Here is a 1,153,433-nt window from a genome sequence, read left to right on the forward strand (position 1 = left end):
ATCTATTGTAGTACTGAGTCCCATAATAATATGGATCATAATAATAATAACTCACTCGCATTTATTCAAGCAACTACGCTTTTAATCATGCACTAGACAACGCTTATACTAATACAATTAATACTGTACAATTAATAAATGTATTATTTTACTGCAGTGGGTAATAAGGACGTTTGCAAAACGATATATTTTAGCATCAAACTTCAGCTTACAACTAACATGACTTTATGATACCTTGTTCTAATATAGTCAATAAAGGAAGCAAGTTTCTCACTGTATTTAATTTTCAAATTCCAAAACATGAACGAAAAGAACACCTAACTTAGCTGGATTTTTGCCGTTTGATGCGGACGTTACGCGTTTTAATGGCATCTCTGTGGCATATTTAGATCTCGTCATCAAGGACAATAAATTTCTTCTTGCTTCAATAATATATGTTCTCTACAATTATGAAAAGCCATGCTTTTCAGCCAGATAATACGTTTTCATTCCACTGCATTTCACGCAACATATATCACAACATTTCCAGCCTTGTACTGACTACTACTTCCGATGTTGTTATAATAAAGTCTGTGCCTAACCAGTGCAGTTCTCTTACAGGCATAATAAAACATGTATGTACTTTCATTTCTTTTTTATTACATATTCTGCTGTTTCTGTGTTGTTTAACTTTTGATAGAATGGATCATATAAAAATAATAATATTTTCAATTATTGGTTCGCTCCAAGGCGAAAACAGACATTTACACAAACTTTTTGTATGTGCATCCTTGTGATTCGAGGTGTTGGGGACTTCAGTCGTTCACTTACGTAAGAAAATGAAACACCTACAGCCGTCCTTATGATGTCATTTATTATGTGGTTACCAGTTTCGGTTGCAAGGTACAGGTAGTCTGCAAAAACCGCTATAGATGTTGGCCCCTGATCCATCATGTATGTGGATGGTGTTAACCCCATAGCATCTGCTAAAGTCTGAAGATGGTGCACTGAAGCGCCAAAACTAGTAGCCATACAATAAATGATATAAGAAGGACGGCTGTAGGTGTTTCATTTTCTTATATTTGCGTTAACAGTTCCCTACACTACTAAGATATCGCCGTTCTTGTTACATTTACAGAGCTTTGGCACATACACTAAACACCTCATACTCCATTTATTAAATGACATTAACAAATAAACGAACGAAAATTTTTATGTGCTTCATGTTCTGATAATTTGTGTCTTAAATGTATGTTAGTGTCTTGACTTAACTCTACTTTATCAGAGGTTTTCTAATGGAAACAGTGGCTGAACTGCCTCAGACAGTGCATAATTGTTATAAAGACGTTACAGATGCATCTAGAAACGTGTAACTGTCTTCATTGTCTGTAACAAACGTGAAGAATTTACCCACTCGTTTTGTAAAATATAGATTACATTACCGAATCAGTACAGATCTTTCAGTATTTTACAGGCGCCCCTAGAAATATGTATTTGTTTGTTCTGAATGGAAAACTTTATTTTCAATATTACATAGTGAAATAAGCACAAAAATATTAAATACATGACATATTTCTCATCAATGTAGTAAAATAATTAATTCTGAAACTGAATGGAGATTGTACAACTACTCAAATGATAAAAACGAATGTGCCAGTATTAACAAAGTAATCAAAAATTCAAATATAGAAATAAAAATCGAACATCTATACATCACCATATATATGTTAGCGCATCAATAATAAAGTGAAGAAACGTTATCCTTATCACCTACTTGAAAAATTTGGAATAAACGTCAGTTAATCCAAAGATCTAAAATAAGACCATTTATTTATTGTTTTTACATCAGAGGCTTTGACTAAAGATGGTAATTTCCCATATGACAATGCTTCTATAAATATTGCGGAATTCCCCTAATACTATTACATGTGAAAACTAGATCATCGATGTGGTTTGTGTATTAGAAAAAAGTCAATCATTGCATTACAAAATATTAGTTTCATACTCAGATTTGATTTGAATGAAGTATATTTTGAACTACTATAATAAAAAAGCAAAGTCTTGTGTCAGAATCCACAAGCTGAAAAAATATATATAGTATTTTTTTACAACTCCTTCATATCTTACACTGTTCTTGAGAAATACAGACAATTTTCTGTTTGTAAGTTACTCACACAAAAATGCTTGTTAGTTAGTTTCACCTGTTAGTGTTCACCCTTGGACTGTTGAAATGTCCCTTTTTCACAACTTATAACACTGTGTAACAATGAAAATGTAAATCGAATAAAAATTGCCAATTCCTATCAGTTCTAATATGCTGATGGCGAATATCACAAAGACAATTCAAAATTATATATAGTTTTCATTGTACACTGTTTTATTACGGTGAGATAATTATATGCGGATTGTTATGTTAAGTTTAAAATCAGATATAATAATGAAACTTTCTGGCAGATTAAAAATGGGCACCGGAACGGGACTCGTACTCGGGGCTTTTGCCTTCCGCGGGTAAATGCTATGTCAACTGTGAAGTTTGGAAGGTAGGAGACGAGATACTTGCGGAATTAAAGCTGTGAGGGCGGATCGTGAGTCGTGCTCGGGTAGCTCAGTTGGTAGAGCACTTGCCCGTGAAAGGCAAAGGTCCCGAGTTCGAGTCTCGGTCCGGCACACAGGTTTAATCTGCCAGGATGTTTCATATCAGCGCACACTCTGCTGCAGAGTGAAAATCTCGTTCTAGATATTATAATGGTTTGTCAGAGTCATAATAAGTAGAAACAATGGATTATATTATTGTCCCTGGTCTTACTTGCGTGCAATATTTTGGATATATACATTTTCATACCAATTTTAGTGATCTTTTTGTCTCCTTCCTCTCCAACTTCAGTGACTTTATAATATCATGTAATAATTTTTGCATATTTGGTTCCAGATAAACTACCAGTTGTTCAAGTTGATTGCTACTAAAGTGAACAAAAATGCCACGAGTTTGTGTTATCAGTGCTGACACACTTTGTTATGTGGGTGGAGACGTGACATTTGCTTCACAAAAACAGCAAATAACTCCATTGATTGAAAAAGCTTACAGTTGATATTTTGGGTACAAAATAGGTGATCGGGATAAACCTTGGGCTCCACATGTGATCAGGAACACTTATGCCAGCAACATCAGGAATTGGATGCATGGGAAAGGACGTTCAATGCCCTTTGCAGTGCCCATGGTCTGGCGTGAGCCAACTAACCATGTCAGTGACTGCTACTTCTGTATGGTTCCTCCTATCAAGAAGGGAATATCTAAGAAGAAGAAGGGCACAGTGATCTATCCTAACATTCCATCAGCCACTAGTCCAGTTCTACGTGAGGAAGGATTGCCAATACCTGAACCACCAACAGAGTACAAGATTACTTCTGATGGGGATTCTGAATGTCCTGAACCATGTACATCACAAGTTCCAGAATTTCTTCCAAATATATCATCACATTAAAGTACCCATTTCTTTTACTCTTTTCGTCTTCCTTTCTTTGCGACTGAAACTTCCTCAAACTACAACTTCTCTGTTATTCGTTCTTTGTTCTTTGTAAACTCTAACATCATTCCCACTATTTCTCATATACGTATTTTTTGAAAAGTTTAACTGTCACTAGTTGGTTCCCTGTACTTGTAATCACTGAAACTGTGCCCACAACCCGTACCAGTTATGCCCCTCACAGTTGTGGGCCAGAGTTTTTCTCATTACTTCTATCATAAAAGTGTCTATTTTTGCCCCTCCAGGACTTCGTACCTCTTCCTCTTCTTCCCCGTGTATCTGCTCCTATCATATGTACACTACATTCTTGATTTTGGTTGCCTTGACTATGCCACCGAGGATTACCATGAAATTTTCTGTCACCCCCTCGGTTCCAGGTGTCTGTTTCCTCTAATTTTCTCAAAAAAGTTTACATATTGCAATCTACATCACTAAAGTACTTTCTCAGATTCCATGCAAACTTTCTATGCATATTCATTAGCAAATATTCTTCAGTAACTGGCAACTGGCACGTTAACATGCTCTAATTTCCTACACAGATCGTCACAATACACTTTCATTTTCCTACTATCCCCAAATCTATAAGGAGGTGCGTCTAAAAAATCATTATGCAATTCTATCTGCCTACTCTGTGACCAGTATATTTCTAAAAACTTATCCAATAGTTGTTCCAAAGAACTACAACGGATCTGACTGCCCAACTTCCTGTGTCTCCTGTAAGTCTCTGTTCTGAAATTCAGATTTTATCTGTTTCAGGACATGTTTGTGGAATCATCTCCCTACGCCGGCGGGGGTGGCCGAGGGGTTCTAGTCGCTACAGTCTGGAACCGCGCGACCGTTACGGTCGCAGGTTCGGATCCTGCCTCGGGACTGGATGTGTGTGATGTCCCTAGGTTAGTTAGGTTTAAGTAGTTCTAAGTTCTAGGGGACTGATGACCTCAGATGTTAAGTCCTATAGTGCTCAGAGCCATTTGAACCATCTCCCTACATGAATCCACGAAAATTACTGTGTGAAGGGCTAACATGAGGTTAAAATTTTCAGTATCGATGTTTGTTGTTATGGTTGTCTTCAGTCCTGAGGCTGGTTTGATGCATCTCTCCATGCTACTCTATCCTGTGCAAGCTTCATCATCTCTCAGTACTTACTGCAACCTACATCCTTTTGAATCTGCTTAGTGTATTCATCTCTTGGTGTCCCTCTACGATTTTTACCATCCACGCTGCCCTCCAATGCTAAATTTGTTATCCCTTAATGCCTCAGAACATGTCCTACCAACTGGTCCCTTCTTCTTGTCAAGTTGTGCCACAAACTCCTCTTCTCCCCAATTCTATTCAATACCTCCTCATTAGTTATGTGATCTACCCATCTAATCTTCAGCATTCTTCTGTAGCACCACATTTCAAAAGCTTCTATTCTCTTCTTGTCCAAACTATTTATCGTCCATGTTTCACTTCGATACATGGCTACACTCCATACAAATACTTTCAGAAACGACTTCCTGACGCTTAAATCTATACTCGATGTTAACAAATTCCTCTTCTTCAGAAACGCTTTCCTTGCCATTGCCAGTCTACATATCATTGATATCCTCTCTACTTCGACCATCATAAGTTATTTTGCTCCCCAAATAGCAAAACTTCTTTATCACTTTAAGTGTCTCATTTCCTAATCTAATTCCCTCAGCACCACCTGATTTAATTCGACTACATTCCATTATCCTCGTTTTGCTTTTGTTGATGTTCATCTTATATCCTCCTTTCAAGACACTGTCCATTCCGTTCAACTGCTCTTCCAAGTCCTTTGCTGTCTCTGACAGAATTACAATGTCATCGGCGAACCTCAACGTTTTTATTTCTTCTCCATGGATTTTAATACCAACTCCGAATTTTTCTATTGTTTCCTTTACTGCTTGCTCAATAGACAGATTGAATAACATCGGGGACAGAATAAAACCCTGTCTCACTCCCTTCCCTACCGCTGCTTCCCTTTCATGCCCCTCGTCTCTTATAACTGCCATCTATTTTCTGTACAAATTGTAAATAGCCTTTCGCTCCCTGTATTTTACCCCTGCCATCTTTAGAATTTGAAAGAGAGTATTCCAGTCAACATTGTCGAAATCTTTCTCTAAGTCTATAAATGCTAGAAATGTAGGTTTGCCTTTCCTTAGTCTATTTTCTAAGATATGTCGTAGGGTCAGTATTGCCTCACGTGTTCCAACATTTCTGCGGAATCCAAACTGATCTTCCCCGAGGTCGACTACTACCAGTTTTTCCATTCGTCTGTAAAGAATTAGCGTTAGTATTTTGCAGCTGTGACTTATTAAACTGAAAGTTCGGTAATTTTCACATCTGTCAACACCTGCTTTCTTTGGGATTGGAATTATTATATTGTTCTTGAAGTCTGAGGGTATTTCGCCTGTCTCATACATCTTGCCCACCAGATGGTAGAGTTTTGTCAGGACTGGCTCTCTCAAGGCCGTCAGTAGTTCTAATGGAATGTTGTCTACTCCCGGGGCCTTGTTTCGACTCAGATCTTACAGTGCTCTGTCAAACTTTTCGCGCATTATCATATCTCCCATTTCATCTTCATCTACATCCTCTTCCATTTCCATAATATTGTCCTCAAGTACATCGCCCTTGTATAGACCCTGTACATACTCCTTCCACATTTCTGCTTTCCTTTCTTTGCTTAGAACTGGGTTTCCATCTGCGCTCTTCATATTCATACAAGTGGTTCTCTTTTCTCCAAAGGTCTCTTTAATTTTCCTGTAGGCAGTATCTATCTTACCCCTAGTGAGAAAAGCCTCTACATCCTTACATTTGTCCTCTAGCCATCCCTGCTTAGCCATTTTGCACTTCCTATCGATCTCATTTTTGAGACGTTTGTATTCCTTTTTGCCTGCTTCATTTACTGCGTTTTTATATTTTCTCCTTTCATAAATTAAATTCAATATTTCTTCTGTTACCCAAGGATTTCTACTGGCCCTTGTCTTTTTACCTACTTTATCTTCTGCTGCCTTCACTACTTCCTCCCTCAGAGCTACCCATTCTTCTTCTACTGTATTTCTTTCCCCCATTCCTGTCAATTGTTCCCTTATGCTATCACTGAAACTCTTTACAACCTCTGGTTTAGTCAGTTTATCCAGGTTTAGTCAGTTTATCCAGGTCCCATCTCCTTAAATTCCCACCTTTTTGCAGTTTCTTCAGTTTTAATCTACAGTTCATAACCAATAGATAGTGGCCAGAGTCCACATCTGCCCCTGGAAATGTCATACAATTTAAAACCTGGTTCCTAAATCTCTGTCTTACCATTATATAATCTATCTGATACCTTCTAGTATCTCCAGGATTCTTCCAATGTTTAGGTTCCCATAAATCGCCCCTCTAAACGGAAAAATATTTTTCGTTTAACGACAGTTCTCTAACAAAAAATACTTTCTCCGGAATTTTTGAAGTACCAGATTTTAATTTTCCTACTTCTTGAATATTCAGTTGGGAAAGCTGTATGTTGATAGAAGCATCCAGTGATTTATTTCTTCCATAAACATCTGTTTTAGTGCCAGACCCCGTGATGTCCATCTTTTCATTATCTCGTTTCTCTTAACTCCGAATATTTTCATTAGAACTGCCCTCGATTATCCCAATCTGTTCCTGAGGTGCATTTACAGACTGAGCAAGCGCCGTGCCAGTTTCGATTTTATCTGCTTTAAGTTGGCCATTTACAGCTTTTATTTCGCGATCGACTTGCCCTGATGAATGATCATTATTGCCCATGATTTTCAAATTCTCATTTAATGTTCCTGTTTCACCATGCAAAAATTCCATCTTTTTATTTAAGAAATGCGCTAACTTACTGTTCGATGATTGCATTTCATTCCTCATAGCTAATACAAGGGCTTTTCGGAAAGCAAGGTCTGATCGGTCGCGAAATGGAAACCACTGTGAGAATCAAAAATGTTTTATTTCAAACAGTTAGCTACATTTTCCAGCTACTTCAATACATAGACGTCGCTCCGACTGAGGCAATTATCGTAGCATTGTACCAACTTTCCAATACCCTCGTCATAGAAAGCAGCCGCCTGTGCTTTCTGTCAATTCTCTAGGCTCATCTGTAGGTTGTTGTCTGTGCCGAAAAGTTGTCGTCATTGTCAGCGGTTCATGTGAGCAGAGATGAAAATCAGAGGGAGCCAAATCCGGGCTGTGTGGAGGGTGATGAAACGCCTCCCATCGAAAACTTTGGAGAACGCCCTTGTTGCCCCTACAGTGTCTGGCCGACAACTCTCATGAAGTAGGAAATGCATGACAGGTATGTTATGTGGGATTGCATGAAATCAGGTGAAATCTTTCAGCGGGAACCCACACTTGGTAGGACACACTATTGTTCTAGGTACTTTTACGTGCTCATTGTGTGTTCAGAACTGAAAAGGGCGACGTGACGCTGTTCAACTCATCTGTCCAAACCTGCACCAGATTTTCACTGTTGTTTCCATTTTGCAATCTGTCGGAGTTTACTTTCTGAACAGCCCACAGAATTATTTTCGTCAGTTCGCTAATGTCATTGGTTTTGCTCGTTTCCGATTCTGTCTTTGCATTAATTTCACGTTTTTGATCCATTACTGAAAACTTTACTTCCCCTTGATCAAAATAGTTACTCTCCTTTTCCTGTTTTATATCTGTTAGCACACCCACATCGTAATTTATTTCTTAAAAACTTTGATCATCAAAAACTTCTGCTTTTAGATAATTAGTTATTACTTTGTCGTGCCCACCTAGTTGTTCCTTTCCCCCTATGCTATTCTGACACGACGACTCCTTTGTCAGCACGCTACACACTGTTGTCATCTGTTAATATTTTCTGCCTCCTGCCAACACTTCCAATTTATCAATGAGTAAAAGCAAGTGTCAGATCAAAATTAATTATTGTTCTGTACCCTTCGATTCCCATGTATAACGTGACTCTCAGGATTTTTTATTTACTAATCCTGCTTTATTAACAAATGTGACTGTCACTGCATCGGACTACCCGTCGCCGTCTTATAACAAAATTTGTAGTACACGGTGTAACAATAGTTTATTTGCACAGACTGATAACTTGAAAGTAAAAGCAAGGAAAACACTGACTATAATTGGAAGGTTCACGTAGGTCTTCTAATGATGTACTCGTAATATACTGTAGCACTGAATCACAAAATAATATGGAATAATAATAATGAAAAAATCACTCATACTCATTCATGCAACTACATTACTAATCATGCATTAAACAACATTGATATTAATACAAAAGATACAGTGCTGTTAACAGATCTATTATTTTACTGCAATGGATGAAAAGGACATTTTTGAAACTATATTCTACTCTAGTGCCATACTTCAACTTACAATCAGAATGACTTTATTATGATGGGTAGTAAAAGAGTCCATAAAAGAAGCTAGTTCTTTACACCGTATTTGATTTTCAAATTCCAAAACATGAACAAAACGAGTCTTAGAGAAATTTCACTTTACAAAAGGATATTGAAATTAGCTGGTCTTTTTATTACAAATTCCACTGTTTTTGTGTTATTTAACTTTTGAAAGAATGGTTCGCAAAAATAAAACCTTCAGTTACTAGTTTGCTCATACATAAAAATTACAATATTTACGTGTACAGTTCCCTACGCTACTAGCAGATGACCTTACTTGTCACACTTACACGACTTTGGTACATACATTAAAATACCCCACACCTAACTATTAAATGAAATTAACAGATAAACTAAAGAAAATTATTTTTCACCTGTGTGTTTTGAAAGCGTGTGCCTTAAATGTGTGTTAATGTTTTTATTTAAATGCATCATTACAAGTACTTGTGAAGTTCTCCCCAGCACTGTATATCTGATTACAGAGCGATGTGTAGCAGTTGCTTCATGATTAGTTGTTCATCTAAAACTGACTTCACAGCTGCTGTGTCTGTCTCACGTCGTTTCCGTCACCTGGTAAAGCGTGACATGTGTACTATCTTTGTTTAACCTGTTCTGGCTACAACACTAGATGTATTACTAAGCGCTGCTCGTTATAGTTAAGCACAAAGAGGACATTGTTTGCTATGTAATTTGTTGCGCAGGGTTACAAAGAGAACATTGTTTCCGGCGATATTTGTTGTATAGAGGAACGAAACTGCTTTCCGAGTGACATGTAACTCAGCAGTACGTTTTTGTGCCTGACTCATACCGCTCGCTGAATACAATGGCTAAAGTCTACTCAAATTCTCAACAATGAAATCACCGAGACTCACGTCCCTGCAGCTTATTTTAGGAAAGTGCTTTCCGTTGGGGAATCATGCGTCACTGAGTCACAACAAGTCGGGGACTCAGCCGAAACAATAAGATGGACAGCTGACCGGAGACTTACGTCTGCACATACGTAAAACAGAGACATCAAGCTGAGGACCGAAGATTACATAAAGCAAGCTACGTGTTATTTTGTTAGTTTTAACATCACGTATCAAAAAATAACGTAAGACATGGCATCCCGGTAGAGGTGCGTGACCATTCAGTCTAGTACATAACGCGCAGTGTATTTGGTTGGTGGTTATTCGTTACAAAAACAAATGCACGGTCAAATGGCTCTGAGCACTATGGGACAATACATCTGAGGTCATCAGTCCCCTAGAACTTAGAATTACATAAACCTAACTAACCTAAGGACATCACACACATCCATGCCCGAGGCAGGATTCAAACCTGCGACCGTAGCAGCCGCGCGGTTCCAGACTGAAGCGCCTAGAACCGCTCGGCTTCACCGGCCGGCTGCACGGTCAAGAATTTACCGTAACGACTCAATTGCTGCTATAGTAAAAAGTTAGGATAAGGGTGTAATTTCAGTGTAATGAGAGTGATGTATATATCTTTTAGGTGGTAACATTTGTGGTATGCAAGTGTCAGTCATTCCATCGTAGGATCTGATTTCGTCTATTAAAAACGAGAGACAGTGAAAAACCTCGTGCAAGTTTTTGTTCCAGTTGTGTCGAAGTGGTAGTTATCCCGTGCAAAGAATACTCTTAGTATTATAGAAACAATTTCAGTAAGTTAATTATTGACACACATTCAAATTTACCTCAATCTTATGAGAAAAAATTAGTACCCAGAAAGGAAGAAATTTCGATGACTAAGGCAAGAAATTTCAAGAAAGGTGAAACTCATTTACTAACGTTTATAGATGAAACATAAAATTGCATATGTTATGGGAAATGAAATAGTCACTGTGGCTACAGGATGTATGTTATACGACATACATCCGATTTCATCTAAACGTCTGTACTTCACCAACCTTCGGTACATACATGAGTTTTCAGTAAATGTCTTCAATATCGTCAGTAGACTCTTACGACAGTGATGGTATCATGATCAGCATCATCTGATTGTCTTACAATGATGAGGAACGAATCGACCCGAAACAGGAGTGTATATTGAGAATTCTCGGGGGTTAGATACCGAAAACACACTGACGGAAAAAATCGCAACACCAGGAAAGAGTTGTGTGACATGAACGAAAGTTGGTAGGCGTGTTTTGGCATTTGAAAGATGACGTCTGTTGAAATTTCGCACGTAGCTGCACTACTATGGAGATGCAAATCAGTTTTGCTTTAAATACACGTGGTGAGTTGATGTTAGTCATGAATGCCTTTAACGCGACAAAGACTCTATTATCAACACCTCATTGAGTTTGAACGAGGTGGTGTAATAAGGCTAAGAGAACCCAATTGTTGCTTCTGCTATATTGTAGAAAGACTTGGCAGGGATGTAGCTACTGTACATAATTGCTGGCAGCGATGGGCTCGAGACTGTTCGGTCGCAAGAGGACTAGGCTCCCGACGGCCACATGCCACTACCGACAGGGTGAACATCGTGTTCGGCGTATAGCTCTGGCGCATCGTACTGCAGCTGCACCAGCAATCTCAGAAGCAATTGACATCACAGTGACACAACGAACTGTTACAAATTGGTTACTCCAGTGACAGCTCCGAGCCAGACGCACTACAGCGTGCATAGTAACCACCGCCATTTCCGACTTCAGTGGTGTCAAGTGAGAGTTCACTTGACAACTGTTGTGTTTTCTGATGAAAGCTGGTTCCTTCTTGCTGCCAGTGATGTCCGTGTGTTGCTTAGAAGGAGGCGAGTTGAGCGCCTGCAACCAACCTGTCGGCGTGCTAGGCACACTGGACCAACACCTGGAGCTATGGTCTAGGGTGCGATTTTTTATTAGTACTGGAACACTCTCGTGGTTATCCAACGCACCCTGACAGCAAATTTGTACGTGAATCTGGTGCTTCGGTCTTTTCAGCCGCCCTTCATGAACAGCATTCCAGGGGTGATTTCCAACAGGATAACTCTCGCCCACATACCGCTGTTGTAACCCAACTTGAGCTATAGGCTGTCGGTATGTTGTCTTGGCCTGCTCAGTCACCATATCTGTCTCCCATCGAGCATATATGGAACATCATCGGACGACAAGTCCAGCGTCATCCACTACCAGTATTAAACGTTCGTGTACCCGTCAATCAGGTGCAACAGGCATAGTACTCCATCCCACAAACTGACAGCCAGCACCTGTACAACGCAATGCATGTACGTTTGCATTCTTGCATTCAACATTGTGGCGGTTCTATCGGTTATTAATGTGCCAGCACTTCACATTTGCAATGACTTGTTTCGCGCTTATATTAACGTATGATCTTGCAATGTTAATCACATAAATATGTTACCTAGGCAAATTTATTCGCGAAATTTCATTACTCTAAGTTAATTATTTTTTGCTTCTGCGACTTTTTTCCGTCAGTGTATTTAATAGCTGACCATACTTGTATTTGTAATGTTAAGAGAGCATAAAACGTTAACAATTTTACTCTGTTACTTGGATGTTAGCGATGAACTACAATAAAAAAGTATGTAGGACGGATAACGCAAACTGAAAATGTTCGTTGAAATATTTTATAGAAGTGTTGCAGTTTCGAATATAAGAGTGAGGTGGTCAACAATCTGATTCTACATCTACAAGACACTCCGCAAACGACTGTACGGTGTTCGGAGAAAGGTACCCTATACCTCAACTAGTCATTTCCTTTCCTGATCCACTCGCAAATAGAGCGAGGGAAAAAACGACTGTCTACTCGTATATGCCTCCGTATGAGGCCTAATTTCTCGCATCTTTTCATCGTTGTCCTTACGCGTAATGTATGTTGGCAGCGGTAGAATCGTTTGGCAGTTAGCTTCAAATGTCGGTTCTCTAAATTTCATCGATAGTGTTTCTCGAAAAGAACGTCGCCTTCGCACCGGGCATTCCCATTTAAGTTCCCGAAGCATCTCCGTAACATTTACGTATTGTTCAAACCTATCGGTAACAAATCTAGCAGCCCGCCTCTGGATTGCTTCGATGTCTTCCTTCAACCCGACGTGGTGCGGATGTGAAACACTCTAGCAGTACTCAAGAATAGGTCGCACCACCGTCCTGTATACGGCATCCTTTATGGGTGAACCACTCTTTTCTAAAATTCTCCCAATGAACCGAAGTAATTCACGTAATATGAGAATTTGTTTACAGCAGTCCTACAATTTGTATGTGCGGCTAGTGGGAATGTGGAGGTATGGCTATCCCCTTTTCTCACTCATACAGTGGTCGCAAGTAAAGGAAGGACTATTAGGATTTAACTTCCCGTCGATCACGGGAAGGTGCACAACCTTTAACTGTGGAAGGTGAGTCCAGTGTTCCCGGTGGAAGCAAACAAATAACCACAAAAGTTAGGTTTATAATCTTAAACGACTTTTTCTCGCTACAATCTAATACCTACTGATTGTTACACTGAAGTAAGAAAAAGGCGTCTGAATTTATAAAAGGGAATATTTATATACAGTGTGGTCCATCTGAAGATGAGATTATCTCAAAAACTATACATCGGGTAAAAATAGTGTGTAAGACAAGTTCGTAAGCTCAAATGGGGACATCAAATGATACTACACGTGACCCCCAGCCTCCGCCCCCTTGGGTAGGGAGGCGGGCAACTTCTAAATCTGAACTGGAAACCCCCATTTCTTACTGCAAATTCGGATTCTTCATAAAAAAGTAATGAAGTTTTTGTCTGAAACAATTTTTTAAACCATTGACAGATGGCGCTGAAATCAACAAAAATTAAAATTGGGGAAGAAATCTGTTTTATTTACGTAGAATGATCCGAGAAGGACGCATCAGATCGATACAAAATGTGCACCAATTCTTTCATTGCGCCAAATCAAGCTATTTTTTTACGAAATGTATCCTACCTGCCGCAGTTTTTGATGGAGGGAGGCGGAATGGTATTAAAATCTCGTTAGGGAACTCTTCGCAATTGCATTACTCACCCGACTGTGGCGCTACTGTGGCCAAACTGCGAACTATGGCTCAGTATAAAGGTCGGTGCAATGCGATCGGACATCACTTCACTTTCAGCTTGTGAACCGTAAATATCGACAGACGAAAATAAATTATTCTTTAGCGAAACATGGCTCAGTATCCTCCTACAGAGATTGTTGATATGATGTTAATTTTAGGTGAACGCCATACAAATTACGCTGCAGCTGCGCAACTGGGTGCGGATCATTTCTCAAACAGACGACATCCAAGCGCAAACATTATTCGAAATTGCACTCAACGAGCTCGAAATGGATACATGCACTGTCCACCTCCTCATCGAGAACACAAGGAAAATGACGCTCGTACCCTTACCGTTCTCTCCTGTGTTCGACTAGATCCCGAAATGAATAGTCGTGCGATTCAGAGACAAACTGGAATACGGAAATCAACTGTTTTGAGTATTTTGAAGGCACATAAATATCATGCGTATCATATCACGCTGACACAGACATTAACGCCAAAAGAAATGCAAATACCCGTGCATTACTGTCAGTGGGCCTTGGAAATGATGAGAGGTGACAATAATTTTTTTAGATAAGTATTTTCACCGATGAAACCACATTCAGAAACAATGGCGAATTAAATCGTCATGATTCTCATTATTGGTCCCCTGCCAATCCACACTGGCACAGACCCGTTGACAATCAACGCGAATGGTCGTTAATGGTCTGGTGTGGAATTTTAAACGGTTACTTGATAGGACCGTATATTTTTGACCGAAATGTTACTGTGGAATCTTATTTAAACTTCCCCGCGATGATTTGTTGGAGTTAATGGAAACTAGGCAACGAACGTGGTACCAACAGGACGGAGCAGCTCCCCATTATGCTAAACATGTGCGGAACGTTTTAAATTTACGGTACCCTGGTCTATGGATAGGACGCTGCGGACCAATTCAGTGGCCTCCACGTTCACCAGACCTAACATCTCCTGATATTTTCTTCTGGTGTTACTTAAAAAATATTATTTGACAGACAGCCCAAACTCGAAACGATATGGAGCAAGGTACTCGAAGAGCGTGTGCAGCCATACTACGGGATGTGCTGCTTAAAACTGTGGACAACTTTCGCAGACGATTCAGTTTATGCATTGAAGCAAATGGGGATAATTCTGAACAATTTCGTCGTGGCTAATTTCATTAAGTACCCCAAATTGCGAGAGACAAGGATACTCACACTAATGAAGCACCCCAACTTGTGAGAGACAAGGATACTCACACTAATGAAGCACCCCAACATGTGAGAGGCAAGGGGACTCACACTAATGAAGCACCCCATGCGAACAACATTCTACTACGTCCATGTCGTTGTACGTGGGTAACGCTAAGAGTAGGATACAGTATATTTTGCACAAAAATAGCTTAATTTGGCGTAACGAAAGAATTGGTGCACATTTTTTCTTGATTTGATGCGTCTTTCTCGGATAATTCTAAGTAAGTGTTCTTCCCCAATTTTACTTTTTTCTCGATTTCAGCGCCATCTGTCAGTGGTTTAAAAAATCGTTTCACACAAAACTTGATTACTTTTTATGGAGAATCCGAATCTGCAATAAAAAATGGGGATTTCCATTTAAGATTTAAAAGTGGCCCCCCCACCCACCCCCACCCCCACCCAAGGTGGCAGTGACTGGGGTTCACGAGTAGTATCATTTGATGTCCCCCTTTGAGCTTACAAACTTGTCTTACCCAGTATTTTTACCCGACGTATAGTTTTCGAGATAATCTCATCCGAAACTTCAGATGGACCACCCTGTATTTACTGTGGAAAGTGACCGCACCTACGAACTTGAAAAAATGCGTGTAAATTAAATTAGTTACGTTAGTTTTGGTACAGTGAGCAAAAATTATACTTCCGGAAGGAAAGGAAGCCTGGTCGACGACGAGACACGGATCCTTTACATAGTCTCATTGCAGCGAAATTTGATTCCGCCAAAGCGTAATCAGTACAAAAATATTAAGGTTTAATGTTTCACATTGTACAACATATTACAACTAAATTTAGTACTAGTGTAAATTATTCTGTGTAGTAGTAGCGAAAGTAATAGCGGAAAATCGCGTAGTATCGAGCAGGGGACTGTATCAGAGGAGACCTATTTCCAAACTCTAGCGCTAGTGACAGGACTTGTCACGTCACTGCAGTGTGAACTACGGAGGATAGAGACCACTCACCTAATCTTGGATAAAAACAACAGTGCGTATAGCTGTGCCAACATATTATTAGTTTTTAGTGAGTTTTTCGGTGCACGAAATTAACTTTGAGATCTTGTGTTTATTTTACAAGTAAGTAATATTATATTTTTGTATCATTATTTGCAACTGATATTATTGTCAGTATTGCAGGCTGTGACAATGTCTAGCTCAACTCATAACAATAACCGCCAAAGCTATATGCTCCGTTAGTATCGGACAAAGAAATTTCGGGTTGTATCTGACAAAACAGTTGGCATAAAAATTTATTTTTTCTTTAAAAGAAAGAGATGGATATTTCAGAACATAAATGGGATGAAAATAATTGGACTGACAATCTGGAAATCGAGTGAGAATTGTCCAGTTCAAAGAAGTACATTGCTTGATCCATTTAAAGCATTAAGAAGTAAAAGAGGTTGCCATGAAACCCGTTTAACGAAACAATAAGTATTTTTAACAGCATTGCAGGAGTGCGTTAAAAATTTAGACAGCCAGATTATGCCTTTGATTAAAGGTGAGTCCTTAAATCCAATGTACAAATATGCATAGCAACTGAAAATAAAGCATCAGTTCCGACAAAAATGAAAGAGGGTGAAGACGTATACTATGACTTTATGAAAAGACATGAAGACTTAAGGCTGAAGACAGCTGAATCCACGAGTTTGCAAGCAGCAGGTTTCAGCAAGGAACGAAGCAAGGAACGAATTGACAAAGTAAACAATCTGATGATCAAGTTCAAGTGTATAATCATTAACGATCCAATTAAAACTTCTTGCTACATCAATGATTTTTTTTACACATAAAAATTTTATGCTGAATTCAAAGCTCCAAAAATTTAAACGACCAAAATGCAATGAGTGGAAAAAATATTAAAAAATCAACGAAAATATATATTACTCGAAGTTCCTCTAATTACGAACTGTATTCGCATTTCGTGAATCCGGATTGACGTCTGCCGATTCCGACACATGCAAAATTTTTACCCGGCTGAGAGTTTAACCTAAATTTCCCTCTTATCTCAAGCAGTCGCCTTAACGACTTCGGTTTTCCGAGCACACCGCAAGGATCGATCCAAACTTCTACAAGTGACAAAGTCCACAACCGTGACTGTCGCACATTTCGTGATCCTCACACATAAAGGATCAAACAGCTGACGTCAATTCAGATTCGCGCAGTGTGAGTCCATTTCGTAATATTTACCACAGCCGTAATCATCAGAACGGTGTCTGTTCCTTCAGACATATACGCTTGTCTGAAAGACATTGTAATGTGTAGATACAGACACTGTATAAGCACAGGCATTGTAAGCATCTACTTACTGTGATGGTAATAAACACGTTGCGCCGGTCCCGTATTGAGCGAGATTCACCTCTGTGGATGCTCATTTCTCAGTTATCTAAAATTTTGGTGCAAAATGTTTTGTGGAGATAAGACATGGACATATTATGGATGAATACTAAGCACTGCACTTTAAAACAAACACGTTAGTGTGTACGATGGTCTTGAGGCAGTTCGTTTTGACTGTCTACGGATATTTCGTCATAACACCATATAATCTAGAACTAGAACTATTAGACGAAACTATACTACCAAACAATACTGAATACAACGGATAGGAGGAAACTCCTGGACCTTGCCGTATCTTTTTGTTTCTGTTTTGAGAGAAAAATAACTGAATGTTAAACAATTGTGTGGTTCCTTCGCTTTTAAGTGAGAGTCGAGTAAAAAAGTCGGTAACCAGTTTTACATAATTAGGATGACAACCTTCTCGAATATTCTGACAAAGGTGGACATCTTCCATGGTTTGTTTGTTTGTGTATTTTTGTGTCTGCTGTGTTTTCTGATATTAAAGTTCATTTGACGATAGTTTCGTATCTTTTTGACGTTTTGTATTTACCGTCATACTATCATGACCTGAATTGCGTTTCGACTGATTTGCATGAAGCCCACATAACTAGCTGTCTTGCAGGTGCTCTAATTTCTTTACAGTACAGCATTTGACTATACAAAATGGATAGCACAAGAGATCACTAGAGAACACTGTTCTTAAGATAATCAGTCCAGATGCGAATCAACACCACAATATTGCAAGTACTAGGAAATGCGTAATTGGAGGTGACGCAGTCCTTAAAGCTTGTAAACTCAATTTTATTGCCACGAGTGACATTTCAAAATCACTACCACATTCATTAGAATTTGAGTTCACTAACCTGTCACATGTCATTCCAACAATCTGTAGGCAAAATTAAATATATTTTACGAACAAAAGATTTTCAGACGATATCTGGACTCCTAAAGTTATACGACAATTCGAAGGATTTTTGCTCTTTAAACGGCTTTCCCACACCTGTGAAACGTCGTTCCTGATACGAGTGGTCGGTAAAAACTGGGTGTGGAACTAATAAGTTGTATGTAACGTGATTAACAGCGGCAAGCACTCTACGGAATCCTCAAAATTAACGTTGTATCATCTGTAATTTCTCTGTACCTGTGGTGTTACCGCCAGACACCACACTTGCTAGCTGGTAGCCCTTAAATCGGCCGCGGTCCGTTAGTATACGTCGGAACCGCGTGTCGCCACTATCAGTGATTGCAGACCGAGCGCCGCCACACGGCAGGTCTAGTCTAGAGAGACTCCCTAGCACTCGCTCCAGTTGTACAACCGACTTTGCTAGCGATGGTTCACTGACTACACACGCTCTCATTTGCAGAGACGACAGTTTAGCATAGCCTTCAGCTACGTCATTTGCTACGACCTAGCAAGGCGCCATATTCAGTTTCTATAAGTGCTAACTTCAAGAATGTCTTCTGAACAGATATTGTGACTCATGTACCGTCAAGCGCGACGTTCATCATTAATGGATTAAAGTTAAGTATCAAACTAATTACGTCCGCTTTCTGAATTCTAATTCCTTGTCATGTTCCAGACCTCACGTCAGTAGAGTCCTTTCCTCCTCACGCCAGCCTGCGTGAGCTAAAACGCGTGCATTTCGGCCTCCTCTAGTAACACGGTTTTGGCTCTTCTGTCAACACAACAGTACCCATGAATGAGCAATTATTTGTACACACGTTTGAACTTTAAACGACATGAGGAACATTTTTGTTCTGGATATGGATTATAAACAAGCACCTATAACCATCGTAATTAAGCAAAAGTTTCGTGCCTGACCGAGACTCGATCACAGCAGCATTCGTCATTGGTGACTAGGCATAAAGAGTCGCGAAATATCGAAGTTTTCGCCAGTATCAGTTGGTATATCTGAACTGGAAAATTTTTGTGCTCTGCCTGGAACCCTGTCAAGAGCCTTAGCTCCCTGTTAAATAATCACAAAAAAGCTTTAACAATTTCAAGTGACAAATATCGCACCTGTTTAAGACGAAGTGCCATGATGTAAAGTTTAATGACGTGGACAACAACCCAGCACGTAATCAGATTGTTAACTAAGTGAAATCAGATGTCAGGTATCGAATTTTTTCACCAGCATTGAGATGTCTGAATCTGAAATGAGGATATAATTTTTTTGCCTGACTGGGAATCGAACTCGGCACCTATCGCCTTTGTTTTCGATCAACGAATTACTTGCTCACCAGTAGTGAGACGAGTGCATACTGGACTAAAAATAACGGCACCTAGCGTTATTGTTGACAACACATGTAGAGACATTAAAAATGAAAATTATTTATTGTTGGTTGGTTGTTTTGTGGAAGGAGACCAGACAGTGAGGTCATCGGTCTCATCGGATTAGGGAAGGACAGGGAATGAAGTCGACCGTGCCCTTTGAAAGGAACCATCCCGGCATTTGCCTGGAGCGATTTAGGGACATCACGGAAAACCTAAATCAGGATGGCCGGACGCGGGATTGAACCGTCGTCCTCCCGAATGCGAGTCCAGTGTCTAACCACTGCGCCACTTCGCTCGGTAATTATTTATGACTAGTAGTAAGGTGTGCATATGTTAGGGCAAGACTCGACAGCAAACGTTCTCACGGAGTAAGCTGTGAGCAGCAGGGAGTGAGCATGGAGCACTGCGAGCATGGTACCCCACTATCGGCACGGGGCAGAGAGTGGGGAGGCGAATGGAGAACCGAGCTGGGGACAGAACAGCTGCCCTCGCATGTTAGTCAGTCAGTCAGTTTAAATCCGCGACCAACTGTATCACCATATAAAATATTGTTGCTACAAATCAAACAAATAAACAACAATGTACACGTACCACATAACTTTACTAACGTATACTCGTACATTTTTATCAGTTTACTTTGTGAGCTGTTACACAAAAATGAAGTCATTGACGTGTGACATTGTTCCTCTTGCACTTGTTTCCCTTAACAATTGCCTCTGTGCTCGGAGTAACTGTACTCGTGCATTGTAGACGCAGAATACGGTTTATATTATGATCGGACAACGAGTTTCTCAGGTGCGTCTTATTACTTTCCATTGCGGAGAACAGTTGCTTACCACGTGGAACCGAACATTCATATTATTGTAGCCGCCTGTTTGTGGAAACGAGGATATCTATCCTGAGAGACACGTCTACAGAATTCCAAATTGCTTTTCTTGTACTGACATTTCTATCTATATTCTCTGTCACACTGTATGTAAATAATATTTGCTCGTAGTTCAGGACGAATCTCTTCAATATTCCCCGGATATAGAAAGGAGAACAGATCAGAATCACTTTCTGATGCCGTCAGATTTTAAAAATATTGCTCAAATTCTTCATTAAGGGTATTAAAAATATGTGAATAACGTTGAAAGTATTTGTTGAAAACAGTATCTTGCGCGGATATTAATTTAGAAAAATGAGCTGGATCTACTTCTTCCAGTTGCCATTTTGCTTACCTGTTTTGTGTAAACAGGTAAGATTGTACTGAGCTGTTCAGTGAAGGGAAGATGCTCAATTTAAGAGAATACCTGTTCAGTATAAGCGCTGACCAAGGAAATTTGTTAACAGAATTGGACATGGAGCATGGAATGTATATATGTGATGAGTTACCCAAGGGAAAGAGCAAATTTTATGTTAGTTTCTTGGAAGATGACTGGAACAATTTTATCAATAAAATAGATGCTCTGGCAAAAGGTGAAAAAGAAGACAGGGAATATGTGTATGACAGAGGGATTGTGTTCCAGGGAAGGGAGAAAATTGTGTGAAGAAAGACAGAAATGTGTCCAATGAATAGGACTACATGCAGTATACATAGTAATTACAAGAAAAGTAATGTAATTTTTGCTTATTATTTTAAATTGTATGGTAGATGTGAAGGGGATGGAGCGAAGTTTAACATCAGTGATTTGGCGTCTATTTTAGTTACTCCAGTTTCGATATTAAGGACAAAAGTGTTACCCGAAGTGAGAACAGGTATAGAAATGGAGGTAAGGGGCAACTTAGTTAGTGTCATCGAAGTTATTAATAACAAATTACTGTTTTTGAGTTTGAGCAAAGGGAGAACGCGTTAGTGCGTTTTTGGTGATGATATTTTTCGATTACCGTGTATTAAATTGAACTGTTCATAGGGAGAATGTGCCTGGTGTTGAGGTTTTATTGGTGACTATGCAGTGGATGGTTGAGAATTCTTCGTTTATTATTATATGGGCCCATTCAGAAGGAGCATTGGCCTGATGGTGGTGATGCAGAGGATCATTTGGGTATTCTGCGAGTCTTATGGATTTGCTTGTGCCAATAGATATTGACTGAGTGAAGTGAAAGTAATTATTGTGATGAAAGTGTTGTTAATGAAATTTGCCATGAAGTAGAACTGGAAGCACAGGGTTTTTCATGCAATGTGATTATTACGAATTTCTAGATAGATTTCAGGATTAAGTGAGTAAATATGAAAAAATAAGAATGGATTGAGAAAAATAAGAAGGACGAAAGATATCAATTATGTTGAGGTACAGGATGGGTCAAGTAAAAGAGACTTGTGCCGTTTGTGGCAGCATTAACGGAGGACGAAACGACCTACAGTTACTCCAGCAGGATGGAGGAACTACCCATACAGCTGACCGAACCTTGGAGCATATTTACAGCCTGACGTAGTTGATAGCAGAGGTCAGTATGGTCGCGGCCGTACCTTGTTACCCAGGTCAGCTGATCTATCAGTGTGTGATTACTTTGTGTGGGAAACACTCAAATCTAAGGTGTGTTGCAGCAAACCTCGTAGTCTTCAGTAACTGCAGCAGAACATTTCGGATGAGACTGCAGCAATTCAAGCAGTCCAGCTTCGATCCACCTTCAACAACTTGCTGGCCAGGGTCAAAAAGTACGAAAAGCTGAATGGTAGTCACTTTCAGTATCTACTTTAATTAGTTTAGTACTGAATTTCCTTTCCTCTGATGTGCTTCTTTGTACCCTGGAACTCTGTTCTCTGGGGCACTTTTATTTGCCCCACCCTGTATAGGTTTATTCATCATGTCTATGTGAAACTGTAATTTTATTGGGGGCTGATTCATGTCAACGTATATATGTCATTATAATCATTATGGGGCTTGTTCATACCACTTAACATGTATGCATGCAATTGTTTATGGGGCTAACTAGCTTCATTGGGTATTATTGAATTAAGTGAACCTGTTGTGTGATGTATTTGTACAATTAGTATGCAAATAATGTGAGAAGTATTGGATGTAAATAAGTGCGCCAGTTCTTTGGTAAATTTGAGGAGCTGGTATGGGTATATCTGAAACCTTGTTTGCTGCAATCAGATACTAGAAGGTTTCTAGGCGAATGGCAGCCCATTCTTCACAGAGTGCTGCGCTGAGGAGAGGTATCGATGTCGATCGGTGAGGCCTGGTACGAAGTCGGCGTTCCAAAACATCCCAAAGGTCTTCTATAGCATTCAGGTCAGTCCATTACAGGGATTTTATTGTCGTGTAGCCACTCCGTCACAGGTCACGCATTACGAACAGGTGCTTGATCGTGTTGAAAGATCCAATCGCCATCCCCACATTACTCTTCAACAGTGGGAAGCAAGAAGATGCTTAAAACATCAATGTAGGCCTGTGCTGTGATAGTGCCACGCAAAACAAGTGGTGCAAGCCCCCTCCATGAAAAACAGGACCACACCATAACACCACTGCCTCCGAATTTTACTGTTGGCACTACACACGCTGGCAGATGACGTTCACCGGGTATTCACCATACCCACACCCATCTATGGACCGCCACACTGTACTGTCATTCGTCACTCCACACAACGTTTTTCCACTGTTCATCGTCCAATGTTTACGCTCCTTGCACCAAGCGATGCGTCGTTTGGCATTTACTGGCGTAATGTGTGGCTTATGAGTAGCCGCTCGACAATGAAATCCACGTTTTCTCACCTCCCGCCTAATTGCCATAATACTTGCCGTGGATCCTGATGCAGTTTGGAATTCCTGTGCGATGGTCTGGAAAGATGTCTGCCTACCACACATTACGACCCTCTTCAACTCGGCAATCTCTGTCAGTCAAGAGACGAGGGCGGTCTGTACGCTTTCGTGCTGTACGTGTAACTTCAGGTTTCCACTTCACTATCACATCGGGAACAGTGGACCTAGGGATGTTTAGGAGTGGAGAGATCTCGCATACAGACGTATGACACACGTGACACCCAATCACCTGACCAAATTCGAAGTCCATGAGTTCCGCAGAGCGCCCCATTCTGCTGTCTCACGATGTCTAATGACTACTGAGGTCGCTGATGTGGAGTGCCTGGCAGTAGCTGGCAGCGCAATGCACTTAATATGAAAAACCTATGTTTCTGGGGGTGTCCGGATACTTTTGATCACATAGTGTATAAAGGGGGTGGAATGACTAATTGTGCATCAGGGTTTGTATATACTTGGTACATTTCAAGAATACGAGGGATTAGTTTGATTCTGTGTATATGTGGTAGTATGGGAAAGAATTATTTTGCTTGTTGTAATATTTTGATGCAAATAAGATTGTTGGATATGTGGATGCACACAGAGGTTCAGTTTCTTAACGCATTTGTCAGTTGTAATCAGGGAAATTAATTGTCTATGGAATTGGCAGAAAACAGGTCATCGGTCCCTAACCTTACACACTACTTAATCTAACTTAAATTGACTTACGCTAAGGACAACACACACACCCATGCCCAAGGGAGGACTCGAACCTCCGATGGGAAGAGACACGAGGACCGTGACAAGACACCCAAGACCACGCGGCTATCCCATGTGGCATACTGAAAACACTTCCACGTATTATTTATTATGTATTATATATTATTATGTATTACAAGTTATTGAAATTCAAAGGCTTTTGTTTATAAAATGTAATAATCATTAGCAGACATGTTAATAACACATACAACAGACCAACAAATAGTTGATAACTGCAGTTTCTTGGTGAACAAGATTGTTCTATGATATGGACGAAAACAAACTGTTAAACAAATTATTTATAATGTTAATTAAGCTGTGATAATATAGAATTCTGCAAGCAGAAACTATTATTTAGTTTCAGCATGTTAACATTCGAGTAAGGGCTATGATAACTTTCCTTTTGATGTTCTGCATGCTTCGTTTAAGTGTCTACTGCAAGTCTATGTAGAAATGTATGGACATCTTTTCATACAAGTTGTCTTTTCTTTGATTCTTTTCTTGAAAGTGAATTTACAAGTCAAATTTAAACCAACACATTAACCTACTTTATTGTCTTTTGGGATACTATACTTCATATCATTTGTTAATAATTCTGATTTCATATATTTGAAAACATAGGCTTAATTCTATAAAATTCCACTGACTATTATGCTAAACCACATCAGTGTTCAATTATTTGGGCCAGAAGGCATCAGCGCACAACCGATCCTTAGATGCAGTCGAGCCAGGAATATTACAGGTTGTGCTCTTGCCCAGTCACTACAGGCTGCTACTGATATGACCTCAGTCAACATGAAGTTGGTTTGCTTGTCAGAAAGTACCAGTGAGCTCTCAAAGTATACAGCTGTAGGGACATGAATGAAAAATTTGATAAATTCTCCAACTTCTTTCAGTTCTATTTTGAACTATGCTTCCGACTCAGAAAAAGGAAAATCATGAAAATAATACAAAAAGTAGATGGATCACTCCAGGAATATTAGTTTCACTGAAGAAAAAAAGATTTCTCTATCAAGTAGCCAAGCAAACCAAAACTAATCCAGAAGTTGATGCTTATTTTAAAAGAGACAAACGGATTTTAAATAAATCCGTCAGAAGGTCAAAAAAACTAATATATAACAGTTGCATGAAAAAAACCACAAATAAAATGATAGCTATATGGGATATTTTTGGGAGAAAACTGGCAAAGCATAATAAGAAAGACATTGTAACATTAATCTGCTTGAAAATGGAGACAAAATTATTGATACCCACAGAGTAGCTAATGTATTTAATGTATCTCTCTATCCACACAAGCCTCAGAAGGCTCATCATTACATAACAACCATAGTGTCACGCTTAGACAGTATGTGTCACTGGGTGCAGATGTGGAGGGGCATGTGCTCATTACACCACTCTCCCGGTCATTGTCAGTTTTCATGATCGAAGCTGTCACTTTCCAGTCAAGCAGCTCCTCAGTTGGCCTCACAAGGGCCCATTTGCATATTGAATATGTTGTGTGCCAGTCACACGGAAATTAAAAATCCGATTTCATTTCGATTCATGTTTTGTATGCTGTTTTTGGCCTCAGCACAATTAAAATCCATGTGATTGATGCTTTTTATGCAGTTTTTGGCCCCAGGACAATTAAAAACCAATGTAAGTGATGCTTTTTATTCGGTTTTTGGCCTCAGGACAATAAAACACAATTTTTCCCATCCTATGTGATGACCTTGCCATGGTGGATGGGCTTACGTAACTAACAGTATCACATCTATACACCCATGCAAACTGAGTAGTACAGTTTGTTTAACATCAAACGTACACCTTAGGCATTTTTGTATGATTCATTTGTCATTTGTAGTCGATCACTATTAAATTATGATGCTTATGCCGCCATCTATTGCTACATTTTGTAACTATTTATTTTTCTTCTGCCACGCGCTTTAGCCCCTTCTGCAATAATATCCTTTTGCAGTTTGACGTCATTCTGCCCAGTGGTGTTATTTCTACAGCGGTTTGAAAGTTTAACTTTAATTGTAATCACCCTGCATGTTGAAGTAAATTTAAATTGTTTCCCTCTTGAGTTATGTGTCTGAAATTGCTTTTGTTATCTGTTGTCCTATATATCAGATTGTACTATTATTTTAGTGCATTATATTGTGCTGCTTTGTTGAACTGTATTACATGCTTAAAATATTTATGGTTGTGAATTAATTTTATTGTAATCTAGAATGTAACTAAAACTATATATTAATGCACAGAAGATGTCATATCCTGTATGTACGATTTAATGAAATGGATGGTTAATGATTTAATAAAAATTTAATCCACCTAAAATGCAAGCAGGTTTAATTAGACATGGAAGACGTATTACCCTTCATTTCAGAGAATCAATTCTATCCCTTACACTAAGAGATACAGAAATAACTTTTCCTTCTTCTACAGAGAACTTCAGAATAATTCTGGATGACAAGGCTGAACACACAGCTTCTGCCTGTAAGAGTGTATCAGTAACTCTCCATATACCATATACTTAAACATCTTAAACATAAGAAAGCATTTCCTCCTCAACTTAAAAAGAAATTTGTACAATCACTAGTGTTCTCAACTCATGATTATGGTAATGCTATTATTTTAGGACTTACGAATGAGAGCTTGTGCCAGATGCAACTGGCAATGAATGCTTGTGTGCAACATATTTGTAACGTTTGTTTTTGACCAAATCACTCGTGCCTATGAACAAGTACAGTGACCATGTGCAGAAAAATATACAAAATTTCACACCCTCTGTTTGCTCAACCAATGCACTTCTTCTTATTCATCTTCAACTATAACATTATGATCTGAACTAATAATTTTTAAAGACTACACTCATACTACAATTAATTTCATTAGAGAGGAAACAACAGAATATATTACTAACGATGTTTAACAAAGAATTATTAAGTAGTTCTCTGAAAATGAACACTCCTAAATTTTGAGAAAACATACGATATTCTAATCTCTACACCAAATGGTCATACCAACAGTTGCTGTAGCATGTGAAAAGGAGTCAATAAATAGGGTAGATGCGCCAAATTTTTGGGTGTACATATTGATGAAAACCTGTACTCAAAGAAGCATATTACTGAGCTTCTGAAACAATATTAAGTTCAGGTACTTTTGCTCTGATCATTATTGATGGTTTTGCAATCAAATCCACACATATTTTTTGTATTTCCATTCAGTAATGTTTTATGAAATAATTTTCTGGGGTAACTCATCACTTAGAAAGAAAGTGTTGATTACACATTGAAAACACATTGAAAACGATATGTGGTGTTAACCAACAGTTGTCATGTAGGTCTCTCTTCAAGTAGTGAGGCATTTTAAATGCGCCATCATGATACATATATTCGCCAATGAAACTTATCATAAATAATCCATTACAATCTCAAAAGCATAGTGATGCCCATAGCTACAACACTAGAAGACAATAAGAGCTTTACTCCCAATTATTAAAGCTGGCAGTGGCTCAAGGAGTTCAATATGTACCAACAAAAATGTTTGGTCATCTTCCCAGTAACATAAAATATCTGGCAGGTAACAAAGCATGTTTAAATCTAACCTAACATCGTTTCCCCTGCACAACTCACTCTAATCCATGGATGACTTTGTATTTACAAATTGGTAGTCTGTAAAAATTGCTCTACTTTTTAAGTTTAGTTGCATGAGCAGGATCAAAAAATAATTTGTTCATTAATGTTAACACTAATCATTTATATGTATCCTGTAAACTGTCTCATTCCACATCATTTCGATAACAGAAGCGTTCAGATAGTCTATGGGGTTGGGTTGGGTTGTTTGGGGGAAGAGACTAAACTGTGAGGTCATTGGTCTCATCGCATTGAGGAAAGATGTCGTCCGTGCCCTTTCAAAGGAACCATCCTGGCATTTGCCTGGAGCGATTTAGGGTTCAAATGGTTCAAATGGCTCTGAGCACTATGGGACTTAACATATGAGGTCATCAGTCGCCTAGAACTTAGAACTACTTATACCTAACTAACCTAAAGACATCACACACATTCATGCCCGAGGCAGAATTCGAACCTGCGACCGTAGCAGAGGCGGGGTTCCAGACTGTAGCGCCTAGAACCACTCGGCCACTCTGGCTGGCAGCGATTTAGGGAAATCACGGAAAACCTAAATCAGGATTGAACCGTCGTCCTCCCGAATGCGAGTTTAGTGTGCTGACCTTTGCGCCACCTCGCTCGCTTGATGGTCTATGGAATATGTAACTAAGCATAACAGAAATACTAGTTCTCAATGAAGAAAAACCCTCTCTATGCCACAAAGCAACAAAACTGTGTTTTAAAAACATTTTTGCTATCGGAAACCTGATTATGGAACGATCTTTCTCAAAATTTTAAAGAAACTGGGCTCCAAAAGGAATTAATTGCTCATTGTCCATTGGAATAGCTGTTTCTTCAACAGGCTTATTTACAACTCACTCTATTAAATCACAGCCCTACCCATCTTCCAAGCATCTACTTCCTCTATTTTTTGGAAAGATTACTTTATGCTGTCAGCTGCCATTCTCTTTATTTCATGACATGAAATAAAGAAAATGATGGCTGAAGGCATCAAGAAGTCATTCAAAAAATTCATCGCAGCTATGGACCCTATCACATAAAAATTATATATTCCCTCTGTCTACCTACTGTCCTATTGAAACAGTCTGTTCTTTCTTAACAGTTTTCGCCTCTATCATTATCCCATTCATTTCTGATAACACTGAACACAACATCAAAACTGATAAACTAATAAATATTGTTACTTTTAATATCTGTCGTTATTATTATTATTCTCTCTGTGGGCCACATCATTCATTTACTAAACACATCTTGTTACGTGAGTAATCCCAAAAGTAAGGTATCTTATTTGTTTATAAGAACATAGACCCACTTCAGCAACATCATCAGTGACTTATAATACATAGTCATCGTCAAATAATAAAATGCAGGCACAGTGCTATAGGGGCATTAATAATAATTTTTGAAAAGAATATTTCTTTAAGTGAGTTTTCATTACATGTGAAATCAGCTGATTTCAGGAGTAATTTATGACATTACATACTACTGAGTAATTACAGCTCAACCGCTCACTGTGACATGGCACCAAAACGCCACTAACATATATTTAATATTTTTTTAGCTTCATTGATTGCCAATCACGAAAACTGTAGAAATAACCTTAGGGCTTACAATTACATACAGTCAAATGTTGACTAGAGAATGTTATATCTATTTAGTATCAAAATTAAGATGAGCCAATACATAAATAGCGACCAATAGCCCTCGCAGGTTAATACACCCTCATTATATCTAGCCAAGGGCGACTTCCATGGCAGCTCAACCAGCCCCTCGCTAAACACCTCCAATCCTAAGTTCGTTTAACAGTTGCCACTGCTACAACAGATAAATCCACCATTAGATACAAAGCAAATATTCAGTCTACAACCGAAACTTTTGGCGAGCACACGGATGCGGGCTAATGAACGGTGAAGGAGAAACAGAATTATGTAATGCAAATACAATTATATATTTTGCAGTGTTGAATCTCGTCCACTGGCAAGGGAATATGAACTTTCGTCTTTGCAGTGAACTTTCGTCTTTGAAGTGTTACTTCCAGCTCCACTCATGCTAGGACTGCATCTCTGGGTGAGAAGTGGATTTCTTAATAGAACTTGAGTCACGCTTCCATAAGTACTCGAAATTGGCTTCCTTTATTCGAAAGTAATTCACGAATGAGTCACCGTTTATGAGTGCTACGTCCAATATAAGTTTGTTTGATGTTCCTTTGTTATTTCTGCAAACATTTCACTTCCAAATCCAAAATTTATTCCTTCTCTTCTCCTTACAAGATTTTTAGCTTAGTTATAATGTCATAACCTGATTGACAACAGCAGTGTCCACACGCATCATTCCAGCAGACGCCATATTGAAAGACAGTGGCACTGAATGTTAACAGAAGTGTGTGGAAACAGTAGCACATGGCACCACTGTAGTACCAGCTGTCAAGCCACTTGCTGTGGGTGCACTTTTGCTGCATATGGAAACCTTGTTTAATGTTTCATTGAACTACCCATCTGTGTGATCTGGATTTTCCAAAATATCACAAACAGCTGAGCTATCGTTTCATGTTCTATTAAACTGCTAGAATAACTTGTATAAAAATGGCTCTGAGTACTATGGGTCTCAACTGCTGAGGTCATAAGTCCCCTAGAACTTAGAACTACTTAAACCTAACTAACCTAAGGACATCACACATATCCATGCCCGAGGCAGGATTCGAACCTGCGACCCTAGCGGTCGCGCGGTTCCAGACTGTAGTGCCTAGAGCTGCTCGGCCACTCCGGCCAGACAATAACTTGTATACACATCGTTTATATCTTGTACTGCACTCCTGCAAACCATCTGTCCAGATTCCTGCTTAGGACACCTCACTGTTGGAATAGTCTTTAATGGAGGCAGAAAACGATCCCGACCAGATGAGGCAACCACTCTGATGGATGGCTCTGTGGGAAAAAATGTCTTGGATATAATATACCACTAATATACCTAATCAGTCACAAACAAAGCTGAAATATTAAGATTTTGCTTAATACTGAATGACATGTTATTAGTGTTCCACATTTCTCAGAATACTGGTCAAAGGTGGACCAGATTGTTTCATTTACTACATCTGTCTACATACCAGCGAATAATTTCTGTACCAGCAGTTATAAAATGGAGACGCCACGATTTTGTTCACAGATAAAAATAAAGCTGTCATCAACTCTAAAGGTGGTTTGAACACAGGAGTGCTTAACTAAGCATGATCTACAGGAGAAGATGGTATATGTTTACCTTTCTTCATTCTTAGAACCTTCCAACTTAGCCAGTTACAGAGGTACTTACATTTTAAAGTGGTCCTCAAACAAGGGCCCAACTTGGCATTTTTCACGTTGACAAAAAAATTGTCAGAGGTTAAGGAAACGATGAGAAGTAGACAAAATCCTACCAAGACACATACAAAATCCTGAGACTGACTGAGCATCGAACTCAGATATTTGAATTTATATGATGATACCTACCTACTTAGTCACCAAACATTGTGTTAAAACACTGTGTAAGTAACAGTGTCTCAATGCAGAATCAAATACTGAGCTTATAATCACTGAAATTAGCATTTCGAATGCAATTATTATTAACATCTATTGCTCCCCAAATGGAAACTGCAATTCACTTCTTAGTACGTTCCAAAGTGTAAAACGTGGCTTTTATCTTGGTACAAAATCACTACTGCTGAATGAGTACTTAGCATTGATTTTATTGTAACTAGCAAAAGGGAAAGAACAATTGCTCAACTAAAAAAAAAATACTTCCTACTTAATGCAAGAAACAACAGGCCCGACAAGAATCACACGAATTAATGATACTGCCATGGACCAGATATTTATAAATAAAATTTATATAAAAATATTTTTTGTGTACATTAATTTCAGTGTTCTCTCAGGCTACTTATTGTCCAGCAAAAACACTAAAAGATGTACAGCTGTAAAAAAATTAGCTACAGAGAAAGTGAAAGTATTTGACTACTCATGACCATAAGAAAGGTAGGTATAAGTTTCTCAGATTCATGATACCAACCTAAAGATTTGAAAATAACTAATATTTTCAGTGATTATTGTGACATGGCACTTCACTAAATATAAATAGTCAGTGATGCAAGCCCAAATTCAATCTCATGGAATGCAACAGGCTCATAAATTTTCAGTTACACAAATATAGCATTGCTTATTTACTGAAAAACATCATAACACATCCCTTCTGCTTAAAATTATATTATAGAATATAAAGTTGTAGACCAGACAAAAAACAGCCAATGATCATATCGTAGTCAGTAAATAAAAGGAAAGCAATCTGGAAAGTAACAAGAAGGCAAGCAAATGGTTTATTTCTCAATAAGCAAAATTTCAGTCTGAGTTGTGGTAACATAAGAGTTCAGACTCACAACAACTGAAAATCTCTTCAGGTAATACTACACATGTATCATAAACAAGTTATAATCATTAAAAAGAATGGTCTTCTATGCGGAGTGTGCGCTAATATGAAACTTCCTGGCAGACTAAAACTGTGTGCCCGACTGAGACTCGTACTCAGGACCTTTGCCTTTCGTGGGCAAGTGCTCCACCATCCGAGCTACTCAAGCACGACTTACGACCGGTCCTCACAGCTTCACTTCTGCCAGTACCTCGTCTCCTACCTTCCAAACTTTACAAAAGCTCTCCTGCGAGCACTTGCCCAAGAAAGGCAAAGGTCCCGAGTTCGAGTCTCGGTCCGGCACACAGTTTTAATCTCCCAGGAAGTTTCATATCAGCGCACACTCCGCTGCAGAGTGAAAATATCATTCTGGGAACATGCCCCAGGCTGTGGCTAAGCCATGTAATATCTTTTCTTTCAGGAGTGCTAGTTCTGCTAGGTTCGCAGGAGATCTTCTGTATAGTTTGGAAGGTAGGAGACGAGGTACTGGCAGAAGTGAAGTTGTGAGGACGGGGCGTGAGTCGTGCTTGGATAGCTCAGAGGGTGCAGCGCTTGCCTGCGAAAGGCAAGGACCCGCGTTCGAGTCTCGGTCCGGCACACAGTTTTAATCTGCCAGGCAGTTTCAAATCATTGGCAGCTTACAAACCCCAACTATGAAACAACTCTAGAAAAAATTATCATATTACGTCATCTATTAAAAATGTATCATCAAGAATGAACAACTTTCTAAAAGTCATCGAAAAACAAAGTAGAACCAATTACAAAATGGCGATACCGTGATTTTATTCATAGAAAAGAAGTAAAGCTGTCCTCAGCTCTAAGGGTGGCTTAAATTCATCAGTGCTTAACTAGGCATGGTCCTACAGGAGACGATGGTATGGCTTTACACTTCTGCAGCCTTAGAACTGACCCACTCAGCCAGTAATAAGGGTATTTACACATTGATCTGGTCCTCAAACAACAGCCCATCTTGACATTTGTCACGTTGACAAGACATTGCCAGAGGTGAAAACTGTGATACAAAACAGACAAAATCCTACTGATATGCAACATACAAAATCCTGTCCCACAGCTATTGTACAACTCGGAATTAAAAGACGAATCAAATCAAAATTATTAATCCCTACCTATATATGAAATATGTGTTAGTACCAGCATTGCCAGTACTTAACTGATATAGCTTACAATTCCCTGTATTGAATTACACATTCACCTAAATAAGTAACCCCCATGACAGCATCTTGTGCTGAGCTGTAAGCGAGCGAGCAGACGCTGCAGGTCATAAAAGCCAGTGAGAGAAACAGCCCTCAACCGAATTCGCAGAAAGGCTGCAAGCTCACAGGCGAGGGTCCTCCCTGAGTTGTCAGAGTGGTCACGCTCTTACGAGCTGCTCTGAGCGACAAACGCTAAAAGTCACAATGCAGATTGTATCTCCAGTTGTACTGGGACAACGGAGTCTGTTTTTAACGATCTATGTGGGTCAGGAGAGTGCATACCATATTTGGCAGAGACCTAGAAGAATGCCATTGTGGACAGAACGACAGAAAGCAGGAATTCCTTGAAATATACAGACCGCTAAAGATAACATCTGAGATTGGAATGAGGGAAAGCAAAGTTAGGACGCCTTTGAAGAGTCTGGGATACCACCACTGAACTCAGGTCCTATAAGACAAAATGTTTAACACAATGTTAAAACCACTACAATTGGATAACAAATAATTTAGAAGAGGGAGAGAGAGAAGGAGAGGGAGAAAGATGGCCGTGCTTACTGAGGTCCATCCTCAATGGCCAAACACAGATAAGGAATGAGAACTGGACACAGCATCAAGTGCTACAAAGCTTGTTACTGGTTAGTCGTCTGAAACAAGAGTAGGGGAAGGAGGAGAGAATCTTTTAGACAACTTTTCTCTCGTTGGAGCTTGGAATATTTATCGTTCAGCCAATCAAAGTTACATTACGCAAGAAAACCCCAAAGGGCCGAGCCCTCCTTGTGGGAAACAGATGGCACAAAATTATTCGCGAGCCAGGAGCCATCATGGGCTAGGCGCCTCTTTGAGAAGACTTGATCAGCAAGCCACTTTTAGGCACATTTATGGCTGAACTGAATTTAATCACAGATGCTAGTTGTTGGGATGAAACCAATGACCGATTTTGCCGCCACTACACCCACCTTATGCAGATCAATATGCTGAGATTCGGTTACAACAGAGAAAGTGGAGTCATTTTTAATGAGATTCAGTAACTTCAGACTTCATTCTGAGGACTTGCCTACAGCTAAAGGATCAATATGTTCTCAACTCCAGCTACAGGTGTAAATGCATACCCTTTGTAGCAGTTTCTGTCTTTAAACATTAACCCTTTGGCAATAATGGTGCGACTTCATCGAACATAATTGTTTTATCAGGATATGTGTTCATTTGAATCATATTTCAGATCCGTTGCCCAGTCTTCCAATGCATTAGTTTGTTATTTTTAACATTTGTCAAATCATTTGTTATGCATTTTAATGTAATAAACTGAAGTAATTATAATGCTTGTTTGATTTTGTAGGTAACGAATTCCTTGATCATTATTTCTGAGCACAAAGAAGTAATCATGTCAGATAAACAGGGCCTCTTTCATATATCTGACTAACATTGCAAGCATCCTCCAATCTCAGCCACTTACGATTTCTATCCTGACTTCAGGCCAAATTAATCTGTGGCTAGAATCATCTATAATTTTCTACAAAATGCACTAGGAGCAGTGGAGGAACAAGTAAAATGCCACTAGCATTTTGGAAAACTGTTGATATTTTTAACCATGAAATTCAGTTGCACTTCAAAAATGGAAAACGGTAAGCAGAAGTAGAATACAAGCAAAATGATAATACAACCATTTATTTGTCAGATTCTGAAACAATAAAACTAAATGCAGTATCTTGAAGATCTATAATTAGATCAATCATTTTCTGTTGGGAAGTAAGTGACTAACATCCAAATAATGAGTCACAAACAATTGTGCTGGTGATGATTCTAGCATCTTTCTTATAAAAAAACTTCCCTCATCATCTACAGGCAGCTCTAAATAGAGGTGCAGAACAACAAAGTGACTGGTTTTGTGGAAATAACTTCTTACTAAACACAGTGGACATAAATATTTGTGTTGAAGGGAACGCTTATAACCTGTTGTGGTAATAAATGTGAGCAGAATTACACCCACTCTGTATACACCCACTCTGTATACCAAAATTTCTGGCATTTGGCTTCAAAACAATGTTAAATAGTAGAATTTACAATCAAAACAAATGAACCACTGAAAAAAGTATGTTCAGCTTAGGAATTACTTTCCAATTAAACATGCTTTGTCAACATTTAAATTGAGCGCTCCTACTCTTACTCGAGCATTCTCAGCATGTGAATATATTCTAAGGTAACACATCAATAGCTGTCTTTTCTTGGCTCAAAATCGAACTCTTAGAACAATACACCATGCTCAAGAAAATAATAATTATTACTGCAGAACCCTGTTTCAAAAGGGTTTTGATACTCTGTCTCCCTTTTGCTTATAAACTAAAAATTTGTAAAGATCTGAGAAATAGTTTAAAACATTGAACTAAAAACTTCAGTATCCATTAATATGAAACTAGGTACTAGGAACATCTACTTCCAAAATCTTAACTGTAAACCATGCTGTATAACTTCATGTTAGTCTCTCATATAAAATAAATACTACTTGTTCCTCTTCAGCAAAGCTTTAAATATGTTATTATTAGACCACTGCCATAGTTATGCTGCACACTTTTTAAAGCATATGAAATACAATGAACTTGAAACAAGAAACTCAAGGGAAAAAACATTCCTTTGAGTATAGCAAGGCCTCTAAAGTCAGAATAATTAGTACATTTAATTTATCATAATATCAATGATAAAATATTTTCCTTTGTGTAACTTAATGTGTGTGTGTGTCTGTGTGTGTGTGTGTGTGTGTGTGTGTGTGTGTGTGTGTATGTACCTTAGTTATAGACAACTAGTGTGTCCTATAACAATAATGTTTATTTTGGACTAATATAGAAAAGATGCATCTGAACTCACCTTCATCTTCAAGCTTCACATTCCTTCAAATAAATGAAAAAGCCCAAAGCAAAACAACAGTATCATCAAACACAACATTGGCTTACAAGACAAAGCACAAATATACTAAATACAGATAAATTTCTACCTGAACAGCTATACAATATGCGACATGCACTCTTGTACTCCAGTTTTAGACCCATCCATAACTACAGTTTAATCTCTCGCCGTGTTAATTAATTTTCTGATTAAATTCTTTTCAAGTTCATTTGCAAGAAAAACATCTGCAATAAAAAAAATGCTTATCTCACATTTTTAAAAATTGTGTCTTATAGCTAACAATCATACACCTCACCAGTAACATACTTTATGTAATTTTATTATTCTGTAAATCTGTAGATATACTATGAAATATTAAAAGTAAATTTTAATTTACTGGTGGCTAATGAAGTATGTGTACTTGATTGCAGAAATTGTAAGTGACTTTCCAAAAACTTATTATTTGCACCATCTATAGGAATAGGATAAAGTTACATTAAAATTACTTTTATTTCACATCAGTTTCTAATACTGAGCTTCAGTTGAATGTTATTGCTGACATCAACTTCCGATGACAACAGTCACACAGCAAATAATTTTACAGTGCTGAAAAGATTGGGGAACTTTTTTCTTATAGTGAATATTTAACAAAATTGTTATCAGTCTGATCTTTATTTTGTGATAGTATTGCCGAGTGGTAATTGTTTACCACTTCAATATTCATACAGAAAATTGGTAGACAGACTTCTATTCAGGTGAGCTAATGTAACTTATTGCTACAAGATACATTTACTGTCCTCCAGGATAGTTGTCATGCTTTAAATATTCTTGGAACAGAGAGCTGAATGAAACACAAAGGGGAAAGCTTCAAAATATTTAACAAGGCATGTAGCATGTATTGAAAATACAGGTTCGTTCATTGTAATTGATAATATCATGTCTATCGAGGTCAAAACTGAGACTGGCTGCAAAGTTTCTAGTCTTGGTGAACTCAAGTTGATTATGTGTTGTTTATATTGGATACCTGATCTCAGTGTAACAGTTGTAGAATCGTTCAAAGAAAGTCTATGCTCAGTACGATGTAAGTACCCCTGTCACGTATTATTAGTAGAAGGCGACTCCAACTTATCAACAACAGACTGGGGCGTCTACAGATTCATTGTAGGTGGTATGGACACACAGTTTGGTGAAATAATTCTGAACACATTTTCTGAAAGCACTCTTGAGCAGCTAGCTACACAAATCACACAAAATGAAAGTGTTTAAGACATAGAAGCTACATACATGCCTGACGTTTGCAACATTTTTAATAGAGAAAGAGGATTAGTGATCATGATATCATCGTAGTAATGATGTTTACTGAACCTAATAAATACATCAAGAAGACTAGGAAAGTATTAAGACTGGAAAGAGCAAATAAGCAGTTATTATAATTCTATTTAGGCAATGAATGGACATTTTATTCCAGTATATTGGAAATAGAAGAATTATGGGCAAAGATTAAACTGATTGTAAGTCGCAGTGTGGAGAAATGTGTGTCGAGTAAGTGGATTAAGGACAGAAAAGACTCATCGTGGTTTAATAAGAGGATTCGCAAAATATTGACGAAACAGATTATTGCACTCTCTGTCCAGAAAAGAACATGGAAATGTCGACAGGCAAAAGTTGTTCGAAATTGGTGTACCTATGAAAAGATTGGTGCACGAAGCATACAACAACTTTCACTGTCATACCTTAGTGAAAGATCTTGTTGGGAACCCGAGAAAATTGTGGTCCTACGTAAAAGGGTATCGGATATTACTATACAGTAACACGTTGACCAGTCTAGTGTGACATTAGAAGATAGCTATAGGAAAGCTGAAGTTCTAATTTCTACATTTAAGAAATCATTCACATAGCAGGGCGTACAGACGTATCATTGTTTGACTATCGCACGAACTCCCCTATGGAAGACATAGTGGTAGGCGTCTCTGCCGCATAGAAGTAACTGAAAGAGGTCAGAATGAATAAGCCACCAGGTTGGGATGAAATCCCAGTTCCGTTTCACCGAGAGTAATCTATGGAAATGGCCCCCCAATGTGAGAAACCGTTTGTTGCCTCAGTGAGCTGTTTACTTATTATCTGTCGCCCTTAGTGGTGTCTACTCAGCTGTTGTCGCTATGAACTGTTCAGTCCTTGTTAACTGCTTCGGTCACAGCAGGTAACTTCTTTGTTTAGCACTCTCTGAAGGTGATGCTGACAACGTGTAAATTATGGTGGGTCAGTTGCAAGAAGACATCTACGGGAATCTCATGGGTTCAAAAAACACACGGTAAAAAGACTTGATTAGTCTTACAAAGTAAGTTTTCTTGCAGCTTATTTTCTTCCTATACTGGCATAGTCTCAATTCTCGAGTGGCTAACACTTGCAAAATTCCATTATGATTTTAACTTTCATTAATACAAATAATAAGTCTCTCATTCAATTGTTTCTTAATCGCTAATGTTTAACTAAATTACTTTAAATTCCCTTTCTTTTTTATTTCAATAAATCCCCTTTTACTTCCTTTTTTCCATCCTTGAACGAGAGTTCTCAGGCAAATCCTTTTTTTAATTGTAAGGGTGCCTTTACCTGGATCAATAATTTTCTCCTTTCACATGATTCCTGACAGTCGCTGGAAGTAACTGGAGGTCAAAACTGACACAATCATGATGATACCCCAATATTCAGCTCTTAAGTTTAGAAAGTTCAAAATGGTTCAAATGGCTCTGAGCACTATGGAACTTAACATCTTAGGTCATCAGTCCCCTAGAACTTAGAACTACTTAAACCTAACTAACCTAAGGACATCACACACATCCATGCCCGAGGCAGGATTCGAACGTGCGACCATAGCAGTCCCACGGTTCCGGACTGTAGAGCCTAGAACCGCACGGCCACTGCGGCCGGCCTGTTGAGAAAGTTTTGGATTCCATTAACACTACCTTCGAAATATAGTCAGACTGTGTAATCCTCCATGGTATAATTTGGTTATCCCTTTACTTAAACTTCAATTTCTCCATTTTACCATATGACTTTTCAGAGTGTTTTCCTTTATACTTTCTCCATGTTTAAAATATTGTCTTTGTTTGATGGTCCTTCTATATAATTATAATTTAAATATTTTAAAAGTTTGGAATCATCTCGCCTTTCTCCATCCTTTATCGTGAGTATGTTGGTCTTATTCGATGTAGAATCTTTTTATTTTAAATGGTTGGCCTCAGTGAGTGTTAGAATTTGTGTATGTGTGAGGTTGTGTGGCCACTGTTGCCTGGTTGTCTTGTTAACTAAACTAATTTACTCTGTGTTGCAGATTGATTCTCATACACGATCTAATTTCAGCAAATAATTATGTTGGGGGGGGGGGGGGCTTCATAATTCACCTGTTACACCTGCCATGCACAGCAGCCACCATTATAGTGCCTCCTGCCTTTCTGCCTTTGGGGCAACACCACTTGTACTGTTGCCACCTGCAGCATTCACCCAGACCATCTCAGTACATGTATCAAATATTTCTGTTTTTCTTAACCACAACTGAACGAAGTCTCTCCCCAATGATTTCACAAGCTTGTCATTACAGAGTTCTCTCTATCTCTTTCTCTCTGTTCACATCTTGGCACTGCCACTAACTGGCCAGTTTTACATAACGGCATAAATCTTAATAAGAGGACACAATACCCTGTGAGTACAAAAACATAAAAGAAACACAACAATCTCACTCTCTCTCTCTCTCTCTCTCTCTCTCTCTCTCTCTCTCTCTCTCTCTCTATATATATATATATATATATATATATATATATATATATATAGGGTGAGTCACCTAACGTTACCGCTGGATATATTTCGTAAACCACATCAAATACTGACGAACCGATTCCACAGACCGAACGTGAGGAGAGGGGCTAGTGTAATTGTTTAATACAAACCATACAAAAATGCACGGAAGTATGTTTTTTAACACAAACCTACGTTTTTTTTAAATGGAACCACGTTAGTTTCGTTAGCACATCTGAACATATAAGCAAATACGTAATCAGTGCCGTTTGTTGCATTGTAAAATGTTAATTACATCCGGAGATATTGTAACCTAAAGTTGACGCTTGAAACCTCCGACGTCCAGTTGCGTGTTGTAACAAACGCGGGCCGCGGTCGGCGAGCAGCATCTGCAGGGACATGTTTACGATGACGACCGTGTTTACGAGTGTGGCTGTAGTGCACTGTTGTAGTTTGGTCTAGCTGTCGCAGTGTCCGCATGTAGCGCTTGCTGCTATTGTTATTCTGCATTCGTCTCTGCACGCAGACCAACTGTAGTACTCCGTGTTACCAGACGTCTGTGATAGTGTAGTGTTGTGGGAACTGTGACCATGGTGTATTCGAACTCTGAAAAGGCGGAGATGATACTCATCTATGGCGAGTGTCGACGAAATGCAGCTGAAGCCTGCAGGGTGTATGTAGAACGGTACCTGGACAGAGAGCATCCAACGTGCCGCACATTGCAAAACATCTACCGCCAACTGTATGCAACAGGTATGGTCATAGCGCGCAAACGGGTCCGTAACAGGCTCGTCACAGGAGAAGCGGGTGCAGTTGGTGTGTTAGCTGCTGTTGCCATGAACCCACACATGAGTACACGGGACATTGCGAGAGCCGGTGGACTGAGTCAAAGCAGTGTCATGCGCATACTGCATCGTCACCGCTTTCACCCGTTTCATGTGTCGCTACATCAACAATTACATAGTGATGACTTTAATCATCGAGTGCAATTCTGTCAATGGGCATTAACAGAGAATGCGTTGCAGTTCTACCTGTTTACCGATGAAGCGGGTTTCACAAACCATGGGGCAGTGAATCTGCGGAACATGCATTACTGGTCCGTGGACAATCCTCGCTGGCTCAGACAGGTGAAGCGACAGCAACTGTGGACTGTAAATGTATGGTGCGGAATCATTGGCGACCACCCCATTGGTCCTCACCTCATTGCAGGGGCCCAAACAGCTGCAACATACATCGCGTTTCTACAGAATGATCTGCCAACGTTGCTCGAAAATGTCCCACTGGAAACGCGTCGACGTATGTGGTATCAGCATGATGGTGCACCTGCACATTCCGCAATTAACACTAGGCTGACCCTTGACAGGATGTTCGACGGGCGTTTCATAGGACGTGGAGGACGCATAAATTGGCCAGCCCATTCTCCTGATCTTACACCTCTGGACTTCTTTCGGTGGGGTACGTTAAAGGAGAATGTGTACCGTGATGTGCCTACAACCCCAGAGGATATGAAACAACGTATTGTGGCAGCCTGCGGCGACATTACACCACATGTACTGCGGCGTGTACGACATGCACTACGCCAGCGATTGCAATTGTGTGCAGTAAATGATGGCCACCACATTGAACATCTATTGGCCTGACATGTCGGGACACACTCTATTCCACTCCGTAATTGAAAACGGAAACCACGTGTGTACGTGTACCTCACCCCTCATGGTAATGTCCAGGTGCGTCAGTGAAAATGACCAATAAAAAGGTGTTAGCATGTGGACGTAATGTGCTGTTCCAGTCTCTTCTGTACCTAAGATCCATCACCGTTCCCTTTGGATCCCTACGTAATTCGGTGCTCTCCGATACACACGATCGAACAGCGGAGGAGTGGTACTCAAGCGTCAAGTTTAGGTTACAATATCTCCGGATGTAATTAACATTTTACAATGCAACAAACGGCACTGATTACGTAATTGTTTATATGTTCAGATGTGCTAACAAAACAAACGGTGTTCCATTTAAAAAAAACGTATATTTGTGTTAAAAAACATACTTCCGTGCATTTTTGTATGATTTGCATTAACCAATTACACTAGCCCCTCCCCTTATGTTCGGTCTGTGGAATCGATTCGTCAGTATTTGATGTGGTTTACGAAATATATCCAGCGGTAATGTTAGGTGACTCACCCTGTATATATATATATATATATATATATATATATATATATATATATATATATATAATGTAATAGAAAGTTAACTACTCATGCAACTAGCACTATAATTACAAACAAAGGTGGTGAGGTCTTACCTGATGAACAGCTTACTGTTGCTGCTATTTTAACTGCCTTTCTCAACACCTTTGTCCAGGTCAACACTAAGTAAGAGTGGTCCCCCAGAAACTTCTCTGCCCGATAGGGACCATTTAATAACTCCCATAGACTTTCACTACTTGGACAGTATGTTGGACCAGTCCTCAGAGAACATCTGACTCTCTGCTGATGTGCCCACTGATCTAAGAATGCTCTGCTCAGTTGTGCAAAACTTGAGGAGGAACAATAGGTGATCTTCCATCAAAGTCTCGCCTTGGAACAAGGTCCTGCCAAAATGCATTCAATACCTCATGAGGACTGATCCTGATGGTGTCATTCAGCCCTGAAAGTTATGAAGGAAATCAGTTGGATGCATTCTAGAATTCCACTGGTATATTCCCATCTAGGATGTGTCAGTGGAACAGGGGATACCAAGACTGTGGATTACTTCCTAATAGTGAATGGGACAGCTCGTTTCTGATCGAGTTTGATTAATTCATTTCTACAGAAACAGTCGTGAATCTCTCTATAGTAGTGGATGACCCAGTTTGAGTTGTTCATTCTACCCCAGGGCCTACGACAGGTGCAGAAACTATTCTAAGTGGTGCAGACGTGAGCAAAAGCTGGAGCAGGCCACTACACATGACAGGTTCTGGCAAAGGGGCCTCGTGCAGAGCCTTTACTTCTAACACACTGCCTGGTTCTTTGTGGTTGCTGCCTGAAGGTCTGGTGGCTGAGAATATGACTCACATGTAATAATAAAGTGTGAATATAGGTAATACTACTACAATTGTTAATAAAGTTGCTATATTAATTTTCCAAGAGAGATGTTTTATAAAAATCGATGGGAAGGTGATAATCTACCAAAGGATAAAAGTGATACAAATATTATGGATTTAATTTCCACTTCTATATATCTTGCTAAATATCTTTGATTGATAAAGAATAAATCTATTTGTTGAAGCAATAGGACTATAATTAGTTTTATTAATGCATTAATAATGAAATAAATGTCTGAAAAATTTACTCTGGCAGTTAATGACTGAGTCTCCTTAATTTATTTGTTTGTATATCTCGTTTATCAGAGAATTTTTTGAGTTATAATTCTCTTTATTTATAATTATAACATGTTTCAGGTCAAGGTGGAGCTTGTAGTTAAGACAAGGTGGGTTACGATAGATTTTTGTATATAATGGCTTTGATAATGAAAATTTATTAATTAAGGAGGATCTGTTAGCAGTTTAATCTAGTTAATTTAACTGATATTTACTCTAAGAAGTGTACACATCGACCATAACTCTCATAATTGATTATTCAATCAGAAAGATATAATTCATTAGTAAAGTATTTAATTTATATCGAAAATTTTTCCAAGCGATTCAGAATATCATGATTATTATGACACATTTATTTTGTTATTTTATTACTTCATAACAATTACTTTATTAGGATTTTATTGTGTTAGCTTATTTTTTATTTTTATATTATAGTTTCCTGGTGATGTAAATGGTTCATGAAATATTAATATAAATTTATTTAAGTAAATTTGGTTTGTTGCAAGTTTTGTTTCATGGTTTATCAAAATTTTACTCATCTCGATATAGGTTGATTTACAAATAAGGAATATAGTTTATGAATCATAGTTATTGTTGAGTTACTTTTGGAAATAAAATGTTAATCGTTTCCTAAGATATCTAATTTCTTAAAAGAAACATTAATTTTTTTATAGTTGTTATTTTATTTAATTCTTTAGATACAAATATTAACTTTTTCTTTTGGGGATAAGCTTTAAAGTTATTAACCTATAATTTGTTTATTTTGAAGTGTAATACTAGGCCTTAAACTGGCTATCGTTTAGATGACATTTCATTTCATTATTTTAAAATTTGATTTCCTAATTAAGTTATGGTTGTCTTAAGATATTTCACTTAATTTCATGGTATTTGCTATAAAGATAAAATTAGTATATTTATATTGTTCTAAATATTAATTATCGTTAATTTATTATAAGGAAGTAAGCAAAATTGATTTCCACCCATTTACCAAAAACCTCTTGATAATATTTTCAACTCTGGCCTGCTCAGCAAGGCAATTTTGAAGAACCACACTATTTTTACTGTGCAAAGGTAGCATAGCCATCAGTATCTTAATCAGTGGCTGGAATGTATTGATTGATGAGAAATCAATGGTCTGTTAATAAATTTTTCAATTTAACCTTTAAGTCAAAAGGCTTAAATTTTTCTCTGGGACAGGAGGACCCTACAGTGCTTATCATTTTAATTTTACATAGTTTTTAGTTGGTCTTTCTATATTTAATGCTTATGTTTTGTTGGGGTGCCATGAAGAATAAGTAAACTACTCATCATTAAGTCATTAATTTATGTTTATCATGATCCACAATTTATGATCATAAGGTCAACTTGCCTTAGGGATTATGGGGTAATTGTTTTTGAGAGCTCATATAGACAAATCAGTCTGTGTTGGATTAAGGAAAAATTTTTGCACAGAAGCCCAATAATTAGGTTTGTTCAACTTTAAAATTCCTACATGACCAGAGTTCAGACTAGAGTGTGGAAGATCGTTTTCCATCATAAGTTTGTTTATCCACATTAGTGTGAATGGACAACACTGATGAAATATTGTTTGTATTATTGATTAAGGGGGGTAGGACGTCAAAGGGGCCGACTTGGAGCAGGAGAGGCACCACAGGACATTTTAATTTCCACTGTCTATACATTTACAAATAAGTTCATAAAACTTTGAAAGCTGATCAAGAAGGATTCAGGGATTCATACTCATAGCAGTGGAAGCTCAAAAACGTAACAAAATACATTTTTTACATGTGAAATTTCATCATTTTTCCACTTACTACTGGCTGCATTTGTTGGTATAGGTACACTTTTCTTCCTAAGTAAGAGAGATTCCTCGATGAATTTTGCACAGCATACAAACTAAAGTTACATGTGTATGAAACATTAGAGCTTATTTAATTTATGAAAAAATTAATGAACTGTTACATTTTAAACTTCATGTTTAGAAAAAACTCAAATTTTACGGTTAATTATCTCAATTTTTACCACAGTTTTTAATAGATTTGGAAAATTCTAGAGTTTCATACACCTGTAAGTACTGCTTGTATGCTGTGCAAAATTCATCGAAGAATCTCACTTACTTAGGAAGAAAAGTGTACCTACAGAAACAAATGCAGCCAGTAGTAAGTGAAAAAATGATGAAATTTCACACGTAAAAAAAAGGTATTTTGCTACATTTTTAAACTTCCTCTGCTATGAGTGTGAGTCCTCAATCCTTCCTGGTCATGCTGAGAAAGTTTTTGCCTCTCCTGCCCCTAGTAGGTCAATCTGACAGCCTACCCCCTTTAATATTAGTTGATTACCATTTTGACAGATTAATATATTAATTTCTGATTCATTTTGCAGACTATTTCTGCAAATAGTGTTGATAATTAATGATTAACTTATATTTATTTTGAATTTTCTTCTTTTAGTTATTTGTGTTTTACTTAGTGCAGTTTTTTTTATCTTTATTGGAATGGAAGGTTTTGGGTTATTTTCAAAATCGAAAGGGTCCATATGAAGTAGGCGTGTTAGGTTTTGCTCAGCCTTTTAGTGATACAATTAAAGTGATTTTGTAAGGAGCAACCTATACCTGTTATTTTGAGTTATTTGCATTATTATTTTTCTCCTATTCTTAATTCAATAATTTTTTAGCTGTTTTCGTAAGTTACACTATCTGAATTGTATATGGTTTTATTCTTATGCATCCTTCATTTTTATTTTACCAAATTGGGTTGTATACTGTAATAATTGCTGGTTAATTACTAAAAATTAACTTTTTTCATTAGGTTCTTTATGTTCTGCTGCTCAGACTATTTCACATGAAGCTAGATTAGCTCTGATTGTATTATTTTTAATTATTTCCACAATTGGCAGTAATCTATATGCATTTATAAATTAACAGATTTTTTGTTGATTTGTTATTAGTTCTTGCACTTAGTCTTTAACTCGTTTTACCTCATGTGAAATTAACTGTACACCTTTTGATTTTCCTGAAGGGGAGTCAGATTTAGATTCAGGTTTTTACACTGAGCATAGTGCTGGTGGTTTTACTTTAATTATTTAGCATAATGTACTACAATTGTATTTATAACTATATTATTCGCTTTAATCTTCTTACGTGGTAATTCTTATTCTTGTATGTTTTTCATTAAGATTGCTAGGATGTCCTCTGAATTTATTTAAGTTTGAGGGATTTTACCATGATTTCGTTGTAACAAATTAATACGAGGGAATACTCAAAGCATATAGAACAATTTTTAAAGGCTTTATATTTTCAAATTGTTTACAAAACATCCCTTTTGCCTTCAGAATACTTTCCATTACAACTAATACATTTGTCCCACCAGTGAGTCCACTGTTCGAAACATTTTTGTAGTCATCACTAGAAACAGCTGACAGCTCCTCCTTCGTGTTTCCTTGACTTCTGCAGTGTTGTCAAACTGGTGTTCTTTCATGCTCCTTTTCAGGTGTATAAATAAGAAATAGTTGAATGGAGCCACGCCAGGCATATAAGGTAAGTGGGGCAGCAGAAACTTGCCATTTTAGCCAAAAATTGTGTAGCAGAGATGGCTGTGTGTGCAGGTGCTTTGTTGTGGCTGAAGAACCAGTCTCCTGCCTGCCACAGATAGGGTTTTAATTCCCTGAACTGAGCTCCAAGATAACCTACTAATCTCTGATAGTTGATCAACTGTCTGTCAACGGTCTGTCAGAACTAGCTGTCGAATTTTTCAGTACTTTCGTCGATTTGGACCAGTTGATAGACGTTCAAAACGAGGTTTGTCATCAGTCGACATGTCGTCTTTTTTAAATCGAGCAAACCACTCATACACTTGAGATTCTCCCATAGAGTCATCTTTGTAATTTGTTACAACATTAAAACAGTTTCAGAAACATTTTTACCGAGTAGAAAACAATATTTCATAACTTCATGTTGTTCACATAAACTTGTCGTCATACAAAACCATAAAAGACAAAACAATGGTAGCAAAAACAATCACTGCAGATGATGTGCACTATGCAAGCTCTTCCCACAGCAGTGTTATTCCAATTCTTTTATGGTATCCCCTCTTACATTAAGCTTGAAAGAGTTCTTATATTTATCTTCAAATTTTTTCTTTATTGATTTAATAGTTTAAGTGATTTCATTCCATGAAATAAAAAGTTAATAGAAGATTTAATCTTATGTTTCAAAACATATACCTCTCCTGACCTAATTAATGTATTTAATGTTTATTCCTTAATTAACTCAAATCTCATGTTACTACATGAACTCTGATTAACTGGTGATGTTGATATTGTAGTTTCTATTTCCTGAATGTTAAATTTTAGTGGTCGAAATTATATTTATTATTACGATTTTATCTCACATTTGTTTGAGATAAAACATTTTACTGTATTAACTGTTTTAGTGGCTATGTCTATGAGAGCTCAAATTCCCATTCCTTGTGTACTTCATGCAGCCACAGTTGCTCATAATCTTGTTTCTGCTATTGGTCACTCATCTACTCTAGTGATTACTAGTGTTTAATTGTTAATTAATTTTAGTATGATACTTGATGCTTATAGTTTTAGTGGCTTGTTGTTATTATCTGGATGTATACCTCTCATTATGGAAGGTTTATGAGCTAATTTTGAACATGATTTCGAAAAAAATTATTTTCCTTTCTACTTTAAGTCAGCTTTGGTAATAAAAAAATTGCAGTACGTTATCCAAAGCTTGACTTTTTCATTTGTTAGCTTGCAAGCTTCTGACTCTTTCAATTTCAGTCAGGAATTTAATAAAATACCAAGGGCAATGTTAATCAGAACACGAGGAGGGGTTGTGGTCTACATAACAACAGATTTATTCATTCTTAACATCACATGACAAAATGTGGTTAAGGAAATGCCACACAAACATTTTTATTAGACAAACGCTTTCAATAATATGCAATCTATGCTTAACAAAGTGAACAGCTGTGGACCAATGCACCACACTAACCAGAACTAATTGCTTTATCTGACTTCATAAATTTGAATCCGTGGTATGGCCAAAAAACTACGCTACTATCAAGCATCTATACTTTACTATTACTTAAAAAAAATATGGTTCCAAAGAACAGGGTACTGAGAAGCACATCTTTGACCCCTACGCCGTAGCAGCGGATATTTTACCCTTCTGCAGGTGAGGACAGCACATCACAACGCACTCGGCAACTGCAGTAGTGGACAGCGACAATCTGTTATAAATGGCGTGCACCCAGAAACATGCAAGTACGCGGTCTTGCATTTGGCTGATTTGGAACACAGATACTTCCTTATGAGCCTGTGAAACCCCAGTGCATTCCAGTGTGCAGGTGGACCCGTTTACTGGTCTGCCAGACCAATTTGACTCCATGACATGACCACGCGTGACGGAATATGTCAAATGTTTAGACGGCCAACTAAAAACAAGTAAGTACACCAACTCGTTGTGTGCGTGATGCAAGAAGCAGTACTTCTGACAGTTCAGATGGTGACTGGCACAGGCTCTAAGTGGCACACTAGCAAAGGACACAAGTCTCGCCGTTTAGGTAACCATTCTTTACTAGCGAAGCACATGTACAAGAGTGAACCCTTCTCTTTCTCTCCAGCTTTCCTCCACAGCTCGGTGGCATAGCACATTTACATGCTTAGACTACACCCACTTAAAGCACAATCCAATCACGAGCTGGAGCTCAGCACTCGAAGATGGGAGACAGTCCACTTACTCTGCATACACAGATTTGACCAACCAGTAACTTTAAAAATTAATTGGGAGAAAGAAAAAGATGCAGTATCACTGCCCCTTTCCAATGCGTTTATGCCATGTCTTTGCTAAAAGCATGACTTGGATGTAACCACAGCCCTCCATAAAAAGATAGTTATCTCTCCTGTTGCGCATAATTCTAAGTTTCCAAAGAATGGCCATAAACTCGCTGAAAGCCTCGTGCCTTCACAAACATGTTTTGTAGCAAAGTCTGGACGCCTGGGTTCCACTGTCCTGTCCCACAGAAATTCGCAGAAACTCATAGCCGCCTCATCTGCTTTCTCTATGTAACAAGGGCCCATCCTCTGCTTTATTACTGGTCATCAATGCTCTCCTCATAGCCGCAGCGACTCCTTGGCGCTAGTCGGCCTACCTGGATGCGGCCGCCGCCCGACTGGCGCCACCAAATGCATCTGCACAATGAGACCGAGGGACTTGGTTGTCTGCAAACGTTTTCACCAGGTTCCGCAGACGAAAAGCTCTGCTCGGCCCTCAGCCATCATACACTTTAACTGCAATCAATTAACACAGCACCCCCTTCTTTTGAAAGCAGGTAAAGCTTATCGCTATGCGTTCACTAGAGCACACAAGCAAGAGTGTTAACTACTACCAACCATTTCGTCATATGAATGAAGTCAGATCATAACAAATACAGCAACCAAATAATAAAGATCATGATACCAAAGAACATTAAGCAGCATGACACTGCATCAAAATGAGAGTGCCCTGCAATCACTCAAGCTCATGTGTTATATAAGGCAATATTATTTATATCTGCAGCTTCAGTAATTCATAATTTAAGGAATCCTAAAGACATTTGTTTTATAGGTTCTATTGTATAGTTTATACATTTAACTTCTGTTTGTTATAATGTTTATCTTTCCATGGTACTACTTTTTATCTGGTTTGTATTGAAAGGATTTAATTCTTGAGATGGTATGTCTAATATCAATTAACTCAATTTTTTTTTATATTTTTGCTACTGGTTTAACAACTTCATAATCTTTTCGATTTTTTTATTATTCGGTATTTGGTCATAATTTTTATTCAAGAAAAGGGTTGTAATATTACTCTTGGAATAACTGGTTTTTTGTTAACTGCTTTTTTGATTGTAGGCTTTTATCTTGAGTAAGTTTCCTGTTCCTTAGATGATTGCTTTACCTTATTATTTTAGTTCCTGGCAGCTACTGCTGTCATTTTAGGTTCTTATTTGAGTTTCCTTATTTTGAAGTTTATTTTTTATAGGGTTTATTTCCTTTCAGTATCTTATCTTTTTTACATTTGCTGGTCCTATATGAGATATACCTTTCCTTTCATCTACATTTGTTAGATATTTACCCTTAAAGATAGGTTACTATTAATGAAAGTCTGTTGAGTACGCTTGAGGAGAGTAATTGGCTGGTCAGGGTTTAGGTCGTTTATTTATATAATTGATGACATTCGGGGATGGTATGACTATAATTTTAAGATTTCTCTTTTGATTTTGATTTTTTGAATAATTATTTTAGCTATATTATTTTGGTGTAGTACCTAAATAGCTTATGATGACAGTGTGTCACTGAATATGTTAAGGAATATTTTTATTTTTGGTAGTATTTATAAACATAAATGTATTATTTTTGCAGTGAAGCTGTAATGTTCCGCTTAAACTATTAGCTGTTAGAAATTTCAAAATAATTTAACTTCCAGTAAAAGAAGTTAGCAGCTTTCATATTGGATTTTCAGTTCCTTAACAAAAATGCATCTCATTTTTGCTTCCATAAATATGGAATACTCCAGGTCACAACTGATTGCAATAATTCGCTTCTTATTCAGTACATGGTTGTTTCATTAATATCAATGCATTTTGTGCAACCCTTTACTCTGCTCAGTGTGTAGCTCCCTTACTTCATTCATAATATAGTCCTTCTAGAAGAACTTAAATGAAAAATTTTGTCGATACTGTTAAAATTATAATATTTGATGTTTTTGTAATGATCAGAATTGGTAAAATTAATGTGATTCATCAAATACTAAAAAAGTAATGGCCATTAAGAAGAAACAAAGAGAACAATGTATGAATTCTGATCTTTTTGGGTCAAATCCACAAGCAGAACATTATCTTTTTTCTTGGTCATTGATTTTACAAAAAGATTGTAAAAATATTATATTTATTGGCACAACAAAACTAACCAATATTTCATATAAAACTAGATTATTAACTTAATTAATAATGAAGCTTTCTAATTGCAACTCAGATCTACTATTCATAACAGGAAAAGAATTATCTGCCTCATCAGTAACTCGTAATATACAGGAATAACCAAACTACATCCACAAAATGTCAGTATCATGCAGCAGCTTCATATCCTAAGTGGTGTCATGGTGAGAACTGATGTATTGAATGCCAAAGTAAATATGATGTTAGAAAAATAGTACTAATAATTATGTGAAGTCCATGAGAGCCAGTGGCAACAAAATACACTGCTCTTCAAATGGCTCTGGAAATGGCAGAAGGTGGTTCACAGTATATGTGTGTTTGTGAGATAGTGAAAGATAGCTTTAATAATAATTTAAAGAAGAGACATTGTATAGCTTGAATATGGTTTGATTCTGTAAGTCATGTTTACACATGATGCAAGGACTGCTGTATTAAGTAGTGAAGTTTGTACTGAGTTAAAAGGCTGAATTCGTACTGGTGGTCATAATATTCAAAATTCAGTACTGGGTACAAATCTTTGTCAAAAAGTAGGCCTGTAGTAATGAAACAAAAACTAGAACTTTAGATGCAATAATTAGAATTATGCGTAATCATAATTCAGTTGAAACTAATCATGCAGATTATCTTTGATATGTATCTTCTCGAACTACATCTCACCATCAGTGAAATATTGGAAGTAATATAATTCCAAATCCTATGATGAAGAGATTAATATTAAATAAGTGAAATCACTTGGCTAGTCGAGGTATTGGAGCTATTTCTCCAATTGCTTCTGCTAATAATCAATGTCTATAATCTACTAGGTGAAATTAGTAATTTGAGTGAGTTGTTAACATTATTTTAGTATTCTTTTCTAGAATATGGATTTCTTTAAATTGACAACAGATTGGCTTGAATTCCTGTGACTGCTGATTCTAGAATGACTAGCACTATTCGTCCTATAAGTAACAGTGAGATTAAATATCTTGTTATTGAGGGTTAATAATAATTGTCCATCAACTACATTTGCCACGAGTCATACTGGCAATGTTCGTGGTTGAATAATATTCCTAACTGTTGAAATTACATCTATAAATTATATTAATATTTGATGGGTTCCTTGAGGTACTAGGTGTGAAAAATATGTGATTGGTGTGGTTATTTCATCCAAATATTGTAAATCTTGATAATACAGGTAAGAGATTCTGAGCATTTGCACTAGGTGTCTAGTTCTAGTAAAAATTTATGAAAATAGTCCTATAAAATTGTTAAATAATATTATAATAGAAAATGTGATGAAGATGAATGTTGTCCAATTTAATTATTGTGGCCCTGATAGTGTTTTAAACTCAATGTTTAAGGTAAAGTTGAATTTCTTTCAGATAACATTAATCCATGGTGGTGCCTACTAAATAGTGAATGGATTAAGAACAGTAGTATCAATGTATTAATTCAAATTAATGATAACTTGAAAATGTTAGTTGATGGATCAAATCTTTGAAATAGGCTTCTTAACATTAGCAGATTAAGTTCTTTCTTTCAATTGTTCTTCTTTCTCCTCTTTGAATACCATTTAGTTTAAATTAAAAGAATTGTATTTGTTTAAATAGATTTAAAAGAGCAGAGAATGTAATAAACAGAGAAAGTCATATGAGGGGTGATGTTTCAGGAATTTACATTAATATTTCCCAAACAGAAGTAGGAAATAATTTATTATTTTATTGTTTAAGAGACCAGTACCTACTTTCAGTGATGTGATGTTTCAAGGTGTAATACGTTTTCCTTATTTTAGAGTGACAGTCTAAAGTTATTTCAGTTAGCTCATTACATTTTCATAAATAATCATTGCATGAACAAATTTTCTGAAATTCTTTCAAATCCTACTGGCATGCTACACAAATTCCTACATATTTACCAAAGAATGATTTGGGTCAGTTTAATGCACATGTTCCTTGGTTTACTTGTGTCTGTGTGGTGTCAATCATAACTCCTAATACAGCTACTGCTCATGAATTTAGAACATCTAAAGAGCTAGTTAGAACTTGAACTCTATATTTTCGTGTAAAATTGTTCAGTTATCTACAGCTAGTAGCCAAAATACATCATTCTCGAAGTCCTTTATTATTATGGAATTATCAAATTCGACATCTATAAAATCTTAATCTACATGATATCAGTACCACTGTCGTCCAATTACTTGACCGTAATTATTGCATCTACTGACTTATCAACTAAATATAAGGATCATAGTGAAGTTAATGCAATAAAAAGTAAGGTAATAGCTGGTCTTGTTGGTCAAATGGTTTCAAATACATGTCCATAAGTATATTTCGATTTGTGTAAGCAATAATTAATAGAGAATTAAGCGCATAAACTACTATTACTGTAACTAAAAATAATAAAAAATGGTATTTACATGGAATAAGGTAATAGCTCCATTAATGGTGCAGCGCTATCTTGGAGTGATAAATTTGGTCACGTTACCATTTGAATTTTTCTGGTGAAAGGTTAAACCAATGTTTGTAGAGCTTAAATCTATTGCACTAACTTGCCATATAGAATCTAGGAATTAATTGTGATTCTGCAAAACTATGTTCTGTAGCTGGATTATTTTATAGCCATTCAGTTGATCTACTTAATATTTTAGCTGTAAATATGCTTACTCAGTTTGTAATTTTTCTTTCTCATATGATTACAGTGAATACAATAATATCAAGAATTTCAATTGTAGATCCAATGCTTGATACTACATTTCATCATGTGTATGGGTCTGGATAATCAGAACATCGTCATCGTATTCCTGCTGGTCATAGAAAGTGCTGAGGGATGAAAGTAAGGTTTACTGCAATAAATGTATTTGCAAATTGGATTTTTAACCATGCATAGTTACATAATTTATAGATAGTCCTGTAAATAGGGATATCATTGAATGACACACCCTATAATTTGCAGATATCTCTCCCACAGCTACTAGATAATGGAAGTGTGCTATAATATAATAAGTGGCATGTCGGACAAAATCAGGAAATGAATTTACTAATACTAAATCTGTTAACTCTCTAATTGTGAATAAGATAGTGAATCCTAGAGCTCATAATAATCGAGTGAATAAATCTGAACTTTGCTCCATATAATGGCGTTGATCACCTGAATACCTTAATCCCTGTTGGTACAGCAATAGTTATTGTTGCTGATATGAAATATGCTTGTGTACCAACAGCCATTCCTATAGTGAATACTTGGTGTGCTCATACAATGAATCTTATCAATTCAATTGATAACACCATATAAATTAAACCTAGTGTTCCAAATGATTCCATTTTTCGACCTTATCGACATACAATGTGCAAAGTAATACAAAATCCTGTTCAAATTAAAATATAAGTTTCTGGATAACCAAAGAATCAGAATAAGTGTTGAAATAAGATATTTTTACCTTCTACTGTAGGATCAAAGAGTGTGGTGCTTACGTTTCATTCAGTTATTAGTACAGTAATTGCACCTACTAAGATTGGAAGTGATGGAAGAAGAAGGGCAGTAATGGCAACTGATCATACAAACAATGTTGTTTTACCTAAAGTTATTCTTTTTTATTGTGTATTAATTGCTGTTTTAATAAAATTGACTGCTCCTAAAATAGAGTAAACATCTGCTAAATGTGATGAGGAAATGGGCGCCGTCACAAACAACAGCGCTTGTCAGTGGAAGGTAAATTGTTCATCCTGTACCGGTTTCACCATCTACCTTATAAAATGTAAGAAGAAGGGTTCCTGTTGGAATAATACATTATTTATCCAGGGAAATGCTATATCTGGTAACATTATTAGTGGTACAAGTCAGTTGCCAATCCCACCAATTCTAAAAGCTGCTACTATGAAGAAAATTATTACAAATTCTGGGATTGTACTGATAACATTATAGATTTGGTCACCTTCAGTTAAGGACCATAGTTGATCTAATTTGGCACTAACAAGTATTCTTATTGATGATTGTACTATTTTGGTTCATGCTCCAGACAGCAATATCAGGTACAAATGTCCTTACAGTTCGTTGAAAATAATCATTTTTCAGTAAAAAGGCAGAACTGATACAAATCTATTGTGAGAATTTTCTCTCTTACCATAAGTTGGTCTTCTTTTCAGTTATGATTCTAGACTGAAATTCTCAAGATGTAAGAATTTACTAAATCCTAAAAGATTATTGTGTTAGTTATAACATTGAATGTTATCAGTTTATTTAACTCCTTAGTATCAGAAATTAAAGTCGACGTAGAAATGAAACCTATTGTGAAAAATATAATTGTTGTTGGCAGTACAAATCTTGTTTTTTGAGACTTAATGTTCATTGACCATGAATGATCTATGTAAGATATAAAGAGGCAGTGAATATGATTCATATGTAATAGTAAAGTGTGCTAATTGTTAATACTACTATAGCTGGTTTTAAAGGTGATATGTTGATTTCCATAGTCGATTATACAACCATTCTTTTGGTAAAAATCCAAGGAAATGTGATAATCCACCAAGAGAGAAGAGTGATACATTTATACAGTGAATGTAATTGCGGTGTTTCTATTTCTTCCTGGAGAGACTTGATTTATATAGAAAAAGTTTATTTTCTGAAGCAAGAGGACTATAATTAGTCTCAATAATCAATATATACTGAAAAAGGTATAATGTATTTCCTCTAACAATTAATGATCTAATTATGCATCATAAATGTGTAATTCATGAATTTGCTAGACATTGTTGTAATGCTTTTTGATTTAGACCTCCAGTTACTCTGACAATAATTTTAATCTTTTCACTGCTGTGGATGTTTATACACGTCCTGCTATGCCCGTGCCCAGATGTGGATGTGTATACATGCACTGCTTGTTTTTTCCTACAGTGCTATTGACTTCTGTGTATACACTGAGCCACTGACCTCTCACTGCTGCGGGGGACCTACTCCCATATCTTTGTGGATTAAAAAGTGTCAAGTATGTAGCACACAACATATATGCCCCACTGTGTACTATCATGTGGAGAAACCTCGTTTCAGTATCTCTAATCGTTTATAAGACATGATTATTGTTATAACCAAATGAGTCTAATTGTACAAGGTCATAATAGGTGCATCGAGCACATGCGTTCTTCAGATACACAACAAATTAACTCAAGAATGAAATCATATATCGTTCTGCTCTCAATTTTAAATAAAATTTCGATTTCTAACCTAGACTTCAATCATGGAAAATCTTTAAAATTTCCTACAATGTTTTCCTTTATTTGATCCAACACAGTAGGTATGATGAATAATAAATAGAAATTCACTCCTTTACTGAGGGAAGATATGAGATGATAAAATCTGCAGAAATTAAATTTTTTCACATGATAGCTTTCGGAAAATCTGGTAACTGGCATTTCATATCGGTGAGAATGCTGCCACAGAACAAACACCAGTATTTGGGGAGCAGTACAGCCATAACAAATGCTGGCCTCAGCATGGCATGCAGACAGCATATCAGTATCAGCGAAAGGGTTAAGACAATGATGATTCACATAAACACTCTTAATAAGATACAATGTGAAAGGACTATTATAGGAGCAATTTTTTGATCTATTATTAAAGTTAAACTGTTATTTCAATTGATGCTCCTATGACTTCTGCAACTTAGAAGTAGAATGGTGCTGCACCGATGTTTGACAATAATCTAAATCTGATTATTATAGATATCATGGATTCTCTTTCCCATCTTATTTTATATTTTGTATGAAGCAATAGAAATATAAATAATAATATTGTCAACATTATTGCTTCAACAGTATAATATTTAACTGATGTATCAATTATTATTAGGTTTTTATTTCTATTAATATAGGGATAAATGAGAGTGAGCTGATCTCAAGTTCTAATCAAACTGCAAATCAGGAATCTGATGATATGGACAGGATCATTACTATAACAAATGTTGATAGGAAGAGAAGTTTTGCAGGGTTATTGGTCATTAAAAAGGAGTGGACTGATACCTTTATAACTGAGGTATGAACGAATTAGCTTAGTTAGCTTAACATTTTAAATTAATATAGTTTGTAGTTGGTAAATTTTTGTTGGTGTGCCATGAAGCATAAGTTAACTACTCATTATTAAATCATTATTTTGTGATCCATAATTTAGGATCATAAGATCTACTTGCCTTAGCGGTTACTGTGTAATTGTTTTTGAGAGCTGATGTAGACAAAGCAGACTGCGATCTAATTGTTGGATTAAGGGAAAATTTGGGCACAGGAGCCCAATAATTAAGTCTGTTCAACATTAAAATTTTTACATAATTAGAGTTCAGACTAGGGTCTGGCAAAGTCAGTTTCCATCACAAGTTTATATATCTACATAAGTACAAAAGGAACATGTAGATAAAATATTTTTGTATTATTGCATAATAATAATTGATTACTATTTTGACAGATTAATATATCAATTTATAATTCATTTTTGTAGATTTTTTTCTGCAAATAATATTGGTCGTTCATTATTTATTTATATTCATTACGGATTTTTTTCTTTTAGTTATTTGTGTTTTACTTAGTGCAACTGTTTTAACTTTATTGCAATGGAAGGTTTTGGGCTACATTCAAATTTGAAAGGCTCCATATCAGGTAGGTATTTTGGGTTTTGCTCAGCCTTTTAGTGATAAATTTATATTGATTCTTTTAGGAGCAAACTATACCTGTTATGCTGAATTATTTGCTTTATTATTTTTCTCCCATTCTTAATTTAATAATTTCTTTAGCTATTTCTGCAACTTTACACTATCTGACTTGTTAATGGTCGTATTCTTATGCTTTTTTATTTTTTATATTTTACTATGTTGGGTTATATACTGTAATAATTGCTGGTTAATCATTAAAAATTACATTTTTTTGTTAGGTTCTTTATGTTCTGTTTCCCAGACTATTTCACATTAAGTTAGATGAGCTCTGATTTTATTATTTTTAATTATTTCAGTCGGTAGTAACAATATATATCATTTTAAAAATCAACAGCTTTTTTGTTGATTTGTTATTGGTTCTTTCCCTTTATCCTCAGCTAGTTTTTCCTCATGTTTGGGTGAAAATAACTGTACCTCTGCTGACTTTCCTGAAGGGAAGTCCCACTTATATTTAGTTTTTAATACTGAGTATGGTATTGGTAGTTTTACTTAAATTCTTTTATCATAGTATACTGAACTGTATTTATGACCATATTAATGCTTTAATCTTTTTAGGTGGTGATTTTTATTCTTTTATTTTTTTTACTAGGCTTGCTGTTATATCTTTTGGATTTATTTCAGCTTCAAGACCTTCAGCACAATTTCACTATGATAAACCTATATATTTAGCTTGAAAGAGTTTTTTTTACATTTGTCTTTAAATTTTTTCTTTATTAGTTTAGAAATTTTATTGATTTCATTTATTTAGTAAATTTCTTAAGAATTAAAAAGCTAATGGAAGAGTTAAACTTCTAGCTCTCTGTATACAAAACATATGCTTTTCCTAAGCTCATTTTAATGTTTATTTTGTAAATTGCTATATCTCATGTGATTCATATATGAACATTAATCAGTAAGTAAGTAAAATAAGGATTGTTTGGTTTTGTTGTGCTAAAATTTTCTTCAACTGATCGTTTTCCATTACATGTTAACAAACGTACGACAACTGCTATAAATTCTAAATAAAATTTCATTAATAGAGTAAAATTGAATACCCTGAAATCGTGGTCTCTTGTAAAACATTAAAGTTATTCTGACTGATAAAAGTAATCCAGTACCACTTCCAGCATATTTGGAATTGATCATAAAATTGTGTAGGCAACTAAGAACTACCATTCTGGTAGAATGTGAGCTGGTATCACATTCTGATTGATAAAAGTAATCCAGTACCACCTCCAACATGTTTGGAATTGATCATAAAATTGCGTAGGCAAATAAGGACTGCCATTCTGTTAGAGTGCAATCTGGTATCACAAGATTGTTTCCTGGCATAAAATAAGAATCATGGAAATGTTAACTAAAGTCAAACAAATCAGTAAGATATAACAGCAAGCTTAATAAAAAAAAGAATTGAAATTAACACCAATAACATTAAAGTGAATAATATGCTCATAAAACAATTCTAGTATATTCTGCCAAAAAGTTAAAGTAAAACCATTTGCAACATACTCAATATTAAAACCTGAAACTATCTCAGAGTCCCTTTCCACAAAACCTAACGGGATACAGTTAGTTTCACCCAAACTCGATTCAAAACAACCTAAAACTAAAGGGAAAGCGCTAATAGCAATTCAGCCGTAAAACTGATAATTTATAACACCAAGTATAATAAAACTACCAATTAAAATAATAAACTATGTTCATATAAAATTGTCTGAGCAACAGGTCATAAGGAATCTAATAAAGAATAATCTAAATATCATGAACAGTCATCAGTTATTACAACATATACACCCAAACAAGATACCATAAAAAGCAAGAAAATACTGTATATAAGTTATATAGCAAAAAAGTACACTAAAACAGGAGAAAAAAATAAAGCAAAAATGTGACAATAGAAATAGCTTGCGCCTTACAAACTAATTCAATTGCATCACTAAAAGTCTAAGAAATATCTATAAAACCTACCTTATCTTGACCCTATCAGTTTGAATGTAACCCAAAACCTTCCATTCTAATAAAGCTAAAACATCGACACTAATGAAAACACAAATAACTAAAAGGGGATACTTCAAAATAAATCATAAAGGATCAATACTATCAATTGAAAAACTAAATGTAAATGAATTTTACATCCAGTGCATTAACCAGTCAAAATGGTAATTGATTAACATTAATATAGAAAATTCTCATTTTGAGAGACTGAAAGGCGATCTGTTTAATTGTTAAGCATCATTCAACAGACAAGTTGGAATTAAACATTTTTTAAATTTAAAACAACCAGTTTCAAGAGTCTTTGCTGTCACCTTCAGGTCTTAAAAATTTCATTGTAAAACGTGGAACTTTTACACTGTCCTTATGTGTCTTGTGTGTGAGCGCAGCATAAAATGAACATGTTTTACAACTAAATGTTTTTAAGACCTGAAGATGACAGAACAGTCTGTTGAAACCGGCTATTTTAAACAAAAAAATATATTTTATGCAATCTAGGTTGTTGAATGGTTTTTAAAAATCTACAATATAAAAAACAGTTTATCTACATGGTCCTTTTGTAAATTGTGGATAAATAAATGCCAGTCTGATCGCAGATCCTATAAGAATTTTGAGGACAAACGGAGCCCAAATTTTTCCTTTTTCCAACAGTGAGATCGCACTCTCCTTTGTCGATGTGAGCTTTCAAAAACAATTCGTCTGTAATCCTCAAGGCAAGTTAATTTTATGATCATAATTTATAGATCATAATAAAAATTAATTAATGATTTAGTAATAAACAGTTTACTTATTCTTCATGTCCCCCCTCAAAACATTACTCTTAAAAATAGAAAGACCAACTAAACGTTACATAAGCTAAAAGTTAAACACTACAGCATCTTTGCATACACAGAAAAATTTAAGAGCTTTGACAGGAAGGTTACTTTTGAAAATTGATTAAGAGATGGTTCATTTCTAGTCAAGGCATTTCTCCCAGCCACTAATTAAAGACTAACAACCATACTACATTTTCACACACAAAATACAGTGGCTCTTAAAAATTTTCTCATAAAGCAGGCCAGACTTCCAAATATTATCAAGAGCATGTGTTTTTGATAACAGCCAGAAATCAGTGTTTCCTAGTTCCTTGTAATAAATCAACAATAACAAATAATAATAACATTATAAACACTAATTTCTGCAGAATTATAAAGATTATAAAATTATATGTCACATCATAAAAAAATCATAAAATATTTACAAATGCGAATTTTAAATTAAAAGGTTAAAAGTGATGTTAAAGATAGCAGGCTTAAGGAATACTATTATATTTTAAAATAAACAAATTCCTGATTTATAACTTTGGAGCTTATGCTCTAAAGAATAAATAAGGTACTATTTAGATCTAAAAAATTGAATGAAAAGAAATAACAAAAACATAGGTTTAAAAAAACTGATATCTCAGGGAGTGGTTAACATTTCATTTGTGCAAGTAGCTCAACAATAATTTTGACACAATAACTATAAGTTATTTATAAATCAGCCAAAATTGAGATAAATAAATTAATACTAAAATTTTCATAAACCCACAAAAATACAACAAATTTAATTTACTTTCATAAACATAAATTAATATTCCATAAAACGCATACATAACTAGGAAACAATAATATAAAAAATAATATTTTAGCTTAATAACATCCCAAAAACCCAAATACATTTTCCTCGATAGACTTTCCATTACATCTAGTATATGATAACTTATCTCACTAATATTGATGCTACCTAATCAAAGTGCTTTGATGGACTGATCAATTAGGAGACTGACAGGCGATGTGTACACACCTTAGAGCCAGTATGAGATAAATTAACTAAATTACTATCAAATCTACTTTTATTACTAGTTTTTCGCTATGAAACCCATTCTAAGCAGAAATCTATTGAAACCAACTTCCTTTTAGCCACAAGCTGCATCTTGACTTGAAATATTATATAATTATAAATAAAGCAAATTAGAATTTAAAAATTCTGTGATAATAGAGATACACAAGCAAATAAATTAAGTAGAGTTAGTCATATATTATCAATCACAGGTTATGTCCCTCTGAATGGAGTGAGATAATACCAAAGTCTTTGCTTTTAAAGACCTTAACTAAATGTATCCTGGAAAGCTTAATTAAAATTAACAATAATAGTGTATATAATCCTAGTTTCTTACTTAAATTTCACCAACACATGAAAAAAGCCAAAAAAAATTTTTCGTATTTCACCTTACAACTTTATAATTTAACTATTAAATTATAAATAATTACTTTAACCAATAGTATGCACTTGCATCCATCATATGATTGTGGCTACTGACATTATAGTGTGGATATTTGTTACTTCACTAACTCCAAGATCACTTGATAATTGAATCAAATTACTGTAAATGAACATGTAGTTTAACAAAATTTGCATATAACATGAAGAAAAATTGAGTATGTAAGCAACAAATGAAATAAACTATTCTTAAGAAGATAAAGTTAATTATCTTACAAAATCACAAAAATGTCAAGAAAATATGATATCTATAATCAAAAAACCAAAAAATTATACCACAAACTCTACATGATATCAACTTCTCTATTCTATACAAACAAAGACAAATTGGGATCTTGAATATCAATTTATGTATTAGATTATTATATTTATTGTTTAGTCTTTCATTTGTAGTAATAATAAAGAAAGACGTAATAATATAAATCGTTCAAATTAACATAAGATATACTTTAGTAAAATATGCTAATGATTCACAGTTACATTCATTGTAGTATTATATGTATATATAAGTGTGTGTGTGTGTGTGTGCGCGCACATCTACATACATAAAACAACAAATTTCATTGATGTAAATACATAATTATGTTATCATAAATAAAACAATTATTTATTACTTGTAATGATATATTGAATGAAAGGTAATATACTGAATTAAATTATTTATAATGAAATATGACAAAGCACAAACATTTTAAATTTATATATTAAATATCAAATAGTGGAGCTCCTGATTAAGCAGCAACTTTATATGGTGTATGAAGTTCATAAATTTTACCTCCACTAATATTACATAAGACAGAATTAAACTATATCCTTTAACATCAAAAACTAACATACATCATATTGTTTTGTGTAATATAGGAAAGTTAGCTAACTAAGCTTATGGTCTCATACCCTATCTATAGGGATATCAGTCCTTTCCCTTTTAACGACCAACAACTCAATAAATCTTCTCTTCCTATCAGCATTAATGATGGGAATGAACTCCTTATTTCGTGTTTGAATGGGGCTACATACAACTCACCCCTTTTATCCCCTAGTTAACAGTAAAAAATCAGTAATAAATGATACATCATTTAAATATTTTATTGTTGAAGTAATAGCTTGATCAGTATTACCATTTTAAATTTATTGTTCAAGTTATAGCTTGAACAGTATTGCCATTTTAAATTTAATTGCTTCATATAACATATGAAATTGAATGTGGAAGGGAATTCATTCCACCTACAATAATCTGATGTACTTTACTGCTAAAAATTCGAGCAGCTCCATTCCACACTGATCTCCGAAAGTCATAGGAGCATCAAGTTGAAATAACAGCTTTAGATTAATAACAAGACAAAAAACTGCTCCCTTTTATTTTTAATTGAACTGACAACATTTATTTTAATCATCATTATATTAGCCCTTTCGTTGCTACAGATATACTTGAAACTGTGGATGAAGGGCAACAGGCAGATTTCTTATTTCTAAATTTCAGAAAGCATTTGACATGGTTAACTTTAACAAAGGTATGAGCGCATGGAATAAGTTCACAGTTATGTCAGTGGCACAGAGACCTCTTCAGTAATAGAACCCAGTATGCTGTCCTCAATGGCGAATGTTCATCAGAGACAAGGTTATCATCAGGAGTGCCCCAGGGAAGTGTGATAGGACCACTGTTGTTCTCTATATACATAAATGATTCGGCTTACAGGATGGACAGCAATTTGCAGTTGTTCAGTGATGATGCTGTGGTGTATGACAAGGGGACGAAGTTGAGCGACTTTTGGAAGATACAAGACGACTTAGACAAAATTTCTACTTGTTGCGATGAATGGCAGCTAGCTCTAAATACAGAAACGTGTAAGTTAATGCTGATGAGTAGGAAGAACAGCCCTGGAATGTTTGGATACAGAATTACTAGTGTCCTGCTTGACACAGTCAAGTCGTTTAAATAAATGGGCGTAACGCTGAAGAGCGATATTAAATGGAACGAGCATGAGAGAGCTGTGGTAGGGAAGGCGACTGATAGACTTTGGTTTACTGGGAGAATTTGTGGAAGATGTGCTTCAACTGTATAGAAAAAATACCAATAGGACGCTGGTGCAACGTGTTCTTGAGTACTGCTCGAATGTTTGTGATCCATACCAGGTCATGTTAATGAAATGCATAGAAGCAATTCTGAGGTGTGCTGCTAGATTTGTTACCAGTAGGTTCGAACAACACGTAGTTGTTACAGAGATGTTTTGGGAACTCAAATGGGAATCCCTGGAAGGAGGACGACGTCCTTTTCGAGAAACACTATTGAGGAAATTTAGAGAACCGACATTTGAAGCTGTCTGTGGAACGATTCCGCTGCCGCCAAGATACACTGCATGTAAGGAACATGAAGATAAGATTTGAGAAATTAGGGCTCATATGGAGACATATAGATAGTCGTTTTTCCCTCGCTCTTTTTACAAGTGGAATGGGAAAGGAAATGACTTGTAGTGGTACAGGGTACCCCTCCTCCCCCACCACTACCACCACCTCCACGCACCGTATAGTGGCTAGTGACGCTGTATCTATGTAGATGTAGACGTGCTCTCTGCATTCTGTGATGAGACCAGCTTTTGTTATGACTGTACTGCTCCCCAAATGCTGGTGCATGAACTGACAGATGGCGTTCTGGCTGATATGGAATACCTGTCATCCGATTTTTCGAAAACTATTAGGTGAAAAACTTTGATTTTTGCACCTCTTACAGTCTGACATCTTCATCCAATAAGTAACTGAATCTCTTTTGTTATCCGCCATACTTACTGCACTGCATCAAATTAAGTCAAATGTTCAACGAAATTTTAAAGAGTTTGCAGAGATTTGAACACATTGGATAAATTTTGCACATGGTTGATTTTAGCTCATACATTGCAGTGAATGAAATATACATAAGGTATAGTTTCTTTTTTTTTTACTGATACATATATGATATTTCGGTCTGGAATTATTGGTTTTACATCCCAAGGGAGGTCGCGAATCATATGGTCGTTAAAATCGGTATATGTCATAAACCATTAGCTATATCGAAACGAGGTTGTTTGCAAATGATTGCACACAATGAGACATATATGGTGTCTGATAAATACTCGAAACCTATTTATTCGCCGAGATATGGGAGTAACTCATCCGCAGCAGTGAGTAGTCGGCCGCTCAGGCCGCATAGAGACGTCCATAGCACTGTAGGAAAACACAAGTGATGCACAGATACATGTCAACAGCACCTAAGGGCAAGGTAGCAGGACAGGGTTAGGAATTAGTACTGGAGGAGTAGGTGGTCTAACTTAAATGTCATTATGACAGCTTCTAGCATACTAATCAATTAGACATCTATCTTCAATAATTAGATCATTAATTGTTGCAGAAAGTTTTTTAGACATGTATTTTATTATTTATTCATTTTACAATGACTAATTATAGCCTTATTGTTTAAGGGAATAAATGTATTTCTTATAAATCAGCTCTACTCAGTAAGAAATATAAAAGCTGATAAGAATCTCATAATATTATTATAGGTTTTATCCTTTGTTGGATTACCACCTTTTGTTCGATTTTTCCCACAAAAAATTATTATATGACCAGTTATGGAAACCACATATTGCCTTTAATAATAGTTGAAGTAGTATTAACCACATTCAGAATTTACTGTTATGTGTAATCCAGATTCTCAGCTCTTGTTATATCTTACAGTGAAAATTCATGATCAGTGAAAATTAAATCTCAGAAAGCAAGATTCATCTTACCTATAACCGTTATAATTTCAACAATAGGATTAGTTATACATTAACTTAAATTTCGTAATACTAAGTACTTACTTTAAATAACCTGATAACACTCAAAATCATTATTAACAGAATAATCGTTTAGGTCTTAGTAAATTCTTACACCTCTAGAACTGCATTCTAGAATCATAATTGAAATGGAGACTGATTAATTGTTAGAGGGAAATTTCTCGTGACTAGATTTACAGTCACCACCTACAACTACAGCCATCTTACCTCAAAAAAGATCTTTTTAAATAAATAATAAAGTCATTCGTACTTTAAACTTTCTATTTGGACGATGAGTCAGAATAGTAGGAACATAAATAATGACATTTGTTCATGACAGATTGTGTCAGTCTGGATCCTTAATTGGAGATGACTAAATCTATAATTTTATCATTACCACCCACACATTCAAAATAATTTTCCTTATACCATTACCAATTTTAATTTCTGTGTTTGGAAATTGACTTGTACCACCAATAATCAGGCACCAGATATGGCATTGCCCTGGATAAATAATATAATGTTTTTATTATTTGCCCCATCATTAAATCTACTCCATACATCTTGTAAGGTAGACAATGGTACTCGTACAAGTGAACAGTTTACCTCCCACTAGAAGGAGCTATTACTGAGTGAAATCGCAGTAGACCTAGCCATTTATTATCACACTTAGCAGTCAATTTTATTACAACAGCACATAATAATATATGACCAGGAAGAATAACTTTAGATAAAACACCATTTTTTATGATCAGTTGTCATTACTGCCCTTCTTCTTCTCTCACTTCCAGTCTTATGGTGCGCAATTACTATTACTAACTGAAACGTTAGTATCACAGTCTTTGCTCCTTCAAGAAGGTAATCCTATTTTATTCCAACACTTATTATGATTCTTTGCTTACCCAGAAGCCTATATTTTAGTTTGAACAGGATTTTGTATTACTTCACACATTGTATGTCAAGAAGGTCGAAAAACTGAATCATATGGAACACTAGGTATAATTTATACCGCATTATCAATTGGATTGTACTGGTTTGTATTCACTTTAGGAATTGCTGTTGGTACATAAGCATATTCCATATCAGCAACAATAATTGTTGCTGTACCTACAGGAATTAAGGTATTCATATGATCAACACCACTATATGGAACAAAATTCAGATTTATTCCCTCTATTATTATGAGCTCTAGGATTAATTATCTTATTTACAATTAGGCGGTTTACAGAGTTAATATTAGTAAATACACTGCCTGAATTGTCCCACATACCACTTATTATGCTATAGCGCACTTCCAGTATGTACTAGCTGTAGGAGAGATATTTGCAAATTATAGAAGGTGTCATTCAATGACACCTCTATTTACAGGACTATCTGTAAATAATGCTTGGTTAAAAATCCAATTCACAATTATATTTATTGGAGTAAACCTTACTTTCATCTTTCAGCCCTTCCTAGGATCAGCCGGAATACCATGACAATGTTCTCATTATCTGGACACATACACACCACGAAATGTAGTATCAAGTATTGGATCTACATTCACAATTATTGATATTATTGTATTCACTGTAATCATATGAGAAAGAATAATTAAAAATTGAGTAAACATGTTTCCAGCTAAAATGTTAATTAGATCAACTGAATGTTTATAAAATAATCCAGCTACAAACATAGTTACTAAGAATAACAATTAATTTCTAGATTCTAATATGGCGAGTCTGACCTTTTGCTAGAAACATTCAAATTCCAACATGACCAGATTTATCACTCCAATATAGCACTGCACCATTAATGGAGCTATTATAATTCCTTCATGAAAATACTATAGTTTTATTATTGTTAGTACAGTAATAGTAGTTTATCCTCTTAGTTCTCTATTACTTACTGCTTACACAAATGGAAATACACTAATGGACATGTATTGGAAACCATTTGAATAGCATTACCAGCTATTGCCTTAATTTTTATTGTATTATCTTCACTAAGGTTCTTCTATTAACTTGATGAGTCATTAGATGCTATAATTACAGTCAAAACAATTGGATGACAATGATATTGAACTTATGTAGATTCCGATTTTATAGATGTCGGATTTCATACTTCCGTAAGTCAAGAAAGAGATTTCGGGAATGAATTATTTCGGCTACTAGATGTAGATAACAGAAGAATTTTACCCGTAAATATAGTGATTGACATCACATTTACACAACTAAACCAAAGAACATGTGCAATACACAGACCCAACTTATTCTTTGGTAAATGTTGAGGAATTTGTGTAGCATGCCAGTTCTAATTGAAAGAACTTCAGAAAATTCATTCATCCGGTGATTATCTATGAAAACATGATGATCTAATTAAAATATAATGTTAGAGTATCACTCTAAAATAACGAAAACTTATTACATCTTGAAACATCACATGACTGAAAGTAAGTACTGGTCTCTTAAACCAAAAAATAATAAATTATTTCGTACTTATGTTGGGGAAATATTAATCCAAATCCCTCAAACATTACCACTCATAGGACTTTCTCTGTTTATTATATTCTTGACTGTTTTAAATCAATTTAATCAAATAAACTTCTTTTCATTTAAAGCAAATAATACTAAAAGAGGAGAAAAAGAATAATTGAAATAGAGAACTTAATCTGGAAATGGTACCAAACCCATTTTCAACATTTGATCCATCAACTAACATCTTAAATTTATCATTAGTTTGAACTAGAATATTTATACTATTATTCTTGATTCTTTCAATATTTGGAAAACACCATCATGGATTAATATTATCTGAAACAAATTAAACTTCTAATAACCCTCCCTTGGCCACTAGCAAAATTATTAAGTATTCCTTATAAGGGCAAAAGGAACAAACAGACGGGCAGCCTCAAAACTTTCCACTGCAAAATTGATTGTAACACCTTTCGTGTTACTTTTGAATATGAAAATCGGAACTGACCTTTTCATCAAAAATAAAATATTTAGTGCCACAGATCTTAATTACTGTCTTCTTGTCTTAAATTGAGTAAATTTTTAGTTTTGCAGTAATGCATGGTGTCTCCGGAGTGCAATCGAAAGCACCCAAGGTTAAAGTTCTTCTTATCAGCCAGTGTAAGAGCTACATCATAATGTAGCTCTGAAAAAGTCTTGACGCTGTTATTGAAGAGCAAGACAGATGGATACAATTCTGAACAACCATCATAGTCTATGTTGGTAGTGCAAGTTCCACAAATTTTTGCTTTTCACGAAAGAGAATCTGTTCATTCCAAAAGACTGTGTTATTAAACAGGGATCACACAGCACTACCTACAATTCAAAATCGTAAGTCTTCTGCTTGTTTGCACTTTGTATTGTAATTACAATGAGAGGAAACATGAGTATAATACTCACTTCAGAAATGAGAAAAATTTTACCTTTTAAGATGAAAATTATTATTTCATAAAAATGTTCTTCTCAGTGTTCGACTATTACACTACATTCAGCTTCTTACAAGAGCGTATACTGACAAAAATTAATATTTTCTGATCTCTAGCACCAATGGCAGCTGTCGTTTTCTTTTTTTAACAATATTACACCTCCTTTGAAAATACGTCCTTCCTTAGTGAAGTCTACTATCAGAAAAAAATTATTAATAAAGTCATGAAGTACACAAGTTTGTTAAAAATCACGGAAAACTAACAAGTCAAACATGTTATTTACACTGCAGCACTCTCATAAGCATAAGCAATAATTCAGGTTATTTATAACTGAGAGATTTTCTGTTGCATAACGTTCCACAAAACTATTAAAATATAGTCTTGCTCGACCAAATAGACCTTTTTACAGTATTTTACTGGTAAATAAACAGAATATAATTATTGTAAAATGTCTTTCGAGCCCTTGCAGCACTCAGTGTTTAGATTTATGTCACAGTTTGCATTACACGTTATGAAGTGATAATATAAACTTAACCTTACAAAATGAGTTTAAAACACTATTAGGTCCAAAATAATTTAACTGGACAACATTCATCTTAATCTCACTTGTTTTTGTAATGCTATTTAACAATTTTATGGGACTATTTCCATATATTTTTACTAGACCTAGAAGCCTAGCGTTAATGTCACAGTTGCATTACCTGAATCATTAAGATATGTATTATTTGCCTGAACTGACCACACCAACCACTTATTTACACACCCACTACCTCAAGCAACACCTCATATATTAATATCATTTACAGTTGTAAATGCAACACTTACAAGCGTTATTCCACCAGGAACATTAGTAATATGACTAGCTGCAAATGTAATTTCTGCACATTTACTATTTCTTTATTAACAAGTATGAGAGCATCACTAACTATAAATTTTATTTCACTACTAATTATTGGACAAATACCATTATTAATTCTAGAATCAGCAGTCACAGTAATTCAAGTTTCTGTCTTCTCAATCTTAATAACTCTATGTTTTAGAGAAGTATACCAAACATATGTTAACATGTCGCTCAAACCAACCATTTCACATAGTAGATTATAGACCTTGACTGTTTGCAGGTGACACTGGAGCTATAGTTCTAGTATCAGAACTAGCTAAATGCATTCACTTATTTAATATTAATGTCTGCAATATTCGATTCTGAATTAAATTACTTATAACAATTCAGTGGTGATGTAATGTAGTTGTAGAAGTTGTATATAAATAATTACAACCAGGACTCATATCAATTGGATTGTAATGAGGAATAATTCTGTTTATTGCATTGAAGATTCCTTGTATCATTCTTCCAAGCTTTTATTAGTAGAAGACTAGCATCTACTACTGAATTAGGAATACTATGACCACCATTAGTAACTCAATCTTTAAACCCAATACAAATTCCACTGCTTATTATAGGAATCCCTCCTGCATTGGGGGTAACCATGACATAAGCACATCACAGACTTGTAGAATCTAATCATACTCAAGATTACAACTATATTTCACTACATTACAAGGATATGAGTATTGACAAGAACCTTTCACATTTGCTGATATGGTTCATGGTTTGACTTTCTTTGTTGCTACAGACTTTCATAGACTTCATGTAATTATTGGAACAGTTTTTCTAACAACATGTATACTTCGACATTCTAGACACCACTTTGGATCTAAGGCTTTCACATGATATTAACATTTTATACATTTAGTTTGATTACTCTTTTACATTTCAGTTTACTGAGAAGGTGCATAATTGTTTTTCTGGTAAAAGTAGTCCAATTGCCTTACAGTCATAAAGCTTGATTATATTGAAGGTAAATGATCCTAGTTTGATTTTCAAGAACTTTTTTCTATTAATTTTACCAATAATTCTTATAAATCCTGGCACAATACTTTTAAAATAATTAATTAATGACCAAGAAAGAAGATCACCATTTGAATGTGGATTTGACCCAAAAAATTTGGCACATATACCTTTTTCTCTTCGATTCTTCTTAATAGCTTCAACCTTCTTAATCTTTTTACGTAACCCTGAGGTGTGTGGTTGTGAAATAATACCAGAATGATGGAACTGCCCTGACTCTATCACACACACCTTTACACCTGCTATTAAATTTTAAAAGCTGAACAGAATCTCTTTCTCAAAAATAACCCTAACATGGAATCCTAAGGTAGGAAACTGCTATAAATTCCTACTGAACGACTGTTTTTACTCAGCCAACAAACAGTAATAATAATGAATCTATGGAAACTACAAGTTACTTCCAATGAAGTACACATAAAACTAAACTAATACTTCAATATATTAAAAGAAATGACACAGCATAAGACTCAGTGAAATGACCATCACAAAAAGTGTTTGCAATAAATGTATGAAGCAACTTGGAGGATGACTACTGTATTCTAGCAGCACATTCAATCACTAATATGAATGCAAACCATCAAACGTTTTAGTTACTCCAGTGGTATATTGAATAAAAATTGAAACTATACTATTCTGGAACTGGGATTAAGGGTTCTGTGGCAATGCTACATCCCCTTTCCAAACATCAATGTTCATGTAATGCCAGTGCTGATGCATTCTCTCTCCAATCTGCTGTGACTGTGCATAGTCATAGTAAAGAACCAGAATCTCGCTTGTCAGGACTCTGACACTGTGAAGTCCCATACACTGTCTGGACTCAGAGTCCCTGACGTCTTAAACCAGTGACCTTCCACCTTACACATCCAAATCAAGAGTGTTTGTTTTCACGTGTCTCCGATTCTGACTCTGATGTTTGCTCCTTTCCAGGAGCAACTGCCAATTAGGTAATGTTAATGTTTTGTGCCAGGTGCGTTAAAATTGTCGCGTTTAATAAATTTCCACTACAGAATGTCTCCAGTTCCGTGGCAAACAGAACACATCTTCCTCGTCAGATTTCTCTTGAAATTCCCATCCAGCGTCAGTAGGCGATTGACGAATCAAAGTGTTGTTTATTCACTTCTTAATTTCCAGAAGTCTAACCAACATGATGGGAACTTGCTGATGCTGCTCCTCCAACTGTGGTATGCCGAGACAGTCCAAGACTTGTGGTTTCTCACCATAATTTGTTAGGTGGCAGACAACATTTGAGACTACTGTCCTCAGCCTACAACAGAGCCAAACTGTGCCGTATACCACGAACCCCGTCTTAACTTTATTGGCAGGGAGTTCTGTGAGGCTTCTCAGGTGGTTTCTTGATATGTGTAAGCTGAAACAAAGCCTCTGAATGCCGTATAGTCTTTCCTGTTGTTCTTAGAGTTGTGTGCGAATTGGGCAGTTCTCATGCATTTGTAGAATGGCATTACAAGCTTCGATGGACAATGGTAGCATGATGAAACTAAAGCATCGTGCCTATCGTCAGTCGCGACAAGGGCAGATTAATTCAGCATACAAATGGAAGGAGACAAGCCAGATCGCTTTTGTTCTTTCATAGCCTTCACAACTGATGCTTGGTAGTGGGACAATTCTAAGCACAACTACTAGAGATTACCACCTATCAAGACTGGTTGTGGCACCCATTCAAAACACGGAAATTTGCAACACAGTGTGATATAACAGGGATGAAAACAGAGTACAGTCTCCGTGTTCAACAACCAGAGGATAGCACTCTCAAGCACACAGTTTGAATAAATATAAACTGGTCTAATGTTAATTATATTCAGCACCTGTGCCAGCAGATTGAACTAGTTCAAACGTGATCAGTGTGGCAAGGTATGGCTCTTCTACTAGTACAATTACTAGATGTGTTGAGCTACAGTTTAATATAAAGTTATCAGCTACGACTCTGACATCGTTTTTTAATTACTGTTTTTCAAATATGTGTATACTATACAAAGGTAGCAGAAGATCTGTTTATACATGACTTCACAATCCAAGTCATTCTTCCTTAATTAAGTTATAATTTCTGCTTCTTTCAAGTAGAAGAGCGACCAATAAATGTCCTGATAAGCTTTAAGCTGTATTGTTTACTGAAATATGTGATACATATAACCTCTTGCGAGGCATAAAGAATGAGTTGGCTGTTAAACTGGATACTACAAATATGATGAACAGTAAGTGTCAGAAAATGAAGTTAGAGACGAACAAACTGGATTAGTGCTAAGTAATTTACTGAGAAAAATGAGGTGCAGTTTAGAATCATGACGCATTAAGTTGTAGATATAAAAATGACATTATGAAAAATCTCGAGCATGCAACAGTGAAATATCGCAAGCGTGATTACGATGTTGACTGATGGTGAGCACATTATATGATTTAGGTAAAAAATGTAAATGTTGTGTGACTACGGCCTCCCATTGGATAGACCATTCGCCAGGTGCACGTCTTTCGATTCGACGCCCCTTTGGTGATTTGCACATGGATGGGGATGAAATGATGATGATTAGGACAACACAACACCCAGTCCCTGAGTGGAGAAAATCTCCGACCCAGCAGGGAATCGAACCCGAGCCCTTAGAATTGTCATTCTGTCACACTGACCACTCAGCTACTGGAGGCGGACATGCTGTAGGTAAATGACACATTATTAAACTAACACTGTAAAGGTATCTAAGGTTACATCAAACACAAACAGAGCAACACAATACTAAAGCAAATTATAAGTTTAAATGTGGATAAAAAGTGGTCAGGTTGTATTGACCATGACTGTTGGTTAGAAATGATTGTGGCAAGATTCTTGTTATAGATATTGGCATTTTCATGTGTTACTGTGCTACAGCTATGAACAATATACCGAAAACGATTTTTGAGTACTCTCAATAAAAGGGCACTTTATGTAATCGTTCAGAGTCTAGCGTACACTGAGACTTTTGTCAAGTATATCAAGAAAACTAGATGTACTTATCACAGTTACACGATCGCACAGCAGGGTGTGGTTCATTACACTTATGGCGGTGTGTTTATACACAGAGTGTCGTGAATCAGAGGGCTTCATACTGGTGTGTTTGGCATCTGAATGAGGTTCATAGCCTCTATTAGCTGCTGTATTATGTGCAAATTTCTGGAAGCGGTCGACAGATCCTAGACCAGCACTATCACAGATAGCAGTAGCAATGACGCAACTGCATCCTTTAGTCATAGCAGCCAGGATCATCACCTGGTTGCTGTCCTCACAGCATGCTGAGTCCCATCCAGGTCGACAGCACATGTGGGGTTAACTCGTCTGTACTAACAGAGAATTGCTGAGAGCACATTTGCAAATCAAACAGGACATGAATTAGAGTAGGGTTCTCATCATGTGTGCCCTACCTAGGGGACTGTCACTGAAAGTGTGAATGAAAATGCCACCATCTCAGCGTCATTTACTAGGGCCTGTGGTCAAGTTGCACTGTCCTTGCCAGCGCATAACATGGATGGGAGGCGTGAAGTAGTCAGCTGCCATTGTTGCTGTCCATCCATCAGCAACATCTGTTTTTTGAAGGTAAGGGGAACCAGCGGTTTGACGGCCGCCATGGTGCACCTCTGGCGGGAGCCACCAACCCCAGTAGCTGCCGGCCAGGCCGCTCCATCCCCTTGTCCTCCCACTGTTCTATGTTCAGGCCAGATTAGTGTGAGTCATCCTTGACAGCACAGTTTTTCAGCTGGCCGAATCTGCACAATACTGCGCGTGAAGATATGGCAAAGCTGTACAACACATTATGTGACAAGCTACGTGAAAAATAACAGAAATACAGAACCAGTAGAACTAATTCCAAAACTACATAAACTAAGCCATGGCTACATTAGAACATGTATGTGTTCACTCACACGTTATTATACTGCTTGGATTATTACTACTGTAATTATTCAAGCCTTCAGACCGGAACCGCGCCGCTGCTACGGTCGCAGGCTGGAGTCCTGCCACGGGCATGGATGTGTGTGATGTCCTTAGGTTAGTTAGGTTTAAGTAATTCTAAGTGTAGGAGACCGATGACCTCAGATGTTAAGTCCCATAGTGCTTAGAGCCATTTGAATTATTCAACTACCTACAACTTACGTGTTAGACATGATACAAATGTGACCCTACAAATAGGATGACATATGGGTAAAGCCAACATAACGAACATCTGTGACTTACTTCAGTCTTGTAATGACCCTCGCTCCTGTACTGACGTTGCTGTGGAGGAACTAGTATAAAACATATGTTAAAACATATCATTAGTATAATCCAGGGCTTCACAACATACATGCTCGCGGAGCAAGCTGTGAGCAGCAAGGCGCGAGCACGGAGCAGTGCGAGCACGCTACCCCCACTACCGGACCAGAGCGGAGAGTGGGGAGAGTCATGTGGGGCACACAACAGCTACCGCCAGTCATTGTAAATCCACGGCCACCTGCAGGGATATCATTCACGAATTATTACTGTGACAAATGAAACAAATAAAGGAGAATGTACATGTGCCACATAATTTTATTAGCTTAGTGTATGCCTCTACATTCGTATTAATTTGTGAACTGTTACACAATAAAAGGTGTCACTGAAGTGTGGGATTCTCGGTTATCTTGTACTTTTTGCCCTTTACAATTGCGTCTATGTTTGGAGTAATTGTTCTTGTGCACTGTAGGCGCAGCGTGCAGTTTAAATTTCGATCAGACAATGCGATTCTCAGGTGCATCTTGTTACATTTCATTGCAGAGAACAGTTGTTCACAAACATACGTGGAACCGAACATTGATATTATTGTAGCCGCCAGTTTGTGCAAACGAGGAAATCTATCCTGAGGAAAGTGTCTGTAGAATTCCAAAATGTTTTTCTTGTTCTGAAATTTGTTTCTGTATTCTCTGTCACACTGCAGGTCAATAATTTCTAGTTGCAGCTCAGGACGAATCTCTTCAATATTCGCTGAGTATGGAGAGGAGAATAGATCAAAATCACTGTCTAGTGCTGTCAGATCTTGAAAGCGTTGATCAAATTCTTCCTTAAGGGCAACTAAACTATGTGAATAACGTTCACAGTCTTAGTGAACATCTTGCATGGATGATAATTTAGGGAAATGAGCTAGATTTCCTGTTTCCAGCTGACTCACCCAAAGTGTCAATTTCATTTTAAAAACTCGTATTCGATCTATCAAATGAGTAATTAGCAGATCTTTACCTTGCAGTGAAATGTTCAAAGCATTCAGATGGCTAGTTAAATCTGCTAAGAACGCGAGATCACATTTCCATTAAGGCTCTTTCAATTCAGGAACATATTTATCTCATCTAATAGGCAAAAAAATCGATTTAATAATTCGCCATGACTAAGCCAGTGGACCTCGCTGTAATAAGGCAAGCTACCATACTGGCTTTCTACATCCTCAAGAAAGCTTTTAAATTGTCTGTGTTGTAGCCCAAGCTTCCTTATATAATTGGTTGTACGAATAACAACACTCATCACATTTTTTAGAGTGATACTCTTTGCACATAAGTTTTCCTGGAGGATCACACAGTAAACGCCCCTTATTTCATTCGGCACGGTCAGTTTTTGCATTTTCTCCTTCAACAGTGCAACAAAACCTGATTTTTTCCCTGTCATCGCTGGTGCACCGTCTGTAGACACTGAAACTAAAGAATTCTACGACAGTCCTATATTTTCAACACTACTTAAAATATCACCTCCGGTTGTAGTGTTCTTCATGGCTACTACATCGAGGAGCTTCTCCCTCACCTGAAGATCTCTATTAACACCTCTAAAAAATATGGCAAGCTGCGCTGTTCCAGTGATATCAACACTTTCGTCCAGAGCTATTGAATACGCCATAAAATCTTTACAGATATTTGCAAGCTGGCTCTGGACGTCGTCTGCCATGTCCTGTATGCGACGCATATTGGTCATGTTAGATAATGGCACAATCTGAAACTGTTCAACTTGAGATGGACACAAATGTTCCGCTGCAACTACCAAACATTCTTTTATTAAATCGCCATCAGTGAAGGGCGCAGGGATTTTGCTAAAAGCAAAGCAATTTTGTATCTCACTCTGAGAGCTGCCTCAGTTGATTTTTCCTCGTCGTCCAGATCTTCTTCGGATAGCTTCCTTTTAAGTTTAATAACTTCCTGTGCACGATCTGGTCCATCACATTTTCCACTTCCGTAGTCTTTCGCGTGGTACGACATATAATGTCGCTGCAAATTAAATTTCCTAAAAGAATTCAGCGTTTTATGATATACTAAACATTTTGCAACACCATCTTTTTCTGTAAACAGATACAGTTCCTCCCAATGGGGGTTGAACTGCGAAATCATCGTTGGGTTTACACAACGGCGACTTGACATGATTCTTAACCAGCGAAGTGACTGTTAGAGCTGATCGTAGTACTTTAAACGTTACACAGTCGGCGCGAATTCAATAGGCACGCTGCGGCCCTATTCAAACGTGCGCGCGCATTTCCCCTCCCTCCCTACTCCGCGACCTTGCACCTGTTCGCGAGCACGTGCCTGAGCAGACGCGAGTACTCGCGCTCAAAACCGGCCAGTTGTTAAGCCCTGGTATAGTCCTTAACCTAAGCAGTTGTGTAAAATGTTGGACTGTTTCTGGTGTGGTGTCACCGCCAGACACCACACTTGCTAGGTGGTAGCCTTTAAATCGGCCGCGGTCCGTTAGTATATGTCGGACCCGCGTGTCGCCACTATCAGTGATTGCAGACCGAGCGCCGCCACACGGCAGGTCTAGAGAGACTTCTTAGCACTCGCCCCAGTTGTACAGCCGACTTTGCTAGCGATGGTTCACTGACAAAATACGCTCTCATTTGCCGAGACGATAGTTAGCATAGCCTTCAGCTACGTCATTTGCTACGACCTAGCAAGGCACAATTACCAGTTACTATTGATGCTGTAAAACATGTACCGTCAAGAGCGATGTTCACCAATTACGGATTAAAGTTAAGTATTCCAGCAGCTACGTACGTTTTTTGTTAGTCTCATTTCCTTGACCTGTTCCAGACCTCACCCCAGCCTGCGTGAGCTAAAACGCGTGCCTTTCGGCTTCCTATCATAGTGGGTTGGCTGTCTTGCCAATCCACAACATCTGGAATTAAAGAAAATGTAAACATTGGTGTATTGTTTCTACTCGTAGGCCGCGTCTCCTCACTTAAAATACTGCATATTCTCTTCACCTACTATGGGGATAAAATTATTTTTCTATTATACGTGCTTCCTGGCATGACACTACACAAAACACAACAAAATCTTCGCTCTCCAGGTATGGGACCACGCAGCTGTGGCGTGGATTCGTCTCAAATCAGAATTTAACATCCTGAGAACTCGCTACAGACGCGGACGTTGCAACAAACGACAAAAAAACCAAAACTTACGATTTAGGAAAGTTCATATTTGCTGTACACACTAAAGTTTCATCAGTATTATGTACAGAAATCAGATGATCCACGCCTTTGTCACAACCAATTCAATGATAGAGGTTTTATAATAGCTGTAATACCACAGTAAAGATAACAAAGATGTCAAACAGCACGTCTTCTCTCCTCCATCGCCGGCCGAAGTGGTCGTGCGGTTAAAGGCGCTGCAGTCTGGAACCGCGAGACCGCTACGGTCGCAGGTTCGAATCCTGCCTCGGGCATGGATGTGTGTGATGTCCTTAGGTTAGTTAGGTTTAACTAGTTCTAAGTTCTAGGGGACTAATGACCTCAGAAGTTGAGTCCCATAGTGCTCAGAGCCATTTGAACCATCTCTCCTCCATCATTTTTTGTAGCAGTTACTGACGTTCCTTCCTGGCGCGTTCTAACGAGGAGACACATTACTTGGGGCTCCGCATTTTACTTGTCACTACCGCTCAAGTTCTGTTTACACGGATAGTAAACATATATCAATTTTCACCTGACATATCACATATGATAGAGGTTGGAAGGAAAAAAACCTCAAAATTACCTACTTAACGTAATTGCATTCTATACTATGGATTCCTACGATGTAATACTATGCTACTCAATGAAGTGTTTCAGCTGGCTGATATAGTGAATTCGCACATACTTCCCTGTTGATTGCTGTTCGGGTTAGGGGCACAGCGTTCAACGACTTCCCTTTGTACTCTTTGTGCCCGTTGCCAACTGAGGTTCTACCTCCATTTGCGTGCCCTTCTTCGTGATTCTTTCTCGTCTGTCAGGTGTTGTCTTGGTGACCAGGCACACATCTTCTTTCCCTCGTGCTCTGTTCATCCAGTGTTAATTCTAATTATCGCAGGGTATCTTTAAAGGCTTGGATATCGTTGCAACATTTGCCAATCAATACTTCTTGGTGGTGTGGTGGTAGCTTCATATGGCAGAAGCGGATCACTTCGGCATCGCTACATGGATCGTCCAGGAACTGTTTCTTTCTGACCACATACTTGAAAAATTTGACAGGACTCTTAATAAACCCTGTGGTGACCAGATCCATGCAGGACATGCTTTCGTGTTTGATGCGTTTTGACGTCTTGGTCGACCAGTAGTTCGCCAAGAATGCATTTCTGAATTCTTTGTATGACATGCATGTTGCAGTGATCATATGCACTCATTCTGCGACACTGGCAGCAAGGTGCCCACAGACAAAATTTAATTTTCACTCTGGTGGCCACTGCAAAGGTAGCGAGAGGTCGAATTGTGAGATGAAGATCTTGGGGTGCAAAATGTTCCCATTATCTTTGTAATTCTGAAATTGTCTGACGGCCACAAAGCGTTTGAAGTCGAACATGTCGTCCTTTCGTCTGCACAGTGTCTCTGCTGAAAGGTTGTCATGTGCTGATTACGTTTTCACAATACTGGCGTCGCTTACTACAGGGTCCGCCACATTCTTCATGTGCTCATCAGTGCTTCACAGTGGTATGCAGCTGTCCGCATCACTCCTAGTTCGTTCATCTCGCGATATCTGTTCCACGTGTTCCCTTAATTTTGTAACATAATTTGCAGTTTCGTACAACGGGCGATGCATTTCATGCTCGCTTTGTCTGTTTCTTGCTTTAAGACCTCAGAACCCCGCTCTCTTAGCTTCTCGATCTCCATGTGAGCCTTCTTCGCCTCGGTTCGCTGTCGTTGCTAACAGTTGAGCTTCCGGTACTTTTTCAAGGCACACAGCTAGTATTTGGCTCTTTGTCCCTCCCTCTTTCACTTAGGCTCTAGTTTTTTCGATCACTGCCTGTGGCCGCTGTGTTGCCCTTCTTTCTGCTTCTTTTTCCCTTCGTGTTACCGTTCCTTCTGCTTCTTTTATCTCATTCTTTAGTATTTTCATGAATTCTAGTTCCATCTGTACTACCTTTTCTTCCATTTTCCTAAAGAATATTAACGAATGGCCCCGCTCTATTTGCTTTCAATGCTGATGTTTCATGAGGATGTGTGTGAATTTCATCATGAGACTGGTCGGCTAGATGTGACAAAACTTGCTTTGTTCTGGGCCTTCCTGTCCTGTCTGCCTTCTAGATCATTCTCTCCTTAACTACGATATTGTAATCTTGGTGGGCATCATCTTCACCTTTGGTGATCCCACTCAAGTGCATGATCGACCCCCTCGTTTGAAATTGGCTGTACCGCAGGGATGACCATTTGATCTTCCCCTGTGTTCATGACATTGTCTGCCTAATTGTACTCTATATTCGCTATTGTGTTTACTTTTATTAAAGCTTTCTGTCCCCAAGTCTTTCTACTTGTGATAATAACATTGAATAGTAATATACATGATAACAAAACTCGCGGCATGACACAACAAATTTGCCCAACAACTGATAACCATAAAGGTACCGGTACCTAGATAATATAAATGAAGAGAGAAAGGTTACAGTATCGTTCCAAATCTCACCGCAGGTATTAAGCCGCCAAGCAATGTAGAGATGTGGGGCATAACCCACGGAACCAAATTACGTAGCAAAAACAGATAAATGAAAAATAGGCGCCAGCAAACTAAGACTACTCTAATTCTAGCATGGATCTAATAAAAGTCACAGTTTGTCACAAAATAGAAATCAAAAAAATTAACTGTTCGCCTGATCTACTAACTAACTGCTTAAGATATTATAAGAGAAAAAGTCGGTCTGCCCACAGAATCTCCTAGAGAACGAAGGCCGAATAGTGTTCGCCAATTTATGCAAAACACCATTCTGTGTGGTTGTGATATCGTACTGGAATGATGGAACGGCCCAGACCTTGTCACACTCACCCTAAAGCCCGATGTCCAATGGATTCGCCATCTCAAAAGTGACCCTGACTTATATGCGAGTGCAGGCTTTCTCAGCGAATTTCATATATGAAGTCTTCACGGGTTGTCAGCCGAGTAGCATCGTCGTCTTGTAGCAACGTTTCGATGGAATGCGTCTCCATCATCTTCAGGCGAAGTGTCGGGATATCGTCGGTCGCGGGCTCATATCTCTGCTGTACCGCTCTCCGCTTCCCGCGACCGACCAATCACGCACCCGCGGATTCGAAAAGCTAGCACTGGACACTGCTAAACACAAGCCAAAAGCCTTCTACATGTACGTTGACGATACCTTTGTAGTTTGGCCACATGGCAGGGACAAACTGCTAGAGTTCTATCAACACCTCAACAGCATACATGGAAATATCAAATTTACCATGGCGATAGAAGAGAACAGAAGCTTACCCTTTCTGGATAGCCTGATCACAAGAAACATGGACGGCACGCTGGGACACGCAGTGTATAGAAAAAAAGCACACAAGGACATCTATCTTAACGCCAATAGCTGCCACCACCCTGCGCAGTGCAATGCTGTACTCAACACCTTAGTGCACAGGGCCAGGTCCATCTGCGATAAGGAAAGTTTGCCAGGAGAATTGCAACACCTAAAGGACACCTTCAAGAAGAATGGATACAGTGAGACAAAAATAAGGAGAGCTCTGAAGACCGACCACAAGAAGAGAGACCAAATGAAGACGAAGTAATGGACTGTGCGTTCTTGCCATACGCGGGTCCTCCGACGTCCAAGATCGCGAGAATTCTCAAGAAACATAAAGTGAAGACCGTTTTCCGCGCAGAAGGAAAAATCAAAGACCTTCTCGGTTCAGCTAAAGATCCACTAGGTCTGACGGCACCAGGTATGTACAGGATCAGATGCGAATGTGGGATGCAATATATAGGACAGACGCAGCATTGCATCTCACAGCGTCGCAGTGAACACATTAGGCATGTAAGCTTGGGTCAGACCAGCAAATCTGCTGTGGCGGAACATAGTATTGACGAAAAGCACACCTTCGATTTCAAAGACACAAAGAAAATATGCAGTACAAACGGATTTTGGGACTCAGTAATTAAAGAGTCCATAGAAATACGATTACATGACAACCTAATCAACCGCGACAGTGGCTACCATCTCAGCACAGCCTGGGAGCCTGCAATCAGGAAAATCAGAGAAGAACGTTCCGTTTCACCAAAGGCCGCGGACGGAGCAGACAGAGACGGACGCCGGGACTCGAACCCCGCGCACGCGTCCCCCCCCCCCCCCCCTACCACCACCACCACCGGCCGATCCAGGCGCATCGGGCGATTCCGCAGGCGCGTGATTGGCCGGCCGCGGGAAGCGGAGAGCGGTCCAGCAGAGATATAAGGCCGCGACCGACGATATCCCGACACTTCCCCTGAAGATGATGGAGATGCATTCCATCGAAACGGTGCTACGAGACGACGATGCTACTTGGTTGACAACCCGTGAAGACTTCATATATGACCCTAACTTGAAATCCTAAGCTGAGTAACTGCTATAAATTCCTAATGAATGACTATTTTTTACTCAATAGACGAATAGTAATAATAATGAATTGAAGGAAACCATAAGTTACTTCAGTTGAAATAAAAATAAAATTCAAATGATACTTTATTAAATTAAAAGAAATAACATAGTATAAGACTCAGTAACAAAGTGTTAGACAAAGTGTTATTGGACAAAGCGTTTGCAATAAACGTATGAAACAATTGAGGGGAGGACTACCATATCCTTGCTGCACATTTAGTCACTAAACCGAATGCAGCACAGCAAATTTTTTAATTACTCCAATGGTTGACTGAATAATAAACGAAAACGATAGTGTCACTGGAACAAGAATTATCGGTACTGTGGCAACAGTACATCACCCTTTCAAACATCAACGCCCACCTATCCCTGGTGCTGATCCATACTCTCATAAATCTGATGTGGCATTAAGTTTTAGTGAATCACTAGAATCTCGCTCGTCAGGACTCTGACACCTTGACATCTCATACATATTTGAACTCAGATTCCCTGACGTCTAAAACAAATGACCTTTCACATTCCATATCCAAACCGGAAGTGTCTATTTTCACATGTCTCTGCTCCTGACTCTGCTGTTTGCACCGTTCTGGCCGCAACCGTCAGTCAGTAAATGTTGCTGTTTTGCGCCAACAACATGAAAACTAATACGTTTAATAAATTCCCACAACAGAATATCGCCAATCGTGGGCGAATCAGAGCACATCTTCTTCACCAGCTTGCTTAGCAGTTCCCGTCTGATGTCATTAGGCATTGGGCAAATCAGAGCATTATTTATACATTTCTGAATTTCGGGAAGTCCAACCAGCATGATGAGAACTCTGGGGACTTCTCTGCCCACTGTGGTAGGTCCAGACATTCCAAGACTTGTGGTTTATCACCCTAAATTGTTAGGTGGCAGCCAGTATTTGAGATTACCGCACTCAGCCTTCTACAGAGCCGAACTGTGCAGATTACCTCAAACCCCGTCTTAGCTTCATTGGCAGGGGAGTTCGATGAGCCTTCTCAGGCTGTCCTTGACCTGCATAAGGTGGAACAGAGCCTCTGAATAACGTGTGTTCTCCCCTGCTGTTCTCAGAGTTGTGTGCGAAGTAAGCAATTCTCATACATTCTTAGAATGGAAATACAAGCCTAGACTGACAACCACTGCAATTTTATAAAATACATTCCCTAGCATTAAATAACATCATGGGAATTTTAACATGATGAAACTAAAGTGGTCTGCCTACCACCAGTTGTGACAAGTGGGCACATGAATTCAGAATATAAATGGAAGGAGGCATGCCACATGGTTTCTAACCTTCCTGTTTTACTAAATGTAATCATTATGAAAAAATCAACAATTGTAATTTGTACAGTATCAACAATGTTTTTAAATTTAGTCCTACAAGGAGAATGATATAATAAATGAAATCAAAGAGCTCTACAATGAGCAGAGAAAAGCGTTGTTGTAAAATATAACATTCGTGCTGTATTCAAAAGGTATTGATGGTAATTAATCTACCTTATATTGAACAAGAAGCGAATAACTGCAGCCAGTTTCGACCTTGCAGTTTGATAAATATACCATGACCCTATATAACTGAAGCTATTATTGTTAATAACATAATTGATCTAATAAGTTTCAGTTAACAAAATGTAAAGCCAATATGAAAGCTGATAAAATTTTATATTAGCGGTTAAATTCAATTAACATTTCTAATACTTACATTTTTTAAATGAAACATAAAATAAAAATAAGAAAATTCTTTAACATCTTCAGTAACACACACAACTAATAAGCTATTTATGTACTATACAAAATAATACAACTAAAATAAATATTAAAAACATAAAAATTAAAAGATATATCTTAAAATTAGAATCATATCACTTTTGAGTATAACCAGTTCTATAAATAAACTATCTATAGCCCAGTAACTCTCTCATCTGTAATCACAAGACTTTGATGGATAATAAGACGTCGTTAAAGCTAAATATCTGACAAATTATTAGAACCAGTAAATCCAACAAAACATAACATACTGAAAGACAATAAATCATGAGAGAAATAAAATACCCCAAATGAGAATGTACAACAACAACAGTAATTTTTAAATATCTTCAAATGATAAGGTAAGGCAATTATATGGAGAATTAATCATGATAAAAGTCTACCATCAAAAACAATAATGAATAATAAAGCTGTTACCCCATAAGAAATATTATAACCCTTATCATTTGAAGAAAATCTTGAACAGAAATTATTTTCACCATATATTGAACAATGAAACAACAGACAGAAATATTAAGCTGTTAAGCAGATAGCAAAAATAAGTAAAAAAGTTAAACAATTAATTCGTCTTAAACAAACCATCTCAGGAATTAAATCGTTTGAATAACAACCTGCTAAAAACGTATACCACATAAAGGGAGAGAACTTAAAGCTGTAAAATTTAGAATAGAACCTATCAAACGAGTATCTGGGGTCTCCTTTAAATTGTTTAACCTGCACAACGAATAATAATGTCTTAAATAAAGCATGAGCTTGTAACCCCAGAAATGCATATCCTCCTATTTCCATCTATTGTACTATAATTTTTTCCTTGTTTTGTTACCTCAAGATATGACATTTCTGTGTCTTTATCTATTGTAATTGTTTTACTATTTGTATATATATATTTATGCATTTATGTCGATGTATAATTGGTTTGTTTTGTAAATATTATTTGTATTTTTACGCTTAGTCTTGCCTAGGGAAAACTATGCTATCGAACGAATACATTGATAGGTCGTGTGGAGAACCAAAGTGTTTAGGATCTTTGGTAGTGTGAACTCGGCCGCGTGGAGCGCGAGCAGAGGGAGCCTGGTTTAAGTAGGGCGGTGGAGCAGGTGTGTTGAGGGACGCTCCCGCGAGTTGCCGCGCTTTCGGGGTTTGGCAGCATGTAATTGCACTCGACTTGCTATGATAGTCTCTGGCACGGTGTCGCGGACGGGAAACATTAGCTGGTGCACATCAAGAGCCCGTTTCGCCTGGTGACCATGTCGAGAAGAAGACGCGCCAACATCCAGCTTCTGCAACAGCGATGGCCGACAATGAGTGACTGTCGTCACCTCCTCGATCGACGACTTCAAACCTTCAATCAACCAGCAAGGAAGACTGGAAGCACATAAAGTTTTAGAACTGTATGGTGGACCTCAGCTTTTAAAATTTCCATTTGCCTCTTTAAATTACAGCAACATAGCATGAACCTTTGTTGCTCATTGTCCCAATTGCATTACCAAGCAGGGTCCATTCCTTTTCTGGAATGAACCCGAGTGTGGTTGAAATTCTAATGCCAGCATTAAAGTAATATCATTCGATTTCACTGCTTTAATTTCAAAGTTCAGTTAAGGTATTCATAGCTGGCTACAATATTTAGATTACACAAGCACAAATCAAGAGTGCGAGTTTTGTTACCATACTTTAGCTTACCTGTGACTGCAGCTCAGCTTGGTACATACTAAATTTTACTATTGTTAATTATTCAGAATCATTTAAATCAAGTTCAAAGTTAAACGTCTTATTTCTAAATTGCGTAGATTCAAGTAGCTTTTGGAATTATTGTTGAGGTAGCCCAAGACTAACCTTATTTTACTGAATTTCGTAGTGCTTCAGAAACAAAGCTCACTATTAATTTCAGTCACTAAATTAACTTTAAATTTTCCGGTTTTATTAATCCTTTTGCTAAATTAAGTCAGAGTGTAGCGAAATTTATTACTTCTGACAAACATTCAGTTTTCACACAACATGTGTCAACCTTCAGTTGCCACGCTTTTAGTGCTAAATATATGTGCATTAATCTTTCATTGTAGGTTATTATAGTAGTTGTCCATGGGACTGGCGACAGTAATTTTCCCCAAATCTCAAATATCTAACTAACGCCAATTAATTGTTAACGTAACGACCGCACATTTACTTTCTTTATTAACTTTAACCCTTTTCAAAATTAATTTCCACCAATTCCATTTGCATTTTTCCTCTCATTTAGATGTAACCCTTTCCTCCCTCTTTACTGACAGATTTACTTTGGTGACGATTGCTTTTCCCAAATTTCCATTAGGTACATGCGGTTTAATTTTTACTATCATTAAGGTCGATAAGTGAGGGGGAGGTTACACGTGGCGACCTGGTGACAGGACAATCTTTGGATGTGAGGTTGTTCTGGACACGAATTTTGCATTGTGCAAATCTCGTAACAAAGTATTGGTTACGAACAGGTCATTACGTCAGCGAGAATAAGTAGTGGGAGGAATCCTAATTAGATTTGAGATTTGTCATTTATATTGAAAATTTGTAAAAAGAGTGATGGCAACAATTACCAGAATTTGGTAGACTTGGGTACGGAACAATCGGCTGAACAGTGGGAAACGCGCACCGCGAAATCCATTGGTCAGGGGCAGGCGGTTAGCATGAAACACAACCGCCGAAACGCAACAAAGAGCAGAAATGAAATTCCAAACTTTAGAAAATGTTTTGGAATCGGAAGTGAAAATCAAATCTCAACCCCTTGATGACGAATACGGGGGGACAATTAAAGAGGAAGCCGCTACGGAAGTAAAACCTGTAGTTTCCGGGAATTTAACTGACTTACTTTATGTTTTGATTAACGAAATCAAGGTTCAGTCTAGCAAGATAGAAACTCAATCGGCAGAATTTATAGCTCAGTCTGAAAAAAATGACAGGAAGCTAGACAATCAGAACAAAGCTATTAATGTTGTTAACTACAATGTTAGAGTTGTTAACACAAAAGCTGATAAAATCAAAGAAGATATTGTTGTGATTAATACCGAAATCGGTAATCTTAAACAGGAAATGATAGGCGTTCAGGCGGAAATTGCGAGCATAAATACTCGTTTTGATTCCGAAATTAGCAGAATAGAGAAAAGTGTAGGAGAAGCAGTTGCTCCGATCATCGAGAATAAGGTGACGGAACAAATTCAATTAGTGAAAAAAGAGGATCGACAGAAGGTGGAAACTTTAAAGGCTTTAGGGTCCGAAGTAGATACTAAAGTGAGGAAGCAGGCTAATACCTGCGAAGAGGAAAAGAGGGAAGTGGTAACGCTTGCGACGACCACTTGCCAAATAATTACGAGAGTGTCGGAATTAGAAAAGAAACTCGACGAAAAACAGAACTATATGCCCATCTGTGCACATAGTTCGGAATTGTTGACGAAAGAGGGGCGGTTTGACCCCTTGAAAAAAGGTGGTATACACGCGACGGATTTCATTAAAAATTGTGAAAGAGTTTTACCCAGATCATGGACTAATGAGAGTAAAATTAATGCGGTTATTGACGTGTTGGCTGGTGATGCCAAGCGTTGAGGCTTAAACCTCATCACGAACCTGACTTTCGACGAGTTTAAAAATTTGTTTCTGGCTGAATACTGGTCAGAGCAAAAACAAGAAAGTGTCTAGCGCGAATTTGTCGTATCGAATCCTTTCGATGCGAATTCGCGTGATTCGATGAAGGAGTTTTGTGACGGCTGGATCCGCAAGTTGGAATATTTGCGTGATCGCCGCACGGAATCCGAAATAGTCTGGGAACTCTACAAGAAGCTTCCAGATGATACAAAACTCTACGTAGGAAGCAATTACAAGACAAACAATGATTTCCTGGAAAGAGTTGAGGACGAGGACAATTGGCGCAATAATCGCGACAGTGGTAGAGGCCGTGGTAACAACAACGGGTACCACAACAACGATAACCATGGGAATAACGCATACCGCAACCATGGCAGCAATAACAATAATGGTTCGGACCGTAATAACAATCGGTACAATGCAAATAATAACAGGAATGACGGAAACCAGTATCATACTAACGTGATACGGGCTTCACAGAATAGTAATAACGCCAGAGGGTGTGATAAGCCGCCTCCGCAGCATCCGGGGAGCAGATCTGCTGGGACGAGACAGGGAAACCATTAGTCGCGCCGGTGAGGGGCCGACCGGGCGTGGAGAAATTTTGGCGGCCCAATAACAGGAGAAAACCCAGGTGTCGTCGTTATGAAAATTCCGTATGGAATAATGAACGGCGGGAGAGTGTGCCAGTGTTAAGAGAAAGGAGTGCGCCCACAAGTAGTAGATCAGCTGTAGACACGGCAGTAGAAAATATATTCACTGTCAAGGAGAACAATTTAAGTAGCGTTCCGGAAATCGATTATAAAGTGGCAGCTGTAATACCCACAGCGGAACTGGAGATTGAGTTTAAGAATGATTCGCAATTGTTGAGAGAAGATCAGATGTCGGATAACACGTCCGTCATCGAGCGGGGGGATGCGAGGTCTGGTTAAGGCAGTTCGGTCGCTTATACGACGAACTAAGAGATTATAGGAGCCTGTACAGGAGAAGTGTTTATAGGGAGCGCGGACAGCATTTGCTGCGTCTCGTCCCGCAGGAAGATAGTGTTTGTGAAGTGACAGAAAGTTCTGGCCCTAACCGGCAGACTTTACCAGGAATAGTTGATGTTAATGGGGAGTACGAGCAAGATTCGTCATGTTTCGTCCCGCAGGAGTTGGATGTTGAAGTAGTAACTGAAAGTTCTGGCCCTAACCGGCAGACCTTACCGAAAGTTATAGTGGTAGAAGTAGCCGACCCATCAGACGCAAAACTCCAGTTTAAACATTGCGAGAGTATTAAGAAGAAAGATTATGAGAATTTTAGTGATGGCCGGACATGATTGGTAGAAAAGCACGTAGATTACATCGTGTATGAGGTAAGAGCTGACGTTATACGGTCGGACGGTAGCAGTGTGGGTTGCGCAGATCCAGAGGAAGTAATTGCAGATACTACTGGGCATATTCCTCCAGGTAGATTGGCAGATGAGATCCATCTGACAAAGAGGAATCAACGAAGGTGACAATTAGTGAATTGATAGCAAAGCAACACTCACTAGTTGACGAGTTACAGGAAAAGGTTTCGGTATTGGAGGCGAAGCTACAGACTAAGTCTCAGGACAAACGTGTTGAAATTAAAACTGTATGTGAACAGAGGCTGAAAAAGCCGCCAGATAAGCCGGATTTACGATCAAAGCCGGATGGTTTTTTTCTGGAATGACCTGGATATAGACGAGGATCTATTGTGGGAAAATAAAGAAACAGTCGAGGATAAGTGTAGACAGATAGTAGTGTCTGTTAATATGCACGGCCTACAACTAAACGTGTTGATTGACACCGGTGCAGATTTGAGTGCTGTACCTGGAAAAATATTTCAGTTACTGAAAGACAGACCTGGTATCGTAGTTATGCCAGTAACAGCAGTGAAAATTGTCGGTGCTACTGGGAAGACCAGTAAACCAGTCACAAAACAGATTTTTGTCAACTTCAAGATATGTGGGGCACGATTTGAACAAGAGTTTGTCGTCGTGCCAGACTTAACTATGGAAGTAATTATCGGGTTAGATTGGCTATTAAAGTACCGTGCAGTGATTAATTGCGAAAGCAAAACTTTGACATGTACGTCACAAGAAAAAAAAATAGTAGTTAATTTTGAGAAGGCAAGAGATGGTGTGCATAGGCAATACCAGCTTATACACATTGTTAACTGGCCGGATGCCATTGACGTAGGTATGAATTTGAACTACTGTAACGTGAGGAATCTCGGCATTGACAATAGTGTAGAAAGTGAATTGGAAAGTATTGTAGACGGTGCGTCAAACGTAACACACGGACAAAGACGAGGCCTGTATGAAGTAATAATGAGGAATAAAAGTGTGTTTTCAGACAAACCGGGACTTGTGGAAGGATATAAATGCAAGTTGCATGTAATTCCGCACGAACCATTCTTCGTGAGACCGTATGCTATAGCGCTGTCCAAAAAGGAAGCAGTGCAACGGGAGATAGATAAGATGATCGAATGGGGAGTGATTTAAAGAAGTACGAGTCCATACAATAACGGTTTGGTCATTGTAGCAAATCGGGATGGTAGTGTGCGTATTGTGATTGACGAACACACGTTGAATAGGGTCGTTCAACGCGAGACAGACAGACCAGAGAGTATGGAGGAGATTTTGCAACGTTTTCGTGACGTTAAGTTCATGACTAGCCTCGATCTGACGGCTAGTTACTGGCAAATAGAACTTGAAGAAGAATCTAGGCCATACACCGCCTTCTTGTTTGCGGGCAGGTATTATCAGTGTAGAGTACTGCCGCTTGCACTTAATATATCTGTGTCGATATTCATCAGGGTCCTAGATAAAGTGCTAGGCCCGGTTTTGAGTTCAAGATTGACTGTATATGTTGACGACCTATAGTTGGCCAATGCCACTTGGCATGACCATTGTGACTTGTTAGATGAAGTTCTTAGAGCATTGCGCCGTGGGGGAATGACTCTAAAGCTAAAGAAATGCGAATTTGTGAAGCAGGAACTGAAATTTTTAGGGCATGTAATTACCACTGCTGGTATTACGAAAGACCCAGAGAAACTAGAGGCAATAAGGAATTGTCCTCCACCCAAGTCTAGGAAACAGTTAAAAAGTTTTCTAGGGCTCACAGGATATTACCGTAAATTTGTAAAAGGACAAGTGTTTAATGATGAAAATTTGAATAACCTCTTACGCAAAAATGTTCGGTTTGTGTGGACTGGCGGGTGTCAGGCCGCTTCCGAGAGATTAAAAGACGAGTTGTTAAGATCTAACATACTATTTCATCCTGATTTATCGCTACTCTTCGATCTGGGAACGGATTCGTCGAATTACGGGGTGGGGGTAGAACTGTTCCAAGAAGTTGGTAAAGGAGAGAATAAGGAACACCGGACGATAGCGTTCGCGAGTCGAACTTTATCAAAAAGTGAGCGAAACTACACGATTTCTGAGAAAGAGTGTCTCGCTATTGTGTGGGGATTCAAGAAGTTCAAGGGTTACCTATGGGACCGTAAGGTGATTATTCATACGGACCATAAGGCGCTCACTTATCTGAAGGATTGTAAACTACTTCACGAAAGACTGACTAGGTGGTCGCTGTATTTACAGCAATTTAACTATGGCATCTGTTACGTAAAAGGGACCGACAATTGCGTAGCGGATGCGCTGTCGCGGTTGCCCGAGTCTGATCAAGATGTATTGAAAGATGAGGCAGATGGAGTCGTCAAATTATACTATTTTAAAGAAGTTGAGGGGCTTAAATTAATAGTGAACATCTGTAAGAATCTACGTCGTCATCAGAACGAGGACGGTTGTTTAAATATGGTGAAAACCCGATATGACGAAAGGAGTCCAGAAGGAGAGAAATTAAGGAACTATTACAAGATATACGATCATGTCTTGTACATAGTAAGGGTGAAGATAGTAATATTTGGCGGGTATGCTGGCCCACCAAATACGTCACGGAAATAATAGACTACTACCATTTGGCGTATGGTCACTGTGGACCAAAGAAATGTACGGAAAAGCTGAGTGAAGTAGTGCATTTTAACAACATGTTAAAATGCGTTACTGACAGAGTGAAAACTTGCGATTTATGTCAGAAGATGAAGGTTACCAACTCTACGAGTCGTGGTCCTATGCAAAGTATAAGGCCTAACGACACCTTTGAATTACTGTTCGTGGACTTGTACGGACCTTCGCCCAAGGCATCAGGAAACTTTGCCTACATTTTAGTAGTGCTAGAAGCTTTTTCCAAGTTCCTCAAACTATACCCGATTAGGAAAGCTACAGCCAAAGCGGTCTATAGCAAGCTCGTGAACGATTATTTTGTTCATATTGGTAAGCACAAGGCGATTCTATCAGACAATGGGGGGCAATTTACTTCTAAGTTGTGGAATGAAGGCATGGCAAGTAATGGGGTCAAAGTGATCCATATTTCAGGTTACTGTCCGGCTGGAAATCCCGCTGGGAGGTATATGCGCGAGCTAGGCCGACTTTGCCGTACATATTGCCATCACAACCATAAGGCATGGGGCAAATATGTAGCAGTATTTGAGAGAATTATGAATACCTTGAGACATGAATCTACGGGATTTTCTCCTGAGGAAATCCTGTTGGATGACAGAAGTAAAAGTTTAGTGGAAGAGATAATCAAATCCCCTCCACGGATTGATATTAGTATTGGTGTGAAAAAAGATCGTTTGCGAGAAGTAATGAAGCTAAAAGTCGATGCTCGCATGCGTCGACATGACGCTAAAGCGCGTTTTGCTAAGTTTGCAATCAGAGACTTAGTACTTGTAAAAGCTCATGAGAAATCGAGCGAGATAGACAATAAAATCTCTAAATTTAAGTTTGTTTATAATGGACCATATAAAGTCATTGGTATACCTCACACAAATGCTTATTGCTTATAGTATCCAAGCTCTGGAAAACTATTAGGTATACGGAACATTGTAGACTTGAAATTGTACCAACCAAGGGTGGATTAATACCACAGAATGGGTAATTTGTACAGTATGTAAATATAGAGTGTAAGATTTAAGGATTTGCCATGTTGCCATGCTTTTGCCGGACCAAGAGGTCATTAAAGAAGTTGTAATTAATAAGTAATTAATTTTGATTAAATGATTTAAGAGTAACTGATTATTAATCAATTGAAAAATCTAAGCTGCTAGTTTAAGTTTTCAGCTGAGTCACAGTAGATTAAGGAATGTAAACATGATTTTGTAACTAGCTGTAAGATTTCATGAATATGTGTTTAATAGTCACTGCCGATGTACTTAGACGCTGTTTTAATTTTCAGGCTAGTACATGCGTGTGATGATGAACAGTGTTGAGTTATCCACTGTGATAGTGTTAATGGACTCCTTGAGATTACTCGGGAGTGAGTTTTTCCGAAATGATTCAGTGAATCGGACGTTCTGGAAATGTCGTTACACAGGCGAGTGAGATCAAGCGTGCCGCACAGGCGGGCGCAACAGTACTGGCGAGGCGGAGCCGCTGTCGGCTCTTGCGCCGGTCGGCATTCTTTGTACTTGCGAGTACGGAAGCCGGAGTTGTTTTTCTTCCCAGACAGCGAATGTGAAAGAATTCTGCTGTCAATATTTATGTTTTTGTCGATCTGCTGTGTATTACTTTCTTGTTTAGCGTTAAGTGGATTCTCATGACGAGAATATTAATTACGAAAAGCTTATATAAAATTTGTATTCTATGTAATTAATTATTAATTTGCGTATTTTGATATACCTGTTTTTATGACCATGTGCTCTGGTTAATTTTGTAAATAGTATTCCATTTCTTGATACTGCCAGAAGTTTTGCTATTTTAGAATAGCTGAACCATTTTCTATGTTTTCTATGAATTTTAATATGTTGTCAACCTGTTTTCTTTTGTGTAAGATGACAGAGTGGAATAAGGTTAGGAGTGTCTCCACTCAATTACTATGGTCTAAAGATTGGTTTATGGTTAGTTAGCCTAATGCTAAATTTGGTTCAAATGGCTCAAATGGCTCTGAGCACTATGAGACCTAATATCTATGGTCATCAGTCCCCTAGAACTTAGAACTACTTAAACCTAGCTAACCTAAGGACAGCACACAACACCCAGTCATCACGAGGCAGAGAAAATCCCTGACCCCCGGGAATCGAACCCAGGAACCCGGGGGTGGGAATCGAGAATGCTACCGCACGACCACAAGCTGCAGGCTGATATTCTTGATATTTTGAGCGTGTGCATTTCTGTTGCTTTTTTACCATTTTGGGACATTTTCTGAGTCTGTTTAGGTTACACGAACATCCTCAGACAATGTGGGGCACGTGTAACCCCGGAGATGCATATCCTCCTGTTTCCATCTATTGTACTATAATTTTTTCCTCGTTTTGTTACCTCAAGATATGACATTTCTGTGTCTTTATGTATTGTAAATGTTTTACTATTTGTATATATATATTTATGCATTTATGTCGACGTATAATTGGTTTGTTTTGTAAATATTATTTGTATTTTTACGCTGGGTCTTGCCTAGGGAAAACTATGCTATTGAATGAATACATCAATAGGTCATGTGGAGAACCAAAGTGTTTAGGATCTTTGGTAGTGTGAACTCGGCCGCGTGGAGCGCCAGCAGAGGTAGTCTGGCTGAAGTAGGGCGGTGGAGCAGGTGTGTTGAGGGACGCTCCCGCGAGTTGCCGCGCTTTCGGGGTTTGGCAGCATGTAATTGCGCTCGACTTGCTATGATAGTTTCTGGCACGGTGTCGCAGACAGGAGACATTAGCTGGTGCACATCAAGAGCCCGTTTCGCCTGGTGACCATGTCGAGAAGAAGGCGCCAACATCCAGCTTCTGCAACAGCGACGGCCGACAATGGGTGACTGTCGCCACCTCCTCGATCGACGACTTCAAACCTTCAATCAACCAGCAAGGAAGACTGGAAGCACATAAAGTTTTAGAACTGTATGGTGGACCTCAGCTTTTAAAATTTCCATTAGCCTCTTTAAATTACAGCAACGTCGCATGAACCTTCGTTGCTGATTGTCCCAATTGCATTACCAAGCAGGGTCCCTTCTTTTTCCAGAATGAACCCAAGTGTCGTTGAAATTCTATTGTCAGCATTAAAGTAATATCATTCGATTTCACTGCTTTAATTTCAAAGTTCAGTTAAGGTATTCATAGCTGGCTACAATATTTAGATTACACAAGCTCAAATCAAGAGTGCGAGTTTTGTTACCATATTTTAGCTTACCTGTGATTGCAGCTCAGCTTGGTACGTACTAAATTTTACTATTGTTAATTGTTCAGAATCATTTAATTCAAGTTCAAAGTTAAATCTCTTATTTCTAAATTGCATAGATTCAAGTAGCTTTTGAAATGATTGTTGAGGTAGCCCAAGACTAATCTAATTTTACTGAATTTCGTAGTGCTTCAGAAACAAAGCTCACTATTAATTTCAGTCACTAAATTAACTTTCAATTTTCTGGTTTTATTAATTCTTTTGCTAAATTAAGTCAGAGTGTAGCGAAATTTATTGCTTCTGACAAACATTCAGTTTTCACACAACACGTGTCAACCATCAGTTGTCACGCTTTTAGTACTAAATATATGTGCATTAATCTTTCATTTTCAGTTATTACAGTAGTTGTCCATAGGACTGGCGACAGTAATTTTCCCCAAATCTCAAATATCTAATTAACACCAATTAATTGTTAATGTAACGACTGCACATTTACTTTCTTTATTAACTTTACCCCTTTTCAAAATTAATTTCCACCAACTTAATTTGCATTTTTCCTTTCATTTAGATGTAACCCTTTCCTCCCTCTTTACCGACAGATTAACTTCGATGACGATTGCTTTTCCCAAATTTCCTTTAGGTACACGCAGTTTAATTTTTACTATCATTAAGGTCGATAAGTGAGGGGGAGGTTACAAGCTAACAAATGAAACAAAGTGAACTCTCGGTAACCTATCGCCAAAATTGCTGTTATAACCCAAACTGACTTAAATTACAAAGAGTAATAATCTTTACGAAATCAAATTCAAAATTAGCTCCTAAATCTGCCATAAAAGTAGCTATGTAACCAATTAATAACAAAAACCAAACACAGTTGAAAGTATGAATTATCAGACTAAAATGATTTAAATAATAAATACTGGTTGTAACAAGAGCAGATGAATTAACCAAAGCAGAAACAGGAGTAGGAGCAAACATGGCTACAGGAAGTTAAGAAGGAAAAGGAATTTGGGCTCTCTTAGCTAAAATCCCAAAAGCAATTAAAGTGGTTATAACCTTTTTCAAAAGATTAAAGATAAAAATCATAATAATAAAAGTAATTTCAAGCACCAAAATTAAACATTCAACCAAGAGAAATTAAAACAGCAACATCAGGAATGGGACGTGATAAAGCAGTTGCTTTATCATGTTGTTTTCGTGATTTTGGGACTTTAACCTGCACTATAAGATGTTACATTTTGATAATAAATGAGTAAACAATAAGAAACCAATCCCAAACCATCTCAACATACAAAATCATACTTAAATTTATGCTAATAACTGAAACCCTTATTGAAAGAATAAATGTCAAAACAATAATAACATAACGAATTAAATTTTTTTCCACCAGATATACGAGGGTGGTTTGAAAAGTTCTTGGAAAGGAATAAAAAAAGTCACTGGAACTTTTTTTATGTTTCAATGTAGTCTCCATCTAGATTAATGCACTTGATCCAACGATGTTTCAGTACTTTGATACCACCTCGAAAATGAGTTTCATCCAGGCCAGCAAAACAGTTGTGAACTCCATCTATCAATTGTTCGTTTGATGTGAATCGTCGTCCACCAAGAAAAGTTTTCAGTTTTAGGATGAGATGGAAGTCTGACGGAGCCATATCAGGTGAATAAGGTGGGTATGGCAACAGTTCACACCTTAGTTCGTGTAATTTTGCCTTGGCGACTGCACATGTTTGCTGACATGCATTGGTTTGACGGAAGATGACTTACTTCCTTGATAAACCTGGTCTTCTTTTCGCATATCTTTCGTTGCAATTTGTCCAGCATGTTAGCATAGTATTCTCCAGTAAGTGTTTGGCCTGTGGGGAGATAATCTACAAACAGATTTCCCTTTGCATCCCTGAAAACTGATGTCATGATCTTTCCTACCAAAGGAATTGTCCTTGCTTTCTTTGGTGGAGGAGAATCAACATGTTTCCACTGCTTTGACTGTTGTTTTGTCTCTGGGGTATAGTAGTGCACCCAAGTTTGATCTGTGGTCACAAATCGGTTCAAAAAATCTTGTTCGTTTCTCCTAAAAAGGGGCCAAATATTATTCTCATATGTCCATTCTCGTGCGTTTTGGATACAGCATCATGAGCCACAACACCAATCTTGCAGATAATTTTTTCATTTCTAATTCTTCAGTTAAAACCTGATATACCCTCTAAGATGACATCTGGCAAATGTGAGCAATTTCATGCACTTTCAATCGACGATCTTCCATGACCGTTTTGTACACTTCTGCAGTTATTTATGGACTAGTGATACATCTTGGCCGACTACTGGTGCCAATCATGATCTAATCTCTCCTGACAAAATTTAAATTCATTTGTCCACTTGGCAACAGTTGAATATCAAGGAGCAGAGTCCCCCACTGTCTTATGGAAATCGGCATGAGTGTCCTTTGAATTCATAACTTTCTTTATGAAGTACTTAGTCGCTGCTCAGACCTCGATTTTTTCCATCTTCGCAAATCACTACGCAGGAACAACAACAGAGGCACATCGCCGTCACAGCTCTCTTCCAAGAGCACTGCCTTGGCACACGTTTACAAGCAACAGTCCAATGAATAACACGTGAACAACTCGTTGGGCTAACACTGACCACTTGTAGTGATTCCAAGAACTTTTCAAATCACCCTCGTATAGGTCTCTATAATCAGTCATTCCACAGTGAATAACTAAAATAAATTACAGTTCTAGATAAAAATAAAGAAAAAACTCAATGAAAAAATATTATAGAGCAAATTCATATCTAGCAACAGGTGTAGTACAGTGGGCATCAAGACGTTTTGTTGTACATAATGCTACTTTAAATTTATGTGTTAGATTACAGTTTGTATTATTACTTTTTACAACAGCAATAGCTACAATCCTTTTTATTTCTTTCATCAAATAGGGTCTAATAACACCTTAGGATTAAATGAAGATATTGAAAAAATTCCATTTCACCTATACTTTACAGTCAGAGAATCAATCACATTCATATTAATAACATCAGTACCGGCTGTATTATGCTTATTAATTCTTGCCCTCTAGGAGATCCAGACAATTTGGTACCAGGAAACTGTCGTTTGATACCAGTTCACATTCAGTCAGAACGGCACATCTTATTTGCCTACACAATTTTATGATTAATTCCAAGAAAGTCAAGAGATGTTATTGTAAAAATCATAATCTCAATAATTTTACCATTTTACAACAAAACACCATTGAATGGTATTAAGTTTATCCTAATAATTAAATCTTATTTTTAATTGCAATAGTTTTTGTATGTTTATTAACATTAATTGGAAAACAAGCAATTCAAGAAACTTACAGTACATTATAACAGGACAAATCCTAACAGTCATGGATTTTACCTAATTCCTAACTAATACTCATGCAGAAAACACATAAGGTAAATTGATTAAGAAATAAACGTTAAATTACTTCATTAGCTTAGGAAAACCATATTCTTTGAAAATACAAAACTAGAACTTTAACTCTTCTATTAACTTTTTATTTCTTAAAGAATTTCACTAAATAAAAAGTTTAAACAGGAGGATAACCCACTTTGTCAATATGAGCTAATGATAACAATTATGATTTATACCTAATGTAACTTAATCTGATGATCAAAAATTCTGGATCATGATAAACATATATTAATAAAAAGTTTTATTTTGTGTTGAACCACGGCCATACATTACTTTTAGGGAGAATAAACTGCCATTGGACTGTATATTTCCTTTATAGTTTATATTTCAGCTTTCACATCATTATCATGTACCATGCTGAATGTGTGAACATGCAAATAGTAAGACATACAGTAAATAATTGAAATTTATCTTAAAAAGTATTAGCTGCTCCATGTCTCCTTAATTATTATTATACATGTCTGCCAGTTTGCCACGCTTCATATTATTAACGCTCTGATGTTTACAGGTAAATGCTAGATGGCGATTCACAATGCTGCCTCCAAAATTAATCACTTACAGTCACATGATGCCTAGCTCTGGTACGTTTATATCTGTGACACTTCTACTTTTTAATGGGTCAGACCTTCTAGAGTCTACGTTCTTTCACATCACTTCCATAGTTATGTCTTAAAGGCAGGTGTTACTGTTTTTTTTTTTTACCTACGTTGGGCTGTCTTTCCCAGATATGCTGTGCTTATACAAAAATGTACTGCATTCCTAGAAGACGTTAATTTTTGCCCATTTATATATTTTAAGCAAATGGGCTGAACTCTGTATTTGTCATCCTGCACATTACACAGCGAAAGAATATTATTAGTCTAAAAAGTAAGTGCATTTCTCATAAATGTATATCAGCTTCTGTATTTGTCATCCTGCGCATTACACGCCAAAAGGATGTTATTAGTCTAAAAAGGAAGTGCATTTGTCATAATTGTATATCAGCTTACATATAATATTTTTCATTTATGACCTATATTTCGCATATTTTGCTTATAGCATTGTACTGTATAATGATGAGAAATAATGTCGTTCTGCGCAGTACATCAATGATCTAATATGCAAGTGCATATCTTGTAATTTTATATGACTATGAATCTATTATTAATTAAACATATTTCTATTTTTCACTGCATCTTACTATTTGTATATTCTTGCTTATAGCATTGCACTCGATAATGGCATGAAAGCCGAAATCTACACAGAAAATATACTGAAATATACAGTCAAATGGTGGCGTATTCATTCAAAAAAACTTAATAAGTCAATAATGAATATTTTAAGTATTCTTCATGTCATCTGAACAGAATATTATCTTTAAAAATGGAAAGACCAACTACAAAGCATGTAAAAGTAAATTGTTAAGCAATGTAGGATGTTCTTGTTCTAAAGAAAAATTACAGCCAATAGACTTAAATGTTTAATTCAGAAATTTATTAAGAGGCACTTGATTTCTTGCCAGGCCATTTATTCCAGCCAACAACTAACAGACTAACTTTTATATCAGACATCAAAATATTATCAACACCACATGTTTGGTAAACAGATGGAAATAAATTTATTCTAATTCCTTATAATTAATTAACAATAGCAAAGACTAAACATAAAATTATTATACTAATTTCAACATAATTACGGAGATTATAAAATTAAATGTAATATTTTAATAAAAATCCTAAAACAACTACAAAATTAAAATTTAAACTAAGGAACTAATAAGTACTCTTAAAGACAGTTGGTTTAAAGGCCACTACAATATTTTAAAATTAACTGGTTATAGATTAAGAACCCTAAAGCTTACTTCCAAAACAGTGAATAAGTTAATATTTATATTTAAAAAAGTAAAAAATTAAACTTTTACTTAAGAAATCAAATAGCTTAGGAAATGACTAACATTTCATTGCTACTAATATCTGAAGAATAATTATGATTCATTAACTGTAAGTTGTTTATAAGTCAACCTGTTTTGAGTTATGTAAACAAATGATAAAATTTTGAAAATCCTAGTGCAAAATGTATAAGAAATTAAATCTAATTTAATAAATTTAAATTAATATTTGATAAAACAGTTATATCACCAGGAAATTATAATATAAAAATCAACTCTACATAATATACTAAGTCAATAAAACCCCAAGAAAAGTACTTCCAGTAAATTATGAAATACACAAAAATGTAATATAACATAAACAAAAATCAAGATATCGTGATTTGCACAGGAAAATGAACTATTTTACTAAGACATTATATCTTGAACAACTTTAGAGATACACTTTCCAGTACAACTACTATGTTACAAGTTATTATCTCATCTAGAATGAAGCTACGTTATCAAAAGTCGTTCATAGAATAATCAGTAATTGGAGTGACAGGCTATATGTACACTCCTGAGACACAATGTCATTTCAGTTAACTAAATTAAATTACTATCAAATCCATCTTCCCTAATAGTTTTGCACCATCAAACCCTAAGCTCCACTTTGACTTTTACAATTATAGATAAAACACTAAAAAGTTATCTGATAACGGAGATATACAAGCAAATAAATGAAGCAGAGTCAATCACAAGGTAGGTTCCTCTGAATGGAATGAAATAATACCAGATTCTTTGGGTTTAAGGACCTGAACTATAAGTATTCTGGGAGGGTCTAATTAACATGAAAAATAATAGGGTATCAAATCCTAGATTTCACAGATTCATACAAAAATCTGTAAAAATTTTCAGCATTTCACCTGACAAATTTATAATTGAACACTTATATTATAAGTAATAATATGCACTTGCATCAGTCATATAATTGTGGCTGCTGGTACTATTAAACTGATATTAATTATTTTACTAACTCCAAGCTGACTTAATAATTAAATCAAATTACTGTAAATGAACATGTAGGTAAACAAAATTTGCGTATAACACGAAGAAATATTGAATAAATAAGCAAGAATATAACTTTTGAGAAATTAAAAGTATTCTTCTTAAGAAGATATAGATTATTATCTTACAAAATTTCAAGAAAATATACAATCAAAAATAATAAAAAGAATTAGAGCACAAACCCTATATGTTATCAATTTCTCTATTCTATATAACGAGAGACAAATATGGAACTTGAATGCCAATAAATGTATTATATTATTACATTTGTTGTTTAATCTTTCATTTCTATTAACAACAAAGCAAGACAAAATAATATGAATTGTGTAAATAATGATATATTATAATATAAGAAAAACTTTAGTATAACATAATGATAACATCCAATACTTTTATATCCGTACATACAATATACTTTGATTGATGTAATTACATTCTTCCAATTAAAATAATTGATTTAAAAAAAATAATAATATTAATTATACAATGGTATGTAATACAGCATTAATTTATATTGTAAATATTTAATTACGTTAGTATAAATATTTTTTGTACAGTAATTTCTTTCTCTCTAAAAATGCATTGCTGCAACTTTCAATAAATATTTTAAATATTTTAAAATAATCAATTAATATTCATAAAATAAAACTTGTAATATATGCAATTAAATGTAATACATTAAATTCAGTTCTTTATATTGAAACAAAACGAAAAAGAAAAATGATGCTTCTAAACACAAAATTCAATAAACCAATATAGCATTAAACTATCTTCAAACATGTATCATCTGCCTTAATGTAATATAAAAATATAACTAACTAAGCTAATGGTTTCATAATTCATTTACAGAGGTATTAATCCTCATCTATTAAGGCTTATCAACTGTACAAAATCTCTCCTCCCACCAACATTAATGACAGGAATAACCCTGTTAATGTCATCAAACTTCTGATTTGGAGTTTGAATAGAACTAGAGACCAACTTACTCTCATTTATCCCCATACTAACATGAAATAAAAACATTAAATTTTTGATTAAAATGAAATATTCAGTAGTAGTGGAAAGAGAATACATTTCAGCTATGACAAGAAGATCAAGCTAACTGTTAAAAATTGGAGCAGCTCCATTCCCTTTCTGATTTCCAGAAATCACAGGAGCATCAAGTTGAATTAACCCCTTAACATTAATAACATGATAAATATTGCTCTTACACAGTTATTTCACAACGTACTGAATTGAGAATTTTTATTTGAATCATCAACTCCTTAAGAATTTTTATTGGAGCAATAGCAGGTCTGTATCAAACATCATATTACGACTTCTAGCAAACACATCAATTAGATGTCTGCAATGAATAATCATATCCTTAATTATTAGAGAAAATACACTCCTGGAAATGGAAAAAAGGACACATTGACACCGGTGTGTCAGACCCACCATACTTGCTCCGGACACTGCGAGAGGGCTGTACAAGCAATGATCACACGCACGGCACAGCGGACACACCAGGAACCGTGGTGTTGGCCGTCGAATGGCGCTAGCTGCGCAGCATTTGTGCACCGCCGCCGTCAGTGTCAGCCAGTTTGCCGTGGCATACGGAGCTCCATCGCAGTCTTTAACACTGGTAGCATGCCGCGACAGCGTGGACGTGAACCGTATGTGCAGTTGACGGACTTTGAGCGAGGGCGTATAGTGGGCATGCGGGAGGCCGAGTGGACGTACCGCCGAATTGCTCAACACGTGGGGCGTGAGGTCTCCACAGTACATCGATGTTGTCGCCAGTGGTCGGCGGAAGGTGCACGTGCCCGTCGACCTGGGACCGGACCGCAGCGACGCACGGATGTACGCCAAGACCGTAGGATCCTACGCAGTGCCGTAGGGGACCGCACCGCCACTTCCCAGCAAATTAGGGACACTGTTGCTCCTGGGGTATCGGCGAGGACCATTCGCAACCATCTCCATGAAGCTGGGCTACGGTCCCGCACACCGTTAGGCTGTCTTCCGCTCACGCCCCAACATCGTGCAGCCCGCCTCCAGTGGTGTCGCGACAGGCGTGAATGGAGGGACGAATGGAGACGTGTCGTCTTCAGCGATGAGAGTCGCTTCTGCCTTGGTGCCAATGATGGTCGTATGCGTGTTTGGCGCCGTGCAGGTGAGCGCCACAATCAGGACTGCATACGACCGAGGCACACAGGGCCAACACCCGGCATCATGGTGTGGGGAGCGATCTCCTACACTGGCCGTACACCACTGGTGATCGTCGAGGGGACACTGAGTAGTGCACGGTACATCCAAACCGTCATCGAACCCATCGTTCTACCATTCCTAGACCGGCAAGGGAACTTGCTGTTCCAACAGGACAATGCACGTCCGCATGTATACCGTGCCACCCAACGTGCTCTAGAAGGTGTAAGTCAACTACCCTGGCCAGCAAGATCTCTGGATCTGTCCCCCATTGAGCATGTTTGGGACTGGATGAAGCGTCGTCTCACGCGGTCTGCACGTCCAGCACGAACGCTGATCCAACTGAGGCGCCAGGTGGAAATGGCATGGCAAGCCGTTCCACAGGACTACATCCAGCATCTCTACGATCGTCTCCATGGGAGAATAGCAGCCTGCATTGCTGCGAAAGGTGGATATACACTGTACTAGTGCCGACATTGTGCATGCTCTGTTGCCTGTGTCTATGTGCCTGTGGTTCTGTCAGTGTGATCATGTGATGTATCTGACCCCAGGAATGTGTCAATAAAGTTTCCCCTTCCTGGGACAATGAATTCATGGTGTTCTTATTTCAATTTCCAGGAGTGTATTTGGGATCTTCTTTTATGATATATTCAGTATAAAGATTAATTAAAGCGCTATTGTTTAAGTTAATTAATCTATTTTTTATAAATCAAGTCTATTCAATAAGAAGTATAAAAACCGAAGTTAATAGCATTTAAAGTTATAATTAACAGAATAACCTTTTAGGCCTTAGTAAATTCTTACATATCTAGAACTGCCATCTAGAATCATAATTGAATATATGGCCAACATATGGTAAGAGAGACAATTCTCATAAGTAGATTTACAGTCTACCACCTATAACTTCAGTTGACTTACTCCATAAATCATTATTGTCAACAAACCACAAGGACATCACGACTTTATACTTTCTGTTTGTAGCATGAGCCAGAATAGTAGGAACAACAATAAGAATACTTTTTTGTGCCAAATCAGATCAACCTCAATCCTTAACTGGAGACAACAAAATCTATAATGTAATCATTATAGCCTGTGCATATGTAATAATCTTCATAGTGATACCTTTTACAATTGGTGGGATTGGTAATTGACCTCTACCACTAATAATCAGGGCAACAGATGTAGCACTTCCTTGGGTAAATAATATCAGTTTTTAATTATTAGCCCAACAGGAACCCTTCTTCTTACATCTTATGAGTTAGATAGTGATGCTGGTACTGGATGAACAGTTTGCCTCCCATTAGCTCATCATGTATTCTCAGTAGACCCAGCCATTTTCTCAATACGCTTAGCAAGTGTTTCATCTATTCTAGGAGAAGTCAATTTCATTACAACAGCAATTAATATACAATCTCCCACACCGCCTCCTTCTTTGTTGTTGATGCCTGAAGTGATATCCTAGGCAATGTGGACTACCTGTGGACATTCCATCAAATTTCTTGTTGCACCAAGGTCAGCCATAACAGGCTAAATTTTATTATTGATCTCATCATTTCATTTTAACTCTAACTTGGCATACTGCACCGCGTTCTTTTCTAGAACACTTGACTTCAGTTCTCCAAGAACCCATCAGTTAACTCACATCTTGTATCCATGGCACTGAACAGTTGAGTGTGGAATGAAATTACACTGCTAGCCTCCCTCACCCATTTACACAGCGGCTCGAGCATAGTCTGTTTGACTTGCAATTGTAACAGCCTGCTTGTCTATCCCATGAAAATTCTCATCAGCTGTACTCCGTTGGGATTAAATGCTCTCCTAAATGTCCTTGTTCTCGATAAGTACTTAGTAGAATACTCCTCAATTTTTTTTATAAATCTAGAGCCTGGGCATATAATTAACAGGAAAATTCATCCTTGTGTGCCTAAAGGGCATCTGATATTAAATTTTTAAGTGTATCTAATTCCATGATTGCTGCTCAAACTTTGCAGCTAAATCAATACTCAATTTCGAACTTTTCGCCTAATTCTGTAGTTAGAGCAATGAGCACTTGTCTTTTTTTTGTGTACCTAAAGGGCATCTGATAATAAATTTTTAAGTGTATCTAATTCCATGATTGCTGCTCAAACTTTGCAGCTAAATCAATACTCAATTTCGAACTTTTCGCCTAATTCTGTAGTTATAGCAGTGAGCACTTGTCTTTTGATGACTAGCATCTGCAAGCAGCAGCATCGAGGGCAGTATAACCTTTCCCCTGCGTTCAGTTTATTATGATACAGTGGTGTCAGCAGCAGTGTCTGCAGCGTCACACTGCCAGAGTTAACATAGGATGTTGCAGAGGCTATCTATAGAAAGTTGTGGAAGGAGATGAAAGAGAGAGAGAGATGCAGGTAATACTGTACCTTGTCCATCGTTGTGTATGTGTATAATTAAAGAAAAAGGTACAGTGGTAAAGCCAAAGAACAGTAATAGGCAATAAATGCGATTAACTTTGAATGTTCTGCTGAAAAAGACACAAATGTGGGGTAGTCTTGTTACAATATTTTAACGAATCCACTTGCACTTCTGAGTGACTTGAAAGGATGACACCTTACTATAGGGCAAATAATGAAATAGAAAATACATTGACACACGAATGGAACTCAACAAGTACACAATGAGTACCAACAGCGAGTGAGGATAGTTTAACCCATATGATTGAGACATATTAGCCATGAGTTTCGAAATACGATCACAGAGACAGATGCTGGACGATGTAGTTTACTACATTATGATGAGTGGAGTCATCATGTCACATGGCACAGTTGCATGGTAACAACTGAAATACTTGCTGCAAGGTTGCCCCCAAGGTAACTGAAGACAATGCTTATATATAAAAATGGCTTTAACTAATTGCGTTACTAGTATCCGTGATGTGAAGATGTATGAGATCTGCGAGCGAATTGGGCTGGAGAGTGGTTATACCTTATATTTACAAAGTCAGGCACCACGTTGCACTTTGTGGCCATGTTTACTGAATAGGTTCCTATATCCAACATGATAGGAATTGTGGAGGCAGAATCGTAGCTACTGCCATGGCCCAGTGAGGCTACAAGGGACTCTTGGTGCTCAATTTGGAACACCTGTCTGGATGCAAATTCTTCGAGTGATGGAGGAATTAGTATGTCTCCACAATGCTGTGTCATTAACTTAAATTCATATTTGATGGTTCCACGATCTTACCGATTTTCACCATTGCATACTTTCTAAAATAATAAAATGATGAATTGAAAATTACTCTGCATCCTTTAGCCAGTGTTCCTCCAAGTATGCCTTCTCAAAGTCTCTGTATTATAATCACTCTCTCCTAGGATTCCGATTGGGGAAATAGCTGTCAGAAATATTTACATACTAAAAAAAAACTATGTTCCCTTCAGGATTATTGCAGTAAATAAAAACATTTACAAAAATTCTAATCTGTTTATATAGATGGTACCATGAACTATTTGTGGTTTTTACTACATTCAGCAAAAATATTTACAAAACAGTTCTCTTGAAACAAGGCAAAGTTTTTCTTAAAAGACCCTACACTGGGTTTATGAGGCTCACTAGAATTCATAATACTTAATTCAGTAAAGACAGCCTGTTCCAAGAGGGTCCACTAAAAATAGCTAAGGAAACTACTCTGACTCTACTATGAGTCACATAACGTAATGAAAATTAGCAGTGTCCAGGATTCTGTTTGTTTCCCATAATCTTTTTCTACACCATGCCAGACATGTTCGCATTATCACTTGATTGGAGGTTAAAATTCAAATTTCCCCCTCTTTCTGGACACTGTCAGTGTCAGCACACACACACACACACACACTCACACGTAGTGGAACAAATCAGCCATAGTTCCTGATCAGTGGCAAAGTCTCAGGGGTGGTGCAAGGGTGAGGGAGGCAGAGGTGAAAGAATTGTATTCAGCGTGAAAGGGCGGCCAGCCCACTGAACAGAGCTGTCTGGGGGACCTCTGTCTGATCAGCCCACGCCATAGTAGCCAGGGTGCTGCAGCTCGTTCATGGTGGTGAGTAATGCAAAACAGCCTTGGTGCCTCAACAACCGGCATACTACTTGCCTGGCGCCCTAAGAAGCGTCCCCTCACACCCAGCTGTTATCGCTTTGAACCTTTCAGACCTGTTCAACTTCAGTCACTGAAGGTCACTTGTTTGTTTAGCATTTTCTGAAGGAGATGCTAGCATAACACAAACTAAGGTGGTTCAGTTGCGAAAAAATTTCCCTCTGGTTCCAGGTTTTACATTCGTATAACTCTCAAGTTTAAAAAAATATGCATAATGAAAAGTCTAAGGCAAAGAAGTAGAAACAATGATGATATATCGCTTACTCCACAAGGGTTATTAGAAATTTTTAAAAACCTCGATTTCCCTTAAAAATTGAGTTTTCCCACAGTGGAATCACCTCAATTCTGGAGCGCCTAGCCCAGTACCAATTCCCTTATGACTGACAATTCGTTCATACAAATAATAAGTCTCGCTTTCAATTGTTACTTATCAGTAACATTAACTAAATTACTATACATTGCCTTTCCTTTTTGTTTCAATAAGTGTTATACAGTCTGCTCTTCATTTCACTTTTCATTATTTTTTCTTTTTCTTAGATTGTTCTACATCTACATACATCTACATTTATACTCCGCAAGCCACCCAACGGTGTGTGGCGGAGGGCACTTTACGTGCCACTGTCATTACCTCCCTTTCCTGTTCCAGTCGCGTATGGTTCGCGGGAAGAACGACTGTCTGAAAGCCTCCGTGCGCGCTCTAATCTCTCTAATTTTACATTAGTGATCTCCTTGGGAGGTATAAGTAGGGGGAAGCAATATATTCGATACCTCATCCAGAAACACACCCTCTCGAAACCTGGCGAGCAAGCTACACCGCGATGCAGAGCGCCTCTCTTGCAGAGTCTGCCACTTGAGTTTATTAAACATCTCCGTAACGCTATCACGCTTACCAAATAACCCTGTGACGAAACGCGCCGCTCTTCTTTGGATCTTCTCTATCTCCTCCGTCAAATCGATCTGGTACGGATCCCACACTGATGAGCAATACTCAAGTATAGGTCGAACGAGTGTTTTGTAAGCCATCTCCTTTGTTGATGGACTACATTTTCTAAGCACTGTCCCAATGAATCTCAACCTGGTACCCGCCTTACCAACAATCAATTTTATATGATCATTCCACTTCAAATCGTTCCGCACGCATACTCCCAGATATTTTACAGAATTAACTGCTACCAGTGTTTGTTCCGCTATCATATAATCATACAATAAAGGATCCTTCTTTCTATGTATTCGCAATACATTACATTTGTCTATGTTAAGGGTCAGTTGCCACTCCCTGCACCAAGTGCCTATCCGCTGCAGATCTTCCTGCATTTCGCTACAATTTTCTAATGCTGCAACTTCTCTGTATACTACAGCATCATCCGCGAAAAGCCGCATGGAACTTCCGACACTATCTACTAGGTCATTTATATATATTGTGAAAAGCAATGGTCCCATAACACTCCCCTGTGGCACGCCAGAGGTTACTTTAACGTCTGTAGACGTCTCTCCATTGATTGCTTTATTGATTACAGGGATACCTTTTCATTTTCTAATCATTGAATCCTTTTATGCAATTCCCAAGGGTCGCTGGAGGAAACTCAGGGTCGAAACTGACACAGTTGTGGTGGTACCCCGAGTTTATATGTCTTAAGTCTGGAAACTTGTGGTTCCCATTTACACTACTGTCTAAACCTAGTCACACTGTATAATCCTCCACTGTGTCCCCTGGTTATCCCTTTATTTAAATTTCAGTCTCTTCCCATTTTACATTACTCTTTTTCGCTGTGCTCTCCTTTCTACATTCTGGATGTTGAAAACATCATCCTTCTTGTTCAAGGATCCTTCTGGAGAGTGATAAATGAAACCTTTCAAATACTAAGAGTCTCCTCGCCTTCCTGCATCCTTACTGACGAGTGTGTTTGTATTATTCGCCAAATAATCTTATTTTTCTATAAAAGGTTGTCCTCAGTAAAATTTAAAATTTATTTCAGTATGAAGGTGTGTATCTACTGTTAGCTTGTTGTCTTGCAGCTAAACTAATCTACTCTGTTGGGAGAATTTCAGTATTGCAAATCAATGCTCAACCCAATCTGCCTTCAAAGTATTAGTGTAGATGGGGAGGGGCAGTGCGCTTCGTAGTGTTCCAGTTATTACACGTGTCATGTATGACAGTCACCTCCCAGAAGCCTCCTGCCCTATGGAAACAGCCCTCATCCTGTTACCACGCTCAGAACTCATTCAGCCTACATCAGAACATGCACCCAGTACTTCTGGTTTCCTTCACTCACTATTGAATCAGGTCTCTCAACTGTTTCATAAGCTTTTCGTTACAGGTTTCTCACTATCTCTTCCTCTCTGTTCGCATCTAAGCACTACCACTAACTGGACAGTTTTATATCACAGTATAAGTCTTAATCAGAGAACACAGTACCCTGTGAGTACATCAACATAAAAAGCAGAACAGTCTCACTTTTATACCTATAAAATAACGAAAGTCAACTGCCCATGTAACTAGCACAATAATTATACTCGCAAATAACAGCTGATATACTAATCTAAAGATATGGAGGTCTTGCCTGATGAACAGCTTAATGTTGCCAATATTTTTGGATCCCTTTTCTCAACACTATTGTGCAGGCTCACAACTAGATGTCGCCCACAACCTTCTCTACCAAATATGAGCTGTCGTATACCAAGTAGACCTTAGCTATTTGTTCTCAGTTAGGTCAGGCTAGTGATGGTTTCTAAGCACAACCAGATTTACTTCCTTAATCATTGGTCACTTGGTGGCACAGTCGTGTCTTATATGTCTTAAAGCTTCCTTTCATATAATCCTTCTCAGAGTAACTGATCATTTTGTCTGTAAATCCTTTTCAGGCTAAGAGGGTAATAGGGCCACTGCTCTTACAGGCATGATTATTGGTCTCTCTAGAATGGGTTTGGCCAGGGAATAACTCGTGGAGTCCTGTATTAAACTACTGAAGTATCATCGAACTGCAGAATGTACTTCATCCATTTTGAATGCTTCATTGTGTTGTGACTTGACAAGACAGCCAAGTCACTATGAGAGGAAGCCGAAAGGCACGCGTTTAGCTCACGCAGGCTGGCGTGAGGTCTGGTACAGGTCAAGGTCTTATAGTATCAAAAATAGTACGTAGCTTCTGGAATACTTAACTTTAATCCATAATTGGTGAACATCGGTCTGACGGTACATGCATCACAAGATAAATAGCAAATGATAATGGCGCCTTGCTAGGTCGTAGCAAATGACGTAGCTGAAGGCTATGCTAACTATGGTCTAAGCAAATGAGAGCGTAATTTGTCAGTGAACCATCGCTAGCAAAGTCGGCTGTACAACTGGCGCGAGTGCTAGGAAGTCTCTCTAGACCTGCCGTGTGGCGTCGCTCGGTCTGCAATCACTGACAGTGGCGACACGCGGGTCCGACGTATACTAACGGACCGCGGCCGATTTAAAGGCTACCACCTAGCAAGTGTGGTGTCTGGCGGTGACACCGCACATTGAGCAGTGAATTCATGCCAACTTTTCGACTTCCTAGAAACAACATTCGATTGAATTTGTCACCACATGATATACACTCGTTTTCCACTGGGCCTGTTAGTTTTCCAGAGTCTCCTTCATAGTGTAAGCTGTCGCCACTGGTGGGATACTGTCCCAAGCATTCTGAAGTGATATGTGTCACCAGTTGTTTGCCTGTCGCTTCCTCCCCGAGGTGTTAATAAGTTTGATGGATGTTGTAACGCTACAGCCTGTGGGTTTACATGCATATGTCAATCATGAAATGTGAAGACTAGGTTGAGTGACATATAGCTGGAGAGTGAGATGGCTATGATCGATCCACAGCTAGCTGTACAACCACTTCCAGGAAATCCTGCATCATTAAATACACTGCATGGCTAAGCATCAGCAGATGGCATGCAAATGTGGTGAGTTTCTGACTGTGTCTACAGCTAAATTATATATCCACTAAAGAACACAAAAAGCTACAGAAAGTAAATAAAAAATACAACAAAGTCTCCACCAGTCACATGTAACATAGATATTAGATATGTTATCAAAGTTTAGATATGTTGTTTGTGGGTCAATTTATGTGAAATCAACAAACCAAAGTATCAATTTCAACCCCACCATTTTAGATTTTAATCAAATTTTGACACAAATATAGGGTATTATGACAGATTGCTGTGTGCAATATGTTACTTGAATATTTTAATTTTCTCTTGAGTTAATGATGTCATAAAGTCTGAAAGATCGATAAAATTGTCAATGCATGCTATTAGGTATTTTGCCATAACTCATGACCTATTTAACCTGAAAATGTAGTTCTGGGTTTTTTTGAAACTCGTAAATTAAGCTTTTCTATTCATATAACTGCAATGAAAGTCAACCATTAATTCATTTATTAATCATACAGTGTATTCTTTGAATTTACATTACACAAAATCCTATAAAATTAAATTTCAACAAAAAAACATTGTAATTGCTCTATACATGATGAGTTACACTGCAATTTGAAGTTGGAACTTTCTCTACTTTACAAGAAACTAAATTTAATGTAGTGTGTCCTGCTTCAATGAATGTTTAACTCACTGTGCTAAAGTTAATATACTTCTGCAACCAGATAATCACATCCATGAATTATGTGAATGGTTAGACAAAATTCTTACCTCTTGTTGAACAGATATGAGCAGATTTATTACTTTATCAGTCTCCAGAGTTTTAATATTATTTGTCTTTCCTGTTGTGGTATGTAAATCAACTTTACTGATAATGTATTTCTTATTAAGTAGAAGACTATTTGGTTTCATGGGATAGGCATATGCTCAAGCAGGTCCATTAGGATGAAGAAACATTACTTTCACTTTCTCATTATCCTCTTCAACACTTAAAAGACATGCAGTCCACCACTTATAATCATAAGTACAAACAACCAATCTTGATATATCTTTAAAATTGATTTCTTCTTGCAATGCTGTCAAGTTTTCGTCCTTGAATTCATCAGAGTTAGAGTAGATCTTCGTTATTAATTGGTATGAGGGCATGCAGTTTCTGAATTCCTTCCACTGACTTCACATTTTTGAAGTCTTCTAACAGACTAAGTTCTTCATCCCAATGCTGTTGGGCTGTTAAGTATTTAGATGTACAGCTTTTTATGTTCTCTATACACCAGTTATAAAGCTGAAAAGGAGTCGTAATTTGATTATTGTAAGGTCGCTAAAGACTGGCATGTGCAGTCAATCGCTTAACTATTCCTGCTACACAATCTCATGGACCCTTCCCATGAAATGTTGCTTAAAAATGCCATTCAGCAGTGACTCCAGGCTCCACCTCAGGTTGCAAAGATTAATGAAGTTCTTTTTATTCTTATATTGTGCAGCACATCCATCAGTAAAATAATAAATTTGATTTAGATTTTTTTAACTTCCTAGACGGAAACGGCTGAAGATGTAATTTGAAAAGATGTATAGGAGTGCTGTCATACATTAAATATTCTGAAATTATTACATAGCTCATGTGGTAAAAAGTAATACTTATATCTTTGTAACACATTACAAAACGGTGTACTGTTCCTTCAGAATTATTCCAGTGGTATGATTGGATTTCATTTTGCAGAACAAATGAATAATTTACTGCAAAATCACACAATAGAATGCACTCATTTTAGTGGAGTTTTGATTTCAGTACAGTCTAGAAATATTCCTCTTGTTCTGCAGTGAATGATGGTGTAACAGAACTTTTAGTTTTTCAATTAAAATATGAAGAAATTCTTCTGCTGAATAAGGTATTGTTTCTAAGTTTGAGCTGTCTATATGCATCCATTGTTTATAACTTATGTCATCCACCAAATTCAATTCAGACAATTCGTAAATACTGTTCTTATGTTTTTGTTCTCTAGGACATTCTTCACACTTACTAAAATATCACTTTGGTAGAGGAGAGTTATATATTAACTGTGACAGGCAGTTCTTATTCAAGTTTAATTCAGTTTCAGAATCTGAAGTAAGTTCTTGTAAATTAGCACCTATTACCATCAATTTTACATTCTGATGTTGGATACATACACACACACAATGTGTACCTGATGCACCAGCTAGGACTACATGCTTTGGTCTTAACATGCAAAACTTGGTCAATTCTACCTTAGTTTCTGGATGCTGCTGTTAAAATACACATACTCTTCATTTAAATTGGATAAAAGTAATCGATTTTGTTTCTGCACGCTCCTGCCATCTTCTTTTACAGAGACAAAATTGTTCTTTCCAGGCAAGCATCTGCTAAAGTCATAACTAGTATAAAGTGTCTCAGCCACTTTTTCAATATCTAAACTCAACGTTCTGCTGTGTTTTAGATTCAGAATAGACGACAGACCTTTTTTTAATAGACATTTTGACTTTCTAGTCATATAGTTAAAACTTGAAATTCTTCAGTTTTTCTAATACTGCAACACTTGGGTAGTATTGTAAGTGTTTGAATTTGGTCATTCCTCTCTGTAGCAGATTTAAATTTATTTTTAAGTTGTGAAATTATTTCAGAGTTACATTATGTTTTAACTTCTTCACATTCATTACAGAGAATTTTAAAAATATTATTTTCCAACACCTTGATCACCTTCTTTGCTTTTTTCTTAGGATACTGTTTCTCTTGCAATCGCTTCTTCTTAACAGGGGATTCCCCCATAGCCAGTAAGCTACTGTTGTGCAATTCTATAGTAATTTCAGAATTTGCAGTATCAACAATGTCATCAGAATCCTTTACCACTATATTTCGGTTCCCACTTGTTCCTATCATCAATTTCCCTTTTTATCAATTTATTATGCTTCAGTCTTCATTTACTACAGACTTTACAGTTTAAGTTCCCATCAGTCACCAAATTCATCATCCATTTGTGAATAGGTCTTACATTTTTCAGATCATGACTGTGTTTCTCTTCTTTGAAAGGGTTATAACAGAAGAGCAGCTCACATACACTCATTGTAACAGCAAAAATATTGCACTTTGCTGAGCAGTGTTGATACAAACATAACCTCCACATTACATTCAATTAGGCTGCCACCTGTGGAGAAAGTTAAAAAGTAGTTTTGGTTTCATACACTGCCTATCTTTCAACATGGTGTCTGTATTTTTTAGGGTCATTAACATATCACTGGACAAAATTAATAACGACTTGAAAGCTCTTTTCAGTTCCAGCATTAAACTTTCAGGTTGTATTAAAAACATGTGGGCTAATATTACATTAACCAAACAAATTTTTAAATTTGCGGGATTTTCACAAAAAGCTATACAAAACTTTGGAAACTAAATTTTTGGACAAATAATTACTTTGTGAAGTTTGAAACAAGCCTACAATTAAAACCTTCCATTTTCTCTATAAAATAAGCCAAAGATCAAATCCGTATCTTAAGTAGAACTAGATTTATATCACAATATATGAATGACAGTAATGCGAATTTTGGGTAGTTTATAATATTTCAATCAACGATAGGTCTTATAGTAATTAATATAGACATCTGAAACTTTGCAGAATTTCATATCTAACTGCAAACAAGCTGTACCTAAAATATTATTGAAATGAAACAAGGTGAGGTTGTGAGACCTGTTAATTGGACATGGATTGTCCCTTATAATAAAATTACTTACGACTACATGCTTTTCACTAAACAAAAAAATATCATAATACATTGACAGAAAAAATTGCAACATGAAAAACTAATTAATGTAGAGTATCCAAATTTCTGGAATACATTTGTCTAGGAAAATATTTAAGTGATTAACGTCGCAAGATCACGTAAGTGCGAGATAAGCCACTGCAAATGTGCAATGCACGTACATTAATAACCAGTGCAACCGCCAGAATGTTGAATGCAAGCAGAGAAATGTGCATGCATTGTGTTGCACAGGCGCCAGATGTCAGTTTGTGGGATGGAGTTCCTTGGCAGTTGCACTTGGTTGCTCAATACATGGACAGTTCATGCTGGTTCTCGATCATGCTGGAGTTTTCATCAAATGGTGTTCCGTCTGTGTCGACTGGAGACAGTTCTGGTGACCAACAGACCAAGGCAACATGTCGACACTCTGTAGAGCATGTCGGGTTACTACAGAGGTATGTGCCTGAGTGTCACCATGTTGCAAAACGCATCCTGGAATACTGATCACGATTGGCAGCACAACAGGCCGAATCACCAGACTGAGGCACAAATTTGCAGTCAGGTTGTATTAGATAACCACGAGAGTGCTCCTGCTATCATACGAAATCGCACCCCAAATCGTAACACCAGGTGTAGATGCAGTGTGTCTAGCATACAGACAGCTTGGTTGCAGGCCCTCACTGAGCCTCTTTCTAACAAACATAAGGCTATCACAGGCACCGAGGAAAAACCAGCTTTCATCATAAAACACAACAGACTTCCACCCTGCCTCCAATGAGTTCTTGCTTGACACCACAGAAATCGCTAATGGTGGTGGTTTCGGGACAGTGGAATGCGAGCTACAGGGCACCCGACTCGGAGCTACCCTTGAAGTATCTTATCTGTAACAATTCGTTGTGTCACTGTGGTGCCAGCTGCTGCTCAATTTACTGCTGAAGATGCAGTATGATGTTCCAGAGCCATACACTGAAAACTATGGCCTTTTCTCTTGGTAGTGCCACATGGCCAACCAGAGTCCAGTCTACTTACAGTCGTACATTCCAGTGAACACCAATGCTCGTGACCGTTACAGCACGCAATTAAAACAAACCTGATCCGCATCCTCATGGTTGCACTACTAGCGCCACTGCTATGCGACTAGCGCGAAATTGTTGCGATTTTTTTCCATCAGTGTATAAAGGTTGTGTCAAGGCAAAGAGCCCACCACAATTACACTCAAAGCTTAGCCTCTGCATAAATAGTTATACAATTATCTGTATTATTTATAGGTATTAATAAGACAGTCTAGTAAAATAATGCTGTGCAATCGTCATTTGTTTACAGCAGTACCTGTAATCTATGAGCATAAAAAATTAAACTGTGAATTTCATTATTTTCTTGCAGTTCCGATTCATAGTGTGAAAAGTAGTATATAAAAGGGAGTTTAAGCTGGGTGTAGAATTAATCTATTAACTCGTATAATAATAAAATGCAATAGGAGTATTGAGATCTGTCTCATGTGTTTTACGTAAAATACGTTTAAAAATTGTAAATAATTTCAGTTGGTGGTGTAGGAGTTAAACACTGATGTGACTCAAGTAGTGGTCACATGATCAAGTTGTGGAAGCGGAAAGCAGTTCAGGTTTGCCATCTTTTGTCGATGTTTGTTGTGAGGGAAAGAAGTGTGCAGCCTATGAGCGCTTGGTCTTAGGGTGTGATAAAGTAGTCGTCGGTCTGGACTTATTCAGTTGTGATGTAACAGTTTCCAGTTGTGGAGATGCATTTATTCGTTGTGTTAACTTGAAAAAATATTGTTAATCTTTATTATTCGACTGCATGAACCCGGTAACTACGACGAATTAATCGACGTTAGCATACCTTTGCAAAAGTCAGACGTCTGTGTGTGGGAATTGTTTGCATGCACTGCTTTACGAAAATATCATTTTTTAAGTGTGAATAATAGCTTCTGTACAGCCATCACTTGAGGGAATGTGTTTTGTTTGAAATAAAACTGATCTTGAATCTGAACCAGAGTTAGGATAAAGCTTTGTACAAACAGACCATTCTTAGATTACTTAATGTTTTTGTAGACAAACGTGCTTTAAATTATTCATTGACTGTTCATAGGCTGACATTTTATACTGTATATTGAATTAGTACAGGGCTCAAAGCAATGATGTACAACTAAACCCCTGTTTAGACGAGCCTTCTAACAGGTTGTGCACTTGACCATTTGTAACATTGCAATTGGGGGCTCACTGGGGACTGGAGTGTTATTTTCATTCTGTTTCGTGATATATTTGGGCATTTGGTGTCCGAGTAAATGTTTAGGCTTATTAACAGTCGGTGTGGGGGCTGTGAGCTATAGGCAATGCGGTAGCAGCAGTAGCTGCAGTTTAATCATTATGATGACACCCCAATGTGTACGCCACTTTCATGCCACTATTGTTGCGATGCAGTTTATGCTTCAAGTCTGGACCACAACGTGAGAACTGCTGTGTGATGTGTTCATGGCACCACCAGTCCACACAGGAGTCATAGTGGGCCACTCCCCTACACCGCAAAGAGCTCCTAGAAAAGCTGCCAGCCAACCTGTATCCTGGTAAAGGAAGCCTCTGAATTATCTCCTTATTTAAGAAGTGTTCAGATATACCAATAATTTCAGAGTCAACATCTATAAGCAGTTCACTAACTTTATCTCTAATACCTTGTATATTTTGATGAAATACACTAATTCCCTCATTACTCGGATACCTAAGCTTTGTCAAAAGTGATTCCCTTGTTAGAGAGACTTCCCTTAAGCAGGAATACCTATCAGCTGACTTCAATCTAAAAAAGGTGCAGCTCTAACACCCACTACTGCAGGAATTTTGCCATGGGTGATCCCACCAACCCCACCTATGCTGTCATCTATAAGCTTTGCCAACCTCCCCTTCCCATACCTGTGTAGTTCATATGGTAAACCGTTCAACCCTGTGTGCAGTTTAATATACAATGGAAGAAGTGGACATGCATCAATGAATAGTTGTATGAAAATGAAATGTCCATTGTGTGGTGTTCCAGTCCTTTCGAAAATATGCTATTAGCCTATGATCACTTGTCAGTGAAATAGTCTATGTCCATCGTATCAGAAGAGACTAAATTTGCATATTTTTAGGAATTCAGTGACTGTAAACAGCAAACAGAGAGAAACACAGTCTCACTTTCTGTCAATAAGTATGCATTGTATTGTACTGACGACAATGTCACATAGTATTTCTTTCTGTGTCATCATTCAGGACGAAACGTATCTATAAGTAAGGGTAAATGCTACATGAAAACCAAAAGGACTCACAAAAATTGGAGGAAGACAAGGTTTTTCTTCCAGCATTGAAGTAACTGAAGCTGAAGATAGCAGGTGCAAAGTAGAACAAGCGTTTCTTCATGTGGAATGTCAAAATTAGTTGTTTAAGTTTGACAGGTGTAGAAAGAAACATGTTAGCTGTTGACATTGCAAAAAGCAAACGGAATTCTATTCTATGTGATACTCAACAAAATAAGAGACAGTTTATCTGATTCTGTGCTAAAACGATTCTGCCTGGTGACACATAAAATAAGAAGTGTACAGCACTGAGCAGTATAACAATTAACATTTGGATGTCACAGGTCATAAAGACAATGCCACCAGTGTAGAAATATTTGTAAACAAAGTCAATGCTATCAATAAATCTTCAGTGTTGTTCTGCAAGCCACAAGATACAAGTAGCCCATGTCATCCTCTCCTAAAAAAACAACATTTTGTCATTATTATGAATAGTGCTCAGTGTGAAATTTTGAAGAAGCATGGCAGTGATTGGATCTGCATTGATGGAACTAGTGGTTATGGTTTTTATTTAATTACACTTTTTGCGCTTGTCGATATGAAACAAGGTTTTCCTTGTGCTTTCTTTATTTCAGACGGGTCTAACCAAGAGTTGCTATCACTATTTTTTGTAGTGGAACAAAGACTCAAGGAGAAAAAATATGTCCTCAGGTGTCTTGTATCACATTCATGTGAGCCATTTTATAATGCTTATCTTCTACAAATGGAAGAACCAGTGGGAAGTTCGGAGTTTGATACATGAAGGAGAAGTTATAACTTTTGAGCATGTATTTCCTTTATCACTGGAGTGACTGATTTTAGGTTTTGGTACAGCTGTGTTTGGGTTGTATTGCCAAGAATATTGGTCAAAATACAGCAGGTTTTGTGCATACTTTCACAGAACCAACAACACACACTAGTACACATATTGAAAGAATCCACAGAACACCTATACATATATTTTCATGACAAAAATTTGAGACGTCTCTTCAAATATATTCACACATTAATGTCAATTCACACTGGCTGTCACATCACGACACATCACGTCACATCAAAATGTTCCACAATTCGTTTAAAATGCTAGGACTCCCACAGAACATCAATGAAGTGTTTCATCACATAAAGGTTTCTCGGGAAGAACGTTTTCACGGTGGCGTCGTTTGCTAAAACCGGAAGTTAACCTATTTTCGCCACATTCACTCATGTTGTTGTAGTGGATTTAGTGCTTTTGTATCTTCGCAATTAAATCTTTTTTATTTTTTTAAGTTGCTTTGGCCTGCTAAGAACCACATGAAATAACTTATGTATTCTTTCTTTTCTCCTTTCTTTCTGTCCAGTAATATTTCGTTCTTTTCCTTTGTTTTTCTCTTCTTTCTTCTCTCCATATTGTATCTCCCTTTTTTGTTTTCTCCTGGAAACCCTTGAAACATTTTACTTTTGCTTTGAACCTCCCTCTTTCTCCTATTTCTTCCTCCAATATTTACATTTCCCTCAGGTCTGCTTTCACTTCTTTTATCCACTTCATTGATTTTTTGAGGATTCTGTCAAGGAAATTAAAAACTCTTTTTGTCACTCCTTTTTCATCTAACACTTTTAGGCATCCATAGAATGCAGCTCTTCTCTTCCTCATAGGGTCCGATGTTCACTCAATTTTTTCATGAACTTCTTTATTTCTTCTTAATTTCCATTTCCTGTACTCATATTTTGAGCCCAAGACTTTCCTGATTATTTTCCTTTCCTTATTTTCTATTTCACCTCATTGTTTCGCTATATTTAACGAAATGCGTTCTGATACATAAAGGTATTCTGGTTTAATGAGAGTACTGTAGTGTCAAAGTTTTGCATTTGTAGAAACAGATTCCCTGTTACACAAGATTTTTGTTAGTTGAAAATCCGCCTCCAGTTTCCTCGCACTTGCTAGGTTAGCTTCTTGGTCTGATGGATTACGTTGTACTACTTCATCTAGATATTTAGATTTTGAAGCCTTTTTTATCCTACCATAATCAGTTTCCATATATTTCGGTGACTCCTCCACATTTGTCGAGTACTCTGCCTTTTTCATAAGATATATGTAGGCCTGCTTTTGGGGCTGTCTCTTGTAGGAGATTTATCTGCGTTGTTGCATCTACTTTGTTTTATTATTATGCTTTGCTTTCCTGGCAACTTGAAGATGTTCCATGACGATTTCGATATTTTTTCTATAGAGTGCTCTTCTACAAGCGAGATTAGATATCTGAAAGCGAAAAGTTATTTAGGTTCTGCAATAACAAAACAGAGTAGACACCCACACATATACACTGAAACACCAAAGAACCTGGTATAGGCATTAGTATTCAAATACAGAGATATGTAAACAGGCAGAATACGGAGCTGCTGTCGGCAACACCTATATAAGACAAGTGTCTGGCGTAGTTGTTAGATAAGTTACTGCTGCTACAATGGTAGTTTACCAAGATTTAAGTGAGTTTGAATGTGGTGTCATAGTTGGTGCACGAGCAATGGGATACAGTATCTGCGAGGTAGCGATGAAGTGGAGCTTTTCCTATATGCCTATTTCACAAGAGTACCATAAATATCAGGAATCTGGTAAAACATAAAATCTCTCACATTGCTGTGGCCGGAAAAAGATTCTGCAAGAACGGGACCAACAATGACTGAAGTGAATCCTTATACGTTACAACCTTTCTGCAAACTGCTGCAGATTTCAATGTTGGGCTATGAACAAGTGTCAGCGTGCGAACCATTCAATGCACCATCATCAATATGGGTTTTTGGAGCCAAAGGCCCACTCGTGTACCTTTGATGACTGCATGATACAAAGCTGTATGCCTTGCTTGAGCCCATCAACATCGGCAATTGACATGACATGACGTGACTAATAGTGTGAATAAGCACTGATGTGACGTTGCTATGATGTGATAATGCTGTGACGTGTTGGTGTTGTGACAGCCAGTATGATTTGACCTTAATGCGCCTGTCAAATAATTTGCCCCTGACGATGCTCATTAAAGGCCAGCTCACTCTGGATGTCACGTAAGGGTGTATTCATAGTGTCGATCCCGTCATGTCACATCAGTTTGCTTAGCCCAGTTCCAAACCGTGAAAGTGATATTATGAGTGACCACCCATCATACAAAAAGTGAGGAACTGACAAAAATAAAGTTTATTGATGGACAAAGTAAACTTCATAACATATGTTCTCGATCAGTTTTCTGTGGTAAAGTGCTGAGAAGTGAAACAACATTTCAAAACATCTATGTATATTTGCTACCGAAAATACATAGATACAAACGCATCACACAATATTTAGGGAATAAATAGAGGCTATATACCTTATCCATTACTTTTTCCTTATGTAGTTATTAACATCATAAACAGCTATGTTTTTCTTCGTCAGAAAAGCAGACTTATCACTTAAAATGTTATGTAATAAAAAATTTTCCTCAACTTATGTTCTTATTTATATATAGTATGAGTGTCAGCTTTATTCTGTTATTGCAAATCTAAATAATTTTTCACTTTCACCTCGCTTTTGGAAGAACACTCATTGGAAAAAATATCCAAATCGTTATGGAACATTTGCAGTTTTTCACAAAAACAAACATATTAATAAAAATAAAGGTTAAGAAGACGCAAAAGTGCTAAATCCACTACTGTAACATGAGTGAGAATGGCAAAAAGAGGTTAACTTCCAATATTAGCAAACGATGGCAGTGTAAAATCTTTCTTTGAGAGCCACCTTGACGTGACGTGACAGTCTGTTGACGGCCTATGTGAATATCCCATTTGATATGCGTTGTGGAATGTTTTGGTGCGACATGATTTCACGGCAAGTGTGAATTCCCTTTATTGTGATAAAGGGGAAACTCGCTGGTAAAGTCCAGGATATTTGCTGAAAACACAGATTAAATGCAGAGGTGATTTGTTAATGCGTTGTTGAATAAGGATAGTCTGGTTTGTGCATTTAATTCTGAAGTGAATATCATTTATATTGTTCAGGAAAATTTGTGTGACTAAAGCAACAAAATGATTTATATTGCATGTCAAACCTTCATAAGCCAACATACTTGCCCATGCATAGATTTCAGTATGAGATGGAATATGTGAAGCTTTTTCAGTTTGTCTACCTACATAAAATAAGACAGCCATCCAGCTCAGTGAGTGTCAGTAACTTTTATACCGTAAATGATGACGCCCACGAATATACAGGGTGAGTCACTAACTATTGCCACTTAGAATAACATCGGAAGTATCATAGTAGCTGAAAAGTTTGTGGGAAAAATGTTGCATGGGACAATGGGGGCCATAATATGACGGTTTTTTTGTTGCTAGGTGGAGTCACGTCAGAGATATGAAGGCCAACTCTGCTTTTTTTTTAATGGTATGCTATAGTTCGGTACTTATTTTCTGATAGGGGCTATCGAGATGAATCCAATAATGTGTAACAGTAAGGTCTTTGAATGACAATGAAGTTTAAAAAGTTGGCATGAACGTCCATTTACAGAAGATGTTCGAAGTGATCGGCACATATAGAATCACATGCTCTGACAATTCTCTCTCGTATATCGTACAAATAGTAAATTTTTGCCGAATACGGCATATCCATCTCACATGTCATTGACATGTAAACACCATTCGACGGTTTCGCAATACAACACTTATAGGAACGGTAACACCAGTATCGTCGAATCAAGCGAATGTAAATGATGTATTCCTTCGAAGAACAAGTCGATATGCTTCTCATTTATGGAGAATGCTAACGAAATTCAATGAGAGCTAGAGACTTACATGCTGAAAGCTATCCTCAACGTACTCACCCTATACGTCGTACCTTTAAATATGTGTATGATAAATTGAGAACAACTGGATCTTTAACGCATCTGAAACAGATCCAGCATAGGAAAGTTACTAACGAGGAAACGAAAATTGGAACTCTTGCCACTGTTGTTCGAGATCCTTGTGTTAGTTCATGTCAAATCGCAAGGAAATCCGACATGAGCCAGAGTAGTGTTGTTCGTGTTTTGCATCGCCATATCAGTCTCCACCAAGAATTAACCGGTATAAATTGTATGTGTCACATGAATTCTGCTGATGGGCTCAACTTCAGATTCAGAGGGCTGACACATTTATTAATTTGATTTTATTTACTGATGGGGTTACATTTACGAATCATGGAAATGTTTATTTGCATAACATGCATTATTGGGCAACTGAAAATCCATGTTGGCTGCAGCAAGTTGCACACCAAAAACCGTGATCTGTGAATGTATGGTGTGACATTCTGAGGAACAGAAGGAAATTTTAATGGTAAGAAATACACCACATTCTGTTATTGGAAGAAATACCTTTAGGAACAAGGAACAGAATGTGGTATCAGCATGATGGGTGTCTGGCACATTTTTCGCTGATGGCTAGAAATCAGTTGCAGAGACAATTCCGAAATCGTCAGATTGGACATGGAGAAGGTGTCGTGGCTGGCTCGTTGACCAGACTAAACGCCTCTCGATTTTTTTATTCTGGGGATTCGTGAAAGACATTGTTTAAAAAGACATTCCAACTACACCTGAATTTGTGCGAGAGAGAATTGTAAGAGCATTTGCTTCAATAAGTGCAAATGTGATAATGAATACCAGTCAGTCCTTGTTAAGAAGATTGCAGCACGGTATTGACATGAATGGTCATCACTTCGAACACCTTCTTTAAATGGACTTTCATGCCACCTTGGAGACCTTCATTAACCTTCAAAGATGTTACTGTATAACATCATTGGATTCCTCTCGATAGCTGCTATCAAAAAATAAGAACCAAACTATAGCATCCCATTTAAAAAAACAAAGTTGACCTTCATATCTCTGAAGCAATCCCAGCTAGCAACAAACAACCAATACCATATTATGGCCCCCGTTGTCCCATGCAAATTTCTCCTACAAACTTTTCAGTTCCTATCATACTTTTGAAGTTATTCTTGGTAGCAATAGTTAGTGACTCACCCTGTATATTAGGCCTGCATGTGTATGATGAAGGGAAATCTGTAAGTGGGAAAGAAAGCATATTGGTGGAGCTCAGTAGACAAAATATTGAGCCTCCACATTTACATCAGCGCAAGTTCAAACTGAAGCAAAAATTTACTAATCAGACTGACACAATTTCTCCAAGGCATCAGGAGGTTTCAGAAAGTAAAATGTCAAACCTGAAAGCTGCGTTAGCTACTGTTGGCTCCAAAGCAAATCATCAAAGAAATGGACCCTGCATTGCTGCACTGAGAAGGGAACATGACATACAGCCTCAGAGATGGCTATTCTCTTCAAAAAAAGAGTAAAAAAATAGTGCTGCATAAGCACTTCGATAAACCATGTACTGCTGAGTTACAAAGCATTATAATTTCTCTGTTACAAAGCAGGCAATAGATACTGACTTTTACACTATTCAAATTGATCTTAACGAATTTTTGTAACGTTTCTTAGTACTTTGCATATCGTTCTAATGTTGCTACTATCAATCATTGACATAAAAATGACATTTCCCCTTGATAAATTTTAAGAACTTGAACATGCAATGTTGTGTTTATCCTCATTCTTATATGTTTTATTTTTTTGTAGGCACAATTAAAACAGTAAAACGCTACCTCAAGGAGTTAGAGTGCCAGTGACATGGAAGAAGCTATCGTATATTGTGTGGGACGATTTTGGATTCAGCTTCTGACACCAATAGAAAACGAGTGAGTAATACAGTAAGAAGAAATCTCCAGTTTACAATTTTATTTAATTTCAGTCTTCCAGTGATATTACAGCGTAGTTTCATTATTAAGTGTACCAGTAAAACATGTTGTTAATATGTCAATGTGTCAATTTTACTAATTTTTATGGTATTATGTTAATAGCACTAATCAGTTACATATTAAAGTATCTACAGCATAGGCTCTCTTACAGAAAAATAAAATAATCATTACAGAAAAAAATAATATTGCAGAAAATATGATATAGAGAAATGAATATTTTTGTAGTCATAAATAGACATGGTCATAAATAAAGATCTAGGATATATCTGAGAGTTACATGTACATGATTATTATTCATTGTGGTTCAGGAACTCCTCTACAGCTCTACAGTGTAAAATTATAAATGACCCTTGCAATAGGAACTGCCTTAATGGAGGGAGGGCATTGAAAACCTTACAGCCATTTAAGTGGGCTCCCTTATTACCATACTCAGGTTTGCATCCTCATAGTGGATACTCCCTTTTCTTCTAATATCAAGATTATGGTGCACACCATCATATTTCAAAAGGGAGTGTTTTCCTTATGGGGCACACCAGGTGCAATATATATTGTTCAGTGGATGTGAAGATTTCGAGTTCCTTGAAAAGATTTCTGTATGTGGCTCTAGGGTGGACCCACTCATGTGTCTTATAGCTCTTTTCTGTGCACATAGCACTTTTCTAGCAAGTGGCTGATTTTCCCAAAATATGATCCCATATGCCATAATAGCAGATAAATAACCATAATAAGTAGATTTAATGGTTTCCATATTTCTGTAAGAGCAGACAATGTATAAAGAATCAGTTGTAGAATTCGGTGTTTTGCTCAGTTTATTTTGATATCAGTATGCAAGCCCAGGTATTTTCAACAAGTCGCTGTAGCTATCTACTGGTCACCTAGTTTTTCTCCAATTCCTACATCTTTAGAGGTGGTATGACACTGAATATAGTTTGTTTTACTGCAATTAACAGAAAGACCATTTATGTTAAACTAGTTCACAATATCCCTAAAAGCCTTACTAGTTGACACCTCAATTTTGTTTATTGAATTATCGATAAGTAGTGTACTGTCATCGTCAAAGATGGGGAATTTGCGATTGTATGTACAAAGAGGTAGATCATTAATAAAAATAATAAAATGTGGAAGGCCCAGAATGGAGTCCTGAGGCATGCCACATGTGATGATAATCCGTTCTCATGACGATTAGACACCTTCTCCATTATCCAGTACAACTTTCTGCTTTCTGTTTGAAAGATATGACTGGAGCTACTTTCCTGCTGCAGCATTTATTCCTAGATACACTGAAGAGCCAAAGAAAATGGTACACCTACCTACTAGCATGTAGGGCCCCATCAGCACGCAGAAGTGTCACAACACAATGTGACATGGACTCGACTAATGTCTGAAGTAGTGCTGGAGGAAGTTGACACAATGAATCCTGCAGGGCTGTCCACAAATCCGTAACAGGACAAGGTAGTGAAGATCTCTTCCCAACAGCATGTTACAAGGCATCTCAGATATGCCCAATAATATTCATGTCTGGGGAGTATGGGGGCCAAGGGAAGTGTTTAAACTCAGAAGTGTCTTCCTGGAGCCACTATGTAGAAATTCTGGATGGGTGGGGTGTCACGTTGTCTTGCTAGAAGTGCCCAAATCCATCGGAATGCACAATGGACATGAATGGATGCAGGTGACCAAACAGGATGCTTACGTACGTGTCACCTGACAAAGTCGTTTCTAGACGTATCAGGGGTCCCATATCTGTCCAACTGCACATGCACAACACTATTACAGAGCCTCCACCAGCTTGAACAGCCCCTTGCTGATATGCACAGTCCACAGATCGAGAGGATGTCTCCATACCCGTACACATCCATCTACTCGATGCAATTTGAAATGAGACTCATCCCACCAGGCAACATGTTTCCAGTCATCAACAGTCCAATGTCGGTGTCGACTGATCCCAGGTGAGGTGTAAAGCTTTGTGTGATGCAGTTATCAAGGGTACATAAGCGGGCCTTCGGCTTTGGAAGCTTATATCGATGATATTTCGTTGAACGGGTCGCACGTTGACACTTGTTGATAGCCCAGCATTGAAATCTGCAGTAATTTGCGGACGGGTTGCACTTCTGTCACGTTGGACGATTCTGTTCAGTCGTCGTTGGTCCCATTCTTGCAGGATCTTTTTCTGGTGGTAGCAATTTGATGTTTTACCAGATTCCTGATATTCACGGTACATCCGTGAAATAGTCGTACCAGAAAAACCATACTTCATTGCTACGTCGCAGATGTGTCGCATCTCTTTTGCTCCGACTTTAACACCACATTCAGACTCACTTAAATCTTGATAACCTGGCACTGTAGCAGCAGTAACTGATCTAACAACTGCGCCAGACACTTGTTGTCTTACATGGACGTTGCCGACCGCACCGCCGTATTCTGCCTGTTTACTTATCTCTGTATTTGAATTTGCGTGCCAATACTAGTTTCTTTACTGCTTCGATGTATGTAGCTTTGTGTAACAGTATTTGGTGATTGACATTGTCAGCCTCTTTTGATAGGTCATAAATATTCCAAACACCTTCATCTTTTTGTTGATGGGCTCCAGAATATTGACAGCAAATGCAAATATTGCGTCTTCTATTGATAGTCACGTTCTGTAATCCAAACTGACTTTTGCTGATGATATTATGCTCACTGAAGTGCTTAACAATCCTGGCATGCATTAGTTTCTCTAAAACCTTGGAAAAATTTCTCAGTAGTGAGATTGGCTGATTACCTCCAGTATCTGTCTTATCTCGCTTCTTATACAGAGATTTCCCAACTGCATACTTAAGCATTTCAGAAACTATTTCTTGCTTAAGTGATGCACAGAAAAAGTGGCAAAAGATTTTACTTATGTGGTTGCAGCATTAATTTAATAATTTACTAGAAATGTTGTCAACTACAGTAAATTTTTTACCTTTCAAAAATGTAATGACTTTTCAATTTCCAGACTAGTGCTTGTTATTACTTCAATCTATTGTACTGTGCTAGGCACTGTGCTCTGCAGAAAATTCATGACTTGATTTATGGAGCCTTGCGATCCCATTTTTTCTGTTCTTGTTAAAAAATATTTGTTGAATATATCAGCAACTATTTTTTATCACTAAGAAGAGGATCCTCATTTTTTTATTTCGATATTATCAGTGCTAACTGTGCATTGCCCTGTTCCCTTCTGTACAAAATTCGAGATAGTTTTTACTTTATTGCCTGAGTTATCAATTTTTGCCTTCAAGAACATGTTCTTTGATACCTGTATGGTTTTGTAAGGATAGTAGTGGGTTGTAAAGATCAGATTGCCTTCGTGCTGCACATCGCGCAAATATCACTGAAATTCGTATGTCCCATCAAATCTCGGTTTGCTGCATAAAATCTTTGCACACTTCACAAGCATGAAGGCGTAGTTGTACGAAGGGCGCTGGACACAGATCACCAAATATATGTATGTTCCATATCTTTGGCTACTACTTTGTACAAAGATTGGATGTGTCATGCAGAGATATTGATCTCAGTGCGCTGAGATTACTTGTAACATCTTAAAGATGATCTGTGAAAGACGCTGATGTGCGGAAACAGTGCTGAATTTGTGGTTAGGTTGCGGTAGTTCAGCCCCCGAAAGCTGGAAGTACCCTGTGGTAAATATTTTGTACGTGTTTTATAATCTGCCGCAGTAAATGACGAGTTACGGAATGGGCCCAAGGACTGTATCGAAGTAAGTATTTCGCAATGAATTATGATGTCTTAAGTTCTTGTATATTATTTTCTACTTAATGCTGAAAGAACTGCGATACGAATCACTATGCAGATCCTTCCGTGTTTTTTGATGGGTGTGATTCATTTTAGTTAGTTAATTGTATGACTTTTGTCCATCGAAAAACTCGTATTGCATTTCATCAAATTAGTTTTGTTTGACATTTCTAATTTGAAGTACTGTAAAACGGACGTTCGGTATCCAATTTCATTCGATGTACGTTTCCAAATTTTTTCACGGCAGTTATGAAGCTTTATCAGAACTCTTTTCGGCTCAAATCGATGTATTACTATAGCGTGTGTCTGCTGCCGCCTCCCAGCCGCCCCCCCCCCCCCCCCTCCCGAGCTTTTTTTTACGCCCCCTATGATTTCTCTCCTTAGTGTAAGCTACCACGACGTATAGAGACGGAAAATTGCAACGTATTTAATACACGTTTAGACACACGACCCTGGATACCTGATCATGTAACTTAATTCTTTATTTAAGAGGAAGTTAATTGGAGATAACCAGAAAGTGAACAAAGTTATTGATTTCTTGCCTTTTTTACTGTATCGTTGTTGTACTATGTTCATCTTGTGATGTTTCATAAATTTGCAACGTTGTGTGATAAGAACAATGTAAAAATTAATGTGTGTTAGAGACTTAATAAACTTGCAAAATTGAGAACTAGTGAGACTTTTACAATTTCATTATTCCTACAAGCCTTGATTGTGGTTTTGCGTTCTTTCATATCACATCTTGGATCGGAAATGGCAGTTCATTGATGCTGCCTATTGAACATTAGCTTGAATGCAGTATTTGCAAAATTCGAATTGTTCATTCAGCGGATTATATTCCATCCTGATTACCCAGTATGTGGAATGTCCTGGCATAATTTGTTGTTAAATGTAACAGATTAAATGCTGAAGGGATACTGTCATGGAAATTGCCAAAAGTTAATTAGATTTTCGAACAGGTCATGGAGTCACCACATTGTTTTAAACTTGTGCCTGTTATGTGGTTGCATAGTTTGAAGATGTAAACTTCATAATCAGTTTAGTCATATGTAACCTTAATACTTCCCTGTTATGGTCTTTTTTTTCCAAGAACAATAGTTGTTGAGGATTATGTCCTACTTGGTGCTGTTGCAGCTCTTTTAATGTTTGATTGTTACTTTCTGTGACATCTTGTGCATAATATTTTTTTTTTTTTTTCATTCATGGCTTGTTTCTTAAAATGATTAAGAAACTGTAGAGCATTTTGGAGATTGAAAAGCTTATTTTGACAACCCAAGGTAGCTGATAGGTATACGATGACTGTATACCCCAATGGAATGTCTCTTATAAATGTCACATAGATAAAGTATCTCTAATTGAAGAAGTGTGTACTAAAGTTTATTCGTGGACAGATTAGAGGGAGAAAAAGTTATTAATCTCACTTTGCAAAACAGTGTATGGCGTTGAGATTTAACTTTTACAAATAGAAAATTGATGATGGTCCCAATGTTTAATACTAGCAATCAAGTGAATAGTAGTATGTGCCATTTGTGTATAAAATATACAACATATATGTGAGGACATGAATTACTTCCATTATGTGGAAGTGGAGGAAACAGTCAGGAAGAGGACAAAGTAGGAAAGTGAGTCGGAGTTGAAAAAATTACGTGGTGATGAAAGTAACAGCCAGTGTGTTTAAAAATGAAACTGGTGGGAACAACATAATAGAGGAAAGAATCAGTGTGATGAAAATGCTAGGGGGTTGTCAGAAATTATTGGTTTAGCAGAATTAGCTCACTGATAGTAAGTAGTGTTTTTTAGGCTCTTATTATACTGGACAAAGTCTGAGTAAGTGGAAGAAATGCAATAATGGTCAAATTAGAGGCAATTGTTTTTCTTAGAGGTAAGCAGTGTAATAGTGGAGGTTTGGAAAGGTGGTACTGATAAAACTTTGGAGCCGTGTGTGGATGGGTCATAGTAAAGTTTAGCCCTGATGCTTGAGTAATTGGTGTGTCTTCTAGGTTTGTATATTGTTATGACAATAAGCATTGGTATTAAAGAAAAGCATCAGATTTTGTCTATGAAGTTGTTGTTGCTATCTGTTAGGAATACTGTAGTAATTTCCTCATGCATTAGTCATTAGGTAATGGCTGGCAACTTTAGAAAACTGCAGTGGAACTGCACATACAGCTACTTTAAAATAGTTTAAAATGTCCTAAGGTGTATGATAATTTAAGGAAAAAAAAGGACTTGAATGAATGTGAAAATCTGTATTTAATGAAGAAGATAGGGAAATGTCTAATACAACATAAGAAATTTCAGAGAACATCTGCCTTGTGTTGGTCCCTAGATCCAGTGGATGTACACTGTATTTTTATCTTATTGGCATTGTGTGTGTTAAGATTTGAAGCCTGCACTTAACTTTTATGTTACGTAATTTGTATTGAGCAGTCCACAAGTATACTGTAGTTCATAGTGTCTGATGGCAGTGTAAAGAATTACATTGTATTGAGAATTACATTGTATTGACCATGTTAAACTGTATCAATTCAGTCAGGCAAGGAAAAAAGTCTTGCCTTCATAATCTCAGATGTTATTGAATTTAGCGTATGTTAAAGTGAACGACTAAGTAAGGAATAGGTATTTTTTTGTTTTCTCTCCTTAAAAAATAAAAAAAATGCTCCAAGATACAGCCCTCCAAAGATGACACTGTACATACCATTTTGAAGAAGTGAATTTTGGAAAAAATTTAAAATATTGTACCTCTGGAACAGTTCTAGATACTGTGTTTGGGTGTTTTATTTGAAAGATAATTGCTTTATTATTACAAAGAAATCCTCCATTTGGACTTATCTGTCAAAGTTCTTTTACTATAGCATTCTGAACTTTTTTATAGTATATGGAAAAACAAATTTTCAGAAATGCTGATCCATAAAATTTAGAATTCCCTCCCCCCCCCCCCCCCCCCCCCCCCCCTTCTGTTGATTAGTACCATATAGTTTGTTTTATTATCACATAACAGGCTCATGAAAATCAAAACTTAGCCTTATTTAACATAATTTTAGTTTTGAAAGATGAGTAAGACTCATTTTTCAAGCATTTTAAATGGTTCCGAAATGTATGTGAAAGGTCCAAAGACTTAAAAGGTTTCAATTTATACAACTCCTGTGCACTCTGTTTTGTACTGACATTAGCCAATCAATGAACTAGTGTTCCACTGCTTCAGTATCTTCCTTTGATGTAGAGTTATGCCCTCCTGTTTAACCAGTAGGAACTGGAGCACTTACAATCATTGTGAACATGAACTCAGCACTTATGGTGTTGTTGCTGTCTTGCAGCTGGAAACTTCTATCCAGCAGCTGGAAACTTCTATCCAGCAGCTGGAAACTTCTATCCAGCAGCTGGTTCATGTGGTAGCATACAATTCACTACAATCTCCTGTAACTCATAACTGGTTTGTGTCTATAATCTCTGCAATCCATCAGTCACAGTCATACACACAGGCCACAAACATCCGCCTTCTCAAGTTATGAATCTGAATATTATCCTGCTGTTTCTGAGGTGTTGGCCGAACGAACAGAATTTCTTTTCTTGCAATTTAAAGTGCATGCAATATGAGTTTGCCCATCACTTTGAGTCCAAAAATGTGTTTTCTCAATTCCTTTCGCAGGAGGGGTTTGTTTGGACCAGTCTTCTTTTTTCTGCTCACAAATTGTTAGATTTCCTCTTTGGACAAAGAAAAGAGGGCTGTGGATGTTTGATTTTATGACTCTCGTAAAACCCTCAGCATTCTGAATTGCAGCTGTATTTGGTCCGGAAAGATTGATTTTTAACATGGTGCTTCAGCAGGCCACCTACACCATCACAAGGTCCCTTCCTGTGACCAGTAGCACTATATACCCAGTCAGTTGCACTAGCAACTTACTCAGTTCGAACTGCTGATAAAGATTTTTAAAATGACTAGGAGCACCATCAGAAATAATGAACTTCTCAGGCCCTGTTTGCTGTTGAATTTTGCACATTGCTAGCAAAGCATGTGCCGAGTCACTTCTGGAATATGTTGTTGTTGCAATTTCTTCAGATGCTGGTGTGCTACTTGCTTTCACTGACCATTTACCAAGTTCATCGATGAAACTGTCAAAGGCAACAGTTTTCTTAATTAGTTTATTTTCCTCCCATGTCTCATATGTAATTTCTGCTGAATTATCTGCTATGTCTTCCAGGAAAAGTGTTTGTAAAGACAGCCCTCACTTTCCAGGGTAGCCACCACATTCTTGAAACAAACAGGTCTCTCGCTTTACATCACAGACTACTAATGAGTTCACACACCCAACCAAGGTGTCATATGTCACATGCTCCAGTAAGTTCTTCAAAGTTACTACACAAAGTTCAAAACTCGTGCAGTACACACATAAACAGACATCTCTAGGTGGATGTGGAACTACCCACTTAGGTCGTAGTGTAGAAAATTTTGATCTTCCAATAAGTGGAGTTGTCTTATAAACTGCAGAAGTATCTTCACCACTTTTTGACCTTCAGCTGTTACAGTTATAGTGTTTTTTTCCACTGTGGCGAGAACAGTCCCATTTATCTTCTAGGTAAAATGACTACTCTGTTTGAACTTGAGCTGCTTCTACAGGATGATCAGAATAGGGACCTGATCATCCAAAGACTCCTTTTACAATCCTCACATTTCTAGATTTGTCTCCCATGTACTTTGATACTTATGGAATAGGGTTCAAAATTGTTTTCTTTGAAAATGTATCTAGAATAATAGTTAAAACTTGCACCTTTTCATTGTAGGATGCGCAGTATTCAACAGGTGAATTGAAATTTTGTGAAAAATTCCTGGCAAAAGGTGCAAGAGTGCTTTGGTTCATTTTCTTCTGAAGATTGAATTTTTACTTTGAAGAGTGTGGTCAGTTTTGCTGTAGTGTATTCATCCATAGCTTTAGTAATTTTTCTGCGCTTTCTTCATGCGTAGAACTTAAGACTCGACTCCACTGAACACGGTTTCCTAACAGGACTAACACGTACCTCTGTAGCTGACTGATTCAGGGTATTTAATTATTCCTCTATTGATGCAAAATCTGCATCAACTGCACCATGGGAGGCTTCACGTTGTTCAGACACTTATCATTGTTGTTGTTCTGTCAAAAGATTTAGAACACAAAAAGTTGTCACTGGAAACATCTTCACTTTGAAACAGAACAAAGTCCGAAGACATTTCAAACAGTTCTTTTCACAAAACACACTGCAACTGTGTCAACTGGCAAATTCCTTGTGAAAACACAGAACTCATTGGATGGTCCTAGATTTCTTAGAAGCCTCTTCAATAAACAAATTAGAACTGAACTACTACAGTACAGAAATGTGCAATGAACAACTATGACATAGAAACTGACTAGAAACTACAACAGAGTGTAAAAAATATCTGCAACAAAGAAAGTGATAAGAAATAACTGCAACAAAGACAATAGAAATAAACATTGTAACAAAGAAATTAGTAAGCAACAACTTCAGTGAAGACATATGTTACCTGTGAAAGTTAAAAAAATGATTTAAAGAAGAATAAAATAAAATAAAACCTGTCCAACTTAGAAGTGGAAGTTCTCCTTTACAGAAAATATAGTACCACAGGGTACTAATCAACATAATAAATTTAACTTTTCTGGGTTTACATTTTTGAAAAAAAAACTGTATGGTATTAAAAAAATTCAAAAGGTGACAGTAAAAGAACTTTGACAGATGTGTCCAAACTGAGGATACCATTGTAATCATAAAGCAGTTATCTTTCAAATAAAAAAAAAACTCTATCAAAATATGTAGAACTGTTACAGAGATACAGCATTTTAAAAATTTTCCAAAATTCTCGTCTTCAAAATGGCGTTCGCAGTGTCGTCTTTCGAGGCTTGTATATCAGGGAAGGAATTTTTTTGGAGAAAACAAAAAACACATGTTTCTTACTTTTGAATTTTAACATATGCTAAATTCAAGAACATCAGAGACTGTGAAGGTAACCCCCCCTCCCGCCTGAAATGATACGGATTATGCTGGATGCAACTGTCGTATAACAAATTGGAGTTAATTTTTCCACTGGATTGTTTCAGAACCCCTATAACAACTGGGACATCAGTTATAGGAGTGAAATTTGACAGCGGAGTTGTAATCGCAGCGGATATGCTTGGTTCCTACGGATCCTTAGCAAGATTTAGAAATATTTCAAGGATTATGAAGGTCAACAAAAATATAATCTTAGGAGCTGGAGGGGATTATGCAGATTATCAGTATCTGTGTGATGTCATTGCTCAGAAGATGTAAGTATTAATAACTGTTATGTGTATAGGCTATGCTTGATGTGTTCTTCTGATGCAGTAACACCACATGTGCACTTTCAGTAGTAAAAGAGTAATAACTTGAAAGTTTCTGAAGTCTGTATATGCTGTTATGTATGTTTCTGTGTCTATGCACTAAACATTATTAAGTGGTTGATCTTCCCTTGTTTGTATTTGATGTGACTTTAGTGTTTCTGGAAATGACTTATTTTTTAATGTCAGATATGTAATTAATTACACTTTCTGCAACCTTGCGAGTTGGTGTACACTAAATTTAAGTGTGATGAAGATCTGAAATTCTTATCTTACCTTTCATTATTAATGCTTTCAGATATATATATATATATATATTTTGTAAAGACAGGCAAATGCCATGATGTGTGGCATATTCAAAATCGATACAGAATGGCCTGAAGAGAACACTTGAAAGTTCAGATGATCTAATACAGTTTTCAAGGATTGACATATGCTGTGTAACAAATGGCTGATATTTGACAATAAGTTGAAGTTTTCTGAAGGGGCAAAATTCAGCCTAATTATTGAAAAACCATCTGTACCAGTGGAAATGTATCATTACTAGAGAAGATAATGAGCTATGTTCTGTGGTGTAATAGCCAAAGGCAAAGGCCATTTAGGAGGTGTGATGTAATTTTGAAGACTTGGTACGTCACTCCTTCTGCTGCCAAAGCTTTCTTCTCCAATTGCTAGACCACTCACAGGTGGTACTTATCTCATGACACTAAGTGCAGTAGCAAAGTTTTCACTGCTTAATATTTACTGTGTGTGTGTGTGTGTGTGTGTGTGTGTGTGTGTGTGTGTGTGTGTGTGTGTGTGTGTGTGTGGTAAGTAAGTAAGTAAGTAAACGGTTACCAGCTAGTTAACATTTCTTGCCTCTTTGTTGGTCAATGTTTACAAAGGATTATATCATGACTTGAACTGATAAACTGGTTTAAGAGGATTGCTGTACTACACTTTAGACTGAACTCGTGAGACACAAAAAGACTTTCTGAGGAGAAGTGCACTTTTGTGACAGTATCAGTGTATAAAATTACATTACATGTAGTTGAACTCATATTCTTGAAAGTACCATGGCACAGAAACCTAATAACATATTTTTGTTATGCATACTTTATCTTTGTTATAGAATTGATGAGGATTGTTTAGATGATGGCAACCATTTGAAACCTAAATCGCTGCACTGCTGGCTTACAAGGGTGCTCTACAATAGGCGCTCCAAGTTTGATCCTTTGTGGACGTCATTTATTGTGGGAGGTCTACAAGATGGAGAACCGTAAGAATTTCTATTACTTTCTATCCCTCAGCTGAGAATCTGTGTTTAATGCTTGCTTTTTGACAAGCTGTAGGAAACTCTTATGGGTTAATGGTAACAAGAAATTTAATAAAAATTTGTTTCATATTGGCTTTAGGAAAATGTTCCTGGTTGTTTGCTATAGTAAACTGCAGATGGTGTCTGGTGGATAAGAGGAAATGTGAATTATCTGTGTAACAGTTAACGTTTTTTTTAGTTTTTAAAATTCTATTTGAAGCAGTCTCATGTAAGCATATGTGGAAAAAATAGTTTCAGTGTAATTAATCGTACATTGTTGTATAATTGCTTATCAGCTTTGTAACTGCTTTCTGCTTCTCTCCTCTCACTGTGTTTTGTGTAGCAGACACCAATAAGGTGCGTGTCATCGGAGATGCTGGCAGTTGTGGATTTTTGTGTAATGAGCCAGTCATCTTCATCTCAGTCTGTCTACTAAACATAAACAGAATGAGGCTAAAGATTCAAAGACTCTCCCAGCTGCACCTTAATTCCTCATGGTATCACATATTGAAGACAATCAGTCCTTTGCTATGGTTAATCCATTTATTATTCAGAAAGGTGTTGATACAGTTGCAGGCCCTGTGAAATCCTGTTCTCTTTTACGTAATGGCACTTTGTTTTTGGAGACTTATTGTGATTCTCAAGAAGATCTGCTTACAGCTTCGCTCATCCACGTCTATCCTGTTCGTGTGAGAGGCCCATTGAATGCTCTCTCTGATCAGGATGTCACTGCAGTCCATTAGGTCTTGAAAAATGTTGGTGCATCCTTAGTGTCTACATGCACTTTTTTCCCTCATGTTTGATAGAGTAGTGCTTCCACTGAAGATAAAAGCATGCTATGAAGTCATCACAGTCCGAACGTACATCCTGAATCCAATACACTGCTACCAGTGTCAGTGTTACAACCACACTCAATTGTCCTGTCAAAACCTGGTCAAATGTGTTACTTGTGGTAGGAATGCTCATGAGGGTGACTGCTCGCCTCCTTCTCCCTGTTGTATTAATTGCAATGGCAACCATGCAATTTCATCCTGAGAATGTTCCGTGGATCTCGATGAGCGGCCCCATCCAGGAGATGAGGGTGAAGGAAAAAGTGCCTAATCCTGTCACCTGCAAGTTGTTGGCTAATTGAAAGCCCCGTGTTTTACCATCGGGCACTTAGTGACATTCTTGCTACACCTCACACCACAAAGGACATGCCCACGCACACTTGCGACCTTAAATTCAACACCGCAGTTGTAAAATCTCACAGTGTCACTGTAGCATCCCCGTCTCCTTCACCTCCAACTGTGCAACAAGCCACCAAATTTTCACCTCTGGCAGCAAAATCACCTGCTACACAAAATGGCACGCCGGAAGAACAGAAGGCATACTCGTCTAAAGACTTTTTACATCCCTCAAGCCAACAATCTGAGTCTGCATCAGCCAACTGCTAAAACTCGAGGGAATCAAAGGCAAATGATCCTCTCCTTTGCTGACTCACAGATCCTCTTAGTGTCACCACGTGATACCCTCACCCAGCCGACCTCTGCTTCGCTGGTTTGCACTGCCACACATTTTTCTGCCCTGGAATCTGCAGACTGACTGAGGGGGAATGCCAATGCCTCTGTAGATCTTGTGAGCAGATCCTCCAGCCTCTGCACCGTGTAGCAGTGAGTCTTTGAGGGCTGGCCGTCAGCAGCTACTGAGATGACAACACTTCATCCCCCCCCCCCCCCCCCCCCCCCCCCCCCCCCCCCCCCCCCCCCCCCCCCCGCCCCCACGTTCCCCATCACGACTCTCCTCCAATGGAACATTCGCAGCATTATATCCGACAAGGAGGAATTACGGCTGCTCTTGGAATCAGTGTCCAGTTGTTTTCTGCCTCCAGGTAACAAAATTGTGTCCTCAAGACCACTTTGACCTATCACATTTTTTTCCGGTTCACTTTGACATTCCCCCGAGGATGGCATTCCATCACTTATGGGAGTCATGCTGCTCATCTGGTATGACACTCATAGTCAAACCATCTCACTGAAACACCTGGCTGCAAGCTGTTGCAGTCCACATTTTCTCTTTGTACCATCTACATCCCTTGATCTCTCAGTGTCCACCAGAGCAGACTTTCTCCAGCTTATTGGGCAACTTCTCACCCATTTTTGCTGCTCAGTGACTTCAATGCATACCATCCCCTTTGGGGATATGCCAAGAACCTGTCAGAGAGGTGCCCTCTTGGATGACCTTCTCAATCAACTCAACCTCATCTGCTGTAACACTGGAGCACCCACACCTATTCTCATTGGGACCTCTTGTTCTGCACTGCCCAGCTTGCTGTTGTCTCGAGTGGTCTGTTCTCTCTGACACGGTTCGAGTGACCATTTCCCGTGTTCTGTCTGTCTGTTGACCCCCTACCCACCTGCATGTAAACCCAATTGGCAGCTTTCTAAGGCCGACTGAAGCTTTGCTCCTCCTGGCAATCTTCAACAAAAACATTTCTCCAGTTGTGATGACCCGGTAAAATACCTTACAAACATTATCCTTGCTGCTGCAGAACGTTCCATTCTTCACAATTCACCTTTACCTTGCCATGTCCTGATCCTTGGTGGACTGATGCGTGCCATGACACAGTTTGCACACTTTGGCATGCTCTCCCCATTTTTAACTGTCATCCTAAAATGGCAAACTGGATTCATTATAAACAGTTGTGTGCACAGTGTCATTTCACTGGGTAGAAAAGAAGCTAGCAGGATTTCATTTACTAGTTCTTTTAACAGTTCTGCTCCCTCATCCGTCATGTGAGGCCTGATTGTAGCAGATGTCATTGTGGACCCTACTGCTATCTCCAATACCTTGGGGCACTATTTTGTGGGTATTTAGAGCTCCACACACTATTGCACTGCCTTCCTCCATTAGAAATGAGTAAAACAAAACAAAACCAAGTAAAAAAGAAAGCTGACCATAGACAAAGATAATAGGTTAAAACCATAAGATCACTGACTACTGTGCCTATCCTGTGGTGAAGGCCATATTACTGACATAACATCCCAATAGAGGAACCAAATAGCATGGCTATTTGTTGAGAGGCTGGTGGAGTGATTGATGTATGAGACTTTCTGAAGAAAGTAATCTACCGAATTGAACAGTCCCCGGAGGGAAGCTGTCATGGTGGGTTGAACACTAAGGCAATATACAGGGCTGAGTGGACCACGTAACAAATGTGATCCACCATGCCACTGGTTTATTTGACCCAAAGCCCTCAGGTCAAATTAGGAGGTAGGCTGTACCTTAAGTTGACATGAGTGGTGCTTAACAATCTGGACCAGGCTCTAATTTGACTTTTTAAATACTTTCTAATGGCATAAAGCCTTGCAACCTTCCACTCAGTTAGAGCAAAAGGTCATCATAAATAAAAAAAATAAAAAAAAGTAATGAAAGGTCATGAGGATTATGCTTCGACTCGATCATTCCATCGGTTTCACTTAAGTATGAGAAGTCATCAAGAGATCTTACGACAAATGGAGTTGGTCACTTAGAGCGGCCATGCTGAGGCAGGAGTGTGAACTTTAGATTCAACAATTATGAGTTGTATAAGTGTCTCTTCATGTGGTAACTGAAATTGGCACTGCCTAAAGCTTGTGGTACTGCACCTGTTCATGACCAGGTCCAACACAGGATGATGTGATATTTGTTGAACGCAATCAAAGAAAACCCAAGATTGTTCTAAACTGATGTGGCAGACAGGACTATTTTCCAACTTGTGGAGGGCAGCAATTTGAATGTTCACCTGAAACCAAGAAAGGCCCAAATATGCCCCACTTGCTGCAGAAACATTGATGGAATGGTTTGTGTGGAGTAAATGATCAACTGTAATATGGTTTGGATCCAAGATCAGAACCTCATTAGCTGCTCCCAATGTCGATTTAGAAGGTGTCAGTCCACAGCTGACAATGTGTCCATGCAGAAGCCAGCTAAACAGTGTCCCTTCATATGTAGATAGTATTACACAGAATTTTTTTCCATGAAGTATGTCATTATTTTGATGTACAGCATTCTAGGACAGCTTGACCAGTGGTGGTTCTGTGACCATCTTCCTGCCTTGCAATCCATCTTATCACAACAATTCTTAAGTTTCCAAGTTAGTCAAGTTCTGCCTGATAGTTCTGAGCAGGAGAATGATGTCCCTTGCAGAAATATTATGTTTTACCCTCTGTACTGTTAACTTGCCAGTTGCAGGGAGCCATAATCAGTGCTCTAATTTTGCAGTTTTTTGTTTATAATTTATTATGGATGGTGGGGGGAGAAAGAGTGAGTTTTCTTGCCATATTTTTAATTTTTTGACTGTCAAATGGGGGACATTAGTCTCAGGTGTTAGGAGTAGACAAGCTGCAAAACAAAAAAAGCAAGAGAAATTGTTGCTCAACTCATTATAGCAGGCTGTACCACTTAAGAGGGCCCACACCAGGGTAGTGGGGTGCCTGTAGGCATAAAAGTGGTTGTTTCACAGCTGATGCATTGACAGTCAGGCAGCTGCACTGTAGCCTACATGACCATATGTCCACAAGTGAAGTGTTCACATAGGATCTGCATGAAGCATGAGGTACACACACCTGCTGTGGGGATAGTAAAAACCCAAACCCGGGACTGGAAGTGCCACCGTGGTTACTGAAGAGGCTCAGAGTATTTTTAGAATGAGGAGGTAAAGAGGAAACTGTCACTACCTCATATACTTTAATTAAATGATTAGATTAGATTAGTACTTGTTCCATAGATCATGAGTATGACACTTCGTAATGATGTGGAATGTGTCAGGTTAATAAAAAGTGTCTATACAGGATATTACATTACACAAAATATTACATGACACTTAATTTTTTTTTTATTTTTTTTTATTTGGGGGGGGGGGGGGGGTTGGGGAAACTGCCCACTTACTATATCCAAAAATTCCATATCCATGAAGCTTCAGTAGGCAGTAGAACTATATAGCTGTATATGCAGCTTATCTCAACCCTGTGGTTTTCCCCGATTGTTTCCTCAAAATCTGTCTACCTGAAGAACTTACTGGATATAATGCAGAATTACACAAAATCTTGAGGCAACTGGAGCAGACAAAATATCGAGGATGCCCGGTTTTCCTTGCTGAGGCTGAGGAAGTATGTATCATTGGGCAGGGTGCCACAGTATGAGGGAATACAAGGAAACAAATTAGCAGATATGGCAGCCAAGGAGATGGGTATAATAAATTGGGTCAATGTGCTGGCCCCTAACATGCTATTTTTGTATGTCCCCGCTGGACAACAAGGTTGTTGCTGGAACATTCATCCTCACTTTTTTAGGGGCATTTGCTTCTAGAGAGAGTCAAAATTGTGGCTTACGACTGCAATGTGAGTCCAGATTTCCAACCCCTGCTATGGTACTTTATATGACAGTGCTTCAGGGTACGTCTTCCCAGTGAACTTACGACCCAATTTATTGAGCCTGTGTCTTGCCACGTCATGAAAATTCACCTTGTACATTACCATCTGTCTGGGTCAGTTACGGGGTTGACCATCCTCTCCAGTCCTGAAGTGTGCTACCCTAATTAATGAATACATAATACAGGAACTGAAAGTCTTCATTTGTCTTTCATAATTTGAAGCTCAGAAGAGAGATAATCATTTTTATCCTATCTTTATGATTTTGATGTTTGCCTCTACTCTGCCCAGGACATAGGCAATAACTGCTGTATTTACTTCCTCAATGATGACCTCTGGTAGTTGCACAAATAAATTAAACATGGGGGTGATAGGCCCTCCCCTCACATTGTTGCTGCAACACCATCGTTGGGAACCACTCCCCAACACCCAGCCAGAATGGCAGCAGCAGTCTCCTCCAGTGTCTACTGGTGACAGGCCCCCCTTTCAGGAACTGTCTGCCTGGAATCCTGTAGACCAGTGGCCTGACACCAGCCAGTGTCTGAAGAAGTCACCCACGGTTTCCCACTCCTCTTTTGCTTCTTCACCCACAGGGAACTAGTTCTCACAAGATTCTTGACCACCACAAGAGTAAAACAGTTTTTTGTTGCCTTGTACAAGATTGACATCACTGCAAAAAGTCATGGAGATAATGGGATTCCTTGTTTCAGACTGTTTCTGTGCTTCATTTTATGTGTGTAACAATGCCTTTCAGGTAACAAATGTATATACGTGCAAGTATTGGTTTTCAACTGTTCGTTTCAGTAAGATTAAAGTATTTGAGCTCTCTCTCTGTTCTGAAAACTCTTTATTTCATGTAGGCTAAGTGCTCACACATATATACATGACTTTTTCTGCAATTCATTCTTTGTGAAGTCGCATGTAGGCAGTTTAATAAACAGTAGCAGTAGAAGCTGATGGTTATGTTAATTGATAGTGAGTTTATACACAATCATTTTACTGGATTTTATTTTTATTTTTGTGATAGGTTCCTTGGAGCTGTAGACAAGTTAGGAACTGCATATGTTGATCGGCATATTGCAACGGGATTTGGAATGCATATTGCTCTTCCTATGTTGAGAGATGCACTTGAGAAGAAAGAGACACTAACAAAAGATGAAGCTGTTCAGTTAATTAAAAAATGTATGGAAGTGCTTTTCTATCGTGATGCTCGTTCATTTCCAAAGGTGAGTGTGCAAACTTTAAATGATAGAAAATAATCTAACAGTTAACACCTACGCCATAGACTTCTGCCAGTTATCTGTTCATTGTCCCTTTGATAATTGTACCAATAATAAACATTATACATTATAAAAATTGTTTCTGAAGTTTACACACTACCAAGACACACAGTATACCATGATGAGCTAAAACACTATGACCACCTGCTTAATAGCATACTGGTCCATCTTTGAAATGCATTATAACAGTGATTCTGCATGGCATCATTTTAACTGGTCTTTCATAGTTTTCTGGAGGTATGTTGCACAATATGCCTGTGCATACATCACAATTTCCTGTAAATTATATATCAATTGCTTGAGAATGTGCAGCTGGTGCCTGATAGCATCAGAGGTTTGTTCCATTGGATTAAGATCTGCCGAATTTGATTGTGAAGGCATAAATGCGAGATTACTGTCATGCTTCTCAAACTTCTGTAAGAAAGATTGTGGCCTTGTGACAAGGACGACTGGAAGATGATGCTGCCACTGGGGAAAATGTCAAGCATGAAGGGATGCATATGGTCAACAATAATGTCAATGTAGTCCACAGCTGTCATGGTGCTTTCTATTGAGCAACTGTTCACGTGAATAATGTCATATCTGGACACAGTCAGTGACATACTGTAACAAGAGATGTGGGTCATTCAGCCTGGTGACACATTTCCGTTGGTTCACAGTACTGTCTTGATCACATACCCTCTACAATCATAATTGACAGTGTCACTGTGTCAGCATGGGAGCATATAGGGGTTGTTTGCTGATGTGTTCAAAATTGTGTGCCGAAAAGTGTGCTCTGAAACACTTGTCTGCACCTTCAGTGTACTGTCAGGTCTGCCACAGATCACCACCCTTGTTGCTTTACCCCCTGTGGGTCCGGGGCTAGAATAGGCCCGAGGTATTCCTGCCTGTCGTAAGAGGCAACTAAAACGAGTCTCTCACGTTTTGGCCTTTATGTGATGGTCCCCTGTAGGATTTGACCTCCATTTTCAAAATTTTCCTGAAGAGCGAGCCAATTCGGGAAGGCCACCTTACATGGTGCATCGTGTCCATTATGCATTGAGATATTTAGCCCACTTTCTCGTCGTCACATTGCAGTCCCACCCATTCTCCATCTTCTGGGCGAGGACATCTTCCTGAGTGTTTTCCACCATGCACTATGCAGTGTCACTTTCTGTGCCGACAGTGACCATGGACTTCTTTGCACTTCATATCCAGCACGGTAGCCAGTCCGTTGTGGTGGGTCCACCATGTACCCTGTTAGCTGTAGCCCCCTGACAACACAGGGATCGCTGTGCTGATGCCAGCACCATAAAGTCCCTATGTATGCCAAGGAATAGATGCCCGTCACTGGGGCATCGGGACTCCCGGCAATGGCCATGCTGCCAGGTGGCCTTTGTTGCGGCTGGGTGGCGCCCATGGGGAGGGCCCCTGGTCAGAGTGGGTGGCATCAGGGCAGATGACACACCATGAAATGTAGTATGTCATCTCTTTGTGGTGGTCTGCCACCAGTAGTCTCTAAGTGGGCAAAGTCTAACTTCAATGCTAAGAAATAAAACCCTAAGTCATTCCCCGCCCTGGCCACACCTTGGAAGGAACATCAGGCTAAGGATGGCAGTGAAGCTTATTCGCTCCAGTACCTCATATGTATGAGAGTTGATGGGGAATCTTTCATGTCCATGAAACCTCAGTTTTATGTGGAGCATTTGGAGGACAAGTTTGGGGAGGTGGAGGGCTTGTCCAAAATGCGCTCTGGGTCAGTTTTGATAAAAACAGCATCCTCCGCCCAGTCACAGGCATTACTCGCTTGTGGCAAGTTGGAAAATGTTTGTTACTGTCACACCTCATAAGAGTTTAAATATGGTCCACAGGGACCTTCTTTTGCAGTCTGACGACGAGTTGCACTCCAATTTAGAGCAGCGAGGTGTTCATTTCTCATTATATCTGTAGAAGAGTGTAAGGTTGTGGACTGGGTGTGGGAGAGTGATTCTTTGGTGGAAGTGGTGTGAAGGTGCAGAAGATGAAGGTAGCTCGCAGTGACAATTTTTTGACTTCTGTGTGGGATAGGTGAAGGTACGGTGCCCACAGGATGTAGCAGTAACAGTTGGTGAATCTCTGGCTGGGGCTGGCTGTCATTGGTGTGCCCGAGTCTGCACTTTCATCAGTATAGGGCTCAGCAGCAACCTTGCCAACAGCCCTTCATACTGCCTCATTGCTGTGTCAGGTGGCAGTGCACCTACTCTCATATATGTGCGGTCTGGATGAGCCGACCTGGTGGTGGCCTGAGCTCAAACCTGAGAGCAGTGGCTGGCACTATTAAACCCCAGCTGGTTCGCATCAGAGAAGACATTAACCCAGCCCCCAGCCCATCCAGGCTGCAGCTAGACCCCTGGCTGACAGTCCCATCATGGTGACAGAAGAATGGTGGTGGCCTTTCAGTGGCAGGCAACATGCAACGGGCACCGATTCAAAGCCCAGCTTTGCAACAGGCCCAGCATGGCCGGCCGGCCAATTTTTATACTTGACAAAGCGGGTTTTGTAGCAGTTAAGGTCTTGTATGCAGCATACCAAACTCATTGAAATGGCTTAAAATGCTTGTTATGACCCCAGCACCTGGGTTATAGTTACAGAACTGCTGGTGTCGTGTAAATGTTGAGCCAGCAGGTGTCAACAAGCAAGTTTATGGCAAGTGAGGCAATGTGTCAGGGTTGCCCTTAAACTGTTACACTCCCCCTAAGTGTAAAATGGTGACACAAGTTGGGAGTTGCAGTTTTACATTAACCAGAGCTGTAATTTCAGTTGTTTGATAATGTTTTTTTTTCTGTGTTCCAAACTTCTTCATTTACTCTCTTTGCACATAAGGGTTAGAAAACATAACCCATTGTCCATTGTAATACATGGATAGCTTGCTTTTTGCTTTTTGCACGCCCTCCAGTGGCTCCAGGGTTTTCGTATTTATTTGAAAAACAGTGTAGTGTACAGTAGCGCCATTGCTGTCAACCATTTTATCGACCCTCGTATCGTACAGGCTTTTGTTTGTTTGGTTAGAACAGCTCAGTGTCAGTTAGACCGTCAGTGAGAGAGCACTTAGATTTCCTGCTGCTAATAAAGCGAGCACACCATTCGTTTGTTGCATTTTTTTAAGAGCTGCAAACAGGAGTGACTGCAGTAATGGTTAGGAACTGTGATTGTTGTGTACAGATGCGAGCTGAGCTGGCGACCCTTCATTCACAGCTCTAGGCTGCTTTGGCTTCCGACACACAGCTTGAGGCTGCTGCCAAGGGGCATCACTGTGGGGGATCGAATACGGGGATGCGAGGGACGTCGAGCACGTCCCACGTGTCCTCCGATCGGTCCACTGCTGTGGCCGTCACGAGTACTGTGTGCACTGAGGTTGACCCCTCACCCGTGCTTGAGTGGGAGATCATTCCAAAGTCTGGCAGGCAGTGAAAAACTTTCCAAGTGGCCGATCATAGGGCCTCCCCAGTTCGTTTGACGAACAGGTTTCGGGTGTTATCTGTGGTCAGGAGTCCACTACACACAGGAGGCGGCTACACAGGTAGCAGGGGCTGTTTGGAAGGGACTGGGTGGTTTTTTAGGTTAGAGGGTCTCGGGGAACCACAGAAGGTACGTCCGTCTAAAAGTGGGCAGGTAAAACACAGTGAGGCAGTTGTGGAAACGATTGGTCTTGTAGTTGTAAATTGTCGTAGCTGTGTTGGGAAAGAACCAGAGCTCCAAGCCCTAATAGAAAGTTTAGAATATCAAACAACTGAAAGAGTATTTTTATTACTCCATCCCAAACAAGGACATCAGAACAGGCCTTGAAAATTAGATATCTGTCTTTGTTTTAGCTTCTGGGACTGAATTTGATTTCTGTGCATGTTTACTCTGTGGTCAGCCTGCTCATGTCATGTAGAGATCAATTGATATATTATGTGCCAGATACGAAACTTACAACTTATTTGTAATTTGTGCCAGTAATTCCAGATTCTTGCAAATTGGAGTTGGTGTTCCTTCACAGATAACATTGATGTTGAGTAGGTGGTTTGTCTATGTCTCTCTGTGTGTTTCTTTTAGTTTTTTTCCTCTCATACCCCAGAGTTATTTAATATCCATGTTTGGCTTTCAGTATGAGATGGGAGTTATCACAGCCGATGGTGTGGAGGTTATAGGACCTGTTGATGTTAAAGGCAACTGGGAAGTGGCACATATGATAAGGTAAGTTACGTATCAAGTTTCATAATAAAAATACCTAAAAATACAGATTTTTTCCCCCCAATTTACACTTGTACTTTGCTGGTTTAAACATGTGTACATGTGCTCTTAAAGATTAAGGGAACCAGACAAAAGCTGTTTCTAAACTCCAAAAATCAATCAATATCTCTCTCTCTCTCTCTCTCTCTCTCTCTCTCTCTCTCTCTCTCTCTCTCTTGCTTGTAGGTTCACTGTAGGGCTCATTACATTTTGTGCAAATTATGTAGCAATATTTGATTGCTACACTCGCTCACAAGTTATAGGAATTTAAATAAGCAAGCGCACCAGATATTGAAAAACAGTGAAGATTCTCAGTGTGCAGGGCTCCAGGCTGTAATGGAATTTAGATAACATTTTAATTTATTGCACTATGGAATTAGTCTCTCTCCTACCACTTTATTTTTTAGAATCCTTACTAAAGCAAATATTCCCATGTCACTGGTCACCAGGAAAGTGGAAGCCACTTCAGAGTGTAAAAGAGGTATAATGATGGATGAACAGAAATACAGAATATTCTAAGCTCAAACATCATACCTTCCTGGAGGAAAATGAGCTCCATTAAAAAGAATCATTGTGGGTTAAAAAAAACATTCAAATGAAACACTTATTTGCAAAATATCATGTAAAATAATAAATGCAGGTGGAAGGCATTTAATATTATACAATATTGTCATCAAATAACATATGGAGTATCTTCCTGATTTTTTTGGCCAGTTCAATGATTTTTTGACAAATAAAATCCAGTATGCTATGCTCATGGGAATATGTTAAAAAGAAATGAAAGCCACATCAGATTTATTCCAGAGAAGTGCAATGGAAATGCTTATGTTCTCAATACACACAAACAATCTACCAGAGTGAGTCGGCAATGCTGTGCTAGTTCATTAGCACTGCTGCCTACAAAAAATTGTTCAGTAAGTCTGACAGCTGACATGAAAGGATGACGGTAATTAACATTGCACTTATCTAGTAGGATACTGGGAAAGCAATATTGTATCCACAAAACTACAAATCTAAGTGAAGCTGGTATCTGTACAGCTACCGTTGGGTAGAGGATAAATATTTGAGGAATGCCGTGTAACAGTTTTTCTGCCTCCATATCTCGCATAATGTTTTGTGAAAATAAAATGAGAGATCAATATATATTCTGAAGCATAGAGGCAGTCAGCTTAACTTCACTATATACACAAATAGCATAGAACCGAATGTCAGTGACATATGAAAAATATCTTCTGGCACACAAAGCACAGTTGTGTGCAGAGTATTTATGGTGATGTAGAAAATCCTCAAAATTGTCCGATGAGATCTTGGCCCTTGTGCTTTGTCCCAGAAAATTAGTGAAAACTGAAACTAGCAAATGTCTAATTTGTTGAGCAGTTCAGCATAAACAAGCTCTAGATCTGTTTGTAAACCTCAGCAGAGTTAATGTATCATGCAGCGTGGTAGTACAGTGGTAGCCAAAAATCTAAGTGAAGCTGGTATCTGTACAGCTATCATTGGTGATCTTACAGCTCTTGAGGAATGAAGTTATGATGAAATCTAGACCTTTTGCTGCTTACAGGCGTTGATAAATATTAATGGGGACAGTTGAAAAATGTGTGCCCCGACCTTTCGCTGCTTGCAGGCGTTGGTAAATATTAATGGGCACAGTTGAAAAATGTGTGCCCTGACCAGTCCAGCACACATTTTTCAACTGTCCCCATTAATATTTATCAATGCCTGTAAGCAGTGAAAGGTTTAGATTTCATTATAACTTCATTCCTCGAGAGCTGCAAGATCACCAATAATATATGTACAGATACCATCTTCATATAGATAAGGCTTGCCAGCCAATGATTGTCTTCAGTGCGGATGCACTCAAATTGCCCAAACTCTTACAGGAAACGGTAGATTGACAGCCGCGAGTAATGAGTATGGTGGACAGGGGCACTAGAAATGTAGTGCGTGGACAGGAAGTTGGAAAGTGTGGGTCTCATGGGGAGCGTGCCAGAGATAAGTCCCTGCGGTCGCACTATCATCTGTGTCCTCGGTGGCTCAGTTGGATAGAGCGTCTTCCATGTAAGCAGGAGGTCCTGGGTTCGAGTCCCGGTCGGGGCACACATTTTTCAACTGTTCCCGTTGATATTTATCAACGCCTGTAAGTAATGAAAGGTCTAGATTTCATTACAAATCTAAGTGTGACCATTGTGATCCATGTTCAATCGTAAGATTTTTTTCTGTCGCTCATCACGTCTTTTACTTCTGACAATGTTTGTTACTGTGAAAAATGTTGAGTTGCACCTTAGTTCAATGTCATTGTTAAGCAGTAGATCCCCATATAAATCTGGCTAGGTGTCAGTTCAAAGGTCGAAGAATGGCAAGTGTGTGTGATCTCCAGTAGGACCATGCTTAGTAAAGCTCTGGTGTTGAGACTAACCTTTGGGTTGATGACAGCTGAATCTCAATAAAATTTAATTAAAAAAATGATGGGTGCTGAAGAACTTCACAGAATTGCAGAATTTTAAGCAATGTTTTGGGCATACCACATCAGGATGTTTGTGTATTACAAAATAAAGTTCTCTGGGAAGGTTCTGTGTTGCCTAATTTCACCTTTTATGGTCATAAAAGAAATTTTTTTTACAAAAAGCTTGAACATATGTCATCTAAATGTTGTAAGAGTTAACCCTTTCACTGCTGTGGATGTGTACACATGTCCCACTCTGCCATTGCCCAGGTGCTGTGGACTTGTATAGGTGTACCGCTTGGATTTTGTCACAGTGCTATTGATATCTGTACGCATGCTGAGTCACCAACCTCTCACTGTCTGGGGATGAACTGCTTCCATATCTCGGTGAACAGAAAAGTTTCAAGTATTTATCATACTCTTCGCGCGTGCTATCTTTGCAAAAACTTTGTATTCATCTTGAACCATTTATGAAATATGATGATCATTATAACCATGTAATTCCTGATTTTCAGGGACAGAAATGAGCACGATTCAAATGACCACCCATTGGATATAAAAATCAATAACTTGAGAACATAATGAGATATTGTTCTGTGGTCAATTTTAAATAAAATTTTGATATGTTATGTTAATTTCATATACTTCAGTATATGAACTAAAATCAAAAGTTGACATAACGAGTTTTTACCTCTGCAAACTCTTTAAAATGGTGTGCAATATTTCACTTAATTTGATGCAGCACGGTATGGCGAATAATGAAAAGATATTCAGTCCATTAGCGAATGGAGGTATCAGATTGTAAGGGTGCAAAAATCAAAATTTTTCAGCAAATAGTTTTCTTAAGATAAGTGTAGTATCGTAGCATGTTGATATTGCTGGATCCAGCACCTCGAAGATTCGTGTGGGTGCCACAAGCGGCTCTTTCAGCATCACTACCATTGAAGAACCTCCAGACTGCTGACTAATGAAGAATGCCAGGACGGTATTATAAGCAGTGGGCACCTGGGCCCAGTCTTCTATTTCAGCGTTGCTTCTAGTCGAGATTATTTCTACCTGCTAGTTGATGCTGAATGTTACAGAGTTGTTGATAGTTAGATCTATCGGCAAACATTCAGTATACCTAAGACACGCCTATGCTGGACCTCTGGTTATAGCTAGTCACATCTACTACAAACTGTCAGCAGTGAAATATTTCTTTCATACAAGTTGAGTAAAATATATTTATTTAAAGTGCACTTGTGTCAACTAATGGTTTGCTTGCCTGTCCAGATTTCTAAGACAACAGATCCCATTGGCCACCTCCCACCCATTTACAATTAGCAATGAGGACGTAACATTTGACTCCTCAGAACGTAAGTTACCAACTCGCACCGTAACAAAAAGTGTGTTGTAATGGGTGGAACATAATTTCTCAGCTTAGGTATTGGCATTTGACGAGCAGTACAGCCACAACAAAGCCATGCTCAGGACAGAATGTCGAGAGCACGTCTTTAGCAGCAAATGTGTTAAAACAGATATTCATATCTCCAGATAAGCCATTGATTTAGAATTACTTGCTGTATAGTGTGCTGCAGTATCCATTGCAACAAATAGGATACGGCTTACAATATTGCCTCATAATTCACATATTTTGGTATGTCTCTGATCTACATAAATAAAGGGCAACTGGTTTGTATATGCAAAGGATGTTGAAGTTGTCAGTGTATTTTTATTGCAGAATTCAATCAACCCCACTTGCAGTGCAGGTGCTTAAAGTCACTCTCAAAGGGCAAACTTGTCAAGAAGTCTGTGTTTTAGAAAACTTGAGTGACTGGTATAATACATATCACCAATTTTATTGTTATTAGTAAATAAACAGAAAGCACGGAAACAGGTGTTCAGAGCTAAGTAAATCACATGTAGCGACTGGAAACAATGAAAAATGAAACAGAATCAATTATTACACCATTAAAGAGTAATTAATCCCTTTGATATGAACAAATTTAAAGGATGATTATGAAGACGGGTGTACATTGCGTTAGTTGTTCTGTCACCAGGTCTTTCGGGTGTGGCAAATTTTCTGACAAATTAAAATGCTAGTTATTGAAACCACCTTATAAAAAGGATGGAAGGGATAGTGGGACAATTACCAGACAATTTCTTTCCTACCAGTGTTTTCAAGTTTTTGAGAAAGCGATGTGTACCTCTGCACATCTAATTTGCTGTCGGCCCTTCTGTTTGGCTTCGGGAAAGGAGTATTCAAAGAAAATGCTATTTTTTGTGTGTGAGATACTAGCAGGGCTAAACAATAGTTTGAGGACAGTTGGTATTTTTCTTTGATGTAACAAAAGCATCCCCCAATAAACTGTGAACCTTGGCAAGGGGGAGTGGTTTGTGTGCCTGTGTGATACAGATAGCTGTAGTAGAGCTGCAACCTTATCAGAGGGGTAACTGTGGAGAGGCCAGACAAACATTTGGCTCTTGAAGAGGGGCCCAACCTTTTCAGTAGCTAGGGGGGAAGGTGGGTGGCACCAGTCTGGATTATTGACTGATGTTGCCTTAAAACATTAGGCATCATGGCCCTGCTATGTTGGTACAGTGACCAGCTAAAAACAAGGGAAAACTATAGTCATTATATGTCCTGGGAACATACAGATCTACTGTGTTGCTTAACAATGGTGGTGTCCTTTTTGTTAAAATATTCAGGAGGCTGTTGTTGTGGTGTCACTGCCAGACACCACACTTGCTAGGTGGTAGCCTTTAAATCGGCCGCGGCCCGTTAGTATACGTCGGACCCGTGTGTCGCCACTATCGGTGATTGCAGACCGAGCGCCGCCACACGGCAGGTCTAGAGAGACTTCCTAGCACTCGCCCCAGTTGTACAGCCGACTTTGCTAGCGATGGTTCACTGACAAATTACGCTCTCATTTGCCGAGACAATAGTTAGCATAGCCTTCAGCTACGTCATTTGCTAAGACCGAGCAAGGCGCCATTATCAATTGCTATTTATCTTGTGATGCATGTACCTTCAGACCGATGTTCACCAATTATGGATTAAAGTTAAGTATTCCAGAAGCTACGTACTATTTTTGCTACTATAAAGACCTTGTCCTGTTCCAGACCTCACACCATCCTGCGTGAGCTTAAACGCACGCCCTTCGGCCTCCTGTCCTAGTGGATTGGCTGTCTTGCCAGTCCACAAAAGTTGTAATCAGGAGAAATATAAAAATAGTGTTGAGTAAAGGTAGTTGCAAAGATCTCTAGGCTTTGTTATGTCACCATTCCATACACATGCTGGAAAAGGTACTAGGATGTATATTGTGCACAGAATGCAACTGTATGAAAATGCATGAAAGTAAATATCAAGTTCATAAATGATGATCAGTGGCAGTCCTGTATATGTCAAGCATTTAGCAGAAAACTGTTTAAAGGACACTCTAACACTTTGGGAAAAGGTAATAAATACAGTTAAAGAAGATCTAGCTGCAGTTTGTTTGAACATGAACTTCTGAAAAAACACACAATAGTGATGGGAATAACTATCTGCCGATTGCTAAGATGTAAGTCATCTCAGTGTTCTTTAGGTGTCGCAGGAAGAGGAAGTTAATGTTCTAAAAGTGGATTTGGCTACATCGCATTTGGAATATGAAGACCATATGAAGAAATATGTAGTAGTAAAGATAAAACTGACAACAGAGAGTGATAAACACATAACTGGTGTATCGTGTTCATTTGTGGCTACAAATGCCAATAACCACCACCTCATTATTATGAACAAGGATTGTGACTCTAGTGCTAAAAAAAAAAAAACACAAACTTCCAGGAATAATGTGTGTCCCGCCAGTGATGAAATGCAATCCCAACTGTAGTATAACTCCATCGTCACACATCTCACGCTTTTCTACACAATGGAAAACTAAATTGCTAGCTAAATACAGTGGCAATTCAAATAAAAAAGAATGAGGCAATAAACACAATGTGTTGTTTTTGGTGGACAGTCACAGCAGGACACTAACTAGTGTATTAAATGACATAAAAAGTGGCATTGCAGATGCTGGAAGCATAACACTGGGAGCAAAGAAGAATGCTGGCCTAGAAGACATCAGCCAAAATAAAATAATGGAGCAAGAAATTATATTGTGCATTCAAGTGGCTCCAACAATGTGGCATGTAATGAAACAGGTGCCTGTACTACAGCTATAGAAATGTTCTTATAACATAACCAATCAAAAAATCCTGTTTTTTGTTAACAATACTCTACAGATATGAGTTAACTTAAAATGAATACTCTGATCATACAACTTTGTTCACAGTATATTTGTGACATTATAGCTGTAAGCTATATTGATCACACTCTGCTTATCAGACATGGGATACATTTAAATTACAAAGGAAAACTACTTCTGTGTGAACAGGTTGACAGAATAATTGAAGAAAATACTCAGAAACAAATAAAAGAATCAGTTCAGCAAATTGTACAGTTGACGAGCATTCTCTCTCTCTCTCTCTCTCTCTCTCTCTCTCTCTCTCTCTCTCTCTCTCTCTCTCTATCTCTCTTTCTCTTTTTCCAGAATACTGTAAGCCTTTAGTTCCATAGTCCTCACAGAATTCAAGTATTTCATGTGAAAAACAGGCTCCTGATGGCTTAGAGAGAAAGCAAATCACATGCAAATTACTTACCCTCATGCAAGTCGTCATTTGTAGTATTTGGAATAAATTAGAAGAGTTGGAACACTTTTCTAAGGTAAAAAAAATTGTTTTGTTGTGTGTCTCAGAAGATTGGCTTACAGAAAATCAAGTAGATTTTTTAAATACCTAATGAAGTACATTGTGGCAGCAATAATGTGTAGCAGTGGAAGAAATGGAGGGGCTACAATATTTATCACACTATGTATAAAATTTTCTAAAATAGAAGAAAGCTGGTACTATTCTGAATTAAATGGAGAATGTAGTTGTGTAACACTGATTGACCAGACTATCATAACTGTTAGTTTGTATAGACCTCCAAATGGTGATGTTAATTTCTTTTTTGATAAATTTGAATGAATGATATGAGAAATTTTAAAACCTAAAACAGATATTGCAATATATGATGACCTCAACATAGAGCTGTCAGGCTCATCTGAGCCTAACTCAGAAATTTTTAAATGTACGGAGATCACTAAAGTTATATTGTACTAACAATAGCCCTGCATTTGGGAATGCCTGTTTGGACAATATTATAGTTTAATATCTCAAGAGACCTGTACAATGTCCGCATAGCAGATGAACGTTTCTGAGATCATGATCATCTGCTCCTAACAAACCATTATGCACAGTCAGATAATGATTGTGTGGCTGCAAACAAGAAGCAGAACATGGCACAGGTTAGAGGTTAGAAAGAGGAATTTATTAGGTTATTTATTGACTGCCTGGAAAATGCAAATTGGACCTTTCTTAATGAGTACAGTGTTGACAAATCAACTGTTGAAACTGTAATACTTTCTTAAAGACACATATTGGCTTTTGGTACTCTTGCTTTCCACTGAAAAGAAACATTACCAAACCAAACAGAAAAGGTAATCAGCTTGCTCATATCAGGGAAAAGATACTTTAACTGCACAAAATGTATTAAAAAAAAAAAAATGGCAGAGAGTGGTGTTATATTTCTTGTAAAGCTTACGTGGAAAAAAAGAGCCAAACTTCAACTTACCAACCAAGCTGTCTGTGAAAATGACATTGAAAGAGCTCCCAACAAATGCAAGGCTGCTTGGGATATAACATAAGAATTCGCTTCTGCGTAGACTAATGACGTTCTGCTCAGACACCTTGTCATCAATGTAAAACTTACCAGTAAATGTGATCAAACAGCAAATAATCTGAATCTGAAAGGTTCTGAACAAGAGTGGCATTCTACATTTCAGTGTGTGAAATGTTATATTTGTTAATCGGGTCGCTAGGTTACAGAATTTTAAAAAGGAAATGGATAGATTGAAGTAATAGCGGAAATAAACTAAATGCTGTGGTAGAAAGAACAAGACTTATGATCAGGTCATTACTGTGCTGCTTACACTAAATAAAGTTGGATAACTAAGGAGTAAGTCTGATAATGAATAAGAAAATAGGAATAACATAGTGAATGCATTATCTTTGCCAACATAGGTGCGGAGTGAACACCCAGCCAACGAAATAGTAACAGTTGATAAATTTCTACTGGCTCTGCAGATGAATATATTGAAAGAAAGGATGATGGGATTATTCAGGTAGTTAAAGTAAACTAAAATTTGTGATTAGAGACTGAAATTTGATACTAAGAAAAAGACAAGAAGGAAAATAGAAATCAGATGGAAACTGGAGGAGAGGAACAGAAAGGAAACCCACCTGATAGTATTTTGCGCTGAGCACAATATAATAATTGCTGTATTTAAAAAAAAAAAAGATATAAGGTTGTATATATGTGGAAGAGAGTGAGAGACACCGGAAGGTTTCAAATAATGGTAACTGATTACATAGACAGATTTTATATCTGCAAAACAGTTCCAGAGAAAGATATGGGCTCTGGCCACAATTTATTGGTTATGAACTGCAGATTAAAACTGAAGAACTAGTAAAAAAGTGGGAATTTAAGGCGACTGGACTTGGATAAGCTGAATGAACAAAAAAATTTTGAGAGCTTCAAAAGGAGTGTTAGACAACAGTTAATGAAACAATGGCAAGGAACACAGTGGAAGATAAATAGTTAGCCATGAGAGATGAAATAGTGAAGACAGCATATGATCAAATAGGAAAAAAGGCAAGGCCAAGTAGAAGTACAACAAAGTATAACAAAAGAGGTATTGAAAGTATCTGATGAGAGGAGAAGGTATGAAACTGTAGAAGGTGGAGGCGGCGAAAGAAAATAGACATCTGAAACATGATATTGACCTTAAGGGCAAACTGTAAACCAGGAATTGCTAGAGTACAGATGCAGGCCAGTAGAAGAAAAGCTAAAAGCTGCTTACAGAAAGAATTAAGACCCCTTCAGAGAAAAGAGGAACATCTATATGAATATGAAATACCCTTGTGGCACATCAGCATTAAGCAAAGAAGGGAAGGCTGAAAGTTGGAAGGGATACGTAAAGGGTCTACATAAGGAAAACATACTGAAAAATAATCTTATAGAAAGAGGAGAGAAAGTAGATGATTAAATGGGAGATACGGTACTGTGAGATATTGGACAGTGCTCTGAAAGACAAGTGCAATATCCTCTGACTTCAAGAATAATGTAATAAATCTTATTCCACAGAAGGCAGGTGCAGACAGTTGTGAATATTACCAAACAATTTTAACAGGTCATAGTTGCAAAAGACTGACACAAATTATTGACTGACAAATGGAAAAATTGGTAGAAGCTGATTTTAGGGAAGATCAGTTTGGGTTCAAAAGAAAAAATGGCTCATTGGTGTGATGAATGGCAGCTTGTGATAAATGTAGAAGAATGTAATGTTTGAATACAGCATTATTGGGGGTAATGTTACAAAGCGATATGAAATGAAATGAAATGAAATGAAATGAGCATGTCAGTTTGGTAGTAGGGAAGTCAAATGTTCGACTCTTGTTTTATTGGAGAATTTTGGAAAAGTGTGCCTCATTCATAAAGGAGACAGTGTATAGAATGCAAATGTGACACAGTCTTGAGTACTGTTAGTGTTTGAGATACCCAAAAGGTTGGATTAACAGAAAAGATTGAAGCAATTCACAGGTGTGCTTCTAGATGTTTTACCAGTAGTTACGATCAGCACGCAAGTATGACGGACATTCTTCATGAACTCAAATGGAATTCCTGGAGGGAAGGCAACAGTCTGTGAACAAGACATTATTGTGGAAATTTAGAGAGCCATCATTGGAGGCTGACTGCACTTGTTGTGTGATGATATATTTTGGGGCAGCTCTGTGTATTCACCAGGAATATTCTTTGTCCAGGAGAAGTCGGACAGACTGATCTGTAGTATCAGTTCGCAAATTTTGTGTCGGTCGTTGTTAACGTTTCTTGAAATTCTAATTCTGCTGTCCTCTGTACAGATATTCCATTATGCGATTTCTTGTTGACAGTATTAACTAAATCAGAGAAAAAACTGCAGCATTCATTCAGCAAACACTAGAGGCTGAAATGATATGCACTTGGATGACACTTCAAGCATTGCACAGGACGGCATTGCACTATTCAGCAGGTTTCATTTTCAATAAGCTTTCCGCACAACTGAAAGAGTTAAATGATAATCCCAAGTTGAAAGTTTTTCTCTTTTTCCACACTCATATTCTGTACTGGAATTCTTTGCAAAAGTTGAGAACTTTGCTCTCTTATGTATTGTTCATCCATATACTGTCTCACAATTTTTCCTCTTTTATTACTACTTTAATTCCTTTGTTTATAAATTTTGTAATCATCATTCTGCGAACTAATTTCGTGACTTGTTACATGACCAAGTATAAATAAAAAATTAGGATATTATTTGACTGCTCAGTAAAAGGTGTGTGTATAGCTCAACTTTCAAAATATTCATTAATTTTACATTATCTAATCTATGAAGGATATGATCCAGTATCAAGAAGTACTGTTAAATTCGCTTATGAAGTATACCAAATTTGGGATTTTTTAAACTATCCCAGATTGTATTGTAATATAGTTGACAGGATAACAATCATTATTATATGATTAACAAGTGTTAGTGTTCAGGTGCTAGTAGGTCTGATGCTCACTGTGTAAGCTACCACTGACTACTGTTTGATAATTAATTGCTAGATAAGAACATAGAACAAGAAGAAGAAAACTAGAACAGCAGTCATCTGCATTTGGTTTTATCTAATCACAAATTTTTTCTGGATATTGTTACATTTGAATAGCAATATGCCAAGGAGGAAATAAAAACATAAATAATTGTATTTTATAATTACTTGCTGTAAACTTTTATGCCATTCAATTTTCATATTTTTTGTTGTTTTTGTGTGTGTGTGTGTGTGTGTGTGTGTGTGTGTGTGTGTGTGTGTGTGTGTGTGTTTAATTTTTTTTTTTGTGACAGAGCAAACCACTATCTTGTGACATATTGTCATACAGTCATTCCAGAAACAGTATTTTTCATATTTTTAGTGGCTTATGTGGTGTAATTGGTAAGAATTCATATTTCAGTTAATTTTTATTGTGCATTTTTTGGGAAATGGTTTGATGCACTTTTTGTATTACTAAGCAGGGGAGTCAGTTGGTGAGGTTGTGATGGAGAAAGTTTTCATAGTCCAATTACAATGAGTACTTTAATATTTTAAGAGAAAATATTACAAGTAAATTATATATGTAATACAAAAATGACATTTACACATTAAATATGGAACTTAAGAAACAGCTAAAGTTATTTAATTAGCATCAGTCTGTTGTTCAGACATCTTTATCCCTCATTAACAAATTAATACCTAAAAGTACTTCTTCCTTCTGTGAACAAGACCTGAATCCATTTTTTAATGTTGTTGCATGTATAAATTGCTGAAGAGTGATATGATTCAACAACTCAACATACATACATTTGAAAAGAGTAGGAATATACATATATATGGCCAGTGTCCAATGAGGCACCCAAAGGCTGTGTGTAAATTCTCGGTGCAGATGCAATGTCAACATTGCACCATATTGGCTAGATATGGAGGACAGGATATCTTAGAAGACTGTTGCAGGCATCTGCGCTGAAATGTCAGAGAGAGAGAGAGAGAGAGAGAGAGAGAAATTCCATGGGTTTATGGGTTTCATTTTGGAACCTGATTCTTCTAGCAGAAGGCTTTCTTTATTCTGTTTTCCTGTAGTCATTTCACAACACATATCTGCAAGTGGGAAATAAATCTGTTATGTCCAAACGTATTCTAAAAATCATATCTAAAATTAGTCTTATTGTCCTTCCCATAATCATAATGTTACACTACAATAAAATGTTAATTAATTTTCCTTCTTACTGTGAATAATTTCATGTCACTTTCAATGAAACATGGAATAATGAAAATTTTGTATTCTTATGAAAAGTTTTGCCAAAGAATTCTGAAGTATAAAGCAGAAGTGTTTTAATACTTACCAGAAATTATACTATTGTGAAACAATGGGTCCAAATGTCATGCTGTACACAATTAACGACAGTGTGACTAGAAGTTAAAGGCATGTATGAGCCAAGTAATCAGTATATGACATCTTTTTGCTCACAGTAGATTTACATGTAATAGGTGACTGGTAGCTCTCATCACTGAAGCAGCACAAAACAAAAGGTTCTGAAGTATGTATGAAAAGTACATCACCAGGCAGCAATAGAAGTAATTTTTCTGTTCAATAAATTGCGTCACTGTGCCACAAAGGTACAACACACCAAGCTGTTCTGTCAACACAGGACTTCTTTTTGCTTAAATTCATCATTGTGTTACCTAAAAATGTCGTACTCGAGATTGTGTAGCTCTTGAGTGTGTGGTGTCATGGGCAACTTTCATTGTAAAACTTGTAACAACATTGTGTGGTAATGTAACATTATTTTCTTACTGTGAACTTCCTACACGGTCCTAACTTGACTTTCTTGTAAATCTTACAGATCACATAAAATACATGCTTTGTGATTGAGAGAGAAATTACAGAATACTGGGAAATAATATTGCAGAGTTCCAGATTGTAAATGTGTGCATAAAGTATGCTTGCCATGAATGTGGAAAATTATAGAACAAGTATGTTTTTCAGTATTTTTGTCATAAACAAATCAGTGACCTACTGTGTTTTGATTGAAATCTTGAAGAAACTGCTTGCAGAGGTGTAAAAGAGATATACTGGAAGGTGCAGCTCAAAGGGCTGTGTTTTAGGAATACTAGTACAAAATAATTTTTTAGGTGGGGATGCAGTAGCAGTATGGTATAGTTAAATCTATTTTGGGGAAGACAGATGCCAGGCTGAAATTTTTTGTAAGGATCCTAATGAATTCTGGTCATTAAAGTATTACACAATAAAAAATCTCAGGAGGAATACAGGCTGTAGTATGAGAATAGACAAGCACTTTTGCTGCATTCTGCCTTCCTCTATATTGTAAGTTTTAAAATTTCACACCACGCTTTACCATAAAACTGTGATTAGTTGTGTATAATCTGTATTTATATAATTATCGTAGTGTCTTTATTTTCAGGGGCTATGAGTGATAACTGTATGCTGTTCCCCTGAGGCCATTCTTCATTTGGTTGTTAAGTGGTAAACTAAAATGATTTTTTTGTCAAACTTTCAATAAAGTGTTTTTTCCAACACAGTTATTTTATTTATAACAGTTATTAAAAATTATAATGATTTATACTTAGTTTTGTCACATTCATTGCTGAAGTAACAATCGTACTTGCCTCTAAAGTTTTTGATACTGGAAGTTTTAAAGGTTAACTGTAAAGAGCTTGTTCTGTAAGGGTCATTTTTATAAGAGTGGTATAAAATGATGACTTGTAAATAATATATATATGAAGTTCATTGATGGTGCCCTAAGCTTGGAATAAATGTTTGTACATTAAATATGAGCAAGCTAAGGGTGTACAAGCTAAAATCTTATTCTTACTATTCTTGTCTTTTTTCCCAAGTTATGACTGTTGTTTCAAAATTCTTCTTGTGATGTGTGGTTTTTGAAGAACCATAATTATCTATTAAAAGTATAGCAATGTATTGAAATGTTCTGAAAGGCACTGAATAGAAACTATGTACTTTGATGAGACAATACAAGCTATCAGTTTCCAAATAGTGCTCTTGAATACTAGGAAAAATCTTTTGCACAGATACAGTATGAACTAAATGAAGACGCTTAAGTAATATGTGAAATACAGTATTGATCTTTATTTGTACAAGGTGTATATGCCCTGGGAAATCCAGAAAAACCTGAGAATTTCTGCATCTGAAACAAAACTGAGAATTTTGCATTGTTTCAGTTTTCTGTCAAATTTTACTGTTAACTGATACTCTAACAAAGAATTTTACTTTAGCCCACTGCTGCAGAATTATACTGCAGCAATAAAACATAAATGAGAGAATAGTGCCAAAATAAAATTTTAGTTGCAAAGAAAATGCCCAATTTACAACAACAAAACACACATCGCACGCAAGTGTTTGCCAACAGCAAAATGTGTCAAAGGCTTTACAGCAAAGACCATGCAATACATCATAATGGCAAACTGCTTTAGATAAATGTGATGTCGCGATTACGATCATGGGAAAATATTGTAAATGGTGGTTTGAGAAGTATTACTTTCGAAGTAAATTTACTTTTATGCAAGATGAATTATGTTAATTGTGAAATTGTGAGAATGTGCAATGAATTTCTTAAATCGTGGAGCATTTGAAACTCGTTCAAAAAATTTCTTAACTCAAGGATCATTTGAATCTCATTCAAAACTCAACACTTTAAGGATCAACCACTTAGAAAAATTTTTGGCCCAGAAGACCAGTCATTAATGCCACTATTGAAAATTGTATAGGCACATCTGTGTTTGATATATCTTAAGAAAGGGTAACACACACTAAAAGATACCAAGCTTCAAGGTTAGTTTTTCACATTTATTTTAGTTCTTTCATAGATTTCAAATCATGCAATAGCAATGGCAGAAAGTACAATTATCCTTTAAAAAAAGTGTGAGGTGAGTTCTTGAGCAGTTTCATACATATTTGGCTTTTCTAGGGGAAAGTGAAAGTGCTCGACGGAACATATTCAACCAGGTCACCAACAAAATATTTGGTACACAGCAGTGAAATTTATAATCTTGCTTGTCAGAAATAGTTAGCTTGCTGCAATGTAATCTGTGATCTTAGGAGCTGGCCCAACCACACCCTCGGAAAAAAAAGAAAAATCAAAAAAAAGTTTTGACGATCAATATATGTGAAAGCTTAGCTTTTCTTGTCGCATTTGTGTAGTGAGATCACATGACAGAGCAATAATTGTCTGGTGAAAGAGCATCACAATCTTGATTTCAGTGCTTCAGAAACTACCGTGCTGTATCTGTTGGAATTAGTATTTATACTATTGTAATATGAAAACATGCAGTGTATGTTTTGCTGCACATCAAAGATCTTTGCAAAACACTTTTTTAAAATTATTTTTTAAGTGTTGGTAAGTTCTACGCTGGTGTATAAAACCTTCTTCATTCAAAGGATTGATAGGTTTTATAGCTCCATAGGAAATTATACTGTCACTTAACATGGGAAAAATGTACTTTCGTGTGGTGTGCACTGTATTTTCATCCAGGAAAAAGATTTTTACGTGGGGGGGAGAAAAGTGTATTTTTAACTGAGAAAAATCTGAGGGTGGTTCTTCCCCCCCACCCCCACCCACTCACTGTCCATGTATACACCATGTTTTCCACCTCGGTTAGTTACTTGCAAGTTCTGTCTGTGGATAATATTTGCAACCTTTCAATATGATATTGAACAAGTCAGTTTTATAATTACAGTACAGTTTCTCAGTTGAAAATACGGCAACATGCTGACCATTTACACGGTTTTCCTCTACTACATGTTCAGAAATTCTGCTGTGGAGAAGAGTAGTTGTCAAGCAGATATCATTTTGGATCTGTATTTGAAGTTAATAAAATTAACCTTGTGGCTCAGTGGTTAAATCCAGACATCTCGGGTTCGATCCCCAGTCAGTCCTAGGATTTTTGTGCGTCACTTACTGCTCCTCTCATGTCTGACAATGTTTGTTATTTTGAAAAATGCCAAGTCACACTGCTATTCAGAATCCGCATTAAACTGTAGGTCTTCCTATAGTTGGTTAAGTGAGGGCGGAGAAAGGTGATGATGTATCATCTCCAAACGGTGATATAGTTAAGCACTGTTGCATTCAAAACAATCCTCTGATTGATGTCAGCTGTACTTTATTATTCATGAGCAATGTTCTGGTAAGGCTGTGTTATTAAAGTAGTTTGATATCCACAGCATTAAGGTAATTATCAAGTGTACAAGTATTATTGAAAATGATAAATGTATATTTTAAAGCAAAGTTTTATTGTACCGTATTTACTCGAATCTAAGCAGCACCTAAAAAATTAGACTTGAAATCGAGGGAAAAAAAAAATTCCCGAATCTAAGCCGCACCTGAAATTTGAGACTCGAAATTAGAGAGGGGAGAAAAGTTTTAGGCCGCACCTCCAAATTGAAACAAAGTTGGTCCATTGTAATACGAGACACAATTTAGGTCAAATGAATGATGATACAGATACAGTAGTATGCTTCGAGTCGTAAGCTTAGCAGTTAAGCTTTACCAGGTAGCCATTGCTATGCGTCACGCGCTCCGTCCGTATTTATGCGGGTATCCTTCCTTTTTCACGTGCTTCATCCGATTTGAATTGATTGTTTATTTTTCTTTGATCTGATAAGCGCCGTTCTCTTTGTTATAGGTGTTTACGTCACCCTAAGCTGAAAATGCATTACTGTACTGTGTCATGCACTGTTTGTCGCATTCTGATAATGAGTGTTTACGGCCTGTCACCGCTCGCAGCATGGCTTGCTTTTGTGCACGCTACCGCTGCTTACAATTGGGAGAAAAAAAAATTAAAAAAAATGAGAGAGAGAGAGAGAGAGAGAGAGAGAGAGAGAGGAATCGTGTCATTGGCGAAACAACAGCAAGAGACTGCTATTTGTTGTTATTTACACTGCTGCTTTCTTTGATAATGATAAACAAGAACCAAATAATATACTGCTTATGATAGAAGTTCTGAACGAGAGTTTAGCGAAAATTTTTCTCCGTTTGAAAATCTTAGCAGACGCCTCTTTAGTACATAACATTCTGCACAGAAATTAGTCATCTTAGATTTATTAATCTAGTCAATTGCCGTGTTTCATTTCTGACTGTATCACTATTAGGCATAAGAATAATACGAATATAAACATGGCATGATATGTATATTCTTCCGCGTTTGCTGTTGTCTCACTCTAGTTTCATAGTGTATTAGGCAGACAGGATTTAAATGAGATACCAGCAAACACAAAACAATACATGGCAAAATGTTTATATTCGTATTATTCTTATGGTGAAGAGAATACTGCATGTGATTCACAGTTCATAAAAGTTCCTATTAGCAACCATCTCTTCTCACAGGTAGGAAAAAATTCAGAACGTAGAGTTGGCCATATTGACAAACATCCCAAACAATCTTGCCAGTCGGATTTTCGTAGTACATTGAAATGCTGCTACATTTGAAGGTGAACAATACGGAATTCGTATTCACTTTGTTGGATAATGTATAAAAATGCGGTGATCGAAACTCGGGGCGGAGTAAAAAGCTCGTCTTCCACCTTTTTTTTAATTTATTTACTGACGCAGAGGTTTTGGCGCCAGTATTTCTCTTTGTGCCTGCAAAGCATGCGTGTGTAGCACTACATATATTCGACGGCAGAAGTTAGTTGTGGCGGCACCTACCAACATTTTTCAGAATTTCCGCTTACTTTGCACTCGATTCTAAGCCGCAGGCGGTTTTTTGGATTACAAAAAACCGGAAAAAAGTGCGGCTTAGATTCGAGTAAATATGGTAGTTTATTGCCCTAGTGTCAGTGAGGTTCACAATCAATACTCTTACTGAGGCATCCAGGTCCATAGCTAAGGAGTCTAAAGTAATATTTTAGGAGTGAAGAATATTCTACCATTGAGATTGTTAACCTGGCAGACAGGTAGGTAAATCTGTAAAGCTACACGCCATAGCATACTCAGTGTTTGTTTAAACTTCTGCAACATTTGGTACTCAGAGTTCAGGTAGTAATAAACAAACTGAAGCAACCAAACAGGCTTTGCAAACAAGAGAAACTGCTGTAAGAAGGTACTGACACTGACATTTTACACCGACTCAAGATTCAAGAAGATTATAGAAATATTAGTAGCATTTGTTAGCCAAATACTAAGTGTACTGTCACTTATATTGCAGTGCAAATGTACAGTATTGCTAAACAGTGGAAGAAGCACCAATCTCCTAATTTAGATGTAATGAATTTATTTTACTGACCTGCATTAAAAACAATCATATTCAATATAAGTGTTGTAATAGAGCTACTTCCAGAAGCCTGTGGCAAAATGTTGGCAATGAAGGCATCGAAACTGACAGAATCAAATACTAAATGCTTCCAAAGACACCTAAACACAGGAAATGACAAAAGTTTTGAATGGCACTGGGTATGATGTACTGTGTTTTAATTTTTTTTGTAACAATTTCATATTTTCTGCTTTCTCTCTGTGTTTAGAGATTTGCAGTAATTCATCCCCACATAATGTTAAATTGTCTTCATACCAGAACAGCTTGTTTGCAGATGCATTCAGTTGATGTTAGTGTGAGAATCAGACTGTTAAAAGAAAAAGAATACCATTTATGGTTGAAATGCTTGTTGCACATGTAAAATAAATGGCTGCTTAAAGTTTTATTTGTATTTAACACAATGTGTAATCTTTAATTATTTTAAGCACACATACTTTATACATAAATAAGTATAACTGCTTCTAAGATCTGAATCACATGGGGATTCATTCATCCAGTGGAGCTTGTGCAAGGCACAATGACGCCAAGGAATATCACACACTGGTTACGGACCACATAAATCTGTTCATAACGATCATGTTTCCCAACAGCAGTGGCATTTTTCAGCAAGGTAATGTGCTGTCACAAGGCCAGGAGTGTGATGGAGTGGTTTGAGGAACACACTGATGAGTTCCAGTTGATGTGCTGGCCCCCAACTCACAAGATCTGAACCCAATCACACACCTCTGGAATGTGATTGAATGTGGTGTCAGAGCTCACCACCCTTTTCCCAGAATTTGCAGGAAGTAGGTCACTTGTGTGTGCAGATGTGGTGCCAACTCCCTCCGGTGACCTACCAAGGCTTCGTTGATTCCATTCCATGACATGTAACCACTGTTATACATGCTAAAGGTGGACATACTGGCTATTAGGTGGGTAGTTGTAATGATCAGGCTGATGGTTGGTTGGTTTATTTGGGAGAGGGGACCAAACAGCAAGGTCATTGGTCCCATTGGATTAGGGAAGGATGGGGAAGGAAGTTGACTATGCCCTTTCAAAGGAACCATCCTGGCATTTGCCTGAAGCAATTTAGGGAAATCACGGGAAACCTAAATCGGGATGGCTGGATGCGAGTTTGAAGTGTTGTCCTTCTGAATGAGAATCCAGTGTGCCAGTTCTAGCTGATCAGTGTATATGTAATCCATTTTTACAGTAGAATGGCAAGGCAATAATTTAATGTTAACTTATGCAATGGAAATAGTTAAACATAATTGTAATGGTACATACTGCAGTATAACTTTAGACAGTTCCCTAACCTACAAAAAGTAAATGGCAAAATGCCAGCCAGAAACTCCTGACTTTGTCTCATGAAGAAACTGAACAGAATATCATAGGAAATAGATGCCTTTATTGTAGGTTTCACAGGTCCCACCTTAGGGCACAATATTCAGCAGTTGTGTACACTATCTGATAACACAAACACCATATTACAATGATTTACTAGAATGTGTGTGATTAATTAGGGGGACACTGAATAAACTCCTATAAAATTTCTGAATACCAGCAGTAACCTCACACCTCCACAACTCTGGTAACAAGAAGCAACAATAGGGGATTTGAAAATGTTACCTAACCTTAACCATCGATCAGGCTTCTCAGTCTGCAAAGCTGTAAATGAAATTTTTCCAAACTGGCTTAACCCCAGGAACAGTGTGTGGCACGGTATGAAAGAGAACCTCAAAATCAAAGATGTAGGGTGCCAGATATGGAGCTATGCCACAAAGAATCATCAAACTGTTCTAGATAATTCAGGTAAGTTGCAGAGATTCAATTTGAAGAGGAATGTGAGAATTAATCAGCTGCACAAAAAAGTGTGGCAGTCCAGCAAAACCTCAGAATAATTGCACTTGTTCTCGTCATAAATAAAAACAAACTGTGAATAGGTTGTGCTTCCCCACCCATCCGCCAATCCTAGCTTGTTGATATGCCTTTGAGTGTAAGCAGTCTTTTCTGTTCCCATGGTAGTTGTTTCTTTGTGGAGCTCTCTTGTTGATTACATTTGAGATTATTTCTGTGCAACAGTTAAAGCACTCCATGTGTCAAAACATGGATTACCATTGGAAAAACAATGGTAGGGGCACTATTCATTTTTCCAAGTGGGAAATGTGGTGAGAAGTACAATTTTCATCCAGAACATTTGATAAAGAGAAATGAGATGCAATTTTGTTCACTATCTGATGACTGCAATTTCAGCATTATTTTTAGTGTAGTACATATCACTAATATAAAACTTCAACAGTCCAGTGTAAAATTTATGAGCAATTTAATCAAACTTGAAAGTCTCAGATCTAAACACCTTTTTTTTCTATTGTATTGTAATTGGGTTTTTCTGTTGATGATACGTCAGCTTAGTATAATTCAGACAGAAGCTTCAAAAGTGGGATCTTCTCTCTCTCTCTCTCTCTCTCTCTCTCTCTCTCTCTCTCTTTCTTTCTCTCTTTCTCCCCCACCCCCCTCCCCATCTGGAATGCTGGGGCAAGAATGAAGAATGTTAAATTTACTTGTTAGAGAGAGACCAAGGTGGACTAAACAAAGAATTACAGGTAACTGGTGTTTAACATTTATAACACAGCTCAAGGAGTTAAACAGTACCGATGAGGCAATTACATTGTACAACTTGGAACTGGAATTTTAGTATCTGTTGTCGCCTCAAACCTACATTGTAAGTCTCAAACTTGAAATCTGCATCCCTGCAGATGTTGCTGTTTTCGTAGCCTGTGTGTTGTCTGGAATGGCCTCATTTCACTGAGAATAAATTCCGATTTCATGAGCTTGGAAATCAGGCTGTTGTAATAGGTCGGATCTGTAGGTTTTTAAAACTTGAATCTTTTTCCGCCATGTAGGTTTGGTACTTGTAATCAGATGGAAAGCGAACATGTTGATGGAACACACTCGTGGCGGCGTACATGTTAGTTTACATATCCCTGAGTAACTTTCAAATATGTTTCATTTTATGGTATTTCTTCATAATCATATGTGTGTAGATCATTGCTGAACCTTTATGGTTTATTGAAAAATGTGATTAGTGAGTTGCACATGGAGTCAGTTCATCACAGCCATAAATATAGTATGCACTCGTATTGTTCATGTACTAACAGCACTACTGAGCGAAATAGCACAGAGATAAAACTTCTGACCCTTATTCAGTAATAACTCAGTGTATCTAATTTGGCTCATGTACAGCTTTCCCAGTTGATTGAATTGTTGGCTAACAAGGTCTTGTAGTAACATAGCACTATGTCCCTAACGATAGAAACGAGTTTTAAAGTAGAGAGAGGTTCTAGAGTAACGAATTTTGTTAAGGGAAAGACTTTGTTCCACTTGTGGATACTTAATGAGACATTTGATTTAGGAAAAGTTGATAGTATTAAAGTGCTTCAAATGAAAATCTCAACAATGTTCTGTAACATTATAGTGGTGGTTGCTTTGATGGCATCCAGGAACAAAGCCATACTACTACTGCAGTGACCTGTGTTTGTGATAGAATGGTAAAATGTGGAATGCTTATAGATTTACAGACCTGAGTATGGAAAATGTATGTGGTGTTTAATATTTATCAAAAGTCTGATTTCCACATAATAAAAAGGACAGAACAGCTACCTGGCACATCAGCTTATGAATTGTAAACATCAGACATGAAAAATGTTTTTGTGTAATTAAAACATCAACAAGTGGAAATGTTAGTTATGAAAATCTTTGAAAAGATCTTGTTTGTTAATTATGTTTTAGTGCTATTGTCTATCACAGATGCACACGGGAAAACAAAGTTTAATGTCTTGTAGATAAAATTATTTTATCTTATGAAGAAGACAAATATACGGAAAAAATGGGATTGTTTTGACAAGACAGTAAAATCAAATGAAATGTGATTTGTTATTTTATCTTATAGAGGTACTTCTGTTCGAATCTTTCACAGCTTGGGACTGTTCTTCAAAGCACCATTCAGTTACTTTTGTTTTGTTTTGTTTAATAATAACTTCGGAGAACTGTAAACAATCATCAAGCAAAAGTCTTACACTATGCCCACCTAGACAGAGATGGCTCGCAAATAAATCATTTTGACATTGTATGAAGCTCTGCTGCAGCAGAGAATGTTTCTCTGATTATTTTTCTACAGAAATTAGGTTTCTTTTTCATCATGTCTATTTTATGTGGTAACACAAGTGTAAGCTATACATTTTCTGGCAACTGGTGTCTTGTAAGAGATATAGTATATGGAAGTTAAATATAATTTGTGATTTTGAATACATGGACAAAGAAAAACCCAATGCTGTACATAAATAAGAACATACATAATCATCCTGGCTATGTTTTGTAAAACCTGCTTCGATAATAAAACTGGCGGATATATTGATGGAGAAATTTACATTTCAATTCTTTGATATTATTTGGCAATTGGAAGAAAAACAAGACCAATGACCAAAGCAAATGGTGATGTGTACTGCCTTTTAAGTACCGAATATACTTGAATAATCCGCGCACCCCAATTTTGAGGAAGAGGAAAAAAAAATATTTTTTGCTTTAATTTGTTTTATTTACAGAAAAAATTGTTCAACATTATGATGTGTTCAAAAGTATGTATAATAACTACTAGTTTGAAGCAACGCTGGTGTACTGGTTGATACGTCGTTAAAACGCAGCCGATTCAGAGGCGTGCAGCTGGCCAGCTTGCCCATTAGACGGGCGGGCGGCCAGGGAACATTATCACCACCAGCCGGGACTCTACGCGTACCTACAATAGCAAAAAAAGAAATGTGAATTATCTTGTTTAAGAATTTGTTAATATGGTATGTGCAATAAAATATTTTAGTCAATACCGGTACATTTCCTGTCTTACCACTCTATTCATCACTTTCATCGTCATCACTAGCGGGAGAGTCATTGTCGCCTTCACCATCTTCCCATAGAGCGTCATCCTCTGTTCCATCCAGTGTATTTGTGATTCCACATTTTTTTGAAGGATTTTTCCAGCAGTGGTTGCGGAATGGAGTCCCATGCACTTTTCACCCATTCACAAATCTAGGACAAATCCGACCGTTTGATTTTTCCACTAGGTGTGAACTTATGGTTTTCATCAGCCATCCGTTGCGTATATTGCTGTTTAAGTGCAGCTTTGAATGGCCAATTTGGCAGTCCTCCAGGGATAATGACTAAGTCAGTTTTCCCTTTTTGTAATTTGTCTCGTACTTCCTTAGTTGTATGTCCGCGGAAGCTGTCCAGGACCAAACGTGTCGCGTAAATTCAGTAACGCACCAGGACGACGTTGCCAAACATGTGTCACCCAGTCAATTATAAGTTCATTGTCCATCCACCCTTTCGGATTCGCTCTCACTAATACCGGTATGCCTTTTACTGATATTTTCAGAATAGTTTTCCTTTTAAATATCACGTAAGGTGGTAGCTTTCGTCCATTGCCAGTTACACACAACATCACTGTACATCTTTGTTTCTCACTGCCGCCAGTTCGTATCATGATGCTGGATTCTCCTTTCCTGTTCACTGTGTTGTCGAGCAGGATCTCAAAACAGACTGGCGTTTGATCCGCATTACCAATTTGTGATAATATATAGGATTGTTTATGGCACAGATTTATCACATAACAATGAAAAGTCACTATTTTTTCCTCGTATTTGCCTGGAGGCCGCTGAGCGATAATAGTTTTCCTCCAGAATCCTAAACCATTTCGGTTGAAAAATCTTGATAGCCAGCCCCGGCTAGCTTTGAAACTGGTAATGCCTAGTTCTTTGGCTAAAGACAATGCTTTAAGTTGGCACATTTCACTCGTCACCGCGCATCCGTGTTGTTGCTTCTCATCTACATAATCGCAGAGCCTTTTCTCGAGGTCCGGATGCTTCGCTTTTTGGCCCCGAAATGCCCGGTGATTACTATTAGTTTCTTGAAGCTGCATTTTATTTTTTCACCAGTAGTAATACAACTCTCACTCACTTCGTACTTTCTTCCTGCTGCACGGTTTCCAATATTCATGGCTTCTTCAATAATTTTCACTTCTTCTTTAGCAGTGTACGAGCGATAACAAGAACTTGTAGCCATAATTAACAAGTTTGAAGACGTTAATACTTCACTCCTAACGTGCTACTGATGCGTCATAGACTGAGGCCGCAATAATGCAACAGTATAATGGGATGTATTGTTGGAGGCGGAGCAGTGCCAACAATGTTTTGAATGATCCTCGCACCCCAGTTTTTAGTCCTAAAATTCGGGAAAAAAACGTGCGGATTATTCGAGTATATACGGTACTATTCTGTTTGTAAGTACAGTGTATATTTTCTCAAAGAAATAAAATATTGTCTATTTCAATAGTTGCAGGACATTTTTTTTATTCTTTCAGATCCATGCAGTGTATAGAATTTACCCTGTTACTTTTGAGTAAAAAATCCAGTTTGAGTTTTGCTTCAGCCATGAATAATTTCAAATTTTGTCACTGCTGGTTCCTAAATGCTGAGACTTTTTTGTGACTTTTCATAACATGCATGATCCTACATAATGTCCCTTTCACTGTTCAGTATTGGGCAATGTGACGTGATGGGATTATATAATGTTATATACAGTGGAGTGTAATCGCCCCGTGATTTGATGACACAGTGCCGTGATGTTTGACATTGATATACAGTGTGAACTGGTCTTAAAAACTGTTTCTCTCATCTGTAAAATTTTCAGGAAAATTATGCAATATTCAGATTTAATTATTTTAGTATATGCAAACACAATAACCACTAACATAGTCAGGCTACATGTCTTCATCCAGGTTGTCAGTTTTGCCATCCACATGCACATTTAAAGATTTTTAGATTGTTAACAATCTTCTCATATGGTGCACTTGATGCATCATCAAAGAAAATCATTTCTGTTAGCAGAGTGTCTCCAGTATATCATTTGACTTCAAAACTAAGGTTAGTCTGTACTCTGGCTTTGTTTCAACTGCCTGGTGAACAGAAACATGATAGATGCCACTACACATCTGACAATACTTTCTAAATCTGTCTTCTGACATACCCATTTGTACTGAAGTAGAAATAAAATAGCTCTTCTCCTTCTAATAAGGCCAATAGTTAGGAAAATGGATGATGTCATCAGTTTTGTGCTCAAGGACAACATATATGTTTGCCCAATCCACATACAGGCATTTCTTGACAACAGCTGTTTAGCCACTGTTAAAATTATGGGTCTAGTAAACAACACATGGCAAGGGCATATTCATTGATGTGTGACATATTTTACATGGTTGGCATCTGCAATGTTTGTAATTATATGTTTCAGGTGTAAGATGTCATTCATGTGTTTTGTTCACACTATGTTAATTTAGTTCTCCTGGCTGTGACTTGGTTTATAGTGTTACTAGATCTATATATCTCTATCAAACCTGGTGGTCCAGTGAGGGGGTCAGTGGCAATGCTTGTGTTGTATACTATATCTACTGTAGGTTCTGGTTATATGGAAAATCTCAGTAATGTTAATTCTGCTGTGACCAGTGACATTGGTGTCAGTAGTTTCACATTGATCTGAAATATAGTCTGAAGGCTAAGTTGGGTTAGAAGAATGTAGTTTTGTTGAATGTGACAATTCTTTATTTTTGTTTACCTCCCTCCCCCCCCCCCCCCCCCCCCCACCCTTCTGTAATCTAGAGTTACATTTATATTTCTGAAGAAAGCTGTTTTCCCACTGCGGTCTGATATTTTCAAGTTTTTTGTGTGTTTAAAGAGTTAATAACAGGAACATCGCCACCCAAAAACTCCTATTCCCAGAGAGGTCCCATTGCATTCTTGGTTTTCGGTTGGTAATGTTTTCGTGTTTGTCACATCATCCCTTGGTGGTTTTTCAGGACTCCTAGCTCTGAAATGTTGCAAAATTACCACATAAAGCTGAAAGTATGTGAAGAATTTGGTGTGATTTGTTCCTGAAATTTGATGTTAAGCCTCTATCCTTTCAGCAAAGCTTTTACATAAATAACATCCCACCACTTGCAAATAACTTAAATAAATGAGGCAATAATGTTCAACTTGTTTCTTAGGAGCAAATTTGTGAAGGATGGTGGCTATAGAGGAACTTAAAATCTGGAAGTTAAGTTTTGTGGAAGCTGGATTAAAAAAATTCAGTGTCCATGTGTTACCAAATTTTAATTACTTTCACATTTCAAACTCGTGAAGCATCTTAAAGGACTTGACAGCTGCAGCACTAATAGCTATTTCATTGTAAATGCTTGAAATTATTTAACTTGCTTTTTATACTCCACCTAGCTATTATACATGCATTTTATTAAAATATGGATAGTACCAATAGCATATAGGTGGCAACTAGTATTGTTGTTCTGGAGGATTACTATGTATGATATAGTTTTATGTTAATTGTTCTATTATCAAAAGCAGCTCCAATAAAATCTTATTTTATTTTTTAAAAGTTGATGATTATGGTTTTGGTCATTTCGAACACAAAATTATCATCAGTGGGTTTAACTGGCAGAATCTGAGACACATCTTGGTGCCTTGAATGCACACTATGAATCATGAAGGCTCATTTATTAGATGAGCATTCACCACTGGAAGTTGCTTGGCCAACTGTATTATCATCCTCATTATCCAACTGTAACCTAATATAGTTCATCAGTAAGGAGTAGCACTGTGTTATCCCATTCCAGTGACTTTTTAGTCAATATGATGTTAAAGGCTGCTATCTCCACTGAGTTCTCTATTATTTCTGGAGAAACACCTAGAAACATTAATTGGTTTCTCTTCTTACACTACACTTCAATAATGATTACCATGTGGCAGAGACACTGTTACAGTGTCAACAACTTAGTACTTAGAAATTTGTGTGTGTGTGGGGAAAATGAATTTATGAAAGAATGTGGTTTCTTGGGTGTGCCTTCCGTGTTATTCTGCAGTTTGAGGAAACTTGCCCTGACAAACTGAGCAAGGTTCTTAAGACACTGGACAGGCATTTGGGAAGAGCAGTGTTATAGTTTGTTGTGATACAAATGTTACAGAAGAGTGGGAGTCATTCATGCAGAGCAGTTAGCTGTTTGGTGGCAGTGGCATGCACTGCTGATTGATGGAATGCTGGGTCAATAAGTCATTACTGGAGTCTTGTAACTCACTGATGTGACGTGTGGGCAGGTTTGCAGCTCAGCATGTGTCTTTGTCACAGTAAGTGAATCAGAATGTCCCAAAATTCCTTGATGTCACAGTGTTTTGCCCCCACTAGACCCTACCTTCCATCTTTGGAGGAATTCAATCACCCAATATAGACTGGTACTGCTCTGTAGAAAGGTAGCTGGAGCACACACATTTAGGAATGCTAAGTCACTCTATGGTTTGTATAGTTCTAGTCACTGGTGGGTTCCAAAAATTATGGACATGTGCCATGAAAAGCCATAAGGGTAGCTAATACATTTATACACTTTGATTCCAGTGGTTACTTCTGTTCGCACTATTCATCCTAAAGTCTACTTTTTACATGGTCCACTCACTGCTTCATGCAAAATTTTCTATGCTGTCACACAGGCTCTGTAGGCAAACATAGTCTATAAAACACTGACAGTCTATGAAATTCACTAGTCTGTTCTGCAACAGTGTTGAACCAGCTCTTAGTGATAGAGTTTTGGGATTCCGGAAGGTTTTGTACAGTTATGTAATTTTAACATTGTAATACTCCAATTTGACGTATTGAAAGTTACAGAATCTGTACACATTCACTTTAGATGTATACCAATCTTCAACAACACATCACTCATCGCAATAGTCATCATGTTCTCTGCATTATATGTCATCTTATTAACTGATTACATTGTAAAATCTAAGGACAGAAACTATTTACAAGAAGACTCCATGGTAGAGCCACTACAGACACATTGCTGATAATAACATTTGCAGAACTATTACTGAAACTGTAAAACTTCACCAGTTACATCTCATTTCCTACAGCCACCACCACAGTACAAGGGTGCTGCCATGAATGATGACATCACTGCCAATGAGTTGCAAGCATCCCACTCCATAGCTCCAGCAGCAGGTGTCTTTAAGTTTGAACATTCCTGTGCTGACCCCATTTTGTGTGCTTGCCTGTTGATCTGTTATGACTTCCTTGCACACTGTGTAGTTATTTAGCAGATACAGGATTGGTGATTAGATGTCGTTAATGACCAGAGAATTCAGATATTAATTTATTCTACATGTAATATCAAATAGTAAAAATAGTACATAACTTTGTTGCTGAAGTTGCAGCGTCAGTTGCTAGGAGGACTCTTAAATTTATAACTTACATGACAACATTATTTTAATAAATTACACGCACACTCTCATATTATTTTGCACTCACATATGCTTTCTCAATTCCTTAATTTCCAGAATTTTTCCTGTGAAGTATCATTATAAAGAAAAGGGACAGACACAAAACCAGGAGCAATAGATCACATCATGTCGGGCATTTGTTTTGTGTTTGAAGAATCACTTGCAGTAGTTAGATCCGTCAGTCGAGTGGTAGAGTTTGTTACTGCTGCAGCGCATCAGAGTACTGTGAGTTAAACAGCTTCTTATAAGAAGTGACTTATTTTAATGTTCCCCTCTGTTCTTTAGCTTAAACTCCACTATTTCCAAGCATGTTGGCATATTTATCAGGCCATCTTTAGTATGGATTGCTGTGATTGCTGTGTTCAGATGTGAGCCAAGTTGGCGACCCTTCACACATAGCTCCAGGTGGTGTTCACTTTGGTCATACAGCTTGAGGTTGATGGAAGTGGTCATCACTGTGGGAGGCCACACATGGGGATCCGAGGGATGTCCAGCGCGTTCCACATGTTCCCTGATCGGTCCACTGCTGCTGCTGGCCTGAGTGCTGCCCACTCTCACTCTGAAGTTGTCCAGCCACCCATGGAGCAGTGAAAAGCTTTCCAGGGGACCAATCAGAGGGCTTCCCCATTTCGTCTGATGAGCAGGTGAACTCACTCTTACCCTGTTCCAGAGGAAGCCTCTCAGCCAGGAAGGTCAGGGCATTCACAGAGGGTAGGATTACGGGTAGTTGGGAGCTGCAACATTAGGCACATAACAGGGCCCCTTACGGATATGGCTGCCAAAGAGGGGAGGGAATCCAGTGTGCCCTTTGTGTGCATACCAAGAGGAGTCATTCCAGATGCGGAACGGGTACTTCCAGATGCCACAAAGAGCACATGTTGCAGCCAACTGTAGGTGGTGGCATATGTTGGTATTAACAATGTGTGCCACTTTGGAGTGGAAGAGTTTCGCTCTGGTTTCAGGCATCTAGCTAAAGTAGTAAAGACTGCCAGTCTTGCTTGCTTATCTTTTTTGTGTTAAGAGCAGAGTACTACTGTGTCTCGTATTATAGTCATGCCTTCAGTGTGTTATACTTAAATTTTGTAGTTCAGTGAGTATGTAATTAACACTTTTTAGAATAAATAAATTAATTACAGTTAAAATCTTAAACTTAGTGAACAAATACTTGCAATGAGTTCTGCTATCAGATCTGAGCATTACTCTAATAGCCTTCTTCTGAATTACAAGAATTTCATTTATTTTTTGCAATTTCCATGGAGTATTAATTCATATTTTAAAACAGATTGAGAAAAGGCAAAATATGCTGTCCTTACATACTCAAAGATGACACATGACATCAGTCTCTTCATTGAGTACACTACTTTTGATAATCTAACTGTTACTTGTTCTACATGAGTGTTCCATGTTAGTTTGTTGTCAGGTGTAATGCCTAAAAAATTTACATTTTGTTTTTCTATTTTTGCAGTCTTTGATAGACTGAACCACATAGTCTGCATCTTATTTATGTTTAACAGTAAGCCATTTGTGTTGTACCAGGATGCTGTACTTTCTTTCACCAAATTCATTCTTTTGACAAGATGATGGCATGAACAGTTCGGAGAAATGGATTGTTTTGTGTAAAGGAAAATCACCGGGCTGCCTCCGAGTGTCTGGCACAGACGTTGAAAGCATCCGCCACAGTTGCACAAGGAGTCTGCAGAAATCGGTTCACCGTGAAGCTCGACATCTCAACGTGAGCCTGATGTCCGCCTGGCATGTGCTGTGTCAACTTTTACACTGGCATCTGGAAGTGCGGGAAGTTTTAAATCAAAGGATTGCTGAATGATTGATTGTTCACACTGGATCGAATGATTCAGCCTTACATTACTGGCCTCCAAGGTCACCGGACCTGACTGTATGTGATTATTTCTTGTGGTGGTCTATAGAAGACTCTGTTTATGTGCATCTGTTACCAGCAACAGTGAATGAACTGATACATCGCATAGCAGCAGCTGTGGAAATTGTAACTCAAGACATGCTTGCTGCAGTGTAGGAACAGTTTGAATACCTCATCAACATATGCCATGCATCTCGGGGGGGGGGGGGGGCATACTGAACACCTATGAAAAGGCATGAAAATAAAAAATAAAAAAACTTTTGAATTTCCCATACATGAAAAAACAAAATTCATTGTATGTGTTTATTAGTTTCAGAAATATAGACATGCCAAATCACATTATTCGTTTTGATACACCCTGTATTTATTTATACATGATGCTTTCAAAGGCTTTGGCTGGTAGGGGGATAAGTGAAATTGGCCTGTATTTTACAGGTTCAGAGTTACTGAAGTCATCTTGAATAATTTGAGGGGATCAGAAAAAACACCCTCTTTAAGTCAAGTTTACAGAGTATGTTAAAGGAGCTACAATGTAATATATTATTTCTTTCAGTAGGTTATTTGACATATTAAAACTATCTGTTGAATTTTTCAAGTCTTTGACAATTTCAAGAACTTCCTCTTGGCTTACCTACCTGAAGTTGTTTAATGAAGGTTCGGCCTGATCATGATTTAGGTTTGTGTTTTTAATATAATCCAAATACATTTCATTAGGTATTCTTATTAACTTTTTGATTTCCTCTGCACAGCTTACAAATTATTGGTTGAATATATATTCTGAATTGGAACCAGAGTTTCTGACTACATATTTTATATTATTAATTGCTGAACATGGTGCTTTGCATTGGTTTTTACTATTTTCTGTGAAATTAGTGTTGAATCTTTGCTTAGCCTTCTGTGACTCTTTCTTGTACAGTTTCTTGGTAATTCTTTGCAGACCTTTAATTTCATCAGAAATATTAACTTTGCTTAGGCAGCAGCAGTTTATTCTTTAGACTCTCCAATTCTTGGGTGTACCATGGTTTTCCCTTTCTAGTTATGTTTTTTCCTTTGGAACAAGATTAGCATTTAACATACTAATTAAATAATTGTGGAATGTTTCATAAACAAGTTGGGCATTGGAACCCATCTTATTCATCTTAGTCTGTCATGCTCAACAGGCGCACTAGTTTCTTCAGATTGTATTTTGTTGGTATTAAGGTATTTTTAGACTTAGTTAACTTTTGTTGAGATTTGTTCCTGACTACTTTTCTAAAATATTCTAACTCTACTGTTAACTTGCTGTGATCTGTGGAAATAAATTCTTTCTCACTGGTGGAATACGTATCTTGTGGACAGTTACCAAAGACATTAAGCTTGCTTTTATCTAGTAGGTTTTGAATTAAAGTAATGGAAATTATGCTGCGTTAGGACGTTCAGTAACTTTTTAACACTAGGTTTTGTTACAGGTTACATCAAAGCTTGAATTTGTGTCTTCCCCCATAATTAGTAAAAGCTGTTCTACATATTAAATCATTCCATTAAGTTGGAAAACATATCTGGTCCATCAGTGAAATGGCTATTATACACAGACTTCATAACTCTGTTTGTCATTAAATGTTTTTATCAAAATTGCAATGTCATAATAATTATTTAAGTGTAACCCAAGTAAGTAGGAAAATGTACTGACAAACCACACGAAGCTTAAGGCCAATGCAAAATATTTATCACTTCAACAAGAAACATAATAATTTACGAGGGTGAGTCGAAAAGCTTCTAGCCTAATTAATACAGAATGTCATAAATTTCATAATACCAATTTATTTTTCAATATAACACCCATGTATACTAATACACTTACAGGCACGCTCAGATAACTTCTGCAAACCATTTGAAATAAAAGGTCTTCGATTTTGAGTCCAATCAAGCATTCACAGCCGCAGCAGCTGCATTGTCATTGTCAAATCATCATCCTTTGAGATCGTCTTTTAGGTTTGGGAAAAGAAAAAAGTCTGATGGAACCAAATCTGGAGAACATGGCAGATGACGTAACAATTCGAACCCGCAGTCACGCAGAGTTTCCAGTGTTACGAGGACTTTGTGCACTGGTGCATTGTCCTGATGAAAAAGAACTCCATGCACAATTTTCCACTTCTTTTTTACTTTACCTCTGCTCTCAAATGGTGCAGGAGAGTGTGACAGTGTGATGAACTGATAGTTACGCTCTTTTGCAAGTAATCCACCACAATTACCCCTTCTGCATCCCATAAGACTTATGCCATCACCTTACCTGTTGATTTTTGCAGCCGAAATTTTTTTGGGGTAGGGGATGAAGGATGTTTCCATTGTTGTGACGGTTGTTTTGTCTCAGGATCAAAGTGGTGAACCCACATTTCATTCACTGTCACATACGTTGCAAGAAAGGTTTCAAATTTGTGGATGATTTCTTCACAACACTGCTCACGCTCTCATCTCCAATCTGCATTCAAGTCTTACGGATCCACGTAGATGAAATTTTCGACATTTCCAAAATATCCACAACAATGTCAGCTGTACGCCCATGTGAGATTCCAAATGTGGTTTCAATGTGTTGCAACATTGTTCGACGATACTGCAAAATCGTATCGTGAATTGCAGTGGCAACAGTGACAGGCCTTCCACTCCTTGATCCATCTTCCACACGCATTCTTCCACGTTTGGAGTCGGACACCCAGTTTTTCACTGTCACATAAGACGAAGGACTGCCCTTAAGTGTATGCTGCATGTCCTCCACAATTTCCTTGGGCATCATTCCCTTCAAATGAAGATATTCAATCATAGCACAGTTCATGAGTCTCAAGATATTCGCCATTTTTTTACACTATGGTATATAACACATCCTAGCAGCAAAACTAACGAAGCTGGAGCCACGAAATTAGACTTACATACCTACAGAGGGTCACCATAAAAGTAGGTGGTATTGTTTGTCTGGCACACTATGGTAACTATCTCAGGCTAAAAACTTTTGACTGCTCCTGTAGAACACACATCTGTGTAATTAAATTGAAAAACTACAGGTATCACAAATTACACATCAGATCATGTAAAGTGCAAAATAATTAACTCATGACTACAAACTAGCAGAGAGGGGATAGCAATGACAGTAACAGATAACTTTAATAGATTGACAAGATATAATAAATGCAGTGCAGAAAATGAAGATGGAAATAGTGCTACAACAGCTTGAGGCCGTGTGATCGACAAGCATGTAATATACAAAGTATGGATATACCTCTGAGGGTTTACAGAAAATATACTCTCAGCACTGTAGCAAAATTAAATGACTTGCAGCTACAAAGCAAACATAAAATAGTTCAATTCAAACCTTAACAAAATACAAAACACAGCTTAGTTATTGGATCAGCAATTCATCAATTGTATCACAGTCTCTAGCATAAAATCGCACATAGCAAAATCAATAAAGTCAATCAGCATAAAAAACTGCATTTTCTAGTAAAAGGCACATCATACACAATTTTATTGTTTGTCGAAAGCACAACATAGACATAAATCAGTTCTTCTTCCTCTTCTTCTTTTACTTGCACCTTTGTCCCACAGTGTTTGCAGGGTTGGCATGGTAACAATCAGATTTGGCAATGTTAATCTGAAGGGGTGGCCGATGTCCTTCCTGCCACCACCCTGTACCCCCCAGGACGGAAGCAGTGTACCCCAGCTGTCTGCATCTAGTGTAAATCATGAAATAGTGCGAACGTGTTTCAAATGTCTGTGAGTCATGTAACTAAGATGGGACGTGGGGACCAGCCTGGTATTCACCTAGTGGGATGTGGAAAACCACCTAAAAGCCACACCCGGGCTAGCCAGCACACTGGCCCTCATTGTTAGTCCACTGGGTGGATTTGATCTGGGGCTGGCGCACCTACCTGAGTCCAGGAAGCAGTGCATTAGTGCTCTCGGCTAACCTGGCAGGTACATAATCAATTAATCACTAGAAAAATCATCAATTGCCTCTGTTCATAGTACAGTGTAAATCTTAGCACAAACCATAACAAAACAAAAATTAATAGTTCATTCACTGAATAAAGCTAAGAAGAAATTTTTCAGTTCTCAATTTTTTATTACTTATTTATTTACATCATCATTTGCCTGTCTATAATGGCCCCTCTGTTATTAACTTATCTGTTGGTTTTTTGACTCTCTTAATTAATATATCCTGTGATACCCTTTCCATCACAATTCCAGCACTATCCATAATTCTGCTTTTATATTTTACAGCTAGTCTTTCCCTTAAATCGACTGGTACTGTCAAAGCAAAACTGGGTAAACAAACATGGCTCTATGTTCATATATAGAAGTTACTTTTCCCCCTTAATGTAACTGACAGACCAGAATTGTATATTTTTTCACAAGAGGCAAACATTTCACGCAAATCAACATCATTTACTTTACTACCAGTAAATTCTTTTGAATGACTTTTAAACTGATTACAAAATTTGTTCTGATACCTCTCCCACCAGAAAAGAAGATCTTGTTTACAAAATTTATATACGGAAACTCTTCCCAGTCAGATTCCTTACTTGCAATAGATTCTGAATAATTTTTCCTACATAATCTTGAAAATTCATCCACTTTTGCGTCCTCAAATATGACACTTTTACTTTCCCTAACAAAAACTCGTCTTTTGAAACAATAAAACATTTTGTTCTCTCATCAGTGTCATCTACTTCACTCAAAACATTTCATTCTACATAATCATTAATAAATTAACTACATCAAGTAAGTCAGCAATTTTAATGTTAATTATAGTATTTTTCTCTACTTTCAAGCCTAATTACACCTGAAACTTTTTGACTATTTCTACCACGATTTGGCAGTAACTTTTAGTTCTTGGATTGGTGATATAATGTGTGCAAATTAAATGCTGTTGTACTGAAGTTCACATTTCAATTCGTTTCTTGCCTGCAAAATTTTTTTACTTGTTTTCTTTATCCAACTACTCAGTTCAATCAATTTGACTGTCTAGTTTTTTGTTCATATTGTCGGCTTTGTCTGCTAGTCTGCTATTTAGTTCCTTTTTTAATTCGTTGTAAGATTCACTTATTTTTTACTCATTTCTTTTAACAATGCACTCAAATTGTTTTCCATTTCTATTAGAATGTGGTGGTGTTTATGATGGTATGGATAAATAGTAGTTACATTGTTCATAGTATTTGTATTCACACTTCTGGATTACATTATATATATCAGCACACTCTAACATGTTATGGGCCCAGGATGGTAAATCTCTGCAGTGAATTATATATGTTGTCATAGTAGGAATGTAAATAACTGAACAAGTGTATTAGGATATTTGAATAAATTGTTTGTGAAACATTTTAGGTTTCCAAAAAGTCTTCAAATTTAAATTTGATGAAAACCACTACTCTGGTGGTAGACAAGCTGAAGGCAAGGATGTTTACAATACATCAAAGTTTGTGATAAAAGTAATTCTAATGTGTGAAAAATTATGGGACTATGTCACATGTGCAAGTGCTGCTATCAATGCAGAGAAGGATACGGATGTGTGCACACATAACCTTTTGCATGTGGATATGTCTCTGTGGATGCATATGAAAATGCAACATAGGCAAAGGGAGTGTGAGATATCCTGGAAAACCTACCTGCTGGCAAGAATAATACTAAGTGGATGAATCTCTGAATTGTTCTGTTGGATGTCACATTAACCTAATTAGAAGGAAATCTTCAAAATTGCATTACTCATAGTCTGGATGTAGCCAACAAAGCATGGGCAAATCAATTGATAATGAACTAATTGCATTCATAATGCTGAGAGTTTAACCATAAACTTGTCTGTCTTACGAGGTGGGTTTAGAGTCAAGTACAATTGATGAAAATTTCACATCAGAAAACATCAAATAAAATGTGCTAATGGAAGTCTGGAAGACTACCTCAAGTCTGAGCAAGGTAGTTCTCTTAGTGCTTTATTTGCAAAGCATTGTAGGAATTTACATAAAAGTTTTTTTCAAAGACAAACAAGAAAAGAAGAAAATAAAATTTTATAGTTGCTGAAAACATAGTCACTTCAAGTCCAGTTGTCTCAAGAGGCAAGAATCATTAAGGAAGGATTCCAAGGGAACAGACAAGTCATTGTTTTGTACCTTTGGTGTCTCAGATTTCAAACAGAGTGAGTGGATAATTGATTATGGAGCATCATCCCACATAACTTCAAGAAAGGGATGGCTTTGAGATTTTATACCAGAAAATTGCAAAATGTTTTGATAATGTTGAATTAGTAAGTGAAGGGAATGGAAATGTTACTGTTAGTTCACAGGTATATCTTCAGTTAGAAATGTTGTGGCTTAGCCACAAATTTATCACTTTCTGCTTTGGTTCAGAGTGACATAAATGTTGTTTTTGATGATGGATATAAAATGGTCAAAAGGGATGAACTAGTTTGTTCTGCATTAGAGTCAAATGGTATCTATAAGAGTAAAAAATTTTGAACATTTTTCAACTGAACACGCTGTAGCTATTAGTAAAATGGAAGACTTGCGGTGTTGTAGACTAGGTCACGTTAGAGTTGACACTAGACAAGTTGTGTTTACAGAGTGGAGTCATAAAGCTGGAACATTCTGATATTGAGACTGTTGACAAGTGTTAGGCTTTAGGGAAGAGAGGCAGTCCTGGCATTGTGCTTGGTAATGGAAGCAAGACTGAAGAAAAATTAAGACACATTCATAGGATTTTTCAACCTGGAAAAGGGGTTTGACAAAATAAAATAGTGCAAAATGTTCAAAATGTGGGTAACATATAATATGTATAAGAACCAAGAGGGAACAATAAGACTGGAAGACTGAGAATGAATTAATTGGATTAAAAAGGGTGTAAGACAGAGATGCATCTTTCACCCCTGTTGTTCAATCTAAACATTCAAGAAGCAATGATGGAAATAAAATAGAGGTTCTAGAATAGGATTAAAATTTAGGGTGAAAGGACATCAAGGATAAGATTCACTGATGTCATTGGTATCCTCAGTGAAGGTGAAGAAGAATTATAGGAGCTATTGAATGAAATGAACAGTCTAATGAGTACAGAATATGAATTGAGAGTAAATCAAAGAAAGATGAAAGTAAAGAGAAGCTGCAGAAATGAGAACTGTGTAAAACTTTACATCAAAATTAGTGATCATGAAGTAGACAAAGCAAAGCACCCATGATGGATGAAGCAAGGAGGACATAAAAAATAGAATAGCACAGATAAAAAGGGCATTACTGATCAAGAGTAGTCTGTTAGTATCAAACATAGGCCTTAATTTGAGAAAGAAATTTTGGAGAATGTACATTTGGAGTACATCATTGTATGGTAGTGGTCCATGGGCTGTGGGAAAACTGGAACAGGAGGAATTGAAGCATTTGAATGTGATGTAACTGAAGAAAGTTGAAAAACATGGTACTAGAGGGAGCTGTTGAGGGTAAAAACTATAAGAGAAGACAAATATTGGTATATATAACAAATAACTGAGGACTTAGGTTGCAAGTGCTATTTTGAGATGAAGAGGGCACAGCAGAGGAATTCATGAAAGTCACATCAAATCAGTCAGAAGATAATCATGCATGCTTCATAAAATGCCTTAATTTCCATTTCCTAAGGCTGGAGGATAACATGCATCTGAGATGCTTGGCTCGGTGCATATGAATTTATGTGCACTCTTGGAGCTAATGTCACACAATGTCTCACACAGTGAATGTATATACTAGTTGATGATTATTCCAAGACATTTTGTTATTTTATCAATGTTAAAAATCAAGCATCTGATTTTTCTGTGATTTTAAAACTTGGGCAGAAAATAGGGTGGGACAAACATCAAAGCTAGTTAGATCAGACAATGGCACTAAATTTGTGAACTCAGAGTTTGATTCATTTACCAGAGAATGGGATCAGATTATTGTGGCCTGTAGTCCAGAACTGGATGGTCTTGTGGAAAGAATTAACAGATCAGTTTGTGAGAGGACAGGGTGTGTGTCCCTTGATTCTGGTCTACCTAAGTAATATTGAGCACATGCATGTAATACAGTTGTTTACACAAAGAACCACATTCCTTATGTCCTTTGAACCATTTAAAAGAGTTTGGTTGTTGAGCCCTTATCCATGTACCAGTGGGATGTCAAGGTTAAGGAACTTGTTTGTTTAGATTATGACGAAATGATGAGAGGTTACAGACTAATTCATCCACAGAACATTAAGAAAATTGTGAAAGATAGAGGTGTAGGTTTTCTAGAGAATGAGTGCATGACTGATAGGAACGGGGTACTAGATGAAATTGAAGATCATCGTAAGTTCTGCCTGAATGAACAATATGCTGAACTAGGTGAGGTAGAGGAAGTAATGGAAGTCAGCAGTTCTGAGAGTGACAGTGCAGACACTGCCCAAGACCCAGACTACCTCCCAGATGCTTGGTCAGTGGTAGGCATAAAGGAGGCTGAGATACTCCCAGTGAACACTGATACTCCAGAAAAGTGTAATGCAGCAAGTTATTATGAGATGACATTCGTTGACAATAAGCACGAAGCTGTCTAGTACAATGGTGGCAGGATGGCTATGTTTTTTCACTTTGCTCACAGCACAGCTGAGGCTGCTTGCCATGAGAACTGCATAGCGTAACATTCAGTTGATACAAAGATTCATACCCTTTACGAATCTAAATAATCCATATTAGTTATTATCTGATTTTGTTCAAATTTAGTACACAGTCTTTTGTTATTAATGGAATGATGCTGTGAAAATTTCAGAATTTTATTTATTATAGTGCCGGAGATAAAGAAAGTTACCTAAAAGTCCTAAAACCAATGTTTGACTTTCATTTTCATTTTAAGCCACTGCAAAGTTATTAGTACATAAAAATCAGTTAATTAGAATTTTATTTTTCAACACCTTAATCACTGTGCATTACGTAATACAAAAATCGGGCAAAATTATTATCTGATTATATTTTGTTGCGTGAGTGTGTGAGAATGATTGAGAGAGTGCATGTGGGACATACGTTAAAACTTAATGTCATTGTTCATAAAACCTTGTACAAATAGACCGTGAGAAAGTTATGGTGCAATCATGATTCAGATGACATGTGTCAGTGTGAGCTTACTTTTGTATAAAAGCAGCCAGAATGAAAGTTATAGGGGAATATGTTTATTTATCAATTTGGAGAATAATTCATACTTTGCTTATTTTGATTAAACAATATACTAGAAATTGAAGTTTTAATGACTTTAATTACTATCAGATTGTTGACTGGATAAGGCAAGTTTTGGCGCAAGAATGATCTGGAAGAAACATTCTAATTGATCGTTTGGATCAACAGACAATCAGAATTAAGCTCTTCTCACATGAATATAGTGGAATGGGCAGTGAGTAGGATTGTTTGAGACAGTCGCTTGCTAACCAGCCTACGGATAACACCATGTTAGATAACTCCATAAAATAACTCTGAAAAATGAAGAAATAGTGAGTTAATTGTGGTTCGAATACCTCGTGACTGAAGCGACTGGAGTTACAAACATTTTAATGAAAGTTTGGTGTTTCTAAATTAAATAGCTTAAGAGTTATGAGTGTGTGAACTTTCTGGTTGTAGTAACAATTCCGCGTGGCATGTTTCGTGCTCTGTACAGAATACTTTGGTGAGCACTTCTTTCAAAGAAGACCACTGAAATGACCAAATGATTAACCATCGAATAGTTGTGGGTCGGTACCTGGTAGAACATGAAAATTAGTTGGGTTGGACTTGCAAAAATTCTGGCTGCTTTTCAAGTGAAACTATGTTGTACAGACAGTGAACTTTGAATGATAGAGCATTACCATAGTAAATACAGACTTGATAGCCATTTCATGTGTTTCCATATGAATAAAAAGCAGATTCAATCTAATTTTAAATGCTTTCTGCAAGTAGACTGCATCCTCTGAATGCCCAATTTTTAAAAAATGAAATTTCAGGAACTGACTTTCAACTCAAGTTATGCAGTGTGGTAGGTATTAGGTGTGGTTTCATCTACACTGCCTAGTATGTATCTGCTACTACAGAGTGAAGGGTGTCGGAAAGGAGCATATTGGGGTAGGTTGACTTTTGATAAGTGAAAGAGAGAATGCAGACGACCGGCCCCGCCCCTACGCAACAGGACCAACCAATCAAAAGGTCTGTCCATATATGTCTCTATACCCAGGGAATACCTGGATCTTGTCACCTATTTTGGCAAGTGATTTTTCGAATTTGGGAGAAGATCCTGTGAACCTGGTGGATGTCATGTCAAGGAATAACAGAGAAGACTGGATAAAAGCTATGAAAAAGAACTAAAGTATTTCCATAAACAACGGTGTCTGGGAATTTGTGGACTCACCAAAAAGTAAAAGCATCATAGGTAACAGGTTGGTATTTGATTAAGATATACAGATGGTGTAGCACATTGTCATCTAGACTTGTTAGATAAGAGATTAGCTTAAAAGTTCATTTTAGATTACGACAAAATCTTTCCATCAGTTGCGAGAAGTAGTATTCCTAGAGCTCTCATTAGTTTAGCTGTAAATCTTGATGTTAAGATTAATTGTTTTGATATTAAAAGGGTTTTTCTGAATGGAAACTTCAAGGAAACTGTTCACATGAAGCAACCAGATTAAGATAATGAAGTTGTAGTGTATAGACAATGCAAGGCCATTTATGGTTTAAAACAGCCAGTTCAGCGGTGGAATGAAATGACAAAAAATGTACATTTAGACCTACGTTATGCTGTAACTACTGATAAAGATTGTGCTGCGGCGATAAGTACAACAGGTGCCACCAGCGACTTGCACAGTATATATCATAGCAACAGTACACCAGTCCACACGAAGCATAAATTCAAACTAGCCAACTTACTAGCAGATCAACAGAGTGTGACACCAGCAGCTGGGCCAGAGGTAGCTCCAAGGTATGTGTGCAGCCTGAACTATTTCCTAACTTCCACTGAAACTAAGTCTGAGCCAACCAAACAGAAGTGTTACTCTGCGAGATGGCTATTTGGGCCTGTGCAGCAATGGCAGCCAGCAGTTCCAGTGCAGCCAGACACACTGGGGAGACCCCATCTGGATGATGTGCTACCACAATCAATTCTTCTACTCTTCACTGTCACCATGAAGTGGGACTGGCCAAATGGAATACTGCTGAGCGGAGAGGACTTGGTATTCTCTTTTGCTACATCTCCTACACTTTGGATGTGTCAGACTTAGTGTCAGTATTACATTCCTACAGACTTTAGAGGGATTAAACCCATGATTGTTACTTTTTAGAACTCAGATTATTTGAGCATTCTCTCAGTCAAGGAAGTTTTTATTTTTATTCTTCAGAAGTCAGTTACTGTTTCATCCTAGATCTGTGAATTTATTTCTTGTGTTCCTAATAAAACTATTTAATTGATATACCTGGTGAAAGTTTCATATGATATAACATAAGGAAGGGACATGAAATTTTGTGTTCATTAAAAGGGCAGTTACAAGAATTGCAATTGTTGCTTAGGCAGCAAACAATGTGGTGTATAACACTGACAAGCAAACGTACTGTTGTGTCAGTTGCTGATTTTGTTTAAACTCAGTACTCTTGCATAATGATAAAAAATAATAGATGCACATTTTTTTGCATTGTCAGTGGTGATTTTAAGGGTGAAAAAGCTCTCTGAGAGGTACTAGGACAGATGGTATTTGGTTTTAAGTGAATATCTCTGAAACCTCAAGAGACAAACCAAAATCTTTCAAATGGAAGTTTAATGGTAATCAACATTCTTAAAGACAGTATAATCAGATTTTACACTAATATGATATTTTGCAAAATTCCCCACCATCATCAATTAATTTTGCAAAATTACAAAATTATTAGGATAAAAATATAAGAAAATATATTACAGCAAATTCAACCACAAATAACAATGTTGGTTTCCAAAATGTTATTTTTGGTAAATAATCTGTAAAGCACTCATTATGGTGGAATTTTGCAAAGTATCAAATTGGTGCAAAACATGATTATACCATTTTGAAGAATGTCAATTACCATTAAACATATCTCAAACATTTTGGTAACTTTCACAGTTTCGAAGATATTCCGCCAAAATCAAATATAGTAAATTACCTTTCAGGGGGTGTTTTACCCCTTAAAAGTAAGATAAGACATGCATAAAAACCTACATGTCTTTTACAAGGAAATCTACATTTGCATGACCCACTAATTTTGTAGGATCTACTTCTAGTATTTACAAGAGCGAGTAATTAAATTGTTGCACTTAAGCTCAAGTTATTAGAGAGGTTTGTAAAATCCAAGGAAATGTTTAGGGGTTTCTCATATCACTGAAAACAAATCTCACGTAAAAATTATAGAATTAAAAATTACAGTTCCAAAATAGTCACCTGATCAATCAAAATAATTTTAACTCTTGATCTTTGCCAAATCCTGGAACAATCAATGGGGAGGTAGTGAGAATCTATTTCCATTTTGTTTTTTAATATTGCTTTTCTATTTCTGTTTTCTTTTTATTTATATTTTTTATTTATTAGCCTTGTATTTTTTCTAGTGTTTTTGTTTGTAATGTTTTTGCATGTTTTACTAGTGTCTTCTGTTCCTTTGCAACTACACCACTTTTCACACCTTGTTTACATTACTTTTTAATATTTGTATTCTTTGCAGAAATGACAATTAAAAGAAATTCTTTTATGCACAAAGAATGTACACACCAAGCACACTATATAATTGCAATATCATTGCATAATACACATTTAGCTTCACCATTTTTGAAACAATAGTCTACAGGATTATTAAACTCATGTGACTTCTCTTGTAAAATCTTCATCTTTGCACCATGAATGCTTAAACACATTTATAAACTGAGGGGTGGATAATTGATCATGGATGAGTAATTGAAGTGTGATGATAGTGTTTTGTGTATGTAAGTTTATATTGTAGCTGTATAAAATAACTATATCCAAAAAATATCTAAGAGAAATCTTCAAGATTATGAAGCTGAAAACATCAAGAGGTTGAATCATTCCAGTCATTCCTGCAGAAATTGATAAAATGTTTGTATTTTTTGTTAATTTGTCCATGGTTTCAAATGTTCTTGAATTTTGGCCACTCCATGAGTCTAAAGGTAAACATTATTGTGGTTACAATTAGGAAGATAAACATTTGTGAACCATATTTGTACAAGGTTCAGTGTCATCTTACCTGATTGTGAAGGTAACAGAAGAATGTTATCAGGCTTGAAGAGATTTTATTTTACTCAAGGCCTAAATTCTCCATCTTTTCTTGTAAAATAATTAATAGTGGTGACCAAACAGAACCAGTTGCTGATATGATAGGCGGAATTGTATAACTGTGAGTCATACAATTTGATGATTGGGCTGATGCTTCAATTTTTTCATGTCATTTGAAAGATAAAGTACTCATATGTTCATTTCTAAATTGAACCCTGCTGAGTGATCAGAGTTAAATACATTGCCTTTCCCAATTAGTGAGAGTACTGTTTTTACTTCTTTAACAAATTTAGTTGCTTCTAGGTTTAGTTTCCCTATATCTGTTAGTTTTCTGCATTATAAATTTATTTACTTTTAGAGGCAACATGTGGTGCTTCTGTTTGAAATAATATATCCATTTTCCAGATACTTTAATGAAATCTGCCAATAATTGTAATTGATTTCTAGCTTTCAAAGCACAATGATGAATATCCAAATCATGAATCAGTAATGATTTTTGGAGAGCATCTTCAAACTGAGTGAGTACATATTCTGAAATATTGTCACGTAGAGGAAGGTGTAAGTACACTCATGCTCATAAATTAAGGATAATGCTGATACATGGTGAAACAATGCTCTGGTGGGCGGTTTGGGCATATAACACCTTGGGGTATGACCATGCGGTCCATTTGACCTGCGGTCGTCGCACGGTGCCGCTGGCAGCAGTCCACATACACAGAGGTGTGTTGGTGCATGTCAGAGTATGGTGGAGCGAGTAAGTGTGCAGATGTTTTCAGACATGCTAATGGTGACTGTGTGTTGAAAATGGCTCAAATAACACATGTTGATGATGTTATGAGGGGTAGAATACTAGGGTGACTGGAGGCTGGTCAAACACAGCAGATCGTAGCACAGGCCCTTCCGTGTGCCACAAAGTGTGATCTCAAGATTATGGCAACAATTCCAGCAGACAGGAAATGTGTCCAGGCGCTACAGTACGGGATGTCCACAGTGTAAAACACCACAAGAAGACGGATATCTCACCATCAGTGCCCGCAGACGGCCATGGAGTACTGCAGATAGCCTTGCTCGGGACCTTACCACAGCCACTGGAACAGTTGTCTCCAGACACACAGTCTACAGACGACTGAACAGACATGGTTTATTCACCTGGAGACCTGCAAGGTGCATTCCACTGACCCCTAGTCACAGGAGAGCCCGTAAAGCCTGGTGTCAAGAACACAGTACATGGTCATTGGAACAGTGGTCCCAGGTTATGGTCACGGACGAGTCCAGGTATAGTCTTAAGTCTTAACAGTGATTCTCACCGGTTTTTCATCTGGCATGAACCAGGAACCAGATACAAAACCTTTAATGTCCTTGAAAGGGATCTGTATGGAAGTCGTGGTTTGACGGTGTGGGGTGGGATTATGCTTGGTGCGTGTACACCCTTGCACGTCTTTGAAAGAGGAACCGTAACAGATCAGGTGTATCGGGACATCATTTTGCACCAGTATGTCTGCCTTTCCAGGGGTGCGGAGGGTCCCACTTTCCTCCTGATGGATGATAATGCACGGCCCCACCGAGCTGCCATTGTGGAGGAGCATCTTGAAACAGAAGATATCAGGTGAAAGAAGTGGCTTGCCTGTTCTCCAGACCTAAACCCCATTGAGCACATCCGTGATGCTCTCAGCTGACGTATTGCTGCATGTCTTCAAACCCCTAGGACACTTTAGTAGCTCCAACAGGCACTGCTGCAAGAATGGGAGGCTATACCCCAGCAGCTGCTTGACCACCTGATCCAGAGTATGTCTACCTGTTGTGTGGACTGTGTATATGTGCATGGTGATCATATCCCATATTAATGTTGGGGTACATGTGCAGGAAACTGTGGCGTTTTGTAGCACATGTGTTTCAGGATGGTTTCCTCAACTTATCACCAATACCATGGACTTACAGATCTGTGTCGAGTGTGTTCCCTATGTACCTATGCTATCAGCACAAGTTTTGTGTAGTGCCTGATTGTGTGGCACCACATTCTGCAGTTATCCTTAATTTATGAGCATGAATGTAGATGAATCATGAACACTAACTTCACTTAATGAAGGTTTATTCAGCACTCGCACATGCAAAAGCGCAGAGCAAACTACTGGCTCCGACCAGAACACATAGAGTATATATACAGCTACAGAACATTCCAGTACAATGATTCTGGCCATTTGTGTATACTTCTAGAATGTACTTGAACCAAACATAGAAATTAATTTTTCACAGTTCAGAGGAGTTTTGAACTCACGACTCTCTATGCAATAGTCTAGTGTCATAACCACTGCACTACGGCGACTGTGCTACTCTGCTTCTTCTGCGACATTGCTCCCTCCTTAAGAGAACAGCATCTTGGTGTTACGTTCTCCTAGTCCGGGAACGAGTCATCGGTCCTGCATACTCCGAATCCCGATGAATGATGTTCACCCTGGCGGTGATCTTCTTAGAACTTCCCTTGCCGTTACATTCTTTGTCACCTTTCCGCATGTTACTTGTTGCTGGAGCTTCAAATTTACCCTGGGTTGCAGGATCCTTATAGGGCTTCATTCAAAGGACGTGGACTGTATCTCTGATATTTTGTTGTCTTGTATTGGGTTCGAAATCTTCAACTTCATAAGCAACATCAGACAACTGTCTTACAACCTTAAAAGGTCCAAAGTATCACCTGAGGAGCTTCTCAGAGATACCAACCTTCCAAACAGGAGTGAAGATCCAGACGCGGTCACCAGGCTGGTAGGCAACAGGGCGGTGGCTCGCATCATACCTTCGGCGATCGTTTCCTTGAGCCTGTAGCATGCGGAGTCAAGTTAACTGTCGAGCTTCCTCAGCTCTGGTTGACACCTGGCCGATGTAGTCGTCATCCACGTCATCAGGTTGTAACAGAAACACAGTGTCCATCGTCGTTATCGCCTCACACCAATGCACCAGAAAAAACGGTGTAAATCCTGTGGTGTCTTGTTTGGCAGTGTTGTAGGCAAACGTCACGAAAGGTAGCACCTCATCCCAGTTGCTCTGCTCAACATTGACGAACATTGATAGCATGTCGGCCAAGGTCTTATTAAGGCATTCAGTAAGTCCTTTAGTTTGCAGATGATAGGCAGTCGTCATGTGATGAGTAATGTTGCACTGACGGTTTATCTCTGTCACAAGATTCGATTGAAAAACTTTCCCTCGATCCGTAATTAATGACCTTGGGGCACAGTGTTTTAGTACAATGTCTTTTATGATGAATTTGGCTACCTCGAATCCTTCAGTTGTTTTCACGGCTTTTGTAATGGAATTGTGCGTCAGATAATCAGTGCAAACAATAATCCATCTTTTGCCACGAGCAGACGTTGGAAATTGTCCGAAGAGGTCAATCCCAATACGCTCAAAAGGTGTTTCGGCTGGTGGAATTGGTATGAATCAGCCAGGTGGTTTCTGAGGAACTGCCTTTCTCCTCTGGCACTCTCGACAGTGCAACACATAGTGACGGACACTCCTAAATAAACCTGGCCAGAAAAATCTCTCGCGGATCCTATCGTATGTCTTAATAAATCCTAAATGTCCAGCCTCAGGTGTGTCACGGAATTTCTGTAGAACATCTAAGCGCATGTGTTTAGGAATCACAGGTAGCCATCTTTTTCCAAACAGATCAAAGTTTTTCTTGCAAAGTAATCCATTAACTACCTTAAATTGTCCTTTCACATCCTCTGACCGATTTAAGGCAAGGATAATTTGAGATATCTTGACGTCCTTCTGCTCAGCAGAGAGATCCTGGAGTGCAGTGAGACAGTCACTATCTTCATCAACGTCATGATGGTCTTGCACAGGGTTTCTTGAAAGACAGTTGGCATCTTGGTGTTTTCTTCCACCTTTGTACACTATGGTAATGTCATACTCTTGAAGACGTAGTGCCCACCTGGCAAGTCGCCCTGTTGGATCCTCAAGACCTGTCAACCAACAAAGTGAATGATGGTCTGTAACAACTGTGAATGGCCTTCCATAGAGATACTGTCGAAATTTGCACATGGCCCAGATCACAGCAAGACATTCTCTTTCTGAAGTTGAGTAGTTTCTCTCCACTTTTGTAAGAGTCCTAGAAGCATGGGCTATAACCTTCTCTTTTCCATCTGAAATCTGCACAAGAACAGCACCAATCCCATACCAACTGGCACCTGTGTGTAGTTCTGTAGATGCTCTCTCGTCATACAGACCAAGTACAGGGTCAGTCATCAGAGCTTTTTGCAGCACATCGAAAGAATCTTGTTGAGCACCACCCCAGATAAATTTAGCATCGGCTTTTAACAACTCTTGGAGTGGCCTGGCTTTGATACAGAAGTCTTTGATAAAACGACGGTAATAAGAACGCAATCCGAGGAAGCTTCTCACATCTCTAATACTTTTAGGAATAGGAATTCCATTATAGCTCTCACCTTTTCTGGGTCTGGCCGCATACCATCATTTGACAAGAGGTGTCCAAGTATTTTGATTTCTTTTGCTCCAAAGAGACACTTCCTTGGATTACGTTTCAGTCCAGATAGTTGGAGACACTTAAGAATGGCCCTCAGTCTTTTTATGTGTTCATAAAATGTCTCTGAGAACACTATAATGTCATCTAAATAACAAAGACACATTTTTTCAAAAGTTGCTGGTGCATTACACAAACCAAACGGCATTACCCTAAATTCATACAAGCCCTCATGGGTGATGAATGCAGTTTTCTCATGATCAGCCTCATCTAATTCGATTTGCCAGCATCTCGAGTACATGTCCATGGTTGAGAAAAACTTAGCCACTTCAGACAATATAGTGTATCGTCAATTCAGGGGAGAATGTAAACATTCTTTTCAGTGAACTTATTAAGCTTCCTGTAATCAACACAAAAGCACCAACTGCCATTTGTCTTCCTGATGAAAACCACTGGTGACGACCATGGGCTCTGTGAAGACTGAATGACATCATTCTTAGTCATTTTCTCTACCTCATCACGAATTATTTGATATTCTGTTCCTGACACACTGTATGCTCTCTGGCTTATTGGTTGATGGTCTCCAGTGCTAATCTGGTGCTTCACCGTCGATTTGTTAATTTACTCTTCACCTGTGGACTGAAGCATTCAGAGAACTCTTGAAGAATGGCAAGTAGCTTCTTCTGTTGTTCCTTAGTGAGATCTGGTGACAGTCAAGGTAGAAGATCTTGTCTCGTAGTGGTAACTCTAATTTCGCCCACAGATTCGGCATGGGAGGGTTCTATAACACTCAGCTGTTCAGCAATTAACGGCTCAGCGTTTGCTACGCACATTCGTCTTGGAAGGATCTGTGAGTTAACTATCCACAATTCACCAAATCCGTTCTTAAATGAGACGACAGAGGTTTTCTGCAACTGGCGCCAGTACTTCTCTGAAATGACTGAATATGATGCTCCAGCGTCCACAAGAGCTTGGGCTTGTCAGCCATCCATGCGGATATCAACGTAGTTTCCTATCATTTTTGTAGTGATCAACTGCGGAGGATTTTTCTCTTCGGTGACCTCACCTCCAAGGAAGGTTTCACGCTTTAGTTTTGCAGGTTACGGTGGCTAGGTGATCAGCTGGAGCTTCTAAATGGCGATGGAGACCTTGTTCAGCATGTTGGGGAGCATCCTCTCCAATGACTAGCTTGCAGTGATGGTGACCTACGTTGTCCTGAACCCACATCCTCTTTTTCATCTTCGGCATCCCAGAGATGGCGTCGGCTACGATCGGTCTGCTGTCTTCTGGTGCGGGCATCATGAAATATCCACCGCCTTTCTCAACAATAGCGCACCACATGTCCCGGTCGTCCACAGTGGAAACATACCGGTTGGTTATCCCGGGTCGTCCAGACGTCAGTCTTCCTTGGTGCCAAAACAGGTTCCTCATGCGGCATTGTAGGAACGTAAGTACTTCACCTGGGTCTTGACTTTTTTTACCATTTTAAAGGGAAATGAAGGACAAAAGATTGATTTCAATGTCTGTTTCACTTCCTCCCTTATGACCTCTTGAAGCGTCTCGGTTTTTTGCTCGCCGTTCAATCCAAGTGCCTTCTGAACTCCCTCTCTCACTATCTGACGAAGAACACTTGTGAAATCAGCTTCTTCCTCCATTACAGGCATCGATACGACATTTGGAAGCCGTTCAAACTTCTTGCGTGTAATTCTTTTTTGATGCATTTCTCAATATACTGGCACCATTTTATGAAATCGTCCGCTGTCGAAACCTCCTTCAGGAGTAGGGCTTGATACATGTCCTCAGCAACACCCTTCATGAGATGTGCAACCTTATCTTCCTCCTTTGTTCTAGGCTCCACTATTTTACACAGCTCCAACACGTCTTGAATGTAGAGGATGCTGTCATTTTTCCTGGACGCTGTGCTCTGCTCTTTAATTTATTTTCAGCCTTGCAATTCTGTCATTGTGTGTCTCCGAAATACTTGCACAGTTCTGCCTGGAATACTTCCCAGCTTGTGAACTTCTCCTCGTTGTTTTCATACCAATGCTTGGCAGTGCCCTTCAAGTAGAAAAATACGTTAGCCAAACACATGGTGTCATCCCATTTGTTAAATTTGGCTATACGCTCATATACCTTCAGCCACTTGTTTGGATCTTGGCCATCATCACCAGACAACCTGGAAGGATGTCTCATGTGGTGGCACACAGTTGCTGTCATCATAACATCCTCTTCTTCTTCTTCTTCTTCTTCTTCTTCTTCTTCTTCTGTCTCTGATAGATTGTGATCTTTTGAATATAACTTGAACTCGGATTTCTTGCCACATAAGTGTGAATCCGTCATGGCCTGATGGGAGCCACTGTGTCATCGATAATCTGCGGTTTCGCAAGTTCCAATACCCAGCGCCTCAACCAGAATAATGACACATAGAGGAAGGAGTAAGTAGATGAATGACAAACACTAACTTCACTTAACGAAGGTTTATTCAGCACTTGAACATACAAGAGAACGGAGCGAACTGCCTCCGGCCAGAACACATACGGTATATATACATCTACAGAACATTCCAGTACACTGATTCTTGCCATTTGTGGATACTTCTAGAATGTACTCAAACCAAACACAGAAATTAAAATTTTACAGCTCAGAGGAGTTTTGAACTCGTGACTCTCTATGCAATAGTCTAGTGTCATAACCACTGCACTACAGCGACTGTGCTACTCTGCTTCTTCTGCGACAATATTATAGAGCTTTCCACATATACTTCCACCTTTTGAAATGTCTTTTTTCCATCTATATAGTTGTTTCTATGAAGCAACATGTTTAAATCTGGCTTGGACTGTTGCAAATTTTTATTTATATGTTTTCCATGACCTCCGAAGTTCAGTAACTTTATATTTATGTTCTTTATTGCATTCTTCTGTAATCTGACAAATGAATTTAAATTAGAATTTGTTATATCCTTATTTAATCATCATCATTTCCTGCAGCTAGAACTGTTCATGGAATAACACATGCTTCATCTAAATTTAAGGTGGTGTAAGTTTCTATATACAGATCATCTGGCATGGCATCTTTCATCAGTTCCTCTAATTGCAAACTTTTTTCTAATTTTCATTGGTAATGGTTTTAACATTATATTGAGGCAGATCAAAGTCTATTGTTAACAATTTAATAATGTGCTTTTGATTTAGCACCATTTTTTTTCGTAAAATATAGATAACTGATGAAAAAACAGAAAAAGAAAAATACTCGAAGAAATACAAGTAGGTAGTGATTTCCCATATTTGCTGTAACAACGAATATTATGACTTGAAAAAAGAAGTGCCACTATCGGGAGTGGGTAGTATTAAGGTATATGAAACTGTGCAGTGCTCAGGGCATTCAGACGGCTGCCCATGAAGGGATTAGCAACGAGCCCTGACTATCTCCATGGGCATGCTTACATACCCTCATCAGCGAGTGGATGGCAGGCCCATTCACCATGCCACAGTGTCCTCGTAAACTAGGAGCTCCTGGGAGACTTTGACCCTCGGGCTGTGTCTGCAGCATGGCAAACCAATCTCCTGTGAGAGGTTTATGGATTCTTTTCCAAAAACAGCATTTTGAAAACCAACATTGATTTACATGGTTGAATTTGGCATGATATTTTGTTTCATTTTTATCCTAAGAATTTTGTAATTTTGCAAAATTAACTGATGGTGGTGAGGGTATTTTGCAGAATATCATATTATTGCAAATTTGATTATACTGTCTTCAGGAATGTTATTTGAAAGATTTTTGTTTATCTCTCATGGTTTTGGAGATACTCACTCAAAGCCAAGTACCACATCATATTACCTTTAAGAGTGTGTTTTCACACTTAAAATTGTACTATTGCCAGTATCAGAAATATGTGTCAATTATTTTTTTCTACTCTACAAGTGTACTGAGTTTAAATAAAATTGGCGATTGACACAAAGGAGGTTTGCTTGTGAGTCAGATCAATGTGTTTTCGTTGTTTTTATTTTACTCTTTTGTATTACCTGAAAACTTAAAAAGAATTATATTTTAATGTTAGCTCTATATGTGATCACAGCTCCTCCACTATTTATAGCACTTATACAAGGGTTGGAACTTTAATAGTGGCAATTGTTTATTTACAAAACAGATACATGTTTCAAAGTTTTACTGACCTTCAAAGTAGTCACCAGCATTGTGTATAACCTGTGGCCAGTGATGTGGAAGTCGTAGGATACTCTTAGCAGTGCCAGTTGTGTTGACAGTTTGAGCGGCGTGGTCTCTTGCCTGACAGATTTGTAGCAGTTCTGAAGAGAATGCCGTGAAGTGTTTCCTTCAGTTTAGAAATCAAGTTCAACTCATGAGGGCTAAAGTCAGCGGAGTGCAGTAGGTGGTGTAGCAGTTAGCAGCCCCATCAGTCAAACAAATCAATAACAGCTTGCACTTTACGTGTTTGAGCATTGCCCTTTGAAATGATGGTCAGGTCCTGCAGAAAGTGTCATCACTTTTGTCTCTATGCTGTTCATTTTTGGAACACACCATATGACCAGCTTACACAAACCACTTATCTAGAATAATATTAAATTGCAGAGAACCAACAGGCACCTTTGTACTTGTTTATTAATTCTGAAGGCATAGCCAAAAATCATGAACTTCTTTTTTCACACTGGGAAATATAGAAGCCCTTTTATTATTGTGCATTAGGCTGTGGAGCCTCAGTCACAGATCAGCATTTGAAGTAGCATTTTAGTAGGCTTTGTGGGTGTTTAACAGTAAACAGTGATTGAGATAGATTCTGAGTTGCACATCAGCAACACTGAGTACAAAAGACTTTCTTAGCTGTGCACATTGCTTTAAACTCTGTTTTATTTCATTATTGACCAGAGATAGCTTTTTGCAAACTGTGCAAAACTTAAACTTTCTGTGGATGTTAGACTCCAAAGCAAGCTGACATATTACTGATGCATTCTTTCCATTGTTTCTGGATGGCAGTGAGTAAGCAGTTAAGTGAAGTTGTACCTTCAGTTTTTATGAATTCTCAAAAGTTGTCAGGTGCTAAAGTTAAAAAGAAATTTACAACTCTCATGCTATGCAAAAAAACTATGGCAGAAAACCATCCAATACAAAATGTAAGTGTGTAACAAGTGATGTGCAACCTGACAAATCCAAAATCATTGAAACTATTAACTCACTGCAAGAAATGGTGTGCAAATCAATGGAGAAAAACAAAGTGCAGGCTCAGAAATACTGAAAGTGAATCAAATAAACTAAAGACACCAGGAGGTCAAAGCCAGATCTAAACAAGGATAAGCGTATATAGCAGCCAAAGATAATATTACTAATACTTGAGCTCAAATGATGCTACTTGCTACACAGACCATAGCATATGTACTGCATTGTCTACAGTAAAAAAGTCTCATATGCTGCAGTGAAGAACTTTATCAATAAATGCCAGGAGGAATATGACACAAAAATTACACAAACTGTATGTCCATGCCAGCCAAAATGTGTTTTTATGGGGCGGAGTGATAATTACCTTAGAGGTGTTGCCCATAAAATACAAAATACTAACAAAACAACAAAGTAAGTTGCGTAGGTTATATCAAACTAGGTGCTCATATTGATTAAGTACTATCAACAGTTACCGATATTCTTTAAAGGTAATGAAGAAAGACTATATTTTGATTTGTGGTGGTTCAAATGATGTTGCACATAATGAAGGTTTGCATGCTTTTAATGACTTAAAAACAGCTCTAAACCATTTGAAGCATTGTAACATAATTTTACTTTATGTTCCACACAGGCATGACTTAATAAATCCCCATGTGTAAACAAAGCTGTAATGGCTACATATAGACATTATGAAGAAATCTGAAACAGTTTTGTGAATATTCATAGGATGAAAGTTGATTTGTTAGAGAATTTTACACTACTCATGGCCTTCACCTCAACTGGCATGGGAAAAGAAAATTGTAGGAATGAATGTAGAAGGACTACAATGGACAATTGGCTGGTGGGAAAAAAAACCAGTCTACATCTACATCTCCGTAGATACTCCACAAGCCACTGTACAGAGCATGACAGAAGGTACCCTGTATCACTACTAGTCATTTCCTTTCCTGTTCCACTTGCAAATAGAGTGAGGGAAAAACAACTGTCTATATGTCTCCATATGAGCCCTGATTTCTCGAATCTAATCTTCATGGTCCTTACAAGTGACATATGTTGGCGGCAGTAGAATCATTCGCAGTCAGTTTAAGATACCAGTTCTGTAAATTTTGTCAATAGTGTTTCTTGAAAAGAACATCACCTTCCTTCCAGAGATTCCCACTTAAGTTCCCATAGCATCTCGCAATAAACTAAATTCGACCATTCGACTTCCCTAACACAGTTCTCACATGCTCATTTCATTTCATATCAATTTGTGATGTTATGCTCAGATATTTAAATGACTTGACTATGTTGAGCATGACACTAGTAATACTGTCACTGAAAATTATAAGTTTGTTCTTCCTACTCACCCACATTAACTTACATTTATCCACATTTAGGGCTAGCTGCCATTCACCACACCAACTAGAAACTTTGTCTAAGCCATCTTGTATCTTCCAACACTCACTCAACTTTGAAACCTTACCATACACCACACCATATCAGCAAACAACCACAGATTGCTGCACACCCTGTCTGTCAAATCTTTTATTTATATAGAGAACAACAGCAGTCCTGCCATACTTCCTTAGGGCACTCCTGACAATACCCCTGTCTCTGATGAACATTCACTGTTGAGGGCAATATACTGGCTTCTACTACTGAAGAAGCCTTCGAGCCACTCACATATCTGTGAACTTATTCAATATGCTTGTACCTTCGTTAACAGTGTGCAATGGGGCACCACGTCAAATGCTTTCCAGAAATTTAGAAATATGGAATTTGCCTGTTGCCCTTCATCCATAGCTTGCAGGATATCACATGAGAAAAGGGAAAGCTGAGTTTTGCATGAATGATACTTTGTAAACCCATGCTGATTCATGGACATAAGCTTTTCAATCCCAAGAATGTTTATTATATTTTAACTGAGAATATGTTCAAGAGTTATGTAGCAAACCAAAGTTAGGGATATTGGCTGTAATTCTGTGGATCAGTTCTTTTACCCTTCTTTTATACTGGAGTCATCTGCACTTTTTTCCAGTCACTTGAGACTTTGTACTGGGGTGAGATTTGCAATAGATGCAAGCTAGGTAAGGGGCCAATGCTGTAGTGTACTCTTTGTAAAACTGAATTGGTATTCCATCCAGACATGGTGATTTATTTGCTTTCAAACCTTGCAGTTGCTTCTCTACACCAGGAATGCTTATTACTATGTCATTCATATGGGCATCTGACTGATGGTCAAATGATGTTACGTTTGTCCAGTCTCCAATTGAGAAAAATTTCATGGATATTAGATTTAAAGCTTCAGCTTTCATTGTGCTATTTTCAACTTCCAAACCAGACTGATCAACAAGAGACTGAGTGGACACATTAGGGCCACTTAGTGATTTTACATAGGACTAGAATTTTCTTGGGTTCTCTGTCAGATGTTTTGCTAAGGTGTGATAGTGGTGGTTGTTGTATGCTTCACATATGGATCTTTTTATAGATGCACGTATCTCTGCTAACCTTCATTTTGTCATTATTTGTGCATTCTCATTTGAACCAACCATGGTGGGTTTTTTCACCCTTAATCCACTTACTAGGCACATAATTCTCCAGCCCATGACTTACAGTCTGCTTAAACTTTGCCCATAGTTCCTCTATGTCCATCTTACTGGAATTATGTGATGTCAGTTCACTGTATAAGTGAGATACCAACGACTGCTTATATATTTTATCTAGCAGAAACGCCCTCCTAGCCTTCTTGACTGATTTATTAACTTTCATAACCATAGTTGCTATAATAACACTGTGATTGCTAATCCGTGTTCCTATACTGACATTGTTGATAAGATCTGGCCCATTTGTAGCTACAAGATTTAAGATACTTCCATTGCGTGTTGGCTGGTGAGCTAGCTGCTCAAGACAGTTTTCAGAAAATACATCGATGTGGACACCTGGCTGAAAATAACTTACAAGTTTGTGGTGCCCTCCATTGGTAACGTGGGAATTCAATATGGTATTGGCCCACTCTTAGCCTTGATGACAGCTTCTACTCTCGCAGGCATATGTCCAATCAGGTGCTGGAAGGTTTCTTGGTGAATGGCAGCCCATTCTTGATGGAGCGCTGCACTAAGGAGAGGTATCAATGCCGGTCAGTGAGGCCTGGCACAAAGTCGGTGTTCCAGAACATCCCAAAGATGTTCTATAGGATTCAGGTCAGGACTCTCTGCAGGCCAGTCCTTTACAGGGATGTTATTGTCGTGTAACTACTCCACCACAGACCGTGCAATATGAACAGGTGCTCAATCATGTTGAAAGATGGAATCACCATCTCCGCATTTCTCTTCAACAGTGGGAAGCAAGAAGGTGCTTAAAACAGCATTGTAGGCCTGTGCTGTGATAGTGCCACACAAAAAAAACAAGGCGTGCAAGCTCCCTCCATGAAAGACACAACCACACCATAGTACCACCGCCTCTGAATGTTACTGTTGGCACTACACACGCTGGCAGATGACATTCACCATGCATTCGCCATACCCACACTCTGCCATTAGATCGCCACATTGTGTACCATACAACATTTTTCCACTGTTCAATCATCCAATGTTTACACTCCTGTCGTTTGAAATTTACTGGTGTGATGTGTGGCTTATGAGCAGCCACTCAACCATGAAATTCAAGTTTTCTCACCTCCTGTCTAACTGTCATAGTACTTGCATTGGATCCTGATGCAATTTGGAATTCCTGTGTGATGTTCTGGATGGATGTCTGCCTATTACACATTATGACCCTCTTCAACTGTCGGTGGTCTCTGTCAGTCAACAGACGAGGTCGGCCTGTACGCTTTAGTGCTGTACGTGTCCCTTCACATTTCCGCTTCACTATAACATCAGAAACAGTGCACCTAGGGATGTTTAGGTGTGTGGAACTCTCACTTACAGATGTATGACACAAGTGGCACCCAATCACCTGACCACGTTCGAAGTCTGTGAGTTCCGCGGAGTGCCCCATTCTGCTACCTCGCGATGTCTAATGACTACTGAGGTCACTGATATGGAGTACCTGGCAGTAGGTGGCAGCATAATTCACCTAATATGAAAAAAAAACATATGTTTTGGGGGGTGTTTGGATACTTTTGATCACATAGTGTTTGTTCGAAAGTATTTCACCTGACTGCCTGTCTGTAAACCCCCCCCCCCCCCCCCCCCCCCCACACACACACACAATGAATCCATAGACATCCCAGTTTATACTCAGCAGGTTAACATTGTCTCCAAACAGAATTGCATGATCTGGGTATTTATGCACTAATGACCATACACTTTCTTTGGATGACTCTACAACTGCCACAGTGGAATCAGATGGTTGGTAAAAACATCCAACAATTAACTTAGTTTCACTTACAGCTGTTATACGCAACCGGATGACTTCACTGTCACACTCAACTTTGACCTCAATACACAGAATGTTTTTGTCAACTGCAATGAAAAGTCCCCCTCCTGTGGCCTCTAATCTGTCTTTCCGATATACATTCCTGTATGATCTAAGGATGGCCTGAGAACCCATTCAACAGGTGTCGCAGGTGGTGATGTGAGCCACAACTTGCAGACAGCTGCACCCTGCATGCTCAATAGCTGCTGGCAAGGCCATCTCCATATCTTGGATGAGGCCCCCAGCAGACATACCAAGAGCACACTGGCTATCTTCCCAGCCCTGAGTGCCATCTGCCTACTGGGCTCCATAAGGGTGGTCAGTCACATTGGCCCTCCAACTTGAGCTACACGAATGTGTTACCACCTCCCACTCACCCTGCTGTGATGGTGGATCCACTGCATGGGGTACATGAGGAGGTGCCTTGGGAGCAGAGCCTAAGGGCAAAAGAAGCAACACATGGGGTATCCCAAGTGACATGCCAGAATCCCCACCACTGCTATACCCCAAGGCAGCAGTCTGAAAGTAACTGACCATTGCCAAAAGCGCATTCAGCTGTTTGCGAACTGTGACCAGCTCCTCCTGCATCCACACACAGCATGCACACATCCTAACCTTCCCAGCAACACTAACTGAAGGAAACTATAAAAGCAGACAGAATCCTAGATATGCAATTTGCTACCATTCTGATGTGTCACCAATGGACTCTGATGTGTTAATGATGTATGTAGCTGGCTGTTCAGTGAGCAACTATTGTGTTACAGACTGAATGGATTCATCCTTACAAAACCACAAGATTGAGCCTATTAAACAGAAAAACACACACAAAATGTAATAAATATAATATGAGGAAAACATGGAAAAAGATGAACACTTAGCTTGCTGCTTTATAGATAGATGTATGTCAGCAAGAGCTGTGGCCTGACTGACTGGCTTACTAAATAAATGCATGGATAAATTCAAAATGAAACAAATGAGCAACTACTGCATTACAGACTGAATGAATTTACACTTACAAAAGCATGAGATTAAACCTCTTAACCAGAAAACCACACAAAATTTAATAAATATACTACGAGGAAAACACAGGAAAAGATAAACACTTCACTTACCACTCTGTAGATGTGTATCATCCAAGAGCTGTATGTATCCTGTCTGATTGACTGATTGAGATAGACCAACTTGGAGAAATGGGTAATGAAAAATGCCTTTCCCAGACCTCCAACTGAAATTTCTTTTTTAGAGAAAACTGCATAATTGTTTCTACAAAACAAAAACTAGCTATTTATCACCAAAACATTAGAGGCCTCTGCACTGAGATCAATGATCTTATAATCAATGTCCGTGAGCCACAAGATATAGATTATGTCTGTGTTCTTTGCTTTACTGAGCACCACATTAGTTCTGGTATAGAAAAACTTGTGATAAGTAATTATTACCTAGCAACATCATTCTGTAGAAAATATAAAGAAAAAGCTGATGATGCCATCTATGTTAAAAACAATGTCACATGTAAAGCAATTGATGGGTAGAATTACTGTTTAGAACATTATTAGGAAGTGTGTGCCATAGAATTGTCTTTAAGTAATTCTTGTATATCAGTAGTAACAGAATGCAGAGAATGTTCGGGGAACTTTAGTCTCTTTTTGAAGCAGTTGGATGCTCTCTTTATGTATATATTCAAACAGCAAAGATGTGATTTTTGCTTGAGGACTTCAATGTAAATTTTTAACAAATCCTAGAAACAGATCAGACCCAGAAAATCTGATGCCCACATATAATCTACCTTCTGTAGGTAGCTTCCCTGCTAGATAATTCCATGTACAAGCACACTAACTGATAGTATAATTACAAACAAGACCAATATAGGGGATACAACTACCAGGAATGCCGTGAATGGTCTCTCTGGCCATGATGGACAATGACTCACTATTAACAGTGCAGATATCTATGAGAAAGAAAGCGGCCTCCGCTGGAAAACAGCTAGAATAATTAATGAAGACGCTATCCAGACTCTTAAACAACATCTCCAGGACACAGGCTGGAGATCTGTGTATAGTTCAGATAATGCCAATTCCAATTACAATATTTTGAGTAATAAAATGGCACTGATTTTTGAAACTACATTCACAGAAAGAATATGTAGGACCCAAACCAAGAAACTTATGAAAAAATCCTAGATAACCACTAGTATTAAGATTTCACACAAATAGAAATGAGAGCTGTACATTGCCTCAAACAAATTCAGACAAGCCCAACCAATGAAATCACTATAAATATATAGTAAAATACTAAGCAAAGTTATTCAAAAGTCAAAAATTTTGTAGCTATGCTGCAAAATTAATGAACCTAGTTACAAAATCAAAACTGTATGGGAAGTGATAAGAACTGATACTGCCACAAATTGCCCCAATAGGACCCACAACATTGTTAACATTCTTCTCAGCAATGAAAGCGGACAAGTACAAAATCAAGAGACAATGTCAAAAAATCTTAATGAGCACTTTTAAGTGTTGCTGAGAAAATAGGACACAATGGCTCCTTAGAAAAGAGCATAAAATACTGAAAGATGATTTCCAAAATTCCTTGGAGCAGATATTTGTAGCACCATATAACAGTACAGGAAGTAAGAAGAACCATAATTTCTTTGAAAAGTAAATATTCAACTGGTGTTGATAACATCTCCACCAAATTGCTAAGAGCTTGCTGTAATCAGTTCAGTGAAGTCCTAGCTCATATATTCAATGCTTCTCTCAAGTGAGGTTTCTTCCCTGACTGGAGAAAGTATACTATTGTAAAGTCCCTCACAGGAAAAAAAAACGATGTCTCAGATCTTACAAATTATCATCCTATTTCCCTTTTGACATGATTTTCTAAAGTTCTCAAAAAATTAACATATACCAGGATAGTCAATCACCTAAAAAACTTTACGATAATGAGTAAAAACTAGTTTAGATTCAGAGGAGGTTTCTCCACAACCAACCTATGTTTTTATTTACCAATAACATTTTGGAATGCCTCGATAACAAGACATTGCCTGTTGGCATATTTTGTGACCTGTTTAAGACTATTGACTCTGTCGAATGCAAAATACTTATAGAGAAAGCATGCCACCATGGAAACCAAGGACAAATACACAACCGACTCAAATCATATCAACAGGGCAGACAACAGAAAATAGAGCAGTTAGATGTTAGCAGCAAACAGGTAGGAGAGGTAGAGTCTGACTGGGGTCCGCACAGGATTCTGTCCCTGGTCCCTGCAATTTCTCATATATATTAATGACCTCTGTCCTCAAACAAAACAAGCAACTTTACAATGTTTGTAGATGACACAAGTGTTTTGATAGACAATAAAACATCCACCAGTCAAGAGTTAAATGCCAACCAATTACTTGCAGATATTCTTAACTGATTCACAGCAAATTCTCTATCAATAAACATGAGAAAAACGAATTAAACTGATTTCCATTCTGGCCACGAAAACCCACCGGAGATAAACATTGCATATGAGAGCCAGAAGATACAGAGGGTACACTGTTTGAAATTCTTAGGCATCCCTGTAAATAGTAGGCTTAACTGGGAACACCACATCCACCAAATCCTGAAAAGGCTTAGCTCAGCAGCATTTTCACCAAAATTGGAGACATCATTATCTCAAAATCTGTCCACTTTGACTGCTTCAACTCAATTATGTGTTATGGAATAATCTTATGGGGAAATTCACCACTGTAGAAAAAGTCTTTGCAAGTCAGAAAAATGCTGTTCAAATTTTGTGTGGAGTGCCTCCAAGAACCTCATGTCATAATCTTTTTAAGCAAACAGGACTACTAACCACTACCTCACAGTATCTCTTTTTGATCACATCATTCATGTTTCACAGTCCCTCTGAGTGTGAAATGAATGAGTCATACCATCAACATATCACAAGAAAGTAATGTCACATACACTGTGACCTGAAAAATTTGCCTCTGGAGCAAAAAGATGAAAAATACACAGATATCTTCAACACACTTCCAAGTAATATTAAGTGTCTATGAGGTAGTATTATACTGTTTAAAACTGAGCTACAGCTTGAAAAAAGTTTCTATTCTGCAGAAGAATTGTTTAGCAGAGATAGATAAGATGATTTTCCATGTATTTCTCTTTATTCCTGCTTTGACGTATCTTGCTGCCTTAATTACATGAATTTGTGTTCTGTAAGTCAAAAAGGTGGTCTTTTTATTTTATAAATAACTGATTAGATAATATTTAAAATGGTTATTAGAACTTAATGATTGTGTTTTTTATTATCATTTTATAAATTGTATTCTTAATCTATGTTTGTGGTCCTTAATTACATGAACTTAATAATGAATTAAATGTTTTGACTTGTTCCACATCCATATGTTACCATGCAAAAATGGACCTTTGGAATATGTACCATAATAAAACAAAAATATAAAGATGTGCTGCTGTGAACTATAGTGTGTTTAAATTATTTTCTCACAAACTATTAGAGTCAATGAGAAACCAAATAGATATTAATGTACAGTTATATTACTGCTCTTCAGGGACTATAATTTCGGATTTTCTTAAATTTAATGCATTTTTGGACTTTGAAATAGAGTGCCTACATATGATGTTAACTTGGAATGGAAGTTTCTTATGTTTGGAGCTGATATATTTCTAGTTTTACTGCATGGATTTATAAACTTTGCTGTTTTATTTCATTTCCTCTTGCAATTTCTTTCAATTTTACTTAGTAAAAGAAATTTTGTTCAGTTTTCCATCATAAATTGTTGTTTTCCTCATTTACTTTTAGTAACTATCCTATTTTATTAATTTTATTTGCAGAAGCTGCCATATTTCACAATTATCATTAATTCCTAGGATACTCAGTAAAAATTCATTGATTCTGCAGCCAAATTGGCTCAAAGTTGCCAAATGGAATGATGTGTAACCACACCTTAGAAATGTTTTTAAACCAGATTTTGTACTGGGTTGTACAATTACCCAACCTTCTGCTGCTCACAAGCCCATGTACAGGAAAGGTGGTAAAATGGAACTCACTATCATTCTAGAAAATGTAATACAGGTAAGACTTACTGAACCCTTTATGAAAAATGGTGTTCTCAACAAGAGCCACTTTCGCTTTCAAAAAAGCTGTTCAACAGAAGACACAATTTATTTTGGTAGAGCACTTGCCCGCGAAAGGCAAAGGTCCCGAGTTCGAGTCTCGGTCGGTCACACAGTTTTAATCTGCCAGGAAGTTTCATATCAGCGCACACTCCACGGCACAATTTATACATTTGCAAATGCAGTCCTTCAATCTTTGAATGGGAAAATTACAGCAACTGGTGTCTTCTGTGATTCATCAGAAGCTTTTGAGTATGTTGATTGCCATATTCTTTTGCACAAACATGACATTACATTTATTATTTTCCATGGATCCCTTGGAGAGGAGTCTCTGGGATGTGGAAAGAGTCTTTTTTTCCTCAGATACATGGATATTGTACAATCTAATGCAGACAGAGTAATGAGCTATAATCCTTGTGAAGATATTCAAAGCCAAAGTAATCAGAATAAATGGTGTTGCAGGTAACTGACTACAATGGGATCTCTAGGATAGAAAACAAAAAGTAGTGTTCAAAATTTCAGATGACATATGTAACTTCCCTGCTTAACCTGAATGTAGTCATATCAACAGTGGAGTGCCTCAGGGATCGGTTTTTGAGCCATTGTTCTTCATTAGCCTTATAAATGATTTGTTTTGGAAAGAACTAAACCTATAAGTAACTGTATGCCTTCACATCTATTAATTTTTAATGATGTTTTATTGTTATATTAAGCTGACATGTCTAATATCATTGCAAAATGATCTGTGGATAACAAACAGTTAACTATCTTACCCGATCTAGTCATTCCAAAAATCCTGAAAATGTTATGTAGAATGGAATACAAGCCATCTTTTGACATTATTATAGTAATGGTCACCTAGTCTGGTTTACATGAAGGCCACTCTATTGTTATCGTATTTAAAGAGGTTAATTACATATTTCTGTAGGCAAATTATCCATTTATCACTTCCTATTGTCTTGTCTACATCTTTGATCATGCTGTTCATAAAATATTGTGAAGTAAATTACAGTGTTACGTCATCAACAGCAACACTTTTTCATGAATGGAGTCTGTATCATATAGCAGGAAATAAAGGTTCACATTAGCAAATTTCACAACAAATATTAAAATTTATCATGAATAGGTAAAACTCGAATACAAGGTGTGATTAAAAAGGTAATGGGATTTTTTTAATTTTCCGGCTTTATTCATCTGATTTAAAAAAAAAAAAAAAAAAAAAAAAAAAAAAAAAAAAAAAAAAAAAAAAAAAATCTCCTTGATACACATGTTCCTGATGTATGTTTGCATTTTCAGCTGTTTTGAATATTTAATTTAATGTTGACAGTTGAAAAGGTTATATGTATTTTTGAGTGCACAGCAAGTTTTTATTTTAGAAAAAGATTGATCAAAGAATTTATATTAAATTTTGTCTGAAAAACAGGATAAACTGCAGCACTGTGTTTAAAATGTTTACTGTGGCTTTTGGTGAATCTACTATGAGTAAGGCAAGTGTTTACAAGTGGTATAAACATTTCAGAGGGTTGAGAAGACACTGAAGACGACGAAGCACTGGAGATCGTATAACATCAATTACTGACAGCAATGTGGAAAACGTAAAGAAAATGCTTCTGGAAAATCATCGAATCACCATCACAGTGGTTTCTGATGATGTCTGCATATCCAAGGAATACTACTTGGAAGTTGTGCACTGTTTGCATAAAGCAATCCGAAGAAAAAGACTAGAACTGTGGCAAAACCACTCATGGAAATTGCATCACGCTAATGCTCCTGCTCACACCTCAATGCCTGTTTGTGATTTTTTGGCAAATAGCAAAACTATTATGTTGCCTCAGCTACTGTATTCAATGGAAATGGCCCCCTGAGACTTCTGTTGACTCCTGAGGCTGAAGAGAAATTTTACCACCAATGATGATATAAAAACAAAATTTCTGAGGGAGCTGAACGCCACAACAAAAAGTGAATTCCATGAGTGCTTCCAAGATTGGTAAAAGCACTGGCACAAGTGTATTATATCTGACGAGGATTACTTTGAATGTTGATGAATAAATGAATGTTCTCTAAGAAAAACAAAAATGTTCGTTACTTATTGGTCACACCTCATATAGCATCCCTTAAGGCTACATGCTTCAACTTCTCTTGATTTTGATGTATATAAATGATTTAGCAAAGACATTAAAGGCCTTTAAAGATGATGTGATGTTTATGGATGACAGCTGGGCAATTGCATACTAATCATAGACTCAAAATTAAACTCACATGAAGAGTTGATTAACTCAACAGACTCACTGAGACAGATTAATTAAAGCTTTGCTCTTGGAGATATCAATATTCATCATCATTATGAGCAGCAACATCCACTTAGATCCACTACTGGATGAAGGCTTCTTTAGATTTTTCCATGCAGTGGAGTCTTCAGATATAGTGATCCATGTTGCTCCTGCATTTTTTCTAAAGTTTTTTACCCACCTTCCATTAGACCATCACTGCCATTTTGTATCTCCTGGAATAAAGTAAAGATCTCTTCGTTGCATGTTTTTCCCACTGCCATTTCATTTTCCTTGTAGTCATAATCACATATTCCACTCCAGTTTGTTCCCTGATCCATTTGTCTGTTTTCTTGTGTTACCAACAAACATCTCTCCATTGCTTATTGAACAATCCTCAGTTCTTCCATTATTTTCAAGTTAAAAATCAATGACTGACTCTCATGAGCCAAAACTGGTAAAGCACACTGTGACACAGTTTTGAAAATCACATTTAGTTTATCAAAAGCACTCCAGGTTATTTAACTCCTTGCTGTCCAATGTGTCATTGTCTTCAATTGTACCAACCCTCTACCACACCCTCACCCCCCTATAAAAAAAATTCAGCTGATAATATGACTCCATAATTAACATACTCAATTTTCATTTTGATGTAATGAGTGTAAATTATTTTAGTCTTGTTGTAGTCGATCATCAGGTCTGTCTTGGAACTCACAGCATTGAGTTACTGGTATTCCATTTACTGCTTAAGTTTATTTGCACAAGAGGCAAATTATAGACCTGCGTATCTGCAGCATAGAAGGTGGTTTTGATGTGTTCAGTTAACAGGCATTCATCTTTGTTTTCCCATTTTATTTCAAGGATTGGAATACTTCTTTTAGGATTGTTGAGAATATTTTTGGGGACTGGGAGGGGGGGGGGGGGGGGGGGGGAATGCAGCCCAGAAATATTAACTATCAATACAACAGTAAACTAAAGATATGAAACTCCTTGGAATCTAGAGTATTAACAATAGAACAGCAGCAAATGTGACACCCTTATAGCAGCACAAAGGGTTCATTTGATTTCTAATGAGATGTGCATTAAAATTCAACAACATGGTCAAAGCAAGATCCTTATTTCTTTTCATTTTTTATACTTCAATCAGTCTCTTACCTCTAAGTTCTAACTCTTTTAGATTTTCCTGTTTTGTATACAACACATTGCATTTCTACCCAGAAATATGACCTATTTCTACAGTTCATAATATTTCTTCATTTACTTCCTTTATTTCTTTCTAATAATTGAAATCACACTTTGAGCAGATTATCAGTATTATCCTGCAGACAGATGTGTTTGGTCTTGTTTCCCTTGTATGTTTCATCTATGTCTGCATCTACATCTACATCTATGTAGGTACTCTGCAAGCCAATATAAGGTGCATGGTGGAGGGTACCATGTAACACTACTTGTCATTTCCCCTGATGTTCTATTTGCAAATAGAGTGAGGGAAAAACGACTGTCTGTACACCTCTGTATGAGCTCGAATTTCTCATATCTTATATTTGAGGTCCTTACACCCAATTTATGTTGGCGTGAGCAGAATCGTTTGGCCATCAGCTTCAAATGACAGTTCACTAAATTTTCTCAATAGTGTTTCCCAAAAAGAATGGTGCCTTCCCTCCAGGAATTCCCATTTGAGTTCCTGAAGCATCTCCATAACACTTAAGTTTTGTTCGAACTTACCGGTAGCAAATCTAGCAGCACTCCTTTGAGTTGCTTCGATGCTTACCTTCAATCTGACCTGGTATGGATCACAAACAGTTGAGCAGTACTCAAGAATAGGTCACACCAGCGTCCTGTATGCAGTCTCCTTTACAGGTGGAAATGGAAATGAGCGTTTGGCGTCATTGGCCGGGAGGCCCCTCGCGGGGCAGGTCCGGCCGCCATATCGCAGGTCTTATTACAGTCGGCGCCACATTGGGCGACCTGCACGCCGGATGGGGATGAAATGATGATGAACACAACACAACACCCAGTCCCTGAGCGGAGAAAATCTCCGACCCAGCCGGGAATCGAACCCGGGCCCAGAGGACGGCAATCCGTCACGCTGACCACTCAGCTACTGGGGCGGACTCCTTTACAGGTGAACCACTGTTTCCTAAAATTCTCCCAAAAAACCAAAGTCTACCATTTGCCTTCCCCATCTCGTATCACTTTGCAACATTACCCCCAGATATTTAAATGACTTCATGTATCAAGACACTAGTAATACTGTATCTGAACATTACAGGTTTGTTCTTCCTACTCATTCACATTAACTTACATTTTTCCACATTTAGGGCTATCTGCCATTCATTGTTCCAACTGGAAATTTTGTCTAAGTCATCTTATATATTCCTACAGTCACTCAACTTTGACACCTTACCATACACAACAGCATCATCAGCAAACAACTGCAGACTGCTGCCCACCTGTCTGCCAAATCGTTTATGTATATAGAGAACAACAGTGGTCCTATCCCACTTCCCTGGGGCGCTCCTGATGATACCCTTGTCTCTGATAACACTTGCTGTCGAGGGCAATTTATTGGGGTTTATTATTTAAGAAGTCTTCAAGCCAGTCACATATCTGTGAACTCATTCCATATGCTCGTACCTTCGATAACAGCCTGCAATGGGGCACTGTGTCAAATTCTTTTCGGAAATTTAGAAATATGGAATCTGCATGTTGCCCTTCATCCATAGTTGTCAGTATATCATGCGAGAAAAGAGCAAGCTGAATTTCACAAGAGTGATGCTTTCTAAAACTATGCAGATTCATGGACATAAAGTGCTTAGCCTCAAGAAAGTTTATTATATTTGAATTGAGAATGTGTTCAAGGATTCTGCAGCAAACAGAAGTTTGGGATATTGGTCTGTAATTTTGTGGGTCTGCTCTTTTACCTTTCTTATAAACTGGAGCCACCTGTGCTTTTTTCCAGTCACTTGGGACTTTTTGCTGGGTGAGAGATTCACAATGAATGCAAGCTAGGTAACGGACCAATGCTGTGTGACCGATTTCTTGATCATAAAATTTAAAAATTCAGCTTTCATTTTACTATCTTCAACTGCCACACCATACTGGTCAACAAGGGACTGAATGGAAGCCTTAGACATGCTTAGTGATTTTACATATGACCAGAATTTTCTCAGCTTCTCTGCCAGATCTTATGCTAATGTGTTATGGTTGTAATAGCTGTATGCTTCACAAATAGTTCTTTTCAAAGACACATGAATCTCTATTAATCTCCACTGGTTGTCATTTGTTCATCCCCTTTTGAAACAGCCCCTGCTTCCTCACCACCTTATGAATTTCACTATTAAACCATGGTGGGTCTTTTCCATCCATTATGCACTTACTAGGCACATAACTCTCTACACCAAGATATACCCATTTGCCCGTAATTCTTCTTCATCCATCTTACTGGTACTAAATGATGGCAATTCAATGTCTAAGTAAGATGTTAATAACTGCTTATCTGCTCTACCTAGCAGGAACACTCTCCTAGACTTCTTGACTGATTTATTAACTTTTGTAATCATAATTGCTATAATGACATCACAATTGCTAATTCAGCTATGCTGACGTTGTTGATAAGGTGTGCCCTGTTTGTAGCTACAAGGTGTAAGATATTTCCATTGCATGTCAGCTGCCAAGCTAGGTACTCAAGATAGTTTTCAGAAAACATGTTCAAAAGCATTTCGTGTTACTGTCTGTCTGTACCACCACAATGAATCCATAGACATCCCAGCCTATACTCGGCAGGTTAAAGTCACCTCCAACTAGTAGTGCATGATCTGAGTATTTACATGCTATTGACCTTAGACTTTCTTTGGATGACTTTAGAACTAACACAGTGGAATCGGGTGGCTGGTAAAAACATCCAACAATTAACTTACTTTCACCTACATCTGTTATACATGACCAGACGACTTCCCTATCACACTCTACTTTGACCTCAATAGAGACAATAATTTTGTCTACTGCAATGAAAACTCTCCCTCCTATGGCCTCTAATCTGTCTTTCTGATATACGTTCCATGACTTACTAAATATCTCAGAGCTTTCCACTTTGGGTTTCAACCAGCTCTCAGTCCCAAGAATAATTTGAGCATGAGAACTTTCCTGGAGGGCAATAAAGTCAGGAACAAATGCTTCAACAGTTTACTGATAAAATTGTGACAGTCAAGCCATGCGGGTTAGCCGAGCAGTCTAAGGCACCTTGTCATGGTTTGCACGCACCTCGCCCTGTCGGAGGCCATCCTTGGGCATGGGTGTGTATGTTATCCTTAGCATAAGTTAGTTTAGTTAGATTAAGTAGTTTGTAAGCCTAGGGACTGATGACCTCAGCAGTTTGGTCCCATAGTCCTTCCCACAAATTGTGACAGTGGACAACAGTTTGCTGATAAAATTGTGACAGTCTACAACAGTTTACTGATAAAATTGTGATAGTTGAAGTGTCTTTATTATGAACAGTGTTTGACTTCCCTTGCTGTGAATCGACTGATGAGTGTTCATCAGAGCACCTCAAACTACTGCCTAGCCTAAAAAAACCTCATGTGCACTCCACAAGTACTCTGCTACCGAAGCAGCTGCTTCCTTTGTGTAGTTCACCCCTGATCTATCAAGAGGTGTGCTACAAATTCCCACACAAAAATGCAGGTATAGAAATCTGCAACCAAGACTGTCACAGAGTCGACAAAGCCTTTGATTGAGACCCACCAGTTGGCTCCATACCAAAGGACCCCAATCAACTCTGGGAACCATGCTACAAATTGCAAGCTCTACTTGCACCCTTCAGGTGAGGCCAGCAGTCTTCACTACCACCAACGTGTACCACAACTTGCAGAAGACTGTACCCTGCTTACTTGATAGCCACTGGCAAGGCCACCTCCACATCACAGATGAGGCCCCCCAACAGATATACCAAGTGAACATCGGCTTTCTTTGCAGCCCTGAACATTATCTGCCTAAGGGGCTCCATTTGAACTCCCAATAACCAATAAACTCCTCCCACCATGCACTTGCTTGGACCCTGCTGAAGGAGCAGCCACCTGTCCACTCACATGGTGAATGGGCAAGGCTAGGTGCTCAGTCTCCACATTGACCCTTTGCCTCGAGTGCTGTGAATGCGTTACCACCCACCACTCACCTTGTTGTGAGGGTAGATCCAACACATCATGTGCACTAGGAGGTGCCTCAGAAGCAGAGACCATGGGCAAAACAAGTGACACCTCAGGTGTCCCATGCGAAGCACCAGCTTCTTTGCCACTGCTACACCCTGAGGCAGCAGCCCGAAGGTGACTGACTGATGCCAACAGCACATTCAGCTGTTCGTAAACTGTGGCCAGCTCCTTCTGCATCCACACATAGCATGCACACATCCTACCCATGCTAGCAAGATAACTGAAGAAGTGAGCTATAAAAGCAGAAAGTCCTAGATATGTGACCTGCTATCCTTCTGATGTCTCACCAATGGATGCTGATGCATTAAAGAGCTATGTAGCTGGCTGTTCAGTGAGCAACTATTGCACTAAAGACTGAATGAATTTACACCTACAAAAACGTGAGATTAACCCTCTTAAACAGAGAAAAAAGCACTAAATTTAATAAATATACTATGTGGAAAACACAGAAGAGGATAAACACTGAACTTGTCCTCTGTAGACGCACTCGTTTTACAGCTGAGTGCTGGAGCCTGATTGACTGTCTAACTAAATGAATGGACAGTTGCTTTCAAAACAAAACAAATGAGCAACTACTGCAATACACTTACAGTCTGATATTTCTTTCACTGTTTTGATTTATCCAGTCCTAACTTCATGAAATTTCCATCAAGTTGAGCAAATTCAGCTAACTGCAGTACACTGTTTTCAAAAGCAGAATAACTCAGTATTAAGTCACAATGTTTGGTGGAAGAGTGTTAAAAAAGAATTTGTTATTGCAAAAATAAAAGTTGAAAGGTTTATTTTGATCCCTTTTGCTATTCTAGTTCTAATAAACTTTTCAAATGTTTAATTATTTTCCCTTTACATCTTGTAACTACTGAAGAACGAATGCTTTCCGCTTGAGGTTCTTTTTGGTCATTTGACTGTATGTGATCCATACATTTATTTCTGCCCATGTGTAGGATACTTTAGAAGACATGTGTTGGTCATCTCCTCCAAGTAACCTGGGTTGAATAGTCACAAATAATTTGATCAATGACATTCACAGCACACTTTTTTGTTATAGAAGCTAATAGTTCCTTTGTCACTCAGTGTTACTTCAAGATGTAGTGTGCTGGGACTAATGACATTATTCTTCTTCCCTTGATATGCTGTCAGGATGCTGTCTGTCTTATCAGTCTTTTCAAAGATTGTAGTGGAATGTAATTCAGAACTGTTCTTCCCACAGATGGGGATTTCACAGTGAGTTGTTGTTCATTGTTCACATTAATGATGTTCTCTTCTATTGAAATTTTTTTGCAAGCTGAAGGGACCTGAAAATGTTGCCTGTTGTCACATTTCTTCCTTAGTTTAGAAATGGCTTCAATAATATTTTCACCAGGTCAGTAACAGCAGAGGCAGTGAAATTGTTCCATATTTCAGAAATAAAAGTGAACTTGTCAGCAGGGATGCACTAAGCTTGGGATGACTTCATATCAAATCTGAAAAGCTTGCAGAATTTGTCTATTGTCACTTTTCCCTGATAAAATGAGGCCACCAAGAATTTGATCCAAGGTCACTGAACTAAATGCCTTCAGCACAAAAAGGCACCTCTGGCATACATGATACCAATTATTGACTCCAATACCTCTAACATTATGTTTCTTATTTCATTCTGAGCATATGGTTCTGGCTATATTTTTATGATACACAGCACAGCTCATCAGAATCAAGTTGGAAGGCACTAATGACTGAGTCATGAAATTAAGTCAAGAGAATGTGATGTCTTTGTACAAATGTGATGTCTTTGCACAAAAACAGTCCTTAGACAGTGCAAAACCGAAAGAGGTGTGAGAACAGTGTAAATTTTGTGGACAAGAACTGCTATGAAGCACTAACTGCAACAAACTATAAAAACACAACAAATGAACAAAGTGCTCTAAAACCATCAGGAAATAATGAGGACAGTAATTCCTTGGAATAATTAATGGAAACTGCAAGAAAGTGGTAAACCAAAAAAAGTGCAAAAGGAGTGCAGAGTTAGTGGGCGACTGCTATAGTGTAAAAAGAGAACTGAACATGCTAAAATTTCCACATCACAGTTTGACTCATTCCAAAAAACACACAGATAAGAACTCAAATGTGAATGTGGTCAATAAAAATGTGCTGACCTTAAGTTATGCCAAAGAGTTGAGTGATACACTCTCAGCAATGTTGCCACATGGCTTATAATGAAGACGTGCAGACACACCATGACACTACTTCTGTTCCCCAATCTCAATCTAACCTACAACCAGACCTACAAAGGAAAGTAATCATCCTTGGTGACAGCCACAGTAGTGGCATTTCTCCCCACATAGTTGAAACATTTGATATGAATGCAGCAATGTCCATCAAGCCTGGTGCATCATTTACAGAAATTATCAAACTTAAAAATCCATCAGAAGTAGGTGAGCTGTCTTCCAATGATTTTGTTGTGCTCATTGGAGACTCGAATGATGTTTATAAGAATGAAACGTCCACAGTCACCTAGGAATTTAAGACATGTTTGGGTCTGCTGACATCTATCAACATCTTAGTTTTCAACATTATACAGTGCGATGATCTGCTGTAGTGGTCCTGTGTTAACCAAGAAATAACTGCAGCAAATGAACAAGAGTTAGAAAATATATGTAAACACTTCAGGAACATCACTATGATAAATGTAAATGGAACTGGGCACAGACTTCACTCTCACCATGGCTTATATTTAAATGGACTGGGTAAACATTTAGTAATCAGGAAAGTGCTTTGTATAACACTAAACAAGCCTCACATACTAAATGCACAGAAAATAATGTTATGATGGGATCAGCACTCTCACAGTTCTTCTTCAGTTTAAGTATGGAGACTGACTGTGTTGGGTAAAGTACAAAGTGAAGTACAGTACATTCACATTGGACAGACCTCCCCCTATCTTGTAATAACTTTATTGTATTTTTGCAAATTAACATCAGATCTTTAAAAAATAAGGTAGGTGATCTTAGTGTTCTACTAGAAGAAAGCAAAAATTCTATTCCATGTATTAATGAACACTGCCTACATGAGAATCAACTATATCTGTATAAGCCATCAGGCTATTTTTTAGTATCAGGTTTCTGTAGAAGTGTGAACAGTTATGAAGGTAATTTGATATACATCTTTCACCAAAATGCACTAATGTTGACATCAATAATCTCTGTATTGAAAGTATATTTGAGGCAGCAGCTATATTATTTGAAGGTCCGAAACTAATTGTAATATCTGTATACTGTACCCCTGACAGCAACATTAAGGCTTTCACAGAAGTACCAGATAGAACCATTTCCAACTTGTAAAAATACAATCAACATAAAATTTTAATCTTTGGGGCTATTAACATTAACATGAAGGTCACAACAACAAACACTTACACTTGATTAATGTCCCTAGGTCACACAATATGTTTTGTGCAAATAACAAGCCAACAAGACAACTATCATGTCTGGACAATGTTATAACAAATGTAGAAAGAAATATGTATGAAATAGGGCTTTTAATACCATATGTCTGTCAGATCCTGAAAAGATGTGGTTAACATTATTGACAAAAAAATCCCACAGAGCAATATTAACACCCCACATGTATTATAATTGTTATCAATGCTTTCAGATCACATGTGTATGTGATAGAATGGTTCAACTTCCTGTCTCAATTTGCAAATGGTGATGAAACTTTTAAAAACTTTGTCACTCTTGTTTCTAATATGTTTAATAAGTGCTAGCCTAAAGTATTAATAAGATACAAGGGGTAACCAAGCAAAAGTAATCATAGAAGTTTACATCACTGGCTCACGCCTGACCTCAAAAAATTAAGAACACAGGTTTTGATTCTCTATAACATATCAAAGAACAGTGAAGAAGATAGACTTCAGTACCTTCAACCAAAGGAAAGGTACAGATCAGAAAGTATAAAACAGAAATGAATGACAAATAATAACTATATTCAGCAATCACAAAAGAAATACAAGGCTGCTTGGAGAACCATCAAAGCAGAACTGGACAATACTAATAGAGCCACTTGTGACACTATCAATATCAAACCTGATGAAAGGAACAACTTTTTTATTAATTCTGGTAACAAAGGACACCAAACTCAACAAAATGATGACTGTAAATCAGGCATTAATAAACAAAGTTATTCATATTGCACAACAAACCTGCAACAACCTCATTCAAGTGGGCTTAAATTGCTGTCACTGATGCTTCAGCAGCTATAGCAAATTCAGCAGTTCAAACGCAGAATACTTGTATGGTCTGTCAGATTTTGTTATTAAAAAGATAGTAGACATCATACAGGGTGATTATAATTAAAGTTAAAATTTCAAAGCACTGTAGAAATAACATCACTGGTCAGAATGACGTCAAATTGCAATGGAATATTATCAGAGAAGGGAGAAAACGTATGACAGAAGAAAAGTAAATAGTTACAAAATGTAGCAATAGATGGTGCTGTAAGCCTCATAGTTTAATAGTGGTCGACTACAAGTGAGAATGAATCCTACAACAATGCCTAAGGCATACATTTGATGTTCAACAAACTGTATTACTCAGGGTGCATGGATGTACAGGTGTGATACTGTTACTAATGTAAGCCCATCCATCACAGCAAGGTCATATCACACTGGATGGGAAAAATCAGTTTTTAATTGTCATGAGGCCAAAAACCACATAAAAAGCATCAGTATTTAATTGTTCTGAGGCCAAAAACTGCATAAAATGCATAAATCAAAAACAGATTGGATTATTAATTTCTGTGTGACTGGTGCAAAACATGTTCAGTATGCTGTCCACTGTTTTCTGCTACAAGTTGAAATCAAGAAACAGCATGTTCCACAACTGACCGAAGTGTTTCCAGGATATCATTCAGAATGTGTTGTGCAATGTGTGCCTTCAATGCAGCTAAGTTTGCGATCAGAACACTGACCACAGCATCTTTCAGATAGCCCCACAGCCAGAAGTCACACGGATTAAGGTCAGGTGATCTGGATGGCCAGGCTGTAGGGAAATTGCGGCTGATAATTCTAGCATTTCCGAAATGGCGTGTCAGCAGCTGCTTAATTGGATCTGCAATGTGCAGAGGTGTGCCATCTTGCATAAAAATGATCCACATCCATGCTGTTGGAAAGCTGGAATGACATGGTTGCACAAAACACACTCACAGCGCTTGCCAGTGACGGCACAGGTAATGGGACCAGAAGCACCTGTCTCTTCGAAAATATATGACCCTATGATAAACGATGCCATAAACCTGTACCACACAGTGACCTTTTCAGGATGAAGTGGTACTGGTTGATTTGTGTGTGGATTTTCTATTGTCCGTATTTGACAATTCTATGTATTGACATATCCTGTCAGATGGAAGTGGGCTTTATCTGTGCACAAAATCTACCACAGCCAAACATTGTCCACTTCCACGTGAGCAATAAATTCTAAAGCAAAAGGTCTCTCTTGCTGGCAGGTCAACAGGAAGCAACTTGTGCACAGGGGTAATCTAGAATGGATAGCAAAGAAGGATGTTTCATAGGATTTTATGCACCATGCTTACGGATATGTCCAATGTTCGGGCAACTCTCCATGCACTAAAGGTCTGCAAACCACCACTTCCACCACTTGTCTCCTCCAGCGTTTCTGTGGCCACTGCTTCCACTGACATTGAATCAATTTGTTTCCTCCCTCTACCAGGTTGCACATAAAAAGAACCATCTTTTCGAGTTTCTGTGTCATTTTCTCCAGACCCATGGTAGTCATCGGACCAATGCCTTTTTTCAAACCCTTCAGTGTCCGTACCTTCTGCAGAGCAACGTGTACACAGTCATCATTCTTGTAATACAGCTTTACCAGCAGAGTGTGATCCTTCATTGAGACAGTCATGGTGAACGTCGCAGATATGAAAGCAGGAAAAGATATGTATCCGACATGTTTATACCAACTTCAATGGGTCGTGTGCTTGACAGGTGTTTTCATTTATGTATTCTGACACATACAGCGCCATCTATTGATCCATTTTCACACTATTTCGGTCTTCTGCATATGTTTTGCCCCTTCTCTAATAGTATTCCATTGCAATTTGATGTCATTCTGATCAGTGGTATTATTTATACAGTGTTTTGAAAGTTTAACTTTAATTATAATCATCCTGTACTACAGTAGAGTCTCGATACTTTGAGACTCGATAGTGCGAGTTTCCAATAATCTGAGCCTCTTTTTTTCATCATCATTTAAGACTGATTATGCCTTTCAGCATTCAGTCTGGAGCATAGTCCCCCTTATAAAATTCCTCCATGATCCCCTATTCAGTGCTAACATTGGTGCCTCTTCTGATGTTAAGCCTATTACTTCAAAATCATTCTTAACCGAATCCAGGTACCTTCTCCTTGGTCCACCCCGACTCCTCCTACCTTCTACTGCTGAACCCATGAGTCTCATGGGTAACCTTGCTTCTCCCATGCGTGTAACATGAGCCCACCATGTAAGTCTGTTCGCCCTGACTGCTACATCTATAGAGTTCATTCAAAGTCTTTATTTGATTTCCTCATTGTGGACACACTCCTGCCATTGTTCCCATCTACTAGTACCTACTTTCATATCCGTAACCTCAACCTTATTGATAAGGTAACCTGAATCCACCCAGCTTTCGCTCCCATACAACAAAGTTGGTCGAAAGATTGAACGCTGCACAGATAACTTAGTCTTGATACTGACTTCCTTCTTGCAGAAGAGAGTAGATCGTAGCTGAGTGCTCACTGCATTAGCTTTGCTACACCTCACTTTCAGTTCTTTCACTATGTTGCCATCCTGTGAGAATATGCATCCTAAGTACTTGAAACCGTCCACCTGTTCTAACTTTGTTCCTCCTATTTGGCTCTAAATCCGTTTATATCTCTTTCCCACTGACATTACTTTCGTTTTGGAGATGCTAATCTTCATACCATAGTCCTTACATTTCTGATCTAGCTCTGAAATATTACTTTGCAAACTTTCAAATGAATCTTCCATCACAACTACGTCATCCGCATATGCAAGACTGCTTATTTTGTGTTCACATACCTTAATTTCACCCAGCCAGTCTATTGTTTTCAACATGTGATCCATAAATAATATGAACAACAGCGGAGACAGATTGCAGCCTTGTCTTACCTCTGAAACTACTCTGAACCATGAACTCAATTTACCATCAACTCTAACTGCTGCCTGACTATCTATGTAAAGACCTTTAATTGCTTGCAAAAGTTTGCCTCCTATTCCATAATCTTGTAGAACAGACAATAACTTCCTCCTAGGAACCCAGTCATATGCCTTTTCTAGATCTATAAAGCATAGATACAATTTCCTGTTCCACTCGTAACACTTCTCCACTATTTGCCGTAAGCTAAAGATCTGGTCCTGACAACCTCTAAGAGGCCTAAACCCACACTGATTTTCATCCAATTTGTCCTCAACTAATACTCGCACTTTCCTTTCAACAATACCTGAGAAGATTTTTCCCACCACACTGATTAAAGAGATACCTCTGTAGTTGTTACAATCTTTTCTGTTTCCATGTTTATAGATTGGTGTGATTACTGCTTTCGTCCAGTCTGATGGATCCTGTCCTGACTCCCACGCCATTTCAGTTATCCTGTGTAGCCATTTAAAACCTGACATTTCACTGTATTTGATGAGTTCCGATTTAATTTCATCCACCCCAGCCGCTTTATTGCACTGCAATCTACTGACCATTTTCTCCACTTACTCAAATGTGATCCTATTTCCATCATCACTCCTATCCCATTGTACACATTTGAAACATTACTGATCGTATTTTCACCTACATTGAGCAACTCTTCAAAATATTCCCTCCATCTGCCCAAGGCATCAACAGGATTCACCAGCAGTTTCCCTGATCTGTCCAAAAAATGTGTCATTTCCTTCTTACCTCCTTTCAAAGACTGCTAATTACACTCCAGAATGGTTTTCCAGCAGCTTGACCCAAAGTCTCCAATTTGTTTCCAAAGTCTTCTCATGATTTCTTCTTGGATGCTGCAGTTATCTATTTGGCTATGTTTCTTTCTTCAACATAACTTTCTCTGTCTACCTGAGTTCTAGTATGTAGCCATTTTTGATACGGCTTCTTTTTCCTTTTACAGGCTGCCTTGACTGTGTCATTCCACCAAGCTGTTTGCTTCATCCTATCTTTACACACTATTGTTCCAAGACATTCTTTAGCCACTTCTAGTACTGTGTCCCTGTACCTTGTCCATTCCTTTTCCAGTGACTGTAATTGACTACATTCAACTAACTGGTACCTTTCTGAGATCACTGTTATATACTTGTGCCTGATTTCCTTATACTTAAGTTTCTCCACTCTGTAACAACTAAAACAGCTTCTGACACCCAAATGTAACAATTGTGTTACTAAATGTGACACTTCTGTCACTCAATGTAACTGGGTTTTCTCTTTTGATGCTGTCAATTGTCAGGATGAGCATTCTAAAGCATTCTGTCAGGGTGAAAATATTAAATAAAGTAACTTTTCTCTCTTAACAACATGTGGGCAGGGTGGGTTCTTCCTTGGCTCGGGTATGAGGTCGAATGAAACATCATTTTTACATAAGATAACTTTTATTGAAGATTTGTACAACTGTATCTTACGGGATGTTCTGGTTCGGAGAGCGGCAGCTGTGTTGTTTGTGAAGTCTTCTGCTGCGGCAGCGGCGGTGGCGGCGTCTGATTACGCGTAGCGGTGTGTATCTCGTGTCGCCGTCTCGCCCAGTTGACTGGAGACGCGCAGTGCGAGGTGGCCCGTTTAATTATTGTGAGCAAAATCGTGCATCGGATGATACCTTGGGTGCGGCGGCCCAGTGTTTCTCTTCTCTAAGCGGCCGCGTGTGTTGTGCGTCGACCAGCGGAGCGGAGCGGCGCGGCGGGGCAAGGCCAGTGTCCCGAACTCGAACCACGGACTCCCGCTTGCCAGTCTTCGGCTGTCAGGTCTTCATCCCAGCTCACAGGTGACTGCTGAGGTGAGGCCATCTCCTACCCGTCCTCACGAGTCACCCGGGTATGTAAAAATCAGACTTCAAATACCTTTTAACTTCTGTCTTCTGGCGCCGCGGCTGCTGCTTGCTATTCCATTACAGCGGCGGACTTGGTGCGTCTGTGCATGATGCAGTCTCTTCTTGCATGACGGTCTTCAGCACCGAAACTGATTGAAAACTACTGCTACTCTTCTTTTCTTCCTTCGTCTCTCGTCTTCGTCTCCGTCCCCGTCTCCGTCTTCGTCCCCGTCTTCATCTGTCTTCATCTGTCGGGCCCACCGCGTCTCGCGTATTTATTCACTTCAGTTCGCTGGAGGTGAACGACTTCGCGGCCATTGCCTCTTCTGTCACGTTGAAAAGCTTCTCGAAGAATCTTCTTAACGTCGGTCATTGGCTCTTGGAATGTAGGCGGGGGCCTCTGATCGCATGTGACGACTGAGAAACACGTGAGCCGGTCATTGCCTCTTCCATCACGTTGAAAAGCTTCTCGAAGAATCTTCTTGACGTCGGTCATTGGCTCTTGGAATGTAGGCGAGGGCCTTTGCTCACATGCGACAACTGAGAAACACGTGAGCCGGTCGGGCGATGCCCTGACGGCTGAATCGACAGCGCCCGCTTATGTGGAACTTGCTGACTTCACGGTCATTGTCTCTTCTGTCCTGCTGTTCTGCCCACTGAATGCGAGTATGTAACTCTCTAAACTAAACCAAGTTTTCCATTTATATTCTAATTTCTAGTTCACTTTGATTTCACTAATTTATTTACTTAAGTACCACTCAACATTCCTCCACCCTTCGGAGAAATTCGCCCTCGAATTTACCACTCAACATTCCTCCACTCTTCACACGGGAAAAGCACAAGCACTGAAAACTCTCGACTTAGAAGATTACACACGCTTCACATTAAGTATGTGGAAAATACTTTATCACTTTACAAAAGCACTGTACGGTCATGAATCACGTAGTTCTTACATAAATGGTTGTAATAAGTGTAACAAATCTTGATGACAATGAATAAACAAAAAATAGATTTTGCACTTAGAAAATTACATAGCAACAGCTGTCTAATCTACCCTATACTAATACAAGAAAATCTATTCTACAGTATTGTTTATTTTAACAAGAGACTGTTTAATAAAGAATGAAGTACAATAAACAAAATTAATACACTAATGCTCAAAAGTAACTGCTGAAGTACACCAGTTAAGAGTGTGGTATCCAGTTAACAGGGATTTGATGAAGTGGTATATTATTATTTGTCTTATTTTTTCGTCTTAAATAAAAGAAAACTGTACAAAGCAGAAACACCAACACAAAGGTTCCAGATATACCCGTTTCTAGCATTATAATTTTAGTTTTGTTCACCTTTTAATTGTAAGACATGTTGCATCATAACATTAGTATCAATTTTGCCTTGCTGCAAGTTTATGAACATATCTAATGACTTCAGAAGGGAACTGTCAAGGGAGTAATTGAGGTAGGATAGGTTTTATGTAGGAAATGCTTGCATGGCGTTTTCTGAAAAAAGCAAACAACATGGTTATGAACCTTCCAACCTAGTAAAAACAAAGAAAAGAAGGAATACATTGTTAACTACAAGATCTACCTGTTTCTACGTTCAACTTTTCTTTCTTAAAAAATAAACCATTATAATTTATTAATTATTTACATTTGTATACTGTCCACAGCCTACTAAGATTCAACTAGGACATTCGCACCCTTGAACGAAGATTGTATGGTGCCATGTCTGTATGTTGTGCAGGCGTGGCCACTCTTTTGCCTTTACGGGAACTTCCTCCACCCTTCGGAAAAGCAGACACTATTGTTGAAGGAACTACATCTGGAGCGCCCTTAAAAGGTTTTAAACGACTTGCATGGACAATGGTAGTTCGGGTGGGCAGCTGCAATTTAACGTTGACTGGTGACGTGATCTCAATAATTTGATAAGGACCTCTGTAGTATGTTACAAATTTCTTCGTTTTTCCTTTCACTATGTAAGGAGTTGAAAGCATAACCCACTGACCGATTTTGTAATTTGGATATTTAGCTTGGGTATTACCTAATCTTTCCTGTCGTTCCAAAGCCTTTGTATTACATTTTTGAACCTTTCTCCATACATCCTTCATCATTCGACTGAAATCTCTTACTGTTTCTCCGACTTTTCCGTTTTTCTGCCTGATTACATCAAAAGGGGATGGCATTTTTTTCCATAGACCACTTCATAAGGTGACATGCCAGTTGCTTCATGCGTTTTGGCGTTGTATACCGACACGATTACTGGTAAATACGTATCCCAATTAGAATGTTGTTCGTTATTATAATAACTAAGCATCTTGCCAATTGTCCGATGAACTCTTTCTGTGCGCCCGTTGCACTGAGGGTGTAACGGAGTTGTGCGTAATTTGCGTATTTTTAATAAGTGGCATAGCTGTTTCATTAATTCAGACATAAAATTAGATCCCTGATCTGTGATAAAGGCTTCAGGTACGCCAAATTTAAGTATCCAGTTGTTAACTAAAGCTTGGGCAACTGTATTTGCTTGCTGATCTGGGAGACTCACCATAGCTAGGTAGCGTGAAAAGTGATTGATAATTGTAAGAACATACTTATTACCAGCAGGTGTTTTATGAAATGGCCCGTAGAGATCCACTCCGCAGATTTGAAATGGACATGAAGCCTCGGGGAGCCTCTGTAAGGGTATTTTTGAACGAGAAAGTTCAGCTCTTTGTGTGCACGCAATGCAATTACGAACGTACTGCGCAACATCCTGCTTTCTGGTTTGCCACCAAAATCGCTCTGCTACTCGTCTTTTGGTTGTCCGCTGTCCACCGTGTCCTGCAAGGATATGATCGTGGGCCTCTGCCATTATTTCTTGTCTAAGGTGTTGGGGAACAACAATTCGCGGTCCAAGTTTTGTTTTACGGCATAATACACCATCTTCAAAGCAAAATTGTTTTTGAGTTGCGTATTTTTTACATTCTGTATCCTCATCTTGTGCCTTTCTCCAGTCCTCAGTATCTCGGCCTGTTGCTTCCAAAAGTGCTATTTTCCGACTTAGGCAATCTGCATTCGTGTGTTTTTTGCCTGGTTTATGGATAACTTCGAAATCCATTTGGGAAAGACATAGGGCCCAACGGGTAAGACGACTAGATGGATCCTTTAATCCAAGCAACCATTTTAAAGCTGCGTGGTCTGTAATAACCTTGAATTTCCTACCATACAAGTAGCATTTAAAGTATTTGATACCATAAATAACAACAATTCTTTCTCCGTTGTGGAATAATTTCTTTCTGCCGTTGTTAGTTGTCTCGAAGCATAGGCTATGGGGTGTTCCGCGCCATTAATATTCTGACTCAAAACAACTCCTACTGAATGACCACTTGCATCACAGGATAAAATAAATTCTTTGTTATAATCTGGGTAGGCTAATACTGGGCTGTGTGTTAACTTATCTTTAAGGGTTTGAAATGCTGATTCACAATCTTCAGACCAATGAAATTTTGCACCCTTTTTCAATAATTGGGTTAAGGGTCGGGCAATTTCAGCAAAATTTTGAACATATTTTCGGTAATACGATGCGAGACCAATGAAACTTTGTACTTCCTTAACGCGTTGTGGTGTTGGGAAGTCCTTAACTGCCGAAATTAATCGAGGATCTGTTTTAATTCCTTTTTCACTAATGACATGCCCTAGGTATGTAACCTCTGTCAATGCAAAACTACATTTTTCCATATTTAATGTTAATTTAGCTTTTCTAAGTCTCTGAAAAACATTACGCAGACGCACAGCATGTTCATTAATGTCTTTGGAGAATACAATAATATCATCTAGATATACACAACATTGCTGAGTTTTGAGTCCTCGCAATAGTCCATCGAGTAGTCTTTGAAAAGTTGCTGGTGCATTTTTCAAACCGAAAGGCATTCTTTTAAATTGCCAGTGGCCTCCAGGGGTAGAAAATGCTGTTTTATGCCTATCTTCAGGTGCAACTTCCAATTGATGATATCCGCTACGTAGATCGATTGTTGAAAAGTATTTACTGTTACCTAAACTGTCAATGATATCTGTAATGTTTGGAAGAGGATAAACATCTGAGATAGTTTGTTTGTTAAGGTGTCTGTAGTCACAACAAAATCTATATCGTTTCGTACCGTCGGGAGACTTCTTTGGAATAATTACAATATTTGAATTATAAGGCAAATCAGAATATTCTATAATTCCATCTTTTAGATGCTGTTCTATAAATTCATCCAGTACTGGCTGTAAGTGATGCGGAACTCTATAAGGCTTCCTATAAACTGGGGGGCTATTTCCTGTTGGGATCCTATGCTGCGTGATGTCTGTTGCTGGCAATGGACCTTCTGCATTAAATAAATCTCGGAACTCAACTAAAACTGCTTCTATCGTGTCTCTATCCTTTCCTTTCAAATGCTCAATCTTCTGGCGCAATGCGGTTTTATAGGCGTCTGGTTTCTGACCATCATTAATATCTGACCAAATGAAATCTTCCTCTTCAAAAGTACTGACTGTAGCTACTAATATTCCCTTGTGCAACTCTTTGTCCTCCACTCCGAAATTGTCAATATGTACCGGTACTTTTCTGTCTCCCTCAACTTCTTGAACCCGTACAACACTCCTACATACAAAACAATGTGATACATCTAATTCCTCATTTTCCTCTAAAGGCTCTATTAGACACACTGTATCTGTAGGTACTTCGGGGTCAACGGTCATCCAGAAAAGTTTTCCTGAGCCAGATGGTATCTGATCCCGCGAATCAACCTTCAAGGACGTTGCACGCAGTATAGTTGATTTCGCCTTCCGGTTAGGGAAATCTTGCGGCAGAGGGCCCTTTGCAGCGGTGTCACCTAGCTGAAACACTATTCCGCTAAGTTCTACAGTTTGCTGTCTGAGGTCGATTTTAGCGTGATGTTTATTCAGGAAATCCAACCCTAGGATCGCGTCGTACCCGTCAGTTACCTTTGTTACCACTTCTACATCTTCCTGAAATTGTACACCGTGAATATAGAAAATCAATGATGTACATCCTAATGACTTAACTGTACCTCCTCCTACTCCACTCAATCTATACCTTGGAGGGTCATATTTCTTTTCTCCAATACATTCATTACTTACTATTGATACGTTTGCGCCTGTATCCACCAGTATCCTTGCCTCTTTATCCTGTATGGTAGCAGATAACCAGCATTCCGCCTTCACATTCGCCTTAATGGCATGAAATTTTATTGGGAACGCCTGGCGGCGGCTCCGACATTCCCGTTTGAGTTTAACTGATTTCTATTTCCAAAAACTTTCTTAGGCCTGCATTCCTTGAATGTGTGACCTATTCTTTGACAATTAGTGCATTGAGGTTTTCTGCAGTTTTTTGCTATATGTCCGTGTCAATCGCACCTAAAACATCGTACTCCTGCTGAAAATATATTTCGCTTCTCCTTGTATCTGGTGGCAATGTCAATTTCTTCAAAAGCTGTCGACACAGATACAGCTTCTGCTAAATTTTTAGGAAACTCTGCCCTGACACGACGGGACGTTTCAGGAGGTAACCCACGTAAAAATGTATCCAGAGCTCTATCTTCTGCCTCTTGTAAAATAACTTTATTTGCTTCATCACTAGTTGTCAACTGATAGGTGTTAATATTAACTTTTCTAATCCTATCTACAAAGCTTTCTAACGACTCGTTTTGCCTCTGAGTGATAGTGTGTAATTTTTCCCTATAAAATCTACAGCTGTTCTGTTTTTGAAAACGTTTAAGTAATCCTTTCTTCAATTCCTCAAATGTTGGAGCATTCCGTAATTCTTCATGGTATAAGGCGTGTGCTTTAGCCTCTCCTGTCAATCTTAACTTTGTCAATTGTAAGAGCTGTTCATCTGACCATGATCCTAACTTTGCAGCTGCTACTAAATCATCAAAAAAGGCTGTTATGTCCTCGCCAGGTTTACCTGAAAAAGGAGTTACTAAGGCTGCTGCTGAGGAATCTAGGGTGGGAGGGATTGAACTGGTTTGCCTAACCTCACACAACTGCTTAAATAATGCATTATTATCATTTTTAAGCTGTGCTAATTGATTAACTAAGCTCTGAATAGCTTCATCAGTAGAAACCGCTTGTGGTGCTGACTCTGACTTTGTACGATTTCGTGTCATCATTTTACAAACTGTTAGTTACACAATCTTCCTATACTGAATTTAAAAGATGTTTAAATATTTCCGACAAACTCTTAAAATCATGAGAGAAAATACACTTCTAAATAAAGAAAATATTACGATTACTATGCAAACCTCTATCCCTTCACACATTAAAAAATACTAACTGTGGACCTTTAGTGACTGTCATTCACACCTCATATTGAGCCAAGGGTTTCTTCTCTGACACCAAATGTAACAACTAAAACAGCTTCTGACACCCAAATGTAACAATTGTGTTACTAAATGTGACACTTCTGTCACTCAATGTAACTGGGTTTTCTCTTTTGATGCTGTCAATTGTCAGGATGAGCATTCTAAAGCATTCTGTCAGGGTGGAAATATTAAATAAATTAACTTTTCTCTCTTAACAACATGTGGGCAGGGTGGATTCTTCCTTGGCTCGGGTATGAGGTCGAATGAAACATCATTTTTACATAAGATAACTTTTATTGAAGATTTGTACAACTGTATCTTACGGGATGTTCTGGTTCGGAGAGCGGCAGCTGTGTCGTTTGTGAAGTCTTCTGCTGCGGCAGTGGCGGCGGCGGCGGCGTCTGATTACGCGTAGCGGTGTGTATCTCGTGTCGCCGTCTCGCCCAGTTGACTGGAGACGCGCAGCGCGAGGTGGCCCGTTTAATTATTGCGAGCGAAATCGTGCATCGGATGATACCTTGGGTGCGGCGGCCCAGTGTTTCTCTTCTCTAAGCAGCCGCGTGTGTTGTGCGTCGACCAGCGGAGCGGAGCGGCGCGGCGGGGCAAGGCCAGTGTCCCGAACTCGAACCACGGACTCCCGCTTGCCAGTCTTCGGCTGTCAGGTCTTCATCCCAGCTCACAGGTGACTGCTGAGGTGAGGCCGTCTCCTACCCGTCCTCACGAGTCACCCGGGTATGTAAAAATCAGACTTCAAATACCTTTTAACTTCTGTCTTCTGGCGCCGCGGCTGCTGCTTGCTATTCCATTACAGCGGCGGACTTGGTGCGTCTGTGCATGATGCAGTCTCTTCTTGCATGACGGTCTTCAGCACCGAAACTGATTGAAAACTACTGCTACTCTTCTTTTCTTCCTTCGTCTCTCGTCTTCATCTCCGTCCCCGTCTCCGTCTTCGTCCCCGTCTTCATCTGTCTTCATCTGTCGGGCCCACCACGTCTCGCGTATTTATTCACTTCAGTTCACTGGAGGTGAACGACTTCACGGCCATTGCCTCTTCTGTCACGTTGAAAAGCTTCTCGAAGAATCTTCTTAACGTCGGTCATTGGCTCTTGGAATGTAGGCGGGGGCCTCTGATCGCATGTGACGACTGAGAAACACGTGAGCCGGTCATTGCCTCTGCCGTCACGTTGTAAAGCTTCTTGAAGAATCTTCTTGACGTCGGTCATTGGCTCTTGGAATGTAGGCGAGGGCCTTTGCTCACATGCGACAACTGAGAAACACGTGAGCCGGTCGGGCGATGCCCTGACGGCTGAATCGACAGTGCCCGCTTATGTGGAACTTGCTGACTTCACGGTCATTGTCTCTTCTGTCCTGCTGTTCTGCCCACTGAATGCGAGTATGTAACTCTCCAAACTAAACCAAGTTTTCCATTTATATTCTAATTTCTAGTTCACTTTGATTTCACTAATTTATTTACTTAAGTACCACTCAACAACTCTTATCCTCCTTCATATGGACCTGACCTCCTGCACTTTTGGCCTCACAATACCAATTTCACAGCAGATTAAATAGTGATCAATGTCATCAAAGAATCCCCTGAATACACATGTGTCCTGCACAGCCTTCCTGAATTCCTGATCTGTTATTATATAGTCAATGACAGATCTGGTTCCCCTGCCTTCCCAAGTATAGCGGTGAATGTTCTTATGTTTAAAAAAGGAGTTTGTGATTACTAAGCCCATACTGGCACAGAAATCCAAGAGTTGTTTTCTGTTCCTGTTGGCCTCCATATCCTCTCCAAATTTGCCCATAACCTTTTCATACCCTTCTGTTCTGTTTCCAATCCTGGCATTAAAATCACCCATGAGCAGAACACTGTCCTTGTCCTTTACTCTAACAACTACATCACTGAGTGCATCATAAAAACTATCCATCTTATCTTGATATGTCCCTTCACAATGATAATATACTGACAGAATCCTAATTTTCTTGCTAGACACTGTCAAATCTATCCACATCAGTTGTTCATTTACATACCTTATTGCAACTATGCTGGGTTCCATTTCTTTCCTGATGTAAAGCCCTACACCCCATTGTGCTATTCCTGCTTTGACTCCTGACATGTAGACCTTGTATTCTCCCACTTCCTCTTCTTTCTCACCCCTTACCCGAATGTCACTAACAGCTAAAACGTCCAACCCCATCTTGCTTGCAGCCTCTGCTAGCTCTACCTTCTTCCCAGTGTAGCCCCCAGTGATATTAATAGCTCCCCATCTCGTTACCATTCGTTTGCCGAGTCGTATCTTAGGAGTCCCTGGTTTGTCAATTAGAGGTGGGACTCCATCACCTCCAAAGATCCGAGGCATTTTGCTCTGATTGTTGCCAGCATCATATTTAAAGTACCAGGGAAGCAGGTTGCTAGCCTTACTTGCCCCGGATCGCATTGAGTTTCACCCCTAACGGTTGAGGGACTAACCGGTGTTTTTTTTTTTTTTTTAAAGGTTGTAACGATCTACTTTATTTTTTTTACTGACACGATAAATAAAGAAAACATCATTGCAGAAGATAGATAGGGAGAGTACAGCTCAGTGACAAAGCAGACAAAAATGCAATCAACACCGACGATTAGCTCGCTGCCCTGTTGCATGAACATCTGTTGTCAGTATGGCATGAAATACCTCGATTGCTGCCGGCTGTTACTGATCAAAACTGGGGAGTTCATACGCTGCTGGAGTTCCCAGTAACTGTACTGTACAGTGTTTGTTGACTGTGTGTTCCATTGTACACCTTACAAAGATGAGTGCTGTAACAAAAAAGAGGAAATTTGTGCCTTTGCATCTAAAATTAGAAGCACTAAGACGACTTGACAAAGGAGAAACAATAAAAAAACTTGCTCTCGAATATGGTGTCGGTGAAGTTACTGTTGGTGACTTGCAAAGAAACCGACTTAAATTGGAACAGTTTTCTTCACAGAAATGCTCACATGAATCTCTCAGTCGAAGAAGTATAAAGAAGTCAGACTTCGAAAAAACAAGTGAGGCATTGTTCATGTGGTTTACCTAACAGAGACAGAAGGGTGCTCCAATTTCTGGTCCAGTCTTGCAAGAAAATGCTTTGTTTTTCAGAAACCAGCTGCAGGAAGGAGATGACAATTTCGCCACTAGTGTGGGCTGGCTCAACAAGTGGAAGAAGAGGTATGGAGTGTGTCAACCAGACATATGTGGAGAAAAACTCTCTGGTGATGCTCAGGCCATTTCAAAATTTATCGTAGAGTTTAAAAAATTCATAACTGACAAAAATTTGTCTAATGAACAAATATATAACTGTGACGAAACTGAGCTAAATTTTAAAATGTTGCCAGTGAGAACACTTGCTTCTTGTGAAGAAAAAAGTGCTCCTGGGCACAAAAAAAGCAAAGAGTGGCTCACAGTTATGGCAGCTTCAAATGCAACTGGAAACCACAAACTAAAACTAGTTGTGATTGGGAAGTCTGAAAAGCCAAGAGCATTCAAGAATGTATCCATCTCAGCTCTTCTGGTTATCTATACACATCAGAATAATGCCTGGATGAATCAGGAAATCTCCAAGAACTGATTTTTTAACTCATTTGTACCTGACTGCAAGAATTTTTTAAAAGAAGGGGGACTGCCATGCAAAGCAATTTTGCTCATGGATAATGCGTCCTCACATCCAAGTGCAGTAGAACTGCAGTGCGATGGTATCCGCACCTTGTTTTTCCCACCAAACATTACCTGTCTCATTCAGCCCATGGATCAGGGCGTTCTGGAATGCCTAAAAAAAAGTATCGATGGCGATTGCTACAGTCAATCCTGCATTCTGAAGACAGCGAAAGCATTGTAGGAGCTTTGAAGAAAGTGACTTTGAAGGATGTCATGTACTGGATTAGCAAATCTTGGAGCAAAATAAAATCAGACACAATTTCTAAGTCATGGAGGAAAATTCTACAGGAAAGTATGCCAGACACAGAAACTGAAGATTTAGCAGATGAGGACAATCAACCATTGTGTAATTTAATCAAAAGATTTCCAGGGTGTGAAGAGGCAGAAGAGGTGGAAGTAGGCGAGTGGTTAAATTCGGACAAACAGTTGGAAGTGACAGACTCTTCTGTAATTGACATGGTTAACATTCCATCGCAGTGTGAGAGCGATGAGGACGACTAGGCAGAGGCTGCACCAAAGATGAGTCACACTGATGGCTACGCTGCTCTCGAGGCCGCCATATGCTAGGTGGAACAACAGCCTGAGGTGACACCAACTGATCTACTGCTCCTGAGATGGCGGTGTGACAATGCCGCGATGAAGCGTTGCAGCTTCACCAAACAAAAGACACTTCACTATTACTTGTCTAAATAAATAATTATTGTTATTCTGCCAATGCAAATGCATGTGTAAATACTTTTATTTTAATAAAGTTCATATTTTGACCTGTATTACAATATCATAATATTTCTATTTCCCATTTAAATTTCGATAGTCTGAGTTTTCGATAGTTCGAGGTGGTTCCAGTCCCGTTCACCTCGAACTATCAAGACTCTACTGTATAACCACACTGTGTACTAGTAAACTGGATTTTTATGAGTTGTTCTTTTTCAGCCTGCTCAAAGATACCAATAGTTATCCCTCTACATAAAAAGGGAGATAAGTCCTGCACTGATAACTAACATCCTATTTCTCTTGTATGAACACTTTCAAAAGTAGTAGAACAGTGCACGAACCAACAAATTTACAAACATTTCACCTACAACAGAACACTGACAAACACTCAGTATAGTGTCAAGGAAAATTCATCTACACTGAAGGCTGTTGAAAATGTTATTTTGACAATGCTCAGTACCTTTGAAGCAAAATGATCAGTTGATGCTCTGCTGATTTACCTAAGAAAGACATTCGACTCTGTGAGTCACTGGTTTCTCCGATAGATAAACTGAGGTGCTATGGCATCCGAGATATAGTACTCAACATTATACAATTGTATCTTGACAATAGGAAGCAGAAGGTACACTTTAATGGTATGACCTCTGGATTCTTAGATGTTTCAAGAAACATGCCTCAAAGTTCTGTAGTAAGACGCTTATTGTTTATAATCTATATTAATGACCTACCAAATATCATGCCATGTAACTCTATTCTGTATGCTGATGATACCACTTTCATTGCAACTGGAAATGTCATAGAGGATCAAGAGGAACAAAACGAAGCCAACCTAAGAATTTCTAGTAACTGGTTTAAAAACAATTACTTGTAAATCAAAATAAAACTGAAAATTTAATTTTTAATTTGTGCATTACCAACACTGACTGTAAGTTGGTTGAAGTTCTTGGTTCTTTGGTTTCAAAATTAACTTTGAACCTCCACACAGATTCTATATGCACTAGAGTATCAAGAGTCATACAGCTGTTACATAAACTTAGAGCATGTATGAGTGAAAACATGATGCTCAGCTCCTATTGTGCATTTTTTCATAGCCACATAACATACTGTATACTGCTTTGGGGCAGCTCCAGTGGGTCAAACTGGTTTTTTATGTAGTAGAAGAAGGCTATCATATGTGTAGTGGGTATTTTCAAAAACAGTGTATCTTGTAGGCCACTTTTCAAGAAACTGGGTGTCATGACAGTCCCATCACTATTAATATTCAGTTACATAGTCTACACAAAATAAAACCAAGAGAATTACAGATTAAGACCATCATTTCACTATCGCAATACAAGACACAAAGGTGAGACTGACGAACCCTTTACAAGACTAAGCAAGACTCACAACAGCTACACATACCTTGGAGTAAAACAGTTCAATGCACTGCCACCAGAAGCACACAATGTCTCATTAAAAACCATTAGAAATGTTCTACAAAACTGGCTTAAAGAGAAAGAGTAAAACAGTTCAATTCACTGCCACCAGAAGCACACAATGTCTCATTAAAAACCATTAGAAATGTTCTACAAAACTGACTTAAAGAGAAAGCTTTGAATGCCACAGAGGAATTTTTTGATTGTGCAAAGGAAGATCTAAATTTTTAACTTATACTCATTGTATGTTTGTATGCAAATCTACATGATTTAACTATTTCTGTATTATTATATGTACTTTTATGTATTATTCAATTTGTACAAACTATTAGCATCAATAGCATGTAAAATGCTTGAAGATGAAATAAATAAGTAAATAAACCCACTCAGTAGCAGAAATATGCAGTGCCCCCCACCCCCTTCCCCCTCAATCCTTCAGGGCACTCAAAGCAGGCCGCCTCCCGGCGAATAACATGTTAGCTATTTTCCACTCTGTTTCATCTGTAGGTACCATCTTCACTGTCTTCACTAATGCACTCCTGAGAGCGTTGTGGAAAGAATTGAGATGGAATACATCTACTGATGATAACTCCTCCTCAGTCTTGTTACTTTCATTGTTTGTTGATTCTGTCAGATATCACCATCTGAGCCTGATAAATCATTTTCTGATACAGTATATGAGTTCTCCAGAATACGTAAAATCTCTTCTTTAGTAAGACCACACTGATGCAGCATAGCTGAAATTGCCTGTTACAGACCAAAAAACACTGTCTAACTAAGGAGACGAGTAACAACAGTAACACGTAAAATACAACTGAAAAGCTGTTACAATGTCCATCTTGGAAATTGTTCTGACAATGCTTCCTATACAAAGATCTTCAGTAGAACATTTAATTACATTAAATTTTTTGCCATTCATGTCTATAACCCACATATCACTCCAAATCTGAGCACTCAGCTATGGTGAGAGATAAGCAGATACACTCAGAGAGAGAAAAAAAAAAAGATGCACCACGAAGGAATTATCTGAATTGGATAGAGGACGGTGGATGTGATGTACATGTACAGACAAACAGATGATTACAATTACAGAAAAACTGGATGATTTATTCCAGAGAAAGAACTTCACAAATTGAGCAAGTCAGTAACAGGTATGTCTTCAAATGAGTATGCCAAAGGAGATTTGTGACTAGGAAAGGCAAAATGATGACATCTTCTGATACTCATTAGTCACTACATCTGTTACAGGAGTTAATTATAATAAAACTAATTCAGTGCTAGTTCTACTTTTCTCTCAGCTGCCTAATGTAATTTTAGTCTTGTGGTGTGCATTAAGTAGTGTCGTCATCTGCATGACACGAAACTGGAGTAGTTGCTACATGGGAAGGTAAATCATCAATCGCAACAAGGAAAAGAAATGGACAAAGGACCAAGCCCTGCAGCACACCAGTCTGAACTTACTTTAGTAAAGAGCACCTATTTGTAATTGAGACTGAGAACTGTATCCTGTCACTTAAATAGGACTTGATTACAGATAAAGATGGGTTGGGCAAGTAAAAAATATCAGTTATGCAAGTTGGAAGTTACAGGGTATACAGTCAAAGACCAAGATCACAAGGTATGACAGATACCACACTTATTTTCAACGGCAGTTAGCACCTAGTTAACAACTTCAGTGAAAGAAATAGTTTACTCCATATGTACAGGTTTAAGGGCATTGACAACATTGTCATGAACAAATATCGTATGTATACAGTGTAGAAAATGCCTCCACAAGCAGTGAATTACTAGCATGGTTTCACTAAGAGTGAACTGCAGTACTGCCCACTGGACCATTAACATGCAGCAAAAAGTGAAAGGAATGTAAGTAGGCAACTCTAAGTGATGCCGTACACTACTAAGGTAGTAACATAGCAGGCAACTAATGTCATGACAAATTATAGCAAGTTTAAAAAATTATAAATATAATGCATATAATACAAATGCATTTACATAACAACAAAAACAATCAATTATTGACAAAATTATTTAATTGATAGATAAAAGGTCTACTCACCAAGTGGCAGCAGAACACACACATAAAACACTGTTGCGATTGGCAAGCTTTCGTAGCCAGTGGCTCCTTCTTCAGGCAGAAGGGCTGCAGGGCAGAAGCGTGAAGGTAAAGGACTGGAGATGTCTAGGAAAAGGGGTAGATTTTGGGAAAGTCATCCAGAACCGTGGGTCAGGGGAGATTTCTAGAATTGGGGGTCGAGGGAGACTTACTGCACAGGATGAGAAGGAAATAACAATCAGTCTTTCCTTCTCATCCCGTAAGGTAACTCTCCCCTGACCCGCCGTTGTGGGTGACTTTCCTGAAATCTACCCCTTTTCCTAGACCTTTCCAGTCCTTTTCCTTCACCCTTCTTCCTTCCCCTTCAACACTTCTGCCTGAAGAGGGAGCCACTGGCTCCAAAAGCTTGTCAATCACAACAGTCTTTTATGTGTGTGTTCTGCCATTGCTTGGTGAGCAGATTTTTTATCTATCCAATTAAATAAATGCATTTATATGTAGCATATAAAACATTAATGAAAACAAAAACAATTTAAAAAAATTTCTTTGCCATAGTTGTCAGGCCTGGTTGTATAAAAACTAGGTTCTTTATGGGAGAAATATTTTAAATCAGAATTCAAGGATGAAAAAAAGAAAAGAAAACAGCTACCACATACGCTATGATTGTTCAGAGTATTGGCAACACCTTACTTGGATTCAACTTCATTTTAAACTTGATGTGCATCGTATGGCGTCAATTCATAAGACAGAAGGCTAGAAGAGGAGAACAACTTACTGTCACTTAATGCAATAATTTCCACACAGTTAACCAAGCTCATTATTACACAAAATACTACTCTGTCCAAAATATTTATGCAGCTCTGTTAACAGTGTCACTTGGTTTGGTTTAATGATTAGGTATGATACTCTTATTTTCACTGATCTAAAATTATATTCTGGCCAATTGTGTTACATTGAATACGTGCAAAAGTAGCAAAATTCAGAAAAAATTGGATTTGAGAGACAGACAGTTATAAATTCTTGTCCCATGGCCATTTTGTCCTCTTTTAAAAAAGGTTTTACGAAGTCTGTTTCATTCAAGCAGCCAGTTATAAATCTTTATCACAGGGTCATTTTTCCCACTTCTAGAATGAGTTTTACATAGTTCTTCAGTATCCCAGAGCAGTCAGTTGAGTAGTTGGTCTTTTTTGAATGTTTACTCGAACACTGTTTCTCAGTGATCACCCCACTACTCAGTTATCAGAAGTTTGTACAACCTCTACTGTAATAGCAAACTGAAAAGCTGAGATGATCTAAATAGAATTTAAAATTTTACCCTAATATTAGTCATCTGAAGTCATTCTATCAATAAGATATGGAGTGATATGTGAGTTATAGATGTGAATGGCAACTAATTTTATGTATATAAGAGTACTGATGAAGATCTGTGCATGGAAAGCATGGTCGGGCGGTTCTTGGCACTTCAGTCTGGAGCCGCGCAACTGCTATGGCTGCAGGTTCAAATCCTGCCTTGGGCATGGATGTGTGTGATGTTCTTAGGTTAGTTAGGTTTAAGTAGTTCTAAGTTCTAGGGGACTGATGACCTCCGCTGTTAAGTCCCATAGTGCCCAGAGCCATTTTTTTTGGAAAGCGTGAATAAATATTGCCGTGAGCTCTAGTGCATGCAGTGTGGCATAGTGGTTAGTGTCACTGGCTGGCTTGTTGCGGGTCACCAGCTCAAACATGGCCACCAGCAGTTATTTGTTTGTTTAGTATTTATCATTTGCAGAATGCTGTGGAATATCAGTTGTTTGCTGGAATATTCTATGTTTGTATAAATAGCTCACTCTCTGTGCTCTGTGTTGGTGTTCATAATAAACATGTATGTTGAAATTTATGGATGACCCTACTTTTGGATTTGAACCTGAATGTGTTTATGATAGAACACTGTTTGGTGGAAATGTTGGGTATTTCAAAAGCTGTCACTTACACAGACAGTAACCAGAATACAAGCAGTACAATATTTCCATGGTCTGAATAGTCAGGAGACCAATGGATTCCAAGCCAGCAGTAAGTCAGCTGCAAAACATGTCAGTCAGTGTTCTCTGGAGACACTGGATCTGATGAAATGGCTGAAAGGTTTCGATCGAGTCATCAGATACAACAGGTGGGATGACATGATGTGTTTGGCAAACGTATACTTTTACTTATCAGTGCAGCCCAGCAGTCATTTGAGAATAATGAATAGAAGCTCAATACCTGGGATAAATTCCAGGCCGAACTGAATAAAACGTTCGGTAACAATCAGTAACAAGGTCGCTTAGTGGAAAGTCCACTTAATGGAAGAACAATTGAAGAACAGGGCCAGCATAGTAGGGAAATGACACAGACCTACATACACGTGCTTTGGCCCTATGCCTATGAATTCAGACATGACAAGCTGACAAAATCTCACATTTTATGAAGGGAATTTCAGAAGACATGTATCAAGTTTTTCTAATGAAGTATGTCGCAATACAGGAGTTCGTCAAGTGGTGCCAGTGCATTGATGAAATGCTGCAGAAAAGAATCAAATGAAATAAATATGACCAACTCCTGAATGTTGGCTCCATGGCAGTTGTAGAAAACCACCACAATCTCACCTCTCTTATGCACAAGGTAGTGAGAGAAGAGATACAGCATTAAATGTAATCATAACTGTCGAACCAATTAAGCAAGATGTGGCAGCTGTGAATGTTGACTCAACTTGTCAGGAGATAACAGAAAATGTTGAAGAAGAGGTGTATTGCTCTTTAACACCAATCTCAACCACCAGCCAAATGCACCAGGAAGAATGGAATTGGTCAACTTGGACACTTGCCGCAGCCATCAAACAACAACCCAGCACCTCAACAATGCATGTGCAACCAACTCCTACGCCAAGTATAACACTCCACAAAAGAACACACAGTTGGAGGGAAGAATACAACACATCAGTGCATTTCTGCTGTGAAAACCCTGGGCATGCTGTACACTATCACTGAGAAAGGAGGTGAATTTTTGATGACTACTATACCATCAGATGTCAACCATCACAAAATATCTATTATAGTAACAATATCATTCTTGAATTGGACTTCTTACACACATCACTAGCTGTCAAAGAGTGAGGAAGATCAGCGCTCCAGATTGGTGAAGCTGTTACAAAAAACACGTATAACAAAGATTCCTCTGTGTGGTTGTTTGCTGTTGAAGATGTTGTTATCCTACCATCATCAACCAAATGAGTTCCAGTCATCAATCATGATGCTCAGTTAAATTATAAAGCTTTTGTTGACTGCAAAAAGCTAGCCAGGCTCACAAACGAAATCTACAAGCCATCAGTGATCATAAGCATTGCAAGTGGTCAAGAAGAGCTACGAATCACTAATTGTCATGAGCAGCCACAAGTCATCCTTAAAAGTAAGTGTGTGGTGACAGCTGAACCAGTGCAGGAAGGGCAGTTTAGTGTCAACAACTAAGAATCATGCTCCACCACCACTCCAGACAACTCAGGGGAGGAAGCTACAATCGAACTGCCAATAGAACCTGGCCTGACCAAGGAACACTATTAGTGAGTGACAGCCATTATGCACCTGGTTTCAGGTGCTGTCAAATTCGGTGGGGAAAAGGCAGACCAAGCAGCCCATGATAAAACATTGTATCAACACTGGGGGTCATATACCAATTAGCCACCCCTCATATAGCATTTTGGTGGCTGGACATCATATAATCCAGGAGGAAGTGGAGAAGATGCTGCAAGACGATATCATTAGACCTTTAGAGAGTCCTTTGTCCTCTCCTATCATCAACCCACATCATGAGGAAGGACTGGACATGGTGTTTCTGCATTGAATACTGATGACTGAACAAAATCACAAAAGAAAAATGTCTATCCATTGCCAAGCATTGTGCACACCCAAAGCCTGCTTGAAAGGGGCGATGCATTTCTCAGCCATGGACATGCAGAAGCTACTGGCAAATTGAGGTTGATGAGCTTGACCAGAAATACGCAGCCTTAATAACTTCTGACAGCCTCTATGGCTTTAGAGTATGCTGTTTGGACTGTGTAACACTCAAGCTACATTTTTAATATATGATGGACTACCTGTTTTGATATCTTAAATCAATGATAGATGCCATTTGTCATTTTTTCAGACATTTAGAGAACATCTAAGCCATCTGACAACCCTGTAGAAGTGTGTTCAGACTGCAGGCTTCCTCCTGAACCTGAAAAAATGCCTCTTCACCACCAAAGAAATAAAAATCTGAAGCATGTAGAAAATGGCAAAGGAGACCATCCCAACCCAGAGAAAATAAAGAGCAGTCACAGATTTTCTGACTCCTCAGCACATTTGTGATGTGAGAAGATTTCTCAGAATGTGCTCATACAACCATCAATTCATAATGGGCTTCTATACCAAGGCACATACCTTGGGAGAACTACTGCAAGGAGATGCCATATTTTTCTGGGATGAGATGCAAGAAAGATCTTTCCTTGTCTTTAAGGAGGTGCAAACATTTTCTACAGGCCTAGCACTGTATTACAAGAATCCCAAGACACACTTTCACACCAATGCTAGTGACTATAGGATAGGTACAGTTCTTCTGAAAATGCAGGAAGGCACTGAAAAGGTGATAGCTTATGCTTGCAGAGTACTCTACAAGTCCAAGTTGAACTACTTTACAACTGAGAAAGAGTGCCTTGCAATTGTTTGAGCCATGCATTTATTTCCCAAACTGTTCACCATTGTGACAAGCACATTCTCTATGCATGCTGACTGGCATGAAGGATCCATCAGATGGACTGGATCTGTGTAAAAGGGGAGCTTTCCACATGGGCCTCCAACTGTTCAACAATATTCCCACTAGTATTAAGTCCATCGAAGACAACATAAAATTTAGCAAAGCCGTGAAGTCATATTCGTTGTGTCACTGTTTTTACTCTGTAAATGAATACTTAGAACAGTAATATTGTTATTTGTGTTAAATTGAAAACATTGAGCAATATAATACATTAGGATACTACAGGCCTACGTTAATATATGTTAACAATGTTAACTGATAATTTTCGATATCTGCAACACACTGTGTACCATCAGATCACATGGAATAAATAAATAAATGGGCACTCAAGACTTCAGGAGTACAGTGGTATACCAAAGCAGACACAAGCACAACAACTACCTTTCAAGGAACCCTTAAATGGAACACAGCAATGTGGACAAAATCTCAGTCATTGCTGCATTAAATGACATTGCTCAACAGAGGGAAGATTCAGCACTGCTGGAAACCATAGGATCCTTGAAGAAGGAGGACATGACCAAAGAGGAATTCCAATTACTAAACACAACATTGTATAAAAAGTACTGTGATCCAAGGTTGCTCATCACACCAACTCATCTATGGCCAGCTGTCGTGACATATTTCTATGATGCTTCAACATTTGGTCACCTGAGATTTATAAAGATTCTACACAGAATGAGACACAGGTATCACTGGTCAGATCTCTACTGATCCATTGGACATTACGTGAGCTAACATAAGGAATGCCAGTGATGGAAGCACATGCCACAATTACCTCTGGGGCATCTGGTACCAGTCCCGCTGGCAACAGTGCCATTCCACTGAATGGGAGTAAACCTACAGGAGAAGTTACTGAAGTCACTTGGAAGTACAGAGCATCCCATGTGATGATCTCTGATCATTGATTGTGAAAAAGTTTTCCATTCATGACTAGTATCAGAAGTAATTTCACAGAACACCTAAATAAGGTGCCTGCTGATATGCTCTTGATTTATGCTGATGTCGAACAGGGAGATTGGGATACAATACTCCCCATTCTGACATTCACATAAAACACAGCAAAAAAAGACTCTGCAAGCTTCATACCATACTTTCTGTTCCATGTTCGTGAGACCGAAACAAAAATGGATACACTAATCCCATTTCAACTAGAAGATACACAGGATAACTATATGAAACACATCACCAGGAGTGAAGAAGCAAGACAGCTGGCTCACCTAAGGACCATGGACACTCAGGATAAAGACCGAGAGCTGTATAATGCCAAACTATGGCCAGTGAGACACAGCCCAGGATATGTGGAATAGATTTTTACGCCTCTGCGGACAGTGGAACTATCGAAAAAGTTACTGAAGTACTACTTTGGGTCGTATTGTGACCTTTGTCATTTGTTAGATTTACATGTGAAGTTGAGGATTATGACCCTTCATCAAGAAGACAACAGTGCAAACACATCTTCTGTATGAAGCCTTACTACAGTCTAGAGATGCATATCGATGATGGGAGGATCACGGAACTGAAGACCCAGCCAATGATCACAAAGCATCGACTGGAGTGTCTACCCCCAATCCTCCCAATCCTCATCATAGTGAAGACAATGTAACATGACCAGAATGCAAGCATCCACCAGTGCCATCATACAGAGGACCATTGACAGGATCTAGAAGCAGGGTGCTACAGTTAGCTGCAATGAGAACTTCTGAAACAGTAGGTCACTGAAATGAAATGATCGTATGTCATTGTTGGCTGGGAGGCCCCATATGGGGAAGTTCGGCTGTCATATTGCAAGTCCTTTTTAGTTGACGCCACTTCGGCGACTTGTGAGTCAATGATGATGAAGAACACACAACACCCAATCATTACGAGGCAGAGAAAATCCCCGACTCCACCGGGAATCGAACCCGGGACCCCGTGCGTGGGAAGCAAGAACGCTACCGCAAGACCACGAGCTGTGGACAGTATGTCACTGTTTTTCCAGGAGAGGAGCAATGCCATGAGCTGAGGTGCGTGCAGTGTGGTGTAGTGGTTAGCATCGATGGCTAGTGCCCTGCGAGTTGCCAGCTGAAACCTGACCACCAGCAATTATTTATTATTTCTGGAAAGTTCTTGAAATATATTCCTTTTTAATGTCAGTATATTCTGTAATATTCAAGGTTTGCTGGAATATTCTGTTTGTATACATAGCTGCACTCTCTGTGCTGTACATGGGTGTTCATAATAAACATTCTTTCAGTCTAAGTGTTGTATTTCACTGATGGCCCCTCTTTCAGATTTGGACTCGAGTATGGTTATGATATTACAATATATATTCAAATACATGATATTGTCTGTTCACATTACCGTTTATTCATACACCATACCATTGAACTATACAGAGTTGTGAGTTCTGTTGAGAATAAGTACACAAACATTACAAGATACAGAAGTCTGCGTGTTAAACTCTTGTCTTTTACATAAAATAGTTTAGTTTTTTTACAATGTTTAGAGAAAAAGGAACTCTAAAGACAGAAGAATAACACCCAGTTCCATACGAACAAAGCTACAGTTTTCATAGTTTTAAGCAATTGGAAAGTAAATCGAAGTACAAACATCACTAGTTTAAATGCCCTTCATCCATTTACATACAAATGAATTGTACAAAATAATTTAATAATACATACTTACTAAAATTCAGGTCTTAATAAAAATATTTATTTCTTAAAGCAATCAGTAAAAAAATACTTTCACATATACATATATATATGTACACACATGCATGCATGCACTCACATCCAGAACCAACCTCACTCCCTTTCACACTCACAATCATACTCCGAAATGCACGTGCTGCACACACGTGTTGTCATCCACACAGACATACCTGTGTGTATCCATTTCTGATTGCATAACATTTAGGGACCAAACTTCAGTTGACTAGAGTCAATCATACATGATGACAACAGTTTTCAATTCAGACTAAAATGACAGAGAAATTACATTAACAAATTAATGGATGTGATATGATGACTATGCTATATTTAAATAATGTTGATGATTTTATGTTGGTGATGGGTAGAAAACTGTTTCATGATGCATGATGTTCAGTCAATAATTTAATTTGTGTGTCACTTTGAGGATGCTGGCAAATAATTTTTACAATTAATATGGCACAATGTATGAATATATGGATAAAGGAACAATGTTTTATCTTAAATAAATATATGATAACTTATATGTATATATTTATTTTTGCACTTTTCATGACAGGCTGTCACTCAGCTCATCCAAGTTGGTCATTTCCAAGCTCCCTCAGGAACACAATGGCATTAAACAGAGACTGAAAAAGAAAAATCATATTTTAATGCAGATGAATGCTATTTAGAAGCAAAATGTAGGTGACAATCAAAAACAAAATGCAAACCATTCAAAATAGAGATGGGTGGGGGGGGGGAAGGGGAAGGGGAGGGGGAGGGGGGGAGGAGGAGGAGGGAGAGGGAGAGGGAGGGGGAGGGAGAGAGAGAGAGAGAGAGAGAGAGAGAGAGAGAGAGAGAGAGAGCAAATAAAGTAAATATGAGCATTGTTAGAAGGGCAAGAAAGGCTAATACTGGAAAGTAGAAAGGGCACTGACAGGTCCACATGGAGACAGTTGTATGAAGGGGTATGGGTGGTAAGTTTCATTTCATGCACTGCATTGAGGATAAGTAACGAACATTTCATAACACTTGAAACTGATGACCGTTACAATGAGCAATATATAAACTAGACAAGCAGAATTTTATTTCAAATAACAAGATGCCTGCCTGCTGTTCAATGTATCTTCTGTTTGGTGAATAGCACTTGATGCTCACATTATCCTATTTTTGTGAATACACAGAACAGAATTGATTGTGAGTTTTAAACTGTTGTGGTTCTGGTGTCAAAAGCATTATGAAGCATCAGACCAGTGATTAACTTTTGTGATTACAAAAGAAATGAATTTAACACTGAAAACTATTTTTCTCCAACTCCTGCTGTGCACATTTTATGGTATTTACCATAACTGATTTTAAAACTTATAATTACCAACTATTACAAGAATACAGGCAATAATAATTTAATGTAGATCATCAATATCAAAATACTAATTGAATTACCTCAACAACAATGTACTTCGCTTACAACTACTGGTATGGTCTTCAGAGTTCACCAGGAGGGCACACATTGAGAGCAAATGCAGCTGTAGTTTCTCCTTTCTTTCCTACAGCTTTTGCTGTGTACTGTCCAACATCCAGAGATGTACATTTTACTATCTCAAACTTGAACTTCTTTTTGCCATCCATAATGAACTGGTAATTTGAACTTTGTTCATCAACAGGTTTTCCATCCTTCAACCATGTCACTGTAAAATAACATTTGATTATTAGAATCAGCTGTCAGTGCTTTAATGTTGTGGCCAGTTTTCAAACTCAGTCCTGCTCAGTTTTCAATTATATGATAAACATAGAAGATTCCAAGACATATATTTCTGTAATCTTTTGTAGTGTTTGCAGTTTGTCATTTGGTTCAGCAACCACTACAGAAGACATCTATCATCTCTCTTTTCAGCCAAAAAACTCATAGTATATTGTTTTAAAAATAATTTATTCACAGAAATTTATATAAATGGGATTGGGGTGCAGCCAATACCTTACACAGTGTATGAACTCACAATTGCTTGCAGAAAATTGGCACTGTATGAAACATCTCACAGATAATGTTCTACTGCTCTTGCACTTCGGATGTTGTGTGAAGGCTCAAAGTTCCTCATTAAAAGGTGACCTTTTTCTGACAATTTGATTTTATTAATTAACTATTCTCAACCATATTTCCAGACAATCTTACACAACAAGAAACTCTGCAACTAAACCTGAGTTTTCCTTACATTTGTGCTGGAATAGAGTTATAAAATATGGATTTATCGGTGGAAATACATACAAGAAAATGATATTTGGTCATTAAAAGTCCACAAAACAGAATAAAATGCTGCTTGAATAAGATGCTGCTTGATTGGTGTCGTGTGAGAAAAGAGGCAGGTTAATAATACTGCACATTGCCGTGACCTACCAAACTGGTAGTGGATAATTAATGAAGAATGGAAAGCAAACAAAGAGGTTCAAAATATCTTCAGCTGATTTAAGAATGCAATATTCATTTTAAAAAAATGATATGATGGTGTGGCATAGTTGGCCGGGAGGCCCCTGTCGGGGAAGTTCGGTTGCCAGGTTGCAAGTCTTATTTCAGGTAATGCCACACTGGATGACTTGCACGTCAGTATGATGAGATGATGAGGGAAACACAACACCCAGTTCATGAATGGAGAAAATCTCCAAGCCAGCTGGGAATCAAACCTGGGCCCACTGCATTGCAGGCAAACACATTACCACTTAGATAAGCAGCCAGACTGCAATATTCATGGATATAAGTGAACTTGGACAAAGATTTCAGCATCGCACAGCCTCCATCTCAACAGTGGGAAAGAATTCCATTACAAGCAAGATTTTAGAAACAGCTGACAAAAAATTAAGCTTGGAGCACAATATTTCAGAAGTCATACCTCTCAAGGACAAAAGTGATGTGTGGTAACAGAAGTGATAACTCTCAAGGTCAGAAAAGAACCATTTAGCTGTAAGCCAGGTGGGACTGAAAACTATGAAATGGAAGCAGCCAATGATCTTGGAATCTGTGGAAATGATGGGGTGCAAGAATCCAATAACAACATCAGAAATGAGGCAGCCATATGGATGAATATTCCCAGGGCAGAAAGTACTCTGAAGTCAGTGAGACAATAAGACTCCATGCACCTGCATGGCTGATTTTTTAAGGACAGACTCTCTCTGAACAAATCTGAGGTAAGTGATGTAATTACAATGCCCTTAGAAACTTTGGATGTTAATTTAAGATCTAGTAGACAAGCTGTGATAAATATCTCTACTTATACCACCACAGTGTCCAGTCAGTCACAAACAAGGTATTTGACACTGAAGTTTTGATAAATACTGAACTTAATTTTGTCAGTGTCCTACATCTCTCCGAACACTGATGAAAGCCAGAACACATTGCTTCATTTTCGATAACACGCTATACACTTGCAAACTACTTCTGTAGAAGAAATCACAAAAATGGAGGCACTGTTGTTTTAATGAAAAGTGTGTTGAAATGCAAAACTATTGACTGTTTTCAGTACTTATTGTCATGGAACAAGCAGGATAAAACAACTATTTCTCAAACAAACAGATACTTTTGATTTAAACAAACAATAATAACCCTAACAAAAATTACAAAACTACTGCTACTGCTCTAGATCAAGTATTTGCAAACACAACCTGCACTGCAAAATGCATAAAAACAAATTTTAATGACCATGAATCCCAAGAGGTAACCCCTCTCAGGCTATTTACTACCCAGACAAAACCATAAAAGAACTGTGACTGTAAGAAGGTTCAACACATAGAGTGTAAAAACATTATCAAGAAAAAGGTGGGAAGTAGTTTCTCAGATGCATGAGACCAACAAACAGTTTGGAAAGTTCTCTGGCATTTTCCACTATTATTCTGAAACAGGACTTCCTTTCAAAACACAGGTGTGAAGGAATACAATCTAAAATCAAATACATGGATAACAAGAGGCAAAAAATCTCAAGCAATACAAAAAGAGAATTGCTAAATTACAGAAGAAGCCCCAACATATACCTTCTCCTTATAGTTATATTATAAAATCATTCAGATCTATATAAAAGTTGTATGCCACACAAAAATAATGGCTAACAGTAAGTTTATATCAAAGCTGGAAATAAATGCAAAGTAATCTGCAAACTACTACAGCAGGATGGAAATTGTGACAACAAGAGAGTTACTGACCCCCAACAGATTGCAAATCTCTTCAGGCAGAACCATGCGTGCGAGCGCGCGCGCGCGCACACACACACACACACACACACACACACACACACACACAAAAAACTAATATTCAATAATAAGAGAAATAGCTCAAACATTGACCAGAACAAAGCAAAATTCTTGCCCCACATAATCTATTTCTATGAAAAAACCCTAAATGAAACTATTCACATTGCAAAACACCTTCAAAAAAATTTCCTCAGGAATTGATGGTATTCCAGATTTCCTCATAAAGGAATGTATTATAAATAATGGAACATGCCTTGCTGATGTAATCAACTTATCCTTTTTGACAGGAACTTTTCCTGATTATCTTAAAATTGCCAAAGTGATCCCTATTCATAAAAAAGTGACAAAGCAAGTTTGGAAAACTACAGACCAGTCTCTTTATTATCAAGTATAGAGAATCATGTATAGACAAGAACTAACTCCTCATTTATGCCCAGCATGGCTCCTAGTAAAGTAAATTTACAGCTAGTCCAATCTATATTTTTCTTGAACCTAACCAAAGCTTTTGACATCTTGAATAACAATATTCTGTGGGAAAAGCTCCAAACTACAGCATTAGAGGTGCTGCATTAAAATGGTTCTCCTCATACTTAACGAATCAGAAACAGAAAGTAGTAATAACACATGATCCACATGATAACACTAGAACATATTTTTTTCAGATGCAGGAAAAATAAAAAGTGGAGTCCCTCAACAATCCATTCTTGGACCTTCCAGTTTCATTTTGCACATGGATGACCCAACCCAGATCTAAGCATTGATTCACAAATAAATACATTCTTTTCAGATGAAGACCAGCTAAATGACTGGTTCTATACCCAAACCAACTTTTATAAACTTCTGTTTAAAGGGAAAAGTCTCCGTGATAAACAACTCCAGTGCAATTACACCCTCAGTGGAAACAAAATTTTTAGACATATGGCTTCGACGTGATTTTAAATGAAAGATACACGTAACAAAAGCGAATGCAGCACTGAAGAAAGTATGCTACAGCCTACATTTACTTGCCCACAAAGCAGACTTTCACACTGTTCGAATTGCACACTTTGCCCAGTTCTACAGCATTCTTCAAAAGTCTTTGATCCTCTTACTTCCCTGCTTTATTATTCTAGAAACATGTAAATATGTAAGAAAGAATTTAAAAGAGATAATTAAAAACTTTAATATACATGAACGTAATACCAGGCAACTATGATAAACTCCATGTCCATTCGGTAAGGACATCAGCCTTTAAAACCTCCATTACAAATAGTGCTATACAAATGTAAGAGAATTTTTCACATGAAATAAAAGTTATTTACTCATTTTCACTGTTTTATAAATCCCTAAGGCAATTCGTATTATATCATGGCTTCTACTCAGTCACAGAATTTTTAGACCATGTGAAGTATGTCTGACTTGAATCAAGAATGTTCAAAAACTGCTGCTGCTCCTAGAGCAAGACCGAATAGAATTAGTTTATTGTACTATTATTACAGTACATTTTGGTGTTATATGTAACGCACGTGCACAGGTGTGTGTGTGTGTGTGTGTGTGTGTGTGTGTGTGTGTGTGTGTGTGTGCGCGCGTGTGTGTGTGGACACGGAATGCATGTGCACACCAGTGTGTGTGCTTGTGCGCAAATGACATCCCACAATCTGTAGAGATTTTCTAGATGAATGAAGGATTTATATTGATTAAAGTAATAACTGCAAACTGAATCTAAAACTGAATTACCATTTCAGTTAATAATTGGTCTTGAAAAGCCAATAACAACCATCTCTGCCTCAAGAAATCCAGGGTGAGATTGATTTTGTAACAATGTCATATAGTAGAATTTGGAACTTACATACACATGTTCAACTTGGAGAATATTGTTTTGATTAATATTTGAAAAATCTATGTTGAAAACAATTTATCACAAATATAAGGTAAGACTGCACCCTTACAAGGAATACACAGTGGCCACAAAGCCTGTATAAATTTGTTGATATATGTAGTAGGCAGAATGGCATGTCTGAATTGTAAGGAAAAATACCACTGCCAACCTCAGCAACCTTTGTATCATGAAGGAAATCCCCAAATCTATTAACCCAATATTTGGCCAAAATAATGGTTATTTAACAACTTACAGCATGCTTTCAGAATATACATTTAGAAGACAACGAAGACATTGAATTCCGTAACATATGTTATTTACATAACATGAGAATGGTGCATAATGTGAAACATGTGCCTTTCTCTCATGAAGTATTTTTGATTGTATGAGATCTCCTCATTTTTCTTAAAGATAAACTGATAAGTAAAAAGCTATGTGTGCATTAGTTTTGTAATGATTTCCATTCATCAACCTCACAGAAGAGTCACATAATAAACATGTGCATTAGTTTTGTAATGATTTCCATTCATCAACCTCACAGAAGAGTCACATAATAATGCTTTTATTTTACTTGAAATATTAATGAACTACACAGAGGAATCCACTTTATAGCAGTACACTTTCTTTTGATTTTAATGCTGATGGTCAAAGCTGCTTAGTGTTAGTATTAGGAACTTTACTGCAAGAATTTGAAGTACAATATGATTTTGTGGTTATATGACTTTTCTTTTCAAAGTCAGTAGTCATCAGTAGTCTTTTGTGGATGTGTTGTTGGCAAATATGCAGCAAAGAAATGTCAAGTGCCATTTTGGTGTTGGCAATTAGGTTTTTTACCAGAGTGTTCCTGAATTGAGATTCCACACTAAATTTAATAACTTTGCTTAGTACTTTACCCTCAGCCTGAGAAAATAAGATGTTAGTCAGGTTTTCTACACAATGCAGTTATGCTGCTAAGTTCACTAAAATGCAGCTGCTTTGATTTTTGGCCACTGACCACACTTCGTGTGTTTTCACTTCAACAGTTACACTAATGCACCTTAATGTGTTATGTACACTGGCACAATGACAAAACCCGCATATGGGTTATTTTTTTCCTGTTTGATATGTGGACTTCAATCCTAAGATAGTTGATTCTGTACCTGATACAGTTGTTCAGAGCTCTTAGGAGGGATACCATCATATGTTGCTTCCTCCACATTGATGTATGGAATATAAAATGCTGTTGTTGTTGTTGTGGTCTTCTGTCCAGAGACTGGTTTGATGCAGCTCTCCATGCTACTCTATCCTGTGCAAGGTTCTTCATCTCCCAGTACCTACTGCAACCTACATCCTTCTGAATCTGTTTAGTTTATTCATCTCTTGGTCTCCTTCTACAATTTTTACCCTCCACACTGCCCTCCAATACTAAATTGGTGATCCCTTGATGCCTCAGAATATGCCCTACCAACTGATCCCTTCGTCTAGTCAAGTTGTGCCACAAATTTCTCTTCTCTCCAATTCTATTCAATACCTCCTCATTAGTTACGTGATCTACCCATCTAATCTTCGGCATTGTTCTGTAGCTTCTATTCTCTTCTCTACCAAACTATTTATTGTCCATGTTTCACTTCCATACACGGCTACACTCCATACAAATACTTTCTGAAACGACTTCCTGGCACTTAAATCTATGCTTGATGTTAATAAATTTCTCTTCTTCAGAAACGTTTTCCTTGCCAGTGCCAGTCTACATTTTATATCCTCCCTATTTCAACCATCGTCAGTTATTTTGCTCCCCAAATAGCAAAACTCGTTTACTACTTTAAGCATCTCATTTCCTAATCTAATTCCTGCAGCATCACCTGATTTAATTCGACTACATTCCATTATCCTCGTTTTGTTTTTGTTGATGTTCATCTTATATCTTCCTTTCAAGACACTGTGCATTCTGTTCAGCTGATCTTCCAGGTCCTTTGCTGTCTCTGACAGAATTACAATGTCATCAGTGAACCTCAAAGTTTTTATTTTGTCTCCATGGATTTTAATTCCAACTCTGAATTTTTCTTTTGTTTCCTTTACTGCTTGCTCAATATACAGACTGAATAACATTGGGGAGAGGCTACAACCCTGTCTCACTCCCTTCTCAACCACTGCTTCCCTTTCATGTCCCTCGACTCTTATAACTGCCATCTGGTTTCTGTACAAATTGTAAATAGCCTTTTGCTCCCTGTATTTTACCCCTGCCACCTTCAGAATTTGAAGGAGAGTGTTCCAGTCAACGTTGTCAAAAGCTTTCTCTAAGTCTACAAATTCTAGAAATGTGGGTTTGCCTTTCCTTAATCTATTTTCTAAGATAAGTCGTAGGGTCAGTATTGCCTCATGTGTTCCAACATTTCTACGAAATCCAAACTGATCTTCCCCACGGTCGGCTTCTACCAGTTTTTCCATTCGTCTGTAAAGAATTCGTGTTAGTATTTTGCAGCCGTGGCTTATTAAACTGATAATTCGATAATTTTCACATCTGTCAACACCTCCGGCCGTGGTGGCCAAGCGGTTAAAGGCGCTACAGTCTGGAACCGCACGGCCACTACGGTCACAGGTTCGAATCCTGCCTCGGGCATGGATGTGTATGATGTCCTTAGGTTAGTTAGGTTTAAGGTTTCTAGGGGACTGATGACCTTACAAATTAAGTCCCATAGTGCTCAGAGCTATTTTTGTCAACACCTGCTTTCTTTGGGATTGGAATTATTATATTCTTCTTGAAGTCTGAGGGTATTTCACCTGTCTCATACATCTTGCTCACCAGATGGTAGAGTTTTGTTAGGCCTGGCTCTTCCAAGGCTGTCAGTAGTTCTAATGGAATGTTGTCTATTCCCGGGGCCTTGTTTCGACTTAGGTCTTTCAGTGCTCTGTCAAACTCTTCATGCAATATCATATCTCCTATTTCATCTTCATCTACATTCTCTTCCATTTCTATAATATTGTCCTCAAGAACATCACCCTTGTATAGACCCTCTATATACTCCTTCCACCTTTCTGCTTTCCCTTCTTTGCTTAGAACTTGGTTTCCATCTGAGCTCTTGATATTCATGCAAGTGGTTCTCTTTTCTCCAAAGGTCTCTTTAATTTTCCTGTAGGCAGTATCTATCATACCCCTAGTGATATGTGTGTCTACATCCTTACATTTGTTCTCTAGCCATCCCTGCTTAGCCATTTTGCATTTCCTGTCGATCTCATTTTTGAGACATTTGTATTCCTTTTTGTCTGCTTCATTTACTGCATTTTTATATTTTCTCCTTTCATCAATTAAATTCAATATCTCTTCTGTTACCCAAGGATTTCTATTAGCCCTCTCCTTTTTACCTACTTGATCCTCTGCTACCTTCACTATTTCATCTCTCAAAGCTACCCATTCTTCTTCTACTGTATTTCTTTCCCCCATTCTTGTCAATCGTTCCCTAATGCTCTCCCTGAAGCTCTCTACAACCTCTGGTTCTTGCAGTTTATCCAGGTTCCATCACCGTAAATTCCCACCTTTTTGCAGTTTCTTCAGTTTTAATCTACAGTTCATAACCAATAGATTGTGATCAGAGTCCACATCTGCCCCTTGAAATGTCTTACAATTTAAAACCTGGCTCCTGAATCTCTGTCTTACCATTATATGATCTACCTGATACCTTCTAGTATCTCCAGGCTTCTTCCATATATACAACCTTCTTTCATGATTCTTGAGCCAAGTGTTAGCTATGATTAAGTTATGCTCTGTGCAAAATTCTAGCAGGTGGCTTCCTCTTTCATTTCTTCCCCCCAGTCCATATTCACCTACTACATTTCCTTCTCTCCCTTTTCCTACTATCAAATTCCAGTCACCCATGACTATTAAATTTTCATCTCCCTTCACTATCTGAATAATTTCTTTTATCTCATCATACATTTCTTCAATCTCTTCGTCATCTGCGGAACTAGTAGGCATATAAACTTGTACTACTGCAGTAGGCGTGGGCTTCGTATCTATCTTGGCCACAATAATGCATTCACTATGCTGTTTGTAGTAGCTTACCCACATTCCTATTTTCCTATTCATTATTAAACCTACTCCAGCATTACCCCTATTTGATTTTGTATTTATAGCCCTGTATTCACCTGACCAGAAGTCTTGTTCCTCCTGCCACCGAACCTCACTAATTCCCACTATATCTAACTTTAACCTATCCATTTACCTTTTTAAATTTTCTAACCTACCTGCCCAATTAAGGGATCTGACATTCCACAGTCCGATCTGTAGAACGCCAGTTTTCTTTCTCCTGATAACAATGTCCTCCTGAGTAGTCCCCACCCGGAGATCCAAATCGGGGACTATTTTACCTCCGGAATATTTTACCCAAGAGGACGCCATCATCATTTAACCATACAGTAAAGCTGCATGCCCTCGGGAAAAATTACGCCTGTAGTTCCCCTTGCTTTCAGCTGTTCGCAGTACCAGCACAGCAAGGCTGTTTTGGTTAGTGTTACAAGGCCAGATCAGTCGATCATCCAGACTGTTGCCCCTGCAACTACTGAAAAGGCTGTGCCCCTCTTCAGGAACCACACGTTTGTCTGGCCTCTCAACAGATACTCCTCCGTTGCAGTTGCACCTACGGTATGGCTATCTGTATCGCTGAGGCACGCAAGCCTACCCACCAACGGCCAGGTCCATGGTTGATGGGGGGTATAAAATGCTACAAGCATAATAACTTTTATTGTGATGTAGCTTGATAATGCCGAAGGGGGTCAAATCAGCTATTTAATAAATGATGAAATAAAGTGTTTATTTTAACATAAAAACAACCCATGCAAAAAATTACTTTGTTAAAGAAATTCAGTAATCAACAGTCTGTTTACCAGAGCAGGCACAATATCAGAGACAGTTTCAAGCAATGTTACTCAACAAATCACCCGAGTTCCCTTTTCCATATTTACTACACTTACTGAATTCTCTTTGCTCTGAGTACAGTCATTACACTGAAACATTTTACCTCACACTAGGGAGAAGCTGGTTGTAAATAAGTGCTAGCAAAAATTTATTATTAAGAATTCACAATAAATTATGGAATATACAGACAGCTGTGACAATGGATTCTAAATTTATAGAGTGTAACAAGTGTATAAAATTGGTGAAGTGTGCATGTGAAGGAATGAATGCAACAACTCTTGATCTCCATCAAATATGGATCTGTAATTTTTTAATGTCATTTCATCTGATGTACAGATGGGAAGCTGAACACAATGGGATGAAGGAAAGTGATCAAGTATGGTTTAAATTAAAGGAACATGCATCAATAAACACTAATCCACGTGTCACAAGTGCCACTGAAAGGACTCCAGTCTACAAAATCAAAAGACATACTTCAAAAATAATTATATGAAGGGGCAATTATGACAATTAGAATGTGGTATAACTTAGTCTAAAACAAAAATCACTGTGTAAAATGATGAAGTTTACCTTTGACTGGAACTTTCTCTGTCTCACACTCAAACCTCACACTTTCACCTTCTTGCACTGTGGCAGACTGTGGGAATGTTTTGAAAACTGGACTCTTTGGCTCCTCATTAGGAACTGAAACACATGAAATATAACATTGTAAGGGTCACTGTGGCATATTTTTATAATCTGTAAGATTTTGTCTGATCTTGAGAGTGTTCCCTAACAGCAGAATACAACACAGTCTTTTTTTGCATATTTGTGCAACTTAAATTTGTAGCATATTGTAGTTATGAACCTTCCTGCAAGATTAAAATAATCTGTTGACCTGGATCTTTGCCTTTCATGGGCAAATCTTTTCCAATTGACATGCCTGAGGGATTAATTTAAAGTTTCAGATGCCAATAACCATCTCCTTATTTTCCAAATTCCATTGTTACACCATACAACAATAAATATAATGGTAATTATTAGGTCAACTGTTTTAACTAGCACAACATAAACCTTTACTGCATATTTAGCCCTAATTTCATGCTGCAATTCATTTTGTGACAGAATAAAGGTAGAATATGAAAAAAAGTGAAAACAACATCAAAACTGAACTCCAGTCAATAAATGCAGTGCGACAATCCTTATCCATTACATCACAATTATTTTTATCAGAAGTGCCATATTTTGTGTGTATATTGTACTAGATATAGTGTGGAAACAGTAAGAATCATTTAAACAAATATATTGTAAAACGTAAAAGTTTTCTGTTGGTTTTGATGCTCAGAATAAGCTAGTTGACTACTAATTCATACATTTCCTCATTTACTCATTGAAATTGTGAACATTTTCTCTGGAGATTTTATATGACTGACAGATCACAGAGCATAGTGTTAGAGCTCAACACGCTTACAAATAAGAGAGCAATTGATATTTCATTTATGCAGCAGATAAGCTGATTGTAAATGATACCTACTAATCTACTGAACCTGTGGACTTACACAAACATTATGTAAGATACAAATTAAGCCAGTTGTATTAGACAACAATAAAAGGGAATTAATGGACAGAAAACATATGTATTATATTTTATAATTTATCACTTTCTCTGGGAGTCATGTTCTACTTACAGTGCAGACTCCAAGTTCCCAAGACCACCTGAAGTACATTAGATTTTTGATTGCACATTGATGCAGTCAAATGTACTGCGGTCCATTCTATAATTTTCAGAATTGTAGACAACTTACAGTCTATTGGATGGATTTAATATTTAATGCTCCATCAACAGGTTATTAAAGAAACAAAATGAACTGAGTTTTCGAGGGAGGGATAGGATGTAGCTTTGACGGAGAAAGAACCAGAACTTTTTCTGGAATGATTTAAGATTAGGGCTTACTGTGGAGGGACTGATGAGGGACTGGGATTTGATCCTGGCTCCTCCAGAATATGAGTAAACTGTCTTACCATTTTGGAGTATCTCTCTTAATTTGTCAACTTAGTACCCTGTCCTACTAGGGATTTTTCCATAGTGGGTCAAATGGCACATGGTGGACTCAGCCTTGTGAAGCCAACTGAGGAGCAACTCAACTGATTAGCAGATGTTCCAGGGTCAAGAAACCCAACAACAAAAGGTGCTGACCACATGGCCTTCGATACCACATACGATGATGTCACTGGCAGATCATGATATGATGGTAAGTTGGGCCTGTTTAGGGCCAGAATGCCAAATTTAGCCTTTTATTATTTTCCACATACATATTAGTATTCAATGATATATACAGTCATCATTCTCAAAGTACTGTCAGCTGAAATTTATATTAGACTTTTTCCTACGTGGTTTATGGATTTATTTATTTATCAGTCCTTAGACCACTTTATATGATATGATATCAGACATAACAGTTTAAAAACAAGCAAGAAACAGCAGAGTTTTGTGTTTGTGGACTGGTTAGACTTCTAGAGGTATACAAATGCAGAGAGAAGTATTGACACTACTCACAAAATCAGTAAGCACATATATATCATTTGCATCCACATACACAGTTTGTGTTCATGGAGATTTATTCTTTGTATTGTACATAATTATTCCACATACTTTATAGTACTATTTCATGTTTGTCTACTAACAATGGCAATATTTAAATACACACAAAAAGAAAAACACACATAAGAAGTGTGCTAATATAACTGTATGAGGTAAATTTGCACTCTGTCACCAAGTTTTCACTTTAGTCACACACTGATATACTGTAGGGACACATCTTAGTCAAGTAACGTTTTAGTTTTTGTTTAAATGCTGACAATACTTTTACATATACTTTTCTATATATCACATGGGAGTTTATTGTAACAAATACAGTCTGCTCCTGCAGGGTTCTTATCCATTAGTTTCAGTCTTTTACTTGACATATGGAAGCATTCCTGTTTCTAATCATATGCATGTTGGTCTTTATTGAAGGCTATGGTGCAATGTTCCTTTAAGTACAAAATCAGTTTACATATGCACTGTCTGACAAAAAGAAGTGAAGCACCATGAAGATATTGTCAGATGTTAAAATAATTTAGTACATGTACTCATACACGCCATCAATAGGTATGTAAATGATTGAAGTTGCAATGCTATGTGACATGTCCATTGGCCACCAGAGTGCATTAGTGAAGTTCAGATTTACTGCAGTTACTAGGACCGATAAGGTATATAAGAGGCACGAGCAGCATCAGACGCTGAGTGATCACTATCAAGGACATAGATATGCCACATACTCAAGTGAGAGACCATTATCATCACTTGACGGGCCTCACTGTAGGTGTCCATTTGGATGGCTTGTTAAATCATGCAATATCTATATCTACATCTACATCCATACTCCACAAGCCACCTGACGGTGTGTGGTGGAGGGTACTTTGAGTACCTCTATCAGTTCTCCCTTCTATACCAGTCTCGTATTGTTCATGGAAAGAAAGAGTGTCGGTATGCCTCTGTGTGGGCTCTAATCTCTCTGATTTTATCCTCATGGTTTCTTTGTGAGATATATGTAGGAGGGAGCAATATACTGCTTGACTCCTCGGTGAAGGTATGTTCTCAAAACTTCAAAAAAAGCCTATACTGAGCATCTCTCCTGAAGAGTCTTCCACTGGAGTTTATCTATCATCTCTGTAACGCTTTCGCGATTACTAAATGATCCTGTAATGAAGTGTACTGCTCTCCATTGGATCTTCTCTATCAACCCTATCTGGTACTGATCCCACACTGGTGAGCAATATTCAAGCAGTGGGCAAACAAGTGTACTGTAACTTACTTCCTTTGTTTTCGGATTGCATTTTCTTAGGATTCTTCCAATGAATCTCAGTCTGGCATCTGCTTTACCGACGATCAACTTTATATGATCATTCCATTTTAAATCACTCCTAATGCCTACTCCCAGATAATTTATGGACTTCACTGCTTCCAGTTGTTGACCTGCTATATTGTAGCTAAATGATAAAGGATCTTTCTTTTTATGTATTCGCAGCACATTACACTTGTCTACATTGAGATTCAATTGCCATTCCCTGCACCATGCGTCAATTCGTTGCAGATCCTCCTGCATTTCAGTACAATTTTCCATTGTTACAACCTCTCTATATACTACAGCATCATCTGCAAAAAGCCTCAGTGAACTTCCAATGTTATCCAAAAGGTCATTTATGTATATTGTGAACAGAAATGGTCCTACGACACTCCCCTGCGGCACACCTGCAATCATTCTTACTTCGGAAGACTTCTCTCTATTGAGAATGACATGCTGCATTCTGTTATCTAGGATATGCAGATTTCTTAAGCATTTGAATGCGACTGTGGCCAGATATTGGATGCATGGGGACGTGAGGTCAAGCATACTCATCATCAAGGTTCAGGTTGACCACATCTGACCACCACAACTGAGGATTGCCATATTGTGCACCAGGCACATCAAACCTCTTCACATCTGCACCTGCCACCCAATAACAAGAAATGGACTCTCTGCAACACTGATAAGAGATTAGCAGCATCTGGACTAAGGAATTAAGGTTCCAAGTGTGGGCTGCTACTAACACAACACAACCAACTCTGTTTGCAGTAGTTCTGTGACCAGGAAGCATAGACTGCTGATGCATGGTTTTGCACTGTGTTCAGTGATGACTATCATTGGCAGGTGTGGGGGTAACCTGGGTAGAGGTCCCATTCTTTCAATGTTTTGGATAGGCACTTTGGTGTTACTCCTGCTGTCATGATGTTTGGGGGCCACTGGGTATGACTTAAGATCATGGCTACCAGTAATTGATGGAACTGTGACAGCACAATGGTATGGCAGGGACGGCCTGCATCCTCATGAGTTACCTTTTATATGACAATATTGTGATACCATTTTTCAGTAGGACAACACTCATCCACACATCATGAATCTTAATGTACTGTTTGTGCATTGTTGAGGAACTCCCATGACGAACAAGATTGCCAGACCTGTCCCCCAATAGAACACATGTAAAAAGACCAGCTCAGGCATCAACTCCGTCCCAGTGCCAGTATCCAGGATATCGAGGAGCAGTTATAACAGTTGTGGGTCATCTTGCCCCTGGAAAGGATACAATCTCATGGGATAGATAAGGATGGTTCGTTTATTAAGGATGATAATATACAGTCACATCACCTTGTACTTTAATATAATTAGTTAACACACCATCAATCTTAACCCAAATATTAATTATCTCATTAGCATTAACACGTCTTCTGTTTCTAGTATACAATGCAAATGGCTTATCAGTCAGTACAACAGCTGTACCATAATTCCTATCACCCTTAACTCCAATAGAGAAGGTACGATAGGCAACAATGTCTCTGTCATAGTAGGACTCCAATCCTAATAATGGCTTATCACTCCCTCGTACTATAGCAATTGTTAACCATGAATTGCCTGTAACAACCTCTGTTGCAGTACAAGAAAAATTAATCTTAGTTCCAACAAAAGTTATTGGGCCAGTAAGTAGCTCTTCTTGTGCTACATTATTTGGTGTTAAAGTGAATGTGTCGACCGTCTTGTAGACAGGCATTCTTGATCTTCTTGTGTATCTCCTCCTCCTGTACGGCATGGCTGTGTGCTTCGTGCGGCTGCCTCGAGTAGAATGAGCGTGCAGCTGCCTGTATACTGGATGTACGCACTGATAAGAACTGGGCGCGGCAGGAAGTAGCATGCTGATAAACCGCAATGGCAGTGCCGGAAGTTGAGCAATTCTGCGGATCGCGCTTAGTTAAAACTTAGCGCGATCCGCCTGGCGCCTCGTGCAGCGGATAAGTCCCGTTCAAGGTCACCTGCCTAGATGGCGGTGCACACAGCCAAATAAATGCATACTCCAGGCCAGGGGGGGGGGGGGGTGCAACATAATACTGATAAGTGGGCTCATACAGCCAAATTCTTTGTAAATGTGACTTGATTTTGTTATCTCTGAAATAACATCATATACCCTCTCAACCCATGATGTTTCATTTCCTTTTCCCCTCACCTTCTGGTTCTTCAGTTTTTTGTCAGGCAGTGTGTATATAGGTGGAACTGTTAAGATTTCAAGGTCTCTCAGTTTTTTTTCTGCAAAATTATTGTGGCTGTAATTTTACAATATGCCTTACAGCATTCTTCTGGAGCAACCAGTCTTTCTATAAGAGTCTTGGCAGCACAACCCAAAAACAGTCTGCAGTATGACAAGAATGTATATATGAGATCATAGAACATCTTTAGTAATGTGTCTCCATTTACTGTCCTAGACATCTTCCTCATTAGGAAGACATTTGAACTAATTTTTGGATATAATTATTTATGTGGTTTTCCCAAAACAAGTATTTGCCTACTACCACACTGAAGAACTAGTAATGCCTTGTCTCTTATAGGCCTGCCTTCCCAACTTTAAGGCTGATTTTCGGTGTGCACATTTCTGCTGGCATGACTATCATTGTACGTTGTTATTTTTTTTCAGTTATGAACAGATTTTTACTGCTGAACTACTGAGTTGCACTTTCTACAACACTGTTTTTAACAAAGTACTATATAATGTCAGCTACTTTTCCTCTCATATTGTAATGAGAAAGTTTGAAGTTTCTGCAACAGCGTATCATGACATACATAATCGAAAGTTTTGGATAGATCTTGGAACAAACCACAAACTTTCTTTTGGCCATTTAATGCTGTCACTATGTGCCTCATGAAATTTGCAATTGTTGAGTTGGTTGATCTACATGTATGAAATGTTGGGCATTGCTTAGGATGTTAATCCTTTCGATGAAGTGTATCAATTTGTTTTTTATTACCCTCTCCATTACTTTTGACAACACTGAAGTTATAGTGATGGGTCTGTGATTTTCTGGGTTATACTAATTGCCTCCTTTTAAGTATTATGTTTCCATTCTTCGTGCTACTTCTTTTCTATCTGCATTTATGTAAGTCTACACAGCCTTTGCTATATAATGTGAACTTTCAACTCCTTTCTTGAAGTACAGTATTAGATTTCTCTTAATAATCTGTGGTAAGCTCTCTTTTTGTTCCTGAAGACTTCATTATTAGCTGAGTTTTTATTTTTTAAATTTGTTTTGGTACTATTCACACAAAAATTGCAGTTCCTCTCTTGGTCATTTAATGTTTGATATGATCCACTTCTTACCCAGCTTTCTAAGTATATTTTTGCTGTTCTTAGAGCATGCAGTATTTATGTAATAGCATAAAGTTGAACATCTGTCAGTGGATATTGCTACATAACATTACTCCATTCTTGTGATTTAAGCATAACATTTAACCTTTTTAGAGTAGTCTCTTCCAACTGCCTTACTTCTGTGAATGTGACTTCTTTGGGTTCTCAGTTATTCATTATAATGGTCTGAAATTGCAGGTGATATGGCACAACAATTATTTGTGCGAATTGGATAATGATAAATGATTATTCTTTGATTTATAATTATCATACAATATCAGAGAGGTAGTTTTTAAATATTAATTAAAGTACTCATGCACTTACCTAGTACAACAAGTGTACAACTGCTGAATGATTCACCAGCATCATTGAATGCCTCACATGTGTAAGTGCCGGAATCTTCTGGGAATATTTCAGCAATATTAAGTTTGTATATATTTGCTTCATTTGTGTATTCAAAATCTTTACTTGGCTTAATTTCTTTATTATTGTGGAGCCAAATTACATCAAACTTTTTCGCACCTGTAACAACCGAACATGAATTACCAATTTGCTACTAATGTTCTGATAAATAACTCAGATGAAATCAGTACTGAAGTTACTATCAACTCCTCTATGTAGGGTCTCTTTCTCTATCATCTTAAGTATGAAATACAGAATGAGTGTTTAGTTACAAGGAAACAAGAGAATGCTTGCTTTTGTACTGAAACATTCTTAGCACAAATAACTCTTCAATCACTGGAGTCATTCAATGAAATTGTTACCTAACAAAACATGTAGTCAGCACTTTTATTTTACAGTATATATCTCTTTGTAAGGAATTAACTGAGATTGCCTGTGAAACTGAAGTGGGTTAGAGATGTATCAGAAGTACTTTCCACATAATATGTGTTTTTGAGTGCTGTCTGAGTGTGGGTAATATGTTAAACTGTACACAAATACTTACCAATAATCCTGCAGGACAATGTAACTGGCTCTCCATCTTTGACATATGCAGATTCTAAGTGACTCACAATCTTTGGAGCAGAGTCACCACCTTTGCTCTTGGCTCCAGCAGCTGACTCCATTGCTGAAATCATAAAGCAACACCAATTAGCTTCACAATGTACATACGAAACAATGTACTGCAGGTATGTTCTGCATGAAAACATAAAATCTCACAATATGAGATTAATAAATAATTATTTACTACACACAAATATACAAGTGTGTGTGTGTGTGTGTGTGTGTGTGTGTGTGTGTGTGTGTGTGTGTGTGTGTGTGTGTGTGTGACGTTTGTTGTGAATGATGAGACACAATCTAAAATAATAGTAGTATTCATAAACATAGCACTTGGGGCAAAAATACCCTTCACTATCCATAAATTAACCTTCTTCTTACACACGAAGTAGCAAAGTAGACAGCACAAAAATATTTGACCACCTTCCTTGTAAATAAAAGGTACTGGCAGATACTGCAAGTTTTAAAACAAACTGAAATCATTTCTGCTTCATAACTTCTTCTACTTCATAGATGATCTTCTGAATAGATAGTATATGTATGTGTGTGGGTTATAGGTATCAGATTTTGTATATTAAGATAGAAAATACAGGTGTGTAGATGGTCAGCATTAAGTTATGTTTCCACAAATAAAATGTATTTTTATTTGTACACCTCCTGACACATTCCACTTTATAGTGAATTTTATAGTGTATTGACGCTAATATGATCCATGGATCATGCAAAAAGGTAAACAACTCTGTTATTTTTGACACCTTTTCAAATCACAACATACATATATTACAGAAGTAAGCTGGAGTGTCATTTAATGTCTTACAGAGGCATTAGCTGACAAACTGTTATCTTTTAAGCCTCACATTAATTAGTACTAATTTCTGAAGTTGACTGATAACTGAGCTACCATGTGACTTCATTTCTGTAACATGAGACAAAGTGCTAACAAGCTGTGGAAGAAATGTAGTATTCTATGCTATGAAGGCTCATACATTACAAGCAAGAAGTTATGGGAAGATATGATTTTTGAATGAGGGCCCAGTGGCATAACATTCCTCTCTATAACATCGTCAGATGAGAAAGTGCAGCAATTACTTTGAGTTTCTTTCCATTAATTTGAACAAGTGTGTTACTGAAACACTGGAATTGTTCAAAATCAACTACCTTCAACTATTTTTCTGGTAGAATACCTTACTGAAGATCCTCAAGATATCATGAGTAAGAGTAAGGAACAACAGCTCATTGACTCAATGCATATTTAACACACTCCCTGTGGCAGTCTGATCTGTGTTTGGTCAATGCCTGAAGAACATTACCCGCAAACAGGGAAGTACACAGAAGATGCTGTTAACAATATGAGAGTGTTTTTCATGATCAGAGTGTCATCCCCATAATTGAGCTTAAGAAACGAGGAAGGATATGAACATATTTTACAGCATTGTGTTCCGCAAGCAGTAGAGGAATATTCCAGAGATGATAATTGTTTGTATCATCATAACAATGCACCTGTCATAAAGCAGCATCTGCAAAACAATGGTTTTTGGACAATAACATTTCTGAAATGGACTGACCTGCTCAGATGCCCAACCTGACATTTATTTACTGCATTTGGTGAGCAAAACCTTGTGTTTCTTCTAACTTTGTATCAAATTTTACTCAAACATCTAAGAGATACATAATGCATTACTACAATCAGGTTAATGTTGTAGGATAATATTTACTGCAAATACAAAAAATTGTGTTTATATGACAAAAATGAAATAAATATTAATTAGTGATGAAATAAAATGAGACTTTTTTGTTACATACACATTCTCTTCCACATGAAATGAAGAAAAGTATCTATAATGTTGAAATGCTATTAATTTTTTCAGAAAATCTGAATTCAGAAATCTGAAACATGACACCTTCTCCCAGTGGTCTGGTTTGCTACCTGGTTACAGTCACTAGATCTTCAGCAACACAGCTTCTGCGTAAGTTTTTCAAAAAGCCATGGAGTCAGAAATAAGTGACACTAGGATTTGACATACCACTGATGATGTGTCTTTGGAGAGGGAACACAATCTGTTTGGATACCGCTAGTGAAGGAAATGGGCTATGCCTTTTGCAAAAGTACCTCCCTGGAACTGACCTTGTGTAATTTTAAAATCTAGGTTTGGTTGACTGGAACGGAACCTGGTTTCTACTGAATGCAATCAAAGTGCCTTAACCATTACACCATCTCACACAGTAACTGTTGAAAGTTGAACTAAAAACCAATACAATGGTCAGATTCTTTTTAGTGATGACCACCTATGTGAAATTTAATCCAGGTCCATCACTCACAATTCCACAGTAACTGAGGCCCACTGCATTATCATATGTGTCATTCACCCAGTATTATCCTCCAAAATATATTTAGGAACACAACAGTTATCGAATGCACACAGAACACTTTCGAAACTAGGACAAGAGAGAACAATGTTACCTGTTGCCACCTCATAAACTAACAGCTGTGTCCATATACTCAAGCTAATAGTTTTAAGTAACTTGCAACTGACCTAATGTTGATAACAACAATGTTTGTAACATTTGTAATTACCAAATGTAAAATCTTTAGTTTGTAACTTATAGACTGATGTATTCAGACGAAGAATATTATGCTGTCCTGAAACTGTATTAGTTCTAAGGATTATATTTGATTATTTGATGATGAATAAATATTATTATCGTTACTACTATTATTATTCATGTCCTAGCTCAAACTTTGGAGCATTATACAGTCTGTACATTGGGCATAATTTTGCATGATGCCAATGCCTTGTAATATCTTGAGTACTATAATACAAGCATCAATGCTGCAACAGTTGCTGTAAGGGTCAAAGTCATACTTTTCCTTTACTACATTTCTCAAACTACCTTATAAGACAATGTCCGCCCATATGGTGTTTAGAACACCCAATCACAGAAAAAAATCATCTTTTGTAAACCTGTTTGTTATGTATTTCACTGTGTGGACATGCATGTTTCGCGATTACTTGGCAACTGTCCCAATAATGTACTCAGACAGACAGTTCCAACACACTATGGACTCAGATAAAGGAAACATGACAGGTAACATTCTGGTCACAGCATGTGGCTCCTTAAGGTGTGAATATAAACTCTTGTTACATCTGATCTTATACTAGGAAATTGTGGCTTTTAACAGTGATTTATTATACTTGCTGAAATAATTTAATTAATTCAGTAACAGTCATAGGGGCCTCTGTTGCACAGTCTATAAATGATCCTTTTATGATGTTGAAAATTTTGTCTGTTTGCAATAACTGAATTACATGGATCTTTGCTGAATTTACAGTTGACTAACACCAAATGTGCAGCACTTGCAGATTTACAGACAGAAAGCAGAGTATGTCACTTCACTACCCAGTTTCCTGATATATTGTCAGTTCAGTATGAATTAACTCTCAGCATTCTTCTGTGCATAATATCCTATCCTAAACTATTAAATTTGAGATCTGCTACTCACAGTAATTTACACATTATGACCACTTGCTTAATAGTGTGTTGGTTCACTTTTGGAACACAGAAGGGCAGTGATTCTGTGTGGTATTCATTCGACAAGTCTTTGATTAGTTACAGGAGGCACATTTTACCAGATGTCTATGCACCGGTCACATAAATTCTGGGCTGGTCATTTCTGAGCACAGAACTGACACCTGATAGTATCCTAGTTCCATAAGGTCCAAAACAGGCAAATTTGCTAGACACAACATCAGTTTCAGTGACATGCTCCTCAAACCATTACAGCATGATTATAACTTTATAACATGGACAGTTATATTGCTGCAAGATGCCATCACTGTTGTGTACCACATTGCACAGATGGAGGAGGTCCAAAATAAAGTTAATGTAGATCACTGCTGCAATGGTGCCCTTGATTACCACCCAAATTCAATAACAGCCCAGGTGAATGACTCCCTCCAAAGCATAACACAGCCCCCACTGGCCTGCGTCCATAGCTAAATGCCTATTTTGAGCACCCATTCATCTGGATGCTGGAATATCTCGACACGACCCTTGGCCTGGTGTCACAAGAAACATATTCACTTTATAAGGTGACACATTTTCAATGATCCATAGTCCAATTTTGATGATCCTGTCCCACTGAAATCATATTTGATGACCTCACTGAGTCAATGTGGGAAATACTAGAGGTTTTCTGTTGCAGATCTCCATGTTCGACAATGAGCACTGAACAGTGTGCTCTGAAACATACGTCCACCAGCACTGTACTCTGTCACCTGACCTGCCACAGTACAATGATTACCCTACTTTACAGAGAAGGCAAGTCTCTGACCTCCACATTCTGTGACAAAGCATGGGTGCTGAACGCCTTGTCATCTATTCACAGTTTCCACACCCTTCAACTGCTTTTCATAGATACTCACGACAGTAGCATGTGAATAACTGACCAGCTTTGCAATTTCCGAGATGGTCATTTCCAGTTGCCAGACCATAACAATCTGTCCTGTGTCAGTGGGTTTCCCACATTTGTGGTTCTTATAGTTGCTAGGATGATTTCTCATGCTTCTCTGCTCCACTTAAATACTTTTCATACTGTGCCATGTGATCACAATGACAAAAAGCAGTATTCAATCTCATGATGGGCAACACTCATAATGTTTTGGCTCACATAGGTTCATTAATGACACTTTCTTTGTTATTCCTCTTTCTTGGCTCTTCTTGGGAAACTGTTAACACTTATTGGATGATCACATAAACTGAAATCGACCTGATTTGTGATGTTCTTAATACTTGTGAAAGATCCCCACTGCTTTCTCTTCACAGCCACTCATCCACTTGCTCCCTCACTATTCATTCAGGAGTAGAGAAGAACTGCATTTCACAGGCATCTGACACTTCTGTTCATGTTACTTACGTTTAACTTTGAGTTTACACTTTGTCTTTGCAGTCCCTATGGAATTTGTAGCCTCACAGCAGTATTCTCCTTCATCTTCTGGGAAAACTTCATTTATTGTGAGGCTAGCAATGCCTCCTTTGTACTTCAGGTCAATAATGTCAGAAGAAGTCAAAGTCTGCAAATAAAAAGTAAAGAAATGGTTAATGTTGTCATTTACATAGTATCTATATCTTATAATATTGATGTTCAATTGATTTTCACAACTATATCAAACATACACTAATCATTTATAATGAAATGTTTGATTGCAAGATGTTAAAATTTGTTAGAAATATTTTCTATGCTATAAGTGACCTTTTATTTCAATGAAAAAAAAAATGAAATGAAGAAGGAAAAGTGTTTTTCTGAATGTCATATAACTTTATAATAACCACAGGTGAAAGCGGACATTATGTTAGTAATGTCTCGATAGGACACTGGATGTGAATACCTGTTTCCTGTATTGAATAACTAGAACCAAGCCAGGCTTAGTTTTATCTATAACTCCACAGTACAGTATTCACAAACTTTATGAGTATATGCTCATCAGAATAATAATCACTGACCATGATACAACAAGAAACTTATTTTCCATGCATGCAACATAGGCTCAAAATGGTTCAAATGGCTCTGAGCACTATGTGCAACATGGGGTTAACAGCCAAGTACTACAGCGCAAGTGAAGCTTTTGTATTTTCTCAATCATGCTACAAACTTCAATAGGCTAGCTGGTACATTTTATGAAACATAGACAATGAATAACCAGCTGGCTGCAAACATCTGCACTACCTCTGCGCTCAAATGTTCTTTACTTTCTTTGAGAGGAAAATGTGTGGTCATATCTACCTTACAACTTGCCAGTACAGTAAATTAACTCATGTAACAGAGGCACAAGTATGTAATAATAGTTCATTCACTTTACTGGGATTCAGTATCTGTCAGCTGACACTTAATATCACCAGATACATTGTAATGTATACTTCACTTTGATGAACAGAAGCAGTAAATTGAACTGTGAATTTCTTCTGGTATTAAAGATGAGAAGCAATGTGAATGTTTTGTGCAATTACAGAATAGAATTCATAGTTCCACAGTGATGCAGATAATAAAAGAAGTCTGAACCCACACTGCATACAATCACTTGACAAAATATTACAAACAACTGTTATTCCCTTGATTTGTCCACACTTTGTCCAACTCACTAACCAAAGAGTTCACCTCACAATATGTCTGCCTTATGCAACAGAGTTTCATATCTCTTCTGTATTTGCACTGAACTTTATTAGTATGTCACAGTACAAGATCCATTCTAATTTCGATATGTTATGATGCAGAAACTCAGGTTTATGGCTATATTTTGATATCAGAGAAATTTAGATGCTATAAGTGACCACTTTTGTAGTTTTATAGTCTGCATAATGATCATGCATCTTACCTCTCCATTCTTACTCCAGGTGATCTGGGGGTCTGGATCTCCTGTGACAGTGCAGCTCAACTGCAAATGATCACCATCATTTATGGTGAGATCTTCCAATTTCTTAGTAAATGCAGGAGCACACATTAAGGAATCATCAGGTGGCACTGAAATAAAAATGAGTAGAGATGCTTTATGAAATCAGAACAATGGAAATGAATAAAATAAGATACATAAAAAGGAAAACCAAACACATAAACGTGCACAAAATGTCAACATTATGACAATATAAACACAGTATATCAATAAATGTGCCATTTGTTCTTTGTTTTGTAGAGCTCAGTGTTGTTAAAGTACAGCAGGAAGAATAAATCTAAGATTTTTTGTGAACTGTATGTGTTTGTCATTGAAAAGTGACCCACCTAGTGAAAATTTTACTTTAAGTATCTATGAGATGACATACATATGAGGAAAGCAAAATACTTTCCTCTAGTGGATTCCAGACTAATATCTGTCATTGCACCAGAGAGCTCCTTAGAAATATGATAATATATTTAATGAGAGTTGATTTGATTTGTTGAATACAAATTTTGCTGTGTATTTTTGAATATGATATCATTAAATAATCTTTGATAAGGGAAAACAAACATTGTAATGAATTACTCTGTTCCAAGTTGAACATAATTTTGAGAAGTAGTTATAAATTTAGTGTATTCCCTGACCTGTTTAATGTATAATAGTCATATTATATACTTCTATAAATTGCAGATTTTCTACCAAAAAATTGTGTTATAAAGAGTTAAATATCAAATGAAACTGTATGGTTTCAGAGAATGTTTCAAGTCTCAGCATCTATGATGCATATATGCAGACTGAAGCAATGAACGAAAATTTGTACAAAGGCCGGGATTCAAACATGGGATCCTCTGCAATGCTGTTTGAGTTTAGGGGGAATATCAAATGAGCTGAGGCGTGAATGGGAATTTGGATTGTGGTGGGAGGTGTGCTAGAGTACACAGCGCAGTTGTGCAAAGCCACTGTCCCCGGGGTGTTCAGTGGTTAGCGCACCTGTCTACTGAGCAGGAGGCCCAGGTTCAAATCCTGACCTTGACAGAAATTTTCATTCATCACTTCAGTATGCATATATGTTGTTGTTGTGGTCTTCAGTCCAAAGACTGGTTTGATGCAGCTCTTCATGCTACTCTATCTATCCTGTGCTAGCCTCTCCTCCGAGTAACTACTGTAACTTAAATCCCTCTGAATCTGCTTACTGTATTCATCTCTTGGACTCATCTGTGATTTTTCCCCCCCACCTGTCCCGTATTAAAATGATGATGCCTTGGTGCCTCAGAATGTGTCTTACCAATCGGTCCCTTCTTTTAGTCAGGTTGTACCACAAATTTCTCACCCCCCCTTCCCCCCCTTTTCTATTCACTACGTGCTCATTAGTTACGGGATCTACCCATCTAATCTTCAGCATTCTTCTGTAGTACAACATTTCAAAAGTTTCTATTCTCTTCTTGTCTAAACTGTTTATCGTCCATGTTTCACTTCCATACATGGCTACACACCATACAAATACTTTTAGAAAGGACTTCCTGACACTTAAATCTATACTCGATGTTAGCAAATTTCTCTTTTTCAGAAACACTTTTCTTGCCATTGCCAGTCTACATTTGTGTCCTCCCTACTTTGATCATCAACAGTTATCTTGCTTCCCAAACAGCAAAACTTATTTACATTCCCTCAGCATCACCTGATTTCATTCGACTACATTCCATTATCCTTGGTTTGCTTTTGTTGGTGGTCATCTTATATCCTCCTTTAAATATACTGTCCATTCCATTCTACTGTTCTTCTAAGTCCTTTGCTGTCTCTGACAAAATTACAATGTCACTGGGAAACCTCAAAGTTTTTATTTCTTCTCCGTGCACCTTAATTCCTACACCAAATTTTTCTTTTGTTTCCTTTACTGATTGGTAAATATACAGACTGAATAAAATTGGGGACAGGCTACAACCATGTCTCACTCACCTCTCAACCACTGCTTCTCTTTTGTGCCCCTCGACTCTTATAACTGCCCTCTGGTTTCAGTACAAATCGTAAATAGCATTTTGCTCCCTGTATTTTACCCCTGCCACCTTTAGAATTTGAAAGAGATGTTCCAGTCAACATTGTCAAAAGCTTTCTCAAAGTCTACAAATGCTATCTTCTATGAGAAGTCTTACAGTCAGTATTACCTCACATGTTCCTACACTTCTCCGGAATCCAAACTGATCCTCCCAGAGGTAGGCTTCTACCAGTTTTTCCATTTTTCTGTAAAGCATTCGTATTTGTATTTTGCATCTATGACTTATTAAACTGATAGTTTGGTAATTTTCACACCTGTCAGCACCTGCTTTCTTTGGAATTGCGATTATTATATTCTTCTTGAAGTCTGAGGGTATTTCACCTGTCTCATACATCTTGCTCACCAGATGGAAGAGTTCTGTCACGGCTGGCTCTCCCAAGGCTATCAGTAGCTCTAACAAAATTTTGTGTACTCCTGGGGCCTTGTTTTGACTTAAGTCTTTCAGTCCTTTGTAAAATTGTTCATGCAGTACCATATCTCCCTCCTAATCTTCCTCTACGTTCTCTTCCATTTCCATAATATTGACCTCAAGTACACTATCCTTCTACAGACCCTCTATATACTCCTTCCACCTTTCTGCTTTCCCTTCTTTGCTTAGGATTGGTTTTCCACCTGAGCTCTTGATTTTCATACAGGCGGTTCTCTATTCTCCAAAGGTCTCTTTGATTTCCTGTAGGCAGTATCTATCTTACTCCTGGTGGTATATGCTTTTCTTCTACATCCTTACATTTGTCCTCTAGCCATTTCTGCTTAGCTCATTTTGCACATCCTGTCAATCTCATTTTTTAGACGTTTGTATTCACTTTCACCTGCTTTATTTATTGCATTTTTATATTTTCTCCTTTCATCAATTAAATTCAACATCTCTTGTCTTACCCAAGGATTTCTACTAGCCCTTGTCTTGTTACCTACTTGATCCTCTGCTTCCTTCACTTTTTCATCTCTCAAAGCTACCCATTCTTCTTCTACTGTATTCTTTTCCCCTGTTGTTGTCAATTGTTCCCTAATGCTCCCTCTGAAACCCTCTACAACCTCTGGTTCTTTCAGTTTATCCAGGTCCTATCTCCCTAAGTTCCAGCCTTTTTGCAGTTTCTTCAGTTTTAATCTTCAGTTTATAACCAACAAATTGCAGTCAGAGTCCACATCTGTCCCTGGATTTGTCTTACAATTTAAAATCTGGTTCCTAAGCTTCTGTCTAACCATCATATAATCAATCTGAAACGGTTTGGTGTCTCCAGGTCTCTTCTATGTATACAACCTTCTCTCATGGTTCTTAAACCATGAGTTAGCTATGATTGAATTATGCTCTGTGCAAAATTATACCAGGCAGCTTCCTGTTTCATTCCTTTTCCCCAGTCCATATTCACCTACTACTTTTCCTTCTCTTCCTTTTCCTGCTATCAAATTCCAGTCCCTCATGACTATTAAATTTTTGGCTTGCTTAACTATCAGAATAATTTCTTTTATCTCATCACACATTTGCTCAATCTTCTCCTCATCTGTGGAGCTAGTTGGCATATGAACTTGTACTACTGTGGTGGGTGTGAGATTCAATGTCTATCTTTGCAACAATAATGTGTTCACTTTGCTGTTCATAGTAGCTTCTCCACATTCCTATTCTTTTACCCATTATTAAATCTACTCCTATAACACTGTATTTACCTGATCAGAAGTCCTGTTCCTCCTGCTACCAAACCTCACTAATTCCCACTATATCTAACTTTAACCTACCCATTTCCCTTTTTAAATTTTCTAACCTACCTGTCGGATTCAAGGATCTGACATTCCACACTCCAATCCATAGAATGCAGGTTTTGTTTCTCCTGATAATACCACCTTCCTAGTAGTCCCTGACTGGAGATCCGAATGGGGGACAATTTTCTCTTCAGAATATTTTACCCAAGAGGATGCCATTATCATTTAACCATATAGTAGAGCTACATGCCCTTGGGAAAAATTATGGCTGCAGTTTCCCCTTGCTTTCAGCCATTCACAGTACCAGCACTGCAAGTCCATTTTGGTTGATGTTACAAGGCCAGATCAGTCAATCACCCAGACTGTTGCCCCTGCAACTACTGAAAAGGTTGCTGCCCCTCTACAGGAACCACATCTTTGGTTGGAAATCTCAACAGATACCCCTCCATTGTGATTGAACTTACAGTACAGCTGAGGCATGCAAGCCTCCCCACCAGTGGCAAAGTCCATGGATCATGGAGGAGGGGGGAGATGCAAATATACACAACAGTTAAAGATCTTGGATAGGATACAGAAAATACCAGCTGACACTACTTCATTATTTAATTCTTGAAAACTCTGGTAAGAGAATGCAGAACAATATTCTCCGTTGATCAGTCATTCTGGCATTAAAACTGTGATTTAATAAATATAAAATTCTTATTATGGAGGTAAGCACTATTATTGATTACATTATCTTCTCAAAAGTTTTTAGAAAATTATGATAGGAATGAAAAAATATTGGTAAATAATTATTATCTTATCTATTATCTTCCTTTTAAGAGGGGTGTAACAATGATGTACTTGAATCTTCCTGGAAAAATGTTCAATATTGAAGATGTATTACATATTTCAGAAAAACAGGTCTTGTTTTTCTGTTATCTTGATACCTTGTCATTTAGAGTGTTATAGTGCTGTTTTTCTTTTCCTTCAGTCATATTAAATTATTAATTTATTACATAAAAGATAAATTTAGAGACTTTATAAAATGTTTTCTTGATAAATTTTAGTATTTTTTGTAGTATGCAATTGTGTTACATTCTCTAGTTTTTTCTGACAGCATATTTTCATTTATGAGATACTCAAATCCCACTAATGATGCATGGTTTTTCACAGGAGAAAAGAATGTATGATGGTGCTAAAATTTTAAAAACACTTCTCTTGGATTATATGGTAAGTTTACACCATTCAACTTTTCCACTATTTCACACATATTTTCTGTGTTTGAATTACAAAATTCATAACCTAACATGAAACCTTTTCATGACAGAAATATGCATTTCACCTCATTCAAGGGAAAAAAATAAAGCATGTGTGAAGACAAATTACACCTGATGATGAACCAACAGGGTCTGAAATGCATTGTGTACTTAATAAAACACAAAAAGTTGTGACTGAAGGTGTTTTTTAATTCATACTTCCAGTGTATTGAATACAGGCATATCTGAAGCTGCAAAATATGGACAAAATTAAAATTACATGAATGATTTAAATGTGGCACTTGCATCTTCTTTCTTCTACATTTTGTACCAGTAAATGTTTTGTAAATTATCTTTAAAATATCTTACCTTAACTGACCCATAGAGATGTTTCACGAAAATATTTTGTTTGCTATTTGAGCATCATATTATGAGCACATATTGACAGTTGTCTTAACACTTAATAGCTTGCTTTGAATTCCCCCTACAAAGATACTATAAATCTGGTTTCAACTATCTTGTTCCAAATATTATGTAAAAATAATAACTGGAAAAATGTACAAAGCAGATAATGTTTTGAGACACTGTATGTAATTACGATATGTCAGTTTGAAATCTATCAAAGTGCAGGTTAACCAATGCCTGATAACAAATTTTTAGATAACGGTAGTAAATTTCCTGAATAAAGTGATGATTTTATCCATATTTTATCTGCTTTTGGTTTTTTCAATACAAATTGTTGCTCTATACATGCAATCACGTCAATAAAATAACTCCAACTGACATTTTGTGGAATTGTTATACAAGTACAATATGTAAGCTAAATTTGTGTGTAAATTTTTTGCTAAACTTATTGCCTCTTGTGTTAAATAAAATGCTTTGCACAAAAGAGTTACTGCAAATAATTTTAAGTGAAGTATGAGTGACTTACATATTAGCTCCTTGGTGGCACTTCTGGACCTCGATGGGCTGCCTGTCGCATCGAGCTTACTGCCGTACTTCTTCATGACACGCTTGTCAGAAGACTGCGTTGTCTTGTTCTCTGATGAACTTGCACTCATAGCTATTGTTGCTGCAGACTAAAAACAAAGTATGAGGCAAAAAATTTAACTGACAGGCATGATAATGTATAAAATTCATAGGCAGGAAACTCAAAAACTAGAGTAGATATGGAGCATCATGTCTGAAGAAACTACAAGTTGGTTTTTATTTAAGGTAAAACTGTTGAGAAAACTCAACTGAAACAAAAATACATGAAAGTGACAGACCTATAGTGAAATAATATTATCCAGACAACCTTTCAATTGACAGAAATATTATATTATACACAGTGTATATATCACTAATGTATGCAGCTAATGGATATTATCTAAAGCTTTTACTTTTTCTACAGACTACATCTAATATCTATGTACTTGTCATTCAGAATCAATCCTATACCCATCAATGAGTGCTATGAACAATATAGGAATCTGAATTACTGTTTTGGAAAAGTTTCTAGTAGAGATAATTTGCCACTGTTCTCCTAAAATCTGCCACATAAAGAATGTGTATCTTCATCACATGGATAATAGTAAGAAAGCTTGTGCAATATAGTGTCATTGTTAAGGGTGAGTAGGGAATCAAACAATGTGTGACCTGGGACACATCCCAGTCTTCTACAATAGTATCAAGAGGTATGCCAAGCTTAACAACTCCATCCAACGACATACCAGCACCACCAATGCCAAATTCCGTACTATATGATATATTTTGAAATGATTTGGTGACATGACATTGACACTGGGTCTGGCGATCAGACTGAATGCTGTGAGCCTCCCTTCCCATACTGGCTAAATTTTGGTGATGACATTTTCATCAGCCACCTGAAATTCATCTGGTTACTTCAGCAAACAGGTAAGGGGGTGCTCTGTTTAATGTAACAGAGAGTTACTTTTTTAGATCAGTTTATGTTAGGTACTGCTCATTATGTGTTAGGTTTGCGTTTACTGTAAGCATCAGGCAAACATTATATTAACTGCGTGCCTCAGCATTTTTATCCATCGAATAAATGATAACATTTACTGTACTAGTGGCACTCCACTGAAATTCTTTATAGTTATTTATATTTCTGACTAAATGTAATTTTCTGCTGTTGTATGTAACATAAAATGATTCAAAGAATAGTTTATGATCTGTCTGCAGGAACAAAATTATTCACAATTAATTGAGAAGTTTTGGGAAATAGTATTTATATTACTCTTTACTTGGTAAAAATGGGATATTTTATAAGTACTGTGCCTACTATTAGACTAAAACTTTATTTTGTTTAACAGTATTTGTTTATAACTGAAAATTACAATAAAATTTTCAAAGGCATCTTGGGACCTCATGTTTCACACGTGTAAAGTATCACTTTCTGAAATTCATTGTATCTGTGTTTGTATCTGTAGTTTACTCAACAACTGCACTGCATACGGTTTTAACTTTCCATTTTGGTCATTAAGGTAGCAAATGCTGTACTTTAATATTATTTAACACATCTCTTGCTGTGAAATGTTTAAGGTTAAGAGACTGAAAGAAAAATTTCCAGTTTCCAGGATAGATATGGGTACTTGGAGGTATTCTATCATTTATGTCTCATCTTTGGAAGTCTGAAACACTCCATTAGATATGGCAATCTCATCACTGTACAGCCCTGTGAAATACGCATTAAGTGGAAAAATAAACAAAATGAGTTTCTATACCAGCAGCTGGATTAAAAAATATATGAGTAATTTACTAGGTATAGCAGTGTTGCCAAAGGAATAGCAATATTTTAACCAAGCTTACATAACCTCATTAAAGCTAAATTCCTGTAATTTTCTTTACTATGTTATCTACCCACAAGAAAAGAAATTAGACAGCAGGGTTTCGCAATAAAATGTAGAGAGAGAAGAATTTAACAATAATCTCCGCGAATAGGACAGAAAATCAAAAGAAAAATAATATAAACAATGATGGAGGCAAATTTGCTGTTTCTCCAGTTACAGACATTGCATAATGAACAAATATTCAACAGCCTGTACCATTTGCTTGAAACAATTTGTGGAATGCAAAACATTGGCTTTAATATAATATTTTGGTGTTGAATTCAGTAGAAATAAAAAAAAATCTTAATAAGTTTGTTATGAAATCATTTTATTTTTTCTTGTAATGTTAGCTTTGCACATACCTTGTAATTTGAATGACTAGTTGAACTCTGTTTCACTGATGAGCTGGAACTACTACGGTAATCAGAACTGCTGTGAGTGTCTGAGGCTCTGTAGCTGGATCTCCGGACAGATACAGATGGGCTTGCTGTAGGTCGGCTCGGTTGTTCAATATATCGCCGATCTGTCAAAGGAGTAATGAATGTTCAACAGTCTGAATGAGTGTCAATATAAAACTTCCTGGCAGATTAAAACTATGTGTCAGGCCTTTCTTGGGCAAATGCTCTACTGACTGAGCTGTCCAAGCATTCATGACCTGCCTTCACAGTTTAACTTCCACCAGCACCTCTCTCCTGCCTTCTGAACTTCACAGAAGTTCTGCTGTGTACCTTGTGGGATTAGAATTTCTGGAAAAAAGGGTATTGCAGGGACGTGGCTTAGTCACAATCTAGGAGACTGTTCCCAGGATGAATTTTCACTCTGAAGGAGATTAAAACTGTGTAGCAAACTCGGACACAAACCTAGAACTTTTGCATTTCACAGGCAAATGCTCTACCTTTATCTCTCAGTAGAGTATTTTTCTGCAGAAGGGGAGGATTCTGGCTTCAAGCCGTGCTCCAGCATACAGTTTTAATCTGGCATGAAATTTCATATAAGTGCACCCTTGACTGCAGAGTGAAAATTCATTCTGGAGTGTCATGTTCATAACAATGACTGGAATGCTTTAATGGGAATGTGTTTTCCAGACTAAGAAGGAAATATTAAAACAGACAGTAATAAGAATCAGAAGGGGAAGAGAGAAAGCAGGCATTTATCACTCATTACAACAGGACAGAGTAAAAGAATATGTATTCCTAACCACTGTTCATTAAATTTAACTAGCTAAACTACATTACATACCTACAGGAAAACAGAGTTTACAGAAGAATATTACAACAACATTTTGGAAGAAAAGAATTAAGCAGTTATATGCATGAAAATAACAGTGTGGCAGAAGATATGGTTTGTTTACAAGAGAAATGCATTGTAAATGATCGAAGTTGGTATAAAAGTATTTGATATTAAATTTTTCAAGACATTTATGTTCTAGCTTTTTCTGTAAGAGATTTTTTCTTTGAATTATTTTCTTTTTTAATTCATAAGAGAAACCTTTGCTGCATATCAAATCAAAGTATCTAGTTATGAGAAAATTTTTGCTAGCAATGAACTTTTTAAATTATTATCCCACTAAATAGGCCTACTTTATGTTAAAGGAACTACAAAAATCAGTTCCATTCTAAAACATGCTATTCCATTAATTCAGTTGGGGAGAAAATCACATTAACCCTCCTTTATTCTACAATAGTAACATTAGCTTCTTATTTGCACAATATTCAACATAATTTTAGCTTCAAATGTGAATTGTTAATAGAATTCACAAGTGTTTATCCAATAATGCCTATGTACAATCATTTATTTTCAATTAACTACACAAGGTTGTAGCATTCTTTATTAGATGGATGATACATCTGTTTTGACTAATTCTTTTTCTTGCTAATTTATATGAAACATGTCCAGGGCAACAATAACTTTTATCCACAAAAATATTGTTGCTTTTTAGGCTTAGATAATTTCTTGCCATATATGAGTTACATACAGAGTCACTAATAAATTAATAAGAATTATTACACTTCAATATTTATTCTTAGTCTCTTCATGGTAGAAAGCCAATTCATTAATGTGTTTGAATGGATACATCTCTCTAGTATCTATAATTTCAAAATGGGACTGAAACATGTATTCAGATATTATAAAATGATTCTCTTTATGCAAATTTAAAGTCTCCTTTTTCAAGCACTGTTATTAAATGTACACTTATTTAATAAAGATATATGATAAATATTATGTTTGTTTGCATGGCCATCTTATGCAGCAGCTGTTAAAATCAGTTTCACTGGTTTCTCCATCTTAAGATCACGGCAGTTTAATTAAAGAAAGTTTTTACACCAGATGTGTCTGGTCCAAAAATTCTCTTTAATTATATTGCTGTAAGCTTCAGACAGAGAAATTAGTAGTAACTGACCACAAATATTGTTTGCAACTTTTAAACGACATCAAAATACGTATAGCTACTACTGTATACTTTACAATTAAAGATGGATAGTTTAGAGAAGATCTCCATATATTGTTAATACTACAATTATTAGTAAGTGAAAGGTTACCTCCAGAATACATCAGTTTGTTAGCTAACTCGGTTTGCTCTGCAGTAGATCCATAGCCTAGGACAGGAAGAATAAATACAGTTTTCAAACTGATTAATTATATTTCTACACTACTACACTTCAGTAATATTCTACAAACTGAAGCACCTATCAGTTTTTCAGCACTGACTAATATACATACATAAACAATACTTCAAAATATGTAAACTGTTACTTTTAAGTATTAATAAATGATCTAGAAATGGATGAAATAGTTAACAGACAAGAAATGTAGATTTGAATCATACAAATGATTTCTTTATAGACAAAGCAAAACTGTCTGAACTGCTTATAATATGGATGAAAAATGATAAAAAAAATTTGGTACAGTGACAAAATAGAACAAAAATTTGTCAGCAAGGGCATCATGTTTAATGGTATTTTTTATTGGATCTATGACAAAAATGTGTGAATCAACTAACTGACTATAAAGGAACTCATGCAGTCTGCCCACTTAGGTAACCATAAGCCACAGTGCCATACAAGTACTAGCAATGCAACACAGTTTCCAATCAGGCTTTGCAAAGCCTCAGTGTTCTACTATCCATGAGATCAGATGAACATAACCTGTCTTTCTCATAATAATACTTAAGGCATCATATCTGAAATGTGTTGTTCAATAATTGGAGACCACTCTTTTCTGGTATTATAAAATATTTCTAACACAATATAGTATGTCACCTCTGTTTACAAATTGGTACCAGAAATTCCTGGTGCAGGAGAGTTGGCACAAGAGCTCCAATGCTCATAAAATGCAATGATAACTGAGAATGCTTGTGAAAGTAAATATCATTTACACATATTTTGATGTGTTAGGAACTCTGTTACTAAAATATTAGAAGTTGTGCAGAGAGCAAAAAAGAAAAACAGGAAAATAAGACAGGTAAACAAAACATATTTAACATTTAAATTTCATCGGACAAACAATAAAATACAGTACATGTTCAAAAACTGAATTAAAATAGGCTTACTGCATTTTCCTATGGATGACATGAGGAAAAGCAAATTAAGTAAGGAACACAACATAGCAAATGTTAAGACTTACGTGTTGAATCCTATACGTTCTTAAAATTAAGAACATCTACCAGCAAAAAAATTATGATGAGAGGCAAATAGATTCAATTTGCAAGGTCCCATGAACATAGAAAAATTTTAAGTATTGAAAAAGAGTTATGAATAAAGAAAAATGCAATGACTTAGAACTACTGGTAATTTGTACTCAAAATTTGCTGTGAACATAATATTAAGTAAAAATTCAACAATATTTAATGAATGTTTCTTATAGCCTAATTCAGTCAAATAAGTTAAAACAAGGACAATCACTATTACATGCATTTTTCTGGCACATCAGTATTTTTATGAACAATTAGAAATTGTCATATCTTAATCTATCTATCAATACTCCTTGTCAGTTGTTGTATGGTACTAAACATAAAAAATCAATTAAAATAAATTCTCTTTTTGCATACCTTCTACAATAACAACACAACTTGTTTCATCAGTCCCATGAATATTTGTGGCAACACATCTATATTTCCCAGAATCTTCTGGTTTACAGTCCACAATTTCCATTGTTACTACACCATCTGCATGTGTCATAGTGTAGTCATATTTGGACAGTTCTCTCTTGTCTTTGTACCATTTTACCTAAAGAGAATACAAGTTTGGTTATTTAACAACTAGCCTGCCAAGAATTTTAATCAAAATAAAATTCATCTTTGTAGCTATTGCAATAAAACATAAACTGCTCAAAATAAGATTTGCACCACCTCCATATCTGTAAATGTTTGTGGGCTTATATTCAGTGGGAGCAGTGAATGAAGAAATATTAGTCAATGAAACTAAAGTAATAACTTTACTGTGAAATAAAAATGAAAAAAAAAACCAAAATAAAGGTAGATTGTTCAAAAGTGCACATCTTTGCAAATACATAAAATCAAAATCAGTTGTTGGATAATATTCAATACTGTGTTGTTTCACCCTGTGCATTTCAACATGCTTGGATCCTCCTTTGTATGCTGTTCAAAAGGTGGTTAATAACTTGCTGCTCAAGCCTGTCACACTCCTCAAAAGTCAAAAGTAGCCCTCTTGAGATTATCATGTGTGTGAGAAGGGTTCTTGTGATGACACATTATAAGCTGCAACTTGTCCAAGCATGCTCAGTCACGTTCAATGTCAATAGATTTCGCAAGCCATTCCATACAGTTGATTCCTGCCTCTGGTGGAAGGTGTTCATGAGATGGGCATGGTTTGCTCTTGCATTATCATCACTAAATATCTGAACATAGGGCTGGACAACAGAGTGGAGGACCCGGTCCTATATACTGCAAAGCCCTCAATTTACCCTCAACTTCAATGAGAGGTACCCAAAAATCCATATGTCATAATAGCTCAAAATATGATTGAGCCACCTCCCTGCTGTGTTCATGGGACTACATGTCCAAGACAAGCATTGGTACCTGTCCACCTCCACACTCTTCCATGATCATCATGAAATGTCAGATGAACCCTGCACTTGGTGAACAGAAGAGAATGCCTTTGATACAGGTTCCATTCTATGTGTTCTCTTGCCCATCTTCTTCATGTGCCATGGTGCTGGGCAGTTTTTACTGTTGTTTGCAATGGCTGCCTATAGGCCAAATTCAAGTGGAGATGGTAGTGTACTGCCTGTGTCGACATAGTGGCTCGCAGTTGCTCTGTTATATTCCCTTTCAGGTTCCTACAAGCTATAATTTGTAGGAGGCAGTCATCAGTGGGCACTGTTGATAAAGTCTGAGAACTATGAGGCAGATCTTCAATGATTTGAGTCTCGCAGTAGCAGCTGAATACTCAAATGATGTCTCTGTGGTGTAAGCCAATTCAGTAGTTAATGCTTCTTACCATAAAGTGACAATGCACACATGGTTTCAGCTTGAAATTATTCTGTGAGATATGTTGACACACTTTAACAGTATACAGAAATTGCATTAACCTACTCATGACTGACGATATGGTACCCTCTACTGAACTGGTCTCAGAATGCAAATTTACTATTTGAACTGATCTGAGAATGCAAATTTACTTTAATCATGATTACACAGGTGAACTTAAGTAGCGAGTTCTTGCAGCTGAGAGAATTTTGAGATAGAGAGATTTATTAATTTTTGAAAGCATTTTTATGGAGATAAACAGCTTTCTCAATGGAATACTTTAAAATTACAATTAAAAGTCTTGATTGTAATAGAACATTTATTAAAAATGGCAACTGATTTCAATCAAATAGTGACCATCTTCAGACCATATATGATGAAATGTAACTAGAATAAAGATTTCAAGGGAAATCCAATGATAATAGTTAATACAAGGTATGTAAAATATGACCAAAATTAAAATAAGTTCTACTCACGATGACATACAGTGGTGATGAACAGAGAAGTTATCATGGATGCACGAGTGTCAACTGCTGTTTAGGGTAGAGAGGGTATGGGTTAAATATTGGATGTTCCACACACTGCTTATTGCATTACAACAGGCAGTCAGGCATTTAGTACATAAAAAGCTTAATCACAAATAATGTACATATAAAACAATTGTACAAAGAATAATAAAAAAGTTATGTAACATCACATAAATATCTGCTATATAAAACAGTTTGTCAATTTACATTTAACTAGAGACACGAGAATATACAGGAGAATAGCCAATTGAAACTGGCTGTCAGTAAACAAATTGCTCGCTATGGGTATTTGAAGAAAACTCATGGCATATTATCATAGCAAAGACAGAGCTATGTGACACCATTGGTTTCCATGGATACTGCATGAAGGTATTGATATGCATCATCTAGCATGCCAAAGACGCAATAGCAACTGGCCACCACAGTGTAACAGCATGCAGGCAAGAAAAGCAGTTCATGTGCATGAAAACCACTGAAGAACACTTTGATGTAGCCATCATGATGACTGGCAACATAAGAATATGTAATATTAAGTATAAAGCAGTATATTACATGGAGATCAGCAGTGCCATGACGATTGGCAATAGAAGCATATGTAATTTTAGGTGTAAAGTAGTGTATTATATAAAAATTAGCCAATGGCATAAAAGTGCCAAGGAAACCCAATACATTACAAGGTCCAAAATAATGGGTCAAATACTAAAAATATGAACAAAGCCACTATCTCTCACGAAACTAAAATTATAAATAGGATAAAATAGTTGAAAAGCATGTGTGAAGTGGACTAAAAATATTATAAAATTAAAATCATAATCATAAGGGAGAAAGTAACTGGCCGTTGAAATTTAAGAACAAGAGAGCAAAAGCTTTCTATAGTAAGCCATCAATGAGCTATAAAAATTATTTCTCTGCAGTCTAACTGCTGTTCAATATGAACAAAGGTTTACGTTAAAAATGTGCATAAATCTCTATGTATTCCAAGGTATTCTGTAAAAGTTCCTTTGGTGTAATGTGAAGAATTTTTAAGATATTCGTAATAGATTTTTCAGAGTGGCTGAGATGCGTTAAATGTCGACCAAATGCCAACTTACTAAGGAAATGCGTGATTTATGTTCTTTAAATGGATATTAAAGCTTTGAATTATTTGGCCAATATACTGTTGATCACAGCTAGCACATGATATTCTGCAAACACCAGAGTCTAGGTATTTGCTATAGGATTTATCAGCTGTGGGTTTTAGCCTGATTGGCTGTTATTGAAGTAATGTGATACGTGGTGGCCTGAGCATCGAGTACTTAACCCTTAGTCCCTCTACCATAACCAGCAGTTGACATTTGTGCATCCAAGACACCTGATCCATTCACCACCACCACCTGCCATCATGGGTATAACTTATTTTAATTTTGTCCATATTTTATGTCTTTTACATTAACTGTTATTGTTAGATTTCCTTCTAAATCTATATTATACTTACATTTAAGTGCATACGGTCTGAAGATGGTCACTATTTGACTGAAACTGGTTGCTATTTTTAATAAATGTTCTATTATGGTCTAGACTATTTTAATTTTAAAAGAGGAAGTTATGATAAAGAAAACAAAAACTATGAAAGTAATGAGGGTGGTGCATTTTTCTTGTTTTTGTGCAATTTATACATGTTTAAGAAAGGAAAATTTATAATGTATACATATCCAAAAGAGTACATGTAGATATACATGTATATCTAAAAACAAAGATGATGTAACTTACCAAACGAAAGCATTGGTACATTGATAGACACACAAATAAACACAAACACACACACAAAATTCAAGCTTTCACAACCAACGGTTCCTTCATCAGGAAAGAGGGAAGGAGAGGGAAAGACGAAAGGATGTGGGTTTTAAGGGAGAGGGTAAGGAGTCATTCCAATCCCGGGAGCGGAAAGACTTACCTTAGGGGGAAGAAAGGACAGGCATACACTAGCGCACACACACACACACACACACACACACACATATCCATTCACACATATACAGACACAAGCAGACATTTGTAAAGGCAAAGAGTTTGGGCAGAGATGTCAGTCGAGGCGGAAGTACAGAGGCAAAGATGTTGTTGAATGACAGGTGAGGTCATTAGCATATTCAGAAGTTAACCGTTCAAGAGAGGTATTTTTTGTGTATAAATAAAAGCATGGACAAAAATGTTATGTGTACTATATTAACTATGTGTTTTATACAAGAATATTATTATTGTTGTTTCCTGCATGGCATGTTACAGATATTTAAGGATGCAAAGTGAACCACTGAAATGCCTCTAGCAGAGGAAGAAGACTGAAATACTATATAAAGAGTTGGTGTATAAGTGTGTAGTCACCTAATGTGAGGACATCAGGTGGCCATAGTATGTGGACATATGTGCAATACATACGTTTGAATGTACACTCAAATTTTCCTTCACTGTATGCCATCTCAAAAACTTATTTCTGCTTACTTTTAAAGTTGAACTGAGGGCAAATAAATATGACAATATTTATCACTTTTTTAAATTTCAAATCCATGTTTAAAAGAGATGAGACAATATTAGTTACCAGAGGAGTGAGTAAAGTAAAGTAACAAGGTGAAGTCATGTATTCTGCAGAGGCATTATGTCATCGGTGTATTGGATCTGTTTAAAATGCAGTTCCTCCTTTTTTTGAGTATATAATATTAATATACACTGATTATTGGCAATACATGGACCATTGCAAGAATAAGCATGCATACACCACAAAGAAGGTTTATTGTATGGCACAAACAAGTATGCACCAAATGTCAAATATAATTTGATTGACTCCATATGCATAGGTTGAGGGCAAGTGACTCTGGACAATGTCATTCACAGTAACCATAGTAAGGCTTACTAGATACTCATGGCACTGTTGTCATTACTAGCTGTTAAAACTGTATGAATGTTGCTGGACCTGCTAGCTGTTCCCTTATATTTCACGTAATGTACAGGCCTGGCCAGTTGGCTGCACTACAGTATCTTCCAAAACTATTCTGATATGTGGGGTTATATTGATAATACTATTATTTACTAATTCAAGTGATAGTTGATGGTGTAAATGTTCTTGGTACACTTTTAATATTGTAATGTGGTTCATTGTATGATTGCAGATGGTAACAGTATCATGTAGTTATCATTGGGTATGTGCTTAATACAGCAAAAGATCACAAATCATATGAGTAGAAGTTCTTTATACAGACCACTGCATCCATTTGGTTTTTGGTAAATTGACACACTGTACATTGTTTTCAGTTTCCAAGCATTAAATTTTTATCAGCAGACTGCGGCTACTCTCAAATTGTGCACAACAAATGAGTTCACAATTAATATAGAAAATATTATTACATGTGGTATTAATGGCAGTTACTTAATGTGCACAATTGAAATCTTTTCTCTCCATGACCTCATAGTTATGGAAGTTTAGGACTGAACTAAAAATGTGAATAGCTTCTTTCTTTTATTAAAATGGATGCTACTAAATTTGATATATTTCATTCTGCAAAATTTAAAATGATGTTTTTTTCTATAAAATAATAATTTTGATACAAATTTTACTAATTCTCTTCCTATACACAAGTTTACAGTGAAGAAAACAGAAATTTTGATATATTTACTTTGTGATGAATGAAGATAGTCATCATGCAAACAGAGATTTCTATAGCACAGTGCATGACTACCTGAGCTTTTTCATGTAATGTACTACTAGAAAATAAAAATCCCCCTCCTCCGCCCCCCCCCCCCCCCCCTCTCTCTCTCTCTCTCTCTCTCTCTCTCTCTCTCTCTCTCTCTCTCTCTCATTCCCCCACTCTCTCTCTCTCTCTCTCTCTCACACACACACACACACACACACACCAAATTCATTTCTTTTTCAAAACCTGTCTGGAATATATTATCTCAGACAGCTAAATTAATTAACACATCAGAAAAGCAATTTTATTCCTACACTCATCAGGTTAAGTCCTCAGGTGTGGATATTATCAAAAGTCATACCGTTGGTACTGGTTTTCCGCTGAGACAGCACAGCAGTTTGCAAGTCTGTCGTATCTGCATGACCCTGGGTCGCAAATGGAATGTAAAACTTGGTGCACTCTCACTTTCATCTTGCCACAGAGCATAGGACAATGGCTCACGGCGTCTTACAGGCTGGACTTCAGGTCTGTACTGTGGAATCTCTTTTGGAATGGCTGGAAAGTTATTATATGTATCAAAAATAATCAGCCAGTATTTTGGTAGGAGATGCTTTACAAACATTCTCAAAAAAACTTATCAGTATGTCATAATTCACATAGCTAATGGTAATAGTACCAGCAGTTTTCTCTAAGCATTCTATAAACCCAAGTTAAACTAGTAATAAATATAGCACACTATACATAGTTCAATAATCATTTTTAACTATTAATGTACTATTTTCAGTATTTACTAATGAAAATGCAGTACACTGAAATTCATGCTTACGTTGGACATTGAGGAATACGACTTCTTCACGATAGCCGTAGTGGTTCTCTGCCCTAATTATGTACTCTCCTCTGTCTTCCAGTTTAACTCTGTTGATAATGAATGTGTAATCATCACCTCCATAACGCTTCATGAATTTTACACTTTGTTTCAGTTCAGCATTGTTATGGTACCACGTCAATGTTGGTGTGGCTATTGCAATTACTCTGCAATAGAACTTAGCACTTTGTCCCTCATAGGCAAAAGCACTTTGTGGTTTGATTACGAACCTTGGGGCAGCTTGTCTGCGGTCTGCAAAACACAATAAGACTGTGAGCTAACACATTCCTATGTAAGTGATGTTCCACAAGCTAGCTCCATTCTCTATATCACTACTGAGTGATGTGAATTTGTTTAAAATTCCTGTAAATATTTTAAAACCTACTTGATTACATTAACATGCACAGTCTACGTTCTATTTTTAATATCTTGAGCTGCTCTTGTTCATCCAAGATACAAAATACTTACCAAATGAAGTGTCATGAATGCGATACTTGTCCACCAACAGTTTGCGTAGAGAACTATACTCTGCAAGCCTACCAATAGGTAGGATGAATGCATCCCAATCTGTGTATTTTGCTCTAATTTTGTCACGTATATTCGTGTACCTTGAGGAACTGATGACATTAGTGCGTTTGCTGTGATCACCAGTAAGCCAGGCATGAAGAAGACATTCGTGAGCAGTCATCCTTTTCCTGTATTTGAAATAAAACAATAGATAAGAATTGCAAACCAAACAATAGTTTTACTTAGTGAGAAATCCAATCTACAATTTATTTCATGAATGTATTAAATTATTTGACTGAAGAAGAATAGCAAGATTATTAGCACAGACTTACTCTTTATTTTTCACTAAAAGCCTTCGAATGAAATCTTTGCCTTCATCAGATACATTTGCAAATGCCTCTTCATCGAAATCCCAGTCACAAGCTTTAACATTTTTCAGTGTTTCAATGTCATTATCTCCAGCAAAAGGTGACAGTCCACTTAGGCTGTAACAATAAATGACCCAGATCATTATTGGTCTAAGGCTGCAAAGAAACAGTCAGAATGTAGATTGATATTTTGCAGGTATAAGATTGATCAGTTTTAACATTACTTACAGAACATATGCGAGTACACCAACTGCCCACATGTCAGTGTAAAATCCTACTGGTTCTCTTTCTACAATTTCTGGTGCTGCAAATTCTGCTGTTCCTGTTGATATTTTGACTACTTCATTAGGATCCAGCTTTGTTGCCAATCCAAAGTCTATGAGTTTAACATTTGTGCTGTTCCTTGTCTGGCACATAATATTTTCTGGCTTTATATCTGGAAACAGTGAGACTCAAAATGTATAATCATGAATCACAAGAACAGTAAAATGACAGCTTTCACAACATCAATCATTCTGTAAAATTCACAATGAAACCGGTATAAGAAAAATATCCAAATGCTGAACTATCAGTAATTGTTTTATATATTACATATTATTGTTGATTTCATTGCTCTGTCCATTACATGAGAGAAACATAAAGTAGAGCATTTGTTTATAATCGTTATCATTATTGTTGTTGTGTCAGCTTACCTAAATGAATTATATTCTTCTCATGCATATGTTTGACACCTTCACATATCTGCCGCATGTAGTTGATGACCTCAGCTTCAGACATTGAGTAACCCTCAGCAGTGATTCGTTCAAACAGCTCTCCACCAGACAAACTGTTTGCAGGGAAAGATTATTCAATTACAAAATAAACGTTTTATCATTTGTCATTAGTAGATGACTGACAGCAGGAACTGTTTTGACAATATAAACAAAACCATAAGCATAAGGATCCAATGGTCATTTGAATTTGTACAACAGCTCCTTCAAAACTTATTCTGCAGTTCCATGTTTATACATATCTGGGGAAAGTTTTAATTAAAAAACCTAATAGTTGATATTAATATGTTTGGTTACTGAGGAAATCTCTAGAATTTTATTTGATTTATTAGAAGTATATGACCACTGACACTTACAACTCAAATATTAACACCATTTCATCATCATCTTCAAATGCATCATGTAAATTGATGAGTTTAGGATGATGCAGCTGATTCATAATATCAATTTCCTTTTTAATCAGTTCCTTCTCCATAGCATGGGACACTGGAATGAATTTTGCTGCAAATATGTTGCCAGTCTTCCTTTCACGGCAGCGATGCACAACACCAAATGCTCCTGTGCCAATTTCTTCCAAAATGTCATAATAATCATAGACACTAGTCGTTTTAATTTCCACTGGTTGTGGCACATATTTAGAGTAGATATCGAAGACTGTAACAGAGGTAACATTTCATTACATGTATGAAACGTCAAATTATTAATAATGTAGCCTTTTTTCTTATATATTCTATGGATGAGTTTTGATGTCATTTACATCATGATTAAGTATACATGAGATGATCATTATGTGAGAAGCTACATTACAATACTTTTAATTTTAAACAAATATCTGCTATTCTAGTAGAATTTGTGTTACCTCATAGTTCTTAAAAATATTTGGGAATTTATGAAAGATGTAATCTACAAACATACTACAGAAATTTCATAAAATATTACAAAAAGAAGTATCCATAACTGCCATTCAGCAAAACATACCATACTGGTCATAGTCGGACACTTTTCCATCAGCTTGTCCTCTGATCTTCTTACCAGTGGCATCAACTGCAAGATAAATTAAGAGTATGGAAGTGAAAACTTAAATATAATTTTAGTTTAATATGGAAGAACTCCATCAGAGTTTTACTTAAATACTAGCAAATATGACACAATAGAATGGTTTTTGTAAAGAATTTTGAGATTTTGATAGTGATGACGTGATAAATACTTGCCAAGAGTCACGTTAATAATAGTAGCAGGAGCAGAAGAACACAGAGAACTAATTCACATTAAGCTATTGTACCTTCATATTTTTTCTTCCTAACAATCTTCTTTCCAGTGTCTTTCATTTTTATGAGGGTTGATGTTGAGCTTGGATCACTTCTTCCATAAATATTTTCAGCATACACTCTGAACTCATACTCATGACCAGGGCTAAGACCCGTAACTGCCATCGTAGTGAACCTGGTGTTTCCAACACGTATCCAGCTGGACATGGGATGTTCACGCTTCTCTACCAAGTAGTTCGTAATACTGCTGCCACCATCCCATGATGGAGGTTGCCATGAGAGAGCAAGGGAGTCATGTCCAATGTTCTCTGCATTGACGAACCTAGGTGGATCTGGTCGATCTGAAATATTGTACATAATATGATTAATTAATTATATGATACTTAATAAAGACCTGCAGACACAGTGAAGTCCAATTACAGCTCATTTGCAAGTATGTATTCTGGGTTCAAACAAAAATGTTCCAAGTAGTGGGCAATGTTACCAAAGTTTTCACAAATCCAAATTAATATGACAGTTTGAAACTAAATAACCAAAATCATGTGACATTCCAAATTCTTGAACAAATCATGAGTTTAAAAAGCAGACTAGAAAATTTATGTGGACACATTTTGAAAAATAAATAAATAAAATAAAATAAATTTATTGCAATCTTCATAAATACAATACTTGACATATAAATAAAACAGTCTGGTAATTTTAATGATGGTACCATGGAACAAGTGACAGGGATATGAAGAAAAACCCTTTTAGTTGTTTCATATATCCTTCTTCCTAAAGGCAATATCCTGCAGTAAAACTATTACAGGTGCATATTATTCATCGTTATTCTACTGTTTGAAAACTGAACTGCAAAAAAAAAAAAAAAAAAACGCATGCGACTGGACCGCAAAAAAGTCCTTTTCCATCACGACAATGCACCAACAGAAACCTCAGCAGTTGTGGTCCCAAAATTAATGGAAACAGGATTCCAATTCATTTCACGTCCCCCCTATTCTCCAGACTTGTCTCCCTCAGACTACTATTTGTTCCCCAATTTGAAGAAATGGCTGGCAGGACAAAGATTTTATTCAAACGAGGAGGTGATTGCAGCAACTAATAGCTATTTTGCAGACTTGTACAATTCCTATTATTCAGAAGGGATCAACAAATTAGAACAGCAGTGGATGAAGTGTATAAGTCTAAAAGAAGACTATGTCGAAAAATAAAAAAAAGGTTTACCCCAAACATGTAAGTAGTTTCTATTTTTGCACAGACTGTAGAAGCAACTTTGAATATTCTTCAAGCCACATATACTTAAGAAGCACAATTTCAATTTCTAATGTTTGCTAATAAATGTGATACTAGATAGACATAATTTGGAACAGATATTTTCTATCTCCTGTTCTACATTACTGTAAGAGTAAGAAAACTGTTAAACAATGGTGTGTTACTTTTTAAGACAAATGCAAGTTTTTGCTTACCACTAATCTGAATTTTGATTATTGCTGAATCCATTCCCAAGTCATTTTCTGCAACAATGCGATATGGGCCACTGTCGAGTTTGCTACCATCACGAATAGTTAGCACAGCATGCCTTTCCTAGAAAAAACAGTACACAGCCAATTAACACACAATAGGTCACAAATCTATCAAATCATCACAATTTTTACCCTAACTGAAAATGCAGCTATATATTTCTAAATTTATGCAGTTGCTGCGAATATTTTCCTTGGATATATGCTGTACTTACAGTCAAATTATATGAATATAAAGTACGATAACAAAAGTTAATCATGCTTCATAAAATACCACACATCCAAAGATGAGACAAATACTGAGATGAGATGTTCACTTCACACCATGAGTACTACTTACTAGTGCCTTATTTATTATAATCTCTGTCTACTTGAAATATAGGATGATATACAACAATGAAGTATATGGAAGACTTACGTAGTCAGAACAGAAATGGGATAAATTGTCAGCAACTAAATGCTTCCATCACGAACTATTTAATCAGATTTATAAATGTCAGTGGCTATAAAGTACAGACCTCATAGTTAACCACATATGCATAACAGTTTTGCAGAACTATTATTTTTATTGATAATCATTATAATTAAGAAAAAAATGTGTAAGGAATAATTACAAGTATATTCAGAATTGAAACAAAAGATTACCTTAACTTCTAGGGCAAAATGTCCACCAGACTCAATAGTTTCTCCATCCTTGGTCCATGTTATTCTTGGTTTAGGGTGACCAGTGAAAGGTATTTTAATGACCACATTTTCTCCTTTGTCAAAGAATGCTGAATCTCTGAATCGAGGTGGAACATTAAGCTTTGGTGGTGCTGAAGGAAAAGAAAAAAGACAAAATGTTGTCAAAACATATTATGGATGCATGCATTCATACAACAAAGAGACAGTTATACTTCAAAGTTACATAAACCAATTCATGCTTCAGATATCACTTTGAAAAAATTAACAGTTCTTAAAAATATGTCAAAATCTTAACTTCTAGAGAAAAAACGGATTGTCAGACAAGAATGAAACTAGGTACATTTCTACAAAATCTTCACATGTTTGTGCCAAGGTGTCTTCCTATCATTATGGTTACATCTTGGTCATTCTGGAAGAGAAATAACTGGGGGTTTTTATGGGTACTTCAGCAGCTCCTTTTTGTTATTTCATACCTCATACCATTAGGGAGCTACATGTTCGGCAATCAAGTACTACACCAATGCTTTTTCTTCTTGAAAGGAAGTAAAAGACTGATTGTGCATAGAGTACAACTTCAGCAGCACCTGAGCTAGCTCTGCTGCCACAAAACTGAACATGTCAAGCTAAACTGTTACGGAAGAGGATAATCCTTATACAGTACATGCACCACATTCCATAGATTTGATAGAGAGAAGTTTCTAGGACATTGAATGGAGCCAGAGATGCTCATTTTGTTTACATACAACACAACAGAATGCCTTAAATGTATGAAATATGAGAAAGCTACAGTGTTAATATTACTTATATTATAGGCAAGCACATTAATTTTAAGAGCCCTGTGAAAATACTCTTTAATTCACTCTTAAACTACATTACAATAAAATTAATATGACATCATAAAGGAATTATGTTTGAAAATCATAGCTATGAGGGACAATGAAGGTGAACAAAGCAATAACCAAAAAGACAACATTGCTGTAAAGGAATTAAAATCACACAAATTTAAACAATCATTTCAAAATACGTTGCTGAAGAATAGTGAAAGGTTATGAGGAAAGAAGAACTAACTAAACATTTACATGAAAATGATGATGAAGATGACTCGATACTATCAAAAATGGTATAGACAGATATGACACATTCAGAGTAATTTAAATCTATGAACAATATTACAAATGAAATATAAGTGATTATCCTGTATGTACATTCTATGATAGCAGTGAGACTTTTTATTGAATGGGCTCTAAATTTCTACACTGCAAGCTAAAATGTTATGGCAACAACAGAATCCCTCTGGCATGGATGTGTGTTATTCCTAAAAAAAGGCTGAGGTTGGATTAATATACTGCATCACTGATATTAAACTAATACCAAAATGGGGAAAGACTAAGCACGATATCTTACAGTGTTTAATACTGGGCTCACTCCTATACATAAACTACACAAATAACATTCCAGTGACTCTAAATTTTTAAAAGCTGTCATGTTTTGTAATGAAATAAACATACAAATCTAGCGCTTAAACTATATCATTCCTGGAAAAGTTTGTAACTGGTTCACAGCAAACATCTTTAAGTCCCAATCTCACAAAAACTGACATTATGCAATAAAAAAAGAACGTTAGACCAGAAATAGACATTAATTTCCATATATTAAATGAAACACTGTGTGTTAAATTCTTGGGCTCCAGCTGGATACCAAACTATAATGTATGTGACAAGTTAAAACTTGTAAGTCACGAAACTGAAAATCCTAACAATTCATAGTAAAACCAAAACAATTTTTAGTAGCCACAGCTTCCACAGGTAGCGTTATGATATGTGACTTGGTCATGTAAATATGAAACAAGCAGTACAAGAAGACAAAGAGCAGGTGTTAATTGCAAATGCAGTTAGAGTTTATTGCTAATATAAGGTAGATATTTTGTTTTTAATACTGCTTCTCTTTCTTTACTGTATACCCCTGAAGATTCTCCTTCATAATGGGATTTACAGTACACAATGAATGAATTAACGCATCGGCAAAATGTATGAGATGCCACCTATCGACATCATGAAACTAAAGAAATAATACATACATTCCTATGAAAATTATTGGAGAATTAGAGTGACATCTCATGCACTTGATGTGGTATCTACAAACACAAAGGGAGAGAAAGATTTTGTTGATGAAAAGAAAAACAGTTAATTCTTCATGCTGATAGGTTAGTAATACTTCAGATTGTTGTCTTACTCATAATGAAGAGTTCTGCACGGGTAGACTTCACTCCTCCTTTGTTCACAGCTCTACATACATATTCATCAGCATCCTCCCCAAAAATGTCATTAATTATCAGTGAATAGCTGTCACCTTCAGTTAGCATATGATATTTCATACTTTGTGAAAGCTCTCTTGCACCCTTATACCTAAATGACAAACATTTTTTTCATCTCAATTAGTATCAGATACAGATAATTTATCTATGTGGCACTATTAATTCTATGTCAAAAACATTTTGTTTCAGATAATGAATAATATGGTACAAACCATGTAATAACTGGTCTTGGTGACCCAGTGATGGTGCATTTGAATTCTGCATTTCGATTCTGTACTGCACTCACATTCCTCAACGGCTTCACAATTTCTGGTGGCTGAGCAGCTATAACAAATTCAATTCATATAATTGCACTGTACATGATGCAAGTACCAATCCTAATGAATGAAAACTATGCAATGTCTTACCATGTGGATCTTTTATTTTCACAGATGTAGATGCTGTAGAGGGTGGACTTATGCCCGCAACATTTTGTGCAAATACTCTGAACTCATACTGACGGCCTTCAATAAGATTGGAAATGTTAATTGTGGTTGCCACACAAAGAGTAGCACTTACTCTTTGCCATGCTTCACTGCCAACCTCACGTTTATCTATCCAGTAACCCTGGATTCGAGAACCACCATCTGATTCTGGTTTCTCCCATGACAAATTGACAAAGTCTCCACCAACCTCCTTTACAACTGGTACGCCAGGTGCAGAAGGTGGATCTTTATGTCGGAACAGAGACAGATAATAAGCAAATGAAATGCATAAACATATATTTATACACAACCAGTGCATTTTAACAATAGAAATAGCTACCCTATTACAGGAAATAGTAACGAAGTACACAGAGCTATGAAAAAATTATTCCTTGTACCTACAGCACATAAAATGCGAAGTTGATGTGAAGTAATTTGTGGTACTCACCAAATGGAGCCTTTGCTTTGACTGGATTAGTGCCTTCAAGAGGTGGGCCCATGCCGTTATCATTGGCTGCCATAACTCTAAACAGATACTCCTGACCTTCAGTAAGTCCTTGGACAGTGAAAACTGTATCTTTGCAGAAGCTAGATACAATGATCCAGTGGGACAATGATATGTCTCGCCTCTCCACCACATAATGGGTGATGCGAAGACCACCATCATATGTTGGAGGCTTCCAACTGAGTGTGCAAGTATGCTTAGTTATATCAGACACATCCAGAGGACCAATTGGTGGACCTGGCAACCCTATAAGATTACAAAAATTATTAGTTAAAAGCTGTAAATGAAAACTTAGTGTGCTTGCTTAAATACACTGTAGATTGTGCAAATGCAGGTTAAATATACTACCTGAAATGCTACTGCAAAGTTTTCAACACATATATTAAAATTACATCAGAACATTACTTTACCTGTTATATAAACAGTAAATGAAGCAGACACACTTCCACTATCATTTTTCACATTTAGTGTGTAAGTTCCAGCATCTGACTTCACTATTTCTTTGATAAATATTATGAGGTATTCATCGAATACAGTGTACTTTATGTGAGTTGTTTCATCAATCTTTCTGCCATCTTTGGTCAGAGTTACTTCCATAGGCTGATCACCAGAGTAATAGATTTTGATCTTTGTATTATCACCCTCTGGCAAATACAAGTCACCTGGCATCCTATCAATTCTTGGTGGTGCTGAAAGATAATGGAATTATGAGTTTTATTCCTCAACTATTAGCTGATCAGTACATCAAATCTGTAAAACAAATCCACTTAAAACAATCAGCCATTGGAAGAGAATAATATTGCACAAAATATTGCTGACAACAATCATAAATAGAACATTTTTCCTGGCAAAAAACTAAAAATTGAGATAAAAATATATTTAAATTATACTTTCAGAGACAATACCAAAAATATAATACAATAAATATAAGTTATTGGTTGTATTTTTGAAGCTTCTAGCCTTGGAAGTTAGTAATATCTCCCAGGACCCTTTCATTAACATAAACAACTTTTCATAAACATCAACTGACAGCTAGAATATATTTTCTGGTTTATAAATTTTAGAGGCATTTCTTTCCTCCAACAAGATGAATTACTGAAGCAGTAAAGTTGGAACTAGTATAAGGCAATTATCCTGGAAATATCACTTCAGGGCATAGTGTGACTATTAACTTAATTAAATAGGAGATATTATGTTGACAGAAGGGAAAGTACAGCAAGAGTTTCTTGTGGGTGAACATGAAAGCTGGATGAAAAGCTTAATTCCCCAATGTAAATGTTGGTGTTGTTCAAAATGATCTTATGGTCTTGTGATTCCATAATTAATAAATTAATTTTCTAAATTTCAATTAATAAAGTTGTTTAACACTTGTACAGTGGCATTTTGACTGAATGTCCCAATTATTAATTTGAAAAATCAATGGTACATGGTAAACTGTGATTAAATATTTTTATTCTTGTTTGATATCATTACAAAAATGTTGTTAGTTTCAGTGATGATTCCTCTAACTACATTAAGCACAACTCTTAAGTACTATGTTGCTGAATGTTAAATAGGTATATATGTAGTGCCTGTTTTTCGGACACCAATTTGATCCTGCAGCCACTATGAATCAAAACACAAAGGAATTATGTGCCAGTGGCCATCGATTGATATTGATGGGACAAGTTGAAAATTTGTGTCGGACTGGGATTCAAACCCCGGTCTCCTGCTTACTAGGTATATGTACTGACCACGATGCCATCGGGACAGTGGTCACTATAACTGCATGGGTCTGATGAGAGGCATGATAGGGTAGTCTGTGCAGTTGTGGTAAGAACTGTGTACAGATGGTGTAGTGGTCAGCACATCTGTCTAGTATGCAGGAGATCAAGGTTCGAATCCTGGTCCAGCACAAATTTTCAACTTGCACCGTTGATATAAACCAATGCCCACTGGCAGTTAACATCTTTAATTCCTTTGTGTCTTACAGGTAACTGACTTCAAGAGATAAACCTCAACTATCTATTGGACTGCTCCCTTTGACATAATGTTGCCCATTACAGTATAGCAACTTGGTAAGAAATAACACATATGTTTGTACTAAGGTGTGTGTGTGTGTGTGTGTGTGTGTGTGTGTGTGTGTGTGTGTGTGTGTGACTGCTCCATTTGGTTCTACACATTACAGCAAGGTAAGCAACAATGGACTCATAGCATAGCTCTCTCTTTTATGCTCATTTGATGTATTACCAAAGAAACTGTACCACATAACTGACACTTGGATGATTTGCTGTGTAAATGCAAAATTGCACACAGCAACTGCAAATTGTTACTGCTTGTTATGTATTTCCCTGTGTTGGAAAGCAATTTTGAGACAAGATTTCAGTTGATGAAAATATTCAGTGTTTCAGAAGACAATTTCTACACTAAGAAAGAATTAGTAATAGCAGTTGTGCTATCAAATATACCAATTGATCAAAATCTCAAAAATTGGAAATGTCTGTTATTTAGTTTTGTTAATTCAGTCATGATATAGCCTTTTCACACTTTATGAAGATGCAAACAGCTCTGACAGTTATTTTATATAGCCCACATACATATGTAAAAAAGTCTGCACTTGTTAAGCAGTAAGAATACGTACATCTATTTTTGCTGGTGTAAGTAGGCTTACTATATTACTATGATAGGTAACAATGCACTTCACTGTACTCAGTACTTTTGTTCTTGTATTTAAGTGTTTGAAAATAACAGTTTGACTGCTCATGGCAGAAAAGGCCACAAGAAATACTTTGGCAAAATGAGTTATGTTTTATGATGAACATTATTTGACTTTCCTGCAACTTTTAAATATTGAAATAAGAAAAATGATGGTTTTATTTGCTAAAAGGAAGATGTTCAGTTATCATTTTGCATCAGCCTACATATAAATATTATCAATAATTAAGCAGCAAGTGAGCAACTATTTTGAAATTCATGACAAATTATGCTGTTAACCTAACGTAACTGCTTGAGATCTCCAATTACAAGAACAAAATCAAATAAATATGTATCATGTCAGAAAAATATCACGTAAAATGCAAGTGGTGCTGTCCACATTTACAATCAATTGTTCATACATTTATGAAAAGCCTGAAGCAATTTCATAATTTTAACTGACAATATTAAATATATGTATATGATATGATAAAAATCTACATTTTAATCATGTATGTGATATATACTATATTGGGATCAGCTGTAATTAACAAGAGAACCTGATTATGACACAGTTACAGGTGCTGCTTGTCTACATTACACACTAACAACCAGATAAATCTATGTCACATGGTTCTGTGGAAACAGGAAAAACCTTATCTCTTTTCTTATTCATTATATATGGTACCAGCTCGCAGACCTATAATGGTAATGACTGAGAGGAAATCCATGTGCATTGATACACAAGACAACATTTGGTTGACCTGCTTTAATGGACAGCCCCTTCCAAATGTCACAAGAAGACTGAAAACTGTTTCTAGATGTCCCCAAAAGGATTACTATAATCATAGCTACATGAGGTCACAATTAATCAATGTGCTGTACAGAATGTTATTCCACAGTGTTTGATTTTACTGTTGACTCAGATGGTTTGTATCAAGCTAACAATGCAAAATTTAAGTATACAACCTACCTGAAAGCAAATACTTGTGGTTTTCTTCTTGTAGTTTTTTTAACAAGCAGATTTCTGTGTATTTGTAAAAAGCCCAGAAGCACTACAGCCTGTTTTGCACTTTAAATTGCAGATTCTCTTATAACTGACAAGATGAGCTTATGCACAGTCCAGAGGGAGGAAAACACATGACTTCATTGGAACTATATCTAGAAGTGTACAATACTGTTCAAATGAATGTTAGTATTGATCACTACAGCCACTCCCTATCCCCACCCCACCAGCTTTTAATCCATTAACTTAGGAATATTGACTAATTTAGAAGCCACATGTACATGAATTGTTAGTGTACTATCAAATGAGTGCCTGTAAATTGAGGCATGTATATTAGCACTACAATAAAAAGATGTGATGTGAAGCTTATTTGTTAATAATTGTTCAACAAATGTATTCTGTCCATAAAGATTACTTCATCATTAAGATTTGTTTTTAAGTTATTAAATTACTAAACAGAGAGTTACATTAAGGGATTCAATGAATTGAACTACATATACTTGCAAGTAGTGCTTACCTCCAATCTTTAATCTGGCAGTTGTTGTAACGAAGCCAATAGTATTATTTGCTTCACAGGTGTAGTCACCATCATCAACTTCCCAAACTTCTGAGATAATGAGTCTAAATACACCACCTTTGGACTCCATTCGAAATCTTCCACCAGGCATAATCTCTCGTCCATTACGAAGCCACCTTGCAGATGGAGGTGGCTTGCCAGTTGCTTCACATTCAAGTACAACAGAACTATTAAGTGGTACAGTAGTTGGAAGTAAATGTCGTACAAACTCCGGTTTTTCCCCTCCCTCAACTTCACATATTTTGACTGGTGTTGTACAGGAACTAGGTTCGCTGCGACCTGCAGCATTGACTGCAAATATTCTAAACTCATAGTCTGCCCGTTCTACTAAGTTTAGAACAGTGTAACTACAGTCTGTAACATTGTATTCATTGCAGCGAGCCCATGGAGGTCCACCAACTTCACGGCGCTCAATAATGTAGCCTGTTATTCTGCTACCACCATCAGATATGGGTGGTTCCCAGGTCAGATCGACATAGCTCTTTCCTACTTTCACTACTTTTGGTGTTCCTGGTGGAGAAGGAACATTGAATTTGCCCTTCAGTTGGAAGCGTGATGATGGTGGTGAAGGTTTGCTAAATCCTGCAGCATTCTTTGCCCTGACTCGGAATTCATACTCTCTGCCTTGCAGCAAACTATGGACAGTGTATGTTGTGTCTTTGACTAGATAGTCATTGGCAACTCGCCACTGAGGATCTTCAGCCACATCTCTGTACAAAAAGAACACAGTAAGTATTACAATTTGTAAATAATTTTCAAAGTAAGAGATGTTAATTACTACAACATATTTAAAATAAAGAATTAATATTACAAAACATACAGAAAAAAGTTTCTCACAGGAAACATTATAATTACCTGTACTCAACTTTGTAGCCTTGAATTCTGGAACCTCCATCACTTAATGGCCTGTCCCAGATCAGAGTTATATTTCCACTCTCCCAGTCAGTTACACGTGGCTGTCCTGGTGGGTCTGGTACCGTAAATGCAAACTTTGCTGTGATTGGCTGATCTGTTTCCAGTGGCTCACTGACACCATATTGGTTTTCTGCACGAACTCTGAAGCTGTATTTTCTGTTTGGTTCCAACCCAATGACATCATAGTGACAGCTTCTAACAAAACTGCTTACTTTGGTCCACAACTTAAAAGAAAATAAATTATACATTATTTTTTGACATGGCCATCTATTAAAATGATATTCCTTATGCCTTCTCATTACCAATAATACAAGACACTTCAGTATGAAATATAATAAAATGCTCAATATTTTACCAAATAAAAAACTTAAGACAAAACACCTACCCATCAAACCTGATGTGAGTATAATCAAAGCTCCTCACAATTATATAACTCAAAATCTAAGGAATGTCCCAGAACAGAAAGTACATCAATTCAGGTCATGGCATAAGAAAGGAAGCAATGGTTGATAGTCTCTCAGAAACACATATCATGTCATTTTTTTAACCTCTTAGTCATTATTAATGCTTCTGAGAAGAACATAAAAATGCTACATATCTCAAACATAAATCATAGTATGTCCATAACAACAAAGATATAGTAGTATTATAAGGTGTCACAGAATCTCTTCTCTGGACATTCATAACAAAATTCAGGTGGAGTAGTATCAGAAGTACATCAACCACTGCATAAAACAGTAACATTGTCACCAATTGTAAAAGATTTATCTTCATTCTTTTCATGCTATGCCAAGATCATCCAATGATGATGACAATGACTATTAAATATCGCATACAGCTTAGTTTACCTGGAATTTAGAGTTATTTTATCTATCTATTAACAGAGAAACATGTAAAAATTCTTATTATTTGACATTGTTAAATTTGGAGATAAGCAATCTGTTGTGTTAAAGCTGCGGATCCAGAAAAATTATGAATTATTTTATTTTATTTTTAGTTCTGACTTATCTACAAGCCATCTTCACATCTGTAATACAGAAATTGCAGCTAATAAGTACAGAAGATTAAGCCATTAGTATTAAAGTTCTCTCACATGATAATACCATATCAACATAAACTGATTGGTGTAAAACTCATCATAATTTGTGTAAGCAGCATCATTTGTTATATAAACAATGGAAGAAAGGTGTAAATTATCCTAAAAACATATTTAAATCTTGACAGTCCATACATATTACAAAAATTGGAGAAATTTCAAACAAACTTGGTATACCTACCACTTACTGTCTGGAAAGAATTACTGTGCAGGTAAAAAACACATACCTATCAAAGAGGGGAGGGTGAAAAAGCAGTGCAGCCCACTACCTGGGAAAACCCAAACTTTGGTCATCCAGTATTTGAGAATGGGAGCACTTAGAGACTTGCAACAGTCTTTACACATAATTTCAACCTATACAAAACTTTTTCTCACTACCAATCCCCATAAAATTATGAAAGGAGAAAATTTTATTACTGACGACATTTTCATCATTCATTCAGTAAAACTGCCAAATGAAGCATGACATTTTAATTTATTACTTCTTTACTACTAACTTTGTTTGTGACACACTTTGCAGACAGTAGTCACATACATTGCTGAATCTACTTGCAAAATTATATTATTGTATGACACATAGTTCAGGAGATGTGACATCATAAACAAAGAGACATGTTAAAAACTGCCACATCATGAAAGACATTTAAATTTATTAATTTGCTGCTACTACCTCTATTCGCAACAATTTTGGCAGACACTATCCACATCTGCAACTAAATGTATCTACAAAAATATATGACACACAGTTCAGCAGATATGTTGTCAAATATTGAGATGCATGAAAAATTGCCGCATTGTGACTGAACTTTTATATTAACAATTTAAGTTTCTGTACTTCTTAGATGCAATTTTCTACACTTCAAATCTTAAGATGACTTGCAGATATGCCAAAATTAGTAAACAAATAAAATTACATTTTAAATGTTGGATATTAAGAGTTGTTCTGAATCTGCTGGTGTAAAATTTCTACAGCTTATGCTTGATTGAGTTTTGGCTCATAGAGAGTGTAACAGTCCACTGACATAAAGATCATCAGGGTGAAAATTCACCATTTAAGTTATGAACATTACTTACTCCAGAAGCAGGGTCAAGTTTCTCCACTACATAGTTTGTGATAGGAGAGCCACCATCATCTAATGGGGGCTTCCAGCTCAAGGAACAAGTCTCAGGAGTGATGTCAGACACATCTAGTGGTCCCTGAGGTGGCAGTGGTTTATCTGGAAACAGAAATTTATTTTTAATTTGAGTGATTCAGTGGCACTATTGTGATACAGCAAAAAAATTGGAAACAATGAATCATTCCAATAAAGATAACTGAGTTATAGTTGAACAATGGAAACTGCAGGCTGGAATATCAATAGCATTACAAAAATGATAGATCACTACTCACCATAAAGATGACTCATTGAGTTCCAGACAGGCACGGTGAAAAGAATGTTACGTATTATACCTTTTGGCCAAAGCCTTCTTCAGCAGAGAACACACACACATTCACACAAACAAGCACACCTCATGCACACATGACCGCTACCACTGACAGCTCCAAGCCAAACTCTAGTCAGAGGTGCCAATGGTAGTGGCCATGTGTGCATGAGGTGTGCTTGCTTGTGTGAATGTGTGTGTGCATTTTCTTAGCTGAAGAAGGCTTTGGCCAAAAGCTATAATGTGTAACAGTTTTTTGTAGTGCCTGTCTGCAACTCAAAAGGTCTCCTTTACAATGAGTAGCAACCTATCCTTTTCCTCATATTGTTGAGTCATAGTTGACTGTGATATTAACAATACATATTTTGTACTCAGTCATTGTATCATAGATGCAGAAACCTTGCTTTTTCAATTAGTACAGAAAAGAGGACAGAAATTTTATTTACCACTAATCATTTTAAATGGTATTTATAAATCACTAAAACCATTAAATGAGCCTGAGTATTAAAAATGTTGCTAAAAATAAAAAAAATACATTACTCCAATGTATACTTTGATTATGTCAGTTGTATAGAAAATTCTAAAAAATTAATAAAGGTTCTGATTTTGTTTAAGAAACTGATGTGCAAGACAACAATCATGTAACTGGCTGGGATGAATTTGGTTTATAAGTTGAGCTTCCACAACCGAGTAATAAAAAACACTCCGTTTACTTTATCTTCCATTAACAAACTATTCAACATAGGTTCTGTCATGCTTCAAACTAACTTTTTTTATATCAGTGACAATTACTATGTGTACAAGTTTTTATTTTTGATAGGGCGTGAGGAGTTGTGCTCTTTTCTGCACAATTAAAAATAAGCTTCACTGAAACATAATAAACTTGTAACATTTGGATCTTTTAATGCAGAGATCAATTCTTTGATGTGATATATATGATATATTTCTTACTTTATAAGAGGAATATGTTATTATAGTACTTAAAACAAACACCTACATTGTTTTTGAATTCTGGTGATTTTATCAGCCAGAAAAAATGAAAAGAATGTAGTTCTTGATATGGAAATAAGAGTCCTTGCCAAAATACTTCAGAAATGTTATCATAAGTTCACTGCATTTTGGTTTATTTTTAAAACACAATATAATGAAAATTATTTGAGGCATCAATTTTAAATTAAATAAACTGCTGAGTTAGGCAAATTATATTGAGGCTTCTTGAAGCAGAGTCACATAAATTTAATATAGTTAGCAAAATAGAAGCAGTTAAAAAACCACGTGATGGAATATCAGCTGTCAGAAACAAACAGTGCATGAAATTCAATAATTATTACAACTTTTTGCTCAAATTTTACATTTACTATGATCATGATTAGAATGTAATTTTCTACTTGAATAATCTTTCGCAGGTTTACATTTAGATTTGACACAAAAATTTACACACTCAGTAAAATTATAGCACACTGATTTCATGTGTCCAAATATGTACTTAGTTTTGTTTTTATTTCATGCTTTCTGAATATCATGGTTTTTAGGTGTGAACAGACATAAGTTTCAAAATGTTGCTCAGAAATGAAAAAAGCATATGTCAGTTGTACTCACCTACAACCAAAACCTTGCAAGAAGCAGTATCTGAGCCTTCAGTATTCACTAACTGTATAGTGTAATTGCCCATATCACTCCTTCTTGCACATCTATTGTGGAATACTGTCTGGTTGGAGGTAGTTTCAAATTTGATTCTATCTCCTGGAATGACTTCTTCTCCATTAATGGTCCATGTGGGTTTTGGTACCGGATTACCCGTGAAAGGAACTGTTATAGTGAACTCTTCTCCTGCAATGACTGTCATGTCTCTGATGCTAAGATCGCTTGTGATCTTAGGTGAGCCTGTGAATAAGGAAAGGAGTCACACTTAATACGATTCATAACTTACTAAAATATAAGTTGCTAGAGCTACATTTAGAATACAGATGCATAAAACTATATTTTCATCCATTAGAAATTGTTAACTACTCCATTAATCATTTAAAATAAATGATTTCTGGTTACACTGAGATCAGTTTATATGAGGGTCTGTGATAGTTAAATTGTAACATGCCGAAGGGAGAACACCCGTCATTCATTTGTGAGTGTGAAATGTAGAGAGGGTTATATAATTTTTCAGTACTTTTGATTCTGTCTCTCATTTGAAAACTAACTAAATGTACTTCAAAGTTCAAGTGTTCCTTCATTTATTACAGAAATTGCGAGGTAAATATGATGCTGATTGATCAGTTGTGAAAAGTTAAAGCTGACTGCCCCTTTCTGCACTGCTCTTACAATTGAGGTATCTAAGCATAAGATACTAATCAACTCAAAACCTCAACTTGTGATTAGCTGTTCACCATTTCATCCCTGTCCCAACTTGTGAGCTTGTGTTGAAGTCAAATTCTCCATTGTATTCATTCTGCTGGGTTTACTAATCACATTGCATTGTGCAAAAGCTTTTGTGGCATTTGGAAGGAACAGAAAGGAACCAGTGGCTTGTTCTATATATGTGGGTTGACTCACTTAGCCATGATCATGTAGCTCAATTCAAACAACAATGGCTCAATTGAAACAACAATATCCTTAAAAAGTTGAACCTCAGCAATAAATAAGAGTTACCAACTCCTGTAAGTTCAACTTTCCAGTCTCATTTTATTGATGTGTTGAGACTACTGATCATTTTCTGCATTTATAGAGTGGATTTCTACAGACTCAAACATCCCTTCTGAGAACCATTTCCATAGTTCATTATAAACTACAACATGCTCATTTCAAGTGTTGTTGCTCTCTCAGTAATGTCATTAAGCTTTTAAGAACAGTAACTATTAGGATTAAGGTTGGGTACCTTTCAATCCTCATTGCTGCTTTTAATTGCTTCGCAAATACTGTCTTAAGACACAATAATAGTTGCAGTCCAAAGGGGCAATGAAATTATTTCAAACTTCCTGAAAGATCAAAACTGTGTGCCACACCGGGGCTTGACCACAAGACCTTGCCTGGGGAAGGTTAAGGTCCTCAATTTGAGTCACAGTCCAGCAGACAGTCTTAATCTGTCAGGAAGTTTCATATCAGCACACACTCTGCAGTAGAATGAAAATTTCATTCTGGAAATTATTTCAATGTTGGTATGTAGGTGCAACTATAGAAGACATTCTACCAATTTAGTTATCCTGCCTGAGGACACATTGTATTCATGCAGCACTGCATCATCAGCTTCAGAGGCAGAGCAGGTTTCAGTGAAGTTTGCACACAAAATATATGGGGCTAATATTGAAAAGAGAGAAAGAGAGGGAGAGAGAGAGAGAGAGAGAGAGAGAGAGAGAGAGAGAGAGAGAGAGAGAGAGTTTTCCACATCAGTTAACTCTGAAGAAGGATGTCATCTGAAAGCTTAGCAAAATTTTTCAGTCTTGTTTATGTGCCTGCTGACTGGTCAATGCTACAACTGTATGATGAGATGTTACCTTTAGTCATTTCAGTATTTTAGTATCACCCAGAACTTTCCATTATCATATTTATAAAATGCTTTATACTGAGATTACCTGAATCCGATTATTTTGAAGCATTACACAATATGAGTGCCATGCAGATGTGGTCACTGTGTAAAACTGGAAGCAGATTATCAAATTAGGTATGCACCATTGATAAAGACCACCTCTGTAGACAAATACTTAGCATAGCTGCCCTTAGAATGAAATAGCCTATGTTTGATCTCCCATGCCACCTCAGATTTTTCTGAGGTAGGAAAATCTGGAATGGGGTCAGTTCAGCTTCATAAGGTCAAATGAAGAACTGCTTCAATAAAGAAGCAACATCATTATCAGGATTCATCTACTATCAACAATGGCTGGAGGTATTAGTGACATGCTGATCACATGTCTCATGATCATAGACCACTCCTCATATTGCCTTGTGTGTAGCAGTTGGCCACTTGGAACAGTTTTTGAGTGGTGTTTATGTTTACGTTTTTCCATTGACAATAATGGTTTGGTAGGCCCAGACAGACCATAGACAAAAAACATTGGAGTAATGTCATATTGACTTTAAGTAGGTAAGATGGCAGCTTGCATAGACACATGTTGTGTTCAGGTGGGGGAAAAAAAACTTGCTAAAAGCACAGTCTGCACGAATTGTAGTGTTCAAATCAGAAAGTTAAATGATTGTATAAGTAGTCCTCAACTAACAATTAACATTACAATGAAAGATATGAAGAAACTTATATCTGAAAAGTGTGAGCCATCACAAAAATCACATATACTTTTCCATTTGGAAAATGTAGAATAGTGGATATAGGTAAAATGAAAAAATGCCTACATACCAGACATGGGATGCATCTCTGTTTCAAAGGGAAGAAACTTTTATGTGAGAAAATAAGCAAAATTATAACAGAGAAAGACGACTTAAACAAAATTATCAAACACAAAGGTGATAGGTATGCTTTTTTAGAGTAAAATGTAAAAATTTAATCCTTACAAACCAGAATGTTAAGTATATAATGAATAAAATAGAGCACTTGGACATGTACCTAAATGAATCAAAACCACATTTCTTCATAGAGAGAGAAGTAGGTTGCAAGGAAGAGGAAGCATATGGATACAGGCTAAGAAATTACGAACTTATAAACTTGTATTGTAGAAGGACACATAAAGATGGAGGGATTGGCATTTATAGGAGAAATGATATAGCATGTGAAAAAATCAAATGGATTGATGATATGAGTAAAGAAATGGTACTTGAGGTTTCAGCAATAAATTTAAAACTAGGGAAAAACAGTATGATTATAGCAGGCTCTGTATAGGTCACTTGGAAGCAGTATCAAACAATTTTTGAACTGTCTGAAGGACCTGCTGAAGAAGCCATCAGCGTATGAAAAACATGTGCTGTTTGTTGGAGACATCAACATAGACTCTTTAAATAATAGCAATGATTATTTATGTTATGTTGACTTAGTTCAGTGCTATAACTATTATAATATAACCTCAGAATCTACAAGAATTACTGTAGAAACACAAACATGCATTGACCACATTCTCACAAATATAACAAAGGAGAACATCAACATAACCACCATAGAAAATGACTTATCTGACTACAGAGCCCTTGCTATGGAAGTTGATGTAGGGAGTGTAGATATAACTACAAGTGATACTGTTATGTATAAAAGAAAATTTAATTATAATAAACTTAAGAGGGCATTGGGCAATGAAATATGGGAACCAGTTTACAATGCAACAAATGTGAATGATAAATGGGAAAATTTCAATAAACTATTCAATAAAACTTTAAATGAAATATGTCCTTTAGCAAACAAGGCTATTAATAATAAAGCTGAGAATTTCCCTAGATAAATCATTGAACTGAGAGAGAACATGAAAGACTGTTACATACTCTTTAGAGATACTAAATTACACTACTATTTAACAAAATACAAACTGCTCAGAAAAAATACAGAGATTCTTTGACCTACCTTAAAACTCAGGAATAGGTCTATCAAATAAGCAACTCAACCTGTGTTAGTAAAATACCCGGGAAAATAATGTATACAGAAGAAGAAGAAGAAGAAGAAGAAGAAGAAGAAAGTATAAAGAAGAAGAATCTCATGAACACACCAGCATAACATTAAAATGACAACATAACAAATGACCCAAAATAAGTGTGTGAGAAATTCATACATATGTTTCATACAATTGGCACAAATGAAACATGACTGGGCACTCAATTTAAATACTACAACACCTAGCCAATATTTTTTCATCCAATGCATTACTGAGAGGGACCAGCTAGCAATCATTTCAAAACTTCTAGCTAAAATGTCTTGTGGCTGGGATGACATTTCACCTAAACTGCTAAAGGAATGCACCTAACTGCTAAAGGAAAGCAGGAAAGTGAAGCCTCTGACATATTTAATAAATATCTCCCTCTGCCATGGAGAATTCCCTGGTTTTTTCCCTTATAAAAATCACTGAAATCCTACTGATATATAAGAAAGGAATAAAACCTGATGTAAGAAACTGTAGGCCAATATCATTAACTTCAGAGCTTGGGACATTATTAGTGAAAGTAACATTACATCAAATTGAGTCTCCTGGTTCTGATTCCGTATAGACTGAAGAAGTAGACCCATCCACTACATTGGAATCCGGGCATTTTATTCTATGACATGCTGCCTTTTAGTGGTGTTTTGTTCTGACGGACAACAAACGTTGGATAAAAAGGTTCCAAGCTTTTTTGCTCTAATGTTTTAGTTGTATGCTCACCTGAAGATATGGTTTTTAGTGCTACAAAACCAGTAGTGATCCAATAATAAAGGAATAAATACGATTGAATTGGTTATTAGTACCTAAGATGACTACTCATAGCTGTGGTTGCTCTGCCTATAAGGTTGTCTGCAGTAATTTATAAAAGGAATGAACAGATAGTAACAACCAAATCAACCCACAAGGTACTTTAATGTGGTGTGCCCCAAGGAAGTATATTGGGGCCTTTTCTGTTTCTTTTGTTAGCTTGGGCCATGATATGCAAACTACTACAAACAGTGGTGAAATCAATTATAATTTTCTGTCAAGTTATTTTACTGCAAATAAGCTACTCGTAAATAAATAGAAGGCAATGACAATGCAATTTATGCTTATCTACAGTCAGAAATAAACAGAACTCTATCTACACCTCCATTGGCTCTTAGCTACAAAAACAAACACAATGTTTTGGGCATAATTGTTGATGGAACACCTGTCATGGAAAGAACATGTAGACCATATTTGTAAGAAAATCAGTAGGTACGTGTATCTACTGAAAAGGGTCTCAGCCTTCCTGGACCATGATAGCTTGAGACAAACACAAGACAACCTTGTAGAGAAATCTTCAGAAAATATAAAATACTAACCATCTACTTTATGTACATGCTGCAAGCAATAATGTTTGTGAAACAAGATCCAAAGTATAATGTAACACACAGTAGTGTAAATAGGTCCAATACATGGGGAAGGGAAAATTATCGCACAATTGCAAGTAAAAAAAAAAAAGGCTGCAGACCATAGTCCACATATGATAGGAACCATCCTTTGTAACAGACATCCATCTGACTTCAAGACAGATAATTTCAACACTTTAAAGAATAAACTTAAGCTTTTATTAATAGAGAAAAGCTGTTACTGAGCAGAAGATTTCAAGTTCTAATTTCCCTTTGTAAAACAGTGTATATAGCATAAGTTTGCTTTTGCACCAAAAAATGGTAATTTCTGATCTTCACTGTCTATATCAATGTGTGCTCTTATGTATGTTAACTAAACATTTGTACATGTGAACTAAAATTTATGCCAATGTCTGAGAACCGATTGTTATATGGACAGCAAACAAACATATAAACAAAGAGAGGTTTCATAGAATTTAGACATCCAGAAAGCAGTGGATTTTATAGTGATGGCTGTTGCAGTATATTGCAGACATTTGGGTGATGAGGTACTACACTTCAAATAAACTTCATTTTGGCTTCTATGTATTGCTTTCAATGTCAACAAAAATTGGAATGGTCACATAAGGAAGTTACTTGGCCAGTGACAGGTAACATGGTTTTCAGTCACACACTTTTTATTAAAGTTCAAAGGATTAGTGCAATATCAGTGAGTAAACTACTTAAAATCCCTGGTATTTGTTTAGGGCATCTGAAAAATATATAAAATTGATTGCAATCCTGTGTCTTATTTTCCTTGATATTAATACTTAGGTTCATGATATAGGAAGACAAGGCATGCCCTCGAGCAGCTGATAGCCGTAGACACCTTAGTGTTGTCCACAGCATTACTCTCTCTCTCTCTAACAAAAACGGTAGATTCAAATTAGAGATATGTAACTGAATGTACCTCCATCATGCAATAATTCAGAAATGTATATAATGATTCAAGATACACTGGATAGATTATCACAGATTGTCATCAGATACTGCAAGAGACCATGTCACATTGCTAGAAAAATAGAGAAGGTAACACAGCTAACAAAGATTATAAATTTGTTGATGAGTTGTATTAATATTATGTACTACTCACCCAAAGTATAAATAATTTAAATAATTCATAGCATCTATCTTCTTTAGTATTAAAGTACACATTCAATTATTTACTTTATAATTTTAGAGATAATGTTTTAGAAACTCAGTGACTGATAGCAAAACACTAACAAAACTTTGTCAAGTTGTTTCTTTTCCAGAGCCAACTAGTGAACAGTATGGTGCATTATAGCCTCTACCTGCACTGTCACCACACTAACATTCTCATCTCAAGTTGAAGTAACTGAAACCTGGTTGCAAAAAAAAAACATAATAAAAAGTTACTGGGTCTTGTGTCAAATTTAGTCTTTGTTTTTACACATACCGAATCCACTCATTAGTCTCACGGAATCTGAACTGAAAATCTGTAATTCAGAAATGAAAATACCGTAATAAATGATGGTACATTTTTTAAATACAATATCTGTACAGATGGTAATATGAAATTTATACTCAATGACATACGTTAACAGTCTTGTTAGTCGCATTCATGATGAAGAAGGAAAAAATTAGAGATATGAAAAGGACAAAGAAGGGTAAAAAAAAGACTCAGTCATCCATCTAGCAGCTATAAACTGAATATCATACATATCTTCTGCTGGATAAGAACATAAAATATGTTGCAACAGGGGTATCAGTTACCTAACAGACCACTATTTTGGTAATGTATCTTAAATACTGTGATTATTTTCAATACAATCAGATAAAAGGGAAGGGGGTTGGAAACAAAACTCACTTGGAGGTGGCCTGCAACAAATAGCATCAGAGGCTGAACTCCATGGACCTTGTCCAGCAGCATTTACTGCTGCCACTCGGAACTCATATTCATGATTTTCAATCAGACTGCCCACTCTGAAACAAGATAAAGTAATGGTAGAGTTACAATAATACACAAAACTTAGGAAACTTTCTTTGTCTGTGATTGATTGTAATGTGTACGCAATCAGTAATCAGTATTAGAAGTTATTATGCTTCCATAATCATAAATATTTTCCAGTGTTACATATCAACATAATTACTTAGTTGTGAATCAAAACAGGAGGTATCATACATCAGTTGATGTAGTTTGGTACCTTTTTTGTGCATGGCAGTCAGAATACTCTGAGTCATACAAAATATTTCAAAAAAAAAAAAAAAAAAAAAAAAAAAAAAAAAAAAAAAAAAAAAAAAAAAACTATTAACTGATGAAGGAATTTGACACCCGATTTTTCCACTTAAGACTGGAAGGCAAATTAATGGTAATTTGTTCTTTACAAGGCTCAGATACACAAAGAATAAACACTTGTGACCATGTGAGTGCACTAGATGCAGACAGAAGAGGTACATGGATTCCTCACCATGGAGTGGAAAGAAGCAGGAGGATTGGGGGGGGGGGGGGGTATGGGGGGAGGGAGGAACAACTGGCAGTAGTTTTGAGATGTGCTCCCTAAATAACATTTCCACACATGTAATGAAATTCTGCACTTACACCACAAACAATAATCAAGTATGCATGGAACTGAAATGGTTAGTGCAGCAATAGAGGGGTGTGGGGATTATAATTATATGTAACAACAAACTTACAGTAATATGTAAGCATGATAATATGTTGTTACTAGATATTATGGCAAAAGAACCTGGAGAAAAGTAGTGCCATGTTACATTAAAACAATATCTGGGGATAAATTGATGCTCGTATAATAGTAATGCAAATTTCCCTGTGAATACATAAATATACACTGATGGAAAAAACAGCAACACCAAAAAATAATTAATGTAGAGTAATGAATTTTGAGAATGCATTTATCTAGGTAACATATGCAAGTGATTAACATTGCAAGATCACAAGTTAATGTAAGTGTGACCTAAGGCATTGCAAATGTGAAATGCTGGTACATTAATAACCAGTGTAACCACCATAATGTTGAATGCAAACATGCATGCACTGTGGTGTACAGTTGCCAGATGTCAGTTTGTGGGATTGAGTTCCATGCCTATTGCACTTGGTCAGCCAATACAGGGATGGTTAATACTGTTTCTGGATGCTGCTGGAGTTGTCGTCTGATGATGTCCCATATGTGCTTGGCTGGAGACAGATCTGGTGATTGAGCAGGCCAAGGCAACATGTCAACATTCTGCAGAGCATGTTGGGTTACAAAAGTGGTACGTGGGTGAGCATTATCCTGTTGGGAAACAAGCCTTTGGCCCTCAAATGGCCTCCTACTAATCAAAACAAGGCCATTACTGGCACCAAGGCAGAACCAGCTTTCATCAGAAAACACAATAGACCTCCACTCCTGCCCACCACTGAGCTCTCACTTTACACCACTACAATCGCAAACGGCAGTGGTTTGGGATCAGTGGAATGCACACTACAGGGTGCCTGACTTGAAGCTGTCCTTGAAGTAACCGGTTTTTAACAATTCGTTGTGTCACTGTGGGGCCAAACACAATGGATTTCCTTCTCAGTAGCTCCATGTGACTGTCCAGAGTCTGGTCTTCTTGTGACCACCACTGCCAGCAATCATATACAGTGGCTACAACATTCCTGTCAAGTCTTTCTGCAATATTGCAGATGGAACAGTCAGATTCTCACAGACATATTACATTTCATTCAAACTCAGTGAGGTGTTGATTATGGTGTCTTTTTTGTCATCTTAAAATCAGTCTTGACTAACATGAACTCACCACATTCAATCTCAAAGGCAGCTAACACTCATGACTGTTACAGTGTGTATTTAAAGTATACCTGATTTGCATCTTCACACTAGTGCTGCTCTTGCGTGACTGGTACAAAATCTGAATAGACATCATCTTTCAGATGTAGAAACATGCCTACCATCTTTCATCACAAAGTAAATAATATGAATGGGCAAAATCTGACAAATAATATTTTGCTATATAACATACAAAGTGCTACCATCATAAATGTTCACTGATGATTTCTGCTTGATTTCTGCTATAGTTTAAGCAAATGAAGTACCACTTATAATACATCTGAGTGACATTTAAGCTGCAAAGTAGGCGGGAGTAATTTAAATCAGAGTGAATGTATCAAAAACGGATTTGTGTATTCTTTTGAACAATGCTCAAAGATCTAACAGATGCAGTGCAGCTTAAATAGTGATAGCAAGAATTTTTGATTATACAGGGAACAGATTAAATCTAGAGAAACAATTATAGTTCACCTGACTATAATAAGTTCATGTCATACTGTTCATGAAACCAAATATTAGCCCTGGTAACCGCATAACTTAATAATATTGCAACATATTCATCTAGTTTACTGCACTCTTGAACCTTTTATAATTTCTAATGTCTCATTAATTTTCATGGAAATCCACAACAAAAAATAAGGACATAATGTAGAGACATTACTATGAGCACAATTTTATGTTATTAATCATTGCTTAGTAGAGAATGAAGGGCAAAACAGTGGACTGTATCACCATGATAGTGCTATTTCAACATCTTACAGCTCTCTCTGTCAAATACAGGTACTGTATACACATACAAAACTATCCACACAAATAGATGGTTTATTTATGTATCTATGTATACACACTTGTAACTTAGATCCTGAATCAGCACATGATTGGCTTTGGTCCACTTGTCTTCATTTATTAACTTCTTTTCTACGATATAGCCAGTTATAGGTGATCCTCCATCATGCCGTGGTTTTGTCCATGCAATTGTAATAGAATCTTCTGATGTTTCAACTCCACGTGGTGCACCAGGTGCTCCAGGAGGATCTACAATAATAAATAAAACAAGTATATGTCAGGAACAAACACTAAGAAATTTAAGAGGGATAATGTTTAGGAACAGAAGTGGATATTTAGTCCCTTCAAAAGCACTGTAATGTAATACTGAAATGCTGATTTTTTATCTAACTTTTGATAATGTAATTATCTGAACAGAACAACTGAAAAATGGATGCAATGTTACTTGATCCCTAAGCTAGTTCTGTAATGAAATGTATACTATTTGGGATTGTTGAGACTATAGTAGCACACAAAAAATTTTAGGTTGATATGTAGGTCAATCCCGGATCACTTGTGCTTATGACAGATACTATTTGTTATGTGAAGTAAAATGCTTTTAACAATGAAGCATATCTACATTGAAGGGTATAATCCATAAGCCGCCAAATGATGCATGGCGGAGGGTACCCTGTACCACTATAAGTTGTTGCCTTTCCTAGTGCATTCGCAAATGCAGCAAGGAAAATACAATTACCAATTTGCGTCTCTATGAGGCCTGATTTCTATTATCATGCTCTCAATGACCTTATGTGAGATGTATGTGGTGGTAGTAAGGTCACTTCACAGTAGACGTACGTTACAAATGATGGTTCTCTAAATTTTCTCAATAGAGGTTTGCGGAGGGGGGGACAAACCTGCCCAACTCTCCCTCCCCCAGGGTTCTCATTTGAGTCCGCAGAGCATACACTATAAAATTATAAATTAATGTTGCTGAGTGAGTCTTTTGAACAATTCATGGATAAATGAAGGTGGCATTTTAAATGAATGTTGTGTTTTTCCCACTTAAGCTGTATTTGTTGAAACTTAGTCTTTGTTCAATGATCAGGTTCAGCACATCATGTGAGTATGCTGTCATTTTCGTACTTACACCAACTTGTTCTAGTTAAACACTCAAGTGTTTTTGAAAATAAACACAACACAGCCTTAGTGGAAAAATGTCATCTTCATTTAATAAATTCATGGCTGTGTTGGCCACTATGGAGAAGATGGTCACTGATAAGGTAAGATCAATTTCATTTATTGTCATTGTGGATAATCAGAAACTTTGAAGAATCTACATGTTGTTTCTGTTAATATTACACTACTGGACATTAAAATTGCTATACCACAAAGATGATGTGCTACAGACACGAAATTTAACTGACAGGAAGAAGATGCTGTCATATGCAAATGATTAGCTTTTCAGAGCATTCACACAAGGTTGTCGCCGGTGGCAACACCTACAACATGCTGACATGAGGAAAGTTTCTAACCGATTTCTCATACAAAAACAGCAGTTGAACGGCGTTGCCTGGTGAAACGTTGTTGTGATGCCTTGTGTAAGGAGGAGAAATGTGTACCATCATGTTTCCGACTTTGATAAAGGTCGGACTGTAGCCTATCGCGATTGTGGTTTATCGTATCGCGACATTGCTGACAGCATTGGTCGAGATCCAGTGATTGTTAGCAGAATATGGAATCAGTGGATTCAGGAGGGTAATACGGAATGCCGAGTTGCATTCCAACAGCCTCGTATCACTAGCAGTCAAGATGACAGACATCCGCATGGCTGTAACGAATCGTGTAGCCATCTCTCGATCCCTGAGTCAACAGATGGTGACGTTTGCAAGACAACAATCATCTGCACGAACAGTTTGACAACGTTTGCAGCAGCATGGACTATCAGTTCGGAGACCATGGCTGTGGTTACACTTGACGCTGCATCACAGACAGCAGCGCCTGCGATGGTGTACTCAACGATGAACCTGGGTGCACGAATGGCAAAACGTCATTTTTTTTGGATGAATCCAGGTTCTGTTTACAGCATCATGATGGTCGCATCCGTGTTTGGCGATATCGCGGTGAACGCACATTGGAAGAGTGTATTCGTGATCGCCATTCTGGCGTATCACCTGACGTGATGGTATGGGGTGCCACTGGTTACATGTCTTGGTCACCTCTTGTTTACATTGACGGCACTTTCAACAGTGGATGTTACATTTCAGATGTGTTACGACCCATGGCTCTACCCTTCATTCGATCCCTGCGAAGCCCTACATTTCAGCAGGATAATGCACGACCGCATGTTGCAGGTCCTGTTCGGGCCTTTCTGGATACAGAAAATGTTCAACTGCTGCCCTGTCCAGCACATTCTCCAGATCTCCCATCAATTGAAAATGTCTGGTCAATGGTGGCCCAGCAGCTGGCTCGTCACAATATGCCAGTAACTACTCTTGAACTGTGGTATCATGTTGAAGCTGCGTGGGCAGCTGTACCTGTACAAGCCATCCCAGCTCTGTTTGACTCAATGTCCAGGCATATTAAGGCCATTATTACGGCCAGAGGTGGTTCTTCTGGGTACTGATTTCTCAGGATCTATGCACCCAAATTGCATGAAAATGTAATCACATGTCAGAGACCATGGCTGTGGTTACACTTGACGCTGCATCACAGACAGCAGCGCCTGCGATGGTGTACTCAACGATGAACCTGGGTGCATGAATGGCAAAACATCATTTTTTTGGATGAATCCAGGTTCTGTTTACAGCATCATGATGGTCGCATCCGTGTTTGGCGATATCGCGGTGAACGCACATTGGAAGAGTGTATTCGTGATCGCCATTCTGGCGTATCACCTGATGTGATGGTATGGGGTGCCACTGGTTACATGTCAGTTCTAGTATAATATATTTGTCGAATGAATACCCGTTTATGATTTGCATTTCTTCTTGGTGTAGCAATTTTAATGGCCAGTAGTGTATATCATCTTGACCCATCTGAGAAGCAGGATACTGTGAGAAGGGAGTGTTTCTGTTTCAGGTCTAGTAGAATAAACCAATATAAGAGGGTCACAAATACCTAATTTGTGGATATTAAAAGGTTTCAGCTTTCTGTTTTTCAATTAGGACTGTTGGGTGATCTGAGGAGTTGGTACTTTTAATCTTGGCATATGAATACAGGAGGATACAATTTATGACTTCAAGAAGCAACAGAGGACATGGTGTAGAATTTTTGGTATTCAAAAACTGAATGTGCTCTAGTCGAACTGACATTCCATCTGCATAATTAAATGTTCTCTCTATTTTCTGTTAATTATATATGACTTAATCTACACTGATATTCTCCTATAGAAACCACAGAATTCTTCTTTGGTTTCTGTGTGTATGGGGTCTAAGGGTGTGGCCATGTACTTTTGTGAGCAAAACACTCAAAAGTTTTAGACCGGTCATAAAAGATAGTGATGGGTGGTAATGAACTGATTATTGATTCAACAATTTGATCTGTGAAGTAGAATATAACTTTATCCATTGACATGGCTTACTGGATATCAAACTAGCATTTGTTAGGAATTTCGTGCCTTCTCAGGTATCCTACAATACTCATACGAATCAATTTGCTAAAGTTTTTAGGAAACTAAAATTGGATACTTTGGAACATTCATTTTGTGTTCCTTCTTGAAGAGTAGGTTTTCAATAGTGTATTTCAATCTTTCTTGAAAAATTCTTGCTGTAATGATTACTTCAATGTATCATGTACCACTTAATAAAAAACCATGACAACAATTCCATATATTTATACAACTACTATCAATTTCACAAAATTTTTAGCTTTCATGCATTTGATAATTATTTTAGTTTCATGACAGGAGTTTTGTTTACTATGGTCAGCTTACTGAAGAAGATCCATAGATTCAACTCTTGTAGCCAATATTCTCTGCTGCTTCCAAACAACTGACTACTGAAGGCACTTATAAGTGATTATCAGTTACACATCAAAAGTTGCATACTGTATTAATTCTATGTCAGTCCCATTCTCTACTCTTTTCCCTGTCTTCATTTCTACAGCCTCCCATATTATTTTTGTTTTTCAGGTTGAACTGTCAGTTATAATTTTAATACACAAGCTTTTAAGGATGTTTCTATGAACATGACAGTATAGTCTGTACCATACTGTTACATATATTTCTTGAGAAAACTGTTTTTCCATTGTATGACTCTCTCTCTTTCTTCTACAGTACATTACATCACATTTTAGTATCTAGGATTTAAACTGATCTTCAGTCAGAAAATTATTATTCTTTTTGGCATTTTTTTGGAGAACTGTTTCACACAATGCCACAAAGTGATTGATACACATGTTACATTTCTAATGAACATTTAATTTTCAATATACTGAATAAAAATGAAATGTTGTAAAGAATGAATAGAAAGAAGATTAGGGTTTAATGTCCTATACATGAGGAGATCATTAAAGACGGAGCACAAGCCCGGGAAAGGAAATGGGAAGTCTGTTTCTAAGGCACCATCTCAGCATTCAGCTTACACAATTTAAGGGAACCATGAAAAACTTATATGTGGATGGACAGATGGGAATTTGACATGTACTCCTACTGAATGTGAGTCTGATGTCTTGATCAATGCTTCATGTTAAGGGCCAGCTCGAGACTTTTTCTCCACACAAGCAACATATTATTTGGTGGCCCTCCCTCATGTCATTCTTCGCTACTAATTATGATACACCCTGTATACAAATTTTACACCTTTCGTGCCACTTTCTGCTTGGTACCCCAAGTGGCTGCTTGTGTCTTAAAATGGTACTGTTCATATCACTCAGCAAATAATTATTGGAGGATGCTATGCATTAATTATTGATTACCCTGGAGGACCTGTACAAGCATATTGCATAAGTAGATGTAATTATGTCCTTTGTTGAAAGCAGTTGGCTAGTTCAGAAAAATAATTTATGACTTGCCTTAAGAGTTAAGGTGGCACTCTTACCATTGTGTGTGAAGTTGTTAATAAGACTTTTATTATTACTGTCACTCTTATAAGGAAACTGCCCACTAAAATTAGGTTACACAATTCTTTTATGTGTTCAGATTCAACACTACTGCTGTTCTCTGTGAGAAAGCTGATACTGAAGGCTCCCATGATGATTACCTCATTGGTTCTAGGATGTAATCATGTTGAACACAAATCCAGTTGTTTAAGGAAATAATTCATTTTTCCTGAAGGATTTCCATATAATCTCATTACTATGGTTTAAAAATCATTTACAATTATTCTTGTTCCACAGATGTTTGGTACTTTATTTTCCTTTCCTTCTACAGTTTTGGTACATGGTATGACAGATAATGTGCCAGGAAAGATAAATAATAGTAACAGGAAGAAGAACAGAAAATGAACCTTAACTATAGTGTAGTGATGTATACAAATTCTTCCACAGCCAAAAACGTTTTCCTTTGGCAAAAGAAAGCCATTTGATGTATGCAAAGTCTTTCATAGCAGAGAAAGTGCCAGTTTCATTGTCTCAAGTGTGTCAACCATGTTACTGACAATCCCTAGAACAGAAACACTATCTGATATACATAACAAATGCCGTGTTAACATACCAAATGGATGTCGTGCTCTGACTGGGTCTTTCGTTACAGCAGGATCCGAAACACCATATTGGTTTTCAGCCATTACACGGAATTCATACTCATGTCCAATAACCAAGTTTCGTAATCTACAGAATGGTGTAGTCACATAACTGCTCACCTGTAGTAAACAGAAATAAAAAATAAATGAATATTAAAAAATATAGTTATTCATCAAAAAATACTTCATTTATTTTTGATAAAGGACTTGTTATAGTGATTTTAAATTATTTAGCCAGTAACATGTGATACTTTTACAAAATAGCAGATTCTATGAATCTTTAGAATAGTATAGCTGATAGCTTAACTTTTCACCATTAGTTATATTGAAGTTAAAATCAAGTAGATTAAGTGTTACATACTTTTGACCATGTTGGTGACCTTGGTTCTTTCTTCTCTACAATATAATTGGTAATGTCACCACCACCATTATCCTTTGGTGGATTCCAGTATAAAGTAAGTGCATCTCCTGCGAATTCATCAGCACGGAGATTTTCTGGAGGACCAGGTCGATCTAGCACACGGACATTGACTGTAGCTGTATCATATCCAGATGGGTTCCGTAGCTGAAGCCTATACTGGCCAGTATCTGATCTCTTAGAATTCTTGACAACAATGCTTGCAAAGTCATCAGCCAGCTGTAAAAATGAGTGACTTATGAAACATTGCACAGAGTACCAAGATGTATTCTCATTTATTTGTAAGATGTATTCTTATTTATTTGTAAGCCAGAATTAAACTTACATTAGCACAAATTTCCATTAATTGACACTTATATAACACAATAGTTTATTATGCAGTTAAAAAATGAAAAAAAGAGAGATTTTACTAACCTGGTGGAATACTCTAGTATCAGCCTCATCCAGTAAATTATCATTTGCAAACCAAGATGCAGTTGGCTTAGGGAAGGCAACATATGGCACATGGATGGAGAAATCTTCACCAGCACGCACCGTAATATCACGTAATGCTCCCAAATCCATGCATGGTTTATTAGGCTGCTCCTCAATAAGTACATTCTGACTAGGTCTGCTAGGTTCTGATGGCCCTACATCATTGACAGCGATTACACGGAACTGATACTCATCCCCTTCTTTAAGATTTGGTACCTGTTAAAGTATTTGAAAATCTTAATGTTATGTACACTATAAGCACATAAACAGGAAGATATAGAAATCAAAGTTCAAATCATGTTCAGGATAATGAAAGTACTGTAATTACAAAGGCATGATGGTGAGAGGTAAGATGAAAGAATAAGAAAGAAGACGTAAATGAGAAACATTGGCTATGGGATGCAAAAGTTCAGAGTTCTGAATGGGGCATTCTTTTATTTTTAAATTCCCATGAATTACCATTTGTACAATTGTTCATGATCATCCAACTGTCAACAAAGAACACAATAACATAACTTTTTGGAACGGTTATTCCACACTGATAAAACTACATTTGAATGTCAAGTGCCCAAATTTTCTGCTAAATTATAATGGAGGTTCTGCCATGTTCATGTACAGCTGACTGTAAACAGAGTTTATGAAATGTCACAGCGACTAAAATGTGACATATAGGCCAAAATAAAGATGATTTCATCATAACAGTTAAGACAATTTAGTAATTTCATTATATTCATCTCCACACTTCTCTTTAGCTTTCTTCAGTGAGTGTTAAAATTAATGAAATCATGAATGATCATTACCAAATGTCCCTGTTGTGATACCATCACTAAATATAACACATTGTTATCACATATCTAAAATGTAATTTGTGGTTTTGTTGAACTCTCATATTAAACAGAGGTTAAAATTTAAGAGGTATTCTGCCTTGTGCAAGGCACTCTTTTGTAGTTTTGTTTTCACCCATTTGTAGTTTTGTTTTCACCCAGACTTGTTTCAGCACTTTTTGCGCTATCTTCAGAGGTTTTATTTGTTTATTTTCTTTCTGCAAAATTGTTGTATATGCTGGTAGCCTTACATCTACTACACAGTCTACAGATTTTTCAATCTTACCTTAAAGACTGTAACAGGAATAGGTGCTCCACTAGCATCTGACCAGTCCTTATCTCCTTTTGCCTTCTTTTGTACAATGTAGCCCTTAATCTTAGCACCTCCATCACTACGTGGCGGTCTCCAGGATAGAGTTACACTATCTTTAGTTACACGATCTGGTTTGGGAGGTTCAGGGGCATCTGGTTTCACTGTAAAATAATAATAACAATAAGTTACACACACACACACACACACACACACACACACACACACAGAGAGAGAGAGAGAGAGAGAGAGAGAGAGAGAGAAGATGTCACACTACAAATATCAGAGCAAGGATGTGTGTCTGGAAAATTGATTTGTGAAAAGTATAGTACTTTTGTATGCCTTAATGTTTCACCTGTGAGTCCTATGGTTCAAAGTAGCTTCAAAAACTGCTTGTAATGTCTAATATGGTGATATAATTATCTTAGAACTTCCTCTAAAGCAATAGCAAAAATATTTTTATGGCACATTAGAGTGCAAACACATATGCTTAGGAATTTTAAAATGAAAAATTATTAATTGACACTAAATCAGTGAAACAAGTGGAAGTTTATTTTTACAGTTGGTAAGCTTCAAAGACACAAATATGAGACTAATTATTGTTATTAATTATTTTATCATAAATTCAACTAATACTTACAGATTTCTTTTCAACTTATTTATAATTATTTAACTGGATAAAAATTCATCCCTTTCTCTACAGTTTATGTGTAAACTTCAATTTTTGTGCATTTCTACTACCATTATATGAAAACATATTCTTTTAAAATCAGCATTTGTTAGTGTAATTTCCAATTAATTGGAAACATTTCAAAATCGCTGCATGTTTATTAAAGAGAAATATAAATAGGTGACATAAATGTCCAAAACTATTACAATGATATGGTCAGTTTAAAAGAAATTTAATGAAATTAAATGACATTTTGAATTTTGTATTAAAGAAATGATGTGAGAAAATGTTGATTACTTACATCTTTGTGCTTGAGCTGTAAGTGGTTCTGTTGGCTTGCTTGGTTTGCCAGGACCAGCTTCATTCAGTGCTACAACTCTGAATTCATACCTATTTCCTTCTCGAAGATCCTGAACAGTGTAACTGGTGTTTGGTGTTGGATAATTGTTTACTTTTATCCATTCACCACCACGTTCACGTTTCTCAACATAGTAACCTGCAGCAATAAAAGAATATAAGAGCATTAACTTATTAGTAACAAGTTGAGAACTACAGAATAATAGCCCTGTTGTCATGCTTTCTCAAAGTGATAGAAACAATAATGAAAAACAGGCTTATGAGCTATCTAAGTAAATTTACAAAAACAGTTTTACAAGCACTAGATGAGAACAGCTATGTAACTGGTCTCTTCCTAGACTTGTCTAAGGCATTTGATACAGTTGACCACAAGAAGCTGTTGCATAAGTTAAGAGGCACTAGGAGTAAGGGGAGTGGTTCTCAAATGGTTTCGTTCATATCTAGAAAACAGAGTACAGTCAGCAGAGATCACACATGTCTCCAGTGGATCAAAATACATTGAGAAACATGTATCTGATCCACAGTATATCAATACTGGGGTTCCTCAAGGAAGTGTACTGGGCCCAGTATTGTTTCTGGCGTATATAAATGATTTCCCACAACACATCAGCCATGGAGAGAAGATATTATTTGCTGATGACAGCAACATAGTAATCACCAGTAAGACACCAACACAAATGCTGGAAAATTCTACTGAAGTGCTGAGGGATGTTCACAAATGGTCTCAGGAAAAAAAGTAACTCTCAACATAAAGAAAACAAATAAAATATGCTTTAGAATGAACAGAAAACAGAGTCCCTTAAATTTAAAACTAGATAACTTCTCCACAGATGATGTACCTACAACAAAATTCTTAGGGTTGCACATTGACAGCCAAATGAAGTGGAGTGAACATGCTATGAAACTCTCAAAAAAGATATCCACAACATGTTATGCACTTAGAGTCCTTGTATCTGCATGCAGTAATGTATGTTTCAGAACTGAATACTTTAGTTATGTTCATTCAGTAACCATTTATGGTATTATTTTATGGGGAAACAGTCCTCAGAAGTTACAAACAGTATTTAAAATGCAAAGGAGAGCAGTAAGAATTATAATGAAAGCAGTAAGTGGGCCCACTGCAGAGAACTTTTCAAAATGTTAGAAATTCTAACTCTTCCTTGTGAATTTATATTCCAAACCATAGCATACATAAAGAAAAACATACAAAATTTAGCAAAAACAGCAGTTTTCATAATTATAGTATAAGAACAAGTCACTGTCTTCACCTAGACAGGCAGAATAAACATAAGACTCAAAATAGCTTCTTGTATGAACATGTAAAACTGTATAATAAACTGCCACAGAAAATAAAAGAAACAGATAAGATGTACCGCTTTGGGAAAAATCTTAAATTGTTTTTGCAGGAACATTGCTTTTACACTATAAGTGAATTTCTTAGTACAAAATGATTGCAAATAACTCTTCTTTCACAATATTTAACTATATGTAACGTTTTGATAAGGACTGTAAATAACTTATATGTCACAATGTTTAACTACATGTAACAGCAAACTGTATGAATATACGAATGTACACAAACTGACAACATCTATACATTTTAAAATGTCCACGGATGGCTAAATAAATAAATAAATAAATAAACTAACTTATTCATACTCAGAGTCAGCACTGTCGCTGTGTCATTGACTCTGACAGAATGCTCAAGAAACCACTAGCCATGAAAAAGAGTAACTGTAGTTGATTGGAGAGTCTAAGCTGGAAGGGAGTATGTGTGGAAAATATGTTATAAGACTTTCAGATGTCGAGATATTACATTTTTCTGCAACTAATCCATGAAAGAAGCTAATAGCTAGTGGTGTGCAATCAGAAGGCAAGTGGTGCTGTGACACACAGTGGCAAGGACCATTATACCATGTGACACTGCAGCCAACAGCAACATTCTGTTGTGTCAATCTGTAGTGAGCACTCCAGAGTGGATGTAGAACATTTAGCATTGATTTTCATAATAGTTTTTTGTTGGGAGGTTACTTAGCCCTTACCAGATCGGTTTGACGGAGGAGATAGAGAAGATCCAAAGACGAGCGGCGCGTTTCGTCACAGGGTTATTTGGTAACCGTGATAGCGTTATGGAGATGTTTAATAAACTCAAGTGGCAGACTCTGCAAGAGAGGCGCTCTGCGTCGCGGTGTAGCTTGCTCGCCAGGTTTCGAGAGGGTGCGTTTCTGGATGAGGTATCGAATATATTGCTTCCCCCTACTTATACCTCCCGAGGAGATCACGAATGTAAAATTAGAGAGATTAGAGCACGCACGGACGCTTTCAGACAGTCGTTCTTCCCGCGAACCACACGCAACTGGAACAGGAAAGGGAGGTAATGACAGTGGCACGTAAAGTGCCCTCCGCCACACACCGTTGGGTGGCTTGCGGAGTATAAATGTAGATGTAGATGTAGATGTAGATGTACAATGTTTATTATGGGTGGCATAAAGCAAGCATGACAAGTATTATGTTAAGAAGCAACAGATCTAGTTTTTAGAGCACAAAAATTCTAGTATGAAGAGTCGCGTGCAGAAACAGTGGTTCAGTAAACCATTCACCCCAGCATTGCCAGTTATCAGGGTAGGTAATGGCAGGAGCATCAGGCCAGCATTGCCAATTATCAGGGTAGGTAATGGCAGGAGCATCAGGCGTCGGCCGAAGAGAGTGAGAGCACACTGGCAATGCTGAAAACTATTTTCCTTCTCTCTGAACAGGACAATTCATACTGCCACCTTGTCACAGGCACACCACTACAAATGATGTCTAAAATGTACTTCAATATAACCTTTGCCTATTTTTATGTTTCTCTTCTCTCTTCTGTTGTAAAGGACCATAAATCATTAGCATAGTTTGGTGGTTGACTTGTAACTCTTCTTATAAGCATGGCTTTGTTTCTTTGATCGGTTTAAAGAACTATTTTCTTTTCATACTGTACAGAAGATTACCTTGGAGTCAACTTTCCTGTTTTTTGTCCCATTTCTCTACTGTTTTGAGTACAGGAGAACAGTGTTATCATAATGGATATATTACAAAAATAAAGTCATTTAAATTTGCATGAACTCAATCTAAGTTTCCATACTTCAGCACCATATTTTATGAACTTAAGTTTAGTTATTTATCCTGTCTTTTCTCTTGTCATATACTCTGCTCATAACCATCAATCTTTGATGTTGCTGTCAATTATAACTACAATTAGGCTGCAGTGATAATATTCTCAACAAGTGTGTTGCAATAATGTGACAGAATGTTGATTCTTACTTTGTTGGTATTGCTGTTTCACTGCACTCCATCACTCTGGTGGGTTGGTATATTTTTAATATTAAATTATAAATACTCAACAACTGCATAAGATGCACTGAGGTGACAAAAGATATGGGATACCTCCTAATATTCTGTTGGATCTCCTTTTTCCTGGCATTGTGCAGCAACTTGATGTGGCATGGACTCAACAAGCCATTGGAAGCCCTCTGCAGAACTATTGAACCATGCTGCCTCTGTAGCCATCCATAGTTGTGAAAGTGTTGTCAGATTTTGTGCACAAACTGACCTCTTGATTATGTCCAATAAATGTTCAGCAGGATTCATGTTGGGCGATATGAGTGGCCAAATCCTTCACTCAAATTGTCCAGTATGTTCTTCAAACTAATTGTGAGCAATTGTGGCCCTGCAATTGTGGCCCAGCAACAATTCCATTGTTGTTTGGGAACATGAAGTACATGAATAGCTGCAAATGGTCTCCCAGTAGCCAAACATAACCATTTCCAGTCAATGATCAATACAGTTGAACCAGAGAACCCAGTCCATTCCATGTACGCACAGCCCACACCATTATTGAAACATCACCAGCTTCCACAGTGCCCTGTTGACAACTTGGATCCACGACTTCGTGGGGTCTGCGCACACACAAACCCTACCATCAGCCCTTACCAACTGAAATCAGGACATATCTGACCAGGCCATGGTTCTTCAGTCACCTAGGGTCCAACTGATATGGTCACAAGCTCAGAAGAGGCACTACAGGTAATGTCGTGCTGTTAGCAAAATGAAATTTGGCATTCTGGGCACACTTTTGACAAAATAGGTAGTGTAAAAGATATTATAGCTCCTAACCAAACTGTTCATTCTAAAGACAATAACAATTCTGATCTTGAAATTTGCTACCTGAATATTCAATGAGTAAAAGACAAAGAATTTATTGTAAATAATTTTGGACTAGAGAACAAATTTGATATTTTTTGTCTGAGTGAACGCTGGGCAACAGAGAGTGAACTTACAGCTATCAAATTTGATAACAATAAAATAGCAAATGGTTACTGTAGAAAGTGCATAAAGGGGTGATGTGGCATTCTATACTAACCAGTCACTCAGCCACTCCATTAATAGGTTGGATATAGATTACTTGTGAGATGAACAGAATTTTGAAGCCACTGGTATAGTTAGTGACAATTTTAAGTCAGTGATAACAGCCTTATACAGATCACCTAAGGGTAACATTAGTGTATTTTTAGAAAAACTGGACATGCTTTTAGATGTATTTAGAAAGACAAAATGGTTACATTATGACATTGTAATAGGTGGAGATTTGAATGCAGATTTTGATGTAACAACAGCCAAACATGATGTCACTGAGCTCAAAAATCGTCTAAGACAGTACAATCTGCACTTTATCAATAATAGACCCACAAGAGATGAAGCAAACCTTGACAATATATCTGTCAGTTTTACTACTACAGAAGAATCATGTGATGTGACAGTATTCTCAGTCTCAGATCATGATTCTGTATCATTCAGTTATATAAGTAGGTTCTGTGCTGATAAGAGTAACATTGATATGCCTGTCTCAAAATTGGTAATCACTAGATCGGTCACAAATGATGAAATTGACAGGTTTTGTAAGTCCCTCACTAACAGAGGCTAGTTTGGCCAATGGTCTGGTGACACAAATTATAGTCTATGTAAACATCTGTCAGCAAAACTAATCATTTGAAAGGTTTTTCAAAGTATTTTTGTCACAATTTAATGACTGCATTCCAATAAAGAAATGCAAAATAATCAACAAAGGCTCCAAAGGCAAGGGTATAAACAAACAAAACCCATGGTATACTGCACAACTAACAAATCTGAAAAACCAAATTATGTTGTTGTACAGCATACATAAAAATCTGACGACCGACCATGCCAGATCAGTCTATGTTCAATGTACGAATAAGTACAAAAAAGCCATTGTGGAAGCCAAACATAGAGAAAATATACATTTCTACAACACTAGAAGAAGCAAATGCATTTATACTCCTTACCACATACTGTCAAAGTCACTTAACAGCTATGAACTGATGGGGCACAAATTATTTGATAAGTTTCCAGAATATGTACAAGAACTACCTGAACAAGCATTCAATCAAAAACTGTATAAATGGCTAGTTGCTCACCCATTCTATGACATAAATGAGTATTTCAAATGTAATATAATTTTGTAGTATTAATGACATGCCTCTTGTTTTCTTTGAATTAACAGTTATACTGTGTTATATGCCTGATGTTGTCTATTGCTGTAATGGTCGAATGACAATAAAATTACTATTATTATTATCATTACTGTGGACCTTGGAATATTGAGTTCCCTAATAATTTCCAAAATGGAATGTACCACGTATCTAGTTCCAACTACCATTCCGGGTTCAAAGTCTGTTAATTACCGTTGTTTGGAAATAATCATATCAGAAACCATTTCACATGAATCACCTGAATACAAACAACAGCTCTGCCAATGCATTGCTCTTTAATACCTTGTGTAGATGATACTACTGTCATCTGTAAATGTGCACATTGCTATCTCATGACTTTTGTCACCTCAGTGTATTTCGCGTTGGCTGTACCCAAAAAAATAGTAAAATGTTTGCTTTCTCATGCAATAATCACAATGACAAAGAAAAGACAGTAAAGTAAATAAAAACTTCCAAAATGTCTCTAAATTTAGAACCATGTTAAAGTATTCAAGTACTTTTAGGTCTGTAAGTAAATAAATATAAAAAGAGCTAGTTACCTGTTACTGGTTTTCCTCCTGTATTCTGAGGTGGTGTCCAGCTGAGATTGCAACTGTTGGGGCTGTAGGATGTAATTTCTGGCTGACCAGGTGCATCTGGTGGATCAAATGGGCTCTTGGCAACCACTGGCTTGCCATCCAATGGTTCAGAAAGGCCATAAATATTCTCTGCACGTACACGGAATACATATCGTTTGCCTTCAGTCAGAGACTTTACTGTAAATGCTGGTTTTGGACAGAACCCTGGAACCTGCCGCCAGCTGTCAGTACCAAACTCAGCTACTTCAACTACATAGCCTGAAACATTAAATATTAATATGCAATAACCAGTACCATTATAGTTTTTGTCATTGACAATAAGCATAAACTTAGCAGTGGAGAATGATGGAAATGAATACATGGAAGCAAATAATGGGTTAATGTCAAAAACAAACAAATGCAGGTAACTGCTGTAGTAGAGCAAAACTAGAAACCAAGACATGAAGGGAAGAAATATGCAGTTGTACACAAGTAAAGTAAGGTATCTCATGATGAAAGGAAAAGATAGAAATATATCTCAAATATATACACAATGAGAAGAATATGGTTTATAACATGGCAAGTAGTATAGAAGCAAGTGCCTTGAAACTGTCAAAAGATTAAATATGCATACAAGAAATTATATTCAATGAATAACCTGCGTGAAACTCTACAGGTACAGTTACCTAATTCAGTTTCATTTATTCTCATATTCAAGTTATAGTAACACATTTATCTATAAATGACAGCACATTTTCTATTATGTTGCAGCTTTCTAAGCTCCACAGTACTGCTTTGTTCAACATTTTCATAAAACTTTTAAACTGTTACAAGACAGTTTTGAAGTGTTAATTACAAAATGAATAACTCACATCTGATAGATACATCTTTTGTGGTTGAAAGGTATCTTCAAGTTTCTTTTTCTTTGAACAAAAGTGAACAAAAACTGTCAAAGTATTTGATACAGATAGTCTGCAAGTGTGCTTCACTTTTAGGATATTAACAAAACAGCGAACAAAATATTCCAGTTATTTACTGCAATTTTTAATGGAATGTTAGTTCAGCAGTACAGTTCCTACATTTTAAAAGGGAAACAGGCTTTTCAAGTGTCCTGACTCTTTTCCTAGGGGCATAATGATCCATATATAATATGTTACTTTTTATCTTGCCTGCATATGTGCACTTGACACAATAAACTAGCATATTTTCCATCTTAAAGCCTAATGAAATGTAAATGTGAGTCCAATGGTATTTAATGTATTTATGCAGTTCTGGAATCACTGTTATCAAAATTACAGAACATTCTATCCATAAGCTTTCCTACAACTCCCAAAGTGATGTTCAGCTGTCCCCCAAATCTGCAACATATTAAGCTATGTCCTTATACCACACCTACTCCCAACCACTAGCCACATGGGCCATACCCCGACTAATGTGCAAGACCTTTCCTACACAACCACCCAGCACATACTATTCCATTTCTGTCATAGGCACATGTGTTCCTATTTGAATCAGGGCTACCTGTAAGAGTACCATTTCATATACCAGCTCTGCTATAACTCCTGCACAGCCATTTACATACACATGGCCACCAATCACTGTCCACCAAATTGAATGGCCACTATCAAACTGGCCAAGAGCACAACTGATCACCCAGTGGGGTATCTGAATGACAGATTGCCATCATATCCTCCTCCATCCCCCCCCCCCCCCCCCCCCCAACCACCACCACTCTCCCCCTTCTTGAACACTACCTGCTTCTGTGAAATATATAGTTAAGTAGATTACAGCACATACTTTGGTTCCACATTCTAATAACCTCAGTCTCTGCTAGACTCTCTGCCACACCCACCTCCATCTCTATCCATATGTCCCCACTTCACTCATGCTGCACAAACATCCTCCTCTCCGAAGTCTCCCTCCCTCTGCCTCTGTGCTACCTCCCTCTCCTAATCCACTCCTCCACACCACTGCATGCCACTTCAACTGCCTGTGTAAGAGTGAGTTCATCAGTGCCATATTTCTATACAATGCACTTGGTGCCTCTCCTTCCCAACAGTCATCCACCCTACTCTCCAGCCTTTTCACCCATTCCAAATCCATTCCAATTTTGTACATATTTAGAAGACTTTTGGTTGATGTATTGGTTGGGTTTAATACTATCAATTTTTTTTAACTGGTATCCTTTAAATAATTAGTTTCTTGTATGTTGTTGCATTTTTAAAATAAGTTTGTTTTTTGTGTCCAAAATGCTTAATCTTGCACATTTATACATTTGCTTCTCTGTATTATATGAACATTTTATTAAACTAAACATTCTGTTTCACAGTTATTAGTTTAAATAATCAACTGAAGTCTTAACTTATAACTATCAGCATAATTTATGCTACTGCCTATGCTCAAGTGCCTTCTTTAAACAGTTAACCATATTTTAGAGGCTTTATTGCTATTCATTATGTCCATAGCCTTTGCTTATGAAAGTGTGAAAATTCATTTTTAAAGCTTTCATGTAATATGTAATTATTCTTGTCATAATTTTACTGCCATCACCAGGATGTGTGAATTTTCTTGTGGCTTTTTCTTTTTCATCAACGTTACTATTGGTGGGAATCTACCACTTAAATTACATTTGTCTATACTGGTTTTTGCTAACACATTGCTTTCTTGTCGAAGTGATAAATAATAACATATTAATGCAAAAAAAACTGACAAATGATTACTTTATACTGGGGACTACCCAGAACAGGAACTGTATTAAAATGATTTACCTGTAATATCACCTCCACCATCATCTGCAGGTGGATTCCAGGCAAGAGAAACACTGTCCTGGGATACAGACGTATACTGAAGAGGTCCTTTAGGACAACCTGGTTTATCAACCACGATTACCTCTATATCAGCTGAGTCCTTTCCAAAATCATTCTTTGCTGTGACAGTATATTTTCCAGAATCATTACGAGTTGAAGAATCAATACGTAAATGAGTATTGTCACTTGCTGTTTCAGCCTGGAAAGTAAATACATATAAACACAAATCACAATGTGTTTTCACTTAAACCAATTATGCCAGTCACTAATAGTTACTACCTGATAATAAGAGTGTGATACATTTTATTTTCATTTCTGTTGCTTCAATATGTTAATCATGAAAGAAAACTCAAAACAGGATTATTCTTGACAGAAAAAGTGTTCTTGAGAATTGCAAGCTGGTAGGCTGTCAACCAACTTACATTTACCACCATGGCCAACAAACAAAAATCACTGAATCTTTCTGAACAGAACATTGGGCTAGCTAGAGTATTGCACTCATGAGTTGTTTAACAACTGCATAAGAGTATGTACACCTATTCTGCCAACTTTGTCAGCTTTTGTCCATTACTCTCAGCTTCATTCAAAATAAATTACACATGTTTTATACTCACTGTTATTCTATTAGATTCTGGAAGTTTTATAGAATTTTTGGTCCATTCTACTGTTGGTAGTGGAGCACCAGACAGTGGGATCTGTATGTTTATTGGTTCGCCTGCGCGAACCTTTAGCTTCCTACCAATCAGGCCATCTAGATAAAGTTTTGGCTTTTCTGGAAATAAAACAACATCATTATCTGTAGCAGAATACAACAAAAACATGTAATACAATTATCAAAAGAAAGACCAATTATATTCCTGACCTGCACATGCATAAAAAAATTTGTTGCCATCTGAAATAAATGGTTACAGTATTTTATTATGTTCAGTGTTTGGTAATGAATCGAAATACAGTTTTATTATTCACAGTATGGGGGGATAATGGAAAGAGTAACTGTAAATACAAATCACTTTGCCTAAATTGTCATGGATTGCTATGTCATGAAAGGTATGACATTTAATCTTGTATCATGTAACATGTAAAATCAAATGTTTTTAGTGGCCATACATGGGAGACGATTGTATATTTTGGAAGAATCTATTGGGAAAGAAAGTCACATTACAATCAACAGACATCTGTAGTAGTTACACAGCAGCTTATGTAGAACATGTATATCTTGAATCTATAAAGGTTAAAATATTAAGTCATTATACACAGACTGCTTCTCTAAACATCATTCAGATGTTGTACATACTTTCATGCTTCCCAAAATCCATCCCCAAAAGTGTGACTCACAATGTAGCTAAATGGATATATTGGGCAGTTACAAACCCCAGAAAAGTGAGGCCAATCTGTTTGTTAGGTTATCTAATTGATAACAAGGTCACTGAAGCTAAAATATTCAATCAGATGAACAAGGATGGGTGAGGAAATAAGTCATTAGTTCCTTTCAAGAATCATCACAGTATGCACTTGAAGTGGTTTAGGGAAACTATGGAATATCTTAACCAGGATGCCCAAAAGGAGATTTGAGTTCTTATTATCTCAGGAATGACTTCCATGTCTTCATAACAGTATCACCTCACACAGTTAGATGACTATATTATGGATTTATCTTCCAAGGTAGCCACTATGACTAAAAATAGCACAGAAAAAATATATGACTTAGCATAACTATGTTTCCATTTGTCTTTATGATATTGTACAGAGTGGTGCACAAAAGATCAGGCCCACGTAAAGACTGCTAGCCAATTACGGATGAATTTTTGCCTGTCATAAGCAGTTACAATAACAAATAAATATGTAATAATTATATAATAAAGAAATACTGAAAATACAAAACATAGTCACAACAGCTTTCAAACAACAGATGACAATGAAAATGCAACAATGAGCAGTCTAATACTTGGGGCCAGTTTTTCATGCACCATTCTGTAAAATGTGGATCCGTTAACCCAAAAATAGAAACAGATAGCATCTTTTAAAACCAAAATTATACTCTTACAGATAACATAATATGTAATGAAAGCATTAGCAGCAAACAGGAGAATTAGCTTTTAACACATTGTGCCTGGTGATATTGTAGTATGTAGTGGAGTGGAAACTGTATGGCATAGTTCTTTCAAAACTTTTCTGTTATGAGGTAAAGATTAGTGCCTCTTTCCTTTATTCTGGTTATCCTTTTTAATATACTACATAATTAATAAGTTTTTACCTCTCATTGACTTAGCGTTCAGAACCTGTGATGTATCACTGGGCTTCCCTGGACCAGCTGCATTTACAGCTGATACACGATACTCATACTGGTGCCCTTCTTGTACACTGTCATCATAATACTCAGTTTGCTACAAGCAAAAAAATTACAAGGCAACTGTAACACTTTAGCAAAACTAATGAAATTTCATAATTAGTTGTATAATCCATAATGAGATGTGAAAATGTAAAATTATGTATGGCTATTTTATGTCATAATTCTTACATTTCTAACCACAGCCATTGCACTTATAATTCATCTCCGGTAAATTAAAGTATTAAAAAATATACATCTGTATTTACTCAATGTTATTAAATACTTATCTATTTAATGTATACGTTTATTAATATTATGTTATTTTAAGAAGGTGATGAATTACAGCTTTTAAATATTTTTGAAAAATCGTAGTTTGGCACAACCGATGTATGTCATTTTATTAAAACTATAAGGTGTAATAAATGACATTAATTACAGGACATACACTCTCTCATGATCTAGAACAACATTATAAATGAGTTGCATTGAAATTATAGAATTCAGGAAAGTACTCATGTATACATTAAGTAATATGTTAACAGGTGAAGCACAAGGCCAGACCAAAGTGGCATATAGAAATCATGTCAAAACACGATTTTTCAAAAATATAAAGTGTACAAATACAATCAGTTAAAAAGTGTATTAGCACACATTTCCATAACATTTATACCATCACTACTGTTTTTTTTAAACAAGTGAGGTAACACTTTATGATTGATTAACAAAATGTAGTATTATTACAATCAGCATTTACACCATATCCTGTGAATTAAAATGCATGGATCAAAATTTGTGACTGGTAAACATTACACAAATGTTACTTGTGAGTTAAGATGTATAATTACTGAACATACCCTAACAGGTTCCCTGTTAACTTTTATCCACCTTCCTGTCTTACGGTCTCGCCGCTCTACATCATAACCAATAATTGGTGAACCACCGTTGCTAATTGGAGGTGTCCATTTGATTTTGATATGATCTTTGTCACTGTCTACACCCTCTGGTTTACCTGGTCGTCCAGGAACATCTGCAAAATATCACATAACAGAGTTAATAAACAAGGAATTGTGAATAAACTGGAGTTGAATAAAAGCATATTTTATGAAAAAAGTGACTCAATATGAAAAGCTGTGATCATATGTTAACATCTTACCAAATTGGTTCTTTGCAACTACAGGCTTTGTAGTGTTCAGGGGCTCAGAGCGGCCTTGAAGATTCTCAGCTGAAACTCTGAATTCATACTTTGTCCCTTCAAGAAGGCGTGGAACTGTGGCATGATTATATTTGGGATTCACATAATTTACAGCTGGAACCCATCCACCACCATGTGTAAGGTCTCTCTTTTCAATGACATAGCCCCTAAAATATTAAAATATTTCTGGTAAATTAAGCTACATGGACCAGTCATAATATGAGACAAATAGTTTGTTTTGTCAATCCAACCAGTACATGAGAACAAAAATGGCTATATCAAGTACAAAACGTATCTCTTGTTTTCAACATCATACAGAAATGCTGTTAAGCAGTACTAAAATACATACGTTATTTCACTGCCTCCATTATCTTTTGGTGGTTTCCAAGAAAGAGTAACACTGGAACTTGTAATTTCTTCATATTCTAATGGTGCTTCTGGAGGAGATGGGCGATCTGTCAACATAATATATTATTAACTACAAACATAATTCCTATACATTTATTGGAGATATGCTAGAGAACAATCACAACTGTATTCAGAATTTATGGAAATGTCATGAGCTTTTTTTAACTATCATGCATTCATATGAGAATTGATTGATAAACTATTTACAAATATAAGTCACAGATTAACAAAGACAGTAACCAAGAGTTTGTGAACAGGATGCACATTTCTTTCCTATCTTTTAATAGCAACATAACATTATAATTGAATGAAAACTATTTTTCTGGCAGATTAGCATTGAATCAAGGTGAAAAAAAACTTGTTAAATGTTGGAGACATTGATTTACAAACAAAACTTTATTCCAATGGGAGCACTTCAGAACTATTTATTTATTCACTATGTAAATAAAACTCCTGAGAGACAGAAACTATTGCAGTTAACAAAATGTAAAGCAGTTAATTACTGAAATCATACTGAATTTATATCTGAATTTATAATACAAGTTTTACAATGCAGTAATTACTGATTTCTAGTCAGTTCATACTGTGAAAAAAAAACCTTGAAAAAACTGAATATATTTGTAAATTTTAAATAAAGAAGATTGAAAGAGAAGATCAAGAACAATTATAATACTTTATCCTTATTTAGCTTGAGCTTGAGCCAATAAACCTCTTATGCACAGTAAAAAAGTTGGATCATTATGTTATGGCTGCTCTTATTACAAGTATTACATGATTTACATACTGTATTACATACAAAAATGGACTTGCAAATAATAATAATAATAATAATGCTAGAAAATGAGGTTTCTTACTTTTTCCAAGAAATTATGACTAAAGACCTAAATAAGTACCAAATGTTGGACTCCTCACACTTCAGGAATTAATTTGAATTCCTGTTTATATACTTGTTTGCTCAAATACACTTAACATTCCAACAAATGTTCCAATAATACAAGAAACTATAATTCAGTATTTAAGCTCAAAATGGAATGAAATGATACATTCAAAGTGGAAATAATGAATGTAGATGTGGCAACAAGTACTCACCTAACACTATAACTTGGAATGATCCTTCATCAAGTCCAGAGTTGTTTCGCAACTGCAGGTGGTATAATCCACTGTCTGATCGCTTTGTACTGACAGTGTGTACAATTGTGTGGTAGCCAATTGATGTGATGGTTGTTCTTTCATCTGTCTTCAATGGTTTCCCATCAACAGTCCATGTTACTTCAGGCTGAGGTTCACCAATAAAGTCTATATCAACATGGAATATCTGTCCTGCCTTAATGCGTATGTCATTTAATGGAGTTTTAATCTTTGGTGCCACTGAAATAAATTTAAATACATTATAAAATGTTATTGCTTAGTAGTAAACTATTTGCTAATTGCATGTGACTAAATTATGTTTACTCAAAAACAAAAAAATGTAAAATTAATTACTGAGAAAATGAAACTTCAGTATATTATGTCTAAACATATTACACTATAGCACAGAAGCAATAGCCACTAACATATAAATAATCAGAAACTTTCTGAAAACTAATATTTATTGACAATGAGGGTTGAGCTATATGAGGTCTGTTCAAAAAATTCTGGAACTTTGTCCACAAAATTTTTCCACACTAACCTTTTACTTACTGTGCATGGTCTCATTCAAAACACTCTCCTCCACAATTGATACATTACTCCCAGTGCCATTTCCACTTTCGGAAGCAGTCTTGGTATGCCTCTTGCTGGATTGTACAAAGCGCCATCTGCGAATTTTCTTTTATCTCGTCTATTGTTGCAAAGCTTTATCCTTTCAATGGGGTTTTTAACTTTGGAAACAGAAAAAAGTCTGCAGTGGCTAGGTATGGAGAGTACAGAGGACGAAACAACACAGTGATTTTGTTTTCTGTGCAACAGCCACACACCAACAGGGATTAATGTGCAGGTGTGTTATCATGATGCAAGAGCCATGAATGTCACCACACTTCAGGATGTTTCCTTCTCACAGGATTTCATGACATCATCCAACTAAAATGTTACATTCTTCCGTAATCTCTTGGAGAGTAAATCCTTCGATTGGCATGCACAATTTTGTTGATGTTCCTAACATGAGCTTCGTCAGCAGATGCTGAAGGGCTTCCTGACCGAGGGTCATCTTTAACTTCTGTCCAGCCATTTTTAAACCACGTGAACCATTCATAAACACTGAGTATGGCTTAAGCACTCATCACTGTAGACTTCTGCATCATTTTGTGTATCTATGTAAAGGTTTCCTTGAGATTCACGCAAAATTTATTGCAGTTGTGTTGCTCCTCTAACTATGCCATCTCGAAATCACAAACTGTGTGACACAACTTCCTACTCATTAATGGACTGAATGATAATCAACAGACATACCACAATGAAACTTCCAGCAGTTACATATTAAACACATGTGTGTGCAGTGATGTCAACCGCATTTCGCTCCAGCACACAACTGGAAGGAAATTACGAATGTTGCGGAATTTGCTGAACAGACTTCATACAAATATAAAATTTCATTCTGGCATACAAACTACCACAGGTCATGCTTCGAAAGCAAGTACTAGTTTCAAGTATCTAATGATCATTACCAGAACAAAGCAAACAAAATTTTAAATAGCATTATGTACTGTTTTTGTTGTGGCCTTCAATCTAAAGACTGGCTTGAAACATCTCTCCACACCAGTCTATCCTGTTCGAGCCTCTTCACCTCCGAATAATTACTGAAGCCTACACCTGTCTGAACCTGCTTACTGTATTCATTTCTAGGTCTCCATCTACAATTTTTACCCCTTCACACTTCCCTCCATTAAAAAACAGACTATTCCTTGATGCCTCAGGATGTGATCTATTAACTGTTCAATTCTTTTAATCAAGTTGTGCAAAAAATTCTTTTTCCCACATTTTGATTCAGTACTTCCTCATTAATTATTTGGTCTATTCCATCTAATCTTCAGACTCTACTGTAGCACCAAGCATTGCGCATTAAGTTAAATTTACTGTTACATTATTCAAACCTGATGTACTTTCATTTTGTTCAAAAATATAGTATAATTCATTAACATCACTGGGATTTCAGAATACAGCAGTATGACAACTGCAACAGGAACAGCAGAAAGTCTTATATCTACCAATACAGCCAACAATTATAAAGATCTTTTGTATCTCCACATTATCATAAGACTATGCACAACACCACAAGACATAAGTATAACTTGTAGTTTCCTATATATCTTACACTACAACATCTAGCGTACAAAGAAGGAAAATTAATTACATAAAAAACTTAAGAATATGTAGTAAAGCACATAACTATGTCTTCAGTAAATGTATCTCATATTTTAAACTTGATTCTCAGATATTAGAAAAAACTGGAAAGTCCAAAACCTTTCTACAACATTAAAGTTTTAATAAATAAACATGGGGCTTTCAAGGTGATTGAATGACCAAATTCTAAAATATTAGGAGATGCAGATGAATTATCAGAATCACCAGTAGTCAAAACCACTTCACAAATTACAGATCCCTTGGTACTTATTGCTAGTTTATAATTCAATAAAGAGGAGTTTCCTAAAGTTCAGATATTTCAAAGGTGGTATCACTGATCAACAGTGGTAACTACTAGGTCCTCTAGATCAAGGTCTTCATTCTCATTTTTTCACAGATTACAGTAGTAGACACAAGAAGACAGATGCCCAGAAGTTGGTCTTCGGTGATTTTGTCATACATTTCACATGTCTGTGACTGTGCTACAATATCTTCAGAGGTCTTCTTTATGAAGAGAATTTTTACTTGTATTTTCTACCTGGATATGTTGCAATGTTTCTCTACCTCACTTTCATTCAACTTCCAAGATGGGCCATGTCCATGTGATGCTTATGCCTTATGCAATTAGAACAAAGATCAGATGCTCAGGCCTTCAATGCAACAATTGTGAGAAAGGATCTTGAACATAGTGCTGATACTTATTATGACACCATGAGTTGCATTCAGCGAGATAAATCTGCCATTTTGATATCACTAACAATCACATTATAGGCAGGAAACAAGCTTGAAATGTACAAGGATTGGACGAAAATCAGCCATGTCCTCACCAAAGAGAACATAACAGCATGTGCCTTAAATAACTAAGGGAAATCACAGAACACTAAATCTGGATGTCTGTATGGGGATTTCAGACTGAATGTGACCACAATATAGTAATCAGTGCTCCAAAGTACTTAGATCATATATAAATGGCAATAACTTTGAACAGCTGTAAAGTGTATTTAAAATTTCAAGAGATTCTCCATTGCTAATTCATACCACTTTGCTGTCTGTTTTTTAGTTGTCATTCATATTCAGAAACATTCAAAGTAATAATGAATAACTCAGTATCTCAGCCTCAGTATGATTAAAAAAGGTATTCTCATTTTCATTAAAGATATTAAAGACAAGTAATGAGGTGCACAAGTTGTGGGCATATCTTGAGACAAGATTCAGAATATTAAAGCAATATGTTCTGAGGCATTACTTACAACGAGGCATTACTTACAACATTATAAGTGACCACAATCTAAAACTCGCATTAGACTGATACACAGAAAATAACTAAACTGTTACATCCTGCTTAGTTTCTGAGAGCAATAAAGCAATGATGTTATTTGTGTTACTGTATAAAGATAACTGTCTTATCTCACTATACACCAATAATATTGCAAGTAAAATTCCAAGTAACTTACAGTATCTAGCTTTTGCAGTTACAGTGTCTGAAGGCTCACTGGGTTCACTCTGACCAGCAGAATTTGTTGCTACAACACGGAATTCATACTCCTGACCTTCTGTCAAGTCTGGCACAGTTGCCTACAAAGTAACAGCACGTTATATTGTAACAAACAAAACATATCAATATTTGTAACATGATAAGAAAACCTTTAGATAAGTATGTGCGTATTTTTCTGTACATTTAACTGCAGGGTAAACTTACACTAGTTTTATTTGCTGGAACATGCACAGCATTCACCCAATATGGACTTCCTTTTTCTTTTTTCTGAATGATGTAGCCTGTGATGGGTGCCCCACCATCAGATTTTGGAGCTGTCCATTCCAAATCAACATGGTCCTTGTCCCAGTCCATGACTAGAGGCTTACCAGGTGCATCAGGTTCATCTGGAACATAGTGAGGAGTCAGAATTAGTTATTACAGACCATAAAACTTCATGGATTACAGTATATTTTATTGAACTGGGATTTGAGCTTCTTAAAAATTTTGCTATTTTTTAAGGAAATTTCTAAATTCTCCTTTGTAAAAGAAATAAAAACAGAAATAGTTGCTACAATTCTTCAAATGATATGCACCATTAAAGAATATTTATGTTATGTTTAAGACTGATGCGAATTTAATTAACACTTCATCAGAGTGATACCATTTGACATTTACTTAGATATAAATTATAAACTGAATAACATTTCATTATTTGAATTTTGGCACAAGATACCACTTCTGCATGATAACAGAACAAATCCTTGAAAAATGCTTCCTTGAAGTGGGAAAACTGGACAACCTGTAGTGTCACAGTGCTGAACGAATCTTTAGAAGCAATTAAAAAACCATTCACAACATTTCAGGATATAGCAGAGACAGCAGGCATGTAGAATATTGAATGTTCTCAGTTGAAACTGCTAGATATAATAACATATTTTTGTATAAATATGACAATAATAAGGAAATGAATTCCAACAAACACAAACTGGATTATCAGTTATTCAAAACAATGCTAGACTTGTTACAATACGTCATTCTGTTTAAAACTTTCTTTTGGTGATGCTCAATTTGTAAAGTACACTACATAAATAAACTTTAATGTTGTGGAAGTTATGAAATTATTTTCAAGTAACAAATTGATATTTCATAATAAAAAGTTTTCTATGGTGAGCATTAAAGAGCTTTTAATTACTTGTACTAGCACTTTATGTAAATAAACAATATTACCTTTACTATTGGAAAGCAAAATTATGACAAAATATTTCACATGATAATACTTTTCTTTTCCATTAAAAACATGAAAAAAGACACAAATTAGTTGCATGTTTCCAGTCTGAGTTGGCACTAAAAGGAGAGATATCGCTAACTAGTCACAATTCAAATTTAACTAAGCCGGATTCCCTGCCTATATTATTTTCATGCAAAAAGGATCATGAATGTACCCAATACATACTAAAACACTAATATTTCGTGATAGAGGAAGAAATAGTGTTTGTGGAAATGCAGTACCACTAAGAAGATCAAAGATATCGTTCAACTACTAATAGCACAGAGAATCACTTCTTAAAGACCAAAAGTCAGACTTTACTGATGAAGTGCAACATAATCACATTGAAGTATACAGTAGCCAACGTTTAAAATTTTTAGAATTCAAAGCAATCTTTGACTGTAAAATATTTTCTTTAATTTCATGACTAATTTTGATCTATATGCACATCTGCAGATACATCTGTCTTCCTAAACTAGTAAAAAAAAATCTTTAACCAAAGTAGGAACTATTATGTTTGTGTAATTGTCTAGGAAGATTATATAATTCAAAACTGGTTTTGAACTGTACAAATTTCAAACAATTTTTGTTCTCAGAAAGAAATTCTGAAGTTGGAGAAATGACAGAGGATTAGAAGCATCAAATCAATTGAATTCCTGCAGTGAATTGTATAAAATAAAAGAGATTGTGAGTAAATACAATATAAGGAAGAAATTCATTCACAATGGAAATGAAATCATAGTGTAAGGTTTTCTCTAATTATATAGATACTATTTGATACTAATGAACTGTAAAATAAGTTTTGAAATGTTCTACTTTGAAATTTTTATTGGCCATATAGTTAGTAGGGACTGTTTAACTACATTTTTTATTCTAAAGAATTAGAGCCTACATTTTATGAAAAGACTTACCAAACTGATTCTTGGCAATTACACCCTTCACTGTCTCAAGAGCATCTGACTCTCCAATGCTGTTTACTGCTTTCACTCGGAAGAGATATTCCTTACGATGAACGAGACGAGTTACTTCATGAGTCAGTGATGTAGACATCCCTGCATCTGACCACGTTCCTCTAGACACATCCATTTTTTCAATAACATAATGCAGAATAGGGCTGCCACCATCATCCAGTGGAACTTTCCATGATAGACGTGCACTTTCTTTTGTCACATCACTCACAATGAGGGGACCTTCAGGTGGCGATGGGCGATCTGAGAAAATATTTTGAAAACAATACCATTAAAAACTATAGAACCAGTCATGTCTCAACAAGTATAAGGATTAAAAGAAATTTTTTTGGCAGTTTTGGGATTTTTAGTAAAATTACACTGCATCATATGTTTGTTTAGAGGGATCTTTATTTTAGGATTTGTGATATAAATAGTACCTCATCCATTTATGCCAGAAACATCTATAAAAAACTGAAAATTTATCATAAAGCAACTTTTCATATCTAGAACATTTCAAAGTGAGAAATGAGGTCAGATTTGTAACACATTCCTGGAATTAGCCTTTCTTATTGTGAATTATAGTAAATAATGCTTGTGTGTTAAAGTATAAATAATACAATGAAAATTAAATTTAATGCTGGTTATTCAGAAAATGCTGGGGATGGACCAAGATGGAAGTTCTGTATTTCAACTGAGAAGTTACGACGATTTCACATGCTTTAATTTGAGAATGAAGTTGTATCAGATTTCTAACAGTCTTAAATATGTCAGTATATTGTTCCCCATATTTTGTATAGCTTACACATATGGGAAAATCCTCCTCATACCATTTACATTATAAAGAACTAAAAGCAAATTGTCCATATAAAATGTAATTCTGGTCCTTTCTGTCCATTTTTCTTACTAGCCTCAGTGTACTTACAGTTGTAAATCTGTCCATTTAAGTACATGTTATGTAATTCTGCAGGCTTTCTAGCACTAGTGGACACCAGAAGATCCTGAGGAAGATCCCAACAGAGGGGGTCGAAACATTGATCACTTTAGTAGAAATATGATGCAGCCTAATAACCCAGAAAATTTTAACTACAGTAAGTCCCAATTCTCTATTTCAGCAACACTACAAAACTTGTTGGCATAGAAGACACTCACCAGAATGACAACAAAACTAAGACAAAGCCTGGCATAGCAAGGTACATGCTAGTAAGGACCATAAATTCACACAGGGTGAATAATCTGTGAATGTTTAGTATATTACCTGTCTCTACTCAGACAATGCCACTGAAATTTTTAAAAATAAAACTGTATAACTAGTTCTCATACAATTCATTTTACAACATCAAAGAGATCTATGAAATGCACAATAATGACAAGTTTTTTGAAGCTGCACCCACTGATTTGCCTATACTGTTGTTACATACCCATAACAAAGCCTACATCATGCATATGATCAATGGCAAATGAGACCTGTTAACTCTTCATGAGTAAATCAATATCTTTTATTATACATAATGTTTTATATTACATAAACTTATATTTATTTTTGACTAACCAAGTACTGTGACATTAGCTGATGCTGATGCCTGTCCATATTTGTTTTCCAAAGTGAGAGTGTAACGACCAGTATCAGCTCGCACAGAGAACAATATTTCAAACACAGTACTCTTAGTAGTTGTATGGATATCAGCTCGGACACCAGGTTCCACTTTCTTGCCATTGACAGTCCATGTAGCTGTAGGCTTTGGTGAAGCTTCTATTGGGATTGTGTAATTTATTCTCTGACCGGCACGTACAATGAGATCCTGTAGAAGTGTTTTGTCAAACACAGGACTCTCTGCAATAGATATAAAACCAGCTTAGTTTTTATTAGTTACAGCACCAGAATAATATTAACAGAGCATCAACCAAAATAAAATGTAATGTGAATAACATACAAACAAATCTCATCACAAGTATTTTTTTTTTTCATTTAATTATTTGATGGAGTAACTTGAAGAAAGGAATGTAGAATTTAACAAACCATCAACATCTTTGTCATATGTGATGGAGTGAGTAGTAACTCAACTGCTTAATGATAAACTTCAAAAACAGATTAAAGATATTTTTCTATGCCACTAGTTACTCAAATACCTTTGTAAAATTAACTACAGATGTTTCTAATGTTTCACACTGTATCATACTTACGGAATCTTGGCTTGGCAACAACAGAAGCTGATGGTTCACTAGGTTCACCTGGACCTCCTTTGTTTACAGCAATGACGCGGAATTCATATTCTTCACCTTCAGTTAAGTTTGGTGCTGTTCCCTTTGTCTGGTTACCTGGAACTTCTGCAGCTTTCTCCCATGGCCTTCAAGAAATATCTTCTATTTTAACACTGTACTTTCAAAAATGTGTTATAGAGGTATTATATATTTCGTTGTAGGCATTGGGTGACATGTTGATACATACAGAAGCAATGTTTGTATATTTTTGTTTGGCCAATGATTTAGTCAATAATCAATGTCTACATTTTTCATTTATAAGAACAACCTTCAGAAATCACCTCTAGCCAAAACAGTTAGCTGCACATGAATGCTGGAGAAAGCAGCTGCGTGGGAGACTTTCTAGTTGTAGACAATAAGCAGTGAATACATGCTGAGAAATGTATGCCACATCCACTCGATAACATATCCCAGGTAGCTCTGGGTGTGAAGGCCAGAGACATTACTTTCTCCAACATTCACGTCATCCTTTGCTCAATTTACTATTAAACCTTTTGGGCAGTTTCATTAAATCTATTTAATGTGATCAGTTTATATATGAATTAGATAGCTTTATGATCTTCAGCATTCATTTGTGAGTTGTTATGAAGTAGTGGTATCACCATAAATATTAGTTTCCACAAAAAATAGCACATAATGTTTCAGTCCCTTCCAGCATTATCTATGCTTTGTTTGATGTTTTGTATATACTGAAAAGTATCCTATATATTACACCATGATTCTTCTTGACATCAAAATTGTTTTCATTCATTCCTCATAATAATTTATTTTATAATCATATTTTATGAAATAATTACAGAATACTACGTGTTCGCAAGACAAACACACATTTTTGATATGGCTGTGTTAATAAATCAAGAAAAACTAGCTATTTTAGTATTCCAGACATTTAGAACGCCAAAGGCAGGGACATCCTACCAGTATTATTGAATTAGGCACTAGCATTGCACTTGGTATCTCGATCTTGGGAATCAGTATACATGACTTCAATCTGGCTCTAAAAATTAGCTGCATATGATTCTGACTGCACAGCAATGCGTCATGGATATCATACTTCACGAAGCTCTTTTCTCATAAAACAGTATTGTGAAGCAGCCATGGGGCAGTAGAATGTTATTTTTCTTGCAATCTTTATCAGTGAATGCTATAGGCTGAAAATAATTTTATGTTCTACCCTAATGAGACTGCATATTTTCCCGTATTGGTAATTAAATTATTTGTTCAATGTGTTTTATAATCACTTGCACAGTCACATGAAGCTACACCAATGGCAGTTTTAATTCCTTTACTGTAAGCCTCTGGGATAATTAATAATTTTTGTTGTTGCCTGTTCTATATATGACAGGCAGACTTTGCATGATACATATGCAGGAGGTAAATCAGCTAAAATTATCCACAACTGGTTTTATAATTAATATTTTTCTTTCCAAATTGTACAATGTAATTAAGATCCTTAATAGGTGATTACACCCATTATTTTGTTGTTGTTGTGGTCTTCTGTCGAAAGACTGATTTAATGCAGCTCTCACTAATAGTCTATCCTGTGCAACTGTCTTCACCTTTGCATAGCTACTGGAACCTGTAGCCATCTGAACTTCCTTACTGTACTCAAGCCTTGGTGTCTCCATGCCATGTTTACCCCTCCATTGCCAAACTGAGCATAAATTATTTACTTCTAATAACATTAACAACAATCAGACATGGTTTTCTTGCCATAGTTTTCAAGCAGTTTTACATCCCAATTCAGATGACAGCTTTACTGCTTCGCTTAATCGTATAATACACAGACAGCATCAACATGTTAGTAATTATATCTATAGCTACCTCATGATACCTAACAATGAATCTCTCTGGCCTGTAGAAAACAGAATTATAATTACAATTAATTAGAATGCCATGAGAATACCATCACGCTATTATTGCAAACAGGTATGGTTAGGCACTCTTAGCAAAGCAAGAGAAGTATTTATACCAAGTATAAACAAATGTCACTGCATACGAAAAATGCCTTTTACTGAAATCCCTGATTTCTCAGTTTAACATAACTTTTAGTAATATCAAAGTTGAAAAGTATACACACGTACCCAAATCTTGTGCGCTTCTCAATTATGTAGGAGGTTATAGGTGAACCACCATCCTTTTTAGGTGCAGTCCATTCAAGGTCAACATGATCCTTATCCCAATCTGGAAGAATTTTGATAGTTATACAGATACATAGCTTAACAGAGAAATACAATGTGTTCTAAATTATTATATTGCATAGCTCCAATCATTACAAACTATTTATTACTATTATTGTTGTTGTTAGTCGAAGACTGAACTGAATATATTCCTTAAAATCAGTTCCATTACAATACCCAACACCTGTTACAATTTAAAACTTTCTTTTTCTTCATCTGTTATTAACAATAATCATTTAGCATGAAACAAAATTTTCATAGAAGCTCAATCTATAGGAGTAATTATACATTCAATAAACAAAAGTTATTGCATTGAAATAAAATCATTCTCAAAATAAGAGCACAGGAAAGAATATTGTATTTCATATAAGGAATGCTCACTGAAGGTGTAAGTCCAGAATTAAATGACTTGGGCCAATTCAGATTATACAAGGATTTATTTTTAATGGACAGGGCATTTACCATGCACTAATATTTATGGAAGTTTTTCTTTATCAGGTGTGTATAATCCTGTGTGCTACGCAGTTTTTCTTTATCAGGTGTGTATAATCCTGCGTGCTACATCAGTTATCAAGGCTGAAGTTTCAAAGTTAGAGGTAGTCTAAGAGCGGATTATATGATTTGGACATGAGATTTGAAGCAACAGAAATATTCTAAGTATTATCACCAAATTACAGCGAGTTACTAATGTTAAAGTGAAATTACAGTAGATGGTATCCATGTTCACAAATTTCATTTGAATTTCTTTGTAGTCATTATTTCCAAATGATAAATTAACAGGAATTTCTTTTCAAATGTTTTAATTTATTTTTCTGTAGCATTAACAAAAATAAATGATCATAATTGAAATTATCACTTTGGCATTAAGATAAGTTCATTTAATAACTCCCACATGTACATATAATCACAAACACTGCCACTGTCATGTTTTGTGAGTGTGAAACAACTACCATACGTTGTCACACAGAATTATTGGCTCTTTACTACACAAATGTGCAACATACATAAAAAGCTGTTTGGTACACGACACACTGGGAAACCATTGCACCCTACTGAAACAAATACTTATACTTCTTGTCAGAGATTCATTCTGAGGGAACCCATCTACAGAAAAACAATTCTCGAGTACCAAAAACAATAAAATCAGGAAAGGATATGGAAGAGTATAAGGAGAAAGAGTTCTGTGTGTGTGTGTGTGTGTGTGTGTGTGTGTGTGTGTGTGTGTGTGGGTGGGTGGGTGGGTGGGTGGGTGGGCGCATGCGTATGTGTGCATGTACATGCACACACACTCTAAGGGCATGCACAAGACATTGATGTGGTTTTCATTTTAAAAAATCCCTATTTACTCACCAACTAGTTCTGGTGTTCCAGGTTTGTCAGGCTTGGAGAAAGGATCTTTTGCAGTTATAGTCTGAGTTCCAGTCAATGGTTGAGATTCTCCTTGCTTATTAACTGCACGAACCCGGAAATTATAGTCATGCCCTTCTATCAGATGATCAACCCTAAAAGTTTAAGATTTGAAAGTGGAAGAGGTTAAGCTGTCATTCATAAAATGCCATCAGAAACAGGGAAGTGTAAGATATTTACATACACTAACTAATGAATACTTAAAATAACTGCAAATAATAATGATCTTTCAAAAAGTCACCTATCAAATACTTAGTACATGTATGAAGCAGATAAGAACACACTCTCATCAGACCAAAGGAACTTTAAGCCATCTGATCATGCAAAAAAATATAAATACATGCCAGATGTAATAACATTTATTATGTGGATCATAACTTAGATTTCAATGGAGGCATGTGTTACAAATCTATGGTTTTTAAATGCATAGATTAGATTTATATTTGTCAGTGAGACACAGAAAGATTTTAGATATTATAATTCAGACATATGCTTTGTCTATGAACTTCCAGTATGCTGGAATAATTGCAGGTCAGCAACTTCTCTTAATCAGTACAATGAAAATCCAGCCAAAGTTGCAAATTTCACTTTTTTTTATTTACTCGATGACTAGTTTTGGGTCAAGATCTACTTGGTGTGATGATTTGCAAATGGATCCTGACATGAACTAGTCATTGAATAAATAAAAAAAGTGAAATTTGCGATGTTAACTGGTTTTTTGTTGATATGCTTTGTTGTTAATTGTAGATGTAGGCACTAGTTCTCATTAGTAACACAGCAGCTGCCTCATTCTGCAAAATGCATTACATTTATAAACATGAATTTAAAGGGAAACTAACAACACACAAGTAACTACTGATTATATTACTATACCCTGCACCAATTCAACACTGAAGTTACAAATCGCTGTATCTTAGAGAGCACTGAAAATAAAGGATACACTCACACAATGCCTCACAACCATTTTTTCCCCAGGAACAGGTGTAGACCATAAATCCATATTTTATTTATTCATTTATTAGTGTGTGTGGATGAAATACTGTTACAGCTCATAGTAGTAGTTCATGGATCAATGTCCAGATTATCAAAAAATTCAGCCTTTTTTTCCCATGAGAAACTCCACTGGAATGGTGACAAATCATCAAATTGTTCTTATGTGAATTAACTGATGGACAGGTTTTCTTCAGAATCACAGTTGGTATTATGAGAAGGTTGCAAGCCAGTTATCTATTGTCAGTTTACAGTTTTAACATGCCATGTACTCTCCAGTGTTGCTCTGCATTTCTTTCATTTTAATTAAGGGATTAACATTATAAAGATTTTTCCAGCTGACACTAATGTCATGATGAGCAGGTAGGTGATACAGCTAGACAGCTTCCTTATTTCACAAATATGAGCACTTTTAATTACAGGAGCAGAAGTTCAGTGTGGGTGGTTGCAGGTAATTAGTACATGTAATTGTTGTGGTTATGACATCTAGTTTTATAGAGCTGGAAGTCAAGATATCTTGCATGGATGATGTTGGTCCCAACTCTAGAGCAATATTTCCCCACACAGTTCATCAACTCAGTGGAATGGCTTTCCAGTTCTAAATTGAGTATAAGCTCACAAAAAATTTTCAGTTTGAACATACCCAAAAACATTTGCTTTGGTCTGTGGCATTAGTGCTACACATATACTGATCAGAGGAGACATTATGAGAAAACATGTGACAGCATTATTAAGTGCCAGTTGTGAGCCTCGACTACATTATTTTTTCACATGAAATTAATTTATTTAAATCCACCTAATCTCAATTACATTTTTGTTTTGTTTTGAGCCAAGTGGTGAATAGTTTCAACACTACTGTTTGTCTCCAAACCAGATCTAATGAGGCTACTGGATCAATAAATATGACTGGTGTTTTCTGCTGTTTGAGCAGTTTCTGTATAGCTCTAGCTATAGCAATCATTCATTTGTATGTTCATTTGTGGACAATGTTGTCTAATGCATGTTCAATGATTACGTTTTTCATAAAATACAGATGTAGAAACAAGAACATATATCTATCGAACTACTTTATTTACCAATGGGTTCACTGAGAATAATAATTTTTATGTATGTCACTTCACCAACCATTTTCCAACCTTTTAAACTTGCGTGGTATGTTTTTAGTTTGTAAAATGCTTGTAAATAATGCAAATGGTCAAGAATTTAGATAAATTTTCAATAAATTCTGTATGAATACTGTTAAAACTAAATGCTCTCCTTACTCTCATTCCTTTCTGAGCTGTTGCTACTTCCTTATGTCCCTAACAGGGCAAGTACTGTGCCTTAATATTTAAAGGCTTCATTGAGTGCTCTCAATTCCTTTATTCTAATTATATGTGTTTGAATCTGCAAGACTCTTAAGTGAAGGACAATGTTTATGAATGACAGTTTAGAGACTTTTCAGCAAGGACTAAGCATTCTACTTGAGCCATTGGCTGTATATCTATCCCCATAAACAGTCTAGATCATAAGTAACAAATACTATTTTCTTGAGACGACATAGCTCCTTTGTAGGTTTCAAAACAGAGTCTGGAAACAAAATTTCCAGAAAAGAAGTTTTGCTGTGGTGTTTGGGAAATAAAATATAAGCACAACAAATATATGATCAGGTATGTGACTGGATTGAAGACTTCCCAAGATATAGAACTTACTGTGTATACCTCAATGTGAAGACATCACCATAAGCAAACACAAACTCAGGTCCTCAGAGAAATATGATAGCACTGTTCCTACTTACAGTAAAAAGAAATAACTTAATGCATAAAATCAGTCGGTCTCTGAGATCCATTGCAAATTGTATTGTTGTGTGCTATCGAATGACACTTGGAAAGACTTGTAGCACAATACAAGAAAACTTGCAGAAATTCAACATTCCGTGAAATTAAAACTAGTAGTATAATACACATTAATAGATAAGAAGTGTTCATATTGTTCCCATACAGCATCAGAGATAAATTATTAGAGCCTCTCACAACAACCAGATGAAACTGACCATCTGAAGAGAAATAAAATAGTATGACCACACAAACTAAATACCAAAGACACAGTGGAAGAATTCTGAAATAAGTACCTCGTATGTGAAGGAGGTTGCTTACAGTATCTTGTCTTATATACACCATCAATCCAAAAAGTTCTGAGAGTGCCATAACTATGTTTGCAGCTTGAACTAACAATTGTAAACAATAGGTGTACGATTGATCACTCAGATGCGAGGAGGCAGTTTTAAATAGTGGCTGTGTGACTGTAGTTGTCAATGTTGTTGTGTCACAAAACACACTGGAGCAACAGCTATAAATGAAGTGTCCAAGACATCCGCCAGAATGTTTTGAAAAAGAGAACAATGTGGCAAACTTTGTTCTGCACACCTCGATTCCCAACCAAAAATGACAACATGTGAAAACATGCAGCAGCTTGGCTGAAATGCAAACACAGACAATTCGTTTCCTACAAAATTATCACAGGTGACGAGACTTGGTGTTATAAATATGATCCTTCCACAAAACGACAAAGTCCAGAAATTTATATATAGAGTCAAGACTTTAATGATATGACTTACATTCAGTGTCATCAGCAAGTTGAACATCTCAAAGTAGTATTTTTCTGACAGTTCCAATTGGTTTTATGAATATTCTGTGCATTCTACTCAAGTGGAGGTAGAACACCTGGAGCATTAAAACCACCATATTAACTTTAGCCTAGATTTTTATTAATCCAGTGGCGAAACTTTTTGGACAGGTGGGGTATTCCTGTGTTAGGGAATGTTACCAAATCCCTCTTCATCACAAAACTCCACTTGAAAGTTGCTGCAGTAACATGAGGGTCTTTTGTGAGGGAGAGGGAAGACTGAATTAATTCACTTATGACTGAAAGAAATGAATCAGAGTTTTGTATGATAATGCACATAAGTATTCATTACCAAATGCTATCATATTAATACCTAATATACTTGTGAATATGAGGAGAGTTAAAGGAATGGTGCATACTTCTAGATCACTTCATCATGCGTCAATCTCATGGACTGAATTCCAGAACCTGCAGCAATGTATTATTGATTATCATAAATTAATTAGATGAGGAAGTTGAACCAGTGGTTTGCTTCATGATTTGAAGAAAACTGGTAGTCAACATGCATGTACAAAAGTTTACAGGTTGTTTCTTTCCATGCCACATTCAAATGTGTTAACAAAGCACAATGTCACAGTTGAATACACGATATATTAACAAATATGACATTTTCTATTTTCTGAAGGTTTATATGTAACCATAATCTTATAACTATCTTATTATGGAACGAAAAGCAAATACTGTCACAATAAAAGTTATATTAAATACAATTACCTCATTGAAGTTCCATTACATTCACCTACAGGCACCCAACGCATATTTTCAGTATCAAGTTTTTCCACTGCATAATGTGTTATTTCAGAACCACCATCATCCTTTGGAGGTCTCCAAAACAATGAGCAAGATGATTTTGTTACATTGTCTGGTTTCAAGGGCCCTTCAGGTGGTGTTGGAACATCTGCAAATTTTTTTAAAATATATTTTGTAACTCTATTGTTCAGAGCTTAATTTTGCACAATGAAGCAAAAAAGGGTAAAACTAACCAAGCACTGTAACATTAACTGTTGCAGTATCCACACCATTGATGTTCTTTGCAGTAATTGTATATGTGCCACTATCTGCCCTTTTTGCATCAGTCACTCGAAGTTTTGTGTTGTAATCTTCATTGACAACTTTGATTCTATCAGTGTTAATCACTGCATCCCCTTTGAGAGACCACTGTTTGTTTGGTGGTGGTTCGCCAATAACTGGCACATCAAATTCAAAGTTCTGTCCAGCCCGTACTTTAATATCCAGCAAAGCATTTCTGTCAATATGTGGAGCCACTGGAAAAGAAAAAAGCTTGGTACTATAAACTGTGTCTAAGAAAACAAATATGAATACATCCTTAAGAAAAATAACTGATTCTTGATATAATACTATAAATAACTTAAGCATAAATAAACATGTATACATGTGTTTATGTGCGCGCACACACACAACACACACACACACACACACACACACACACACACACACACATATATATATATATATATATATATATATATATATATATATATATATATATATATATATGTCATTATGCATTTAAAAAAAAGACAAAAGCTTTTTGCCATATAAAATATAATGTAAGCCATTCATCACCCTTCTGTAGCTATTATTCAAAATCCAATTGGTTTCTATTCACACAATGAATCGATTTTGTATAGGTAATGCAATGTCTTCAGGCAAAAGAGACACTCTGTAAATAGTGTCCTCATCTTTAAAACATTGCAATCAATGCACTATGAAACATTGCAAAAATTTCCCCAATGGCATATGGCATTGAAATACTTAAATATAACAAAAAAGAATTATCTAAAAACATTATTTTCATGTTGTATCAAATATTGATACCTGTAAACCTTGGGCAAAGAAAGACAAAAATAAAATTGTAGTAATATTGTGAATAACTGATCATACTAACTAGCGATGCTCTCACTGAGATGACTCTGTTAACATACAGGCATAAGAGGCACACTACAAACAGAAGTGGCAAAAGAGGGAAATATGATATGGTAGAAGCAAGTAACACATAAGTGGATTAAGCTGTTACTTCTCTGAAGGTAACATTAAAACACATGGCATGGAAAAAACTGTCTATGCCAGTAATATAAAATTCTGTGCTTTAAAGCACTTTACTGTGGAATACTACTCTGTTTATGATAGTGGAGACTACATTTGTTGATAAAAATTACAACCAAAAAGTTGATACTTTTCATAATAGTTCCACAACCAGGTAAGATGAGTGCAAGAAATTAATCCGTTATAGAAGTACATAAACTAAACAGTCACCAAGGAGTTTTAAAATGTGTAGTGTGTGGAATAATTGCAGGGTGTGCTGTGTGCCCTGATTTTATTAAAGTCTGCAACTATCCAGATTTTTTCTTCAATTTATTTAGTCTGAGTTATGCCCTAAAATTTAGTTGTTGTGGTGTGGATTGCAGCCCTTTCCCAACTGTGGCTCTGTATGCTTTCCAGTTAGAATCCTGCAGGTCGATATGGAAATTTAGTTGTGGTATGTGATTCAAGTGGACTCTGAAAATCATTGGCATGTAATCAGAAGAGAGGGCATTAGGCATTATTGGATAGACGTGCTGTGGTAACCTTGTTATGATAGTAACATCAATTTCATCAGGCATCTCTCTGTTGAATGGATGGCTGGGTCTAAAATTAAAGTGCTATAGTGTTGTGCCCCTTAGCAGCCCTGAGTAGGCAACTGCCACTTGTGTTTGCCATTTTGGAATTCTAATCTCCATGTTTTGCACTGAAATCACTACCAATGAACTTCTTTCAATTGAGGCCATTTAATTAGAGAAGTCAACCGGTTTGAGTAGGACAACAGATGGATGATATATGCCAACATATGTAATTCACTTTTAGGATGTCCTCACAGTGACACTTAATGGTTCCACCTCTGTAGTGCAATGAGATGAATGTGGTGGTGACAGAAATGTGTGAACATAGACTGCTTTGCCATGTTGTGCAGTAAGTGGGTCAGTGCAATAACAGTTATAATTTACAGCTAGCATCTTGCTGCCTGATCTTAAGTATGCCTCACACACCAGGCACACATCAATAATGTCACTGTGGAGAAACTGTTTGCCCCATATTCAATATGAACACTGTTTGCTTTCCACATGCAGATCATCAACCCATCTGGCAGCTATGCTGGTGTTCTGTGTATAGCCTCCACAGCTGTCTATAATGCAGCTGTAACTTGTTGTTGCAAGAGGTCCAAGGTAAACTGTTTGATTGTATTTTGCAGTGTGTTGTTTTGTCTCAGAGTTCCTCCAAATTGGATCAGTGTGGGTATCAAATTGCTGACCAATGTGGCATCAGTCTTTTGGAACTAAAACTATGAGATAATTGTTGGCTGACTCTACCACTCAAGGCATCATCTGAGATGCCAGTTGATTTGTTGTTTTTTTTTGCTTGTCTGTGAAGAGCATATGTCACACTGCCTGTTGGTGGGTAGCTATTGGTAGGTCTTGTGTCAGATTAGACTCATCCATACATGTGACTCCTTAGTGTCTGGAGAAGCTGCAGCACCATAGCTCATATCAGTTCCAGATTTAGTTGCTTTCAATGACTGAGTGCACTGTTACTTGGAAATGTTCTTGAAGGATTCACATTTTTTGTAACTGAAGTTGTGCACCTGGTGGTAGTTAGCACACTTGTGATGACTGTCAGTGCATTTCACAGAATGCATCAACATGGCACAATGATGCGACTGCTACTGGGAAATGTTCTTGAAGGGTTCACATTTTTTGTAACTAAATTCATGCACCTGGTGGCAATTGGCACACTTGTGATGACTAGCAGTGCATTTTACAGAATGCTTCAGCCTGGTACAATGTTGTGCTAAGTGCCTGATAGCTTGCAACCTGAGCATTTTGTTGCGTTCTGTTCAGCTTGGAATTTTTTTAGAGTCACTTGGCCAGTAAAAATATAAATCCCCAGTATGATCTCCTTATGGTCTTCCAGTTTGTCTAGTGCAACCAAAAGCAACAGTAGTGGTAGCATGCCCATCCTTGTGCCAAATTGTGTGTGGTGATACCAAGCCCTTCCAGTTTCTGTCATACATTCTTTGGTTCCATAAAAAAGGAGAAGCTATTAAGGAACAATTTCAGCAGCTTTGTCAGTGTCAAAGTATGTGTGAAGCACAGTAGTTGTTTATGCATTAACATCTTCATGGCCATCCTATAGTTATTAGGCATACTCAGGTAAACTTAATACATTATTTTGCTCATTAGCAATTAACCAAAATTGTAACATAGACTTCAGTACTAGTGCGGGTCTTAAGCTTCTTGTGCAGGTTCACATATTTGCATTCATGTTTGTGTACAATTTGCTGTACCAGAGGTTTCATTTTGATCAAAGCCTCTTCCAATGGTATCCCAAAAACATCAACTATCAGGTATCAGTTGCTTGTGGTGATAGGTGTGGCACTGGAGAGCTGTGTTGGGCAGGCAGTGTGTTTTTTTTTTTCTCCACATGTATGAAGTTTGCTACACCTTTACTCGTCTTCTACTTCTACTATTTCTTCTTCTTTCAAGCCACTGAGAAAAGTCGTCAGCATTTCTTCACATTTTCATGTGAAAATGTTTTCATTAGACAAATTCCTCAAATTTCACAAGAAGGTGGCAGGGTGGGACATCAAAACTTTGCCAATAACATTGCAGCAAGTGTGTCATCTTTCCACAAATTATTTTATCACAGGCTATTCTCATATCACTGTCTCTTAATTGTACGATGCTGCATCTTCCACCCTCTTCCCTTGTTCATGTATCTCAAATCACAAGAAAACAATATTTCAGCATTGTAAATAAACATTCACATATTGATCCTGCAGAATATTTTACCATTGAAAATAAATATTCACAGATTGTACAGAACAGGTTACTTCATGACTAATTCATATGGTGGTAAACATGAACACACAAATTCCTATTGTAAGCATTTCACTTTACTAATATGTGGGAAACAAAGAAGAGTTAATGGATGGAAATAAGAATAATAAGCAAATTAACAGACAGAAATAGCTAACTGATCACATCAATTGCAGCCACTTTACGATACGTACTATAATACGCAGATTATAAAAATATAAGAGCATTAGTTCTGAATTCCGACCTTTGATCTAAAAAAAAGTTCACTAATTTGTTGTATTTAATAACGCACTTACAGTTCTTTGGTCGTGCTGTATGTGGTTTTGTTGGTGCACTAGGTTCACTAGGCCCTGCTTTGTTAACTGCACGAATTCTAAATTCATATTGGTTGCCCTCAATAAGATCTGGAACCTTGCCTGTTGTAACATCACCTTCCACCTCAGCACATTTCTCCCAGTTTGGACTATAACAGAAAAATATTGCATCATTATAGTTTTTGCAACAGTGTCTTGGATGCCAAAAAAAATTGTTGTTTTCTTGCAGTAAGAATTTTTAGCTAATGAGGAAGTGTGTGAAACTGATAGAAAACTTTAAATAGTTTGCATGGAATATTTAACAGAGCTGGCTGAGGCAAAATGGTAAAAATCTGACACTGTTCTCAGTTTTAGTGAACTATAATAAAGTATCTACAAAGAGGTTACAATTAAATGTGGGTCGTAGTATTCCTTTACTACTGATGGACAGATATGTATGTGTGTGTGTGTGTGTGTGTGTGTGTGTGTGTGTGTGTGTGTGTGTGTGTGTGTGCAGTTAATTCGATTCTCTCATATTCTATAGGTCACATGCATAGTAAGTTGTGGCAAGAATTTTTTCTAATGCTTAGATTTAACAGTTTCTGTTCCTTAAGTGTTTGCTGATAATGATGACAAAGGTCTCAGAATGTTAGCCTATGGTAACTTTCATATTTTTATTTATGAAAATCATAAGAAATAATATTTAAAGCAGTTCTAAATTTAGACAGAAATTACTGTACTGTAGTCCAGTGTTCTGTGCTAAGCCTCACATGTATTCATGGTATCTAATAGAGAGGCATAAGTGAAAATAGTGATTGTGATGATAATCTGCCAAGATTGGTAACTCCTTGATTCTCAGATAACATCCAAAATTATGTTTTAATGTCCATATGAAGTCCTGTCAGGTGGCTTACATTAGCTGTACATACAAAACTAACATTGTTAACACACCATAAAAAAATGTAATCTCAATCTTTAGAGATCCATGTAGCAATCTCAGTTGGGTGCATGCATAATTTCATGTTTTGTATAGCAACTTCATAAAAAATTCAGTTGTTTCAATGTACTGTATTTGACACACTAATCCAGTTTATATACATGCAATTTTATTAGCGACAACAGCAAAAGTTATAGAAAGCACTTTACCTATATTTGTCCTTCTTTTCAATTATGTAGCCAGTAATGGGTGACCCTCCATCTTTTTCTGGCTTTGACCATTTCAGTTCAACAAAATCTTTATCATAATCCGTAATTTCTGGAGTTCCTGGCTGACTTGGTTCATCTGTAAAACACAAACACAAAAATGTTTAGGTACCATGAAACCCAATTATCAGATTTACTCGCAAATTAGTGGTAAAGCACGATTTTAGCTGTGTGTATGAAATATAATAATTACTGACCTCTTCATATTCAAAAATGGTGCTACACTAAATGAAAAATTCACAGACCTACATTATAAAACATTGCACACTCATCCTGTGCATGGATTGTATGAACATTCATAAAAAATGCAAATTATTGCAAATGTTGAACCCAAAACTTTGCAGTGCAGTAATTTATCTCTGCAATAGTCCTGTACTTTGAAAACTGAACTATGACTGCAGCATCTTTGAATTCTATGCATAATTTTTACTTTCAACAAAATGACATTAATGAAACTGAAAAACAATTTAATACAGCAGAACAATGGTAGATAACTAACCAAATGGATTCTTTGCCTCAATTGCTTGTGCTGTTGTTAATGGCTCTGATTTTCCTTGCTTGTTGACAGCACGGACTCTGAATTTATATTTGTGTCCTGGAATGAGCCCATCAACCTCTAGAGATGTCTGAGGACCCTCTGTTTCTCCTGCAGGTACCCACCTTCCTGGAATTCCAAATGCAAAGTTGATAAAGGCAGTAAAATAGTTTAAAATATACTAGTTTCTTTTAGGTTTACATATAGACACTCAGAAATTTAGCTCAAGTGGATTAAAATCAGGGCAAATTCATGTAATCTTTTTAAAGTACTGACCAAACTATCATTTTAACCAAAATTTTCATTTATGCTACATCCATTATATAGTGATCAAGTACGTTAATAATTTTATTTAATAAGATAACACCAAGAATATAGGAACCACAGCAGCATCTTGGGGAAATCCATGAATAAGTACATTATATTCTTCCAACGTTAATGCATCTGTAACTAGTTAAGATTACTTGCATTGCTTACTGGAAATTGAAATGTCGTGTGGCTAGGGCCTCCTGTCAGGTAGACCAGGCACGGTGCAAGTCTTTTGAGTTGACGCCACTTCAGCAACTTGCATGTTGAATGCATTACTTACCCAACTGACAGTGTAGTTACTTCGATGACGCATGCCATTTCAAAGTTTGGGGTCAACTTGGCCAGAGGATCATAATGGAGAGACTATAATTATGCCAACAAATATCTGAACCTGCCTATTTCAATGAGAAAAAAGCAGGAGGATAAGTGTTTAATGTCCCAATGACAATCTCAGATAAGAAAAAGATGGGGAAGGGAATCAGTCATGCTCCTTTACAAAGGAACTATCATACCATTTGCCATAGTCAGTTTAGAGAAATTATGGAAAACCTAAATCTGGATGGCTAAATGAGAATTTGAACCTTTGTCTTCCCAAATGCAAGTCCTTTGTAAAACATGTCCATAACAAACAAACATAGCAAGCAAGGTTCGAATTACAAACATAAATGTTTGAAATGAAGTGAGTTCTGGGAAGTAGTAATGTGGTCTACAGAAGCTTGCACATTAATGGAGTACAAGGGCAGTCAACTGAGAACAAGACACGTGGAAAAAAGTAAGAAAACTGTTTATTATTTTAAAGGTAATTGCCACATTTGCTAACACATGAACTCACTGTGAGACAAGACAGTCAGTGCCTTCAAGGAAAAATGTTTGTGGCTGCCTATGGAACCACGATTGTACCCAGGTGCACACATCTTTGTCCAAAGCAAATCGATGGCAATGAATGTATTTCTTTAGGGCTCAAAAATAGGGAAACTGCAAGAGGGGAAATCAGGACTGTATGGAGGATATGTAAGGACTTCTGCAGCATATTTAAAACAACTTTGGCAACACACGGGCCCGTCCACTAGCTTCCAAGGTTGTTTCAACTATACTGCAGTAGTTTTGCTGGGAAGCCCTTACACATCCTCCACACAATCCTGACCTCTTCCCATATTTTGGAGTCCTGAAGAAAGACATTCACTGCCATCAATTTGCTTTGGACACAGAGGTGCTCACCTGGGTACAATCATGGTTCTGCCGGCAACCAAAAGGGTTTTCCATGAAGGCGTAGACTGTCTTGTCTCACAGTGGGATAATCTGTTAACAGTTATGGCAATTACTTCTGGGATAATAACCAGTTCCCTTACTTTTTTCAATACGTCTTGCTTTCATTTGACTGCCCCTCATACAAGTTAAAGTACCATGTAAGCCACACTGCATGGTGCATACTTCACAATTTATATACAAAATATTTGTAATTGTTAATACTTTACCTGAAGCTTCGTCCATCTTTTCAACAACATATTTTTCAACAGGCTGACCACCATCATCTGCTGGTGGGTTCCAGGCTAACTTGCAACCCTCTGCATGAATGTCGGACACCTTCAGTGGACCACCAGGTGGGCTTGGTTTGTCTAAAATACAAGTAAATATCACATCAACAATATTCAATCACAATACTGCTGAGTGACAAGTGACAACAAACGCTTCTATGTGACCCATGTTATTAGGAACAAAGAAGTTTGTCATAAGGTTACTGGTTTTATTTTTAAATTAAATAAAACTTTTTTGTATATATATTCTGCCAATCCTCCCCCTACCCTCCTGCCCTACTAATGTTTGTCACACAGCAACATAACCTGCATGAACTCTTATAATGGACACAGACCCAACACACAAATCTGCTGTGATCATTGGAGTATCCAAGAAGGTGAAAATTATATGCGAATAGCTCATAAAATATGTGTTGCATCTTGGTCATTACTGTTATGCATGATACTTAAAAGATTTTTGGTATTACTGCTATTAAGGAGATGGTAAGCAGGAATGTGTGCCCTAGTTCTGTTATTTCATTTGTCTACAAACATTCAACATTATCACATAAAATTAAACTATTAGGATACAAAACTTCATAGTAAAATCTGTTTACTGTCTTTTAGCTGTGACTTTGAAGTGTACACTGGCATAGCAAAAATGCTATAAAGTCGACAGAATTTATTATTAAGTTTTCCCATTTATTTCATTGTTTCTGTTTGCCAAAATACCCATTATACATAGCATGAAATTTTTAAATTACTTCACATCCCACTAATTAAACATAGTATGAACATTTTGATGATCCTTACTTTTATCTGAACTTACCTAAAACAATTACGTTTACTTCTGCTTCATCACGCCCATTAATGTTCTCTGCCACAATTTTATACTTTCCTGACTCAGCTCTTGTCGCCATTCTCACATTAATTTTTGTATTATATTCTGCATGCTGAACTTTAATTCTGTCTGATGGTTTCACTTCTTTTCCTTGTAACAGCCATTTTGTTGTTGGCGGAGGTTCTCCACTAACTTTGACATCAAATCCAAAGTTTTGACCTGCTTTGATTCTTACTTCTATCAGATTTGTTCGATCTATTTTTGGAGCAAGATTACGTGGCTTGGCAATAATTGTTGGTGTGGCATCACTGGGTTCACCTGGCCCAGCAGCATTTACAGCGCGAACCCTGAACTCATACGGCTGTCCCTCAATTAGGTCAGGCACAGTGGCAGTTGTCTGTCCTGCTGGAACCTCCAGAGCTTTCTCCCACTGTCCATACTTGTCTTTCTTCTCTACAACATAGCCAGTGATAGGTGAGCCTCCATCATCCTTTGGTGGTGTCCATTTCAGATCAACATGGTCTTTGTCCCAGTCTGTAGCTTTTAGATCACCAGGTTTTCCAGGTTCATCTGTAAAACAACAAAGAGGAAGTGAGTAAATAAGTGAAATAACAATTTTAGTGCCACTGAAGCATTACTTTTGTAGAATTCTGTGATGTACATGTGATAGATTAACACAGATATTCTTTTCCAAGTTTAATTCACTGTAGAAAAAGACAGAAAACACCCAAAGATATGAGTGAAATGTTTATCATTTAAAAGTTTTCTCTACAAAAACACGTGGTTACAAGGGAACTTTTCTTCATGATGTAAACAGAATGACGTCAGTCATAGTGAGGGTGCTGAATGCATGCAACAAAACTAGATAAAATGTGTATTTGTACTTATTTCTCTTCCATATCTGACTTCCGTATACACAAACTGTAGTTATCTTCATTATGAGAGGAGTGTTATCTAAGTAATTTTACATGTAATCTGGTCTGTAAGACTAGACAGAGCTCTCATTCATCTCAATACAAGTGAAAACACAGACAGATAGGAAATGATATGATTAATGTATTGCTGGAGGCTTCTCCACATTTTGGCCAAGATGATTCTGTCAAAACATTGGTCAATAGCCTGCTACGTTATTCTACAACTGAGCTTGACTTTGTTTCTAGTGAACTTAAATGACAATAGGGCATTAATCTATGACTCTCCACCTTATTTTAGAAAGACAGGAAAGCAGTTATCTTGAAAAACACATATAGTTTCCTATTTATTTCTCTTGTCAGTTTAACACATCATGGTAGTGGTTGTAGGTGCCCTGGAACTGCAATTTTAAAAACTAGAATTCAAATAGTTTGTATGAAGATTAGTTTTCTGTGTCACTTGAATCATATACATACTCAATGAAAGCATATGGAAATTCATATTTCCTGTTCTCATGTCCTGCAACAACCTGGCAAGACTGTTGGAGAACATAGGGTAACATTTCATGGATTTGTGGCAGTCTTGTGAAGTAACAGAAGAACTTCAGGAATATCCTTAATGATGATATGCCATTTTTGCAGGATGCAATGTGTTGTAGACTTCTTGCCTATGCAAATGCAAGAGGGAAAACACCACCTACAAAAGACTGTGTTAGGATAATTTTCCTGTTGTAAGTCTCTTAGTACCTATTTACTTTATTTTTATTGTGAAGATCATATCACTTAAAGCTTTCTATGTAATGATCTATTTAATAAACATTCCACGGCTCCTAAATAGCAAATCAATATTCCCATTCCAAGGCAAGGAGGGAGAGGGAGATGGCACACACATTATTGTGCTGCTGGGAGATAATAACATATGTAATATGATTAATCTACACATCTACCAGAGACGTGTGTTTTATGTACAAACATTTCTCCATTGCTTCTTCATCAGGTGACTTGTACCATACTATTAAACATAATGATGCAAGGCCAAATAAATCTAATAATAATAATAATAATAATAATAATAACAAAAAACTGATTGTCAGTAGCCAAAGTAAATTTCTACTGAAGTTAGTGTGAGTCCTATTTTCAGTTATTTAAAAGAAAGGCAGCCTTCACCACTTTAACCATATAAAACCTTGTTTGTGATGGTGCATGTTTCTTTGAAGTTTCTGTAATACTATCAAGCTAAACATTCTGATTCCATTTAAACAGGTGGCATAATACAGCATATAGAGGAAAATACTGAATACAGCTTACTGGAACAAATTACCTCAGTTTAATATGACAAACCTACTTGTAAATAATCCAGAAGCTATATAATCATGAACAAATAGGAACAGAGAATTAAATTTAACACTTTATATCAACAACTTAAAAAATAGTGTTAATCAATACTGAAAAATAAAAAAAAAAAGAAATAAAAAAATAAAAAAATATACAGGCAAAATGAAACCAAACTAGGAGTGAATAGAGAACAAAATACCAGTGATAAAGTGATTAAAATTTCAGAGATGTGGTGTACATGTAGAGCCAGCAATGCTTTTCTTGGATGACCACAAAGATCAATGATACAGCTAACTGAGTGAATGAACCAGCTTTAAAAGAAATAGATATGTGATAGTATGATCATATGGGTTTTATTATGCATCTTAACACAAGTGTATTTCTCAGTGTTGCAACTCTCACATATGTTAGTGTCTTTTTAGCTCCTTTCATTTTGAGAAAAATTAAGAGTATAAAGGCAATAAACTTAATCATTGGAAAAATATGAAGGCTGTTATGATTAATTAAAAATAACAATATATTTTCAACGAGCTAGTATTAATGCAAATACTTACCAAACGGATTTTTAGCCACAATGGTCTCTGTAGCTACCAATGGTTCTGATTCACCTTCTGAATTCACAGCAGCTACACGGAATTTATATTCTTTCCCAGGTGTTAATCCAGTAACCTCCATAGCTACAAATGTAAAATGACAATTTTAAAATCAATTGTGAATAGTAATAACGATGAATTATAATGCTTGTGAGGTTTTGAAGAGGTTGTAGTCCTTGTCCTTTGAAGTAAGAATTTTAATCACAAGTTTTAGTTTGCTAATGGTATTTAGATCAACTTATATCAACATAATAATTATTTCACAGATACAGCATATAGCATTAATATATATAAAATAAAAGAAAGTAACATTTGACCATTATCTCTGAAGCAGCCATAACTTCACTCAAACTGAAAATCTAGCTGTATTGCTAACAAACAAAAGACAAAAATTAACTTTCCTATTCGACAATCCAAATCATTCCAGGTAGGTTTTCACTATTGTATATGGGATTAGATTTTTTAGTATTGCTGAACATCAGACAAATAGGGTTTCTAATTCTTCTTGAGTAAGAATTTAGTCCATCAATGAGTAAAAATTTCATCATTCCTGTCTAGTGCCCTTTATCCAGCCAACACTAGGTAGTGATTGGTATTGTCCTTCTCCAATTTTGTGGAGCACCAATCATCCACTTTTATAGGATATAATTATAATGGGGTCACTGCTCCCAAAGGAATTTTAAATCTACACCCCTCACCCACCCTTCACCACAGCCCACCCCTTGCTTGATGTCAACCTAACTCTTGTAAATTCTTACAAGTGTTAGTACATATACTATATGCTCCTTTGTTTCGTCATGTTCTCTCATGTACCAAATGTTTCAGAATTAATCAACTGTTTCTGGTGTGATACTCCGTTGAAGTGAACTGTAAATGTGCACATCATTGGTACTGCTAAGCTTCTTTTTTTCATTTTTGTAATGAATGTTGGATAGACCGTCAGTGAGAGAGCACCTTGAGTTCCTGCTGCTAATAAGGCAAGTACACCATTCGTTTGTTATATATTTTTATGAGCTTCCAACAGAAGCGACTTATTTACAGATGAATGTGTAGTTACTAGTTTATTATTGTAATTTTTTGTGTGTTTGAGTGCTTACCAGGCGCAACCTTTTATTCTAATAACAGTGTAGCATACAGTACCGTTGTTGTTATTGACCCTTGTATCGAACCTTGTATCATACAGGCTTTTGTTTGTTTTAGTTAGTGTAGCTCAGTGTTGGATAGATGGTCAGTGAGAGAGCACCTCGAGTTCCTGCCTAAAAAGGCAAGTACACCATTCGTTTGTTATATATTTTTATGAGCTTCCAACAAAAGTGACTTATTTACAGATACCTGTGTAGTTACTAGTTTATTTTTGTAATTTCTTGCATGTTCGAGTGCTTACTAGGCACAACTTTTTCTTTTAATAATAATGTAGCATACAATACCACCATTGTTATTGACCCTCGTATCGTACAGGCTACTGTTTGTTTCAGTTAGTGTAGCTTAGTGTTAGTTAGACCGTCAGTGAGGAGCACCTCAAATTCCTGCTGCTAATAAGCCAAGTACACCATTTGTTTGTCAAATATTTTTACGAGCTTCAAACAGAAGTGACTTCAGTAATGGAAAGGAACTGAGATTGCTGTATACAGATGCGAGCCGAGTTGGTGACCCTTTGCTCACAGATCCAGGCCATGTTAGCTACCATCAGACAGCTTGAGGCTGTTGTCAAGAGGCACCACTGTGGGGGGTTGGTCACAGGGATGCAAGGGATGCTGAGCACATCCCATGTGTCCCCAAATTGGTGCACTGCTGTGGCTGCCCAGGCTACTGCCTGCACTGAGGTGGACCTCTTACCTGTGGTCAAGTGGGAGATCATTCCAAAGTCTGGCAGGCAGCGAAAGACTTTCCAAGGGGCTGATTGTATGGCCTCCCTGGTTCCTTTGATGAACAAGTTTCAAGTGTTATATGCAGCTGACGAAGTCTCTAAGCTGGATACAGTCATCTACCCTGTTCCAGAGGAAGATTCTCAGTCCACAAGGTCTGGGCATTCACAGAGGGTGGGTTTGCTGGTAGTTGGGAGATCCAACATTAGGCATGTAATGCAGCCCCTTAGGAACATGGCTGCCAAGGAGGTGAAGGAAGCCAGTGTGCAGTCCATGTGCATACCGGGGGGAGTCATTCTAGATGTGGAAAGGGTGCTTCCAGGTGCCATGAAGAGTACAGGGTACAGCCAACTGCAGGTGGTGGCTCATGTTGGTAACAATGATGTGTGTCACTTTGGATCGGAGGAGATTCTCTCTGGTTTTGAGCAGCTAGCTGAAATGGTGAAGACTGCCAGTCTTGCTTGCGAGATTAAGGTGGAGCTCACCGTCTGCGCATCATCAATAGAACAGACTGTGGTCGTTTAGTGCAGAGCCAAGTGGAGGGTCTGAATCAGAGGCACAAGCTGTTCTGTGACCGTGTAGGCTGCAGATTCCTTTAGTGGCACCAGGTGGTGGGTTTCCGGGTTCCACTTAATAGGTCAGGAGTCCACTACACACAGGAAGTGGCTACACAGGTAGTGGGGGCTGTCTGGAAGGGACTGGGAAGTCCTTTAGGTTAGAGGGTCTCGGGAAACCACAGAAAGCTTATCCGTCTAAAAGAGGGCAGCTAAAACACATTAATGTAGTTGTAAAAATGATCGGTCTTATAGTTGTAAATTGTTGTAGCTGTGATGAAAAAGAATCAGAGCTCCAAGTGCTAATAGAAAGCGTTGAAGCTCAAATAGTTATAGGTACAGAAAGCTGGCTAAAGCTGGAAATAAGGTCAGTGAAAATTTTTTCAAAGGATCTAACAGTGTTCAGAAAGGATAGATTAAATACAGCTGGTGGTGGATTGCTGTCAGAAGTAGTTTACCTTGTAGTGAAATTGAGATAGATAGTTCCTGCAAAATAGTATGTGTAGACGCTACACTTGACAATCGGACTAAACTATTAATTGGATCGTTTTACCAACCCTCCGACTCTGAAAATATATTTTCTGAACTGTTCAAGGAAAACTTGAATCTCAATTCAATTATACATATATACTCATACAATTATAGTCAGTGGTGACTTCAATAAACCCTCGATATGCTGGAAAAATTATACATTTAAAGCCGGCGGCAGGCATAAAATGTCATCTGAAATTGTACTGAATGCTTTCTCAGAAAATTATTTTGCACAATTAAGATCACGAGCACACTCAAAGCATAAATGGTTGCAAAAGCAAACTTGACCTCTTAGCACCAAATAATCCTGGATGAGTAGGGAGTATTATGACGAATACAGGGATTAACGACCGCAAGGCAGTTGCTGCTAGTACTCAATCACTGTCCAGAGCCAAGGACTAATTGCTCACAGCTCATTTATGATATCCCAAATATCCTCAATAGGAATAGCAATTAAACAATAACATAAGTGACTTCCCCATCAAGCGACAGCCCAAACTATTCCATTCACCTCCCTGGCAGAAGCACTTTTTCGTTACTACAGCAATTAAATGATAACATAATTACTCATGAGTGATGGCAGCCTAATGTCTGTACAGTACTCCTTGAACCATTCTGATACAATTCAGCAGTGACAGAGCGACGATCTGTATTGTGGTGTCTCAAAGGCAAACAAATCAATACATGTGATCGTATAGTATATTGTTGTATTTTCTTCGAATGAGAGACAACAGCAGACACGTAAGAGGTATAAATCCATCTCACGTACATAGCTTTCACATGAGAGGTCTTCAATATGCTTTTATCCTGCCAATGGTGTATATCAGCATATATAGTGACTCATCAGTCCACTTGATCTTTTCCCTTACTCTGAGGATCCAATGGCAATGTTACTAAGACGATGCTAATTTCAGTACCATGTGATGTCCGGTGAGTACATCAACTTGTGTGTGGCATTGGATCATGCACCCCTCTAATGAGGGGGTCATCATGTATAGCATGGCTGCTGAATAATCATTGTTTTGCAGCTTTAACTGGTGGATGATTTGCTGCAGTGTGTCATATCTAATCTGTATAGTGTTACAATCTGAAATAGTCAATGGCAGCCCTTGCCATCAACATCCATAGCAATTGATTCCAGTGATGATGCTTTCCCTTAATCCATGATCTTCAGGTACCCCTTTGAAAGTCCAGTGCCTGAATGATCTCAGATGTGAAGCATTCCATGTGCCACCAGCTGCAATTGGGATATGATCGAATGCACTGATGTTACACGCTTTGATTACCATGCTGTCAGACAGTACAAGGCCTGATGACTTCCCCATCAAGTGACAGGTCAGACAATTCCATTCACCTCCCTGGCAGAAGCACTTTTTCTTCACCATAGCAATTAAATGATAATATAATTACTCATGAGTGTAAATATAATACTGAATATGATAAATTTAACAATACCATGGAACAAGACAACCATCCTTCATTATGAAGACTAGATAATTCATGGAGTATAAACATCTGACAATGATACATCTTTTTCAATAATGTAAAATTCAAAACTTAGCTAATAGCCAGTAGCTGTCTTCCTCCCTCACAAATACCTCATACTATTTACCATACAAATATGGTTTCTCAGATGCCAATTTTTAGCATCTTATCCCCAAGTCTATATCACAATAAATTTATGAAAACAACTTCAAATAATGTTATCTCATGTTTTCTAAAAAGAGACCAACAATGACAGCGAAATCCTGTGAATTTGGATAGCTTGAAGGAGAAGGGACTGTAACATCACAACTGAAGAAGCTTAAGTAAAATTTTTATAACTAAGTCAATGGTAGCATATTTAACACATTTTCCCCATTTTCCCATATATCTTAGTATAACATTTACTCATGAGACTAGACATTCACAAACACTAATCAGTTATATTAACCTGGTTCATTGGATCTTCCACAAGGTACCCAACAGCCTGTCTCTGGATCCATCTTTTCAACTTGGTAATACTCGATTGGAGTACCTCCATCATCCTTTGGTCGCTTCCATTTGAGTTTACATCCTTCCTTGTGGACATCAGATACCTAAAGTGTAAAAAAGGAATTAACTGGATGATGGAAAAACCTGGTGGAACCAAAGATGACCTGAGAAAAAACATCAAGACATAACACTGGACAGCAGACAGGCACAAAAACAAGAAGTTGGGTATTACAGTTGTATTAGTGTATTCCCAGGTAACAACATGTGGAGAGCATGTAAGAGATTTTTAAATTAGCACTAATGATAAAGTGTCAAAGATTTACTTGCCAATGACAACTTAGTATCATTAGTTTTTAGTTGTTGGAGTCAACAGAAGTGCAGTATTCATTTCATCCAAAAACCAAGAACTAAGTGGTGTGATTGTAAATGATGTTTTTCACAAAATTATTAAGTGGTTCTCAGCAAACAGACTCTCTTTAAATTTTGATAAAACACAGTATATACAGTTCCATACAGTAAATGGCACAACTCCAGTAATAAATATAGACTTTGAACAGAAGTCTGTAGCAAAGGTAGAATTTTCAAAATTTTTAGGTGTGTCCATTGATGAGAGGTTAAACTGGAAGCAACACATTGATGGTCTGCTGAAACGTCTGAGTTCAGCTACGTATGCTATTAGAGTTATTGCAAATTTTGGTGATAAGAATCTCAGTAAATTAGCTAACTATGCCTACTTTCATTCACTGCTTTCGTATGGCATCATATATTGTTGAGTAGAAAAGTATTCATTGCTCAAAAACGTGTAATCAGAATAATTGCTGGAGCCCACCCACGGTCATCCTGCAGACATCTATTTAAGGATCTAGGGATCCTCACAGTATATATATTCACTTATGAAATTTGTTGTTAATAATCCAACCCAGTTCAAAAGTAATAGCAGTGTGCATAGCTATAACACCAGGAGAAAGGATGATCTTCACTATGCAGGGTTAAATCTGACTTTGGCACAGAAAGGGGTAAATTATGCTGCCACAAAAGTCTTTGGTCACCTACCAAACAGCATCAAAAGCCTGAGAGATAGCCAACTAACTTTTAAAAATAAATTAAAAGAATTTCTAGATGACAGCTCCTAAACATTGGCTGATTTTTTAGATATAAATTAAGGGAGGAAAAAAAACTACAACAACAACTTAAACATTAGTGTCATGCAATATTTTGTGTAATGTAATATCTTGTACAGACATCTTTTATTAACCTGACACATTCCACATCATTATGAAGTGTCGTATTCATGATCTATGGAACAAGTATTAATCTAATCTAATCTAATCTGCTTCATTCATTGTAAAAACATATATTTTGTATCATAACTGAACCATGTACAAAAATACAGTATTGATATCCATTTTGGGGAGCTCTTACCTGAAGTGGTCCTTCTGGAGCAGTTGGTTTGTCAGTGACAGTCACATTCACAGTCACCGAATCCTTTCCAGATGTATTTGTGGCTGTTATTGTATATTCACCAGAATCACCACGGTGTACAGGACGGATTACAAGCTTGCTGTTATAATCCACATTATCAACTTGCACTGTCTTGGATGACCTAAAAAAAATTACAATTTCACTTTTTTCACTATCACCAATTGCAACTACAAATTTGAAGACCTAAAGTGAAAGCGAATACAGGCAGGGGAAAATTGGGGGGATTGAGGATGATGAATCCTATGACTCCCAGTATGTTGCAAGCCATTTGATGCCACTTTGTGGACCACATGGCAATTTCATTATATTTGTATCCAACAGCTTCTCATTTGGGCTTATGAGGTTGTGCACATCCTGCTCCATACATACATTTCCATACCAGAAAAATCTGAGGTAGTTACCAGGAATCAAAACTGGAACCTCCATGATAATAGCCAACAACACTAGCCACTACATCACAGGAGCAGCTCTAGTGGCTCCTTGATACTGGCTGCTGTTGGGCTACAGGTACTGACACAAAGTCTCCAGTCACACTCTTACTTAATAGATACAAATGTTATTAGACTTAGAATGCTGTGTCTACTAATATATCATTAGAGCAGCTACGAAACACATATACTGAAGAAATTATTACAGTTTTATTAATATTCAGACAAGACTACTATAAGGTTATGGATTATAGGAAAGCAACTTAACAGTTTAATGAAATACTTTTTATTGAAATTAGTTCAATAGTCCAAATTTAAACTGGCTTGTGATGATGTTATTGAACAACGGTATCATTAGTTGAAATTTATTGATGGTAAATATCTGCATCATTCATATTTCACCACATTATACAAGAATGATGATTTAATACCCAGCTGCTATGCATGGGTATTGAAGTGTTTCGTAATTTGTTCCTTATTGACTACTTAGCCTCTGCACAAGGTTCCTATTGATACCAGCAGTAGATTTATCACATTCCTTGTTTTTATTTTCATTTGATTAATACAACACAGTGAACCATGCTTCACATGAATTTATCACTGTTACTCCATGTATGCAAATAACATTAACCAAACCTAAGTTCAAAATAAAATATATCTAATGTCAAGGATTAGGTGTGCCAAAAGCAGACAGTCTTCCAAGTCCAGCAACTGAACCATTAAAAGACTTGCATACACAAAACAAATAATTATGTCAGATGATAAAAATGATGACAGACAACAGTTATAAAACTTCCAGTACTGGATAAAAAGGCTGTCTGTGTTGCAAGTGTGTAATATTTATTCTGAACCAATGATACAGTAGTTAACGTTGAAAGAAATAAAACAGAACACTTATCACAGTTTTGCAAATCAGATGTAGCTCCTTAACATATAATAGTTTCAATAAAAAATTTATCAGACCTAAGTTATTATTAAGTATTCATTATCATACCCAATTCCTAAAGCATATTTCAATGTTCTGAAAAGCTTGTAAGGGTGTTGCAGGGGAGATTGTACTGAGAGATATTTGTTAAGAAAAAATTTGATATGTTGCACCATTTCCACGTTATTTAGTACTGAAGCTAGCAAATCAGGTTGTTGCATACACAAATTCAAGCACTAGCATGCACTAAAATGCAGCATGGTAACGCAAAGACATAAAAATCCAGTAATGCTCAGACGTCTTGTTTGAATGCTCATTACCACTAAAAACGTGCCTTTCTGGAAATGGTATATGCAAGCTTGGCAAGGAAAAGTTATGTCTGCTCTGTTTGAAGATACCAAATGAAGAACAAGTCTGGCGACATTGTCTCTCGCAGGTTCCTTGAGTTTGAATGCATGATGACCTGACTGGTTCACTTTAATGCTACATAACTCAGAAATGGTGCAACACGTTGAATTTTTTTCTTAATGACTGAGGAGCATTTTTTCAAAACTCTGTATATGCAAAAAATTAGGCATTGTGATGGCATAATGTTGATCTTTCACTTCAAACTCATGAACCAAGTTTTAGCAAAAGTCGACTACTACTGTGTATAGTTCCACAAGGTTTTAGCAAAACTCGATACGTGCAATCTCACAGTTACAGCGTAAGTCTCTACTGTCTCGACTCTCTTTCTGTAGCAAGCAGTTAACAATAATGGAGTATATTGGTTGCTTTAAGCAATGTTACCCATTGTTGTAACAATACTTATTGGTGAGAATAGTGTTGCAACCAGACTTTACTGTCATACAAACAAATGCAGCTTACTTTTAGACTAGTATTAACTTGATGCTCATGTGTACGTCTACAAAAAAGTATTGCATGAGGAAGCAGAATGGATTATGAGTCTCACAATTCTAAAAATGGCATACAGGTCAAAGAATGTTCCAATGGAAGAAAATCTTGATTCAAGAAGAGCTTTCATTGACCTGACACACAAATCAAAAAGTGTTAAAAGGAACCTATCGTTAAATGCAACCATGGACTAGAGATTTCACCTTCAAAAGCTAAAGAAATGAAAGAATGCAAAGCAGCTGTACTCTGCAACAAAGATATTTCCCACTTTCATCATCACATGACATCATTACATAAAATGGATCAAGACAATTTTCTTGTAAAATTTCGTTATATATTTTCACCCTAGCTCAGAGAAGTGGACCCCCAGAATGCAAAAAGGAAGAAAACAGTGACAGTGAAGTATACCATTAGGAAAAGGAATTATGAAGTGGTGCCTGTTTGTGCTGCAACTTTCCAGGAAGTATCTGAAATGTCAAAGTATAAGTTATACTATTTAGCAAGCTTGTTCCATGAAATAGGAAGGTCGCCAAAGCAAAGAAGGTGAGGTTACAGAACAGGAAAGGGACATAAGGAGGTAATTGCTGCCACTAAGAAATGCAGAGAGAGCCATCATGGAAGGGGAAACTCTTCGAGAGGTCATTTGTCTTCAGGTCTCACAGTCAATACAATGTTCAAGAGATCCTGTGAAGAAAGGAAAAATTTAGGACTGAACAATGTTCCTTATCAAAGTACAAGCTTATATTTTACAAACATTTCAATCTATCATTCAGGACACCTCATACTGATACCTCCTCCACTTGTAAGGTTGGTTTAATGTAAATAAAAGCAGAAACATGTCGGCAAAAGAACAATGAACTATGAACAGCTACAGGTTACATAAAACTCATGCAAAGAGGTTTTATGATACAATGAAGGAAGATAATCCAACAGTCATTAAGATTTGCTTTGACCTGTAGCAAAACCAATCCATTCCAAAACTATCAGTCAGTGAGGTTTTTTACACTAGACGAGTATGTTGATGCAATCTGTGCGTTATGATCTGTACTAAGGAGCAAAAAAAGAAAAAAAGCTTCGTGTTTTACACCTAGTTGGAGACAGGTTGCTTCAGTTGCTTCAGCTTTGCTAGACTTTCTTTTTGACTTAGATAAAAAATCACCAAATGATTGCACCTGTTATACATCTATTCTCCGATTCTTGCAGCAGCCAAAATAAAAACAGTTGTATGATGGCAATGCTTATTGTGTTCTTGGACAAGAGCACAAAATTAAATAATATTCATCACTTCTCACTGTTCACGGCCATAGTGACATGCCTCCAGACCTAGTGTATGGTAGAACCCCAGTCTTGCAGAAAAAAAGGAAGTACCTTGTCTCCTAAAGAATACTATGATATTTATTGAAGAGAATGGTACTCTCAAAGTTCTAAACACAGACTGGGCAGTTAAAACTCTAAATGATAGTGTGCAGAAGGTACTAAAATCCAAGCTACCACACAAAATAAACAGCCAGCATATCATTTCATACATGAAAGCAAAGAAAATTGTTAGTGTGTCAGTAAGCAATTCATACTCTGGAGACCCTGTACAAGATGACATTCTGAGATGAAAGAAACCATGGCATCCAACAATACTGACATCCAAACTTCTAAAAAAACAAAATATGAGACGCAAAGAAAAGGAGAAAGATGTGTCTGCCCTGATAAAGTATTTTGAAATTACATTTGATGCAAAAGAATTTTACAAAGGTGTCCTAGATGAATAATGTATAGATGTAAGAGGGAAAACTTGACAATAACAATGTGATTGTAACATGCAATATTTTTTGTGTTATTCATTTCATACTTCACGTAATATTGATGATAATGATATAAGCTAAACAAATATGTTAAAATAGTTATCTTTGCTATTATTGTATTATGCAACTGTACTTCTATTATTATTGTTTGAATTCTCAATAAAGTCAATAACTTTAGATTTAAAAAATGGCTATGTATAATAATATATGCAAAAATATGCATTTTACAACAGTGTAGGCATATAATAAACACTAAAGCATATAAAAAAATTAGTTGTGGAAAAAAGTACATGGAATTAAAGAAAGCAACATAATTAATACCAGCAATAATTGTAAGCATCTATCAACTTTTGACAAACACTGGAAAAATCACACCTTAATATACTGTTATAAAAATTACATTTTAATATATTTCATTACAATGCTTTACTGTCAGTGATACCTAATAGTCATGTAAAAATTCAAATGCTCCTACATATTTATCCAGGTGAAAGAGAAAATTTCATTTTATGAAAAACTGTACATGTTCCATTTATCAAATTTTGAAAAAATGCTCCACAATTATTCCTCAGCACAAAATCCCCTGCAACACCCTTTCAAGCTTTTCAGAACGTTTCTGACGACTCTGTATAGTCCACAGATAGTAAGTACATATTTGGAAGCTCATAGGACGAGAGAATTTGTATACAGATTTCAGTGTGTTCTTTGTATTAGCACTTCATTGCTACCTATCCAAGCAATATCTTTATATAATATTTTTTCGTCAAGATTACACACACAAAATGAATTAATCACTAAATGTTCTCATAATGCTGAAAATTAATTATGCATATCTTTCTCCATAAAGTTTCCTTATATTACAATATGATCCTAGTGAGTTATGGTAACATTTATAAACACCAAACACCAAGCCTAAGCCACATTTGCAACTACCATGGCTAAGGCTACAGTAAATAATAATGTAATTTAATACAGAGGCTTTATCACATGAACTTGTTCTTTGCATGAGAAACCAATATCAAACAAGGTTGTGTTGTGAAACATTTATCATAATTGGGATAGGCTCATTTCACTGACATATGCATGTATAAGGCACTTTTTCTCTCCAGATTCACTTTTAATATGCATTAATTTCTCTTAAGAGAGAGCTCTTTATCCATTTAGCATTTTGCTACTTCTGTTATAATTGCTCAATTTTTAAATTAAATTATGACCTATCACTTTGCTATGGGGCCAGCCTCCTTTACTGCTGTTACTGGTGCATTATTGTTATAAATATCACAAACATGCCGGACATAAATGATCCTAAGAAAGGTATCAAGCACATAATCTGAAGAAACCTTTCCCAGTACGCATGGTAAAGTTTTCCTCTAACATTAATGGTGCTTTGAAAACACTCAGTACTGGATAAAAAAATGAGCCATATACGAAAATGTATCCCAACAGGTACAAGATAAAGTTGCAAATATCTTTCTGAGTGCTCTGGTGGCCCAGTGCATATGCATCAGATTACAAGTTGAAAGACTAGGGCCTGGGAGCTTGTTAGCCCAAAATTTTTCTCAAGTAACTTGTATTTTACTTTTAAAAACATTTTATGTGTATGAAAACCATGAAGGTGTGCTGCAGTTTGGATATCATTTTGAGCTATAGATGCCTCCAAAACTACTTACATCATCTGGTTCTTAGAGTGGGAGAAGACAAGAACATACCACTACCAACAAGATTACATATAGTAATCCACTGTTAAGTTGAAAGATACTTATGCTTTATGAACTGTTCACTTCTATCATATTTTTCTGTCTAGAATAACAAAATTAGGGCACAGATGAAGATTTATTATGCCCAACATTGCCAATCTAGGAATAAGTTATGAAGCATCTTACACAAGACAGATTTAATGAGACAGAACAACCTCAGTAGTCACAGTAACAATGGCTACAGTCATTTTAAAAATTTAAGATAGTTGTACATCAGTTAAGAAGACATAAACATACTGCCAATCTTTCAGCATTATTACTTTGGTCAATAACCCAGGTACTTCCACTGTGTGGAAGGTGTACTCTTACATGAAATGTGGATTAGATTTTATCATTTACAAGTTTCATGAACAGAGAACTACTTTTGCCATAAGTGACCAATGACTTTTTAAAGGAAAGCACTATCAGCAATTCAACAACTGATGACATGGTCTTCATCCAAATGTTTAGCCATGTGCTCATCATGCATGACCACAATACAAAGCAGAAAAGTGACAAACTGATAACAGAAATGAAATCCACTTACTTCAACGGAATGCTGCCATACCGCCACTCCACATTTGGTGGGGGTTCTCCAATAATGTTGACATCAAACTTCAGTGTCGATCCTGCAGATAATGTCACATCACGCAAATTTCTCCTGTCTATCCTTGGTGCCACTGTAAAACAGGAATTACTTTCAGTATACTGTGACAGCAATAATATTAGCACTATGAAACAGCAGTTGGACAACACAATGTTGGAAAGTATTGGGAAAACGCTCTTTTAATGATATAACACTTTTCACTAAGAATGAGTGTCTTGGTGAATGAGCAAAGCTGGATATAGAGACAATAATGTCATGCTTGCTGTAATGGATAAACCATACTACATTTTCACAACATTATAAAAAATTGCCAAGTTATACCACACGTGAAGCATTCAAATGCCCAATAGTGTTTATCACCTCCTTGTGAACTTGCACTAGAGAAGCAGAGAGGAACTATCAACACACTGAGGCATTAATATATCAGAATATTTGAAAATGGCAGCCAACAGCACATATACCATATTTTATGGACTATAAGACACACCTTAATTTTTAAGCAATTTAAAAAAAATAACATTTCTACCATTTTTATTATTAGATTGCAAAGCCAGGTTAAAAAAAATAATAATAAAATCTTGGTTTATAAAACTGAACTGACCTTCAAAATCCCTTAAAATCATCATCTGAACTTTCTTCTTCTTCTTTCTCTTTGTCATCATTGTCCTCTTTGTATCAAGAGCATTACTTATGCCGCACTTCTTGATAGATTTAACCATAATGTCTTCTGTCACCCTAGACCATGGCTGTTTTATACACTGACACACTTGTTTGATTTTAGGTCATTTCAAACCTCCCTTTCGCATGAATTCATGTTGGGTTTCATCCATCATCCATTTGTTCCATTTTTCTCTGATACACACTTCAAATGATTCATTGGTTGACACATCAAGAGGTTGCAATTGTGAAGTAATTCTCTCCAGAATAACAGCAACGTTTGTATTTCCCTGTCTCGATTCTCATTTACAGAACTTTTCAAATGACTACAAACTGATCTAGCACAAGAAGAGAACTCTTCTTCAATAAAGCACCTTTCCTCCTCTTCCACACTCTGCTAATAGATAATTTCATTCTAGCCTCATCCATCCAGTCTTTGTCATGTATGTGAACAACAGCACCCAGCGGTATTTCAGAAGTTTTTGGAATTGTTTTGCGCTTGAAAATGATCATTGGATTAAGTTTACTACCATCAGCACAGCATGGAAGGTCAACAGTACAGTGCATTCTTTCATGTCCACTTGTTTTTATAGTTACAGTTTAGCACCTTTTATGGCAGCGGGTCTGTTACTCAGCACATCAGATGTCAGAGGAGTTTCATCCATATTCACCATTTGGGTAGTTCCACACTGATCTTTTGATGTTGAATAATAAAGCAATGAAAAGATAATATTTTTACTTCATACTTTTCTGGCATTTTCTGAAATATTTTGGTATTGGTTCGCATGCTAAGTCGATGATGCTTCATAAACCAATAACACCAATCAACTCCACCCTTTAAGTCTCTTAAGCCCCATTGTAGTGCAAGCTTATGAGCTGGTATTTGAATCATTTTTGTATTATTTACAAGGCCATTTTGATGATGTCCTTGAATCCAAGTAATTATGTCATCTTCTAGTTTTGGCCATTTTGCATTTAATCCTCTATTTGCATATTTAGTTTTCCTTTTTTGTCAGTTCTTCTTTACTAGCCCACCAATCACAAATTGTTTTTTCTGTTGGTGTAGGGCTGAAACACTGCTCAGCTGCTCTGTTCCCATGAACTTCTGCATATGCTATTACTTTCAACTTATAGCCATATGCTACTACTTTCAGTTTATAGCCCACATCATATGAATACCTGTTATTTTTAACCAATTACAAAACTAGCTACTAACAAAAATATTCTACTGTTACTGATAACATTAATCACTTTCAATTCAAGTTCACTGGCATCAGAAACTGCAATGATGCACCATAGGCTAGACAGTGTCCTGGGTTGGCGATGGTGGGGCAGGAGGGGGACAGTGTTAGCAAGCTTGTGAATCTCTGCAACTCATGTTTGTTGCATCAGTGCGCTGCTGCTACCAGCTGAATCCAATGACGCCAGATAGGTACACAGATTTCCCACAGCATGGCCATTTTTAGGAATGGCAGAAATTTTAAATCTAACACTAGACATTTTTTTTTGTTAATTTCAATTAAAGGATACACCTGAATTTTGGAGGCAATTTTCTGAAGAAAAAAGTGTTTATTATAGTCCATAAAATACTACTGGCTTCTGTTGTAATCCTTATACATGGATGCTTACATGCCATTTAACTCTTCAAAATCAAACCAAATTTTAAGTTGAGAGTCTGCAGGAATTACATTTCAACTGAAGTGAATGAGTTCTTTCGGGAATTGAAATAATTTGTTTTTTTCTTTTTTTCTTGGCCTGCCCATTTAATGTATCCACACGGAGGAAGGTTTACCAGTAGCAGCAGGCAAATTAATTTTCACACAGATACTGGAACATATAAGGATCATATTTTCTTTCTTCCTTTTCAGTGCCTTTCATCCACACAATGCTGGGTCAGGGCTTCATGGAGAACCAAATATACCCATGTATATGTCATTATTACAATGGGATTGAGACTCCCCAAAGGAATTTTAAAGCTGTGTCCGCTACCCCCATGCCCTCCCGTGGGAGGAATCCATGTATCCCATCTGTCGGCATCTAGTGTAATTGCATGGTCAAATATGTCTCATTTTTCAAAGCATTTGCACATTGTGTATCCAAGGCAGTACATGGAAAGCAGTCCAGAATTCACCTCAGTGGTGTGAAAAACCACCTAAAAATTGCATCCAGTCTGGACAGCACACCAGTCTCTATCTTTAACCTACAAGGTAGATTCAATCCAGGGCCAGCACATCTCCCTGTGTCCCAGAAGCAACTGTCTGTGTGGATAAGCATAATACTATGTTTCTAAACCAGACAATCTGTGATAGTGATCATTTTAACTCTATGAGTATGTATGATTTTTTTTTTTGTTATCTCTGATGAACCTAGAAGCTCTAAATCTTTTTAAATGTGTGTCTATTGCACAACACCTCAGCTACATAGAGATACATTACCTTTCCTCTTTAAACTGTTCATTTATTTGTATTCCCTAAGGAAATTATTGGTCTCTAATGCAAGAGATATCACTCTGCCGTCTAAAAATATGTGAATAATCTTAATATAATGATACTCATTGTCGGTGCACAGTTTCACATACAGGGCATAACACTGTTCATTTCTTAAGCTATCAGTTATCCCACCAAGGTAATTATGGTGTGATGCATTAGATGCAGCTCTTGCTCTAACACAAATTTCCTGCAAAGTCAGTTCAATGAACTGTGGAGGTCATTATAAAAATAGTAAATTTCTATAATATTTTCTATGTAAAAAAATCTTGTCATATGACACTCGAGTAAAATTTTGTTAATACTGTCTGTGATTACTTACAGAATCTAGGCTTGGCAACGAAGTTTTTGCTTGCTTCTCCAGGTTCACCAGGACCTGCTTTATTTACAGCAATGACACGGAACTGGTATTCATTGCCTTCAATTAGACCATGAATCACAGCTTGTGGTGTTGGACTTTCAGTCTCTAAAGCTTTTTCCCACATCATGCTGTTAAACAAATATTAAGACAATACATATTATTTCCTTACTTTAAGATTCACAGTTTTTATATACTTACAGAACTTCTATTAGATAATGGGGATGAAAAACAAATACTGCAGAAACATTGGATGGTCAATATGGTGATACAGAAATTACAATATAATTATTAGAAAATTATTACTTAAATGACAAAAATATTTAAAGCATATCAACAAAGAAAAACAGACTTTTATAACCCACAATACTTAATTACATCTGACTGATGGGTCTGTCATCTTTTTATGTCCTCTCAATGACGCAACTTTTTTAAAGGTAGAATACTTTATCAAGTGTGTCTGTCAAATTTATTAACAGAAATGTCCCCATATTCCCATTTTACTCATATATCACTATTCATTATCACAAATTCAATGAACAGATAAACGTAATACCTGTATTTATCCTTCTTTTCTATAATATAACCAGTGATTGGTGAACCTCCATCATGAGCAGGTTCTTTCCATACCAGGTCTACATGGTTTTGGCTCCAGTCAACAGGTTCTGGGGCACCAGGAGTACCAGGAGCAGCTAAAAAAAAGTCAATAACTTCCTTCAGTAGTTGATGCACGGATAGAACACCCAAGAAGTACCCAGTGCTTACTGAATTATTTAGTAATGACTATACATTTATACAAATATAATTTCATTATCATTTCATGTATCCTGATAATATAAACCCACATGTAGCTGTAGCAGGAAACAATGATTTATGTATTCAGTTTTGACACAGTAACTAATGGCTATTCCCTTTCAAAATATTTTATATATATGAGAATAAAAGTAGAATTAGGAATAAGGTGACAAGTTGAAGAACAATTTTATAGAGTTTTAAAATGTGGCATCGTATGAGGCAGTATGATAAAACAGAATGATATCAATTATTTTACGATAATGATAGTGTTGCAAACTGCAGCTTATTCCCAAATGTAATGGTCACCAATGGAATGAATGATATGTAATATGTAAACAAAAATACAGTTATATCACTATACTTATACCACTATTACATCACAGTCTACAAGCATCTATGAAGGGAGGACAAGAAACACAAACTGTCTTAAGAGGTCTGAATTTTAAATCATTAGTGAAATCACATATAAAAGGACAATGATCTCTAGTGTAGTTCCTTAGCATGGTTTTCATAGAATAAATGAATGATTTTTTTCACAAGTTCCTACAGTGTCAGTCCTATTTCTGCATCATCCTAAAACTTAGAGGTAAATTCTGACTGATAAATATTATAATTCAAAATTAAATACTAATTTGATTGTACTGTAATACTTGAGAAGGTTCTGAAACTTTCTGGCAGATGATAAGTGAATATCATGAATATTTTATGCTAATAACATGTAATTTTACTCCTTTTGATCCAACTTATTGTAAAAGGTTATCAGTATGTCTAATATTCAAAAATATGCAGGAAAAACTATTCACTTCTCTCCATGTATGAATAAGTGGGCATTACTCCGTATTTACATAATCTGAGGAATTAGCAGTCTTTTTGTTGTGCCTGTCTGCAACTCAACATCTCCTCTATATGATAAGTAGCAATGTATCCTTTTCATAACATTGTCATTATTCCATCCTGGATTTTCCATTGTTTGATTTTACATAATGATGATGATGATTAGTGTTTTAGGGCGCACAAGATTTTACATAAACTTACAATGAAAACAAAAAATTGAAGCTAACACTGCAGCAATTAGATGTACAAATGGTCGCTGGCACCAAAGACTTAAAGCAAAAATATTTGACCAACAATATGGCATAACTGATGAGAACAATTCTACATCTTTTGAAACCAAAAGCATTTTTCCACGAGTTAAGCTCAAAACTACATGAGGAGAAATGATGTGAAAAAGTGGCAGAAATTGTAAAAGAAAAAAAGAATCCACATAGATTAAGTTTCACATCATGTAAACATGATGATATTGATGCAAATAGCAAAATAAAATAGCTAATGCATCAATTCCTGATAGGAAACAATACATTTTAAGACATTCAATTTGCAGCCAAAAACTGTCAGTCAGAGAGTGGGCATTATCAGTTACTATTCATTCTCTGGTAACCAATGTTTTTGCTCATATCATGCTTTATTTCAATGGATGGGATGTGAAACTTATTTCTTAAATTTTATTATTTTCATTGTGATTATCTCCCAAGTGGCTAAGGTTTTCGGGAGCATATGTTACATACTTCGCAATCCCTATCAGTCTAGTTTAGTCCGCCTCTGTAGCTGAGCAGTCAGCACAGATGGCTGCCTTGCAGAGGGCCTGGGTTTGATCCCTGGGACTGCCAAAGATTTTTCCTTGGTGGGAGGACTGCTATGGGGAGCACTCAGCCTCATGATGCCAACTGAGGATCTACTTGACTGAGTAGTAGTAGCTCCACAGGCTGGAACTACTTGAGTGAATAGTAGCAGCTCCACATTGGGAAAGACCACAAAACACCTGGGAGAGAGGTGTGTTGACCACATGCCTCTTCATGCTACATCCACAAGATTCTGCAAACCAGAGGATGACACAGCAGCCAGTAGACATCCCTTGGTGCTCCCCAGCTTGTACAATGAGCTCATATCAGTCTAATTACTCATTTTTCTTTTTCTCACATGGAATGACACTCTGATTCATGCTCAGTCTAATGTTTTGCTTTTCATTGGCCTATAGACTAGACCACATCCTTCATAACTACAAGTGAATATTTTCTTGCTTACATGTCAATACAAACCAATGAATGTTCTCTCTGTAAGTAATTTCACTTGTTAAAAATATAAATTTGGTTCTAACAGTAAACTACTTACTGAAGGGATCCTTAGCTGTTGTAGGTGACAGTGTCTCCAAAGGCTCAGATTCACCTTCTTTATTGACAGCCTTGACTCTAAACTGATAATCATGTCCAGGAATAAGACCTGTTACTTCCATCTGTGGCTCCTTGCTTCGGCCAACTGGCAGCCACACACCAGTATCTGTATCAAATTTCTCAACAACATATGTCTCAATTGGTTCACCTCCATCATCCTTTGGCTTCTTCCATTTGAGAGTACAGCCATCTTTGTGGACATCAGACACTTCCAGAGGACCTTCTGGTTTACCAGGTTTGGCTGTAAAATTAATTTTACATAAAGCACTTTACATTGTATAACAGCTGAGTCCCTCTATGGGTGTAGGTAGTTTTTTTTTTTTTTTTTTTTTTTTTTTTTTTTTTTTTTTTTTTTTTCCAAAGCAGTACATTCATATTAGAATACTGTATAGCAATTACATAAAATATTACGAAAGACCACCAAAGACAAAATATAATGAAACTTACATGTAAGTGTGAGTCATATGAATCAATTAATACAATGGAATAGTCTTCACAGGAGTGAAATAGCCCTGGTTCGTATAGCATTGTTATCTTCTCAAATTCACATGGCACTTTCAAATATGAAATAACTATCACAAGAAATCATAGTGTCATTTAGAATTCAGTGTTTCAATTGGTTTCTGAACAGTGCACAAACACTGTTGTGACTGAAGTATTCATGCCTGAAAAACTAAGTATCCATTTACACGTTTCTTTTAGTGCGCAACAGAAGTCCCCAGAGTTGTGCAAAACTGTTAATGTTTAAACTCATTACCCACACACTGCTACAATACTACACACATCTTGCCGACAGAAGCTGAAGCAGTCACTCACAAATGTGCTGTCAAGTGGGGAAGATGTCTACAACAGCACACTTCATAGTTCCAACAGAGCATTGACAATGTAATTTTGAGAAGAATGAACATAGAACATGCAAAGAACACATGACTGTTTTAACTGAACAATATGTGTGTCTTATTGACATCAGAAGTAAAACAAGAACAAATATGATACAGCATTAAATGAAATATTCTGTATGTAAAAAGACAACAGTGGAGGAAATTAAAATGAAAATAAAAACTGGTTTCACAGTACTGATGACATGTCATTGTGATCCTGACGAGAAATGCTGCTAGCAGTAAGGAGGTTTATGTACCAAAATTCTAGTTTTTTGACAGACTTCAGTTCAGCAGTGGAATGGAATCTTAGAGTTATCTTTAACTTCTCAGAAGAAATAACTGCTTTTTTTATCACAGTGTCCAGTTACATTAATTGCTGTTGCATGAAGTTCAGCAGGAATTGATAATTAGACATTTTTATCTTCAATTAACTTTGAAACTAGTGTTTACCTCTAAAATAAGTTATTTTAAGAGGAATGTGAAACTTTTCCTCTCCTTCCATTTGCTCCATAATGACCACTTTTTTTCTTTTCATGTTGTTCACTGCCATTGTACAAAAAGCAGCGGTTGCACCAAAATCAAAAATCACTGATTCTCTTTTACTACTCAATTCTATGACAGCTTGATCTCTATGCATGCATTAGAGCCTACAGCTGTGCACTTTGTGGCATATGTAATCATACATGACTTTCTTTTCCTACTCACTTTAGCACTCACTTCACTGGCTGCTTTGAGGAACATGTAAATGGGCACTAAAGCAGCAGACTAAATTTATGTGAAGTCATATGTGGGCTTAAAAAAAGAATGTAATTCATTATTGAGTGAGATCTTATAAGTACGTCCTACCATAGTGAATCTTTCCCTCTGCACTCTTTTGAAACTTCCTGGAAGACTAAATCTGTGTGTAGGACTAATTCAAGTCCTGGTTCATCAGATAGTTTTAGTCTGCCATGAAGTTTCATACCCTACAATGTCATGCACAATTTCAATAACAACAATCTTAAAAATCACATTTCTCACTCATGATTTGCTTTCGCACTTTGGGTATATGTAGCAATGTTAAAATGAGGATAGTATTCTCAAGAGCACCAAAACAGAATAAACAACACAAATCTGAGTATTCATGTATTATTTAACCACTATATTTCATAAAACAGTAGTGTTCTCTAGGGTCCTACACTGCCAGCAATCAGATGTGAAAATCCCAATTCTAAGGTAGAATGATTTGTTTGTTGGCAGCTATCTGTCTAAAAAACCCTAAAAATTACCATTCCACAATATGTTAAAAGTTATATATTAATACAGAAAATTATCACAAAGTAGTTAAAGAAATACTTACACACAACATTGACTTCAACTTCAGCAGTGTCAGAGCCATATTTATTGACAGCTGTTATTTTATAAATGCCACTGTCCTTTCGATCAGGTTCATCATTAAAGAACTTGGAATTGTATGGCACATTTTCTATTCTACGAGTACTTGTTTGTTGAATTGACTTGTCATTCAGTGTCCATGTGACATCTGGTGGAGGTTCTCCAATAATCTTCACATCAAACAGTATTGGCTCACCTTGACGGACGGTGATGTTGCGTAAATTACGTCTGTCAATTTTCGGTGCCACTGAAATTATAAGTGAGTCATTTAATTGACAAAAACAATAACATAAAGAGCAGTATAGAAGAGTTTTCTTCTCAAACACAATTTATTTGACATACAGTACTTGCAACTGGAGAGTTCCCATTCACATAATTCCTCATTAGAGCTACTGTCTGGTCTACAGAGCAAGTACAAACCACTTATATAAATGATTGGCAACTAAACAGATCCACAAACTTGTATACTCTCATTTGATTTCTATGTAATGCAACTATCACATTAACTATTATCTGAGTGTTTGAGCGTGTGGTGATGGCAAATAGTGTATTACTTTTACACAGAGCTGATGGAATTTCAGTTTTGCAAAATAAATTTGGATTGATGCACATGTAAATATGTAAGGCATGTGAGACATGCATATAGTGAATTTTTTGTGGTAGCTTAAACTGCTTGCTGGGTTGCAAATAGCACTGCATGACAAAGTTTTGATATCAAGGATACTTACAAAAGTAACTCTCTCCACTTCAATAAAATATTCTTAAAGTTTTTTTCCGTAATTTTATAACTCTCCTGAGTCTCACACATGTCTATCAGAATTATAACAACATGAAGGTATCATAGGAAATCAATGAATCTTACGGGAAAAGTGGATTGTATGAACAAATAATTAGATATTTAGAGTGGAAAATGGCACCTGAGATCTACAGCATGCTCTACTACAGTTTGGCATGGAGTACAGAGAATATAGTAATAATAAGCTGACATGTTGATGTTGATCGCAGATAGTATTGCAGGTGTATATTTGACTATTTGGAGAAAGTATATTAAAATTGTTTGTGACCCAGACTGAAACACATATACTTAAAAAATCCACTGAATTGTTTTTGGGATGTTTATTGGTAAATTAAACAATAATGTGAATCCGAGCAAGCAATAAATTTTCCCGTAGAAGGGACTGTGCATAAATAGAGTCAGTGTGTCCTTTCTTTCAGGAGTGCTAGTTCTGCAAGGTTCGCAGGAGAGCTTCTGTAAAGTTTGGAAGGTAGGAGACAAGGTACTGGCAGAAGTAAAGCTGCGAGGATGGGGCGTGAGTTGAGCTTGGGTAGCTCAGTTGGTAGAGCACTTGTCTGCGAAAGGCAAAGGTCCTGAGTTCGAGTCTCGGCCTGGCACACAGTTTTAATCTGCCAGGAAGTTTCAGAGTCAGTGTGTGCCAAGCAAGCCAACTGCAGAGTCGTAATAATGACAAGTGACTTTTCTGTGAGAAGCAGAATCATAATACTATGATACTGCTACTAATATAGGGAATAATATCATGATGGTAATATGCATGCATTAGTAGTGGAACTAAGGAACTCCCAAAGTTCAAAACATAGCTAGTTTCAGATTTCAGTGCTTCAGTTAATGAGCTACATACACATAATCCAGGATTCAAAAGAGGGCTTGAAATACATGTAAATTTTCTTCATTGTTCTCAAACTTGCTGATGTTACTCTACCTTGCTTGTTAACGCAAAAAGACATTGCAAGCATGATTTAGTGAGAACTTGTAGGTGGATTTACTGACACAAGGATTAAAAAAAAAGGAAAGGAAAAAGACAAAAGCACTGAAATCTGTCTGGAATGAAGAGACAAAACCTTATACTGACCTAAAGTCCAAACTTGGAGTATAGACTCACTTTTACCTTTCCACTTTCAATAAATAGCTGTCCAAATGTGGGTAGCAGAGTTTGGCTGTCAGGAATCTGTATTCAGTATTTAGTCATATGATAATGACAATTTTTGAATTGCGACTGAACATTAAAACTACTTCAAGTTCTACAATTGGCTTGAAAGTATTTTATATGGATCAGTTAAGTTCCAACCTTCTCTTGCTCCACGAAAGATGGGTTGCCAATAGCTTAATATGGGCAGAAACAGGTATATAAAGGCTTCTTTAAAGGTGTTCATGTGATTATGTAAAATTTAAAATATATTTGACATACCAAAACATATAAATGAAATATGGAATATATTACTAAAATCCTCCCATATTTATATAAGTGCCAACATCCCATACTTCCAATTCTTCATAAAAGAAAACATGGTCAGTGTTACGCTATAAGATAAAGCATTCTTTATTTAAATCACAAAGTGAGCTAATTTCGACCATAAGTCATTTTCAACCAGCTTGATATCACCTTCTTCTGCAGGCACTTCTTACTGAACTGTATGCAGTGTATGTATATGGTTCAATAAGAAGTTTCTGGAAAAGAAGGTTATACCAGGTGCTTGAAACTGACTTATGGTCAAAATCAGCTAATCACATGGTTTACATAAATAAAGTTTTATGTTACAACCTACTGCAGACCATGTATTCTTTTATAAAGTATTTATAGGCTGTGGTTTCTCACAGAAACAAAAAGAAATTAGGTTCCAGTTCTGATACAATTTTAGAACATGGAGAAAGGTGAAATAAGCCCACCCGGCTAGCCGCGAGGTCTAAAGCGCTGCTTCCCGAGTGGGAAGGAATGCCGGTCCCTGGTACAAATCTGCCAGTTGATTTGTGTTGAGGTCTGGTGTGCTGGCCAGCCTGTGAATGGTTTTTAAGGCGATTTTCCATCTGCCTTGGCAAATGCGGGCTGGTTCTCCTTATTCTGCCTCAGTTACACTATGTCAGTAATTGCTGCGCAAACACTGTCACCGCGATACATTACCAGGGGGGGGGGGGTGTCCACTGCGGGCCAAACCGTACAATAACCGTGGGTTCGGTGTGGGGCAGTGGTGAGGTGGGTGGATTGCTGTGGCCTGTTGTGGGGTTGTAACCAATGTGGCCATGGCAGGACGAAAAAATTCTCTACATCATTTCTAGGACCCTGGTTTAATACACAATACAATACAAGGTGAAATAAAGTCAAAGTCTTGATAAATGAAATAGCGATGATCAGATAAAGTTACAGATGTTAATTTACTAAAGAAATAAAACACTTACATTTTCTAGGCTTGGCAACAACAGGCTTACTAGCCTGACTAGGAGCACTGGGTCCTGCTGCATTCACTGCTTTCACTCTGAATTCATACTCAACACCTTCTTCTAAGTTATCAGCAGTGCCCTTGCATTCAGGACCTTTGACCTCCCCGGCCTTTGTCCAGCGTGGTGAGCCTTTCTCTCTCTTCTCAATAATGTAGCCTGTGATTGGAGACCCACCATCTGAGGTTGGTGGGGTCCATCTCAGGTCTACATGATCTTTGTCCCAGTCAGTGGGTTCTGGTGCTCCTGGTGCATCGGGTTCATCTGAAATTTGGAACAAAATAAATTAATTCTGGATTCCATTTGTAACATACATAATAAGAGTTTTAATAAAGTGAATAAATAATATGAGCCAAATTTTTTCCTCTATGATCGTATTACTGCTACCCATGGAAATTGTAGCAATTCAAATTTTCATTTACTTTGAATTACAAATAATTATGAACAACCAACTTTTATTTGCTTTGAATTGCATATAATTATGAGCAGCTTAAAATTTAATAATTATCATGAAGATGTTTCACAGTGTAAAAGTGCATATTTTATACATTTCTCACCATATGGATTCTTGGCAACAATAGCCTGGTCAGCTTCTAATGGTTCTGATTCGCCTTCTGCATTCACAGCCATGACACGGAATTTATATTCTTGTCCAGGCACCAGATTTGCCACTTCCATATTTGGTTCTTTGGATCTACCCACAGGAACCCAACGACCTGAAATTTCATATTATTTCTTTGTAGCACCTAAAAACTCAAGTTATGATATAGGAGAGCTTTCATAAAATTCTATATTCGTGTAGAGGATGAGAAAGTGAAAATGGTAGACATTAGTTACTTAAATATAGAAAATATAAGTTTCCAAAGGATATTTCAAAATTGCAGAGAACTGTGAGCTGGAGGAAGGTCCAGAAAGAGATATAAAAGTGTTAACAATGAAAGAAAAAAGAAATGTGACATCAGGATATGGTTCTGTGTTCCAATAACACAGACAACAATAGTAGCTAGGGGCCTACGAATTTCCATTCATCAAACAAACACCTACATATACATCTAAATCCATACTCTGAAATGCATGGTGAAGTCCATGGCAGAGGGTATGTCCCAGTGCACCATTATTAGGGTTTTTTCCTGTTCCATTCTTGTATGGAGTATGGGAACAATGACTGTTTAAATGCCTCCAGATTTGCTGTAATTAATTCCATCTTGTCCTTATGATCCCTAAGGGAGGTATACGCAGGGGGTTGTAGCATATTCCCAGTCATCATTGCAAGCTGGTTCTTGGAATTTTCTCAGTAGGCTTCCTCGTGATAGTTTATATCTGTCTTCAAGAGTCTGCCAATTCAGTTTCTTCAGCATCTCCATCACACTCTTCCATGGGTCAAACAACCTTGTGACCATTTCTGCCACTGTTCTCTGTATATGTTCAATATCGCCTGTTAGTCCTATTTGGTATGGGCCCCATACACTTGAACAGTATTCTAGGTTGAGTCACACGATTGATTTGTACACTGATTACATTTTCCCAATATTCTATCAATAGACCAAAGCGTGCCACCTGCTTTACCCACAACTGAGTCAACACGATCATTGCATATCATATCCCATGCAGTGTTACATCTAGGTAATCATGTCCCTACAAAATGTTACATTGGGGTATTTGTATTAGTTGCCTGATGCCAGTTATGACTCACTGATGTTACAGTCATAGGATACAGTATTACTTTTTTTTTCATTTTGTGAAGTGCAAAATTTTACATTTCTGAACATTTAAAGCAAGTTGCCAATCTTTCCATCACTTTGATAGAGTATCAAGATATGACTCACTATTGATGTAGTTTCTTTCAGACAGTACTGTAATATAGATAACTGCTTCGTCTGCAAAAAGTCTGAGGTTACTATTAATATTGTCCATGAGGCCACTACTATACAACATGAACAGCAAGAGTCCCAACACACTCCCCTGGGGTACACCCAAAGCTTTTTCCTTCATCTTCCCGAAGTTTCTTCTTCATCTCCCCAGCCAACTTGCTTCCTCCTTACAAAAAAATCTTCAATCCAGTCACAAATTTGCTTCATACCTCATATTGAGAAATACTGCATCCTCCTGACTGCCTTGATAAAAGGCTTTCAGCATGTCATGTGAGAAAAGTGCAAGTTGGGGTTCACATGATTGATGTTTTCAGAATCCATATTGATTGGCATGAAGGGGGTCATTCTGTTTGAGATACCACATTATGTATGAGCTCAGAATATGTTCTAAGACTTTACAATAAATCAGCATCATGGACACTGGATGGCATTTTTGTGGATCACTTCTACTACCCTTCTTGTAGATGGGTGTGAGCTGTTGTTTCTTCCAACTACTAGGCATTGTTTTTTGTTTGAGGAATCTATGATAGATTATAGCTAAAAGAGGGGCTAATTCAACCACAAACTCATCATAGACTCTGATGTGGATTCCATCGGGCCCTGGGGCTTTGTTCAGTTTTAACAATTTCAGCTGTTTCTCAATGCCACTGTCATTAATATCTATGTCACTCATCTTTTCAGTGGTACGAGAATTAAATTGGGACAATATTCCTGAGTTTTCCTTTGTAAAGGAACATTTGACAACAGAGTTTAGCATTTCTGATTTACCTTCGCTACCCTAACTTTCAGTTCCTGTCTTATACATGAGTGATTTAATGCTTACTTTGGTCCCCTTAACAATCATTACATGCAACTTGAATATCCTAAGATTTTGTGAAAGATCATTCAACAATATTCTGATACAGTAATCACTGAATGCCTCAATCATTACCTCTCTTGACTCCCAAATGCATTTCATTCAGTATCTCTCTACCTATAGTCCTATGCTATATATTACACCTATTATGTAGTAGTCTCTGTTTCTTTAGAAATTTCTTTACAGTGACTTTATACCAGGGAGCGTCCCTCCCATCATGGACTTTTCTACTAGGCACATGTCTATCCACAGCATGGTCAACTATTCTTTTAAGCTTGAGACATAGTGCACCACTAGATGCTTCTGTCCTGTGCTAACAGTTTCTATTTTGTCACTATGACATGACACTACTAATTTTTTATTTAGTTTACTTAACATATAAATCTTCCTATTTGGTAAAGTTGTCCTCTCTACTTTGATAATCATTGTTGACAGAACCGCCTACAGTTACTGATACCAGTTTTGATGTGGACTTCCTCCTCAAAGAAGTCAAGTCTATTTGTTGTCATTAGATCTAATATACTTCCATCATGAGTAGGGTTCCAAACTATCTGTTCTAAGTTTTCCAAGATGATCTGCAGTAACGTTTCACAGGATATTTTGTCACACCCACTGCTAACAAATCTGTAATCTCACCAACTGATTGTTGGATGATTTAAAGTCTCTTCTGATGGCTGGGGAACTTAGGCACTAGCAAACTGAGGTTTTCTCTAAAGATTTGTTTACATCAAGAGGCAAGTCTGGCAGTCGACAGAAGTGTCCTATTAAAAGCTTATGCCCACCACTGATGCTGAGACTTTCCCAAACAGTCTCAGATGTAGCTTAAATTGCTATCTCATTGGATCTGAGTTTCTTGTCTAATGCAACAAATACACCACCTCCACTTCCCATTAGACCATCCTTTCGATATACGCTTAACTTTTCCCCAAAATTCCCATTGTTATCAACTTCAGGTTTTAACGAGGTTTCTGCACCTGATACTATGTGCGCTACACTGCTTTTCAGGAGTGTTTCAATCTCTTGCACTCTGTTGTTAATACTCATCACTTAACTATTAGGATTTTAATACTTTCACCTGTGCCGGCATTCCTTTGGACATTACACTAATACCTCCAGATCTCCTACAGCTGTTGTTATCTGGACAGGATGGAGTCACCTAGTCTAAAATACCATTGTGTGCACCCCACAAAGTCAGCTACCTGAGTAGCAACCGTTGACGTGTACTGCACACCTGACCAGTTTTTGAGACCTTTTTTTTTTTTTTTTTTTTTTCCTCTATTGTAATTTTAATCACCTATACAGGCGGGCTGGCAGCAGCACATTACGCTGCTCTTCAGCCTTAAGTGGAACAATAACATGACAGAGCTGATACAGACAATACAAAAAACGGCGGGCAAAAAAATGGAGATACAAAAAAAAAAACAATAAACATGAAGCCGTTCACGTTTCTCAACCCTATGGTGCAAGTTCAGAAAATTGCATCCTAGCTTGTCACAGAACCTCAGAACCTTTGAAGTCTCTGGTTCAGTCCTTCCATTGAACTAAGAAAAAGGGAGCCACAATCAGTTCTGGCTACAATGCTACAAATTGTGAGCTTTGATGAAACTGCATGCACAAATTGGCCTTCTCAACCTTTTCTAACAGTCACTATTATAGTTGTTCATCCTTCACGTCAGAGATAGAGGATACTCGTGCTGCCATCTCGTGCAGACGTTACGAAACACGTAGTAACTGAGCTGTTTTACGTGTCATTGTAAAATTTTATTAAACTACTGAAGTACCACACTATTTTTGTAGAAAACTTGAGAGGAAAAATAAATTATTTATGCCAGGAACTGCTACTGTTACGCCCACAGGAATAAAAGAGCAATAAATTTCATTGCATTGGTTCCACACTCGTTTGTCTTGATATTCTTTCTCCTTTAAATATCCGACTCTGTACCTCACGCTCTCTGAGAAAGTGAAATATAAATAGAGAGGGAATTAAAAATAGACTACAATTTCGGGATATCTGTGTTGTTATGCGTAATGAGAAATGGTTGTTAACCCCCTTTAACTCCGCCTGCAGCTTCTGTACAGTGAGTTGAGTATATTTGCGGAAGCTGTTGCCGGTCCCAAGCCCGGATAAAGGAGGAGGGTTGGCCATTAAAGAAAGCTGTAAAAGGGATGATTCAAGTTGTTTAGGGACTGATTTTGAGAGGGGAAGGTTGTAAGCAGTCATTGCAGCAACCGTGGCTGCAGTACAGTTATAAAATTTAGAATTTAAAAAGCAGCCAGCCACAATTATGGTTCAAAAAAGTTTATTGAAATCAAACCATCACCGATTTCGGATTTATTACAAATCCGTGTAAGATGGCGCCTACAGATTTTCTTACTTTCCTGCTAGGGCCTCGTTTCGCAGTGTACATTTTCTGCCCTAAGATTAAAAGTTCTTCATTCAAAATCCGATTAACTGGGAAGAGAATTTTTTTCATTTTAAGCTTCATATAAACAAATGGAATGATATTAAGTTAAATAAAGCATGCAATGTACCGAAAACTTAACGCACACCAAGTATGTTTACGACACATTTCACGTTTTATTTTACTTTACGGTCATGTCTTGTGTGTTCCTATTAGGGTTAAAAAGAAAAAAAATCTGTTGAAAGTTCACAAATACAAAACGAAAAACGTTTTGTTTATAGTGGTGCGCAATAACGATTGCAGATCGAAACGATAGCAGAAAAGCAATAAAATCTTTCACAGACATCGTAATATGGAATTGTGACAAATCCAAACCGGCATTGATGTACTTTAAATAACATTCTTTAAATTATATGTGTGGCTCGTATCTGTTTTAAATTATAAACCGTATAATTCACAGAGGCATCCTCTAAGACTCGGTACCATAATGAGATCGTTTACATTTGATTATCCCACCCATCTTCAACTTAGGAGCATGATGGAAACCTTTGCAAATAAAGCATCTACACAGCGGTGATAGCTATATGGAAATCGAGAATCAACTTGTGTGGTTTTCTTTTGTTTCTTTAAATACGACTGATGTGTCATCAACAGTGTTTCTAGTGAATGTAGTAAGGAATTTTGCGTCTTTCAGAATAATCCACTCAAGAAATTGACGTTGAATACTACAATAAATTCCGGGGCTTTTTATCTGCATGTTACGTAGGTTAAATGGAGAAAGTTAACAAGAAGCATTTCTACAGGTTTCCAAGACAAACTAAAGAGTTGCATCTGATGTGTAGTAGGCCTTGTGAGCTGTGAAGGTGGAGGAGTTTTGGCTAGTGGAGTTTCAAAAGCAGACTTAAGACTCGGATAATCGAAAAAGTCCAAGATTCATAGGAATCCTTTAACAGGGCTACCAGAACTTAAAACAAAGCTACATCATGGGAAAAATGAACGAAAACCGCTTAAAGCTTTGTACGATAGCAGCAATGAAAGCTAGGCAATGGACATATGAAGACAAGGTATTTGCTCTGTCCTTATACAAGCAAAACCCTTGCCCATACAGGTATTTGTTAGTTCATTTTTGCCTTCCTTCTGTGACTCATATGAAACCTCTGTTGTGTGTTGCACCTTCCAAGCCAGGATTGAGTCCTGCAGTGATGAATGTAATAAAAGCAGAAGCTGAGGCAGTGCACAACAATGATAAATATTTTGCTTTGTTCTTTGATGAAGTGTCTTTGGAGACAATTTTTTATTATGATGTGAATAAGCAGCAAATCAGTGGGTTTCACGATATAAGAAGGGCAAATATATGTGCAGACCATGACGTGTTGGTAGTCTGGTCAGAGGCATATGCAAAATTTGGAGGCAGGTATATATCTTCACTCAGAGCTCAGTTTCAGGTACTACTTTAAAAGTTCTTATTATCTATGTTATAAGCAACTGCAAATAGAGCTGATGGCAATTCATACAATTTGTCATCAGAGTGCAGCCAACCGGGGAGCACTGAAGCGACTCTGCACAGTAAACAAGTGAATCCAGTCCATTTCATTTTTTACCTATTGCAGTCATTTATGATATCCCACACCTATTAAAGTATACTAGAAATACTCAACTAGAAATAAAATTCAGTTTGGGTTTAAAAAGGAGTCCAGTTTTGAATTTATTCAGAGGACTTTTCTTCTGCATCAGGATAAAATGTTTAAGACTTGCCAAAATTGCAGAGGAGTCATTTTGACTTTAAGGATTCTTTTACTAAAATTGAAGTTACGACACATGCTGCCCAGCTTAGTTAGAATTGCTGCTGTTATTGAGACCTATGTAGCATTTAATATTTTACCTGCAGATGTTAATATACACTGCACAATTTGTTGAAAAGGTAGATTGCCTGTTCAATTCACTAGACAGCTCCCATTATTATCCACAAGGTATTAAATTTTGTAAGTGTGCCCTCTCTCCAGGAGCACCATATACTGAAATGTGGTGCAGTATATTAAAGGAATTGGATAAATAGAAAGTATTGCAGCTAGGAACAGGGAGAGGCAAGACAAAATGTCCAGTTTCATAAGTGGGTGGCAAACTACAATAAGATCACTGATGTTCATTTAGGGCAGATTTATTTTTTTTTTTTTTTTTTAATGGCTTCAATTTTTTAAGCATGAGGATCTTTAATCAAGACCCACTGGAGAATGTTTTCTCTAGTGTGAGGCAACATGGTGTTTCAAACACCAACCCAACCTGCCTTCAGTTCATAGCAACACTGAAAACAGTTACAAACAATAACTTATCCTTACCTATAAATTCATTACATAATTGTGAATATGATAGTTGTATGCCATTATGCAATTTAAGGCAATTACATGACAGCTTTCTTGACTCCACAAAAGATGTTTTCATGACTGATGAAAATGTTTTATATAGTGTCCTTGCTGATAATGCAGCAGTGGTGTCAGTGATGGTGAAGAGGCTGATGTAAGCAATGACAGACAAGCATTAACATATGTAGCTGATTACATTTTGCAATCATGGGAGGAATACCTGAAATCAACTGTGATGACTGTAAAACAACTGTTTTCATCGACAATCACAAAGGATCATGTATTTAAAAGTTTCTGGGCATCTGATACCTTAAACATAAAATTATTGTATGGAAGTGGCAGCCTGATATCCTTTTGAACAGATGTCAACAGTCACTTGTATGCATTTTTAGTGGACAACCAGAAAAATTGGAATACAAATTCTATTCACTGTCCTGATTTCCAGAAGGGATAACAATTTGTAAAGCCCACTTTTCTGAACAGTATATATTAAGTAAATTTGCACCAATTTTGATTTACAGGTATCTCAGAAATTGAAAACAGACTATCTGTACTAAAAGAATAAATGTGGTTAAGGAGAAATTGAAGAACAAGTTTAAAGCTGTTTGACAGTTCAGAGGTCAATTTTGCTGTGTACTTCGAAAACAAAAAATGTAGAAGTCAATTTTTGCCTTTATTAATTGCTGTTATCCCCATTTCCTATCTGTGATACTTCTCTCTCAATCTTGATGTTGTATCTGCTATTGTGTTGAAGCATTTACTCTCATTTTATGTAGGAACATTTTAGAGGAAGTCAGTGATTAAATAATGCAAGTTACCTGAAATAGGCCTACAGTTGTGAAAAATATTTGATAACACACGCTTTGCCCACTTCTACTGGAAAGCTATAATAATCCTTGTGATTTTCCAGATGCAGTTCCCTCCGTGTCTAAGTATCTACATCACCTGGGAGAGAACATCCTGTAGACGTAGATTGTAGGGAATGCCTGAGTAGGCGTACTCTGTTTAAAACAGCGATAACTTGAAGCATAAGTATTCAAAGTGATTGTGAGTATCTGAACTCGAGTTGCCAATGTGATCTGAGAGGGATTATAGATAATGTTGTGCGTTACTTGTTCTGGTAATGAAAATTCTATTTGTCTTGTGAAACACATACAATCCCACAAAATCTTATGCCTTGTAGTAATTAGTAATGATTTCCTTATATGTGGTTGTGGATGTAGTAGATGCATTAAGAATGATTACATCCAGTAAGATGTATATCTAGATGTGTTGAGGTTGATTAGGTGCAAGGAAGAGAGTGGGATTTACAGATATTCCAGTTAAAAATTTGACAATTTGTATATTATGTTAGCTGAAGTGTAGGCCTAATACTTGAGGATATATTTAAAAGAGTTTAGCTGTACAATTGGTTGTAATATTGAAGAAAATATCTTTCTTGGAAGTACTTTAGTGCAATAAATTTCATTGCAACTGCAGGTAAATAAGTTTGGGTAAAACTTCTTGCAGGTAAGACTGGCGCACTGAACTGCTGCAGAAACAAAGCAATGTATAGATGTCAGATGATAATCTTGTGTTTGTTCCTTCATACCATTTCATCATCAAAATGAAAGTTGTACCACACTCAGGAAATGAGCACGGGGGAACAGATGTAGGAATCAAGTGTCACTGCACTCGGTGAGGTTGTAATGGAGTTGGTTTGCGGTAGGATGAAACCCAGTGCTGGTCCATGGGCCTACTGTTCTCAAAAAGTACGTTGCAGCTGCTGAGCTTAACTCTCAATCTGAAGAACAGAAAGTGTCACATGCCTTCACATCATGAGACAGTGTGAGAAGGTACAAATGTAATCCAGGACATTAGCGCAAAATGTGATCACCTCTCATCCCTTTGTCACCCAAATACTGGCATTGAAAATTTTCCACCACCAGGATGACTTGCATCCAAGTTGAGAGCCACCACACAGAAGTTAGTTAGCAACCTTGGTTATGGAGATGGGGCCATCTCACCACAATCGTAGAAATTTCAAAGCAATAGGCCTACTGCTGTGTTAACATTGCCAAGTTCTGTAAACATTCTCCCATTTGTTTAATAATTTTACCCCAAATGTCATATAAGAGTGGGATCCAACACATTCTCTACATCATTTGTCCACTAAATTCAAATGGTCGGTGGAGGAAAGATGTTTGTTTATGTTCATCCATAAATAAACATTTATTTGCACTCAATGTCAACAAGATTAAAGCTGATAACTGAAGATCTAGCTGAAGTCTCTTCAGGCTTCTTATACTTAAATGCCAATACATATATTCCCTAATGGTATTTGTGGATAACGGAAACTTTAGGATTAACTCCGCAATTCACAACCACAGTACTACAGGTAGATATAATTTACTTCTCCTGGTTTAAAAGGGAGTTTTATATTCCGGTGCAAAAGATTGTAACAGGTGGACTGTAGAAAAGAAACTAAACATTCCCAACCATCCATAAAAACGGCAAGTTGACATATCCTGAGCATGTGAATTTGTTGAAAACAAGTGACCAGTCAGTGTGCAAAAAAGAGTCGAGCTAAGACAGTAAAAGTAAGTTGTCAGTCAGTGTGTGAAAATAATCAAGCTGTATATCAAAAAAAAAAAAAAAAAAGAAGAAGAAGAAGAAGAAGTATCCAGTCTATGTGTGAAAGCAAATAAGCTACTGCATGTTTGTTTTCTAGAACAATAAAAGTTCCAAAGAGCAGCAGCGATTTTTTGTGGCTGGCACTGGGGAAATAACTTCGTCACTGCCCTATGTGTCCAGCATGACTGAGAAGCTAGCCGCTATCTCCTAGTGACAGAAGAACGTACAAGCAAAATGAGTAAACTGATATGCTGTGGCAGAACAATCCAGACATTGATGATCTCAGAATGTTGTTAGAAATATACAGAATTATTAAATGATGTACCAGCGATCCTGGCAATGCTTCACAATTGCTAAATATGTATGGGAATTGGACATCATCCTAATCTCCTTCTCCCCTACGTCTCTGTTTCCTCCTGTCCCTCTGACGCCTACCATCTCCTTCCCCCTCTCTGTGTCCATCTCCTCCTCTGCCCTCTCTATATCCATTTCCTCCCTCCCTGCCAATGACCATCTCTTCTCTCCCCCTTCTCTCTCTGAGCTTGAGCCTTCCTTGTTATTACAATTTTAGTTTCCATAGTAGTATTCTAATCATAAACCATAAATACAATGTTCCTGTTTCCTGTGAAAACAGACTGCAAGGAATAAAATAAAACAGTATAGTTTTGTGTGTACAGTTTGCATTTAAAATATATATAATGAGGTAGAACATACATGGAAGAAATAATTTGTCTAGCAGTTTAGGTGCCCAGCTATCAGAATTGAAACTGATTGTGAGAAAGAAAACAAAACTATACATTTTCACAGCAGAGCATGGCAAACATTTTCTTTGGCAGTCAGTTTTAACAGAAAACCGGTAGTTGGTCTTTAAAAGAATATATGGCCTGACAGGATATATGGTCTAACATCTGTGCATTACCGGTTCACACACTATCTACAAAAGCTATTAACTCTGTTAATAATTTCCTATGACAAATCAAGGGATAGTGGAGCAGAAAGAGCAAGCCACATATAGTTAAAGAACAAATATAAGGCAGAAATCAGTCAGATTAAGCAAGTGCAATGTTAATGATGTTTATATTAATAAGTTGCAAAATAAATGTAAAGTAGCCTGAATTGTTGTCAGGACTCATGTGGGCAGAAGTAAAGATATTAGCAAAAATAATTCCTGTGATGCTGGTATCACACCAGATGATTTCAACACATTTTTTGTTCATGCTGGCAGTATGAATAACACTGCTGCAGCTGAACACAATCGTAAATATGACAACATCCATGACTCAAAACATGAAAACTCTTTTCCTCCAAAATTTTGAAGATTTAGTTCCTGGCACTAAAAGATAAGAGGTAAAAGTAACCAATAATAAAAGTGCAATAGCAAACCTAAGTTACTCAAAATCGGAAGACATTTATGGACTCTCTATTTTCGAGAGAAAAAAACTGAGGATATAATAGCACATCCATTAAATTCTCTTATAAACTGGATGTTTGTTAGTGGTTGTTTCCCTATATCCTTAAAAATAACAGTCATTACTTTTCTGCTAAAAAATTTATCGTCTTTTGTTCTAATACTTACCGCCAACCTGTGTTGCACCCATCCTTTTTTCCTTACTGCATGACCGTGTGTGTAAGCGTACTAATTACCAGATTTGCAGAAAACTATGACTTTTTAAACCTTGTGTGTGTGAAACATAGTAATAAGGTGAAATGTGATATCAAGTTATGTTTGTGGTCCCAAAAATGGATCTATTGCAAATCTTTAAATACCTTAGAAGAGAGAAACATAATCCGTGACTGTGGAAATGTGCACTGCAATTTTCATGATATTCTATTTTTGCAACAGGAATACCGAGAGGAAAGTGTGACTGCCTTATTAAAATATGGTATATTAGTTATGCTGTATATAGAGAAGTCTGATAAAGTAACAGAAGACTATTCAAAGTGTAGTGAAATTGTCATAACCGAACAAAATGATAACTTCATTAGGCCCAAAAAGTTCCATCATCCTAATCGTAATGATAACAACACTAGTCTGCCAATAGCAAATAATTTTGCACTTTTAACGTGTTATGAATCAAAAGATGTGAAAATAGCCATATCAACTAAGTACTCTCACCAAACTTGCACTGTACACGCTTGAGCACTGTCCTGCAAAATGATGGTCAGGTCCTGCAGAAAGTGTCATTACTTCTGTCTGTAAGCTGGTCAAAGGTTGAGTTCCAAAAACGAACAGCACAGAGACAGAAGTGATGACACTTTATGCAGGACCTGACCATCATTTTGCAGGACAATGCTCAAGCACGTACAGTGCAAGCTGTTACTGATTTCTTTGACTGATGGGGCTGCTAAGTGCTATACCACCTATTGCACTCCCCTGACTTAAGCCCTCATAAGTTCAACTCAATTTCTAAACTGAAGGAAACACTTCACAGCATTTGCTTCAGAACTGCTACAAATTCGTTGGGCAATAGACCATGCCGCTTGAATGGTCAAAACAACTGGCACTGCTAAGAGTATCCTACAACTTTCACATCATTGGCAATGGGTTATGCACAATGCTGGTGACGACTTTGAAGGTCAGTAAATCTTTGAAACACGTATCTATTTTGTACGAGCTGTAAATAAATAGTTGCCAGCATTAAAGTTCCAATCCTCGTATGTAGTTCTATAATGGAAAATGTTATAAGCCCATTCAACAATCTCTGGTGGCTTCTGATGTTTACCTGCTTAAGAGCTCTCGAAATCCCTAAATATATTTAAAACAGTTACTGTACAGGACAAGATACTGAGCAGAAAGCTGGGCAGTTATAGGTGAGCTGGTGCATTACCAAACTCTTCCCTCTTGGGACTGAACTGCATCCCCCTGTTGACATTGCTGGACAGGGATTGTAATGTAGACGCAATTGCCACATATGAAGACACATACTGGATGTGGTCACAGGAAACACAAGAGAAAAGCTGGAGGCAAAAACAACAAATGTTATTTTGCTGATTAATGCAGTAATAGCATGCAGACTACAAAGTGACAGAAGCTGTGCACAATATAACCTACTTACTACTGCTGGAGAGCTAGTCCCAAACAATAAATCCTACCACTAAAGTAGGAGGAATTTCAGTTTGCTGGTGCCATATGTGTTAATATTTTGGTCTATAATTATACAAGAAAATTATTGTTTTATTATTCAAGAAAAGTAAGAAAGCTTGCAAAACTGTGTATGAGGTAGCTCAGACTGAAATTGACATGAACTATCAATTCCAGTGAAAAGATTATATAGTAGCGCCATTGCTGTATTTGCAGCAAATGTGCGGGCCAAACAGTTGCACAGTGATCATGCAAAAGGACACCTTGGACATATGCAGAGAGATGTGCTTCTAAAACTAACTGTAGCATTGGAACTACATCAGCAAAAGCATTATTAGTAACTTATTGTTGTTTTCTTTATATGATAACTTTAAACAACAGAAATATACTACATTACTGGAACATCAAATATGAGGAAATTGAAGAGGTGGCATCTCACATGGACATCGTACTTTAATTCTATCAAATTCCACAAAAACAATGCATCATATAGATGATAAAACAAAAAAGAAAAGCAAGTTATGAACCACAAAGTGTGTGCCAAGACTGTAGTTTTTCTGAGGCCAGCATAAAACCAGAGGATACTAAAGTGCGCGTCATATATCTTGGCGGCCGAGTTTAGGTTCGTTCTGCGCATCTGACGTCACAAAACACAGTCAGCCAATGAACAGAGAATGACGTTGCCAGATCTCAACAGCAGTGCAGAGCACGGATGAGTGTCTTCAGTTTTAGAAACGTTCAGTCATAAATAAAGTAATAGAACAAAAGCAATGTCTTGATAGCAGACTTTCTTTTACAGAAAGTTTGGAAAAAGCATTCTTTATACCAATTGCTTCATATTCTATTAATTAATTAAACCAAATAAGCAATAAGACTCCTAATTCAGGCGATAGCAAGGAAAGGTGTTTGTTTCAATCTCACGAACTGCTTTTTCGCAATAAAGAACAGCGGTAATTGTTTATTTCCTATTGTACTTCGACGAAGCGTGAGTAATTCATAGTCATACCAACAATGTTTATAAGTAGTTGCGTGAGGTGTTGGACTCCTTATGGAATTACACTGTTCGATGAGCTGAGGTAGCGGAACGGTTAAGGTGTTGGACTGCCAAGTGAAGGGTTATGAGTTCAAACCTTGTGCGGTGCTTAATATTTTCTTTATTTAAAAACAATATTGGAGTGCCTTACTTCACGAATTTTATTCGTTTGAATGAAATTTCTAGTGCTTTGCCTCTTCATTAACTTTTTCGCTGCTGCAGACACGTGCTCCCCGCATTCCGCGCTGTGCGTGATTTTGTCATCACTGCACTTCTCGCCTGTGCAGACACATGGTGTTCCCACTGCTTTGACACACTTATCATTCGATTTCACAAAAACTATTTGGCCAAAAAATTTGATTTTTACACGTATTCTTGCCTGATACCTTCCCCCCATAAATGATTTAATTTTGTTTTGATGTGCAGCATTAAATGTAGTAAACCATTGCACGAAATTTTGAAGAGTTTGCAGAGGTAAAAGTCCATAGCGTATACTTTCCGTATGGTCGATTTTAGTTGCCACAATGTTGAGAATGAAATGTGGACAAGATACCTAAATTTCATATAATATTTACTGTATAACAGTATCTCATTTAATTTAAGTACCACATAGGTGTCGTATGTAATATTGAGAAATATTCCGTCTTTCGCGACTGTAATAAAAGTTTAATATACACACGGCACGTTTGGCTTTATTTTAAAGCACTTCCATCGGTGAAAGGTATGGCACATACACAATGGTATTCATGTTCTATTTCTTGTTTTTGTTCCACAGTCGCAGTTTTACCAATGGTATTGAAATGTATCCCTCTTCTGCAACTGTAATAAGCGACTTATTTAGACCAGATGCGTTTCTCTCTTTTGAAGCATCATAAGAGGACTGTATTTTGTGTCCTCCATTGCCAAGTCACCTTTCGTAGTTTTGTGCTGCGGTAGCACAATATTCAACGTTTGTGTTGGCTCATCAGTGTTTTAGCAAATAAATGCTGTTTGTGTGTGCCACACACAAAATTATATTTGACATAGCTCTGAGCACTTCACTGACAGATGGTATATTCCAGTCCTAATGTTCTTGTAAGTCCACAGTTTTGTTTAATGTATTTTGTCTACTTCCTTTTGATTGATTGAAGTGCTTTAAAATAAAGCCAAACGTGCCCAGTGTAAGTAAAACTTTTGTTACAGTCGCGAAAGGTGGAATATTTCTCAATATTACATACGACACTTATGTGGTACTTAAATTAAATGAAATATATAGGTATCTTGTCCACATTTCATTCTCAACATTGTGGCAACTAAAATCGACCATACGGAAAGTATACTCTATGGACTTTTACCTCTGCAAACTCTTCAAAATTTCGTGCAAAGGTTTACTATATTTAATGCTGCATAATGACTGCGTTGAACATCGAAACAAAATTAAGTCATTTATGGGGGGGAAGGTATCAGTCAAGAAGATAGGTAAAAATCTAATTTTTGAGCCAAATAGTTTTTGTGGAATCGAATGATAAAGAGTGTCAAAGCAGTCGGAACACAATGTGTCTGCACAGGCGAGCAGTGCAGTGACAAAATCGCCCACAGCGCGGAATGCAGGGAGCACGTCTTTGTAGCAGCGAAAGGGTTAATGCGGCCGTGGTGGCTTTACTTCATGAACTGCGCGCTCCCCCCTACACGTAAGCTTGCGAACTATGCTATACTACGGCCCTGCTTCTATTGGCGCGTGCGTCGTGTGCAACTGGCAACACAGCAATCTCCAGCGTCTGGGCGGGCATGCGTGAGCCGCCAAGATAAAAGAATTGAACTATAGAATGATCCAAGTATGACCTTGAAGCCCAGATGATGGGCATTTGTACAAACATGCACCACAATCTGCAGTTGGTTGCACCCTTCCTCAATGGCTGCCCAAATAACCACGTAAACATGTTGAATCAGGCGCTCACACATACACACTGAGTGTGCCGGTACTCCACCCTGCCTTTGCTGCCATTTCTGTAATGGGTATCAGTATTCACCATTCATTTGAACTGTTGAAAGTTAATAGACTACTACTCTCTTGTGTTTGCCTCTCCTTTACAGAGGACAAAGCAGGTTTTCCAACAGGCAAAGCAAGTTCCACTGGCCCAGCTTCAGTTTCATAAAGTTTGACTGTGGTGTTCAGGACATACTGCAGTTCATTAGTACATAATCTGAAATTCCGGAGATATATGGGCACAAATATGGAGTATGCAATGTACTGAATGCATTGGCTGAATATATTTTTCATTCAATTTCTTCTCAAGTTTATAGTAAATGTACCTGTTTCAGTGTCCATTTTCTCAACAACATAATGCTCAATTGGAGATCCACCATCATCTTCTGGAGCATTCCATTTCAGATTGCATCCTTCTTTGTGAACATCTGAAATCTTGAGTGGTCCCACTGGCTTGCTTGGTTTGTCTGTATGCAAAAAAAGTAACACACAATAATATAGCTGCAATTAAATTTCTAAAAATTGGGCACTAATCCTAAAACAAATATTGACAGTTTTTTTCTCTTACCGAGTACAGTAATCTCCACAGCAGCTTCATCCTTCCCAGAGTTATTTTCAGCCTTGATAAGATATGTTCCAGAGTGCTGTCTTGTGGCAGTCTGAATAAGTAATTTTGTTCTATATTCTTCACTTTCAATAGAAATATCATCTTTTGATTCAAGCCGTGCTTTGTTGAGGAACCATGATTTAGATGGTGGTGGTTCGCCACTTATTTTTACATCAAAGCGAATCATCTGACCTGCTTTAATAACTGTATCCTTTAATGTGCTGCGGTCAATTCGTGGAGGAGCTGAAACAATTGAATGAAAAATTAGCTTACATTAGCCTAATTAATTCAGAAAACTTGCAAATCAGATAGTAATTTAGGAATCATACTATTTAAAGTTAAAGAACATGTTACAATTTAAATTGTGCTGACTTGTTAGAGCAAGAAGAAAGAAAGAAAGAAATAAAGAAATTCATAAGGAGTGCCAAACTGGCTTGAGCGATCTTGCAATCTTCCTGTAATGAGAAATGCTCACTCCACATTGCCTTATGTATTTTGAAGGGCTTACAGTGAGATACTGAAAAATTATGTGCTGACACAAAAAGCAGACAAAACATATAAAAACTGCCACCTTCTTTATGAAGCTAAACCACATGAAAAACAGTTTGGGAATTCGTATGCTGTCTACAAGACATGGGGAATTTTCTTTAAATGACAAAATGTCTCAAAAATCAAATTTCTTTTGTCAACAATCAAGGTACTTCTTAAAGACAGTTTTATCACCAAAGTCTCTATTTTTTACTGAAGGAGCTCAGGTGTGATTCAGAATGCCGTCAATATGAGCTATTGAATGGTTTGAAATCACTTTGCAGGTACCATTCAAATGTTGATTGCTCAAATTTCTTAACTATGTAAATCACAAATCTCCACTTTGTCTGTAATGAAGAAATGTGACACCATTTATACGTGTGCATTTTGACTACTTCGACAGTGAATTGCAGTTCTCTCAGTAGGAAGTATATGTCCCGATGATGAAGCTGTGCTTTGAAATGTACGCCATTGATAAATTTGGATGAAGCTGATAAAAAAAGAAAGCTGTGCATACTACGTTATTTGACATCCATGGTAACTAAAATGAAAATTGGAGATAAGAACACCATAAAATCAAGAATAAAATGAAACTTATTCAAGTATCATTAATGCTACCCACCTTTTATACATCAGCAATTGCACCTATGAATTCCTAGCCTTAACATACTGTGTTCATGACTATCACGATCAAAGTTAGTTACACTTATTCATAATGTTGTAGACTTACCAAATCTGTCCTTTGCTAGGACGGTGTCACTTGGCTCACTGGGTTTACTCTGACCACCTTTATTAACTGCTCGTACTCTGAACACGTATTTCATACCTTCCACCAAGTCTGGCACTTTTGCTTCACACTTGTTCCCAATAACTTCAACTGCTTTTTGCCATTTAGAGCTGTGGGTTCACAGAAAATAAAATTGTATGACTTTTTACCATTCACGCTATTATTCAGGTCCAAAACATAATATTATGTAAAAAAGGTCAAGGTTACCATTTTATGACTATGAAAATGCTGCTTCATTAAACTCTAGAGGTAGCATATTTTTCACACAAGTAAGTCCTACCTGTATTGATCCTTCTTTTCAATAATGTATGATGTGATTGGAGCTCCTCCATCAGACTTTGGAGGTGCCCATTTAAGATCAGCTTGATGTTTATTCCAATCACGTACTTCTGGTTTACCTGGTTTGTCTGGTTCACCTGAGAAGATCAATGCACCATAGCTTTAATCATAAGGTATTGTAATACCAGAATTAAGTTGAGGCAATTAATAACTATGACATTACAACCACATTTTCAATTATGATTATAACACTCAAGACATTGTGATCAATGGCAATTTGTGTGCAAGACAATTATAACACTTGTGTAGTTGCTTCTTTAAAGATTTATTCTTAGAAGCAACTGGAGAGCACGTAATTCAGAAACAGTAGATTAGTTACATTAAATACAGGGAAGAGAAACATTTAGAAAAGTTTTATAAGGACTAATAATAATTTCTATCACTTACAGAACACTATGGAAGGCCAGAAAATGTAAAAAACATAGTATTCTACAATAAAATATATTTACTGTATAACAACTTAGTCAATAAATACTTACTGTATGGATTCTTGGCTAATGTTGGTACATCAGTTTCTAGCGGTTCAGATTCTCCTTCAGCATTGACAGCCTTGACTCTGAACTGGTATTCTTTTCCTTCATTTAGCCCAGAAACCTGCAAGAAATATAAATGTATAAATCGTGTGTCTTACATCACAAGCAGAAATGAGTAATATGCTGATTGGCACCAAACTAAATGTTTCTTAGTACCTTTCTTGCTGGCAAGTTTTACATTTCATGTACATGGTAACAATCTTGGTAACATTTTTCTATTAGGCGACACAAGTTTAAAAACGGTATTGTAAAAATCCTGGACATTATTACTGGTCTGCAGACACTTACAGCTGCTTAACATATGATCTTAAATTATGACACGTAATCACAATACGCTGACAAAAATTGTGAAAAATGTTTGCACCAGTTAGATTTATGTACGGTTCTCTTCATCAGCATTCTACGTCTAATGAAACCTATGACTGCCTCTGAATTAACTAAGTTTCTGTGAGCATGTGAAATACATTAACACAGACAGACTCAATCTTAGAATGTTTTTAAATGATGGAAATAAACTGAAAAATAGATAAATGCACACAAAAATCAAAGTATCTCTACTTATTAAGTGTACATTCCTATTGAAAAGAAACATGTTTACACTTGTTACCTTTGTTAAAAAATCTTTCATTTTTTTACCTCAGCTTCAGGAGTCTTGCTTGTACCAACTGGTACCCAGCGTCCTGTTTCAGTATCCATACGTTCAATAACATAATGGTCAACTGGTTCACCTCCATCATCTTCTGGTTTGTCCCACTTAAGCTTGCAGCCTTCTGCAGTAACATCTGATACTTTTAATGGACCTTTTGGCTTACTAGGTTTACCTGCATGGAAATTATAACATTTTTTACTGTATGGAACAGATCTGGAATCACATTTCAATAACTTAAACTTTCACAAACATCACCAAACAGAATAAATAGTCTGCTAAATGTTATTTATATGACAAACATGTTTCTAGTAGGCATATACAAGATATTCTATCATATTAGGTTCTATGACACATCATAGTCTATGTGACTCATGCCTATACATATGTACATGTTTTACTTTTGCACATGGTGACTGAGATTATCACTTGATCACAGAGGTCACCATGTGAAATGCAAGAATATATTTAGTTAATTTATTAATACATTGTGTAAGTTCTTAACTATCTGATTCAATGTGAGACTTTCACAAGCAAATTCATTAATATAGCTAAATCATTGTTTTAGATAAGAATGTGTCTTTTCGAACATTGTAATCTTCCTTCACTGCCCGCAAACTTTGCAACACAATTTAGGGGCTATGTTAAAATTTCTTTCTAGGTTTTCTGTTATTTATTTTTATTGTATCCAGCCATATCTCCTGATCAATATAACTGTTGGCAATGCAGTCACTTCCTGTGGGTAGCCTTGTTGCTGGACCACTGATGCTTCTCTTCCAGAGGTGCCAGCTCTCCACTAAGCTCCATGCACACCATCAGTAGTGGCACTGCAATCACAGACCTATTCCTTCATTCATGGTCCCGTGATTACAAGTGCATATCTGTTACCAGCAGGCAGATGGGTTCTGCTCTTGGCTTATGCCAGCTGTACCCACAGCCCATCAATCAGAGACAACTCACACCCCACTCTGGGCTTAATGCTGGCTGCATCCTAGGGCCCATCAGTCAGAGCTTCATCATACCTCACTGGCCCACACATGACTGTCAGTAGAGTGCTGCCTCTCATTGGACCCAATGCCTGCTGCTGCCAGGCTCATCAGTTTCACTGATGCTGCCTCTCTTTCCAGGTGCAACTGTGCCCTAGCTGCAGCAAGCATCATGCCAGACACCAGGTGCACCTGTGCTGCTGGACACCAGCCGCGACCATGCCATAGCACTACACTGGATTCTTGCAAGGCTCACACTGTCGCCATTAGGACTGGCAGGTCAACACACAGCCTGCCAGATCCAGAGGAGCATTCTCTGTTGTATTGTTAGATGTCATATACTGAACATTGCCTTGCTTGTGCAATCAATTATTGTAGATGATACCTGAGAGCTGTGAAACGACACCAAATTTTATGTACTTATTTTTATTTCTGAGGATAAGAACTTGATTTCATTTTCTTGCTTGGGCATTGGCCAACATACACATTAATTATGTCCTTAAAGGAACTCTAATGTTCTAGTTTACTAAATTTACCTTACTTCACTTATAGTAATGAACTCTTGTGACAAAATTACTTTAGTTTTTTCACTATCATTCTTTTTGTATTTAAAATTTAGTAAATCATAAAAATTGATTTTGATGAGTATGGCATCTTATGACATTTAATTCTATGCTACACAAGATAAATACTAATGCTCCACACGACATCTCAGACATCCTTTTAAGTGAGAAAGTGAGACCACTGTTGGATTGCCATAAAGAAGAGTTTGTCATGCACTTATTATTTCAGAAAAATCCTTTATGTCCATGAGATTCACAAGATATACAACAAGAACAAGCCTAATAAATTTGGTTGTGTGTTTGTCATAGGATGGTATTGGCTGTGAGAGCCAAAACTGTAAGAAAAATAACATTTTGCACGGAAAGCAGCAACTATCAAAATGCTGCAAATTGGTAAAATGAGTAGAACGATGAACACAGAAAAAACAGATATCAATGTCAACACCAACAAAACTATATCATTGTAGCAGGGTCAGTGTTGTTTTCTCTCATGGTATATGATTTATTTAAGATTTTGGTTGCATTGAACCTGAGGAGAGAACTCCTGCAAGGGGAGAAAAAGTGGCTCTAATGATTCTTTTAGAAGCTCAGGATACTGTCTGCACAGCAAGTGAATGTTAAAAATCTGAAACACCCAGTAGAGAGATGCTGCATCGCACTACAGTGCACTGTAAATGCTGCAGCAACTGGCAACTGATGCAAATCAACAGTGCAGCAACTTGCAACTGATGCAAGTCATTGGGCATCATCTCTGCAAGATTGCCACATATCTGGATGGTGACAAATAATGCTCTACACTCAGTTGTTATCAGCAGATGAGATCAGTGATCTCTCTTCCCAGAGAAAGAGGGCAATACTGACAAATATTTGAGTAAGAATGTGAATGAGACATTGGAAGACTGAAAAGAACATGGACAGTCTAAGTATCACAAAATTCATTACTTGATTAATATGAATTGTGTGTCATAAGAGTCATCAGAAGCATTTCCTGTGCTGTTTCAGCAAATGTTTGCAATTCCAACTTTGCAGAGTGTAGATGGAGTCAGTCCAAGCAAATACCGCTCAATCAGTGTTTTATTTCATGCTCAGTGTTAACAGAAAAACTCCCTTTGTTTCTAGTTACAAACAAAATGTATTTTAAAGTGGAATTTTTGTGCCATTTGATAGAGCAGTCCCAAATTAGTCTAGTGTGATATTTAGTTTAACAATATGTATTAACAGGACAACATTAACATGGAGAATAGCAGATTCTCCATCCTATGACAACAGATGCTGCATGATGGTAGCAAACAAACAGTATGGCATGAGTAGGCCTGTAAAATGAAGCAAGTCAGGCAAACATGAAACAGTAAACAAATGTCTGCAAGTATAAGTGCTAGAGAACATATTGTTAAACCAATAATATCACACAAGCCTAATTTTGGATCACTCTACCAAATAGGCACATAATATTCCACTACAAAAACACTTTTGTTTGTAACAACAAACAAACCAATGTTTTCCACTGATAGTGGGCATCACATAAAGCGAGTGATAAGTAGTATTTATTTGGATTGACTCCACCCAGACATTGCAAAAATGAAATTTCAAATATTTTCTAAGACATCAGATAAAATGCATATATCAGCCATTGATTATATTACTGTCTTTAAGAGGGAAAAACAATTTTGAAATTTAAATCTTTATAGCTATTTTCTGTTGCCTTCAGTATCTTGTACATTGATCTTCAGACCTGAGGACTGAACCAGCCTCTCCTACACCTCCTTGCATATTTGAACCAGCTGTATCTTTCCTTCATTTATGTACATAAAGCCTTTAGTTTCAAAAAGTTGAAACTGTATTTACAGCTAACAAAATCCTCTTGGGTTATCAGCTGAGTAACTACGTTATCCTGAGGACATTTCAAATAAAATTTCCCGTTTTACTTGAAGACAATGACAGGAAAATTTGTCACCTACTACTTCAAGATGGCACTTTTTCTTGACTGATAAAATGAGATGATGTCAACAGTGAAATTCGCTGAGAAAGTCTCCATTCTTGCTTTCATTGGTGGTTATCTTTGTCATTGACTATGTGCTGATACGTGCTCTTTATTAGTGATGACTTTCTTACCTCTATTGAAAAGCTTCATTAACCAGAATTTATACATCTGGAAAAGAACTCTATATGTTTTAAATCTGCATATGTTGTGTAATACTTACTCAGTACAGAAATTTCAACATCAACAGAATCCACTCCAGAATCATTCTTTGCTGTAACAGTGTAAACTCCAGTGTCTGCTCTCTTTACTTTCTGGAGGATGAATGTTGTTTTGTAATCTTCATTTTCAATTTTCAATCTGTTAAAACAAAACATTGTTTAAAATATACTAAAATCAAAACTAAAATAGCAAAAATGCCACCAATTAATTTCCCTGCCAATTCTCACTTTCTGAGCAGGTTCCTAAATATAAGAGTGAAATTACATACAGGTTCTAATGAATAGAAGAACAGATAATTCTACTGTTGACTGAGGATGGTCTACTGAACAACATTATATCAGCATTTACATCATTTGCCGATTAATAATTACACCCGTTACAAGTCATATGTTTTTAGGTTGGATAGTACCTCCAAGTACATGTGGCAAGAGCAAGCATTTAATGCTTATTTTCCCCTGGGTAACAGGTCATGTGTTGAAGTGTGGACACGAATAGCCAAATTCTCTCCACCCAATTAAAATTTACAGTTGCTGTATAATCTGTACTTATTATTAGGGCATTTTTCCCTGAAGATTTATTTTTAACTTCTAAATACCCTTCAACTTCAATAGGTAGACCATGTGATGAGAATGAAAGAGGATCAGGTGCTTTAAAGAACAGTCACGGAGAAGTCATTTGGTAAGAGACTGAGGGGAGACCCAACAGTACTTTGGTAAATGAAAATAAAATAATATGCAACAGGATGGGTGTAAATAGCTGGTAGGAGGTAGCAAAGATAGAACCATTTGGAGGCAACATGTAAGATTGTCATGGAAGATTTGAGTCCATTATAAGCCTAGAAAAAGAAGAAGAAGAAGAAGAAGAAGAAGGAGAAGAAGAAGAAGAATAACCCTTGCGTTTCCCAGTTCCCTGAAAGTAGACATAACACTCTGTGTCCCCATTTAACCCCATTTCAATTGTTCCAACAACTTTTTATTACTCAATATTTTATGTTCTCTTGGACCACTACATCCCCAACAGCTGTTTACAAAAGTCCATACATCTCTTCTTTATCTTACTGTTACACACTGAGGTGGCAAAGGCATGGGAGAGCGATATGCGCATATACAGATTGTGGTAGTATCACGTACAGAAGGCATAAAGGGGCAGTGCATTGGTGGAGTTGTCATTTGTACTCAGGTGAATCATGTTTATGATGTGATTATGGCCACATGAAGGGAATTAACGAACTGTGAATGTGGGATGGTAGCTGGAGCTAGGCCCATGGGACATTCTATTTCGGAAATCGTTAGAGAATTCTATATTCTGAGATCTACAGCGTCAAGAACATACTTACAATGCCTAATTCCAGGCATTACCTTCCACCACAGACAATACAGAGGCCAATGGCCTTCACTTAATGACTGAGAGCATTTGTGTTTCTGTAGAGTTGTCAATGGTAACAGACAAGCAACACTGCGTGAAATAACTGCATAAATCAATGTGGGACATAGGATGAAGATATCCATTATTGAACGCAGTTTTCCGAAATTCCTTCACCAGGGAAGATGAATGGAATATTCCAGAATTTGAAACACGAACAGCTGTTAGCATGAGTTTCTTAGAAGTAGATACCTTAGGTGTTGCGAAGCAACTCAAATCGCTTGATACGTGCAAGTCTTCAGGTCCAGATTGTATACTGATTAGGTTCCTTTCAGATTACACTGATACAATAGCTCCCTACTTAGCAATCATATACAACCGCTCGCTCACCGATAGATCTGTACCTACAGATTGGAAAATTGCGCAGGTCGCACCAGTGTTTAAGAAGGGTAGTAGGAGTAATCCATCGAACTACAGACCTATATCATTGACGTCAGTTTGCATTAGGGTTTTGGAGTATATACTGTATTCAAACATTATGAATCACCTCAAAGGGAACGATCTATTGATACGTAATCAGCATGGTTTCAGAAAACATCGTTCTTGTGCAACACAGCTAGCTCTTTATTCGCATGAAGTAATGGCTGCTATGGACAGGGGATCTCAAGTTGATTCCATATTTCTAGATTTCCGGAAAGCTTTTGACACCGTTCCTCACAAGCGACTTCTAATCAAGCTGTGGGCCTATGGGGTATCATCTCAGTTGTGCGACTGGATTCGTGATTTCCTGTCAGGAAGGTCGCAGTTTGTAGTAATAGACAGCAAACCATCGAGTAAAACTGAAGTGATATCAGGTGTTCCCCAGGGAAGCGTCCTGGGATCTCTGCTGTTCCTGATCTATATAAATGACCTGGGTGACAATCTGAGCAGTTCTCTTAGGTTGTTCGCAGATGATGCTGTAATTTACTGTCTAGTAAGGTCATCCGAAGACCAGTATCAGTTGCAAAGCGATTTAGAAAAGATTGCTGTATGGTGTGGCAGGTGGCAGTTGACGCTAAATAACAAAAAGTGTGAGGTGATCCACATGAGCTCCAAAAGAAATCCGTTGGAATTCGATTACTCAGTAAATAGTACAATTCTCAAGGCTGTCAATTCAACTAAGTACCTGGGTGTTAAAATTACGAACAACTTCAATTGGAAAGACCACATAGATAACATTGTGAGGAAGGCAAGCCAAAGGTTGCGTTTCATTGGCAGGACACTTAGAAGATGCAACAAGTCCACTAAAGAGACAGCTTATACTACACTCGTTCGTCCTCTGTTAGAATATTGCTGCACGGTGTGGGATCCTTACCAGGTGGGATTGACGGAGGACATCGAAAGGGTGCAAAAAAGGGCAGCTCGTTTTGTATTATCACGTAATAGGGGAGAGAGTGTGGCAGATATGATATGGGATGGAAGTCATTAAAGCAAAGACGTTTTTCGTCGCGGCGAGATCTATTTACGAAATTTCAGTCACCAAATTTCTCTTCCGAATGCGAAAATATTTTGTTGACCCCAACCTACATAGGTAGGAATGATTATCAAAATAAAATAAGAAAAATCAGAGCTCGAACAGAAAGGTTTAAGTGTTCGTTTTTTCCCGCGCGCTGTTCGGGAGTGGAATGGTAGAGAGATAGTATGATTGTGGTTCGATGAACCCTCTGTCAAGCACTTAAATGTAAATTGTAGAGTAGTCATGTAGATGTAGATGTAGGACAGTGTGGTGAAATTTCGAGTTAATGGGCTATGGCAGCAGATGACTGATGTGAGTGCCTTTTCTAACAGCATGGTATCGCCTGCACTGCCTCTCCTAGGCTTGTGACTATATTAATTGGACACTAGACAACTGGAAAACCATGGTCTGGTCAGATGAGTCCCAAATTCAGTTCATAAGAGTTTGTGGTAGGGTTTGAGTGTGGTGCTGACCCCATGAAGCCGTGGACCCACATTGTCAACAATGCACTGTGCAAGCTGGTGGTGCCTCCATAATGGTATGGGCTGAGTCCCAATTTCAGTTGGTAAGAGTTTATGGTAGGTTTTGAGTGTGGTGCTGACCCCTTGAAGCCATGGACCCATGTTGTCAACAATGCACTGTCCAAGCTGGTGGTGCCTCCATAATGGTATGGGCTGTCTTTACTTGGAATGGACTGGAAATGGTTATGTTCAGCTACCTGGAGACCATTTGCAGCCATTCATGGACTTCATATTCCTAAACAACAATGGAATTTTTATGGATGACAATTCATCACATCATCAGGTCATAATTGTTCATGATTGGTTTGAAGAACATCCCATTGAACATTTATTGGGCATAATTGAGAGGTCAGTTCATGCACCAAATCCTGCACCAGCAACACTTTCGCAATTATGGATGGCTATAGAGGCAGCACGGCTCAATATTTCTGAAGGGGTCTACCAACAACTTGTTGAGTCCATGCCATGCCGAGTTGCTGCACTATGCCAGAAAGAGGGGATCCATCATGATTTAAGAGGCAACCCATTATTTTTGTCACCTCAGTGTATAATCCAAATATAGTGTTTCTCTGAAATCAGTTCTACATCTACATCTACATGGATACTCAGCAAATCACATTTAAGTGCCCAGCAGAATGTTCATTGAAACACCTTCACAGTAATTCTCTATTATTCCAATTTCGAATAGCACATGAAAACAACAAACACCTATATCTTTCGGTGCAAGCTCTGATTTTACTTATTTTATTATGATGATCCTTTCTCTCTATGTAGGTCAGCGTCAAAAAATATTTTTGCATTCTGAGAAGAAAATTGGTGATTGAAATTTCATGAGAAGATTTTGCACCAACATAAAATGCCTTTGTTTTAATGATGTCCACCCCAAATCCTGCATGATGTCAGTGACACTCTCTCCCCTATTTCACGATAATATGAAACATGATGCTCTTCTTTAGCTTTCTCAATTTACTCTGTTAATCCTATCTGGTAAGGATCCCAGACCATATGGCAGTATTCCAAAAGAGGACAAACAAATATAGTACAGGCAGTCTCTTTGTAAATCTGTTACATTTTCCAAATATTCTTCCAATAAAAACTCAGTCTGGTTTGCCTTGCCCCACAACATTTTCTATGTTATCTTTCCAATTTAAGTTGTTTGTAATTGTAATTCCTAGGCATTTAGTTGAATTTACAACCTTTCCCTCTTACTGACTTATTGTGTAACCGAATTTTAATGGATTCCTTTTAGCACTCATGTGAATGACCTCACACTTTTCATTATTTAACATCTATTGCCAATTTTTGCATGATACAGATGAAATCATCAATCCAGCCGCATAACTGAGATGATATTCCATAATCATGCAATTTCACTACAAGCCACTTGTGTGGTAGTGTCAAAAGCCTTCTAGAAATCTAAAAATACGGAATCAATTTGAAATCTCTTGTCAACAGCACTCAACACCTCATGTGAGTAAAGAGATAGTTGTGTTTCACAAGAACGATGTTCTGTAAATCAGTGTTGACTGTATATCAATAGACCATTGTCTTTGAGGTCACTGTTGTAATTCAAGCACAATACATGTTCCAAAATCCTGCTGCATATTGACATAAATGATATGGTCCTGTAATTTAGTGGATTACTCCTACTACCTTTCTTGAATATTGGTGTGAGCTGTGCAACTTTCCAGTCTTTGGGTACGGATCTTTTGTCGAGCGAGTAGTTGTATATGGTTTTTAAGTATGGAGCTATTGCATTAGTATATTCTGAAGGGAACCTCATTGGTCAAGGTCTGGATCGGAAGACTTGTTTGTATTAAGTGATTTACGTTCCTTCGCTACTGTGAGGATATCTACTTCTAAGTTACTCATGTTGGCAGCTGTTCTTGCTCTGAATTCTGGAATATTTACTTCAACTTCTTTGGTGAAGACATTTTGGTAGGATGTGTTTGGTAACTCTGCTTTTGCAGCAATGTCGTCAATATTATTTCCATTGCTAATGCACAAAGAAGGCATCAACTGTGTCTTGCCATTAGCACACTTTACATAAGACCACAATCCCTTTGGATTTTCTACCAGGTTTTGAGACAAAGTTTCACTGTGGAAACTAGTATAAGCATCTCACACTGAAGTGTGCACTTAAATTTCAAGCATCTGTAAAAGTTCACCATACTTGCAGATTTTGTATTCATTTAAATTTGGCATGCTTTTTTCATTGTTTATGCAACAGTGTTCTGACTCATTTTGTGTACTAAAGGGGATCAGTTCCATCATTTGTCCATTTATTCGGTATAAATCTCTCAATTGCTGACAGTACAATTTCTTTAAATTCAAGCACATCTGGCCTACACTTACATTGTTAATTTCGAAGGAGAGGGAATTGTCTCTCAGGAAGGCAACAAGTGAATTTTCATCTGCTTTTTTGAAAAGGTATGTATTTCATTTATTTTTTGAGGATTTTGGGGGTTACAATGTTCAATCTCTCCATGACAACCCTGTGTTCACTAATGCCTGTATTCGTTTTGATCTCGTTATTAGCTCAGGATTATTTGTTGTTCAGAGGTCAAGTGTGTTTTCAGGATCATTTATCATTCACGTGGGCTCATGAACTAACTGCTCAAACAATTTCAGAGAATGCATTTAGCACAATTTCAGATGACATTTATGTGTACCTCTGGATTTAAACATGTATTTTTGTCAACATATTGTGGGTAAATTAAAGTCACCACCAACTATAAGTTTATGAGTCAGGTACACGTTTGAAATTAAAGTAAAGTTTTCTTTGAAACTTTCAGCAATCATATCATCTGAAGTAGGATGTCAGTAAAAGGACCCAATTTTTACCACAGACTAATGTATAATGAAAATTCATAGGTGTTTCCTCTCCTACAGAGAGACTAACAGCTGCAATCTTAAGCTGCAATAGCAACAATAGATAATGCACTATAGTATGTTATTCAATCTGGTTGTATTTGTGTCTAGTGACCATATGAAGTATCTTTGAAGAGATATAAGTGGCTTGATGTATATTACAGGATGGCGAAGGTTCAACAGAAACTAAAGTAACATAAGGTGTGTCCCAAAGAAGTGTAATAGGACCTCTGACGTTCTCAATATAAGTAAATGATTTGTCAGATATTCTGAGCTGCACTATAAAATTGATGACTGATGATGATGGTCGTTGTCTACAGGAAAGTATCATCATTGGATGACCACAAGGAATAAAATTAGACTTATACACACCTCTCCACTCTTTAATATGGATAAATGAAAGATAATGCTTACAACAAAGAGAAAGAACCCCATTGTATCTGATTACTAGTTCCATGCCGAGCTTCTTCAGTACACCACATTGTAAAAGTATTTAGGGGTAACACTAAGAATCAATATGATACAGGACGATCTGGAAAAGTGCAGTGGATCTGTAAACGAAATTTATTTGAGATATTGATATGAATGATTTTGGAGTCTTATTCCAGTATCTGAAGTCCTTATCAAGTACACATGATAATAGCCATCAACTGAATCCACAGACATGGTTTTAGGATAATAACAGAATGGTGTGGCCTTTATGAAAATACAAAAAAATGCTCAGTGAGCTTAAATAGTAATCCTTAGAGGAAAGCCAACATAATTCTTGTGAAACACTGTTGGATAAGTTCAGACAACATGTCTTTTAATGAGACAAAGCAACTATTGTGAAGCCACCATCATATATTTTGTGTATGGATCATGAGAATAAGACATGAGAAATTAAGACACATCCAGGGGAATATACACAGTCACGTTCCTTACTCAGTATCTGAATGGAAAACAACAAGGAATTACTAATATTGGTGTGAAGTAGCCTTCACCATGCACTGCACAGTAGCTGGGGGAGATGTAGATGTCACAGTTCATATGTGAAATCTCCCTCTTTAAAGTATCATTTTTTCTCTAAATATTTCTGCAGAATATATAAGGAGATTGTATTTCTTTCTACAGATTTCATTTGCACATTTTGTGTTCCATATTTCTCCATCTATCATCCCTATCTTGTGCTTTCTTATTATGATCACAGTCAGTAGCTTTGTCTTAACATGTAATGGAAAACTAATTCTGAGACATCTGCTTTTCATGTATCCCAGCTGGCATGATCTTTATCTTCTGGCTTCATTCAACTGCATTTTATTGACTTAGGAAAAGTCAAGAACAAGTCATTGTAATGAAGCTAAGATGACATAAAACAGAAAATGATCTTCTCTCCTTTGTCAATTCTTTTCATTCTCCTTCTGCACTTTCAAGTTCGTCATACTTCTAATAAAACTCATTCCATCCTTTCACAGCACACAGTTATCAAGTTTCAATACCTATCACACTCCACACATATAAATTGCAATATTCATAATTTCATATTAATAGTTTTAAATATCGTGAGTGTGGTCTGGAAAATTGACTATAAGTAAGTCTATATTAAAATCTAAAATTCAACTTCGGTTATATTTTCATAAATTTACTGATAATTAAGTCTCTTAAATGTCTTTGTACAAGAAGACATAACTTCAAGTTAACTGCAGGCTATAAGAAACTTCCTTCACATTAATTCAATTTCTTGCACATTTACCTGTCATGGGACTTCAGTACTGTTTCCTTGAGAGTCCACGTAATCTTTGGAGGTGGTTCACCCTTGACATCAGCTTCAATTCGTAGCAACTGACCACTACGTAGCACTTTCTTTTGCAAGTTTTTACGATCAATATATGGTGCCACTGAAAATTGAGAACAGAAAATCTTTTTGAATACATTGAAAAAAAATAGTATTCTAATTTCTTTGTGACTTCAGCAATATTTCCCATGTCACATTGAAAATTACAATTTAGCAATTTATATAATCAGAGAAATTTAGAAACGTACATACATACATTATATAATCTGTCATACTGTAAAGAGTCTATGTTCTCATACACTGTGTTATGCAAACATTTGGTAAGACTAGTGCCATGAAAGAAATTTCATAATTTATAAGCTGTTATCAACAAAGTTATACTTACGGAAGCGGGGCTTTGCTACAACTGATTTTGAGACATCACTGGGTTCACTTGGACCAGCTTTGTTGACTGCAACAACTCGGAACTCATATTCATGTCCTTCAACGACATCAGTAACACGTCCAGCAGTCCTTCATAAATAACAGAAGACAAAATCAGAATTACACATCAATAAATTGAGCTTTAATTTAGTTGTTTTACTGTGGTGCATTAGGTGAAATTTTGGTCTAGCATTTTCCTCTACTATTAGTACTTCGGAAAACACAAATGATACATTATGTTTGAAGACACTTCATTTTATTATTATCATTACATAGGGTGATTCAGCTGTTCCTACCAAACTTAGCTGATGAACACAATACACGGATGAAGTTGCCATACTGTATGGTACTAATGTCCAGTAAGATCATCTTGCAAATGATTCTGAACACATCTGACAGATGGTACAGTCTGTTTGCAAAACATAAATCCTGTGAATCATTTAACTATGTTAATATGTCATGCCTAGTGGCCAGGTGTAGCAAAGAGTGTAATTAATGCTTAAAACGAGGTAACAGTGAAGTAAATAATGTTCAAGCATTGAGCTGATGGAGTATGTTCTCCAACCTATTTGTAATACAATAATGTTACCAGCAGTGTAGCATGGCACATGTGGTTAGGCGATCAATGAAAAGTATTATCAATGATTTGAATGTTGCAGCATTCAAAAATTTTTGCAATGGTATGATGTGTTAATACCAAATCACAGGAAAACATTTGCCACATTCAAACAAGAAAACAAGGCTGTTATTGATATTCTGCCCTGTGCACACTGCATCGGTTTACAGCCTGAATGTAGTCTCTGCTGTCAGCCGTCATATTTTCCACAGAGGAATAAGTTGACATGCCTCTTGTTTATGGGGAAGCAAGAGCAAAATTACTGTTCACACTGCATGTACAAATAATTTATCCTCTATTACCAGTTGCACATAATTATAATCATAAACTTCAAACTCAAACAATTTCTACACTGCTAGTATCCAAGAATTCTTTTAAGCTGTAGAATGGATTGTTTATCAATCAGTTACACAACTTACTTTTAAAATTATTTAAAGTTTTTTGAGTACAGAATGTGGCAATTTATTTAAAAAATTCATACAGCTCACTTTGAGAGACATGCCTGGTTTTCATTTTTTTTTTTTTTTCCTCAGGTTATGCCTAGGAATGTCAATACTCATTTTGCTTCTGGTGTCACAACACAAAAGTGTGTGTTCTCTCTGCTGTCAAACTCTACTATGTTGTTTTTAGCATATATCATATATCAATGGTTCATAGATACAGAGATTTATCACTGTCATTATCTTGTCATCTTGGTCTTAGTGACTAAAGGATGGCAGTGTACCCTTGGACCAATCTTACACATTATTCATAGCATCTTTTTCTGAATCTCAACTAATGTGACATGCGTATCCCCATAACAACGGCCCATAAGATGCATGAGCATCCAAAGCAAGCTGTTCTAAGATATTAATTTTTCACTAGATCTGATAGTTTTGATATCAGATAGTACACACTTGATACCTCTCTGCAGACATGATTAATATGAGGTTTCCAGTTTAGTTGGGAATTAATATATATATTCCAAGCAGTTTTACAGATTCTGCTTGTACATCTTTAGCTAGTCCTAGCAGCAGCTGTTGAGTTTTCTCTGGACTTCATGGTAGTTTATTAGATGAGAACCAGTTTAGAGTTAGGGAGAGAGTGTCCTGTGATTTCTGGTGTAACTGTAATATATCTCAATATGTGGTGGTTAAAGTTGTGTCATCTGCATAGCAGATAACTGACTGAAGCCCAACACAACATCTGGTGAAAACGAAGAGACCATCCTCTGTGCAGTAAAAGGGCAAATGCACAACAGTTGAACACCAGCCAGTCACCCATACAGCAAATACTGGATTCACATAATTATCACCCAAACCATTTACAGCTCCACTTAGAGATCCACAGGCAGGATTTCAAAGCTCGACTGAATTTCTGTCAGTGGCTATTAGGAAATCTTGAAAATGACATGTTCTCTGATGAATCACGATTCCACTATAATGGGACTATCAGTCACCACAACATACAATGGACTACAGACAATCTTAACTGGATGTGACAGACAGCCTACAATGTACAATGGGGAATGAATGTTTGGTGTGGAATCTTGGGTGATTGTCATATTGGACTGTATTTCTTTGAGGGCCATTTGATGAGCATGTGCTACTTGCACTTTCTGTGTCAGGAACTCCCACAGCTGCTGGAGGGTGTGCCATAACTGGATCTTTTAATAATGTGGTTTTAACAGAATGGAGCACAGCCACATTCAACTTTACTCATTTGTAACTATTTAAATGAGGAAATTCCAGAGAAACGAACAGGAAGATGAGGACCTGTTGCTTGGTCCATCAGCTCACCGGATTTAACACCATTAGACTTCTACCTGCAGGGGTGTTGAAACAAGTAGTTTACACTCAAGTGCTGGAAAATCCCGACCACCTCTGGCACATCATCACAAAATCCTGCAGATCAATAACATTGGGAATGCTTTGGCACATAAGATGACCTATTCAGCAGTGGTTCCAGATGTGGATAAACCAAAACGGTCAATACTATGAGTGTTTGCTAACATGATAAACATGGTCAGTGCAGTTTTGTTCCCCTTACTTCTGATCCATATTTGTCTGGCTGCTGACAAATAAGCCCCTGGCCACAGATACTTTTATTCACAAACAATTTGCATAAAAAGAGGATATTTCCTGTACATTATGTGCATTAAAACTGAATAAACAAAAAAATAAATGGAACCCTCGCCCCAGATTCAAATGTTGACCCTCACATGCAAGACCTCTCTGCAATGCTTGATCTGCCCTTATCAACTATGCTACACTTCAGTACAGCACAACTGATGCAGGCTATACCATGTATTAGTTTTAATGCTGTCACAGTATTACCTTAGTGTTCAGCAGCATTTTAGTGTCTCATTCTCTAGAGAATATACTTATGATTTTCATTTTTTAATAATATTATAACATTATGACTTTCTACTATGGTGAGGAGGTAAATATCGAGACATCTGTTGTGTTTTCTAAGCATACCAGAGGGTCAAATGTTTCCAGGATAGATATAAAATTGCAGGTTGCATAAAACCATGTCAGTAAGGGCAGCTTAATCACCCTGTGTAAAAAGCAAATGATACATTATAATAATTGAAAACTTCCCAATTTCTAGTCAACAGACCACAAATGTGGAATATACTCTGTCCTCATAATTTAACACACATATGTGGTGTAAGATAAAGTCTGTGGCACAAGTCCATAACCAGACTGTCGACTTGACTGCAGATAGAGTGCATCCTTTCTATTCACCACTGGACAAGGAGATGGAGGAGTGGCAGGCCCCTCACCCCGGACACCTTACACCCCTGAAAAAGTTCTTCCATACTGATTTTGACAGCAGACTGAGTGATTTGGAGCATCCTGGAGGAAGCACACGAAGGAAAAATCCCCACCATACCCAGACTGTTTGTGGGACATCCAGGGCCAGAGTCTAGTGCTCCACCCACTAGACTAAGGCAGCCACTAATCTATGAAGTAGTCATATTTAATTTACCTGTCATAAACTTAATGACAACAAAATGCACATGGAATATGCACACTGTTTTGACTGCAAGTTATGTGATTTTCATTTACCATTATAACTCATTTATCTATTTCTTTATAAAGCATGTAATTTCAAAATCTGATGAATCATTTGTAATAATGGCCTATTCCAACAAAAAAAAAAAAAAAAAAAAAAGCAGTATTCCCTCATATCTATGCCTACTTCCTATGGTATAATATACCTGTCACCTACATATCAACCGAGTGAGGTGGCGCAGTGGTTAGCACACTGGACTCGCATTCGGGAGGAAAACGGTTCAATGCTGCGTCCGGCTATCCTGATTTAGGTTTTCCGTGATTTCCCTAAGTCGCTCCAGGCAAATGCCGGGATGGCTCCTTTGAAAGGGCACGGCCGGCTTCCTTCCCCATCCTTCCCTAATCCGATGAGACCGATGACCTTGCAGTTTGGTCTCTTCCACCATAAACCCCCCCCCCCCCCCCCCCCCCTCCCCTACATACCTGATTAATTTGTCAAAAAGAATTTATTAGCTGAGACTCTTAATTTGTGAAAAAGAATTTATTAGCTGAGACTTTTCTATGTGGCAGGTGAACTCTACTTTTGAGTCTTCAGTGCATTGCTGTTAATGATATAAAAGTTAAATTCAGCATCTGAATATTCAGGATTCCCTTCTAGCTGCATTAGGACATACAAATTCACTCATGAGTGTATCCTGTGGTTGTTTCTGTGTTTATTATCTAATGACATAGATTTATAATATAACACACACACAATTTTGCATCACACACTGATTCATTTCTTTTATAATTTTCTATTTTTTTCCAAGCATTCAATTAATTTCAGTATTCAGTACATACTATAATCTATGAGCTAATAGCATTACAAAGTTGTAAATCACTGCAGGTCAAAAAAATAAAAAAATCATGGTAATCTGATATGGCTTGGTGGCTTAGTGGGTAAAAAAAAGTACCAGACTACAAGCCAAAGGTCAATTGTTGCTTTGTTTACCTCTGGTAATGATTTGTTAATCTGAAAAATACTAAGGTGCAACATGGTTCCAAGACCACATTAAACTGTAGGTTCCCCTGTAACTGGCTGAATCAGTTATTTAAAAGGGCATGGGCAGGTAAAAGTATACCTCTTTCAATGTGACCATGCCTAGTAAAGAACTGTGGTATTCAAACCAATCTTCAGGTTAATGACAGCAGTATGATCATGGTCTATTGAGATAGCAGTTTGTGTTCCATGATATTTCTGCTCACATCAATGCAGAACAGGATCTCACCAAGCCCTGCAGCAGTAGTATCTGAGGTGACAGACAGATTGTCCGTTAGGTCGTGCAATGTCATGCACCTTAAGTAAGGTAATGGGCTCATTTGCTACATGACAAGTATCCACACAGACTATGTGATGATGTCCGGAGCACCACAGCCTGTCAGCACAGCAACCACTCTTGCAGCTCCCCACGATGTGGCAGCACAGAGAGGTATGACTATAGTGATGTGCCCAAACACAACACTGAACACAAGAATGGCACCATGTCATCTTTTCAGGCAAGTCCTAGATATGCATGCATACTGTCCTGACCTACATCCATGCAGAGGATGTTAAACTGTTGCCCTGGCTAACATGTTCTCTAGATCTTTCATCCATTGAAAACATCTGATCATGGGTAGCTGGCTGCCATCAATCAGTGCTACTACAATTGATGAACTTTGGCAAAGAGTCGAAGCAGCATGGAATGACATCCCCATTTCAATTGTCTAGGCTCAGTTTGACTTGATGCCTAGGCAGGTTACAGCTACTGCTGATGACAGAGGTGGCAGAACTGTGTATTAAATTTTGCAGCATGTACACCACAAAATCATTTACAAATTTAAACAAGTATTCTTCCAAGTATATGGTATGATAAGTAAAAATTTGTTATTTGCTTTCCTTCCTGGTGTTGCACTATTAACGGCCAGGGGTGTATTTACAGCAACTGTTTTCTTGGCACTCCCCTGACTGGAGACAGTGGTCTCTCTCTCTCTCTCTCTCTCTCTCTATATATATATATATATATATATATATATATATATATATATATGTGTGTGTGTGTGTGTGTGTGTGTTTTTTCTACTTTGGACGAAGGATTTTTGGCCAAAAGCTTAAATGTACAGCAGTCTTTTCATTGTGCCTATCTGTAACTCAACATCTCCTCTATATGGGGAGAAGCAATCTATTCTTTTCATGAAATTGTTCTTTCAGGAGTAGTGCATTTTCATAGTTCCAAGTGAATACAATGGACAAATTATAGTTCTACGAAGAAAACTATTTAGGATTATGTAGCAAGCAGATATAGTAATTGCTAGGTTAAAGTTATGAGTCAAACTACCATTTTTATCCATGACCAATGTGATTCCATGATGATGTTACAAACCTTCAGGGATAATGAAGAAGGGTAAATTTATCAATGTGAGGTAAGGGATCCTGTTCTGGAAATGACCAACTCAAAAGTTATAAGCAAAAATCATTATGATACCTCTGACAGAGGAATATGTGTACTGGTACTGTTGTTGCTATGATCGTAAAGCACACATTTAGTGTATGGGCAAAAGTAAGAAAAAATGTCAAGCAAACATGGGCTCTAAAATACTTGCCTTAAGAGCTATAATCATTAGCTCGTCTATGAATTTGAGAAAACATCTCTTCTACTGCAAGCTCTTTGGTTCCTGTATTTTTGGAGGAGGTGGTATGAAACAAAACAAGAAAAGAATGTCCACTAAACATGGGCTCTAAGATGCATACTTTAAAGAGCTATTGGCATTTGTTCAGTAGAATAGATGCGTTTCAAAGCTGCGACGGTGAACATGTGCTCATAGCTCTTAAGGTATGCATTTGAGAACCCATATTTAGTGGACATTATTTTCTTGTATTGGCCTATACTACACCCTCCAAAATTATTGAAAGCAAAGGGCTTGCACTAGAAGAGAAGTGTTTTACAGTACTGAATGTCAACAATTGCTCATAGCTCTTCAGGTATGCATTTTAGAGCCCATGTTTATTAGATGTTTTTTCATTGTTTTGGTCCATATTATTACCTCCAAAAGTTGTACACCCTACAATCTTAACAACAATAGTACCAGTACATGTATTCCAGTGTCGGAGGTATCAGAGCGATTTTCATTTATAACTTTCGACTCCATCATTTCTGGAGCAGTATCCCTTACATCAGGTTGATACATTTACCCTCCTCCATCATTCCTGAAATTTTTCAACATCATAACAGAATCACCATTTTGTCTTATGCACTTCTTCTGTAAACATATGTATAATGATGAACCCATGAACAAAACAGCTACGTATGAATGACTAAATAAATAGAACATTAATACCATTCACATTTCCTCACTTAACTCATGGTCAGCTATACTTATTTCGGAATTTGTGGAAATTAATAAATTACTATTTCAGTATCGTGTCATAAAGAACCTGATAATAAGTGCAATAAAATACAGAGCAGAAGAACAGGAGTTTACCTGTCTCCAGGAACTGTTAACGCGTCAACCCAGTTTCGCCCTTCCTTGTCACGCATTTGAACAATATATTTTTCTATTGGAGCTCCACCGTCACTCTTTGGTTTGGACCATTCCAAATCAACAAAGTCCTTATCCCAATTTCTTGGTTCAGGTCGTCCAGGCTTGCTTGGTTCATCTGAAGGTAATAGTAAAATAATGTTTTAACACAGTTTAATTTACTCAATTATCACATATGTATTTGACAAACAAAGGTATTATTTCAGTACTTCAAGAAAAAAATACACTATTCCAAGAGAAAGGATATTTTTCATCAAGTACTTGATTTGATCTCCATCTATGAATTCAGTAAAACATATATGATGAAGCAATTTTTTCTCTCTGTTTGTCAAGGATTCAACATCTCAGTGGGATCGAAGTGAGCAGAACGGAACACAGCTTCAGTCTTCAACAGTATGTAAAAGTGCCAGTTATGTTCTTTTTGAAGGAGAAATACTGTAGTTTCACTGTAATGATTTATAAGAAAGCACTGAACTTTAATTACAATGCCCACTTGAATTTCAGCTCTACTCTTTCTAACTGTCTGTGTAGACCATTCATTCCAGTACCTTGTTATGTACAACTGACATTAGTACAACTTGGTTTTACATGAGGTGGTACATTTTATTACTGAACTGACTGCATATGTTAAAATATTCTCCCTTAAAAACAAATCAATATGCAAATAAAAAATTAAGTAATGAATTTTTCTGTACATATATACTGTTGCACATATGGTACTGGGTATATCCATGTACAAAATATAAAAAAAAGGTTTTGTTACTTTCCAAAGAGAAAAAATAGTAGAAGGTAAAAATTGAAAAGGCATATATTTACTTATGTGATAAAATATTTTATACATAAAATGTATGACAAATGTTTTATAAAATTTTAGGGTACAGTAACATTAGACAACTACTCTAGTTTGTTACCCATATAATCAGCACATTGTGAAAACAATTCTTTAATAAAAAATATGTGACAACTTCTCTGAATGCATTTATTTGATCGGTGCTCTTAATAATTTCTGGCAGCTTATTGTAGAATGCTTTACCTGACTGATAAGCACTCTTTTGACACAGTGTTGTGCTGGAAAAGTTTACATGAATATTTTTCTTTAACCTAGTATGTTGCTCATTAAAAGCAGTGTTTGGGGAAAAGACATTCTCCATCTTAATCACATTAAAAAAAAAAAAAAAGTTTACACCAACTTTTATTGTTTGCTTTTTATTATTCTGGTTATTCCATTTTGCCTCCTGAATGTTGATAAGGCATGAGAAGCCTTACCAGCATGTGCATCTGAGAAAAATACAGTTCACAGTTTTCACTGTTTAATGAGCTGCATTTCTTGATAGTACTCTGATTATATACATTAACTTACAGAGTTGTGAGTTTAAAGATGATATAGGAGAGTTCCATTTTAGATTTTCTTCCATGCAAAAGCCTTTGTCACAATGATATTTTGAAGTTAATGGTTGTTTACGTGAATTACTGGCTTTCCTGCATTTTTATTGTGCTGGGTCTGAAAGTGTAGAGTAACACTTTCTGGTGGGGCTTAAGATGAGCCTGTTTGTTTAGAGCCACTGAGTAACTTCACCTGTGATGCATAAGTGGTACAATATTCTCTACTTTTTGCTTCAATAATCAGGCTGCAAAGTGTATTACTTCCGCATTCTTTACATGTGAGGTCAGGTCATTTATGTGCATTAGAAAAGAAAATGTTGCCAAGATAGGTCCCTGCACTACACCATGTGAAAGTAAGGATAACTCTGAAAAGTCATTCTGTATAGTGCTATCATGCTTATGTTTGACCTCTGTTATATGACATTGATTACTTAAGAAAGATTTCAGCCACTCATTTGGCACACCTCACACACCATAATGGTCAAGTCTGTTAAAGAGAACTGAATGATCTATAACAACAAAAGCCTGTGTCAAATCTAAGAAAATACATGAGATTTTGGAGTGTTTGTCAAATGCATTTAAGATGTGATTGAGAAGATTAAAAGCACCAGTTTCAGTGGAATGCTGTGCTCTGAAGCCATGTTGATATACTACTTTTACTGAAAATTTAGTTAGCCAAGCTGAAAAGAGTTGTTCAATAATTTTTGAAAAGCCAGATAATAGTGCCACAGGTCTATACGTTGAAATTTCCTTGACATCTCCCTTCTTATATAGAAGTATCACTTGAGAAGTTTTAGATCTGGGAGAATGATCTCTGACAATGAAGAATTGCATACGTTTAATAGGGATGTGAGTACAAAGTTTGTTGCTATTTTTATCACGTGATCAGGAATCTCATCGTCACCTGCCAAATGACCATTTTTTAAAATGAGTTTATGACTTCTAGTAGCTCAACTTCACAAGCAAGTCAGATGATATGTTTTTTTTTCTTTTCTTTTGTTATTTATACTCAACACATTCCCCATAAAATAAAATATGCTGACTAATTAAAAGCTGAAATCAATGACAATGAATATAGCACATTCAATAGAGTGAATGAGGCATACTAACCAAATGGATTTTTGGCAATGATTGGTTTCTCAGTCTCCAGTTCTTCTGATTCACCTTCCTTGTTCACAGCCTTCACTCGGAATTTGTAAGGCTTTCCTTCCTGCAATCCAGTAATATTAGCCTCAGGTTCCGTTGAACGCCCACAAGGGATCCATTGCCCAGTCAATGGATCCAGCTTCTCTATTTCATAATACTCTATAGGACTTCCGCCATCATCATCTGGTTTCTGCCATTTCAACTTGCAACCATTCTTTGTGACGTCGGATACATCTAATGGACCCTTTGGTTTCGTTGGTTTTCCTGAAAATATTTGTTTTGGCTCATAAATTTCAAGAAGAAAAATCAGGTACAAGTAAACACAGTTCTTGTCTAAATGTAGTGCAATATACCCAAACTAAAGATTCTCCTTTTTTGTTAGTATAACCTTTTATGCCTTTTGCTATACAAGATTTAGTATTAACTAGTCGACAATAAACAGTGTTTAAAGGGAAAAAATACATGTCACTTAGCATATGAGTTTGCAAGGATTTACTTGTAAGTTATTAAGAAACAAATCAGAAAATAAATATCAGATTTGTCAAGCAAGGACTTCTACAAAACGTTCCATTGAAGTGGGTTTCCCTAATTCTGGTTATGGGATTTTCTCATGTTATTGGATAAAAGAAATACTTAAGTGTCTGTAATTCAATCTTCTAATCAAGATTCAGAAACCCTCCGTTAGTTGTTACCACTCCACCATCAATTGCTATACATTGCTTCCTACTCATATTTTCTCTCCCAATCATCTTCCTTTGAATCCTTTCTAAATTTCTTTGAGCATATTATTATTTTTACGTTTCAATATGAGTGGAATTATGATGTACAATTTATTGATACGAGCAAAAGTTTTACATACACCAACTTTACTTCATCTTGGAGGTGTTTTAACGTAATTCACAAGCAAACTTGCTGGATATTAGATGAAACTACAAGTGATAAAGATAAAAACATAAGTTTACAAAAGAGTATTAACATCATTTTGTAATGGTCTTTTATTGGAACCAGTAAACATAGCATAACAAAAATCCTCCCCATAAACAGAAGAAACTGTCTTCTTAACATTGCTTCTCTTGAGCTAAACAACAAAAATATCCACCCACCTTTGATAAACACATAAGGACCACAATGAAAAGAGAAGGTGACCAAGGGCACACAAAACAGTAAATATGTGGCAGATATATATGGGCCCCCAAAGAAGATTTTTGGTTATTATGTTGCACAGTATATGATACTCATACCATGTACAGTCTACAACACATTAAACAGTTGTTTGAAGAGCAAACACATTTAAAATTATATGATTAATATGGCATGGCACATCACATTAAATTTTTAACCATTAAGCATTTAATCTTTAATATCTATATACATTGCAATTTAGTAAATGAATTTTTGTGTAAAAGTGAACAACTATTTAGGAAAATTCTTATTTTCAGTATGAATAAAAAGGGAATCTGAAACATATGACTGTGAAGCAAATTTGAGGTCATCTTGCCACATCAGCTATGGCAACTCTTGGATAACCCAAAGTAGGCTTACTTCTAAATCAATGGTTCCATATAAATTACTTTGTTTCACTGAGCACATATCACACTTAAAGATAGATCAGTTACATTAAACTCAGTTTTTTTTCATTTATTCTCCACTTTTATTTGCTCTCTGGTTACCAGGGAAGCCAACATGTACTTTCAAAATTCAAGAGCTGATTTTTTGGAAATGGTGTTTATACTGCCTATGATATTCACTATTTGGTTTCTTGTAAAATAACAGGTTATCAAAGCAAGCTGAAATATGCTAGGCATTTGGGTAACTGAATGGCAAGGGTCATGATGTGTTACATGTATTACAGTATATGCATCAGTCAACTGGTATGTGCCCATGGTCATTCCAGAAAATGTATACCAGCAAAAAGTATCTATAAACTTGTGGGAAGACTACCATCTAATACACAATTTGTCAATAAATTGCTACACTATGTGATCAAAAGTATACAAAAACCTGGGTGAAAATGACTTATAAGTTCGTGGCACCCTCCATCGGTAATTCTGGAATTCAATACGGTGTTGGCCCAGCCTTAGCCTTGATGACAGCTTCCACTCTTGCAGGCATACGTTCAATCAGGTGCTGGTTTCTTGGGGAATGGCAGCCCATTCTTCATGGATTGCTGCACTGAGGAGAGGTATCGATGTTAGTCAGTGAGGCCTGTCACGAAGTCGGCATTCCAAAACATCCCAAAAGTGTTCCATAGGATTCAGGTGAGGACTCTGTGCAGGCCAGTCCATTACAGAGATGTTATTGTCATGTAAACACTCCACCAAAAGTCGTGCATTATGAACAGGTGCTCAATCACGTTGAAAGATGCAATCGCCATCCCCAAGCTGCTCGTCAACAGTGGGAAGCAAGAAAGTGCTTAAAACATCAATGTAAGCCTGTGCTGTGATAGTTCCATGCAAAACAACAAGGGGTGCAAGCCACCTCCATGAAAAACACGACCACACCATAACACCACCACCTCTGAATTTTACTGTTGGCACTACTCACACTGGCAGATGATGTTCACTAGGCATTTGCCATTACTACACCCTGCCATCAGATCGGCACATTGTGTACCATGATTCGTCACTCGACACAATGTTTTTCCACTGTTCTATCTTCCAATGTTTACACTCCTTACACCAAGTGAGGCATCATTTGGCATTTACTGACATGATATGTGGCTTATGAGCAGCTGCTTGAACATGAAATCCAAGTTTCCTCACCTCCTGTCTAACTGTCATAGTACTTGCAGTGGATCCTGATGCAGTGTATAATTCCTGTGTGATGGCCTGGATAGATCTCTGCCTATTAAACATTACAGCCCTCTTTAACTGTCAGCAGTCTCTGTCAGTCAACAGATGAGGTCGGCCTGTACCCTTTTGTGCTGTACGTGTCCATTCACATTTACACTTCACTATCACACCAGAAACAGTGGACCTTGGGGTGTTTAGGAGTGTGGAAATCTCACGTACAGGCATATGACACAAGTGACACCCAATCACCTGACCACTTTTGAAGTCCGTGAGTTCCACAGAGCACCCCATTCTGCTCTCTCACGATGTCTAATGACTACTGAGGTTGCTGGTATGGAGTACCTGGCAGTAAGTGGCAGTGCAATGCACATAATATGAAAAACGTATGTTTTTGGGGGTGTCCGGATACTTTTGATCACATAGCGTATATGTATCCTTGTACGTTATGTATGTCACTTAATGCATACTGCCAAAATTAAATGTGTTTGGAATTGAATATAATTTGTTCACCTATTTACGTCTTAGACAGTGGATATAAACTCCACTGAGGTGTAAATTTAATTCAATAACGGCTTACCTAATACTGTAATGTCAATTTCAGCAGAATCTTCACCCACAGAATTTTTAGCTACAATTTTATATTTTCCTGTGTGGGCTCTCATTGCTTTCATTATGAAGAATTTTGTATTGTAGTCAATGTTATCTATTCGAATTTGATCTTCAGTCTTTAGTTCCTGCAAGCCATAGATAAGACAAAATAAAAATTTATGTATTAAGTGGAAAAATACAAATAACACTATTGTAATCATCATTCATCTCTAGAACAGACTATGCACAAGATTGTGACACACATATAACTATTGCTGTATGACCAACATGAACTCCAGATCTGATGGTGAGCTAAATTCTATTTTCATTACATCACACAGGTGGCTCATTAAAGACACTGATATGAAATATTTTCAAGCTAGATTTGCAAGTGTAAATTATGCTAAAACAACAACAACATCATACATAATGTTTCCTGTTTCATATCAATCTTTATTCACTATTTATCATACTGAATAGGCATTTAGGGAACCTGCATGGAAATGTCCATTGCTCCCATTACATGTATTTCAAATAAGTTTTGGGTTATTTAGCAGATCTGAATATAGGTTTTCCAGACAATGTACATCAGTAAATAAAGAACAGAAAAACTGGATGCTGAACCCAAAGTTCAATAGAATGGTTCTACAATAATGTAATCCCCAACACTCAGCAATGTTCAACGTGTATCTACAAACTGCAGTGTGTCACAGATGAGCCCATATGGCAAACATGTGCATAAAGTTTGCCAATGGTTCTCTTTTTACCAGATTCTCATCTTACACCATGGCAAGGGAATGCCCCCAAGCAGGGGATCCTCCAAAATGAGAATATTTGTACTTAACACCCTCATCAGTAAAATGTTAAACAAAAGAAGGTATGAGTTTCATTTCCATAGTCTAAAAAGTCATTAGAAATACAAGATAAAAGTGAAGCAGGTAGGTGTGTAGAGCTGTGTTTCTTATACGGAAAGTCTTGTTTAAAGTCAACAGTGTGGGACTCTGAAATTGCTTCCCAATTAATACAACTGTATATATAAGCACAGTGGACAGAAGTTAACCACCCTAGGATACTTCACGTTAATTCTGTGTGATGCTGTCTCTAGCCTAGTTAATGACCTCAGTTCAGTGAAGAAGATAGTCCACAAGTTCTTGAGGCTAAAGCCACTCACTGAGGATTAGATCTCATTGAGCCACCAAATTGTGGGGATGTTGATTGCTACGTTTAACCTGAAGCTCCATATAGTCCCAGACATCTTCTATGGGATTAACATTCAGTGATTTAGCATGTCGGTCACTGTGCAATAGGGTGTCTCAGTGTTTATCAAACCAGGAACATAAATGTGCAGCCCTGCAGACATGGCATGTGACAAATTGGAAGACAGTGTTGCATTCATTATTGTTCTGTAGTGCTGACGTGGGTTACAACCAGATGGAGCCTGCTATGAAAAGTAATGGCACCCCAGACCATCACTCCTCGTTGTTGGGCCATATGGTCGAGCGAAAGTTAGGCTGGTACCCCACCACTGTTTGGGGCATCTCCAGACATGTCTTTGCTGGTCATCAGGGCTTAATTTGAAGCGGGACTCATAACTGAAATCAGTTCTACTCGTCAATAAGATTCTGGGCTGAAGATGTGTCTGGAGATGCTCTAGATGTAAACGTAAACATAAACTCTGTCCACGGGTCCTGGCGGCCCCATCGGTACTGACTGGCCACGTCATCTTCAGCCCACAGGTGTCACTGGATGCCGATATGGAGCGGCATGTGGCCAGCACACCACTCTCCCTGCCATATGTCAGTTTACGAGACCGGAGCTGCTATGCTACTTCTCAATCAAGTAGTTCCTCAGTTTGTCTCACAAGGGCTGAGTGCACCCCGCTTGCCAACAGCACTCGGCAGACCGGATGGTCACCCATCCAAGGGCTAGCCCACCCCGACAGCACTTAACTTAGGTGATCTGACGGGAACCGGTGTTACCACTGCAGCAAGGCCATTGGCGAAGATGCTCTAGACAGTTGTGCAATACCAACCTGACTGTCGGCCGCCATATGGCCTGACAGCCAAGAGTAATGGTCTGGGGTGCCATTTATTTTCATAGCAGGACACCTTTTGGTTTTCATTCACACTACCTTTACAGCACAGTGGTATGTCGAGAACACTCTACGCGCTGTTTTGTTGCCCGTCATGGCAAGCCATCCTGGGCTTACATTTCAGCAAGAAAATGCCCACCCATACATGACTAGAGTTTCTACTGCTTGTCTTCATGCTTGCTAAACCCTACCTTGAACCAGCGAGGTTATCAGATCTTTCCCAACTTGAGAATGTTTGAAACATTTTGTGCGGGCCCCTCCAACCACCTTGAGATTTTCATGATCTGATATGTTAATCGGAGAGAATTTGTCATGATATCCCTGAGGAGGACATCCAATAACTCTTTATCAATCAATACCAAGCCAAATAACTGCTTGCATAGGGCCAGAGGTGGACCAACACATTATTGACTGCTCAATTTGTGAAGCTCTTTCTCTTGAATAAATCAATCATTTTTCCTGGGGCTGTAATCATTTGTGTGTACATGTATATCACATCTACCAATTTCCATCACATTCAGATTTTTTTTTGTTAAGTGTAAATGATGTACAAATCTGAATTATTTTTGATTATCCTAACTTGGTATACAGGATGCTCAGTTTGTAATTTTAAACTGGTGCAAATGTGTATAGAAACAGTGCTACTGAGTCTCAAGCTAAAGCAATAACAGAAAAATTCATGTGAAGATATTACATCTGTATACCAGAACCAATCAATTATCAACATACAAGAACTAGTTATTGATGCTGTAAGTTCATTACTAACCTTATCTTTGAAGTACCAAGTGACTTCTGGTGGTGGCTCACCAATAATATTTATATCAAGACTCACAGTCAACCCAACTTTCAAAGTAATATTCTGTAAATTGGTGCGATCAATACGTGGTTTCACTGAAAAATAACAATTTTTAATTTTTATTTTGCAATTTAATAATAACTATTTGAATTGTTTAATATATAAAAAGGATTTTGTAAAGATATCATTCATGTAAGACATCTGTTACACAGTGTCACTGGCTACATATTGCAAATAGAAAAAGCTTCCACAAAAAGGAATGTACTTATTTCTGTAATTAAGATGACTGACAAAGATCACTGTTTCAAGAGAGATCACCAATGACTGGCCATGATTTAAGGGGGGTTTAAGGGAGATTAGTTACAATAAATTTCGACTGCACAACTACATTACAATTTCTTGGAACGAGTGACAATGGACATACAAAAATATAGAAAAACTGGCATACTTCGCTTGTTTAAACACTAACTTCTATATAATCTGCTTTTGTGAGTCCTTATTATTTCTGTGCGTTATTTAAACCCTAGCTGCTGATCGGTAAGAGAGGAGCACATCTGTGGGTTGCCAGTACTGACTGAGGAACAAGTAAACATTCCTGCTCTCACAACTCCTCTAGATCCATAGTCTACATCAATCTTTCTCTGCTTCTCCAATTCCCTTGCCAATTTGTCTTTTTTCCATATAAGCAGGAACAGAGAAAGACTATATGTCGACAATAGTATTGATTATTAGACAAAAATGTTGCAAGATTTGCTGGTCAAGGAATTTGAACTATAAATATTATTTTGTGGGATTAATATTAATAACAGTGATTGCCGATGAAGTATTCAGGAGAAACAGATGGTCAAGCGCTATAATATGGGAGATCCTGGAAAATACAGTAGTGTTGTTCACCCTATCTACAGATATGTGTACATTGTGGAAGGCACCTACATCCATTGTTACAGAAGCTAAAAATATATGTCATACATTTACTAAATATCATATTTTCTAGGTTTTCAGTTACTGTTTTTATTATAATAGATATACTTACAGAATCTTGCTTTGGCAGTGTGTGGATTTGTTTCCTCACTGGGATCTCCTGGGCCTGCTTTATTAACTGCCCTTACTCTAAATTGATACTGGTTACCTTCCTCTAATTTTGGAACTGTCCCCTCACAAACATTTCCAGGTATCTCAGCACACTTCACAAAAGCACCTCCATACTTGTCCATCATTTCAATTACGTAACCTGTGAAAAAAAGTTTATAATAACTTATAACTTACACTTTTAATGGTTATATCATACAGCTATCATTTCAACAAAGAGACCTGAGTAAGTTGATCGTAAAACATGGAAAGAAAATGTGGCTGAAAATTCGGAATGAAAATCAGTAAAGTATAAAATAAAACTGCATAAAAATGCATATTTCTGTACAAAACGTATGAACATTGTTTCACTATTATTCAGTATTGTTTGTTTTCATAGTTTCCAAAATGTATGAATATAAGATATTAACAATATTGTTCAATGATGTTCCTTAAATCCAAAACTTCAAAGGAGATCAAACGTACTATGTCAAAATTTGCTATAACTTCCCAGAATTAAATATGTGTAATGGATATATTGTAACACTAGAAAAGTACTGTGAGTAATTATGCACTTACAGATGTGACATTGCAGCTCAAAAGTACACTAATACCCACAGGTTGATTAATTTTCAATTAGTAATATGCCCAGAGGGGTTTTGTTTGAGAGAGTCCCAAAATTTATAAATTTGTACATGAATGTCATCAATTAGGAAAATAAAGGTGTTGCTAGGTATCTGGTGACACCATACACAACAATTTCTTCAAGAATAAAAGTGAATTTATCAGCAGCAAACTTTTCTCCACACGACGTAATTACACAGCTCATTTTTGGACACATTCTCAGTTTTTTTTTTTTTTTTTTTTTTTTTTTTTTTTTTTTTTTTTTTTTTTTTTTGTCCAACTAAACACAAAAAGAGCAAGGATAAAATCTGGCTTTGTATAATGATTAAGGAAAGAAGAGGGTGAAATCACATGCTCAAGCTGCAGGTAGTTACAATAAGCTGTTCGAGTAATTCACAACAGGACAACCATTATCTGCACACTGGGAAATTACGAAGGATATTCCACAGGTTTCACTCCTGCCTCTACAACTGCTATTGAACTGTATCAACATTCTACCACTTTATTTGAACCAAGAGGCAGAATCAACCCTTTGTACATATGATATGAAGGGTGTTTTCAAGTTCAGTACAGAAAAATTTGCAAAGAAAATAATAAATGATGTGAAAAATTGGAACTTGTTTCGCACAAATGGTCAACTCTAAAGTATACAAATTACAGTTCCAATTATTGCACTGTATTAGTATTAAACCTCATAGTAAATTCATTCAATTATGACATATTTCTCCAAAACTGATTAAGAAATACACAAAAAGAATACTAAAAAGAAGAATGATCTGCACTATCTTCTAGTGACTTTAACTTTGGCTCAGAAACAAGGGAAATACAAAATTATAATGTTTTTGACACTTAGCCTAGTGAAATGTGATAACAGTGTTTTAAAATGCAGGTAAGGATGTTCTTTTTAAGCATTCCTTCCACATCATGCAGGAATTCTTAAATACTATTAATTGCACAAAAGTGTGTAATCAGAATAATAGCTGGAGTCCATCCAAAATCACCTTGCACACATTTAAGGAACTCAGGATATTCACAATACATACATTCACCTATAAAATTTGTTATTAATAACCCATTCCAGTTCAGAAATAATAGCAAAGAACATAGCTACAACACGAGAAGAAATGATGATCTTCATTATTCTGGGTTAAATCTGATTTTGGCACAGAATGGGGTGAATTATGCTGCCACAAAAATCTTTGGTCATTTGCTAAATAGTATTAAAAGTCTGACAGATATCCAAGAAACATCTAAAAACAAATTCAAAGAATTTGTGAATGACAACTCATTCTACTCCATAGATGAATTTTTAGATACGAGGTAGTGATTGTAAGAAAATTATATCGTGTTAAAAGAAAATTATATCGTGTTTAACTGACCCATCCATATCATTACGAAATGTCGTATTCATGATCTATGGAATAAATATTAATTTAATGTATGAACAAATGTTCATGTGTCTTTTGTTGTGTACTAATAATCCCTGCAGATGTACTGTCAGTATATGCTTAGATGAATTAGGAGCACTGAATCTTCAAAAGCCGAAATATCTGAGTATTGATGACACATGGAATTAATTTATTATTTGTTTTTATGGTAGGCCAGAATTCCTTATGAGGTTCCTGTTATTCGGGTGATAATTTATGTTGGATTACACATGATCTTCCAGAAAATTTTGCCATTCAATAAAGACCAGTTTTAAATACGCCTGGAAAAAATTCAGTACATGGGAGTCTTACTAGTTGGTATGAAATTGTCTAACAAAGAGTTCTTTAAATGTATAAATGTGTCTCATACATACAGATATCATGAAATATTTGCACATAGCAATTTTTATTTCTGTTCTCAATAAATAATGCATTTGTATTATGATATAAATGATCATTTGATGGTAAGTGAAATAAACTAACAAATAAATTTGTGGAATAAACAAAATGTTCATACCAGTGATTGGAGCACCGCCATCTCGAATTGGACGCTCCCATTTGAGTTTCACCATGTTTTCATTCCAGTCTACAATCTCCGGTAAGCCAGGTGCAGATGGAGGATCTATAAATTTAAGTTAATTCACTGATAAATATCATATAAACCATAATTATTTTGCACTACAGGATTGTTTAAATAAAGAAGGTATCCTTTACGAATCAAAAAATAGTACACAATATTGAAAATTCATTTTGTTTTAATATATTCATAATTTAGCATATTGTCATCACTAATGGTGTATCTCAACAGGAATTTTCTAAATAATAATGATCTTGGCATTTGCTATTTATTTCCTTTCAGATACACTATTATAATTTCAGCTTTATAGCCACTGTCAAGTGATTCATTATTGTCCTTTCAAAATTAGTTAAATTTCATATTGTAGTACAAGTCAAGATCTTCACATTCATTATTTTGGCATAGAAATATCATAATCTTGTTAATGCCATTTATAACATTTTTTTAAGTATGCAGTGAAAGTATCATGTAGGTTGAGTCACTCAAATGATGAAAAAATGAAAACATTATCATTTGGACAATTCTACATGACTGTGACTCCTAAAAATAAGATGATCGTCAATACCATTAAAGCATTAGAGGGTAACAAAATTCATCAGAGAAGTTGATTTTAATATTGATAAATGGTGCCCACTACATTATTCTCAATACTGTTCCTTTAATAGTTACAATTTTCATCCTATACAAATATGATGTGTGTCACATTCGGGGCTGGAGTTCTGCACAAGATTCCATACCATAGTGTCACTAAAATAATAATACTACCTGAAACTTTTAACTCTACGATATGTTGTGAATAACTGAGTGAAGGTAGAGGTAGCACAAGATAACTTGACCCTGTGCAGAAACACATTCTCATTGTCAGCACTAGGCAGGTCCACCCCTCTGTTCCAAAGCGGCAGTCATCTCAATTTGTTGCCACCTACTGAGCTGTGTACCTCATCTGTTACAAATGGAATATTTTCTGACACCTTCAGTACAACAGTACAACTGGTTAGTGACTCACTGCACTGTGGGAATGGATGCGTGCACATGCCAGCTGCCCCACAGTCTTCCTCAAATAATTTCAAAGAAACTATTTGGCGGGGGGAGGTGGGGAAGGGGGGGGGGGAGATTTTCTCTCTCTCTCTCTCTCTCTCTCTCTCTCTCTCTCTCTCTCTCTCTCGCATCTCATAGTGTCATTTGTGAGCTTCATGATGAACTGCCTATCATTTCATTAATGGTCATAGTTGTTGTTGTGTTATTTTTACATTAAGAAAGCTACAATGCAAAATTTGAATAGTTTGCAATGAAACATAGGGGTCACTATGAGTTTGTGTTTGGTGCATGTTAGATCATACACTGATGCATATGAGGTGTAGCTAACATACTCAATTGCTCTTTAAACTTGAGACAAGATTTATATCTGTATTCAGTCTCAAGAAAATGGTTTGTATGTGGTGCACTCACTTCCACTTGTGAGTGCAAATGACAGAGTGGAAGTGAAATATTAATAACATCCTTCATATCTCATAAATGGTTTGATATATCAAAAACACATTTTGGCAAATAATAGCAGGCAAAGCAGAGAGTATTTTGCCATATAGTTAACACCTGAAACTTTCTTATCTACCACAATACATGAGTAACTACAGTATTTTCAGTGAAATAGTATAATTGTGTTAAGTGCCTTCAACAGCTGGTGAAATGAGAATTAGTAAGTAAAGAAAATACACATTCATTTTAATCTACATCTACATCATTAAACTGCAATTCACACTTAAGTGCCTGGCAGAGGGTTCTTCAAACCACCTTCAGACTATTTCTCTACAGTTCCACTCTCTAACAGCATGTGGGAAAAGTGAACATTTATATCTTTCTGTTTGAGTTCTGATTTCTCTTATTTTATTATGATGATCATTTCTCCCTATTTATGTTGGCAACAATAAAATATTTTCACCCTCATAAGACAAAATTGGTGACTGAAATTTCATCAAAAGATCTCGCCACAATGATAAATGCTTTTGTTTTAACAATTGCCACCCAAACGTGCTTATCATATCCATGACACTTTCTCCCCTATTTCGTGATAATTCAAAATAAGCTGTCCTCCTTTAGACCTTTTCAATGTCCTCAATCCAATCTACCTGGCAAGGATCCCTACCACACAGCAGTACTCTAGCAGAGGATGAACAAGCTTAGTGTATGCAGTTTCATTAGTAGATCTGCTACATCTCATAAGGGTTCTGCCAGGAAAACATAGCCTTTGGTTTTTTTGTTTAATAATAGACTGTTCCAAGATTCTATTCCAATTGCAACTGCATTAGCATGTTATTGAAGTGAAATTGTGTAAACCCCTCTTTTTTGGCAAAAGAAGCTACTTTTAACATATCAACAGATGACAATAAATTGCTCCTTCTCCTGCAATATCAGTGTATGTTGAGACCCATTGTGTTTTTAATAATAAACAGATGACCATTCAGATTATTGGTCATACTGGCATAACCCATTAATACAACTGTTTGCCGACTCTTAAAAGGTCTGTTTGTGAATAACCTTCAGCAGTTGCACAGCATTTTTTCTAGCATGCAGTGGCTGCTTGCAGAGAAACCACCACCACAACCATTGTGCCCTCCCTTACCAGGCTATCCACAAAGGTATGGTCCAGTTATTTTGTGAGCACTCTGCCTAAAATATGATGGCTGTCTAATTATGAGTAGCTACATGTAACTGTCAGTCTTTTTTTTTTAACAGAAAGCTATCTAAGTATATCTAATGCTTTCTAAATACAATTTTCTCCAGCAAGTCAAAAGAGATTGTTGGCGTTAGATTGTACATTCGTCATCTCATCAGCATTAACATTTTCAAAAGAGTAATTCTTATTGACGCTTCATAAATGTTATGCCAGTAACAGTTCATATATCCTATCAATAACAATCAACCCATTAGCTAGAATGAGAATCAAAGACAGCACTGGGCTGGCACAGTGAGATTTAAAAATGCATTCATAGTCAACTATCCATGAAATGAGCATTGCAGTTGTGCATCAGAATAAAACAAATCTATCTTATCAATTTAATTAGTCACAAATTCACAACTTCTTACCATATGGATTCTTTGCAAGAATGGCTGTATCAGTCTCAAGAGGTTCAGATTCACCTTCCTCATTCACAGCCTTAACCCTAAATTGATATTTCTTGTTGGGTTCTAATCCTGTAACCTCATGCTCAGTTTTCTCTGGATCTACAAAGCCAGCTGGAACCCAGCGACCTGTAGTTGTATCCATTTTCTCAAGAACATATCCTGTTAGTGGAAGACCGCCATCATCCTTTGGCTTGCTCCATTTCAGCTTGCAGCCTTCTTTGTGGACATCACTAACTTCCAATGGGCCCTCTGGCTTCCCTGGCTTGTCTGTACACAAATTTAACAATAAAAATATGTAATACTGGCAAATGAATTACTATCTGTTAATATTTTATTTAAAGGTTTTACAGAAATAAAAATAAAGAGTTTCATTAGTAATAATAGGATTCTAATAATAAAATAATTGTAATGAGATCAACTCCTTTTTATATAGTCACACACATTTTGCATGAATATTCCATCCTTTTTTGGGAGTCAGTCTGGGATATTATTAATTGTACACTCTGGCTAAATAAACACACACAGTAAAATGCTCAATGAACTTAATAATCTTGCTTTCAGGATCTGTACCTTGTCCAGCCTTAAAAATTGTTCAAATGGCTCTGAGCACTATGGGATATACATCTGAGGTCATTGGTCCCCTAAAACTTAGAACTACTTAAACTTAGCTAACCTAAGGACATCACACACATCCATTCCCGAGGCAGGATTTGAACCTGCGACCATAGCGGTCGCGAGGTTCCGGACTGAAGCGCCTAGAACCGCTTGGCGACAGTGGCCAGCTGTCCAACCTCCAGACATATAAAAACATCCTCCCAGAATAGGTATTAAAAAAAAAGATGGAATATTCAATCGGCAAGAAAAACTTCATGAAACACATGCTGCAAGAAATTTGTTTGTACAGGGTAAAAGAAGGAAATACCATACCTACAACCAGAAACCATGTAACTACTTTATAGCTATAATGTATTTGCATGAAACAAATATTTCTTTTCACATAGAACAGATTTAAAAATAATTTGTGTATGTCACTGCATAACAAGTTGATGGGACGCACCAAGAACAATAACGTCGACTGTGGCTTCATCTTTCCCAGAGTCATTTTCAGCTTTGATGGTATATGTTCCAGTGTTTTTCCTTGTTGTATCTGACAATGTCAGTTTTGTGTTATAATCTTCATTTTCAATTTTTACAGTTGGCCCATTTTCCAGAACTTTGTTAGCAAAACTCCACGTGATAACTGGAGGTGGCTCGCCCTTAACATCAACATCAAACTTCACAAACTGACCGGCTCGTACAGTAACCTTCTGCAATTTCTCACGGTTGATTAGTGGCTTCACTAAAAAAAGGAAAAGAATTTAAACATAATCTTTGCAACTCAGTCACTGAATTAGTAGTAGTTGCAGCTTTAGACAAAATGATTTAACATATAGAATTACAAATAACAGACACAAAACTGCTGTTTACTTTACATGTAAAATCTGTTTAATAACTATGAAAAGACCTATAATATTTAAAACCATATACTTACCAACATGTACACACACATACAATGAGAGAAAAGAAATCACTGTAATAACTACTAGTACTCAAAAATATTTGATGTTCATTTTACAAAACACTGTAATTTCTGCATCTGAGGATAAAAACATATTTTTTCCTTATATTATTCTATGTTAAACAAACAAACCTGCAATGACATACTCTAGAATGATGAATGTAAATGGCATTATTACATCACATTCTTTTAAGACTGATAGTACACATGAGATTCATGCAGGTTAGATATATGAAACAATGTCTAGAAGCTCTAGGCCATTAAATAATTGACACTTACAGAACCTGGCCTTGGCAATGTGTGGTTTTGTTGAATCACTAGGCTCTGAAGGACCTGCTTTATTGACAGCTCTTATACGGAACTGGTATTGATTACCCTCCTTCAACCCTGGAACTCGGGCTTCTGTTGCAGGTGACTATAAGTGAGAAAAAACACAGAAATTAGTACCAGAATTTCTTGGTTCTCTTGATCTTTTAAAAATGACTAAAAAATACAATGACTCATTTGTTTTTGCCAAATGGTATATAACAACTCATGATTTCTTTAAACATGACAACAATGAAACTTTAAATGAAATATGATTAAAATACACACACACGTTTACATGAGCATTTCTATAACATAAAATTATAATTAACTTTTTTCCTTGACTCACAAGTTTTTGATAATGATGAATAGTGACAGAATTCTAGTGCAATTCCACAAAGATGGAAAGGTGTAGCGATTTTTGAGTGAAGAAGCAGTGTTCACATTCATTCAGAGTAACCAGGAAAGCAGTCTACAGTTGCAATGTAAGCTAGTCCCATTCCAAACACAATTTCATGCCCATCTCAATGTGCCACTATACAAAGCATGGAACAGTCTTTGACTTTTACCCATACAAAATTCATGGACTATAGTGATGTGTTTACCACTTCCTGATGTGGTTCAGGTCAAAAGAAAGGAACCTATCTGCAGAGGATATTCAACTGTTCTCTATGCGCAGCATATGTTGCCCATAGAGGAAGCTTGTGTTATGGTTGGAAGTACAGGTCAGACATCTCTGCTTGATTGGAGGTGCGAACAACATATTTTGTTGTAGTAGAGGATTAACATGAAATGCTTAGTGGACTGTTGGTCATTCCAAATTAAATGTTTTTTTCTAGAATGTTTGGCAGAAGCAGGGAAGAAAGCCAAAAATTTAATAGGCATGTGACATTTTGAGTATCATAATCCAAAATAGAGGGGAGAAAGTCCCCTAGCAAACCATGAACAGCAATGAACAGCACTCTCACGAACATACTGGATGCATCCTTTCATGAACATACTGGATGTGTCCTTTCAGAATATGGTATACATATTGATGTAAACCACAAGCACTATGTACTGGTGGGTCCTCTCACCAGAGGAGGAATCCAAGCATCAAGTGGTAATGCCAATCTGGAAGCATGCTTGCAGGACTTCATCTCACCTACATTTCTGAAAAGACTTAAGCCATGGCTCTGCAGAACATTCAGAATTACTCTCAACTTATGAATTAGTTATTCACAGAAGACAAGTATTGGAGAGACCTGCAGCTGGCAAAGCCAGCAAATATATATTTTATATGTGGTAGATCAGTTGTACAGCCTTTTTTTTATTTGATAATTCATACACTATAACAAACACATTTTTGATATTTTATCTTTAATGTTGTAAGATGACTGTGGTGTTTATGAAACTTCGTGTACAACACTCTACAAACAGTTTTCCATTAGATTTTGTTTCTTACTGTTCCATACCCTACTGTACTTTGCACAACATACTTTTGACTGATGTACATCTTTCATTACTGATATAGCATAAATATAGGAATATGTAATAGCCACTGATAATCAGTGCCAGAAGGAAATTGGTCACTGTTAAAACATGCAAAATATGTGGGCATGGACTTACAGAAATTTTACATGAATAAAATGATGCAAGCACTTGCAGTTATGAGAATCCAGAGATGCCTACATAAAAAATGAAAAAAAGCAGTACAGTCAGAAGCCTCACAAATGCAAATTAAATACAGTAATAGTTATGGGTGCCAATGATATTTACGGGAATGACTTATCTAGTGTTGTTAAAAATTTGAAGGCTGTAATGGACTGTACTGAGAGTAAAACAAAGCTTGTTTTTGGAATACAATGCAGACATAACCCCATAGCTGCCTTATGAGTGGATACGGAAATTAACACCAATAGACAGTTCAAGATGATCTGTAAAGTGTAAAAAAACACTCAGTTTTTTCCTGATAATTATCTGCAGAGTGAAAGTTACACAAGACATGGATTGCAAATAGACAAAAATGGCAAGAGACTTCTCAGTTATAAAATTCTGAAAGTGCTGAATGCAGCCACCTTAAAAGGAAATATTGTCTCCATAACATTGTTATCGTGACAGTGCAATCAATAGCAAGACCAACATCATCATCCTAACCACAAATAGCAGTGCAGCAATCAGCAGCAACTGCAGCGCCACTATCATCACAAATTACACTAAAAGTGCAAATATCAACAGCAGAACCACCAAAATTGGCTGCGCCAGCTGAGCCATCTCCACCACTGGTAGGAGCAGTACCACCATCACCACCATTTCAGCTGTTGTGGTGACCATTTATAGTCCACAGATGGCCATCGGAACAGACTACGACATAATCTATTGCATCATGACATAATGATGACATATGTTTACTAATGACAAGCTGTATGGGTATTAATGTTGACACAATAGCAGCCATGACAGTAAGTTTTTGCCGATAAAGACAATGAAGGATTTTATAGAAAGCTCAAAGCTTTACTCAATTCTGATGCAGTAAGAAAATGGAGAATGTTTTATCGAATATTTAAGGTAGTTAAATTCACAGCAAAAAGGCCTGCATTTCTTTTCAAAGTTGAGATTATGCAAGTGAGAAGTAACTAATGGAAATAACACCAATGGCAAGTGAGCCACAGCTGATGAAACAAAATCTGTTTGGTTCTCATGCCATTACAAAGTACAGCACTAAAGGTTGTTAGACCATTACCGTGTCCACAAGTAATGGTCAAACTACTTGAGAAAGTTCTTGTGAGAATTACAATTTGCAAATAGTAGAAGATTTTAGTGGTAAGTGAAAAGTGTAAATATGGGAATCACAAAAGTCTATTAAATTACTTACAGTTGTGGTTAGAATTTCATCCCATGAGCTGCTGAATTTTTCTTTCTTCTCTATGACATATCCAGTAATAGGAGCACCACCATCTCTCTTTGGTGCTTTCCACTTAAGGTCAACACGATCAACATCCCAGTCAACAATTTCTGGAGTTCCTGGTTTTGAAGGGATATCTGGAAAAGAAGTAGATTGTAGTTATCAAGTTCTACATCAAATGCATGTATTTAGAAACATATGAATTAAGAAACAGTACATACCAAATGGATTTTTGGCTAAAGTTGCACGTTCTGTCTCAAGAGGTTCACTTTCACCCTCTTCATTCACAGCACGGGCTCGGAACTGGTATTCATGTCCTTCTTGCAGGCCCTTCACATCCATCTCTGGCTCCAATGTTCTTCCCACAGGCACCCACCTCCCAGTCTCTTTGTCAAGTTTTTCAACAACATACCCAGTAATTGGTTTTCCACCATCATCCTCTGGTTTCTCCCATTTCAGCTTGCAACTATTCTTTGTAACATCAGAGACTTTCAAGGGTCCTTTCGGTTTAGATGGTGCAGCTACAAACAAATTTAAAAAGAGTATGTCATTTCCTTCCTAAATGCACTCTCTGGACAAGTATATGTTTAGAATAAAACTTCCTCAAGCACACATATTAAACTATTTAACAAACAGAACATTATTAACTGCTATTTAAAGAATGTTTCTTTTTAAATATACGTACTAAACCAAACAGGTCTTCCTTAACCCTTAGTTTCAATTGATTCATTAGATTCTGGCCAAGATATTAGTGCAGTCAACAGCAGCATAAATTGCCCAAGTTCATATCAGAGGCATACATCATGTATGGAAACACTGACCCAAATAATATACTAGTAGGCACTGGCTCGGTGGCTTACAGGTAAACGTCAAACTACAAATCTAAAGACTTGGGATTTAAACTCCAGGCACTCCTCCAATATTTTCTGCAGCATGAGATGTTTTTCATTTACTGCAGTGGTCTGTGTAACACCAAGCAGCACATCAGTGAAATTCCAATTTCACTCCATACACAGTAGTTGGTTATCAGGTCAAAGCAAGGTGACACACCGTATTCAAAATATGATCAGATTTAGTCAGGTGTTGTGATGTTCAAAGAATCCTACAGGTTAATTACTTTTTTATATTTTCGTTATAGCTGCATACACACATGTATTATTATATCAGAATTATCACTGTTGGGTACAAATGTTATGATCACCTGCTTAATAGTGTGTTGATCCACCTTTGAAACACAGTACAGTAAATATTCTACATGACATGAATTTGACAAGTTCTTGGTAGTACTGGAAGTGTGTGACACCAGATTTCCTCACAGAAGTCAAACTGTTCCCATCAAGTATGGGCAGATGGTCTGTGGGCACAGAACTGGTACCCAATAGTGTCTCAGACATGTTTCACTGGTTTCAGATCAGGTGTCTTTGGGGCCAACACATCAACATACATTATCTATCATTTTCTTGGAACAACTATAGCACAACTCTGGTTTTGTGACGTGGACTGTCACCCAACTAGAAGATGCTGTTGCCATATAGGAATACATCGTGCGTGGATGGATGCAGGTGGTCTGCAATAATCTTGAAGTAGACCACAGCTATCGTGCTTCCTTCAGTTACTACAAAAGGTCCCATGAGAGCCCAGGTAAATGTCCCCCACAGCATTATAATGCCTCCAACACCCTACACCGAAGCAACCATTCATCAGGATGATGATGTATCCAGGAATAACAGCCACCCTGATGCAACAAAAAATGTGATTCATCTGACAAGGTGACAAGTTTCCACTAACTCACATTCCAATCTCAATTATCCCATGCCCACTGTAATTGTAATTGATGATTCTGTCAATCCTGAGGGACATCTACTGTGGAGCCCCACGTTCAACAACATGCACAGAACAGTGTGTTCCAAAATACTTGTGCTTGCACCAGCATTGTACTCTGCCATCAGATAAGTCACATACCACAGCCAATGCCACTACACAGAACAGATTAGATCCTGTGATGAGGCATGGACGTCCAACACCTTGCCACCTATTCATGATTTCACCATCCTTCAATCACTTTCCATAGATGCTCATGACAGCGTCACACAAACAATCAGCTTTACCACGCTCATCCCCAGGTACCATATTAATCTGCTCTTTGTCAAAGTCACCAATGTCAGTGTCTTATCCATTTGTGACACATATTGTCAACAGAATGATTCTCCATCTGTATCTCTTCCATTTATATACTTTTGTTAACATGCCACACGGTTTTATGTATTTCCTGCATAACATAGCTGACAACACTTTTAATTTACTTTTAGTACATTTCCCAAATAAGACACAATAAATCTTACATTTCCAGCTAAAAATAATCACATTTTCTTTGAAAATTTAACAGAAAAGGTTTTGAGGAATTACATAGATTTTCTTGAAAGGGTAAGAAGTATGTGAACGAAAATATGTTTTTAGACACTTCCTATTTTGAAAGTTACTTTTTTTCACAAAAAAAAAGAAGTGCAAGTAAAGTATTCCAGAATGAGATTTTCACTCTGCAGCGGAGTGTGCGCTGATATGAAACTTCCTGGCAGATTAAAACTGTGTGCCCGACCGAGACTCGAACTCGGGACCTTTGCCTTTCGCGGGCAAGTGCTCTACCAACTGAGCTACCGAAGCACGACTCACGCCCGGTACTCACAGCTTTACTTCTGCCAGTACCTCGTCTCCTACCTTCCAAACTTTACAGAAGCTCTCCTGCGAACCTTGCAGAACTAGCACTCCTGAAAGAAAAGATATTGCGGAGACATGGCTTAGCCACAGCCTGGGGGATGTTTCCAGAAAGAGATTTTCACTCTGCAGCGGAGTGTGCGCTGATATGAAACTTCCTGGCAGATTAAAACTGTGTGCCCGACCGAGACTCGAACTCGGGACCTTTGCCTTTCGTGGGCAAGTTTGGAAGGTAGGAGATGAGGTACTGGCAGAAGTAAAGCTGTGAGTACCGGGCGTGAGTCGTGCTTCGGTAGCTCAGTTGGTAGAGCACTTGCCTGCGAAAGGCAAAGGTCCCGAGTTCGAGTCTCGGTTGGGCACACAGTTTTAATCTGCCAGGAAGTTTCATATCAGCGCACACTCCGCTGCAGAGTGAAAATCTCATTCTGGAAACATCCCCCAGGCTGTGGCTAAGCCATGTCTCCGCAATATCCTTTCTTTCAGGAGTGCTAGTTCTGCAAGGTTCGCAGGAGAGCTTCTGTAAAGTTTGGAAGGTAGGAGACGAGGTACTGGCAGAAGTAAAGCTGTGAGTACCGGGCGTGAGTCGTGCTTCGGTAGCTCAGTTGGTAGAGCACTTGCCCGCGAAAGGCAAAGGTCCCGAGTTCGAGTCTCGGTCGGGCACACAGTTTTAATCTGCCAGGAAGTTTCATATCAGCGCACACTCCGCTGCAGAGTGAAAATCTCATTCTGGAAACATCCCCCAGGCTGTGGCTAAGCCATGTCTCCGCAATATCCTTTCTTTCAGGAGTGCTAGTTCTGCAAGGTTCGCAGGAGAGCTTCTGTAAAGTTTGGAAGGTAAGAGACGAGGTACTGGCAGAAGTAAAGCTGTGAGTACCGGGCGTGAGTCGTGCTTCGGTAGCTCAGTTGGTAGAGCACTTGCCTGCGAAAGGCAAAGGTCCCGAGTTCGAGTCTCGGTTGGGCACACAGTTTTAATCTGCCAGGAAGTTTCATATCAGCGCACACTCCGCTGCAGAGTGAAAATCTCATTCTGGAAACATCCCCCAGGCTGTGGCTAAGCCATGTCTCCGCAATATCCTTTCTTTCAGGAGTGCTAGTTCTGCAAGGTTCGCAGGAGAGCTTCTGTAAAGTTTGGAAGGTAGGAGACGAGGTACTGGCAGAAGTAAAGCTGTGAGTACCGGGCGTGAGTCGTGCTTCGGTAGCTCAGTTGGTAGAGCACTTGCCCGCGAAAGGCAAAGGTCCCGAGTTCGAGTCTCGGTCGGGCACACAGTTTTAATCTGCCAGGAAGTTTCATATCAGCGCACACTCCGCTGCAGAGTGAAAATCTCATTCTGGAAACATCCCCCAGGCTGTGGCTAAGCCATGTCTCCGCAATATCCTTTCTTTCAGGAGTGCTAGTTCTGCAAGGTTCGCAGGAGAGCTTCTGTAAAGTTTGGAAGGTAAGAGACGAGGTACTGGCAGAAGTAAAGCTGTGAGTACCGGGCGTGAGTCGTGCTTCGGTAGCTCAGTTGGTAGAGCACTTGCCCGTGAAAGGCAAAGGTCCCGAGTTCGAGTCTCGGTCGGGCACACAGTTTTAATCTGCCAGGAAGTTTCAAGTAAAGTATTGTTAATCAAACAAGTCATTGGTTCAGTGATGTTTCATGTTAAACTGCATCCACACTACCTGCATTGCTTGGGCCATGGCCAGTATTTGGCATAGTTAAATGGGGAAAACAGCACTGCACTTGTGGAAACCACGAACTTGGTTCCAAGAGAATTCTTAATAGAATGGAAGAAATCTAATCTGCTTAACAGCAAATCAACATCAACATATTTATCATTATTTGCAGCAGAAAGTTTTCCTCCCTTCAGTCCCGTTTAACTGCCTGAATAATACGATAAATGAAATCAAGAATCCTAGCAGACATTAACAATCATAATGTAAACAAAATCACAAACAATATTATATGTACAGTGATACTTAGTACAGTTTTAAACTAAATTTCATCAAGTGACATACTGTAGGGATAAAAAATTGAGAGGAATAAAATATTTTTTGTTGTTGTTGAAATACACATAAAACATAAAGAATTAAGATTCATTAAGAGCACACAGTAGCTATGATGTACATGGTCATAAAGACACAGAAGAAATTTTATATCTTTCCTGAATTAATCACTGAAAATATTAGATTCTACCTCATGCAGTGAATTATATTACTTTTTAAAATGCAACAGTTGTCAAGATACAGAGTGGCCAAAGACTGATGATACTCTGGTTACACATGCAGATCATGTGTACTTGAAATGTAGTGATAAACTACCATAACATTTAACTTCAAAGTTATTTTACTTACAAAGTACAGTAATCTCAACTTCTGCCTCATCTTTCCCGTGTTGATTTTCTGCAACAATTTTGTACACTCCAGAGTTTTTCCTAACTGCATCATTAAGTGAAAATTTGGTATTGTAGTCAACATTTATTATTTCATAGTTGCCCTCTGATTTCACCTACAAAATTGGGAGACATGTATACATTAAAATTAAAACACGATGAGAGCATTATCATACATAATTAAATGTTATTACAAAATTACCTCAGTATCCTGCAGAAACCATTTAACGTCTGGAGGAGGCTCACCACGAATATTGACATCATATTTGACACTTTTCCCAGCTCTAATAACAATTGGCTTCAGGTTTGTTCGATCAATACGTGGCTTCACTAGATATGAGAAAATGAGATATTTGAAGAAAACAGCAAGGCAAGTATAGTTAAAATGATTCTACAAACTATTTTATAAATGAATATATTACATGTAAACATTCAAAAAAACTGTTATGGACATACATGCTCGATGTTTGACAAGATGTGTCTTTGTTGGTTCTGAAGCTGGTGATGGCCCTGCTTTATTTACTGCAACTACTCGGAACTGATACTCTGCCCTTTCCTTAAGGTCAGGCACTTTTGCTGTTAACTGGTCTCCAGGAACTTCAATAGCTTTCTCCCAGTCTGGCTTAAACCTTTGTTTTAAAAAAGCAGAAAAACTTTCAGATGAAATTTAGTGATTACAAAAATGATTCACAAACACTTCATATAAATTCATTTCTTGATTACACATGGCATTTATTACAACTGGCATGCTGAAGAATTTGAAAATGAAGGAAGAAAGTAAAGTGAATGCCACCTCTGCCATGTCCAAATTGTGTTAAGGAGCATACGAAGATAAGGTTCAACTTTACGAACAGAAACAGCACTGTGCACAGGGTAACATAATTTGCACTATGCCTCAGCAAACTATTTGTTGCCTGGAAGCCTACCAGAAAGTTAAATTCTTTTCATGTAAAGCAATTAATGTTTAACAATCAAAAATATTGACAGAGGGAATCAAGGTACAAATTATAAACATTGGCTTCCGCAGCCATTGTCACATTCAAGAAAATTTTTCTGAGTTTTTGACCATATTGTCAATTTATATAAAACTACCAACGTTTCGGTCCCAGTTGCATGCGACCTTCCTCAGGGTGTTGACAACGCGGTCACAAACCCAGAAAAATTTTACTGAACACTGCAAATTGTTCATTAACAATATACACAATGAACGGTTATTTGTTAATTGCAGTTACAGCCATACAGTCCAAACATTCAACAACAAATGTGAATAATGACACAAAAAAGGACACACAATGCAAGGAAGAAGTTGCACTGACACATTCATATGATTACATGAGTTAGAACACGGCTGTGTAATTATTTCATACTTTCTTGATTAAGTACATTTACAAGCTACATTTTACATTTTTCACCAAACTTTGGGAGTCACATATTGTTTAAGAAAATAAAATAAAGCAACTATTTTACATTCACTATAGTGAAAGACACAAAATTGTATCATTGGAAATTTACCTGTCTTTCTTCTCAATAATGTATTTTTCAATTGGTGCACCGCCATCACTTTCAGGCTTAGTCCACTTCAAATCTACACTTTCATTATCATAATCTGTTATCTCAGGAGTACCAGGTGCTGTAGGCTCATCTGCAAATGACAGAATTCAATTTAAACAAAATCTCTTTAGTATATCACATTTTTGTATACTTCTTCTTGTACGAAGAAATTATTACATGGAAAGATATTCAGCATTAAATCACGTGGTTACTGTAACAAAGCACGGCAACTATCCAATGTACAGCTTATCAATAAAAAATTCTGATATATATTCTGCTCAGAAAACAGTTTTCAAGGACATTTACACTTGTGCTAAAAATTCTGCCACAAATGATGCTATGTGGTCCTATAGAAATGTGTCTTCACATAATTCTTTAGTACATCATATTAAAATTAGGTAGAACAGGCTTAGAAGACAAATACCGTACAAAAACTAAGTAACCTGTCTCGTTAACAGCAGATGTGAAATTCACATAGAAACATTAAGAAGTAAAGTTCTATGTTATTCACTTCTTTTCAGTCACAGAGTGTGATTACAGGTATAAATTATAAATTAATTGGCTTTTCAACTGATTAGTAAAGTTTGGAGACTAAATTTGTAGCAGAATTGCATAAAGGTGTTTTTACTAAGAAAAAATGCATTACTCCTTGATAACTATGAACAACAAAGGATCACAGTTATCAACAGGCACATAATACGGAACCAAGAGGCTATTTCACTGTTGAATTTCCACTTGTCCCCATGGTATTAGAAATGAATGTCTGGCAAAGGCAGTCTCTGAAGATTCCAAACATGGTCATCAGGTGCCTGTATGGACCCTCTGACACAGGAGCAGTAGAGGCAGAACATCTGAGGGGAAACCTGCAGAATATTTTGCACACATTTCCTTGTCATGTTACGGATAAGGTGGAGATTTAAATTTACCAGCTGTAGACTTGGAGACTCAAGGTGAGTAGTAAAGACTTGGAATCAAGAGAAATTGTTCTAAATGCCTTCTCTGAAAATTACCTTGAATAGCTGATCAGAGAACTGACTTGTGAGAATAAAATTCAATCTACTCGTCACTAACAGGCCCAAACTTTTCAATGAAGTTAGAACAGGGAATCAGTGATCATAAGGCCATTACTGCATTACTGAATATGGTTGTAAACAGGAATATAAAGAAAAGTGGAAAGGTATTTCTGCTTAGCACGAGCAATACAGAAAAGATTTCAGATTACCTGAGTGGTTAAAAAGAAAATTACATCTCCAGGACTGACAATGCTGAGTATCAATTCCAAGAGTATTGTGCAATATGCTTTAGACAGGGTTGTGCCAAGCAATGTTGTGGGGGTGGGAAAAACCCGTCATGCTTCGACAGCCACATTAGTCAACTGCTACAAAAGCAAAGAGACTTTCACTGCAAATTTAAACATAATCAGACTGTTTATAGGCAAGCAAAAACTGAACAAAGCCAAAAACAACAAAAGGAGAACCATGTGTAAAGCATTCAACTAATTTAAAATAAAATTCTATCAACTGACTTGATAGAAAATTTGAAGAAATTTCTGTATTACATTAAATCTCAGACACTCAGTGACCATAATAGCATCACATCAGAGGATGGCACAGTGAATTATCTGGAAATATTCCCAATAAATTTTCTTTTCAAACACTGAATACAAAAAGGAATATTTAGGAAGGCAGAAAACTATTCTTGTTCACAAGTGCAACAAGAAACAGATTGCAGAGTACCTGAGCAGTCAAAGTCAAATATTCATATCTGGGGCAGAAAATTAGGCACATAAATCTAAAACATTCAAGAGCATTGTATAACATGCCTTAGACAGACATGTGGCATGTGAGGTCGTGAGGAATTGGAAAGACTCTCCACAGTTCATCAATCATTTCAGAAAGGTTCCCTGAAAGTAAAGTGGCCTACACCATAGATTTGAATGAAGGCAGATCACATCTTACTAACAAAAGCTGAATTAAATCAAAATTAAAAGAAAAAAGAGTGACATAATAGGTGTCCAATGAATTTAGAAGTGAAATCCTCTCTTCTGATCTGCTAAAAATTCATGAGGAATTTTGGTCCTACACAAAGTCAATAAATGAGTACAACTCACGTATCTAGTAACACTGTAATCACGCTAGAATCGAAATTGAAGATGACACATAACAGGCTGAAATATTAAATTTTGTTGCCCAAAATTGTTTCATTGAGGAAGGTCATACCACAGTTCCTCCTTTCAATCATAATACAAGAACTGAAATAATAGATACTGAGATAAGTGGTTGTGAAATAGAAAATACACATAACAGAGAATAGGTGACAGGATCTGATGAAATATGTGTACAATTCTAATTATGTGAAAGAACTTTCTTCTATTCCAACAGCTGTTTATCAGTTGTCACTGGAGTAATACAACATTCCAAGTGACTGGAGGAAGATGCTCATCATTTTCAAAAAATGGTCTTTGGACTGCTGTGCATTGTAACCCTATATCACTGGCTAAAATCTGTTACAGAATTATGGAAAACATATTATACTTGTATTACTTTTTTTTTACACGAAAATTGCAAAATTACTAATATCTCATCCATCTTCCTTTTAGACTCTACGACAGGCTATGTCTCTTTCTCATGAAATTTCTCTTCTGTCAACAGACTTAATATGTAGACTGTTTTTTCAGGATCATGTTTGCTGCCAGTACTGTTGGGCTGAACACTTGGATTTCTGCTGAATTATATCTTGCAATTCATGTTTTTCTGAAGTTCAGATATCCCTTGTCAGCCTCTCATTAGGATTATTACACAGTATCATGCATCGAAGGTAGATGCCATCTACAGATTAGAGGTTTCAATTCCATTCAGAATAACTGAAGATATATTCGTCCCCTTCGTTGACAGCCATACACTAGGCCCAGATTCGATTCACAGCTGGGTAGGAAATTTTCTCCACTTGGCGACTGAGTGTTGTATTGTCATCATCATCATCATTGACATGCAAGTCGCCCAATGTCACTTCAACTAAAAAGACTTTCATCTTAGCGGCTGAACTTCCACGGGTGGGGACTCCTGGCCATCAATGCCATATGATCATTTTATTTCAGCTGAAGACAGCATGGAAAACATCACTATTTGAGCCAATCACCATATTTTATTTATATTTTGATTATCAATTTTGATCTGCTGCACAGATCGCCCCCAGATCTAAAACAAGTTTGGGCAAAGAGTGAAGATGCAACAGTAACAGTTTACTGTTACTGTTTCAGTGCAACGACAGCAATATCATACAATAATAGTTCTCAAGTATTGTGACATGTTTCATTTCCTGACCATGTCCGTCACATTCAGTTGATCAAATGTGTACTAAATGGAAAAGGACTGCTTCTAGTAATATATGGACTGGCACAACTGTCTTCCTCTAAACTTTCCAGCCCTCTGACATCTTTACCAAATCACAGTAACAATATAAACATGAAATTAAATTATATGAGAAACATACAGTGTTAATGTCACATTAGCAGGATACAGCACAGAAGAAAGACTCTGTAAATATATAGACTACTTTTTCTTTCTTGTGCTTTACTCCTACTGAAATGTACACAAAAATATATTCTATGTGCATATATTCATTTTAATAAATAATACACAAATATAACTTACCAAAAGGATTCTTTGCAATAGTTCCCTTTTCAGTAACAAGCGGTTCAGAATCACCCTCATCATTAACTGCAGTCACACGGAACTTATATTCAGCACCCGGTTCTAATCCTGTGATCTCCATTTCAGGATTCTCCCGGTCTCCAGGAACTCGACCAACTCTAACCCATTTTCCAGTTGCCAGATCCATTTTTTCTACTTCATACTCTTTTATTGGGCAACCACCATCATCTTCTGGTTTTTGCCATTTAACTTTGGCTGACGTTTTGGTAACATCTTTCACTTCAAGTGGTCCTTGTGGAGCACTTGGTTTGCCTATAAAATTCATATATGTATTTTACAAAATATACTACTTACACTAAACTAAGAGCTCCTCAAATTTAGTAGTTTAAATAAAAATTGCATCTTATTAGAGACATGAAGAAATACAGAGGGAACCCAGCATGAAGGTAATTTTACAGTGATGAACCACAATGGGCAAACATATTTTAATATTATTTAAACTGTTGTCATTGCTTTAAAATTATTATAGAGTGCACGTTTATCAAAGACGTACCAAGAACTGTCAACTCCACTGTCTCCTGGTCCTTCCCTGAAGCATTTTCTGCAATCAGAGTGTATTTTCCTGTGTCTCGGCGAACTGCGTTTATAATAGTAAAATCAGTATGATAATCGACATTATCAATTTTAATTTTTTCTGTGGGTACAAGCTTAACAGAATCTTTCCAAAGCCATGTAACTGCTGGTGGTGGTTCACCAGATATGTCCACAGACCATTTATGAGTTCGGCCAGCCTTGATTGTAACACTCTTGAATGTTGTGCGATCGATTCTTGGTTTCACTGAGGAAAGGAAAATCATATCTTGCTACAGTCAAATATGTCATTTTTGTGTACAAGTATGTAAAGATACTTGAGAACTTATACTTCCAATTTTTAAAAATTAATTTGCAAAACCATGCTACAATACATACATAATCAATAATACAGAACTACATACAGAAATATGTACACAATGTCAAAAATAATTTCACCACTTCAAAAACAAATATTACTTGGTTACCACAAATATATAATCATCTCTCTTGTGGCACTTACAGTGTTTGTGTTTGCAGACATGGGTGTCAGTGGGTTCGCTTGGCTCACTTGCACCAGCCTTATTGTGGGCACGGACACGGAACTGGTACACCATTCTTTCTTTCAGGTCTTCAACTTTTGCCTCACATGTACTATCTTGTGTTTTACAGACTTCTACCCAGTCTACAGAAAATTTGTCTTTCATCTCAATAGTGTAATGAGTTATAGGGCGACCACCATCACTTTCTGGTTTAGCCCATTTTAAGCTGACACTCTTGTTGTCATAATCAAATATTTCAGGTTTTCCAGGACGCCCAGGTTCATCTGAAACACACAATAAACATAGACACACCAATATTATGGGTGCAAGAGGGAGGGAGGGGGGGGGGGGGGGGTGAGATATCAAAGAATTTTAGTCAAACATCAGAGCTTGTGCAAACACCTTGATGGCAAAGTGACTGCTAAATGGTACATGAAGGTTTTGGAAGATGATCTCATGGCCGTCATATTCTCTGAATCTGAACACTCCTTTTTGTGCAACTATATTAAAGACACGATGTACAGCAATAGCCCCAAAACCACTGCTGAGATGATAACAGCCATTCAGGAGGTCATCAGCAGCATCAATGTTCCGACACTTCAGCTGGTCATGCAGAATTTCACTATTCATCTGTGCCACATTATCGTCAGTGATGGCAGGCATATCAAACATGTCAAAACCTAAATCCGAGTATTTGTAGTGATGTTCAGATGTTGAATAAAGTGTGTGCACACTGTAGTTTGTAACTAATTTACATTTCTTTAATATACTTCAATAATTGTTACCCTGTAGATTTTTAATTGCAAAGCAAGCAGAACTGAGCTTCTTGCTTAGCTTATCTAAGTGTACATGCCATCTGTTTTCATTAACATGGATGCACATGATCGTTACACACAGTTTAATTTAATATGTGCCCACTGAGTTCTACTTCTGGTATTTAAAAGTCATTTTTATTTGTCTGTACAATATGAGTTTCTGTAAGATTAAGGGTTAAGCTGTTTGCTGTGAATTAGTTGTTGGCATCTGCCATTATTCTCTTTGCTGTGATTGATAGGATTTGTTGGGACCTCTACCAATATAATTGTACAGTTAGCAAACATCATGGCTTTAGAAGCAGAATGGTAATGTATGAGTCTTCTGACAATACTGGCAGTAATATTTGCTGTTTGTTAATATCTGAATTAAACACAGAGTATCACAGCTATATTCAGTTACATTTTTTTTGTTTCTTCTGTTTAAACTGAAGCTGCTCTCTGGTTAATGAGAGTCTGCACACTTTTAAAGTCAAATCTCAAAATACTTTTCCTCATCACTGGGACTCTTCGTCACTTGTTTCTATATAATTAGAAATGTATATGTTCTTATGTAAGTAACAAATATGATTTTAATTTATAGGGTAATATACTGGAAGAGGCACATTCAAAATAAACCCAGATTTGTGTCATGATCATCAGAGGAGCACAAATAATCAGTAAGTATTTCTTGGACAGAAAATACAAAGAGGCTCTACCTGACTATGAATTTTAAGATGAAGGTAACTATAAACTTATGTGCCCAACCCTCACTAACACACAGATTCCCACAAATGTAACATGAAATGCAAATAGTTAATTCAACAATAGCTGAATATTAATTCATGTTTTTTATAGGCAACTGAACATTCTTGTATCAACATAAATTGTAAATTGGATCCACCGTAAAACAACAGGTTTTGAAATGTTGTTCATCTCAGTTGGGTTTGTGTTTGTTCCAAAGTTAACCTCTTCCACAATTTGCTCAAGAAATTTATGCCTGCAGTAATTAATTTTAAGGGATCTGCAAATTTTTAAAATGTTTATGAAATCATTCTACAAAATTCTTTCAGATGTACTTTCAAGAAATAGTTACAAAAACATCTATTTGTTTTAGATAATAAAACTGTCAAGATGATCAATAATTTAATAAGTGTATGTTGTAGATCCTGTTAAAATGCACCACAGAAGAAAAACGTATGAAGTTGTGCTGAAAACTGATGTCTCCAAATTTTGTATGTGAAAATTCTTAAAGCTTTTTAAATGAAACAAACATTATTAACATCCTACATTTTTATTCTTCATGCCTACATATTTGCACCCCTCTGCCAGTAGAGTGCTCTGAACTGTTGCACGTAACATGCTGGTGTGCACTGTAGGCTAATTATGTTGGTGCATGAGAAACAGTGTGCTGTATTAAAGTTTCAAATTCGAAGAGTTCGTCCACACATGGAGCATCCTCTCCTTCAGCACGAAAATGCCAGACCACACAAGAGCACCTGCAACAGGCCGATGCCTTGGGTTCACTGTCATTGGCCATCCACCTTACATTCCTGACTTGGCCCCATTCAATTTTCATCTGTTTCCAAAATTTAAGGATCTCCTTCAAAGATTTCACTTTGATAGTGCAAGAAGAGGTGAGGTTGTTGCTCCGTCAACAAAGTCAAACATTATACGGTGACAGTATTAACAAAGTGGTCTCTCCTTGGGAGAAATGTGTTCATTGTTAGGGTGACTAAGTTGAGAAACAAATATGTAGACATGATGACTAAAGAAGTAGAATGTTAAAAAGGTTTTTTTTACTTAAAGGGTTAACAGTTTTCACTTCAAAAATTTGGAAGCATAACTTTTCAGCATACCCTCGTAAATACAGGTATAAGGAACCAGAAAGGGGCAGACTTTGAATATGTGGAACTGTACAAAGCAAATATATATTGAACTGTTACTGTACTAATAAATCATAAAATTGTTTTGAGATAACTTGAATATAGGAAAAACATAACCGAGAAAAAAAGATTAGTTCATTTTTAATATGAGCGAAAGTGTAAAGTAAACATTTTAAAAGGAGACAAAAAGTGCAATACAATGATACAAACTAACGAAAATGTAAATACAATGCCTGACAAAAAAAGTAAAGCATTCAGAAGACATGGTCGGATATCACTGTAACTTTATACACATATGCACCATTGGAGGGTATGTAAATGATTAGAGCTGTAATTTTCTGAGACAGGTACAATGACCACAGAGTGCATAGGTGCTGTTCATGTTCAGCACTGTTGCTAGGCCTGGTAGGACATATAAGGGGTGTGGACAGCATCAGGCACGGAGTAGTCACTGTCAAAGACATGGAAATGCTGCATACACTTGTGAGACAGCCTTATCAGCACCTGACAGAATTTGAAAGGGGTCTCACTGTCTAGTCTCCATTTGGCTGCCTGGTCATATCATGCAATGTCCAGATTTGTTGGGCATTCAGATGTGACATTGGCCTGATGTTAGGCAGCAAGAAAACGTGAGGGCAGGCATACTTGTTGCCAAGATTCCAGTTGGACATGTCTGACCATCACATGGAAGGCTTGCCACAGAGTGCAACAAGTATACTGTAAACCCCTAGTAAAAATTAATGGATTCTCTGCAACATTTTGTGTCATCTAAATGGTCAGTGACTAGCAGCAGTTGTCCCACGTATAGGCTGTTGCTACACCATAAAGACAAATGTTGGTGTTTGTAGTGGTTCTGTTCTGTGACTGGGAAGCATGGACTGCTGATGAATGGCACTGGATTCTGTTCAGCGATGAATCATGGCACTGCACTATCGTAGATGACCATCGTTAGTGAGTGTGGTGACAACTTGGGCAGAGGTTCCATTCTTCCAATGTTTTGAAGAGGCACAGCTGTGTTACTCCTGGCATGATGGCCTTGGGAGCTATCAGGTAAGACTTCAGGTCACTGACATCCTGTATCCTCACATGTTATCTGTCAAGCAGCAACACTGTCATAGTGTCACTTTTCAATAGGAAAATGCTTGTCTACACACGGCATATGTCTCTACAAACCATGTGATGTTGAGATCCTCAATTGGCCAGTAAGAACACAGATCTATCCCTGATACAACATGAGTGGGACAAGGTTGGATGTCAACTCCATCCCAGTGGCAGTATCTAGGATATCAAGGACTAGTTACAACAGCTGTGGGCCAGCTCTCATCAGGAGATGATACAAAGGCTTTATGACACTTTAGCCAAATGAATCAGAGAAATCATCCTGGCCTCTATCCCGGCCAAAGGATGTGTAATGTCATACTGATAAGTGGGCTCATATCATCAAGTTCTTTGTAATTTTGGCTCAATGTTATAATCACTGCAATAGTATCACATACCCTCTCAGTCCATAAGTTTCATTTCATTTCATCCTCCCATTCTGTGTGTTTCACTGTTTTGTCAGGCAATGTATATGCAATGGAAAACACAAGATAAAATATAATAGAAAATATCACAAAAAGAATTTAAAATTCACAGTAAAAAATAAAACACTGTTAGTACATTTCATTATAATTTTAATAATAATAACAATAAAACAGTGCCCTTACCATATGGATTCTTAGCCAGTATAGTTCCCTCCGTTTCCAGTGGTTCAGATTCTCCTTCCTTGTTAACAGCTTTTACTCTAAACTTATATTTTTTCTTTGGTGTCAGGCCATCAAATGTGAAAGTGTTTTTATCTGGGCCCACCTGTTTAAATTTTTGTCACATACTTAAGTATTAACATATAAATTAACTAAGATATCACAAAAAAACTAGAGAACAATTTTTACAATTGCAAGCATTTAGTATGATTTTCAGTACTGGAAGGAGACTGTATCACCTTTATTATATAGTCCTGAAATTATTCAATTTATTTTCCAGTATTGGTAATACAATGAAGCATTACAAATTTTTTGTCTGTTCTAACCTCTCCAGCTGGAATCCAGCGTCCCGTATCCAGATCCATCTTTTCTAATACATATCCAGTAACTTCAGTTCCTCCATTGTCCTCTGGTTTCTCCCACTTAACCTTCACATGATTTGCTCTCACTTCCTCAACCTTCATTGGTCCCATAGGCATCGAGGGTTTGTCTACAAAAAGAAAAAACTTTACATTACGGCAACAACACAGTTACCAATTTTATATAACAATGTAGCAGCAAAAAATACAAACAGTGCTCTACTGTGAAAACAGGATGAAATTTTATAAAAATATATGAGGTTAGTGAATTGATCAACCAGCACATGTTTAAGGAGATTTGAAAAACAAATCACCAAATAAATTTCTTCATTAAAAATCACAAATTTTTAGAAACAGTTTCACATCACCACTTCAGTCTCTTTCTTCTGCCATTACTTATCTACATGATAAAAGCTGTGAAATAACATTTGCTAGAGTCAAACTACGTCCAATGAAAACCCCCATGATGAGGTGATCATGCATAAAATCTGGTAAGTGTTCAAAGTTGAAAATCTTGTCACTTTTTGACCATGGATGTACAGAAACAGAAGATAGTACCGTAAAAGAAAATCTTAAATTGACATGTAAACTTGCACTTAGTAAACATGAACTTTTTCTAGGTCACTGGTCACTCTTAAAATAGACCACCTCATGTAAATTAAACAGGAATACTGAAAAATCAAAAAACCAAGGTTTCAAATATCAATCACTAAGTGGCAAAACATTATTAAATTGAAACAGTACATTAGAGTCACACTATATCCAACTGTAATTGAACATGTGGAGTGAGAATGAGGGAGGGTTGTCTCTCAGAATTTAATTTTTATGCAATTTGTTTTATTTCATCATTATTTAGTAAACTGGTTTGTATATTTCAGCAGAAAAGTGAAGCATTAGCTAAAAGAATGTGCACAGCAACATTTCTATACACGTAGTACAGATTTTAAGATTAAAAAGCAGAAAATTGTCAAAACAGAGAGACTAAAATTTTATGTTGTGCATTTGATATTACTGAGGAAACAAAACATTGGTAGTGAGGTAGCAAGGATTGATATAAATCTCAAATACTGAATATGACTTCAATAAGAAAAGCAAGTTTTACAACCATTCACAAGGACATAACAATAAGAAAAAATCTTGCACACACTAAAATGAGACTTAAATCATTTCATTCATATGAGCTACTATCATTATTTGATATAATAGTTATTTGGAAACCACAATATTATTTAATATAATTAATTTTAAAATAGTTTAATCTATATGAATTAAAAATTATTTGTACATTACCCAAGACAACAACATCAGCCACAGATTCACAAATGCCTGTGTCATTTTTCAATATTAATTTATATTTTCCACTGTCAGCTCTACTTGTTCTCCTTATAGTAAGCACTGTGTTTCTCTCATATTTGTCAATGGTAATGCTGAAATGGAAATTAAATTTGCATTAATTACTTTCTTTTGTAAATGAATATGAGGTTAGAGAGGAATGTGTATTTATGGATATGATTTACAGTTAAAAGTTTGTTCTCTTTTTTGTTTCTACACAACAAAATCATCCTTTGAAGCAAAGTGAATCTGTCTAGTCACTCACTCTCTCAATTATACATTGTAGTCTGTAGAATCAAATGTGAAGGAAAACGAAGACTGATGTGAATTGATCCAAGTAACAAGAAGTTGTTGTTATTCTGGTCTTCAGTCCAAAGACTTTTTTGATAAACCAGAGAAGAGGAATATTGAGCAAGGGCATACACAGTCCCCATGACAATGCTCGCCCACACATCACTCGGCAAATGGTTGCTCTCCTGCAACAGTTTCAGTGGAACATAATCACCCACCCACCCTATAGTCCTGACTTGGCACCCAGTGACTATCGACTGTTCCCTAAGTTAAAAGAACATTTGGCCGGAAAGCGATTCAGTTCTAACGACGAGGTGAAAGAAGAGGTTCATAACTTTCTGAACAGCATGGTGGCAATCTGGTATGACATGGGCATACAAAAACTGCCACAGCGTCTACAAAAATGCAGAGACAGAAATGGTGATTATGTCAAAAAATGGCTAAATGTTCAAGATGTAAACTGATGTAAACCACTGTAGAAATAAACAGGTCGATGTACTTATAAAAAAATAGGAGACCTTACTTTTGGGATTACCCTTGTAAAATGCATTTTCTGAAACTATGGTGTTGTTTGCGTATGATGGTTCATACATCCTGTACCTTTTAAAACTAAATTCTACACACATAACAATTTCTCTCTCTTGCTAGCCTTGAAATCCAGTTATGTGCGATAAAAGCTAACAAATTTCCTAAAAGTTGGTATTTTTTTGTATTGTTTATAATGTCAGAGAACTGCTGCCTCAGAACATATTATCAATACCACCAATGGGATGTTTATTGTGCACGTTTTGCTTCTTTCTCTTTGAGATGGTTACTTGAATCCTTCTCCAACCGACATTATCCTTCTTCTGCTGTAATTTGTACAGAATGTACTTAATAGACTTAATTTTGGTTGCATATTTTGTCACATTTCCTGACAGCACTGTGGCTCGTTTCTCCTTCTTATTCTCAATAAATTTGATCATAGTAATGGCAAGCCATTGTGACTGCCCTTGAAGCCACTTTCTACCATAACTTTCCATTCTTGCAATGTGCAATATCAACATGTGTTACTCTGAACCAGAACAGTGTTGTGCCTAATCACATGACCCAGATAGTTCCTGCTGCAGCTGAGTCTATGATTTGTTTTGTCATGTAATACAGTGCTAAACCCCTTGTTATATGCCTGGCCATTGTATGATAATTGGTTAAGTTGCCTCATTTACTTGTTTGTAAGACAATGTGCCAGTTTAATCTGGTTGTCACAATGTGCATACTCTTAGATGCAGTATGAGAAACATGTCTAATTAATAATAGATTAAGAGTTTTAGTACAATACATGATTGTTTTAAATGTTGATCCTAAGATATCCAACAATATTTAGTTGGACTAAAATATATACTACAGAAATGTTGTAGTGATTGTGTTCCAATCCATATTTTCTGGTAGACCAAAGAGCATTATCAATGGAATGAAACTCAACACCTCTAGTTATAGGCATAATGGAGTGTTGAGTTCGTCAGCACTTACATAATAGCACAGTGTAAAATGACACTACTGCATTTCTGACAAATATCCATTTCTGTGTATTCATCTATATGACACAGACTGTACATTGCTGTACTATAGTTCATTTATACTGTACATCTCCATGTGATGCTACATACATCTACTATGTTTAGGCATATTTTATATTGATCCTATTTTCTTAAATGTATATTCTTAACATATGTACTGATGAGCATTCCAGTATTACTTGAGAAATAAAAAAATATATAATAATTTGAAACTACTGGTACCCCACTGCATACTGGTAGCACAGTATCATCAGCATTATCAGTGCAAAACTACTCTATTTTGTCATGTCATGTTATCAACTACCTATAGTTGAAATGGAGTGCTAGTTATAATTCAGTATTTAATTTTATCTTCTTTTCTCATTTTCAAAATCCTTCTACTTCCTTATCCTAAATAGCCTCTACCCACCAACCACCACAAAACACTCAAAATGAAGTAGTTTGTATTTGTGAAATGAAAGAGCTTACATTAGAATTAATTTATTAATTTCTTTACCGTTCTTCTTTGTCTTCTACAATTTCCTTTGTATCAACTTCCCAACGTGCCACTGGTTCTGGCTCACCACCATACTTTATATCGTATTTTATAACTTGTCCTTTCCTTACAACAATGTTGGTTAATCCATCACCAATAATAAATGGTTTCACTGAAAAATATAGAAAATATATTATCTTTCCATTACTTTTGAAGTATCTTTAAAATGTTTAGCATACAAGTTGTTCATTGGTTTGTACCAAAATTTTAAACCATGTAGTGTAGTAATGAATTTTTAAACAACAATACTCAATGAGAGAATGTTATAAGATACATTTTTACAAGAGAATGTCTGATAAAGTGCACACTACAGCAACACTGTAGAAAGAGGAGCATGGTTTTATGTTATCTCATAACTCACATTTGAATGATATAGCTATGGTTCATTCGATAAAATATAAAGTGATGGTCCAACCTGTTTCAATAGGTTAACTCGTTAATGTTTTCCAATATTAAGTTTAATTAGTACTATATATGAAATCATTTTAACATTGATATTAAACTTACAATCCCTCATTCTTCATCTGTGAGATGTAAAGAAATGGTACCTCATTAAGTTCAGCGTATTGATAATAGTCCATTACAAAGAAAAACATTGAAAATATTTCGATTAATCTACAAACTGTGTTCAAAATATATGTGTAGGGTGGCTGCATGGAGATGTTCTGCCATAGCAGATTAGTATTGTGTCAATGACTTCAAGTGCCCTCGGGAAAAGTATCTCATGATTTAAATAACAAGACCTCATTGACAACAGAATGGAAACATTATGCACAATGAATCAACCTTGCCACTTAGATAATGACACACAGCAGGTCTATGATATTAAGGCACAACATTCATATGGATTCACAGCATTGATAATATATCTTCCTTCATAAAATGAGACTTAGTACACTATTAATGTTTTTTAAGATCATTTGTCTTTACCATAAATAGTCTCCCTACATGCAATATTGTGAATTATACACAGAGAGTATTTTTGTTTCTAAATTCATTGGAGCATCACATGGCGAATAGCTTGTATGTGAAATTCTAGATACTGTGCACATGGGGAAACTGAAGAATAATTTAATGACATACAGTCAAAATATATGAATATACAATACACATTGATGAAGAAAAGCTCACTGCATTATAATCAAAGACACTGTTGTGAAGCATAACGAGCAAACTGATTGCAAACCACAGTTAACACCTTCCAATCATAATTCACATGATAATTTTTGAGTTTTCAGGCTGACACCCATAGTTTAGATGTGCTACTGCTTTCCTGATGAGTTTATAACTGTGAAACCTTAGTGAGCAACACTAGTCAATATTTTTAGTTATCATATACCTGTGGAACCCATAATAATTCAGTCAGTTTGAGAATCCTTGTAATTCCTTCAACATTCACTTCTCCTCAGTAGCCTTTCATGAAACTATACAGTCACCCAGGTTTGCATATCACTTAAAAACAAAAAATACAGAAGACGAACTAATTCATTGCATTTACTATGCAAATCAGTTTTACTCAATGTAACTTTGATTCACTGTACCATAAACCAGTCTTAATTTTTTAATGTTTGACCCATTTTTACAAATATAGCATATCTATTAGACATAAGTGAACAACATCCAGTTATTAGATAAGATTTCATTTTATGAAACTGTGAATAAAGTCATATTACACAAGATTTCTTTGCTTTTAATTTTTTATTAATTTACTAAATAAAAGGGCTGCACTTGTTATATGTATGTGGTGAGGTAAAGATAAATGATAAATGGTACTGCTTTGCCTCTCCCTCACCCTGACAACAGGTGGATCCCTCTCATCCTATGACCTGAGTGATCAGCCGCCACCTCCCCACCCCTTTCTTCCAGTTTTCCCCAACCAATTCTCATTTTGTCACTAAAGACAGAACATTTGAGTTGCAAAAGCTACAATTACTATTTCCTACTTTAAGTGTTCCTGTTAGCAGTACTAGGATTTTCACCACCTGAATATAAGTATTGGCCAGCCACTCAACCTCCATGTAATTTTAACAATTACATATTTTATTCTTAGTTAGGACTTGCAACATCAGTATAAAAAGTCTTTTATACAGAATACTAGCTAAATTATTACAAGGGCAGTAGACAAGTTCAACCACAGCCTTAGTGCTGGATCTATTCCAAAATTTGTCAAGATCCATTAAGACAAACCATGAATACTGTGCACAATAATGGCTAAGCTGAAAGCTAAATCATCATCCTTCCTGGCTTGACTGGAGATTACTACTGCAATATTTCACTTCATTTCTCTCTTTTTTTCCCACAAATTCAGTGTTTCACACTATTTCTGTGGTGGTACGTATTCAACATACATGAAATAACAATATCAGTTTTTAAAATTTGTATTCCAAATTTGAAATTGATACCTTAAATTGAACCACACTCACCAAATCTTGCCTTTGCTATAATTGGTTTTGTTGCATCACTAGGTTCTCCAGGTCCTGCCTTGTTAACTGCTCTAATGCGGAACTCGTACTGTGTTCCTTCCTTCAGACCATCGATGGTAGCAGCAGTTATGTCACCATCCAGTACTTTTCCAGTTTGCCAGTCTTTTCCAAATTTTTCCTATAGAAGGATACATAAATCAGCATATCATCAACATAGTTATGCATTAAAGTTCAGTTAAAGAGGAGTTGAAATGCCGTGCCCTGACAATGTTAAATTTAGTGACTTGGCTTCCCTGAATTTCAGGAACCACTGTAGCCATTGACATGAAACATTTACAGGACCTTAACTGTATGTTCTGAGTCTACTGAACTACAATAATTGCATTTCAGCCGCTGCTTTTGGTGTACATTTTTTGTATGTTATCCTATATAATTTTAATTATACAAAACAATGTGTTCTTCTTTTGGTTCAGTATACTCAGGATATGTATGTTGTTAGTCCCTGAAAATTTGAATACTCTACTCAAAGTGGTTTCTGAGATTTAGGGAAAAATGCAACAGCAAATGTAAACTTTCAGGAACGGTTTCTAAAGTTTCAAAAGATTGTAACTCAATATATGCTTAATTTTTTATTTTTAGTCACTCAGAAGCACCCTGCCCTATACTGTATATCATCCTCTTGACTTTTTTGAAAGTTTTTTCTTCTTTTCTTCTTTCTGGACTCCTTAGTGGCCCACTGTGCTGCATACTCTACTTTATCAGTGTGAATCTTGTCCATCCGTTCAAGTTCTCTGATGCAGTTTACTCCAGGATTAATTCCCATATGCTGTAGCACTTTCATCCTACCAATGTTGCCATCATTAAAAGCAATAACAGCATCACTGACCCCCCCCCCCCCCCCACTTTAGTGTCTTCATTCCATCAAAAACATTTTCTGGTAATCAAGTCCATATAAAATTACTGAACGACTCCTTGGGATTTTGAGTCTGGCCAAGCAGACACTTCTTCGATAATTCAGGATTTGCCAGGTCTCTGTAAATAGGTTTTATAATATCCATGACTGCTGCTGTATGAGCTGTTTGAGTACTGGGCATTGTGGTAATTGCACCATGAATTAGGTCCAGGAGGGCAAAGGTGGTGTACCAGTTTTTCATCAGTTGACATTCTGTGGAAGAAGGTAGCCCATACTACCTGCTTCATTTTCAACAAATTATTTCTAATGGCCGTGCCATAATACTGCTGTCATTCATCAATCATTTTGTCTGTCAGCCTGCCTCTTATGGTTTTACCATCAGAAAGTTTCTTGTCTCTCAAACTTTGTTTCAACGTCTTCCACCTAGTGCCCATCCTCTTCTGGACATGACCTTTACAACACAGCAATCCACAGCCTTCTATATAAAAAATTACTGATTTTATTAGACCTTGAAGTAATGCACATAAAAATTTTAACATTTTCAACCAGTGTATATTATATTAAAAAAAATACTTCCCATGTGAGTTTATAAGTGACATATATATCATTTTATTCAGATAATAGCAAATTTTATAATGAGATAAAACTGCGAAAAAAATTTTTTTCCATTCTAACCCCCATTAAAGACATTAGATTAATAAAATGTAATCCAGCCAAAAAATTCACAGAGCCAAATCTTGAGTACTGTTCATCAATCTGGGACCCTTACTGGATTAGATTAACAGACGACATACAGAAGATCCAAAGAAGAGCAACAAGTTTCATCACAGGATCATGCAGTAAACGCAAGAGCATTATGGGGGTGTTCCACAAGCTCCAGTGGCAGACACCATAAGATAAATGTTGTATATCAACAGAGAACTTTACTGTTGAAATTCAGAGATGGCTGTAGAAGTGTCAGATGTAATCTTGAGAAGTAGTATCACACACTACTTCAACCTTTAATAAATGCGCTCAGTAGGAATTGCTGCTTGCACAGATTAGACCAAGTGTCATCCCATTCTGTTTTACACAAGCTCATAGTGGCCAGGTCTGACTACCATGCTGTGCAAGAGTGTTTGTGAACACTTATGTGCGGGTGTTGGATAAAATCAGAAGTGTGTCTATGGGCACAATATCTGAAGTTGAATGTGTACATCACCAGGCTGCACAGAGACAGGGTGTGGAACATTGTTTTTAGGGCAGCTTCTAGCAATTTTTTTATAATGATGTAGATCAGGCTGTTCCAATTTGAGTGCTGCCATAGATAGCTGGGCACCCACAAGTAGCCAGGCACCTGTGGGCAGAGGTGGACAGGTGTGAACAAACAGCTGAAATGCAGGCATAGAACATGGTGGTAGATAGTCTATACTACCTGCACCTGCCTTTGGGCGAGTGACAGGCACTTGCAGGTGCCTGTGCCCCAAAGAGCAGCACTGGAAGAGCACGATATAGATTCTAGATTCATCTTGTTTGTACTACAGTTGCTGTGCACAGTTCAATGATTCTTCATCTAAGATAGTACAAAACTGGTAATTTGATGACATCAGTACATGATGACCCTCTCTAACTTCACTGATAGAACGACTGGTACAAATAACACAGAGGACACATTTGTTAGCATGGCTTAGAGCATGTTTTTTAAATTTGTTTTTAAGATAAAAACAAATTAGACACAAAACACACTCAGATGTTTTCATGCAGTTATTTTCTTATGTACTGAAAATCAGTGAAGCAATTATCATACTTTAAACTCAATAACATATCCAGTTATTGGAGCTCCACCATCATTTTCAGGTTTTGTCCACTTTAGATCAGCATGGTCTTTATCCCAGTCCACAACCTCCACATTGTTTGGTTTGCTTGGCTCATCTGCAAATTAATAAAAGTTGTTTATTGAGTAGGTAACGAATTTCACAAAAATAAAATGTTCAGAGAAGGCCCACTGCTCCGTTAAGAACTTACCCCATGGATCTTTTGCCAATACTGGTTTAGCAAAAAGTGCTGGTTCAGAAGAGCCCAGTTTGTTTACTGCTCGTATACGGAATTTATATTCTCTTTTGTGAACTAAGTCCTCACACTTAAAAACTGTGGGCTTGTCAGGTGTGATTTCAGCAACACTGTCCCAACCACCTGGTAACAAATTCAAGACATATGTATATATGTTTAGTTTTTATACAAGGTAAGATAGTTTGAGCAAGATGCATATCATGAGAACTGCAGTACGGAAGAGGGCAGCTACTTAAAAATGGATGAAATTTTGTTAACAGTAGTAGCCCTAAATGAGTGATGGGAAAAACAACAAAGCATCAATACTATCTGTGCCAGTCATTTACTGAATTGAAGCAATTAAGACATTTCTTAATCATAAAATTAGACTGTTACTGCTCTGTATCTGTCTTCAATGGTTACATAGAGAAGAAGGACAAGGAGAATGCAGAAATGAAAAGAGAAACAAAATACCTGACCTGTGTACAGTTCAGATATCTTTGGGTATTTAGTCATAGTGAATTTTGCAGTTCATTAACATGTTTCTCACTTTCATTAACTTCTTAATTTTCAAATAAACAAGCATGAATTACAGAAATTAACACTGTAAAAAAAGATTTTGTCACAACCTACACTCTCCACAGACTAGGCCATCTTTCTTACATTTAATGGGCTTTGGTTCAACTTTTGGTTGTCAATCTCTGATTTTTAGTCATTTATGAACACCTATGTATACAGCAATATTCTTTCTGCTCGCTACATAGTAACAGCAACTCTGTACATAGTAATCAGCATTTCAGACACAATGTATTTCTGCTGCATTACATGTTCAAAGGAGACATGATTCATATTAAAAATAGATGGTGAAGTTGCACAGAAATAGCACTAGTACTGACATGAAAGTTTCATAACACACTATATTCTTATATGCGAGATGCATCAATACAAAAAAGGACAAAAACAGACCAACAGAAAAATTTCGTTGCTGCCAAACCACAAAGCTTTAACATTCCACAGAGGGGTCAACAGTATTATTATAGTATGAGATTTAGGTGACTGCCAAAAGTACAGTATAAGTCTGGGAGATTTCTTCTGACAAAATATTCTTAAGGTACCCAAATATGAAGCATAGTTCTGTGGAGTGAAATGAAATCCTTCCAAATAATTTTGTACTGAAAAATACCTTCAAATTTAGAACGTAACTGTTTACGAAAAAGTAATAATAAATTTGGTCCTGTGAAATTTAGAAAAGTTCGTAGGGTTCAGTTTAATTTTAAAGTATGCTGGAATAATTACAAATTCATTTATAAAGGAAAACCATATGTGACAAACTCACAGATACTTGCCTTTGACACTCATATCCAGGCGTTCAACAACGTAATGAACAAGGGGGGTTCCGCCATCATCAGCAGATGGTTTCCACTTAACAACACATGAATTCTGGAATATTTCAGTAACAGTTACATCCCTTGGCGGTGATGGAACATCTGTAAAATAATAGGAAAACAAATGTCGTAAGAATTATCTTCATTTACCTAATATTAACAATACACAATAACAATGAATTATATAGATGTCTCAAATGTTCAGTTAAAAACTGGAGTAATAAGAGGAAAAAATTACTGTTATTTCTAAAATTCATTCAACAACAAATCTGAGAAAATTAATGTTTCTTATTGCTAATGTCAGTTCAGCTGAAATGGTGATTTCTTAACCAATGGTCAAACAGATTGTGTGCCAAAGGACTTTATATGCCACTGTCCAAGATTGCAGTTAAATATCTACTAAATGTTAGAAGACTTTATTAAATTTCTCAATGTTATAGCAGAGACAATAAAACACATATCTCAGCATGGCACTAACTATACATTAGGCCCATTTTTGCAAGAATAAATAGTCATAATATATTATTTGAAAACTTAAAGAGCTTCAAGAGAGAACTAAAACTCCTTACAAAAAGAAGTACAATTTTTAACTTTTCCTTACCTTGCATATTGATCTTCACATTCTGCACAGCTTCTCCCTGTGAGTTCGAAATCTTTATCTGGTATGGGCCAGACAAATTTCTAGCTGGTTTCTTGATTTTATATATTATTTTGTCTTCAGCTACAACAACATCCACATCCTTCAGAGGTAGAGGTTTACCATCCTTTAACAGTTTTGCTTCTATCTGTGACTGCCTTGTTCCTCCCACTGGAAATGTTTTATAAACATTACTTTAACTAAAAACGGCAAAAATCTAGTAGGAAAAATTGTGGTAGAATGTAAACAATTTAGGCGTATAGGAGAACACTCACTAAATAGCAGAAGCATTGAGTCATCACCAAGCACACAAGAGACAAAGAAAACTTGCCAGTTTTCAGAATTCATCCTTTCTTGAGCTTGAGCTTGTGTGTGTGTGTGTGTGTGTGTGCACGTGCGAGTGTGGGTGCACATTTATTTTTACTCTAGCTTGAGAAGGGATTGATTCCAAAAGCTAGGAAGTTTCCTTTTTCTTTTGTGTGTGCCCATTGTTGAGTCAACACTTCTGCTATTCATTGAATGGTCTCATTTACTTCTAAATTAGTTAAAGGCATAGATCTTTGACATATACTAAGGAAAATTTACTTGCCTTTGTATGGGACCTCAAATATTATAGGTTTATTACAAGGGCCATCAACTTCATCAGGGAAATCTATAACTGGTTTCTCTTCACCTTTCTTGACTGTAAGTTTTGCAGTTGATGACAGTTTTCCAGATTCACACCGTATTTCTCCAGAATCGTCAAGCTGAACTTGATTGAAAATGAGTTGGTGCTTGCCTCCTCCCAGATTCTTAATTTGTATTCTGTGGATAAGAAAAAACATTCACAGAAGTTAAAACCAAGGAGAATAAATTATCTTCCATACCAATTTTCTTAACTGAAAGAACAGCACCATTTTAGTCTTGCAATAAGCATACAACTAAATAAATAATAAAATAAGCGAATGAAAAAGTTGAAATATTTGTAGTTAACTTGCCTGTTGAAAATCAAATCTAGAAACTAATTTTATTACCTCTACAAGAGATGGCATTGCACAATTGAATAAAGCTTGAAATGGAGAGTTAGACATATCTCAACAGTTATAAGCACAAAAAGTGGCTACAACTGTAGAACCTGGGAAAGTGTATACACTTGAATTACAGAATATCTGATGAATAAAGATCAATGAAAAAAAATTATTCAAAGTATGGAAAGTAAGCTTCTGGATACACCCTAGAGCAAATTGCATACACAAAATGGAGGCATCTGCATTTACAAAGTACAATGTTTCTGAATGCCAGGTAAACAAATATCTTCAAATATCCATAGTGCTCACATCAAATAGAATATAAACTTCAATTATGCCCTAATTCAATGCCACGCCTTTCTCCAACAACAATTACAAACTAACATTCACATGTTTCAAAGCTTTTCTGACCAATTAGCTGTAGCCTACTTACAGCCTAATTTGAAAAAAGGTAAAGTTCCACATTTGCCCTAGATGGGCAAATCAGACATGACCAAATTCCGTGTCATCCTCTGCCAATGGCATCATCAGATGCAGCATGAAGGTGCATGTAGACAGCACGCTGCTCTCCCAGTTCCTGTCAGGTTACTCGACCTTGTAACCACTACTAATCGGTTGAGTAACTGCTCAGTTGGTCTCCTGAGGCTGAGTGCATCCTGCATCAGTCCTCCTACCAAGGAAAAATCCCTGGCAATATCAAGAATTGAACATGAGGTCTCTGCATAGCAGTCAGCCTCACTGACCACTCAGCTAAAGAAGTGGACAGAACCCAATTAGAGCATCTTATTCAAATCCACTTTTGTTCATTCAACTACCTTAGATGGGTATAAAAATACAGAATATTATGCCACATCACAAATTCATGTCAAATAGTATTCTCTAATTTCACAATTATGTATAAGACTTGTAGTGTATCACAGCAACCAAGCTCTACATTCTGGTCCTAATGAACCAATCGGAACTGACCAAAGCCTTTGTCATCTTCTGCCAATGGCATCATTAAATGTGGTACAGAGAGTCATCTGGACAGCACACGGCTCTTACAGCCGTTGTATGCTTTCTGGATCTTCAAGTCACTATTTCTCATCAAGTAGCTCCTTAGTCGGTGTCACGAGGCTGCGTGCATCCCATACCAGTCTTCCTACCCTGAAAAATCTTGACAGTACTGGGAACTGAACCCAGGTCTTCTGCATTAAAGTCAGACACACTAACCATTGAGCTATGGAGACAGACCGCCGTACTGCATCACTTAAAAAGTCTACACTGAAGATTTACTGCAAGACAAGTTGTGACTGAAGAAAGCCTTGGCATATCTGAGCCATGCATAATGGAGATTTTTGTAATCTGAAGAATAATGTGCCAGTTGTTCTGGTATCAAAACGTGGACCAAATATCATGCTGAGGTAACAGTTTAAAATGAACACTACTGTAAGGTACACTATGTGATCAAAAGTATCTGGACAATGGGCTGAAAATGATTTACAAGTTCGTGGTGCCCACCATTGGTAATGCTGGAATTCAGTATGGTGTTGGCTCACCCTTAGCCTTGTTGACAGCTTCCACTCTAAGAGGCATACATTTAATGAGGTGCTGGAAGATTTTTGGGGTATGGCAGCCCATTCTTCATGGAGTGCTGCACTGAGGAGAGGTATCGATGTCGGTCACTGAGGCCTGGCCTGAAGTCAGAGTTCCAAAACATCCCAAAGGTGTTCTATAGGATTCAGGTCAGAACTATGTGCAGGCCAGTCCATTACAGGGATGGTATTGTCATGTAACCACTCCGCCACAGGCTGTGCATTATGAACAGGTGCTCGATCGTGTTGAAAGATGCAATCACCATCCCCAAATTCCTCTTCAACAGGGGGAAGCAAGAAGGTGCTTAAAACATCAATGTAAGCCTGTGTGCCAGCCGGGGTGGGCAAGTGGTTTTAGGCGCTACAGTCAGGAACCATGCGACCGCTATGGTCGCAGGTTCGAATCCTGCCTTGGGCATGGATGTGTATGATGTCCTTAGGTTAGTTAGGTTTAAGTAGTTCTAAGTTCTAGGGGACTGATGACCTAAGAAGTTAGGTCCCATAGTGCTCAGAGCCATTTGAACCATCTTTTAAGCCTGTGTTGTGGTAGTGCCACGCAAAACAACAAAAAACATGACCAACCATCGTCTCCGAAATTTACTGTTGGCACTACACACATTGGCAGATGATGTTCACCGGGCACTCACCATACTCACACTCTGCCATTGGGTTGCCATATTGTGTACTGTGATTCATCACTCCACACAACATTTTTCCACGGTCGAATCGTCCAATGTTTACGCTCCTTACATCAAGCAAGGCGTCATTTGGCATTTACTGGCGTGATGTGTGGCTTACGAGCAGCCACTCGACCATGAAATCCAAGTTTTCCCACCTTGCACCTAACTGCCATAGTACTTGCAGTGGATCCTGATGCAGTTTGGAATTCCTGTGTGATGGTCTGGATAGATGTCTGCCTATTACACATTACAACTCTCTTCAACTGCTGGAAGTCTCTGTTAAACAACAGACGAGGTCGGCCTGTACGCTTTTGTGCTGTAAGTGTCCCTTCATATTTCCACTTCACTATCACATTGAAAACAGTGGACCTAGGGATGTTTAAGAGTGTGGAAATCTTGTGTACAGATGTATGACACAAGTGACACTCAATCACCTGACCATGTTCGAAGTCCGTGAGTTCTGCAGAGTGCTCTCTCACAATGTGTAATGACTACTCAGGTTGCTGATATGGAGAACCTGCCAGTAGGTGGCAGTACAATGCACCTAATATGAAAAACATATGTTTTTGGGGGGTGTCCGGATACTTTTGATCACGTAGTGTATGATTTGTTTGACTAAAGGATATAAAATTTTACTCTTTGGTAGTCAGGAAAAATTTACTTGCACTTTTATGTCTACAGGAAACTAAGAATTTATCTGATATTTATAATGATCAAGAAGGAGTACATGTGACTACCAATAAGTATACTACCTTAACACTAAAGAGACACGACTGCTTGGATTATCAAGGAATTATTATTCATTGTGTATACTTTTTCATCTCTGGTAATGTTTGTTGTGAAAAATGCTAAGATACACAGCAGTTCAGAATCTACATTAAACTGTACTTCCGCCAATAAGTGGCTGGGTAAGTCAGTTCAAAGGTCAGAGGAAGGCAATGGCATACCATCTCCAACAGGACCATGCCTAGCAAAGCACTATGGTGTTCAAAACAAACTTTGAAAAAACACAATAAATCCAATTTTCTTCTGCAAAAAGTACAGTTCCTTCAATAAGTATAACACATCAACAAAAGTCAGTATACAGGGTAGTGCATACTAAGTTTTTGGGTGTACATATAGATGAGAATCTTAATTGGAAAATTCACATTTTGGATCTTATAAAGCAACTAGGTTCAGCAACTTTTGCAAGCAGAATAATAACCAATTTTGAGGATACAGAAATTAGTAAGCTAACATATTTTGCGTATTTTTACTCTCTGATGTCATACGGAATAATATTTTAGGGTAACTCAACATTTAGACAAAAAGTATTCACTGCTCATAAGAAAGTTGTTAGAATAATGTGTGGGGTTCATAGTCACACATCTTGTAGGCATCTTTTTAAAAGATTGGGAATTCTTACAACAGCCTCATAGTACATTTACTCACTAATGAAATTTGTTCTCAACAACATGGACCAGTTTAAAAACAACAGTGACATTCACGATTATAATACCAGAAAAAAGAAAGACTTACACTATTCTTTACTCAACCTATCTTTGGCACAGAAAGGGGAAAAATATGCTGCTATAAAAATTTTCAACAAATTACCAGAGGAAATAAAATGTCTGACAGACAGTAGTAATAGCTTCTAAAATAAATTGAAATCATATCTCCTTGAAACTACTTCTATACCATAGATGAATTCTTGGATAGGAATAAATAATAGATATATTAACCTTGTATTGTAATATATATATATATATATATATATATATATATATATATATATATATATATATATATATATATATATATATAAAAATAATAGAGGGAAACATTCCACGTGGGAAAAATTTATCAAAAAACAAAGATGATGTGACTTACCAAACGAAAGCGCTGGCAGGTCGAAAAACACACAAACAAACACAAACATACACACAAAATTCAAGCTTTCGCAACAAACTGTTGCCTCATCAGGAAAGAGGGAAGGAGAGGGAAAGACGAAAGGATGTGGGTTTTAAGGGAGAGGGTAAGGAGTCATTCCAATCCCGGGAGCGGAAAGACTTACCTTAGGGGGAAAAAGGACGGGTATACGCTCGCACACACACACATATCCATCCACACTAGTGGTGGGCAGGAAATCGTGAACAGATACGCGATTTCCTGCCCACCACTAGTGTGGATGGATATGTGTGTGTGTGCGAGCGTATACCCGTCCTTTTTCCCCCTAAGGTAAGTCTTTCCGCTCCCGGGATTGGAATGACTCCTTACCCTCTCCCTTAAAACCCACATCCTTTCGTCTTTCCCTCTCCTTCCCTCTTTCCTGATGAGGCAACAGTTTGTTGTGAAAGCTTGAATTTTGTGTGTATGTTTGTGTGTCTTTCGACCTGCCAGCGCTTTCGTTTGTATTAATATACATATCTGTGTGTGTGTGTGTGTGTGTGTGTGTGTGTGTGTGTGTGTGTGTGTATTGCTTGTGCACTTGACATGTTCCACATCATAACAGCTACTGTACCATGCGATTGATCAATGGAACACGCAACCAACTAACTAACTAACTTTGGATTTATAACACCTTTACTCTATGTTTCTTCTACTACTTTTTGAATCTTGAGCTGTGTCCTTAAGTTTAATCAAATTTTTATTATCAATTCAGTGGCAGTGTACTGCAACCCATCAGAAAACATCACATGAGGGATCTTTAGCAAAAGAAAGAACACTGGTCCAGCAGATTAGTGAATTTACCACTTATGTACAATCAGGAGTGGTTGTCTTCAAAGTAGGAGCCACTTGAATCCCCACAGTAGGAGCCATTTCCATCTGCACATATGTTTTCATTCCTTCAAGTGCCCAAAAGACTTCGTCATGCAGCTTTTTGTGAAGCTGTGCTGGAGCATTGCCATTTTTGCCTTTCAGCACAGCATAAGAAATTGTCAGTAGTGAACAGAGTTGATTGGTTTTGATGAATTTTGTCACAGTGCAAGGACACATTCAAGACTGAGAAACAGACACCCAGTAATAAGCCCACATAACAAAAAATGGTTCTTTAGTAAAATGAGCTCTCTCAGCGGTTCTAAATTGATGTAATACATATGCAACTTAATTTCTTTGTTCTTCCTCCAAACAATGAGATAACAGATGCTACTTATTTATAATTCAGAGCTGAAAATTCTCATGACGTACAAAGAAAACCTTATTATATCTGTACCTGTCAGATTCCTTGATTGGTTCTCCATTGAAAAACCATTCAGCTGGAGCAGTCTGATCCTGAAGTTCAATGTCCAGCACAAGTTTTTCTCGTTCTACCACAGTGGTGTCTTTAAGTTTCTTGTTGAAACGATTTTGATCTATGAGCACATAACATGTAATTAATTAATACAATGTTAACTTCTGCTTACACACTTACGTATAGAGAATTATATAAGTAACTTACATAATGTAAAACACATTTTTTATCATTACTGTCTATCAAGACACAAAGTTGTCCTTCATACTGCATGTGATATATTCAACATATTCACATATGTAAGTTTAATCTAAATGAAATTGTATTAGTACTTGAGATTATCTTTCGGGCACACTTCGAAATCTTCTATTGCATAGTGGTTTTTCTCTAAGGCATTTCTGGACAGTGTTTTTAAACATATTCAGTGACACATTGTGTGCTGACACAGGCAACATGTTAAATAGTTTCACCATCACGTGTTTGTAACTATGTTGAGTTTTCTTAAGTCTAGTGACAATGATGTCTGTCTTCTGTTTTAGGCATGTGTTACACTGATGGACAGCTTGTCATAGTTTGTAACAGTGTTGGTTTTCTTTTGTATGTATTAGACAACTTATTGCAAATAGGGACATAACTGTTGGTATTTTTAGTTTTTTTAAATGTGGTCCACAAAACTCATTTTCTCTGACTCCATGGATGCATCTGATTGGCTTCTTATTCCAAATGAGAACTTTTTTTGCCCCAGAGAACATCCCCCATAACTAAACACCATATGTAAAATGGGTGTGGAAAATGGCATAATATGAACTGAGCAACAGCTGTCACTAACATATGATCATAGTTTAAGAAATAAATACATAACATGTGGTAACATATTATAGATATAATTGGTACAATTCTTCCATGTTAATTCTGAGTCTAGATGGATCCCAAAAAGATCTGAAGCACAGCTGTTGCCATCATCTTTAATGCATAAACTAAAGAGAATATTTACAGTTTCTTCATGACTAATACATAATTCATTGATTTTGAACCACTTACTGGTTGCTCTGAAATGATGTCTACTTTTTTGCTTTAATGTTTCAAAGTCTTTCCTAGCTGTAACAAAAGTAGTATCATCCCACAATGAGTATGAATATACACAACATAATATTGGGCATGTTATTTACACATATTATTAAGAGTAAAGGTGCAAACACAGGAACCAGTGGCATACCCCACGTGATATCCAAGACTTTTGGTCTAATATTGTTGAACTGCAGAATTGGTTTTCTGCCAGTCAGAAAGGATATGATCAGAGATAGCTCTGAGTCTCTAAAACCAGAGAAGTATAGTTTTTCTAGCAGAATTCTATGGCTATTGTCCACTGTGCATACAAGTTCTTTGTTATGAATTTTGGGACTGACAGGCTGAGAGATTCAATTTGATTTGTTACAGCTAATGTTTTATTTCTGGTTATTTCATCTTAGACTATTCTCATGTAAATCAACAATAAAAACACTTACACTGGATAACTAGTTCAGCCTCTGTCTTGTCAGCATTACTGACACAGGAATACATTCCACAATCTGTTACTTTGGAGTCCTTAATTATAAGCTTTCTCTTCCTTCCGTCTTTCACAATATGTATTCTGAAAGAAGAGAAAAGTCATATCATTGAGCTATGAAGAAAATACAGGAAATATTACCAATACCAACTGTGTACCTGGTGTACTAAATGGAGATGGAAATGTTTTCAATAATGCATTCTAAAATTATTACATGGTGACTTTTATAACAGTCAACAGTCACTAAGTATTGCATAAAGTTTGTTTTATAGTTCTTTCCATCCTTCTTTTGGCATGATGTGATGCAACTAGCAAATATCTCTCAATGACTGAAATACAGTTTGCAACACCTTATTTTGCACTTGACAATGAATACTGACACAAGGTCAGTGAAATTCATAAACAGAATCACAAACACAAGTTCTGCTGTTAGATCAAGTTTGTTTGTTTATGTGATTGCCATGAAATGTGCTTTGGGGTATTTTATTGATCATAACATACTAAACAAACAAAATTTAATTATTTGTGAAAATTGAACAAACATGGAAGGAATCCTCTGTTTATCAATTGGCAGCAGGCACAGAAATGACAAAAGTGTGAGACAAAAGCAAGTTTTGAGAATTAGAACTTTTTAAACCTGCCCAGTGATAAGACAGGACTGGAATACAACACACAAAACCTCCACCAGGGCTACTGAAAAATTTTTACTAACATACTCTTTATTTTCCATACATAAAGGCAGCTTCTTGTTGACTTCCCAACCTCAGTAATACAGTAATCAGACCCCATGACTCTCATCTTCATCCTCTTCAACACATTATTTGTTTTCTTTAGTACCTGTTCAGATTTTCAAGTTTCATCTCTTTTTGCAGTTCATTGTTACTCTCCTCAGTCACCGTCTCAATAAATGCCTGACTTGTTCCATTGAATCAATCCATTTGATTTCTTCTGCTGGAGTCCTGAACATCTCGTCACATTTGTTTATGTTTGCTACTGCCAAACAAGTTGAGTATGTTATATGTTTATTCTGTTATAGTTTAATTTTGGAGCTTTCCATACAACATTTATTACTGTTCATGTCACTGTTATTTATTAGCATTCGTAATTATAACCAGTCATAATTCGCAAGATATTACAGAAAAAAAACATATATTTATTTACACAAAGTTTTTAAAAATATCTCTTCTTGTACAGCAATTACATTTGACTAAGGTCCCACTATCAAGTGCATTAAAATGATTCAGAAAAGCGTAGCCACTTTAAAATGTGCTAGAACATGATCTATGTCAAACTGAATGTTACCTTTGATAGTAAAATTGCAACTTAAATCAACTTTTTACATAGTAAGTTTGCTACCAATACTTACATGAAACACTAAAAACATACTCAAAACACACATACAAGTACAGTAGTAAGTCAAACAGTGTTTGTATGAAACACCTCAGAAATACTACTGGAATATGAATTAATGAAGAATTTGTTATAAAATGATTTAATTTTAGTCATAGTAACATTACAAATATTCTGACAATCCTATTACTACATCTTAGCTTTACTCTAACATATTATTCACAAACTTTTTCACAAAAGTGTTGTATTACCTTTTATCTGGTTTCACTTCTTCATCACCTTTCATCCATGTAACTTCCCCTCCGGCATCATCAAGTTCACAAAGTAATGTGACAGTTTCCTTTTCTGTTATCTGTTGACTCTTCAACACTTTTACAAACTTGTAAGGATATTCTGTAATATGGAAACAAATCTCATGAACAGTTAACTAAATGGAGATTCATTATATTCAAACATTACCAAAAATTTGAAGAACTAAACTTTCTAGTCTTTTATCTTACCAATTATTTTAACTGTTGTCGTGGTTTTATCATCCTGCTTAGCAATTCGGCAAGAATATTCACCACTGTCAGTAAGTTCACAATTCTTGATTGTCAACCGGCAGATACCAGCTAAGTCCTTGCTCATTTCATATTTATCTCCCTCCTTTACACAAAAATTAAAATGTGATTTAAAAAAAATTAAACTGTTAAGTACAGTTAGTAATCTACATTAAAAGCCAAATTAATTAACTGAAGTTATACCTCAAGTTTTGTGTTTCCTTTGTACCAATGTATAATAGCCATGCTGCTGCTAACAGTACATTCCATGGATGTTTCATGTTTTGTGAAACCTTCTATTTTCTTGCTTAAAGGTTTCAAAAATGAGTATACCGGCTCAGCCTCTGTAAAATAAATATTGATCACAATGGTATTCATAAAACACTCATGATGTCTAATATGCCAAATGATTTACATACATAAATAAATCAACCACAACAGAAGAAACTAGCATGGAATGTGTTTTGGTATGTTCGGATTTGATTTGCAACTAGTGCAAGTAACTGAAATGGGTGTGCTGTTTTAATAGCATCACCTATAGTTTTACAAAAACCTTGGAGTTACAAAAAACTTATTAGGTTATTTTCAGTTTGTGCTGATATTTTAATAAGAAATGACAAACGTTTTCATGAAAACACATTATTTATGTGTAAGTTGACTGCTGGTTACAGAAGTTGAAATTACTGGAGAAAGTAAATTCTTAAGTTATTTCACAATGGAATAAATGTAACATTTTTTCTGTTTGTTTATGGAACACAGGAAAAACACACTTCATAAGAGCAATACTGGGAATGAAAACAAGTTTCTTCCAGGATGTGGGCAAAACAACATATACTGATGTTCATGAGAACGTTTGATGCTTTACATTCTTTCTTCTTAGGTGCACACCTGAGAACATATTTATTTATAAAATAGCAAACATAGCATTAACGTTTATGTTCCAGAATATCATAGCTTACCTTCAACATTTAAGAATGCAGTGCATGAAACACCTCCAATTTCTACAGTATATTTTCCAGTATCTTCAACTTTGGGCATGTTAATGATAAGTTTGTACACATCATTTTCATTAACAAATTTGTACTTTGAGCCAGGAAACAGCTCCTGCATTGAAGAGAAATACTGGTAAATTATGACATGCACAAATGAAAATTTACAGCCATGTCAAGGAAATTTTATCCATGTGAAAACTTGCCTCTATATAATTTAGATTTATTTCCATATTTAAACTTAAGCAAACATGATACATAATGAGAACTTTGTTTTAATCATAATTCATGTATTTGTTTCATTAATCACTCAATTACTTTTATTTTTGATGAATGAGTCAGTAGAGAATGAATGCTATGCTGTAGTTGGAAGTAAGTGAGCATTTAGGTGTGACATAGTGAGTAGCTGAAATGAACATACACTACATGAAACAGTATCAATATAGATGAACAATCTAAAAGATGACTATGATGTCAAAAATAGAATTATGAATCCTAAACACTGGTTGTTGTCACTAAGGGGAATATTTGGTTCTGCACAAACGTGTGGCTAGCATTATGTTTAACAACAATCAAACTCATATTTATATGTTATCAAAAGTTCTGGCAGAATGTTAACAATTTAGGAGTAACATAAACCACTCATCTGACAGTAGAGGAGTTGATTTGTTGACAGGCACTTAAAAAAAAGAGTGAAAACTTCACTATCCTTTAGATGCATAGAGCTAGGCTACACTGTGCCAGCTGAATATCAATCCGTGTGTGTCTGTGTGTGTGTGTGTGTGTGTGTGTGTGTGTGTGTGTGTGTGTGTGTGTGTGTGTCCTCTATTTAAGTTTTCATTCTCTTTTGTGTTCCTGTCAATGACTCAATCTTCCAGTCTTCTATTACTCAGTGAGTTATTTCCCTTACTCCGAAATTATTTAAAAACTCACATTTATTGATTACCAAGACTTTGGAGGAGTTTAGAAAGGAAAAATATGTGGCATAGTAGGCACTTACAGCAATGTGGGCATTTTTCTTTTAGTAAGCAAGCTTCTTTCAGTCAGATTTCCTTGCAAATCAGCACTTTCAAATCATTAGTGTCAGAAAAAGGACTATGTATTAATCACACACTGTTGACAGGGGATGACCCAAGGAAGCCATACTGAGACCCCTTTTATACATATTATATATGTGAGGTCTTTATGATTGTTTCTAGCTATGTGTAACCATCTGGCAGTTCAAAGATTATTTTTCTCTATATTCAACAGTCCTCTCTAACACAGTGAAAGCAATTGTCAATCATATTGTACCAAAGCTAACAATTTAGCTGAAAGAGAAAAAATAATCTAAAAATGTCATCAGTGGTCATTTTTACATGAAGAAGAGTTCTGCATTATCCTGATATTATGAAGGATGGTGGAATCAAGGTCACATCCAAAAATCCCTTTAAATTTCTGATTACTGTGGAAAGCTCATATAGTTACCGTTTCAACAAAGACAGAAACACAGATGAATGCAAAAGATTCCCGTAAAATCATTCTTGGACTACAACTAAATAGTTTGCAATAGTAGGACAATTAACTCGATTAACAGACAAGTCATTCTCCAGTATCGTTTCATTTGAACATGCCCTGTAGCCATACTCACCACTCCTGTGAGTGCTCTACATGCAGAGTCAGGCAAAATACCATTGGCTAGAAGGAAGGAAGAACTTGCAGATGAACTCATGTTGAAAGAAAATCCACAGGAAGACCATAGTTAAATAAACAGGTTATTGAAGTACCATTTAGAGATATAAAAATTCACCAATTTCATGACAGACATAAGAATGATGCTATGATTAAAATTGTTTAAATGGTGGGCCTTGCTTGGCAACAAAACACAAGAATACAAAATCTTACCACAAATCCTAATTCTATTCAGTTACTGAGATGAAAAGCTACTAGTGTTTGATAACACTGATAAATGGAACAAAAGTTCTACAAAGCTGAATCTTGAAATCAACATATTACTTAATACCATACACCTAGAATAACACAGGCTTATATGGTTGGATCAAGCAAGGAGAAGAATAAGCAGTGCAACATACAGCGCCACAGAAAATTTGCAATCTCTTTATTGCCTACCTAAAGAATCAACTATCTGTTATGCAAAAGCCATCGCAATCAGGGAAGCAGTAAAACATGACAGATCTTGGACACAAAGTAAGATAATGGTAATAACTGATTTCCTATTTATACTGGAGAGTCCTAAAAATCCCAGAAGGAGTACAAATGTCCTGTCTATAATTGTAGATATTACCACAAAAGCCATACAAATATGCCAGCAGTCATAATAAAGAACTTTTAGGGGATTCCAGGACACTGCAAACTCAAGTGAAATTCTCACCAATACAGTTCCTTATATAGAAATAATAAGTTTAATCAATAATAAAAGGGAGAAACAATGAGGACTGGTAGATGCAATTGAATTAACACACAATTACACAATAAGCGCATCATTGAAAACTGTAGCCCAAGCCCGCATCACTTCCATGGTTCACAATTTGAAATAGAAATCGTCAATGCATAACAATGATCATGTATGTGAAGTTAAACATTAGTAAATTTTCTACCCACCTATCCCATATAGGATTGTGGTTTGCGCAATGCAGAAGGGAATGTGAACCATGCAATATTTTCGTGCATCAGGTATAAGTCAAAACAAAAATATTTTCACAGATCCTTGCTGTTATCTTAGACAACTGACTGATATTAAAAGTGATGTTTAGTTATTTGAAACTATGTCATCTGACTGCATATAGACCCTATGTGACTCTGTTGGCTTTCCTGGCACAATAAGTCTTGAAAGTCTCTTTGGGTTAGCTGCTGGATACTAGTACATATAACGATTTATCATTGCCACTGGTGTTCTACTAAGGGTGGTGCCACTTGCCCGGTCTCGGAAGGCAGAAACTGTGATGGGCAGCACATGTGCCATGTACAGTGTGGAGGCCTATATAGACTGTCGATTCGCAACCTTGACATCAGTTCTCAGTGGGACGCAGCTGCAGAAGCAACATTCTCCTGAAGATGGCGAACAGTTGGATCACTGAAATATTGAATCTAGTTGATTTTAGTATCTGACAGCAAACCTGAAGAGACTCTCAATACATTTAGACCCTATGTTTGCAATGTACATGTACATTCTGTGACGATTTTATTACACATGCCTCCATAGGAAAAGTTCCAAAGTCAACATGGTCACTTAACTTAACCATGAGAAGAAAGCTACTCCAGTGCAACATTAAAATATTTTACATGTTGGACTGAACTGTCACATATTTAAACTTTGTGGAAAAATCTTAAGGGAGAACTTGCTGATGCAATAGCAGAAGCTGTAGGGTTAAGTGGAGTTAAGCACAAATAGGAAACTTATTTTGCTGAAGCAGTTACAATCATTGCAATCATTAATATCATTGCAAAATATAATTTCCACACTAAGTGGAGGTTAACAGTACCTTCCGAAGCATTTTACAACAGCATAATGAGTTATGCAATTATCATGGGTTTGTGTCTCTGTGCCCTTGGCTGCAACAACTCATCACTATAACCCACATACAACTTGTTCACTATATTTACCCTATATGTACAAGTTTGAAGAATTCACTAGTTTTGTTTTTCACTTCTTTATAAATGTTCTGCATTTAGATATCAAGTTAACTTGTAGAAATCAAAATGAAGGACATGTACTTACATCTTTCCGGAACATCCACTTTGGTTTTGCATTTGGTTTGGAAAACACAGCATCAAATACTACTTTCTTATCTTTTCCTTCCTTCGCTACCTGATCCACTAATGGCTTCAAAAAGGACTCTTGTTTCTAAAATAGAAAGGAAAAAGATGTAAATCTGTTCAGTCAAAACTATGATGGAAGAAGAGCACAGCACTGATGTGCACAGTAGTTTCTTGCATCCACCAGTTTTCATCACAGCCAAATACAAGGTTCAGCTGTAAAATCTACAAAAAAAGACAACTAAGTGTTCAACAAATGATGTCACTGAAACTGAAAAAACTTCTCTGAAACTAGAAAGACGTATGTAGAATCACATAAGGAAATAATTAACATACACTGAAGTTTAGACAAAAGAAAAAATAACATTCATGACAGAGCAGAAATATGAAGAAATACTCATACGTTTGTGGACACATGCATGCGTTCATAAAAGATGCACATTTGTGCATATCCTCTCTCTCTCTCTCTCTCTCTCTCTCTCTCTCTCTCTCTATCTCTCACTCACTCACACACACACACACACACACACACACACACACCTGAAATGCTGTTCTACTCAACTGTTTGATTATTTTCTACATTCACAGAGTATTCTAAAATAAGCTGTGCCTCAGACAGTGAAAGAAAGCTTTTATAATTGATAGTAAATTTTACAACAAATACAGTTATTAGCAATTATGAAAAAATGTGTTCTCTCTTCATAATGTTGCACTGAAATCCAAAATCTCAGTGGACAAGGATTTGCACTAATATTTATGTTTGAAGCTAGACTGAAAGCACAACTCTAATACTGCAAGAGCCTCCAAATTATGAAAAACATACACTAATGGCATTGAAGAGTTCTGGTAGCAAACTGAATATGACTTAAGAACACTATGACACATTACGCACAGCAAAATGATATTTTTGCTACAACAAATCTAAAGCACATACACTCTTGGTTGGGAACAAAAAATAATGATGCACCGTGAAAGAATTATGTGAATGGGACAGATATCTGTAGACGTGATGTACATGTGCAGGCAAACAAATGATTACAATTTCAGAAAAAATGGATGATTTATTAAAGAAAAAGTGTGTCAAAAATGCTCAAAATGTTCTCAACTGGGGAGAGATCCAATGATTTAGACGGCGAATGTAGGGTTTGTTAAGCATGAAGACAAGCAGTATAAATTCTTGTCATGTATAGGCTGGCTGAAATGCAAGCCCAGGATGCCTGCCATGAAGGGTAACAAAACAGAACACAGAATTTTGTTGATGTGCCACAGTACTGTAAGGGTGCATGGACAACATCCAAAGGGGTCCTGCTTTGAAATGAAATGGCAACCCAGACTATCTGCTGTGGCTGCCCACTTCAGACATCGTAGTGCCTACTGCATCGGCATCCGACTTCACGTCCAACCAAAATGGGATGCCTGTATCATAGGACATATATTCACCATGAAAATCTACGTTGTCTGTGTTGTCAACACAAATATGTACTGGCGACCACAAAACAACACAACACAAGTCCAGGTCTCTACCAACGGCCGCCAGGGACTGCTACCCATTCATGGGGCCTGTAGAACAGCTTCACCAGAGGTTGCAGCTAGCCCAGGAACTACTTTGCTACGCCAGGCAAGTGATCACAAATAGTTGTGGTAGATACATCCACCAAACGGGCTTTATAGGTCGGTGCACCACCGGCAAAGGGCAGTTCGACACACCGCTTGGAAGTATGCAGAGCTGTCACTCCGGCAGCCCACAGCCAGACGCCTCTATTAGCTGGCCAATCTCTTACTGATGGACTTGGGATAATCAATGAACATCTTGACATTGTATGATTGTTTGGTTGTGATCTCTCCCCGCGAAGAGTCCAGTCTTTTCTATTATTATTTGTTATTGTACATTGGTGATGATCTACAGTTGGAATCGAGTCTGTTGTTCCTTTGGAAATTGCATTATTGTTTCGTTTTGGTGAGTCCAATAAATTGTTTTTGGACTTGTGTTTTCCACATTTCTATTCTGCTAGTGCAGATACTTCATTATCACTCCTAGTTGTCAGGCTTTATGATGGGTGGCTGTCAGGTTGTCACTCCTGGTTGTTGGGCTGTATGGCAGGCAACAGGTAGGTTGGTATCCCATCCCTGTCTGGGGTATCTCCAGACATTTCTTCATTGGGTCATCGGGGTTCAATTTGAAGTTGGACTCAACACTGAAGACATTTCTACTACAGTCAATGAGATTTCAGTCCAAAGACATTCCTGGAGATGCCCCAGACAGTGGTCAGATACTGAGCAGACTGTCACCCACCATGCAGCCTGACAAACAGGAATGATGGTTCATAGCAAGACCCCTTTTGTAGTCATTCACAACACCCTTATTGCACAGCAGTAAGTTGGCAATATTCTACACCCCGTTTTGTTGCCCTTCATTGTAAGTCATCCTGGGCTTACATTTCAGCAAATAATGCCTGTCACACATGGCCTGAATTTCTATTACTTGTCTTCATGCCTGCCCAACCCTACCTGGGCTAGCATGGCTGCCAGATCTCTGGCCAACTGAAAATTTTTGGAGCATTATGGGTAGGCCCCACTAACCAGCTCAGGAGTTTGACAATATAATGCAGAAACTGGACAGAATTTGGCATGATACAGCTCAGGACATCCCATCAACCCTATCAATCAATGCCAAGCAGAATAACTGCTTGCATAAGAGCCAGAGGTGGACCAACACATTAATGACTTGCTCAATTTGTGAAGCTCTTGATCTTGAATAAATAATCAAATTTTCTGAAATTGTAATCATTTGTTTCTCTGTACATGTACATCACATCTACCGATTACCACTACATTTGGATAATTCCTTCGTGGTGCATTGTCTTTCTTATCTGTGAGTGTATTAAGAAGATCAACTATTCCTTCCTCTTGGTTATCATAAGATATCATACTAGCAGTTTTCAGTCAACAACACATCTGAAACTGCATTATTGTTATGTATGAGATGGATGGCATTCTCATGTAGTCTTCATAAATATGTCAGAACTAAGAACTAATACCCATAAACAGCATTAAGGTACATCTTCTGTGTCTCCCAACAGCAACAAAAATATGCACAGACACATCAGAAAAGACATCCTTTAGTATTTCTTAAAACCTGTGAATAACTAATGAGATCATCATTTGTTCTCCTCATATAGATCTCAGGACATGTTGGAACTGATCTGTTTCTGCCTCAGACCTTCTAATGTATGAACTATTTTAGTCATTTTGGTATAAAATAAATTACCCGCAAATTATATAACTTTCTTTTTTCAAGACAAAATTACTTTAATTTGGTACATACTTGTCAACTTATATGATATAATAATTTCATCCTTTCACTCACTAGAACACCAAATGTCTGGGCAAAGAAGCCTTCTCATCAGTTACGAAAATTTTTTGTGGTATTTAAGGCAACCCCACAGCTTGCCCTCAGAAACCTTACTATCTAGATACATGTAATGTAGCTTTTGTGATCCACACCCTCAAGCAATTATTTTTGTTGCCCAATTGCTGTTCTTCAATTGCACTGTGCTTTCTTATACTTATTCATGTGAATTTTTCTTATGTGTTCCATTTTGTATCAGTGTTCTCTCTGACCACAGATTATAGTCATGCTCCAAATGGAATATTCTTCAGACGCAAATGTTAGACAGTCATACCTTCATTTGACTTTGTGCTGATGATAATTTATATTAATCAAGAAAATGACTAATTTAGGTTGCTTGATAAATATAAGACTTTTGTTTTGCTGTAAGTCTGTTCACATTCAATTTGTGTCAACTGTATTTTTGTGAATGATCTGTTTACTTCCTCCTGTTGTTAATACCACAATAACATCAGCAACGTGGATCATAAAGAGACAACTTCAGCAAGTGAAAGTATGGCCTCGTTCTTGATGAAAATAAAAACATCCACATTATGTGATTTTTTTTACATATAGCATTATGTTAAGAGACCAAAATGGAATAAGCTTTCCAGTATCCAACACAATAATAGTCTTGCCTAGTTATTCTTTATGTTATTTTCCTATATTTTAAATATTTGTAAGATTCCCCAACCTTTGACTATAGATACACCCCCCTATAAAGTATAGAGGGATCATCCACTTTATTCTACACTGAGAATTCCAGCTCTCCTACAACATATTATGAGTGAATTTATTTTACTTCTGATACACTTGCACATCATAACAAAAAAGATGTGAAAATACAAGGCAGAAAGAAGAAAAACTACTCATTTAAGAGCAGTATATGAAAAGAGATCTTTAGATGGTACCTATTAGAGAATAGATATATTAAGTCTTCGATGTATATTGCTGTATTGACTATTTCATCCTTCTCCACTATTAGAAGAGATAACACATTAGCTTACACAGTATAAGTGAACAACACAGCTACACCTGCTGACAAGATATTGATCATACATGAATACAGTTATTCTTTCTAAATAAATTATTTCTCTGTCTGTTGTATGGAGCATTCAAACACTTAGCTACAATTCAGCTGAGAAGAGAGTTCATTAGCTGTCAGAATTGGAAAAATTAATTAATAGAAAGCTCTAACAAACAGACAAAGAGGAGATCAGAGAAAGACAGAAGGAAAAAACTTCAGACCTCATTTATATGTTATGTTAGATCTGTTTCACTGTGGCCAGCACGAAACATGACACTTTCTTTAAAGAACTTCATTATAGTTCATAAATGAGACACAGATCTAGATTATACATTCATTACACACAAACACTAGCAACTGTACTCGTATTATGGAGCGTATATAATTCTAAGACATAAAATGTACAAGCAATAGAGACAACACATATAAAAAAGAAATAGGGACAATACATGAAGGCAAGAAGTAGTTGTTATATGACCACAGGAAAGCTAGAAACATAAATATAAAAAAGAAAGTTTACAGCAGCAGTTGCTGCACAAGAATCAAGAGAAAGTCAAACTGAAGATCAGCAGTTTCAAGAAGAACAGAAATCGACAGAACAGAAATTTCAGCACATATTAGTCCAACCTCCTTCTTCTGAAAATGGTGAAGCACTGGCCAATCAGGGATCAACTCAGCTAGGGAGCGGCGGCGCGATGGCTGTTTGACTACCCTCTCATTATTCTAAAACACAAAGTTTTCTTGTGAATAATTCACACATCTAACAGATGTTTCTCATGCAAAGACGTGAGGACAGATTCCAAAGTGCCTTTATTAAAATGTCATATGGAGAAAGTTTTCACTTTTTTTGTTATGAAACATGCAATTGTTCCAAAATTATACTGTTAGTTTGATTAGTGTTTTGTGGTAATCAGAGACTGAAACATCTATATTCAAAATAAAATTTGTGTAAAAAAATCTCCTACAAATAGGAAGTATTCAGATTATAAATAATTAGTTGAAGACAGAATAAAAATGACAAGATCAGCATATGAGTTTCAAACTGAGCAGATCAGAAAATTCCAGATGATATACAAGAAGATGAATATAGAAAATTAATTCCAGGCTTTAAAATTGTGTATTTTTATACTCATTAATAATGTGACCTTGTATCAAGATAGGGATGGAAAACAAACACTTTAATAATGTGAATTTCTATTTATTGTTGAGTGTTATTATACTTGCAACATTAGTTCCAATTACAAATTTGGAAACTACAATGATGTAGCCAATGTGCTTCCAATTCTACAATACATTTTGTGTAACAGATCTAGTTTCAAAAACTGGAATGAGTTATGCCAACCACTCAAAACAGCGTGGGGAAACTGAGCAGCTTGTAAGAACATGAAAAGAAAGTTCTGCATTGTAGCCCAGATTTTAAACCTATGTTCTTCCCTCTCTTCTAGCACACTGATGATATGACAGTGATGATTGATTGGTTTTGATACAGTTAGTGCAATTAATGTGGCACTACATTCAACAAGCTTTATTTGTGCCACGGTAACAGGATTGTTGTGTGTGTGTGTGTGTGTGTGTGTGTGTGTGTGTGTGTGTGTGTGTGTGTCTGCACACTGTAGTAGGACACAAGTTCAAAAGCTGAGCTATAATCTTTAATTTCTTTAAAGTCCTCTTGGCTACTCAGCTTCACTGCTATTTGAGGACTCATGGACCTTACTCATTCCACTGTTCATATTCAAGCCACAATTTTTGATTATCATTTATTTTGTGGCAATTGTCCACTTTATTGGCTAAAATGTGCAAAAATTTGTGCTGGGTATCAAAGTCCCAACTTAAATTCCATTGTTCATTAAAATGAACTTAACTGGCAAATAAAGCATGACAAACTCCTTTTCACTGATGAATTTTAAGAGCAGAAGGCAAATATGACTGCAAGTATATATGAAAACAATAAAATGTTGTTCTTTTTTTGCAAGTAGAAAGCTTCAATTCAGCCATGCATTTATAATTTGTTAATGCTTTCTACTTGTATTGGTACCAGGAACAATACATATGATGTATGTGCTGTTATTGTTTAATTCATGTCTTGTGGTACATTCCACAACCAAAAATGTGAAAGAATGTAATTATTTATCTCTATAGACCTGATATCTGAGTGTAATACCCAACATATCACATAAGGAATTAGAGCCATGTCATTATTTAACACTTTGTAAACAAGCAACCACAGAGATTTCTCCCACTGTTGCTAACTTGACACCACATTATGAATTTTCCATCATAAAATAGTCTCTATTCTATTAATACTTGACACCATATTATGAATTTTCTTTCATAATCTTATTTCTGGCATGGAATATTCAGGGTTGATTCTATTTATTAGGTGGTTTAATTATCCACCAATTTTCAGGAAATGAAATTCAAGTGATGAGCAAGATAATGCAGAGCTTGAGTTGTGTTGCTACATTATTGATATATATGCCAGGATGTTACTAAAATCTACATTAGGTAGAAACATAGATAAACAGCATTATGGTTCCACTACATTCTTTCAAACTTTTTTAAGGTACAAGTAAAATATAAACATTCTCATCTTACAGTCCATGAGTCAAAAAAGTGAACTGAACAGGGCCATGGATCTCTCTCGAACTCAACTATGAGAGTGAAGATAATGCTGTCAATCCTGTGATGGATGTGAACACAGTGCTTTCAAAGAGTAACTACTTTCCTGGCATTCACTGTGTAACACATTGAATTTACCTCAAAATTAGATTATGATTAATTATGTATGACAAATCTGCATCCTGAACTCAAAATTAAGTGAATACCCTATCACAAGAGTGCATGTTTTCTCTTTCTACGTCTCAAGATACGAAAGAGGTAACAGTAAAACCTGAAAAGGCCACTCTCATGATACAATGATCCACAAAATTGTTACTGACAATGTACTGCAATACATTTGTCAAAATTACTTTGTTCATAAATTGCAGATAAATACATGACCTGACAAAAAAAACTGAAGCAGCCAGAAGGGAAGGAAGAAAAGAAATGAAACTTTACAGGTTGAGAGGGTATGTGATGTTATTTCAGTGACTGCAAAATCCATCAAATTTATAAAGAACTTGACAATATGAGCCCACTTATCAGTATTCAGTTTCATCCCCTCTGGCTTCAATGGATGGACTAATTGTGTTTAGAAGGATACCATAAAGCTGTTGTATCATCTCCTGAGGCAAGTGGGCCCACAGATGTTTTAACTGATCCTTGGTATCATGGATACTGCCACTGGGATGGAGTTGACAAACAAGCTCTATTGGAGAGAGACCTGGAGATCTTGCTGGCCACAGGAGGAGCTCAACATTATGCAGCCAATTCATAAAGCATGTGCCACATTTGAATGAGCATTGTTCTGTTAAAAAATGGCACCACAATACAGTCGAGTGAGAGGTAACATGAGGATGCAGGATGTCCGTGACATATCATTGTGCCATCTGAGTTCCCTCAATCATTTGCAGCTGTGACTTGAAGTCATACCTGATGGCTTCCCACATAATGTTGACAGGAGTAACATCACTGTGCCTCTCCAAAATACTGGAAGAATGGAATCTCTCCATAGTTTACCACTGTACTGGCTGACAATGTTCATCTGAGGAAGTGCAGAACCATGATTCACCACTAACGTAATGCAATGCCATTCAACAGTAGTCCTGGTGACAGCACCACTCCAAAAGCAGCCATTTGTCTTGTGGTGTTAGCAGCACCAAACACTTAGGACCATAACTGCTTAGTATGGCTGCTACTATTCTTCAACTAATGGTGCAGAATCATGAAGAATGTTGCAGGGATTCTGTTACTTCTTCTTGTATGGTAACCACAGATGTGAAGTGGTAACACTGTGCTTGGTGAACAATACGGCACTCCTTCCCTGTGGTGGTCAGACATGGTTGACTGGAACCTTAACAATGAGTATGCCTGCCCTCACATTTTCATGCAGTTCAATAGTGAGCCACTTCCACATATGAATGCCCCACAAATTTGCATACTGGACAATTTGACCAGCTGGCCAAATGAAGACTTACAATGAAGTCCCTTTAATACACTTTCAGGTGTTGGTAATGCTGTCTCACATGAATACATGACATATCCATGTCCTTCACAGTGATTACTCAACATTTCAACATCTGATTCTCTTTATGCTCAATACATACCCTACCAGGCTTGGCAATAAAACTAAACATGTTAACAATAATGCATTCTTGTTGCCATTCTGCCCATCACAGAGAACTGGAACTCTTAAATCATTTACATAACTGGCGATTGTGTGTGTGCCTATGTAGTTACTTTGACATCAGACTATATTTTTTGGGTGCTTTACTCTTTTTGGCAGGCAATGTATTTTATGAAGATGAGATGGAAATTTTAGTGCAAAAAATTAATAGGCATGTTGTCAGTATATGGAGTATCACTGCAGTACAGTAAAGAAAGAATTAGTGACTCTGGATATGCATTATGCAGCCACAAAACTTTTGTTTTCTGCCAGCTGCCTACTACATGTACTACTCAGTGTAATAAATCTCGTACATGTATCTATACATTTTGCAGAATCCTTACTGACCAAAAACCCCTGAATAGTTTGCTTAAGTAACAGTTATGTATATATACCTCATTATACCTGAAGTTCTTTTTTTGTGATCATGCCATGTATACCTATCTAATTTATCAGTTACCATTGCACACAGCATCTGTAAAATTAACACAGCTTTTGTGACAATTTTTGTACAATATCTCAGTATTTCTTCATATGAAAAATCTGTACTACAATTCTGCTGAACAAGCCTCATCCTGTGCTGGAGGTAATACTTCCTAAATCTAAATGGGTATTTCACTTCTCCAATGGTGGCAGTGACATGATGTGTGTTACACAGCAGCAAGAGAAATGTGAAGAACAACTAAAACCCATATTATTAGTTTTACATGATGCAAACAGGACGTTTTATACCAACAGTAAAGATACTATACAGCTGGTTTAAAGGCACCTTGCAGCTTTGGATATTTTTTAAAACTAATTCAATAGATTCACAATATTCTGTATCATAGTGACCTTTTGGAGAAGTTTCCAACTGCAAAAAGCTTTAAACAAGGTTGTGTGCATGTACCTATACTTTTTGATCTGTACATGAAAAGCATAATCCACGAAACAACATCCACATACCAGGTAAGGCTGGTGAAGTTTCATGTTCTGGTCCCTGAAGGAACTATCAGGCCTCACTATCAGCTGTGTCTTCTTCTGCCAATGGTGTCACTGGATGCAGTAAGGAGGGGCATGAGGTCAGCACACTGCTCTCCTGGTCACTGTTGGCTTTATTGACATTGTAATCACTACTAATCAGCTAAATAGCTTCTCAGTCAGCCTCACGAGGCTGACTGCACCCTGTACCATTCCTCTCATCATGGAAAAATCTCTGTCAGTATCAGAAACTGAGCTCAGGTTTTCTGTGTGGCAGTCAGCTACTCTGACCACTCAGTTACAGAGGTGGACACCCACATACAAGAGCAATTTTTAAATTAGGTATCAGTTTGATTTTTTTTTTCATGTCATAGTTAGCTCAAAAAGACTGAGCAAATTCTCCTAGGTAACATATGCAAATGCAGATGACAATGTTTCTGAATCTCACAGCCTGAAGAGCTGCAACCATTTGTTAGCTTCTTCAGAGTTCACATACAAAATCTGGCATGACTATAAATACTATAAAAAAGTTTGCACAACTTGCTCCTGGAGCCACAGTCCTAGACTATGGTATTATTGTCTCTGATACATATTTTTGACAGTTTGCAGGTAAATATGTGGTGTGACCTTCTTCATGACCATATGGTGGTATTGTTTTTCTTTGCAAAGGCTTCAGTAATCTTGACTGTTTATCTGGACATATTCAAATAGTTTGAATTTCCACATGTCGAAGTACTGCAACGTGATTTCATACTGCAGCAAGAAAGTACCACTCCTCACTAGGCCTTGGCCATTAGGAAGACTTGGATGACATAATTTCAGGTCATTGGGCTGGCGGAGAGGGACCCAATCCCTGGTCCCCAAAGTCACCAGCAGTAACCCTGTTAGAATGTTGGTGAAGGATGCTGTCTACTGGACCCTGTGCAGGACCTGCAGGAGCTGTGAGCTCACAGTAGTGCAGCAACTGCACATGTCAAAGAGGACATGCTAGGCCAAACATGAGAGGAACTGGAATATCATTTACATAGCCCGCATGTTACAGATGGAGTACATAATCAACTCTGTGAAACAGCTGATAAAACTGTATGTGTGTGTGAACATTATGCCATGAGCCATAACTTTCTACCTATCCCCATTTCTGGAATAAAAACTGCAAAGATCATTTTGGAACACCCAGTAGAATTCATTGGATCTTTCTCAACAAAGTTCCACAAACAGCCACCAAATTGGTGGTGCGCTAGACAGCATTTATTTTATTCCTGCTTATGCGACATGGTCACTTTTCTAAACACTTAAAAAATTACGCTGTGGGCAAATACCTCCACAATTTAACACTCTTTTTCTTTACTGGTATAACATTAATTAGTTATTCCCTTCCTTTTTTATCATCTTATCTTTTGTTCTGCCTACAGTTTGTGTTTTCTTTCAAGTTTAAATCTTTCAGACATTTTAAATCACCACAGATTTACTGCACATTATATGTGTTCCTGACTTATAGTTGAATTGAAGTGTTGGTTTGTAACACAAACTTTGATAGTGATTACAGTTTGTAACATATCTGACTGTGGTGTCACAATACACCTGAAGATGGTCTGTTTATAATCAAACCTCACTGTGTCGTAAATTGATTAATACAGTTGTGCACATCCATGATTTTTCAACAATTTTTACAAGCTGTAAATCATTGCTTCCTCAAAATAACTAAACTTGGAAATTAAGAAATGGATTTACACCATAAAATCCAACTACCTGGCCACTGCTGACAAACAATGAACACTACTCCAACAAGGCAACTTCCCGAGTGTCAATAAACAATCTTGATGCAACTTGGTGGGCAGGTAGAAGGGGCAAAATAGTGCAATACATTTTTTTTGTGCTTAATTTCACTTTTAAGGTGTAAAACAAGCCCTGGAAGGTAATTTGGCTTTATTGGTTTAGAGGGAACATTTCAAAATGATAGTATATAAAAAATGTGTTTTCGATATATGAGATGACATGTAATTAACATTCTTGAAAACTGTATAATCAACATATTTAATCATTTGAAATTTTGCAAAACACCCCACCACCATTAATTACTTTTGAAAAATGAAAACTTCTGTTACAATTAAATTAAACAAGCTTTCAAGGCACATATCTCCTGCGTAATACAGGTTGTTTCTGAAACAGCATTTTTGGAGAATAAGCTGTACACATTGCACTGTTGGAGAGTTTTCAACATACCTAATTTAAGCAGCTAAACATTCATTACTGTTCTAATTATTTATTTCACTTATTTGTTTTATGTTTTAAATTGTTATTTTACTTTTTACATTCTTTTTTTAAAACCATGTCACATTTGCGTATTATGTCATTTGAAAATAATAAGTAACTAATTACTTAGATAGAAAATAATTGCAGTAATGATAATCGGTAAGTAACTGCTTAAAACATAGTGTTTTTTTACACCATGTGCATAAAATGAATGAAATTTCTTCATGTAAAATACTTGACAAAGAAGCCAATATAAAGCAAAATTCAGCAGGATTTCAAACTGTCACAGATGGTCCTCTGAATATCCTAATTTGTATCAGGCATGTTTCAGTACATTGTTAAGCTTTGGAAAGGAAAACTGATTATGTACTAGTGGTTGCAGCTTGATTGTATTGTTTCTCAAGTGGAGATTGGCATCATAATCATTCAACAGAACTAGATCTGAAAATTTTCTCACAGAGTTCTTCCAACATCAAAAGCTATATACATTCCACAGCTGTATCTGAGTCATGCCCTTTGGGATCATGAGAAGTCTCTTGTCCTCGGGTAAAATGTTAGAAACAGTTTTGTGCACACCTACCACCCACCTTTTCATAGTTGTAAAGGAAACTAATGGTGAGTTTGGACCACTATTTTTGAAATCCAGAATGTCCTTGTGACATTATCAAAATCTGGTAGATAAACATCTGACCAGGTTAAAAGATATTTTAAAGATGTTTCTTTCCCAGCAAGGGAGAAATATCTGTATTATAGTTACATTCTTGCAGTGGTTGATGTGAAAGAACTGTTTAAAGCATAAAGCATCATACCTCAGGATAAGGAACTTATTCATCTGATGATCTCAAAGGGCTCAATGGCACAGGTACAGCTGTGGGATGTATATGGCTCTCGATGTTGGGAGAACTTTGTGAGAAAATTTTCAGATCCAGTTCTCTTGAATGATTATGATGCCAATGTCCACTTGAGAAACAATGCAATCAAGCTGCAATCACTAGTACATAATCACTTCTCTTTGCTAATGCTTACCAATGTACTGAAAGACATCTGACACAAAGCAGGATATTTAAAGGATCACCCATGATAATTTGAAATCCTGCTGAATTTTGTTTTATATTGTGTTCTCTGTTGTGTATATTATGTGAAGAAATTTTGTTCATTTTATATGCACGGTGTAACAAAACACAGTGTTTTCAGCATTTCCTTCCAGATTATCATTACTGTAATTATTTTCTATCATAATAATGAGTTGCTGTAATTTTCAGGTAACAAAATACACATATGTGAAATGGTTAACTAAAAAAAATATAAAAAATGTAAAATAATCATTTACAACATAAAACAAACATAAGTAAAATTAATAATTACAGTAGTAATGAATGTTTAGCTATTTTAATTAGGTATGTTGAAAATACTTCAACAGCACAATATTTATAGCTTACTTTCCAATAATGGTATTTTACAAACCAGCTTTATTACACAGGGATGTATGTGGCTTAAAAGCTTCTTTAATTTATGTTGTAACAAAAGTATTCATTTTTCAAAATTAATTAATGATGTTGGGGTACTTTGCAAAATTGTGAAGTATTACAAAAGTTGTTTATACAGGTTTCAAGAACATTAATTAAATATCTACTTTGATGTGAAAAACATTTTTTACATCATCATTTCGAAGATATTCCCTCTAAACTAACAAAGCCAAATCATTTTTAGAGGTGTTTTTCACTCCTCAAAAGTGAAATTGGGCACAAAGAAAAAAATACAAATTGCACTATTTTGCCCCCTCTACGATGTGCCAAATCATCATGATCGTTTATTGAGACATGGGAATGTTAGCTGGCAAGTGAATGCCACACAAGGCAGTCACAGAATTCCTATTAGATTATACACTGAATAATTATACAATTAGCTTCTTTCCTAGCTCATATTTATCCAGAATCACTTGTGCACCAAACAGTCCCATGTAATTTGAAAATAAAGCAGATTACTGTTGTTAATTTAAATGGTAAATGGTAGGGTACACAGACTTGCAGACCAATATCCCTGTTGCAGAATCATAGAGTATACTCTGATTTCAAACATCATGATAATCTTGGAGGAAAAGTAGCTGCTGTGAAGGAAGCATCACAGGATCACAAAAATCACTCTTATAAAAAACAGCTCATTTTTTCACATAATATCTTGAAGATAGTAGCCAATCTGATTGTTCAGTGACGTGAAATATGATGAACATGATAAACTAGTAAAAAGGAATGTGAATGACATACATGAGCTTTGTTGCAAGGCTTCTAAGAAAATGTGGTCCACATGTAAAACAGATAGCATACAACATGCTATTCAGACCAATTCCAAAGTATTTCTGGAGAAACTGGTGTCCTTATCAACTAAGCGTGACACAAGCCATCAAATGAGTTTAGAGGCATTAAGTTGGGATCTTAACAGGTCACTATGGTCAATATGAAAGCATAGCATACATATTCCGGGTGCTTACATGGGAATATTTGGACAAAAGATATTGGTATACTCATGAAACCCTGTTTGGATAATTTAGAGAACTGGTATTCACGGAAAATTGTGGAATAATTCTCCTGTCACCATTATATATCTCATGCAGCGATCATGGGCATAAGATACAAGAAATTATAATATATGTTGAGATATAAAGACAATCGCTCCATAAATGAATGGAATGGGACAGAAATATTGATACAAAGTAAACTGCACCATATACTGAATAGTTACCAATTATGTTTGTAGCCAGCCATAGTTTGAACACGAATCACTTCATTTAAGAATGTGCACTGATCTGAATCAAATATGAATAAATAATAATTCTGTGTTTACATTGTCAGCAGTCATGAGGAAGTAGGGTGTATATCTATAATAAAAAGGGAAAAATAAGCACAATAGTGCATGATGGCTTGATTCTATTATTACATAAACAATTCCATCAAATTCATTTGCTATGAGCACCTGGTACTTAAATACATAATCCTGCATGTCTTTCATAACTATACATGATTATTAATGACAGAAAAAAATGTCTGACACATTTGCTTTTTTCCTTCTGACAAACAATGGCAATCATTGTCTTAATTTCGCACCATACATTTTTTGACAAATACACAAAGTACTATTCTAATACATGACTCTTTTCCTTTGAGGTATATGGAGAATGAAATTCTATAACAAGGCCATTACCCAATAGCTCTTTCAAAAAGCAATGACATACCACAAGACATGTCACTAAACTTACAACAGACATCCACTTGCTCAACAAGAAAAGCATCAATTAAAAGATACCATGATTCTGCTGAGACTGCCTGTTATTTGAATCAAAGTTTTACTTTTCACTACTGGCTAGTTTCAATCACATGGTCACTGTCAAGTGTCATGTGCCTATGAGCATATATAAGCTAGTAGAACATAATTCATAAAGCCACAAATAAAAAAGAAAATGCAGAGGCATGTCCAAATGCATCATGAAACCTGTAAATAATACATCACAGATTAGTATGTCCATACTTGTTTTCATACTGATCTGCACATACAGTGTGTTAACTGTAAGACGGCAGAGTTGTGAGGGGGGGTGCGGGGAGAGGAGGAAGCAAGCATTGGCTGGCGAGGGGAGAGGAGCCGTTGGGGGGGACAAGGCACGCCTAGCAGTTGCAGTGCTGGCACTACAAATTGCGCGTCATGCTTACACGAAAGCAGACAAAAGGCTTGGAAGTAAAACTCGCTTTAAATGTTGTTCATAAACGGAACTGAAATCGTCATGTACATTAAAATCTGTATATATAAAAATGAATGCATGTATGTTTGTCTACTATGCGCTCACAAACCATTCATCCGATTGCAATGAAACTTTGGTGAGTTGTTCGAATGCCCGAAAACAGTAATGGGCACTGTTTCTACAGTTAGGTCATCATTTTATGCGTAGCACAATTGATTAGGTAAAGGCTTGTCACGCGTTCGATTCCCACTACTCGCAATTTGTTTTTCATTTTATTTCATTCCCCGCAATGTGAAACTAGTAATTATAAAATTTAAATATCCTTAAACAGGTCATATAGTATAACGTAACTGTCAATCTCTATATATAAAAATGAATGTATGTATGTCTGCCCTCTGTTCGTTCCCAAACCATTCATCCGATTGCGATGAAATTTTGGTGATTCCTTCAAAGTGATCGCAAACAAAATATCTGAAATGGAAACTCACCTTTTCTTGCCAGGCGTTTGTGGTGATATGCCAGGATGATTCTTGGAAAACTGTTTGAATCTTCCAGTGCTACGCATGCTTTGTCCTGTGTATGTAGCAGCTCTCACTGAAGATTTGTAAATGGGGTGAAGCAATTTTTTCTGCTCCCTTTCCCTTTCGCAGCATTCAATCACACGCAATATAATTTTGCAAGCATCGCTACATAATACTGGTTTCCTTCTAACCATAGGCCTACTGGTAGGGGTTGTTGGCGACTATCTGATGGGAACATACGCTTGGTGCTATTTGAGAGGAGTGGGCTATGCACAAGCACTGGGTTTTACCCTCTCCCATTTCTCATCATCATGCACCACAAACAGGACACCATACTATAGGCACATTTATTACAATCACTTGCACTCAACAGATACATTGAAAATCTAACTCCCACACACCTTTAGAAAATCGGCTATTGTATATGGAGGAAGAAAACTGTCACCAATTAAGCAGCTGAATCTACACCTTGGGGTGTCCCAGAATATGCCATAAAATTCTTTTTTTCTTTTTACTGGTCAGTTATTTGTTAAATACTTGGTACCAGTAAACAATGCACTTGGACATGTCTTGGCATTTGTTTTATTTATGACTGCATGGAGACTCATCTATTAGCATATATATAACACTTGATAATGAGCATGGGGTGAAAATGGGCCAAAAGTGGTGAATGAAACATTTATAATAGCAGACAACCTCCATTGCACAATGATGTATTTAACTGATGATTGATGGCAGTGGACTGAAGCGTGAGGAAAACAATAACAACACTATTGACAGCACTGGATAATCAAAAATTTTTCTCAAAGCTACATGAAAACTTAATGAGGAATGATACACAAGAAATGAATCTCCATAAAATGTAATATATCCTCTATTACTGAATGAAGTTATTTAGTTTAGTATTTTTCTATCTCATGCCAAGAGAGAAAATACTTAACATCTAAAAAGCTAAGAACAAATAAAGAAAATCTGTTAAATAAGCAGAAAAGTAAAGAAAAGCGAAGAAAAACTGAAGTTGCTGGAGGTTAGAAAAGCAGTTTGCTCTTGCTGTTTCCAAATGGTGCACTGTAACTTATAAAACTCATTTAGACATGTATGTATCAGGATAGGGAACTGGGGCAATGGCCTACAGTTTTACATTATACAGTTAAAAGTAATATTTTAGAAAATAAATTTAGAACATTTTTAGGCCATAAGAATTAAATGTAAAGTACATACAAAGGAGAAGTGCTATGCGAACCTTGAGTAATTCTTTGTCCACCAATTGTAGTTTAGGCCAATCTGTTATTAGATCTTGAAGAGATGGCCGTCTTCTTATGTCAAATACATCCTGAGGGCATTTGGTGCAAATACAAATGATGTTTAATTCATTGCTCTTTAAAATAAGTGATTTAATTTACTCACCACCCAAGCAGAGTGTGAATTTACAAATGCAATGCTATTTTTTTTCACTTCACTTGAAATTTGGGGTCTGTTGTTGAAAGTATTGAGGAGGTTTATATGAATATGATCTACTGCAGATAAAAAGATCCAAGAATTAAAAAATACTGTTAACTCAATGCACAACAGTGCATGATAACTGAGTGCAAGAATTTGAAGTGGTTTTAATAAACAGTCAAATGTCATATATCATGTGAATATTTTACTACAACACACACAACTTTATTGTATGAATATCAAACAATAAATAAAGTGAACCTGTATCAGATCATATTGGAGGTCCACAGAAGCCGTTCATCACATCTAAGAACTATATTACGATGAAAAGTGTTTTAGCAACCAATCACAATTTATATGGGATCAACACTTAAACATTGCTAGTGTTGATAAACTGAGTACTTCTTGTAAAACACATTTATAAGCAAAAGTAATTCACACTCTGTAGGTTTAATTTATTGTTTTCTGCTTGTTTTCTTTTAAATATGTGTTTTATAGTGCAGTCTTCTCATAATGAAACACTATGAATGGATACCCACACACCACATTGTGTTTAATAGAAATCAAAAGCTAAAAGCTGAGGAAAATGAGAAAAGTACATAAAAAAGAAAATGTCTGTCAGCTTCAATATTTGTGTTACTACCATATACAGCATTACGTAATTTTTATGCCAGAAATGCCATTTTCATCATTATGTGAGCCGATTACATCCACATTGAGTTTTGTAATTTTAATGTTTAGTTGGGTGAAAATTATCATTCTGAGTTTGCACCCAAAATTCTGTTGATATTCTGATATCATCAAATATTATAGAGATACTATCAGTCTCTTTATTTTGCTCTATTGCACTATTAGTTTGTGGTTCTCATTATGAACAGACTGCAAGCATGCAAATTTATATAGACATTAAAGAAAGCTGTTATTAAAAACTGGTTTTTATTTGGCATAACATGCTGAATATAAATATTTTTGCCACTCAAATTATTGATTGAATTTAAATGTGTTTCAACAATTTTACAATTAATTAATCATTTTGTTACAATTTTATATTAGGTTCAATTATAAATCTTAGTAATGGACTGGGTAGGAAAATAAGGATATATTATGATGGATCAATGCATTTTAATCTCATTTCATTATTTCCCAGAGCAATCATGATATGAAGCATAGTAATAAAGATGAGCCTCCAGCAATATACGTATATTTAAAATAATGGTTAGAAAACAGTCAACAAATTTTTGTTTACATTAGAGATGATGGCAACTGAAGAGTATCATTTTCAGAATGTTAACAGTGAAGACAATGAAAAATTACTTAGCAAAATAGAGAAAGCCAAACAGTATGAAGAAGCATCGCCCATAGAAAAAGGAAGAGCTGGAATGAAGAACAAAAATATAAGAGAAATATTTGGCTGATTTAACGTCAGACCTCTGCCCTTCTTACAGCAACGGAATGGAGTGTAGGCCAGTCGGGAATTAGCTCAGCTAGTGACAGCCGCCTGCCAGCTCGTACCAACTGAGTTAAGTCCTCATCCTAGACAATATAATAATAAAATTTTCAGCTGCTCACACAGAGAAGAAGAAAAAAGCGACAGAGAGACTGAAGGGGCACAGTACTAGAAATAATGTAATACTAATTGAATTCATATCAGTTTGAAAAAGAACATTGGCTTGAAGACAATACCACAGTGAAACTGAATAACACTCTTGTACAACTTAATTAGAGGCACAATAAATGTAAATTCACAGCTTGATTTGGGCCAAACAGTCTCATCGCTGAAAACTGAAACTAAAAAAAAATTATTAATCTTAATAAATTAATTTCAAACATTTGTTGCAACAGTAACAATTAAACATAGAAACAAAATCACATTATTTTATTGTTCGTACTACATTTAGTAATTATCTGCAGATTAACTGGAGGCACATTTGAATTCGCTCCACACATACACACACACACACACACACACGCGTTTACAAACTTTCGTATACGGATTCTCATTCTATATCCATAATAATATCAACAACGTTAATATGAGGGGAAACCCTGACTTATAAGTCTTCTAACATTAATTTTAAAACTGTCTTAAGTTTTAACAGAATACAAAGCAAAAAATATATTGTCAATCAGCATTACACTAATCAGTGTCATAGTGTCAGTGTCATAACTTTCATTGTAATACAGATGAATACATTGCGCACTGTGTCTGTAGATGTGAGTGTTTGACCATAAAACTTTTTCTCACATTATATTGCTAAAACCTACTCAGTGCACACAAATTTTAAAACATTCAAATCATCTGCAGACATATTGATAAAAATGAACTTTCAGAGATGTCCTTTATAAGTGGAAGTAAATATAATTTAATTATGCCTGCAGACTCTGATTAGTAACACATTACTTCTGTTCACAGAGACTAATAGAAAATCTCATTGATATTATTATTTTAAAAATAGAAATTGCACTCAAATATGAATGGCTAACAATGGAAAGTACATGTTTCTTGAAATTGTTACTGAAGCATACAGTCTGAATAGAGAAACAACACAATAGTACAATACGTATTTGATAATCAGCACTAGTATCTCATCCTTAGTTCCTGTTCCTTGAACAGAGTGAGTCACAATGACATGTCTAAAAATAATATTTAGAGGCTGGCATGTGCTCCATAAAAATATGTAATTCAGTGAAGCAGTTATGATGACCAACTTACACAATCAGTTTCATGAAAAACTTAGTTCAAGAATATGCACACATCTGTCAAGAATGATATCCCTGAAGAGTAAAAGCTTCCCAGATCAGCATCTATACACGAGTAATACCAAACCTACACTTCAGAAACTGAAATTTTTAAGATATTCTGCTAAATGCATACAAAGGTGCAGCACTTTATATGATATGATATTCATGATAGTATGACAATTTAGGAGTGCATAATTTTGATGATGGGCTCCAACATATGCATAATTGTGATTGCTGTCACTGAGTGAGTATAACTATCACCAGTATCAGTTGTTGAGCAAGTGCTGGAGACTCATCCTTACTTGCTATTTACAATTTTTCTTTCTTTATTTCTTTCTTGCTACAAATCAAATGGACAAGGCAATCTGAGAAATAAAACTGCATTGAATAATAGATAAAGTGAGGGGAAGGTGACAAGAAAAGGTACTGTTCAATTAACTCTTTTAAGCCATTATCAGCTACCTTCAACCAGCTCCAATATGAAACGCCTTTCTTAGCAGCTGGTACTCTGGCCACTTCTTGGCCATCCACTTTGATTACAATGCACCCAGATTCCTCATCTTCAAACCAACCTGTCTCCCCTGTCTGCCCTTCATCAGTCTGGAATCAACCACTCACATCAACTGACAAGTAATATATTTGTACTGTGAATGTAGAATCCAAAGAAGAATCTGAAATTTTATCAAGATTACTTACTATTGAGAAGAAGAGGCAAATAAAATCATATCATGATCATCAGTATGTGTGCTTGCACATATATGTATACATACATGTGCATGTGTGCGCGCACACCAACACACACACCCACACACACACACACACACACACACACACACACACACACACACACACACAGTCCTGTGGCTGAGTTAAATATTTTTGTAGACAATGTTTACTGTAAAAATAAAATCATCTGTGTAATTCAGTATCTTCTTGTATCAAACCCTGCTTATAGTCATATTTTGAAGCCAATTTTATTAGTTAGACAAGTTTGGAAACAGTGATACACAGAAGTATTTTAAAAAAAACGTAAGTTTTCAGATGGATTGTATCATTTCTAGTAAGTTCTGTAGTTTCAAATCAAAGACTCTAAAGCAGTTAACTTCATCAACATGATACAGACATTAAGGAATAGATACATATTTTATATGTTCAGGGAGTATGCATAAAATACACTGTTTTGAAACAGGAGCATTACCTTTTCGACTTTCTTTAGTTTAGGTACTTCCTTTTCTACTTCCTTTAGATCTCCCCAGTCAGGTTCTTCTTTGTCTTTTCCCCACTTTGCATATTTACGCTTCTTTAACATAGCACGGAAGTCCATTCCACTGGCATCTGTAATGAATACCAGACAGGATATTTTACAGTGTTAAAAATGACGCTACTAAGATTAACTGGCACAGTGTCATCAATGTGCTGCTGCAATTAACTCCATAATGAAAAGGAAGGTTCACCACATTGGATATTGACTTTTTGTACCTTCTATGTATTGAAGATGGTGTAATGTAACACCAAAACTGATTGCAAATAAAATAAGATCTCTAACTAGAGTTGAAAGTGTCATCCCTGTCACATAAACATTAATTAGTGTGGTATGACTTTAGTTATCCTGACTGTCACTAAAGGAAATAATTTCTCCTGAGAGTAGATAGCACCCACAAAATGCAATATGTAAGAGCTATACAGTATCCATTTATGGCTTTAGTAACTGTTTAAGATGAGTGAAAACATTTTCCAATCAGGAGTTCCTATGTATGTGAAGCTGGCTGATATCATATGGTGCTTAATCTGATGACAGAATGTTTCCAACAATTTGTGCTTCAAATCTCCATTTCCACAACACAAAAGCTCCTTTGTGGACACATGCATTTTCTTGGTGAGAGGTGGATTTTTTATGTTATAATCTAGGAGATTTTTAAAGCATTATTTGGTCCAATAGGTCATATGGACTAGCATGTTTCCCAATTACTTTTATATCCTTTGCAAGGTAATCAGTGAGAAGAATCCATTTTGCATTCAAGAAAACACTGGATGTAAATTTTCCAGCAGATGAAATCAACATTGCCTTTTTTGGTGCACAGCCACTCTCCCATTGAGTGCTTTCATTGCTGTTTCATTTCTGGCAAGAAGTGATGGACTTACATTTTATCCAGAACAGCAAATGGGTTGATAAAATGAGTTGGAGTCTTTTAAAATAATCTGTAGAATGCTCAGAAACTCATTTCTGTATTTACTTTTGATCAGTTACCAACACCTATGCTATGCTTCTTGCACAAACCTTTCTCATTGTTAATCCTCCACATATAAAATTCCATATTGTTTCTTCTGATATGTCTATGGCATCAGGTATTTCACATATCTTCACCTGATGATTGTCTAAAACCACAATGTGTGCTATTCAGTGTTTCTATCTCATTTTTTATGCCCTTTGTACATATCATCCTCAAGAGAAGTACCACCCCATCTGAATTCAGCTGTTCAATACCTACCTCCAAAAACAGAGGAACTGACTCCTTATAAATGTTCACATACATTTGATGATTTTTGATTTGCAACATTACATAAATAAATAAATCGAAACAAAGAATTTTCTCTTGGAGGGGTCATTGAACGAAACACACATCCCTTCTCTAGAAAGACAGATAAACAAAAATATTCTGTAGATTAAGTTGATGCTTGACTTTCATTATTGCAATAAATAAATCGAAACAAAGAATTTTCTCTTGGAGGGGTCACTGAACGAAACACACATCCCTTCTCTAGAAAGACAGATAAACAAAAATATTCTGTAGATTAAGTTGATGCTTGACTTTCATTATTGCACATTACATATAAACATAACAGAAACAAAGTTTCAGCATTATCTCTGTACCAGTTCAAGAAACACCCACCTATCCCTTAAATGGGAAATTCTGTTACAGCGTTAAAGAGTTCATCCAAGTCAAGGGAGATAAGCTATAATACAGTGGAGAAATGTAACATGCTAAGAAACAGGACTACTGGCATTGAAAAAGTTGGATTCTCAAAAATATGCTTTTAAAATATTGGTTGAGACATTAGTTAATTCAAAGTCTAAAAGACTGAAAATCAGTATCTTTCTGAGAGGAACCAAAATATATATACCAGAAATCATTAATTTTCTTTAGTCAAGTATGAAAACTCCTACAGCTCAGATCAGTGTTATTAAATCCAAAATTAGCTATGATATACATATATCCAATGACCGCCTTTGCTTACAGAGTTGCAAAATGTGTTCTTCCAAACAAAGAATACAGCTCGTGAATTAAAATGTCAGGAAGTACAAAAACAAAAATACAACAAGTATATAATAAGGCAGGATTATGAGTCTCCAAGTTCATGTTACTGATAGCCAGAAAGTGCAGTCATTTATAGATGCAATGAGAATGTGGAACACTAGGTCAGCAAAAAATTATTTCTACAGAGAAGTGGAAAGGAAAATATAAATGACACAAAGCACACAATAAAGAGAGAACTCGATGTGAGAAGTAGTCAATGATTAATAAGTTTATAATGACAGGAAAATAAGTTTAACACACATGGATAACATATGAGAAACCTTAGGGGTGAAAAGCACACTATTTATGATTATTCCATCTGTGCATTTTAATAGAACTATCACAATTTGTGTGCTTTTCATATTATCATGGACAGACAGCAGAATTACTAGCAAGTAGTTTTCTTATAAACTGTAGCCTCTACCTTCACATCAGGTATTTTCATTGTTTCTACTCCAGCTTTAGAATGCACTGATGTAGTCTACATTTTGATAATATCAGTGTCTATCAAAGGCTGTATTCTACCAACTGTGCTTTCTACTAAATATTTTGAGCTACGATTGACTCCTTCGGTTGCTACTTTAAGTAAACTTACCTATTCTCCACAAGTGTTCTAATTTCTTTTCCATTGTTTTAGTTTGCACCTTCCATGGACGGATTATAAGTTTGAAAATTGTTATCTCATGTTACATTTATTAAAAGTCTTAAAACAGGTCTTACCTGACACATACAACTGCATTTCTGCTGAATCTTCTCCATGTTCATTACTAACAACAACTTTGTACTTTCCTTCATCATTAGGTTTCACCTTCCTTATACAGAGAGTTATCGAATTAGTCTCTCCATCAGTTACAAATTTAAACCGACCTCCTTCTATGTACAAGAGTTCTGTCATTCCCTAAAAAAATATTAAAAATGTCTCAGAATATTCGCAGTATAGACTAAAGATGGCATACTTCATTCATCAACATTAAATATGAATGGCAACTAATAGTAACTCATTACTGTAAGTACCTTGTAGAATTTGAAGGTGGGTGCTGGATTTCCTTCAACACCAATAGTGATATAACCCGTTTGATCTGAAAGAACCAAATGGAAACATTACTCCATGTTTACAGCAATGTCTTATTTAGCCAGTCGAAATAATTACATATATGTAGAAAGTGCACAGTTACTGAGATAAGAAAAATGTGAATATAATGAATAAATAAAACATATAAAAAGTTTATAATATGTCTTGAGTTTACTAATACAGAGTTTCTACAAGTTGCACTGAACATGTACTCCATCTCTCAGAATTTTTGACAAGTGGAGAATTGATCTTGTTAATTAGGAGTGGTGTTTTTTGGCAAACCATTAAGAAGCATTCATGCTCCATTCTCCTTTTCACTCCCAGTCATTTTACGCTCCCTTTCTTTCAGTCAGGATTTGAACTTAGAAAGTGACCCGGAATGTTTGAGCACAAATTTTTTGTGAGGCCATGATTATTACTTGCACAGCAATTGGAATAAATATATCTTTCTTCAGCAAAGAAGCTAGAACAATTTGTAGGGGTGAAAGTGCAAAGGACTTGGAATTATTCAACATTACACTTTCAAAAATTTCCTCATTTAAGTGTGAATCTGCCATTTCTTAGAATGTAAGAAAGATCATTTTTTGAATTAAAGAATCCCCTGGCAGGCAAATGAATGAGCCTAAATGAGGAGAATTTGGATGATTATTTATTTATCATTTGGCTTTTAGTGCCAGATGTCTCCAAAAAGATGCTTGGATCACCTTCGATATGACTCATTTATTTAAGCAAATGGGCTGTATCTTTAAGGGAATTGGAATCTGTTAGGAAAGAAAGGTATTTGGAAGGAATTGGTTGTGGCCTGTAGTAAGGGACCAACCCTGGCATTTACCTAAACCACTTCACCTCTGGAATACAAAGATTGCTAGCTCAGTGGCTCAACATGCAGAGCCACCCCAAGTCAACAGTTATTTGGAAAAACTGGTTTTATACATTGTTTAAAAAATAAATGAAATGCAGCACAACAAAAGACTGAATTCTGACATTGCATGTTTTTTCTTTAATTGTGCATGTTTAGTAATCTGATAGTGCATGAATGCATATATATTGCAACGCTTAATTGTGCATGGAATTGCTGGCTTCAGTTATTATAGTATTACAACAGTGTAAATAGATATTTGAAAAAAGGGGGAGGGATGGAGGGATGCAGAGTGCAGTCGGCTCAGACAAATTCAAGAAGCCCACTGAAAAAATCTTTTAGAAACTAACTATAGAATGCACCGTCACTACATACTCCTCTTACTCTCCACAAACTCATTCTCATTGTTTTGTATCAAATCTGTTTTTCATAATTGAGTACCACCTAGATGAGCAGATTGGGTGATATTTTGTCATTTAGGCTGCTAATGATAGAATATTGAGCAAATATTTTAAAGAAATGCAACCACTACCATTTGGGTGACACAGATAAATCCACGAGTATTATTATGCACTGATTTTAACTTGATGTTATTTGTAAGATATTTACTGCTTCACTGGCTTGTGAAATACTGAAATACTGCACAACCAAAATTCTGCCAGCCTCCAAATAACAACTCCAGTGCTGCTATAGATAGAAAGGTAATAAGCTCTTATTGTAGTGTGTACACATTTTTAACTTACCATAAAGCTACCATACAAATAAAATTCAGTTTTCCTCTTCTTTCTTCTTACAAACCTATCCATAATTAGGAACTCCCACAACAGCACACAACATAAAAACAATAAACGACAGTACTTACATTAAATTCAACAACTGAGCTCAAGCAAGGCCAACAACTGTATTGGCTTAAATAGGGATGGGCAATAGCCCACAGTGCTACAGATATACAGCCAGTTTAAATCTACCATTGGCCTTGCTGACTATCATTAGCGCATATTTCTTTTTCGTTGTATGATTGAAAATAAAAATAGCTTTCATTTTCACTAGATGGGAACTAGATTGTGTGTAATTTCATTAGGTGTTAGGGGTCCGGAGCCCCTGCCCCTCCCCCCCCCCCTCCCCCTTTGGCTATGTCCTTGCCTGAATTACTGCACATTTCCAAGAACTGATAAATATATATAATAAAGGAAATAATACAAAATTAGACTACATATAATTACGCAAGTGAAACACTACTGCCCATTTTTGTTCTTACACACATTACCGTAAACACATTTTTACTTAATTGGCCTTGTAGAGAATAAATGATGAATAGTGTTGAAACTAACACTCTGTTATGCAACAATAGTTACATACTTTCTAGGCTTTATTGTTAGCTTCTAACAATGGTGACATGTCAAGCTTAGAGCATTTGATATGACTATAGTGTGTACTTATTTCTTTGACTGACTACTCAGTTACACGTACAAGACAGAAGGAACAGCATACAAGAAAAAGCAATTGTACATGGTAAACCAATTCAGATACCTTCAACAGCAGAGTAGCTCTCCTGCACGTCAACAATAACAGGAGGTCCTGGACTTCCTGTAGCCCGCAGAGGTGTTGATGGCTTATCAATCATTTCACCTAGTTCCGCCACACTTGGACGTCTCATATCACCACTTGGTCTTCTACGCTATAGCAGCAGAGCCACAATGCTTAGAACATTCTTATCAATTATGACTCACAATATTTGAATAAAAAATCAATAAATATATTTCTGTAATTCTTTTGTGGGACATTAAATGAAATATGATCAAAAGAAATTAAATGATTCAAAATTTGTCTGAAGATGAAAATGCAAATTGAGATAGTATTTTAAAAATAAATTATTTATTGAAGTTAGAAATTTCTGACCATCAAATACTGCTGTATATTAAGATAAAATTCATGTTACAAAATGATAATCAATTAATGGTACAAAAAGTTTATGGCAGAAGATGTGAGACACAGAAACACATTCAAAAAACCAGGAAATTTCTTTGTATAAGTTAGATAAACAAAAAAATTAGTCACAATAAAACTGGTGAAAATTAACAACAAATAAAAAAATTGAAAGATTAAAGGAAATTAAATCAGTTTTTAAGTATAAAACAATGTCAAATAAAATGAGAATTTTGTGACTAAAAAAAGAATGAGTAGAAACATATTATTAAACTGAGTTAATTAATAGTTTGGAAAGCAACACATTTTTAATCCTTGCTCTATTCTACAAACATATAAAGAACATGATCTTCCTACACAAGTTAGAGAGAAGAAACACCTTCAGAATCGACAGTCTAAGATACTATGAAAGATATAATTTAAGAACAAAGTATGGCTCTTGCACCTTTAATTTTTTTGGACTTTGCTATACTGATACCAAATAATATCTACATAATTAACCAAATTGTTATCCTATATCAGACTTTAAATTATGAGTTTTCTACTACTGTTCCTACAAAAGTCAAACACATTGTTAATAATAATAATGCAAAATATTGTCTTTGAATACAGGTAGTGAAGCCAAGCAATGGTCTAAGTTGTTATCAGAGGCTACAATGTTTCACATAATTAAATGTAAAAAAATATGTCATCAGAGCATTATCAACCACACAACTGTGTACTAGAATTCACCAGAATGTAATTATATGTGAACTGTTTAATGACAGAAATATGTTTTCAGGAAATTGTGGTATCAGTAAATCAGGAAGTGTAGACTGTAAACAACACACTGTGCAAATACAGTATATCAAGGATCTCTTAACTATATATATATATATACTATAGTTTCACACAGGACATGTTTGATTGGGGGTACAAACATTCAGTTTAAACACAGTCACATCAGATTATAAAGGAAAGGGGAACTCTAGGCAAATTAACAACAATAGAAGGCCTTCAGTGTCTCCTTGTATCTACACAATTGTCTCTTCGATCCAATTACAGAGGCACCTTTTTATTACATAAGAATGGAATACCAATGCTATTTTGTGTGTGCCTTTGTCATGTCAGATATCACTTAGTTTTCTGAGAAATGAGACTCAAATTCTTTGTCACACATTGTACTTGACATAAATATTTTATAATTCTTTCTTATGCGATGATCAATCTGGTTCACTTAATTTTTGTGAAGGATAACCCATTGACCAGGTTATCACTAATAACTTGTGCACATAATGTTGTACGGATACCTACATATTCCACATCTGACATGTATACAAGTATACACTGATAAAGGACTTACAGCCTTATATTTCTTTATTATAGTGTAAAGAATTGGTCATGCTATTCATTAAGATTTGATTACATAAATTGTTGGAAACAACAAATGAAAATTGTGATGTAGCATCAACTGACATGGCCAGTGAGGAAATAACTCCACAAACAACCCCTTTCTTCATGGACTGGTCTACTAGGGACATATCTAACCAGTACTTGGTCAATTATTCCCCTTAAATTGAGCCCACCCTAGATAATGTTTCTTGTTCATACGATCTTGCATGCAGCTTCAATTTCTGTTTCAGTGTGGAAATAAAAAAGGAATGATGAATTTATTTCTTGAGAGAACTTACCTTCTACAGATAGTCTACGAGAGAAGTGCCTTTTTTTGGAAGTAATTTTGGTGCTTACTTTATATTAAATTGATTTGATGATTTGTAAATAATAGATTTCAGCTACCAGTTGTCCTTTTTAAATTTTATTGGCAGATCTAGATTTCAGCAACAAACTAGGCATTCTCAATGCACTATCATTTTTGATCAATGCATGAAATGCCTGTTGGTCAGGCTTCATCCATAGTTCATTGAATGAACTGTGGATGAACCCTGATCAACAGGCATTACATGCATTGATCAAAAATGATAGTGCATTGAGAATGGCTAGTTTTTGGCTGAAATCTAGATCTACCAATAAAATTTAAAAAGGATGACTCGTAGCTGAAATCTATTATTTACAAGTAAATATAACAGTCGCTACATGCAACAGCCATCTGAATGGAAGGTAATCTGATGATTTGATGATATTAAATGGCATAGCTGTGAAATTTTGATGAATGCCCTAGATATCTAATAGCACTTCAACTGAGCTTGATAGTTACATCCCAAATAGAAGTGTACCACAAAAGTCTGATAGGCCCAAGATTTTATAAAGTAAGTTGTAAATATATAGAAAATTTCTGACAGAATGTAAATATCTAAAGAGTAAAGAAGACCGTTCACTGAATAGCAGAGGTGTTGAGTCTTCAAGAGGCATACATAAAATGGAATTAAAACTCTGCTAGCTTTGAGAAAAATACTTAGACAAGCTAGAGAAAGAATAACACACACACACACACACACACACACACACACACACACCTGTACACTTACGTTGTGACAGCTAGAGAAACATACTGATTTGTCAGTTATAAATTACATATAATCTACACTTTGGCAAAATCAAATAAATGTAACAGCTCATAATATATACCACTATAGTGTACACATAAACAGATCTATTGTTCACAATATAAACTGAAGTTTTGGGAAATGAATGTCGCTTTTTTAAGTCAAGAGAGAGAGAGAGAGAGAGAGAGAGAGAGAGAGAGAGAGAGAGAGAGAGAGAGAGATTTAATGTTTTGTGGTAGAAGTTTCTTTGCATGTGTAAAAGATCTTATAAATTTACACATTAATTATGGCTTTGAAATGAAGTGTAAAGTTTAATAAATAATAATATGTAATGTACTTGTCAAATTAAAAAACAGGTCAGACACACTTATGAGTATTTATCTAAATAGTATACTATCTAGTATATTTTGAAATATCTTCTGTAGTTGTTGAACACAGAGAATGAATGAATGCACAAATATCTGCTCCAGTCCCCCTTCTACTATCCCACTATGAAGATGCAAGAACCATACTTTATTGGACACTTATGGTATCTTTCTTTCTCTAGACAATCAATCAACAAAAATAACACATTGAGCCTTTATGACCCACAGTCATCTAACCTGTTTCTCTTCCAGTACCCCAGGACGAGAACCTTTCCTCTGTTATGTTCAAAAATGGAAACAAAAGAAAAGGAATGAAAAGAAGAAGTAAATAAAATAATTGTAAATTAAAAATAAGAAACATTTCAAAAGAAACAAAAGTAAATAAAACACATATAGGAAGCAAGCTGTTAAAAATAAATCACTCACTGAAATCATAAAATAATAATCAATGAAATTTTAAAACCAAGGGCTGGAGGTAAAAAAAAAAACTTAAAAACATAAAATGAATAATAAAAATAAACAAATAAATAAAAGACAAAATAAACAAATATTATGAACACACCACTCAGTCCATGGTAGAAATGTCACAAGGAATCCACAATGCAGGTGGGATCAGAGATTTCTCTAGCACAAAGCAAACCGATCACAGCAAAAATCTTACACTCTCTTTGGCATTTCCTGCAACTGTTACAGTAACTGTTCACCTTTAATATATCATCCATGAAATGTGCTGTAATGATGCATCGTATTCTAAACTGCTCCAGTCATTTCACCAGATATTGGGATGCACGTAACACTTGGGAAAGGGAGGGCTTTCTTTCAGGCATCAGTGTTTGAGAGCAATAACTCAAGAAATGAACTACATCACTCAATAATGTCTGCAAGATATTCTGACATAATAAGTAATCATGAACATTTATAAACATGAAAGCTTCAAGATATTTACAGGAAACAGAAAATAAAGTCCTGGTTCAACTGCTTATAAAAAATTTAAATACTTGAGTCCTCAAAATTAATGCATCCCAAATAACCTGCATGGAAAGACTGTTAACATACGATACATTTACGATATGAGGGAACAACAACTTGTTGTAAGTAGAAAGGGCTAAGATTCTACTTATGAAAATATACAATGAAAAAATTTTTACTTAGTAAATGAAAATAGATCCAACAAGTAAATAGACATTGATAACTGGAGCATAAAAATGATCTGGATATTTAATTCTACAACCAGTTAGCATTTTGAGACATGATGAAATGAAGGCAGAAGGCAGGTAGTCAGAATATGTAATGTGCACGTTATTAATCACAGCTTCAGTAGTGTGGCACATATCTTCTTATGATGTATTCTGCAATGATTTTATATTTTAAAATGCAGAGTGACAACTGAGAGCCATAATTATCAACCTTAAAAATATAATGTGTTTCATGTTTCATTTAGGGTAATGTAACATTGTGGGGAAAAGAAAAAAAAGAATAACACATGAGATAGTCACAACAATTTTGTTGTAGATAGCGAATTCTTCATTACATAACACTTCATGGATATCTATTAGATACTTATTTTTTGCTTGTTTCACTTCTTTTATTGCACTCAGAATATTGAGCTCACCAACTGATAATATGTTACAAAAAGTCATAATCGATAATGCAGGAAGATATGAAACCAAAGAAGAGGTCAGCTTTGTGCCAGCTCTACAGGAGTCTCACCTTTGAATCTAAAACCTCACCAGGCCGCAATTTTCCAACCTGTAGAAAAACAATGTAATTGAGAGCAGTGTACGAACAATACAAGAAAGCGAGGGATGGATGCTCCCAGTGTGATTTGTAAGCCTCACACAGCAGTTCAGGGAAGGGATTTGCAGACAAATAAAAGTAAATAATAGATAATGCAGTCAGTATAAAGAAATTGAAGCAGCAAACCCTGTAGAAACAAAAAGATACTGAAACAAAAGCAAATGCAAATAAAGAAAACTGGTGATTTCAGCTATGAAATTAAACCTGTAGCCATTTGCAAATAAATTTCTGAAAAACATACTGTAGAAGAAATAAAATCTGCAACAATTGCTGGGATGCATTTACATAAAAAAGAAACATGAATTAAAATAAAGTGAAGAAACAAAGCAATGAAGCAAAAATATTGGGCTACAATGATAACATAAAACATGGTGAACAAACACTGTAGAACAGAGGTAGGTGACCAGTGGTTACTATAGTTGTCTCTCACCTTTTTCTCCTCAAGGACTTCACCAGGGCGTAATTTTCTATTTTCCTAAAAGTAAAACTTTACTTCAGTAAAATGTCATCTCCCAGCAGAATAAGTATACAACCTATCAGTAATAATCACAGAAATGTGTAGATTCATGATTCTCCACTGTGTATCTAGGTGTCCTCAAAAATTTTTATTGACATTGATAATCAGTGATCTATTTCACTGCCCACATGAAGTGTTGGTATCATTCATATCACTGATCTGGGAATCACTTTAAACCATTTTAATCAAGACTGACTCTGGTATTAAATGTCCACAGAGAGCAACAATAAAGTTGCTTCTATTGAGAAATGAAGTCAATGGGCATAGCCTCTTTGTATTAGAAGACCAGACAGAGGTTTATGAGAAAACCTTACTTTTTGGTTATCTTGACAAAACAAAGCACGTTGGTGGAATGTGTCTCTACAAAAACGATAGAAATTAAACAGTGAATAATAAATAAAGAATAGTTCACTGTTTTGCACATTACAGTTAGAACTAATATATTATTTCATATATTGGAAAGAGAATTCTGAGAATGGAAAATTTAAATTTTACACAACATCCGATTTGATTTATTTTCAAGCTTAAACCTTTTATTTTATTTCATTTCATTACTCTTCTTCTTCAAACTCCCACAGTGATTGAAAAATATCAGTTAAGCATGATCTGCTGATTCTTGGATTAATTACTATCAATGATTTTGGTGTTATAAATAGACATCTGAAAAAGTAAGGAAGGCTTCTCATTACTCGACAACCCACATTCACAGTTCAGTTCCCAGAAGTGTACCTGCTGCAATCTACTGAATCTATACTGTATGCATAAGATTTCTGCTATTTATATGAGTCTTCTGAATGTTTCACTCTATCTACAGACATAACTGAAACATATATGACAACAGCAGAGTTATTTAAAATATGTCAACTTTGGTAAAATTTCAGTCCTCTACAGCAACACTCAAAATACCTAGAACAAAACAACTGTAATTATGACAACAGCAAAAATATATATGTAATCCTTTAAGAACTTTTCCATGGAAATGATCTACTCCAATGAGATTTACCTGAAAAAGTAGAAAAACAAATAAAGACATAGCAACTGAAATGACAAACAGACTGCTGTGCCTTATGCCTTAATTCAAAGAACCTGCAACAATCAGAATAAAAAATTCTGCACTGTTTCTCTGGTGAGTTATGCCATGTAGGAGATAACATAAACATACAATAAAGTAGAATATTGGACTGAAAACTTTAATATGATCAAGAACACTGAAAGAGTGACATATTGCATATTTCAGAGATAATGAGCTTCTGCTGTCACCATCAAGCAATCTGTATAAAATAGTAAACATGGCAGCATTATATGAAGGAGTCAGCATTATTAAACACATCATTATCTAAATGAAAAGTTTACTAAGCATTCTTGTATTTTTCAGTTGGCTTTGGTTGTGGTCACATTATCAGTACTGTCACATGTATGTAGTAATTTGAAAAATATAGGAGTGACAGGTCAAAAATGTAGCAGAGGAGGATGGATCAACCCTTTAGAACACTGAATGAAACAAATGAATCAGTCCATCCTGAAAGGGTCTCAGTCCAGTTGAGTGACTTTTAGGTAACACAAAAAAGTTTAATACTCTTTAAACATCTCTTAAGAAATATTATTCAGTAACATTGCTTGACATTCAAGCATTAGATTATAAAGATAGTCTGAAAAGTTTCTGACTTCAACATGAAGGTAGCAACAAAAGTTGAGGAATTCTTTGTGCATGTCTAGTAGGGCACTCACTAAAATTTCAGTCATTTTGGACACACAGTTGTTGCTTGACAGTCGTTTAAGAGAGTAGATGCAAGTGTTTTTGTGAAAATTTTAAAAAATCAACTATCGAGCTTTCATTAGATTTTTGTTTTTGAAAAGCAATACTCCAATCAACTTAAACACAAGTTGGCCACCGTTTATGGGGACTCTGCACCATCAGTTACCACCATGAAATTTTGGGCAGCTGAATTTAAATATGGCCATACCAGTTTGGAATATGATGAATATTCAGGGCGACCAAAAACATGGCTCATGTTCACCAAATAGTATTGCCAGATTAAGGTCAGAGAGATAGCAGAGGCTATGAGCATATCTAAAGAGCGTGTTGCACATATTGATTGAAAATTTAAGGATGAGAAAGCTGACTGCAGGGTAGGTGCCACAATTACTCACTCTGTGCCGTCTCACACCTCAGCAGCTGCCATGGCAAAAATCCATTAACTACGGTTTCAACTGCTTGACCACCCTCCTTACTCATTAGATCTAGCCCCATGTGACATTTTTTTTGTACCTTCAGCTAAAAGTTTAGGTTGGAGGATAGAAATTTTCATCAAACGAAGAGGCCATCACATTCATAAACAACTATTTGCAAAGAAAGACATCAATCATTATTTGGATGGGTTAAATACATGGGAGCATCACTGGAGGAAGTGTATAGACTTACAAGGAGATCATGTTGAAAAATAAAGATACATTTGAACAAAAATGTCATTTCTTTGTTAGGTTGCAAACTTTTCAGACTGTCCTTGTGGAGTGGGTGATGAAATAAACACAAAATAGTGGTGCCCTTTCTGCATGGCATGAAATATTTTGATGCATTTAAAATTTTTTTGTCTATATTTCAACCAAAATACACAGAAAAATACTGAGCTCCAGAAGTAGTAGACCATACAGACTGGCAATGAGTATGAAAGAAATCACAATGCTGTTTATTTTCATGTGCTATAGTTAAACAAAGCTTTAAAAACATAATTTAATCAGTAACTCCTTCCAATATTAACACAGTCTTTGAGATTCATAGGTGCTGAACCTATCGACTGTAATACTTTTTGAGTTTTTGTGGAAAAACTCTAGTCATGTAAATTTCACTCACTGGACATGCACAAAATTCATCATAAAATTGGTATAGTATATAACAAAGCAGTTTTACTGAATCCCTCAGCTTGGCATATTTTATTGGGAAACATGCTGTCACATATGCTACACTAATGGGTAGACTAGGAAAAGATTATCCTGCTTGAGCCACACAGAAAGTAAGCTTGATCATATCATCAATGTAGTATTGGGATAACAATGCAACCAGGAAACTTGGAATCATAAACGAAGTGCCTGAAGCTGTTGCTGTTAAAGTGTCTCTTTTTGTGTTGAGGACACTTCTTTCAGCACTTTCTTCTGACAGGCAAGTCTTTTTATAAAATTTCCAGAAAGTTTTTTTTTAAAAAAAAAAGAAAAGAAAAAAAGAGAAAATGAGCCCTGACTACAATATCCTTGTAATTCATATACAAGTCCCCCTTCTCTTATGTAAATCTCATCTCATTTTCTTCCCACAAGATTGATTTCTCAATCTCTCTTTAAACTTTATGTCAAGCTCCCTACAAGAAACAGTGGAAATAGAGAAAGTAAATATGTGCGGCATATGTCTTCAGTGTTGCCACTGGTATACACAGAAAAGGCCGCAGGGATGTACTGAGAGATTTTCTCCATGTAAAAATACAATGCATGTATCAATTACTCTGCTGTATGAGCACTGGATGAGAGGTCCTTTCATCATAGGACGTTAGGTTAGTCCCAAGGAATATTATTCCAGTAACAAGTCATTTTCTCAAAAATTGTGACTGAAGCCCTTTCAGTATGAACTAATTCAAACAAACAGGCAAAATTAGAGGAAAAAGAAAGTATTTTACTTATAAGTATTGTCTATTTCTACATTTTTCATTCATTCTATGAGGGGGCTATCTACGGTAAATAAGATAATTTACTTTTACACATTGTCCATATTAATAATTTTTTCCCCATCATTGGATCCAACTGTGAAAATATGATAACCAAATCTCTCTTTTATTATCTTGACTACCTGCTGACTCATTATTTTATTTCATATTAGTTAATTAGGGATTAATTAGTATCAGAGCTATTATGAATTCTCTCTCTTCACATATAAAGGGACAACACCATATAACTTGTTTATTTGTGCATTCCAATGGTTACTAGTAGTTACTTTATAGACTGAAATGTAACTTTTCTTGAATCTGATTTCATATCGCAACAGCAAAAACAATACTTGGATGAATTTTTAAAGGGCTAAAGTCAAATAAAAGGGAGAGAAAAATAACTGTATCTTACCAAAAGTGACAATGAAGTACTTTAATTACTTTATAAAATTAAACTGTGGTGAGTCACATCATCTCTTCCCACATTATGATTTTAATTAGTCTGCTGCTACAATTTTGGATTCAACTGTGTATTATTCATGTCCTGCAGCAGCCATAAATCTATTTGTATCTATTTCTGCAAGCCATCCTGAGTGGAAACATACAAATTGATAATACAGAATTGATTTCATTTTTTTTTTCTGTTGGTTCCATTGGTTATCAAAGTGAAAAAGAATTGTGATGTTTTGTTGATCTTTAAATATGTCATAAAACACACCACTAAGTAGTGGCATCTTCATTTGATGTTTATTCAACACAGGTATAGCTATTCAGCATTTATTCATACATTTATTGGCTGGTACTCCAAAATGGAGGAAAATTGATTGTGGGTCAGGTCACATTCCAATTATTATAAGGAAACTTCCTTATTTAAATCTGATTTTTACAGACTAACAAAGAAATAAACAATTCCTGAGAAAACTAAAAGTTTACACATTTTATTTATTCTAAATATACACCTAATAACTGTTGTGCAGCTACTCAGCCACTAGATATGTAATAAAAAAGAACAAAAATAGAGAAACTATCTTTCTTTTGGTCTTGTCACTGGAAATGAAATGAAAAATTATGGAAATAATACATATTATACATAGTTAAAAGATTACGAGTTAATACTATTTATACATTAAACATAACAAAACCAATCTAAATTATGTCTGAAACACTATAGATAACTAGATAAAAAAACAGTTTTGTAATCATCAGAATCAATCTCTGAATGCAAATTAGAACTATTTCAGTCTTAATTTCATATCTTTTCTGAATGATAAATGTTTTTTTTTTTTTGTTTTTTTTTTTTTAAGTTTTTTTAATTAGGCTCTAATGTCCCAACTGCATAGAAGTCATTAAAATCGTTTACAAGTTTTACAATTATAAATAAATGTTAGTTAATCAAGATAAAATGTGTTCTCACAATGATTGAGTACAAAATCTAAATAAAATTTTGTCTAAGGAAAAAAATTGTGTGAAAGACATCTAATAAAATTGTATCCCCTAAAGAAGACTTTTACATGTTAAACCATCCGCAATCATTAATATTATTGAAACATTTATATCACAGACAGCATTTATCAGATAAATTAAAAGTTTTTTATTACATTTACCATTTTTATCAACTGAATTTCAGTTATTATTAATCAAAATATTTTTGTACAATTATACACTTAGGACCCAGTTTAACATCTGGTGTATGGAATACATTTAACAGATAGGTCTGTAATCTTAAAAACCATCTTATATTTAAAGAAAAGTATTAGTAATTTAAGAAGTATGCACACAAAAGGACACCTTTATGGGAAATAATTGCACAAACCTCAAAGCAAAATCAATATAACAGTAGGAGAGGCAGGTCACTACTCATCACAAGGATATAGTCACAGTGATGACCAGCATACTTTTAACAAGAAGGCAATTACTTAATTGCAAAAATTTAACAGTTGCTTCTCAAAAGCATAGACAAATCTCGTACAGATTCTAAAACTCTTTGTACTTGTACTCGTATCCCTTCATGCCCTATGTATGGATTTTCATTATTTATTTGACAATTATAAATATTAAAAATTCAAAATAGTAAGAACAGTAAGCCATCAGTCATCCATAAAAGTTTTGGAAGGCTTTCTATGGCTTCATAATCTGTATAAAAACATGGGCGGCTCTTTGTTATCATAAATATTTGTTGGATAAATTGAATAAAATTATTTGGAAGACAACTTATTTTTATGTGATATTTAAAATGCAAGTAAGTGTATATATTAGACACTTTAAGTAACTGAAATGAACTGCGGAAATAAAATAAAGTAGCAAAAGTTTTAATAAGTCTTTCATGAGGATAAGAATGAAAAAACTATTTATGTTCCAGTTTACATTTTATCCACGTTTTAAGTACTAGATATGTATGAAAGGTTTAGTATACACTAAGAATTTTGGCAATATTTGAAAGAAAAGAAACTTCAGTAAACTGCACTGACACAAGGTAAATATCAGTGACTGACAGTCTCTGAATTGCAATCACTAAAAGCATCTATGATTACTGATCATAATTCTGTATGTACATTAAATATCATTTAAAAGTAATGAGAGCAATAAATAATTATCCAAAAGATGGTTGAGATGCAACAGCACAGGTCACAACTGCTACTAAATAAATGAAAGAATTCATGGAAACGTATAAAGCTACAGAAAGTTGCATAAATGTCTGCACTCCACAACAGCTGTACAAAAATTACTTTAACCTTAAGAATATTTACTACTTTTCCTTTTTATGTGTAAAACCACAAACTTCTTCTGTTTCTGATAGCAATTCCTGGATAATATTGTACATAGTTGCAAAAAAAACATTTATATATAGAAAGTTTACTTCTAGTTATGATGTTCCACCTATGTTCTTAATTTTTTGATAACTGTCATTATATATAATACTAGTTTAAAATATCTTATCCATTTGCCTGCTGCTGACATAAATCTCAGGACATGAATGCATGGGCATGTGAAAGCGAATCAAAACTTCCATGAATCTATTGAAAATTTTTAAGAAACCTTCTTTTATTCAAGTCAACTATCTGTACTAATGGGCTGTCCCAGCTAAGATTTTGAAATAAATGAGACAGGTCTCCAGTTGTAATAAATTATTTCATGTTTGTATATTGTTAACTTTCTTTGTCATGGTACTAATGAGACTAGAACAGTATTGGTGTTTCTGCAGAGGTGAAACAGAAGTTTATTTTCCTATTAACTCCTCTTTTCAAGCATCCGAGTTCCTTTGTAGAGCTAATTTCACTCTATATTTAGTAGAACTTGCATTAATTTGTTAGATGTGCATTAACTGTATGTTCCTGCAACTCCAGCATGCACTCAAAACCAATCCTACTTGTGAGGACATCACAGTACAATTTTTATGTTCTCTACAGCTACTACAGCTTCTGAAATAGTGTACCTAGCAATGATCTGTAAAGGTACAACAAAGAGCATTGGCAAATTTTACCCTGCATACTACCAAAAACGTTGCTACACACAATTCCAGAGAGACACATAAGGACACTTACCTCATCACTGATAATGAGACTTGGCCTTCGTTGTTGGTCTTCTGGTGGAATAAGAGAGCCTCGGCGGCTTGGGGGCCCAGATCCTGGTGCAAGGGAGCCTTTCCTGCTATCTGTTCGTGTTGGTGTTTTCTCTCGGATCACTTCAATCTTGGGACCCTCAGGAGCTTTAATCTCAGGAACTTTCATTCCTGGTTTAGACTTGTCCACAGGCTGATAATGAGATAAATATTTTATGTCAAACACAGGCTGTCCTAATTGAAAGTAATTACTCCATATCCATCACTTCCCTATCAATATCACACTGCCCACCAGTAACAGAAGGGAGTTCTTGAAACTATGTGGCACTGTATCACAACACTCATGAATTGATGATTTCTTTAATTTTACTCACCATTTTGTTTTAAATTCCGATCAACTGCACATCTCAAGTATAGCACACTGTCCCTATTACCACTTCAAACTTTCCGAGAGATAGCAAGCACACTCAACCACTTCCAACCATGTCTAATCGTGTTGTGAGCCAGCCAGCTCCTAGACAGAGCTGAGCAGGCAGATCTCATCAGCCTGACAGTCTGGGAGATTATTTATAAGTTTCCCTCTACACAATTCCCTTCTCATGGGAGATTGCAACGGAGTCATGGTGGGAACAGGCTCTTTCAATGGATGCCAACTGGCTCTGCTTTCAAGGCAGAAGAATTAAATAGCTGAGGGAACAGTGAGAGTAAAGAAGTATGAAGTGTTTCAAAACTAAGATGGTATAAATAGAATGGGCATGAGCTGAACATCAGATATGAGTCTAAACACCTGCTTCTGAATAAATCATGCAGTCAACAGTCAGCTATAATTTAAAATGATATTTTACACAACTACCTTTTCTTTAAAGCAGAACTAAGTATAACCACACAGAGGCACATGACTAAAGAATTTGACAAGAAGAAGTGTGACTACATCTATATGTTTAAATATATAATGAGCTAAAAGTAACATAGATCATATGAAATGTGAGACACATAAGTTATGCATTGCAAATCCTCCTCTACTGTTGCTGGTATTCACTGCCTGTCAAATAATAAATACTGTACTGTGAGTGAAGTATGGTGTATTTTTTGTAACAATAAAATATCAAAATATTTTACTATGTTTAATTTGATAGAAATGATTTTAAGAAGGCACTGTCTTGCTTGAAGCAGGTAGTGCACTTAAGTAGGTCTAAGCATGTGCTCTGTGAGGGAATGCTGTGATGTAACAGCCCTCACACAGCATGAAGCTATATTTAGCTGCCCTGTACAGAGCAAACAAATAGCATGTCTAAAATAAAGACCATGTGAGAAACAGGTTGCACATTTTCAAACTGGCATTTTGTTCTCCCTCATGAGATATATTCCAGGCTGTTGGATGTTACATTACTTATCCCAATTAATAGATAAAGGAATCTCTGAATCTAGCTTTTCTATCAGTACATATACTGTAACAGAATAAACTGAATCTTTCATTTAAGGACACTCAATTCATTCAACACAAAATGATATAGACATTTGCAACATGTAAAAAAGAGAAATGTATGAATATCAGTAAGTGTGACTAGCAATTATTCTACTACAATAAAAGCACCTAAGGCCATTCAAGGCAGAGCTGTCATGCTAATGCCAATAAGTAAGAAAAAGTGGCCTTATGAAATCAGTTTTAAGGTGTTTCTGTTGCTGTCAGCCAACTGTCTTCATGATTATAACACTAATATTTTACATCTAAGCTTTCCTAACATTCATTTTATTCTGCAATAATTAGGCTATTGGGAAATGCATAAAAATTTTGTACAAAAAAAGTAAAGGGCATTATCAAAATTTACATGGAAATTTATCCACTGGGTACATAGCATCTGCACAACATATGATATCTGGACATACAGCAAAACTACTATTCAAACAGTTACTTTTATTGTATCATCCTTTAGAGCATAACTGGTTTCAGAAGTGTTCTGTTACAAAATGCATATCACAAGGTACTGCATGTTCTGAAATCAATCATGCTCTTACTGATGGGGAAGAAAGGTAGTTGTTCAGCATTTTACTCAGCAATCAGCATGCTACTGAAAAATGCCTAATCATTTTGTGTGAATCGAAATGCAAGGCATTATCCATAGGATACACAATATCTGTTTAAAATAAGGTATTTGGACACATAGCAAAACTATTTTTCAAATTGTTACCTTTATATCATCCAATAGAGCATAACTGGTTTCAGAATAACTGTTGTGTTACAAAACACACATCATTAAGTACTGCATGTTCTGAAACGAGTCACACACTTACTGATGAAAAGAAAAGGTAGCTGTTCAGAAAATAGTTTCTCCAAATGTTTATTCAAATGCAGACCCACACAACTACATTATCACAGTGAATAAATTAAAGCCAACATAAGATACTTTTGTGTGACTGACTGCAAATAGTACACAGTCTCCTTTCAAACAGACTCTCAATAAAACCAAGTACAAACTCAAAAATAAATAGAAAATGAAAAATAAAGATATAATGCTACAATAATATAACATCTGTGTCTACAACAATATACTCAAAGCTTCAGACTAAATCTACAAACAAAATTAACTCCAGGCAAAGATTCTAATCATCATAGTTAAAGAAATGAAAAACTAAATAGGCCAGCAGTCTACTTAACTACATAAGATTGCATTTAATATTCCTGTTCTGTGTATCTGTTGGGGGTGACTATTTCATGAATTAGAATAATTAAAAAACTGATTACATAGTCTTACTCTTAGTATACTCATTATATCATAAGTCTGTCAATTTTGTGAAACACAATAAGGTATCCTAGTGACAGTGGTGCAATATTACCAACTTTCTATTTTCAGAGAAACTTGCTGTTTGTTCAATAATTCACATGCACTGACCTGGATTATTTGCAAATGCAACTATTTGTAACTTTATGCTTTTGTTGGATAAATTTTCAAATCAAATAACAATATAAAAAATGTTGGTGTGGACAGGAATCTACAAAATATGGGATAAGATTAACCACTTCAAATTCACAGATACATTCTCAGATCAGCCTTCCACTACACAATACACAAAGCCGTATGGATGTTGCTTGCAAGAAAATGAGAACGTTTTTGTGAAAAACTTAATGTTTTTGCATTATTGCCTGTTCTGTCCAAGTTTCCATTTGTAATAATGTAATTAGACACAGACACAAATTCAAATCATGGAAGGGAGCACATTCAAGAGTGCTGGGTTGCAACTCCCTGTTGAGCTACTCACATTTAGGTTTTTCATGGTTTCTCTAAGCTGCTTATTTCAAAAGCTGGGATGGGGCCTTTGAAAAGGACAAGGTTGATATCTTGGCCATTCTGAACTAGAACTCCATCTCTAATGATCTCATTATTGACAGACTGTTATACTCTAAACTCTCCTACTCTTTCAATTACACAACAAAAAAGCAGGAAGCAGAAAAGAACTTGTGGAAAGTACCATCTTGGTCCTCATCTAAATTAATTAATGGTAACCAAGGGAAAACAGATTTTAGAATGTCTGAATGAGGATTTTTATCATTTTGTATTGGTGCTGCACCTGTTGGTATAATTGCAAATTTCTTCTGATATTCATTATTAAATTGGATGGTGACCATATTTTAAATACCTGTAGTTATTTATTGTGAAGTTTCCATCAATATGTGCTCTGCACAATGCTTTTCAATAACCCAAATATAGTAAATGTACTGGAAATGTTTTCAAGAAACTACACAAACATAAGCCTGGATATTGCTGTTACTGATGGACTGGAAGTACATGTTGTGTGTATACATACTGTTTTGACTTTCTCTAGCCAGACAGAAATAGTTTAAGGTATCCAATCTCAATTCAATAGACTTGAATAGCATTACTTTTTCCTGTGTAACCACTTAGTGGACAATATGTTCAACAACACTCCAAATCAAACAATTAATCAACTACGTATGCCTTTTACTCATTGAAAAAATGAATGCAGATTACTAAGTACACCAATTCAAATGTGGTACAAAAGACAAACTGCAATGAAAATATGTGAAGACTGATAAGCTACTAATAATTATAAAGTTGTTTCTTAAGTTTAAACTAAATGTAGGTGACAAAGAGGAGCCAAGTTCAAAAAGAAATAAATAAATCAAATAAAATACAAAAGGAAGACTTGTCTGGTTTCTTTTACTGTTTTCCTTGTTCGTTCGAATTTTCTTCTTTATGTTTTAAGTTCCATAGTGAATCTCCTATCTGAACTGAGGACTGATTGCTACAATGGTGTACTAATGTTTATTTCACTGTTGTAATCTCATCTGATGCTTATTTCTTTGCTTTCCTTTTATCTTTTTGTTCCTTCTTCACCCAACTATATGCAGGAATCCATCTTTGTCTAGATATTTTCACCCATCACCAGGAAGTTTGTCTGGCTTAAATGTTAAGGCATTCTCTAATAAATTGCTGAATTTTTCTTCAAGTTTTTATGAAGTGAAGTGGGCTGTGAAACATCAGTTTGTGTGAAAACTGTAACACACGATAATTATGGCTTGAATAAATACAGACTTGGAGGAGGTGTGTAACAGTGCACAAGGAATAATATACTAAGACTGGAGAGAGATGGCAAGTACAAGCCAGTAATTTCCTCTTCTGAGTGACCTAAAATCATAGTTAAGCCAAGCTCAGTCAATGAAGAGCCATCCAATAAAGTACAAAAATTCAAGCAAGTGTCAGCATGACTGAAGTTAAAGGGCACTATACCAGCATGTAAGCCAGTTCGAATGATACCAAGTGATTGATTTTCACAAATGGGTTTGTTGTATTATGATATTTCATCATATACAGAGAATTATACAACAGTGATACAAGTGTGAAACAAGTGAATTAAAGAGTATGATATGCAGTAATGAGGGAATACTAGACAATACAATATGATCTCAGCAAGGAGATGACTGCCATCTTCTCCAGATAACAATAACAGGTCATACAACTTTGTGTACAGTGGTGGCTCAACACTAGAGTACTATTACAAGTGTGGACCTGTATGTCTTGACTGTTTGGCACCTTCTGGACTGATAGCCTTAATGTCCGTATCAGCTTCCATTATCACAAATGCCTCAGACTGGAAATAGGCATCTGAACTTTGTTGTTTGCATGCTGCATGGCAAAATGTTGTGTTTTATGCAGAGTTACTCACAAAACCGTTCTATAGTGTAAAAATGAGATGTTCTTCAGTGTATCATAGGTGACTGGTCAAAAGTCACCAACAGTCACTTTTATGAATTGCCACCATTAGTTCGTGAGTCTCTGAATGTATCTGTAGAATGCAGTTCATGAGGTGAGCCAAATGCTTGCAACTCCATTTACTCAGCATTTTAACTTGTGTGAAACTCTAGATCAAACACTAATGTAAATGTGTAGACTGTAAAATAGTACAAAGGAATACGATGTTTAATAAAGTTTTTGCTGAATGCATTGTTTGTAGAGGTGAAAATCTTGGAATTTGTAAAATAACTGCCTTCTTCTTGTGCCCTATACAGTTCCATAATTTCATCCACAGTGAAATAAAGAATGAGAGGGCTCATGTCAAATTCAGTGACCATTTGAAGTGCTTATCATGAAATGGCTAACAAATCTGGAAAAGGTTACAATAAATATCAGTCCTTCTTTCAGACCTGTTGGTGCAAATGAGTTTCTAACCCACCACACAACAGTGGTATACAGGGCTGATATGCACACAAATATCTCACTGTTCATCACACTTATGAGAGGAAACTGCAGTGTATAATAATTAGTTACTAGGGATGCAGATGCTGGTACTAATGTTGAATTTTTGAAATTGTATGATTTGATCATAGATGAGGGGAAAAACTGTACAAATGCACTGGATGGTTTCCACAAATCATCATACCTTGCACATTGCCTGTACACACTCCACCATATATTTGACTATGATTACAGGAAAGGATGCCAAAAACTTGATTGTGTGACAGGTTTTGAACACAAGACAGGCATTAGTAAAGTATTTCAAATATAGTAGTTTTATGCAGACCCTACACAGTAGCCCAAAAAAATGTGAGACTCACTGGAATACTATGATTAAAAAACAAGCTCCTCATCACGTTATGAAGGCCCAGGGGATGTCTACCAGCTGCCATGTCATCCTCTGCCTTGCGATGTCATGCAATGCAGTATGGGGGGTATGTGGTCAGAACATTGCTCCCCCAACCATTTTGCATACATTCCAGATGGTGGAGCCAAGTAGCTCCTCAAGTGGCCTCATGGGGAAAAATCCTTGTTAGTATCAGGAATCGAACTCAGGTCATCTGCACAGCAGTCATCTACACTGACCACTCCGTTACAGAGGTGGGTGAATACTATGGTAGTTATGATGAATGCAATAAAAGTTCAGTGGCATGAGAAAAAGGGGAACTGTTAGATAAGAAGGGTAGATTTGATAGAATGTAATGCAGTAACTAGTTCCTGGTGCAAGTTTTAATAATTTTCCTTGAGACATAACAAAAAGAGATCACCATACTTCAAGCTGACAAGCAGCTCACATACCAACATCCTCTCTTGAGGTTTGCCTGGAAAGACGTATTCTCTCACTGTAAGAACCAAACAGTACAAGCTCATCAATAATATTGCACAATGATCTTTACTCTCACATCATTTGTGAGAGGTGTGAAGGAAATCAATCCACAAGAGAGGCATATGAAGCTTCATGTTTACTATGAACCTTTCGAAATTGAGAACACTGTTCCTGAACCTCCTCATAAAAGAATCTTGTGACCACTGGATGATGTCTGTGGAAAATGGATAGACGAGGCAGTATCTTATGCTGAGCCTGATGAATTGTATACGTACACTGGGACTTAGTATAAGGGTTAGACTTTCTGGGAAGATCAAATTCTTTTACTATTCTTCAATCTTGCTTAACTATATCTGTAGTGTTAATTTTAGTAACTTTCTGAACATAATTGCAAGAGCTTCCTTCACTTAACTGAGTGGCATGTCCAGTTCTATGTATTCCAGCCACTAGTGCCCCCATCAACATGTGTTTCAGTTTTGTCAGGAAATATTTTAAATGACAAGATACATCGGAAACACTGTGATTCAATGGATGGAATGGTGTATGTGAAATATCATCTAACAATTTAGTTACGCCATTTTCTCACAATTATACAATTTTTAATTTAATATGATAGATTAAATAACCCAAATGTTCATAAATTAGACAGAGAACCTGAGCAGGAAAAAGGCTTTCTTGCAGTTTCATTCTTAACGTTACTTTCTTTTTAAAAACATATTCTACATAGAATTATTGGCAGCTGATTCTATTGAACTTCAAATGCTCCATTTTCCTTTCCTAGACATGTAGTCCCCATTCAGCTATCATATATTAATCTGAAAGTAACTTTTTATACTGCCAAAATAATACTAGCTCTGGAGTTTATCAAAATCATAATGCATGAAGTGTAAGCACATCTTCTTCTAACCCAGCCATCCACTCCATAATTACTTAATAAATTGGTGTCACATGCATTGCAGATGGTTACACACTTGCATTTCTATTGGATGCCTATAGCATGAGAAGCACTATCATGTCATGTCCCCAGTTTTTCTCTGCTTGGACACTACCGGACATACCAACATGGACTGGTGCAACAAAGACTGAGGCAGAGACATTGCCTGAAGAATTGCAAACACTATAATCAGAAGCATTTACACAGTCCTAGTGTTTTTTTGTATGAGTGCCCCAGCATGTAAGTAAGTAATTTGCTTCTTAAGGCATTTTTTTTTATGAAAATCAAAAATCTAAGGTAATCTGATTTGTTATTTTTGTTATTGAAGTTGTCAGCAGTAATATAATAATTATTGCTACTGATACCACTATTTTAGAATTTTAGAAAACGATTTAAGAATGTTGAAGTCAGTGACACAGTTGATTGAATATCCAGCTTACTTGAAGAAAATGAATTGCCACAGAATTCCAGTACTTGCTCCATTATCCTTTCATAGTTTGTTTCTTTACAGAGGAAGTTATTTTTTATGTTTGAAAAAAGATGAATAGTTAAGTCAAACTGGCTCTGTGGGTGAATATAGCGTCCATGTCCCTTACATACCACTTATGATATTATCAGGGACACAGAAATTTGATCCTCATATTTTTTACAGTTTGCTTTATAAGCTAAAACACATCTGAGAATTTTGAAATGATTACAGAACTATAAAGTTAAATCTACTTTCTAAATGTAGTCAATTCAGAATTTACTGTGGAAGCTTGAAGCCATATCCACCTTACGCTACTCGCTAGCACTTCCTTCACTGTGTTTCATTTTCTCAATCTTCTACTTCAATCTGCATTAACACATCTCTTGCCCTGATATTCAGTCTTGTTCACACAGTCCCTCACTAAACCATTTCTTTTTAGCCTTTCACTTACTAAAATATGTCCCATCTTTCTTAGTATCATAACTGATAATCTTGCCAAGCCAAAAAAATTGGTCTCACACTTTTTGGTCCAAAATCAAAGATCTAGCACAACTTACATGCCACTTGTCCCTTCTTACCTATAGTATATGCCTTGTGGTTAAGTCATGTAATGGACAATAATTAGGTTTCACCCTTTTTTAATCACGTTTTCAGAAAAGAATATATACACTCCTGGAAATGGAAAAAAGAACACATTGACACCGGTGTGTCAGACCCACCATACTTGCTCCGGACACTGCGAGAGGGCTGTACAAGCAATGATCACACGCACGGCACAGCGGACACACCAGGAACCGCGGTGTTGGCCGTCGAATGGCGCTAGCTGCGCAGCATTTGTGCACCGCCGCCGTCAGTGTCAGCCAGTTTGCCGTGGCATACGGAGCTCCATCGCAGTCTTTAACACTGGTAGCATGCCGCGACAGCGTGGACGTGAACCGTATGTGCAGTTGACGGACTTTGAGCGAGGGCGTATAGTGGGCATGCGGGAGGCCGGGTGGACGTACCGCCGAATTGCTCAACACGTGGGGCGTGAGGTCTCCACAGTACATCGATGTTGTCTCCAGTGGTCGGCGGAAGGTGCACGTGCCTGTCGACCTGGGACCGGACCGCAGCGACGCACGGATGCACGCCAAGACCGTAGGATCCTACGCAGTGCCGTAGGGGACCGCACCGCCACTTCCCAGCAAATTAGGGACACTGTTGCTCCTGGGGTATCGGCGAGGACCGTTCGCAACCATCTCCATGAAGCTGGGCTACGGTCCCGCACACCGTTAGGCTGTCTTCCGCTCACGTCCCAACATCGTGCAGCCCGCCTCCAGTGGTGTCGCGACAGGCGTGAATGGAGGGACGAATGGACACGTGTCGTCTTCAGCGATGAGAGTCGCTTCTGCCTTGGTGCCAATGATGGTCGTATGCGTGTTTGGCGCCGCGCAGGTGAGCGCCACAATCAGGACTGCATACGACCGAGGCACACAGGGCCAACACCTGGCATCATGGTGTGGGGAGTGATCTCCTACACTGGCCGTACACCACTGGTGATCGTCGAGGGGACACTGAATAGTGCACGGTACATCCAAACCGTCATCGAACCCATCGTTCTACCATTCCTAGACCGGCAAGGGAACTTGCTGTTCCAACAGGACAATGCACGTCCGCATGTATCCCGTGCCACCCAACGTGCTCTAGAAGGTGTAAGTCAACTACCCTGACCAGCAAGATCTCCGGATCTGTCCCCCATTGAGCATGTTTGGGACTGGATGAAGCGTCGTCTCACGCGGTCTGCACGTCCAGCACGAACGCTGGTCCAACTGAGGTGCCAGGTGGAAATGGCATGGCAAGCCGTTCCACAGGACTACATCCAGCATCTCTACGATCGTCTCCATGGGAGAATAGCAGCCTGCATTGCTGCGAAAGGTGGATATACACTGTACTAGTGCCGACATTGTGCATGCTCTGTTGCCTGTGTCTATGTGCCTGTGGTTCTGTCAGTGTGATCATGTGATGTATCTGACCCCAGGAATGTGTCAATAAAGTTTCCCCTTCCTGGGACAATGAATTCACGGTGTTCTTATTTCAATTTCCAGGAGTGTATTTCAGTGTGAGCATTGTTGGTGTAAGTCTTCCCAGTTAATGGCACTCCAGTATATTGCACATCAAGGGTCTTAAATGTAACAGTCTCATACAGGTAAGTGTGGTTAGTGTCTATATATCATACTGTCACGTTTATATTGTGGTTGTCATAGTTGTTGCTGTTGTTGTTGTTGATGATGATGATGATGACAATGATGAAGATGATGATGATAGAAGGGAGGGAGTGAAACCCAATGCAGGAAATTAACCAACTTTTTTCAAATGGCACAAAGAGGGCTGCCACATTTAATACTCCAGTCCAATGAATGGATCATCAACAGGATTATCAAATACCTGCACTTGATGAGACACTGTGGAAATGTTTGGAATTGAATCAGGATATTGAAGCAAAGACTAGTAATCAGGAATTTTATGAAACAACCTTGACTCTTCTTGCTGGCCAAATGCTGGTCATGTTTGTATTTTTTTTTTTTTTCCATTACCTGGATTTAAACATGATACCTTCATATCAAGCACTGCAGCAGAAGATTATGTGCGGCTCTTATGCAGATGCAAGTCTTTCGGCTTTATATCAGTTCAGTGGCTTGAGAGTCAGTGCTGTTGATTATCTCATCTGTCACAATGATGCTCAGTGGAAACTGTTCAGACATTCCCATCACACAAAAATCTGAGGTGGTAACCAGGAATCATATATTGGATCACCACATTAATGGCTAACCATTACACTCCAAGGAATACATGTGTTAAACTATATAAAATTCTCAATCAGTGCAGCTCACAAGCTATGTCTGACAGGCATGAGTAAATAAAGCCTAATTATCATTAAAAATCTTGGAAGTAAGAATTTATGTTGCTAAGATAGCCTAACAGTTCATGTTTTACTGTATTTGTTACTGTACTTCTATTAATATTTTATTTATTCTGCTCCTCATTCACTTCTATGCTACAAAGCCTTTTGTACCTTTTAACTACCATGCTCTAAGTAGATGCCTGCTTTTATCACCAATTTCCATTTACCTACTATTTCTCCTTAGTTTATGCTCTGCTGCTTACCTGTAATCAAACAGACCTCTGCTAACCTAACTGCTACAAGTTGCTATCTTATGTTTTGGAATCTTTTCTCATATTTCTTTTTCCACTCTTAGTTTCTCATTTAAAAAAGGACCCCATATCCTACATCCTTAAAATTTAGCCCTTACTTTCTACCGTTTCTGTTCTCAAGTGAACAGTCTTTATGAGTACAGTAATGAGAAGATTGTTTAGCTACTGTTACTAGTGATTAATACTTATAGTTTCTAATCCATCAACAAACTGAAAAAGTGGACATAACTATTCGTCATTATACTGCTATTTCCAGGCAGTGCTTACAATTCAGCAAGTATCTCTTAGAATTTAACTGCTATCAAAGCTTTTTCTTCATTTAAAACTGTGTTTTTGTGTCAAAAATCTGATAAAAATGTCAGTACAAATATTTCACTGTATGTATGACAATTCCATCAGATAAAATTACCTTTAAGGAAGCCAGATAACTTTCAATGGTGTACATCAGTGCAGGAAAAGTATCATCATGAAGTTATTTTAAAATTAAAATAAATTCAAGCTATCAGAAATTCTACGTAACTGCAAAACAGCACAAATAAAACTGCCAAGTACTTTTTAGCTACAAGTAATCAAATTTCTACAGGCAGGCTGCTGTGATGGTGGATTTGAGGTGAATCCTGAGACTGCTGCACATTCTAAAGGAGGTAAGCCATTAACAAGAGGAAGATACCTTTTAAAATGTAAATATTTATGCTATTGTGCTCTCAAATCCACCTATTCACTGGGATCTCAATAAGCGTTACAGCAATTACACCCAAGTTAAAAATTCTACTGAATCGCCGCCGAAATACTGCAGTAATGCCACAACAGTCAGTGGCCTACACTGTGGCCAACAAAATGAGCTGGCATCAAAGGCTCACCTTCGGAGCTATGTCATTAAATGATTCCTCTTCCTTGCTTAAACCATCATCCACCTCTTCTTCAGACTCTTCCTCAGAACTACTAGGAATATATGCCATTGGGTCGTATCTACGAATCTACATGTAATTATAGGGGTGAATAATTTACATGTGACATGAACAACAACAAGAAATTTTTGAACATCACACTTGCTTCACCAAACATGAACTACTACAGTCACACGAAACTGATGACTTATCAGAATACATAAAGTTTTAATTTTTAAAGTTATTGGTATCAGTGACAAACTACCCAATTACAAGAGTGACTTTCAGGATCTAACATAAATACAGTTCATACTTTCTCTAGAGGCTCTTCATTGTATTGGGGTAACAGTCCCTATTTACAAGTGCTGAACCTGTAAATCTGTTTATCCAGAAGAGCTTTATCACTAAACTGATTTGGGTAATTTTACTCGTAACAAATTAGCAAGAGAATCTTTCTTGTTAATAATGTATATGAAAGGAAATCAACATTAAAACAGATGTAATCATCCATGTTAAAGTTACCAAAAATAATGAATTTCAGTGAAACAAAGAGCTACTAACTCACCTTTGGTGGTTCAGCTGGTTTATCAACAGACAATTTTCTTTCTTCTTTTTTCTGGTGAAGAAAGAGTATGTTATAATCATTAAGTAAAAAGACTATACATTAAACAGTTTAAAATCAAGAAACTCTTAATGTCATATTGTACACATAACAAGAATATGCTAATTAGTACCAATCTGATACATAGCTACATGGGCTCTGGTTGTCATATCACATGTAGCTTAGTCACGCAAATTTCTCATAAGCTTAATTTACAGTTTGAAATGATATAAACAAAATATTACTGGTTATTCTGTTCTGGCATTTTAAAGTGGAACATAATGACTTAATCATTGATTCCAAAAAATATTTTTAAAAAATGCAAAAACATTCACAATTCTCCAAGAATGTTGTAATACCACAATTCTGTTTTGGAACTGAATGTGGAATTAAATAAGAAGAGTCACATAAAATTGAATTTTTATCATAATGTCTTCTACTATGAGCCACATAACTACTGTCAACATCAGCTTCTTAATACGATACAATTTCATAAAAACTATAAATTACTTAAAATTCTGATTCTTATATGCAAACTATAGGTAGTTAGCTAAAGATGAACTAGTACTTAACCTTGAAATTATATAAAGCTTTTCTTACATAAAATATTCTGTGATAATTTAAAAAATTAGAATCAATAATGCTATGAAAGTGTGGCAAACATCCAAATTACTTTTTAAGTACATTGTTTACTCGACCTATGTACTAGAAGATTTCTTGTTGTCTTCCATGACCTGAATCAACTATGGTCAGTAATAAAAAATGAAATAAATTTTTATATAAATTCCTGAGAAGGCCTTGGATATGACTACATTATGCTGACATATAGAATTAATAAGAACTGAAGTCATCAAGATGAAAAATTTAAATATTGAGAATTGTGATTTCTTCTTTGCAGAATTTGTAACATTCCGATGGGTCAACCGCCATTATCCTCACAGACAAGTGTCATGTTCTATTTTGGAGGAAAATAGGCTACTACTAGCCAAGTATGCTACGATGATTTGATTCACTTAGAATAATCAATCACAATATCAATCTTGAAAAAAAAAAATTGCTGGCAGTCATTCGCAAATAGTGCAATTTGTACAGAGTACATTTACTATACTGTATCCCATCATCACATCTAAAACAGAAATGGAGACATAGTCCACCACATACTCAACAGAGTGAAAAATTCATAAAACTGTCATATAGTATAGTAGTAGCTCTTTCAATACCAACTTTTCAAAGAGTTTCATACACATTTTGTCACAAGAAACCTGAAAGACTATGAGATGGCACTGCCTAGGAACAGAATGTAGGGTTGTGATTAAATACTCAATCAACAGGCCATGTACATTAGATTTGCTAAAATGTTACACTTACTATCTGTACACTGATCTTAATCATTTTCAGAAGGAGGCCGTGAGAAGAAAAGGGATAAGCTCCATCTCACTGATGGACTACAGCCAAGTGTGATTGTGTGCCTTGTCTTTTGTTGTTTGTTAGTTACCACTTATCAAGACTAAGAACTATTAAATGCTTAAAATGAATAAAAATTACTTCTTTCAGGATTGTTATTGACATGTGTATTGGGGAAAGAACTTTTCTATCATATACAAGTTTAGGTAATGGCTACATAGCTGGTTATTTACACCAGTGTTCCTAGACCATTAGGTTAGCAAGAGCTGAAGTAAACATAATATTTTAACAAAGTCTTATTTGTTGATTCAGAGTCCAGGGAGTCAATAAACAAAGAAAGAGACTGATAATGAATGATACTGCAGTCTTGCAGTCATTTACTGGAACAGCTATGTGTAGAAAAGCATCATTCAATAGAACCTGAGTTCACACTGGATCTCTTACACTGTAAAGTAAAACTGCAGTTTTGTATATTAGAGAATGAATTATAATTTACCTTTTCTTCAGTCACTTTCTTCTCAATCGTCGACGATCTTCTGGACTGAACTTTAACTTCCTCTTCTACCTGTTATGACAAGAAGGAATCATGAAAATAAATGAATTTTTGTGCACATAATGCATGAAGTATAATCTATCATTATGCACTTACAGTTTCAAGAAATGGAGTTGGATGTCTCCGTAAATGATGCAGCAATTGTAGAAAAATCACTGAGAATTATATCAACAATTGACATTTGAAGAATGGGTCAATCAAAAATTAATTAACCATTTTCAAATCAAACAAAATGCAAAAAAATGGAAACACACATATGTTTAAAAATATTGTGTATTAAAAAGTGAAAAGAATAACTGTATATTTGTTATGTGTGTACTTGTAATACAGAATAAATAAAACTGGACACTACAGTAACAGAATTGTCACAGACAGGGTTGGCATAATAAATTGTAATGATGAACACAAAGAACTGAGAAGCTTGAAATAATATTTGAAGCACAGCTTACTGTTTGGCTGAAGACAGACCTTTCATACAATCTCATGTTACAGAATACACTAAGCAACCCTTGTTTCTTTTAACAACCATTCAACTAATTAACTGCTTTCCATCATCTACCCCTTAGTTGCTCAACGTTTTGCATATAGTTTTGTAAACTGCTTTACCTATTTTGATATTTACCTTTCTTGGCATATTCTACACTTTGTTGCTCCTTCTGACTGAAGATTAATAAGCAGAGAACACTCACATTTAAATGCATCCACTCAGTGAAATACTCAAAACTGAGTTTAATTAGTCTGTATCATATTAGTTTGAGATCTTAAAACTGTGTACTGACATCAGCTCATATTCCTTCATTGTTTGTACCTATTCCATGCTAATACATCTTTGTTTCCCTTCTGAACAATTCTAACATCTACTGTGTACTCAACAATAACCCTCATGTTGGCATCGAATTAAAATTGGAAAATCCTCTCTTCCTAGTTGCAGTAAGTTAAAATTAGAGTGATAGGAGGTTAAAATTATAGTGATATGGGTTGTCAAAATGTCCTCTCCTTCTCTTCATTCTAGATATTTTCTTCTCCTTTTCCTGCATTTTCACATGACTTCCTGCTGTCAGGTGTCTCAGAATTATAACATCTAGTTCCTCCTTCACTTTATCTCAACAGACTACAGTTAATAATGTTGTATTTTGATCTCTCATAGATTATTTTCCATTGTAAAATTTTTCTTTTAAAACAATGTTTTATATATTCTTTCATCTATCCTGATACATTCAAAATTAGAATTCTCCAAATTGTCCCGATCTTATAGCTAGTGCCAGCACACTTTATTAAATTCAGAACCAAACCACTTCTTGGAACTGAATAAGTGCCCACTAAATACATGGTTACATTCACCATCAATGAAAGCTCAGTTTTACTACTACGTTAACTGCAATGGTTGTGCACCAGTACCACCAGAAAATTAGATACACTACTACAGAATTTAAACTCACAACATTAGAAAATTCAATATTTTATGTTCTGCCTCAAGAAGACACTTATTTAGCATTCACAGAAAAAGCACAGTAACTTATACAGTAATTGCTGTTGGGTGCTTGCATCCACAGAGCCACAAACATGCAGCTTTTCATTCAGAGGTGCATCACCTCATATTTGTTCCATTGTCTGATTCACCCTTTGAAATAATGAAACTACAGACCATCAAACATATTGCTCCCAGCAATGACTGTAGCTCTGCCCTGATTGATAATGTATTATGAAAAAATAAAATGATACCACTTCTGTACATTGGCTAACAGAGATTGCTCAGTAGTTACAAAGACTGGTGCAAAATCCCATATACTGAGACATTTCAGACAGCCTTGCAAAAAAGTTAAAAGTCTCACAACTACAGACCTGCATTTTATAATACCAACAGAATATCCAAATCTTTATTCAATAGTAAAGACAAACTGCAGCCAATGACAGAGAGCAGAGTATATAAAATCACTTGCAAGCAGTGTGAAAAAGTATACATTGGTCAGGTAAAGTCATGGCAATTAGGCTATGTGAACATGAGAGAAGCTGCAGACTAAGGAAGAAAGATTCAACCTTTATTGATTATCTTTGAGCAGAAAACCTTTAATGTGATGCAGAATGTGAAGTCTTACATTATATTAAGAAAACCACAAAGATGACCCAACTGGAAATGAACAAATACATGACACTGAATGCAAGGCTAGTACTAAATGATTAGACTCAATTTCCATATTCCCCTTTATTAAACTAAGTTTCATTACAAATACTAGATTGACACTATAACCTCATCTTACTTCTCATCAGCTGTTAAATTTATCTCTGCATAAAACTTTGTTTATGCCCTCCCTCCCCCTCCCCTCTGGTTTTATAGTTAATGTAATTATTTCCATGTGAAAAAATGTTTTCCTAAACAAATGCTGTCATTTTTGTACATTCTGTACAAATGATATACTTTCTCTATAAGATGGGCATGCACCTATTTCCCATGATAACAGTACTAATTTGCAAAACCATTAAAATCATTTTGCCTGTGAACAAAATTGCTTTTTGGTACAGAATCTTTCAGTTTACTGGTTCAAAGTTAGTGCAATACTCTCTATCAGGAAAATCTTTTGATATGAAAGAGCAATGCTTGTAAACAAAACATGTAAGAAACTGTACAGTAAGACTTAGTATGCACAGCGAGCAATCAACAGAAGTTTATGATTTTTCCTTCTTAGGGGACGACAATGATGTAGAATTTTTTGAAAGGAATTTCCACCACTTGACCGTAAATTACTGTTAATTTATTTCACACAATCACTATTTCAGTTTTATATTATTATTATTATTATTATTATTATTATTTACATATTTTTTGATGCTGGTATGTCATTTAGGCATGTTGGACAGTTTCTGATATTTCAACGTGCACTTTAGAATGGCTATAAAGCTGAAATCATGATTTTTGTGAAATAAATGAATACTAATTTACAGTAAAATGGCAGAAATTTCTTCCAATAAAAAAAAAATTGCATGGAATTGTGAAGTCTGAGAAATTTATCTACATATAACTACAGGAAACTACAGTAAACACGTTCATGATATTCTGCAGAAATTTCTATTTCTATTTACTCATTACTGAGTTTTTGACTTGTTTGGTCATCAGCAGCTGACAATTTTCATTATGTGCTGCCAAGTACACTTACTGTTATTCACAAATAACTGTGTAAAAAAGAGTGTTCAATTCAGAAAGCTTTTAAAATCACAAAGAGATAGAATGGGTGGCAACTTTTTTTTAACAATATTTATAACGCTATCCGAATAATCCATAAAATCATAAAATAGGAATTGAAATTTTGGATAGTATTATTTGACAAATACTGCAAACAGTCCTTACCTTCCCATCTGCAGTCTGGACAATGGATTGTCTTCTCACATCCTTTGTTTCCTCAATCTGTAGAGAGAACCATTATCATTAGAATAAATGTATAGTAACAGAATACCTATCTTATGTGTTATACGAAAAACCTTGTAAACAAACTTGGAGAGGAGAAACCCGCTCTACATTTATCATGTTGAAATCTATACTATGTGAGAAGTACTGAGCACATTTTCTCAGAAAACCTGTTAAACAGTATATTAATATATTATTTGAGTCTTACAAAGCTCTCAAAAAATTTACAAGGCTGTCATCTAATGTAGTATGTTGTTTCACTTACCATAAAGTTTATATATTATTCCTTAAGAAAAGGAGGAGGTTGATAGTAAACTTATCATAAAATAATGTTATTCCCAAAAAATTGCTGGAGGGTTCTTGAAGAAGATATTATAGACAAATTTATAAATGGTAGCAAAACTTCAAGAAAGTTACTAACACAGAAGGCGAGAGCACTAAATGACAAATATTTTATTTTATTTTATTTATTTCATTTTCCAGTATTTTGCATGCTATTGATGTTAATAGTTCATAAAAATTAAATAATATACAATGGTACAAATAAATATAAAGAAAACAGTTAAATCATGTTGATTTGCATACAAACACACAATGAGTATAAGTTAAAATTTTGGATATCCCTTCACACAATCCAAAAATTCCTCTATGATATAGAAAGATTTTTTTAAAGCCAGTTTTTCAGAACATTTCTACAAGTTTTTAATGAGGAAATGTGTGCTTCTGGTGGCAGTGCACTGGGCTGCTTTACTCCAAGGTATGTATAGTTACTGTGAGCCTTGCTTAGTCTTGTTAATGATTAGGCTGTCTTTTCTTTGTGACATGTATTGTGACAATGAAATGATTGTCTTAATCTGTATCTCTCTTAGTTTTTTTATGTAGACTAGGCAACTAAATATAAGTAATGATGGGACTGTCATGACACAAAGTTTCTTGAGAGGTGGCATACAAGATACACTGTTTTTGAATGGCTTGTCTCCTTTTTAATCTAGAGGGATAACTACTGTTATGTTGAAGCAGGCCACAAGATAACAACTCATAAAAATCCAATTTATTAGTACACAGAGTGATTGTCATCTAATGTCTGCTATCTTTTTAATAATAAAATTTGACAGACCATACAAATCTTCTGATTTTGAATTGCTGCATTTTGCTGTAACTACTGCAACATCAGTGACAGTAATTTGTATCCACTAGAATGAGGATGTTGCAGGTTTGTTTTGTGATGTGAAAAACTTTGTTTCTTTTTTTCTAAATATATCTGATTTATAGCTGTCATTTTGTTGAGTCTGGTGTCCTTTGTTACCAGAATTAATACAGAAGTTGTTCATTTCATCGGGTGTGATATTGATAGTGTCACAAGTGGCTCTATTAGTATTGGCCAATTCTGCTTTGATGATTATCCAAGTAGCCTTGCATTTGTTAGCCGAAGGTGTTCACTGATCTTTGATTTGTCATAGAGACTGAAGACCTGTACTCTTAATTTTTTGAGGGCAGGTGTGAATCATCACTGTAAACTTCTATGATTACCTTTGCTTAGTTTCGCATTGTGTCTTTTTAAAATTTCAGGACAGCACTTATTACACATATTAGAAACAAGATTGGCAAAGCTGTCAAATGCTTCATCAGCATTTGTAAATTGAGACAGGAAGCTGGATCATTGAATCATACAAAGCTCTGATCTGAAAGCATTGATATGAGAATCATTAACAATTCTAATGAACTTGGGTTGTTCACATTGTTCTGTGGAAATTTTTGTCAGCAATTTTAACCATATCCCTTCATAATCTGATAGGTACATGGTATTAAAAAGCTGTATTTCATAAATATTTCTTTCTACATTTGTTATAACATTGTCCACACATGATAATCATCTTGTTGATTTGTTATTTGCACAAAACATATTGTGTATACTGGGGACATTAAGCTTTGCTGTTGCAACCCAAATGTCAATATTAATATTTCCAACAATTAAAATATCATGTTGACAATATTTTTGCAAGTGAGAGATTGTTCTATCCAGTAACTCTGTGAAGACATCACTATTGCTGACAGGGGTATGGTGTACAGGCACTACAATTAGTTTGGGACCTAGAAATTACTGAAGTTAACATCAGTGCATTTTACCAAAACATCGTTGCTGACATATATCAAGGTACCTCCATAGTTACTATGACTTCTACAAAAACATGATACTAAACAAGAGGCTCATGGCTCATACAAATACAGTTGATTCTCATTTAGCCAATATTATTTCATTCCTCATGTTAAGTTAATATATCAAATAGATAAAAATGGAAATGTCGTGTGGCTAGGGCCTCCCGTCGGGTAGACCGTTCGCCTGGTGCAGGTCTTTCGATTTGATGCCACTTCGGCGACCTGCGCGTCGATGGGGATGAAATGATGATGATTAGGACCACACAACACCCAGTCCCTGAGCAGAGAAAATTTCCGACCCAGCCGGGAATCGAACCCGGGCCCTTAGAATTGACAGTCTGTCACGCTGACCACTCAGCTTATCAAATAGATAATGAAAACATTGTATATTACATTTTGGTAGTTTTTCACTTAGTATTTCTAATTCTACTTCTAATTTTTCTAACCTTTTTTTAAAAGTCACATCTGAGAAACCCACAGTTTTGAAAAATAAACTCCACACACTCATTTAAACTTATACATGAACACCTAACCTGGACTTCAGGACACATGTTCTGATAAAGAGTGTACTTCTTTGCTTTAAATCTTTTTTTAAATTTTATCATTGGGTTTTATCACTACATAGAGAGATGAAGGGGTTTTGGTGATATCATTTACATACACAAAAATTTATTATGCATAATTCTAGAAAAAAATAATTGTTGGTACTTTCCTGATGTGGAATTGTGTTAGTGCAAATCAAAACAAACAATTAAGTCATTATTCATCACAACATTTCTTCTATAGGTAATGCACAATGATAATACAAACTTCAGACAGTCAGTTCACTAGCAAATCTCCATGTTTTGTGAGGCTTGCAGAAAATTTCTGTAGAAGTGTGTACATACTGTCACATCAAATGTAAAAGGGCCCTTTTTCCTGTCATCCCATTGACACAGAGTAAGGTGGTGCAGTTGTTAAGGCACTGGACTTATATTTAGGAGCAGTAGGGTTAAAATTCCAATCTAATCAAGCACGTTTTTAATCCATGATTTACCTACATCATCAATATGAATGTTAGTACATTTTCTCTGAAAGTAATATGGCCAGTTCACCTCCATCCTCACTGTCACTGTTTGTGGCCTACTTCCAATGACATCAGGTATGATGGGACATTCAACCTTAATATCCTTTTGAAGACACCAATCCAACATAAATAATAATTATAACCACGAACTTACATTCACCCTGCAAGCTTCATGCAACATTTACTCCACAGTATTCATTGTCTCACAATTATTCCTCACTATATCAAAGTCATCACTATAAACTCCTAGCAAAATAGTAACAACTTCAAGTCAGCCTTTTGTTCTTTTGCAGAGAAACTACACTGATGTTTATTTTATTTGATTAAGACAAACCATGGAAAACTTCATTTTCGATGTCCAAGTGAAGAATTGACCATGATGTTCCCCAATGTGAGTTCAGTGTTTCAACAACTGTCACCATACCCAGTTTTCCAAGCAGGATAATTTCAACAGACTCTCCATGGTATATTTTACATTTGTTTTATGAAATACGTTATTCTGCTATTGTAAGAACAAGAACTGTATCTGCTTGATACAAATATCACCACACTCATTTGTCCAAGCAGGATAATTTCAACAGACTCTCCATTATACATTTGCTTTATGAAATACATTATTCTGTTATGGTAAGAACAAGAACTGCATTTGCTCAATACAGGTAAATACTACATTTATGTGGTTAAAAGATATTATTTCTTGAACATACCTTGACAGATTCCACTTTCTTTGATTCAGTTATTTTAATGGCTTTATCCTCTTCCAGTTTTGGTTCTTCTTGTTGAATTATCTAGCATGAAAAAACAGTCTTTTCAATATCATTTCATCACAGATTACTTAGAAGAAAACTTCTGAGAGTATGTGATTATATGTTTAGTTAAAACTTTACTGAGGAAACTCTAAGCTTAAAACTGGTATGTTGGTTGTATAAATGGATTTGAGAAATTAACTGACAATTCCTGCAAAGTAACTCACATTTTTTCATCAGTCACATATCAGTACTATTCAATAAATGTCATTTTCAAATTTTTCATTGCACATCAATGCAAAATTCATATACTTAGGTCTAACTTACCAATCAATACCAAAACGTCATGTTACAGTATATACAGTACTATTAACAACAAGAAAAGGAATTAAATAATTTTTTATCTTACTGCTTCCATAGTCCTGAAAGAATTAGAACGTCAAACACTAGATGTCTTATTACAAATAATAAAAACTTTTTATTCTCTTATTATTTTATACCCAATCACCTGTGTTGTTCCTTCTGCTGGCCAACAGAAGAAGTTGTAAGTTTATGTCCATCCTTAGTACTGACTCTTATCCAGAAAATCTCAAATGTAATTTCAATTTCTATCTCATGTGATTTGAATTCTTATCTACTGTGACAAATACACCAGCTCCATTTACGATTAGAGTCTACTCTCAATATACACTTCAATTTTCCCCAAAAATCCTACTGCTATCAATTTTGGATTTGACCAAGGTTTATGCATTTGCTATAATTGGAGTGTCACAGCTTTTTCGGGGAGCTTCAAACTATGACACTTTACTCTGAATGTTTCAACAGTTAGTCATGGGGATTTTAATACTCTTTTCTGGGCCAGCCATTTCTTTGGATCTTACACTGACACTTCTGGGTCCACTACAGGTGTCGTTATCTTGGTAGCAGTGTCTGATTTACAGGGCACACCTGACCCGTTTATGGAGACTCAACAGTTCTCAACCCTATGACACAAGACCAGAAAATCACAGCCTAACTTGTCACAAAACCTTTGAAGTCTCTTGTTTAATCCTTTCACTGTGCTCAGAGCAACGGTGCTGGGGGATGTGAGAGGGGGGCGGGGGGGTTGCTTGATTAGTTTTCAGAACAAGGCTGCAAACTGTGAGCTTCACTGAAACTCTTAGTGCAAGGCTGGTCTTCTCAACCAAATCTGCCAATAGCTGGAATGATCCAAATATGAGCTTGGAGCCCAGATAGGAGGAATTGTTTGTTCCAATGGGCACCAAAATATGCTGTTTTTGCACCCTGTTCCCTCAATGGCTGCCGGATTAGCTTCTTCAACATGCTGAATTAGATCCCTAGGTATACACACTGAGTGCACCTATTGTTCCTTCCCAACACCCCCACTGCCATTTCCCTGAATCCTTCCCTTTCGTTTCTACCTCCTCTTAATACTGATCACAGTAGGTTACCCAACAGGTGAAGTGAATCTCACTGGCTCAGTTTTGGTTTCAGTGAAAGATGTTACCTCTAACTTGTTGGTTAGACAAATTGAAGTAACAGCCTGAGTTCCCCCCTAGTCTCTGTCTTCCCTATACAGGGCACTTAATGCTATCACTAAATTACCATTCACAGTTAAATGAATGAGTAGTAATAGATTTTGTACTTCCTGTAGAGGAGACAAGATCCACGGGAGAGGATAGTGCTTGAGGTATCTTTCATATCTCCTATATGTGACTCTCGGGAGCTCTCCCAACACACTCATTTGCAGCAGTTTCCAATTGTTTGACAATAGTCATGGTAATTCCAAGTTGCTCATACCATGTTTGAGAAAATCTTTCACAGTGCGGCTGCAATGTCACTGGTTCAAAGTTTCACAGAACAGTAGACACATAATATTAAAATATGCCTGCTGAGTGTCTCTTAATTTCTGGACCTGTTAAGTTAAAGTGCTTTTAATTCCATTTAAGAATTGAAGCAATTACTATATAAAATGAGATTCCTATTAAGACAATGGAAAAAAACTGGGATAAAAGTTATTAATTTCCTGAAACATTTTTGAGGTTATATTCACTAACAAATGAGAAAATAGCATTAATTTATAATAAATGTAAACTCAAAACTGGCGAATAGCAAGGACAATTATCCCGTGTAACACAATAAAAAAAGACCCATTGGGGTACCAGTATATATTAATCACCATCTCAACTTCTCAGGTGGTGATTTACATATACCTTGAAGTATCAACAGCTGTGGAAGCAAAATGTGGAACACACATAAAATTGTTTCTTTTTGGGTTATCAGCCAAGTGAATGCATAGTCTGAAAAAAAAGAAAGATTCATAAGGCACTGGTGGCTGGAAAATACCTACCAGGAATACCTACCTAACAGGAAAGCATTTTTTTTCTCTGCTCACAATAGGGCCTTTCATCACAATGTATGAGATTTACATCTTAAGTTTATCTGTTGAGTGTAGGTGAGTATAATGTTCTATACATCGCACAGTGTTATATATGTGAAGTAAGTTGAGAGACAAGAGAGGGTGAAACCTAGTCCCAGCAAATAGCCTACTCCTCTTCAACAGCACCAAAGGGACCACAGATCTCAACATCGCCATCTGACAGGCAGATCAACATCTACAATGTCACATGCCCTCACTCCATGACAAAGGTACAGAGAAATCTGGAATTTAATCCAGGACCTTGGTGGAAAGTCTGCTGATTAGGACCATTATGCCACCACCTCTAATCCCCTTGTGAACCAAATACTGGTGTCAAACTCTCTTTCACCACCAGGATTCAAACTGGCTACTTCCAAGCTGAATGCAGCCTCACATGCATGCATTAGGATCTTGGCTATGGAGCACAGTATTTTCTTGAAGCAATATTTCAATGAATTTTCTAGTCATCATCTTCATTTGAATTGAAGATGACTAGGAGAAATCTAGCTGAAATATTGCTTCAAGATGACACTGCTCTGAGATATTTTTGTTATCGGAGATTACATAACTTACCCATATTATGTATTATACAACATTATGTACTGTACATCATTATTTGATGTAAGTTATAATGTGTTGTTCACCACATAATATGAACATATTCTGTAGGCTGCAATCACAATGACTTGTCTTACATTATGAGTAGATAGTTTACAATATGTAATTTAAAGGACCAAAAATTAACAAATCTTTCATTAGAAAACTAATCTATTACAGATTTATATTTTTGCTTACCTTCTTCAATTCAGGCTTTTTCTCTGGTTCCTTTTTCTGAAATATGAAACAGATAATTAGAAACCTCATATTATCTTGTCTACCATATTTTTGTGGTGATGAGTAAAAAGCTGCAATAAAGTTATTTATAGGAGAATATTCTCAAAATCTAAACAATGTGTGGTGACTGACAAGAGAAGCACACTGAAGAGAGGTACTATCACTCTTACTCTGCATCCTACACCAAAAATCTGGTTGTAGTTTTATGTGTAATCAGGCATTGACTGGACTGGATGCCAACCTGTATTACTACGTACACCATGAAAGCTACTACAAATGTAATAGCTTTCATTATCACTCCAAAAATTTTATTTTTCATATGGTTATGGCGTTATCTTTATTAGATAGTAAAAAATCACCCATGATAAAAATGGATTTCAACACTATCATTCAAAATGGCCAGCATTTATTCAAGGAACTCTCCAAACACACGTTGTTTAACCCTTAAGTTTCTCTAGGGATTCAGTTATTGTAGCCCCATGAAAGATGGGTGTCTTCAGATCATTTCTTAAAATACTTTTTAATTCAAGTTTCTCAATACAGCATTATTGCAGTTAGCATTTGTATATACATAAGTAAATATAAATACAAACTGCCATGTATAGAAAATCAAGCATTTTCAGTTAAAATAAAATTTAAAAATTTCTGAAATTACCTAGCAATTGCATATCTTAATCCCCACAAGAAATGTATGTGCTCATCTACACATAATTGTAAAGGCTCTTCATCACAGAGCAGTAAGTGTCAAACCTAGCAGTGAAATGAGTTCATATGTTTGTTTCACAACTTAGGAAGGATGACTTCGTAATCATATGAATAACTGGCATTTGCTAGGATGATGAAAATTGAGCTGCTGGAGTAACAACCTTCAATAAAGTTGAGACAAATTGAAAAAATTACCCAAGGGCTTCACAATCAATACAGAATATTCATGGTATTAGGGTTGTGTAGCACATGAAATTCTCTTCAATAAACTTCATGATAACATGCCACTGTAAAACAACTGATTGATAATGTTATTCATAACTGTAATTTTTTCAGCAACTGTGTCATATATTTGTTTTCAGAATAAAATTCAGTTATCTGCTGCACAACTGGAATATTTATTCAAAATAATCTTATTTTCTGTCTGGTGATCAATGTTTTTATTTCAAACTAGCTGGTTTCTGACAATGTCACCTATCTGCAGTCATATCTCAGAGTTAAAGAGTAATCTGTCTTAACACAACTATCACTTCATTGTCATATACATGGTAGTGCCTGAAACCAGTCATTTTGAAATAAAAATAGTGATGACAGGCAGAAAAGAAGTCTATTTTATATAAATAAGGATCATGAATAATTCTGTCACAAATATGTCGCCTTTTGATGGAATATTTATTTCACTTAACTGGCTTCAACAAATAAATTTGTTATCTTCAGAAGTTTGATGTTGGCTTCATAGACATCAATAACTTCATCAATGAAGGATAGTGCCATGACATGTCACAAAATTTACTAATTGTATATGGTACATAAGCATGATTCATTAACTCTAAGTTATCACTCTGCAGTTACCATTACTACATACACCATGTACATTGTGCAATATGTCATGGCATTATGTTTCACTGATGAAGATGGTGACATCTGTTAATGTAATTACGACAGAATTCAATATTTCAGTGAGTGAGGAAGTGAATTGTTGAGAAATTATAATAATTAGAAATGGAGAACATTATTTTGAGACCTGTACCAGGTTTTTTTTAAAAAAAAAAAAAAAAAATAATTAGCTCCAACCTAGAAAAAGAAGAAGGGATGAGAGTAGATGTGGTGTCATAGGTTTATACTGAAGATGGATAATGGTACTCTAGAATGAACTGACAAACAGGGCATATGAAATAGAACAACAGAAATTTTTAGCTTTGAAATTTGCCCAAAAGATAATGGAGCAATTATTGTAAGTGCCAACACACATGCTCTTTCATAACCATAGAGGTATGATGGTATTATGACAAAACAACTGTCAAAATACAGTTCCTTGCACTAGTGAGAAGAAAGGGTTTATTCGAAACCTGAAGTATGTTTCAACTTTGCTCATTGCAGTCAATTCAGTACATACACCATTGTCTCCAATGAGTGCAGTTTACTGTTGTAATTGATGAGGCTTTGTCAGTTTTTCTTCTGTCACTTCTTAAATATTGCTCTCTGACTGAAATTCACTTCTACATTCTCTGTACAATCAGAGCTGAGATTTATGTTCTCAAAATAGGAAACAAAAACTGGATCACCATTATTTCCATAATAAATATGTTAAAAAGTTGTGAATGTGAGAGGGAACAGGATTTGTTTGATTTATGAACAAATATAAAGCAGTAACCTGCAAAATGACTCCAGTATTTTAGAATTTGTTTCGTATTCTGTAATGAAACACTTACAAGGATAATACCAAGAGAGAGAAAGGCTGAACAGCACTTACATCCATGACGTGCAACTCCCAAAGGGATTGGTCACTTCTCCTCCATGAAGAAGAAAAGTATAGTACTGAGAACTACAAGTACGATTTTCTATTGTATTTCTACCAGCTTTTCTGTCTCTTTGTAAAGGTAACAATTTTCTGTTATGATTGTATCTCTAATACATAAGAAATGACTACAAGAGCTAATAAATATCAAGTAAAACACTAAAGGAAGGGGACCGATGACCATAGCAGTCTGGTCCCTTTAATCCCGCAAACCAACCAACCCACTAAAGGAAGTGAGAACAAAATCTAGAAATGACTTCAGAGGGTCAGAGGGGAGGGGGGGGGGGGGGGGGGAGAGGGGGATGGATATGTGAGTGAATGATTCTTCAATGTCACATGAAAAGTTGTGGACAAATGAATACTAAAGATAAAGTCTGTGCCAAACTGCTGTTTATGAGTTCAACTACACAACTGCAAAGACAAATCAAAATATGTGCAGCTTCTAATGGCAGATTGAAAAGAAGCAGTATAAAACACTACTATTATAATTCCAGTAATCATTAAAGTTTCATCATTTCTTGAAAATTTTCATTTGGCAAGACGTTGTTTTAACACACCAAATCAAAACAAAGACACACCAAATGAAAATAAAGACAAAGGAAGTTTTTGTAAAACCATATAATACATTTATAAGACATGAAATAATAGTATCTATAAGATAAAATTCCCTCTGCACAATTCTCATGCTCACATCTTGGGCTAAAGATGTAACTTAGAAGCAACAGTACAATGAACTTTCTCCATCCAGAAAGTTGACATTATGGTAGACAAAGTTATGATTACTGCAATACCAACAGATAGGAGGTATTATTTTGCAGGTTTTGTCAAAAACACTGAAGCATTATGAACATAACAGTCAGTGTATTTCTTAAACATGAGTGACATCATGCACTGTCTTTATATCACTGAGTTGTGTTACTAGAACAAAATCAGAAGTCTCACTACACCTAGTGGAGCTGAATCCAGGTTTTGACATTATAAATGCACACGAACAGATTGTTAATGTGAGTCAATGTAAGATATATACACGGTGAAGCACCTAAACTGTATACCTGAAATAGCTTATGGCTCATTCAAGACATTTATAATCTCTCTTTATCTAGACAAGTAGCCACCAGGGACTCATAAAACAAAAGTTAACATGTTATCAAATGTCATTAAAACTGAGACACAGACACTCACTTTTTTTAAAAAAAAACAATATAACTCTGCTTTTTTCCACCACAATGAAGATCTATATGAGACAAATACAATTATGATTTTTTGCAAGTCTGACAATAAATTATAGACTAAGAATTCAGCAAATACAGGGATTTCTGTGCTGTTGTTATGACAGTGTTTATGGTAGTTCAGAAGTTTACTCCACTCTCCACAAAAACTGGTGCTGCTGAAGCCTCAATGGAAACCAGCATCATGAATGCAAGAGATACTTGATCAGGCTACAAAACAGGCCAATTGGCTTTCAGGGATATAACATTTTGTTTGATACAAAAAATGTTTAAACTTTTGTAAACTCTGTTCAAGCATAACTTTCTGCCTCAACTCTGCGGTGCAAGTTTTCCTGAAGGGTGATTTAAACTTCTAAGTGGCTACTCAAATGGCTGCAACAACAGCATAGAAATCCCCATATTCAATGTATTTTTATTTTGTTGTTTTCAGTTAACCCTACAAAAGAGTCATATTACTTAACTTAATGTGGTACAAAAAATACCATAGTGAGATAAAAAAGGTTGATGGTATTATCTTCATGACTAGTGACACAGCAAAATTTCATTGATTTTTGTTTCATAAACCTCTGGTGACTATTCATCTATGCAAAAAGAGGTTATAAATATTGTCAATAATTTGAAAGTTGTTTAAAGTGAAAAAGATATCACTTCTCTCTGTAAACCATTTGATAAAGAAATTCTGCATATCATTCATTACCAGCTATTTAGTTTTCATGACCAAAATCCTTTCACATTATATATAGTTTGTGTAATGATTAAGCAGTGTGAACAGTGACAGAAATAGTGGAAGAATTTAGTCTTTGTTCTGCAGTATTACTGTTAGAAAGTTACCCAGAAGTTGTACCGTTGTAAGTGTGAATACTGTTTACAATTACCTTCTCTGGCTCCACTTTCTTAATGGGCTCAACCTTCTTTTCCGCTGGCTTCTCCTCCTTTTTCTCAACTTTTTCTTCCACCTTCTATAGAGAATAATGTGTTACAGAGTTAAGTGACAAGCTGTGGTGATCATTATCATAATACTTATTTCTGAAATGTTTCAAATCCACAAGATTCTATGGAACAAAACATGTTTTAAATCTAATCTAATTAGCAGAACCAGTAGTAGTTTTGGGGCAGTTAACAATGATATTCTCCTACTATGCCGTTACCAAGCAGAATGTAACAAATATCAATGGAATGTTTTAATACTGTTTCTGAATAGCTGGTTTCATTCAGATAACATACTCTGGAAATATATACTCTAGGTGTGAATTGGTTAAATACACGGCAATATGCCAAATAATGTTCCTTCCCCAAAGAATATCTATAGCAGTTTAAAAAATAATGTAGTTACTGCATAGATGATAATGATTGTCACTGATAACTAGCAATGCCAATTACTTCTGTGACACAGAAGAAAAATTTTGAGAAGCAGTAGTATGCAAAGGATTGTGTAATCTTCTACGTAGTCATTTTCTGCAAGCGTTTTTGTATCTACTAAGACACTGAAGTAACTACAGTTTTTAAGACATGTTGTGTAAGTTGTCAATGTCGATGTTTGCAGTCTATTTTGTTCTTCTCATTATTAAATGCTGTCAATAACAAATTCTTGAATTTATATTTACTACATATCATATTAAAGAAACAGCAAAATTTTCATTTAGTAAAATCTCATACACTGGTGTTGAAAACTTAAGGATGAGAGTAGCCTTCAAAAGTTACTGCCAAGTAACATAGCTCAATAAAATTTGGACAATACATAAACAGACCTGCCATTATAGTACATAAGGTAACCGAAAGGAACACACAATGAGACAAACAGAAATGGGACTTTTATTGAAAGACAATAATAACAATAAAGTCAGCACAATTCATGATGGTGCCCCGGACATTACAAAAGGTGGTTCACAGTAAGGCATGTAATCACCATGGACAGCAATGTATACTCTACAGTGTGCTCCCACATTGGCCACAATGTTGGTAAGGAGTTCTTGTGTTACTTGGTTCCATTCCTACACCAGTGAGGTTGACAACTGCTGGATGGTCCTTGATACATGTGGACATATTATAATATGTCTTCCCAATGCATCCCACATGTGTTCAGTAGGAGTTAAGTCAGTGGAACTGTGTCATAATAATGCACACATGCATTGTCATTGATAAAAATGAGGTTAGACATGCATGGGGAAGGAGTACAGTGTCATAATAATGCTGATCTGTGAGTGTACCATGTTCAAAGAACAGGAGGTTGGTATGAGCATGCAACATTATGTCACACCACACCTAACACATGGACCACCAAAACAATCATGTTTGACAACATTCCTGGGTGCATCACGTGTTCCCACCTTTTGCCATATGAGGGTAGGTCCAGCATTGTCGAACATAATCATTTTGGTTGTGCAGTTATTATGGGAGTGGAAGCATAATGTTGTATGGCTATACTGACCTCCAGGTACCTGAACATGGTACACTCACTGGTCAACATTATTGTGAGTCTGTACTTCTTCACCATGTTTATCTTTTCAGGGATGCATTCGGTCCTGACTTCATTTTTATGGATGACAATGCATAACAGCATTGAACAGCACATGTGGAGGAGCTCTTGGTAGAAGAGGATATTTGATGAATAGACCTGGCCTGCCCATTCCTCCAATTTAAATCCATTTGAGGACATGTGGGATACATTGGTGACACACATTGTGACACATCTACATGCAGCAATGACCACCCAGCAGTAGTCAAACTTGCTGGTGGAGGAATGGAATGCCCTCCCACAAGAACTCCTAATCAACATTGGGGCCAGCATGGGAGCATGCTGCAAAGCATGTACCCATGGTGATCACACACCCTGTTAAGACCCATGTCCCGCCATCTGTAATGTCCAGGGGAACACGATGAATCACAGTGATTTCAGTGTTATTATTGCCTCTGAATGAAAGTGTCTTTTCTCTTTGCCTAATTACAAGTGTCATTTCTCTTTGCCTAATTACACATTTCTTGCAGTTACTGTATGTACTAAACTGTACCAGTTCTTTCTCTGAACTGTCCAGCTTTCAGTGAACTATCTAACTTGATACTGACACAACATGCAAAAATTACTTTCATCCTTACGCTTTGCACACCAGTGTATAATGAGAAAGTTAAAACACATATCTGTGTTTCATAATAAATTCCAAACAGCTTTCGTGAAGGTGGCACAACTTTGTACCCTGTAAAAGATTATAGAAATTCCTGGCTATTATACCGGGTGATCAAAAAGTCAGTATAAATTTGAAAACTGAAAAAAAAAACAACGCAGAATAATGTAGATAGAGAGGTAAAAATTGACACACATGCTTGTAATGACATGGGGTTTTATTAGAACCAAGACAATACAAAGTTCAAAAAATGCCAGACAGATGGCGCTTCATTTGATCAGAATAGCAATAATTAGCATAACAAAGTAAGACAAAGCAAAGATGATGTTCTTTACAGTAAATGCTCAATATTTCCACCATCATTCTTCAACAATAGGTGTAGTCGAGGAATAATGTTGTGAACAGCACTGTAAAGCATGTCCGGAGTTATGGTGAGGCATTGGCGTCAGATGTTGTCTTTCAGCATCCCTAGAGATGTTGGTCGATCACGATACACTTGCGACTTCAGGTAACCCCCAAAGCCAATAATCGCACGGACTGAGGTCTGGGGACCTGGGAGGCCAAGCATGACGAAAGTAGCGGCTGAGCACACGATCATCACCAAACGACGCGCGCAAGAGATCTTTCACACGTCTAGCTGTTTTTGTTCTAATAAAACCCCATGTCATTCCAAGCATGTGATTCAATTTTTACCTCTCTATCTACTCTATCTACATTATTCTGTGGTTTATTAAGTTTTCAAATTTATACTGACTTTTTGATCACCTGGTATTTTACAAAATTTATTCCTGCTACACTCTGAAAGTAGCTGTAATCAGTTGCTATATTACTATTTTAAATGAACCTATGTAGGACCTATTATCAGAATACATTCTATTGTTTTGCAGTGCTTTGTGTTTAGACAGTTCAGAATATGATGATATGTGAATAGAATCTTCAGTGATATGGCAAAAAAGAAACACTGGGACGTGGGCATCAAATGTTGTATCTTTTCATATTAAAACACACACACAAACACACATTTTTGCATTTTATGTCCATGTGCCAATGTTCTACCATGTCACTGAAGATTGTATTCACACTTTGTGTGTGTGTGTGTGTGTGAGTGTGTGAGTGTGTGTGTGTGTGTGTGTGTGTGTGTGTGTGTACAAATGACAAGCAATGTGTAAGTTGACACAAAAAGATGAAATACATATTTTCTAGCAAAGTAATTATAGGTCAGGCACATACCTATTTCATTAAAAAGTACATTCGCACATTGTTAACAGAAGTATTGTTCAAGGAATTACTACATGCAAAAAGACAACTTTTTCTGCTTATTGTTCAGTGCAAATACAGTATGTATATTGTCAAGACACCTACTTTCTAGTATAGTATGAAGTGCAGTTAAAACAAAAATCATGTATATTAATACCATCACGCTAACAGCAAACTTACCAAACAATTTTAGTATATGCACTCAGGCTTTAGTATTTTGTTAAGAAATACCTGTATGGTTAGTTTCTACGCTTAGCATTTCACAATAGAATATCAATGTGTTAGTATGCTATACAGATATAATATAAATTGCTTAAGAGGCACTTCTCCATGTAATAGTTTTTCTACCAGCACTCATCAATCACCTATGAAGTGGCTAAGTGTGGCTATGAAACGAAGTTGATTTTTTCCCATTTTATCTACAGAAAATGTGAAAATACTGATAGCAGTTTTCATCAGTGCCTGAGAGAACACTGTGACAAATGCATATTAAACATTTTTATCTGCTTGGTCTTAGATCTTTAGCCTCATTATCAAATTCATAAGCCCGAAAAGGCATGAACACAAAATGAAACTGATCTATCCTTTCTCTGCTAAATCATATGGTACAAAAATGGCCTACCATAAAATAAAATGTTACAGAAGATCCCAAACAGACACTATGTTAGTCATATGGTACCATAAAACAGAAAAATGTGAAGTGAGTGTGGAAGCCAGTTACCTTTTGGATTATTTTTAAAAATAGATTTATTGGTAGCGAAGAGAGAAAGAGCAACTTGAAGAATTATAATTTATTTTGTGTGTAAAACATTACACTCCAGAAGTTAAATGTTGCTGCAAAACAGTGCACTTTTTCATGGAAATCAAGTGAAGGGAAGGAGATAAGTTTTACATTTACCTTTACAGTTTCCACTTTCTTAGGCTCAGGCTTCTTTTGTGTTGGTTTCTCTTCCTCTTTTTTCTCAACTTTTTTCTCCTCTTTCTAAAGACAATAATGAATTTGAATTACAGTGCAGAAAGTGGGTAACACTGTTGCTGTAATGATACTGTGCAATAATTTTGGTTTCAAGGTTAAGCAGCGTTGTTAAAGGAGAATCCCTCATACCCAACGAAAACGTTACCTAGGTAATACATTTATTATGTCGAATGGGCGTCACTGTTAAAATAATCTCACTGCAGAAACAGGTAACGAAATTCTGTTTACAGCAACTTTCATTCATTTGTTGCAATATTAAATACGATAGGAGCCTGAAAATTTACCAAAGGGTTACAGTGACGTATATAAAATGCATCATGAGAGAACAGCATTCCATTACACCAGAAGGATTATTTAGTATCCAAATGGCATAAGTTCTAAGACATTAGCATGCATGATACTGCCATGCTCTGTTGTTGAAATCTGTCTCACAAAAATATACTTATATTCATGGGAGGAGATTGTTTATCTTTGTAATCTTGATAAGTTTGAAAAGATAAGATGATATAAAAATACCACAGCCTGTGACAAAGAGTGATGAGCTGAAATGAAATGTCGTGTGACGAGGGCCTCTCGTCTGAGGTTGACAGGAGTATAATTCCAGTTTTGCCATTTGGTGCCTCATAATTTTATCATTATCATTCCAAAATAACACTACTGGCAAACGTTTTCATTAGTTTTTATCATTTGTCATTACAATCATTCTGTTATTATCAGTATTCAATTTATATTACACACAGTATACATATTGATAATTTTTGCAAATATAATCAATACACATGTGACTTTTTCCTATTAAAATCACCAATATTCGCTTCTTTAAGGGTACCAGAATCTTCCTGACTAGTTTAGGTTAATGATATGGAACTGCAAATTCAGTTACGATCCCAATATGATTAAAAACCACAATGTAACAGAATATCCTACAACGGGAGCTGCCAGAATATAGTCCTTGTATATGAAAGTAAATTTGAGGGTCTGCCGGGGGGCCTTATCCCAGATGTGGAGGCGGCCTTGCCTGTGGCTACCAAGTGTGGAGAGCGCAGTCACCTGCATGTTGTGACTCAGGTCGACACCAATGAAGCCTGTCACATGGGTTCTGAGGCAATCCTCAGTTTATACAGGCAGCTGGTGGAGACTGCTGGCCTCAGGCGTCACGTCCAAGCTGAGCTTGCAATTTGCTGAATCATTCCCACAGTTGATCACGGTCCTTTGGTTTGGAGCTGAATGGAGGGTCTCAACCACAAGCTTCGTTGACTCTGTGACAGTCTTGGCTGAAGATTTCTAGGCCTGTGTTATTGTGTGGGGATTTGTAGGGCTCCCTTTGATAGGTCAGGGGTGCATTATCCAAAGGAAGCAGTTACTCAGGTAGCAGATTACTTCTGTAGTGCACATGAGGGTTTTTAGGCTAAACAGTCATTTGATGTGCTCTGATGAGCGCTTGCCAGTTGATATGCAGCAAGGTAAGTCAAATAGCATTCAGAACAAATACATTTCAACTGTTACAATTTTATCAGTAAACTGTCGAAGTACTCATAATAAAGTACCCAATTTACTCACCTCCAGGAAAGTTCTACACTCAAATTATTCTTGGGACTGAAAACTGACTGAAACCTAATGTGGAAAGCTCTGAGATATTTAGTGAGTGATTGGAACGCATATTGGAGAGACAGGTTAGAGGCCATAGGATGGGGACTGTTCATTGCAGTTGAGAAAAATATTGTCTCTATTGAAGACGAAGTTGAGTGTGACAGCAAAGTTATATGGTTACATATAACAGCTGTAGGTGAAACCACATTAATTGTTGGATGTTTTTACTGGCCACCCAATTGCTGAGTTTAGACTAGAATGTCTATGGATTCATTGTAGTGGATACTGAGAGACAGTCATGCAAAACACTTTTCAACACATTTTTTGAAAATTGTCTTGAGCAGCTAGCTCGGCAGCTACAAATAGGCCAGGCCTTGTCGACAATGTCAGTATAGAAATGGGGAAATGGGGATTAGCAGTCATGATGTCATCATAACAATTATGATTACGAAAATTAATAAATCAGTTAAGAAGGCTAGGAGAGTGTTTCTGCTAGATAGAGCAAATACACAGTTATTAAGATCTCACTTAGGCAATAAATTGGGATCACTAGTTCCAGTAAGATGGATGTAGAGGAATTATGGGCAAAGTTTATGTAGATTGTAAATCATGGTCTGGAGAGTTACGTGTTTAGTAAGTGGATAAAGGATGGAAAAGACGCACCATGGTTTAATAACAAAATTCAATGGATGCTGTGGAGGCTGTTGCACTCTTAGTTCAAAAGGAAATGCATAAATGGCAAGTGAAGGTTAATATAGATTTGTGTGACTCTGAAAAGATCTAAGCAAGAAGCATACAACAAATACCACCATCACAACTTGGCAAAAGATCTGGCAAAGAACCCAAGAAGATTCTGGTCATTCGTAAAATTGATAAGCAGATCTAAGGCTTATATTCAGTCCCTTGTCAGCCAATCTGGTGTGGCAGTTGAACACAGCAAAAAAAAGTGGAAGTTTTGAATTTCATGTTCAAGAAATGGTTCGCACAGGAGAATCATACAAACACAAACATATCATCATTTGACCATAGGACAGACTCCCGTATGGATGACACAGTAAAAAGCATACCTGGTGTAGAAAAACAACTGAAAAATTTTAAAAACAAATAAATCAACAGCTCCAGATGGAATCCTAGTTCGATTTTACAAAGAGTACTCTACGGCATTAGTCCCTTACCTAACTTGCATTTATCATGAATCTCTCACCCAGAACAAGGTTCCAAGCGACTCAAAAAAAGTGCAGGTGACCCCAGTATACAACAAAGGTAAAAGAATGGCCCTAATAAATTACAGACCAATATCCCTAACTTCTGTTTGCTGCAGAATCCTTGAACATCTTCTCAGTTTGAATATAATAAACTTTCTGGAGGTTAATAAATGTATGTGCATGAATCAGCATGGTTTTAGAAAGCATCACTTGTGCAAAACTCAGCTTGCCATTTTCTCATGATATACTGAGAACTATGGATGAGGGGCAACAGGTAGATTCCATATTTCTAGATTTCTGGAAAGCATTTGACATGGTGCCCCATTGCAAGCTGTTAATGAAGAAAGGAGCATATGGAATAAGTTCACAGATATGTGAGTGGTTCGAAGACTTCTTAAATAATAGAACCTAGTAAGTTGTCCTAGATGGCAAGTGTCCATCAGAGACAAGGGTATCGTCAGGAATGCACCAGGGTAGTGTGATAGGACCACTGTTGTTCTCTATATACATAAATGATTTGGCTGACAGAATGGGCAGCAATCAGTGGTTGTTTGCTGATAATGCCATGGTTTATGATAAGGTGTCAAAGTTGAGTGACTGTAGGAAGATACAAGATGACTTAGACAAAATTTACAGTTGGTGTGATAGTGGCAGTTAGCCCTAAATGTGGAAAAATGTAAGTTAATGCAGATGAGTAGGAAGATAAAACCTGTAATGTTCAGATACGGCATTACTTGTGTCCCACTTGACACAGTCAAATCATTTAAATATCTGGGCATAACGATGCAAAGCGATATGAGGTGGAATGAGAATGTGAGAGCTGTGGTAGAGGAAGCGAATGGACAGCTTTGGGTTATTGGGAGAATTTTAGGAAAGAGTGGTTCACCTGTAAAGGAGACTGCATTTAGGATGCTGGTGTGACCTATCCTTGAGTGTAGTTTTCATGCTCAGTAACAAACAAAAGTATTTACAGAAATAGTACAATTTAAAATGTCTTACTCATGAGTACTGCTTGAGTGTTTGGGATTGGTACCAGGTCAGACTGAAAGAAGACATTGAAGCATTTCAAAGGTGGGCTGCTAGATTTGTTACCAGTAGGTTCAAACAACATGTAAATGTTATGGAGATGCTTTGGGACCTCAAATGGGAATCTCTTGAGGGAAGGCAACTTTCTTTTCCAGAAACAATATTGAGAAAATTTAGAGAACCAGCATTTGAAGCTGAGAGCCAAATGATTCTATTGTTGCCAACACACAATTGTGCATAAGGACCACAAAGATAATATACCAGAAATTAGGCCTCATATGGAGGCATACAGAGTCATTTTTCCCTTGTTCTACTTGCAAGTGGAACATGAAAGGAAAGGACAAGTAGTGGTACACAGTATGCGCTGCCACACACAATATGGTTGCTTGTGGAGTATACAGGTTGTTACAAAGAGGTACGGCCAAACTTTCAGGAAGCGTTCCTCACACACAAAGAAAGAAAATATGTTATGTGGACATGTGTCCGGAAACGCTTATTTTCCATGTTAGAGCTCATTTTATTACTTCTCTTCAAATCACATTAATCATGGAATGGAAACACACAGCAACAGAACGTACCAGTGTGACTTCAAACACTTTGTTACAGGAAATGTTCAAAATGTCCTCCGTTAGCGAGGATGCATGCATCCATCCTGCATCGCATGGAATCCCTGATGCGCTGATGCAGCCCTGGAGAATGGCATATTGTATCACAGCCATCCACAATATGAGCACAAAGAGTCTCTACATTTGGTACCAGGGTTGTGTAGACAAGAGCTTTCAAATGCCCCCATAAATGAAAGTCAAGAGGGTTGAGGTCAGGAGAGCATGGAGGTCATGGAATTGGTCCGCCTCTACCAATCCATTGGTCACCGAATCTGTTGTTGAGAAGCGTACGAACACTTTGACTGAAATGTGCAGGAGCTCCATCGTGCATGAACCACATGTTGTGTCGTACTTGTAAAGGCACATGTTCTAGCAGCACAGGTAGAGTATCCCATATGAAATCATGATAACATGCTCCATTTAGCATAGGTGGAAGAACATGGGACCCAATCAAGACATCACCAACAATGCCTGCCCAAACGTTCACAGAAAATCTGTGTTGATGAGGTGATTGCACAATAGCGTGCGGATTCTCGTCAGCCCACACATGTTGATTGTGAAAATTTTCAATTTGATTATGTTGGAATGAAGCCTCATCCGTAAAGAGAACATTTGCACTGAAATGAGGATTGACACATTGTTGGATAAACCATTCGCAGAAGTGTACCCTTGGAGGCCAATCAGCTGCTGATAGTGCCTGCACACGCTGTACATGGTACGGAAACAACTGGTTCTCCCATAGCACTCTCCATACAGTGGCGTGGTCAACGTTACCTTGTACAGCAGCAACTTCTCTGACGCTGACATTAGGGTTATCGTCAACTGCACGAAGAATTGCCTCGTCCATTGCAGGTGTCCTCGTCGTTCTAGGTCTTCCCCAGTTGCGAGTCATAGGCTGGAATGTTCCGTGCTCCCTAAGATGCTGATCAATTGCTTCGAACGTCTTCCTATCAGGACAGGACACCTTCGTTCTGTCTTGATACAAACGTACCGCGCCACGGCTATTGCCCCGTGCTAATCCATACATCAAATGGACATCTGCCAACTCCGCATTTGTAAACATTGCACTGACTGCAAAACCACGTTCGTGTGAACACTAACCTGTTGATGCTACGTACTGATGTGCTTGATGCTAGTACTGTACAGCAATGAGTCGCATGTCAACACAAGCACCAAAGTCAGCATTACCTTCCTTCAATTGGGCCAACTGGCGGTGAATTGAGGAAGTGCAGTACATACTGACGAAACTAAAATGAGCTCTAACATGGAAATTAAGCGTTTCTGGACACATGTCCACATAACATCTTTTCTTTATTTGTGTGTGAGGAATGTTTCCTGAAAGTTTCACCGTACCTGTTTGTAACACCCTGTATATGTAGATGTGGAACACCTGTGGGTTCATAAGGACAGACAGTGCGTCTAATTCCAGGTCCAGGACTACTTCATCTGGACTGTTTGTCTGCACGAGGTTCATTCCAATACATTTTCTTATGGTCTTCAGTCCAAAGTCCTGTTTGAGGCAATTATGCATACAGGTTTCTTCATATCTGCATAAGTACTACAATCTACATCCACTTAAATCTGTTCACTATTGTCAAGCCGAGGTCTCTCTCTATAGCCCCCCACCCCCCCCTCTCACTGCCTTACATACCAAATTAATCATTGACTTTTTTTGTAACACCACATTTCAAAAGTTTCTATTAGTTTCTTGTCCATACAAACTTTCTTTCAGAAATATGAACCGAGCGAGGTGGCACAGTGGTTAGCACACTGGACTCGCATTCGGGAGGACGACGGTTCAATCCCGCGTCCAGCCATCCTCATTTAGGTTTTCCGTGATTTCCCTTGATCACTTCAGGCAAATGCCGGGATGGTTCCTTCGAAAGGGCACGGCTGATTTCCTTCCCCATCCTTCCCTAATCCGAGCTTGTGCTCCGTCTCTAATGACCTCGTTGTCAACGGGACGTTAAACACTAATCTCCTCCTCCTCTCCTCAGAAATATGATGCTAAAGAAGTAAATTTGATTTCTGTATGTTTTAATTACTAAAAAGTGAAATATAATATTTTGTATTCAAGACGAGTGTAAACGAGAACAGCAAGCATTCAATTGTTGTGCAGAGAGCTAAAGAAGTTAATTTGATTTCTGTATGTTTTAATTACTAAAAAGTGAAATATAATTCAAGACGAGTGCAAACGAGAACAGCAAGCATTCAATTGTTGTGCAGAGATCATCACATTTTTGTGTTATCTACACATCCTTCTTCCACATTTTCAATTATTGAACTTTATGCTGCTCCTCAGAATGAAGGAAACTGGAAAATAGGAAGAGTCTTTAACAGAAAATTTACTTTGTTTCTTGTCTTCTTCTATATAATACTGACGTACTGCCAAAAGGTTTTCTTCTTTATAAAAAACAGCCTGTTATTTAGCTCTCTGCATTCATGCTTCACTTCACAAGACAGAAAATCATCACCACAGCCTCACTGTCACTGTGTTAAATGCATCTGAATAGTCAAGGGCTTTGAGTGACATCTTACAGTACTGGAATTAAGCATAACCTATGTGATGAAAACACGAGTGAGTTATTTTAAAGTGTTTTTTAACTTATTAATTTTGACCTTAAAACTAATCAAATAATACCACTCCAATTTCAATAAAAGGTAACAGTATAGCAATATTTTTCTGCATCATTGTTATACAATGAATAAAGGCTCGATCTGGAAGGAAAGATTAGTCAACTTGGATGTTGAGCTGTCAAGTAGCAAAAGTATGACAGGAGGTTATAATGTGTTACAAAGGAATTGGGCACAGATTTTTGACTGAACACTTCTTTTATCTTGTATAGTACACAGTCACATTCAAAACATATGTGAACTCGCAACTTAAAATTGTAAGACATTAAATTTCTGAATTGAAATATCATGACAGAAACTAATTACAGTGTTATGAAATTAAAAAGTCTGTTATTCAAACAAATCACTGCAGAGAGAGTCTTCCATAAAATATTTATCTTGAAAGAAGCAATGAAAAATATTTCCAGGCAATCTGTAGAGTTAGTTTTTTGTTATCAGCGGAATATGATGTAAAAGAAAACGAGGAAGTAAAATGCTTATAAATATGAAAAATATTAATGAGGAATGTTTGCAGCATGAATAAAACCAATAATTGATAACACGAAGTGATAGAAACAGTCAGAAGAATTTTAATGTATGATTAATAATGATTAATTTGTAAGAAACAGTGGCATGATCTGCTGGAAGAAATTTAAGGTGCCATATTAATGAGTATAATATCTTTTCAATCAAGCAATTTGGTAGAGAAATGTCTTCTGTTTAATGAAAAACAAATGAATACAACCAAAATAGCATCCAGGTTTACCTTTCCAGGTTCCACTTTCTTTGCAGGTTCAACCTTCTTTTCTACTGGTTTCTCATCCACTTTTTTCGCAATTTTTTTCTCCTCTTTCTAAAGACAATAATGAATTGAAATTATACTTATGGAAGTGAATTAAGATACACTGATGATAATGTTGGGCAAATACAAATAATATTCTCAGAAATTCGGTTGTGTCTGCAGCAACAATGAGAGCTTCAGTTCTATAAAGACTTCCAAAAATTGTGATGAACAGCATGTACCCTTTGGACCGGGAAGGAATAGACCTTCCAGAAAATGACAGTCAAGTTCTGACTGTCCAGAAAAATAATGAAGTTTGGAAGCCTTACTTTATGATTCACTTAAACCAAAATTCCAGTTTATGTATATTATTTTGCATGTGTAGCATGACATATGTCAATATTATGTTTAGATGATTGTATGATGATAATACAGTTCACAGTTACAAACTGTAATGCAAGTATGTTAAAACAGACATAACATTTTAAGCATTCATATTTACATAACAGCCAACATATACTCTACAAAACAGATGCAAGTTAAAAGGAGTTGCTGGTTGTACTTGACATGATCTCAGAACAATAAAATAAAATGAGGGATAATTAGAAATAAACAGCTCAGTTTTATTGATTTCTTATGAGATCACATACTGACTGGAAAGCTGTAAGCAAATTTGCATCCTTCCAACTTTATTTTCACATACTGTTCATGTTAGTTTTTGTCTAGCATTCTGAATTACAAAGATTCTATAAACATATAGGTAACACTATCAAGTGTAACACTACTAAATTGTATATAAAATTGATATACGATTAAAGTGTGTCAACATATAAATTATTTTTAATAAGTATGAGTAACAGTACTTATTCACAAAAATCTAGTTGATGTAACTTCAAATATATTATTTAATCTCTTGTTTGAATGAAGAAAAAGTTTTCTAAATACCTAGCTTTGGTAGGAGCTGTAAACAATTGCTCCTGAAAGACTGTAACACATAAGAAATGTGTGATATCATAATTATCCTTGAATTCACTCTTATGATTGCAGCATGCACTATGGTTTAGTAAATTAAACTTAAAAGCAAACCAGTTTTTGGCACAATTTTTATGACAGTAGCCATCATTGATGAAACAGATTTTTTGGAATGTTCTGTTTAGTGTGGATTTTATGTTATCTACAGGACTATAAGTAATGAGAGACTACTATTCATTTCACACTAATTAGTGATGTACAAAATCCTGAAAGTATCTCAACACTGTTCAACCTTTCACTTCAAAGTTGTGAAAGTATGTATATGTATTTTCTTTACTGAAATTTTAATAAAGAATATGTAGTCAGAAGTTTAGCTAACTTTTCACCACTTTCAGTGAGTTTACTCATCACTGAGTACTTTATCTCCAAACTGAGAAGTGATGGTCTGTCAGATAAGACTTGTGTTTCCCCCATATAAGTACCTTGTTGTAATTATCAACAAGTATTACCTATTGCAGGACAAAGTTAATTTTCGCAGGCAAGAATCAGCACTGAATTAAACAAGTAATGCACGGCAGTTGGCAGAAAAAAACTTGCTTTATAAATATTATACTTACAAGATAATATGTTAAATAATCAAATGCATGCTCAAACACATAAACTGCACAATAAGCTTACAGTAGGCTTTTTACACAATATCTGCTGGTAAATTCATAGCTTCACACTGAGAACATTCAGTTTAGCAAATGCAGTAATAGTGCAGGATTGAAAATAGATACTAATAATGAGTGGTTAACAAACAACATACAGAATAGTTCTGTTGTAGTTTCAACACTGTAATGATTATCCATCACTGACATCACTAAAAAATTCATTGTGTGCATCACATTCAAGTTGTGACTTAAAGGAAATGGAGGGTGACAGTATTAGAATGACATGTTGATGCTGCCCTGCACTACAGTTTATTAAGATAAGATTAGGCCACTTCTTTGACAATGATATTAACAATTGTATGACTGAGCCAGTTAGCATGAAACTGCATTCTGGATTACCTTTTCCAGTACAAGTTACTTTACTGGCTCAGCCTTTTTTCTGTGTGCTTCACTTCCTTATTTTCTTTAATAATTTCTTCATATTTCTAAAGATAACAATAAGTTTGGCTATCAGAGTAGGTGTGAACTGACACTCCTTTAATAAGTTTGGTTGGAGGGGGAGCGTGAGGGGGTTGGGGGGTGGGGAGGGAGATTTTGGACATGCTGCGAGGTGTTGTCCCTTGTTGCAAGAAGTGAAGTCCAGCTCATTAATCCTAGGGGAACTTGGAGGTGGAATAAGTTCTGCTCATTATACTAAGGGAACCTGGAGATTAATCAAGACTTCACCAGTTTAATTTGTAATGCTTTCACAAGATGCAAGTCAAAAAGAATGGAGCATAAATCTTCCTGCATCTGAGCTGTTCCCCCTTTCATGGGAACATCAGTATGCAGAAAATGCATTTCGGAATAAATAAGTAAAATATTCTAAAAAGTTATATGCAAAAATTTACAAACTTTAGACAACTGAGGAAGAACCATTGTGTGGTCAGAATTCATTTGTATTGATTTCTCCATCAGTAATTTTAATAAGTTTGTTCTTGAAATATTTGTCAGTAACAACTTCAAACATTTTCATTTTGTATATACTGCTCATCACTGCATTAATATTTTTAGGCATTCTTTTGTTCTTCTTTAAAAAAGAGAAGAGAAAGGGAGAGAGATTTGTTTGGCTTTTGGATGAAAGTGGACTCATTAAGAAATCAAAGGCTGTAAACATTCTTCTGGTAGAAAAAGTCTAAAAGGGTCAAAATATAACTTTGGTTGGGGGTTCTCATTATTACCTCAAGTCATTACAGAAAATGGACAAAAAAATCTAAATGACAACGAGCATATCAAGATGTCAGGTTTGATTCCACTGGATGTGAGTCAGATGTTTAGTTCTACACTGCCTTACTGTATGATTAAAAAAAATGCAACTTCAAATATACGTTTGCAACCATTTCACTGCCTTCTGTACCTTCTCCTGCTCTTTGTATTATAAAATCAACTATACTTGATCCTCTAACACTGTGTCACTGCCCAGTTACTTCCTAAAGTATGTTTTTCTATTAATTTATATTCTGATCTACTCTATTTAAATTATCCTCCAAGGCAGGAGAGCATTTCTGGGGATATCTTGGTTATTGCAGTAGAGGCCACAAGTTATAGCCCATGTTTGTACCTTTACATCAAATACCTTTTGCTGCTCATTTACACATTCATGTGATCAAATGGAAGAGCAAAAGGTAAATAAGAGACTGGAGTCATTAAGAGATATATATCCTTAAATGCAGAATAAGATGGAATGTAATTTTCAGTTACAGTACCTGATGTGTCATCTAACTGAAAATTACTTTCCATCATACAGTATGTTTAAGAATATGTTAACAAGGGTGAAAATTTACAGTTCCAAGCATATGATTTCCAATACTTATTCAATGAGGATTTAAAAAATGGAATTTTGCTTTGCTCTTCCAGTGCAATGCAATTTTTCATCAGAGGAATTATAATACAGTAAGACACAGATATATATTAATTTTTTATTAAAGCACCCAGACTTGAAATAACTGACCGAACACTTCATTATTTTTTCAGTGGTCTGGTAATAAACTTCTGCTTCTTGGTAATGGAGCTATTGGAAGACTATTGCTTTCACCTATGGCAAACACACAAGAATCAAAGCAAATTTGTACTTCCAGACACTGAGGTCACTGTGCAAAGGTGAGAATAAACAAGAGGTACAGGAACTTAAGAAAAGGTTTTGTTGTCCATGACAATGTAATTGTTCACACTTGCAAGTAACATGATCTTTGGTTAAGAGTTTTTGATGAACAATATTAAAGCATACATGGTCATCCCCAATGTTGTACTTCTTAATCTTAATCAACTCAGCTATGTAAAACAATTTATGGGTGGACTTATTTAAAAAATGGTCTTAAATATTCAATGAATTCATAGCTGAGTGGCAGATTTTTGTCTGTAAGCATTCAAAGAATGCAGACATGCCTTTATGGAGATTGGACAACTGTGCTGAAATTGATTTTTTAAATCTATGGCATACTTTATTCAAATGCCTTCTAATAAAAGATTATTGCAATGCAATAATCAAGCAATCCTACTTAATTTCAAACCTCACTTTTTATACTGTCCATGTGCCATATCAGGTAGCAGAATAAAATTAGCTTCTCTTGAAGCAAATTCATGCAGCTTCATAATATTAGCAGTCCTTTTGTGCATTTCATATGCCCAGTAACTTAATAAACATTTCCTTAGAACCAATGTGAAACATACTGCATAGAAATGACAGTTGACACTAAGCCTGAATATGTCATGAGAGCTATTCCATTACACAGCGATTATGGAATAGCACTGTCATATTTTGAAAATATGAAATAAATTATAATAAAATATTAAATGAACACATTGAAAATGTTTACCACTACTACCCGATGATATATAAGAACACACTCACTGAACCACTCACTCACTCTCTCCTGTCCAATTACTGTCACACTGTTATTTTATCAGTTCAGCCTAGCTGCTTTGTAAAGCACACAGCGAACTAACACTTCACAGAAGCAAAGTGCATCAGTAGTCCTATTACATGAACACAGAAACAGATTGCATTTACTTTTACATTACATTAAGCTAAAGCTCTAATAAAAGTTTTTTGGGACAATACAACGCTGATGAAAGTTTGTTTAAATAGCGTAACAACAGATCTAAGCAAAAACTGGCAGTTTTTAAACTCTATAGTTATGCAGCAAATTTTGTTAAAGAGTAACTGCAGCAGTGCTACAGGGTGCAACCAAGTGGGGATTCAAAAAAAGCGTAAATTGATAGTGCACTAATAAATTACCTTATCAGGTTCTAGCTCATTTATGAGGTCAGCCTTCTTTTGTGGCACTTTCTCATCTTTAGTTATGTCAATTATTTCTTCCATTTGCTAAATACAACAATATAGTGGAGCATAAGTGTGAGGGTAAATGCAAATTAAGTGAATGAAAAAATGAAACAAAAATGATTATTTCTCAAATATCTTACTTCAATGCAGCACCAGTTTCTCATCTGTGAAAATCACGCTCTAAACAAGAGTACATCCAGCCACTCTAAAATAAATGAATAATATCACTTAATCTCATCTATTTTCTCATTCAAAAAATTAAATTGTATGATATTCAGATACTCTGAAAAAATGGTAATGGTGAGACTCTGAGTATGTTGTGAAACAGAGGCATTCTATACCTTAAAAATTAACTGTAATGCAGTTCACTAACAAATAATGTAGAAATTATGTACAGTAATTTGCAATTCCTCAGAATTACATTAAAACAGAAAAATGAATTTTCCTACTGCTGTAATCATATAAAGTTGTGACAGAATGGAATGAATTATCAGAGAATGGTACATATCAAATCAGCAAATCAATGAATGCTTTTAAAGAGGCCAACTATCATGCTAATGCAAGCTAAATCTTTTTTCTGTAATGTCATATGTCACCAAAAAAATGAGGAAAGTTGTACATAGTAATTCAACCACTTTAATCAGGCAAGATTCTTCTGATGGGAGAAATCATGTATGGGGTTCCTCAAGACGCAATCCTAGGTCCACTACTGTTCCTCATATATACAAACAATCTTCTGTCTAATACACAACAAGCAGAATTTATTCTTTTTGGAGAGGACAATAGTATTGTAATCAATCAAAGGATACATACAGCAAGAGAAGAAATGGTAAACAATGTTTTTACAAGTATCATTGACTGGTTTCCTGAGAATGGTCTCACTCTCAATTTTATAAAGACACAAAAGATTCAGTTCTGTACATCTAGATGTACAATACCAATGATAAGTGTAACACATGGTACTGAAGTAATAAACAAAGTGGAAACTTCAAAGTTTCTAGGTGTCCATATTAATGAGAATTTAGACTGGAAAAAGGACGTTTTGGAACTCCTAAAACAAATCAGTTCAGCCACATTTGTGATTAGAATAATTGCAATAACATAAGATTGCAGAAAATGTAATGTTCATTATTCCACATTAAGGTTGTCTTGAGGACAACATGGGGAGCACAAGGCTGCAACCAAAATTTTTCATCACTTACCCAGTGATACAAAATTTCTGACAGCAAAGCAACATTTGAAAACAAACTGAAAATGTTGACAACTACTTCTATTCAATTACAATTTATTCTGCAAATGATCCATGAAACTAACTCATTAGTCCCATCAACAAAGGAAAATCAATGCAAAAATTCGTGTACAGTAGAGCCGTGTTGATTCAAGTTAACTGGGGTTGAGGCAACCTTGAATTACAAAAAACTCGGATAATATGGTAATATCACTAAATCAATGGGTAAATCAGGAATAAATGTTTAATGAGCAGAACAATGATTAAAAAATAAATAAAAACAATACAACACAAACCTGCTTTATATGTACATATGTGGATACATATTTCCAAGTTGCAAAAGTACACGTTACATTTTAAAGAAACTGTCCATAGTCCATTGTTTTAAAATAGAACCTTGTTTTTTAACAACAATGTCATGCCATTTTCTAAGAAGTATGGTGTAATTGGTGTAGCTTCTGCTTGTTGCTCAATGTAGCAAAATGTCACATCTAGCACTGCCAAACCATCGATGTAATTTCTTCAGGCAATTACTCATCATCACTGTCTTCAGAGGGTTCACTAACCATTTCAACAACTGCAAAACCAGTCTCTTCAAACTGTTCAACCATTTTGAAATGTCACTTGCATTCACATTTTCACATCCAGAAGGCTTTTTCATCAGTTCTGCCAATGGTAGGTCATCTTCATCTGTACTGAAGGTATCTATTTCAAATTGTATAAAATCTGGTTCCATTACTTTTTTAGAGTCTCCACTCTTATTTCAGACCATGAATCGACTATTTAGTAAACTACAGCTTTTATCATATTCTCTCTCTCTCTTTTTTTCCTTTTTTATTTTTAGAAATTCTGAATCAAACGATGAGGATACCTTTTTTTTTTTCAAGCATTGTAAAATGCCTTGGTTCTTAGACTGAATTAAACACATCACATTAGTGGTAAGAACAATGCGCAAGTACCTTCACATTGTAATTCTTCCTCATCATGGTGTGAAAAAGCATCGTCAAGTGTTAAGATTGCTTTGGAAGGGAAGAACATTTTCTTTGGCTATCTTTTGGTCTCTGGAACAAAATCTTCGAAAAACCACTTCTCAAAAATATTTTTGTCCATCCAAGCAGATTTTTGGTGGACATACGTAACAGGAAGTGCAAAAGCAGGGATATTTTTTAAAGCTCCAGGTCTCCACTTGCATTCAGCACAGCAAGAACTGTTAAACTCTTTCTATGTTTTTTGTAGCCTGGGGAAGCCTTTTCATCTTTTGAGGCTACTCTTTTAGATGGAAGCATTTTATAATTTAGCCCTGTTTCATCACAGTTATACAGCTGATCGAGAGTACAAGATTTTCTTCTTGTAAAAATTTTCTCAATTTCTCATAAAACAGTGTGGCAGTTTGAGAATTCACAGAAAGTTTTTCACCACAAATTTCAAGCTGCTTTATGCTGTATTGCTTCTTCCACTTATCCAACCATCCTAAACTTGCAGTAAAATCGTCATAACCTTCCTTTAACTCATTTCCAAAAAATACAGCTTGCAGAATAGGCCCTGAAACGGGGTTTCCTTTTTATCTTTGTTGAGTAAACCAAATGAACAAATCTTCACTCATTTTTTCATACTCAGATTTCTTCACTGACTTCTGTTTAGTGATAAAACACTTCTTTGATGAAAATTTGTCAATTTTGTCTCTGTTTCTATGCCAGTCTCCAACTGTCACTTCACTGACTCCATACTCAGCATCAAGTTTTTAAAATGTTTCTCCTTTGTTTAGTCTTTTCTCAAAGCCTACAGTTTCACATTTAACAGCACAAATTTTCTTTTACTCCAACCACTCATTGTAATGTATGAATTAAAACATCAAGAAACACACAGTTACATGTACAGTACACAGTACATATGTACAACACTTTAAAATCAATGTGACATGGGTGGGCTCACTACAGTACAGATGTTACTTCACAACCAGCTACAGTACATACAACAATGGTCAGCCAATGTTGTAAAATGTGTACTGTATTGTTACCTATGCATACTGTATTTTAATGAGCACTGTTGCTGAGTAGGCACAACACTAGGGGTAACAATAAGGAGGGTATGGACTGTACAATTAATTGTTACGTGGTCCCAGTTAGTGAAAGGTTGACAAAGAAGCACCCTCCTTGAAACCCAATGGTACCAGTCCATCTGTAATAGAAATGCATTAGCAGTCTAATGCCAAAGTTATTTCTGTGCATTATGAATGAAAACTCCAAGTATGACAGCTTTACCTGTACCATACATGGAAACTGAAAGAAAGTTCAAAATGTAACACATTGGAAGCTGTGTAAAGCATATGTATGAAAATGGGTTTTTACTCTCGTTTTATGTAAATTTTAATTTTCTTAAGACCAGCTCAAATCAGACGGAACCTTGAAATTCCATGGTTCAAATTGCCAGGGATCTACTGCACCTGCAAATTTTGTGCAGTGGTACGAGGGAGTGCCATGAACAATACATTAAAAATACTGACCAATGGGGTGTAATCACTGGGGTGGGGAGTGTTTAAAGGTCACTTCTTTTATGGTTGTCTTGAATAACTCAAAAACCATAGATTCGCATGAAATGTTCTCCAGAACAAAATCAAACTACATTAAATCTCCTACAAGAAAGGTCCTACTCATTTTTCTCTAGTGCTAGTAGTTTCTGGGTTGCAGGAGATGGAGAATTTTCTGCTTATTAAAAATATTGTTTTAATGGTCTAAAATTGAAGTTTATCTTTAAATAAAGTGGGTAAAAACAAATAATAAATGTGTGTAACATGTCTAAGTGCAGTAGATCCTTATTAAGGGATAAACTGTATTCCAGGGCGTAACAGGGTGGATGGGGGAGGGGCAGGGGGGGGGGGGCACAGGGGAATGTGTGAAATGGAAGCACGGGGGAAGATAGGTCACTGGAGTGTGTTCATTCACTCCCCTTCTTCATAGGTCTAAAAACTTAAGATTGAGCAGGTGATTACCCACTCTACGTATCCCAGTATGTCAAAAGAAGCAACAACAGGACGTTTCACAAATTTATACTGACCCTCCACAGTATGCCTTATTAATCACTGGCAACACAGTGTATAGATATGCAGGGTGTGTTTGTTTTCCACAGAATACATCAACACTACATGGAATGCAGATACGAGTTTTGTTAATAATGCTAACACAAGGAGCACGTGTACAGTATCTACATAAATCTCTGCACACTGTTCTACATTAGTAGAGAGGAAAATGATTCTTAGTCATCCTATACGCCAGCTGTAGTTTACTTCCAGGAAAGGCAACTTCCCACACCATGAGTGTGGTTACAGTCAGACTTCACTTCCTGAGCATTTCTTGCACAGTTATCTTGTGTGGACAAACAACACAACTTCACTGAGCTCGCATTTATATAGTACAGTTATTTTAGTTTATTAAATGAGTATTTATTTGCATTTGTTAAGTGAGTTTTTATGTAAAATACATTCCTGTAAACACTGTCTGAAAAGTTTTTAATTTGTAAGAATGTTGTTGTCAGTGATCTATGTAGTGTCGGTGGAAAAGGGATTGGACTTGTAAATGTATCACCTTGCTGCTCTCTATAATTGGCAACATATTATAAAGCCACGTAATTTTGTTGTAGTCATTTGATGGTGAATTAATGAATGACAAGAAAGTTCTTGCACTTCTCCCATCTTTAACTGTTTTACTGGTAGACTGCATACATCTTTTTCATTCATGAATTTCTGGCACTTGCAGAGAGGGCACCACTGAGTGGAGCCACTTGTCACACATCCACAGTATATCTTCGAAGATGGGTATGAATATGTCTGATGGAATGGGACTGATCATGTTCATGTTTAGAACAGTAATATGCTGTAATGCACTGCTTGACTTATGCTGAAATATTTGGAGTTCTTTAATAGCTAGGTGACCTACCTCTGTTGCAGAGGGGGACAATTTCAGCCTCTGGGCCTCTTCAGATGTTGGGAGAGCGGAGATTGGTGTGAGGCTTTTCATACCCCTCATGCTGTGAAAATTATTCCAGACAGTGATAGTGGAGACAATGAAACTGACATTACTGAATTGTATTGACAGCATGTTACATTTGGAACAAGCTCTCGAATTGGTAGACAGCTGACAGCTCCAACTGTTGAGCTTTTTTTACATAATAGTTCACTTAAATAAGTACTCATTTAATAAAAAGAAAATAGCTACACTATATAAACTAAAGTTCAGTGAAGTTATTTTGTCTATTCACATAAGAGAACTGAACCAGAAATGCTGAGGAGGTATAGTCTGTATGTAAACTGAAAATGCGAGCAGCACTTGTGGTGGGGGAAGTTGCTTTTCCCAGAAGAACACTACAGCTGCTGTACAGGAAAACTAAGAATCAGTTTCCCCTCTTGCAGTATAGGATAGTGTGCAGTGATTTACACAGATTCTGTCCACATGCATTTCTTGCATTAGTATTATTAATAACTCACATCTGCATTCCATGTAGTGTTCATGGAAAACAAAGACTCCACAGGCATAGCTGTGTACTGAATTGGCAATGATTCATAAGGTGCAATGTGCAGGGTCAATAGAAGTTAATTAAACACCCTGCAATTGCTTTTTTTATGTAATTGTGTAGGCAGCATGAAGAATCACCTGCACAATCTTCAGTTTGCAGACCTATGAACGAGGGAAGTGCAAGAACATAATCGGTGACCTACCTTCCCTTGCACTTATACCCCACACATCTTTCCTTGCACTTCTACCCCATACATCTTCCATCCCACTTCTACCCCACACATCCCCCCACTCCACTCTGTTGCACCCACAGAACACATTTTACCCCTTAATACAGCTCAATTGCACTTATATGTGCTACAAACATTTAATATTTGTCTTAATCCACTTCATTTAATGATAAACATAAATTTTATACCATTAAAACATATTTCCAATAATACACAATTTTTTCCATCCCCTGCAATACAGAAACTACTAGTCCTAGAGAAAAAATCCATTTGGCATTTTTTGTGGGAAATTTAAGGTGGTTTAATTTTGTACTGGGAAATATTTTAACTAGAAGCCTCCGTTTTTGAGTTATTCAAGAAAAATATAAAAAGTGACCACTAAACATCCCCCGCCCCAATGTTTACACCTCATCAGTCAGGATTTCTAGTATGTTGTTCAAGGCCCCCTTTCCTACCACTGTACAAAAATTTGTGACTACATAAATTTTTACCAGTTGAACTTAATTGGTCTTCGTTGACTGGATTAAATAGTCGCTGAGTAACTAAACTGATTAACCATATAAATCAAATGAGTAATCACTACAGAACATAGTCATAAAATCACTTAAATAAATTATTCTGATAATTCACAATCCTCACACTCCATGTGTGTACACTTTACTTAATTAGAATGAATCTGGTCGGGAACAGTTAACTGCAGCACGGAATCATATGAATATGGTTCTGTGCTACAGTACCAAGGGTCAGACAGGGCCAGTATCACAAATAAAACTATCTGCACTGTCCACAAGTATAGGAAATATCATAATGTAGTATGCAATTTGAGACTCTGGCTTTGACTAAATGGTAAATATTTCCAACACATTTATGGAGTGACAAAAATTAAGAAATTAATCTGAAAGGGCAATAAGAATGGGACACAGATGTAGCTGCAATATTTGGAAAAAGGTTTTGAAATGGGACAAAGTTTTTGAAGTGGGAGAGTCAACCTGTACAGAATAGGAAATTCACTATTTTACTGCACAAACTACCACCTTTTTTTTCCTTCTTTAGGTCCAGTAGCATAATGTATGCTAGATGATGACATGATTATTAGAAAGATGCACCAGAATACCTACTTATAATAATTAATCTTTATTAATCAGAGACTATTTCAGCAACTGTTGCCATTGTCGACTACCTGGTTGGTTGTTGGTTGTTTTGGGGGAGGAGACCAGACAGCGAGGTCATCGGTCTCATTGGATTAGGGAAGGATCAGGAAGGAAGTCAGCCTTGCCCTTTGAAAGGAACCATCCCGGCATTTGCCGACTACCTGCAAATACAATTTTGTTGAGAACACGTATAAATGTGAATAACATTTATATTAAGGTGGTTATATTGTACTCACATCCATAATGACATGACATCCATATTGCATCATTAGTCAACTGTCTTATAACTGTCAATGTTTCGATTAGATGGTAAATGACATAAATATATTGGAAATAATATGTTAATTACGGTTTGACAGTAGTTTGACAGTTCTACTCTTATGGCGCTAGAGTATACAGATGAACAGTAATATAATTTTATCAACTATATTTTGTCACAGTTATCTTTAGTTTTTGCATATGTTATTTCTGGTTTATCCATTTTCGTGTTCTAAAAGTTCAATACAGTATTTGAGGTAGTATTTGTGTCTGAATTCTGTATGCTTGTTTAATATTTCTTGTGGGTATTTTTTCTTGTGTATATAGAATTCCAATACTTTGAGAATGTTCATTGCAAAACCCTTTTGTATTCTGTACAGGATTTGGAGGGCATTTTCGATTTTATCAGCAGTGTGGTTTTGATTTTCCAAATTTAGAAACAAGCCCGACTGATTATTCTCCCTGTTTCTTATGTGTTGCTTATATCTGTACATATGTACTTGATACCCTCATGTTGGTAGATATCAAAAATATCCACCAAAAACTCTACTAACTAACCATAAAATAAATTTCATTTTGGAAATGGAGAAAGATTTAACTAGCTAGAACTAGACCATTAACTATCTAGACTTCACCACTGGCAAAACAATAATCACCACAAATTTGATATCTATAGAAAGAATACCACTTCTGACAAAATTATAAATGCCAATTCCTGTCATCCATAGTTGCATTAACTAGCATTTTTTTCCATTCAATGATTACTCTGTAGAGTAAACCAGCAACTCAAAAAGAACTTTACACATTTTGTTATATAGCCTATACTTTGATCACAACATAATCACAAAATTATGCTACAGCTGTAAAACACCAAAGCAAAACACATTACATAATGAGAAATGCCTAACTTGAGAAACAATACCTAAACAAAAAATAAAATAAATACCAACAGTGTACATTGATAGAATTTCCAACAAAATTATTGCAATATTTAAAGCCACAAATATTCAACTACACTTTAACACCAATAACAAACTTTCAATAAAATTACTTTCCACCACTACTAGAATATCCACATGTGATAACACAGGCGTGTATAAAATCACTGTGGCAGCTGTAATAGCTTTTACATTGGCCAAAGAGGAAGATATTCTAATGTCAGATGTAAGGAACCAGTATTAGAAAAAGTGAGAATAATCAGTTGAGCTTCTTTCTACATTCGAAAAATCAAAACCATACTGCTGATATAATAAAAAATACATTCCAAATCCTGCAGAGAATAGCAAAAGGTTCTGCAATGAATATTCTTGAAGAATCGGATACCTATACATACATGAGAAAATACCTACAAGAAATATTAAAAAAGCATACAGAATTCAGACACAAATACTACCTCAAATACTTCATTGAACTTCTAGAACATGAAAATGGATAAACGGGAAATAACATATGGAATAACTAAACATAATCATGACAAAATTTAGTAAAATAATTCTGCTGTTCATCTGCGTAATCTTTGTAAACATATAATACCATAAGAGTACAACTATCAAACTAATGTCAAACCATAATTAATGTATTATTTTTAATATATTTACGTCACTTACCATCTAATCAAAACACTGACAGTTGTAAGGTAGTTCATTAATGATGTAATATGGATGTCACATCACTCTAGACATAAGTACACACATGCTTCCCCTCCTTGCTTCCCGACTTAGCAAGTGGCTTTGCAGTCACTTTAATATAAATGACATTCACATTCACATGCTCTCACCAAAATTGTATTTGTAGGTGCTTCACAATGCTGATAAATGCCAAAATAGTCTGTCATTAATACAGATTAATTATTATAAACAGCTATTCTGGTGTATCTTCCAAATAATTTATTACCACTTGCTGTTATGATGCCTATAATCATCAGACACAGTTTCTCTTGAAAACTGTTTTGTTTTTTAATGTATAATTATACAGAGTTCATAGAACTATTTGACTTTAAATGATTGATGATGATTAGAGAATATACAATAAAAATTATAGCAAATAAGGAACTGCCCTTTCGATTGGTACAAGGAATAAAAATTTTTTCCTGAAATTGAATGAAAAAACATAAATTACAGTATTTTAAGAAGACTGGAAACTATTTTTATCTCAGTAAATGGGACTGAATTTTTGAGGTATCTTAGTTAAGTGTCTGCTACTTAAAACCACTTATTTTACTGACATTTTGAGAATGACGTGAACAGTGAAACTGGTTGAAATTTTATTATGCGCCTTAATATCTCTCTTCGAGAATGATTTAAAAATAGCATACTTTAGTCTGTCTGGAGATACGCCTTGCAGAAATGATGTGTTACATATATGATCAAAAACGACTATACCAGGAGAATTGCCTATCAATATTTTGCCTGAAACATTATCTGCACAATTATTTCATGCCCCCTTTATGAAATGTTGGAGTATCATGAAATTAGCTCAATGGTTGTGGTACTGAGTTTCACTTATGCAGCAATGCTTTTCCTTTTAGATGATTGTATTAAATTTTTCCATTATGTCTGAGACTAATCTTTTATAGTTACAAAATCATCCCATTCATTTACAGACTTCCAAACTTCACTTCTGACTTCTATTCCTCAAATTATCCTGATTTTATTTTCAGAATTAATTTTTAATGCAGTTTAAAAACTTTTTTTAATAACACCTCTCTATACAGAACATTTTCTTCAGTAATATGAAATCAGTAGAAACCTGAGCTCATTGTTACCATTTCGTACATTATAATTTTGTGCTACATTTTTTGCCAACTCAACTTTGAAGTAAATAACACTTTGTTTTTACTAAAAATTCATAAACAAATACATGGCTAACTGTTAACTTTGCTTCAATTTTTTCAACAACATATGTCAAATTTGCTCCCTGCCTCTCACTATCACACCCAAGTAATTATAATTTGAAAATTGTAATTAATAATATTTACAAATTTATTTGGAAAAACACACACCACTTGAAAATATGTAAACAAAGAAGAGTGATATTAAGGCGACAATATTGTGCATATTCATTACTGTTAGAATTGTTGACCGGAATTTCTTCCCTTTTGCTCAAGCAGTTAGTAAAGCATGCTATCACAATTTTCTGAGGTATTTCAGTGAGGATGTAAGGCAAAGTTGTCCAGATATGAGTCACAGAAACAAAGGGGTGCTCTACAATGACAACACATGTCCAGATAAGTTGTGCTTTGCGCAAGTTTCATTTTCTAAAAGTAAGATGCCAGCAGCTACCAACCCATTGTATGTATCAAGTATCAACCGATGTAGCTTCTTTCTCTTTCCCAAGAGGAAAGTCAGTTTGAAGAGGAAAAGATTTGATACAGTTCCTAAAATGCAAGCACAACTGTAGAAAAGGCAAAATGCCCTAACAAAGTATCACCAGGAATAATTTCAGAAGTGACAGTAATTCTGGCAAGTACACATGCTTACTGAACCAGGTTTAAACTGAAAGTAATGTTGTAGAACAAGTAAAAAGTAATTGTTGTAATTAATACATTTTAGAAAATTTTGGATAGATACTCTTAAATAATGGTGTCACCTTATTTTTAAATCACTGGTACAGACAAAAATATTTATTCACGCATTAACAGGAAATTGTGCATCACAATATATTCATGGGCACAATAAACTCCACATCATTGTTATGTAAAATTCATTTTCAGACATACAAATACTCCTGGAATATGCATGCAAAGCAAACCTGGACTTTAGCTAAAACTAATTAGTTAACATATGCAGTAAAGTAATGTGATAAAATTCAGTACGCTTATTTATTAATACTAAGAATAGTATAAAATTTATATGTCTGTCAATCAGATTTCCACATTATGTTGTGTTATATCCTGCGTATGCATGTTTGAATTAGTTGTCAACTGTATCAGTGCTAGCCGGTCACTGGAGGCTGCCTGTGGAAGGTGTGCACAGGGCTAGGTCTCCACCATAACGTCTACTGGCAACTCACGCGTATATATGCACGGAACAACACTATCCGTCTCTCTTGGGTGTCTTCCAGCGTGCTGTTCATATCAGTGTACTGTGTCTTGTTATGTAGGGATTCATGAGCTCTGTTGTCCATTGTAGTTGAGTGCTTCATGAATAAAGCCGTATTTGGGTTACTTGGGACTGGTCTCATGTGCTACTTAGTTACAACACAATTGGATACCATCCTTGTCACCAACTGTGTCATAACTATGTATTACATGAGACCAGTGCAAAGTAACCCAAATATTACTTTATTCATGAAGCCCTCAACTACAATGGAAAACAGCCTCCCTTTAATCACCATGTAACACAACACAGTACACTGATGGGAATGGCACTCTGAAAAGGCACACAAGAGAGCTAGTTAGCACTGCTTCTTGCATATATATGTGTGAGTCAGTGGTAACAATGTGCTGGAGACTGCATGCACACCTCCTACATGCAGCCTCCAGCAGCTGGACCATGCTGATACAATTGGCAACAGAGTCAAACATGCACACACAGTGACACCACATTCAGTGCACACGTAGTAGTCACAAGATATAACATGTTGTGTTAATTGCAGTGTTTTTAATGACTACTTAGGTATAGCCACAGAGTAATCTAAATACATGTATTTATTTAAGGAAAGCAAGAAGGAATTAGACTATAAGCATGTATTCTTGTCAGGAGTTCAAAGGGCTTCTCTGTCTTCTTTAACAAGCTTCAAAACACAAAAGGCATGCCACTGGAAACACTGAGAAACTGAAGTGGCTTTTCAGCCACCAAAGAAAATTATTAGCCAAGCTCACTTCTGAAGCATCATACACCATCATGTAAGGACGTATAATTAGTAAAGATAGTTAGTTAATTATACTAGAAGAGTTTATAATAGCTGCTTCTCTCTAACAATGTATTCTACATGCTTAAGAGTTCCACTAACGGACCCTAATGGACTGTTTGAAGTGTCTGGATTCTGTTGTATCTACATCCCATTGTTGTGAGTAAGAGTGAGTCAGTGAGAATTATAAAACTGTATTACTCAATTGTAACTGAAGTCATACACAGAATTACCTTAAGAGGCTCCAATTTCTTTGTTGGTTCAACTTTGTTTTCTGGTGGTTTCTCCTCAGTCTTTGTCTCAATGATTTCCTCAGTTTTCTAAAGATATCAGTGAATTATGTTGTCAGTGTGAGCATAAATCAGTACTGACTGAGTGCAGAATGTGATTAAATCAAAATGATTTCACAGTTCTGAATAAGAGCATGCTGACAGAATAGGGTAATTGTAACTTATGCCAAAATAAACAAAAATGTTCCATGATGTGCAGCCATATATGTCCTTCTATACAGGAAAAAGTATAAAAATTATGATTCATGTGTCTGTAAATGTTTTTTGTGATGTGTCAATGCAATATAATCTTCACAGTTTCATTTCCACAAATGTTTCAGAAAGGTGTTTCTCTCTTTCTCTTTCCATGTTCTGGCAAAGTGCTAGTGTATCACAGACCAGCTCCTTATGTAGGTATTGGCGGCAAGCATTTAATTCTTGTAACAGTTACTCCACAACAGTTTAACAACGGCCCAGCTGACTGTTCATGTAGCTCGCAACTCGAGTCTGTCACCCACCACAGCTCTGCATGATGCATCTTATAGCATCAAAGTCTATGCCAAGCAGCAGAGATGGCAAAACTCTTATCTTCATTAACAAGATTGATCAATATTTGTATCTCAACTGCCTCCTTAGTAATGCCTCCTCAATAACTGCCTTCCCAAGTCCTATATGGCATACATGTTCACTGCTATGTACGTGATACAGTGCTGCAGTTCTTCCACATAAAATTATCCACATTTGCATGGAATGTGAAGGCCCCTAGAGTACAAATTCTTAGATTATCTTCCACACTGCCCAAAAGATTCCTTATTTTTGCTGGTGGTCAAAATATGGGCTTGATAATTTTCTTAGGCAGAGCATGCAAGGTTCAAAACGTAGTTCTAGTAAAACCCATGCCTCTTGGAGGGGAACCGTTGTGAACAATAAATTGACACCAAAAGTCACCAATATACCTCTAGTTTTTGGGATGTCAACAAGAAAACAACAACATATCTCCCATGTGATGGAAACTACTATGAAAAAAATCATGGGGTTCCAATGGGCTTGCCTCCATCATCTGTCATCGTAAAGTTTTACATGGAAGAATTTGAAAAGATTGCACTAAGAACAGACCTACTACAGGTACACTGACAACATATTCGTAGTTTGGCAATATGGGAGGGGCTCTTTAGACAAGTTCTTCAACCACCTCAACAAGATTTATCAAAACAGTTGCTATACCACCAATGTTGAGGGAACAACTGCCTCTGGTTTTTGGATGTCCATGTAAAAATGAAACCTGATGGCACTCTGAGGCATAGATTTTACAGGAAACTACTCACAAATCCTGTATCTTCCAGCAACAAGCTGCAATCATCCAGGACAGTGATACTCTTGTCTGACAGCCCTGGTGCCCAGAGCAAATGTCGCATGTGATGACTGCAATGTATTGATGACACTGGACCATCTAAAAAAGACTTTTGTTTCCTATGGCTACAGACATAATGAAATTAAGAAGACTCTGGGGGCACAGAGACACAATGACAAGAGTAAAGAAGGAGCAAACAATGAAAGGGAAAAGAAGATTGCATTCCTGCAATAAGTTGGTGCAGCCTCCACAAGAATTGGCCAAACTCTGCCTAAGAAAGGTATTATGCACATATTTCGAAAACTTGCAAATACAAGGAAGCTTCAGGGCATATATCATATTCCATGCAAACCCTGGAAGTCTTACATCAGACAAATGCAGCACTGTCTCTCCTTGTGTTGCACTGTAAACATATATAACATAAAGCTAAGGCAGGACAATAAATCTGCACTGACTGAGCACAGCACAGCATAATGGAAAAGTACACGTTCAATTTCAAAAAGATAACTGTCAGCTGCTCAGCTAACGGTTTCTGTGAAAGCATTTTTAAAAAGGCAATCAACATAGAACTGTTGACAAATTTGTTAACCAAGGTAAGTGTTTTGCCCTCAGACCAGCTAAATAACCAACCTTTGAAGAAATAAGATGGCAGACTCAGTGGGGTGCATTGCACAGGGAAGTGGTGGATAGATAGTGTATGTGAATTGCCAGCTATATAAATGACTGGCCAGGCCACTGTTAAACTATTGTGAAGCACATTTTGCAAGATTTAAATGCCTGCTGCAGTACCTGTATGAGGATGTGGTCAATGATACACTGGCACTTTACCAGAAGATATAAAGGGAGAGAGTAGTGTTTCCAAAATGTCATACTCACACACTGATCTAATACAGCAAGAAACCTGTGAAGATATCATTACATTATGATTCTACAAATATTTTTGTAATACCTGACAACGAACTGAAAAATATTATAACAGAATAGCTGTGAAACATACTGCTAGTACATTTACGCACTAGAAGTATATTTAATGTAACAACAGAAAAGATACACAGAATATTGATTTAAAAAATCTAAAACAGTAGATACTAACATCCTGCATGTTCTCAGAGTGGATCTTTCACTCTGCAGCAAAGTATGCACCGTTTTCAGAACTCGAGCCCAGTATGGTACACATTTTTAACCTGCCAGCATGTTTCGGCATACTTATTATTAAGCATCACATTACATTAAAAGTATGTGTTCAGGATTTGGTGATTATTGATCAAACCGATAAAAAATTTCTGAGAGCCATAGCATTAATTACATACTTCACAAATATAACACATAAATCTAGATGAGGTTGATATCATTTGAGCAACACCAATAGCTGACATTTTTTTACTTTCATAGGATTAATTACAGATGAAATATGCTATACATTTGCCAAAACCTTGTAATATACTCTAATACATTTTATTCAACACAAATATCAATTTTTATTGGTAAATAAAGTGCTGAACACACTGGGTAGTGGACTTAAGTATATTTTTCAATCAGTAAATAAGGGGAATACCTACTGTTCACAATACATTATGTTACTATTGTAGTCAAAATTCCACACAGACATATCCTCCTGAATTCATCATGTGTTAATACGAATACAGAGATAAGTCAATAGACAATACTTCAAGATGTGAAAGGTTTATCAAATATATATTTTGTAAGCATGGAATCCATTCCAAGACTTTGCCAAAAAGTCATGGAATACAATTTAACAGAAGGGGCAAAAATTTATTGGGCCAAAAAATTAACTGTATGCTGGAAACTGTTAATAATAAACAATATGTAGTTGCTGTTGTTTCAGCTCCTACAATTATGCCAGTAAAATCTGTGCAAAAAGATAATTCTCCCACAACTGAAGCAAAATCTGCTACAAATTAATCATATACTCCATAGACAGTAATGAATCAAACTATGTAAATTGTGGCCTGTTTTGGGATGTAAGATATTTGATGTCACTGACAACAATTTTACACCCCATAAACTATATTTCTAGAAGACCCAGGGAGCAGGATATGACTTGTTTAAGTATTATCTTTCTAACAGACTTCAACAGGCAGATATACAACTTACAGATAGAGTTTAATCATCAGCTCTGCAAAGAGACCTTCGTTTTTTTCTTAATACACCATTGGCCATTAAAATTACATCAGGAAGGATAACAAATAATGTAACATTATTGCTTATGGATGTACAATACAGAAGGAAGAATCCATGATTAAATTTGAAGCTTATTTGGGTTTATACAGGATATGAAATTAAATACACAGAGGTGTCATTTCCAGTAGCAAAACTGACTCTTGCCCAGCTGGGCATCAGGTCAAACTAAGCTTGGATGACAGACAGGGGTAATGCCATTCCATGCTGGTACAGCTCTTTGCCAGATTCCATTAATCATATGTGGTCGGCAAGTGGTGGCATGCAAGTCACTCGACAACCCACAAACAGACATTATCAACAGGTGAGAGATCTGGATAACATTCTCGACAGAGCAACAAATGAGCACACACTGCCACAAGGTAGGTAAGAACAACACGGAAAACATGGTCTTCTATTAACTTGTTGAAAGATAACATTATGGAGACCTCAAAGATTGGCCACAGGTGCCAGCCAGAACAAGTCAGGAAATTACCACTAAGTGAACTATATGTGAGTGTGTTTTTCACCCAAAGGCAACTCACACCATCATGACAGCTGCTGTACCCCATGACATTAAAAATGCAATCTGGCTACATTCAGTCTCCTTGGAGCTGCCATGCATTCATCATGACGCTGTACACAGAACTGAGACTCATCTGAAATGACAACATCTTGCCATTCATTTGTTCAGTGTTGTCATCTACATCTACATGGATACTCTGCAAATCACATTTAAGTGCCTGGCAGAGGGTTCATCGAACCACCTTCACAATTCTCTATTATTCCAATCTCGTATAGTGCGCAGAAAGAATGAACACCTATATCTTTCTGTACGAGCTCTGATTTCCCTTATTTTATCGTGGTGATCGTTTCTCACTATGTAGGTCGGTGTCAACAAAATATTTTCGCATTCGGAGGAGAAAGTTGATGATTGGAATTTCGTGAGAAGATTCCATCGCAACGAAAAATGCCTTTCTTTTAATGATTTCCAGCCCAAATCCTGCATAATTTCTGTGACACTCTTTCCCATATTTCACGATAATACAAAATGTGCTGCCTTCCTTTGAACTTTTTCGATGTACTCCGTCAGTCCTATCTGGTAAGGATCCCACACTGCGCAGCAGTATTCTAAAAGAGTACGGAAAAGTGTAGTGTAGGCAGTCTCCTTAGTAGAGCTGTTACATTTTCTAAGTGTCCTGCCAATAAAACACAGCCTTTGGTTAGCCTTGCTCACAATATTCTCTATGTGTTCTTTCCAACTTAAGTTGTTCGTAATTGTAATACCTAGGTATTTAGTTGAATTTACAGCCTTTAGATTAGACTGATTTATCGTGTAACTGAAGTTTAATGAGTTCTTTTTAGCACTCATGTGGATGGCCTCACACTTTTCGTTATTTAGGGTCAACTGCCACTTTTCGCACCATTCAGATATTTTTTCTAAACCGTTTTGCAGTTTGTTTTGATCTTCTGATGACTTTATTAGTCGATAAACGACAGTGTCATCTGCAAACAACCGAAGACGGTTGCTCAGATTGTCCCCCAAATTGTTTATATAGATAAGGAACAGCAAAGGGCTTATAACACTACCTTGGGGAACACCTGAAATCACTTCTGTTTTACTCGATGACTTTCTGTCAATTACTACGAACTGTGACCTCTCTCACAGAAAATCACAAATCCAGTCACATAACTGAGACGATATTCCATACGCACGCAATTTCACTATGAGCCGCTTGTGTGGTACAGTGTCAAAAGCCTTCCGGAAATCCAGGAATACGGAATCGATCTGAAATCCCTTGTCAATAGCACTCAGCACTTCATGTGAATAAAGAGCTAGTTGGGTTTCACAGGAACGATGTTTTCTAAACCCATGTTGACTGTGTCAATAGACCGTTTCCTTCGAGGTAATTCATATTGTTCGAACACAATATATATTCTAAAATCCTGCTGCATATCGACGTTAATGATATGGGCCTGTAATTTAGTGGATTACTCCTACTACCTTTCTGGAATATAGGTGTGACCTGTCTTTGGGTACGGAACTTTTGTCAAGCGAACGGTTGTATATGATTGTTAAGTATGGAGCTAATGCATCAGCATACTCGGAAAGGAACCTAATTGGTATACAGTCTGGACCAGAAGACTTGCTTGTATTAAGTGATTTGATTGCTTCACTACTCCGAGGATATTTACTTCTACATTACTCATGTTGGCAGCTGTTCTCAATTCGAGTTCTGAAATATTTACTTCGTCTTCTTTTGTGAAGGCATTTTGGAAGGCTGTGTTTAGTAACTCTGCTTTGGCAGCACTGTCTTCAATAGTATCTCCATTGTTATAGTGCAGAGATGGCATTGATTGTTTCTTGCCACTAACATACTACACATACGACCAGAATCTCTTTGGATTTTCTGCCAGGTTTCAAGACAAAGTTTCGTTGTGGAAACTGTTATAAGCATCTTGCATTGAACTCTGCACCAGATTTCGAGCTTCTGTAAAGGATCACCAATATTGGGGATTTTGCGTCTGTTTAAATTTGACATGTTTCTTTTGTTGTTTCTGCAACAGTGTTATAACCCCGTTTTGTGTACAAAGGAGGATCAGGTCTGTCGTATTTGGTATAAATCTCCCAACTGCTGCCAATACTATTTCTTTGAATTTAACCCACATCTGGTCTACACTTATATTATTAATTTGGAATTAGTGGAGATTGTCTTTCAGGAAGGTGTCAAGTGAATTTTAATCTGCTTTTTTGAATAGGTATATTTTTCGCTTATTTTTTGAGGATTTGGGGATTACAATATTCAGTCTCACTTGTTATTAACTCAGGATTATTTATTGCTAACAGGTCAAATGTGTTTTCACAACTGTTTACTATTCGCATGGGCTCATGAACTAACTGCTCGAAATAATTTTCAGAGAATGCGTTTAGCACAATTTCAGATGATATTTTATGTGTACCTCTGGAATTAAAAATGTATTTTTGCCAACATATCGAGGGTAAATTAAAGTTACCACCAACTACTATTTTATGAGTTGGGTACGTGTTTGAAATCAAACTCGAGTCTTCTTTGAACCTTTCAGCAACTGCGTAAGGAATCTGCAGCCTACACGGTCGCAGAACCGTCTGAGCCTCCGATTCAGACCCACCACTCAGCTCTGTACCAGAGGTCCACAATCGGTCCTGTCGACTATGCTACAAATGGGCAGCTCTGCTTTCATCTTGCAAGGGAGACTGGCAGCCTTCACCACTTCTGTTAGCTGCTCAAAACCAGAGAGAATATCTTCTGATCCAAAGTGACACACATCATTGGCACTGACATGAGCAACCACCTGCAGTTGGCTGCACCCTGTGCTCCTCATGGTATCCGGGAGGACCCTTTCCACATCTGGAATGACTCCAGCCGGTATGCACACGGAGCGCACATTGGTTTTCTTACCCTCCTTGTGAGTCAGGTCCCTAAGGGTCCTCATAATGGGCCTAGCATTGGAGCTCCCAACTGCCAATAATTCCACTCTCTGCGATTGCCCGGATCTTGCAGGCTGAGTGGTTTCCTCTGAAACAAGACAGGCGACAGCATATGGCTCAGTGACAGTGTCAGCCACAGACAGCACCTGGAACCTGTTTGTCAGACAAACCAGGGAGACCTTACGTGCGGCCGCCTGGGAAGTCTTTCGCTGGCTGCTTCGCCCTGGGGCGATCTCCCACTCGACCACAGGTGAGGGGTCGGCCTCAGTGCAAGCAGTAACTGGGTTTGCCACTGATGAGGACCGATCGGAGGACTCTGACGTGCTGGACATCCATTGGATCATTGAGTGCACTACTCTCAGCGAGCCTCAATTTGATGCCACATCAAGGGAAGCCATAACAATGGTTGCCGAGCAGACAGCTCCTAGTGCTCCAGGCACCATTGCACTGTCTGTATGCATACTTGTCATGCTATATGCTATTGGTTAGCCTTGCCCACAATATTTTCTGTGTGTTCTTTCCAACTTAAGTTGTTCGTAATTGTAATACCTAGGTATTTAGTTGAATTTACGGCCTTTAGATTAGACTGATTTATCGTGTAACTGAACTTTAACGAGTTCTTTTTAGCACTCATGTGGATGGCCTCACACTTTTCGTTATTTAGGGTCAACTGCCACTTTTCGCACCATTCAGATATTTTTTCTAAACCAGCTTTCCTGACTCAGGGTATGTGGCAAGTCTGCATAATCCTACATGGTTGAGTGAATAATACACCTGTCCTCTCGAGTGCTAGTCCTGCGGGGTTGCTAAGGTTAAGCATGGCAATGAGTATGTTCCTCCTGTACCTATTAATTGCATATTCACATGAAAGTAATAGGACCATCCAATACAAGCAGCATTATTGTGGAACAACAAACAGCAATCAACACAGGCCACGATCCTGCTGCTGTCAAATTCTGGCATGCTGGTAGACTTTCTCATTCTTACATAAGGATTATCATGATCTTCTTGCAAACAAACAACATTCAAATGTTATTTTTGCACAAGATACCTGCTGTGTAATTATTCCTTATATACAGAATGTAGATGGCATTATCCTTCCCTACTTTGTGCAATTGTACTGAAATGCTAATCTACTGTGTATCCAAGTTGCATGCCATGGTGTTGCAATTTTAATGGAAAGCCATATATTTACAAATGACATGCCAAGCTCTATATCAGCAGCAAGTACAATATTGTTTGCAGATGACACCAGTCTGTTTAACAGGAAATGAATGAATCTGACTTACAGGAAAGTGTCACAGTGGCAACAGAAGAAGCAAACAATGGCTTAGGCACAACAGACTGATTGTAAATGAAAAAAGGATTAACTTCAGCCATATGATGAACAAACTAGGAACCAATTTAACAGTAAACCTTGGGCAGTGTTCAGATCTGGCAAACAACTCACATTAAAATTTTGAAAAATGTGGTTGGGTGAACATTTAAGGCTGGAGAAATGTACGTAATTGTTAAACAACAAAAATTATGTCTGTATTGTTATGTTTTAAGAATGCTTAAATATTTCTGTAGTACTGATACAGTGTTGTGTACTATTTTGCATTCATGCATAGGATATTATGATAGGGAACAGTGTTTTGGTGGAATATCAGTCTGGCTAAAGACTCATATATACTTCAAAGAAGAGAAATAAGAATCATCAGATGGGTCACACCGAGAGAATCACGTACGTATATTTTCAAAAAAATAATGACCTCAGCATTTTTCTATATTTATAAACGGTCAATTACATAGCTTGGAAACAAGAAATATTGACAATTTTCATAAACAAACACAAAAAAGCTATGTATCAAAAAAGTGCATTGTATTAGGTGAAAAATCTTTTTAGTGCATTTCCTAAGGAAACCTCTTTCAGAGACTCTGTGACTGCCTGTGAATGGCAGGAAAATCACTGAAATGGTGACCTTTCAGGCTTCTCTTGAGCCTTGGGAAAAGATAAAAGTCTGGTGCACTCATATTTGGGCTCTACGGTGGCTGCTGCAAGGTTGCAACCCCTTTCTGGCCCAGGCAGGCAGTCACAACAAAGGTGGTGTGGACTGGAGCATTGTTGTGGTGGAATTTCCAGCAATCAGCAAGCTCCGGTCATTTCCATTTAAAGACTCTGTGGAGCTGTGCAAGGACTTCTTTGTACAAAACGTCATTGACAGTTTGTCCTAAAAGTTCAAAGTCTTGTATTTTTTTCCCAATTTTGGCCACATTTTTGTCCAAACCACTCGTTGCACATCATCTAGATTGCTCCGTGTCTTTAACAAATGCTGTCTGTTCTCGAACTCCTGTACAGCCTGGGTCCTTGACAGGCATTCATCTTTGCAAGCCTCCTTAACCAAAGAAAATGTGTTGGAAGCAGTTTCGCCCAGGTGAAAGCACAATTTAATTGCATAGTGCTGCTCCAGTGAATGCTCCATTTTTCACGTTTTCTGCTACGCCCAAAACTTAAAACCAGCTTCTGCACGAGTCATGATCTTCACTGTGTCAGAGTCTAGACATAACTGCTGCACAGTGCACTGATTAGCTCTGAACCCCCCCCCCCCCTTTCCACATACACACACACACACACACACACACACACACACACACACACACAAATTGCTCTGCCAGAGAGTTTCATTGCTTTATGGCCAAACTCAGTAAAAATAATTTCAGAACTCCATAAATTTTAAAAAGAACTAAAAGTATTAATTAGCAACACACTATATTTTACTATCTTTTGGTATGGTTTCAATATGGTTGCCTGCATCACATAAATGCTAGAAAAAAAATTTAATAATACACCTGAGGCCTACACTTAAGAAGCAACTCTTGTGGTAATGTACTGGTATGTAACAAATTCACCAGCACTTTAACCTTTCAATGCAATATATTTAGTACTCAACAGATAAATATAAGAACTGAAAACTGATCTTCAAACAGAAAGTCTATTGAACATATACACAGAAATATTATTAAATCTCATTTCACTACTCACATACGCAATTATAATTAAATGTCCTTTCATTGCATACATAATTATCTGTTTGTGTACTTCTCAAATTATATGGCATGTGGGATTTGTCCAACATTACAGTAAATATCTTGAACCTGGCATATCCTCACAAATGAACATTCATAGCCATAATTTAAGGGATCTTAGAGATAGATGTAACAAAACACAGCATCTAAAACAATAAAACTTTTCAAGGTATGTGACATCATCATGTCATTATATAGCCCAGTGTTTGACCATTGTTGCAAGATGTCTTCAACATCAGGTTTACTACAAGGTCAATGTCACTTCAGAGCTTGTATAATGATATTTCGCCATCTCCAGTTATCAGTTGTCAAAAACATCACTGGGTCTAGATTTCTAGTTAGAGCTGTGTATGCTCCTAGATATGCTTATGCAATTCCAATGTACAGCAGAGCAACATCAGGGAATCCTTCTGTCCCAGTTCAAGCATACAAGAGTGTGGTGAGAGTATTACCTTGTGCAACCCAGTATGGCACAAGTGTCCGATTACAGACACCCATTGGGTGCTTGCACCTAGATGGTTGACCACGAATTAGGATGTCGCTTCAAGCCTCAATAATTGGCTCTGGACTAAGAGGCCCTGAAGTAATTGGTGGAAACTTAGCATCCAACTGCTTTCTCTGCATCATTTATTCCAAAACCATTTGATGAACAGGGCATGTATACCCCCTATGTGCTGGACAGGTGAGGGATCAACTGTTTTGTCCCAACAGTCCAAGGTCAAGTAGCCTATTATGTACACAGGGTGTAAACTGCGAGAAGGCAGACAATGTGAGATTACCTGATTTGTCTTTTCTGCTTGGCCTGGAAAGCTTTGGTGTTGGTTTGGATCTATGAGGTGAGATTCTTGGCTTTTTCTGGCAAGGGGGAACCTGGGCTAGAAAGTGGATAGAACTGGTAAGTGGAGACCCACCTATTAGTGTAAGGATTCTGTGCTTTTCTCATGGGAAATTGGAGACCATTGCGGCAGCACTCCTCCACATGCCTGTTGGCTTTGACCAGCAGGTTTCAAAATCTGTCAGCTAATGGTGGTGGTGGTGGTTAGTGTTTAACGTCCCATCGACAATGAGGTAATTAGAGACGGAGCGCAAGCTCGGTTTAGGGAAGGATTGGGAAGGAAATCGGCTGTGCCCTTTCAAAGGAACCATCCCGGCATTTGCCTGAAACGATTTAGGGAAATCATGGAAAACCTAAATCAGGATGGCTGGAGATGGGATTGAACCGTCGTCCTCCCGGATGCGAGTCCAGTGTGCTAACCACTGCGCCACCTCGCTCAGTGTGTCAGCTAATGGCTACAGGGTCAACCCCAATTTTTCTGAGTTGTGTCATGGTGGCCAAATATGGAGATCTGTAGGGTATCAACCTGTTGAGATTGAGGCTGCTTTATACAATTGGATGCAGTTGTAAAAACCTTCCACAGTTAGAAGTCACAATAACGTCAAAAATGTTAAAGAACTTGATTATTGGTTAGATGACTGGATAGGGTTAGGTGGAGAGGGGGCTGACACCCTGTAGAGCAGGGGCAGCCAAGAATTCCACTGGCAAGACATTCCCTGGCTCATGTGCCATAGTGCTCAGACTGGCTGCACCCTTCCCCCACTGCCATGCCATGCTGTCAGGGCTTGAGGAGGGGGAAGAGGGAGAAACATGCCATATTTAGATGGCAATGCAGTCACACTGCATATGATTTGGTTTCATATTTAATATTTCTCAACAATATAGATCACAAATGAAAGAAATGTTCAGTATTATTTAATTACTTTTGGCATGCTGAAGGCACAATTTTTATCTGGTACAAACTGTCAGCATATGGACAGACACAGACAATTTCACAGATATTTGCATTCAAGTTACCACATAGCAGTGACTTATTTAGTTTCATAACTGAAAAAAAAACAGCTTTCACACATATCTATTAATTGAAATATTGTAGCACTTTTGCAACCTCCTTATGGAGGCCTGGAAACTCTACCTGAAGAAACAAGGTAAACATTGAAATTACACTGCAGATCAATCAATCATGCGATCTGCACATGCACACGGACACTTTCAACTGAAATGGCAAACAGTCTCAAAAACAGCTCGAAAATAAGACTGGAAATGGCCTCAAAATGTATAGAAAACTAGCCTTGTAATTTTTTTAAGGCCATAATGAATTCTTTGAAACTCCCATTTTTTTAAAGCCAGTGAGCTTAGGGAACTGGAATGTATTTTTGTCACAATTTATCCCTTCTCCAATGGGATTTTCTTTTTAAATGCGTCGCCATCAAATCATAAATACGTTGTTTTGGATCTTGCAGTGTCTTACTGTGGGCAGTGTGCACACAAGTAACATAAAATGTGAGGTCTGCAATCCATTCTGGATGTTCTAACTTTAGTTTCTACACTCTGTTTTCACTTGTAAATTCAATTATCAATGTACTTTGTAATAATATATAAAATCTCTATACATCTCATTCAGTTCCATCGAAAACTGTTGCAACTGACAGTGGAATAATCCACTTCAGGCTATGGAAGATGTTCATAGGTTCAGTAGCTGGTTGCACAAAAAGAGGTAGTCTAGTGATCTGTCATCAAAGATCTTTGCAATTGAATAGGAGTGGCAGAAGAGAGGGGTGACAGGGAGCAGTCACATAATCAACAGGTACCACAAATTTGCTATGAAACGATTTTACAACACTGTGCAGAAAGATTTAAAAATTTAGTTGACAACAAAAGAGCAAAAAATTACAGTGATTGACAGATGGGGTTCATTGTTCTGCACATCAAGAAGCACTTGTTGATAAATTTGTTAAAATGGAGTACATGATGGAATTGATGGTTGAATAGTAAAATTCCTGAATGAGATTTTCACTCTGCAGCGGAGTGTGCGCTGATATGAAACTTCCTGGCAGATTAAAACTGTGTGCCCGACCAAGACTCAAACTCGGGACCTTTGCCTTTCGCGGGCAAGTGCTCTACCAACTGAGCTACCGAAGCACGACTCACGCCCGGTACTACAGCTTTACTTCTGCCAGTAAAATTCCTGAAGTCTCACACATTATTCCACAGTCACTTGCAACAGTTTTCGATGGAACTGAATGAGATTTTATATATTACTGCAAAGTACATTTATTAACTCGAGAGGCATCCCTGCTGCGATTTTTCAATTTAAAACCTGTTATTATTGAACATACAAGTGAAAAAGCATCAGTATTTTACAGGGATGTATGGCACCTGACATTTGTAAGCACAAGCATTATTGTCTTGCAACCATACACCTCAAGTGGAAAGGATAGTTCCATGAAGAGATTGATGGTGTAGTTGTGAGATCCCTACTATCATCAGTTACAGCAGGCACCTTTATTGTGATATTCAGACTGCATAACAGTACCATAATGTTGTTTTCAGTATACAGATAATATCTTTGTCATCTGCCCAATGGTGAAGTGGAACTAAATAACTACCAACATAATCACATTTTCTTGTTCTCAATGTGAATGTGTACAAAAAGCCTGACTGGCTAACAATGCCACAGAGTTTACTGGAAACACACCACTACTGACAGGTACCAGTACTCCACATCTCACCATCACCCTCGCCACGCACATCTCACCATCACCCTCACCAGAAGAATTCTACACTGCACATGTTGAAAAAGAGGGCACACTGAGTCAGTTGTCATATGACATTTGAAGGCAGAATTGCAGACGCTATCATCTACTTTCAGAGCCAATACCAATGAGACTAGAACTATACACCACATTTTGGTAATGCAAAATAAAGCCTAAACAATCTCTTACCATGTGTGTAAGGAGTCTGCAAATGTATGGGAAAAGTTTTTATTTGTGTGGGCATTAAGTTGTTCTACCAAACAAATAAGAGAATCAAATATGTGTTTGGCTATAAGGAGGATACATCTCACAAGCTTCATATGCCCAACTACAAAGTCAGTTGCAAGTGAAGAATGATATTCATCACAAAGATAGGGAGACCTATTAACACACACCAAATGGAACACCTACAGTAAATTGAGATAATGATCTTGCCATTAGGTTGTAGCATACAGTCTACTATATCCATATATAAGTTGAAGGTTTTGCTCTCCTGGAATTTTCTCCACGGCTATGAAATGACATTAGGATCAATTCAGCTACCATATTATCCTGCAATGATTATGGGAAGCCATTTATCTGTCAGTGATTCACTCATACATAATATAATCCAAATGTGTTTACTACGCCTTTCTGCTTCCCTACAAATCAGATATCATGTGTTAAATGCATACAACTAACTCTTATAATGATGCACACAATATTTGCCTGTACGGACTGTAGCAGGCAAACTAAGCAGTATTGTAATAGTGTCATGCATGTCTCATTTCTGTGTTGTGGCACCCTGGTTTAGTGTGGATATTGTTGCCATGATGCTATGTTTATCTGTGAATTTCAAAATTACCTTCACTTATGAATATGAGTTCCATATAAAGGACCTCCATGTAACTTAGGTATACCTAATATTTTGTAACTACATTAAGACGCAAAACCAAGGTTTTTACAAAACTTTTAAGCCCAATGGGTTTTTGTAAACAGAACACTTATGAAAAGCACATTGATATAAAGTTTGTTAAAGTTTACAGCAAAACTTTTCACATGAAAGGTGCACAATATTGCACAAATAAAGACAAAGATTGTGATCCAGTGCAGTATTACATCCAATTCCTTGTAAACATTATTATAGTCACATCCTTAGCTGTCTTTTAGGGCATTCCTGCTATTTTTTTTCCATTAAAGTTTCACAGCAAACTTCAACAAGCATCATAACACTTTACTCATCTCATTAACTTTCAAGTGCTGTTAAAAACTATATAACTTAATTTACAATGAATAGCATGCGCACACACCCTCTCTCACACACACACACACACACACACACACACACACACACACACAGTATCAACTTATTGTTTGGTTCCTTACGATACGTGTTGCACATCTGTTGCAAATTACTTTAGTATGGAAAAATAAAAGCAGCTGTTATATAGGGCACAAATGTTCTAAATTAAATCATCATGTTAATTGATGGCCACACATAATTTGAAAGAGTATTTAACTATGGAGTAATTTTGTCAGGTAAAAAATAAAAGCAAAGATAGCTAGTTTCTCAAGCCAGGTTTCAAAGTGTTGTAACAGTAAGAAGGGCTAGTCAGAACATTAAACATGTAGAAAATTTATTTTTGTTCTAGCCACAAATAAATATAACAGCTAATGTGAAATTGTGGTTTAAACTTGGTTAAAGATAAATAAAGACTGTTCTTCTCATCAACAAGTAGGGAAAGTAGTGAAGGTACTAACACACAGGAAGTTGATAGGCACTCTAGCTTTCAGTAACAGATGTTCATTTCTGTTTCATTAAACAGGCACAGTGACAAACAGAAAAACTGGAGAAATCTGGAAAAGTTAACATAGTGATGGCATGAATCAGGAATACAGATCTGGAGAGAGGCAGAAGGAGTGACTTGAAACAAAAGCAGTCACCCATTTCTCTTTTCTTCTTCTTGACACAAATAATTTTCCATGAAGAAGCTCTAAGAAAATGAATATCAGACTATGAAAAGTCAATCCGCTAATAGATTTCTAAATGTCTGCCTGGACTATTGGTAAAGGTCAATGTAATAACTACTTTATTTTTTGACATAGTTTAGATAAATACTCAAAAATGTGATAACATTTGTAGTAATAATTATTTTTCCAAATGAATTTGATCCTGATCTCTTATAAAAGGAAGGAGAGTTGGGGTTTAGTGTTCTAATGATGTAAAGGTCAATAGATATACAACAAAACCTCAGAATAGAGGATTGTGTTTTGATTATTGTACCAATACAGCACATATTTAATGCAATAGGGGAAATACCATCACTCTTTGTGACGTTATATAATGGAGGACATGAACTTTGTTCTGTACTATGTCTTATAACCAAAGGAAAGTATTATGTGACTTTTGACAGGGTTCAGATTTCTGAAAATAAACTGAGACTGAAAATGTCATGTTAGAAAGATATTACTCTGATCTAATAAAATGAGACAAACTTATTCTTTAAAACATATTTTGAACATAAGGTATATGAAACAACTGCATACTACATGAAACAACTATACTTACAAGAATTTTAAAGCATTCAAAGAATATCCCAAGCAAAAATATTTAAAAATAATGTACAGAACATAATATCAGAAATATGAATCAGAGAGAGGAAATGCAGAGCTTGATCTAGGTGAATGCAGAAAGAAGCATGAAGTGTTGTCAAGATTATATCAACCTTTTAAAAAGAAGAAAGAAACAAACAGAAACCGTGACCAATAGCCCCTCAGAATAACAAGCAGAAAGGTAACTCAAATATTAATTTTCACACTGGAGCGACAGTAGCAGTAAGAAGAATTGAGTTACTGCTGTAAAGCACTTTATTAAAATCTGTTGATTTGTTGCATTTAAGGAAAAAGTATTTATCATGCACAAAATTGAACAGAAACTGGAGCTGAATATTGAATTACCTTCTGTGGCTCCACTTTCTTTATTGCCTCAGCCTTCTTTTCTGGCACTTTCTGTTCTTTCTTTTTCTCAACTTTTTCCTCCACTTTCTAAAGACAACAATGAATTTGATTGTAAAATAGTATCACTTGTTTATTAAGTAATTTTGATATACTTTTTGACTCAGTGTTTATGGAAATTAAGCAACTGATTATGAAAAATGAATCTTAAAACAGTCCAAGCCTTTTTTTAAAATTTATTTCTGGTGACTGATTTTGGTGAAATCTTTTTTTAACCCAAATGCAAAGAGCCCACTAACGTCTCATTATGAATTTTGTTGAAAATGGTTTAACCAAACCGGTCACCAGAAATAAATGTAAAATACATAAAAATTGGCTTGGACTGTTTCAGGATTCATAATGATATAATTTAAATCCCAAAGAATTCTTACACTTCCAGAGATTAGATCAGAGATTACATATTTTTCATTACAGAGCTCTTCATTATTGCAGCATCTGCGTTACAGACACGGAGTTAAAGTGCTATAATGAAGAATTATTTAGAGACTGAAAGTAACTGGAACATTTAAAGCATAATCACTAAAACTTTCTTGGTGTTTGCAATACTGCAGATCAAAACCACTTGCTGTAAAAAGTTAGACTCAGAATCTTTTAAATAGTTCTCACTCAGACTTTATATCAGTCTGTATGGTTTTAGCCAAGGATCTTACTGACTTTGTGACAAAATATGGGACACTTTGTTTTCAAAAGTTCCAAAATACATCATCCAAATGAAATTTTTTTTCATGTATATAGTCTCCCTATTTTCTTATATCTCAAATAGTACTATTTAAATAGAAATGCAAATACTTTAAAGCGTTTAGTAACCTCAATTTTCATAGTATGAATTCAAAATGAAATACGGTTATTCCAGACTGAAATTTTCACTCTGAAGCAGAGTGTGTGATGATATGAAACTTCCTGACAGATTAAAACTGTGTGCCAGACCGAGACTCAAACTTGGGACTTTTGCCTTTTGCACCCAAGTGCTCTACTGACTGAGCTATCCAAGCATGACCAAGACCTGCTCTCACAGCTTTACTTCCACCAGTATTTAATCTCCTACATTCCAAACTTCACAGAAGCTCTCCTGCAAAACTTGCAAGACTAGCACTCCTGTAAGAAAGGATATAGCGGAGACATGGGATAGCTACAGCCTGGGGATGTTTCCAGAATGAAATTTTCACTCTGCTGTGGAGTGTGCACTAATATGAAGTTTATTTACAAGACTAAAGAGTTGATTGTGATATCTGGAATATTTTGGATCAGGCAATAAAGATCAAACAACTGCTAAAGGACAGCAAGCTTTCTGAAACTTGGTGGGAAACAATGTCGAAAATAAAGATCAAGACTGGACCCATTCTATCTTTCTGATACTGCACCACACTTGACAAACACCATCATAGGACACTGCAAGATCTTGAAACAAGCAGAATTTTACCTCAATTGATAAATGATTATAAGATCCCTTACGAGCAATTTGTAAATGTAATATATGAATTCCATCCATTTTGCTAGTGCCACAACAACTAACCTTTTTTATTTTATCTTAGTTCTCATTACAAAACGTAAGTACAGTCTTCCAATGAGAATGATAATGAGTGATTACTGAACTGTGACCACGTCACCAATGTGTAAATGCAGCCATGTAATTAAGCATGGAAAATCATCATGGAGACCCATAGCATACTAAGATATGACTAAGCAGTCAGTAATTAAATAACAGTTGAGTATATGGGCAAATTAAAAGAATTTATTATTATTTGAGAAAGAAGTAATGGAGGGATTACAGCACAGCAGATATCAACACAGGGAAATCATGAATTATAACAGATGATAGCAAAGGCTCTGTGACTCTTTGGGTCAGCTGTTCACTCAATGTTACCGTGATCAGCTTGATGCCATATCCCTGATGACCATACATTACAAAGGTGCTGCTATAGCAGACATAAATGATGCCATCACCACTTCATTTGAATTAGTTAGGAAAACGTGACTCATTGGTGCTTGATTGCTAACAAAAGGTCTGTTCTTGCTCCACCACACCATGGATATGCATCTGTATGTTTAATGCTGACAGTTTTTTACTTTGTTGCATTGTGCACAGTGTCATTTGCGAAAGCAAGTGGTAGTACTTGTGTTATGGGAAACATGGATTAATGATTTATGGTGGTACTGTCTTCCTACACAGTCTATGCAGCTTCCAGTGTTGCGCTATTTGCTGAACTATGAAGCCATCTTTTTTAATGTACCAAATTACCACTCACATATTTTATTAGCTTGGTTTGCAGAACATTGGAGAGACTTCGAACATCTAGAATGTCCAAAATTCACTAGCCTGAAATCCTATTGATCTGGACATTAAATGTAAGCCCATACCCAGTACCAATATTGGAGGTCAAATGTAATGCAGTGTGGATGCCCATACCACAAAGCAGCTAGTGGTGTCTTATTACAATGCTGTCACTGTTGTATACATAGTAAAATGATGACTTATACAGTACCAGACAGGTGGTGACAATTCAGTGATCACCCATTGCGTTATTGTCAATGAAATATCAAGTTACCTTTTCTGGTTCTGGTTTCTCTTCAACTTTCTTCTCCACACGCTTCTCTTCCTTCTTTTCCTCTTCTTTTTTCTATTATGATAACAGAAACAATCAAACACAATTAAAACAAAAATTATGAAACATTATTTGAATGTTATATCCATATTGTAAGACTTGTAACTGGCTAAATAATCTGTGCAGATATTATAACTGCAATGGAGAATTTAAAACATGACTTATGTTGTTGTAGGAACAATAAACAGCTGCTACACACTTAGATCAGTAGTAATAGGTAATTAATAAATTAGACTGAAAAAAGATTCAGTCTTTGTACTCAACATTCTTTTGCATGCCACATGGAACTGTTGCAATGTGATATATCCTCCTCTGTTAGTGTCTCAGCTAAATTATTAAATGACACTTGAATATTAAGAAGAAAATGGATTATTGGGGCGAGGCAGGGTCAAACATTGTGTCACTCATAAACAAACTTGTAAAAATGTGTTTAGATGAAGATCTTCTTCATAGTTTGTCACAAACATGATATATGGAACATGTAAGTAATTTACCTGTTATGGAATAAAGAGCAAGTTTGCATCCTAATGTGCTATACTATTGACATACACGATGAAATATTTGTTACTTTGGCAAAAGCAATGTGTATAACTTATTAACAAAAATGTTGTTGGCAACTAATCTAGATGTTTTGCAACTTACCTTTATATGGAATTTATCATTCACAGGAGAAATTAGTGTATGGATACGTCTGAGTGTCAGTACCATAAAGAGTGAAATGGATTTGTTCTGACAGCTGAAATTGTTATACAGAAATGGAGGGAGCAGTATTGTACTGATTACATTTAAGTATTAAAAATGTTATACACCATGCTGATCATTAAGCTCTATCAGCCCAGGAAAAACACTGTGACATATGTGTACTTTGTGTCTATGGACGTTTAGCAGAAAAATTACTTGGAATTGTTATAATGAAATTTTGTACTACTGTAAAGTGAATTCTACTGTACCTTCTCTTCAACTTTCTTCTTTTCTGTAAAAAATGGGAAAATTAAATATTAATTAATCAAATGAATGGAACACATGTAATAAATAAATCTTGCTTATTTTACACAACTGGTCCTAGTGAGCATAAAAGTCATGGTTAATTAGAGTGCAACAAGTGGTATTTGGACTTAAAAAAAGAGACCAAAGAAGAAACACATTTCCTGGAGATACTTGATCTCCTACGGGCCACTTGTAGTTTTATAAAATTCTGATAAATACAGCACTGACTAGAAAAGTAATGAATATAATGATTTCCCCAGATTTACAATGTTAAGGATGGCTAGAAATGTAACATACACTCCTGGAAATGGAAAAAAGAACACATTGACACCGGTTTGTCAGACCCACCATACTTGCTCCGGACACTGCGAGAGGGCTGTACAAGCAATGATCACACGCACGGCACAGCGGACACACCAGGAACCGCGGTGTTGGCCGTCGAATGGCGCTAGCTGCGCAGCATTTGTGCACCGCCGCCGTCAGTGTCAGCCAGTTTGCCGTGGCATACGGAGCTCCATCGCAGTCTTTAACACTGGTAGCATGCCGCGACAGCGTGGACGTGAACCGTATGTGCAGTTGACGGACTTTGAGCGAGGGCGTATAGTGGGCATGCGGGGGGCCGGGTGAACGTACCGCCGAATTGCTCAACACGTGGGGCGTGAGGTCTCCACAGTACATCGATGTTGTCACCAGTGGTCGGCGGAAGGTGCACGTGCCCGTCGACCTGTGACCGGACCGCAGCGACGCACGGATGCACGCCAAGGCCGTAGGATCCTACGCAGTGCCGTAGGGGACCGCACCGCCACTTCCCAGCAAATTAGGGACACTGTTGCTCCTGGGGTATCAGCGAGGACCATTCGCAACCGTCTCCATGAAGCTGGGCTACGGTCCCGCACACCGTTAGGCCGTCTTCCGCTCACGCCCCAACATCGTGCAGCCCGCCTCCAGTGGTATCGCGACAGGCGTGAATGGAGGGACGTGAATATGAATGGCGCACACATTATAAATTCAGCGATGAGAGTCGCTTCTGCCTTGGTGCCAATGATGGTCGTATGCGTGTTTGGCGCCGTGCAGGTGAGCGCCACAATCAGGACTGCATACGACCGAGGCACACAGGGCCAACACCCGGCATCATGGTGTGGGGAGCGATCTCCTACACTGGCTGTACACCACTGGTGATCGTCGAGGGGACACTGAATAGTGCACGGTACATCCAAACCGTCATCGAACCCATCGTTCTACCATTCCTAGACCGGCAAGGGAACTTGCTGTTCCAACAGGACAATGCACGTCCGCATGTATCCCGTGCCACCCAACGTGCTCTAGAAGGTGTAAGTCAACTACCCTGACCAGCAAGATCTCCGGATCTGTCCTCCATTGAGCATGTTTGGGACTGGATGAAGCGTCGTTTCACGCGGTCTGCACGTCCAGCACGAACGCTGGTCCAACTGAGGCGCCAGGTGGAAATGGCATGGCAAGCCGTTCCACAGGACTACATCCAGCATCTCTACGATCGTCTCCATGGGAGAATAGCAGCCTGCATTGCTGCGAAAGGTGGATATACACTGTACTAGTGCCGACATTGTGCATGCTCTGTTGCCTGTGTCTATGTGCCTGTGGTTCTGTCAGTGTGATCATGTGATGTATCTGACCCCATGAATGTGTCAATAAAGTTTCCCCTTCCTGGGACAATGAATTCACGGTGTTCTTATTTCAATTTCCAGGAGTGTATTTGCTCAAGATAAGAGCAACAGAAAAATCGAGTATAAAAAGAAATCAGTAGTGACACCTCTAGTTTACAGCTAAATATAACAAAATATAAAATCACATAAAGGAAGCTACTACCAAAGCTGTGTGCTCAAAATACTAGAAGGGAGACCATACAAAATAACTGTCTGTGGTCAAGGTGAAATTCAAGTATCACATGTAAGGAAAAAACAAATAATTCAGAAATGGAGATTTGAATAAATGAGCAGTTAAAAGTATTTGAGAAACACATGAGGAATTTCCTGTAGTTGCAAATATATGTTTACTAAAAAAATTTACAATTTACTGCGTGGTTTGCAATCTATTGCCTGCTAAACAACAACCTTACACTATGGTTAACTTTCATTATCAGTGATAACACAGACTCACAACTAGTAACAAATACTTTCAACTGTTCACCACAAGCTGCAGCATGTTTGCTGACATTGCACACTGAGATTTGTATCCCAGTAAATAACTTTATCTGCCAATGATACATCTCAACCCTCTCTTTTGATTCCAAATGACTCTGAGACATCTTGCTAGTTTATACCACACTGGAAACTGCCACAATTCTGCCTTTCGTGCTAAATCATCAATCGAGTTCCTTTCACTCAATATATAGCCTGTATTTAAATCACTTCTCTATTTAATTCAAGAACCTGGTTCCCTTTGATCCAGAGATCATATAGGTCTCTAAAGGAAGTGTGCTTGGGCCATTACTCTTCTTCATTTACGTAAATGATCTTCCCAATGGCATTTAAAATAAGACCATCCTTTATGCTGATGATACAAAGATTGTGATAAAGGGTGCACATTTAGAAGACTATGCTCTTAAAGCTGGAGGGGTTCTTTGTAGTCTTGATAAATGGTTTTGCAATAATAGATTAGTACCAAATCACAAGAAAACCAATTTTATCTGTTTTAAAAATAGCAACACTAAACAACTGTCGTATCATAAGCTCCACTCAGTTTGTTTTGCTATCAGGAAGTTAAGTGAAATTGTCAACATGGAAACCCTGATAAAATATTACTATGCACAATTTTATTCCAGTATGTCCTACGGGATTGAACTTTGGGTTAGTGCATTAAATAGGAATAAGATCCTTATTATACAGAAAAAGGCCATCCGCAAAGGAGGTATACCACTTTAGATCAAAACAACACTGTTACAACACTGTAACTTCATCAATACTGTAACTTCATTTGCTTTAAAATTTGGTAGTTGCAAACATCTGTCATTTGGCTGAAGTCTTCTGGCTTCTGCCAACTGAGAAATAATGAATAGCAGTTGTTACTGCACTTCTGTGACAAATCTCTCTCTCTTGACAGTGCAATTCCCTTTTCTTCAGTCACAATGCAATTTTGGCAGTCTTAAGATGTTAGTAAAAATATTTTCATATTAATAAGAACTCTTTTTCACTATATTGCAGATTACACTAAAGATCTCTGTAAGAATAAGATTATAATGCAAACATACCTATCACTTTAAGATCCGCTGATGAGTCTGCTTTTCCATATTCATTGGCAACAGTTACTTTGTATGAACCGGAATGTTCTTTTTTACATGATGAGATTGATAATCTTATATACTGTCCATCAAAGCTCGTGCTGATTTCAGAGGATTCTCTGATTATTGTCGTGTTCCTGCAGTGTCAACAACACAAATTTCAATTGAGAAACATGTACTTTTGTTTTTCAGTGCCTATGTAAAGCACTTAAGCTAATTCTACAAAATGCAAAAAGACAATGAAAAGTCATTATACACACAGTTAAATATTTAAAGAAAACCTTATAAATAAGGACTTTTCAACTGCAGCATCACACAAATACATGCTAATAGATAATTATCTTTGAATTAATTTTGACTCATTCAGTGTCTTTTCTCATACACATGAAATCTTGTAATCTGTCTTAAATCTGTATTACATAAAAAAAATACATTAATGTACTGATTTCTGGAAGAATAACTGTCTCATCCTTCCGGCAATGCATCCACAACTTGAGATTATAATGATTAAAATGACAAAAAGAACAAATTACTCTCACTGTTTCAAGGGGCACAGTAGGCTTATCATTGCAATCATCATTCACTCTTGTACAACAGAAATCTGTTAACTTTAAGTTAGAACTAAAATTTATATCATACAAAGTTGCCCTCTAAATACACTGGATAGTTAATAGCTGGAATTCTTTACTACAAATACAGTATTTAGAGTAACTCTCTGCCTTATCACTGTCATGATTATGTGAAGTACATGGTTCATATGCTTCTAGATTACTCTTACTCTAGCTCTGGAGAGCTGCTGAAAGAAAGACTTTTCCTTATTTCTTTCCGGACACATAGTATTCATGCCCCCCCCCCCCCCCCCCTCATCTCTCTCACTCTCTCTCTCTCTCTCTCTGTATGTATGTATGTGTGTATGCATGTAGGTGCACAAAAAACACATTTATCTGAAAAATACACTCACATTCAGAAAAAACAGCTAGAGGTAGGACATTCATATTCAGGCATCGACGTGTATAAGGCGCAAATGGTATCCTGTGATATAGCATTCCATTCTACATTCAACTGGTCCCAAAGTCCATCTGTGGTAGTTCGCAATGGGTCACAGCACTGCACCTGTCATTTCACCATATCCCACGTTTTTGATTGGCGACAAGTCTGGTGATCTGGTACGGCAGGGCAAAAAGCTGACATACTGTGACACCAAGAAGGCATATGTTCACACAGCAACAAGTGGTTGTGCATTGTCTTGCTGAATAATGGCATCTGGGTTGTTGTGCAACAAGACTATGGGTTGCAGGATGTCATCCACATGGCTCACACTGGTCACAGTGCCTTGGTCGTGCACTAACTGAGATTTGTGGTTGTTCCCAATAGCACTTGAGTTGTAGGCCTTGAGTTAGCACTGTACATCTTGTGCAAATGCAGTCACTGTGATGCCAATCCCCCAGTCTGCCATAGCTGATGCCATTCCTGTCCTCAGTGACATCATTCCATATGCCATTGCCATCTAGCACATTTCTGCTCATTCATCAAAAGTAGACGGAGAAGTGGTCAATGCACACATAGCCCATGCTATAATAAATGGTGATGTATTGTCACCCCTGACAGTGTATGATGTGTTATACTGCTCCACTGTTATGCCTGAGCTGAAGAGAATGCACATCTGTCCTGCAAAGCCTTTTGGATGAGGTGTCAGTCTTCTCGGTAGATGGTCTGGGTGGTGTGACCTGACCCATCTCATCGTGTTCTATGGCCTTCTGTGAACCATTCTGCACACACCCATTGCACTGCCCAAACACTTCTTTCCACATGAGCAGCAGTTTCCCAGACAGCCGCATCATATTCTCTCAAGCCAATAATGCCTCCTCTTTCAAACTCACTGATTTGACAGTGTGGTTTGCACATATGTCTGCAATGCATCCTGCATGTCTGCTCAAGTCACACTGATCCATTACCTCTGGTTTATAGCAACGAGAGCTGCAGGTACATTTTACTGGTAGGCGGTGTTGAGCTGCAATATCGATGTTGACCTTGAACCCGTGAGCCAACATGGTTCAAATGCTAGCCATTTCTGCAGAACATACTAATGTACATGTCCTGTGAATGTGAAAGTCCTATTTCTAATCAGTTTAGGCATTCTCTTTTTTATGAACATGAATGTAATTCAAGAATAAATTTTTCAGTTTACAGGAATATCTACAAATGTTGCAAATACTGAATGAAACTTCTGCACATATATAACATTACAGCCAAAATAAATTCCTTTCCCAAGAAGTGAGAAATTCCTCTTTTGATATTCTATTTATAAACATTTTATTCCACTCAAAAAAACAAGCTATCATTAACAGCCACATGTGCATTTTGCAAGCCACTATATGCTGTCTGGCCTCAAAACTTTGAGGGTGTTATTTTCTGTGGGAACAAAAACACATATTCCTGTCAAGATTGTTCAGAAACCTCATAATAACAAGCCTCTTCCAAACTTCACAGCTACTGCTTTCATCTGATCAGTACTATAGTCAGTTTTGTGTGGTAACGGAGGTTCCACATACTTGAAAAATGATTGTGAAAATATTGCACAAGAATTTTTTATAATATTTTCCTTTTCTCTCAGAACCTACTGTTCTTTAATGGTAGTCATCATCTCCAATGTACTTCTACCCTTTCTGTAACTCTGGGAAAAGGTATGGGGTATCAATGCAGAACCTTGGAATCAGGAGTCATATGCCACTACTTCCCATCTTCTTACTGGCTAAATTCTAGCGATGATAGTTTCTTTCCCCCAGCAGGATCCAAATTTACCACCTTCTAGTCAAGCACCACCACACTCATAAGCATTAGTAAACTTATCTACAGTGCTGGTTGATAGAGTTGAGTACTTCTCTACAACAGTTGACGGTTTGCTACATTTTACTTACTACTGTTCCAGTGGTTGCAAATTCAGGAAACATGAGTACAGTCTTATTCTGATCATCAATATGCATCCAGTTTACAACATCATAAAATTAAAAAATGTGTCAAAATATGCATATAGGAAGGCTGCTTGTAAATGTGTATATTGCCTCCATATCCTTAGAAGTCTGTATTTAATATCAACTAACCCACTGAAAAAGAGGGACACTGAAACTAATGTTTGTACTTTATAAACTGACATACCTGTACCACGTAACTTTCACTTTCTTGTCAATAGTAACCAGCTTTGCAACAAATTCAATAGATTTTCCCTCTTCCGAGCTCTGTGGAACAGTTCAAAGCTGGCATTAGTGTCTACACAGAAACGTCTTCATAAACATTCTTATTTCAGGAATACAGTGAACAATTTAAGGGTAAGCATGAAAACTTACAATAGAGCGGAGACCAAGAGCAAACTCTGGTGGTTGACCCTTTTCCTCCTCCTCTACTGGAATGTCAATAATTTCCACAGTCTGTGACGTTGCCTCTCCCTTTTCATTTCTTGCAACCAACTTGTAAGTACCTTTGTCTGATTCTGAACACGATGCAATCTCCAGTTTCACAGAAAATTCTCCCTGTAGATAAAATCAAATAGGTACTGCTATAATGACAGCGCCAATGTTGATACAAATATAGAACAAAAATGTAATATGTATTGCATTGATGTATCATATATTTCTACATGCTTACAACATCTCAAATTTTAGAAAATTGCCTTAATATTAAGTACAGTCCAATAATTCCCTAAATAAATTAATTGCTCCAGTGGCAATTACCTCACCAGAATCAACACAATGACAGTAGACAATCAGTTCTGCAACTGTTATGAAACACAACCTGGTGCAGATGATACTGGATAGTAGTTATTTTGTTGTGTCGTATTTTGTTTTGTTTTCTACAGTGATTATGTACAATACTAATAAAGTGCATGTAAAAACAAATAAAATAAAATGTAATTCTCATAACAATTTATTTCAAGTTCTGACAAAGAAACTGGCTGAAAATCGAGCCGTTTACCACCTATTCACACACTTATCCATTTCACAGTGCCACCTCTGATTAGTGAATAGTGATCTAACCCTTATTTGTATGTTATTCCTGAATTTTCCATTTTTAAAAATAAAATCAATCTTCAATGAATAGCCACTGAAGACAATTACTAGCAGCAAGTTTGTTGAGCAAAAATAAAGATGTACAGTATTAACCATTTATACAGATGAAAGAGAGAATATTTTTATGATCTATCACTTATAGTATGATATGTTCATTCCTACATAAATAGCTGTTACAGTGTACATAATCAAGTAAAAAGTACAGAGGAAAATAATAAATAAGTAACCATTTATTTTCTGACAAAGAAGTAGGGAATGCTGGATTGATTGAAGGAAAATTAAAATCTGACATTCCAAGTGCTTTTTAGTATATAATTGAAAAGGTTTTTTTCATTTGGAGTGTTTACAGGGGTGTTTTAATATTCTGAGCTCTATCTTTGTTACATATAACACGTGTACTCTTATTTTTAGTAACTATACCAGTAGCATAGTGATATTAACCTCTTATTAAAAATCAGTGTTGATCATCTTTCTGTAAACTCACAAGGGAACCTCCCCATCGCACCCCCCTCAGATTTAGTTATAAGTTGGCACAGTGAATAGGCCTTGATAAACTGAACACAGATCAATTGAGAAAACAGGAAGAAGTTGTGTGGAACTGTGAAAAAAAAAGCAAAATATACAAACTGAGTAGTCCATGGGTGACATAAGCAACATCATGGACGAAGTGTGCTTAGAAGCGCCGTGGTCCCGTGGTAGCGTGAGCAGCTGCTGAAGGAGAGATCCTTGGTTCAAGTCTTCCCTCGACTGAAAATTTTACTTTCTTTATTTTTGCATAGTTATTATCTGTCCGTTCGTTCATTGACATCTCTGTTCACTGTAATAAGTTTAGTGTCTGTGTTTTGCAACCGCACTGCAAAACCGTGCGATTAGTAGACGAAAGGACGTGCCTCTCCAATGGGAACAGAAAACATTTGATCGTAAGGTCATAGGTCAACCGATTCCTCCACAGGAAAACACATCTGATATATTCTATACGACACTGGTGACGGCATGTGCGTCACATGACAGGAATATGTTGTCGACCCACCTAACTTGTACACTTGGCGAATGGGTAAAAAGATTCTTCTACCTTGCCCGATTTAGGTTTTCTTGTGGATGTGATAATCACTCCCAAAAAAGTGATGAAAACATAAGAGTTTGTCACATAAACTGAAAATAAAAAATTAAAATTTACACTTGATGGAAGATTTGAACCTAGGACCTTTCATTCCGCAGCTGCTCACGTTACCACGAGACCACGGCGCTCCTACATTACTATTGTCCTTATTGTTGCTTATCTTCCCTTGAACTACTCAGTTTGTATATTTCGCTTATTTTTTCACAGTTCTACACAACTTCTCTCCGTTTTCTCAATTGATCTGTGTTCAGTTTTTCAAGGCCTATCCACTGTGCCAACTTATAACTAAATCTGAGGGGGGTGCGATGGGGAGGTTCCCTTGTCAGTGGAGATGTTGCAAGCAGGAACTTGTTCCCAGGCCATGTTTGTGCCATATGGCACATCACTGTGCAAGCATATATTGAGTCACTAAATCATAAGCCAACTTGTTGATCCATTTAAGTCCTAAGTTGATAACTTAATGGCATTTTCTTGTCAAATAGTCATAAAACAGCACTTAAAAATAAAAGTAAAAATCCATCTATTGCAAGTATGTCAAAACAGTAATCATCAGTTTAAGTCATTTTTGGTTAATAGTATACTGTTGCTGGTATGACATCTTTGCCCTGTGGGTTGCTTGCCCTTGGGCCAGAGGTCTCTCTCCTCCAGAGATTATTTACTAATATCACAAGGACATCATATGTGATAGACACCATACTGAATACAGACATTCTGCTGATACACTGTCTGTTACAGGTGCCACCAGAGGGCACCACCCATGCTCCTGAGCAGTGTGCACATCAGGAAAGCGGCGGAGCTGCTATTGAGGACACAAGTACCATCTTCACATCACGTGGTCACAGATGTACTTCCACCTGCTGGATACCTAACGCCAAGCACAGCCTCCAGCAGTAGCACTCAGTTCTGGACCTACAGCCAGCTACACTCATTGCTTATCAACTGAGAACTCACCGAAACCAGCCTGGATGCTCCACTCTACACCATGCCATCCTCGCACTGCTTCACAGTACTACACATGGTGTGGCCCAGTGGACACGGCTTTCTGGCCGCTTAGGATGAGGCTTCCCTCAGACTTAGTATCATGTCAGTGAAATTTGTTTCTGTTACTTTCAAGTGATCATGAACGATCTTTCAGTTGTTATTACTACTTTACTTATTGCAAACTTGTGCTGTGAATAAAGTGTTTTAAACTTTAACCTGGGAATCATCATTACTGCCACCATGTGCATCACCCAAATGGGACTAAACAGTAACTGCAATGGCTTCTACAATTATACTGTCAGAATATGTGGTAGAGTGAATCAAGCCTGTACATGAAGAATGAATCTTAAAGTGTACATAATTAGGTACGTATTAGTGCATACATAGTGTCACGCAGTCAAGTGGTAGATCATGTACAGTGTATGAAAATCATTTTGTAAAACAACTAGTATTTATATTATGGTAATAATACTTTTAGTTTAGTACTTCAAACACATAAAGATAGTGTTGCTTAAAGTTTGTCTGGGTAATTTAAAACTTATGACTGGTTGAATACGGGATGTACTTAACTGAATGGAAGCAGCAACAATGCTCAATGACCCTAATTTTTCTCAGCAAATCACAAAAAAACACAGTCCTACTTACTAGAGATGAGATTGACTCTATGACTAATTATCAGGGAGTGAGGATCTACTTTTTGCAGAGAAGAATGTGTGTACTGTTGTTCTGAGGTAACTGAGCACAAGTAGAGATTACATAGAGCAATATGTGAAAAACTGCGCCATAGTGAATGACTTTATTCCTTTAGACAAAAAGTTAATTTATCACTGTAGTCATACCTCTTTCACTTGCTCCACATGCACAGAACGTCTGTTGTCTTCCTTGACTGCTGTTCTCTCCTTGAACCACGTACACTTGGGTGCAAACTTTGATTGCACTGTGCATTCAATAATCACAGTCTTCTTTTTCACTATCTTAATAACCTTTGGCTTTTCCTTGATAACAGGAACAACTGAAGGCATTTTGAAAATGATTAAAAATGCACTGCATGTACATACACACACACACACTGTTTGCACTGAATAGAAAATTATATTAAAACAGTTACTCACTTTCAATGTTGAGTGTCAGGTTTGCATTTAGTTCTCCAAGGTCATTCTTTATGTTACATTTGTACAGCCCAGAATCTTCCAATTGAGGATCCTGTAAAAGAAATTTAAATGTAACACAAATACAGTTCTCCTCTGGAATTCAGAAGACTTTATGCTTTAATTTTCTCATTTATACATACAAACTCTTGGGGAAAGAGGTGGGGAGGGGAGGAGGAGGAGGAGGGGGGAGGAGAAATTAACAGGTGCGAATGCCGATATTCCATGCTGATTTTGCTTCATCTGAACAAATTTAAAGTGAAAGGCAAGACAACAAAATAATTCACAGATAATTGGAAGATAATGTAATTTTGGTCATCATAATCAATGTTTTAGGAAAGTTTGCAACTCTGTCATTTATGAACTAAATAATGGAAACCTGCACCAGTTACTTATTACATATAATATTCAAGTCATAATTGGAAGAGTGTTGTCCTCGCATGGAAAGCATATTTGTTGTACGCTAAATTTTCTGACTGTTGTATGACAACATAACTTTTTTTGCTGTTTTTTGTGTACTTTGAAACAAGATACGCTAAACAAAATACGACTGCCTTATCTTCAGAATTTAGTACTCTAACACAAGTGACAGTAACATATGGGTACAAGTTTTGTTTGTTTTCATGAGGGAAACTGCTGGTATGGATTATGAAAATAAGGTTGTTATTGTGGTCTTTAGTCTGAGTATTGATTTCATGCAGCTCCCCTCACTAGCCCAACCTGTGCAACCCTCATTATCTATTTCAATCTGCTTACTGTAATCAAGCCATGTTCTTCCCCTATAAATTGACTGCATCCATTGCCACATTAATCATTTTTTGATTTATCACACTACTTCCTATCAACTTATCCTTTCTTTTAGTCAAATTGTGCCACAAAGCTCTTCTTTCCTCCAATTCAATGAAGTATCTCTGCACCAGTTACTTGATTAACCCTGCTAATTTTCAGCATTCTTCTGTGTCATAACATTTCAGTCCTTTTATTATCAATATTTCACTATGACATAAGGCTACATGTCAGAAAAATACTTTCGAATACTTAAGTTTACACTGAATGTTAACAAATTTCTCTTTCTCTGATACACTTTTCTTTCTACTGCCTGTCTGAATTTTATTTAATTATTACTTTGGCCAACAAAAGTTATTTTGCTCAATAAAGAGCAAAACACATCTACTTCTTTTTATTTTCTCGGTTCCTAATCTAGTTCCCTCAACACTGCCTGATTCAGTTTGACTACACTCTATTACACTTGTTTCCAACTTATCGATATTCTTTGTCTTTTTTCAAGACACTACCCATAGTACGCAACTGATATTCCAGGTCTTTTGCCAATTCTGAGAGAATTACAGTGTTGCTGACAAACCTTTATGTTTGCATTTCTTCTCTCTCAACTTCAATTCCTTTTCCAAATTTCTCCCTGGTTTCTTTTGTTAGTTGCTCTCTGTACAGACTGAATATCATGGGGGTCAGACTGCAAGCTAGTATCAGCCCCTTATCATGTCGTATGACTCTTAGAACTGCAGTCTGGTTTCGGTACAAGTTATAAAATAGCCTTCACTCCCAGTAATTTATCCATAATAGCTTAAGAATTTTAAAGAGTATTGGCATAATATTTTTTTCCTTAATCTATAAAATCTATAAATTTGGGTTTGCTTTTATTCAGACTATCATCTAAAAAAGAGTTGTTAAGTCATTATTGCTTCAAATGTCCTTACATTTCTCCAAAACCAGATTGATTTTTGTTTGGTTCAGATTTTATCAACTGTTCCATCATCAAGCACATGACTCATGTTAATATTTAACAATAATGACTTATTAAACAGATAGTTCAGTTATACTCAAAGCTGGTAGCACCTACCTTCTTTGATATGGGCTTATTACATTCTTCTTGAAGTCTGGCAGTATTTCATATACATTATATATCCTCTGTACCAGTGAAACAGTTTTGTCATCACCGATTCACCTGAAAAGCTTACCAATTCTGAGAATATGTCTTCTACCCCAGGTGCCTTGTTTCAACTTTGTTCTTTCAGAGTTCTGTTAAATTCTTCATGCAGTATTGCTACCCCCCACCACTGCATTCATCCACTTTCCTCTTCCATTTCCATAATGTCTCAAAATTTCTGTTCTTTATATAGCCTTTCTGTCTATTGCTTACACCTTGGAGTCTTCCCTTCTATGCTTAATATTGGCTTTCCATCTGAGCTCTTGATATTCATGGAACTACTTCTCTTCTCTCCTGATGTTCCTTTCATTGTGTTGCACCTATCTAACCCACTCACCTCCAGCCATTCATGCTTTGCCATTTTGCGCATTAAGTCAATTTCATTTTTTAAACATCTGTATTCCATGTTGCCAGCTTCATTTGTAGAATTTTTATACTTTACTTCCTTTCGTCAATTGAATTAACATATCATGTTATCCAAAGAATTCCTAATGGGCCTTGTCTTTTTGCCTAGTTATTCCTCTACCATCTTGATTATTTCAACTCTCAAAGTTATCCAATCATCTTCTATTGTATTCCTTTCACCTATTTCAGTCAGTTGTTAGTTAATATTTCCTCTGAAACTCTGAAAAATCTCTGGCTGCTTCAATTCATCCAGGCCTCTACTCCTTAATTTCCTACCTTTCCGCAAATTCTTCAGCTTTCATCCAATTCATAACCGATTATATTACATTTCATAACTAACAAATTATGGTCAGAGTCCACATCTGCTCCTGGAAACATTATGTAGTTTCTCAAAATGTATGCTGTCCTTATTTTCCACAAAATCTTGTGATACATAGTATGCATTTGCACTGAGGTTATCATTACCATCAACATGCATATATATTATTACACATGACATGTGATAGCAGACAAGGTGAGCACTACAATATTGGTAGTGGCGCATGTGTTCCAATGAATAAATATTTCAGACACTTGCTGTAAGTCCTCTTGAAATATACAAATCAAATTGTAATCGCTTACTTGTTCAGTGGGTTATTTCATAATACTGTTGCAAATGGAAATAATGATAGTGGGTCTCATTAACAGGACATATCACACCCATTGGAACATCCAATGTCAATCTGTTAAGTACCAGACAATGAGATAATCATGTGGGTAGATACTATCAAACTCTTTTGACTACTTGTCTCATTTTATGTGGGATTTGGAACCAAACAACAGAAATAAAGCATTATTTGATATTTTCAACAAGTATTTTAATTTATTTCCATATCCCATTACTTTTTCTTTTGTGAAAGAAACTGTATTGTTGAGAAAAATTATGCTAAAGCAAAACTTGAAATACAATTTACACCTTCAAAATAAATTCAAGTGATTAAATTCAATTTACATTTAACTATTTCCATTGCTTCCAATTTACAATCAATTTAATAATTTCTGTAACTTTTAGAATGAAACTAATAGCATGTCAAAGATTCGCTGTACATACCCTCACTTCCAGAATGATGTGGTATGTGTCACCCTTCTGGTCCACCTTCATTGAAATTTTTGAAGATTCTTTCACAACTTTTCCTTCTTTGTACCATACTATTGTTGGTTTTGGGTTTGCTTTGACCTTACATTCCATGATGACAAGTTTTCCGCCTTGTTCCGAGACAATACGTGGTTTTTCAATGAAAGTTGGACCATCCCCTTCAGGTTCAGGCTCTGCTTCTATGTTGAGATTCAAGTTGGCATTACTTTCACCAAATTCATTTTTCACATGACACCGATAAATACCACCATCTGGTCCAGTTGGATCCTGCGAAGAAAATACTATCCTTTAGGGCTCATGTACAGATTTTGTAATGTTAGAACACAGTGATTGTCACGTTTAGTCCCTTAATTACATAATACAGACAAAAAAACAATAATGGTGATGATTTTAAACAATTTTTTTGCAATAATTAGAAAATAAGATGGGATTTTATGTGTGGATGCTGAAAAAATTTTGATATGGACAAAGAACCATTAATAGAAGAGGTTTCCACTAATATTCAGTGTTTAATATAATTTGGGACAAAGGACCAGCATCTACACACAGATTTCTGAAAAGGAACAATTCCATTATGAGTGACAGCCAATCAATTTGAGAAACAGAAAATGACTCCAGTTTTTAGAACTTCCAAGCCATTCCTTCACTAGGAGAAAGGGGCAGATAGGAAGTGTAAAACAAAAAAATAAGATACATGAGTGTCGTAGTGTAGGACAGTTAGTCCAAATTATTTATCAGCAGAGACACAAAGTATCATCAAGGAGTTGGAAGTAACAATGGACTAATGATTGAGATTAAATATCTACGTACTCACAATGAATTGCTAGCAATCTATAGGTCAATGTTGAGAGGTAATCACAAAATAAATCACAGAGTACAAATAGCAGTGAAGGATCACAGGGGACAACATGAACAGGGACACTGATACAAAAAGAAAAACATAGAAAAAATAGGTTTGCTGAATGTACAAAAAGTAATAATAATAATAATAATAATAATAATAATAATAATAATAACATAAATGCTACAGAGCAATATATTTATTTGTCTTCAGAGAATCTCTATGAAGGAATTCGCAATAGTGCCTTAAACTTTGCTACATCTTACAACTTGATGTGGTCTACAATCCAGAAGTATTTCATGGCAAATGAAAATAATCTCTATTTGCAACAAACTAAAAATGAAACCTGCAATTCAGCTAAGTAACTGTAAATCTGTCTATTGTCAAGCAAACTGATAAAAAACCTGAAACATCACTGACTGGCAACTCAAAGTCAGGAATCACTGTATCAGTTATGGTATGTTACTTTTCTTGAGTTGGTGCCAGAAGCACTTGATAATATTTATCCCATAAACATACAGCTATTTAATTAACATTACAAGAAACAACATACCTATTCCAGCCTAAATTATTGTCTAACTTTAATACAATAAATTTTACATCATCAACTTCTTCCCCACATTCTTAGTTATGACCGGTTTTATTATACTGGTATCTTGATTGTTTATTTCTGGATTTACCATACAGATTTCTGAAACAATTACTTCCAATCCATTTAAATGAAGCCAAGCACTTAGAATACTTCAAACTTTTGCTACAGAACCAAGATTTTTTTTCTGACTGTTTGTTAGTGACAGTGTAAGTTATAAGAACAAGCAATAATTCAGACATTTTGCAATAATAACTTCAGCATTTCTTGTGACAATATGTCACTTTTTTTATTGTTAAGTGACTCAAAATTTTGAAATTTTGTTCAGTGTTTACATCTTATGGACTGAGAGGTTTGTACACTGACAGGAAAAAAAAACCATTCCACCAAAAAACAATTAACGTACAGTAACGAAATTTTAGAAATACATTTGTCTAGGTAACATATTTAAGCAATTAACATTGCAAGATCACAGGTTAATGTAAGTGGGGATTAGCCTTTACAAAAGTGAAATGCTGGTACATTAACAACTGGTGTAATTGCCAGAATGTTGAATGCAAGCATGAAAACAAGCATGCATTGTATTGTACAGGTGCTGGATGTAAGTTTGTAATAGACAGTTGCATGTCTGTTGCTCTTGGTTGGTCAGCACAGGGATGGTTAATGCTGTTCATGGATGATGCTGGAGTTGTTGTCTGATGATATCCCATATGTGCTCAATGTTCATAAATGGCAGCACAATAGGTCAAATCACCAGACTGATGTACTGTTTTGCAGTCAGGGTGCATGGGATAACCACAGCAGAGCTCCTGATGTCATACAAAACTGCACCCTTCCATAATTCCTGGTGCAGGTCCAGTCTGTTTAGCATGCAAACAGGCTGGTTGCAAGCCTTCAACTGGCCACTCCTAACAAACGCATGGCCATCACTGGCACCAAGACAGAACCAGCTTCCACCATAAAACACAACAGACCTATAACATGATCTCCTTTGAGCTCTCACTTGGCACAACTGAAGCCGCAAATGGTGGTGGTTTGGGTTCAGTGGAATGCATGTAGTCACGGCACTGTCTCGGAGATATCCTTGAAGTAACCAATTTGTAACTGTTCATTGTGTCTCTGTGGTGCCAACTATTGCCCAAGTTGCTGCTGGAGTACAATGTGACAGAGCCCTTTGCTGATCATGACACTCTTCCCTCTCAGTAGTGCCATGTGGCCTTCGGGAGTCCAGTCTTTTTGCGACCATCATTCTTGTGACCACCGCTGCCAGTAGTCATGTACAGTGGCTACATTCCTGCCGAGTTTTTTTGCAATATCACAGAAGGAACTTCCAGTTTCAGCCCTATTACATGAACAGACTCAAACTCATTGAGGTGTTGATAATGGTATCTTTGGTGCCTTAAAGGCATTCATCACTAACATCAACTCACAATGTCCAGTCTCAAAGGTAACGAATGTTCACAACCGTTACATCGTGCGTTTAAAGTAAAATTGATTTGCAAATGGCTCTGAGCACTATGGGACTTAACTTCTGAGGTCATCAGTCCCCTAGAACTTAGAACTACTTAAACCTAACTAACCTAAGGACATCACACACATCCATGCCCGAGGCAGGATTCGAACCTGTGTCCATAGCAGTCACGTGGTTCCAGACTGTAGCACCTAGAACCGCTCGGCCACTTTGGCCAGCATTGATTTGCATCCTCATAGTGGTGCTACTAATGCCACTCTTATTCAACTGGTACAAAATCTGATTAGACATCATCTGTCAGATGTAGAAACATGCCTACCAATTTTCATTTATGTCGCACAGCTCCTTCTTGGTACTGCAACTTTTTTTCCGGCAGTGTATTTTCCAAAAATAAACTGCTCTATTGTTATGAGCTATGAGCTTTCTAATTCATGCTACAACACATTATATGCTAGTTAAGCAGTTTCATTAACAGCAGTTCTCTATTATATCGCATGTCATTATGTTAGAAAGCAACACGAAAGTTAAATTCCGAACTGGTTTTATTGATGGCAATGAATAAGTCTAAAAATTAATTGGGTAACAATCAGAAAAGGAAATTTAACTGTGATCGAGGAACAAGCAAAACATTGATATACTCCTACGTGTTTTTAGTTTGTCCACTGACGATGTTATCCACACTAACTTAAGTTAATAGATACACCAGATTTATGATGAGACTTAGGAAAAAGTCAAGATGCTGGATTACAGAGAACTGATTTATTCTTCAGTAAGTGCTACAGACATATTTGGAGCTCATACCAATTTAAACTTCAGTGCCTTAAAGTACACTCTGGTTACACACACTTGCTTCACACTCATTAACTGTTGCTCTACTAACAATTTCACAACGGCTGTGCTGGGGAAACCACAATGCCTACCAAGTCAATTTTATTCTATCATGCCCGTTTTTATGTTTGTTGATAAAAACCTCTCAACACAGATGCCCTCAAACACTGCCTAGAAAAAAAGTCACAATTTGGTATCTTCTCAGTTTGCTCAATTAACGAGTTAATACCAGTATTCTTTACCTTAATCTCCAGAGTGAGTTCATAGGTATCTTCTTCTTTATCAACAGTCCGTATCTTAATTTTAGATGATTCTTTGATAACTGTTGTTCCACGGTACCAAGTAACTTGAGGCTTTGGCTTTGCTTTACATTTACATCTCATTGTGATGAGAGTACCAGTTTCATTTGGAATAATTCTTGGCTTTTCTATGAAGGAAGGAGCAAATCCACCTTCATCTCCACCTATAAAGTAAATGGCAATTGTTCATAACCCATGAAAATTTGACTAAGTGCATAAGCTATAAATGTAGTAAACTGCTGAAAACACACAAAAAAATAAGCAAGCACAACAGAATACACGGGACAGTTTATACACAGAACAAGAGGGAAAATTTTAAGATTACATGTCACACAAGAGTTTTCTGAATACCAGCTGTCTGACACACCATCAAGGAGAAATGGGAGGAGAACTCATGCAATGGGGACTTTGGGTTCAATAACAGGCTTCTTTTCTTCTTGCAGTGCATCCAGGGGTGAGCGAACATTATCAACTGAAAACTAGAAAAAGGAGGGCATTATCAAGATTAAATTTCACTTTGGAAAAGTATGTGTAACTAAAAATATGCAGACACATTCTAATGAAGACAACTGAACATAAGAAACAATTTAAAAACTGTTACAGCAGCATACCATGAAAATAATATAGTAAATAAATTAAAAAAACAATGAAGAGACTATCAGTACTCAGTAACACAGGAGTTTGGTAAAGCTGACTGTTCTGGTACACTGTCATTTTCTTCATGTATATGTTAGCATACCTTGGAAGTTCAATGCAATATTTGCATTGCTCTCGCCAAAATTATTGAAGGCGTTACACCGATAGTTCCCACCATCTTCCTTCGTAGGACCGGAAATTTCTAGTGTCAACAGATATGTGTCTTTGCCTGTAGCTTTCCGAGACATGCGAACACGGTTGCTATCTGAAATTATCTTGGAACCTTGGTACCAAGTTATCTCAGGAACAGGATTTGCTTCTAATATGCATTCCATGACTAACACTTCGCCCTCTTGACGTATTGTTGGTTTCTTTGGAAAACGGGGAGCTTTTCCATCAGGAATCCTGATAAAAACAAAAGAAATGTATTTGTATGTGATGCATTGAAAGCACTTTAAGTATAAAAGTAACAGCAAAATTAACTTTCTGTGATGCAAAACACAGAAATTAACGAGTGAATGAAGCTTTATGATATTGCAAAAGTAAAATTCTCATGCAGAGATGATTTATTAAGGATGAAAAATAGTCTCCAATTTTGCAATGGTTTTACAAATAATTGACAACGAAATAAATTTATGGGTATTGATTTGTGTTATTATGCATTTCATTTTCAGTAGATAGTTGGATGACTGCTTTACCCACTCATCTGGCTGATGATCAGATAGCAAGCACAGCTGATATAATTGATGACAAATTTCAGATGCCTGACATTAGTAGTGATTTATTTCACACCAAAATGAAAACCTGTATCTCAACTAAATAGCTTGAAATTTATCTCTTCTCAAGCAAAACATGAAAAATCACTGCCTGCTAATACACAGAAAAAATCAATGTATCAGTTATATACAATAATTAAGGAATCATTAATAAATAAGTAAGGTTCATTTATTTCATGTCTGAGTTACAGCCCTGCAAAATTCAAATCTGTCTTACAAGGAACCCCTTGAGTGCAAGGTCGCAAAAGGACAACAATTTTTATGGCATTCAACGCCCCACATATTGTCTACCGTGCTACCACAATACTGGCTGCTAATGACAACAGGGGATGGAACCAGAGGTATTCAATGGTGGGCACAGAATGACACTACACAGCATAGTTGAACTGTTTAGTCAATGAGTAACTAACAACAGTGCTACAGTGCTAGTGGTGTTGATACAAAGCAAAGCAATGGCAATGATAAACAAAGCAAACATTGCATTATATCTACAACATTTTCCAAAGCTGCCATTTCATCAGAAACGAAGCCAAGGAATTTCAGAATGAGAAAGAAGTGGCAGATGAAGTATTAGTGTTTCTGCAAGATGAATCAGTGGAATGTGTGCTTTCATATATGCTCCACTGTGCGGACAATGTATATGAGGAGTGTAATGATGACGATACATGCTTAACAAGTGAAAGTGATACTGAAACTATTATCAAGCCATGTAGTTCATCATCCTTTTTGGACAGGGAGACACAAATCCCATCTCCAGTGAAATGCATTAACAGCCAATCGTTGCCCGAGGAGCAGGTACTAGACATAATTAGTACATGTAAGATCATTCACAGCATAGAAAAAAACAATTATGAACAGATTTCGAATAAGTCTGCAGCAATATGAATGTGTACTACATAAGAAAAACTACAGAGATTAAAGGCATAAAAAAGCGTACTTCTTATAAAAATTGGTGTTTTTGGATTTGAAGGATGCTTGATACAATTCACACAATGTACATGATAGTGACCTACTACATAATGCATGTCAAATTGCATGCAAAATATATTACAGTGATTTCAAGGGAAGCAGTGGATGGTTGCATAACTTCAAACAGTGTTACAGAACTGTAAAATGTAAGATAATGAAATTTTAAACAAAGTGCCAACTTGATGATGCACAGCAAACTATGGAATCAGCCTAAAAATTTGAAGATGAGATAAACAAACATATCCAATTGTTCAGGAAAGACTTTGCTTTCAACTCCAATCAATTATGATTTGAAGAGCAAATGCAGATGACATGAAACCTGGAAATTAGAGGTACCAAGGGAGTTGTTTTAAGATCAACTAACTTCAATATCTTTATGCATTCATATACAATTATGTTGACTAATAATCCGGATGTAAATTGGCCGGAAAGTTATTTATTGTGCTGTGAGAAGTTGGAGGTGCTCTGTCCCCTATGATTCCTTTTCGTGTGAGTGATCTTGCAAGTGCAGTATGGAATATTTACATTACAGCAAGCAAGAGTGGGAAAATGGGCATACGTCAAATACAACTAGATGGTATGAGCACTGATTTTGTCCAATAGCTGGTCAAAATAACTTGCTTCTGCTTGATTCCTAGTCTGTGTATAAAAATCATACTCCTTTAGCGTGAACTATTCCTCCTGATAAGTGTGTAACATTGCAGTTCATACCATCTGGAAGCACTGGACAAATTCAGTCTCTGGATGGTTGTTTTTTCCATGACTATAAAACATATTATCGCACTGTCTCCAGCTATGCCTTAAGGGACAGCCAATTTCACAATATGCTCCACAAGAGATGGTTTTGCATTCAGTTGCATGCCATCACATTCTATCAGTTCTCATTACCCCATTACACCAATATGATCCTACATGCATTCTTCAAGACTGTATACCTAGCTGAACATCTTGCATGGTTTGTAATTCCCATGGAATTCGCCTTTGACCTTGATGGTGCGAACCTTTGTGATCACTGTGACATGCCATTTTCCATTTGGTGTTCATGGTGCAAGTTAATGGTTTGTTTTGAACATTTCTTGAATGTTGACCATGCCCATTTTGTGAAGTGTAATGCATACACCCCATGGAGGGTTGATCTCTGCACTTTCCAGACAGTTATTTTCTGTTGCCCTCCAGATGCGTATGGTGAGTCATTAGCAGCTAATATTTTTCCCACCATAGTTGTTAACACAAAACTTTCAAATGAGCCTTACCAAAGACTGAATTTGCGACTTCACACTCAAGGGGTTCCTTGTTAGCATTGGACTGTAGTGCAGCCAGATGAATATTCATTGTGTAGTTTATTGGTGAAATATGATAATTCTTGTCAAAACCAACATGCTAAACATGAAAGAGCTGTGCACGACAGCAAGTGACCCTTCATATGAATGCTAGAAAAATTCAACAAGAACTTACAGCCATGCTTATGTCTTTTACAAAATTGTGGTCCACCGGATTCACCACTTCAGTTACATGACAATATTCTGTTTATTGCACTTAGCATAAGATGGAAGTGCAGTTAAATATATGTGCAATAAAATTAACAACATGTGGTGAAGAATAATATTTGCAACTGTACAATTTATTTCAGATGCAGTATGACCCTAAAGATATTTGATGCCAGTACAGTGCTTTAAATTAAAACTGAATGGCATTGTACATATGTTACACAATACTTATAACAGTGAAAAATTTGCATGTGTGGATAAAATAAGTAGGCTTGAAGTATCGAACCCCCTTAATCATCTACAGATTAACTGTCATGAACGAAAAGGGAATGCAAAATTCCAAACTTTGAAATAGCTCACCAGTTTGAGATTTCAAATATTGCAGTTTGGTTAGTGATGAATGTTCATGGTATAGTACATTGTCAGGCACATGGAAGGTAGCTTACTATCTTGTGAACTTAACATTTTTTCTCTTAGTAGATGGTAAAAAACAGTTATGAAGTGCACAATCAATTTTTATAATATTTCAATGTTAAAAAAAATTATCATTAATAGCAGAATTCATCAGTTTAATCAACTTTTACTACCATAGGGAGCATAAGAAAGTAATAGAAGACTGGATTGAAAAGACTTAGAAGTTAATAAGACAGTAGGTGATCCAAAACAGTAAGAAATTTTCAGAATTTCATGATGCACAATCATTCAGCTATATAGCAAATGTTTATTTGGCAACGAGTTTTAGATTAAAAAGTCAATCATTATCTATGTATTGCAATACTGTACACTACATTATGCTTGGCAATGTTTGGCTCATATATATTCTATTTTGTGTGTTTAATAATCCCTTAGATTTTACACTGTAACATTTACAATTCATCATCTGTTTCTGAAATCATGTATGGGGAAATAAAAGCACAACTAATGCCAATTTTATGGAAGTGCTTACTGATTAGCAAGGCACTGCCTCATGTATGTATGTAAAGCTATCATATATTTGCTTGTTTACTATTTACACAAGTGTCAGATGATGGTCAAAATATAAGACTGAAAATGATTGCAAAATATACGTTTGCACACAGATGAGTGATCATGCATCATAAAATTCATAAAAGCCTCACAATTCTTTATCACAGGACTTGACAAACCATACTCATTGGTGGCAGAGAACTAAACTCTCGGTAGCAGGTGGAACATATTCCTTACAATTTATGAAAACTTTAAAAAATCAGTTCATTGGTTAGACCATGAGACCACATGTTTGGTCCTTTGAAATGTGAGAATTACACATTACTCATTAAGTATTGATCTTCTGGTTATAAAATGTTATGATTCTGAATACAATGTTGAAGAAATGTGAACAGCTAATTAAGAATGAATTAAAAAAACACCAATAAAGCAAAAGTAAGGCACATATTAGTGAGGCATAAAACAAACAGTGACAGGAAAATGTTCAGAAAAAGAAAGCTCAGTTACAGAAAAAAAAACACGTTTGGACTAGTGGCAAAAAGCACCAAAAGAGACAAGATAGTGAGACTATAGCTTCCTCCCATTTTTTTATTTGCTGATATTTGTTCACTGCATTGCTCTTACTGATTTAAGTGATTCTTTAGTGTGTAAGGTACACACAATAATAAGGTTACCACCAGTAGAGCACAAATTTACTATAAATTTTAATTTTTAATCATACCTAATAAGTGTTAAATTAATTTTTACCAGATATTAACAATATATCACACTCCAAATTTGATTTATATATTATGTTAATAGCTGTGTATACAGCAACTCTTGTGTAGATGTATGATTCCCATAGCTCTTATTGTAACATGTTGCAGCAACAGAAACTGAATGCAGCTGTCTCAATGGGAAAAAATGTCTGTAGCTTCTGGATGCCACATACAGTGGTTTATTTACTTTGTATATGGACATTCCTCTGGATCATATGAACTATTAGCCCATGAAAATGATGCTGGTTAAGGACTAATTGTAGCACAAAAGCAGATGATTGAAGAAATTTATCACCTCAAAAAATAATTTCCATGTTGTTTCCATTGTTTAAGTCACACATGTAAGTTGAATTTTTAAAAGTTCATATCGACAGGAATGTTAAAATGTGCCAAGTTGTTTGGGGAAAGAAATTTAAATGCAAATGAAACAATTACACTCATCAGCAGTGACACCACAGGCTAAATTTGTGCTTTGTTAAGAATATACTACTGATATGCCAGATTTAAATGTGATGAATTGCATAATCTTTTAAAGCTGTTATGATGATTACAGTTCCCCCTATGATGACACAGGTTGGCCAAAATAAATACCAATCTGACATGAAGGAAGTTACCTTACTTAATGACAGGAGAAAAGTCCTCCTACAGGAGGTGCTGAAAATAGTCACAATTAATGTACATGCAGTTGTTGCTAAGCTCTTTAAGTTTTATTATCACAAAATGCTGAAAATACTTTTCAGGTCAGTTTAGTTTCAGCCACTCTGTATAATTTTTAGCACTATGTGTAACTTTACATGTTAGCTTGAAATGGAAGCTTTTTGAGTAAAGTTTCACACAGGCAAATTAGTTCATTAGTTCACTTTATTTCTTCTGTAGTAAAGAAATATAAGTGTAAGAGAACAAGGAAGCATATTCAGTTTTAAAACACAAGAGAGCAGTAACAAAGCATTGTCTTGTAACTAAAAAATATAATTATCAGTTAATGTGTGCAAAAACAACGGTTATTCTTTTATGAAGTTTGCGTGTCTGTCAATAATATACTTACTTTGGTTTATCACCTCCTTCAAAATTCAAATTTATGGAAGCAGTACCTTCACCAAGTTTGTTTTTTGCTACAGCTTTGTATTCACCACCATCTTCAGTTTCCACTGAACTAATTTCTAACCTGGCTAAATAATATAGTTTCTGATCTTGTACAAGAGACATCTTATATCTCCCAGCTTCCTTTATCATTTTCTTGCCATGGTACCTTTAATACAAAAAAAATAAGGTTCATGAAACAAATATTCTACGACACCAAAACTTTGAGATTTGCATTAACAAACAGCATGTTAAAATTTTAGGTGACACAGGCACAGGAGAAAGAGTAACTGGAGGCACAAGTCAATAGGGGCATTTTATCATTCATCTATGCCATGGGTGGGCAACTGGCAGCCCAAGGACCATATCTGGCCTGCAACTGTATTCAGTTCAGCCCACAGAAGAAATTCCGTGTGGACCTAAAATAAAAGTTTTCTAGAAAACAAGAGATTTGACGCATAATTTGTTGATATGGCACATCAAGAAAGGAGTGTAATTCATACATGTGTGTTACCTCATAAACACTGAAGTCACAGATGCTATAGTTTTGACTTTATGGACTTTTGTCATGTCGTGACAATAGAGCCTTTGAGTTAAAGTTTTTGAATCAGGCCCCCAGATCACATAAGATTGCCCATGCCCAATTTATGTAGTAAGCACTACAAAAGTCAAAATTTCTCATACATCGTGGCAGCAATATATTGCTGTTCCTAATGAGGATAGTATTCATCAATGTCATTCCACATACCACAGACAATCCATGTGGATTGTCAGTAAATCAATTGCAAATTTTTGATCACAAGCATAAAAACATATATCACTCATTAAAACACGTAGGTGTCAAAAAATTTTATGAGGCAGAATCTCTGGTAAATGCTTACCTTCAGGAGCCAGTTCCTTCCTCACAGAGAACAGAGGAATAGGTTGCAGAAATTGAAAGGGGAAGGGCAGCTTACTCAGACTCCAGGATGAGAGGGGCCAATCTGTAGTGAGTGTGCGGTAGACTAAGATGAAGGGGAAAATGTTACACAGAGTAGGTCAAAGATGACACATTAGTAAGCACTGTGTCACTTTAAATCCAGGTGAGATGAGGACAGTGAAGTAAAGATAGGATAGAGCAAGAGAACTGAATATATGCACAAACAATAATGATAAACCAGATAGTGGGGATGCGTTAACAGATGTGACCTATAGAAGTATGTCAATGCAAGGATATGGTAGAAGACATGTCCCCATTTCTGGAGTTTAGGGAAATAGTCTGTGTGATTTAGCAGGCACTCGCATCCCACTCGCATCCCTCTAGTGAAACTGAAAAGAATTTTCAACAACTGGGTACTAGGTATTTGCAATACCGACAGGTTCTCTATGCCCATTGATGCACTCAGCCAGGTTAGTAGTGGTCATTCCCATACAAAATGGTGTGCAATTGATGCAGGTTAGTTACAAGTTATTACATGTGTGGTTTTAAAAGTTGTCCTGCCTTTGATATTGTAGTATTTATCAGTTGTGGGGCTAGAGCAGATGGTAGTGACTGAGTGTGTGGGACACAATTTACAATAGGAAGGATTGCAGAGGTAGGAACTTTAGGCTAGGGATAATGGTTTGGGAAAGTCATATGGTTTGGCTAGGATGTTTTGAAGATTGGAAGGGTGACAGAAGGTAACAATGAGTGGTGTGGGAGGATACCGGGAGTGAGGATCTCATTTCAGGGCTTGACTTGAGAAATGCATAACCTTGGTAGACTAATATGCTGAAGCATTTAAGGACAGGATGTTACTGAATCACAAGAGGGAGTGGGGTATTGCTGGTTTTTCTGGAAGTGGACACTGTATTAGATAAAGGGTGAAAGAAGTGTACTATCCATGAGATTTATATGTGAATAGGATCTTTGGAGTAACTGTGGGAGAGGAATGCCTAGGAGAGGTTTTCAGTGAAGGTATTGGGGTATTCAGTGGAGGAACAGGTACATTGCTGTGGATGTCTACACTGTAGCAAAAGAAATTTTTCATGTGGAAGGGGTGACCATTATCAAAGAGTAGGTAATGTTGTTTATTAGTTGGTTTTATATGGGCTGAGGTTTGGATGTGGGCTTCAGTTAGGAAGATTGCTCTACAAGGCGAGGTTAGTTTGAGTTGGGGAAAGGGGTTATGCTGTTGCTGTTGCAGAAAGTGGGGTGGTTCTTCTTCATCATGAGTTCACACCATAAAGGTTGCAATAAATCTGTACTGTGTCAGGTCTTGGTTGAGAGGCAATGCTGGAAGTGAGTAATTCCTGGAATGCTTGAAAGGATGATTTCAGGGAGGAGGAGAACAATGTCTTTGGGATTTGGCTTGGAACTGTTCTACGCAGAGTTTGATATTCCCTCTGTTGTTTGTGGGTGGTATTACAAATGGTACTTGTGGCAGAGGAGGAAAGGAGAATTAGATTTTGTGTGCTAGTACATCCAGGGACTAAAAAGTGGAGTATTTTAAACAAAGATAACAGCTGTTGGAAGTGGTGGTTAGAAGAGGCAGTTATAAGCGAAAAGTAGGGAAGCACATACAATTAAATAACTGCCTATTTGTCAATTACAGACAGTAACTGAAAATCAAATAAACCCACTAAAGAATAGTACTACTGAAATTATGTTCCAAATGACAATTAAAATGGGGATAAAACATGTTGAAATGGCATCATATCTTGGAACAGCATGTGAATAATCACATTTCTTAGGTCTGACTTTTCATGATTGCAACAGCTTTAAATTCATGTTCCTTTATATGTAGTCATTATGTCCACATTTCCTTTTTTTGGAAATCATATTTTCACTGTGTGTGTGATTTTTTTTAATTGTTTCAACTGAGTGCTTGGTGAAACACACTATATTGTATTTGCTAAGTAAAACCTTTTTTTCCATGTTTCACAAAACTTTATTATTTTTGTACAATCTAGGTTTCAAGCTGTAATCCCATTTTCCAGTACACAAATGATTCCAAAGAAATTTGCATTAAATATTTAAAAAATAATAATACATTTGACAAAGTGTTTTCAAGGATATGGTACCCAATACAATAATGATATTTATCTCAAAAAATAAATTCAGATCTCTGAAGACTTTGTATAATAGTAACACAGTATTGTATATGAAATGTGCGATTACACTTACCATGTTATAGTAGGTTTTGGGTCGCCTACAAGTCGGCACTCGAATGTAACTTTTGCACCATCTTCTGACTGCGTTATTACAGGTCTCTCTGTGAAGGTTGGCTTGATTCCATCCTCAGGTACAGGTGCTTCATCGCCTATATTGAGAAAGGAACCTAAACGGACTATTTTATGAGTTCTTTTTTTTAAGGAAGTTGACAATAGAACTCTAAAATTTCACATTTCTGGGAGCAATTTTTGCTTCCTGACTAGTTTTTCTGAGAAGAAAAGAATGACAGATAGAAATAAACAAAACAGAGAAACAGAATGAAAAAGGAAAGAAAGAAACAAACAAAAACTACATCAGTTCCAGCAAGATAGTCCCACAGGACTGAAGGCTTTTCTGAAAGTTCAAGAAAGAAAAGAGTTTAATGTTATACAGAGAGAATTGAAAATTAGTGATAGTTTTCATTTGCTTATAATCAGGCAAAAAATAGAAGATAGAGAAACTTTCCTACCACCTCCGATATTTGTGTATTTTGTAAAATATGAAAAGATATGCAAAATACTTATATTTTTGTTTATAGTGCTGTGAAATGATAGAAAAATATTGTATGAACTTCCTTATTGTTCCCTTCACTGTACACACAGGTGTCTTGGAAATTAAACTGTGTTAATTACGTATAGTATAATTTTCTTAAGCAAATGAGATACTGTTGTTATTTTTACATTTGTGGCCAGCAAAATGCATGTTGATTTCAAACCACATGTTGATTCCCATCTGTATCTTGCATCCTGTATACATCATTGCTATATTAAACATGTGAGCAATGAATTAAAATTTTCAAATTTTTCAATTGCTTTACTATCAACACTGTTTAATATTTAAATTTGAAACATATTGTAAGGTTGCCAAGTTGTTTAATACTCACTGCAAGTCTTTAACTGATCTCTATGATGTTCTATTATTACTTGAGAAGTCCATAAATAAATTTTATTTTCCTTCCTCATAGTACATCTACTCCTTATTTGTCTCTATTTTATGTATATTGTATTAATTTTCATTATCTTTGCAAGATTTAAAATGTTGCCAGCTGCCTTCCAACAGCTGACAGCCATCAATAATTTAAAGTAATGTGATTAACTCTCAATATCGAACACATTTTCAGAATATTTTTATGATCTTAGGAATTGTCATATATTATGATTATGGAACATATTTAAATCAGTCAGCAAACATTTAAGGATTAGAGTACAAAACACAGTTATTATCGTTTCCACAGTGTTCATTTTCACTGATTTGTAATAAAATTATACAAAATCAGGACCAGGTTATACTCTTTGCCAGACTGAAAATATGTGACAGAAACTAATAAATCATAAAATGTAGCTGTCATGAACATCACTATTCATGTGCAGTTTTTTATAGATCCCCCCCCCCCCCCCCCCCCCCAATGGACTGTGACACCTGCCAGTTTCAACAGTTTTCCCTATAAATATATTTCATTAATATTGCCAAAGAGTGACCTCAGCGAGATTAATGTGATGATGAGAACAGCTTAGTAATGAAAGCTTTTGACACTCATCATGAAGTGAAAAAAAAAAACAGCATGAAAGATTGTTCTGTTAATGAGTATGAACCAGACGTGTTTGTCCTATAGTAATCTGCTACTGGTTCATACTCTTATTCCTACAAATTATATGGAAAGTTGTGTCATTATTTCAAGCTCCAGACACTTGAGAACCTTTCATGTTAGCTTTGATAATCACAAAGAAGCGTATTTGAGTTTTAAATTTTATCTTACTTGTTACTACAGATTCATTTTTATGAATTAACATTTTCCTATGGAAAATAACAACCAAATTTATAGCAAGAGTAAAATTACAAAATAAATAAGTACAACTATTTGGTGATAATCTCCCAGATGAATATAGCTTATCTGAAAATTCTAACACTGCCTTTACTGAAAATGAAAAGGAACAGTTTAATTAGTAAACCTGAAAAGAAAGATATCAAAACATTGAAATAAACACATACAAACCAATAACATCCACTGAATATATCATGACATGTGTAATTATACACTGCAACACTGTAAAAAAGGTATAACACAGGCTGCATTCAAAATATGCACTGACAAATATATAAAACAACAAAAGCTTCAGAATATAAGCCTACATCAGAATTAAAGAAACTGAAACATTCCTGTGATAAAACTACAACAACCATTTGAATTTGAGTCACATGAGGGTGGTATATTACCAATTCAAAACACTATAATAATCAGAACAAAGAAATAAAAAAATAATTGGGGACTTTCTTTTTATTAAACATTTTGAAAGAGTTATTTCTCAAAATACAATAATTTCATATAACTTGTTAACTTTAGTAAGAAACCTCATTGATACTGACTGATATGTAAACACAAAGACAGCCTGATCACATTTTTTACTCATTTTTCCATGAATAATATTTCTAATTTGAGAACTTGCAAGGAAGAAATAGGTCAGAGACAGCTTCTGTAAAATTTCCATTTGCTTCAAATACAAGGCTACTTGTACAATACTGCTTTCACCTGAACAGTTCTTCTGCCACTTCAAGCTTAAGGCTATTTTTTTTTTTTTATCATAATTATTCTGACTATTTTTAAGTCATTAATATTACGCTCATCCCCTGTTCATGCATACTGATTCTAAACCACTCATGTATCTATCTTAATGAGTTTTAATGTTTCTTCACTCCCTCAACTCAAGCAGGTGCAAACTTTTAGACAACAGCCACAGTATAAAAATGTACGATCTTTCAACAATGTTGCATGAAGTGGTTAAATTTTTGCGAGCTTTCAACTGAATACTATTCAGCCATTGTCATGTGGTAACTGACTGACATGAAGTAATCATCCACATTCTTGATGTCATGTGCAAAGTCACGAACACTTGAAGTAATAAGACAAGCCAGATATTTTACTAGAGTATAGGTCCTCATCTCAGTGTCGTAGATGATAAGTCAAAGAGGTGACTCCTACATACATAGTTGAGGTATCTTCTTTACATATGCTGCTGTGAAACTTTCTGATAAATTACCAGACAGACATAATAGTCTGACAGACATAATAGCTTGAAAAATAAATTGAAATCATATCTCCTTGACAATGCCTTGCATTTTGTGTCATTTAATGAAATGGGATAGATAATAAAAAAAATTAAGGATTTTTTTTTAAACAAAAAAAAGAACCTTGATTCATGTGTGTATTTGTTGTGCACATGACACATTACACATCATAGCAGTTACTGTGGAACTGATCAATGGAACACATGACTGACTAATTAACTAACACATATAAATTGAAGTCCGGTGTCCCAAGTTCAGTCTGTAACCATGTTCCAATTTCTGCCTGTATGTTCAATTTCTGTCTGTATGTTGAGGCTAATCTCAGGAACTACAGTAAGGATTTTGATCCTGTTTTGACTGAATGATAAACTGATTTGTGAGGAACATTTGTGTATATAACTTCATAAATATTTCATGGAAATTTGCTGAACTATGGTGAATTAAAGACCCAAATAACTTTGATCCAGTTTAGACTGATTCAAGAGGAAGGTTTGTGCATATAACTTCATAAATCTTTCATGGAAATTTTCTGAACTATGATGAATTAAAGACCCCAATAACTTTGAAAATGATACCATTATCACCGAGTGGTACAGCTGTTGTAACTATACAGAGCAGTGGAGCTTGAGTGAAACCTGTGCTGGCCATGACAGCTAGCAGTTAACCTGGAACTGAAAGGTTGCAAGATCATATCCCAGGTTGCTCACTTATTTTTCACTCTGCTTTTTAACCTACCATTCACCTCTCAATGATGTGGAGATGCCAAAAACAAAATGTGGTTTGGATTCTACAGTTAGCTGTGGGTCACATTTCCCCATTTTCCCAATTGGATAACTGGTCAGGGACACACAAATTGCCAATTGATGCCCAACTTAAACACTTACTTCAGGCCACTGAGCCACACGAAATTATTATTACCAGGATCTACACATCTATACATAATTCTTCTCCCATATATACATTTTTCTGCCTGTATATATGGCTCATCTTCCCCAGGGACTTCTATACAGGTTTTGATACTCACAGTGGACTGGCAATGGAGCCTTCAAATGTTCTGGGGGCATGAATGTTATATGTTCCATATTTAATTGGCGTTTGAGTAATCTCTCATGGCAGTGATGGGAGGTGTGACCTACTGCGCCACCAGCAGTGGCAGGAGCAGGACTTGGCAGTGAGTTCCAGCTACTGGGTGGCTCTTATAGCCAGTGTAGGGCACAAAGCAGGCCAGCGACTACCTCACTGGCAAATGAGCAGCTGTGGCAGTGTGGCACCTTTGATGCCCAGCTCATATTGATAGGCAAGTTGTGGTAAGTTATATGAAAGTGATGACATTCAGTTATCTAATTTTGTACTCTGAATTTTAATCATAACTCTATGCACTTGTCCATAAACGAAAATGCTGCTATGCCAGACAAGTTGTCTGGCTATAGACAATGTGTTATCTGTGTGAAGCGGTGGTGGGTCACTTATACTGTATAATGTATGTGTGTGGTGTGTCTCTGAGGGATGAGAGTCTTCATTACTCACTCTTCCACTTACAAGTATGATTCTGAAGGTCAAAATGTATACAGGACATCCACTACCATCTGGTACAAAATAATACTGTCTTAAGCACTCTACTGCATCAAGAAAAGGTCATCCCACACGCCAAAAAATCTGCCACAAGAACTGAGCCATCTACAAAAACTGCTCCACAGAAAGAGTTACAACCACTGCCAGATTTCACAGCCGATTTCAAGTGGACCTGCCAAGCAAGAGAGCAATAATCTTGCATTTTTATCATTTTGTGACTCAGTGACAGGGAAGGTTAGCAGATTCTTGAAGCAACACAACATCAAATCAGTCTTTAAATTCCCATCAAAATATAACAAACTATGAGGCCTGAGAAGGATGGCATAGGAGTTGCAGTGCTTGACATATGTAAGATATGTCATGAGTGTGGTTACTATAGGTCAGGTAGAAAATGAACACTTACAGCAGTGCTGAATAGAATATGAAAGATGAGTCAATCTCTGCCATCCTAAGAAATGAGTTGTGGCAGAATATGCTTTGCAAAGTGAGCACAGAATTATTTCTGGCAAGATATCCGTCATTTCTGGTATAGTTTAACAAAAAATGCATTTGACATTAAAAAATATTGCATTAAAACCTCAATAAAGATGGTAGCTTGCAGCTCACTACAGCATGGAATCCAGCAATTGAGACTATATAATGACATGGCCATTAACTTCATGGGAGTCAGTACCAAATGACAATGAACAAAGAGTAATTCACCAAACACTCATGGAAATCTAATCATTTGACACAGAGGAAGCTTGAGAATATTGTTAATCTTTGACCTTATAATTATGATGGAATATGAGTTATCTTCTAACTTTTCCAAATCCCTAACACTAAACAGCGATTAAAACTAAATTTATATAAAATTTTGATGATTTTATTAGTCTTTAAGTCATAGTCCTACAAGTAATTGCACTTCATGATGGTCCTGTAACTACCAGCACACTATTAAACTATTTATCACTAAATCACCAGGAGTGTTTAATTTGTTATATGTCAGAATAAATAGAGAACTTCATATGAATTCCAGCAGACTTGGAAAATTTTCTTTCATTTTCCAAGTCAATTTCTGTTTAATATTCAGAGCAAATGATGCAATCAGTAACTTTTGCTGGAAGTGAGAAGTAAAACAATTAGCAGATATAGAGTGGAACATAGCATTTAAATTTTTCTGTCTAGTTTAACACTTTACCAATCAGTGAATAGCTAAATATTTCCAGTGCATCTTTGTGTAACATCTTTTTATTTAGAAGTTGGTGAGAGATACAACTAGCATGGAGGTCCGTATCATAGCCCACAAAAGTAATTTTTTTTTTTCAATTAATTAGTAAGTATTTTTTAAATGTGGATATGCCACCTCTCTAAAGAATCATGCCTCATCATCATTCACATAACAGTCCCATATACTTAGTAGGTTACTAACATTTCCTGCTTACCATAGGTTAATCTCAAAGGGACACAACCCATTAGAACAAGTCCATGATTACGTCAAAACAGTTCATGAGCGAACTATTGGATGTCAGTGTCCAACGGGCACAATGACTGTTGCACACTGACACCTGGCAGTTCATCTGTGACCTATTTTGACATAAAGTATGTCAGAAGAAGCTGACGAATCACAAGTCAGTGATTAGCTTTTAATTTCTGTAACAGTTTCTGTATGTGACCTCCACTGAAAATTAACATATGTAATTCATAGTTACACATAATATGATCAATTTTCTGACCACAAAATATTTGTTAAAACGTGCTTTTTGTCAATATTGGTAATGGTAATTCCTAAATATAATAACTGTAGTCCCACACTACGTGAACAAGTGGCATCTTGAAGTGTTGGGTATTCTGGTGGATATCAGCATCATTCTTGCATGATATTTCAATAATGTGACTTGTTATCTTCATCTGGTGCTACCTAATACTGCTCGAGTGGAACAGATCCACACATGTGGATGGATATGTGTGTGTGTGCGAGTGTATACCCGTCCTTTTTTCCCCCTAAGGTAAGTCTTTCCGCTCCCGAGATTGGAATGACTCCTTACCCTCTCCCTTAAAACCCACATCCTTTCATCTTTCCTTCTCCTTCCCTCTTTCCTGATGAGGCAACAGTTTGTTGCGAAAGCTTGAATTTTGTGTGTATGTTTGTGTTTCTTTGTGTGTCTATCGTCCTGCCAGCACTTTCGTTTGGTAAGTCACATCATCTTTGTTTTTAGATATATTTTTCCCACGTGGAATGTTTCCCTCTATTATATATATATATGAAAAAATGTCTGCTTGTGTCTGTGTATGTGCGGATGGATACGTGTGTGTGTGTGTATACCTGTCCTTTTTTCCCCCTAAGGTAAGTCTTTCCGCTCCCGAGATTGGAATGACTCCTTACCCTCTCCCTTAAAACCCACATCCTTTCGTCTTTCCCTCTCCTTCCCTCTTTCCTGATGAAGCAACTGTTTGTTGCGAAAGCTTGAATTTTGTGTGTATGTTTGTGTTTGTTTGTGTGTCTATCGACCTGCCAGCGCTTTTGTTTGGTAAGTCTCATCATCTTTATATATGCTCCTTTCCCACCGTAGTAGGTTCCAAGTGTTCCAACTGTGCTTCACTCCACTAGCAGCATCCTTAGGTGTTCCATTTTTGGTCCAGGGTGCCTGTCTGTGGGCTGACTTTTTTTTATGCTCTTCTGTAGTTCCAGGTGTTGTCTCTGTGGTCTGCTCCAACTAGAAATGTTCTTAGGCATTCCCTCTTCAGTCTAGCATGCCAGGCCAAATACTGGTGTTTCGTCTTTGATCTCACACACCCATCTACACACTGGCATTCTCTTTTTGGTCCAGTGCAGTTCTAGCTGTTCTCTTTGTGGTCCACTCCCACTAGGAGCATGCTGTGATGCTCCGCCTTCAGTACGGTGTGCATGGTGCTCTTATCTGGTGCTTGTTTCTCATGTCCATACCCTCAGTTCTTCTTTTTGTGAAGTTCTGGTGCTGCACCCATTGTGTTTCAGCAATTCTGGTGCAGGATTCCAGGCTCTACTGAGTTGGTACCCAGTATCAAAATTCATGAGGTTTTCTGTTACCTTTGTCTCTATAGACTCTCTTATAACACTGTCCCAGTATCTGGGGGTCTGTGACAGAACCCTTATTTCATCAAAGTTCATGGAATGACTGATTTCCAGACAGTGCTTGGCAATGGCTGACTCAGTTGCCTATCTCAGTCAGGTGTGCCTCTGATGTTCTTTGCATCTGATGTCCACTGTCCTAGTTGTTTGGCCAATGAGTTACATGCCGTATTGGCAAGATATATTATAAATTCTTGGTTTTTGTTGTCCCAGGTTGTCTCACATTTCCCAGTAGCCATCTTATTTTGTTAAGTGGACAGAACAAACCCTTGATGTTGAGCTTTCTGATAATCCTGCTGATTTGGGCAGAAATAGATTCCTAATGGGTTGTTGCCCTGTGGACCAATGTCTCCACAACTCAGAGCTTTTGCAGTGGGCAGTGATAGATGCTGGCATGCAGGTACAAATCAGTGTGGGTAGGTTTGCCATACACACTCTGCCCAAAGGAGCCACTTGCTCTCCGTTTTGACAAGTACATCCAGAAACAATAGCTGACCATCCTTTTCCAACTCAATGGTGAACTTAATATTTGGAAGGCCTGTGTTCAGATGTTCCAGAAACTCATTTAGCCTATCTATAAAATGAGGTGAGATCACAAAGGTATTGTCCACATACCTGAAGAAGCATGTGGCTTTGTATCAAGCTGTCTTTAATGCCTCATCTTCAAATCTCTCCATGAACACATTGGTAACCACTGGAGACAAAGGTATACCCATGACTAAACCTTTTCATAATATTGGCCCCATACTGAAAATCAACTGAGGTCAGTATATGCCTGAACAGACCCAACAGAGCAATGTCAAATTTTTCTGCAATGAGTCTTTTAGTGGCACCCTAGTGAACAGGGATACCACATCAGAACTGACATATTAAATTTGATACTGTGATATGTAGTTGCATGAGACATTGCAAGACGTACTGCAAGTTGTGGATGTGGTGAATACACTTCCCTGCATATGAGAACAGCAGTTTCTTCCAGTACTTAACTGTTTGGTACATTTATGTGTCAATGTTGCTGACAATTGGGAGAAGTGACACACACTCTTTGTATACTTTTGGACACCCTTGATTGTACATAGTTGCTTAATGACCTTGTCAGGCAAGCCAGTTTCCTTCATGAGAGTCCTGGTCGTCTTGTCTCCTTTGACTGTAGGGGAATATCGAAAAAGTCTGCATGCAGGGTGCCCCAGAAGTTGACACACTTTCTCATCATCCTGCACTCATCAGCCTGCTGCAAATGACTGTGCAGTTCCATTTGCCTACTGCCAACATCACAATGCTGCTGTCTTCCAAGAGTCTCTTAGAGATGGCTAGAACAAACCCACACACTTCTTCAGGTGTGTGGTTGATACCTTTGTGATCTGGCCTCATGGTACAGAGGCTCAAGGAGTTTCTGGAACACCTGAACTCACATCACCCAAATATTAAGTTCACCATAGGACTGGAAAAGGATGGTCAGTTGCTTTTTCTGGACATACTTGTCAAGAGGAAGGTAGATGGCTTGTTTGGCCACAGTATGTATCGCAAACCTACACACACTGATTTGTATCTGCAAGCCAGCAGTTGTTACCACAAAGTGCAGAAGAACAAAATTTTGAAGACATTGGTCCACAAGGCACACACCTTGCCACACATAGATAGTTTGGCAGCAGAAACAGAACATCTATGATCAGTGTTTTCCAAGAATGGATTCACAACCTAACAGATTCGGAAGACCCTTGAACAAACTACTCCACCACACACTACCAGAAGAGGAGCAAGATAAGGCAAAAACTGTGATACATCTGCCCTATTCAGGATCTTTTTCTGCCAAAATCAGCAAGATTCTCAGGAAGCTCAACACCATGTGTGTGTTCTATCCACTTACCAAAATAAGAATATCAGCCCACAGATGGGCACTTCAGACTGAAAAAAGAATGACTACAGAGGCTGCAAGGGGAAGCAGAGTGCAGACTGAATGCCTGGAATCTTGTATGGAGGGGGAAGAGCATAGGTATAAATTCTGGACCTGTTCCATTCGATGGGCAGTCTCGGGTAGCACCTAATGAAGATAATGAGTCATGCTGTCGAATGTATTATGCAAGGACAACACTGATAAGTGACAGAAAATTACTTGAACAAATGTTGGAGAGATCAAATTGTCTGCCACAATACATTTCAAAATTCTTGAATCTTATGTGAGTTTCCAAAACATTGCTCTTTGTAATGTCTGCAGGGCTCACACTCATTAAAGGCTACTCTCAATGTTAAATAAATTCAGGTTTTGTTATTTACATCTCTCCCTCCCCCCCCCCCCTCTCACTCTCACTCTCACTCTCACTCTCACTCTCTCTCTCTCTCTCTCTCTCTCTCTCTCTCTCTCTCTCTCTCTCTCTTGTGTGTGTGTGTGTGTGTGTGTGTGTGTGTGTGTGTAAATAAGGTTACACACTGAACACTGACTCAAAATCAAATGACTAACACTGATAATCTTCACTGCATACTTCAATCAACAAAATGATCAAGGGACAATAGAAAATTAGAGCCTGTGCAATGATTTCCTCTGATTATGAGATGACTGACTGAGACACCAAACAAGTATAAGAATACTTATTATTCATATTTATCTAAACTTATTTACTTTTTATCTTTGCCCATGGACTCTTGTCTGAGAATTTTCTGTTGAGAGTACTGTGCCTGTTATAAATGTTTGTACATTTTAATATGTCTGCCTTGCACATATTTTACTTTGTTTGGTGGTTTAATTTTTAATAAAATTTATACAGGGTGATGCATCAAACTTTTTTTTACAGCAAATGACTTTGCAATCAAAGATATTTGAAATTTCTTCTCATGTAGACAAATATTGACCAAGGGCTCACAAAAAAATGGACTGTTGTGTTTTTACAACTTCGTCTGCCTCGATAGCTGAGTAGTCAGCATGGCAGAATGCCAAGTTAAGGGGAACAGCTTTGATTTCCGGGTGAGTCGGAGATTTTCTCTGCTTAGGGACTGAGTGTTGTTTTGTCTTCATCATCCTATCAGCTCCATTGACACGCAAGTCACTGAAGTGGCATCACCTAAAAAAAGACTTGCAGCAGGCGACCGGTCTACCTGACGGGAGGCCCTAGCCAAATGACATTTCATTTCACAACTTCATTAATCACTTAGGTACAGGCATCAACTTTTTTCATGAAATTATGATATTTCTATGTTCCAGAACAGCAGAAAGCAAATTCAGTGATATAACTCTTTCGCAGGTCTGACAAGAAATTAAAGAGTGAAAGTAAATTGATTATGGCAATTTTTGTGTTGTTGTTGTTGCAGCTAAAATGGCAGGCCACCTGCAATTTCATGTCACTTTCCATCAAAATGTTCTATCATTGCATAAGATTCTATGTCATGAATTATTTATCTGTTTGCTACAAATAAAAATGCAACTGCTGTCTTTAATTTATGAGACAACTCTGTCTGATAAGCTGATCAAAGGTTGTTTTGCATATCACACTGATGATCAGTACATTACTCAGTGTGTAATAACTGTTTAGTGATCTTATTACAGAGGAAAATTTCTATAATATAACTGGTCAACTACAAAATTCAGGAGTATAGGTCAATGTATGAAGACCAAACTTAATAAAATACATGAGTGTAGTAATTTAACATTTTATGGATTACTTGCAAGATACTGCAGAAAAGTTTTACAAGAGCATGAAGAACAAAATAGCTGTTCAGTACAGTGCCAAAATATGGTCTCCTGACGTTAATATCTAAATTTGGCACAATTATGTAAGTTGTCATTAAATTGGTGTCGGTTTTTTCCTATCAAATGGTGATACTTATTTCATCACATTTTATTTTATGCAAGTTCCACTCTTTCCTGATAATTACAAATCAATAAACTATAAACTGTTAGTTTAAGTTTCCTGGTTTACACAATGCTGCATAATACACACTTGTTCAGGAGTTGAATGTCTACAAAATCCTTTGTATGCAAGTGTTGCTCAGTACGACGAAAAGGAATGATCATTCCAGTGGAGAACTTAACAGAACCCAAATCAAAACCCCACCATCATTACATTGGAGGATAGAGTCTATTGTCAGTGTCAACTATGTGGTCTCCAAGGTGTAAGATGTGGAAGCATTTTCACAATCATTGCTGAAGAAATATGACATGAATCTTAAATTATGCAAAGAACTGGAAAACATCAAATCTGTTCTAGGAATCACAGTAAAATCTCTGGTAATAATTGCCTGTTGTAAAATAAAAATAAGATATAGACACAAAGTTAATTTGTTGAACATAACCTGAAACAATATTGTAAAATTTAAGACACACAATGAAACAACTGCTTCAAGATAAAAACACAAATAAGACAAGAAACACACTAAACAGAAATAGGAAATGAATCATTATACAAACAATTTTCATAAAGATAAAATAACAAATGATACAAATATATATTAAGTCACTGGATTCTTCTGGTGTTGTGGTTTCATGTACAATCTGGTAGATGGATGGTGACATCAGACAGCAACCGATAACCGTAACATGCTGCAATGAATACTATGTAAGATATAGCAAGCTTCTGAACAGCTAAGGGCTACACTGGAGTATATGGTAGTTTGTAATTGCATGAAAGTACATTTTATACATATCCAAAAACTGAGTATTATACACAAGTGAAATTAAATTAATTTGAAACAATATCTAGCAGTAAAACAAAATTTTTAAAAATGTTATAGTGCATAAAAAGTGAGTAAAGCATTTTTGTTATTTGCAAAGCAAGATAAAAGTTTCATTAAAGAAAGCAAAAAGACATGTAGAACCCACTATAGCATACCAACTGTCCATGTAGTACTCACTCTTTGCCTAATTTTATTCAGTCATCTGGTTCATTTTAAAGAAATTGAAATAGTAATACTTACCATAATTAACAAGTTATGACATCATGCTGATGGGACACTATTTAAAAAATCACTTAAGAACTCAATATTTAAATGAATGAAACTGTGTAATGATACTATGACAAAAGCTAACCTGACCATATACCATAATGCGTAACGCACAGTGTGTTAGCTTGAAAACCAAGGAGGTGAGCCAGACGTAGATCAAATCAGCACGGCAGATTAATTATCATGGGCCAGCCTGGATATGGTTGCCCATGTAGTTTTAGGCAAATGCTAGGCTGGGCCCCAAATTCCACCTCAGAGAACGTGATACACGAATAGTTAAAATATGACAACACACAGAATAAAGATTACACAATTCACAGACAAATGGTGGACACAACTGCCTTCCCACAGGTTATCTTAATGACTGGGGTGTCCGGAAGGGCAACTGACCATAAAATTAAGCAATAAAAGGAAAAAAGAGGAAAGAAAGTACTATGAGAAAAGCCATTTCAAGGCTTAAAAGTTCAAGGGATAAGCCCTTGCCAGAATACAGCTAACACAACACCAGCCCCTGCAATACAGCTACTATTAATGCACGGAAAACAATTGTAACAATAAACTGTCATAAGACATCAGGTTCTCAAACTTTATGTGAACACATAACGTAGAGAACTAACAAAACTGCACATGATGACAGAAAACCAATAGTGTTTCAAGGCGACTTGGTAACAATAGTACTTTTAGTAGCTAAAAGCCTGTTTTACACCCACACGCAGGACTAACAGGGCTTATATCTTCAACTATAAAGCAGTCAATAATGATCTAATTAACACGTTCCACATCATAACGACTACCATACTGTGTAATTGATCAATGGAACACGCAACCAACTCAGTAACTAACTAATAATGGAACCATCTGTCATACTTGAGAGTGAATACCTGTATAATACTGTTTCACAATGCTGCTTTCTTATTAGAGGAGTAACAAATAAGTACAGGAATGAGGCAATACAGGACCACAGCTACTGAAGTACAGGACCACACCTACTGTAAATTGGTTATTGGTTATCATTATCTTCTTATAGCCATGACTTTACTGGAAAATGAAACCGGTAATTTTTTTACACTTACACTTTCTCAATCAAGCAATTACCATATGGCACTATACACCGAGGTAACAAAAGTCACGAGACAGTGATAAGCACATGTACAGGTGGTGGTAGTATCTCATACAAAAGGTATAAAAGGGCAGTGCATTGGCAGAGCTGTCATTCATACTCAGGTCATTCATGTGAAAAGGTTTCTGATGCGATTACGGCTGCACAATGGGAATTAACAGACTCTGAATATGGGATGGTAGTTGGAACTAGACACATGGAACATTCCATTTCAGATATCTTTAGGGAATTCAATATTCCAAGACCAATAGTGTCACGAGTGTGCTGAGAATACAAAATTTCATGCATTACCTCTCATAGTGGACAGTTATGCACTTTTCCTTTAATTCTACTAAATTGATAGGTAAAATAAACTAAGCCAAACACAATTTAATTGCATCATAAAATTTGATACAGAATGCTGACAAATCATGCCTTGTAAATGAGTTGGATTGTGTGTGTGTTTTTTAATTATGTATCTTAGTTTTATTGATTTAGTGATGGTCCTTACAATATGTTTTTCTTCAGTATTCACAATCTCTAAGTTCACTTTTTTTTTTTACATCAAATGAAGACAAATATGCAACTATACACACTTAGTAATAATGACGCATAGGTTTACGGGATCATTTCACAACATAATCTTTCAGACAAGTATTATAATTACTAAGGAAAGATATAAAGATGGAATGGTTCACTTGGAAGCCCTATGATTTCATTTTTGTTGTGGACAAGTACAAGCCACAAACACAAACATACAAGATAGTTTGCAAAGGTGCATTACAATACAGTGGCACCAAAATAAAGTAGCTGACTTAATCAGTGAAACAGTACTTACACAATAACAGCTGAGATGTGATGTGGCAATGTATCTTATTTCATAATTTATCAGTACAATGATTGGTGAGGACAACTACAATGTGACTTTTTCACAGCTGATCAACAATAAAGCCCAGTTAATACTAGAACATGCTGTCACATCTCGGTCATGTATGTTTGCATCAGAGGACTGTATCAATTTAATATAAAAATATATAACTGTGTAGATATCATATTAACTTTTTGCATATTTACATGAATGTGTACAACACAGAATACAGTAATCCACCCAGGGCAATCCCGAACACGAGCAGCAATTACTAGTCTTAACTGGACTACACTCTCAACAGAGAATGGGAAAAAACATACAACTTAATTTGCAGCTGAGTGAGATTGCTCTAGAGAGCAGGCCAAACCTGACAGTCACATGAAGCAGCTCACAAAAATGATTAAATATGTTTAAAAAAGAAATGAAATCCAAATTCTTGATTAATATTCATACTGTTGTACTGTCACATCCTTTGTACTTGTAGTTACCAGCTCCTGTAACTGCTCACTAAAAGCAACATATGATTAGAGAACAAAACAAGAAAGATAACAAACTCACGATGATTCTCCCACTTGATGGCAAGATTTTTTGATTGGTTACTGACAGAAATTCACTCACATAAAACGCTGTTAGAACACTTGAACACCCACATTATTAATTAAGCTGATTACATTTCTGAACCAACAAAATTAAAAACTGAAAACCAGAAGCAGAAAGCAAATGTACGTGAGAATGACGGATTCTTTGTAGACCCGCTAGCAAAAAAATATATGTATATATATATATATATATGCATATATATAAAAATAGATATTCTTTTTCTCTCTCTGCTGTTCTCCCAAATATATTTCACCAGAAGTTAAAAAATAAATTTATAAGTATATAAAAATTGAAAAACAAAAATAAAAAGTAAAAACTTCTGCACACAGATAATAAAAAGTATATGAACAATGCACAATAAAATCTGCCTGACATTATGAACAGTACAAATTATGTGATAACAAATCCAAAAGAGCAAAATAAAGAAAACAGTAATGATTTGGCCATTTTGTTCCCACAAGTTACTTGATAAAGCATAGAAATGTACACTACCAGCTAATTAGTTTGTTCATTTCACGTCAACACTGTTAAATAAGAAAATTTAGCAAATAATTCATTGGATTCATGCTAGGTACAGTCCTGTAACTAAAGATGAGTTTGTATATCAGAGTGTTTGTTAATTCACTTTGTATTTCTCCCTGTGCACTAAAATTCTGGTATCTCAATCTCGTGTAATAAGACAACAGGTAAGTGTGAATGCAAAGAAAACATTCCAACAGAAAAGCCTCGAAAGGGTCATTACAAAAGCATGGATACTGTAACCCGTAACTGGAATAAATGGTTTATTATTTTTTTAATACGCTCATTGGCAAAGTAACTTAATGCGTATGGAGTGGCAGCAACGCTTGGCTGTGGTGCCAGTCAGAGACACTACACTGTAATTTTTGCTCAATTACTAGTGCAGCAAATGGAGGGATAACATCTATTAACATTTTATACTTAGAAACATATTTCTTGACACACTGCTGTTCTGAAGACTTTTCTTCCTGCTGTGACTTAGTGATCATAATATGTTGTGTGTGTCTGTGTGCGTGTGTGTGTGTGTGTGTGTGTGTGTGTGTGTGTGAGAGAGAGAGAGAGAGAGAGAGAGAGAGAGAGAGAGAGAGAGAGAGAGAGAGAGAGAGAGAGAGAGAGAGAGAGAGAGAGAGAGAGAGAGAGAGAGAGAGAGACCCTTCATGACTACCAACACAAGCAACCTGTGGGAATATAGGAATCACTTTGAAAGCTGTTTTCTTTTTAAAAAAAATCTAACTGGGGTAAGCGAAGGATCTACAAATTCTACCCCATTCCTCCGTCCCCAAAAAAACAGATGATAATGACAAAAATAAGTGGAAACAGTCTGATTATATAACACAATTATTCAAAACATTTTTTAAAAATAATTGTCAAATGACATGTCACATAATAAGCATCATTTGTACATTGCGTTCTACGTAGAAACCATCTTTCTCCACGGACAAAGTATAAAAGCAAAAAATACTTACTGTCAAAATTCAGGCTTATTGTTGCGTTACTCTCTCCTAATTCATTTTTAGCTGTCACTTTGTATTTGCCAGCATCCTCAACAGTGACATTTTTAATTTCAAGTGTTGCAAAGTAGGAATGACCATCCTTTTCAACAGACAGCTGTAAAACAAACCACAAGATGAAATTTTAATATATTTTTCTTGCTGCAAAGATATCTGTGTGAATTGTCGTATTAATGTTACCGCACTATAGCAATTCTACTGATCATAACAAAAGCCCAACACCTCTGTGTTAGTCAGTTTTAAAAATAATAAACTCATATTGGTATGGTACATTAATTGGTCTACTGCAGGGATGCTCAACACGTCGACCACGATCAACCGGTTGATCGCCATAGCTTTATCATCGATCTTTTAGATTGAGCTTTCAAAACCTTTTTCCAAAATCTCTTGAAATGAGCTGTTTTTGTGAAATATCTGTTTGGTGACAATGAGTGTTCCGCGCAGTAACTGTACGCGGTAAATCCCACAACACTATCTTCGCTCCTTTCATTCCCATTTCCATTTCACCACCTTTAATGCTCGCGCCAAGCAACAGTCTTTCCTCTTTCATGGTGAGGTTCCTACTTACGAACTGCAAAATTGCAAGTTGCCGGGTTGTGACTGACAGATGCAGTGAGCAGGGAGAGCATTGAGGGTTTGCTGTATGTAGCATAAATATCTGTTTTCAAGATTCCACAAAACAACAGTGTGCATAGTCAGTTAAATACTTTGTGTTATCAAAACTCAGTTGCTGTTTGTGCTGACATGTCAAATAACTGCCTTATCACTCATTTTTGAAGCAATTGCAATCAAAATAGTGCAACAATACACACTACAACAGCACATCTCAGCAACAATGCATGTGACAAGTTTTAGTTCTCACTTAGTACCGTATTTGCGAAAAATGAGTGCAGCTAAACACAGAAAAACATGCCACTTCCATGGTAAGTGGGAAGAACAGTTTATTGTTGCAGTGCACAAAGACAGTTGTTTATGTTTGATATCTAATGCTAGTTTAGCCTTATCTAAAAAGAGAAATAATGAATGCCATTTTAGAACAGTTTGTAAAGACTTCAAATTGGAAGCAGCTGTTGGTAGTGAGTTGAGGAGAAAGACACTTTCTAATCTTAACAGCCAATTACAATCACAACAGTCATTTTTTGGAAAACCTACCGAAAAAAAGCATCGAATGTAGCATCAATTTGTGTGTCAGAAGTAGTGATGAAACATGCAAAACGATTTTATGATGGCACAGTTGTTAAGGAGTGCTTTGTGGCAGCTTGTCAGTCCTTGTTTTCAACATTTAACAACAACTCAGAGATAATATCAGCTATCAGAGATGTGCCTCTGGTAATACCTACAACCAGACCAGTGGAATCAATGGTGGAAAATACAAAGTGTCAGCTGATAACAGATTAGCAATCTGGTTGTGTTTCTCATTTCAGTTACACAAGTCATGCATTTCTGCTGACTGCAGACACTTTGTACATGATCTGTGATGATGGTACTGTACTTCCTGTAATGTTGCAGCATATAGCTCAGAAACAATGTACAAAATGGTGCCATGGTTATGACGCTGACTCCACATGATGCAGGAGCAGGGTTCAAATCTTCAACTGCCATTGAAATTTACATTCTTCATGTCTAATTGATTAAGGTGAATGCGACAAGGCATTTTTCATAAAGGCACAGCTGATTTCCGTCCTGCCCATTTCGAGCACATGCCCAAACTCTTTTGATCTCATCTTCCTTCTCTCATTTAGTACCAATGTGTTGTAGGGTATACAGGCATAGGAACTTTTGTCTTTTTTTGATCCAGCAAATCATCTCCTGATGTTCATTACACATATTTAGGAACATTCTGGACAACTTTACTAAACTACCATTGACTCATCTCATATTTAGTTCACAAGCTGTCAACTGAAATAAATGCAAGTGACAGATTTCAGCTGCTAAGTAGCTGTCATGGGAAAACTGAGCACCATCTATTCTGATTTCAGGGTACATTGACCATAAGGTTTATGAACAAAAGCCACTAACTAAATTACAATCTACTATGCCTCATTTTTTGTGTTAGTAGATACGGCTCTTTCTGCATTGACTCAGGTAATAAATCTGACAAACTTATTAATGGGATATACTATAAATTTCCAAAATGGTATCACCAATAGTCTTCACTTGTTACTTTCCTTCCAAGTTCCATGATATACTAGCTCATCACCATTCCTAATTCACCTATCCCACTCACATTTCATGATACCTAATGCAATCTGAAGAGCACAGATGGTTCAAATGGCTGTGAGCACTATGGGACTTAACAGCTATGGTCATCAGTCCCCTAGAACTTAGAACTACTTAAACCTAACTAACCTAAGGACATCACACAACACCCAGTCATCACGAGGCAGAGAAAATCCCTGACCCCACCGGGAATCGAACCCGGGAACCCAGGCACGGAAGAAGAGCAAAGATCCAGTTTAATTTTAAAGTAATTTTCTCCTCTGCCTTTGTTACCTGTAATACCATAAGAGAGTCTCATTATGTGTCCCCATTTTCCTTTCAATTGTCATTCTAGTAGAGCAATCAATACAATCATGACATCTCAAAATAACTAGTCTACAGCCAACTCCAACATTTGACACCCATTAACTGGAACTTCATAAGGCATGGTCCTATTGGAGGTGGTACATCCTTGCCTTGGAACTGGCTTATCCAGCCAATATAGGAGGACGTACAGTTTAATTTGGACTCTAAACTACCATGCAATTTTGATTTTTTCACAAATATGAAAAATTGCTAGAGGTGGAAGAAGCGATAAGTGGAGCAACAATCTTGGAGACAACTGAAGATTGAACATCAAATCTTTGGATCTATAATCTGGCATTTACCCACTTTCCCAGGAAGCAACAATATTAAATACACTAAATTACGCAAAATATTTTCAGTATCTTGGAAAGAAAAGTGAGTTCATAAAATCTCTGAAATAAAACCGTCACATAAACAAAAACGATTAAAAAATTTGAAGCTCATTCAATATGAAAAGGTCTGTTATTTAAAAGTTACAACAACTTAAAAAACCAATGAAGTATTGTAGTGTCACAGCTATTACGCGATTGCAGATTTTTGCAGTAACTTTGTTACGTTATGGCAAGCTGGTTTGGGAGCCTGCAGTACAGTAGTGTTCAGTGGCGGCCGGCATGTGGCATGCTGTATGTGTCATAGCCCCACCTGTCACTAAAGCTGACCATGAGAATGCTCACTGTGGCACATACTAAAAATCACTTATTCACCTCACCTAAGAAACTAAATAACTATGTTAAATATTAGCTGTTTTATTTCAAATTTGGTACATGACCTTTTGTTATTCAGACGAGTTTTGCAACGAAATTTGATACCGCTACATATAATAGTCTCAGAGATATAAAAAACCTATTAAAAAGTACTTAACCAACACTTAAGAAACTAAATTCAGACAGTAATAATAAGAGTTTATATTTCTTTAGTTATTTGAAAACAGTAATAGCACTCTTAGTGTGGTGATTTATTTTATAAGGATTTTCAATTCTAAACTTTTGATAATTTTTCATTCGTAATGGAAATAACAGTTTAAAAGATAATATTTATATTTTGTGTTAGGGTGAGAGTAAATGAGAGTGAATGTGAGTGTGTATGTGGGACATATGTCAAATTTCAATTCTATATTGTATTACACCTTACGTAACTAGCAAGTGTTACGCCACCAAGATGTCATGAAAAACTGTGAATCCCCCTAACTGGCAGATGACATATGTCTATGAGTGTTTGCTTTTGTAATAAGGCAACCAGAAAAGTAGTAAGAGGATAATCAGTTCTAAAGTATATTTCAAGTATAGTTTTCTCTTAGTTTTCATTTCGTTTGGTTCGGTGGAATATTTTGTTAATGTTTGCAGCATGAAATGACGTAGATGCATCTGCGAATGTTGACTGGAGTAAAGCAGATTGAGCTCGAACACGATCATGAAAGATTAATCTGATTGGCTGTTCGTTTTCATCAACCAATGAGAGTAAAGTCTTTCCTGCACATTGGGATGAGTTATATGCCCTGAAAGCAATGGCACTGAAGCAGTCGTGGACTAGCTGCTGGACGAGAAGGTCATGTTAGACGTGTCCGCAAAAATTATTTGTAAAATGAAGAAAAGACTGTTATATCACGTTCGGTTTGTAACGCTGTGCAAGCAGATGCAGCTACAGACAATTCTGTGAAGTTTGGGAGATTTTGGAGTGTTTGTTGTAGAGAAAAACTGCATGTGAAACTATCTGCCTTTGTAAATAATTCTGCGTGGTGTGTTCAGTATGCATTTACAGAACATTTTGGCGAGCATCTTCATTTGAAGAATCCACTAAAAATGACTGAGTGTGAAACTCATTTCGTAGCAGAGTATTGACTGTATTAATCTCGTAATATTTTGGGTTGGACTTAACACATTTCTGGCTGTCTTGCGTGCGACATAAGCTGCATGAACTAGTAGTGGATGTGTTATCAACGTAAATGTGGGCTTGTTGACACCATAGTTAAAAGACAATTAAAAAGAACATTAGTATCAATAAGCAGACATTTTCAATGCAGGAAGGAAGCATCCCCTTATGCCCATTATTACTAGAGGTTTGCAGGTTTATTTTGTTATCTGAGTTACGGTGACTATGTAATCGTAAGTATGGACGATGGTTTTCTTCAATGCTGCTTTTAACATCATCTGTATAGTGCCTACAAATGCAGAGCAACAGATGGTGAACAAATGCTATACTGAGGTAGGTGGACATTAATTTTGCAGGATGCTTTACTCAGTGCTAGCGATCAAGAGACGAAACCGCCCCACCACAGTATCACTTAATTCAAATGTTTGTATAAGTTCAAATGAGCTAGAATTTTTAGTGTTATGACCAAAACATTTACATCAAAGGTTTAAAGAAAATATCTCAGACTGATTTCTTGACTTGAGATAGCTGAGCAAGTAGGTACATTGGCAACACCTGTGCAGATACCAGCTGCATCAGTTAAAAGTGGATAGAGTGCAGTTTGAAAATCAAGAAAATGGTCAGATTGCGTGCAGTGACATGGAAATTAATTCACAAAACTTGCATCAAGAATTTTGTTGCTGTAAAACCAAACCGTGAATGTGGGTTTGGGATGTGTAACCTGTAAGCAATAGTTTTATTGAAACACTAAGCTAATTTCAAGGAGTGTGTCATGTAACCACTGAAAAAGACTCAAAAATACATGCAGACCCAGTGCAAAACCACAGTTTTAGTAAAAACAGGAGCACCTCTCAGTGAAGTGGTGGAAACAAAAATGAGAGCTATTGTGAGATAACTGGTGGAATAAATAACATCTAGAGAAATGAAGGTCACATTATCACATGAGTTTTAAAACGAGACAGAAAGAGAAAAAGTATGCAAATATTTTGTCATTAGTATTCAACTGCAAACTAAAACTGAATAAGCTGCAGAAGAGTTGGAAATTAAGGAGATGGAACCTGGACAAACTGAAAGAATGAGAGACTGTTGAGAGCTTCAGAGGGAGCATCATGCAATGCTAGACTGAACTGGAGAAAAGGAATACAATAGAAAATGAATAAGTAGCTTTGAGAGAGAAAATAAGCAAGGCTGTAGAGCATCACATAGGTAGAATGCCAAGGTCTAGTAGAAATCCATGGAAAAACAAAGAAGATATTGTATTTAACTGATGAAAGGTGAAAATATAAATACGTAAAAATGAGCAAATGAAACAGACATAAGGGTATAAAGATGTCCAAAAAATGAGACAGAGAGAAAGTACAGCATGGTTAAGCAGGAATGGCTAGAGGGCAAATGCAAGCCTATAGACTCATGCATAACTAGGGGAAAAATTGATGCTACCTATAGGAACATTAAAGAAACTTTTGGAGAAAAGAAAACCATCTCTATGAATATCAAGATCTCAGATGGTAAACCAGTAATAAGCAAAGACCGGAAGGCTGAAGACTGGAAGAATATACAGAGGGCACAAATAAGGGTAAAAACTTAAGGTTGGTTGGTTGGGGAAGGAGACCAGACAGCGTGGTCATCCGCCTCATCGGATTAGGGAAGGATGGGGAAGGAAGTCGGCCGTGCCCTTTCAGAGGAACCATCCCGGCATTTGCCTGGAGTGATTTAGGGAAATCACGGAAAACCTAAATCAGGATGGCCGGACGCGGGATTGAACCGTCGTCCTCCCGAATGCGAGTCCAGTGTAAAACTTAAGGGGAATGTTACAGAAAGAGAAGAGGAAGTAGGTGAAGATGAGATGGGAGATATGATACTGCAAGAAGAATTTGATAGAGCAAGATACTGATGATACTGAAAGACCTAAGTGGAAACAAGACCCCTGGATAGACGACATTCTCGCAGAATTGTTGAGATCCTCAGGATAGCCAGCCATGACAAAATTATTCTACCTGGTGTGTAAGATGTACAAAACAGGCAAAATACTCTCGGATTTCATGAAGAATGTAACAATTCCAGTTCCAAAGTAGACAAGTGCTGACAGGTGTGAATACTACTGAACCATCAGTTTAATACATCACGGTTGCAAAATACTGACATGAATTATTTATAGAAGAAATAGAAGAAGAGGAGTTTGAGTTCCAGAGAAATGTAGAAACACTTACAGCAATACTGATCCTGTGATTTATCTTACAAAATATACTGAAAAAAGGCAAACCTATCTTTATAGTATTTGTAGATTTAGAATGAGCTTTTGATAATGTTGACTGGAGTACACTCTTTTTGAGAGAGGATGATGGTATTCAAACTGTACATTAAACAAACATTAAAGGAAACCAAAGAAAAATTTGGAGAAGGAATTAAATTTCAGGGAGAAAGAATCAAAAGCTTTGAGTTTACTGATTACACTTTAATTCTGTCATACACAGCAAAGGACTTGGAAGAGCAGTTGAATGGAATGGATAGTGTCTTGAAAGTAGGATATAAGATGATAATCAAAAAAAGCAAAAAGATGGTAACGGATTGCAGTTCAATTACATCAGGCAATGCTGTGAGAATTAGATTAAGAAATGTGACACTAAAAGCAGTAGATGAATTTTGCTATTTTGGCACTGAAAAAACTGATGATGGCCGAAGTACAGAGGACATAAAATGTAGCCCAGCAATGACAAGAAAAGTGTTTCTGAAGAAGAGAAATTTGTTAATACCATATATAGATTGAAGGGTTGGGAAGTCCTTACTGAAGATATTTGCCTGGAGTGTAGCCTCATACGGAAATGGTATGTGGACAATAAGCAGTCCAAACAAGAAGATAACAGAAGCTTTTGAAATATGGTGCTATAGAAGAATGCTGAAGATTATGAACATACCAAATCAAATTGGGGAAAAAATAAATGTATGGCATAATTTGACTCAAAGAAGGGACTGGTTTATAGGAAATAATCTGAGGCATCAAGGAACTGTCAGTTTAGTAATGGAAGTAAGTGAGGTGAGCAAAAACTGCAGAGGGAGACTAAAACTTGAATACAGTAAGCAGATTCACATTTATGTATGTTCTAGTGCTTGTGTAGAGATGAATAGGCTTGCACAGGATGGACTAGCATAGAGAGCTGCACCAAACAAGTCTTCAAACTGAACACCACAGCAACAACAATGGAAACAACAACATTCAACACGGATATGAACAGATGGGGAAATTCTGTCCAAACCAGGAAATATTTGCAGAAAGCAGGAAATTTCAATAAATCTTTAGTATGTTTAGATATGTGACATATTCTGAAGCAAGTAATGATGTGAAAGTTCATTTTACAAGGTATGCTCTCCATAGAAATACCTATGACAACTTGGAAATGTCAGGAGAGATATTAGCAGTAATAAGCAACATGTAAATGGTTGAATACCACCACCTGGAAAGACACTATCTGAAGGAAATGGATGCTTGGATACAACTGCCTGATCTTCTGAAACCTCAAACACAGACAAGCTGTGGAGAGGGAAATGTATTGCTACCAGGCACACCAGCATTACCAACAAGGCCATAATGGGGACTGCCAATAGAAACCATGTGGGTGCCCAGAGGTAAAGGAAAAAGTAACATAGTAAACAGCAATACTGAGACTTGCAGTTGTAATCTAAGGATTTTGCATCAGAATAAAAAAAAACAGAAATATTGTTACCTACTAATTTGCCAGACATATTCATTATGACAGGACACATTATTTAAAAAATTAAATAAAAGTTATAGTAGGCTATGAGTGAACATCACATTCCATTAAGTATTGACACAAGGATGGTGGAGATATATGTAATCATTGGAATAACGGATAGCTTTCCATGACCCATTACAAAATGATCTGCATTTTTTTTCTGAGGCAGCTGCAGGACAGGTAAAGGTTCAAGGGGGAAATACTTAGTAATAGGACTATGCAAATCTTCTAACAGTGACACATATAGTATTCTTGAGGAATTGGAAGCCATTTTGAACAAAGTAGTACAGGATTTCACTTGTATAGTTGTGGAGGGAGATACAAATATTAATATTTTAATGGAAAGTTTTATAAAAGGAGCTCTTGTGACCTGAACAGTTACTCTTAAACTAGAATTAAACTACTCTAGAGCCACAGATGAAACACACACCCAAATAGATCACATGATCTAAAATACACTTTGGTGTAGACTCAGAGTGCAAATCATAAATAAAGCCATTCTGGCCATTATGGAAAAGAAACTGAAACATTGGAAAATGAGACAAGTTAGCGTATGGTAGTTGCAGAACTTCGTCAATGAAACTGTCAAATTCAAATGTACTGGATGGGCTACTAGAATCAAAACAGTAGGAATATGTATCCAGGGATGAGAGTATAGTTGCAAAGTGGAATTTTTTCTGCTCTGAATTATTATATAGAATTCAAAGCATCTCAGAAAAATAAATAATGGCAAGACAAGACAAGAAGTGGACCACATTCTGATGGTCAAAGAAAAACTAAAATCAATGAAGGAGCAGTAGTATCACACAAGTAACCCAAAGGTTAGTTTTCTAGACTTGCAAGAACACAAAGAAAGCATATTAGAGACAAATATGGGAAGCTAAATATAAATACCTTAAAAGAAAACAGATAGATCAAAATATTACTAGGACTTGTTGGTCATGTATAAATGCTGAAGGAAAAAGTTCAACTTGCTAAGCAACTGAAAACACAGCAACAGAAAAAGAAGGGAAAAATGTGAAGACCTGCATGAGGTCCACAACATTTTTAATTAACACTATGTTTCAGTATTTGAGAAACTCAAAAAGCAAAATCCTACAAAAGGAGAGCCTAGGAAGATCACCTCAGCAGTAACTTATAGGTTATTCTTGCTTCCAACAAGTGAAACAGGAGTAAAAAAAATACACTTAGTCAAAAAAAGGGGCCGTATGGAATATGTACCAAGACAATTAAAGACAGTCCCCCATGTGTGATAAAATCACATACTATATTAATAAAGCTGTCAATGGAAGAAGGAATATCTCCAGCATGTTAAAAAACAAGATGGTTCATATACAGGGTATAACAGAACGATTTTTTCAAAATTTGGGAGACTGTAGATGATGAAATTTCAAACATTTTGATATATGGAATCTACAGTTAGTAATGTAAAATAAATGTTCTACAGCCATCACAGGGCTGTTGAAAATCCACACTCTTGCTGTATGAGAAGTTACCAGGTGAGGTTCTCAGTGAACATTTGAACTGGAATTATGGAAGATCACCATATTAGGCCACACATTTTACAAGATGGTGCACAGTACATGAACTTTCTGGACAATGCATTGCGTGAACTTCTGGAGCACATTCCCTTGAAGCTGTCCACTAGTTTATGGTTTCAGAATGATGGTGCTCCAGTGTTCATCGATCATCGGGATAGGACACATCTCATAGACAACTTCAGGCAGAGACTAACTGGAAAGGGATGCCCAGTCTCTTGGTCTGTGCACTTCCCTGACCTCACCCCTCTGCACTTTTCAGTCTGGGGTTATGTAAAGTCCTTTCTGTACTCAACACCAACAGGAACAGTTTCTGAGCTAACTGAGTACATCTTCACAGCATTTGATACTATCAATGGGGAGGGCAGAATCTTACAGAGAATCAGATCAAATGTGGTTTGGGATTGCACATTATGTAATGAAGTTGATGGTTATCACAGTGAGGCAGTGAAGACACAAATTCAGTTTATAGTATTTGATTGTATTCTATTTTTCAATAAACATTTTCCAAACTTTACTTCCAATAAACATTTTCCAAACTACAGTATTTTGGTGTTTCATTTAGCCTAGCAAATGTGTAGAATGTGCATAGTTCTGTAAAAATTGTAATTCACATTTCCAGTTATGAGTTCCTTTAATGAAAACATTCAAAATTTCATCCTCTACAAGCTCTCAAAATTTTACAATGTCAGATTCGTACACTACACATATATATAAGGGCAGTAATAAAGAGGATCGTATAAACTACAGATCAATCACTATTAAATCTGTTTTATCCAGAGTCATGGAGATAGTCATAAGAGATAGAATAAGACATTTCATTGACAGAAACAAGATTTGCAAAAGGGGCAGCATGGATTTCGACGGTGCAAGTCAACTACAACACAATACTGAATTTTTTTTAAATGTTGTATTAAGACACTAAACAAAACAAAAGTTTCTGCAGACTCTTACTCTATCTTTCTATGGGTTTTGACTCTTTATCCCACAGTATTCTGTTAGAGAAACTTTAGAACTATGGAATAATGAGGAAATTATCTGCTGTAATAAAATAATTTTTTCAAAGAGGCTGTATTGTGTTGCAATATATTATAAAACTGATAACAGTCATTTTCTCTGACTTCTAAGAAATTAAGTATAGCATACTGCAGGGATTGGTGCTGAGCCCATTACTGTTCGTTTCAAACATGAGTGACATGCCACTGTCAGTGCAATGCAAGACAATTATGTATGCTGATGACATGTCTACTGTAATGAATGGTAGCACTGTGGAATAACTAGCTACAAAAATGTCATTTAAATAAAGAAATTATGAATATTTCAATGGGAATAACCTGTTTCTAAATGCCATAAGACAATGTACATCCACTTGACATCTAAAAACCAGCACCAGTTGTCAAAATCAACCAATGGCTAGACAACTTCTTATTGTTCTCACTCTTAGGTGTTACTGTTGGCCAATATATGAGATGGGAACCATACACAGAAAAATTGGCTACATAAAGCTGTAATGTATTTATAATTAGTGAAATGTACACTACAGTCTATGAGGGTAAGATTACTGGAAGTGTTTATCTTGCCACACTTGTTGTGTATATTCTGATTTGAATGATGTGCTAATCATTTTGACAGACAGGATCTTCTTTATATACATACGAACCAATTATGTTTGTGAATGTAAACTGCAATGCATTATTAAATAGGAATGTGCATTGCTGTAATACAAGCACAAAAAATTATTAGCACACTGACAACAAACAAATACGACAAATAGATAAAGAGCAAGTAATTGCTGATTGAATTCTGTTCAACAAACTGCCTCAGTGGATTCAGATCAAAAAGGAAGTGCAGGAGTTCACAAATAAACTGAAAAGTTTTATTTAGCAGTGTTAAAGAGTATTGAGAAAAATAGTATGATGGCTATATATTACCAAATAGCATACAATTTGTTTTTGTGTAAGAAGACTGCTGCTGCTCAAGTACTTTTATCATATAGTGTATTCAAGACTCTTTCTGTTACATGCAAACAAAATTCTAATGATGTATACAGGTTATGTTCCGTGTATGATGTAGTGCAGTGAGGATGGTTTTCTTTTTCTTTTGTGCATTTAATAAATTCTGCATATTATGTCTGCATATAGAAATATGCGCTTGTTTCTGCTTTTGTATTTTATGAAACATGTATGCATTGTACACATATTGCCTGACATTCACACAAAGTGAATTGTCTATAAATGAAATGAACTGAAAATGATACTGTATTTTCCTCACACTTTACAAAAGTTGTCATTTTCTCATTATCTGTACACATATTAAACAAACTACTGTGAAATACACAATACAGGTATAATTTTCAGATTTTATGGAAAACCACAGTCACCTCTTAGTGGGCAGTACACGCCTGGAATGAGTGTGCAAAATGAGGAAAGATATTGAAAAGTGTGACTGTTTCACCAGTCTATATATCATACACTGTCTTAAATCATGGGATTTCAAATCACTTTATTTTTATATTGACTTTATCTATTTATTTGGTTATTAAATAGATTAGAACTATATAACAATATAACTATAACAAAATGTTAACATACTAACCCTGTGTCGTGGTGATTCTTTCACAACAGTACCACTGTGAGACCATGTTACTGTTGGTCGGGGATCAGCTTGAATTCGACATTCAAACAGAAGCCGCTTCCCATCTTCTTCTTGTCGTATTGCAGGTTTCTTTGAAAAAGTTGGGGCAATGCCATCTATTTGCCTGAGAATCATAACATGAAAACTTGGCACCAGATCAGAAATATTTTATGATTTAGAGTAAGTCTAGAGTAAATAAATAAATAATTTGAGTGCTACACCAAGACGAATTTTTATTGTCCTTTGGCATATACAGTTTGATGAAACACATCATAAAACATATAAACGGGAACATCTACCTTAAAAATGTTAATAATGAAATGACGCTGGTCATATTAAACTGATGTATTTGATTAGATAAGAAAACACACATTTTGCCTACATTTTACAACTGATTTATTTTTCACATTCTTGGTTTTGAGTTACAAATCCATTTTCTAGTGAAGCTTTTGGAATGTGGTGCTACAGAAGAATGCTGAAGATTAGCTGTGTAGGCAGTATTATAATGAGGAGGTACTGAATCCAACTGAAGAGAAAAGAAATTCATGGCACAAGTTGGTTAATAGAAGGGATTGGTTGAAAGGACACAAACTGAAGCATTAAGGAATCATCAGTTTTGTAATGCAGGAAAGTGTGTATGTAAAACCTGTAAAAGGACACCAAGGCTTGGTTGCAGTAAACAGGTTCAAGTACATGCATGCTGCAGTAGTTATGAAGAGATCAAGAGGCTTGAACAGGTTGGAGTAGCATAGAGAGCTGCATCAAACCAGTCTTTGGACCGAAGACAACCACAACCACAACAAGAACAACAACAACAAAAATAACAACACAAAACAAAGATTTTACTAACACCAAACAAATTTAATGGTAACTGGTAAATGTCAAGATCTTATAATATAAATAAATTAATTAATTAAATGATAATATGAGACATTGATTGCGTAATATCTAATAGATTAAAAGGTTAAAAATGGCAACAGCTAAAATGTAGTTTCTTATTACACAATTGTAATTAATGTTTAAACAATACATGCAGCCTGCTAAAATACCAACAGGACTAATCAAAAATATGTAAGACTGCACTGAAAAACATCAACATTTAGTTGTAGTGGAATCCTCATAGTAACTGGCTGTGGAAAATACGTTTATATGTAACTATTGTGCTCCAATAACCTGCCCAGCTAGCCGTGCGGTCTAATGCCCTGCTGAATGAGAAGGCGTGCCGGTCCCCGGCACGAATCTGCCCAGAGGATTAGTGTCATGATCCGGTCTGCTTGCCAGCCTGTGGATGGTTTTTAAGGCAGTTTTCCATCTACCTCAGTGGATGTAGGCTGGTTCCCCTTACTCCACCTCAGTTACACTGTGTCGGTGACTGCTGCTCAAACACCATTTCTATGTGCGCATACACCATCCTTACTCTACCACATAAACATTTGGGGTTGCACCTGTCTGGTATGAGATGTTCCCGGGGGGATCCACTGGGGGCCGAACTGCACAATAACCCTGACATACATACATGCTCCAATACCAGTACTCAGTGGTAACTGTGCAAGAATAGGATATGCACAACTTAGTTCTGTTGCAGCCTTCTTCCATTATATTTCTGGAGCTGTATTCAAATAGAATAATGCTTGCCCACATATTACATGGAATGTTGCAGGTTTCTCTAATTGAACATACATCTACATGTTATCTACCATCGAGATAGAATCTTTCAGCAGCTTGCTCATGGTTTTAGCTCTGTTTGTATCCTGTACACTTGAACATATGCCTAAGGAATTATGCTAGGAGTATGAGGTGATGTGATTGAAGGGATATAAGAAGGAGGAATTTGCCCTATATAATAACTGCTAAATGTTGACCTTTTGGTCTAAGTTATATCTGAAGGACTGAGTATTGTGTACAATGCACTTGTGATAAACACTTGCACAACATAGTGGTGTTTGCACTGTTGAAGTTGAGTATAGGAGGGAAACACAGGCTCCCACATGGTCTACTCCTCTCAAATAACACCATGGAGGTTAAAATAATAGTGGTTAACCATTAATAATGTCGTATGCTGTCACCCCATCACACTACAGAGGACTGGAATTTTACCCACTATATTGGCGCAGATTTGTGATAAGAACTCTGATTGCAAAACTGTCTTCCCTTGTTGGCTAAATACTAATAATGAAAATATTTCTCAGGAAATAAATTTGAACCAGATGCTTATGGATCAAGCAACACCACACAAGCATCCATTAGTGAACTGGTGGCATTCCTGGCCAGCACTTCAACCATTCCCGATAAAAAGAACTGAAAGGGAATATTCTAAAGTAATGTGTGAACATTGGCTCCTCCACCTTGATGCCCAATGGACTGTAATATCGGGCTGTTACTGAGAAAGGTGATACCAGAAGAATAGGTTAAAATCCCTATCCAGCCATCCAGATTCTGTGTTCTGTAGTTTGCCTGAATCACATTAACAGGACCAGAAGACTAGGTTAAAATCCCCATCCAGCCATGTAGATTTTGTGTTCTGTAGTTTGCCTGAATCACATTAACATGACTGTTCTAACGACGTCACAGTCGACTTCCTTTTCCATTCTTGTCCAATCCCAAACTGCACTTCGTTCCTAATTATCCCACTGCAAAATGCAGTGAACTTTCAGCAAATGATCTGGTAGTGTAATTTGCAGTTTTTTTCAGCTGCATTCAATCAGGGTAGGCCCTAACCTTTTACCAGTCACAGTATCTTTGTAACACTTAATACTTCTGTTTCAAGCGGTTGCTGCTTCACCTGCTTGGTTTATTTTGTACCAAATTAATAGTTTTATTACCTGCGTGCTGTCTAGTTGGTATTTCAGTTGTCTTTCCACCTTCTTATAACCTCTCAGGCGTGTGATTATCCTTTAATTGCATTGAATGTGAAGAGAGCTTCCGGTAACAGTAATTTAAGTTGAAAAATGCCAGATCTATAAAAATATCTTGATACTTCAAAGCAAACCTGAAATACTGAATTGACACTGTTGTTTTTACTTCTTATAAACACATCATTTCCTGCCCAAGTGGCAGAAAATTTCTGTAAGAATGATTTATAATATTGAATTAAATTTCAGAACAAAACTGTTCTCATTATTTCCCTGAACAAATACTAGACATCAGTTGTTGGAAATGGGAGACAGAGTCACTTTAATCCCAATCAAGTTTTGCCGCAGACAGTAAGTTCGATTTCTTCGAATATGGTTGTTTGTACCGGTAGCTTCTTTGTGTGCAATGTTTTGGCGCTGTCCAGTATAACCAGTGGGCTTGTGAATGTAGGTTCAGTTAACGGCACGTGTCGTCAGGGGCTTGCACACGTTGATATTTATTGACAATACTAGTTTGTCAAATGTTCAATATACTTTAGCAACCCACACACCATCACTATTATTGTTCGTTGGTAATGTAATTTTACAGGTTTAAGATACGCAAAAGAAAGTGTGTGCCGCAATTTTATAAGCTACAGAAAAAGAGGAAAATGACTGAAAATGAGGAGCGAATTGTCTAATGTTAATTTATTGACTAAAATCAGAATTACGGTCCCGAAGTATTAATAAATTATTTTAGGACCAGTCCCGCATCGTATGATAAATTACTAATCTCGACAGGTAATGAAGTAGAGAATACAGTACCACGTTAATGAGGAATCAAGCGCAGTCCACGAGAGATTAGGAATAACTTCGAGATTTCTAACGACAGGCAGATAATTCGAAAGCTTGAAGTTTTGTTCTGTAATATCTACAAACACAATTAGTAAAACTGTATGGAAACCTGTGAAGCAATTATATCTGCCTGGTAAGATATGTCAGGCAATTAACGCAAGTCATTTTTTCACTTTTTTTTTTGATAATTTGGCGAAATTAACATGCATTTTGCACACTTCTCACAGGTTATTACGGACATATGACTTATTTTTCGAAGTGGAAGGGTTTTTTCAAACTGGTGTGTAATTCACCGTAGGCCTATCATATTCAGATTAATAGCGATGACCATCCTAAACTGGTATATAGAATGATTACCTTTGTATAGACCTACTAAAATTGCTTTGTGTTACAAGATTACCGTATTTTACGGACTGTAAAACGCTATGAACAATGACACGCACCTTAATTTTTACCCTATTTTTAAATAACATTTTTACGATTTTTCCTATTGGATTGCAAAGACATGCTAAAAAATCTTTGTTTATAAAATCGAACAGACCTTTAAAAAACCTGATAATCGTCATCTGAACCTTCTCTTCTTCTTCTTCGTCGTCATCGTTGTCCACTTTATATATAAGATGATCTTCATTCTCATGGAGAGCGTTACATACGCCGCACTTCTTGAAAGATTTAAGAATAATGTTGTCTCTCACTCTAGACCACGAGTGTTTTATCCACTGACACACTTGTAGGTCGTTTTAAAGTTCCCTTAGGCGCGAATTCGTGTTGGATTTCATCCCTCACCCATTTGTTCCATTCCTCTCTCTTATACACTTTAAATGGTTTATTTATCGAGACATCAAGATGTGGCAATTGTAAAGTACGTCCTCCCAGAATAACAGTAAGCTCTGTATTTCCCTGCCTCAATTTCTCCTTCACAGAATTTGTCAAATGACTACGAAACTGATCTAGTACAAGAAGAGAACTCGTCTTCAATATAGCACCTTTCCTTCTCTCCCACACTCCGTTAATCCATAATTTCATTCCAGTCTCTTCCATCCAACCCTTGCCATGTATGTGAACAACAAATGGCGGTAGACCTACTTCAGAATGTTTTGGGACTGTTTTGTGCTTGAAAACCATCACTGGATTAAGTTCAGTACCGTCAGCACAACATGAAAGGACAACGAGGTAATGCATTTTTTCGTGTCCATTTGTTTTTATAGTTACAGTCTCAGCACCTTTCATAGCAACAGTTCTGTTACTCTGCACATCAAATGTCAGAGGAGTTTCGTCCATATTCGCTATTTGGCTTAGTTCCGTAGTGGTTTTCTTTCGATGCTGGGAAGATAATATTTTCTCTTCATACTCTTCTGGCATTTTCTGAGATGTTTTGGTTTTGGTTTGCATGCTAAGTCAACGATGCTTCATAAACGTGTAGCATCCCACCCTTAAACTCTTTTAAGCTCCACTGTAGCGCTAGCTTACGAGTGTGTATTTTAATCATTAACTAATTTTATTAATATCAATGCCACTTTGCAGGTGTCTTTGAATCCATTTCAATATGTCATCTTCTAGTTTTGGCCATTTTGGATCCAGGCCAGTATTTTTGCACATTTAGTCTTCCTCATTTTTTTCAGTTCTTCTTTACTAGCCCCCAATCCCGAATGGTTTTTTCTGTTGTTGGAGAGCCGAAATGCCGCTCAGCTGCTCTGTTTCCATGTTCTCCTGCATATGCTATTACTATCAATTTACAGCCTGCATCATATGAATACCACTTATTTTTTTCCATTGCGAAACTAACTACTAGCAATAATATTGCGCTGTTACCGATAACACAAATCAATTTCAAGTTCACTGGCGCCCTAGACAGCAATGACGCATCATGGGCTAGACAGTGTTCTGGGTCTGTGTTGGTGGGGCAGGAGAGAGAGACAGTGTTAGCAAACTTGTGAATCACCGCAACTCATGTTCGTCGGTTCGGGTACTGTTGTTGCCAGTTGAATCCAATGTTGCCAGACAGAGATAGGTTTCCCGCGGTATCGAATATATGGCCATTTTTAAGCCTGGCGGGAATTTCACACCAAACACTGGGCATTTTTATACACTACTGGCCATTAAAATTGCTACACCACGAAGATGACGTGCTACAGACGCGAAATTTAACCGACAGGAAGAAGATGCTGTGATATGCAAAGGATTAGCTTTTCAGAGCATTCACACAAGGTTGGCGCCGGTGGGGACACCTACAACGTGCTGACATGAGGAAAGTTTCCAACCGATTTCTCACACACAAACAGACTAAACATCTGTGGTCATCAGTCCCCTAGAACTACTTAAACCTAAATAACCTAAGGACATCACACACATCCATGCCCGAGGCAGGATTCGAACCTGCGACCGTAGCAGTCGCGCGGCTCCCGACTGAGCGCCTAGAACCGCTAGACCACCAAGGCCGGCGGCGTTGCCTGGTGAAACGTTGTTGTGATGCTTCGTGTAAGGAGGAGAATTGCGTGCCATCACGTTTCCGACTTTGATAAAGGTCGGATTGTAGCCTATCGCGATTGCGGTTTATCGTATCGCGACATTGCTGCTCGCGTTGGTCGAGACCCAATGACTGTTAGAATATGGAATCAGTGGGTTCAGGAGGGTAATACGGAACGCCGTGCTGGATCCCAACGGCCTCGTATCACTAGCAATCGAGATTACAGGCATCTTATCCGCATGGCTGTAACGGATCGTGCAGCCACGTCTCGATCCCTGAGTCAACAGATGGGGACGTTTGCAAGACAACAACCATCTGCACCAACAGTTCGACGACGCTTGCAGCAGCATGGACTCAGCTCGGAGACCATGGCTGCGGTTACCCTTCACGCTGCATGACCGACAGGAGCGCATGCGATGGTGTACTCAACGACGAACCTGGGTGCACGAATGGCAAAACGTCATTTTTTCGGATGAATCCAGGTTCTGTTTACAGCATCATGATGGTCGCATCCGTGTTTGGCGACATCGCGGTGAACACACATTGGAAGCGTGTATTCGTCATCACCATACTGGCGTGTCACCCGGCGTGATGGTATGGGGTGCCATTGGTTACACGTCTCGGTCACCTCTTGATCGCATTGACGGCACTTTGAACAGTGGACGTTACATTTCAGATGTGTTACGACCCGTGGCTCTACCCTTCATTCGATCCCTGCGAAACCCTACATTTCAGCAGGATAATGCACGACCGCATGTTGCAGGTCCTGTACGGGCCTTTCTGGATACATGAAATGTTCGATCGCTGCCCTGGCCAGCACATTCTCCAGATCTCTCAGCAATTGAAAACGTCTGGTCAACGGTGGTCGACCAACTGGCTCTTCACAATACGCCAGTCACTACTCTCGATGAGCTGTGGTGTCGTGTTAAAGCTATATGGGCAGCTGTACCTGTACACGCCATCCAAGCTCTGTTTGACTCAATGCCCAGAAGTGGTTGTTCTGTGCACTGATTTCTCAGGATCTATGCACCCAAATTGCGTGAAAATGTAATCACATGTCAGTTCTAGTACCAATGCATACCCGTTTATCATCTGCATTTCTTCTTGGTGTAGCAATTTTAATGGCCATTAGTGTATTTATTCCGAGTATGAGAAACACCTAAATTTTGGATGTAATTTTTTGAAGGAGAAAGTGCGTCTTATAATCCGTAAAATACAGCAGTACTTGAAAAATTGAACCTATGCACAATGGCGAACTGAAAACATGTAGCTGGTTCATGAAGCTCTGTCGAACATCTGAGTGGAGAATATTGTCAAACCGTCAATACTTGACCTCACACGTTTAGTATGTATTGACAATACTGAGAATATTTTGTGTGCTATCAATATTCCTCGTCAATATTTCTAGTATAGGAATTACATCAATACGCACCCTCAGTAACAATACTGACCGTTTGACAATCTTATTGAACGAATAAAGGGCTCCTTTATGTGCGATCGATTATGTCAATATAGCACGGCTAAAAGACAAAGAACTTACAATTCAAGCAGTTACTGGGAGGAGCAGTATTTTTTTGTCGTATTCGGAGGAAAATCCGCGTGCTTATTATGAAACGGTAGTGTGTCTGTTCACAAGAAAAGTAATGTAGAACATCTTTTTTTCGACAAATCACATGAACTTTACTGTTCTGCTAATTCTGAATTACGAAAACGTGAAGTTAGAGACTTAAAATCCAAATTAGCTCAGCTCAGCAAAATAGTAACGTGACAACAGCATCTTACAAGATCTGTTGTGTTTCAGTGAAACGAAGGGGGGGGGGGGGGGGAGGGGGGGGGGGGGAATTCAGTGACGGAGAAGTAGTTACAGAAGCAATGGTCAGTACCCTGGAATTAAAGGACATCTGTTGTCTCAACTAATTGTTGCTAGATTCTTGAACAGATTTTTAACAATTTAGAATCTTAATTATATCAGGATCTGCGATACTGTGAATATTTTTCGCTTCGGTTTGATGAAAGCAGTGATATCTCCGATATTGGAGAGTAGTCTTTATTTATTAGAATGGTCTTTCATGATTTAACGGTTAAAGAGGAGTTTGAAAAACGTACTTGTGGAGAAGACATATTTAATGAAATCCTGAAATCAACAGGTAGCAACGTTCCACACTCTTAACTTGTTGCTATAACGACAACTGTAGCGCCTGATTTATTTCCAGTCTTAGTGGGGGGAAACTGGGGAACGATTCTGCATTCTTCTGTACGAGATAAGAGATTTTCTGAAACTATTTTCTGCGCAGTACTGTCAAGAAGTTGACGAGATATCACGGCTCCTAGATTTAGGTTTCTTGACAGATACACCTCAAAATTAAATTAAATAAGCCTCCAATTGCAAGGGAAAAATCGCAGTATTTCAGCCATGACAAGTACAGTAAATGCTTTCCAGAGGAGGAAACTAAAATTATAGAGTGTGCATTTAAAAAGAAACTCTCTATCACACTTTCCAGCTTGAATTACATCACAGAAACCGTAAATGTCGTAAATGTCTTTTGCCAAGCATCTTGAAATCCCAGTCAAAGTATTTAGTAACACGTTTAGCCAGTTTTCAACACCTGAACCCGTGATTATGTTTACCAGCAATCCATTCGTTTCATTTGACATTACTGAACGGGGAGGCAGGATATGTGAGATTTTCGGAAATTTCACTCTTGAAGAAATGTAAACGGAAGTTTTAAATATTCAAGAAGACATATCTTAGAAATCATGTTTCGCAATTTCAAGCAATTTCTCGACTCTGGTGGACAGGAATAAATGTCCCATGGCCATTAGTGTTTGCTGTAAAAACTTGTTCTTGTTTTCTCTCTTCATACTGTAACTTTGCGAAGTGACATTTTCATCTGCGAACATTATCAAGAATAAATACCGATCAAGTCTGACAGGTTCACATGCAGATGATGCATTGATAATGGCGCAGGCCGCGGTGGTCTAGCGGTTCTAGGCGCTCAGTCCGGCACCGCGCGACTGCTACGGTCGCAGGTTCGAATCCTGCCTCGGGCATGGATGTGTGTGATGTCCTTAGGTTAGTTAGGTTTAAGTAGTTCTAAGTTCTAGGGGACTGATGACCACAGATGTTAAGTCCCATAGTGCTCAGAGCCATTTGAACCATTGATAATGGCTTGTTCCAGATTTTTCTGAACTTAAGAGAACATGCAGTGCCAAATTTCACATTAATTGTGTAAGTCGTAAATCTAAGCAATTTTAATTATAGTTATTTCAAATACTTTTGGAGATTTAGCAGTAATAGTAGTAGTTGTTGTTGTAGTACTAAACTAGTGATCGTGATGGCGGCGGCCACATCACCTTATGCATGAGTTAAATGTGCTCGAACACATATTAAAGTTGGACAGCTATGCCGCATAGCAACGCTAGTAAAGGTAGGAACTTCAGACATACAGTACTCGCAAAAATATGGGGCGAATTTGATCCTAAACGTAATTGTAGAAGGTTCCCTCATGATTATATGTGCATGCATGTAAAAAATATACATATATAAAATCAGATGGATCCTATAAAAGCAAAAACTTTGTGGCCCTATGTGTAAGTTAAAATTTACTCCAAGTTCCTATCTTCATTCATATAGAAGATATAGCCTTGTAAAATCGGATGAATCTTGAAACACCATGCATATTTCGCACATCCCGATACCTGTTTATACAGCCGACAACGAAATCATTTTATCAGCACACAGAATAGTGAACACCAAAAACATGCTTTAAAAGACGCCACGTGAAATTACTACTATATTTTCTGGTTGTATACGTCACCATAATAACTTCCAGTAGACGAGTAAAAACAAATTTTCTACCGACACACTAAGTGCAGGCCAGTTAATACAAGTTTTATCTCTTTTAAGATTCTTTTTTGTTAACTATTAGTGGAGTCTACTCTTTAAGTCAAACAAAATAAGAAAGGTGACTGAACAACCAGTATTATTATTTTCAAAAAGCTGTTTGTTTTTAGTTTAATCTTTCCATCCCACTGTCAAGAGTTTAAAAGAGGTCATAGGAAACGACCGTTTAGAATTTCAAGTCAAGTCATTTAGGACAAAAGCTGAAAGAACATTTTAGTCATACAATAATGAGTAGAAAGATGACTGGAAAGCCTGAAGAAAGGTAAGAAACTCATAATGCAGTTTACGGTACCAGTATCGAAGGATAGTTCGCTTGATGAGAAAGACTGCAAGGATGATCTTTTCAGGTCCTAAGGTCAAACTCTGATACATAACCCAAAGATATCATGGGTGAAAAACTGATCACGACAGGCTGATGGTTCCCTTAACGACGACAATGAGAAATTATGACGAAAGATGAAACCTAAGCGAATATTTTTCCCTAAAAGCCGAGATATGGGCTATAAGCAGATAACGAATAACTTTACATTTTGCAAAACCCATCAGAAAGACGGGCGATCCTCACTGCTGCCGTCTGTTGGAGTTACTTACGAAAATGAAGTTTTCACTTTCTTCGAGTCCTACGGGAAACAGCTATAGCAGCTCATCTGAGACCAGACATTGTGGTAAAAGAGAACATTTTAATTAACTAGATACATATAGGGCATACAATAATGCAGATAGTACATGGAATGGAATATATTTTTATATGTTTACTACTGTAACATGAATAAGGTTCGTCTAAATCCGTTTATGTGAAGTTATGAGAAATCGAGTATTTTCAATCTGAAACCTCCGCCACACGATGCTATTCTCTCATTGGTCTATCATGTTCCTACCGTTGCCGCCCGTGCTATACCTGAATCCCGAGAGTCTCATTCTTACAATCACCCAATCCGTCAGACGCGCTAGTCTGTTATATTACGGCTGCTTCAGTTGCAATTGCGAAACTTGAGATTTAGAGCGTAATGAAATTAATTTACGGAAATATAAGGAAATTCTATGTTACATCTGTACAGTTGTGAGAAAGAACCTTTTCCACCACAGATCTGATCACTACATTTCGGTAGAAGTTGAAATCTTCATGTGGATTGCAGCTACTGCCAACGTTTGCTTATCTAACAGTACCGTAATTCTGCAAGTACAGCAAAACTTAATCACGCCATCTTGCTTTTTTAGATTAAAGAATCGTATATTAATAAATTCTAAATTACCGTACTTTAAATGCATTAACTATACCAGGCGGTCAAAAACAATCTGAAAAGCTAGTAAGGGTGTTGCAGGGTAGGTTGTGCCGAGAAATAACTGTTAAGAAAAAAATTCGATACTTTGCGCCGTGCCCGAGTTAATTAGCATTGAAGTTAGCCGATCATGTCGCTGCGCGAGCCAATTCATTCAGCCCGCCAGATACATCTAGAGTTGTTTGGTCTCATAGCGTAGACCTCAGCCTTTGGCTCGGGTTCTGTCCTTACTACCGTGCCACATCCAGTTTTTGTATAGCTCTCTTGTTCGATTTTAGAAAAACCAAACGAAGTACACGTTTGGGCAGCCCTGGCGGGCCGCTGGAAGCGACTATCTGCGGGTGGGAGAGGGGCAAAGGGGTGTACTTACCCCCTGCTAGAATCTGCGTACAGGCTTTCAATTCATTACAGATTTCTCACAAATCACTCTATATCTCAGATCTTTACGGTTGACACGTTGTACACGGGAAAGTATGGTGATTTCTAAGTGTGGCGTCGGTTTCTGCGCTGATGTGCAGTCAAGACGGGTCACAGTCTTACAGAGCAGCACTGAAACGGCGCACTTAATATTTTCTCTGTCGCCTCCATGTACAGCCCTTTTGGAGCTGCAGGAAAGGACCCGTGCAACGCAGTGATTCGCGGATTCCCGGCACATAATATGGCAGTAGTATACATGACCGTCATCCGTCCCCGATTACCACAACGACACCCGCTCTCCTTGCTGTACAAGGGAATCACAACAACAGTTTACCGTTTGTCTGTGGGTAAAGAAGCCAGGTGATGGCTTTCTGATTCTACATACAGTTTTACATGCCAGAAAAATTTTAGTACACTCTGAAGGACGTGGCGATGTTATGCTCTATGTTTGTTCACCTGTGCTTTATCGATGGATTCGAATTTACCAGTCGCAAAACGAAAATACCCTTTTCTGTGCTAGAAGAGAGGAACACAATATGTGAATTTTCAAGGTCGAAACACCACACTCTGTGGGGTGCAACATAGCGTCATATGGCTATGAGTTCTACACTCCTATTGCTATAGATGCACAATAATGCAATAAACTGAGCAGCTGAGGACTGCACTAGTTCAGTTTTAGGTTATTAAAAGTCAATTCTTCTGGCAAAGTCGATGCTGCTTTTGAAAGATTTCCTACATTCATCTATTCGTATTATTCTGAGTTACAATTTATGTAGCGTTCCAAACACGCTCTGTTCAGCTGTAGTCATGTGAGCCCACATTGCAATATAGATTCCATGAAAGTACACTACTGGCCATTAAAATTGCTACACCAAGAAGAAATGCAGATGATAAACGGGTATTCATTGGACAAATATATTATACTAGAACTGACATGTGATTACATTTTCACGCAATTTGGGTGCATAGATCCTGAGAAATCAGTACCCCAGAACAACCGTCTCTGGCCGTAATAACGGCCTTGATACGCCTTGGCGTTGAGTCAAACACAGCTTGGATAGCGTGTACAGGTACAGCTGCCCATGCAGCTTCAACACGATACCACAGTTCATCAAGAGTAGTGACTGTCGTATTGTGACGAGCCAGTTGCTCGGCCACCATTGACCAGACGTTTTCAATTGCTGAGAGATCTGGAGAATGTGCTGGCCAGGGCAGCAGTCGAACATTTCATGTATCCAGAAAGGCCCGTACAGGACCTGCAACATGCGGTCGTGCATTATCCTGCTGAAATGTAGGGTTTCGCAGGGATCGAATGAAGGGTAGAGCCACGGGTCGTAACACATCTGAAATGTAACGTCCACTGTTCAAAGTGCCGTCAATGCGAACAAGAGGTGACCGAGACGTGTAACAAATGGCACCCCATACCATCACGCCAGGTGATACGCCAGTATGGCGATGACGAATACACGCTTCCAATGTGTGTTCATCGCGATGTCGCCAAACACGGATGCGACCATCATGATGCTGTTACGAGAACCTGGATTCATCCGAAAAAAAAAGACGTTTTGCCATTCGTGCACCCAGGTTCGTCGTTGAGTACACATCGCATGCGCTCCTGTCTGTGATGCACCGTCAAGGGTAACCGCAGCCATGGTCTCCGAGCTGATAGTTCAAGCTGCTGCAAACGTCGTCGAACTGTTCGTGCAGATGGTTGTTGTCTTGCAAACGTCGCCATCTGTTGACTCATGGGTCGAGACGTTGCTGCACGATCCGTTACAGCCATGCGGATAAGATGCCTGTCATCTCGACTGCTAGTGATACGAGGCCGTTGGGATCCAGCACGGCGTTCCGTATTACCCTCCTGAACCCACCGATTCCATATTCTGCTAACAGTCATTGGATCTCGACCAACGCGAGCAGCAATGTCGCGATACGATAAACCGCAATCGCGATAGGCTACAATCCGACCTTTATCAAAGTCGGAAACGTGATGGTACGCATTTCTCCTCTTTACACGAGGCATCACAACAACGTTCCACCAGGCAACGCCGGTCAACTGCTGTTTGTGTATGAGAAATCGTTTGCAAACTTTCCTCATGTCAGCACGTTGTAGGTGTCGCCACCGGCGCCAACTTTGTGTGAATGCTCTGAAAAGCTAATCATTTGCATTTCACAGCATCTTCTTCCTGTCGGTTAAATTTCGCGTCTGTAGCACGTCATCTTCGTAGTGTAGCAATTTTAATGGCCAGTAGTGTAATTCAAATCAATCTTTCAACATGATCAGATATGAAGTTTTTCAACGAAATGAAGTCTCAAAGTTAAATAAGCGTTTTTTTTATTTATTCCCAGTTTCTCCACTTTGATGAGCATTAATATGGCATTTTAGTGAGACATTTTTGTCGATATACAACAGTATTTTTTCAGTTGTCCTATTTTCTACCTCATAGTTTTAATTTTCGGTTTCAACCTAACATGCAGCGGCGTCAACTAATAAAATACCCCCAGTGAGGAACTTCCTGCCAGTGGTGACTGACTACTTGGCTGTGCCTGAGGAGGAGCAGCACTCGTCCAAAGGCTCGTAGATATTTAACTACTTGGCATGGCTGCGAGCTCGAGAATATTTAATACATTGCTTTTACGGATATTTTCCAGCTTTAGTTCATAACTCGTTGGATATTCTGAATTTAATCATATGAGGATATAATTTGAAATCATAGGGTGGCATTCACATTCATATTAAAAATTTAATTTGGTATTTAACGTCGGGTCTTGTCTTAGATTACAACGAAGTATTAACGAAAATGAGCAGTGACTCTGTACAGGGCCAATCTTCTGTCTATAAAAAAAATAAAAATTGAAGAAATTTACTTAACCCTGAAGACATTCAAACAAGAAAGAAAATATGTCAAATTACTGGGATTGCATGTAGATCAAAAACTTCCGTGGGATATAAACACAAATTACCTATGTTGCAAACTTGCTCGTACTCTCTTCCTACTGCACAAGCTGAGAAATGTTACTCATGAATTTCAGCATACTTTTCTTACGAGGTGCATTCAAGTTCTAAGGCCTCCGATTTTTTTTCTAATTAACTACTCACCCGAAATCGATGAAACTGGCGTTACTTCTCGACGTAATCGCCTTGCAGACGTACACATTTTTCACAACGCAGACGCCATGATTCCATGGCAGCGGCGAAGGCTTCTTTAGGAGTCTGTTTTGACCACTGGAAAATCGCTGAGGCAATAGCAGCACGGCTGGTGAATGTACGGCCACAGAGAGTGTCTTTCATTGTTGGAAAAAGCCAAAAGTCACTAGGAGCCAGGTCAGGTGAGTAGGGAGCATGAGGAATCACTTCAAAGTTGTTATCACGAAGAAACTGTTGCGTAACGTTAGCTCGATGTGCGGGTGCCTTGTCTTGGTGAAACAGCACACGCACAGCCCTTCCCGGACGGTTTTGTTGCAGTGCAGGAAGGAATTTGTTCTTCAAAACATTTTCGCAGAATGCACCTGTTACCGTAGTGCCCTTTCGAACGCAATGGGTAAGGATTACGCCGTCGCTGTCCCAGAACATGGACACCATCATTTTTTCAGCACTGGCGGTTACCGAAATTTTTTTGGTGGCGGTGAATCTGTGTGCTTCCATTGAGCTGACTGGCGCTTTGTTTCTGGATTGAAAAATGGCATCCACGTCTCATCCATTGTCACAACCGACGAAAAGAAAGTCCCATTCATGCTGTCGTTGCGCATCAACATTGCTTGGCAACATGCCACACGGGCAGCCATGTGGTCGTCCGTCAGCATTCGTGGTACCCACCAGGATGACACTTTTCGCATTTTCAGGTCGTCATGCAGGATTGTGTGCACAGAACCCACAGAAATGCCAACTCTGGAGGCGATCTGTTCAACAGTCATTCGGCGATCCCCCAAAACAATTCTCTCCACTTTCTTGATCATGTCGTCAGACCGGCTTGTGTGAGCCCAAAGTTGTTTCGGTTTGTTGTCACACGATGTTCTGCCTTCATTAAACTGTCGCACCCACGAACGCACTTTCGACACATCCATAACTCCATCACCACATGTCTCCTTCAACTGTCGATGAATTTCAATTGGTTTCACACCACGCAAATTCAGAAAACGAATGATTGCACGCTGTTCAAGTAAGGAAAACGTCGCCTTTTTAAGTATTTAAAACAGTTCTCATTCTCGCCGCTGGCGGTAAAATTCCATCTGCCGTACGGTGCTGCCATCTCTGGGACGTATTGACAATGAACGCGGCCTCATTTTAAAACAATGCGCATGTTTCTATCTCTTTCCAGTCCAGAGAAAAGAACATCGGAGGCCTTAGAACTTGAATGCACCTCGTATTTTCAGTCACAACCACAGTATTGAGTACAACTTTGGGGTGGCTCAGTGGGTTCAAGTACCGTATTCATATGGCAGAAGAAAGCAATTAGATATCCACTGGGGTGACAAAAGTCATGGGATACCTCCTAATATCATGTCGGGCTTCCTCTTTCCCGGCGTAGTGCAGCAACTCGACATGGCATGGACTCAACAAGTCATTGGAAGTCCCTTGCAGAAATATTGAACCATGCTGCCTCTATAGACGCCCATAACTGTGAAAGTTTTGCCGGTGCAGGATTTTGTGCACAATCTGACTTCACGATCATGCCACATAAAGGTTCAATGGGATTCATGTCAGGTGTCCTGGGAGGCCAAATCATTCGCTCAAACTGTCCAGAGCATTCTGACACGGCGCACTGTCATCCATAAAAATTCCACCATTGTTTGGAAACATGAATGGCTGCAAATGGTCTCCAAATAGTCGAACATAATCATTTCCAGTCAATGATGGGTTCAGTTGGACCAGAGGACGCAGTCCCATTCCACACCATTACGGGGCCACCACTAACTTGTTGACAACCTGGGGCCATGGCTTCATGGGGCCTGTGTCACACTCGAACCCTACCTTTACCTCTTACCAAATGAAATCGGGACTCATCTGACTAGGTCACGGCTTTACAGTCGTATAGGGTCCAAACGCTACGGTCACTACCCCAGGAGAGGCGCTGCAGGCGACATCGTGCTATTAGCAAAGACAATCTCGTCGGTCGTCTGCTGCCATAGCCCAGTAATGCCAAATTTCGCTGCACTATTGTAACAGAGACGTTCGTCGTACGTCCCACATTGATTTCTGCGGTTATTTCATGCATTGTTGCTTGTCTGTTAGCATTGACAACTATACGCAAACGCCGCTGCCCTCGGTCGTTAAGTGAAGGCCGTCGTGCACTGCGTTGTCTGTGGTGAGAGGTAGCGCCCGAAATTAGGCATTCTCGGCACTCTCTTGATAGTGTGGACCTCTAAATATTAAACTCGCTAATGATTTCCGAAATGGAATGTCCCATGCGTCTAGCTCCAACTATCATTCCGCGTTCAAATTAAGTTAATCCCGTCATGCGGGCATAATCATGTCGGAAACCTTTTCACATGAATCACCTGAGCACAAATGGCAGCTCCGCCAATGCACTGGCCTTTTATACTTTTTGTACGCGATACTACAGCCAACTGTACATGTGCATGACTTTTGTTATCTCAGTGTATATTAGGTCTAGCACCAAGCCAAGGCTGCAAAAATCATTTTAAAGTACTCAAGGTAACGACACTGCCTAGTACGTGATCTAAAATTGTTTAATATATACTCATGAAAACGTAAAGAATTTTAACTTTAGAACCCATGTGCATGTCAATAATACTCGAAATGATAGTAGGCCTAACCTGGAGCTTCCATGCTCAAGTCTGACATTAACACATAACAGCCATGGGTACCTATAGCTGAAATGCTATAACCAACTACTAAAGACAGCGAGTGATCTACTCGTGAATATCTTTAAGCATACCATAGAACTGTGGTTAAAATGTACACCATACTACTCAAATGCCGAGTTTTTACTCAGCGATACATTACAGATATGCAATAAGCAGCAATTAACTACATTATGAACTATGGGTATATGTGTGTGATAGTAAAGTATCAGTGTAGATTATTTACCCTGTTTTCTATATGAATACTCAAGTTAAAGCATAATTATGTATGACACTATAGTATATGTAATTATTATAATGTATTATTATAATAATAACATTGACACTGTATACAACAACTGTTACTCTGTTACTACTAAAATATGTTAATCGTTTAGGTACAAAAGTAATCGACCTCAAAAATACGAAGTGGATAATGATCAGTTGTTTGAGATACAACAAATTTTGTGTATTTCTGGTGAACTTTTAGTTCCTTTGGCACGATCTTGTTTTTCCAACTCATTGAATCTGTTACATTAAAATGACAATTTTAGAATTTTGCCCCCTTTGATAAATACCTGTCTGTGGTGGAGCCCCATTCATTGTTAAATTGCTCGAGTCATTGCTGGCCGACGATCTCCTTCCTGATATAAGTTCTTAGAAGCTCTGTATAGGGTCACTGGTACCAACCCGTGTCCCAATTACTGCTTAGGACATGAGTGTTTTGGAGCATATAATTCGTATCACAATGTTACACAGCAGCACGGGCGTCCGTCGAAATTTGTCCAAGAGGGTGAAAAATTCTAAAGTTGCCATTTTTTTTGTAAGTGATTCGATGACTTTGAAGATGTATAATGGCCCAACTAATTTTGATATGTATTACCAGAAACTTACTATATCTCACAGGCTTAATAGTTACCCAACAATTTTTTAAATGTAGGCTAATTTGATACTCAAAGAGTTATGTAAATTTCAGTAGCATATGCTAAGTAAATCATTTTTATATTATTAATATGAATGTGGATGCCACCTTTTTGAAATAAGAATCTCAAATTACATCCATATCGTCAGCGTATCCAATGAGTTCGAAAATATAAAGTATTCACAGAAGCTACATTTATTTATGTAATAATAAAGTTGGTTTGATAGCGAAAATCAACCGCCAGAAATAGAAAAAATGCGATTTATTGATGAAATACTGTTACATATCAACAATAATAATCTGCAAAAAACGCCATCCCCCTCAGAGTGGAGAAACTGATAACTTTAAAAACTTTGATGCCATCTGTACTACTTTTTTCTCTTGCAGAACTTACAATGTGTTCTTGTTAATGGACTGAAGTATTATTTTCATGTCTTCTATTTCTTAATGCTAACAGACGTAACGAAAGTTGACCCAGATATGTTTTGAAAGCGACACGTTTTTAATTTTTTGGAGAGAAGTGGAACACAGGGCCAGTATTCTACTAGATGAATACGGGAAACCTTCCAAAACAACCCTAAATTTGGCCGGGAGAACCAACTCATCACAGGCTAGGATTAAGCCAAGATGACGCTCATCTCCCCAGGTTGACACATTATTGTGCAGCCTTGCCTTTCGGACTGAAGAGTTCGTAACTGTACGGTTGCATGTTGAGCTTTGTTGCATCCTGTACTATGTGGGAAGGCGAAACTCTCAGAGATATCATCTTCAGAGATTTCTACAATCGCTCTGCTGTGAGTGTAGTCTCAACATGCCATGTCGAGTTATCTTCCTCCACAGACAAAACTACGAATGTGATTAAGCTGTGCAGCAAAGGAAAGGCAAAGGGCTGTATATACTTTGTGACGGGCGTTGAACAGTCAGTTTCTGCATCTTTATAAGGAATGTACGAGGTATCGACAGAGATAACAACGGCGATCTATTTGGGTATTTTGGTGTAAAGGATGATATCCGTCATGACTGGAAAACAGCGCCGAAACCATTGCCACGACAAGAAATCGATATAATATGCTGTGAATAGCCAGACAACCAAAGAAACTCAATTTACATAGCGCTTGCTAAAGCCATAGTGTTTCTCGCAGCATTCGGTGATGCTAGAATTTCCAATAGAATCACAGAGAATCGTTTCTAGAAATCAACAAAAATTCTACCCCCCCCCCCCCCCCCCGACGCTTCGGACGCTTGTGCGCAGCAGACAATCTATATGTGAGACCGATTGCACAGCGTAAAGAACAATGTGATTAGGCGGAGGAACAAGAGAGACGAGCTGACAGCTCATATGAATCACATCGTCTCGCTGGTTGTGTCAACATTCACTGTCTTCCATTAGGCACACCTGTGGCTGTTATAGAAGGTAAAATGAAAGTAATGTATTACGCTATATTATTTCTGACCACTTGCATCTGAATCTAATCTGAAACATCTATACCTATGATTCGCTAGCAGGCGGGTACACTGCGCACCAGTCACGCCCTCCCTTCCCTGCGCTTCACAACGTCTCTCTTGTAGCGCCTGACACTAGAGTTGGATGGGCATCCACGCGACACTTTCGGGCTTATTAAAGGAATTTTTGACGAAACGCACTGCTTTGCTTGCGATCTTCTCCATTCTTGCTGTTAATCTTACCACATAACGGTCGCTTACTAATGATCAATATTCAAGTATTGGTCGAACGAGGGTTTTTGTACGCAACCTCCTGCGTGGGTGGAGTAAACTTCCTGTGGATTCTTCAAAAGGATTTCAGTATGACATCTTCTTTTCCTAAATTCAATTTTACACGGTTGTTCCACTTTAAATCATTCTGTACGCGTGCTCCCAAGTATTTAATGGACATGATTGTCTCAGCGACTGTTCCGCAATCATGAATTTTCCTTCTTTTTTGCACAATACGTTATATTTGTTTATGTTGAGGGTCGACTTCCAATTCGTCCATCCTCTGCAGATCTTCCTGCATTTCGCGACAGTTTTCTAGCGGTACAACTTATTTTTAAACAACAGCATCGTCCGCGAAAAGCCTCATGGAGCTTTAGACTCCATCAATTAGGTTATCTGTATATACGAGAACTATTTTTTTCAACCTCCGATTGGTCGCGAAACTGAAATCACAAAGAAAGTCAAAAATGTTTCATCCGCAACATTTAGTTATATTTTCCAGCTATTTCTCTATGTAGTCAGCGCTCCACATAGGCATTCGTCATAGCGTGGTACTAACACCCCACTACCCTCGCCATAGAAGGCAGCAGTCTGTGACTTGCGCCAGTTCCCTATGCTGGTCTGCAGCTCCGTGTCTGTGCTACAATGCTGTCTTCACAGCCAGCGGTTCAAGTAAGAGAAGAGATGAAAATCAGAGGGAGCCAAGTCCGGCCACCGAAAAAAAGGCAGGAGCACCTTCGTTGCAGCTGCAGTATGCGACCGAGAATATTGTCATGGAGAAGGAAACGCATGACAGTTATGTTATGTGGGCTGCATGAAATCAGGCGAAGTCCCTCAGCAGGACTTCACAATTGGGGGAAGACACTATTTTTTAGCCATCTTTACGAGCTCATTGTGCGCTCAGAACTGAAACGTGCGACATAACGCAATAGATGGGCACACTAGAGAAACTGCACAACACATTTGCGCAAAGTTTCACCGGATTTTCTCTATAGTTTTAATCCCACGACCGATCGGAGGCTGAAAAAAAAGTAACCCTCGTATATTTTCAACAGCAACAGACCTGTAACACTCTCACGAGGTATGCCTGAAGTTACTTTGACACCTGAGATTTGTCTCCGTTAAAAGTAACAAATTGTGTCTATTTACTGGAAATTAACCCATTCAGTTAGGTGAACTGACGCTCCGTATACATGTATTTTATTCATTACACAACAGTGTCGAGCTGTATCGAACGCCTTCCGTAACTCAAGGAATATGTCAACAATCTGGGCACCAATATCTACTGCCCTCTTAGTCTCGTAGACCAACAGAGTGATCAACGTTTTACAAGATCTTTGTTTTGTGGAATCTGTGTTTACTCCCACAGAAGAGGTTTTCGGGTTCCAGATATGGCTCGATAGTTGCGTGCATCTGTTAGACGACCCGTCTTGAAAATTGGAATGATCTACACTATATTCCAATAATTTGAACGGCTTCGTTCTTGCAGCGACGAAGGTTACACGGCTGCTAGAAGACAAAAAAGCAGTTTCACATGCTCCATGTAGAATCAAATAATTGGTTTTCTATCCCGCAGTCACTCTTCTCAATATTGTGTTCGTTCTTCAGCTGAAAGGAGTTACTGTAATACGATCTTCCTTGGCAAAACTATTTTGAAAAATAAAATTTAGCACTTCGGCCTTCTGTCTGTCACACTTCGTTTTGGTTCCAGTATGGCCACTGTGTGACTTGATAGATCGCTTTGATCCTTTTACTGACGTAAGATAAAAATTTCTTACGACTTCTTGGGAAATCAGTCAGAGCAATTTATTTTCGAATTCGTTGGACACCTCACGCATGGATCATTTTGCATTCATGTTGCTTTCGTTCGGTTTTTATCTATCAACGAGACATTGGGTATGTTGAAATCTTTAATGAAGTTCTCTTTGCTTTCTGCGAAACATTTTAAAGCGGTTGCTGAAGTACGGCCTGTCTTTGAAGCGTCCCTCAAACATACCTGCCTATGGCGTATTGTACAATACTCTTGGATTTTATCCATTTGTATTCAACAAATGGTTCAAATGGCTCTGAGCACTATGGGAGTCAACCGCTGTGGTCATCAGTCCCCTAGAACTTAAAACTACTTAAACCTAAGTAACCTAAGGACATCACATACACCCATGCCCGAGACAGGATTCGAACCTGCGACCGTAGCAACAGCGCGGCTCCGGACTGGAGCGCCTAGAACCGCACGGCCACCTTGTATTCAACATTTCCAGCCTCTGAGATGTATGTTTGGTGCTGATGTTCCGGTTTCTTGTGGAAGAAATATCTTCCAACCTTTCTTAACATTCCTATTGACACCTGTAGTCAGTGATGCCATAACGGTCTTACAACCACTGATTGCCAGCTCTGCGTTAACTGAATCAAATAGTTAGGACCTGTTTCAAATAGGTGATTTAAGGCGTCTTTCTGACGAGTTGGTTCTCTGAATAACTACTCAAGGCAATTTTCGGTAAGGTATTTGGAACAATATAACACGAATCCCTGTTCCTACCACCCACCCTAATCACTTGAGCCTCCCAGTCTAGTGATGATAAGCTGAAATCTCCTCTATACCATGACTAGGAAATTTACACATGACCTTCCACAAATTTGGTAACTAAAGCAAACTTCACAAGCCAGGATCTCTAAAAAAGCGTTTTATTGGTTGACTGGTTTCGACAGAGTTGTGCTGTCATCATCTGATCTTATGCTTTCGAACTTTTACAGCATCCATAAGTGTTACACGTCGCTTTACATTCGCTTGTAACACTGATGAATTATTTGTTGTAAAAATTCAAAAGCATAAAATCCGATGGTGGCAGCATTGCTCTGTCGAAACCGGTCATTGGATAAAATGCTTTTTTAGCTATCTTGGCTTTTAAAGTTTTCTTCGCATACCATACGCTGCAGATCGCCACCCGACTGACCATGTCCAGAATATATTACTTCCCCAAGTTACCCCTGAAATGTTCCGCCTCTACGAATCTAGAGGAAGGGGATCCATTACACCATTTGATTACCACGTTTGATTCACTTTTAACACTCATCTTCACCCAAATTATTTCACATTTAGAATCTATTGACCTCATTAAATATTTTCTTATTATTTACGCCTATGAATATCACTGGTGTCCAGCCTATTTTTGCGATATAGATTTCAATCGACAGTAAAAATTTTTTTCCGTTCTGGTCTCGTTCCAGTCAATTTTCTGTTCCTAGTGCTAGGAGAGTATTAATACCGTTAACCTGTTCATTGACACTCCTACAGTCAAATACACACATCAAAAACAGTTTTGCATCACCTCGATTCCGAGAGTTCCGGAACCTGTACAGAAAATTGGAATAGAGATCAACATAAATACATTATACCACCCCAAAACGGCAGGGAGCCTCCATCTTGCTGCACTCGCCGGACAGTGTGTCTAAACAGTGTGTCTAAGGCGTTCAGCCTGACCGTGTTGCCTCCAAACACGTCTCCAACGATTGTCTGATTGAAAGCATATGCGACAATCATCGGTGCAGAGAACGTGATGCCATTCCTGAGCGGTCCATTCGGCATGTTGTTGCACCCATCTGTACCGCGCTGCATGGTGTCGTGGTTGCAAAGATGAACCTCGCCTTGGACGTCGGGAGTGAAGTTGCGCATCATGCAGCCTATTGCGCATAGTTTGAGTCGTAACACGACGTCCTGTGACTGCACGAAAAGCGTTATTCAACATGGTGGCGTTGCTGTTAGGGTTCCTCCGAGCTATAATCCGTAGGTAACGGTCATCCACTGCAGTAGTAGCCCTGGGGCGGCCTGAGCGAGGCATGTCATCGACAGTTCTGTCTCTCCGTATCTCATCCATGTCCAAACGACATCGGTTTGGTTCACTCGGAGACGCCTGGACACTTCCCTTGCTGAGAGCCCTTCCCGGCACAAAGTAACAATGCGGAGGCGATCGAACGGCGGTATTGACAGTCTAGGCATGGTTGAACCACAGACAACAAATCCGTGAACTTCCTTCCTGGTGGAATGACTGGAACTGATCGGCTGTCGGACCCCCTCCGTCTAATAGGCGCTGCTCATGCATGATTGTTTACACCTTTGGCCGGTTTTAGTGACATCTCTCAACAATCAAAGGGACTGTGTCTGTGATACAATATCCACAGTCAACGTCAATCTTAAGGAGTTCTGGGAACCGGGGTGATGCAAAACGCTTTTTGATGTGTGTATTACTAAACTAACATTTTCTTTCTCCTATATTCAATGACGAATGCTGCCCTCTGTGATGAAATGAAATGATCGTATGGTATTTATTGGCCGGGATATCCCATTCGGGGTTCGGCCGCCGTATTGCAAGTCTTTTTAGTTGACGCCACTTCGGTGACTTGCGTGCCAATGATGATGAAAGACGCACAACACCCAGTCCCCTGCCGGGAATCGAACCCGGGCCCCCTTGCGTAGTAGGCGGTAACGCTACCGCTGCGCTACGGAGTCGGACGTCCTCTGTGATTAATGAAAATAATATTCTCCCTTCTCCGAAATTATTACCTAGTTTTTTTATCGGAGGATCTAGCCATATGGCTAAAATGCGCAACTTCCTTATCTACCGCGGTATATACCAAGCGAGGTGGCGCAGTGGCTAGCACACTGGACTCGCGTTCGGGAGGACGACGGCTCAATCCCGCGTCCGGCCATCCTGATTTAAGTTTTCCGTGATTTCCCTACATCGCTCCAGGCAAATCCCGGGATGGTTCCTTTGAAAGTGCACGGCCGTCTTCCTTCCTCTTCCTTCCCTAATCCGATGAGACCGATGACCTCGCTGTCTGGTCTCCTCCCGCAAAAACAACCCAACCCAACAACAACCGTGGTATAGAGTAACTACTGATTTTTTGAATAAAATAATGTAATCTTTTTAAGAGCCATCGACAGCTGGTGAAATAGGAATTAGTGTGAGTTTGCAACAACACAAGTGAAGAAATAACATGTTTCTTTTTATATGGAGAATTAGTTTTTTAATAAGCTACTGGCCCGTCCTGTTTCAGGATTCTGTAGCAACAGTAACTAAGTTAGCATGTTTGCCAGACGAAGTTGTGTTACATCTGCTGTGTTTTGGAAAAAGAAGCAAATTTTAACACGAGAACAAGAGAAATGATGGTAATACTCAAAACGCACCACTGACGATGCGTCTCTGAAGGAAAAGTGGGAAGAAGCCTAGGAAAAATAAGTCGTTCTTTGTGTTGTAATCCTTGCAGAATCCTGGATTCAGTGCATTTTTATTAATGAACAGCTGGGACTGAAACTTGACAAAGTATTTTCCTTCTACAGCTCAATGAGCTGAGAAACATGAAAGCAAAGGACAAACAGCATAGGACTACGTTCTTTTTGTTCCTACCACCGTAAAGACTGGATGACTACACCTATACACCACACATATATTTTAGGTCGTCAAAGAGATTGATAGTGTAGAATGAATTTTCGCTCCGCCGTGCAGTGTACACTGATTTATACCTTCCTGACAGACTACAACTGTGTGTCGAACCGGCACTCGAATCCAGGACCTTTGCGTAACGCAGGCAACTGCTCTACTGACTGAGCTATCCAAGCATAACTTACGATCCGCCCTCACAGCTTGACTTTTCCCAGTGCCTCACCTCCTACCTTTCTAACCTCGTATAAGTTCTGCATACCCAACGTGACTAGCACCCACTCAAGAAAGAATACTGCGGGGACATGGCTTAACTACAGCCGAGGTGACTATTTCCAGAATGAATTTTCGCTCCGTACTGGAGTGTGCCCTGACCTGAAAGGCGCCAGGTTCGAGTCCTGGTCCGGCACGCATTTCATATCTGCCAGGAAGTTTCATACTGATAATCTATTTTCACCTTGACGACTAATGGACAGGATTCTGCAAGTACCCGGAGTGATTCACATCCTCAGAGCTACAAAATAATTAGTTTGTCTCAACAAGAACTGTGGTTCTAAAGCCAAAAAGGAGCACAGCTGGATTCGTTAAAACGCGGTTGAATCCTTTTATCAGCGGCTTGCCACGGCTCAGCAAGATGAAAATGAGATCAGTGAGGTACAGAAACAAAATCTTTTGTCAAGTTTCAATCTCGACTGCTCATTACTAAAAATACATCGGGTTATAGGATTCTGTTGAAAGTAGTAAACCCTAGATTCTTTAAAGAAGTGAACCCTCATGCATAAAACAGCTTCAAACCTCTGATTACTTGAAAATGAGTGACTGTGTTAAATATTTGGCGTTAAGCACGTCAGCGAGAAAAAGTAAAAGGCTTGAAATTATGCTCAAAGTTGGAAGTCGCTTAAGTGCCCTCATTCTCAAATACTGGATGAATAAAATCCAAGTATTTGCACACCATCATTTACGCTACATCATGACAAAAACACAGATTCTAACTGTAATACTTGTCTTATAGTGTTAAACCTTTGACATAAGGCTGTACCTCTATATGGTTAGATTGTGACAGCATTTTAAATTCGGTCAATAATTAAGCGAAATATTGGTACAGGATTCCAGATTCTGGGACACTCTGTTAGTAATATAGATTCCAACAGAAATAGAGATTTATTTTCCTAAGGCTCCTTCCACTTTTTGCTTCAGAGAGGAGTCATTGTATTGTATTATATTGTATAGAACTGAGGACCGAGAAACGACAGAGAGGCTTCGTCCCTGGCGAAGCCCTCAGTGGTACACAACCTCACAACAGGCTACAGCAGTCCACTCACCTCACCGCCGCCCCACACCGAACCCAGCGTTTTTGTGCGGTTCGGGCCCCAGTGGATGCCCCCCCCCCCAAATTACGTTAATACGGGGATATCCGTCGCGCCGTTTCCAGCCGCCTCAACGAGCTATCTGTTTCTTTTTGTGCGCATCCTTAGAGCAGGACGTAAATAATTACGAATAACCGTGAAGTGAAGGACAACAGCTGGCGTCCTGACTCGGGCTGTGTTTTTGCCGTTTTGCGTTTCTGCACTGCATTATGAATGGCGCACGAGCATGGAACATCATACTCCCCTTGATGGGCCACGGAGTACTGCTGTGAGTGCTTACACCAGTAAACACGCACGTTGAACGTGTCCTGTTCAGTGCTGTCCTCTGACCCCCTCATGGCAACAAGCACCTTGCAAATATGGGTTAGCGACAGGAAAAGGCATCTGCCACCAACATCGCCACATCCAAAAATTAACATGTCGACCCCGTGAAGATATGGGATAAAGGCCAGCAAAAAGAAGAAATAGTGGAAAAAAGAAGTAGCAGTTTTGAGCCGCTTCAGCCGGCGCAGTTGTGGAACTGTGCAAAATTCCATGAGATCGTGGAACAACGAAACTGAGGTATCAAAATGTTAAATTTACATGCGACAAACAGTATCAAGTAAAACTCAACGCTTACACCAAGCATTTACTTAAAATAGATATAGTAGTTAAGTATATACGGTTAATGTATTCACATAAATAAGAATCTACCTATATTTACAAACAACAACGCCACCTTTCAACAACGTAATATTTTAATACGAAAGTTCCGAAATTCCGCTTACAAACTACTGCGACGTGTAGAAGGCGCTAGCAAAAACAAGGAAAGAAAAGTATTTCGCTCGCCCGCCCGCATCTCGTGGTCGTGCGGTAGCGTTCTCGCTTCCCACGCCCGGGTTCCCGGGTTCGATTCCCGACGGGGTCAGGGATTTTCTCTGCCTCGTGATGGCTGCGTGTTGTGTGCTGTCCTTAGGTTAGTTAGGTTTAATTAGTTCTAAGTTCTATGGGACTGATGACCATAGATGTTAAGTCCCATAGTGCTCAGAGCCATTTTTTCGCTCGCCCGCGTCTGCTGAATGAAATATCAATATATTTTACTGTGACTGAAGTAATTACTTCATTTTTTGCCAAGTCACTAATGCCTAGTACTAAGGTACGCAGGAAAGTACAGTACTGGCGGATAACATCACATCCTTCGGTTGTCTTCGTCCACACATTCCCAGACCATAACAGCGGTCAGCATTGAGCATTGTTTCCACGTTAGTTAGTTGATCACAGTTACCATATTCATAGCATATTAGTATCACTGCTTCACTCAGTAGATGCGAGTGAATGGCACATGTCGTACTACATGTGTGCGTCAAAGGAAATTTGGTACCATCATCTAATTAGCTTCCCAAGAGCTTGAAATGGAGATTTACAAACATTGTATATTGTGTGAAACATAATTTTAATAGTTCCAATATATTTACTGTTTTTTTATGTCTACTATTTTTACGCGTGTTTTCAGCAATCTATACGCTCTGCTGACTCGATTTTCGAATGAATGTCACGAGGCACTGACAGTTGGCTATAACACTACCATTTCCAAAGAGCGAAATTTTATCTACCTTCATCTTCAACAGAGCTTGTTCTGTATATGCAAAGCACAAATGAGATACTGTGTTTCGGATTAAACGTGGGAGTACAAGTCTCCGCCATGCGCATAACACAGTGCCACATAGATCGTGGAAAATAATGAAATTTAATCTACGTCAAAACTGCGCAATCGACAGTCCAAATTCTGAATTGATCTAGGTGGAAACATGTATTATCCGCAAGGACGAGACACGTGTTTGACACGTGACGTATTTACGATTACTACACTGAAGCGTCAAAGAAACTGGTATAGGCATGTGTATTCAAATACAGAGATATGTAAACAGGCATAATACAGTACTGCGGTCGGAAAAGCCTATATAAGACAACAAGTGTCTGGCATAGTTGTTGGATCGCTCACTGCTGCTGCAATGGCAGGTTATCAAGATTTAAGTGAGTCTGAACATGGTGTTACAGACGGCGCACGAGTAATGGGACAAAGCATCTCCGAGACAGCGATGATGTGGGGATTTTCCCGTACGACCATTTCACGATTGTACCGTGAATATCAGCAATCCGGTATAACATCAAATCTCCGACATCGCTGCGGTCGGAAAAAGATCCCGGAAGAAGAAGAGAATCGTTCAATGTGACAGAACTGCAACCCTTCCGCAAACTGCAGTAGATTTCAATGCTGGGCCATCAACAAGTGTCAGCCTGCGAACCATTCAACGAAACATCATCGATATGGGCTTTCGGAGGCGAAGGCCCACTCGTGTACCCTTGATGACTGTACGATACAAAGCTTTACGCTTCGCCTGGGCCCGTCAACACCGGCATTGGACTGTTGATGACTGGAAACATCTTGCCTGGTCGGACGAATCTCGTTTCAAATTGTATCGAGCGGATGGACGTGTACGGGTATGGAGAGAACCTCACGAATCCATGGACCACGCATGTCAGCAGGGGCAATTCAAGCTGGTGGATGCTCTGTAATGGTGTGGGGCGTGTGCAGTCGGAGTGATATGGGACCCCTGATACTTCTAGATACGATTCTGACAGGTGACACGCACGTAAGCATCTTGTCTGATCAACTGCATCCATTCATGTCCATTATGTATTCCGGCGTACTTGGGCAATTCCAGCAAGACAATGCAACACCCCACACGCCAGAATTGCTACAGAGTGGCTCCAGGAATAGTCTTCTGGGTTTAAACACTTCCGCTGGCCACCAAACTCCCAAAACATGAACACAATTGAGTATATCTGGGATGCCTTAGAACGTGCTGTTTAAAAGAGATCTCCATCTCCTCGCACTCTTAGGATTTATGGAGAGCCCTGCAGGATTCATGGTGTCAGTTCCCTCCAGCGCTACTGCAGACATTAGTAGAGTCCATGCACGTCGTGTTGCAGCACTTCTGCGTGCTCGCGGTGGCTCGATACTGTATTAGGCAGGTGTAGCAGTTTCTGTGACTCTTTATTGTGTTATAATACACATTAGTGGGTCTACGGTTTTTCGGATATGGACGGCAGGACTATAGACTAGGGAAGTTATTTGATGAGACAGGAAAAACGGGAATTCAGAAAGGAGGAATGACGATGCTGTGCTAACAGTTGTTCTACTCTGAAGTAGTCAACATCTGCATTTAAACCATTGTGAAACGCGTGGCAGAACATACTTCCCATTCTACGAGTTATCGGGACTTCGTTCGATGCGTCCCATTCACGTATGGAGCGCGGAAAGAATCCACTGCTTAAATGCCTCTGTGAGAGCTGAAATTAGTCTAATTTTTTCTTCGCCAACTCTATGGGAACGATATTTAGGGCGTCGTAGGATATTCCTAAATTCCTCACTTAAAGCTGATTCTTGAAACTTTCTAAGTGTGATTTCCTGGGATGGTTTACGTCTATAATCGAAGTGTCCGCCAGCTCAGTTTCTTCAACATATCCGTGACTCTCTCCCAGGGGTCAAACAAACCTGTCACCATTCGTACTGCAGTTCGCCGTATACGTTCAATATCTCCTGTTGATACCTCGTATGGATTCCACACACTTGAAAAGTATTGTAGGATGGGTCGCACGAATGATATGTAATCATTTTCCTTTGTAGGCTCATTGCATTTCACTAGTATCCCACCGAAGTCGGCCACCTGTTTTACCTAAGATGAGTGCCATGTGATAGTCTGTGATATTGAGTATATGGTGTGCTGTAATAAAAATAAAAGATGGAGAGATGCAATTACGTTTAGTCCTTATACATACTCACGACCAGCTGAATTAGAGACGGTGATGTATTGCACGGCAAATACAATATCCCCGCGCGTAACGTGACTGAACTATTGTCAGACATTGTACTGGTCGTCGGCGTGTCAATGGAGCGCAGGATGGAGTAGACACGCAACATCTAAGTTTTATGTTAGACAGCGACCAGCTCATGGGTGTCCGACACATAGGACACTTCATTTTCGCGTGCCACCGTGTCACAGCTGTACCATGGGAAACAAAGTGTTGATGACATGAGGCACCAAGTACCACTGCAATTTTTACTAGCGGATAAATGGGCAATAAAGTAGCATATAACTCTTAATACTCACACACACGTGTGCTTCTGCTCACAGCAAGCTAAAAGGCCCTGAGAATAGCATGCGCGCTGAAGCTAGTGGACGTTCGAAGCTTGAAAAGATCACCAGGGTTAATGATTCGCCATACATGTTGGTACACGGCGATGGCAATGTAGATTACGAGTACGTTGAAAATTACTCGAGGCGATGCTGCCTACACGTCCACAGCGCACTCGTAAGGAAGGTGGTGGCGGTATTCTTGTGTTGGCAACTATTATATGGGACACAATGGGGCCTCTGACAAGTTTTTCCATCGGCTCTGACTGGTGAACCATATAGGTGCATACTTTCATGTTATTTTCATCCGTTTACACGCCTAAAATGCTCTGCAGGCAAGTAGTACCTTTCACCAAGACAGTGCACCACTGCATCGCTCCAAATTGTACCACAATGGTATCAGGAACACTACAAGGACATGAGTGTGCTTGTGTGGCCCCAATGTTACCTGACTTCAGTCCTATTCAGCACATCTGGGACGCCTCACACGATACGTGTGCATTTGGGCACAGTTCCAAGTTTTCTAGAGTCTGGCGGCAGACGGTTTACTGCGGTCATGGGTTTGAAGCCCTTCATTCACTCCCTCCCCCCCCCCCCCCTTTTTTTTCGGTGTACCATTGAGACCATGTATGGACGCGTCAACACAGCCAGCAAGGCGAGAAAGTAGGTGCTACACACCCCTATATACATAAATAATCTGACGAATAGGGCGAGCAGCAATCAGCAACTGTTTGCTGATGATTCTGTAGCAAAGTGTCGTCGTTGTATGACTGTAGGAGAATACCGGCTGACTTAGGCATCTTGCTCTAAATGTAGAAAATCGTAAGTTAATGCAGATGGGTAGGGAAAACAACCTTATGATGTTTGAATGTAGTGCTGATGTGCTGCCTGACACAGTCACAACGATTAAATACCTAGACGTAACGTTGCAAAACGATATGATGTGGAACGAGAACATACGGTCGGTAGTAGGGAAGGCGAAACTTCGGTTTATTAGGAGAATTAAAAAAAAAAAAAAAAGCTCTTAGTGTTCTTATAGAACACTAGTGCGACCCATTCCCGAGAACTGTTCGAGCATACCTGGAGGAATGAAGAGAAATGTTTGGTAATAGTTCTATGGCAAGTAAATTATACGCCGTCATTAGCAACATAGACGCTCGCAATATTTTATAAATGGTTGAAAATATAAAACTACGTTTCTGGTAAATGATATCTAGCAAAGGGAAGAATATTTTTCTACGCGGTTACGGTGCATAACGCATTTTTCTACCCTGAACTTCAAGGTACTGAAGCAACTTAAATTCTTATCCCTTCCATGTCTCTGAAAATTATCGAAATGTCAAAGGTATCTATGTGATGTAGCACATACTGTGTAAGTTTACTAGTATTTAAATTGAAAATACAGTAACCTAGTGAAAACAGTTGATCAAACGTCACAATTTTAGGTTAAGCGTAACTGTGACTGATTTAAACTCCGATTGAAATGCCCAGATATTTGTAAGCAGTTACGTTATTTGTAATTCGACGACGCGTTTCGGAGCCTTGTATCTCCATTATCGGGTGGATTCAGTTACAATTAATATAGCATAAATACTGATTTTAAGTATACAGCTTTGGAAGGACCCGGCGCTGTCAGTGTTCAAACGCTGCTTGCCAGCCGTATTAACTTCATATGCTTCACTTTTCACAAACAGATAATAAGGAGATGCTTTACTAGAGCACTATCTGCATAACACCACAACCACAGTTGCCACTGTAGAGTAAGAATATCTATGGTGTGTGCAAAGCATAATACGCGTCACCAACATAAAGCAGAAAATGTCACGTATTTTTGATACAACGCTGCTGTTTACACTTTGTGCAACAACCGAACCTTTAATTTTACACGTATTTGAACAGTTTTACACATTCATTTATTGGTAACACCAGTCTTGAATAACTGTTCCTGCTACGGTAGTAAATGGATATATATATCACTAAATGTACACTTACTTTCCATAGGTAAGTGCCACAATGTCACGTGAGCTGGAAGGCAATGCATTTTGGCGACAAAAATCTTGTTCTGCACACTTCACAGATTTTCCTACTCTAAGGGAGCCACAACGTCGCACACATAAAATCAACATTTACTCCGTATTAACTACAATTGGATCCATCATACGATGATACATGTTATAAACGAATGCGCTTTGTAGAATCGTAAACAATTTGATTGGTTACAGGTAATTCTGTATTTCGCTAACTGTTGTTGTTTCGAACGCTTTAGTGGTTGGTTAAGCAAAAAGAGGTAAGTAGTGTTCTAAAATAATAATTTTAGTGCATAATAATAAATTTAAGTATATTTACCATGCAGATCCCCTTTGTTCCTACTCTTGTTTCTTCAGTTCTTTCTGAAGTGCGGGACATTCTTAATAAATATACCAGTATTGTGTTTCTCTGTAACTGAAGGTTGCCCACTGTCATGCGAAAAATTGCAATAGAAACATAATGTGTGTTAGAAACCTTGGGATGCCTCGTTTAGACTGGTAGCAGCACAACTGCGGACTGCCTACTGCTCGTATGAATGACGCAATAAGGTAGTTTGGCCCATAGCACACCAGCTGTCGCTGTTGGGCTTCTGTTCCGCAAGCGAGCGTAGATGTACTGTATCTAGTAGAGATGAGCGCTGCAGTACAAGTAGGCTTCTGCAGCTGGCGAGGTATTCACATCGCCAGCAATTAAGGAAATTTCGGTTTTTTTCATAAACAGCAATACTGAGAATAAATTGCTAAACGAGGAGCAAATAATAGCTACGAAGTAACAACCAATTTACATAACTATATGGGAAAACCACCCCCATGAGCTCTTGTATGGTGGCTCACTTGCGCTTCTAGAAGTGATATGATAGCCGTTCAGTCTCGTGAAAGGCACTGGCTATCGCCCTCGACTCAGTAAAACCGACGAAATAGTCAGTGGAGCACGAGAGAAAGAAAAATAAGCTATTTTAAACAACTAAAAAAGCTCAACAGCGCAAAACTACAGAGAGTTTCGAGATATGCAACCAATGTGATGAGTAGCCTACAATCTGCAGTTTACAGCCGAGTGTGAGCTCCAGCGTAGTGACAGAAAATGAGGATGACTGGCTGGAAGTAATGCAGAGTCGTTCGAGTCGTAATAAAAATTCCTAAACTCTTACAATCGCTCTCTATGAATGCAAATGCCTCAAAGTCCTCCGAAAGGCGCCTACACAAGTTCTGCAAACTTGTCAAGCGCGCAGTCACGATCAAGCACTTCGTGGAAGCAGCGCCTGTAGGGCAATTTTGCATGCACATGGCTTGTTCAACCTGCTTGAGGCTTCATCGACGTCAAGTCATCAAAGGTCGTTCGAACAGTGCACATGCTTAAAGCGTGTGTACCGACAGTGTGCATGCTTGTACGAGGAAATGTAAGTTGTGAGGCACATTTCGTAGCGGCACGACGTCGAGCGACATAAAGCAAATCAATCGTTACTTGCGAGAAAAGTTTATTCAATTATATGAAAACCAGGCTTGTTTCGGAAGTATTTATTCGAAAGCCCGTCACTGAAAGGCAAAGAGGGATGTTGCAAACTTAACTTCTTTAATAAAATACATGGAAATTAACTCTATCACAGACAAACATTTCGTGATTAAAAAGATATTTTTTTCCCAGAATCAGTTACAAAATGGGAATCTATACCAGTGTACAGGTTGAGTCATGAGGAAAAGTACATGCTTTGAGGGGTGGCAGTATTGCTAATTCTGAACAAAAAACTTCAAATGAACGTATATCCTTTTCTTAACTGTATCCAACATGCAGCGGTTTGAAAATGACGGGCGTCAGTCACATGTTCGTCTCAGCACTCATATGCGAATAGAACCAAAGTGACATTAGGCTATGTAGTGTTGTCTCTACTGGCCATTTCAATGCGCACTCCACTTGCACATGTTGGGCGACGAGTCTTGCAAGTGTACACGTTGTTTACCTCACGTCTCAGCACTAAAGTGGCTGCAGCAGTGTACTACAATGTTGTTACGTGTACAGTCAAAACAGTATGGGTCAGTTTAGTGAAAATGCCACAGGTCTTCACACATGTGGAGAATGATGACACGATCTTTGTCTACGAGTTATGCAATGGAAATTTCACAGCCGCTGTTCGCGAATACGGACGCAGAGTTCCGGATAGCAGTGTATTTAACAAGATGTGCTACGCTGTCTTCTGAAAATGCGCGGTTTCGTTTTCTTTCACGCTGTCAAGTTCAATTACGATAGTAGGTCATTTAAACTGTTAGACAATATACTGCATATTATTTCTCCTGATACATAGTTTTCCACAAAAATTGTATACGCAACTGTGTGCTGTTTTGTTTTCATCCTCACAGTCAGGTTTAGCAGAAAGCAGGAAAGTTGTGTTTATGGTTTATCGGCTTATGATTAGAATACTACAACGGAATTTGAAACATCCGAAAGTTTGTAAGCCTAACAGTTCACGGATTAAAAGTGCGAATTACTGTGATTGAAGCTATTATCCTCACAGATCCAGCAACAGGGGAGATCTCTCATACGCCGTATGCCAATGATCCAAACCGATTTACCCAGCGACTTCAATTCCCAATCGAAGTTTTGTTGGCATAACAATCAGCAAGGCTCAGCAACTTAAACCAACTTACGCTAAGGACAACACACACACCCATGCCCGAGGGAGCACTCGAACCTCCGACGGTGGGGGTGGGGGGTGACCGCGCGAACCGTGACAAGACGCCACAGACCGCGCAGCTACCCCGCAAGGCGAGGGGGAAGGAAGAGATAGGCAGAGAGTGAGAGGGGGGGGGGTGAAGAGGTGGAGGAAACTGGGGAGAAGGAGGAGATGGTGGGCAGAGAGAGGGGGGTGGAGATGCTGCACAGAGAAGGGGAGAGGGGGAAAAGATGGACAAAGAGTGGGGGGACGAGGGGAAGGACAGAAAGAGGGAGAGAAGGTAATTAGGACCTATATACAACTCCCATACATATTTAGCAATTGCGAAGCGCTGCCGGGTTCGCTAGTAAAGTGCATAAGCCAACACTTTGTTCTGTAGATTCGTATAGGTGCGCAATTGCTTACATAAGGCCTTCAGCTCGCGAGAAATCGCTGTAGTGCTGTCACTCTTTCGTGTCGTGTTATAGCTTCTTTCATGATTGTGTGATACTTTTCACAAATGGTTCAAATGGCTCTGAGCACTATGGGACTTAACATCTTTGGTCATCAGTCCCCTAGAACTTAGAACTACTTAAACCTAACTAACCTAAGGACATCACACACATCCATGCCCGAGGCAGGATTCGAACCTGCGACCGTAGCGGTCACGCGGTTCCAGACTGAAGTGTCTAGAACCGCACGGTCACAACGGCCGGCCTGATACTTTTCAATCAAAGGTGTTACAAGTAATGTGAGTTTCAAATATATTTTTCTATTTGTCCTAAAATAATTATGCCAATCATGAGGATACATTTTCAGTGCAGAGAGTAACTTACGTGAGAACACATTTTTCGACTCATTAACCCAGTGGTCGTCAAACTGTTGTCCACGATTCTCAGCTGTATTTTAATTTACTGTAATATGCGTCTAGCAACCGACAACCGAATCCAGAAACATCAAATAATGTCAAGAGCTTCTTAAGAGTGTACTTTTCTTGACCATTAACAAACAGAAATATATAGACAACGTTTTACGATGTTCTTAATTTTTATTGACTTCAGAATGTGACCGTACAGCCATCTCAACAGTGGGAGATACGATAGTCTGTCTCGCCGGCCGGAGTGGCCGCGCGGTTAAAGGCGCTTCAGTCTGGAACCGCATGACCACTACGGTCGCAGGTTCGAATCCTGCCTCGGGCATGGATGTGTGTGATGTCCTTAGGTTAGTTAGGTTTAAGTAGTTCTAAGTTCTAGGGGACTTATGACCACAGCAGTTGAGTCCCATAGTGCTCAGAGCCATTTGAACCATTTTGATAGTCTGTCTCGACAATTCAGGACATTCATTAGGACCAAGCCATAACCCGATACGAGGTTACATATGCTTAGACTTGTCATCTGACGCAATGCTGGCGATTTTAATGTCACTTACGATAGTACAAAGATAAGGACAACAAAACACCCAGTCCTCGAGCGGAGAAAATCTCCGACTCTGGCTGCAATCTGCTGCACTGACCCCGCAGCAACCGAGGCGGGCTTGGTACACGTCAAGTTGGCCGCATACCATAGTGGCAGAGGTGTCAAGTACGAGCGCGCGCATTGCAGGTTTAGAGGATGTGATAGGGAGAATGTTTTACTATTTGTCTTCCACTACCGACAACTCAATGACGTACATGGCATGTACCCGACACTTGCTATGATAAAAATTGCAAAACGAAGTAGCATGGATTCGTGAATGCGCTTTATAAAGATGGTCGTCTTGAAAAGCGGTACCTATTCGTAACAAGGAATATGAAATTAAATTAAGGCTTTTGTAATACAACGCAATGAGTAGAAGAAAAATTATATTCCAAACGTTTAGTAAACAGTTGTGGTCGTGTCTAATTTTGTATAATGCGTTAAATATGAGTACAGTCAAAGACGAGTACAGTCTCCGCCTCCGTAGAGTGGCGGTAGCGTTGCAGCTTACCACACAGGCGGCCCGGGTTCGATTCCCGGCAGGGGACTGGGTGTTGTGTGTCCTTCATCATCATTGACTCGCAAGTCGCCAAAGTGGCGTTAATTAATAAGAACTTGCAATACGGCTGCCGAACTCCCCCGAATGGGACCTCCCGGCAAACAATTAATTATCCGCTCAAACACACAGCACAACAAATCTTCGTCAGCCAATTACAGTGTCACAAATTTGCACTTTCTGTGCGTGGCATCAGTCTGAAACAAAACGACCGACACGAGGTGTGTGCGAATAGTGACGACTGTTAAAGCTACTTTGTCAAAAACCAACATTCTGAGCCTGTGGCTGTGCACAAAATCAAGGTTGACTCTTACATAGAAAATAACAGCAACCAGCCACTTTTTACAATGCTATTTATTTATTTAAACAGCGCGTTACCGGTTTCGAACCGACAGGTTCATCTTGAGACGGCTAGCTTACGCTTTACATTAGCTTTTTCCTTTTATTTCCCCAATTGACGAAGTTTCCTTGGAGTTGTGGTGCCCTACAATCAAAACAAGATGTGAGACAATGTCTTTTTAACTGTAATCGTGCCTCACAACGATTTTAAGTGATGTAAACAAATTAGTAAAGGGAAGATGTTTCGGTTAATTACAATGAAAAACCCGCGCCATTATGTTCCATTGCAGACTGTTTATGATCTTACAGCAGCGAAAACTCACACACTAAGAAGTTTCAACACGTGGAGGTATGTATACAAAGATGTCGATATTACAACCATAACAATGCCGAGGACTTCCACTCTCAGAGATATTTCGTTATGTACGTGTATGTGACAGTAGAAATTTCCAAATTGCTACTGTTACATTACTTACTATTTACATTGAAAGAGAACTGGTTAAAATTAAGATACACGAATAAAACAGTCAGTTATAACGTGTTACTGCAGTGAGATTATGTAAATATTATGATATACATTGGAACCAAAGTAAATGATAAGGGCCAGATGTACATCAATAAATATTAAAACTATGTACATATTATGTAAATATTATGGCATACATTGAAAGCACAATAAATGGTTTGGGATGGATGTGCATCTATAAATACCACAACAGTGGATATTTCATTGGCTTTTTTTCCGCCATAAGTGACCGAAACATATTCCCTTTAATAATTTGTTTACATCACTTAAATCGTTGTGAGGCATAATTATAGTTAAAAAGACATTGTCTCACATCTTGTTTTGGTTGTAGGGCACCACCACCCCAAGGAAATTTTGTCAGTTGGGGAAACAAAAGGAGAAAGCTAATGTAAAACGTGAACTAGACGCCTTAGGTACACGGGTCATATTTTACAGCAGTGTGATGCCAGAGTAATGTTGTCGTCAACATTACTGCTATGTTTGTAATACACGGCGGTGTAATGATATGGCCTTGTAATATTGCTAATGGAACAAGCTGTTGCAGGTAGTTTCCGAGGTGTGCCCGATGTGTTGCAGATGTTGTCAAGAGATGATGGGGAATGTTTCGTAAGGCTGGGAAATGTCTATCTCTATTCTTGTCTGTAAATGATTCCCTCTCACTCTCCCCGTGGCTGAAGGGCGCCCGTACGATAGTTTAAAAGAGGGAGGATGGGAGGGGAGAGGAGCTAGACCTCGGGGTATGGAGCATTTTTAATTTTTTTGAAGACAAATGACGATTTGTAAATAGCTATAGAAAAGTTCCATTTCCGACCATGTTATAAACCTTTGTAATACCGACTTTTCAATCGTTTTTTTGAAAGAAAAACACCTGACTACACTATATTTTTTTCTTTTCCTAGATGGTTAGTGTAGAAGGGGCCGCGGGCCCCCCTTGCCCCCGGGTACGGGCACCCTTGGCAAGACTTCCTCTTTCTCACGCCGGCAGTGCCTCAGCGCAAGTCACATAATTCGAGTGGCGAAACGGTATTATTTCACTTCAGTCCTAACATAGGCGCGCAACATAGAGGCACTCCATCGCTTTGTTTATCTACAAGAATGTCGAAGTGGACAAACAGGAGAACCAAGTATTTCATAAATGTCGTACATTTGCGGCCAGAGCTATTGAACACTGCAATATGTGCAAAGATCGCAGTCTGAAAAAGGGCATTATCGCTGCTGTCGTCGTAGTACATCTGCAGTAGTGAGCCATAATTGTAATCTACATAGGTTAAGACTTCTAAACTTTTTTAAGCTTCATCACGTATGTTTCCGTGGTTACCAACTTGCTAGCTGTTCTTTTTTTACAACAGTCTTCGTATGCATTACTTCTCACGTCCCACATCTCTCGTCGTAGATGTACCGCATTTATGATATTCATGGTTCTCTCAAAGCACTGATGGACCACAACAGAATATTAACGTAAACGTTTGTTTCTTATTTCACACTTAATGAATTCATTGAGTCGTTACATCAAAGCGTTACAGACGTCTGGTGCAAAAAGGCATATCGATGAGAAGTGACCTATGAAGACGCACATCGAACGTCTGTACCTGGCGAAAAAGCGAAGGGCGATCGCCATTGTGGTTTAAACTGGTGTACAGACTTTCATATCGTTATTGGTCTTACCAGTTCTCGGACCAGTTGCTTTTACGACATATTCAAAATAGAGTTTCAGCATTCTGGAAGAGGTATCTATCTAGCTTGAGTTAACGCACCCACAAAGCTATTTTCTTACCAACTATTTCTTTTGTGTGGGGACGGGGCCAAGCAAACTATTCACTGAATTCATCTAATATGAATCACACACACACACACACACACACACACACACACACACACACACACACACATACACACGTACATATACTGAAAAAATTTCGTTGCTGGTAATAGTGTAGAAGATCCCACAACCTCGTGCAGTGTTTTTAATTTTGAAAATGATATCATAAAGCTCGAAAGACATTAGTTCTACCGTGCTATGAGACCGCTTTCGAATGTAAGTTCAGATTTACTTTAGACCACAAAATTAATCGGCCATAGATAAGCCACTTATTGTTATTATTTTTATTATTTTACAAACACTGTGCATCTCATCTTAATAGAAAAAAGAAAATCACAATTTCTTTGAAAGAGAAGAAGGCGTTATTTTCTATCTTTTTTGACTCCAAAGTTTTACATACGCTTTCCGATTGTATTTTTCTTTGCCACGGTTCAGGAAATAAATTTTTTTATGATATTCGTAAGATTAATTTTCCCAGCCCTGTATTGATAAGCATGAACGAGGATTAGATTATTGTCTCACGACAGCGACACTGTCGTCGCAAGGAGGTAAACGACCTCTCAGGGGATGCTGACGATTCTGTAACTGTCATAATCATAACTTTCTGAAACAATTCTTTAACCTTACCATGTTCAGTAATAAGTTGTCTTCCAGTGGAGGACACATTACATACTTGTAGCCGCGCGGGATTAGCAGAGCGGTCTCAGGCGCTGTAATCATGGACTGTACGGCTGGTCCCTGCGGAGGTTCGAGTCCTCCCTCGGGCATGGGTGTGTGTGTTTGTCCTTAGGATAATTTAGTTTAAGTAGTGTGTAAGCTTAGGGACTGATGACCTTAGCTGTTAAGTCCCATAAGATTTCACACACATTTGAACATTTGAACATGCTTGTACGCTAACCGTAATGGTCGCAGCTTTTCGAGCTGTGCGTGAAGGCTGAAGAAATACTAGAGAAATATCTCTTGTTGGGCTGCATACGTGTCGATCTGCCAGCACTTAAATTGCTAACCCCGTACAAAGACTTGGAAACCCAGGACATCTGGGTCAAATTGGATTATTTTCCCGGACAAGTTGGCCGATGGCCACAATATATCGCGTGTATTCCCTGAGTAATTTATATCGTAGCTGCTGACGGTACGAGGCGCGCGCACGCCGGCGATGTCAACAAACAAGGGAACATTCTCCCTCTCATGACGACTTACAAAATCTTAACGATTATTAACGATACATACTTTCGTAAGTTGGTGTACTGCAATATCGAGATATTATGTTTGCGGCGCAGACGTGTGTAGTGAAACATACACTTGCACGGTTGGGTTGGCTGCGCACAACTATCTGGTGAGCGGGTCGGCGGCGCGATGCATGCGATCATCGATCGCCGGCGGTTTCTCACTGTTCTCAATAAAGAAGAATGAAAAATATGTGTGTAGGAGAGCGTCTTAAGCGTGCTTCCTGCCTTTCTTTTTATTTTTTTAGTATAAAATGAACGAAGCAACCTATGCAGTAGTAATCAAATTGTGGATTTTAACTAAGATTTATTAAAATCAATTTATTTCCAATCAGTCGAATTTCTCCAGACACAAATATGTATGAAAATCTCCTCAGGAAACCCCCACCCCCCCGGGTATTCTTAAAACCAGAACAAATCCGCGAAAGCCCGGACATGTGGCAGCCCAACATTCGTGTCACGTTTTTCACCATAACAATGTTTGGCGGTGTAGCTATGGCGTCAAATGAGGGAAGAGGAAGGAATATCAGAAAACTACCTGCCCTCACATTTAGGTTACCACGTCGATTTTATTTGTTTTAAACGTTGGATCCATGTTAGTGCGCGGCCTAGTGTCATTTCGACCGCTGTCATAGACGCGTGCCACAACAGACGTACCGGCCGCTATTTGGGCATTGTTGGCTAGTGTGAGTCGTTGTCGAATGAATGGCTTGCGCTTGCGTGGCCGCGAGACCAAACTGCTCAAAAAAAGTTTTGTGCTGTCTACATATCTGTGAACGAGAGTGGGCTTAGATTCAAGTGGATCAGGAAATGAAAGAGTAAGTCTTATGAAACTGAAACGTTAAAATAAAGACACCTATTTGAGTTACGATGGTGGTGCAAAACTTGTATGGAAGAAAACATCCCTACACGGATCAAGAGAATAATTGTTACAACGTAAACAGACAGAAAAACCAATTTGTTGAAAATTTGAGGATTTTTGCTCCCCAAAATCGGCCGCACTGGGCCGACAGGGCTTGTCTCTGACTAGAATTTTTCTTTATGGGAAGTTGAGGGACACGTACTGAAACATGCGATGAATGGAGAGAAGAGGAGGAAAACAGGTCAGTATGTGATTGCAGTTATAAGACTGAAGCTTCAAGGATTTGTCGGTTTGATTCATTGACAAGCAAAAACTGCTGTCAACCAAAATACTAATCGCATGTTAACTGACGTGCAGCATAATTTTAATCGCTATCTCTGTGTGCAGGTCATATTCATATCAAAGTGAGCTTGAGGGGTGGGGAGGCAGAAACCGTATCTTGGCCCACTCCGTGTTTAAAGTGGGCGAGGGAGGAGGCCTCTGTCCTTGACCTTCCCCCCTATTTCCTCCAGCTGAGACATCGTTCCACGAAGCCCGATTTCTCATTTTCTTGCTATGTTTTTTCCTTGTGGAAAGCAAAAACAGGGGAGTCGCACTCACTTTAGTAGCTCACTTTCGACCATCTCGGAGCAATACTGTGGACAGTGTAAACACTCTGGCCCGGAATTGTATTGCCACAAACGTTCCTAGGCAATAGTGGCAAATGAGATTAACAGGAGATGTTGAACATACAGGCTACAGAGAAGGGTAGCATGTGGCTGTAATTCGTGTTGCCGGCAATGTATCTGACAACATTTCCGGGCTACATTGTCGATAATATGCAATTTCTGTGACCCATGCAAACGCACCTTTAGACTATGTAAATCTACATTTGTATCTACTAATCAACTACTGTGAAACCCAGGGCAGGAGGTACATGACATCGTACTAGTTATTACGGCTTCTTCTCATTCTAGCCACATATGGAGCGTGGGTAGAATGAGTAAATACCTCTGTGAGTGCTGCAATTAATCTAATCTTGCCCTCAAAATCCCTACGGGAGCCATAAGTAGGTTGCAGTATTTTCCTATCTTCATTATTTAAAGCTGGTTCTTGAAACTCGTAAGTAGGCTTTCTCGGGACAGTTTGCGTCTATCTTCAGGTGTCTGCCACTTCAGTTGCTTCAACATATTTGTGACCATCTCCCACTGGGTCAAACAAACCTTTCACCATTCGTACTGCCCTTCTCTGTTGCTTGTATGTTCAACATCTCCTGTTAATCCCATTTGGTATGGGTTTCACGCACTTGAGAAATATTCGAGGATGGGTCGCACGAGTGATTTGTAAGTGATTTCCTTTGTAGATTGACTGCATTTCCCTAGTATTCTACCACCTACCCTAAGTCTGCCACTTGCCTCACCTACGACTGAGTGTATGTGATCGTTCTATTTCATATCGCTACAAAATTAGCAGACGTTGAACGGAAGAAACAAAAGCCAATTTTTGATGGTTAGTAATTTTATCCTGTTAGTTATGCGAGTTATTGGCTCCATAAGGTAAGTTGTTTTCACACATTCCATTTGTTAATAAAGAACTGACGTTCAATCTTCTTGTTTGAAGATAGAAATATCAGCCCCAATATATGCCACTAAATTACCAAAAGAAGATTGCGACCCAAGAACACTGAATAATTATAGGTAAATCGTGAGCCGAAAGGTTAGTTTTTTAAAAAGGAATAGACGTCAAAATCACACACTGGAGTGCGGTTAGGTTCTTAAAGTGAATTGGACGGTAAAAAAGTTGAGAAAGGAAGGTACTTACTTTTCTCGTGGTTCATCGATCGCTGAAAACAGATAAAAAAACAGATATCAGAAACTTTATAGTACAACCAAACATTGTACGTAATAAAAATAAAAAGGAAGCATTCTTATTTGAAAAGTGATAGCCCTTGTAGAATTTTCGTGAAATATTTTGTATTGTCTATCTGTCAAAGCACTCTATACCATAAATCAATACACAAGAAAAGAACCTTTTGATTAGCAAAAAAGATGATAGCGATACATGTTAAGAATAAAATTATATCGCAGGATGTATTGGAAGCACAACTGTGGAACCGACAGTTTCTTAGCTACTAAGGAGAATTTTAAAACACTTATTCTGGAAGAAAACTATGTTGGTAGTGTGTAGTGACGTTGAGTTAGAGGCAAAAACTTAAAAGAAAAACGCTTGCAAAGGACCCCTTGCAGAACCAATAGACATAACTAAATTTGGCAACAGCAACGAAAGTCACGGACTCTACTTCCATACTTCATTTCCAGTTTATTTTCTCATTTAATATTCTTATTTCGCTATCTGAATCGGCAGGGTGAACAAACCAGTAATATGGAATAGTCCAAGTGAATTAAAAACAGTAACAACGTAAGAGGAAAACAGAGACGCCAGGAACGAAGACTATAAACCCAAACCACGCTTAATATAATTCACTGTTGGATCATAGAGTCATTATTCGTAGGATAAAAAAAATCGGAAAACGAGAAAGTGATAAAGGTAGGGTGGCTCTTCATGAAATAATAATGGACGAATAAAATATAAAAATATGTATGTTCAAATTTTGTGATGGACTAAACCTGTGTACTGTGTAGTAAAGGACTGCCAGGCAAATTTCTTCTACATGAACGATGTGAAGTCGTCCCACAATCCGTCCAAAGGTGTAATTTGCCATAAATTTAATTGTCGATTACTTTTCCCACTTTGAGAATATGAACGTTAACTATTCTCTAGTTTTATTGTCGTAATGGGCGTCGCTGTTTAGCAAAAATAAAGGAAACAGATGAGACCTCCCATGGAGGTGTCACTGTTCGCTGCATGACACGAAGAAAATGTTAGTAATTAATTTTTTCAATACCAGCTTTGTTCGCGAGTGATGACTCAAGATAGCGACAGTACGAGTACCTTCTAACCCATTCGAATCTGCCACGTGATATACTTACGGGCCTCATGTCAAATATACAGTATATTCGAGGCAGAAAAAAAATTCTGGAAGTCTCTGCGTTCTACGAAATTTGTGCTCCATAAGCGCCTCTCTCTTCTCCCGTAGTTTTGCATCAAAATCTCACTCTCCTTTTGACTGAAAATAATATTTAAATTAAAGAGGTACATTCAGGCGAATATAATCTTTTCACTCCGCAAGATACTGGTATCCATGAACAAAACAACAAAAATCTGTGTTTGTAAAATGTTTTTGAACTTCACTTGTATATTTTGTCTAAAATATTCAGTTACAGTGGACATTAAATAAATGAACAAACAACAGATTCATTAGAAATTCTGGGTCGCGTTCCAGTATATTAAATAATAAACGGAATGACTGTTGTAATGTCACTGTATTTAATTACTAATGCTTCTAAATGTCATGAAGACGCTCAGACGATATCGGGGCATTTAGATGTTTTTACGTTCTACAAGGACTGCGCTGTGAAATAAAGCTGTTTTACTGGAATTTAATGCACTGTCGAAAGTTTTTATAGGCCGAAAGGTTTTATAGGCCGAGCACTAGCTTGGTTTATTGAGGATCGTGAGTCAGGAAATTCTTATCTTTAACAGTGAGGTTCAGAAGAACGTTTCTCTGTCTATAAAAATAATGGAAATGTTCAACTAATCTCCAATATATCTGAAGAAAATGAGCACTACAGCTTATTTTTCATTACATTGGTGTTGAAACGCGGCCCGTCCTTGAAGTTTTAAGTGATATTAAAATATTTCACAATTTTACAGTAGCATTAACATTTTTATTTTTCACTAAATGTCACAAGAACTGATTTTCTTCGTAACGATGATTTGTACTGTGAAATTACTTTCAAATCCACCACTAAGTGGCGAATTATTATGGAGCGTCCCTTTGCTGTAGTTCTATCTTTAATTTCTCTCCAGAAGTAACAATTTTCAGCTACCATTCCATTTTCAGCCATCATTCGCACCACGGAGAGTGTAGATGATCTACTTGTCCCACTAGGAATGGAAACCAGTAAAAGAAAAAAGAATGTCTGTTTTCTCATATAAGCATACATGAAGAACATATTTTAAGACAAAATGAAAAAAAACTAGGTTTGTTTGTTTAAAACTAAGCTCCGACTCTGTGCCATCTGAGTATTAATTAGTAACATTTTCAATAATGTCGGCTTTCAGCGTTTCTTTGTTGTATGAACATCATATTACACACAAGGATAAAGCAGAAAATGCTCAACAGAAGTTGGAATTTTAAAGGAACTTTTCAGTTTTGCTCTTGTCAAGTCAACTTAATTGTTAAGTACTGTTTCCGCTGTAACGTCATTTATGCGTATAAAACAAAACAGAAATTATAACCTCGGTTAACTTTTTTTAAATGAGTGACAACTTGTCTTTATACAAAATTTCTATGCAAGCTTAACTTTCTATTTATGAACATCATATCTTCTATTATTATCTAATCCCTATGCTTATATAATCAGCTGACACGAATATCAGTTGTCATACGACAACGACCTAAGATGCCGAAAACCAGTTCGTGAACAAATAAAAGTTGTTACTGAATATCAAGTATTATCATATTCTGACAATCACCGGCAAAAAAAAAGAAGTAATGTCAGCTATGTGGAAAAGCTTTCGAAAAATACCAAAAACGAAAGAAAGTGTCCTCGATGTCGACTGACTGACTCTCTTCTGAATGAAGTTATGCAAGCAGCGGATGGAGATAGGTTCTGCTTCTATATCACACACGCTAACAAATTCAGTTTCCACTTCCGCGGATATGGTTGTTAATTCTGTAACTTTCAACGCGGAAGTAGCCGCTTGGAATCCTGGTGGTGGAAGATATTATTGTAGCTAAAATTTGGCTAGAATCGGGAGGATAGATGATGACGCGTAATTTTTACTCATTTCAGTATGAGATATCTCGCATCTCCGCTATGCTCAGTACTGAGCAGAAGTAACCCATCAGTCAGAAATCTAGTTACGCGTCCTAATTACATGAGGTACTGGCAATGATACAGTACCCTTCATCCCATGTGCGTGCTAAATCTAGTAGGAAGTCAGAAAAGTTAAGTCTATTATTCCTGGTACGACAGGTGCTAGCCAGATGTGATGGCGGGAGGGAGAACGGAGACTGACGTAGAACTTGTCAGTATAAAGAGGTCTCAGTTCTTACGCACACCGCCAGACATTGAGACTGTTTAATGAACACGAAAAGACGTGCGCACTTTTGCAGCATCTCTGTTTGTTGCTAGATGCTTGTTTTCTTTCCCTCGGCCGCTATTTCCGCTAGCACGCAGATTTTTCTGTTTAAACTGCGGTGGACTTATTTACAGTTTCGAGTTGTAAATTAGGGCTAGTTCTGTTTTACGCTGTAGTGGCAAATCTGGTGTTTAACATCATCTGGCGGAAGCGTCATTACATTTCTGTTTTCTGGCGAGGCTTTTGCAAATAACCTGCCGCTGAGCAATTAACTATAGGCCTACATCAATATATTTAGCCGGCATAGTTTGGAGGCACAGCGTTTGGAGGCATTGCTTCTTATCTTGGGACTGTTTTCTCGCTGCCTAAGGGCCTCACCCATTTCTCTTCAGCTATCATTCCATTTTCAGCCATCACTCGTACAACGATAAGTACGCAATCTACTCGTCCTCTCTCTAGGAATGGAGACCAGCAAAAGAAAGAAAGAAACATGAAGTTACTCACTGGGATGGAGGGAATGACATCTACATCTATATCCACACTCGCAAACCACTGTAAAGTGCATAGCCGAGGGTACTTAGCATTGTACCTCATAATTAGCTGAATAATGACTGTTTAAATGTCTCTTCGAACGCTGTAATTAGTCTAATTTTATTTTTTCTGCTCCCAGTAGAGCGATACATAGGGGACTAAAGATTCTTGGCTGAAGATTGCTTCTTAAAGCTTTGTAAGCAGACTTTCGCGGGATAGTTGCCCTCTATCGTCATGTGTTAGCCAATTAAGGCTTCTCAAATGGCTCAAATGGCTCTAAGCACTGTGGGACTTAACATCTGAGGTCATCAGTTCGCTAGACTTAGAACTACTTAAACCTAACTAACCTAAGGACATCACATACATCCAAGCCCGAGGCAGGATTCGAACCTGCGACCGTAGCAGCCGCGTGGTTCCGGACTGAAGCGCCCAGAACCGCTCGACCACAGCGGCCGGCTAAGGCTTCTCAGCATTTCCGTTGCGCTCTCCTGTGAGTCAAACAAACCTGTGACCATTAGTGCTGCCTTTCTTTGAATATATTATCCCCTGTTGGCCCTATCTGGTATGGGTCCCAGGCACATGAGTAACATAGGATGGGTACACAAGTATTTTCTAAGCTATATGCTTTGTAGACCGATTGCATTTTCCCAGTACCCTGCCAATGAACCGAAGTGCGCCACTTGCTTTCCTTACGACTGAAACTATGTGATCATTCCATTTCTTATTTCTATAAACTGTTACATCCAGCTAATTGTATATGTTCGCTGACTCCAATTGTGACTCATTTATATCATAGCCACAGGATACTAGTTTTCTGTGTTTCTGTGAAGAGCAAAATTACATATTTCTCTATACGCTATCTGATCAAAAATGTTCGGACACTTATTAGTGGGCATTAATATAGGGTGTCCACCCTTCGCCTTTATGGCGTCTTTAACTCTGCTGGGGATGCTTTCGGTGAGGTTGCCCATTCTTCCTCAAGAGCCGAAACCAGAAAAGATAGTGATGTCGAAAGCCGAGGTCTGGAGGGAATTCTACGTTATAACTCATCCCAAAGGTATTCCATTTGGTCTATGTGCAGTCCAGTTCATTTCAGGATTGTTATTGGCAACAAGTCATTGCTTCACAGATGCTACTTTATGACAGGGTAGATTTTCATGCTGATAGAAACATCGTCTCCGAGCTGCTCCTCTACTGTATGCACGACACATGGCTGCAAAATATGTTCATATCTTCCCACATTTAGCGTTTTCTTAAGCGCATTAAGGGGACCACACCCTAACCACTATAAACACCCCCGTATCGTAACACTATCTCGTCTTTTCTTCACTGTTGGCACCACACATGATGACAGACAACGTTCCCTAGGCATTCACCAAACCCAAATCCTTTTATCGGATTGTCACAGGGAAATCACTCGTTCAGAATCATCCACTGTCCAGTGGTGTCGCTCTTTACACCACAAGAAACGTCACTTAACATTGACTACAGAAATGCGTGGTTTATGGGGAGCTGCCTGATCGTTGTAAATTGTTTTTAATTCCCTATGCAGAGTCATTGTGGTACCTGGACCGCTGGTAGCACTATGGAACTCACGAGTGATCTCTTCTGCAAATTTGATGCGATTTTTTACAACCACATTCCACAATGTTCGACGGTCCTTGTCCTTCAGCAGATGAGGTCTGTCTGGCCTTGGTTAAGCTATGGTTGTTCCTTCGCGTTTCCTCTACACTATCACATCACCAACGATCAACTTTGGCAGCTTTAGAACAGTTGAAACGACCCTGATGGATATATGACTCAGGTGATTTCCAGTGATGAGTACAAGTTCGAAGTCAGTGAGCTCTCCTGACCGACTCATTCTGTTGTTACCGTTTCTCTAATGACAACACAGTACTCCCCGCTTCCTTTTATACTGGGGAAGTGGGGGGGAGGGGGGGTGGGGGGGGGGGGGTTCGCATTTCATGACATTTAGTGGCGAATTCTCCATTAAATACGGATGTGCGGATATTTTTGATCTGATAGTGTGTTTAAGAAATGGTTCAAAATGCTCCAAGCATTATGGGACTTAACATCTGAGGTCATCAGTCCCCTAGAACTATTTAAACCTAACTAACCTAAGGACATCACACATATCCATGCCCGAGGCAGGATTCGAACCTGCGACCGTAGCAGCAGCGCGGTTCCGGTCTGAAGTACCTAGAACCGCTCGGCCACAGCGTCCGGCGATAGTGTATTTAAACCCAGCTGCACTACTTTGAAATCTTGTTAAGATCTGACTGGATGCCCGCGCAGATTTTTTAATTAGTACTCTGTTGAACGTAGGTTGGAACTTAAACAGTGGCAACACTACTGTGGAGACACTATGCAATGGAACCTACTATTGTCGCTGATAGCACACGTTGTTGACATACGTACCTTACCTCCGAGAAAATCGACTCGCCCGTCCCACGTCACCGGCTTGCGAAAAAGCGAGGGAAACACAGTCACTTCTGAGCGAGCGGTCTAATTGTAACGGTGTCACTATGTTTTCGAAACAGGAACAACGGAGTTGGATCAAGATTGAATGTGCTAGAGGTCGTACAGCATGACAGGGTCATCAAGGTCTTCAAGAGGCGTGCGGGGAATCGGCATTGCCGTACAGAACAGTGGCACATTGGGTAAAAGCCTTCAACGAAGGTTGGCAAACTGTGGCAGACATGCATCGGGCAGGTCGTCCTAGCGTCTCTGAAGAAGAAGTGCATGCTGTTGCTGCGTTAGTGGACAGTGATCGACGCCATACGATTCATGAGCTCGCCCACGATACCGGATTAGCTAATACGACTGTGCTTCGCATGCTGAAGGAACGCTTGGGCATGCGAAAAGTTGCATCACGACGGGTTCCCCACGACTTGACGGAAATGCAGAAATGGATGCGTTACGACGCTGCTCAGACGCACTTGGAGCGCTATGAGCGCGAAGGAGAGGCTTTCTTACGCCGTATCGTAACACTAGATGAGACATGGGCCACACGTACGAACCAAAACTGAAACGCCAATCCAACGAATGGCGTGATTATGGGTCGCCGCGAAAGTCGAAAGTGCGTCAGAACCCCAGTATGGTGAAAGTTATGGTGATTCTCGTGTACGACTGTGACAGTGATATCCTAACGCAGACCGTCAATGCACCGTATTACTGTTCGTTTTTGGAGCATCACCTGCAACTAGCTTTGCGAAAGAAGCGGCGACACTTTCTGCGCAACCCACCCATCAGCAGCATATTTGCATCCTTAGGCTTTTTTTTATAGCTTATTCGTATGATTTGTTTCTGAAGTAACTGTTCGAACTGTCTTTCGACTTAGTTTCCCAAAATGTTTCAGTTTACGGAATCCACTTACGCAGACTCCAAAACATTGTTGTGTGTGTGTGTGTGTGTGTGTGTGTGTGTGTGTGTGTGTGTGTGTGTGTGGAGGAAGGAGGAGTGGGACTGGTTGCAGTACTGGAAGGACATGTGGTCAGCACATCGATCACCCTGACTTGATGTCAGCTTTAGGAATCGGAGCCACTACGTCTCCTTCTACAAGCTTGTTTGCCGTTGCCACAGGGATAACGGACCCATTCCAATTCTATCGGCAAGAGAAAGTCTCCCGTTAATGGTGCGGATCAAACGTGAGTCCTCTACCTGTCAGACAGATACAATGCGAGTTTAGTGACAGAGACAGACCTCCTGTAGCATTTCTGCTGGAACAAATTCCGGGGGCCGGCCGGAGTGGCCTTGCGGTTCTAGGCGCTTCAGTCTGGAACCATGCGACAGCTACGGTCGCAGGTTCGAATCCTGCCTCGGGCATGGATGTGTGTGATATCCTTAGGTTAGTTAGGTTTAAGTAGTTCTAAGTTCTAGGGGACTGATGACCTCAGATGTTGAGTCCCATAGTGCTCAGAGCCATTTGAACCAAATTCCGGGGTTCGTTTACCATCTGGGCGTAATATGGATCCAGAGTGGCTTAGGCAGTATGTGTTCCGTACTAAGTAAAAGGTTTCAGATAGATTATATAATGGTAAGACAGAGATTTAGGAACCAGATTTTAAATTGTAAGACATTTCCAGGGGCAGATGTGGACTCTGACCACAATCTATTGGTTATGAATTGTAGATTAAAACTGAAGAAACGGCAAAAAGGTGGGAATTTAAGGAGATGGAACCTGGATAAACTGAAAGAACCAGAGGATGTACAGAGTTTCAGGGAGAGCATAAGGGAACAATTGACAGGAATGGGGGAAAGAAATACAGTAGAAGAAGAATGGGTAAGTGTGAGGAATGGAATAGTGAAGGCAGCAGAGGATCAAGTAGGTAAAAAGACGAGGGCTAGTAGAAATCCTTGGGTAACAGAAGAGATACTGAATTTAATTGATGAAAGGAGAAAATACAAAAATGCAGTAAGTGAAGCAGGCAAAAAGGAATACAAACGTCTCAAAAATGAGATCGACAGGAAGTGCAAAATGACTAAGCAGGGATGGCTAGAGGACAAATGTAAGGATGTAGAGGCTTATCTCACGAAGGGTAAGATAGATACTGCCGACAGGAAAATGAAAGAGACCTTTGGAGAAAAGAGAACCACTTGCATGAATATCAAGAGCTTAGATGGAAAACCAGTTCTAAGCAAAGAAGGGAAAGCAGAAAGGTGGAAGGAGTATATAGAGGGTCTATACAGGGTCGATGTACTTGAGGACAATATTATGGAAATGGAAGAGGAGGTAAATGAAGATAAAATGGGAGATATGATACTGCGTGAAGAGTTTGACAGAGCACTGAAAGACCTAAGCCGAAAAGCGGCCCCGGGAGTAGACAACATTCCATTAGAACTACTGACAGCCTTGGGAGAGCCAGTCCTGACAAAACTCTACCATCTGGTGAGCAAGATGTATGAGACAGGCGAAATACCCTCAGACTTCAAGAAGAATATAATAATTCCAGTCCCAAAGAAAACAGGTGCTGACAGATGTGAAAATTACCGATCTATCAGTTTAATAAGTCACAGCTGCAAAATACTAACGCGAATTCTCTACAGACGAATGGAAAAACTGGTAGAAGCCGACCTCGGGGAAGATCAGTTTGGGTTCCGTAGAAATGTTGGAACACGTCGGGCAATACTGACCCTACGACTTATCTTAGAAGATAGATTAAGGAAAGGCAAACCTACGTTTCTAGCATTTGTAGACTTAGAGAAAGCTTTTGACAATGTTGACTGGAATACTCTCTTTCAAATTCTGTAGGTGGCAGGTGTAAAATACAGGGAGCGAAAGGCTATTTACAGTTTGTACAAAACCAGATGGCAGTTATAAGAGTTGAGGGGCATGAAGGGGAAGCAGTGGTTGGGAAGGGAGTGAGACAGGCTTGTAGCCTATCCTCAACGTTATTCAATCTGTTTATTGAGCAAGCAGTAAAGGAAACAAAAGAAAAATTCAGAGTAGGAATTAAAATCCATGGACAACAAATAAAAACTTTGAGGTTCGCCGACGACATTGTAATGCTATATATGACGGTAGTATCTGTTCCCGAAAGAACAGTTACCGTGGATGACCATGCAGCTTTGCTATAAATGAAATGATAATTAAATGGACACCCTAGCTGCAAACAGGCGTTGATGTACTTCATTGGGGACATGTTGAAAGTATTTGCCCCGACCGGGACTCGAACCCGGGACCTCCTGCTTACATGGCAGACACTCTATCTGACCGAACACGATCCATCTGAGCCACCGTGGGCACAGAGGATAGCGCGTCTGCAGGGACTTATCCCTTGCACGCTGATGCTATATATGCTATATATGACGGTAGTATCTGTTCCCGAAAGAACAGTTACCGTGGATGACCATGCAGCTTTGCTATAAATGAAATGATAATTAAATGGACACCCTAGCTGCAAACAGGCGTTGATGTACTTCATTGGGGACATGTTGAAAGTATTTGCCCCGACCGGGACTCGAACCCGGGACCTCCTGCTTACATGGCAGACACTCTATCTGACCGAACACGATCCATCTGAGCCACCGTGGGCACAGAGGATAGCGCGTCTGCAGGGACTTATCCCTTGCACGCTCTCCGTGAGAAGTACGGGACTTGGTAGATTAATCTGCCACGAGTAATGAGTATGATGGGCAAACATCTATTAGGCGCACTACGAATGTAGTGGTGTGGACATGTTGGGAATGTGGATCTCACGGGGAGCGTGCAAGGGATAAGTCCCTGCAGACGCGCTATCCTCTGTGCCCACGGGGCTCAGATGGATAGAGCGTCTGCCATGTAAGCAGGAGATCCCGGGTTCGAGTCCCGGTCGGGGCACACATTTTCAACATGTCCCCAAAGAAATACATCAACGCCTGTTTGCAGCTAGGGTGTCCATTTAATTATCATTACATTGTAATGCTGTCAGAGACAGCAAAGGACATGGAAGAGCAGTTGAACGGAATGGACAGTGTCTTGAAAGGAGGGTATAAGATGACCATCAACAAAAGCAAAACGAGGATAATGGAATGTAGTCGAATTAAGTCGGGTGATGCTGAGGGAATTAGAGTAGGAAATGAGACACTTAAAGTAGTAAAGGAGTTTTGCTATTAAGGGAGTAAAATAACTGATGATGGTCGAAGTAGAGAGGATATAAAATGTAGACTGGCAATGGCAAGGAAATCGTTTCTGAAGAAGAGAAATTTGTTAACATCGAGTATTGATTTAAGTGTCAGGAAGTCGTTTGTGAAAGTATTTGTATGGAGTGTGGCCATGTATGGAAGTTAAACATGGACGATAAATAGTTTAGAGAAGAAGAGAATAGAATCTTTCGAAATGTGGTGCTACAGAAGAATGCTGAAGATTAGATGGGTAGATCACATAACTAATGATGGGGTATTGAATAGAATTGGGGAGAAGAGGAGTTTGTGGCACAACTTGACTAGAAGAAGGGATCGGTTGGTAGGACATGTTCTGAGGCATCAAGGGATCACCAATTTAGTACTGGAGGGCAGCGTGGAGGGTAAAAATCGTAGAGGGAGACCAAGAGATGAATACACTAAGCAGATTCAGAAGGATGTAGGCTGCAGTAGGTACTGGGAGATGAAGAATCTTGCACAGGATAGAGTAGCATGGAGAGCTGCATCAAACCAGTCTCAGGACTGAAGACCACAACAACAACAACTAAGTAGTTAGGGATTTCGTTAGGGGGAGACCACATGGACATTACCGCTTTCTGATGCCACAACACAGCGGTCAAGCCATATGTTTCCACTTCCTAGACCTATCGCACTACATGCCACGCTACTTTCATATAATCTCTATAATTATGCTTTCGAAATACGGCGTATAACAAAAAGGTATGTCCAAACTCAAAGGAAATATTCCTCACACATAGAGGAACAAAATACGTTACATGGACATGGGTCTGGAAACTATTTATTTCCATGTTAGAGCTCATTTTGTGCTTCTCTTCACAATCACATTCATCATGGAAAATGTACAGAAACAGAACGTGCCAGCATTATACGCAACGGTTTCTTATATGAAATGTTGAGAATGGGGTGTTTAAGCCTACAAGTCGCTACTGGAGGACGCCTAGAAGGGTGAGCACACCTCAGTTGGAGGAGGAAGTTCTTCGCGCAGTTGACGACAACCCTAGTGCCAGCTTAAGACAATTAGCTAAAGCAAGTAATGTTAACTACGTGGGTGTCTGCAGAGTGCTACATGAGAACCTGCTGTGTCCGTACCACGTACAGCGTATGCAGACAGTATCGATAGCTCATTTCCCTGCTCGGGTACACATCTGCGAATGGTTCACTGAACAATGTCAGCCCTCGCTTTAGTACCAATGTGCTGTTCACTGATGAGGCTTCATTTCAACGTGATCAGATCGTAAATTTTATGTATGGCTATCGAGTATCCTCACGAATTTGTGCGATCATGCTATCAGCAAAAATCGTCTATCAACATGTGGGCCAGCACTGTTAGTAGCTCTTTGTTAGAGCCTGATGTTCTTCCACCCAGGCTCAATGGAGAAACTCACCATGGTTTCTTGGAGAATACTCTGCCTGCTCTGCCGGAACATGTACCTTTACGAGCGCAACAAAAGGTGTGTTCATGCAGGATAAAGCTCCTCCTCATTTCAGGGTAGAGGTGGACCAGTTCCTTGACTTCCACGCTCTCCGCACCCGAACCCATTCAGCGTCAGTGGCTCAATGCGACGGCGGGTGGATGTATGATTGCTAACGGAGGTCATTTTGAACATTTCATTTAGAAAAGTGCTTCATACTGCGCTGATATGTTCTTTTCCCGCATGTTCCCATGATTATAGTATTGAAGAGTTGTAGAAACAGAGATCTAGCTTGGAAGTACAGCGTTTCCGGACTCATGTCCACAATAACATATTTCCTTCCTGTATGGGTGGCCGGCCGGTGTGGCCGTGCGGTTCTAAGCGCGTCAGTTTGGAACCGCGTGACCGCTACGGTCGCAGGTTCGAATCCTGCCTCGGGCATGGATGTGTGTGATGTCCTTAGGTTAGTTAGGTTTAAGTAGTTCTAAGTTCTAGGGGACTGATGACCTCAGTAGTTAAGTCCCATAGTGCTCATAGCCATTTGAACCATTTTTTGAACCTGTATGGGTGAGAAATTTTTCCTAAAAGTTTGGCTATACCTTTTCGTTGCCACCTTTATGTAAATGAACTGTATATTATATCAATGTGTACATATTTCAGGCCACTGAAGGTTGCTCACGATGAATTGAGGTAAAGCCCATATGGCAGAATATAAACTGCGCTTCTTCAGCTGCACGTAGACTAGGATCAAAGTAACAATACAGAATGACATGCAACTGAGGATGGACGGGTCAACACAGCAAAATAAGTAGTAATACTTACGGCTGAAATTGAGGTTGATGGACGCAGCCACCTCCCCCATCTTGTTTTTGGCCTTGACTTTGTAGAGGCCTGCGTCGCTCTCGATGACATCGTCGAGTTCGAGTACGACGAGGAACTTGTTGGAGCCGAGCGCCTGCGTGCGCATCACGGTTCTGTGGTCCTCTGCGAGCTGCGTGTCGCCCCTGAACCAGCATATGTCTGGCTTGGGGGACGACAGCAGCTGACACTCGAAGATGAGCCGGTTGCCCTCATCCTCCTGCCGTAGCTGCGGCTTCTGCGTGAAGCTCGGGGCGAAGTCCTCCGCCACCCCCATGCCGCCCGGGGTGGCTTTCTGCAGCGGCGAACACTACCACCCTGCGTACCAACACAACTGTCAGTTCACTCGTCACTTAATCTACTTCACCATTACCCCAAACACGTCCATGTGTAAACGTTGCCGACTTTTTTCGGAAAGTATTTCGATCAGTTCTCATTTAAAATGGTTGTACAGAACCGTAATAAGTACAAGAAAGAAAAAAGCTGGATTTAATGTGACAGATTCCTCTACTCGACTCAAGAATTCCTTGCCAGAAGTGCAGCTTAAACTAAAAGCATGTGCCAAATGTTGATTAGAAGCTTCCCTGTGCCCTTGTGAAGTATTTAGAGAAATAAATGGATCGAAATAAAATAAAAATTCCTTTCTCTACTAGTCTGAATACTTTCAGGATCAAATCTGGAGCATTTGGTGATACATAAGGAGAACTATTAAGGACGGGATTCATCTATTGAAAAGATATTTTGAGGAAATATAAAAACGTTTACACATGGTCGCACTTTGCGCCAAAGTTATGTTACCACACATATAGAAAAAATAATAATAAAAAGTAACTGTTTGTTGATCTTTTATTAATGACTTCCCAAAATCAGTTAATGTAAAATTTCGGAGTGATTTATTCATACACTTCAGTGTTTTCCGTTAAACTGAATTTCATATAACGTTTTAAGTTTAATATCCTACGATGTTCGAAGGGACATCAGATAAATTAATTTTTAGTTCAAACCACAAACTCACTATTCGACGGTAAATTCCGTACCTTAAAACATTAGTGCACAGATGAAATCGAATATAAAACAAGACACAAATGTCTATGGACTTCTAATCATACCAATTTCTTGCGATAATGTAATTTTTACCCGCTTATGTAGTGAGTGAAAATAAAATCTTGAGCCCCTACCGGACAGTTCCCTCTACTGGACTTCTGATGGTCCATTGTAATCTTTAGGAAGAATGTTTTTGCTGTTTACGCGAAAATATAAAGAACGTATATTAACAGGTGAAACTTCTGACGTACCATCGGAAATGGCTAGCGTTATTTGTTTGTTTTATGAATCCAAATTAATTTATTAACTACGAGCAATAGACGCGGTAGCGTCCCTAAATGACAACTGTGATAACTGGACTTTCAGCAAGATTTTTCGGTCAATATGTCTACAACAGTTAACTTTTAGCTCACTTCCGGGTACAATTTTAGATCCTAGTTTTCGTATCCCGCGGTGTGTTAAACACTTTCCGCAGGGCGAGTCTTTAATCATCTTCAGCTGTTTTGTTATTTTATGATGAAATTGGGACTCATTAGAAGTAGATAATGCCGTATATTTGTAAAATCTAGATTAAATATTGATGTACAATCAAACATAAAATGACGTAAATGCTATATCTAAAAATCAAACGCTATGCGGACACAACAGTAACAGCCACATGCACGACAGACGTTAGTATTAAACTTATGCGATTAAATACGTTCACTGAAATGTACTAAAATGCCAAGCAGAGTAAGTGAAGATCAGTTGACTTGTAACGGCCAGGTCTCGCAATATCTTCTAGATATATACGTAAATGTTATTCCTATGCTTTGCTCACTTTATTAAAGCGGAAAGCAATACCAACCAGCCTTCAAAGACTATTGGTCAGGAAGCAACAGGAGACTATAATTTCTGCAAATAGATAGGAATCTTACAATACCTTTCTTCATAACGTCAGTTAATCAGTTACCGATAATTTAAAGCCACGTATGTATAGAAGTTTCATTTTGCATTTTTATACTAGATGCTGATATCTGCATTTTAATGACTGACATCTTAAGTACAGGAAAGACACAATGACTGATGTGATGTTATATATGTAGCATTTTATGAATTCAGAACACAATACTAACGTGACACATAAATATAAACGAGCATAAGAATTGTTAGACACTCTTTGAACGGTACAGACATCGTTATCAGATCAGTCAAAGATATAATGGGCCAACTGAATTGTTCAATTTGATCATTCGGTACCGAATACTATACGATAGGAGTTCAATTAGTCATTGATTATAAAATAAGGTATTTAAAAGATAAAATAAAATCGCGACGTGCGTCATTGCCCTAGTCTAGAAATTCTCTTTTGCTTGTGTAAGAATATCAGAGGACGTAGCAATCAATGACAGACATCGTAGCGGCTATGCAGTTTCTACATTGCTCAGTCCATGGTAAGTGATTTTTATACGTCTGAACACTACCATTCCCACTTTATCGTTCTTATGCACATTTACTTTATATTACCTATCACGTTTACTATTTCCAGTTTACGTAAATGTTGAAGTCATCAGCATAATCATCATAAATGAAAAGGAGAGGATATAATGGTTCTAATATCCTGGGGTCAGCGGAATTTTAATACTGTGAAATGCAAAAGGTGATAATATAGTAGTTGATATCTGTAGATGTGCCACAACATATGCTTCCGAGCTCCCTCTTTCGAATGTCTGTAACTATAGTGGCTTCCTTAAATTGTGTTCCCAATTGTCGTCTCTTCTTCTGGTGAGAGATATTTCCATATGTATCTTAACCTCTCATAGCTTACTTAGATTATTTGAACTACGCACTTTCATCTGTCCATTACATATTTTAGAGTTTTATGCAGCATATGTTCGATTCCGCGACTGAATTGCCATAATATTTTACTACCTCACGAAGGACCTGGGTTTGATTCTCTATCTCGCCAAGCTTCGAAGGACTAATTAAAGAGCTACATGAAGGAGAATAGCTGCTCCTCTGGATTCGAGCACCAACGACACGGAGTTGGGCGTGCTGACCAGTGAACTCTACAACACTACTTTATCAAGGCACTTTACACATAGTATTATGTAATACAACGAAGTTTAGTTGTAATTAGTTAATATAGTATTATATTTCGACATTTTTAATGATTTCAGTTTTCCTTTTTACCGCAGCATTCCAACACAGCCTTTAAATCAAACTTTAATTGATCACTAAATGTTTATGAAGTTCTGTTTCTAGTTATAAATTTTAATTATGAACCTTTAAGTCTTCCTTAAGCCGTCTACATGTTCATTGAACCATGTTTTATGAGGATCCAAGGTTGATGAACAATTCTTACCAATGCATCGGACGGGGTTTTGTATGCCGTCAGTTACATCACAGAATTATTCTAACCAGTCAGTTGGGCGTTAGTCATCCCCAATATCAGATTTGTGAGAACGTTCCATCGTATACAATTTCAAATGGACGCGACTAAATATTTGACCCTTTTGACAAATCACGATTTCTCGTTGACCTTGTAGCAAAACAATAACTGATGTCTGCGGCTGTTTACGCTTATTATATATGTTTACACTGACAGTCAACTGTCAGTCCTTTGTTACAAGCGTTGATTATCTGTAATTTTTGGTATATTTTGCAAAAATCTTCTCACAACAGTACCTCTACATTTACAACAGCGTCGTCCACGAACAATGTCAGAGAATAATTGATGCAATGTAAATAGTTTTTTTACATACGAAGGAAAGGATCCATCTTACCTCCTTATAGTATGCCCATCACTTAACTGCTTATGAGAAATGTGCAGCTTAAATAACGAAACTTTGATAACTTTTTATCATTTGCTAAGTAATCTTTCCACATTCTCTTCATCCATAGAGATAATGGCAGCCATCACACTTTCAGTATATGAAAGTTGTGTTTTTATCGACTGCTTTCATATAATAGTATAAATAAAGCCGTTTCGAGGTCACAGATGCGCAGTCATTAGAAGACATTAATCCGGGCATCACACTGTCAAATTATCTTTATAATAAATGCAGACAAATACGAAAATGGGCCTAAGAGTTGTGACATTTCATCAATATTCCAATCTTGTAATAAGAACTTACGAATGTTCCCGTTATTAAATCTCTCAGTTTAATAAGTTACTGTAAACAACAGTAAGCACAGTATCCTGGAAAGCTTCGTGGAAATGCAAATCGCATTTTATAGTCGTAGCAGCTCAATTACGAACGTCTATTTACTAGGTCGTGGCTCCCATTACGACTCTGACGCGTCTTGGAATGGACTCCACGAGGCCCTGTATTATGAGCCACGTTGCTCCATGACCAAGACGGCAGTAGCGATCCAGATGTGCTCAACAGGGTTGAGGTCAGGTGACCTCCGTAGCTGCAAAGGATAAAAGGCTCGTGGACTGGTTACACGCTGTCTACATAAAGGTGACTAGTAGGTTCTGTCCGATTACGTTATCAATGGGGTGATTTGCACACGATTTGTAATTTAGGATTTTGTCCTTTGCTGTGGAACGGAAAATAAGTGCTTACTCCTTTTACCTGTTTCACTATCCTGTCACACGAAGTATTATAGTTTCAAAAATAATTACCTGGCATTATTCCCTAGCATTTTAAGGTTTATGTTCATTTCCTACTGACTTCTCTTACATATTATTCTTGTCTTAACTGCTAATCCTTAAATATACACTAAATGTTTAGCAATTTTCACTGTCACTTTATTATGCGACCTGTAGCATAATTATGCAGAGTATTAGTAGACAGTATGCTACTTGATATTTCATTTTTTTATATAAACTTATTTCGGCTTTATTGCTTTCATCAGTACATCTGCTGACAATCTCTTTTATTTATATTTTTCGTAATATATATCCGCCCCCGGTAGCTGAGTAGTCAGCGCGACAGAATGTCAATTCTAAGCGCCGGGGTTCGATTCCCGGCTGGGTCGGAGATTTTCCCCGCTCAGGGACTAGATGTTGTGTTGTCCTAATCATCATCATCATTGCATCCCCATCGACGCGCAAGTCGCCGAAGTGGTGTCAAATCGAAAGACTTGCACCCGGTGAACGGTCTACCCGACGGGAGGCCCTAGTCGCACGACAATCGTAATATACGTATAATTTATAAAGGTTTTTTACATTGGATATTCACGTCCTGACGGTGTACACGGACATATGTCAACTTTGTGCAAACTATTACTGCTGTCCGTAGTAACATTTTTTCCGTAACGTTGTAAAATTGTTCGATGATAATAGGAATAACTGATAACCAAAACACCAGAGATTACAAACACATTAATAACATTATCATAGAAACAGGACCCGCAACAACATAAATATCTTTTAGTAAACAAGTAGATGACGCACTTGAAATTCTACGACTGTCAAAATAATAAAAAAACGTATTATAATATACGTGCAACATAAAATAATCGGCCCGCCGGGGTGACCGTACGGTTCTAGGCGCTACAATCTGGAACCGCAGAACCGCTACGGTCGCAGGTTCGAATCCACCCTCGGGCGCGGATGTGTGCGATGTCCTTCGGTTAGTTAGGTTTAAGTAGTTCTAAGTTCTAGGGGACTGATGACCTCAGAAGTTAAGTCCCGTAGTGCTCAGAGCAATTTTTTTAAAAAAAATAATCGAACATATCGACAGAACATCCCATATAAAGAAGACTCGAAGGAACCTTAATCCTTATTCGTTACTAGAAGTACGAATAAAGATCAGTATAAAGAAGTCACTCTTAGCTGCCCCTTGTAACTGCAGTTTTAATGGTAATAACCGTGACTTGCAATTTAATGAGTAGCATGAACAGAGAAGTTACCTTCAATAATTCTTTTCTTTTACATATTGTCAAGAACGAAGTTGCAAAACAACAGTACTTAAGTTGACTACGTACAGGTAAATTTCGCCTTCCCTAATACGTTTTATACGTAACACTTCATGTAGCGGCCGTGCGGTTCTAGGCGCTACAGTGTGGAACCGAGCGACCGCTCCGGTCGCAGGTTCGAATCCTGCCTCGGGCATGGATGTGTGTGATGTCCTTAGGTTAGTTAGGTTTAATTAGTTCTAAGTTCTAGGCGACTGATGACCTCAGAAGTTAAGTCGCATAGTGCTCAGAGCCATTTTTTGAACTTCATGTAGCGACTGGAAATAGAAAATCCGGGTGTTACATAACCTAGAAGTCTATTAACGATTTCAGGAAACATCAGTAACATATTTCGTATTTTCATCGGCTAATACCCCCAGCAAAACCTTTGAAGTACCGGTTTGCTTCTTCTTGGCAACGGCAAACATACCAAAGTGTTTCCCTCGTGAATTACAAATATGCTGGCGTGCAAGAGGGCCTATAAACACGCGGAAAACGTATCCACAGGGACGCAAACTGACGAGGAACAGCATCTCCCTAGAACGTATATGTGTCTGAATCGTTTGAGCTGCTGTTTGCCTGTTACCAGTCAAGCTGTATACTTTTTAATTCACTAGCTTTTTGGTCACCCGTCAAAGGCTCGATTCCGCAAGTATGAAGAGGGATGAAGCTCTTCAGAGAGATGTATCGAATGAAATTAATGTAACTTTCAAGAATGGAAAATCAAAATCATCCAATGATGAGCTCACAACTTCAAACTAGAGTCACCCGCTCCTAGCATATGACATTAGCAGCAGCTAAATTTTTAATTCGTGGAGGAAAGGTCTTTCTTTTTGAAAGTCTCTAATATCGGTGAAAGAAAGTATGGAGCTGTTACAGCCCGCGATCAGAGGGTGTTTGAGAACAAATGGGGAATACTGGAAAATTAAAAGGTTTGTGTTCTGGTATCGTAACAGTACCAGCAGCTCAGTGTATGTACTCTTACAATATTAAGCTCAGGAGATCTACATTTCATCACTTTATTTTATATTTTTTTGCTGTGGTCCGCACTACAATCGTAATATATTTATGAGATTACAATATTTTCGTCACAGAAATGTAGAAATATGATGTTCACCTCTCTGATACTCTTCAAATCGTATGTGCAGATGTGAACTATGATGACGTCAAATATTATGGCGCCTTGTGTAATGATGTAAGATTATGGAATGTAATAAGGCTTTTCTAAACCACCTGAAAATCACTTGTGTAGAGAAACTGTTTAAAGAATAAAACTGCCCGTAACTTACAGAGAGAAACCTGACTCGTCTGATTGGATAATGTGTTTATAGGTACCTACAGTCCACTTTTGGCATCTCCAGATTCACTGTATCCTGGAAGCTTATTCAGTCTGGAGTGAACAAGGGTCTCTAATATGGAACTTGGCTCCAAATCTCGATATGATTCCATTAACTGTACAGATTGCGTCCTGGAAAAGTTATTAAAGAACCAGGGACGACTTACTCCATCGACTTATTCCTCTCAGGCAAACTGATTTAAGCTGTAGCTGTTTGTTACTGTGGTGACCGCATCTTACGGCCACAATCCTTAGACCATGAAGTCTGCTGTTGCCAGTAAACCCGTGGAATAGTTCATAGCGATAGACCAACGAAACCTGCCAGCTGCCCCGTAGTAGGACGCTCGGTGCGTCCGAGTGCAATCACCCTTTTTGGAACAGTACCATGTCGGCCTTACACTTGACAAAGTATTGTGATCGATGTTCTACCCTCGCCGAGCACTTGAGTTTCACTTTCCCTTCTTCTAATCGACCTTTAAGTGTCTGCAGCAGGCTTTAGTTTCGACATGCTAGGTGGTGAAATATTTATATGGCGATTTTACGTTAGATGCTTCAGCGAAGCTTGTGTATATGTGTTGTTTCAGTGCCTTGTATTTCAGTAAAGAGGCCCTCTGAACGGTTTTATACCGAACTAAACGATTTTCATATTTTTATACTCGATTTCATTACTTGATGTGTTTGATAAGAGAATTTAACACTTCCTTATTAGTTAAGTTTTATAATTATATGCTCTTGTATTTGAAATTTCTTTAAGTTGTGTGATCTCAGGATTAAGTGATGGACAAATTGTACTTCTGTTCAACGAAAACAAGGACGTATTTATCGGCATCAAATACCAAGGGAACATAGCTCGTTACAGTCATAGCTAGATCACATGTCACTACCTCACATTTCTCGGAGAACGTAATATCTTCGTACCGACATTACACACATTTTTCGCTGTTGAATCGCTATCACTGGAGCTAGCAGAATAAATTGTTGGGCGTGTCACAGGTTTTCTTTGTAAGTAAATGGTATGAGTAAGACAGTCCTGACTTAAGCATAATAATCATAATGAAATATGGTAGGAAAGACAGTGAATGACATGTGTCAAGTCAGCGAAAAACAAGAATTAAGAACTTAGCGCATAAAGAATTCTCCAAGACACATTAAACGGTACTTACAACTGTCAGTTGATTGGTCGTCGAATATTCCACGTATAGCAGCTTAAAAGACATTCAGTTTTCTGTCACCATTTGTCGCGAGACGAAATTCAGTCTAACGCGTTTAACACATGTTTGTCGCTCAGTGTCCGCCGGTCGTATGGCATTATTCGCTGGGAAACCCCCTCTTGTGCAAGTGTTTTTGTTTGACGCCACTTCGCCGACTTCCGCCTCGATAAAGATGAAATGAAATGTTTTGAACGGTACAAATATCCAGTCTCCGAGCCAAGAAAATCTCTGACCCGACAGGGAATCGAGTCCAGGACCCCGCGATCTAGATGTAGCAATGCTAACCATTAAACAACGACCTGCGAACGACAGGGTACTCATTATCAACAAATGAAAGTTATCTTTCACCACCGACGCTGTTCGTTTGTGGAAAGAGCGAACATGTTGAGATATATGTGTTAATTAATAAAACGGAAGAGCTAGGCTTCATAAAATGTTCACGTTTCGTTTAGGTGTGCCCAGAAGATCGCTTGTTAAAGAATTATGTGATTGGTTGGCGAAAAGGAACCCAATCTTCTCCAAGCTATACATACTTCTGTAATTACGCTGTGTCTCCTCAGCCAGGGAAAGACCTCATTTAATTAACGGAACTGTTTCTTTAGGTCCTCTCACTGTAATTTCGCCGCAGAGAAGTGAAGGATAGTAAGTTACCTCTCATAAATTCGCATTTTGTATTTACACCGATGAATTACTAAAAGTAAGTAACAGGAAGATGTAATTATTTTATAAAAGTTACTTTTTAACCTTTAGGAAACGAGCTTCGTAACGCAATGATTGCACATTGAACTATAATGAGATAAATATTTCGATTTACTTCCTGTAATTTCAGTGTTTACATTCAACTGTGATCAAATTAGAAGAGGATAAGCTGACTGAAGGGCGACTTCCAGAAAAATTTATCCTTTGCATATGGGAAAATTGTATAAATCTTGAAGTCTATCGATATTTATGTCGATAAGTCACATTCATCCTTCACGTCAATTGGATATAGAGGAACTATTAACAGCTTCCCTTTGACGGGAGAAGTGAGGCTACGGTTGGGGATTAGCTTATCTCACATTTCTACGTGAATTTTTGTAACACATGTTTGGTGGGTTCCACTTTTAATTCGTAATTTTGTGGCTTATTTTAGTGTTTCACCATTTAATTCCCAGCCGACGCAAGCTGTAAAGAGAAGGACCACTCTTGCTCGTGCCCAGTGGACAACCGGGAGGAATGTGATAACGAGCATGATGGAAGAGTGTAGCCATTTCACCACTAATACTTTGGAAAATGATAGATGACTTAAATTAAAGAGGTTAACTAGCATTAGTGGCTCTCAAAGAGATCGCTTACATGTGTTGATCGTTTCTGTGTACAGGACATTGTAATACGTCCAACCAACCTTTTCAAAGGCGAATTATGAAACCAAAATATTCTTCCTCAAAATATTATAATGCTTTTTAGAGGAAACATCTGATAATGTACGCAATGTAGGAACAATGCAGTATGAGGAAGGTTGTTTCACTTTATCCCAGTGCTCACAAACATAAAAGGGTTCGGTTTTCGTTCAGATATAATTAGAAGATTGCGTGTTAAAGAACTATGTGTCTGGTCGGTAAACAACTAACTTGCTGTCAGTGAATGGTAAATTTTTACTTCCTATTACGGATGATATCGAGTTCGGGCCGCATCAGTTCCATTCGTTGCACTGTTTAAAGTTCATTGATTTAATTCTTAATTTGTGTGCCAAACGAGGAATACCTCAAAGCGTGCAAGCAGACTGCATTTCCCAGTGTGAGCGAGATCGGGCAGAAATACTACCACTGATGATGTTTTATTTCAATAAAATGAAATGCGTTTGGTAATTAAAAACACATGTTCTTGTAGTTGCTAAGACGGATTTTAAGGCCGGCAGGAGTGGCCGTGCGGTTCTAGGCGCTACATTCTGGAACCGAGCGACCGCTACGGTCGCAAGTTCGAATCCTGCCTCGGGCATGGATGTGTGTGATGTCCTTAGGTTAGTTAGGTTTAATTAGTTCTAAGTTCTAGGCGACTGATGACCTCAGAAGTTAAGTCGCATAGTGCTCAGAGCCATTTGAACCATTTTGAACGGATTTAAAATACCGCGATAATCATTGATGTAAGCTTACTTAGTCCCACACATGAACTAATTCAGAAACGAAACTCTAACTAGCTTCCGCACTTTATTCGTGACACATATAATCATACATATAATGTATATAATTTACACATATGATCATACATAGAATTCGATGCAGTTACAATCACCAAATATGAGGCAACAGTAATGCTAAGAGAGAAATCCTCAGCTGCCACCACAATTAGACACTCGCTTGTAGCCGGCCGGGGTGGCCGAGCGGTTCTAGGCGCTAAAGTCTGGAACTGCGCGACCACTACGGTCGCAGGTTCAAATCCTGCCTCAGGCATGGATGTGTGTGATGTCCTTAGGTTAGTTAGGTTTAAGTAGATCTAAGTTCTAGGGGACTGATGACCTCGGAAGTTAAGTCCCATATTGCTCAGAGCCATTTGAACCAACTCGCTCGTAGCCGGAAGGTCGAAGTATTCTGAACGTACCCCGAGTCGCCGCTACTTTGTTACATCTATTAGACGCAACTAACGTAGGTGGTCCCGTGAAGCTGGCCTGCGAGGAGACGGCCTGCAGAACATGAAAGGGTAATCTGCGGATTCCAAGCCCTTGCTGCGAAAGAGGGAAGCAGACGTCGCGTGTTTTAGAGACCAGATTACAAGGACAGAATATTCATGGAACCCGTGGCCATTGCATAACAAGAAATTTACCTCCTTCAGTCACTGTTGTGGATCAAGATGTTCAGTTGCCCGATATATGCACAATTACTGCCGTGCGTTATCTGTACAGTGTCCTAGATCTTACGTTAACTGACAGTGTCTTTAAATGAAAACTGCAGCACGAGCTCAGCAGCAAAACACCACACACTCAAAGTTGTTTGATTAAATTATAAACGTTATTCAGAATTAATTCCATTAGCTGCAATACATGTTTCTGAACTCGGAATGAAATGAGTGCGGACATTCTGTAGCGTGTTCGCACTAATTACAATTATAGCTACACGGAGGAGTGCTGTTTAGTCAGACACGGTGCCTGGCTTGTTGCTGCAATAAACTAATGACTTAACATGAACCCGCGGGAAGAAATCCATACCTCACAGGCCACCGAATGGAAACATCACATCCAGTCCACTCGTCATTTACATAACGTCACAAAGCAGGCGCCCGCTGCGCGGCACATTATCTTTTTGGATCTACAGCATTGTTAACGTTAAACATGGATATCTTTACAAAATAAAATTCTGTTAACTACTTCCGGTTATGCGATATAATTTATCAGTGCTGTATGTGAATCCCTAAAATGCAGTGTGCTTACTTCGCGAACTTTATTGGATTTGTTATCGCGAGTAGTGGATCGTGTGACGTTTTGCGAGATCTCGTCGTGAAGAAATTTCCGAACCCCTCAATATTTTCTTAATTTTTGATGTTTTTATTCGATAAAATATATAGAATTTTCTAAATGTATATGTAAATAGTGCGTGTCAATATAATCACTGTGCGCATTGAGGGATTCGTTTCCGTACTGAACCATCTTATCCAAACTTCCCGAAAGAAATTCGTGAAACATAGGTAACTATGCCAACTCGGTGATACGGGAGGTTGCCTTCCGTTCATGCAATGATTCGAGGTCCCGATCAATCGTCAAGTCTGTAGCACATATGACTATTTTTTCTTGCAGAATATAGAGAACAATTAAACCCCCGATTCATTAAGGAGTCCAAGACCCATGTACAAAACGACTGCGAACATCCGGCTATTTTACAAACGATTTAACGTCTTAAATATTTGCCTTTAATCATATAAGAGAGAAAAAGGTTAGGAAAGGTTTTAAATTATGTTTTGAAGTTTGTTGGAAGTCACAAAGTGCTCTCATTATGAATCACCGGATGAATATAAACTGGGTAATTTGGGCTCCGTTTTAAACAAAAGCTAGTTTTTCGCCCATCCTAATGTCTGTGGCATCATATGTCCTGAAACATGTGTTAAGTTATAAGTTAAAACGTCGTTCCTAATACCGAACAACGAAAATGTAGTAAGCGATAAACTTTTTTCCTTTCTGCATTTCTTGGGGGGCGTAAGCAAGAAAAAGTTTCGTTAAAGTTTGAAATTGTGTGAAAACGTTTTTGGAGATAGGTAAGTACTCTCATTGTCAGATACTGGGTGAATGGAGTCCTTGAATTTACGCGCCGACAGTTATGCGGCCTCAAGTCAAACACGTAGTTTCTAACTATAATACTTATCTTCTTGTGTTAAACTTTCAACATCAGACTATACCTCTTGACGAGTAGATTATGATAACATTTAAAATTTTTAAATTCCGTCAGCAATTACGCGAAATACTAAAAATCAATTATTTTTTAAGCTTATTTCCTTACGGTATTACGCGATCATCAGATCTGAGTAGAGCACGGTTTATTATTTTTTACTTTGACCTACACATGCCTTAAAATTGTTTTATCAATCTCAGTGGGTTGTTTTACTACCTAGTTCTACCTTTGGTCGAATATATGACTGTCAGCTATTATGTGTGCAGGCTTACTTTTACCGCAGTTTATTGTTCAGCCCCATTCTTATAGTAAAAGTCATTTTATTGCCGTCTTATCCGGTGTGATTACACATGCCTTAGTTTTCGCTACCAAAAAAGTTTTCACTTACGTTCTCTTTTCTGCTGTTTGTGGCGGTGCTATTACCGTGACAAAGCATGGCACTACGTACAAAAGCAATGCTATGTTGTACACTTTACACTCGTATACGGCAACGATATTTATTATGTTAGAGACGATGTAGTGAAGCTTGCATCGAAAATTTTGTGAGCACCTCAGGATGTCGTTGTGGGCTCGCCACTCGTGTGGACATTCACTCCAAGTCAAGCTTCCTGATTTCACAGCGTCACTTAACAATCTTTTTGTTAGCGTCTCGAAACAGCATGGCAGTTCTATATTTTCATTCCCATAGTTTCGTAAAATTTGTCGCAAAACAAGTCCTTCGTTCAAGGTTTGAACTTACAGCTTATCTAACATTCTGGCGCCGTTGTTGTTTCTCTTTCACAAAGACTACGCGCCGAATAATGTGCTTTTCAACCTGTAACGGCGTGTACACTCTTTTCTTCTCGGTTAGAGTTTCTCAAACAAGAAGCGTCGATGCATGTGGAAAACCGCCGAAACTATACTTACTGAAGGGCTGTTGCTCGATCTCATCATTTCATCATCATTCATGAAAGTGGCAATATTGGACTGAGCAAAAGTTAGGAATTTGTACGGGCGCCGATAACCGCGCAGTTGAGTTCACCACAAACCAAACATCATCATCATCATCATCATCATCGATCTGAACACCCTGCTGGCTACCCTTGCAATTTCTTCTTAGTTAAAGATACTAGTATGTGGGAAAGTGTCTCGACTTATTCGTTTTCTTGAATGAAACAGGATGTCTAGAGTTGGGTAATCTTTTTAGAAAAACGCCAAGCTTCAAGATTTAATAATTGCGGAATACTGCCAAGGAATCCCATTTAGATAGAAAAATATGTCGGCTACTAAACTCCAAGCCACGATAAAATAAAGAAACGTCAATACACGCTTAGCCATCGAGACAATAGTCACGACTGAACTGAAAAACGAAGCAGTAATTCTTGTCATCTTTCCGAGTCCTCTTTTCGGATCATAGGATCACATGGTGCAGACATCAGCAGCTCTCAAGGTGAAGTGTCACTTACGCTGTGTACATTTCTGCGTTTGCCTATTGTACGAACTGTTCTGATTATGGCATCCAGTTCGACATTCAGGTGGTAGCACAAATTAGCATGTTTTAGAGATGATGTGGGTGTCAATGTTAAAAACGATTTCTCTCTTTCCTTTTTGTCCTAATAATTGTTGAATGGATTATTAACAGTTACCGTTGATTATTCTTTCACCGATATCGGGCATTTTCACACAACTTCTCCGTTGCTAAATAATTCCTTCAGTCCATCAGTTTCTTTATTCCTTTACTCTCCTTTTCTAAACAGCACTAATTCACTGTGATCTAATACCTCAATAAAATTACTAAATGCTCAACCTGTAAGTACCTAACTTACATTATACTGAAAACCACATCACCTACATTATACTGAAAACCACATCACCTACATTATAATGAAAACCACATCACCTACATTATAATGAAAACCACATCACCTACATTATAATGAATGAAATAGTATATTCGCAACAGGCAGACGGTGAGCATCAGAGCACTCCTTCGTTCCTTTATTCTTCGCCATTACATTCAAATAAAAATGTGTTATAGTGGCGTGTTTTTTTGTATAGCGGTAAGTTTAAAATAGATCCACAGAGTCTTCAAGCTAGGATGACCTAAATGAAGTTCATTTCAGTTAATTAGTGCTATTGGTACTGGTTTTAAATTTCAGCCGAGTAGGAGACCGTTGTGTGCGGAACCTAGCTCCTCCGAGCTATAAACCTTTTTACATCAATCGCTTCGTGGTCTTCTCGCGAAACAACTACGGCAATCAGTAATTTAACACACATAACGCCTCTAGGGCCGCTCATTGAACCAACAGTAAAGTGACTACTATAATTCTCTTCATCCCTGAGCTGCGCCGAACAGGGCGTGACTACAGCTTCGTCTCTGAGTAACACCACACCCAGTAATTTTAATAGAATAAATTTGTCGTATTATTCCCTGACCAATATCTTGATGTCTCGGCTCGCTTGATGAGAGATTCAAATTAACAATAAATCTAAATTAATGGTAAAATACAAAGAGTAGGCCTTCAGGAGGAAAAGCGAGGTCAACTATCAACCAGCTCTAGATTTCCCAATTTGCTGTTTTGTAACTGGTTTCGCTTGAGATCTGATTGCATATAATTTAGTTCTTACGTTCATTTGTCTTTGTTACCCATATTCATATTAAGCAGCAATACAGTTGACAGTAATATAAGGGCCTGCAGGCGAAGTATTAGATTGGAACGTATCTGCCCTACCGTGTTTCCAGTTTCCTTGTCAAAAAATTGTCTTTGTTTTGTATAGTGAGAACTGTGGCGCAAAGGAGATAGCTTTGGCTCATCTGCAATATTTTCCAGTAAAAAATCGTCTTGAAACACTGCTTGTAGCTTTGTGTAGTTAAATGTGCGATAGTTATTGATTACGTTCTCGTGTAGAGCGAACTTGTCTCATCACGCGAATGTACTGCAAGGAATAGTACTCACAGTTACAGTATACTATCGACCAATAAGCGAGGTAAAGTTTTTCCCCCTCTATGCATTTCTGAACCACAAATGACAAATATTGAGATGGGAAAGTCTGCACGGTAGGAAGTCGGTATGCATGCTACGGGGTGTCTTGACGCTTCTCTCAAGAGGCATGCGCTTCCCTTGATAGGCATTGTTCCTATAAACATCTAAGAGTACCTAAAATTTATGATCTGAGTGAAACTGCAAGATGAAATTTTATCCAGCTGCGCCTGATTGCCGGCCAGTGTGGCCATGTGGTTCTAGGCGCTTCAGTCTGGAACCGCGTGACCGCTACGGTCGCAGGTTCGAATCCCGCCTCAGGCATGGATGTGTGTGATGTCCTTAGGTTAGTTAAGTTTAATTCGTTCTAAGTTCTAGGCGACTGATGACCTCAGAAGTTAAGTCGCATAGTGCTCAGAGCCATTTGAACCATTTGCGCTTGATTGCACAATCAGGCCATCTCGAATTCGTCCGTGAGAGCGAATTTTAGCCCATTTTCTACATCATACAACGGAATGATGTGACAGTATGTACTTTTGGCGTCGTATGTTACGTTCACAGAGATGCATCGTAACAGACGCAGTGGTTGTAAGGCTTGAGAAGCCGAAAACCAATCGGAGCTTTGTTTACGGTAACTGGCAATAACTCTCACATCGAGAGACACACTGAATTTATGTCCTGATACGCTCTATTTACATTTCCTTGACAACCTAACATAGTTTTCCTAAAAATCGTAACGTTAGGCACATTCTTTAACTCACATATCCACTGAAATAGCGAAAGCTGTTCGCAATGTTTGCGAGGAGTAAGTTGTACATCTTGTGGAGACAATTTCTTCTCTTACTCCGAACCATTCCAGAGAGCACATGAACGGCATTTTTCGAGTTAACGCGCTTTCCGTAGTAGAATCGATTATAGTCTGACGTATGACCCGAGAATCGGAGTGCATATAGCGTCGTTCGCGTAGACCAATCGTTTCTGCAAGAGACGAATGAAGTTTAAACTTTCTATCGACAGAAGAAATTTGTTGTTGAGCTGACAAACCCATAAAGGCATATATTCCAGACCTAACATCAACATAACTTGAAATAAGAACAACACTGTTATCCGTTTAAACTCACTCATTCACTAAGTAGATGCACGAGGATCTTTCTTTGACCAATTCACTTGTGTAGAATGAGCGATATAAGACTGAACGTTCATCCAGAGTACAAATTTATGACGTCCAGCATTTCATTGACCTGTGATGTAAACATTTCGGTAGCGAGGAGAACACAGTAGAGTATACGATTTACATCAGATTTATTTCTAAACAAATAATACAATCTTTTGTGGCTACAGGCAGTTCTTCATAGTCCTTTGAGACCTGAAGTTTTAATTGAGGGCTTCCAGCTTGGTGGCGCTGGGGTTGCTTTTCCCGCTCGTGCGAATCTGGCGTGCAGAAGGAATCTCGCGCAAATGCACCAAAGACGCCAAGACTAACATCTATAGAAAGCACTTTTATGTAACTCAGCTACAGAGAATGTTTCTAAGCGTAGGCTACTTTCTTAGGTGGCTTAGGTTACTTGATAATTTCAACCTGTTTATTTTTCTCATCCTGTACACCATTCCCTGCAACCATCGTGCGAGTATGCTTTTTAGAAAGCTTTGTGAGGCATATTTTAGTGTTTTGTTACAATTAATTTATTTCTCACCCTTCTGTTTCATATAAACAGCGCTGACGGGAGGAAAACGGAATCTAAATGATCAAAATGCGTGGGATGAGGCTGCCTCCACTCTCCACGTTCCGCAGATATAATTTTTCCCAGAATGTTGCAAATGCTTTCGTATCAGTTATCTGTCATACACTATCGGTCCGTCTTTTATTCCGTTTAATTTCATCTACGTGACTCAACGAGATTACTCCGAGCTAAGGCAATGGACATGCAGCCTGGAGGAACAGGGTTGAAGTCCCTGTCCAGCCATTCAGATTAAGATTTTCGGTTGTTTACGTATACCAGTTAAGGCGAATGTTGGGATGGCTCCGCTGCGCAAGACATAGCCGAGTTCCTTCTCCATCCCTATCCTATTTAAGCTTGTACCTCGTCTCCCATGACCACGAGTCGATGGGTCATTACATCCTTGTTTTTCTTTCTTTCTTTAATGAGATCAAACCCCGATCATTAGAACAGAAATCGAGTATTGGCAGCACGCGCTTCGTATACGGTGCACTTTCGAATAGCGCATCCAGTGACTGGATCCATGGTATTATTCATATGTCGCAGTTACATTCGATTCCGTTATTTCTACAAGTTCATTGTTCCTCTAAACTTGAACCGCACCAGCTCTGTGACATATATTACAAATTTGACTTTACAAATGATTATCTTAGTCACGATTGCCGAGAATTGCATCATTACACTTTTCATCGGAAGCCACCATCTCGCGATTTCTCAGTGATGTAGACGCACTTGTATAAATACAACACGAGTATCTTTAATGATTCACAATTTTATATTCGTTAAATGCCCTGTAACTTGTAAAGAGTTACCGTTACCAGTAGGAGGGCTCGGCGAAATGCACGATGCTATGCACTGTCTTCCTTTGAGCAGTGGCTATCAGTCACTGGAAACTTCACAAGGCGAGAGTTTTAGCGTGTGTAGGTTTGTGTGTCACACGAGATCTGTAAGTAGTCCGTGGCACGAACCTACAGCGACACGCCCTAGATTTATTTTTAAACAGCTGAACCATCGAAAATCTGTTTCAACGCTTTTAGAACTAGGTAGTCACTGTTTATTTCTGTAGGGGATCCTGAAGACGGACGAATTGTCAGCAGCTGGAGGTAACCAGAGGGTGCTTCCACGGCGAAGCTGGGCTCCTCAGACTGAGAGAATCCGTTGCGTAACACAGACCCTGGGGAGCACAAGGCGGTGCCGAAGGACGCCACAGGCCTTCCTCGTCTTCGCCCCAGATGCACTGTTCACACACATTTCTTGACAGTTTCACTTTCTATGGGAATGTCTGCATTACAAGTGGAGCCTTCTGCACGATTTTTATCACGAAAACTTCAGTCTGTGCAGGTATTCAATTCTTTTACCAATAATCGATTTTTTGGATACAAAAAAAATTTACTTCAGCGACGACAAGATGCACGCAGAAAGAAATATCTGTACGACACACTGAACCTACTCTTCTTCCTGGAGCATGAAACTATGGCGCTGTTATTTGACATTGAGTATCTATCAAATTAGGTATCACAGCAGTCTGATATCGATTGAGGTGCAGTTTTCACGTAGTCCAAAAGTAACACTTCCAGATCACACATTTCTTCCATATTGGCTCGCTGACTTAATATTCTACGATCTTTACTAATGGAAATGCGTAAGTGAGGGTGGTGCACGGCCACTATACGCTAAACATTCTGGTCAATAATTTACCTACAAATCCACTCACAGCCAGCACATGTTTCTAGACATTCACACTTCTATAGCACTTTCCTTTGTGTTGATCTGAAATAAACACCACGATAAAGTCGTCAACACAGGGTTTTAAAACGCACTCACTACCAGTATTGCTCCGATAATGGAAAAAAATGTGAGGTTGGATGTTACGAGCAAGAGTAGCACATTTCTTAGTCATTTACGTGAACAAGATACTAAGTTAATTAGTTAATATGAGTTAAATCACAGAGAATTCTTCCATTTCACTCGATAGCTAAGTAGCGTACAAGTTAGTTATTAGGGAAAGCTTGCAAGGAAGACGGAGATATTACGGGAAAAAGCGGTGAGCGGGGCATGGATTTTCCTCTCCGCAGGCGCTCAAATTCATCTGTATCCGCTCAAGAGGGCGGGCCAATTGCCACAAAACTGTCGGGACTCAACAGCCTCGTGGAGACGTGGGTAACGTGCCCTGCAAAATCATACCATATTCCCACGTCACGGCACAGGACTCGGGATTCAGGTGAGTGAAGCAGCGGAGTGGAGTAGGATGCCACAGTAGCGTTTAACGATATCGACAAACAAAGAGAAAAAAAAAAAAGTTTTCATTCTCTCGCCGGAGAGCTGGCGATGCTAAGTGAGCACCACTACACAGGTTGCGGGAACATACAGAATGGCTCCAGAAAAGCGTTAGCTCCGGCACAGTCGCACAGGCATTATGGTGTGGCGTCCAGAGAGACAAGCACAAGCACAAGCACAGAGAAGCCGGTACTTATCGCGACGCGCACGCGGCACTCACACTGTGTCTCGGAACAGACGGCTGCGCTGTTCGGGAGGGCCGGCAGGCGTCTGTGAGCTGAGCGGCCGCTCGCCGGCTCGCCTCCTCGCGGCCCGCCTCTCCGCCGCGCCAGGAATAGCGCGTCGGCCCACGCGCGCCCAAAATTATTGTTGCTGCCTCATTAGCCGTGCGCTGGCATGCCTCGTGGCGTTTGTTTCGCGACGTTTGGTAACAAACAGCCGGCACGCCCCACACTTGGCTGCTCGTCATCGACGACTCACCGCCATCGACATCGGTCGAGGGTCGGCACCCCCCCCCCCCCCCCCTCATCTGACGACCACTTCCGCCCGCGTCGACCGAGCATCTAGCTCTCGTCTGCAAATTTTTGCAGCACTTTCTTTTCATTTTTCTATTCCTCTGAGGTTTTAATACGTTGATTACTCACAGGAAGAAAAGCCTTTTTATCCAAGGAGATTTGAATTGTATCTGGGCCACGTGACACCCAAATAATCACAAGCTAACCACTCTGATCGTTGAGTTCAATTCACAAGTACCTGGATGCGAAATTGTTACTAACTAGGAGCTGACGATGCTGAGTTACAGACTACGAGCAGGTAACACGAATATTATTTTTCAAAATTAATATTCTCTCCAAGATGTGATTCCTGACTCATTGAAGAGAACATTATACACACAGTATATGGGATAAATAAAACTATCTACGAAAAATTACAATACACAGTAATTTAAAAATTTAGGATTATTTTTCTCTTACAGTAGCTCTTAGTTCCACAAATAGGTCAATTGCCAAAAGTACCGGGTGATCAAAAAGTCAGTATAAATTTGAAAACTGAATAAATCACGGAATAATGTAGATAGAGAGGTACAAATTGACACACGTGCTTGGAATGACATGGGGTTTTATTAGAAAAAAAAAAAAAAAAAAATACAAAAATTCAAAAAATGTCCGACAGATGGCGCTTCATCTGATCAGAATAGCAATAATCAGCATAACAAAGTAAGACAAGGCAAAGGTGATGTTCTTTACAGGAAATGCTCAATATGTCCACCACCATTCCTCAACAATAGCTGTAGTCTAGGAATAATGTTGTGAACAGCACTGTAAAGCATGTCCGGAGTTATGGTGAGGCATTGGCGTCGGATGTTATCTTTCAGCATTCCTAGAGATGTCGGTCGGTCACGATACACTTGCGACTTCAGGTAACCCCAAAGCCAATAATCGCACGGACTGAGGTTTGGGGACTTGGGAGGCCAAGCATGACGGAAGTGGCGGCTGAGCACACGATCATCACCAAACGACGCGTGCAAGAGATCTTTCACGCGTCTAGCAATATGGGGTGGTTCTAATAAAACCCCATGTCATTCCAAGCATGTGTGTCAATTTGTACTTCTCTATCTACATTATTCCTTGATTTATTCAGTTTTCAAATTTATACTGACTTTTTGATCACCTGGTATTTGCATTTGCATTCTTCGTAAAAAGAAACTTTAAAACTTGGGGGCCTTTTCTTTCGTTTATTGCGTATACTTCTGTATAATAAGATTTTATATTAAAATTCGTTGCTTTTATTGTAGTGATGCAGTCAGACTAAAGTACTTTGCAGACTAATTATGACGTCGGCCGGGGTGGCCGAGCGGTTCTAGGCGGTGCACTCTGGAACCGCGCGACTGCTGCGGTCGCAAGTTCGAATCCTGCCTCGGGCATGGATGTGTGTGATGTCCTTAGGTTAGTTAGGCTTAAGTAGTTCTACGTTCTAGGGGAGTGATGACCTTAGAAGTTAAGTCCCATAGTGCTCATCATCAACTAATTTCAACACACAGTTGTTCGCTCGTCACTATACAGCCTGGTTATGTAATACATTGTATTTTATATCTGCGATCAAGTTAGACAAATGTCCTGATGGTATCAACATGTGCCACAGGTCTATCTGATGATCTCAGTGGCGTACCAATTAATTTTGTGTGTATGTGTGTGTGTGTGTGTGTGTGTGTGTGTGTGTGTGTGTGTGTGTGCGGGGAGATTGGGGGGGGGGGGGGATGGGGGTGGTTGCAGTCAAATCTATTCATTGATTCTTTTTTTTGGGGGGGGGGGGGAGGACAAGCAAGCTACTCAATAATTTCGTCTAAAGTGAATTAGACGTACGTACATCTTTCAACAAAACCGGTAAGCTATTATATAAATCGACAGTGTGGGAAGGTGTGTTAAGGCACTCACTGGTATGTTGTTCTACAGAGAAAAAAAAGCCATTAATATTATAAAAGTCGTGAATATGGGCCCTATGGACCCAATTCTATAGGTCCCGCTTCTTGGAAACACTTTCGTTCTTTCAGTTTTGAAACAGACATCACACACTTGGGAAGACATTAGTTCTACTTTTCTCTGGGACCACTTTCAAACAGTAGTTGGGATTTGCTATAGAACCGTAATAACAGTCGGTCATTGGTAGACGTCTCTATAGGTCCTGCTTCTTGGAAACACTTTCGTTCTTTCAGTTTTGAAACAGACATCACACAGTTGGGAAAACATTAGTTCTACTTTTCTCTGGGACCACTTTCAAACAGTAGTTGGGATTTGCTGTAGAACGGTAATAACATTCGGTCATTGGTAGACGTCTCATTAGTACTATTATTATTGTTGCTATTTTATATACACTTTACTACCCATCTTAATGGAATTGAAAAGAAGAAGACATTTATTTTCGTTCTTTGTAGAACCCAAAAATTTTACATATAATTCCCGAGCGTTGTTTTCCTTTCCACAGTTCAGAAAACAAATCTCTTCAACCCATCCATAAGATTAATTGTCCCAGCACTGTATTGATAAATATGGAGCAGGAGTAGGTGAATGAATCAATATGTCATTGTTGATCTCAGGCAAATTTTAAGTCGTCGCAAGGTGCTGAATGACCTGTCAGAGGATGCCGGCGGAAATGGAACCTTCGCAATCATACTGATCAGGCGAATGACCTCTTGAACATTTCTTTAACCCTATCACTTCCAGCAATAAGTTATCTTCGAATAGAGGATACATTACATGGTTATACACGTCGTAATTCGTAATGGTTCGCAATATCATCGAGCTGTGCATGAAGCCTGTGTAGGTTAAAGTCTGCCGTGTGTTGTCCAAGCAACTTTTCTGCACGTCTTGCATATGGACGTTTTGTTTGGGACGACTTAACAAGTATCTCTTCCAGATGTAATAGTCGCTTTAGATCATCTTGTTTGAATCTTATTTCAATCAAAAGACATCAAGAATTTCTAACACACAATTTTTAAATCTTCGATCATGAGACAGTTCTTCAAGACCAGATGATGTTTTTGTGTGTTATAGTCTCACTGGTATTCATCTTTGAGGTGAGATATTTTGGTCTCTCAGATTTAGGTTCTTGGAATAATCTTCGACTTTCTCCAACAGAATATCAAATGCTTCCGCTGCCCTAATATTCGCAAGAGCTCCTTTCATAACATGTACTGGGCGCTTCATTCCGGCTGCATTAAAACTGCGATTCTGTAGAGATCTGGCCCAACATTTCGATAGTGACTGTCATATAAAAAAAAAATAGTGTCCAACTTCTCGCGCCACTAAACTTAGCCCTGCAGGACTGACTGTCTTTCGTTTCTAATGGAGTTCTGTGCATTCAATAATTCGGTCACTGTTTCCTGGACCTGGTCATATTGTTGCCTGAAATGTTAGAAAGATTTTACTCTTACAGCTCATAGAGTGGGACACATTGGTACCAGCGGTTAAAATTTCAGATTTTGATTACTTTTGTCGACGCCATATGTTAGCACAATATTTGCGTGCACGTTTTTCCTTTTTGTAGATTCCAGAATTATAGCCGACGTTATCACATTCACCAAGACTTCGCACAATGGATCACTGCTTCTTGAAACATGCGGCAGTGCTAGATCCAAACAATGTTTACTTCAGTGGATACAACAGTTCTTTGGCTGGTCTTGAGGAAGCTACAAAATCAAAAAAATGGTCGTGTGGAAACACAATTCCTAATGAGAATCTTAGAAGCATGTATATTTAATAGCAGATCCTAGAATTCGTCACCTGGAGTTCGTCGGACTGTATAAACCAGAGAAAACATCTTTTGCTTCGAACGTCTCAGGGTCGACGCAACGTACACAAAGAGTGAACTACTCCTGGCTAGCCACGTCAGTCGTTGACCCTGCCATAATTACTTTTATTGCTGCACAAAATCTAATGTCAGTTATAAATCCCAGTATTTCGTTTTGCATCTCTGGCGCCAGTGAAGTATCGTGGTGCTTCAGCCAGATATTCAGTTCTGGTACATCATTCTTCTTCTAATCGAGAATCGTCATGAGGTTCCAGTGGTAGTTCCGCGAACTGTCAGTGCGTTTCTGTGGTGTCTAGGAAGCCTGCATACTAGGGTTCGTCAGATAAACATTCAAACAAGTCGTTTTAATGAGTTGTATTACAAAAAGAAAATTACAGTACTTAACTTTTGTAATTATACAGATGTGTCGCAAGCGAAGGGCGACATACAAAATAATCTTCTACAGCAGAGACAATTCCAAGTCTGTGCTAAATAGAGAGTACGAGCGAAGTGATCTATCTTGAAGTTGCTATAGGACTGGCCCTCACCAGTCGGTCGCGGAGGTTATGTCCTCTTCACATAGGGGCCGCTGCTGCCGCTTTGTCGTTCTGGAAGAAGGTCTGGTCAGCGTGCGATTGGCTGAATTCCTCTCAAAGCCTTCTCTTCCCTGTCGTTCCCGACTTGATTGACTTCGCGCCGTAACAGTTTCCAGTCCGATCCAGGAACCCGAGTGAACAGACAATTAGTAGTAAAGCGCTTCTGGTTTTCTCATGATCAGCCAGCAGATGTCATACGGCTTGGTCGACCACAGCTGCGCTGTTTTCACGTTGCTGAATAATCTCTACAGACTCTCGATGAAAAGGACTCTTCTCGTGTGCTTAGAAGATTTGTATAGATTTTTTCCAGTTACAGAAACCTTATTTGAGAAAAACAGTTTGTTTCTGTGGTCTTTTATTGCTCACTATGTGGAGAAATCTAATGCAGTCACTCCTTTCTCGTAATGTAGCGACAGATAAAACACAAACCACTTCGATTTATAAGATCTTCCATTCCTTCATATAGACTTATGACAGGCCAGGAAAGAATGTAGTCTGAGTTATAATTATTTTATTTTTGTCTGGCAGATATTAGCTTTAAGGATGCGGCAGTTTGATCAATCATGAGCAAAGTTCTGTATCTCTCAGTGTGAACTGGAGGAGGAGAAGGAGGAGGATGAGGGGGGGGGGGGGGGGGTCAGAACCTGTATCACGCCCTCTACAGATTTTGAAGTGGGGGGCGGGCCAGTGCCCCACTCACCCCTCTAGTTGGTATGCAGTTGGATGAAACAGATTTTGTCTGAAACTTGTCAAAAATAGTTGAGTGTAAAAATTTGTAACGATATGAAATGTGATCACATAGGCTCAGCTGTAGGTAAAGCAGGTGGCAGACTCCGGTTTAACGGTAGGATACTGGGAAAGTGCTATAAGTCTACGAAGGAGATAGCTTATAAAACACTCGTGCGACCTACCCTAGAATATTGTTCAAGTGTGTAGGACTCATACTAAATAGGACTCTGAGAGGATATTGAACGTATACAAAGAGGGACAGGACATATAAGTGTTTGACCTATGTGAGAACGTCACGGAGATGCTGAAAAACTTTATCTGTCAGATACCGGAAGATAGGTTCCAACTAGTCGATGAAATCTAACTTAAAAAGTTTCAAGACACAGCAGTAATTGAGGAATCAGGCAATTCTCATCAACTCCTTACGTATCGTTCTCGTAAGGATTGTGAAGACAAGATTAGACTAATTACAGATAGTGAATGAATGTCCGCAGCTCGTGGTCGTGCGGTAGCGTTCTCGCTTCCCACGCCAGGGTTCCCGGGTTCGATTCCCGGCGGGGTCAGGGATTTTCTCTGCCTCGTGATGACTGGGTGTTGTGTGACGTCCTTAGGTTAGTTAGGTTTAAGTAGTTCTAAGTTCTAGGGGACTGATGACCATAGATGTTAAGTCCCATAGTGCTCAGAGCCATTTTTGAGATAGTGAATGTAACAGGAAGAAGTTTTAATAAGTGGTACAACGAGAAGTACCCTTTGTCATACACTTCACAGTGGTTTGCAGAGTGTTGATGTAGATATTAATAGAAGCTGGTGTAACGCATGCCCCTCCTCTTCTTTTAAATCTTGTGAATTTCGCTTCTATTATTCTCTGGCTTGCAGCCGAATGATTTTATTGGAATTCTTCGCTAAATAACTCTCCTCACTTAATTAGATAGTGCTAAAAAATTATTGAGAGTCAAGAGTTTCATCTCAGTTGGCCCATTCACAAATGTTTGGTTAAGCAGGTGGCTATTCGGAGTAACAATTGCAGTGAGCACTACCAGAAGGTGAGCTTAAACAACAGATCAAACACAGGACATTCCGCATTAATGAACTTAGAGAAAGAACCAAGTTAAAAACGAGCTGCATCTCCTGACACCCTTCTGATACTTAATTCTGTTAAGGGTAATCTAGGTCTACGGGTAGATGGCGTGTATGAGACCTCTGCTTTGGCCATCAATAAAATACACGTCCCCCACCGCCCAGTAAGTTCGTAACTGCCGAGCTCAGCTCAACCGTGGAAGTGTTTTGAATAAAACGAGTAATTTAATTCATTTTTCTCAATGCTCGAATACTTCACTTTAGGTAGAGAATACGGTGCGCTAAACAACAGGTTAAGCAATAGGCCACATTTTAATGGTTTATCTCAGATTTATTTGTTTGCTTAAATTGCTGAAACCCGCAAGATTGGTGTATCCTGGAAACAGCGAAACACCTCTTGACGGCAAACGCTCGTTAGAGGAAGGAGAAGAGCTAGAAGTTGCTGGAGGTAGAATATTCCATTCAATGATCGCTTCTGTAATCGTTGCGCAGGTGTAAAAATCCACGGAGGTATCTGTGGCTATCATAGGTATCAAGCCTTCTGCGGCGATGTGCCCTACTGGCAGTGTATGGAATCAGTATGAAGCAGGAGAAGAGTTAGTGTTTAACGTGCCGTTGACAAATGCATCATTAGAGACAGAATACAAGCTCGGATTAGGAAAGGGTGGGAAGGAAACCAGCCGTTCCCTTTCAAAGGAACCATTCCGGCATTTACCTTAAGCGATTTAGAGAAATCACAGAAAATCTAAATTTGGATGACCAACGGGTATCTGAACCGTCGTCGTCCCAAATGCGAGTCCAGTGTACTAACCAGGGCACCACCTCAATCGATCATTACGAAACACGAACCATGGATATAAAAACAATACCCAGATGAAATATCGCAACAAGCTGTGTAATTTTGCACTGCGTCGCGACTGCACCATCATATTAGTGAATGTCAAGTATGTTCGTAATTGATTAACACTAGGAGGACCGGCGTTAGCCAACGTCCTAGGAGGACAGACGGCTACCGCTCATTTTGACCGGTGATGTTTTCATCCTTGGTTTTTTTTCAGTTATATTTGTTAAATTAAATCAGTACAGTGTCTTCAAATGTCACTAATGTACTAAGTTTACCCTACCAATGTGTTATGCTTAAATTTTTCTATATAAACTGTGCTTAATTAAAGGAAACAGGATCGAAGTAAAGAATACATCGTAAATACAATATTCATTGAAAGTAAACTTTGATACTAAACTTACAAGTGCAAATAAACATACAATTATAAAATAACACTTTTTATCTCTGTGGGTTGTCCTCAAATCCCCAACGGGCCATAAATATATATTTATTACGAATTATAAAGAAATATGGACATAAATGTCTGTGATAATTATGAGCAAGTAACATTGTACAAATGTAAAAATATGTGTGGATTCTTAAGGGACCAAACTGCTGAGGTCATCGGTCCCTAGACTTACACACTACTTAAACAGACTTATGCTAAGAACAACACACATACACATATCCCACAGGGACGACGCGAACCTCCGGCAGGAGGGGCCGCGCAATCCGTGAATAACATCGTTTTTTTCCCGACATGTTTTCAGTCAAAGCCACAATCTTCATCACAGCACTTTGCACACATGTACTGAACACTTCCAGCACATAGACCACATAAAAACTTTTTGAAGTGCACACACAGGTTTTAGGTTTTGTTTGGACTGTTGTATCCTCCTACCTGGCAGGTCTTCCGTACCAGTACGTTACACATTTCAGTGGTCGCAATTATTATATGAACAGGCCTTCTCCTTCATTGTACATATGTAAAGGAGAGTTCTTTTGCTGGTCTGAAAAGAAACATTCACCAGGTAACAAGATAACTTTTTGTCCTGTTGTCCCTTTATAAAGGATCCAGGTGTTGATTACAGAAAGGTCTAGCACGATAAAAAAAAAAAAAATCGTGTATAGGTCATTTGCGGCAGCCAAACTTGACAGTGTACAGACGAGAGATCTGGTCCAGAATAAAAACTCCAAATTTTGTGCAATTGCAGAAGCTCATCTGTACGAAGATACCAACGTACCACAATAATGGTGAATGCTAACTTTCTGCAGAGCGTAACAAGGCTTTGGCAGATAACTGCAACTAAATTATGTCCACTGTTCCAGTAAATAAAGTAAAATCGAAAGAAAAAGAGGGAACGAGATCACAGCAGTGAAATAAAATAAGCTAAGCGGATACAAAAATCTATTATTGCGTCTTTGGAGACATAAAACACAAAAAATATCGTACTGGTCAAAACGGTCGGCTGTCGTCCTTTAAGGTAAAGATATTTATAATTCGTTCATTTTTTTGTAGTAAGTGAGTGTCTTTTACATAAATTACAAACCACCAAAGTACATTAAAAGTCATGAAATATAAGCTCCCAAAATTAAAACGTACGCTGTTTATTAAATGTTAATCAACGCTCACCGGTCAGATTCATGGGCACGGTCCTTCTAGTGCTAAACACATGGTTTCGTCATAACCTCGACACGAAAGAAACGGAATTAGCCATAAATAGAAGTTTAAAGGAGTAATTTCATAATAACCATTAAGGAACCAGTATTTTACAAGAGCATGTATTCTATAGAGCAGTAGAAATTGCCCAATATCGTGAGGATACTATTACTGACATTATCGACGAGATACGCAATGGAACGTTTGTTGTTGTTATAATAGACAACACTAGAACTATGCTGGCTGCAGGCCAACGATATCCGCATATCGCCAACATACGCTGATAAGCGCACAGCATCATCAACTTACTCGTAAAAGAAGTTATGGCAGTAGACGTACTGCAACAACTTAACAGTACAGCCGAAAAGATAATTAAAATTTTAAATTATAACCACGTCGCCAGTCCAGTATTCGAAGCCAAGAGGAATCATCTGTCACACTCAAACTTCCATATTGAGGGCGACTGACTGCTGTAGCAATATATGTTGGTAAATCGATAAGAGACAGGAAAGCTATACTGCAAACAGTTGGTTTGTCCCAATGTGCAGTTCTACAAGACAGGAAGAATCGCCGTGCTAGAGGATGAGACATGAGATAAACTGGAAGAGGCATCGCGGTTACTGAAACCTATGCATGACACTATAACGTGAACAGAAGTAGACTATAACGTTCTGTCGGAAGTAGGTGAGCTTTTTGCTATGATTTCAGCTAACGTAGAGGTAGTGATGAAGGACAGTAAGGCATTTTCTGAAGAAGACCAATAAGTTATGCAATCTGCCGTAAAACGTAGGAAGAGATCCACGCAATAGAAAAACTTCTGAATCATAGTATGTGAGAGGACTTCTTACTGTAAATGAAGAAAGTCAGGCAATGGACTAAGCAGTAACACTAATTAATTTGCTTCAACTCGATTCCGGAATAATTGAGGCAAATTAAATGTTATTTCGAGATGGTTTCGCTTTATTTTCGAAACATGGTCTCTGGGCTGCTGCCAATCATGAGTGTCCGTCGAGATAATGCCGAGGACTGTGCACTAATCAACCTTTGTGGACTTTGGCATCCAGGATTTTAAAGATACCACGAATATCAGGTGCGAAAAAACGTTACTGGTTCGCTCATGGTCGGATTTGCGCCAAAGTCTGAAACAGTTTGGCTCCAATACGGACAGAAAAACTGTTGTCAGTGCAGTGGAATCTCAGCTACAATTATGATCACGTAGATATACAAGCTCCTCCATAAAATATGTTTCTTCCATCGGATGTGGACTCAACGTAATGGACGTCTGTATATTGCAAGCTGAGTCAATAGCTTTGGAAATTTGTTTGACGTATGATCAAGTGGAGTCTTTGTTTAAGTTCTTAGAAAGTATTATTATCTTTTCTTTCCTATAGTTATGTCTTTTAATTCAAGTGTAAAACTGTTGCCTCGAATAATGGAAACAAGACATTTAAATAACACTTTTGGATTTAAAAGAATTACTTTAAACAAAAATTATTGTAGATTCTGAGACTGAAATACAGAATATAAAATTATGGATACATTGTTTTGTGATATTATAAATTTCAAGGTCCATGTCGTTGTCTTATTTAAAATCGTTATAAAACGGTTTCCTTGGGTGAAACATTTCGGAAAACGGAATTTAGTACTTCGGCCTTCTCTCTGCTCTCTGTCGTCTCCGTTACGACTGGGTCGTGATCCATTTACTGACTAAACAAAATATCAAGACTTCTTATGATTTTGAATCAGATCAGAACATATAATTTAACTTGTCATTTCGTTGAACGCTTCACGTATGACTCTCCTTGGCTCCTTTTTGCGTCGTTTTGGGAAAGATTTATTGCTAATGTTGAACAAGACATTCGCAGAAGACAGAATATAGTGTTTGAACCTGAGAAACATATGAATAAAGCAGTGAAAGATACTGCAGACATTAATATAATAATAGAAAATCCATGGATACACCATTACAGAAATACGTTGTATGACGAAGACAGTCATGAAAGTTATTATGCAAAAACTGATAATGACTTTGTATATCAAACTGACATAAGAGAGTTAAAAGCACCCTTAAATGTAACAAAAAATTGAAAAGCTACTGGACTAGACGTAATTGATGCTGAATCAATCAAATACAGAGGTATAATTTTAGAATTTTGTTTTCGCCAATTTTTGAATATGTGTTGAAAGAGGTATTCAGAACCTGAAGAATGGAACGCAGCTGAAGTTATTTCTATATTTAAAAACGGCAGAAGGAAAGTCCAAGAAAATTTTAGAGTAATAAGTTTACTAAATACAGGATTTAAAATTTAATGGTAAATTCTTAATCAAAGATTTACAAACTACCGCTGATGGAATAATCTCCGAGGACCAATCAGGCTTTATAACGGGGCATTCGTGTAATGATAATATATTTATAACCGAGAAACCCGGAGTTGCCCGGGTATTTATTTATCCCAAGGTTCTATTAGTCTATCTCCTCCCCCCTCTTCTATCTGTCCATCTTCTCCTTCTCCCTCTCTCTGCCCTTCTCCTCTTGCTCCCTCTATCTATCCGTCTCCTCCTTCTCCTTCTCTCTATCCTCCTTCTACCCTCTCTCTCTACCCATCCCTTTTCTCTTTATCCACGTCTCCTCCCTCCTCTCTGTATAATATACACTCCTGGAAATGGAAAAAAGAACACATTGACACCGGTGTGTCAGACCCACCATACTTGCTCCGGACACTGCGAGAGGGCTGTACAAACAATGATCACACGCACGGCACAGCGGACACACCAGGAACCGCGGTGTTGGCCGTCGAATGGCGCTAGCTGCGCAGCATTTGTGCACCGCCGCCGTCAGTGTCAGCCAGTTTGCCGTGGCATACGGAGCTCCATCGCAGTCTTTAACACTGGTAGCATGCCGCGACAGCGTGGACGTGAACCGTATGTGCAGTTGACGGACTTTGAGCGAGGGCGTATAGTGGGCATGCGGGAGGCCGGGTGGACGTACCGCCGAATTGCTCAACACGTGGGGCGTGAGGTCTCCACAGTACATCGATGTTGTCGCCAGTGGTCGGCGGAAGGTGCACGTGCCCGTCGACCTGGGACCGGACCGCAGCGACGCACGGATGCACGCCAAGACCGTAGGATCCTACGCAGTGCCGTAGGGGACCGCACCGCCACCTTCCAGCAAATTAGGGACACTGTTGCTCCTGGGGTATCGGCGAGGACCATTCGCAACCGTCTCCATGAAGCTGGGCTACGGTCCCGCACACCGTTAGGCCGTCTTCCGCTCACGCCCCAACATCGTGCAGCCCGCCTCCAGTGGTGTCGCGACAGGCGTGAATGGAGGGACGGATGGAGACGTGTCGTCTTCAGCGATGAGAGTCGCTTCTGCCTTGGTGCCAATGATGGTCGTATGCGTGTTTGGCGCCATGCAGGTGAGCGCCACAATCAGGACTGCATACGACCGAGGCACACAGGGCCAACACCCGGCATCATGGTGTGGGGAGCGATCTCCTACACTGGCCGTACACCACTGGTGATCGTCGAGCGGACACTGAATAGTGCACGGTACATCCAAACCGTCATCGAACCCATCGTGCTACCATTCCTAGACCGGCAAGGGAACTTGCTGTTCCAACAGGACAATGCACGTCCGCATGTATCCCGTGCCACCCAACGTGCTCTAGAAGGTGTAAGTCAACTACCCTGGCCAGCAAGATCTCCGGATCTGTCCCCCATTGAGCATGTTTGGGACTGGATGAAGCGTTGTCTCACGCGGTCTGCACGTCCAGCACGAACGCTGGTCCAACTGAGGCGCCAGGTGGAAATGGCATGGCAAGCCGTTCCACAGGACTACATCCAGCATCTCTACAATCGTCTCCATGGGAGAATAGCAGCCTGAATTGCTGCGAAAGGTGGATATACACTGTACTAGTGCCGACATTGTGCATGCTCTGTTGCCTGTGTCTATGTGCCTGTGGTTCTGTCAGTGTGATCATGTGACGTATCTGACCCCAGGAATGTGTCAATAAAGTTTCCGCTTCCTGGGACAATGAATTCACAGTGTTCTTATTTCAATTTCCAGGAGTGTACATCCATCCCCCCGACCCCCCGTCTCCCTGTCCGTCGTCCCAACCGTCCCTCTCACCCGCTTTGTCTGTCCACCTCTTCCACTCCCCACTATCCCCCCCCCCCTTTCTCTGTCAATCTGCTCCTCTCCCTCTGGCCATTTGCTCCTTCTCCCTCTGTCCACCTGCTCTTCCCCACCCCCTGTCCATCTCCTCCTCCTCCTGTAATTCCATTTCCTCCTGCCCCTCTCTCAGTTCATCTCCTCCTCCCAACTCTCTCTGTATTTTTCCCCCTTCCCTACCTTCGTCTATTTCTTCCTCCTCCTGCCTGTGCCCATCTCCTCCTTTCTCCTCGCTGTCTCGCTGTCTGTCCATCTTCTCATCCTCCCTTCTCTCTCCACTTATCACACTCACCCCAATACGAGGCTGGTGGTTCCTGCACCTACAGCATTTCTTACCGGACTGCAACTAACACGTGTACCAAATTTGATTGAAACAGTTCCAGAGATTTTGGATGTGCTTTTTAGCCATAACTTTGCTCGCATATGCACATGTCAAATATATTTCACACATGTTTAACATATTTCATGCTTATTTGTACACACATTTCACCTGTATGTCTAGCGATTTTCGCCCTGCAGTTTCATTTTCATGCACTAAATATTGATGACGTCGAATCTCCTGAATTATGTGCTGTACAATGATATAATTTTGCAAGTACATCCCGTGATATATGTGCCTACCGTCTGCGAAATGTGTTGTCAATAGAGTAGGTAGTAAAACATAATAAACTGAACAGTCATGCATGATGCGGCAGTTTCTCACGCATGTTTATGACATTATATCTCCTGAACTAAACATCGTACAATGATGCATTTTTCTAGGTACATACAGCGGCATATATGGATACCGTCTGCAAAATGTGTTGCGAATGGAGTTTGTAGTTTAAGAAGTAATAAATTAAGAAGCTATGTATGACGCGGCAGTTTCTCACGCAACACGGTGTTTATGACGTCATATATCCTGGACTATGTGTCGTAAAATTACCTATTTTTCTAGGTACGTTCTGCGGCGTATATGTATTCTGTCTGCGAAATGTGTTGCGAATAGAACTAGTAGCACCGAAATAATAAATTAAGTCTTCGTGCATTGTGCGAGAGTTTTTCACGCATCTAAATGTTTGACGTCATATCTCCTAAATTATGTGCCATACAATGATACATTTTTGCAGGTACATTCAGCGGAAAATGCGGATACTTTCTGCGAATAGTGTTGCGAATGAACTAGTAGCAACGAAGTAATAAATTTAAATTTCTTGCACAATGCGGTAGTTTTTCACGTATTCAGTGATTATGATTGAGCTACGTGTCGTACAATGATCTAATATTTCTGGTAAATTCAGTGATATAAGTGAATAGAGTCTGCAAAATGTGTCACAAATTAAGTTAGTAGTAAAGAAGCAGTAAACTAAACTGTCATGCTTCATGTGGCAGTTTTACCGCACGAACAGCGAAAATGTAGTAAGCGATAAACTTTTTTCCTTTCATCATTTTGTGGGGGACGTCAGGGAGAAAAAGTTTCATAAAGCTTTGGAATTGTGTGTAAAGTTTGTTGCAAGTCTCTAAGTGCTCTCATTCTCTGATACTAGGTAACTAAACTGCGGGTATTCTCGCCTAGTGGGCTACACAGATTTTTCACCCCCACCTCCGTCCATTTGATAGGGAGTGGTTGTTACGTCCACAGTGATTCTTTCGGACAGTAAATTATATATGTAACAAGAATGGTTGAAATCGGTCCAGCAGAGTCAGAGGAGGTGTGGAACTCACATACATGAGTACATCCACTTTCATAACCATTGTGGATAAGACTAATTATTTTAAAAAAATCGGGAACTCCATTTAGAAACGCATTTAGCATTTATTGATTACAAGAAAGCCTTTGATAAGGTAAAAATAGTCCTTTTGTGGAAAATGCTAGGAATAAAAGATTTTCATAAACGTTTTATTAATACCATAAAGAGCCTCAATCTAAATACGAAAATAGCTGTACGTTCAGGTTCGAAAACGATGGACGAATTTTTAATAAATCGACAATGGTGTAGTCTATCATCCACTTTATTTAATGTACATATTGATAACCTAGTTATGATGTGGAGAGATGAAATACAGTTACGAATAAAAATAGGATCTAGCATGCCATTAAATATTCTGTACATGCTGACGAAGAAACAGAAGATAATTTGCAAAGAGGAGGGGCGATCAAAAAGTTTCCGTCTGAGGGCGTTGCTGCAGCGCTTATGCAACCCAGCGCGACTCCGATGCGGGTATATAAGCACTGACATGTAGGCAAGAGGTTAGTGTAGCCTTCGAACGGAAACTTTTTGATTGCGGTTATAGATTGAGCCAAAACATAATATTCTACAACTTAACTCTACCTGCAAGTAAGACGAAGAAAATGTCTTTCAAAGACAAGAACCAACTGAGATCGAAAATAATAAAAATAAATGAGAAAATTTTAGAGTAAGTACACGACTTCAATGTAGCATATGATATTGGTTTTAACTATGACAAAGACGTTGAGAAGAAGGTTAATATATATCAAGGCATATGAGAAGCAATTGGATGAACATTCGGCAAAAAACAAAGTAGGTAACAGAAATGAAATCCTATAAAGTTATGGTTGTACCTAATCTTGTATATGGTTGAGAATCATGGAAAAAAAAACCTAGCGTATACAGGCAGCAGAAATAAAGTTTATGAGATATGTAAGAGGCTGTAATAAAATGGATGAAATAATGAATTAAAGAATAAGCTCAGATTTAAAATCTTTTCCGTTAACGACAAGACAGCGGAGAATAGAATGAAATGGAAGGATCATGTTGATACAATGGCAGATGACAGATTGCCAAGAAGGATAATGAATTATCAACTGACTGGAAAGACAACCAGGTGGATATCAGAAGAGATGGATTGATGGATGATAGAGACCGAAACAGGTGACTATGACATCTAATCCTTGGAAGGAGAGTATGATGACGATGATGATGTACAAGGCTGTGACAACGTTTATATATATGGTGAAGCTGTCTTTACTTTCGAAGCAACTTTCTAAGCCTATGTTAAACCACCGCTGGCATTCACATCCATCATAACTTTGTTTGGCGCGTACGTACCTAAGTCGTATTGTACAGAACACAAGAATTTTGCTCATTTATACTCATCATTATCGTATTTCGGAGATGAATGTTTAACGTTGACTGCTCAGGTCATTAGAAATACACTCCTGGAAATGGAAAAAAGAACACATTGACACCGGTGTGTCAGACCCACCATACTTGCTCCGGACACTGCGAGAGGGCTGTACAAGCAATGATCGCACGCACGGCACAGCGGACACACCAGGAACCGCGGTGTTGGCCGTCGAATGGCGCTAGCTGCGCAGCATTTGTGCACCGCCGCCGTCAGTGTCAGCCAGTTTGCCGTGGCATACGGAGCTCCATCGCAGTCTTTAACACTGGTAGCATGCCGCGACAGCGTGGACGTGAACCGTATGTGAAGTTGACGGACTTTGAGCGAGGGCGTATAGTGGGCATGCGGGAGGCCGGGTGGACGTACCGCCGAATTGCTCAACACGTGGGGCGTGAGGTCTCCACAGTACATCGATGTTGTCGCCAGTGGTCGGCGGAAGGTGCACGTGCCCGTCGACCTGGGACCGGACCGCAGCGACGCACGGATGCACGCCAAGACCGTAGGATCCTACGCAGTGCCGTAGGGGACCGCACCGCCACTTCCCAGCAAATTAGGGACACTGTTGTTCCTGGGGTATCGGCGATGACCATTCGCAACCGTCTCCATGAAGCTGGGCTACGGTCCCGCACACCGTTAGGCCGTCTTCCGCTCACGCCCCAACATCGTGCAGCCCGCCTCCAGTGATGTCGCGACAGGCGTGAATGGAGGGACGAATGGAGACGTGTCGTCTTCAGCGATGAGCGTCGCTTCTGCCTTGGTGCCAATGATGGTCGTATGCGTGTTTGGCGCCGTGCAGGTGAGCGCCACAATCAGGACTGCATACGACCGAGGCACACAGGGCCAACACCCGGCATCATGGTGTGGGGAGCGATCTCCTACACTGGCCGTACACCACTGGTGATCGTCGAGGGGACACTGAATAGTGCATGGTACATCCAAACCGTCATCGAACCCATCGTTCTACCATTCCTAGACCGGCAAGGGAACTTGCTGTTCCAACAGGACAATGCACGTCCGCATGTATCCCGTGCCACCCAACGTGCTCTAGAAGGTGTAAGTCAACTACCCTGGCCAGCAAGATCTCCGGATCTGTCCCCCATTGAGCATGTTTGGGACTGGATGAAGCGTCGTCTCACGCGGTCTGCACGTCCAGCACGAACGCTGGTCCAACTGAGGCGCCAGGTGGAAGTGGCATGGCAAGCCGTTCCACAGGACTACATCCAGCATCTCTACGATCGTCTCCATGGGAGAATAGCAGCCTGCATTGCTGCGAAAGGTGGATATACACTGTACTAGTGCCGACATTGTGCATGCTCTGTTGCCTGTGTCTATGTGCCTGTGGTTCTGTCAGTGTGATCATGTGATGTATCTGACCCCAGGAATGTGTCAATAAAGTTTCCCCTTCCTGGGACAATGAATTCACGGTGTTCTTATTCAATTTCCAGGAGTGTATATTTGTTCTTACATTTATTAATCAGGAACGTATTGCTACTTTTGTTAACCTTCCTAGTGCCAGTGATGACTGATTCCCCACTATAAGTGACTAGAGTCGAAATGTTCTTGCCTGTCAATAACTAGGAGATCTAAGACGTAGCCCTCACGAGTCAGTTCTCTGACTAACTGCTCAACGCAATGTTCGGATAAGGCATTTACAAAAATATGACACGATTCTCTAGTCTTCAAATGGCTCTAAGCACTATGGGATTTAACATCTGAGGTCATCAGTCCCCTGGACTTAGAACTACTTAAACCTAACTAACCTAAGGACATCACACAAGGCCTGAGGCAGGATTAGAACCTGCGACTGTAGCAGCAGTGCGATTCCAGACTGAAGCGCCTAGAACCGCTCGGCCACAGCGGCCGGTGACATCATTCTCCAGTCGTGCAACATAATAAGGAAGTTTTGCACAAACTTCTCCAAGATTTCCCTGAGATACTCCACAACTACGGCTTCTGAGGCAGGGGGTTTACAAAAGCATCCATGTACCATGTTTCATCCACTTTTAATTCTTATATTCACCCGAAATTATTTTGCATTCGGAATCTGTACTAATTCCATTACATGCTATCGCGCTATTTACGGTTATAAACACGGCTCCATCACCGGCCTCCAACTTTTCTTTGCGATATAGAGTCTACATCTGCATCTACATCTACGAGGTGCATTCAAGTTCTAAGGCCTCCAATTTTTTTTCTCCGGACTGGAAAGAGATAGAAACATGTGTATTGTTTTAAAATGAGGCCGCGTTCATTGTCAATACGTCCCAGAGATGGCAGCACCGTATGGCAGATGGAATTTTACCGTCAGCGCCGAGAATGAGAACTGTTTTAAATACTTAAAATGGCGACGTTTTCCTTACTTGAACAGCGTGCAATCATTCGTTTTCTGAATTTGCGTGGTGTGAAACCAATTGAAATTCATTGACAGTTGAAGGAGACATGCGGTGATGGAGTTATGGATGTGTCGAAAGTGCGTTCGTGGGTGCGACAGTTTAATGAAGGCAGAACATCGTGTGACAACAAACCGAAACAGCCTCGAGCTCACACAAGCCAGTCTGACGACATGATCGAGAAAGTGGAGAGAATTGTTTTGGGGGATCGCCGTATGACTGTTGAACAGATCGCCTCCAGAGTTGGCATTTCTGTGGGTTCTGTGCACACAATCCTGCATGACGACCTGAAAATGCGAAAAGTGCCATCCTGGTGGGTACCACGAATGCTGACAGACGACCACATGGCTGCCCGTGTGGCATGTTGCCAAGCAATGTTGACGCGCAACGACAGCATGATTGGGACTTTCTTTTCGTCGGTTGTGACAATGGATGAGACGTGGATGCCATTTTTCAATCCAGAAACAAAGCGCCAGTCAGCTCAATGGAAGCACACAGATTCACCGCCACCAAAAAAATTTCGGTAACCGCCAGTGCTGAAAAAATGATGGTGTCCATGTTCTGGGACAGCGAGGGCGTAATCCTTACCCATTGCGTTCCAAAGGGCACTACGGTAACAGGTGCATCCTACGAAAATGTTCTGAAGAACAAATTCCTTCCTGCACTGCAACAAAAACGTCTGGGAAGGGCTGCGCGTGTGATGTTTCACCAAGACAACGAACCCGCACATCGAGCTAACGTTACGCAACAGTTTCTTCGTGATAACAACTTTGAAGTGATTCCTCATGCTCCCTACTCACCTGACCTTGCTCCTAGTGACTTTTGGCTTTTTCCAACAATGAAAGACAATCTCCGTGGCCGCACATTCTCCAGCCGTGCTGCTATTGCCTCAGCGATTTTCCAGTGGTCAAAACAGACTCCTAAAGAAGCCTTCGCCGCTGCCATGGAATCATGGCGTCAGCGTTGTGAAAAATGTGTACGTCTGCAGGGCGATTACGTCGAGAAGTAACGCCAGTTTCATCGATTTCGGGTGAGTAGTTAATTAGAAAAAAAATCGGAGGCCTTAGAACTTGAATGCACCTCGTACATCTACATCCATACTATCCAAAGCATTGTGAAGTGGTGAGGTTACTTCCCATTGTACCAGTTATTAGCCGGCCAGAGTGGCCGGGCGGTTCTAGGCGCTACAGTCTGGAGCCGAGCGACCGCTACGGTCGCAGGTTCGAATCCTGCCTCGGGCATGGATGTGTGTGATGTCCTTAGGTTAGTTAGGTTTAATTAGTTCTTAGTTCTAGGCGACTGATGGCCTCAGAAGTTAAGTCTCATAGTGCTTAGAGCCATTTGAACCATTTTTGAACCAGTTATTAGGCTTCTTCCCTTACCATTCATGTATGGAGAGCGGGGAAAATTACTTTTCCAATTCCTCTGTGTGCAATGTAATTAATCTAACCTTGTCTATCAATCCCTACGGGAGCTATACTTAAGAGTTGTAGTATATTCCTAGATTTATCATTGAAAGCTGGTTCTTGGAACTTTGTAAGTACGTTTTCTCGGGATAGCCTGCGTCTATCCTCAAGTGTGTGCCAATCGGAATTTGAAAATTTGTTGCTATTCACCTATGGTTTCAGCCTATTCTCTGCTCGTAGTTCTATGTGGGTATTATTACGCTTTATAAGCGAGACTGTTTCTCGGAATTTTACATAGGTGCTCCTGCAAATAGGTAATTTTTTATTAACATATTTTTTTCTCCGATGTGTTATTCTCAGCTCTGCGAAGTTGGTACGTAATTTATCGAGTTTTTGAAGGTGTTTCTCCATCGTAAAAAGCATATATATGCCACTTGCTGTGTTATCCCGTAGCCGCTTCTTGCAAGCAGTGCACGTCTGACCTAATAAGGGGGTCCTACACTTCTCCACTCCCTCCAAGATCGTCACAGAATAAGCTGAGGGTTTGGTTTAATCTGTCGAGGACGACGATCGGTTGTGTGAACGATGCTGCAAAACGTTAGCTCAGCTTCCACTCTGCGTCCGAGGATACCTGTCTCCTACAAAGCACTAAGATCCCTGTAGGAACTGAGAATGACCTCTGAAGCCAGGTGGTAGAGATCATTTGTGCCAGCATGAGCCACGATTTGTATCCATTTGGACCCAGTTTCGATGCTCGAGACGACCCAGAAAGGGCACATTTCTACCTATGCGAAAACCGCGTTGTCCCTCTGTGCTGTCGACTGTTCGCACTGGATACGTAATTTCCTTGTAGTGGCACACATTTAAGTTTCTGTCGCCGACATTTCCCGTCGTTGTCCTTGGAATTTCGAGCTGCTCATCTTACACTGGTGTAAACTGCTGTTTCTTCTGAGAATCCTTGTTTGCAAGAATGCTCAACACTTCACATGGGTCTCGGGAACTGGACATTTATCTAACAACACATCTGTAAAGTTCAGAATAAACATCTGTGCCCCTACAATGAAAAATGACGAGTGCCGAGGTTCCAGCGTAGTCAAACACACAGCTGTTAACTCATTTTTCCTAAATTTTCTATAAATGTGAAGTATAGGGCCCAGGCCCACAAATGAAGTGCATCGTCCTGACGTAGCACGACGCAGATTGTACTAATGTGGGCATAGATATCTTGTTGTAACGCTGAAAGAAGTTTCTGGGAAAGCGTGGAGAGTATATTGATCATCTGCGTGTGCCAGTGCTTCAATACGGAGTGTCAACGTAGCTGTCACCTGTGGAATATAATTTGTTCGCCACATGATTGTCATTTTACATTTTGTAATCTTACCCTCCCACACATTACCATTATAATTTCCTGCCTTTGCCCAAATTTTGAAAGCTTCGAGAGGCGTAAGATGTACAAAAGAAAAACTTTTTACTTATCTTGATTATCTCGTCGTTGTCGTTGTTGTTGCTGGCTCCAAATCTTGTTGTGTTTCGGGTACATTCTCGCTGCTGAAATTTTGATTAAACGTTCTGGCTTCCTGAAGACGATATAATTGATGAAGATTTGCCTGTGGCTGGGTATATCTTTTTATTTTAACTCATTCTTCAAAACCACACCGACTTTACAATTTTCAGTTCTATCACACCACAGATTACATTATTGGTGCCAGTGCTTTAGTACGGAGTGTCAACGTAGCTGTCACCTGTGGAATATAGTTTGTTGCTGCTGGCTCCATCAGACTTACATTCTGCCGTACTCACAATTTCCAAAGAGTGTACAAAGCAAAATAGTTTACAAACTTTCTATACAGGAGAAGAATCTTTACCAAATTATATCACTATTTTATAAATACATCCAGAAATAAATGTAATAATTTGCGTTCGATTGTACGATTAATAATATGAATTCTAAGTATGCCAGAAATATCGTAATTTCAAATATTTTTAAAAGAAGAGTGATTTTAACTGCTAGTACATATCGATTGTAACACATTAATTTCTTTTTATTCATTTTAGCCTGAAATATAATACATCGTATACAAAATAATATGATGTTCATTCAGTTAAACAGCCGAGAATGTTCACCCATACAAGAATCGAGAGTACACATGGTATCGGCTATTTCTATAGAAAAAAAGTACCTTAATAAATATACTCTATCTGACGAAAAGTATTCGGAAACCTACTAGTGCATATTAATATAGAGTGTGTACATTCTTTATGGAGGCTTGAGGTGTACTGGGGTCGCTTTCAGTGAGGTGCCTGAATATTTGTGGAGGAGTGGAACCCGATTCTTCCTCAAGAGCCAAAACCAGGGGAGGTAACGATGTAGGACGCTGGGGGTCTACAGCGAAGACGACGTTTAGGCTCATCCGAAAGGTGTTGCGTTGGGTTCAGCTCGGGACTCTGGCCAGGCCAGTCCCTTTCGGGAATGGTATTGTCAACAAACCCTTGCCTCACAGATACTGGTATATGACAGCATGCATTTTCGTGCTGATAAAAGCAAACATCGACTCTGAACTGTTCCTCTGCTGTATGTAGCACACAGTGTAGTAAAAAGAGTTCATATGCTTCCGTACTTAGCGTGTTCTTAAGCTCGGTGGGAATACCACACCCTAACTGCGAAAAATACCCCCATCCCGTAACACCACATCCTCTCTTCTTCACTCTTGGCACTAGACATGATGACAGGTAACGTTCTCCTGGCATTTGTCAAATCCAAATCCATCTGTCGAATTGTCACAAGCTATAGTGTGATTCATCACTCCAAATCAGTCGAATTCAGTCTTCATCCACTGTCCACAATTGTCGCTCTTTCCATCACTTTAAGTGTGGCTTAGCATTGCCTACAGAAATATGTGGCCTATGAGGAGCTACTCGGCCTTCTACCTCATTCTTTTAAGCTCCATGTGCACAGCTACTGCACTGCTGGTAGAACTCTGCAACTCACGAGTGATCATTCCTGATTTCATGCGACTTCTAACAAGCACCTTCCGCAAGGCTCGTCGGTCCCTGTCCTGTAATACAGGAGGTCTGCCTGTCGTTGGTTTAACTGTGGTTGCTCCTTCACGTTTCTATTCACGGTCACATCTCCAACAGCCGACTTGGGAAGCTTTAGAAAGTATCTAATGTCCCTGATGGATTTCTTACTCAGGTGACATCCAATTACTAGTCGATTTTCGAAGCCACTGAGCTCTTCTGTCCGACCCATTTTGCTGTTACTGCTTACCTACTGACAACACAATACTCCTCACCTCCTTTAAATTGCCGGTTCCACCTTTCGTGAAACCTGGTGATCGATTCGGCATTACAGGAGGTGGCCGGAGACGTTTGATCGCATAGTGAATACTGTGTTATTCATAAGTAGCCTACCTTTGGGTTTGCAAACTTTCTGCACGAAAGCTACAGGACATACAGAAAAATGACACATATCAGTGTATAGAGCATCTCTTCAAGTTTCCAGTCATAACAAGTGCCGTGGCATAGTTTCATGGCGCACCACTTGTCAGAACATGTAGACAAATCATCCGCTGCGTATTGTCGTAGCGAATAAGCTCGCCGTGTACATAGGAAACCCGATGTGCAGAATTTCAATGCAGAATGCTACTGTTGCACCTTTCTGAACAACATCGAGTTCGATTAAGAGCTCGCACTGATCTTCCACCCGTATTGACGTTTGCCATGTGACAAATGGTGACCATATTGAGCGTCTGTAATGTGAGTTACGCTCTATCCACTTATATGTATCTATTTTTTATGTCTTGTAGTTCTCTCGCACTCGTCTTCTGAAACCCCGAAGCTACTTATGAATAACCCTGTATAACCCTGTGTGAAAAGTCGACAAATGGCTCTGTTATACATTTCTGTTATTGTTGGATCAAATGGCTCTAAGCACTATGGGACTTAACAGCTGAGGTCATCAGACCCGTAGCCTTAGAACTCACTAAGCCTAACTAACCTAAGGACATCACACACATCCATGCCCGAGGCAGGATTCGAACCTGCGACCGTAGCAGCAGCGCGGTTCAGGACTGAAGCGCCTAGAACTGCTCGGTCACAACGGCCGGCCGTTATTGTTGTTTCATACCTCTAACTTTATATGTGCTATCAGCGGTAAAAAGCATATCACTCTTCAGCCGAATACACAGTATAGAAACATCATAATCAAGGAGATGATACATATAAATAGTTTCTTAATTTTATTGAAATATGATTTTTCATAGATATTATTGTAAATCTTATACACGATTTTCATAGACGTTTCTGAAAATTAGCCCTTTCCCTGTGGCTTCGTTGCATATGCTTTCGACAAATATATTGCACACACCTCTTCTTCCCCCCTATCTGTATCCATTTCTTTCTCCCCATCTCCCCGTCCACCTCATCTTTCCACCACTATTTGTCTGTCTACTTCTCCCCATTCCCTTTGTCTCTCCATCTCCTTCCCCCCCTCTCTGTATCCATTTCCTATACCTCCTCCTTATGTGTATCTCCTCCTCCACCTTTCTGCCCATCTCCTCCTCCCCACCTCTCTATCCATCTATTCCTCCTCCCCCTATTTCTATCCATCTCATCCTGCCCCATCTGTCTATCTCCTCCCCCCCTCCCTCTCCATCTCCTCTTCTGTCCCTCCCTCTCTGTCCATATACTCCTCCCCCCTCCTTCTCTGCTTATCTCCTCCTCCCCCTCTCTCCCTGCCCATCTCCTCTTTCTCTCCCTATCCATCTCCTCCTGCTCGCTCTCTCTATCCACCTCCCCCTGCCTCCTCTCTCTCTGCCCTTCTCCTCCTGCCCCCGTCTCCCAATTCACATCCTCCTCGCCCCTCTACCTATCGATCTCCTCCTCATCCTCTCACTTCCATTCCTTCCTCTCTCCATCACGACCTTCCCCCAGCTGTGCCTACCGTATGTGTAGCCCCTGCAAAACAGGTCCATAAAGCAGGTCAATAGTAATCTCACAAGACGCCTTTTCTCTAGAGTAGCCTACGTCAGGAGTCTGAAATACGTTTTTTGCTACGCAAAGCAGGCCGATATTACACCAACACAACACACCTGTCATACATGGGAACCTACACAGTGGGGGACTGGAAAACCGTTTCTTTCCCCTGATGTGTACATCTAAAAAAAAAGAATCGTACGTTCACTGAAAGTTCAAGATCTACACCGAGATTGGATAGTTGGAAAAGGAAAGGTCAGACACACTGTAGGGTCGTAGAGTGACAGTGTAAGTAAATGATCTAGTGGGTTTAAATTGTAGATATGATGGTAGGTGGAGGAAGATGTGTGGCTAAAAACAGACATCGGGAGGTGGGGAGGGGAACTAGGGTGCAGGGTGGACCAGAATATGGAGAGGTAAGGAGCAAGGAAAATGGAGACAGAGAAGGGGACCCTTATTTGAGGGAAGACAGACAGGGAAGAGATCGAGCTGATAGGATAGATAAATATATGGATGGCTTTCATTGTATATGTGAGGAGTTCATAGAATATGTGGAACGAATATGAAGTGTATGTAGGTCTGGTGGGATGTGTCTTCATAGGTGTGACAGTATACCAGGATTTAAAACTGTTGTGGAAATAATAAGGTTATTCGTTTCTAATTTACGGAGGTGTTGTTATGCAGATATACAGAGGTGCTCTGTGTGAACGAAGAGAGGTGTGAATTCGATGATACGGTAATGGATACATGTGGGCGAAGGTAAACGAATGCAGAAGGCAAGGCGGAGTTCATGGCGTTCAGAGTATTGAAGGGAACGATAGACTATGGTGTAGGAGAGGATAGGTCGGATATCGGTAAAGAGTGGAAAGCACCGTTCCATCGCGTCATTGACGATAGCACAATAACTATTACCGGTGGACTACGGTTGGGTGAACGAAACTAAGAGTTACACTGAAATGTAGATCGTTTGACATCTCCGGAAAAGACTGATGCTAATCGTGGGCAACAAGCATTTATTCACAGACAGGAATGTAGAAATTGGCATGAAGATTCAACTGGCAGGGGGGGGGGGGGGTCTTTACCACTCCTTCTGATTAACAAGTTCGAAACGAGAACAGGTACCTTACTTAGAAGTCGTGTATTTTAAGAAGTTAAGCATGGATCACTTCGTGTAAAATGATAATGTCACATGTTATAACAATAATTCTAATTGATTTTTTCTGTCGTGTTCATCGTCATTAGCCGCGTTGTACTGGGATCTTTGGCGCAAGTATTCGACTTCCGAGCACATTTGCAATGTACTATATTTTTCACACTTCGAAGGCGAGTCCTACCTCTTTTGATGCTTTCCACCCAGGGTCCTTTAGTCTGTCGTCTTCTCTTGGTAGTACACATACTACTCGTACGGCTATTCGAAAAGTAAGGCCCGACCGGTCGCGAAATGGAAATCACAGTGAAAATTTAAAAAATCTTTTATTTGCAACAGCTAGCTACATCTTCCAGCTACTTCTCCACATAGTCGCCGCTCCGTCTCAGACATTTTGTCGAACCATTGTACCAATTTTCCAATATCCTCGTCATAGAAGGCAACCATCTGTGCTTTCTGCCAATTCCCTACGCTGATCTGCAGCTTCTTGTTTGTGCCAAAATGTTGTCTTGATAGCCAGCAATTCATGTGAGCAGAGATAAAAATCAGATGGAGGCAAGTCTGGGCTGTAAGGTAGGTGATCAAAGACTTACCATCGAAAATGCTGCAGGAGTGTTGTCGTTGTTTCTGCTGTGTACGGCCGAGCATTCTCACGAAGGAGGACATGCATGACAGGTTCTGTAGGCTGCATGAAATCAGGCGAAATCTCTCACAGGCATTCATTCTTGGAGGGAGACACTACTTTCTCGGCGCCTTTACGTGCTCACTGTGCGCTCAGAACTGAAGAGACGTGATGCAATCAGCGGGTGCACCAGAATCATTGTCCAACACATCAATGCAAAGCTTCATCGGATTTTTCACTGTGGTTCCCATTTCGCGATCGATCGGACCTTATTTTCCGAACAGTCCTCATATTTTGTCTAGACTTTCTGTTAAGACAGTATTACGTTGGTCAAACTTGTCTGATTTTCTCATATATCGGAAACAGGTACGGAATCTGTCTTACAGATTCTCTCTCCTTTCGTCAACTCTTTTGTACCCGACTGAATATTTGGGATTTTTTCTGTGTAAGTCGAGATGTTCATCCCACTTATTTTTTGTCTGACAAGTTTCTACCCCATACAGCAGCATTGAGGAAAGCACAAAACGCGAAAAACTATCTCAGGACAAAGGCTCAGTGACTAGGAGAAGGTAGGTGAGATTGACTAGTTTCGAAACTTCAGGTAAGAGATCTTCCGAGATCCGCGATATCTGGTGTTTTCAATATTTCCTTCACTCATGAAAGTCTGATGCTTGCAGTTTTCCTTAAATGTAAAGTTTACAAACAAACTTTAAAATATTACTGCAATAATAGCTGCTTATATTTTTAATGAGTTGAATCTAAAACCTTGGTAACAGGGAGAAAGGGACTAGTGAGGAGAATTAAAAATATAATGAACAAACGTACAGTATATTATGACTCAAATTCTCATTACTTAAAATATTATGTACATTGAATTGTAAATCAATAAATGTATACTTATGTTGATCAGTTTAACAAAGAGTTAGTTTCATGTTTTGCACTTCAAACATTATGGGGACTGACGACGGTACGTTCACACAGCAACTTCGTGATTAAAGGTTTAGCTCGAGCGCTGTCAGATAAATGCTTCACCCATTCACTGACATATTTATTCCTCCAGACATGGGTAAAAGTTAGTGATCAACAGATGTGGGATATTTAGCTTGCCGATCCTTCTGAGGCACTGGTAACCGATCACAGTCTTTTTTTCACAATTTCTGTATGGTACTGGCTAGGACATAGTCCTAGGTATCAGTATATAACATTGTGTTTGTTGATCGATTTCATCAAAGTGATCGTACGTTTTCTCCTTTATTCTACAAAGTTTTTGATGAACAATTCTTTCCTGTACATTTGTTTATGTTTTGAATACATCACGATACACTGGCTGTGACAGTGGTGTTACATAAGGGAGACAATTAACTTTTATTTCTCTATTCCCGTAAAACAACGCTTTGTCAGGAGTGCATCAGCTTTCATGGCAGACTATATTCTATGAGCACTGTCCTATCCATGAGAACAAACTTCTCCAGAAAAGCTATTACAATAAAAAAAACTATCTATACATATATTTATTTGGGTTTTGTTAATGACCAGTAATGAAGCATTATAAACGTTTTTCAGTGCAGAGGCGTTTTTTGATTTTCCTACTTTGTTTTCCCCAATAATTAATACAAAGCACAGTAGTACTTATGCTTTTATTTTTTGTAGCTATTGAGTGTAGTCTGTGAAGTGAAAATATTGGCTGGAAGCATCCAACAAATAAACGACGGTTTCGTCAAGATTATAATTGTGGCCATATATTAATTTCCCCATAAAAATAAACTGTTCAAATTGTCTTTTGAATTTTGCACTGCCAAAGGCATCGATCGAGAATAGCTGCAGTAGGCATTGTTAACGAATTACGTGTCGATTATTGTATCGTTGCAGCCAATAGTACAGTAGTATTGGTACAAGCCCTCCAGTTGCGAATTCCGCCACTGATAGCTCCACTTCTGGTGTGGAAGAATTGGTGTTCCCCTCCCATCCCAGCATCTCTTCATTGATCTTAAAGTAGCACCTGCTGTGAGTTACTACGAATGAGGATGGGATGTGATCATATGATGAAATATATTACTTGGTTTTTGTTGTGCATGTGTATGGTCGCTTATTTGTACGTATGTGGCTGAGTGTGTGGGCATATGTCTGTGTGTAAAAGTAGCGGGACATGGGTTGAGTTTTGTGGTCTTCCGGCTGCAGGTAAAGGAAGTGATGTATAATGCGGAAACAAGTGAGTGTAATTACGTGACTAGTTTCCTTCTGGATAAATGACAGTCGCTATCCATATCCAACACCTATGAAATAACGAAAATAAAACTAAGGATAATTTGTAATATATAACTACAAATCGGAGACGCTGAAGTACAAACACGATAGGTGCTATAAAGGAACAAGGAACAGAGTAGTGGAATAGTCAACCTTAATGTCTTGGACGGTGATTGCTCTCGGTGTTGCATGAAGATTAATGTTTGATACATAGAATGTAAGTCGACATCACAAAAATGTTCATCCCATGAATTTTAATCATTCTAATTTCAGGATTGTTTTGTATCACTGAGTACCACTGGGATCATAAAGACCTCAAGTAATTATACACGATTATTGGCTGTATTTTAATGCCGCGCGGAGTGGCCGTGCGGTGTAAGGCGCCATGTCACGGATTGCACGACCCCTCCCGCAGGAGGTTCGAGTCCTCCCTCGGTCATGGGTGGGTTCAGGATTGTTTTGTATCACTGAGTACCACTGGGATCATAAAGACCTCAAGTAATTATACACGATTATTGGCTGTATTTTAATGCCGCGCGGAGTGGCCGTGCGGTGTAAGGCGCCATGTCACGGATTGCACGACCCCTCCCGCAGGAGGTTCGAGTCCTCCCTCGGTCATGGGTGGGTTCAGGATTGTTTTGTATCACTGAGTACCACTGGGATCATAAAGACCTCAAGTAATTATACACGATTATTGGCTGTATTTTAATGCCGCGCGGAGTGGCCGTGCGGTGTAAGGCGCCATGTCACGGATTACACGACCCCTCCCGCAGGAGGTTCGAGTCCTCCCTCGGTCATGGGTGGGTGTGTTGTTCTTAGCATAAGTTTGTTTAAGTAGTGTGTAAGTCTAGGGACCGATGACCTCAGCAATTTAGTCCCTTAGGAATTCACACACGTTTGAACAGTTTTTATTTTAATGAACTAACATAAAAACATACTCTACAGTTGTTCAACATAACAGTCATCATTATATTTTCATAAATGTTAGAGTTAAGAAACAAAAATAAATTTAGACTTCGATCATACAGATCCCAGAGGTGCTCAGTGAGAAAGCTACGAATAAATTTTAATGTATTGTAAATATCAAACAGAACAAAACATCATTGGATACAACTGACTCATAGGGAGAAAGTCGATTATTTTGAAAATAATAGTTTTCATAGCATGGGAGATATATAGTGGGTTTACCACTGGGCAGAAGTGTCAGTATTCAGGTATATGACAGGAACGAGTATTTGAAGCAAAGAAGTCCAGTAAATATGGGCTCTTAAATGCATACTTTAAAGGTATGAGTACATCCTCATCTTAGATACTATGAAACAAATCACTTCTACTGCAAGCTCTTTTCTTTCCATATTTTGAGAGGTGTTAGTATGGACCAAAACTAGAAAAATATCTCCAGCAAACATGGGATCTAAAGTGCATACATGTTCATCTTCACACATTTTCTGCTGAACAAGTGAGCATAGCTACGTATGCATTTTAGAGACCATGTTGACTAGACATGTTTTTCTTATTTTGGTCCGCACTACCTCCTCCCAAAATATGGAAACCAAGACACATATTTTCTGCTGAAGAAATGATCATAGCTAGGTATGCATTAGACCATGTTGACTAGACATTTTTTTCTTATTTTGGCCCACACTACCTCCTCCCAAAATATGGAAAGCAAGGAGCTGGCAGTAGATGAGATTTGATTCACAGTATCGAAGATAAAGAAGGGTTCATAGTACTGAAGTTAGGCGTTTTAGAAGCCGTGTTTACTAGACTTTTTTTCTTCGAATAGTCTTTCCTGTCATATCCCTGAATAACAACCATTCCTCCTGCGACCACGTGTATTTACAATATGATTATAGGGTAATATTGAGCCAAGTGATACTACTAGGATTACAACAACAGATTAGGCAAGAAACCCTTACAATGGGTACAAAAATAAGCGGGAAATAATATTTGCATTTTCGCAGGTGTTTCATATAACAGCTGTTCATTCTGTTTTCACACGTTTTACATTCAAGAAATAAACAAATAGTTTAAATTGTCTTTTTTTACCACAGTGGTAGTCGATGCAATAAACATGAATAACATTTATTGTGATGTAAGTATAAAAGTGAACAAAACAGCAATGGATACAATTGACTCAGGAGGAGAAAGTCATATACACTCTAAAAAGGAACCCCTTGAGTGCGAGGTCACGAAAGACCAATGATGTTTGCGGCATTCGACGCCCCACATATTTTCAACCAACCACAGTATTGGTTGCTAATGGCAGTAGTGGGCGGAACTGGATGTATGCAATGGTGAGCACAGCATGAGGCTCCAGAGTGTAGCTGAACTGCTTAGTCGACAAAACAGTGCTACAGTGCTAGTGTTGTTGATACAAAGCAGAGCAGTGGCAACGATAAAACAAAGCAAACATTGCATTATATCTACAACAACAGTTGCCGAAGTTGACATTTCGGCCGGCCGAAGTGACCGAGCGGTTCTAGGCGCTTCAGTCTGGAACCGCGCGACCGCTACGGGCGCAGGTTCGAATCCTGCCTCGGGCCAATTTTGACATTTCTTCGGAAAGGAACCCAAGGAATTTCACTGAGTGAGAAACACGTGACAGATGAAATATTAGAATTTCTGCAAGATGAGTCACTGGAGTGTGTGATGTCGTATACCTTCGACTGTGTGGACAATGTGCATGAGAAGTACAATGATAACGATACTTGCTTAAAAAGTGAAAGTGATACTGAAACAGGTATCGAGCCATGTAGTTCATCATACTTGTCGGACAGGAAGCCACAATCCTCGTCTCCAGTGCAACGTAGTAAAGGACAATCGTTGTCCAAGGAGCGGGTGCCAAACGTAACTACATACCTGGAAGATCATTCGCAGCATAGTAAAAAAAAAAAAAAAGAACAGATTTGGAATGAGTCGGCAGCAGTATGACCGTGTAATGCATAAGAAAAACTACGGCTATTCGCGGGAGGACGAGGAGCACTTGTTGCAAAAACTAAAGTTTGCGAGTTTCGAAGACGCTCGATACAGTTTACGAACGTGCATGACCGTGATCTACTACATGATGCACATCAAATTACGCGCGACGTAGGATACAGTGATTTCAAGGGAAGCAAGGGATGGCTGCATAGCTTCAAACATTGCTACATAATTGTAAGATGTAAGGTAACGAAATTTGAAACAAAACATCAACTTGACGATACACATATTGCTGTAGAATCAGCTCGAAAATTTGTAGCTCAGATAGAACAAACTTATCCCATCGTTCTATAAGGAATTTGTTTTCAACTCCACCTGTCGGGATTTGAACAGGAAATGCAAATGAAAGGAATCCTGGAAATTATAGGTACCAAGAGAGTTGTATCAAGATCAACTAACTTCATTGCCTAAATGCATTCATATACAATTTCGCTAGATTGTAAATTGGCTGGAAAGTTATTCATTGTGCTGTGAGAAGTTGGAGGAGCTTTACCCCTATCATCCTTTCTCTTGTGCGTGATCTTGCAAGGGCAGTAGGCAATATTAACGTCACAGTGAGAAATAGTAGGAAAATGGGCATAAGAGAGCTACAACTATGGTATAAGCACTGCTTTTGATCAATAGCTGTTCAAAATAATTAGCTCCTGCTTGATTCCCGGCCTGCGTATAAAAAGCATACTGCAAACTGTCCCTCCTGAAAAGTGTATGACATTGCAGTCCAAACCACCTAGAAACATTGGACAAATTCAGCCTCTGGATGTTTCCTTTTTCCGTGCCTATAATCGTTTTATCGCAGTATCAGTAGCTACGCCTTTTAAAGGACACCCAGTTTCACAAAAAGCCCCACGACAGACTGTTTCACTTTCGGTTGCATGCCATCACATTCCATCAGTTCTCATCACCCTGTTACACCAGTATGTTTCTATGTGCATTCTTGAAGAGTGAATGCCAAACTGAACGTCTTCCACGTTTTGTAACTTCGAAAGAGTTCGCCTTCGATCTTGATGGTGCAAAACTTTGTGGTCACTGTTGCTCGCTGTTTTTCATTCGATGTTCATGGTTTGTTTTGAGCATTTCTTGAATGTCAACGATGTCCATTTTGTGACGTGTAATACAAACATCCCATGGAAGGTTGATCTCAGCACCTCCCGGACACATTTTCTGTCGCCGCCCTGATGCACATGGTGAGTCATTAGCAACTAATGATTTTCCTGGCATAATCGTTAACACAACAGTTTCAAATGAACCTTATTAAAGACTGAACTTGTAACCTATCACTCAAGGGGTTCCTTGTAAGACAGAAAAAGCGACGGACCACGAAGGAATTATGCAAGTTGGTCACAGATCGTTATTCATACAGGTATCGACGGAAAATGCAAAACTGTAAATTTCGGCAGCCGATGGATGAATGTGTGACGCTGCAGTGCAATTTCACCGCGCAGCGGGTAAGGAGAGTAAACAGGGGACTTGTCTATACCAGGGAATAAAATCTTGGCGAATTTCATTCTGTGTGGTCATTTGGACAGGAACTATGCCTGGCAGACATGCGCTTGAACAATATACACAGATGTCGGCATTTGAGAGAGGATATGTAGTTGGTCTCAAAGAATCTGGTTATATCTGAAAAGGAGCGATACCATTATTCGAACACAGCCGTGAAGAAGGAAGCGGTCGACGTAGAGAGACGAGAGAACGTGAGGACCGAGTAAACGTCAGACAGGCACTCAGAGCCCCGGATTCATCATTATCGTCGATTCGATGTGTAACTGATCCTTCTGTGATCACAAGCACCATTAATAGGCGGTTCAGAGAAAGGGGGCTGAGCTTAAGGGGCCCATTGCGTCGACTACCTTTGGCCTCTGTACACCAACAAGCCTGTTTGCAGTGGTGTCAGGCACATTCTGCCTGGAATCTCATTGACCGGAGTAGAATTGTCTTCAGTGATTAGTCGACGATATTCTACGCCCCGCTGTGTCACTCTTCATGGCAAGCCATTTTGAGCTTACATTTTAGCAAGATAATTCCCGGCCGCACACAGTGAGAGTCTCTATTGCTTGTCTTTATGCTTGCTAAACCCTCCCTTGGCCAGTACGGTCGCCAAATTTCTCTCCAACAGAGAACGTTTGGAACATTACGAGCAGAGCTCTCCAACCAGCTCGGGATTTTGAGGATCCGACGTGCCAGTTGGACAGAATTTTTCACGATATACCTCAGGAACACATCCAACAACTCTGTCAATTAATACCAAACCGAATAACCGCTCGCATAACGGCCAGAGGTGGAGCAATGCGTTATTGCCTTGCTCAATTTGTGACGTTCTTTTTCTTGAATAAATCATCAAATTTTTCTGAAATTGTAATCACTTATTTGTCTTTACATGTACATCACATCTACCGATTTCCATCCCATTCGGATAATTCCTTTATGTTGCGTCGCTTTTTTTTGTAAACAAGGTAAGTCTATGCTCAAACGTATATATTCCATCATAAAATGAGCTGGATAATCACAGCAGATCTTAGCTGTTAAGAAGTTGTTTAGCCCGAGGGCCGCATGAGATGCTGAGTTCATTAACATTATAATGGCTCTGAGCACTATGCGACTTAACTTCTGATGTCATCAGTCGCCTAGAACTTAGAACTAATTAAACCTAATTAACCTAAGGACATCACACACATCGATGCCCGAGGCAGGATTCGAACCTGCGACCATAGCGTTCGCTCGGTTCCAGACTGCAGCGCCTAGAACCGCACGGCCACTCCGGCCGGCCATTAACATATTAAAAATATTATAAATATATAAAAATATTATATATGTAAATATATTATAAAGACATAAAAGTACTATAAATTAGTATGTAGATGTGGGCAATGGGAAACCAAGTCGGCCCCTGACTGGGTAGCATGGCAGTTCGCCGTGGTCACCAAGCTCAGACGCCACGACATTCATCCCTAGGAGCTGGAGAAATCATATGGGTATACGTGACTCTGATGTTTATCGGAAAATCTATTAGTTTGAGTGCAACACGTTGACGAGATGTGGTACAGTAATTGTGATAATTGCATATAGCTACCCGCACTCACAGATCTATTACGTTGGTTCATAAGTTTGTAGCGTTTTCGTTTTGCATGTTGGTATTCCGGTTGATATGGGTTTATCTATCGACTGTTATTTTTCATTGTACTTCACTGTTGCTGTTTGAATTTACATGTCATCATTTTGTCATTTGGAGGTAGTGAGTGGAGCTATGGGCGCTACAAAATTGAGCGCCAAGTATGGAAATCGGAACATTTCCACCATATTCTTCTGTTTGAGTTCAATAGAGGGGTAACAGCAGCAGAGGCAGCCAGAAACATTTGCACGGTAAGAAAATGGTTTTCTCATTTTAAGAAGGATCGTTTTGGCGTTAGTGACTTTCCACGTTCAGTAAGACCTTCGGGGCTTGATGAAGATTGTTTAAACGCATTACCCACAACGAACCACGCCAGTGCAATCGAGACTGGTATATGTGATGAACTGTGATCATTCAACCATGGTGCGACATTTTCTTGCCATAGGGAAGGCTCAAAAATCGGGTGTATGGGTACCACATGTGCTAAGCCAAAATCACAAAAATCAGCGGTTGGCCATATGTGCATCTCTGCTTCCTTGTCCTCAGTTGGCTCGCAAACATCACCGACCAATCCTATCCTGTACCGTTACTGGCGACGGGAAGTGGTGTCTTTATGATAACGTAAGGAAAAGCAAGAAATGGTTGAAACAAATCACCAATTTCCCGTACAAAGACCTACACTCGTCCACAAAAGGTATTTTTCTACATCTGTTAGAACACCAGCGGTGTGGTGTACTACAAATTGCTTCCTCGAGGTGTAATCATCACTGTCAGCACTTATTGTCAACATCTGAGGCGTCTTGCATACGCAGTCTAAGAACAACGATCAGGAAGACTGCGTGAAGTGATACTATTCCACGACAACAACCCCTCCCCCCGCCCCCCCCCCCCCCCTCGCACTCTGCTAGAATGACAAAAAAATCACTACACGGGAGTTGGACTGGGAAGTCATTCTTCCACCTTATTCACCTCATCTTTCGCCTTCAGATTTTCACCTTTTCCGCTCCCTATAGAACAGACTTCAAGGAACTTCCTCCCCAGATGAAAATGCGCTCTGCAGCAACCTAATACTGCCGCCAGTACCTCTTCTCCTACCTCTCAAATTTTACAGACGTTCTCCTGCAAAAAAATGGTTCAAATGGCTCTGAGCACTATGGGACTTAACTTCTGAGTTCATCAGAACCCTAGAACTTAGATCTACTTAAAACTAACTAACCTAAGTACATCACACACATCCATGCCCGAGGCAGGATTCGAACTGCGACCGTAGCGGTCGTGCGGTTCCAGACTGTAGCGCCTAGAACCGCTCGGCCACTCTGGCCGGCGTTCTCCTGCAGAACTGCGGGACTGCCACTCGTGGTAGAAAGGATATAACGGTGGAATAGCTTAGCCACAACCAGGGAGACTGGTCCCAGAAAGAATTATCATACTGCAAAGGAGAGTGCGCAGGTTTGATACTTGCTGGCACATCATAACTGTTTGCCGGACCTTTGCTTGTCGCGGGCGAATCTCTCTGCCTCACCAACAATGTATGCTACAGCCTCTTTACCAATTCTCCACTGCCATTACGTGTATCAGATACTTGTCTTGCAGATTTCTTATAACCTGTTAACACAATGTCTACAACGATCAAATTAAGAAAATTTCTCTCATACGTCATGATAAGTGGTTCACTCAGTTTGATTATATGATTGGCAGTCTACATGTGCTATCCGAATTTAAGAAATACAAATATTTTGGCTTCAAAAATAAGAAATGTGAATTATGTTGTAATTGACATACGAAAATAAAAGATCTAATGGTTCAAATGGCTCTGAGCACTATGGGACTTAACATCTGAGGTCATCAGTCCCCTAGAACTTAGAACTACGTAAACCTAACTAACCTAAGGACATCACACACACCCATGCCCGAGGCAGGATTCGAACCTGCTACCGTAGCGGTCGCGCGGTTCCAGACTGAAGCGCCTTTAACCGCGTGGCCACACTGCCGCCAAAGATCTAATCATGCGCAAACATGGAGATAACTCATTGGCAACAATCAGTCATTAGCTTCTGTATTAGTAGCTGTTACGTCTTTATCGTACATGGTAGGCTGTAATTAATAGCCATCTGTCGTTAATTTACCAGTAAACTGTCTAGTAATAAGAGAAAGCAGAGAGTCTAACTAACATACACTACTGGCCATTAAAATTGCTACACCAAGAAGAAATGCACATGATAAACGGGTATTCATTGGACAAATATATTATACCAGAACTGACATATGATTACATTTTCACGCAATTTGGTTGCATAGATCCTGAGAAATCAGTACCCAGAACAACTACCTCTGGCAGTAATAACGGCCTTGATACGCCTGGCTATTGAGTCAAACAGAGCTTGGATGGCGTGTACAGATACAGCTGTCCATGCAGCTTCAACACGATACCACAGTTCATCACGAATCGTGACCGGCGTATTGTGTCGAGCCAGTTGCTCGGCCACCATTGACCAGACGTTTTTACTTAGTGAGAGATCTGGAGAATGTACTGGCCAGGGCAGCAGTCGAACATTTTCTGTATCCAGAAAAGTCTGTACAGGACCTGCAACATGCGGTCGTGCATTATCCTGCTGAAATGTAGGGTTTCGCAGGGATCGAATGAAGGGTAGAGCCACGGGTCGTAACACATCTGAAATGTAACGTCCACTGTTCAATGTGCCGTCAATGCGAACAAGAGGTGACCGAGACGTGTAACCAATGGCACCCCATACCATCACGCCGGGTGATACGCCAGTATGGCGATGACGAATACACGCTTCCAGTGTGCGTTCACCGCGATGTCGCCAGACACGGATGCGACCCATCATGATGCTGTAAACAGAACCTGGATTCATCCGAAAAAATGACGTTTTGCCATTCGTGCACCCAGGTTCGTCGTTGAGTACACCACCGCAGGCACTCCTGTCTGTGATACAGCGTCAAGGGTAACCGCAGCCATGGTCTCCGAGCTGATAGTCCGTGCTGCTGCAAACGTCGTCGAACTGTTCGTGCAGATGGTTGTTGTCTTTCAAACGTCCCCATCTGTTGACTCAGGGATCGAGACGTGGCTGCACGATCCGTTACAGCCATGCGAATAAGATGCCTGTCATCTCGCCTGCTAGTGATACGAGGCCGTTGGGATCCAGCACGGCGTTCCATATTACCCTCCCGAACCCACCGATTCTATATTCTGCTAACAGTCATTGGATCTCGACCAACGCGGGCAGCAATGTCGCGATACGATAAACTGCAATCGCGATAGGCTACAATCCGACCTTTATCAAAGTCGGAAACGTGATGGTACGCATTTCTCCTCCTTACACGAGGCATCACAACAACGTTTCACCAGGCAACGCCGGTCAACTGCTGTTTGTGTATGAGAAATCGGTTGGAACTTTCCTCATGTCAGCACGTTGTAGGCGTCGCCACCGGCGCCAACCTTGTGTGAATGCTCTGAAAAGCTTATGATTTGCATATCACAGCATCTTCTTCCTGTCGGTTAAATTTCGCGTCTGTAGCACGTTATCTTCGTGATGTAGCAATTTTAATGACAAGTAGTGTAAATTAATTAGATTGGTACACGTTTATTTATAATTTTTTTTGATGAAAAAATTAGCAACCCTCCCCATTTTACAGTAAAATGCGCAATCCACAGTTGCTGGTGACATCATTACGTGGAATTTTAGAATCAAAATGTTGTCGAAGCAAAAAGTTCACCTAGGAGAAGAATACAGGGATCAATTTCCAAGCACGAAAAACTAGAAGAAATGGACATGAGACTTTTTGTAAAGTGTGTACAATTTTCTTCATTAATGATAACTTCTTTCTCGACGGCATTAATGCTTGGACTATGTCTTTGATTTTGGTTCTTGGATTATTGCAATCCTTATTGTATTCATTGAGAAACAGCAACAAAACTATGCTGGGCCTTTTTTTTTTTTACTTTGTCTCTTAAATCACCCCACATGAATGGCATAATATTCCCTTGAGACAGGTCATGGGCGATTTTTTTGTCGTAGTCCAGAACACACAGATCTAGCTCTCCATGCCGAGATAACATCAGATATAGAATAAAAAATAAGATATTTTATGAACTGTTTTCGGGGCTGTTCTTATGCCGTTACGTCCAGCTGAGTGCGATTTCTGTATTTTCACCTGTGTAAGAAAGTTCGTGTAAGTTTATGTTCAAACGGATTTAGCTGAAAAACTGTTCACGATCTTTATGTTTGGTGTCTCTCGCTCTGCAAGGAAGAAGTTACGTGCTCCGGTAACGGAAATGACGATGTTCAGTCCCAAAAACCTCCGCCAAATAACTGAAAGATTCCTTACATTACCACCGTGATGGGAGTGACAGTACCAGTTTCTTACGTTTGCGTTCTACACTGGCAAAAGGCGTTTGTTTTGTTTTAGTGCGCAAAAACAGCTAAAGTCATAAGCGGCCAAGGCATAACCTTAGAGCATCAAGAAGTAAAACAACTTAAAAGCGCATATACGTTAAGTGCAGTCGAAGGAAGGAAAGCAACCTAAGAAAAAGAATTTCCTCATGTAGAAACGCCCACAAACTACGCTGTAGAGACAGTGGGGGTTGCAGAATCAAAGAATAAATGTCTTTCGTCTTATTGCTACGATAGATAAAAAGGAAAACTCGGTCAACAGCCCCCGCGTCGTTCGCTAAAACAGCCAATAACTCAGACGGCAAACATATATGAGAACGTAAGTGGTTAAAAAAAAGGACATTCTGTCAGTAAGTGGAAAACCATCAAAGGTAGACGACAATTAGCACAAAGTGGTGAGGGATCACCACTTTACAAATTGCAATGGCTAAAAGGACAATGCCCAAAACACAGACTAGCTAAAATGATCTGGCGCCGAGACGGCCTCGTCGAGATCGGGCAAGCCACAGGGAGAGTTTTAATTCCCTGGAGCTTGTTCCTGTGAAGAGAAAACCAGTGGTGATACCAAAGTGACCACACCTGCCGACAGACGGCAACACGGAGATCCGCAAATCATCCGAAAGGATGAAAGAGCTAGCGGACCGAGGTAAGAGCACTGCAGCCTTGGCAGCAGCATCGGCAGCCTCATTCCCCGTCAGACTGACGTGACCAGAACCCACATGAACATCACAGTGGCTCCCTCAATAGCGAGCAAAGCTTTATTGGACTCGTTGCAGTAAGGGACGGACTGTGTACAGCACACAGAGGCTCTGAAGGGCACTGAGAGAATTGGAGCATATGACACAACTAAAAAGACTATGTCGCCTGATGTACTGTGTGGCCTGCTAGAGGGCGAAGAGCTCTGCTGTAAATATTGTGCAGTGTTCTGGAACCCGATACCGGTAATGGTCAATGCCGATGACGAAGGCACACTCGACAGAACGGTCGGTCTTAGAGCCATCTGTGTACACGAAGGTTCTGTCACTAAGTTGTGAGCGAAGGTGGAGAAACTTACTGCTTTAGATCGAATCCGGAGTAGTTTTCTTAGGAAGCGAATGAAGTCCAAGATGAATACAGGCCGCCGCACGAAGCCAAGGTGCGCGCAAAAGGTGGGTTAATGAGAGCACGTAGGCACCAAATTTCCCCACAGTTCTGCCAAACAATACCGTGGGAGTGTCACTCGATGGGAAGGTCGTCACATCCCAGTTACGTACATATCACCCCTTCTCTTGATGCCTCTGCGATGGAGGCCAGGACTGCGCCGCCCAGCATTGAAATAGCGCAGTTTGCTTTTGTATTTCCGAGGAAAATATTTCAGCCACACAGCTGCTCACAAGCGAGACGAAAAGGCCTCAGGAAGTGGCATAAAGGCGTCAATGAAACCACCCCTTCCCTTGGGGCGTTCATTCACAGACATTTCGAGGTCGAAAACGACAGTTTGCAGTGCAATGTGCAACAGAAGGACGTTCTTGACAACCTTTGACACGCCTCCTGAGGCCTTTTCATATCGAGTCTGAACGGCGGTGTGTCTGAAATGTTTTCCTTGGCCATCCACAAACAAAAAAACGCGTGATTTCAGCGCTGCGCGGCGCGGTTCTGTCCTCCATCACAGAGGCGTCAACACAAGGGGTGAGATGTGGCTGAGAGGGTGTGTGACGACCATCCCATCGGTGTTGTTAAGCAGAATTATTGTTAAATTTGGTGAAAATGTTAACTCATTACCCCCCTTACACCTCACACTAACTTCTGAACTCTGGCCTTTTTCTCGCATGTATCGACACCTTGGTGTTCGAAGCGTCGCCGCGTCTGACATCAGAGGGCGCCACGCTTTTGCGCCATTACAGAGGAAAGTTGTAGACACCATTAGATCCAAATTTCAAACTTCTGCGTCACAGTGGGAGAAAATGACGAGGTTTCAAAAAAGTGATCCTTTAATTCCTTCGCAGTATATTTGTTCTTCTCACTTCTGTGTTGTCGATTTCTTAATTCTGTCTCCCTTCAACTTTTTTCACCGATTATTTCTGTGAACGGATTCTTCTGTGACACGTCACCGAAATAATGTGTTTTAACAATATCGCAGCACTTGGTCCTGACTTTATTTCATCTCCTAGTGAAAGAATGATAGATGTGAATGTGATAGAAAGTAGATCCACGTGAGGGTGTAGTGTGTGTTCTCTTCCTTAGTCCCCTCATAGTGGTGGGCGCATCGAGCTGAGGAAGGGAACTACGCACCTCACACAAACTGCCACGGACAGAGTTGCGGTGCCTCCTGCATCACAGCACACGCATTATAATTAGGCTTATTCGTTGTGCCTTATACGGAGCAAATGCGGAAGGCAAAGTGACAGAAGTAGCAAATGCTTAAATATTTCATGAATCGCAACTTGAATACGACTCCACATCAACAGATGCAATAACAGTGTACAGAGTCGGAACACCGTCTCTGAACATCACTAGCTTCAAAAGCTTCATGGGCCCCCAGCAGGGAATCGGAGCTCCGTGACTTCTTGCCACATGAAAAAGTGATTCTTTTTATCTCCTCTGAACACACTAACATTTTGTATACATAGATTTCTGCACCCTGTATATTGTTACAAGATGTACATTAGTTCTACATCTCAACGATGTTGTTTGTGTGCAGAGTTTGAGAGCGACCGGATAAAAGAACACAATCATCGCAGCCTTCAGACTTCGGCCTGTTGAGGACTACGGAGCCTTGGGGTATGAGGTACATTATTTTATTCTTCCTTTATTTATTCTTTTACTATTATGATGTAGCTTGTCAGTTAGATACAAAAATGGCTGTGATGATGCTACAAAGATTAACTATATTTGCAATATTTACTTCTGACTTCTTGGCCCCACAGAAGGCGGGTTTCCCTGTCGGCCACGGAACGACTCTCTACTGCTGACAACCACTGCGATTTATCAAATCTTCTAATCTACCCTCAAAAGTGTTTACTTCCATTTAATAGTCACTATACACAAAAATACATGGTATACGGGGGACTGATGACCTTCGCTGTTTAGTCCCCCTTAAACATGGTATACTGGCAGAATCACCTAAAACTTGCACCACAAATATTGCGGAAATGAAAAGTGCTATTCATGTGCTGTTTTCTCAGGATGGATTGGTAGTCAGGGGCTCGTATTGTTAGCCAATAAACAGATTGTAATAATACTTAGAAAGTGTATTATTTGTGCAGACAAGCACTTTTTAATGGAATAAGGCCTATTGATCAAAATGGTCCAAATGGCTCTAAGCACTATGGGACTTAACATCTGAGGTCATCAGTCCCCTACACTCAGAACTACTTAAACCCAACTAACCTAAGGACATCACACACATCCATGCCCGAGCCAGGATTCGAACCTGCGACCGTAGCAGCAGCGCGGTTCCGGACTGAAGCGCCTAGAACCGCTCGGCCACCGCGGCCGGCTAAGGCCTATTGACATTAACAAACTAAAAGTAGGGTAAATTAGAATTTTAGCGGTGTTTGTTGAAGGATTCTAGTGCGAGTCGTTTACGAGACACCGCATTTTGAAAAGTTTCCACAGCGACAGTTATTTGTGCTATTCAGCCTGCGTAGTTGCTAGTTACGATGTTATTATGTTTCCTCACAGTGTGCGTGCGTGTTGCTTGAATACATTGAGACTTGTAGTTCACTTAGCGTGTGACAGTCCAAGCAGTAAGTCGTGAGTGGGCGATGGGATTTACAATCCAGAAAAAGCCAACATCTATAGTTTATGCGGCAAGATATCCCAATAGACATCAACCGTCCCAATAGTCATAAACCATCTCGGTAATTATTTATCAACCTCTTCAACCAGTTGCATGAAAGTCGTAGTGTAACACGTAGACTATGTAACAGAAGGTAATAGGTGACGACAGAAGAGGGGGAAATTAATGTTCTTGTTGCTGTTCGGGTTGATCCGCACGTTAGCTCCCGCGCAATCGCACGAGGAAGTGGCATGAGCCAGGCAAGTCTCCTACGCATTCTCCATCAAAAAATGGTTCAGGTGGCTCTGAGCACTATGGGACTCAACTGCTGTGGTCATAAGTCCCCTAGAACTTAGAACTACTTAAACCTAACTAACCTAAGGACATCACACACAGCCATGCCCGAGGCAGGATTCGAACCTGCGACCGTCGCGGTCGTGCGGTACCAGACTGTAGCGCCTTTAACCGCTCGGCCACTTCGGCCGGCGTCATTCTCCATCGGCAGAGGTTCCATCCATAAAAACATATCTCCCCATCAAGAGCTGCATGGAAACGATTATGAAAATATTCTTAACTTCTGTTCATGGGCATTAAGACAGGATACTCTAGATGTATCATGTACCTTATTTAGTGATGAAGCCTAATTTACCAATCATTGTAAACATGCACTATTGACAGATGGAACGTCAGCGTCCATTGAGCGTAAACGTGTGGTGTGGGATAGTGAACCATCAGCACACACGCCCTTTTTTCATGGATGGAACATCGAACGTGCACCAGCATCGCAGCCTCCTAACAAGCCATCTTCCACAGATGCTAGGATACGTTCCTCTGCAGGCTAGGATACGTTCCTCTGCAGGCTAGGATGAATCTGTGGTACTAAAGTGATGGCTGTCCAACTCATGGTGCATGAAGAACTACAGCATGTCTTCATGAATTGTTTCCAAATCGTTGAAGTGAATGCAGAGGACGTGTCTCTTGGCCGGCCCGTTCCCCCGGTGTGAGTCCTGCAGACTTTTTTCTGTGGAGAAAACTGAAAGACGCTGTCTAAAAGGTCATACCAGATACACCCGATGATACGCAACGACATATTGTCGCAGCCTTCTCAGACATCATCGTTGAAATGCTAGGACGTGAGCAGCAGTCGTTTCACATCAGACTGTGCGTGTATTGCCGCTGCCGGTGGTCATTTTGAACACAACCTGTGATGGTCAACTATCTCGTTGGTGGCCAGAATCCATATAACTAGTGTATGCACTTGTATTGTTCTTTAGTGTGTGCTACCACACGTATTGTACAAGTGTCGGTGAGGGAACCTTTCGAAATACAGTCTCTCGTTAACGACTAGCACTAGAATCCTGCTACAAACACCACTGACTTTCTAATTTACTTTTAGTTTTTTAATGTCAATAGGCATTGTTCCATTTAGAAAAGCGTATGCTTGCACAAAAAGTACATTTAATAAGTACTATTACAACAAACTGATTAGCTAACAATACGAGCCTCTGACTACCAACCCATTCTGCGAAAACTGCACATCAATAGCACTTTCAATTTCCGCCATACTTGTAGTGGATGTTTTAGTTGATTCACCCTGTATAGCTTCATAATTGGGTGATTAGCACTCCACGATATTTGAGCGCACAAGGCTCACATAGCGCATTAGGTAAAATATTATACCGTAGGGAGCAAAATAGCAATGCCATTTCAAAGGCATTTTTCTGGATCGTTTTCGGAAAATCACGGACAGCATAAAGCTTCATGGCCTTGTTCAAAATGTTCAAATGTGTGTGAAATCTTATGGGACTTAACTGCTAAGATCATCAGTCCCTAAGCTTACACACTACTACTTAACCTAAATTATCCCAAGGACAAACACACACACCCATGCCCGAGGGAGAACTCGAACCTCCGTCGGGACCAGCCGCACAGTCCATGAGTGCAGCGCCCCTGACCGCTCGGCTATTCCCGCGCGGCTGCATGGCCTTCCGAATGCGAATTCATCGTGCTAACCACTGCGCCACCTCGCTCGGTATTTGGTTCATTCATAGCGACACCTGATATGTTTTGAAACAGGTAGGAATACATTCCACACCTTCCTTGAAATTATCTGCAGTAGCCTTTTCATCACAATAGCCGGACCCAGTCCACTGCTAACCAGCGGGCGGTAGGACGACGTTCTGGCCGTATAACTCTACATACACTGCCTGACAAATATGTGAAGCACACAGAGGATTTCGTCAGATGTCAGTGTCGCATCATCAGTGGGTATTTACATGATTTGAGTTGCAATTCCCTGTGACAGACAGAATGGCTACCAGATTGCAATAGTGTTGTTTGTGTTCAGTGTTGTTGCTAGGTCTGATAGGGCACAGAAGGGGTATGAACTGAAGAACCTGAAATTCAGTGTACTCATATGAGAGAGCGTTATCAGTACCCGACAGTTTGAAAGGGGTCTCATTGTGGGTCTGCATTTGGCGGGCTGATCGAATCGTGCACATCCAGATTAGTGGGACATTCGAATGTGACAGTGCCTCGACGTTGGACTGCAGGGAAAACTGGGAGCATACATACTCGTCGTCAAGGTTCAGGTCGACCACGGCTGACCACAAGGGATGATCGCCGTATTGTGCATGAAGCACATAGTAATCCTTCCCCATCTGCACTTGTCATCCGAGAAAAAGCAATGGACTCCCTGCAACATTATGAAGTACCTCGCGCCATTGTAAGGAGACCAGCAGCAGCCACCCTACGGGAATACCGGTCCACGCGTAGACTGCCGTTAACACCACAACAAACGGGTGAGTTTGGCGTGGTGTCGTGACCATGAAGCATGGACTGCTTATGAATGTTGTCCCATTGCGTTCAGCGATGAAACATGGTTCTGCACTACCAAGGGCCATCGTCGGCGAGCATATAAAGTGGCTATAATTTCGCACCTCACAAGCACTCCTCTACATACTTTGCCGTGATCTACAACTGCAATTAGGTGTCATTTGATAGGTTGTACATCGTATGTATGAATATTTAAAGAAGACTGACATTGTCACGTACGCCTTGTTAACACTTTTACATGAAAGGTGACGGAAGGTCTTTATTGTAAAAAACAGCGTAATGAATGATCACCTATACAAGTAGAGGTTCGAACACCAGTGGAGATGAAACGGCAGGCGGAACTCAAGCCCTGGGTGGAAAAAAAACCCGCACAGGTGTGCTGGTCCTACTTGACACAGGAAGTGCTAAGACGGACAGTCTGGACACCTGGGCGCGGAAACACAATACAGCGGCGGCTGGCCGGTGCTGTAGCTAGGCCGGAAGGATTATACTTTGGAAACTACGAAAATCTTGGACGCAGCTGAGAGGAACGAGGAAGCGTCACATCGGAAATCACGCAGACTGGGTTATTTCCGCGGATTTTTACTCAGAAGCGTACCATTGTATGAGTATAGGCATTTCCTCGTAAACTTTCCACGCTGAACGACAAAAGACTAAAATATGGTTGGTCGGCATTAGGAAGAATCCGTAGAGAGGGAGAATATTCCGTGGTTTCGAGAGGATGATTCGTTTTCTGAGTTACGAGGGAGGGGGAGCCGAGCTGTGCTGGGAGGCCAGCGGCGTAGAGAAGTGGGCTTCCGTTTTTGAGCGCCCGTTTGTGACGGCTCCTCAGTATCAGCTTTGTTGGTACAGGTGGACTTGCAGTCTTTATAGTTAGAACGGTAGGCATTGTACTGTTGCGAACTTATACGATGCCGGCCATTGTGGCCGTGCGGTTCTAGGCGCTTCTGTCTGGAACCGCGTGACCGCTACGGTCGCAGGTTCGAATCCTGCCTCGGGCATGGATGTGTGTGATGTCCTTAGATTAGTTAGGTTTAAGTAGTTCTAAGTTCTAAGGGACTGATAACCACAGATGTCAAGTCCCATAGTTCTCAGAGCCATTTGAACCATTTTTTGAACTTATACGATTCTGGACTTCGTCTCCGGGTCGGAAGTCGTCGTTGAGTACGCAGCGTTCAGTGGAGACGTTATTTGAGCTCCGTCCTTGTGGCTGGGAGTTCACGTTTCTCCTCTGTAGAACACAGAGAGGAGAAGATAGTATTAGAGTGTATTAGTCAGAGGACCGCCTTCTGCCGTTCTAGTGTTTGAAAGAGGTGTTTTTTTTTTTTTTTTTTTTTTTTTGCTGGAGTTCTTCAATCGTCGCAGACGAGTACGAGAACCATCACTCCGACGAACCGAATGCAGTACATACGGTGATATTGCTAACTACTTCGGTTTGTTAGGGCTATAAAGCTAAACAGCTGAACAGCTGTGATCACACTAGTTTATTTCCACTGAGGTTCCACACCACCGTAGATCACCTTTGAAAGAAGTATCTTCTAGTGGTTGGTACATAGATGATGTCAGTCATTTCGCGTAACTTCAGGTGTGCCCCAGGGCAGCATAGTAGGTCCGCTGCTTTTTACGATTTACATAAAAGCTCTGGTTGATGGTATTGACAGTGGCATTATACTGTTTGCCGATGATGCTGTAGTCTAGAGGAAAGTAGTATCACACGAAATTTGTGAACAAATCAATGTGGATTTGCAGAAAATAAATGCGTGGTGTAATGACTGGCAGTTATCTCTCAATATTAGAAAGTGTAACATACTGCGTATAACAAGGCGAAAACCCCCATTAATGTACGAGTACAAAATAAATGCCCAGTCTTTGGAAGCGGTAACACCCGTCAAGTATCTGGGTGTGGCTATTCGAAATGATCTCAAATGGAATGATCAGATTACACAAGTAACGGGCAAGGCGAACTCTAGATTGCGGTTTATTGGTAGAATCCTGAAGCGATGCAGTCCTTCAACAAAGGAAATTGCTTACAATACGTTAGATCGTCCAGTCTTAGAGTACTGTTCGTCTGTATGGGACGTTTACCAGTTGGGTCTGATTCAAGAGACTGAGAAGGTCCAAAGAAGAGCGGCAACATTCGTGACTGGTACATTTAGCCATTGCGAGAGCGTTACAAATCTCATAGAAAGTGTGAAGTGGGACACACTTGCAGATAGATAGACGACGCGCTAAACGGCAGGGGCTGCTCACTAAATTCCGAAATCCGATCTTCGCCGAGGATATAGAGCATATATTATTACCACCAACTTTCAAATCGCGCAATGATCACCACTCAAAGACAAGGGAAATTAGAGCTCGTACTGAGGCTTTCAGACAGTCGTTTTTCCCTCGCGCCATCCGTGAGTGGAACACAGGGGAGGAAATATGACTTTGGCGCGAATTGTGCCCTCCGCCACACAACGCTTGGTGGCTACCGGAGTATATATGTATTTATGTAGATGTAGACGAGAGCCGGCACAAGTGCCGCAAGCAGAAATGAAGCTGCCGTCCATGTATGTGGTGTGTGGATGCTGTGGCGCCTCCTATTGCTACCTACTGGCACTTCCACGATCAATGAAAGTGTAATGTCCTTTTTCTATGCCCAGCCAGTATTCTTCAATTCGTCGAGATACGTGAAAGCGAGGCGACACACCACTATCTGTTACTGCAGTCAGTATTTGCACTAATTTGAGACAGACTCTTTCGTTAATAAGTTAAGATTCAAATTATTACTATCGGGTAGCTACGTTGTTTAGCGGTTGCCGCCAAACATGCTCATTCACAGTCACTAGGCGGCCGATTCGCGTTTCAAAATGAATTGATATCGTTGATTTGCGTAGCTCATGAACACCGAATTAATGCCTTCAAAAGTCACAGGGTTCATTTAACATAGCACGTTGAAAATTATTCCCTTTAATATTAATGTGGAATAAACTATTATTATTACTGTCCAGCCGTAAATAGAAATATTAAAAAAGGTAGGAAGATTTTTCTGTTTAGCAAAAGTGACAAAAAGCAAATTTCAGAGTACTTGACGGCTCAACACAACAGTTTTGTCTCAAGTACAGATAGTGTTGAGGATCAGTGGACAAAGTTCAAAACCATCGTACAATATGCATGTGCCAAGCAAGATAGTAAGAGATGGAAAAGAGCCACCGTGGTACAACAACCGAGTTAGAAAACTGCTGCGGAAGCAAAGGGAACTTCACAGCAAACGTAAACATAGCCAGAGCCTTGCAGAAAACAAAAATTACGCGAAGCGAAATGTAGTGTGAGAAGGGCTATGCGAGAGGCATTCAATGAATTCGAAAGTAAAGTTCTATGTACTGACTTGGCAGAAAATCCTAAGAAATTTTGGTCACGTGTCAAAGCGGTAGGTGGATCAAAACAAAATGTCCAGACACTCTGTGACCAAAATGGTACTGAAACAGAGGATGACAGACTAAAGGCCGAAATACTAAATGCCTTTTTCCAAAGCTGTTTCACAGAGGAAGACTGCACTGTAGTTCCTTCTCTAGATTACCACACAGATGACAAAATGGTAGATATCGATATAGACGACAGAGGGATAGAGAAACAATTAAAATCGCTCAAAAGAGGAAAGGCCGCTGAACCTGATGGGATACCAGTTCGATTTTATACAGAGTACGCGAAAGAACTTGCCCCCCTTCTTTCAGCGATGTACCGTAGGCCTCTTGAAGAGCTTAGCGTTCCAAAGGATTGGAAAAGGGCACAGGTCATCCCTGTTTTAAAGAAGGGACGTCGAACAGTTGTACAGAACTATAGACCTATATCTCTAACGTCGATCAGTTGTCGAATTTTGGAACACGCATTATGTTCGAGTATAATGACTTTTCTGGAGACTAGTAATCTACTCTGTAGGAATCGGCATGGGTTTCGAAAAAGACGATCGTGTGAAACCCAGCTTGAGCTATTCGTCCACGAGACTCAGAGGGACATAGACACGGGTTCCCAGGTAGATGCCGTGTTTCATGACTTACGCAAGGCGTTCGATACAGTTCCCCACAGTCGTTTAATGAACAAAGTAAGAGCATATGGACTATCAGACCAATTGTGTGATTGGATTGAAGAGTTCCTAGATAACAGAACGCAGCATGTCATTCTCAATGGAGAGAACTCTTCCAAAGTAAGAGTGATTTCAGGTGTGCCGCAGGGGAGTGTCGTAGGATCGTTGCTATTCACAATATACATAAATGACCTACTGGATAACATCGGAAGTTCACAGGGGCTTTTTGCGGATGATGCTGTGGTATATCGAGAGGTTGTAACAATCGAAAAATTGTACGGAAATGCAGGAGGATCTGCAACGAATTGACGCATGGCGCAGGGAATGGCAATTGAATCTCAATGTAGACAAGTGTTATGTGCTGCGAATACATAGAAAGAAAGATCCTTTATCATTTAGCTACAATATAGCAGGTCAGCAATTGGAAGCAGTTAATTCTGTGAATTATCTGGGAGTAGGTACTAGGAGTGATTTAAAATGGAATGATCGTCGGTAAAGTAGATGCCAGACCGAGATTCATTGGAAGAATCCTAAGGAAATGCAATCCGAAAGCAGAGGAAGTAGGTTACAGTGCACTTGTTCGCCCACTGCTTGAATATTGCTCGCTAGTGTGGGATCCGTACCAGATAGGGTTGATAGAAGAGATAGAGAAGATCCAACGGAGAGCAGCGCGCTTCGTTACAGGATCATTTAGTAATCGTGAAAGCGTTACGGAGATGATAGATAAACTCCAGTGGAAGACTCTGCAGGAGAGACGCTCAGTAGCTCGATACGGGCTTTTGTTGAAGTTTCTAGAACATACCTTCACCTAGGAGTCAAGCGGTATATTGCTCCCTCCTACGTATATCTCGGGAAGAGACCATGAGGATAAAATCAGAGAGAGTAGAGCCCACACAGAGGCATACCGACAATCTTTCTTTCCACGAAGAATACGAGACTAGAATAGGAGGGAGAACCGATAGAGGTACTCAAAGTACCCTCCGCCACACACCGTCAGGTGGTTTGCGGAGTATGGATGTAGATGTAGAGATAATCCAACACACCGTTCAATTCTCGTGATACTCTATTCGAAATGGTAAGACATTACAATTTTTCCTTAACTCGGTTTTTATTAAAACAGTTTCTTTGATATGGTTCACTACTATGAATGGTCACACTTTAGCCCGATAATACATGTCCAAACAGGGTCTATTACTGAAAGTCTAGTTTTTGCGCGATGTTTGAATAGTAGCTTCCACAACTACTGAAGTTCTTAAATTGGAATTAAAGATCTCAATCTTTTATCGACTGAAATGTTCGCTGGATGTTAGCGTTATCTCAGTTCTGTCAGTTTTCGTACTTTCGACAGAAAATTAAATGAACAGTAATTTACTTTTAACTTTTCCGGCTTCAATGAAGTTAACTATTTCACTCAGTGGCGCATGAACTTAAGAGACACGAATACTTAGTACTCAGTTCGGACACTAAAATCTCGAATACAAAGACTCCTAAATGCTAAAGACTCCCAGACGCTAAAGACGTTAACAGTACTTCGGTTTATATAGTAGTTGTGAAGCAATAGGGACGTTCGTTAGAATCTCTTTGAATAAAGCCCCTTGCTACTTTGCATGGAATACTCTACTCCATTGGCTCTTACCATTCTTTTATTTAATTTTATCTACTTTAAAACGGGAATTTGTGATTTTATATGAAATATGGGAATTGTTCATGGCCAGTTCAAATAAATTTTAGCTTCAAAAACGACCAAATAAGTAACACAATGCGCTTTCGAGAGTGGCCGCGGAATTGCGAGACATGTCATCATCAGTTGCGTCAGTATTTTAAAAAAATCTGCAGAGGCAGCGTTTGACTCAGGTAAGAATGCTAAGTAATAAGAACGACCGGCAGGACTGGTTCTATCCAAGTAATTGTCCTTAATTTTCAATATAGTTATGAACCGTGCTTCAAAACTGAAGCTACTATAAGCTATCGCTTGTTACCACTTCCCAGATTTCCGCCTCATGAGCTAGATGTAAAATCAGCATCTAAGGACAAAACCTGGAGATGCGTAGCAGACGTTGTGAAACGCATCTCTGAAGAATCCTTCTAAATCATCACCACTACGAAGGCTGAAACATTACACTGTTTTGCGTCACGACGTAGTCACTCACCCAAAACAAATTTACCGAATGAGTCGAAAGCGGTGACTGGCTGTACTCGAAATAAAGCATCAGTTGTGAGAACAAGTGGCATGGCGAGTGTCGGGTTTCAATCCGCGCATCCCGAATGGCGAGGTGTAGGGCGCGGCGTGGCGTCAGCTTACTCAGCGTGTGCGCGCCGCCGGCCGCTGGGCGTTGGGCGCTCGCCGCACGGGCTCCAGTGCCGCCGCCGCCGCCGCCGCCGTCTTATGCAACCATCGGCCGCCCGGCTAAAACAAGCGCGCTGCCTCGACGCCGGTTTTAGCCAGCTGCCGAGAGACGCCAAAGCCACACTCCGGAAATCAAGCCGCGAAAAAAATTCTCTGCTTCGTGTCAAGGCCTTACTGGTGGATCGGTTGTTGTGATTTAATCCACGATGTTTGGACAATTCCACGATCGTCTTGAATTAAAACGATGAGATAAACCCTACACCGTCGCAATTTCGTCGAATGAATTTTTTGAAGGTGTAACTGGTTTCCGGCTTAAATCCATCCTTAATAGGCGGAGGACACTCTTTGTTCAAACTGCATACTGTTTCGAATACAGAGATTTTTTCCCAAACTGCTACAGAAGTAAAGAAAATTAATGTAGGTTGAAAGATTTAAATTCCTGGGACAATGGACAGAAATTGGTCTGACAGAAGAAGAAACTATGGGAGCACGAGCAAATAAAAGGAATTTATCATAGAAACTCAGTGCGAATATTTACAAGAAGAAGAATCTGTCGAGCAATGGAAAGTTAAGACTGATCCCTGATACGTAGCAGAATGTCTGAATATCGTAAGAACAAAATTGCTTCGGAGGCTAGGTCTTGTGGAACGAAAGATTCACAAGATGATATTGCTGTCCAGAAGAAAACTAGGCTGTCAGTACAGAAGACGAGCGAACCAAGAACTGTATATCCAGGTAGAGATGATCTTAAACTCCGTCAGGTAAAATAGGACTACGTTCTTCGGACATATGCTTAGAATAGACTAGAAAAAAATGGCTCTGAGCACTATGGGACTCAACATCTTAGGTCATAAGTCCCCTAGAACTTAGAACTACTTAAACCTAACTAACCTAAGGACATCACACACACCCATGCCCGAGGCAGGATTCGAACCTGCGACCGTAGCGGTCCCGCGGTTCCGGACTGCAGCGCCAGAACCGCACGGCCACCGCGGCCGGCAGAATAGACTAGACCTAGGACAAGAAAATCATGGACACAATAACATACAAGGTGGCAAACTGTGAGAATTATGGACAAGGATGGAAACCAGAAGAAACGAAGGTGATCCGAATTAACGTTGTCATCAGACGGCTAAAATGAAAGGAAGAAAAATGCAGAATACATAAGCTAGAGGTCTCGAATTGAGAATTCTAAGAAAAATCATGGACGCAGTTCGGACTGACAACGGATGGAAACTGTGTAAAAACAGGGAATTTTACCACAATGTGGAAAGAATTTCGGAGACTATGCAAACTATGAAGCTATACAAAATGAACTAGCGGAGGTTCACCAAACATATGTTCAACTACCACTGAAAGGAAAAACCACTAAAACGTGGATTAAGGAAGTCAGGAAAGATTTAGAAAGGTCGACTGTTAGAGTCCCAAATTTCTGAAAAAGTGAAAAATTTGGAAGGGTTTAAAGATGAAGGAAGACTTAAGAGAAGTGCACGAGCTTGGACCAAAGAATAAAACAAGCAGGTCAGCGAATACATGAAGGAGTACAGAAGACAGAAAAAGCTCCAGACAAAGGAAAAAAAGAATTAAAATCTTAGAGTGACCTTGTAATAATAATTATAACAAAAATAATACAAAGTCAAAATGTATTCTATGCAAGGAGCTGGCCCTCGAGTGAGAATTCAGGCTTGGAGAACCATAATAGTTACAGACTGGATCAGCCCTACGCTACAGACAACTACGTAGCCGCCTAGAGGGCGGAAATGTGTTTGTGTGTGTGTGTGTGTGTGTGTGTGTGTGTGTGTGTGTGTGTGTGTGTGTGTACGGAGAGCGGACTCCAAATTTGGAACAGAAATTCGGAAAATATCAACGAATTAGATTTTTTATCGATTCACACTGGTTCCTTCTCAGAACCAACGTAATGTGGAAATGCACTAACAGCAGTCAGAAAACCTGTACTAGCTCGCCAGTATTGAAACAGGTAATTTATGTTGCATCCAGCACAAAGGTGAATGCAGTACTTTAAAGGAAAACAAATTACAACTGCCTAACCTTACCGCGTATTTTAACACATTGCCTTTTCCCCTCTCTTCATGTCGTACTTACCGCACATGCATTGTAACTTGTACTGTTTAGTCAGTGATTTCCCGCAATTTTGTTTGCACATACGAAAATACGGACGTGTGATTTGCAGTTTCGAAACGAAGTGAGTGATTTCCATGCTGAAAGATAATAAATATCTTATATCATTTATTTAACTTATTGGTTGTTTCCTATAGTATATTGATGTGCAGAAGCGTACGTACAATAACGGAATTCTGTACAAGATTCTAGTGGAGGAAGGATGTGTACTTGAAACAGCATTTCGATAATCTCCGTAGATGTAAGTCAAGCTAGAATAGGTGGAATGCTACTTGGTACTACTCCTGCACTGCCACTGTTTTGTCTCTGTTGGCAACGGACTGCTACAAAACAAGACGGGTTTGGTCGAAAAATCAGAACAGCGTTACTTGTAATCACATTAAATAGGTCACCAGGAGCGTTGATAATGCTGTAAAATACCAAATGAGCTAAGTGTGCGACTTATTATTTTCACTATCATCAACATGTTAAACTTTCAGTTACTTAGCAACGCCTTTGCTTACACAATAACTGGTGAAGCCAGCCATAACTAAAACAGTAATACGTCCAACACTGAACTGAATATTAGATTAGTTATTGCTGTCAGAACCAAGCTCTAGCTGCTCAGTAACCAGGACTGCCTTCTAATTCGTTTGTATTGTCTATTTGTGTCCAGGGCACAGAAGCAGGTATGTCTGTCCTGAGTATTGTCGTACGCATAAAAACGCGTCTAGCTAGACTGCTTACTTTTCGTTACTTTTCTATCATCAGTTTCCGATTTTATTTCGTCAGTCAGTCTGGTCTCCTATCTTATGTAGCCGTTACCATTTCATTATTATCACTTATAGTTAAATCCCAGATAAATTAATACTACGAGTGCTGTTTTTGTCCAAAGACTGCCTACTGTAATCAAACTTTGGTCTCTCTCAACAATTTTCCTTCCCAACCCCCAAACATACACACATATTCTTCCCTCCGTTACCAAATTTACGATTATCGGATTACTTTGTGACGTAGGATTTATGTCCTATCAGATGTGTATACCACTCACAAACATCTATGAGGTTAAATGAACTTGTATGTTACATATATACACCTACTAATAATGATAGAACAATGCACATCTGTAGTTGCAAAAATTATTTTTTTCGCGCTGGAAGTCTGACCTGGAGTGAATTCTCAGAATACTGGCGAGGCTGATGTTAATACGGCCAGTGAACCCTCACGCAGTTTACTCAAAATCAAGATCTCTTATTCTCATAGACGCACGGGGAGTATGTACTTTTATGAGGACTAGGCCACTTCCTTAAGTAACTGCTAGGAGCTCGTAATGATATGTCAGTTCCTGATAACATATACATTTACATGACTACTCTGCAGTTCACACTTAAATGCTTGGCAGAGGGTTCTTCGAATCACCTTCAGACTATTTCTCTACCGTTCAATCAACATTTGTTCCTTTTTAGTATTGCAAACTCAGAAATAAAAAAAAAAAAAAAAACCTGTCCTGGAACTTTTCCAAGAAAAAGGGAGTATTTTCACATTCAGAGGAGAAAGTTGGTGACTGAAATTTAGTTAGAAGGTCTTGCCGCAACGAAAAACGCCTGTGTTTTAATGATTGCCTTTCCAACTCGCTTATCATATTCGTGACAGTCGCTCCTCTATTTCGCGATAGTACAAAACGAGCTGCCCTTCTTTGAACTTTTTCTATGTCCTCTATCAGTCTTATCTGGCAAGGATCCCATACAGCACAGCAGCACTCTAGCAGAGGACGAACAAGCGTAATGTAGACAATATCTTTAGTAGACTTGTTGCATCTTCCAAGCTTTCTTCCGATAAAACGTAGCCTTTTGTTTGCCAGCTCCAGAATGTTATCTATGTGATCGTCGCAATTTAAGTTGTTAGTAATTGTAATTACTAGGTATTTAGTCGAACTGACAGTCTTTAAATTTGTGTGATTTATCGTGTAACCGAAATTTAACAGATTTCTTTTAGTGCTCACGCTTTCCCTTATTAAGAGACAATTGCCGCACCATACAGATATCGTGTCTAGGTCATTTTGTAATTAGTTTTGATCTTCTGATGACTTTACTAGACGAAAAATTACAGCATCATCTGTAAACAATCTAAGAGGGCTGCTCAGATTGTCTCCTAAATCGTTTATGTAGATTGTGAGTAGGAGACGGCCTATAACACTTCCTTGCGGAACGCCGGATACCACTTCTCTTTTACTCGATAACTTTCCGTCGATTACTACATACTGTTATCTTTCTGACAGGAAATCACGAATCCATTCCCACAACTAAAGCGATACTCCATAAGCATGCAATTAGATTAGAAGTCTCTTCAAGGCAGCGCCATAGTACGACTCAAAAATGTTGAGAGAGTACATGTGAATTTAAAATAATGATTTTTATATGGAAGGTAGATTAAATTTAATATGCGTACAGTACATAAAAATCCATAACGTAATGTAGTCCTTTATTTATTATGTGTGTAAGTCCTTTTACGGGTGTAACGCTATCGACCTTTTTAGAGCCAAGAGACTTTGCACTAATGAAGCAAAAAATGAGATTTGTACAGTATGCAGTGTATAAGAGTGTCTGCAGAAGGCAACATTCTTTGACTATGTGAAGTTTAGTGTTTATATGTAACTAACAAATGTTTATAATGTTATGTAAGTAACAGTAACTATCTTTTATTTAACTATGTATAATTGTAAAGTGAAGTCAACACCAGCTCAGGGCTACAGTTAAAAATAGGTGAAAAGCAGTAGGGATTTACCGACATTCTGGAAGGTCTGAAAAGGTGGAGATTTTTTGCTGCTAACGGAAGCAGGTCAGGTAGGATAGGGGAGAAATGGAGAGAGGCAGATAGGCGCAAGACACTGTTGAGGCAGGTGACGAAAGCTGATGCGCGCTGTATTCCTCAGTATTGTTTAAACAAGACTTAAGTTTAACTGTTTAATAGATGTGAGTGAAGGAGAAGTGCTAAGGTACAAGTTTGTAACGCTTTAGAGGAGATATAAAATTACGTCTGCAACGAGTGTTGGTTCCTGGATTGGAAATGGTCTAAGCCATCCGTTACTAGACTGACACTGACACAGATCCCCAGGAAAGCCAAACCCATATTTGCGACGGTATAAGTCGCGTAATTCGACGCCACGAAGACAGGTAATAATCTCCGTCTCTGCAAAACGGTACGTGCCTTCAAATCACCTAAATCTCCAGCAACTGTGCTCACGACACCACTGAAATTAACTGCCCATAGTTCTGTATACGAGCTGGGTTGACAAGTTTTTGCTTGTTTTGTTCAATAATCATTTAAGTGGTTTTTTTACGCAAAACTTCTCATTTCACCTAAAGTGTTCCAAGTAGGGTTACTTTCCTATACTAAAGAGAATGAAACCGAGAATCCGTTGGTGTGAAACATTATTGCGCAACTGAGCGTTTTCTTGCAAAGTAAATTTAAATTATCACTCAAGTGCAACAATTAAAGTAAATGTGGAGAACTGTAGATTACCTTGAAAGTAAGTAAAATAAATAACAATTCTACCTAGTGTGTGAACTCGGTTGTTGGGACCTTCTGTCCAAGAAATTACGTAAAGTAACTATTTCAATAAAAGTGAGATAAAACCAAGTATAAAAAGTCTTTTGCAATCATTTCGATACTAACAAAAGTATCGTAAAATATTTCTTGTGTACAATACATGTTTTCAGAGGCAGTGTTGCTGATCTTACCTTCAGAAACGTAAGTAGGCATTATTGTCGTTCCGCCGTTGTTTTCATGGACCAAAACTTTCTAAGTGTGTGTGTGTGTGTGTGTGTGTGTGTGTGTGAGACCAATTCTGAAAGCAGTCATTATTCAGCTGTCTACATGCATTGGCCCGTTTCTTCAATGATATAAATTATTAAAAGAGAAAAAGTTTTAATAAGAACCAAAATATAGTGAATTTGTTGACTAATGTCAATCGATTCGTCATTTTAGCTGGCGACCGTGTTTTTCAGTATTATTATCACTCGCAAGAACTAGTTCGACGAAAAAGAAAAGCTGCAACCGAGATTATACGATAACTTCACACTTGACCAAGCTTTATCCAATATGCCGCATCTGAGGTCACTCGCGGTTGTTAAGGAGGTAGTTGTGTTTAAGTGCTTCAATTATCGAAGCTAGAATAACATCTGAAGTACTAAACGTAATTGCAAGAGAAGAAACCATGAGTGTTGTAGGTGGGTTTTACTACGTCTACATACTATTGTTATATAGGCCTTAAGGTGACAGAACAGCACTTACATCGCCATGATACCATTACACGGGGCCGTGGAAATCGAGTATAATCGTATTTGTAGGAATTTTGAAATGAATGAAGAATTGTCAGGAAAATACTAAATCAGACGACTTCTTTAACTGGATTTAACCACATACGCGTTAACATTATTCATGTAAGCACATGTTTATAGCTTGTAAAAGAATGTTAGAGTACCTTCAGTGTATTCATAGCAGAGTTACTCATTAGGGTTAGGTCCCCATTATTATTAATGAGATAGATATAGAAAATTGGTGGGAAAGCCATCACTGTATTTTTACACGATGACCGAAGACCATTCATTTTTAATGTTAATATTACTACTATTGCTGCTGTTGTTGTGGTCTTCAGTGCAAAGAATGCTTACTGTAGTCAAACCTTGGTCTCTCTCTACAATTTTGCCCCCCCCCCCCCCCACACCGCCCCACACTCACCCATCTACCACACAACCTGCCCCCCCCCCCCCCACACGCACGCAAGCACGCACACACACACACACACACACACACACACACACACACACACAAACACTTAATCAGTTACCAAATTTAGTGTTACTTGATTACTTGGTGCCTCCGGATTTATGTCCTATCAGTTGATCCCTTGTTTAAGCCACGTTGTGCCACACACTTCTTTTCAGCTCAGTTCGAATCAGTACCATCTCATTAGTTACTCGATCTGTCCTCCAATTTTCCGCATTCTTCTGTAGCACCACATTTGAAAAGCTTCTATTCACTTCTTGCCTGAATTCTGTATCGTTCACTCTTCACTTCCGTATAAGACTACACTCCAGACAAATACGTTCAGGAAAGATCTCATAATACTTAAATTTATATTCGACATTAACAAATTTCTCTCATCAGTGAAACTTTTGTGGCTACTGCGTCTGCATTTTATATAATTTCTATTCGAAACATTACATGCATCAGAGCTCTTGAAGATGTAAGTTGAAAAACAGGATAGGAAAAGAATATGGAATTTTGATGGAGAGGAGGACATCTAACTTCAACATGCTGAGACATAAAAAAACTAACACCGTGCACAAGAGATTGGTGAAATTGTATTGCCATATTTGTAGAATCAACACCGATAGACCAACCAAAAGAATATTCAACATTATTATTTAAAATAAGGTCAAAATATACTGGTTTTAAGAGACCAGGGTAGATTTACAAGGCGTGAGCATTACAGGAGAAATCATAATAAATCGTCTGTTCTTTGCAACAACAGTAACTAAACAATAGTTCACAGAGAAGCTTAAAAAGAAGAGTGGCAATAAATAGTTGAAAGAATGGAAGGAAAAGACCTAATGAATTCTTTAAGAGATATTGGCAGGATAACCATCAAACCAACTAGCAAGTTTAAACGTGCTCCATAAATGGGCACAACAAAGAAACAAAGAAGGAAATAACATACTAGAGTCGGATGAGGTGATGTGTGCGGTCTTCGAAATGGGTAAGGATGCAGATGGTGTGGGTTGCTGATAACATTTGCTGGGTTAGGAACTTGAATACATTTAGTGTTGGAGAGGAAGCGATATGAGAAAGGGTACATGGTGTGTGTTGGGAAGGGTCAAAAGACGAAATGTGGGTGGCATGATGCAGATAGGAGTGCATCATGCAGGGAAAAGGGTGATTTGCTAGTGTCATTTGGAATGGAAGTGTACGGGGTAAGTTATAACTGATAAGACTGGTACATCAAGAATGTTTTCATGGTCTGGAAGGCAAAGGCAGTTGAAATTACCTAGGGAAGGGACATAGAGTGTGTGGAGATCTAACGATCATGGGACATGGCAGTAAAGGCGCAGCAGCAGAGTGCGTTCTCAAGGCTGTGGGATACACTGGGCTGTTGAAGTTTGGTTAAGTGGGAGACATACAACTAGCGAAGGCATTTGAGGCTTTTTGTGGAAGTGGTACAGGCTACCCGTGAGGAAGGGTAAACAGATACAAAAGGCGAAGCTGAGTGGGTGACGTTCTATGATTTGAAGGCAGTGGTCAAACTTGGGTATGGCAAGATCTGTAAGTGATGATGGGATAGACGAAAGTCTTTTAGATATCTGTGATATCCAAGTGACTTAGTCCACACGTGCTACTGGTCAGTAGGTTTAGTCTTTCGGTTGGTTTTTAGGTGAGGGCTTCAAGCTAACGCTTCATTCCGAACCGCGCTGCTGCTACGGTCGCAGGTTCGAATCCTGCCTCGGACATGGATGTGTGGTGTCCTTAGGTTAATTAGGTTTAAGTAGTTCTAAGTTTAGGGGACTGATGACCTCAGATGTTAAGTCCCATAGTGCTTAGAGCCATTTGAACCATTTTCAAACTAACTTTTGATCGAACATTAGTCCAAGTCATTTTACAGTTTTAGTCAGATGAACTAAGTGTGGATGTAGAGGTGGAGCTAGTAGGAATATTAAGCCCATGTGGTGTTTTCTATAGTTATTGACTGAGGTTTTGAAGAATTGATGGAGAGGTACCACTGGTTACACCACGAGATTAAGCTATTGGAAAGGAGTTGGAAGGATGTTAGGACGAGTAGCACATGGGATGAGCAGCAAAGGAAAGCAGTATCATCAGCATACTGGAGTACGCCAATGATAGAAAAGCGACGTCCTGAAATTGTACAAGAAACACTGAACAAGAGAACATTACACTCATCACAACTTTTGAAAAAGTTATCTATAGTTTCCAACATTGAACGAGGTTAGTAAACTTGTAGACATGTAAGTCCGTGGTTGGAGATCACATAATGTGTATTTAAGTGAATTCTCACTATAAGTTCACTGAACGTTTGATAGTCGTTCGAAATAATTACGCAGAAGGCCAGACATACGGCGTCAGTTGTGTATCAGTGTTAGCGCCGGTGTTCCAAAGTTGTTGCACAAATGAGTAGTGCTGTTTCCGGCTGACAGCATAATACGTTTTCACACCTAGTTCGCCACACCAAACGATGGGCATCGCTGGTCACACGGCAAACTCGGCACAAATAAGGAGAAATGTTAGGTCCAGAGCAGTCCCATAAACCACTATACAGAAGCTGGATAACGATGAAGGGTGCCATTCACGAGACTTCCTCTCATCCTCGGCACCGTTTTGTCTTACAAAATATAGTGCAAGGTGTAGCTGTAGTGATCACTGGCGCAATATTGTCTACTGTGACGAGAGCGGATTTTGCCTTGGGATCACTGGTTGTCATCAATGAGGCCAGCGTCAACCAGGTACCATCATCTACCGTTGTGTATCGGGCAGTGACATACAAGAGCCACTACCTACATCTACATCAACACACATGCACCACAAGCCACTGTACGGTGCGTAATGGAGGGTACCCTGTACCAGTTCTAGTCATTTCATTTTCTATTCTACTCGCAAATGGAGCCAGGGGAAAACGACTGTCTACAGGGCTCCATATGAGCTCCTATTTCTTGTTTCTTATGTTACATACAGAGGAAGATCTGCTGGCCTGAGTTCTGACCGCTGCTCTAGAAACTGAAGAGACACTAGTGAAATAGAGACTGTGTACCGGAACATGCTTCGTAGATATAATGTCTGTAACAACGTTGGTGGTGACCACATCAAGCCACTGTTGTAATGCATCAGTACTATTCTGAACGTACAATATGCTGGGTTCTTTTTATTTTGGAGTAATGTAAACACGTAATGTTTAAGAGAAAATACAAAGAAATGTTCTTAAGTGATAAATATATGTTTCCTTATGTATCCTTTCGAATTATTACCTAATAATTGTATTACGTCATGTCTAATTCAGTTCCTCAACCAGAAATGGACGAGTTAAACATCTGAATTGTAACCGTCGTAGAACGGAAACAGCAAGTTTCTGGATATGTGTTCCTTTACAAAATATTTTGTAATCACTCCCCTCTACAAGGCCTAGAGCCATGGGTGGTAGCCGCGCCGTGTAGGGAGCCTTACAAAGGTTCGTGCAGCTCCCTCCGGCAGAGGTTCGAGTCTTCCCTCAGGCATGGCTGTGTGTGTAGTCCTTAGCGTAAGTTAGTTTAAGTTAGATTAAGTAGTGTGTAAGGCTAGAGACTGATGATTTGAGCAGTTTGGTCCCATAGGAACTTACCACTTACAAGGCCTAGAAGTCTGTAACAGGAATTGCCGAACAACCTGTACATCAGTGCTTTCTACCTCTGGTTTCAGCCAGCTCTCGGTCCCAAGAATGTTTTGAGCACGATAAATTTCCTGGAGAGCAGTAAATTCTGGAACTTTGTTATGATTACTTTGGCAATTTACTGATAAAATATTGACAATCGAACGTGGTCTCATTTGACTATCTGTGTGTTGTCTGACGAGTGTTCATCAAAGTAACTCAAACTACCGCCTAGCCTAAAACACCTCCAAGTGCGCTCCAGAAGTTCTCTGCTATCCGAGTAGCTGCTTCCTTTGCGTAGTGTACCCCTGACCTCTCAAGGGTAGTCCTACAATTCCCCACGCGATTAGGCAGGTCCAGAAATTTCCATCCAAGACCGTCACAGAGTTGACGAAGCCTTTGGTTGAGACTCTCCATTCGGCTCCAAACCAAAGGATCCCTTTCAACTCTGGGAACAATGCTGCAAATTGCTTGTTTGCTTGCTTGCTTGCTAAGTTTCACGGAAGCTGGAAATTTAGTGCGGACGTCAATGCGAGATGCTTTTAATAGTTTCCACAATGAAATATTGTCTCAAAATATGGTAGAAAACCCACAGAGATTCAGGTCGTATGTAAAGTACACCAGTGGCAAAAAACAGTCAATACTGTCACTGCGCGATAGCGATGGGAATGTTACCGATGATGGTGGCACTAAAGCGGAGTTACTAAATACAGTTTTCTGTAATTCCTTCATGAAAGAAGACGAAGTAAATATTCCAGAATTCGAAATCAGAACAGCTGTTAGTATGAGTGACATAAAATTAGATATCTTAGGTGTTGTGAAACAACTCAAATCACTTAACAAAGGCAAGTCTTCTGGTCCAGATGGTATACCAATCAGGTTCCTCTCGGAGTATGCAGACACAATAGCGCCTTTGTTAGCAATCATATACAACCGCTCACTTGACGAAAGGTCTGTTCCTAAAGACTGGAAAGTAGCACAGGTCACACTAATATTCAAGAAAGGAAATAGGAGTAACCCACTGAATTACAGACCCATATCACTAACCTCAATTTGCAGTAGGATTTTGGAGCATATACTGTACTCGAACATTATGAATCACCTTGAAGAAAATGACTTATTGATACATAACCAACACGGATTCAGAAAATATCGTTCTTGTGCAACACAGCTAGCTCTTTATTCCCATGAAGTAATGAGTGCTGTCCACAAGGGATCTCAGATCGATTCCATATTCCTAGATTTCCAGAAGGCTTTTGATACCGTTCCTCACAAGCGACTATTAATCAAATTGCGTGCATATGGAGTATCGTGTCAGTTGTGTGACTGGGTTCGTGATTTCCTCTCAGAGAGGTCACAGTTCGTAGTGATAGACGGTAAGTCATAGAGTAGAACAGAAGTGATATCTGGCGTTCTGCAAGGTCGTGTCATAGGCCCTCTGCTTTCCTGATTTATATAAATGATATAGGTGATAATTTGAGCAGCCCCCTTAGATTGTTTGCAGATGACGCTGTGATTTACCGTCTACTAAAATCATCAGACGATCAATTCCAAATACAAAATGATCTAGAGAGAATTTCTGTGTGGTAAGAAAAGTGGCAATTAGCACTAAACAAAGAAAAGTGCGAGGTCATCCACATGGGTACTAAAAGAAATCCGATAAATTTTGGGTATACGATAAACCGCACAAATCTAAGGGCTGTCAATTCGACCAAATACCTATTAATTACGAGCAACTTAAATTGGAAAGACCACATAGATAATATTGTGGGGAAGGCGAAACAGAGACTGCGCTTAGTTGGCAGAACACTTTGAAGATACGACAAACCCACTAATGAGACAGCCTACATTACACTTGTCCGTCCTCTTCTGGAATATTGCTGCGCGGTATGGTATCCTTACCAGGTTTGACGGAGGACATCGAAAAAGTGCAAAGAAGGGCAGCTCGTTTCGTGTTATCGCGCAATAGGGGTGAGAGTGTCACTGATACGATACGCGGGTTGGGGTGGCAATCACTGAAACAAAGGCGGTTTTCTTTGCGGCGAGATCTATTTACGAAATTTCAATCACCAACTTTCTATTCCGAATGCGTAAATACGTAGGGAGAAATGATCAACATAATAAAATAAGAGAAATCAGAGCTCGAACGGAAAGATTTAGGTGTTCCTTTTTCCCACGCGCCACTCGAGAGTGGAATGTTAGAGATGTAGTATGAAAATGGTTCGATGAACCCTCTGCCAGGCACTTAAGTGTGAACTGCAGAGTAACCATGTAGATGTAGATGTAGTCAAGGCCAGCAGCCTTCACCGCTTCCGGCAGCCATCTGTACGAACTGAGAATGGCCTCAATACCCAAGTTACAGACGGCATTGGCGTCGACGTGAACCACAACTTGCAGACGACTACACTCTGCACACTTGCTAGCTGCACATCTCGGATGAGGCTTCATGGGCATCATGATAGTAGAGAACACTTGTCGTACCCACCCACTTTACAGCACGTAAATGCAGTGGTACAAGCAGGTTGAGGCTACGATGTAGTCTGTAGTGGGCATCACTTGTGACTGCATGCAATTATTCGCGTAAGCAATAAGTCTCATGTGAACACAAGCACCGAAGTCAACATTACCTTCCTTCAATTGGGCCAACTGGCGGTGAATCGAGGAAGTACAGTACATTTTCAACAGGTGCTGGAGTGTTAGCAATAACCTGGCGGCAAGGGTTAGCACTAACTCAGCGTCTTCTGTAGATGATCTTGCAGATCATTGTCCCTGTTGCCCAGGAAAAGTGCAGACTGCTGACTGAGTATCGGGGTGAGGCAGTGGTTCTGTGCTACTGTAAAAAACGATCTCTACTTTCGATATCACGGTTTTATTGACTGAAAAGTACCAAAAACCTAAAAACGTTCGTAAGACGACTTAACAGTACAAATCAGTTACACTACGTGAAGTTCTAACTATAGTCCGACCACTTCGTCTAAATAATTAACCTACCTGAGTAAGAAAATTACATTATAGACAGAAACAAGTCAAAACGCTCCGTTAGCCCATCCTGAAGAGCATTCCAAGTGACCTTACTAATGAGAAGCAGTCTCAAACATCATACTGCTTCATGTGTCTGTTAATAGTTTGTCGTAATAATTCTGGTTACTTTTCATAGTAAAATTCAGTTGTCACTTGCATATACACAGGGTGTTACAAAAAGGTACGGCCAAACTTTCAGGAAACATTCCTCGCACACAAATAAAGAAAAGATGTTATGTGGACATGTGTCCGGAAACGCTTAATTTCAATGTTAGAGCTCATTTTAGTTCCGTCAGTATGTACTGTACTTCCTCGATTCACCGTCAGTTGGCCCAATTGAAGGAAGGTAATGTTGACTTCGGTGCTTGTGTTGACATGCGACTCATTGCTCTACAGTTCTAGCATCAAGCACATCAGTACGTATCATCGACAGGTTAGTGTTCATCACGAACGTGGTTTTGCAGTCAGTGCAGTGTTTACAGATGCGGAGTTGGCAGATGCCCATTTGATGTATGGATTAGCACGCGGCAATAGCCGTGGCGCGGTACGTTTGTATCGAGACATATTTCCAGAACGAAGGTGTCCCGACAGGAAGACGTTCGAAGCAATTGATCGGCGTCTTAGGGAGCACGGAACATTCCAGCCTATGACTCGCGACTGGGGAAGACCTAGAACGACGAGGACACCTGCAATGGACCAGGCAATTCTTCGTGCAGTTGACGATAACCCTAATGTCAGCGTCAGAGAAGTTGCTGCTGTACAAGGTAACGTTGACCACGTCACTGTATGGAGATTGCTACGGGAGAACCAGTTGTTTCCGTACCATGTGCAGCGTGTGCAGGCACTATCAGCAGCTGCTTGGCCTCCACGGGTACACTTCTGCGAATGGTTCATCCAACAATGTGTCAATCCTCATTTCAGTGCAAATGTTCTCTTTACGGATGAGCCTTCATTCCAACGTGATCAAATTGTATATTTTCACAATCAACATGTGTGGGCTGACGAAGAGTCCGCACGCAATTGTGCAATCACGTCATCAACACAGATTTTCTGTGAACGTTTGGGCAGGCATTGTTGGTGATGTCTTGATTGGGCCCCATGTTCTTCCACCTACGCTCAATGGAGCACGTTATCATGATTTCATACGGGATACTCTACCTGTGCTGCTAGAACATGTGCCTTTACAAGTACGACACAACATGTGGTTCATACACGATGGAGCTCCTGCACAGTTCAGTCGAAGTGTTCGTACGCTTCTCAACAACAGATGCGGTGACCGATGGATTGGTAGAGGCGGACCAATTCCATGGCTTCCACGCTCTCCTGACCTCAATCCTCTTGACTTTCGTTTATGGGGGCATTTGAAAGCTATTGTCTACGCAACCCCGGTACCAAATGTAGAGATTCTTCGTGCTCGTATTGTGGACGGCTGTGATACAATACGCCATTCTCCAGGGCTGCATCAGCGCATCAGGGATTCCATGCGACGGAGGGTGGATGTATGTATCCTCGCTAACGGAGGACATTTTGAACATTTTCTATAACAAAGTGTTTGAAGTCGCGCTGGTACGTTCTGTTGCTGTGTGTTTCCATTCCATGATTAATGTGATTTGAAGAGAAGTAATAAAATGAGCTCTAACATGGCAAGTAAGCGTTTCCGGACACATGTCCACATAACATATTTTCTTTCTTTGTGTGTGAGGAATGTTTCCTGAAAGTTCGGCCGTACCTTTTTGTAACACCCTGTATATAGAATCTGCAGAAGCTTAATATTAGTTTAGCAGATGTCAGTAAATGTGAAGAGCGTGACCACCGCCAAGAAAAAAAAACCATCCATTAGAAGAATTTCATTATCTTAAAGTAGAATTTATTGTTTTTGAGTATAATTACAGTTAATTTAACAAATCAAAGTAATAACTGGAATGATTTATTATTTTATTCATTGCTATATACCTTTTACTGTTTCCCTCCATTTTACCGGTTTCGACAAATTAATTTGTCATCTTCAGAAGCTTAGTACTGGTTTAGCAGATGTCAATATCTTCTTCATAGAAGCATAATGCCATTGCATCTCCAAAACTTCACACATACACTACATACACATACAATATGTATATTTTTTAACATAACACAGCATTTTGCTTCTATGAAGAAGATACTGACAACTGCTAAATCGGTACTAAGCTTCTGAAGATGACAAATTAATTTTTCGAACCTAAAAAGCGAAGAAAAAAGACTGGTATATAGCTATGAATAAAATAATAAATCATTCTAGTTACTCTTTTGATTTGATAAATTAACTGCAATTATACTTAAAAACAGGAACTTCTACTTTAAGATAAAAATAATTCTGTAACACATATTTCACGGCGGTGGTCACCCGTTTCACATTTAGAATCATCAATATTGTCACAGAATACTGCACATGATTTGTTGTGCCTTTCCCACCAGTGGTATGTGTTTCGCCTCAGCCTCTGCGAAGTGGTGTCGCTGCCACGCCGCTACCGCAGGAACGCCATACTCATTGCCACTTTTCGTCCTTAATCAAGGATGTTTGGGATCGTGTTACCAAAAAGTGTATAACCTCTCATCAGGAGCTAGCTCGGTCTGCCAGACCGACGGACTATTGAGAAGTAACAGATTTGGGTCCACTGCTTCGTTCTGCTTCCTTTTTCCTGTCGTTTATCCCCTCTAGTGCGGGGTTCACTTTTTAAGGATTTAACTATTTTATTTTATTCGGTTCGATTACTGGGCTACGTTAAGGACACGCAAATCGCCGAAGTGACATCCAGTTGAAAGACTTGCACCAGGTCAAAGAGTCACTCGACAGTGTGTTATTATATACTTTTGTGGCCAGATGTACTACCTAACGCCACAACTGTCAAGCCAACCCAAGGGAGGGAAGATGTGTACACCATCTGTCTATGAATAGAGTAAACTTTGTTCTATGTGTTATCGCATTTTAATTGTTTGTGTATCGTATTCTCTGAGGCAGAACTCTGGGACCAGCCCAGTATTTGTCTAAATGAGCGTAGGAAAGTACCTAAAAACCGCACACAGGTTGGGGGTGCACCAGCCCAAGGTCGTTAGTCACATCGCGGATTCGATGCGGGTCTGGCCCACCTACCAGTGTCGCTAGTTAGCGATCTGGACGTTACGCTATACGAGCTACTGCTTCAGAAAGGTTATTTTCATTTACTAGTAGTGTATCCACATTTACGTGTGGCGCGCGGGGTAGTCGCGCGGTCTGAGGCACCTCCTCACGGCCTTGCGGCTACCTCCGTCGGAGGTTCGAGTCCTCCCTCGGGCATTGGTGTGTGTGTGTTGTCCTTAGCGGAAGTTAGTTTAAGTTAGACTAAATAGTGTGTAAGGTTAGGGACCGATGACCACAGCAGTTTGGTCCCATAAGATAAAAAAAAAAAAATTACGTGTGTACTCCTTCAGTAACCGTGTGGCGCGTGAAGTAGGGTATGTAGTACTAGAACCTGTCCCCTCTCCCTCTCTAGTTTCACCCGTGGCTGGAAGGAGGGGTGTCGGCATCATCCTATATGCAGAGGTGACATGGGATAGCGATATGCACATATACAGGTGACGGTAGTATCATGTACACAAGGTATAAAATGGCAATGAATCGGCGGAGTTGTCATTTGTACTCAGGGGATTTATGTGAAAAGGTTTCCGACGTGATTAAGGCCGTTCGATGGGAATTAACAGACATTAAACGCGGAATGGTAGTTGGAGTTGGACGCATGGGGCATTTCATTTCGGAAATCGTTATGGAATTCAATATTCCGAGGTCCACAGGGTCAAGAGTGTGCCGAGAGCCGAGAAGGCCAAATTTCAGGCATTACCGCTCACCACGAACCATGCTGTGGCCGACGGTCTTCACTTCACGCCCGAGAGCAGCGGCGCTTGCGTATAGTTCAAAAATGGTTCAAATGGCTCTGAGCACTATGGGACTCAACTGCTGAGGTCATCAGTCCCCTAGAACTTAGAACTACTTAAACCTAACTAACCTAAGGACAACACACACATCCATGCCCGAGGCAGGATTCGAACCTGCGACCGTAGCGGTCGCGCGGTTCCAAACTGTAGCGCCTAGAACCGCTCGGCCACTTCGGCCGGCCTGCGTATAGTTGTCAGTCCTTACAGACAAGCGACAATATGTGAAAAAGCACAGAAATCAATGTGCAACGTACGGCGAACTTATTCGTTAGGACAATGAGGCGAAATGTGGTGCTAATGGGCTATGACAGGAGAAGACCGACGTTAGTACCCAGGATAGCAAGGACTAGTTACAACCGTTTTGGACCGCCTTCTTTCAGGAGAGGATACAACGGCTGTCAGACACCCTTCGAACCGCTTCAGTGCATCCATACAGGCCAGAGTGGGTGCAACGCCATGCTGTTAAGTGAGCTTATATTGCCATCTTCTCTGTAAATTTAATTCGATTCTGTAATCACTGCAATAACGTCACATGCCCTCTCAACCCGTGAATTTTCATTTGCTTTCCTCCTCCCCTTCTGCGTGCTTCGCTTTTTATATCAGGCAGTGCATTTAGTGTGATCTACTTGGTAGGAATTTAGAAACTACGTTATAGACTTGGGCATCTTGGAGTGGGATGTTGTACAGTGCGATTCAAAACTTTAGGTTATTCTATACAAAGTATCGTTACGCCAACGGACAATGGACTCAAAACTTCCAATACAGTGAAGAACGAACACTAGAGGTACTATAGAATCCAAATGGCATTCGAAACATGGAAGTGCCATCGTCCACAAAATAGGCAAAGATAAAGAAAAGAGAGAAGCTATGAGGAGCGTAGAAAATGAAGGAGAAGAGACTGGACTGAAGACGAGTATAACTAGAGAACATTGTAAGTTATACGGAGTGTAGTCGCGGACGTTAAGTGTGTGCGACTGACGTAAGCTATGGAATAGTACTACATTCTAAGACAGTGTAAACAACTTCTTATGTGTTCTAATGGCTACAAAAGCAGGAAAAGATTGCTGTGCGGGACAGTTTCAAGTAAACATACATAAATATACTAAGAGGGCTGTGACTAAAAGAATGAGAGCGTAAGTAAAGGGGATTAGAGGTTTTCGTGCTATTGACGACGAGATAGACAACGGACTTGGTTTGGATGAAGCGTGGGGAATTAATCGGCCGTGTCTTTTCGAGGAAACCATCCTGGCATTTTTCAGAATAAATGTTAATAGCCAGACAATAGAACAAGACAGCAAATCCAAATATTTTGGTTGCACATTACATATCATTCGGTTATGATATCAGCTCTGTGTTTCAAAACCGAAAGGAGCCTCAGAAATAGCAGAGAGGAGACAACGAATGCATTCTCTAAAATAATGGCAGTATTATAAAGTTTTACTGATATCTATGTTCGACCACAACAAAACGGCGCGGAGGAATAAAGGGAATAGAAATGAGATTCCTTAGAATATTGCGAGAGCGCAAATATTAGAATGGAAGATAAATTAATGTGCCACATAAAATCTGAAGATACGTGACCTGATGTTCAACTTCCGGCCGATATTAAGGTCTTGATACGTGGAGTGACTTTGGTGGACAGGAGTGGGAAGAAAATGGGCCGTGGCGCGCAATCACCACATTTGGTTTGAATGAATCATGAGAAACCTAAGTCTGGATGCTCGGACGGGATTTTGAACCTCACTCCATATGAATATAACTCCTAGGTTAAGCCTATGTGGCCCAGCGGCTACAGATGATAGCGTGAATAACGTACTTTAATTGCCAAAGTAGTGGATTGTAATAGATCGTATGCGTAAGGCGTCGTTCGTAATTATTACATAAAAACAGTTCTGTTGAAATTAACACGAAATATTGGCAGTAGATTTACAGCCACGTTGGTCTACTTCTACGTTACATAAGTTAACTCGTTAACACAATGCCGGATCACAGCGTCGTTGAAATCTTCGTCATAGCTGCAATGCTTACGTTAAGCCGGCCGCTGTGGCCGAGCGGTTCTAGTCGCTTCAGACCAGAACCGTGTTGCTGTTACGGTGGCAGGTTCGAATCCTGCCTGGGACACGGATGTGTGTGATGTCCTTAGGTTGGTTAGGTTCACGTAGTCTAGGGGACTGATGATCTCAGATGTTAAGTCCCATAGTGCTTAGAGCCATTTGAACCATTTTTGCTTAAGTTAACCAGTTATCATATCATAATGCCGGGTCATAACGTCGTTGAAACCTTTGTCATAGCTGCAATGCTCAAATATCTTAAATAAATGACAAATGTGGGTGAAACGAGGACATCCCATGCCACGTTCTCGTTTGTTATAAGCCTTTGGCGTATACTTTATTTGTGCTACGTGGGAAACTTAGCGTGTTTGAAATAAGCCTTGGTATATAACCTTTGGCGGCACCAGCAGCGCTCCACTGCGTGTTGGCAGCAGATGCGTACCTGCTAGAGGACAGAGGCCGCTTCTCTTGGCACGCGGTGCTAGGAACCGCTAGAGCGCCCCTGGAAATGTGTTACGACCTCCTGCCCCCTTAATTTCCTGCTCCACTTCTTTCGTGTCTTAAAACTGGTCTCAGCCCACTTTCTCATTGCCTCTGAATTGCGACACAACAGTAATCATTTTGTTGATAGTATTAAATTCTTCCCGTGTTACTATCTGATGAAGATAGATGCATCCTCCTTATTTACGACCTGCCCTACTCCCTCCTTCATGTCCCAAAAGTCCTCTTTACACAAATTAAGTGATTCATTTAATCCTCTTGGATTCAAAGGAAGTGAAAGGAAGCCTTACTCGAAACAGAGAATGCAGTAGATATTTTAACATTCTGTGAGAGGTGTATGCGGCATCTCGCCTGCTCTCACTATTCATTACTTGCGACGATAATACGTTCTTGCCACATAACTGATATTCTATAACCAATGTACAGTATGACAAAATGGTTCAAATGGCTCTGAGCACTATGGGACTTAACTACTGTGGTCATCAGTCCCCTAGAACTTAAAACTACTTAAACCTAACTAACCTAAGGACATCACACACATCCATGCCCGAGGCAGGATTCGAACCTGCGACCGGAACAGTCGCGCGGTTCCGGACTGCGCGCCTAGAACCGCTAGACCACAGCGGCCGGCACAGTATGACAGTTGACTAAGTCTACAGAAGGTGAACAGACGCGTCAATCGGACGGAAAGTTGATAATTCTGTGGGTAAAAAATGGGGCACGAGGGAGATTCGAATAGTTATCTCCCACGTTACAGTCAAACACCATGATCACACAATCACGACGCCGTCATTCTCGTAGCCTCCTCCACGTTGCAGATCTTAGACCATTCACTGTTTCTGTTTTGCTTCTATTTTACAGCACAATATACTTCTTCCTACTTTCATGCTTGATCTGTGGCTAGTTTTTGATGGGCTATCCACCCTACCACTAAATCCGAGGGGGATGCGGTGAGTAGTTTCCCTTGTGAAATACATTCGAGAATCTTCTATGGAGTCTCATAGACTGAGGACATGTGGTCCTATAGGTAACGTGCTTTTTGAGAGGAATTGGCACCAGGAATCACTCTCTCTCCCTTCCTCGCTCTGTGAACTCATATACACAAGTAACAGCGCCACACTGCAGAAGCTGTTGTCACCGTCATCCACACAATAGGATGCACACGTGACTCTTTACAACAAATCGGAGGACTCACCTCTACTAGGACTGCTGATGGGATGGCATTTTACTGCTGGCTACATGTCCAACTAATCTCACGTTTCTAGCTCCCGCTGTTCGCCTACATTCGACAAATGAACTACCTTGCTACATTTATTTTTTTCTGTAGTTCTTTCATACGTTGCTGCAAACTCTCATTACACTGCTACTACACATTGAACATAACACTTTACCGAGCGAGGTGGCGCAGTGGTTAGCACACTTGACTCGCATTCGGGAGGACGACGGTTCAATCCCGCGTCCGGCCATCCTGATTTAGGTTTTCCGTGATTTCCCTAAATCGCTCCAGGCAAATGCCGGGATGGTTCCTCTGAAAGGGCACGGCCGACTTCCATCCCTGTCCTTCCCTAATCCGATGAGACCGATGACCTCGCTGTTTGGTCTCTTTCCCAAAAACCAACCAACCAACCATAACACGTTCTTCCTTTATTTGCATTGTTTTGTATTTTTGCTTACAAGCTTGTCCAAGGCCATGTTCTTAATTTTAATTTCTGTTGGTATAGTTGCAGATATATTATCCCACTGCACACTCTATTAGGTCTCACCAATTTTGGATTTAATGTGTCTGCCTGACAGTTTATCTGAACCCTCAATCCAGGCGCCGGACACTGTGTCCTCTGCGACAATGCAGATTGCATACCCATGCAAGTATCTGTGAAGTACATGAAAAGAAAGCTGATGACATTACACTGAAAATCCAAAAAAGAAATAAAAGCTTTTTTTGTATGAACTGTAAAAAAAGAGGAAGCGTAATCAGAATTTAACTTCTTGTCGACCTCGAAGTCATTAGAAACGGAATTCTAGCTCACATGGACATTGACTACAGTGCGAACTGACACTGACCTCTTTTAAGAAAACATCCCTACAGTGATACGGAAACCCCTGAAAAACAAAATCAGGACGGAAAGACGGGAAATTAGAGCTCACTGTCTCCCGAATACTCGTAGAGGTAAGTTTCGAGAGCACTGCTGTATCCTGCTAGTAATTATGGACAATGAATTTCTTACAGATTTTTCGATCCCACTAGTTCTTTTCAGAAGACCGACATGTACCAAACAGCACGTTTTTGTCAACAGTATTTTTTTTCCCAGCAGAAGCAGCAGCGGTCAGACTAATTTTCGCTAGTCATAGATGTGACGCGCCAAGCCAAGGTCCATTCGACTGGCGGTGCAACGGTGGCCAGCGACCGTTGCACAACCCCTCTCTCCCGCCAGTTGCGTCTGGCCCGGTCTGCAGCGGACCCCGCCCCAGCACATGACTGCTCATTCACAAGCTGCGCCAACAGCCTAGGTCGTAAACTAGCCACACACAGACGAGCTCCCAGGTGTTGCCCATTGTTCCGTGTTCCCCGCGATGTCCGTGCGATCGCTTTGGATTTGAATGTCCTCCCTAGCAATCAGCATCCAGAAGTTGAGTGGACTCTCTCCAAGACCAGATAGGAATCTTCCTCGTCGCCTGGCAACGAGCCGCGCCACTGTTCAGATGACTGTCGCTTTCGTTCACACCCACCTGCGTAATTTATGAGTCTATAATCCATTGCCTGTCAAGAACGCAGCACCACACGAGTGGCACACAACGTTGCCATATCAAACGTGTGCTGCCAAGCGTGTTTCCGAACACAGAAGAATTTCAAACATGTTGTTGTGCCCACTCTGGTTCTCGATTAACTTCAGTTTAAAACTTTTGAGAGAGACCGCAACAATCTTCAAAAGTAAAATAATCAGATACAAGTGCTTTGGAAAGATCGCCCAGTTCTGTAGCAACGTCGTAGAGAAAGAACATAATCTAAAAAAAAAAAAAAAAAATTTTAAATGCTGTCATCTTGGATTTTCTTCGTTTTGTATAAGCTTACTTCAGTTTCGCTGGCGTGTTTTATACTTCTGACGCCACGCGGAGTGGCCTCGCGGTTACAGGCGCTATATCACGGATTGCGCGGCCCCTCCCGCCGAAGGTTAGAACATGTTTTTTGTTCACGTATCATGTCATTTCTGGAAACCTATAATCTACTCTGTAGGAATCAACATGGATTCCGGAAACAGCGATCGTATGAGACCCAGCTCGCCTTATTTGTTCATGAGACCCAGAAAATATTAGATATAGGCTCCCAGGTAGACGCCATTTTCCTTGACTTCCAGAAGGCGTTCGATACGATTCCGCACTGTCGCCTGATAAACAAAGTAAGAGCCTACCGAATATCAGACCAGCTGTGTGGCTGGATTGAAGAGTTTTTAGCAAACAGAACGCAGCATGTTGTTCTCAATGGAGAGACGTCTACAGACGTTAAAGTAACCTCTGGCGTGCCACAGGGGAGTGTTATGGGACCATTGCTTTTCAAAAAATGTTCAAATGTGTGTGAAATCTTATGGGACTTAACTGCTAAGGTCATCAGTCCCTAAGCTTACACACTACTTAACCTAAATTATCCTAAGGACAAACACACACACCCATGCCCGAGGGAGGACTCGAACCTCCGACGGGATCAGCCGCACAGTCATTGATTTTCACAATATATATAAATGACCTAGTAGATAGTATCGAAAGTTTCATGCGACTTTTCGCGGATGATGCTGTAGTATACAGAGAAGTTGCAGCATTAGAAAATTGCAGCGAAATGCAGGAAGATGTGCAGCGGATAGGCACTTGGTGCAGGGAGTGGCAACTGCCCCTTAACATAGACAAATGTAATGTATTGCGGATACACAGAAAGAAGGATCCTTTATTGTATGATTATATGATAGCGGAACAAACAATGGTAGCAGTTACTTCTGTAAAATATCTGGGAGTATGCGTACGGAACGATTTGAAGTGGAATGATCATATAAAATTAATTGTTGGTAAGGCGGGCGCCAGGTTGAGATTCATTGGGAGAGTCCTTAGAAAATGTAGTCCATCAACAAAGGAGGTGGCTTACAAAACACTCGTTCGACCTATACTTGAGTTTTGATCATCAGTGTGTTATCCGTACCAGGTCGGGTTGACAGAGGAGATAGAGAAGATCCAAAGAAGAGCGGCGCGTTTCGTCACAGGGTTATTTGGTAAGCGTGATAGCGTTACGGAGATGTTTAGCAAACTTAAGTGGCAGACTCTGCAAGATAGGCGCTCTGCATCGCGGTGTAGCTTGCTGTCCAGGTTTCGAGAGGGTGGGTTTCTGGATGAGGTATCGAATATATTTCTTCCCCCTACTTATACCTCCCGAGGAAATCACGAATGTAAAATTAGAGAGATTCGAGCGCGCTCGGAGGCTTTCCGGCAGTCGTTCTTCCCGCGAACCATACGCGACTGGAACAGGAAAGGGATGTAATGACAGTGGCACGTAAAGTTCCCTCCGCCACACACCGTTGGGTGGCTTGCGGAGTATAAATGTAGATGTAGATGTAGGTTCGAGTCATCCCTGTGGCATGAGTGTGTGTGTGTTGTTCTTGGCGTAAGTTAAAGTTAGTTTAAGAAGTGTGTAAGTCTAAGGACCGATGACCTCAGCAGTATGTTTCCCTTAGGAATTTACACACATTTTTTATACTTCTGACAACATAATTTGGCATCAGTCACTCTTTCCATATCCTTGGTGTAAAAACTATTTCTCTTGAATAAGGTGACGCATAACATGCGCTCAAACGAATTAACGTTAAACCCAGGGAGGTTAAAGTGTAACGTACACTCGACATCGCCAGATCTAGAGACGAAACACATGCTGAGATGAAGAAGAATGGAAGAAGGAATGGCCAACGAAGGAACTATCCTGACATTCGTGGAGGAACCACGAAAAACCTTAACAGAGGCGAATTGAACCCTGTTCCTTCCCTTGCCTCAACCGCTGTGCAGCCTCACTTGGTGAGGTTGTAAACAAAGAACAGTGAGTCTGCTTACACTTCATTTTTGCAGCATGTTATTCTTGGTAAACACTGACTGCTTCTCTAGGCAAACTTACATGTGAGAATGTGATTCAGTGTGGACGCAGATTCGAATGGGACTTAAAAACACAACATATTGCCAAGGTTGTTTCTTCTACGCTATAGAAGTTTCGCTGGGAAGCCGATACACAACCTCCATACAATCAAGATCTCTCCCCACGCGATTTCCATATTTTTGGAGCAGTAAAGAAAGACATTGGTGACCGTCGATTTGCTTCGGACGAAGATGTGCACGGCTGGGTATAATCGTGGCTCCGTAGACAACTGCAAACAATTTTTCATGAAGGAACTGACCGCCTTTTCTAACAGTGAAATAAATGTATTAACAGTTATGACGATTACTCCTGAAATAATGAACAGTTAACTTACATTTTCCATCTGCCTCGTTTTCAAATGGTTCAAATGGTTCTGAGCACTATGGGACTTAACAGCTGAGGTCATCAGTCCCCTAGAACTTAGAACTACTTAAACCTAACAACCTAAGGACGTCACACACATCCATACCCGAGGCAGGATTCGAACCTGCAACCGTAGCGGTCGCGCAGTTCCAGACCGAAGCGAATAGAACAGCTCGGCCACACCGGCCGGCGCCTCGTTTTCATTTGACTGCCTCTACAAAGGGCAGTCATGGTTAATGTCTTCTTTTTATCAGCACGTACAAAAGAGGTTTGTAGAGAAGCCCAGAGGATATAAGTATTGTTTAAAACGACCGTGACTAAATTTCATTTGTACATGGTCGTAGAATATCCTCTTGACTCCCACTGGCTTCATATGCCAATGAGATGTCATTTAACAGCGTATATAGCTCTATAAAGTTTCCCTTTAGTGTTGGTTCTTTTTCTCCATTTCTCGTGCCCTATCATGCACATCGTTCTTTTAAGTCTTTGTATGAAATCCGTGTGCGTTACCTTCGGACAACATTGAGTTCCTGAAGCGGCGCCTTGCTTAGCCAGTGGTTCGGCCTGATCGTTGTCGCGGATGCCACTGTGGCCTATGACCCAGATTAATGTGACTTCTTTTTGTTTATTTTGTGGCCTACTGATTTGATAAATAATCTGATAAAAGACTGGCTTGTTGTGACGCTGAGTAAAATAGTTTTTCAAGATAATGACTGTTGCTCAGGAGTCCTTTAAGAAAATAATTTCTCCACCATTGCAGTTTTCTGGGTACTCAAATTCGTCTAAAATAGCTACTAGATCTGCCATAGTAACAGCAATTTTTCATTGATAACACAGGCCAACAGTGATCTTGTTATTTTAGATTTCGAGGTATTTTTATAGAAATTTAGATTTCCTGGGTCTGATAATGAAGCCCATATATTCATAACACATACCACTTATTTCAAAATTAGTATTTTCAGATTTTATTTATTTGACTGTCTTATGCGTCGGCATGAACCATTACATCATTTCAACAATGCCTTCTATTGAAATAAATCAACGTAAAGGTACTAGTTGACCGATTTAATGCAGGCAGGAGCACAACCTATACTGCTTACATCATTTTGTACTGTGAACTCATGTATACAGGCCGTGATAGTTGTTCTATAAATCAACATATAAATACTACCTTTATCATACTTGAGTCAATATAAAATAATGGAAAGGAGGTGGTGTATAAATGATCTAAATTTAGTATGCTATATTTGTGGTAGTTTTATTCTGAATAAGCAGTGAAAAAACATATCGTCTGTAACAAAGGCTTACAATGTGTACTTCGTAACCAACTAGGAGATCGATCGAGGACTTCAAGTCCGCATACTGTGTACAATATTTGTGTTGAAGACTTACGAAATTGGAAAAGAAACAGGAAGAAACAATCACTAAGTTTTGATATACCAGTGGTGTGGCGTGAGCCTCAAAATCACAGTAATGACTGTTACTTTTGTACATGTAATGTGACGGGTTTTAATGCAAAGAACAAAACAGGAACTATGTACTCAAAACTGCTTCTGCTATGTGACCAGTAGCACGTGGCCCTAGCATTCATATACCTGAGCCAATTACTGGCAGTAGTGGACCTATTTCAGATACAGGCAGAAATAGTTATTCTCGTCATCAGTTGTGTCCGACGAGTTCGTTCCTGAAATATCAAACGGGCCACAGTCATTAACACAAACCAAGCTAAGTGATATAGTAAGGGATTTTAATATTCCCAAGGGTGTAGCTGAGCTCTTAGGTTCCAGACTACAGGAAAACAACTTACTTGCTGCTGGTACGTCAGTGTCTTTCTACAGGAATAGAGACAAAGATCTCTTGCAGTATTTCAGTGATGAAGAAAATTGGCCTACTGTAATAACATTTCATGCTTAATAAACAAACTGGTTTTTGTTAAATATGATCCAAATGACTGGAGACTATTTATTGATTCTAGCAAAAGAAGTGTTCAGTGTGTGCTGCTGTGGAATGGTAATGCTCTGTCTTCAGTTTCAGCAGCATACGCAGTGCAGCTGAAGGAGACAGCGCCCTCTAGCAGGCGCTGTTCAGCTCTACGAGCGCCGCTGCAGATTCTACCCATTTGATCAAGGGCAGACGGCCGGGACACTTCCCTTCATATAGAGACTTTGCACTACTTACGACGGGTCTAAGACTTCGCACCTACGTGCTCATCTGTACAAAATTATGTATGCCTCTGTATATATTCATGTACCAGTAAACTACTTTTACTTACTTGCAGTACCGACGTGTTTTACCTCACCTGCTCCTACTCGCTTCCTTCATTCAGCCAACCTTCCAGTTTTCAGGAGCAGACCCACGCGCCGCCTTCCAGGCGGGATACAAAAGTAAGAACATAATAAGCGGTAGCTTAGCGAAACCTAAGAAAATTCTTTAACACCTCTTCATATAAAACTGGTGTAATGAAAGGGCTTATGAAACCTCTTGACCAAGATGGTAATTGTTTTAAACATCTCAACGACAATTTCCTGCTCCGTCTGAAGCCAAAATAAAAGAAGGAATCTTCGTGGGTCCTCAAATCAGAGCTCTAGCTAAAGATATAAAATTTGAAGCCATTATGACTTCTAAAGAGAAAAGTACTTGTGATGCATTTAAAGAAGTCAGGAAACAATAAACATATTGCTTATGTCAGAATTGTGAACTACGTGTTACAGAAGTTGAGAATATTGGGGTGCAAGATGAGTCTCAAATTGCACTTTCTGTTTTCACATTTGGACTTATTTCCTAACAACCTGGGGGCAGTCATTGAGGAACAAGGAGAGAAGCTCCACCAGGACATTCGGGAAATAAAGAGGAGATACCAAGGACAATGGAATAATACAATGATTGCAGATTACTGAATTTTACTTCACAGGGATTCTACGGAACCACACAAAACAAAATCCAACATACCAAACGAACAAGATTTCACTGATGTGCTGTTTGTAAAATGAATGGGAATGTGACATTTAGTATTTAAAAAAAACTAACAAGTTCATTTGTAACTATTGTATAAATCATGATTATATTATTTTTTGATGCAAGTATTTGAATGTTTGATTCTTGATTTGTCAAAAAACCTAATGTTATGTATAAACATGAATGTCATTTTAGAACTCAGAGGTACCGAAATATTAGGAATCAGTTTTCAAATGTAAAGCAGCTAGTCAAGAAGTTTTTATTTGTAGACCGATGTAACTTACAATATCCCCAAGCTTGAATTGTCTGTTTATGAATACAGATCCATGCTGTTTGCATTCTTAGCCCCATTTGTATGTTGTATTTTGGAGTCCGTTGTGTGTCCTAAGATTTGCTGTATCGCTGTGGCATGCTCTGAAGGATTATTGTAGATATTATTAAGTTGATTTTCTTTGATTTGTGAGAGGGATATATTATGACAACAGTTGTCATAGTGCGGTAGACCTGCAGGGTGCATCGCTCTGAGCTGGAGTTCTATTTCAAAGCTTGTTTGTTGATCCAGTAGCGTCCGATAAAGTAGACGATCGCCAATATCTGAATATCCTGTGTAACCAACGATCTCATAAAGTGGGCATGTTTTAGCATGAAATTCTATGCGACATAACGCCGTCGGAGGAGCAGTAGAGCTTCTAACGTCTTCCTTAACAATACATTTATTGGTGTCGATTTCATCGTACCGACACAGATGAGCAGCGCTTTGTACTTCATTTTGTCCGGTTTAAATAGGATGGACATGCTTGAAGACCCATAGCATATGCTTACATGTTCCAGGCAGGGGCGAACAAGGAGAGTCCTACGTTAGAGACAGAAGCTACGTTAGTCACCCTCCGCCACACACCATTAGGTGGCTTGCGGAGTATGATGTAGATGAAGCGACCAACAGCTTGACATCTCTATTAGCGACATTCTAGCTACAAGATGGCTACTGGAGCCGACAAGCTGTTTCTAGAAAATGGCGCCATTCTACTGTAGAATATTTTAGCTCGAGAGTAAGCTTTGACGCGCATGATTTCGAGCATAATTCAAAGGAACGTCAAATGATTCTCTAACCTAATCTACTGCATCCCATTTGCTGTACAAGATGTGAAACATCATTCAAAGGCACTTGAAATGTCTCTATAATCTATTTCATTTTCTTTAGACAAATTATTTCACAAAACATTTGACCAATTTCTTTTTTTTGTTTTCAAGTTTTATTCAGAACGTATCATCTTACTGACACCACATTTGCTTCCTAGCGTCTTATGTTCTCGAAATGTTCTAAATTTAGTACTTGATTCGCAGGAAGCCTTCTTGACAGTTAAATATCACATCAACGTATCTTGCTATGCGGTAGCTAGATCTTGAAGAGATGAACTCCGTGACATTTCATTTACATAGCTAGCGGCAGCTGTTCATGAAGTATTTCAATTTTCCGTTAACTCACTAAGTTTTTTGTAATTGCTCTGATTAATTTCAAGTAACTAAATATTTGTTTGCGGAACTAGACCCGCGATGGCCAATTTGATATCCCGTTTGTCCGTTTCTCACTCTTTGTTTGGCTATGGAACTTCGGATAAAAACCCATTATGTAATTTAGAGGGAGATTTCTTTTCGCTTTGCTCAAACATTTGACCAAAACGTTTCGAGTGTTATTCATATGCCAAAATACGTCCTATTTGCCAGCAGTCATTTGCAAAAAAAAAATGGTTCAAATGGCTCTGAGCACTATGGGACTTAACATCTGTGGTCATCAGTCCCCTAGAACTTAGAACTACTTAAACCTAACTAACCTAAGGACATCACACACATCCATTCCCGAGGCAGGATTCGAACCTGCGACCGTAGCAGTCCCGCGGTTCCGGACTGAGCGCCTAGAACCGCTAGACCACCGCGGCCGGCCGGTCATTTGCAAAAAACCTCATTTCGATGTCTTGAACCGTTTATGAAACATGGCGATTTTAACGACCACGATTCCTTATGGCCAGAGAAGAAATTTGGAAGCGCCGCGCCTGACCCGTCCGACAGATATAAAAATCAATATCTCGAGAATGTTTACTACATTTCATAAGCAATAATGTATGGCCTAAACTGCAGTATACACAAAGTCTACGCAGTGCGTTTTTAACTCTGCAACTTTCATGCAGTCATTTACTTAGTTGCGTGCAATACAGTAACTATGGTGAAAAGCGAAAAGAAATTTAGTTCAGTATTGAGTGAAGACATCAAGCTACAAGCTGCGTATGAATCATATTTTTTCGCCACATATTATTGTCAAAATTGTATCATAATTATTTCATACCAGCCAGCGCCTCGCTGAGAAGACTCATAGCTGTCGCTGTCCCTGTCATGCGTGCTGCAGCAACAGTATTCAGAGTCGTTTAAATCAAAACATAGTCAGTTGTAGCGGACGACCAGCAGTGGCACAGACGTCGTCAACCTAGGACACTCGCGTAGCTATAAGTGCGCTCGTTTTTCTTGTCGTCTAAAGCTATCGCTTGCTGTTGGTCAGTTCCACCGCTCGAGTAGGACCTAACATTAGTGCGTGGTTAAGTGCTTAGAGTCACAATGGAGTCAGCTCCCTAGGTAATAACCGTAACTGTTCGTAGTATATTTACTGCTCTTTCCCATTTTTGATTTATTTTTCCAACATGTGGGCTCCAAGTCAGTTTATGGTTATTTCCAAGCCTAAACATTTGATAGTTTTCTTGAATGGAAATGCATATGGACCTAGTTTTATTTGATTAAAGCCTGCATATATGTATGTAATGAATACACAGACAGAGGTCTCGTATGAGACATCTGAGCAGAGTTTCTTCACGGCCAACATTGAAAATTCTCCATGAGTTATCCTAATGTCTGGAGCATTGCTTTAAAGTCTCTCCGGTTACATAAAGGCAGAGATCGTCAGTAAATTGCAAGATTTTTAGCGTTATCTCCCATTAGATCATGTATATCCCTACTTTATACTTTGAAAAGCAATAGGGGCAAAATAGATTCTCGCTGCAAGCAAGCATTCGTCATCTGTTGTGCAATTGTTTCTAGACCATTTCTGATGATGATTTGTCAGTGCGATAATACATGTTGTAGATTATGAGCTAATATTTTGGATGTGTTAATAAAGCTAGTGATAGATTATCGTAAGCATTTGTTAAATACTTGAAAATTGCCAATAAGTATTTACGTTTGCTTAAGGATTTGAGAATGTCAGTTGTTCAAAGCATTAGAACTTCGTTTGTGCCCATTTCTCTTCAAAACCCAAATTGGGAAGACGACAGAACATCTATCTGTTGCCCACTACTCCTATCTATACTTAATCATCCATTCTGATATTCTTTGTATGGTCATTAACAACGTTATCAGATTATACGATTCAACTTTATTTTTTCCCTTGTCTTGTTTTTTAATTGTCACTATTCTTGCTGGTTGCATAAACGGAGTAACGATGCTTTAAACACACACTCTGTTCAAGATATTAAGTAGCTGTTGTTTTCCCATTCATGGGAGGCGCCGAGGCATTTCTGTACCAGTGCGTGCGGACTTAGTAATGAGAAATTGTCAAGGTCTAAAGGATTTTGGGTGTACGAAGGATTTTTGAATTAATATATGGGATTTGACAGGTAAAAGCGCCATATCTTCACCAAACGGTAAGAGAGTGTGTGGATACGGACGGCAAATGCTTCTAAGTCCTCTCCTGGCCGTTGCCTAAGCGTAGATAACTTTGTCTGCAGCAAATCACCCCTCTTTTATCTGGGTATCTCTTATCCAGCCCGTTGGCCAACACCTCGAACAGTACTCATCACTACCAGTCTCTGCTCCACCTTTAGATTCATATGAGTGGCAGGCATTTTTTATAAAGAATTGGATCAATTTACAACTAGCAAAATGTTACAAGTGAAACAAAGTACGGTAGAAAGCTGCACCACTTTGGAACCCAGCACCGGTAAAGGAAAAACGGGCCCCTCTTTTTAGCCATGATGCTCTCAGTGTTCTCTACTAGCATGTCGACGACTCTAATGCGTTGCTAGGTGACGCTTACATTGGCTGCATCGAGATTATAAGCACCATCGAGCGAAATGCTGGCATTTGTGACAAAACCGTGATCCTCATGACTGCACGACGACGTGATGACGACTAAGGAGAAGGGATAGTGACCCAGCATTGAAGCCAACACCCTCAGCAATGGCGACGGCGGTCTGTTTGGCGGTGGCGCATCGACAGAAACCACCCTTGGGGGTACGCTGCGTGTTCCTGGCGAGAACAGCCACCCAGACTCGGTGGCCAAGTGCATTGGCTGCAAGATATCTGGACGCACTATCAACAGATAGCCATGGCGGAAGCGTCTGCGACAGCAGTAAAGCTCGCACCCCATGGTTACAACTGACAAAGGCCGTCCACGGTTGGGCAACTTCCAGGCCTGGTTCATTATTGACCTACAGTAAAGAGCAAACCACTGTGTTCAGCCGTGAAAATGTGGCATTCTTCACGAACGGAAAGATGGATGATTGCACACCAGATCGGACACCAGATTTTCCCAGTTCAAGGGAGTATTGGGACAGAGCCATTCCTGGTGCAAAGTACCGTTATCCAAGATGGTGGCGATGACGTCATCCAAAAAGTCGACCGTGACGACATCTGATGACACAATCCAAGATGGTGGATGTTGGTGGGAAGTTTGAATTTTGGCGGGAAGATAGGTCAATTGGGCTACCTCCACTAACCTAACCCCCTCCCCCAGAAAATGGCGGGAAGATCAAATCCCATCGTGACAATGCAACACTCCTAAGATAATGGCGGCAAGCATGGGCTACAACACAGGCAATTTAAAAGCTTTCTTGAGGATGTAGAAAGCCAGTATGGTAGCCTGCCTTATTACAGCGAGGTCCGCTGGCTTAGTCATGGCGAATTATTAAATCGATTTTTTTGCCTATTAGATGAGATAAATATGTTCATGGAAATAAATAACGTGTGTTCCTGAATTGAAAGAGCCTTCATGGAAATGTCATCTCACGTTCTTAGCAGTGTACAGGGCAGGCGGTGGGCGTTGTGGAATAATAGGGTAATTTTTAGAGAAAGGCCATTTATTGGCTAAAACATGTTGAAAGGGGCTACATAGGCCTAGGGAGGTGAGGGAGAGCCAGAGCTTATAATTTGGCGAACATTGTTCGTGAAGCTACCGAAAGTTGTTGTCTGCCAAAACTAAGTCCACAGTGCCACAGCACCGGGAGAAGCGGGAGATGTTCAATGCTACAGGGTGCGCATCCGACTCGCGGGTGAGGAAGAATACGAGAGCGAGCCCGGCGATGGGCGGCCGGGTATATTCGACGCACCACGCGACTTCCTCCACCCTGATTGGTCAGGACCGAGCAAACTGTGCGGGCGGCATGGAACTTTCCAGAGCGTTGCCTGCTAAGCGACGCCTGGGGCCACGTTACCTCGTAAGTACATGAGAGAAGCGCGTGATCAAGATGCCCTTCCTCGGTGCTGACTTCCTGTTACTAGACCGTGGGATGAAAGAATTTACAGGCAGCTGACACTGCCGGCCGTGGCTTGGCCGCAATGGAAAAATGATGTTACCGTTTGGGTGCTCGTATAATAAAGTAAAATCTCCTACTGTGTGGCTCATCCTTTACAGCAGATTTAACTAGCCATCTGAATGCTTTGAACATTTCACTACAAGGTAAAGTTCTGCTAATTACTCATTTCATAGATCGAATACGAGCTTTTAAAATGAAATTGACACTTTGGGTGAGTCAGCTGGAAACAGGAAATCTAGCTCATTTTCCTAAATTATCATCCATGCAAGATGTTCACAAAGACTGTGAACGTTATTCACATAGTTTAGTTGCCCTTGAGGGAGAATTTGATCAACGGTTTCAAGATCTGACAGCACTAGACAGTGATTTCGATTTGTTCTCCTCTCCATATTCAGCGAATATTGAAGAGATTCGTCCTGAGCTGCAACTAGAAATTATTGACCTGCAGTGTGACAGAGAATACAGATACAAATTTCACAACAAGAAAAACATTTTGGAATTCTACAGACACTTCCCTCAGGATAGATTTCCTCGTTTGCACGAACTGGCAGCTACAATAATATCAACGTTCAGTTCCACGTATGTTTGTGAACAACTGTTCTCTGCAATCAAATGTAACAAGACGCCCCTGGGAAACGCATTGTCTGATCGAAATTTAAACTGCACGCTGCGCCTACAATGCACAAGAACAATTACTCCGAACGTAGACGCAATTGTAAAGGGCAAAAAGTGCAAGATAACCGAGAATCCCACACTTCAGTGACACCTTTTATTGTGTAACAGTTCACAAATTAATACGAATGTAGAGGCATACACTAAGCTAATAAAATTATGTGGCACGTGTACATTCTCCTTTATTTGTTTCATTTGTCGCAGTAATAGTTCGTAAGTGATATACCTGCAGGTGGCCACGGATTTACATTGACTGGCGGCAGCTGTTGTGTGCCCCACGTGGCTCTCCCCACTCTCCACTCTGGTCTGGCAGTGGGGGTAGCGTGCTCCCGCTGCTCCGTGCTTGCGCCTTGCTGCCCACAGCTTGCTCCGCGAGCATGTAAGTTGTGAAGCCCTGTCCTAACGATTAACTGGGAGAGGACTCGACCTCTGCTGGTGCATGCACTATTTATTTAAACAATTTGATGCAGTACAGCCATCCAGTGTGTTCACCACGAGATCCAGAGTCCAACTGACCTAGTAACAGTGTGGCCACCAGAGGGCGCTGCTGTACGCTCCGTGATGTCAGCTGATGATGCAAGTATCATTATCCAAGATGGCGGGAAACAGTGTGCTCACCACGAAGTCTGGAGTCCAACTGGTCTAGTACACAGCACTGTCAGCAGAGAGCACTGTCATCCCTTCTGTGATGTAATCCAAGATGGTCGTCTGGTGGTGGAGAGGAAGGGCCTCATAACAGAAAATTCAAGGGTATATTGTTTATTTATAAAAAAATCAGTTTGTGAGAGTTAGATTTCCTTGCTTATCATTCTGTGCTGTTTGGAAACATGTAGCTCTAGTTAGAAGTAATTACATGCAGCAAACATGTTGCATAACCTATTATTCGGCACTGTGCTCCAGGTGTCTTAACCTAATGTACGACCCTTTGTCGGCACTTAACCTATTGTTCTGTTAAGTGGTTTTCCATGTCACCCCCATTTCCTTAAACTATTCTGCGCCTTCAATACCAAATGAAGTAATTAGTTATGTCCTCCCACCATTTTCTGGTACACTTTTCAAATTTCACATGCTTTTGAACGCCATTTCTGGTGCATTATTCTTTTTAACCCACCCCCTTAAACTTTTGTACTTTTTTTTACATTAAAGTATGCAAATTAACCTAGTGCTCTGCATTTAACCTGCTGTTCTGCTCCATGTTACCCACTCACACACACCCTCTCCTTAACTGTTGTAATGCTAACACCACATTGATACAAAATAATATGCAAATTAATTAAATCGATATTTTTCACATGTATGGTTTAGTTTTTTTAAAATTCACAGCAACCTATTGGTTGATGAAATCGATAGAATACAATTTTAACTAAAGATCACATCCCACCACCTGACGCCACCGCTGCCTCCGCCACAGCCGCCACCGCCGCCGCTGCCTCCAGCCCCGACACCATCCCACCGCAGCTGCCACAGCATCACTCTGGCGTCCATGGGCCATCCTCCCTCACTCTAGTGGGTTAGGGCCACAGTGACCAGGCTGCTCGCAGTGGCCCAATTCCGCAGCGTCTCCTCCTCTGCCGTCACGTCCTCGCCGATCACGTGAGGTACAGCACACACCCCTGTCCAGCTCACCACAGAAATCCAAGGCGCGCTCACACCGATCCTATATGCTAAACGCCGCCATGCAGCGCATGTGTTTACCGTTGCTGATGCTATACCTATGGTTACTGACGTCACCGATTGCGCCATAGGAATCTGTTCCAAAATAGCTCACGCTGCATTCTCCCTAGCGATCCTAATGGAACATACAAGCTGCGACCATCCATGCTTACCTGCCCCAGCGTCACTGACACCTCGCTGCGAAATATCTGTGAGACAACTCACCATCTAAAAGATTCTCCATGTTATTCTGACATCACATGACTATTTAAAATAAGAGCCAAATCGACTCTCGGAAATTGTAGAGTGTACCAGAATTAGTTAACGCTCGCTTTCTTGATGTCTCAGCTTCTATGCAAGGAAATTCATGCCCTAACAGAAACTGTTTACGAAAATAGCGCAGAATAACACCCAAATGCATTCTTCCTCGCGGTTCTAACGTGGTACCACGCTCATCACGTGTTACCCTTCCTGCTTTCAACATATGCAAACGTTTTCAGCGCTATGTAGTGACTCCTATATCCCAGCAAAAAGGATGTCATCTGAATGAATCGAGCATTATGATTGGCTCCTATCGAATTTACTCTCCGGATTACTGATGCAGCAGGTGCGGAACCACTGTCCGCCTATTCTTTCTTTCTGCAGACGAGACTTGCAGCCGCAAAAAAAAAAAAAAAAAAAACTATTTGACACAGATCGCCATATTGCACCAACAATTAAACCCTGCAAAGTGCCCCTACCTATCGTCAAATATGGAAAGACTCTTACTCAATTACACTGCTCTCCCTCTGAAGTCAAGAGCTTGAATACTAGAGCATGAAACTGATCTCCAGCCCAGCAAAACATCACCGCATACTGTGTCGATGTAGTAAATATACAATTCGTATCCTGCGGCAAACAAAATCATCCATTTTACATCATTCATACATATACTGCGAAGACAGACAGCACTGTATATACTCCTCACAGAACTAGATATTTTCCCACAGCCGACGGCCACGAGTCATCCATGCCCAATGCATAACGAGAGGGCCCTCAGCGGACTGAAGTCATTCTCAGAACTGTTCTACAAATTCGGGCTCATTTCCCATTATCACAAATGCATTACTGTTTCTGATCTGAACCTGCTTCCTTGCTTGCTCGCTTTTCTACACCAATCTCCAGACTCTGTAATTACAAGAACACATGTATTTTCGCATGGTCTGCTAGAATATCACACCATTTTCGCGGTATTTGTTGATATCAAGCACACAGCAGTATCCTACCGATCTCTTGCACAAAGTAATTCCGAAAATGTAGACTTTAAATTATTTATCTAGAAACCCAAAATTTTTGCTAGGTGGAGTGTGTCGTAAACCATAGAGTAACTAGAAACTTATCCCGTCTGCAAAAATCTTTATGTGAAGAAGCTCGACAAAAGAAAACTATAGTAAACTGTGAGGTACTGCAATCCCCATGTATACATTTGCCTGACATGTGGTGTTTACAGAGTTAGTGGCGGAATGACTTGTAATTTTCGCATGTTAGACGCTGCAGCTATGCATCTGTTCTCTGATGCACTATGATCAAGATGTTAGAAATATGTAGAGCGCCGTTTGATGTACTTTGATGGTGCATGTGTTCGAGAATTAACAGTCATCTATCCACATTCACAATGATACTAGCAGAGTGCAGAAGGGGTGGTTTAGATATGATACTGAAATTGGGAAACATGCTGCCACATCATTGGTCAGCCTTGAAATTACTGTAAAATTGCTAAACTTGTTCACACTATCAACTGTGATGCTTATTATTAGAGTACATTGATGGTGTCTTTTCCATCCCATCCGTCCAGTGGCACACTGTTGGTTACCAAATAATGATTGATTGACATCGCTTGTTTGAGTTGGAGAAAGACTTTTGGTGGAGAGACAGCACCTTCTGGCATGGATAGCACCGAAACAGCGATCGTATACATGACTGCAGTATGATGAATCAGTAGAAACGGAACATAGGGCCATCAGCTATTTCGTCACTATGACAGATGAGTTTCAATGTAGATCTCGTGGATCACCTTCGGACTGTAGTTTGGAAACTCTCCACAATGTGACCAAACTCTTCCAGTTTCCTTATGTTGTAACTGTCTTATATTTAAAACCATCCAGTGTGTGTGGCATGTTATGGTAGCCACAGTAACAACATGATTTACGCTGTGTGACGTCTAGTTTTCTGCGAGAGGCCTTGGTTCAGAACGTCTTAATGACAGTTTAGAACCTGACACAGACCTCGAAGTCGTGGCAGAAAAACAAAATGTATGGCACTGTACAAAGCGTGCTACAGCAGAAAAAAACAATGTTTTAAACAATGAGACTGGGCTACAGGGAGCATCTCTTGCGATTTACAATATAGTCCATGGGATATGACCATCCTCCTACAGTACACATGATGAAACTTTAAACTGGCCTCTCCAGTGGATCAATACATGTATATTTAATAGGATCGTCCCACACTGGCAGCAGCAGCAGCAGCAGTTTGATGGGTGAATTCAGTGACAGATGGACTGCCCCATTAGGATTGCTAGGAGGGATGCACCCTGTGCTATTCTGGGAAGCACTGTGACATCTCTCTCTCTGTGCTGGACCCCCGCCGCAGCTATGTGTCATTGTGCCAGTATTGGTGCTTATGTGAGTTCTATATCTGGCCGAGCGGTTCTAGGCGCTACAGTCTGGAACCGCGCGACCGCTACGGTCGCAGGTTCGAATCCTGCCTTGGGCATGGATGTTTGTGATGTCCTTAGGTTAGTTAGATTTAAGTAGTTCTATGTTCTAGGGGACTGATGACCACAGCAGCTAAGTCCCATAGTGCTCAGAGCCATTTTGAACCAGTTCTATATCGGATGAAGTTAGTGGAGATTTTATAGTTCGTAATTTTTCTCTGTTGAATGGTGCAGAATAACGATGATAGCATGTTGGACTAATAGATGTGAATGGGCGCGGATCTACTTCAGACAGATGTGAATCGACGCAGATCTGCTTCGGATTGTAGTATCTGTACCTGATTTGGAGATGGACCGCAATGCGCGCATTTCCACTGGATGATCAAAACACGATCCTGTTGCACTAACTCAGGTCCTTCTGTTTCCACACGGATTGCAGAAGGTGGTGGATATAGCTTTCTCCGACTTCTACTCAGTTCCGACTTACATTGGAACAATCACATGCACAAAGCTACAGAGACAGTGGTATAGAATCAGAGGACTAGTTTCAAGACGCATAGGGGCTACCTAAAACCATATTGGAATTTTACTGTAGCAGACAGGTTCGAGAAAGGTGGCTCATTTCGAGATATGAGAGTGCCAGAAACATGATTCACTAGTGACTGTAAGCATTACAGGACTTCTCCATAGGATCCAACACAGATATGTGGTTGAATGGATAGACTTCATTACAAACCATAGACATCATTTCTAGCAGACAGCGTAACACTAGAGATCTGAAAGGCTAGTGTACATTTCTTACGACCTCAACAGCACGTCATCTGCTACTGTTTGTGATCCTTCTCAATCAGTCATTGCCTATTACTTTGTGGATATATTGCAGAACCTCTGACATGGTATCGAGACAGAATATGTAACAAATACTGGAGAAATATGTAGTGGCGACAGTGTGAGGGGGCTGCAAATAGCGGTTTCATACCACGTTCCTTAGCTGAATCACTTTAAAAATTCATCGATTTTATGACGAGGTTGCATCGTGGGCTATGTGTAGCCAGGCTGCTGGTCTGATGATATACACTCCTATGATCACCATCGCGGTATTTGTCTGCAAAAACCACATGATTCGTAGGTAATGCCATACGTGGATTTATAAAGCCGGTATAGCTTTTAACATGGGTACATGTGTGCACATGTAGAACCACGACCACTTATGACAGTAACATACAGTAGTTGTTGGGATCGGGTTTTTTAATGTCTGGTAGTTTGTAAGATGAATAAACCTCTCTTTCTAAGACACAGTGATAGCACTCGCAAGAAAAACTTATGAGGCATGTACACCCATCATTGATTTTTGGTCAATATTATTTCGTATACTTTGTAGTGGGGGGTGCGTGATAGGTTCTCCTTGAGCATCAGGCTTATAAAGTACGTGTTTGTGTTAAGACATATGCAAAGGAAGGTATGAATTTGACGTGGAATACTGTGACAGAACAGTGAAGAGTATGTCAAGTCATAAGAATGGCACTGATATTTCTATTTCCAGAGCCACAGCTGTCAACAGGGTGTATTTCCAATACTTCGCTGACTGTCGAACGGCATTCTGCTGAGACTGCGATCATAACATTTAGTTGTAAGTACAGCGATAAAATATATTTGTGACTGATTTCTTAGGATGATAATTCCACCTGTGCATGCTGAGCGTGCAGTGTTGGTGACCTGTGCGGGGATTATTCACAATTCCCATTAACGGTAGGAGCTGTCTTAATGGAGAGGCCAGTTGAAGTGTAGGAATGTAGATGTCTTAACGGGGTTGTCCTCTAGACGACCAAATAGCGAACTAATACTTAGTATGTGTTGGATAGCTTTCGTGATCGTGTGTAAATTTGAGAGGATTCAACATGGATGTGTGTTTGTGCTGGACCATTATTCCCGCCCATGTAAACTATTTGGTTGACTGCTTCTTCACATTGCGCGTCTTTATTTGGTTGAGAGAACCTCGATTGTGGTGTATGCATCTAGCAGGTGGAAGACACTTTTGCTGGTTCTCTAGACATGACAAACACGTTACTTGACTTTGTAAACTATAGGCATTATTTGGAAACTGTTACATCACCGACATCGGTATTAGCGAGTGGAAATATCAGTTTACTCTAGTTCTCTTTTGTCGAGTTTTTTTCATGTGAAGGTCTTAGGAGACAGGACAAGTTTTTAGTTACTCTATGGTTTACAGCATGCGCCACCTAGGTTTTGGGTTTCTAGAGAAATAATCTCTACTCTATATTTTTGGAATTATGTTGCGTGAGTGATCGGTAGGATACTCATGTGTGCTTGATATCAAGATGTACCGCGAAAATGGTGTAATATTCTAGCAAACCATGCCAAAATACATGTGTTCTTGTAATCCCAGAGTCTGGAGATTGGTGTAGAAAAGCGAGCAAGCAAGGAAGCAGGTTCGGACGAGAAACAGTAACGCGTTTGAGTCAAGGGGAAACGAGCCCAAATTTGTAGAACATTTCTGAGGGTGACTTCAGTCCGCTGAGGGTGCCCTGGTTGTGCATTGCGATTGGATGACTTCTGACCGTCAGCTGCGGGAAAATATTTAGTGCCGTCTTTCTTCACAGTATATGTACGAATGATGATTTTGTTTGGCACAGGATACGAATTGTATGTTTACTACATCGACACAGTACACAGTGATTATTGCTGGGTTGGAGATCGGTTTCATGCTCTAATATTCAAACTTCTGTCCTTAGTGTACTTGAGTAAGAGTCTTCCTGTATTATTTGACGGTAGGTAGGGGCACTTTGCAGGGTTTAATTGTTGGTGCAATATGGCGATCTGTGTCAAATAGTTTTTTTTTTTTTTTTTTTTTTTTTGCCACTGAAAGTCTCATCTGCAGAAAGGAAGAATAGGTGGACAGTTGTTCCACACCTGCTGCATCAGTAATTTGGAGGGTAAATTTGATAGGAGCCAATCATAATGCTCGATTCATTCACATGACATCCTTTTTGCTGGGATATAGAAGTCTCTACATAGCGCTGAAAAAGTTTGCATATGTTGAAAGCAGGAAGGGTAACACGTGATGGACGGGGTGCCACGCTAGGACCGCGCGGAAGAATGCATTCGGCGTTATTCCGCACTATTTTCGTAAACAGTTTCTGTTAGGGCAAGAATTTACGTGCATAGAAGCTGAGACATCAAGAAAGCGAGCGTTAACTGTTTCTGGGACACTCTACAATTTCTGAGAGGTCGACTTGGCTCTTATTTTACATAGTCATGTAATGTCAGAATAACATTGAGAATTTCTTAGTTGGTGAGTCGCCACGCAGACTTTTCGCAGCAAGGTGTCAGTTACGCTGGTGCAGGTAAGCATGGCTGGACGCAGCTCGTATGTTCTGTTAGGATCGCTAGAGAGAAAGCAGCCTGAGCTATTTTGGAACAGATTTCTATACCGCTGTCTGTGATGTCAGTATCCATAGGTATAGCGTCAGAAATGTTAAAAAGGTGTACTGACTGGAGGCATTTAGCATATGGTATCAGTGTGAGCGTGCCTTGGAGTTCTGTGGCGATCTATACAGGGGTGTGTGCTTTACCTCACGTGATTGGCGAGGATGTGATGGCAGAGGAGGAGACACTATGGAATCAGGCCGCTGTGAGCAGCCTGGTCTCTGTGCCCCTAACCCGCTACCCTGAGGGAGGGCAGCCCATGGATGCCAGAGCAATGCTGTGGTGGCCATGGCAGGGGTGGGGTCTTTGCCGGGGGCAGCAGTGATGGTGTCGAGTGGTGGGATGTGTGTTTTTATTACCAATCTTTTGTTTAAACTGCATTCCATCGGTTTCACCCAACAATAGTATGCTATGAATTTAAAAAAAACCTACCCCATGCATGTGATAAATATCAATTTAACTAATTTGCATAATTTTTTATATCAACATAGTGTTAGCGGTACAATAGTTGGGGGAGAGTGTGCGTGAGTGGGTGACATGGAGCAGAACAGCAGGTTAAATGGGGAACACTACGTTAATTTGGATAACTTTTATGTACAACACAGTACAAAAGTTTAAGGGGGTGAGTGAAAAAGAATAATGCGCCAGAAATGGCGCTCAAAAGCATGTGTAATTCGAAAAGTGTACCAGAAAATGGTGGGAGGACATAACTAATTACTTAATTTGGTATCAAAGGCGTTAGAACAGTTTTAGAGAGGGGGTGACATGAAAAACCACTTAACAGAACAATAGGTTAAGTGCTGACAAAGGGCAAAACATTAGGTTAAGACAGCACAGTGCTGAACAATAGGTTATGCAACATATTTGCTGCATGTAATTACTTCTAACAAGACCAACATGTTTCCAAACAGGAAAGAATGATCAGCAAGAGAAGTACAACTCCTACAAAACCGATTTTTTTTTATAAATAAACAATATACCCTTGAATTTCCTGTTATGAGGCCCTTACTCTCCACCATCAGACGACCATCTTGGATTACATCACAGAAGGGATGACAGCGCTCTCTGCTGACAGTGCTGTGTACTATACCAGTTGGACTCCAGACATTGTGGTGAACACACTGTTTCCCGCCATCTTGGATAATGATACTTGCATCATCAGCTGACATCACAGAGTGGACGACAGCGCCTTTGGTGGCCATACTGTGTACTAGGTAAGTTGGACTCTGGGCCTCGTGGTTAACACACTGGATGGCTGTACTGCATCAAATTGTTTAAATAAGTAGTGCATGCAAAAGAAAGACTTATGTCCAGCACAGGTCGAATCCTCTCCCAGCCAATCCCTTGGAAGGGGTGGTGGTCGGGTGACTGAGGTTAGTGGAGGTAGCCCAACTGCCCTTTCTTTCCTGCCATTTTCTTAAGTTTGTAGAAGTAGCACAAGTGACCTATCTTCCCACCATTTTCTTAGGTGTGTTGCATTGTCCTGATGGAATTTGATCTTCCTGCCATTTTCTGGGGGATGGGATTAGGTTAGTGGAGGTAGCCCAGTTGACCTATATTCCTGCCAAAATTCAATCTTTCCACCAAAATCCGCCTTGTTAGATGACGTCATCAGGTGACCACACAGTCGCCATTTTGGATGACGTCATCGCTGCTATCTTGGATAATGGTACTTTGCGCTAGAAACAGCTTTGTCCCAATACTCAAACAGGGGGGGGGGGGGAGAGTCTGAGTAACGAAAAATTGTCAGGGCATTAAAGGATATGGGCATCTAAAGGATATTTGATATAATACATGAGGTTTGACCGATAAAAGGCGTTGTATTCAGCAAATGGAGTAGAAGGGCACACCTTAGGGATGGCACACATGCCACCCATCACTTGCACGAGCAATCGTGAAAAATCAGTAGTAGAGAAAGGCCCAAAAATAAGACAAGAGCGAGAAGGAGAAGTTGGTGCTGTCAGTTCAGACTCTGGCAGCAGAGAGAGTGTCACATCTTCAACCCAAACTCTGCTCATTTCCCACACCCCATCCGTGACACATCTTGCACTCAACCTACTGGCTGTCACTGACTGCACACAACAAAGTGTGGACTGTTAGCACCCTTACTAGAAATAACTGCTTATGGCCTGATATTGTTACATATTCCACATGAAAGACTGCCAGCTTCAGACTGCAGCTCTAAAGGTGAAAGAACAAATTTTAAATCGTCAATAAATAACTCCCAGTAAAGCACTAAACTGCTCATTGCTTGTACAATCCTTCCCCCTTCCACAGAAGTGGTGGCTACATTGTCCACAACTTATCACATACTTCTGTTGAGAGATGTGTTGTCCAGACAGGAGGGTTAAAAGTTATTGTGGATGGGTCTGAGGAGGTAGGGGAGTATTAAGTTACATTTCAAATCACAATGAGGATTACTTCCAGGGGTACTAAGTATGTGATAAAATTTGTAATTCCTAATTTGGTCAAAGAGGGTACCCTAATTTGATCAAAGAGTTTACAGTGGATAAGAAGGGGTAAAATATTTTTGGATGTTACATGCCCCCACAAAGGATCGACGACCTTGCAGGCAGCAGCATTTGAAGCTCATCACAGTGGTGAGGTGAGAGGGATGCAGATGGATGGTGGTGCTGCCGGTGATGACCGACTCACTTATACAGCATTCATCGGCAATGGTCTAGGATACTCGTACATCAGGTATTAAGGAATGTCATGGGGCATGTCACACAGGGGTGCTAGTTCTGCAAGGTTCGCAGAAGAGCTTCTGTGAAGTTTGGAAGGTAGGAGACGAGGTATTGGCAGAATTGAAGCTGTGAGGACGGGTTGAGAGTCGTGGTTGGGTGGCTCAGATGGTAGAGCACTTGCCCGCGAAGGGCAAAGGTCCCGAGTTCGAGTCTCGGTCTGGCACACAGTTTTAATCTGCTAGGAAGTTTCACAACAGCGCATACTCCACTGCAGAGTGAAAAACTCATTCTAGATGAAATACACTCCTGGAAATTGAAATAAGAACACCGTGAATTCATTGTCCCAGGAAGGGGAAACTTTATTGACACATTCCTGGGGTCAGATACATCACATGATCACACTGACAGAACCACAGGCACATAGACACAGGCAACAGAGCATGCACAATGTCGGCACTAGTACAGTGTATATCCACCTTTCGCAGCAATGCAGGCTGCTATTCTCCCATGGAGACGATTGTAGAGATGCTGGATGTAGTCCTGTGGAACGGCTTGCCATGCCATTTCCACCTGGCGCCTCAGTTGGACCAGCGTTCGTGCTGGACGTGCAGACCGCGTGAGACGACGCTTCATCCAGTCCCAAACATGCTCAATGGGGGACAGATCCGGAGATCTTGCTGGCCAGGGTAGTTGACTTACACCTTCTAGAGCACGTTGGGTGGCACGGGATACATGCGGACGTGCATTGTCCTGTTGGAACAGCAAGTTCCCTTGCCAGTCTAGGAATAGTAGAACGATGGGTTCGATGACGGTTTGGATGTACCGTGCACTATTCAGTGTCCCCTCGACGATCACCAGTGGTGTACGGCCAGTGTAGGAGATCGCTCCCCACACCATGATGCCGGGTGTTGGCCCTGTGTGCCTCGGTCGTATGCAGTCCTGATTGTGGCGCTCACCTGCACGGCGCCAAACACGCATACGACCATCATTGGCACCAAAGCAGAAGCGACTCTCATCGCTGAAGACGACACGTCTCCATTCGTCCCTCCACTCACGCCTGTCGCGACACCACTGGAGGCGGGCCGCACGATGTTGGGGCGTGAGCGGAAGACGGCCTAACGGTGTGCGGGACCGTAGCCCAGCTTCATGGAGACGGTTGCGAATGGTCCTCGCCGATACCCCAGGAGCAACAGTGTCCCTAATTTGCTGGGAAGTGGCGGTGCGGTCCCCTACGGCGCTGCGTAGGATCCTACGGTCTTGGCGTGCATCCGTGCGTCGCTGCGGTCCGGTCCCAGGTAGACGGGCACGTGCACCTTCCGCCGACCACTGGCAACAACATCGATGTACTGTGGAGACCTCACGCCCCACGTGTTGAGCAATTCGGCGGTACGTCCACCCGGCCTCCCGCATGCCCACTATACGCCCTCGCTCAAAGTCCGTCAACTGCACATACGGTTCACGTCCACGCTGTCGCGGCATGCTACCAGTGATAAAGACTGCGATGGAGCTCCATATGCCACGGCAAACTGGCTGACACTGACGGCGGCGGTGCACAAATGCTGCGCAGCTAGCGCCATTCGACGGCCAACACCGCGGTTCCTGGTGTGTCCGCTGTGCCGTGCGTGTGATCAGTGCTTGTACAGCCCTCTCGCAGTGTCCGGAGCAAGTATGGTGGGTCTGACACACCGGTGTCAATGTGTTCTTTTTTCCATTTCCAGGAGTGTACATTGTTTGAAAATAATGCGTGTAAACATACACTGGGCTTCTATGTCTGTAAGATGTTTGCCAGTGGACAATCTACATCTGCATGATACTCCCCAAGCCATCTAATGGTACGTGGTGAACTGTACTTCTGGTACCACTAACTGATCCTGCCTTCCCCGTTCCACTCGTTAATGGCGCATGGGAAAATGATTATTGGTAAGCCTGTATATTAGCCCTAATCTCTCGAATTTTCACATCGTGGTCATTTTGTGAGGTGTGTATGTGAGTAAGTAATATGTTTTCCGACTCTTTCGGGAAAGTGCTCTCTCGAAATTTCAGTAGTAGACCTGTCTGTGATGCACAACGCCTCTCTTGTAAAGTCTGCCACTGGAACTTGTAGAGCATCTCTGTAATTCTCTCACACCGACTAAACGGTCCCATGACGAAATGCGATGCTCTTCGTCCGATCTTTTCTTTCTCTCCTCTATCAGTGCTACCTGCTAAGGGTCATAGATTGATGAACAGTCCTCAAGAATCGGTAGAATAAGCGCCTTGTAAGCCACTTTCTTTGTGGACGAGTTACATTTTCCTTAAGATTCTTCTTATGAATCTCCGTCTGGCATTTAATTTCTCTACAGTTTGTTTTATGTGGTAATTCCATTAAAAGTCGTTCTGGATAGTTACTCCTAGATATTTTACAGTAGATACTGTTTCCAGTGATTTGGCATCAATAGTCTTGTCGTAAGTAGTGGATTTCTTTTCCTATAACTAATATGTTACTTTTATTTACGTTGAACATCAACTGCCAGAGCCTGCACCATACATCAATCCTCTGCAAGTCATTCTGCAAATCGATACTGTCTTCTGGCGTTGCTGCTTCCTTACAGACAACCACATAATCTGCCAACAGTCTTAAAGAGCTTCAGACGCTTCCTACTTGATCATTTGTATACACTGTAAACAGTAACGATTCTGTCACACTTCCTTGGTGTACTCCAGAAATTACGTTTACATCTGTCGATTTTGTTCCACTAAGAGCGACGTGTTGAGTTCTGTCTGTAAGGAAGTCTTGAATAAAGTTGCAAATATACTCCGATACTCGATAATTCCGTGTTTTCACAGTAAAAGACATTGTGGGACGCTGTCAAATGTCTCCCTAAAGTCAAGAAACACGGCGTCAACCTAAGCGCCGTTGTCTACTGCTCTATGGCCCTGATGGAGGAACAGGGAGAGCTAAGTTTCGCGATATATCTGTTTGCGGAATCAATGTTGAATCTATAGATTTTCGTTCTCCAGAAACGGTACAAGTACTGAGCATAAAACATGTTTTATAGTTCTACAGCTGCTTGACGTCAATGATATAGACCGAGCGAGGTGGCGCAGTGGTTAGAGACTGGACTCGCATTCGGGAGGACGACGGTTCAATCCCGCGTCCAGCCACCCTGATTTGGGTTTTCCGTGATTTCCCTAAATCGCTCAAGGCAAATGCCGGGATGGTTCCTTTGAAAGGGCACGGCCGAATTCCTTCCCCATCCTTCCCTAATCCGATAAGACCGATGACCTCGCTGTCTGGTCTCCTTCCCGAAACAAACCAACCACTCAATGATATAGGCCTATAATTATGTGCATCTGTCCTACGACTCTTCCTGAAAACGGGAACGACGTGCGCTTTCTTTCCAGTCGCTAGGTATCCTTCGTTGCTCCAGCTATCTACGATAAACTGCAACTAGATGGAGACAAAGCTCTTTCTCTTAATCTTTGTGGAATCTTACAGGTATCTCATCTGGTCCTGATGCCTTTACACAAGCGGTACCAGTTGCTTTTCTATTCCACGATCGGTTATTTCAAATTTCTGCCATTTCGACGTTCGTCCGATGATTGAGAGAAGGTGAAACGTCCCCCTCCCCCGTCCCCCCCCCCCCCTCTCCCAACGCCACACAGTCTCTATATGAGAGCCAGTTGAGGCATTACTCAAAGCAGCAGCAATAATTTAACTGTTTACAAATGGGACAAATTAGAAACAACAGAACTACCGTGACACGGAGTGAACGTTCATTGTAAATGTAAGTGTCGTGTGACTAAGGCATCCCGTCGGGTAGACCGTTCACCGGGTGCAAGTCTTTCGATTTGACGCCACTTCAACGACTTGCGCGTCGATGGGGATGAAATGATGATGATTAGAACAACACAACATCAATCCCTGAGCGGAGAAAATCTCCGACCCAGCCGGGAATCAAACTCGGGCCCTTAGGATTGACGTTCTGCCGCGCTAATCACTCAGCTACCGGGGGCGGACAGAACTTTCATTGAGGGTGAATGACTTTACTGAAAAATACACAGTGTAGTGCGTCACAGAAAAATTCCTTGCTTTAACGCTACAGTTTACCTTATTTAACTCGACCCGCTTTATTTTTACCTCCAGATTTGTGTGGTGTTAGGCCGTTCAGTAGGCTGCCAGACGTTATTGCTCGGTAACGTAATCTGATCAGATCTGCGCAGCTTTAATTGCAAAATATTGTAGGCAGCCGAAAAATGATCGGAATGAACATCTTAGGGGGCTACGAGCACTTAACTGGAAAGTTAGCAACACTGGCGTGATATTCTTCAAACGGCTCGTCACGGGATGCATGAAACATTCATAGGGGCAGTATCAATTTTTCATTTAGACTGGACACGCAATACTGCCCTGTGGTAAAACTGCTGAATAGATTCATGTTACAAATAAATTACAATTCACACATACACACACACACACACACACACACACACACACACACACACACATACACGGGAGGGGGGTGGGGCAGTGGGGGAGCAAATAGTTTTCCACATACTATAAGTTGGTGACATTGTTTGCTGAATGCATCACGTAACCTGTTTACAAATAATATTGTTTTTATCATATGATTAATGCATAAAACATTTCGTTGCTTAAAAGTCACTTAAGTGTTCATCACTAGCAACAAGCAAATGTCAATGCACTGTAGCTGTGCGATTGGCATTTAATGCAGTCACATACAATTGAGTTTATAAGATATATGTCTACAATTGGATTTTAAGTTGCGTTATTGACACCCTCTGTTTGGGCAGAAAATTTGTTCGTGCCCGCAGCTTGCACCAGACTCACATGTTATTGTAAGTGCGAGTGTTTATCAGCAACTGCATAATATACATAAAACAGGGAGTGTCATGTGGTTCATCTCTCAGCTCCACATCTCTTCCAGTTCATCAGAGGTGAGTACACAGGCATTGTGCACTTTCAAATATTACTTTTAAAAGTCTGCTTGCATGCACCACGTCGTATCTTCGCATGCATGAGCGTCAAACATACTACTTTGTCTGTTCAAACTTGAGTGAAAGAATACTTGATTATCATATGCAATACCGACTCTAATTGCTACACGTAGGAACTTATACAAAGTCTCTTTCTTTGGTAGTTTCATGGACTCTAAATCTTTAATTTTGTAATTGAATCAAATCTTTCATTTAGTACCTGAAGCAAGGAATATGTACAAGGCAGTGTCGGCCTTAATTCTCTTGTGGAACTGAATGGGCTGATATAAGTAATTCGGGTTTTTCTCGTTACTTTTGTATATGAAACAATACACATACAAATTCCAATACTTGGGATACTATCGTTTTATCGTGAAAGAGATCAAAGACTAAAAATTAGAGTGAAACACTCATTGAACAATTCATAGTTTGCTTTACGTCGATTGCTGTGTCATTGTGCTATCAACATTCTACGAAACTGGAAACAAAGGCATACAAATGATAATAAAATCTTTTCATTCTCTTGTCTTTACTTATTTCATACTTAACAATATAATAAAAGATTTCCTTTTAGCACAGCAACTAGGCTTAAAATTAGTGTGAATGTCTTCTCATTTCACCTATATTACACGTCATATGGACAAATAGACACATGTGTATTATTTAGCTCCCACTTTCAAACTTATATACATATACATGTTTGAAAGTGGGACTAAAACAATATACATACAGGGTGAGTCACTAACTATTGCCACTAAGAATAACTCCGAAAGCATGGTAGGAGCTGAAGAGTTTGTGGGACAAAAGTTGCATGGGACAATGGGGGCCATAATATGACATTGGATTTTTGTTGCTAGGTGGGGTCGCTTCAGAGATATGAAGGTCAACTTCGTTTTTTTTAATGGAATGCCATTGTTTGTTACTTATTTTCTGATAGCGGCTATCGAGACGAATCCAATAATGTGTAACAGTAAGGACTTTGAAGGTCAACGGAGGTCACAAATATGGCATGAACGTCCATTGACAGATGCTCAAAGTGGCGACCATTGGTATCAATGCAGTGCTGCAATCTTATCGTGGATTGAGTAGTATTCCTTATCACTTCAGCACTTATCGAAGCACATGCTCTGACAATTCTCTCTCGCATATCTTCAGGTGTAGTTGGAATGTCTTTACAAACAATGTCTTTTACAGATCGCCACAAGAAAAAATCCGGAGGCGTCAAGTCTGGCAAACGACCCAGCCACGACACATCTCCTCCGCGTCCAGTCCAATGTTTTGGAAATTGTCTACGCAACTCATTTCTAGCCACCAGTGAAAAATGTGCGGGGCACCCATCGTGTTGATACCACATTCTGTTCCTTGTTCCTAAAGGTATTTCTTCCAATAACAGACCTAATGTTTCTTGCAGGAATGTGGTGTACTTCCCAACATTAAGATTTCTCTCGATGAAATAGGGGCCTGTAGCTCTGCCCTACAGAATCCCATACCATACATTCACCAACCAAGGTTTTTGGAGTGCAACTTGCCACAGCCAACATTGATTTTTAGTTGCCCAATAATGCATGTTATGCAAATTAACATTTCCCTGGTTCGTGAACGTAGCCTCGTCAGTAAATAAAATCAAATTAATAAAACTGTCATCCCTCTGAATCTGAAATTGCGCCCATTGGCAGAATTCAGTGCGACGCATACAATCCGTACCAGTTAATTCTTGGTGGAGACTGATATAGTAAGAATGATATTTATGGGGATTCAGAACATGAACAACACTACTCTAGCTCATGCCAGATTCCCTTGCTATTTGACGCGAACTAACACAAGGCTCTCTAACCACAGTGGTAAGAGTGCCAATTTCCGTTTCCTCGTTAGTAACTTTCCTTTGCCGGATATGTTTCCATTGCGTTAAAGATCTAGTTGTTCTCAATTTATCATACACATATTTAAATGTACAACGTGTAGGATGAGTATGTTGAGGATATTTTTCAACGTGTAAGTCTCTAGCTCTCACTGAATCTCGTTGACATTCTCCATCAATGAGAAGCATATCGACTTGTTCTCCGAAGGAATACATCATTCACATACATCTGATTCGACGATACAAGTCTTACCGTTCCCATTAGTGTTGTATAGCGAAACTGTCGAATGGTGTGTACATGTCAATGGCATTTTAGATGGATACGCCGTATTCGGCGAATATTTACTATTTGCACGATACACGAGAGAGAATTGTCAGAGCATGTGCTTCGGTAAGTGCCAAAGTGATAAGGAATACCACTCAATCCACGATAAGAAGATTGCAACACTGCATTGATACCAATGGTCATCACTTCGAACACGTTCTGTAAATGGACGTTCACGCCACGTTTTTGATATTCGTTGACCTTACTTTTATACATCACTGGATTCGTCTCGATAGCCACTATCAGAAAATAAGTACCAAACCACAGCACAGCATTCCATTAAAAAAAAGACAGTCGACGTTCATACCTCTGACGTGACCACTCCAAGCAACCAAAAACCATCATATTATGGCCCCATTGTCCCATGCAACATTTGCCCCACAAACTTTTCAGACACACAATAGTTAGTGACCCACCCTATATACATATATATATATATATATATATATATATATATATATATATATATATATACTGTGTGATAAAGTTCGTGGTGCTCTCCATCGGTAATGCTGGAATTCAATATGGGGTTGGCCCACTCTGAGCCTTGATGACAGCTTCCACTCTCACGGGCACACACTCAATCAGGTGTTGGAAGGTTTCTTAGGGAATGGCAGATCATTCTTCACGGAGTGCTGCACTGAGGAGAGCTATCGAAGTTACTCGGTGAGGCGTGGCACGAAGTGGGCGTGCCAAAACATCCCAAAGGTGTGCTATAGGATTCAGGTGAGGACTCTGTGCAGGTCAGCCCACTACATGGATGTTATTGTCATCTAACCACTCTGCCACAGGCAGCCATTATGAAGAGATGCTCGATCGTGTTGAAAGATGTAATCGCCATCTCCGAATTGCTCTTCAACAGAGGGAAGCAAGAAGATGCTTAAAACATCAATGTAGGCCTGTGCTGTGTCAGCACCATGCAAAACACCAAGGGGTGCAAGTCTCCTCCATGAAAAACACGACCACACCATAACACCACCGCCTCCAAATTTTACTGTTGGCACTACACATGCTGGCAGATGACATTCACCAAGCATTAGCCATACCCACACTGTGCCATTGGATCGACACATTGTGTACTGTGATTCGTCACTCCACACAACGTTTTTCCATTGTTCATCGTCCAATGTTTATGCTCGTTACTTCAAGCGAGGTGTCATTTGGCATTGGTCCGCCCCGGTAGCTGAGTGGTCAGCGTGACAGACTGTCAATCCTAAGGGCCCGGGCTCGATTCCCGGCTGGGTCGGAAATTTTCTCCGCTCAGGGACTGGGTGTTGTGTTGCCCTAATCATCATCATTTCATCCCCATCGACGCGCAGGCCGCCGAAGTGGCGTCAAATTGAAAGACCTGCAGCAGGCGAACGGTCTACCCGACGGGAGGCCCTAGCCACACGACATTTCCATTTGGCATTTACTGGCGTGATGTGTGGCTTATGAGCGACCATGAAATCCAAGTTTTCTCACCTCCCACCTGACTGTCATAGTACTTGCAGTGGACCCTGATGCAGTTTGGAATTCCTATGTGATGGTCTGGATAGATTTGTATTACACATTACGACCCTCTTCAACTGTCGGCGGTGTCTGTCAGTCAACCGACGATGTTGGCTGTACGCTTTCGTGCTGTACATGTCCCTTCACCTTTACACTTCACTATCACATCGGAAATAGTGGACCTAGGGGTGCTTAGGAGTGTGAAATTCTCGCGTACAGACGTTCGACCCAAGTGACACCCAATGACCTGACCGCGTTCCGCAGAGTGCTCCATTCCTCTCTCTCACGATGTCTAATGACTACTGAGGTAGTTAACATGGAGAACATGGTTGAAGGTGGCAGCAAAATGCACCTAATATTTGAAACACATTTTTTTGGGGGTGTCTGGATACTTTTAAGTACATAGGGTATGTTGCAGTTAATGAAGACTTAGAAATTAGGAAAGAGCTCTGTGAAGACTCTGACTTATGCAGGGAACCTGTAGAAGAACTTGTTCAGGTCGTTGTGGGAGGAATTCCGACCACTGCTACACCTGACACTGCAACCACGAATGTTGCTGAAAGCGTCCTTAGAATAACTACAGAATCAACGAAAGTACCTACTCTACCAGTACAGAACTGTTTGGTATCAGGCGCTATTGATGCCAGGTGCCAGACGGTAGTTAAAGCAAGTGCAAATTGAAGTTAAATTTGATGATGGAGCCATTTATTGCACGTTTCTGGAGGTGAAGGAGTTAAGAGCCAATTGCCTATTGGGCATGAAGTTTCTGCACCTGAACAAAGTTAATATTTTTGGAAAAAATTACTATATTATAATATTTATGGTGTTTTTCTAACTAAAGAACACAAACCATTAAAAATTATTTCCATTTTCTACAAATATATTTTTAAACTGAAACCAAGAGACAGAAATACAATTAAAGATTACATAGTTGAAAAACCATTTGAAAACAGATTACAAACTATAAATTTTCAAAATAGAATAGATGTACTTGATCCTAAACATTTCTTAACTGCAGTAAAAACAAAAATTTTTTAAACTGTTAAAGCCTATTTGAAAGTACATAATGGGTTACAGATAAATTTTAATTTATATTGAGAATATAAACTACAAACAAATGAAATAAATGAAAAACTTCAAGATTTTGGACAACAAATACGAAACTATACTATTTTGACAGAAAAATATCTTACTAAAACATTTCAACAAGGTAAAAGATATATTTTAGAAAAAATATCAAATTTTCAAGCACATGGATCAGGGTGGACATTAAATAAAGTCATTGGTTTGCAAATAGCAATTAATAAATATATTCTACTAAGAGCATTATCTTATATTGATAATTAAAAATAAAAAAATGTAAAAAATAATGATGAATCGTTTTTTATAGTAATAAAAGCAGCTTTGTTTCCTGTGGATGAACATCCTGAAAGAATAACAAAATATAAATATGTAGGTCATGATCTTGTTAAAAAACTTGAAAATATCAAATTTCCTATATCAGTTGAGCATATTTCAAAAATAGAAAATATAATTAATGTATCTATTAATGTTTATTCATTTGATGATGATGATGAAAAATATCAATTGTATCTGGAGAAAATTATAATTTTTAAAAAGGAAAACATATAATCCCACTTTATTTCAAGAAATAATGTAATTCACATTGTTGTAATATAAAAAATATATCTACACTCCAATCACGTCAAATTACCAAACACAAAACAGTAAAATGGATTTGTGATTTATGATTATTACATTTTAATAGTAGAGATAAATTAGATAGTCATACACCATATTGTTTAACTAAAAAACCATTTGAATTTGAAATGCCAAGTTAAAGAAAATTTGCATAGTTTAAAAATTATCAATTTACACAAAACGTTCCATTTCCTATTAATGCTGATTTTGAAAGTTTACTTTTAAAAATGGACAACTGCGAACCAAATCGATTAAAACCATACACAATGAATTAACAAAATGATGAACCAGGTGTGTTTTGTAATTGTAGAATTTATAAAGATGCTTTTCTTTATAGAAGGACAAAATGCCATACAAAATTAATTGAATGTATAAAACAAGAAGTTGAAGAATTTATAAAAATTAATTCTGAAATTGAAGAAATGAAGCCACTTACATTTGAAGAAAACAAAATACATAAAAATTGTAAATTTTGTACATTATGTGAATGTTATTATACAAAAAATAATAAAAAAGTTTCTCATCTAGATCGTCTAATTGGAAAATTATGCAATAATTATAAATAAAAACTAAAACAATCTGATTTTTTATCTGTTTATTTACATAATTTATTTAGTTATGATTCTCATCTATTTGTAAATGAATTTGGTTAATGCAATAAAGAAATAGAACTAATTACAAACAATTGAAAATAAATATAATATTTTAGGTAAATATGCAAAAAATTTAAAAATGAGATTTGTTGATAAATTTATGGGTTATTCACTTGATAAACTTTAATCAAATTTAAAGAAAAGTAAATTAACAAAATTACAAAGTATGTTTCTCCAGAATTATTTAATGTAGTAATTAGAAAAGTAGTTTATCCATAAGATTATATGGATTCTTAGAAATAATTTGAAGAAACACTATTACCAACAAAAGAAAAATTTTACAATTAATTAAATGATTGTAATATAACTTCTGAAGATTATGAACATGCAAAACTAGGTTTGGAAAAATTCAATATAAAAAATCTTGGTAAATATCATGATATGTATCTTAAAACTGAAGTATTATTGTAAGCTGATATTGTTGAAGATTTCAGAAAAACATGTATAAAGACTTATAATCTAGATCCTTTCTTGTTATTATACAGCACCAGTTTTATCTTGGAATACAATGTTAAAACTTAGGGGAGAAATAATTCAATTATTGTATGATTGTGATATGATTTTAATGGTTAAAAAAGGAATAAGAGAAGGCTTATCACAATGTGTAAAAGCTATGTAAATGCAAATACTAAATATTTTAAGATTTTAATAATAAAGAAATATAAAATGGTATAACATATCTAGATGCAAACAACTTATATGGTTATGCAATGAACCAATATTTACCATATTGTGGATTATATGGGATGAACGAAATAATTTTAATTTTACAATAATAAATGAAATTTCAAACAATTGTGAATATTATTATATATTTTAAGTAGATTTAGAATATCCAAAAAATTATAAGATTTTCATAAAGATTTACCATTAGCTCCTGAATCAAAACTTGTCCCAGCTCAAATGAAAGTAAATTAATAACAACTTTAGACGAAAAAAAAATCTTAAACAATATTTATCTTTAGGAAAGCTTCTTACAAAAATACGTAAAATTTCAATATTTAAATAAAATAAATGGTTAAAGAAGTTACGAGCTAAAGCTACAAATGATTTTAAAAACATTTTGTATTTGGAAAACAATAGGGAATATAGGAAATAGGCAAGATTTAATTTGTTTTGCAAATAGTAAAATATGTGATAAACTTGTAGCTAAACCAGACTTCAAATGTAGAACTATATTGATTGAAAATATTGCAGCTATTCATATGAATAAAATTAAAGTTAATAAACCTATTTATGTTAGATTCACTATAATTGATTCATCCATAGAATTAAAGTATGATTTTCACTAAAGAGTTATGAAACCTTAATATTGAGAAAATATTGAACTATGTTATCCAGATACAGATTATAAAATTTATAATATTAGAAAAGAAGACTTTTATGAAGATGTAAAATCAACAATGTATTACTTTGACACATGTGACTATGCAACACATTATATATAATCTAATGTGTACCATGTGTATCAGATGTATCTAAATTTACTATACCACATTCAATTTTTAATGGTAAATTTATTAATTCATTAATCTTTTATACACTGAGAAAGTTTTTAATTTTTAATTGTTTAGTTGGTTTTACTATATCAAAATTATATAAAGCATTACGATATTTATCAATTGCTTTTTGAAATTTTTTGCTTTCTTTATTCCAGTACCAAATTTTTTCCATCTCCTAATTATGTCTTTTTTGTTGCTCTAATTAATTATCATTTATTTTTTTGTTTTTATACATATATATATATTTACATATATAATGTGTTGGATAGTCACATGCATCAAAGGAATATATATATATATATATATATATATATATATATATATATATATATATAATGTGTTGGATAGTCACGTGCATCAAAGGAATACATTGTTGATTTTATATCTTCATAAAAGTATTCTGTTTTAATACTATAAATTTAATTATATATATATATATATATATATATATATATATAATATACCACAAGTGAACAAAAAAGTTGTTGGAAAAGTAATTGAAGAATTTTGTTGGTTAAGAGCAAATATGGATTCTTATAAAGTTAGTGATAAAGTAGAGGAAAAATCTAAAAGTTTTAAGAATTGTGTTGTTAAAAAGAAATAAGATTAGAAGATTATACAGATAGTTTGTTTAACAATAAAGAACAACACAGAAAAATTAATTTAATTAAAAGTGAAAATAGGAAAAATATACAATTCAAGTAAACAAAAAAAGCAGTAAATCCTCATAATAATAAAATACATGTATTGGAAAAAAACTGAAACACAGCCATATGGACATTAGAAGTTATTAAAAATATAATAAATTTTATGTATATAAAATGTAATAAAATTATTACTATATAAAATTAAAATAATCTTTTAAACATAAAACACCTCTATATAGATGGAAACTGTTACAAATATAAAATAAAGTTTACAAAAAAATACTAGTTTTATTCCAAAGATCAAATAAAACAAGAAATTTTTGTATACAACTATTACAAGTATGGAATAAACTAAACACAGAAATAATTGAATTAAAACATGGTAGATTTAAAATGAAAGATGAAAGTTTTAAAGTAGAAGAAGAACAAATTAAAGTAAAAGATGAAATATTTAATGTACAAAATGTTCGAATCCAAAATTTGGTGGAAATTTTTTATACTTACTTCAAAACTAGTTGAGTGTTAAACTAAATAGTGAATATTTTTTTTAAAAAGTAATTGTTTAGCAACTAATTGATTGTTAAACTAAATAGTAACTATTTCATTACAAAATTAGCTTCAACTGAAGCCGACTTTAGATTTTGACTACTTTATCCTTATTTATCCAACTATTACGTGAATTATCAAAACCTCACCATTTCACGTAAACATGATTTTCTTAAGTTCTTAAAACTTTTTCAACTAACTATACATCTGGATATTTAGTTTTCTGTAGCTCATGTTTATAAAGATTTCCTTTCAATCTTTTAAATTATATGTAATTGGATTAGAATTAATGATGTCTTCAATTTCAAATATTTGTGTTGACCAATTGGCTGTATAACCTTTCTGCTGTATAACCTTTTTCAAAAAGGTTTTTAAGTGTATTAATTCTAACTTTATCAGCTTTTTTCAATTTTGGTTACACATTAAATATAATGTTACTTAATTTTAAATTTTTTTCAGCAACTTCTGCCAGTTTTATTTTTATTGCAGAATGTTTTGTATTATTGTATTCATCAAGTAGATTTTTAACTTAATTTAACCATTTATAAGTTCCTTGTGAAACAAATTTCTTCCATATTTTTTTAGGTGTTCTGTTAAATCGGTCAACAACTGATGCTTTTAATTATGAAATAGTTGAATAATGATTTATGTTATATTTTTCATTAATTTTTTAAATTCTTTGTTATAAATTTTTTACAATTATCTGTTTGTAAATTGTTTGGCTTCATAATTACAAAAATTTTTTGTAACGTGTCAACTATAGTTTTAGTTTTTTTATATTTAATAGGAATAGCAAGTGCCAATATTGAAAAGACATCAGTTATTGTTAATACACATTATAACCTTTGTTTATTATTGGAATTCCGTTTAAATTATCATAATCTATTTCAACTAGATCAGCCTGCTATAAATCATCTATATTAAAAGAAACAATATTTCTTCTTTTTCAATTCTTCATAACTAGTTCAAATAGTTCATTAATTGTATTTTCAAGATTTTTATTTTCACGAATATTATTTTCATGAATTTTACTGTCACTGATATTATTTAAATCTTCACCAGCCACTGCTTCAGCAGTCTTCGAACTTCTTTCATCTAAAACATTCTTTTTACAAATTTCAGTTTTTTAGATTTGAAAATTGCACAAATACCTTCAATTCTTTATGTTCTATTTTTCGTTATTATTCTATGTGGATTATGTGTTTCTGTAAATTTTTTACTATTCAAAGAATAAATACAATAGTCTTTAAGTATTTAATGTGAATTTTGATTATTCATTTATATTTTCATTATTCATTTATATTTGAGAAAAATATTTGGACCCATAAGAGATAGGATCAGTGATGAATGGAGATTGCTAAATAACAATGAAATTTACAAATTATATAAAGACTCCGATATAGTGGCCAAAATTAAAGCCAAAAGACTGAAATGGATAGGGCATGTCATCAGAGCACCACCAAACAGGACCATCAAGAAAGTGACTGAAGAGATTCCCACCGGAAGACGACCTCTTGGACGCCCACGCATGAGATACTTGGACAATATTCAAGACGATCTCAGAAAACTAGGACATGACAGACAGTGGCAAATTACTTGTAAAGACAGAGCAAAGTGGTTCAACATTGTCCATTCTGCAGCAAAAAGCCTTCATGGATTGTAATGCTTAATAATAATAATAATAATAATAATAATAATTTATATTGATAAGAAATTTATATAGATTAGAAAAATTGTGTGGATATAATTTAACTAATGCATTAAGGAGGCTATTTTTCACATTGTTTATTTCTTTATTATAATGTGCCATAATACCATCCATAATACCATTTCTTTTCTTTAAATCTAAAATAATCTTGTTACAATCTTTTTTATTAAGGTAATTATTAAATTGTGTAAATTGCTTGTGTATTAAGGTTTTGTAACAATCTTTTTCTAAGTATCGTTTTTTATCTGCATCTTCTGCATCAGTTGGATCATTTATATTAGCAAGTCTCTATCTTTAAAACCTTTAGTAATTTTTAAAAAAGCATTAAATCCTTTTTGAAATTGTTTAATTGCATTAGTTATTTTTGGATCTGTTGATGATTGAAGTTGCTTAATGATGATTTCAATATTTTCAATTTTTTCTAAATTAAATGTGGGTGTATAATGTACTTGTTCAGTTTGTTGAGTTCGATGTATATGATTTCCAAAAATGTCCATTTGTTAAATATAAAATAACATTAAAATTATAATCCTCACATGGCAATTATCAAACAAATAAACATAAATGACCACATATTACCTCATCAAAATTTTGTATTCACTTGGCATTGTAGTATAGTTCATTTTATCCTCAATACTTAACTAATTGTTTTGGTATATTACCACCAAATGAAGCAGTAACAAATTTTTAAAAATTATTTTTATAATAACAAATGCAATGTGTACCATGTGTATCAGATGTATCTAAATTTATTATACCACATTCAATTTTTAATGGTTAATTTATTAATTCATGAATCATTTACACAATGTGAAAGTTTTTAATTTTTAATTGTTTAGTTGTTTTTACTATATCAAAATTATTTATTGCATTAGGATATTTATCAATTGCTGTTTGAAATTTTTTGCTTTCTTTATTCCAGTACCAACTTTCTTCCATCTCCAAAATATGTATTTTTTGTTGTTCGAATTAATTATCATTTATGTTTTTGTTTAATACTGCATTTGCAATTGCTGCAGATCATCCAACTAATGAACCAACTAAATATGGCAATGCAGCTAATAATAATGGTAAAAATGCACCTTCATAATGTGTTAATCCTTTACAATCTTTCTTTTCTGCTAAGTATTCAATAATTTTTTTAACAACAGGAATACCTAATGTGATAAGTAAATTACAACCTGTTTTTTATCTTTCTTATGTTTTTGTCGTTCAGTTAAAATGGTTCATTTGCATTTAATTGCTCTTTAATTAACTTTTGTTTAGTTGATTTTGGTTTAGTTTCGCCACTAGGTAGCATAGTGTAATCAACTGTAAAGTTATTCATTCATATAGGAAAAAATTTAAAAAACAATTTTTTATATAGTTTAAAAATTTATAAAGTTTTTTATAATCCCCAACCATTTTCATCAATATTAACATTAATTCCCACACCTAATTTTCTTTTTCCATACATTATTCCTCTAACAGCTGTTGCTGCAACTTTTTCACCAAATGAAGCATCATTTGCACACAGTCATTGTTTGCAGCTAACTGAAGTTCTTTATCAGCTATATGTCTTTTTTCTAAATCTTTATTATCTCTATACGCAATATAATGGTTTTTACAAGCTTTACCTAATGGATATATACCTTTATCACCTTTAGCTAATCTTTCTCATAATTTGGTACGTGGAACATAAAATTTATAACCTGGAAGATCTACTCCAAACAGTAGTTTGTTAATTAAAGTATTATCTAATCCTTTTCCATATTTATCACATTTTCAAAATGTAATTACAACATTTTTTACATATCTAATTAAATATGGAATTCGTGTTGGATTATGAATAATAGTATCACTACATTTATCTAACATTTGTGCAGTAGTAACTTTTCATTATGATAATTTTTGGTTCCATCTAATTCGTCATCATGAATAACTGCTAATCCATCAATTAATTGTCTAACATCATTAAGCCAAACTTATTCAACTGATTTATCTGTATATTTTTTAACTAAACCTTCACTTATTTTTTGTCTTTCAGGAGAACTAATATCTGAATCATCTATAGTTCTACTTAAGTTTGGAAAATAATCATCAACAATTGGTTCTATTAAATATTTATATTTATTATCTCTACTTAATTTTATTTTATTTGTATTATTATCAGACTATACTGCTCCTGAATTTAATAATATATCTGCATTATTTGATAAATCTTCACCATCAAACTTTTTAATTAAATCATCCATAGTAATTTGTTTTTCATTCATCTGTATCTTCATTTGTTTTTTACCAATTGTTAATTTTTTCACCATTAATTTCTATATGTAAATTACGAAAATATTTAAACGTACCAATAGGTTTTGAACCAAAAACTTTATCATCTCTATTACTAACATGTGCTAACATTCTTTCACTAACATTTATCTTTTTAGATTCATTTATTTTTTTAGTTTCATTTTTTGAATACTTGATTCTTTTTGTTCTTGATATTTATTAAATATATCTATAATTTTTGTTTCACTTAATTTATAATCATATTTTCCAGGAATATCGTCAGACCATTCTGTTAATTTTTTAATTGGTGATCAAACTTCAAAATCTTCTATATGATGGTATAGAATCATTTGTTTTTGAAGTTCCCTATTTTTTTCAATTGCTTTTAAAACATTATCATCTAATTCTTCAATACCTCATTTTACTTTTTCAATAGTATCAATAGCAGGTTGATCCACCTTTTTATATCGCTAATATTCCGTTCTTGGTTGCTTTTTCCGATGTTTAAAGTTTTCTTTCTGTTCTTCAGCTTTCTTTATATTTTGTTTTGTTTGTTTAACTACATTTTCATCAAACTTAGCATACATTTATTAATGAGGAAGATACATTAATTATATTTATATTTTTATTTTTAATGTTAAAATTAATGTGAAAGTTAATGTTAGTGTTAAGGTTAATGTTAATATTAAAGCAAAAGCTAATGTTTAAGTTATATTTTTAATGTTTTTGTTAATTGTTTATGTTGTTTGGAAATGTATTTTATTTTTAAATTTACTTGCATTTGATTTTATAGACATCCCTATTGTTAAGAAACCTAATTCCACATTCCATCATTTACTACGCAATTCTTTAAAATTACTAAACTTTTAATTTCCACCAGCTAACTCATGATAGACATGATTTAAATTTGTATCATCTTGTCTAAAAACATTTGAAAAATTTAGATTATCTCTAACTAAGAGTTTTGGTATCTTTGAATAAGTTGATCTTAATAAAAGCAATCTATTCCTTCATGTATATCTCTAGTAAAATAATTTCTAATAATATCTTGATTTTCTAAAGTAAAATCATTAAATACAACAACTGAATTATCTTCACATTCATCTAATGAATTATTCCTTCATTAATTTCAACAAAACTACTAATTTGTTTATTAATTTTATCTTCAATTTTTTATATTGATTTATAAATTCTTAATATTTTGGATGTTTTAAACTTTTTGAATAAACATACAAATGTTTAATCTTCTTCCAATAATAACCATCCTATAGCTAAAATATAATTATCCATGATTAATGTTGTTTTTCCATAACCACTTGGTCCTATTATTGCACATCTTGTAGAATATGGTAGAAGTTTACCATCTTTCTTTTTTGACTTATTTTCTGGAATCCTTACTTTAGGTTCCCAATTTGTTTGTTCATTTATTAATAATTTTTACACTTAATAATTTTTTCATTTGTCAACAATTTTTTCATTTATTAATAATTTTTTCACTTATTAATAATTTTTTATTTATTAATAATTTTTCAGTAGTATATGAGTAGGTTATTTCAATTTAGTGATAATTCTTCTATTCTTAGAAAAAGATCAATTGTACAATATGTGATAATTATACTAATGTTTCATTAGTTGGTTTTATATTTAATTTTTTAACACCAAATATTACAACAAAAAATAATAAACTTTATTGTGAAATTCCTGTAGGTCAATATAGTTTAAAAAATATATAAATTTGAAAAAAACCCAACATACATGTTAAAACAGGTGAAATTTTGAACAGAATTGTTATTGAAAGGGTTGTAAAATTAAATATGGTTATAGAAGATAGTATTGGAAGTTTACTTCGTTTTAATAATCAAATTCTTCAAGCTAATGAAGAAGTTGTAGTTAAAGATTTTCGTAAAATAATTCCTTTTGAATTATTGCTTCATTTAAACATAATGCAGAATTTGGTGGACCAATAATTTATGAACCAAATTATCCTATAAATGTTCCAATTTTTAATAAAATTTCAGATTTAGAAGTTTCTATAACTGATGAAAATGATAATTTAACTGACTTTAATGGTGCTATTCTAACAGTTATTTTAAAAATATTATAATAAATTTTCCCCTAAATGAATAAGTTATTCCTAAAACAATAATGAATAAAATTGAAAGTTACCAGTTTTGTTCATTTCCTGTTAACGAAAAGGCTAAAAATCGTTTAAATGTTCGTATCAAAGATACAGAAATTGAAATAAATACTGGTAATTGTTAGCTTCATCCAAATCATGCACAATTATACCTGATTTTTGTAATATTGGAAATGATGGTACAGATTATTCAACTTGGGTTGGAAAATCAAACAAAAAATTAATTGATGATTATACCACATAATTGTTTGACTTTATTACAATAAAAAAAGGAAATAATATACTATCCAGAATTGAACATCCTTTTATTTTGTCAACAATTTTACTACATATAACTTTATCTATTACTGACAAAATAAGTGGAGAAGGTCATATTCTTAATACTGGTGAATTAAATTGTAAAAAATGAAGTACTTTATCCATTATCAATGCTTGGTCGAATTTATAGAGGTTATAAAGAAATTATGTTTGAAGGAAACTTAACTTTAGTTTTACATAGATTTCAAGTTCTGGAGATATTGTTTTATGTTGCTTTCGTAAAAATGAAGCTCGTGTTGAAATAAAAGATACACATCCAAAAGAAAGAAAAATAGTACTAGAATCTATGGCAAATCGTGTACCTGGTGTTAAATATGAACCAAATTATGAACTGTAACAACATGAAAATATTTTAGAAAATCCTAAGATTCCTATTTCCTTCTTGTAAAAATTATTTTGAACTAGATATAACAAGCTATTGAATTTGATATGCCATATTTTGTTTTTGTTGTATTTCAAACAAATTGAAAAAGTAATCAATTAGTTGATTCATCATTATTTGATCATGTTAAACTACAGAATATATATTTAAAACATAATAAAAGTGATGATTTTTCTCAAGAAATATGGAATATTAATCCACCAAATTATTTTCTAAACGTATTTGAGGCATTTCTTGATTTAAAAAGAATTACTTTAATAAAATGAGATATTGATATTAATCCATTTATTTTTATAACTAATTCTCCAATTTAAGTAATAAATGTGACATGTAGAAAAAATCTTATAACTACACAAAAAACAAATATGAAGCTTTGTGGAACTTTTAATGATAAAATTCCAAATTATACACTTGATTATATAATGATGTATGGAAAGATAAATCCCACTTATGATGCACAACATAGATTACTTACTGAAAATTTTGAATTATTAATATTTGCTTCTACATAAATGAATTAAAATCTTAAAAAATTATAAAAATGTTAACTTCATGCTTCTGAGACATTTTAAGAAAGATAGAAAAAACCGAAAATTTTAATATAATTAACTTTTATTAACTAATACACTTTAATTAATTTACTTACCTTCAAAATGTGATTTATTATAATAATGTACTTTGTTAACTAATACATTTTGATTATGTACTTACATTCACAATGTGTTTATTTTTAAATAATGTTCTTTTTTAACTAATACATTTTAATCATTTACTTATGTTCACAGTTCAAAATTTTTTAGAAAACTGACTTTTAGTAATAATACAAGTTATTGTGCTAGAAATCGTGTTGTATTTTAAATAAATCAATTGCTTATTTCAATTAGTTCTTTTATTGTAAAAAAAATAGGTATTTAGTTAACATAACAAAATCGGTTTATATAACTCATTCTACTGACTTAAAAATTTTAAGAAAATCGGTTGTTTTACTTATAAGATATTTAATTTATTTTAAGTTTGTCTTAGTGTCCCAGAACCTACAAAATTAATCTACTAGCCGAATTTGTGCTTGATTTCTTGTATATCTCTGTAGGGGAGGACGCGAGAAGAGCTGTTACAGTCAACTTTCTTGTGAGAACTTTTGAGGACAACACTGTGCACGCTGTCCAGCCTTGGTGAGTGTACAAAGTCATTTGTCATAGCTAGGGATGCATACAGTTTTATGCTTCATGGAAAAATAGGGAAGTTTTAAACTTAAATTCATTCAGAGGGCTGCATAATTTTGTCAGATCAACAGGCATGAGGTGCAATGCATGCAACAGCCACCCCTCGCCGAGATTATCGCTTCATTCTGCAAATGGTAAATGACTTGTTGTTCAGTCATTAACTGTTGAACTTATCAGTGTGCTTTCACTTCAGGTTGGCATTAGATTGCAGTAATTATTTGGATTCCCTTGCGCCCATGACAGTCAAGCAATTCATGTCTGATGTTGATGTTTAAATTTGAGGAAGTGATCTGGCAGATAGGAATTATTGCCCAACTACAGTAGCTTAGTTTGTATTGCCACAGTGTACAGTTCTGGTTTTTTTGTAGCCATGTCAGCTGAAATACTTTTAGTAGATTTTCGGTATCAAGCTGCTAGTGACATTAACCAGTATTCTCCTTGTGTTTATTTTTCTACCGATCTTCCTAATTTATATAGGATTTTCCTAAGATTACCATTTCTGCAGCCTGAACCCAAACCTGTATGGTAATTCATGTAATAAATTCTTTTGTACAGTGAATGCACTGTTGTTTGCCCATCGCTTTGTTGTCTATCTGTCTGACTATTAAGAACCCTTTTTCTCGGGAATGCGTACATGTATCAAGGCCAAATTTATGTCACATATTAAGGTCTATGCTCCCTTGACGGTATAAAAATTTTATGCTTCTGAGTCATTGCCAATTTACTGGTACAGTGTACCTCACTTTACGCAATATTCATGGGTGACTGGGAGTGGATGTAACACTACTCCTTGTTAAGTCACCTCTGTCAGCCCCCTGCCCTTCTCCTCTCTGGTATCATACATGTAACACCATCATTTATCTTGGTTTGCTTGCTTGTCATTAAGCATTTCATGTGTTTTTATGTTCTGTGTCCCTCAGTGGTTGATGCTCAACGTCTTATGTAATACCTATACGTACACATGCTTGCATACACATCCATAATCTGTGTATGGACCTGTTGTTTCATTATGAAAATACTGAGAACAGAGGTTCCCATTTGTTATTCTACATCGTAGCTTTTCTACTCATATGTGCTACGTGCTATAACTCATCTAGTCGTCGTGTATAGTACACATCTGGGTCCAAAAACCGACAAAATGGAACCGATATCTTAATCCATTGTTCTGTGCACACAGTACCCAGTGGGTTCACCTGGTTGAGCACCTAATTGTACAAAATAAACGTGCCCATATGGTTGGCCTGACAAGGGCATGAACTTGCCTTTGCTCCAGTTGCTATTGTTCTATCCAGGCCCCGATAACGCAGAATAAGCGCAAGAATATTACCCTGTATACAAATCTATATTTTTCAGTGTGTGTGATTATGAATTCGCTTTCTTCCTTTCCTCTATATTTGATAGGAAATCCCGTTATTGGTTAAATGTATGAGATAGCAACTGATACTTGACTTCTCACCCATTTCATCACACAACACAATTACAAATTGAGAACACACGTGAATTATACTACGTACACTTTTTACTTTTTTGTCAAACCTCATTTCTCGAGATCTGGTACCTCTGTTCTCTTCGGGGTTGGGTTGTGGTATGTTATATGCGTCAATGTTTTTCCTGAGGATTTCTTGCTCCACCAGCCGCTATGTATGGGGATAATACAGCCCGACCATACCAGACCGTTGCACCCTTTTGGGGATCGAATTTGCTTGTGTACACCCTAGGAGCACTCATCGTTGGTCTTAAATCAGTTAACTGGCTGACAAGTTTCACCATGATTTTAGTCGATTCTCTTTCACTATTGTTTGACTTTCTGTACAATCCTGTATGCATTATAATTATCTTCATGAGACCTATGGATGAGGTAATACTGCTCAACGAATCTGTTTCAATACGCGAGAGCTACGACGCATAGGACCACGTGGGACCTTAAAAAAGTTGTCCACAGCGATCCACAGATGCAGAGTTTATGGTGATAGGCCGCTAGCTGTAATGGCCACCTGTGACGTAGATAGAGTTGGCTCACAACCGCCCTGCCGTGTTTCAATGCGTGGCGCGGCGCGACGCACCAATTTGTGGGATTATTTTCACATCAGTCAGCTCGTTTTCGGAGAATCATAACTTTCGGGTCATCCTTCGGGACCCTGGAATCTGCTATTCGTGGAAATTTGTCCTGTCGATGCACACTACTGCACATGTAATCTCCTTATATACTAAAACCATCATGTCATAAACACATGGTTTTCTATTTATCTTTAATTTGACACCGTTTTCCTCCAAGGGGAAAATATTTTCTACAGCTATACGCCCTTTGCCCTTATTTCAGATATTGGATTTACAAACTCAAGGACATTTATTTCGCAATTGCTCTTGTGTTTTGCACTCGCTTCACTATTAGGTGCAAGTTTTACATGTCATGGTGCTTCTTTCTGGGACACACATATCTTGGGAACCAAATCTCCTGAAACATGTTCACCTCTCACCAGCACTCTCATCACTATAATCCGCTAGCTGTCCACTCATTTTAATTATTGACTCCAAGGGGCGCAGCCGTGCCTACCAAAACTTTAACTGTTCTACCTTACATCGTGCCCTTGCTGTTTTTAGTAATTGTTTCACTGTTGGAAATTTCTAAACTACCACTAGGGCCTCTGGTCAACAGACCAGAAGGACTCCACAACAGATATGATTTGGTGAAGAACACGTCTCAAATGTGCTAGCCACTTGATCGATTTCTTTCATGTGTGATGCGTCTATATGCTGAAAAGAAGTTTCGTCAAAATCTTAGCTATAAGAAGCAAGCTTAAAATAAGACCGGTGTGATGTCCCCCTATTCAGTTTCTCGCTACTCATCTTCATTACATACCCACTTGTTTGACCTGTTCTCCTGAGCAACGCATATTCATACACTTGCATAAGTTTTCTTGAATCTCAATAATAAATTGATAATCTTTGCATGCACTCATTTTACAATATTTTCCGAGGAAGTTATGCTTCGAGTAATCTCGCTATGTGTGCGCACTTGCATTTTAGCTCCTGCGTTTTCCGGTATTCATATTGGACAGTTAGGCTGCTCCTGTGCTATGATACTTAGTATAGCAGTCGTTTGCTGACGCTTCGTGTACCTCATCTAGCAGCCATTCCTGTGGCATATTCCAACATCTCACACAAACTCGTTCTAGCACACTGACCCTTTTAAAGTATTCAAATCTCCCCTGAAATGCCTCTTTCTGCTGAGGAGATATCCTCTCAACTTATGAGTCATTTTTATACACTAGCTCTGTTATGACCAATGGCAATCAGACCTTGAGTGGCCTAACTTCCCGCAACAGGTGCAAAAGGGAGCATGACTCGTTTCAGTAGTAAGGATGTACTACACGGGGCCGAGTGGAGACACCTCTGCGTGGCGTCAGGATAGTTGTAGGGAACCTGTGAAGCATCTATGACGCCAGTAAAACATTTTTAGCAATTGCACGCCCAGGATAGGTTAAGCGACAAATGGGCTCTGGTGAGTTGCCGACGAGCAGGTGCGACCATTGGGCTGGCTACAGGAGTGTCCCCGGTCGCACTCCCAATTCTGCAATGACCCTTGATGACGCGTTCACGATGTACCTGGTGTCAGTAGTCGTTTCGTCGGTTGATCTCATCCCTACACCTGGTAGGTTTCAGCACCCGGAGGTGTCTGGATGTTTAAGAATAACATTGACTCCAACAGGCCTTGTTGCTGGCTTCTGCGTTGAAGTTCAGTGCTGATAGCACTCTGCAGTCTGTGCTGTTGGAAGATAGTCAGCTCCTCCATCAGTAGTTGGTAGATGGCGAGCAGCATAAAGTTCATTAGGTGAAGCCATCATCTCAAGTACATCTTCAGCTACTTCTTAGACTGTGCTGGAGCATCTAGGACATAAATTCAATAGAGTATCGTAATCATGGAATCGAGTGCTATTACGGTAGATCCCTATGATCACTTCGTGACGAGATCTGGGGAGCTGGGGTGTGTAAAGGGAGCTGGCGTGAGGCTATGATGCAATGCTCTGTTCGTAATGACTGTATATGTCCTCCTTATTCTGCTATATTCACTTAAAAGGCTGTTACCTGCAGTGTCAGTTCCTCGCTATAAGCTCTTGTAAAAGAGATAGAGTTTCATGCAACATCTCTCGTGTGCTAACAAATATGCTTGTCCCGCTTCCTTTGGTCTTTTGTTGCAGTGTCCTTTCTGCTGAATGCATGTCCTCACTCAGCAGAAAGTGTTGTAATGTGTTGGGCGACCTGACACATTTGCGACATACTGTCTCTTCCCTGCTTCTGCCTCTGTCTCTGGCATGACTTGATTTTGTCCACGGCAATGTGAGTGAGTTTTAATAAAGTTTTCTAATTTCTACACCTTACTGTTCTGTGATGTAACAGTACTTCCTAGAGAACACACATATATACACATACATTTATACTGTCCTATAGGGATAAAAGACCAAGAATTAGAATCCGATTTCAAGATGGACCATAGGTCATACATATGATAGTGTAGTGCCTCTTTTGTTCAGAAGTATTATGCAAAGTTCCTTCTGACATGTATGCGTGTTCTTCTTAACAACACAGGCACTACAGTGACATACTTCACTGGGGGACTAAAAATATTAGCTGCAAGGTGGGGCGTTGGACCGTTGTCTCTCAAAAGTTCCTTGGTTAATCATGGGTTGTGTCTTCACATTGGTGGAGAAATAGTTGTGCAGATCTTTTACGGGACACGCTGGAACTGAAGAAAAATGTAAAAAATGTTTGGAGGCACTTGATCGCTGGACAGAGACGACGACACTCATTCAGTGGATGTGGAAGAAGGCACTTATTTTTGAGATGTGGAAGAGAGCTGCAGACTTAAATTTCGGAAATGAGTTCATCACTCCACGACTGATGGGTTGTTGCTGCCAGCAAGCCACAACGGACGCAGGCTTTGTCACTCCAAGTCGTCAGTTCCGGTGAGAATACCCCGCAGCGTAGATTATCACGGAAGCAGAATGATTAGGTGCTTTCGAGCGTTTCTTTAACCCTGATTAAACAACACAACCTGGCATGTCGTTTGGTAGCAGGGCGGTGTTCCATGATTGAGCGAGCATAAGCATTTCCGTATAAAATCAGTTTCATGCATTCTGGTATGATCAGAGCAATCATTTCCCATCCAGCAGCAATTATACATTTGAGGGATGGACCTGTTTAGATCGTTACTCTTGCATCATCCGCTCCTTGCGCATTTGTTGAGCTTATCTACGACACAGTTAAATTGTCTCGATGTTCACTGTTAGTATTTTCTTTTTTGTGTTTTATTAGTCACATTAATGCATGGCTTCATTTTAAAGGTGTTCTCACAAGGAGTAAATAAAACTGTTGTTAATCTGGATCAAGATTCTAATTTTAGTAGATAGATAACCCCACCCATTTATCAATCCTTAATGGTTTTATGAGAATCGTAACCCAGAAATCATTTACGAGGGCCTTTCCTTAGTTATTATACAACCCAGTGCGCAGCAAATTCAGTTCTGTACCTGAATTTATTGGGAGCAATCTGTGTTAGGTCGTCCAACTAGAAGAGATGCCAAAAAGTACCAGGAGATTCTTCAGCTCGAATCTGCTTCTTGCAGAGTTTCTATTCTTTTTGCTAAAGTCAGATTTTAGGGAAAGACAAACAGTCGTCTTGCATAAGACGGTACACACTAATACTCGTTCACTTTTGTTTGAAGGCAATGATGCGCACGAAGACAAACGCGTAATACTTCGTTTTCATTGATTCCTAATGCATATGTCTTCCTGCACTGCCATTCGGCCAACACTACTACGCTATCGCCATTTTCCTCCGCCGCATTATATGGACTCCCGTTGGATCAGCAGAAGTTTGTTTGAATCACTTCAAGGAGGACCGGTGCAATTCGTCTGACTTCAGGTTCAACCTAGTTAACTACTGGTTATGGATAGCGAGTGAACAGACTCACTCTTGAGGTTAGTCCTAACACTTAAGGAGATATTGTACCTTCGTAGAGGGCAAAATACAAAAAAATTTTTTTTGCTCGTAAACATTCCTTGCAGTGTATTTTACTAGAGAAACATGTTTTCTAAGGGTCTTTTAGCGATTGAGGGCTTTAAATATTCATTTACTTTAAGAGTAGCACATGTTGCCACGCCACGCTTTTTACTTTCTGTCAACTTCTTGAACTTCAAAAACCTAATTTGCTGATTTGTGAAAATATTTCGTGCTCACAGTTGGCTGCCCTGTTGGTGTGCTACATTCACTTGTTCCTTGTGTTTGCGGAGCGTTTTTTGTGCTCGTTTACATCGAAAAGTTAGTTTTTGTGATAAAATGCTTCGAGTTGGAAGAGCATACAAGAAATGCAAAGGAGGGCCTGGAAGAAACCCGAAAGCAAATGTAGCTAATGATAATAATAATGTAAATAATACGGATTTTGTCAGTGAGAGTGCTGCAGGCTGTTCTAGGTTAGATTGAACTCCAACTTCCTCAGTGATTACGAGTGATATTTCTAGCAGTGAAAATACTAATATTAGGATCAGTGCTTCCAGAATAAAGCTGAACACTGATTCAAGTGTAGAATAGTTTGTAAATACTAAATATAGTAATGAACAGACAAGTGGCAATATTGTAATAGATATTGAACTATTTTCATGTACCATATCTTCATTTGCAGTTTGTAAAGTTTGTCATGTTAGTTTATTTTGCTATGAAGATACCACTTCAAGATATGGACTTGCAAGTAAAGCTATTTTTGAACTGCAGAAACTGTAAAGCCCAGTGTTCATTTCGTAAGCAGGAAGATTGACAGTGGGTATGAAACTAACATTAGTTTTGTGTATGTACTGCGTATTATAGGTAAAGGTGAAGTTTAACTGATCAAAACCTGTCGCGTACGTGTATGGAAAAACACAGAACCCAAATGAATCATTTAACAGTGTCATATGGTCTAGAATTCCTAAAACAGTATTTGTAGGTAAACATACATTGAATTTGGGTGTTTATGATGCAGTTCTTTCATTTAATGATTGCAGTATGGGGAGAGTTAGGCTCGTTCAAAATTGAGGCATACATCTACATCTACACCTACATGATTACTCTGCAATTCACATTTAAGTTCTTGGCAGAGGGTTCATCGAACCACAATCATACTATCTCTCTACGATTCCACTCCCGAACAGCGCGCGGGAAAAACGAACACCTAAACCTTTCTGTTCGAGCTCTGATTTCTTTTATTTTATTTCGATTATCATTCCTACCTAAGTAGGATGGGCTCAACAAAATATTTTCGCATTCGGAAGAGAAAGTTGGGGACTGAAATTTCGTAAATAGATCTCGCCGCGACGAAAAACGTCTTTGCTTTAATGACTTCCATCCCAACTCGCGTATCATATCTGCCACACTCTCTCCCCTATTGCGTGATAATACAAAACGAGCTGCCCTTTTTTGCACCCTTTCGATGTCCTCCATCAATCCGACCTGGTAAGGATCCCACACTGCGCAGCAATATTCTAACAGAGGACGAACAAGTGTAGTGTAAGCTGTCTCTTTAGTGGACTTGTTGCATCTTCTAAGTGTCCTGCCAATGAAACGCAACCTTTGGCTCGCCTTCCCCACAATATTATCAGGCATACAACCTGGGGAAAATATCGTGACGGCATTTTCCGAAATGGATGCTGTCTGTGTGAAGAAAGCAGATTATGAAATGACTATGATAGCTAGGAAGACAAGAATGCATTCAAAGAATGCTAAGAGAGCCAGGGAGGATGAAAAAATTGCAGATGACCCAAGATATGGTCAGTAACAAACCATGTTCATCTTTAAAGCTAGATTCCTGAGATTTTATTTTTTTAATGATCAGGTATATTTTTTTCAGAAACTTACCATCATAGAACAGTGAAACGTACACAACCTACAGAAACAGGGCTGTACATCAATTGCGCATTTTTAAAGAAGTTCAGTTTAATATCGTAGAAATTATGAATTAATAAAGCTTAAATCCGTGGAAAAAATTTTACAACTGGCAAAAAATTCTCTAAAACATAAATAATGCAAGCGACTTACCTACAAAAATAGGTCACTGGAGAGAGGTTCTTCCTCCACAAGCCATTAAAATCTTATAACATTATCATGAACCGTTCACGAGATAAAGGTACCTAAAATTGATAAATTTAACATTGTAAGTATATAAGGTACAATCTCCCACTTAAAGAATGCTGTATTGAGCAGTATTGTTTTTACACGCTACTGAGAGTGTGAGACTGCAATTGCCAGTTGCCAGTACTGTCGATCTGCATTGTAGTTCAATATCAGTTGTCAACTTCAGTTGCCACTATCCATTTTTTGCACCCTCCCCAGTGTATTTACTCTGTCGCCACATACCATTTACGCTCTCCTGTTTTTATTTTTGGGGCGTGTGAAGGACAGCTCGCCCTCATATCTCCCGGCAGGAGAGATTTTCTGTCACATCTTTTCCACTAATACACACTGAAGCATGGCGCTTCTCTTCCATCCAAGTTCAGTCAGTACCAGTCCCATGGTTCCACCATTAGGATTGAACTCTTGCTTGGTCCTCCTACACCTAGATAGTAATTTTGTGTGAATCTTATAACATTACCCATGGTTTATTGTCAGAGATGGTTACAGTTGCCAAAGAGAGCATAAAATCCTTCACCCAACACTGCATCTACAACGTAATCCGGTTTATTCATATATTGAAGTATACAGGCGTAATTCTCTGTTTACTCTAAACCGTGTGTCCTGTTACTGAAAAGCTCTCATATCAATCCATGTCTCGTGAATTTTTTGGCTCTTGTTCTCTGTGACTTTTTCCTTCCACAACAATATGAGATTTTATTTCAGTTCATTTCCTGCCATGTGACACGAAAACTTGAAACCAGTGCTATCAGAAGTACGTAGACCTCTCTCACAGACCACTGTTGTGTCTGTGTAGCGGAAAATGACACGAATTTCTGCAGCGGCCAGAGCGGCTCACAAGCATGTTGCTCATAACTTTTTACGTTGATCGCAAGCGGTTCGTCCTCCTCTCACCATGAGCCATCTGTTGTCGGTTTTTCCCGCGGGCAGAAAGTGGCGATAAGGCTCAGCAGCGAGTGCACAGTTCGAACTCACTTGTGTCGTCGCGCACACAAGAAATATGCCCCACAGAGGCTGGCTGTGTCATTTTTCCCCGGAGCTGCTCATGAACTTCTCGTGCAAATGTTGGTCGCAAATGTAATTAGACGCACGTTGAGTAACAGCTAGTGCCTACGAAATCCCTCTAGTTCCTAATTTGATCGCTTACTGTCTTCCTAGATAGGGTCCGCCCCGAGAGCTGAGTGGCTAGCCGGCACGGTAGCTCAGCGTGTTCGGTCAGAGAGCTGGCCGCTCCCTGTAATAAAGAAACTGAGTGAAAGAATCAACAACGAACTTCAACGGATGTTTTGTGACGTCCGCTACGACCAAAACACAACGGAAAAAAAGTGGTCAGCCTGACGGATTGCCGTCCTACGGGCCGGGGTTCGATTCCAGGCTGGGTTGGGGATTTTCTCCGCTCAGGGACTGGGTGTTGTGATGTCTTCGTCATCAATTCATCCCAATCCGGTCCGCTGGTCGCCCAATATGGCGCCGAATGTAATAAGACCTGTACCAAGGCGGCCGGACCTGCCCCACAAGGGGCCTCCCGGCCAATGACGCCAGACGCTCATTTCCATTTTCCTAGTTAGGACTGTACTATAGCTGCGATTTTATCTAATAGAGGATTACTTCCCAGTGAAGTTGAATAAATACTATCTCTCTTTCATTGCTTCGCGAAATAAGTCATGAATTACAGCGAGTCAATTACAACAGAGTAAGTAAAAAAAAAAAAAAAAATAAAAAATCACTGAATCCCATTACATTACAGATACGATTACAAAAACCAGTATATCTTCATGAACTTTTCAAATGGAAATGGTGCAGAAATTTCTAAGTTGTATTCCAGTTCTAAAACGTAGTTAATATACCACGCTGTTGGGTTTATAATAGAAAATTTAGTTTCTCTCTATAACTCGGAAAATTCGTGAACGACATTTAGGACGTTGTATTCATGTCAAAACAGACATGCTCTATAGCTTCGTAGCCATCGTCTGCAGCACATGTAAAACTAACGAAAAAGTAAAATAGTTGTAAAAATTATGCACTACTGGCCATTAAAATTGCTACACTACGAAGATGACGTGCTACAGACATGAAACTTCACCGACAGGAAGAAGATGCTGTGATATGCAAATGATTAGCTTTTCAGAGCATTCACACAAGGATGGCGCCGGTGGCGACACCTACAACGTGCTGACATGAGGAAAGTTTCCAACCGATTTCTCATGCAAAACACCAGTTGACCGGCGTTGCCTGGTGAAACGTTGTTGTGATGCCTCGTGTAAGGAGAAGAAATGCGTACCATCACGTTTCCGACTTTGATAAAGGTCGGATTGTAGCCTATCGCGATTGCGGTTTATCGTATCGCGACATTGCTGCTCGCGTTGGTCGAGATCCAATGAGTGTTAGCAGAATATGGAATCGGTGGGTTCAGGAGGGTAATACGGAACGCCGTGCTGGATCCCAACGGCCTCGTATCACTAGCAGTCAGGCATCTTATCCGCATGGCTGTAACGGATCGTACAGTCACGTCTCGATCCCGGACGTTTGCAAGACAACAACCATCTGCACGAACAATTCGACGACGTTTGCAGCAGCATGGACTATCAGCTCGGACACCATGGCTGCGGTTACCCTTGACGCTGCATCAAAGACAGGAGCGCCTGCGATGGTTCAAATGGCTCTGAGCACTACGGGACTTAACTGCTGAGGTCATCAGTCCCCTAGAACTTAGAACGACTTAAACCTAACTAACCTAAGGACATCACACACACCCATGCCCGTGGCAGGATTCGAACCTGCGACCGCAGCGGTCGAGCGGTTCCAGACTGTAGCGCCTAGAACCGCTTGGCCACTCCGGCCGGCGCCTGCGATGGTGTACTCAGCGACGAACCTGGCTGCACGAATGCAAAACGTCATTTTTTCGGATGAATCCAGGTTCTGTTTACAGCATCATGATGGTCGCATCCCTGCTTGGCGACACCGCGGTGAACGCACATTGGAAGCGTATATTCGTCATCGCCGTACTGGCGTATCACCCGGCGTGATAGTATGGGATGCCATTGGTTACACGTCTCGGTCACTTCTTGTTCGCATTGACGGCACTTTGAACAGTGGACGTTACATTTCAGATGTGATACAACCCGTGGCTCTACCCTTCATTCGATCCCTGCGAAACCCTACATTTCAGCAGGATAATGCACGACCGGATGTTGCAGGTTCTGTACGGGCCTTTCCGGATACAGAAAATGCTCGACTGCTGCAGTGGCTAGCACATTCTCCAGATCTCTCACCAACCGAAAACGTCTGGTCAATGGTGGCCGAGCAACTGGCTCGTCACAATACGCCAGTCACTACTCTTGATGAACTGTGGTATCGTGTTGAAGCTGCATGGGCAGCTGTACCTGTACACGCTATCAGAGCTCTGTTTGACTCAATGCCCAGGCGTATCAAGGCCGTAGTACGGCCAGAGGTAGTTGTTCTGGGTACTGATTTCTCAGTATCTATGCACCCAAATTACGCGAAAATGTGATCACATGTCAGTTCTAGTATAACATATTTATCCAATGAATACCCGTTTATCATCTGCATTTCTTCTTGATGTAGCAATTTTAATGGCCAGTAGTGTATTTGAAATTTAATCAAACTTGGTATCATTTTCCCGCACATAGATCTGCATTGAAAGTAATAAAAATTTATAATGTCCATGCATTAACTATTCTGCTAGTGTGCTTCTGTGCAGTCTCACTCAGGCTAGAGCAGGTTATTGCATGCTGTGTGGGGAAGTCGCGTGCAAAATGCCTTCGAGGCTAATAAACACCTTTGTAGCGTGAAGGAGGCCTCCTCGCAACCACCACTAACATCGATGCAGTAAATCACGTGGCTTTTTCTCAGATTTCAGGCAATAGTAATATTACAAATAATACATTTGCCAAGGAACTACATACGGGAAGTGTCATCCACGACCGATGACCGATCTGTCAACATACACTGTGTCTTAATCACTGTGTAACGTGCCACGGTGTACAAGAGTACACACTACATCCTGACCTAATGATGATTCTTATATTTATGAATATTAGTGCGATACTTTCCAAGACAGGCGGTGAATGTCAAGGTTTCGACAGTGGTCAGTGGAGGTACACCTGCTCTTCTTAAAATCATGAATAATAAGGGTTTTTAGCGTCATAGCTCGTTTATCACACGATTATCAGTTAGGCGATTTTACAACTCTTGCAGATTTGTTAGACAGTATGCGTGAGCTAACTGCATTCTAATGATTGCGATATCTGCTTGTGAGACTCATCTTGAATGACGGCTTGTATGTTCCTGTCTCACAGATTGAAAAAATGCCTTACAACTTTATATAAATTAAATGATTAGCATTCTGAAGTCAGTGAATATCTGCAGAATAACAGGATGTAACTGCCTGACCTCTCTTTGCAGCATATACTGAAAAATGTCCCAATGGACAGACACCATTTTGATCCTGCAGCCACTATGAATGAAGACACAAAGGAAATGAAGACATTAGCTGCCAGTAGGCATCGATTTATATCACTGGGACAAGCTGAAAATTAATGCCGGGCGGTGATCCGAACCCGGATCTCTTGCATATTAGGTAGATACGCTGACCACTCCGCCATTAACGAGATGCTGCCAGTAATGAGGCGAAAGAGCAGAGGCAGTACATCAATAGTGTGTGGCGTAAGTTGAGAATTATGGTCTGACGAGAGGCGTGCTAGGGTAGTACGTGCAGTTCTGGTCCCCACTGTGTCCGGATGGCATAGCGGGCAGAGCATTTGCCTAGTAAGCGGGAGACCTGGGTGGGGATCCCAGTTCGGCATAAATTTTCAACTTGCTCCATTGATGTAAGTCAATGCCCAATGGTAACTGACCCCTTTAATTTCTTTATGTGTCGAAAAATTTTTAAGATAAGTATCAACATCATAACCATCCCGTGTTGGATAAAGGTCTCTTCTATACTTATTCAGGCATTGCAGTCTTCAGCTATTTCAGCTATGCGATTCCATGGTGGTCTTTTAGACGTTTCAGTGTAGGTCCGTGAGAATATATTTTGCTATAGTGATAGTGGATATTTGTCAGCATATGGGACTACATTTAGCAAGTTAGGTACTTACCTGGCAAACACGGCGTAAGACCTATTTCCCGACCACTTGAGATGATAAAAGGATGCTGCGCTTACGTAAGGACAGTCTTGGCCTGAGGGATCCAGGAGTCAAAATCCCTTGACAGTGCAGAAGAAACTACATGGGCCAAACAATCCTTATAGTTGCCGAACATTGTGCAGAACACCAACGGAACGTTAAAAATCGTCATTTAGAAAAGTAAGCGGTTGATGAACAGAGACGAGCGAGTAGATTACATTAGATTAGTTTTTCGTTCCATAGATCCGTGCTGAGGAGATCCTCGTGGATGTGGAAGACGTCAAATTTTTTTTTTTAGAAAGCTGAAATAACAATAATAATAGTATGAATATACATAATACATCATTTGTTTCTATTAAAAAGTTCGTCAATGGAGTAGAAGGAGTTGGCCTCTAGTAAGTCTTTCAGGCTCCTTTTAAACTGATCTTTATTTGTAACTAAATTTTTTATGTATGCTGGCAAATTATTGAAGATGAGTATTCCTGAGTAGTGGACCCCTTTTTGAACTAAAGTAACTGCTTTTAAGTCCTTGTGCAGATCATTGATCATGTTTGTACCTGGTGTTGTATGTATGAACTGAGCTGATTGTTGGAAAAAGAGATATATTATTTAGGACAAATTTCATTAAGGAGTAAATATACTGAGAGGCAGTAGTTAGTATACCCAGTTCTTTGAAGAGGTTTCTACAGGACGTCCGTGAATTTACTCCACAAATAATACGTATTACACGCTTTTGGACTCTGAAAACCTTTGTTTCACTTGAAGAGTTACCCCAAAATAATTAAAGTTTAATGACATATACGTCTTGTCCTATGCATCGCCCTGTGGCGACTCTGTCATCAAGGAGGCCGTACAGATCAGAATGTGCAACAATCACTTTAAGCAAGGCACCTTTAAGCGAGCTTTTTGGCGTTGAGAGACTACAGAGTCATTGGACGAGTTGTTTTCCGTTCCAGCGCACGCCAGTAGCACTGCAGACGTCAACACGATGACTGGTAGCACGACGCACTCAGAATTTTGCCAACAAAACCGACAGACGTTGTATATACGAGGTATGTCCACAAAGTAAGTTCCGTTTGGTTATGTAAAGCAAACGTGTACAGATACAGAAAAAATATTTATTGTAAAAAAATCTGCAACTGACTAACTACTTTTCTACATAGCTTCCGAAATTTTGTAGGCACTTGTGATAGCGTGGCACAAGTTTTCGTATCCTTCCTTCATAGAAGGTTGCCGCCTGTGTGTTCATGTGTTCATGTGGTAACATGTTCTTTCAGCTCGTCATCATCGTTGAAGTGTTGATCAACAAGGACAGATTTTAGGTGAAACAAGAGATGAAAGTCGCTAGGAGCGAGATCCGGACTGTACGGAGGATGATCAAACGCGTCCCAGTGAAATTCCCGTAAGAGTTGTTTGGTCACATTCGCCGTGTGAGGTCGGACATTATCGCGGGAAAAAAAACACCTTTTGATAGTAATCCTCGGCACTTGTTCTGTATTGACGCGGCGGCATTTTCAATTATTGCTGACATTATAAAGAACCACTACAAAGCACACGTCGGCAGCAGCGATGTGAAAATGGTGTGCATGTCTTCTCCTTGAGTCAGAGTAACTGCCGCGCATGCTCGGAACTGCGATCCTATCGCTGCCGCGGATAGAAATAGAACGGAACTTACTTTGTGGACGACCCTCGTAGTAAAAAGCTCGAAATTTTATTCTGACATGACGTAGCAAGAATACTGAAAATATTTCATCCAGTTAGGTCCGACTTTTGCTGCTGAGGTGGGGTGCAATAGTGTGTTATAGATACTTCTAACGAACTAGACCTTCAACCACAGCGGTGTGAGTTTTGCTGCATAAAAACTCATGTCTTGCATTCTGCGAAATGGACCCACCCCAGAGACCGAAAATTATTAATAAGTATTTATTTTCGTTTATGCCTCTGACATGAATGAGGAAGTAGCGTCATCATTACCAGACGCTTTCACGGAGTTATATAGCCCTACCGACGCTAAAGTAACTCAAGTGGGAAGGGGATTCACAAGAAAGGGAGCGAATAAAGAGATCTCCTTTACGGATGACACCTCGCCCTGACAGCTGTCGTTCCTGTACTACTTTTATCATGTACAATCCCCACGCATCACTCGTGGAATTTTCATGCACCCTACGTTTTTTTACCTGAAAGATCTGCAGAAAAAATATGTGTTTTTGACCAATTCATGACTATTTGTTATACGTGAAACATTAAAATGCAGGAGGATGGTGCGAGCGTTCTACTCGGATAGTTTCAGTTCTTCGTGAATTTAAAAATCAAAGGAGCTATCGTACTGAATGCACACAGAATGCTAACCACGCAATTAACCTCCGAAGACGATAGATATATAATCAAAGTTACCTGTATCCAACATGGCGAAATAAATCAGTCACGATATTACTGAAAAACTCGTAAGTGCTATGTTAGGCACCAGAAATAATGTCCGAACGCTCACCACTTGTTGCAATATTCATATTATTATGAGCTTCTGTAACGAAAATTCGATAGTACATGCTATCAAAGACTGTGTACTTGGATATAATGTCTGTGAGTACACGTATAAATTATTTGCCTTATGTCGTGTATATATTTGATGGCATGATCACTCCGCTGATTCCTCACTAGCGTCGGACCATAGCTTCGATCATCAACTGGGGCTATTTCGTGTTACACCTTAAGTGAAGTCCACACAATCCTGTCTTCCAAACGTTGTAGACAGGCCGCTAAACATGCCATGCCGCTCGTTACATCGTCAAACCTCTGAGGACTGTACATATTTAGCACTAGAAACGAAATGATGTGGCGTCAATTATGGGCGATAGCTGCGATCCCATAGGGACGTCGCACAGGGACTCGCATTGCGGAGGACGACGGCTCAAATCCGCGTCCTGCCATCCTGATTTAGGTTCTCCATGCTTTCCCTAAACCACTCCAGGCAAATGCCAGGATGGTTTCTTTGAAATGCCACGGCCCACTAGCTTCTATATCCTTGAATGAATCCGAGCTTGTACTCGATCCTTAATGGCCTCGATGTCGTCGGGACGTTAAATCTTAATCTTCCTTCTATCTCTTATTATGTTGCACAGTTAGATGAATACGGGATGCTGCAGCATGCAGGATACAGGTGGTAGCATAGACTAATTTGAATAAAACATTCTATATAACACGTGTCCAATTTTTGCTGGTTACGGATACGCAGCTAGTTACAAAGATACTTTTTCATTTCGCATGTTGTTACTCAAGCTGCTAACGGTTTATTTATCGATTGTCATTTTTGTTTTGGAGTTCAAGTTGGAAAGATATGCTTGAGTTTACATAATAGAATTTTTCAATTGGTCCAGTCATCTTTGAAAGGGCCTTACTCCATATTTTCACAAAATAAGTCAAGGACGGTACCAGTTCTGTACACATACACTATGTGATCAGAAGTATCCGGACACGTGGCAGAAATGACTTACAAGTTCGTGGCGCCCTCCATCGGTAATGCTGGAATTCAATATGGGGTTGGCCCACTCTTAGCCTTGATGACAGCTTCCACTCTCGCAGGTGCTGGAAGGTTTCTTGGGGAATGGCAGCCCATTCTTCACGGAGTGCTGCACTGAGGAGAGGTATAGATGTCGGTCGGTGAGGCCTGGCACGAAGTCGGCGTTCCAAAGCATCCCAAAGGTGTGCTATAGGTTTCAGGCCAGGACTCTGTGCAGGCCAGTAAATTACAGGGATGTTATTGTGGTGTAACCACTCCACCACAGGCCATGCATTATGAACAGGTCCTCGATCGTGTTGAAAGATGCAGTCGCCATCCCCCAATTACTATTCAACAGTGGGAAGCAAGAGGGTGGCTAAAACATCAATGTAGGCCTGTGATATGATAGTGCCAAGCAAAACAACAAGGGGTGCACGCCCCCTCCATGAAAAACACGACCACACCATAACACCACCGCCTCCGAATTTTGCTGTTGGCACTACACGCGCTGGCAGATAACGTTCACCGGACATTAGCCATACACACACCCTGCCATCAGATCGCCTCATTGTGTACCATGATTCGTCACTCCACACAACCTTTTTCCACTGTTCAATCGTCCAATGTTTAGGCTCCTTACACCAAGCGAGGCGTCGTTTGACATTTACCGGCGTGATGTGTAGCTTATGAGCAGCCGCTCGACTATGAGATCCAAGTTTTCTAATCTCCGCCTAACTGTCATAGTACTTGCAGTGGATCCCGATGCAGTTTGGAATTCCTATGTGATGATCTGGATAGATGTCTGCGTATTATACATTACAATCCTCTTCAACTGTCGGTGGTCTCTGACAGTCAACATACGAGGTCGGTCTGTACGCTTTCGTGCTGTACATGTCCCTTCACGTTTCCACTTCACTATCACATCCGAAACAGTGGACCTATGGATGTTTAGGAGTGTGGAAATCTCGCGTACAGACGTATGACACAAGTGACGCCCAATCATCTGACCACGTTCGAAGTCCGTGAGTTCCGCGGAGGGCCCCATTGTGCTCTCTCACGATGTCGACTGACTACTTAGGTCGCTGATATGGAGTACATGGTAGTAGGTGGCAGCAGAACGCATCTGATATGAGAAACGCATGGTTTTGGGGGTGTTCGGATACTTTTGATCAGATAGTGTAGATACATCTTTCTGCATGAAAAGGGTTTTATTGCAAACATTGTAAATGTGTTTTTGTGACTTTGTTACAGTGACGTCATTTCTGAAAGGGCTTTACTCCTGGAGTAATACCATTCCACTGGTGATCATCTTCACGTGCCGTCTATCGAATACCTAAAGCACTATACGCTACGTTTCGCTTTTCGTGTTTCATGTCATATGTTAAATGATACTGCTATATTTTGTGCATAACATGAAGAATAATGAGTCTATGATGCATGTAAACCATTGGGAAGAAAGGAGCAAATGAAGTGTCTTCCTTCCGATTTATGTGCCAGAAAAGTCACAGAGCTAGGTTTGTCTTCTGGCGGTTGCGTTGGGCAAAATAGGAATCACTATAATACGTGCCTCTTTGGTGAAGACTACACATTTTGGAAACGTGGAAGTTTATTCCTATTCTTGAACATCTGTGTAACGTATGTGACAGGAAATGTTCAATGGTGGAACGGGTAACCAGAAGAGCTCATATGGTATTTATGGTGAGGGAATATTGTGAAATCATTGAAAGTGCTTCCAAACATCGCAAGCTCACTATGAAGCTAATAGAAAGTGAAGACACCTACAATTTCTGTAAGGAAGGCCTACAGGGAAGGCCTGTTATCGAACCGGCCACAACGTAGAAATGTTACTAAATACCAGAAAGTAAGGTTTCATCCATGTTCCTTTATGAATTTCAAACATAGTAAGGAGCAGCCAAGTGTTGTGGTTTCTGAATACATAGGAGGATTAATGAAGCATAATTCGAGCTTTTGTTTCAGGAAGTGTCTGTTGTTTTTAATTTTGAGAAGGCTGGACCAGTGGCTATAAATAGGAAAAAAACGCGAGACCTTCAACGTTTACTTACTTATGCTCCGTAGGGATATCGGTATTTCTATGATGATTGCATGAAATGGCTTGTATGTAACACTGCTCCTGCTACTGTTGCAGATGATGATCAAGGAAACTGTGGAAATGTATAAGTACACTACTAAAAACGTAACATGACCATGCATATGAATCACTTCCTCAAGAAAAGTATCTTATTCCAAGATTTTGGACTTTTTTTCTCAAAGATATTGCAAAACTTAGCATCTGCATAACTGTAAAATATACATTTTGTTCTGTTCTTTAACCACTGAGAAACCCATCCTGTAGCCTTGTATTTACTCACCCACAGATTGTTTTCCTTCATTTCTGAAGACTTTTGGAGTAAGGCCCTTCCAAAAATAACTGTATCAACAGATTGTGGTTTGTTGGTAAATTCCCCTGTATTTCCTAAGCATGTCGCGCGTATTTAGAAATCCTGAGTATGCCAATATGGTATCTGTATGTGGGTTTCTTAACTGAAACGCTGCTGCTTGTAGAGAACACGGTAGACGATTTTCTAACCGCCGAGTGTATCGTGAGTGTGTACTCGGGTTATCACTAAATTCTGTGAGACTGGTGCAGTGCCCAGCAGTCGTATCTGAACGTGCAAATGAGCAGAGTGTGGGTGAGGTAGGAGGCATTATTCAGTTAGTAGTACTTTGTCCTTCAACAACCACACGCAGAGTTTTTTCGCGTATCGTTGTTCTACATACAAGAATATGACATACATTACGTGTGCGCGGCCTCTATACTTATCATTTACAGTATTTTCAACACCATCTAGAAGTATATTAAGGAAGACAGTTGTAATTTGGACGTTGGTTAATTGCAATTCGCCTATAATGCCATTAAGTTTGTTTACTGATGAAGTCACTTTCGCTCGTGATAGTTTCAATAACACTCATCGTTATCCAGCGGAAACCTATATGTCTTTGAGGAGAAACATTTTCAGGATCTGTGATATACTGACGACGTATTGACTTATATATTGTTAAGCATAGGGCTGTTGGAAGCCGTCGAGGGCACTCCAAGGTAGGAAATCAAAGATCCAGTGCAGAGAGCAGGCAATTGTGTTAGCGTTAAGTTACCGCAGGTAAGCAGTAATGCTAGATCCCTGCGAATTGCAGACGCTCTGGGCAGCTATCCCAGAGGAGAAGTTTCACTTAGAGAGTTAATCCTTTGGATATCAGTGGCTTCTACCTGAGAGCATCAATTTATTAATTTTTTTAAGTAACACTGCTTTCGCATGAAACTACTGATGCTATTACAGGACATAGGCTTATAGGGGTACGATGAGTCCTACGAATGTAATGCATTGTGCAGTCACTTACGGCGTTCAAAGCAACAGTCGGCGCGGAGATAGCGCTACGTGATTGTCGGAGATTCTGACATGCTGTTTTTTTTTATAGTGTCCATATTGTGAGGTCACTGACAGTGAAACTAAATATATCTAAGTTATTATAACTTACACTTGACTTTGTACTGCTGCTTTTATTAGTATTAACGAAATATAACAACTGGGACAGTATGTAGTTTTTATGCAAAATTTATTAAATTTTAGGCACGTTTTTGCTTGTTATTTACGAATCTAATTTGTTTTAGGCGTTATGAGTTCATGGTAGTTTAGAGATGTGGGATTTTGTCTTGGGGAAATGCGAATTTGCTTTCAAATGTATCACCTGAAGTGATGGCTGATTGAAACCTGTATGTCCCAGTGGTTCCAAAGTGAAACCACCTCCATAAAACAACTGATCTCTTAATTTTTTGCCAATTTCTTCTTGTATTCATTGCTTACTATGATGGTAAAGGTTAATTATGTGCAAAATTTCAAACAATGTTCTCTTTCATTTTGTTGGGGTACAAAGAGTTAACTGGTAATTTCATTCACCGAGTAGACGCTGTTGTAAGGTGTCACAATAGAAGACGCTCACAAAAAGGCAGCTAGATACTTGTCCCTGAGAACTCCAACGTCAATAGGTTTACGCAGGTTAGAGTCCTATAACACCATTCTCCACTCACGAGAGGCCTCGGGCGGAGCCAAGTGACGTAAAAAACTGGTTTTGTTAGCCATAATAGGAAGGGCAATGACGTTTAGATTTCTGCTGAAAGCTGTTGATACCAAACTTAGGGTTTGTTAATGTAAAGGTCAGAAACGTCCCTACCTACTGAGCAACAGAAGGGGAGGAATATGAATGTGGTTGGTCAGAGGCTTCCTGGAGGTGCATAGCCACTCGTCAGTTTGGTCGAAGCCTATAAAGTGCCGGTAGATTGTAGGGCCGACTGTAGGGAGGGAGAAATAGTGCGCCGCCACAATCCTTGAAAAACCCATGTTTTTGTATTCAGGCACAGTTCTCAGTGAGGTCGTTGGGACGCCAACTCCATACATATCATTGCAAGCCTCGGGTAACTCCGACAAGTCTGTTTTTCTCACTTGGAGTACTGCTCTCGGAGTTCGTGGTTGACAGTGTTGCTTGTGATTGCTAGTAATTGCTATTTCTGTTAGCTCTCACTTCCATGGACTCACACACTAACTTCTGTTGTACAACCAGTTGCATCCTTTGCTTTTTCTAGTGGTTGGAATTAGACTTCAGTGTAGTAGTTAGTCTCATTGCAGATAAATAGTGTTAATCACACCTCTGAGTTCCTTGAGTTTTCCGATGCGAGCATCCTATAGAGTCGAGCGCTGATCCATAAAATCGATCTGCCTTCACTAAAAGTATGTCTTTTTGTATTTGCTCCTAACCGTCCGGAAATCTGAATCCCTGTCTTCCTTCTATCCTGCGTTAGGACACGACAGAACGTGTCTCTGTAAATGTGTGGCGTGGTATGATGGTATGAAAGACAGTCAGTTGACTGGGACTGTTGTGTACCGCATCGTCTTATAACGTCCCGTTATCTAGACCTTCTCGAAAACGAACTTCTAGTATTATTGAAAAAAGCTCCTTTGCCACAAGAACAAGAATATTTTTCCATCATGACGAGGCCCCCACAAATTCTAGTCTGCATGTGACACGCTGTAAGGCGGCGGCCTGTTTCAGGCCTTGGTCCTCACGTTTTATCGTATTTGCATATTGAATCTGTATACGACACTTTCTTTCATCATTTGCTTTCCGGTATAGTTTGATTTATCGGCTTTCCATCTGTACTGCTCTTTGTTAACACGAGTGGCTATGGAGTACCGAGTAGCATTGTAGGTAACGCACCCCTGTAACATTTCTTTCTTGTAGCAGTTTTTTCCGTTACCTGTATCTGGTCTTCACCAGCGGAACTCCTTTTCGTTGGGGCGAAAACAGGAGGAACTTTTTCACGTTCTGAAAGAGCTGCCAAGCATTTAGAGTGCAGAGTCTCACGCTGGTGGGCTGCCTGGACAGTCGGACGAGCATTTACAGGGATTATCCTTTTGGCTAAGGTTCCAAGAACAATGAGTTGTGGAACGGAAGACTGGTGCCCTCAATAGCAGAACGGGAGACCCCTGCTGTATTGGGTGAGAACTCTGCCTTACTAGTAAACTTCTGGTGGAGTCCTCAGCTGTCCATTTGCCGTTATGCTGCTGTGTGTCGTCTCCAGACACATTTCTCAAGCAAGATGTGTGGCAACTCGTGTTGCTGCAAATTTCCAAACTTTGCCCTTGCCGTGGGAACGATGTGCGAAGCCCTAAAAAATTTCCGAAATTTCTGGCAAACAAGTCTGGACGTGGCAATCTGGGAATAGGGTTGGGAATAGCGTGACACTCGTCTCTCGTTTCCACATACACCTATCTCATTGGCGGATAGATTTTAACTTTATGGTGGGAGCTAAGGAACAGATTTCCAGATACCTGATAGAAAAAGCACTTAGACTCTTTCTGGGACTGGCTAGAAAATATTGTGCGGGGTGCCTTTCCAAAGCCTGAATGGAGGCTATCAAAAGTTGAGACAGGCAGTCGGAATAGTATTCGGATTCGTGTGGGTATACTGATTCGAACTTCTACTAGGTGATGCTACTCTAGACTCCTCCCTCGTAAGTGTTTTTCATGGCTTCGGGCCTTCAAAAATGGTTCAAATGGCTCTGAGCACTATGGGACTTAACATCTATGGTCATCAGTCCCCTAGAACTTAGAACTACTTAAACCTAACTAACCTAAGGACAGCACACAACACCCAGTCATCACGAGGCAGAGAAAATCCCTGACCCCGCCGGGAATCGAGCCCGGGAACCCGGGCGTGGGAAGCGAAAACGCTACCGCACGACCACGAGCTGCGGACGCTTCGGGCCTCTGCCAAGTCTTCGAAGTTTCACTGTGAACTTGCGCGTGTTCGCGGAGAGTAATCAGGGTGATGATGAGATCCGCGATTCGCAATCTCACCACATCAGCTCAGCCCAGCAACAGTTAACAGTGGCCGCAGTTCGGCACACCCCGACTTGTCGGCAACTACCTCAATGGCAATCACGGTAAGATCGCATTTGTAATGGACACTCCCAACTTCGGTAATCACGACAAATTGAGGGAAGAGTTCTTTCCTGGTTTCTATTTTTTAGTCTTCCTAACTTGATCTACGCGCTTCGCGCACAGGTATGAAAGTTCTTCTGAAATCTACTTCTCGCTTCAAAGGGGACTTTCCTCGTAACCACTCATGTTTCTTTCGCTATCGAGTTAACTCATTGGAGCTCACCCGCTTAGTGATGTTTCTTTCTGATTCTTCCTTTATTCAGCGATCTGTTGTATACTCTATTCGAATTCATATCTTTTTGCGTAATTTTAAAATTTTGAGATCACGCTGAAAGCACAATTCATGTCCGTTATGTGTCTGGGCACCATCTCAACTGTAATTGTGCAGCATCATGCTGGTGGCGACCGTAACAACCATTAATTTTCTCCTCATTGTTCTATTTTAATTACGTAAATTCATTCTGAAATTGTATTATAACCTCGACGCTCACGTGTCCAAAGTAATTTTTACACCAGTTTGAATAAATGTTATTTTATCAGATCAAACTACATCATTCAGCAACCATTAAAGTAAATTATTCAATTGGAATGCCCGGATCCTAGAACCATAAGCAATAGTCGACGCCCCTGGCGGGTTCAGGAACTTATCAAATAACGTTTTCCAATGTGCGCGGCAGTTGATTTTTCAAGTAGCCTATTAGCTTCTTCTACATCTACATCCATACTCCGCAAGCCACCTTACGGTACTTTGAGTCCCTCTATCAGTTCTCCCTTCTATTCCAGTCTCGTCTTGAGAGTAATCTATCATTTTATATATCTGGGGTGACAGAATCAGCATATACCTACGGAGCACCTGATATACATAAGCTAGACGTCGTGTTCACAGCACACCCGCATTCTGGCAACATCATCTAAACCAGATATTCCCCGGAGGATGTGTCTGCGGAAATGGTGACGTAAGGTTGATACGCGAACTATACAAAGAAAGTAAACACAAGAGATAGACTGATCGTTCGGATTATGAGTAGCGCTGCCCTCAAAAGACTGCAAAGACAACTTCAGATGAGCTAAATGTGCTGCTGTTAAGAGAAATTGAAATTTTATTGAATTTTGAGGTTATATTTATGAAAAGCAACTTTAATCCTGATAATTTACCTTTGCTTAGCACCTTCTGTAAGTATTTGTTTGGGTTACATTCTAACAACTGCATGTCTGTAATGAATAAAACCTGGAACACACTATACGAAAATTTTATTCTAATTAGGCTATACTACCATCTCCTAAAATATTTACTATTGTTCCTCAAACACCCAAAATTTGTGTCCACTGAGACATATGGGACACAAGCTGTTCGTGGGAGGCTTACGGATTTATTGCCTTTTACATTTTTACAGGCAGAGTGAGAGAAGCAACAGTGACAAGCGTATTTTGACCAAGGTGTGTAACGGTCTTGTACACGTATGTCAGCATTGCGAGGTGGTTGCAACCTAAAAACTTACATACAACACTTGCACAGCAAGTGTTGTTAATAGTTTTAGAAATTGACACTTTGACGAAAATCTACATCTATTGCAGACGCCAACATATGTCGTGTAGGACGAGTTAGAAAATTACTATTTGACCACTGCAGTGAGTGGTTCAAATGGCTCTGAGCACTATGCGACTTAACATTTGAGGTCATCAGTCCCCTAGAACTACTTAAACCTAACTAACCTAAGGACATCACTCACATCCATTCCCGAGGCGGGATTCAAACCTGTGACCGCAGCGGTCGCCCGGTTCCAGACTGAAGCGCCTAGAACCGTTCGGCCACTGCGGCCGGCGCAGTGAGTGGAATTTTACACACCAATTATCGACTTCCCTATCAAAGTCGTATCACCACAGCTGCAAAGTGATCTTACGATTTCTACAAAGTCGAATTCGCTCTCTTGACTGTGCTGGCCAAGAAATTTATGTTACACTACCTATTCATGCTTGTTTGCGTTCCATTAAGCATTAAAATCACTTGAATGGTGTGAATGTTGCTCAAAAATCGGATCAACACAGTTTCCGGTTGTATGCCCTGGTGTCGTAAGCACACCACGCACCACCCGGGCAGCACCACAGGCGTAGATAGGTCGACAACCCACTCCAGAGACGGCCTATAGCGCTGCAGTCTGGAACCGCAAGACCGCTACGGTCGCAGGTTCGAATCCTGCCTCGGGCATGGACGTTTGTGATGTCCTTAGGTTAGTTAGGTTTAACTAGTTCTAAGTTCTAGGGGACTAATGACCTCAGCAGTTGAGTCCCATAGTGCTCAGAGCCATTTGAACCATTTTTGACGGCCTATAGACCAGCGACTGTCTCACCAACAGGTCTCTGCGCTGGCGCCACTAGAGAAGTTATATGCCCCGGCGCCACAACAGGGCGGGCACTTCCAAGCCAGCTCCACTACCGAGAAGGCCGCCTTCACTTGTCTACTTCGCGCCGCATCGTCTGCTTCTAGCGTGTCCACACCATCTCGTCCTCAGTGAACATTCTAGTGGGACAAGGACTGTTTACTATCCAGCCTTAGCATCTGGAATAATAGTTGAACTTCTGGATCTGCTGCCTGAGCCAATTTGTACGAGGTGTTCTTGTCACTAAACGTTATCAGCGTTTCACTGTTCTCCTCAGTCTTCTCTCACAGTGTTTCCCTCAGCGCACTGTAAGTAGCTGAGTGAAGGTGGTGACGAGTAAAATCTCCGGTGGTTGTATCAGAAGTGCGATACAACATATGGTTCAAAAATGGTTCTGAGCACTGTGGTACTTAATATCTGAGGTCATCAGTCCCCTAGAACTTAGAACTACTTAAACCTAACTATTCTAAGGACATCACACACATCCATGCCCGAGGCAGGATTCCAACCTGCGACCGTAGCAGTCGCGCGATTCCGGACTGAGCGCCTAGAACCGCTCGGCCACCGGGGCCGGCTGCAACATATGCCTTAAATGTTATTAAAGTATTTGATCAAACTAGACGAGTAGTTTTATTTCACGTTTACCACATTTTTAAGGATCAGTTCAAGAATGTTGTTAGTATATGCTGAAGAATGATTTACAAATAGGAAATAAAGGGATTTTTCTTATATGGACGCTAACTGCTATAACCTATGACAGAGGATTCAATATAGAATAAAAGAATAAAACTAATTTTATTTCACTGATCCGCATTAAATTGGCACCATTAAGGAGCCATGCAGAAAATGTCAAATTGGCATGAAGTGTTCCACATGCTTGGATATGCAAATTATTAGCTTTTTGTGCACTACCGTACAAAGTAGGAGTAACGTCATCTACATTCCAAGGTAAGTAAATATTAAACAGCTGGTTTCTCATTTAGAAATCCCATACGAATGTTGTTTATTTGTGAGAAAATCATGTTATACCTTGTCTAAAGAAGAGAAACGTTTTGCAGTATATGTGGAACCCGTCAGCTGCAATATAGTGGCCAATCGAGCCTGCGGTTTAGCGTTCATGATACAGCTGCTCACGTTGGTCGGGATACCACGACTTTCATATGAAAATGAAGTTGATAGGCTCGGGAGAGCCATACTCAGAGCCACACAGGATCTCATCGCCCCAGGCAACAAACATCTGAGAAGTCAGATATATTGTTCGCTCACCTGTGCAGAATCGTACACCCACGTTACATATCTTGAGTCAAGATACTTTCAGTATCCGCTAATCTGACATTAGGTCCATGCTGTTATCTACTACTAGCGCTACCCACCGCCAATTGGTGCTAGTCCGAGGAAAAGCTACTCCATAAAAGGAGATTGATCTTCCAGTTTAGTAGGAGCGCGCTTAGCCAAGACGGTCAAAGTTGCATCTGCAGCCATTGTCCATGAGAAACCTCGTGGCGATGGCACCACCTCGGCCAAGTCACATTATGGAATTTGCACTGATGTATCTCAGCCTTGGTATCTGTACATGGTTAGACCTTCCTACTGTCAAACACAATTTTAAATGGACTTACCAGGTTTTAGCCCAGCTACATCTAAGATAACCCGCATTCTCATAGTTCCAGTGAACGAATTATAGCTCGTGTTATTGAGATTTCTCTCACAATGTTTGGCGGGTATCCATCGAGGACGCTTGTGTGTTACCTCTACCGCATATCTCAAACTGCTTGATAGCAACCATTTCCCTGGGATCTGTGGGTGTGGTCTGCCAAAGGGTTGCAGCGTGTCCCAGAAGTGAACTTGTATACTCCCATGCATGGCCTTCCACGAAAGATTCCTCTCACGACTTTTGGTGAATCACTGCCGAGGACGCTTTCACTTTACTTTTACCACACGTCACACTCTACCGAACAATGCCCATTGACCAGGTTCTTAGGATTGAGTAGTTTTCGAGTAGTTTTATGAATAAACACCATTCCGGCTTTTCTAGAGCTCGGATACTCGTAAATCTCACGCCACCGCAAGACCCAACACCCCAAACGACTGTCCCAGTGTTTACCACTTTACGCATAGTGACAAAGGCATATTGGGGTTAGCAAGAAACCTCTCTTAATGTTTGACGCGTAACCACCTAGGACGTTACCTGCTACGATACCCTACGATGTGCAACGCAACTTTTTCGATAATCGCCGTCCATTGTGCCATTTTGGCCATATGACGGTCCATACTAGCTTTCAACTAACTAGTGAATCCCACGAAGATTTTTGGTTCGACGCACCAAATGATGGCCTGGCCAAATTACCCAGATGATCAATAAGCGAATTCCAACTCTTAGATCTAAGTGAATGCATGATATCAATTTTTTTTAAGAATACGTACTTTTCGACAACCCACATAACTGAAATAACATTCTAACTTCAAGAAAAATGGTTTTACAAACATGTCGTTAAATCTAAAAAATAGCGAACGTTCATAAAACCCCAAAAACTCACTATGTAATGGATACAAGATGCGTTAGAAAAATATATATCACAAATGATATAGTTGATTTAGTTGAAAGTTTATGACGGCTCGCATCTTCACAGTGAGTAGGGAATACTAGACATACTAACGAGATCACGTCACTTATTTTCGAACTGCACAGTTGTGGCGTAACTGAATAACAGTCATAACTTCAAAGAATTACAGAAGACAGTAGGCTATAAAAAAGAATCCTTCCTCCAGAGACGTGCGATTTTTACATCTGAAACTAGAGAAAGCAGTTGGATCTCTCATGAATGATTCCGTTCGTAATGTATACTAAAATGACACATGAAGTACACATAAAAATGCTGTTCCTAGTAATGCTTAGAATATTACTTTGTGATTAGGACTCTCTCACATGCCATGGAACTCTGGTGGCAATGATTTTCTGTGTATTGGTGGTACGATTCGGATAAACCAAGGATCGGGTCTTCAGCATTTCGGTAAAATGGACCGGAAAATATTAGTACTCTATGGCAAGTGCGGTGAAAAATATTGTAATGACATCGGACCGTGAGTAGGCTTATGGACGTTACGAAGGCACCAGAGTATTTCTACAAAATTCCTAAACGAAGGGGTTTGCATGACGATTCGCGGAAGGCGTGTAATAATCACACATATGCTCGCTCAATGGCATCAAATGTGTGAGAATTACCGCAGTTCCAGTGATTGAAAAAATTCTTTGTCAGCTGACTAAATCAGGAAAGTCTGTAATTACCTTCAAAGCACCAGACTAGAGAAGTCATAGAAACTGCAAAGTAGAAACGTATACCCAAGTCGAAATAACGCGTCCACAATTTCACTATTTGGTCTAGAATATGAAAGGAGGGTATCAACGTGTGAAAACATCGAAAAGTGTGGGAATTTAGCTGTCACTGCGTGATATCATAAACATTGATGTATGAGGAAGGGCAAGAGGATATTACTACTTACCTACAGTACTGTCAGACCATTGCAGTTCCTTATCAATTGAGATATAAGTGCCACACTCCTAACTGGCTTGTATACCCAGTACTTGAAAAAATAAGTACTCCTCAGAGGAGGCTGCGTAATGCTTAGAGACATCGCCTCTGGTGGTTCAAGCCCGCAGAATGGTGCGCAATCTCGATCGTCTGGAATGGTGGAACGCTTGTCTAAATGAAAAAGAAAACAAAGTTGTATCTGAAAGCCGATCGACCTGCACCAAAACACATGAAATGGATTTCATCTACGAGAAAGGCTACGGCTAATGATTTCTTGGATGAAAAAGGAGTTTTCATTTATTATTGTGTAAAGGGTAAAACAAGGACTGGCGAACATTACGCAAGTCACCTGGGCCAACGGGATGAAAAAAGAAGAGAAGTAGTCTGGTTTTAAATTTCACGTTCAAGAAATCGTTCACGCAGGAGAATTGTACAAACATCAAACAGACTCTCGTATCGACGACATAGTAATAGCATCCCTAGCCTAGAGAAACAAGGAGTCAGAAACAAATAAGTTATCAGGTCCGGAAGGAATCCCAATTCGGTTTTTCAAAGAGTGCTCTACAGTACTGGCCCCTTACTTAGCTTGCATTTATCGCGAATCTCTTCTCTCGCCCAGCGCAAAGTCCCAAGCGACAAGAAACAAGCGCGAAGTCCCAAGCGACTGGAAAAAAGCGCAGGTGACTTTTGTGTATAAGGACAAAAGGACGAACCTGCAAAATTACAGACCAGTATCCCTACCATTGGTTTGCTGCAGAATCCTTGAACATATTCTCAGTTCGAATATAATACATTTTCTTGAGACCGAGAAGCTTACGTCCATGAATCAGCATGGTTTTATAAGGCATCGCTCGTGCGAAATTCAGCTTGCCCTTTTCTTACATGATATACTGCGAACTATGGATGAAGGCCAACAGGAAGCTTCCATATTTCTAGATCACCGGAAAGCGTTTGCCACGGTGCCCCATTGCAGGCTGTAAAAGAAGGTATGAGCATATGGAGTAGGTTCATAGATACGTGAATGCCTCGAAGACTTCTTAAGTAACAGAACCCAGTATCTTGTACTCGACGGGGAATGTTCATCAGAGATAAGGGTATCGCCAGGAGTGCCCCAGGGAAGTGTGATAGGACCACTGTTATTCACTATGATTTTGTGGAAAGGCTGGGCAGAAGTTTGCAGTTGTTTGCCGATTATGCTGTGGTGTACAGCCAGGTGTTATCGTTGAGTGACTGTAGGAGGATGCAAGATGACCTATACGAAATTTCTGGTTGGTGTGACGAATGGCAGCTAGCTCTAAATGAAGAAAATGTAAGTTAATGCGTATGAGTAGGAAAAAAACCGTAATTTTCGGATACAGCATTAGTAATGTCGCGCATGACACAGTTACGTCGTTTAAATATCTGGACGTAACGTTGCAAAGAGATATGAAATGGAACGAACATGTGAGGATTGTGGTAGACTTCAGTTTATTGGGAGAATGCCAGGAAAGTGTGATTCATCTATAAAGGAGACCGCATATGGGACGCTAGTGCTAACTTCCGTTGAGTACCGCTCGGGTGTTTGGGAGCCGTACCAAGTCGGATTAATGGAAGACATCCAAGCATTTCATAGACGGTCTGCTAGATTTGTTACCGATAGGTTCGAACAACACGCAAGTGTTGCGAAGATGGGAATAACTGGAGGGAAGGTGCCATTCTTTTCGAGGAACGCTCCACAGAAAATTTAGAGAACCAGTATCTGAAGCTGACTGCAAAACGATTCTGTTGCCTCCAACAAAAATTGGGCCTAAGGACTACGAAGATAAGATACGAGAAATTAGGACTCATACTGGAGCATATACACCGTCGTTTTCCCCTCGTTCTGTCTGCAAGTGGAAGAGGAAAGAAAATGACACGTAGTGGTACGGGGTACCCTCCGCCACGCACCTGGAGGCGGATTATGGAGTATCAGTGTATATGGTAGATCTTACAAAAGAGAAACAATTCACTCGCCCACAAAGATGCTTTTGCGACAGGAAAGCTGAGGGATTCGATGTATGGGTTCTTGGAATATTTATCTTAATCACAAAAAGTGCCACTCAGTACCTTCCACATAGTCCAAAAGCAAAAGAAATTTATGGCCGGGAAACGTCTGAAGTTCAATACACAACTTGTGATGGTCGTAGACTGATATTCTCCAGACCTTCTAGGAACACACATCAGAGGTAAAATTTACTACCTGGAAAAATGTTAGAGGAAATGCATTGATCTGAAGCAATTTCGACCTAAAAACCGTCCTTTACTGCCGCGCTGGGAACTTTCATCTTACGTCGTAAAATCGTGCAGAGTGATGCAGAACGTCTAAAAATCTACTTTCTTAAGTAGGTCCCAGGTGACTGCAAAACACGCACCTGGTCTAGGCCAAATGCTGCAGACTGGCACGTGGCTCCAAAACACACAAAACTCCTCTCTTTTGGAACGGCAACAGATGACAGAAATATTCCAAGGCCTAAAATAGTTTGATACGCGGTAGTCCAGAACCTAGGTTCCACCAAAAGCATACAAGTCGGCATAGACTGTACGCTATGGATTACAAAATTACTAATCTTTGAGACAGGAAATCTTTAATTACGTAATTTCTAAGGATTTAAATAACTGCGGTCAAGGCAAAAGTTCACTACGAGGAGGACATTATTAGAGACGTTTAAAAATCAAAATTTTTAGCTCAGTCTTGTCTTTGAAATACGTTTAGAGAAAAAGGTTGTGAAACTGAACAATATGGATTTTTCATAGGAGAAATAGTAATATACTAAATATATGACCCTGGAAGTATAGTACTTAATTATTTTAGTAGAATAGGTTCCACAGCCACCGCAAATTACACGAAAGACAACCTTCTGCCACTTTGGTTGGCACTGATTGTATTAATATATCCTTTTATTTTGCATTCACCAGTGTGCCGCTTTCATGAAGTCATATAATGGCTTTATAATCAAAGACATGACACCAAATGTTTCTCGGACAATAGTGATGCAGCGTACCATTAGGAGTGTAAGATCCTACTGGACAATGTGCCGTAACACCCTGCGACCAACTGATCGAAGATAAATCTGGATTAGCGGTAAAGATAGCCAAACCCTTAAAGATTTTTGCCATTGTGTGACGTGATGAAAGCTATACTTTAACCAAAGTATTGGCACTTGATAAGTTATATTAAACGATCATATGGAAATGACTACACCACCGACATTGCACAGCTGTGAATGCAAAATAAAATGTCAGCCATATCTGTGTTGCGAATATTCCTTCACCACAATAATAAATTATTCTGTAGCTAGACCAATTTCCCAACTCTACAGTTTCTTCTACTGCATTAATTATTATTTTCGTAATTGTTAATTTCACACGTGAACCTCAAGTAGTTTATACTTCAAAAGTTATTCTTCTCCATGTTGGACTTCTGTAATATGCTAGTCACTGCACAACCCTTTTCGAGCTACCCATTATGTATAGTATCTTTTCTGAAAACGTGATGCCTAAATGACTTATTTGTCTGTTGTTTACTTTGGTGCTGTTTTGGTACCGTATTTTACAGCTTACTCTGGGAATCACATATTCCTGTGAAGAGAAGTGATGTATCAACTGTAACAGTTCTTGTATGTGCGTGAACTGATTTTAAAAAGTAATCATGAAGGTATCTTTTGTTCTGTGGATAGCAATATATGTGTAAAAAAGGTATGCTTAGAGGAACTCATACTTTGATTCTTACGTCCGATGCTTCACTTCGTCCGCAGATATAATATTTTCTGGCTCACCTAATAAACATACCAAGGACTTCAGTGCATGCGATGTAACCAGCAGAGATGGCGGCGACAACTCTAGGAAATCCACTGGAAAGATCCCTGCATCCTACATACCCTTCTTATAAGCCCGAGACGAACTTACAAATTTCTGCACGCAATTCTAAGACATGATTCGCACATAAGCTCGAGATTTCTTTCAAGAAAAGTGTTGTTGGACATTCCCCATCCTTGGATAATACCTTCCATAAACTAGGAGGGAGGTAGCGTGCGTGAAAAACGAGGGCTTATATTCGTGATTGCTGCAGAAGAAACATCCCCTAAGGTTCCAGGAGACGAGCTACCGAGGACTGCACTACATCACTTCAATATCCATGTGTGCACCACGATAATGTACTCACAGCACAATGGAATTCTACTAAATGTACCAGACAGTCGTAATGGACAGAAAATTCTGATTCCCCATTGTAACAGATATCTGCATTCCAGCCTGGTGAAGGCCCTGGACAAGTCATGATTCAGATTGTGCCAATTATTTCATAAATCAGTTACGCAAAGTGTGATTATTATTTTTAGTGGTTAATTTTTTTACAATTTTATTTGTTGAGGCAGTTGTCTCTGGCACCCCGCTTGTATTTAAGATTGATCAATAAATCATTTTACTTCAATCGCTCTTGATAAGTAAGTTACTTATTTATTAAAATAATTAAAATAAAAACGTAACCGTAATTATGAGTATTCAGAAAAGGCATTAATTTTAATGTACTTGTAATTCTCCAAGAGCAGCAAACGTTAAATGGTAGCTGTTACTTTTATCAATCTTATTCTTTGATAATAATATTATATTAATGATTTTAGTTAGGACAGTTCGTGTGCTATTGAATAAAGGGAGTATTTGCTTTTTCATGTTTGTTTCGCTTCAATTTATTAAGGCATCATCAGTGGGCTTAAATACATATATAATTTCATTAGTATGTAGCACTTTCAACTTACGTATTCTGATACTGTGAATGTAAGCTACAAACAGTTCTTATCTGGGCTCCATTTGCCCAATGTATGTTTTATTACTTACTGTCTGTGTTGTGTTGATATTGCTCCACACATGGTCTTACTTTACTGCTGGTAAAGCTGTTGTTCTGCTTTTCAGGACACCAACTGCACATAAACTTTTCCAAATTATTAATCTGGTTACTGTTATCTAGCATTGCCAACTGAGAAACGTATTTTTTGAAATCAGTGGTGAAAGGCTATATATATATATATATATATATATATATATATATATATATATATATATAGTGTGTGTATGTGTGTGTTACGTTGCTGTTTATTTATGTCTGGTCTTTCGTCAGTTACTCGCTCTCTGCTACGGCGTTTTGAATGCAGTAGTTTTCTTTTATTGGAATGTCATATTTATTGTGATTATTTATTCTGATAATTTGCATATTTTAGTCTATATTTGTGTGTAGATAACAATATTGTTTTAAATGTTCTACAAATGGGACGTCATTAGTGTCACACTACCAACAGCTGATACGTTCTTTATGTCTTATACTAAAATTTCTGCTTGTCATTGCAACGTACATTGTGTTGCAGCTTTGAAATTTTAGTTGGTACATGCCTGGTCATTGGAATTTGTCACTCATGGTCGCTGAAGTGACAGAACTGACAAATTTCGTAAGGAGCCATGAGACGGTGGACCGATCGCAGGCAGTCGCGCACTGCATTTCCACATAAAGAAGATAGGTGTTATTATATTGTATTATATTACGACTAGCGGCTGCACGGCTTCAATCTCACCTCATTTTTTATGCACAGATACAGATATAGTCCTCAGTTGTAATAATATTATAATTTTCGTTGTGTCCACCGGCCAACACCGGCGGTGAGGTACCAAATGGGATCAGATGCGTAACACAGTTTTCTTCTGTTCCATTAAGAGTATGTTCTGTTGTCAGTTGAGAAATGTATAGTAACTTCCTTTGTTAAAGTAAGTAATAACTATAAAATGCTTAGTATCTCATCTGGAGGACAGCATTATCTCGTACAACATCTTCTCGAGAAATGGCAGCACAATGCACAGCTACTTTAAGTGTATGGAAAAATTTAGATGTTTAATGCACCCATTGTCCATTTTTTTTCAAGTGCTCTGAGTGTTCAAGTGCTCAAGAGTGTGAGCGAAATGGTCGATGTGGCTGACGTTGATATAGATTTTATCCGAACTAAGACGAGTTTTGACAAATAATACATTGTTTACTTTGGTATAAAGATCAAACCATTCTCGTCGACAAGTTCACTTTACGCTCTAAGTTAGATCCGCCAGTACACAGATAGGAATTCTTAATTTCTTTGCGTGTTTTTGGTACTTGCATTGTTTAATTCATAAATTTCGAGCGTATTATAGTATTGAGAGTTGTAGCATCGCGTTTTTAGTACCTGAATAGTGTAAATTCGCGTAGTCGTTTGTCTACTGTTTTGTTTTGAACGGCCAGTGTCGGTTGGTCGCAGTCAGTGTGCTCCCTGCCGCCGTTGGATAAGCAGCTGAGCAGCAAGTCGTTTACTCCTAGCTCACTCATTTGTTACATAGTTTAATTCTTAATTTCTTTGCGTGTTTTTGGTTCTTGCATTGTTTAATTCATAAATTTCGGGCGTATTATAGTATTTGAGAGTGTAGCATCGTGTTTTAGTACCTGAATAGTGTAATTTCGCTTAGTCTCCTTCTGCCGCCGAGCAGTGTCAGCAGTGCGCAAGTAGCAGCATTACTGCATTTACTAGGCAATCTTGTATTTTAATAACCGTTTAAATTTTGTCGATTTGTTTGCGCTCTCTGTAGATTAGTTCAGACGTTCTTAGCAAAACAGTTCTTAGCATGGATAGGGACTGCAACTGCTGTGTTCGGATGCAGGCTGAGTTGGCATCCCTTCGCTCCCAGCTTCAGGCAGTGTTGGCTTCGGTCACACAGCTTGAGGCTGTTGCCAATGGGCATCACTGTGGGGGTCGGGGTGGGGGTTTGTCGGGGACGGCCAGCTCGTCCCACGCATCCCCTGATCGGACTACGACTGTGGTTGCCCGGGATACTGCCCGCATTGAGGCTGATCCCTCACCTGTGGTAGAGTGGGAGGTCGTTTCAAGGTGTGGCAGGGGGCGAAAGACATTCCGGAGGGCTGAACGGAAAGCCTCTCCAGTTTGTCTGACGAACCGGTTTCAGGCTCTGTCTCAGGCTTACTGATCTTCGGCCTGACATGGCTGCTTGTCCTGTTCCAGAGGTTGCCCCTCAGTCTGCAAGATCCGGGCAGTCGCAGAGGGTGGGCTTACTGGTAGTTGGGAGCTCCAACGTCAGGCGCGTAATGGGGCCCCTTAGGGAAATGGCAGCAAGAGAGGGGAAGAAAACCAATGTGCACTCCGTGTGCATACCGGGGGGAGTCATTCCAGATGTGGAAAGGGTCCTTCCGGATGCCATGAAGGGTACAGGGTGCACCCATCTGCAGGTGGTCGCTCATGTCGGCACCAATGATGTGTGTCGCTATGGATCCGAGGAAATCCTCTCTGGCTTCCGGAGGCTATCTGATTTGGTGAAGACTGCCAGTCTCGCTAGCGGGATGAAAGCAGAGCTCACCATCTGCAGCATCGTCGACAGGACTGACTGCGGACCTTTGGTACAGAGCCGAGTGGAGGGTCTGAATCAGAGGCTGAGACGGTTCTGCGACCGTGTGGGCTGCAGATTCCTCGACTTGCGCCATAGGGTGGTGGGGTTTCGGGTTCCGCTGGATAGGTCAGGAGTCCACTACACGCAACAAGCGGCTACACTGGTAGCAGGGGTTGTGTGGCGTGGGCTGGGCGGTTTTTTAGGTTAGATGGCCTTGGGCAAGTACAGAAAGGGCAACAGCCTCAACGGGTGCGGGGCAAAGTCAGGACATGCGGGGAACAAGCAGCAATCGGTATTCTAATTGTCAACTGTCGAAGCTGCGTTGGTAAAGTACCGGAACTTCAAGCGCTGATAGAAAGCACTGAAGCTGAAATCGTTATAGGTACAGAAAGCTGGCTTAAGCCAGAGATAAATTCTGCCGAAATTTTTACAAAGGTACAGACGGTGTTTAGAAAGGATAGATTGCATGCAACCGGTGGTGGAGTGTTCATCGCTGTTAGTAGTAGTTTATCCTGTAGTGAAGTAGAAGTGGATAGTTCCTGTGAATTATTATGGGTGGAGGTTACACTAAACAACCGAACTAGGTTAATAATTGGCTCCTTTTACCGACCTCCCGACTCAGCAGCATTAGTGGCAGAACAACTGAGAGAAAATTTGGAATACATTTCACATAAATTTTCTCAGCATGTTATAGTCTTAGGTGGAGATTTCAATTTACCAGATATAGACTGGGACACTCAGATGTTTAGGACGGGTGGTAGGGACAGAGCATCGAGTGACATTATACTGAGTGCACTATCCGAAAATTACCTCGAGCAATTAAACAGAGAACCGACTCGTGGAGATAACATATTGGACCTACTGATAACAAACAGACCCGAACTTTTCGAATCTGTATGTACAGAGCAGGGAATCAGTGATCATAAGGCCGTTGCAGCATCCCTGAATATGGAAGTAAATAGGAATATAAAAAAAGGGAGGAAGGTTTATCTGTTTAGCAAGAGTAATAGAAGGCAGATTTCAGACTACCTAACAGATCAAAACGAAAATTTCTGTTCCGACACTGACAATGTTGAGTGTTTATGGAAAAAGTTCAAGGCAATCGTAAAATGCGTTTTAGACAGGTACGTGCCGAGTAAAACTGTGAGGGACGGGAAAAACCCACTGTGGTACAACAACAAAGTTAGGAAACTACTGCGAAAGCAAAGAGAGCTCCACTCCAAGTTTAAACGCAGCCAAAACCTCTCAGACAAACAGAAGCTAAACGATGTCAAAGTTAGCGTAAGGAGGGCTATGCGTGAAGCGTTCATTGAATTCGAAAGTAAAATTCTATGTACCGACTTGACAGAAAATCCTAGGAAGTTCTGGTCTTACGTTAAATCAGTAAGTGGCTCGAAACAGCATATCCAGACACTACGGGATGATGATGGCATTGAAACAGAGGATGACTCGCGTAAAGCTGAAATACTAAACACCTTTTTCCAAAGCTGTTTCACAGAGGAAGACCGCACTGCAGTTCCTTCTCTAAATCCTCGCACAAACGAAAAAATGGCTGACATCGAAATAAGTGTCCAAGGAATAGAAAAGCAACTGGAATCACTCAATAGAGGAAAGTCCACTGGACCTGACGGGATACCAATTCGATTCTACACAGAGTACGCGAAAGAACTAGCCCCCCTTCTAACAGCCGTGTACCGCAAGTCTCTAGAGGAACGGAGGGTTCCAAATGATTGGAAAAGAGCACAGATAGTCCCAGTCTTCAAGAAGGGTCGTCGAGCAGATGCGCAAAACTATAGACCTATATCTCTTACGTCGATCTCTTGTAGAATTTTAGAACATGTTTTTTGCTCGCGTATCATGTCATTTCTGGAAACCCAGAATCTACTATGTAGGAATCGACATGGATTCCGGAAACAGCGATCGTGTGAGACCCAACTCGCCTTATTTGTTCATGAGACCCAGAAAATATTAGATACAGGCTCCCAGGTAGATGCTATTTTTCTTGACTTCCGGAAGGCGTTCGATACAGTTCCGCACTGTCGCCTGATAAACAAAGTAAGAGCCTACGGAATATCAGACCAGCTGTGTGGCTGGATTGAAGAGTTTTTAGCAAACAGAACACAGCATGTTGTTATCAATGGAGAGACGTCTACAGACGTTAAAGTAACCTCTGGCGTGCCACAGGGGAGTGTTATGGGACCATTGCTTTTCACAATATATATAAATGACTTAGTAGATAGTGTCGGAAGTTCCATGCGGCTTTTCGCGGATGATGCTGTAGTATACAGAGAAGTTGCTGCATTAGAAAATTGTAGCGAAATACAGGAAGATCTGCAGCGGATAGGCACTTGGTGCAGGGAGTGGCAACTGACCCTTAACATAGACAAATGTAATGTATTGCGAATACATAGAAAGAAGGATCCTTTATTGTATGATTATATGATAGCGGAACAAACACTGGTAGCAGTTACTTCTGTAAAATATCTGGGAGTATGCGTACGGAACGATTTGAAGTGGAATGATCATATAAAACTAATTGTTGGTAAGGCGGGTACCAGGTTGAGATTCATTGGGAGAGTGCTTAGAAAATGTAGTCCATCAACAAAGGAGGTGGCTTACAAAACACTCGTTCGACCTATACTTGAGTATTGCTCATCAGTGTGGGATCCGTACCAGGTCGGGTTGACGGAGGAGATAGAGAAGATCCAAAGAAGAGCGGCGCGTTTCGTCACTGGGTTATTTGGTAACCGTGATAGCGTTACGGAGATGTTTAATAAACTCAAGTGGCAGACTCTGCAAGAGAGGCGCTCTGCATCGCGGTGTAGCTTGCTCGCCAGGTTTCGAGAGGGTGCGTTTCTGGATGAGGTATCGAATATATTGCTTCCCCCTACTTATACTTCCCGAGGAGATCACGAATGTAAAATTAGAGAGATTAGAGCGCGCACGGAGGCTTTCAGACAGTCGTTCTTCCCGCGAACCATACGCGACTGGAACAGGAAAGGGAGGTAATGACAGTGGCACATAAAGTGCCCTCCGCCACACACCGTTGGGTGGCTTGCGGAGTATCAATGTAGATGTAGATGCCACTCATTTCATATCACACTGCCACAGTAACCTTCCATTAGATAGAAAGCTGTCTCAGGCTCAACCTATCACCGACTCTGTTGACCACTATCACAATGAGAAAAATAACGAAGTAAACTCAATGCAAAATTCATATTACAATCTGTAAAAATTTTACGTATTATTAACTTCGCACGGCGACAGGCAACCGATCAACAATTAGTAAACGAACGCCAATACTTCGGGGACGATGGATAAAGTTTAACAGTACCAAGTTCAAGTACCAAGTATTACAAAACATGTTCATTATATAGTCGCTACACCTCAAAACACGCAGGACAAAGGATTGTTTATAAAACTTATGTGTAATTGAAAACATTACAATAATAAACGCACAGCTATGCGAGAATTCCTATAACATACACTTTGCAACAATTAGGAATTAAACGTATGTGCAAAGGGAGTACGCATTCATAGGGTTCCACTGTCATCATGTGTCTCTTCCATACAGGAATCGTCGACTGACTGGCGAAGTGATACCAGACCGTGCAGTCGTTACAAAACGTGGGCTGTGTGGAGTTTTGGGCCGCAGGTCCATGTTCTGGACTATGTAACGTATGTAAAATGTGTATTTTGGAATGAATTTTCCATATTAATTACAAAAACTACGTAAACCATTTCCACTTTATTATTTACGTGGCATTGCCACACTGTCACTGATTCCTGCACTCATAAAGGCAGAATGACTCCATCAGCATTTACCATTCCTATGTAGTCATCATGCAGCATACAGTGACGCATTTATAATTTGCTAAGTTTCGTAACATTGTCAAACAGGTGACAGCCAGTGTCAGTGGAAGTACCTCGACACAATACCACTGCTTGCTGGTGTTTGATACGTACAGACAGTCTTCCACAGGTTTAAAACAACAACACCGATCTGCAATTTTAGTCCCAGCAGAGTAATCCAGTTAAGACAGTTAGGCCAGTACTACTACTGTTCAATATCGTCTATAATCATCTGCCTTGCAAACTCACTGACACTGAGCAGGAATATTACAGCAGTCAGAACCCAATGAGAGCACATCTGAAAGAGCCAACTTGGTCTCGACAAATCATGCTCCACTAATCTATCATTGGTAATAAAACGACTCAGGGGAATAGGAATTAGCATGAACAAAATACGATTTCATTGCCACAGTGTTTACACACATACCTTCATAACATATCAGCTACAATTTGTTGTCTCTGGAAGACCAACATAGCAACTGTGGGATTTCAAGATGCCTGAATCCATATATCAGATTCTTTTGCAGTTCTCAATTTAGCAATACTACACTTATTTATACATATAATAAATGCATTTAGAAAACACAATTTGCAGAGGAAGTAACCGAACTTTACAACAGAAGCTTTGTATTCGAAATCTTATGTATTGTGATGAATAATAATACAGACAATTTTATTTTAAGTGCGAGATCAAATTTTGCCTTTTGCTACCTGAGATTAGTAATCATGACTGTGATTAGCGACCTACCTGTATTTTATATGCATACTGCTGAAATCTACCACAAGTCATCTACCAAGGGAGGAAATTTAACGTTGTATATATTTATTGAAATACAAGCCTAGGTGTCTTTTTATATGCGAGATGTCACTCCCAAGCAAAAAATATCTCCCACCAAGGCAACTGCATAGAACTACTGAAGTAAAAAAATAAACATGCCAACCAAGTGTTGATGTCAGAAGTTACCCTAGCGTGTGGGTAATTATAACATACAACAATTTCGTTGAAACATAACTACGAATTTGTGTGATGCTTATATATAATCTAGAACATTATTTGTGATCTGGTAGCTGACACTGTATGGGTCAATTTGTTACTATTTTGCTACAAAATGGTAAAGTGTTATGTAGTTTCCATTGTGTGATGGCGTTATGACTTTGATATCGGCTTTAGCCAGACTAAGACGAGTTTTTGACAAATACAAGTAGATGGTCTATGAGAGTTCTAGCACAAAGAGCATTTCCGAGTCAAATTTCCAGGGTGTCGACCCAAGACATAATTTCCCAGTTACCCCAAAACCAAAAAAATCTCATTTCCCCCAATTCGAAAAATTAAATTTTACATAAATCGAATGGAAATAAAAGATGATGAACAAAGCTGAACTATTTACAAAACTTAGAAAATTATACCAAAGGCAACCTTGATTAATTTAACAGAAAAGTAGAAAATTATACAAAATTTTTCATCATTTTAAAGATTTTAGTATAACGATCTGGAAGAGTAATTCCTTATCTATTAGATTCCAATACACAAACAGTTAAAGGTGTTATACAAATTATTAATAATGATACAGAAATTATAAAGCAAAAATTCTCGAATCCTGTTGCTGTTCCTTATAAGATAGAATCAGCAGCTGTTAAACTCAAAACACTTTTAAGAGAATTACCAGAAATTTTAACAGAACTTAAAAAGAACGTTATTATCTCTTAAATCTAGATATAACACAAGATTTTGGAGGAATTTTTAATGAAGAAGAAACGATTAAATATTTAACAAATAATTTTAATTTTTGTATAAAATGAGAATATAAGAAGAAATATAGTATAATTGTAGATAATAATTCAACTGTTGGAAAAGAGTGTTTAACTTAGATTAATTCTAATTGTAGAGTAAAAATATACAATACATTTATTTGCCAAATAATAAGTCCAAGAGTAAATAAATCACTAGGAAACCATACTATAGATTTTTTAAATTGCCCAAAGAAAAGATAAAGATACATTTGCATCCAATTTAGCTAAAAAAACGGCATTACAAGATTAGAAGCAACAATTTACAACTATACAAATGAAAACCTACCCCATGAACTATGGACCTTGCCATTGGTGGGGAGACTTGCGTGAGTCAACGATACAGATAGCCATCCTAGAGGTGTAACCACAACAGAGTGGTGTCTGTTGAGAGGCCAGACAAACGTGTGGCTCCTACAGAGGGGCAGCAGCCTTTTCAGTACTTGCATGGGTTGACTGATGATGACCTCAGATGTTAAGTCCCATAGTGCTCAGAGCCAGAGCCAGTTGCATGGGCAACAGTTTGGATGACTGACTGATCTGGCCTTTTAACATTAACCAAAACGGCCTTGCTCTGCTGGTTCTGTGAATGGATGAAAGCATGGGGAAGCTACAGCTGTAACTTTTCCCGAGGGCATGCAGCTTTATTGTATGGTTAAATGATGATGGCATCTTCATGGTTAAAATATTCCGGAGCTGAAATACTCCCCCATTCGGATCTCTGGATGGGAACTACTCAGGAGGACATCGTTATCAGGAGAAACAAAAATGGTGTTTTGTGGATCAGAGTGTGGAATGTCAGATCCCTTAATTGGGCAGATAGGTTAGAAAATTCAAAAAGGGAAATGCATATTAAAGTTAGCTATAGTGGGAATTAGTGAAGTTCGGTGGCAGGAGGAACAAAACTTCCAGTCAGTTGAATACAGGGTTATAAATACAAAATCAAATAGGGGTAATGCAGGAGTAGGTTTAATAATGAATAACAAAATAGGAGCACGGGTAAGTTACTATGAACGCCATAGTGAAATCATTGTTGTAGCCAATATAGACACGAAGCCTACACCTACAACAGTAGTGCAAGTACATGTGCCAACTAGCTCTGCAGATGATGAGATTGAAGAAATGTATGATGAGATAAAAGAAATTATTCCGATAATGAAGGGAGACGAACATTTAATAGTCATCGGGGACTCGAATTCGATAGTGGGAAAGGAAGAGATGAAAAGTTATAGGTGAATAAAGAATGAAACAGGAAGCCACCTGGTAGAATTTTGCACAGAGCATGACTTACCCATAGCTAACACTTGGTATCAGAATCATGAACGAAGGTTTTATATGTGGAAGTCACTGGTAGGTTGCAGATAGATTATATAATAGTAAGACAGAGATTTTGGAACCAGGTTTTAAATTGTAAGACATTTCCAGGGGCAGATATGAACTCTGACCACAATCTGTTGGTTATGAACTGTAGATTAAAACTGAAGAAACTGCAAAAAGGTGGGGAATTTAAGGAGATGGGATCTGGATAAACTGAAAGAACCAGAGGCTGTAGAGAGTTTCAGAGAGAGCATTAGGATATGACTGACAAGAAAGGGGGTAATAAATACAGTAGAAGAAGAATGGGTAGCTTTGACAGATGAAATAGTGAAGGCAATAGTGGATCAAGTAGGTAAAAAGACGAGGGCTAGTAGAAGTCCATGGGTAACAGCAGAAATATTGAATTTAATTTATGAATGGTAAAATTACGGGGATCTGGATAAACTGAAAGAACCAGAGGCTGTAGAGAGTTTCAGAGAGAGCATTAGGGTATGACTGACAAGAACAGGGGTAATCAACACAGTAGAAGAAGAATGGGTAGCTTTGAGAGATGAAATGGTGAAGGCAATAGAGAATCGAGTAGGTAAAAAGACGAAGGCTAGTAGAAGTCCTTGGGTAACAGAAGAAATATTGAATTTAATTTATGAATGGTAAAATTACAAAAGTGCAGTAAATGAAGCAGTCAAAAAGAAATACATACGTCTCAAAAATGAAATCGAGAGAAAGTGCAAAATGGCTAAGCAGGAATGGCTAGAGGATAAATGTAAGGATATGGAGGTGTATACCAATAGGGGTAAGATACACTCCTGGAAATTGAAATAAGAACACCGTGAATTCATTGTCCCAGGAAGGGGAAACTTTATTGACACATTCCTGGGGTCAGATACATCACATGATCACACTGACAGAACCACAGGCACATAGACACAGGCAACAGAGCGTGCACAATGTCGGCACTAGTACAGTGTATATCCACCTTTCGCAGCAATGCAGGCTGCTATTCTCCCATGGAGACGATCGTAGAGATGCTGGATGTAGTCCTGTGGAACGGCTTGCCATGCCATTTCCACCTGGTGCCTCAGTTGGACCAGCGTTCGTGCTGGACGTGCAGACCGCGTTAGACGACGCTTCATCCAGTCCCAAACATGCTCAATGGGGGACAGATCCGGAGATCTTGCTGGCCAGGGTAGTTGACTTACACCTTCTAGAGCACATTGGGTGGCACGGGACACATGCGGACGTGCATTGTCCCGTTGGAACAGCAAGTTCCCTTGCCGGTCTAGGAATGGTAGAACGATGGGTTCGATGACGGTTTGGATGTACCGTGCACTATTCAGTGTCCCCTCGACGATCACCAGTGGTGTACGGTCAGTGTAGGAGATCGCTCCCCACACCATGATGCCGGGTGTTGGCCCTGTGTGCCTCGGTCGTATGCAGTCCTGATTGTGGCGCTCACCTGCACGGCGCCAAACACGCATACGACCATCATTGGCACCAAGGCAGAAGCGACTCTCATCGCTGAAGACGACACGTCTCCATTCGTCCCTCCATTCACGCCTGTCGCGACACCACTGGAGGCGGGCTGCACGATGTTGGGGCGTGAGCGGAAGACGGCCTAACGGTGTGCGGGACCGTAGCCCAGCTTCATGGAGACGGTTGCGAATGGTCCTCGCCGATACCCCAGGAGCAACAGTGTCCCTAATTTGCTGGGAAGTGGCGGTGCGGTCCCCTACGGCACTGCGTAGGATCCTACGGTCTTGGCGTGCATCCGTGCGTCGCTGCGGTCCGGTCCCAGGTCGACGGGCACGTGCACCTTCCGCCGACCACTGGCGACAACATCGATGTACTGTGGAGACCTCACGCCCCACGTGTTGAGCAATTCGGCGGTACGTCCACCCGGCCTCCCGCATGCCCACTATACGCCCTCGCTCAAAGTCCGTCAACTGCACATACGGTTCACGTCCACGCTGTCGCGGCATGCTACCAGTGTTAAAGACTGCGATGGAGCTCCGTATGCCACGGCAAACTGGCTGACACTGACGGCTGCGGTGCACAAATGCTGCGCAGCTAGCGCCATTCGACAGCCAACACCGCGGTTCCTGGTGTGTCCACTGTGCCGTGCGTGTGATCATTGCTTGTACAGCCCTCTCGCAGTGTCCGGAGCAAGTATGGTGGGTCTGACACACCGGTGTCAATGTGTTCTTTTTTCCATTTCCAGGAGTGTAGATACTACCTACAGTGAAATTAAAGAGACCTTTGGAGGAAAGAGAATAAGGGTGATGTACTTGAGGGCAATATTATGGAAATGGGACAGGACATGGATGAAGATGAAATGGGAGATACGATAGCGCACAAAGAATTTTACACAGCACTGAAAGACCTAAGTCGAAACAAGGGAGTAAACAACATTCCATTATACGTACTGATAGCCTTGGGACAGCCAGCCATGAGAAAATTCTACCATATGGTGAGCAAGATGTGTGAGACTGGAGAAATACCCTGACTTCAAGAAGAATACAATAATTCCAATCCAAAAGAAATCAGGTGTGACAGGTGGAAAAATTACTGAACTATTAGTTTAATAAGTCTCAGCTCAAAAATACCAAAACAAATTCTTTATAGACGAATGAAAAAATTGGTAGAAGCTGACCTTGGGGACAATCAGTTTGGATTCCGTAGAAATTTTGGAACACATGAGGCAATACTGACACTACAACGTACATCAGAAGATAGCTTAAGGACAGGCAAACCTACGTTTCTGGCATTTGTAGACTTAGATACAACTTTTGACACAGTTGACTGGTATACTCTCTTTCAAATTCTGAAGGTGAAAGGGTTAAATACAGGTAGCGAAAAGCTATTTACAATTTGTACAGAAACCAGATGGCAATTATAAGAGTCGAGGGGCATGAAAGGGGAGCAGCGGTTGGGAAGGAACTGAACAGGGTTGTACAATATCCCCAATGTTCTTGAATCTATATATTGAGCAAGAAGTAATGGAAACAAAAGAACAATTTGGAGTAGATTTAAAATCCATAGGTAACTTTTAGTTTTGCCGATGACATTGTGTCAGACACAGCAAAGGATCTGGAAGAGCAGTTGAAACAAAAGGACAGTGTCTTGAAAGGAGGATATGAGATGAACATCAACAAAGGCAAATCGAGTATAATGGAATATAGTCGAATTAAATCAGGTGATGCTGAGGGAGTTAAATTAGGAAATGAGACATTTAAAGAAGTATATGGATTTTGCTATTTGGGGAGAAAAATAACTGATGATGCTCAAAGTATAGAGGATATATAATGGAGACTGGCAATGGCAAGGAAAGAATTTCTGAAGAAGAGAAATTTGTTAACACCAAGAGTAGATTTAAGTGTCAGGAAGTCTTTTCTGAAAGTATTTGTATCGAGTGTAGCCATGTATGGAAGTGAAACATGGATGACACATAGTTTAGAGAAGAAGAGAATAGAAGCTTTCGAAATGTGGTGCTACAGAAGAATGCTGAAGAGTTTATGGGTGTATCATGTAACTAAAGAGGAAATACTGAAGAGAATTGGTGGAGAAGAGGAATTTCTTGCACAACTTGACGGGAATAAGGGATCGATTGGTAGGACATGTTCTGAGGCATCAAGGGATCACCAATTTAGTACTGGAGGGCAGCATGGAGGGTAAAAATCGTAGTGGGAGACCAAGAGATGAATACACCAAGCATATTCAGAAAGATGTAGGTACCAGTAGCCACTTAGAGATGAAGAGACTTTCACAGGGTAGATTAACATGGACAGCTACAACAACACAGTATCTGAACTTAAGACCACAACAACACCAACAACAAATGAAAATTTCCAATGAATAAAAGAACTTAATCCAGTAAAAGATTCTTTAGAATTATTAGAAAACTCGAGAGCATATTTCCAAAATGACCCATTTTATTCTGGTCCACTCGCAAAAATATGGGAAAAATTAACAGATATTCTACAAAACAGCAGTTTCATGCTTTTAATGATCTGTTACAATATGTATATCGGGGAAATAGAATTACAAAGGAATTAATAGGAATACAAATTCGTTTACCAGAGAACCACAAAGAAAGAAACAAACTTATTAAATATATACTTGTACTATGTGCTTTTAGTTTTAATTATTTACCTGTGAACTATATAGAAATTACAGAAGACCTAGATAACTCTGATATTATATCCGTAGTCCAAAAATTTATATTAAAGCTAGAGAAACATACATTACTAAATCTAACACTGTGGTGAAAGAAATAGATATAGACGAATTAGCATTAGCTTGTAGTTAAAACGTTATTCCATTTGTGTCTAGAAAAAGAACAAATACTTCCCACAAACACTATCCTTTTGCAATTCGAGAAATAAAACCAATTACTCCAGCATATTTACAATCTAGTAAAAAATCGACAGCAAGAACTAGCAAATATAGTAATCCAAGAGCAGAAAATTGATTACTTGTGGCAAACAAGATCTAGACAAGAGGAATATAAGAACGAACTAGAAAAAGAAAAAATGAAAGAAACCGAAGAAGAGTTATGAGAATATTTCAACAAACATTGGGAAGATTTAGATGTAAACAGTTCTACTTACATACACTTTTGTAGTAAATAACAAAAATAAGTTTCTATATATTGGAGCATTATGCAAATATGATGAAGGTAAGTCAGTTTACTTTATTGAATGTGTACTTAAAAACGAATTAATTAATATAAGTAAAAAAAAGAGAAAATTTAAGAAGAGAAGGATTTCTTTTTATGATATATAATGGATTGGAATGATATTTTCTCCAGCAGAAAAACCTTTTATAGAAATAAGGGTAAATGTCACTAAAAATTGTAATGGAAATTCTTATCCTAATATAAGAGATACGTTAGAAAGTAAAAAATAATAATTTTTTAACAAAGCACTTAAAGAAGAAATTGATTATGTAAAATAGGATAAATAGTATGAAAAGTAAAAATAACCAAAATTAAAAGATTAGAAAGTTTAGAAGAAGGAGCAGAATTAATTATTTCTAGTTTAACTAAAGTAGACTGTACAGGCAAAAAAGATATATATTTTAATCTAACAATATAGAAAGTTTTTATGTATCAAATTATTGGTTGGAAAAAGGAATCCAGGAGAGAAAAATAGGTCGAAATTACAAATTAAAAATTAAATTCTATCTAATAAAAAGAACTCCAAATAAAATTAAAGAATGTTTAACACCTGTTGCTTAGTTTTCAACAACTACGAATTCTGGTACAATAATATAACTTTCTTTAAAATAGTTAAGAACTAAACCATTATTTTCGTCTTTATTATATCGTTGATAAACATTATACTTAAATATATAAATAATAATAACCATAATTTTTCTTCTATTCATCATTAGTTATATATATTTCTGTTTCAGTACTTCTAGGAGCTATATCTTTGGAAGAACTAATGTATACATTTATTTTAATTAAAGTTATATATATGTTAAAATTTTTTGTAATAAATGGAAGAAGACAGAAATGCTAAAATTATAGATCTGATTATTAACAATAAAATGCATTACCAAGATATGAGAGAAAAATTAAGTAGGTCGTTAGATGAAGAATAGCAAATAGAATGTTTGTATTTAATTTTACTTACAAATGGTTGTGCAAAAATTACAGTTTACGATAAAGAAAAAGATAGTTGTAAAATTAAAACATGTATATAAACTGCATTTGCAATTGCTGTAAAACCACGAGCAAGTGAACCAATTGTTGCTAAATAAGGTAATGCAGTTAATAATAATAGAATAAATATGTGTTTTGTTAGTCCAGAACCTTCTTTCTTTTTTGTTAGATGTTCAATAATTTTCTTCACATCAGGAAACTTTAATTAAACAAGGAAATCTCCAACAATTTCTTTCCATTTCGTTCTTTTTTGAACATCAGATAAAAATGGTTCAATAATATTTAATTGTTCATTATTGAGTTTAAGTTTAATTGATTTTGGATTTGTTTTACCACTTGGTAGCAAAATATACTCAAGTGAAAAGTTAGTCATTTAAATTTTATAAACGCCATAAGTTTTTATTAAATTCCATTCTTAAGCCTGCTTCAGCTGGAGATTCTTCTAAACCTATTCCTAATATGCATTTTCCATACAGAATTCCTCTAACTGCAGTTGCAGCTATTTTTCTCCTAAAGAACCATCATTTGTATGCATTCTTTCTTTTGCAAATAATTTAAGTTCTTTACGTGCTTCATGTCTCTGTACTAAATCGTTATTATCTCTATAAGCAGTATCATGTTCTTTTCGGTTTTCATCTAATGAATTTCTTCTTTGATCTCCTCTAGCTGATCTTCCTTATAGTTTAGTAAAATGTCCATAAAATCTTTAGACTGGAAGATGCAGCTCTGGCACAGGTAAATTATTTAAAGCCCAATTTACGAATCCTTTACCATGTTTCTCATTTTTCCAAAATTACATGGTAAATTATTCAAAAATCTGATTAAATAAAGAATTACTTTGTGATTATTAATAATCAGATCACTCAATTTGTTTGTTAGCATTTGAATTATTCCAACTTTTGCACTCTGATAATTTTTATTTCCAGCTAATTCTTGTCTATGAATTACTGTTAATCTATCAATTAAGTCTCTAACAACATTCATCCGATCATATTTGACTGGTTTTTCTAATTTTTTTTACTAAACTTTCTAAACTTTTTATAATGAATCATTAAGAGTTCTTTCTGGAAAACTAAAAAATATTGTTCAACAATTGTTTTAATCAAATGATTATATTTTCTTCCACTACTTGATTCAATTTTATTTCGATTACTTTCATTAAATAAAGATTTTGAATCAAATAAATGTATTGCATGATTTTTTTAAATCAAGAGAATCAAATTGTGTCACTAAATCATCCAAAGTTATTTGTTTTTAGTTGAAAGTTTCATTGCTCCATTTGATCTTCTACATTCTCTTCCACCAATTTTTATTTTATCACCAGTGAATTGTAGTAGTAATTTATCAAAATGAACTGGTCTTAATCCAAAAATACGATCTTCACTATGATTCATAAATTATAAAATTCTTCCACTTATATTTTTGAACATAATTTTCTTTCATTTTCTTACAATTTTTTTTCTCTTCCATAAGTCTCTAATAAACTATTTATTTCTGATTCGATTAATGTGTAGTTATATTTAGCGATATTATTGTCAACCCATTCATGTAGAGGAATATCATCCAATTTATCTAAATAATGCTGATGATAAGGAACCATTTGTTTTTAACTGCACTATTTTCTTCTATTGTTTTTTAAAATGTTTTCTCCTAAACCTTCAATTCCTTGGTTAACTTTTTCTATTGTATCGATAACTGGTTGTTCTTTCTTTCTAAATTTTTTGTGTTCTGTTCTTGGCTGTTTTTTCCGGTCCTTACCCTCTTCTTTTAGTCGTTCTTTTACTTTTTTATTTCGTTTTGTGTTTTTAACAATTTCTGAATCGTATTTTGCAAACATTTATGAAGAATTAAATTGTAATGATCTTTATTATTTACGTTTAATTCTTTAATTTATAATTTATTTTCAATATTTTATGTTCAATATTTATGTTTAACATCTATGTTTTAGATTTATTTTTAATATTTCTGTTTTAGATATACATTTCAGATTTATTTTTAGTGTATACATTTTATGTGTATGATTGATGTTTGTGTTACATGTTTGGAAAGTTCTTAAATTTTTGTCTATAACTTCCTTTATTATTTTTTCTTGCCATATGTATTGTTATAAAACCATATTTATCCATATTCCGACATTTATTACATAATTCATTAAATTCATCAGACTTTCAATCTCCACCATCAAATTCATGATAAATATGATTTAAATTTGTATCATCCTGTCCAAAAATATTTAAAAAATTAAAATATCTCTAACTAATTGGTTGGTCTTCCTGTATGTCTTCCTCTAGTTAAATTTTCGGTTACTATATCTTGATTTTCGGAAAGGAAATCATCAAAAACTACAGCTGAATTTTTTTACACTCATCTAATGTAATATTTTCATCTTTATTTTCAATAAAGTAAACAATTTTTTCTGTACTTTTATCCTTAATTTTTTCACATCTTTTTAAAAATTCGTGATCTTTGGGTTGCTCTAAACATTCGGAATAAACATATAATTGATTAACTTTTTCTAGTTTAACCATCCTGCTGCTAAAAATAATGTTGTTTTTCCACATCCACTCAGTCTGATAATTGCAAATTGAATCCAATTTAGTACAAGTTGAAAATGTTTATTTTCAATTTCTTTTCCAGAATACCTATTTTTGATTCCCAATCTGTCATATATTTCCATGATGTTTCTCCTATAAATGACTAGATTGCTTCAGTTGAGTGATAACTCTTCTCTTATGTAACAACGATTAACTGTTCCTGTAAGAGAAATGTATAAACACACTTTTGTAACTCCCTATATTACTTTGAAAATTAATTACTTATATTATGATGTAGAAACAATAGAAATTCATGTTGGTCAATACAGTTAAAATTTAGAAAACTTTATTCATTCGAAAATTCCAAATACTCATCTTAATGCAGATAAAATTTTAAATATAATTGGTGTCAAAAGCAATAAAAAATTATACATGGCTAAAGAAGATTTGGTTGGAAATGTTTTAGAATTTAATAATCAAATTTTTGAAGCTAATAAAATAACTGTTACTGAAGATTCCATAAAACTATTCCTTTTGAATGAATTAATTTAAATTTTTATTTGGCTGATGGAATGTGCACTAAACATAATAATCATTTTCATTCAGAAACTATTATTAGTGCTTCAATGAAACCTAATTCTGAATTTGGTTCCCCAATAATTTATGAACCAAATCGTCCTATAAAAATTCCAAATTTCAATAGTATTAAAATTTAGAAATTACTATAACAGATGAAAATGATAGTTTAATTGATTTTAATGGTGCTAATGTAACAGTAATTGTAAAAATGATTTAAGTTACCGATTTTATTCATATCCTGTTAATAAGAAAACAAAAAATAATTCTTGCTATCAAGGAAACTGAAATTAATATTAATATTTGTGGTAATTGGATACAGCTTAAATTTTCGCATCTTTATGTGACTTTTGATGTTATTCATACAGATGGAACTTAATTTCCTGCATATGATGATAAATCAAATATTAAACTAATTGATAGTTATGTTGTAAAATGGCTTGATGTTATTACTATTAAAAAAGAGAATATTCCTGCTATAAAATATGGACCAGGATATTAACTTCAATTAGAATAAGAGGGAGTTAAAATCCAAAAATTCTAATTGCTTTCTTTGAAATTCAAACTTTTGAATTTGCTGGAATTGAAGATCCCTTGATTTCTTCTTCATCACTTTATGAATGAATTAAATACAGAAGGCCACATTCTTAATAATGGAAGAATTAAAACTAAACAAAATGAAGTTCTTTATCCTTTAGAATTATTTGGTGGATTTTTAAAACACTAAAAAGAATTATGTTTGAAGGTGATTTAACTGTTATTTTTACTTGGAGTTTTGAGAAAATATCAAGAACATTCTATCCTTTGTCAGACTTCTGATAATGATAATTCTACTCTTCTAAAGGGAGGTAAGATTGTGTTAAAAGTATTTAAATTTGTGTTCCTGCTATAAAATATGGCCCAGGATATTAACTTCAATTAGAATAAGAGGGAGTTAAAATCCAAAAATTCTAATTGCTTTCTTTGAAATTCAAACTTTTGAATTTGCTGGTCAACAGGAAAAAAGAAACTTTGAACTAGGTATTACTAATTATTATATTCTACAGAATTTGACATATCTTACTTTATTTTTGTTGTTTTCCAAACTAATCGAAAGAATAACCTATTACTTGTTTCTTCTTTATTTGATCATGTTAAATTACAGAATATCTGTGTTAAAAATGGAAGAAATGAAATTTTTCCAAAGGAACTATGGAATCTTGGTCCAACAAATAACTTCTCAAAAGCGTATAACTCTTTTAGAGATTTTAAAGGAATAACTCAAATAAATAATGTTGTAAATGTATGTCCTTTCAATTTTATTCAAAATTGTCCCATTTATGTTATTGATATGAGTAGAAGAATGAATGTTTTAACTACTCCAAAAACAACACTGAAGTTAAGTGCATTCTTTAATGAGAATATTCCAAATGATACTATTGCATATATTATTATATATGGTAAAAGGAATATAGCTTATGATTCACAACATAGAATGCCTACTGAAAATTTGTAATTAAGTAAATGAACTTCTTGCTTTCATTCTCTTTTGAAATATTACTGTAAAGCTAGAGAAGATAAAACTGAAAACATTAGTTCTTGAAAAATTAAAACATTCCTCTCTTTAAATGTCTTAATTTTTTATTCCTTAATTTTTTTCTATATAAAGAAAACTGTCCATGAAAGGTAGCACTGAAAGTCTATTAACTATAGTAATGGTTGTTCAGAAGTGTTCACTAAATTATCAGTACATATATCTTACGTAATTTCTGAAGCTGAACGTTTACCTCTCAAATTTGGAAACAAAATTTTATTACTTGTAGATGAAAACTATAAAACTAATCTTGCAGATCGTTATACTAATATCCTTAAAAACAATAATAATAAATTAGATAAACTTGTGAATTTACATTCTATCTATCGAGGTAAGGAAGTAAATAAAGATCGTACAATTCATGGTATCAAGTTTGAATAAATTTTAAAAATTTTCTATTTTTCTGTTAATTAAATTATGATTTCCATTGCTGTAATTTTCTAAGTTTTTTATATAGGTCAGCTTTGTTCGCCATTCTTTATTTCCATTGTACTTATGTAAAATTTAATTTTTAGAAATGGGGGAAATGAGATTTTTTTGTTGTGGGAGAACTGGGAAATTATATCTTTGGTTGCCATCCTGGAAATTTGACTCAGGAATACTCTTTGCACTAGAACTCTCATAGACATACTACTAATACAGACAATTTAAATTGGAAATAATAATTAAACCTATACAGCCACCTATGAAAGTGTAACCGAAATTGTGAAGGCGGATCGTGAGTCATGCCCATGCAGAACAAAAAATTCAGCCTAGAGTTTTTGTATGGCCAGTTGTATTGACCGTGAAGCTAACTCTGAACTGTTGTCAGTTGAAAACAGTACGTTTAGACCACCCAAATGCAAAACGACAACTAGCTGCAGAGAACGCACTAGATGCAGAAACTTTCGGTACAAAACTCCATGGTGCATTATGACGTTACCCTAGACATGCAACAATTCCATATTAGATAATCTAATTGCAACAGGTACAGCTTTAAACGGTTTTATATCAGGTTTGTTTTGTTGTCTAATTTGCTGCAACCTGCAAGACCGATTTGTCCTAGGGCTAGCGTAACGCCTCTATACAGGGACACGCTCATTGGAGGAGGTGCAAGAGCTGAAATGTGCTGGACATAGAACAATTGATCTATTGACGCACTTGTTTACTTACTGCGCAGGTGTATAAATATGCGGAAGTATCTGTTGTCAATTTGCAGCGACGTGGCCTCGAGACAGGGCACCGAACGAGCAGTGAACACAAAATGTTGATGGGAAAACGGAAGCCATCTGAAAATATTGCGACAAACTCTAATATTATGTAACTGTTGCAACTGCTCTACCGGCCGGTGCGGTCGAGCGGTTCTAGGCGCTACAGACCGGGACCGCGTGACTGCTACGGTCGCAGGTTCAAGTCCTGCCTCGGGCATGGATGTGTGAGATGTCCTTAGGTTGGTTAGGTTTCAGTAGTTCTAAGTTCTAGGGGACTGATGACCTCAGATGTAAAGGTCCCATAGTGCTCACAGTCATTTTTTGCAACTGCTCTGGCATCGCAACAAACGGCAGATATGGCTACAACCTATCAAAAGCATGGTTACCTGACAAGCTATGACAAGAAAAGTAAGGAGACGGTCGCAAATGGAAGTTGAATGCAGTAGTGTTAAGTCTACACTTTCTGCATCAGCGGAAACATCGAGCTCTGTAGAGGCATTTAAGTTGACTTGTGTTATCTTTGACCATACCATCGTCTGCCATTCCATCTATAACTGCTACAGACGAAAAAGCTGACAAAAATATTGCTACTGCAGTGTATACAACATTATGAGCCACACATGCGTCATGCACATGGAGGAGGCCTCTTAGATGCTGAATACCAATGTGTGCAGGCAACTGCTACAACTGCTATACAGCAGATCTAGAAGTCACATCAGCTCGATTTAATTGTGGATGACTGGGCGGGTGTTGCAGGCACCAGAGCGGTAATAACTACTCCAGAACCAGTATTTTGCAAGAGTATTTAACCTGGAGAGCAATATCGAACTGTCCAATTTAGTTGCGGTACTAATACCGACGTCATTGTTGACATTAGGCAATGAAAAGTGTATTGCTGTTATAAGAAACAATTTTCGAGATACCCTGGCCACAGGTAATGTTTTACAGCAAAAATATCACCAACACACATTGCGCTGCACACAGCGTCACGGCATGTCATACTGGAATCCTGCGCAAACTACTAGCGAAACCGAGCCGCACGTGAAAGACAGGCCGCAGCGCTTACGTTACAGCACCTGAAGCTACAGTTCTTGAACGACTCTCAGTTGGGTGTTTCAATACGGGGAAGTAGTCGACAGCACACAACAGAGCTAAGACCTATAGTGGATACCTTTCCAGTTGATATATTGGTTCCCTTTTCACGAAGCCGAGCGTCCGCGAGGTCTGGCGGGATAGCTGAGTAGTGTGACGTCAAAAGTTCGTTGCGTTCTCCTTATTTCTCGTGGGCCCTCTGACGAAACGGCGTGACGCCATTAGAAATAGGAAAAGCGAGAAATGTAAGAGAGAACACTAAATGTACATTGTTAATGCAAGCAAATCCCCAGATCACTCTGTTGTAATAAATGGAATGCTGTTGCTTGTTAGCTATTCTTGTTGCTGACAGTTTTGTAGTATTATGAGCAAATGCTGAAATCATGGTACTGTTGCTGAATGCAAACATGCTTCATACTAAGTCTGCGGATGTCGTTTATCAGCGTTTTCCGAAAGACAGAGAACTGTAGCGCAAATGAATGTCACACTGTAACAGAGCTGACCCAGTCAATGTCAATAATGCAAGGATTTGTTCAGATTATTTTCTCCCTGAAGATTATGAACGGACTTAAAAGGTGAGCAGCAGGGGAAACTAAAGGGTAACGGTGTGCTGTCATAAAATGTTCCAAGCTGGCATGGACATGCATTCAAGGCGGTCACAACACCAGCAAGGACAACGTACAGGCAATTGCCACATATTAATTCTCTTTAGAAACGCGAGACTTTCAGTTATTGGATTTGGAATTATTCAGGCACAAAAAGGGAACACAGAAATAAAAAATATTGAAGAAGAGCAGTGGATAAATTATTACAAAGCATTATTATATGATGATACAGAACAAGAAACTGAAATTAAAACAATAGATGACAAGGGATTAGAGATAATATAGCCTCACCAAATAAAATCTGCCTTAACATCACTTAAGAACAGAAAAGTAACTGGAAAGGATGGTATTAATGCTGAATTGGTAAAATACCTAGGAATATTGCTATTTCTACGACTGGCACATCTCTTCAACGAATATTACAAGAACAAAACACACATTCTGTTTTTCTATTTTAAAAAAAGCTTTTGACATTCTGAATAGAAAGAAACTTTGGAAGATAATGATGAATCATGGATGTACAAAACTTCTAATAAATGCGAAAAAACGTATATTTCAATAGACGAGTATCGTTCTAGATTTCAACAGAAAAATGACTAATGAGAAACCAACTAACAAAGGAGTATGACAAGTTCTGCTGTATCCCTACAACTTTGTTTAATATTTTCAGGCATGAAATAAGGCATATATGGAAAACGAAATTTCAAAATGTATATACCTAGACAGAACGATTGTTTTAAGTAACTTACTAAATGCCAACGATGCAGTGATCCAAGCAGATAAATAAGAGGACCTTCCAAAAGGAAATTAATGAAATTTGACATAAAGATACGAACAGAAAAAACTAAGTCAATGGCCTTCATGGCGAAAGAACACATTAGAAACAAACTAGTGATACATCAAAAGATTTTAGAGCAAGTAAACCACTTCAGATACCTAGGATGTGAAGTGGCATATGGCTACAGCAAAGATATATAAATTAAGCTTGGTAAATGTACCTGTGTATGAGTAACAGTTAACAGAAACCTTAAAAACAAAACCAGGAAAGATATTCCAATTAAATTCTACAAAACAGTTGAGTCCGCACACTGCTCTATGGAAGGGAGACCTGGGTGGATAGCAAAAAGCCAAAATTCCATATTCAGGATCAAGAAATGAAATTCCTGAGATGGGTGAAATGTTGCATAATAGAAGAGAAACTAAGGAATCAAGATATTAGAGAAGAACAAAAAATCTTTATACTAAAAATTATAAAATTGTTGAGTGTAGGAGAAAATGGAACGAATGCCTAAAAAGAATGGAGGCTGCTAGACTCCTCTTAAAGGCTAGAAAACGTAAGTGCCAAAGAAGAAGAGAGAGAGGAAGACCCCGCCCATCACCGATGGATACCGTAACAGGCAATTTCGCCTAACACCTGAAGAGATGAAAAAAGTAGCAATGATAATAATAATGCTATTTTAAAATAGATTTGTTTTATGAATACATAACATCAGCAAGAGATCGCCAATGTGAAAAAGAGAAGAGTATGAAAGAAAGTGCTGGCTGCTTTAGAAGCTTTAACTCCTAGACGTCCTGCTAAAGACGAAAGAGATTAAAAACTTGAACAATACTGCTGATGGAAAAAACTACTGTTTCAAAAGAATTAACAAGGTCCTGCAAGCCAAGTATTCGAAGTATGTTGTGGAAGTAAATAGATGTGCTGCTTCTGCAATAAAACAACAAATTAGAGGTAATATAAATAGCATTTTGTCTAAGTGTTTCAGAATAAGCCAGACTATATCTTTACTTAGTAATAAAAAAGGGAGTGAAGTGGGGCTCAGAGACATTCGTGCGGGCATAAGTGGTCACACACAGCCCTTAGAATTCATCGTCTTACAAGAGTGTAGTCATGACGTCATTCTCGGATGAGACATTATGAAAGCTTCTCAGGCAATTATAGATTGTGGCCGCTCGAAGATTATGCTAGTCGAGGTGAGATACTGTGGACAGGATCATACGCATCGGAGTGTGTGGAGACTGTGTGCTGGATGAAGTGATCATTCCTACAAGCATCACTAGAAAGGGAACTGTCTTGTGTCATGCCATACATCAACCCATGGATCTTGTAGTGGACTGTAAGAGAAGCATACCACTGAAGAATAACTAGGTCATCCCACCCTCTGTCGTCTCGTTCAAAAACGGATTCAGACTGTCGCCGAGAACCGCACATCCTTCCAAGACGCATGTGCGTAGCAAATGCTGAACTGTTAATTGCCGAACAACTGAGCGTCATAGAAACCTCCCATGCCGAGTCTGTGGCCGAAACTGGCGCTACCACTACGAGACAAGATCTTCTAGCTCTACTATCACAAGATCTCACTACGGAACAACAGAAGGAGCTACTTGCCATTCTGCAAGAGTTCTCTAAATGCTTCAATCCACAGGTGAAGAGCAAATTAGACAAATCGATGGTGAAAGCACCTGATTAGCACTGGAGACCACCAACCAATAAGTCAGAGAGAATACCGTGTGTCAGCAACGGAATGTCGAATAATTCGCGACGTGGTAGAGAAAATGATGAAGAATGTTATCATTCAGCGTTTGTAGAACCCATGGTCGTCACCAGTGGTTCTCGTTAGGAAGAAGGATGGCAGTTGGCGCTTTTGTGTTGATTACAGGAAGCTTGATAAGATACACTCCTGGAAATTGAAATAAGAACACCGTGAATTCACTGTCCCAGGAAGGGGAAACTTTATTGACACATTCCTGGGGTCAGATACATCACATGATCACACTGACAGAACCACAGGCACATAGACACAGGCAACAGAGCATGCACAATGTCGGCACTAGTACAGTGCATATCCACCTTTCGCAGCAATGCAGGCTGCTATTCTCCCATGGAGACGATCGTAGAGATGCTGGATGTAGTCCTGTGGAACGGCTTGCCATGCCATTTCCACCTGGCGCCTCAGTTGGACCAGCGTTCGTGCTTGACGTGCAGACCGCGTGAGACGACGCTTCATCCAGTCCCAAACATGCTCAATGGGGGACAGATCTGGAGATCTTGCTGGCCAGGGTAGTTGACTTACACCTTCTAGAGCACGTTGGGTGGCACGGGATACATGCGGACGTGCATTGTCCTGTTGGAACAGCAAGTTCCCTTGCCGGTCTATGAATGGTAGAACGATGGGTTCGATGACGGTTTGGATGTACCGTGCACTATTCAGTGTCCCCTCGACGATCACCAGTGGTGTACGGCCAGTGTAGGAGATCGCTCCCCACACCATGATGCCGGGTGTTGGCCCTGTGTGCCTCGGTCGTATGCAGTCCTGATTGTGGCGCTCACCCGCACGGCGCCAAACATGCATACGACCATCATTGGCACCAAGGCAGAAGCGACTCTCATCGCTGAAGACGACACGTCCCCATTCGTCCCTCCATTCACGCCTGTCGCGACACCACTGGAGGCGGGCTGCACGATGTTGGGGCGTGAGCGGAAGACGGCCTAACGGTGTGCGGGACCGTAGCCCAGCTTCATGGAGACGGTTGCGAATGGTCCTCGCCGATACCCCAGGAGCAACAGTGTCCCTAATTTGCTGAGAAGTGGCGATGCGGTCCCCTACGGCACTGCATAGGATCCTACGGTTTTGGCGTGCATCCGTGCGTCGCTGCGGTCCGGTCCCAGGTCGACGGGCACGTGCACCTTCCGCCGACCACTGGCGACAACATCGATGTACTGTGGAGACCTCACGCCCCACGTGTTGAGCAATTCGGCGGTACGTCCACCCGGCCTCCCGCATGCCCACTATACGCCCTCGCTCAAGGTCCGTCAACTGCACATACGGTTCACGTCCACGCTGTCGCGGCATGCTACCAGTGTTAAAGACTGCGATGGAGCTCCGTATGCCACGGCAAACTGGCTGACACTGACGGCGGCGGTGCACAAATGCTGCGCAGCTAGCGCCATTCGACGGCCAACACCGCGGTTCCTGGTGTGTCCGCTGTGCCGTGCGTGTGATCATTGCTTGTACAGCCCTCTCGCAGTGTCTGGAGCAAGTATGGTGGGTCTGACACACCGGTGTCAATGTGTTCTTTTTTCCATTTCCAGGAGTGTAGTTAAAAAGGGCGTGTACCCTCTTCCACGATTTGACGATACACTAGATTGTCTGAAGGGGGCTAAGTTTTTCTCAACCATGGATATATACTCGGGATACTGGCAAATCGAAGTAGATGAAGCTGATCGTGAGGAAACTGCATTCATCACCGCTGAGGGCCTGTATGAATTTAAAGTAATGTCGTTTGGTTTATGTAATGCACCGGCAACTTTTGAACAAACGATGGATAATCTCCGAAGTCACCTGAAGTGCACGATGTGTCTTCGTTATTTAGATGACATTATAATGTTCTCAGAGACATTTTATGAACACGTAAAAAGACTGAGGACCGTTCTTAAGTGTCTCCAACAAACCAGGCTGAAACTTAATCCAAGAAAGTGTCTCCCTGGAGCAAAAAAATCAAAATACTTGGACACTTTGTGTCACACGAAGGTGTGCGGCCAGACCCAGAAAAGGTGAGATCTATAACGGAATTTTCTATTGCTAAAAGTATTAGAGATGTGAGAAGCTTCCTTGGATTATGTTCTTATTAACGTCGTTTTATCAAAGACTTTTGTATCAAAGCCAGGCCACTCAATGAGTTGTTAAAAGCCGACGCTAAATTTATCTGGGGTGGTGCTCAATAATATTCTTTCGATGTGCTGCGAAAAGCTCTGACAACTGACCCTGTACTTGGTCTGTATGATGAGAGAGCAATTACAGAACTACACACAGATACCAGTGGGTATGGGATCGGTGCTGTTCTGGTGCAAATTTCGGATGGAAAAGAGAAGGTTATAGCCTATGCTTCTAGGACATTTACAAAAGCCGAGAGAAACTACTCAACTACAGAAAGAGAATGTCTTGCTGTGATCTGGGCCATGTGCAGATTTCGACAGTATCTCTATAGAAGCTCATTCACAATTGTTACAGGCCATCATTCACTTTGTTAGTCTGCCCCGAGAGCTGAATAGTCAGCATGACGGACTGCCGTCCTAAGGGGCCCAGGTTCGATTCCCGGCTGGGTCGGGGGTTTTCTCCGATCAGGGACTAGCTGTTGTGTCTTCATCATCATTTCATCCCCATCCGGCGCGCAGGTCGCCCAATATGGCGTCGAATGTAATAATACCTGCACCAAGGCGGCCGGACCTGCCCCGTAAGGGGCCTCCTGGCCAATGACGCCAAACGCTCATTTCCATTTTCATTTCACTTTGTTGGTTGACAGGTCTTAAGGATCCAACCGGACGATTCACTAGGTGGGCACTACGTCTTCAAGAGTATGACACTACCATAGTGAACAAGAGTGGAAGAAAACACAAAGATGCCAACTGTCTCTCAAGAAACCGTGTGCAAGACCATCAAGACTTTGATGAAGATAGTGACTGTCTCTCTGCACTCCAGGATCCCTCTGCTGATCAGAAGAAGGACGCCAGAATTATGCTTGCCTCAAATCGATCAGTGGATGTGAAAGGACAATTTAAGGTAGTTAATGGATTACTTTACAAGAAAACTTTGATCCGTTTGGAAAGAGGTAGCTACCAGTGATTCATAAACACATGCGCTTAGATGTTCTACGGAAATTCCATGGCACACCTGAAGCCGGTCATTTAGGTTCAAAAATGGCTCTGAGCACTATGGGACTTAACTTCTGAGGTCATCAGTCCCCTAGAACTTAGAACTACTTAAACCTAACTAACCTAAGGACATCACACACATCCATGCCCGAGGCAGGATTCCAACCTGCGACCGTAGCGGTCGCGCGGATCCAGACTGTAGCGCCTAGAACCGCTTGGCCACCCCGGCCGGCCGGTTCAAAAATGGTTCAAATGGCTCTGAGCACTATGGGACTTAACATCTGTGGTCAGCGTTCCCCTAGAACTTAGAACTACTTAAACCAAACTAACCTAAGGACATCACACACATCCATGCCCGAGGCAGGATTCGAACCTGCGAGCGTAGCAGTCGCGCGGTTCCGGACTGAGCGCCTAGAACCGCTAGATCACCGTGGACATTTAGGATTTATTAAGACATAGGATAGGATCCGGAAGAGATTTTTCTGGCCAGGTTTATTTAGGAGTGTCCGTCTCTATGTGTCGCACTGTAGAGAGTGCCACAGGAGAAAGGCAGTTCCTCAGAAACCACCTGGCCGACTCAGACCAATTCCACCAGCCGAAACGCCTTTCCAGCGTATTGCAATTGGAATTGACCTCCTCGGACGATTTACAACGTTTGCTAGTGGCAAGAGATGGGTTATTGTTTGCACTTATTATCTGACACACTATGTCATTACAAAACCCATGAAAACAGCTGAAGCATTCGAGGTAGTCAGATTCATCGTGGAAGACATTGTATTAAAACACGGTGCCCCAAGGATCCAGGGAAAGTTTTCACTCGAATCTTGTGACAGAGATATACTGTCGGTGCAACATTGCTCATCACATGACGACTGCCTACCATCCGCAAAGTAACGGGCTTACTAAACGCCTTAATAAGACCTTGGCCGACATGCTATCAATGTTCCTCAACGTTGAGCAGAGAAAATGGGATGAGGTGCTATCTTTCCTGGCGTTTGCCTACAACACCGCCAAACAAGACACCACAGGATTTACGCCATTTTTCCTGATGCATGGGCGTGGGGCGACTACGACGACGGACACTGTGTTTACGTTACATCCTGATGACGTGGACGACGACTGCATCGGCCAGGTGTTAACCACAGCTGTGAAAGCTCGGCAGTTAGCTCGACTCCGCACGCTGCAGGCTCATGAAAACGATCGCCGAAGGCATGTTGCGAGCCACCACCTTGTTGTCTACCAGCCTGGTGACCTCGTCTGGATCCTCACTCCTGTTCGGAAGGCTGGTCTCTCTGTGAAGCTCCTCAGGCGCTACTTTGGACCTTACAAGATTGTAAGACAGTTGTCTGATGTTACTTACGAATTTGAAGATTTCGACCCCGACACAAGACGACGAAATATCAGAGATACGGTCACGTCCTTCGAATGAAGCCGTATAAGCATCCTGCAACCCAGGGTAAATTCGAAGCTCCAGCGACAGGCAGCAAGCGGAAAGGTGACGAAGAGTGTAGCGGCAACGGAAGTTCTGAGAAGATCACCGCCAGGGCGAACATCAGTCATCGGAAGTCGTAGTACGCGGGACCGATGACTCATTCCCGGAGTAGGAGGAATTTACACTGAGACGCTGTTCTGTTAAGGAAGGAGCAATGTCACAGTTACCGTGGTGCAGTGGTTATCATACTAGACGGTTGTATCGAGGGTTATGAGTTCAAAACATGCATGAACAGCAAAATTTTACTTTCTATATTCGGCTCGAGTACAATCTAGAAGAATTCACAAATGTCAAGAATCCTTGTACTGGAATGTTCTGTAACTGTATACATACTGTATGTTAAAAAACTAGAAACCCGCCTAGATTGCGAAAAAAGCACCTAGTGTTAACCTGGACCATTTGTAGCTGCGGTTTATGGCGGGTCATGGCCCATCGAACATAGGCCGGTGTGAGGTGGAGGTTACACCATTAAGTTAAGTAACGGTTTAGACTTTGTACATATGTACTGTTTATGTTTTCCTTTTTTTCGTTTATAAATGTATTGCTATGGTGTTCTTTTAATCATTGACAAAGGTCTTCTTAGGCACTTGTGGGTTTTATGACGCACAACGCAGGATATTATTTGAGAATTTTTAGCTTTTTCTTAATTTTTACATTTTTTGAAGTTATGAACTTTACTTAATCTTCTATTATTTTCTTCAACTTCATCATAAAAAATGGAATTTATTTATATTTGTCAGTTTTTCATATAAACTAATCAGTATCCAAATTATTAAACAGATCTACTATCTCTTCAACTGTGCCAATTTTTGGTTTTGATTTTTCGTTGTTATTTTTCGAGCCCATTTACAATGACAAAATTTTAATTAGAAAAATATATTTGCACGTATTTGTACATAAAAATGTAAATAATTAATACACAGAAACAAAATCTTTCAGTGTAAATGGTAAATGATTTATTGGTAAATTATGACAATAATCTGATTTTTTTACAATCATGAAAAAGAGAGTATTTGGCTTTTGAGTTTCTTCCTAAATATCTATAAAATTTTCATTATAAAACAAAAATACAAATTCATGTACATCATATCTATAAGTATTTTTAATATACCATATATTAATGACTATAAGACACTTTTTTTTCAAAAACTTGCATCTAAAGTTCAGGAGCAGTCTTATACTCAAAATTAATACAAAAATGTCCAGTGTTTGATTTAAATACCCACCAGTCTTAAAAACGGCCATATATTTGATGGCACGCAAAACCTATCTATGTCTACCAACATTGGATTCAACTGGTAGCCGCCTTCACAAATCCAGAACACTTTCTCGCCATTATTGCAGTCTACGTGCCAGTGCGCTTGAATTAAAAGTGATTTGTGTTCTCAATAACAGTACAATTTTTTGTTAGTATCTAGTTTTGTACTGGAAAAAAGTAAGAGGTATTCATGTGATGTGGGCTGCAAACTGAAAGTAAAACCATTTGCAGAAGAACATGGAAACAGAGCAGCTGAGCTGCATTACGGCCTTCCACCAACAGAAAGGAACCATTCACGATTGGCGGACTAGTAAAGAAGAACTAGAAAAAATGAGGAAGGCTGGACATGAAAATAGTGGATTGAATGCACAATGACCAAAACTAGAAAATGACAATGATATGCATTCAGGAACACCATCAAAATTAGAAAAATGATTCAAAAACATGCTTGTAAGCTAGCACTACAGTGAGTTGGTTGGTGCTATAGGTTTATGAAGCATCATAGACTTAGCATGCCAACCAAAACAGCTCTGAAAATGCTGCAAGAGGATGAGGAGAAAATATTATCTTTCCATCGCTTTATTATACAACATTGAAACAAAACCTGTAAGGTGTCAGGCAAATCCAACACGTTTCTTGAAAACCCTGACATGATAGCAAATCCGGCAGTATGTCACATAGCTCCGAATAAATCCTGACATTAAATTAACCAAAGTAATACGATGAACGAGTAAGCAAATGGAATACCACAGACTAACGCAAGAACTCCTAAATGCATGTCATACCTTCCAACCGTGAAACAGACGCAGTTCCGAGGGGAGAAACGCAAACAGAAGCCGAGAGCAGAGTCGTGTAAGCTAGGAGGCCCTACGATAAGGGATGGACACCCACATCGCCGGCAGACCGCCAAGACCACCCCCCAGCCCATGTTAAAAGATAGAGCCCTCCAGAAGAACAGTATAGATCTTAAGATCACACTAAAAGGGCCACACCAGCTGCAAGTTTTAGCGTGAGACTATACGCGTCTCTGTTATGTTGCAAACGTTAAAAACATTTCCCCACCACAAAAAGTATAACGTTTCTCATTGGATAGACAGAATTTTTGTAGGAGGAGCTTAAGGTTAACATTGAGACCCTGATTGGTCAGTTGAAAACACAGCCAGATATCTTTTTCTTAAATCCACTTCAGTAAACTGTAGTAAAGAGAAGTTCGAGAGAGCTGCTTCCAAGACAGCGAGGTGTGTGGAGGTGCGCCGCCCGCCAGCCCGTGACGCTGCCTAACCACCGACAAAGTGATGAATGCACGCCATGCCGCATAAAAGCGCATAAGACTTCACTCAGAACTGCAGAAGTCTCATCCATTACATCCCCTTTTTGCGTAATACTAGTGTCGATCGTCAATTAAAACTTTGTAGTATTCACATTTGCTACTAGAAGTTGAAATCTGAAACACAATGATTTTTCTGTTATATAATTATTGAGAAGCCACATCAGCCACTGTAATTTATGAAAAGTTAAATAAGTAATTAAAGATAATTGAGGGTCACTGTAGACCATTTTGATAGTTTTCTCTTTATGAAACTTAATTTAAACCTAGATTATAGATGTGATATGGCATAGGTCATCCTTCGATTCATTGTAGAACTTGGAAACCCATTCAGGGAATATTCGTTCACATTTTTGTTGAACATAGTTGGTTTTTATCATCCTGTATTAAAATATCTCCTTTTCTCAATAGTGCAATTTATAAACAATGTTTTGTGAGTAGAATAAAAATTCAAATGGTAAACTTAACTGCTTTTTCGACATTATTTTACTAGCTAACTAAAAATAGGAAAGCCTTGAACCCCTTCTACTAAATTTAGTTAGTATTAAGATACTTTTACAGGGAGTGCAGTGGTGCTGACGCTGAAATCATCAAGTATTTGATTATATCATCGCTAGTCTCACTGAACTCTTCTGAACTCTACATGTCATGTGTGGTCTGGCGTCTCCTTACCAGCAACAGGTCCCAGGTTCAAACTAGTCAATTCCCTAAAAAACACTCCCAGAGTGTCGTTGCGCGAAAGTGGTAGGGAGACGCGACTTAGAACAAACAGACACCATGCAGAATGTTAGAAACCAGTGGGAAACTAAGCCAAACAGCGAATGCAGACGAAACTCCTCTCACATCCGAAATGCCGAGTAACAGAACTGTTGGTATGAAAGGTGCTACAACTGGAAATATAAAAACATGTGGACATGAAAAAAATGCACTACACTGTTGTCCTTTCATGTTTGTGGTAACGATATCAAACTTAATCAAATAATCATTTTCAAGCACAAAAAGTGCCAGAATCTTCTGAAATACTGCCAGGTGTTGTTGTTCATGTGCATGACAATGGTTGGGTGGACAAGGCTGGTATGAATTATGGATTAACAGAGTGTGGGAGAGAAGCAAAGGTGCTTTATTGAAGAAGAGTTCTCTTTTTGTGCTAGATAGTTTAGTAGTCATTTGAAAAATTCTGTGAAAGGGAAACTGAGACAAGGAAATATGGAGTTTGCTGTTATTGTTGGAGGCCTTACTTCACTATTGCAACCCCTTGATGTCTCGATAAATAAAACATTTAAAGTGTATGTGACAGACGAATGGAACAAATGGATGATGGATGAAACCCAACATGAATTCACGTTGAAGGGAACTTTCGAACCACCTACAATCAAATAAGTGTGTCAGGGAACTTTAGAATGACCTACAATGTAACAAGTGTGTCACTGAATAGAACAGTAGTGAGAAAGAGATAGAGAAGACATTATTGTTAAATTTTTCAAAAAATGTGGCATAACAATGCCCTCGATGGCAGTGAATTCCATCTTATATACGAAGAGGACAATGATGATAATGAAGAGGAGGAGGAAGAAGTAGAAGAAAGTTCTTGTGACAATTTTCAGGGGCTTTAAAGGTCAGTTTGATTTTATAAACTAAGAATTTTTTACGCTGGATTTGCAGTCTAATAATAAAAATGGTAAAAATGTTATTTTTTCAAAAATTGCTTAAAAATTAAGGTGTATCTTACAGCCCTCAGCATCTTACAGTCTGTACAATATGGCAGTCAATTCCATTATTATGGTTTTTACTCTTCTAGTGTTCTATAATTAAGGAGGATTTAAAATGAAATTTTCAAATAGCACACTGACCTTCTTTCCCTTTTGATTTGTTATTTCTCTCAACAAAAATAATTTTGTTAAATTTAAATTCGTCCCAAAGATTAGTCATATTCGATGTCTTAGGAAACTTGTCACATTTTTCTGTTAAGTTATTATAAAATAATTAGTAAGAAAAGTATTTCTTTATTTTTCCATAATTATCAGATTTACATTTTTATATTAAACATTTTTCTATATTTTCATAGTGAACACACTTAAAATTTTATTTTAGACATTTTTCTGTATAAATGGAGTCTCTACTTAAAAACTCAACAATGCAAACAATAATAAATTGTTTAAGAAAATTAATGAGCTAGAAGTAGATATTTTATATAACAATACTGGATGTGATATTGGAACACGCAAAATTGATAAAAATGTGTATGGAATTAAATAATGAATTTTAAATTATTTTACCAGACATTACTTGAAGCTAATACAAAATTGGGATTAACATTTCTTTGAAGATAGAAATATTAAACTGAGGTGTTAGGGAAGCAAAAAAACAATATGATTGTAACGAATTTCACTACCTAGAATTTTTACTTTAAAATATTTTTGTGGTTTTTATTTAATTTTCATGTTAATATATTTTAATAATCTGTTAATGTTTTATCAATATTTTTGAAATGTTATCAACATTTTCAAGGAAAAAAGAGATGAAAATTAGGAAATGATTTGAAACTTATATATCTAGATTTTATACTTGAAATTACATGATTTTTCTTTGAAATATTTCTAACATATTTAAAAAAATATTTGGACAAATTATACAAATGTTCGAGATTGTTGGGAAAAATGTTCTAAAAATGACGAAAAATCATTTACATTTGTGACTCTAAAAGTACAAAATAATTGTACATTCTGGGTAATTTTTCACAAAAATTGGAAAAAGTAGTGAAATTCCAAGGGAATTCTGAGGAATTTTGTGATTTTTGACGATTTAGGAAAAGTAAGTTAGAACATACATTTACATTCTACCAGTAAACAAACCTTGGTCGCTGTGATTTCCAACTTCCAGATATCTCTATCTGTGTGTCCCAAGACAAATTCAGATCTGTGCAATGCATTTTATACTAAGAATCGATATTAAACAATCACTGCTTTTTGTTGGCTTTGGAAGAAAGGTATCTTTATCTCTTTTTCTGTCTCAGAAATGTTTATAATGCGGATGAAATGCTTAATGCCATTTCACTTTTGAAGAATTCAAATAAATAATGAAATGATTCGCATTACTCTCAATAATTCTGGTGACTGGAGTTGCTGTGGTGACCCTGTTTCTGTATACAGTATAGCTAAAGTAAGGATGCAAAATATTGAATGTGCTGGCCTACCATATTGACTTCTTCATGGGTAACACCTACACATTATGCTGAACAAACTGCAAATTTGCTTCCTATAGCTAACTGAGTAGAAAGCCATCTTATAAGTTGTTCGACGAAAAATGTCTAGTTAAGTGACTCAGAGCTAGTGTCTTCACTTGTTTAAGTGGATGAAGGTGCTTACTTTGATTTGATTGGACAGGGGCTTGAAGATCAATCTCACTTTGATAGGTCTATTCCATTCCACATGACCCTTCTTCCTATAACCATTCACAATTTTTTTCTAGGTGAAGGGCGTCTATTTACTTTACACAGGTTTTAGAGCAAAGATACTGACCCTGAGTTTATTCTGTTCTGTTCCGAAATAGCCCACACACAACCATACTGCACCTAAATTTTTCCTTCTATGGCTATGTATGTCGCTGAGATTGGAGACAAAGGAAGCTAATTAGCTCAAACCTGTCATTGGGTGACCAGTTTCCAACTACACGTAAAACTTTATGCAAATACCATCTACTTTGCTTTAGAAGAATTGAGGCCTCATATAGTTTCGTGAATCTTCCCATGGTGTTTTTCACAAACTTCTTTATGCCTGAAACTCCTTTCACTTGACTTTCAGTCATAATCAAGAATGAATAATATTAAGAAGACATTATGGTACTAGAACATTTCCATTGTATCTAGTATAACCCCAAGCATCGTGGGGAAGGGGGAGGGGGGGGGGGGACAATGGCCCTCTTGGCACGCTCCTGCATCTGGGCCTGGCTGTAGGATCTACATCAGATAGGACTGACAGATGACATCGAAATAGTTCAAAGAAGGGCAGGTCATTTTGTACTCCTACGAAATAGGAGAGAGGGGCATGTGTATCATATGCGAACTGGGGTGGCAATCATTAGAACAAAGACGTTTTTCGTTGCGGTAAGATCTTCTTATAAAATGTCAGTCACTGACTTTCTCCACAGAGTGTGAAAATACCGGGTGATCAACAAGTCAGTATAAATTTGAAAACTGAATAAATCACGGAATAATGTAGATAGAGAGGTACAAATTGACACACATGCTTGGAATGACATGGGGTTTTATTAGAACCAAAAAAATACAAAGTTCCAAAAATGTCCTACTGATGGCGCTTCATCTAATCAGAACAGCAATAATTAGCATAACAAAGTAAGACAAAGCAAAGATCATGTTCTTTACAGGAAATGCTCAATACGTTCACCATCATTCCTCAACAATAGCTGTAGTCGAGGAATAATATTGTGAACAGCACTGTAAAGCATGTCCGGAGTTATGGTGAGGCATTGGCGTCGGATGTTGTCTTTCAGCATCCCTAGAGGTGTCGGTCGATCACGATACACTTGCGACTTCAAGTAACCCCAAAGCCAATAATTGCACGGACTGAGGCCTGGGGACCTGGGAGGCCAAGCATGACGAAAGTGGCGGCTGAGCACACGATCATCACCAAACGACGCGCGCAAGAGATCCTTCACGCGTTTAGCAATATGGGGTGGAGCGCCATCCTGCATAAACATCGTACGTTCCAGCAGGTGTTTATCAGCCAGGCTGGGGATGATGCGATTCTGCAACATATCGGCGTACCTCTCACCCTTCACGGTAGCACTGACGTTTTGCTGTCCAGCGCCATCTGTCCGACATTTTGTGAACTTTGTTTTTTTTTTGTTCTAATAAAACCCCATGTCATTCCAAGCATGTGTGTCAATTTTTACCTCTCTATCTACATTATTCCGTGGTTTATTAAGTTTTCAAATTTATACTGACTTTTTCATCACCCGGTATTTTATTGGCGCCTTCCTATATCGGGAGGAATGTTCGTCATTATAAAAGAAGCTCACACAGAAATTTTTAAGTGTTCGTTATTCCAGTGCTGTTCAAAAGTGGAACGGTAGAGGAATAGCTTGAAAGAGGTTCGATGAACCGTCCGCCAGGCACTTAATTATGAATTGCAGAGTAATAATGTAGATGTAGGAAAAGACATAGAAGTGCATAGGTTCACCATTTCCCCGCAAGGTGTCCTTGAAGGGCTTGACGTTCTACTTCCCTTAGGCCAGGGCCGGCCACGGCGTGCCAAGCTTCACGCGTGCTGCGTGTGCTGGCTGCGGGTGGGCTGGGACCCAGTCTGTCATTCGGCTTTGCTTGTTCATTCTTGGAAGTACCCGAACAGCGTGACATTTAATTTAGCATTGCGGTGCGACGTTTTGCGGTCGGCCCAACTCTCTGAGTTCGGCAGAATCGGGGTGTCAGCGATGTTTACCATTCGCTGAAGGAGGTTCCTAGGTCCAGCGGCTCTTTGCACAAAAAGAGCCACAATCTTGTAAAATGAATGGGAATAACAGAAGAGAGGGATGAAAATTCTCAATTCGCACAAGCGATGGGTACTGCTTATTTATTACGAAACAACATTATAGTACCATGCAGAACTAATTGAAACTTTTTGATGACAATGAAAGACCAAAAAATTACAACGATCGACAGACGAGATTCATTGTTCTGTACATCACGAAGCACTTTGTGCTAAATATGAAGGCATAAAGCACTTGAAGAAATTGGTGGTACGAATAGTAAAATTTCTGAAGCTGGACCCATTATCCCATTTTCAGTTGCAACAGTTTTCAATGGAAATGAACGGAAAGTAATATGACTTCATACATTCTTGTAAAGCGCATTGGTTAAGTCAAGGAGCATGCCTGGAACGATTTTTCGATTAAATCTTGCTATTGTTGAATGTATGAAGGGAAAAGGAGTGCAAGGAAGAAAGAGTATACGGAATGGATTGCAGACTTGACTGCCACTACCCACAGTACGACATTGCAAGGTAACTTCTTTCTGACTTGATGGTGTGTGTGAAATCTTATGGGACTTAACTGCTAAGGTCATCAGTCCCTAAGCTTACACACTACTTAACCTGAATTATCCTAAGGACAAAGACACACACCCATGCCCGAGGGAGGACTCGAACCTGCGCCGAGACCAGCCGCACAGTCCATGACTGCAGCGCCTAAGACCGCTCAGCTAATCCCGCGAGGCTGACTTGATGGGGATGCATCTAAAAAAAAAATCGCGTTGGAGAAGGGACACATTCTGACAAAGACAATCCAGTTCCTAAGCTCACTGGCGTGAAGGAAAGCACGAGGTCTGAAGTATTCATTGTCGACTTGCAAGAATTACAACCCTAGTTTCATAAACGCTTTGAGGAGACTGTCAATCTTACATCTGTTTTGGAGATGTTTTCGAGACCGTTTGTCATTTCAATTGAAAGCACCCCTGTGCGTGTGCAGATGTAACTGATTGACCTGCAAAGTTAATTCCAGTTTCAATTACACATCTTTTTACGTTAAAACTGTCCAGGACGTCTACGTTGCTTTTCTCATGTAGATTTTCCATGAGCTTACAAAAGCGCTACAACATTTCGATCGACGCATTTGAGTGAAACACGTTCTTCGATTATGAAACTAAATAACTCACGATTACGTGACAACTTTAATGTGAAACTCTGTGAAATTATCTGCATCTGTCTGTATGCCAACAGTTTGTGTCAGATAAAAATAAAACACAAGAGTTCAAGAATTCATTGTGTTCGTGGAAGAGTAGCAAGGATAGTTTCCTAAACGTTTTTAGGTGACCGTCAGTCTTACACGTGTTTTCGAACTGTTTGCGAGTCCGTTTGTCCTTTATGTTGAAAGCGCCCCTGTGTATGTGTGTATGTAACTGATTGAACTGCAAGAAAATTCCCATTTTAATGACAAATATTTTTACATCGAAACTGTCCAGGAACGTTATGTTGTTTTCTTCGGGTAGAGTTTCCATGTCTCCATAATGTTGTTGCAGAAGTGCTACAATATATCGATTGACATATTTGTGTGAAAGATCTTTTCTTGATTATGAAACAAAATAAATCACGATTACATGGCAAACTGAGTACGAAACTAAGTGAAACTGACTGCTTCTGTCCGTACGCTGACAGGTTATACCAGATAAAAATTATATGATGTCTTCCTCCTCCCAAAACTAATTACTTAATACTGAAAACTTGTTTTGTTTGACACCTGTGTTGTTGAGAAATATGAAATATAAAACCAAGTCAAATGCAATACGACTGCGTGTTCGCTGTTTTCCCCTCTTCACGCTCTTCGCACTCAGGCAGCGCAGCGTGGCGGTGGAGGAAATGTGAAGCAAGTCTTGACTTGTGGGAGCTTTGGTCCTAGGGCCCAGGCATGGCCCACAGGCCGAAATCCTGGCCACTCCTGCCTTAGGCCAACGTTCACAGAGCCACCTTTGGGAGTTGGAAAATCCAAAGATGGTTCATTTGTTCCACTATCAACAGAAATTTACCATAAATGTGTGGACTGATATTGTTCACAGCGATGTGGTTCGGGCTTATTTTCCACCGAACACGTTTGGTAGAGTAAATTACTGTACAGTGAGGTGACAAAAGTCATGGGATCTCTCCTAACATCGCATCGGACCTCCTTTTGCTCGCCATAGTGCAGCAAATCGACGTGACATGGACTCATCAAGTGACTGGAAGTCCCTTGCAGCAATATTGAGCCATAATGCCTCTATAACCATCAATAATTGTGAAAGTGTAGCCGATGCCAGAGTTTGTGAATGACCTAATCTCCCGATTATGGTCCACAAGTATTCGATGGGATTCATTCGGGCAATCTGTGTGACCAAATCATTCGCTCGGACTATCCAGAATGTTCTTCAAACCAATCGTGAACAACTGTGGCCCGGTGCATGACGTATGTCATCCGTAAAAATTCCATCGTTATTTTGGAACATGAAGTCCACGAATAGTTACAAATGATCCTAAGTAGCCAAACATAATTCCCTGACGATTTCCGAAGTAGAATGTCCCATGCGCCTAGCTCCAAGTACGATTCCGCGTTCAGAGTGTGTTAACTCTCTTCGTGGGGCCATAATTACGTTGGAAACATTTTCACAAAAATCACCTGAGTACAAATGACAACTCCGCCAATGCTCTGCCTTTTTATACCTCGTGTACGTGATACTACCACCAACTGTATATGTACATATACCTATCACATGATTTTTCTCACATCAGTGTATCTTCCTCCCTGAAATGCTATTGAAAATGTTGGAGGATATTCCACTAGCAGTCAAGGAAAGATCATGATTCCAGTTGGACGGAGAGCCACCACACTTTGCTATTGATGTCAGTGAACATTTAGATAATGTTTTCCGCAGTTGTTGGCTTGGGAGACGTGGGCCAGTAACGTGGCCACACGTTCTACCGACCTCTCTCTTATCGATTTCTTTTTGTGGGGGGAGGTGAAACGTTTGGTGTGCGACATTCCATAAGAGTTGGTTGTCCGTTCGGCAGAAGCTACAACCGTTATTCGTGAAACATCTGGCTGTTTTGGACGTGTTAGACAATCATCAGTAATTCCAGATTCCTTAAAGAATCGAACTCTTATACATGAAACAGCTTCAAGCGTCTGATTACTTTACATATGTTGACGTTAAAGTTGTAAGTGAGAAAAAGTTCAGAAAAGGTTTGAAATTGTGGTTAAACTTCGTTGGAATTAGCTAAGGGCTCTCATTGTCAAACACTGGATGAGTACAGTCTGGGGAATTTGGGCTCTATTTTAAGTAAAAGCTAGTTTTTTCCCGCTTCTCAATGTTATGACGTCATACTTCCTGAACTATATGTCGTACAATGATATGTTTTTGCACGTACCTTTAGTGATATATGTAGACACTATCTGCAAGAGGTGTTGAGAACAGAGTTCGTAGTAAAGAAGCAATAAATCAAAACGTCATGTTTGATGCTAAAGTGTTACTGCATGAAGACCGAAAATCTATTAAGTGATTTACTTTCCTACTTTTATCATTTTATGGCAGGTGTTAGTGAAAAAAGTTTTAAATTACACTGAGGTGACAAAAATCATGGTATACCTCCTAATATCGTGTCGGAACTCCTTTTGAACGGCGTAGTGCAGCAACTTGATGTGGCTTGGACGAAACTAGTCGTTGGACTTCCTCTGCAGAAATATTGAGCCATGCTGCATCTATAGCCGTCTATAGTTGCGAAAGTGTTGTCGGTGCCGGATTTTGTGCACGAACTGACCTCGAACTGATTCGGTACCATAAATGTTAGACGGCATTCATGTTGGGTGACTTGAGCGATCAAATCATCCGCTCGAGCTGCCCAGAATGCCCTTCAAACCAATAACGAACAATTGTGGCCGGATGGCATAGCATATTGTCATCCATAAAACTCCATCATAGTTCAGGAACATGAAGTCCACGAATGGCTGCAAATGGTCTCAAGTAGCCAAACATAGCCATTTCCAGTCAACGATCGGTTCAATTCGACCAGAGGACACAGTCCATCCCATGTAAACGCAGTCCGCACCATTATGGAGCCAGCACCAGCTTTCACAGTGCCTCTTTGACAACTTGAATGTGCTCTGCATCACACTCGAACCCTACCGTCAGCCTTTACCAACAGAAATCGGGATCCATCTGACAACGCTACGGTTTTCCAATGTGTAGGGTCCCCCGATACGGTCATGGACCTAGGAGGGGCGCTGCAGATGATATGCTATTAGTAAAGGCACTCGAGGTGTCGGTCGTCTGTTGGCATATCTCACTGACGCCAGATTTCTCCGCACTGTCCAAGCGGATACCCAAGCAGATACGTCCGTCGCACGTCCCACATTGATTTCTGCTGTTATTTGCTTGTATATTAGCACTTACTTCTCTACGCAAACGCTGCTGCTCCCGGTCGTTAACTGAAGGCCGTCGGCCACAGCATTGTTCGTCGTGAGCGGTGTTCTCGGCACACTCATGACACTGTGGACCTCAGAGCAATGAATTCACTAACAGTTTCCGAAATGGAATGTCCCATGCGCCTAGCTCCAACTACCATTCTTCGTTCGAAGTGTGTTAACTCGCGTTGTGCGGTCATAATCACCTTGGAAATCATTTCACATGAATCACCTGAGAGCAAATAACAGCTCTGCTTTTTTTTTTTTTTTTTTTTTTTTTCTTTGTTGAGTTTCGATTCGCCCCGAAGGGGGCGGGCTGGCAGCAGCTTAGGACGCCGCTCTTTAGCCTACAGAATTTGTTTTTAAAAGATGAAGATAATAAATAATAAAAGCTGGTGATAAAATCGGTGACTTAAATGGTAAAATGGCGGAAAATTGTGGAACGTAAAACATAAAACAAAGGGTTGATGATGCTAATAAAAGACACAGGAAGCAGAAAAATAATAGACAGAGAATTAAAAAACACGGTGACAGTCTGGTTTCTGTTTGCAAGAGATATAAATTCACACCCAGTGACAGCATGATTTCTGTTCGCAACACTTTGGAGAGACGCACAACACTAAACACTAACTTGAACACTGTACTAAAAAGTTGGCACAAATATGACATACCGCACTCGAGGGCAGACAGGGGGAACCTGGACAGATGATGGGAAAGAAAAGGGGGGAAGGAGAGGAAAAAACGAAGTGGGGGGAGGGGGGAAGGAGACGATGGAGGACGAGGACCCATAAGAGGGGGGGAGGGGGCTGGGCAGACGTGAGAGGGAGTGGGGAAAGGCAGAGGAGGGGAATGCAAAAGGACTCAGGTGGGTGGGGGAGAAGGGAGGCAGAGAGAGGTTAGGTGGGGAGAAAACAGGATGGAAGGGGGGGAAGAGGGAGCCTGGGGAAAGGACAGAGGAAAGGAGGGTGGAGATGAGGATCACAGTTGATAGGAGGGATAAATGGAGGGAGAGAGGGCATTATCTGGGAGGGGGATTTGATGGAAGCCACCTTGGGAAAGGAGATGAAGGGTGTAGAGATGGAGGGTAGGGGGGACACAACAGTGAAGGCGGGGCAGAGGGTGGGGGTTGGAGAGGAGAGGAGCAACCAGGGGATGAGGGGGATCAAGGCGGCGGGAGGTGTAGAGTACGCGAATATGTTCGAGGAATAGAAGCAGATGGGGGAAAGAAATCAGATCGTAGAGGATCTGCGTGGGGGATGGGAGGCATATACCCAAGGTGAGGCGGAGTGCATGGCGCTCGAGGATCTGGAGGGGCTTATAGAATTTGGGGGCGGGGGGGAGCGGATATCCAGGCGGGACTGGCATAACAGAGGATGGGACGGATTAAGGATTTGTAGGTGTGGAGGATGGTAGAAGGGTTAAGCCCCATGTCTGGCCAGAGAGGAGTTTGAGGAGTCGGAGGCAGTTGTGGGCTTTGGATTGGATGGAGCGGAGATGAGGGATCCAGGTGAGGTGACAGTCAATGGTGAGGCCAAGGTAGGTGAGACAGCTCCGCCAGTACACTGAGCTTTTATTCTTTGTGTACGCTGTGCTACTGCCATCTGTGTATGTGCAAATCATATTCCATGACCTTTGTCGCTTCAAAAATGGTTCAAATGGCTCTGAGCATTATGGGACTTAACTGCTGAGGTCATCAGTCCCCTAGAACTTAACTAACCTAAGACCATCACACACAACCATGCCCGAGGCAGGATTCGAACCTGCGACCATAGCGGTCGCGCGGTTCCAGACTATAGCGCCTAGAACCGCTCTGCCACTCTGGCCGGCTGTTGCTTCAGTGTACATGTGTGGTGACTGTCTTATCGGACATGTCCAAATGAACAGACACCACATATTCATGTAACTGACTCGTCTCTATGGATAACGAATCCACCACCTTCTGTGCGGATGCACCATTACATTCGACCTCCTGCAGGAATCTCTAAGTAGCGAGCATGTAGGACACGGACAGGGACTGCGGATAGGTGGCGCTAGGTGGTAATGTGTGTCGGCCGGGAGTCGTCCCGAGATTACCCGCGCAACTGCGGTAAACACAGCGTGCGGGTGGCGCAGTGATTAACCGCAACTGCCTGGGTTCGAATACCAATCCAGCATACATTTTTTACTCGTCACCTCTGATTGGACGTAAAATTCCGACGCAGCTGACGTCAATAGTTCCTTTCCTTTCCTTTGTCCCCACCTGCACCTTCAAATTACATAATATGTAATACTAGTCTTCGCGTGTTAAACTTTTAACGCAAGATTATGACAGCATTACAAATTTTAATTTTAATTCTTGGATTCGGTGAATAAATGCATGAAATAAAGAAAATCAAATTTTTGTTGCCTTTGGAAGCCGCTAGATAGGCATCCTGCAACTGGTTCCGGGTTCCATAATAGTCGCTTAGTAATATAGATTAGTAACCAGGTGCCAGTTGTACAATGCAAATAGACGACTTTTTCAGCAACATCTCTGAAACAAATTTCTTCGCACTGCAGTGTGAACACCGTCTGTGAACATCACTCGTTTCTAAATCTTCATGGACCCCTAGCGCGAGAACGTTGCTCCTGTAGTCCAACATTGAATTGACGAGCGAATTCCTGCTCTACGGCTCCTCTGTCAGAAAATCCCAGGAAGTTCTCGTCATATGTACACTGTCTGACGAAGAAAGTGGAGCACCAAGAAGAGGAGGACTAAATGAAATAAAGATTCACAGCCTGGAAACTTCATTACCGGAAATTTCTAAAGCAGCCACGAGCAGAGCGTCGGATATGTGAAAAGAAATGTTGGTGGGAGGCATCGTATCCACGAAACTGAAATACATGGGTTTGACAAAAGTGTGGAAACATCGCGAGAAATGCGTCCTTGAACATTAATACAGATGCTAGCCAAACCTACAGGTTGCTCGGTTGCACGAGTATAGTTGTATTTGTTCACGAACGGCACCTGTGCAGTGTCCTCAATCCGTTGCGTCAGTCGTGGTAAGAACAGTGTTCTGTCTAGTTGTGAGTGCATTATGTCGGAGCTAGGTCAGTGCGAATGTGAGAAAATTGAATGTAACCATAGTGTTTGGTGTTTCAAGAGGCACCATATCGACTATCTATACTGCATACAGGGAATGCAGAAAAACATCGTCCACTAAATTAGGACGCGGCCAAAAGTGTGTGTTGAGTGATCGTGACGCACGGTCACTGAAGAGGATTTCCATCACAAATAAAAGGACTACAACTGCAAAAGTCACTGCAGAACTGGATGTCGCATTTATAAACCCTGTCTGCACCAAAACAATCGGAAACGAACTTCGTAAGCAGTGAACTGCAGGACGAGCTGGAATTCCGTGTCCAACAAAACAGACAACACTCAGTCACACTAATATAATCGAGCACGACGGCTCCATGACATACACTGGCGTAAAAAATATCGCAACATCAAGAAGGAGCTGTGCGACATGAACGAAAGTTGCTAGCCCGTTTCTACATCTGGAAGACGATGTCTATTCAAATTTTGCTCTAGTTGCATGAGAATAGACCTACTAATGTCTCTATGAGGACCTAAATCAGGTTTGCTTTAAATACATGCTGTGATGGTCGTAATCGTTAGTTACCTTTTAGATTGGACGTGGTGAGTTGTTGTTAGTCAAGAGTGCCTTTAAGGGGTAACAGACGCTCCAACAGGCGATTCAACTCGCTTTATTTGTTCATGAGACCCAGAAAATATTAGATACAGGCTCCCAGGTAGATGCCATTTTCCTTGACTTCCGGAAGGCGTTCGATACAGTTCCGCACTGTCACCTGATAAACAAAGTAAGAGCCTACGGAATATCAGACCAGCTGTGTGGCTGGATTGAAGAGTTTTTAGCAAACAGAGCACAGCTTGTTGTTCTCAAAGGAGAGACGTCTACAGACGTTAAAGTAACCTCTAGCGTGCCACAGGGGAGTGTTATGGGACCATTGCTTTTCACAATATATATAAATGACCTAGTAATAGTGTCCGAAGTTCCATGCGGCTTTTCGCGGATGATGCTGTAGTATACAGAGAAGTTGCAGCATTAGAAAATTGCAGCGAAATGCAGGAAGATCTGCAGCGGATAGGCACTTGGTGTAGGGAGTGGCAACTGTCCCTTAACATAGACAAATGTAATGTATTGCGAATACATAGAAAGAAGGATCCTTTATTGTATGATTATATGATAGCAGAACAAACACTGGTAGCAGTTACTCCTGTAAAATACCTGGGAGTATGCGTAGGGAACGATCTGAAGTGGAATGATCATATAAAATTAATTGTTGGTAAGGCGGGTGTCACGTTGAGATTCATTGGGAGAGTCCTTAGAAAATGTAGTCCATCAACAAAGGAGGTGGCTTACAAAACACTCGTTCGACCTATACTTGAGTATTGCTCATCAGTCTGGGATCCGTACCAGGACGGGTTGACGGAGGAGATATAGAAGATCCAAAGAAGAGCGGCGCGTTTCGTCACAGGGTTATTTGGTAAGCGTGATAGCGTTACGGAGATGTTTAGCAAACTTAAGTGGCAGACTCTGCAAGAGAGGCGCTCTGCATCGCGGTGTAGCGTGCTGTCCAGGTTTCGAGAGGGTGCGTTTCTGGATGAGATATCGAATATATTGTTTCCCCCTACTTATACCTCCCGAGGAGATCACGAATGTAAAATTAGAGAGATTCGAGCGTGCACGGAGGCTTTCCGGCAGTCGTTCTTCCCGCGAACCACACGCGACTGGAACAGGAAAGGGAGGTAATGACAGTGGCACGTAAAGTGCCCTCCGCCACACACCGTTGGGTGGCTTGCGGAGTATAAATGTAGATGTAGATGTATCAGAACCTCATTGAGTTTCAAAGAGTTCGTGAAATAGGACTACGAGAATCAAGATGTTCCTTCTGCGATACCACAGCAAGACTTGGCACTAATATAGCCACTGACACCAGTGATCACGAGAATGTGCTGTCGCAAGAAGACCGGACTCCGGACGGCCACACGGCGCTTACCGAGAGGAAGGACCATCGTGTTCGGCGTATGGCTCTGGCGCATCGTACTGCACCTGCAGCAGCACTTTGAGCAGCAGTTGGCACCACAGTGACACAACGAATTGTTAAAAATCGGTTACTTCATAGACAGCACCATGCGATACGTCTTGGTGCCAGTGGTGGCTGTGTGTTGGTTAGAAGGAGGCCAGTTGAGGGCCTTTAGCCAGCTTGTCTGCGTGCTAGACACACTGGACCTATATACCTTGAATGATGGTCTGTGGAGCGATTTCTTATGACAGCAGGAGCACTCTCGTGGTTATCCCACGCACCCTGACTGGAGATTTATTCGTCAGTCTGGTGATTCGACATGTTGTGCTGATTTTCATGAACAGCATTCCAGGAGGTGTTTTCCAACAGGATAACGCTCGCCCACAGGATAACGCACGCCGACATACCGTTATTATAACTCAACATGCTCTACAGAGTGTCGACATGTTGCTTTGGCGTGCTTAATTACCATATCTGTCTCCAATCGAGCATATATGGAACATCATCGGACAGCAACTCCAGCATAATCCACAAACCGAATTAGCCGTCCCTGTATTGACTGACCAAGTGAAACAGTCATGGAGCTCTATCCCACAGAGCGATATCCGACACCTGCACAACGTAATGCTTGCCTCCATTCAACATTCTGGCGATTACACCGGCTATAAACGTACCAGCATTTCGCATTTGCAATGGCGTATCTTGCGCTTACAGTAACCTGTGATCTTCCAGTATAATCACTTAAATATGTTATCAGAGAAATGTATTCCCAAAATTTCGAACCCTACATTAGCTATTTTTTAGTGTTGCTATTTTTCTGTCAGTGTATATTCAGGTGTAGATGGACAAATATCGCTCAAACCCCTATGGGCATCAAGAATTTCCGAGTAGGAGGTGTAACTGACGAGGGACATTGCAATGCAGCGTGCGATAAGTTGATAATTTTGGTCAGATGGGAGGCGTGTTTAGACGGCCAAGAGCGTTAAGGCAACCGTTCTAGAGAAGCGGAACACCCAGGTTCGAGTCTCAGTCCGGCACAAATATTCAACTTTCGCCATTGGAATACCACTGTTCTCTGTGCTGCTGGGAGTCGTGATTTCCAACCGACCCCTTTCCCTTTCTTCCTCCTTCCTCTGTTTCAGAAAAAGAAAGTCATTTGATTGGATAAGTCTTGTTTCACACAGTTTGCAACTTCTGGCCGAGATTACATCCCAAAACAAAAACGTGGCTGAATTCTGATGATGATTTGGGCAACCATATCGAGGTATTCCGTGGGCCACTTAGCTACACTGCGAGGTCGCATTACTGCCAAGGATAATGTGACCATTTTGGCCGAACAGTTCCATCCCATAGTACAATGTTTGGTCCCTGTGGTATCACATATCGATGCCACCCTACCGGTATCTTCAAGTTGACACCAGAATTGCAAGTTTCTGTCAGATGCCGGCAATGGTCTCTGGCGACCTGGCAGACCCAATTGTCTGTGCCCACTCAGCCACACCTCCAAAGGCTCCATACCATGGGTGCTGCCTGTCCCGTGATATAGGATGGCCGGCGGCAGTCAGACGATCCACTCGCACTTGAGTCTTTTCACTACATGATGCTAAGCAGGGTCTGATTCCATCCTTCATGCTTTAGTACAGAGAGCATCATTGTTGTTATTGTAATAGCTGGACTCTGTCTCTTGCTGCACTGTTTGTAATGAGTCTTTGTACGCTTGGAGAAATACAAATTATGTGAATATTCTGTTTACTGTGTTAACCTGTTTGCTAATCACTTCTTCTTCTGTACAGCTTTCCTATGACGATGGTTGCCTCACCACTCTGTAGCCCACCTCTCCTTACCATCGTGTACGGAACCTTGTACAACAGTCCCTAATAATGATGTTGTGTTCCAAGACAGCAGGTGCCCTGTTCAGGCAGGTCTCATCATCCAGGACTGGTTTTGTGAGCACGAGGATGGATTTACACCTCTTCTGTGGCCACCACAGTCACCAGATCTCAATATTTCTGAGCCTTTGTGACCGACTTTGGAGAGAAGGGTACGTGATTACTATCCAACTCTATCATCATTACCTCCACTTGCCACTATTTTGCAGGAATAATGGTACAAAATTACCTTGAAAATCGTACAAGACCTGCATTTATCCAATTCGAGACGATTGGAAGATGGTTTGAAAGTTAACGGTTTTCCTATACCGTATTAGGCGTGGTACTGTGTTTTTGGTGTTTCCATTTTTGTCCACCCTTTGTAAAAGAACTAATAAAAATAATAAAATGAATTAGAAAGGGAAAGCTAGAGAACCTGAAGACATTCCTATGTAATTAGTATATAATGACCGAAATGCTCACCTTGAACATATTATGCACGGTCCAATGACATTAATGTGGGCACTGCCAATGTTCGACGTCATGTATGGCCTCAAGAAGTTGTTTTAAATCCTCTGCAGGAATACTGAGCCATACTGCCTCTGTAGTCGTCCATAATTGCGAAAGTGTTGCCGGTGCAGAATTTTGTACACAGATGGACCTCTCACACAAATGTTTGATGAGATTCACGTCGGGAGATCTGGTGGCCAAATCATTCTCTCAAATTGCCCGGAATATTCTTCAAATGAGTCACAAACAATTGTGGCCTGGTGACATGGCGTATTGTCATCTATAAAAATTCCATCGTTGTTTGGGAACATAGCGTCCATGAATCGCTGTAGATGGTCTCCAATTACCCGAACATAAAGTTTCCTCCAGAGGACCTCAGTCCATGCCATGTAAAAACAACCCACACCATTATGGACCACCACCGCTTGCACAGTGTGTTGTTGACAATCTGGGTCCATGGCTTCGTAGGGTCTGTGCCACACTCGAACCACACCATCAGCTCTTACCAATTCAAATCGGGACCCATTTGACCAGAACACTGTTTTCCAGTCGTCTAGGGTTCAACCGGTATGATCAAGAGCCTAGGAGAGGTGCTGCAGGCGATGTCGTGCTGTTAGCAAAGGCACTCGCGTCGGCCGCCTGCTGGCATTAACGCCAAATATCCCTGCACTATCCTAACGGATACGTTCGTCGTATGTCCGACGTTGCTTTTTGTGGTTTGCTGATTGTCTGTTTACACTGACAACTCCACGCAAAAGCCGCTGCTCTCGGTCGTTAGCGGAGGTCGTCAGGCACTGCGTTGTCCATGCTAGGGCGTAATTCCTGGAATTTGATATTCTCGGCACGCTTCACGCTCTTGACACTGTGTATCTCGGACTACTGAGTTCCCTAACGATTTACGAAACGGAATGTCCCATGCGTCTAGCTTCAACTTCCATTCCGCGTTCAAAGTCTGTTAATTCCCGTCGTGGGGCCATAATCACGTTGGAAACTTTTTCACGTGATTCACCTGGGCACAAATGACAGCTCCCGAACAAGGATTGTCTAGGTGAAATTGCCCTGTACTGATGCTGCAGTGTTTACTGGGTGGGTATTGCTGCGAATCAGTGTGGCATTGTTTAGTTACTGCTTCTCGTGTTTGAATGTGTCTGTGTGGAGCCAGGAATTAGATTTGATTGGGAGGACGGCTGGTTGTGGCCCTACGGCCTGTCAAGCAGGGCCACGAACTGCTTGTAGTAGTCGGCAGCGTCATTGCACCTTCTGAGGCGACGGATCAAAGGGTTTTAGGACATTCTCGTCTTGTAGTAAAACTTCATTGTGTACTCAAAAATGGCTCTGAGCACTATGGGACTTAACTTCTAAGGTCATCAGTCCCCTAGAACTTAGAACTACTTAAACCTAACTAACATAAGGACATCACACACACCCATGCCCGAGGTAGGATTCGAACCTGCGACCGTAGCGGTCGCGCGGTTCCAGACTGTAGTGCCCAGAACCGCTCGGCCACTACGACCGGGCCGGCCGGAGTGGCCGAGCGGTTAAAATCGCTACAGTCTGGAACCACACGACCGCTACGGTCGCAGGTTCGAATCCTGCCTCGGGCATGGATGTGAGTGATGTCCTTAGGTTTGTTAGGTTTAAGTAGTTCTAAGTTCTAGGGGACTTATGACCACAGCAGTTGAGTCCCATAGTGCTCAGAGCCATTTGATTTGAACCACTACGACCGGCCATTGTGTGCTGCTTAAATCTGTCAAGCACGAGTTTCTCATCAGCTGCGTCATGTAGGTACGCCGCTGGGAAGTACCTCGGATCATGATATACCCGTCACAGAGCTTAAATCTGAAAGCCATATGCAGTTGAGAGAGCTGAACTCTCATTGATGAACGGATAAACAGCGCCCACTATGTTGGTCGTCTTCTTGTGAACTTCATCGACGTGGTGCTTCGAGAGGAGTTGGCGGTCCAAAGTCACACCTAGGTACTTCACAGTTGGTGTCCATGGGATTGGCAAGCTAAAGAGGGATGTTCGGCGGACGCCTCCTAGCCAGTATTAAAACACATGCGCCAGTCTGTTGCCCATCGTTTGATGTCAGAGCAAGCAGTCTGTAGTCTTCGCTGCACAGCCACTGACCACCGTCTGTGGCAGTTGAGTGCAGTGTCATGTCGTAGACGTGTCAGGTAATCAGCCAGTAACTTCAACCGTGGTTTCACTATTCTTTGTGTGTAAAGATTGTACAAGAGCCCACGATGCTAGACACTGTTAAGTGCTTGCGTAACATCTAAGAATATCACGCAACAGTATTCCTTGTTGTCGGAGGATTGTACGGTTTCTTCTACTACTCGCAGTAGCTGCTGCGATGGGAATGCCCAGGTCTGAAACCAAATTGTTCTGCAGGTAGGACGTCATCTTGGTTAGGGTGGCGGTTCAGTCGGTGAAGGAGAATGTGCTCAAGGACCCTGCTCACTGTTGGCAGTAGACTTATCGGTCGGTAGCTCTTTGGATCTGCCCGATTTTTGTCGAGTTTGGGAACCGCGCCTCGCCATTGGGTAGACTCTTTGCCGCAGAATGTTGGAGAAGGTGGAGGGGAGATAGTCAATGGCTTCTGGGGGCAATTCTTTTAAAATGACAGCTTCGTCAATGCACTGCCCATCTATACCTTGTGTATGTGATATTAACGCCATCTGTATACGTGAATATCGCTAACTCATTACTTTTTTTTCACCTTATTGTATTATATCCGCTGCTCGATAAAGGCCTCACTAGGTTTTCTAATGCATTGCGAACTTGAGATCAACACTTCCATGTTGTTCCTACTTGTTTTCTAACGTTATCTGTTCCATTCCCATTAGGTCTTCGTCAAGGCTTTTCTTACGTTTTGGAACAGAATAAAGAGTTTTCTTGGTCTATTTACCATCAATTCACTTATCGTCACCTCCAACCCACCTCCATTCGAGGTTCATTACAACCATAATAACGTCTGCTACTCCAGTATTTATTTGTTTTCCTGTAATGCATCTCTCCATTGATCGCTGAGTAACTCTCAGTTTTTTAATAATTTTCATATCAAAAGTATGCGTCTCACGGTCACAAGTCAAAACTGGTATTGCCTAATGATTATACGCATATTAGAAGCTCGGTTTTGGAAATCCTACTTATTTGCCAAGATCACTTCACCTCATTTATACTTTCTGTTACCGAGCGAGTGGGGACTCGCATTCGGGTGGGCGACGGTTCAAATCGAGATTTAGGTTTTCTGTGTGTTCCATAAATCTATTCAGGTAAATACTGGATGGTTCCTTTGAATGAGCACTGCCGATTTCCTTCCTCATACATGAAACATTCCGAGATTGTGCTCCATCTCTAATGACATCAATGTGACGAGACGTCTGACCGTAATCTTCCTTCCTTTTTATACTTTCTGATTTTAATCATTTGTCCGGTAATATAAAATACCTGACAGGTAGCGAAGCAAGATTTTTAAATCTAATTTAATATCATTTCTCTTGGGCAACTCTGTTCCACTGACAAATTTCTACTTACAAATTGTCGCCATAAAAAACCTTATTTTTAAGAGTAATTGCATGAGCAGGAATAAAATGATAATGTGTTCATTAATGTTGACAGTAATCATGTAGACGTATCCTACAAACCGACTCGTTCCACATCATTTCCATAAAAGAACCGTTCAAATGATGTGTGGAACATGTAACTAACTAACTAGCCATGTATTTCCAACTAAATGAACCCATATCTGCTTTGTGAATGTGATTTTCCCTATACAGGTCTAAAGAAAAGAAAGCAAGATACTGTCTAGACACCAAGTCAGTAAGTTAAGATAATACAGGAAACTGACAGTAATATAATAGTTGTTGATGTTGAGCGCTCTATGACCAAAGATTCCAAAACTTACTTCTCTAGCTTGAAAGAATTTGTTCCCCTGAGAAATAATCAACAGATCAACAGATGTATAATGTGACGATGTATGAAAGCGTTTAGTACCATAACAGCTGTGTGACTGTAGGCAACACTGGTCACCGAAACATTTCAGCTCCGACAGAAACGGATTCTTAATCCTCGGTTTTCTTATGAAGACGATATATCAGTTACAGCTCCTAAGGCAAACGACATTGAGAAGTACAGTCGACTCTCCACAATGTGACACTCGATAATTTGATACTCTTAAAAATTTAAAATTTTTTGCCAGTCCCTTGAAAAATATACGACAAACTGAAAAATATAAATTAGCTTTTGTCCCTTCTGTAATTTGAAAATTTAGTGGTTAGGGCATCTCGGTAACAATCTATAATTTGAAGGCAGGGCTCCCGCACTCTCTATAATTTGAAGTCTCCTACTTCCCTACAGTATGGGTTTAGACCACCCGTCGTTCGTTTCTCCGATCTATATCCCGTTCAGTCTGCAGTCTACTTTCATACTGTGTTGTAATGAATCAGTGTTTCTTGAAACTGTGAAACGCCATGAGAGCTAGCAGGAATATATGTCTTTCAATCAGTCACAAAAAGACTGTTATTGAAGCTGTGGAGGGTGGTATTTCGAAGAAAAGATGTTGCAAAACAGTTCTCTATTTTGCCATCTAAATTGTAGACGATTTTAAAGAATAAAGATTGTGTCACCGGAAGTTTCTCAGTCACAGGAAAGACAAGGTCACGTCAGGGCTAATTTCCCCGTTCTGAGAAGTGCTTGCTCTGGTGGGCAAAACTGTGTAGAGGACAAAAAGTATCCGCGGTTGGTTTGATGTTGAAGGGAAAAGCCAAGTGTTGGGTGGCTCTCAAATTTTAAAAGAAGTCACGCCATCACATCTAAAAAAAATCTACGGAGAGGGTGCCAGCGTGGACAGTTCCCTTTGTATTGAATAGATCGGTGAACTAAAACAACTTTTTAATAGCTGCGACCCATGCAACGTATTCAACACAGACGAAACCGGGTATATATATATATATATATATATATATATATATATATATATATATATATATATGTGTGTGTGTGTGTGTGTGTGTGTGTGTATACACTCCTGGAAATTGAAATAAGAACACCGTGAATTCATTGTCCCAGGAAGGGGAAACTTTATTGACACATTCCTGGGGTCAGATACATCACATGATCACACTGACAGAAACACAGGCACATAGACACAGGCAACAGAGCATGCACAATGTCGGCACTAGTACAGTGTACATCCACCTTTCGCAGCAATGCAGGCTGCTATTCTCCCATAGAGACGATCGTAGAGATGCTGGATGTAGTCCTGTGGAACGGCTTGCCATGCCATTTCCACCTGGCGCCTCAGTTGGACCAGCGTTCGTGCTGGACGTGCAGACCGCGTGCAGACCGCGTGAGACGACGCTTCATCCAGTCCCAAACATGCTCAATGGGGGACAGATCCGGAGATCTTGCTGGCCAGGGTAGTTGACTTACACCTTCTAGAGCACGTTGGGTGGCACGGGATACATGCGGACGTGCATTGTCCTGTTGGAACAGCAAGTTCCCTTGCCGGTCTAGGAATGGTAGAACGATGGGTTCGATGACGGTTTGGATGTACCGTGCACTATTCAGTGTCCCCTCGGCGATCACCAGTGGTGTACGGCCAGTGTAGGAGATCGCTCCCCACACCATGATGCTGGGTGTTGGCCCTGTGTGCCTCGGTCGTATGCAGTCCTGATTGTGGCGCTCACCTGCACGGCGCCAAACACGCATACGACCATCATTGGCACCAAGGCAGAAGCGACTCTCATCGCTGAAGACGACACGTCTCCATTCGTCCCTCCATTCACGCCTGTCGCGACACCACTGGAGGCGGGCTGCACGATGTTGGGGCGTGAGCGGAAGACGGCCTAACGGTGTGCGGGACCGTAGCCCAGCTTCATGGAGACGGTTGCGAATGGTCCTCGCCGATACCCCAGGAGCAACAGTGTCCCTAATTTGCTGGGAAGTGGCGGTGCGGTCCGCTACGGCACTGCGTAGGATCCTACGGTCTTGGCGTGCATCCGTGCGTCGCTGCGGTCCGGTCCCAGGTCGACGGGCACGTGCACCTTCCGCCGACCACTGGCGACAACATCGATGTACTGTGGAGACCTCACGCCCCACGTGTTGAGCAATTCGGCGGTACGTCCACCCGGCCTCCCGCATGCCCACTATACGCCCTCGCTCAAAGTCCGTCAACTGCACATACGGTTCACGTCCACGCTGTCGCGGCATGCTACCAGTGTTAAAGACTGCGATGGAGCTCCGTATGCCACGCCAAACTGGCTGACACTGACGGCGGCGGTGCACAAATGCTGCGCAGCTAGCGCCTTTCGACGGTTCCTGGTGTGTCCGCTGTGCCGTGCGTGTGATCATTGCTTGTACAGCCCTCTCGCAGTGTCCGGAGCAAGTATGGTGGGTCTGACACACCGGTGTCAATGTGTTCTTTTTTCCATTTCCAGGAGTGTATATATATAAAGGACGAAAAATGTGATGGAGTAAATCTGAGTAAGGACAGAATAACTGACCCTTTAACCTGTGACACGGATGGAAGCACTCATAGTAGGCAAATCCGCGAAAGAACGCTGCTTCAAGGGAATAAAACCTCTTCCCACAACTTATCGCTCAAACAAAAAATCATACATGGTGACAAAATTGTTTAACGAATGGCTGACCTTCGTTAAGAGTGATATGAAAACGGAGAAACGCAAAATTTTGCAATTTTGGACACGTGCGCCTTATATAACAACCCATCACCATGAAATCACCTAAAACTGATATTTGTCCTCCCAAGATTTGAACCATTGGACCAGGGCATAATGCAAAATTTTAAAACTCTGTACTGCAGAGAAATTGTTTCACTTGCGCTGGACAGCATTGTAAAAGGTGAGAAGAACATCATAACAGTTTTGACCGCTATGACCATGATCGATAAGGCCTGGAAAAATGTCAGCTTTAACGAATTCAGTTCCCCAGACTCAAGATAGGAACTTCTATCCAGCTGTGGTGAGTTAAATTTTGAGGATTTCGTTCACGTTGACGATGTCATCGGCGTGCATGATGTCCTAACCGTTGTTGAACTGTTGGTATGTCGGGAGGTAAACGAGGGAGATAACTAAGAACAACTGCCAACTCCAGTTACACAGAGCGAGGCAAGGTCATCTCTCCCTACCCTAGCCTCCTAAGCCCTCAAAACGGGAATGAGTGCTGATTTCTTCTCAGTTCTCATCACCATCGAAAATTCCCTGGACAGTGTTTGATAGAAGTCACTCTCTCGAAAGAAAATCACGGACTTTGCAAATACGAGGGCTATTCGGAAAGTGAGGAATGATCGGTCGCGAAATGGAAATCTCTGTGAAAATCCGACGAGGCTTTTCACAGACGTTTTGGGCAGTGTCTCTGGTATGCCCGTCGATCGCATCAGGACGCTCTTTTCAGCTGTGAGAGCACTGTCAACGAGTAAAGGTGCCTAGAACAACAATGCCTCCCGCCAAGTAGGACGGCCCTCTGAGAGGCATCGCCTTAATGAGTGCAGCCCATCCAACACAACTGTCACACACTTCCTTCTTCATGGCAATTCTCAGCCGCACTCTGCAGGGGCAGTGAAGACGCTCCTGCAGCCTTTTCGATGGGAAGTGTCCGATCACACACAACACAGCCCTAATTGGCTCGTCCTGAGTATCATCTCTATTCACGTGAAACGCTGGATACGAAGACAACATTTGGGCGCAGGCTACGCGCTATAGACCAGAGTAGAGAATTATCAGAAAGCATAGGCGGCTGCCTTCTATGACGATGGTGTTGGAAATTTGGTATAATTGTCGAAGTCGGAGCGGTGACTACGTAGAGAAGTACCTGGAAGGTGTTGCTAAATGTGCAAAGAAAACAGTTTTGATTTTCACTGTGGTTTCCATATCGCGACCGATCGTTCCTTACTTCCGGAACAACCCTCGTACCATGGTATCAGCTGTGTTGTTAGGTACAGATATACGTCGATACCGAACACGGCTGACGCCAATATATTCGCATTCAGCGAATTTATTTCGAATTAATTTCGAACGGCTGTCAGTCGTCATTAATGTCAGATCATCCGTACATGCAAGTAAATATTACATGCCGACGCGGATACAAGAGGATAATATCATGTGTCTCGTCCTCACTGGTGCGAGAATACAGTGCAAAGCGGCAAACATTAAAGTGATGAATGTAGGGGACTGTAGCGCAGGGATGTAGACAACGTGACATATGGAAGTTTGGGTCTGTCCCGGAGGCTTGAATGGGTAATCGAAGTGGTTCAGGAGACCGCTCGCAATAAGCAGGAGATCCGGGTTCGAGTCCCGGTCTGACACAGATTTTAGTATATCACTAATAGTTAGTACGTCCACCTAACGGAGCTGATACCAAGAGATTCACAGTCAGCGAATTTATTTTGAACACGTAATCGCCTAGCCATCTTTGAGTTTGATCTAGCTGCAATCTGGAAATGGAATTTCATCGCAGTTCACCTGGCAAATGATGTCTCGACGACGTTCCCACTTGGCTACCACAACTGTCTTCTGTCACTCTCACGTTACCAACACCTGTCCTACTGCCAAAAATTGAAATTGCCTGACATGTACAGATGACGTAAGCGAATTGCAGCGCCGTTGGATTACATGAGGTATATTTGTGCAATGCCACTGTCCTAACAATGGCCTGATCTTTCGTGTCACACAAGTGTTTGCGGCTTGTTAATATGTTTGTGATGTTTCGCACCATATGAAAACCAGCATACGGATTTAAAAATCAGTTTTCAGAGATAAGCCCTTCCTCAGATAACACAAGTTTTTAATGTCGCCAAAGTCGTACATTTTCGGCGTTATGGGTTATGGACTAAAGAAAGTCTTTCATGGCGTTTCTAGCACTGCCTTGATGAGTGTAAGCGTAGGCTTACTTACTCACAGTCAATAATATTCCTCTGGGTCTGCGACCGCATTGTCAATGTGTAAAAAAAAGTCTTCATAGAGCCAAATAAGATTTCGTATGTTTAAAAAATTGCTATTCGGACTGCAACGAATCTCTTAAATCTTAGTGACTGAAGACGTGTAGTTCTTTCATTGCTGCTCTTGACTGCTCTTGACATAATCTGTCTCTGCAGCCGAGGCCACAAAGGTTCACTACTGCAGTAATGCTCGATGCAGACGCAACAAAACATGATCCTATTGGTTTAAGTTTGTTTTTGATCACCTCTGAACCGAGTTTAATTCTAGACCTCTCCGTTGTATCCGTTAACAAGTTCGGCGGTTCCCTTGATTCTATTGAAGAGGAATTTGCAGTCTCTGTCCGCTCACAGTCCCTTTCTTTCATCCCATAATCATCAGTAAAATATTACACAACTCAAGAACTCATCAGCAATCCATAGGATGTAGGTATATGTTTCACACATTTGTCTATCGAATGAACTGTGATCCTAAATCAGTGTTTCCCTGTGTCCCAAAACGCTGTGAATATAATATGAAATCTTCTCGGGTTATAGGCCGAGTGGCGTCGTCGTCTTGTCTCAACGTTTCAATGGATTCCGTATCCATCATCTTCAGGCGAAGATTATGGATACGTAATCCACTGAAACGTTGCGCCAAAACGATGACGCCACTCGGCTAGTAACTCGAGAAACGCGCACACACACACACACAAACACACATACACACACACACACACACACACAAACACACACACACACAGCGCTTAATGATACGTGAAACACTGAAATGACAATATTTCTGTGGTTCAGTGTAGGGAAGTTAAGTCACCGTTTTTATTGATAGACTATATTTGTTCTACCAGTTTAAGAATACACACCTGAACAGCAACCATAACCTCCAAGTCTGTGTAGCACTCTTCCACTTCGCAGAATGGCAGCTGGTATTATGTAATGTCATATTTTTGTCTGATACCTGTGCTCTATGCAAAAAGGGAACGTTGTTATTCAGAGAGACAAAAATGGAATGGTAGTTGCGTGCTGGCCAAGGGAAGTTGGCCGCTGTTCGCAAACAGCTAGAAGGTGAAATGGTCCGGTCGACATGCTTTTGGTTGCTGCGCCTGGTTGGAGGGGTCTTGGCTCCTTATTGTGACGACTCTGTCACCTGAGGTGCCACAGTCGTTGCTTGGATCCCAGATGCTTCTCCGTCTAATGATATGCTTGAGCTTGCCTGGTCTTATTCCCTCGAAAACGAATGATGGACAGTTGCGTGGTCGTGGAGTTCTGAGCTTTAGGAAAATATGGATACCTGTTACAGACTGCCCTGTACGTCTTAACAAGAGAATGAAGTATTGGCTGTTGCTGATAAGTTTGTGGGACAAGTACAAGTCGCTGCAACAGTTGGTACTGAGGCCGAGATTCCGGCAATATCCTGATTTGCACAGAAAGAGAGAGAGAGAAACTGCTCGACAATGGGAGCTCTAACGTTACACGGGTGATGGAGCCCTTTCAGGGCAGTTGGGATCAGTTTGAGAAGGAAGAATGTTGTCTCCGTATCATATTAGTTGGGGAAGGAGGTTGTCAGAGATGTGGAGGAGGTTAAACTGGCAGATGTCGAAGGCAGTGAGTGCAGTCAGCTGTGAGTTGTGCTTCATGTCGACACCAGCGAGGTCCACTGCCACTGTTCTGAGATAATGCTGGACTCGTTTCGGTGGCTGGCCGAAGTGACGAAGACGGATACAGGTGGAAGCACAGCTCGAAATTTTTAGTATCGTCCACACAACTGATGGCAGTCCCTTCGTTTGCCTGGAAGACTTAAATAAGAAATTTCGTTGATCCTTCTGGAGCATGGAGGTTTCTTCACCAACGCTATCATATAGAGCTTTTGGACTGTTTCCCTGAATAAGTAAAGCGCCCATTACATTCATGGAACAGCCACTCGATAACCAAAGTACACGGGACATGTGCTAGGAAAATGCTTCTTTAAGTCCGATAAGCAGTTACACGCAGCTCACTACAGATTTATGTCCTTGCAGAACAGAAAATGGGATTTAAGCCTGATATTAGTCTACTACAAAGGCGTTCAGGGTAAGGTTATAGAATTACTTTCACTTAAAGATGGTAGTTACGTGCACATAATTCCTGAAACAAAAAATGATTGGAACCGTAACCAGAGAGCAATTAATCACACATTTCGAACGTAAAACATACCGCAAAGATTGGCTCGACGCTAATTGCTGTTGTTTATTAATTACTGCGAAAAAGTTATTAATGTTTAGTGAGATAAATACAAGAGCTCTAATGAAAATCTGTGTCAACATAAGAGTCAAAGTTCTGCCAAAATTGTAACTGGATGTTACTATTGACAGTCAGGTTGGTATCCCACCGTTGTCTGGAGAGTCTCCAAACACGTCTTCGCTGGTCATCGGGGCCTGGAATGTCATTGACTGGAGCAGAATTATCTCCAGTCATGAGCCCCGCATCGAATTGAGCCTCGATGACCAGCGACCACGTATCTTGAGACGCTCGGACAGTGCTGGGATACCAATCAGATTGTCACCCGGCAAACGGCCTGACAACCAGGAGTGATGGTCTAGGGTGCCACTTCATTTCATAGCAAGACCCCTTTGGTTGTCAGCAGCGGCACCCATACAGCACAGCAGTACGCTGACTTTAGTCTACTTCCCGTGTAGTTGCCCTTGATGGCAAGCCGTCCTGGGCGTACATTTCAGCAAGATAAAGCCCGCCCGCACACGGCGAGAGTTTCTGTTTCTTGTCTTCGTGCTTGCCAAACCCTGTCTTGACCATCAAGGTTGCCAGATCTCTCTCCAGTTGAGAACGTTTGGAGCACTACTGGCAGGGCCCTCCAAACAGCACGGGATTTTGACGATCTAACGCGCCAATTGGACAGAATATGGCGCGATGTCCCTCACGAGGACATCCAACAACTCTACGAATCAATGACAAGCCGAATAACTGCTTGCACAAGAGACAGAGATGCATCAACGCGTTACTGACTTGCTCAGTTTGTGAAGCTCTTTCTCTTTAATGAACCATCCAGTTCTTCAGAAATTGTAATCATTTGTTCGTACAAGTGGATAACATGTACCGATTTCTGTCCTCTTCGGAGAACCCCTTAGTGATGCGGTTTTCCCGTAGAGTGTAATTAGAAACTCCCTGAGCAGCCAACAGCAAACATTCATCTTTGGGGAAAAGAATATGGACGATTTATGCCATCAGTCCAGAAATAAAACCGATATGTAGTATATAAGTTTATATTGAGGAAATTAATGACGGGTGGGAAGGACCCACGAGGGACCTGTGACAATATTACAGAGAGCTATACAGCAGATTCAAACGAAGTCGAACAAGTGATAACAGACAAAAGCTGAACTAAGTCAAAACAAGGGAAACCACAACTTTGAAGTAAGTGTTCAGTAAGTTAGAAAGCAAGAAATTACGTGGCAGCTTGTCAAAACACACTAAAACGTTTTGATAGTACGTGAAATCAGTCAATGGATCAAACTTATGGTCCAGATTCTCACTGATCATCATGTTATCGAAATGGAAGGTGATAAAATAGAGATTGTCTTCGGAAATCGTTTCACCGGCATGATTAGGACACATATTCTACTTACGATCGTCGCACAACTTTGTAAAATAGCAGATATACACTCCTGGAAATTGAAATAAGAACACCGTGAATTCATTGTCCCAGGAAGGGGAAACTTTATTGACACATTCCTGGGGTCAGATACATCACATGATCACACTGACAGAACCACAGGCACATAGACACAGGCATCAGAGCATGCACAATGTCGGCACTAGTACAGTGTATATCCACCTTTCGCAGCAATGCAGGCTGCTATTCTCCCATGGAGACGATCGTAGAGATGCTGGATGCAGTCCTGTGGAACGGCTTGCCATGCCATTTCCACCTGGCGCCTCAGTTGGACCAGCGTTCGTGCTGGACGTGCAGACCGCGTGAGACGACGCTTCATCCAGTCCCAAACATGCTCAATGGGGGACAGATCCGGAGATCTTGCTGGCCAGGGTAGTTGACTTACACCTTCTAGAGCACGTTGGGTGGCACGGGATACATGCGGACGTGCATTGTCCTGTTGGAACAGCAAGTTCCCTTGCCGGTCTAGGAATGGTAGAACGATGGGTTCGATGACGGTTTGGATGTACCGTGCACTATTCAGTGTCCCCTCGACGATCACCAGTGGTGTACGGCCAGTGTAGGAGATCGCTCCCCACACCATGATGCCGGGTGTTGGCCCTGTGTGCCTCGGTCGTATGCAGTCCTGATTGTGGCGCTCACCTGCACGGCGCCAAACACGCATACGACCATCATTGGCACCAAGGCAGAAGCGACTCTCATCGCTGAAGACGACACGTCTCCATTCGTCCCTCCATTCACGCCTGTCGCGACACCACTGGAGGCGGGCTGCACGATGTTGGGGCGTGAGCGGAAGACGGCCTAACGGTGTGCGGGACCGTAGCCCAGCTTCATGGAGACGGTTGCGAATGGTCCTCGCCGATACCCCAGGAGCAACAGTGTCCCTAATTTGCTGGGAAGTGGCGGTGCGGTCCCCTACGGCACTGCGTAGGATCCTACGGTCTTGGCGTGCATCCGTGCGTCGCTGCGGTCCGGTCCCAGGTCGACGGGCACGTGCACCTTCCGCCGACCACTGGCGACAACATCGATGTACTGTGGAGACCTCACGCCCCATGTGTTGAGCAATTCGGCGGTACGTCCACCCGGCCTCCCGCATGCCCAGTATACGCCCTCGCTCAAAGTCCGTCAACTGCACATACGGTTCACGTCCACGCTGTCGCGGCATGCTACCAGTGTTAAAGACTGCGATGGTGCTCCGTATGCCACGGCAAACTGGCTGACACTGACGGCGGCGGTGCACAAATGCTGCGCAGCTAGCGCCATTCGACGGCCAACACCGCGGTTCCTGGTGTGTCCGCTGTGCCGTGCGTGTGATCATTGCTTGTACAGCCCTCTCGCAGTGTCCGGAGCAAGTATGGTGGGTCTGACACACCGGTGTCAATGTGTTCTTTTTTCCATTTCCAGGAGTGTAGAATCAAATGAGCGAATAACTATGAAAAAAATTGTAGCGCTACACATGTCCATCAGATTAAACCGAACAACAAATCATTTTAAGTTCGGGGTACAATCAGAAAAGTTCGTCTTCTCTCTAAGTGTCTCATTCTGTAACGTAACAATACAAGACCCTATACTGTACAGAAAATAGTTGCATCCATAGAGAGACTGCGTTTTGAATTACTTGTAGATACAGAATGCCAATAGGGGGAAGAGGGCGGAATGGAGGCTATGGTTGTCAGGAGCGATTTATGATCGTATATTTAAAGGAAATATCTGCGTTTATTGCAGATTCTGTTTACAAAGGAATCCTCCACTATATACCATTTGTATTTCGCATAGGCATCAGCGGCGGCTGGCCAAAAGTTAAAAGATGTTAAAAAGCAACCATTATATTAGAGGGAGAACGTGGAGTAAGAGAAAGAGACTGAAACAGATGCAGGGTACAATGCAGACAGTGAGAGGCTCAATCTACAAGAGAGGCAATACCAGATGGCTGAAGCCATTTGCCCTGAAGGAGATCTACAACAGAGGAAAGTGAAATTCACGTGTGTTTTTCTCCCAAGCCTCCTGGTTAGTTGTCACAGAATGCTGCGCTATGCTGCGTGTTAGTACGGGCTCTGTTTTGCACTTGAATACTAGTCCAACAATTCAGCAATAATGTAGCGGCATGTGCACCTAGCTGGAACGTCTGCGAACTGGATGTAATTCATAACAAAGTACAAAGACACTAAGAATTATTAATGTAGGGGTCTACATTGCCTTTTGAAATGGGCGGTGGTACGTAATGAAGGAATCCTATGTGGGACTTAGAGACTAACGGGAAAAAAGAGTTCAATCAATGTTTTAGTTTCAGTTACATTAATGCAGCAGACATATAAAAAAATGCGTACAGAAAATAATTATTTTCTGGGATTTACAATAGCCGGGTCCTTTGGTGTGGTATTTCAGATCTGGTGATGGCTGATGAGGCAGCTTTGTTAGACGTGAGCTGCTGAGGAAAGGCAATATCTGAAGCACACGTAGATGAAATCTTGGCGAGAATAATACAAATTAATATGATATCTGAACAGCGATGGCTAGATAGAACAAAGTTTTGTCTTAATTGTGTCAATTAGCGTTATCCAAAATTTTAAGCCCAAAAAAACAGAATCAAAATATAAGTCTCAATTCATTCAGCTTGAAAACATATCAAAAATTATAATTTTGTAAGATGAGGGATGAATTTTTAAGATTATTTAGGCAACGTTAAACTCGTACGGATAACTGCACGCGTCAGCAGGCCGCTTCCAGAATTCGGGGAGAAGCACCGGCTGGAAATGAATCCGCTCGGTTAGCCTGGATATTGCTATTAGGGGGCTACCCGCATCCGACTAGGTGAATACTGGGCTGGTATCCATGTCCCACCTCAGTTAAACGATTCGAAAACATTTAGAAAACGTTCGCACTCTTTCACATGGGATGATATTAGACGCAGGCAGTTGGGATACACATCTTCCGTCCTGGTGAGGGGGGGGGGAGGGGCGGGGGGAGGGCGGGGCGGCACGATGGGCATCTGGCCACTCTCCGCCACTGACGTTGTCAAAGCCAATAACTAACAATCTCTTCGTGCAGGTATGGGATAAAGGCCAGGAAAAAGAGAAATATTAAGCCAATGTTCAATCCATAATACTATTACATTAACATAGAAATTCTTAGGAAACTGCACTAACACACTAAATCAATTGACCACATCATTAAAAACTTTGAGTATTATAGCTTCCATAACATAACCATTAAAGGAACAAACTCCATGAAAATACATAAAAGAAAATGAGACTTAATCTATTTTCTCATAGCATTAACAGAAAACAGGAAACTAAGACCCATTGTGCAAATTCATGAAAACTCAGCACACTTAAACCCATCTCAAAATGAGACTGGTACAACTATTAAGTAAAAGAGCAAACCATAAGTTTAAGCAAACGAAAAAAAAAGATGTAGCCTAAATGTCCTCACATAAAACTGTAAGCATCATATCGCTCTTCGTGTCATTTACGCAACTAAAAATGATGGAATCAAATACCGATTTATTTCAAAGAACAATCTTCACATGGGAACGATAACAAGTTAATAATTCTTAATTCACTTCATAGTTCTTGCTACTGTTGCATAAAGGGTACAATAAATAAAAGGAATCAAATATGTTGGCTGAACACTGAACAGAAACTCTAAACTTCAAAAATCTTGTTAATGTATCATTCTCCTTTAAGTAGAAATTCAGAATACAAGAATCTAAAACATGCACTAATCAAGAACGTGTAGTGGCAGGAAAAATGAACTTAAGTTCCAACATACCCAGTACTAAAAATTTGTAGGAAAAGTGACAAAATATTAAGAAATAGCACCAAAAAAATTATATAGAGGAGACGAAGGAATCAACCAGTTTCCAAGCACTGTCCACAATATTAAAAAGTTATATCGATAGGTGACATGGTGCGGTGAGATAATTTGCATGTGGTTGCTTAACTATCAAATGTTATTTAAAAGCATGTATCAACTAAGGGTCACGTGTAAACAAGGGACGAAGAGTAAGGTAGGAGGTTGTGCTAGGTCCATTTATTTCATGATGACTGGTTAAGAAAGATTTGAGCAGAGTGGCAGACACTTTCTGGCAGTAACCTACGTTTCGAGGGGTAATGTAGGGTGCTGTTGTAAGTGCTGAAGAGTAAGTAGGGAGGACTGCCTTGCAGTGTTTGCGTGAGAGTGTGTGCTCGCTGCGAAACTGACGTTGAAGAACTGCTTAGTTGTTACCTGCCCATTTGTTTATCTACAACGAGGGTTTTGAGAAATATCAACATCGGTCATGAACTGCAGATATTAATTTTGTATATAAACCGAAAACTCTCAAGCTTCACTCTTAACAGTTTACATTTTTCTCGGAGACTTAATGAGTTTCAGTGTGAAGTAGCCACACATGCGAAATTGAGTAGACGTTTGGTTCAAATGGTTCAAATGGCTCTGAGCACTATTGGACTCAACATCTGAGGTCATCAGTCCCCTAGAACTTAGAACTACTTAAACCTAACTAACCTAAGGGCATCACACACATCCATGCCCGAGGCAGGATTCGAACCTGCGACCGTATCAGTCACGCGGTTCCGGACTGGAGTGCCTAGAACCCCACGGCAACCGCGGCCAGCTGTAAACATTTGAAACCATCGTTAGAAGCAGTCTCCATTGAAAACAAAGCAGAGAGTGGATTAAGGACGGAAAAGGCCCACCATAGTTTAAAAACGAAGTTCGGAAAATACTGAGGAAGCAAAGGCTGTTGCACTCCCGGTTCAAAAGGGAACGCAAAAATACAACAGGCAAAGATTAGTACACATTCGTGAATCTGTGAGAAGACCTATGCGCAAAGCGTACAACTACCACCGTCATACCACAGCAAAAGATCTAGCCGAGAACACGAAAAAACTCTGGTCCTTTGTAAAATTGCTAAGCACATCTAAGGCCTATATCCAGTCATTCGTTGACCAGTCGCGTGTGGCAGTAGAAGATAGCAAAAGGAAAGCCGAAGTTTTAAATTTCGTGTTTAAGAAATCGTTCACGCAAGAGAATCATATAAACATACCGTCGTTTTACCACCGCACACAGTGTCTTACGGACGACATGCCGCACGGGGTATCCGCACAGTACAAGGCGCCTTACACGGTCGCGCGGCTCACCCCGTCGGAGGTTCGAGTCCTCCCTCGGGCATCGCTATGTGTGTTGTCCTTAGCGTAAGTTAGTTCAAGTTACATTAAGTAGGGTGTAAGCTTAGGGACCGATGACCTTAGCGGCTTAGTCCCATAGAACTCCTCACAAATTTAAAAAAAAAAAATTAAGGACGACAAATTAATAAGCATGCCTGGCGTAGAAAAACAACAGTAAGAATTGAAAACAAATACGTCTCCAGGTTCGGATGTAATCCGACTATGGTTTTACTAAGAGTACTCTACTGCACTGGTCCCTTATTTAGCTTACATTTATCACGAATCTTTCGCCCAGCGCAAAGCGCCAAAAGACTGGAAAAAAGCGCAGTTACTCCGGTACATTAGAAGGGTAAAGGAGCGGACACGCAAAACTGCAGACCGATATCCTTAACATCGGTTTTCTGCAGAACTCCAGAACATGTTTGGAATCTGAACATAAGAAATTTCCTAGAGACCGAAAAGATTATGACCACGGATCAGCACGGTTTTAGCAAGCACCGCTCGTACAAAACTCTGCATGCTCTTCTCTCACATGATATACTGCGAATCATGGATGAAGGGCAACAGGCGGATTCCATATTCCTAGATTTCCGAAAAGCATTTGCCACAGTGCCCATCGTCAGACTGTTAATGAAGGTACGAGCATATGGAATAGGTTCGCAGTTATGTGAGTGACTCGAAGACTCACTAAGTAATAGAACCCAGCATGTTACCTGAACGGCGAGTGATTATCGGAGACAAGGGTATCATCTGGAGTGCTCCAGGGAAGTGTTAAATGACCGCTATTATTTTCTATGTAAATCAATGATCTGGCGGAGAGGGTGGGCAAGGTGGGCAACAGTCTGCAGTTGTTTGCTGACTATGCTGTCGCGTATGAGAAGGTGTCGAAGATGAGTGACTATAAGAGGACACAAGAAGAGATAGAAAAAATTTCCGGTTGGTGTGACGAATAGCAGCTAACTCTAAATATATATATATAAAACTATGTTAATGCGGATGAATAGGAAAAATAAGCTGGTAATGTTCGGATACAGCATTAGCAGTGTCCTGCTTGACACAGTCACGGTGTTTAAATATCCGTGGGTAACGTTACATGGCGCTATGAAATGGAACGAGCATGTGCGGACTCTGGTAGGGAAGACAAATGGTCGACTTCGGATTATTGGGGAATCTTAGGAAAATTTGGTTCATCTGTGAAGGAGACCGCATATAGGGCGCTAGTTCGACCTGTTCTCGAGTACTGCTCGAGTGTTTGGAATCCTTACCAGGTCGAACTAAAGGAAGATGTTCTGATGTGTGTGAAATCTTATGGGACTTAACTGCTAAGGTCATCAGTTCCTAAGCTTACACACTACTTAACCTAAATTATCCTAAGGATAAACACTCACACCCATGACCGAGGGAGGACTCGAACCTCCGCCGGGACCAGCCGCACAGTCCATGACTGCAGCGTCTTAGACCGCTCGGACAATCCCTCGCGGCCTAAAGGAAGACATCGGAGCAATTCAGAGGCGGGTTGTTAGGTTGCTGCCGGTAGGTTCGAACTGTGGCATCCTGCCCACTCGTGTAATGTAGGATGCCTAGGAAGCTGTTTTCTCGGATAGGTGGACAACACACAAGCAAATCATATTAATCGAGTTTATTACAATAATTGTATTAACAATACTTGCGTACGTACGAGGTGGTGTCGCAAGCAATTGGCGACATGTAACTAGTCAGTTTCCTTCGGACTATACAATTTCCATGCGAGTAGTGATATGGATCACAAGTCACAGTTCTTCTAGAAGGGCTCTACTAGTGGGATTCTTCTAGTCCTCTCTTCTAGTGAGGCCGAGGATAGGTGGAGCGTCGCTTTTACTCTTTTCGTGTAGAGGCCGCTCCTGTCGTGGTGACGTCCTAGTCAGCGTGCTATCGGCTGCACAGCCCTCTCTGCTGTATCGTTCTTGATCTTCGTGCCGGCGCTTGTCGTTACGCTGGAACACGAACAACACTCAGGTATTATTGAGATGCTTTGAGAACTCAAATGGCTCTGAGCACTATGGGACTTAACTTCTGAGGTCATCAGTCCCCTAGAACTTAGAACTACTTAAACCTAACTAACCTAAGGACAGCACACACATCCATGCCCAAGGCAGGATTCGAACCTGCGACCGTAGCGGTCGTGCGGCTTCAGACTGTAGCGCCTAGAGCCGCTCGGCCACTACGGCCGGCGAAAAACACACACAATTTAAAAGATGGACCAAATCCACGATGGAACTTTGTACCGTGTTTGACATGAAATCAGCACATTTACTGTTAAGTTTCTTGGGTTCTATATTTAACTTTTTTTGGAGTTTAAAAATTTTATTTTCAAAGAACAATATATGTTATTTTTCTCAGAAACTATTCAAGTGATTTCTACAAAAATTTTGTCTGTTTAATCTCTTTGCATATAGTAAGCTTCTCACATGAGGTTTTTTGAATACATTGAATAGGAGAATTTTAATAATTTCTTAATTATAGCTCTCTAATTACAATTTTATCTAACCTCTTGAGAAGGCCCCAGATCTATACTCAGGGTCCTCTTTCCCTTCAAGATTTCTCTTCTGGTTTCTAGTTTTTCAGGTTCCTTCCTTTACTAGGTCTTCAACCGACTTTTCAGCTGCGGAGAGGCGCTGATAATCTATTTTTCTTATGATGTCTTGGGTGAAGTTTCTTGACAATTGTAGCAGATGAAAGCACACTGCACAAGAAAAATTTCTTATTAATAAACAAATCAGCTGGTTTATTATCGTTTTTAAGATACGACACAGAGTCACAGATGATCTGTAAAACCACAGAGTATATATCTCAGCCTTCTAGATGCATCCCGTGCAAGCTTGCTGAAAGTAATCCACGGAATCGTTGTTCGCCGAGCGAGCATTTAAGCGTTGCTTCCAAGTGTGGGTGTGCAAGGTTCAAATGGTTCAAATAGCTCTGAGCACTATGGGACTTAACTTCTAAGGTCATCAGTCCCCAAGAACTTAGAACTACTTAAACCTAACTAACCTAAGGACATCACACACATCCGTGCCCGAGGCAGGATTCGAACCTGCGACCGTAGCGGTCGCGCGGTTCCAGACTGTAGCGCCTAGAACCGCTCGGCCACCCCGGCCGGTGGTGTGGAAGGAATGTGGCGTTACTCATTTAATTATTTTTTAGACACTTCAGACCCTTTCATCCCCGGAACTTTGGAGTTGCACTAATAAATAAAACATAAAAATTGACATTTTCGGTAAATTTCATGAACGTTACTGCTTAAGCAAGCTGGCGGAGACAGAGTACCCTTTAATGTAACTGTTCACCAGTACAGGAAGGCTTACACTGACATGAACGTCACGAAGGATCGTTGAAGTGAAAGGGTCGTCCGTTCGCATTTCGCAGCGAATCTAAAAACCAAAAATATTTGCAGTATTTTCAATTCAAACGAGTAAACCTTCGAAAAAAGAGCAGAAATAAAAGTTTCAAATATGGAGACAGACTCGATTTAACTTCAGAGAAATTCAGCGTTAAATCGTACATATCGTTGTGTGCTTCAGATACAAGTTACTCACCTGAAGTATTGAAAATGTAATCAAACAGATCAGAGCAGGGCCGCAACGGTGTGCCAAACTACACGCGGGCTAGGTGTGCGGGACGCGTGCGAACCAGGGCACGGCCTATCTCGGCTTTCATCGCTCCTTTCCGGAACTACTCGGCACAGTGTGACATTACATTTAGTATTGTGCAGTGGCATTTTCCGGTCTGCATAATTCTCTTCAGTTCGGCAGAATCGTGGTGACAGTGCTGTTTACCCATCTCCATTTGTTCGTAGTATTTGTTCACAGGTCTAGTGGCTGTTAGCAGAAAAGAGGCAATCTAGCGACCTATCGTCACAAGTGAATTGGGATAACAGAACAGAGGGATGAGAATTCTCAGTATATGTTATGCATTCGCTTAAGCAACAGGTACAGCAAATTTGCTACGAAACGATGCAGCAAGAATTAAAATATTTAATTGATAATGAAATAGGAATAAATTGCAACGCTCGACAGGCGGGATTCTTTGTTCTGTACATCAAGAAGCGCTTTTCACTAAATTTGCAGGCATGTAGCACATGAAGAAATTGGTGGTCCGAATAGAAAATTTATGAAGTCGCACGCATTATCCCACTGTCATTTGCAACAGTTTTGGATGGAACTGAAAGAAGAGAGTGCAGACTTTATATATTACTGAAAAGTACGTTGGTTAAGTCAAGGAGCATGCCTGAAACGATTTTACGATTTATTACTCGCTATTGTTGAATTTTTGAAGGAAAAAGGAATTCAGGAATGAGAATTAGAAAATCCGGAATGAACTGCAGATCGCGCATTTTGAATGGACTTGACTGCAGCCTTTCCGCACTAAGACACTGTAAGATGAGAAACAGTTTCTTTTTAATTTGATGGGGATGCATTTAAAAAGAAAATCGCGCTATAGAAGGGACACATTCTGACCAACACACTCCAGTTCCCAAAGCTCACTACCATAAATAAAAGACGAGGTTTCGAGAATTCATTGTGTTTTTGAAAGAATTACAAGTATAGTTTCCTAAACGTTTTTAGGACACCGCCAATCGTACATGTATTTTCGAACTGTTTGCGAGTTCATTTGCCTTTCAGTTAAAAGCACTCCTGTGCATGTGCGGTTGTTACTGATTGAACTGCAAGGTAATTCCCGTTTTAATGACAAATACTTTTACATCGAAACTGTCCAGGATGACTATGTTCGGCCGGGGTGGCCGAGCGGATCTAGGCGCTACAGTCTGGAACCGCGCGACCGCTACGGTCGCAGGTTCGAATCCTGCCTCGGGCGTGGATGTGTGTGATGTCCTTAGGTTAGTTAGCTTTAACTAGTTCTAAGTTGTAGGGGACTGATTACCTCAGAAGTGAAGTCCCATAGTGCTCAGAGCCATTTGAACCATGACTATGTTGTTTACCTAAGGTAAAGTTTTCATGTCTCCATAAAAAGTGCTACAATATTTCGATTGGCATAGTTGTGTGAAAGGCCTTTTCACGATTATGAAACAAAATAAGTCACTATTACATGACAAACTGTATACGAAACTTTGTGAAACTGACTGCTTGTATCCATATGCCAACAGATTACCAGATAAAAATTGTATGATGTCTTCAGCGTGCCAAAAATACTTTGTGATCTGTGTTGCGAAATATGAAATATAAAATCAAGTCGTATGCAGAGCGACTGAACTCTTATTTAAATGCGATGCATTCGCACTTCCACAATTAGAGTTCGGAACTAGGCAATTTGTCCACAACATCCTCTCGAACTACGTTCTGCAAGGTGGTCCAACAACCTCGATCGAGGGGAAACATCGTAGTTGTTAATTGGTTGCTGATTATGTGTGCCGAACTGAGCAGTACGACAACATCACTAAGGCCCTGTGTTGAGTGGGCTCGCATGATTGCGGAAGAGTATTTCAAACCAAGTGAAGAAGTGTTTCTGTAATTATCTCTGTGTTCGACATAACTACTTGTTTTTTACCCAAGTCACACACAGGTTCATGAACATTATATTCAGCATGGGAAGCTTTCATGAGATGACTCAACTGATTAAATACACTCCTGGAAATTGAAATAAGAACACCGTGAATTCATTGTCCCAGGAAGGGGAAACTTTATTGACACATTCCTGGGGTCCGATACATCACATGATCACACTGACAGAACCACAGGCACATAGACACAGGCAACAGAGCATGCACAATGTCGGCACTAGTACAGTGTATATCCACCTTTCGCAGCAATGCAGGCTGCTATTCTCCCATGGAGACGATCGTAGAGATGCTGGATGTAGTCCTGTGGAACGGCTTGCCATGCCATTTCCACCTGGCGCCTCAGTTGGACCAGCGTTCGTGCTGGACGTGCAGACCGCGTGAGACGACGCTTCATCCAGTCCCAAACATGCTCAATGGGGGACAGATCCGGAGATCTTGCTGGCCAGGGTAGTTGACTTACACCTTCTAGAGCACGTTGGGTGGCACGGGATACATGTGGACGTGCATTGTCCTGTTGGAACAGCAAGTTCCCTTGCCGGTCTAGGAATGGTAGAACGATGGGTTCGATGACGGTTTGGATGTACCGTGCACTATTCAGTGTCCCCTCGACGATCACCAGTGGTGTACGGCCAGTGTAGGAGATCGCTCCCCACACCATGATGCCGGGTGTTGGCCCTGTGTACCTCGGTCGTATGCAGTCCTGATTGTGGCGCTCACCTGCACGGCGCCAAACACGCATACGACCATCATTGGCACCAAGGCAGAAGCGACTCTCATCGCTGAAGACGACACGTCTCCATTCGTCCCTCCATTCACGCCTGTCGCAACACCACTGGAGGCCGGCTGCACGATGTTGGGGGGTGAGCGGAAGACGGCCTAACGGTGTGCGGGACCGTAGCCCAGCTTCATGGAGACGGTTGCGAATGGTCCTCGCCGATACCCCAGGAGCAACAGTGTCCCTAATTTGCTGGGAAGTGGCGGTGCGGTCCCCTACGGCACTGCGTAGGATCCTACGGTCTTGGCGTGCATCCGTGCGTCGCTGCGGTCCGGTCCCAGGTCGACGGGCACGTGCACCTTCCGCCGACCACTGGCGACAACATCGATGTACTGTGGAGACCTCACGCCCCACGTGTTGAGCAATTCGGCGGTACGTCCACCCGGCCTCCCGCATGCCCACTATACGGCCTCGCTCAAAGTCCGTCAACTGCACACACGGTTCACGTCCACGCTGTCGCGGCATGCTACCAGTGTTAAAGACTGCGATGGAGCTCCGTATGCCACGGCAAACTGGCTGACACTGACGGCGGCGGTGCACAAATGCTGCGCAGCTAGCGCCATTCGACGGCCAACACCGCGGTTTCTGGTGTGTCCGCTGTGCCGTGCGTGTGATCATTGCTTGTACAGCCCTCTCGCAGTGTCCGGAGCAAGTATGGTGGGTCTGACACACCGGTGTCAACGCGTTCTTTTTTCCATTTCCAGGAGTGTACATTAAAAAAACTACCTATTGTGGCAGGAGAAAAAAAATGGCTGTGAGCACTATGGGACTTAATTTCTGAGGTCATCAGTCCCCTAGAACTTAGAACTACTTAAACCTAACTAACCTAAGGACATCACACACATCCATGCCCAAGGCAGGATTCGAACCTGCGACTGTAGCGGTCTCGCGGTTCCAGACTGTAGCGCCTAGAACCGCTCGGCCACTTCGGCCGGCGGCAGGAGAAAGCACAGAGTGTAACTTCCTGGAGCGAGGATAACCATTCTGGTTGTAAAATGGAGGCTGATAATGTGTGCAGACGTGAGAAAAAGATAAGTGTGGCTCTGTGTTGAGCAGGCTTTCAATATTGCAGACGATTATTCCAAACAGACTGAAGAAGGAAAGCCAAACCAACATTTCCGTAATTATTCCTGTGTTCTATAGACCTTCTATTCTACATCAAAGTCACAGACGGGTTTCATGGACCTCATAATCAACGATTTGAAGCAAGGGTAGCTTGCATGAGGTGCCTGAGCAGATGAAGTACATTAAAAGGTCCTATCAGTTCTGGTAAGTTAAAGAAGCACAAGGTATGATAACAACTGCTGATCTAAAGAGGAACATTGTTGTAGAAAATTTACAATGTCCGTAGTTGCTTTAGTTAACATTGTTGTGTCTTTCGACTTAAAACATCTGTAGTCAGAAATACTGCCCAGAAATACTCAACAGCTCCCGATGCTCGAGGCTATTCAGATACGTTTTGCATTACGTAACATATGTGGTAAAACAGACATTCGGAGTATTAGTGGTGACACTCAAACGATTTTCCCTGTGTCACCGGCTAACTCCTAAGTATCCTTGATTATTATGACGGAGGTACGCGATTTGATTGGCATTCGGAACCAGACCATCTTTTCACAACATCCTCGTGACCGACATTCTGAAGGCGTGCGCCAACTTCCTGGAGCCGGGAAAAACGTCGTTTTATTAACTTGGATGCTGATAATACGTGCAGATTTGAGCACTTTGGATCTACATTGAGTGGGCTCTCACTTTCGTGTTTGTGACAATTGTGCAGAGTGTCTTTGTGCGGAGAAGGAATGTGTTGACATTTCTGCGGAGCGCAGGACAGTACAAGTAGCGGACCACGAAACAGGCTGCTCCAGAAGCTGCGGCAGGTTCGCCGCTATCTGCGACTTACTGCTGGGAAAGAGCAAGCTGTTTGTATAGTTGCTTCTACTTTACTCCGATATTACAAGTTCTTGAAACGAAACAAACACTACTCCAGCTGCCTACGCATTGCTATCGAATAAAAAGCGAAAAGCATATGAACGTCTTTGAAAAATTATTACAACATGCTGCCTGGATGTAACCCTGCGTCTCAGTTAGCTAGATGTTTGCTTGCCGAAACAGAGATTATGGGTTGCAAGTATCATTTTAACGGATATTTGTGGAAACAACTTCAGTGTCAGTCTTGTTCCTGTCTGTAAGACAAATGAAGGAATACACTGGCACATAAAAATGTGTTCAGCTTTTGCACATCTTTCCCTGTAAATGTTGGATGATGATTCTATTGTAATCAGGAGAGCACGTCTGAAATCAAAAGATTCAGGACTTCTATGACTATTTTGGGAGCCAGTGGTTCGATAAAGAGTGTATGACAACTGATATATGGAATTGCAGTGGAAGGCGCCAACGTCTCTGAAGGATGGAACTGAAGGATAAAAACATTAATATTACAAGTTCATCCAAATGTTTACTCACTAGTAAAATATCTTCGAGAAGATGCAGAGTACCACGGCCATGAATTTCACCGATTACATTTCGATGGGAAAAGAAATAAGTCACAAATTAAGCCTAGCAAGTCTATTGAAAATGGTTTAAAGAGGCTCTAAATTGATTGCAACTTGAAATAGTTTTTAACTTATATGGCCTGCGCATAGAAATTACAATGGCTTAAACGTCACAACCATTAGAAATTATGTAATTACTGAAAATAATGTTAATGCACGCCATACTCATTCGCAGTCTTATAAATATTGTAAATAAGTTTAATGGTGGACGGAAAGGGGCTGTGGAAACTACACAAAATCGGATAAATGTCTCTGCAATATGTAAAACTTTAGCTAATGAAGACCGACAAGACTAACCCAAAGGCAATAACTTTTCCAGGTAATCATTGCACTATTCCCCTTGAGAGATTCCTAGACTCAAAATCTGTATGGGTGGATACAGAAACAAAATCATTGCAACGGAAACGCAGACATATCTCATACAGCTACATCCAGTCATTCACCATCTGAGAATACATCCTGTTTTAAGAAACAAAAGAGAAATATTAAACATTATTTTACCCTTTTTGACAGTTTTTTCGGCCTTTCAATATATATTAAAATTAATTCCTAGTAACACGTGTCGTAGACTATAGCATGCTCGACAGCATACAAATTTTTATGGTGCCCCTGTGATCACCACAAGAGTCAAGACCCTAGGCTCGTCATAAATGCATCTCTACAGAAGAATCCCTCCACCAAGGCCTAAAAAAGTTTAGGAAACTGGCAATGCGATTTAGATTCAACACTTATAATTTATGTCAAACATATTTCTGAACAAATAAAACAAACATAAAACCACTTGGCTATATTCATCTCGAAACACATTAAAGATACATATCTGCTGAATTCATTCATTATTTTCAAACATTTGTTTCATTTTCTCATAGAAATGTGTTCAATTTCCTATCAAATACTTACCTGCAATACACAATAGAACAAATTACAAACACTGGTAATGGGTTTGGTATATGAAATTTCTATTGTTACCTGTGAGCCGGAACATGTTTGATGAATATGACAGCGAGGAGTATCATGAACAACGTATGACTATGATGCCGAAACTGAGACCTTTCCATCCTCTCCCACAAGATCAGTAGAACAAGGTTCCATTTTCAGATCAGCAATTGTTGTTACACTCTGTGCTTCTACTTGTTGCCATAATTGGTAGTGTTGTCAGCGAACTTCGTAGTTACTTCTCACGAAAGCTTCCCATATTCGAAATAATTGATTGTGAAACATAGGGATAGTTACGGAAAGGTTCTTTACCTTTTGTTCATCAGCCATTTGAAATACTCTTCTACAAATCCGCGAGCCCACTCATCACAGAGCCACAGCGGTCTTGCTATATTTTTAGACATATGCGCACTTTATCAGCATCCGTTTTACAACTACAATGTTTTCCCGCGTTTCAGGAAGTTGGCGCAGGCCTGCAGAACGTCGGCTGCGAGGATGTTGTGAACAAAGGGCATGGTTCCGAATTCCAGTCGAACCACGTACCTCCGTGATAAGAATCAATGGTATAAGGGGCGATCAAAAAGTTTCCGTTCGAAGGCCGTACATTCCAGGATCGGTTTTCCAGTCAGGCAAACTCGCCGTGAGCATTGAGACAATCATCCCTCCGCCGGACCTGGTCGAATATACATGTTTGGTAAGACACTATATGCTGCTGCGTGAAGAAATCCACAGCAGCTTGCTGCACATCGTCGTCCGACAGGAATCGTCAATCATTCCAGACCTTTTTTAAGAGACCGAAGGCGGGATAATCGCATGCGGAAGATCAGGACTATAGGGAAGGTGCTAGAGTGTCTCCCATTTGAGTTGGCGAACCTTGTGTGTTACGACATTTACCTTATGGCTCTAAGCACTATGGGACTTAACAATGACATTTACCTCATGGGGACGTATGTTATCATGAAGCAGCAGCATCCCTTGTCGCAGTTTTCGTGGACGTTTCGTGTTAACTGCAAGAAATGTTTCAAATGGCTCTAAGCACTATGGGACTTCACATCTCAGGTCATCAGTTCGCTAGACTTAGAAGTACTTAAACCTAATTAACCTAAGGACATCACACACCTCCATGCCCTAGGCAGGATTCAAACTTGCGAGCGTAGCAGCAGCGCGGTTCCGGACTGAGGCGCCTAGAACCGCTCGGTCACAGCGGCGGGCTGTTAACTGCACATCGTAGTTTCTCCAGAGCTACTCAGTATCGTTCCCCAGTGACGGAGACGCAAGTTTTCTTGAAATCAATAAGCAATGGGCCCCAATAATCAGATATCAGGATGAGCATCACCTTTCCCGCAGATGGCTGACTTTTTTCACTTCCTGAGAAGAGGGGCGATGGATGACACCACTACGTCGTCGACGGTTTCGGCTCCGGTTCCCAGTGGCGGCACCAGTTTTCGTTGCTTGCAACAGTGCATTCAAGGAACGTGTTTGCCTTCGACACAGGCCGGCCGTTGTGGCCGAGTAGTTCTAGGCGCTTCAGTCCGCAACCGCGCTGCTGCTACGGTCGCAGGTTCGAATCCTGCCTCGGGCATGGATGTGCGTGATGTCCTTAGGTTAGTTAGGTTTAAGTAGTTCTAAGTCTAGGGAACTGATGACCTCAAATGTTAAGTCACATAGTGCTTAGAGCCATTTGAACCATTCGACACTGGAATGCATCAGGCGCTTCAGGTAAACAGCCATTCGGTTTGCTTTTTGTTCGGCATTCAACGTCCTGGGTATTCACTGGCTGCAGACCTTACGGTAGCGCAAGTGGGCAGCTATTGGGAGGTGTGGAAGATGGATTGTGTGGCAGGAGGCACTCTCGCAGTTCGCCTCTTGCCGGTTCCTCAGGGAAAATTGGAAATTTGTGGCAAGGTCTTATGGGACCAAACTGCTGAGGTCGTCGGTCCCTACGCTTACACATTACCTAATCTAACTTATGCTACGGACGACACACACACACCCATGCCCGAGGGAGGCCTCGAACCTCCGACGGAGGAAGCCGCGCGGACCATGACAAGACGCCTGAGACCACGCGGCGTTTCTCAGGGAAGAGGAGGTGGTTGTAGCCTGTGTACGCCGGTGGGGCAGTAAAAGAAGAGTGACTCTTAACTATTTATTTATGCAAATACATCTCTCCTTTAGCGATGCTACGGCGGTCCTCTGCCGCTGCTTGTCCGTGTGCGCCGCGAGCAGCCGGCAGCTACTCAGGAAGTGGATGCTGCGTCCCCACCCTCCGCACTCGAAGAAGGTGGCGCGCGCGTATGTGGCTTACACACGCCGGCCTAGGAGGTCCTCGATCCCCTCCCAGCTACGCTGGGGCTCATCTCTGCTCTCTGAAACGCGATGACGATTGTCGTGTAGTCGAGAAGTGCCTCGACACTGGGCTGCCGTGCAGGTAGGCCCCGTGGCTCCGCTGAAGTGTCAGGAACGCTGGCGTCCTGACCCGAGTCGACACGGAGGACTGCCAGGCCTCTGCGTTGGAAGCTGTCAGCAGCGCCCAACTCCTGACTGGGGCTTACGGAGAGGAAGACATCTCTCCGGCGGCAGTTATTAGTGTTGAGTACGAGCAGAAAATCTGCAACAGACTTATAAGCAGCGTTAATACCGTGTCACAGCGTTAATCTACATCTACATCTACATGGATACTCTGCAAATCACATTTAAGTGCCTGGCAGAGGGTTCATCGAACCACTTTCGCAATTCTCTATTATTCCAATCTCGTATAGCGCGCGGAAAGAACGAACACCTATATCTTTCCGTACGAGCTCTGATTTCCCTTATTTTATCGTGGTGATCGTTTCTCCCTATGTAGGTCGGTGTCAACGAAATATTTTCGCATTCGGAGGAGAAAGTTGGTGATTGGAATTTCGTGAGATTCCGTCAGCTGGCCTTGTGGTCGAGCGGTTCTAGGCGCTTCAGTCTGGAACCGCGCGACCACTACGGTCGCAGGTTCGAATCCTGCCTCGGACATGAATGTATGTGATGTATTTAGGTTGGTTACATTCAAAATGGTTCAAATGGCTCTGAGCACTATGGGACTTAGGAACCGCGCGACCGCTACGGTCGCAGGTTCGAATCCTGCCTCGGGCATGGATGTGTGTGATGTCCTTAGGTTAGTTAGGTTTAAGTAGTTCTAAGTTCTAGGGGACTGATGACCTCAGGAGTTAAGTCCCACAGTGCTCAGAGCCATTTGAACCACTAAGGGACTTAACTTCTGAGGTCATCAGTTCAAACATGGTTCAAATGGCTCTGAGCACTATGGGACTTAACTTCTGAGGTCATCAGTCCCCTAGAACGTAGAACTACTTAAACTTAACTAACCTAAGGAGATCACACACATCCATGCCTGAGGCAGGATTCGAACCTGCGACCGCAGCGGCCACGCGGTTCCAGACTGTAGCGCCTAGGACCGCTCGACCACTCCGGCCGACAAGATTGGTTAGGTTTAAGTAGTTCTATGTTCTAGGGGACGGATGACCTCAAATGTTAAGTCCCATAGTGCTCAGAGCCATTTGAACCAAGATTCCATTACAACGAAAAACGTCTTTCTTTTAATGATGTCCAGCCCAAATCCTGTATCATTTCTGTGACACTCTCTCCCATATTTCGCGATAATACAAAACGTGCTGCCTTCTTTGAAATTTTTCGATGTACTCCGTCAGCACTATCTGGTAAGGATCCTACACTGCGCAGCAGTATTCTAAAAGAGGACGGACAAGCATGGTGTAGGCAGTCTCCTTAGTAGGTCTGTTACATTTTCTAAGTGTCCTGCCAATAAAATGTAGTCTTTGGTTAGCCTTCCCCAAAACATTTTCTATGTGTTCCTTCCAATTTAAGTTGTTCGTAATTGTAATACCGAGATATTTAGTTGAATTTGCGGCTTTTAGATTAGACTGATTTATTGTGTAACCGACGTTTAACGAATTCCTTTTAGCACTCATGTGGATGATCTCACATAATAATAATACCGTGTCAGGGAATCGAGTACGCGCGTCCGGTACACCATCGATCCTTCTGACCAACTCCCCTCTGAACTCAAATTCTGGATATTTATAGTGTGAAATATCGGCTGATGTTGCTTAACATACGATCAGACTGGTCCGTAACAATATTCAGTACGCCTTCTTGCTTTAGCGATGCGGCTGCTTACTTCACTTAACAAGGTGACGCGATACTTCTCAGACGTATTGTCTTACTAAACTTCTGCTGATACTAGCTACCCAGTTCGCGCAAAGCTTTGATGTCCTGCTTTCTGCCTGACCTGACGCTGTCGTTTCGTGTGGCGCTTGTTGACACTTCCGCAAGGAACGCAAAGTGAACGAGGTCTCGCAATTATTAAATTCTGCGGCCAACTACCTGATACAGGGTTGGTACGTAACACTAGCCTAACTGCTGCCAGATAACGTGTTGTACGCTACCGAAGCTGATGTCGAGATCCTTTGCTAGCGCACGAATGGTTATGCGCTGGCTCGCCCTAATCGCATCATCAACCGCCCGCTTGTTGTTTTCCGTAATGGATGAGGCTGGCCTCACAGATCGGCCGGCGTTTGTGTCAAATTGCGACCAGCACGAACTTGGCGCACCATTACACAAAGGTAGTTTTCAACAGACATGGTGTCCCATATACAGTCTTCATTCTCATGGATGTCTACCAGTGACTGTCCTTCGGCAGTCGAGAACAGAATAACAGCACCTCGGTCCTGGGTGGACGTATTTGATAACAACGTCGCCGTAGTTCCCGTTTCCGTATTTACCTGACGCTCTTCAAATGGTTCAAATGGCTCTGAGCACTATGGGACTCAACTGCTGAGGTCATTAGTCCCCTAGAACTTAGAACTAGTTAAACCTAACTAACCTAAAGACATCACAAACATCCATGCCCGAAGCAGGATTCGAACCTGCGACCATAGCGGTTGTGCGGTTTCAGACTGTAGCGCCTTCAACCGCTCGGCCACTCCGGCCGGCCCTGACGCTCTTCGGAAAGACAAAAATGCCATACTAATACCTTGCCTACAAGTTGGTGGTTATATACCCACATAAAATTCGCGCTGTGCTGCATATACGCTGCACCAACGCCCTCAAACGGAAATAATTTGATCGCCCTTTATAGAAGGGAGTTACCCAACAGAACAGGAAAAATCGTTTGGATAGCACCACTACACTCCTGGAAATGGAAAAAAGAACACATTGACACCGGTGTGTCAGACCCACCATACTTGCTCCGGACACTGCGAGAGGGCTGTACAAGCAATGCTCACACGCACGGCACAGCGGACACACCAGGAACCGCGGTGTCGGCCGTCGAATGGCGCTAGCTGCGCAGCATTTGTGCACCGCCGCCGTCAGTGTCAGCCAGTTTGCCGTGGCATACGGAGCTCCATCGCAGTCTTTAACACTGGTAGCATGCCGCGACAGCGTGGACGTGAACCGTATGTGCAGTTGACGGACTTTGAGCGAGGGCGTATAGTGGGCATGCGGGAGGCCGGGTGGACGTACCGCCGAATTGCTCAACACGTGGGGCGTGAGGTCTCCACAGTACATCGATGTTGTCGCCAGTGGTCGGCGGAAGGTGCACGTGCCCGTCGACCTGGGACCGGACCGCAGCGACGCAGGGATGCACGCCAAGACCGTAGGATCCTACGCAGTGCCGTAGGGGACCGCACCGCCACTTCCCAGCAAATTAGGGACACTGTTGCTCCTGGGGTATCGGCGAGGACCATTCGCAACCGTCTCCATGAAGCTGGGCTACGGTCCCGCACACCGTTAGGCCGTCTTCCGCTCACGCCCCAACATCGTGCAGCCCGCCTCCAGTGGTGTCGCGACAGGCGTGAATGGACGGACGAATGGAGACGTGTCGTCTTCAGCGATGAGAGTCGCTTCTGCCTTGGTGCCAATGATGGTCGTATGCGTGTTTGGCGCCGTGCAGGTGAGCGCCACAATCAGGACTGCATACGACCGAGGCACACAGGGCCAACACCCGGCATCATGGTGTGGGGAGCGATCTCCTACACTGGCCGTACACCACTGGTGATCGTCGAGGGGACACTGAATAGTGCACGGTACATCCAAACCGTCATCGAACCCATCGTTCTACCATTCCTAGACCGGCAAGGGAACTTGCTGTTCCAACAGGACAATGCACGTCCGCATGTATCCCGTGCCACCCAACGTGCTCTAGAAGGTGTAAGTCAACTACCCTGGCCAGCAAGATCTCCGGATCTGTCCCCCATTGAGCATGTTTGGGACTGGATGAAGCGTCGTCTCACGCGGTCTGCGCGTCCAGCACGAACGCTGGTCCAACTGAGGCGCCAGGTGGAAATGGCATGGCAAGCCGTTCCACAGGACTACACCCAGCATCTCTACGATCGTCTCCATGGGAGAATAGCAGCCTGCATTGCTGCGAAAGGTGGATATACACTGTACTAGTGCCGACATTGTGCATGCTCTGTTGCCTGTGTCTATGTGCCTGTGGTTCTGTCAGTGTGATCATGTGATGTATCTAACCCCAGGAATGTGTCAATAAAGTTTCCCCTTCCTGGGACAATGAATTCACGGTGTTCTTATTTCAATTTCCAGGAGTGTATTATCACGAATGTCTAGTCTGTCACACGTTATGTAATGCAACAGGTATCTGAACAGCCTCCAGTATCAGTTGCCCTTTTCAGTATTTCTTACTTCAGATTTTTCACATCGAATGACACTTCTGTGTTAACTAATGTAGTTACCTACATTGCGAATTTGATAGTAATTACTTGTTAAAGCCTTTAAATTTCACTTTATTCTTATTGGTTTTAAAAAGAAAAATTTGTGCGTGTTATCTGTGATCTTATTAGTACAGTGATTGTTTTGTTCATTGAACTGTCTAATTTCACCGAGGTGACAAAAGTCATGGGATACCTCCAAATTCCATGTAGGACCTCCTTTTTCCTGGCATAGTGCAGCAGCTCGACATGACATGGACTCGACAAGTCGTTGAAAGTTCCTGGCAGAAATATTGAGCCATGCTGTCTCTACAGCCGTCCATAATTGCGAAAGTGTGGCTGGTGCAGCAGTTTGTGCACGATCTGACGTCTTTAACATGCCCCATTAATGTTCGGTGGGATTCATGTCGGGCGATATGGGTGGCCAAATCATTCGCTTGAATTGTCTAGAATGTTCTTAAAACCAATGGTGAACAACTGTGGTGCGATGACATGGAGCATTATCGTCCATAAAATTTCCACCATGAGTGGTTGTCAATGGTCTCCAGGTAGCCAAACATAACCATTTCAACTCAATGATCGGTTCAGTTGGACCAAAGGACCCAGCCCATTCCATTTAAACATAGCTCGCACCATTATGGAGCCACCAGCACCTTGCGCAGTGCCTTGTTGACAACGTGGGTCCATGGCTTCGTGTGGTCTGCGCCACAGTTGAACCTACCATCAGTTCTTACCAACTAAATCCGGACTAATCTGACCAGATCACAGTTTTCCAGTCATCTAGGGTCCAACTGGTATGGTCACGAACCCAAGACAGGCGCTGTTAGCAAATGCACTCGCGTCGGTCGTCTGAGCCATAGTCCATTGACGCCAAATTTCGCCACACTGTCCTAGCGGATACGTTCGTACGTTCGTCGTAGGGTTATGTCAAGCAGTGTTGTTGAAACAAAATGATCGTATGGCATTTATTGGCCGGGATATCCCCTTCTTTGTGTGAAGATGAACACGAGCTCATAGCTCATAACGTATGCATTTTAGAGCACATGTTTACTGGACTTTTTTTTTCTTGTTTTGGTCGACATTACCATTTCACAAAATATGGAACGCAAAGAGCTTTCAGTAGAAGAGATTTGCTTCACAGTATCGAAGATGAAAAATCACTCGTAGCTCTTACGACCTTTTTGCTTCTAGTATCGTGTATTTTCAACTGTATGCGTTTACGCCATTAATTATGACACACACTATAGAGAACAACAGCGGTCCTATCATATTTCCCCGTGGCACTCCTAACGAATCCCTTGTCTGGTTCAAAATGGTTCAAATGGCTCTGAGCACTATGGGACTTAACATCTGACGTCATCAGTTTCCTAGAACTTAGAACTACTTAAACCTACTAACCTAAGGACATCACACACATCCATGCCCGAGGCAGGACTCGAACCTGCGACCGTAGCGGTCGCGCAGTTCCAGTCTGAAGTGCCTAGAACCACTCGACCACAGCGGCCGGCCAAACCCTTGTCTGTGATGAACATTCACCGTCGAGGACAACATACTGGGTTCTATTACTTAAGAAGTCTTCGAACCACTCACATATCTGTGAACCTATTCCATATGCTCGTACTTTTGTTAACAGCCTGCAATGGGGCACCGTGTCAAATACTTTCCGGAAATGTAGAATTATGGGATCTGCCTGTTACCCTTCATCCATAGTTGTCTGTATATCACGTGAGAAAAGCGCAAGCTATGTTTCGCACAAGCGATACTTTCTAAAACCATTCAGATTCGTGGACGTAAGCTTCTCAGTCTCAAGAAAGTTTATTATATTCGAACTGAGATTATTTTCAAGAATTCTGCAGCAAACCGAATTTAGAGATATTGGTCTGTAATTTTGCGGGTCCGTTCTTTCACCCTTCTTATACACTGGCATCACCTGCGCTCTTTTTCAAGCACTTGGGACTTTTTGCTGGGCGAGAGATTCATGATAAATGAAAGCTAGGTAAGGGGCCAATGCCGTAGAGTACTTTTTGTAAAATCGAACTGAGATTCCATCCGGACCTGGTGATTTATTTGCTTTCAAATCTTTCAGTTGTTCCTATATTCCAGGTATGCTTATTACTATGTCGTCCATATGGGAGTCTGTCCGATGGTGAAATGACAGTATGTTTGTATGATACGCCTGTATGACCGATTTCTTGAACGTGAAGTTTAAAACTTCGGCTTTTGTTTTGCTATCTTCAACTGCCACACCAGACTGCTCAACGAGGGACTGAATGTAAGTCTTAGCCCCTCTTAGCGATTTTGCGTAAGACCAGAATTTCCCGGGTTCTCTGCCAAATCTTTTGCTAAGATGTGATAGTGGTAGTTGTTGTATGCTTCGCGCATAGATCTTTTCACAGACGCGCGAATCTCTACTAACCTTCGCTTGACGTCATTTGTGCGTTCCCTTTTGAACCGAGAGTGCAACAGCCTCTGCTTCCTCAGCATCCGCCGAATTTCGTTATTAAACCATGGCGGATCTTTTCCATCCTTTTTCTACTTTTTTCTGTCTCGTTAAGATTTTACATTCAGTGCACCTGTGGGGAAATCTCAGGTCAAAGAATCCTTTTAACAGGTGTCTGCTACAAACATGGAGACTGTTTCTATGGTAGTAAGTTAAAGGTCCATTACGTGAGTCTACAGACTTGCCAAAGCCTGTAAAAGTTCCTTTGGGGTGTTATATTACTATTGTGTATTAATCTTCTTAGTGTTATTGGTGTATGGCCGACCGCGGTGGCCACGCGGCTCTAGGCGCTGCAGTTCGGAACCGCACGAATTATTTTAATGCACATAAGAATCTCGCTTATCCGGATAAGATGTGAGCGAACTTAATCCGGATTATCGGATTCTGGGTAATCCGGAAATATTCCACGAAGAGCAAAACTCTAATATGTACTACAACATACCAACCTTTTATTTTTGCACTAACAAAAAATACTTTCTGGCAGTTACACTATATAGTAATATAGCTTACTCACATTTATTTACGGAAATAGTGTGTAAGTTTCTTTCGTGTCAGTCTTCTTTGTCGTTTGAGAGCAGCACGATGGCGTAGAAATTTCACTAGCATCAGTTGGCCTGGAGTTGTTTACGGCTGACATTCTAGGTAAATCATTAGCTTTCCATCGTTCCAACCAACCTTGGCTGGCTATGAAGTTAGGATCGCCATCGAGTAGCTTGCCCTTTAAGTTTCCTGCAGGATTGGACCGGATTTCGGAATACTATGCTCTCTTTTCTCACTGAACCAAACGAATAATGCTTCGTCCATCGTATTACTTCTTGCTTTTTTATTATACAGTGTGTAATTTTTTTCCTTCTTTTCTACGTAATTCTGTAGCTCTCTATTCGTTCGAGCAATCAATTATTCATGATAGGAAACACAGTCATAGCTCAATCACTCTAAATGATTCTGAAATTTTAGTTGTTAGAATGAAATCAGGCGATGATTCTTCTTCTCTGCAGGCTCGTGCTTTGCGGCAGTCTGCTAATCTGTACAAATAAAATGCCTCGTAATTTTGGGAGCGTTGTACAATCAGTCGGGAAACCTCACATCAAGCGGATATTTGGCTTTGATGAAATTTAACCTTCCGAAGAAGTAATGGAGCTCTTGGATTATTAAATGCAGGTTCGTATCCAGTCTTTCGGAAGTTCCCTTCTGATTAACAACTACGCAATATATCGATAAATATATTTAATTCTCAAATTTCAAATACACACCTTTTATGTGAAGGAGCAATCAATATATATTTCCTTTTAATCGTACAGTTCGTATCAGTTATCTTCTGTGATAAATCTCAATAATCAGATTGCAGTTCATCCAAACCAAGCTCAGGCTAATCGGCACGAAGACAATCCCGGAAGCTCCCTTTCTTTTTTTTCTAACAACCCCCAGAGAGAGTACTACAAAGAATACTTATGCGCTCATGGCATAGCTCTTGTATGAACTACTTTTCGCATGGATTCTGCGAGTATGAAGATAGAAAATTAGTAAACGTCATTCAAGAGTAGAATTGTATCTGAATAATTCATCGAATATAAAGAGATATTACAATTGCCCCTCGCAGCGAGCAAAGTTAATGATAATACACTTTGCGAGCTAACAGAAAAAATTTGTTGGGTTGTTTATTCAAAAGAGGAATATTTTGAATTAGTAGAATTTTACTATAGAGAGTATGGGTAACATGTTCAGACAATAAGTTACGAGAATACCTAAGCTGTAGCTTTTACATGTACCGGGGTATACCCGCATCCCGTGTACATAACCAGGGAAGATGTAGATTGGTGTAATTACGCAAAAGGTCTACCCATTTGGGAACTGGCCTTCACAGTGAAACCCTGGAAAACCCGGAAGAATAGACCCCAGCTCAGGTATTAAAGAAGATAGGAAAGCCTAAATCCAGTAATTTTGAAATATATAGAAGCTAAATAGATTAGATCGAAGGAAAAGTGCCTCATAGCGAAAAAAAAAATTACAATATTGCTCAAAAAAATAATAATTTCGAAATTCTTCTTTCGACGATGTAGCCGGCGATCTCGTTGTGACGTCGATGGAACAGGAACACTGGGTACGGACAGCGGGTAGGCGACGTACAGCGTTTGGTGGAGGCGGCACGGAGGACAGGCGATGGCTTATGGTACAGGATAGAAGCTGGTAACGTGCCGCAGAAACAGGAAGATGATCTCAGGAACAGATGGTCAGGGACGTGAACATGAAACAGGTTTAAAGTGGAATAAGAAAAGGTTCTGACTGAATAATTCCCTGGAAGAGAGTGGATTAAGGCAACGAAGTCCATATTTCATCGTTGAACTCAAAATCGGAGTGGATTCTTATATTCTTCCATCTGTACTAGACTGGAATATCCATCAGTCCTGACAATCATGAGTTTTTTTGTAGTCCCCAATACCAAAGTTGTTTTGCATTACAACTGCTGATTGTCCAAAACATTGCCAAATAGACTGTGGGCAATTAAATTTTGTTGTAGCTCATATCGAATGTATTCCTCTCAAAAAAAATTTTAATCTAATCTTCGTTTTGTTATAGTGCAGGTGGAAGTAGAGCATTGAATCTGTCCGAGGTTTGCTTTCAATTACGAAATTATGGATAAAATTTTAAGTTTACACCTGATGAAAAATTTTAAACATAGACATATGACACTGACTCCACAAAAGGAATAATTTGAAAAATTTTCATTATTCTTATAATTGATTGATTTATAGATCCACTTGCAAATAAATATCATTAATGATGACGTATGTTCATTTAACAAATCATCCAATCGCAGAATCTTCTTCATCCTCTCATGCTTTCCATAACATAAACTTCCATAACATAACATAAACTTCCATAACATAAACTTCTTGATATTTATATACACATTCGACTCATAGTCGACCTTTGGTACAGAGCCGAGTGGAGGGTCTGAATCAGAGGCTGAGACGGTTCTGCGGCCATGTGGGCTGCAGATTCCTCGACTTGCGCCGTAGGGTGGTGGGGTTTCGGGTTCCGCTGGATAGGTCAGGAGTCCACTACACGCAACAAGCGGCTACACGGGTAGCAGGGGTTGTGTGGCGTGGGCTGGGCGGTTTTTTAGGTTAGATGGCCTTGGGCAAGTGCAGAAAGGGCAACAGCCTCAACGGGTGCGGGGCAAAGTCAGGACATGCGGGGACCAAGCAGCAATCGGTATTGTAATTGTCAACTGTCGAAGATGCGTTGGTAAAGAACCAGAACTTCAAGCGCTGATAGAAAGCACCGAAGCTGAAATCGTTATAGGTACAGAAAGCTGGCTTAAGCCAGAGATAAATTCTGCCGAAATTTTTACAAAGGTACAGACGGTGTTTAGAAAGGATAGATTTCAATTTACCAGATATAGACTGGGACACTCAGATGTTTAGGACGGGTGGTAGGGACAGAGCATCGAGTGACATTATACTGAGTGCACTATCCGAAAATTACCTCGAGCAATTAAACAGAGAACCGACTCGTGGAGATAACATCTTGTACCTACTGATAACAAACAGACCCGAACCTTTCGACTCTGTATGTACAGAACAGGGAATCAGTGATCATGAGGCCGTTGCAGCATCCCTGAATATGGAAGTTAATAGGAATATAAAAAAAGGGAGGAAGGTTTATCTGTTTAGCAAGAGTAATAGAAGGCAGATTTCAGACTACCTAACAGATCAAAACGAAAATTTCTGTTCCGACACTGACAATGTTGAGTGTTTATGGAAAAAGTTCAAGGCAATCGTAAAATGCGTTTTAGAGAGGTACGTGCCGAGTAAAACTGTGAGGGACGGGAAAAACCCACCGTGGTACAACAAAAAAGGTAGGAAACTACTGCGAAAGCAAAGAGAGCGCCACTCCAAGTTTAAACGCAGCCAAAACCTCTCAGAAAAACAGAAGCTAAACGATGTCAAAGTTAGCGTAAGGAGGGCTATGCGTGAAGCGTTCAGTGAATTCGAAAGTAAAATTCTATGTACCGACTTGACAGAAAATCCTAGGAAGTTCTGGTCTTACGTTAAATCAGTAAGTGGCTCGAAACAGCATATCCAGACACTACGGGATGATGATGGCATTGAAACAGAGGATGACACGCGTAAAGCTGAAATACTAAACACCTTTTTCCAAAGCTGTTTCACAAAGGAAGACCGCACTGCAGTTCCTTCTCTAAATCCTCGCACAAACGAAAAAATGGCTGACATCGAAATAAGTGTCCAAGGAATAGAAAAGCAACTGGAATCACTCAATAGAGGAAAGTCCACTGGACCTGACGGGATACCAATTCGATTCTACACAGAGTACGCGAAAGAACTTGCCCCCCTTCTAACAGCCGTGTACCGCAAGTCTCTAGAGGAACGGAGGGTTCCAAATGATTGGAAAAGAGCACAGATAGTCCCAGTCTTCAAGAAGGGTCGTCGAGCAGATGCGCAAAACTATAGACCTATATCTCTTACGTCTATCTCTTGTAGAATTTTAGAACATGTTTTTTGCTCGAGTATCATGTAGTTTTTGGAAACCCAGAATCTACTATGTAGGAATCAACATGGATTCCGGAAACAGCGATCGTGTGAGACCCAACTCGCTTTATTTGTTCATGAGACCCAGAAAATATTAGATACAGGCTCCCAGGTAGATGCTATTTTTCTTGACTTCCGGAAGGCGTTCGATACAGTTCCGCACTGTCGCCTGATAAACAAAGTAAGAGCCTACGGAATATCAGACCAGCTGTGTGGCTGGATTGAAGAGTTTTTAGCAAACAGAACACAGCATGTTGTTATCAATGGAGAGACGTCTACAGACGTTAAAGTAACCTCTGGCGTGCCACAGGGGAGTGTTATGGGACCATTGCTTTTCACAATATATATAAATGACCTAGTAGATAGTGTCGGAAGTTCCATGCGGCTTTTCGCGGATGATGCTGTAGTATACAGAGAAGTTGCAGCATTAGAAAATTGTAGCAAAATGCAGGAAGATCTGCAGCGGATAGGCACTTGGTGCAGGGAGTGGCAACTGACCCTTAACATAGACAAATGTAATGTATTGCGAATACATAGAAAGAAGGATCCTTTATTGTATGATTATATGATAGCGGAACAAACACTGGTAGCAGTTACTTCTGTAAAATATCTGGGAGTATGCGTGCGGAACGATTTGAAGTGGAATGATCATATAAAATTAATTGTTGGTAAGGCGGGTACCAGGTTGAGATTCATTGGGAGAGTGCTTAGAAAATGTAGTCCATCAACAAAGGAGGTGGCTTACAAAAGACTCGTTCGACCTATACTTGAGTATTGCTCATCAGTGTGGGATCCGTACCAGATCGGTCTGACGGAGGAGATAGAGAAGATCCAAAGAAGAGCGGCGCGTTTCGTCACAGGGTTATTTGGTAACCGTGATATCGTTATGGAGATGTTTAATAAACTCAAGTGGCAGACTCTGCAAGAGAGGCGCTCTGCATCGCGGTGTAGCTTGCTCGCCAGGTTTCGAGAGGGTGCGTTTCTGGATGAGGTATCGAATATATTGCTTCCCCCTACTTATACCTCCCGAGGAGATCACGAATGTAAAATTAGAGAGATTAGAGCGCGCACGGAGGCTTTAAGACAGTCATTCTTCCCGCGAACCATACGCGACTGGAACAGGAAAGGGAGGTAATGACAGTGGCACGTAAAGTGCCCTCCGCCACACACCGTTGGGTGGCTTGCGGAGTATAAATGTAGATGTAGATGTAGATGTAGATGAACATTTATGGAAATATATTTCAACAATTACGTCCATAATATGAAACACACAAACTGCTATTCTTAAAAAGTGAATTAGAATTCTTAAACTAATTCTCCTGGTAAAGAAGGCATAATGAAAAATCTAAAAATTATAATAATTTTCTCTCGCGCAACCAGAGAGTTTCTTCAATTGTTTGCAACAGTGACATTATCGACTGTTGCTTCATTTCACAGTTCATTTGTTTTCTTGCGCGAACAGCGCACATCATACTCACATTGATGATATTTACCTACATATCCCACACTGTTCAAGTTTCACACGCAATTCTCACATAAGTGCCGTGTCTTGAGGAAATGTAGATGCACTTTCACTGTATATCACTGTGGTTTCTGCTCATAGTCCACACTTACAAACACTAGTAATTAACAGATTCTTCTACCTATCTTAAAATTTTTGTGCTAAACTGTCACAGGAGTAATCTCACTGTCTCTTAACGTATCACAGGAGTAATCTCACTGTCTCTTAACCTCTAGACAACATAAACTTCTTGATATTTATATACACATTCGACTCATAGTCAAATTCGACTCTAAATTCTTCTCCATATTTGGTATCACAGATCTACGATCCTTCAAAAAATTTCTTAATGTCATTATGCGGGAATAATCCCTTTATTATTTTCGATTCGGGATATGCCAACAAGTATGATCCAGGATTTGGTATATTTACAATAACATATGGTCCGGTATAAAGAAGATTCCATTTCTTTATGTTCTTCATCAGTTTCGAGGAATGGATGTGTCGCCTCAATAAAACCTTTTCTCCAAGATGAAACGTCTGAATCCGGTGAATCCGTTTATCATATGTCAATTTCCGTTGTATTGCCTTTTTAGTTAAATTGACAAGTGCGAGTCAAATCTTTTCCTCCCATTTTAAATTCTGGTCTTCATACTTTGGTAGATGGTTTATCCAGAAGTTCTTTTCAATATGACTAAACATAAGCTCTGTTGGAGTAAAGTTAGTTGAGGTATGTGTCAGATTATTAAATATTTGTTCAAATTCTGGCAAATAATCCGCCCATGATGTTTGTTTACTGTGACAGTATGTACGCATAAATAGGTTTAATTCTGGGAAAACTCGTCTATTGGACTACCTTGTGGATGGTAACATGATGTCAAAATTTGTCGAATACCAAGTTGTGTAAATGTTTGCTTCCATTTAAGTCCAGTAAAAATTCTGGCATTATCTGTAATTATGGATTTCGGTAAACCTACATGTGGAAGATAGTCACGCACCAATCTCACTACAACAGCTCTGGCAGTTGCGCACTTTAATGGATATAGTTTTACAACAATGAATTTGACTCTTCCTCTTGATCGTGGGGGAGGGCCGCAGATATCACACGAAATTAACGCCCTTGGCTCTCGTGGAATTATTGAATGCAGAACATGCTTACTACCTCTATTATCCGGTTTTGCCTTTTGACAGAGTAAACAGTTTTGTATTGTTTGGTGCACTTTTCTCCGAATATTCGGAAAGTAACAGTATGCTCCTATTTTATTGGCACATTTAATTGCACCAAAATGTCCCCATGATAAGTGGGTAAACCAAATTAATTTTTTCTCATATTCCTTCGGGATACATACACACCACCGTGGATTATTGTCCTTCCCACATCTGAAGAATAATATTCCATTTACTAATTTATAATGATCTAAACTAGCCCTTGAATTTTGTTGTTCCTTTAGCTGAATTATCTTCTTCCATCGAGGGTCTTTTCGTTGTAAATTTCCCATATCTCTACAAAGATGTACATAATAAGTCTTGTTGATATTGTCCTGCAACAGTAATACTGGAAAATCCGAAGTATTTACTGATTCTATTTCCGGCGTTAAACCTTCTGGGGATCTTGACAGTGCATCCGCAATAATATTTTCTTTGCCAGACACATGAATAATTTTAAATTGGTACTGTTGTAGTGTCATTGTCCAACGTGACAGTCTAGGATGTAATAATTTACATGTTTGCAAAAAGGTTAGTGATTGATGGTCACAATACACAATCGTTTTCGAACCATATGAATAATAGTTAAACTTCTTGAATGCCCAGATAACCGCAAGTGCTTCAAGTTCTGTGGTCGTATAGGCTCTTTCACAGGGCAATAACACTCGACTAGCAAATGCTATCGGACAGAATGTTGGTACCCCTTTTATTTTCCTTATTTGGAAGAGACAAGCACCTAATCCAACATCCGATGAATCCGTGGACAGACAGAACTCACAATTCATATCAGGGTGATATAATAAGGATGCGTTAACGAGTTGGTCTTTAATGTTCACATTCTCCAGTCCATTGCCATGGCACATCCTTCCGTAGAAGCCGGTTTAATGCCTCAGAATTCATGGCTTGAGTCTTTATGAAACGACGGAAGAACGATGCCATACCTATAAATCCCTTCAGCTGTCTTTTATTCCATGGTGATGGAAAATTTCGAATTGCACTTATCTTCTTCTCGGTAGGCAGGATACCTTTCGCATCTATCATATGTCCTAAGAACTTAATTTGTGGTAAAGCAAAATGAGACTTCTGTAAGTTTACTGTAATTCCGGTTCTCTTGAAAACAGCAAAAATCCTTTCCAAAATATGCAAATGCTCTTCCCATGTTTTCGTGGCTATTAATCAGTCGTCAACAAACACAGTTATACGTCTACGCAATTCTGGTCCAAGAACATAATCCAACGCTGAAATAAATATTCCGGCACTAATATTAAGTCCGAACGGGACAACTCTAAATTGGTAACTTCTCCCAGCATAGATAAATGCGGTATATTTCCTAGATTCTTCATCCATTTGGACTTGCCAGTACGAACTTCTCAAATCAACACTAGTTAAGTACGAAACATCCTGGAAATTTTGAATTAATTCATCTATATTTTCCGGATGAGTTCTTACAGGTACTATTATTTTATTAATCTCTCTCGCAACCAGAACTAATCTAACGTTACCTCCAGGTTTTGGGACGACTAAGAGCGGAGAACAATATGGACTAGTTGATGGCTCAATCAAGTTCCATTCTAACATTCTATTTATCTCCCTTTGAACGGATTGTTTTAAACGCCAGGGGATCGGATAGTGCGTGTAACAGTAAGTCTGATGTGGGTGGCTTCATTTGTAGGTGACAAATATACCCTTTAATAATTCCTGGTTTCTCATCAAAAATCTCTTCATATGCCCCTAACAAATAATGAAGCTGCTGCCTTTATTCTCCGGTAAGCTGATTTGATTCACTAGCTTTTATCATTGTTGTTTGGTTAAAGTCCTCTTGTTGTATCAAATCCTTTGAAAGCTCCTTCCAACGACCGTTTGTAGTGTCAATTAATTGAATTATGGCACCGCGACAATATTTCTCATGCACAGTTTCCTTTCTATTTAAATTTAACTATTCCTTCCAAAAAATCAATCTGACAATCGTACTCCTGCATACTCCCATTACCAAGAATAGAGTCCACTAATAGCTTCTCCACTACAAGGAACGTACATTTTATTGCTACATTTCCCATTTTCGTCTCTAGTTGTGTTTGTATTTTGACATTAGGAGAGCGTGCTCTAACAGCTCCGATGATTTTGCAGTTCTGTACTGGCAAAATTGGTACCTTCCTCTTCCTAATAATTATCCGAAAAAGAGCGCCTGAGATGACATTGGCGGAAGCGGCGGTGTCTAATATCACATTCGTTGGAACTTCCTCTATTTCAACAAATACTTCCGATACCGGAACACTCGATCTGTCATTATGACACGTTATTAAATCCTTTGTTAACTCTTCAGTCAACAGCTCACCATCATTATATCTTAACAATTGTAATTTTACTGTTTCGCCCCTAACAGATCTCCTGACCGCTCCTCCGGGGCACGATGCGGTCATGTTTAGTTTGACTGATTGTTGGTCCGATTGGTATTTGTCTCTTCAGCTACTTCAGTGATTATCGGTTGTTGTGGTGAATTCGGTCTATATTGTCTTGCTTGATTCGTGTAATTATTGTTGTTGTTCTGCTGGTGTTGGTAGAACTGTCTTGTGTTGTCATACATTGGATTATATCGATTAAAATTCCTATTGTTCCTAAAATAGCCCTCGCTGCACCATTACCAAAGTTTCCATTATGGTAATAATTATTGTTTGCATTTTGTCCATATCTAAGTCTCCTCGGAGAGTGTGGTTGGTTATGATTATTGTTACTGCTACCATTACTGCCATTCCCATTCGAGTTGCAGCTCGGATTCGCTTCTATTGCTCTTCTCTGATATGACATTTCTCTTGCCCTTTTATTGTCCTCCTCAATTATATCAATACGATCAAGCGTAGTCATAAATGAGTCTATATCCCTATCATTTATATATAACAGCTGATTCATTATACTGGTGGGTAGTCTGGACTTGAGTATTCTAAGTATATCCGGCAAAGGAATCGGTACAGCCCAATACTAAGATTTATTAATGTATTGCTCAAAATATCTCTTTAGAGATCCTCTAGAAAATGAGAAAGGCTCAGGATATAATACTTCCTGCCTAAGTCTTTCTTGTACTTCAGCAGACCAATATTTTGCTAGAAAAGCCTGCTCAAATTCTTTGTAACATTTACAAGAAGATGTTTGTTCGGATGCCCACAATGCTCCTGTTCCTTGTATATATCCAGATACAAAACTAATATTTTGCCATTCTGTCCAAGATCGTGGAAATAGACCTCTGAAACTTCGAATAAAGACTACAGAATGAACATTCCTTTTGTCAGGGTTAAAGATTTGAAATTGTCTCTGTTTAATCATCTTCTCCTCAACGGTACTACGATTCCAAAAATCATCCTGTTCGTACTTTTCCCTGTGGCTATCCGTTATATCGAATCTAACTTGTGACGTTCCAGTTCTGTGTACATCGGATCTTGATGTGGACGGAATGTCACGCGCAGATTGAGGATGTTGTTTCCTACTTCTCGCTGTTTCTAAATCCTCCTGCGAGAGATTTAGTGATCTTTCGATATTTTCTTTCCAACGCGAGAATTCTTCGCCAAGTTGTTCTCGAACTTCCTTTAACCCTTTGTTGAAAAAATTCTCCTCGGAACTCTCTGAAATTGACTGTAAAGCTACTTTCACAGTTTCTTCTATGGTTTCCGAAGGAAAATTTTGCCGCTCTAATGTCATTTCTGAAAACTTTCCCGCAAGCACATTCATTCTATGTTCTACTGTCTCCTGTTTTTCCTTCACGTCGTCAAATTGCTTCTTTAGATTATTTTGGAATTCTATAATTTCTGGTATCATAGCTACGGAACACTGTATGTCCTCTTGACCTTGTATTACTTGAGGAAACAGTTCTACTTGTTTTTGTATCGTGTCAATTTTGACGGTTACATATTCGGTTAGTTCCGCTTTTAATTTACTATTGTTTTCTCGGCATTGTTGGCGGACCTACTCAATTTGAGCAATAAGATTCTGTTCGGTCCTTTCTGCCTGTTCTTTTATTTCCTGTATCTGGGTATTTAATCTCTGATCTAATTCGCTAAAGGTTGCTCTTAACTGATTTTGTAATTCTGTTTGATTTTCGGCTAGTTGATTTTGGAGTTCATTTTGTATAACGGGTAAGTCTCGTTTTACCTCCGCTTGGCCTTCGGCTAATAGAGACAACTGTTGCATAATAACAATTAATGTGTCAACAACCCTCTGATCAGCTGTTGTATGAATGTTTTCTGAACCAGCGGGATTATTTATATTGCTACCGCTAGCCACAACAGTCTCCGTGACCTCTGCTTCTGCGCAAACAGCTGAAAGCTGTTGCACGTCTCGTTGCTGATTCAATGACATTTTAAATGCCGCTCCAGTCAATACCATTAAATAACTGTCAATATCAGGTTCTAATCACTAAATATAGTTTCAAATTTACTGTCGTAGACACACTTAACTTTCAAATTACTTCACAGATGGTATAAAGTTCAATGTCCAGATACGAAAATCACACAATATACAGTTCTACAATCTAACTACTATCTGGAAAAAAGTTCTTTCTAAATTGATTTCAAACTATTTCAACTACAGGATAAAAAAATTAGATTTCTCTGGCCTTGTTCTGTAGTCTCGGTGTCGTCCAATAGTTGAAATCGTTTCTTGGTATCAGCAATCTTTTACTATGGGCACCGAATCTCTCTTCTGATTAGTTACCTCTCGTTCTCGTTGGTTCTCATGAAACAAAAAATACATATATTATATAACAATCCAGGAGAGTCATGTCACGCTGGCGCCACTGTAATTTTTTTCCTTCTTTTCTACGTAATTCTGTAGCTCTCTATTCGTTCGAGCAATCAATTATTCATGATAGGAAACACAGTCATGGCTCAGTCACTCTAAATGATTCTGAAATTTTAGTTGTTAGAATGAAATCAGGCGATGATTCTTCTTCTCTGCAGGCTCGTGCTTTGCGGCAGTCTGCTAATCTGTACAAATAAAATGCCTCGTAATTTTGGGAGCGTTGTATAATCAGTCGGGAAACCTCATATCATGCGGATATTTGGCTTTGATGAAGTTTAACCTTCCGAAGAAGTAATGGAGCTCTTGGATTATTAAATGCAGGTTCGTATCCAGTCTTCCGGAAGTTCCCTTCTGATTAACAACTGCGCAATATATCGATAAATATATTTAATTCTCAAATTTCAAATACACACCTTTTATGTGAAGGAGCAATCTATATATATTTCCTTTTAATCGTACAGTTCGTATCAGTTATCTTCTGTGATAAATCTCAATAATCAGATTACAGTTCATCCAAACCAAGCTCAGGCTAATCGGCACGAAGACAATCCCGGAAGCTCCCTTTCTTTTTTTTCTAACAACCCCCAGAGAGAGAGCTACAAAGAATACTTATGCGCTCATGGCATAGCTATTGTATGAACTACTTTTCGCATGGATTCTGCGAGTATGAAGATAGAAAATTAGTAAACGTCATTCAAGAGTAGAATTGTATCTGAATAATTCATCGAATATAAAGAGATATTACAAGTGAATCTGAAAACTCTCTTTTGTTATCATTTTGAAGCATAAGTCTGCAATTTATTTTCGGTTCTTTATCCAGTCTGACAACTGATGGCACTAAACCACATTCTGCAGTTATGTTTTTTAGCAGTTCTCCTTTGTCTATTCTGTTTAGTGCTTACAACTGTTTGTCCATCGAAACAACCACTTTCTTTTCCTTCGAAGCTATTTCACTCATGCTCACTCAAAACACGGGAACAAAAATAAAAGAACAGTACCGTCACAGTGTCTTAACTCCATAAGGAACAGATACACACTGACCGTAGTAACGGTAGCTGGCAGCGTGGGACCGGCGACCTCTGTGCTACGTGCGGTGTCAACGAAACAGCTGCACGTATACCGTACCGTATCAACTGTACGCTGCACAATCTCACGTTAAAAACAAAAGAAAAAAGAAACAAAAAATGAATCTGGGTAAGTCGAAAAACTGTTCAAATGTGTGTGAGTTCCTAAGGGACCAAACTGTTTAGGTCATCGGTCCGTAGACTTACACACCACTTAAACTAACTCATGCTAAGAACAACACACACACCCATGCCCGAGGGAGGACTCGAACCTCCGGCAGGAGGGGCTGCGCAGTCTGTTCATGAAGCCTAAAACCATGCGTCCATTCCACTCGGTGGTAAATCGAAAACTCTGATTAATGAGGGCTGGGTAATCGATGTTCTCTTATACGTGTTATTTATTCAAAAATATGTTTAATTATCGTAGTTGATAAATGTTAAAACAAAATCCGATTGTTAGTTTCCTAGCTTATCTTATACTCTTGTGAGGAAAGCTCAAGTCACAGAATCCTTTTAACAAGTTCTGTGGCAATACGTTTGAGTTTCAGTACTTCAGTCTAAGGCCTTCAACCATCGTTCATCCGTATTGCATGGACTAGGCATGACTTACACTTCGTTAACGTTTATTAAGTTTGATGATAGTCTCATTAAATACGAAAAGAACTAATCTACAGAATGGGATTGTTTTGACTGTAAATCATTAAAAATAATGCTTTGCTCTTCAAGTTTCTAAGTGTCGATTAACTACGGTCCTTTCACTTAAATGCTGTGTATTTAATGTTAAACTGAATTTGGAAAATCATATCCCAATCCAGATTTCTTGTGTATCCTCAGACAGTAAAGAAATATCTAAGAAAAATCAGAAAAAACAATAAGAATAAATGGCTCTGAGCACTATGGGACTTAACTTCTGTGGTCATCAGTCCCCTAGAACTTAGAACTACTTAAACCTAACTAACCTAAGGACATCACACACATCCATGCCCGAGGCAGGATTCGAACCTGCGACCGTAGCAGTCGCGCGGTTCCGGACTGAGCGCCTTAACCGCGAGACCACCGCGGCCGGCAATAAGAATAAATGCTTTTTATGCGGTGACTTCAAGTCTTTTAGTTATTATTTATAGCTGTATTGCAGAAATTCATTATACGCGTTGGTTTCAGTGGCCTGAGGAGGGTAACATTGGAAGGATCGTTTTTAGCTCCCAATAAATACTTCACAAACACCTTAGTCCATGTTCGCTCAGTTTGTTGCATTATTTGATAACCATCTCATTCTCCGTAAGTATAAATCGGAGTGCCCCTTCAAAATTCGTCTACATAAATGATGAGAATCTCTGACAACGCCACGGTGAAGTGCGCTTTGCAGGCTGTGGGCGCGGAATTTCTACTGAGTCACGCGACATTACATAAGACACGAGAAGCATGCGCCTAACGCAGCCAGTTGACGCGGTCACGTGCTGTCCATATTTAACTCCGCCACTTTCACGGGTTCGTAAAACGTTAAATGGCCCGCGCAACATTTCCTTGGACATCTACTGCCTGGCAGTGAGGCGGTCACGCGCTAATTCTTGTTCTTGGAAAGACGCATCGTCTCTCCGGATCTGCTTCACTTTCCGCAGCGATCTGACTGTCGAAGATCTAGCAAATGTGCGTGAATTTTTAGTCTCTTATCCACAGACATCTAGGTACAGTCAGATCTCCGCCCTTTATTGTGCATCCTCTTAGTTGTACAAATGAACAGGAATACCGAAAGCCGGCTGCGGTGGCCGAGCGGTTCTAGGCGCTTCAGTCCGGAACCGCGCTGGTGCTACGGTCGCAGGTTCGAATCCTGCCTCGGGCATGGATGTGTGTGATGTCCTTAGGTTAGTTAGGTTTAAGTAGTTCTAAGTTCTAGGGGACTGATGACCTGAGATGTTAAGTCCCATAGTGCTCAGAGCCATTTGAACCATTTTTAGGAATACCGAAGAAAAAGGAAATAGTAATATCACTTTGCCGTTCCCTAAGACATATTGATGCTACTATCGTTCATTGAGACGAGTTTACTTTTTCATGGTGGAATTTAGCTAGGCTAGTAGCAGTTTAACCATGTATATGGCTACCATTCAAGTCAAATACTAAGAAGTAAAACTCTCTAACAATCAGAGGAAGTCACTGAACACAAGCTTTCATGGCCGGTATTTGCATTATTACTGATAATTTCTCTACGGGTGTAAGGCCTGCTGAGCTTGTGTAAGATTGTATCTGCTTACAGAGTCGTTTTAGCCTTTGATGATGTTTCCAGTATTGGAAGATGAAACGCTAGGCAGATAATTTTATTATGCCTTGGACAACGGCCTTATGCCCATAAAAAAAACTCTCAGTTATAATCAGAGGAAACTTTCACAGAGGCTCCCTTTGTTTCGAAGTTTTCGTAACGTAAACTTAATACTGCAAAATAAGATAGCTGTGATTTCGCTTATTAGATATGTGACATTAACAAAAAGTTCGTACATTTTGTACGCATAAGAAACGTTTACTTCGGCATCGAACTAGATAATGCAATTGTTAGAAAAAAACTTTCCAGCTTGGAGAACATACACTGGAACGGCTATTGACTTCTGAAAAACCTTAATTTGAAGTATTTTCGATTTGATTAAAAGGAATACACCAAGTGTAGGAAATATAGAGGCTGTTGGGAGAAATGTAGATGCTGTATAACTAATTTGAAATTTTGCCTGTTTTTCGGACAGCTATTTTCTTACTTCTTAAATAATGTCTTCCCTTCACGAAGAACAAAATGTTACGTTGTAAGTTTAATGAGTATGTACCTTCATTATTCACTGAGGCACACTAAGGAAGAATGGTTAGTGTTCAACGCCCGGTGCAGTATCCCTGACAGCATGTTTTCCACATGAGGTGGCTAACATACCTGTCGCCATTGTTTGCAAAAAAGGAGAACTGTCCCTTTCGCCGCGACGAGAAGGAGAAAATACACGGTCCATTCACATTAATGTGACCACTGCCTGTGTTCGACGTCAGCGTGCAGCAGTCACTCAAAGATGGCAGATGGCAGCACTAGCAGTGGAGGCTGTACAACTTGTCCCCGGAGGGGGGGGGGGGGGGGGGGGGAGGGGGGGGGACGGACGCGGAAAACAGTGCAGTCGTTGCAATGCGGAAACGAAGCGATTTATCTGACTTTCAAAAGGGCGTGATAATTCACTTTCGGGCCGATAGTGGAAGCATTTCAGAAACGGTTGAGTTTGTAAACTGTTCGCGTGCCGTCGTGGTTCAAGCATACCGTGCATGGCATAATGGCGGTATCCAGAACCGTCGCCGAAGCAACTGTGGTGCACCACGGGCCATAGATGACATGGGTGAACGACGGTTGCAGCGATATGGACGGGCATATAGGCTTGCAAGTGTTGAACAACTGACCGCCCAGGTGAAATTGGTTCAAATGGCTCTGAGCACTATGGGACTTAACGTCTGAGGTCATCAGTCCCCTATAACTTAGAACTACTTAAACCTAACTAACCTAAGGACATCACACACATCCATGCCCGAGGCAGGACTGGAACCTGCAACCGTAGCGGTCGCGCGGTTCCGGACTGTAGCGCTTAGAACCGCTCGGCAGGCCCAGGTGAATCAAAGGACTACCAATGAAACATCTGGATGCGAACACCATACAACAATAGTGGGAATGGTCCACAGCGGAGGGCATTCCGTGGGTGATCTCGTCACTCTGGAAGGCACAATGGATCAATACAATTATCCAACTATCCTAGAGGGCCATGTCAACCCCTGCGTGCAGTTTGTTTTCTCTCGGCTCGTTGGCATCTACCAGCGAGACACTGCAACGTTCCACATAGGTCGCAGTATACGTGCGTGGTTCGAAGAGCACCAGAATGAGTTTATCGTATTCCTCTGGCCACCAAACTACCCATATTTAAACCCAATAGAGAATGTGTGGGGCCACCTCGATCGTGCTTTTCGGATCCTCAACCGAGAAAGCTAGCCCTGCTGGCCACGGCACTGGAGTGGGCGTGACTCCACATCCCTGTAGGTACTTTCGACAACCTCAGTCCGCAGCTCGTGGTCGTGCGGTAGCGTTCTCGCTTCCCGCGCCCGGGTTCCCGGGTTCGATTCCCGGCGGGGTCAGGGATTTTCTCTGCCTCGTGATGACTGGGTGTTGTGTGATGTCCTTAGGTTAGTTAGGTTTAAGTAGTTCCAAGTTCTAGGGGACTGATGACCATAGCTGTTAAGTCCCATAGTGCTCAGAGCCATTTGAATCATTTGAACCAGAACCTCACTGACTGTCTTCCTGCACGTCTCGCTGCAAAACTTAGTTAATCAGGCACTAGATAGCTGGTCACAGTAATGTGATTGGACAGCGTAGTTGTCCGTTGTTAGGAAGCGATACACCTACAAAAATAATAAAATAAAAAAAATTGCGCGTCGTGATATAACTGTATAATGATCGCATCAGACGAAATGAATTGAAATTTGTGCTGCGGCCGGGACTTTCTTTTTAGATCTCATTTTGTTCTATATTGTTCGTTGAATTTGTTCGGGGCGGACGTCCGATGACACCCTTTCAGGTTCTTTGTTGATCCGTTCACTCAGTTCTTTATTACAGAGGGCTCTGACCGAGCACGCTGAGCTACCGTGCGGGAAGGACTCGAACCCGGGTCTTCTTGCTTGCTAGACCGAATTGCTAACCATTACACCACCTGAGTACAGTCAACATTGCTGCACGAACTACCTAAGCTGAGTGCCCTCCGCAGCATCGTAGTGCGGTGGTCTAATGGTTAGCATTTCTGCCTCACAAGCAAGAAGATCCGGAGAACAAGACGGCCCAGTAGCACAGGTGCTACCGCGAGAACTTCAGAAACTTCTTGCAGATTCCACTGCAGACAGCGATCGCCAGAGTTCTCCCCAGCCTGTGACCATCAGCACGTCCACCAGCCACCTCACCACACCCACCACAAGAAGAAAGTGTGCAGTGAAAGTGAATAAGTGCAACAGAAAAGATAAAGTGCTTCTCCTCGCGCCTAGAAGCGTGAAGTATAGTAGTCTAAAGTGTTTCTCCTTAGTGAAATCAGTGATACAAAGTGCTTCTCACCAAACATCTGTCATGCTCGCAGCCAAATCAGTGTCAAAAGTATGCCCAGTAGTACTAACAGCGATCTTTTTCCCTTCGCCGGCCGCGGTGGTCTAGCGGTTCTAGGCGCTCAGTCCGGCACCGCGTGACCTCTACGGTCGCAGGTTCGAAACCTGCCTCGGGCATGGATGTGTGTGATGTCCTTAGGTTAGTTAGGTTTAAGTAGTTCTAAGTTCTAGGGGACTGATGACCATAGATGTTAAGTCCCATAGTGCTCAGAGCCATTTGAACCATTTTTTTCCCTTCATTATTTGTATTGTACTGTCTAGGATACAAGCAATACTTAGTGGAAAGTGTCAAATACTCATTTTTTTAAATGATTTCCCATACTATGTGCCCTATAAAATTTATATTGTTTACTCACACTTTCCTCTCTGCTTCTCTTTAATATGACATAATTTTTTCTTTCTTCTTCAATTTATGTATAATCTTTAGTATATGTAAAAAAAAGTCTCTTCCACTTCTGCTCTATCTATCATGCTGATGTTTTCCCTCATACTGTCCCATCTAACAGTGCAAACTAGAGGAAGAGATCAAACCAGAATACATAATGTGCCTGTGGCATCACAACTGCATGACATACATAAATTTGAGCTCAAAATCAATGTGCCGATGCTACATATAAATTATTATGCCTGTCCTGGAATGCTTTACCCAAAGGGTAAGGGACAACAATAAGGAACAACAATAAGAGAAAAACGAAAACGAAAAGAATACACAAACGAAAACCTATAAAATGACAGTAATGTTAACCAACTCTAGAAATAGGTTACTAAAATGAAACTTTTTTAATATATCGTTGTTGATATATTTAAATAAATATATATGCTTACAAAAAAAAAAGAAAAAAGTTCGAGGCCAGGCTGCAGCACAAATTTTAATTCATTTCGTCTGCTTCGATCATTATCGTAGATAACAAAAAAGGACATAATGTCTCAGGGAAACATTTAATTATAACTGTATAACGTGATTCAAGCCGAGAGACATGATATCAGTGGCCATTCAAGAGAATGCGACGTACTGTACCTGTTGTGACTGTGGAAATCAATATTTCCTGCTAAGATTCGAAGTTAATGCGTAACAGTAAGTAATAAGGATCTGCCTACAGAATAGCCAGCAAGGTGTTGGTTGAAAAAAATATCTCGTAACAGGCAGTGTGTTGAGTCAGAAGGGGGTAAGTGGGTCACTCCTGCCAGGTGGAACAGGCGGGAAGTACTCATTCCAAAGTAAACCATACACATGACTGCGAAGAAATCCCCATAGTTATTCATAGTTCAGTTGTTACAAGAAATCAATCCGGATGATACACCAAAAACCGAGGAATTAGCAATACTTATTGTGGCTCTGGCTCTGAGCACTATGGGACTTAACATCTGTGGTCATCAGTCCCCTAGAAATTAGAACTACTTAAACCTAACTAACCTAAGGACATCACACACATCCATGCCCGAGGCAGGATTCGAACCTGCGACCGTAGCGGTCACGCGGTTCCAGACTGAAGCGCCTAGAACCGCACCGCCACACCTGGCCGGCATACTTATTGGAAACAGGGTGCTAAGTTTCAAGCTATGAGGCAGTGTACTTTCTGGCCTTTATTACAAACAGACGTTTTAAGCATCCGTGTGTTATTAGATTTGTATGGAGGACAGACCCACATTAAATGTTTGGGCTGCTTCCTCTTGAGAGCATAATTTCCTTGGCATCTTCGAAATGTATACTATCAATCAATTACAATAAATTTAGCAAGATGTAGTCCTACTGGCCCCAGACATTTCCGTTTTGCACTTCTCAACATAGGTTTATATCAAAGACATTGTTTACAACAAGAAAAACCAGGGTACAATTACTGCATAGATTTGAGGGGACTGGCATGGTCCTTAAAATGTTGAGAAAACTTGTGAATAAATTTGAAATTGCGAGAGTTTCTAGGTATTCTATAGAGGCATTGTTTGAAATGACCAACAACATCCAGTGGAAGCTTGTTGAGGTAATGTATGACATAGAACGTGTCTCTGTACCTCCTATTAAGTTACAGTACCCGTCGCACTAATCGAGCCTGCTAACTCACGCCGGTGCGATGGCGCTTGACTCGGCACGAGTCCTGGTGGTGGACGGAATCTTCGTAACCAGTATATGGTCGACAGTGGGGGAGAGCTGGTGGCGTAAAGTTCCTGATCGCCAGACTTTATACCACTGTCCTGGATCCAAACTCATTCTTCTCCGCAGAGTCTCATGGAGCGAGGGAATGTTCGTCAGATAGGGACGTCGAGCTCAGCGGCCCCACTGGTTCTGTTCGAGGGGATGAGGGTATACGCTGGCACTGGGCTGCACCGTCTCCCGTCTCTCATAAACACATAACACGAACATAGCTCCGCTCTATATACACATCTGTATTCATCAGAAGTACTTTCGACGCAGCTCTCATACTCCGCGTGGAAAGGGGACATTGTCCGCGGAGGAAGAAAACATCTGCAATTAGGCGGCAGAACCTACCCCTTCAGCACCTTCGTGCCAATACTGCAATACGAATTTTTTTTCTTGATTACGTTTAATACATTATTATCTATAATCCAATAACTAAATTTATGGGCAATCTGCATTTTATTAAAGTCCTTGCAGTTCACAACTGCGGTTCCTTCATATCCCCTACTTGCCAAATTTACTTCTAAGTCCCATTTACCTTATCCTTTTCCAGTGTTGAAGTGAGTCAGTGGTAAAATGTGATAGACAGCAGAAACCTCTGCAAACAGAAAGATGTGGAGGTACATTTTGTTTGTTGGCAACAACAGATGATGGTTCAGATGGCTCTGAGCACTATGGGACTTAACATCTGTGGTCATCAGTCCCCTAGAACTTAGAACTAATTAAACCTAACTAACCTAAGGACATCACACACATCCATGCCCGAGGCAGGATTCGAACCTGCGACCGTAGCAGTCGCGCGGCTCCGTCGCAACAACAAAAAATACTTAATGTAGAGTAATGAAACTTCGGGAATATATTCGTCTACGTTACATACTTAACTAATTAACATTGCAAGATCACAGGATAATGTACTCGCGAGATAATCCTTTGCAAATGCGAAATACTGCTATATTAATAACCGGCGTAACCGCCAGAATCTGCAATGCATGCATGCAAACGTGCATGCATTGTGCTGTACAGTTGCCGCATGCCTGTTTGTGGGGCCGAGCTCCATGCCTGTTGCACTTGGGCACTCAGTACAGGGATGGTTTAATGCAGGTTGTAGATGTCGCTGCAGTTGTCGTCCAATGACATCCAGTAAGTGTTCGATTGGAAATAGATCTGGTGATCGGGCAGGCCAAAGCAGTGTGTCGACACTCTGTAGAGCATGTTGGGTTACAACAGCGGTATATGGGCAAGCGTTATCCTGTTGGAGAACACCTCCTGAAATGCTGTTCATGAATGGCAGCACAACAGGTCGAATCACCAGACTGACGTACAAATTTGCAGCCATGGCGCGCGGGATAACCACAAGAGTGTTCCTGCTGTCATACAAAATCGCACCCCAGAGCATAACTGCCGGCCGGGGTGGCCGAGCGGTTCTAGGCGCTACAGACTGGAACCGCGCGACCACTACGGTCGCAGGTTCAAATCCTGCCTCAGGCATGGATGTGTGTGATGTCTTTAGGTTAATTAGGTTTAAGTAGTTCTAAGTTCTAGGGGACTGATGACCTCAGAAGTTAAGTCCCATAGTGCTCAGAGCCATTTGAACCATTTGAACCATAACTTCGGTGTATCTAGCACGCAGACAGGTTGGTTGCAAGCTCTCAACTGACCTCCTTCTAACCAGCGCACTGCCATCACTGGCATCAATACTGAAACAACTTCCATCGTAAAACACAACAGACCGCCATTCTGCCCTCTGATGATCTCTCGTTTGACATCACTGAAGTCGCAAATGACGCGGTTTTGGGGTCGGTTGAATGCACGCTACAGGCCGTCTGACTCGGAGCTGTCCTTGAAGTAACCGATTTGTGCCGCCTGCTGCTCAAACTGCTGATGCAAATGCAGTACGGTGCACCAGAGCCATACGCCGAACTCTGTGGTCTTCCCTCTCGGTAATACCACGTAGCTGTCCGGAGCCGGTCTTCTTGCGACAGTGCATTCTCGTGACCACCGCTGTCAGCAATTATATACAGTTGCTACATTCCTGCCAAGTCTTTCTGCATTATCGCAGAAGGAATACCCAGCTTCTCGTAGTCCCATTACATGACCTCGTTCAAACTCAGTGAAGTGTTGATAATGGTGTCTTTCTCGACTTAAAGGCATCCCTGACCACCATCAACTCACTACGTCCAGTCTCAAAGGTAACTAAGGCTGACGATCAGTACAGCGTGTATTTAAAGAAAACATGATTTGGATCCCCATAGTGTCGCTACTAGCGCCACTCTCATGAGACTAGCTCAAAATTTGAATAGACATCATCTTTCAGATGTAGAAACACGGCTACCATCGTTCATTTATGGAGCACAATTCCTTCTTTCTGTTGCGATTTCTTTTTCCATCGGTGTATATGTAACTGATAGCTTTGGTTCACTATGACAAGGCTATAATTAATGTTACTTTCAAATTTCGTTTCCGAAATGATTGCAACAAGATACAATTTAATACCAAGAATATATGTAATAGTACAGTACTTTCGATGAAGTATTCTGTCAAGATTATTCAGTCTATTCAGCTATCCAAGGCTGTTGTGACATTTGATGAAATAATTTTTGAATCTGGAGACTGTTTGCAATGCTTGGCACTTCACCAGGAGACGGTGGTTTGGCCGGTACAGCGCCAAGGTTTGTTTTTCTTTTGTTTGCCAGTGTCAGTGGGAAGCATTCGAATATGTGAACACGGAAGGTCTGATAACTTCTGCTCATCATGGCATTTGAGAATATGAAACTGAACTCCGTGGCCACAGTAATCACTGCGGTCGGCTGTTTTTAAAGCACCTTCCTCCACTATTGTTGGTGAAAAATAGCTGCTAGAATAAGCCTCCTTCCTCTTCTTGTCTATGACCCAGCTACCTTCTCAGACAGCCTTTTCATTGTGACTGACTGAAACTATTTACCTTTTCCCTCAGTCAGGATAGTTTTTGAAAAATAATTATCATATGATTTTGCTCTGTCGTTTCTCTGTGGCCGAATGGTTCTAGGCGCTTCAGTCGCAGGTTCTAATCCTGCCTCGGGCATGGATGTGTGTGATGTCCTTAGGTTAGTTAGGTTTAAGTAGTTGTAAGTTCTAGGGGACTGATGACCTTAGATGTTAAGTCTCATAGTGCTCAGAGCCATTTGAACCATTTCGCTGTGTCTATTAGTCGGTCACAATCTCTTGTGCTTGTACTGAAGAGTCCTCAGAAGCGTTGCATTTTCCTTTTATTTTATCGCATCTCTCATTTTGGCTGCATTGTTTAGATGCTGGAACGAAGCCATGATCCCATTTTGGCCGTGTCTATTGTCGCGTCGTTTCCTCGGAGACGTGCCTGCAACGCGTCCTGATTTCGCTGCATTTCCATTGTATCGTAACAGAAGTCCTTGCTGTGCTCCTGTTTTTTTCAAACGCTATATCCACTCGTTTGGGAGCATAAATCTTTCTAAAGACATTCTCAGCTTTCGATGGTTCGTTTACTGACATTCTTGAAAATGTCACACTTACGATGTCTGTTAGGCACTTAAATTACCAATTTTACCGGAGTAGCCAAGCGGTTCTAAGCACTTCAGTCTGGAACCGCAGACCGCTACGGTCGCAGGTTCGAATCCTGCCTCGGGCATGGATGTGTGTGATGTCCTTAGGTTAGTTAGGTTTAAGTAGTTGTAAGTTCTAGGGGACTGATGACCTCAGATGTTAAGTCCCATAGTGCTCAGAGCCATTTGAACCATTTTTACCAATTTTACACTTGCAGTTTTACGACTAGTTTCCTCAGCAGTGAACACAAATCATCGATTGACAATTTGAAACGTTTCTTATATCTCTGGGAATGACAAGAAGCGCCGCTTCCGCACATTGGTCAAGTTACCAAACTCGGGATTCACATCGCAGTGATTCTGATTTATCCTAGAACACACTGTGACCCTGAGCAAAAGGAATTCCATTTGAATATATGCTGTCTGTTTACTAGACCAAGCGTCTAGTTCGCCACTAAGGAAAAGTAATTGACAAACTCAGAAGCGATAGTTTACGAACTGAAGCAAACACTCTATTGTAGTTGTTAATTAAATGTTAATGACTCTCGAGCAATTTGTATGACACGCGTTATAACTTAGAGAGCAACGGCAGTCAAACCTTTTGACGCCGGAATCCTTATGACATGCAAAGAACGAGTAATAGCTATTTCTTTGGTAGCTCTGTACTTTTATCAGCATCATATTCTCGTCGTCAACTCGTATAACTACATGGGAAAGGATTCTCCACAGCGCTCATCAGCTTTAAAGTTTTCTCTCAGCACGAAGTATTTTTGTGAGTTTCTTTCTGCCACTGGCCCGAATTGCAGCATCAGAAAGATGGGCACAGCGCCCTGTCTTCTCAGCTCATGTCGAAATATTTGAGAAAGTTAATTGCGACATGGTCCGCATTCACAAAGATAGTTCAAAAAACATAAATTAACACGCGTGGCATTCCAGGAACTTAGACACTCAAAGTACGTGTATACATTTATGAAAACTCGTTAATGTGGAATGGATCGTTAGAAAGACAGGAATAATTTCTTTAAAGTCAGTACCGCGATTAGACTGTTTTTTATTTGCAGTGTTACATTTACACGAGCTTGATTTCGGCTTTAAAGTGCCATTATCAAGTGTTTAAAGTGTTATACAGCGCCTAAGATGGCAAATAAAAAACAGTTTAATATCGGTACCGACTTTAAAGAAATATATTATGACTGTGGCCCCACATTATGAAAAAAATAATTAGACAGGAATAAAACTGATGCAAAGATTTTAATTGCTAAGACGTTCTAGAGGTTAGTAAGCAGTTGCGTATCAGCACAGATAGGATGATAATAATGTGTCAGAGAAAAACAAGGCAGAACTAAACAGTAATAGCAATCCCTACCACTGAAGAAGACCAACAAGAAAAAGAAGTAAGATCCCCGAAAAACACTCATTCGAATAATAACTACAATTGTGGTATACAAGTAGGTGATAATAATGCAAAAATATGCTGACAGTGAATTTCATGTTGCATTGACAACCCAGTGAAAATAAAACCACAAAAATGTATCCAAGCTCAGATATTTCTGTACTTTTAATATTTTCAAAATTATAACCAATTATCTTAGGAAGAAAAATCTATGAAATAAATATTCTTGTTAATTATAATTATTTGCGTAGAGTTTAGTGCAATTCAATTATTTTGAAGAGCAAAATGAACCGTTACACCCTGCATTCACCGCTTATGGTTCTTCGTCAAATAAATTCACGCGGAATTTTTAGTGTTTCTGTTGCCACAAAGATAATATGAATATAGTCATTAACGTTATACTTTCCCTGCGCTCAGTTTTTCGCTGAAATCAGTTTTCATTCATTCGTCGAGATGATAAGTAAGTAGAGTCAAAATAATGAAGGGGTAGCAGATCACGTGCATTCCTTCGTAGCAGAGTTACTACGATCATGTTAACACTGCGGGGGAAAGAAGACAAGAAACACTGAAATGGACAAGAATGATTTTGAGGAGACTACATGGATCGGAAAACCATAATCGAAACCAACTGACCAGTGCGATAAATAGATTGAAGTGACGCAATAGGCACTGGAGTCGACGACAGTGCTAAGCCATTTCAAAGCAGAAAAGGGAAAGGGGATACATAGCTAACACCACTAGTAAATCGAACCACATGTGTAAAATACTAGAGAGGCCAGGCAAAGGAGGAAAAATATATCAAGTAAGCAAAAAAATCCGTAACAAAGGGTCTCTGAAATCAGATAACGGTCATTTAAGTTGAAATGATCATCTATGTAGATGCCCACTACGAAACAACAATACTAGTGGGACTACGAGGGTTCAACCTCAAAGGGTCCATTGTTCTCATTATGTAAACAAACCTACCAGTTGCCCTAAAATCCTTATGTAAACAAACCGCTCACTTGGGCTCGTTATTTGTTCATTTGGACGTAGTTAACAGGCACCAATTGCCATTATAATTAAAATTAATGGTCGATAGCTGTCAGTATAATTATCATTATTTATAGTCAATATGGCGACAAAAGAGCGCATAGCGTTCATACTTATCCTGTTGTCCAAAACCTTAGTAATAACTCTCTTCATAAAGACGGTAACTTACGACCAAAAAATTGTGTCTCCCTCTTCTGCTAGTGCAGTGTGCGCCTACTGTCCCAGGCCCCACCACCGCCACCTTTAATGTCCCCAGCATACTGAGAGGCGTCTTGGCATTCTTAGTCTGTACCTCACTCAAGCAGCAGCACCACCATGAAGCGTCAGACATCATCCACCTCCTTCGAGGAGAATAAAAAGAAGAAGACTGTTTCATTCAAATATAAGTATTATTCCATCCATCTCTCCCTCCTTATTATTATTTGTATTATTTGTCATTTAGGAACATTTCCTTTCTTTTACAGCGCTGCAGACTCCTGATAATAATGCAGTCCAGTCGGCCAGACTCATTTATGGAAGCAATTAGATTTTCCGCCACACGTACCAGATTTATCGGAATTCACGTTTTCACCACCTCCTTCGTCCACCTTCGAGACTGTAGAACAGCAGCAGCAATGGTCCGCCAGCGACATATTGCAGGACGATGTAAAACAACTGTTCTTCTATGGCGACATATTCCATCATCCACAATAGTGAAGATAATCTCATTAGTTTTGGGACCTATATGGGAACAGCATATGGGCAGATGAAACGTTACCCAAATGTCAATAAACTGTTTGGTAACATGCTCGATATAATTTTTGAGAAACAAGCGGTAGGGTAATTCTACCCGCCAGTACGTTTAAAGAGTGTGCCGTCGGTACATAAATATAACCGTGGCAGAAGACTGACACAACTTCAAGATACGATTACTCAGTAAGCGGATAACTTCTGCACCAGTATTGGCTTTCTACAACAACAATTTTCTGGATCTGATAGAAGTGGGTCCTAGTCACCTCCACAACAACGGCAAGACGGTTATGCTCAGCTTTTGCTACGTTCATCGCTAGATGTGCTACAAATATAGATGTCTTGATTGAATCCTTGCCAAACGATGCTTCGTCAACGGAATTGCAGTGTAACAGCTTCCTCTTGTTGGGACCGGAGACCAAGGAAACCGGAGAGCAGCTAGCAGAAGAGGTGCGGCGTGATGAGGCCCTGCTGCAACAGATCCACGATGCACTTGCAGTCATTAAACAGCGCCACCTAGACATGCGACGACTTGCTGCAGCTGATAGTTAACAGTGCTCGGTGGCTTGTGACAAGCCTGTCTGGACATGGAACTGCCATGATGGAGCTTTTGATGTGACGACTGTGTCAGTTTGTTGTTTACAATATTTGTCTATGTAACTGCTTATTACAGTTTTTCAATAAAAAAATGGTGTAGTGGTAGAAAAAAACTTTGGCAGCATACTTGACTGCGAAAGGCAAAGGTCCCGAGTTCGAGTCTTGGTCCGGCAAAAACAAAGAGAAAAAAAAATAGCTATGAGTTACTGCTACCACCAACATGAGCACCACCGTCAAGTGTGCCGTTACAGTGGCATACCTAACTTATTAAAGTGTTTATATTCACAGTTATGCACAGATGAAATATGAGTGGTAGTAAGTGTGTAGTTGTGTGCACGTCCTCTGGTCATGAGTTCAATACTCTAATAGTGTCTGAAAACCCTCAACATAGTGGCAAATGTGATGTCATCCGAAGATAGAGATCCCAGGTTACAGTTGGTACCTCATAACTGCACCATAAGCTAAAGACAGTCGCTGTCTGACGTTGCAGCGAATGAGAGTTATCGGAGAGTACATGCCCTCAAGAGGTTCCAGATGCTGCCGCTGCCAGAAGATTACTTACGTCAGAGCGGAGCACCACTCACCACACTCTGTAATTCTTACCTACACTGACAGTATCGTCTTAGATCAGGTCCAGTTGTGACTTAACAGAACTGTTATTCTGATATGTGTAACTAAATTTATAGTCAACTGAAGATTCCTTGAGCCCGCATCTCGTGGTCGTGCGGTAGCGTTCTCGCTTCCCATGCCCGGGTTCCCGGGTTCGATTCCCGGCGGGGTCAGGGATTTTCTCTGTCTCGTGATGGCTGGGTGTTGTGTGCTGTCCTTAGGTTAGTTAGGTTTAAGTAGTTCTAAGTTCTAGGGGACTGATGACCATAGGTGTTAAGTCCCATAGTGCTCAGAGCCATTTTTTTGAAGATTCCTTACTGAAGCAAATGATAACTGCTAAAATGTCAGCGACAGTGACAAATACAGGGTGATTCAGGAAGATATGCAAATAATTTACTATGTTATTCTATAAGTAAAACAAAAGAAAAAAGTTTATATAAACATAGGTCCGCAAATATTTAGTTACGGAGTTACGGCTAATAACAGATTTTGTCAGAAATTTAGCAACTTCGCTGATATGAAGTCATCGCAAAACTGTACGAGGTTAAAGTAAAGCACGATTTCCATTTATTTTGTTGTTACTGGTCTGGTGAATCTAAAAAAAACATGTCCCAGACGTGTATCTGCAGTAGTTTTCCAGAACATCCAGTAAAGTAAATTTGTTTACCTTCCATTAAGAATGTACAAAACGTTTATTTCATTGTTGGCAACCGTTAGTGAGTTGTTTCAGTCATCCAGAATGAGATTTTCACTCTGCAGCGGAGTGTGCGCTGATATGAAACTTCCTGGCAGATTAAAACTGTGTGCCCGACCGAGACTCGAACTCGGGACCTTTGCCTTTCGCGGGCAAGTGCTTTCTTTCAGGAGTGCTAGTTCTGCAAGGTTCGCAGGAGAGCTTCTGTAAAGTTTGGAAGGTAGGAGACGAGATACTGGCAGAAGTAAAGCTGTGAGAGCGGGCCTGAGTCGTGCTTCGGTAGCTCAGATGGTAGAGCACTTGCCCGCGAAAGGCAAAGGTCCCGAGTTCGAGTCTCGGTTGGGCACACAGTTTTAATCTGCCCGGAAGTTTCTTGTTTCAGTCACTTCCTGACCTTGAAACGAATTAGTTTTCTGTATTGTTCAGTGAAAGAACATAATAACAACAGTGTGTTTAAGTGAAACCACATAGTAATTGTTGTAGTTTGCAGATTTTTTATGAAGTAGGGATGCCTTTCAAATTTACGACAGAGGAATCCGCCGATATGGTGTTTATTTATGGCAAATGTGATGGTAAAGCTACGTCTGCAGTTAACGAATATCGTGCACATTATCCAGCTCGGAGGATTCCGAATACACGAACCATTAGTGGAGTAATTCTAATGTTACGGGAGACAGTTTCTCTACCTAGCGTTCATAATCACTACGAGCGCTCGATACGTGAAGACGATGATGAGGATATTATTGATACTATTCAACGTAGCTCAAGCACCAATACACGACGTACCTCTAAACGATTAGGCACTTCACAATCTAAGATATGGCGTACACTGAAGTACAATAATTTGTATCCTTACCATAAACAAAAAGTGCATCATTTATATCCGGGAGATCCTGCCCTTCGCTTGGAGTTGTGCAACTGGTTAAATACCAATCGGCAGTTTCACATATACATTTTATTTCCTGACGAGGTATAGTTTACTCGAGATGGTATAAACAATTTACATAACGAGCACGTATGGTCTGAAGCAAACCCACATGCAACAGTGCAGCGCAATTTCCAGCACCGATTTAGCATAAATGTGTGCTGTGGTATAATCAACACACACTTTATTGGACCATTCATTTTCTCAGGACGTCTAACTGACAATATGTACCTACAGTTCCTTCAAGAAGAAATGCCCCGCTTGCTCGAAGGTGTTCCACTTGCTACGCGATTGCAAGTGTATTTTCAACATGACGGCGCGCCTCCACATTTCACCAACTGTTTTACTACACATTTAAATGAACATTTTCCCCAGAAATGGATTGGTCGTGGTGTTACACGTCTGTGGCCGCACTGATCGCCCGATTTAACACCAATGGGTTTTTGTGTATGGGGTGGATGAAAGACATGTTTTATGAGGACAAAGTCAATACACGTCAGGCATTACTTGCTCGTATTATGAATGCAATAGACGAAATTAAGAACAACCCTATGAAACTGAAACGAGCAACAAAATCTGTTCATACACGTGCAGCTAAATGCACTGAACTCGGTGGAGACATTTCTGAACATTTATTGTGAATGTATTTTGAAAGTGTATGCGCACTGTACAACTTCCTTAACTCTGAGCTTTGTTTTTTCCTGTTTAACATGGATTCACATGTGCTATGGGATAAATGAAATCAGATTATCTGACACATTCACACAGTTTCAGTTAACATTATTACCATCATTATTCCAAAATTAAGTTCTCGACAACTTCTTTTGAAAACTTTGTGCAGTTGTCTGGAAATGTAAAAAACAAATTGGGCCATGTAGTTAATAAATTAAAAATTTTACGAAATTACTTCTTTGGTTCTCTGGATGTTCTAGAAAACTACTGCAGATACACGTCTAGGACATGGTTTATTAGATTCACCAGATCAATAACAACAAAATAAATGGAAATCGTGCTTTACTTTAACCTCGTACAGTTCTGCGAGGCTTTATACAAGCGCAATTGCTAAATTTAAGGCAAAATCTTTTATTGGCTGTAACTCCGTAACTAAACATTTGCGGACCTATGTTTGTATAAACTTTTTTCATTAGTTTCACTTGTTATAAAATATTTGCATATCTTCGTGAATCACCCTGTATATGTTATTCAAGTGGATATGTATTGTTTTCATGTTAAGTGTTTTAGATTGTTCAAATTTTAATAAAGTGATCTAATATTTTGTGTGTGTTGTAGTATCCGCTCGACCTCCTCCAGAACTAACTCTAGGCTTCCTATGACACACTACATTGGCGGCAAGGATGGTTGCTGGTGTGCTCCAAAAAGTTGTTCCGTCCGCCATCTACTTCACATGGTGACGATAGGTTCCCACACTTGTCACGAGTGTTTAGTGTGCCACTAGAATCGGCGGCAATAATATTTGTCTCTAATGGAAGTTGTCCAGTTTCAGGTGCAGCAGACGGACGATTGCTGCTCACTGTACAACAGATGGCAATCTTATTGTCGCAACAAGCAGCTGCATAATAGACTGCGCTCCTAAACTTTGCCAGTTTACCAGTAAAGAAGAGGACTGGTGAGAATACTGCACCCAGCTCGAAGCACACTTCACAGCATACGGCATTAAAGGCATAGCGTGCATTGCTTTCTTTTTGTCAACGGTCGGTGCCGGCGTGTGCAGATTGTGCATCAAGTTGTTTCCTGATTTTCGTATGGGAGATATTGATTAGGAGGAATTCGTTCGCAAACTCGATGAACATTACAGGGCACAGATTCATGTCACTGAGGGGAGATTTAAGTGTTTTCGTCTCAAGAGGCATCCTCAACACTCATTAAAACAATGGATTGCCAAACTCAAAGGGCTAACAAGACACTGCGGGCTCAAGTGTTTTTGCGAAATAACAAGGGAAACTCCTCATCGAACCCCCTCAAGGTTAGCGATAAGATGGCCCAGTGGATAGCCGCTCAAAATCTGAATACAGATCAAGTATGAAAACAGGAGGAAAGCATACTAAACTGTGAAAAAAAATGTAAAATAGAAACAGTGAACGGTCGAAGCTCAAAATGTGCAGCCTCGAGTGAAATGGAAGAACCACGACATAGTAGCTGTATTGGCACGGTGTTGGATTACAGAGTGGGAGATCCATGTTCAAAGCTCTCTCGGCCACCACTTTTTTTTTAATAAAACTAAGACATGTCTATCCGGTCGTTGATGTGTCTGTTCTTCTTCTGTAGTCTTCGCAATAGTATGCACTGGTTATAGTATATGAGTAATGTGGTAAGAATATATTACCGACGCAAGTGAATGTGATGAAGAGTGAGGGCAGGCGACATGCAGCACAGTCCCCTCACAGAAATGAAAATAACAAATAAATGGTTGTGAACTATGTTACAAGACAGAAATTCAAGAGCCATAACGTGTGGTGCTTTTGTAGAGCAGCAAGTAGGAGGTACATATGTCTGGAGGTCCCTTTCTTACAACTCGCTGTTGAAAACGGACGTTACAATACGACACATACATAAATTTCATGAATACAGCGAAGAGACAAGTCAATCATCGGACGGAGAGTTCATAATTTGTGAAAAAATATTATGTATGAGGCACTAGGAAGATTTGAACACTGTTCTCCCCTATTGCAGTCCAACACCATGACCGCATGACCACGACCTTGCAGCTATTCTGATTCTCTCGATGTCGCTCACCTTGGGCTTGGGGTATTCACTATTTCTATTTTACATCTTTTTTCACAGTTCAGCACACGTTCTTCGAATTGTCATCCTTGATCTGTGCTCAGTTTTTGACTGGCTATCAACTGGCCAGCCCACTGAATCTGAGGGCGTTGCAGCCGGTAGTTTCCCTTGTAAGTAACGTAATGTTACATGATGCAATCATGCAAACTGTGTCAGACACATGCATGCGTAATGATATTCTAAAACTGGAAGATACATGTCTGAAAACAGCTTTGTCCATTGTAGAGTCTCCAAGTATTGTGGATACAAAAGAAGTTTATTTTGAGGCTCCGTCTACTTCTCTTGCTCATAGTCCATAATGTTCTCAGTCTAATGCTAATGTTAAAGTGAGTAAAAGCGCGGCTCACAGTAACAGAAAAAATAAAGGAAAGATTTTTCAGTCTAGTGGTGCATGAGAGGTATGTCTGAAAGAGGTAAGAAAGTCTTGTCCTCGCAAGACTACACTGGCGTTGAAAGGCTACAGGCGCCTATAAGTTTTGCCCTCACAGCAGTCATTTTAACTTTTAAGCCTTCCACTTATCTACCTGGCCACGCATCTGCTAAACAGATTCTGTCCTTTGACAGTGGTTGTCATTGCTAGCCTGCGTTGGAGGTTATCACTTTTACCAGAATCTTAAATAAAACTTGAATGTTGAAATAATTTAATGAAATGATCGCCCTGTCATTGTTATAGTCAATTATTGATGGGAGATTAATACATCAACATGGGATTAATCTTTTATAGAAAATTATGTTAAAAGTTTATTGATCATAAAACAGGACAAACAACACAAGCGAGATGACAAATAAATCATGAACTGTGGGCAACACAAATATATACAAAAAAAAATTTGCACCCCCACTGGTTGGCAAAGACTAAGGTTTATCTGTTTAATCTGCTACCTCTAGCTCAGAACAAGGATAACGCCATCTGAAATTATCTAATGCTGAATAGACTCTGATGCTTTTGTTCTACATAGGAGTTATACTACCTTGATGCAGCTGAGAACAAGCGGAGAGACTGTGATTCTGTTTGCCTTAACAAGTTGGAGCAGCAATGCTATACCCCTTTTTCGGTGCATCGCACTATCTCAGGTGATGGCCATGGTGTAAGCGTCTGCAGAGTTGCCACGTGCAGCGCCAGCAAACGCGGAAAAAGCACTCACACAGCTGCCTCTACAAGGGTTTCCTGCCAATCACAAGACTCCATGAGCTCCATGTTTCCTCTCTGACTCGTCTGCTCTACCCTTTGGCCAATCCTAACCAAAGTTAATAATATTCTTTTCCCTGTTGGAGAAGGAGCCATTCACTGACTCAATAATTCCCATACAGAAAGGAGAAGTTATGCTTTTGAATTGTTTTTCCTGATGGCCACATTCGGCAGCTTGTTTTGAGTTTCTGTTTAGACCTGAAGTGAACAATACATTTATTACAGAGATCATTATTTGGACAGGTCAAATATTACAGCATGTCCGACCAGGGGCATCGGCTAAACTAAGAGAAGTGCTTTTGGGTCCTAACATAGACCTTTCAAGAGCCGCCGTAAATGATATGCTCCATTCTAAAATTCTTCCAAAAGGCTGAGGCTTCCCGAAAAACTCAGAAGACAGATGGACGACACCTCACGGCTCCCTTGATAATGTCTGATCCAAGCTGAACATCGAAACTCGTGATTTTTTATGGCTGCCGTCCCTTTACACAATGAGCCTTTATGACACAATCAAAACGCCTTGGCTGAGCGACATACTTCTCTTCTGCATCCCTACCCCTGCTGTGGCCAGAGGCGCCTAACGGGTACATCCAGGTAGGTAGTTTTTCTGCCTCTTCGGCCGAAAGCGTTGTCTGCGCACCGGTGCGAGAAATTCTTCGGACTAGCGTTCTGTCCCCAGTAAGTGCTTCGAGATGTTCCTCTCCCTAATAGCTGCATGTGGCTCCCAAGCCTCAAACGTCCACTGCGAGATTTACTGTTAAATACCCAAACTGGCTGCTTGTTCTACACTCCAGAAAATACTATTAGAAGGAGAGCCAGCATAAAGATCCTACATGCATTAACAATGTATATGCTCCCATCAGTTCCTGCTGATGTTGATAAGTTCAGATCGTCTCACAAAAATTATGTCTAGGGTGTAATAACAACTTCACAGGGTAGCCTTGAGTATAAAAGTAAGTGAGAGGGTACTCGTCCTGCCTAACTGCACTCCTACCTACAGATGATTTCGTCATGTACACTCCTGGAAATTGAAATAAGAACACCGTGAATTCATTGTCCCAGGAAGGGGAAACTTTATTGACACATTCCTGGGGTCAGATGCATCACATGATCACACTGACAGAACCACAGGCACATAGACACAGGCAACAGAGCATGCACAATGTCGGCACTAGTACAGTGTATATCCACCTTTCGCAGCAATGCAGGCTGCTATTCTCCCATGGAGACGATCGTGGAGATGCTGGATGTAGTCCTGTGGAACGGCTTGCCATGCCATTTCCACCTGGCGCCTCAGTTGGACCAGCGTTCGTGCTGGACGTGCCGACCGCGTCACACGACGCTTCATCCAGTCCCAAACATGCTCAATGGGGGACAGATCCGGAGATCTTGCTGGCCAGGGTAGTTGACTTACACCTTCTAGAGCACGTTGGGTGGCACGGGATACATCCGGACGTGCATTGTCCTGTTGGAACAACAAGTTCCCTTGCCGGTCTAGGAATGGTAGAACGATGGGTTCGATGACGGTTTGGATGTACCGTGCACTATTCAGTGTCCCCTCGACGATCACCAGTGGTGTACGGCCAGTGTTAGGAGATCGCTCCCCACACCATGATGCCGGGTGTTGGCCCTGTGTGCCTCGGTCGTATGCAGTCCTGATTGTGGCGCTCACCTGCACGGCGCCAAACACGCGTACGACCATCATTGGCACCAAGGCAGAAGCGACTCTCATCGCTGAAGACGACACGTCTCCATTCGTCCCTCCATTCACGCCTGTCGCGACACCACTGGAGGCGGGCTGCACGATGTTGGGGCGTGAGCGGAAGACGGCCTAACGGTGTGCGGGACCGTAGCCCAGCTTCATGGAGACGGTTGCGAATGGTCCTCGCCGATACCCCAGGAGCAACAGTGTCCCTAATTTGCTGGGAAGTGGCGGTGCGGTCCCCTACGGCACTGCGTAGGATCCTACGGTCTTGGCGCGCATCCGTGCGTCGCTGCGATCCGGTCCCAGGTCGACGGGCACGTGCACCTTCCGCCGACCACTGGCGACAACATCGATGTACTGTGGAGACCTCACGCCCCACGTGTTGAGCAATTCGGCGGTTCGTCCACCCGGCCTCCCGCATGCCCACTATACGCCCTCGCTCAAAGTCCGTCAACTGCACATACGGTTCACGTCCACGCTGTCGCGGCATGCTACCAGTGTTAAAGACTGCGATGGAGCTCCGTATGCCACGGCAAACTGGCTGACACCGACGGCGGCGGTGCACAAATGCTGCGCAGCTAGCGCCATTCGACGGCCAACACCGCGGTTCCTGGTGTGTCCGCTGTGCCGTGCGTGTGATCATTGCTTGTACAGCCCTCTCGCAGTGTCTGGAGCAAGTATGGTGGGTCTGACACACCGGTGTCAATGTGTTCTTTTTTCCATTTCCAGGAGTGTATAATGGTTCACTTCAAAATGTCATAGTGTGACATGGAAAAGAGGAAATCATCTAATGGGATTGAGATCTCACAATGATAACCTAAGTGTTGGAGGCAACTTTGACAACCGAGAGCGAAAAAAGCATCATAACTTCACGTCATTCAGGACAGGGGTGACTCACACACACAAAGCTGCATGCCTGCAAGAAGAAAATATGAACACTGCTGAGTGTAGTATGATTTATGTGGACCCTAGGGTCGTTGCTACACCACAGCCTTCAGATAAACTGTAACTAAGCAGTTAAAAAGATCTTGCATCAGTATTTTTGCTGACTCATGCAATTTATTAGGTCAGAGACGACTAATGTCCCGAATCATACTACAGTTCCTTGGATTTTGATCCGTCCTATGCCTCAGAAATTGAACCAGTTTCACAAGAAAATATATAGAATTACATGACCATAAGAGTTACAAAACATCCTGTCGTTCTCTCTACAAGGATCCCTGTGGAGACAATTTACATTTACAAAGTCACACAGATAGAACATGGCACTAAACACACACAAAAATGGTTTCTGGACTGGCTGGAGCCTCAAGGTGCAGCGAGGTTGCCCCAGAGTGAGGGCTGCTCTTCACTGAGTACGTGATGTAGGAGCAGCAGCAGATGGCTCTGGTCCCCCATCTTGTTTATGGTAGCGTCAGTACGGCATCTGGACTGTTGGCATCTTTTCGACTTGGCAGCAATTGCCAGTCTAGCATTCTGCCAGGTTTGATGTGCATGACATCTGGTGGAAGGAAATGAGACATCAATATTGATGGATGGCACCCAACATCTCAAATTCAGGAAGTGATGTCTCTGCCCCTGCCTTGTCTCTCGACCCGGTAGCTTGCCTCTCAATGTGCCAGTCGGTAGTGGGTGATGTCTCCACGGTCGCCAGTGCCCATCTGTCTCATGGAGCACGACTGCACGAGCAACTCGTCCGGATTGTAGACATCCAACTCTGCATACCGTCTGTGGATGGACAATCCAGGCCTTGTTGTGGCGCCACCTTGTCTGCAGGACCTTTGAGGGCGCGGCGTGACGTCAGGGACAAGCCTCCCGTCCAGCATGTGCCATTCACAACAGCTCGGTGAGTGGTTGCTGTCAGCTGTAAGTTACTCGGGCCAGGTCGTCCGCCAGGCTGTCGAAGGAGTGAAATTTCATCAATAGCGGGCCGCCCTTGTCTGGCAGGTCGCCTCCATTCATAACCACCTGGGATAGGCTGGTTTATGGTTGCCACGAAGTGTGGAGCAATTCACCCTTTGCTTTTATTCTAGTTAGGCTGCAAAGGCAGCTGGCTGGCTCCCAGCTGTTCTGGCATTCATTGAGCGCTGCCGACCAGACCTACACTTGGCAGGTCTCTGGGCCACCCACGCCACGGGTGTTCTCCTTCAAGCTGCCACATGGATGGCATCGCCAGCTGCAGGGTCTTGCCTAAAGACGCCATATGGGATGCATCAATAGCAGGCTTCACAGCTCCCAAGATCCGCACAGTCCTCATAGTATGCTTTAGTGACAATATTTTACATAGTTTTTTACAAATAGCTTCCTATGAAAAGAACAACAACAAAAAATGAATTTTTTGAATTAATACAGTATGAAAGAATACATGATTATCTGAGTGATTGTAATAAAAATTAAAAGAAGAAATATGTGTTACTGTATTGACTAAACATGACGTTCTTAACGGTTACAATTGTCTTAAAAAATGGTGAGAAGTGTCTGTGGTCTGTGTGTGAGAGTTGTGTTAGTACCAATTCCCGTCATGCGTACCCCACACTGCAGCCACTGTTCACCCAACATGCTCATTCCATTTACTATTAACGTATTTTCTTTACCCACACCTGTCAGCTTTACCTCTAAGCCCTCTCTGCTCTTAAATTATGACTATGCTACATACACTCCTCCTGTCCGTAGTATTTGTTATTACCCAATGCCGTAGTGGTCTGAAACCATGCTCCCATTCGTCTGCACAGATGTTCTGCCTCATAACAACTGCTCCTGCATTTGCGCATCTGAAACTTACAAATGTCATTACTGTAGTTCCCATTTATGTGTTGCTTTACATGTTACAAAAATGCCTCCAGTCTTTCTCGTGTTGAATCTTCGCTGTAATAAAACACAAAGAGGTAAATTAGTTCTCCGATGTAGGTTGATCCTCATTCTCACCAATGGTCACCTTCTTACTACTGCCTTCCTTTTCCTGAGCCTGAGGTACGCCACAGCACCGTGACTCGCACTGTATGTGCTCATGCCTCATACTACAGTTTGCTTGCAGCACTCTCATGGCATCAGCAAAATGCAAAGACCTCGAGAAAGATTTCATCGCACGACTGACGAAGGCCCAGAATCCCAGTAGAATTAACGTCTCCATGCATCTAATGCGTGGGCAGCTAATACCACTCATAACACATCCGAAATCGAGAGAAACATGCGAAGTGGCATGGCCGCAATCTCGTCATCGCTAAACAGCGGAAAGTAACGTACACTCGCCTCTTGGGCAGAGGGTAAGATATCGCGGAAAAGAAATTTATCTGACAGACCATATTAATATTATAGAAGATACTAATACACGAATTATACAGCAGAATTACATGTTCGTAATGCGATCGTTTCTTGACCAACATTCTTGTTCTCCTAGGATCTGGACAATGAAAATGGGTCCAAAGACATCATGGCTATTTATCACATAGGTAAAATGCTGGTTGGACTCAGCGCTTAGTTAAGTCAGCATGCATGGGTTAGCGTGCAACAAAAAGTTGTGTTTATATGAGGAGTGTTACTATAAGGTAATAGATGACAATTCCAGATACATTAATTACAGAATTCAATAAACGGCAATCTAGACTACGCTACAATATCACCTAGAATTTGCTTATCCCGCGGGTGGAGATCTCTTCTGAACAGCACGTTCTAAGGCATCCCAGATATGCTCAATAATGTTAATGTCTGGGAAGTTTGGTAGCCAGCGGAAGTGATTAAACTCAGAAGAGTGTTCCTGGAGCCACTCTGTAGCAATTCTGGACGTGTGGGGTGTCGCATTGTCCCGCTGGAATTGCCCAAGTCCGTCGGAATGAACAATGAACATGAATGGATGCAAGTGATCAGACAGGACGCTTACGTACGTGTCACCTGTCAGAGTCGTATCTAGACATTACAGAGGTCCCATATCACCCCAAACTGCACACCCCCCACACCATTACAAAGCCTCCACCACCTGCTGACATGCAGGGTCCATGGATTCATGGTTGACTTCATACCGGTACAAGTCCATCCTCTCGATACAATTTAAAACGAGAATCGTTCGGCCACGCAACATGTTTCCAGTCATCAACAGTCCAATGTCGGTGTTGACGGTCCCAGGAGAGTCATAAAGTTTGGTGTCGTGCAGTCATCAAGGGTACATGAGTGGGCCTGCGGGTCCGAAACCGCACATTGATGATGTTTCGTTGAATGGTTCGCACGTTGACACTTGTTGATGGCCCACCATTGACATCTGCTGCAGCTTGCGGAAGGGTACACTTCTGTCACGTTGAACGATTCTCTTTAGTCGTCGTTGGTCTCGTTCTTGCAGGATCTTTTTCGGGCCACAGCGACGTCGGAGATTTGATGTTTTACCAGATTCCTGACATTGACGGTACTCTTGTGCAATGGTCGTACGGGAAAATGCCCACTCCATCGCTACTTCGGAGATGCTGTATCCCATCGCTCGTGCGCCGACTATAACACCAGGTTCAAACTCACTTAAATCTTGATAACCTGCCATTTTAGCAGCAGTAACCGATCTAACAACTGCGCCAGACACTTGTAGTCTTGTATAGGCGTTGCCGACTGCTGCGCCGTATTCTTCCTGTTAACATATACCCGTATTTAAATACGCATGCGTATATCAGTTTCTTTGGCGCTTCAGTGTATATTAACATGTTGATGTTGCTCGTTCCGATAGTTGCTTCGGCCTTGTTTAGAGCTGTGTCTGCATCTGATGACCGTCGTTTCTATATGGACTTCTGCTCAGTTTCCCCTGTAATCTGGATATTAAGACCTTGTCGGTTATCTTACCACATTGACTTTTCTCCCAGTCCGCTGGAACTGGTTTGGATTTCCTTGTACTCTCCAGTTCCCGTTTTTCCGTTCGTTTTAATTATTGTTGTAATTGCCTCTTCTACCCCTGTTCTCCCACATTGGATGGTTATTTCCTCTATACTTCGAGTTGTTGTTTCCTTGTGACCGATAATTTTCCCCCATTTCGTCTGTTGTCGTTCCTTCCTGACGAGCCTTACCAATTGCGATCATTGTTTCTGTTCCTGTCTCTCGCGTTTTCTATTTCGTTAACATATCCTAATTCTAGTAAATGGTCTGACATTGATCCATTTGTGACGAGATTCGAATAATCTCACTACTTTAGAGCAAATGTGCCTTGCTTCTAATGAGCATACATTCAGGTTCCTACTCCCGAGAGCTATCAATTGCTCCTCATCGAAGTGCCACACAATTCTACTCTGAAATTCGCTGTAGCGATCCACTAATTCTAAATCACTGACAACGAATATCAAATAAAAACAACCCTAATCTACAATAACATAGAAGAGCCTCAAATAATCTATTATCACACACGTTAACACAAAACCGTTCTCAGCCACGAACAATCAGCAAGTGACACAGAAATCACAACAAATAAAACATAAAACACACACAAATTTGCTAATCATCAATGTATTTAGTGCCAGTAATTATTATGGGTACGCAAAACTAATTCACCTCAGTGCAACAACTGAATTTCAACATGGCAAAACAGAAACCTTGTAGCGGAAATCTCATCTGATGGTGACAGAACGTGCCATCTATTCAGGATCCTGGTAGCGTCACCAAATTGAAGACTAAACTGGTCTTGCTGTTTGATTGAAAGACTGCAGCAGACTATAACTTGACGACCTGACGGCAGTCACTTTAACATGTAAGCCTCCAATTTCCTACGTGGCCATGCATCTGCTAAATTGAGTCCGCCCTTTGACAATGGTTGTTGTTCCTAGCCTGCATTGGAGGTTATCACTTTTACCAGAATCTTAAAGAAAACTTGTATGCTGAAATAATTTAATGAAATGGTGGCCCTGTAATTGTTGTAGTCAAATGCTGATGGGAGATTAATACATCAACTTGGGATTAATATTTTATAAAAAATCGTGGCAAAAGTTTATTGATCACAAAATGGGACAAACAACACAAGTTAAGCTAGATGACAAATAACTAGTTAGCAAAGACTAAGGTTTATCAGTTTAATATGTTTACTCTGTCTCAAAACATGGATAACGCAATCATTAATTATCTAATGCTGAATACTCTTTGGTGGATTAGGTCTGCGCAGAAGTTATACTACATTGGTGCAGCTTAGAACGAGTGGCGACACTGTGATTATGTTTGCCGTAACAGGCTGGAGCAGCAACACTATACCTCTTTCTCAATGCATCACACTGTCTTAGGTGACGGTCGTGCTGCAAGCACCTGCAGATTAGCAACGTGTGGTGCCAGTAATTCATTATCATGGGCATGAAATATGCAGAGTCGTGGACTTGCGATCTGTTAGATGGGTTGCAATTATTCTCTGATGGAGCCCTGAAACCTCGGCAGATTCCAGCATGTGACATTCCCTTTCACCGGTCATACCACTGACGAATTTGAATCACTCGTACAGCAGTGTGGACAAGGTTCAAAAATGGTTCAAATAGCTCTCAGCACTATGGGACTTAACATCTGAGGTCATCAGTCCCCTACACGTAGAATTACTTAAACCTATCTAACCTACGGACATCACACACATCCATGCCTGGGGCATGATTCGAACCTGCGACCGTAGCAGCAGCGCGGTTCCGGACTGAAACGCCTAGAACCGCTCGGCCACTGTGGACAAGGAAATCAAATGTCAAGGCGGCAGACCTCATATGAATAAGATTTCCCTCAACACAGTGAGTTGTCCAAATTACTGAGGTATAAACTGTCGGTACAGCTAAGACTTCACCACAGGTTCCCCAGTCAAGATTAGTACCAGAGTGAAGTCATGCTGAGTATGAGCGTTCAAGGAGCAACCCACTCATAACAAGAAAGTCAAGACCAGAAACAGCTCTCCAGACTGGAGTCCGAGTCAGAAGATCAAGTTTGTCTGCTCCTCCCTTTCCATCAAACCTCGGTAAAGTCGAAAAAAGCACCCACACGACCGCACCCCACAAGGTTTTTGCGCCAATCACAAGACTCCATGAGCTCCATGTCTCCCCTCTGCTCTACCCTTCAGTCAATCCTAACCAAAGTTAGCAATATTCTTTTCCGTGCTGGGAAAGCAGCCATTCCCTGACTTGTAAATTCCCGTGCATGGAGGAGAAGAAATTATGCTCCCGTATTGTTTTTCCCATGGCCGCTTTAGGCAGCATGTTTTGAGTTTTTGTTTAGGCCTAAAGTGAACAACACATTCACCACAGAGATCATTATCTGGACGGGTCGAAGGTTTGTGACACAGTCGAAACGCCATGGCCGGGTGAGCTACTTCTCTCGCTCATCAATGTCCCTGGTGTGGCCAGAAGCGCTTAACAGGTACGTGTATCCAGGTGGGCAGTTTTCCCTCCTCTTCAACGGAAAGCATCGTCTGCCCATCAATGCGTGAAATTCTTGGGACCAGCATTCTGACCCCAGTAAGTGCTTCAAGATGTTCCTCTCCCTGATAGCTGCATGTTGTTTCCAAGCCCCAAATGTCCACTGCGAGATTTACTTTTAAATAAACGAACTGTCTACTTATTCTCAACTCCAGAGCATACTATTAGAAGGAGTGCCACCATAAAGGTCCTGCAAGCAATAACAACGTACATGCTCCCATCAGTGCCTGCTCACGTTGATAACTTCGTGTCATCTCATAAACAATAATGTCTAGGGTGTAATAACGACCTTAAGAGTAGCCTTGAATATGAGAGAGTGACTCGTCCTCTCTCATCCTCACTGTTTATCAAAGCAGTATAGAAAAGCTTGCACTTATCATGACATAAAGTGTTTCAAGTGTTGTAAGCAAGCTCATATCCAGACAGTTTGTCTACACGGCAACTATGGCAGACACCGATCAAATGCATAGCTTCATTGTAGTTTTTAGGAAGGCAATGTTGTGGCAGCTCAACCATTACAGCTGGTGTCAACAAAAGCTCACTTTTTCACTTCACGGAAACCTTCTGACAGAAGAACAAACCTTTTGTCCAATTAAGAGTGTGGCTCAAAGGACAACTAAATATTAATTAGACGCAGGTGCATCTGTTTTCCTAACCAGTAAAGACACCTATGAAATGACTGGTATCCCACAGCTACAGAAGCCCACTTCTGTACTGTCTGCATATAACAGACATATAATACCACTATATGGCATGTGTAGCTTGCCAGAAATTTTTACCGGCGTTACCAAAAGTGTTTCATTTCAAGTACAACGTTCTAGACACAGAGCAAACGTTTTTCGTATAGACTTGTATCATTTGTTCAACTTGTGCATACAAGAATTTTTTTTTTTTTTTTTTTGAATCATCAGTCTCCTGTGTCAACCTCCTCATCTCAGAGTAGCACTTGCAACCTACATCTTCAATTATTTGCTCTATGTTCCTCTACAATTTTTTCCCTCTCTACCTCCCTCCAGTACCATGGAAGTCATTTTCTGATGCCTTAAAAGATGTCCTGTCATCCTGTCCCTTCTCCTTGTCAGTGTTCTCCATATATTCCTTTCTTCTCCGATTCTGTGCAGAACCGCCTGATCCTTACCTTATCAGTCCACCTAATTTTCAGAATTCGTCTGTAGCACCACACCTCAAATGTTTCGATTCTCTTCTGTTCCGGTTGCTCTACAATTCATTTTTCACTACCAAACAATGCTGTGCTACAAACGTTCATTTCCAGAGCAGAACCACCTGATCCTTACCTTAACAGTCCACCTAATTTTCAGAATTCGTCTATAGCACCACACCTCAAATGTTTCGATTCTCTTCTGTTCCGGTTGCTCTACAATCCATTTTTCACTACCAAACAATGTTGTGCTACAAACGTACATTTCCAGAAATTTCTTCCTCAAATTGAGGCCTATGTTTGATGCTAGCAGACTTCTCTTGGCCTGAAATGCCGTTTTGCCAGTGTTAGTGTGCTTTTGATGTCCTCCTTGCTCCGTGCGTCATTGATTACTTTGCTGTCCAAATACCAGAATTCCTTAACCTCATCTACTTCGTTACCATCAGTCCTGATATTAAGTTTCTCGCTGTTCTCATTTCTGCTCTTCTCATTATTATCGTCTGTCTTCGAATTACTCTCAATCCATATTCCGTACTCATTACACTGTTCATGCCATTCAGCAGATCACGTAATTCTTCTTCAATTTCACTCAGGATAGCAATGTCATCAGTGAATCGTATCATTGATATCCTTTCACCTTGAATTTTTATCTCACTTCTGAACCTTTCGTTTATTTCCATCATTGCTTCTTTTTTGTTGAGATGCAACCGTGGACTAGGGATAGCGTCTATGATTGGTAATCGAAACGTTCGCGGAACCGAGTTCCAAACCCACCACTGTATAAATTTTGATTAATAATCAGCACTGGCGGCTGAAGACTTCCGGTATAGGAAGTCACCCTCACTCTGTCAACAGCCTTCTCAAAGAGGGCGGAGGAGTGGACATAGGTTCAGGGCACTCTCTTGTCCGTGGGGTGGGAAACTGCCCCTAAAGGCGGGAGGATCAGCAATGATCAACGATATGAGGATGCAGAAGGCAATGGAAATCACTGCATTAAAGACACATAACGTGTATACACGCGACATGTGGCCTGCAATTAAAAAAGTGGCATGATGATCTCTCCATTTGCAAAAGATTCTTGAATTGTCCCCCATTTTGGACAATGTGTTACAAACAAGATTTTCACAGCCTCATACAAATATTGTGCAATAAGTACAGTGAACTTTTTGATTCGGGATTAGGAAGGGATAACTATTTTGAGGAGCATATTACTGTTAAAGCCAATGCATAAACATGATTACACGAGGGTGACTCAAATAAAAACCTAAATTTGTAATAACAAATCGAAATTTCTTGCCGTTATCCTGTAATATGGTAAGCGTGCTACAAACAGCGTCAGAATGGCCTGCAGGTGGCAGCATAGTGCAGATGCACACATACTGTCGCAGTATCAGTATAAAGATGGCCGCTCCATTTGCAACTTGCACCAGGGAAGAACAGCGTTCTGCTATTCGGTTTTTGCGTAGTGAAGGTGTGAAACCTATTGAAATTGATCGACGAATGTAGGTTCTGTACGGTGATGCATGTCTGTCACAGCAGCAAGTCTACAAATGGAGTAGGAAGTTCGCAAATGGTGTGACTTCAGTGGAGTGGACGAGCGGTTCTAGGCGCTACAGTCTGGAACCGCGCAACCGCTACGGTCGCAGGTTCGAATCCTGCCTCGCGCATGGATGTGTGTGATGTCCTTAGGTTAGTTACGTTTAAGTAGTTCTAAGTTCTAGGGGACTGATGACCACAACAGTTAAGTCCCATAGTGCTCAGAGCCATTTGAACCATTTTTGAAGATGCTCCTCGTCCAGGTCAGGCACAACGGGTTGTGACTCCACAGAACATTGCAGCAATTGAAGCCATAATGAAGGAAAACCGCCGAGTGACAGTGAATGACATTGCAGCATGTTTACAGATTACTCATGGGTCAGCACACCACATTGTGCATGATGTGCTCCAGTTTCACAAAGTGTCTGCAAGATGGGTGCCACTGCAGCTGACTCCTGAAATGAGAGAACGACGCGTTGATGCTTGTGAAGAACTTCTTCAGCGCTTTGAACGAGAAGGTGATGGCCTCCTTCCAAGAATCGTTACTGGGAACGAAACCTGGGTTCACTTCCAACAACAGGAAACGAAGAGAGCGAGCAAGGAATGGCGCCATTCCTCATCACCAAAACCAAAGGACCACTCAAAGACGCAATGGGAGGAAAGAATTTCCGTTCCGATGAAGAGGTACGTCACGCAGTGTATGAGTGGTTGTGCAGACTACCAAAAGAATTATTTTCTAAAGGAATTTATGCACTTTGTAAGCGCTGGAGGACTTGCATTGAGCGTGGGGGAGATTATATTGAAAAGTGATACAGCTTTGTACCACTTCTGCACAATAAATAATATTTAAAAAACTATTTAAGGTTTTCATTTGACTCCCCCTCGTCTAGTGCTAGGCTTGTCCCCCATGTATTACATGAGCAGGTTACTCAAGAACTGTAACTATCGAAACACTATGGGGTCATACAACCTATTTGTGCAAGTCAGTGGGCATCCTCATATTAAAAATCCATCAGGAAGTATATGTCTGTGTGCTGATTTTGAAGCCATGGTAAGCACAGAAACTGTTGTGGATTTATTTCCTCTGTCACCACCGAAGGAACTAATCGGCAGACTGGGACAGAGCAGATTCTTTACCAAGAGTGATTTACGTGAGGCATACTTACAGCTACCGCTGGACGAGCAGTCCAACATTTTGTGATCATCACGCATGTGGTATTGCTCCAGTTTCAAGCACTGCCATTCAGGAGTGCTTCAGCTCCTGCTATTTTTCAACGTTTTCAGGGCCAATCAAAAGCCAAGGTCATTTAATGTACAAACTATCTGCATGATATTGTTGTCACGGCTCGTACAACTGTTGATCATTTGCCAAATTTGGAGAGTTTGTTTAACATGCTTTCTGTGGCTGGCATAAAGTGTAACGGGGAAAAGCTCTCGTTCTTCCATGAAGAACTTGAATATTTAGGACATGTTATAAATGCAAGAAGTATTCATCCTGTTTATTCGCACTTGTCTCTGATTTAAGATTTGCCTGAGTCGCGTAACATCAAGTAGCTACAGGTCGTCATTGGGAAGGTGACATATTACACTAAGTTTACTGCTAATGCTGTACAAGCTGCTACCCTATTGAACTGGCTGCTCTGGAAAGGTTTTTCATTTTTATGGTCCCAAGAATGTCAGGGCACATTTCAGAGGCTAAAGGACGTGTTATTAAGTCATCGTTGTCTGATTCATTTTGATCCAGCTAAGCCTGTAGTGTTACTTGTGGATGCACCTTCTTTTGGGATTGGTTCTGATAATATCACTGATTTTGCCTCTAAAACTCTCAACAAAGCGCAGTCACTTCGAAAAAGATGCACTGCCTATTATCTATGTTGTTAACAAATTCCACCAATATTTGTACCGTCAGAAGATCTATTTTATTGCAGATAATTGTTTGTTCAAGCCTTCCTAGCCTTTCCACCACAGACAGCACAAAAATTGCAGCTTTTGGCTCTGTTATTATCTAATTAACAATAAATGTACAGGCCCAGTTGCACAACATTCGAACACTGATTTGTTTTCACGGTTCTTCGTTGGTACTGACACAATGTTTGATTCATCTGAGGAATCATGTTATCGAGATGATACTCAAGATTTTGAAATTATTCAAAATTTTCCCCCAATTTTAGGCATACTGCTTCCGACCCAGCTCTTTGGGTAGTTTTGCAGTGCATGTGCCAGAGGTGGCCACGTAGTTTGAAAGAGATACCCGACTCTGTGGCGCGTCGCCACGTTTCGTATCATCATGGACAATCTTTGCGGTCAAGTGTTCTGCTATTGCATACAGAGAATGAAGATTCACTGGGTGTGGTTCCTCATTCCCTCTAGTGGGAAGTTTTTTCTTTGTTGTACCATGGGCATTGGGGCATCGTTCACACAAAGTAACTCGACCGTCATTGTACTTGGCAGGGCTTGGGCCCCCAAATTTATCAAATGACCTCCTATTACAATCTTTGAGCAGAGTATCAATCCGCTCCACCACAACGCTTTTTTCAGTGGCCACGTCCGTACAGACCTTGACAACGTATACATACACATACTATAAATTTCCTCTTGTGGTACCCATGTTATTTACCCCACTTTTAGTACTGTGTCGACTTTCTCGTCGATCATGGCAACATATACAAGAAGGGGGGCAAGCTTTGCTCTGGTGCATTTTGTTAGTATGGGTTGCCTACACCAGGGGCAGGTATGCACTCAGGAGCAAACCTATTGTTCTAGTTTGATTGACAGGTACTTAACCTAATATTCTCATTTGATTGACAAGTACTTCACCTGTTGTTCCCCTTTGATTGACAGGTACTTAACCTATTGTTCTCCTCTGATTGCCAGGTCCTTAACCTATTGTTCTGCTAAAAGGAGCATTCCTTTTGATTGACAGGTCCTTAACCTATTGTTCCCCCCCTCCCCCTCCCCCCCCCCCTCATCCACCTCGCTGCTACAGGTACACTTTCAGGTATGAGTTATTGGAATAGTCCCCCTCAATCTTATCAATTTGATTGATTACTTCATTAAATTGACCATTTAATTTAACTCTCCCCCTCTGGTAAACCCCCTCTCCTCCCACCCTCCCTCCCAGAAATTGGTGGGAAGTTCAAATTTTAGCAAGGAAAAAAGGGAACTTGGGCTACCTCCATTAACCCAAGTCACCCAACCGCCATCTCTTCCTAGGAATTGGAAGGAAGAAGACTCAGTCTGTGCTGAGCAGCTGTATAGGATGGACACAAGTCTTTATTTTGCATGCAGTGTTTATATAAACAATCTGAAGTAGTAGCTCCAGCCAGTGTGTTCACCATGAGGTCTGGAGTCCAATTGACTTAGTGCACAGTACCACCACCAGAGGGCACTATCGTCCCTTCCGTGATGTAATCCAAGATGGCGGCCTAGTGGGGGGAGGGGGGGGGGGGAATGGCGGGAAAATGACTCAGAGACTGGAGAGAGGAAGGAATGTACTTTATTTATTTTGCAACAATTTATTTATAGATGGATGTCATGTAGTTCATTTATTATACTGATACAAAACACTCTCCCTGACGTGTTTGGGGTCACACTACATAGCCTACTAGTACTTGTAAATTATCGAAATAATGCAGTACACTGATGCACAGACACGCAAACAACTCGTAAATTACCGAAATAACGCAGTACACAACACACAGACTTGCAAATTACTCGTAAATCACCGAAATAATGCAGTACACTAATGTGCAGAGACGAAAACAACTCGAAAATTGTCCAAATAATGCATGTAAAAGGCTCTGCAAACAGGCTCACAACTCTTAAACAGTCGAAAATAATGCAGTGCACAAATACTCAGTGCACATAAAAAACACTTTTGAACTATCGTCAACTGCGACGTATCAGTGAACGCAAACAGCCAGTAGGTGAAAGCTGTATAATTTTCGGGTATATAGTTAGAATTCTTTGAGTGTTATACTGGTGTCACATGTCTACGGAAATAAGAGCCAAGTCACCCTCTGGACGCGAATGTGTTTACCATTGCTGGCGCGAAGCCTCTCTAACTGCAGTCCCACGAAGACCTAATTACCAAGCGACTCACCCTCGCAGACGCAGATGAAAGTTTTTAAATGCTATACTGACATCACAGGTCATGCTATAAAAATCTGTTCCAATGCTTCCCAGAATAGCGCAGGGTGCATTGTTCCTAGTGATTATAATGGGATCCGCGAAACTTGCATATTCACAGACATACAGAAAACAGAGCAAACGCACTGCAAATGTGGAATATATGGGGTGGAGGCGACTGGATGCAATCAATTACAGTGCTATACTACGCCTCCTGATCAGTGTATTTGCACTAAGTGTTGGCAGCTGTACTACATTTACAAGCAATTTTAGAGCACAGGAAGAGACATCATGTCATGATCGCATGGGTAGAAGTGACATAAAAAAATCGCTAGAATTGCGGGAAATACGTATAAACTGAGAGAAAATACACTGAAATGTTGGGAAATTGAGGATGTTCTTGTGTGTCTTCTGGTTGGTGCAGAAGAATTCTTGTACTTGGGAACGAGTATGTAACAGCAATAGGAATTTGAGAAAAAAGTTTACATGGAAGCATCTGGAAACAGGGAAACCATCATTTTTTTCATCGAGGCAGCATCCTACTGTATGTCTGTTGAGGTAATAGTGATACACATGAGTTGACTGCTGTCTTTCATGCTTTCCTGGAAAAACAGACAACTATCTGCCTCTAAACTGAGTTGCATCTGCGTTAAAGGATCACATAGAGTGGATGGAGTGGTCAGCTGAGATGGAATTATAACGAGGTATGATGCATTCTAGAAAGAGAGAGAAGGAGAAGTTGCCGCAGGTCATTTGGTCATTTTTTCCCGATGTTCTGTCAGCATGCATCAGTTGTGTGACATAGAACGTGTTTGACTTGTATATAACTGCGTGTTCTGTGTGGGTCTTAGAGCAGTTGTAAGTAGGCTGTTTAGAGTTTTATGTTGGTAACGCCATGTAGTGCTCTATATGAAAATCACTGACTTGTGCTGTGTGCAGCCCGTGGCTGGTTTGTATTGTTGGAATTTGCTATTGTAGTGTTGGGCAGTTGGCTGTTAACAGCGCGCGGCATTGCGCATTTGGAGGTGAGCCGCCAGCAGTGGTGGACGTGGTGAGAGAGATGGCAGAGTTTTGAGAGCGGATGATCTGGACGTGTGTCCATCAGAGACAGTAAATTTGTAAGACTGGATGTCATGAACTGATATACATATATATTATGCCTTTTGAACAATATTAAGGTAAATGCATTGCTTGTTCTCTATCAAAATCTTTCATTTGCTAACTATGCCTATCAGTAGTTAGTGCCTTCAGTAGTTAGAATCTTTTATTCAGCTGGCAGTATTGGTGCATGCTGTATTGCAGTAGTTTGAGTAACGAAGAGGTAAGTGATTCATGAAAGGTAAAGGTTATTGTTAGTCAGGGCCATTCTTTTGTAGGGATTTTTGAAAGTCAGACTGCATTGCGCAAAAAAAATATTGTGTGCCAGTTTAGTGTTGATCAGAATAGCTATAGAGCGAAATGTCTGAGTACGTTCAGTTCTGCTCAGCTGTTTGAAAATCAAATAATGCAAGAGATTTATCAGCACAGTCATTCATAAATTTTTCTAAGGGGATGTTTCATATGGCGACCCTGCCAGGGTACCTCACTGGAATCTTCTGATTTTTTCTTGTACTTTGTGTAATTAGTGTAGCTATTGTTTGTTGCTAGCATGTAATTATAGACAGAATTTCCTTTGTAGTTGTAGTATTTCATTCTTGTTCAGTAAAACAGTTGTGGCTTGCATGTATCTTTGCACCAAGTATTTCGCAGCTGCGCTTGCAATTAACGAGATATTATTTTCAGTGCTATGCTAATGTGTTTTCTTAGTTTTGCTCTTCAAATTGTGCTTTTCTTGTTTTCGTGTGAAATACGTGATAATTATGGCGTGTGAAAAACGTAACACTAGGCTCCAAAGTAAACTGAGAAGTGATAGTGATGACGAGCGTAGCTTATCAGCACCACCGTGTAATGAATTAACAGACATTTAAAGCAGTAATTTGGTAATTGTGCATAGGGAAATGGAGCGGGCGGCAAATAATGGTGTAGACAGTGATACAATTAGTGAACAGGGAAGCATTATCGATCGATCGGTCGGCAACAGCTCGCCTCAGGAATCCAAAATGGCAGGACACAATCTTGCAAATAGTGTAGATTCAGGTTTTGCGTCCTCATCGTTTTCTCAAATAAGTCGAGACACATTTTCTGCTTTTCAAAATGCGAATATTGCCGGTTCAAATGCACTGCCGAATAGAACAGAGGAACATGTTTCAGACACCAGTGCATTGTTATTACAATTAATGCAACAAATGGGACAAAAGCTTCAAAAGTTAGACACAATGGAACAAAACACAGACAAACACAGCAAAAGTTAGACACAATGGAACAACACCAGAGACAAACACAGCAACAGTTAGACGCAATGGAACAAAATCAAAAACAGTCACAGCAACAGCTTCAAAAGTTAGACACCACGCTTGAACAAACACGTGAAGGTTTAACTGCTGAGTACTTAAAATCGAATCGAAATGTCAAAAAGTCTGTAATGACGTAAAAACACAAATTTGTGAGCATTTCCAACCTATTTTTCGCGTCATGAAAATGCATTACAGAATCACGAAGCAGCCATAAAGGAACTGCAAACTATTGTTCATGAAAATCACGACACTTTGCAAGCTAAAATCGACTCAGCTCCATCTACCGATTCGGTTACGTAACTTGCAAAAACTCAGGAAAAGTTGAAGGACACAGTAGATATAGTTTCAATACAAATGGGCACTCTGAAGCTTGGTTGAGAAAAACAAATAACTCTGAGCACTATGGGACTTAACATCTATGGTCATCAGTCCCCTAGAACTTAGAACTACTTAAACCTAACTAACCTAAGGACATCACACAACATCCAGTCATCACGAGGCAGAGAAAATCCCTGACCCCACCGAGAATCAAACCCGGGAACCCGGGCGTGGGAACGCTACCGCACGACCGCGAGCTGCGGACTCAGAAAAACACACTAAGGAAATAAGTTCACTATCGGATAAAGTAGCCGAACTTTCGGATCAGTTCACTAACTTTATCTACAAAGGTGAATGATTTGAATGACAAGACCCGTAGCCTTCATTGACACAGAAGAGTATGAACAAATTAGAAAATTCTAACAAAATTAAAATCAAATCAATACACAGTACAAAAGAGAAATCCAGGAAGTGCAAGATCAGTTGACACAGGTAATACAAGAATTACATATTACAGAGGACACTTGCGCTCCAATACGGGAAGAGGGACATAGAAATACGGAACAGCCACAAAATAATAACACAGGGAACTTCGGAAATTATGAAAGAAATTGGCAAGGTACACCGAATTTTGAGATGGAAGCGCCGAAACGAAGTAACAATGACCGATATGCAACTCGCCGACATGATGATTTTGACTATAAGCTGTTCATTACTACACGTAAATTCAAAACATTTAAGAATTCTGGCAACGACATTCATCCACAAGCATGGCTCCATCAATTCTCTCATTGTTTTCCTCCCAGTTTGTCATTGGAGCACAGGTTAGAATTTATGTGTGGCTACTTGGAGAATGAACCAGCTGTAAGAATGCGATCGGTCATTCACGATTGTCACAGTGAAGGAGAATTTTATCATGCCTTCCTCTCAGCATATCGGTCTCAAGCTACACAAGACCGAGTAAAACATAGCATCATAATGATGAAACATTTCGAACAATCTGAATTTTCCAGTCTTGTCAAATATTTCGAAAACATGTTACATAAGAATCAGTATCTTTCAAACCCATACAGCCCCTCAGAACTCATCCGCATTTGCTGAATCAAATTGCCTTACATTTACGACATATTATTTTGGCAGGACGTTGCAAACACGACATTGAAGCTTTTCAGGGACTGTCACAAGAATTGGAAATTGACGCTGACAATCGCGGAACGCGAAAACAGGAGCACAACAATTACAGGTCACATCCGTCACAATTCCGCGATGACAGAATAATAACTGGACACGACAAGGCTATTCTTACAACGCAAATCGTGACCAAAACAGACACCACCCGTATGACAACCGTTGGCAGAGTAGTAACAATTACAGGGAAAGATCAGTTCTCCGCGCTAATGACTATCACAGAGGCAATCAGAGAAACAGACAATATGGGAACCAAAACAATTATTATCAAGGGAGACAGAATAACTTCAGACACAATGGTCCTCCGCGCAGTTACGACTCAGGGAGAAGTTCTCCACCACGTGACCGACAAGAAATTAATTACAAAAATTACCGACATGACGACAGACGATATAATCATAATGACAGACCTGAATTTCATCAGAACTGGCGAGATTCAAACAGGGCAGGGCCTTCTCGTCAAGGTGAATTTGTAGAAGTTAGGTCTCCTAATCCTAATAACGACGCGCGCCAACAAAGAGACAGACAATGACTCGCACCGCAGGCAGCCACTGGCGCCGGCTGGCTCAGAGAAAAATAACATAGACGCTAACCTTGAGAAAAATTCCAGTATTCTTTACCGACGCATACCACATGATAATTGTGTTCAAGTTGAAACTCTGAGTACTATGAGGAGTAAAGGATTGCACACGTTTCACATGTAAAACCGTTTATTGAGAGATAATCTGCTTTTTAACTTAGTCTTTGCTACAAAATTTTTCACTTCACGTTACTAGTACTCTTTGTCACACTTAGAAACTGTTAACATGCAACTATGTTTTAAAGTTAACTATCCAGTCAAGAATCTAGGGAACTTATTTAGACAAGTAATTACAAATGCATTGTTACAGTGAACAGAGGACACTGTTATTGTGTGTGTACATTCTTGCTTGTAAGTTGCACGATTATGTAACGACTATAAGGCTTACATACTTAGAACATATACTGCTAACGAGATTTTAATGCAACGTTTTGGTTTACTTGAAAAGACATTCTTTATTTGACGTACTCTCTGTGAGGTTAAAGATGACTTAGTATTTGGTTTCTTTGACAGCTACACGATTATATCATGACGCTACTAATGTATGACACAATTTACATTGTTGCTTTTATGCTGTATCTGTTTTATATCTGCACAGTTTTTCTGAATTCTTCTGGAAAGTAAAACATGTTTTAGTAGTAACTTTTGTGGTTTAGCTACAATGAGACAGCCTTTTTTGTAGCAAAACAATACGTTACAGTATAGTACTTTCTTGATCACGGTAATGTACGTAATAACTACGATATCTATACGCATAGCATTTCACTTTTGTTTATGATGAGATAAGTACATTGACTTCTGCATAACTTAGCTTTCGGAGGACGATAACTACGACACTTCCACAGAATTATCTTACAGTAAGACGCACATTTAGCGCTAAAGGACACGTATTTCAGTGGTTAATTTTGTACTTAAAACATTTATTTTTAAAGATTTTTGAATTACAATGATACAAAGGTTTTCTGTGATACATTTTATTCCATGGCTGTAATCTGTAACACCTGAGGGGGTACACGCCTACTTTGTGTGCTAAACGTTTAGCGAGCGCTAGGAGCCCTAGCTAATATGGTATTTCTTCTGGTAAACCTTACGGGATGTAAGGTCGTGGTCCATGGAACTCTTCAGCTCCTAACGTTTCGTCCAGAGCTGCGCTGGACATCTTCAGAGGGGTGTTTCTCCTCCGGTGAGTCTTGCCGACTGACGGGTCAGACGTCTGAGAGCGACTTATATATCGTAGAAAGTGGGCGTGACCAGAGTTACACGTGATATGCAGAGATAATCTTTGTCAGAGGTAAAACTTAACTATCGATCGTAATCTCGTCACGGATAAAACTGTCTAGGAATTCTGTAGTGCTACTGTCCACATATCACTAAGTTTCATGGTCTCTTCTTTCCGATTAAAATTATCCCTATGTTTATATATATCAATTGCTTCTCTACAAAGCCGTGGGTAATAGTTCGTCGTCGTAGATAAAATTTTTGTTTCGGAAAACTTCACTTGATGATTTCCTGACTGAAAAGCGTGTTCTGCTACAGCCGATTTATCTGTTTTTCCTAATCGGCAAAGACTTCTGTGTTCTTTTAACGGTGTATTTACGCTTCTTTTTGTTGTTCCAATATAAACTTCAGCACATGTACACGGAATTTTATATACGCCACTGGCTGATAGAGGAGCGCGTTTATCTTTTACAGACCGGAGAACATGACAAATTTTCTTCGTTGGTCTAAAAACAGGTCTAATATCATGTTCACTTAAAATCTTTCCAATCTGATCCGTTACTTTCTTTATAAAAGGGAGAGAGACTGTATTCTTCCATCGTTTTTCGGGCTTGTCCTTAGGCTTTTTGTTGTTTGGGTGCAGAATTCTGCTTACTTCTTTCTTTGAGTAGCCATTTTTCTCAAAAGCGTGCTTCAGATGTTTTAATTCGACGTCTAGATACTCCAGCGTGCAAATCCGTCTGGCTCTATCAACGAGACTTTTAATCACACCTCTCTTTTGTTGTGGATGGTGGTTAGAGTTTTTGTGTAAGTATCTGTCTGTGTGCGTTATTTTTCTAAAAATCTGTTGTTTCAATCTTCCCTCTGTCTGTCTCATAACTAAAACATCCAAAAACGGTATTTTGTCATCATTTTCTCTCTCCATGGTAAACTGGATTCTTGGATTTATATTATTAATGTAATCAAAAAATTCGTCTAAGGCTTCTCTACAATGTGGCCAGACCACAAATGTATCGTCTACATACCGATACCAGCGAGATGGTTTCTTATCTGCTTTTTCCAAGGCTGACTCTTCAAATTTCTCCATGTAGAAATTAGCTACTGCAGGACCCAATGAGTTACCCATTGCTACGCCATTAAGCCTTCATGCTATGAATATGGTATTTGCTTACACAACTTTACACATCGGTACCATATTTCTCTAACACAGAATTACACAGATATCTGGTTATTTAACAGAGAAACAAACATTTTTTACTATGTCAGTGACAGATGTTTACGCAATTACACAGTTGGATAACTTCACACTTATGAAATTGTATTTTGTCTGTACTTTGTGAACTGTTCATATTTTTTTTGGAACCATTGTGATACTATGAGAGATTTGAATGATATATTTGGTATGGGATCACGATTTTTAAAGTACGTTTCAGGTAGATGACACTATTAAAATGAGCAGAGAACCTTTTTTAGGTTTTGAAATTATTGCAGAAAGCTACGACGTTTTTGAGATTTGGTTGAGGTTTTATGATATTATTACGACGATGATGTGTATTATGCTGTTGAGGTATGTTTATGATCAATAAGCTGATGCTATATGAGTAATTTGATTATGCTACATATTTACTATGATGAAATATTAAAGAAGTGTCGACGAATATGTATATTTGTAATAAAGTAAGGAGTAATGAGTAGTAGTTAGAGGCTCTGGTTTGTGAAAAAGGATGTTGGAAACCAAGAATCGTACTTTAAGAGTTATGAAATGCGTGTATATGCGTGAATGTATCACAATGCCGGCGAAAATTTTGTGGACATTGTTATATTTATAGGATTTTGTTTCTACACATCTGTAACGCAAATTCTCAACCTGTGGAAGTTTTTTATACGATTCTGTCACTGCTGTCGTAAATATTTCGGTAAGAAAGTTAAGTGACCTTCACGTAACGCGTCGTGGGCGCCGAGCTGTGCCACCTTCCTGGAGAAAAAGCCATTAGGTGGAGAAAAAAGAGGCCATTAACATCGCTATTGACATTCCTTTACAGAAGTCATCGCAAATATGACACGCTCATTACTTGGAAACATATGATTATATTGTGGAGCGCGTACTTTGTGCTACGTACTGAAATGCTTATGAACTGATGGGAAATATTCTTACATCTGCACAGCTGATAATGACAAGTGTCTTTCTACGAGAGTAGAGAGAATTTTTACTGATTTGTGAAATGCCACATGGCTATTGAATGATGTTTTTATGGTTTGCTTTACATAGTTGCTTATTTCATATGATATCTGGTTTACACCTGTGTTGCAGCATTGGTTTTATACAATAAAATTAAATGAATTTGCTAATGTGAACACTTTCTGTCAACAGATCTGTTAAATAATAATTTTATGATCCACATTCTTCAAAAAAGGAGCACTTGGAAAGGAAAGATCAATAAGAAGGGACTAATAACAGTAACTGCATACATAATTTTCTTTTCAAGTACTTGATAATTTCTTTTGTAGAATAAGTTGTGGTGCACCACTTAAATGACATAGACATTAAGATGTGAACAGACATTTCCCTTATCTGCATTGTTGTCTTTAGTCTACTATTTTTTCTGCTTGTGGGTTTGTCATGTTTAGATATAAGTTATTGCATTTGCTGCTGCTGTTTGCCAGACATAATGCTACTGAATTTCACTTCGTATTACTCTGTTAAGCCAGTTTTACTACTGATTTATTTTTCTTGTTTGCTGCACATTGCCTTATATTACTTGTAATAATGCATTTGCTTTGCTAATTTAGATTTACTGCTGCGAGCTTTGCCAATTTGTATTTTTTGTCATTGATGTTTGTGTTAAATTGTTTTCTACTGCTGCATTGCCTTGTCCCTTAGTATATATATCCGAGCTCAGTAGATTTAAGTTAGCTTAAGAGGGGTAGACTATATAAGAAACTAACTATGAAGAATAGGGAAAGAATGCATTGAGAAGTTATATGAAAAATTTTTGGGCAAAAATGAGTGTTGTACAATGAGAAAAATTTATTTAGAAAGAGGATATGAACAAAACAGTAGGGTTTAAGGACGGCAGGCTTAGGTAGGATTTTTTTGGAAATAAATGATAAGGTAAGATAATGGAAAATAAATAATGAGGTAAGAAATAAGTGAACATATAAATACAGGAAGCATGCTTGGATAGGATTTTTTTGGTGGAAACAACTGTTGAAATAAGAGGAAAGATCTATGGAATGAAGTTTTGGGTTGGACTGCAGTACCAAATGTTACACTGAAAACAAACCCTGTCCTTTCCTTTTGTGTTATTCCGCTATGTGTTTGGGTAATCTTGCGTATTTGTGTTTTTCCTGACTTTATGTGTTTAATTGATACGAGTTATGTTGTAGAATTTTTCTAATAATATGTTATTTTCTTTTAAAGATGTTTAGACATTATTTATTCTGTTCTGTTTTAATGCTCATGTGTGAAATTTAATGTTTTGAAAACTATTCTCATTATTTTATATATTTACTTATGTCATAATTCCTGTAACACTGATGTATATGTCTATTTCTATTCTTTTGTAAAGCCTGTGTTACTAAAAATGTTACCTGTACTATTATGTTCTTTAATGATGTATTTTGTACCTTTGTAATTGTATTCTTATGTTGTAAATTTACAATTGTATAGACACCCAATCCTCAAATTAAGTTTCATTTCAGTGCACGCGTTTCTGTTGGTCATAGTATATGCACAATATGTGAAAAAAAGGGACTGTTAGTGCTTGCACGTGTGTTAATAATTCAGCAAGGGACTGGTTAACAGCATTGCTGGTTCTAAGGACATTTCAAAAAAAATTTTTGTGAGTGCACAAGTGGTGGTTCATGGAATTGCTATATTGTCCGCAAGACTCTTCGATGGTGATTGTGCGCCTGCACAGTCGCAACAGATGGCTGCTGGCCGTCTCTACAAGGACTGCAGTGGGTTTGCACCTCTGGTGGCTCACCAATACCATACACTCTACCAGGACTACAGTGGGTCTGCTCTGTGATGACCTACCTACCAATATTCTTCAAAACTTCGACTGACTCTTAGGTGGGTTTGCTCGGTTGTGGCCCATTACCTGTCTGCTTGTCAAGAGTCAGCACTGTCTTTCCGTTGGAAGGACAACACTACTTCTTCAAGACTGCATCGAAATCCACTACTTCCGTGTGCATTTTCTTTTACTGCTCAGACTTTGAGAAAAAAAAACTGCAATTTTACTGTGATGAATGATCAGGACTGTCTTCATGGACTGTGAGAAAATTTTAGCTTTTGACCAACATTGTATCAATAAGTGTGTGCATTTGATATCTTTGTTATTGTAATTATGAAAATTTTTTTCAAATCTGTATTGGCCACGGCCCAAAACAATTTGTAAAATTTTTGTGGGGAGCATGGGGGCTATGCAAGTAGGCTGTTTAGGTTTTTATGTTGGTAACGCCATGTAGCGCTCTATACGAAAGTCACTGACTTGTGCTGTGTGCAGTCTGTGGCTAGTTTACATTGTTGGAATTTGCTATTGTAGTGTTGGGCAGTTGGCTGTTAGCAGCAGTTGGAGGTGAGCCGCCAGCAGTGGTGGATGTGGTGAGAGAGTTGGCGGAGTTTTGAGAGCGGATGATCTGGACGTGTGTCCACCAGAGACAGTAAATTTGTAAGACTGGATGTCATGAACTGATATATATATATATATATATATATATATATATATATATATATATATATATATATAAATATGTATTGTGTGTCAGTTTAGTGTTGATTAGAATAGGTAAAGAGCGAAATGTCTGAGTACGTTATGTTCTGCTCAGCTGTTTGAAAATCAAATAATGTAAGAGATTTATCAGCACAGTCATTCATAAATTTTTCTAAGGGGATGTTTCACAGTGTCTACTTGCGATCATTGACAGCAAACCTCGCAGTCATCAGAGGACTTCTATCTCATATGTGATGAAAAGTGACACATTCCTCTAAACGAACGAAGATTTATGTGATGTACTCCATTCCCCTGTTGCATCTTGGGTATAAAATCAAGACTTCAGTTTCATAACTAAGATGATCCTAAGTTACCGATAGGACTTTGTGAGGCACTGCAATCCCCGTGTATACATTTGCTTGACAGATGTCCTGTTTACAGAGTTTGTGGCGGCATGACGTATAATTTCACATGTCAAACGCCGCTGCTGTGCGTTTATTTGTTTTCTCCTGAGAGGTATTCTCTGTTACTAATGATCATTTTATATAAGACTTATGCAGGCATAGTATAATTTCTAAACTGTGATCGGATGTGAACAGTGGACGCTATACATCTCTGGAAAGCTATATTGTGCACGTATCACACAGAATCTTTATTTTAAGGAAGTAGTTTTTTCATATTATGGTTTGTTACCATAATTTATACGTTACATTCCATATGAGTAATAGGTCAGAAACTGAAGCGATCTAACATTATAGCCTGTTTTAAGTGCTGAACCTTGTAGCCTTGGGAGTGTGTGTCTTCATGTTCTCTCTTACCTATACTTTCTAGGTACTGATCCCAGAATCTAGAACAATACTTAAGAGTTGATAGCGTGGTTGATTTACATAAAAATGCTTCGAACTCCATCCGTCTGGAGCTCCAACATGCACAAAAACCAGTTATTTCTTGTTCTTCTTAAACATCTACTATTGCATCATAACACTTTCAAATATGTTACTATACACCGATAAGAGGTGTTACCCTCTTTGACATGGATGCATCTGGAGAAATCTTGTGTACTTGGATGGGCGAGGACTCGGCTAGCTCCATTCATTCACGAGATGCGGAATGTAGTGGTTTACATCTGGTCAGATGCAGATTAAATTGGTAACAGTGCTGCAGGGTGGGCTGGTCAAAGACAGTGCGAGGGGGTCTTTCAATCTCTAATTTTACCCAAAGACTGCGAGAATGCTCAGTGACTCCCATCGGCATAGAGATGCATCGTAAATTATGCACTATGCTCGAAGAGCTAGAAATATGTAGAACACTGTCTGCTATACTTTGATGATGTATGTGTTCGAGAATTAACAATGATGGACTTACTGCATAGTCATCTATCTACATTCGCAATGATACTCGCAAAATAGAGAAGGGGAGGTTTAGCTATGATACTGAAACTATTTGCACTATCAACTGTGATGCTTATTATTACAGTATATCGACGGTGTCTTTTCCATCCCATCCGTCCACAGGTACGCTGTTGGTTACCACATAATGATTGAATGACATCGCTTCTTTGAGATGGAGAAAGAGTTTTGGTGGAGGGGAAACACCTTCTGGGGATGGCTAGAACCGAAACAGTGATCGCGTGCGTGACTGCAATATGAGGAATCAGTCGAAACGGAACGCCTAGCCATCAGCTATTCCGTGACCATGACAGATGAGTTTTAATGTAGACGTCGTCAATCACCTTTGGACAGCAGTTTGGTAACTCTCCACAATGACACCAAACTCTTCCAGTTTCCTTATATTGGAACTGTCTTTTATTTAGAATCATCCAGTATGTGTGGTGTGTTATGGTAGCAGCAGTAACAATATGACTTATAATGTGTGATGTCTAATTTTCTGTAAGAAGCAATGGATCAGAACGTGTTAATGTCAGTTTAGAACCTGACATGGACCTGGACGTCATGGCGGAAAAAACAAAATGTATGGCACTGTACAAAGTGTGCTCCAGAAGAATAAAAAATGTTTCAAACCACGACACAGAGTCACAGGGAGGGTCTCTTCGACTTACAGTATAGTTCGTGGAATACAGTCATCCTCCTACAGTACAGGCAATGCAGCTTTACACTGGTCTGTGCAACGGAGCAATACCTGTATATTTAATAGGATCGTCACATGTGCTCGATGCTGGCATGTAGACGGTGTTTTTTTCGATATATGGGAGGAGAGAGATGCAGTAAAAATCTTATCAAGTTCTATATCGGATGAAGTTAGTGGAGCTTTTATAGTTCGTAATTTTTCTCTGTTGGATGGTACAGAATAATGATGATAGCATGTTGGCACCTGAGGGATGCGGATCTGTATCAGACAGCAGTAACTGTATGTAGTTTGGGGACGCACCACAATGCTGACCCAAAATCCTCGTCCTTCCCCCAGTTCCCGTACTGTCTTTTCTTCTACCTAGTGTTGCAGGAGCAGGCTTCGTTTGGCGCTGACCTTACCCATCGTACACTGTTGGTGGAGCTATGACAACTTGGTCCCATTTCCAGCGAATGGTCAAAACATGGCCCCGTCCCACTAACTCAGCTGACTCTGTTTCAGCACAGGTTGCAGAAGGTGGTAGACAGAGCTCTCTCTGACTTCTGCTCAGTTCCTACTTTATTGGAACAATCACATGCGCAAAGGTATAGAAATGCCAGCAGTTGCAAGAGGCGTAGGGACTATCTGACATTTTAATGTGGCAGATAAGTTCGAGAAAGGTGTCTCGTTTCGAGATAGAGTGCCAGAAATATGATTCACTAGTGGCTGTAATCATTAAAGGACTTCTCCATCGGATACAACACAGGTATGTGGTTGAATGGAAAGACTTGATTCAAAATCATAGACATAATTTCTATCAGGAAGCGTAGCACTAGAGATCTGAAAAGCGTGTGTACATTTATTATGACCTCAATGAGCACACCTTTTACTGTTTGCGATCCTTCTCAGTCAACCAGTCGATATATCAACGAACCTCTGACGTGGCATCAAGACATAATGCATTACAAATACTGGAGAAATATCTAGTGGTGGCGTGAGGGAGTTGCAAATACTGGCTTCATATCACGTTCCTTTGCCACACCACTTTTTAAATTCGGTGATTTTACCACGAGGTTGCACCATCAGCGACTTGTAACCGCACTGTTGGTCTGATAATATACACTCCGGCGATCACTGACTATATTCAGTGTCGCAGTATTTGTCTGGAAAAACCACTTCAATCGTAGGTAATGCAATGCCTCGATTTATAAAGCTGGTATAGCTTTTAACATGGGTACTTGTGTACATCTGTAGAACCAAGGCCGATTGTGATAGTAATATGGTCGTTGCGATCGTGTTTTTTAACATCTGGCGGTTTGTAAGACGATTATGCCTCTCTTTCTAAGACACAGTGGTACCACTAGCAAGAAAAACTTATGAGACATGTCCACACATCGCTGATTTTCTCTCAGTATTGTTTTGTATCGGCAGCAATCAGTTATTAACGAAGTATTATACTGTGTACTAGGGGGTGCGTAATAGGTTCGCCATGAGCATCCGGCGTATAAGGTATGTGCGTGTGTTCTGACATGTGCAAAAGAAATGACTGTCGTTAGGAAGGTGTGGATTTATCTTGGAATACTGTGATAGCAAAGGGAAAAATATGTTAAGTCATAAGGACTGTACAGATATTTCTATTTCCGGAGCCACAGCCATCAGCAGGGTGTATTTTCGATACTTCGCTCCTTGTCGAATGTCGTCCAATTGAGACCACGATCGTAACATTTAATTGTAAGTATAGCGATCAAATATGTTTGTGACTGGTTTCCTACGATAATTCTGTCAAGGGGTGCTTGGCGTGCAGCGCCAGTGGCCTGTGGCGGGAATGATTCACGTTTCCAACTAGTGGTAAGAGCTGTCTGAATGGACAGTCCTGTTGGGATGCAGGAATGTTGCTGACTTAACCATGTCGTCCTCTAGGCGGCCGAATTGTGAACTAATACTTAGTATGTGTTGGACAGCTTTCGTGATCGCGTGGAAGTTTGAGAAGATTCAATATATACATGTGTTTGAGCTGGACCATTATTCCCTGTCATGTAAATTATCCTGTTGACTGCTTCTACACATTTCGCGCCTTTATTTAGTTGATAGAACATCGATTGTGGTGTATGCATATAGCAGGTGAAAGACGGGCGGAAGACACAATTGCTGGTTCTCTAGACATGAGGAACACCTTAGTTGACTTTGTCAACTATAGGGATCATTTGGAATGTGTTACATCATCGACATCGGTATTCGCGAGTGGAAATATCAGTTTTCTGTATTTCTTTCGAGTTTTCATGTAAAGATCTTTGCAGACGGGATAATTTTCTAGTTACTCAATGGTTTACAGCACGCTCCACCTCGCTAAAGTTTCAGGTTTCTTGAGAAATAATTTCCAGTCTATAGCTTTGGAATAATGTTGAGCGAGCGATAGGTAACACACTGCTATGTTTAGACATCGAGAAGTTTCATGTAAATGGTATAATATTCTGGCAAACCATGTGAAAATAAATGTGTTCTTGTAATCCCAGAGTCTGGAGATTGGTGTAGAAAACAAGCAAGGAAGCAGGTAGGGACCAGAAACAGTGACGCCTTTTTGTGGAGGGAAACCGACGCAGCTTTTGTACAACAGTCTCCACGGTATATGTACAAGTGTCTGGCGGTCAATAGCTATATGAATGATACAAAAGGGGCGATTTTGTAGGGCACAGGATACGAATTGTATGTTTATTACATCGACACGGTACACGGTGGGACATTGTCGGAATGGAGATTGGTTTTACGCTATAATATTCAAGCCTATGTCCTCAGTGACTGATCAGTGTAATTAAGAGCTTTTCCGTATTTGACGATCTGTAGGTCACTTTTGCAGAGTTTAATTGTCAGTGAAATATGGCGATCTATACAAAATAGTTTTGCCGCTGAAAGTCTTGTCTCCAGAAGGAAAAATAAAGGGGGATAATGCTTCCGCACCGGTGGTGTCAGTAATTTGGTGAGTAAATTCTGTAAGAGCCGATCGTAATGCTCCATTCATTCACAAGACATCCTTTGCGCCGGGAGATAGGAGCCTCAACATAGCGGTGAGAGCGTTTGAATTTCTGAAATGTTTGTTGAAAGCAGAACTAAACGATTTCCAGGAAGGTTAACACATGATGGACGAGGTGCCACGTTAGGACCATCAGGAGGAATGCATTTGGTGTTGCTCTGGGCTGTTTTTGTACACACGTTCTGTTAAGACAAGAATTTCCATACGGACCAGCTGAACATCTCGAAAGCTCCTACAAACGCGACCGTTAACTATTTCTGCGACACTTTACAATTTCGAAGAAGTCGACTTGGCTCTCATTTACATAGCCATGTGACATCAGTGTAACACTGAGAACCTTTTAGATGCACCTGCACAGGTGAGCCGCTATGCAGACATCTCTCGCTTGACGCTAGACTTGTACGTAGACGTCAGTCACAGTAAACACGTGCACGGCCAGAGGCGTCTTACATGTCCCGTTAGGACTGGAAGGAACAATGCACCCTGTGCTGTTCTGGGAAGCATTGGAACAGATTTCTATAGCGCGACCTGTGACGTCAGTATAGCATTGAGAACCTTTTAGCTGTGTCTGCGAGGGTGAGTTGCTTGGCAATTAGGTCTTCACTGGACCACAGGTAGAGAGGTTTCGCACTAGCAATGGTAAACACTTGCGCGTCCAGAGGGTGACTTGGCTCTTATTTAAATAGACATGTGACATCAGTATAACACTTGAAGAATTCTAACTGTATACCCGAAAATAGACACGACTTTCACCTACTGTCTGTAACTGGTAGTGGCCGGAGAGCAATAGCGTGCACCCCTGCATTCGTCTGTCCGGCAGTGGCTCACAACGGTGTCGACGCATGCACACATTGGAACGGTTTGCTGATACATTGCAGTTGACGATAGTTCGAAAGTGTTTTTTATGTGCACTGAGTGTTTGTGCACTGCATTATTTTCGACTGCTTAAGCGTTGTGAGCATGTTTGCAGAGCCTTTTACATGCATTATTTTTTGACAGTTTATGAGTTGTGTATGTGTCTGTTGCATTATTTTGCGTGCAGGTCCGTAGGCTGTGCTACGCATTATTTCAGTAATTTACGAGTAGTTTGTAGATATGTATGCTATATACAGCGTTATTTGAACAGTTTATAAGTAGTAAGCGTGTCTGCAGAGCGTTTTACATGCATTATTGTGACAATTTTCGAGTTGTTTCCGTGTCTGACATCAGTGTACTGCATTATTTCGGTGGTTTACGAGTAGTTTTCAAGTCTGTATGCTGTGTACTGCATTATGTCGGTAATTTACGAGTTGTTTGCGTGTCTGTACATCATTGTACTGCATTATTTCGATAATTTACGAGTAGTTTGCGGGTCTTTAGGCTATGTAGCGTGACCCCATACATGTCACGATGAGTTTTTTTGTATCAGTGTAATAAATGAACTACTTGAAATCCATCTCTATATAAATTGTTCCAAAATAAATAAAATACACTCCTTCCTCTCTTCAGTAGCCCAGCACAGGCTGAGTAATTTTCCCGCCATTCCCTCACCCCCTAAGACCTCCATCTTGGATTATGTCACGGAAAGAACAACAGCACCCTCTGATGGCAGTACTGTGCACTAGATCAGTTGGACTCCAGACCTCATGGTGAGCACACTGGATGGAGCTACTGCCTCAAATTGTTTAAATAAATACTGCATGCAAAATAAAGACTTGTGTCCATCCTATCTATCACCACAGGACAGGCTGAGTCCTTTTCCCATCAATTCCTAGGAAGACATGGCAGTCTGATGACCTGGGTTAATGGAGGCAGCCCAAGTGCCCTTCTTTCCCTACAAAAATTTGAACTTCTCACCATCTTCTGGGAGGGAGGATGGGAGGGGAGGGAGCTTACCAGAGGTTAATTAAGTTATCAGTTTAATGAAGTAGTCATCAAATCGATAAGATTGGGAGGGGCTACTCCAGTAACTCAGTCCTGAAAGTGTGCCTGTAGCAGCACAGGAGGGAGGTTTCCTGGGGGACTGGGGCAGAGGGAGAGGGGGCAGTGGAACAGGAGGTGAAGAACCTGTCAATCAAAAGGATCCAACGTTCTAGCGGAACAATAGGTTAAGGACCTGTCATTCAAAGGAGTACAATAGGTTAAGTTCCTGTCAATCAAAGGGGAACAATAGGTTAAGTACCTCTCAATCAAAGGAGAACAATAGGTTAAATACCTGTCAATCAAAGGAGAACATTAGGTTTGCCTCTGAGTGCATATGTGCCCCACACTAACAAAATGCACCAGAACGAAGCTTGTCCCCCTACCTATACACATTGATTTCCCTGGTCGATTCTGGAACACATGATGATTGTTGGTGGTAGACACATACAGTAAATTTCCTTTATTAGTCCCCATGATATCCACCACTATTGCTAGTACTGTATCAGTTTTGTCTTCTATCGTGGCAATATATACACTTTGATTTCACTGGTCCATTATAGAATACGTGATGCTTGTTCGTCGTAGACATGTAAAGTAAATTTCTATCACTACTCCTAGTATTGTATTGCTTTCGTCTTCTATTCTTGTCTCGTAGGTCTTCCTGAGGTCCTTGTCTAGGACAATGGACTATAATTCACACAGGCGATTTTCACCAGTTTCGTATTCCCAATGGCGTGCACCATGTAACTAATGATCCATTTCACCCTTGGTCTAACGGTGGAGCTGAAATTTTCTTTATAACATTCAAAAGTTACATGGAGAAATTGTGCCGCAGAATATTTGCCAGCAGACACAGCACTCCGTTGTGGTCCACAAAAGCAGTCATCTCTGCCTCTCTGCTAACCACGGTTGGTGCAATCCCGAGTGGAAATCGACGTCGAGCCGCCGCCGTCGTCGCCGTCGTCGTCGCCTACATCGTTGCTGGTCCTACTGGCTGAGCCGATGTCCGTGGAGGTGACACCCCCGGACAGCCATCACGACACCCCTGCAATGCTGCCTGTTGTCCGTCCACCCACAGCATGTGTGAACCTGTGGCTCGGTTTCCGGCCAATCTTCCCAGTCACTCGCAAAAGTGAAAATTTGTGGTAAGTTCCTATGGGACCAAATTGATGAAGTCATCGGTCCCTAGGCTTACACACTACTTAATCTAACATAAACTAACTTAAACTAACTTACGCTAAGGACAACACACACACACACACACACACACACACATGCACATGCCCGAGGAAGGACTCGAACCTCATGTGGGGGTAGCCGTGCGAGCTGTGGCAAGGCGTCTCAGACCGCACAGCTCGCAAAAGTGGATATCGGGTGCGGACAAGGAGTTACCGTCGGCCATCGTTACAGTCCATGTCTCTTCACCTACGTCCGCATTCTCCCCCCCCCCCCCCGACCCCCCCTTCCCGCCCCCCACCCCACACACCCCCCGACCGTCGTAGCGTGACAGACCACTAAACAACGACAGTGCAAAGATTTTGGGAAGAGGAATGTAGTGTCATCTGAATGAGGTCCAGGATTACAGTTGGTGCCTCACAATGTCACCATAAGCTAAAGGCAATCGGTGCCGGGCGCGACAATGAATGAGAGTCGTCGGCGAAGACACGCCCTCAAGAGGTTCCATACACCACTGCTGCAATAAGATTACTTACGTCAGAGCGCAGCGCCGCTCACCTCGACCTGTTATCATCGCCTATGACAACAGCATTGTCTTACAAGGAACCCCTTGAATGCGAAGTCGCGAAAGGTCGGTGATGTTTATGACATTCAACGCCCCCCAATATTGTTTATAATGCAACCACAATATTGGCTGCTAACAGCAACATGGGCAGGACTGGAGGTATCCAATGGTGAGCACAGCATGACGCTATGGAGCGCGGTTGAACGGTAGATTACACTGAGTTTAAGGGAAGCAGTGTATGGTTGCATAACTTCAAACAGTGCTACAGAATTGGAAGACGGAAGACAACGAAATTTCAAACAAAGCTCCAACTTGACGATGCACAGCGAGCTGCGGAATCGGCTAAAAAATTTGTGCAGGAGATAAACAAACTTTTCCGATGGTTCTGTAAGGAATTGGTTTTCAATTCCGACCAACCGAGATTTGAAGAGGAAATATATTTGAAAGGAACCCTGGAAATTAGAGGTACCAATAAAGTTGTATCAAGATCAACTAACATCAATGCCTTCACACATTCGCATACAGTTGTGCCGACTGTTGACCTGGATGGTAAATTGGCTGGAAAGTTATTTACTGCGCTACAAGAAGTTGGTGGTGCGATGCTCCCCACGATTCTTTTTCGTGTGCGTGATCTTGCAAGGGCAGTAGGGAATATTTAAATCACAGCAAGCAAGAGTGGGAAAATGAGCCTAAGAGAACTACGACTGTGGTATGAACACTGCCTTTGGCTGATAGCTGGTCACAATAACTTGCTTTGGCTTGACTCCTGGTCTGCGTATAAGAATCATTCTTTAGAGCAAACTATCGCTCCTGAATAGTGTGTGATATTGCAGTTCATACCACCTGAAACCACTGGATAAATTCAGCCTTTGAATGCTTGTTTCTCCCATGCCTATAAAACATATTATCGCAGTATCTGCAGCTATGCCTTAAAGTATTGCCGGTTTCACGACAAGCTTCACGATAGACCGTTTCGCATTCGGTTGCATGCCATCACATTCCATCAATTCTCGTTACCCCATTACACCAATATGATTCTACAAGCATTCTTAAAAAGTGGATACCAAGCTGAATGTTCCGCACGGTTTGTAGATCCCAAGGAGTACACCTTCGATCTAGATAGTACGAACCTTTGTGATTACTGTGACGCGCCATTTTTTTATTCGATGTTCGTGGTACATGTTAATTATTTGTTCTGAACATTTCTTGAACCTCGATGATTCCATTTCGTGAAGTGTAACTCATACATCCGATAGGAGGTTGATCTCTGCACCTCTCAGACACTCGTTTTCTCTCGCCCTCCTGGTGAGTCATAAGCTAATATTTTTCCTGTCATAATAGTTAACACCACACTTTTAAATGAGCCTTACTGAAAACTGAACTTGCGACCTCGGACTCAAGGGGTTCCTTCTTAGATCAGATCCGGCTGAGACCTAAGACACCTATTAGTCACAACTGTGTAAGTTTATAACCAATTATGTGTGACAGTCGTTCTGTACTGAACCAAATGATACCTGTGAAATTGTCCGCGAGAGCAACAAATATAGCTCGTTCATGTGGATATAGGTTGGTTCCAAGTTAAATATTTTAGCTTGCTTAAATTTTAATAAAATGATCTAATATTTTGTGCATGTTGTGTCCTCTTCACCTCCTCCAAAAGTAAATCTAGGCTTGCTACAACACACTAAAGCAAGAATGTTATTCTTTTATCAAATGAGTGGTGGCAGTTACGTGAAAATTTCTCAAAGGTTGCTTCTCTGTTCAACGATCAAAGTGCACCCTCGGTGTTAGTGGGCTGTCACGCAATGTGTGGCAGTGACAACCCAAAAACAGTTTAAATTATCAATGATAAGAATAGGTTAGGAACTTGGTGTGTGCTAGTACTGTCATGAATGACGATGGCGAGTGGTGGGATTATGTATAAGGATTTTTTTGGCCAGATTTGGTATGCTCTTTCATAGCTGACTAACGCGAACACTTCTGAGTATGTATTCACTAAAACCTTTGATGTGTGCTCTGATGCTGTACACAGCATGTATAGTGTTCACCGCTACCTGATATGGGGAGAGAAATGCGTGCATACTTACGTAATGTTCACCTTCCTCACAACGTTATCCTAAATGGAAAAAGAAAACAAATCATCTGTATAGAATGCTGTTTACTTTGTTTCAAATAAAGATGGAGTGCCCATGTAACTCGGACAGTGGGGTACTTGCACAAAGAAAAATATGAGAGTGCCTCCACTATCAACTGACACTAAGCTAAGTTGCATGCTGTGGAACTACCCAAAATACGAGATAGGTTTTTTGTAAATAAAAATATCATGAGAGAGAGTTAGGTGTATTTGATAATTTATTCACTAGATATACAATAATTATTCCGTACAGAGCATTGACATAGCATTGACTAGGAATTACAAGAGATACTTTTTTCTTTGGTGGATGTCTTAATCTCTAGATACTACTGAGTAGAAAATATGTTACAGAGATTCATTTCAAATGACTATAAAAATTTTTTTCACGCAACTTCTACGCTTCCCATGGCGGTTTAAAAGAAATATTAGAGAATTTTTTTTATATAGCTGGTATAATACTAGATGTTCCTTGCGATATACGAGGGCAGTTCAATAAGTAATGCAACACATTTTTTTTCTCGGCCAATTCTGGTTGAAAAAACCGGAAATTTCTTGTGGAATATTTTCAAACATTCTCGCTTCGTCTCGTATAGTTTCATTGACTTCCGACAGGTGGCAGCGCTGTACGGAGCTGTTAAAATGGCGTCTGTAACGGATGTGCGTTGCAAACAATGGGCAGTGATCGAGTTTCTTTTGGCGGAAAACCAGGGCATCTCAGATATTCATAGGCGCTTGCAGAATGTCTACGGTGATCTGGAAGTGGACAAAAGCACGGTGAGTCGTTGGGCAAAGCGTGTGTCATCATCGCCGCAAGGTCAAGCAAGACTGTCTGATCTCCCGCGTGCGGGCCGGCCGTGCACAGCTGTGACTCCTGCAATGGCGGAGCGTGCGAGCACACTTTTTCGAGATGATCGACGGATCACCATCAAACAACTCAGTGCTCAACTTGACATCTCTGTTGGTAGTGCTGTCACAATTGTTCACCAGTTGGGATATTCAAAGGTTTGTTCCCGCTGGGTCCCTCGTTGTCTAACCGAACACCATAAAGAGCAAAGGAGAACCATCTGTGCGGAATTGCTTGCTCGTCATGCGGCTGAGGGTGACAATTTCCTGTCAAACATTGTTACAGGCGATGAAACATGGGTTCATCACTTCGAACCTGAAACAAAACGGCAATCAATGGAGTGGCGCCACACCCACTCCCCTACCAAGAAAAAGTTTAAAGCCATACCCTCAGCCGGTAAAGTCATGGTTACAGTCTTCTGGGACGCTGAAGGGGTTATTCTGTTCGATGTCCTTCCCCATGGTCAAACGATCAACTCTGAAGTGTATTGTGCTACTCTTCAGAAATTGAAGAAACGACTTCAGCGTGTTTGTAGGCACAAAAATCTGAACGAACTTCTCCTTCTTCATGACAACGCAAGACCTCACACAAGTCTTCGCACCCGAGAGGAGCTCACAAAACTTCAGTGGACTGTTCTTCCTCATGCACCCTACAGCCCCGATCTCGCACCGTCGGATTTCCATATGTTTGGCCCAATGAAGGACGCAATCCGTGGGAGGCACTACGCGGATGATGAAGAAGTTATTGATGCAGTACGACGTTGGCTCCGACATCGACCAGTGGAATGGTACCGTGCAGGCATACAGGCCCTCATTTCAAGGTGGCTTAAGGCCGCAGCATTGAATGGAGATTACGTTGAAAAATAGTGTTGTGTAACTAAAAGATTGGGGAATAACTTGGTGTATTTCAATGCTGAATAAAACAACCCCTGTTTCAGAAAAAAAAGTGTTGCATTACTTATTGAACTGCCCTCGTATATGTTTTAATGCAGATATTTTTCGTGTCCTTGAGAATAGACTTTGTATTTTAAAATGGGAGACGAATACAAATATATACACTGATAACACTGGGACCGTTAACAGCAGGCGAAGAAAAAGAGGAAGATCTCGTATGCTAGGTATCCTAGTATTACTAGTGTACGTGAGTGTATATTTTATTATTTGTCTCCGTTGTAAAATATGAATTCTGTTGTCAAAGACGAAAAAAATAATATCTGTATTAAAGCATTTATATCAAACAGAATCGCTAATATTGTATCAGCCATATGAAAAAATATTCTCTCCAACATTGGATCAGAAAAAATTATATAGGGTGAGTCAAAAAGGACTTACAAATTTGGACTGATATAGAAATTTATTGAAATAACTTACAGAATCGGTAGATGTTTCATTTTTTGGCAATCAACAAGTTCACATAAAAGTGTCAAGTGCCATTTTGGTTCTATGTGACTATTATTCATGATGCGCAAATATCCTACTGGTAATCAATTTCTTCCCACACACATTGCAGCAAACAGGGCTAACATGTACAACGGCAGCATAGATTCGACTTCTGAGGTCGGCTAAACTGTTTGATACGGGAGGAACAAACACAGGGTCTTTAATGAAACCCAAGAGAAATAAATCCAGTGATGTCAAGTCCGTGGAGCGAGATGCCCATGCAACTGGCCCTTCACAGCCAATTCACCGACCTGGGAAGCAATTATCGAGCAAACCTCGAACTTCCGTGAGGAAATGAGGTGGTGCACCGTCTTGCTGGTAGGTAGCTATCCCATCTCCGTCATCTTCATCGATCTGTGGAATTAAAAAGTTTTAAAGCATATCCAGATACAGAATAGCACTGACAGTTTTCTCTATAGAGAAGAAAGCGCAGTACAATTTCAGTTTGCTAAGGGCACAAAACACATAACTTTGGCGCAGTCACGAATGAGTTGGGTTGCACGTTGATTTTACACCGAACAGCTGTTGCAGAGATCGTTTCATGAAAGCAAAACACACATCGAGCACTCTCCGCACCGTTCAAAGTAGCCATTCTAACTGTGAACTACGGTGGCTTTTCTGGTGGTGTACTCCAGTACTCATGCAGTACAAACTTCAGGTTGTTTGCTACAAAATGACGAAGCTACCGGTTCTGTAAGTCATCTCAACAAGCATCAATACCATTCCAAAGTTTCAAAAGTCCTTTTTGACGCAGCTTGCCTTTTAGATCACCATGGGAGACGTAGTAATAGAGTGAAAAAAGTTTCTAGTCATGTGAAATGAATCTCTGTAATATTTTTTCTAGTCATTACTGTGTAGTTACTAAGACACACACGAAAGAAAAATGTGTCTCTCCAAATTTTTCTCAATGCTATGTATCTTTGTACAGAATAATTAATGTATATCTAGTGAATAAACCAGATATTAACACATTTATATAACTGTCTCTTCATCCTTATATTAAAAAAAACTATCACATATTTCAGGCAGTTCCACTTTAAAAATGCATAGCTGTTATATAGCTCAATGTCAACTGCTAGTCGTGGTACTCTCATGTTTTTCTTAGTGCAAGTACCCTGCTGACCGAGCTACAATGCTACTGCATCTTTACTTGAAGTAAAGTACAAATCATTCAGTACATTTCATTTATTTTCTCTTTTCATTTTGGAGAACATTGTGGGTATGTAAATATGCACGCATTTTTTTGCCCACATCAGGCAGCAGTTATGTACCATACGTGCTCTGTACAACTTCACAACATATATCAAAGTTTTTAATGAATACAGTCTCAGAAGTGTTCTAATTAGCTTTTAAAGAGCGTACCAAGTATTGTCAAAAAATCCGTATAAATAATCCCACCACCTGACACGGTCATTCACAGCATGCTGGATGGCAGAACAAACACACGCCAAGTGTCTGGATGTTGCCTTCTGTAAATGAGTGTATTCTAACCTATCCGTATCACTGATAATTTTATTTGTTTATGGGTAGTCACCCACACATATTACGTGACAGCCCAGTAACACAGGGGGGCATTTTGATAGTCGAATAGAGACACTATCTTTGAGAAATTCTCACGTACCTGCCACCACTCATATGAAGAAAGCATAACATTATTACCACTAACCTCAGGATTTTCAAACACTATTAGAATATTGAACTCATGACAAGAGGACATGCCCACAACTACACGCTTACTGCCACTCACATTTAGATGTACGCAACTGCAAATAGAAACACATTAATACATTTTGAGGCCATCATAAAATTGTTTGTAATTCATGATATATGCCACTGCAGCCGCGAGGCTGGTGCCGATGTCGGTTATAGTAGTAACTCTCGGTCATAAAGGAGCAGTTCTTTTAAATTGTCCTACAATATGCCGCCTGTGGACCACCACTGCTGCTGCTGCTGCTGCTTCTGCGCTGGAGGCTCAATGGTGGACGAACAGGTGGTGGAAACCTGGTGTCCGAAAAATCTGGTAGGTGTGCGGAAAATCGAATTGCTCCCAAAAATCATGCAGGTCGACTGGACTGCATTATAATCAGGAGGCCGCTGTGCTGTAGAAAAAAGAAGATATTGCTAAATAACAAATAATTTAAAAAATAACAATGAGAGGGAGATGGAGGAAAAAATGCTTGCATTCGAATGAAACAGTCTTCTTGTTTTTATTCTTCACAGAGCTGCTAGATGATCTCTGACCTTTCATGATGGTGCTGTTACTCGATCGAATTACAGTATAAGCATGCCAGGTCCCTCTCAGTACACTGGGGGCACTAATGGCGGCGATGGTGGAGGTTATACCAGTAGGAGCACACTGCATTAGGAGGGGAGGCGAGACGCCATTTTTTGTCATAAATTACCGTCTTTATGATGACAGTTATTACTAACCATTAGGACAGCTGGGTAAAAATGAACGCAAGTACGCTCTTTTGCATCTATCTCGGCTATAAATAATGGTAAGTATAAACACAGTTATGGACCGTTAATTATAATTATAATGACAGTTATTGCCCATTAATTACGGCCTAAATAAACAGATCATTGGCCCAAGGAAGCTAGGGAAAGCGGCTGGTTGGTTTATATAAAAAAACAATGGGCCCTTCAGACTGAACTCTCATAGCCCCGCTATTAACAATGTCACAGTGTTATCCTTAAAGGATAAAGCGTAAAGATGTGAATATCAAACTAATAACTACAATAGGTATAACTTTGACGCCAGAATTTCTAGCCAAGAGCCTCGCGCTGTCTCTACAGGCACAGATTAGGTTAGAGATCAGTGATAGTTACATAGAGATATCTGCATTTATAATGTATCGTCAGATGTTAGATGTACTGATTATTAGAGATCTGTTATCAGAAAAGGAAATGGTTTGTGTTTGGAGGACACCACTTTCCGTGAACTGTTTTTAAAAGTCATAACGTATCGATGGGAAGATGATAGCGTCAGCATACCTGTAAGGAAGAGCAGGAATGAGTAACAGAGGAACAATATAAAGGTTAACAGAGCTGATTATCATGACCACGGGAACGCTGAATTATTTATGAAGATAGATTGACGAAGTGTTTGATGTTATAGAGGAAGGAATCAAGAAGAATGAGGTCTTCCAAGAGGAGTAAAGTAACTGCTTAAAGGAAGTAGTAGGAAGACACAGGTATGCATTTGCATATGTACCGGTAATATTAGCACATTATCACAGAGTTTTCGTATGCTCTATGGGAGTGGTCCGACTGTAAAGTCAAATTCCATTGCAGCTGGTCCCGGCGGAGGTTCGAGTCTTCCCTCGGGCATGGGTGTGTGTGTTTGTCCTTAGGATACTTTAGGTTAAGTAGTGTGTAAGCTTAGGGACTGATGACCTTAGCAGGTAAGTCCCATAAGATTTCACACACATCAAATTCCATTACTATAGAATACAGTGAAGCTGCTAGGGTACCATTACGAGTAAGGCAATAGAAAAATCAATAGTAATGGCTCTGAGCACTATGGGACTCAACTGCTGAGGTCATTAGTCGCCTAGAACTTAGAACTAGTTAAACCTAACTAACCTAAGGACATCACAAACATCCATGCCCGAGGCAGGATTCGAACCTGCGACCGTAGCGGTCTTGCGGTTCCAGACTGCAGCGCCTTTAACCGCACGGCCACTTCGGCCGGCCAAAATCAATAGTATAATGTGCCGTTTCGGAAGATATAGTTCCGATCACAATAGCACCAAAGAAAAACATATACCCTAATTGCTTTAATACAGGTCAGTCCTTGACTCTCCTTACGTCTGGCTGCGTGAGTTTGCCGGCCGCTGTGGCAGAGCGGTTCTAGGCGCTTCAGCCCGAAACCGCACTGCTGCCACTGTCGCAGATTCGAATCCCACCTCGGTCATGGATGTTTGTGATGTCCTTAGGTTTAAGTAGTTCTAAGTCTAGGGGACTGATGACCTCAGATGTTAAGTCCCATAGTGCTTAGAGCCATTTGAGCTGCGTGAGTTTCTTCCCATAACTGTACTGAATACCTAGTAGATATTATTCTCAATTCGAACTCATGACCAGAAACATACCATTATAAGGGGAGCACCGGCACAGCTATCGTTGAACGTCAGCCACAAGGAAATAGGTCCACTTCATGCGAAGTCTTCTTGCCAAGTGGGATACATAACCTCAGGTGGGCTTCGATGCCACACATTAGTCGAAGAGAACATGCTAGTACTTCGAGTGTCCAATGGCGGTGATCCTAAGTGTGTACTACCTGCGTTGAGCAATTCGAACGAGCATTAACGCCAAATGCAGATCTCTGGTTTCTTCGTCCACGATAATCTCTGTATCCTATGGCATGCGGTGATGAAGGGGACACGTCTGGGGTAGTGGCAAATTCTCCTGGTCTGAATGGCTGCTCACCGACTGGTATTATCAAACACTGAAGTGACGAGTGATTTTCTGCTTTGCTGCTCGTCTGTCAGAAAATAATAGTAACTACTAGTCATGTAAACACAGCCTGACAAAAAATACAAAGCACCGAAAAAGGGAGAAGTATACGAAATGAGACTTCAGAAAGTGAGATGGTATGTGATGTTATTTCACTGATTACAACATTGAGTCAAATTTACAAATAACTTGACAGGATGAGCTCACTTATCAATATGGAGTTGCACCCGCTGTAGCCTGCCTGCATGTAAAGATTCTGTTGGGAAGGGTGTCATAAGGCCGTTGTATCCTCCCGTGAGGCAAGGTGACCCGCAACTGTTGTAATTGGTCTTTGATACCCTGGATATTGGTGCCTTCAAAGTATTCCTAAAGGCGTTCACTCTGCACTATATCGTCGTCTGGTAACCAAGATACCATCATACGCAGTATATTCATAAATATGTGCTGGCTCACGAGTATTTGAGTAACAGAACCTAGTACGGTTTACTGAACGGTGAATTTTCCACAGAATTAAAGTAACATCGGGTTTGCCCGAAGGAAACGTAATAGGATCTCCAATGTTTCCAACATCAATAACGAGTTATCAGATAGGATCAGCAGCACTGTCACAATGTTCACTGACGATACTGTTGGCTACAGGAGAGTTTCTACATCTACATATATACTCCGCTAGCCACCAAGCGGTGTGTGGCGGAGCGTGAAATTCGCACCAAAGCCATATTTCCCCACCTCTGTTCCACTCGCGGATCGCACAAGGGAAAACCACTGGTCTGAACGCCTCAGTACGAGCTCTGATTTCCCTTATCTTTGAATGGTGATCATTGCGCGATTTGACAGTTAGTTGTAATAATATATGCTCTACATCCTAGGCGAAGATCGGATTTTAGTGAGCAGCCCCTTCCGTTTAGCGTGTCGTCTATCTGCAAGTGTGTCCCACTTCAAACAATCTATGAGATTTTTAACGCTCTCGCGATGGCTAAATGTACCAGTCACGAAGTTTCGTCGCTGAACTATCATAAGGAACTGCAGAAAGACTTGGATAAAAATTTTACTTGGTGTAATGAAAGGAAGATCTCTTTAAATGTATATAAATTGAAGCTAGCGTCTATAATAAATGGAAAGAATATTTATAGAATAAAAATCCGCTGCAGTTGCCAGCTGGAAAGTGAAGCGGATTTTTATTCTATAAATACGTTCCTCAGTTGCGGATGTTCACCTGATCAAATATTTTGGAACTAGAAAGAACTCGATAATATCTGAATGCATCTTGAGCCCATCGCGACGTGTAACGAAGAGAGCTATTTTTTTTTTTAGCCTCCAGCCGATCGCGAAATTAAAAGCACAATGAAAATCCGATGAAGCTTTGCGCAGATTTGGAAGAAAGAATATGTAGTTCTCGCTAAATCCTGTTGCGTAAATTCAGAGGAGCTGTATTCGAAAAAGACTGTGAGACCAGTAAGATGCCACGACCATATATCTCACGTAGGGATCTTGAGAATAAAATAACAGAGATTAAGTCGTGTGCGGAAGCATATAGACACTCATTTTTCCCTCGCTCAGTAGCAATCCACTATAGTCGTTGGCGCCCCCTATTAGCACCCAATTGAAATACACACACACACAATAGTGCCGCACATACAAACACACACACACACTCGCACAAATCCAGAATAGGTATGCTTAGTTTTCATCCCAGTAAAATCCGGATCGACCCAGAAAAGAGTTGCTAAAGTTGGCTGTACAGACAGCTCGCTTACCCAATTTGTTTTGCTGTTAGTATGTGGCACTTTGTCAGTTGTTGTATCCTTGAGTGTTCCGGGGAATGGTCGCACTAGCCCAACGAAGATGAAAGAATCAGGGGACAGAGATTGGAGGAAGTTTTGACGTGCGTGTCGGCAGGTGGAGCGCCGGCCGTCCGCGGAGGGCGTGACGCCAAAGGCCGACGTGTAACCCGAGTACAAGCTCTGCTCACGCACCTATCGGATTTCACACCTCGCGGAAATAGTCGCATTGTAGAACAACACGTAGGAACGCATGAAGCTGTTAATGTACCCACGATTGTTACCAATGCATGTCTAAACAGATTCTTCATTCTTGAAATTGCGAAGCCAAGTATGCGTTGCCGAGATGGTGCCATGTCGTTCCTAAGCCGTCTAAAAGAAATGAGAGTGAAAATTTTAATTGGCAGCTACAAACATATCCACTACCTCGAATCACTTTCCTCTAATGAAATATTTGTCTGTGCTTTTTGTTTCTTTCTGTTGAGACGCAGATTTGCTTGTACATCGCCCAATACTGAAATGTTGACAAGAAAGCGTATATGATGCAGTGTCTATGGGCAAGTGTTGAAGGAATGTTACTAAAATGAATCACGGTGTGTTACAACATAACAGCATAAATTCGATGTAGATGATTTAATTTCTTTGTAGCATTTTTTCAGTCGAGGCTGTAGATTGTTGTTGTTGTTGTTGTTGTTGTGGTCTTCTGCCTGAACATTGGCAAGCCTCTTTATCTCCATATACGAGGCCTGTTTTTTAAGTAAGGTCCGTTTTGTTGTAGACACTAGTAGTTCAAGCGCATACCTCAACGAACGCAAGTGTCGTGTACCGGCATGCCTCGGGAACAACTGTGTTCAGTTTCAGCTCTGTAGCTGACATGTACGGTACTGTTCTGTGCTTTCAATATGTTTACGACTATCAACTCGCCCGCCACGTATGAGGTTCGCTCAGTGATACGGTTTTTGTCAGCAAGGAACCTGTCTGCTACAGAAATTCATCTACAGATTTGCGAAGTGTACGGTGATACTGTTATGAGTGAAACCAAAGTGCGTAAGTGGGTAAGAGAATTTAAAGATGGCCTGACACCGTCCATGATGAGGACCGCTCCGGCCGCCCTTCTTTGGTTACAGACAATTTGGTGGCTTCAGTTGAAGCGAGGATTCGTGAGAACAGGCGCTTCACAGTAACAGGTCTCTCAAACGAATTTCCTGACTTGTCGAATCAGTGCTTTACAACGTTGTTTCTGAACACCTAAAGTTTAGGTAACTGTGCTCCCGTAGGGCCCCGAAACTCTTAACAAAGGACCACAAAAACCAAAGATTTGAGTGTGTGATGAAGTTCTTGACTCGTTATCACGAAGAAGGTGACGGCTTCTTGAGTCAGATCGTAACTGGAGACGAAACATGGGTTTTGCATATCACAACCGAATCGAAGCAACAGAGCATGGAATGGAGACACACACACTCGCCTGTAAAGGTGAAGGCCAAACAGACTCTGTCCCAGCGCAAAATCATGGCGTCGGTGTTTTGAGATAAGCATGGTGTTTTCTTGGTCGACTTCATGCAACTAGGAACCACTATCAATGAAGAAGTATACTACCAAACCCTGAGAAAGCTAAGCAGAGGGATTCAAAACAAAAAAACGCGGCATGCTGACAAAGGGAATTGCCCTTCTCCATGACAATGAAAGATCTCACACTGCAGGTCAGACCCGCGATTTATTGGACAGTTTTGGCTGGGACGTTTTAGACCACCCACCCTACAATCCTGATCTTGCGCCGAGCGACTACTGTCTGTTCATCCACCTCAAACAACACCTCAGAGGCAACCGTTACAGTGATGACGACGACGTGAAAACGACAATGAACTCTTGGTTATCGGAGCAGAAGTCAAGTTTTTATGAAGAGGGTATTTTAAATTTGGTTGATAGGTATGATACGTGTTTCAACAAACTTGTAAACTATGTCGAAAAATAGAGTGAAGTATGTACTTTCTGAAAATAAATTTACTTTTTTGAAATAACCTTTCGTTGTGCACTTATGTTCAAACGGACCTTACTTAAAAAACACGCCTCGTAACTGCTGCAGTCTACGTCCATTTGAAACAACTTACTGTATTCAGGCCTTAGTCTCCCTATAAAATTTTTACCCCCTTTCTCCCATTTCTTTCCATTTCCAAATGGACAACTCCTTTATGCCTCAGTGATCTGCTCTAGCAATCGATTCCTTCTTTCAGTCTAGCTGTGTCATAAATTTCTTTTTTCCCGAATTCGATTCAGGACCTCCTTATTTGTTATTCGACCTACTCATGTAATCTTCAGCATTCTTTTACAGCACCACGTTGCAAAAGCTTGTCTTCTCTTCTTGTCTGAACTTCCAATTGTCAATGTTTTACTCCTGTACAAAGTTCTTAAGACAAATACCTTAAGAAAGCACTTCCTAACACTAAATTTTATGTTAGATGTAAGCAAATTTCTCTTTTTCCGAAATTATAGGTTTACCTTTCTTTAACCTGTCTTCTATGATAGGCACTTACGTTTGAGTTGCAGAGTAGACGTAGATGTAGATATGTCGTCAGGTCAGTATTGCCTCGTGTGTCATGCATTTCTCCTGAACCCAAACTGATCTTCCCCGGAGAAGACTTCCACCACTTTTTCCATTCTTCTGTAAATAATATGTTTCAATATTTTGCAACCAAGAGTTATTAAACCGATGATTCGGTAATATTCACACTTGTCAGCTCAAGCCTTTTTTGGAACTGGCATTTGTATATTCTTCTTGAAGTCTGAGGGCATTTCAGGTGTCTCATGTCTCTTGCGCACCATATGGAATGATTTCGTTATGCCTGGCTTTCCCGAGTATCTCAATAATTCTGAGGGAATGTTGTTTATTCCAGGAGCCTTATCTCCACTTAGGTCTTTCAGCTTAATGTCAAATTCTTCACGCTTGTCATATCTCCCATTTTGTGTTCACCTGTTTCCTCTTCTCTTTAAATAATATTGTCCTCAAGCTTGTTGTCCTTACGTAGCTCCGTTATATATTCCTTCCACCTTTCAGATTTCTATTCTTTTCTTAGTACTGGCTTTCTGTCCGTGCTCTTGATACTCATAACTATTAATTTTACACGTGTATTATACTATTCCTACAGCTCTGGAAGAAGCAACAGAAGTGCAAATTACAAGCCAGGGGAGGTTGTAATTTAAATACCCCCAAAATTAAAATGTCTACTACTCTTCTATTCTTGGCTGAAGTCGCTAAAGCCAAGAATTCTGATAACACCACTGCTATGGATGTCCAGTACTGTCTTTTGCAAATTATTAAGGTATGCATAATCTCTCCGATTCTAGGCGCTCAGTCCGGAACCGGGGGACTGCTACGGTCGCAGGTTCGAATCCTGCCTCGGGCATGGATGTGTGTGATCTCCTTAGGTTAGTTAGGTTTAAGTAGTTCTAAGTTCTAGGGGACTGATGACCACAGATGTTAAGTCCCATAGTGCTCAGAGCCATTTGAACCATTTTGAACCATAATCTCTCATGTAATGTCTGTTACATCACTAGCTACTTACGTATTTTTCAACATCAGAGTATGTCAAGTATTCGATATTGGAATTAATTTCTTAATAGCTTCCAACCATTTTTGTTACAGACTTACGCACTGTTCTGCGCCTCGCCTACGTCAGTTTTCTGAACTGTTGTGCCCATTGTGAAAACTACGAGGCATGGCGGCTTCTTGTTGCATTGTTGTCCCTCCCACTTTCCCGAGAATTGTCTAACTGATTTTCGGAAGTGATTATCTGAATTTCCGGCCGCTGTGTTGTGATGTATCCGGGATCTTGAAGCTTTCTTTACCATTTTCACTGACAATTTTAAATAGTCTCGAGCAAATACACCCGTCTTTGGCTTATGTCTCCACTGCACGACGCTACCCAAATAACATTCACATTTAAAGTGAAGTAAAGTCCATAAGTTCAGGGATCTTCGTGATTTACGGAATCACGGTTTTATTGTGTGTACTAGAAGGTGCCCTAGAGAAGATGGCACGTGACATAGTGGTAAGACACAAGACATGTCGGACAGCCAGGACTAAGGATTGCTGCCTATTCTGCTTTACATCTTGTGGGTTGTTAGTAGCTTCACAGCCGTTTTTCGCTTTCTACAGGTGCTAAAGATAAAAGCACCTGATCCTCGTTGAACAGACCAAGCCATTTCTGTGGTGGTCGCTTTCTGCTATCTGGCTTTCGAGGTTCTTCACGTCATCGGAGTCCCTTAGATAAGCTTTCCCTATTCTCCTCATACCAACTAGAACAAATGATTTTTCTGTATCCCTGATACATTTGTCACACCTGCCTTCGAGGCGTTCTCACTTCCACGGCAGGGGGTTTGTGTGGTTTTTTTTAAGTGGAATGGATTCGATCTCCTGATATGTGTAACTGACCTATCTACACGGATAAGCTGACGATGGTCGGTGCGAAAAATTAAGTTTAGTTCCATCAACTGCATCTACGTATTATTTTATTCTCTTTCTAGAAGTTTTACTTAATTCATCATTTTTATGACGCCCTGGATGCTCTATCGCCGAGTTAGTGCAGGCAGTGAACCTTTTAGGTGTCGCCATATTGAGGTGTACCGTGAGTAGGAAAACCGCTGCCACCTGCGTCAAATGCCATGGCCAACAATGTGCTGCTGAAAGTGGTCGCCGTCGAATATCGAAGATTTTACGTAGCATAGACGTAGCAGTCTGCAAACAACTCGTAAATTCATTAGGTAGCCATACCACCCAGAAGAAATGTTGACCGCAGTAACTGATGATCAACCGTATAATCCAGATCAGTGCACTCGCTTATGGGGACCATTAAACCAACGCCCCGCACTTTCACTCAACGCACCTCACAGGGCTCAGACATCAGCATTGTCGTTGAATAAATCCATTTCTGACAAATAGCGGTATACATTTGTATACATCGATCCGTCTCTAGCGATCTCGATCCGAGCAAGGTGGCACTATTGTTAGCACACTGGACTCGCATTCGGGAAGACGACGGTTCGATCTCGCGTCCGGCCATCCCGATGTAGGTTTTCCGTGATTTACCTAAATCGCTTCAGGCAAATGCCGGGATGGTTCCTTTGACAGAGCACGGCCGACTTCCTTCCCCATCCTTCCCTAATCTGATGAGACCGATGACCTCGCTGTTTGGTCTCATCCCCCCAAATCAATCCAAATGTAATGATCTCGATGTCTACGGGAAGTTAAACCTAGGCGACATTCCCGACTTCCCAACAGGGCAAGTTGTAGATATATTCTGGAGTCGGGTATTTTTACATGAGGTGAAATGTGATCCTAATGTGTCTGCCACCATCTCTCACCACCAGTGGGAGAATGTGTGAACTGTCCGATCATTTGTCCCGTTTCATCGCCTACGGTATCCCACACGTCCAGCTGCCTGTTCTCAACAGCCAGAGCCTAGTGCAATCATCTCAAATAAAATGAATGCTACATCCTAAGTGATTTCTTTCAAAAATCATTAGAGAGAGAGAGAGAGAGAGAGAGAGAGAGAGAGAGAGAGAGCACAAGCTTGTATTGGACAAGTACAGGGACTGTGTCGTTTTCATAATAATCAGCGTGCTTTTAGCCTTAAGTGTTTTAGCGAAACCACGAAAAACATGAACCTGGATGGCTAGACGGGTAATTTGAACTCTGCCCCACACAAATAAGTGGCTCATACACTCGGCTGCCTGGAGCGAATATAAATTGAAATTCCGCAAAAGAGGGCTCTTTTTTATGTGCAGAGACTTTAACAATATAAGAAATGAACTTCGCTAACAGTCTGTTTTTAAAATAAAACAGGAAATATGGTTCAAATGGCTCTGAGCACTATGGGACTTAACTGCTGTGGTCATCAGTCCCCTAGAACTTAGAACTACTTAAACCTAACTAACCTAAGGACATCACACACATCCATGCCCGAGGCAGGATTCGAACCTGCGACCGTAGTGGTCGCGCGGTTCCAGACTGTAGCGCCTAGAACAGCTCGGCCACCCCGGCCTGCAAAATAGTAAATATATTTGAAATTGTACGTCATCATAAAACTCACATCTTCCTTTTATTTGGCAGTTGTGATACTAAAACTATTCTCCCTTGACGTCATTAGTTACAAGTATTCATTATACACTCCTGGAAATTGAAATAAGAACACCGTGAATTCATTGTCCCAGGAAGGGGAAACTTTATTGACACATTCCTGGGGTCAGATACATCACATGATCACACTGACAGAACCACAGGCACATAGACACAGGCAACAGAGCATGCACAATGTCGGCACTAGTACAGTGTATATCCACCTTTCGCAGCAATGCAGGCTGCTATTCTCCCATGGAGACGATCGTAGAGATGCTGGATGTAGTCCTGTGGAACGGCTTGCCATGCCATTTCCACCTGGCGCCTCAGTTGGACCAGCGTTCGTGCTGGACGTGCAGACCGCGTGAGACGACGCTTCATCCAGTCCCAAACATGCTCAATGGGGGACAGATCCGGAGATCTTGCTGGCCAGGGTAGTTGACTTACACCTTCTAGAGCACGTTGGGTGGCACGGGATACATGCGGACGTGCATTGTCCTGTTGGAACAGCAAGTTCCCTTGCCGGTCTAGGAATGGTAGAACGATGGGTTCGATGACGGTTTGGATGTACCGTGCACTATTCAGTGTCCCCTCGACGATTACCAGTGGTGTACGGCCAGTGTAGGAGATCGCTCCCCACACCATGATGCCGGGTGTTGGCCCTGTGTGCCTCGGTCGTATGCAGTCCTGATTGTGGCGCTCACCTGCACGGCGCCCAACTCGCATACGACCATCATTGGCACCAAGGCAGAAGCGACTCTCATCGCCGAAGACGACACGTCTCCATTCGTCCTTCCATTCACGCCTGTCGCGACACCACTGGAGGCGGGCTGCACGATGTTGGGGCGTGAGCGGAAGACAGCCTAACGGTGTGCGGGACCGTAGCCCAGCTTCATGGAGACGGTTGCGAATGGTCCTCGCCGATACCCCAGGAGCAACAGTGTCCCTAATTTGCTGGGAAGTGGCGGTGCGGTCCCCTACGGCACTGCGTAGGATCCTACGGTCTTGGCGTGCATCCGTGCGTCGCTGCGATCCGGTCCCAGGTCGACGGGCACGTGCACCTTCCGCCGACCACTGGCGACAACATCGATGTACTGTGGAGACCTCACGCCCCACGTGTTGAGCAATTCGGCGGTACGTCCACCCGGCCTCTCGCATGTCCACTATACGCCCTCGCTCAAAGTCCGTCAACTGCACATACGGTTCACGTCCACGCTGTCGCGGCATGCTACCAGTGTTAAAGACTGCGATGGAGCTCCGTTTGCCACGGCAAACTGGCTGACACTGACGGCGGCGGTGCACAAATGCTGTGCAGCTAGCGCCATTCGACGGCCAACACCGCGGTTCCTGGTGTGTCCGCTGTGCCGTGCGTGTGATCATTGCTCGTACAGCCCTCTCGCAGTGTCCGGAGCAAGTATGGTGGTTCTGACACACCGGTGTCAATGTGTTCTTTTTTCCATTTCCAGGAGTGTAGATCAAGGGTAACAGAAAATGTTTAAGTTGAACGACGATGGCTCAAATGTTCAAATGTCTATGACATCTTATGGGACTTAACTGCTAAGGTCATCAGTTCCTAAGCTTACACACTACTTAACCTAAACCATCCTAAGGATAAACACTCACACTCACACACACACACACATATGCCCGAGGGAGGACTCGAACCTCCGCCGGGACCAGCCGCACAGTCCATGACTGCAGCGCCGTAGACCACTCGGCTAATCCCTCGCGGCAACGACGATTGCAGGTGGGTATAAATATGATGTGTAACATACATCCTTGTGGAAGTAAATTTTCGTAAGCCATGATGCAACATTGATACAGCTGCATTTCAATATTATTTACTCCGACTGTGGCCGTAGTGCTCCTGTGGGTAGAGCGTTGAACTCCGGCCGTGGAGGTGACGGATACGGTCCTGGACAGGGGTGGCAATTTTTCTTCGTTCCATTCGCTCCAGGACAGCCGCAGGACAACTCAGTTGCTATAAAATGAGTACTGGGGAACTTTCCTGGAGGGTGAAGTTAATCGGAGATATGGGTCCGCCACCTTCCCTCTCCTAGCGCCGCAGCAAAGAAATACTGCACTCTATAAACTGGAAGTCAGGGCAATATCCTGTACAGGGATTTGCTCCACAGACCTTATTCCAGCTATCAATTTCAGTACTGCTATCGTTATGTATCTCCAACCTGTAACATGATTGTCATACATAGCTTTTGCGATTTAGGTTCAGTATTATTACGATTACGTGACAGTTAACTGTGTGAGATTATCTGAATTTGCTGAGAGTGGAAATTATTCGTTTTCTCGGCATTAAGGAGTGGGTCTGGAGGACTTGGCAGTCCTGTAGGGTCGGCAGAAGGCTTTTCACGGTGCCCCAAAAGCAGCGAATGAGCATCTCCTGGATGGCAGCTAGTTCTCGCTGAAATGGTCATGTTTCCTGAAATGTTTATGTGGGCAGTTTCTAGCACTACCGGCTTGCCACAGGCACGGTGCTACTGGTCACCACAGCTTTCCCCTGAGGTGCTGGACGGTGAGATTTGCCTTTCTCTTCGCACTTGTAGGTGTAGCCGCCTAACGGTGCTTTACTCGCCTGAGAAAATTCTTTGCTTCCCTCCAAAATTACGGCGTGTCCAATCATAAGTGATTCCACTGCCAAGAGACACTGCGTACGGTGCTGACAAATGGAGAAAGACTGTTCGAAATAATTGCCAACCTCATGAATTATAATGATGCGTTTTGCAGAGTTTGAGTGGGAAATTACCGCTGCTTTCTCATGTTTATTCACAGAAACGGGAACATATTCGTTAGTCAGAATGGCAGCAGCATTCAATCTCGCCTACAAATGGAGCTTGGGAATTTTGGCAGTTCAGGAGAGAACTTGGACTGGAGGAGGATTCGCTTTCCAGCTCCCGTCTGCTACTAACTGGTGCCTTCTCGCTGCGCCGGAAGAATGAAAGTTTAACTCAGGCAGTAGCGTAATCCATCTTCTGTGCAGCTCACATTACCTCATTTGGTTATGCATCTTCAATGCTCAGTTATTTATATTTATCTCATTTATCCTAGTGTTACGAGCTGCCCAGACGTGAAAGTCTTAATCATTTTTGCTTCCTGCAGTCTTCCAATTATCTGCAAGTCCCACGGAGTTTAGAGTCATTTTGTTTTAGTTTACTTCAGTTTTCAGAACGTTGTAGAGTGTTCACTTGATTAGATTAAATAAAACTTTTCTATTCTCGATACCTACACTTTGAGATTCCTAATGCACTACAACTTCCATAAGTCTAGGATACCCTTAAATAAGAACTGCAACCAGCTGATTTTCTACAATGTTTGCTTGACTGTGACGAGTTTCCGTTGCGTGCAGTGGTCAACATTTATTTTAATATGAGATGTGCAGAGGTAGTAAAGAGTCTTAAACACTCAATTGTTTTTATAGCAGGAGTAGTTGGTGCACAAGCTATTAAGCCTTATTTCGACCTCTCTTCCACGTCTGTTGTATGTCGCTATTTACGCTAACTGTCTCATGTGTCACGTGTAGGAACATTTTGCATGCTTCGCATTTAATTTCCGCAGGAAACAAATAATCTAATTACCTGCCGATATGCGACTTCTTTACAACACGAGGCATTTTATTTTCAGTACATGATAAGGGAAATCTATACTGCTGTATAAAGAAAAGTCATATATCCGAATGTTCATTATATATCAACTAAAAATTTGAAGTAAATCGGTCAAGAACTTTTCGAGATTTTTGTTAATCACCTTTCCCCTGCGATTAACAAAAATCTCGAAAAGTTCTTGACCGATTTGCTTCAAAATTTTAGTTGATTACTAATGAACATTCCGTCACAAGGTGAAAAGGAGAGGTAATATCTTGCTTAAGTTTCTTTGGTAGGAGATCTCTTATAACCTTGAGAGACACCCCAAAAAGGACAACGTATTTCTTCTTATGCCTCCCACTAGCGTTTGTTGAGCTTTTCTACGAGGCTCTCATGTTGAACGAACAAGCCCATGACGACTCACGAAGGTCTTATGTGAATTTTCTGCATTTCTTCCATCAACCAATTTGATAAAAGTTCCAACAAGAATAGGTCGAACGAGGATTTTCTAAGCAGACACTGTCACAACAAATTCACAACCTACCGTCTGCTTCCCCACAGTCAGATTAACGAGATCGTTCCCCTTTAAATCGATACTGATACATACTTGATTACTGTGCTCTATTCCGGTGACAGATAGTGGATCTTCTGGAACAAAATGACGATTACGCATTCCTGCATACAAAACAGGTGGTGACTGTTCTGGTTTCATTAAGCTCTATTGCGAGTTGTGGTTCAGTTTTCATTCCAATCACAGTTTGTGGTCGATTGCAACGAACTACACTACCTGCCCAAAAGTATCCGAACACCCTTACTTAATGCGGAATTGATCACTAGACGTCACGAGAGCAGAAACGCTGGTACAAAAGAAGGCGAAGAGCATTGTGTTGTCCGTAGAGACCAGCGTCAGCAGAATAGGTTGGTCGTGAGAGCTCAATGACCTCGAATGTGAACTAGTCATTGGATGGCACCTGAGTAACAAATTCATCATGGACATTTTACTCCTTCTAAAGCAACCCAAGTCGACTGTTGGTTTATGAAGTGCAGTGCAAAAGCGAAGGAAAAATCTCATCTAAGCCGAGATCAGGCAGAGCTCATGAACATCTACATCTACATCTACATGGTTACTCTGTAATTCACACTTGAGTGCCTGGCAGAGGGTTCAACGAACCATTTTCATACTACTTCTCTACCATTCCACTCTCGAATGGCGCGTGGGAAAAAGGAACACCTAAATCTTTCCGTTCGAGCTCTGATTTCTCTTATTTTGTTATGATGATCATACACAGGTGGGTGTCAACAAAATATACTCGCATTCGGAAGAGAAAGTTGGTGATTGAAATTACGTAAATAGATCTCGCAGCAAAAAAAACCGCCTTTGTTTCAGTGACTGCCACCCCAACTCGCGTATCATATCAGTGACACTCTCATCCCTATTGCACGATAACACGGAACGAGCTGCCCTTCCTTGTACTTTTTCGATGTCCTCCGTCAATCCTACCTGGTAAGGATCCCACACTGCGCAGCAATATTCCAGCAGAGGACGTACAAGTGTAATGTAGGCTGTCTCTTTAGTGAGTTTGTCGTATCTTCTAAGTCTTCTGCCAACAAAGCGCAGTCTTTGTTTCGCCTTCCCCACAATATTATCTATGTGGTCTTTCCAATTTAAGTTGCTCGTAATTGTAATTCCTAGGTATTTACTCGAACTGACAGCCCTTAGATTTGTGCGATTTATCGTATACCCAAAATTTACCGGATTTCTTTTAGTAGCCATGTAGATGAATTGGCATTTTTCTTTGTTTAGTGCCAATTGCCACTTTTCGCACCATACAGAAATTCTCTCTAGACCATTCTGTAATTGCAACTGATCGTCTGATGATCTTACTAGACGGTAAATTACAGCGTCATCTGCAAACAATCTAAGGGGGCTGTTCAGATTATCACCTATATCATTTATGTAAATGAGGAACAGCAGAGGGTCTATGACACTACCTTACGGAACGCCAGATATCACTTCTGTTCTACTCGATGATTTACCGTCTATCACTACGAACTGTGACCTCTCTGAGAGGAAATCACGAATCCAGTCACACAACTGATATGATACTCCATATGCACACAATTTGATTAATAGTCGCTTGTGAGGAACGGTATCAAAAGCCTTCTGGAAATCTAGGAATATGGAATCGGTCTGAGATCCCTTGCAGACAGCACTCATTACATCATGGGAATAAAGAGCTAGCTGTGTTGCACAAGAACGATATTTTCTGAATCCGTGTTGGTTATGTATCAATAAGTCATTTTCTTCAAGGTGATTCATAATGTTCGAGTACAGTATATGCTCCAAAATCCTACTGCAAATTGAGGTCAGTGATATGAGTCTGCCGCTCGTTATGGCCGAACGGCTATAGGCGCTTCAGTCCGGCACAACACTGCTGCTACGGTCGCAGGTTCGAATCCTGGCTTGGGCATGGATGTGTGTGATGTCCTTAGGTTAGTTAGGTTTAAGTAGTTCTAAGTCTAGGGATTTATGACCTCAGATGATAAGTCCCATAGTGCTTAGAGCCATTTGAAACTTTCTTTTTAATATGGATCTGTCATTCAGTGGGTTACTCCTACTTCCTTTCTTGAATATTAGTGTGACCGATGGACATGGACAGTCGACAGTGCGGAGGGTGGTTATAAAATTCGCATGGACTGAACGGAAGAAATCATTAGTGAGTTACAAACTGCTACCAGCTCTCCAGCTCCATACGGAGTAGAAAATAATGGGGTACAGTGGTCGAGCACCTTCTCATGTGGGACACATTACTGTAGTAAGTGCTAAGGGACGCTTGAAACGATTTAAAGAGCCACGCGGCTGGACGGTGGATGACTGCAAACGAGGTATTTGGAGTGATGACTCACGCTATACCCTGTGGTAATCTGATGGAAGGGCCTGGGTGTAGCGAATGCCTGACTATCATTACCTGCCATTCTGTGTAGTGCAGAGAAGGTGGTATTACGGTAGGGCGGTGTTATTGTGGTTAGGATGTGATGCACTTATTGCACTAAAAAAAATCACTAAATCTGATAAGATATGAACTATTTTACAGCATTGTGTACAGCGTACAGTAGAGAAACAGTTCGGTGACGACGATTGTATCAGCATGACAAGGTACCCTGTCCTAAAGCAATATCTGTGAGGCAAAGATTTGTCGGCAAAACGTTCTTGAATTGGTCTGGACTGCCAAGAGTCCCGGCTTGTTACTCAAAGGAACAAACCCAAGCATCCAACATCACCGTCTTCTCTGGTTTCGACACTTGAGGAAGAATGCCCTCCACAGACATTGAGACACCTCATTGGAAGTGTCCCCAGCAGAAATTAAGCCGCCATGAAAGCGAAGAGAGGACACACCCCATATTAATGTCACTAATAGATGTCCGGATACTTTTGATCAGATAGTGTATTCGCCGGGTATAAAGGAGCATTCATTACGTTTTACTCTTCTTCTATTCGTGAAACAAGTTTCCGTTACTGCATCAAAATTGACAAGAACAGTCAAACCATTTTTCTCACAGACTCATTTTTGCCGCGTAACATTGCGTGGGCATCTTGTGCCATTCATTCATATTTTCTTTATGGTTTTTGTAGTACGTTTAATGCATATATAATCTCTTAGAAGTAAACTGATTTTTGGACGAAAACTGCAACATTACAAAGATATTTCGTAAACTTCAATTTGTAACTGTAAAAATGTTATTAATATCTTGCGCACATTAAAAGGCATCCACTATTAGACAACTGTTACAAGTTTTCGCTTCCATCAGGTGCGAAGACGTTGCTAGCTGATCCGTGGGGGAAAAAAACGTTCGCTTTGTACTTGCAGGCCCAGATAATCCACCTGATGAAGATACCAACTACCAAACACACGGCGAGCTGTGGAAATAAAAAATAAAAGTTAGCTGCCATTCAAACACACAGTGTTATGAGTGAATTATAAAGCATGTAGCTTGGGATTTAGTTGCAATATGTTTTACCTGTATTACTCGCACAGTGAACATGAGGTCATAGTTACACCACTATTCACTGTCCCTATGTCGTGAAAGTAGAATATAAAATTTATTTCGTAATAATTTTCGTTTTTAAACTGGTTTTTAAGTTTTCTCCTCCAGGTCATCGTTATTACTACAGTTGTCATTTGTTGCTTTAGAACAGCTTTGTAAACTCAAAGGCGGCTCAAAACTGTAGTGAACAGTATCAAATCACCCACTGTTAAATAATATCATTATCGAACTCGCCAAAAAATACCTGTGTCGCGCAGAGAGTTCATTAACTTGAATATTTTTATAAACGCATCTTTGTAATTAGCGAACCAGCAAAACGAGACCGTAACGGTCACGAAAAATACGACACAACATAACACAGAAATACAAACAGTAAATCCGAAACAAGACATTCGTATAGTACTGCATCTAACCCACAAGTTGCCTCTGATCACGTCGCAGACATAAATCGATATCATTCACGTACGTCAGAAATTCAAAGACACAAATATCCCTACTGATGATAACTGGTTGTGTCTGTAAAATAAGAGGGGACTTCAAAAAGTAAGTTACCACATTTCGTCCCGCGCTAAGCCCACTGCGCAACAAGAGGGGCGCATTGTCAGAAGTGATTACATGTTCTTGGTTTCCTGCAGACACAGTTCTGTTGCGGTACGGTTGACAGACGCATCATAGTGTTGTAGTTGAAACTTGCTTCACAATTAAAGTACACTGGACAGTGCGATACTTATCTACAAAACGTCTAAATTGCACACAGCATCGTCGTGAAATTCTGTCTGTATATGGGTCAAACGCAATGTCGCTTACAACAGTAGTGAAATGGTACCAACACGTTCACCAAGGCAGCACAAGAGTGGGTGATGCTGATCGGGAAGGATGACCATTGACTTCGACCGGAGACGACAATGTGCAGATAGTCCAGAAAGTGATTCGCCGCAATTGTTTATTTTCCGACGATGAGTACTTTCACACAGCGGTTCCCGAATGGCTCCGCGATCGAGGAGAGGATTTCTATCGGAATTGAACGATTCGTCGAATTTTCTGACTGTTGTTTACAGAGAAACTTGGTGATTTGTTCAAAAATAATGTCATAGATCTGCTTAATGAAGTCATAACGATTTAGGCTCTTAAAATATTATTCACTGCGAGTGCAATTTCGACACATGGTGATTGTCAAGCATTGTGGGATGTTGTGATCCACACAGTAACAAAAATCTGTGACATGCTGGAACATACGTACCAGCAGTGTAAAACCAAATTCATGTACAGGTGTAAATTCATCCACTGTTCCATACACCAAGCGAGTACACGTTAGAAAGCTGGTGAAATAACGGCAATTATGATAAACACTTAACTCAAGATATTGTGTAGCAGGCGTCGTAGATAGATCACAATCAACATGCATAAAAATTTCAGTCGCAGTAACATTTGAACAGCCTAAAGCGGAATGACATCATTCAAAAATTTTACAAAGCCTATGGACCCAGTCCTCATCAAAATTCATACATCTGTGTCAATTTAATGTGTACTGCAGCATTCAACAAAAGTTACTTGGTCTGCCATTATAATGTATAACTTACTTTTTGAAGTCTCTTCGCATAAATTTAATGGTATGTAAAGAAGACATCTGTATTAATACCGTAAATTGTTGAGTGTACTAATAATTCTTACAGTTATTCGGTGAAGTAAAATGTTTATTTAGTTATTCTGTTGTTTACATTCTCCAATATTATTGCCATCATCCCTCTCTCAAATCGGTCGAAACACTCCATAATTTCCAACGTAGACGTACATACTTTTCTGTAACACCTAATAGCAATACATTGTAGCATGCTGTTTATGTTACGGTGACTGAAATACAAATTAAAAGCGTATGGCGAAAAGGGAAAAAAGAAAATAAAACATAAAAAAGACAGAGATAAGGAGAAGATAAGGAATAACATTTGTGTAAGACTATGGGTAATACTCTTCAACCTACAAGCTTATGCTGTGCATGGACACCATGAGAATTAAAGGCAGCACTATCATTGTGTCAAGAGATAAACCATTAGCTCATTTTTGAAACTTGGTCCGAGGAGAGACTGAAAATAATGTAAGGACCGTGTGTAAAATGAGTGCTGTTGATAGACCAATATTGTGTTCGAGGACAGATATTTGGAGTTGTGATTACTGAGGAATCGACGTATTGAACAGCATGTGTAGTAGTCGCACCTACTGACTTTTTGTCATTATAACAATTCTCCGTAAGAAGACGTGATTTCATTGTGTGATGATATACTGGTTATGAATCTGGCGTATTTACGTTGTAACACATACATATCTTCTGTAACACAGATAAGGCACTTTCACTTCAGTTTCAAAGCTCATCAGATATTACAGCAACATCAAAATAGCAGCATCTCTTGTTGAGAAACCCAAAGGTAATTCTACTTTATTTAGAAAGATAGGGAAATAAATTGTCGCAAATATATATTGATTCACTTATGAGCCAATGCGTTGTGACTGCCCGCTTAATAGCGTCTTGGTCCATCTTTGGAGTACAGTGCAACAGCCATTCTGCTTGGCATGGATCAGACAAGTCATTGGTAGGCACCAGATGTCTACGCATGTCATGATTATGGCGCCCGATATTAGCCCAGATGTGTTTTGTAGAGTTCAGGTCACGCATATTTGCTGACCAAGACATCAGTGTGAATTCACTATCATGATTCTTAAAGCATAATAAAACGGTTCCGACCTTGTCAGACGGGCAGTTACCCTGTTGGAAGATACCATAGCTGTCGGATAAGACATCAAGCATGGTGTGGTCAGCAATGACGTTCACGTAGTCCACTGTTGTCATGGTGGCATCGATTACCACCAAAGGTCTATGGATGTCCGGGTGATTGTCACCAATAGTACAACACCGGCCTCACCAGCATGTGTCCGTGGTGCGGTGCATGTTTCGTGCAGCCATTCACTTGGATGACGGCATATCCGGACACGACCATTGGCCTGGTGTAACAAGAAACGTAATTCATCCGACCAAGCGACAAGTTTGCATTGATCCATGGTCGAATCTCGATGATACTTCTAGTCTCTGATGTAGCGTGTGTGTACAACACCTTGTCTTCTACTCGTGGTTTCACCGTCCTTCAGCCCTTTCCATAGATCCGCACGACAGCAGAACGGGAACAGCCGAACAGCCATATCCAAGCTCCACATTCCCTGATGCCGGGCCATAACAGCTTGCCCTCTGTCGAAGTCGCTTATGTCAGTGGATTTGTCCATTTGCGTGTCGTATTGTCGCTAGAATGATTCGCTATTAGTCTCGGTTCCACTTATACACTTTGAAAGATTCTCATATGTTTTCTGCTATTGTAATAGTGTACTGGAACAAACATGAATGATCGCACTGCATAAGTAATGAATAATATCTGTGACCCTGCGTTTAATTTTGTCTGTGGTTGACTTGCTTGTGAGTGAGATGTGCAGCGTGGTAGCATTCTTATTTTAGGTATACTAGCGAGCAGTTGAGTTTTTCAGAGAAAGAGATATGTTATTTCTGAATCTGGAGAAACTCTCTGGATTGCTTTATTACGGTGACGAAAACTAATGTATAATACTTTCTTGTCCTTCATACTGACGGAGAAGATTCTGGAGGAATTGTAAACGTATGTTTGTAGTTTCTTTGTAACGACCGAATTTTGTAACTGTTAGTCTTCTTGTGTTGTACAGTCTTTTTGTCAATAATGAGAGCTAGATTTCTTAAAAATGATTTTCTTTGAAGTAAAACTCATCTCCATGATACATAGTGAAGTTTTTAACATTCTCTCGTGTGTGCATTGCACCTTACGCCACACTTAGCAACAGATTGTTGCAGTTCGGTTACATGGTTTTCACTGAGCACACAATTAGTTCCTTTTGGCATTTAATTAGATTCATTTTCTCCAATTCAAACTTTGCGTTCCATGAAGTCTAAAAGTTTTATTTCACGACACTGTTCATATGTTCAACACAGGGCCAACAAATAGTCAGTTTTGTTCAGTAATCGAATGCGACACCTAAAGTACAAGAGAAGAAAGTTTTTGAAATCAATATATATATATACTTTTTTTTTATTTAGTAGGAGGCTTACAACTTTCCTTGCCGAGTCTCATACCCGCAACGCCACCAGGCAGTGTTCAATCTCAGTGGTCATACAAAGCTTTGGCCCATCAGCCTTCTATTAGCTACAAAGAAAGCTTCCCGATTAGTAGGTTTCGGTTCAACACCAGTTTTGTTTGTCCATACTCAAACGCCTTTTGAATTCAGTTAATAGAGTCTGTAGCTACCTCGAGACAGACGTAAAATTTCAGAGGACTTGTTGAAAGTATAGAAAATAACATGACACCGAGGTGGTTAGCATCACGCGATTTCTATTTACATTTCATATCGCATCGGAAGCTATACTTTTGTGAATCGAACTTTTAGCATTTGTCAAGCTTCGGCAAACATTCTGCCAGTCTTCGTAGTTGGATATAGGAAAACGCGAAAAACTTGAATACGCCTGAACGATGAATCGAGTCCAACTTATTCGTTTAAGACTGTTCACGCATTTTATGAAAATACTTGTTACAGGACTGTGAATTTCTTTTACATGTAGTGCAATAGTTAAATTACAAGAAAGAAACTGCTATAGTGTTTCTGGATTCATCTCTCTCATCCATTTTTATTAATTCTTTGACGCCTTTCTTTTAGTAACAACAGGAAGGTTTTCATCTGACGCTTCGGTGCTAGAGCAACCTCCAAAAGCCGTATAGCTCGCCATACCATACCAAAACGAGAAAATGTGATCAATTGCACGGATATTTTTCTTGTAATTTTGGAGCAATGAAACCGTTTTAGAAAGCCAGTTTATTTCGCAAAAAAGCTGTAACGTTAGGCAAACGGCTATATTTCTCGAGGAAAGCAGTAACGTAAAAGACGAACTACTACAGGATTAAAGTAGGCCTTTCAGTAGCACTCAAGCAGCTCTATAAACGGAAGAAAGTTATTCAGTTCTTCCGCTCTGGCAACTGGATTACGTTTTGTTGTTACGTGTTTCCATTCTCTCACAGGTCCTATTAACATCATGGCACCTTTCTGGCACTTGGCGAAAAACCGAAAGTAGTGAATTCCAATTTCTGCAACTGTTGCACAAGTTCATTAGGATACGAAAATCTTAATTTTAGCAGAGCCCAGTTGCGGATTGTACAGAATTCTTCTTATTTACTTGTATGAAAGTGAAAAACATATAACAAAAATACAACAACTGCTCCCTTTAAAATTGTTATCGTTAAATTAATACCACTGTAAAATCTTGTCTGCAAACCACTAAAAATGTTACATTTTTTTAGATTTTTTAATAAACTAGATACTTTATGTTTTTTTGTCCTTTCCGACAGTTATTGTGTATGATGAATTTTAAAAGTCTTGTTATAAAAATAATTACTACTTGATGATTCTTAGTATCGGTTCACAGTGCAATATAATTAGGTAAGTAAATGAACAGGAAAGTGGCTACAAGCTAAATGGACAAGAAAAGGACTCAGATGCTGCAACGAGATATAATAATTATCCTTCGACAGCATATCCACGTGTGAGCCACGAGACGAAAAATTTCTAGTTAGCAAACTCGTCTGATTCACTAGTGCATGGTTCTATTGGCCCACATTCTGCATTAGTACATCGTGGGCTGCGACATGACTTTTAGAATGGAATGAAGTTCTAGGAATCGGGGGAAAGTTTAATATCAGTTGTACTCCAATGTCATGTTGTAACTGACTTCACCTGTTGGTGTAACTAACGTTACGAAACAGTCGTGGTTTTTAAATAAAATAACCATACAGTTGCAGCGGTATTTTTTACTCATCATAGAGTTTTTAGCTGTGGATGTCCATTGAATAAACTCTTGTGTTCTAGCTTTTTGACACTGAATTATGTGTGGCTGCCTACCTTAGTTGATAAACGGCCATGATGAATTTTCATAGTTTCCTATATTCAATATTAACAAAACTTCGCCTTTTTAACTACATTGTGAATGCAACCGAGAAAGTGGAACCAAAAAGGAAATTAAGCAATATGACGGAGCAAGGTATATCTTAAAATGTGGAATAGAAGCCACCTTCACTCACATATCGTGAGTTTATTAGAGCGGAACGATGCACATACATCTATGAGCTCTCCTCTTCAGATAGTTTACACCACTTTTACATAAATTCCGGCATGCAGATTTTGCTCGTTCTATTAATATACACACCTTAGATAAGATACAAATGGCAATAATACGATCACTTTTCGCAGAAGCAATAGCTCGTTTTTGTAGTCGTTGGACGTTACTTAGGCACAAATAACTCGTACAGAATTAGCAGTTTTTGTGCACTACTATATTTTATGGCGAAATGGTAACACGTTCTGGCTCTATGCACATTGTGTAAGAGGATATGAAGTAGCATGATCGCAGAGGCATAATTTTTGCTAAAGCAAATAACAGCAATGAACTACAGTTTTTTTTTTTTTTTTTTTTTTTTTTTTTTTTTTTTTTTTTTTTTTTTTTTTACGAGAGAGACTGCTTACAAAGCACTTGTTTCGTCAGTATTGGAATAACGTGTAAGAACATGTTTTCCATATCACGTCAGACAAACACAGGGCATCGAACGGTCACAAAGAAGGACAGCTCGTATGCTCACTGACCTGCTTAGTTCGTGGGAGTGTGTTACCGAAACAGGCAATGTGTCATCTGGTGAACATACGACTGAAGACGCCTAATATCTCTCGAAAACCTATAATAATTCGAAGAATGTGTTTTCGGAGCAACATCTACGAGTATTTTGCAGCCCTCTACATACTGCTCCTGCAGAGACAGTTAAGAAATCTGTGAATGAAAAGGGAGCAAACCTCAACATATGGCAAAATGAAAGAATCCTCTGCCCCACATCCTGTAACGATCGACAGAGGATGGATGTAAAATAAATTTTAACATTCAAAAGAGTAATAATAATTTGATGTGGCTCACTGGCCTGGTGCAAGTCTTTCAGTTGGTCGTCACTTCGGCGAGTTGTGTGACCATAACCTACCCCAATTATCCAACCGGGGAAAGGGATTCCACAGTTAACGTGGAATTCAAAACCAAGTATCGTTTCTGGGGAATCTCTACATCACTGAGCGGTGATTGCTAGGATAAAAGCAAAACTAAAAGACCCGTAGTCTAAACGGGATTCGATCGCGCGACCTCTCAGTTTAGACGCACGCGCTTCTCCACTAGACAACCGTGCCGGACTCTCCACAAAGTAATTATATACAAAGAGAGGCGAAAAATAATCCCTCAGCTGTTTCACTAATTAATTTTTTACGGTAAAGGTTTTGCGATATTAGACCATTGTCTAATCACATTGCAGCTAATAAATTTATAATTATGTCGTAAGGACAATATATAATTAGTTAAAATAGCAAAAAGCGTGCATTGCTCCCTGTAATTATGTTTCACAAAATACTCACAGAGAATTCAACAGAAAAAAATGGCTCTGAGCACTATGGGACTTAACTTCTGAGGTCATCAGTCCCTAGAACTTAGAACTACTTAAACCTAACTAACCTAAGGACATCACACACATCCATGCCCGAGGCAGGATTCGAACCTGCGACCGTAGCGGTCTCGCGGTTCCAGACTGTAGCGCCTAGAACCGCTCGGTCACCCCGGCCGGCGAATTCCACAGAAATTATAAATCTTTTCGTATTATAAATTCACTTTCGATGAGGTGGTAATACTTGCAATTTCAGTCTTTACTGATATGTTGCACATGTTTACCATTTTCACTTTTAAAACCACTCCGTAAATTTACTGTAATAGATCACTTCTTCTTAGCCCGTGCCCTCATGGGGTCGACAGAATAATCTGGATACGGGAATGTTAGTGCTAGATCGTGGTCGGATACCTTTTCTGTCACCACCTCTTCCCACCCAGGGCGAAATTTATGTACCTCATCTGTCTGCTTCCAGTGTAATCCCATGTGAAAGTGTGAGAACGTTTTCAAATGTTTGCGAATCCTATAACTGAAGCGGGACGTGGGTACCATCCCCCTACCACATCCAGGTTGACCGGCAAACCGACCCTCGTCGTTCGGTCCGATACTGGCGCTTCACCCTGAATCCCGAAAATGGCGTGCCAAAGCGCGCAGCAATCCAGAAGGGACATTTATTGCAATAGCTGTGGCAGTTACATTCGATTTGTTCGATCAACATGGTTTCTGGGAAACACCACCAACTCAAAAACATAAAATTAAAAAAAAAAAGAAAAAACACGAATTGTATAGATACGTCGGTAACATGCGATGTATTGAGTGCTGCGAGATTAGAGACGTTCAACATTTCGACAAACAGCTCAGCTCATCCGGAGCAGGGAGCTTTAAGAACGAGGCCAAAGGGAGATCGACAGAGTCGGTGCGCCAATGTATTGCGATATTTTTAGAGGGGGACAAAAGTAGAGAGTCATATTTGTAGCAAGGACACCGGTCGGCAGTGAGCACCGGCGTGTTGCCGCTGTGGACGCATTTAGAGAGCAGACTGCCTCTCGCTAACACGCTGCTTTCTGTCCTTCGCTTCTTATTTCTTCGCCTTTCCTCACAGGAAGAGAAAGCTGCCGCCAAATTACCTGCCGACGGACTCAACCGTACCTTGTAGCTCACCCGCTCTGAAATGGGCTGACGCGTGCAGTAGTAGCGGAGAGGTCTGTTTTACTTTGCCCTATCAGTAGGCACTCATTTTTTTTAAAAAACAGAGGAGGTTAGTATTTAGGATATATCTTTGTTGAGGAAGAGAGAAACGTCAGATGTGTCGGGATAAAAAGCTCTTACGAGAAAGTGGTTGTCAGAAACGAGACCGGCAGTTCGACATCTCACAACGCGACAGCCCGAAGAACAATATCGGAAGGTGGCCACAACCCGGTACGCCGTGTTTAGGAGAACAAGTACGCTTTTCCGATCTTTTCTTTTCAGGAAACCGCGAACGGGGAGTTCGAAGTAAACGGCGCTACGAAACTAAAGAAAGGCCAGCCGCCTAGTTACATATATGGCGCGCGGATAGGGTTACGTGCGGCGCACTCAGAATACACGTCGGCGCTGCCAAGGTGCTATTTTAAGATGTTTGCGATCGGGCTGGTGCTGGTGTGCGCGCCGCAGCCGCCGCCGCCGCCGCCGCCACCGCCTCTGCCGTGGGAGGCCGCCACGTGGTCGCACCGCCCCCGGCAGACGCCTCCCGCCCCCGCTCCGCCCCCGCTCCACCCCCGCTGGACCGCCTCCCCACTGTCTCCCCGCAGCCGCGCTACGCCTTCAAAATTTTTCTTCGCTTTCCTTTTCTTTTTCATACAATGAAGAAAGGCCGGCACGGGTTCGCGTCAGTAAATGATTTCTTAATGACGCAGCCCGAGGATGAGTTACGGACAATGTCAAACACGTCAGCGCTCTAGCCCGTCGCCAGCTTTGCGCGCATGCGTATAAGAGCGTGCGTGTAACACGGTTATGCCTAGCTTCGCAGCCAAGTCGTATAAATACTGCAGCAATGCGTGGAGCGTGGGCCGTCAGCGTGCTGCTTGAAACTGGAGAGGTTTCCCTATTTAAAAGAGCGCATTACGGATTTCATCCGCATATCGAATTTCAGTCGCAGCTGTCGATGTCTTCCTGTCCCTCACGGTGGCGAAGATTCCTTATTGGTGTACACCAATTCTTTTATGATATCTCACAGAGCGTGGTGCTGCAACGCTCGAGCCACTTGACTCGGATTCGCAAGGCGCGGGTTTCGGACCACCATCTAGTTCAGTGAGACGGAAATTCGAATCCCACTCACTCCGAATACGATTCCAGACTCCAAATCTGCCCTGCCAGTCGTGTTGAGCCTTAAAGCGCGCATGACGCTGATCGTTCTCAGAGAGAGGGATGCGACGGATATATCCGTTCACAGAATTCCGTAAAGTATATTCGTATTTCATGACTCTCTGAGAATCCCAAGGTACTTTCACACCGAAAACCAGCTCCAACAAACTCAGTTGACAACTGTTTTTAACCCAAAGTAAGACTTAGTTTCCAATGGTTGTCAACAGTTGTTTGAAATCGGGAACCTGGAAAACTAATTGAGGGAAGTTTTGTCTCGAGTTTGTAGTTTCCGGCCGGCCGTGGTGGACGAGCGGTTCTAGGCGCTTCAGTCTGGAACCGCGAGACCGCTACGGTCGCAGGTTCGAATCCTGCCTCGGGCATGGGTGTGTGTGATGTCCTTAGGTTAGTTAGGTTTAAGTAGTTCTAAGTTCTAGGGGACTGATGACCTCCGAAGTTAAGTCCCATAGTGCTCAGGGCCATTTGAACCTTTTTGTAGCTTACGCTCAGTGAGTAGAAAAAAGGGCAGAGATGAGTGACTGGCGCACCCGCACTGCTGTGTCCTCTGCTTTGTTTCTTTCTTGAATTTATACAAATGGCGATTTCCGAGCCGTCCATAAAAGTAACTATTCAGTTTTTATTAGGAACTGAAGTTACGAACTCTCTGTGGGAGACTTCTGATTCCGCCAATAAAGACCTATAGAAACGCAAAGTTTTGTTTACAGAAGCTTCTGAAAAAAACTGGTGTATCACATGTCAAATACTAAAGAAAATGACCAATTCGAAAACGCAATATCATCGTAGCATTCTAAAATGCTCAAAATTGAAAGTGGATCCGGCACAGCTAATATCTACCCTCCAAAATTGATGTTTTCCTAACACATGAAATTTTGCAAGGCGTGAACAATCCAGGGAAAAAAATATTTGCAATCGTAACTAGAGCTGTAAGGTGTTTATTTATTTTCATATATTTCTCTTGCCATTTCACTTGACCAACATTCGATACAAAGTAGCTCCCAAATTCATGCCTTACATTCTTTGCGGTGGTTATTGCGTTGCCTCCCTTTCTCTGAAGACAATTATTTTGTGGAGACTTCATCCAACTCCCATCTGCAACCGTGTCTGTTTATGATATTCCACATGAATACTGCCAGGTGGTAAGTAAACTGTGGCGCTTCCCTACATCTTCCAAGAAAAGACACAGCACCAGAAGTAACTGATGTGCCTTTTTCAGGAATTAGTACCTAGTTGTTCTCAGAATCCGAAAAACGACTGAAAATATTCCTAAAACGTTCTCCATATTTCTTTTAGCGCAATATATCCGATAATTAAACAGTGTCTCTTGGCTACCTTTCTCTTTTCCGCCCTGCACATGGTTTCATTATGTACTCTGAAAGAGCAAAACCATCAGCTCCCACCATAGCAATGGACACATTCTCATTTCTTTCAGGAAGTGGTCTTGGTGTAGATGGAGCAATCTTTCCCTTAGTAACCTGCTCACCAATCTTCGAGCGGTTCAAGATGCCGCCATCTAAAATACTTCCTTGCATACCTACTTGGTAACTGATTACATAGTAATGTGTGTTTACCAATGCCAACAGAACAAGTCTACCCACATGTCATGCTGACAAAATTCTTGAAAACTCGCCTGTCTTCGATACAGAGATCCTTCAATACAGAATTATAGGATCCATGAATTTATCTTTGTCAAAAACTTTCTAGACCACATGCATCTGTATTTTTGGTCTGATTTTCGTGACAAACAATTACACCAAGAATCTTAGCACTACGTGCTAATGCATCTACACAGACAGAATCCAATTTCCTTTCTGTAAGAAGAAAAAAATCACCTAATGTGTAAGTCTGCAAGAGTTTAGAACTGTCGTCAACATTTTGCAACAGTTGACAACAGTTGCAAATTTGCCAAACTGACAACAGTTGTGTGTTTTTGCTTGTTGTAGTTGGTTCTCAGTGTGAAGGTACCTTAAGTGGGATGTTCAGCAGCCTGTTTGCAAGTTCTTTCAATTCGACGCCACTTCGGCAACTTGCAGCCCCTTAACTTACACCAGTAATAGTACCGGAGAAAGGGGACTTAACAGTTTGACGTGGAATTAGAACCACATGTCGATCTTGCCATCTCTTCACATCATTTAGAGATTAAGACAGCGTAAAGGCAACCTGAAATATTCCGATGTCCGACGAGGAGTCTCCAGACTCACATTTTACCGCTTCTTTTTTTATCGTCACCACCAAACCCGACAACATGTCGTGGCTTTTAGCTATAAAAAATGTTATAATGCCAGTAATTGATGCTTCCTTCACTAGATCGTACCTATGTTCAGTCGAGATAATGTATCCTCAGTCAACTGTAACGATTTTCGCTGTTTATGCTGGTACGATTACCAGTTATGCCAGTTATTGTCTTGAAGACGAAGTAACTTCTCAAACTCTTTTCGATTGTCTTTCTCGGAGATGGTTACTATACGAGACCGTGCTGAAAACTAATACCTCTGAATTTTTTATGTGAAAACTCATAAAGCTTTGCAAATGAAAAAAACGTTATTAATATTCTACATCTTTATTCTTCATGTCTACGTATTTAAGCCCTCTGCCGCTAGAGGGCTCCGAATTGTAGCTTGTAACATGGCGGTGTATAACGTAACTATGTCGGTGCGTGAGAAACGGTGTCCTGTAATCGAGTTTCGAATTAGCAGAGTTCATCCACACATTGGGCACCCTCTCCTTCAGCATGACAACGACAAACCACACATGAGTGCTGCGACATCTGCAACAATCGGACGCCATGAGTTCACTGTCATCGATCATCCTCCATACAGTCCCGACGTGGCCCTATCCGATTTTCATCTCTTTCCAAAACTTAAAGAACACTTTCGAGGACTTAACTTTGATTATATTGAAGAGATGCAAGCAGAGTTGATATGGCCCCGCCAACAAAGTCAAACATTCTACAGTGACGGTATTAACAAACTAATCTCTCGTTGGGATAAATGTATTCGGCGCCTGGGTGAGTATGTTGACAAATATATATGTAGACATATAGAATAAAAATTCAGAATGTTAATAACGTTTGTTTCATTAAAAAAAACCTTAAGAGTTTCTATGTAAAAGATTCGGAGGTATTACTTCAGCGCGCCCTCGCATTTTAATTTGTACATTAGTCCACATTTGGCTGACAAACTAACGAGGCAGAACACAGACGTTGCCTGCACAGTGTGGGAAGACTGAAAGGAGTTCCATGACTTCATGGAAAATGAAAGAGGGCAAAGCGCACAGAAACATGCACATATTGATGAAGTGGAGGGGCAAGAGAGTTGTCGTGATGGTGAGCACGTTGTATGAGTATACATTTCAAGATGTAATGGCGTATTGCAAAAGTCAAGTGTTGTCAGCTATTACAACAAGAATCTGATAGGAGTCGATAGGAAAGATTCCAGTTCCAAAGTTACCAAACGGCCAGAATCACTGAAAAATGTTCTCAGAAGATGTTTCGCCGTTTATTGTACGTTAAATGTTTCAGTGCATGCGCTCTGCACAATAACCATTGAGGCGAAGAAAGCTGATTCGAAATGTTAAACTGAGTCCAGGAAAAAACATAACACATTGAACGACTAGAGATAGAACCTTCATATTCACAGGACATGAACATTAGTATGTTCTGCAGAAATGATTAGTATTTCAGTCACCTCGGTTCAGCATGTATCCTGCTGCTTAGTAGGCCCAGGGTCCGCCATGGGCCTTAATAACTTGTTTCATGCGTGATGGCATCGACGCGTATAAGACACGAATGGCGTCCTGTGGTATAGCCCTCAATGCTGCATTCACCTGGTACCAAAGTTCATCTGTGGTGGTTGGCATTGAAACAAAGCGCTGCACCTGTCGTTTCACCATATCCCACACATTTTCGATTGGCGACACGTCTGGTGATCTGGCGGGCTAGGGAAAAATGCTGACATATTGTGGCAGCAAAAAGGAACGTGTTCGAGCAGCAACATGCGGTCGTGCATTGTCATGCTGAAAAACTCACCAACTGTGACTTGTGGTTGTAATCAATGTCACCCCACACCGTAAGGCCTAGAGTTGGCGCTGCATGTCTTGTCGCAAATGCAGTCACTGTGATGGCGCTCCCCCTGTCTGCGGCGAACCAAAATGCGGCGATCATTTTCAACAAATATAACCTAGATTCCTCCGAAAACACTATATGATGCCATCCCTGTCCCCAGTGACGTCGTTCCATACACCATTTGTCGTTTAGCACGTTTCTGCACATTCGTCAAAGGTAAGCGGAGATGTGGACTACACGCACGTAACCCGTGTCGCAATAGACGGCTATGGACTGTCAACCCTGATAGTGTACGACGTGTTACACCGTTTCACTGTTGCGCCAAAGCCGAGTAGGACGCAGATTTGTCTGCAGTGCCATTCGTCTGACGTGTCGAACTTCTCTGGGTAGTGCGACCTGACCCATATAGTCGTGTTCTATGGCCTTCCGTGAACCATTCTGCAAACTTCCGTTGTATTGCCAAAACATTTCGTCTCACACGAGCAGCCATTTCCCGGGTGGATGCATCATATTCTCCCATTTCAATAAAGCGCCCTCTTTCAAACTCACTGATTTGACGGTATGGCAGGCCGGAGTGACCGTGCGGTTCTAGGCGCTACAGTCTGGAACCGAGCGACTGCTACGGTCGCAGGTTCGAATCCTGCCTCGGGCATGGATGTGTGTGATGTCCTTAGGTTACTTAGGTTTAATTAGTTCTAAGTTCTAGGCGACTGATGACCTCAGAAGTTAAGTCGCATAGTGCTCAGAGCCATTTGAATCATTTTTGACGATATGGTTCCCGCATACATCTGCGAGGCATCCTGCACGTCTGCTAAAGTCACACTGATCCATTACCTGCGGTTTATAGCGTCAACGAGAGCCGCAGGTACATTTTACCGGTAGGTGGTGTTGCGCCACGATTCGATGTTAACCTTGAACCCGCGGCCCAGATGGTTCAGAATATACTAATGTACATGTCCTGTGAATACGAACGTTCTATCTCTACTCGTCAAGGTGTACTGTTTTCGTCTGAACATGAGTGTATTTAGTCTCGAAGAACAGTTGACTGTAGTCTCTCCAAAACCAAGGTCGTTAATTGGACGCCCACCTTGAACACCAAAAGCGACTTGTCTTGTGGCTGGGCACTGCGCGGAATTTTTGCCACGCACGAAGAAGAAAAAAATAACAACGGTGTGAGGAGTATGCACAAGAAAATAGTGCCTTTGAAAAGAGACATATTATTGATATACAGATTGTGGAGTTTCTCTCTGTGGAGCATCGCGTGTTAAAACATTTCACACAGTAAGCGACCTGTAATTATGCGAAGACAAATTTCACTTTCTTCTTTAATATAGCCTTTTGATCAAAATCCCCTTTTGTTTTGGTGCATAAACTAAAATCAACAAGTATTTATTTTGATGAGTGGGCAAGGCACGTGACGCCACTGCGGCAGCAGGTTCTAGTGAAAGTTACCCACAGAGGGAGCACGCTCGAAAAATATCCAATTAAGGGGTTAATTGTCTCCCCTACTGCAATAAAGGGCCCTGCAGCGACGTAGTATTTACTTACATCCCTTTTGAGTGCTGTATTTAAATTAATTGCACTTGTGGTGAGCAGAACAGGATGTAAGTGAACCTCTTGAGTTATTAAAATTGTGTGCCCGACCAGGACTTGGAAGAGAACAGCTTCATGGCCCGACTCAAAGCTATCAACCATTAGCTCCCTTCTGCTTCCCAAGCTTCAGACAGGTTATCGTACATGCTTTACTGTAGTAGGCAGTTCGGAAAGCAGGAGAGAGGGCTGGATAGATGAAAGCCTTGAGGCGGAACGAGTGCAGCATGGCTGCATAGCACAGCTGTTAAAAGCGTTGTCTGGAAAGGAAGGGTTCCGTTTGTGGTCCTGGCCCCGCACACAATTATAATCTCTCAAGCAGTTTCATAGTACAGTAGCTTACACTCTGTTTCAGGGTGAAAGATTAATTTCACATTTGCTAATGTTTGAAAGCTATTGTGAATCTTAAAACACGTCATCCCTCAGGCCTCCTCCGATTTAATTAATAAAAAACTCTGAAACGGTAGCTCGTGATTTGAACAAACTTGAAATCACGTGTTATTTTATCTATACTTGTTTATTTAAACCAGTTTCTTACTCCCATTTGAGTTTTCTCTCTGTAGAGACGAAAAATTTAGAAATTATGGGTCGCAAAACAGCTGCTTTTGAATTACTGCTTGTTCCGATGACATTTGTGGAAACGGTCACTCAACAGTGACTATATATGACAACAAAATGTTGACTAAATGAAGTAAGGAGGAAGGAAGATTAGTGTTTAACGTCCGGTCGACAACGAAGCCATTAGAGACGGAGTACAAGATCGGATTAGGGACTGATGAAGAAGGAAATCGGTCATACCCTTTTCGGACAAACCATCCCGGTATTTCCCCTTAAGCGACTTAGGGAAATTACTGAAAACCTAAATCTGGATGGCCTGGCTGGGATTTGAACCATCGTCTTCCCGAATGCGAGCCGAGTGTTCTAACAACTGAGCTCGGTTTGTTTAAAGGAACAGATTGAAAGAAACATAAAACAACGTGTTTGCCAACCTCATAGAACTCATCGACAGCGGGCATTACAAGCTCTGCTTGTTTCAAATATAAGTAAAACAATACGTAAAATTATGTATATATAAAGGCGTAGTAGAGCTGCCAAGGCATCAAATGAAAGTATGAAGGTAATTATTTATTCTGCATGTGCACGTCAAAGGCCGTTTGGTACTATCTCTCTCTGTATTTTAAGGTTCACGATGCTGTGAACAACAGTCTACCAAATATACTTGAAATCAATATCATCCAAACCCAGAGAACATCGCACCATCTATTGAGAGAAGTGATGTAGACCTGCAAGCAAAATGCAAATAATATTTCTATTCTTGGTATACCTCCATGGATCGTTTTTCCTTGTCTATTCTTCTTCCATAAATTACGCCACTCCACTTCCTTTTAAACCCTTGTTAAAATTGAGGAAATCATTTCTTTATATTGATTTCACTAACGACGGGGCATTAAATCGAAATGTGAGAACAACATAAAGAAGAAGCTGACTCTGCGGTACCCCCTGAGCTTATTGTCAGTGAAGGAGTAACTTGTTTTATGAAGGGAAACTGACGTGCACTGTAACGGGCAGAGAGGCAGGGTCAGACGTCCTAACCTCGTAAATCTAAATGTTAAGGACAGGTAATACTCCCGCTGGGTAAGCACTCTAGGCCGATGACCTCAGCAGTTTGGTCCCATGGGAACTTACCACTACCTAAAAAGTCTACCGGAATGTCTGAACCTGTGTAAAACAGTCAGAAGAACAGTAAATCTTCCAAATAATACATTCTTTTTATCAAACAACCCATATCCTCCGACTTGTCGTTTTGGGGTCGTACTCCTCTGCTTAAAATGTGTCGTCACTGGAAGTTAAATTCAGCTGAACTATATTAGAGATAGGCACGGCAGGTGCACTGAGTTTCCTTATCTATACTCGTCTCTACTGCACCGGATAGTGGATCGTTTTTATACGGAAAATCGTGTTCATTGATTGTTCGTGTGGTGTGCCACACAAAAATAAAAGACACTTCTCTGTTATTGTTGGTGTGCATTCGTCTTCATCTGCCATTTTCCCCCCTTTTCCTTGATGCCTTTAAGATACGTCCTATCAACAGATCCCTTCTTTTAGTCAATTTGTACCATAAATTTATTTTCCTCTCAGTTAGATTCAGCACCTCCTCATTTCTCTTCAGTCGACAAGTGATGATCGAAGGAATCACTGTGTCAAAATTCTACAGATACCAGTCACTGAATGCTGGCCACTATTTTGACTGGATAAGAGGTGGGATTCTTCCTACACGTCGGTCAGGGGGCCTAAAGTTCGCTGAAACTGGTTGCTCAAATAACATAACAATTAAAAATTTAGATGGCTGAAGATGTTTTGGTTCGACATTTTGTATTGAACAGTAAAGTTCTCACAACCTTGTGTATAAAGGTGGACTTACAGAGGCTCACATATTTACTTCCACCGGTACCTCATCTCCTACCTTCCAAACGTCACAGAAGCTCTCCTGCGAAACTTTCAAAACTAGTGCTCCTGGAAGAAAGAATATTGCGGAAACATGGCTAAACCACAACCTGGACGATTTTCACAGTATTAGATTTTCATTCTGCAGTGGAATGTGCGCTAATCTGAAACTTCCTGGCAGATTAAAACAGTGAGGTATGAGTGAAGTATGAGGTATAAGCGACAGTAAAGCTGAGAGGGCGGGTCGTGAAACGTGCTTGGGTAGCTCAGTCACGGTCACGCACCAGAGCTCCACAAGCGAGGCACGTGTAGAGTGTTGCGTTTACTTCTGCTGGTGTTAAGTGCCGTCTTCCTTACAGACCAACATGGCGCACAGCTATCGCAAAACGACTTTACGTTTCACCTTTTGTTCAGAATTCGGCCGTGCCATGGCACTTGACATCGAACGATTTCTTCGCGACAACATTAAAATACTACCACAAGACATCATAGGAATCAACCTGTCCATAGTAGTACCGTGTACGTCATGATGATTAACGACGCAGAGTGCGACAGGGTGCTACTGGAGGCCAAACGTGGATTAAGCTTGTCATTCCGACGACAACGTAGGACGCGTTACCGTCGATCATGGCGGCCTCGGCGTACGAACGATACGGATATTCGAACTGTCTATCGAACTACCAGCGGACGCCGTCGTTGCGGACCCCCGAGTCTACGACAACGACGTGGAACGTGTTACCCAAAGATGGGTATAGTTCCAAACCTATCCCGTCTTAGAGGGCAGATTCGCATAGATCTGCAGAGTCACGTGTCCTTCTGCCTTCGTATCGGAGGTTGCGTGCCATCATAATGTATGACGGTCAGACCCCCCCTGTTCCGGTTGCGGGAAGGAAAGCCATTTGCGGGCTGACTGCGTCCAACAACGTGTCGCTTCCGTTGTCATAAACGTCAGTGCCACCTACACTGACCGCAGCATCAGTAACATACACGGCTTCCCGCAGCCCTTCGCATGGTCTCTCCGATCGGCACCATTCTTTGGACAGTGCAGTCGCTTCAGCCGACGACATGGACGCTACCCGAACTCCCCCGACGGATAACGCAGAGAGGGGTACCTCTCCACAGTACCTGCTTGACTCGTTCATTGTTCTACCCGAGGCTTTCTATCAAAGCCGACGCTCCTTCCTGCCATCGTCCGACACTGACGAACACGTGTGCAAACAACGCTCACCGCGTTGACGCAAAATTCGATGGCCCTCGCTCAGTGGTTCTCAGGACACTCATACCCAAGGCAATGATGACGCTGCCGCACCAGCATACGGTCACGTGCAGATGTCGGTGGACGGCACTAGCGATGACCAAAACATTTTGCCGGATGGGCAACCACGAACATAGTACCGACCAGTGTTCAGGCTGAAACGTCTGTCTCCCTGCCAACGCCTCATGATCTCTCTCACCGAGATGACGTTCATATGGACACTGGACAGACCCTCGGCGCCGGCCGTTGTGGCCGAGCGGTTCTACGCGCTTCAGTCCGGAACCGCTCTGCTGCTACGATCGCAGGTTCAAATCCTGCCTCGGTCATGGATGTGTGTGATTCCTTAGGTTAGTTAGGCTTAAGTAGTTCTAAGTCTAGGGGACTGATGACCTCAGATATTAAGTCCCATAGTGCTCAGAGCCATCTGAACGTTTTGAAACCCTCGGCACAGGGGCGTGAGGTGACGACATGGAGGACGAAATGCCTTCTTCACCGGACTGTCTACCATCCCCCTTCCCCCTTTCCAACGAGGTTACTCGTTAATGTTGGAATCGACGCACTGTGGCCAGCGGGGTGTGCCTTCCTTGCGGTTCCTGCCCCATACCGCCCCCGGCGATGATAGGCTTGCGTCCATAATTGCAAGCACAGACGTACCGGTTCGCCACAAAGAACATCAACTTGATCGGCACCACACTAAAGCTGCAGCTCCTCGATAATATGCTTCGGGTCTCCAACGTTTATGTCGTCCTTCTTTGAGAAGCTCGTATTACCACGCTACCACCAGTTTACAGCTATGGCTATGACTCATACACCTCATACACATCTGTAAGTTATCACAAGGGGTGCGCAGTGGTCTTCTACATACGCAAAGGGATCCTCGTCATGGACACGACAGTCCTCCTGACTGGTCGGGAAATGACTGCAAAGATCTTTGACACGTCGTCAATATTTACACCCCGTTTGGCTCCACGAATTGTCAGCAGTTGTCAATTACGCAGTGATTCCGATCGTCCCCATTCCTAAAAACAAGACTAAATAAAAATTCTATGCGATTTCTGAGAGCACAGGCTCCAGTGATCTGCACCTTGTATATCTGCACAAATTTCAGAACAGCCTCTCAGATTTTTGTTGTCATATCGCCTGTTATATATGATATATAACGTTTTTACGTGATGCTGGTATCGTTCAAAAGGGAGTATGTTTTATTGTCTAATCATCTACACAGAAGACATGATGACGCTGGATCATCAGAGGCTGTCTGGGTCTCAGGATGCAAATTACAGCGAAAATGTATGGAAAAAATATGTATCTTCGAATACAGAGCGTATGTTGTCAGAAGGCAGACTCAAGTACTGAAGGGTGAAATTACCGTCTCTGCAATTGAAACCCATGGAAATATTGTAATCTGAAGAAAAAAATCGTCTCTTGTGCACAGGAGGGTCTTGTATCGAATTTTTGAAAATAATATGCCTCATCTGTGAGACGAACCCATAAGCCTGGGGACAGAAACTCAAGAATAAGTGGCCCAGGAGAATGAAAGATGTGCTGCCCACATAATTTGAGTTGTCTGTTCACCTTGCCGCTGACGCCATGATACTGCTTTATTGCTTCTAGACGTTAACCTAACTTTCCCATCTGTCAGAGTTTTGTGCATGTTATAAAAGCAAGCCCCACTGTGATTTGTATTTCAAGTGCATATGGTTGTCGCCCTACAAATGGCGAAGTGTGCGGGTTCTCAAATTGTACGAGGGTTGGAACTTAAATAGTACAACTATTTATTCATAACCGACACAAAAGAGTGACATGTTTTCACTTGTTACTGTCATTCAAAGTAGTCACCAGCGTTGTGTAGAACCAGTTGCCAGCGACATGAAAGGCGTAGTACACCGTTAGCAGGGCCTGTTCTGTTGACGGTGCGAATGGAGCGGTCTACTGCCTGTCGAAGATCTGGAACAGTTCTGAAGCGAATGCTACCGTCAATACACAGTATTACTGTTCGTTTTTGGAGCATCACCTGCGACCAGCTTTGCGAAAGAAGCGGCGACACTTTCTGCGCAACCCACCTATCATTTTGCACGACAATGCGCGAGCGCACACAGCGCAAGCTATGGCTGCTCTGTTAGGTCGATGGGACTCGGAAGTACTGTACCATCCACCATACTCACCGGACTTAAGTCCTTGTGACTATGATTGGATTCCGAAGATGAAGGAATCACTTCGTGGCATTCGCTTCAGAACTGTTCCAGAGATTCGACAGGCAGTAGACCGCTCCATTCGCAGCATCAACAGAACAGGCTCTGCTAACGGTATACTACGCCTTCCACATCGCTGGCAACGGGTTCTACACAACGCCGGTGACTACTTCGAAGGACAGTAACAGGTGTAAACATGTAATCCTTTGTATCAGTTGCGAATAAATAGTTGCCACTATTTAAGTTCCAACCCTCGTATGAAGACGTTGTTGTATGACTTTTAATAGAACCACGCATACTAAAGGTCTGTAATGGCCAATCGTCAAATTAATCGCTGCACATACTTTGTTTATGCCATAATATTTTTTTGTGTTCTAAATGACATTAGATAGAAAATACACACATTAAATTAGTTTTGTATTACCCCGGTTCCCAGAACTGCTGAAGATACGCTCCTGGAAATTGAAATAAGAACACCGTGAATTCATTGTCCCAGGAAGGGGAAACTTTATTGACACATTCCTGGGGTCAGATACATCACATGATCACACTGACAGAATCACAGGCACATAGACACAGGCAACAGAGCATGCACAATGTCGGCACTAGTACAGTGTATATCCACCTTTCGCAGCAATGCAGGCTGCTATTCTCCCATGGAGACGATCGTAGAGATGCTGGATGTAGTCCTGTGGAACGGCTTGCCATGCCATTTCCACCTGGCGCCTCAGTTGGACCAGCGTTCGTGCTGGACGTGCAGACCGCGTGAGACGACGCTTCATCCAGTCCCAAACATGCTCAATGGGGGACAGATCCGGAGATCTTGCTGGCCAGGGTAGTTGACTTACACCTTCTAGAGCACGTTGGGTGGCACGGGATACATGCGGACGTGCATTGTCCTGTTGGAACAGCAAGTTCCCTTGCCGGTCTAGGAATGGTAGAACGATGGGTTCGATGACGGTTTGAATGTACCGTGCACTATTCAGTATCCCCTCGACGATCACCAGTGGTGTACGGCCAGTGTAGGAGATCGCTCCCCACACCATGATGCCGGGTGTTGGCCCTGTGTGCCTCGGTCGTATGCAGTCCTGATTGTGGCGTACACCTGCACGGCGCCAAACACGCATACGACCATCATTGGCACCAAGGCAGAAGCGACTCTCATCGCTGAAGACGACACGTCTCCATTCGTCCCTCCATTCACGCCTGTCGCGACACCACTGGAGGCGGGCTGCACGATGTTGGGGCGTGAGCGGAAGACGGCCTAACGGTGTGCGGGACCGTAGCCCAGCTTCATGGAGACGGTTGCGAATGGTCCTCGCCGATACCCCAGGAGCAACAGTGTCCCTAATTTGCTGGGAAGTGGCGGTGCGGTCCCCTACGGCACTGCGTAGGATCCTACGGTCTTGGCGTGCATCCGTGCGTCGCTGCGGTCCGGTCCCAGGTCGACGGGCACGTGCACCTCCCGCCGACCACTGGCGACAACATCGATGTACTGTGGAGACCTCACGCCCCACGTGTTGAGCAATTCGGCGGTACGTCCACCCGGCCTCCCGCATGCCCACTATACGCCCTCGCTCAAAGTCCGTCAACTGCACATACGGTTCACGTCCACGCTGTCGCGGCATGCTACCAGTGTTAAAGACTGCGATGGAGCTCCGTATGCCACGGCAAACTGGCTGACACTGACGGCGGCGGTGCACAAATGCTGCGCAGCTAGCGCCATTCGAGGGCCAACACCGCGGTTCCTGGTGTGTCCGCTGTGCCGTGCGTGTGATCATTGCTTGTACAGCCCTCTCGCAGTGTCCGGAGCAAGTGTGGTGGGTCTGACACACCGGTGTCAATGTGTTCTTTTTTCCATTTCCAGGAGTGTAGATGTAGACTGCGGATATCGTATCACAGACACACTCCCTTGACTGTTCAGAGATATCACTGAACCCACACAAAGATGTAAACAACCATACATGAGCAGCACCTTTTAGACGGAGGGGGTCCGACAACCGATCAGTTCCAGTCATTCCACCAGGAAGGAGGTACATGGATAGTGTTGTCTGTAGTTCAACCATGCTTAGACGGTCAATACCTCGGTTCGATCGCCTGCGCATCGTTACTTTGGGCCAGGAACGCTGTCAACAAGGGAAGTGTTCAGGCGTCTCGGAGTGAACCAAAGCTATGTTGTTCGGACATGGAGGAGATACAGAGAGACAGGAACTGCTGATGACATGCATCGCTCAGGCCGCCCAAGGGCTACTACTGCAGTGGATGACCGCTACCTACGGATTATGGTTCGGAGGAACCCTGACAGCAACGCCACCATGTTGAATAATGCCTATCGTGCAGCCACAGGATGTCGTGTTACGACTCAAACTGAGCGCAATAGGCTGCATGATGCGCAACTTCACTCCTGACGTCCATGGCGAAGTCCATCTTTGCAACCACGACACCATGCAGCGCGGTACAGATGGGCCCAACAACATGCCGAATGGACCGCTCAGGATTAGCATCACGTTCTCTTCACCGATGAGTGTCGCATGTACCTTCAACCAGACAATCGTCGTAGACGTGTTTGGAGGCAACCCGGCCAGGCTGAACGCCTTAGACACACTGTCCAGCGAGTGCAGGAAGGTGGAAGTTCCCTGCTGTTTTGGGATGGCATTATGTGGAGCCGACATACACCGCTGGTGCTCATGGATGGCACCGTAACTGCTGTACGATACGTGAATGCCATCCTGTGACGGTTGGTGCAACCATATCGGCAGCAATTATCGAGGTATTCGTCTTCATGGATGACAATTCGCGGCCCCATCGTACACATCTTGTGAATGACTTCCTTCGGGATAACGACATCGCTCGTCTAGAGTGTCCAGCATGTTCTCCAGTCATGACCCCTATCGATTATGCCTGGAACAGAATGAAAAAGGTTGTTTATGGACGACGTGACCCACCAACCACTCTGAGGGATCTATGCCGGATCGCCGTTGAGGAGTGGGACAATCTGAACCAACAGTGCCTTGATGAACTTGTGGATAGTATGCCACGACGAATACAAGCATGCATCAATGCAAGAGAACGTGATACTGGGTATTAGAGGTACCGGCGTGTACAGCAATTTGGACCACCACCTCTGAAGGTCTCGCTGTATGGTGGTACAACAATCAATGCGTGGCTTTCATGAGAAATAAAAAGGGCGGAAATACTGTTTATGTTGATCTCTATTCCAATTTTCTGTACAGGTTCCGGAACTCTCGGAAACGAGGTGAGGCAGTACTTTTTTTGATGTGTGTAGTTTTGCAAAGTGTTTGGAAAATTAGTAATTGGTGGTAGACGTTTGACCCAAAAACTTGAAGTCTGGCAATTTATTTATCAGATGGGTCAACAATATTAGTACAGTATAAACCTTTGATTAACAGCAGGTATCTGTTTCTACAGATGCTTGAGAACCATACATCTTACCAGAGAACATAGGGTGCAGTATTTAATCCATTACGTGAGATTAGACCATTATGTATGGTTGTTTGTCAATTATTTCTTGACCCGTATCCCCTTGTCTCCCAACCGAATAATGCTATTTGGCCTACAGTTGTATGAGGTCTGTTTGATAAGTGAGATTAAATAAGAAAAGATGTTTTACTAAATTATGGATTCTTTAAAAATCCTTTAGTTTATGTTTGGCGTCAATGAATCCCTTCTTTTTACATCTCTCTCCTCCTTAGTTTCTCAAGTTAACGTTCTAGACTTTTCTTGTAAAATGTATCTATACGTTTAGTTACTTTAAAATAAAGACTTTCTCCTATAATGCATGTCAAAATTACCAACTATCCGACTTACCGCAGTGCTTACGGTCTTTCAGTTCCATTAAGAATGACCCGAATACAAATCCCCTACAGGGCATCTTGATTCATATTTTCTGTCGCCTACTACACAGTTTCAAGCGAACTTAAATGCTGATACTTGCACAAAATCACAGTCAGTTGTATTCCCTGTTCTTCCTCAGTCGAACTTGAGCTTCGTCCTAAATGATCTCGAAACCGACTGTATTGAAGTACCCACCCTTTCCCCAAAATTCAATCTGTCTTATTTAACAATCTGAGCTTCCAACAGCCGTCCGCGGTGGCCGAGCGGTTCTAGGCGCTTCAGTCCGGAACCGCGCGACTGCTACGGTCGCAGGTTCGAATCCTGCCGCGGGCATGGATGTGTGTGATGTCCTTAGGTTAGTTAGGTTTAAGTAGTTCTAAGTTCTATGGGACTGATGACCTCAGAAGTTAAGTCCCATAGTGCTCAGAGCCATTTGAACCATTTTGAGCTACCAATAGCGCTTCGACCAAAACACATACACATATGACCACATCTCCTCTATCCATCATTTTGCTGGTACTTTAGGCTTCAACCGATATCTTGAGAGAAGTCATTTTTCAGCGCAGGCTGTTTTTATTTTTGGCATAAACACTTTAGTTCATGCTTTTGCTATCATCTAATGCCGCCACCTTGGACATTTTCAAGCAACCTCTGGTATTTGTGTCACAGTGAAAAACTATGTTCAGAAACCTTTATTAAGGACACCATTAGAGCGATCTTCCTCCACACAAATGCGTGGAAAACAAGATATTATGCGACTACAGTCTTTCACTATGACACAAATACCAGAGGCAGCTGGAAAGTGCCCAGGAGGGTGAAATTAGCTAATGACAAAAGCTTGAAATAAAGTGTTTATCTCAAAGATAAAAACAACATTCGCAAGAAAAATACTTTCCTCGAGAAATGCGCAGTGGCTGTGGACCCATTCATACAACAGATTAAACCGATATCTGTCAGTGGATTCCTTCAGCATTTTATTTTAAAAGCGTTATTCACTACAGGTTTAAAGTTAGTGAAGAGACATACACCGAGGACTGTTTCTGATATCGATAACTTCAATCAAAACTATTTTGTAGTTTTATGTTGCTATGAAAATTATACTTTCATGTTAAACTGTAAAAATATCCTCGCCATTTTATCACTCAAGATCTACTGGAAAATAATTTGCGTTGCTATTCCCACAGACCATTAAATGAGCTTCATCTTCCTTTTGACTATCTCCGTGTTCACTGTGACGTTCAACAAACCTGGTGGGACGTCGCGGAACGAATGACATCATTTACCAATTTAATTTAGTCGTAAAACAAGCAAGAAAGGCTTGTTATAAATGATTATGCATGAAAACGCCGTTTTTCGATACTGTCATACTTGTATAACCGTAAGTGCACCAATCCCTCTGAGTTGGATTGGACGTATTTGTTAGGAAAAGAAGAAATGAACTGGGCTGCTCGGAGCTCTTACATTGAACTTTCGGTAATTTATCACTTCTCACGTCAGCCTCCAATATCCTAGCTGTAGAAAGGTTTATTCCCTCTGTTATAAGCTCACAGGCCCACTAGCAGGAACATCTAATTCAAATTTTGTGATCAAAATTTTTACAAACTGTCGTAGTGTATACGGTTGTTAATAAGCTTTATCATAAGAATGTAATGCCCAGAATTTCACGATGGAACATTCAGTTTTCAAGAAATAAGGCTATTATGATACACTCTGTGTTCACGGTTTTGGCAGTGTTATTCGGAAGGCAGTTTTCTGTCTAGTTTTACTTTGATATGCTTATGTGTAGGTTGATGGTGAAAATATTCCTCTCTTCAAATATTCGATGATTTAATTTTTAAATGGATGACAGGAGCATGTGTTTCATTGAGATCCTCCTCCAAATGCTTATAGCCGTAACAGGAAGGAATGAAGTTCTGAAAATCCGTATTAGTAAATAAAACATTAGATATTTCAAACCCAGTAGGTTAGTGTACCCAGGAACACACAATGTTTTTTGGTCAGTGTTTCAGTCTAGTGACTGATTTTAGAATCACACGAACGAATGAGCCTTAGAGACCTCCATAAGCAGTTTTCGCCATTTTCTATAACTTTTGTTGTCAGACATGAGGTTGTGATTTGGTAGCACTTGCAAATATTTCGCGTTCTACACATTTAAGTGTTGTATAATACGTTAAAGCTACTTGGAATAAATTGTTAGTTCTTCAGGTACAAATTTTTGTGGTGAGTAAATAGCTACATGTTTTGAGAACTGTTCATGTAACATGTGGCAGTTAAGCCATATTTCGTCGGTCATGCACCGCCTTGTGCTTTCAGCGTGGAACACATGGTGCTTACAGATGTTCTGAGATTCTCTAATGTCTCAACAATTCTACCTGTCTTGAAAATGGAAATTTGTGTTAGTTACTAATAGTTTCCACTTCAAAATGTACCAGATGATCAACAAGTCAGTATAAATTTGAAAACTGAATAAATCACGGAATAATGTAGATAGAGAGGTACAAATTGACACACATGCTTGGAATGACATGGAGTTTTATTAGAACAAAAAAAAATACAAACGTTCAAAAAATGTCCGACAGATGGCGCTTCATCTGATCAGAATAGCGATAATTAGCATAACAAAGTAAGACATAGCAACTATGATGTTCTTTACAGGACATGCTCAATATTTACACCATAATTCCTCAACAATAGCTGTAGTCGAGGAATAATGTTGTGAACAGCACTATAAAGCATGTCCGGAGTTATGGTAAGGCATTGGCGTCGGATGTTGTCTTTCAGCATCCCTAGAGATGTCGGTCGATCACGATACACTTGCGACTTCAGGTAACCCCAAAGCCAATAATCGCACGGACTGAGGTCGGGGGACCTGGAAGGTGGCGGCTGAGCACACGAACATCACCAAACGCCACGCGAACTTTTTTTGTTGTTGTTGTTGTTCTAATAAAACCCCATGTCATTCCAAGCATATGTGTCAATCTTTACCTCTCTATCTACATAATTCCGTGGTTTATTAAGTTTTTAAATTTATACTGACTTTTTGATCACCCTGTATTTAAGTTGTAACTGGTTTATGATAACACATCTACTTAATTTTATTCCTCTTACTGATTATTGGCGCGTATCAGAGTAATAATGTAACAGTTAGACTATTAAACACAGTACTGAAGACATTTTTTCGACGGCCGTGTTTTTAATTTTTAGTCGAATATTTGTTCCCAGGTGTATGATCACGTTGTACCTTGAAACATGTTCGCACATTTAGAGAAATCTTTGTTTTCCAGAGTAATTTTTATAACTTCAGAAAAAGACTAAACCACATAAAAATTGTATGCCACAATTTACAATTGGAATAAGAAAATACATTATACTTTTACGAGGCGTATTCCGAAAGTAAGGTCCGATCGGTCGCGTTCGACTCCTGCCCCGGGCATGGATGTGTGTGATGTCCTTAGGTTAGCTGGGTTAAAGTAGTTTTAAGTTCTAGGGGACTGATGACCTCAGATGTTTAAGTCCCATAGTGGTCAGAGCCATTGGAACCATTTTTTTGATCGGTCGCGAAATGGAAACCACAGTGAAAATATGGTAAAGCTTTGCATAGGAGTGTTGGACAGTGCCTCTAGTACACCCGTTGATAGCGTCACGTCTGTGTCTTCAGTTCTGAGCGCACAGTAAGCACGGAGAGATGCCTAGAAAACAGTGTCTCCCGCCAAGTATGAGTGCCCGTGAAAGATTTCGCCTGATTTTGTGCAGCCCACACAACTTAACTGTCGCGCTTTTCCTTCATCATGACAGTTCTCAGATACAGTCTGCAGGGACAGTGAGGATGCCCCTGCAGCGTTTTCGATGGGAAGTGATTGATCGCTCTCCATACAGCCCGGACTTTGCCCCTTCTGATTTCCATCTCTGTTGACATAAACCGCTGGCTATGAAGTCAACATTTTGGCACAGACAACGAACTGAAGATCAGCGTACAGAATCGACGAAAAGTGTCGGCGGCTGCATTCTATGACGAGGGTATTGGAATGTTGGTACAACGTGGCGAAAAATGACTCAGACGGACCAGCGACTATGTAGTGACGTTACTGGAAGCTGTGCCTAACTATTGCAAATAAAACACTTTTGATTTTCACTGTGGTTTCCATTTCGCGACCGATCGGACCTTATTTTCGGAATACGCCTCGTAGTACAGAACTGCATAGAGGTGAAGTGTACCAATGTACGACATGATCCGCTAATGTTCAGACAAGATGAAAGAAAGAGAGTTCTTTACTAGAATCAATTCTCACCCTTATATGTAAATTGAAGGGGATTACTTGCTGTCAGCTGCAGCGGGACATTACGCGGGATCAGCGGCGACGAGAGAAAATATTTACCAGACAGGGATTCGAACCTGGGATCTGGCGCATATTAGGCTCATGTGTTAACCATTGCGCCATCCGGGACACAGCGATATTGCAACTGCAAGGACTATATCGGAATGCCTCACAGCCGATTCACACACTCATCGAATGCCACCTATACGCGATCCCTGTTCATTGACCCCATGTTAGCTGCTCTGAAATTCCCACAGGAGATCGGACCTAATTGTGCACCCGCACCGAAAGAGGTGGTGGTGTTGTGTCAGTTCTTTCGGACAAAGAACGGACATCACGCATACATTAACACTACTGGCCATTAAAATTGTTACACCAGAAGAAATGCAGATGATAAACGGTTATTCATTGGACAAATATATTATACTAGAACTGACATGTGATTACATTTTCACGTAATTTGGGTGCATAGATCCTGAGAAATCAGTACCCAGAACAACCACCTCTGGCCGTAATAACGACCTTGATACGAATGGGCATTGAGTCAAACAGAGCTTGGATGGTGTGTACAGGTACAGCTGCCCATGCAGCTTCAACACGATACCACAGTTCATCAAGAGTAGCGACTGTCGTATTGTGACTAGCCAGTTGCTCGGCCACCATTGACCAGACGTTTTCAATTGGTGAGAGATCTGGAGAATGTGCTGGCCAGGGCAGCAGTCGAACATTTTCTGTGTCCAGAAAGGCCAGTACAGGACCTGCAACATGCGGTCGTGCATTATCCTACTGAAATGTATGGTTTCGCAGGGATCGAATGAAGGGTAGAGCCACGGGTCGTAACACATCTGAAATGTAACGTCCACTGTTCAAAGTGCCTTCAATGTAAACAAGAGGTGACCGAGACGTGCAACCAATGGCAACCCATACCATCACGCCAGGTGATAAGCCAGTATGACGATGACGAATACACGCTTCCAATGCACGTTCACCGCAATGTCGCCAAACACGGATGCGACCATCATGATGCTGTAAACAGAACCCGGATTCATCCGAAAAAATGACGTCTTGCCTTTCGTGCACCCAGGTTCGTCGTTGAGTACACCATCGCAGGCGCTCCAGTCTGTGATGTAGCGTCAAGGGTAACCGCAGCAATGGTCTCCGAGCTGATAGTCCATGCTGCTGCAAACGTCGTCGAACTGTTCGTGCAGATGGTTGCTGTCTTGCAAACGTCCCCATCTGTTGACTCAGGGATCGAGACGTGGCTGCACGATCCGTTACAGCCATGCGAATAAGATGCCTGTCATCTCGACTGCTAGGTATACGAGGACGTTGGGATCCAGCACGGCGTTCCGTATTACCCTCCTGAACCCACCGATTCCATATTCTGCTAACAGTCATTGGATCTCGACCAACGCGAGGAGCAATGTCGCGATACGATAAACCGCAATTGCGATAGGCAGTCGGAAACGTGATGGTAGGCATTTCTCCTCCTTACACGAGGCATCACAACAACGTTTCACCAGGCAACGCCGGTCCACTGCTGTTTGTGTATGACAAATCGGTTAGAAACTTTCCTCATGTCAGCACGTTGTAGGTGTCGCCACCGGCGCCAACCTTGTGTGAATACTCTGAAAAGCTAATCATTTGCATATCCCAGCATCTTCTTCCTGTCGGTTAAATTTCGCGTCTGTAGCACGTCATCTTCCTGGTGTAGCAATTTTAATGGCCAATAGTGTAATTGATATGCCTAGATGGCCAGTGGATCTTTCGGACAAAGAACGGACTCCACGCATTCATATAATTGATACGTCTAGCTGGGAAATGGGTCCACCTTCTTCACCGCGGATGCACAAATACGTCCGATGTTCTGTGAGAATTTCAGAGTAGCGAACAAGGGGCTAATGGACAAGGGCTGCGGATAGGTGGCGCTCGGTGAGTGTGTGAATCGGCCGTGAGGCGTACCGTGGGAGTCCGCGCAGTGGCGATAATGCTGTCTCCCGCAGAACGCAGTGGTTAATGCACGTGCCTACTAAGAATACACTAATCAGATTCAGAAGGATGTAGGTTGCAGTAGGTACTGGGAGATGAAAAAGCTTGCACAGGATAGAGTAGCATGGAGAGCTGCATCAAACCAGTCTCAGGACTGAAGACCACAACAACAACAACAACTAAGCGAGAGATCCCAGGTTCGAATCCCGGTGGGGTACGCATTTTCGCTCGTCGCCGCTGATTCCGCTTAATGTCCTGCTGCAGCTGACAGCAAGTGATCCTCATCAGTTTATATATAACGTTTCAGTGCTGTGGATTCTGCGTGGTGTCTGTTCATTAGGACATGTCCGAAAGAGCAGAGCCCACGCATTCATATAATTTTCACCCTGACATAATGTGATCCTGTCCTTCAAAGACTTGCTTGCACTTATAAATTACAAGTTGTATGCCACTTCTGCCAGGTGGACAAGAGTAAGGGCAATAGAAAGAGAACGCATTTCATTTCCACTAGATTTCGTCAAGTATTTTGGAAACGGCTCTCCACTCGCCACTGCCAACTCTTGCGCATAAGCTGTCGTCCGAGCAGATATTTTTCGCTACCCGAAATTAGGTAACTGCTGCGAAAGAAGGAAGCCAGACTAGAGTTTAACGCCCTGTCAAGGACGAGGTTACTAGGCACGGAACCCAAGCTCGGAAATTACAACTATGCGGCGGGAAATCGGCCGTGTCCGTTTCAAAGCAATCATCTTGTCATTCACCTTTCGAGAAAACGTGGGAGTTCTGAATCAGGATAGCCAGACAACATTTTAACTCTGGTCCTCCTGAATGCATCTTCATTGATCACAGTGCCCCCTCACTCGGTCGTATTGGTACAATCGTGTACTTATTGGATACATTTATCTTTCCGTTTTACTTGCTAGGCGTCTTATTTTCGCATTAGACGCTTTATCTCAATAGGGGAGAGTATTTTACATTGATACGCTTTTCAGACTTTTTTCCTAGCAAGCCCTGTAATGGAAGTCTAATTATTTATTTATAAACCCTGACATCTACATCTTATCCACTGTAACCTTTTTATAAAATTACAAAAATTACTCCAGAAAATGAATGTTTTTCCAAATGTGAAAAGATGTTCTAAGGTACAACGTAATCACGCATCTAAGAACAAATATCCGAGTGAAATGCAAAAGCGTTGCAACCGAGAAAGTCTTGTCAATATTACTTTTAATATTCTAACCTCCTGTATATCAATAAATAATTAGTGAAATCACATTAAGCAGACGTGTTATCAAAAACGAGTTACAATTAAATACAGTATGAAATATTGGAAACTAACTCAAATTTTTAAGACAGGCAAAATTCTTAGGAAATTAAAGAAACTTAGTGGCATTTTAGCCACCATAAAATTCTTCACCTGAAGAATTAGTGTTATATTCCAAATTGCTTTAATGCTCACTGGTTTCTAAAATTAAAGCAACAAACGGAAATTTTGCACGGTTGCGTTTATTTTGCCACAAAACCGTATAAACAAGTGTCAGTAAAGCAGAAACTATGCGAAGAATACAGAACGTAAACAACTGCAACATACGAAACGGTAGACAAAAATGTTCTTCGTTTTCTTCCGACTTGACAGTTTTGCACACACATATTGGCAACTGGTTAATGTGATCAGTATGGGATGTGACCACCTCTGGCACTAATACAGGCCTGACAATGACGGAGCATGCTGTGAATGATGTCATCAATCTCATGTTGAGGCAGTAACGCCCATTCTTCCTGGAGAGCTGTTCACAAGTCTTGGTGAGTGGTTGGTGGATGCTGGCGTGATGCAACCCGTCTCCCTAGTGCATCCCAGACATGTTCTATGGATCCCAATCAGGAGAGCGAACAGGCCACGCCATGTGTGCAGTATCTTCCGTTTCCAAAAAACGTCAACCACCCGCGCTCTATGGGGTCGAGAATCATCGTCCACCAATACGAAGTTTGGGCCCACAGCACCTCGCAACAACCGCGCATGAGCTCCCAAGATCTACTCACGGTACCTAACAGCAGTTAAATCCTGATTATTCACCCGTACAATTTCATGAATAGGTGATCGAGTGGTCAACATAATCCCTGCCCACACCATTAGGGATCCTCTTCGACATCGGTCTCTTTTCCACAATGTTTGGGTCCCAACATCGTGTTCCATGTGCCTGCCGGATGCGAATCCGCCGAGAATCACTCTCCAGACCAAATCGAGACTCATCTATGAAAAGAACATTAACCCATCGTTCGACCGTCCAGGTAACACGTTGACGTCTCCACTCTGGACGTTCACTTCTGTGAAGACACACCAGAGGTAAACAGACAGCAGACCTCCAACAATAAAGGCCACTCTGATGAAACCTTACGTATACCGTTTGCCTCGATGCAACGCGTCCAGGGGATCCTGCGAGGTCAGATGCCAGCTGCAAAAAATGGTTCAAGTGGCTCTGAGCACTATGCGACTTAACTTCTGAGGGCATCAGTCGCCTAGAACTTAGAACTAATTAAACCTAACTAACCTACGGACGTCACAAACATCCATGCTCGAGGCAGGATTCGAACCTGCCACCGTAGCGGTCGCTCGTTTCCAGACCGTAGCGCTAGAACCGCACGGCCACTCAGGCCGGCAGATGCCAGCTGCAGTGCAATAGTAGGGCAGCCCCGTCGTGCCCTTAAAGCCAAATAACGGTCCACTATTTCTGATAACACAAGTGGTCGACTGTGTCCTGGTCTCCGGGGCACAGCTTCGGTCGGTATAAACTCTCGCCTTATCCGAGAAACAACAAAACAATTCACATTGAATATCAGTTTGCGACTCTCCTGCTTCCATCCTTCCTATGGCCCTTCACAGCGGAGAGTCTGTAGTCGTCTTCTCTATGCCATACTGTGTACACAGCGATTGTGAATGTGGAGCTACCCTGCGAACACTACCCCGCTTGATAGGGGCCCTGACGTCATTGCTGGCGTGGTTGTCCGTTGATCGTAATGCTATCTTCCGTGTATTAACACGTTCGTAACGACATCTGTTGATAGTTTATATGGTTGGTTTAGTTTTGGACACCAGTGTATTATACAGCACTTAAACGTGTAGAATGCTAAATATTTACAAATGCAGCACAAAACACAACCTCATTTGTAACAAAAGGAATTGTAGATAATGGCGGAAACTGCGTATGGCGGTCTCTAGTGCGCATTTCTTCATGTGATTCTAAAATCAGTCACTAGACGGAAGTACCGACACGTTTTAAACAGCCCCGTTCTCTCGAACTATAAATATATCTCTTCTTTCACATGACGGCTTTTCTTTTGCCGTTTCCGTATGAAGTGCCCGAAATAAACGAGAAGCGTTCACAAATATTTTTGGATGGGGGATACTGGTTACGCAAACAACACAGCCATAATAAACCTTTGCCCTACACGCGACATATGCATGCAGTGGAAGTTTAGACTTGGACAATAAACAGTCGTCTTTATTACCTCCCGTGACACTGTTTATTAGTTAAATACTCAGCTCATTTGAGTCAGTTTCCGGGTAGCCTCCTACTGTCCATATGATCGAAACGACAAAGCTGCCTTTGTTCTCTCGATAGCTGCGAGTGTCCTGATGAAAAACTACTTTTGCACAAACTCTTGTCACACATTAATGTATGTACAGGCCAAGAGCTATACTCCAAAGAGGGAAGCTCATGGTCTCGTGGGTAGCCGCCCTGATGTCGTGCAAGTACACAGAGTGTTTCCTACAACATCTCAGATCGAGAAGATCTAAAAAATGAGCGTAGTCTACTTATAGGAAAATCTCTCCTGAAGCTTCGGCACTTGGAAGTTTACCTCCACATGAAGTGCAGTTTCAGTATTCATATTATTACCACGAGCAGGGCGAGAGCGAGTGTTATGTTGTACAAGACGTAATTCGAAAGATCTGACGAATATCGACTGTCTATAGTAGAGATGTTAGTCACCAGGGCCCTATATTTTCAGCGATAACCGGCTTTGCTCCTAGCGTGTGCAGTTGCTCACTCTGTTATGGGTGGGACAGGATTATCTCATGATGCTCGCAAAGAAGTAGAAGCTCACTCGTTATCTTTAAAAAAGTTACCCAGAACCTGCTGAATACTTCTACTATCGTCCAAAAAATTCATGTCTAGCTAACTTATTTTCATTTAAAAAACATATGTTTTCTAATAAATTATTTATAAAATTAATGGAAATGAATATTTTTTCGAATCACATTCACTTATTATAAAAAAAGTGTCATACAAGAGCTGAACGTAAGAAAATAATAAATGAATTATGCTTAATGGAGAAAAAATAACATTTTTATGTGTTCTGTTATTTACCCAAAGTTTACCTCATTCTTTCTTCTTGAGCAGCCATAAGACTGGTATGAACTGTTACTTTTCTTTGTTTTTTTACGTAAGACGTGATTATAGTTCTAAGATATTCTCACATAACGTAAATTTTCTGATATTCTTTACTACATTCCTTACACATATTACAATATCCATCATTTCGGTACCTATCTTTATGGTATTCTTCAACATTTTGTTGTTGTTGTTGTTGTGGTCTTCAGTCCTGAGACTGGTTTGATGCAGCTCTCCATGCTACTCTATCCTGTGCAAACTTCTTCATCTCGCAGTAACTACTGCAACCTACATCCTTCTGAATCTGCTTAGTATATTCATCTCTTGGTCTCCCTCTACGATTTTTACCCTCCACGCTGCCCTCCAATACTACATTGGTGATCCCTCGATGACTCAGAACATGTCCTACCAACCGATCCCTTCTTCTAGTCAAGTTGTGCCACAAGCTCCTCTTCTCCCCAGTTCTATTCAATACCTCCTCATTAGTTATGTGATCTACCCATCTAATCTTCAGCATTCTTCTGTAGCACCACATTTCAAAAGCTTCTATTCCCTTCTTGCCCAAACTATTTATCATCCATGTTGCACTTCCATACGTGGCTACACTCCGTACAAATACTTTCAGAAACGACTTCCTGACACTTAAATCTATACTCGATGTTAACAAATTTCTCTTCTTCAGAAACGCTTTCCTTTCCATTGCCAGTCTACATTTTATGTCCTCTCTACTTCGACCATCATCAGTTATTTTACTCCCCAAATAGCAAAACTCCTTTACTACTTTAAGTGTCTCATTTCCAACTTAATTCGACTACATTCCATTATCCTCGTTTTGCTTTTGTTGATGTTCATCTTGTATCCTCCTTTCAAGACACTATCCATTCCGTTCAACTGCTCTTCCAAGTCCTTTGCTGTCTCTGACAGAATTACAATGTCATCGGCAAACCTCAAAGTTTTTATTTCTTCTCCATGGATTTTAATACCTGCTCCGAATTTTTCTTTTGTTTCCTTCACTGCTTCCTCAATATACATTGATGAATTTCTGAGGAAAACCAACTGATTTGTATATAAGTACAACATAACTTCTGCACAATTTCAGTGCAGTAATGTGTTCACTGAAAATTTGTGTGTGTGTGTGTGTGTGTGTGTGTGTGTGTGTGTGTGTGTGTGTGTGTGTGTGTGTGTGTAAGTATAATCTAACTTCTGCACCATTTCAGTGCAGTAATGTGTTCATTGTAAATAAGTATTACAGTAGTTGTATTACATGTTTCTTACCTTATAAATAAATATAAAACTTTTTTATTTTAAATTCAGTGCAATAGTATTTGTAAAATGACTCTTAGTGTTCATTAAAAAATGACGATCATTCCACTTGGGACCTGTGGAATGGTACATTAGCTTATTTGTTTTAGTTTAAATATTTGTCATGTATTGTTGTTTTTCTGACATGTTCCACATCCTGGAGGACCTCCTCACTACGGATCAATTGGAATGAAAGTAAATCTAATCTAATCTAACAGATTGAATAACATCGGGGAGAGGCTACAACCCTGTCTCACTCCCTTCCCAACCACTGCTTCCCTTTGGTTTCCCTCGACTCTTATAACTGCCATCTGGTTTCTGTACAAATTGTAAATAACCTTTCGCTCCCTGTATTTTACCCCTGCCACCTTCTGAATTTGAAAGAGAGTATTCCAGTCAACATTGTCAAAAGCTTTCTCTAAGTCTACAAATGCTAGAAACGTAGGTTTGCCTTTCCTTAACCTAGCTTCTAAGTTAAGTCGTAGGGTCAGATAGCCGTTCCGTACGTGCAAGCACAACGGAGCGGTATCTGTTGAGAGGCCAGACGAACGTGTGGTTCCTGAAGGCAGCAGCCTCTTCAGTAGTTGCAGGGGCAATAGTCGGGATGATTGACTGATCTGGACTTGTAATATCAACCAAAACGGCTTTGCTGTGCTGGTACTGTGAACGGCTGAAAGCAAGGGGAAACTACAGCCGTAATTTTTCCCAAGGGCATGCAGCTTTACTGTATGGTTAAATGATGATGACGTCCTCTTGGGTAAGATATTCCAGAGGTAAAATAGTCCCCCATTCGGATCTTCGGGCGGGGACTACTCATGAGCACGTCCTTATCAGGAGAAACAAAACTGGCATTCCACGGATCGGAGAGTGGAATGTCAGATCCTTTAATGGAGCAGGTAGGTTAGAAAATTCAAAAAGGGAAATGGATAGGTTAAAGTTAGATATAATGGGAATCAGTGAAGTTCGGTGGCAGGAGAACCAAGACTTCTGGTCAGGTGAATACGGGGTTATGAATACAAAGCCAAATAACGGTAATGCAGGAGTAGGTTTAATAAACGGTATAAAAACAGCAACATGCATAAGCTACTACGAACAGCATAGTGAACACATTATTGTAGCCAAGATACACAAGAAGCCCGTGCCCACCACAGTCGTACAAGATTATATGACAACTAGCTATGCAGATAATGAAGAACTTGAAGACATGTATGATGCGTTAAGCAATTATTCAGATAGTTAAGGGAGACGAATATTTAATAGTCATGGAGGACTGGAATTCGATAGTACGAAAAAGGAAGAGAAGGGAAAGTAGTAGGTGAATATGGAATGGGGTAAGGAATGAAAGAGGAAGCCGCCTGGTAGAATTCTGCACAGAGCATAACTTCCTAACACTTGGTTTAAGAATCATGAAAAAAGGTTGTATATGTGGAAGAGGCTTGGAGACACTAGAAGGTTTCAGATTGATTATATAATGGTAAGACAGAGATGTAGGGACGAGATTTTAAATTGTAAGACATTTCCAGGAGCAGACGTAGACTCTGACCACAATTTATTGGTTACAAACTGTAGATTAAAACTGAAGAAACTGCAAAAAGGTAAGAATTTAAGGAGATAGGACCTGGATAAACTGAAAGAACCAGATGTTGTGAGAGTTACAGAAAGAGCATTAGGGGACGATTGACAAGAACAGGGGAAAGAAGTACAGTAGAAGAAGAATGGGTAGCTTTGAGAGATAAAATAGTAAAGGCAGCAGAGGATCAAGTACGTAAAAAGATGAGGGCTAGTAGAAATCCTTGGGTAACAGAAGAGATATTGAATTTAATTGATGGAAGGGTAAAATATAAAGGCGCAGTAAATGAAGTAGGCGAAAAGAAATACAAACATCTCAAAAATGAGATCGACAGGAGGTGCAAAATGACTAAGCAGGGATGGCCAGAGGACAGATGTAACGATGTAGAAGCATATATCACTAGGGGTAAGATAGATACTGCCTACAGGGAAATTAAAGAGACCTTTGGGGGAAAGAGAACCACCTGTATGAATATCAATGCTCAGATGGAAAACCAGTCTTAAGCAAAGAAGGGAAAGTGGAAAGTTGGAAGGAATATATAGAAAGGCGATGTACTTGAGGGCAGTATTATGGAATTGAAGAGGACGCAGATGAAGATGGAATGGGAGATATGATACTGCGTAAAGAATTTGAAAGAGCACTAAAAGATCTAAGTCGAAACAAGGCCTCGGCAGTAGACAACATTCCATTAAAATTACTGATAGCCTTGGGAGAGCCAACCATGACAAAACTCTTCCATCTGGTGAGCAAGATGAATGAGACAGGCGAAATACCTTCAGAGTTCAAGAAGACCATAATAATTCCAATCCCAAAGAAAGCAGGTGTTCACAGGTGTGAAAACTACCGAATTATCAGTTTAATAAGTCATGGTGGCAAAATATTAACCCAATTTCTTTACAAATGAATGAAAAAACTGGTAGAAACCGACACGAGAGGCAATACTGAGCCTACGAGTTATCTTAGAAAATAGATTTAGAAAAGGCAAACCTACGTTTCTAGCATCTGTAGATATAGAGAAAGCTTTTGACAATGTTGTGTGGAATACTCTCTTTCAAATTCTGAAGGTGGCAGGGGTAAAATACAGGGAGCGAAAGTCCAGTTTCAATTTGGACCGAAACCAGATGGCAGTTATAAGAATAGAGAGCAAAAAGGGAAGCAGTAGTTGAGAAGGGAGTGAGACAGGGTTGTAGCCTATCTCCGATCTTATTCGATCTGTATATTGAGCAAGCAGTAAAGGAAACAAAAGCAAAAACTTGGAATAGGAATGAAAGTCCATGGAGAAGAAATAAAATGTTTGAGATTTGCAGGCGACATTGTAATACTCTCTTTCAAATTCTGAAGGTGGCAGGGACCTGGAAGAGCAGCTGAATGGAATGGACAGTGCCTTGAAAGGAGGATATAAGATGAACATCAACAAAAGCAAAACGAGGATAATGGAACGAAGTCGAATTAAATTAGGTAATGGTGAGGTAATTAGATGAGGAAATGAGACACTTAAAGTAGTAAATGAGTTTTGCTATTTAGGAGCAAAATAACTGATGTTGGTCGAAGTAGGGAGGATATAAAAAGTAAAAAAGTAGGCTGGCAATGGCAAGCAAAGCGTTTCTGAAGAAGAGAAATGTGTTAACATCGAGTATAGATTTAAGTATTAGGAAGCCTTTTATGGAAGTATTTATATGGAGTGTTGCCATGTATGGAAGTGAAACATGATCGATAAGCAGTGTAAACAAAAAGAGAATAGAAGCTTTCGAAATGTGGTGCTACAGTAGCATGCTGGAGATTAGATGGGTAGGACAATTTTCAAACACATCTGCCAATACCAAAACATCAGTTTTAAGATATAAATCATGATATTCACCAAGATTTTTCATATTAAATTTTTCCCAACTAATTTTGCTTGTTTATAATCTTCATCACTTATTTCTCAGTAATTTAATTTGCTGTAATATACTTCCTTTCCTGTTAACTGTGTCTCTTTCAATTTCTTCCAAAATACCATCTGCTCATATGCATAAACACCTATCCTGAACACTAGATTGAATAATTCTTCTGGCAAAAATTTTCTAATATTTTTCATTTGATCTCGTTTCAGATTTCAAGGAAGTTTGTCAGGTCATAAAGAAGTAAATTTAAAAGGTTCAATAAATCTTATTTTCAAATTTTCTGTCCTCTTACCAACACTGTTGTATCTATCAATATTATTAGGAATTATATCTATCTCTTTTTTTATGATAACCCAGTTCTTTTGCAATCAGATATGAATCACGTTCTGGAAGATTATGTAAATAAATTGGTACAATATTTGGATATGTTAGTTTAAGATTACATTAAATTGTTACATAACAGATTCATAAATTTTCCAGTCACGTGATCATGATGATGAACCTTTTTATTTGTCTGTGAACAATAACATTTATACAATGTACAAATTTTTGATATTGCATATCTTGATTGTTTTTCAGGAGTTAATGGTTTCATTTCTCCAGTTTCAGAATAAACTCTTCCAATTTCTGTACCCTCATTTTTTGTACATTCAGTTAAATTCTTTTGACACTTTGGTCCTCTCTATGCAACTGGATCTCTATCATGTGCATTAATGTATTTGATATATTAATAGAAACCCCTTGGTTCATGTTTCTGATATTTCATAGTATATAATTGGTCATTTAATTTTAATTCAATCATATTTAATTGTTCAGTGCTAAGTTTATATCTGTCTTTTAATAATTTTCTGTATAACCCATTATGAAAATCATTCTCTGCTAATACTTGATATTTTTGAATCAGTTTCAATATTTTTGACATTTTTGGATTTGGTTGACAGTTAGAAATTTTTAATAACAAACTTCCAAATTTAGCATAAATAACAAATGGAACTTTTTATGTGTGTTGATAATTTTTAAAATGTACATATGGACCTTTCTGTGGAATTTCTACTTTTAATGGCTTGTAAGCTAAACAGTTTAATGTGTGAATATCTAATCTTCCTTTATTAATGAAAGCGAGTAAATATATACAAAAATAATTTTAGTTCTTCATATCTAGTACACTGACTCAAAACAAGTCTCGATAAATTTTTTATACAACAATAATGTGAATTTCTTCCATCTTTCAAATAAAGGAGATTAATATGTTTCTGGTTCTTACATTCTGTAGTTTTTAATGGATGTACCCTTGCTATTTTTCTTCAGATGAATAAACATTGATAGATACATTAATTTTAGTTTCAGTTTTCCGAATATGATTTGGTTTAGGCTTTCCATGATTTCCCAATCGCTCCAGGCAAATGCTAGAATGGTTCCTCTGAAAAGGCATGGCCAACTTCCTTCCCCATCCTTCACTAATCCGATGACACTGATGACCTCACTATCTGGTCTCTTCCCCCAATACAACCCAACCCGAATATGATCAAAACAAATTCAAAGTTTTCAAGTTTCTGATCAAGATAAAGACCAACATTTTTATATTTTGTAACTCTTCCTGAATATTTATCTACAGGATATAATGTAGATTTTATAGATCAGAAAACATTTTTGATCTATATTCCTTACAGTAATACAAGCCCTTTTATTTTTTTATATGGTCCTTCCATGTAAGATGATCCCTTCAGTGGAACATATCTGTTAATTCCTATTTTCATTCCAATAATTCTATTTAATGACCATCCTGATCCATGTGCTTGAAAAACACCCATTCTTGATAAAATATTTTGTTTACATATCTTAAATCTTTAATTATCTCTCTTTCATTTGTAACCCTATAGATCTGTATCTGGAACAGAAATTCCATAATGTTTTTACTTGTCTACATTTGGTACTCGCAAAAAGTGTAAAAGGCACTTTCAGTCCATGATGTATTTTTAGATTATCTTTAAAAATTTTCATAATTATTGGTTTTATCAGTCAAGAGAAGATTGGTTCAACTGAGTTTACAATATTTCAAAATTTATTGTTTGTAATCTGTTTGAAAATGCATTATCAACTAGAGAATCATTAACTGTTTTTCTGTTGTTTTGTTTCTCAAAGACATTGTCTGAAAATTGAAATACTTTTTCTATATTTTATCTTCCTTTATTTCAGACATTTCAAAATCATTTTTAAATTTATGATAAGGTTATTTATATCACAGATTTCCCCCTCACAAATTCTAAGATTGTGGCTTGATGTCTATTAATAAATCTCATTAGATCAAATTTACTGTATTTAATTTACTATACCCTCTTAAATTGTTTCCTTTGCAGTAATTACAAAGTTAAGCAACCATGATGTTCTCCATTTAGCATTCCTATATATAGAAAATAAAATTTATTAGATGGTCATAATAGGTCCATGAGTTCCATGAGTCGATTGGAAGGAATTCATATTTCACAGGCATTTAAAATTAACTAGAGGCTGATTCTTCTTTTTTTATTTTTATATATTCTAAAATGCGTATTTACTTTTACTATTATGTTTATATTTAGGTGGATGATTTATGAAGAAAAACCTTAAATCTTTAATTTCTTGACTACAATTACATTTCTTTGAATTTGTGAACACCTGCTTTCTTTCGGATGGAATTATTATGGTCTTCTTGAACTCTGAAGGTATTTCACCTGTCTCATTCATCTTGCTCACCAGATGGAAGAGTTTTGTCATGGTTGGCTCTCCCAAGGCTATCAGTAATTTTAATGGAATGTTGTCTACTGCCGAGGCCTTGTTTCGACTTAGATCTTTTAGTGCTCTTTCATTATTCCTTGAAAATAATATTTCCTTCTGAATTCGTTGTAAACGATTTTTATAAATATATTTAGAAACATTTTCCCACATGCACAAAGAATTCGTTTATTGTTGTAATTTCTTACACAATATTCAATTACACATTGCTGATGCAACATTCTTTGAGTTATTTCTGTGAAGTAAAATCATTAGTTGACTTCTCTGTGTTATATTTGATTTTGATTTCTTCCATTTGTATAGAAAAAATTAATTATATTTGTGAAAAAGTGATTACTTTCATTTTCCTAGTGTATCTTTTAATATATTTGTCACCTCAAGCACTAATCTTGCACATTAAATACCAATAAATGTAAATCAACTGTGGCAGCTCTAATTAATTTTTTTGTGAATTCATTCTACAGAAAGTATCATCTTTGAAGAATATAACAATCCATTAATGTATTTGAAAGCAGAATTAATTCTTGTAGGTAAATCTGGAAACTCTCATGAAACCCTCTTGATTTATATGTAAAATTACATTCTTCTGATCTCCCATATAGAAATGTTCATTAAAGAATAAAAAAGTTCTATCTGAATAAGTGTTGACTACACCATTAATAAAAAGTTTTTATGTAATCCTGCATTAGATATTGGCTTTTGATATCACAAGATTAATTGTAACATTTGTAAAATTGTCATGTATAGGAAATCTGGCAGTAAGAATTTTAACCAGTTAGTTATTAACTGTGAATTCATACCATCAGCTAGCCATACAAACTTCTGAAAAAACACATAAAACTCCTTTCAAAATCAATAAGTGATCAAATTTATTGATTTAGTATAGTACTGTGAGTGGTTCATTTAAATTAACTGTTGTTACAACTGGTGTGCTTTTGGTCTAATCACTTGTGTTGATATTTTTTTACCATATGAATCTGAATAGCGTCAAGAACATCTTGAAATAATAGCAAATGTCAACCATTATAGTATAGATACATTATTGATTCATAAACAACCGATTTACATAAATCTAATGAGTGACCATTTTGACAAATTAAAACTTTAGATATATTTGTTTGATAGTTATGCGTATTTTAACCAGATTCTGTACCAGTCTCATCTTTATCCATATGTGTTTCTAACAGGATCATTATTCATATTTGGAAAAAATGAGTGACATAACACATTGTCTTTTCCATCTAGATCCTTTGATCATCAATGATCAAATATTTCACGCATATATATTCGTCTTTTACTTTTAATTAAAATATCAGGACTGTTAATATCACAAGCAAACTGAATGTCAATATATTTTTGCCATAAAAGAAATTCCACCTTGTTATTCACAACATTTTTATTTGCTCCTTAATAATTCCATTTCATGCTTTTCTTATTCCATTTATGCATACTAATTCTATAACTACCGAATGAATCTTGTACACCTCATCTAGGTCTGTTCTAAAAAAAAAACTTCTTTACATAATTCACCAATTATCTCAGCATTGTGTGTTAGTTGAAATAACATTACCGATTCTCTTAATAAATCACCACTCACTTGAGTACTTCAGTTCTTGATGATATAGTAAAATAACCAAAATCAATTAAATATTTACCGCATAATTTTTATCATCGCTACATACCATTTTCACAAAGAACAGCAGTGGAAGCATCTTCATGTATATACTCTTAATATTTTATAAAATATATGAAAATTAATTTCTCTCTCAAAATTATATATATAATTTTCCTTAATAAAAATAAAAATCTAATAAAAATTGATTTTTAAATGGGGTCAACAATAGATGTCATCCAGAACATGCTTACACTAATAATAAGCATGTGTTTGTTATTATTAATGAAAAGAATAATCCATGGTTTTATGCAAACCAAATTGCTGATCCTATAGAATATGAACATTCTATGAATGCAATTAAAGACAACGTTAAACAAAACTATCATAAAACATACATAAAAATCAATAGCACTGAAATGGTGCTACATAAATAGATACCAAATACAACAAAATATATCAATGAACCAGCTTTATATCCTCTAGTTGTGAGACCCAAGATACTTTTTGCAGAAATTTTTCAAGATTGGGCTTATGAAGAAGTTTCACCATTAATTCGAAAACATGGAGAACATAAAATTAAAAAAAGAAATAAAAGGGATACATAGAGATCAAAAAACTCATTTAGAAAATTGAATAGAATTCGAGACAATCACAGTAATTGACTGAGCTATAGAAACTTTACATAAAAGAAATGAAGAAATAAGCAGTTTATTATATCATGCTGTGCCACAAAATGTAAATGAAATTTTAAAATCAAGTTTTATTCTTTTAAAATTATTTGATGAAAACAGTGTACCTCATTTTGTGCCAAAGCTTACATTTTTCTTTCAATTCTTCAACTTACCTTCTATTTTGTTCAGCTTTTTTAACAACTTCTGGGTCGTATTTTGCAAACATTTTATAGAGATAAAGAAAGCAGGTGCTGACAGATGTGAAAATCACTGAACTATCAGTATAATAAGCCACAGCTGCAAAATACTAACACGAATTCTTAAGAGATGAATGGAAGAACTGGTAGAAACTGATCTTCCCTGAGATCAGTTTGGATTACGTAGAAATGTTGGAACACAGGAGGCAATACTTACCCTACGATTTATCTTAGAAAATAGATTAAGGAAAGGCAAACCTACGTTTCTAGCATTTGTAGACTTAGAGAAAACTTTTGACAATGTTGACTGGAATACTCTCTTTCAAATTCTAAAGGTGGCAGGGGTAACATACAGGGAGCGAAAAGTTATTTACAATCTGTACAGAAACCAGATGGCAGTTATAAGAGTCAAGGGGCACGAAAGGGAAGCAGTGGTTGGGAAGGGAGAGAGACAGGGTTGTAGCCTATCCTCTATCTTATTCAATGTGTATATTGAGCAATCAGTAAAGGAAACAAAAGAAAAATTCGGAGTAGGAATTAAAATCCATGGAGAAGAAATAAAAACTTTAAGGTTCGCTGGTGACATTGTAATTCTGTCAGAGACAGCAAAGGGCCTGGAAAACAGAATGGACAGTGTCTTGAAAGGAGGATATAAGAACATCAACAAGAGCAAAACGAGGGTAAGGAATGTAGTCGAATTAATTCACATGATGCTGAGGGTATTGATTAGGAAATGAGAAATCCAAAGTAGTAAATGAGCTTTGCTATTTGAGGAGCAAAATAACTGATGATGGTCCAAATAGAGAAGATATAAAATGTAGACTGGCAATTGCAAGGAAAGCATTTCTGAAGTAGAGAAATTTCTTAACATCCAGTATAGTCGTTTCTGAAAGTATTTGTATGGAGTGTGGCCATGTATGCAAGTGCAATGTGAATGTTAAATAGTTTGGACAAGAAGAGAATAGAAGCTATCGAAATGTGCTGCTACAGAAGAATGCTGAAGATTAGATGGGTAGATCACATAACTAATGAGAAGGTATTAAGTAGAATTAGGGAGAAGAGAAATTTGTGGCATACTTTGACTAGAAGAAGGGATCGGTTGGTAGGACATGTTCTGATGCATCAAGGGATCACCAATTTAGTATTGGAGGGCAGTGTGGAGGGTAAAAATCGTAGAGGGATACCAAGAGATGAATACACTGAGCAGATTCAGAAGGATATAAGTTGCAATAGATACTTGAGATGAAGAAGCTTGCACAAGATAGAGTAACATGGAGAGCCACATCAAACCAGACTCTGGACTGAAGATCACAACAACAATGTTATTAGAGATGAAAAACATTAATTAAAATTATTTTTATCATTAAATGTGAATGTTAGGTAAGTATATTTTATGTTCTTATTTAACATTTATGTTTATGTAGGTGTTAGAAAAGATTAATAAAATTTAATTAGATGGTTTATTCTAAATAAACATCTTTCAAAAAAATCCCTATCACATGTGGCAGGTCCAGATGTAGCTTCATTGCTATACCATGAACACGTTGTGTAATGTTCAACAACTCTCAATTCAATGTTTTCTAATTTTTCATATTCTGTTATTCATTTATATTTTTAGGTAGAACACTATCACACTGGCCTAATAGGTATGTAATATCATCTTTCAAAGTGCTCATTTAATAAAGATGAAAATACACTAACACCTCATGAAACTCTGAATTTTATTTCTGATTTTAACTTCATTTGGCTTCCTAGTCATATCTATCATAAAAAAATTCAAGCTTATCATTCCAGTATTTACTACATATTTGTTTAAAATCGTCAATTCTTAAATCACCACCAACAAATTCATGATAAATAGGATTTAAATTTGTATCATCCTGTCTGAAAATATTTTTAAAAATTTGATTATTTCTGGCTAATTGTTTTAGTATTTTTGAATAAGTTTGAGCTAAGTAAAAACAATCTATTCCTTTATGTCTGCCTCTAGTAAAATATTCTCTAACTAAATCCTGATCTTCAAGAATGAAATCATCAAATACTACTACTGAATTATCTAGACATTGACCTAATGAAATAATTTCATTATTATTTTCAATAAAAGTAGTAATTTTTTTATTATGCTTATCATCAATTTCTTACACCTTTTTCATAAACTCTGAGTATTTTGTTTGATCTACATACAAATACTGGAGGTAGAATATAATTATAAATAATTAATGTCATTTTTCCACATCCACTTGGTCCTATGCTTGCACATTGAACAGAATTTGGTAAATGTTTACCATGTTTATTTTTCGATTTCTTGTCTGGAATTCTCATTTTTGGTTCCCAATCTCTCATTTTTTAAATAAATTTTCATTAGTATAAATGGTGTGTCTATTTCAGTTGAGTGATAAATCATATGTTCTTAAAACATTAACTGTTCCAATAAGTGTAACTTATAAAAATGTTACAGCATTTGGTTTTTATACAACTTATTTAACTCCAAAAATTACATTGAAAAGTTATAAATTCTAATGCAAAGGGAAAACAATGGAAAGTCCTATAGGTTAGTATAGTTTAAAAAATTGAGAAAAATTTATTCATCTGAGAAATCAAAATATTCACATTAACACTGTTTAAATTTTAAATCAAGTTACTAATGAGAGTGATGTTAAACTGTATATGGATATAAAAGAAGATAATATTGTTAGTGTGCCAGGATTTAATAACAAATTATTGAAGCTAATGAAAAGGCTGTTGCTTATAATGTTCCTAAAATTATTCTATTTGAATTAATAAATATAAATTTTAATCTTTCTGATGGAATGTTTGTTAAACATACTGATGATTTTCACAGAAAAACTAATATTATTGTTTCATTTAAACCAAATGCTGAGTTTGGAAGACCAAAAATTTATTAACAACATTAACCTTTATATACTCCAGTTCATGCATGATAAAATTGAAAGCTTAGAAATAACTATAACTGATGAAAATGACAATTTGATTGACATTAATGGCACTTCTATAACAGTTGTTTTATAAATGTCTTAATAAATTCTATCCTTAATAACTCATAAGTAAAATCGTAAGTTATCAGTTCTACTCATTCCCTGTGAATGAGAAAAGTAAAAATAATTTAAACGGATCAAACAATGATACAGAGATTGAAATAAATATTGGCGATGGATGGCTTTATCCCAATCATGCACAATAATACATGAACTTTAGAATTGTTATAGCTGATACTGATGGGTCAGAATCAGATTATCCAACATAGAATGGAAAATACAATATAAAAAATAAATTGATAATTATGTGGCAAAACTCTTTGATCTTATACCCATAAAGAAAGGAAATAATATGTTATCTAGAATCGAACATCCTTTAATTTTATAAACAGCTATGTTATATCAGCCTGCTGTTAAAATAAGCTGCTGATAAAAGAAGCACAGAGTGACCTAATAATTCAAAAAAGAAGGAATAAGAAAAATGAAGTTCTTTATCCATTAGCAATGCTTAGAAGATTTTGTAAAGATTATGAAGGAATTATGTGACAAGTAGATTTAATTAATTCTAACTGCCCAGTTAAGTAATGTTTGTATATCTGTTTCCCTAATTCGAATATTATTTTCTTACATTCACCTTTTTTCAGAAAATATTGAGTTTACATACCTCAGAAAATATTAAATTTATTTTCTTATGTCCACCTACTGTTAGAAAAAATAATTTTTATAATAAGTGAACATGATAAGAAGAAAAGTCATTTTTATTAATTTTTCTAAGTAATTTATAGTAAAATAGGTGTTTTTTAAATGAAAATAAGTGAATTAGACATGAATTTTAGACTATAGTATAAAGTTTGTGTAGCATCTAGGTAACTTTTTCGCAAGATCGTGAACTTTTTTACTCAAGAAGTGAGTCAAACAGTGAGTTATCTTGGAAAAAAGTGAGCTAGACCCTACACAAATCTTCTACTACACTCAAGAAGTGAGTCAAACAGTGAGTTATCATGGAAAAAAGTGAGCTAGAACCTACACAAATCTTCTACTCAAAGATATATGACTCTAAGACCGGTTGGAATAAAATATAAATGATACAGTGAATAGGGTAATGGGTAGCCTCAGCAAGTGGCTTACAGGTGTCAGATTATCCCTTTGCTGCAACAAAACAGTAGCATGTGCAGTTTCTCATACAGAACTTTCGTAAAAAACCAATTTCAATGTCACAAGACGATAAAGTAATTCGTGAAGTCAGACATATTAAAATCTAAGGACTGAGGACGGGCGAAAAATTTTCTTGGAAGTGTCGCACTCAAAATGTTATGCAGAAACTGAGTGCTGCTGTTTTCTCTCCAGCACAGAACCGCAAAAGCTTCTTTGCGCCGATTGTTTTTGTTCCCTTACGCCCTATGGTTTCGTTTTTTGGGGCTCTGATGTGCATTCAAACATAATATTGTAAGCCCAGAAAAAGTCAGTCAAAACACTCTACAGTGCCAGCTCGCGAATTTCGTGTGTCTTTCGTCTTGGAATTCTAAATATTCCATCCCCGTGCATATATTTTCTCCTGAGATTAGATGTTCAGTAGGTAACGAGGAGATCCCTGAGAATGTGAAACACGCCATAAAAATAAAAAACACATAATACAGCGAGGAATATTGAAAGTATTACAGCATGAACACATTGGCCCAACATTACCAAACTGACACTACAGTGTTTTGGCATAGAAAACAGCCATTCCTACAGATCAAGAATGGTGTGAGTACATTATGGGTACTAGGTACACCTAATGTTACTGGAACTGTTCAGGTGAAGGTCACGATATAGCTTGCCTAGAGTATGCCCACATCCCACTTATTGTCATCTTGTGGACTTTGAGAAAGCTCGAATCATTGGCATGAGGGTCATGGCGGCATCATAGAGGCAGATCGCACAGACAACTGGCAGTAGTGCAATGACTGCAGAAGGAGTGTTGACGGGATGGACAACAACAAGACAAGAGGAGTAGGACTACTCGACGAGAAGATCGCAGGATTGTTCAGCTGGCTCTGATGAACAGATGGATGTCAGTAGGTAACAGCCGAAATGAGGTAACAGGTAGTGTGTCACGATGAACCGTCCGGAACAAATTGCTGGATCTGCGTTTTGATTGGTCAAGGTGTTCATGGTATATTATTTTCAAAGCCCATCAGTGTATTATGTGCTTTTGCCATCCACCGTTTACCGTTGACACCACACAACAGACAACAAATACTTACATGGTGAGGAACCAGCCAATTGGCACATTGAATTGCATTCTGTGGTGGTCGTGGGTAAGTCTCGCTTCTGTTTGCAGCGGTCAGAACGAAGCCAACGTGTCTATGACCGGCCTGGTGAAAATTCACAGGAAGCATCTGTTCTCGAGGTGTACACATCAAACTCCTGGAATCACAGTGTGGATATCTGTTGGAAACGACAACGGGACTGATTTGGTATTTTGTTGGTTGGAGGCTGATTGCTCGCCAATATGTTGCAAGACTGGAAAACAAATGTTGTTATGTCAAATGAAACTATATGGTCCCACAGACCCTTTCAAGTCCTAAACATACATGATGTATATATGCAGACTGAAGCGACAAATGAAAATTTGTACGAAGTTCGGGATTCGCACCCCAGTCTCCTGATCGCTAGGCAGATGGACTAACCAGTAGTGGCTTTGCACAACTGCATGGACCACCCTAGTTCACCTCTGTTCTCAACCAAAATTCTCATTCACGCCTCAGTCCAGTTGGTATTCCCCCTAAACTCAAACTACATTGCAGAGACTCTCCAACTGTATTGGAATATCACCTCAGCATCGAATGAAGCGGGAATCATACCTGAAACGTAGGCACAGTACTTTAATCAAATGAAACGTCATGGTTCCAGAGACATTTTCAAGTCACATACATCAGTTGTTCATTTCAACTGAAGGCATTTAAATATCTCGAAAACTACACATCTGATCAAAATAAGTTATAATTTCAATGTGCAATTTGTCTGTCTCGGAGGGCGGCACCCAGTGATCGTACATGGGTGACGGGGGTCAACTTTGAAATCTTCAATGGGAAGCCACGTTTTTTTATTGCAGATTACGATTCTACGGCAGAACCTGCATACCTTTTGACTGAAGCATTTTCTTCGTTTCACAACAGAGACACTGTAATCGGAGGAATAGAAATGAGTATACAATCGTAATTTACTATATGCTACTCAGTGCTCCTTGATTATTCAATGGCACGTGGGACCCACACATCCATGCTGCGATATTAGGACAGGCCAGTATTTGATAACTTCTAATTGGAAACCTCATTCGCAATGTTGTATTCCTCCGACATATCGAAAAGAGGACTACTCGATGCGTCACTGTGGCCATCCACGTAGAGTAAGTGTAAAACGTGTCCCGCCAACTTCAATACACTTAATGATCCGCTTTTCAAATGATCGAACACAGGACAGCAGCATATATGCGGGAATGTCAGCACAGGCGTTTCTGATGCGGTCGACTGTGTCTTCAAGGCCTGTTGGCACTTTCTGGTACATCTTATCTTTTAAATTATCCCCATGGAAAGAAATCTAGCGACGTCTAATCCGGCAAGCTAGCGGGCCTATTAATAGGGCCACCTCTACCGATCCACCGACCCGTGTACGGTCTAATACCTGCCGTGCTTCAATTGCGTAAGGCGTTCGACAGCTGTCATGCTGAAACTACTAACGTTGTCGAAAGTCCAGGGCAACATGCTGCAGTAGTACCAGTAGTTCATGTGTCAAAAACATTTGATATTTGCTTCCATTCAACGTGCCGTCGCTAGAACACCGACCAATGTGTTTGTTCGCTATACCGCCACATCATCGTTAACCGACGAAGGACGTTGATAGTCAACTTGCTGTAACCGTTGGGGACTGTCTACACTCCAGTAATACATGTTATGTCGGTTAACGCTACCACGGATTCTTGAATGTAGACTCATCGGAAAATAGTATCTCCGCAAAGAACGTGGTAGTCGTTTGCATTTGTTGACGTGCCCATTCAGAAAACACTACCCGGTTGTGGAAATCGGAGCCATGAAGTACTTGATGCAGTGACATGTGGTATGGATGATACTTATTACTACGCGGTATTGTGACCATACTACCTACGGACTTACCCGAATGCCGGCCGGTGTGGCCGTGCGGTTCTAGGCGCTTCAGTCTGGAATCCTGTCTCGGGCATGGATGTGTGTGATGTCCTTAGATTAGTTAGGTTTAAGTAGTTCTAAGTTCTAGGGGACTGATGACCACACATGTTAAGTCCCATAGTGCTCAACGCCATTTGAACCATTTTTGAACTTACCTGAATGACAGTGTAATTTCCAGGCGTTGTAACACGTTTACTTCGTTTCGTTTTTCCGGTCTGTACGCTGCCGTCAGACATAAGAACGTTCACAACCTTGTAAAAGAACGAACGACAGCGAGCTTTCTCTGGAAAACGCTCGGCATACAAGCCAACAGCAGCCTCATAATTTCTCCTACATTCTCTGTAAATGAGGATCATTTCAGTTTCTTCTTCTGTGGTTGCAACAATTATCGACAGCTTGCACGTAAAATAGTGGGCAGGTTTGCAGGCAATAAACACTGCGTAAGTATTGTAATGTTTAGAGTCACTATCTGTTCTACGTCTGCAGGCGGTGAACTGCCTGATAGCCGGCCGAAGTGGCCGAGCGCTACAGTCTGGGACCGCGCGACCGCTACGGTCGCAGGTTCGAATCCTGCCTCGGGCATGGATGTGTGTAATGTCCTTAGGTTAGTTAGGTTTAAGTAGTTCTAAGTTCTAGGGGACTAATGACATCAGAAGTTAAGTCCCATAGTGCTCAGAGCCATTTGAACCGTTTTTGAACTGCCTGATATGATACATCGTGGTTCGCAACACGACCAAGGTGACGCGTCGAGTAGTGCTCTCATCGATATGCCGGCGGAAAATACCTTGGTGAATGAGGTTTCCAATTAGACATTATGAAAGAAATACTGGACTGTCCTACCTTCCCACATGCCATTGGATATTCAAGGGCCCTTGGTAAGCATGTAGTAAATTAAGATTGTATACCCATTTCTGTTTCTCCGATTACAGCGCCATCTGTGGCGAAATGAAGAAAATGCTTCACCTAAAATGTATGTAGATTTTACCGTAGAATCGTAATCTCCAATAAAAAAAGGGAGGTTCCCATTGAAGATATCAAAGTAGACTCCCCCCCCCCCCCCGCCACCCGTGTACGGTGATTGGATGTCCCCTTCCGAGACAAACAAATTGGAATTATAACTTTTTTTGAGCAGATGTGTAGTTTTCGAGATATTTCAATGTCTTCAGTTAAAAAGAACACCCTGTATAAGAATACTGATGTTTGAGACTTGAAAATGTCTGTGGAACCATAAAGTTTCATTTAATTTAAGCGTTATGAGTATGTTTCAGGTAGGATTCCCCACTTCATTCGATGCTTAGGTGCTGTTCCAATACAGTTGGAGAACGTCTGCAATGTTGCTTGAGTTTAGGGGAATACCAAGTGGTCTGAGTCGTGAATGGGAATTTGGACCGTGAAGGGAGGCGGGGTACTCCATGTAGTTGTGCAAAGCCACTGTCCCACAATGGCGTAGTGGTTAGCGCATCTGTCTAATGAGCAGGAGACCCAGGTTCTTATCCCAGCCTTGGGACAAATTTTTATTCTTTGCTTCAGTGTGCACATATACATCAATATGGCCATGCCTTTCATGACCAGAGTACCAAGTGACATAATGCAGCATGATGATGTAAGACACAACGCTGCCTTGAGGAATGTGATCCGTGATCGACCTGACCAGACCCCTGATTAATCACCCAGCGTGTCTGGATAGCGACGAAACGTAATCATTCACACCAGCGTCTAGCTCCAACATGCATTTCAGTCATGACATGGGGCTGTTTAATTCCATGCCACAATGAATACAAGAGTGTATTCATGCCCGTGATGGTCATAGATCATATATATATATTGATGGTAGACATTAGTTCCGAATGGAATGGGAGTTTAATCACTTATGCGATGAACATATAAAACTTAATATACACTGGCCTGGTGTTTCATGGTTTAACACTTTTTATTTCCGTCAGTGTATATCTTCACAAAGGAATCCACATGCTTACACTACCCGATCAAAAGAACCCAGACATCCATTAGTCGACATTAATATGGGTTGTCTCCATCCTTCGCCTTTACGATGGCTTGAAGTCCGTTGCCTGCAGAGGTGTGGTAGCTCATTCTTCCTCAAGAGCCGAAACCAGAGAGGGCAGTGATTATGCACACGGGAGTCTGGAGCGAAGTCTACTTTCTAACTCATCCCAAAGGCGTCAGTTTGTTTCAGGTTGGAACTCTGGGCAGGGAAGTCCTCTATAGGAATGTTATTGTCCACAGATCATTGCCAGACGGATGCTGCTTTACGACAGGTTTTATTGTCAGAGTGATACAATCATCTTCTCCGAAATGTTCCTCTATTGTACGAAGTGCACAATGGCGTAAAATGTGTTATACCTTTACATATTTATCGTTTTCTGGAGTGTAATAAGGGGCCCACAGGCTTACCGTGGAAAACACCTCCATATTGTAATACCACATCCACCGCACTTCATTGTAGACACTACATGCAATGGAAAGTAACGTTCTCCAGGTATTCGCCAACATGAACCCAAGAAATGTATTCGCAGTTGCGAATATTACGACAATGAAAATTTCTGCCAGACCGGGACTCGAACACGGCTCTCCCAGTCCATCAGGCTATTCGAGCACGCTCCGCAGTTAGACCCAAACTTCTAGCCGGCCGGTGTGGCCGAGCGGTTCTAGGCGCTTCAGTCTGGAACCGCGCGACCGCAACGGTCGCAGGTTCGAATCCTGCCTCGGGCATGCATGTGTGTGATGTCGTTAGGTTAGTTACGTTTAAGTAGTTCTACGTTCTAGAGGACTGATGACCTCAGATGTTAAGCCCCATAGTGCTCAGAGCCATTTGAACCATTTTGAGACCCAAACTTCCATATGTCGTCGACACTATGCTTATAGCCTGCCCTCATACATCCATTATGTATATTCCTGTACAAGGGAGACATTTTAATAGAAAGTCTCTTGCCAGCTGGCAGTGAATAAATGCGTATTTATTCTTTGACACCGAGCAAGCGACTTTCAATTATAATGTCTACCCTGTTTAGGAAAATACATAATGAACGTCCGAGTGCATGTTGTAGACACATGGTTGACGGCAAATAGATGTTTGGATCTAACTGTGGAGCGTCCTCGGAGAGCTTAATGAACTGGTCGTGATCAGTGGGAAATCTGTGTTCGAGTTCCAGTCCGGCAGAAATTTTTATTGTCCTCTCTCCATTATACAGCTGATGGTTGTCCATATTCGCAACTGTGAATACATTTCATGTATTTCTTGAAACCAGCAGTCGCTGCAGTGCCTGTTCCTCCAGACATGTATGAGGTGCGACAATGAAGTAATGAGACTGATTTTCTTTCAAGATGTGGCAACCATTCAGGCTTGCACAGGCACAATATCTTTGACCTTAGTCTATAAGCTGCTTCTAGTCCAAGCGGCACATCGATGCAACTGCTCAGTCATGAGTTGTGCTGTAATAAGTTAACACGTGTTTGTGTCTCTCGTCACGGAAATGGAACCATATAATATTGCACAATCGTATGCCATTTCTATTCGCGTTAGATTGGGTGAAAACGCGATGACAACTTACAGTAAGCTTCAGAAGGCTTTTGGAGAGGAGGTTTTTCGTTGGCATAAAATGTTTAGCGAAGGCAGAACGAATGCTGAAGATGAAGACCGCAGTGGACGACCATCAACCTCATGGACGGATGTCAACTTGGGGTGCCTCCTGGACAAACAGTTAACCAATATTACTACAAAGAAATTTTAGAAAGACTCCGTAAAAGAGTTCTTCGTGTCGTTGCCAACACTACTAATAATGGGATTCTGCATCACGATAATGCGCTATCCCATACTGCTCTGTCAGTACAGCAATTTTTAACCTCAAAACAAATTTCAGTACTACCACAGCCACCTTATTCACCAGATATCGCTCCGTGCTACTTTTTTCTATTTCCAAGAGTCAAACGGCGGTCAAGGTACAGCATTTTGAAACAACACAAGATGTCCAAAAAGCTGTGACGAGGGTCTTGGAGGATATTACAGAAGATGAGTTCCAGAAATGTTACCATCAATGACAGAAGCGCTGGAAAAAGTGTGTGCAATCAGACGGGAACTACTTTGAAGGAGACAACACTAAACTTGACTAAACCGGTAAGCAACATTTTTTTTTTTCACATCAGTCTCGTTACTTTATTGTCGCACCTCTTATGCATCTACAAAGGAACATTCCACCGTAATTCTGGACAACACAGGTACTACAGTATTATAAACTTAAAACCTTCCATCTGATTGCCGTAGGATACAACGTAATTTATCACTCCGGATCCTTCGTTTCCAATTGTCGACTGTTCTATGGCGTCGCTTTTTACACAGTCTTAAGTGTCGCTTAGCACTGATTACAGAAATGTGTGCCTTACGAGGAGCTGCTCAACCCTTGTACCCCATTCTTTGTTGCTCCCTGTGTGCAGTCATAGTGATAGCTGGACTGCTGGCAGCACTTTGGAGCTCACAAGTGGATCCTTCCACTGATTTCATGCGATTTTTAACAGCTAGACTCCGCAATGCTCGGCGGCTCCTGTCCATCAGTACATGAGGTCTGACCGGTCTTGATTTAGCTGTAGTTGTTTCTTCGCGTTTACAGTTCACAATCACATCACCAAAAGTTGACTTTCACAGCTATGAAATGTTCTTATGGATTTGTTACCCAATGACTAGTCTACAGTCGATTTCACTGCGTTCTCCTCATCGACCTAGCAGTGTCCGAATACTTTTTGATCACATAGTGTACATTCCTTCTACAACTCCTAGGTGAAATACAGCTCATTAATGTAGGCTTAGTGAAATTATATTTGCTAATTTACAAATTAATTCAAAACTTATCACAAACAAGTAGCCGGCCGGAGTGGCCGAGCGGTTCTAGGCGCTACAGTTTGGAACCGCGCGACCGCTACGGTCGCAGGTTCGAATCCTGCCTCGGGCATGGATGTGTGTGATGTCCTTAGGTTAGTTAGATTTAAGTAGTTCTAAGTTCTAGGGGACTGATGACCTTAGAAGTTAAGTCCTATAGTGCTCAGAGCCATTTTGAACAAACAAGTAAATGTATGTTTACTTACACACGGATTGCATTAGTTCGTCGAAGATATGCAAAAGTCAGGTACTAGATCGCCTTCAGTTTACACGATATTAGTAATCACATACAGAGTAACATTTTTATGTGTACAGAAAATAAAACCACACGCAGATAATGCTACAAGGACTCGAAAAGTTTTCATACAAACCAATATTTGTAGAGCTATCGCTACTTTTCTATTCGCCTCAAATTATAAATTGGAGGAACGTAAAATAAACTAAATTGTATGTAAAATGATCACACTATAAATATTTCATGGAACTGCATAGTTTAAATGAAGCAAAATACACGGGGCTCTCAAATGGCAGGTAAGATATTTCTTGCGAATTCGTAGAACGTTTCTCGCATAAGCGTCTTTGTTCAGATTATATTAGCCAGCAGGATTCAGCTTCCTCTGAATCTGCTGTGTAGCTCTCACAGGTTTCACAGTAACACATATGGTGTCGTAGGCCCTTTGCTGTTCCTTATCTATATAAACGATTTCGGAAACAATCTGAGCAGCCGTCTTAGGTTGTTTATAGATGATACTGTCGTTTATCCACTAGTAAAGTCATCAGTAGATCGAAACAAACTGTAAAACGATTTAGAAAAGATATCTGTATGGTGCGAAAATTGGCAGTTGACCCTAAATAACGAAAAGTGTGAGATCATCCACATGAGTGCTAGAAGGAATACGTTAAACTTCAGTTAAACGACAAATCAGCCAAATCTGAAGGCCGTGAATTCAACAAAATTCCTAGGAAGAACGCATTGAAAATGTTGCGGGGAAGGCTAACCAGAGACTGTGTTTTATTATCAAGACACTTAGAAAATTTAACAGATCTACTGAGGAGACTGCCTACAGTACGCTTGTCCGTCCTCTTTTAGAATACCGTCCGGAGTCGCGCTGGTGCTACAGTCGCAGGTTCGAATCCTGCCTCGGGCATGGATGTGTGTGGTGTCCTTAAATTAGTTAGGTTTAAGAAGTTCTAAGACTAGGGGACTGATGACCTCATATGTTAAGTCCCATGGTGCTTAGAGCCATTTGAACCATTTTTTTTAGAATACTGCTGTGCGATGTAGGATCCTTACCAGATAGGATTGACGGAGTGCATCTAAAATGTTCAAAGAAGGGAAGCACGATTTGTAGTATCGCGAAATAGGGAAGAGAGTGTCAGTGAAATGACACAGGATTTGGGATGGACGTAATTAAAACAAAGGCCTTTTTCGTTGTGGAGGAATCTTCTCGCGAAATTCCAGTCACCCACTTTCTCCCCCGAATGCGACAATATTTTGTTGATGCCGACCTACATAAAGAGAAACACACACTATGATAAAATAAGGGAAATCAGAGCTCGGTCGTGAAGATATATGTGTTCGTTATTTCCGTGCGCTATACGAGATTGGAATAAAATAGAATTGTGAAGGTAGTTCGATGAAACCTCTGCCAGGCACTTAATGTGACTTGCAAAGTATCCGTCTAGATGTAGGTGAAGGTCCAATAATGCGCGACTACAGAACTGGATTGCAGCTAGAGGGAGGTGTAAGAGACGCTGAAGTTGTCATGATCATTTACAGACTGTATAATACGTAGCTAAATTCACTCATACGGGTCCGTACCTGTAAGCTGTTTTTTTATTTACAAATAATATTCACGAAGTAATATTGGCCTAAACTAACCATTTCTCTGTCTTAACATGGCACAGAAGAGAGAGGAACATGTCATTCCATTTCTTTTTTTAATTTCGAATAACACGTTTAGAAAGTGCGATGTATCAACATTGTTTGTCTTCTTCCTTTTAAACTGCAGTTTCCTTTGGGTCCATACTTCTTTCATTCTAGGAGAATTTTGTTCCTTCTCTTCTTTTGTCCATTTTGTTCCAGTCTTTGATTTTTTTCTGTCCTGAAAGGCTACCTATTCTGTTGCTTCTTTGAAAAGTGTTCTGTTTCTTATTGTGTACATGTCGCCTCTCATATTTTCGAAATTTCTTCCTACTTCTCTCAGCCATGTGATTTTGGATTTTTAACTGTTTAGTAAGTCGAAGACTTGTTTACTTATTCTGTCATTATTCGTCCTGTTTGTGTGTTCATAGAATATTAATCTTATTTTTCTCATAACAACTGTTAACTTATCAACTTTCAGATATAATCCCGTATTAAATCTTAGGATGTATTCTGATTCATTGTTGCTTTTGGGTCCTGCTAGTTTTCTTAGGATTCTTCTTTCAGTTTTTCTAATTTTTGGACCCCTCCCTTCCGAGTCATTTTAAGAGTTTCCACTGCATAGAGTATTTCTGGTTTAACCACTGTTTCGTAGTGTACCAGTTTTTTGTTCCAGGACAAATATTTTTTGTATATGTTTCTCGTTATTTGAAAAGCCTTGCAAAGATAAGTCTAGAATTAAGGTCAGTATTGTAATCGTAGGATAAAGATGCGAAGATACCAGTGATTTCAACATAACCACGGAGACTCTGTAACGATTTACATAATATGTTGTTTATACTCCTACTGATATTAATTACCTGTCAACATAACGCTTACTCAACCTTGAGACGGATGTCTGAGAAAGTCATTGTAGTCCAATGTTCTTTCTCCTTTATTTTACATAGTTTACCTTCCTCTTATACCCGAAAAAACAATGACGCCCAAAAGATCGATTATGAGATTTCTTTCCTTTCATCTTGGACCTGTCAACTTGTCACCTTTACAGTGAAGTTTGGCTTTGTCGTACGATATTACAGTGACTTACGTTATTTACGAAAGGAAAATTCTTTCCATCACTCTCACCACTTAGAGATTTAGTCATCACAGAGAGATAATGAAACAGAAGAGTGAGAGGGACATAACATTGTTGTTCACAATTTAAGAGGATTTACAAAGTCGTTGCCGACGTGACACACGTATGAGTAGTCTGCGTATGCCATTACCAAAGATATTGTTTGTTTAACTACTTTGCCGTATCCAGCTAGAAACGAATAAATCACCAATAAAATGACACAATTACTGCCATGATATATCACTCACATATTTTGAGAGGGCACTGGATTAATAGGCAATGTAATACAGGTGACTTCTTTCTGCAGACACAAAAATCTCGCTTTTTATGACAACTTTGTGGCCAAATGTTTCTGGAAACCTCATCCAATGCGCTCTATGGGCAACAGAATGTTCATCTGACAGTCCGAGTTCGAATGGAGCATGATTGTATGGCAGGTTTGGCCAATGCGTCGAGATATTTTAGGAAATATTACATTTTAGTATTTTTATGATAGTTTAAGCGAAATAGTTTCTTAATTTGTCACTGACGACGTCAATTCTAACGTCTCTGCAGTCATGTCGGTGACATGACTTGTGTTGATGATGCCTATTTTCCCCAAGTAAAACACCTTGAAAATTCGACTGTAAACTCTAAATAGTCCGATATACGAAAGTTGAAATGGTGTAAATACTTCTCCCCTCAGTTACAATAAAACCGTAAGTGCCACACCTTTCCCCCTTTTAGCTAGTGTGAATCCTGTTGTAATCTGGGAAACCCTGCCCTCCATGTCCTAACTGTTTTGAGCTCTATTATCCCTGGAGGAAAATCCTAAGTTTTGAGATGGTGGGAGAACCCCGACTGACCTTCTGCCTCCCTCTCCTCTGACCATTCCTCTATTACCTGAGGACGATGCAATCACAAGCACCCTCGAATTCACATATATGCTCTTGGGTAGAGGTATATTGGAAATTTTCCGTCATTGGCGGTTCGTGGAGCTTTTTGCAGGGTTTTCACTGGAAGATTGACTATAAAGTTACGAATTCCTTACATAAAATAGATTAAAATGAGTACCTTAAAATTCCACGCGGAAATAAAATTATCTTACGTTGAATATTTGTAGAAAAACTCTGTCCTCCTGTCTTTAAGAGCAAATACTTTGTCGAAGACACATTAATTGAAGACGAATTAATTTAAGTCTACGCCAATGTGTAATACAGGATGCGCCGCTTAAATCCGGACAAATTTCAGTTTGAATTTCCCGCCATATCGTACTTCCCCCGGGGGCCGCAATTGGCGTTCTTGAAAGCCATAGGCGTCTAGTAAACATTCAGAACCTCAAAATGGCCGAGATATTACGGACAAGTGCGGAGTACAACCGTACCGAGATCAACTGTTTACGATGTTGTGACCAAGGTGTTGTATCCAGTGAGGGTCATATCATGCCACCACATTTCTTTGAAAATGAACAAGCTGTCACAAAAGAAGTTTATCTGCAAGTTTTCACGAATGTCGTGAAACCGTGGATAGTAACTGTAGCCTCGGGGAGACAATATGTCTTCCAACAGGACGGTGCACAGGCTCATGCGTGCGAGCCATTTAGTCCAAAACTAGCTCTCGGATAACGTTGACATGTTTCAGTCAAAGGAGTTCTGCCCCCCGAATAGCCCGGATTTGAACCCCTTCGACTACTAAGTTTGAAGCGTAGTCGAAAGAGTTACCAATAATACGAGGCACCCTAATGTCACATCTTTACGCACCGATATTCAAGCAGCATTCGAGAATATGGACAGCGCTGCTTTAAAGAGTGCGTGCGATCGCATCAGGACAACATTCGAGACGATCATTGCTTCTGAAGTGGTTTACATCGAGTAATGTGATTCTTCAAAGATACTACTACTTATATGCAAAAGGATTTTCATTTTCATTTGTATTTTGTTTTAATAAATTGGTTTTAAAAATAGTTTCATTTGTTCGGATTTAAGCTCCGCACCCTATATGTCTCTCTTGAGGGAGAGCACTGCTACTATTAATATGCAATCTTGACTCATCATACTTCAAAGTATAAAAAAATATGTCGCCCTGCCTAGAAGTTGTCATCGGTATGGTAGCAATTGCTTTCACAATGGCTCCTGCAAATTAATTTCGAGTAATAATTCTATACGCAGAACAGCATCTGTGAGAGTCCTAAATCATTTCTCACAGTAGAGTATCCGAAGCTCCATTCTCAGCTTAGCGATATTGTATTCAAGGAATGGATATATTTCGCATTGAATGAGGAAAGTTCAAAATCTTTACAAAAGTTTACTCTGAGACAAAACATATGTAATAACCAGGAAACACTGTGAAACTGTAGAATATCAGTTGTCTCATCAGTGATAAATAATACAACGCCAACGCCAGAAGTACTTTCTGAAAAGCAGCGCAATGGCGAACGTGCAAGTTCCAAGGAACGAATGGCTCAAGCGAGATCGATAGAGACAGTGGACGCACATTCCTCTCGACTTGCCAATGACGCGAATGACGTGCTCAAGCATCAGCAAATGAAACTGCCAAGGAGCATATCTTTCGCCTTGTTAGTGACGCTCTTCATCATGATCAGACAAGAGCGACTGAGACTACTGAATTATGTGAATCTGGAATGAAATCAGACGTATTGAGACACATTGAATTTAGGGGCAGAGAGAGATAAGTCAGTAACGTGAAGCAAGACTACATCAGTGTGTGACCTATGCTGACCTAGCTGATGACACAAATATTCACTCAATCATAAAAAATTTTGTGACAAGTATTGTGATATCTGTCAGAAAAATACTGAAAAATTGTTAAAAACCATAAAAATTGACATCTTGGGTTGTCGGGTGTTCTGCCGGATATCAGCGTCGTACTTGCACGATATTTCGGTCACGTAGCTCGAGACCTTCATCAGGTGCGACCTGAGACTGCTCCTCGAGTGGATCTGGTCCAGTATTTATGCCTATGGACTTCCCCCTCCACCAACGGCTGCAGGCGCTTCCTCTGTGGTCCGCGCCCATTCCCTGTGACCTGCTGGAGCGTTGCTGCTCCGTTTTCCGTCCGCTGCGGTTCTAGGTGTTCCCTCTGCGGTCCGCGCCCACCAAACCCGCTCCTGGGGGTTTCATCTACGGTCTGGGGTACCAGGCGTTCCCCCTGTGGTCCGCGCCCGCTCACCACGACCTGTTGGAGCGTTGCCGTTCCGTTTTTCATCTGCTGCGGCTCTGGATGTTCCCTCTGCGGTCCGCGCCCACCAGTCCCACTTCTGGGTGTTCCATCTTCGGTCTGGTGCTCCTGGCAGTCCGTCAGGGGCTCGTTTACCATCTCCATGTCTCTGGTTCTTCTGTTTGTGTAGTGTTGCAGCTGGCCCCGTTGCTCCTTTAACAATTCCAGAGCCGGATCCCAGGCTCTGCTTAGCTGGTACCCTGTGTCACGATTCATAAGATCGTCAGCCATTTTAATCCCAATCGATTCTCTTATGACACTGTCCCAAAATCTGGGTGTTTGTGCTAGAATCTTGGTATCCTCATACTTCATGGCATGATCTAGCTCTAGACAGTGTTCAGCAATGGCTGACTTAGTCACCTGTCTTAATCTAGTGTGCCTCTGATGTTCTTTGCACCTGATCTCCACAGTTCTTGTCGTCTGGCCAATGTAGGACATGCCACATTGGCAAGGTATGTTGTAAATCCCTGGTTTTCGTAACCCCAGGTCGTCTTTGACACTCCCCAGCAGTCCCCCGATCTTGTTGGATGGACAGAAAACACACTTGATATTGTGTTTACGCAGGATCCTACTGATTCTGGCAGAAATAGAGCCAGCATAGGGCAGATATGCCACCTTCCTTGCTTCATCTTAGTCTTCTTCAGGAACCTGTGGTATAGTGGCTGGTCGGAGTGCCCTCTCAATTTGTCTGTCCATGTATCCATTCTTGGAGAACACTGTTTTGAGACGTTCTATCTCTATGGGTAGATTCTCTTGGTCTGATAGGGCACGTGCTCTGTGGACCAAAGTCTTCAGAACCCCATTCTTCTGTGCAGGGTGGTGACAACTGCTGGCCTGCAGATATAAATCAGTGTGTGTAGGTTTTCGGTACACACTGTGGCCAATTGATCCATCTGCTTTCCTCTGGACTAGTACATCCAGAAATGACAGCTGGCCATTCTTCTCCAGTTCCATGGTGAACTTGATATTAGGGTGGCATGAGTTAAGATGTTCAAGAAACTCATTGAGCCTGTCCATCCCATGTGGCCAGATCACGAAGGTGTCATCCACATACCTAAAGAAGCATGTGGGTTTGAATGTGGCTGTCTCCAATGCCCTCTCCTCAAAACTCTCCATAAACATGTTGGCAACCACAGGGGACAGTGGGCTGCCCATAGCTACACCTTCAGTTTGCTCGTAATATTGGTTTCTGTACAGGAAATACGTGGATGTCAGTGTATGACTGAACAGGTCCAACAGAGCACCATCAAATTTCTCTGCAATCAGTTCTAGTGAGTCCTTCAGTGGGACCCTGGTGAACAGCGATACCACATCAAAACTAACCATGATGTCCGAATCTGTGATGTGCAGTTGCTTGAGGCGTTGCAGGAAATCTTCTGAGTTGCGGATGTGGTGAATACATTTCCCCACATATGGAGCCAGGAGACCCTTCAGGTACTTGGCTGTTGTGTACGTAGGTGCCCCAATATTACTGACAATAGGACGTAGGGGCACACCCTCCTTGTGTATTTTAGGCAGACCATACAGTCTGGGTGGCACTGGCGCTTTTTCCCGTAGTTGTCTGATGATCTTATCGGGCATCCCTGTTTCCTTCAAGAGAGCACTAGTCTTCTTGGCCACCTTGTCCGTGGGGTCACACTCCAGAATTCTGTATGCAGGGTCCTCCAGAAGTTGGCGTACTTTCTCATCATAATCCACTCGCTGCAAGATGACAGTGGAGTTCCCTTTGTCTGCTGGCAGTACCACAATGCTGTTGTCTTCCCGTAGTTTCTTGAGTGCAAGCCTCTCCTCGGTTGTGATGTTCGATTTCGGCGGCCTGGCCTTGGTGAGGGCCCTGCAGGTCTCTCGGCGGACTTCCTCTGCCACATTAGGTGGAAGTGTGGCTGCAACTTGCTCTACTGCACTGACGAAACCTGAAATGGGTACGTTTCTAGGGGTTGTAGCAAAGTTGAGACCCCTGCTGAGTACCTTTAAGGTTGTATCATCAAACTGTATGCCACTCAGATTCGTCACCGTGCGTGTCTCTTCCATCTGCTGTGCTTTCTTGCTCATGCGGTCAAACTTTGCAGATTGGCAAGATGAGGCATTCCTTCTAGCACACTCAGCTAAAGACCAGGAGGCACGGTCTACCCAATCCCAATCTTCTCTTGTTAAGGAAGCTGCCATGTACAGATGAATGTGTAACAGCTCCCTGGCCACAACATCTAACCTGTGGCGCATATCTCGAATCCTCTCTCTCACCAGTGCCATGCTAGCTCTGCGTTTTATCTTGTTCGCCGCTCTGGAGTTGATGTGATGTTTAATTCTGGCAAATACTGGTACCACTTCTCCATCTCGACACCTCAGCAAAAAACTGAGAGAACTCAGCATCTTCCCTTTCTTCTGCCGTAGCTTGTCCAGCTTCTTGATATTCTGAGACATCTCCTCCCCGTAGAGACTTTTGATGTAACTCTTCAGGCTTTCCCGGCGATCTAATGACATCTTGGGTTGTCGGGTGTTCTGCCGGATATCAGCGTCGTACTTGCACGATATTTCGGTCACGTAGCTCGAGACCTTCATCAGGTGCGACCTGAGACTGCTCCTCGAGTGGATCTGGTCCAGTATTTATGCCTATGGACTTCCCCCTCCACCAACGGCTGCAGGCGCTTCCTCTGTGGTCCGCGCCCATTCCCTGTGACCTGCTGGAGCGTTGCTGCTCCGTTTTCCGTCCGCTGCGGTTCTAGGTGTTCCCTCTGCGGTCCGCGCCCACCAAACCCGCTCCTGGGGGTTTCATCTACGGTCTGGGGTACCAGGCGTTCCCCCTGTGGTCCGCGCCCGCTCACCACGACCTGTTGGAGCGTTGCCGTTCCGTTTTTCATCTGCTGCGGCTCTGGATGTTCCCTCTGCGGTCCGCGCCCACCAGTCCCACTTCTGGGTGTTCCATCTTCGGTCTGGTGCTCCTGGCAGTCCGTCAGGGGCTCGTTTACCATCTCCATGTCTCTGGTTCTTCTGTTTGTGTAGTGTTGCAGCTGGCCCCGTTGCTCCTTTAACAATTCCAGAGCCGGATCCCAGGCTCTGCTTAGCTGGTACCCTGTGTCACGATGCATAAGATCGTCAGCCATTTTAATCTCAATCGATTCTCTTATGACACTGTCCCAAAATCTGGGTGTTTGTGCTAGAATCTTGGTATCCTCATACTTCATGGCATGATCTAGCTCTAGACAGTGTTCAGCAATGGCTGACTTAGTCACCTGTCTTAATCTAGTGTGCCTCTGATGTTCTTTGCACCTGATCTCCACAGTTCTTGTCGTCTGGCCAATGTAGG

General features: G+C 38.9%; 4 protein-coding genes and 2 non-coding genes across 18 annotated transcripts; 4 read left to right on the forward strand and 2 right to left on the reverse strand.

The window, feature by feature from the left end:
• Positions 1-2,572: 2,572 nt before the first annotated feature.
• Positions 2,573-2,647, forward strand: Trnas-uga. The gene has a single exon. It is a non-coding gene; the product is annotated as a tRNA-Ser (tRNA).
• A 127,290-nt stretch (positions 2,648-129,937) lies between these two features.
• LOC124556597 (proteasome subunit beta type-4-like) lies at positions 129,938-162,407 on the forward strand. The gene is made up of 6 exons (XM_047130563.1): positions 129,938-130,140; positions 136,265-136,471; positions 137,634-137,780; positions 144,234-144,432; positions 148,595-148,683; positions 162,295-162,407. Exons 1-6 carry the CDS (start codon positions 130,103-130,105, stop codon positions 162,305-162,307), a joined length of 693 nt encoding a protein of 230 aa, XP_046986519.1. The 5' UTR covers positions 129,938-130,102; the 3' UTR covers positions 162,308-162,407.
• A 40,036-nt stretch (positions 162,408-202,443) lies between these two features.
• Positions 202,444-213,785, forward strand: LOC124555414. Of its 2 annotated transcripts, XR_006968550.1 has the most exons (3): positions 202,444-202,667; positions 211,490-211,730; positions 213,291-213,785. XR_006968550.1 is itself a non-coding variant. In XM_047129315.1 (2 exons), exons 1-2 carry the CDS (start codon positions 202,471-202,473, stop codon positions 211,593-211,595), a joined length of 303 nt encoding a protein of 100 aa, XP_046985271.1. In that variant the 5' UTR covers positions 202,444-202,470; the 3' UTR covers positions 211,596-211,888. The 2 variants fall into 2 exon arrangements, 1 of the variants encoding a protein (XP_046985271.1); XM_047129315.1 differs by lacking the exon at positions 213,291-213,785 and having other exon boundaries at positions 211,490-211,888.
• Positions 213,786-249,622: 35,837 nt separating this feature from the next.
• Positions 249,623-616,855, reverse strand: LOC124555505 (twitchin). Of its 12 annotated transcripts, XM_047129441.1 has the most exons (132): positions 616,822-616,849; positions 597,588-597,674; positions 585,084-585,170; positions 580,167-580,253; positions 572,284-572,367; positions 567,885-567,968; positions 563,239-563,274; positions 559,986-560,066; positions 555,999-556,055; positions 552,599-552,667; positions 550,663-550,713; positions 550,071-550,187; positions 538,020-538,229; positions 530,702-530,746; positions 525,231-525,378; positions 522,784-522,848; positions 522,490-522,667; positions 519,672-519,808; positions 498,111-498,236; positions 494,363-494,507; positions 493,608-493,747; positions 493,365-493,509; positions 493,116-493,257; positions 491,474-491,598; positions 489,951-490,089; positions 484,086-484,300; positions 483,461-483,667; positions 482,821-482,961; positions 481,451-481,618; positions 481,233-481,357; positions 478,534-478,711; positions 476,072-476,222; positions 473,687-473,823; positions 472,364-472,527; positions 472,002-472,143; positions 467,600-467,902; positions 467,060-467,344; positions 466,507-466,818; positions 462,815-462,944; positions 461,759-461,931; positions 461,505-461,632; positions 461,265-461,418; positions 456,442-456,741; positions 456,191-456,357; positions 453,310-453,445; positions 452,530-452,811; positions 451,434-451,739; positions 448,290-448,394; positions 445,687-445,884; positions 444,624-444,748; positions 441,755-441,911; positions 438,350-438,649; positions 435,800-435,974; positions 428,646-428,773; positions 428,219-428,363; positions 420,239-420,375; positions 416,479-416,663; positions 415,789-415,903; positions 415,251-415,386; positions 414,914-415,080; positions 413,617-413,898; positions 413,375-413,515; positions 397,423-397,581; positions 396,827-397,129; positions 393,602-393,883; positions 391,323-391,622; positions 388,915-389,050; positions 388,323-388,489; positions 384,798-384,930; positions 378,412-378,592; positions 376,949-377,093; positions 372,027-372,149; positions 369,215-369,796; positions 368,347-368,487; positions 366,527-366,691; positions 365,971-366,106; positions 364,828-364,994; positions 360,641-360,922; positions 360,372-360,555; positions 355,947-356,098; positions 354,501-354,600; positions 352,339-352,502; positions 351,707-351,988; positions 350,119-350,418; positions 348,163-348,344; positions 347,918-348,038; positions 344,235-344,513; positions 343,087-343,192; positions 342,699-342,904; positions 342,400-342,572; positions 341,471-341,600; positions 339,831-339,988; positions 339,178-339,415; positions 336,392-336,688; positions 330,251-330,445; positions 329,256-329,443; positions 328,086-328,361; positions 327,615-327,890; positions 327,226-327,373; positions 321,656-321,842; positions 318,848-318,963; positions 311,649-311,933; positions 309,702-309,844; positions 307,472-307,755; positions 306,557-307,326; positions 302,771-303,049; positions 302,304-302,606; positions 301,799-302,101; positions 301,604-301,715; positions 301,310-301,482; positions 299,039-299,208; positions 298,340-298,457; positions 296,891-297,217; positions 296,587-296,652; positions 295,965-296,262; positions 295,531-295,664; positions 295,067-295,274; positions 294,803-294,955; positions 294,432-294,658; positions 293,925-294,215; positions 293,460-293,653; positions 287,473-287,650; positions 285,965-286,021; positions 283,787-283,947; positions 281,525-281,672; positions 275,551-275,696; positions 274,095-274,251; positions 269,127-269,249; positions 268,505-268,702; positions 261,521-261,634; positions 251,412-251,656; positions 249,623-250,615 (listed from the first exon to the last, which is right to left on the reverse strand). In XM_047129441.1, exons 3-131 carry the CDS (start codon positions 585,165-585,167, stop codon positions 251,454-251,456), a joined length of 23,478 nt encoding a protein of 7,825 aa, XP_046985397.1. In that variant the 5' UTR covers positions 585,168-585,170; positions 597,588-597,674; positions 616,822-616,849; the 3' UTR covers positions 249,623-250,615; positions 251,412-251,453. The 12 variants fall into 12 exon arrangements, with proteins under 12 accessions (XP_046985397.1, XP_046985399.1, XP_046985398.1 ...); XM_047129443.1 differs by lacking the exons at positions 285,965-286,021; positions 616,822-616,849 and adding an exon at positions 614,219-614,235; XM_047129442.1 differs by lacking the exons at positions 530,702-530,746; positions 616,822-616,849 and adding an exon at positions 528,712-528,750.
• On the forward strand, positions 460,422-460,496 carry Trnas-uga. The gene has a single exon. It is a non-coding gene; the product is annotated as a tRNA-Ser (tRNA).
• Positions 616,616-752,269, reverse strand: LOC124556276 (muscle M-line assembly protein unc-89-like). The gene is made up of 18 exons (XM_047130260.1): positions 752,170-752,269; positions 732,126-732,479; positions 719,332-719,353; positions 674,865-675,027; positions 662,501-662,642; positions 645,765-645,900; positions 642,585-642,788; positions 636,687-636,988; positions 635,891-636,111; positions 631,875-632,186; positions 628,399-628,489; positions 628,126-628,298; positions 624,466-624,648; positions 624,278-624,357; positions 621,092-621,258; positions 617,829-617,851; positions 616,822-616,893; positions 616,616-616,714 (listed from the first exon to the last, which is right to left on the reverse strand). The coding sequence occupies exons 2-18, from the start codon at positions 732,436-732,438 to the stop codon at positions 616,616-616,618; spliced, it is 2,703 nt and encodes a 900-aa protein (XP_046986216.1). The 5' UTR covers positions 732,439-732,479; positions 752,170-752,269.
• Positions 752,270-1,153,433: the final 401,164 nt, after the last annotated feature.

The sequence above is a fragment of the Schistocerca americana genome, chromosome X, assembly GCF_021461395.2.
Source record: "Schistocerca americana isolate TAMUIC-IGC-003095 chromosome X, iqSchAmer2.1, whole genome shotgun sequence".
Taxonomy (NCBI): Eukaryota; Metazoa; Arthropoda; class Insecta; order Orthoptera; family Acrididae; genus Schistocerca; species Schistocerca americana.

Bases quoted from the DNA above. Each gene is read 5' to 3' on its own strand.
- LOC124555414 (XM_047129315.1), top strand. From the start codon at position 202,471: ATGTACTGCATTGTCTACAGTAAAAAAGTCTCATATGCTGCAGTGAAG. The intron at 202,668-211,489 runs GTAAGTTGCGTA...TTTTATTTGCAG, and splicing joins AATACTAACAAAACAACAAA to AAGCTGCCATATTTCACAAT.
- LOC124556597 (XM_047130563.1), top strand. From the start codon at position 130,103: ATGACGAGTTACGGAATGGGCCCAAGGACTGTATCGAA. The intron at 137,781-144,233 runs GTAAGAATTTCT...TTTTTGTGATAG, and splicing joins GGTCTACAAGATGGAGAACC to GTTCCTTGGAGCTGTAGACA. The intron at 144,433-148,594 runs GTGAGTGTGCAA...TTTGGCTTTCAG, and splicing joins ATGCTCGTTCATTTCCAAAG to TATGAGATGGGAGTTATCAC.
- LOC124555505 (XM_047129441.1), bottom strand. From the start codon at position 585,167: ATGGAAGAAATAATTGACATAACTAAAGATGAGAAAGTGCCACAAAAG. The intron at 467,903-472,001 runs GTAAGGGCACTG...TGTGTGTTTCAG, and splicing joins ACTGGCTAAGAATCCATATG to ATGAACCTGGGCGTCCTGGA. The intron at 354,601-355,946 runs GTGAGTAAATAG...AAATTCTTCCAG, and splicing joins TGGAACACCAGAACTAGTTG to ATTGGGATAAGGATCATGTT.
- LOC124556276 (XM_047130260.1), bottom strand. From the start codon at position 732,438: ATGGGGGTGGCGGAGGACTTCGCCCCGAGCTTCACGCAGAAGCCGCAG. The intron at 624,358-624,465 runs GTAAGTTTTCAT...ACTGTTCCACAG, and splicing joins CTCTTGGTCTCCGCTCTATT to AGCTCGGAAGAGGGAAAATC. The intron at 616,894-617,828 runs GTACAGTAGAAT...TTATCATAATAG, and splicing joins AGAAGAAAGTTGAAGAGAAG to AAAAAAGAAGAGGAAAAGAA.